This window comes from Bubalus kerabau, chromosome 4 (genome assembly GCF_029407905.1).
Source record: "Bubalus kerabau isolate K-KA32 ecotype Philippines breed swamp buffalo chromosome 4, PCC_UOA_SB_1v2, whole genome shotgun sequence".
In the NCBI taxonomy this organism is placed as follows: domain Eukaryota; kingdom Metazoa; phylum Chordata; class Mammalia; order Artiodactyla; family Bovidae; genus Bubalus; species Bubalus kerabau.
In genome coordinates this window covers 125,453,943-126,546,924 of record NC_073627.1, presented here as the reverse complement: position 1 = coordinate 126,546,924, position 1,092,982 = coordinate 125,453,943, and the positions used below count along the sequence as shown (strand labels likewise).

The window sequence follows — 1,092,982 nt, the reverse complement described above, 5'->3', positions numbered from 1 at the left end:
AAGGGTCAAAGGTTTTTACTTTGAATTTACACACAGTTTTCTAAGTTAAAATGTTTTAAAATATTTTCAAATCAAACCCTGGCTTCTAACTTACCTATCAGGATATGTATCCTAAAAGCTGAAATGGTACATACTGTGAGGGTCACAAACACAAGTTTTGTGAAAAGATGGTGCAGAAGAGTAGTTTTTTCCATGGAAAATGCTTCATGGAGAGCCAGTTATTTCCTAAGAAGCCATTTACGAATTGTCAGGAGAAGCCACCATGCACTTTTATCTCTGTGATGATTCAAGCTCCAAGTGAACCCATTTTCCACCCATCTGCTCCCTCCAAGCCTGGACCAACACCTCTGTGGGTGGCCAAGAAGGTCCCAGTGGTTCCCATTGCTCTTCTACACTTGGCCTGTTCCCCCGGGTTCATATACTGCTTCCCCATGTTCCTATTTCCCCTCTTCACCATTGTTACCATCCTCAGTAATGACTTATCACTCCTTGGGAGTATCTGACGCCATAAAGTCTTAAATATTTTCAATTATATTTCTTTCTCCACTATACTTATAATTCTATTTTCTTCACAAAATCTTTCACTGAGAAAAAGTGGCATGTGTCCCCTCACTTTTTAAGTCCTGCTCAATTTACAAAAATCTCACATAAAAAGAAGCAAAGGAAATATGATCTTCTAGACCTAAACAATAGCTTCTAGAGAATGGAAATGTATTAATTTCTATTTTAATCTTCTGCTATGCTTAGGATTTTTCTGGAGAAGCCAAAGACTGGAAGAGGAGGAGAAATCTGAAGCAAGGTTTGACAAAATTGTACTCTTTTTGTGTGGCTGAATTATGTCATAGAAAATAAAGAGTAGCTATAGTGGCAATGTGGGAGAAGGCAATGGCACCCCACTCCAGTACTCTTGCCTGGAAAACCCCATGGACGGAGGAGCCTGGTGGGCTGCAGTCCATGGGGTCGCTAAAGAGTCGGACACGACCGAGCGACTTCACTTTCACTTTTCACTTACATGCATTGGAGAAGGAAATGGCAACCCACTCCAGTGTTCTTGCCTGGAGAATCCCAGGGACGGGGGAGCCTGGTGGGCTGCCGTCTATGGGGTCGCACAGAGTCGGACATGACTGAAGCAACTTAAGCAGCAGCAGCAGCAGCATAGTGGCAATGTAGGATTGGCTGGCAGACAGACTGAAAACAAGAAAAGTTAAGGGAACTCACCTGGTACATACTGTGAGTGTTACAAACACAAGTTTTGTGAAAAGATAGTGCAGAAGAATAGTTTTTTTCATGGAGAGCCAGTGATTTCCTAAGAAGCCATTTAAGAATTGTCAGGAGAAGCCACCATACACTTTTGTCTCTGATTCTCCATGGAAGCTGTGCTTTGCAAAGTGTTGTTTTTAGCAGCAAAACCCTGCCTTCAAACACAAGTTTAAATATTAAATGGAAAAGAAGCCCAGGTGCTCCAGGTGAAGTAGTAGAGGTGAGCCCCAAACTCCTTACCCTCTGCCCTTAGCACTCTCTCAGACAGAGCTCCTAGGCCCTGAACCTCTGGGTGGAAGCTTCCAAACAGGGAGAGGACAGAAGGATGTTCCACGGGCCATGTCTGTACAGATGGTTTCAAGGGAACTCATTTCCAGATCCTCGTCTTCCATATGAACTGTTTCCAAAAATTCACTCGCTGGAGAATGAACTTGTGCTCACACAGTCCTTCCCACACTTGACAAAAGAAAGGCCTGTCCCTCACCCCACCAAACTTTACTATGATGAATTGTTCTGGAGTGTAAATACACCCAACAAACAGATATGTAAATGAACACATTGGTCTAGGGAGACATTTAAAGGCTAGTTAGTGCCTTAAACTACTGGGGCTTCCTGTCTTCCTCACCAGATACAGACTTCTATTATGGGTAAAACCTGGCATTGGAAATGGGGTGTTAAGCCCATTCTGGGATTTCCTACAATCGGCATAGCCAAAGGGAAATACATCAGTGACATACTTTCTTTTAAAAGTAACCAGAGTACACATTTGGGTTTTACCATCTATAAATTATACCTCAATAGGAGCCTGGAAGGCTGCAGTCCATGGGGTCACTGAGGGTCGGACACAACTGAGCAGCTTTGCTTTCACTTTTCACTTTCATGCATTGGAGAAGGAAATGGCAACCCACTCCAGTGTTCTTGCCTGGAGAATCCCAGGGACAGGGGAGCCTGGTAGGTTGCGGTCTATGGGGTCGCACAGAGTTGGACACAACTGAAGCGACTTAGCAGCAGCAGCAGCAGCAACCTGACTTAAACAAAAAAACAAAAAAAAAAAAATAAAAAATGTAATTGGAAAGTTTTATGGGCCACCAAAAAATTCACATACACTAAAAAATATCTATGGATAAAAAGTTCAGTAACTTATTTTGTATTTGGCATGCGTTATTCCATAAGATAGTTAAAATCTACTTCATCAAATCATCATGAAATATTTTTTATGATTACAATCAGTCCTCAACTTATGAAGTGATTAGTATTTTCTGTCCCCTATTAACTTGAATAGTAAATGTTAGATTTCAGTGTAAAGCTGTGTGAGGAGGTTATTGCTATTTTAGGGAGCTTGTGAGCAAAACATCTGAGCTCTGTAGCTTCCAACAATACTTTGGAAACCGATGGCTACCAATAATAGTGGCTCTTGATCCTATCAGACCTAAGTCTCCCTTCGTCTAATAAACATTTTAAATAATAGCACCCTTACTATCCTAGAATGGAATACATAAGTGATCTATACACATAATTTCAAAACACCAATACAACGTCCTAAATCTAATACAAAAGGGAAATAAAAAACAATCGTTTATAATGAAATATAAAAGACTTACTGAAACACTCAGTTTCTTGTACCTAATTGTACGGAATGAGTAAGCTAGGGTTTAAAAGAAGTAAGATCAGAAGCCATATCATTTAAAAAATATACTAGATTATACATCAGTATTAGAATTAGTAACAATAGCCCAGATTCAAAAATTATGCTGAACTCAGGACGTTTGACATCAAAAACATATTGTTAGTGTTGAAGTACAAAGATTAACAGGATAAAAGTCCTTCTCAGACTTTGCTAGTGGTCTGGTGGTTAAGACTCCAGGCTTCCACTTGCAGGGGGCAAATGTTTGATCCCTGGTCAGGAACTAAGATCCCACATGCTGTGCAGTGTGGCAAAAAAAAGTACTTCTCTCATAAAATATATGACCTTGTGGGATAAGCAGATATCTACAGTCCATGGGGTCACAAAAAGTCAGACATGATTGAGCTACTAACACACAGAAAATAAAAAATTGGTTACATAGGTTAAAAAGCAACATGGACCTCTTCTAAATAATATTCACAATGAAATCTAATTCTGTTTCTTAAAACAGTATCTTTCCTTTGATTTGGTGGAACAAGAGCTCTAAAAATACCACATCATCTACAGGATATCGAACAAGCAGGTTAGCCCATCAGGATCTGCCTCCTGCCTTTCTCTCCAGCCTCCTCTGCTGCCAAGTCTGCCTTCCCAACACACAGAACCATCTGTTGTTCCCTAAGTGGACACAGTCCATGTAGTCCATACCCACTGTTTCTCCATTAACCTGAAATGTCTTGTCTTCTTTTGTTTTCTGACCACTATTCTTTTTGAGACCTTCCAGTCCACTTTTAATAACCCTTAATACATTGTTTTTAAAGCAGGTAGTTACCTTCTACTCTACCCCACTAATCTGTGCATTCCACAAGGGAAAGAATTCCTTCAAGTTTAACCTTTGTACCTCAACACTGGCAATAAATTTAAGACATCAAATAAATGTTCTCTCAATGAATAAACAAGAGTACAGATGAAGGAATTCACTTTACAGGAAAAGAATTATTTCCTCTTAGACTTCAGGGGAAGATGGGACAGTGGATTCAGGGATGGGTTTAGTAATAGATCAATGTAACTGTTGGTTGAGCATTGAACTCAGATGGGTATAAACACTCCCACCCACCCTATAAGAGTCTTCCTCTGTGCCTTGACATGTCTCACAACAGCACAAACAGATTCCACGTCTCTCTGCTCCCTTTTAGTTATGTGAAAGCTTGGTCCAACCCAACTCATTTAAACTCCAGTCTCAGATCCAACGCAGAAATCATGTCCTTCCCTCTTCCAGCCCAACCTGAGCCATGGGTGAAGGACCCTGAAGTGTAGAGCCTGTTCCCTCCTATGGCTTTTCCATCTCTTCTTCTACTTCTCTAGAAGGTTCTCTAGAAGGGGATCTAGCTTCTAGGTAATTGTTATTGCAAACCACTGTTGGCTGTGGATGACAGGCCAGCCCAGCCTGTTGTTTGACAGACATCAAAATGCCAGATCTCTTATGGCACTTGTGAGACCTCTCCACTGAGTTGTGCCCCATTGTAGACCATCCTTCCCCTTTAACCCTCTTAGCCTCTGTCCAGCAGGGAACCTCTTGCATGGACTACCAGCAGAATGGCTCAAGTCCACCTATCTTCCTCCATGTCCCCAGAACCACAAGAAACTCACATGCCCATGCTAAGACAAACGGAAGGCATGCAGGCTATTCTACTGCTAAGCCCCTTCTCTGTCTTTCCACACTTAATTGCCTTTCTTCTTAGATAAAGGCAGAGCTAAATAAGTCCATTGTCCAAACAGAGAGTCTAGCCAGGGAAACAGAAATTAGTCTCTTTCTGTAGACTCTCTTTGATACCCTCCTGTTTGGTTTGGGGGGCAAAAGAAGGGGGAGGTATTGGCTACTAGGCTCATGACTCCCTCCCTTGAGTCATCGTACACCTTACATAGACTGGAATCAAGGTGAGGTGATGAGGTGACGAGGGATGGGTGGGGTTAGTGCTTAGAGGTACCAGGACCAGTTGGGCTACCTCGAGAGGGTGACTGACCCAGGCCATTTGCAGCTCTCTCCAGGATGTGTGATGCTTAGTATTTCTTTGTCCTCATTTTTAGACCCTAGTCACCAATTCCAGGGCAATAGGAACTCAATATCTTCTATAGAATGCTGAAGTGAAGGAAAAGTTATACAAAATAAAGAGCTCAGCTGCATTCCAAAATGAAGATGCAAAGCTATCTTCTGAGTGAGGGAAAGAACTGGGAGTTGAAGGTTTAGGCAGAAATAAGAAAGAAGACAGAGATAGGTTGAGGGCAGAACACTGAATGAAAGCCATGGGCACTTTCTCTCCTCACCCCCACCCTCCCCAAAAAGGCACATATACATATTACACACAAAATTTTGCATTATAATTTTGGGGATGCATGGACCCAGGATCTTCTGAAAGCCTTGAAGGCCTAAGGACCCCAGATTAACAAGTCTTAAGCTAAGAGAAAGCAGTCAGGAAGAGACAGTTCACATTGTATATGTAGGAGGAAGGAGTGGTATCTGTGCAGATAGAGCAAATCCTGGAAGGTCAGACATTTAGGGACAGGCATACACTCAGAAGCAGTCTGTGCTAGATGTCAGTTTTCTAAATGAAATGTTTAATCCAAACTATTCTGATTGCTTAACACTATTCAACTTATTTTTCAGTATCATGCCATGATGTCCACTTACATGCAGGTTTTTTTTCAATTATATCGGTACTACAGTACTACACAGTTGGTTGAAACCGCAGTTGAGGAACCACACGTGGAGGGCCAACTATATAGTTCTGCGTGAATTTTAGACTGCCTGCAGGGTTGGCGCCCAAAAGCCCCGCATTATCCAAGGGTCGACTGTACATATATACATATTTGGATGAGAATAGGGCTCTAAAAACAACAGGTGTGCTATATATGACTGCAGAGACTCTATGTGAGTATATGAGACAGTCACTGTCCTCAAACACCTGCTAGATCTGAGAGAGAAAGATGGAGCAGTAATGTGATGCCAGTCTCTCCCACCAAACAGCAGCTGAGAACATGACCCACCAATTACTGAAAGTAACCAGACTGTCTATCAAAAAGGGCAAGAAGATGGTCCACCATCTGTGATTCAGAAGAAAACAAGAAGAGAACCCTGATGTTTTTCTTTCAAACCTAAACTTTATGGTAATCTGACAGAGGACAAATAAACGGATTCCAGGATCCCCAGATTAAAACCTACTCATGATGAAAATGTGTTGTAAGTTGTACAGCATGGTATACATGTTCATTATTATGGTGATCATTACAGATATTTCCTACCCAAAGAAGAGAAACTAGACCCCAGCATCAGTAGTTTGAAGTCATATTCTGGTAAGTTGAAATCTTTGAAAAGAATGAGTCTGCTTGTTTTCATAACAAATGTGCAAAGGTTTTCAAAATTTTCATCTCTTCATTGAAAAGCCTAAGAAGAGCCAGTCAGTGATACGTGGCCAGGAGTTAGAAACCCTAGTTCAAATTTGGTTCAATATAACAAATATTTTATTGAGAGGTCTTCAGAAGACACAAAAATAAGTCAGAATATAGCTCCCTGCTTGATCCCCGCCCCCCACAAGAAGTGTACTAACTAGGAAGGACAAACACCAGTTGCTGTGGCCAAGTGCTGACATGCTCCTTTCTGCCCTACTCACCCCTTTGTCCTTGGCCTATTTCTTATCAGATCCATGCCGCTCCCTCTTCAGCAAGTCTGACACTCACAGACTGAGCCCTTGGCTCCTGGAGTCCCTGCTGAATCCTGTCAACAAAGGGCACTGGCAGAAGAACAGAACTCAGTAGGAAGTGAGAGAGCGAGAATGTTTCCTCCTCTTCTCCTTCCACCTTGGCCAGCATCTCCTGCAGAACCTGTGTGTTCCCTGTGGCTGCCGCTGCCCTCAGGTAGGCGCTCCTTCCAGCTTCTAACTCATCCTTGTTCCCCCAGCCTAGGGATGACAGAAGATTCCTGCTGCTGCTAATATCTGGGTTGCCTTGCCGCCCCTTGAATAACTTCCCAGGTCTTCCTTCACTTGTATAGCTAGTTCTCTGGATGAAATTTCCTCTAATTTAAACACTTAGAGTAGTTAATGTTCTCCTGGCTGAACATGATATGTGGCAGCTAAACCAAAAGTGAACTGACTGCTATTGAGAGCAAAGACCCTGATTTCACCATTGCTAAATTCAAAGCTCACCGCTACTGGTGTGGGTCCAGACTGAATAACACAGAGGAATGAAGAGACAGAATTGATTTTCCTCTTCTCCCAAAAGAACACATAAGAGTAAGAGAGAAAGAATGGGGGAAAGAGAGAGGAAGAAGCATTATGGACTTACTACTTCCCTGTCCTCAGGATGATTTGGTTCCAGAAGAGGCTGCTGACAAGGACAAGGAATATCTCCCCCGCTCCTAAAATTCCGATAAATTAAAGAGAATGGACCTTCACACAGCTAGCTTAGGGTCTTTAGAAACCCTAAACACTAAAATTTAGATTATGGTATTCCAACCTGCCAAAAAATCAATGAAAATAAAGTCAATCCTCTATACTTATAATACAACACAATGTAAGTGTAAATATTAAGTACAATAAATTTGACTTTTTCCCATAGTAACTGCACATTAAAAATATATATATATATATATATGTATATATCTCCAAATCTTTTCCTCCAAATCTATTTGGGGGCCCTGCTTTGCCCTAAGCACACACCTAGTCAGCCCACTGGATCATCCAGTGATGGCCCTGGGCAGCCTGCCTTGTCCAGAGCTCCAGTGGCCAGCCTCTCAGGAATGGTGCATGTGCTATTATGGGGGTGTGGGGTGCTGGACGCTGAGTGTCCTGATGACCCAGGAGTGTAGAGAGTTCTTAAATTCATATGTGCCCGGGAAAACTGAAGGCTTTAGAGGGGAAGGTGAGCTGGAGCACTAACCCTAAGAGTCTCTGAAAGAGCAAGAGGATGCACAGGGTTCATCTGCTGGTGGTGAGGTGGACAGTGGATATGTCTCCAAGAGGTTATCTATGCACCATCCATCAAACCACCACTGACCATCATCTTCTTAGAATCAGCTATGTGTACTCAGCCATAAAAAAGAATGAAATAATGCCATTTGCAGCAACATGGATGGACCCAGAGATTGTCATACTGAATGAAGTAGGTCAGACATAGAAAGACAAATATCATATAATATTGCTTATATGAGAAATCTAAAAAAAAAATTGTACACATGAACTACTTACAAAACAGAAATAGAGTCACAGATGTAGAAAACAAACTTATGGTTACCAGGAGGGGAAAGGAGGGAGGAGGGATAAATTGGGGGATTGGGATTGACATATATACAATACTATTCATATAATAGTATAATATAATACATTAATATATAAAGTATGTACTAATAATGACTTATGGTATAACACAGAGAACTCTTCTCAATACTCTGTAATGAACTAAATGGGAAAAGAATCTAAAAAAGAGTAGACACATGTGTAACTGATCCACTTGGCTCTATACCTGAAACTAACACAACATTGTAAATCAACTATACTCCTATAAAAATTTTAAAAAGTATACTAAACTCAAACATTAAAATCTACACAGCCCACTAAACACTATTTCAGAGGTGTATGATATTAAAATTGTTCACCATACACCATTACCTGAAAACAGAAAGTTGAAAAAAGTATGGAATGAGCCCAGTTTCATTAAACATGCCTAGTTTCATTAAATGAGCCTAGTTTCATTAAACACACCTAGTCAGCCTGATTCTAAGAAGATGATGGTCAGTGGTGGTTTGATGGATGGTGCATAGATAACCTCTTGGAGACATATCCACTGTCCACCTCACCACCAGCAGGTGAACCCTGTGCATCCTCTTGCTCTTTCAGAGACTCTTAGGGTTAGTGCTCCAGCTCACTTTCCCCTCTAAAGCCTTCAGTTTTCCCAGGCACATATGAATTTAAGAACTCTCTACACTCCTGGGTCATCAGGACACTCAGCGTCCACATACCTAGTCGAAACCTGGAATGAATAAATCAAAATGTTAAGGATGACTATTCTGGGGGGATACTATGTTATAATTTATAATTTTATGTATAACTTAACTTTCAATGATTATGTATCACTTTTGTAGTAAGAAAAAATTATATGCGGACTTTTCTTTAAAAAAAAAAAAAGAGTATCATAGGGATGAAAGGATACCAAAAGATGTTCTTTAAATGCCACTGAACTATGTCTGTAGTTTGCATTTAACCAATACACCAGTCAAAATTGATGGAGTTTTTAATTTACAAGTTAACCAGGAGATTTATTTATAAAGACATATGACTTGGAACTTCCCTTGGGGGTGCAGTGGTCAAGACTCTGAGGTCTCAAAGCAGGGAGCCTGGGTTCGACCCCTGGTCAGGGAACTAGATCCCACATACCACAACTAAAGATCCCGCATGCCACAACTAAGACCTGGCACAGCCAATAAATAAGTAAAAATAACCTTTTTTTTTTTTTTAAAGACATATTACTTTAAGACACTTTCTGCCTGTTTTATACAACCCCACCACAGTCAGTATGCAGCTCAATAAATACTTGTTGACTAGAACTGAATCATCTAGTGTAAAATTTTTATAAACGGTTGAGATGAGGAAGAGCCCAGTGAAGTTCATACTTTACAGATGACAGTAAGTCCCTCCATTCTACTTCAAACACACTTGGCAGTGTCTGTCAGCATCACCTTCTTGTTAAATCTCTTACCATGGCTTCCATCGCAGCTCATCCTCCCAGTCATCCTTCCGTTTCAGTGTCCACCGATCACTCACTGTGGTGGGGATCCTCTTCCTCCTTGGAACTGTGGTCTTCCCCTCCACACTAGCCGCATGCTCTAGCCTGCCGCTTTCTGCATTCTTCTTCCCGTAAGTCATTTCCTCGGTGAGTTCATCCACAGTCATGGCATTATCACCTCAGTTTCAGGTGGAACATGACCTTGTTTCCCTGGGTGTGCGCTAGTGTGCTGTCATTGTTACCCATGCAAGGCATTTTGATATTGCACAACACTAATGATTAGAATTTTACAGTATAACTCACCAAGGAAAAGACTGTTTGGAGGATCTGAAGAAGAGTTGTTGGCATCAACGGCTGTAAACTCCTTCCTCCATGCCATAAAGTAAACCAAATAACAACACACAAATAGAAAAAGTCGGCAAAGCATGTGTTTAAAACTCTCAGGTTAATGGTATCATACTTTGTTTGGAGAAGGAAGAAACTAAGTAAATGAAACAATTAGCCAACAAAATATTTTTTAAAGGCCTTAGATTCTGTATTTATAAAACTCACTTATATGAACAAAGTATATATTTTTATTAATCATAACTCTGTTTTTTATTTTTCTGGTGGCTGGTCCCAGTTGGCTGACCACACTACTCTTATGGATTCAGCTTTAAAACAAATCTCCTTAACTGCCTCCCTCCTCTTCCAACCAGATTTCTTCCCTTAAGATTCTATATAGAAGTGCTCGCTTCGGCAGCACATATACTAAAATTGGAACGATACAGAGAAGATTAGCATGGCCCCTGCGCAAGGATGACACGCAAATTTGTGAAGCGTTCCATATTTAAAAAAAAAAAATTCTATATAGAAATTTCAAGCCACCACTGGGCTTATAGATTCATTATTTAGACTCAGAGTATGTAGATCATAGGTCCTGAAATAAGCTAAGGCATCCCTCAGACCCAGTACATGGAACATAGAGGTTATAGACTTTTGGAATAGGAGGATGGCAATTTGGGGCCAATTTTTGAATAATCCTGGCAGGAAAGAAAGCACATGCTAGAATAGTGCCACAGAATACTACTGCACAGGAAAAGTTATCAAAAGCCTTAAGGCCATGAGTAAGACTGGGCCCACCTAACCTTACACCTAAAGCAGTTAGAAAAAGCAGAACAACACCCCCCACAAAGATCAGAGCAGAAATAAAAGAAAAAAGAAATGAAGACTGGGCCCAGATACTAGTCCAGAATAATAGATATAAAAGCCAAGTTTCACTGAAAGGTAGAACCACTTTAACATAATATATATGTTTCAGTCAAGCAAAACAGAAGAGAAGGAGATGATTGAGAATAGAACTATCAAGGCCCAGAGCCACCAGCACCCCCAGAGAGGGTAAAGGAAACATCTACATTACCTAGGCCCATAAAACTGGGCTGTGCTCTGTGGTGACTGCTCATTAGGGGTGCATAAGGAGGTACCTTCCAGGGCTGGCCAGCCAAGCAAAGGGGTTATTAGAAATATGTATATATATACACACTGCTACATTTAAAATAGATTACCAACAGTACCTACTGTACAGCACAGGGAACTCTGCTCAGTATTAACAACCTAATGAGAAAAGAATTTGAAAAATATACATGTATATGTATAACTGAATGCTGTACACTCGAAACTAATACAACATTGTTAGTCAACTATACTCCAATATAAAATAAAATTTTTTTAAAAAAGAGAAGTATGCATATATGGAGGCTACTTCTCAGAAAGGGCAAGCTAGCTAAACTAAATTAAAGATCAAGAACCAAGGCGAGGACTTCACTGGTGCCTCAGTGGTAAAGAATCTGCCTGCCAATGCAGGAGAGTCAGGTTAGATCCCAGATCTGGGAAGATCCCACATGTCACAGAGCAACTAAGCCCGTGTGCAAAATAAATAAATAAAATTATTAAAAAAAAAAAAGAATTAGGGGAACCAACTGGGCATCAGAATCAGAGTGGTGAAGACAGAGAAAAACATGAGAATACAATTCTAGGAAGCGATAAGAATGCAACAAAATCTGTGGGAGGTCTCAGGTCCATAGACTAGGATTCACTCTGTTTCTTCGGAACTTCTCACCAGGTTAAAGGCAGAGCCTTGAGAGGAACACATCTGTGTGGAAATGATTTCCTTCTTCGGAGTCCCTGCTATCTCCTGGAGTCCAGGTTTCTTTGGATTTGACAGGCAGAAGGCTGCCAGGTCACTAAGGTAGGCAAGGAGCTCCAGCTGTGCTTCTCTGGTCCTCTGTAGGCCACCTACCCCATCAGACATTATAGGTAGCTTCCGCACCATCACAAGTCCAGCCAAATGCTAACACGTCTCTAGAGTCACCTATAATAGCACACCTTCTGTGACACCACACTGCAAGCTTCTTCCAACTGACAGGCAGTTCTCTTCCAGTTTCGAACTGACTCTTCCTTCTCTTGGGTTGATTAGTGTTTCTTGAGGCTCTACTCAAGATTTTCTCCACCAAACCCTCTGTCTACAATTATATCTATATTCGTAACTCCAATGACCATTTCTATATGTTAAAGATGAATCACCAGTCCATTTCTGCCAGATCTAAATTAATATATCCAGTTGTCTACTGGATCTCTTTGTTTGATGGCCTTGCAAGCACTTTGAACTCTGATGTCCAAAACCTGACGTGATTTCTTCACCAGATATCTTCCCACCACAGTGTTCTTTAACTCAGTAAATGATACTACCATCCACTCACACATTCAAACCAAAAATCTGAGGCATCCTTGAATTCTCCAATTCCCTTACTTTCCACATCCAAGTCTTGCTGGATATACCCTCAAATATGTCCTCAAATCCATCCACTTCTCCATTGCTTCTACCCTATAGAGTCCAAACCACCATCATCTTTCACATGGACCGATGTAACAGCCCCTCAACTTGTCTCCCAGCATCCAGTGTTGATCCTCTCCAGTCCTCTGTGTGTAAACAGCCAAAATGCAGCGCTGGCAATGTCATTTCTCTGTGTGGAACAAGGATGAACTACAAACACCTACTCATGTATTTTACTGTGCACCATGATCTGACCCCTGCCTACCTCTTGAGCATCATCTCACATCACATCCCTCCCCTCCCCGTCTAGGCTCCAGGTGCACTGAACTTCTTTCATTCCTTTCATATCTGTCACCTTTGCACATACTGTTCCCTCTTCCTGAAACATTCTTCCCACCTCTCGCCTGATCACCTCAGAATCACTTCTAAGATCACAGAGTAAACATCACTGCTTCCTTTGTAGACAAGATCCCCCCCCCCAAAAAAAAGTGTATTCCAGTAATGTTCTGTGCTTTCTCAGTAATATTTTCCAAACCTAATACTGCTCAAACTTTATTATAATTACTTGTGCTTATTCCCTTATTTCTTACTAAAGGTTATATCCTCAGTGCCTAGCACACTGTATGGCATAAAAGACTCAGTTAATATTAGAATAAATGAGAAAATGAGTCAGTGACAAAATCCAAGGAATTTGGATATGACTTCTCAAAAAATGGGCTCCTCAGGGTGAGTCAGATCGGATAAAAGGTAGATGCCAGTGGAAATAGCAGATCACAGGAATCTTTCCTCCCGTGTCTGACCAGGCTAGGTGAGTGGATGTGTTCTAGCTGTATGGTTCTTCCTTGGCGATGGGCGCACCAGTGCTGAGTCACTGGTGGTGCTGAGGCAGGTACACATGGGTAGGCAGTCCCATTGCATCTGAGCGCACAGAGTGTGCACAGCATCCATCCTAACCTACCTCAGATGGGCCCAATCAGCCCCTCTTGGAAACATGTACACAGGCCTGCATCATTCCATATTCAGTCCCATACTGCTCAGGCTTCCCTGGTGGCTCAGTGCTAAAGAATCCGCCTGCCAATGCAGGAGACATGGGTTTGATTGGGAAGATCCCCTGGAGCAGATAATGACACCCCACTCCAGTATTCTTGCCTGGTGGGCTACAGTCCATGGGTGTGCAAAAGAGTCAGACATGACTTAGCGACTGAACAATAACAAAGATACTGCTGAGACTCTCTTGAATGAAAATATCTCCGTCTCTCACACAGTCGCCTCTCCCTGCTTCTCTAACCAGAGATGGATCTGGATGTTAGATGGGAAGGGGACTTTGTAGCAGCAGGATAGAGTTGAGCTCCTTGAGCCGGTGATCCTCTGGCTTCCTACATCTCTAGGACAATGTTCCCTTGCCCCTGTTTGCTGCATATTCTGCTGGCTGGTGCAACTCTTGGGTCATTCTCAGCCTAGAAATAGCCTGAGCAGCACCCTCTGGCAGACTAAATCACATTGTCTTTCCCAGCACTATCTTCCTGAGCCTGGTTGTAAAGCCTATCACACTTCTCAGATGCTTGTATTTTCAGCACAGATGCAACAGGAACCCTTCACAGACTCTGAACCAAGGGCTTCCCTGTTCCACACAGAGATGACCCACATCTTAACCTCCAGGGTCACACATTTTCACTGAGCTTCTCTCCACTTAATGTCTACATTTTCCCCCTTATTATCCAGTTCCAGTCCTACTGGGCTGTGTCCAGGCTCAGTAAGAACGAGGGCCACGATGGTCTAGACATCCGCTATTGATAGATGAAGGTGACTGATGATACACATGTGTGCTGGTCCTTAATCTCTTCTTCCTCGAATCCTTTAATCTAAATTAATCAACCCTCCTTATTCATATCTGCCAAACTCCTACTAATCTTTGAGGTCTAGTTCAAGGTTTGTTTCTTCTTTAAAGGTCAGCCTAAGCCACTGGTCACGTATGATTGTGAGACCTGGACTGTAAAGAAGGCTGAGTGTCAAAGAATTGATGCTTTTGAACTTTGATGCTGGAGAAGACTCCTGAGAGTCCCTTGGACAGCAAGAAGATCAAACCAGTCAATCTTAAGGGAAATCAACCCTACACACTCATTGAAAGGACTGATGCTGAAGCTACAGTGTTTTGGTCACCTGATGTGAACAGCCAACTCATTGGAAAAGTCCCTGATGCTGGGAAAGATTGAGGGCAGAAGGAGAAGGGGGTGTCAGAGGATGCAATGGCTGGATGGCATCACTGACGCAATGGACGTGAACTTGGGCAAACTTCGGAAGATGGTGAGGGACAGGGAGGCCTGGCGTGCTACAGTCCATGGAGTCACAAAGAGTCAGACGTGACTGTGTGACTAAACAACAACAAGCCATAGTGATCTCATTCTGCTCTGAATTAACACCACTTCCTCTCTGGTTATCTAATGTTAGTACTAGTTCATAAATGTTCATAGTAAGCGGTAATTATTACTGATGTTTGCGGTAGCTTGAACAATGGTGGAATAATTAACACAAATAAATTATGACTAGTTTTAAAGGACATATGAATGGTTAGTTATAGAAGATATCTGGCTCTCTGGCTATCAGGAAAGAGATTGAGGAGTTATTTGAAGATACAATTACCGAACTCTTTTGGCAAAGACATCAGAAGTAGGACTGGAGACAAAGATACTCCCAGATACTGTTTAGCTTAAACCAAGGAGGAGAACGTTAAGTGCAGCCACTGTGCCTTAGTAGTAACAGGAGCGCGAGCCCAGATTTTCCATCCAGTACTTCTACACTGCTTCCTGTGTTGCATTGTAGCAGGCTGTACACAACCTGAGATTCCCTTTTCTCTACAGATCGGTGACCCTTTGTGGAAAGAGGTTCTTGCTCAATCATATAATAAGTGTATTGCCAAGGATCTAATACTTGAGGAATCAGAGACAGAGGCAGTAATGTTTTCTTGACTTAGCCATGCACACAGTGGCTACTCACTAAAACACAGCCTCTCCCATTAATACGTGAACTCTGTGGAGCAAGGATGTTGTCTAGTGTGTTTACTAATGTATCTCTAGTGCCTGATTCACACAGCAGGTGATGATACATATTTTACTAGTGAATAGTTAGTACACAATATTAGACGAAGACAACAAGACACAGAAGAAAATTTAATAATTCTGTTCTAGAGTACATCCGTTTTTGAGAGAGGTCTTTTAGATTCTTCTTTCCTACTGCATCTGCTGTGCAGTGAGGACAAAGTTAAGAAGTGACCAAAATGGATCATAAACATAAACAGACCCAAATGTGAAAGTTAAAACTATAAAACTTCTAGATATAGAGGAAAACACAGGAGAAAACCTTTGTGACTTTGGTATAAACAAAAAATTTTTATGCAGGGCGCAAAAAGGGCTAACTAGATAAGGAAAAAGTAAGAAATTAGACTTCATCAAAAATGTAAACTTCTGGTCTTCAAAGTGATGTGATGTTGCTCAGTCGTCTCCGACTCTTTGCGATCCCATGGACTATAGTCTACCAGGCTTCTCTGTCCATGGGATTTTCCAGGCAAGTGTACTGGAGTGGGTTGCCACTTCCTTCTCCAGGGGATCTTCCTGACCCAGGGATCGAACCCAGGTCTCCTGTACTGCAGGCAGACGCTTTACCCTCTGAGCCACCAGGGAGCCCAAAAGATACCATTAAAAATAAATGAAAAGGCAAGTCACTAACAAGGGCAAATATTTTCAATTCATATACTCACAGAAGACTTGTATCCAAACTATTTAAAAACCTTTATAATAAAAAGAATACATAAAGAACCATTACAATGCAATAACAAGAAGCCAAACATTCCAATTCTTTAAATGGGCAAAAGATTTAAAAAGACTTCACCAAATTTAAGATAGGTGGCAACTAAGCACATGAAAAGATGTTCAGTATCATTAGTCATTGAGAAAATGCAAACTAAAACCACAATGAGACACCACTACACACCTACTAAAATAATTTTTTTTAACTGACAATACCAAGTGCCGATGGAGATGCAGAAACCTGGAATTTTCACAGAATGCTGGTAACTATAAAATCGTACAGCCACTTTGGAGAAATTTGGCAGTTTTTTCTTTATCAAGTTAAACATTCACTTACCACAGGACCTAAGATTTCACTCCAAGTTATCTGTCCAAGGAAAGTGCATACATATCCACAAAGACTTGTATGGGAATGTTCAAAACTGGAAGGTGGAAACAAATGTCCATGAACAGGTGAATGGATAAACTGTGGTATATTCAACAATGAAATACTGCCCCACAACAGAAGGGATGAACTATTGATATACACAGAAACATGGATGGATATAAAAAGCATAATGCGAATTAAAGAAGCCATATACAGGATACATACCATATAATTCCATTTATATGAAGCTCTATGTATGGATGTGAGAGTTGGACTGTGAAGAAAGCTGAGCGCTGAAGAGTTGATGCTTTTGAACTGTGGTGTTGGAGAAGACTCTTGAGAGTCCCTTGGACTGCAAAAAGATCCAACCAGTCCATTCTAAAGGAGATCAGTCCTGGGTGTTCTTTGGAAGGACTGATGCTGAGGCTGAAACTCCAATACTTTGGCCACCTCATGTGAAGAGTTGACTCATTGGAAAAGACTCATGCTGGGAGGGATTGGGGGCAGAAGGAGAAGGGGAAGACAGAGGATGAGATGGCTGGATGGCATCACTGACTTGATGGACATGAGTTTGGGTTAACTGAGAGTTGGTGATGGACAGGGAGGCCTGGTGTGCTGCAATTCATGGGGTCGCAAAGAGTAGGACACGACTGAACTGAACTGAACAGTAGGCAAAACTGATCTACAGTGAAATCTGATCACTGGATGTCTGGGGTGGGGTAGAGAGAGACGATTGCAATGGGCAAAGGGAGATTTGGGGAGGGTGACAGAAATGTTCTACATATTGACTGCAGAGATGATTACACAGATGTCGATACCTGTCAAAACTCACTGATTACACATTTAAAATGGGTTCATCTTGTTTGAATTTTTCACAGATGTGTATTACTTCTGTAATTTAAAAAGATTTGTTGTCCTTTTAAAACTCTTCTAACTGGTCAGGCTTGGTTAGTGAGAGAAGCAGGTTTTTAAGATGCTTATATAAAAGGGATTACCGTGGGTAATTATATGAAGAGACTATAATCACTGAAAGTTGGCTATGAGCCACCAGATATTACTAGCATGTTTTTGTCACAAAGTTAACAATACTTCTGTCAAACTCACTGATAGACAATTTAAAAATTTTTAAGCAAAAAAATAAAATCAAAAAATAAATAAAATGAGCACATCTTGTATGTAAATTATATTTCAATAAAGTTGAAAAAATAATTATTTTACAACAGTTAAGGAGTTAAGTCTTTTTGGTTATCAATAATGGCTGGCCAACAAGTCATTACAAAGGTTAATTAGTCCACTGTAGGATAAGAGTATCCTTGATCCATCAGCCCCTGAAACATACCAGAGGAACAGATTCTCTTATCAGCAGAAAATCAAGGAATTTGCTTTGCAATTCACAGAAGTTAGAGTGTGAATTCATACACCCTCTTGTGATTAACTGGAGTTAATTTTTAAAAAGTCAGGCCTAAGCTATGTTAAAGTGAAAGTGAAAGTTGCTCAGTCATGTCCAGCTCTTTGTGACCCCATGGACTATATAGTCCATGGAATTCTCAGGCCAGAATACTGGAGTGTAGCCTTTCCCTTCTCCAAGGGATCTTCCCAATCCAGGGATCAAACCCAAGTCTCTCGCATTGAAGGCAGATTCTTTACCAGCTGAGCCACCAGGGAAGCCCATGTTAAAAAGTGAAAAAAGGTATTTTTTTAATCAGGTTAATGCTTCAAAAGTAAAGAATCCCCACTGTGAGAAAACAAAATACTTCTGGCATATATTCTCATATCTGGACCTTCCAAAGAGGGCAGCACACACACATGGCAGGCAGATGGACAGAAATGCCTCCCTGACCACACTCTATGGCACACAGTGGAAGAATAGCTTCTCCATCAGGAGCAGGTTGTTAGAATAGCCAGAGGGATAAGGTTTTTATTTGTAATTGGGCTCATAAATGTTTATTATGATCTTTTTTTTTTTTAACTGTCAGTCACTGAAAAGGCTTTCTCTGCAAGCACAGAAAGGGAAGAAAACAAAGTAAATCTGCTAACTTCCCTCTCCACCTGCCTTACCTTACCCTTCTCCTTTCCCCCATCCCCTTAACTCATTACCCCTCCACTAGTAAAGTCTAAAACCACACCAGGGGGCTTGGTTGAACCAAAAGAAAAGGAAGGCCTAGGATCTGGATGTATTGATAGATAAGAAGTGGGGGAGGGTGACTGAATTCAATGAACTCTTGTCATTTCTAGTTCCAGCATTTTGCTGCTGCTGCTGCTGCTGCTAAATCGCTTCAGTCATGTCCAAGTCTGTGCGACCCCAAGATGGCAGCCCACTAAGCTCCTCTGTCCCTGGGATTCTCCAGGCAAGATCACTGGAGTGGGTTGCCATTTCCTTCTCCAATGCATGAAAGTGAAAAGTGAAAGTGAAGTCGCTCAGTCATGCCTGACTCTTAGTGACCCCATGGACTGCAGTCTACCAGGCTCCTCCATCCATGGGATTTTCCAGGCAAGAGTACTGGAGTAGGTTGCCATTGCATAATAGTACAATAATGTCCTGTCCAGCAATTAACTCTTCTTCTCCATACAAAGCCCTGTTGGGAGAATAAAATTAAATGTCTGTCCTCCCTTGACAGAAACCAAGGGATATCCTAGGGACTCCTTCCCCTAGACCCTTTCTCTCTCTATCCTGATAGAGCCATAGATGGCCCTTGACTTAAGCTTGGCCAATTAAATAACCTCATGGAAATTTATTTCTTTCAAAGAGTAATGAAAGAGGCAAAGACATGCCTTGCAGTGGAGCCAGGCAAGACAACCAAGCAGTTTCTTTCTCTTGTCAGTTCCAACCCTCATTTCTTAGGTTTCCCATCCATCCTGTGAGGCTTTCCTCCGTGGAGAAATACATATTTTAAGTTTCCCACCTCCCTCCCCTACCCCTAATCCTTTTTTAATCCCCCCCATCAGAGTTAATGTCTGTTACCAGTTTGGTGGTGGTGGTGGTGGTGTTGTTTTTCCAATTTCTATATATCCCATTTTTGTTTTTAAAAAAATGCATGTATGTGTCATATAAATTGGATTATATTATACATGTTGTTACACAACATGCTTTTCCTGAGCTGTGATCTTCTATTTCTTTTGTATCGTCTCATCATTTCTGATTAAAGATGTACACAAAAATCTTACCAAAGTTGGAGTCTATGGATAGGGTGGGACTCAGTTAATCTATTACATAGCCCATTTATTACTCATAAGAGAATGGGCTCAAGTTCATCTGGCTGAACAAAGATTCTAAAGAATGCCAACTACGTGTGAGGCTCAGAAGTTCTTACAGGCAACATAAGGGTTCTTGAGCAGAGAAATCTCATGATAAAGACAATGTTTCATGAAGAATAACACGGCAACAGTAAGTATAATAGACAAGAAGGAGACCCTGGACAGCAGGGAGACTGGTTTAGTGGCTAATAGAGGAGTAGATCTAAAGAAACAACACTCTAGATTACAGTGGTGGTCAGAAAAATGGAGAGAAATTTTACTGAATTTTTAAGAAGGTAGACTAGTAGAGTGGAAAAAACAATGCTTGGAATTAGAAGAGCTAGATTTCAATTACAAGACTGAAATTTATTAGCTGTGTGATATTTGGTAATATACATTCTTGCTTCATATCTTTTTCTCTGTCAATAAAATGAAGAACCTGGAATATCAGGGCTTTAAGTTTCAGGGTTTTTTTTTCCCAGCAAAACCCCCGCTCCTCTCATAGGGACAGGGTTCAGAGCCCCAGCTCTCCTTCATTATACCTCCCAGCCACTTCGTTATACCTCTGAGGCATTCTTGAGAAATCAAGAGGACTAGGATACAACATTTGAGAAATCTTTAAAGTCTCTATTATTAACTCTAATATTCAATGACTCAAGAGGGTTAAGTTTGGCAGAGATGTCTAGAAAAACAGTAATGATTTTAATAGTTACCACAGAATCAAATTAGAAAGGATGAACTGACTTCTGATAAATCTACCTGTTTCTCTTTACATGTCAAATCCAGCTTAACATCTAAATCTTGTGCAGATGGTATTCTAACCTCTATGCAAGCAATACAGTCACAAATAATTCACTGCCTAACAATTCAGCTCACTCCCATTTGAGATCCTCTAACTGTTCAAATGTTCTTCCCTGTTAAGTCAAAACTGGTTCCCCATCACTGTCATCCGAAATGAAGGTCCTTATTCCACCTTGTAAAGCTAAATCAAGTAAATCTAAGCTCTCTTTCACAGGAAAGTTGAAAGTTAAATCGCTCAGATGTGTCCAGCTCTTTGCGACCCCGTTGACTGTAGCCCATCAGGCTCCTCCATCCATGGGATTCTCCAGGCAAGAATACTGGAGTGGGTTGCCATTTCCTTCTCCAAGGACAGTCCTTCAATTGTTTGAGAAGAGCTCTCAAGTCTACTTTATTCCCGTCCCCCACCACCCCACTTATTCTCTCTTGCTCTGGCCTGCCAGGAATGTTCCACAAAGGTGGCTAGCTCCACTTCTGGAGCAAATCAACATTTTCTAAGCATCTACCTAAAAGGAGATCTGCACTTCTTCAAGGCTTTAAAGAGTTAATCAAATCAGATGGTCTTCCTTGAAATAAATGACTAGCTTTATAATAAAGTGTAAATAGAACCTACATTCATTATCTGGAAACCATTATTTTCTTACTAAATTTGGAAGGAAAGTTATGACCAACCCAGACAGCATATTAAAAAGCAGAGAAATTACTTTGTCAACAAAGGTCCATCTAGTCAAGGCTATGGTTTTTCCAGTAATCATGTATGGATGTCAGAGGTGGACTATAAAGAAAGCTGAGCACTGAAGAATTGATGCTTTTGAACTGTGGTGTTGGAGAAGACTCCTGAGAGTCCCTTGGATTGCAAGGAGATCCAATCAGTCCATCCTAAAGGAAATCAGTCCTGGGTGTTCACTGGAAGGACTGATGTTGAAGCTGAAACTCCAATATTTTGGCCCCCTGATATGAAGAGCTGACTCATTTGAAAAGACCCCGATGTTGGGAAAGATTGAAGGCAGGAGGAGAAGGGGACGACAGAGGATGAGATGGTTAAATGGCATCACTGACTCAATGGACATGAGTTTGGGTAAACTCCAGGTGTTGGTGATGGACAGGGAGGCCTGGCGTGCTGTGGTTCATGGTGTCGCAAAGAGTCGGACACGACTGAGAGACTGAACTGAACTGCACTGAACTGAAACATTAGCTGGTCCCAGTGTATCAGAAATAGATTGCTAAATCTTTTAACCCAAAGCAAATTGTGAAAAACATCTAGCTAGGGATTCAAAAAGATCTAAGACTCAAGCTCCAAAGAAACAAATATAAATAACATAAATAAATGGAAGCAGCCTGACTCCAAACTTGTAATCTCATCAGTTCTCAGGGGAATGTAATTCTCACAGGTAACAAAATTTAATTATCACCAAGGTGACCTGGAATATCAACGTTAGTAAGAAAGCTTCATTCACAATTCTTCATCCACCCATTCCATATTCCACCATGACATCTGCAAAATCAGGGTGTGTGGCTTAGGCCTGTGTTTCTTCCAGTCTGGATAATCTGGGGATGGGGATTAGGAAGTAGGACCAAGTCCCTAAGGAGAAAGCAAGCTGGCATAGCCAGTCTGTGATGCCTGTGGGAGTGCTGAGACTTTATGATTTCCTGTGCCCTGGTTGTCCTAGTAACCTGAGGCCTCCCTATTTGTGTTGGCATTGTGGGGCCAAGAGCGGAAGCAAAGCTGAAGTACCAGGAAGACTTGCAGGGAAAAAATGTGGGTAATGCAGCAGTTATGCCACAGAGGGTCAAGCCTAGGGTATAAGAATTACCAGACTTTGGGGAAAGGGGGTAGTATCTTATAAAAATCAGATTTCCAGATTCTACTTCTAGCATTTCTGATTCAGGAGATATAGGATGAGCTCACAAACCTGAAATTTTAAGAAGCTACCTCCTAAGACAAAGATCACAGTTTTGAAAACTCGGGCTAAGCAAACACATCAGCAGATGAGGAGAAAAGGTATTGATCAATTTCAGAAAGCTGATATTCTAGCATGGTAGTTCTGAATGTGGTGGGGCGGGGGACAGAATTTCCCTCCAGGGAACACTTGACAACGTCTGGAGATGCTTTAGGCTGTCACATCTGAGAAGGTACCTCTGACATGCAGTGGGTAGAGGCTAAGGATGCTGCTAAACATCCTATAGTATACAGAACTACTCTTGCAACAAAGGATTATCCAGCCCAAAACATTAGTAATGCCATGGTTGAAAGGATATTCTGCCCCTCAACCCCATCACTTCCCAATCCACAGAAATCAATGCTACCTACATATTCTTAGGTCATAGTACAGAGACTTATATGAGACCCCCTGGAAATCACTCGAGACCCCTAAATGATTATTTTAAACAGTGATTTAAAAAGAATACAGAAGGGGGGTGGTGCTTCCCAGGTGGTGCCAGTGGTAAAGAATCCGCCTGTCAATGCAGGAGTCATAAGAGACACAGGTTCATTACCTGGGTCAGGAAGATCCCCTGGAGAAGGGCATGGCAACCCACTCCAGTATTCTTGCCTAGAGAATGCTATGAACAGAGGAGTCTGGCGGCTACAGTCCATTGGGTCACAAAGAGTTGGACATGACTGAAGCGACTTAGTACACACGCAGATAAGGAGAAGATGAAAATAACAGATAATAAAGAGAGGCAGGTATGGACAACAATGGTGAGCTAAGAGGGGAATCAAGGGAGGACAAGGCACTGGGTGACCACAGTGGGAAATGAATGCTGCACTCCTGGTGGATGTAGGCCATGAAGACCAGGGAAGAGAAGATAAATCTATTAAAATATCACAGAAGCAAAAAGAAAGAAAATGAAGAAACTGTGAAGAAGTAGTTTTAGAGTTTGCCAAGAATAGATCTGGAATGAAAACAAAATGTTAGAGACACTTCTTCTAAACAGTGATAAATAAGGATTTCTCAGCAATGATAAAAAAAAAAAGAGAGAGGACCCTTAGAAAGAAACCAGGAATTATGTGAAGAAAGGAAAAATATAATTATTTATGACCTTCTAGCCCTAATCACCCCCCAAGAAAGATGGATCCAGAAAAAGTTCCCTGGCTTCACTGAGCAGAGACAATGAAAGGGAAGGGGAGCTGGAGGAAGTGCACGCCCAGAAACCCTTCTTCAAGGAGAAGGGGGCAAAGGTGGTGCTCTAGGAGCAGGAGGAGCAAGGTCAGAGAAGGGGAGGAAGGGGAAAGATAAGCGACAGGGACTTCAGGGACTCTTGGGGACAGAGATTAAAGGAGGGATTTTTGTTTTCAGTGTTGCTTTTGAAATATGGGAGATGAGATATAACCTTCCTTTTCTATCTCTTCTAAGAAGCATCCAGTAAAAACCGACATTACTCATCAGGGCTTTGGGGTTGGGTTTGTGTTTCTTTCCCAGGTGTGACCACATGTAAGACTGGCCTCCAGACAGATAAAGAGCTCAGTTACATATGTTTTACTATGTCTGAGGTGACCGTAAGATTTCTGGAGCAGCCGAAAGACAGCCAGTCATGTGACAGTGTACTAACTCCTGGAGTTTGGAACTACACTAACACAAGAGTCACATCTGGCCATTTAAATTTAAATTAACTAAAATTTAAAATTCCAGTCCTCAGTCACACTAGCCACAATTCAAGTGCTCAACAGGCACATGTGGCTAGTGGCTACTGATTAGGCAGGACAGGTAGAGAACACTTCCAGCATAATAGAAAAGTTCTATTGAACTTGTGAGAGTAAAGGAAAAAAAGCTTAAATAGCTAACAAAAAACAAACTCTTTCAAATCTTTAAAGAGCTGCTGCATTGAAAAACAAGTCAATTTTCCCATACTGTTTCAAAGAGCAGAATTGTGGGAATGGATGAGATGCTAGCAAGGCAGACTTCTGCTGAACAACACGTGAGTAACTTAAAGCTAGCTGACAACAGAATGGGCCGCTTCCACTACAGATGGCAGTAATCCATTCCATTCAGTAGAGACAGTCAAGCAAAGACCTCCTTGGTCATATTCCAGAGATAATAAAGAAGTAGATGCCTTCTCAGTATCTAGTTTTGACTCTATAACTTTAAGAGCAATTTATAAGTGAGATAAAAATGAAAGTCATAAATGGGTTTTCAAAGGTTACTACTATCAGAAGTAGACTGTGGGGCAAGCATGAAAAATTGAACCATCTAAATAGATAAGAAACTCAGTTAGAATTAATGGTGTTTGCTGCTGCTGCTTAGCTGGGGGTTAATTATTAGTAGTGGGGGCTATCATTTACATAGCAATTTGTAAGGAGAAAAAGTTAAAAAGAAAAATTTGGTAATAGTTCCAATGGTACAGCGACAACACAGGGCAATTTCAATATAGATTATCAATGGAAACCTGACTGTGGTTGAAATTGGTACTACAACCAAAGCATCTTTTATGTTCTCTGCCAGAGGGAATATGAGTTGTCTGGGTACAGCAACTATTCTTGGGACTCTGGCCCCTTCACCCCATCCTCTCGCCATTCACCACAACCTTACAAGTCATGTCTCTCAACTCTTGAAACTCAATCGCCTTCAAACTGTCCCTTCATCTCCAGAAGAATGATTCCTCTCCTCCTCATCTGAATAAGAATGGCAAAGGATATTGTCTCTTAACTTTCTATCCTAGCTATGAATCTACCCACCCTCATTTTCCACTCCCAAATATATTTGGCTTGTTCATAATGTAAAATATACTGAATAGACATATTCATAGTCATATACTGACTTATGGTTCTATTGTCTGTGTACTTTGGTATGTGCATGTATATGAGAACATTCATGCACACACACATGATAACACCTGTTACTGGTAAGAATTTAGGAATCTGGCACCAGGCTGATGAAATGCACTATACACTGCCTAGTACAACACCAAGCTTAAGTGGTCATTCAAGGGACTTTCCAATAATAGCCCAGTCATGCTTCTGGATGCAAAATGTGGACAGATGAGACTGAAGTAGAAGTGCATTTGAAAACTTTTTTATTTTCTTGTAGGAAATATAATGCGGGGAAAAAAGAATCTTGTGCTATATCTACTGGAAGAATGTTTAGTCACAAGGAGAAGGTTGAACCCGTGCTGAAAGTAAGCATAATAGAGTGTACAGAATTCAGAGTAAGAAAAAGATGTTAGAAGAGGAAAGAAGACAGAAGTGGATCATGCAGAATAAATAAGGCCTAACCCTTTAAAAATCCCAGGTTTTACCGAAGAGAAAGGAAGAAAAAGATTTTCAATACGAGAGAGTTTAGAGTTTAAGATGGAAAAGAGCCAGAAAGGGCTGCAGGCTTAAAAAAAAAAAAAAAAAAATCAAAGAAGCAGCAGTGGTGTATGTTGGCAAAGAGAAGTGTAGAGTTGAGAGGAGGGATAGAATTTATGGTAGAGGAAGTTGGTGTGAAGTTTTCCTCTAAAGATGCCCAGCAGAGCAAAGAAGGAATGAAGGTAAAAGCCACTGGGAATAAGGTAGGGCTGGGGTTGAAACAGCACGGGAGAGAGGAACAGAGCCCAAAGTAGGAAATTATTTTCTTTTAAACCCAGATTTCCTTGTGTGGGGCCAAAAGTAACTGGAATTTAAGGATCTTTAAAATAAATTACAATGATCCTAATCCTTGCAATTGCCTTTGGCCCAGGATAAAATACATTTAAAAGATCATGATAGAATTAGTGTAAGTTTCTGACACTGTAGAGTTGATTTTAGAAGAGAAATCAGACTAATAAATTGCTGTTTACATAAATATTATTGAATAACACAACTTTAGCTGTATCTCTTTTTATCAGCCACAAGGTAAATATAGAAACTTTATAGTTACACACACGTCCACAGAAGACAATAAGTAACCTAACATATATGGTAAAGTTGTTACTTGTCTTTCTATACTGAATGCCAATGAAATGTTTTAATGGATTTAGGATATATAGTTGCAGGTTAAAGGGCTGCACAGACAAAAGTTAGAGTTAAAAATAAAGACCATAGATGAGGGACAGGAAAAGAAGTTCTATGCCACTGACACAGAACTGAGGCATTAACAACACAAGAATTTCCACATGTCAGTGGCAGGAACGAGGCGCAAAAGCAAGACAAAGGAAAAGACTCGATGCCATGTAACTAAACTTTGAGTTTTAAATCAAATACTGAATCAGATTCTTCAACTTTTCTATTTTTAAAAATTCAAAAAACTTAAGCTGTTTGACAAATGTAGCCATGCAATTTTAAATGACTATAAAAATTAGAGGATCAATGCTTAGCCCTTTGGCAAAGACCAAAGATGGTAGTACTGCTAGACACAGATAACCTTGCCTCCAAGCTCCTCATTATTACCCCGATTCTACCTACGGGGCCAATCCGAACTCCTTATCGCCATGCCTTAATCAAGGTCTTGAACGACTTCGTCACAATGGGACCCTGAGAGCCCTAACTCCCACTCCTCTCTAACCTGCTTCTCACTCTCGGGGTGCACCGGCATCTGGGGGGTGGCTCTTTTCCCTTCCCACCTGCGGGTGTGTGTGTGTGTGGTTGGGGGTGGGGGCGGGGGCGGGTCTTCCATCTAATGCTCTGGCGGCCCAAGCCTGTCCCGTACTCCAGCCAACAGCGATCTCGCTCCACAGCCCCACACTCCTCGCCGCCCTTCCCGGCCTCCTCCCCGACTTTCTCAATTGCCCCTGGGCCCCTCTCCCTCGGCTTGAATTCTCCCGAGGGTTCGGGAGCTGGCGGGGGCTGTCGGTGGGCGTTTGTTAGGTGTTCAAGCCCTGGGCGCGACTCCTCAGGGACCCTCCCCCCAACTCTCTCTCGGCGCATCCACGACCCTCCCCGGGCTCCTCACTCCCAGCCGCCCCTTGGGGCTCTGGCCCCCAAATCTCCCCACGGCCGCTGTCAGTCCCTCCGGTCCTGCCCGGCTGGGGCGTCGGAATGCGCTCACTTCCTCCCGGCGCGCACCTGCCTGGCGCGGTTGGAGCGCCGCCCGGCCGGGCCTCCGGCGGATGTTTTTCTGTCCCCGCGTAGGCAGCGCGAGCCAGCCGTCCCTCCCGGCCCGAAAGCCAACCGCCGCGCCCCCAACAACTGGCATCCCCGACAGCCATGCCCCAGGCACGCGCGCGCTCACGCGCGCGCACACACACACACACTCACCCCAACAAGGGTGGCCCTGGTCCTGAGAAGCCCTACAGATGCACACATGAGCCCGCACACCAGCAGGCTTGCAAGAAACCGGCTCAACCACCCCGCTACACACCTACCCCGCAACTTCTTGGAGAGGGCTCCTGTCTCCGCTCCAGACTTCCTGCAGAAGCAGCCCCCTACTCCTGCCCCTGTATGCCTACCTCCTCTTCACTACAGGCGGGAACTCTCACCACTCTCCCATGACCTCTCACACACCAATCCCCACTGGCTCCCCTCTGCCTACAGCATGACCACCACTCCCTTCAAGCTCTCTCACTAGTGTCTGCCCCCCATGGGGTTGGCTCCAGGTTGCAGGAGCAGAAGGAAGTCTATGATCCAAGCATCAAGAGTGTCAGCTGCTGTCCCCACAAAGGCAGCAGCAGAGCTACTGGCCACTGACAGGATTTCTGGGCCCTTGTGTTGGTCAAGCCTTTGAATCCACCTGCTCCAGCCCAGAGAATTCCAAGGCCATGCCTCCCACATGCCAGCCTACATCAGGGTACCCTGCTCCCATTTTTTTTTTTTTTTCCCCTCTTCCTGCTCCTGAGATGGAAAGCATATCAGACCTGACTAGGGTGAAGGTGCGGTACAGTCCTCGTCTCCAGCCATGTAAGCTGTCTTCTTGGAAAAGGATAGGGAGTTTGGAGGACTGATGAAGCTGTTTCTGAATGGTGACAAGGTGAGAGGGAGGGCAGTCCTCTAGAAGTAGTTGATTTGGAACCACTGGGTTACAGGGAGGGGGAGTCTAGGGGTAAATGGCACTGGAGACTTAGAAGGAAAATAGAATTAATTGCCAAAGTGATTGACTTTGTGGGTAGGAGAGTGATAGCTGGAACAGGGGTCTTTGGAGTGTGAAATAGTGAAAGAAATCTGGTGTGGCTGGGGCAATTAATACCAAAGGCTGGCATTAGACTTGTCAGAAAGGAGAACTTGAGAGTTCACAGGAGGATGGAAAGAAATGGTTCAGAAACCTTATGAGAAAAAGCAGGAGTCCCAAAGTTAGCTGGAAGGATGGAAAAAGGATATGTCTTCCCGGGAAAAAGTGAGGGTTCTGACCTAGGAAAAGGAGGCTTATCAGCAACTCTGTTCTCAAAGTGGACATTTAGAGTTTCAAAGACACAAGGACCAAAACCATCCTGGAGGTAATTTTTGAAGGAAGTGGTAGGATGAAAGGAGCATACGTGTGCAAGTGAAAAAAGTCTATAGCAGCCCCAACAGAAGCCGTGGGCCATGCACACAGAGCTCCTCTGCATCATTCAAAGAATGGAACATCTAGCACCAACCACAGCAGTTTACTCTTTCCGGAGGGCTATGTGCCAGGCACAGCGCTAGGAGCATGACATGCATTATCTCATGGAATCCTCTTGATGATCTTATGAGCTGGTATCACTATCCCAATTTACAGATAAGGTAACAGGTTTAGAGAGGTGAACTAACTTGCTCAATGTCACATAGCTTTTTAGCAGAATTAGGATCTAAATCCAGAGTCTGACTCCACAACCTATGCTCTTAATCACCTCTCTTCAGGTTCTCCAGAACCTACAGGAAATCCAAAAGAGGGTATCAGAGGATACATTCCTAAATCCTCATTCTGTAACATACAGGAGAAAAGAGGGGCCTCTCTTGTGAAAACTGGAATGACCCATACCGTGAGGGCACTTAGAGATGTTCCTCTTTGAAAAGAACCATTCCCAGATATGGCAAGATCTTTTATTTGCTGTGTGTTTGGGGTGATGAACAATGGATAGTCTTATCTCTGGGATGCCTGTAAAAAAAAGAGGCACCTGCCCCCAGCCCCCCACCCCTAACCTCTGAGGGGCAGCCATGTCTCTAGGACACTGCAAGGAGACCCTGCCCTAGGGTCTGAGAGAAACATTCTCCACACCAGGTGCCTGTTTGCTCTCCTGGAGCCTCTGGCCGTCGCACCCTACTGCATCTCCTTGGTTTGGCTGGGGCACAGGATTAGCCATCCCCAGGAAATGCCTCCCTCCGGTCCAGGCAGGGATCCCAGCGTACACACCCCTGGAGAGTGTGTGTGTGTGTGTGTATTACGGGGCGGGGAGAGATGGTGGAATGCTTCCTTCTCTCCAGGCCAGGGAGAGTTCTGGGGACCACCTGGGGGCCCTCACCCCACCCCCTCCTTGCTGGGGAAGTGCCCAGTCCAGTGCCCCTTCCCCGGCCACCCTCCTCCCCCTGGCTGTGCGGGGGCATGAATCAGCTCTCACAGCTTGTTAAAGCTAGACCTCTTGTTTTCATGCCCTCACCTCAGGAAACAGAGTTACGGCTTTTCCAGCTCCACTCAGCAGGGGGCCAGGGTCCTCACTTTATAAACATCCCCAAGCCTGTGAGAACAGAGGGCACGGAGATGGTGTAAGACAGGCGCCCAGGGGAGAGAGACAGAAGCTAAGGCTCAAGGAGAGGAACAGAGAAGATCCAAGGAGACGAGGCCAGAGCAGCCTGAACGGAAGCCAAGAAGGGTCCGAAAGAGCTGTACTGCCGGAATGGCCCCAAGGACACCCTGGGCGGGACAGGCTGCGGGAACGCGGGGAGGCTGGGGGGTCATCTACTTGGTGGTATCTCTGCTCCTCCAGCACCCAGGAGTCCACAGCAAGTGCTACTTCCAGGCTCAAGGTAAAGCTGGGTGAGGCGTAAGGAAGGATGGGTGCAGAGGGCACTGGGAGGAAGGGCTCAGAGGTGGTCCTGCTGCAGCAAACCCAGACTCCCTGGAGCTGGGACAGAGGAGAGACCACACGTAGGGGCAGCGTGCCCTTACTCCTCCACTCTGGCTCTAACATTTCCTGTTCTTCCCCAGCCCCCTGCCACTATGAGGGGAAATATTTCACCCTGGGCGAGTCTTGGCTCCGCAAGGACTGCTTCCACTGCACCTGTCTGCATCCTGTCGGTGTGGGCTGCTGTGATACGTGAGTGACCAAAGGTGGCCAGAGAGAATGGCTCCGATGTGAGGGACTGAGAGCTGGCCAGGGTGTGACTAGATTGCTCTGATGTGAGAATGAACGGAGTAGCAGTAAGAGGCTGGCTGAACCTGACGGTACTGACAAGAAGGTGTGAAAGGCTTCAGGCTACAGAGTGAGGGGAGTTAGATGGATCTGGAGGAAAAGTATTCCTGCTATGAAATGAAAAAAATCCATATATGGCAGGCAAGAGAAATACTGCAGGGCCGGGGGCACAGGGGAGACATGGGAGGAGTGCTGGGGAGGGGATGCGGCTCAGGGATAAAGGTGGACCTTCACTGTCCTGACCCTTCCCCCATCCTTCGGTTCCCCAGGTCCCAGCATCCTATCGACTTCCCTGCGGGCTGTGAGGTACGCCAGGAAGCAGGAACATGCCAGTTCTCCCTCGTGCAAAAATCTGACCCTCGGCTGCCCTGCAAAGGGGGAGGGCCCGACCCAGAGTGGGGCTCAGCTAACACCCCTGTGCCTGCGGCGCCTGCTCCCCACTCCAGCTAAATGCAACTGACTGCCCTTCTGCTGACCGCCCACTGCTGCTGCCACTTCCAGGGAAACCACTAGCAGCTGCTGATTTATTCTGAATAAATAAGTTAACGCTCCAGCCGAAAGCCTGCCTCTCATTATCTGTGCCACTGGACCCCAGGTGGAAACAATGGGCCCTACTAGAGCCCAGGGGCTGAGTTCTCAGGATCCTGAAGAAGGCTGTGCCACGTGGGTCAGTCTCAGATGGTTATAGTGCTGGTGCTGGGGCCAGGGGCCGCGTAGGAGGCCAGGGCAGGGCTTGTAGGCAGCACCTTGATGGGCAGGTCCCAGCTGAAGGTGTCCACAGGCACTTGCTCAGGTCCCGTCCAGGTGGCAGGCTCGGGCTGTTCCATGGGAGGTAGGAGCACCAAACCGGGTTCTCGGGAGGTGACAAACTCAAAATGCAAACGCCACTTCAAGGATACTGCGGCGGGCAGGGGTGGGGGAGATAAAGGCAGAAGCATTTAGACGCCAGGAGTAAAAGCCAATGACAGGATGTGGTTAGTAAATTAGAAAACAAAAACGAAACCCTATATTCAGGAAGAGCAGGGAAGTCATGGGGCAGGGAGCCAGGATTGAGGATTTCGCTCAAGAAATCTAGTGTGTTGTCACTGGAAACATGACAATAAGGACAAGAGCATCAGGTACCTAAGAACCCAAGTGTGGGACAGTCAGGACTTGGTAGCTTGAAGCAAATGCTCTGCGGAATCAGAGATAAGTGCACCACAGGGTCCCAGTGGGCAGGGGGAGAGGAGATCTGCACAGCTGTTAAGAATTTAGGGGTCCGTGCACCCAAGAAACAGGTTGAAGTTCTGAGGAAGTGTTAAGGGTCAGAGGTTGGATGTGGAAACTTCTGGGCGTGTGTTAGGAACCAGGATCCATTATACTGTACCAAAGCACAGCATTTTACCCTGGGCTCCCCTCGCCCCCAACAATGGTCAGGGTCTCACCAATGGCTGTGCAGAAGCCTGGGGTGGAGCTGAGAGGGATGGGGAGAGAGAAGCTGGTTCTGGTCGTGTGTAGGCAGGACTCCTGGTGCCGGGCATGAGTGATGTGGGACACCGAGGGGGCACCTCCTGCCCCGCGGCGCCGCTGGTACTCAGGCTGCACACGCTCCTCCGTCTGTAAGCTCACTGAGAACTGCGATCAAGAAGACAAGGGTGTGTAGGCAGGTACAGGGACGTGCTGACTGGGCGGGAGGGCAGCCCAACCTCACGCTGTTTTACCAGAGGGCCCTGGATGACACCCACTTCTCCATGCCACCTGTCTTTCTGCAGGCCCTCTCCTTCCACCCTAACCCTTCAGGCCCAGTTCCCCCAAAGTTCCCGCTCCTCTCTCACCTGCAAACAAGCTACAGTTCCTTCCCCTAAGTTTAAGGTCCCCACCACGTCCTCGCCAAGTCTGTATACAGATTTGAAGATGCCAAATGTCCCAACTTTTCCTCGGCCATCACTGATGTTGTACAGATCTGGGGAGAGATGGACACAGTAAGCCTGGGGTCCATACTGGGGAGTCCAAAAGGTGGGCCTTCCTTTATAATCATGAACTATCTGTGGGTCCTCAGAAGAATGTGGCGGTTAGGAGAGTCTGATTCTGAGACAGGAATACTACAGGGGAGGAAGGGGCGGGGCAATTCTGGAAGGATCCTCACGGAGGCTGCGGCAGGATGTGGCAGCCATGAGGCGCTCCCCAGCCAGCTCGGTGAGCCATGAATCCTTCTTCCCACCTTCGTCCTCCTCCAGGAATGGACTGGATGGGGCTACAGCCTCATCCTGGGGAAACCGGACATCTTGAAGGCCTAGAGAGAGAGTGAGTGGAGAGGTGGTGGGAAAGAAGAGCAGTGGTTAGGGTTTTAGGTTAGGGTTTTAGATGCCAACCATCAGTGCTGAAGGTACAGGGTGCCACAACTGAGGGGTAGGCATCTCACCTGTGCTCCAGGACTTTCTCTCCCCAACTCCCTCACACCTTGACTAAGATCAGGAGGCTTCCCTCCAGCCCCTTTCACAAACTGTCTAAAGAGCATTACTGCTTTGGTGAGGCTCTTCCCCAGCCCCTCCCTCCAGGAACCCTTGCTTACCAGTGAGCACAAGAACCCTCAGAGGGACCCTCAGTAAAGTGATGGGTGAGTTGACACGCTGGCAGCCAATGGTCAGTTTGTAGACATACTTGACTGACTGACCCCGAAACGAGGGTGGTCCCTCTACAGGCAGCACTTCGCTGTAGGAGTCTGGTTGGGAAGCAGTAGTCAGGGCAGCCGGAAGTAGCCAGAGAGGTCCTCCCTCCAGGAGCCGCAGAAGGCAATCCAGGGGCCCGGGGGCAGTCACTCACATGATTTGGACTCTCCAGGGTCTAGCCTCAGGTCACAGAAGAGGATTTTTGGTGGAGTGGAAAGGATACATTGACCTCTCTCACCTAAAAAATAGAAGACTGCAATTTAATAACCTCATTGTCTAGCGCTGGAGAAGGCTAGCACAGCAAGTGGGGGCAGTAAGCACTGCCAACACAGGGCAACCCAAACTAAGCCACTCCTCTTTCCTCAAGGTGAGATACGAACAGCTTTACGCCACCCAAAACAATAATTACACTACACCACATCCCCAATAGGACAGAGACTGTAATGACCCACCGGAACAATCTGACAACTTCACCCTTGGTAACAATGATTCCATCCCCCTCTGAAGGCAAAAGCCCCATCTCTAACCTCGGTGTGGAAGAAAGACAGTCTGGCTCTCAGGCTGGACATCTGGCTGACTGGAGTCGGGGGGAGGAAGTGCCACTCGACTCTCACTGGCGTGGAACTGGCAGTGGATTTGGGCACTGGCCCAGGCCAGAGCCTCACTATGGGAGGAGGAAAAGAGGGCATCAGAGGGGAGTTCCTGACCTCACAAATGCTCTCCCAAACTCCCTACCACACTGAGAAGACCAACAGAGAGGTGGCTGTCATCCGGATCAGAGAATCCAGAACCCCAAAGAGAAACCATTATACAAAGAGAAGTATACCATAGGTAGCAGGGGGAGGAGAGAGGAAAGGCGAGTTGAGGGCTATGTCACCCACATCTTCTGTTAACTAGCCCTTCCCTACAATGAGAGCACAACGAACAAGGTGGTGGTGATGTAGCCACAGGACGATCTGAGCTCTGGCTCAGCACTACAGATACCAGGCTTCCTCCCAGAAGGGCCGCTTTCTTCAGTACCAGTGTCCCCACCTGGATGCAGAAGTGGCCGTTGGGGGCAGGGGATTGGTGACTGTAACCACACACTCCAGGGCCTCCCCTGCCAGAAACACAGGACCTCTGCTCAGCTCTGCTACCACTTCAATCATGACAGCTCCGGGATCGGATCTAGAAGGAAACAAGGCGTATCAGAGGTCAGTACCATGGCAGGGAAGGGTGTCTCGGGCGAGCCTGGGGTTGAGGACCGAGGAAACGGGCGTTCAGTACCACGGTGTCAGAGGGAAGCGCCCAGGTTTGGAGTGCGGGAAGGCGGAAGGCAGGTACGGCGGCAGCTGACCGGGCACTGCAGAGGGAGACGGCGCCGCTTAGGGTCCCAGCCCCCCGCCCCTATCGGCGCCAGGTCATCCCCTCTCTTCCGCGCCGGGACCCCCAGGCCACCCCCGACCCCTTCCCTGGAGGTTTCACCTCCCAGCCCGGGGCCCCGGCCGCCCGGCACCTCGCGCCCAAGCCCGGATACCCCTCAGATCGAAACAGGGGGCCAGACTGAAACAGGGTACCCGGTGCCTCGAAGGCCTCGGCCGCCCGCCCCTCCGGGCCCGGGCCAAGTGCGTCGCTGCGGCCGCGGCAGAGGCGGGACTTCCCTCCGAGTCCCTTCCGGCCGGAAGCGCCGGGCCGGCTAGGCCGGAAGGGGCTCGGGTGGGCCGGCCGCCCTGGGTCACCTTCCCAGGGGCTGGTACCCGGGCGCGGGCGCCGCCCCGGACACCGGCCGGCGGGACCTGGCGCCCACCGCTGGGGGGCCTGGTGCCGCGGCCCGGGGACGGGGCCTGGGCTGCGGCGAACTCCCAGGCTGGTCCCGGGGGCGGTGCCTGGAGGGCCGGCCCCGGGGGCTCCTCCCCTCTCCGTGGGCCCAGTCGCCCTTTGGCCGGGCCAGCTAATCACCGCGGCCCAATGACGTCGAGACCCGATCCTTCCCGCCCAGGACCCAGAGAGACAACCGAGGGTGAGACCGTGGCGGCTTTATTGCTGTCGCCGCCGCCGCAGCAGCAACAGCTACCTGGTTGCACGGAGACACCAGCTCGCCTCAGCTTTCCCCCGTGGCCCGCTCTCCTAGACAACACCTAACAACCATCCACGTCCGTATCTGGGCTTGGCTGGCCAGATACTTGGTACCAGAAAGCTCGGAAACTGAAACCACCGAGGTCCTGGAGACCCAGGATCCAGGGAATATGGGAACCGGAGTCCCAGCCTCGGAGCAGACCAGCTGTGCCAAAGGGGATCCACAGGCTTCTTGCCCTGAAAATGGCACGGAGGCTGTGCAGGTTACAGACTGTCCAATCCCTGAGGACAGTCAACCCCAGCATGAACAGGGTTACAGCAGTGCGGAGGACTCCGGGCAGCTGATGGCTTCCTACGAGGGGAAAGCTCAGGGCTACCAGGTGCCTCCCTTTGGCTGGCGCATCTGCCTGGCTCACGAGTTTGCAGAGAAGAGGAAACCCTTAAATGCCAATGACATCTCGCTGAGCAACCTGATAAAGCACTTGGGCATGGGCTTGAGGTGAGTCGATCCCATTGCCTAGAGGACCTTGTGCCTCACTTTGTTCCAGCAGAGGCAGGAAAAGGTGAGAAAGCAGGAGGGTGCCTTGTCCTGGTCAGGTGGCCTCTATTCCCAACATCATCTAAGCCCATAGTTTTGGAGGGTTAGACCAGGTCAGGTCTCTTTGCAACCTACTTCCTTCCAGTAACTTGTCTTTTTAGCAAGAAAGGGTATTTGAGCCTTTTAGTAAGCCTTACAAATCTAGGCTCCCTCTCAGGTGCTCTCTCTTCTCTGAAGACTGCCCTTTGGGATTAGGTATACTTTGTGACAAGGTAGGAAAGATACTCTGGCAGTTTCAGTACTGATACAATGTTGTCTTCTGGGAGAGGAGGGTTCTCAGCTCCAGATCCCCCTAAGCAACTGGAGTATTCACTGAACCTCACTCACTTAGGCACAGCATTTAATAGTCCCAACACCCTTTGGCTTCTTTCCTTGAACTCTGGCTCTGGGGAGTGGTTGAGAACCTGCCTGCTCTCAACCCTAAGGAGAGGGTGATGAAAGGTAATATTCAATCTATTCTGGAATAGATGGCCCCTGATACAAAAAGCAAAGAAGACCTTTGACCAGAATGGCCCTGCCTTAGGTGTTCCTAGAGATTAGTTATAGTCTTCCAGAGCATTTCCAGGTCCCCCACCCTAGCAAGGGGTTGCAGACAGGCTGAGAGTTTGTCCTGTAGGAGGCTGTAGGACTCCTCCGGATCCTCACTGAGTGTTGGGGACCAAGACCCAGTAACAGAGACAGGTGCCTGTGAGGACAGAAAGCATCACCCTGAGGTCATCCTGAGTCAGTTGCCACAGTAAACACAGAACTGCGGAGGGAGGCTTCAAGTATGGGAAACCTAGCTTTGACAGCCTCTTAAGTAGAGGTTCCTTCTCTTCCGCGGTCAGTGCTGTGGGGCTGGGGTGGAGAGCCCATGGACCTAACCCAAGCCCTCGGCAGTGGGGAGGGCCTGTTGCTGCCTGGGTGTCTGACTCCTTTGACAGTTCCTCTGGGTGGCCTGTACCAGAGCACAGTAATTCCTCCAGGCTGCTTCTGAAACTGACTCGGCTAGTTTTGACCCTAAAAGGCTTTGGGTCAAAACAGGATCTGGGGCCAGGGTACTGAGAGAAGCACCTTGGGGTGTATGTGGTGGGAACACTGAGGTCAAGAACCTGTCCATGGGCATCTTAGCCCCTCCATCCCTAAGTATAAGCTGAATCACAGATGCCTGAAGCTGTCCTCACCCCCTGGACTCAGATCCCCATCCCAGGACAGGGTGGGGATCACTGACACAGGGGTTTTGAGATGAGGTCCTGCACTGAGGAGAATGCAGGGGTGAGACAAGAATTCTGAATGATTAAGTTGAGGTTGAAATCATGGAAGAGGACAAATAGATCAGGAACAGCCAGCTGCTCAATGGTGTGAGAGAAGCATAGGCCCTAAGAGGGAGCTGAATTGGGGGTACACTGCTCAGGAGCCCCAGTAAGACAGAGTTCTCTTGGCCTCAGAATGGTAAGAACTCAATTTTGGTTGCTCTCCCTTTCAGCCCGAATCCATTCATTCAGTAAATATGTACTGAGTGCTTGTACTGCGCTAGACACTCCTTTGTTCTGCTATCTTCACATCTTGCATTTCTCCCTCACTGCCCTAATCGGAGCTGTGCCCTCCCTCCATTTGGCAATCCTTTCTGGCCACCAGTTTCAAAGTCCAGTTTCCTCTAAGCTGCAAAGAAGAGCTGCCTTCCCACCATCCCACTGTTCATCTTCCCTCCGTCTCCCCTCACTCCCAGAATGTACCCTCCCTGTTCTTTAATCATATTTCTCCTCCACTTGCTCCTGTCCCTGTTCATTTCTTTTATGTTCCACTGTTTGTACATACGTTCTTTATAAACCCAGCAAATATTTGTTGACTGCAGACCAGGTGCCCTGCCCTGTACTTGAAGCTGTGGGTAATAAGCAACAAGTCTTTGTCGCTGTCCCTTTCCCCAGGGAACTGAAAAGTATGTCAGACTCACATGAGGAACACTAAAGTAACAGGACAGTGTCCCATCGGGAGCTGAGATAGTGTACGTACAAGTAATGATGATATATGACATGGATATTCCACTTTGTAGCTTTCCTATCTATTGTGTCATTTGTGACCTTAGAAGGGCACAGGTGTGCCAATAGAAGGGTATCTATTGTGCCCTTCCAACCATCCCTTGAGGTAGGAAGGGCAAGAGCATCCCCATAGATTCAGCAGGGTTACTTACCCCATTACATGGCTATCAGCAGTGTGCTTGAACAATGGGGATAAACGAACTGGTGAGGGAGGAGAGTGGAATTGGGAGAGAGTCCGGCAGGAAGGGGTTGCTTAGTGAGGACCCACTCTGAATGGAAATTGTAGGAAGTAAGATAAGCTGGGGCTTTCCTGGTGGCTCAGATGGTAAAAGATCTGCCTGCAATGCAAGAGACCTGTGTTCAATCCCTGGGTGGGAAGATCCCTTGGAGAAGGAAATGGCGACCCACTCCACTGTTCTTGCCTGGAGAATCCCATCGACAAGAGTGCCTGAAGAGCTACAGTCCATGGGGTCACAAAGAGTCAGACACAACTGAGCGACTAACACACACACACACACACAAGATAGGCTGAGACAGATGTCAAAGCCTTGAATCCCAAACAGAATCATTTGTCTATTGGATACAGAGCTGTGATAAGACCAGGATATGTTGGGGTTTTTCGAAGGATTTTCTGGGATATAATAAGAGAACAAATTAGAAAGCTTACAGTTTAAATGCTGAACTTAAAAAGAGAGACAGAAAAAGAAAAAAAAAGAAAAAGACTTAAAAGAAGATGGCCCAAAATGTATATGGGTGGGATTTTTTTCACTTTCCACCTAGTGCATTCTCCACATTTTCAATCTTTCATAATCAGAAGAAAAATCATTTTAAAAAAGAAGCTATTGCAGCAGCCTCTGCCTGTTTGAAATTATGTACATGTCCTCTAGAATTTGCTTGGGCAAATTTTTATCCATGGGCATTGGAAACCCCTTGGTTTCTGCATTGAAGCCGTTCAAGTTTTGTCAATGGCAGCCCACTCCAGTACTCTTGCCTGGAAAATATCACGGACGGAGGAGCCTGGTAGAGTGCAGTCCATGGGGTCGCTAAGAGTCGGACATGACTGAGTGACTTCACTTTCACTTTTCACTTTCATGCATTGGAGAAGGAAATGGCAACCCACTCCAGTACTGTTTGCCTGGAAAATCCCATGGACGCAGGAGCCTGGTAGGCTACAGTCCATGGGGTCGCTAAGGGTCGGACACGACTGAAGCGACTTCACATGCCTGTTTATGGGGTGGGGGTGATTATAAGTCAGGAAACTAACTGGCCCTTTCAGCACCTCAGACAGAAGCTCCTGGAATAAATTAAACCAGTGGTGGAGTTAGAGGTGAGGAAAGATCAGAGAGCTCCTTCTAAGGAGTAGAAAGGAGAAACAAAGATAGTCCCATGCCATCGCTGGGGGTGACTGGGAAGATGAGAGGACCTTGAACTACAGAGAAGTTGAGAGGAGAAGAAGTTTGAAGTGAAGGCAATGGGTCCTTGGAACAGTTAAACATGGGAAGTCACGGTGTCCAAAGAGAGAGAGGTGACTGCAGCCTCTTGCCCTGACCCACAGCACCCCTTGCTCCTCAGGTACTTGCAGTGGTGGTACCGGAAGACCCAGGTGGAAAAGAAGAAACCTTTCATCGACCTCATCAACTCTGTGCCCCTGAGACAGATCTACGGTGAGCCTCACTCCAGCCCTGCCCAGTCAGAGACAGCAGCAGCCAGACCCACTTGGAGCTAGGCAAAGAAGCCTTCAGCTTCTTTAAATTGCACTGACCCATTCCCTAGGGTTCCCCCACCCCAGCTTTATTGAGATATAACTAACATAGAACACTGTATAAGTTTAAAGTGCACAGTGTGTGAATTTGATATTCTCCCCTCACCCCCCACCCCAGGTTTAGAGGAACCCATCTCTATAGTCTAGAAAGTGAGAAATGCGCTCTTTTTCGTCTCCCACGCCCCTCTGACATCTTGATTCTTTCTCTAGGTTGTCCCTTGGGTGGCATTGGGGGAGGCACTATCACCAGAGGCTGGAGAGGCCAGTTCTGTCGTTGGCAGCTTAATCCTGGAATGTACCAGCACCAGACAGTCATCGCTAACCAAGTAAGAGCCAGGAGGTAGAGCAGAGGTCCTGGACAATACTTCACAGGCAGGAATGGTCTCTTGGCTAGTGTAGGATGTGGCGATTAGAGATGTACATGATTCCATCTAGTATTTTCAGGATGCTTTCTGTGTGCCAAGCCCTGTGCTGGGGTGTACTATAGGAATGAGACACTCAGAGTTCATGTTCTTTGAAAGAGAAAAGGTACCCCTGGTGCCCTTTATTTCTCTAATAAATGCCTCCCACCTGCCTTGCTGCCCCAGCTCCACTGGTTGAGCTCTCTGTCCCCAGCCACAGAGTCAGACAATTCCGGGATCACTTAACCTGCTTGAAAGATCAGAAGGGAAAACAAACCAAAAGTCTGCAAATGCACAGGAAAAGAGATGCATGCATAGAGCACCCACTGCTTGCCCTGATTTGCCAGCCGTCAGCCACTTCGTCACTGCTAGGCCTTTGATTGCCAGAGGCATGTGGGCTACCTTTCATCATCTCTCTCTAGTGCCCTCCCATGTTGAGTTGTCCACCAAGTTCCTACTTCCTGTCTGAGGGAGGCCTCCAGCTCATCTTCAAAGGAGAAATGACTAGCAGACCTTGAATCCTATTAATGACACTGCCCTTCCTAGTTCAGGTTCACCAGCCCTGCCCAAGGCCCCAGGCTTCCTCTCTGGCTCATCCCTGAGGTATCCTGAGGCGAATGCCTTCCACAATCATGACTCTTTTTTTATATAATATTTAATATGTAAAGATAGTTCTACAAGGAAGTACCATTATTACACCTGTTTTATACACGAGGCAACTAAGTACCATGCCCAAGGTCACATGGTTGGTAAAAGGAAGCACTGGGATTCAGAACCAGTTTTCTCTGTGGTTACATGCCTGTAATGTTAACCATTACCTACTATTCCAACAACATAAAAAAAAATTATTTGATGTATACATTAAAGATATTAGGCGTACTTTGAACCGAGGGAGGAGATATTAACCCCTCACAGCCTGTACCCTCCAGAGCAGTCAGGGAGTCAGAATGTAAACACATTATCACATGCTGGACTAGAAGGGTAGGGGGCACACAGGAGAATGGCTCACTGCTTGAGGGGAGAGATGGCATTTGATCTAGGCCTTGAAGCATGAGGGGTTTTACTAAAAGGAGAATGAACGTGCGCAAAAGCATGGAGAAGGAAATGTACTGTGCTCAAGGGACAGTATTTGATACAACCAGAAATATAAGGGCTTGAACAAGTAATGAATCTGATGGGTGGGGAGGGGCCACCTCAAGAATGAAGCTTTGAAAGCCAGGTAGGTGAGTTTAGATTTTAGCCTGAGGGCCACGGGAGTCATTGAAATATTATAAACACAGACTAATATATCTTGAGTTCTCTGTAAGAAAAATCAGTCTGAAATCCAGATGGGGTGGGGCAGAGATGGTACAGGCCAGCCTTAGGGCAGTTAAGACCAGAGCAGTGAGAAGGGAGAGCAAGCAGGGAGAAAGATGGAGAAGGCACGATTTTCAGTGATTCACTGAGTGTAGGAGGAAGGCCTGTGGGCGCAGGTCACCACTGCAGGGTCTGGCAGGGGAGAAGCTACTCTAGGAAGGGGTCTCGTTTGAGATACCTGTTACCCCATTCTAGCCCACGTACCTTCTTGTTTAGTTCACAGTGTGTTTGCGCCGGAGAGGACAGACGGTGTACCAGCAAGTCCTGTCGGTGGAGCGCCCAAGTGTCCTGCGCAGCTGGAACTGGGGTCTGTGTGGGTACTTTGCATTCTACCACGCCCTCTATCCCAGAGCCTGGACTGTCTATCAGCTTCCTGGCCAGAACGTCACCCTCACCTGCCGCCAGATCACACCCATCTTACCCCATGACTACCAGGTGAGGCTCCCCCTTGGTTTCCTCTGGGCTCTCCCTTCCCCAGGATCTCTCTCTCCTGGAAGTGTCGTGACCTGTGCAAGAGAGGGGGTGGGGCATGAACTTCACGCTGGTTTCCTAGGACCACCACCCGATTGGTCTTCTGTCTCCTAGTAGACAGCCTGCCAGGCAATGTGGGGAGATGCAAGTGGAAGACACTATATTAGTGCGTATCTGAGTCAGCTCCTCGGTGCCAAGGACTGATCTTGGGAAGTGGGGCCGAAAGGCTACACAGGGACCATCTGAGTCTGACCTTCTGCTCCCAGGACAGCAGCCTGCCTGTAGGAGTCTTTGTGTGGGATGTGGAAAATGAAGGGGATGAAGCCCTGGAAGTGTCCATCATGTTCTCTATGCGGAACGGACTTGGTGGTGAAGACGACGCCCCCGGGGGGTTGTGGAATGAGCCCTTCTGTCTGGAGCGTGATGGGGAGACTGTTCAGGGGCTGCTGCTGCATCATCCAACCCCCCCGAATCCTTACACCATGGCTGTGGCTGCGAGACTCTCGGTATGGAGGCGCCTGCCCTATAGCATTGCCCTGAAGCCCTGCCCTCAGCCTGACCCCTGAGCCCAATCCACTGTGATCTCTTCACTTCCTCAACTCCTGAGTCCCACCCTCACCGTAGCCTTTGAGCTGGTGGAACTTAGAGGCGGGAAGATGTAGAGGGGAGTTAGTCAGGAGCCACGCACCTATGGAGTTTCTCTTCAAAGTCTTTGACCCTTTAACAGGCAGACACAACGGTAACCCACCTTACAGCCTTTGACCCTGACAGCGCCGGGCAGCAGGTGTGGCAGGATCTACTTCTGGATGGACAGCTGGACTCCCTCGCTGGTGATGGGGGGTCTCACGGGGAGGTGGAGGGAAGAGAGAATGTCCCTGTCTTCAGAGCAGGGCTGGGAGGCCTGGTAACCAACAGGCCTTCTTCCTATGTCAGGGATCTCTGTGGCCAAAGTGGGTACTCACTCATTTTGTGCTTCTCTCAGGAAAAAGTCTCCCTTCGCAGAAAGGAGTGGGCATCGCTGGGGCTGTGTGTGTTTCGGGCAAGCTGCCACCACGAGGCCGGCACCGCTTAGAGTTCTCACTGGCTTGGGACATGCCCAGAATCATGTTTGGAGCAAAGGGCCAGGTCTACTACAGGTGACGGGAATGAGAGTGTGCACGGATCATGGTGCTGGGGGTCTGAGTGGAGCCCATGTTCTCATGCCTCCCCTTCTGTCCACCCAGGCGGTACACGAGGTTCTTTGGCCCAGACGGTGATGCAGCACCCGCCCTCAGCCACTATGCCCTGAGGCACTATGCCGACTGGGAAGAGAAGATCTCGGCTTGGCAGAGCCCGGTATTGGAGGACAGGTGCCAGTGGAGCCCGTCTCTTGCCTTTCTTCCAGGCCCTCACACTTTCACTAAGACTCTCTGATTCACTCTCCACCACCAAAGTCAACAGAGGTGGTCTGGGATTCACTTGGGACCCCTACTTCACTGAACCCCAGAATCCTTCCTTTCCTGAAGTGCCACCCTCATGAGACCATTACCTCCTCCTGCCTCCCCAGATCCTTGCCTGCCTGGTACAAATCTGCACTGTTCAATGAACTTTACTTCCTGGCTGACGGGGGCACAGTATGGCTGGAAGTTCCTGAAGACTCCCTGCCAGAGGAGCTGGTGGGCAGCATGGGCCAGCTCCGCCCCCTCCTGCAGGAGTACGGCCGGTTTGCCTACCTTGAAGGTACGGGCTGCCAAGGGGCGTGGTGTGTGCCCATGAGGCTAGTTAGTGCCCTGCCCCACGGCAGGAGGATGGGTTTTGCCTATCCCAGGGTACTGGCTAGAACATGGAGTGTGATGGTGCCCTATACCCCAATTCCAGAGGTGCAGCTAGGCAGGGCAGTATGAAGCAGCAGCAAGAATTCTGGCAACATGTTGTCTCCTTCATTTCTCCAGGCCAGGAATACCGCATGTACAACACATACGATGTCCACTTTTATGCTTCCTTCGCCCTCATCATGCTCTGGCCCAAACTTGAGCTCAGCCTTCAGTATGACATGGGTGAGGGTCCCTTTTGTGCCCCTTCTGCTTCTCAGTTCCCCACAGCCCTGAACCTTGGTGGTACCTGATGCCTCTTCCACTCAGACATATGTGGATCCTGCTCACCGGTTCCCCTTGAGTCCCACACACAGTTCTGTGCGCCACCCCAAGCCTACCCACTCCCTGCCCCGCACCCCGCCTTGTGTATCTGCTCCCCCAGCTCTGGCCACTCTCAGGGAGGACCTGACACAGCGGCGGTTCCTGATGAGTGGGGTCACAGCGCCTGTGAAGAGGAGGAACGTCATCCCCCATGATGTTGGGGACCCAGGTACAAGCCCCTTCAGCACAAGGGTGCGTCTCTCCCTCCGTTTCTGCACCCTCCAGCTGAGCCCGCTGTGCAGATGACCACATTTCCTCCCCTCCCCAGATGACGAGCCATGGCTCCGGATCAATGCGTACGAGATCCACGATACTGGAGACTGGAAGGACCTGAACCTGAAGTTTGTGCTGCAGGTCTATCGGGACTATTACCTGACGGGTGACCAGTGTTTCTTGAGGGACATGTGGCCTGTGTGTCTGGTAAGGGACATGTGTGCAGTGGTCTGTGTACCAGGGGTATGTTTCTCGGTGTCTGGGGAAAGCCCAGCTGGCTACTGTTGTCTTTTCTTAGTATCTCGGTCTTCAGTATCTTGATCCCTCTTTAGGCCGTGATGGAGTCTGAAATGAAGTTTGACAAGGACCACGATGGACTCATTGAGAATGGAGGCTATGCAGACCAAACCTATGATGGATGGGTCACCACAGGCCCCAGGTTGGGGGGGGTAGGGATTTCCAGGGCCTGAGGTGGGGAACTGGGCATCAAGGGATTGTGGGCTCAGTGTGCCTATTATTCTGTATGAGAGTGGCTGGAGCTGCCAGGCTGATTCCCCCAACCCGTGTCCCTCATCAGTGCTTACTGTGGAGGACTGTGGCTGGCGGCCGTGGCTGTGATGGTCCAGATGGCTGCTCTGTGTGGGGCACAGGAGGCCCAGAATAAGTTTTCTTCCATCCTTAGCCGGGGCCAGGAAGCCTATGATCGGCTGCTGTGGAATGGTGAGTTGGGGGATCCTAAAGAATCTCAAGGCAGCTCTGGGAGGCAGGAGACTTACTGTGTCCTCCCTCTCCAGGCCGCTACTACAACTACGACTGCAGCTCTCAGCCTCAGTCCTATAGCATCATGTCTGACCAGTGTGCTGGCCAGTGGTTCCTAAGGGCCAGTGGCCTAGGAGAAGGAGACAGTGAGGTGAGAGACTAGGAGGAGAAGTCCTAGAGAAAGCTAAGGGTTTTTCCTGGGGGTGGGAAGCAAGTATAAAAGACCATGTTTCTTCCCTGTCCCTCTAGGTCTTTCCTACCCAACAGGTGGTCCGTGCTCTCCAAACGATCTTCGAGTTCAATGTCCAGGCCTTTGCAGGAGGGGCCATGGGGGCTGTGAATGGCATGCAGCCCCGTGGTGTTCCTGACACATCCAGCATCCAGTCTGATGAAGTCTGGGTGGGTGTGGTCTACGGGCTGGCAGCCACCATGATCCAAGAGGTAACTCACTCCCTTCCCCGGCTCTCTGCCATCTGTACCTTGGCTATCAGACTTCTGATAACCTAATTCAAAGCCATCTTATCCATCCAGAGAGCCTCCCACCTTCCTTGGCATGCATTCTATTGCCTGTCTTCAAGCTTCTGCCTGTGAGCCAAGTTTATCTCCCCCACTAGCCAGGAACTCCCTGAGGGCAGAGACCCTATTATCTCCATCTGTCCAGCTGAAATAGCTATTCAAGGGTTGCCAAGTAATGACTTCCCTCTCTCCCTTTCAGGGCCTGACTTGGGAGGGCTTCCGGACAGCTGAAGGCTGCTATCGTACTGTGTGGGAGCGCCTGGGCCTGGCCTTCCAGACTCCTGAGGCGTACTGCCAGCGGCGGGTGTTCCGCTCACTGGCCTACATGCGGCCACTGAGCATCTGGGCCATGCAGCTGGCCCTGCAGCAGCAGCAGCAACATAAAAAGGCTTCTGGGCCAATATCCAAACGGGCCACAGGACTATGCACCAGGCCCAAACATGGACCAAAGGAAGCCATGGCAAACCCAAGCCCAGAGTGAGCCGTGTGAACTGTGGAAGGAGGCGCTAACAGCCCAGCCTTTAGCCTGACCTTTCCTCTGCCACCATCCCCACCCCCCGTCTCCTGCAACCCTGAGCCACCAGGACAATCATGCCCGCCCTCCTACCTACCCACCGTGCCAGTAAAGAGGGGTTGAGGGTGAACCATGCATCAGAATCACTTATTTATTTCTTTCTTCACCCCATCCCCTCACTGCATGATGTGTTCAGGGAGGTCATCTGATTCTCCTAGGCCCTTTCATGGGGTGACAGACATACACAGGTTCAAATAAAAGACCCAGAAAACCAGTTGAGTGTGGTGTGTTTGAGTCCTCAGGCTTCCTGACAGGGCGCAGGACCTGAGGCTAGCCCTCTCCTATTCCCTTTCCTCTGAACACAGACTGGGGGGCACCAGACTCTGACAAGAGGGCCCCCACATCCTCACATCTAGCCTGAGTATCTGCCCTGCAAGATAACAGATGTGGGGCTGGGAGTAGGGAGCCATCCTTCCTCTCTTGTGAGATTTGCATGCAGGGGAGATATGGAATCTGGGCAGGAGCACTCTGAGAAACCATCAGGCAGTGGCAATTGCAGGGGAGGCTCTGCTCTAGGAGCCTGGGGCATGAGATGGAAGAGGCAGCAAGAGTTGCTAGCAGCCTGGAGCTCAGGGTCCAAGCTGTCCTTTGGTACCTCTGACTGCAGGGCAGGTGGCTCCAGCTGCAGGGGGTCCTCGCTGGGGAGGGCACGAAGCTGACGGGACAACACTGAGGAGACAAAGCCTGTTCAGGGGCAGGCTGGGGCTCTCCCCTAGCCCCTCCTTAGTGGTATCCTCAAGGCGCTCTCACCTCTGTGCTCAGCCGGCAGGCTCCCCCTTGTGTCCGAGGAGTACATAGCAGGTACCAGGAGGAGACAGAAGGAGAACAGTAGAACCTGGAGCACAGGAGGAAAGAGATGAAGAAGGGCTCTGCATTGCACCCCTCTCCCTGCCACCTGAGAAAAGAATATCTCCTTCCATCACCATCCTCACCAAGACACAGGTGCTGCTGCTGCTGGCTTTGTTTGCTGTCTGAATCACCATGGCCTGGAGTCTCCTCAGCTGATCCAAAAGGGACCTATAAGAGGGGACAGTGAGCACCCCCAGCCTGGCACCAACAAAAACCTGCCATACGACAAAACCCTCCTGTTAAGGCCATCCTCTCTATGTGTGCTCTGGATCCTCTCTTACTTTTTGCAAGTGATCTCTTCTGTGACCAAAATATCAGACCTCGTTAACACAAACACACACGTCTCTGCCCTGACTTAAACTTCTTTTGCAAACCCCTTCAGTGGTTCTCCACTGCCTGATGAGCTCTGTACACAATCCTCACCAGGGATTATATTCTCTACCTTCTGACCAACTCACCTATGTTAGGGTTCCAGCCAGACTGGACTAAGCTGTGTCCTCTCTGCCTAGAATGCTCCCCACCCCCATCCCAGAATCATATCTACTATCAAATGCCATCTGCCACATGAGGTCTTACTCCCTCTCTTCCTTCTTGATACTTATACTTGTGAATTTATTCCCCATTACTGTGAGCTTCATGGAATCAGAGACCCATTAAAGACCAAGCATCAGACCTTATACGTGAGAGATGCCCTGTGAGAAATCAAGTATGGAGCAGGAGAAAGATTGAGACAGGATTAAGTGGGAGGGATGAGAGAAGCCTGATGTGAAAGAGTTGCTTACAGATTCTGTTCCTCCAGGACCTGTACTTTGTTCTGTAGCTCCAGATTCTGGGCTGTGTATTTCAGGACCCTGGAGGAATAACAGGGATGTGGGGACATGGCCTGTATCCTCCCTTCAAAAACCTCACACTTCCAATTACCTGTTTCTTCCACCCGCAAGTCCAGCTCCCTTTCATACCTGCTTTCTAAACCCCCAACATACACCTTCTTCTTCCTGCGGCTCTCTTGAGCAGACTTTTTGTTTCGAATCTTCCTCCGCACCCGTTTCAGAACTTGTTCCTCCAACTGGGAGAAGACAGGAAAAGGGATCCCATCAGAGGAACATTAGACCAAAGAGTTTGAAGGCAACCGAGTTCAATCTTCTCAAAGCATAAATTCCTTCTACAATTTCCCTGACCAATAGGCACTCTGCTTCTGTCTGAATGCTTCTGAGGACCAGGTGTTAATGTCCTCACAAGCCAAACCATTGTAACAATTTTATTAAATAATAATTTTTTTAAAAAACCTTCCTTATCATGAGCCAACATCTGCCTTTGTTATTTCTACCTGTTGGACTTACCTAGCACCTAATCTCTGGGGCCATAATAGAACAAAGGTCTTCAGCTATTTTAAAGCACTTGACATTTCTTCAGAGTGTTAAAAAAAAACTGGGCAAAAATTTTAACTCATCATCTTATCTCTTCTCAGGATGGACTGCATCTTCTTAATATCTGTCAAAGATAATAGGCTCAAAACTTAAGAAGCTTTTTGGCCAATATAAAGGAAAACAAGATGGTTACTGCCCTTCTAGTGGCAACACTATTAGATAACTGGTATCTAATGATACAACTGGGCTTCCCCAGTGCCTCAGCAGTAAAGAAAAGTGAAAGTGAAGTCAGTCGTGTCCAACTCTGAGCGACCCCATAGACAGCAGCCTACCAGGCTCCTCCATCCATGGGATTTTCCAGGCAAGAGTACTGGAGTGGGGTGCCATTGCCTTCTCTTCTTCTTCAGCAGTAAAGAATCTGCCTACAATGCAGGCGACTCAGGAAACACAGGTTCCATCCCTGGGTCGGGATGATCCCCTGGAGAAGGAAATTGCAACGTACTCCAGTATTATTCTCTGAGAAATCCCATGGACAGAGGAGACTGGCGGGCCACAGTCCATGGAATTGCAAAGAGTTGGACACAACTTAGCAACCAAACAACAACAACAACTGAATCTGATGATACAGCTTCTAAACCCCATTCTCTTCCTTAGTAGCCATATCACACTGTTGACTCAACTTGTACTTTTTTTTGGCCACACCTCGCAGCTTGTGGAATCTCAGTTCCCAGATCAGGGGATTGCACCCTGGTGAGACCAGGATTGCACCCTCACCCTGAGCAGTGAAAGCACAGAGTCCTAACCACTGGATTGCCAGGGAATTGGCTCAACTTATATTTTTAAGAAAGTAAAATTCAGTTAACCTTTCTGTTAACGGACATTGATTTCATCATAGTATCACAATACCGTGCATGTGAAGCTGCCACTCATTGCTTGAAACTCCAAATTTTACATTTATTCTTGTTATACTACTTAATCCAGCCTTGATGAACTCTAATACTTAATTTACTATTCAGCTACAGGTAAATTAGCATGAAACCAGTGAAATGTAAGTATCAGAGCCCCGTGGTTGTACAGTACTTTCCAAATCCTTTTACTAATATTACCCTGATAATTTTGAATTCTTAGTTAAAAAGAACACCAAAATTTATACACACACTACAAACCAGGATCTGTCCTTGCAAGCAGTATACTAACCACATGCTCCAGCTTCCTACTCAAAGATGTGCTAATCTCTCACCTCAGTTCTTTTTCAAGTTACTGTTACAAAATTAACAGAACTGGCCTACTTGGAACTCACAATCCCCGTCCCCGCAATGGGAGACTTACTTTAGTGAGCGGAAGCATCCCAGGCAAAGTAAGCCCCTCCTTCTCCAACAGCCTTTTCTCCTCCTCAGTCAGTATCAGCGTAGCAATCTCCTGCGGTTCCGGAGAGGTGGGCAGCAGAGATGCAAAGGGATTTCAGAAAGTAACGCGGAATACTGCCCCGACCCGCGCAATACGGGAATAACCCTCCTGTAAATCAAGTCAAGTACCTGATCTGCCGGCTCCTCCACACGCAGTGGAGTCATCTGAGCCCCCTCTTTTTCATAGCTCTCATTATCTGCAAAAGGGCAAATATGAATAGTCAGGCCCTGGAGTCCTCTCCTTTCCCAAACTTCACTTATTTCAGGCTTACCTAGATCTATGGAGACATGCTCTTGTGACAGAGAATAGGTGTGGTCATGCTGGACAAGACAGGGGTCAGAGCTGCTGAAAACGTTCAACGCTGCTGGGGGACTCGGCAGGCAGCTCAGGAAATCCTCCACGTCCCAGTCGCTCAGAGACTGCACAGGGTTCAAATTAACAGGCTTTGACCATCACCACCCTCTGCCTTAGGGACACCCCACCCCCACCCCCCACCCCCGCCCACCAACTCGCCTCACGCCTCCCGGACTCAGAGCCCCCCCACTCACCTCAGAAAGTGGCAGCTCCCAATCCGGCGGAGACGTCAAGGCCTTGTCGGACGCCGCACCCAAACCACCGCTTTCTTCTAGCAGAAAGCCTAGCAGGTCATGGTCACCCGGGTCCAACGCCAGCTCCATATGAGACATTTACGGAAAAGATGCGCAGAAACACAGGAGTTCACCTCGCCACCCAGACCCTATCCCCAGCCAGGCGTAACCGCGACCGACTGTCAGTCGGCCCCACCTATCGGCTCTCCAGCGGCGTTTTCCTCCTAGCTGCTGGCGATGGCTCTGAAAGCGGGACACGCCTCCCAGACTCCACTCCCCTCTAGACTTCCAACAGAACACAAGTGACGCACCTACCCGCGAGGCATGCCGGGAGTTGGAGTCCCCCCACCCCACCCCGACGCGGAGGCGGCCGCGCTACGCGCCACGTCCAGGGCGCGATGCAAATAGAGGGGACGTGCGTTCCGCCCCCGCAGTCCCTGAGGGCGGGCATTCTGAGGAAGCGGCTCCGCCCCGGGCCAGAAAAAGGAAGGATTAGAGCCTAAAAGGGAACTAGGGCGCAGTTCGGGCGCTTCCTCGGGACTGCGCGGCACCCTCGCTTCCTGCTGGGGAGGGGCTGCCGGTCGTCGGCGGGCTCCCGAGCATCGAGAGCTGGGGCCAGAGCAGCTTCCTGCAGTGCCCGCTACCATAGAGCGCGGGCCCAGGGCGCCGCCCGCGGGTGGGGGACGTTCCCAGGACGGAAGTGGCCGAGAGTGTCGAAGGGAGGGCGAGGCCGCAGCCCGAGAGCCACCGGGAGAACGAGCGGGTTAGCGGGCCGGCGGGCGGGGCACAGAGCCGGGCAGCGCAGGTAGGCCGGACCGGGCGAACTGGGGCCTCAGGGTGGGGCCGCGACGCCAGGCCTGGGAGGCGGTCGGGCAGGGCCCCTGACTTCTGCGTCTGTTTCGGGTCATGTTGGAGAGGTTCGCGTCCGGTGTATCTCGGCTTGTGCTCTGAGTTAAATAGGCCGTTTTTCGGCAGCCAGGCCCTTCCTGGAGCAGTCCTCGGCCTGGGATAGTTTTGAGGGAGGGTGAGGAGTGGGTGGCAGTGTGGCGCAGGGCGGGGATCGGCTTTGAGGTTAGCTGATAGCGGGTACGTGAGTAGGAACGGGTGAGTTGGGGATTAAGTGGAGTTGGGTTTTAGGAGTTAAGGTTAGCTTTAGGAGTGTAAAGCTGGGGTTAAAATTTAGATTTATTAGTGTGAGGTGCGTTTTGTGTAGGTGAAGTTTGGATTAAGGGCATTATTTTGTTTTCTATAACGACCAAATTTAGTTAGAGTTCAGGTTCAGGTTAATGTATGTCAGAGTTCAGGTTACGGGTCAACAACAGGAACTAGGTTAGAAATCCAGTTTTAGGGATTAGAGAAGGTTAGCATAGACAGTACAAGGGATAGACAAGAAAGGGGTGAATCAGGAATCAAGTGACAAATGAACTTTAGGTTTAGGGATCAAGATTTAGGGTTAAAGGTATGGAGTTGGTGCTACAGGTAAAAATTAGATCAAAATTGGGATCAGGGATTGGATTCAGGTATGTGGTAGGACAGGGATGCCTGTCAAATCCAGTACTGGGAATCAGGAGACAAATTACGGTCAGCGTTAATGTTAGAAATTTCAGGCAGTTTTCTGTGCTGTAGTTGAGGTCAGGCAGGTGAAATTTAAGAGATTGGCAGTAGATAGATGCCCTTGTTGTGTGGGGAAGGCTTCTTTGGCCCAGGGAAATGACAGACTAATTTCAGGCTAGGGTTCTGGGCTAGTTGGAATTGCTGGCATCAGGGATTTCAGCTTAATTCTATTCTCTAAGCCTCAGGCTCTTGCTGTGACCACCACAGTTGAGGGGGAGGGTTCTTGGATCCTGTTGTTTACAAGGTAGGAGTTAGAAAAGAGTTAGGGACCCAGGACATGTACAGGGCTTAGTAATCATGGCAGACTGCGTAGGGGAGAAGGGACTGGTGATTAAGGGGGAAGCAGACCAAGGAAACTGTTCCCATGCAAGAAGAGGGTGGCTTAATTCTCTGAAAGTTCAGCCCTACTGCCTCCATTTTCCCTCAGTCCCTCGAAATTAAGCCTTCCTCTCCAACTCTCCTCCCTGGCCCTGCATTTCACACCCTCAGGCATACCCACTGACAGAATACTTCCCTTGCCTTTAGCTTTCCCATGCTGTTAATGTTACCTTCTCAGCCTCAGTTCTGCCTCCCTTCCCACCTCTTAATCCACACATCCCACCTTCATTTTCCCTCATCCACATCTGAGCTTTCCCATCATATTAAAGCACTCTCCCACCATATTTACCCACTCATTCACCTACATACCTCCTGGTTATCTGCTAAATACCCCACCACCAGCTCAACACTGCTGCCAAGCCCTCACAGTCCCTGCTATATGCCATTCCCTGATTCTAAGCCTCCTAATTTCTTGGTCCAGTTATAGATCCCCTTCCCCCACTCCCCCAACAGAAAAGAGGAAATGAGACCCAAAGAGGAAACTGGGTCTTGCTGATCCCACGCCCAACCAGGCCACTGACCACACCCCCTTTCACTCCCAGCCTGACCCTGCCACTGACCACAACACTGTCCCCTACCCAGCCTGACCCAGCCACTGGCGTCAGCCCATCCCCCTCAACTCCATCTTTACTTAGACACTGCCAGCATCTCTTCCCTGTACCCCTGTTCCACTCATTTAACCTGATTTAGCCACTGACTACACATCTCTTCTCAACCTCCTACCGCCTGACTTGGCCTCTGACCTCATTCCCTGTCTTAGCCTCGACTCACATAAGTATCCTTCCTCTTCCCCCAGGCTGATTCAGTAACTTATTATATCCATATTTTTCCTACTGTTACCTTCCCTACCCTGTCCTTGCATTTTTCTCTTCCCCCATTTCCAGTCTGATAATAGTCACTAAGCCCATCCTTTCTGCCCCTAACTGACTGCTAACTGCATCCCCTAAGGCAGCCTCATGTTTGCATTCTCACCTCCTCCTGTCCTTTCTTTCCCCTCTCCCCAGTACCTTAGCTAAATTCAGGCACTCTTGAGTACCTGCTGATGACTGGAAGCTGTAGGCCTCCAGCCTCACTTGGGGCCCTGGTTCCTGAGTTAAGCCTGTCATCAGATCCTGTTGGTTCTACCTCTTCAAATTTCTGATGAGTGACATCCTCCTCTCCACCTTTCTAATTCGGGCTTCATTACCTCCGACTTGTGCCAGTGCAGGGTCTTTGTAACTAACCTCCCAGGTAGCTACCAGAGTGAGTTTCCTGAAGTCTAGTTCTGGTTGTGCCCCTTCTCTGATCATAGCCTCCCTTGGCCTCCTGTTGTCCTCTGGTAGGTGAAATCCCGCATCCTCTTCCTGAGTTCACCCCTGCCTTTCCATCCTAACCTTTACTTCCCCATCACTGCTCACTTGCAGGTACCCTGTGCTTCAACCAGCCTGCTCCTCACTTCCCTGAATGCTCCTTCGTGATTTCCTGCTTCTCCACCTTTGCTTATGCTATTCTCTCTGCCTGGAATGCCACCCCTGACTCATCTCCGGCTGGCTGGAATAGTGGAGAGAGCTTGGGCTTTGGAGTCAGAAAGACCTGGGTTTGGATCCTGGCTTCACAACTTATTAGCTGTGTGACTTTGGACAAGCACCTTGAGCAAGTGTTTAACTTCTTTGAGCCTGAGTTTCCTAATCTGTAAAAATGGAAATAATGACACCTACCTTGCAGGGTTGTTGTAAGGATTAAATGAAATTGTGTACACAAAGCAATTGACATATCGTCAATAAAAGATAGATCATTGTTTTTTCTGATTATCTTTATTTGTTTAAATCTTGACTTCAAATGACACTTTTCATGGAGACATTTTAGTCCCCTTTCCCTGACCTGAAAGGGATCTCTCCCATGAGCACGTACTGTTTGGTTCTTACCTCATCCTGCCTTTTATTATAACTCTGTATGTAGCTATCCACTCTGCTGAGGGCAGATGCAAGTGCTTACCCTTCTTGGTTCCCAGCCACTGAAAACCAGGGCCTTCCCCACCACAGGCCCTCAGAACTGCTCACTGGAAGACTGGAAGGAGAAAGCACACAGAGAGACGTTGGGGCTGAGTGTTGTGTGCTTGATGACAGAGGCAGAGTCTTTATGGGAAGATAACGTTGTTGTGATGGAGCTGTGTAGGGGCTGTGTGCTTGAGATAATGTGTATGTATGTAGAGACTATAAGTAACTTTGTGGGAAAGAGCTCTGTGCATAGGCTGGGGTACATTTAGGGAAAATGAATATGCATGGATCAGGATGGAGGTAGGGAAGGGTTATGCTGGGGGAGGTCAGGTCCAGCCCTTCAGCTGCCCAGTCCAGCCCTAAATGAGCCTGCCGCAGCCTGAGGCCGGATATGTCAGTCTCACCCACAGCCCTCCCCCCTCCCCGCGGTTACAGACTCAGAGGCCAAATTTGGTAACAGGCTTGAGTGTTACTCCCCCCAACCCTCTTACATTCTGAGTCTGTCTTCAGCTTTCTCTCTCCCTCTGTCCCTTTCTGTAACTCCCTGTCTCTCTGCAGCTCCCTCTGTGGGTATCTGCTCTGACTATATTCTCCATGTCCCCCAAATTCCTTACCCCTAGTACACTTACATTCCATTCCTTGCTGGGATTTGACCTCTGTCCTCTATCCTCCCCACACCCCCACCCCCCAATTGCCCAACTCCTCTGGAATGCATCTCAGGAATGTCTTGAGGGAGGAGGAGCTCTCTGGGAGGGGGACATGGTGGAGAGGGGGGGGGATTGTTGCTGTTCCATAAAACATGACAGAAAGTAGAAAGGGGAGCAAAGTTCTCCAGCTGGAACAGAAATTGGATCGCTTCTCCCCTTACTTCCAGGGGCCCGCTTCTGTGCTCTCATTGCCCCCAACTCATTTGATTCCATTTGCTCCTTCACCCACTTGTAGCTGTGTGGGTGTCCACTCAGGACCAGCCTGAAAGTGAGGGTAGCCATGAGTCAACTCCCTTATCGGGGTCTCAACAGAGGTTTCCGTGCTTAAGGAGGAAGGGGGTGTCCATATGTCCGGAGGAAATGGGGGGAGATGTGCAATTTCAGCTGAGGGTGGAAGGTCTTTTCAGTGTGTCCTTGGCTTGACAGACCTTCCAGCCTTCCAGCGACCCTACAGCCAGGTCTGTCCAGCTATCAGGAGAGGTGTGCCAGGGATGGGGAGGGGGGCAGAAACCTAGAACTGGGGAGAGTGGGAGGGTCCCCTCTTGTTGGGAGTAAAGATTGAGGGCGAGCTGTGGTTTCTTCTTTTTGGAGACTCGAGATTATTTATAAGGTCAGAAATTGTCTGTCAGACTCCTGATGCAGACCTTTGCCACATCTGACTCCTGTCTCCTGTTTCTACCTAGATTTTCAATCTCTCCTCATCTCTTCACCCTCCAAAAACACACCCCTTCCCAGCTTCCCTGGTTCTCAGCTGCTGCCTCCTATTTCCTACCTTCTGCTTCTAAGACCCCACCCTCCACTTCCAAGCTTTCCTCTGGCTGTGCTTTCTCCCCCTTGGGGCTAGCAGTTTGCAGAGAGGGGAATGGGCTGCCTGGATGTGCTCACCTCTCTTAGGTAAGAGGCACCAATCCCTGGACGGAGCTGGTCACATCATCAGCTGCCAGGCAGACTTGTTGTCTGGTGCACTGTGCGCCACCTGCCACCTCCATGGAGGGTGGAGCCTGGAGGGCGGGGGAAGGCTGTGTGGGACTAGTGTCCCCAGCCAGCTGTAAGGAAGACACTGTCAGGAGAGGCAGCTGAGCTGGAGGGCAGTGTTTGAGAAGGACTTACTGAAGAGGACAGAGCATAGGAGGAGTTATGGTGAGAACTGGGTATTAACCTGCTATCTTAGAAGCAGCAAGGCCTGAGGAGTTAAGAGGGACTGGGCTCTCTCTCTGAGCTGCCTTGAAACATACACATACCCAGTCTGATTCCTGTTCTGCAAAATTAAAGAGTTGACTAGATCACTTTTGAGATCCCTTTGGATTGAAAAACCATGATTCTGGCTTGACTTCTGGGGGAGCCAAACGTGGACTGAGCTTCTCCGGGAGGCCCCCAGCATGTCAAGTTACTGGAGAGCTGAGACACGTAAGCCAGGATGGCTTGAACAGCAGTGTTGGGCCTCCCTGCCAGACTAGCTTAAGTCAGTGTTTGCAGGGCTCAAGAGCCCTTGGGGATTATCTAATATAATGTCTTCATTCTGCAGAGAAGGAGAATAAAGCTGTGAAAGGAAAGATCACGTGATGAGTCAGGGCAGCGCTCTGGAAGTCCCAGACAGGGAGAAGCCAGAAGGATATAGTAAGAGACAAAGAGAAAAAGACTGAACCAAGAAGGGTGAAAATAGTGCAGAGACAGGACTGGGAAAGGAGGTGAACAGGGACAAGGGTAAGAGAGAAACACTTGGAAGAAAGAAGGGAGGCCCAGATTCCAGTGCTGGGGGTGGGGTGCGTCCTCAGGTAACACTGTTTCAGACCTGCCTTTGTGCCTTGCAGACCAACCTCTCCTTCAGAAGTCTCAGACGCCTAAGACTAGTCCTTTTGATACAGCTCATCTTTCACTCTTTAATATCATTAAATAAAACAAAAACACGCTCACTGTTTTCTGCTTTGGTGACTCCCTTTCCCGGGTCTCCATGTGGGGGGCCTCCTCTCCTCCAATGAGGGTGTATTCTAATGCCCTGATGCCATGGGCCAGGTATAGCCAGGCTGGAGAGAAGAAGCCGCCACCATGGTTGCACTTTCGCTGAAGATCAGCATTGGGAATGTGGTGAAGACGATGCAATTTGAGCCGTCTACCATGGTGTATGACGCCTGTCGGATCATCCGTGAGCGGATCCCAGAGGCCCTGTCTGGCCCTCGTGAGTCTTGACTGCCCAGGTGGCTGGGGCGGGAGCCCTTGGTCCCTTCTCATTCCCAGGCTCTTGGCCTTGGGAGATGACTCTGTTGTCCTCCAAGTCTTCTCATCTCTCAGATCTGTGTTCCTTGGCCCCCACCCTCCTCTTTAGGCCCAGGGTCACTGGGAAAATAATAAGGGGTAATGGTGTAGCCATTCAAATACATTGGGGTTTTTTTTAAGCCTAAGCTAACCCATCTTCTCTTTTAGCCAGCGACTTTGGGCTGTTTCTGTCAGATGATGACCCCAAAAAGGGTATATGGCTGGAGGCAGGGAAGGCTTTGGATTATTACATGCTCCGAAATGGGGTGAGTATCACTTCACAAGGACCACCAATACCCTCTGCCATCGCTTCCCTCCTTCTGCCTCCTATTCAGCACCCATATCTGATGTCTTTGAGTTCTCCCATGCTTTCTAATATAGGCAGTCATAATACCCTGTTTTCAAGCAAGCCACCAGTCTTCCTTTTAGTAATCTACTTTCCTTCCCTCTCTGGCTACCTAAAAAGAAAGTAATATCTTTAGCTTAAAGTGGGCCCCTCCTGTTTCTGACCCAATAGGACACCATGGAGTACAGGAAGAAACAGAGGCCCTTGAAGATCCGCATGCTGGACGGCACCGTGAAGACTGTCATGGTGGACGACTCGAAGACTGTCACCGACATGCTCATGACCATCTGTGCCCGCATTGGTAAGGGGCGTGCGGGGCCGGGGGCTCAGAAGGAAGCCTAAAAACTGCTGGGGATGCCACCAACCCACCCCCTCCCCCAGGCATCACCAACCATGATGAATATTCACTGGTTCGAGAGATTATGGAAGAGAAGAAGGAGGAGGTGACAGGGACCTTACGAAAGGACAAGACACTGCTGCGAGACGAAAAGAAGATGGAGAAACTGAAACAGAAGTTGCACACAGATGACGAGTGTAAGCAGAAGGGGGCTGGCGAGGGCATTTAAAACAACTAGGGTGTCGGGGACAGCCATTTCTGCGTTATTTTCTGAGTTTTCTTTTGCAAGGCACTGTTTAAACACTGGGGCTGCATCTGTGGTAAAACAAAGTCCTACACTCATGGAATGGAATGTATTAGAGAGGGCGGGACATGAAGAAACAAAAAATCAAAGACTGACGGTGTAAGGGCTGCAGGGACTTGGCACTGAGGGGACCCTCTGTGTCCCAGTGAACTGGCTGGACCATGGCCGGACCCTGAGGGAGCAGGGAGTGGAGGAGCATGAAACGCTTCTGCTCCGGAGGAAGTTCTTCTACTCAGATCAGAACGTGGACTCTCGGGACCCCGTCCAACTGAACCTTCTCTACGTGCAGGTAGGGAGAGGATGGGCCTGGTGGTGGGTGGCAGGGAGAGAAGCAGGAGTGCGGTGGGGTGCCCCTGCTCCCCACACAGCATTTGTTTCCTCTGTGCTCCCCAGGCACGAGATGACATCCTGAACGGCTCCCATCCCGTCTCCTTCGACAAGGCCTGTGAGTTCGCTGGCTTCCAATGCCAGATCCAGTTCGGGCCCCACAATGAGCAGAAGCACAAGGCCGGCTTCCTCGAGTGAGTGGCCCTCATCCCATACCTGTCAGGGCCCAGGACTCCCTGCCACTGTGGCCCTAGCATAGTGCGCCTGTCTCCGTCCCAGGCCTTCTCCCCTGCTTCCTCTTCTGAGTTCCCAGGGCCTGACCCCCACGGGGGCCTTTTTAGCCTCCGTCCTCCACGTGTCTCTTCCCATGTGGAATGTGAAAGTAGTCCAGACTCTGCTCCTGCCCCCTACTTCTGAAGCAAGCATGTCACTTTTTTGAGAGGCTCTGAAGAATTGTGCTGCAATAGCCAGAGGCAAACAGGGTACATTTTTGTCACAGGAAACATCAGATTTCAGAAGTCTCATAGGTCTCATCCACTGGTATTTCTCAGAATATATAGAGTTTGATGTGGCTTACTCAGCTTCCTACAAGCATGGTCATCCTTCTAGTGAGCCCCTTCTGCTCTTGTTTCCCTAAAATTGTGATCTAGTTTTTCTTTTCCCCAGGAAATGAGCCTCCAACTCAAGTTCCCTCAGTTTCTTTCCCTGTAGAGAGAGATGCAGGCTGCATTCAAGAGTTAGTACTAAGTCACTTCAGTTTCAGGGACAATCTAGACTCTCGTGCCTTGAATCTTCCTTCTCCCCAAAGATAACACTCTCCTAGACGTCTCCTCACACCCCCAGGCCCACAGTCCATGGCCCACATAGCCTTGATGCTGTCCACTACATGCTGACCCTCCCTTTTCTGGTGTAGCCTGAAGGACTTCCTGCCCAAGGAGTATGTGAAGCAGAAGGGAGAGCGTAAGATCTTCCAGGTGAATGGGGGCAAGGGACATGTTTGGGATGACCTGGGAGCTTTGCTGCCTAATCCTACTGACTGAATGGACCCCCTCCTCGTCACCCCTACCCTGCTTCCGCCCACCAAGCTGTTCTCCTACCTTTCCTGCGCCCAGAAAGCAAAAGACCTGGGCTTCTGGTCTGTGCTGCATCACTGCATCTGCTGTGGGACTCAGTTCAATAATCTTGTTTTCTTTCCTTTCCCTTTAACATGGGATAGCTATCTGCCCTGAAAAGGACTGATAGGGAATCACTGTGAAGAGTAGATCTTTGTACAGACGGAAGGTGTTATCTCTGCTCTTTGAATCCTCAGCCCAAAAGGCCTTCTGTTTGACCTTCTACTTCCTAACTATCCCTTCACATCTATAGAACATTTCCAAGTCCCTTAACTGTATCCTTCGCTTATTGAACCATCGCTTCTGCATAGTCTATATCAGCCCATCCCCCTCTTTTCTCATAGCCTGCATCCCTTAACCTTTGCTGTGTTCCCATAATACTCTTCTACCATAGTTCACATCCCAACTTAACATCTAGTCTGCAATGTCATGTTACTCAGATTTTGCTAAAAGTTTACCCATTTCATACTCGAAGGCACACAAGAACTGTGGACAGATGAGTGAGATTGAGGCCAAGGTACGCTACGTGAAGCTGGCCCGTTCCCTCAAGACGTACGGCGTCTCCTTCTTCCTGGTCAAGGTGGGTTACTGACCCTTCTCCCTGCCCACCCGTATCTCTGCTCTTACCCTTTCCTCTCTGAGTCTCTAGCCCTGCCCTGAGTCACATTTTCTGCCATTCCCCAAGAGTTTCATTTTGTTCCTTGTGAAAACTTGCCCCCTTGTCAGCACTTCCCTCCCTGCCCTGCGTTTTTCTTCCCTTGCCCTTTATCCTGATGTGGCCGTGTCCAGGTCCATCCATAGACACCCCAGGTTAGCTCTCCTGCCTCTGTCAGCACCCCTTTGTGGTCTGGATCTGATCCCCTGACTAATAACATCCACGACCTCTGCCTCATAGGAAAAGATGAAAGGAAAGAACAAGTTGGTGCCCAGGCTTCTGGGCATCACTAAGGAGTGTGTGATGCGAGTGGACGAGAAGACCAAGGAGGTGATCCAGGAATGGAACCTCACCAACATCAAACGCTGGGCTGCGTCTCCCAAGAGCTTCACCCTGGTGAGCTGGGGTCTTGGGGGAGAAAGGGCTGTGTTTTCAAAGAAGGGGCAGCCGCAGGGTCTCCCCAACCCCTCTGTGCAGGGGTAGGTACCCTGAAAATGATTCCAGAAAAAAGGAGAACTTTGGAGCTATTGTTAGGAACTTGGAGTTTAGAATAGAGGAGAAACTCTGTCCTGGAGAATGAGAGAAGCTAAAATGAAACAGTTTTAAAAATCAGCAGAACCAAACTGTAACCAGCAAGCTGAGATCACAGGCCACTTGGAGTGAGGGAAGAAAAAGATGATAGAAAAATAAGCCTCCCTTCTTTCAGCAGCAACTCCTTACAGTAGCCCCGCCTCTAGCTTTTTGTTTCAGCGTTACTAATTGAAGACTGATCCCACGTTGAGGAAGTGCCCCACTGAGAAGGGAAATTAATAAAGGCGATTTTTCCATTTTGGATATTAGTGCTCATCCTTAACTCTGGTCATTTAATGATGAATGTGTCCTCCCAATTTTATCAGGATGACAGAAGAGAGATTTCCTAAATGCCATGTATTTGAAACTGTGTAGTGTAAAGATACTCCTTGGAAATAAAGTATTTCCCTCCAAGGGAAATAGAGAACTAGGAGGCAGAAGAAAGGCTGTTGTCCCAGAGGCTGCTCGCGTGGGAGGGCACCCTCAACAGCTCAGCCTTGGGCTCTTGCCCAACCCGTTCCTGTCCCAGGTTGACTCAGGCTTCCCCACTGAGCCCTGCCCTCATTGTCCCCCTAGGATTTCGGGGACTATCAAGATGGCTACTACTCGGTGCAGACGACCGAGGGGGAGCAGATCGCTCAGCTCATCGCTGGCTACATCGACATCATCCTTAAGAAGGTGAGCACTGGCTCCCCCACCCCTGCCTCCTCCGTCTCTTCCTGTACCTTGGCCCCATGCAGGTCCTTTAGAAACTGGGACCCAGCTTCTGGAAGATGGCTGACTGGAGAAAGAAGAGGCTGCCTTTTCCACTTCCCTCTTCTTTGACGCTTATTCCTTTTTTCTCCTACAGAAAAAAAGCAAGGATCACTTTGGGCTGGAGGGAGACGAGGAGTCTACTATGCTGGAGGATTCCGTGTCCCCCAAAAAGTACGAAGGAAGCTGGGCTGACCCCATTCCTCAGGCAGGGAAGGCTCGGAATGACCCCAAGGACTGGGAGGGTGGGGGGTCCTTAGGATGGCTCTCTATCAAGTCTCAGGCTGTGATGAGGCCTCATACACCCCCCAGAGCACAGGACAAGCACACGTGGTAGAGCAGGTGGGAAGGGGATGAGAGGAGGAGGAGGTCCTCAGAACGCTCCCTGATTGTCCCCTCTTCAGGTCCACTGTGCTTCAGCAGCAGTATAACCGGGTGGGGAAGGTGGAGCATGGCTCAGTGGCCCTGCCTGCCATCATGCGTTCCGGAGCCTCGGGTCCCGAAAATTTCCAGGTGGGCAGCATGCCACCTGCCCAGCAGCAGATTACCAGTGGCCAGATGCACCGAGGACACATGCCTCCTTTGGTAAGAGTGCCCCTACTGCTTCCACAATTCTGCTGGGCCCAGCTGGGAGTTAGGCAGTCTTTTCCTGTGTCCCTATTCATATTCCTCTCCTTGGCCTCAGGCTCTCCTTTATCTTTTCTCTCTAAATGTTCCCTGTTACTTTTTTCCTTGTCTTGTAGACGTCAGCCCAGCAGGCGCTCACTGGGACCATCAACTCCAGCATGCAGGCTGTGCAGGCTGCCCAGGCCACACTGGATGACTTTGACACTCTGCCCCCTCTGGGCCAGGACGCTGTGAGTGTGGGATGGAGGAGGGCCAGTGGTGCTGAAGCTGGAACTCCAAGGACCAGGGTTGGGGTTAACTGGAGCAGAGCCAATCCTGAGGTTAGTTTCTCTTCCCCTCAGGCCTCAAAGGCCTGGCGTAAGAACAAGATGGATGAATCCAAGCATGAAATCCACTCCCAGGTAGACGCCATCACCGCTGGTACCGCCTCTGTGGTGAACCTCACAGCAGGTAGGCTGGATGCCCAGGTCTCTGGGCAGTGGGGGTGTGAGGGCGAGTGTGTGCAAGCAGGAGTGTGATCGCACCTTGACTCACGGAAGGAACTGTGCGTCTCCCTCAGCGTGGGGAGTGGGGGTGGGGTGTGTGCGTGTGTGTGTGTGTGTGTGTGTGTGTGTGTGTGTGACTAACTGCCTGTGACTGATCTCGTCATCCTCCTCCCGCAAGGGGACCCTGCTGAGACAGACTACACAGCAGTGGGCTGTGCGGTCACCACCATCTCCTCCAACCTGACGGAGATGTCCCGTGGCGTGAAGCTGCTTGCTGCCCTGCTGGAGGATGAAGGCGGCAGCGGCCGGCCCCTGCTGCAGGCGGCCAAGGGCCTGGCGGGGGCGGTGTCAGAGCTGCTGCGCAGTGCCCAGCCAGCCAGTGCCGAGGTCAGGGGCCAGCGTCCAAGCCCGGGGATCTCAGGGTGGAAACGGGGAACCGTGGGCGTGTAGGACCCCTGGACATCTTGGCGGAGACTGGGCAGCTTCTGACCGGTGTTCACTCTCCACAGCCCCGTCAGAACCTGCTGCAAGCAGCTGGGAACGTGGGCCAGGCCAGTGGGGAGCTGTTGCAACAAATTGGGGAAAGTGATACTGACCCCCACTTCCAGGTTGGTGACTCACCCAGCCCCCAGAACCCCAGCTTCTAGGAGGTGACCTCTGATCCTGAATCCAGCTGTAGTCCAGCTACTATAAATTGACCCCTCAGAGCCAACCTGAACGTCTTTCCAGGAATCACACTGGGAACCACCCCCCAATCCCTTTCTGGGGGGCTAAGAATTCAGAACCCCTGAATCCCAACTTAACCTATTAGTTCACCCTTGGCCCTTATTGCTGATATTTTTTTTTGGCCACTATCGTCTTTCCCAGGCCTCCCCATATGTAGCCCTCACCCCAACTTGAGGGCCTCTTGACCCCGCTTCTAGTCCTTTAACCACATACCCAGAGGATGCTGCCCCCTCCCCACCCCATGCCAGTTTCCTCAGCTGACTTGTCATCCTGGATTTCCCATGCAGATCTGTGCACCCAGCGGGGCTGGGTTTCCATCTCCCCCCGATCCCCCCACGGTAATGGCCTCTGGCCTGGGCCTTCCCAGCTTTGTCCTCTCTGAGCCGCATACACTCGCTCTGCTCCCTGCCCTGGCCTCTGGGGAGCAGAGCATGACGGGAGCTGGGGAGGCGTGGCACAGGCAGGACCTGAGGAAATGGGATCCAGAGGGTCATGCAGGGACTTGCTCCCGAGACTCCAGGGTGACTGCTTCCAACCAAAGACGGAGAAGAAATAGAGAAAAATGCTGGGGGTGGGAGAGACCCCCCCCTGCCATCCTGTCGTAACGGCACTGCCCGCCTGCCCTCCCTCCCCATCGCCGTCCGGGTGTATCCGCCTCCCTTCGGTGTACACTGTTTCTCTTGGTGTGGGTTTATTCCTTGGTGGGGGTTCTGTCCTACTTGATGCTCGAGGCAGGGGCTTGGGTAGGTTCTGGTTGCTTCTGCACACCGTTCTGTGATTGGAGGCAATGGGACTAATGAAACAGCTTACGCCTCTGAGAAGGGCCCTTGGACCCCAAGCTGGATCTCAGGCCACGCTGACTGCTGGTTTCTCACAGGACGTGCTCATGCAGCTAGCCAAGGCCGTGGCAAGCGCTGCAGCTGCCCTGGTCCTCAAGGCCAAGAGTGTGGCCCAGCGAACAGAGGACTCAGGGCTTCAGACCCAGGTCATCGCTGCGGCAACACAGTGTGCCCTGTCCACCTCCCAGCTGGTGGCCTGTACCAAGGTGAGCCCCAAAGGTGCACCAGCCTGCGCCAAGAGCTGATGCTTCCACACACACAAGAGCCTCTCATCTAATCTCTTTGGCCCACAAGGCTTCATTGTCCAACCTAATCACTATTGTGAACAGCACAGAACCACAGATACCACACCTCACGACCCCTTCCCCTCGCCTATGCCTCTGACACTCACTTTTCCCACAGGTGGTGGCTCCTACTATCAGCTCCCCAGTCTGCCAAGAACAGCTGGTAGAGGCTGGGCGACTAGTGGCCAAGGCTGTGGAGGGCTGCGTGTCCGCTTCCCAGGCCGCCACAGAGGATGCCCAGCTGTTACGGGGGGTAGGTGCGGCGGCCACAGCTGTCACCCAGGCCCTGAACGAGCTGCTGCAGCACGTGAGGGCCCATGCCACAGGGGCTGGGCCTGCTGGCCGCTACGACCAGGCCACTGACACCATCCTCACTGTCACCGAGAACATCTTCAGCTCCATGGGTGATGCTGGTACGGACACCCCCTTGGGAAGACAACCCCGATGAGGTTCTCTGAGCCTGCTGGACTCTTCCTTGCAGACCTGCCACCACCCCCCTGAGGACTCAGCACGGAGCTGGGTGTTCGGTCTCTGAACTCTCCAGTTCCCCATTTGTTAGGCAAGAATAGAATCACTGCCCTGCCTTCCTTGGTGCAGTTAAAGAACATATCAAAGTATACACAAAAATAGATGGAAAGTGGCATTATTAAGAGAGAGCTGTCCCGCCTCCACTCCGTCACTCCCAAAACCCTTCACAAAGAGCCTCTTCCACTTAAGACTGTGGAAAATACTCATTGGAGACTGTCTTCCCCACGGTCACCCCACCCCTGTCACCCCTGCCCCCATCAAAACCCACCAAGAGATCTGTCCCTTTCCAAGATCCTGAACCGAGAAAACAGTAACTTCAGGGAAATCAATTCAAGAACTTTTGCATCTGCTTGCTGCCCCTAAAAGCCTTATCTACCTTGTCTTCATCTCTCTCCCCACCCTCACACCGTCTCAGCGACTCTGGCTCTGTTTGCTGACTGTGCCTATGCTCTCAGGTGAAATGGTGCGACAGGCCCGCATCCTCGCCCAAGCCACCTCTGACCTGGTGAACGCCATCAAGGCTGATGCCGAGGGGGAGAGTGATCTGGAGAATTCCCGCAAGCTGTTAAGTGCCGCCAAGATCCTGGCCGATGCCACAGCCAAGATGGTGGAGGCTGCCAAGGTAGGGAGCCTTCTGTGCAGACCCCCAGACTGGGCCCTGTGGGAAGTAGAAGGGTCCAGATAATCACCCTCATTTATGGGAGCAACCTGGGAAAAGCAGAAGATACAAGAGAACAAATACAGGAGCACTGAGGAAGTAGGCGCGCCCCTCGGCAGTGAGCGGATGGCGCCAGGCTTTCAGCCAGTGTGACTCGCCGAGTTCTTGCTGACAGACAGGAGACCATGCCCCTCTGCTTCCTCTAAGTCCAGGGTCAGTGGTTCCGACTGTTCCCTACTGTGCGGCTGCTGCTTGCCTGCTCCCTCAATGCTTGCACATGGGCATTCAGTCCCAGGGGATCCATTGCTGTCAGCACAGAGAAGGACCAGGCAGTGGGACACAGAAACACCAAGTGTAGAAGACAGCAGGAAGAAGCCAAAAGATTCCTGGGTCCCTGGACACTGGGCTCTTCACTTTGCAGAGTAACCAGGGCCCCTGCTCTGGTGTTCTGAGATCCCTGCTCTAAACCATGTCCTCCTTGTCCCCAAGAGCCCTGCTCACTCCCCTTTGCTGGTCGCATTTTGTGGGGAGTGGGGAAGAAATAAGGCCACTTCCCTGGAGGGGAAGCAGAAACAGTCCTGCCTAAGGAAGGGCTTTCAGCATCCCAGAAGGAAGCCAGGGCCTGCACGACTCCCCATTTGCCCACCTGAGGGAGCTTGTCTCAACCATGATTACCTTTCAGCAGGGGTGGTGAGGAGTGACTTTAAGAAAAGAAGTGTGAGTATGGAGACATCAGAGAAGCGCTTACTTAGGATCCACAGGGATTCTGGGTGGTCACTGTCTCTCTCGCCACCTCTCAGGGAGCAGCCGCCAATCCTGACAGTGAGGAGCAACAGCAGCGGCTGCGGGAGGCAGCAGAGGGTCTCCGCATGGCAACCAATGCCGCTGCACAGAACGCCATCAAGAAAAAGCTGGTGCAGCGCCTTGAGGTGAGGCTTGGAAACAGGCATGTGTAGGTGCTACAGGAGGAATGAAATCAGGAAGCATGTGCGGGGGCATGCTCAGTGTCCTTGGTGCATGTTGGCATCCTCAGTGCCAACGGTTATTTCCTCAGGGAATAGCAGGGGCAGGGTAAGCCAGGGATGAGGAACGGGGAACAGGAACGTCTGAGCCTTGTCCTTACTGTTCTCTCCTTAAAGCATGCAGCCAAACAGGCTGCAGCCTCGGCTACACAGACCATCGCAGCAGCCCAACATGCAACCTCCACTCCCAAGGCCTCTGCTGGCCCCCAGCCCCTGCTGGTGCAGAGCTGCAAGGTGAGATGCCAGGAAGCACATGGGGGCCGGAGGAGGCACGGGAGGTGGGGACTTTCCCGCAGCCTGTGGGGAGGTGGTGCTCATGACATTTTTACCCACAGGCTGTGGCAGAGCAGATTCCACTGCTGGTGCAGGGCGTCCGAGGGAGCCAAGCACAGCCTGACAGCCCCAGTGCTCAGCTAGCCCTCATCGCTGCCAGCCAAAGCTTCCTGCAGGCAAGGCCCCCTCGTTGACCACTCAGACCACACCCTTCCCACTCCTCTTAGGGCCTCTAGATCTCATCAGTTTAAGTTTCTGCCAATAGTCTCTCTCCCTGTCCTGAACCCCAGTGCTAACCACATCCTGACCCTCATCCATGCCTGTACCCAAGCCCAGAGGGCATATGGTATGCTTCATCTGCCCACCTGTTCCGCAACAGCCAGGTGGGAAGATGGTGGCAGCTGCAAAGGCCTCTGTGCCAACAATTCAGGACCAAGCATCGGCCATGCAGCTGAGTCAGTGTGCTAAAAACCTTGGCACCGCGTTGGCTGAACTCCGTACTGCTGCCCAGAAGGTAAGGGAGCTGGCTATCTTTTTGGAAGATGAAGGGGGTATCCTGGGAGAATCTGTTCAGGCTATCCTAAAATGGATAACTATAACCTGAGCCACGAGTGAGACCCTGTGTACCACCTACCCCTCGAACTCTCCCCCTTCACCCCGTGTGTTTGTAGGCTCAGGAAGCGTGTGGGCCTTTGGAAATGGATTCTGCTCTGAGTGTGGTGCAGAATCTGGAGAGAGATCTGCAGGAAGTGAAGGCAGCTGCTCGAGACGGCAAGCTGAAGCCCTTGCCTGGGGAGACGGTAAGTACTTGTGAGATCTGAAGTCTCCTCACCTGTGCCCCAGAGCTGCCCTGAACATTTGTTGAAACTGCCTGCTGACTCTCAGTAGCTTCTCAAGCTCTCTCTTCCCTGTTTCTCCTGTGGCTGAGTCCTGAGTCTCCCTGTCATCCCTAGATGGAGAAATGTGCCCAGGACCTGGGCAACAGCACCAAAGCCGTGAGCTCCGCCATTGCCCAGCTGCTGGGGGAGGTCGCCCAGGGCAATGAGAATTACGCAGGTACACAGGCAGGGCCAGGATGGGGCCTGTGGGGAGAAGGAGGGGGAATGGGAGCTGTAGGGGTGGGGCGACACAGGAAGCCCCCAGCATCAGGGCTTGGCAGTGAAGGTACCTTTTCCCCTCCTTTCTCTCTCATTGTCTCCCCAGGCATTGCAGCTCGGGATGTGGCAGGTGGGCTGCGGTCACTAGCCCAAGCCGCTAGGGGCGTAGCTGCCCTGACATCAGATCCTGCAGTGCAAGCCATTGTGCTCGACACAGCCAGCGATGTCCTGGACAAGGCCAGCAGCCTCATCGAGGAGGCGAAGAAAGCAGCCGGCCATCCAGGGGACCCTGAGAGCCAGCAGCGGCTTGCCCAGGTTCGGTTTTGGGCCGAGGCTGCTTCCTCCCTCTCCCCCGACCCCCTCAGAAGGCTGTCTCGAGGGGGCGTCTCATCAGCACTGTGGCTCCTCTCTGGATTCCACCCTTCCTTCTCAGTCTGAGTAGAAGAGTCTCAGCGAAAGTGAGGCCTGGGCCTAGCCAAACACCACATTTGGGGAAGTTTGATACTCTAACTTGATACTCTGACCTGTTCAGCTATAGCACCCCCTTTCCGCTTTCACTTTCAGAGGCTCCCAGGGGTGGAGGCGGGGATCTCCCAGTTTCTGCTTTGGCAACCCCTGTCTCTTTTCCCACCTCAGGTGGCTAAAGCTGTGACCCAGGCCCTGAACCGTTGCGTCAGCTGCCTGCCTGGCCAGCGTGATGTGGACAATGCCCTGAGGGCAGTGGGAGATGCCAGCAAGCGACTCCTGAGTGACTCGGTAGGAGGACAGGGGTGTGAGGGGACATGGGGACAAAGGACTCCAAGTATCTACCTCTAGACCTCTCCATCACCCTAACTCCCCAGATGCACCCCCTCCCCTCACCGCTTTCCCAGGCCTGTGCCCACCTCCCTGAGCTCCTTCAGCAGGCCTCCCCTCAGGTCATCTCCCGTCCTTGCTCCTGACTCTGTCTCTGATCCTGCAGCTTCCCCCCAGCACTGGGACCTTTCAGGAGGCTCAGAGCCGGCTGAATGAAGCCGCTGCCGGGCTGAATCAGGCAGCCACAGAGCTGGTGCAGGCCTCTCGGGGAACCCCTCAGGACCTGGCCCGAGCCTCAGGTCGATTTGGACAAGACTTCAGCACCTTCCTGGAAGCCGGCGTGGAGATGGCAGGCCAGGCTCCGGTAGGAAGGGGAGCTGGGTACGGTTCAAGGGTCAGGGGCATCTCTGTGACCACGGAGTCCTGACCTGCTCCTGGCCCCCTCCCCTCCCCAGTCTCTAGCAGTACTTGGGTGTCTGGGACAGAGAATCCCTTTTAGAGACAGACAAGAAAAGATTGAACAATGCATTGGCCTTCTTGCCCTCAACAGAGCCAGGAGGATCGTGCCCAGGTCGTATCCAACTTGAAGGGCATCTCCATGTCTTCAAGCAAACTTCTTCTCGCTGCCAAGGCCCTGTCCACAGACCCTGCAGCCCCAACCCTCAAGAGTCAGCTGGCTGCAGCTGCCCGGTAAGTGGGAGCTGGGAAACCAAGTCCTTGCATGTTAAGCAGACTGGGGAGGGGACGTTTCGTAAGAAGTCTCTGGCTCAGGAATTGTTCCAGACAAAAAAGAAATGGCTAGAGACTTACTTGCTACATGAGCAGGATGCAGAAGTGATGACCTATGCACTCATTCACTCGACTTCCCGTTCCTCCCAGGGCAGTGACCGACAGCATCAACCAGCTCATCAGCATGTGCACCCAGCAGGCGCCAGGCCAGAAGGAGTGTGACAATGCCCTGCGGGAATTGGAGGTGGGCCTTGGCAGGCTAAATGGGGTTGAAGTTGAGGGAAGCGTTCTTGGCTAAGGGCAGTGAGGGGACGTCTTGGATCTCAATTCACCACCACCCACCCCTTCCCCCACCCGACAGACGGTCCGGGAACTCCTAGAAAACCCAGTCCAGCCCATCAACGACATGTCCTACTTTGGCTGTCTGGACAGCGTCATGGAAAACTCAAAGGTAGGTTTACCCAGTCCCCTCCCAAGGAGGGGAGAGGGTCGGAAGACGAGCCAGCCAGGGGCTGCCCTCTCCCTCTGAGGACAAGATCTAACTCTCCCGATACCCTCTGTTCCCCAGGTGCTGGGTGAGGCCATGACCGGCATCTCCCAAAATGCCAAGAACGGAAACTTGCCGGAGTTTGGGGAGGCTGTCGCCACAGCCTCCAAGGCCCTCTGCGGCTTCACTGAGGCGGCTGCACAGGTTATCCTCCTGGGATAGTCCCTGGAACTCCCCTGTTGTCCCTACCCGCCCTCCTCGCAGCCTGACACACATGCGCAGAAGACAAAGTTAAGCTTGTAAAGCCAGCTGTGTGGAAAATGGGGATCTTTCCCCCACCTAAAGTAGAGGTGTTTGCCAGCAAGCATAGAACACCAACGGTTCTGATCACTGTCACCGCTGAGCCCGGGTGCTTTCAGTAGTGACTACACTGTCCAACCACTGAATCTGGCCCCAGCTTGCCTGGTGTATTCTGCCTGCCTAGCATATGCACGTTATTTTCATATAATGAGTACTTTCTTTTTTGCTGAGCCACACGGCATGCTGGCTCTTAGTTTGGCGATCAGGGATCGAACTCGTGCACCCTGCAGTGGAAGTGCAAAGTCTCAACCACTGGACGCCCAGGGAAGTCCACACGTATTATTACACTGTTAGAATAGTACCAGGGGCTAAATTCCCCGTTACTTGGGTCACCACCTAACCTTGCCTTTTGCTACATTATGAAGTAGAAAACGATCCATTGGCTCAGAGTATTTTGCTTTTGTATATGAATCCTTAAAACAAACTGACTTGAGAGCTCATCCTCTCAGCCTGTCCTTCAATCTCCCTGCCTCCCTGTGCCCTGTTCTGTTGGGGGACCTGCTCTATATGGCTTGACGTATTTCTGGAAAAGCATGAAGAAGAAAATGCAAAGCTACTGTGTGTTGGGTGAAGCAAGAATCAAACCTTACGATGATCTTCCAAGCATAAACAGTTTTTGGCAACCATCCCTTCCCTCTTTCCAAATCTCTGAAGCCTGGAGGCATTATGTGTTAATTAGCCTAACACCACCCACAGTTTTATTAGAACTGTCTCTAAAAGAGGCTGTGTGTATGTGTGTGTGTGTCTTTCAAACTTTTTTTTTACCAACACTTAGAATAAGCAGTACTTTTTACCTTAAGACCCAACATACAAACACATAAACAGGTAAACAGGAGAACTGAATTTTGATAAAAAGCTTACTGTGCTGCTTCCTTTTTTTTTTTTTTTCATTTTTTAATCTTCTGAAATGTTTGAACACATTTAACAAAACAGGAGAGGTTTTTCCCTCTTTTATAGTATAATCGCAGCTTGCTAATGTATCTCCACTCATGTAGAACCCTGGCCACTGAACCTACCCCTGCTCCCCATTGTCCCCACTGTGGCTATTCCAGTCCTACCTCAGGAATATTCCTTATTCCTCACCCCACTCCTCTCTCTACAGGCTGCATATCTGGTTGGCGTGTCTGACCCCAACAGCCAAGCTGGACAACAAGGGCTGGTGGAGCCCACACAGTTTGCCCGAGCAAACCAGGCAATTCAGATGGCCTGTCAGAGTTTGGGGGAGCCTGGCTGCACCCAGGCCCAGGTAACTCGGGGGTACAGTCACTGTGAGCAAGCCTGGGAAAGGCTGCTGAGCCAGGACAGGCCACCCCCATGGTGGGAGGAGATGCAGGACATGTGGGGAAGGAGGGTGGAGCCCCAGCGCTGACCTCCTGCCCACAGCTTCTCTGGGTCATTGTCTTCTCTGGCTGTGTTTCTCATCATTTCTTCAATTACTGCCAGGCTCACCACTTCTCTATGGAGGTTTGAGTTCACTCTCCTCCTGAGCCTGTGAACAATTTCTCCATTAGTGTGTCGGCTTTTCATTTTCCTTTCTCCTACACCCTGCGCATCTTTGGGTATCTGTCTCCCAGATTTTGACTTTCAGGTGACTCTGTCTTTCCTAATGAGACTTCCAAAGGATTGCAGTCCGTCCCCCAAGCTGAAGGGGCTGCTGCCCAGTATAGACACGGCCCTCCTGCCCTCACATGGCTCTTCCACGTCTCTGTCTCCTCAGGTGCTCTCTGCAGCCACCATTGTGGCCAAACACACGTCTGCGCTGTGTAACAGCTGCCGCCTGGCTTCTGCCCGAACCGCCAATCCCACTGCCAAGCGCCAGTTCGTACAGTCAGCCAAGGAGGTGGCCAACAGCACGGCCAACCTTGTCAAGACCATCAAGGTTCCCAGTGTTTGAATTCTCAACCTCTCCCTGACCTGTCCAGTCTTCTCTCCCCCAACCCCTGCACCCCGTCATTCCCTGAGGCCTTCACCCAGTCACACCTGCCTAAGCCCAAGGTCTTTCCTGTCCGCGCTGGTCACCACCAGCCCCGCCCCATGCCCTTTGAGCTCAGGAGGGAGACCTGGGCTTCCCTACCTTTGTCTACAGTCCATCCTGAGCTCCTCCTTGTCACTCCCACTTCAGGCGCTGGATGGGGCCTTCACAGAGGAGAACCGTGCCCAGTGCCGAGCAGCAACAGCCCCTTTGCTGGAGGCTGTGGACAATCTGAGCGCCTTTGCGTCCAACCCTGAGTTCTCCAGTGTTCCTGCCCAGATCAGCCCTGAGGTGAGGCAGGGTGAAGGCATGAACTGCCGGCCACCTCATCTTTCCAGGAGTCTTGAGACTCACCCCTCGGCCTTCCCTCTCCCCAGGGCCGGGCTGCCATGGAGCCCATTGTGATCTCTGCTAAGACAATGTTGGAGAGTGCTGGGGGCCTCATCCAGACAGCCCGAGCCCTGGCGGTCAATCCGCGGGACCCACCACGCTGGTCCGTGCTGGCTGGCCACTCCCGCACTGTCTCGGACTCCATCAAGAAGCTGATCACAAGCATGAGGTAGGGGGCAGGGTGGAAAATCTTGTGGCTGGGGGATGCACACGCCTCTGACAGAACAGAGGGATGGGCACTGTGGTGTGAGATGGGCCAGTATTGGAGGACATCTGTGGTCCAAGATTCAGGGGTACAGGGAAAGGTGGGCCAGCCTTGTGCTCAAGAGGTGTACTTGATGTTGGAGCCTGTGATACGTCTGCAGGGACAAGGCTCCAGGGCAGTTGGAGTGTGAGACAGCCATCGCAGCTCTGAACAGCTGTCTGCGGGACCTTGACCAGGCTTCTCTTGCTGCGGTCAGCCAGCAGCTCGCTCCCCGTGAGGGGATCTCTCAGGAGGTAAGGGGAGGAGGGAGGGCAGGCTTAAGGAAGGTGGGGGATCTGGGAGTGAGCTCATAGACACATGGAGGGTATGGAACATGCTGCGTACTGGGTCACTTGGGTGTGGAAGGAAGAGTGGGGTCCTGTGCAGATCACAGTCAGGGCTAAAGTCCACTTCCTCCCCAGGCCTTGCACACCCAGATGCTCACTGCGGTGCAGGAAATCTCCCATCTTATTGAGCCGCTGGCCAGTGCTGCCCGGGCTGAAGCCTCCCAGCTGGGACACAAGGTACCTGGGGCGACACATGGGCTTGGGTAGGCTGAACCAGGGTACCTGGCTGAACCAGGCTGACCCCCATCCTAAACCCTTGTTGCAGGTGTCCCAGATGGCCCAGTACTTTGAGCCGCTCACTCTGGCTGCCGTGGGTGCTGCCTCCAAAACCCTGAGCCACCCACAGCAGATGGCGCTCCTGGACCAGACCAAAACCTTGGCCGAGTCTGCCCTGCAGCTGCTGTACACAGCCAAGGAAGCTGGCGGTAACCCCAAGGTACTGAGCTAAGGGGCTGCTACTGTAGTAAGAGAAGCAGGAACCACTGCTCCCTGCCCCAGCTCACTCAGTCTGCCCCACAGCAAGCAGCTCACACCCAGGAAGCCCTGGAGGAGGCTGTGCAGATGATGACAGAGGCCGTAGAGGACCTGACAGCCACCCTCAACGAGGCAGCCAGTGCTGCCGGGGTCGTCGGTGGCATGGTGGACTCCATCACCCAGGCCATCAACCAGGTTGGAGTCTTGGGGAGCCTGTGGACGGAGGTGCCTGTGGACGGAGGTGCCTGTGGACCAGTGTCCCTGAGCCCACAGTCTTTCCCCTTCTGCCATTCTCCCCCCTCAGCTAGATGAAGGACCAATGGGTGAACCAGAGGGTTCCTTCGTGGATTACCAGACCACCATGGTGCGGACAGCCAAGGCCATTGCTGTCACCGTTCAGGAGATGGTGAGCTTGGGAGAGTCCAAGAGGGCTGCTCTTGGAGAGTTTGGACATTGAGTTTGGACATCAATTCACTTCTTCCTGTCACCAGGTAACCAAGTCAAACACCAGCCCTGAGGAGCTGGGCCCTCTCGCTAACCAGCTGACTAGTGACTATGGGCGTCTTGCCTCCCAGGCCAAGCCTGCAGCTGTGGCTGCTGAAAATGAAGAGGTAACTTCCCCTGCCCCTGACAGAAAACCCAAGGCTTACCCCTTGTCCCATGGTGTCAGCCTCTGGGGCTGTCCCACCCTCGGCCACTCGGGTCTTTCATAGAAAGGGGAACTCATCCTCAGGGCTGCGCCATGAAAGAGTGATCAGGGCTCCATAAAGGGTGGGATCAAAGCCTCCATCACAGGGATAAGGAGTAGCCCAGGGTCTAGAGATTGCCTGGGCTGCCACTATTTCCCCTATTGGCCCTGATTCCCTGTGGCTGCTTCTCCACTGTGCTGCAAGCCTTTGTTCCCTTCCTAGTTCTTCCGTTTTGCAAAGCCCTGAAGCGCTTCCTTCCCTAAGTTCCTGGCTTTCCAAGAAAGCAAGTAATTGGATCTTAGCATGACACACCTAATCCCCAACCCAAACCCCTCCATAACCACACACGCCAAACTGTAAGCCGTGGCCTCTGCTTCAGATACCCCAGCATGAGGGCTTCTCCCCCTCCTCCTCGCTGTGCTTATTAGCACGGTCCTCACAGCTGGTGCCCACAGGCTAGTATTTTCCATGTGTAGGAGGAGACCTCCTGACTAAAGGCTGTGAAACAGGACAAGTCTATGCAGGGTACTTCTCACTACCTCTTTAGTCCTCAGCGTGAGCTTTTTTAGGTCCTTAGTACCTCCTCCAAGTGCAGTGGACATCCCTGAATCCTCTTGTAAAATCCGTCTCCCTGTTTCATCTACTCACAGATAGGCGCCCACATCAAGCACCGGGTTCAGGAGCTGGGGCACGGCTGCGCAGCTCTGGTCACCAAGGCAGGCGCCCTGCAGTGCAGCCCCAGTGATGCCTACACCAAGAAGGAGCTCATAGAGTGTGCCCGGAGAGTCTCTGAGAAGGTGACTGAGCCCGTCCCCACGGCCTGGGGGCTGTGCTCCCCAGCCCTTTCCTCTGTCCCTTCTCCCAGACCCAGGACCTATCCTCTCCCGGGGCCCCTGCCACAGTCCCCACGTGACTCTCCTCCCACAGGTCTCCCACGTGCTGGCCGCGCTCCAGGCTGGGAATCGTGGCACCCAGGCCTGCATCACAGCCGCCAGCGCTGTGTCCGGCATCATCGCCGACCTGGACACCACCATCATGTTCGCCACTGCCGGCACACTCAACCGTGAGGGTGCCGAAACCTTCGCTGACCACCGGTGAGGAGGGAACTGGGGCTTGTGCGGTGGGGGGCCAGAGGGGTTGGGGGAGGCCTGAGAAGAGCTGACTGGGCTGGGCTGTCCCCCAGGGAGGGCATTCTGAAGACTGCCAAGGTGCTGGTGGAAGACACCAAGGTCCTGGTGCAGAATGCAGCTGGGAGCCAGGAGAAGTTGGCACAGGCAGCCCAGTCCTCCGTGGCCACCATCACCCGCCTCGCCGATGTGGTCAAGCTGGGTGCAGCGAGCCTGGGAGCTGAGGACCCAGAGACCCAGGTATCCGCCCCACACGCCTCACTCTGGCCAGAACCACTTCCTGTTCCCCCCTTTCCTCCCACAGACCGGAGCCTCTGCTCTCGCACACAGGTGGTGCTGATCAATGCAGTGAAAGATGTGGCCAAGGCCCTGGGAGACCTCATCAGTGCCACAAAGGCTGCGGCTGGCAAAGTCGGCGACGACCCTGCTGTGTGGCAGCTCAAGAACTCTGCCAAGGTGGGAGGAAAAGAGAGCAGCTGCCCAGGCGGGGAGTAGACCAGTGTGCTATGCCTGCCCCTTAAAACAATGCTGCCCTCCCTCCTCTGATGCCCACAGGTGATGGTAACCAATGTGACATCACTGCTCAAGACCGTGAAAGCGGTGGAGGATGAGGCCACCAAAGGCACGCGCGCCCTGGAGGCCACCACGGAGCATATTCGGCAGGAGCTGGCGGTGAGCCCACCTGTGCAGCAGGGCCTGGGCTGGTGCAGCAGGGCCTGGGCTGGGGCGCAGGGCCTGGGATGGGGAGCGGAGTCTGGGTGGATTGTGAGCGTGCATGCGCCGCCCACACACACACAAAGACGCTGACGCGTAGCCTCCTCCCGCTGCCAGACTTCCTGTGCATGCTGCGTTGTGTCTCCCTTCCTCGCCTGTTTCCTCCTTGGCATTTGACACCTACCCTCTTCGTCCCCCCGCCCCCACTTTCTCTGGCCTCTCAGTTGCCACATTCAGGGGTCACTTCTTAGCCTTCATCTTCTTCAGACATTTCCAAAACAGTGGACCCCCTAAAAGCCTTTGGCCTTTGTGACACTGGCTTTTCTGTTGCTGCTCACATCTCCTCTATAGTTGCACTCACCTTCAACCAGATAAATCTTAGAGGCCTTCCTGGAACTGCACCGATCACCTTCCTACTCCTCTTTGGCAGGTTCAACCCTCTCATCATTGTTCTCTGACAAGTAGACTTCCAGTTCTGCGCTCAGTCATTTTCAGCCTCCTGTTTGACCTTAGCACCGAGACACAGTGCCTCCCCACCAGCCTCTCTTCCTGACGCACTGCTTCCCACTAAGCATGGCCACAGCCTCCCGGTCCAGCAGGCTCCCTCCCAGTCGCCCGTGACTTCTCTGCCTCGCTCACAGCCTGCAGGCCGTCACCAGGTCCTGCCCCACCCTCCTCCAGTCTCTTCCTCCCCTTGCTTCTCTCCCAGCCCACAGGCAGCACTCTCCCTCGCTGTGACTGCTGTGCCCGATTTCTACCTGGTCTCCTTGCCTTCAGTCTTGGTCACTTTCATCTTTTTTTTTTTAACTTATTTTTTGGCTACGCTGGGTCTTCTTTGCTGCACGTGGGCTTTCTCTAGTTGTGGCGAGCCGGGGCTACCCTTCCTTGCGGTGCACAGGCTGCTCTGCAGTGGCTTCTCTTGCTGTGGAGCACCGGCTCTAGGCGCATGGGCTTCAGTTACGCTCAGCAGTTGTGGCACAGGCTTAGTTCCTCCACCGCATGTGGGATCTTCCCAGACCCGGGATCAAACCCATGTTCCACTGGCAGGCAGATTCTAAACCAATGGACCACTGGGGCAGTCCCCATCTTTCTAACTTCTAAATTTATCTTTCTCATCTTCTGTTTTCACTTCTCCTCAGAGATGTTCAAATTCAAATTGCTTTCTACTTACCAAACTTGATCGATCATTCCCTCCTCTTTCCCATATCACTAAACAGTACCTTTCAGTAACTCAGTTCCTAAAGCCAGAAACTCCGTTTTAACATCTTTCTCTCATTGTTCCCCACATCTGAGCTCATCAGCAGTTCTTTTAGTGGTCTCTCCAAATAGACCTCATTTTCTCATTTCCCATCTCTGCTACCAGCACCTTGTCCAAACCATCATCAGGCCTTAGCTGTGTTTATGTGACAGCATCTATGTAAACCCCTTGCTTCTCCACTCACCTCCCCCTCCCCAGTCGATCCTCTCTACACAGAGGATAATTTTTGTAGGGGTGGGGGGCACCTCACCGTGCAGCTTGTGGGATCTTAGCTCCTCAACCAGGGATTCAACCCAGGACCATGGCAGTGAAAGTGCTGAGTCCTAACCTCTGGACCACCAGGCAATTCCCAGAATAATCTCTTAAAAATATAAATCAGGTTGTCACTTCAGTGCTTACAATCCTCCAGTGACTGCCCTGGCATCTGTGGTAAAGTCCACTCTCCTTCCCAGGGCTTTCCAGGCTCCAGGGCCCCTGCTGCCTTCCCCAGTCTCTCCTCACCCTTCTCTCCTCCCAGCCAGGGGCCAGGCCCCTGCCTTCTCAGCTCCGCCCACTGCAGACCCTTGTTCTTGCGCTTTACCAGTTTTTTGAACATCTGGCTCCTTCTGATCCTTCAGGCTTCAGCTTAAACATCCCTTCCGCCAAAGGCTTCCTTGACCACCTTTCTGAAAAAGAACTTCCTTTTTCTTTCTTGTCACAGCACCCTCTTTTTTTTCCCCTTCACAGTGTAGTTTCCCTGGTCACTCACCTATTATCATTTGTACCCAAAACCAGAATGCAAGGTCCATGAGAACAGGACCTTGTCTACCTTATTCCCCACTGCACCCCCAGCACCTCACGTAGTCTCCGACCTAGCTGTCTTTAGTGGGATTGAATTTGTTGGGTGAACACATACAGCAAAATATTTCTATGACTTTTACATACTGTGTGAAATTCTGAGTTCCTTGTTCTGATACGCAAGGTCCCAACAGCCTTTGCTGTGCCATCCCTGTGCTCTAGAACATTTCTTAGTACTCTCTCACGCCTGACGTCCTGGTTGTTTGTGCTTTGCCACTTGTGTCAGTGCACTCCTGTGGTCTGTATCCTTAAGACCCAGCTCCTTACCCACCTTTGCCACTCGCCACATTAAGATTTCTCTTTAGGAATGAAAAGCCAGCACAAAGGTACTTCTTTAATTTCAAACAAATACACTTTCCCCAATCACTTTAGTCAGAAATGAGGACCAACTGCCTTCTATTGTATTAGCTGTGAATGTGTGCAAGTCTCCAAGCGCTGATCTACAATAATATTCAGTGGCTGCCTGTTGACTGAGTACACAGATGAATGAACCAGTCACACAAGTGCTGCATCATCTCACAGCCTCACTCACTGTGGAGTTTTTCTTCTTGCTCTACCCCAACAGGTCTTCTGCTCCCCAGAGCCACCTGCCAAGACCTCTACCCCTGAAGATTTCATCCGCATGACCAAGGGTATCACCATGGCAACTGCCAAGGCCGTTGCCGCTGGGAACTCCTGTCGCCAGGAGGATGTCATTGCCACAGCCAATCTGAGTCGCCGTGCTATTGCAGATATGCTCCGGGCTTGCAAGGTAGAAATCCCGGCGGTGAGGCAGAAGCATGAGGCAGCTTGAGGGCAGCACGTGGTAGGGGAGAACCTGCAGGGACTTGGGAGCTCTTTGGGATCCTAAGGCTAATGTATACTCTGTGCTACAGGAAGCTGCCTACCACCCGGAAGTGGCTCCAGACGTGCGGCTCCGAGCCCTACACTTTGGCCGGGAATGTGCCAATGGCTACCTGGAACTGCTGGACCACGTGCTGCTGGTAAGGCGGGAGGTGTCTGCTCCTCACAGAGGCCTCCCTGAATACACAGGCCTCAGGCCCTGCACTGTTCAGATCTCCCCCCCGACCCCACCATCTACTCCCCAAGTGTGTCCTTGTTTCCACATCTCCCTTCCACTGGGGCTCCATCAGTTTTAGCATCTTTGGTTGTCCCACTCACCTCCTCCTCTTTCTCTTGTCTCCTCTCTTCCTGCCTGACCTCCCCCTCCTCTACCTCCTCATCTCTTCTTTCTTCTCATTTCATCCTTCTTCTGGCTCCTTGTCAGCCGGTGAGTGACACACAGCCCCACTGTCTTCACCATGCATGCAGTGTGATGTCCGGCGTGCTCCTGGATAGGCTGTTTGCTGTTTCAGGCTGCAGTGTGGAGCGGCCTAGGGTGGGGGTGGCGGGAGGGGGCGGGGTCTGCCCTGTTTCAAGGGTCAAGGTAGAAGCTGAGATCTGATGCTCTCTGCCCCCTGCCCCCATCTTCCCCAGACCCTGCAGAAGCCAAGCCCAGAATTGAAGCAGCAGTTGACGGTGCACTCAAAGCGTGTGGCTGGATCAGTCACTGAGCTCATCCAGGCTGCTGAGGCCATGAAGGGTAAGGGGTGACCAGGGGCAGGGAGGGAAGGGAAACCCTTGTTCTGGGGAGAACTCTGCTTCTGGGAGGCTGCTCAGAGATGGCCTCTGCAGAGTCCTCACAGATGCCAGGGCCTGGTGACAGTAAGCACACTGCCCGGTGCTCCTGATCTCCCTGCTCTGCCTTAGCCCCTTCCCACCTCACTTTGTCCACCAGGAACAGAATGGGTGGACCCAGAGGACCCCACAGTCATTGCTGAGAATGAACTCCTGGGAGCCGCAGCTGCCATTGAGGCTGCAGCCAAGAAGCTGGAGCAGCTGAAGCCCCGGGCCAAACCTAAGGTCAGCCCTGCTCCCTTCTCCTCCGCTCCGCTCAGTGTCTGCACCTTCAGCCTCCTCTTACCCTGCATCTCTCTCTGCCACTTCTGTCTCTTTTTTGCAGGAGGCGGACGAGTCCTTGAACTTTGAGGAGCAGATACTGGAAGCTGCCAAGTCCATCGCAGCAGCCACCAGCGCCCTGGTGAAGGCTGCCTCAGCTGCACAGAGGGAACTGGTGGCCCAGGGAAAGGTAAGGACTTGGATACCACCAGCTTTGCCTTCCACAGGGCATGATGGTCTCCTCTGGGAGGCTCTCAGGAGGGCACAAGTCTGAGCGGACTCCTGCCCTCCTCCACAGGTCGGCGCCATTCCAGCCAACGCACTGGATGATGGACAGTGGTCCCAGGGCCTCATCTCTGCTGTGAGTGTACAACTCTCCCTGGGCCCCTCTGCACTTCAGGCACTTGAGAGGCTGGAGAGGGGATGGACCAGGGCAGGAGGCACATTCTAACCTAATCTCCCTGCTTCAGGCCCGGATGGTGGCTGCGGCCACCAACAACCTGTGTGAGGCAGCCAATGCAGCTGTCCAAGGCCACGCCAGCCAGGAGAAGCTCATCTCATCGGCCAAGCAGGTCGCCGCCTCCACAGCCCAGCTCCTCGTAGCCTGCAAGGTCAAGGCCGACCAGGACTCTGAGGCAATGAAGCGGCTTCAGGTGAGGCCCCCTGGGCCATCTCATGTGCCTTGAGCTGTGCTGGTTTCAACTGTCACCCCCGACGTGCTCTCTGCGAGGGAGATGAGGGCCTTTCTCCGCTGGGACCTTCCTGAGTTCTCACCTCACACTGCTCTCTCTCTCCGCCCAGGCTGCCGGCAACGCAGTGAAGCGAGCCTCAGACAACCTGGTGAAGGCAGCCCAGAAGGCTGCAGCCTTTGAAGAACAGGAGAATGAGACCGTGGTGGTGAAGGAGAAGATGGTCGGGGGCATTGCCCAGGTAAGTTCTGAGGGACGTCAGCAGGGCAGTCACGATGCCTGCACTGGTTCCCACTCCCCCAGACCCTGATGCACATATTCACTGACTGAGTCCCTGATCTCTGTCCCTCAGATCATTGCTGCCCAGGAGGAGATGCTGCGGAAGGAACGAGAGCTGGAGGAGGCGCGGAAGAAGCTGGCGCAGATCCGGCAGCAGCAGTACAAGTTCTTACCTTCAGAGCTTCGAGACGAGCACTAGGGCAGCCGCTTGTGTGTATCACAGACCCAGCCCAGAGACTGTGCCTCACTACCAAAGCCTCCTGGGCTGTCGGGCCCAGCCTGCCCAACCCCAGCACCCCCAAGTGCCTGCCAAGCCCCGGGCCTGGTCCTGCCGCACGTTCCCTGGCCCTTCCCGGACTCCAAGTGCCTTCATGCCCTAGGGCCCCCTAAGTGCCTGCCCCTCCCCAGAGTATTAACGTTCCCAGAGTATTATTAACGCTGCTGTACCTCAGTCTGAACCTGCCAGGGCCCCAGCCCGCTCCACCCTGCCAGCAGCTTCCAGCCAGTCCCCACAGCCTCCGCTCTACTCATCCTTTTTTATACTCTCCGACCCCCACCCCCAGCTACCTGTGGGGGCCGGGGGTGTAAGCCCCAAACAGGTCATGCTCCAATAAAGGTGATTCTGCCTGCAGCCTCAGCCTGGCTTCATGAGGAGGTACCCGCCCCCAGGGCAGGCGGGGAGAGAATGGGATGGAGTGCTGTGGCCCAGCTTGAAGGGCTCAGAAGGCTGCCCCAAGGCCCCTTGCTCCCACTACATGCAGAGCCCTAAGTCATCCTAGTCAGGAAGCTGTCCCTGAGCAGTCAGGCCGCTGCTGTCCCTTGCCTCTCCGGCCAGCGCCCACGCCACACCAAGTGTCATTCTTCTGTTCCTGGGACAGCAGCTGCCAGTGCTCTTTGTGGCTGCCAGGGATGCACTCTGTTCTTCATCACTCGTGAACAAACCTAGGCCCTTACCAAGTCCAAATTTTCAAGAAGCAGCTTTGCTGAAAACAAGCCTATAGATACAAGTATCTGAGCCTAAGAGAACTAGGGCCAGATTTGGTTGAGGCAGTCAACAAGCCAAAAATCCAGCCTGAGGCTGCCTCAGGTAGGCTCAACTGTTGACCGGGTTGGGCATTTCCAGCCCCTCCCCGGCCTTGCTGCCACTCCTGCCCAGAACAGCAGTGGAAGGAAAGCAACTGAAAAAGCCAGACCCAAGTGTGAGGCCGTGTCGTCAGGGGCCAGAGCTCCCCTAATGGCCAGGCGGGTGCTGGGAGCCCTGTGCCAGCTGCCCCGCTCACCTGGAGGTTGAGTGGGGGAGGTGGGGGTGCCGTGTGCTTCCACTTCTCCCACATCTGCCCACATGGCCCACGCCACCTGGCAGCCCTCTCAGATCTGCCACTGTTTTCATGTATGATTCTTCAACCAGCCCTGTTGCTTAGTATGTTACTTCCTTGCTTCTCCCTCCAAGTAGAACACAAGCACCACCCAATCTGCTGCTACTCTTGTCACCTCCTTAAAGGCATGACATCTTCTACTACCCCATTAGAGTAGGTTTAAAGTAGAATGACTTTGTCCTCCCCAGGGCAGCCCATTAAGGGAGGTGCCAGCTTCCTACTATCACTCGTGTCACCTGTGACTAATTCATTCAATATTTACTAAGCCAGGCCCAGGCTAAGCACTGGAAAACACAGATGTATTATCACCTCTCTGACGCAGACTGGCAACTGCAATCCGTGTGGCTCTGGCCCCCTAACCCCAGACTCAATGTCCTGGCATCGTTGAGGACCTTAGAGATCAAATCCCTTTTACCACTTCCCCAACAAGTGGTAGTCCAGACCGTTTGAACTCCAGCTATGAGCCCAGACAGCTGCTGACCCCTGCTACCACTTCCCTGCCATATCCTCAGGAACTGTGACCAATCACGTTCCTCTTGATACTGATGCCTCAGGGAGCCTTCTGGGGAGAGACTCAAATACCTATTAGACCAGCAGTTCTTACAATGTGGTTGACCCTCAGGCCTCTAGGGGTGCCCAGGATCCTTTCAGGGGTCCATAAGGTCAAGATTATTTTCATATGGGTTTCCCTAGTGGCTCAGTGGTAAAGAGTCTGCCGGCCAATGCAGATGACACAGGTTCGACCCCTGGTCAGGGAAGATCCCACATGCTGCAGAGCACCTAAGCCCCTGCGCCACAACTGTTAAGCCTGTGCCCTGGAGCCCACACACCGCAACTAATGAAGCCCACGCACCCCAGAGCCCATGCTCCACAACAAGAGAAGCCACTGCGATGAGCAGCCCACACACTGCAAGGAAGAGTAGCCCTCGCTCGCCACAACTAAAGAAAAGCCAGGCAGCAATGAAGACCCAGCACAGCCAAAAATAAATAGAAAAAAGACTACTTTCATAGTAATACTAAGACATTATTTTCCTTTTTCAGAGTGTCAGCATTTGCACTGACAGTGAAAGAGCATTTGGCGGGTAAGCTGCCTTAGTGCAAATCAGGGCCGCAGCCCAAACTACCGTAGTCACTGTATTCTTCACCACCGTGCACTAACTGTAAGATATAAATGCTGGCTTCTTCCTGAAGAATGTCCTTGATGAAGCAGCAAAAATTATTCATTTTGTTAAATCTTAGTCCTGTAGTAACAAGTGTTTCAATATTCCGTGTGATGAACTGGGGAGTATGTGTAGAACTTTTCTGGTGCACACCCAAGTATGATGGTGTCTCAAGGAAAGCACCTAGACAGTTCTTTGAGCTGAACTGGCTGCTTTTTTCATAGACCACATTTACCTGCAGGAATGACTGACAGACAAACCACAGTTATCAGGCTTGAGTAGCTGGCAGATTTTTCTCAAAAACAGAACCTGTCACTTCAGAGAAAAACCTGCCAGTACTTGTTGCCAATGATACAATTCAAAGTTTCAAGTGAAAACTAAAATTTTAGAAAACTTGTGTCTGCCACCATGAGCTTTAGGGCTTCCCCAAACGTAAAACAAGCTTTTCTGTTGAAACCATCATGACTTTTTAAATAATATATAATGAAATATGTTGACATTTGGAACACCTGCATAGCTCAGTGAATCATTTTCCAAATGACCAATGCATGCATGCTGTTACAAAATTATCCGAGTAAAAAAAAAAAAGATCCAACCAAAGTCAATACAGACCAATGGATTTTAATGAAACATTGTACAGGAAGGTTATTAATAGGGTCAGGTTCTTCACTGCAGTTAACCATTAAGAGAATAGTCAAGTCTTGATGTAGTATCAAAGAATAATATCCACAATTGCCCAAAAAGGTTATACATGCCATTGATGCTTGAACAACATGGGTTGTTACATTTATATTGGGATCAATAGATATTTACAGTACTACATGATCAGTGGTTACTTGAATCCAGGGATGCAGAATCATGTATATGGAGGAAGGGTTATGTTACGGATTTTCAACTCCACAGACTCCTGTCACGTTCAAGGGTCAGTGAATTCAAGGGTCAGAAAGGAGGATATCTCTTTTCCAACTACGTATCTGTGTGAGACTAGATTTTCTTCTTAAAGAGTACTTCAAACAACCAACACATAGCAACAGTAGAAAGCACAAGTAGATTTTGAGAATACAGCTGTCTATTATGCCAGATATTAAAGAGATTTGCAAAAATGTAAAACAACTGCCATGCTCTAATTTGGGGATGTGAATATAGTTATTTTTCATTCAAAGTATGTCAACACAGTAATGTGTAATGGGTTTATTTTTAATGAATTAATAAACATTGAATTTTTTGTTTAATATTGATAGATATAACCTACTCCAACAAAAGCTTTTTGAATCTTCAAACCCCACTCTCAATTTTTAAGAGTGTATATGCTATGCTATGCTATGCTATGCTAAGTCACTTCAGTAGTGTCCAACTCTGTGTGACCCCATAGATGGCAGCCCACCAGGCTCCCCAATCTTGGGGTTCTCCAGGCAAGAACACTGGCGTGGGTTGCCATTTCCTTCTCCAATGCATGAAAGTGAAAAGTGAAAGTGAAGTCACTCAGTCGTGTCCGACTCTTAGCGACCCCATGGATTGCAGCCTAACAGGCTCCTCTGTCCATGGGATTTTCCAGGCAAGAGTACTGGAGTGGGGTGCCATTGCCTTCTCCGTTAAGAGTGTATAGGGTTCTAAAATGAAAAGGTTTGAGAATTGCCCCACTAGACCATGAGTTATCCACAAAGTATCTTCATGTATTCTGAACCTGGTGCACAAAAAATTCACCTGGCAAATATTTATCAAGTGCCAACTCTATGCCTGATGCTATGCTACAGTGGGGATTCAGAACTGAAACAGAGTCCCTTTTCTGGAGGGTTCACAGACGGGTGGAGAAGCAAACAGGTACAAGAACAGTACCCTTATACTTAAGGGGGGACTATGATGAGAATGTTAGTTAGGAACCTGCAGGAAAAACATGCACCTATGAGGTGGAGAGGGTGGGAGGGAGGAGCGGATAGAGGAGGTGTCTCAGAAAAGCTGACACCTGGTCTGTCTTTACAGCCACTAGGAATCAGCCAAGGGGAAGGCAGGGAGAACAGAATGCATAAAAGGTGGAAGCTTTAAGAAAAGTATGGTGATGTCCTGCTCCTGCACTGAGCTCAGTATGAGTGCTACACCAGTACAAGTCTGTGCACTGGGGGTGAGTTTGGAAGTGAAAGAAGGTAGGTTAGAGCTGAAGCAGGCAGGAGCCAAAGCAAAGGGCCTCGTATACCATATTAAGAGATGTGGATTCTTAACATCAAAAGAGGGAGGGCTAAAGGAGGCATTGGCAAGGATTTTAGGGTCCCACTTGCATCAACTTTAAAAAAGATTTTTCTGTCAAGGAGAGTTGGGGAACCAGGAGCAAGACCACAACAGACTCAGGCAGGAGGTAATACAAGGAACTGCCCAAGGCAACCCCAGAGAAGTCTGAGAAGTCTTCTTCATCTGGAGGAAGTACCTCCTACAGGATTAAGGGGATGTGGGGAATGAGGGACAGGGGAGCTCTTAAGGACTCCCAAGAGTTTGACCCTGGCTACAGGGTAGCTAGAAGCGACTTTTATTTAAGAGTTTGGGGGAAAAGGAGTCAGTTTTGTCCATATGTAGCAGCAGTCGGCTAAGCACATCTATACATTTCCCCGCCCCCTACCTCCCCGCCCTGACTCGCCCAAGCCGGGGACCCAGGATTCCCACGGTTTCCACCCCACCAGCAAAAGCCAGGCCTCCCACCCGCCTGCCCCTCGGGAACAAGGCTTCCTCCGCCTGGTCTCCCCTTCCCTCCTCGAAGGCAGCTCTCCACTTCCTCTCCACCCCCCACCCCACCCCGAGGAAAAAACGAAAACAAAAACAAACAGCTTCACGCCCGTGCCCCAGATTTCCCGACCCTGGGCCCCGGCTCCCAGAGCTGTTTGTGGCGCCCGCGGTCAGGGGGGACACCTCCCCCCACCCTCAGCCGCTGACGCCCAGCAGCTCAGAACTCTTACCCTTGCCCCTGCCTTCCTCGCCCCAGCCTGGCCCCGCCTCCCCACGGGAAACATCCCAAAAAAGGGCAGAAAAGAAATTTCAGCGTAAAGTTGGCTCACAAGGGAAGAGAGGAGAGTCCGCCGGGAGAAGGGGAGGAGAAGGGAGGGCGCCCGGGGAAGCTAGGAGAAAACGGGGGTGGGCGGGGGTGAGTGGAGGGCGGTGGGGGTGGGGGAGCCCCGAGGAGGGACAGGGAAGGGACCGTAGGGACGCGTCCCGGTGGAGGTGGGGATGGGGGTAGGGAGCGCGCAGCGTCCTGCCTGGCAGAAGCCACGTGGAAAATATGCGGGGCACGTGGGGGGCGGGGCGGGCGGGCGCGGAGCTGGGATCCGAGGCTGGTCTGCAGTAGAGGAGGGGCCCTGGCTCCGGGGGTAGGGGCTGGAAGCGGGGAGCGAGGGGAAGAGAGGTCAGGCCCGCCCTCGGGGGCAGCGAACCCGGCCTCAATCTGCACTGCGACCGGGCTTCTGGGCTCCCCTCCTGCCTCAGTTTCCCCAAGTCCCTGGTGAGACTCATCGCTGTCACTGCCGTGTCGGTAACGCAAAGCCAGAGTCTGGAACTCAGGGTAAACTGAGGCACTAAAGTGGCAGAGGAGTCCCTCCTCCCAAGAGACATTTAATCCGAGGGGATTTACAGGAAACTTCTAAATTAAGGGCAGCGGCTGCTGCAGTTGACGGGGGGACACTCTGCACTCTGGTCCTTGTGCCCGGGCAGCTGCCGTGAGCTCAAGCCCCGAAATAGCCCCAGGGGCCCCAGCCGCAGCTGCCACAGGGCCGCGCTGTCACTCAGGAGAAGTGCAGAGCCCCCAGCCCCAGGGTCCCCTCCCCTCCTCGGCGCTAGTTTTTTCAGCCGACTATCCATCTACTTTACCGTCCGAAGGCTGCGGGCGGGGTGGGGGTAGGATGGGTGAGATAGAAGGGAGAGGCGGGGCCCCGAGGGGGCGGTCCCGAGGGGGTGGGCGCAGGGGGTGGCCGCGCCCCCCGACCCTGCAGTGCTTCTGCCCCTACAAGGTTTGGGACGCAGTGGGGGAGGGTCTTGGCCCCCAGCTCCGCCCGGTCCCTCCCCGCCTTTTAGGCGCCCGCGCGGCAGGGACATCCCAGTCCCGCTTGGTGCTCCTCGACCGCCACCCGTGCGCCCAGTCCGAGAGGCCAGCCCAGTTCTCCCGGTCCGCACTGCCCGCCGGCCGGCCCGTCCCCCACCGCAACCATGGACGCCATCAAGAAGAAGATGCAGATGTTAAAACTGGACAAGGAGAATGCCATCGACCGCGCAGAGCAGGCCGAGGCCGACAAGAAGCAAGCTGAGGACCGCTGCAAGCAGGTGGGGGGGTCCCAGGCCCGGCGCAGCCCCCGCCCCACCCCACAATGAGGGCAGGGTCGGCCCTGCCCTATGCCCCCCAGCCACTGGCCTGCTCACCAATGCTCTCTACCGTCCAGTGTGGGGGCTGCTGAGCCTTCATAGTACCCCGGAGGGTCCCTCACCAGAGCCACACTTCATTCCACCCACCTTAGCCTGGGGAGCCCCAGTCCCCAGATTTCCACTCCTGCCCTTGCAGAGAGCCATGATGGGCCTGCTCCTTGGGGCTGGGAACTTTCTTTCTATTCCCACCAGATCCCTACACACCCCTAGCTGCACTGTCCCCCACTGTCCTCTGATGTCCCTCTTCCTCCCTGACAGCCTCTAAATATCTCAGTACCCCCTCACACACACCCCTGACTCTGGCCTGGGCCTGGGCCTGGCTGACTGATGTTTTTCTCTCCCAGCTGGAAGAGGAGCAGCAGGCCCTCCAGAAAAAGCTAAAAGGGACGGAGGACGAGGTGGAAAAGTATTCTGAATCAGTGAAGGATGCCCAGGAGAAACTGGAGCAGGCTGAGAAGAAAGCCACTGACGTGAGTGTGGACCTGGGGGTGTGGGAGAATTAGTGCACTGTAAGGGGTCCCAGATGGGGATGGAGGGACCTTCTTCAGCAGGACTGAAAGGGTTTCCTTGCAAGAACCCAGGCTAGAGCAAGCTGGCACAAATAATTCAAGACAGTGGGTAAATCAAAACCACTTACCACTTCCCCCAGAGGACATAGCATTGCAATTCCATTGGGTTCCAGCTCTTAGAATGTACAGTGATCAAACAATGAGTCATCGTGGGGGTGGGTAGTACAAGAATTTACCCTCCACCTCAACTAATCCTCCAGCTGAAAATGGAGAGAAGACTGCAGCTACATTTTGGGGGTGTGGGCTGTGGGTGTAGGTGCTATGGGCAGGGGGAGAGAAAACGAATCCAAAGATGGGCCCTGACTTGAGTTACACCCCTGGGGGGCCATTAGAAATTCCCTGGCCTTGACCTCTGGCTCCAGTGGCCCTGCTGTGCACTAGGCCCCCAGCTCAGGTTCTGTCGGTCCCTTATTTACCCTCATTAAGCTGTCAGCCTCGAGACCATGCCAGGCCACAGGGCAGAGGGACAAGGCCACAAATGCCAGGGCAGCCACCTTGGCAAGTCCTGCTCACTCTGAGATTTCTCTGCCCACCCCATACCTCCTAACCAGACATCTCCACCTCCTGCCAGTCCTAACCCCCACCTTGAGGTAGGAGAATGGCCATAACACTTTGGACCTGGTACTTTCTCTGCCTCCTGTTCCCTATTTGCCTTCCACCCAGGATTAAGTTTAAAATGAGGCTTCAACTTGAGTGGATGGGGGGATTAGCATAAGCATGGTCTGAACATCCGAGATCAGAGATGACATTACTGTTTGTGTTGACCATTATCCATGTTCCCCACCCCCCTCTGCCCCCAAGGTTGGTTTCTCTGACCTCCAGTCTTTGGTTTTGGTTCTTCACCCACCCTGGCACTTGGAAGGGAACTGACCTGCAGCTGCTGGTGAAGGCGACCCTGGGCATCTGACACTCTATAAATAACTACGGCCCAGTGCAGCTGGAGGCAGGCCTGGAAACCCAAGGAGCTGGGTGGGGGCTGAAGAGGAGGAGGGGAGGACAGGGACAGAGCTGGGGAAGCGGGGCAGCAGCGCCGGGAGTAGAGAGGAAGCACTGCCCAGACTTGTATGACCTTGAACACAGCACTTAACTAACACACTGCCTCAGTCTCTCCTTCCTCTCTTGCTTCCCGTTTGTGCAATGGGGATGGCACTGTCTGTCCTGTGGTTAAGAGAGCAGCATCCCTAACTGGGAAAAACTTGAGAAGCACAAAACGCCAAAAGTCAGTCCTGTGTTGCAGGCCCCAGGACTTCCCAGGTTCTCCAGAGTCACTTGTTACCCTATGACCATGAAGAGAGGTTCCCTTTTATAGAGTCTCACCTCTCTCTAGACCTCCAGGATTCCTCAGAGTCATTCTTCCCAACCCCCAGTGCGGTCCCCAGAATCCTTGCACATGGAGTCATCCAGTCCTGTGCCCAGGATGGGTTCCTTGTCACTCTAGGTGGCCTTTAGCCCCTGGAGTGTAAGGGCAACACTACTTTCTACATATGGTGCTGTTTCCCCTGTCCTTCCCCCAGTGCTGCCACCTGTCTCTCCCCTCTCACTCTCTTCTTCCCCTGCACTGGTCCCTTCTCCTTTCCAATCCTGAACCTAGAGTCCCGAGTTTATGGGATGGGGACTCTGCAGGCACGTGCTCAAGTGCTTTCTGTGTGTTATTTTACTATTTCCCAAGATTGCTTATCATCAGAATCCCTTGAGTGAATGAGTGATACTCGCTCAGTCATGTCTGACTCTGCAACCCCCTGCCAGGCTCCTCAGAATCCCTTGAAAGCTTAAAAAAGAAAAAAAGATAGGATTTCGAAGCCTCTGCCCTGGAGATCTCAGTTCAGTGGCTCCAGGATGGAGCTAAAGAACTTGGATTTTTTTTGTTTGTTTGTTTCCTCCTTGATGGTCTGTTATTAATCCAGCGTTAGAAGCACTGCATTATCTCAGAACATTCTACAAAGGAGGAACCAAGGCTTAGAGAGACTAAATAAGTTTACCCAAGGTCACACAAGTAGCTCAAAGACAGCAGTCTCACTCAGAGCAGATGTTCTTAACACCAAATTGCACTGCTTCTCTCCTTTGCCTTTTTGGGATCTTTCTTGCTCTGTCCTCTTTTTCTCAAGGTATCATCCCTTTCTGTGGACCATCTCCAAAACCTCCACGATTTTGCCTCTATATTGCAGGATCAGTGGCGGAACTGCCACTCACACTGCGCTTGCACTGCCCCCACTTGCATCCAGCACTGGCAGAGAGCCTCCGGCTACAGCCTGGCTTGCCGCCTAAGCTTCCTGCTGTGAGTCTGCCTGGCAGCCAGTGACATCATAGAGCTTGATTCTGTGATTGGCGGATTTTCGCAGCACTGTGGCCTGGTTGGCCTGATTCTTTCCCACCCCTTGCCTGAGCCAGACTCCGCTGAGGAGTCAGGGATACCTCAGACCTGATCCCAGCAGTTGGAGTGCTCTCACACAGGACGCGGGGATTTGTGTGCAGATACCCACTGGAGACTATGCACAGTGCTAGCAGAGGCCCCGAAGCAGGGGAATGGAGCTTGTCCAAGAGTGCATGTTTTGGGCTGGAACACAGAATCTGCGAAGAAGATGGTTTAGTGAAAAAAAAAAAAAAAATAGGTTGAATGTCTGGAGGCCAGAAAGCTTAGCTTTGTTCTGACAAGCATCTTAACCATCTTCTGATGCCTCTCTGATCTTCATCCAAGGCAGACACAGCCTTTCTGACCTCTGACCTTTGACTTACAGGCTGAGGCAGATGTGGCCTCCCTGAACCGCCGCATTCAGCTGGTAGAGGAGGAGCTGGACCGGGCACAGGAGCGTCTGGCTACAGCCCTGCAGAAGCTGGAGGAGGCTGAGAAGGCAGCTGATGAGAGCGAGAGGTGGGCAGGGGGGTCCTCAGAGGATGGGGTGGGGAGGGAGCTGGGAACCTGTCCCTGCTGGACCTAACCCCACCCCCACCACTCACCCTGCCTCTCAGAGGAATGAAGGTCATCGAAAACCGAGCTATGAAGGATGAGGAAAAGATGGAGCTGCAGGAGATGCAGCTGAAGGAGGCCAAGCACATCGCTGAGGATTCGGACCGCAAATATGAGGAGGTGACAGCCCTGCTCCACTTTGTTCTCACACCTGAACCCCAGGCACCCCCAATCATTCACCATGGATTTCCTCCTCGCTCCCCCATCCCCACAGGTGGCCAGGAAACTGGTGATCCTGGAAGGAGAGCTGGAGCGCTCAGAAGAGAGAGCTGAGGTGGCTGAGAGGTAAGGACACCCCAGGGTAGCAAGTGAACCTCGGCCTGAGCCCATGGCTGTGGGGCACTCTGTGCAGTGGGAGGTGCTTCCCCAGTCAGGGGACCCCAGGGACAGGTCCTGCCTCTGACCCCTACCTGCTGGCCCCCAGCCGAGCCAGGCAGCTGGAGGAGGAGCTTCGAACCATGGATCAGGCCCTCAAGTCCCTGATGGCCTCAGAGGAGGAGGTAGTCACCTCTCTGGACCTTTCTGGCCAATGGCACCTTCTCTCGGCTCACCTTCCCCTCCACCTCAGGCTGCTCTCTCTCAAACTGCTGGGGGTCGGGAAGGCCCTGGGGCTTCCAGTCTCTGCCTGCTGTCACTCTCACAACTTTGCTCTTCTCTTCTCTCCTCCAACCCTTCCCCACTGTGCCACCTCCACTGTCTCCCCCACTGTGCCTTCACATCCCACCCTGCCACACACCCCCCTGCAGTAAATGTGGGGACCTAGAGGAGGAGCTGAAAATTGTTACCAACAACTTGAAATCCCTGGAAGCCCAAGCGGACAAGGTAGAGGGGGCAGAGGGGCAGTGAGGATGGGTTCCTTCAGGGGAGGGAGGCGATGGGCCCAGGCAGGGCGGGGCGCAGTGTTTGATGGAGACAAAATCAGGAGTAGCCTGTGGGGCTCCGTGAAGAAATGAAGGCTTTGTGGGGGTGGTGTACTGATGACCTGTGTCTGTCCCTAAAAGTATTCCACCAAAGAAGATAAATATGAAGAGGAGATCAAACTGCTGGAGGAGAAGCTAAAGGAGGTGAGAGTCCTTCCAGTCCGAATGACCTTCAAGCCCCCCAATCCCTACCAGAGACTTCCTGTGGCAGGAATTGGGAACAGGGGCAGAACAGAAGGTTGACTTAAGTGATAGTGTCTGGGAGGGCCTAGATTTTTGTCATTTTTCCCCATCTTGCCTTTACACCCAGGCTGAGACCCGAGCAGAGTTTGCTGAAAGGTCGGTGGCAAAGTTGGAGAAAACCATCGATGACCTGGAAGGTAAAAAGGATATTCCTCTGTACCCCCAAGACTTTCAAAATAGGTCTGTACCACCCATGACTTATCTTCCTATCCCATGAGACTTGCCAGTGGTAAATTAGGACTGGATCCCCTAGGACTCCACAGGTTTTGGCAGTCTGTGCCTCCCATCCAAGTAGATAGATGATGTAGCCCCATCAACTCCAGTGCTTTGCAAACTTGAGTGGGCATGAGAATCCCCTCAGAGAGTTTTTAAAAAATACAAATTCCTGGGTCCTGCTCTGAAGTGACTGGTGACTTTGGACTGAATCTGTGTCTAACAAGCACCCTGACAATGCAGATGCTGCTGGTCCTCAGACCAGACTCTGAGTAGCACTGATCCAGATAACACTGTCTCCAAGTACAGCACCCTCTTTATTAAATAGAGAGCTGTTTGGTTTAATATCTAGGTTTTCATAAAAACATTAATGGAAAATACTATTCTAAGCTAGATTTAATGAAAACAAATATCCAGGTGTTTGCTAGTCTGTAGCTACTTCTCACTCTTATCAACAACGTCATGCCTAAAACTGTCTTTCCCTTTTATTTCACTTTCATAACTCCCACATCTCTTGCTTCCAGCCCTCTCAGGCAAGCCTCAATTTTCTCTCCGACTTTAGACCTTTCTGGCTTGAGTGTCCTCCCCTTGCAGCAAGCACTCCTGCTTATGCAAAGCACTGTGCCCCCAGGTCCCTGGGGGGAGGCAGGAGGTCCTTGGGGAAGCACCAACTTGGGGTACAGAGAAGGATAAAAGACATAGGGGTACAGAGAGGAGAGGAGGGGGCCCTGATGGCTGTCCAGCCTGTTCTCTGGCCTGTCTCCCTCATTCCATCTTCATCCACCTCTCTCTGATTCTTGTTCTCTCTTTCTATTACCCTCTCTCCTTCCACTCCTCTTTCCCTCCATTCCTTCTCCCCACACTCCCACCTGGCCCCCCTCTCCTGGACCCCCCACCAGATGAAGTCTATGCACAGAAGATGAAGTACAAGGCGATCAGTGAGGAGCTGGACAACGCGCTCAATGACATCACCTCCCTCTGAGCCCCTCACCAGTGTGGCCCTTGGCCCCCTCTCTCTTCTCCTTTCCATTTTCTCTATGGGAAGCAGGGCCAGCAGGAGGAGCAGAAATTGCCAACACTGCAAAGCCAGGCTGGGTGCAGCCTAGGAGAGCCCTCGCCACATCCGCTGCCCATCCTGGCACTTGCTTTATCCTTCTATATCCATCCACTCCTCCCTCTACTGCCGGCCTCCACCACTCTCTGCTGCTTAATAAACTCCATTTGGTCTCCATGCTGTTTTCCTGCCCTCTAAAGAGCACTGCCATCACCCCCACAGAGCACTGGTTCACTGCTGAGACCCTGGCTCCTGTGGGCACCCCTAATCTTGTGACTCCCTCCCCCACTGAGATCACCCACAAAACACTGAGGCCTACCCCAGAACCCCCTCTGCATGACTCTCACTGACGCATGTGGGCATGTATGACTGTGTCATTCACCACGGGCCCTCTGGTGCCTCTGAGATACATGCCCTTCTGCAAACCCAGGCATGTCACTGCCCTTAGAGTGCTCAGCTGAGATTCCAGGATATAAAGGAATGACTGGAAGGGGAGTGGGCTGGTGACGTGTAGGAGAGGGGTGTAAGGTTGTTAAAGGTCCGGGATGACGTTTGGAATGACACTGGATGCCAGCAATGTGGGGGCTTTCGCTGCAGGTCTGTTTTCTGCCTAGAGTTTGTCTGTCTGACACTCCCTTTCCTGGCTCAGTCTTTGTCTTTCCTCCTGTTTCCAACTCTTGAACCTTCTAAAGAAGGAGGGTAAATTAGTTTATGACTCGGGCCTTCCCATACACCTCCATGGCCCCAAAGCCTTGAGTGAGGCATCCCTGTCTTGGTCAGTCCATCTGTCTGTCCCACCCAAGGGGTCCCCAGATCCCTGAATGTTTGTGTCTTTGTATGCCTCCAGCCCACTCCGTGTCTGTCACACCCCCTGTCCATGCCTCCCCATGTTTCTCCCCTCATGTCTCCCCACCCCACCCCTGCTCACGGGTTGCTTCCCCTCGCAGAGACCTTGGCCAGTGCCAAGGAGGAGAACGTGGAGATCCACCAGACCCTTGACCAGACACTGCTGGAGCTCAACAACCTCTGAGGGCTGGCCCTGCCCCCAGCCAGGCTAGCTGCCAACCCAACCAATAAAACTGATGTTACCAGCATGATGGGGCCCTTTAAGCCTTTCTTGGGTATTGGCAGTGGTGGTGGTAATTTTCCAAAGTGGAGAAGGTGGAGAGGATGCCTCAGGGGAAGAGTGAAGTTGGAAGGAGCTCTGAGTGAGCCAGAGGGATGGGGGCACTAGGCTCACCGAGGAGGGGTTGTGAACGGGCTGTGTGGAGCAGAGGAGCCTGGCAGGGCTGGAGGAGCAGCCTGGCCCTTATTCCCCACAGGGCAGAGGAGCTGCCGTCAGCGGCACTGCCCCATTCCAGCAGGTGGCTGGGCACAACACAACTGGAAGGCAAAACCACAAAACTACATTGGTTTCACTTGAGTAGGGTGAAAGCCCAAAAGCCTCATTGATTTTAAGCCTAGAGACTGAGCCTGCCCTATAGACAGAGAGACAGACACACACATAGTCATTCCAACACTATAGACAGACAGACAGACACAGACACACACACACATGGTCATTCCAACACTATAGGTCATTTCTGCCCGCTTCCTGATGACATCTATGTTAGGCAGACTCCTGCTGCCTCATCAAAGATGTCCACATCCTAATCCTGTGAAATGTCACCTTACATGGGTAAAGGGACTTTGAAGTCAAGTTAAGGATTCTGAGATGGGGAGATTATTCTAGGTTATCTGCGTGGGCCCAACATAATCACAAGGGTCCTTTCAACGCAGTTGTAGGTGATGTGACAATGGAAGCAAGAGATTGGAGTGATGCAAGGAAGGGGCTACAAGCCAAGGAATGCTTGGCTTCTAGAAGCTGAAAAAGGCAGGAAAATATTCTCCCCTCAAGAGTGTCCAGAGGGAACCATCCCTGAAGACACCTTGACTTTAGCCCATAAGATTCATTTTGGACATCTGACCTCTAGAACTCTAAGAGAATAAATTTACATTACCATTAAGTTTGTGGTAGTTTGTTATAGCAGTGATAGGAAATGAATGCACCATCCTTTTGATTTAGGAGACAAGGATTTGCTTTCCACAGGTTTTATTAGAAATATTCATTTTTAAAAATATCTTTGGAGGTTTAAAAGGAAGTGGTGTAATGAACAGGACAGTCTTCAGCTGCCCCTTGGATTCCTCTGACCAGCTTCTCTGCGTATTCTCCAAGTGGCAGGCCTCTAGGCAACAGTCTCGGTGACCTCTGCTGGGTGGTAGCTAACACTCCCTTTGGTCTCACTTGGATGTCTACACAACAGGGAAGCCTAATCAGAAATCTCACCAGGGATGAGCTCATTTGCATGCAATTTGCATGGAGCTGCTCTGGACTCCACTTGGGGAGGTGGGGGCTGGGCCTGAGGGAGAGGGTCAGTATAATACCTTTGCTGCCTTCTCATTTGCACAAGGAAGGCGATGCTGGTAACAGCAAAGAGGAGGCCAAAAACTAGGGCCAGGATGTCGCCTGGAGGGAGGAGGAAAGAGACTGCCTCAGGGAGTGAAGAGCCTGTAGGATTCCCTCAGAGAGGCTTCCACCTGCACCCCACCCCACCAGCTCTGTCCGAAGTTCCGCTGCTGCTCCCTGTGTCTCCAGCAGGGGCCAGCTAAGGGAAGGGGGTGGGTACACAAGGAAGGGTAAGATAAGCACCCTTTTCCTCCTTAAAGACAAAAGAGGTGGCTTGGGAAGGAGGACTGGAGGAGTTTTTTTGAGCTTCATTCTGACCAACTCTTGCTCTGGGGATGACAGGGTAAGCCCCACCTTGATCCAACACTATCCTATTGGGCTTGGAGTCTGTTCTACAGAAACGCAGAGGTAGCGATTGTGGTCCTGACTAGCCCCTGGCTGAACAGTGCCAAGGGAGGGGGCACAGACTCACCAGCAGCGAGACAGGAATTCAGGTGGACTGAAGAGAAAAAGCAGATGTTAGAGCTGGGGGCTGTGACCACCAGTGACAGACAAGTGAGGACACAAGAGAGGATGCAGGCCCTGTGGCTGGAGAGGGGGTCCCAGCATCAGTAGACAAAGTGGCACCTGGTTCAACAGTCCTAGGGCTGCCATCCACGCCAGCGGGGAAGGAGGCCTCAATTATTCGCCCATTCAAAGGCTGCGTAGCTCGGAAGTTCAGCTGCAGCCGAGAGTCATCAGGTCCCCACAGGGAGTCAGAGAGGGTGTGGAGCTGGGGAGGACAGCAGACAGTGAGCGGTGGGCTCATAACACAGAAGCAAATGGGTCACAGGCTTACTGTCCACATCCCCCACTTCCCCCACACGGCCCCTTCATCTCTTTCTGCCTCCTCATCCCCAATGTCACCACCACACCCCAACCCCACCTGCTTAGCACTCAGCTTTACTGTCTGGTTGAACACAGTCCAGATGACCCCCTGGGCACAGGGGGGTGTGGTGAGAGACCCCTCATATCGGAAGTAGCGGCTGAGGTCAGAGGGCAGCAGTGCAGATACATCCAGTCCTGGGACCCAAGTCTCAGAGTCTGTGGAGAGGATGTGTGCTGGGGTCCAACCTATCTTGACTTCCCCTCATACACACACCAAAGCTCTGGGGTAGAGGGATACATTTTTATTTTATTCTATTTTTTTTTTCCCTAGCACTTGTCCCCCTCTGTCCCCATTCGGCTCCAGCCATATACTGCTGGTCAATGGTCTGACCTTCCTGAGCTGAGCCACGGGGGTGCAGGGGGTGCCTCCCTGCCAGAGGGCAGGGACTGCAACTCAGGAGCTACTTTTTCAGGCCCTTGAGACCTGCTCAGAAGCCAACTGGTGGGATGAAGGTTGGCCCTGGGTCACAGCCTGGCTGGGGATACATTTTTAAATCCCAGAAACCAAGCTGACCCAACTCCCTCAGACTATTTCTTCACTGAGTATATCCCTTCCTATAACTCAGCACAGGACATGACTCGGTAGAAAGTAAAAGGCTTTGGGGGCTCACAGAGTAAGAGAACTGCTACCTTGGCCCTTCTTCTGGGTCTTCACTCTTACTTTGCATACTGTGACAACATGCTGGAATGCAGATGTAAGCCAAGAGTGAATCAAAAGAGAAAATGAGTAATTTTCTGAATAATTTGTAATTTGAAATATTTGTAAGTAAATACCTATAACTATAAAAGACAGACACAAAAATTCAAAAGGCATAGTTCTCTTTAGTTTAGCAAAATGTAAGATCCAGCTGGGTGAGGTTTAAAATGACCTAGAGTGACTAAGAAGGACAAGAAGATTTTCAACATTATTTACAAATTTAAAATTTGATGCTGGGCTCCCTGGTGGCTCAGTGGTAAAAGAACACCTGCCAATGCAGAGGACATAGGTTCAATCCCTTGCCGGGGAAAGATCCCACATGCTGCGGAGCAACTAAGCCCGTGCACCACATTGAGCCTGTACTCGAAAGCCTGGAACCGCAACTACTGAACCTGCACCCTGCAAATACTGAAGCCCACATGCCCTAGAGCCTGTGCTCCACAACGAGAGAAGCCACTGCAATGAGAAGACTGCATACTGCAACTACAGAAGAGCCCCCACTTGCTGCAGCTAGAAAAAGCCTGCACAGTAGTGAAGACCCAGCAGAGCCAAACATAAATAAAATTATTTAAAAAAATAAAGTCAAATATTTGATGCTTTGAAGGAGTAATAGTTCTCAAGAAAAATTTTAGCTCTCCAGACTCAACCCCTGGAGTTCCAAACACTGTTTTTTGGTTTTATTTGGTTTTCATCTTATCTTGGTTTCTGTTTGGTTTTTAAACAAAAAATCTGTGGGCAGCAGTTTGCTTTGCCTGTTTGCTGTGTTCAGCCTCATAGTTATTATCAAGGTCACAGTAAGCCAGTTCACACAGCAACCCCCTTCTCTGTGGGAGGTAGTCCTCCATCCTCAGACCTGAGGCTCCCCAAGGATGGTTCTTTGTGACAAGGGTATCAAGGGTAGGAGCCAGACCAACAAACTGACCTTTCTCGGTGATTTCTCCCAAACGTGACAGCAACTGTTCATAGGCACTGTTTTCTTCTGGGCCTTCCTAGGAGATGACAGTGCAAGACAGATGAATGCATGCATCTAGAGTCATGGCTGGAGGCCTGTAGGTGATGCGGATTCCCACAATCCTCCCCCATTCCCCAGCTCTGAGAATGCTGGGGAAACACAAAATCTTATGTATTACTACTCAAGGTCCATTTACTTCTACTTTGCAAACTGACCTAACTAGGTGGACTCATTTTCAGTGGCAAATTGGAGGAAGAGGAGGATGCTGGGCCATTTTATTAGGATACAAGGCTCTCAACGATGGGCTCTACTTACTTTTCCAGGCTCACTTATCACTAACTCTATACATATTCCATGGTCCTGCCACAGACAACCCCAATAACCTTTGTATTCATGGTACCTCTGCATTCACCTTAATAATTCATGAGTTTGACTTTTGGAGCCAGGACACGCTATTTCCAAGGTGCTTCTCTGCAGTGCTGTGAGGCTGGTGTTAATGAGTCAGGGAGGCAGTGAGTCTAACAGGTGTCTCACCATACTTCCTTCCTATTAGCCTCTTCTAATCATTGTGTTTGTACCTTTGATCAGTACAAGTCCAAAGAAGTCAAATGCTTCTCTAGACTCAGTGCATTCTGCAAAGGGGAAATTATGGGTTATAAAAGTATTAGAGAAATGACTCTTCCTTTTGACCATTCCCCACATGTGCCATTCCCCAAATGGGCCATATTCTGAGTCTTTATGTGTACTGTTCACTCTGCATGGAATATCTCTTTTTCTTTCCCACTAGCAAAGGCTTCAAGTTTTACCTCCTCCGTGAGGCCTTCCCTGACTACCTCTTTGACTATGTGTCCTGTGTATATGTCTACCCTGTCAGCCTCCCTCACTGGCTGCGGGGAGACAGGATCAACGGTTTCGGGATCTTTTTTTGTGGCCCAGAGCCTGGCTCACAGTGGGCGTTAATCAAAGAACTAATGAGTGAAGATGACAGTCAGGTGCGGGAATGGGAGTTTCCGGGGCAAGATATTCTGAGCCCGAGGGCCTAAGAAAACAGGTGGGGAGTGTCCAGGGCTGGTACCTGCAGAAAGGCGGCCAAGACGGCCAAGCCCCCTGGGCGCCCCAAAGCCTCGTCAAATTCCTCAAATGCAGTGCTGAGGTGAACCACGTGAATCTGGAAAAGACACAGTAGGAGTGGGCGAGATCCCTTACCCGGCACTCCACTTCGACCCTTCGCGGACAGCTGTGCGCTCACCTCGGCAGGAAAACGGTGACCATCAACCGTGTGTTCCGAGCCCGGGCGACCCGCGGCCCCCCAGTGTAAATGTAACTGCAGGGCCCGGTACTCCTGCCCGGGACCCAAGGCCATCTTCAGCCCGGAAGGCAGACTCAGCTGCACTGCGCGGTGAGAGGCAGGTGAACCGGGGCCCGCCCCACCCTCAGCCTAACTTCCAATCACCATCCCCTCATCTCCAGGTAGACTCCGCCCCTTCCCTGAGGCTCCCCCGGGAGGCCACCTCACCGGTGTGGCCGTTGTTGCACAGGCGCAGTTTTGGTTGTGGCGGGAGCTCAAAGCCAAGGAATTCCAGGGGTCGCAGGGCTGGACAAAACGCAGTGAGCTCCGGGCGGATATCTACCGGGGATTGAAAGCGGCCAGCGCAGGCTGGGGACACCTGGGGCCATGGCGGAGCGCCTGGAGTGGGCAAGTGTGTACAGGAAGTTTGAAGACAAGATCAGGAACTTTTAGGGAAGCGGAGTAGAAAAAGTGATGCGGTCGAGTCAGGAGGCATCCGGGAGGGAAACAGAGGTAAAGGATGCGGGGATTGGGGTTGGCGGGGGACAGGCAACGGGTGTTGTCCGGGACTGGCAGACGTGGATGCGAGGTGAGAGGGATGCGTGTGCGGGCATAAGCAGAGCTGGGTGCCCAGATTGGGTCTGTGTAGGGGTGGGTGTCTCACCTCCATAGCGCCAATGACTGTGGCCATCCCCTGCATAAAAGAGAAGAATGAAGAGGCCGATCTTTGAGCCCAGCCCCTCCCCAGCGGCCAAAAAGAGGTGGGTCGTCCTCACTAGCAGCGTTCACAAACTCAGATTCTTACAAAAGCATAGCAGGTAACAGAAACACCAGAAACAGGCACAATAGGTTGCAGCCAGATAAAAGGCCACAGCTTGATGGGCCACACAAAGATTCTACTAGCCCACTTGCAACCACTGTCTTAGGGTCTGTAAAGTAGGTGGAGACCTCAGTTCCCAGGCCCAGGTTAGTAGACCATCTTTCTCCTTTAGAAATCCCTCCTCCCCACTCTCCGTTTCCTTTCTGATCTCCATCTCCTTTTCCAAAGTTCCTGGCTTGAAGGTTGAGATACCAGGTTCCTCTACCTGCTGTTTCCCGCTTCCTAGGTCTCACTTTCCTCATCTGTAGACTGAAGATGCGGTGATTTCTACAAACCCTTCCTGCTCTTCCTCTGGTACCAGCCCCCCTCCTTCCTCTCCTGCCTCTTCATACTTTGCTCTCCACATTCTGATCTCTTTCTCCTCTCCAACCTCCCCCCTTCTTTTCTGTCTCTTCCTGCTTACCTCTCTCCATCTGTGTCCCTTTTTTTTTTTGTCTCTTCATCTAGCTCTGAAAGGGAGTAAGGGGCTAGTGGCAAGGGAGCTCCTGGGGTTGGGAAAAATCACTGTCAGAGCACAGGCTCCTCTTCTTCCCTGAATAATCCCTCCCTGGGCTGGGGTTTAATGAGGGGGAAGCACCAACCTCCTGGAGCCTAGGTTTGCAGAGCTGATGACCACTTACCTTTTTCATCTCTGTGGGCGTTATTCTGGGGGCCTTCAGTGTCCCTGGGTGCCTCAACAGTTGGTAGATCCTCTAACTTCAGAGAATTCTCTTCTCCTGGGTCTGTCTTCAATCCAGGTAGGTCCTCTTCTTCAGGTGAGTCCTCCTCTTCAGGTATATCCTCTTCACTGGGCAGGTCCTCCTCACCAAGTGGATCATCTTCTCCAGATGAATCTCCTCCCGTGGTGGGAGCACCCTGCATCCAGAGCAGCTTCTGGGGATGGGCAGGCACCAGAAGGAGCAGTAACAGCAGCAATTGCACAGCTGGGCCTGGGGCAGGGGCCAGAATCCACAGAGGGAGCCGGGGGCTGGGGCACAGGGGAGCCATGCGGCTGACTGTGGGGTGTCCTGGGACACGGTGTGTACGGGCTGTACGTGCATAGGAAACAGGAGGTGGGTGGGGGAGGAGCAAGCCTGGAGGGGAGCAAGCTGACTCACAGAAGGGCCTTTTGGAGATGGAGCCAAAGTCCTGTGGGTCTAACTGGCCCTGTGCCCCCTCCCCGATAGCAAGATGGGAATGGGGTGGAGTGAGGGGCAGGTATGTGCCCAGCCAGAAGGTTATCGGGGTCATGGGCTCAGCCTGGAACCCAAGGCACCACCTGGCACTATACAGGTTCTCCCTGGCACCGCCCGACTGCTAGTCAGCCAGCTTCAGCTAACCCTGGCTTGCTTCCCAGCCCCAGGCAGCTGGGGCCCCCACATCCTCTGGCTGAGAGGGGAAGCTGCCCATATATACATCCCTGGCTGGGCTAGGGAGCAGGTAAAGGGGTAGGGAAAGCTCCTGGGGGAGTCTGGGGGTGGGAGAGTGGATGGATGGATAGGTGGGATGTGAATTTGAATATGAATGGACAGCTGCATATATTCATGAGTCTCTGATGGGTTAAAATTGAATGTAATATTCATCGTATTACACCTCTGCTCAAAAACCTTCATTGGCTTCCCACACTCTGCAAAGTATCTTCCATCAGGTCCCTTCAAAATCTTACCCAAGAGACTTTTCCATTTTATCTCCTACTACTTTCCCTCATATTCTAGCCAAATTAAACTATCCATTTTTTATCCAAACCTTTGACCACTTTTGTTCATCTCTTTCTCGCTGCTGGGAATGCCTTTCGCTCTTCTTTTTATTTAGCATTTACCATATGTCAGGCCGGAGAAGGCAATGGCACCCCACTCCAGTACTCTTGCCTGGAAAATCCCATGGATGAAGGAGCCTGGTAGGCTGCAGTCCATGGGGTCGCTAAGAGTCGGACACGACTGAAGTGACTTAGCATAGCATAGCATAGCATATGTCAGGCTAGAGGTATGGAAACAAGACACAGTCCCTGTCCTGAGGAGCTCACTGTCTGGTGAGTGAGGGCAAAACTATCATAATATTTGGAGGAGAGAGATGAATTCTTCCTCAGAAAGTAACACAGAAGTTGGCAAAATCTGATCAGGGTTTAAAAAAGTAGCAGTTCAATTGGTTTAAAAAAAAAAAAAAAAGTGGGGGAAATGGGATCCTGGGCAAAAGAGAGATATCAAATACTTTGAGCAGGAGAGTGACAGAATCCATATCTCACACTAGGTTATGTTGTGGGGTAGTGTGGAGCATGGATTGGAGGGGGAAAATGGGTGTGAAGAGGTGAAGAGTGAGAGGACCCCAAGAATGGGCTGGGGGTTCCCAGTCTGCCTATTCACTTAACATTTGGTGAGCCCCCTCCAGTCCTCCAGGCACGGTTCTAGGCCTTAGGGATGCAGCACTCACCTGGAGAACAGCCTCTGCTGTTCTGCAGCTCACATTCTAGGAAGGCCCCAGTGGCTTTGACAAATCAGAAGACAGTAAGGCCATTTCAGGAGATTCTTCTCTGGGGCTCATATTTAGTAGGTATGTACACCATCACGGTTGTATAGGCTAATTAAATATGTTGAACATTTATAATCTGGTTTGTAACTAGCCTCTAACTCCAGGGTGCTCCTGCTATCCCACTCCCCTCTGGGGACCCTCCTAGCCTTATGACCTCTTATCTAAAGAAGTAATGCTTGGCACAGCACAGGCTCTGGACACCACTTGAGTGTCCCATCCAGTTTCCACTCTGGATCAGTACTTATATACCCATTACCGTGTTATATAGTTTTACTATCTCCTCTGTGTAAATCCCTTTTATTATTCAAGACTCAGCTCATACAACCACTATGGAGAACAGTATAGAGCTTCCTTAAAAAACTAAATAGAACTATCATATGATCCAGCAGTCCCACACCTGAGCATATGTCTGGAGAAAACCATAATTCAAAAAGATATATGCACCACCCCAATGTTCACTGAAGCACTATTTACAGTAGCCAAGACATGGAAGCAACCCAAATATCCATTGACAGATGAGTAGATAAAGATGTGTGTGTGTGTGGGGGGGGGGTGTAATACTACACAGCCATAAAAAAATGAAACAATAACATTTGCTGCAACATGGGTGGATCTAGAGACTGTCATGGTTAAGTAAGTCAGAGAAGCAAATACCATGATATCATTTATATGTGGAATCCAAAAAAAAAAGATACAAATGAACTTATTTACAAAACAGATTCACAGAATTAGAAAAGACACCTATGGTTACCAAAGGGGAAAGGTAGAGGGGAGGGATAAAATAGGTTGGGATTAACATATGAACACTACTATATGGAAAAGGATGGATATATGTGTATGTATAACTGATTCACTTTGCTGTACATCTGAAACTAACAAAACATTGTATATCAGCTATACTCCAAATATTTAAAAAAAAAAAAGACTCAGCTCAAAGGCTATCTCCAGGAAGTCTTGCTTGACCAACTCTACACCACAGGAAGAGATTTCTGGTAACTCTGAACCATCACAGTTCTTTGCCTGCCCTAATAATCTTGCTTACCATCCAATTCATATTAAGGTGATTTATGACATTATATCTGCTCTAATAGCCTCGAGGTTCATAAGGACAGGGTCCAGTATTTGACTGAGTCCATCTTATATTCAACTGTCTTTTATTATTGATCATTTTTCTCTTTTCAGATCACTGTGCCAGGGCTTAAGAAAAACCAGACTAAGATAGCTTCCCTGCTTTCAGGGAGCCCATTGACAATGACCTGTGTATGTCAAACCACAATTATTCCAGGAGTGGGGCATCACATTTCTACAGTACCCTTAACTGTGTGCCTTGTCAGAGTGACTGTCATACGGTATGCCAAAACATGTATGGTTGAACAGCTGTACTCCAAGCGGTCATCTTAGGAGCCAATCAATCTACCAATCTAGGTTGCCATTTCTGGAGCTAAATTAAGAGCCATCCATGGCAATCCAAGCAGGCACTCCTGATGGTCAGCTTATTGCCTTGGGCAGCTGTGTTGTCAGAACCTTGGTTGGACCCAGACACACGGAAGGTACATGATAATATCTAAATTGGATAGGCCTGGATAAGACAGAAGGGGATAATGACTATGGGGGAGGTCATGGGAAGGGCAGAGACAGGAACACCATGCTACCTGAAGTCTGGAGTTTGCATGTCCAGAACTTTCTCCAGCACCAATCATAGTTTTATTCCATATTCCCTTTCCAAATGTTTTGACTGTTTCCATCTTTTTCTGTTTTAGATCTCTGTCGGGTCTCCTTGTACACTTCTCTGTGGTGTGTCCACACGTCTCCCCTCCGTCTCTGCTGCTTTTTCTCAGTATTTCAGAGTCCAGATCTACATCTAAGTGTAGCTCTGTGCTCCGGCTCCCTAGTTTCCCAAGTGCCATTCTCCATGGGTGCTGTCTCTTGAGCTCTCCGTCTCTGTGTGTGACTATGTCTCTGGTCTGGGTGGGGAACGTGGACTCTGATCCTGGAGCAAGCCTTTGCAACTGGGAGTCTGCCAAACTCTAGAACAGGTTTGAGCTCCCAGAGTCTTGTTTCCTGGGTATCCCTAGGTTGGGACAGAGTGTACTCAGGGCTGATTGACTGGGTCACCCCCTTTCTCCTGTCTTGGCCTGGCACACACTTCTCTGTGGTTGCTTAAGGCCAAGTCTTTGGTCATTAGGGTCTGTGTCTTAAGACATCGAGAGCCATGTCTCTGCTTATCCCATGGCTGCAGAGAAGGGAGCTATGTACCAGGGAAGCAGGAGAAAAATCCCCCTATTCCCCAGACATGGACCAGAAGCAAAGACAAATCACAGCCCTTGTGGGGCTCTGGGGACTGCCCTGTAGTTCGAGCCCACCTCACCATCTGTATTATTTTCCTATGACTGCTGTAACAAATTTCCACAAACTGGGTGGCTTAAAGCAACCAAGATTTATTCTCTCATAGTTCTGGAGGTGAGGAGTCTGAAATTAAGGTGTTGGTAGGGTCCTGTTCCTTCTGAAGGTTCAAAGGCCTCTTTCAGCTTCTGGTGGCTCCAGGTATTCCTTGGCTTGTGGCTGCATAACTTCAATCTGTGCTTCCGACTTCACATGGACTTCTCTTGTCCGTGTGTCTTCTACTGGCTGTCACTTTTTTTTTTTTTTGACAGGTAAGGAGATTTATTTAGAGGGAACACACTTCACGGACAGAGTGTGGGCCATCTCAGAACGTGAAAGCAGCCCTGGCTGTCTCTTATAGGAACACTTATCATTGGATTTAGGACCCACCAGGATAATCCCAGAGAAGGCAATGGCACCCCACTCTAGTACTTTTGCCTGGAAAATCCCATGGACAGAGGAGCCTGGTAGGCAGCAGTCCATGGGGTCGCTAAGAGTCGGACACGACTGAGCGACTTCACTTTCACTTTTCACTTTCATGCACTGGAGAAGGAAATGGCAACCCACTCCAGTGTTCTTGCCAGGAGAATCCCAGGGACAGGGGAGCCTGGTGGGCTGCCGTCTATGGGGTCGCAGAGTCGGACATGACTGACGCGACTTAGCAGCAGCAGCAGCAGCAGCAGGATAATCCAAGATGATCTTAAGATTCTTAATTTAACTGCATCTACAAAACCCCTTTTTCCAAATAGGGTGACATTCATGGACTTGTCTTTATGGGGGTCACCATTTAGCCCACTGTACCATTAGCCATTTTGGAACTGAACACACAGGGTGATGAGTTGGAGACCTTCATGCCTTCTGCCTACATCTCTCTTCATGTTGTAGGCAATTTCATCTACTCCCATGGCTTCTGTAAACTGATGACAGCTAAGTATCCCCAGGTTGGACTCTGCTCATTTCAGATATATAGCCACCTGCCTAATGGATGTCCCTACTTGGATCTCCCACAAGTATCTCAAATTCAACAGGCCTCTAGTCAAATTCCTCTGTCCCCAAAACTACTTCTTCCACCCTCTACCAAGTGGTGTAAGTCAGAAACCTGGTACCATCTTTTCTTGCCTTGTTTTCCTTGATGGGTTTGAACCTAGGTGAGGCCAATCAGAATGAAGCTCTGTGTTTCAAGTATTTGATGACTGAGGGAACTCACTTTCACTTTGTCCAAACATGGATAAGGAAGCACACAACCTCTGGAACTGTGGGCAGCCACCTTGTAACTCCAATGGAAGCTAGCCTTAAGATGAAGATAAAACCATGAAAGACAGAGGAACTGTGGAATGCAGTCCTTGGGGCTAAACTAACCCTAGAGCCTATATCTGGACTGTAACCTGTATCTGGACTTTTCAGTTACATGAGCCAATAAATTATTGTTAAGCCACTTTGAATTGATTATTTGTGACATAGTCTTACTGATATAAATTCCCTCTATAGCCTGTGTCTATGTCTCCAGTCTCTTCTCATCACACTCTCCTTTGCAATCTGTGCTCCAGTCTTGCTAAACTTCTAGCAGTTTCTTGAATGCATCACGTGTGTGTGTGTGTGTGTGTTTTATCTCCAATCCCTTATCCATGCTATTTTTTTATCTACCTCACCCACTGCCAGCTCTGCCTAGTCAAGTTTTGTTCTGTTTATTCTCCTGGCATCCTTCAGTTCACATGTTACTTCCTCTGAGAAGCCTCCCTGACCCCTAGATTAGGGTCAGTCCCTTCCTCCTGCATGCACAGAAGCCTGTATTTCCTTTGTAATGTGTATCTCACTTTATGGTGACTCCTTACCATGTCTGTCATGCTGGACTAAAAGCATTCATAAGGGCATGGGTCACATTTCTCTTATTCCCCATCTTCATGCCTAGCATAGGACCTGATGCATGAGAGGCATTTAATATTTTTTAAATATTGATTTATTTGGCTGCTTTGGGTCTCAGTTGCGGCACGTGGGGTCTTTGTTGCCTGTCGTAGGATCTTTCGTTGGGGTCCATGAACTCTCTAGTTGTGGTTTGCAGGCCTTGCAGTTGCGGTGCTCAGGTTTAGTTGCCCTGCAGCATGTGGGATCTTAGTTCCCCAACCAGGGATCAAACCCATGTCCCCTGCATTGCATGGTGGATTCTTAACCACTGGACCACCAGGGAAGTCCCAAGGTGTTTGATTTTTGTGGAATGACTGGTGGTTATTGTTTAAAGCATCCTGAGAGCTTCTCCAGCAGCCAGTTAGTTGAAAGCAGAGGTTAAGGGTAATTAAATGATAGAGAAAAAAAAAACTTTTTTTTTTTTTTTGGGCTGTGCCACACAGCTTACAGAATCTTAGTTCCCTGACCAAGGATTGAACCCGGGCTCCAGCAGTAAAAGCACTGAGTCCTAACCACTGGACTCCATTTTTCACTGGAGTGAAAGAATCACCTTCACTCCTTTATTTTTATTTTTTTAAATAAAGAAAAAAAAAAAAAATATATATATATATATATTTAAGAATAGACTTCCCCAGTGGTCTAGTGGTTAAGACTCCACCTTCCAATGTGGGGGGTGTGGGTTCAACCCTTGGTTTGGGAACTAAGATCCCACATGCCACAGGATTTTATTTTAAAAATTTAAAGGATAGAGAGGTTGTTGACTGCCCTCTGATCCTCTTCTTTGTCCCTTGCCCCTTCCTTTAGCTTTAGGGGAGATTGTGGGTTGAGTCAGTTCCAGGCAAACTATGGTGCCTGACTTGCTCTGTGGGACACGTGGTCTCCAGGGAATCAGTTGTCTCCAAGTGTCCTCAGTGTGTCTTGCTCAGCTTTGCCCTCCCCTGCCTCAACAGTTGAATGATTTCCCCACCTGAGCTCACAGTCGACTCTCTTCCCATCTCCTCTTCCATCCACCTAAAGTACACTCACACTGGCAGGACACCCAGACACCCTCATCACCGACGGCACCCCCAGGGGTTATGCTCTGTTCTCATCACCTGGGCTCATGGTGATGCCAGTTATCATGAGATGACCTGTCCCCTTTCACCCTGCAGCTCTTCGTGTGGACTGTCCGACATTCACCTGAGGCAGTGTAACCAGTGCTCCACCTATATGGTATCACCAGTTCCTCTGTGACCTGTCCAAGGTACAGTCTGACCCAAACTCTCTTGCCTCCACCAAGCCCTTCAAGTTGTTTTTCCCTGATCTAAGTCCAGCATTTCTCTTTCCTCAGAATTCTTAGAATGTCAGAGAGCTAGAGGTGACCTCAGAACCCTGACAATACCCTGGTTTTTGGCTTTGGGCCTGGATTCCTATGAGTCCTCAGTGGTAGTAATGGGGCCTAAGGTTTCTAACTAACATTGTGGTTTTTAATAGCACTTTTTTTTTTTTTTTTCTAATTTACATAGTAACACATGCATGCTCAAGCAGAAAACTTGGGAAAAGCAGAAAAGTATAAGGGAATTTTAAAAATCACCCTTTTGATCCCATTCACCCCTTTAACCTTAGTGATCCAGTACCTCTTACAGCTTAGGTGCTTAATAAATATTTGTTGAATGAATTACCTTTGGTCCCATCACCCAGAGATAAAAATCACAACTACCTTTTGATTGTTTATCCTTCCAGTCTTATATTTTGTTGTTGTTCAGTCGCTTAGTCATGGGTTCAGTTGCGACCCCATGGATTGCAGCACGCCAGGCTTCCCTGATTATACCTAAATAGATCATATTATACAGTTTTATGGCCTGCTTTTTTCCTCTCGGCAATATACTATGTGTTTCCCAAAATTAATGGCTTTTTTACATCATCTTCAATGCTTTCATATTATTCCTTCAAATGGTTGTACCATAATTTTCCTAGCTAATTCTCTACCACTGGGCATTTAAGTGACTTCCAGTTTTCTGTTGTTACAAACAACATTTTGCCACCCATCCTAGTATATATATTTTTGTCCGCATATTGTTTTTTTTAGGATGCATTACTAAAGAAGTGGAATTGCTGGGTCATAAGAGTAGGCACATTTTAAGATATCTCATACATACTGACAAAATGGCACTGCTAATTTACCCTCCAGGGCTATTGCCAGTTTTCCAAAAGACCTAAGTAAGGAAGGAAAATATAGTACCTTTTAACTCTGACTAGGTAACACAGACTAATCAACTCCAAGGTTTTACCTTTGGCCAGAATTATAGCAATTCCGACCCACCACGTTAGTTATTGACATTTGCTGACTGGAAGCTAACTGGCTATCAGGCTTTGGATCAGTATGAAAGGAGAAAACGAGTTAGTGACTTAAAACCGAGGAACTTTTGTCCAGCAGCCAAAATATTCAAAACCTGGTGACCCATGAGGATTCTTAATGATGAAAGGACTGGGGACAGCTGGACCCCAGCGTTTGGCATGGGTCTACGACAGAAGCTCAATTCTACAAGTGGGACACTGCGACCCTGCCAGTGTCTAAATCCCTAAGTATCCTGACTCAAAGTCCAGGCTGCTGTCCCAACTTCAGTTCAGTCGCTCAGTCCTGTCCGACTCTTTGCGACCCCATGAATTGCAGCACGCCAGGCCTCCCTGTCCATCACCAACTCCTGGAGTTCACTCAAACTCACGTCCATTGCGGTGATGCCATCCAGCCATCTCATCCTCTGTCGTCTCCTTTGCCTCCTGCCCCCAATCCCTCCCAGCATCAGAGTCTTTTCCAATGAGTCAACTTTTCGCATGAGGTGGCCAAAGTATTGGAGTTTCAGCCTCAGCATCAGTCCTTCCAAAGAACACCCAGGACTGATCTCCTTTAGGATGGACTGGTTGGATCTCCTTGCAGTCCAGGGGACTCTCAAGAGTCTTCTCCAACACCACAGTTCAAAAGCATCAATTCTTCAGCGCTCAGCTTTCTTCACAGTCCAACTCTCACATCCATACATGACCACTGGAAAAACCATAGCCTTGACTAGACGGACCTTTGTTGGCAAAGTAATGTCTCTGCTCCAACTTAGTGCCACTCAAAGAAGGGCCACCCACTTGCCGCACCCTGCCCGGCCCTGGCGGGGGCCGCATACCTACAGCGCCTCGCTGGCGCCGACCTGATGGCGGTTTAGCGAGCCGCTGCGCACGCCCTCGCCTGCTCACAGCCTCCAGGCGCCAGGGGGCGTACTCCCCTCAAGGGCCCGCCCCAGCAGTCCCGCCCCCGGGTCCGTTTGGATTCGAATCTCCGGCGGGCTGAGTCCGGAAGTGGCAACCCGTTAAGTCCGGCATGGAGAGCCCGGCCCCCGGTGCCCGGTGCCCGGTGCAAGAGCAGCGTGCCCGTTGGGAGCGGAAACGCGCCTGCACTGCTCGGGAGCTGCTGGAGACCGAGCGGCGCTACCAGGAACAGCTGGGGCTGGTGGCCACGGTGCGAACCCCACAGTCTCCCGTAGTGGGGCGGGGACCCCAGGGAGTGGGAGGGTGCCTACTAGGTCGGTGACCTAGCGGTGCCTTGGCACCAGCCTCCTCTTTCTGAGGACCACATACCGGTATTCTGTCCTTCCGCAGTACTTCGTGGCAATTTTGAGAGCCAAAGGTACCCTGCGACCACCAGAACGCCAGGCCCTCTTTGGGCCCTGGGAACTCATTTACGGCGCCAGCCAGTGAGTAGAAGGGAAGTGGGGTGAGAGGAGGAGGGAGACCTGGTTTCTGGCAGTGCAGAGAGCTCAGAGTAGGGGAGATCCAGATTCGCATCCAGAATCTGCCAGTTACCTCCCCTGTGGTCTTGACCCAGTGCCTTAATCTGCCCAAGTTCTCCAGCCACTTGCTGTCCAGTCGCTAAATCGTGTGGGAATCTTTGCGACCCCACGGACTACAGCACGGCAGGCTTCCCTTCCTTCACCATCTCCGAATTTGCTCAGATTCATATCCACTGAGTCTTCTCCCACAAAATGGGGCCGTACTACCTCCGGAGCAGGGTTGTGAGAATTAAAGAGAGGTGGTGCTTGAGTAGTTCTTGGGCTGCTCTTTTATTGTCCTGACCCATACAGAGAGCTGCTTCCCTACCTCGAAGGAGGGCGCTGGGGACAGGGGTTGGAGGGCTTCTGCAACCACCTGGAGCTCTACACCCAATTTGCTGCCAATGTTGAGAGGTCCCGGACCATCCTGCAGGTAACCTGATAACTTCAAGTCCTTCCCCTTGTCCTTTGTACATTTCCTCTTTATCTGGAGACCCAAACTTCATTCATATTGTTCCTGCATTTATAGAGCCCTGTGGGTGCCCAGCCCTATGTTAAGTTTCCAGTAGGGAGACGGGGTTCTCTCAGGAGCATACAGCTTCCTGAGGGCCTGGGATGTGTACACAGAAGAATGCAATATAAGGAGGCAGCTTCTCTCCCTGCTGCCAACCCTTTCCTCATCATTCTAGGAGCAACTAAAGAAGAACAAACATTTCCGGAGATTTGTACGACTTCAGGAAGGTCGCCCTGAGTTTGGGGGCCTTCAGCTCCAGGACCTGCTCCCTCTGCCTCTGCAGAGGCTCCAGCAGTGCGTGAACTCACCCTGACTCAGCCAACTTCTCTTAGAATTCTGCGTCTGTACGATGCCTGCTCTCAATCTTTGTGGGCTTTCATGGAATCTGTCCCACTGTCTCTCTCCTGGGACAAATTGCTCCTCAAAATTTTCTGCAAGAGTAAATGTGAACTCACTGGAGTACTTGGGCTGTGCAGCCTCAGGCCCTTAGTTGGGATTGTTTAACTTAAGCTGAAGTGAGGGGTCTGTGATAAGGCTAGTAAATAAGGTTTCTGAAGATGAAAGGCTTAGAATTCTGTCCCTGGGAATGAGTTAAGAACTTATAGTCAGTTGTTTGTAGCATCCTCCTTGGGTTGATTAACTTTCACCTTGGATCTGGTCTGCCTCCCTGACTCTTCAGTGTGGGATGGAAGAGGGCCATATGGAGTGAACCCAGGATCTGAGTCCCAGATGGAAGAGGGGGATAAAACAGCCACAGGCAGGTCTTTCCTGGTTCCCCAGCTGAAGTTTGTACAGGGGGTGATCTGTGTCAGGCAGAGGAAATTGTACCCAGCTCTACTTTCCCCTCATAGACTTCTAATTTCAGGTATGAGAATCTCGCTGTTGCTTTGGCTGAAAACACAGGTCCCAACAGCCCTGAACACAAACAGCTCACAAGTATGTTCTTGCTCTTCCACAGCATTTCTTGGAGATTGCTTCTGTTCCTTTTCTGGTTCTGACCTCCAACCATGTATGATATGCCCCAATCTTCCAATGATGTGTATACAATGTTCCTATTGCCCTGCCTCTACTCTTCAAGAAATTAGACTCTGACCCTAGTCCTGTCTGGATTAGCCTGTCTTTCACCACCACCATTCACCCCAAGTCAAAGTTGTGCTGGGAGTGGTGCGTGGAATATCATTCTAGGGGCTGCCCAGCTGATAAGTGAGACTGCCCAGAGAGTCCACACCATCAGTCAGAAACAGAAGAATGAACAGCATCTCCAGCGCATCCAGGCTCTGCTCAGTGGACGGCAAGCAAAGGGGCTTATCTCAGGTAGTCCATGGGCATGCTTCCCCTCAACCTGCAAACTGCCCTTTTCTCACCCCCATCCTCTCTACTGCCAGCACATACCACCTGCCTCCCATTTTCTCAGCCTCCCTTTCCTTTTATTTTGCGGGTTGTAGTCCTGAAGCTGTACCAGAATAATGGATCTCCCACCTCTCAGGTCGCTGGTTCCTACGCCAGGGATGGCTATTGGTGGTGCCTCCCCGAGGGGAGCCTAGGCCCCGAATGTTCTTCCTTTTCTCTGATGCACTCCTCATGGCCAAGCCTCGACCCCCATTGCATCTGCTGCAGAGTGGCACCTTTGCCTGCCGGGCCCTCTACCCCATGGGCGAGTGTCAACTCCACAGGGTCTTTGGCCACTCAGGAGGCCCTTGTGGTGGACTGCTTAGCGTAAGTAACAGGCAAGAGCCCTCGGCAGGGTAGGAAGGGCCCAAAATATACCAAGTGCCTGTGCACCACTCATCTCCTTGGCCTAAGCCCCCCTCATAGGAACTGAGCTACCTGCATTGAGAGCATACCAGGGCTTAGGGTTCATACCTGGTTCTCACTTCAGCCCTAAATCACTGCCATGGAAATAGCAGGGCCTTTGGCTTAAGGCTGGACCTTTCTGAGCCATGTGCTAAGAGGTGATCTCTCTCTAGCTGTCCTTTCCCCATGAGAAGCTACTGCTTATGTCCACAGACCAGGAGGAGCTGTCACACTGGTACCACAGTCTGACTTTGGCCATCAGGTAAGTTGTTTTCTCTTAGTAAGAGTGCTGTGGTGAGGCCCAGGAGCTGGAGATGGCACTTCTGAGCCTATTTCCTGTCTGGAACTCACCCCCACCCCCCAAGCACGCCCCTGTCCAACACCCCAGGTGATTTTGTCAGAATAGAGTGCTCATGCCGGTGCCTGAACTGTTTTCTCTCCACAGCAGCCAGAAGAACTAGCAGAATCTTAAAAATTCCAGAGTCCAGGATACTGTGCGGATAGGTCAGAATCGGGTACAAAGGAATCTTACTAACAAAACACGGACTCTTCATGGTTTGAGAAGAATCATTTTGTGTTTGCCTGAGACCAAGACACACAATGTCCTTTGACCAGCTTTTAAAGAATCAGGACATCAAGTCTGACTCAGCTGAATCAGCTCCGCCAATACAGAGGAAGGGATTTGGGACTGATAAGTTTGGTGCTGTGTCTGTGGACAGCTGTTTATCTATCAAGTTTGCAGCTTTGCAAGTGTGGCTGTTTTTATGTTGTATATAATTTCTATAATTTATTTCCCCACTGGATTTTGGTAAAGTGTTTTCTTTTTTGGAGAAGCCATTTTGTCTCAGCTATGCAATATGAGAAAAGGGATTTCTGTGCCCTTAAGGCTGGCATGACTGTGGCCTCAGGAATACAAATAAAAGAACTGGAGCTCCCTCTATCTTCTCAGCTCCTACACTGGAAGGCGGCCTCTTTATGTCCTAATAAGGGAAGCTTTTCAAGAAGGCCTGGTTGTTCGCAGGCACCTAGTAAGGGGGGGTGGGTGTGTGTGTCCAGCTGGAATGGAAAAAGCACACAGGAGCATCCAGTCACAGGAACAGACTCTGTTTTACTAAACCATCCACTGTTTTTCCTTCTTTCCACTGGGGGCTGTGACTGAGGCCCTGTGCTGCAGATTTCCTACATCTTCTCCTTAGCGTGGGCTCCATTTCCCTGGGAGGAGTTAGGTTCCTTGTCCCTGTGTTCCAATTTAGGGGCTCCTCCCAGGCCTGATTGTCACCAGTCTCTTCCTCGTCCTCCTCTATACAGAAGTCCTCGGGAAAGGGTATGCTGGCCTCTGTGAGGGGGGAGATCAGACATGTTCCAGTTTCAGAGGCTTTGTCTCTACCTCCAGCAGACTCTCACCTCCCAACCCTGTACCTGGTTCTGGAACCTCCACACCCTTGTTCGGTTTGCTGTCTTGTAACAGCTGGTGGATGGTCTGTAGCTTCATGTGCAGAAGCTCCTGCTGGGCTCCAGCCAGGGTAGTCACACTGCAGATATGTCCATTCAGAGGCTGCCCAATCTCTGTCCCCACCTCTTCCACCTACCATAAGCTCTCTCTAGCCACAGGGTCATTGCTCTCCTTACCGCTCAAAAAGGGGGTCCAGCTGGGCCATCAGACTGTTCAGGTGTTGCTCTGTCTGGACAAGCTGTTGTGTCAGCTGCGCAAGGTGTTGCTCTGGGGGTATGGGAGAAAAGAGCAATGGTTACTTTCTGCTGTCCCTTAATCCCCCACCAAGCACAGACCTCTGCAAAACCCACCTGATTGCAATGAATCCTTCTTGCCTGCCTCCTCTTGGAGAACAGCAGCCTCATCTTTCCCCTGCTGTGGAAAAAGGCAAGGGGGATACTGCAGCAGCAAGGACCTCAATAACCTCAGTCTCCAAAGCCAGATAAAGGCCAAGGATAATTCCAGATAGACAAAACTAGTGGGTTTTTTTTTTTTAATCTCAGAGAATCACAATCATATCTATTCCAGCTCCTCATTCAGGACAGGAAGCAATGTCAGTGCACCCCATGAGTGGTTGCTGTTCAATCTACTAAAACGCCTCCAGGAAGGAGAAGCTCTATTGTTTGATAACGCTCTGGTTTAGTTTATACACAAAGCTAGACACAGTCCATCGCTATCTTTTCATGGTGCTGAGCAGAGCTTTCCAAAATCATCTTTTCAACATGACAGCCCCTCAGGAATTTGAAGGCAACGGTCATACTCCCTGTCTTCTCTGATTTAATAGCACCAATGTTTTTCAGTCAGTGCTCATTTGACATGGTTTTCTCTGGGTGCTTTACTCTGGTTTAAGAGATGGCATTACCGACTCAATGGACATAAGTTTGAGCAAACTCTGGGAGATGGTGAAGGACCAGGAAGCCTGACACACTGCAATCCATGAGGTCACAGAGCCAGACACAACTTAGTGACTGAACCACAACAATGCTCTTAGAACAGTGCCCTCAAGAGAATTAAGTTTCTTTCAGGCTATACTTGGGTCCAAGAATAGAATTTATCAATCCTTGTTAAATTTCACCATTAAATTCAGCCCCTCATCCTAGCCTGTTAAGTCTACTATGGATCATGATTAGCTAGACCTCCTAGTTTAATGTCATCTCCAAATTGGCTCAGTCCTCTATTTCCCAAGGTAAGTGATAGGGCCAGGGCTGAAGAAAAAGCCCTGGGAGGTACTACTTTCCATTTCAACAGTTTTAATTCAACAAAATGTACTGTCAGTTCACATTTCAGGGCCTCCTTCCCGAGGATAACTTGAGACTACTTAGTTCCTTGAACTCTAAAAACTCTGGCTACAGTAATCAACTGCTCGTGCCAAGCTTGGAAACTCACTAGGAACCGCACTTATTATAGTATGGACATTTGCTGGGTTCAAATCTTAGGGCCACCAGTTACTATCTCTGAGTGACCTTGAGCAATTGACAACCTCTTCACTGGATTGTTGGAAGGACTAAATGTAATGGTTACTATTTAAAATTAACCAAGGGCCCTTCACATCCATTACCTCGCGGGATGCTTTAACTAACCCCATCATGTTGGAAAGTCAGGGAACTCTTGTCTTCATTTTACAAAATGACGGGAAAACGTGTCTTGTTCTTGGTACCATGGCGCCCTCATCGAGATTCAGGGCCGGGGCATCCCCACCCCTGGTCGTCCCGCACCTGCAAACACTTGTACAGCACAAAAGCCACGGCGGCCGCGGTGTACAGCGCCCCCAAGGGCAGCGCCCCGGACGGAGCCCGCTCGCGCTGGTTCTTGGACGGCGGCGACTGCCGCCGGGGTTCCGCGGCCGCAGGGCCGACCTGGCCGGCGTCGCCTGAGGAGGAGGGCAGAGGCGGGTCAGTACAGCTGGGGCTTGGGGCCCGGGGGCAGTCCCAGCCTCCCTCCAGCAGCCCTCGCTGGTACCTGGGTGTGCCCGGCGGTCGGGGCTGCGGCGGTCTCCGAGCACCTCGGGCAGCGCAGACACAAGTAGCAGCCCCAGCGTACCAGCGAGCGACACCACGCTCGCCATAGCAGGCCAACACGGGAGAACGCGGGAGACGCCGGCGTTGTCGGACGCACCGGTGCACGCGCACGCAGGCGCGTCCCCCAGCCCCAGCTATTCCCACCCTGGGCCTCCCAGGGAGGTCACGCCCACCTAGGGTGTGGGCGGGGCCAGGCCTTATTTGCATAGGACTGAGGGCTTAGCTTAGTTCATTTGTGAAACTAGTTCATTTCTTATCTCTATATAGGTATCTGTTAGCCAGAATGCCTCCAGAAGACTACATTCTTAGAAGGTTATACAGGGAAGTGGTTTTTAATGTGCCACGCCACCAATCTCCTCACCCTAACTATAAAATAAGTTTCCTCCTCGAGCTATAAAGGGCTTGAATGCGACGTTGGGAACGAGGTTCGTGCTGAAGGCCTGTTTCCTAGGCTACATACGGAGGACTAGTTCCTTGTTTGCGCCTAGGGGAAAGTCCCCGGACCGTGGGCAGAAAGTGCCACGTGCCCGAGCACGTAGATTTCCCCTGCTTCTCACGACTAAACCCGCCAAGAAGCGATCCTACCCTGGGGGTGGGAAAGCCGAGCGGCGTGTGGCGGGGTGTCATCCGTCAGCTTCTAATAGTTACGCAGGCAGTGCGCTTCCATGCGCACCAACCTCACGGGGCTCATTCTCAGCACGTCTCATTTTAACTTGAGGGACAATAAAATAACAGACACAAAATAACATTAACTGTCTCCGGGACGTTTCGAAGTCACTCTGTTTCTGCACAGCTAACACCCCTATACAACTTTCAGATCTCCCTTTCCTCCTGTAATGTGCGTGTTCCCTTCATAAGTGGAAGTGAAAGTTGTTCAGTCGTGTCCGACTCTTTGCGACCCCATGGACTATATACAGAACCCTTAACTTCTGGCTTATTCATTAGTGCAGCTATTGTACTTCCTTCAAACCACTATTGCATGTCAGTTACATTTCAATAAACCATTTAAATTACTTAAAATTAACTAATAAACTAAAATTAATTACAAAAATAAAACACAGCTAGATTGTAAATTTCATGAGAGCAGGGGCCATATCTCTTTTTCTTTACCATGTTTATTCCTATAGCCTAGCACAGCACCTGATACTAGCAGGCATCAGGTGAATCCTTGTTGAAAGAAATTAATGTGTTCAAGACGACCCAACAGGTAAATATAATTAAAGTTTTTTTAAAGAATAAGGAAACTAAGGTTCAGGAAGGTTAAGTTTGTAATCAGGTAAGAGGCTGGCAGAGATTTCAACCCTTTTTTGTCTGCATAAGATCTGCCACTCATCACCACCTATCCAGTCTCTCCTGCTCCTTCTCCAGTCCGAGTTGAGTAATCGTTCTCACACTGTCTTTTTCTTGTCTAGGATACATAGGGCCCTATTCCTAATTAGACCAAGAATTGAGTTGGTCAGAATTGACCAGTTGAATTGACCAGTCAGAGTTGAGTAATCTTTCCACACTGTCTTTTAATTGTCTAGGATACATAGGGCCCTATTCCTAATTAGACCAAGAACTCTTTGAGGGAAGAAACCATTTCCCACTCACATTTGTATCTCCAGAGCTTGACATATAAGCAAGCAATCGGTATGTATTTATTAAACAAATGAGGTATAGCTGTGCTAAATAAATGAATGAAATACAGGTATATCTTTTTGTCCTTCCAGAAAGGGAGTGGGCAGGGCAGAGAGAGACCCTCACTCAGGACAGTTGTCCTGTCTAGTGGAATACCCAGAGGCAACCTGGCTTGGCAGTCTAAACCCCGACGCTAAACCAGTTGACATAATCAATGTAAACAAGTGATTCAGGCCAGTTGTAATACGATAAATGGCCCCCAGCTGATTGTTGCCTTTAGGGAATTCGGGCCCACTATTGCCCTTCTGGTTTTTTTCCAATAGATCAATGAATCGGGATTTCAAAAAACTGGAACTCCAGTTTTTAAAGGTTGACAACGAATCAGTGGCATACGAGGGAGAGTCGCCTCAGTCATGTCCAACTCTTTGCGACCCCATGGACTGTAGCCTGCCAGGCTCCTCTCTCCATGGAATTCTCCAGGCAAGAATATTGGAAGGGGTTGCCATTTCCTTCTTCAAATAAACAGTAAATGAAACAAATAACAGGGCCCCAAAAATAATAATAATAAGGGCCAGAAATTCAGACAGTGAATTATCTCTTTTATTGGAGTTTGTAGATATAATCATGACAATATAAAAAGAGTTAAAATTGAATTTACATTACAGAACAAGAAAGGGTAATGAATTTCTTGGCTACATTATTGTGTTTTTTGAGAAAGAGGTAAAAAATTTGTATCTACATAGTAACCTAGCTGAGTAATGAATAACTCTAATTTCTTTTTCTAAAGTTAACTTCTGAAAATTTGTCAAAAATAATTTTGGCATATTCATATTCAATATTCATATTCAAATTCAATACATTTGTCAATTTCCACCCACGGTTGATTAAAGAATACCTTTTATTAATTTTCATTTCAAAAAAGTTTCTTTCATATGAAGCAACAGACATACAAATGGGAAAAGAAAGTCTTAAACAAAGGGATGTTTGGCAGAGATTCATAAAAATTCCATTTCACAGTAAATTCCAGACATTTTCAATATAAACAAAAACTAAGTGGTCACCTAGAATGGCAGAATTAAACTACTCAAGCTCAGTTTACTTGACTTTTCAATCCCTGTGCTATCATTGTTTGTTTTTAAATCTATTGGTTAGATGCAGGAATATGTAATATTATAGGAGTTGGACACAGAAATTGTGCCCAAACCAAAGAACAATTAAAAACTGTTAAGAACTAATTCTGGATATAAACACATGTAGCTCAACCTTGTGTCAGGAGCCAGCTGTATACCTAGGATTATACAGCTGTATAACTAGGATTCTACAGATTAACTTCCATGCAGATTATTATATTAAAAACAACAACAACAACAAAAAACATTTATTTGGCTGTGCCAGGTCTTAGTTGCAGCATTCAAACTCTTAGTTGCAGAATGTGAAATCTAGTTTCCTGACCACGGATGGAACCTGAGCCCCCTGCATTGGAAGCATGGAGTCTTAACCACCGGACCACCAGGGAAGTTGTGGATTATAATATTTTTAAAGGGTAAGTAACACAAATGTGCTAATTTTTGAAGTTTCAGTTCAGTCGCTCAGTTGTGTCCGACTCTTTGCAACCCCATGGACTGTAGCACACCAGGCTTCCCTGTCCATCACCAACTCCCAGAGCTTACTCAAACTCATGTCCATTGAGTCAGTGATGCCATTCAACTACCTCATCCTCTGTTGTCCCCTTCTCCTCCCACCTTCAATCTTTCCCAGCATCAGGGTCTTTTCAGATGAGTCAGTTCTTTGCATCAGGTGGCCAAAGTATTGCAGTTTCAGCTTCAGCCTCAGTCCTTCCCATGAATTTTACATATTTGAAATTTGAATTTTACATAGTATTAAAACTCATCAGTAACCACAACAATTTAGAACATATATCTACAAAATATTTTTCAGAGGGCTTCCCTGATGGTCCAGTAGTTCAGAATCGGCCTTGCAATGCAGGGGATATCAGTTCAATCCTTGGTCAGGAAGATGCCAGTGGAGCAACTAAGCCAGTGCACCACAACTACTGAGCCCTCGCTCTAGAGCCTGAGAGCTGCTACTGAAGCCCCCTAGAGCCTGTGCTCTGGCAGCAAGAGAAGGCGCCACATTGAGAAGCCTGAGCAACACATTTAGATAAAGCCCCTGTGCTGCAATGAAGACCCAGCACAGCCAAAAAATAATTTAAAATACATTTTTCAGAAAGGAATATTTTATCATTTTTTTTTTTTTAGAATTGCTGGAACATGGTGATAATGAAAAGGACACTGACTTTTAGTGACTTTTGTTTTTAAATTCTTTACAAACAATACCCTCTTATTGCTTAGAGTGGCAGGACCTCTGCTACCATCCCCACCCCAGGCACACTGCTACAATGATTTTAAATCTTTGAAAAAAAAAAAAAATCACATGGGCCAGACAAAACAGATCTCTGACCTCTGGTCTAAGGTTTATATTTGGAACTTAGAATCCCTCTTCCCACATCAGTAGCCTCCCATGTGGCTGTGCTGTCTCTGGGCGGGGCAGGTACTTGGCCGCTCCCCGAAGTGAACAAGTGCGAACACTGGGCTGGTTCCCAGGACAGGACTGGGCAGAGGTTTCTTTACTTCAACTAACTTTTGAGGTTCACAGTTCTTAGGGACAGCTTGGATGAAGTGGACTGGAGGAGGGAGTCAAGCTTCCTCTATCCTCTAAATCTATTACTATTATACCAGTAATAATAACAATAACAAAAGTCATTCTTAACCCCTGTCCCTTGGTTGTGGGGCAGCCTCAGCATGTGGTGGGATTGTAGGCAGAAGGGGGCCTCCTCATCCCATTTTCACTTTGTAGCATGCCCACTGAGGATTATGTCCTCCCTCTCCTTATTCTCTGTCAAGGGACTCAGCGCTGGAGAGAAAAGGCAGACACCCTGGGGCAGAAAGTAATCTCCATCATAAGGCCTGGCTTGTCTTGTAGGTCCTGCCTCATGCCACTTCTGCCCGCCTTGGGGTCTTCAAGAGCTCACATGCCCAGTGTTCAATAAACTCAGGCCTGCCTCTTTTCTGACTGAAATGGGTACAGAGTACAGGGGAAGGGTGGGGGTGGGGGCGGAAGCTTAAGAGCTACTGGGTGGTGCAGGTGCAGGCACAGGGTGGTGTCTTTGTTCTTTAACTCATCCCTCCCCTCCCCCTTGTTCCCCTCCCCCTTCCTCCCCGGAAATCAGCGACTTTGCCACCACCGGTATTGGAGATGCTGAGCTGTGGGGGTCAGGCCCAGAGAGGGGTGGGAGTAAAGGGGGCTGCCACAGCTGTCAGATCATAAATCAGGCTGATCCTTTGGCTCAGGCCAGGATGACTACAGCAGGCCAGAGCAGACTCTGCAATTGCACGGATCATCCCACTGATGAGCTACTGACCGGTGAGCTGGGCGGGGCAGGGGCAGGGGGAGGGGTCACGTGGCCCCATGTCCCACTTGCTGGGCCCTGGAGGGTTAGGCTGGGCAGTAACACTCCCTCCCCACTCTCTCACATCCACAGGAATCCCCTCTTTGACCAAGGGGTGGGGGCTGTGGGCCCTCTTAGGGGCTGTGACCCTGCTGCTCCTCATCTCACTGGCTGTGCACTTGTTCCAGTGGACCAGTGGCCGGAGCAGGAGCCAGCCAGGACATGGACGGTGAGTGGGGGGCAAGAAAGATGGGCTGATCGAGAGTTCCCCCCTTACCAACAAGTCACCTCTCATCCCCTAAACTCTGTGTTGCAGCTCTGGGGAGTCTGTGGAAGACGTCCCTCTGTATGGGAACCTGCATTATCTGCAGACAGGTAGGAAGCTGGCCAAGGGGAGGGGTGCAAGTGGCTAGGTCCTGGGTGCAGGGGGAAGAACAAGATGTGACCAGACTCCTGTTCCCTGCCCCAGGACGGCTGTCTCAGGAACCAGGGCCAGACCCACAGGATTCAGCCCCTGGAGGCCCTGCCAGGGTGAGTCAGTTGTGGCTGAAGAGGGGAGGGAAGGTAGTGGGGGATTTCTCAAGGGTCCCGTGAGCTTCTAACAGCCTTGCATCTCCAGGCTGCAGAGGAGGTGATGTGCTATACCAGCCTGCAGCTGCGGCCTCCTCAGGGCCGAGTCCCCAGCCCTGGAAGCCCCATCAAGTACTCGGAGGTGCTGCTGGACTCCGAGCCAAAGCCCCAGGCCTCAGACCCTGAGCCAGAGCTCTACGCCTCAGTGTGTGCCCAGGGGCGCAGAGCCCGAGCTTCCTTTCCAGACCAGGCCTATGCCAACAGCCATCCCGCACCCAGCTGAGACAGGGGGCCGTTGCATTGGTTACTGCTATCCCGTCTGGGGCCATGACTGTTTCCCAACCACCCCCTGAAGACAGGCAGCCCTTCCTCAGTCACAGGACTGATGGTCCCTGAATTTCCTATCTGAGCTGTGAGGGAGACCTCTCAGAGGAATGGCAGGCCCCGTTTCTTGAGGACAGAGTAAGAAAAGGCAGCGGCCCCTCCCTCCACCTCTTTTTCCCCCCTCTATCTGTTCCTCTCAACCCCCAAACTCCAGATCCTTCCCATTCCACACCTTAGTCTACCCCTGACACCTCCGTGTCTCCTCAGACACCGGAAGTGGGCAGTAAGGGAGGGGTAAAGAGTCTGCAAGGTCAGTGAGGGGTATCCTCCTCAGGAGCCCACAGGCTGGACGGGTCCTGGAATCCAGTGACCTGAGAAACCCAAGCCTGGTCTCTGACTTGAGAAGCCTGGCAGAACACCAGTCTCCATCCTGCCGTCTCTGTCGTGTGCCAAAGTTTTTAAATAAAACTTCTGAAAAAAGTGTTTCGATTTGACCTAGAAAGTGACACACACCTGCAACAGGCCCCACATGGTGGGCGTGTGAAATCTGTTCTCTGTGCAGAGCACTTCTGGGACCATCTACCTGGGGAAAAGGGGCCGCAGCATCAATGATGCAGGGGTGGGTGTTACAGGTGGGGCCGGAGTCCAGTTGCTAGGCCGTCCCCAGGGTTTGCACACAGAGCCTCTCCACTCCCATCACCTGGGCTCTTCAAGCTTCCCAGCCTCTGACCTACCTGCCCAGGGCCATCACCCACGACCTGAGGTCTGGGCCATTTCCCCCTTCAGCCTTTGTCGATCTCCTGACAGACTCTACTGAGGTTTGAGTGGAAAAGAGGGAGAAGCTGAGGCTTTTACTTCCAAACTTCTCTCCTTTCCACTTAGAGTCCCAGAGAAAACCACAGAGTAGGTTTTCTAGGGTTCCTGGACCTCTGAGGACCCCAACCTGGGCCTCCCCAGAAGAGGTCCCAGTCGCGGTTAACAGCAGGCAGCTGGGACTGCGTAGAAGGGAAGGTGGCTTTAGGGGCGGGTACCGGACGTGGGGAACCGCCAGCAGGGATGTGGGGTTCTGAGAGCTGCTGTGCTAAAGACGACTCAATGTGCCCGAGGCCCGGGAGACATGAAACCCTGACCTTGGAAGACGCAAGGGTTGGGGTCCAGCCAGCCTCCTGCGACAAGCCGGGAACCGCCGCGGAGGTCTCAAGCGCCCTCAATCCAGGCCGCAAACCTTGGCCCCTAGACGCCTTCTCGTCACGGGATTCACGCAACGCCCGCGGTCTCGGCTCGCTCAGAACTAAGCCCCGAGCGCCCCCTCCCGACGCGACGCGGCCTCGCCACCACCTCTGCTCAGGCCTATTGCAGCTCGGCCCACAGCATGCTGGGAGATGCAGTCCCGACCCTGCGGGACTGCCCTTCCGAGTCTCTCCTGGGACTTCGCTGAGCTCTGGCCATGCGGTCTCAGAGAGACGGCCGTCCGTCTGAAGCTGGGTGCTATTTGAACTTTGTACTCCTTCCAGTTGCCAAAGCCTGGATCCTCTGCCTTCTCTTTCTTCTACAACTCTTGGATTTTTCTTACCCTCTCATCTTGCTTATCACCGAGGCTCGTCCCCTAGCCTAGGTCCTCATGCCTGAACGCCAGGACTGTGGCAACTGACTGACTGATCACTGCATCAAGGAAATAAGTCGGGGCAGCCAGATCCGCCTCCGACACCTTCTAAGGTCCACCCCCCACCTCCACCCCTTGCCACGTCTCGTTAGCTGATCATGAAATACCTAACAGATCTCTCCCCTTCTACAGCTCCAGGTGCTTTCCTTAGCAGCTTCCTTCCTCCTTAGTGTCTATTTCCAGCCAGAAGGAGCGCCTTTTCCTACGCAAATTCCCAGGGGTGGAGTCAGGGGAAGTCACCTGGCCGGGGTGGGTGTGTGTGTTTGGGGGTGGGGGAAGGAGGTGCGTGTTGCGGGGGGTGGGGTGGAGTAGGGTGGGGAGGTGGTGGTGGCAGGAGGGCAGCCCAGCTTTCTCCCTCTTTCTGAGATTCCAGCTGGGAGGATAGGATTGCGCCAAAGATGCGAAGAGGCAGGGTCTTTGGGACAATCAAAGGCGCAATAATCTTCATAACTCTGGGAGATGGTGAAAGACAGGGAAGCCTGGCGTGCTGCAGTCTATCGGGTGGCAAAGAGTCAGACACAACTTAGCGACTGAACAACAAAGGAATTACTTCTAGATGGGGAAGGGCCTCAGAAGCCCTTCAGCCAAGGCCCCTCCAGCGTTGGCCTTGCTCTGCACTGTCAAGATAACGCTAAATTTACAAGGTAGTTTTGGCTACAAAGGAAGGGAAACAAAGCTGAGACACGGAGACTGACCAAGTCTTAATGACTTCATTTGAAGCCTTGGATTCAGCCATGCCCAGAGCTAGACCAGCCTCCTGAACTTTTTGGTTATGCTGCTGCTGCTAAGTCGCTTCAGTCGTGTCCGACTCTGTGCGACCCCATAGAAGGTAGCCCACCAGGCTCCCCCGTCCCTGGGATTCTCCAGGCAAGAATACTGGAGTGGGTTGCCATTTCCTTCTCCGTTTTGGTTATGTAAGCTAATAAATTCCCTTTTTTTGCGTAATTCAGACTAAGTTAGATTTTTTTTTCTCTTGCAACCACAAGTTCTGACTAATTCTGTGGGGAAAAACCAGCTGATCAAGGCCAACTGAAAATGCTAAACCTCTGAGATCTTTCCTTATTGTTTAACTCCACCAACCAACCTCCTCTGATTTAATAACTAAATATTCTATCATGCCATTTGAGCCTAAGAGATTTCTACATATGGTGTGAGTTAATCTAATCTCTCTCTTGCCAAGCTTTTACATTTCTAGATGTAAAGGAAGCTGACAGACCTGACCGAAACTTATACCCACTGCAGAAATCACCCTGTGAGCTTCCAGAGATTGGGAACTCACTTCCAAACACTGCTTTCCAATCTTTCTTATTGTTATAACTTCTTTTTTTAAGCAGAATCTACTTCCCTGTTACTTTTGTCACCAGTTCTGCCTCCTGAGATAGAGTTATACCGTCTTTTCCCTCCTGTACATGACAGCCCTGGAGGAATTTGGAGCCAGCCTTGATGGATGGCCGAGGTCTCCCCCCTCCACCACCACTTCTTTCCAGGAACAGCTTTCTAAAGTTCCTTTTACAGTTCTTTTATAGACCATATTTGCAGCCTACTCATCCTAAGACGTGGGGGCCTATCTCTTTATTGGGCACTTAATCCACAGGACCTTTGTTGGAAAGGAATACACTCATTTAGCCTAGCTTAAGTAAAGCAGTGTTTATTGTAAGGACACCTTGGTATTTAAGAGGCTGGATGGAATGGGAATCCCATAACAGTGTCTGCGATCTGACTGGGCATATGCAGACTGTTATCATCTCTGATTCTGGCATCACTGGGGACCTTGGTGACAGGAGGATGTGGGTCTTCACACTCCTTCTCCTCCAGCCCTGTGAATCACTCTGTCTCTGCTTCTTTTATTTTTTCCCCAAATTCCTTACCACTTTGCTAACCTGCTTCCTATCCCTTAATGTGTATTCTCTACTTCATGCTTCTGCTTCCTCACAACAGTTTTATGTTTCCTCCTCTGTCTCATGATCTCAGTTACATGTTTAATTATAGGAATAATGTGAACACATGATTAAAAAAATAAAATAGATCTAAAGGGTATACAACAGTGCTACTCAACCAGAAGTAACTGTGACAACCCCAGGGGACATTTGGCAATATCCGGAGACATTTTTGGTTGTCACAGCTGGACAGGGAGTGCTATCAGTCTGTAGTGGGTGGAAGCCAGGGATGCTGCTAAACACTCAGATCAGTCACTCCAGCAGACAATTTCTGGCCCCCAAAGTTAAAAGTGCCAAAGTTGAGAACTCCTACTAGAGGGGGGAAAAACGAAGTAAAAGGCCATCCCCCACCCACCTCATTCCTACACCCAGTTGTACTTCCCAGAGGTACCTACTGTTCATGACTTCTATTTTTAAGTCTTTGGTAAATATCATTGTGCATGTGTGCTAAGTTGCTTCAGTCATGTCCTACTCTTGATGATCCTATGGAATGTAGCCCGCCAGCCTCCTCTGTTCACGAGATTCTCCAGGTAAGAATACTGGAATGGGTTGCATGCCCTTCTCCAGGTGATTCCCCAACCCAGGGATTGAGCCCAAGTCTCCTGTGGCTCCTACATTGCAGATAGATTCTTCACCACTGAGCCACCACCCGGGAAACCCAGAATATCACTGTATCTGTCAATTATACTTAGACTACCCAGAATGAGGAGATTCTGGGCATGTGGCAACCCTACAGGAGCTTCCACACTTCTCTGGCAACTCCCAGCTACAGGTGATAAACTTGACATGGGCTCTCCTGAACTGGCTGAGAGAATTCCCTGCAGACAAGTTTCTGGAGAGCAGCCTCAGGACAGCAGGAAGTCTCAGAACAGTCAGGTTCCCAAGAACAATGAATGGCTTTGCTGAGTTTCCCTGACTCTCCAAAAAACTCATGATGGATCAACTTTCTTAGTCCTTGAGGCTGGGAGAATGCAAAAAAACCAGAGGGCAGAGAGACCTGCTAGAGGAAACAGACGAACCTCTTACTGAAGAAATGAGAGCCTGGAGGAGATGTGTGTGAAACTCAAACACAAAAGATTTCCCTGAGCCTGAAAATATGTTATCAAAACTAAAAATGTTTACAGATAAAGCAAAGGTGAAGCTAAAACTCAAAAACAGGTGTAGAAAAATCAAATAGATGAAATATCTCAAAACATGTAACAAAAACATGCGGATGCAAATCATGTGGTCAAAGATGGGAAACTGGAACAGACCCAGGAGAGTTAACTGCAAATTCTATGAGTTCCTGGAGAAAAAGGAACAGGAGAGGAGAGGTCATAATTAAATCAGTTCAGTTCAGTCACTGAGTCGTGTCCGACTCTTTGTGACCCCATGGACTGCAGCACTCCAGGCCTCCCTGTCCATCACCAGCTCCCACAGTTTACTCAAACTCCTGTCCATTGAGTTGGTGACGCCATCCAACCATCTCATCCCCTGTCCTTCCCTTCTCCTCCCGCCTTCAATCTTTCCTAGCATCAGGGTCTTTTCAAATGAGTCAGTTCTTCGCATCAGGTGGCCAAAGTATTGCAGTTTCATCTTCAGCATCAGTCCTTCCAATGAATATTCAGGATTGATTTCCTTTAGGATGGACTGGTTGGATCTCTTTGCTGTCCAAGGGACTCTTAAGAATCTTCTCCAACACCACAGTTCAAAAGCATCAATTCTTCGACCCTCAGCTTTCTTTATAGTCCAACTCGCACATCCATGCATGACTACTGGAAAAACCATAGCTTTAACTAAACGGACCTTTGTTGGCAAAGTAATGTCTCTGCTTTTTAATATGCTGTCTAGGTTGGTCACAGCTTTTCTTCCAAGGAGCAAGCATCTTTTAATTTCATGGCTGCAGTCACCATCTGCAGTGATTTTGGAGCCCCCCAAAATAAAGTCTGTCACTGTTTCCCCATCTATTTGCCATGAAGTGATGGGACCAGATGCCATGATCTTAGTTTTCTGAATGTTGAGTTTTAAGCCAACTTTTTCACTCTCACTTTCATCAAGAGGCTCTTTAGTTCTTCTCCGCTTTTTGCCACATCCATTGGATCATCGAAAAAGCAAAAGAGTTCCAGAAAAACATCTATCTCTGTTTTATTGACTATGCCAAAGCCTTTGACCATGTGGATCACAACAAACTGTGGAAAATTCTTAAAGATATGGGAATACCAGGCCACCTGACCTGCTTCCTGGGAAATCTGTATGCAGGTCAAGAAATAACAGTTAGAACTGGACATGGAACAACAGCCTGGTTCCAAATTGGGAAAGAAGTACGTCAAGGCTGTATATTGTCACCCTGCTTATTTAACTTATATGCAGAGTACATCATGAGAAATGCTGGACTGGATGAAGCACAAGCTGGAATCAAGATTGCCAGGAGAAATATCAATAACCTCAGATATGCAGATGACACCACACTTATGGCATGATTAAATAATAGATGAAATATCCCTGAGCTGAAGAAAGACTTAAGTTACAGACTGGATCTATAGGAAAAGACACACTCATGAAGGCAGTTGAAAGGGACAAACTTCCAGTTATAAAATAAATACTAGGAATATAATGTACAACATGATAAAAAAATTAAGTCTGCTGTATGTGACATATGAAAGTTGTTAACAGAGTAATTCTAAGAGTTATCACGGGAAAGCAGTTTTTAAATACTTCTTTAAATTTGTATCCATATGAGATGATGAATGTTCACTGATGCTGCTGCTGCTGCTAAGTCGCTTCAGTCGTGTCCAACTCTGTGCGACCCCACAGACGGCAGCCCACCAGGCTCCCCCGTCCCTGGGATTCTCCAGGCAAGAACACTGGTGTGGGTTGCCATTTCCTTCTCCAGAATGTTCACTAAACTTATTGTAATAATCATTTCATGATGTATGTACATAAAATCTTTATTTGTACACCTTAAATTTACAATGTTAATTATATCTCAGTAAAACTAGAAGAAAAACCACACACTTAGTCGTATACAATTTAAAATTTCTCAGCTCTAAGGATATGGGAACTCATACACATTTTCATGCAGAAAGAAGTTCCTTTCTTCTTATCTGCTATTTTGGAAGCAAAATTGAATGTGAGCTAATGAAAGAAAAGGCCTGAAATCCAGAACCAGCCAAGGAAGAAAGAAAGGTATTTGAAAATTTGCAAAAACCACTCAGTATCTTATCTGAGAAATACTTTTAAGATTTTAATGAAACAACAAATGAATCGGAACAGAGACTTCAAGATAGGGGAAGATGAAGAGGAAAGAAAGCAGTGGGGAGCAACGAACCATGACCTATATATTTATACCTATATGTGTATTTATAACATGTAATAAATTGCTAAATAAAGACCCTTGGAACAGATGTGAGGGGCACCCTGTGGAACACACTGTGAGGGAAATTCTAATAAGGACTAAATTACATCAATAAAACTCCGGAATCAGGTGGTGGGAATAAGGGGAAGGTAAGTGTTCTAGTGCCTAAAGGGGGAGGGGTTGGGAGGATGAGAGGGGAGAGAGGCAGGGAAAATAAGGAAGTGGAAGATAAAGCGAGTAGGATGGAAATAGCTGTTCTGGGTTCACACACTGAAGAGGCATGGGTGCCGATATAGAGGGCAGGGCAGGAATTGTTGTTGCTGTTGTTTAGTTGCTAAGTTGTGTCCGACACTTTTGCAACCCCATGGACTGTAGCCCGCAAGTTTCCTCTGTCCATGGGATTTCCCAAGCAAGAATACTGGAGTGGGTTGTCATTGCCTTCTCCAGGGGATCTTCCCCACCCAGGGATGGAACTCACGTCTCCTGCATTGCAGGCAGATTCTTTACTGCTGAGCCACCAGGGCAAAGGATGATAACTATTAATAGAAAGATGAATAACAAAGGGAAAAATGAACAGCCATTCATTCAATCCAGCAAAGGTAAAGAAAAGAAGAGTTCACAACAGTGTTAAGAAATTTAAAATAAGTAAGATGGAAATTATAAATCAAATACATCACTCATTACAGTAAATATGAGTGGACTGAATTCCTCCATTAAAAGGCTGTCAGACTTTGTTATAAATCAAATTCTGGTTCATATTATTTAAAATAAACACACTTAAAAAATGGTAAAGAAACTTCCAAAATAAAGATGTGGGAAAAGGATAGTAAGCAAATAAACAGAAAGCAGGAGTAATGCTGATCTCCAACAAAGAGAACTGAGGTTCAGGCTGAAATTGCTGTGAAGACTGCCCACAAAGTGGTAGGAGAGAACATTTGGGGTGATAGGACTCTTCTGTTTCTTGGTTGTGGTTACATGGCCAAGAACATATGGCCTAAAACTCATAGGCTTGTACACTTAAAAACTGATGAAATTTACTGTATGTAAAAAATTTTAACATACGTAAATTGTAATACAGCAGTATTTTGGCCACCTCATGCGAAGAGTTGACTCATTGGAAAAGACTCTGATGCTGGGAGGGATTGGGGGCAGGAGGAAAAGGGGACGACAGAGGATGAGATGGCTGGATGGCATCACTGACTTGATGGACGTGAGTCTGAGTGAACTCCGGGAGTTTGTGATGGACAGGGAGGCCTGGCGTGCCGTGATTCATGGGGTCGCAAAGAGTCCGACACAACTGAGCGACTGAACTGAACTGAACTGAACTGAAAGCTGGCTTTTAAAAAAGAACAAAACTACTGTGTTCACAAAATTTAAATGCTGAATGAAAAAACAGTGTAATGCCAGAAACCCTCTCAATTACCCTGTATCCTATATTATTCAGTCTATCCTTGAAATAACATAAAGATACCAAGCTTTTTTTTTTTAAAAAAAGAGGAAAAATAAAGGGATTACTTATTTCAAGAAATTAGAAAAATAACAAGAAAAGAAACCAAAGTAATCAGGAAATAACAAATGCTGACGTGAATGGAATGGAAAATAAACAAAAATACTAAAAAGCATACACTTTAAAAAAAAGTTCTTTAAAAGGGCTAATAAAATAGAAAAACATCTTGCAAGCATAAGTAAAGAGAAAATAAGAGAGTTAAAAATAGAAAAGATTAGTTATGAGAAAGAAAACATTTTTATAGATAGAAGAGAGGAAGATTTATTTAAAAGTGCAACTTAATATTCCTCAACAGCCAATTTGAAAATTTAGAGGAAATGGATACATTTCAGGAAAAACATAAATTAGCAAAATTGACCCCAAAGAGAAAAGTTTGAAAAGGTCAACTTATCTTAGAAAAAACTAGAATAGAAAGGTGATTAGGGATCTACCTTTGAAAAAGACTGCATTTAATTGATGCCACAACTGAGTGTTATCTAACCATCAATAAGAGTAATTGCCATGCCATTTCCATAGTCAAGATTATGGAAAAAAGAAGAAAGTCTCCCATGTTTAATAAACAGAGCCAGTATAACTTAGTACCATCCCCAATAAAAACTCTAAGTATTTGCTGTTAGGAAACCCGAACAGCAAATATTGTTCTTAATAGTGAAACACTAAAATCACATTATTGAAATAAAAATTTAGACAGAAATGCCTGCTATTACCCTTGTTGTTTATCATATCTTGGAAGTTTTACCAGATGCAGTAAAACAAGAGAATGGATTATTATGATTATCTGAAAAATTATAAAGCTATCTATTGTTCTTGCTGATATGATTGTATTATCAAAAACCTCAAGACGAGTAAAAAAAAAAACTAGTAAAAAGACAGTACAGGGGCTTCCCTAGTGATCTAGTGCTTAAGAATCACCTGCCAATGCAGGAGATACAAGTTTGATCCCTGGTCAGAGAAGAGCCCACATGTCGTGGAGCAACCAAGCCCATGCACTACAACTACTGAGCCCGTGCTTGAGAGCCCACGAGCTGCAACTACTGAAGACCATGTGCCTAGAGCCCTTACTCCACAACAAGAGAAGCCACCGCAATCGGAGGCCTGCACTCCTCACCTCCCTCACTGCAACCAAGCAAAAGACCACATGCAGCAACGAAGACCCGGTGCAGCCAAAAATAAATAGATAAATAAAGTAGATATGTATATATTTATATATATACATATATAGTGTGTGTATATATGTAAAGACAATTAGGAGAGTTGACTGGATACAAGATAAAATAATGAAAGCAAATTGCTTTTTTCCTCAGTTCAGTTCCGTCAGTCATGTCTGACTCTTTGTGACCCCATGGACTGCAGCACGCCAGGCTTCCCTGCCCTTCCCTATCTCCCAGAGCTTGCTCAAACTCATGTCCATTGAGTCAGTGACGTCATCCAACCATCTCATCCTCTGTCGTCCCTTTCTCCTCCTGCCCTCAATCTTTCCCAGCATCAGGGGCTTTTCCAAAGAGTCCGCTCTTCTCATCAGGTGGCCAAAGTATTGGAGCTTCAGCTTCAGCCTCAGTCCTTCCAGTGAATATTCAGGGTTGATTTACTTTAGAATTGACTGGTTTGATCTCCCCAGCAGTCCAAGGGACTCTCAAAAGTCTTTTCCAACACTACAGTTCAAAAGCATCAGTTCTTCAGTGATCAGCCTTCTTTATGGTCCAACTCTCACATCCATATATGACTACTGGAAAAACCATAGCTTTGACTATATAGACCTTTGTCAGCAAAATAATGTCTCTGCTTTTTAATATGCTTTTTTCCTAGTCTAGCAATAAACAGCTCAAATTGAAAATGGGGAAATATGCACTAAAATTATCAAATTCTTAGAATAACAACAACTATAGTCAGCATCATAATTCCATGCACTCTTCTAAGCAATCCTCACAACACCCTCTTGAGATAGATTACTATTGCCAATCTTGATGTGCAGAAAGGAACACTGAGGAATGGGGAGATTAAGTGATTTACCCTATATCACTAGCTAGTAATGCATTAAGAGTTGAAATTTGAATTCTAGTAGCTGGCAGTGAGACAACCCATGTAACCACTATAATACTGTATGTTAATTTTAAAAATTGACATATAACGTTATATTAGTTTCAGGTATATAATGATTTGATATTTGTATATATTGTGAAATGATCACCACAGTACCTCTAGTCAACATCCATCACTGCACATAGCTTTTTTTTTCTTGTGATGAAAACTTATAAGATCTACTTACTCTCTTAATAGGAATCTACTGTATAGTACTAGGAACTCTACTCAATACTCTGTAATGGCCTATATGGGAATAGAATCTAAAAAAGAGTGGATATATGCATATATATAACTGATTCACTTTGCTGTATAGCAGAAGCCTACACAACATTGTAAATCAACTATACTCCAATAAAAATTAACTGTAAAAAAACCTTAGTAATTTTTAAATATACAATGGAGTATCCCTGGTGTCTCAGACAGTAAAGAATCTGTCTGCAATGCAGGAGACCCAGGTTTGAACCCTGGGTTGAGAAGATCCCCTGGAGAAGGGAATGGCTATTCACTCAAGTATTCTTGCCTGGAGAATTCCACGGACAGGAACCTGGCAGGCTACAGTCCATGGGGATGAAAAGAGGCTGACATGACTGAGCCACTAACACTTTCACTTTCACAATATTATTAACTACAGTCATCATGCTATACCTTACATTCCCAGGACTTCTTTTTTTAAAGTCTTTATTGAATTTGTTACAATACTGCTTCTGCTTTATGTTTTGGTTTTTTGGCTGCTAGGCATGTGGGATCTTAGCTCCCTGACCAGGGATTGAACCCTCCCCTCCTGCATTGAAAGACAAAGTCTTAACCACTGGACCACCAGGGAAGTCTCTAATTTTTTTTTGTTTTAATTGACTGGAAGTTTTATAGTGTGTAAATTTAGTCAAGAATTGACTTCATAATACTCATATGAAGTCATACAACATAACCATAAGATACAAAGTGAGCGTGGGACAAACAGAAAATCAGCCATCTCCCAGGGAGTGAAAGTGCTGAGTCCTAACCACTAGACCACCAGAGAACTCTGTCAACCATCTCCTTGGAAGGGAAGATAAAGTATCAGAAGAAGGGATTTCCCTGGCTGTCCAGTGGTTAAGAAGCCGCCTTCCAATGCAGGGGAAGTGGGTTCCATCCCTGATCGGGGAAACTGAGATCCCACATGCCACCGGGGCAACAAAAAATGTCCACCATGACTCAACCAAGATCTCACGTGCTGCAACTGAGACCTGATGCAGCCGAATAAAGAAATAAATAAATGTTTTTTAAAAACCAGAAAAAAGTCAGGTCTCCCCAAAATAAAGTATACTGTTAGTTACTATAGTTCCAATTTGTTCTCAAAGAACAGTCAAGGACAAATATCTTTTTAAAAAGAAATAGAGAGATTTGTCTTACCAAATAGATCAGAACATGCTCAAAGACTAGTTAATCAAATCAATAAGTAGAAGGGAATCAATAAGTAAACAGGAATAAAAAATTAGGTATATATGTATATCAGAACATCCCAATTCAGTTCGTTGAAGAAAGTAAGGATGACATAAGAGATGGCCCTGGAACAGGTGCCTGTCCTTACTGAGAGCCAATGCCCGGCTGGGACTGTGTACCTGCTGGGCTTTTGTTCCAAAGCAGTGGTGCCTCGTGGGGGAGAACACAGCTTCTCTTGCAGGACACTCACAGCATCAAAACTGAGGTACTGAGACACTGACTTGGGTTCCAGGCTGTCTTTGTGGGTTCTGGTCTATCCTTTCTCCCCTACTTTTCATCCACCTGCTTCCCAGTTTCCTGCCCTGCAGACCCCACACTTGAGCATCAGAAACAAAGATAACAGCCTTCCATAGACTGTTTAGCTCTTAGAGTTAGTTGCCCAGTTGTTTCTGACTCTTTGCAACCCCACGGACTGTAGTCCAGGCTCCCCTATCCATCAAACTCTCTAGGCAAGAATACTGGAGTGGGTTGCCATTCTTTTCTCCAGGGGATCTTCACAACTCAGAGACTGAATCCATGTGTTATAAGTGTAAGACGTATAATGTGTTGAGGTGACACATTTATATATTGCATTATGGTTACCACCATGGTTAGCTAACACCTCTATTATGACACATAGTTAACATTGCTTTTATGTGGTGAAAACAGTTTCAGCTTTGACTGACATACTAGATGAAAGATGTATAAGCTTTCACTGTATTATTCTTTCAACTTTCCTTTAGGCCTCAAATTTTCAAAATAAAATTCTCAGGGGGAGGGAAATACAAAGGATCTAACATTAATAGAAGAGCAAATTCAACTGGTTAGCAAACTTGAAATATGTTCAAATTTGTTAGGAGTCAGGGACATGCAATTTAATAAGGAGATACCACTTAGTGTCCACTCGGGAAATTTCCCCAGTGGAAAACTGGGGCTCACAGTTACTGGAGGACTCTGAAAGCCAGGGTAGACTATGTGCCCCCAGAGTTAGCTCCCCAGGGTGACTTGCTAGGATGTACACCAGTTCCCACCAGTCATCAGTTAAGAGCTGTTCTGGCAGGAGGCACTGGTTTCCAGCAGCTTCTCACTGCCTGCCAATAAAAAGCTGCAAAGATCCTGACAGTTGGAAGAAGTGCACCCAGTGGGAAGGCCTGGGGGCCAGGGATGTCTGAGGCTCTGTGTGCCTCCCCACTGCTACCTAAGTGCTCATCTCCACATTCTCCCATTTAAATTCTTGAAAACTAAATTCTTTTTTCCTTTTCGGCCATACCACAAGCGTGGCACATGGGATCTTACATCCCTGACCAGGGATCGAACCCACATCCTCTGCAGTAGAAGCCTGGAGTCTTAACCATTGGACCACCAGGGAAGTCCCCTGAGAGCTAGCATTTGATAACCTCACATCCTCCCTGATTTCTAGGCCAAGCCACCCCAGAGGGGTGGTCTCTGGACAGACCAGCCTTGAATCTGCTGCCACTTGGTTATCTCAATCAACTGAGGTCAGAGGGGTTGGGGGGAGGGTCACATAAACAACGTTGGGGGTCTAGGGCTGCCTCATCAGTAGGGGTCCGACCCCTTAGAAGGGGCTGTAGGTGTGGCCGGCACAGTATTTGGTATTTGTGGTAAAGCAGCTGTAGTCCTGCTGGGCAGCCTTTTGTCACCTGCCCTCCTAGTCATACGGCTAATTCATAATGAACTTACAGCCTACTGCATGCAGTTCCGAGGTTGTAAAATAAGTGAGTTGAGCTCACTAAGATTCCTTCAAGCTCCAAACGACTGGTAACTGCCTCTTGCCTCAAACATTTATACATAAACTATCGTTAAGCCAGGACTGCCTCCAACCGATGCTTACATAAATTTTTTAAGCACCAAATTTCATTTCTTCAATATATGCTAGCTGGTATTATTCATCTTTATTATATCTCATTCTGTGGTTGGAGCCATCATCTTGCTCTGCTGCAATGTTTGAATCATGAGTTTGCCTTTCGGTGTATTTGCTTTTCTGTAGAGCTCTGGGCCATCCCTGTATATGAATGTGCTTTCTGGGTTGCCATTCAAGACAGGGCCAAGCAGAGGCCTAAGGTAGTCACTGGAGACCTGCTGGCACCCTGGCTTCCGTGATCAAAGAGCTGCAAACCCTCTTAATGATGCTGTCCTCTCTCCTGCCTCTGAAGCAATTTAACAGACTTTCAGTGACGCTTTTGCTAAAATCGACATCTACAGTATCTCCAGACAGGATCCCCTTAACTGATGTCAGATATCTAGACAATCCCATATCTACAGATAGGAAACTGTGACTTACCCAAGTGACACACTACGGCTGTGCTGGCTTCTTTATCTACACCAAGTTCTTTCCATTACATCATGCTTCCTCCACAGTTCAGGAAACGTATCTCCTGCTGCTGTAAAAAAATTACCATGAACTTAGTGGCTTAAAAAAATACAAGTTTCTAATAAATGCTGGAGAAGGTGTGGAGAAAGGGGAACCCTTCTATGCTGTTGGTAGGAATGTAAATTGTACAACCATTATAGAGAAGACTATAATGAAGCCTCCTTAAAAAACTAAATATAAAATTACCATACGATCCAGCAATTCCACTCCTGGGCATATATCTTGAGAAAACCATAATTTGAAAAGAGACATGCATCCCCTCAATGTTCACCGCAGCAACGATTTACTATAGCCAAGACACAGAAGGCGCCTAAATGTCTATCGACAGAGAAGTGGATAAAGAAGATGTGGTACATGTATATGATGGAATATAACTCAGCCATAAAAAAGAAAACAATGCAACATGGATGGGCCCAGAGATTATCACAGTAAGTGAAGTAAATCAGACAGAGAAAGACAAATATCATATGATATGACTTATCATATGATATATCGTATGATATGATATGTGGAATCAAAAAAAGCTACAAATGAACTTACTTACAAAACAGAAATAGAATCACAGATGTAGAAAACAAAGTTACAGTTACCAGTGGGGAAGGATAAATTGGGAGATTGGGATTGACATATGCACACTACTATATATAAAATGGATAACTCATAACGACCTACTGTACAGCACAGGGAACTCTACTCAATACTCTATAATGATCTGTATGGGGAAAGAATCTAAGAAAGAGGGAATATATATATACGTATAATGATTCACTTTTTGATACACCTGAAACTAAGACAACATGGTTAATCAACTATCCTCCAGCAAAAATTAAAAAACAAAATACAAGTTTCTTATCTTACAGTTCTGACACATCTCACTGGCTTAAAGTCAAGATGTCAGCGGGGCTGGTTCCTTTCTGGAGGCGAGGTGAGGATCTGTTATTTTGCCTTTCCCAGCTTCTGGAGGCTGCCCGCGTTCCTTGGCTCATGGTCCCCTTCTTCTGCCTGCAGCATCTTATTCATGTCTTATCTCTCTGCCCTGTCTTCCAAGGTCGAACCTCTTTCCTCCCATGACCCTGAAAACTTTTTCCTTTCAAGGACTTATGATTAGATTGGCCTTCAGGGTAAAACAGTGTGATCTCCCCATCTAAAGATTCTCAAGTGAGTCACATTAACAATTTCATCAGGCAAAGTAACCTCTGCACAGGTTCTGGGGGTTAAGATTGTGAACATGGGGGGAGAGGCCATTTTTTGCCTATCACACCTTGTCCGGAGATCAGGGCCTCCTGGAGTCAGTGGGTTAGGCTACTAAAGATGGACAGAACCTGACTTTCAGAGTCTTGGGAGACTTCCTTGACTTCCTGATATTGGCTGCACTTCACCAAGCCCTTTTCCACACAGCAAATTCTTTTCCGATGCTCCTAGATGGGCCCCCTCCTCTTGTCTACTGTAGAACCACTCCCTGAAATGAGCATGGAGGATCAGGAGAGGACAAAAAATGGGCTCTGGTGTTTGTCCTCTAGGATCTCAGCTGAAGTTATGATCCTGGAAAAGCTGAAATGTATAGCACTGGCCCCTCAGCTCTGAGAAGCCCCCAGGCATTCCTGACATTTGAGCAGTTGACGTGAGGGTCAGACTTTCAGATGTCCTTTCTGATGTCCAGCCTCAGAGGGAAATATGTGTGTCAATATCACAAAGATACCACGTGACACACTTGGGGAAGGAGACAGACTCTGCTCTCATAACCACCTTCCATACGATGATCTAGGACTGAGGGAATGCAGAGAGTCATAAGGAAATGTGTATCCATCACTAAAAGAGCTAAAGAGGACAGAGACACAGGCCAGGTGGCCTAAGACATCCAAAGCATTATGAGTGTGAAGCTCGTTCAACCCCATTTGGGCACCCTGCCTCCTGAAGCCTCTCCAACAGGCGAGTTAGGCAGCATGCCCATTGATTCCTCTTTTGAGCACATAGTGGTAGCTTGCTTTTCACATTTTACCTGGCACCCAGGCCCTGTTCCATACAGGTTCTGAAAACTGGGACATTATCTCCAGTTTACAGAATTCCTGCAAGTGTTCCTGCAATTGATTTACACACTTGCTGTCCCTACGCCAAGCCCTGTGCTCCACAGATTCAAGTGCCTTGACCGCCCCCACTCACTGCAGCTGCTCTGTACACTCCCACTCACTTTCACAGGCCCCCGAGGGCCCAGGAAGTCACAACGTGCACCGCTGTCGCTGTCTGGGGGAGGCCCTGACCATGTTCCTCCCCCAGGGGAGGGGGCTGGGCTGTTGGAAACTTTAATCAAGCAGGGACGGTTAACAGCTGCAGGGAAACACCTTAGGAAAGAAATCATGAGCCTTAAAAGAAGGAAATACTTGTAGAATCTGTACCCATGACCTTTAAAGACTTCTGAAAATGGCCAGTCATCTCCCACCCTGGGTAAAAACCACAGCCCTCACAGGCACGGGCACGAGCACGCGACAGGCTCGGGCAGAGATGGTCACCCCGTACAGACACCCCGACAGACTGCAGAGGCCTGGGGATGTGTGTGCGTGCCTACACACTCACACCCCTGTGGACGTCTGCCTCTCCCCCCGACACGTTTCTCAGGTGACAAATGTATTCGTCTGTGTCAGTGGCACTTGTTCTGGGGCAAACTGGGTGTCACCGTTGGGCACGGCTCCCATCAGACCCACAGGACCATCTCAGCGCCCCTCCACACACCACTAACCATACACTGCAAGCTGCTAGCGTGTGGCGAGGACCTCTTTCCCCTTCCTTTTTCCTACTCACAGCTGCGGTGATGGGGGAGGGGGGTTCTGAGGGGGCGGATGTCACCCACTTGGGGTGGGTTTTTCCCAATTCTGTACCTTATCTTGTCCGAGCTTCTTCTCACCCTTCAAGTGGGCCCTTTTTTGGGGGGGTCACATCCTGGTAAAAGAACTTTAGGGAGCACTTCTGCTCAGCAACACCCCCCCCCCATTTCCTGTCCTCCATCTGCCAGGCCTCTTAGCCCCTGATCTTTCCCCACAACTGCCCCCATTTTTTACTGGTGCTGTGTGTAAAACAACAATATAGGGGCTTCTTTTTTTGACCATGTCACGTGGCTTGTGGGGTCTTAGTTCCCCATCCAGGGACTGAAATTAGGCCCTTGGCAGTGAGAGTATGGAGTTCTAACCACTGGTGTGGGTGCTAAGTCACCTCAGTCATGTCCGACTTTTTGTGACCCCATGGACTGTAGACCACCAGGCTCCTCTGTCCATGGGATTCTCCAGGCAAGAACACTGGAGTGGGTTGCCATTTCCTTCTCCAGAGGATCTTCCTGACTCAGGGATCAAACCTGAGTCTCTTACCTCTCCTGCATTGGCAGGTGAGTTCTTTACCACTAACACAATCTGGGAAGCCTCCTCAACCACTGGACCACTGGGAAATTCCTGCAGGGATTTTTAAAGGAAGAATTTTACTAGGAAAGTAAGAGAGATGCCAGTACCCAACTAAGAAGATAGTAAAACCTTGGTTGATCCAAAGTCTTCCCGCTCAGAACCCAGCCATTCTCTCTCTGAGAAGCTGCAGTCCATCTTCATCCTTATGCAAGTCCTTTGTCCTTCTGTTCCTTGACCCCCAAAAAGATGCATGAACAGTCAGTGGTGTGTCCCTTGCCCTCACCCCCAGCCCTGCTTGTTGCAGAGCTTCTGCCTCTTGGACTCAGCTTGCTCCGTCTAGCTGATACCAGAACACAGGGGTCACATAGGCTGCCAAGCAGGATGGGACAAGGACGGGCGGATGGGCCACAAGAGTGACCAGTAGGGCACCAAAGGTGGAGGAGGCCAGAGAAAGACTGTGGAGTAAGAGTCTGGGGGTGTTTACATAGGAGAGGCAATTTGGTTCCAGATCCTCTGCATCCTCCAAAGGGCTGCCACATCTCCAGGAAGGGCTTGGAGTGAAAATTTCCCCAAGTGTGAGATTCCTGGCAGCTGTGTAGGATGACAGCAGAAAGGGAGCCAGGACCACCCTGAAACCCCCCAAACTGATGGAGAGAAAATGCCCACCAAGTAAGGGAACCCCATTCCGGGAACTCAGTGAAAGTGAAAGTTGCTCAGTCGTGTCTGACTCTTTGTGACGCCATGGACTATACAGTCCATGGAATTCTCCAGGCCAGAATACTGGAGTAGGTAGCTTTTCCCTTCTGCAGGGGAATCGTCCCAACCCAGGGATCGAACCCAGTTCTCCCTCATTGCAAGCAGATTTTTTTACCAGCTGAATCACGAGGGAGGCCCAAGAATACTGAAGTGGGTAACCTATCCCTTCGCCAGCAGATCTTCCCAACCCTGGAATCGAACTGGGGTCTCCTGCAGGAACTCAGATCTGCTGGGAATCCCAGGATGAGGGAGAGCCAGGGCTTCAGACTAGGACCCCTCAATCTGATGGGAGGGTAGAGCCCCACCCTGGAGTGGTGATTAGGAGACCCTCTGTGGTCAGTTGAGCATAAAAGAGCTCTGACTGCAGGTAGAAAGCCCAGGGACTGGGCAGCCAGGAAAGGAGTGTGGGGCAAATCGGGTGATCAGGGTGGGTTGTTGGAGTCCAGCACTGTCAAGGCGGGTCTGGGATGCAAGAAGGAGGGGCACAAGCAAGATGCAAGGCCAGGCCTGAGTACTGGCTCTCTGACCCCCTCAGACCTGACCCCCTGCTCTGGACCTCAGTCTCCCCTCCTCTGCCCCTCTGCCCAGGGCTCAGGGATGCCATTTGCTTCACTGAGCCCATCTATCTGAAACGGGTTCACATCTTCCTCTTTTGTGACTGGAAGTCACAGGGCAAGGCGTGAAGCCGTCAGTCACAGAGGCAACACAGAGCCTCATCGTTTGAAGGGGTCAAGGGGAGGGGGCAGAGGGAGAGCGTCAGGGTAGCCCCAGGGCGGTGGACGAGGAGGGGGACCAGTGGGAGCAGAGGTGCCCAGGACCATGGCTGAGGCCATCACCTATGCAGACCTGCGGTTTGTGAAGGCTCCCCTGAAGAAGAGCAACTCCAGCCGGCTAGGACATGGTAAGGGCAGCTGCAGCGGCTCCTTGATCCTGCAGCTCCATCCTCCTTCAGGACCCCACTCCCACCCCACAGACCCCCATCCTGATCCCACCTTTCCTCTCCTCTCCAGACCCAGAGACTGATGAAGATGGTGAACTCACCTATGAGAATGTGCCTCCAGGCACAGGAGGACCCTCAAGCTTGGCCTCCTCTGGATTTCGGGATAAAGCAGGTCTGGGAAGCCTGGGGGATGCGTGTTTGTGAGGGGCTGTGTTTTGAGTTGGGGGAGTCCACAGCATTCTTGGGAGGACAGTATCCTTGGAGAAAGGATGGGGGTTCTCAGAAAGAGAATGAGGACCAATCACGGGAGCCAAGGAAGAATAAAGCTTCCAGTGGGGAGTGAGGGCTCTATGGAGGGATCAGGGCAGCCCTGTTGGGTGCAGAGCTCCAGTGGGAAATGGGAGTCCCTAGGGAGAGGGGAGAGAAGAGAGGGAAGGGGGCAGAAGGGAGAGCACTCCTGGGGAGAGGGTTTTGGCAGGCAGATGAGTGGCCCCAGAGGGAAAGATCAAGGGAGACCCTGAAGGATTATAGAGGGTCCCCGGGGAAAGGATAAGGTAAGACCCAGGACTGGCACGGAAGCCCCAGGGGAGATGAGGAGCTCCGGAGAGCGCTAAGGGTGGCCCCGAGCGGCGGCTGAAGGCTCCTTAGGACAGACTGGAGTCTCGGCGCGGTGGAGCGGGTAGGAGTGGGAAGAAGGGGCATTTCCTGGGCTTTCCCACCTTCACAGGAGTCTCTCCCTTCCGCAGGGGCCCAGTCGGAGCAGCCAACAGCTGCCTGGAGCCCCGTGACGTCACCAGCTGCCGGGCGGATTCTCTGGTGTGAGTACCCGGTGCTCCCAGCCCTGCCCGCGCCTCCCGCTGCCCAGCTAGTGTTCCACGTCCTTCGCGGGATGCTTTTTCCCGCGAATCTCCACCCTCTCCCCAACCCCTCGGTCTGTCAATTTTCGTGGGGCTCACTGCACCCCCGCCCCCCCCCCCCAACCCGCTGTCTCCCTAAGGCCATGCAGCCTGCATGCGGTACCTGGTTCTGGGCCTGCTCCTCACCTGCCTGCTGTGCGGGGTGGCTGCCACCTGCCTGGGAGTGCGCTGTGAGTATGGCTGCCCCTGGTTTTCCACTTACCCGGAAGAACGTTCTCCCCGACTCTCCCCAACAGCTGCCCTTCCTCAGCAGGGCGGGAGTCACTACCATCACAGCCTCAGCCTTGGGCTGGTTACTAGCCAGGTCTGTTTTCAGAGCGCAGTGACTTCCTAGATTGTCCTGACCTAACCCAGTGCCCCCTGAAGCTTTAGGCGGTCAGAGCTTAAATTCCGTTCCAGCCTGTTAGGGCAAACTTGCAAGAAGCAGAAAAGGGACTGATGCTGAAGCCTCGGGTTACCAGGGCATGGCTGATGATGTCCTGAATCTCTCTTTATGGCCAAACAGATCTGCAGGTGTCTCGGCAGCTCCAGCAAATGAACAGGGTTCTGGAAGCCACCAACAGCAGCCTGAGGCAGCAGCTGAGCCAGAAGATAACCCAGCTGGGGCAGAGGGAAGAGGATTTGCAGGGATCCAGGAGGAAGCTGGCCCAGAGTCAGGAAACACTACAGGTGGAACAGAAGGCTGGCCAGGCTACCAGACAGCAGTTGCAGGCCTGCCAGTCTGACGGAGAGAAGACGAAAGAGGCCTTGAGAAATAAGGAGACAGAGAGGATGAACTTGGAGCAGAGGCTGAACAGTATGCGGGAAAGACTACAGCCCTTCTTCAAGTGCTCCTCCCCAGGTATCTGCTCTGGGAAAGGAGAGAGGGGAGGACCTGCCATGACAGATGGATTGAAGAGAGGGGTCTGTCTACCTATTGGGGTGCAATTGAGTTGTTCAGGAAAGGGGTGGTGAGCCAGAGTGCTGGCTGACATGGACATGAGTTGTGCATCCTTGGCCAGCAGGGGGAAGGATCTAGCCACCTACTGGATTTAGGGTTTGATCCCTGGGTTGGGAAGGTCCCCTGGAGAAGGGAAAGGCTATCCACTCCAGTATTCTGGCCTGGAGAATTCCACGGACTGTATAGTCCATGGGGTGGCAAAGAGTCGGACACGACTGACTTTCACTTTCATCCAGCTCTAAGGTGGGATCCTCTTGGGGAGAAGAGGGTGGCAGCCAGCAGTGCAAATGATACAGAGCAGCAAGCTCAGGGCTTATCTGGCTCATCTCAGGGCTCAGGGCATATCAGTGTCAAGGATCTGGAAACTCCCTGAATTTGGATATGAAATTGATTGTTCACATGTTTTTCTATAGAGAGGACCTATTCTGCTAAGTCACTTCAGTTGTGTCCGACTCTGCGACCCCATAGACGGCAGCCCACCAGGCTCCCCTCCCCTGATTCTCCAGGCAAGAACACTGGAGTGGGTTGCCATTTCCTTCTCCAATGCATAAAAGTGAAAAGTGAAAGTGAAGTTGCTCAGTCATGTCCGACTCTTAGCGACCCCATGGACTGCAGCCTACCAGGCTCCTCCGTCCATGGGATTTTCCAGGCAAGAGTACTGGAGTGGGGTGCCATTGCCTTCTCCGAGAGAGGAACTATAGCTTTACTTAATTCTTGTTATAACTGAGCTTCCCCCAAAGATTAAGAATTACTGATGGTTGTGGTACAGTCTGGAGTTGGGGCAAGGCAGCTGAGGCTCTCTCAGAGAGCTTGGAGGGCAGTAAACTAGGGTGGAATTGCTCATCCCTTTTGAAAGGAGGAGAGCAGCAGTATGTGAGGATGAAGGAGGGGGACACACAGAAGGTCTGCCAAAGTAGGCTGAGGTTGAGGGAGGGTCCCCTGCCCGAGAGGACGGGACTGCTTGTGGACTGGTTGTCTAGAGGTTAGGCTCTGTCTAGTGCAGGGATATCTGGATACTGCCCCAAAGCTTTAAACAAAGAGATTATGTACAGACACCTGCAGCCCTGGTTTCTTTAACCTTCTCATTCTCTACAAGCCTCACTTTTCATGCCAGTACTGCCCACCCCCACTGCCATCCCCCATCCCCACAGCTGAACCTAGACCTCAGCATCTCAAACCACACTTCCACTGAAAGGACGGCTCAGATCTTTGCTCTGACCACAGCGGGTCCCCACACTTCTTCAGTCTCACAGAGGCCTTCTACCTGCTGGCTCCCCTGTTTCCTCCCTTCTCATCAGCCATCACCTGTCTTCACTTCTTTCTCTCCCAATCTTGATTTGAGGGCCTGTCCCCTTACTTCAGCCACCCCACTCACTCCTTGGTTCCAGTGTCCTTCTGGTTTATCTGACTGGCAATATCTCAACTCTGGATGAACACACATGCCTGCACCCAGGGGTGACAAGTTGTGCAGTCATTCTGCTTGGTGCCACAAAACTCGAGTCTCAACGTCTGGTGGGACCCCACACTACTAGCTCTCCGTACCCCACTACCCTCTCAGCAGATGGCCCTACTCTGCCAGAGAGGAATTTTCTCTGTTTTCCACCACCAGTTCTGTGTATCCATTTGCATTTTTGTCCATCCTCATCTCTTGCAAGGATAACTGCAATGGCTTGCTGAATGTTTTCTCTAAACATCCCTCCTCCAAATCCACTTTTCATGTTGCAGCCAGGGTGATCCTTTAAAAACAAAAATCTGATCATGTCATTCCAGCTAAGATCATGTCAGTTAATTAATTACATCAAAAGTTATGGAATACATACTCTGTGTCCAGCACTGTGCCCAGGCACTTGGGATACAGCCAGAGAACAAAATGCCTCAATGTAAAACCTTACATTGACTTTCTCTTGCTCATAACATAAAAATAAAAAATTCTCAATCTGGTCCCCATGGCCCCTACCTACCTTTCAGCGTGCCACTCATCCCCTCACCCTCGTTCATTTGGCCACACTGACTTCTATATTCCTTTAAGTTGCTGTGGGACAGTAACTCAAGGGAGTAGCTGGGTGGGGATGAGAAAATATGGCCAGAAGAGAGGGAATTTGAGGGGAAGGAATGATTTTTGGGGAGGTAGGATGGATGGGACAAAGCAGCAGAGAGAGGTGGGTTGGGATCAGGAGCACAGACTAGGGTGTCGGATATTAAAGAAAGAGGGAGGTTTATTTCTGACCAATAGTCAGGAGGAGAGAAAAGAGACATATTTTGAGATGGAGAGGAGGAAAATGGCGAGAGTTCACACGTCAAGTGTCTGACAACTTCAACAAAGCAGGAAGCAAGGTTGTCAACTTGTGGAAGACTGGAGGGGAAGCTAGTGGCTAGCAGCTTGAGGAATGAGGGGAAGTTTTGAATATATGCTGGGGAATGCCTTAGGGAGCTCAGTGAGATGAATGGGAGGCCCATTGATCACTTGTTTATTGGGGACCCAGGTAAGGTTAACCAAAATGGGGAGTAGACTGCAATTGTTCAGAAATTGGGGATAGTACCACCAGCCCTTTTCAAATAAGCCTCCCAGATTGGAAAAAAATTGATTGATTGATTGATTGGTTTTTGGCTGTGCTGGGTCTACATTGCTGTGTGGGCTTTCGCTAGTTGCAGAGACCAGGGACTACTCTTCATCGCATAAGCTTCTCATTGCAGTGTCTCTCTTGTTGCAGGGCATGGGCTCTAGGTATTCTCAGGCTTCAGTAGTTGCAGCACGTGGGCTTACTAGTTGTGGGCTCAGGGCTTGTGGGCTCTAGGGCATGGACTTAGTTGTTCTGTGGCATGCGGAATCTTCCCAGACCAGGGATTGAACCCATGTCCCCTGAACTGGCAGGCAGATTCTTATCCACTGTGCCACCAGGGAAATCCAAACCTCCCAGGTTTTTAAGGAGTAAAATTGTTGAATGTCAAAGGCTTTCACTAAGTATGCACAGGTATGGCATTTCCAGGGTAGTCGAAGAAAAAAAGATTACAGGGTTTAAGGACCAGATCAGTTCCACTCCAGGGAATATTGTTAGCAGCCAGATCGCTGAATGTTGAGATCCCCCTCCTGGGTCTGGACAGCGCAGTGCTGTCACTCTCTTTCTGCTTTTTAGATTCCTGCTGTCCCTTGGGATGGATACAGAATGAGAGGAGTTGCTTTTACATCTCAGTTACTAAGAGAAATTGGATGGAAAGCCAAAGCCACTGTAAATCTCTGTCTTCTGATTTGGCCAAAATCAACGACAGTTTTCATCCATATGCAGTAAGCAAACCCCTATTCAAAGACTGTAGTGGGTTCTGTTGGGTAAAGGGACATATGTCACTGAGTCAGGGATGGCACTGTGCAGCCTCTCAGCACAGAGCTCCAGGTGGCCCTACCTACTGATTAGGGCTGGCATGAGAGTTGAAACTTACAAGGCATCTTTACTTTAACCTGTTTCTCATCTCAGCTTTCTGGTCAGTTCTGGGCTGCTCAACAGGTTCTTTGACTCTCATGGTCTCCCAGGCAGACAGGTTCCATACCTGGTGCACTGGATTGTAGGGAATGGCTCCTGTGACAAGAACCGTCCACAGAATGACTCTTCACAGGCTGGCAGAAATTCTTACCCAGCATGTGCATGTGGGTATGCATGCATACATGTGTAATGAGAGGTCAGCTTGTATCTGCAGGGTGGCACTTGAAGGGTGTGGGGATGGTCACTGATGAGGCAATGTCATGCACCAAGGTTGGGTACAGTCCTCTTGCTGAAGCTCATAGCCTCTCTAGTATTTCCTTCCCCTCTTCTTGACACCCCCTCTCTCCCCCTATTCCAATATTTCCCAGCACTCCTCACACACCTCTGGTCTCTTAATCTCCCTTCAGATTTCTCAGATTTATATCAGAAACTTACGGAAGGTGGTGCCACAAGGTGAATACTGGGTTGCCCACAGAAATCCGTCCTGGCAGCCTGATCGTACAAAACAGAGTTGGTAAGTTTGTTAGGACTTTGGGGCAACAAAAATCCTCTATAATCCCTTCATAAAGACATGGTAATGAACTCTCCCTCCAGGTCATCCTCTCAAAACTTTGGATGTTATAATCGCCCATGTGTCCATTTCTTCTATTTGATTAATAACTCTCAGGGCAGGCATGCTCTGTATTCCGTCCCCAGTACCCAGCAGTCCCTGACACATGTTTTACTTAAAAAAAAAAAAAAAAAAAAGACTAGTTTGGGAGCTATGTCATCTTTCTCTCAGGGGGATAAGTTGAGGATTTAGCTAGGGGTCACAGCTGATGAAGAACCTCGGGTCTAACTTTATAGCCGACAAGGCTACCCAAACTGAAGTTGTACTTTTTCAGTCAAGGCCACTTAGGGCACCAGAGTTGCCCCAGAGAAGTGAGAAAGGAAGTAATTGGGGTAACTTTGAGGACCAACCCCAGGGACCTTGAAGCATGGTAGTTACCTAACTGAAGTTTCCATCTTTGAAAACTTGGGCATTTTCTCCCTCCCTTGGTCCTAGGGCCTCTTTGGGTCGGAGTCCAGACACCTGTCCCTGAACCCTCCCACACACAGCAGGCAGGGTGAGTTAGGAGTTGGGTTAGGTTTGTGCAGGGCAAGAGAAGGGAGGATGGGATAGGAGGGGCCAGAGCTTAACCTTGTGCTACTTCACTACCCTTTAGGTATGCCAGTCCAAAATGTCCCATGCTAGAAATCAAGTGGACGAATCTGGACCTGAAGACAGATTCACCCTGTAACCTTCCTCTTCTCTCCATCTGTGAGATGTCAGCTTTCAGGTCTCCAGACAGGGACCACTCTTTGCACTGAGCTGGGTAAGTGTGGGGGATGGGACTGAGGCATGGAGCCTGGGGGCAGAGGGTCTCACACAGAGGGCGGGGGGGAGACTTGTTGTTGGAGGCGGCAGCCATGTCATAGCCTCCAGGGGCTTGGTCTGCTTATGGAAGGGAGTGTTGGGCAGGGAAGGCCTGGAACTGAAGGGAGGCTGGCGATGCGGCCATCCAGGTTGCTGGGGAGGTGGTGGGGTGAGCTGGAGGAGGATTCTCGGTGGCAGTCAAGCGTGGAGCTCACTGATGCTTTAATCCTCCAGGTCTCACTGATGCTTTAATCCTCCAGGTTCTCAACAACAGGAGCCTGTGCCCTTCAGCCCTAACCTGTAGCCTGTGGGTCCTAAGAACTGCCTTCCTCCAGTGTGTCTTCACTCTGCCCAGACAGGGCCCCGCTAAGGGCTGACCCAGGCCCAGCATCTCTAGGCAAGCCTGCTGGAGATCCTGTCCCAGAAACTGGACTGTTCCCAGGGAATGGGGAAGAAGCTTCTAGAAGAGATTTCGCCCCCCCGCCGCCCCAAAACCTCTCATAGTAGAATGGGTGGGGAGGGCGCACGGGCTGAGCGGATGGGGCAGCCCGGAGCCAGCCAGGCAGTTTTATTGAAATATTTTTAAATAATTTGCACGTGTTAGTCTCGTGTGTCAGCAATGCATTGTCTGGTTCAGTGATCCCCACGGGAGAGCAAGCCCAGGGGTTGGAAAGGAAATGTTCTGTTCCTCGCGTCCATGTTGAGCCTCCCCTGTACAGGGGCAAGAGCTGCTCAGCCTGTGCAGGGCTGGCGCGGTCCAGCGTGTGCTCTCCATCCTCACGGGGCATCCTGAAGGCCAAGGTGGAGGCCAGAGACCACAGGCCCCACTGCTAAGAGCGTGCCCCGGGCAGCTGCAGGCTGGGGGTGGGTGGCTTGGCGTGGTGCCCTCGGTGGCAGAGGAGACTGCCCGCCTCACAGTTCAGGTTGCGGTAGCGGGCCACAGCTGGTGCGGGGCGGGGGCACATGGACAGGAAGCCAAAGCTGAAGGGGCCGAGGCAGCAGCCTGGGCAGGGCAGCCCCTCCTCAGGCTCCCGGGGAGCTGAAGGGGGCGGCGAGGGTTCTGTCCGCTCCAGGGCTGCTGCGCGGGGCAGACTATGCTGGGCCCGGTTCCAGGGCTCCCCTGCCCAGCCTTGCGGGGAGTTCACCACCACAGCTGGGGGGTTGTTGTTAAGGGGAGGTCCTGATCTAGGGGACCAGGGCTGGGAGGCCGAAGAACAGGTGCTGATGAAGTTGTCTGTGGCCACGGCCATGGCCAGGGGCAGCTGCGGGGCTGGTCTTGGGGGTTCTGGCTCAGGGCTGCTGCCCTCACACTCCATCTGCTCTTCGGCTGAGGGGCCCACAGCAGGAGGGCCAGGACCTGGCAGTGCTGTCTCCATCCGCCGGGGAAGCTCAGGGGATGACGGTAGCGAGCGGCAGCGGCGGACAGGTGTCCCAGGCTGGACCAAGGTCTCTGGAGTGGTCACCAGGGGCAGCTGGGTGGAGGGCAGTAGCGATGGAGGTACAAGGGGTAGAGGGGCGACTGGCTTGATGGGTGTGTCCAGGAGCTTGATCTTGCCACCTCTGAGGTCTTCCCGTAGTGAAAAGGGGTTGACTCGAGTCAGATTGTCCCCCCAGTTGGGGGGTGATTCTGGCGATGGGGGTAGGAAGAGGTCTGACCGGCTTCGGGAGAGCCGGGGGTCTGGCCTGGGGAGTGTGGCAGAGGGACCCCCTCTTGGAACAGATCCTGTAGACAGAGAAGTCTGTGGTCACTGTTCTCAGCACTCATCAGAGTTCCCTGAGGGCCTCATAAACTGACTGGGAGGCTGGTAGGACCAGAGCTGAGAAAAGGGTGCTCTGGAAAGAGGGGGATTCCCCGCCAGCCTCCTGTACCTCTTCTTCCCTTGTTGCCCTCCCTCAGGCTCTAGAATTAGAAAACTATCTGCTTAGAGATGTCCTCTCACCGCACTCCCACCCCCAGCCTTCTCAACTAATAAAACACTCAGTCTCCTCAGATGATTCCAAGTTCTAAGGAAGAGAGGAGCAAAAGGACCTCAGCCGTGCTCACTTACCCTGACCACGTGTCAGGGGGACCCGGGGGAGGGAGGCTGTCTCAGGCAGCTGCTCCAGGATCCACTCCAGGTGCTGGGTGATTTCAGTGAAGGGAGCGCGAGTGCGAGGTTCCATCTGATAGGGAGAGACGAGCAGCTTCACTCAAGAGCTCCAAAAGCGTGTCCCTGAGTGTTCCTCCCATCGCCTGGGCTGGCCGGGGGTGCAGGGCAGCGGGGAGAGTGGGGCTCTTACACCGCAGCAGTGGATGGCCAGGAGCAGGAAAGGCAGCGGGCAGTCACCCCCTACCAGGGCCCTGAAAGCAGGCACATCCAGCCCAAAGTCCTGTGGGGACAGAGATGAGACGCCTCCAAGTCAGCCTTCCTCCAGTTTTCCTGCTGCCCCCAGTTAGGGCCTTGACCTTCTGGGAACCCTCTGTGGTTATGAACTGCCCAGTCTGGAGTGCGTCCTTTTACACCTGGGCATATCACTCACCTCGGTCCGGGGTAGGTAGTCAGGGTCTGCAGGTACTCGTGCGATGAGCTCACAGAGGACAATCCCAAAGGCAAAGACATCAGCCTGGGGTAGGAAAGAATGTCAGTGGGATGCACTGACAGTTCCATGTCAGAATATGTCAGAATTCGCCGGAGTCTTGACAGTTGCCATGTGTTGGAGGGGGTAAGAGGGGTAAGGTCTTGGGTCTTCTGAGTATCTCGCAGAGCTGCTGAGGAACTTGGGATGGGGCCTTACAAGAGAATCTCCAGGGTGTCTGGAAGGCCTTGGGGACCTCAAGGGTTGATGTCTTACCTTCTCATCATACAGCTCGCCTCGCAACACCTCTGGAGCCATCCAGTACGGGGAACCCACCACAGCCAACGGCTCCTTCCTTGCCCCTTCCCTGCAGGGGCAGAGTGGTCAGGAATATCCCATCCAAACACCGTTCCCAAACAAAAGGGGGTGAGGTCAGCCCACTCCCCACCCCAAAGGAAACGCGCCTATGGGCTTTGCTTAGATAAGGGCCTTCTGGGAGGTTTAGGGGGATGGGGCATTCACCTCACCTATACACAGGAATCTTTTCAGCCAGCCCGAAGTCACCCACAACAGCTGTGAAGCCTCGGTCTTCCCGTCGGATCAGACAGTTCTGACATATACATATAGCATCCCCGCATACCCATCACCTTCTGTTCTCTGATCTCCCACTATGCACCTCAAAGACCTGTCATTCCAGAATAACCCCATCTTCCTCTGATCTCCCAGTTCTCCAATGTACCCCAATCTTGCAGCATCACCCATCTCTTGGTTTAAACAGAATGGCTCTCAGTCCCTCAGAGCACTCCTCCTCATCTCAGTCCCCCATACTCCAATGTCTTGCTACCCCAACATCCTAATGTTGCCTGTTATCCACTTTCCAGTATCCATGGGCTAGTTACAATCTAATGAATCTCAAATCCCCTTTCATGCCTCCACCCACCTGGCCCGCCTACCTTGGATGTGAGGTCTCGGTGGAATACTCCTTTGGCATGCAGGTACCGCAGGCCACGGGCAATGTCCAAAGCCAGGCGGAGCCTGACAGGCCAGGATAGGGGCTCGGGGGAGCTGAGCAGCTGTTCCAGGGTCCCCCCGTTCATATACTGGGACATGGGAGGAGAAGGGGAACGAATATCAAAGTTTCAGTCTGTTCTCTAGGTCTCCCACTTTTAAGCCTGGAGACACTCAGGAGTATCACAAAGTCAGTAGGGTGAGTCTGTGCTCTAGGGTCCCTCATTCATATCCTAAGGCTGTCCGGACCCATACATGTACATCTATTTAAATTTAAATTATTGCTACTGCTAATTCACTTCAGTCTTGTCCGACTCTGTGCGACCCCATAGACGGCAGCCCACCAGGCTCCCCGTCCCTGGGATTCTCCAGGCAAGAACACTGGAGTGGGTTGCCATTTCCTTCTCCAATGCATGAAAGTGAAAAGTGAAAGTGAAGTCGCTCAGACCTATCCGACTCTTAGCGACCCCATGGACTGCAGCCTACCAGGCTCTTCCATCCATAGGATTTTCCAGGCAAGAGTACTGGAGTGGGGTGCCATTGCATTCAGTTCCTGTCACACTAGTCACATTTCCAGTGCTCCTCAGCAACTTGTGGCTAGTGGCTATGGTTTTGGACAGCACAGATACAGAACATTTTTATCACTGCAGAAAGATCTGTTGTTGGACAGCACCCTTCTAAAGAGTATCAAGGATGGGACCAGCTGACGCCTTTTATTTGTGGTTTGCCTAAACGGACGTTCTGGGAAGCTTCCCCCGGGTCCTTCCGCCTCCCACTACTCCTCTGCAGATGCACGGGGCCGCTGACTCCCTCTCCCCTTGGTGGTGAGGGGGTCCCCCCCGCTTCTTGGCTCATCCTCACCTCTGTAAGAGCGTGCAGCTGCCCTTGGTGCACGCAGACCCCCATGAACCTGGAGGAGGATGGGAAAGATAGGGTAGGCTGTAAGAGCCTCGGCCTCTCCACAGCTCCCACTTTTCCCGCGGGATCTTTCCCCTCCCCCCAGCCAGCTTCACAGCAAGCGGCTGGGGCCCGCTCACCTTAGGATGTTGGGGTGCCGAAGCCGGTTCATCAGCTGCACCTCCCGTAGCGTGTTTCCCCGGTTACTGGGGAGCCTGTTCATTTTCAGCACCATGACTTGCCCTGACTGTCGGTGCCGAACCTGCGGGCGGTAGCGGATGGCTAGTCCGGCGCAGGTCGGGAACACTGCCAGGGTCCAGGCCCCTAGTTCCAGCCTCGCGTCTGAGGCTCGGTCCCGCCCCTCTGCCCTCTCTGTTGGTCCTACCTTGTAGACCTCAGAGAAGAAGCCGGCCCCGATCTTCTCGGCGCAGTGGAAATCGTCCACGCGTGCCAGGCTGGACACGGCGCTGCGGAGAGCTCGGTAGGAGGAGGGGCGGCCCCGGCCCGGGCCTCCTCCAGCTCCCCCCGGCCCCGGGGGCCCCTCCCCCGGCGCCTCTCCAGGCCCGGGCCCAGGGCCCCGTAGTGGGGGCCGTTCCCCGGCCATGGCCGGGCCCCCAGGCCGGGGCCTGCCTCACATGGCAGGGTCCCCGGGCCCCGGGCAGGCCGCGCTCGCCATGGGAGCGGGCCCAGACGGATCAGGGGCGCCCGGGTTCCCGCTCCCGCTCCCGCTCTAGAGAATAGAAGATTCGCCGAAGATCCTGGGCCCGCCCCCGCCTCGCCGGCTCGCTGGGCCCTGGTGGACGCCGCTCCGCTCAGCTCTGCGCAGGGCCTGGGCCTGGGCCTGGGCCGGGCGGTGGAGGTGGCGCTCCCGGGCGCCGGCGGGCAGGCGGGCAGGCTCCCCGCAGGCGGAGGCGGGCGGGCGGGCGGGCGGCGGCCGCTCCGCTTTGCCGCTGGGGCTCAGGCTCCGCGGCCTGCCGGGGGCGGGGCTGAGCCGGGCCTCTGATTAACTCCTTCGAGCCTGGCCTCCGGGCAGCGGCCACGCCCCCTCAGGTGCGCACCCCGCAACCGGAAGCCACCATGCCCTAGGCGAGTGGGTCTGGGGCGTCGGGATCAAATGAGGTCAGGCCTGAGCTGAATAACCGAAGGGAATTAAGGGCTGATTGTGCGTACGCGCAGTTCAAATGTCTTTTAACTGCCCTGGGAGTCCTTTCTCCTCTCCCTCCCTCAGGTCACTGGCGGTTGACAACTCGGCTCAGGGAACCGCAAGATTCCTGGGCTCAAAGGACACGCAGGACTGAAAAATGGATCCTTCTGGCCCAGCCACAATCGGAGGCAGCCCAGCAATCTACCTACCTTCCCAGCCTCCGCCCTGGCCCAGCCTGCCCATTTCCCAGGTCTCGACCTTTACACGTTAAACCTCCGGACTCCCTGACACTTTCTACCTTCTCGGGGGGTGGTGATGCCCCGAGACCTGAGCGAGCCCTTGGCCAGCCCATTCCAAGTGTGGCCCCGACTCCTCCTCATTCATCCCGCCTCCCTCGAATAAAGTTCAGATTCCAGAGCCTGGTCAAGTGACCACCCAGCCTGCACCTTCCTTTTACTATTTCGTCCGAATGCCCCTCTCTCTCAAAAGAGAAGACTCCACCTGTAGGGACGCCCCTCTAAGCTCAAGATCCCACCCCTTAGCAAAATCCCGCCCCTTAAGGAACACGTCCCTTCGGAGACTTCTCTCTCAGTAACACCTCTCAGTATGACACTGCCAACCAACATCAGTGTGTACCAGAACCCCTCAGTGTGACAACCCTCCTTTGTGTGTTCCTTCTGCCCAGAGAGACCCCACCTCTCAGAGTGACTCCACCAGCCATTGTGACCCCGCCTCTCAACGTGACTCCTCCCCTCAGTGTGGCCCTTATCAGTGTGACCCCTCTAGACAGGTACCGCCCCCATTACGTAGGAATCGGGTCTGCGGGCTCGGGCGGGAGGATGTTCTGCCACCGGCCTCTAGAGCGGCGCGAGGTCCCGGGTGCGCACGCACCGTTCCAGGACCCGGTGCGCTCGCTGTACCCGACGCTTTCTCTTCTCCGCTGGCTCCTCCCTCCTGTCGTCGGCGGTATAGCCAATCATCGCCTGGGATGGGTGACGTCACACGATCCCGGTGACAGGTCTGGGAAGAGCAGTGGTGGGCGTCGGTGAGCCGCTTGCCACCTAGCGGCGGAGTGGAGTCCGGCAGGAGCGGAGGCCGCGGGCCTGGGGCGAAACAGTCTGCGACAGAGCTTGAGGGAGCAAGTCTGAATTCTTTTCAGAAACTCTAAAGTACTATTTTTATTTCTGTGGTAAGCTAAAAGGAAAATTAATTGCACAATCCGCATCCGTGTGGGTGACTACCTTCTAACAGAGTCTTATTCCATATTTATGGAGTGAGAGCCTCGTACTACTTAATTGTTAAGAGCCAATGAGAAAAGAATAAAGCAGTCTTAAACTATAAACGGTGCAGGAGGATCGAGAGAAGGTCAGATGCTGTCTCGGTACAAGGGAAGTTTTCGCACAGGGTAGGAGAAAGAGCCAGAGTGATTCACAGCCCTCCCACTGCCAGTATAGACAGGCCATATGCATCATATTCATTCCTCCAGAGGCAATTTTGTCTCAGCAAAACAAGCTCATTTGTCACATTAAATGTTAACATCTACAATATTTCATTTGTAAGTTTGCTTTCTGTAGTTAAAATCTGTGAAAAGTGAAAGTGTATCACTCAGTCGTGTCCCACTCGTTGTAATCCCATAACTGTAGCCCTCCCGAAAGGCTCCTCTGTCCATGGAATTCTCCAGGCAAGAATACTGGAGCGGGTTGCCATTCCCTTCTTCAGGGGATTTTCCCAACCCAGGGATGGAACCCCGGTCTCAGCATTACAAGCAACTTCTTTACCGTCTGAACCACCAGGGAAGCCCAATAAACACTAGGAATTTATGCTTCCTTTTGCTTAAGCAATATAATATTTTAATCTACTCTTGTCTGACCCTTTACCCAAGTCTGAGAATATCCGTAGTTGGTAATAGTAATTCCAAGCAGAGGAGCCAGGTTGCCCATTTAGACAGATTATTGTAGTGGTTGTATGGAGGCAGGAAGACTGATTAACAAGGAGGCGCTGATGATGCTTCGTTGAGGAGAGGATGAGGGACTGAACTAGGATAGGGATAATAGAAAAGGGGAGGAAGAAACATTCAACTAGAATGGGAAAACTTACTGACAGACTAGTATCCAAAGTCAGTCAGTCCTGGGGAGGGAAAGAGCATCATCCAGGATAATTTTAAAATTTCTTGCTTAAATTACTATCAACTGAGATAAAGAATACAGGAAGAGGACAGGTTGGGAGCGGTAGGTAATTGTCATAAACAAAGGGGTCATGTGATGGAAAAGAAAACTATGAATGTGGATGCCATTATCCCAGTAGGGAGGGAGAAGTAGGCTGATAATGGACTTCTAGGGAACACCAGTAGTAATAAAGTGTAGGTGGACGAAGAGAAGTCTGTGAAGGAAACAGAAAAATACATGCTGAAATATAGGAAGAGATTTTTTTTGAGAGTGCATAAAATTCTTTTTTTAGAATAAAGTATAAGTGTTTATAATGTAATTTCAAATTCAAGTGAAACTGAAAGTTGCTTGTGTCCGACTCTTTGCGACCGCATGGACTTTAGCCTGCCAGGATCCTCTGTCCATAGAATTCTTCAGGCCAGAATACTGGAGTGGGTAGCTGTTCCCTTCTCCAGGGGATCTTCCCAACCTAGGGATCAAACCCAGGTCTCCCATACTGCAGGTGAATTCTTTACCGTCTGAGCCACCTTCAATTTCAAACTTCTGTATAAAAGGGTCAGGACCTTTACCTATTTTAAGAAGTACACATAGGGTATACACATACACATTTTGCCTTTTTTATTTAATTAAAGTCATAATAAGGCTGTTTAGAATAGTGCTGACATATATTTACATTATAATATGAAACTCCAGTCTGTGACTGAACTAGCACTATATCTGTGTATTCATCTAAATGGATACTTTTCATTGCCAATGATTTAACAAATAGTGGCAAGTGGAATCCAAGGAATGGAGAGTTTAGGAAAAGAGGAATAATGAACAGTAGTGCAGAGAGGTATGCTAAGATGAGCTTGAAATGTTCCTTGAGTTGGGCTGCTAGCAGATCCTTTTGTTGTCATTTTTCAAACTTTTTAAGGTGGAAAATTCTAATGTGAAAAAAAAGAGAATAGAACAATGAACCCTTATTTACCTTGGGTAAGACCATTTTGTTGGCGAACCATTGTTCAGAATCACTTACCCATGCCTCAGTTATACTGTTGCCATAAATGACTGGGTAGAAGTGAAAATATCTGCTTTTTTGTACCTTCTATGCCAGTGATTCTCTAGTAATCAGTTCATGGACAATCTTGTTTTATCTATACTACTGCTTTTCTCCCCCACCTAGTTATTTGGTGCATATTTCTGACATTATGTCATTTCATCAATAAATATTTCAGTGTGTTACCTCTAAAAGATAAGGATTCTTCTTTAAAACAAAATCACAGTACCATGTCATACTTTTTTTAAAAAAAATTACTTAATACCACCAAGCATCTAGCTTTTCATATTTCCCCCATTGAATTATATGTAGTTTAAAAAAATTAATGTTTTTTTAAAATATTTATTTATTTGGCTGTGCCAGGTCTTAGTTGTGGCACTCAGGATCTTCGATCTTTATTGAGGTGTGCCGTATCTTTAGTTGAGCATGTGGAATCTAGTTCCTTGATTAGGGATCAAACTTGGGCCCCCTGCATTGGGACTGCAGAGTCTTAGCCCCTGGACCACCAGGGAAGTTCCCCAAATTGTTAATTTGAATCAAAATCTAAATAAGGTCCATACTTTGAGGCTGAGTTAAACCTTTAACTCCATCCATTATCTCCCCTCCTCCATTTTGTTTTGTTTTGTTTTTTTCTTAAAGAAACCAGGTCATTTGTCCTTATAGAGTTTCTCAGAATCTGAATTTTGCTAAGCTTTTAGCATGTTCTTCAGTCCCCTGTATTTGCATTAAAGTTGTAGAGACAATTAGATTTATATTTTATTATTTTGGCAAAACTAATTTGTAGGTGGTTTTAACACTTTTATCATGAGGTATATACAGTGTTGGACTTCCCTAGTGGCTCAGATGGTAAAGAATTGCCTGCAATGTGGGAGACCTGGGTTTGATCTCTGGATTGGGAAGATCCCTTAGAGGAGGGCATGGCAACCCACTCTAGTATTCTTGCCTGGAGAATACCAAGGACAGAGGAGCCTGGTGGGCTACAGTCCATGGGTCACAAAGAGACGGACTTGACTGAGTGACTAAGCAGACACACATATACAGTGGCGGTCTTTGTGATGTTAATAACCAATCACGCTTATTATCTGGACCAGGGTTTCTCAAACGTGGCACTACTGATATTTTTAAAAATTAGTTTATTTTTTAATTGGAGGAAAATTGCTGTTATTGACATTTTGGACTGGAGAGATTCTTTATAGTAGGAGGCTGTCCTGGTGCATTGTAGGGATGTAGCAGCATCCCTGGCCTCGACCCACTGAATGTCAGTAGCAGTTCCTCCAGCTGTGACGACTACAATGTCATTTAGACATTGTCCCCCTGGGGGAAAAATTGTTCCTGATTGAGAACTTTTCCTCATTAAACTACTTGTTACTCAGAGACATATTCATATGGGAAAGGCAAAAAAAAAAAAAAAAAAAAAAGCTTGTTTCCCTTTTATTTTACCAGCTTTTAAAGTAGTGAGTCGGTTCTCTAGCATCCTCCAACAGTACCCAATGAGGTGTTTTTTTTAGTAGCATCATAAACTCATAATTTAATACATATATGATGTGTCTTAATCACTGGCAATTAAAAAAAGTTTTTGATTTTTAAACTGTCCTATTTTGGCCACTGGACACATTCAAATTGGCTTCTGAGTCCTTTTCACATGACTCTTAAAGTTTCTTGCTCTTTGATATAATAAAATGTTCTAGGCTCATTTTGTGAATTGCTAGACTGGAGCTGCTATCAGTTATTTTTTCCAATGATCAATGATTCCTTTTCATTGGAAATGGTATTTAGAAACCTCAATATGGATAATTTTTGTGTGACCTTAGGAAGAGCAGTTAAATGGATATATGCATATCCTATTCCTTTTAAAACAGTCCCCTCCACTCTCTCTTTATTTTGAAAAAATTCCAAACATGCAGAAAAGTTGAAGGAATACAGAATGAACATCTGTATGTGCATGCTAAGTTGCTTCAGTTGTGTCTGACTCTTTTCAACCCCATGGACTGTAGCCTGCCAGGTTCCTCTGTCCATGGGGATTCTTCAGTCAAGAATACTGGAGTGGGTTGCCATGCCCTCCTCCAGGGGATCTTCCCAACCCAGGGATCAAACCTGCGTCTCCTGCAACTTCTGCATTGCAAGTGGATTCTTTACCGCTGAGCCACCAGGGAAGTTTGAACAACTATATACCCTCAGCTCAATTCAACAATTGTTATTTTGTTATGTTTGTTCTGTTTCTCTCTGATATAATATTGTATGGTGTGGTATTTGATATAGTATGGTTATACTGTACTATTTAGTATAATTTTTTATTGTACCATTTGAAAATACATTTCAGGCATTATGACACTTCATTAGTATTATCTTCTAAGGTAATTTTCTGTGTAACTATAATACCATTATCACATCTTGAATTACTTTCTTCATTTAGTTTCTTTCTTTTCTTTTTTTTTTTTTGTGGGGGTGGGGGGGGCGCTTGCATGATCTTAGCCCCCCAGCCAGGGATCTAACCCAAGCCCTTAGCAGTGAGAGCTCAGAATCCTAATCACTGGACCACCAGGGAATTCCTCTTCCTTTAGTTTTTTGATTCTCCTATTTTATTGGCTCCTTCTGGGGCTCTTTTGCTGATTCTTCTTCATTATGCATTATTCAGCTACCTTATCCTACTCAATGAAGTAGTAACATTAGCTTACCATTTTATAGATGAGAATACTGGGGTCTGATGAGATGAATTTAGCCAGGATCTGTATCTCTAGTGACTAGAATTTGAACTAGTGTTTTTGTTTTGTTTTATATTATGATGCCTTTGACTCTAAGTAAAAGAGAACTTAGAAGTGGCCTTAACAATAATGAAATCACTTCATAAGAAGGTTGGTTAATTCTGAGATTCTACATTACCATCAAGGATCTAGGCCTTTCTATTCTACCATCCACCCTGGATGGATTAAGGCTTTGTCTGGAGGTTACCTTACCTTTCCACAAGATTTATGATTCCTGCCAAAGTTCTAACATCACACTCACAGAATTTCTCGAGGCAGGAAAAGACATTCCTTTTTGTCCATCTGTCTTTCTCTAATTTGTTGTGCATCTTTTTTAAGAGCAAAGAAACTTTCCCTAGGATGCTCCTTCATCCCACCAGACTTGCCCTCATATTGTCCAGATTGCCACAAGCCCACACCTAACCAGTCATTGGCAAGGGGAACGGGACCACTATGATGGGCTTCGACTAATCAAGACTCATTCCTATGGCTGGTTCCAAGCTTCCCTGAAGCTCCTGACTGCTTGGCAGAACAAAATTGAAGTCCTGTTAGGAAGAAGGGAGACGGGGGTAGGGAATAGGTATGAAGTGTGCAACCAACAGTGTCTGTTACAGAATCCAGGTTGTTAGCCTTGACATACTTCTGCTATTCTAGGCTCTGCCTTCAGCTCCCTCCCTCACTCTAGCATAGTTCCTGTGAGTCACGCCCCCTACAATTCTAGCTCTCATGACACATACCAAGGTTGTCCTTGGCAGAACAGTGAGGAACATGAAATTTATTCTTTGGTGCCCAGTGCTCTTGTGCAAGCCAAAGAAGTCAGTGACACATGCTTGGTTAGCCCTGTCACTGGCAGTGGGGGGGAGGGGGGGGGCGGGATGAGGGCAGAGGCTCTGCCTCCTGGAAAGGTAGCATCCCCCAGATCTCTTTTTCTTGGTCTGTACTTCTCTTAGAATCTGAATGGTTTCATAACAAATTCTAATTTGCCTCCTAGTTTTAACATTATCTTCATATCTCCTTCCCCTGAACTCCCACATTGAGAAAACCTGTATCCACTGAATTTACTAACCATTCACTGATCTCCCCTTTGTATTAGAAGTTTAGAGATAATACTAAACAATTGGAAATGAAATTAAGTTTTAGTAGCTGTGTGCCAGGTGCTGGGGTAAGTCTTTTCACACACACTATCTGACTGTATTCTTTTTTTAAAAATTAATTTATTTTAATTGGAGGCTAATTACTTTACAATATTGTAGTGGTTTTTGCCATACATTCACATGAATCAGCCATGGGTGTACATGTGTTCCCCAACCTGAGCCCCCCTCCCACCTCCCTCCCCATCCCATCCCTCAGGGTCATCCCAGTGCACCAACCCTGAGCACCCTGTCTAATGCATCGAACCTGGACTGGCGATCCGTTTCACATATGATAATATACATGTTTCAATGCTATTCTCTCAAATCATCCCACCCTCACTTTCTCCTACAGAGTCCAAAAGACTGTTCTTTACCTCTGTCTTTTGCTGTCTCTCATATAGGGTCATTGTTGCTGCTGCTAAGTCGCTTCAGTCATGTCCGACTCCGTGCGACCCCAGAGACGGCAGCCCACCAGGCTCCCCCGTCCCTGGGATTCTCCAGGCAAGAACACAGGAGTGGGTTTCCATTTCCTTCTCCAATGCATGAAAGTGACAAGTGAAAGTGAAGTCGCTCAGTCGTGTCCGACTCTTAGCGACCCCATGGACTGCAGCCTACCAGGCTTCTCCGTCTTCTTTCTAAATTCCATATATATGCGTTAGTATACTGTATTGGTATTTTTCTTTCTGACTTCACTCTGTATAATAGACTCCAGTTTCATCCACCTCATTTGAACTGATTCAAATGCATTCTTTTTAATGGCTGAGTAATATTCCATCATGTATATGTACCACAGCTTTCTTATCCATTCATCTGCTGATGGACATCTAGGTTGCTTCCATATCCTGGCTATTATCAACAGTGCTGCGGTGACTGACTGTATTCTTAACAGCATCTTGGTAGGCTAGGCTATTTTAACTTTCTTGTTAAGAGTTTAGGGATCTTAGGTTCAGAGGGAGCCACCTGCTTACAGCTAAAGACTGCTAACTATTAGGAGCTCATGGCTGCCTGACCTCACACCCATGCCCTTTCCCCTACCCCACCACTCTGGCTTCATGGTTTTTATTGTTACAAAGCATGTTTGTATACATTAATCTGAGGCTCGCAACAGTGGCAGGGTGAGTAGTAGTACCTGCATTTTATAAATGAGGATGGGAGGCTTCAGATACTAAATGACTTGCCCATAGTCTCATAGAGCTTAGCCATTCTGACTCCTGCTCCTCTGCACTTTCTGCTGTTGTAGTGTGTGCCCGGCAGAGCAGGGCATATTTGTTGAGTGGATGATGATATGGATTATAGCAGTAATTCTTGTCAAGTTCTATTATTAAAAATAAACAATGTCACTGCTTAGAGGTCTCTTGGTTCCTTTTTCCCCTACCACCTCCCCTCTGGGCTTTCCTAGGAAATCACCTTCAACCAAGACTGAGAGAGAGGAGAACCCACATCTCCTCAGACAGGTGCTCAGAGAGGGGCTTAGGAATGGCTCAATGGATCTATCAGGTTTTGCTCCTCTGCCTCCCACTTGAGGACTTCCTCGGTCCTGCAGTGGGGAGGCTGTCTGTACTCAGCCTTCTCCCTGCCCCCAGGTGGCAGGACTGCCTTTGTTCAGGAGCAGACAGACCAGCAAGCCTCTGCTTTCCTGGTCTGCTGGCCGTCATCACACCAGGGCCCCCTCCCCTCTCTCCTCTCTGAGCCCCGCCTCCTGCCGCTGACTCAGCCTCCTAGCCCTGGACACAGTCAGTACACAGAGCCCAGAGGCTGAGCTCAAAGAGAAACAAAAGGAACTGCCTGGGTCCCCGTGGCTATGGCCAGCACCTTCATACCAGGACTGAACCCCCAGAACCCTCATTATATCCCAGGGTAAGAGCATACCCGTTGCTTCTGGGAGTAGGGGTAATAAGGATATAGAGTTGTGCCACCTCGGCCTTGGGGGCCAAGTGGACATTGTGGTATGGGCAGCTTATGGATGGGTTATCTATGATGTCTATGATGTTGGATGGAAAAGGAAAAGCAAAGGAATAGTAGGAACTGGGCCTGCTGTGAAGCTTTGTGTTGTACTCTCCATGGCAACAGGGAAACAGCCAAGGGGAAGGTTGAAAACCCAGACAGAGAACTAAGAAATGCCTGCTCCAAATATACACACAGCAGAGTCCAGAAATGAGCAGGGCCTCCGCGGTCTCCGCTCCTCTGTCTGGGGATGGTGAGGCGGGGGACTCGAGGTGAACGGGTGAGACTTGTGCTGCAGGTACACTGGACACTGCCCACTACTTCGGTTCAGCATGGGCCAGACCTACGGACAGATGACTGGGCAGCTACTTCGCGGCTCTCCTGGCCTCGCCTGGCCCCCGGCCCACCGCACACTTCTGCCTCCCATTCAGCCTCCAAGATCCCCCGAGCCTTGCAGGAGAAGCCTGCCTGTCAGGCGTGGACACAAAAGGCTCAGCTCCAGCATGGTCCCCGGGTACACAGGTTCGGACACAGGTATGAACAGGGGCCCCCATCCCAGAACACGGGCCCCACGCTCTAATGCATCTTCCTTGCCCCCTGCCCACCTAGGTTTTGTGCCACAGGCACAGTTCATCTTTGCCAAGAACTGCAGCCAGGTCTGGGCTGAGGCTCTGAATGGTTTTACTCAGAGGAGCAGAGAACAGGGGAGTCAGGAGCTGCCCAAAGAGGCCAAGGGAGAAAAAGATGTGGAGAAAGACCAAGAGCCAAAGCTGGAGGCGGAGCTGGAGGCGGAAAAGGAGCCGGAGCTGGGGCAGGAGGCGGAACAAGTGAGATGAGAAGGCTGAGGCAGAGTCCAGTGGTGGGAGCGGGGAGCCCTTACCTCTGTGTGGCCAGGCCTGTGGTGGCCATGTGTAGGCTGGCTGTGGGTACAGGGCCAGACCACCAGCTCAATTGCCCTGGGAGCTTGTGTTATAACCCAGGGGCTGAATTTGTTTGCCGTTTCTCCTCTATCAATTTATCCTCACAAGGCTTCCCCCTATTCCATGGATGACAGAGACCCTCGCAAGTTCTTCATGTCAGGTGAGAGGATGTGGGTAACAACCAAAGGCCTGGGGGTGTGCCCAGAAGGTACCGACTGAGTGTTCCCACCCCCCAGGCTTCACTGGTTATGTGCCCCGTGCTCGCTTCCTCTTCGGCTCCAGCTTTCCTGTGCTCAGCAACCAGGCGCTGCAGGAGTTTGGAGAGATGAAGTCACCGGGCAGGTCCCGGAAGGATCCTAAGCATCTCCCTGCACTGTCCCGGACCTACCCTCAGCACCTGGGCCTTTTACCTAAATACGGGGGCTATGTGCCAGGTGAGGATGGCCCAGGAGGGAGGCTTTGGGGACTGGGATATTTGTGTGTTTATGTGTGTGAGTGTGAGTGAGTGATAGGTGGAGGTGGTTTGGGGGATGGGAACTAGTAGATACAGGGAGGGGTCCTTGGATCATGAGGTTCAGCTTTATCACTGGGCAGAAAAGGAACTGACATAGCTCCTAGTGGGGAGTGAGGACCAGAGTTTGGAGGATAACTTGGAGGTTCTGGGTAACTGGCTGAGAAATAACTTTTCTGTGCCTCTGGCTACAGATGACAGACTCTTTTGGCTACACAGGGTATAAGTTCCAGTTTGGCCGCACGTATGGGCATCTCACCCAGGATGCTCTGGGTCTCAGCACCCTCCAGAAGCAGCTCCTGGTGTAGGTACCTGGCATTTAAGTTCTCTCTTCCCTTGTCGTCCTATCCCAGCCATCCTTTTGGAAAGAAGAAAGGCGGGTTGGCAGGTGGGAGGAAGCACAAAGAGAGAACAGTTTGGAGGCCGAGCACCTTTTTTATTAATAGGTGTAATAAATAAATAAATAAATACATAAACAGAAGCCTGGGCTCCTCCTCCCTCCTTGACCGCCAGGCACTGGCCACAGCCTATTTACAGCTGGGGGCTTAGGGAACTGGCCCCAATACTGTCACCCAACCTCCTCACCACCTGGCCGAGGGAACCCTGCAAGTGGGCCTTCTGGTCACCTCCCTCCACAGGGAAGTACCTGTCTGCACCCATGGGAGGACTGGCCAGATTGGCTGGGGAGACTCTGGCAGCCCAGTGCTGCATCCCTTCCCTCCTCTCCTGGGGGGAGGTCCGGACAAGGTCACTGGGACAGGTAATGGGGAGTAATTAATACTGAGCACAGGGATATGCGGCCCCCAGCTCGCGGTCTACTCTCTGTAACCAGGCCAGACGGCTTGGGAAGCGCTCTTAGGCGATGAGCCTGGGGGCTGTGAGGGTCCCTGAGGCCGCCAGCATGCACAGGGCCTCAGTTCTGGCTGCTTCCAGGGCTTGGACTTGGAGTTGGGGTCAGAGTCACGTAGGCCAGGGGCACCAGGCCGGTGTCAGGGCCGCGGCTGCAGCGCAGCCAGTCCGCCCCAGCTGGCCCCAGCACCCGCAGGGTGTCTCCCTTGCGGAAGCTCAGCTGTCCAGGGCCCGTGGCCAGATGGTGGCACAGCGCCTTCCCCTCACTGGGAGACAACAAATGCAGGTCAGAGAGAGCCCATCCCGAGCCAGCCTCAGCCCCCCAGTCCTCCAGTCTCCCGGCTCACCATGGAGGCTTGGAAGGCAGGCCTGGAGAGGGTGGCTCCTGCACACTGTCCTTGGGCTCTGGCTCCCGGCGGGCACCCACTGTTTGTGCCATGAGCTGGAACACAGACTTGTCCAGGCTGAGCCAGTCCGAGGGCAGCCTAGGGGACAGTGGCCAGGGCTCTGGCTCCATCTGTGCCCATCTTAGAGCAGGCTCTCCCACCCTCTAGTCTCCACCAGGGGCCACCTCTTACCTATTTGTGGGTCGGGCCTCCCGCTGAGCCTTCCGGGACCCAAAGAGGTGTCCCCACTTGATGCCCCCTGGTGAAGGTTCAGATGCTCCTTCCTCATTTTCTGCTGTGGGGGCAGCGGACCCCTCCCTCTCCCGGCTCCGCCTCAGCTCCGCCAGTACAGAATCAGGGGGGCTCCCCATCCAGAAGGGCCAGCCCCTCTCCCGGCCGAGGGCCTCCTCAGGGGCAGGGCAGGCCTCCGCTCCCTCCACGACTCCCTCTCGGGGGGGTGGCCCCACGCCTCCTGCCCCTTTCTTTTTCTCACTGCTGCTACCAGTGCTGCTACCTCGGGGGAACCTAGAGCCCTCGCTGGAGCCATCGATGTAGACCTGGGAGCTCTGCATGAGCTGGTACCACCAGCCAGCCTGCCCACTTCGGGCCCACCTGCCGCGCCCTGAGCTCCCGGCCGCCTCTGTCTCCTCCTCTTCCTCCTCCTCTTCTCCACCTTCTGGGGCACCCACACCCTTCACCCGCTCCCCGGGGGCCACCCTGTCCACATCTCCGGGGCCATCCTGGCCTCGGGAGCGGGCCAACTGCAGGGTCGAGTGGGCGGACAGCAGCAGATCTTGGGACACTCGCAGCAATTCCTTGTGCTGCCGCTGCTGCTGGCCGCTCTGCAGCAGCCGGTGCTGGAACAGCAGGTCTAGGCTGAAGGGCAGGAGGGCCAAGGGTTGGAGCAGCAGCAGCAGCTCCTCGAAGAGGCCAGGGCACACCGTATGAGCTGCATTCAGGAAGCCCCACGGCTGGTAGTGGGTCTGGATGATATCTAGGGGAGAAAGAGAGAGGGATTGAGCCACAAAGAGAAGCAGAGCCTGGCGTCGGAAAGGCAAGCTGGGCAGAACCATCGCATGCTGCTGGGCAGGCTGTGCCACTGAGCTGCACTGTGGTGTCAACAATGCCTCCGGAAGTTGTGCGGTGAACATGCTCCATCAGCTTAAGCAGCAACCTGGAGTTCAGAGGAGAGGCTCCTGGCCACCCTGACTTCCAGATTGCCTGAGTATCCTCCTGGCTCCCAGGCTCTAACATAACAGAGGCTGGGAAAGGACTTGGGTAGAAGCCCAAGCCTCGAGATGAAAGCTTGTGTGGTTCTCCTCCCCACCGCTAGACTCTGCAAACACAGCAGTGCCGCCGCCCCCTCTTGGTCCTCCCAGGACTGGCCTGTATTGAGTTGGCAAGGCAGAGCAGGGTTCTGAGTGTTACCTTCGTGGTTGTAGAGGTGATTAAACCAGAACTCCAGGGACCGGATGCTGCAGGGAGAGAGGTGAAGAGTTGAGTCTTGTGTGGCTATAGCCAGATTGTGACGTACAAAGGAGACAGCTATGGGGGGGTCAGACATACAGCAGAGGTACAGGTGAACATCTCCTTTCTATGGCAGGGGTAGTTTCATGTTACACGGTTCTAGAAACTCAGAGGGGATGTAGGCGGGGGTGATTCACAAGCCAATCACTTCTTAGAATGGAGTTGACTTGCCCATGACGGAAGAAGTCAGGGCAGCTACTGAATGAGAGGACAGGGCAGCTCAGGGCCAGAGGGGGTGACCCTGGCTCATACTAGAGAAAGAAGGATACTATGATATACGTGCCAAGGTGGACTGGGTCAAGCAGGATTCGGAAGCAGTGCTGGAACTGAGAGGTTCAGGGTTACAATACCCACAGAGACTGAGAACCAGATTAATTTCCAAATTAGCCAGATTATAGATTTATAAAAGCAGAAGCCTGTATTGGTGATCAGAGTCATGGGTCTGGTGGGAAACCTGTGACCCACTAAGAGAGGCTGTAGCAAGGTGGGGAGAAAGTGGGCCTGAGCCTGGCCACAGATCCTGCAGATTTACCCTTTCTGATTCAGTCTAGGGAGTTGGTTCTTCAGAGGCGCTGGGGCCAAGGGGAGGGGGCTGGTGGGCTGCAGATTTCCACACACTCACTTGAGCAGGCCGAGGATGAAGGCGTTGAAGCGCATGGTGTGACTGGTGAGCTCTGGGAACTGGCTGACTTTGTTGTACAGGCCGTGCAAGACCTTGGTGGATGGGCCTGGGAGGAAGCCAGAGTTGGAGGTCACCGTCTTTGGAACCCTGAAAATTCAGCTTGGGCTTCTTCCCTTGCCACCAGCACTGACCTAGCTGTGTGGAGGCCTCCACCACACTCCACGGTGTGTTCTTACGTTGCCCAATGATGACGTCCAGCACAAAAGACTTGAGTCCGTCCTCCAACACCGCCCGCACCGCAGGGCACAGGTACTTCAGAACCAGGTGACCCACATTGGGGCTCACAGAACTGTTCCCCAGCTTCGCCTGTGGATGCAGCAGGGAAGTACAGGGAATTAATTACCTGCAACCTTGGTCCTTTCTGACTGCCTTAGTCCTTACGGTACTTCTCTTGTGGTCCCTGTCCCTGAGGACCCAACTCTGAGTTCTGGGGGAAGGAGAGCAAGAGACGGGGGTAGCACAGGATAGGTGACGGTCAGCAGGACGGAGCTCAGCTCTTCAGTCTCTCGCATACCTTGACCCCGGGATCCCGGCTTGTGCCAAAATGGGCCACAATGAGGTCCACAGCAGTGTTGACAGCTTTCACCAGCCCTGCAAGTGAGAATTTGATGTGCCAGGTCCCTAATGAGTCCCCAGGCAAGTTGGCTGGGAGTGGGCCCTCAGTGGGGAGAGGGAAGGGCTTACACACACACACACACTCTCTCTCTCTCTCTGTCCCTGCATAGGTACCACAGGCCTTGGCTTCTTCCTGGTTTTACCCACTTCTCAAGTCCTTCCTGTTTTAACCTCTCTGCCAAGACCCACCCCAACGATTCCATTAAGACACTCAACGTACTCACTTCCTTGCCCTTTTACTTCAAACCTGGATCAGTCTAACTCTCCATCCTCTCCACTTTGAGAAACCAGGCTATTGGCTGCTGTCGGAGAAAGTCCAAGGCTGTTCATCCAGGGCCTGGGAAGGGTACTTCTTTGATGCGTGCCCTGCAGCACCCTCTGCTATGCCCTCAAGTTGCCATGCCAAATCTTTACCCCTCTTCTCAAGCCCTTGGTTCTACCTCACTCAGAGAACAGAGGCCACCGGTAATGAATTCAACTTCCCTCTCCATCCAAAAGACGGGACTACATCACATCCATCCTCCTTCCCACCTGCCCTCCCTTACTCCCTTTCCATCTTGGAGGAAGGTGGCCATTCCCCTTCTTGCCTAAGGTTCTTCCCTCTCGATGCCCTGAGTCCCCTGCTCTGTCTCTGCAAGGGACTTTAGCTTCATCTTTCTCCCTTTCACAAGCTCCTTCTCTTCAGCCCACAGTTATGCTCAATCTTCTCCTTATCATCTCATTTAAACGGCTCTGCTAAATAGACTGGTTCCTTGTCAGTCCTCATCTGATTAGATCATGCTTATCCAAGCCACCTTGTCCTGTAGCCCTTGAGCTCCCCTGGTATAGCACACAGGTGTCTCCCTCCCTACACATAGCTCCCTGAGGGAAGAGACTGGAGACAGTCTAAAGCATCTGATAAATGACTGTTGCTCACTTGCAGATACTCATGATCCATAGTACAGACTTCTGCCTCTTGCCCCAAAGCTTGTGCTAATTCCCTCCCAGCACTTGGAGTTCTAAGACAGGGAAATATTCTGAAGGGCTAGATAGTTGGGCCACAGGCATAAAAAGGTAGTAACAGCAGATTTCCGGTCTTGAGCTAGGAATGATATTCACCTTTTTTCTGAAGCACATCAATGGATACAGCCTCTGAGCTGCCATCTGGGGACAGGCAAAACTCAGCAGGGGGCTTCTCAGTCAAGGAGAAAGGGTCTTGGAAGTCAGGGCAGGTTAGTGGTAACGGCTTCACTACTTGACCTGGAAAGAAGAGAAAAATCAATCCCAAGCAATTGTCTTCCTTAGTGGCAGCTCAGGTCTGTGCCTCATGTCCTCTGAGATGTGTTCTTTTGGGACTGACCCCTTCCCTCCCAGCTACAGCAGAGCCTGCCCTGGGTTTGCTGGGGACCTGGCCCACACACCATTCAGCCGGCAGTTCAGATGGCCAGCAGCACCGAGGGAGCCGGGGAACTCAAAGATGGGGTTCCTTCGGGCCAGCCGAGCATCCTGTGGCCTTCGGTCTAGGCTCCCTGACAAACCAGGGGGCCCTAGAGGGTTCTTCCTCCTGTATTCTCGCCACTTGAGTGCTTGAGGGGATAGGTGGTTGGCTGAAATCAGGAGAGATTAGCAGAAGAGACAGGAAATAGTTAAGAGACAGCATTTCATACCCACCCAGTGGGCCTGTATAAAACCCAAGGGTTGGGATATTAGCTACAGTTGCACACACTGTAACCTGTGACCCCATGTGGAGTGCAGAAAATCATTCAAAGGGGAGGTAGACTGCCTGGGGTGGGAAAGGGGGGTGGGCAGTGAGCTTCATACCATTACTGGGCCTGGAAGCCATGCTGCCCTCGCCACCTCCCCGGGCCAGGCTCTCCACTCGGCCGAGGCTAGATCTCCAGGAGCCCAGAGGAGGCAAGCTTCCTGTCCCATGGAGCCGGTACTCAGCCAAGGTCAGTATCTTCGGATCCTCCTTCTGCGGCTGCTGGGAGACGGCAGGCCGGACAGCAGGAGGACAGGAAAGGCCCCATGGAGGTGGGCTTTCTGTGGCTGTGGCCTGCTCTGGGAGAGGGGAGCACGAAGTGGAGGCTGAAGAGTCGGTGCTGGGCCCAAAGGGGCCAGTACTCCGGATGGGGGAGTAGCTGCCCAGGGGTGATGGCCGCGAGGTCTCTGGCTCAGGCCTGGCTTTCCTGGCACCCCTGTGGGTGGGCACCTGTGGCTCTCCTGAAGGAGCTGGGCCTGGGCCTTGAGCAGTGGGGGCAGCTGCGGGGGCAGGCTGCGGTGCACGGCTGCAGCCCGAGAGGCTGTAGAGCTGGGAAAGGCTGTGCAGGGCCCGTGCCTTGGCCAGCTGCTTGGGGAAGTGGTGCTGGAACACGAACGGCTGGATGGGCAGCGTGGTTGGCCTCTGCTCCTTGCTGTAGCGAAGGACCGGTCGGCTCTCAGCACCACCCCCTGCAGCAACAGGGATGGAGAAGGAATCAAACACTGAAATCACATGAGAGGAAGCAAAGAAGCAGTCAGGAGATGATGCTCACCAGGGAGAGTGAGAGAGGGGCAGGACCTGGGCTGGAGGAGCTGAGTAGGGTAGGGGTAATTGACTCTGTGGATTGTGCCACTGCTTCTCCCATCTTCTCCTGGTGTTTTCATGATATTGACTTGTCTCTTGGCTGTTCAGCCCTTCTTCTTTTTCTTGACTTCAAATGTGGGTGCATCTTAAGGCTCAATTCTTATATTTCCCTTTACACTTTTTTTCCCTGCATTGTTCATGTTCAGACAGTCATATAGGTGACTTCTGAACCCATGGCTTTAGCTTCAACCTTTCTCTTGATCTCTAGATCATTCTGTTTTAGGTTTCTGTTTCCAATTAAAATTTGCTATTTAAAATACCTCATTCAGTCTCCTGATGATTTCCATTTCTGCCAATGGCAGAACCACCATTTTCTTTGTGAAAGTGAAAGCGTCACTTAGTCATGTCCAACTCTTTGTGACCCCCAAGGACTGTAGCCCGCTAGGCTCCTCTGTCCATTGGGATTCTCCAGGCAAGAAGACTGGAGTGGGCTGCCGTTTCCTTCTCCTTTGTATCTAAGGTCTAAAGGCCTGGAGTCAGTCACATATTTTCAGTGTCAAGATGTTAATTTACTTCAAGCTTCCACCCATCATCCCCTCATCAACTACAGCCCACATATTTCATTCTTGATCAAATCTAACCATAATAAAATATTTCTTTACTTGCTGCCATTATCAGCTTCCTTGTCACCCAATCTACCCCAGTCATACTCTTCACTGATCCTAGCATTGGAACCCCAGAGTCCACATCTGCTCCCTCCACACAGAGGTGTGTTTACCAAGGCTGGTCCTCTCCTGTTCCTTCAGCCAATCTTCTAGTCAGTGTCCCACAAAACATGTATCTCAGAACTAAACACAACACTCCAACACTGCACAGAGACAAAGTCTTTGCCTATGGATTGTGCTTCTAATTAAACACAGCGCACTGTCAACACCCGAATAAACACAAGGTGGCGCTATAACCGCCCAATCACCTGAAACCCTGGGTGCGGCTCACTCGCACCCTAGGTTCAACAGCTCTGAAGCAGGAATTAGTATCCATAGTTAAAAGACCTGGGCATTGGAAATTTAGAGATTAAGTCATTTGCCCAAGATCACACAACTAGGAAGTGGCAGAGCTAGAATTCTGCCTAAGTCAGAGTTTGGCTTTGGGGCTAATGTTCTCTCTGCCACATCGCACCATACATGAAATGGTATTAGGCTGGATTTTCCTACTCCTTATCTTTCTGCATTTATTTACTTCGGCGAGTCTTAAGGGGATGGTGACCACAACCCCATAAAGCAGGTGTTTCAGAACCACTCTCGGTGGACATTTTCAGACTACACTCTCCTGCCAGTCCCAGTCAGGGCTTAGCGAACAGCCCTTGTCAATCTCCCTTGCTCACTATGCTCCAGTCATACCTTCTTCGGTCCTTAAACATGTCAAGTTCATTAACATCTTGGGGTCTTGTATACTGCTGTTCCTTCTGCCTGAAATCAGCTAGGCATCAACTCAAGCATCATCTCCTCCTCAAGACCTTCTGTGATTGCCCCAGTGCCTCGGGCAAGTCATGCTCTCATCACCCTGTTGTATTTCCTTTTTAGCCATTTTTCACTGTCAGAAATTATCTTATTTGTTTATTGCCCATTACTCCTTATTAGGATTCTGGAAAAGCAGGGATTTTTAAATTGTTCCCTGCTGTATCCCCAGTGCCTAGAATGGATCTCGGTATATGGTAGGTACTGAATAAAAGCCATGAACGGATCCTCACTGTCACCCTTGGTTCAGTATGGTCTTGCTACATCCAAATCTTCTTACACGGACCAGCTCACTTCTTAGAACACCAGTTCTATTTCCTGTGGCTCTGCTGCCCACAGAACAAAGTCTCATCTCAGGCAGGTTGGTGGCCACCCCTGTGGCAAATGCGCTACCCTCCCCATTGATACGGCTCTTCCCACCCCTTTCCCATCTTAAAGCACACTGCTTTTCCCGCTGGCAATGTCTTCATCCTCTCCACTTATTTAAATATCAAATTTCAAGCCTGAGCTGACCCTGGCTATCAGATTAGGCCCTCCCAACCTCAGCTTTACTGTACACGCTATATAGAGTATGTTTGAATTAGACTATTCCTACTCCTTTAAAATTCCTCCCTGCTAAGTTCTCAGGGTAGGTTTGAGGCAGAGGAGGAAGACTGGGAAAGGGGGAGGGGTGACTACAGTGGGGAGCGGGTATCAATTCTACCCTCTGGGAATACAGGGGGAAAGGTTTCTCCTGTTCTTTGAGACAGCCCTTAGAAACACTGGAGATAGAGATCGCATTCACTCAAGTCCATGTTGCAGGCAACAGAGCCCCAGTCCCTCAGTTCCCTCTTAAAATGGAGCGCCCAGAATCCCAGGTGGGCCCTAAGGTTCACAGGAGTGGAGGGGACTATCAACTCCTCCCTTCTGGAGTCTATAAATGAATCCAGCCATTTTAACTTTTTAGAAGCCCTTCCTAACTGCTGACTCATTCTGAGTTTGCAATCAATTATTAATAAATATCCCAAATCAAGAACACTTACATATCAAAGTTCATATTGGTCCTTGAAAGAACAAAATGTTTTTTTCCAGACTAGATAAAATCCTTTTAAAATCTAGATTCTGTTGCTCAGAATCTCAAAGAGATCTCACTTCTTTTGTCATTCATGAATTCATCATTTTTTGATTAAAAATAAAAAAGTTGTACAGAACAAAAAAGCCTTATGATAGGTCACTGGAGATTTATGGAACAAAAGTCTTATATTGTTATGAAAAATCTTATCTGATAGCAAAAACAATTTTAAAGCCTCTTCTCCCATATCTGATCAGGACTGACCTTGTCCTCAGAGTGCCAGCCAAGCACTGTCTGTGCCCAGATATACCCACCAGGCACTGCAGTCTGAGAAGAGTGTGGGTTCAGAAGACTCTGGCCAATCCCTGCCGTTTCTGAGCCCCCTCTGCCCTAGAGACCTTCTTGCATTTCTGGGGCAGTTCCTCCATGTGTGTTTAGGAGCCTGAAGTCATCTGATATACTGCCATCTCTCAAACAGCATGTATAACACCATTTATGGGTTTTTAACCCCTTTCCTTAGAGAAGCCAACGGACCAACCTAAGGCTGAAAGTGAAAGTGTCAGTCACTCAGTCGTGGCAGACTCTTTGTGACCCCGTGGACTGTAGCCTGCCAGGCTCCTCTGTCCATGGAATTCTCCAAGCAAGAATACTGGAGTGGGTTGCCATTTCCTTCTCCAGGGTATCACCCCAACCCAGGGATGGAACCCAGGTCTCCTGTATTGCAGGTAGATTCTTTACTGCCTGAGCCACCAGGGAAGCCCTAAGGCCACAGACAACAAATTTCCCATAATCGATCTTTCCTCTGCTTCATCTCCTCTTTCCTTCCAAACCCTCTGAGATCTGCCTTCTGCCCTCATCACTCCCAAATGCTGCTTTGGGGATTTTCAGCCTTAATCCTAGTGATTTGTTTTCAGAACTCATTTGTTGAATCTCTTTTTGAAACTTTCTCCTTCTTTGGTTCCTATGACTTCACTCTCTCTTGGTTTCCCCTCTATTTTCTTGGCTGATTTTTCTGTTTCCTTTGAGGACTGCTCTGCTCACCCTTCAATCACTGTATCCCCAGGGCTCTGTCCCTTGTTCCCTTTATAACTCTACACATTCTCCCTGGATGTTCTCACCCACTCATAGCTTCAACTACTATTTTTATTCCAATGACTGGTCTCTCATGGTGGTCTCCTGACCTCCAGGGAGACATCCTTTCTAATCTACCTTCCATTCAAACAACCTGTGAGCTTTCTAAAATGCAAATCAAAACATGCCATTACAAACCAAAAAACTCCATTTCCCTAATTAAAATCCTTTAATGGTTCCATCCACATTCTACAATGGTTATACTAAATTATTTGCAGTTTCTGGAAAGCATCAAGATACTCTATGCATTTGTGGTTTGTACCGACTTTTGTATGAGCCTACAGTGTTCTTTTTATGAGTGTCCACAAAGCCTACTCCTCTAACATTTTTCTGGACTGTGCTTAAATGTACACTGTGTTAGCGCTCCTTTGCTGACATTCTGGTCTGTTTGGGTGCTCCTCACATAGGCCAGTGCCATACAACTGCCACCTCTACAGTTTAATTGTGCTTCCTTTTCTGTTCCCATCCTTCATCAGAATTCCTCGAGGACAGATATTGTCCCTCTCGTCTATCACCAGCACCCACTCAACACAGAGCCTTTATAAAATAATCACTTAAGCGAAATGAAATAAATAGGGAAGAGCTGGCCTGGGAGGCTCAAAGGTTAAGTGTCAGGTCTCAGGTTCTTTGAAGAGTGGCTACAATCACTGATCAAAGAATGAACTTACTGATGCCCAGTGTGGTCTGTCTGTTTGACATTTCTCTTAAACACGGCAAATTCCTTGATGTCCAAAATGGAGCTCAGGCCTTATTCCTTTCCCAGTAAGTCTACTTCTGTGTTTGCAGTCCCTACCCATGTATCATCATCTTTCCAGTCACCCGGGCTTTGAATCACAATCTTCTGAGTACCTGCTATCTCAATACATCGATTTCTCAGTTGCTGATTTCATCTCCTTGGTGTATGCTTTATTCCCTATCCGCCTCCCCCTATTATAACTGGAGGACATGCTCTGGACTGGAAAGATGATGGGTCTGGGCTGAGAAACCTCTAGTGGTAGAGGTGGGGTGGTTGGCAGGACCTATTACTGATATGAGGCCATGCATACAACCTGCTACTCTCCAGCCACTAGGCTTCTTACCGTCAGCTTTAGCTCTTGCGTCCCTCTGGGTATGGCTGTTGGCTGGGCTCCCTGGGAGAGCAGGCCCTGGATCCATCAGCTGGGCCAGGGGCCCCTGCCCAGCAGCTCTGAGGCCAGCGGGTGGCATCTCACTGGACTGGGAGCCCTGACAGACCTGGGTGGACCAGGGCTCTGGGCCAACCAGGTCCATGCCTGGCTCCAAGGGCATGGGTGGGAGACTATGGCTACAGTGAGTGCCCTCATCTGGGGGGCCCACCCTGTCTTGCTGGGCTTCTTGGATGAGTGAGAACTCCTGAGAGGAGTCCCCAGTGCTTGCTCGCAGTGGAGGGGAGCCAGAGCCTGCAGCTTTCTTCCGGCCCTTGGCAAGTTCGGCAAAGGAGGTGACCCGCCGAGGTGGGGAACTAGGCCCAGTAATGGCGGTGGGGCCCTCACTGAGGCGCACTGGGCAACTCAACATGCGTTCCAGAGAGCCCAAGCGGACAGGAGGGCTGCGCTCTAGGCTGCGGTCATAGCTTCGAGAGCGCTGACGTCCAGTGCTGAGGTTGGGGGGTGAAGTGTTGGTGTACACTTGCCCCTCGATCACAGTGCGGCCCATGGGAGTCTCCGCTTCCACTTCAGAGCCCACTGCTTCTTGTTCCTCTGGCTGGACTTCCGGCTTCTGGAACAGGTAATACTCAGAGGGCTGGCTAGGGCCAGGGTCTGGGCCAGGGCCAGGGGCAGGACTGATCTTGGTGTGTTCCTCCGAGCAGCTGGTGACAGAAGAGCCAGCTGGGCTTGGGGAGGACTGGGAGGACAGGTCACAGGTGACAAGTTTATAGTAATTCTGTGTGGCCACAACAAGACGGGCCTGGCTCTGGAAGCAGGCTGTGAGGTCAGCCACAGCTGGGCAGGGCTCACAGTACGGGCGGTAGGAGTTGCAGTTGGCATCAAGCTCAGGAGATGAGGCATGAGGACAACCATAGCCACCTTCCCTTCCTCCGCTGTCAGGGTGGTGGGACTCACAAGACATCTTCGACTCAGCTGGGGAGGGCTGCAGGTCCAGGTAGAAGGCGCCAGGGTCCGAGTGGCTGTAGAAGGAAGAGTCGCTGCAGGATTGTGGGGCAGAGTTGAGGTTGGCACGGGAGTTGCCGTGCATTTTGTTGTAGAGGGTGCTGAAGGTGACCAGCACGCCGTCTGAGCTGTTGCAGGAGGAGTCGCTCACATAGCCCATGGACTGGTCAGCCGCCTCGGACTGACTGGAGGTGCTACTGCAGCGGCAGTGCTGGGTGCCTGAGCCTGAGCATCTGGGGTTCCTTGGGGATTCATCGGAACTGAGCTTCCATTCCTGGTCAAAGGAAAAGCCAGAGGTGTCACTGGCTCCACCCCCACTGCCACTCCCACCGGGCCCCCCACACTCATCCAGCTCCATGGTCTCAGCTTCCGGCTCTGGCCGGCAGCAGCGGCCAGTGCTGCAATGCGGGGCATCCAAGACAGTCACTGGCTCCTGTTCTTGCCCTTCCACCACTCCGGCTCGACTACGCGCTGCCCCCCATGGCCTGCCCACTCTGGGGCCAGGCGGTGGCAGCTGGAAAGAGGAGAGATGGAAGGTGGGCTGGCCAGCCCTGTGCAGGTGGAAGGACTGCTGGGCGGCACTGTCACTGATGCTATCCTCATATAGGTCACCAAGTCCTGGCTCGGCCATGCCCGTCTGCAGCAAGAAGGGGTTGTGTCGTTTAGGGGCCCCGGGGCCTCTTCCATCCCGACCCCTGCTCTTGGCACTATCAGCAGACCGTGTAGAGCCCCCTGGAGCAGACTGCAGGCTGCTGTACAGCAGAGAGTCGGCTTGTCCGAGGTCCTGATCAGGCTGGGTGATGCCCAGCTCTGGTGGGCAGAAGGGGTTGGGTCTTGTGCTCCCGCTACCTCCACCTCCCCCTCCACAGCACTGCCTGTCTGGGACTTGGCAGTGCACCAGGGGGATGTGGTGGACGATGAGGGTCTCTCCAGTCAGCTTTGGGGGACTATCCATTCTGGAAAGTTCGAACAAGGGCATCAACAGCACCAGACACTGCCCCTGGAGCCCAGTGGGGCAGAACACATTTCATCAGGAGAGCTTGGTACCTGGAAAGAGAGGGAAAGAAAGGGAACCTAATGTCACCTCCCCGAAGTCAGGGACATGCCCCTACCCATGTCATTTGCAGATAGCGAAGAGCCCAAGAGGAAGAAAGATTCAGTCAACATGGAGCTGGATAACTTAGCCCAATGGGGTACTTGGCCTCACCGCACAAGGCCAGCTCTCGAGTGCCCCCTTCACTGTAAGCTTGCCATGTATCCACTCGAACAAAAAGCCAGGCCCCTGTTAATGCCACCTCTGAAGGTCTGGGGAATCTCAGGGACAGCTCTTTCTCCTCTTTCTTAGCAGTAAACAATGACCAGTCCTGAGTCCAAAAAAAAACTATGAATGATGACATAACTAAGGAAAAACCACCTAAGATGCCTGAGAGGGTGCTAGGCAAAGGAGCCACGGAATTATCTTACACACAGCTACAACACACACACTTACAGATGAGGGGACATCACAAATAATATGTTAGGTATGCACAGCAATAAGCTATAATTTTGCAAGAAAGGTAATTTTTAATGTACTATATCACTTGATGCCTGTGTCATCTTGGACCCCCTTTCCCCTCCTGAGCCTCAGAATACCTGTCCCACTCTGACTGGCTGTGGGCAAGGATCCTCACTCTTCCTACTACTGTGTTAGAGCTTCCTGAATAGCGACTGAGTTAGGCAGCAGACTTCTAGTATGGCTGATGCCATCCTTTTCCTTCCCAGCGTGGGGTCTGTTTTTATATTTTTTGTATTACTCCAGCACATCATCAGGTAAGGCTTGAGGCATAATATATTCTTAATATTTAGCTAGCTCAGAGAACAGATCTTCTGAAGTGCCCCAATTCTGTCCAGTTTTAGCTAGAACTTTCCCTATGAGGGTCCCCTAAAATGTCTTGTCTTCCTGGTTTTACCTCTGATAGGCTAAGGTCAAGTTCTCTACACGGAGCCCATTCTGAGCTTCTCTGGTCTCTTGGCTGGACCATGGCAGGATGGCCCCCCTCAAGTTCTAGTCTCCTGTGCTGTCAAGGTCAGGTCCTCAAAGCCTTCATTTGCTCAGACTTCTCATACCTAATTTCTCCTCATTCATTCATTTCTCCTCTTTCCCTTATCATTCCTGTCATTTTCCTCTACCTACAACGAGTCCAAATCCCTCATTGCCTAAGTTCTTCATCATTTAGCTGAACCTTTATACCACCGATTTTTAAAAAGTGTAACTCATTTAGATCATAGGATCAGAGCTCTTCATATGGAGTACAGTAAACAGCCAGGCAAGTCACACGTGTTCAAGGACACAGACAGGCAACACATGAAAGAAAAAATTCAAATGGCTAATAAGTATGTGTGTGAGGGACACTATTAAAATATGTTATTTGTGTTAAGTTAAATTACATTAAAATTAAAAAGCAAGTATTTACCATCTTTCTTCTTCCTTTCCTTTCTGAGAGGAAGGCTCCTCTGTTGGACTTCCAAGCCTTTGTGTGTTGATTAGGGTAAGGAGTAGACAGGCAGAAAGGCAGAAACCAGAGAGGCTAAATGAGCCACAAGACTAAGAGTTACAGAAGAAAATATGGGAGTAAATTCATAATCTTTGGTTAAGGTCATTATTGGATGACTTCTTAGATAAGATGCCAAAAGAACAAGTGATAAAAGAGAACATAGATAAGGTAGATTTAATAAAAATCAAAAACCTTTGAGTCTCCAAGGGACACGATCAACAAAGTGAAAAGACAAGTCACAGAATGAGAGAAAATATTTGCAAATTGTGTATCTGACAAGAGACTTAGAATCAGAATATATAAAAAATATACAACTCAACAATAAAAACTATTTAACCCAATTAAAAACTGGGCAAAGAACTTGAACAGATATTTCTCCAAAGAATACATACAAATGATTAATAAGCACATGAAAAGAGGTTCAACATCATTAGTCATTAGAGAAATAAAAATCACAACAAGATACTACTCCACTCTCACTAAGATAAAAGACAATAACAAACACTGGTGAGGATGTGGAGAAATTGCAACCCACAAACATCGTTGAAGACATTGTAAAATGGGACAGTCACTTAGGAAAAATAGCCTGGCAGTTCTTCAAAATGTTAAGCATAGAGTTATCATATGACCTAGAAATTCTACTCCTGGGTATATACCCAAGAGAAATGAAAACATATGTTCACGCAAAAGCCTGTATACAAATATTCACAGTAGCACTAATCACAGTAGCCAAAGAAGTGGGAACAATCCAGATGTTCAACTGATGAACAGATATACCATGGTATAGATAATGGAATATTATTTAGCAACGAAAGGAGTGAAGTACTGATATATGATACAGTATGTCTGAACTGCAAAAAGGTAAGTGAAAAGAGCCAGTCATAAAAGGATTCTTTGCATGATGTTATATGATTCCTTTCACATGAAATGTCCAGAATAGGCAAATCCACAGAAACAGAAAGTAGATTAGTGGTTGCCAGGGACTGAGAGAGTGGAAAATGGGGAGTGACTGCTAATGAGTGTGGAAGTTCCTTCTGGGAGTGAGGAAAATGTTCTGAGATCAGTCAGTGGTGATGGTTACCCGAGTCTGTGAATAAAACCAAAACTCCAGAGTTTATGGAAAGTGAATTATATCTCAATTTTATAAAAGGGTGAGTTTTATGTTATGTGAATTGTATCTTAATAAAGCTGTTATTTAAAAAAAATTTAAATAGGAAAAAAGATTAAGGTTTATGAGAAGATTGAAGGAGAGGGAAGGAAGGGAACCAGTATTAGCAGTGGAGAAGAATGTGTATTTGCACAGATAAGATGAGAACAAGAGAGAAAGTATTGGGATTTTTGTAGAGAGGGATAAAGAGGATTTTTAGGAAATTTTGCTATGAGGTACATGAGATAATTTCCCCTTCACTCTTTCCCATCTCTCTCTTCCTTTGCCAAGAAAACTTTGGGCTCAAATACTGGGTTGGCCAAAAAGTTCGCTAGGGTTTTTCATACAATATTATGGGAAAACCTGAATGAACTTTTTTGCCAACCCAATATATTAATATATGCCACAAGGATAACAAAAAGATAGGAACACCCTAAAATTCCAATAATAATCAATTTGAAAAGTAGAGAACACAGTATCATTAAAACAATGTTGTGTTAATTTCCCTATTAGTGACTTGAGAAAATATTCACAAAAGATTAAGTGAAAATAGCAGATTACAAACAATATGTACAGTATGACACCATTATTGTAAATAAATATATGTCTGTATCTGTCTTTAGGCTGCTATAACAAAATACATCAGACCAGATAGCTTATAAACAGCAGAAACGTATTTTTCATAGCTCTGAAAGCTGGGAAGTCCAAGATTAAGATCAAGGTGCCAGCACGGCTGCATTCTGGTGAAAGCCCACTTCTTGGCTCATACCCGGCACCTTCTACACAGATTGTAAGGGACAAGGGATCTTTCTGTTTTATAAAAGTACTAATCTCATTTAGGAGGGCTCTACTCTCAAGACCTAATGTGGAGTTGGTGGAGGAGACACATAGATATTCAAACCAGAGCAAAATGCACGGAAGAAAACTTGAAAGCATACACAGTACCTAAAGCCAAGGATGCTCAGATCCCTTAGACAACACGGTGCTGTATTGCATATAACCTACAAGTGTCCTCCAGTTTACCTTAAATCATCTTCAGATTACTTATAATACCTAATGTGAGTGCTACTTAAATAGTCGCCAGAACATGGCAAATTCAAGTAGGGCTTTTTGGAACTTTCTGGAATCCTTTTTTCTTGAATATTTTTGATTCCCAGTTGGTTGAATCTATGCATGCACAACCTGTGGACTTGACAACAAAATGTTAACAGTGCTTATTGCTGTTGGGTGATTCTGGATTATTTAAAATTTTATTCTGTTTCATCTGCATTTTCTAAAAATAAGTGTCTGTTATGTACACAAATTGAACAGTTTTTAAAGCACTTTTTTCCTTTAAGCACTACAGATACTGTTTGGTCAGGGCTAGGGGAGGGGACATCCCCCTAAATATAGTACTAGGCTGTTCCAGGGTCCAGGCCATAATTTGAGGCCTGGACTAAATGGAGCACAGAGAACTTTCTTGTACACACAGCAGAAATGTTAGGAGTGCCTATGGGCTACGGCCATCACTTGCTCTTCAATGAATACCACCCCCATCCCCTTTTAATTTTTTTGGCTGCACGTATGGCTGGTGGGATCTTAGCTCCCTCACCAGAGATGGAACCCGCACTCTCAGCAGTGAAAGCACAAAGTCCTAACCATTGGACCACCAGGGAATTCCATTCCCCACCCTAACCATTCCCCTTTCAAAGCACCATTTTCCAATATATACACAGAAGAATGTGTCTGACCCATAAAGCCACTGCCTGGGTGTCATGTACATATTCAAATAAAGAAATATAGCAACTCACTGAGCCTGGAAAGCTGACTCTCTCTGAATCATGGATAAGGCACAAATGGATGTGGAGGGCGATGGAGAACCTCAGGCAGGAGGGCGTTGACAGTTTATTATGTTATGTTTACATATCTGTCCCCAAACTAGAGTCCAGTTCCTTGAGGTCAGAAACTGGGATATAGTCAACCCCTAGTCCCTAGAACCCATGCATAGTGCTTGGAACACAGTAGGCATGGTAGGTTAGTTACTGACCCCTGTTCTACCCATTTTAAAAATTGACTTGCTAATAAATGCTGGAGAGGGTGTGGAGAAAAGGGAACCCTCTTACACTGTTGGTGGGAATGCAAACTAGTACAGCCACTATGGAGAACAGTTTAGAGATTCCTTAAAAAACTGGAAATAGAACTGCCTTATGATCCAGCAATCCCACTGCTGGGCATACACACTGAGGAAACCAGAAGGGAAAGAGACACATGTACCCCAATGTTCATCACAGCACTGTTTATAATAGCCAGGACATGGAAGCAACCTAGATGTCCATCAGCAGATGAATGGATAAGAAAGCTGTGGTACATATACACAATAGAGTATTACTCAGCCATTAAAAAGAATACATTTGAATCAGTTCTAATGAGGTGGATGAAACTGGAGCCTATTATACAGAGTGAAGTAAGCCAGAAAGAAAAACACCAATACAGTATACTAACACATATATATGGAATTTAGAAAGATGGTAACAATAACCCTGTGTACGAGACAGCAAAAGAGACACTGATGTATAGAACAGTCTTATGGACTCTGTGGGAGAGGGAGAGGGTGGGAAGATTTGGGAGAATGGCATTGAAACATGTAAAATATCATGTATGAAACGAGTTGCCAGTCCAGGTTCGATGCACGATACTGGATGCTTGGGGCTGGTGCACTGGGATGACCCAGAGGGATGGTATGGGGAGGGAGGAGGGAGGAGGGTTCAGGATGGGGAACACATGTATACCTGTGGCGGATTCATTTTGATATTTGGCAAAACTAATACAATTATGTAAAGTTTAAAAATAAAATAAAATTAAAAAAAAATAAAAATTGACTTGCTTGTCTTTTTATTGTTGAGTTGTAGGAGTTTTAAAATTTATTCTAGATGAGTCCTTTGTCAAATACACATCTTGAGAATATTTTCTTAAGTGGTTTCTTCTCAAATGTGGCTTGCCCATTTGTTTTCTTAATGGTATTTTTAATTAATTGGTTTTTAATTTTATGAAGTTCCATTTGTTTTTTTCTTTATAGTTAAAGCTTTCTGTGTTCTAAGAAATCTTTGCCTATCCCAAGAAATTTTCCTGTTGTTTTTTTTAAAATAAATGTTGTATAGTTTTTGCTTTTATATTAAGGTTGTGCTGCATTCTATTTTAAGTGTAAAGCTCTTTCACTGGCTGATTTCATTTTATTTTACATTTTTGTATCTCTGAGAAAGTCTTACTCTTTCCTGATCACCACATGACCACGGAAATCTTGGCAATAGTTTCTCCACAGATAACTCTAGTTCAGCCAACTAAGGTAAAGTTCTACAGGCATCTCACAAGTCTCAGTACTCATGCTTTGGCCCCTTACTTTCACAGTTTTTACAAAGCAGTTTTTATGTATATCAAAAGCTTCCCTGGTGGTTCACATGGTAAAGTGTCTGCCTGCAATGCGGGAGACCTGGGTTCAATCCCTGGGTTGGGAAGATCCCCTGCAGAAGGAAATGGCAACCCACTCCAGTACTCTTGGCTGGAAAATTCCATGGACTGAGGGGTCTGGTAGGCTCATGTCCATGGGGTTGCAAAGAGTCGGACATGACTGAGTGACTTCACTTTTTATGTATATCATCTCATTGATCCTAACAACACACTAGAGCAGGTAGATTACTTCATTTAAAAAAAAAAAAAAAAAAGGAATCAACACTTAGAAAAAAGAAATGACTTGCCCAGGAACTCTCAGGGGATAAATGACAGAATTAAGACAGGAGTCAGGAATCGTAACTTTTGACCTTTTTTCTCCATCAGTTAGGAATGTAATGAGAATATATGGTATATATGACTTGATTTCAATTACCACAGAACACATTTACTAAGAGCATTTCTCTTAGAATTCTGCCCTGAGAGTGTCATGTTCTCTAAGAAGACAGGTTTAATACTGTGGCCCATGAGCTCTAAGAAAGGTGAAGAGAGAACAGTGAGATGGGAGAGTGCATCCCAGTCTCTTTCTGTAACCTGGTGAAATGGAGAGACATGGGAGATGGAGATGGCGGTGAACAGAGAACCCAGAAGAAAGTGGAAGAATGCACTCAGCTCTGTCTAACAGGTGGACAGAGAGGTGGTGGGCTCAGTCAATAAAGTTACAAGGTCCAGAATCCCTAAAATTAGGGAAAGCTTTCCACAAGAGCCCTCTTCCTGGTTCTCATCACAAACAAGTCTCTCTTGGCCATTCATCATAATGCTATTTATTAGTGATCATTTGCTGAGCACTTACACTCAAGGTGATTGACATACAGCATCTCTAATTCCACTATAATCCTTTAAAGTAGACATAATCATCCCCACTTTACAGATGAGAAAACTGAAGCTTAGTAAGTGTAAACAGTTTGCCATAATTATATGGCTGAGATGGACGCAAACCCATGTCTGCTCAATTCTTAATTCTTTCCACTACAACTGCCTCTCAGAAAATGATCAGGGTCACACCCTCTTCCTAAAGTCCCTGCATTTACCCTGCTACCAACGCAGACACGTCCTACTTTTTCCTGGATAGGCTCACACTCTAGTTTCTACTTGAAAGTGAGTGTGTTAGTGGCTCAGTCGTGTCTGACTGCGACCACATGGACTGTAGCCTGCCAGGCTTCCCTGTCCATAGAATTTTCAGGCAAGAATACTGGAGTGGGTTGCCATTTCCTTCTCCAGAGGGTCTTCCTGACCCAGGGACCTAACCCAGGTCTTCTGCATTGCAGGTAGACTCTTAACCATCTGAGCCACCAGGACTCACAGTTTCCATTTACACAGTTTGTATTTACCCACTTTACTAGTCTCTGAACCCATAGTCCCTTTCATATTAATGCCCCAGGCTCTAATAACACTCTTTAATCCTACCTCCTGCTCCAGTTTCCAGCTCACATCTCCCTGTCCCATTCACAGTCCTCAATACCCTTTTCCCTTGCACCATAGTTCACATTCCTAGATGCTTCCTGGGAACTAACACCTTCCCACAATTTCCCAATGTATTACCCTACCCAATCACATTTTGCGCAACATGGAACTACGACTCATAATAGTATATGTTTTTGAATCCTCCACCAAGGTGATCAATGGAGAGGGGAATTTAAAGAATTCTTTCTATCTTCTCAGCAATAGAATTCTGGGTAATTCTGGGCAGGAAGAAGTTTTAAACTCCAGAGAAAGGTTTCCCTTGTCTTTGGTCATCAGCATCTTTCTGCCAGTCATAGAACCCCTTCCCTCTTTTTTGGCCTCCTGAAGAAGGAGGGGAAGATAGTGATACTCAGCTGTTATTCTCCAGCAATCTGACCTTGACTTGAGGTCTGATGGGGAGCCTCAGTAGGACTGCTAAGCCTTTTCCTGTCCGGGTTCTCTCTTGGACAGGACTGAAGTGGGGAGAGCAGGAGGGTGGATTTGGGTGTATCAACTTATCCTTAGGTCTGTTCCTGTTAGGAATCTAAGCCTGTATAAGAAAGCCAATGATAACAGGTCAGGTGTCCTAGGCATAACATCCTCTCTCTCCCTATAATGTGGAGCCTCCTGGTCAACATTCTTTCTTACTCCGTCCTTATCTGTAGTCTCGTGGCTCCTGCAGCACCAGAAGATGTGGTATGTGTGTCTGTGTGCATGTATGTATGTACATGGAGGAACAAGATGGGCTCGATGCTTCCCTTTCCCAGTGCCTGCTCCTGAAGGCTGAGTGGATCCCTGCAGGTCTCCATCATAAACTTACAGGAGCTGTATGGGTGTCTCTTCCCATTAAGCCTTTGTGTCTAGCTCTGACTCCCTCTCTCCTGACCCACACTATAGCAGCTTCATTAGAAATGCTCAGAAAGGGAGAAGGGGATCTTCTTGACAAAATAGCATCAGCCCCAGCCTGTTCTTCCCATCTCTGCACCACAGCCCAAAAGTATGCATGGATGAGCTTGTCTAACGTTTGCTCTCCTGCTCGCTTTTTCGCTCTCTCTCCCTCTCGGAAAGACAAAGCCAATCCTCAGAAGCCAGGGCCCAAATGTGCTGATCAGTTATTCCAGCGTCCCTGTCCTGCCCCTCCCCCCAGCTCCGCTGAGCCATACCTCTGTAAGGTGCCTTAGCTGAATCCCGAGATTTCTGTTCCGCGGCACTCCGACCAAGCTCTATCTTGACAGTTGGAGCTGAGGCACTGTTCCACAGGCCCGCACAGGGGCAAGTGGGCTGATTTCCTAAGATCTGATTTCTGCTAATACAATGGCATCGTTGCTAATGCAGGGAGGCTGCGCAATCCCAGCCCAGTATCCTTGCCGCTGCCGCTGGTACTGCGGTGACGTTGCTGCTCCGGGAAGGGGGAAGGGAAAGGAACAGGCATGCCCACAGTGCAGCCGCTCTGCCTCCCTCCCTGTCAGTCCCTGCGGGCCCTTTAGCCTGGGGAAGGGGGAGGGTAGAGAAGGGAGTCAGCCTCAGAGGGCAGGCAGTGCCGCAAGGCGAGAACTCTCCCAGAGGCAAAGAGAAGCCTAGTGAGCTGGGCCCGGCTCCACTCTCATTCCTAGGAGTCTCAGGGAAAAGGTCTGGGAGGAGGCTGGGAGCTTCCTTCCTTCCTCAGGCCCCTCCTTTTAGATCTCAGCCAGAAAACCTCTCCCTCCTCTTTTCACCCACTCTGAATGACTCCTTGTTTTCCAGCCTTTTCCTTTCACTGGGATTCCAGACTAGCCTCAGGGTGGAGCAGCCAGCCGGGGAGGGGGTTCCTGCAGGCCCGGAGGGAGGCTGTGGGGACCAGTCATCATTCCACCAGCAGTAACACCAAGTTCCTAGACTTGACACTAGGCTATCTAGGGTGTGCCTCTTCAGAGAAATGGGATCTGAATCAGAAAAAAAAGAGAGACTGGGCCATTGGTAGGCTTCTATACAACAAGTGGTAGTGAGCCTTAGGAGCAAGTTGGCTGCAGGCCCCTTCCCACCACAGGGTCCAGTTCAGCTCCCTGGATCTTCAGAAGGTCTGTTGGTGTGGCTGCAGCAGAAGCCTTCCCCCTCTCACCCTGCATCAGTGTTTGGTTAGTGCTGAGCAGGGACCAGCTGGGCCTGTGGGGAGGTGGTGTCCATTTGGTCAGGCCAGGGAGCAGGAAGTCTATTTTCGAAGGCTAAGGGAAAGGAGTGGTTTCCCCCAGGCCAGAGAGAGACCTCAGTTCCTTCTGAAGCCCTACAGAGCCCTTCACCGCTTCCCTACTCCACCCTTGTCAGCTTCTGGGCCAGTTCTGTGGGAATCAGGAAACAGTGGAGAAGCAACAGCCAGAGCCAGGCGCCCCGTGAGCAGCAGTGTGTCTCTGGCCAGTTCGTGCCAGGGCCACCCACGGGCATCCCCAAACAGGGATGGTCTCAAGCTGGGCTTGGCCCTCAAGCACTAGCCGTCACAGGGCTCCTTCCAGTATGGACCACTATCTGGACTCCACAGCCAAGCCCTTGGATTTTCAGGCCCTAAAAAGAAGGCTTAGGTCTACTGGCCAGGACCACATCAGCCACCACTCAGGATCCAGAAGAGATGTCCTTTCTTGCCCTTTATTGTTGCTTCTATTCCCTATGAGACTCAAGTGCCCACTGATGTTATGCTGAGATGAGCTGAGTTAGAGAGAAGTGGCTAAAGACCCCCCCAAACCTATCTCCAACCTTGACCTGTTTGAGGGACCATGGCCCCATGATCCTACAAAGCAGAAAAAAGGAGAGAGGGAGGCTGCTGTTCATAAAACTAGCCATGAGTGGTCCCCTCTGGGATGTTGGAAGGTATCACTTTGCTTCCCTCTCCCCCAGCTGGAACAGACCTCAAAGGAGGCTGGATAAGCAGCTGTAGACAGGGGCAAAGTCAATCTCCACCAGTGCTTAGAGCTGCAGTTAGAGCTTTGTCCCTGAAATTTCTGTGAGGCTAAGCTGTGCACTGGAAAGCTACTTACTCTGGAAATGTTTCCAGTTGCCTACAGCAGGTAGCTTAACTTACTTTCAGTGCTTAACTTACTTCACCACATCACAGACTACACCATCACCTACTTTCCATCAATTACTGCCAAAGATCTATAAGGCTTTGATGAGAAGATCAATTTTTTTTCTGACTAGAAACAAACTATAAATGCCATCACATTATGAACCACAATGCCTAACTAGTCTTCTCACCTGCAATTTACTTCCTACTTAGTACTGCCAGATTTATTACCCTGAAGTCTTATAAAGATAAGTCTTATAAGATTCAACATTCACTCCTCCTGCCCCTTTTAGTGGTATCCAATTCTAGAGAATCAAGTTCAAACTCCTCACTTTGGCTTTCAAGTTCCCTCCATCTTGTCTGTCTACTGACTTTCTATCCAACCTTACTTTCCGTCCTCCATTCATGTAGTCCTTCAAACCTGTTTCATAAGCTCTTTATACTCAGCTGTCTTTGTTCAGATTCTCCTGCCTGTTACACTTGACTAAACCTATAAGGAATTATCCAAAACCTACAAGGCCCAGATCAACTCCTGCATCAAGTCTACACTGATCACCTTGAAGCCAGAAATGATCTTTGTCTACTGAACTGTGGTTGCAGATTGTTGATTTTACAGATAAGAAAAAAATCCCACAGAAGCCAGGGGGTCAATACGGGCTGCCAATTTCTTATACTGCCAAGTAAGATCATTAAAACAATAACAACAAAAAAACCCTTATATCAATTATTTTCATCATTTCATTAAAAAAACATAGTCATTATTTTCCTCATTTCATTGTATACTGATGCAAACTTCATTGGAAACTAATATCAGTTCATGAAAGGTTTTGATTAAGTAAATCACTTGTTACTTGACATGATTATGCTCTTTTTTTGCATATCCGCTTTAATGGCTCTTTTAGATAGCAAAGTCCAAGTTATACTCATCTTTGTATTCCCAATATCCAGAGCTTAAGATAGTATCATTTTTTATTTTGTGTTTCCCAAAATACTAGCAGTGTTTAGATGGTAGAAGGTGGTGAGTCAAAGTCTTGTTGAATTAGAGTAGTCCAAAAAAAGTGAGAGTGTAAAGGAAAGTAAGTGGTGGGCAGATCTGACTCAAAAGGCTGACAGAGAAGACCCTTGCTGTTCATAAGTTGGGGGTGGGGGAGGTATATTAAAAGAAAGCTTAGCAAAAAAGGAATAACCCTTCATAATCTTGAATTACATAATGCATTCTTAGACATGATACCACAAGTACAAGTGACAAAAGAAAAAACAGTTAAGTTGGACTTCATAAAAGTTTAAAATTTTTGTGCTTTAAAGAACACAATCAAGATAGTGAAAAGAAAAAAAAGGGGAGGAGACAACTCAAAGAATGGAAGAAAACATTTGCAAATCATATATCTGATAAGGGACTTCTATCCAGAATACATAAAGTACTTTTATAACTCAACAAAAGATATATAACCCAATTTAAAAATGGGCAAGGGATCTGAGCAGACATTTCTCTAAAGGAGACAAATACTCAATTAGCATAAGAAAAGATACCGAATATCATCAGTTATTAGGGAAGTGCAAATCAAAAGTAAAATGAGATACCACTTCTCCCTATTAGAAAGGATAAATAAAAAAGACAGACAATAATAAATGTTGATGATGTGGAGAAATTAGAACCCTCATATGCTGCTGGGAAGACTGTACAATAGATAGTTCAATCACTTTGAAAACCAGTGTGGCAGTTCCTCAAAACATTAAACACAGAATTACCATAGGACCCAGAAAGTCTACTCCTAGATATATACCCTAAAGGAATGAAAACGTATCTATCTTCACACATAAGCTTATATATGAATGTTCATAGCAGCATTATTTATAATAGCCAAAAAGTAGGAACAACCCAATATCCATTAACGATGAATAGATTAAATTAAATGTGGTATATTCATAAAATGTAATATTATTTGGTAATAAAAAGTAATGAAGTAGTGAAACATGCTACAATGTGGATGAACCTTGAAAACATGCTAAGTGGAAGATGCCAAGCACTAAAGGCCATGTATTGTTTGACTTCATTTCACCAGGGAAGCCCTTTTCATATGAAACGCCCAGACTAGGCGAATCTATGGAGATGAAAAGTAGATTACTGGAGTGGCTTCCAGGGACTTGGGGAAAGGGAAAATGGCGAGTGATTGTTATCAGGTACGCGATTTTTGGGGGGGATGATGCAAATGTTCTAAAATCAGATTATGCTGGTGTGTTGCCATGCCCTCCTCCAGGGGATCTTCCCAATCCAGGGACTGGACCCAGGCAGATTCTTTACCATCTGAGCCACCAAGGAAGCAACTGAATAGTATACTGTAAATGATGAAACAGATATCCATTATGTCTCAATAAAGCTGTTAAAAAAAGAAGCTGCAGCAGTGAACAATGCTGTTTAGCACCACAGAGGCAGAAGTCTTTACAGGCTCAGTAACTGGGTGGGCACAGGGGTGGCAGGAACTCAGGTGCACTAGAAAACAGAGGGCATCACTTCCATGTCAACCCAAGGATCTCAGACAAAACCCTCTTCTGTCTGTTTTTTTTCAATACCAAAATTCTTAGAAGGATGGACTATGTTAATTCTTTCTCCTTAATTATTTCTTAAACAATCAGAAGTCTGTCTTCTTTTTATTAATACTTGAGCTTTCTAAAAGCAGTTCTAACTTTTAAGCTCGTAATATTTAAATTGCCTGACACTTATCCACCCTCTCCTATTGAAACCCTCTTTTTCCTTTGGCTTCCTAGTTTTTCTTCTTAGATCATTCTTTCTTCATTGTTTAATACCACAATACCTGACCTATATTTAAATATAGATTCACAGCAGGGCTCAGACCTGAAATCTTTTCAACCTGAGAAGTGTTTAGCCCTTCCCAGTATTCTATTGATTTCCAAATCTTCATTCTTCCTGAATTTCCAGAATTAAATCTCCAATACCCCATTAGGTACTTCTTACTCCCCCAAATAATGGTTAAGACTGTAAGCTTCCAAGGCAAGGGACGTGGGTTAGATTTTTGGTTGGAGAACTTAGATCTTCCACTCAGTGTGGTGTGGACCCCGCAAACAAAAACCAACCAACCAATCAAAAAATTTTTTTTTGATTTTTCTATTTCAAATCAGCTTTCTTTAAACTACCATTATACAAAACTGAGCTATTTCAAATCCTAAAAGATGATACTATAAGTTCTGCACTCAATATGCCAGCAAATTTGGAAAACTCAGCAGTGGCCACAGGACCGGAAAAGGTCAGTTTTCATTCCAGTCCCAAAGAAAGGCAATGTCAAGGAATGTTCAAGCTATCATACAGTTGCACTCATCTCACACGCTAGCAAAGTAATGCTCAAAATTCTCCAAGCCAGGCTTCAACAGTATGTGAACTGTGAACTTCCAGATATTCAAGCTGGATTTAGAAAAGGAAGAGGAACCAGACATCAAATTGCCAACATCCGCTGGATCATCGAAAAAGCAAGAGAAGACCAGAAAAACATATACTTCTGCTTTATTGATTGTGCCAAAGTTTTTGACTGTGTAGATCACAATAAACTGTGGAAAATTCTTCAAGAGATGGGAATACCAGACCACCTGACCTGCCTCCTGAGAAATCTGTATGCAGGTCAAGAAGCAACAGTTAGAACTGGACATGGAACAACAGACTGGGTCCAAATCGGGACAGGAATACATCAAGGCTGTATATTGTCACCCTGCTTATCTAACTTATATGCAGAGTACATCATGAGAAATGCTGGACTGGATGATTGCCAGGAGAAATATCAATAACCTCAGATATGCAGATGACACCACCCTTATGGCAGAAAGTGAAGAAGAACTAAACAGCCTCTTGATGAAAGTGAAAGAGAAGAGTGAAAAAGCTGACTTAAAACTCAACATTCAGAAAACTAAGATCATGGCATCTGGTCCCATCACTTCATGGCAAATAGATGGGGAAACAATGGAGACAGTGACTGACTTTATTTTTGGGGGCTCCAAAATCACTGCAGATGGTAACTGCAGCCATGAAATTAAAAGACGCTTGCTCCTTGGAAGAAAAGCTATGACCAACCTAGACAGCATATTAAAAAGCAGACATTACTTTGCCGACAAAGGTCCGTCTAGTCAAAGCTATGGTTTTTCCAGTAGTCATGATATTTCTATTATATTCATGATATTTCTAACTATTCCAGTAGTTATTGATATTTCTCCTGGCAATCATCCAGTCCAGCATTTCTCATGATGTACTCTGCATATAAGTTAGATAAGCAGGGTGACAATATACAGCCTTGATGTATTCCTGTCCCGATGTATGGATGTGAGAGTTGGACTATAAAGAAAGCTGAGCACTGAAGAATTGATGCTTTTGAACTGTGGTGTTGGAGAAGACTCTTGAGAGTCCCTTTGACTGCAAGGAGATCCAACCAGTCCATCCTAAAGGAAATCAGTCCTGAATGTTCATTGGAAAGACTGATGCTGAAGCTGAAACTGCAATACTTTGGACACCTGCTGTGAAGGACTGACTCCTTGGAAAAGACCCTGATGCTGGGAAAGACCGAAGGCAGGAGGAGAAGGGGGCGACAGAGGATGAGATGGCTGGATGGCCTCACTGACTCAATGGACATGAGTTTGAGCAACCTCTGGGAGATATAGTGAAGGACAGGGAAGCGTGCTGCAGTCCATGGGGTCACAGAGTCAAACACGACTAAACGACTGAACAAGACTGTATCCTGCCAGGCTCCTCCATCCATGGGATTTCCCAGGTGAGAATACTGGGGTGGAATACCATTTCCTTCTCCAGGGGATCTTCCTCACCTAGGGGTTGAACCTGTATCTCCTACTTGGCAAGAAGATTCTTTACCACTGAGCCACTGGGGAATCCCACATGCTAAGCAGTTACATTGTCTCGTTTTATACATATAACAGCTCTCTAAGATAAGTAGTATTATCTCCATTTTATGGATGAGAAGTCTGAGGCTCAGGAATATTAAATGACCTTCCTAAGGTAACCTCGGAGAAGGCAATGGCACCCCACTCCAGTACTCTTGCCCGGAAAATCCCATGGACGGAGGAGCCTGGTAGGCTCCAGACCACGGGGTCGCTAAGAGTCGGGCACGACTGAGCGACTTCACTTTCACTTTTCACTTTCATGCATTGGAGAAGGAAATGGCAACCCACTCCAGTATTCTTGCCTGGAGAATCCCAGGGACAGAGGAGCCTAGTGGGCTGTCGTCTCTGGGGTCGTACAGTCGGACATGACTGAAGCAACTTAGCAGCAGCAGCAAGGTAACCTGGTCAGTTTGAGCAAACTCTCGGAGATGCTGAAGGACAGGGAAACCTGGCGTGCTGTAGTCCATGGGCACGACTTAGCAACTGAACAACAACAACAAAAGGGAACTCGGTCAGTAATGTCTGACCTGGCCAGACACAGAACCGTCTGACTCCGAAGTCAGTGTTCTTAACTACTTGTCACACTGCCTTTTGAGTTCCCGTCACTACTTCTATCATCCGAGTTCAGACCTGCAGGCACCCCTCCTCTGAATTATCATACAGTCTTCTAATCAGTTTTCTTGCTTTCATTCTGGCTGTCTCCTCCCAGCTATCCTATATACTGACAGAAGAATAATTTCCCCAAAGTACTGCCTCAATATTGGTATCCTTACTTTACTACTGAAAAGTTGTTAGTGGCTCCCCACTGCCTACAGGATAATCCAAATCCCTTAATGTGGTATTCAAAGCTCCTTCCCACTTATCCAACCATGTTCTATCAGATGACAAATTTATTCTGAATTTTGGCTCAGTCCACTGGGAAGACATCTGGAATGCTCCATTTTCCTTGCCTTTGTTTCTTTTTAAAGGATCTAGCTCAAATTCTACCATGTCTGGAAGCTTTTCTTTATCATGAAAGTCTTTATTCTGAACTTTTTCAATATCAACTGTCTACACAACTCATTTTATACCAAGTCTTGGCCATTTTATTTTGTTATTTATCTCTTGATGACAGCTCACTTTTGACGAGTGGGATTGTCTTATATCTTGTAAGTAATTCTGAGCCCAGATTCTTGGCACTCAGTAAGGCACCACTGATGTTTGCTTGGTAAAGCTATTGAATGGCAGGCCCAGTGGGCTAGTTGGACTCAAGTCAGCTTTCAGAAGGTTAGCTTAGCCTGAGAATAAGTTTTTTTTTTTTTTAACTTTTAAAATCGTTTCTTTTATTCATTTATTTTTAAATTTTCATTGGAGTATAGCTGCTTTACAATGTTGTGTTAGTTTCTGCTGTATAGCAAAGTGAATCAGTTATACGTATATATGTATCCCCTCTCTTTTAGAGTTCCTTCCCAGTTAGGTCACCACAGAGCATTAAGTAGAGTTCCCTGTGCTATACGGTAGGTTTTCATTAGTTATCTATTTTATACATGTGTATATATGTCGATCCCAATCTCCCAATTCATCCCACCTCCCCTTCCCCCTCTTAGTGTCTATGTGTTTGTTCTCTGCATCTGTGTCTCCATCTCTACCTTGTAAACAGGTTATCCGCACCATTTTTCTAGATCCCACATATATTAGTTAATCTACAGTATTTGTTTTTCTGACTTACTTCACTCTGTATGACAGTCTCTAGGTCCATCCATGTCTCTGCAAATGGCACAATTTCATTCCTTTTTATGGCGGAGTAATACTCCATTGTATAAACGTACCACATCTTCCCTATCCATTCCTCTGTTGATGGATGTTTAGGCTGTTTCCAGGTCCTGGCTATTGTAAACAGTGCTGCAATAAACACTGCAGGGCATGTATCTTTCAGAATTACAGTTTTCTCCAGGTATATGCCCAGGAGTGGGGTTGTTGGGTCATATGGTAGTTCTATTTTTAGCTTTTTAAGGAACTTTCAAACTGTTCTCCATAGTGGCTGTATCAATATACATCCCCATCAACAGTGTAAGAGGGTTCCCTTTTCTCCACACCCTCACTGGCATTTATTGTTTGTAAGAGAATAGCATATTTGATTGATAAGAGGCAAGGAAGGAAGGAAGATGAAAACCAAAAAGTTAAGCCTTAGCAAAGTGCTTAGTAAATAAATCTTCAAGGCCAAGATATCTCTTAACCCCTCATTTCTTTCCATTTTCATACTAAGGACGGAAAGATGACTGAGCAGCCATGTCTTCAGTCAGTACTTCACTACCGTTTATTTCCACAGTCATGATCCTAGAGTGAAGACTGCAAAGTGAGAGCCTGGTGGTCACATCTTGTATGTCGACAGATTTTATGTGGTTTGCACAAGCATTTCTACTGTGGTCAGAATGGCATGTCTTGGATCACTAGCAAGGCAAGGGATAGCTAAACCCAAGTCAGGCTGAGACCCCTGAAGCAAGCTCATGTGATCCAGGGTTGATGGTTCCTCCAAACTTTTGGAGAAAAACATCTCCAACTTAAGTCGACAGGATTCTCAAAATTAAGGAGTAAGCAAAAATTAATTTTCATCAAAGATCACAAATATACATGGAAATAAGATACTATGAATGAATAACAGAAAACAACAAGTAATAGATTTAAACTGCAAAAACTTCAAATATTAAGAACATCTGAGGCAGAACACAAATCAGCTATGGGTAAAATGCTTTAAATAAAGGATAAATTCTCACAGATAAGCAGTTAGTAAGACATTATTAGAAAGATCCAGGGGAGGTGAAAATAAAACATATCTGAATATAATCATTGGCTGCTGAGCATTCTTATGCCTGGACCAGGCTATGCTATAGGGAGTTGCCAAGTGAAAAAAAGGATATGGAGGCTAAGGGGAGATAAACATCTTGCTGTAGATCTGAATGGTAGCCTATTCAAAACACTATGTGAAAATGCTCAATAAATTATAAACATTTTATAGAAATGTAATGCATTGTTGTTACTCTTTAAAAATACCAGCATCCATTGAAGATTTACCTGAATTATTAATAGTTGTTTACTGTGATGGTTGAAAAATGATGATTTTCTTTCTATTATTCCTCCTACATTTATTAGCTGGCATTCCAATATGAGAAAGATTTCCTGTTTCCTTCCTATTTATTTTTTTTTTGGTACCTGTATAGATTTTTGGCTTTTTAAAAAACATTCAGTGGGTCATAATCTCTTGCTGGGTATTATTGATTTTGATGGTCATTATTTCAGATTTGGCAGTATTTGGCTTTTTTTGTGTGAAGATTTTTATTGTTGTGTACAAACTTTTTAAACTTAATCATTAAAAATTTTTTTAGCTGCATCAGGTCTTAGCTGTGGCATGTGGGCTTAGCTGGCCTGCAGCATGTGGAACCTTATTTTCTTGACCAGGAATCACACCTGCATCTCCTCCATTGGAAGGTAGATTCTTAACCATTGGACCACCAGGGAAGTCCTCAAGTTAACTATTTATTTTTGGAATAATTTTTAGAAAAGTAACAAAGATAGTTAGGAGTGTATCCCTATGTCTTTTCAACCAGCATCCCCTAATGTTACCATCTTATATAGTCATGGTGGATTTGCCAAAACAAGGAAATCAACACTGAATACAGTATTATTATCTGAAGTTGCAGATTGTGAGGATTTTGCCAGTTGTCCCACTAATGTTCTTTTTTTTTTTTTTTTTTTTACTATTTGGCTTTTTAAAAACTATATATATATACACATATATATGTATATACACATGTATATAACTTTTATAAAATGTAAATTGTTTTAAAGCAAAATAAAGCCCTCCTTCTCCCCTTCAAAAGATAGGTAGATATATACTGGAGGCTATAGATAAACAGCTTGGACAGTGTTTTAAGTATAGTTTAGCAAATAAAAAGATCTGTATTTCCCATAATCAAGACACTGAGTAGTTTTGGGAACTATCAGGCAGGTAACTTTCAGTGAAGGCAGTACTGAAAAACAGATAAGACAATGTGATCCGAATACATTTCTGTCCCTAGCCTTTCCCAATCGCTCTGCTTACCTTTCACCTCAGGACACTTTTCTTTGGACATTAGCATGAAGTACTTGCCTGTGTTGACCTAGTCAGGTATCCTCTACACCAGAAACCATCTATGTTAGGTAACTCCTTTTGGCCATGTTTTTGCCTCAGACTGCATGAGTGATTCCAGTAGGAAAGGTCAGAAGTGCCCAAATCATACTGAATAAAAATAAACCACAATTTACCATATACTCTTTTCTCTGAGGGAGAAGCATCCCAAGGCCATGAATTAATATCATCTCAAGAGTCAATCAATCAATCAAATAAGTCATTAGTATCCACTGCACACACTTCTGCTGTGTACAAAGCACTGTGCTGGGTGTTTAGGGGTAAGAGCTCAACTTGAGGGGCTCATAATTTTGTTAAAATCATTGCCAACATGCCTCTGTGGAGGGCTAGGGAAGCAAGAAAGATGTTTCAGGATGTAAGATAAGGGTCAGAGCAGTGGTTTCAAGCTTTTTCAGCCCCAATACATAGAACAACTCTGGTTGAAGCATGGAGGGCCTAAAGCCCCATATACTCCAACTCCTTCTCTCCACTTCAGAGGGGACCTCCAAAGGCACTTCCAGGGGACCCTAGGGCTCAGATGAAAAAATTCTGAAAATCTCTGGGCAAAGGCAAGACTGAGCACGGTTGGTTGGGATCGGGGAAATGGGGAGTGAAACAAAAACTGAGAGAAATCACCTCTTTTACTTCATGACTCTCAAATCATATATGCTTGGAAAATGATGTCAATTAACTGTATCAGCAGCAGACTTATTTCACAGTACAGAAAATAACTTTCTAAGTGAATTCAGAAAAATCAGTTTGTGTAATTACCCCCATGCCTACTAAGGGTCTATGTCTTTATAGGCCATGAGATTTGATGGACACTGAATTTCCTCTAAGACAAGTACTTCTCACTGAAATGTGTGAGAGATGTTGAAAGAATTTGGAGATTTAAGAATTGGTGGTAATAATAATGCCTGCAGTCTCTGGGCTGAGTTGCAAGGAGAGGATAAACAGGCTATTAGCTGCCTGAGAGCACCAGGCTGTGACATCAGGAGTCCGATTCCACAAATGGAATAGCAGCCAATGCCCAGGAGCACGTCTGTCTTTCCTCCAGGTTGTGTGCTCCAAGCTGAGGAGGCCACTGTTCTGAACTGGCATTAAGTTATTTTGGACTCCAAGCGAGGCCAGCCAGTGTGCTGGGTGTGTACTAGAAGAGGCCTAGCCTGAAAGGCTGTCCCAGACACACCCAGCTGCTTCCTTATCAGGCCTCCCTAATGTACAGTCTTCTTTCAAAGCATAGAGCTTGCTTTGTGTTTGGCTTCTCAAATATGTTACAGAAAGGTTCAGCTAAAAGTCCATCCTCCCCCCCAAAATCAAATAGACTCTAGAAGAGGCCTGACTCTGAAGTACAACAGAATGGGCTCTTTCCTAGGACTACCTGGTGTGGGTTTATCTCCTTTCCCCCAAGTCTTATTATTGTTCAGTTGCTAAGTCATGTCTGCCTCTTTGTGACCTCATGGACTTCAGGATGCCAGGCTTCCCCGTCCTTCACTATCTCCCGAAATTTGTTTATGTCCATTGAGTCAGTGTTGCCATCTAACTATCTCATCCTCTGCAGCCCTCTTTTCCTTTTGTCTTCAATCATTCCCAGCATTAGGGTCTTCTCCAATGAGTTGGCTCTTCGCATCAGGTGGCCAAAAGTCTATCTCCTCCCTTATGAACTGGAAATATGTAGGCAACTTTAATGGAACCAAAATTCACAGACAGAATATGTTGGGGGTGAAACCCCCAACAAGTTCCAAGCCTTTTACTTCTCAGGCTCAGTTGTGAGGAGAGTGCAGCACTAGGAATTATACCTAAGAAAAGAATAATCTAGAAGCCACTGATCCTCATGGAGCTGTAAAGGGTCTCTCCTTTATTCCATAGAAATACCATGATAATCAACTCAGCTTTGTTCCCGTTTCTCCTTCTGCTCAAATGGGATTACACCTAGAAAAATATTCTCTTCCAGTAATCCAGCCAGCAAGTGCATGTCCTTCTCCATTAGATCAATCATTTGATTCCCTTCTTAGTTCAACTCATAGCACCTGTTTGGAGGCAGGAGGCTAAATCAGATAACTTCTTAAGGTACCTTTCAACTCTAATTATAAACTAAGCTAAATTAAAACCTTGGGCCCAAGGGAAGGTCCCTATGCAGTGTGCTAATAAACGTCTTCCCTCTCAACATAAATACATGGATATACACACACAGAGAAAGACACACACAGACACACACACACACACATCCCTATACTTCCAAGTGCCTGGCTTCTAACTGCCACAGTTAGAAGTCTCAAAGGACTGAGAACTTGCTGTAAATCCTCCTCTTTTGAGGATGTAGTTAGGGAGAGAGGGGAGGACTACAGAGAATTAGGAGAGTCAATTCCTACCTTGACAGGTTGAGTTCTTCAGATGGAGGGGGTGGAGGATGCAGCAGTGGATAAACAGACAGAGAGACAGAGCCTCCTAATGCTAGGTGCAGGGGAGCAGCAAGGAGCAGGAAGCCACTAAGACAGAGACAGTGAACCAGGGGTGAGTGTTGAAAGGTCCAGCGTGGGCTGCTCTACTTGGAGGACAGCGCTCAAATGTATATTTGCAGAAGCAAGTTAGCTGGGACAAAAAGGTCCCTATGCTGCTCCACTGTTCAGTGTGGTCGACCCTTTGCTCTTCCTTTGGCTGCTCCTTTTGGCTTCTAGCCTCTAGGAAGCAAAGCCAGAATGTTTTCGGCTTCCCCTCCCCCAAGGCAGTGGACTGAGTCGTGCGGGGCGGGTAAGCTGCTATCCAATCAGACTCTCGAAAGCTGTAAATAAAAGGCCACATATGCACAGTGAAGTAGGCTATGAGAAGAATCTAGATTGAATTACCACAAGCCAGTTGTAGAGCCAGGGTGGGGGAGGCAGGAGAAAGAGGAGAGAGACGCCTAGCTGCCCTTCAAGGAAATATTTTCATTCAAGCACACTCCACCCTCAGCAGGACTGCTAGAAACCATCAAAGCCTTGCTTCCCGGGAAACCGTGTTCTAGTCTCACCCCAGTCTCAGCAGAGGGATCATAGCCCCTGAGACACCTCAGTCAAGTCAAAAGCCTTTTCCCAGATGTGACTTACTTCCCAATAGACTTGAAATGACAGTCTCCAAGACCAGCTCCCGATGCTTGGGACTGCCTTATTAGCAGGCAGCAGCGAAGACCATTCCTGCGTACCCAATACTGTATTTGCTTTGGTTATAAGACTAAAGTGAGAGCAAACTGATATTTACTTTAAAACCTTTTAAAGCAGGTGGCAAGAATCTTGCCTGGGCCCACAATATTCAGGAGCCTAGGTTCTGTAATGATTCAGAGCATGGATTTTGGCATTGACAGGTTTGGATTCAAATTGGACACTCTTCCTGCCAGCTGTGGGCTTCGGGAAGTTATTCAACTTCACTAAACTTCAGCTTCCTCATTTGCAAAACTGTCATGATATTTTCCCTCAAGGGCTTGAGGGAGAATTGAATAAGATATTACACGTAAGTGCCTGACACAAGGTAAGCGCTCAGCCATGGTTACTATTATTATTAGAGCGTTGTCAGATGACCAATGGAGACCTTACCTCTCTCTTTCCTTTCCCAATTTCCCAGAAAACCTAAAGGCTCCAGATCCAGGGAACTGGCAGGGCAAAACCTCTTCAAAAGAGCCAAAGGAACTGAAAAGAGTCATTTTTTTCCCCCTCCCTTCCACTAGGACTGAATCAGTAAGCCTGTGCCCATTACACTCTAGACTCACTGGCCGGCCCTAGGAACCTAAGGCTCTCCCAAACCAAAGATACTAATCCATCTCTAGTGTTACCTGTTGTGGGGCATGCTCCCAGACTGATGGTGCTTCTCCAGGGGCCCCAGATCAGATTCCAGTAGATGTAGGAAAGAAACAGTCTGATCCCAAGTTGGCAGGATAGGTCCGGCCAGGCTGTTGTCTGCCCATCACAGCTGCCTGTGAGGCCTATGGGTTAATAATAGCAACTCTGATGCCAATGGATTAAGACAGCACTGTAGGAGGTGTTTATTTTTACACTCTGGCGTCAGTATCAAGTTCTACTGGTTACTGCCCAAATCTAGGGCAGCTTCCTGCTACAAGAGTGGCCTCAGTCTTCTCCAGGATGCTGAGTTGCATTCTGGAGGAAATGAGCCTTGTTGAAAACAGTTTAGTAATAACAAGGACAGGGAAGGGGAAAAGGAACAAACAGAGTTGTCATAGGTCCAGCTGTCTGGTCCCAAATCTCTGGGACCAGGTGGACCTCAACTGAGAGCTGTTGTTCACAGCATCCTCCTGAGTCAGGAAGGCCCTGGACAAGGGACCTGATATGTTATTTACATTGTTTTGGAAGGGTGGGTGTATGTGTGCATGCGTGCACGTGTGCGAGCACACACACACACACACACACACACACTGGTTGCACTGAAATGATCTGAATAAAATTAAGGAAAGACTGTTACTTAACTAAGCAGAAGCTCCGCCTCATCAGTCACAAGTCCCAGATTAGTGCTGTGACTGCTGACCTTGTGCAAAAAAAGAAAAAAACCTACCTGGGAAGGTTTTATAGGATATTTCAAAGAAAGGATGGTTAGGCTGGTCGTTATTTGATTTGCATGGTATTTTCAGAAGGTATATCAAATCCCTTGAAAAATCATTTGGCTAGAGCTTCTTTCCTAGAAATGACACAATAGGATAGAAATACCAAGAAACCAGCTCTCATCCGGCCAGGAGTCAGTGCCTAGAAAAATCTTTTGTGAAAGCCTCCTTCTCCCCCAAGGCATAGAGGTGGAGTTCTAGGGACCTTACGCTTTGAACACAGAATCTGGAACTCTGTGGATATCCCAGTCACATCCCCGAAAGGCAGTCCTAACACAGATTTCGTCTAGTCCCCTCTGGCAGACAGGGAGGTGAGGAGGCTGGCAGCTGGACAGCTGATGTAAATAGATGGGTCTGGGCTACTGAGGGGTCATGTGCACAGCAGACTGCTGTGGAATGACAAAAATGTACCACACACCAGGTAGGAATGCTGAAGTGCAAAGAAAGCAGCAGCCAAGCACACAATAACAGTGACTCCATCATCTTCTGCGTAAGACTGACTCATAGCCATCGTCAGAGACACAACATAGCAACATCTTGAGGAGTAGGAAGGTAGGCTGGTGAACCACCCATTCAGTACATTTTTTCTCCTGCCATTCAAGGCTTATCTACCTGGTCATCAGAACAACAATGCAGCCTCAGAATCAACTAGATTTGATGACTCAAGATATGCAGTTGGATCTCAGCTCCATCTGGAAGCTACTCATGCCTAGGATAGTGGCAGGATGCCCGGATAGGAACACTGCTCTCATTCTTGGCTTTTTCTCTGACTTGCTGGGTCATCTTGGGGCAGGGTACCTGTCCTCTCCAAGTTCTAGGTTTACCATTTGGAGAAGGGGCTAATTGTATCCACCTTCTGGTGAGATGGCAAGAAAATATTTTAACAATCAAATAATAAGTAGTAAGAATACAACTTGAGATTATCATATAAGTAAAGTAAGTCAGAAAGAGAAAGGCAAATATCATATGATATCACTTATATGGGGAATCTGAAATATAAGACACACGAACCTACCTATGAAACAGAAACAGAATCACACGTGTAGAGAACAGATTGGTGGTTGCCAAGGGGATGGGGGGAGGAGGAATGGAGTAGAAGTTCTGGGTTAGTAGATGTAAGCTTTTATATATAGAATGGATAAACAACAAGGTCCTCCTGTATAGCACAAAGAACTATACTTGATATCCTATGATAACCCATAATGGAAAAGAATATTTAAAAAAGAATATACATATATATGGGCTTCCCTGGTAGCTCAGCTGGTAAAGAATCTGCCTGTAATGCAGGAGACCCTGCTTCGATTCCTGAGTCAGGAAGATCCCCTGGAGAAGGGATAGGCTACCCATTTAAGTATTCTTGGGCTTCCCTGGTGGTTCAGATAGTAAAGAATCCACCTCCAGTGCGGGAGACCTGAGTTCGATCCCAGGGTTGGGGAGATTCCCTGGAGGAGGGCATAACAACCCACTCCAGTATTCTTGCCTGGAGAATCCCCACGGACAGAGGACCCTGGCAGGCCCATGGGGTCGCAAAGAGTCGAACACGACTGAGTGACTAAACACAGCACAGCAGAGCATACTGTATATACACATATATGTATATAAACTGAATCACTTTGTTGAAGAGCAGAAATTAGAACATTGTAAATCAATTATACTTCAATAAAAAATAAGTAGCAAGAAATTTAAATGCTATAAATTCTTTGGACCAAAGTATTTTAAAACTGTGACTGTCACTCATGCATATAGTAGAGAGGCCTGGTCTTGCATATTTTTATTCTTCTGGGTCACAGTGGCCATGTTGGGAAGTGAACCTGGCCTGTACTTAGAGGTAGAGTTCTTTTCTTTCAGGCATATAATCCCCACCACTGGCTTGAGGAACAGTTGAAACAGTCAGGAATCTGCTTACCTAGATATAAGCTATTAATTTCTACTAATGTGTAATAGAGAAAGTAGAAAATTGCAAACAGAAAGAAATGCCTCTACTCACCCACTTGCTCCATCTAAAGGCCTGATAAAGCAGTGTCAATGAAAGGATATATTCCGCTGCTCCGTTAGAACAAAGGCAATAGTGTATTCTAAACCCAATACAAGGCTTCACTCTTTCTGGCCCAGCAATCATTAGTTTGCCAGGTCCCCAGCACTTTTGGAAAGTAGAAATAGAAATTTATTCGTCATTGATGCTGATACCTTTTTTTTCTGCAAGTGCCTACCCTAGGGTTCAAAACAGATTTTTCTGCAGCCTCCAGCTTCTGGTGAGCTTTCAGGAAACCCTCCTTTCAGCAAACGCTGTCTGTAAAGGGCCAGACAGTTACTACTTAGGCTTTGTGGCTGTAAAGTTCTGCTATATACTCCCTTCTTCCTTTTTTTAAAAAACAATTCTTTAAAAATGTAAAAACCATTCTCAGTGTAAATGTAAAACCTTATAAAGTTATTCTGGCATGGACCATAATTTGCTGATTTCTATTCTGGACTTTAAAGGCCTCTCTATTCAAAGTCTGTTTCTCAAAATTCTGACTCTGCTGGGCCTGCCTAGGGATCCTCTTTCCTCTTCCCACATGGTTGTTGCATATATTTCAGAGGCAGCTCCCCTCTAAGGAGCCACTGAGGAATGTGAAGGAAGAATTCTGAGTTTATTTGTATTGGAGCTGACAGACTGGCTAATTCCCTTCATATAAAGTGCTTCAAAAACATCTGTGGAATTTAGCTTATTGCATTATCATTCTGGAGTGCAGACTGAGCCATAAACAGTCTTTATCTTTCTATTTCTATTTAATAATACCATCCCATGCCTCTACCAGGCCTTTTTCTTTTCTTCTTCTCCTGCTCCCCAGGTTCCAAACCCACACTTGAACTGACCTGGGTCTCAAGTCCTTCTCTCTTACCTATCCTTCCCTTTTCTATATGTGGTATGGTTGTAGATAGCAAGGGAACTATCAACAGTCAGATGAGTTTGGATATAGTAAATATGGATGAAAGGCATGAGGAGAGAGGTGAGCTTATTTTAAGTAAAGACATACAGCTGTAAATCTAGGCTCCTTTACTAATAGTTAAAATAGCTTTGTAAACAGGGCTTAAACTACTATAAAAGCAACGTAAGGACAATGTGCAAAGAGTCAGGAATTACCAGAGTTATGCTGGAGAAGGGATAGGCTACCCAATCCAGTATTCTTGAGTTTCCCTTGTGGCTCAGCTGGTAAAGAATCCGCCTGCAATGTGGAAAACTGGGGTTCGATCCCTGGGTTGAGAAGATCCCCTGGAGAAGGGACAGGCTACCCACTCCAGTATTCTGGCCTAGAGAATTCCACAGACTGTATAGTCCATGGGGTCGCAAAGAGTTGGACATGACTGAGCGACTTGCCCTTTCACTACCTTACCACACAACATAGACTAGAAGGGGATGACCTGTAGCTAAAGAATAATACTTACAATGACTGTAGCCATTATTTACTATCTATGTGATATTTATTATCTCATCTGATGTGAAGAGCTGACTCATTGGAAAGGACCCTGATGTTGGGAAAGATTGAGGGCAGGAGGAGAAAGGGGCGACAGAGGATGAGATGGTTGCATGGCACCACTGACTCTATGGACATGAGTTTGAGCAAACTCCAGGAGATAGTGAAGGACAGGGAAGCCTGGCATGCTACAGTTCATGGGGTGGCAAAGAGTCAGACACAACTTAGCGACTAAACAACAACAATAATAGTCTACCAAGCTACTGCTGTGCTAGATGTCTGCCTAATACTTCATTTGAGAGAAAAAGCAAAAGGTACAGGCAAATCCTTGTCTAAGGCAAATCCTAATTCAATGAGAAAGCTATTTGTTATTTTGAAAGATTCAAGTTACATTCAAAATTCTAAAATGCCTCATATCAGCTTGAGAAAATTATGGAAATAAGAACAATTAATATAAGAATATTCTTGAAAGTTGTACCTGTTTCATGTATAATTTAGAAATATAACTGGTCACACCTGAAAAAGGGAGATTTTCTTGTATTTTTGTTTATCATAAATTCAGTTCAGTTCAGTTCAGTCGCTCAGTGGTGTCTGACTCTTTGTGACCCCATGCATCACAGCACGCCAGGCCTCCCTGTCCATCACCAACTCCCGGAGTTCACTCAGACTCATGTCCATCAAGTCGGTGATGCCATCTAGCCATCTCATCCTCTGTTGTCCCCTTTTCCTCCTGCCCCCAATCCCTCCCAGCATCAGGGTTTTTTCCAATGAGTCAATTCTTCGCATGAGGTGGCCAAAGTATTGGAGTTTCAGCTTCAGCATCAGTCCTTCCAATGAACACCTAGGACTGATCTCCTTTAGGATGGACTGGTTGGATCTCTTTGCAGTCCAAGGCACTCTCAAGAGTCTTCTCCAACACCACAGTTCAAAAGCATCAATTCTTTAGTGCTCAGCTTTCTTCACAGTCCAACTCTCACATCCATACATAACCACTGGAAAAACCATAGCCTTGACGAGACGGACCTTTGTTGGCCAAGTAATATCTCTGCTTTTCAATGTACTCTCAAGGTTGGTCATAACTTTCCTTCCGAGGAGTAAGCGTCTTTTAATTTCATGGCTGCAATCACCATCTGCAGTGATTTTGGAGCCCCCAAAAAATAAAGTCTGACACTGTTTCCACTGTTTCCCCATCTATTTCCCATGAAGTGATGGGACCGGATGCCATGATCTTCGTTTTCTGAATGTCGAGCTTTAAGCCAACTTTTTCACTCTCCTCTTTCACTTTCATCAAGAGGCTTTTTAGTTCCTCTTCACTTTCTGCCATAAGGATGGTGTCATCTGCATATCTGAGGTTATTGATATTTCTCCCAGCAATCCTGATTCCAGCTTATGCTTCTTCCAGCCCAGCGTTTCTCATGATGTACTCGGCATATAAGTTAAATAAGCAGGGTGACAATATACAGCCTTGACGTACTCCTTTTCCTATTTGGAACCAGTCTGTTGTTCCATGTCCAGTTCGAACTGTTGCTTCCTGACCTGCATACAGGTTTCTCAAGAGGCAGGTCAGGTGGTCTGGTATTCCCATCTCTTGAAGAATTTTCCACAGTTTATTGTGATCCACACAGTCAAAGGCTTTGGCACAGTCAATAAAGCAGGCCCCTAAGTTCACAAGTAGACATAAAACTGATGGTTACCTTTATAAGAGAGTTAATAATAAAAGAAATACATAGAAAACACAGGACTATATGGCAAGGAAGTATATTATAACTGTTTATATACATTTTCTCTCCTCCTTGATTGCATGTTAAGAACAGAAATGGTCTTATTCATCTTTGCAGTCATTTAACCTAGCCTAGAAGGAAATGGCAACCCACTCCAGCGTTCTTGCCTGGAGAATCCCAGGGACGGGGGAGCCTGGTGGGCTGCCCTCTCTGGGATCGCACAGAGTTGGACACGATTGAAGCGACTTAGCAGCAGCAGCAGAGTCTGGCACATGGTTTATAATGTTCACTGAGCTAAACTAAGGAGGAACTGAATCTTTACCAAAGTAAATTGGGAAAATTGCTTTTTCCAGAGCAGAATTTGGTTCATTGCAATTGTGGATGTATTTATACACACTAAGTTCTACTCCTCCCTAGTGGGATGTGGGGTGCTGAGTGGACAAAGTTGGTAGTGGCTGGCCTCTGGAATGTGCAGGGAGAGTAACCCCAGGTACGGCTCCTCTCCCTGCATCCCAACACCGCACTCCCTTCACTGCTATGGGAGCTGCACCATGAGAACCAAAATAGCACATTCCAGCCAGAATGTCCAACAGATGTCCTCTCTCTGTCTCGTGTCATCCGTCACCGTTGAACCTCACCAGTCTTCAACTCTGTTTTGTGAGCGGCTGAGCCTCCAGGAAAGAATGCAGGATGTGCCTCAAAAAGTCCAGCACTAGCTGAGGAACTGTTTGTTTTTTCCTAAAAATGGTCAGTCCATAAAAGTTACATAAGACTCGGCTCTCCTCACTGGGAGCTTTTCCAACTCCAGCTGGAGAGATTCCTCAAGCTGTTTAGAGTTCACGAAAAGAGTTTGAAATTTCCTGATTGGCTAGCCTATATTGGAGCCATCTCTGGGTAGCAATGGGGAGGTTCCAGCAGAGAACACTGTAACTCTTGTGCTCTCACTGCCCCTCAATTGTGGCCCCTTTGAGTTCCCCAGGGGACAGGAAATAGCACCATTTGTTTACAGTTAACATCTCAGAACAAAGATGAGCCCCACTACTAAAACCAGAGCCCCACTGCTAAAATCAGTGGCATCAAGTCTTTGAGGCTCCACCCAAATGAGGCAGAACTTAGGGAGTCTAATAGCTCACCCCAGAAGCACAACAAGGCTCTGGGAGGCCTTCCTCCCCTGCTTTGGGCAGATGTATAGAATTTGTTTGTGGCCCTGAGAACCTCAGATGCCGGTCTTGCCCAAGAACAAGATGAATGAGCCAATAAACATGAACCGAGCATTTATGAATTTCAAGGCACCAGACTATGTGAACAAAGCAGATCTGGGGCTGGCCTTCATATAGTGCTTATAAGTTCGCCTGGGGAGACTAAACAAACAACTAAATAATTATGACCACACAAACTATGAAGTAGGCCTTTGGAATGTGCTATATTCAAAGGATATACAGTTAATCCATAAAAGCCATCTCTGTCCATGGAAGGCAGTTAGCATATTTATTAAATCAGGGACCAGTTTATACTGAATTGGCAACCAAAATTATGTGTTTTGGTTGAAAACTCTGGCCCTTCAAGTAGTCACTGCTGCTGCTGTTTAGTTCTTCACTTTCTACCATAAGGGTGGTGTCATCTGCTGCTGCTGCTAAGTTGCTTCAGTCGTGTCCGACCCTGTGCGACCCCACAGATGGCAGCCAGGCTCCTCCGTCCATGGGATTCTCCAGGCAAGAACACTGGAGTGGGTTGCCATTGCCCTCTCCCAGGTAGGCACTAGAATCTATCAATAACTTGCTCTCAGTTGAGCCCCATTTTTATTCCCATTCATTCTGCAGGAGTTCAGTCCCTATTTACATCAAACACTTTTGTTTAAGGCATAAGAACTCACTTCAACTAAGAAACTGCTGTTCATTTATAATGAAGAAACTGAACTCTGATTTGCTCTCTCCAGCTTTAGGCGAAGCACTTTTCTTTCTGGTCAACATAGACCTTGACCTTGTGCACATGCTTAGTCACGTCCGACTCTTTGTGACCCCATGGACTGTGGCCTGCCAGGCTCTTCTGTCCATGGAATTTTCCAGGCAAGAATACTGGAGTGGTTGCCATTTACTCCTCCAGGAGATCTTCCCAACCCAGGGATCGAACCCATGTATCTTGTGTCTCTTGAATTGGCAGGCAGATTCTTTACCACTGTGCCACTTGGAAAGGAGCTAAGAAACGGCTGGTATATAACTCTGCCTCTAAGGACTAATTCTGGTGGGATCCAACATTCTCCTCTTGATGGCTGTTCGGCAGCTAGTTGTGATTTTGGTGTTCTTGCAGGAGAAGATGAGTGCATGTCAGAATGGCCATCATGAAAAAGTCTAAAGGCAAATTATTTGACTCCCCTCACTTTCTTCACCTGTACATGGGGCTAATAATATCTCCTCTTACAGGGTGCTGGTGGAAGTTAAAAGATATAGAAAACATGTGGAACAATGATTGGCATTTAGTGAAGACTCAGATGACACTGGAGAAGGCGATGGCACCCCACTCCAGTACTCTTGTCTGGAAAATCCCATGGACGGAGGAGCCTCGTAGGCTGCAGTCCATGGGGTCGCGAAGAGTCGGACACGACTGAGCGACTTCCCTTTCACTTTTCACTTTCATGCATTGGAGAAGGAAATGGCAACCCACTCCAGTGTTCTTGCCTGGAGAATCCCAGGGATGGGGGAGCCTGGTGGGCTGCCGTCTATGGGGTCGCACAGAGTCGGAAATGACTGAAGTGACTTAGCAGCAGCAGCAGCAGATGACACCACCCTTATGGCAGAAAGTGAAGAAGAACTAAACAGCCTCTTGATGAAAGTGAAAGAGGAGAGTGAAAAAGCTGGCTTAAAGATCAACATTCAGAAAACGAAGATCATGGCATACAGTCCTATTACTTTATGGCAAATAGATGGGGAAACAGTGGAAACAGTGGCTGACTTTATTTTTCTGGGCTCCAAAATCACTGCAGATGGTGACTGCAGCCATGAAATTAAAAGACGCTTACTCCTTGGAAGGAAAGTTATGTCCAACCTAGATAGCATATTAAAAAGCAGAGACGTTACTTTGTCAACAAAGGTCCATCTATTCAAGGCTATGGTTTCTCCAGTGGTCATGTATGGATGTAAGAGTTGGACTGTGAAGAAAGCTGAGTGCCAAAGAATTGATGCTTTTGAACTGTGGTGTTGGAGAAGACTCTTGAGAGTCCCTTGGACTGCAAGGAGATCCAACCAGTCCATCCTAAAGGAGATCAGTCCTGGGTGTTCATTGGAAGGACTGATGTTGAAGCTGAAACTCCAATACTTTGGCCACCTGATGCAAAGAGCTGACTCATTTGAAAAGACCTTGATGCTGGGAGGGATTGAGGGCAGGAGGAGAAGGGGATGACAGAGGATGAGATGGTTGGATGGCATCACCAACTCAATGGACATGGGTTTGGGTGGACTCTGGGCGTTGGTGATGGATAGGGAGGCCTGGGTGCTGCGCTTCATGGGGTCGCAAAGAGTCAGACACGACTGAGCGACTGAACTGACTGAACTGAAGGCTCAGTAAATAATTATAATGAATGTGAATCAAGAATGTCTTCTTTCCTTGAATCTAAATCCTTCCCATTGACTTCTGAGGCTGCACTACTGTTCAATTTACCAATTCACAGCAGAGAATCTTGTCACTGTCATACCCAGTACCTTTCAACAGGCATACCACCTCAAAATCTTTAACCCTCATGGCTCTATTCTTTGTCTCCTAGAAGCTGGAAAGTGACTCAATCCCAGGAAACATCACAAGATAATATACAGAGAAAGTCAGCGTGAATATGCAATTTATCTATGAATCAAGATTTTCCTACACAGTGAATACAGGTACATGACTACCTGAATTATGTTAGCAGAAGACAGTGAAGGTGAGTCCTCTACATAAATTCATGGGCTGACAAGATTCTACTTAAAAGGTCTAATTATTTCCAAACATGTACCCCAGGAGACCCTATCCAAGTTCCATAGCTTCTGCTGTAGAAAAGCCTCTCTAATCTATCCTCTCTTTTAATTCCTAAAATCAGTGCTCTACTTCTAGGCCCTCCTGAAATACCTCTTTCGAGAATTATTATTCAATCTTTGGGTAACGATTCCTATTGGCTAGGAATAGAGACTATTGCCAGGAATACAGTGGTAAACAAAACAGATATTATCCCTGCCGTCAGGAAGCTTATAATCTAGTGGAGGAAAGCAAACAATCACATAAATAAAAATACAATTATGAAATGTGATAAATGCCTTGAAAATAAAGTGCAGCGTATTAAGAAGATCTGATTAGGACTGATGACAGATGTGATTAAGAGGTCAGGGAAGGCCTTTCTGGTAAATTGTGAAGGCCTCTCTGTAATTACATGTTGAGCCTTGAAAGGTTAGCTGAAAGGAAGTTAAACAGGTAAAAGGTGGGGACAACATTCCAAGCAGAGGGAATGACATGTGTGAAAGGCCCTGAGGCAAGACAGTGGTTGGTGTCTTTGAAAAACTGAAAGAAAACAGAGTCGTTGAAAGTGTCCATCATATTTGGCAACCAGGAGTCCACTGATGACCTTGACATAAACAATTTCAGGGGAGTGCTTAGTGGAAATGAAATTAGACTGCAGAGGGTGCAAAAGTGAATGGAAAATCAAGCAGATTGGTTGGGTGGTCAACAAAGGTTGGCTGTTACAGTACAGACAGTCACTACCCAGAGGCTGATGTGGTGTCAGGGGATTTATTTTAAAAAGTAAAGACCTTATTAAATTAATATATGCACATGGTTACAAAGTTAAAAGTGAAAGGGCTTCCCTTGTGGCTCAGCTGGTAAAGAATCCACCTGCAATTCAGGACACCTGGGTTAGATCCCGGGGTTGGGAAGATCCCGTAGAGAAGGAAAAGGCTACCCACTCCAGTATTCATTGTACTATAAAGCTTCTGATGAATAATAGAAATCCACAACTCCAATCCCCTTCTATCACTGTGTCATTTTCCACTACTTTCAAATCTTTTAGCTGTCTCATCTGGCATTTATGTTCATGTTTATAAATCACATGCATATTAATTATTTCTTAATTTTAAACATTCTTTTTTCACTTCCTACATCCACCTTCCTCACACTTTCTGATTTAATTAATATCCAGTGTTTGCTATGACTTGGTATAGCAAATAAGAGTCTATTTGTTGTTGCTCAGTCGCTTAGTCATGTCTGACTCTTTGCAACCCCGTGGACTGCAGCACGCCAGGCTTCCCTGTCCTTGATCTCCTGGAGTTTGCTCAAACTCATGTCCATTGAGTCAGTGATGCCATTCGACCATCTCATCCTCTGTCCCCTTCTTCTCTTGCCTTCAATCTTCCCAGCATCAGGGTCTTTTCTCATAAGTCAGCTCTTTGCATCAGGTGACCAAAGTATTGGCACTTCAGCTTCAGCATCAGTCCTTCTAAGGAATATTCAGGGTTGATTTTCTTTAGGATTGACTGCTTTGACCTCCTTGCTGTCCAAGGGACTCTTAAGAGTCTTCTCCAGCACCACAGTTTGAAGGCATCAATTCTTTGGTGCTCAGTCTTTTTTGCTGTCCATGGAGTCACAAGGAGTTGAACACAACTGAGCATCTTTCCCAACAGAATGGGAAAGACTAGAGATCTCTTCAAGAAAATTAGAGATACCAAGGGAACTTTTCATGCAAAGATGGGCTCAACAAAGGACACAAATGGTATGGACCTAACAGAAGCAGAAGATATTAAGAAGAGGTGGCAAGAATACACAGAAGAACTGTACAAAAAAGATCTTCATGACCCAGATAATCACGATGGTGTTATCACTGACCTAGAGCCAGACATCCTGGAATGTGAAGTCAAGTGGGCCTTAGAAAGCATCACTATGAACAAAGCTAGTGGAGGTGATGGGATTCCAGTTGAGCTATTTCAAATCCTGAAAGATGATGCTGTGAAAGTGCTGCACTCAATATGCCAGCAAATTTGGAAAACTCAGCAGTGGCCACAGGACTGGAAAACGTCAGGTTTCATTCCAATTCCAAAGAAAGGCAATGCCAAAGAATGTTCAAATTACCACACAATTGCACTCATCTCACACACTAGTAAAGTAATGCTCAAAATTCTCCAAGCCAGGCTTCAGCAATACGTGAACCGTGAACTTCCAGATGTTCAAGCTGGATTTAGAAAAGGCAGAGGAACCAGAGATCAAATTGCCAACATCTGTTGGATCATTGAAAAAGCAAGAGAGTTCCAGAAAAACATCTATTTCTGCTTTATTGACTATGCCAAAGCCTTTGACTGTGTGGATCACAATAAACTGTGGAAAATTCTGAAAGAGATGGGAATATCAGACCACCTGACCTGCCTCCTGAGAAACCTATATGCAGGTCAGGAAGCAACAGTTCGAACTGGACATGGAACAACAGACTGGTTCCAAGTAGGAAAAGGAGTACGTCAAGGCTGTATATTGTCACCCTGCTTATTTAATTTCTATGCAGAGTACATCATGAGAAACGCCGGGCTGGAAGAAGCACAAGCTGGAATCAAGATCGCTGGGAGAAATATCAATAACCTTAGATATGCAGATGACACCACCCTTATGGCAGAAAGTGAAGAGGAACTAAAAAGCCTCTTGATGAAAGTGAAAGAGGAGAGTGAAAAAGTTGGCTTAAAGCTCGACATTCAGAAAACGAAGATCATGGCATCTGGTCCCATCACTTCATGGGAAATAGATGGGGAAACAGTGGAAACAGTGTCAGACTTTATTTTTTGGGGGCTCCAAAATCACTTCGGATGGTGATTGCAGCCATGAAATTAAAAGACGCTTACTCCTTGGAAGAAAAGTTATGACCAACCTAGATAGCATATTCAAAAGCAGAGACATTACTTTGCCAACAAAGGTCCGTCTAGTCAAGGCTATGGTTTTTCCAGTGGTCATATATGGATGTGAGAGTTGGACTGTGAAGAAAGCTGAGCACTGAAGAATTGATGCTTTTGAACTGTGGTGTTGGAGAAGACTCTTGAGAGTGCCTTGGACTGCAAGGAGATTCAACTAGTCCATCCTAAAGGAGATCAGCCCTGGGTGTTCTTTGGAAGGAATGATGCTAAAGCTGAAACTCCAGTACTTTGGTCACCTCATGTGAAGAGTTGACTCATTGGAAAAGACTCTGATGCTGGGAGGGATTGGGGGCAGGAGGAGAAGGGGACGACAGAGGATGAGATGGCTGGGTGGCATCACTGACTCAATGGACGTGAGTCTGAGTGAACTCCGGGAGTTGGTGATGGACAGGGAGGCCTGCCGTGCTGCAATTCATGGGGTTGCAAAGAGTCAGACATGACTGAGCGACTGAACTGAACTGACTGAACTGAGCATCTTTCACTCACTCACTCACTCACTCACTCACTCACTTTTCTCCTGTCCAGCTCTCACATCCATACATAACTACTGGAAAAATCATAGCTTTGACTATATGGACCTTTGTAGGTAAAATAATGTCTCTCCTTTATAATATGCTGTCTAGATTGGCCATAGCTTTTCTTCCAAGGAGCAGGCGTCTTTTAATTTCATGGCTGCAGTCACCATCTGCAGTGATTTTGGAGCCCAAGAAAATAAAGTCTGTCATGGTTTCCATTGCTTCCCCATCTATTTGCCATGAAATGATGGGTTGTAAGTTTAATACTTGACTCTCTTTAGTTTAGTTTTCTATATATTTATCCCTAATTCTTCCCAAATTCTCTAGCAGAACTGTAAAACTTATTCTCAATCTAATTTCCAAACAGTCAAACATAGTTCCATTTTTTTTTTTTCCTGGACCATAATCCTTCTGGAAGTTTCTGTTCTCCTGATACATTCTGAACTGACTCTCCTCTATGGTTTACAACACCACTATCATGCTGGACATCTCTTTATCCTCATCCTAGGAATTTTCTTTGCCTCTCTTCTCTTAGTTGCCCTGTGATCCCTTGCCCTAGATCTCATGATTTCTTCTTTCGTGTTTATATTCTCATTTTGCTGAAACATATTCTGTAATAGCTTTCTAAGAAAGGATACATAGTAGGAAATTTTTGTAATGAGTATCTGAAAGTATATATTTTAAACTCTCACTGTTGATAATTTGGCTGAGCATAAAACCCTAGGTTAGAAATCAGTTCCTCTCATGAATCTGAAAACACTGCTCACTGCTTACTAATTAGATTCCATTCTTGTTGAGTACAGTGCCATTCTGATTTCTGATGCTTGCATGTGAACTTTAAAAAAAAAACACCGGTTTAAAATTTCTCTATATCCCTAGTGTTCCAAATTTTCATGACGAGTTACCCTAGGGTATGGTATTTCTATTGGTTGTTCTGGGCACTCAGTGGGCCCTTTTGATTTGGAGACTCTTCTTTAGTTCTGGGAAATACACTTTTACTCTTTCTTTTCTTTTTCGTAACTTTGTCTCCACTGACATTGAAGATTTAGAAAGAGAGGAATTAAACGATGAAGCAATATCCTTGAGGAGTAGTTAGGTGCTCAAATTTTCTATATTTCTATTCACTTAAAAATTTTTAAAGTATACAGGCAATATTGCTAACATAAGCATAATGTACAGCAGATCTCTAGAACTTATTCATCTTGCATAACTCAAACTATACTAGTTGAACAGCATCTCATTTCCCCCACCCCCAGCTCCTGGCAACCACTATTCTTTTTCCGATATCTGTGACTTTGACTATTTTAGATTCCTCATACAAATGGAATCATGCAGTATTTGTCCTTCTGTGACTGACTTATTCCCTTGAAACTAAGATCATAATAGGAAAATGGGCAGGATATGAGCAAACATGCCATAGAAGAGGGAACAGAATATAGCTAATAAGCATACAATAAGATTTAAAACACTATTAAAATATTGCTTTAAGTTAATCAGTTATCAAATAAAACAGTAATAGTTAATCCTGGTGAAGACAACTAAAACAGGCGTTTTCACATTTTGTCAATAAAAGCATATTTCAGTTCAGTTCAGTTCAGTCGCTCAGTCGTGTCCAACTCTTTGCGACCCCATGAATCGCAGCACATCAGGCCTCCCTGTCCATCACCAACTCCTGGAGTTTACTCAGACTCAGGTCCATCGAGTCAGTGATGCCATCCAGCCATCTCATCCTCTGTCGTCCCCTTCTCCTCCTGCCCCCAATCCCTCCCAGCATCAGAGTCTTTTCCAATGAGTCAACTCTTCCATGAGCATATTTGGGTACCCTCATATTGAGGTTGGGGGAAAATGTATATATATATATATATATCCAGTCTTAAAAATATTCAAATCCTCTAACTCCACCTCCAGAATTCTATACTAAAGAAATTATCATAGATTTTTTTATAAGGTTATTAATCTGAACATTTTCCAGAAAAGATAAAGCTATTTTTAGAAACCTCAAATGTCTAATATTTGTGTTAAGTAAATTATGGTAAATTCAAACAATGGATTTGTTACCCAACTATTAAAAATTTGGTTTCCAAAAACTGTTCGATGATATGTTGTCATTTTATACTTGTCTGTATTTTTCTAGATTTTCAACAGTGAAAATATATTTCACCTATAATTACAGAAAGAGACAAACGCTTTCTCAGAAAATATTTTTAAACAAAATAGACAAGATTTATTTGTTTCAAAGGAAAATATCATAGTATCCTTCATTTCGTCTGTCTCCATAAAAACACAGTTAAGTTTAAACATTTTCTAGGTTAAAATCTGAGCAGTGAATAGCATTTCTTTGGACTGTATCCTCCACAATCTCTTAATCTTAAATGAGTAATAGGTTTATAAACCTAATCTCTAAAGGAAGAAAACACAGTGTGGAAATGATATGCCATAAATCACACTCTTAGTGGCACTATTTGGCCTTTGATTCCTGGGGCTTATGCATTAGAGTCTTTTCATTTCTTTCAAAACCAAAACAAAAACCTTTATGTTGATTAAATCTGAGAACCACTTATCAAGAAGCTGAGACTAGAGTTTGGGTCTAAAAGTAGTTCTACTCAAAGTGTAGTCTATGGACCAGTAGAATCAGCCTCTCCTGGGAATTTATTAGACTGGTAAATGGTTGGACTTACTGAATCAGAACTTGAGGAGTGACAGTGCAGCCTCAAGTTTAAGAATTAACACATATCTAGAGGAAATTAAGCAAAGAGGCTAATAGTATGCAAAGGGAGGGAGGTACACAGCCCATCCAATGTTCAATGTGTATATATATATATATATATTTAAAGCATATACATTATTATAAAATATTCTAAAAACAAACTTTTTCCATACTATAAACTAGAAGTTATGGCTAGAAAATATTTTCTTGGATTTGGACTAAAAAAGGTTGACAAATTAGCATAGGTCTTGGATCAAAGGGTAAAAGGAATCTATAATTCATTCCTGGTTCCAGACAGCTCATTAAATTAAGGCTAAGTGTTTCACATAGGAATTTAGGTATGTATGCAGTAAATATTGTGGCTATATTTCTGTCAAACCATGATTGGTTACTGGCAGGTGATCAGCTGAAGATGATGGGATCTTCACTTCTTTCAACCTCTTTCCACTTTGGAGTCATGACTCAGTAGGCAAAACTCAGTAGTCACTGTGACTGGCTTAAAGTGTGCTTTACAGAGCCCTTCCATTGACAATGAAAGGGAAGTGAATGGGGTAGAGAGGGAAGGAAGGAGAGATGAACAGGTTAGACTCTACTTCTCCCAACCCCTTGCCTTCAACCAAAACAGCTCAGCCTTTACATTTTTGTGTCCACTTATCTGTGGAATATACTTGAACAAAGATCTCCCCTCTAAAAAACATTTTGAAAATTTCTATTCTCTACTACATGTTCTCAACAACCCAATAAAAAGCCATAGCTTAACAAGGAGCTGTTAATGCTCCTTGTTAACTATCTATCACCACCACCTGGCTGTCAAAAGGACTCAAGATGCATAATGGGCAGGTGGTTCTGCTTCCAGGACTCCCTTCTCCAACCACTATCATTAGGGATGAATAAACTAATAATGTTGCAAGTTGCTGTGTTGGATGTGAGGCTAAGCATATTACATAAATCAGCCTATAAACTGAACCCGACATTACACTATCTAAGGAGTAAAAGATTGGGGACTGCTGTTCCAAAAAACAGTAATTTAAACATTGCTGTCTCATGTATATATTACTGTATAACAAACATTCCACAACTTAGTGGCTTACAACAATGACTGATTATATCTCACAGTTTTGTGAGCTGGCTAAGGGTTTTTTTGCAGTTCCAAAAGATGGGTTCTGGAAATGTTTTGAATAGAAGCAGAATAGCCCTCTCCCACCAAATAAGAGAAGTCCTTCAAAGTAATCTCCTTGGGAGACAATTCACCCAGCAATGCTCCTATTCAAAACATTTCAAGAACTCATCTTTTGGAACTGTGAAAAACCCCTTAGCCAACTCACAAAACTGGATACAATCAGTCATTGTTGTAAGCCACTAAGTTGTGGAATGTTTGTTAAACAGTAATATATAAGTGTGACAGAAATGTTTAAATTACTATCCTTTTGGAGCAGGAGATCAAAAGGTGGTTCCCAACCTTTCTGGCACCAGAGACCAGTTTCATGGAAGACAGTCTTTCCTTGGACCTGGGGGATGGGGTGGTGGCTGTGGTTTCAGGGTGATTCCAGAGCATTATATTTATTGTGCATTTTATTTCTATTGTTATTACATCAGCTCCACCTCAGATCAGACATTAGATCCTGGAGGTTGGGGACCCTGATTTGGAGGATATTTAAAAGGAAATGATTAGCCTCGCAGAAAAACTCTAGCTATCTAGAACCTTAAGAGATTAGGTTGGTCTGATAACAGTTTGGCTGTATCTTTTTAAAAAAAAATTATTTATTTGGCTGCTTCATGTTTAGTTGTGGTACACGCAGGATCTTTTTTTGCAGTGCTCAGGCTTCTTTTTAGTTGTGGCTCTAGGGCTCCAGAGTGTGACGCTTCAGTAGCTGTGGGGTGTGGGCTTAGTTCCCCAACCAGGGATCAAACCCACATCCTCTGCATTGTAAGATGGATTCTTAAACACTGGACCACCAGGGAAGTCCCTGGCTGTATCTTTAAATAAACAGATCCTTGTTATCCTTAAGATAACAAGAAAATAACATTTTGGAAGTGAAACAACTCTCCCATCTGGAGTTTTTGCTTTTTTCCCTGGAGTCTTCTGAATCCTATCTATACTGACTTTAGGAATATTCTGATCTTTCTTTTACCTGAACATGGGTAAAAACCAATTTTCTATTTTTTCCCTAAGGACACTATATATAAGGTTCTATTTTCTTTCTTAAAATAATTATATAAGAAAAGAAAGGAAGTACAAAAGTATAAAAACAGATAAACAAGTTAAATATAGATTTTAGGATCCTAAGATAACCTTAAGTATAAACTTTGGATCCTAAAATAACTAAATCTAGCCAGAAGTTGGCTGACTCTTTTCCCCTCTCCACCCAGTTATCAACTTGTTGTCCTTGACCACAGGATCTCACACAAGAAGCCAAAAACAGCATACATTTCAGAGCTCAAAGTCTCATCTTCCAAGAATCCCAGAGAACAGCAATTTTCTGCTTTAAGTATCAAGAATAATTTTTTTAAAACTTAGGTATTTCGGTAAAACTTTTAAAATGTATACTTTTACTTACATACTTTTGTTTTATACACAGTATATAGACTATAACTTAACTTTTCTTTGGTGACTCTGTGCTACCAATGCAGCAGACCTAGGTTCAAACTCTAGTCAGGGAACTGGATCCCACATACCACAACCAGGAGTCTGAGAGCTGCATTAAAGATGCCACGTGTTGCAACTGAGACCTGGCGCAGCCAAATAAATAAACATTTTACAAATAAATAAGGATGAGAGAAAGAAATTTTAAAAATCAGTTTAGTGTTTCTAGACAAAATAATGAACAATCTGAAAAGGAAATTAAGAAAATAATTCCATTTACAACAGCATCAGAAAGAGTAAAATACTTAGGAATAAACTTAACCAAGAAGGTAAAGGCTTGTACACTGAAAACTAAAATGCTACTGGAAGAAACTAAAGAAGTAAGTGGGAAGATATCATGTGTTCGTGGATCATAAGACTTAATATTGTTAAGATGTCAACACCTGCAATATGTAACACCAGCAATATGGATGGACATTATGCTAAGTGAAATAGGCTAAATCACAGAATGACACAGAATGACAAATACTGCCCAATTCCACTTATATCAGGAATCTAAAATAGTTAAATTCATGAATCAAAGAGTAGAGTGACAGCTGACTGGGGGAGAGGGAAATGAGGAGTTGTTGTTCATTGGGTATAAAGTTTCAGTCAAGCAAGATGAATAAGCTCTAAAGATATGCTGTAAAACAATATACCTACAATAAACAATATATTGTAAACTTAAAATTTGTTAAGAGGGTAGATCTCATGTGAGGCTTCCCTGGTGACTCAGATAGTAAACAATCTGCCTGCAATGAGGGAGACTCAGGTTCAGTCCCTAGGTTGGGAAGATCCCCTGGAGAAGGGAATGGCTACCCACTCCAGTATTCCTGCCTGCAGAACCCCATGGACAGAGAAGCCTGGTGGGCTATAGTCCATGTGGTCACAAAGAGTTGGACATGACTAAGCAACTAACACTGTGTTCTTTCTGTAATAATGAAAAGATGTCAACTGCCCAAAGCAATCCACAGATTCAATGAGATCCCTTTCAAAATCCTAATGATAATTTTTACAGAAATAGAAAAATTCATTCTAAAATTTGTATGAAATCACAAGGGATCCTGAATAGTTAAAAAAAATATTGAAAAACAGAACAAAGTTGTAGGATTCATACTTCCTTATCACACAGCTTACAGTCATCAAAAGAGTAGGGTACTGCCTCATGAGGGTCAGAACGGCCATCATTAAAGGTGGGGACTTCCTTGGTGATCCAGTGGCGAGATTCTATGCTCCCAATGCTGGGTGCCAGGGTTCAATCCCTGGTTGAGGCACTAGGTCCCACATGCCATAACTAAGAAATCACATTCTGTAACTAAGACCCGGTGCAGCTAAACAAACAAGCCATTGAAATTTTTTTTTTTTAGTCTACAAGTAACAAATGCTAACAAATGGTGAAAGGAACCCTCCTACACCATTAATGGGAATGTAAGCTTGTGCAGTCATGGTGGAAAACTGTATGGAGGTTCCTCAGAAAACTAAGAATTACCACAAAAGTTGAAAGTGTTAGTCGCTCAGTCGTGTCTGACTGTTTGCGACCCCATGGACCATAGCCCACCAGGTTCCTCTGTCCATGGGATTTCCCAGGCAAAAATACTGGAGTGGGTTGCCATTTCCTTCTCCAGGGGATCTTTCTGACCCAGGATCGAACCTGGGTCTTTTGCATTGCAGGCAGGTTCTTTACTGTCTGAGCCACCAGGGAAGCCCATGATATGATCTAGCAATCCCACTCCTGGGCATATACCCAGACAAAACTATAATGCAAAAAGATACATGCATTCCTATGTTCATAGCAGCACCATTCACAGTAGCCAAGACACGGAAACAGCCTAAATGTCCACTGACAGATGAGTGGGTAAAGAAGGTGTGGTGTGTATATACTGTGAAGCACTGTCGCTAAGTTGTGTCTGGCTTTTTGTGACCCCATGGACTGCAGCACACCAGTCTTCCCTGTCCTTCACTATCTCCTGGAGTTTTCTCAAACTCATGTCCACTGAGTGGGTGATGCCATCCAAGTGATGCCATGAAGTACTACTCAGTCATAAAAAAGAACAAAATAATGCCATTTGCAACAACATGGATGCAACTAGAGATTATCATACTAAATGAAGTAGTCAGAAAGACAAAGACAAATACCATATGATATCACTTATATGTGGAATTGAAAATATGACACAAATGAATCTAAGAAACAGAAGCAAAATCAGGGGCATAGAGCATAGACTGGTGGTTGCCAAGGTGTGGGGGGTGGGAGGGGTGGATTGGGAGTTTGGGATTAGCAGATGCTAACTGGTATGTACAGAATGGATAAACAACAAGGTCCTACTGTATAGCACATGGAACTATATTCAATGGAAAAGAATATGAAAAATAAAGTATATATATGTATAACCAAGTCACTTTGCTGAACATTGTAATTCAACTATACCGCAATTAAAAAAAAAAAATAGAGAGCCTAGAAATAAACCTGGCATTTCTGGTCAATTGATACTCAACAAGGAATGGCAACACTATTCAAAGGGGAAAGGACAGTCTTCAACAAATGGTGTTAGGAAAATTGGATATCCACATGCAAAAGAATGGGCCCTTATCTTACACTCCATACAAAATTTAACTCAAAATAGATCAAGACCTAACCATAAGAGATAAATCTATTCAAGAAAACTTGGAAGAAAACATAGGGAAAAAGCTTCATGACAGATAAATGGATAAAGAAGAATTGAATTTGGCAATGATTTATTGGCTACAACACCAAGAGCACAGACAGAGAAAAAATAGGTAAACAGGACCTCATCAAAATTTAAAAACTTTTGTGTATCAAAGAATTACAAAAGAATGAAAAGGCAACCCCATGAAATGGGAGAATATACTTTCAAATCATAATATCATAATAAGGGACTTCTATCCTAAATATATAAAGAACTCTTACAATTCAACAATAGAAAGATATAACCCAATTAAAAACAGGCAAAGGATTTCTAATGGACTTTTCTTCAAAGAAAATACAAAAACAGCCAATAAGCACAAGAAAAGATACTAAACATCACAAGCCATTAGAAAAATGCAAATCAAAACCACAATGAGATATCACTTCAGACCCATTAAAATGTAAAGTAAAGTCGCTCAGTAGTATCCAACTCTTTGTGATCCCATGGACTATAGCCTACCAGGCTCCTCTGTCCATGGGATTTTCCAGGCAAGAGTACTGGAGTGGGTTGCCATTTCCTTCTCCAGGGGATCTTCCCAAACCCAGGGATCGAACCCGGGACTCCAGCATTGCAGACAGACGCTTTACCGTCTGAGCCACCAGGGAAGCCCTTAGACCCATTAGGATGACTTTTATTTAAAAAAACAAAACACAAAATAAGTGTTGGCAAATCTGTGGAAAAACTGGAATGCTTGACATTGCTGGTGGGAACGTAAAATGGTACAACCACTGTGAAAAATGGTAAGGCAGTTCCTCAAAAAATTAAATGTAAAATTACCATATGATTCAACAGTTCCATTTCTGGATATATATCCAATGGAATTGAAAACAGGGACTCATATCTGTACACCAATGTTCGAAGCAGTTTTATTCACAATAGCTAAAAAGTGGAAGCAACCCAAGCTTTTATGTGGATAAAAATAATGTGATATATACTTGCAACAGATATTATTCAGCCCTAAAAAGGAAGGAAATTGGGATGCAAGCTACCACATGGATGAACCTTGAAGACATTTTGTTAAGTGAAATAAACCAGTCACAAAGAGACAAATATTGTATGATTAATTTACACGTAGTACCGAGAGTAGTCAAATCATGGAGAAAGAAAGTAGAATGGTGGTCGTCAGGGGCTGGGAGAAGAGGAAATGAGTTATTGTTTAACGAGTATGCAGTTTCAGTCTGAGAAGATAAAAAAAAGTTCTGGAGATAGATGGTGGTGACGACTGAACAACAATGTGAATGTACTTAATGACACTGAATTGTATGTTTAAGAATTGTTTAAATAGTAAATTTCATGTTATATAAATTTTACCACAACTTAAGTAAAAAAGAATAAATGTAATACCAGAGAGATTCTGCTATGAGTTATAACTTTTCATTAGAAGGCATCCCATTCTCCACCCTCACCCCCTGAAGTCAATCTCAGAGCAATGTTTATATGTGGTCATTCAAAACAATACACTCATTTTGCATGACAGACTCATTTGACAGGAACTACAATGTCATATGTCAATGTTTGAGTGGGTGTTTTCTGGGTAACCTCAACACTGATCAACGGACTGTCTCTACAGAGCCTGCCCTTACCCTAACATGCAGTCAGTGAGCCATCTCAGTCAACTGACTTTTAGTAAGTGCTCAGTCACTGTGTGTGAGTAACAGAAAAAAAGGGTGAGTTATTGTCCTAAAGTTGCACAGAGAAAAATAGAACACATAAACCTTCCCATGAACTAGGGAAGCAAATAAAAATATAGGAAGCAAATAAAAACACGGGATACTCTGTTATTTATCTGAAATTCAAATTTAACTTGGCAACCTGTATTTTATCTGGTAACGCTCTGCCATATTGGAAGTGAAGAGAAAATAAATAATCCAGAGTGTTTTGGGGATACTGAGGTCTTAACAGGGACCTAGACAGACTAGGTGTAGAAAAGCCGATTAAAAACATATTGGTTAACCAAAAAAAAAAAAAATCAAAAGTACTGGTCTCTAAACTCCATGCTTAATTCTGCTCAGGAGCCCCTTCCTGCTTTGAGTATCTGTGATCCAAGACTTACTTTCTAAAGTTACAAAGTCAGAGAATGGGAGAAAGAAAAAGTAGAGAAGGATAAACCAAAGCTAGAAATGAGTGAGAGCATACCCAGCTTCCAGTCAGGAAGGACTGGCCTCAAAAAGGGACCTTAGACGCTTAACATAAAAATCAGAGGAAATCAGATTTTGACCTGGCTCAAAGCAGAAGAGAAACAAGGACGGAGAATGCTCTACAGCCATACAGTAGGAGGGACACGCAGAGTCGAACATGACTGAGCACATATGTGAGTGAGGAGGGACTAGCATAGCAGAACACCAGAGACAGCGGTGGGATCTCCCAATTCCCTGACACCATTACCATTACTCATTTCCACGGAGCCCCCCAAGAAACTCCAGTCACAGTTTTTACCTACCAATACTCTGAATTGACACTTTTGTACTGTGGTGCTGGAGTAGACTCTTGAGTGTCCCTTGGACAGCAATGAGATCAAACCAGTCAATCCTAAAGGAAATCAACCCAGAATATTCATTGGAAGGACTGATGCTGAAGCTCCAATACTTCAGCCACTTGATGTGAAGAGCTGACTCATTGGAAAAGACCCTGATGCTGGGAAAGATTGAGGGCAAGAGGAGAAGGCGGTTACGGAGGATGAGGTGGTTGGATGGCATCACTGACTCAAAAGATAAGAGTTTGAGCAAGCCCAGGGAGATAGTGAAGGACAGAGAAGCCTGGTGTGCTACAGTTCATGGGGTCGCAGAGTCAGACACGACTTAGTGACTAAACAACAGTACTCTGAGCCCCAGTGACAATAATGCCTCTAGTCGTCAGGCAACTACTTCTTATAAACTCCTGCAGCTTTCCAGCCATTGTTTCATCAGTCAGCAGTATCATCTATTTCCCCATGGACCCTGGGCCAAAATTGAGATCGCCGAACCCTGTCTTAGCTTCAGGAAATTGAATCTGTTCATGTCATCCTCTTAGGAACCAACAAAAACAGATTTCAGGCTCTCTGTTCTTTGAGAATCCCATCTTCAAAAGGCCTGTGTTCTTGTTTATTACTGACACTGTTCAGATAGTGGTAATCCCTGCCTGATGCTGGTCTACTGAGATATAAATGGCTCATATGGCCTGATCATACTATAGTAGTATTTAGGAATCTTTGATAAGTCTCACACTAGGCCAGGCTGGGATGTCTCCCCTCTCCAGTGGAGGCAGGGGGAGGGGAGGTATCCAAGAATTAAAAGGGTAAAGTAACTGAGGTCATTCCTCCAACCTGTCCTGAAGCACCAGCTGATCAGGTACACTGAATCAAGTTTGAAGGATGTGGCTAGCCTCCACAATTCTTTCCTGGAGGGGGCAGTTAGTCTCTAGGGCAAGAGGAGGAGGGGGTCACCTGGGTAAAGCTCTTTAAAGATTATCTGGGCAGCCACTGAAGGGCTGACCAATAAAAATTTCTGCAGCCTTGGACCTTAATTTTTTCTTTTTGGTAAACATAACATAAAGGTAAAACAGCTAATAAAAAGAAGCTTCTACGTAAATGAGATGCATGAACTGAGAGACTGAGTATGTTCAGTTTTATGCTCCCACCATGAGCACCGCAAGTAATCCCCAGACGCCCTTCGTTTTCCCCCCATTCATGTAACTAGTGACGCGTCTTCCCATGAAACACTGCCTCACAGCCTCTGCATTGGTTTCATTCATTCACTCACCCATCAAATATTTACCGAGTCTACCATGTGCCAGGCACTGTGCTGGGCACTGGAGATACACACGAATCGTGTACGGTCCTTGCCTCCAGGGCAGCCCCCTGGTGTCCTCAGGGCCAGCCTGGCATCCCAAGGCAGCCCTGGGCAACGGGATCACGATACCCTTTGCAGCAGGTAAGAGCGGTAGCAGGGGGCTGGCAAAATGCCAGGCCACAGGTTTTCCCAAGGTAAAACTGGATGTGAGAGAGCGATCCCAGCCCGGCTCAAACAGGCATCAAGGTGGGAACCAGGGGCCAAAGGGGCGGAGGGTGCAAAGGACCCGGCGTGCAGAGGACTCCGCCGCAGTCGCCGGGTTGGGTGCTGAGCGGCCACGCGCGCTCCTCCCGGGCCGTCACAGGAGATGTGGGGACAACGATGACCCCTGGGCGCGAGTCAGCTGAGGGGGTGTCTCGAAGGGACAGTTTGAGGAGACGGTTAGGGTGGATCTGAGGTGACGCCCCAAAGGATGGCTTGTTCTGGGTGACTGAGGATTCAGTGGATAGCGGAACTGAAGGGATAGGACTGAAGATGAGGTTGGTCCAGAGAGTCAAGCAAGACTGAAGGGTGGGGCTGACGGGACGAGGGCGAAGGGCTGAAGGGAAGGGAGGGCGCGCTAAGGACTGGATAGGTGAGCAAACTGAGGGCCTTTCTCCCAAGGGATCATTTGGAACGCGAGGACAGCGGATCTCCGGGATCTCGCCTGCCCCAAAGACGCGTCCTACCTGGTTTCTCGCCTCGGCGTGGTCCTATCGCGCAGGCAGCGGCAGCGTCTCGCGCCCTGCAGGGGTCGCGTTGCAGCCGGGACAAGCAGTCGTCCCCCTTCTCTCAGACAGCTTGGTAACGCCCGGTCCTCCCCTGCAGCTGTGGCGCCGATGGTCCGATCTGAATTGCCCTCATGCCGCCCCTTGGGATGGCCCGTAGTTCGGCCCTCTGGGCCAGTGCGGGTGCTCGCCCACCTCCTGGCTCCCTCTGCATTGAGCGCCGCGAGTCACGCGCAGTGCTTTCCCGCGAGGGGAGCGGCGGAGCTTCAGCCGTGGCCCCGCCTTCTGCGGCCTGGGCCCCGCCCCTTCGGGGTGGTGCCGGCTAAGTGGCTGGGGTGTGCTGGAACCTAGAAAACCCTCGCGCGCAGCTTAACTGGCGTGTGGGAGGCAGGTGCATCTGCGCATCCGCCGTCGCCTAATGGAGCGATTTTCTGTCTGACACCGCAGTACAACCTCTTGGGAAAAATAGAAAAACAAAACTAAAGCCTGACCTCAGCAGAGACCAATTGATTCAGAAGCACGGGTAGGGTGGAGTAGGGTTGGGTGGAGCCCAGCCTTGATATTTTTAAAAGCACCCCAGCATAGCCAGGATGAAGAAGCCTGGTAAAGTCTAGAACGGAACAAAGACTGTCTCCTCTGGCCAAAAATTTAGTCAGGTTCTTCTGAGTCGGCCCTGGACCAGGCTTGACTTTGGGCTTCCCTCTTTGTCCTTGTAGAATCCAGTTTAAGCAAGAATCCCTTTAAATCGGTTTATTGGAAATTCTCCGCTCTTGATATCTGACCGTCCTTGGTATTTATCACCTTTGGCCTGCTTTCAGCAAGAATTCTGTTGAGTTGATCTACCAAGAATCCCCCTTTCCTCTGATGTTTCTTCTTAGTAAATGCTATGTTCATGTCCCTCCAAAATTCATATGTTGAAATCCTAACCCCCAAACATTAGTAGGTGGGGCCTTTGAGAGGTGATTAGGTCGTGAGGATCTTGCATGATTAGGATTAGTAGCGTAACAGAGGATATCTCCTGGAGCTCCCTAGCCCAGTCCTTCAGATGGGGAAGTTGCTGACCAGAGAGCACCTAGTGGCCATGCTGGCACCTTGGTCTCAGACTTATAGCCTCTAGAACTCTAAGAAATTTGTTTATAAGCTACCCAGTCTGTAGTGTGGTGTGTTTTTTAGCCACGGTATGCAGCATGCAGGACCTTTGGTCCCAACCAAGAACCAAACCCCTGCCCCATGCATTGGGAGCACAAAGGCTAACCACTGGACCACCAGGGGAGTCCCTGGTGTTTTATTATAGCAGCCAGAATAGATGAAGGCTGTAATTTTCCAGCCAATGATCTTTACCTTGCTGCTTGGCTAATAAATTATCACTTGTCTTTGTTGGGGTCTGAGTTGAGCTCAATCTCTCCCCTACTGCAGCACCTCATTGCAGAGGTTCCTATAGCTATTCCATGATCCCTGGCCCCTCCCTACCCTCCCCCCTGCCCCACCCCTGCAAATAAAGTTTGCCTTACCATCTTTAACAAGTGTAATGAATATTTTTTTCTTTATCAGAACTCATGTGCTTCCTGCTCCTAGGCCGGGTGTATGTGAGACACTGAAGACTGTTGTCTTCTTGTATCCAAAGGTGGGTGGGGGCAGGTGGGCTTTCAATGAATAGTTATTAGAACCTCACTAGGTTCCATCCTCTGTGAAAGAGAGTCTGAGACCCTGTGCTCTAGGCACTCCCAGGCTTGTTAGGTCACAGTCAAGGAAGCAGATAAATGTCATATTGTGTACTACATCCTCAGGCCTCACAAAAGTCATGTGAGCTGAGCTTTGAATAATGAGTGGGACATAAAAGGTGTGGGGGAAGCATGTACATAAGAACAATGAGGCAAAGCAACTGATATGATTGAGATGTGGGACCGATGCAGAGAGTATAGCAAAGATGGTCAGGAATGTGATAATGAAGAGCCTTCCATGACAAACTAAGGAGCTGGGACTCATCCGGTAAGCAGTGGAGAAATACTTTATCTGGAGGCAGGATGGTAAATCAAATATTAATTTTAGAACTACAATTCTGGGGGCAAAGTGGAGAGGGCTTTAGTCAGGGAGACCAGTGAAAAACTGCATGTTTGTGCAGATAAAGGGTCCAGGGTGGGGTCTTAGCCTAAGCTAGCCTAATTGGAACCCTTTCCCTGAGAATTTGGACTTGGGGGAGAGAGAATTACACTTTTACTCATGGTTGCCGTCTATGGGGTCGCACAGAGCTGGACAAGACTGAAGTGACTTAGCAGCAGCAGACTTACCATGAAAATTTGAGAGTGGTGTCAAATTTTACTTGTCAAATGGCCTGAGTTGCAGAAAAAACCAATTTGCTGAGAAGTATCAGTCTGTTGCCTAGAGAGGAGTCAAGTGAAGACACAGACTACTCCCCAGATTCTTGGGGCCTCCAGTAGCTGATTCTACTTCTCACTGAGGCCGTTTAACTCTTACCCTGGGTTGATGATGCATCCTTCTATACATTCATATGGTTTTATTTTTGACCTCAGCAAATGTGGGTTACTTCCTGTTATTTGTGTTATGGGATAATTTTCAAAAAGTTAAAATCATGAGTCTTATACAAATATAAAATAAAGCCATATTTAATTCACTAATTAATGAAAGAACCAATAAGACACTAAGACTGATTTACAAGGGTATTTGACTTTTATAAATGTAAATTCTCTTCCAGACAAAATTAATTTGCATCACCGAGAGAAGGAATTATTTGCATTGTTAAAGGCAGAAATATTCTGCAATATTATCAGTATTTGAACAGATACAAACTTTAGAAACCTCACTTCAGTCACAGTGTGGATACTGACTTAGAGGAAAGAGACCAGTTAGGAGACTGTGGTAATTGTGATGAGAAATGGGAGGGTGTGAATTAGGGCAGTGGCTAAGGGGTTAGATATGAGGATATAGATTCAAGAGATATTAAGGGTATAGACTCTATAGGACTTAACGATTAATGTGTCACTGGGGGTTGGAGGTAAAGAAGAGCAAATAGCCTCAGATGACTCCCAGGATCCTCCAAATGCTGAGTTTTCTCCAAAACCCTTTGTACACCTCTTAGAAGATTTGGAGCTAGGATTACAGGGAGATGTTGGATCTAGGACAATGCTTCCTTGTTTCTCTGTTTCTGGCAGTGGTAAATATGGTCTTTCCCCAAAAGTTCTTAAAGATGCAGGATGAGCCAACTCATCCCACGATCTCTCCCTATTCCTGAGACACTGTAGATGAGGAACAAGTATAAACCTGGCCTATGTATGCTAGAATCACCTCTCTGTTTTTGCTTTTGGCAGTTATTCCATCTAGCTCAAGTGAAAAGATCTCATAACCCATCCAACTTCAGAAAACCCCTCAAGGGGTGCTCTCCTGAAATGAAATAATGTCTCATCTGTTTCTCTTTTTGTTTTATTCTTCTCTCTAAAAACCAGACACATTGCCCACTCATCTTCATACTTAAAGCAAGTCATGACCACTTCTCTTTCTTAAACTATATGACCTTTTAGCAACTATTCTCATCACTGACTTAATTTCTCAGAATTCTAATTACAAGAAAGATAACATAGATTGGGGTCACATATCCACTCTTGGCCAACTGTGGCTAGGACTAGTGGAGTCCACTGGCATGAACACGACTCATCCCGTCACCAAGAGCTGAGTGGGAAGAGCCAGTAATCTATGGATTTAGCACCATTGAGTAAATCAAGGGGCTTATTTGATAAACCAGCGCCTGTATCTTCTGCAGCTAACCCACAGAGTCCTTTGGTTTTATCTTCAAAATGCATCCTCTACTCATCCACTTATTTCTTCACTGCTTCCATAGTCTAAGCCACCACCATTCCATGCTTAGACAATTGTAACTTCCTCCTAGTCTCTCTGATGTCACTTTTACAGTCCTATTGCCCATAGAATGGCTTAAACAATCTTTTCAAACTGGCTTTAAAGTCTTCCACTGCATCTTATCATACCTCTCCAACCACTCTCCTCTTTGCTCACAATGTTTTATCCACATTAGACTTAGGTTTCTTACATACAAAGCTTGTTCCTATCTTAGGGACTTGAATGTCCTTCCATTAGATTTTTGCAAAGCTAAATCCTTTTAGTCATTCAAGTCTCATGTCACATGTTACTTCCTCAGAAAGTCCTTTTCTGACAACCAAAAAAGGTGGTCAGAAAGTTAGCTACACCTCCCCACTCACAGTCTCTCACTGTTAAAGCAGCTACTGTAGTATCTTCATAGCACTTACTATCTGAATGATCTTGTTTACTTTGATACTGTCTCTTCTTCTAGAAGATAAGCTCTGTGATAGTAGAAATCTTTTTTGTTGTCTTTCACTGTACAGGCAGCATATAGAACAGTGCCCAGACATGGCAGACACTCAATAAATAATTGTATATGGATAAATGTGATAGAAGGCAGTGTGTGTGTGTGTGTGTGTGTGTGTGTATGTGTGTGTGTGTGTGTGTAATTGGAACTTTGAAAGAATGGCATTTGTGGGGTCAGTATCAGATTCTTTACTGTCTGAATGACCAAGGAAGCCTATAACCATGAAACCATTTTATATTGTCTCCTACTCTTAACCTATTGTGTGAGACTTTATGACTTCTCTGGTCATTTTAAGGTAGCAATCAGTACTTGTTACTTTGAATATTTAAGATGCCTGAGGTAATGAAAGTATTTTTAAAATTTCATACTTTAAAATGAGAGTTTTTCTTATCTCTCAGCTTGGCCCTATTGCAGATGGTCACGTTCAGTGGGGCTTAGTAGATGTCTATCGTTCCTCACTTATCTCATTTCCATGCCCCAGTTTGCTAATCTTCTTTCTCCGGTGTTTGAACAGGGTGGAGGGAGAAGAAGGTTCTTACTTGACTAATACTGTCACAGACTAGTTTTAGTGTTTGGCAGGTATCTAAAATAAATTTTTTTTGACAGATTCTTTTTTTGTTGGTGTAGATATTTCTCCTATACCAATTTACTTTAAGGTGAGTGAATTCAGCTCCTCTAGCTGATCACTTATAGATCCTTTAGAAATCTCTAGGTAGTTAAAATGCAGAAGGCAGTGGCACCCCACTCCAGTACTCTTGCCTGGAAAATCCCATGGACGGAGGAGCCTGGTAGGCTGCAGTCCATGGGGTCGCTAGAGTCGGACATGACTGAACGACTTCACTCTCACTTTTCACTTTCATGCATTGGAGAAGGAAATGGCAACCCACTCCAGTGTTCTTGCCTGGAGAATCCCAGGGATGGGGGAGGCTGCCGTCTATGGGGTCGCACAGAGTCGGACACGACTGAAGTGACTTAGCAGCAGCAGTAGCGGTAGGCAGTTAAAAAATCAACTTAAAAAAAAAACCAACTTTATTGAAGTATAATTATGCACAATAAAATGCACAGATTTTAAGTGTACAGTTTGATGAGTTTTGACAAATGTATACATACACCCATGTAACCACCTCTGAAATCAAGATATAGAATATTTACCTCATGCTCTTAGACAGGCAATCAATCCCACCCTCAGGCTACCTTCTATCTATTTAGAAATATCCAGGCATTTGACACCATATCTCTTGCTTCCTTTTGGGGAAGTCTCCTCAACCTTTCAGATGGTTTCTGCGACAAGATAAAGAAACCCTAACTAGGTTTCTTTTATGGCTCATGTCTGATCTATGGGGAGCACTCATGAACCTCTTGTCCTGAAAAACAATGCCAATCTCACCACCACTATTAATATCTCCTCTTGCTCTGCCGTAGAACAAATAGCTAGCTCTTCTCTCACTTTTGAGATTTTCCAGGTATGAGTCAGGCATGGGTTCTCTGTATCCCCCCACCCATTAACTATATCAATCTCGGCAAGTAATTTCCTTATACCCTTTCAAAACTGAACTGAGGGTGGGACTCAAAGCCCACCAGTAATTCTCTCCAAGGATACTCTTCCAATGTCTGAATTTCTGGCCCCTTTCTCAAGGTGGGTAAGAAATTAAGACTTTGAGACTTTTCATATCCCTTTTTTTGGCAAGTCTTACATGGTTATCTAAAACTTCACCTTGGAAAGAAGCATCTGCTGTTTTGGATCCTTGAAAAAAAAGTCATGTCCAATTCTTTGTGACTGAATGGACTATACCTTGCCATCTTCTTTATCCTGTGGAATAGGAATTCCTCTATGGAATTTTCCCAGCAAGAATACTGGAGTGGATTGCCATTGGCTCCTTAGTAGAGACCAAGACTCAATTCTCCCAAGATGCATATGAGCCATCAGGGAGGGTGCCAAATGTTCAGGAGTTTGTGGGGATATTATTGACCCGAAGAGGTGTCAGTTCTTGGGTCAAAGAGAAGTTCAGTCCAGTTTAGTCCATCAGTCGTGTCCGACTCTTTGTGACACCATGGACTGCAGCACATCAAGCCTCCCTGTCCATCACCAAATCCTGGAGTTTACTCAAACTCATGTCCATCGAGTTGGTGATGCCATCTCATCCTCTGTTCTCTCCTCCTCCTGCCTTCAATCTTTCCTAGCATCAGAGTCTTTTCAAATGAGTCAGATCTTCGCATCAGGTAGCCAAAGTATTGCAGTTTCAGCTTCAGCATCAGTCCTTCCAATGAACATTCAGGACTGATTTCCTTTAGGATGAACTGGTTGGATCTCTTTGCTGTCCAAGGGACTCTCAAGAGTCTTCTCCAACACCACAGTTCGAAAGCATCTTATAGTCCAACTCTCACATCCATATATGACTACTGGAAAAACCATAGCTTTGACTAGATGGACCTTTGTCAGCAAAGTAATGTCTCTGCTTTTTAATGTGCTGTCTAGGTTGATCATAACTTTTCTTCCAAGGAGCAAGTGTCTTTTAATTTCATGGCTGCAGTCACCATCTGCAGTGATTTTGGAGCCCAAAAAATAAAGTCTGCCACTGTTTACACTGTTTCCCCATCTATTTGCCATGAAGTGATGGGACCAGATGCCATAATCTTAGTTTTCTGAATATTGAGCTTTAAGCCAGCTTTTCCACTCTCTTTCACTTTCATCAAGAAGCTCTTTAGTCCCTCTTTACTTTCTGCCATATCAGTGATGTCATCTGCATATCTGAGATTATTGATATTTCTCTCAGAAATCTTGATTCCAGTTTGTGCTTCATCCAGTCCAGTATTTCTCATGATGTACTCTGCATATAAGATAAATAAGTAGGGTAACAATATACAGCTTTGATGTACTTCTTTCCTGGTTTGGAACCAGTCTGTTGTTCCATGTGCAGTTCTAACTGTTGCTTCTTGACCTGCATATAAGTTTCTCAGGAGGTAGGTCAGGTGGTCTGGTATTCCCATTTCTTGAAGAATTTTCCTCAGTTTGTTGTGATCCACAAAGTCAAAGGCTTCAGCAAAGTCAATAAAGCAGAAGGAGATGTTTTTCTGGAACTCTCTTGCTTTTTCCACGATCCAGCAGATGTTGGCAATTTAATCTCTGGTTCCTCTGCCTTTTCTAAATCCAGCTTGAACATCTGGAAGTTCACAGTTCATGTATTGTTGAAGCCTGGCTTGGAGAATTTTGAGCATTACTTTACTGGCGTGTGAGATGAGTGCAATTGTGCGGTAGTTTGAGCATTCTGTGGCATTGCCTTTCTCTGGGATTGGAATGAAAACTGACCTTTTCCAGTCCTGTGGCCACTGCTGAGTTTTCCAAATTTGCTGACATATTGAGTGCAGCACTTTCACAGCATCATCTTCCAGGACTTGAAATAGCTCAACTGGAATTCCATCACCTCCACTAGCTTTGTTCATAGTGATGCTTTCTAAGGCCCACTTGACTTCACATTCCAGGATGTCTGGCTCTAGGTGAGTGATCACACCATCATGATTATCTGGGTCATGAAGATCTTTTTTGTATAGTTCTTCTGTGTATTCTTGCCACCTCTTCTTAGTATCTTCTGCTTCTGTTAGGTCCATACCATTTCTGTCCTTTATCGAGCCCATCTTTGCATGAAATGTTCCCTTGGCATCTTGAATTTTCTTGAAGAGATCTCTAGTCTTTCCCATTTTGTTGTTTTCCTCTATTTCTTTGCATTGATCACTGAGGAAGGCTTTCTTATCTCTCCTTGCTATTCTTTGGAACTCTGAATTGAAATGGGAATATCTTTCCTTTTCTCTTTTGCCTTTTGCTTCTCTTCTTTTCACAGCTATTTGTAAGGCCTCCCCAGACAGGCATTTTGCTTTTTTGCATTTTTTTCCATGGGGATTGTCTTGATCCCCGTCTCCTGTACAATGTCATGAACCTCCGTCCGTAGTTCATCAGGCACTCTATCTATCAGATCTAGGCCCTTAAATCTATTTCTCACTTCCACTGTATAATCCATAAGGGATTTGATTTAGGTCATAGCTGAATGGTCTAGTGGTTTTCCCTACTTTCTTCAATTTAAGTCTGAATTTGGCAATAAGGAGAGTTCATTATTTGAGCCACAGTCAGCTCCTGGTCTTGTTTTTGCTGACTGTATAGAGCTTCTCCATCTTTGGCTGCAAAGAATATAATAAACCTGATTTCGGTGTTGACCATCTGGTGATGTCCATGTGTAGAGTTTTCTCTTGTGTTGTTGGAAGAGGATGTTTGCTATGACCAATGCATTCTCTTGGCAAAACTCTATTAGCCTTTGCCCTGCTTCATTCCGTATTCCAAGGCCAAATTTGTCTGTTACCCTAGGTGTTTCTTGACTCCCTACTTTTGCATTCCAGTCCCCTATAATGAAAAGGACATCTTTTTTGGGTGTTAATTCTAAAAGGTCTTGTAGATTTTCATAGAACCGTTCAACTTCAGCTTCTTCAGCATTACTGGTTGGGGCATAGACTCGGATTACTGTGATATTGAATGGTTTGCCTTGGAAACGAACAGAAATCATTCTGTCGTTTTTGAGATTGCATCCAAGTACTGCATTTTGGACTCTTGTTGACCATGATGGCTACTCCATTTCTTCTAAGAGATTACTGGCCACAGTGGTAGATATAATGGTCCTCTGAGTTAAATTCACCCATTCCAGTCCATTTTAGTTCGCTGATTCCTAGAATGTTGACGTTCACTCTTGCCATCTCCTGTTTGACTACTTTCAATTTGCCTCGATTCATGGAACTAACATTCCAGGTTCCTATGCAGTATTGCTCTTTACAACATCAGACCTTGCTTCTATCACCAGTCACACCCACAATTGGGTATTGTTTTTGCTTTGGCTCCATCCCTTCATTCTTTCTGGAGTTATTTCTCCACTGATCTCCAGTAGCATATTGGGCACCTACTGACCTGGGGAGTTCCTCTTTCAGTATCCTATCATTTTGCCTTTTCATACTGTTTATGGGGTTCTGAAGTCAAGAATACTGAGGACTTAAAATTGACTAGAAGCTTTGGGGGTTAAGGAATTACTGGTTTGAGGCTCAGTTGTCTCTGACTCTTTGAGACCCCATGGACTGTAGCCTACCAGGCTCCTCTGTCCATGGGATTTTCCAGGCAATAGTACTAGAGTGGACTGCCATTTCCTTCTCCAGGGGATCTTCCCGACCCAGGGATTGACCCCAGGTCTCCTGCATTGTAGACAGATGCTTTACCGTCTGGGCCACCAGGGAAGTGCTCAGCCTGGGGAGTGTCATCAATGGCCATGCTATACCTCCTCAGGAGATACTCAAACACAGTTCTGTCTCAGTTTCTGTGGGGTCTCTGGGTCCTGATGCATACAAGGTATGTTTGAGCCCTCTGAGCATCTCTGGTAGGTATGGGGTTTGATTCAAAATGTGATTTCGTCCCTCCTACCATCTTGCTGTGGCTTCTCCTCTGCCCTTGGACGTGGGGTATCTCCTCAGTCACTCTTCAAAGAGAAGAGAAGGAGGCAAAATCTTGAGCTGTCCTACCAAGGCAAGAACAATCTCCACTCTTTTTCTGGTCCAGAAACTCTCCTTTGGCTTCTTATGACCAACTGTTCACAGCTGCCTCCTCCTTTTGGTATCCAGGCCAGCAAAAGACTCTTCATGAATCCCTCAGATAAACCTGGTAAGGGTGCCTGGGTGCATATGCTTGTGCCGGGCCCTGGCAAATTTTATGGTTGCTCTGGGTATGGGAACAATTATTAGATCCTTCTTTTCCCTTCCTCACATTCCCCCTTTTCACCCATTACTTCTTTAACAGGAGGGAAAGGGGCAGGGCACAACTTTTGAAAGAATTCACACAACATAAACCAATTAGAATCAAATGGGAACATGATAGCAGACAAAACTAGATCAGCAAGTGAAACGGCACAGCCAGAAGTGCCATGACAGTTCTAAGGCACTGTTGAGACATCAAGGAAAGGGCAGTGGCCCAAATCCTAGAAATCTCCACCCCTTCCCCCAAATAGTTAAATTGCACGGCCTATAAAAACTAACCATGCCACATTTAAAGGCCGCACTCATCTTCTGCAGTGGCCCACACTCTGTCTGTGGAGTTTGCTTCTCTCTGTATGTGAATAAATCCACTTCTTACCTATCACTGTGTCTCTCACCAAATTCTTTCTGCGTTGAGATATCAAGAACCTGAGCTTCATTAGGTCCAGAAACCAGATACTGTGGGTTTTGGCTGGGTTTGAGTCCCTGCCACGTGGGTCAAGTCCCAAGCAGTGTTTTGGCTGGGTTTGAGTCCCAGCCATGTGGGTTCAAGTCCCAGACTGGGTTTTGGATGGTTCGAGTCCCAGCACATGGGTTCGAGTAGCAATATGTGGTAAACAGTTTCACTTCCACATGTGCTTGTCCAGATTAGAACTTGGAAGGGTTGGTAGAGGAGGCCTGACATGACTTTTTCTTGAAATGCTGTAATTCTGACAGATGTCTGGGGCTTATTTTTTACCTTACTTTGCCTTACCGGGCACAGCCTTTTAGGGAATGAAAAGGCTGAGCCCCTGGAGTAAGAGTGGAAGTGCGATATTACACTGGTTTCCAGGGGCTCTTATTTCTCCTTAAGTTGTGTAAATCCAAGGGAGGAAGAGCAATGGCTCTAGTCAGGAGGCCATGAGTGACTGTGTTTCATAAAAAGAGGCCTGCAAAGTATAACTGGAAACTAGATCCTGAAGGATAAAATTCACATTGAAAGGACAGGTAAAAGACAGTTTTAGGAAAAATAAAAGGTAGCAGATTTCATTCATTTACTTACTAATTGAAAAACATTAATAATCCAAGCGTTAGCATCTTGCTTAGTTATTCAAATTAAAAAAAGAAACAATTGTTATCCTCAAGGAGATCATCATGGCCTAGCAGAGGAGAAAACAGTAAAACAGGCATGTAAATGATACACAGTCAAATCATGGGAACCAAAAATAAGAAAAATGTATAAGATGGTCTTGTGCAAGGAAGAGGCACACAACTCAGAGTAGGGAATTGGGTGTCAGTGAAGGCTCCCAGAGGAAGCAACTAAAGCTACTGAGGTTGAAGATCAGATAGACCTTAGCTAGACAAAGGAAAGAATGTATTCTAAGAGGAGAGAACAGAAAGGGCCAAGGCACAGTGGCTGCTGAAGACAGTGGGACCTTTGGGAGAATTGCAAATAATTTTGTACATGCAGCAGAAAGTGACAACGAAGCTGGAGAGGTAGGCACCGCCAAAGGCAGGAAAGCTCTGATGATTCACTAATGGACTTTAAACTGCAAATGACATGATCTGATTCGGATTTTTGAAAGATCATTCTCTGTGGTGTGGATAATGGGTTGGGAATAAGCAGAATCAGAGGCAGGGAGATCTGAGAGGAGGAGGTTGGCACAGTCTAGGCAAGGAACAATGAAATCTATGGGATTGGGAACAAATATGAGGAGAAAGACTTAAAGATATTTCTAAGACAAAGTGTATGGAACTTGGTGACAGGATAGATTGGATTAGAGGAACGGAAGGGAGCTGTCTAGAAAGACTTCTAGTTTTTTGGTTTGAGGAACTGGGTGGTAGTGCTATCAGGGAAACAAAAATAGAGAAGCAAATTTAAATTTATTCAACAGATATTTATTAAAGACCCATTATATATTGTGCACAGACAGGTAAATTAGTGATTATAATGCCTTGTGATAAATATCACTGACGGTGACATTTATATACAGGGGAGTAACTGAATACATTGGACAGACATATAAAAGAGGAGTTAGGGTAAGCTCTTACAGGAGACAGTGCCTAATCTGAGTGTTTATTTATTTTTTTAAAATCGAGGTAAAATTCTCCCAACACAAAACATTCTCATAACCCTTTTTAAGTATACAGTGCAGTGGCACTTGGAACATTCACAATGTTGTTCAACCATTACTTCTACTTAGTTCCAACTATTCTGAGTTTCTGGAGGGTGACTAGAAGTTTGCTAGATGAAGAAGGGAGTAGGGAGAACATGTTAGGATATGACAACAGTATGCTGATGACAAGAAGACCAGAAATAGCATGACTGGAGTGAATGCAGATGGGGGAGAAGTAGAAGACAATGCTAGAGAGGGCCCAATAATGAAACATGCAAATTTTAACTAGATCCTGAGGTGTGCAAGGCTCTTACAGGATGGGCTGGGGCTCGACACAGTCAAGTTTGCAGTTCAGAAAGATGACTCTGGAAATGGTACTGGTGACACTTTAGACAGGGGAAAGCCAGAAAGATGAGTGGGGAGACTTTCTGCAGTAATCCAGGTGAGAGACGATCCAAATATGAGCAAGGGCAGTGGTAATAAAGGAGGAAACTGAAAGCAAGGCAATGGAGATGCTGAATTTATATTACTTGATGACTTATTAGACATCGGACTATACAGGAAGAGTATAGTATTCTGCCTTGGGTGACTCAGATGACAGTAATGACATCCTGGGGTGAAATTTGGGAGGAATATATTTAATACAGGTTGGTGAGTTTCCTGAGATTCAACTAAGTGAAGTGTCTTAGAGTCAGTTTGATAAATGAATCTGGACCTCAGAAGAGAGATCTAGGATAGAAAGAGAGTTGAGAATCTTCTTTTTATTGGTAAATAAAACCATGACGTTATAAGAAATCACTCAGGAAAAGTGTACAGAGAAAAATGAGCAGAGAACCTAGGGTTGAGCTTTGGGAACGAATATTTAAGGTATGCAAATAGGATATAAATATACAGTTAAAAGATGCTGAGGCCAAGACAGAGTTTAGTAACAGGGGGAAGAAAAGTGGAATAGAAGTAAAGAAGTAGAGAAAGAGTGGGGGAAGGGAAACACTGGTCTCATTTGAAAGGGGGCAGGTGTCAGGAATCTACAGACTGCTGTTATTGCTTGGCCTGAGTTACTATCACTGGGGCCCCAACACACCATACAAATCTCTCCACTCCAAAATAAGCAGTTTATTACTTATCTATAAACTTATTAGAAACAGTTTCTCAAGTACATACAATTTCTTCTCAAAATAATTTTATGGAATGAAAACAAATGTTCACCAGTTATGGCTTATGTCCCTCAAGAAAAGATTTTTAAAATCCCCTGCATTTCCCCTGTCCCAGTTCTGAGGCCTGAAAAGGTGTCAGTTCTTGGGTCAAAGAGAAGAGAGGGTGGCAAAATCTTGAGCTGTCCTACCAAGGCAGGAACAATCTCCATTCTTTTTTTGGTCCAGAAACTCTCCTTTGGCTTCTTATGACCAACTGTTCACAGCTGTCTCCTCCTTTTAGTATCCAGGCCAGCAAAAAATTTACTCTGAATACCTCAGATAAAGCTGGGAAAGGTGCCTGGGTGAATATGCTTGTGCGGGGCCCTGGCAAATTTTATGGTTGCTCTGGGTATGGGAAAGATTGTTAGATCTTACTTTTCTTTTCCCTTCCTCACATTGCCCCTCTTCACTCAGTATCTCCACATGTGCTTGTCCAGATTAGAACTTGGAAGGTAAGGGGAATCCTGACATGACTTTTTCTTGAAATGCTGTAACTCCGACAGATGTCTGGGGCTCTTTCTTTACTTTGCCTTGCCTTACTTGGGCACAGCCTTCTAGGGAATGGAGAGGCTGAGCCCCTGCAGTGAGAGTGGAAGAGTGAGTTTATGCTAGTTTCCAGGGGCTCTAGTCTCTCCTTATTAAGTTTCGTGAATCCAAGAGAGGAAGAGCAATGACCACCTCCTTTGGGGCTTCCCCAAAGACCTCTACCTTTTAAAATGAAAGCTGTTTCTCTTGGGCAATTTGGCCTTCACGGTCTTGCCGGACGTGATGAGGGCCCCAAAGCCCTGTTTGTGGGAAAACGCATAGGCAGAGCGTCGAGAGGCTGTGTGTTTCAGTTTGGTCCGGGTGGGGTATGGCAGTGGATGTCTCATGCAGTGATGAATTCTGTCAATAATCTACAGTCAGAGCATGGGGGACAGGATTTTTATCCATAGAGGCAAAGGCTAAGAGGGTCATGAATTCTTTTTGGGTAGATTCCTGTTGCACTCACCTGGTCCACGCTGACAGGCCAGAACAGTGGTTTGAGAAACTGGTACCCAATCACAGGCAACATGCAGAGGATTATGCTGAGGATAACACTCAGCCACATCTGTGGCAGGTTCAGAGTGTTCCTGGCCACACCTGTAAACAAAGAGCCAGAAAGGGAAGGCGGGACCAACGCCTGGAGGGAGGGGGCTGTCAGCCTGAACTTAGGTACTTCTTCAGCCCAAAGAAAGAAGTTACTGATTTGGAAACAGTTTAGTCTCCTGAGAAAAATATGAATGCTAAAGGACTGTACTGAGGTCCTTGGTGTAGCCAAAGTCACTGTGAATTCACATGCCTTTGTCTCCCCCTAAAGGCCAGGCAAGGCAGCAGCGGTGAGGGTAGGTTCTAGGAGTCCTAGAGCACTGACTGAGACACAAAAATGGGATGGGGGGTTTTGGAGGGGAAAAATGAGTGGCTTGGCAAAAAATAGGAACCAGTTATATACAGTAACATGTCTGTTATTTTGTCCTCATCAGAGTGGAGATGAGAGAGGGGAAAATTAATACAGGGGCTAAGAAGGCATTATGTCATAGTAGGAAGGACATCTGACTGGGAATCAGGAGGCCTAGATTTGAGTCATTAAAAAAAAACCTTCTGGTCTCTAAAGTGGTGCAATAATTCTTGCCCTGTCTATCTCTCGGTCTGCTTGTAACGCTCAAATTAGGTAAGAAACTTAAAAATATCTTAGAGACTCTAATAAGGTAAAGTATTTTCGCTAGCTAGATTTTGAGTCCTTTTAGGGCTGAGATCATGTCTCAATCATATCTATATCCATGGAGTCTAATACATAGAAGTAGCTGCTCAGTAAACATTTAATAAACAAATAGACTTGGTTCACACTCCCACCCCCAGCCCTAGCCCCTTGCCACACTGGGCAGAATATTACCTAGGAACTGGAAGATGTCGGGGAACAATAAGCATAAGCCATCACTGTACAGGAAGAATAAGACGCAAAAGTAGAAACCCAGGCTACCCCAGGTGAAGACATGGCTTATCATCGTCCAGTAGGTTGTCTCCAGTGTAATCTGAAAAGCACCCTCTTATGTACATTAGTCTACAACCCAGGATCATCAGTCACCTCCCTTCTCCCATTTCATAAAAGGGGACACTCCCTTTCTGCCTCCCCTCCCTCCTTCCCTTCCTCTCTTCCAGACAGGCTCCCCACGCAATCCCCTTACCCCACCACCGGCCACACCTGCATTGTGACCACACAGAGCAAGGAGGTCTGCACTATCAGGGAGAAGGACTGGTAGTCGGAGATCTCCTTCCCATCTTTGCGCACTGAATTGTAAACAGTCCCCATAGGGATAAAGAACAGCACAAAGGAACTGTAGATCCCATGCAACAAACACTTCACAAATTCCTTCTTGTTGAAATACAGGTTGTGCTGGCCTGGCTCATACAGCTCTGGGAAGCGTAGGCTCCATGTTTCATTCACGTCCTGGAAGCACCAGAGGGTAAGGAGGAAGGCTCAGGGTCTCTCCAAAGGTCCCCTCTCCAGCAGAGTAGAGGCTTCTCCCCTCACTGAGTTTGCTATTAGGCTGCCTAGGAGATTCCTCATGGATTACTTGAGATGTGGAACCAGAGAACAAAGCAGTGACCAGAACCTTTCTAAAGCCCTACTCTCTAGGCAGGGATATACGTGGTGGAAGAAAGCTAGAAGGTCAAGATGGGGAGTTAAGAAAGGGGGCAGTTAGGATTGGGAGTAGAGGGAAGGAAGGACTGGAGCTTGGGTGGGGAGGCAACTGCGACATGAGTCCCTAGTTCTAAGTGTTCCTTTGGCTGAGTATTCTGTCAAAAGCCAGTGGGAGGCAAGACGAGGCCGGTGGCATCCAGTTAGTCCGTTAGAGGTATTTCTGTGATGCTCCTCCCATTCCCATAGCCACTGGGGAACTCAGCTGAGGGAATTCTCTGTGAGGATGACATGGGACCATCTTCATCTCCTAAGTCTAAAACTCTGGGTAACAAGGATTGAGGCTTGTTTTGAGAGGTTGTGGATCCCTAGATTTAGATCACTGAAGCTGTACAGCTGCTGAATGACAGAACTCATCCTCTTGCTGCTCTGAGGCTGGCAGCTACTTCACGGAGAGTTTCCTTCCTACCCTGATGGAGACCAGGAACCACGATCCCGTGATGTCCTCTTTCAGCTACTTTATTTCTCTTTGGAGGCTCCATTTTTATTCTAGGTACCCAGGACTGGAGGTTGGGTAGAAGAGGGACAGGTAGGGCACCAGGACCCTCGATGCCCAGGGCAATTTCCGAGAGGACTAGGCAGTACCCCCCAGGCTGACTCCCTACGATTTGAGGAATCAGACCCATACTTCCAAGCTTGGCCTTCAGGATTCTCGCCTAGGCCTCGCTTATCCCATTATCTCTTTATGGGTCTCTCCTTTCTGGAGCCCCTTGATTTATCTAGTCCTGCCCCAACAACTATTTCCTTCCACTTTTGTACATACTCCATTTATTGCACAGCACAATGCCTGTGTTTCTCTCTATGAAGAAAAACTTGACACAGGAAAATTTGGGTTTCTGCAGCCGATGATTATTCTCTGTGGCAGAGTATACTTTACTTTATCCAATGATACCTCTCCAGGTGGTGAGCTCCCTCCCTTCCTCTAGAAATGATTCTATTTACATTTGACTTTGGAGCCTATCTCTTGGCTGCTGCTGTCCTCTTCATTCCTGGGAATACTCTTCAAGGGGCCAGGGGCTTCAGCCTTGACTAAGAGGTTTGTTGCTGGTCTTACCTGATCAAACAGACTCAAGCCCAGGACAGGGAGGGAGGTGTAGACCAGGTTGTAGAAAGTGATAAACCAGGTATCATAAACTGTCTGGAAGAACACCAAGGAGATTTCTTAGGAGATTTCTCTTTTCCAAAGTCTCGGCTCTACCTCCCAGCTTTAAGAGGACCCCTTCTGCCCTCCACCTACCCATCACCGTGATAACCTAGAACATGGTTTGGATTTCTGAAATCTGACCAAGAAAGCTGACTGCAGACTCTGTTTGGTCCCTGGGTCCTAGGCTGGGGCAAGGCCACATTACACTTGTTTGTGGCCAATCTGATGAGGCTGATTTAGACCAACTCTACCATGACCTGTACTGCTCCTCTCTGCATGGAAAGGACCCAGAGTGGCTGCTAGGGAATGCTGAGTGTACCCCTGCACTCCCAGGCATGTAAGCCTCTGTGTTCTTTATCTGCTTTATGGCATTCAGTAGTTCCTATAACCCTGGACACCTTCTAACACTGGCAAGCAGAACAGACCCATGAGCCTACAGTAGGCTACTTTCTTTCCTAGCCACAAGAGGTCAGCAGTAACATGTATATATACATACACCTCCCACAAGCCAGACTGGTGTTACTAGACACTAGGGGCAGACAAGCCCGCTATTGTCTGCTGACTGGTCTGTTTTCCTGGAGCCTAAGGTCATAGCATAGCAAGGTCACAAAGGTAGTAGGGATCTCCCAAGATGATCGTTCCGGAGGTTGTTTTCTCTTTGGGAATCCTGAGAAACTTCTTATAGGAAAAAGGGAATTCTCATAGAACATCAACATCCAAGGATCACTTCTCCCCACTTCTGTGGAGATTTCATACTCATTAGAGCAACAACAGTTTTTGGCAGGGTGGTATGTCTGGGTGAGGAAGGAGAAGTAAAGAGAACCTGTGTTTCCAAGTGTCAGTTCAGTTTAGCCTGTTCCATAAAGATTACTCTGGATCCTAAAAAACTCTCAGATCCAGGAATCTCACCCCCACCACCCCCACCTCCATTACATATGTTTGGAAATTCTAGGTCTCTATGTCATGGGAAAGATGAAAATATCTTCTGGGAGAGTTCTGTGGGTAGAAGTCAAGGCTGAGTTAGAGCCAGGACAGAGTTTAGAAGTCTAAGTGCAGGGTTAGGAGATGGGATCATCATGGGTGAGGAGTATAAAGGATGGATGGTGCCACGTCATACACAGGTCTCTAGAGGTGAAAAAGGGTCTGAACTGGCTGAAGTGGAGGAAGATTAGAGAAGACCCACTTGACCAGAGTGGAGAATGCCGCTTGAGCACTTACCTGTGCAGAGAACCCGCTGTAGAAGGCATACCAGACGTGCACCAGGGTGAAGGAAAAGTTTTTGTAAAAGAAGTAGCTTAGAAACTTGCACATGCGATTATAGGACCAGCGGCCATGAACAAAGAGCAGACGCTGAAGATAGCGGAACTGGGAGAAGGCATAGTCGCTGCTGAGCATGGCCTGCATCCCCTCCTGGCCACTGATGCCGACTCCAATGTGGGCAGCTGCAAAGGAACCCCAGGAAATTTTCAGCCAAAGAGCTTTCTCTCTGGGCTCCCAGCCTGGGAAGTATACGATTAAGGCTGAGATCGCGTTTCATGTACCTCTTATTTTACACCTGAAAAACACTGGTAGGCCCAGCTGAAGTGCCATTTACTTAATGGAGTCTTTTCTCCTTAGTGGATTTCCCTTCCCCCACAAGACAGAAAACAGCCCCTTCATTCACGCTTTGTTTTGGATGCTGCCCCCCGAGATTACCGGGTATGGCTAGCATTATTGTAGAAGTCTGTCCTTGATGGTCTTAGTACTTACTATAGCCATCTGGGCTCTCCCCTACTGCCCAGATGCTCAGGTAAAAAAATTTCTTGTTATCTCTTGATAACAGATTCAGGATGGATATCAACCTAACACATTATTTATTTATCTAAGTTTATCTAAGGAGCTAAACTCCAACTGTTGGGACAACAGTGATGTACATACTTTGTTAGTAAGAAATGAGTTCTTCAGGAAGCTTAAGGTGTCTTTTTCTGGATAAAGCAAGGGAGACTCGGGTTCAATCCCTGGGTCGGGAAGATTCCCTGGAGAAGGGAATGGCTATGCACTCCAGTAGTCTCGCTTGGAGAATTCCATGGACAGAGGAGCCTAGCAGGCTACAGGTCATGGGGTTGCATAGAGTCAGACATGTCGAGCAGCTAACACTTTCACTTTTATGCTTGATGGAAGACAAGACTTAAATTTCTAAAAGTTTTAATTGGCCTGTGGTAGTATAGATTAAATTCTTTGATCTTCTGGTACATACCGATTACACTGCTTAACAGAATAACTAAAACCTCTGAGGCCCTAAAAGTCAAAGAAGTTCTAGAAACTGGAGAAAGAGAGCAAGAACACTTCCTAGTGTTGAAACTGAGGCTGGCATATATGCTAGTGTCTTCAGTATGGGAGAGGTTGGGCTAGAGGACCCCTAGATGTGATCATAGCTCACAGAACTATAAGCTGCTGGAGGCTAACAGCGTTCAGCTGAAATTAACACCAGTTTCAGCCATTTGCTTCTATTACTCTGAAGCATCAGTAAGTTTGCTATTCTTCTCCAGCCAGGGGAGTCAGGGAAAGCTCTTGGGAATAACACCTCAGAGAGGAAAAGATCCCTGCATCAGGCTGCATAGCTAATTCCCTGGTTGGGCAGCCCTGTTGTCTGCCTAACATTGTTCAACTCTACAGCCTTCAAGAAAGGAACCAACCATGACTCCGGCCCCAGGGTCCTTTCTGTGGGCTTTGATGCCATCTCAACAAGATGGGTGTTGTGGTTGCACAGCTTGTTCTCTGAGTATGTGCTTGTGTTCTTGTTGGAGCCATGGGTATCTGAGTACGTGAGTGTTACATGCATGAATCTGAATGTGTGTGCATGACTGTATGTAATGATGTATAAATAAGTGGGTACTCAGGTGCCGAGGAACATGAATGAAGTTGCAAAACAGTATAAACGCACAATACATACAGGACATATGCAGGAGAATGAGCCAGCAGCACAGTGCCACACACATCAGTTTTGCCCATGGAAGAAGGAAAGGGCGAGCCCACGGCTAGGCACTACTGCCCCCGACCCCTCACATGCCTCTGATCATGCTGACGTCATTGGCCCCATCCCCGATGGCCAGTGTCACCGCCTTCTTGTACTTCTTCACCAGTTCTACCACCTGGGCCTTCTGGAGGGGCGTCATCCGGCAGCAGATCACCCCCTTGCACATGCACGCTGTCCGCAGCAGTTCCAACTCCAGGTTTCCTTCTAGAGCGTGGGCCTGCAGCACCAGGACACATCCACATTCCAGGCTGCCCCAAAAGCTCTTGGGACAGAACCTTCCTTGGCCCTCTCTTTCCCCTCCGTTCTCCCCTCTCAGGCAGAGCTGCTCCCAAGATGCTCCATTCCCAGTGAAGCCAAGCCCCCAAGTCAGTTCTAGGCATCCTGACCCAGCTTCCAGTGGGAAACCATGAGAGTCTCTCACTGGGTCAAATTGGTTGACTGGGTTAAAAGGCCCAGAGACCTTTTGGAGGACCTGGTTCTGCTCACTTCCCCCCTTCCTCAAGTAATGGGCCACATCAGCAGTGAAGAATTTGGAGAAGGAAGGAATAAGCCCTTGGCTTCTCTTTCCTCATTACTCCTGCCTAGAGAAGGCCAGGCGAAAGATGTCTGACAGGGACGGGGACTAGGGTAACTCAAGGAATAGCAAAAGGATCTTGAAATTTCCCTGAAGTGGGTTGGACCTAAGAAAAGAGTTTCTTGGAAGAAGAGAACAGAGTTTTAGATCTGTGTTGCCCACCAGACTGTAGCCATTGATGATTAAGCCATAGCTGCCATTGGGCACCTCCTCAGGTATTTTGAAGGGTGGTTGGGGCTTTGTGGCGAGGTAACTGTTTACAGGGTCTGATTCCAGTAGAGAGTCGGGTTTCATCTTTTCCCTTGCTGACCTGTAAGCCAAGAGTGATGATTAATGTCTGACCAGAAGCCCTAGAGCTTAGGAAGGAAAAGGTGTCCCAAAGTGAAAATGGGCCAGATGGATGCAGAGCCTCTGCAGAGTACCTTCCAGGGCCTCAGACGCAACCACCTCCTGAGACCCGCCCCCGCCTTGCGTGTGATCTACACATGACACTTCTCCACTTCCACACACTCCTTGAGCTCTAATGCCTCTTCACAAAATTCTCTCAGATATTTTAGGACTTTTGTTTTGCCCTCCCCCACTTCTTCTCTGTCCCTTCTGGTAATGTGGGAGCCATACTGGGGGAAGAGATGGGTGGGAAATCTTGGTTCCAGTGACAGGCTGTGGCACTTCTTCCCTCATACCTGAGTTCTCCTCCAACAGTCTCATCATTGTTGCCTTCCACGATAAATATCTCATCCATCTCATCCTCGAATATGTTACAGGCATAGGCAATGTTCACAGCGGTCTCTGCAGGCCAAGGGGGAACACAGGTCGCCTTTGGCTGGGACAGGGTCTTTACAGTGCGCAGGCATAAGGTGCAGACACATGGGCTGCAGACCCCTGTGTCCACATCTGCCATGGATGCATTCGAACGTGTTTTTCATGAGTCAGCAGAGACTATCTTCAAACATCCACAGGACAGACTTGTAAGTTATCGATCAATAACTAGGATCATTCTGGCTTAGCTTCCTCTAGGAAGCTTTCCTTATTACGTAAAGCAATTCCAGTCTGTACTCACTTCTCCAGGCAATCTGGATATACTTCCTTGAACAGTACTGTGCCCATTTCTATGCTAGATTTTATGAGGGACTGAGATATATCTAGGCTGTAGCATTGGTCAGGCAAGGAGCTCCCCTTACCTTGCTTATCTCCAGTTAAAACCCAAATTTTAATCTTGGCTTTGTTCAGGGTGAGGATCGTCTCAGGTACTCCATCCTGCAGCTTGTCTTCTATGGCTGTGGCCCCTAACAGCTTCGAACAGAGATATCAGTGAGAGAGGAAAAGGAAGAGACTCATGGCATTTTGTTGTTGATCAGTCGCTCAGTCATACCTGACTCTTTGTGACCCCATAGACTGCAGCATGCCAGGCTTCCCTGTCCCTCACTATCTCCCACAGTTTGCTCAACTCATATCCATTGAGTCAATGCCATCCAACCATCATCCTCTGTCACCCCCTTCTCCTCCTGCCTTTAATCTTTCCCAGCATTTAGTGGTATCCAACAACTTGACTGGCACCTTAGTATCCTCTTTAGTAAGCTGGCTCTGTCCTGGCACGAGGGCCTCAATGGCATAAAACTCATGGCCTTCTGCCCTTCAACAGACACATTTCTTCAATTACACACTGACATCAAATTTAGAAACAGAATATAAGGAATCAAAGAGGGAAAAGACTGACTAAGTCGTACATGAAGCTTTGTGCTACTTCTAAACCCTCTGTTTCTCAGCACACTTTTCCTTCTCTCTTGCTTTCAGAGCACGTTTCCTGGCTTTGGTCTCCAAAAGTGGTATGTCTCAGACAAGGGACTCCCAAATCCAACTCTAGTTTTTCAGCTCTAAAAGAGTTTGGATGAACTTCATTTGTTTGTATCTACTGAGGGCTTCTGAGGTTTTCAAGACCTTTCCCACACTAGATCAAAAGCATGTTGGTCCACACCATGCCTTCTTCTCAATGATATCCTACTGATCACAGGGATGGGCACCAACACTGAGTCTGAGGAACTGACAGATGGACAAACGACTGACTGATTGCTGCTGGGCCTCTAAAAGGACAGACTAGAAACACTAACTACAGAGCTAACCATGGAAGGAGATTTGTGACCTTTGGCATCTCTAAATTTTCCCATTTGGTATCAGCAATTTCTCTTATTTTTACTAAAATAATTTTATTTATTTATTTTTGGCTGTGCTGGGTCTTCATTGCTGTCTGGGCTTTTTTCTAGTTGTGGTGTGCAGGCTTCTCACTGTGGTAGCTTCTCTTGTTGAGGAGTATGGCCTCTAGGGCAGGCAGGCTTCAGTAGTTGTAACACATGGGCTCAATAGTTGTGGCTCTAGAGCACAGGCTCAGTAGTTGTGGCACAGGAGCTTAGTTGCTCCATGGAGTGCGGGATCTTCCCAGATCAGGGATTGAACCCATGTCTCCTGCATTGGCGGGTGAATTCTTAACCACTAGACCACAGCAATTTCTCTTTTTATAGCAGAGCCTGTATCAATTCGGTCAAAAAATTTGGGGTCATCCTTAACTTCTTTTATCATATTCTATAATCCACCAGCAAATTCTGTTGGCTCTACTGTTTAAAAATGTACATAATTTGATCATTTCTCACCACTTCCACTACTTCTATCTGATCCAAGCCATTATCATTTCTCTCTGGTACTACTGCAGTTCCTTTCTACTTGGTCTCCCTGTGTCTGCACTTGCTCCTTTACAGCATAATCCCCACATGGCAGTCAGACTAACCATTGTAAAAGCTATCACATGCCTCCTCTGGTTGAGCTCTTCAGTGGTTTTCCATGTCTCACTATAAGTCTTTATACCAGCCTGTCAAGACCTGTTACTGCTTCTCTGTTTCATGTCCTTTTATTCTCTCCTTGCTTACACTGTATCAGTCACATCAGCTGCCTTGCTCTTCAACTAACAAATTAGGTCTGCTCCTGTTTCAGGGTCCTCGCTTTTACTATTCCTTCTTTCTGGAAAATTGACTCCCCAGAGATCTGCTTGGCTTGCACCTTCTTCAGATCTCTGCTCAGATGTCTTTTTCATAGTGAAGACCAAGTGCCTTATTTAAAATAGCAGTTATGCTCTGTCTTCTATAACACACACACACACATGCAATGTGCTGATACTCCCAACCCTTCTTCCTGGCTTTATTTTCTTCCACAGAACCATCACACCTAACATACTATGTATATATATTATTTTTTGGTCTGTTTTGTCTACTACTACATGCTCAGGGCTTAAAACAGTACCTGGCAAAGCACTTAATAAAATATTGTTGAATGAAAGAGTGAATACTATTGTCTTGATTATTCCATCAATTAATTCCATCATTTATTTTCATTTCTCCCTGCCTTCCTTCATCAAGTATTCAGTGGGCATCGTAAATAGCAAATACTTTTTGTACATCATTCAGACCTTGATTTCTTCCAGATTACTTAGCTTCCGTGGACATCTTTGGGATAAGAAACACTGCCAGAAAGATGAAATTTACAACCAATGCATTTTTCATTATTTATGGATTTCAAAGATGCACAATATCCTGAGTCAGCTTGGATTCTATATCCAGAGACAGCCTGAACCTATGACTTGCTGGAAGCCATTCTCAGAGTCCTTGTTCAGTCTCCCAACTGCTCCCCTGGCCCTAATCTGTCCCTGATTTTCGCACACTAACCATCAGGTCTCTTTCAATCTCTTCGTAGACAATTGATATTTTATTTTCCCGATCCTCCAAAGACAAGCAGGCTTCACTGTGCTTCTTGCTCCAGTCCTGGAAGAATGCACTGTCCAGTTCTCGGTAGGCCACCATGAGGGTGCGAAGGCCATCACTGGCAAAATCCTGGAAGACATGTGTGTGCACTGAGTGGACTTGGGCTGAGTTAGGGCTGAATCAAGAATGACAGACTAGCCCCACAGGCTCCCTCTGCCCACAAGAGAGGGTTTATTGCCTAGTATCACAGGGCTACTACCTAACCAGAAAACACCTGTTTTCTCAGTCAGATGTCCTAAAGATAAGGCCAGCACAGCTGTGTATAAAGTCTGAGAATACTTCCGAGAGACAGAAGATTCTAACTTCTACCTATGGTTAGGCAGTTTGCTGTGACCGTGGTAAAGAATGAAGCCTTCAGATTTCTTCTAAAATTGGGATAGTAATTCACCCTCCACACAGAAGATAATGATGTTTATGAGAAAGAAGGGAGTGATAAAGTAAAAAGGAATTTTTATAAAAAATAAGGGTGTTACTGGTTTTTTTTTTTTTTTTACAAGCATACATTCATTTATTTTCGTTTCTCCCTGCCTTCCTTCATCAAGTATTCAGTGGGCATCTTAAATAGCAAATTTGTGTGTAAATAGCAAATTTGTGTGTTTGTCTACAGCTGGTTGGTTTCCCAGGTGGCTCAGTGGTAAAAAATCCACCTGCCCAAACAGGAGACACGAGTTCATCCCCTGGTTTGGGAAGATGCCCTGGAGAAGGAAATGGCAACCCACTCCCACTCTTGCCTGGGAAATCCCATGGACAGAGAGGAGCCTGGTAGGCTATAGTCCATGGGGTTGCAAAGAGTCAGACATGACTTAGCAACTAAACCATCACCACCACCTATAGCTGGTTGGCTCAGCTGATTTAGTCACAGCCAAGAGTGCTAATGAGGTCACTGCTGAAATGCTCTCTGGGTAAGTTAGTACCTTTTGCTCTTTGGCCACCAATGTATCCTGCTGCTGCTGCTAAGTCACGTCAGTCGTGTCCGACTCTGTGCGATCCCATAAGACGGCAGCCCACCAGGCTCCTCCGTCCCTGGGATTCTCCAGGCAAGAACACTGGAATGGGTTGCCATTGCCTTCTCCAATGCATGAAAGTGAAAAGAGAAAGTGAAGTCGCTCAGTCATGTCCCACTCTTCGAGACCCCATGGACTGTAGCCTACCAGGCACCTCCGTCCATGGAATCTTCCAGGCAAGAGTACTGGAGCGGGTTGCCATTGCCTTTTCCTAATGTATCCTAACTAACCACAACTAATTATCTTGCAGAAGTATACTCTTGGTTACAAGGAAAGCAGGGTGACAGTGTGGGTAGTTTGGGGCACAATCCATATCTAACTGAAAGTGAGTTAGAAGCAGACTTTGTGTGTTGAGAACTGCAAATGAATAACAATTCTACACAATCACTGGTAATAGTGAGCTTTAAAATAATTCACTTTGGCATCATAAGACCAAAGAGAAACAGAATTTATCACCTTGATATTTTGTTATTAGTTCTCTGTATAACTCCTGAGTACTTCACGTTAGCTGTCAGGTAAAAATAACATCCAGGAATATCTGTAGAGAATCCTATCTCTTTTTAAAAAATTAACTTATTTGGCTGCGCCTAGTCTTAGTTGCAGCATGTGAGATCTAGTTCCCTGACCTGGTCCCCTGCACTGAGATTGCAGAGTCTTAACCACTGGACCACCAGGGAAGTCCAAGAATCCTCTCTTAAATCTCTTTACTGTTGACAGGTGAAGCTATAAAAAAGAAGGCTGAGAGATGCTCTCAAGAGACTTCTTACAAAGGAAAAATCTTCATACTGGTTTCCCTAATGGTTGCACCAGTTTATATTCCCACCAACAGTGTATGAAGGTTCCCTTTTCTCCACATCCTCACCAACCCTTGTTATTTCTTGTCTTCTTGATAATTTAAAATAGAATTACCATATGATCCAGATCCAGCTATTCCAATTCTGGGTATTTATATTTATCCAAATAAAGTGGAATCACTAATTCAGAAAGATACATGCACCCTTATGTTCACTGCAGCAATATTTCCAACAGTCAAGACATGGAAACAGCCTAAGTGTCCACTGATGAATGGAACACTTCACACTCATAAAAAGTAGAAATCTTGCTATCTGTGACAAATGGATGGACCTTCACAGTATTATGTTGTTTGAAATAAATCAGATAAAGAAAGACCAGACACCATATGATTTCACTCATATGTGGAATCTAAAAAACAAACAAATGAACAAACAAAACAAAAACAAACTCATAGATAAAGAGAACAGATTGGGGGTTACTAGAGGGAAAAGACGGAGAAGGCAATGGCACCCGACTCCAGTACTCTTGCCTGGAAAATCCCATGGACGGAGTAGCCAGATAGGCTGTAGTACATGGGGTCGCTAAAAGTCAGACACGACTGAGCGACTTCACTTTCACTTTTCACTTTCCTGCATTGGAGAAGGAAATGGCAACCCACTCCAGTGTTCTTGCCTGGAGAGTCCCAGGGATGGGGAAGCCTGGTGGGCTGCTGTCTATGGGGTCGCACAGAGTCGGACACGACTGAAGCGACTTAGCAGCAGCAGCAGCAGAGGGGAAAGGGGTTGGGGGGTGAAAGGGGGTCAACTGATGGGGATGGGTGATAAGACAAAGTGGTGATCACTTTGAAGTATATGCAAGTATCAAATTATAATGGCATACACCTAAAACTTATTTAATATTACATACCAATTTTACCTCAATAATATACATACATATATGCACATATATATTCAGGAATTAAAAATATACATCAGCCATTTAAAAAAAGAAGGAAGAGATATGGCAGAAATTGATCTTGCATGGCGTACTGATAAGAGGACTTGGCAAGCTTAACAATACATTGACAGATTCTTAATCTGTTCAACAAATACTTTAGCAGTCTGTCCTTAACATTATTTCCTACATATCTCTTACTTGTATGTTTTTCTTTTCCCTTGTGGGGGGCAAATTGGGGTCCTGGGGTCCTGACTGCTGCTTGTTTTTGTGTGATCTGTTTGCTGGATTCCTGTCTTAGAGGGCTTGGAGCTGTGCTTCTGCATGAATGGGTTTCTGGAACTTGACTCTTACAGAATATTCTCAGTGGTTAATAGACTAATATAGTCAGGCTCCACTATGGGCATCTGTTAAGGTTGGTTGCAGGTCAAAAGATCTGAAATGGTTTTATGATTCCCCTTTGAATCTAGTCTGTGGAAATGCTGAGAAGATACCCAAATTCATGTGTTCTGGACGGTTAAAAGATAAGGGAGGTTTTCAGAGTAGCCTATAACACACACACACACACACACAGCCTATAACACACACACACACACACACACACACACACACACACTGAAGAAACAAAACTGTGACCTCAGGAAAGCAGTATGAGAGTTGTCCTATGAGGGACACATCAGTGATTTTTTTCAAAAACTGGAGATACAATGTTATGTACCATAAAAATCACCCTATTAAAGTACACAATTAAGTGTAATATATAGGTATACAATTAAGTACACAATTATGTATAATATAATGTATATGTATATATATGTAAACACCTGCAATGTGGGAGACCTGGGTCGATCCCTGAGTAGGGAAAATCCCCTGGAGAAGAGAATGTTGGCTACCTACTCCAGTATTCTGGCCTGGAGAATTCCATGGACTGTATAGTCCATAGGATTACAAAGAATTGAACACGACTCAGCAACTTTCACTTTCTATGTATCTATATGTATATATACTGATAAAGTTGTGCAATCATCACTACTATCTTAATCCCAAACATTTTCGTCATCTCTGAGATGATGAAACCCCGTTACCTATTAGCAGTCATTCCCATTCCCTTTTCCTATAGCCCCTGGTAACCACTAATCTACTTTCTCTTCTGCAGATTTGCCTATTCTGTACATTTCATATAAATGAAATCATACAATACTGGCCCTTTGTGCCTGGCTTCTTTCACTTAGCATAATGTCTTCAAGGTTTATCATGCTACACATTGTAGCATGTATTAAGTATGTCATTCCCTTCTGTGACTGGATAGCATTCACTGTACAGATTTATCACATTTTATTTACTCATTCATCCACTGATGGGGATCTGGGTGGTTTCTGTATGAATAATGCTGATATAAGCATTAGTGTACACGTTTTTGTGTGAATGTAAGTTTTCATTTCCCTTAGGAATACACCTAGGCGTGGAACTGCTGCGTCATATGACAACTCGGTGCTTAACTTTTTCAGGAGCTGCCATTGCCAGACTGTTTTCCAAAATGGCTGTACCATTTTACATTCTCGTCAGCAATGTGTGCAGGGTACAATTTCTCTATATCCTTGGCAGTACTCATTATTGTCTGATCATCTGTTTGATTTTAGTTACCTTAGTGATGTGAAGTAGCATCTTGTGATTTGATTTGCTTTCCCCTGATGGCTATGACATTGAACATCTTTTCATGTGCCTATTGGCCATTTGTTCTCTGATTTCCGACTATGTGTTAATGTAGGGCCACACCAAAATGTCCTAATAAAATAGCATTTCCTCCAAACTATTTCTTCCTTAAAATACTTCTCTGATCTGCCTTTTCCCCCATCACATCCCCTGTCCCATCCCTCCAACCCTTGATATATCCAGGTTTAGGGGTAGAAACCTCAGAGAGCATGAATATGGTTTTCCTTTCTAATGTTAGCAAACTGGAGCCATTCTCTCTGTTACATCTCAAATCCCAGAAGGTGGAAGTGGAGTGCAGCAGGTAGACATCCGTGGGGATTCTAACCCTATAAATAACAGAAGATGGTGTCACACAGTCACCTAAACAGTCCAGGCCTGGTGATTTCTGCTCCATACCTAAAAGCAGTCTGTTCCTGTCATGACTGGGCCAGGAATCACAGAGTGAACTGTCTTGATTGTAGTAAATGTTCCTACAACACATTCTCATCATGTCCCCTGGGATCCTGGCCCATTCAACTCCTCACTGCAGAAGCTGGCAACGTGGTCAACTAGAATCCCACAGAAGGATGTAGTTTTTACTCTTCTATCAATTAGAGAGACACAGACACCAATCTACCTCATACTGAAACACACTGACATGGGGACACGTATGCGGATACACATCCAGATACACAGAGCCATCTGTGGCTCTCCTGCCCCGCAACCTGAACACTTACATCTAAATGGTCCATGGTTATGTCTTTGAGGGATCTATAGGATGGGTGAAGGAGCTCACAGATGATCGTGTCTGCACCCTTGCAGAATAGCAGTATGCGATTTTCAGGTGTCCTCACTGAAAATAAGCAAAGTAAGCAAAGTAACCACATGGGTCCATTGTCACAAGAACATGTCAGAGCCACTGAGGGATGGCAGAAGGCTGTTCCCATGACGTTTGTTTCTGATACCACGTGAGGCTAAGCACTCAATGAGTGGTCACACAGGGTGAATGATGAGGGCTGGTGAGATGTGAGAGATCTTTTGGAACCAGTTTTTCCATGGGTTCAACATCACCTATGGAAGACTGATACAGAATCACATTTAGCTTCTCAAGTCCAAGTTCCAGACCAAGGCCCATACCTAGTGAAGACCAAGGAATAAAAATGACCTTCTTCTTCAGTCTGAGGCCCAAACTAAGAGCAAGATAGTATGAATTTCCCCCATAATGTCCACCCCCATTTCTCATTCCAAGTTCAGGCTTTATGAGTTTATTCTCCATTCTTATCTTGGCTTTGAAAGTTCTGACAAGTCACTATCCAGGATCAATAAATAAGGGGCTTAGCATGTGGTTGTTAAGCTTATATATGTGTATAGAAGGAAATATAAAGAATTATGAGAGAGAAAGTGGGAATGGCTGTGTCTATATTTGTGGCAAGAGTGCCTTGGAAATGGCATATGGGTGAGAGAAAATATTTGTGTGCAGACAGAAGAGAAAAATGAATGTATGAATGTATATGAAAGACAAAGAAGGGGAGAGGACTGACAAGGAGGGGCACCCACCTATAACTGACATCCTCTTGCGCACATTGCTGAAGTCCAAGATAGCCAGCAGTTGGTAGATTCTCGCTTTCCCCATTTCGACTACCATGATTGTCTCAGACGTGCGGGAACGGAACACAAAGCCAAAGTTCCTGGCAGCAGTGACCAGGGCACCTTCATCTGGGGATTGAGCCTGGTAAACCAGCTCACCTGGCAGGAGAGAAGAGGGCAGCCAGAGCCCATAGAGATGCGCGGATGAAGTCCGCCCAGAAGTTAGACTGTCTTCCAAGTGGCTGACATAAAGATGGAGCCCAGGAGGGGCATCTTTCTTCAAAATTTCCTCATAGGTCTGGCCCTAAAAGGCCAGGTTGCACAGAACATGGTCAGTTTCTTTTTTCTTTCTAATATTTTCACCTCATTTCACAGACCTGAGTTAGTATTACAGAGGTACACAGTACATGTACACAAACAAAACATAGGTAGCTACTTTCCAACTTTAGAGGGTAAAGGTGGCTCAGGAGGTTGTTAAAAATGAAGGCTCCTGGGTCCGACCCAAACTACGGAATCCAGAATCACAAAACCTGGGAGGATAGCCCAGGAAATTGAATTTTAACAAATCTCCTGAGTGAGTCTCATGCAGATAGGTCTACGTAAAGTGCTCCTGCATAAGACTGGCTACACTTTGATGAACACTGCTACAGATTGATGGTTTAGTAAACAATTAAAAAATATATATTAATGAGTATTGTTGCCTTTGAAACTCTCATCCTGGGAAGCTAAATGACTTACTCTGTTGAATCAATCTTTCAACCTGTTATTACTCAAGACATTTCTGGAACTCTTCTTTTAGGATACCCCCATAACCTGAGCTATATTTTGGATTATTTCTCTTTTGAAGGCCAATTTAATTTTGAAAAACAATTATGCACCACCAGAATATTATATTTGGGAATGATGTAGATGAAGCAGTATAATTTTAGGTCAGACATACAATGTGTCCATGGGATAATAAGACTATTTTCTTGTGTGTTTCCTACTTTGTCACTCAAGGAAGTAAACAAAGGTAAGTCCAAATATGCTTCAAGTCATAGCAATTTACTGGAATGTCAGATCTGGAGAGGCCTTGGTGGGGTGGGAGCTTATGGGACCAGATGACACGAGATTTGGGTTCTTATCCCATTTTTGCCTTTCTTAGCTATAGGACTTTAGTCAAGTCACTTAATTTCTTTTAGCTTCAGCTTACTTCACTATAAAACAAGGGTCATTCTTCTTATTCTGCAGAGGGCCGTCATGAAGACTGCGGGAGGTAAAATAAATGAAAGCAACTTGTAAAATTATAAAGTGATGTAAAAATATAAGGTATTACTCATGGTAGTATTCTATTAAGTCAATTATATTGACTTTAAAAGATGTGATTTACTTTGCTGCCTAAATTCTTGTTTGTTAAGGAAAAAAGTCTTTTTAATTTAAAATCAGTAATTTCTCATTATTTCTAAAAAAGATTTCAATAAATTCATGGATGACATTGTTGTATTTGGTGACTGAAGAAATTAGGGTATATGGGGATACCTTTAAATTGTGAAGCAACAAGAGGATGACAACTCATCCTTTAGGAAGTCTTGTCAGAGGTAGTGGGGTTGATCTTGGCAATAAATTAGACAAACTCTGTGACAGAACATTAGAGAATCTCAAGTTCCCTAGATAGCACCAAGTTTGACCCCTATCCAATGACTGAATCTTCTTTAAGATCAAGAGGTTGTTTTCTACTTGAATATATCCAGGGACTAGGAGCTCACTACTTATCTTGACTATCCATCCCATTGCTGGACAACTCTCCCTATTAAAAAGTTCTTTCTTAGATTAAGCCATTACAAACGATATCAACCCCCACCCCCAAATCAGCCTAGACTCGACATATTCTCAATGCGGCCTCATGATTACTCACCTTCTACTTTCTCTTCTGATATCACGGTATGACACAGTGAGAGTGACAGGAAAAACAAATGTACCCAGCGATCTCCCCTTTTCACCGCTTCGACCAAAGTCTTGTCATAAAATGAAAACTTAGGATCGGCCAGTTTGTTGTAGGAGAAGTCAACCTTTTCTCTTTTCTGGAACACATAAGCCAGAATGAACTTCTCAACAGCAGCTTGATACTTTATAGAAGGTCAACTGATTTAGGGGCAATTTCTGGAATGTGATGAGAACTCTCAGGAGGATGGGAAAAGAAAAGCAAGATAAGTGAGAGAGATCCTATGCTGGTTTCTGAGGCCTTTGTACTCTGACCTGGACCATCCATTCACTCAGAAAAGATCCATCACACAGGAGAGAAGCTGAGCACTTCCTGGCAGACCCTTCTTGCCCCCTTTCAACTCCAGCTGTCCTAAATGATCAATGGGCATCTTCAGGCTCTATTCTTCCAAGTCCCAAATCCATGACAAATCAAACCTGAGGATACAAGAGGGTAACTGTTCCCTATGAGTAAATGGTTAAGTCCTGTCTCTAGCTGTCCTCTACCTGATTTGGGGAGCTGGGGAGGGAAGGAGTAAGGTACAATGATACCCTTGTGTTGCACTATTCCTATTTTAGCCCACAAGAGGGCTAGAGAGGGATATTACAAGATAGAGCCAAGGATGTATAGCAAGGAGGCTTCAGTATAGACTTCTTATTCACAGACTTAATTTTGAACCATTTTATTTGACCCATCAGCACCCCTGATTCCTTCCTGCCTCTAGTCCTCAAGGTTATTGATCTTGCCTCAATCTTTAGACCTAATATTCACTACCATTTTCCTGGCTATGGGCTTGGCTCCTTTAAATGTTGACTGTCATTCATTTCAGGTAGGCTGCTGGTAGCCACCTTGGGTAAACATTCTTTTCTGGCTCAGTTTGGTCCCAAGACTCTCTTATGCCTACCCTGGAGTGCAGTGTTGTTAACAGACTTCACCAGGCCATACCAGAACTCTCAAGGATATATAACCAGTTTTTCGTAGTTGTGGTGCTATTACACCAGAACTGGGCTGGGCTCCAATGTGTCAACTACAGACACAATTGTCCTGCTTGGTGCTAAGTTGGGGAAACAGTAGTCTGCAGTGGGCTATACTGGCTCTTTTCTATGTCCCATCTAGAGAGTTTTTTGTCATGATAGTGAGAGAGTATGGTCAGATCCAAAGCCAAGTTCTAGACCTGGCCAACCACAGAATTGCGAGTTCTGATAAGTTTGTGGGTTCAGTAATTTAAGATAACTCATTATATAGCATCCTCTGAAGCTTTTCTAGAACTGGGCTCTTGTACTAGTACATTCTTTGAGACTAGAAGCTGGTGAGTGATGAGAGAGAAGTTGGAGAGGTAGATATGAGGCAGATCCTGCATTATCATATTATATGCAATAGGGAACCACAGCAATTTTCTGCCAAGAGTCATATGATCAGATAGTCCTCTGGTAGCACCATGAAGAATATATTGGAAGTAGCAAGACAGGAGGCTGGGAGACCAGTTAGTAGGCCACACAGTAATTCATAAGAGAAGTCATGAAGTAGTGACAAAATTAATATTAAATTCAGGGCATGGTTTGAAAATGTTTTTGACAAATTGACCTGGGGATACCTGAAGGGCATACAGGTAGTAACAAAAGCAGGTATGTATAGTTTTGAAGCTCAGGTAAGAGATCTGAGCTAGTTTCTAATCTCCTGTTCCAGACAAGTAATGTTTGAGAACACTGGACCTAGCTGGGTATGGGACTGGGGCAGGGCTGGTTTGGAGCCGCAGTACAGCATGATCTGAGAGGTATTATTCATGAATTACTCTGAAATTGGAAGTCAAACATCCAGTTGAATAAGACTGAATGGCAAATCCAAGTCCCAGACAAAAGGATGGAAACCGGGGATATCAGATAAGAGGAAATGAACTTAGAATGGAGGGTAGATGATGCAGTAATGAATCGAGGAAGCTCTTTGAGATGCTGTGACACAGCTATAGATAGTTTTTATAGGATATATTTAGCCTTGGTCATGAAAGGGGAGGGAGATAAAAAGCGTTCCTGGATACGTGGATTTGGAGTTCATTAGTAAGTAGGCAGTAAGGTCAGTAAAAACATGATACTATAAAGATGGGAAAAGAGGTACAATAATAGAGCCCTGGGGGAGAAGGGAGTGAGATGTGGTAGAAGGCCTGGGGGTGGTGAATTTGGGAATAGCTAATAAAAAGAATTAAGAATTAAACTGACCATAAATAAATTAAAAAATTATCCAAGAGGCACTGGAAACCCAAAAGAAGTTGGAATCTCTGAATTTGTGATCTCCAAAAAGTACTTGGCATTCTGAGATTAGAAACAGAGAAGGGTAGATGGCTTGATTAATTCAAGATTGAGATTTATTGGGAGATCAAAGAGGGGAAAAAAAGGGAGGTGTTGAAGATGCTCATGATCTTGGGTACAGATCGGGGGAAAGGAAGTAAAGTCACAAGGGATTGACATATTGGAGAAAAAGGAGAACAGAGAGTTTGTAAATCTTCCTAGGATAAGAAAGCAGGTATACTAGAAGTCAACTATGAAGAAAACTGGAGGAATAAGGTTTGTGACCAGAGATCATGACAAGGGAGTTTACAATTTCATAGTACAATTCTGGATGGTGACATGATGACCCAGAAATGGATGATACAGATTTTTTTTTTTGAGTCCAAGAAGTAATCTGAAAGATAAATTCTTTCAGACACCTGAAAGCATCTATGGTGCTAGATCACCCATAAAGAAACCAATACCACCAAGATGACAGCAGGGATTGGGCAGAGAGGGAAAACATGAAAAAGTTTCAAAGTCCTCAGGATGAAGTGGAGAAGCCAGGAGATCTGTAAATGTCAACGAAAGGAAGAGAAAGGAGAATAGCCAGAAGGCATCAAAATACACTGCATCACAGGAAGAAAGATTATATGAGGGGAAAAAAGTAATAGTTTAAAAGTGGCACAGAAAAGAATGTCCCTGGTGGTCCAGTGGGTAAGAATCCACTTTCTAATTCAGGGGACCCAGGTTTGAGGCCTGGTTGGGGAACTAAGATATGCTGCCAGGCAACAGCCTGTATGTTGCAACTAGAGAAGCCTGTACACCACAACTACTGAGCCCACACATTTAGAGCCTGTGCACTGCAAGAAAAGAGGTTCATGCACTACAATGAAGACCCAGTGCAGCCAAAAGAAAAAAAAGTGGCACAGGATAATGAGGAAAATATCTTTGGGATTTTGGTATGCTGAGTGTGAGAGATGGAGGAAAAGGAATATTCTCAGGGAAAGTTATCTTTCATTCAAGGTAGGAAGAAGAAAGCATTTTTAGGAAAAGATTCCATTGATCCAGTGGAAAATGTGTTATGGTCACACAGTAGTGAAAGGAAGAGGAAGAGAAAGGATGCTCCAGGGTAACAGTTTACTCCGTAGAAGCAATCTTTGTTGATTTTGTCAAGGTCATTAGCAGAGTCCCTGCCAGAGGATTGAAGGCAAATACTGATTTTATTTCCCATTTCCAATCTCTCTGGATGGATAGAGTGAGGCATTAGTTGGGAGTTGGAGTTAGCTGTTCAGTATGTAAATGAAGTGGCTAAGGGTTTGGAATTGGTTCTGATAGGAAAAGGATAGGTGAAGAGTACCCCGAATGTAATGAAAGAAGCCTTATGAAAGAAGGTTTAACTCAAATTCATAAACAAAAGCCAAGATCCAATAATGGAAAAAAATAGTAAAAATGAACCAGCCTGAGACAGGAAGAATGAAAAGGAAAATATTTTTACAATTGTGTGGGTTAGGACTTTTGAATATGTCACAATCCTGAAGTTATAAAAGAAAAAGATTGATAGAACTGGTTACATAAATTAAATACTTCTAAACAAAAATTTATAAACAAAATACAAAAATGGAAAAAATAATTATAATATATATACCAAAGGAAAAGTTGATATTTTTACTATATAAAGACCCCTTGGAAATAAGAAAAAAAACCCCCAAAGAATATGAACATGCAATTCATAAAATAACAATATATAGGCAATAAAGTGATTAGGAAGAGGAAAGAAACTAAGTATATAAAAATAATTCAATCTGATTAGTAATCAAATAAAGGTAAATTAAATGAGATATAATTTTCACCAATTAAATTTATAAGATTGAAATATTAATACCTAGTACTGACAAGGACATGATAAAAGAGGAATTTTCCTATATTTTTGGTGGGATTAATATGTGAACCGTGAACTTCCTGATGTTCAAGCTGGTTTTAGAAAAGGCAGAAGAACCAGAGATCAAATTGCCAATATCCGTTGGATCATGGAAAAAGCAAGAGAGTTCCAGAAAAACATCTATTTCTGCTTTATTGACTATGCCAAAGCCTTTGACTGTGTGGATCACAATAAACTGTGGAAAATTCTGAAAGAGATGAGAATACCTGACCACCTGATCTGCTTCTTGAGAAACCTGTATACAGGTCAGGAAGCAACAGTTAGAACTGGACATGGAACAACAGAATGGTTCCAAATAGGAAAAGGAGTACGTCAAGGCTGTACATTGTCACCCTGTTTATTTAACTTATATGCAGAGTACATCATGAGAAACGCTGGACTGGAAGAAACACAAGCTGGAATCAAGACTGCCGGGAGAAATATCGATAACCTCAGATATGCAGATGACACCATCCTTATGGCAGAAAGTGAAGAGGAACTAAAAAGCCTCTTGATGAAAGTGAAAGTGGAAAGTGAAAAAGTTGGCTTAAAGCTCAACATTCAGAAAATGAAGATCATGGCATCCGGTCCCATCACTTCATGGGAAATAGATGGGGAAACACTGGAAACAGTGTCAGACTTTATTTTTCTGGGCTCCAAAATGACTCCAGATGGTGATTGCAGCCATGAAATTAAAAGACGCTTACTCCTTGGAAGGAAAGTTATGACCAAACTAGATAGCATATTCAAAAGCAGAGACATTACTTTGCCAACAAAGGTCCGTCTAGTCAAGGGTATGGTTTTTCCTGTGATCATGTATGGATGTGAGAGTTGGACTGTGAAGAAGGCTGAGCACTGAAGAATTGATGCTTTTGAACTGTGGTGTTGGAGAAGACTCTTGAGAGTCCCTTGGACTGCAAGGAGATCCAACCAGTCCATTCTGAAGGAGATCAGCCCTGGGATTTCTTTGGAAGGAATGATGCTAAAGCTGAAACTCCAGTACTTTGGCTACCTCATGTGAAGAATTGACTCATTGGAAAAGACTCTGATGCTGGGAGGGATTGGGGGCAAGAGGAGAAGGGGACAACAGAGGATGAGATGGCTGGATGGCATCACTGACTCAATGGATGTGAGTCTCAGTGAACTCCGGGAGTTGGTGATGGACAGGGAGGCCTGGCATGCTGCGATTCATGGGGTCGCAAAGAGTCGGACACGACTGAGTGACTGATCTGACTGATCTGATCTGATCCAGAGAGCAATATGGCACTATTAAAGGCATTAAAAATCTAGCCACCCTTTCAGCAACTAATTTTACTTACAGGACTTTATTCTAGGGAAATAATTATCAGAAGAGGGGACAAAAATGTATATACCTGGGTGCTTATCATAATGCTATTTATAATAGCAAAAGACAGCAGAATAAAAACAGGAGATTGGCTACATCAATTAAGATGCATCGATATACCTCAGTGGTGAAAAATTGAAAGCATTTCCCCTAAAGTCAGGAACAAGACAAGGGTGCCCACTCTCACCACTACTATTCAACATAGTTTTGGAACTTTTGGCCACAGCAATCAGAGCAGAAAAAGAAATAATAGGAATCCAGATTGGAAAAGAAGTAAAACTCTCACTGTTTGCAGATGACATGATCCTCTACATAGAAAACCCTAAAGACTCCACCAGAAAATTACTAGAGCTAATCAATGAATATAGTAAAGTTGCAGGATATAAAATCAACACACAGAAATCCCTTGCATTCCTATACACTAACAATGAGAAAACAGAAAGAGAAATTAAGGAAACAATTCCATTCACCATTGCAATGAAAAGAATAAAATACTTAGGAATATATCTACCTAAAGAAACAAAAGGCCTATATATAGAAAACTATAAAACACTGGTGAAAGAAATCAGAGAGGACACAAATAGATGGAGAAATATACCGTGTTCTTGTATCAGAAGAATCAATATAGTGAAAATAAGTACACTACCCAAAGCAATCTATAGATTCAATACAATCCCTATCAAGCTACCAACAGTATTTTTCACAGAACAAATAATAGACAAATAATAAACAAAAACTAGAACAAATAATTTCACAATTTGTATGGAAATACAAAAAACCTCGAATAGCCAAAGCAATCTTGAGAAAGAAGAATGGAACTGGAGGAATCAACCTGCCTAACTTCAGGCTCTACTACAAAGCCACAGTCATCAAGACAGTATGGTACTGGCACAAAGACAGAAATATAGATCAATGGAACAAAATAGAAAGCCCAGAGATAAATCCATGCACCTATGGACACCTTATCTTCGACAAAGGAGGCAAGAATATACAGTGGAGAAAAGATAATCTCTTTAACAAGTGGTGCTGGGAAAACTGGTCAACCACTTGTAAAAGAAAAACTAGAAGACTTTCTAACACCGTACACAAAAATAAACTCAAAATGGATTAAAGATCTAAACGTAAGACCAGAAACTGTAAAACTCCTAGAGGAGAACATAGGCAAAACACTCTCCGACATAAATCACAGCAGGATTCTCTATGACCCACCTCCCAGAATATTGGAAAAAAAAGCAAAAATAAACAAATGGGACCTAACTAAAATTAAAAGCTTTTGCACAACAAAGGAAACTATAAGCAAGGTGAAAAGACAGCCTTCAGAATGGGAGAAAATAATAGCAAACGAAGCAACTGACAAAGAATTAATCTCAAAAATATACAAGCAACTCCTGCAGCTCAATTCCAGAAAAATAAACAACCCAATCAAAAAATGGGCCAAAGAACTAAACAGACATTTCTCCAAAGAAGACATACAGATGGCTAACAAACACATGAAGAGATGCTCAACGTCACTCATTATTAGAGAAATGCAAATCAAAACCACAATGAGGTACCATTTCACGCCAGTCAGAATGGCTGCAATCCAAAAGTCTACAAGCAATAAAATGCTGGAGAGGGTGTGGAGAAAAGGAACCCTCTTACACTGTTGGTGGGAATGCAAACTAGTACAGCCACTATGGAAAACAGTGTGGAGATTCCTTAAAACACTGGAAATAGAACTGCCATATGACCCAGCAGTCCTGCTGCTGGGCATACACACCAAGGAAACCACAAGTGAAAGAGACACGTGTACCCCAATGTTCATCGCAGCACTGTTTATAATAGCCAGGACATGGAAGCAACCTAGATGTCCAACAACAGACGAATGGATAAGAAAGCTGTGGTACATATACACAATGGAGTATTACTCAGCCATTAAAAAGAATACATTTGAATCAGTTCTAATGAGGTGGATGAAACTGAAGCCTATTATACAGAGTGAAGTAAGCCAGAAAGAAAAACACCAATACAGTATACTAATGCACATATATGGAATTTAGAAAGATGGTAATGAAAACCCTGTATGTGAGACAGAAAAAGAGACACATATGTATAGAACAGTCTTTTGGACTCTGTGGGAGAAGGCGGGGGTGGGATGGTTTGGGGGAATGGCATTGAAACATGTATATTATCATATGTGAAATGAATCGCCAGTCCAGATTCAATGCATGATACAGGATGCTCAGGGCTGGTGCACTGGGATGACCCAGAGGGATGCGATGGGCAGGGAGGTGGGAGGGGGTTCAGGATGGGGAACACATGTACACCCGTAGCGGATTCATGTCAATGTATGGCAAAACCAATACAATATTGTAAAGTAATTAGCCTCCAATTAAAAATAAAAGATATATCGATATAGCTGGATACGACAGTCATTCAGAATGATATAGATGTAGACATAAATATACCTAAATATACGGACATGGAAGGAGGGCCACAATATATACTGTGTCTGATGAATAAAAAGAGGCTGAAAATAGCATGGATGTTGTGATCCATCCATCCTTCCTTCCTACTTACCTACCTATCAGACCTAGATGTATATGTGTGTATATATACACATGAAAAGTATCTGAAAAGATCAGATCAGATCAGATCAGTCGCTCAGTCATGTCTGACTCTTTGTGACCCCATGAATCACAGCACGCCAGGCCTCCCTGTCCATCACCAACTCCCGGAGTTCACTCAGACTCATGTCCATTGAGTCAGTGATGCCATCCAGCCATCTCATCCTCTGTCGTCCCCTTCTCCTCTTGCCCCCAATCCCTCCCAGCATCAGAGTCTTTTCCAATGAGTCAACTCTTCACATGAGGTGGCTAAAGTACTGGAGTTTCAGCTTTAGCATCATTCCTTCCAAAGAAATCCCAGGGCTGATCTCCTTCAGAATGGACTGGTTGGATCTCCTTGCAGTCCAAGGGACTCTCAAGAGTCTTCTCCAACACCACAGTTCAAAAGCATCAATTCTTCAGTGCTCAGCCTTCTTCACAGTAAAATACTCCCAAATTTGACACTGGTTATCTAAATGAGACTAAATCATTTTTAACTTTCTTCTTCATACATTTCTATATTGTTTGAATTTCTTATTATAAGCACAGATAATTTTTTTAAACAGAAAAAACCCAATAAAGCTATTTTCAATTTATTTACTAATAAGTAAATAAATGTTTTAAAGAAATTTTAATAGCACTATTGAGAAAACAAGTAATATTTATATGCAGAACTAGAATTTATTCTCGAGTAATGTAATGTCTTCCAAAAGAGTATCTTAAACCACTATTTATTTGCTGTTCTAGATCATTTTTATGAGCTCAAGGATTTATCCCTTTGCTGACTTCTACAGACATTCTTGACTTTAAAAATATTTATATATCATTTGTATGTAATTATATACATAATAACCTTCTTATAAAAAGCTATTTTCATTTAAAAACACAAACCCAAATCTGCTCAAATAAACAGGTTATTTCCATAATACTTTCTGATATTACAGGGCCAATAACAGCTGGGGTATTTCAGGGGCTCAGGGAGTCCCAGTCTGTACTGAAGATGCTGCTGTAAAGCACAGCCTCACTCAGCTCCTGCATGCACCTCACAGGGAGCTGTAAACACTCACCTTGGAGACTTCCATCCTAGGTCCGTTTTTGTCACAAACATCACCTGTTGGTAAGTAAACAGAGTACACACTTGGCAAAGGTTTTAAAGAAGGATTTACATTTCTTTTTATTGTGGTAAAATATATATAACATAAATTTTCATTTTAACCATTTTGTAGTTAACAAATCAGTATCATTCACAATATTGTGCAACACTCACCATTATATATTTCCTAAACTTTTTCAGCATCCTAAACAGAAACTCCTTACTTTCCCTTATTCCCAGCCCCTGGTAACCTCTAATCTGCTTTCTGCCTCTATAAATTTGCCTATTCTAGATGTTTCATACAAGTAGAATGATACACTATTTCCTATTTTGTCTGGCTCATTTCACATAGCATAAAGTTTTCAAGAATCATTCATGTTGTAGCATGTGTCAGAACTTGATTACTTTTTATGTTGGAGGTCGTGACATTGTACAGGACACAGGAATCAAGACCATCCCCAAGAAAAAGAAATACAAAAAAGCAAAATGGCTGTCTGAGGAGGCCTTACAAATAGCTGTGAAAAGAAGGGAAGCAAAAAGCAAAGGAGAAAAGGAAAGACATACCCATTTGAATGCAGAGTTCCAAAGAATAGCAAGGAGAGATAAGAAAGCCTTCCTTAGCGATCAATTCAAAGAAATAGAGGAAAACAATAGAATAGGAAAGACTAGAGATCTCTTCAAGAAAATTAGAGATACCAAGGGAACATTTAATGCAAAGATGGGCTCAATAAAGGACAGAAATGGTAGGGACCTAACAGAAGCAGAAGATATTAAGAAGAGGTGGCAAGACTATGCAGAAGAACTGTTCAAAAAAGAACTTCATGACCCAGATAATCATGATGGTGTGATCACTCATCTAGAGCCAGACATCCTGGAGTGTGAAGTCAAGTGGGCCTTAGGAGCATCACTACAAACAAAGCTAGTGGAGGTGATAGAATTTCAGTTGAGCTATTTCAAATCCTGAAAGATGATGCTGTGAAAGTGCTGCACTAAATATGCCAGCAGATTTGGAAAACTCAGCAGTGGCCACAGGGTTGGAAAGGGTCAGTTTTCATTCCAATCCCAAAGAAAGGCAATGCCAAAGAATGCTCAAACTACTGCACAATTGCACTCATCTCGCACGCTAGTAAAGTAATGCTCAAAATTTTCCAAGCCAGGCTTCAGCAATACGTGAACTTCCACCGACTCAATGGACATGGGTTTGGGTGAACTCCAGGAGTTGGTGATGGACAGGGAGGCCTGGCGTGCTGTGATTCATGGGGTTGCAAAGAGTCGGGACATGACTGAGTGACTGAACTGAACTGAACTCCTTGGAAGGAAAGTTATGATCAACCTATACAGCATATTAAAAAACAGAGACATTACTTTGTCAACAAAGGACCATCTAGTCAAGGCTATGGTTTTTCCAGTGGTCATGTACGGATGTGAGTTGGGCTAGAAAGAAAGCTGAGGTCCGAAGAATTGATGCTTTTGAAGTGTGGTGTTGGAGAAGACTTTAAGCGTCCCTTGGACTGCAAGGAGATCCAACCAGTCCATCCTAAAGGAGATCAGTCCTGAGTGTTCATTGGAAGGACTGATGTTGAAGCTGAAACTCCAATACTTTGGCCACCTGATGTGAAGAGCTGACTCATTTGAAAAGACCCTGATGCTGGGAAAGATTGAGGACAGGAGGAGAAGGGGATGACAGAGGATGAGATGGTTTGATGGCATCACGACTCAATGGATATGGGCTTGGGTGGACTCTGGGCGTTGGTGATGGACAGGGAGGCCTGGCATGCTGCGGTTCATGGGGTTGTAAAGAGTCGGACACGACTGAGTGACTGAACTGAACTGTCTGAGTATTCCATTACAGGAATACTTTCCATGGTAGGAAAGCTATGACAAACCTACAGTGTGTTAAAAAGCAAAGACATCACTTTGCTGACAAAGGTCCGTATAGTCAAGGCTATGGTCTTTCCAGTAGTCATGTACAAATGTGAGAACTGGGCAGTAAAGAAGGCAGAGTGCCGAAGAATTGATGCTTTCAAACTGTGGTGTTGAAGAAGACTCTTGAGAGTCCCCTGGAAAGCAAGGAGATCAAAACAGTCAATCTAAAAGGAAATCAATCCCGAATACTCTTTAGAAAGACTGATGCTGAAGCTGAAGCTCCAATACTTTGGCTACCTGATTCAAACCACTGACTCATTAGAAAAGACCCTGATGCTGGGAAAGATTGAAGGCAGAAGGAGAAGAGGGCAAAAGGATGAGATGGTTGGATGGCTGATTCAATGATCACTGATTCAATGGACATGAACTTGGGCAAACCCTAGGAGATGGTGAGGGACAGGGAAACCTGGCGTGCTGCAGTCCATGGGATCACGAAGAAGCATACATGACTTGGTGACTGATTAACAACAATATTCCATTAAATGGATATATCACAGTTTGTTTACCTATTCAATTGCTGATGGAAACATGGGTTGTTTCCACCTTTGGCTATTGCGGATACTGCTTGTTTTCTTTTTCCTCTTTTTGGTATATACCTAGGAATGGAATTACTGGGTCATATGGATCTGCCTGCAGTGCAGGAGATCTGGGTTCAATCCCTGGGTTGGGAAGATCCCCTTGGAGAAGGAATAGCTATCCACTTCAGTATTCTTGTCTGGAGAATTCCATGTACAGAAGAGCCTGTTGGGCTATAGTCCATGGGATCACAAAGAGTTGGACACGACTGAGAGATCAATACTTTTACTTTTTTTTTCATAGCAATTTAAAGTAGGATTTTAAAAATATTTATTTATTTTATTTGGCTGCATTGGGTTTTAGTTGCAGCATGCCAGCTTCTCAAGTTGTGGCTTGTGGGTTCCAGAGCATGCGGGCTCAGTAGTTGTGGTGTAAGGGCTTAGTTGCTTCACCATATGTGGAATCTTAGTTCCTCTAACAGGGATCAAACTCAAGTCTCCAGAATTGGAAGGTGGATTCTTAACCACTGGATCACCAAGAAGTCCCCAGAATAAAGGAGGATTTTTAAAAATTTAATTCTTTTATGTGGTTGCGCCAGTTCTTAATTGCCACAAGCGGAATCTTTTAGTTGCAGTATTTGAACTCTTAGTTGAGGTATGTGGGATATACCCAGTTCCCTGACCAGGGACTGAATCCTCATCCCCTGCATTGGGCAGGCAGATTCTTAACCACTGGACTGCCTGGGAAGTTCTAAGGAGGATTTTAAAAGCTTATTTTTTCTGATTCTATCATTCTAGACTTGCAATTAAGCCCCCCAAATCTCCTCAGGCCATGTAGCTCTCAGTGCCCTATAAGCTCTTTTCTCCAAGCAAATGGTAAGAATTCTGCTGCTTGGGGTGCAACTCTTCTCCTTAAGTGTGAGTAAGGTGAGCCTGGAGACTTGGCATCTATGAGACCTTGAACCTCAGGAAGCTCTTCATCAGAAAAGTCCCCTAGAAGAGAGGTTAAAGTAGTGCTGGAATGCTTAGGGTTCTTGGCCAGTAGATAGCACAGACAGATTGGGGGTGGAAGACAGTCTGATGCCAAGTGCAGAAACACCCAGGACCCTTTGCAACCCTACCTAGCATATGATCAGGTCTCACAATGAGTTAGAAAATTAAGATCCTCACCCAAATCAACCACCCAAAAATAAGCTTTCAGAGTTTATATATGTGAAAACTTATTTGGCAGGAGTAATAGAAAATATTAGAATGCTCTAGCTTTTAAAAATCTTTTAACTGTAATTTTTAAATTTATTAAAATTTTAAAAAATTGTACATTTTAAAGCGTACAATTCAGGGGCATTTAGTGTGTTCACAATGTTTTACAACCACCACATCTTTCTAGCTTCAAAGCTTTTCCATCATCCTAGAAGAATACCCCATGTGCTCTAGCTTTTTTGATGTAATTGCTTTCCTTTGCTAGTTACTGCCATAATATTCACACATATGAAGACTTAACACTATCACAAAAACAAGCTCATCTAACACAGGAAATAAATGAACAACTGGGTATGGGAGACACTAATCAAATTCTGAGCACCCTTTGATGACTTCTTTCTAGACTGTTTATTGATCTGAGGTGGAATCAGGAGAATAGCAGCTTCAGTAACATCCTGGTTGCACCATCTGATTTAATGTGAGATTAACTAACATTCCCAAGACATTGGCAATTCTCTGAAGACAGAGATTAAGTCTTATACATATTTGCAATGTCCCACACAATGGATGGCATCTATAATGTGCTAGGTAAGTGTTTTTTGGTTAGAACTGAATGGACTACGTGATCTTTGCTTAGTGGACAGCAAGTTGTAAGAGTAAGTAAATGTGAATTTAGAGACATACAGATTTAGAGATAGATTATTCCTGAGAACAACATGCAAAGTAAAATTTCCCCAAGACTAAGGGAAAGCAGAAAGACATGCATACCATATAATGTCCCGTTAATTGAACACTTGTTGAAAATCATGATGTTCTGAGTCAGGGTCCCTGTTTTGTCAGAGAACACATATTTGACCTGGCCGAGCTCCTCATTAAGGGTGGTGGTACGAGCCTGTGCTGGTGTGTTCTTCGGTTCATAAAACATCTTCCGATCCCAGTTGATATAGAAACTGTTGCCCAATCTTATTATCTCAACACTAAGGAGAAAGCAAGAAAAGAAGGGTCCTGGGTCAACACAGGGCAAGTAAATTCATCCCCCTGGTTTCCTTCTTTCCAGTCCTGTGGTAGAAATGAAAATCAGAATACCTTCTCTCAGAACCTACAGTCTTGAAGGACCCTTCATACTAGCCAACCAACCCACTGTAATTCTACTTTGATCATTATCACTCAAGTCTTTACTTATTACCAGATATACTGATTAACTTTGCTGAGGCATATTCCCTTTATACTACTTCTTTCAAATTTTTTAAAATTCTGTAACAATGCAAGGCCTGACAGAGTTAAGCTAGTTTATAAAAGGCAGCCAAAGCTTAATTAGAGGGGTATTGCTGCTATCATGTAAACTCATTGATGGGGAAGAGAGATACTTGAGACTGGAGACTGTGCTTCTTTGTTTCAGAAGAGGAAGGGGAAGATCTGTGAGACTCAGAAACAGCTTATTGGAGCTGATCCTCTGATAAAGTTCTCAGCAGACCCAGCTTGCCTGTAGGGTAGCTTTTTCCTAAAACAGCTTCCTCTCCATTTTATCTGAATTTTCCCAGTTGTGTTAGTCACATTCCACTTTTATTCTAAATGACACGCCTTATGGATTCTCCATGGCTTCCCTTGTGGCTCAGCCAATGCAGGAGATGTGGATTTGATTCCTGGGTTGGGAAGATCCCCTGGAGAAGGAAATGGCAACCCACTCCGGTATTCTTGCTTGAAGAATCCCATGGACAGAGGAGCCTGGCAAGCCACAGTCCATGGGGTCACAAAAGAGTTGGACATGACTTAGCCACTAAATAACAACATGGTTAACAAGCATCTTCATTTTAAAACAGTGCAGACTTTTTAAGTGCCTTCCTTTCTATTATCATTCATACTTCAGTTGAGTCAGTTCAATTCAGTCGCTCAGTCATGTCCGACTCTTTGCTACCCCATGAATCGCAGCACGCCAGGCCTCCCTGTCCATCACCAACTCCCGGAGTTCACTCAGACTCACTTCCATCGAGTCAGTGATGCCATCCAGCCATCTCATCCTCTGTCGTCCCCTTCTCCTCCTGCCCCCAATCCCTCCCAGCATCAGAGTCTTTTCCAATGAGGCAACTCTTCACATGAGGTGGCCAAAGTACTGAAGTTTCAGCTTTAGCATCATTCCTTCCAAAGAAATCCCAGGGCTGATCTCCTTCAGAATGGACTGGTTGGAGTGTGTGTTATTTCATTGCTTCATTAGTAACCCTTGTCTGAGATAACTGCATTAAGAAACATGAATCTTTTGTTTGAGGTGAGGGAGGTGGTGCTCAGGCCCTCATTATTGACTTTATTAGTCCTCACGTGTTGAGTTTTGACCCCTCTCTTCCTTCACCAGACCAGTCACCATAGCAACCTCTCTAAACTCAGACACTTAATGATATTATTTCTTTCCTTAGGAAGATTTCTGTTGGTTTTAGGATAAAGCCCAAACTCCTTGACCTAGCATTGAAGGCTCTCCTGAATCTAATCCTAAATTACCATCCAACACCTCAGTCTAGGCTCACTCACTGTTCTATGACCAGATGAAGCTTTTAAAAACCTCTAACCTTTGAACATACTGATCTTTCTGCTTGTAATATTATTTTCGCATTTTCTTATTGGTAAATTCTCCTCTTTTCTCATGTATCAGTTTGATGATTACTTTTTTCTGTAAATCCCTAAGACTCTATAGGTGGAACCAACCTACTCCTTTTCTAGGCTCCCATAGCATTCACATATTAATTTCTATGACATAATTCTTCATATTGTATCTTAATTATTTACTTAAGTATCTGTTTTCATGGCTATGTTGTAAGCTTATCTAGAGGAAGGGCTGTATTATTATTCATGTATCTTTCTCTGTAACCTAATATAGTGCTTGGCACATAGTCAGTTCAGTCGCCCAGTTGTTCAGACTCTTTATGACCCCATGGACTGCAGCATGCCAGGCTTCTCCATCCATCACCAACTCCCGAAGCTTACTCAAACTCATGTCCCTTGCATCGGTGATGGCATCCAACCATCTCATCCTCTGTTGTCCCCTTCTCCTCCCACCTTCAATCTTTCCCAGCATCAGGGTCTTTTCCAATGGGTCAGTTCTTTGCATCAGGTAGCCAAAGTATTGCAGTTTCAGCTTCAGCGTCAGTCAGTCCTTCCAATGAATATTCAAGATTGACTCCCTTTAGGATGGACTGGTTGGATCTCCTTGCAGTCCAAGGGACTCTCAAAAGTCTTCTCCAACACCACAGTTCAAAAGCATCAATTCTTCTGTGCTCAGCTTTCTTTATAGTCCAACTCTCACATCCATACATGACTACTGAAAAAACCATAGCTTTCACTAGATGGACCTTTGTTGGTACCTTTGTTGGTAACATAGTAGGTGTTCAATAAATATTTAATTAGTAAGATAATTTAGCTAACTTAGCACACATGCATATAGGGTGCTTTTAGAGTTCAGATGCCACAATGTAGGGTTTAGAAAACCCGAAAAGGATGCAGAAAATGTGTTTGGGTGCATTTATGTGAAAGGGAATGCTGGAACTCAAAAAAGGAGATTGGAATACAGTAAAAACTTATTTTACCTATATTTCAAATTTTTTTCCAAGGTGCTCATGAAAAGGGGAAGGAAACATCCTTCATCTTCTCCATCTTTTAGGAACCAGAATTTAAGTCACAATCACACCTACCTGCAGTTTGCCACATTGTTTCTGGGGGAAAAAGCATTCTGAGTTCTGAGTCATTTACAAATGACTGTTTAGAATCTGGGTCATTGATAAACTAGGGGCTGCCTAGCTTTTACTTTAACACAAAATTTGTGTGCATTGTTTTCTAATTATTTCATGTGTTTGTATGTCTTATTTAGTCATGTACCTTATAAATTATTTGAGGGTAGGAATAATTTTTTTATTATATAACCCACATAGTATCTAGCACAGTATTCTGGACATAGAAAGCATTTATGCAAACTCTAAATATTTCTCAGAGTGTTTTGTGCACCAGGCACTCTGGAAAGTAAAGGGTTAAAGAGCACAGCATCTGTGTTTCCTGAAAGTTCACAGTCTAGTTGGGGAATAAGAAGGAAGTATCCTCCCCCTGAAGAAGTCAGCTCCTCCCTCAGCTGACAAAGAAGCCTACCTGACGTAGAGGGAAATAGGCACCATGGTGTTGAGGATAATGAAGTAGGACCAGAACATAAGGGTGGCAGAGAAAACTGATGAAGAGACATAGTCTTCCCACGGCAGATAATCCTGGAAGTAGTAACCTTTGTTGTTTTCCCAAATGTAATGACCAACTGCTAGGAGAAAACACATGCAGCCTAAAAACAGGAAAATCTAGAAATCAAAAAAAGAATTAAATTAACATTTCATCCAAGATGTACTGCTTTAGTTCTACCATCTGGAGTCTCTCAACAAAGCTTCTCTCTTTTCTTGGAGGGCAGGGTGGGGGGGTTCCCCCCTGAAGCTCACAGTCTCTAGGCAGTAGTCCACAAGACAGAAAAGAAAGCCCAGCAGGAGTCATCCTTGGGATTTTGATAGGACAAAACAGTAACTAAAATGCATTAAGTATTAAGTGCCAATAACAGTGCTAAGTACTCTACGTGTATTATTTAATATTATTCTCGTCTTTTAATAATAGATAATAAACTTGATATTAAGAATGGAAAAGTATTTTGCCTGAAGTTATCTGGCTACTATCCAGGAGAGACAGGTTTTGGACCAGTTCCAGAACCCAAGCTCTTAATTACTCCATTATTGAAGTGAGGTTCTGCTTTAACAAAAGTATAAAAAGTGTGACACTGGCTTAGCAGTTGCAGGTGGGGAGGTGAGAAGGAAATGGATGTAAAAGGCTGACAATATAGCAATCATGTTTACAGAAAGAAGATAGTAAAATAGGAAGGCAGACCATGTGCCTACTGAGCCTAGAACTCTAAGCGAAGTGGTTGGAAATAATTAGAATATTAGTGTGTGTGGGCTGACTTTGACAAAGGAAAGATTTGAAGTAGGCGAATAATTGCAAGAGGAACAGAGTGAAAATTGGGGCTTCCCTGTGGCTCAGACAGTAAAGCACCTGCCTGCAATGCGGGAGACCCAGGTTCAATCTCTGGGTCAGGAAGATCCCCTGGAGAAGGAAATGGCAACCCACTACAGTACTCTTGCCTGGAGAATTCCATGGACTGAGGAGCCTGGTGGGCTACAGTCCATGGGGTTGCAAAGAGTCAGACATGACTGAGCAACTTCACTTTCACTTTCACTTGGGTCATCAAATTAAATCACTATCTTGAAGAGATATCTCCACTCCCACGTTCAATGAAGTGTTATTTGCAATGGCCAAGACATGGAAACAATCTAAGTGTCTATCGACAGATGAATGGATAAAGAAAATGTGATACACACACACTCACACACACACACAGACACACACACACACTACAATGGAACATTATTCAGCCATGAAAAAAGGGAATTCTGTAATTTGTGATAAATGCCCAACTCTTTAAGAAACTGCCAAATGCTTTCCAAAGTGGTTATACAATTTTACATTCCATCAGCATCACATGCCCACGTATCTACAAAGAAGACATGTATTGTTACTGTGAACTTCTAAGTCTACTCAGAGGTCTTCAAACCTATGCCCTTTGTCACAAGGTGTGAACTGTTCAAAGTAACCCATCCCCACTGGTAGAAAACTGTAGGTCTCAACTTTGAGTCACTGATAGAAAGTCTTTGAAGACAAGAGTATGAAGGCAGAAGAAGCAGATCTAACTAGGACCACTCTCAAAAAATGAGATTTAAAAATTTTTTTATTATAAAAAACAAACACATATTAAGATATTAAATATTATAATGAACCCCTATGTACCCATCACCCAGCTTCATCAATGATCAATTCATGGCCGGTTTTATTTTATTCCAAATCTCCTCTTCCTCTGTCCTCTCTTTTATTTTAAGAAAATTTCTCACATTATATAATTTTATTTGCAAACTGTTTAATATATATGTTTAAAGGATCTTACTTAAACACATAATCACGATACCTTTATCACTTAAAAAGTTAGTAATAAACCCTCAATATCATTCAATATTTGAGATTTGAGAGTTGAATGAGGGATGAAAGAGAATAAAGCAGGAGCATTAAGATAAAAAAGAACAAAATCTGCTTTTATTCCTAGCCTAATGCAGATTCATACTGAGTAGTTCCATTCTTTGTGATGCAGGTTTCTCTGGGGCCATAAAACTCTTCATAATCTTACTCCCCCTTTGTTCTGCTTCTCTTCACTGAGTTATGTGACAGAATGGCTTCTCCTCATGGTTCAGATTAAACTTTAATGATGAGTTCTACTGGCTGTGCTTTCCTTTTGAACCATCCATGTCAGTTAAGTTCAGTCACTCAGTCGTGTCTGACTCTTTGCAATCCCATGGACTGCAGCACACCAGGATTCCCTGTCCATCACCAACTCCCAGAGCCTGCTTGAACTCATGTCCATCAAATCGATGATGCCATTCAACCATATCATCCTCTGTCATCTCCTTCTCCTCTTGCCTTCAATCTTCCCCAGCATTAGGGTCTTTGCAAATGAGTCAGTTCTTCCCATCAGGTGGCCCAAAGTATTGGAGTTATAGCTTTAGCATCAGTCCTTCCAATGAACATTCAGGACTGATTTCCTTTAGGATGGACTGATTGGATCTCCTTGCTGTCCAAGGGACTCTCAAGAGTCTTCTCCAACACCACAGTTCAAAAGCATCATTTCTTCAGTGCTCAGCTTTCTTTATAGTCCAACTCTCACATCCATACATGACTACTGGAAAAACCATAGCCTTGACTAGACGGACATTTGTTGGCAAAGTAATGTTTCTGCTTTTGAATATGCTTTCTAGGTTGGTCATAGCTTTTCTTCCAAGGAGCAAGCTTCTTTTAATTTCATGGCTGCAGTCACCATCTGCAGTGTCTTTGGAGCCCCCCAAAATAAAGTCTGTCACCGTTTCCATTGTTTCCCCATCTATTTGCCATGAAGTGATGGGACCAGATGCCATGATCTTCATTTTCTGAATGTTGAGTTTTAAGCCAACTTTTTCACTCTCTTTCACTTTCAATAAGAGGTTCTTTTGTTCTTCTTCACTTTCTGCCATAAGGGTGGTATCATCTGCATATCTGAAGTTATTGATACTTCTCCCAGCAATCTTGATTCCAGCTTGTGCTTCATCCAGCCTGGCATTTCTCATGATGTATTCTGCATATAAGTTAAATAAACAGGGTGATAATATACAACCTTGAGGTACTCCTTTCCCAATTTGGAACCAGTCTGTTGTTTCATGTCCAGTTCTAACTGTTGCTTCTTGACCTGCATACACATTTCTTAGGAGGTAGGTCAGGTGGTCTGGTATTCCCATCTCTTGAAGAATTTTCCTCAGTTTGTTGTGATCCACACAGTTAAAGGCTTTGGCATAGTCAATAAAGCAGAAGTAGATGTTTTTCTGGAACTTTCTAGTTTTTTCAATGATCCAGCAGATGTTGGCAATTTGATCTCTGGTTCCTCTACCTTTTCTAAATCCAGCTTGAACATCTGGAAGTTCTTGGTTCACATGCTGTTGAAGCCTGGCTTGGAAAATTTTGAGCATTACTTTACTAGCGTGTGAAATGAGTGCAATTATATGGTAGTTCGAACATTATTTGGCATTGCCTTTCTTTGGGATAGGAATGAAAACTGACCTTTTCCAGTCCTGTGGCCACTTTTGAGTTTTCCAAATTTACTGGTATATTGAGTGCAGCACTTCCACAGAATCATCTTTTAGGGTTTGAAATAACTCAACTGTAATTCCATCACCTCCACCAGCTTTGTTCATAGTGATGCTTTCTATGGTCCACTTGACTTCACATTCCAGGATGTCTGGCTCTAGTCCAGTGATCACAAATCATGGTTATCTGGGTCATGAAGATCTTTTTTGTATAGTTCTTCTGTGTATTCTTGCCACCTCTTAATATCTTCTGCTTCTGTTAGGTCCATAGCATTTCTGTCCTTTATTGTGCCCATCTTTGCATGAAATGTTCCCTTGGTATCTTGAATTTTCTTGAAGAGATCTTTAGACTTTCCCATTCTATTGTTTTCCTGTATTTGTTTCCATGGATCACTGAGGAAGGCTTTCTTATCTCTCCTTGCTATTCTTTGGAACTCTGCATTTAGATGCGTATATCCTTCCTTTTCTCCTTTGCCTTCAGCTTCTCTTCTTTTCTCAGCTATTTGTAAGGCTCCTCAGACAACCATTTTGCCCTTTAGCATTTCTTTTTCTTGGGGATGGTCTTGATCCCTGCCTCCTCTACAATGTCATGAACCTCCGAACCTCTATCCATAGTTCTTCAGGTACTCTGCCTATCAGATCTAATCACTTGAATCTATTTCTTACTTCCACTGTATAATCGTAAGGGATTTGATTTAGGTCATACCTGAATGGTCTAGTGCTTTTCCCTATTTTCTTCAATTTCAGTCTGAATTTGGCAATAAGGAGTTCATGATCTGAGACACAGTCAGCTCCCAGTCTTGTTTTTGCTGACTGTATAGACCGTCTCCATCTTTGGCTGCAAAGAATATAATTAATCTGATTTGGGTATTGACCATCTGATGATGTCCATGTGTAGAGTCGTCTTCCATGTGGCCAATATTAAATTTGAAACCATATTCCTCTACCTGCCACTTCTCCAGCCCCAACTCTATCAACTCCAGTTGATAAAAAGGAAAAAGGTAAAATGATGATAATAAATTATTATTACTTACTTATAAATATAAATTTATTTCTAATTATTTTAAATTATTAGAATAAATAACTTGACACCCTCTAAAGTTGTGGGAGAAAATTACAGAGTGACTTTCAACACTGCTTCTGCTCCATCCCTGTTAATGACCCATCAGTCATTTCTAGGGTTGTGCCCTCCCCTCAACCAGAAAGGAAATCAGTTCTATCAGACCAAGCCCCTGAGGGCAGGACTTCTCCCACTCAGAGAGGCCTGCAGGGGCAGTACACAATCTGCTGTTTCCTCATTCCTAGAGCTTTTCCTGCCATCCTGAGACTTTCTAAAATCTTGCAGATGGTCTCTTTCTTAAGAAACATTCATACTGTGATGGGGTTTATTGGTACTTAGTTTCTAAAGCTTCACAGTGCTTCCTCTGTATAGGAAGAAAGAAATAAGAAATTAGTTGTTGCTACAAACCCCAAACATTACTTTGTTTATTATGAGAGCCAGTCAGACCCAAGAAGAGCAGATTACCTCCCATTTTGTACTGTGTGTCCAGTAAAGGCTGAAAGAGATTCTCAAGTCTGTCAAGAACTGAGGCCATTGCTGATCACAGTCATAGGCAGCCTGTAAAAAGAATACTCCTCGGCCCTTGGGCCTTTCACTTCTGTGCTTTTCACTGTACCTTCACTCCAGAAGTACAGCCGGGATTTCTGGTATCATTTAAATTTCAAGCACTGATTTTTTTTTTCTTTGCCCCACAAATACAGTCCTACTTAAAGAGACTAGGGTTCACAAAGCATTGTCACTGTGAGCTCTGGGGAGCCCTGGGCACAGGGAAAGGACCAGACTCCAGGTCAGCTATGGGTTTATCAAGAAGCGTCTTTACTCATCTTGCTTCCTGTCTCTGTCAGAATTTCCCCTAAGAATCATTTCTAAAAATGGGGAAGAAATGAAATGTTCAAATGGGGAAGAATTTCTGCTTCAGCTTGAGAAATGAGAGTGCGTTATATCTAACTACACTGACAATGTCTTGGCAAAAATACCACATAAACAAAACTGCTGAGCTGATAAGAACCTAGCTAATTCAAGAACATTTCTTCATTTAGTAACCATTCAAAAGATACTTCCTGAGAACAGCTTTGTACAAGACACTCCCAAGGATGTAGAGATGGATATAATTTCTACCTTAGAGGCTCATAATTTGGTAGCTCAGGCACTCATTTGTCTTTCTCACTAACTCAGCACAGAATAATGATGCTTCTATTATGTGTTATTTTCCAGTAGTCATGTATGGATGTGAGAGTTAGACTATAAGGAAAGCTGAGGGCCGAAGAATTGATGCTTTTAAACTGTGGTGTTGGAGAAGACTCTTGAGAGTCCCTTGGACTGCAAGGAGATCCAACTGGTCAATCCTAAAGGAAATCAGTCCTGAATATTCATTGGAAAGACTGATGCTGAAGCTGAAACTGCAGTACTTTGGTGCCCTGATGCGAAGAGCTGACTCATTTGAAAAGACCCTGATGCTGGGAAAGATTGAGGGCAGGAGGAGAAGGGGACAACAGAGGATGAGATGGTTGGATGGCATCACCGACTCAGTGGACACGAGTTTGAGTAAACTCCGGGAGTTGGTGATGGACAGGGAGGCCTGGTGTGCTGCGGTTCATGGGGTCGCAAAGAGTCGGACACGACTGAGTGACTGAACTGAACTGATTATATGTTAAACACAGTTCTAGGGACTGGGATACAGTGGTAATAAAAGACAATGTCTTAACTCTCAGAGGGTTTGTAATCCTGTGGATATAGGTGGAAAACAAACAAGTTAAGAAATGAAAAATACAAGTTAACTAGTGCTAAATGCTGTGAGGAAAATAAAACAAGTTAACAGAATAAAAAAGGTCTTGGTGGAGGTGATGCCCACTTTAGATGGGTGGCAGAGAAGGCTTCTCTGAAAAGGAGACATTAAGCCCGGAAAAAGAAGCAAGCCATGCAAAGGCTTAGGCAGCCATTGGCCAGCCAGAATAAAGTTACCATGAGAGGAAGAAGGCTGCTTTCTCACTTGATTTGTAGTTTGCCTGGTTATAGATTTCTAGGTCAAACTAAGAACTTTGAAGGTATGAACCTCCTGGTTTCCAGGACTCAGTAGTGCTGGTGAGAAATCTGATGCCAACCTAATTCTCATTGTTTGTTCTTATCTTACTCTTATCTCTATGAAAACTTTGAGGTACTTCTAAACACCACTGGAGCTCTAGAATTTCATGATGTTTAACGGATGTTTTAAATCTGAAATTCATATCCTTCTTCATTTATAGGAAATATTCTTCTATTATTTCTTTGACAATATTGTTCCCTCCATTTTTGCATTCTGATACTCCTGGGAGATCCTATGGGGGTTCTTGGTTTGGTCCTCCAATTAAAAAAAGTATTTATCTCTTAGATTTTTGGTTTTAAGGTTTAGGAGTATTCTTTGACTCTCTATTTCAGCCCTTCTATTGACTTTTTAATTTCAGTAATTTTTACTTTCCAAAATTCTTTTTTGTTGTTCTTAGATTGCTTATTTTATTCTTTGATTAAAAAAAGTTGTAGGGAATTCCCTAGCAGTCCAGTGGTTAAGTTTCCACACTCTTGCTGCTGGCCCAGGGTTGATGCCCAAGCCACAGCATAGCCAAAAAAAAAAAAAAAAAAAAAAAAATCAGTCTATTCTTAATTGTGCAATTGTTTCTTCTTGAATAATGAAATTCTTTTGAAAGTTCTTTTCTCTTTCGAATTATAATGTTTTTTCCAGAGTCAGTTATTCTATTTGTCCTCATCCTCTTCTTTTGTGCTCCTGGTTTTTTTTCCAGATCACTTAAAAACAGAAGTAAAAGAGTAGTTGGACCACTATAGGTTGGCTTTATTTCCTTTGGATAGTTTTATTTCCCTAGCAGGCCACTCCCCTGAATGGGAAGATGGAACCACGAGGTCTGTGTAGGTAGGCAAAATGTGTTAGTTCACTGGTTTTACCCTAGGATATAAAGGAACTTGCAGGCAAACTTGAGTCCCCCAAATTTAAAATAAAGTGGGTTTACTCAGAAGTGATGACACCCACATTAGAAGCCCTAGCCCTCTGCAGAGGTTGTTAAATTTCTTCAGAAAGCAGTTCTCTTGTTTGAGACTGAAAGTCAAATACATTTGTTTTTGCTATATGGATGCCTATAGGGGTGTTAGGATGGTACAGAGGGCCAGTGGTTGTCCAGGCTGTTTTATGGGCAGTTTTAAAATTAGTTGTCCTGATTATTATATCCACATATCTTACTCCTGCTCTCCATTCCTGTTCTCTCAAGCTTGGAACTACTCTTGAGGAATGCATTGCTGCTGAAGAGGAACACATTGCCACCAAAGCTTCCACTATTCTGGCTTACCTATCAGTACAATCTAGCAACTTTATGCCTTCCCAAAGCCCATCAACTTCTTGGGTCTGCTGATGGTTCTTCATCCTCTGTCAGAGAATTTATTTTCTATTTGTACTTTCTCACAGTCGTACCGGGCTTGAACAGCAACATCCTTCTTAAACTAGATGCCCAAGAGGAAGCATGGGACCCAAGATGATACTCCCTATTTTCTGAAGGAAAGACTGCATGAAAGAGCTCACAAATGTAGGAATTCATAGCAGCTAGTTGGCTAGTGTAGCTGCTCCGGGCATCTACACCACTTCTCTGCTGAATCCACCTTGTAGGAATTTGAATAGAGAACTACATTCTCTCTTTGAAGACTCCCACTGCAGATCTCTCCATGCAGGCGTGCATGCTAAGTTGCTTTAGTCATGTCCAACTCTTTGCAACCCTATGGACTGTAGCCTGCCAGGGTCCTCTGTCCATGGGGATTCTCCAGGCAAGAATACTAGAAAGGGTTGCCATGCCCTCCTCCAGGGATGGAACCCTCATCTCTTAAGTCTCCTGCATTGGCAGGCAGGTTCTTTACCACTAGTACCACCTCAGAAACCCAGATACCTCTGCTTTAATCTGCTCTAGGCCTGCTATTCAGCTACTATGCTAGGACTTCCTTTCAGTGTTTGCACGTTTCCTGGCTTCCAAATCTTTCTTGGTTTATTCTCTTCTTTTGCTTGAGTATACTTTAGAAACATCCTAAGAGAGGATATGTAAGGAGTAAATTTTTTTTGAGTCTTTGCACATACCGAAATTTCTTTATACTCGCATTTTATTGACAGCTTCAATGGATTTAGAATTAGAAGATGCAAATATTTTTCTGGCAGACTTTTGAAGGCAACAACATTTACCTTCTGCTGTTGCTGTTGAGAACGTCAATGCCATTCTGATTCTTGTTTATGACCTTTTATTTCTCTCTGAAAGCTCTTGCTGCTGCTAAGTCACTTCAGTAGTGTCCGACTCTGTGCGACCCCATAGACAGCAGCCCATTAGGCTCCCCTGCCCCTGGGATTCTCCAGGCAAGAGTACTGGAGTGGAGTGCCATCGCCTTCTCCACTGAAAGCTCTTAGGATCTTTAAAAAAATTTTATAATTTCTTCATATGTGGTCCGATTTTCATGTTAAATAGACTTGTCACGTGTTTTAATTTTATCTCCACAGGGAGATAGCAAGCATAGCAGAAAGAAAATTGACTCTGAAAAGTTATGCCTAGATGGATAGGTGTGATTATTGAATAAAATTATGTACGTAAAGCATCTGGCACATATTGATGCTCTATCTTCCCAAAGTGAATGTATATACTTGAGAGCTGGACCCAGGACTTATAAATCCTTATGGTCCTCATAATACCTGGCACATATTAGATTCTCAATAAAAATGACTTCACCTCATCATACACAAAAATAAACTCAAAATGGCTTAAAGACTTAAACAAAAGACATCATCATAAAACCCCTAGAAGAGAGCATAGGCAAAACATTCTGTGACGTAAATTGTACTGATGTTTTCCTAGGTCAGTCTCCCAAGGCAACAGAAATATAAACAAAAATGAAAAAATGGGACCTAATCAAACTTACAAGCTTTTGCACAGGCAAGGAAACCATAAACAAAATGAAAAGACAACCTACGGAATGGGAGAAAATATTTGCAAATGATGCAAGTGAAAAAGGCTTAATTGCCAAAATATACAAACAGCATAAACAAATGAACAACAAAAAAACAAACAACCTTATCCAAAAATGGGCAGCAGACCTAAATAAACATTTCTCCAAAGAAGATACACAAGTGATTAATAGACACAAGAAAAAATGTTCAACATCAAGAATTATTAGAGAAATACAAAGCAAAACTATAATGAGTACCATTTTAACTGGTCAGAATGGTCATCATCAAAAAGTCTACAAATAACAAATGCTGGAAAGGGTGTGCAGAAAAGGGAATCCTCTTACACTGTTGGTGGGAATGTATATTGGTACAGCCACTGTGGAAAATAGCATAAAGATTCCTCAGAAAACTAAAAGTAGAATTACCATATGATCTGGCAATCCCACTTCTGGTCATATACTCAGACAACACTATAATTCAAAAAGATACATGCCCTCCTAGGTTCATAGCAGCTCTATTCATAATAGCCATGACATGAAAACAAAGTAAATGTCCACTGACAGATGAATGGATAAAGATGTGGTACATATATATAATAGAATACTACTCGGCCATAAAAAAGAATGAAATAATGCCATTTCCAGCAACATGGATGCAGCTAGAGATTTTCATATTAATACTAAGTGAAGTAAGTAAAAAAGAGAAAGACAAATATCATATGATTTCACTTATATGTGGAATCTAAAATATGGCACAAATGAACCTATTTATGAAACAAAATAGAATCACGGACATACAGAACAGACTGGTGGTTGCCAATGGGGAAGGATGGAGTGGGAAGTTGGGGTTAGCAGATGTAAGCTTTTATATATAGAATGGATAAACAACAAGGTCCTACTGAACAGCATAAAAAATTATAGTCAATATCCTATGATAAACCATAATGGGAAAGAATATTAAATAAGGAAGTATATATATGCATAGCTGAATTACTTTGCTGTATAGCAGTAATGAACATAACTCTAAATCAACTACACTTTAATAAAAAAATATGACTTGACAATGAGTCTTTGACATTATTTTTCTGTGGGACTTTATGTTATTTATCTTTACTATGACTTAACTTGCATATATGTCAGTGGGAAAAATATTTCTTGACTTATTGTTCATAGATGTTGTGAAGCTGCTATAAGTGAATGTGAAAATATTCTAAAAAGTTAAAATTCCTCTACAGGTGTCAAGTATTATCACTACCTTTCAGATAGGTAACCAGGTAGTTGAGCTTTCTTAGGCATATGGGAGATATCTTGTTTTAAAGACAACCCTAGGCTAAATTACCTAGCTTATTCCCTAATGATACACTCTCTGATATTGTCAAAGGCATATTTACCTCTGCTGCCTTTCTGAATTCTCAACTATGATTATCTTCTTCATTAATAAACCAGGAAATGTCACTTTGTTTCAACTGCTGAAAGCTATGCAGACAGTAGTGGAAATAAAAAGATAGTGAATACTAATCTCTGGTCTCAAAGCTGAATGAACTTCCTAATTTTCTAAAATCCCAGTGGTGCAAGAGGTAAAGAATCTGCCTGCCAATGCAGGAGATGCAAGAGACACCAGTTCTATCCCTCGGTTGGGAAGATCCCCTGAAGGAGGGCATGGGAATCCACTCCAATATTCTTGCTTGGGAAATCCCATGCACAGATGAGCTTGGTGGGCTACAGTCCGTGGGGTCGCAAAGAGTTGGACATGACTGAACATGCACACACACATATGATAAGCATGGAAATTAATTAATCTTCAATTTAAAATTTTATTCTTAAAGCTGATTATCATCTGAGTGCTTTTTAAAAAAAATTTTATTGGCGTATAGCTGATTTACAATGTTGTGTTGTTTCAGGTATACAGCAAAGTGAATCATTTATACATATATCCACTCTTAGAGATTCTTTTCTCATATAGGCCATTACAGAGTATTCAGTAGACTTCCCTGTGCTATACAGTAGGTCCTTGTTAGTTACCTATCTTATATATAGTAGTGTGTATATATCAATCCCAATCTCCTAATTTATCTCTCTCCCCTTACTGCCTAATAATCATAAATTTGTTTTCTACATGTGACTATTTCTGTTTTGTAAATAAGTTCATTTGTACTCTTTTTTTATGATTTCACATATAATCAGTATGTACTGAGTGCTTTTCAAATTTAATTTCTTAGCAGTAGAATCCTCTATTCTCTAACTGAAATTTTACAGAACAGATAAATGTGAGGCTGCTCTTTTTGAAGCAGGAACTTCAGAATGAAGAGGCCAGAACAAAACTCTTGATCTTCTCTACTCCCCCTGCAGCAGACCTTAGCCTTCTCTAAGGAAATAGAGTTTGAAAATCATTGGTTTAAGTAAGGTGATCTTATTAATCTAAGTAAGAGCTTATTGAAGTGGTCATGAGTTAAACTGGCTATGAAGAAAAAGAAAAAAAGTGTCAGTGAGTTTTCTTCTTATCTGGTCCAGATATAAGTTTGTGGGGTCCTAAAACTGCTTGAGACTTTCAGACAAGTAAATTCTGACTTGAAAATACCAGCTACTGCTGTAGAAGGAAGAGAAGAAGGCCTATTTATAAAAATACAGAAAAGAGGTCTTTAACTTACCCACAGCACGAGGACATTCATGAGGTGGTCTATGTGTGTCCGTTTAAAGGTGGACTTCCCACTGTTCTGCATTACTTTGGTGTCTGGTCCTAAGTTAAACAGGGAGACATCATCTCTTAGAATCTCTAAATATTCTCAAGAGGACTGAAATTGGGTTGAAATACACCTTTATGATCACTTTATCAAACTTTTTTCCAATGCTAAAGGATAAAGCCTTGGAGAAAGGCTCATGGTTGGTGCCCCAAACTCAAAGAATGGAAAATTTATTTCTTAGGATAATCCCAATTACTTCTGCAAACTGCATCAGTGCTGAAACCTCCCTCTCTTTGCAGCACCTTAGACAGTCTAGTTTTTCATTGATAAGTCAGAATAGGGGCCTCAAGCTTCTCTCTCATCACCATCTGGTTTATTTAGCTTAGAAAAAGGGTCTTCTGACAAGGAGATATTCACCTTCTTTTGAGGAAACCCATAGCTGGACCAGGCTCTATTTAAAGTTTCTAACTAGGAAATGGAGAAAGTAAAAGGCAATGGCAAGTGATTTCTTCTGAGGTGGGAGCTGAGATTTCTCTGAAGCTGAGCGATAGAGACTTTGAACTTCATGATAGGACAGACAATAAGTAGAAATAAAGGACTTTTAATGACACACTGAGACTAGAGCTGGAAATTATGATCTTACTGTGGTTGTTGTCACCAATACTCACCGTCACCGAGGGCATAGGGAGCACAAAAGCTTCCTTCATTTTCCGGCACTACATTATAACTCCAGAAAATCCCTCACTAAGTATGAAGGATTATGGTTCTAAATGCCATCTCAGGATGGGCCACTGCTCAGGAGCCACATGTGCCCTTTCTCTGGCATGAACACTTCACACTGTATCTTATCTTCCCCATAATGAGCACCATGTTTATTCTCTCCGCATGCGAGTAATCCACATGTATACCGTCCCCTTTCACACTGTTCTCCTTTAAAATGCTAATTCTATGTATACTTCTATGTGTATACCTTGTCTAGTGTCCCGATGTGGTTAGAAAGACTCATGAATGTTCTGTGGCCTTGGAACACAAAGCCTTCCACTATCAAAGGCAGGGCTGATATGCTGGCAGCTCAGTGTTTGGAAAAAAAGTCATTTTTTTTTTCCTAAAAAAAAGTTTTTTCTTAATTCCTCCATCCATCTATCCATCTCCCTGCCTCCCTTCTTCAAAGCCATAGTGTTCTGGTATATACCTGAGCATCATATCTACATTGTGAAAACTAAGTGCCCACAATGTGGCTATGAATGGAATCCAGCAGGCTGGGGGTTTGTGACTCCAGAAAGACATACCAGTAAAAATCACCAAGCCATAGCACCAATCTGTATTCCTGATGACACAGCCTCGGAGAATCAGTCTGTCATGATTCAGGATGTAGTTTTTTCCCTTATACATGAGTATTCCTGTGAATCTGTCCAATTTGTTATTGGGAGACTCACACCTCACTTCTCCTGGAAAAAAAAAAAAAGGAATAAGAGTCCTGACTCTGTAATCTTAATTCTTTCCTAACAGGAAGTTCAGTTCAGTTCAGTTCAGTTCAGTCACTCAGTCGTGTCCGACTCTTTGTGACCCCATGAACAGCAGCATGCCAGGCCTCCCTGTCCATCACCAACTCCTGGAGTCCACCCAAACCCATGTCCACTGTGTCAGTGATGCCATCCAACCATCTCATCCTCTGTCGTCCCCTTCTCCTCCTGCCCTCAATCTTTCCCAGCAAAGAGGAGGCTTAATAGAAAAGAGGAAAGAACAAGCCTCTTTCAAAATATGCACACATCTTTTTTTCCTATCCTTTCTCAGCCACTGCCCATTTCTCAGCAGCTCCCTTTAGAAAGGCAGACAAAGCGTTCTGGGCATCAGAGAAGAGTAATTCTGTGACATGGGTTATCCAGAAAGAGAACAACCCACATGATAACTTATTACCATTAGTACTTCCAGATCAAATGAGCTAAATCTGAATAGATTCAGAAACTACTTAAAGCAAACCTAGTATTTTTTTCAAAATGGAAATAAGTTAATTTTTTCATGATTAGTAAACTAAAATATGTCCTTTGTAAATTATATACAACATTAAAAAGGAGAAAGTAAAATTCACTCATTGCCTAGAAATAAGTGCTGTTAACCTTTTATAGTATATCCTTCCAAGATTTTTTCTATACATATACTCTTAAACATATATATATTTCCAAAGACAAATTTATGTTACATTATACTATGCATAGTGTATTGTAATCTTTTTACACTTATATGTTGTGAATATTTTTCCATATAAGTAAATATCAACTTGCATACTGTTTTTTATGAGTTATATAGAATTCACTATATGGCTGTATCAAACTTTAACCACACCTCTACTGATAAAAATTTGGGTTGGCAAATCTATTTCAAAACTCACCATCAAAAGCAGACAGAAGCTTCAGGTTATCTTCCATCTCACTGGTAACGGTGATGGCCTGCTTCACTTTCAAGTTGGTTTCACTAGAGTAAAGAATGCACATATGTAACAGCAGTACAGGTCCGGTTTCACCTACTTTAGAAAACAGCTGTTGCCAATATTGCTTGGCTTTCAGACTTGAGTTGTCACGAGTCACTCCTATTGTCATCCTCTCTCAAGGGCAGTACTGAGGTAGAATGGTGCTGCTGCTAAGTCGCTTCAGTCATGGCCGTCTCTGTGCAACCCCACAGACGGCAGCCCAACCAGGCTCCCCCATCCCTGGGATTCTCCAGGCAAGAACACTGGAGTGGGTTGCTATTTCCTTCTCCAATGCATGAAAGTGAAAAGTGAAAGTGAAGTCGCTCAGAAGTGTCTGACTCTTAGCGACCCCATGGACTGCAGCCTCCCAGGCTCCTCCGTCCATGGGATTTTCCAGGCAAGAGTACTGGAGTGGGGTGCCATTGCCTTCTCCAGGAAGCTAAATATTAGCCCACTTGCTCCCCTCTCTCCCTGAAACACATATCAACTACTTTAACCAACCTATGAGATCTTGCTGGTGGAGCTGCTCTAGAAAAGCTGAAGAAACATCACAAAATAACCTGGAGGTGGTACCTACTCCCTTCAAGAGTAAGGTCCTGGTAAGAACCTGTGAACACTTGCAAGTAAACGTACTCCTCGTCTCACAAATGTTTATAGGACCCATGAAGGGATCTCACTTAACCATTATTTGATACAGAAATGCACAGAGACAGAAGTAAAAACGAAGCCACATTTCAAAAAAGTTTGTGGGCACTAAGAGGAAGAGTTGTAAGGATGCAGATTAACATAAAACTCCACAGGACAAGCTCTCTGAAGATGGCCTCTATCTTCCAAAGATCTTAGCTTTTGCACATTAATGAACTTCTACCTTAAATCCTTTCCAGAACATGGTTTATCAGTACATAATTATCTCAGTATTCATTCCCCCACCCCAAGAAACTTTGGAACTATATTCTGAAATTTCATAGTCCGGTTAACCTCTTTCCTATCACTCAGCATTATTGAATATAGTCAGACTGAATGTTTCCAATTTGAAGATGGAGAATAATTGCCCAGATTCTGCACCCAGCTGGATGCTCAATTATCTGTCAAGAGCTCAGCCTTAGACTTGAGGCCTCCTATCTTATCTGGATATTTCTAGCTTTTAGCACTTCATTCTCTGCATCATGCTGTCCCTCAATGAGAAATCACTCTAAGCTGGCTCAACCGTCTTATTGGACTATGAGGAAGGAACACTCACCCATCCAGTTCTGCACTTTCTATATATGTCAGACTGTAGGGCTCACTGCTCGAGAGTAATAGTATATCAGCCTGCGATCAGGAAAGGCAAAGATAAGGAAAGCAGACTTTTAAAATTACAAACTCAGGAACAGCTATTCATCCTAAGAATTTTATAGACATTTGGTTTACTTTCTTTGTCTCGAGACCCATCACTGGTACCACACACCTCCTTTCTTAAAGCCAGTCATACTTTACCTGGGATTGTGGTGAGAAGTGGACAAGAACAAACTTCTTACCACAGGAGCTGGTGATCTCTAGATGCACAGTGAAGCAGGTGAATATCACCAAAAGGAGTGGTCACAGAAGTGCTAAAAAGGTTTCTACTCAAGCCCAAAGAGAAAAAGCCACAGCCCAAAGAGGTACTCACCGTAACAATCTGATTGTTTTCTAGTTTAATTATATCTCCCACTTGGACATTCATCCATTTTTCTGTCACTATCCTGCAAGAAAGTGAACCTTGAATGCCTGCAAGCCAGCTCTGAGAATTTTCCTACAGTCCTGTTTTGACAATCAAGGGGGTAAAAAAAGCTGAGATGAACTCAAAGCTCAGAGGAGGACCAAACTGCTTTGGGATACTCCTTGCCCAAGCAGAATCAAGAATGGGGCCCATTTCTCTTGATCAGGCTATAAGAGTTTTCTAAAACTCTATAATGGTATATGTAGATATACAGGCACATAATTTTTCTTTAAGTAAAAGCAATATATGCATATGGTAAAAATACAGTTCAAATAATTAAAAATATAGAAAAATAAAAAGTAAAGTCTCCTCTCTCCCCAGATTATATTTTTGTCACTTAGAACAATTTTTTGCATTTCTTTTGAGAAAATGTCAATCCATATAATCACATAATAGATATACATTTCAAAATGACATACTAGATACATAATTTTCTGTACTTTGCGTTTTTCATTTAATAATATATCTGAGAGAACACTTACAGAGGTGTGGCTCATTCCTCTTGATAGCTAAAAAAAATGTGGCTTTTAACTAAAGATGTGCTTGTAGCCAGAATTACTGACTACAATGACAGAAATCACAACTCAAAAAACAAAATTTTTCAAAGGTGTTAATAACTCTGTTCAAACATATGTGCTCTACAAAAAGGACACCACTTTCTGGAACATAGACAATTCATCTCAAGTGTTAAATAAATCAGACATTCATTGGCTTACAAAGTTTAACCATTAGGGCCCTGCTTGTGAATTCCTACTCTAAAACCACTCTATGACAAATTTTTCTGTAATAGTTTTATAAAACCCAAGTGCTCAAGCTCCTTGGGAAGTTCATTTGACTAAATTCATTCAGTAATTCCTAGCTTTACAAATTTCTTATACACTCAGTTTTATCTTTTCTCTTTATTTCTATAGCTTTCTTTTTTTAAATTTTGTTTTTAATCACAACTAACTTTTTTAGTGATGAGAGGCTTCAACAGATCAAAATACTTGAGGAAATAATCCATCATGAGTAAGGATCAGCAAACACAATAAATAACAGAATCAGATGCCCAAGAACTTCCCATAATAGAATTCTATGATTAAAACTATAGTTCTTGATATGTGTGTACTTAGTCACTCAGGAGGAGTCCAACTCTTTGTTGACCCCATGGACTGCAGCCTGCCAGGCTCCTCTGTCCATGGGGATTCTCCAGGCAAGAATACTGGAGTGGGTTGCCATACCCTCCTCCAGGGGGATCTTTCAAACCCAGGGATTGAACTCAGGTCTCCCACATTGCAAGCGGAATCTTTACCGACTGAGCTACCAGGGAAGCGCAAGAATACTGGAGTGGGTAGCCTATCACTTCTCCAGGGGATCTTCCCGACCCAGGAATTGAACCAGGGTCTCTTGAAATCCTATGCTAATGCTAAGTTACTTTAGTCGTGTCCAACTCTGTGTGACCCCATAGACGGCAGCCCGCCAGGCTCCCCTGTCCCTGGGATTCTCCAGGCAAGAACACTGGAGTGGGCTGCCATTTCCTTCTCCAATGCATGAAAGTGAAGAGTGAAAGTGAAGTCACTTAGTCGTGTCCGACTCTTAGTGACTCCATGGATTGCAGCCTAACAGGCTCCTCCGTCCATGGGATTTTCCAAGCAAGAGTACTGGAGTGGGGTACCATTGCCTTTGCAACAACAGGGATGGACTTGGAGGATATTATGCTAAGTGAAATTAGTCAGACATATAAAGACAAATACTGTATGATATCACTTATATGTGGAATCTAAAAAATACAGCAAACTAGTGAATATAACAAAAAGAAACAGACTCACACATACAGAGAACAAACTAGTGGTTACCAACGGAGTCAGAGAAGGGGGAGGGGCAATATATGGGGAGGGGATGAAGAGGTACAAACCATTACATATAAAATAAGCTACAAGGATATATTGTACAACACAAGTAATACAGACAACATTTTATAATAACTATAAAGGAAGTATAACCTTTAAAAACTGTGACTCACTATATTGTATACCTATAACATATAATGTTGAACATCAACTGTACTTCAATTAAAAAAAATTTTTTTAATATAAATATATATATAAAACTGTAGCTACTGGGTGTTGTGTAAGGTCACCATGAGAAAGGATTGGACCTCAATCTTGAATTCCCTCAGATCTGTATTTGTTTGTGATCATGCTTCTGCAAACACTGGTCACTTCTCCTTTCATATAATCTCTGTTGAATTCTTCCCCATCTTTTAAGCACAAACATCATCTCTTCTAGAAAGTCTTCCTTGATTTCTTTAGCCAGCTATGATGGCCTATTTTTTTTATTAATTCCTATGATAATTTTTGTACCTCTTACGATAATCTTCATATTTTGCTTTGTATAAAATTATGCCGGTCTCCCTCTATCCCTGCCAAAGATAAACTGCTCCAATTTTGTAGGACCCCACAAAAAAATAAGCATTTACCCATACTTTAGATAGATAAGACCAAACACTACAGCAATGAGGTCAACACCAATATTTTCTTTAGATTGTTAACAAAAAGATGTCCTAACCAAAGGCTACAATAGAATGGTCAATAAGTCGTGTAGAATCCACTGATGCACTCAAGACAGACATCTCCATGCTGACCACCATACTGGTAATAACCACTTGCATACTAATATCATGTCATAATTTGTTAATTTCTTTAATATATATTATTTTGTTTTCATTTTTTTAAGCATCCTTTAAGGTAAAGAATATTATTTTAATTTTATAGATAAGAAATATGAGGCCCAGAGAAGCAAGTTCAGGGCATACTAGAAACAAACTCTTCCTATGTCCAGCCTGAGGCTCTTTTCACTGTCTTAAATCACCTTTCCAAACACATCAAGTTTTAGCAAGGTCAGTGCTCTCCCAGAGCTGATTCAACCTAAACTGGCTTCCCAAGAAGCACTTACCTGCCATTCATCAGCACCAGAACAGAACGATTGTTGACTTGATTATCATTTTGGTGCCTTTTCTAAAATCATACAAGAAAATGTTCAGGAAATAGAGCAAACTGTATTTAGAAGATTAATATTTTGAAGTATTGTTCAATGTAGTTCCTCTTCTTTGTAATTCTCCCTTACCCCCGTTTCTTCACCACCTTACCCCCCAGCCCCTGGCCAATTCCAAGTTCTTCCACCATTAAAACCAGACCAAGAAGCTGATTATCTCTGAGAAGCTGGGAAAGGAGGTCAGAAAAAGAATCAAGCAAGAAGAAAGAGACAAACTCTTTGTTTTAATATCAAGAGCCAAAACTTGGGGTAATGAGAACAAATAACTTATGTTGAAAGCCACAGAAGAGAGAATGCAAAATGATGGGGCTACACCTTGGTAGGCAGAGGGAAGTTATGTATTCACAAGCATATCAATACCCCTACCCTCAACCACAGTCAGCATAAGAAGCTTCTGCCATGGATACAATGAGGAAAGGGGAATAGAGGTCTATTCAAAGACCAAATAAGAGAGTAACAAATAAGTCCTGATGCTAAGATTCACATGAGTCCCTTTCCTTTCAGTTGAGATTACTCCCTGGGAAGAGGGTAGAAAGAATCCTGAATTGGTCAGAATATTTCCCCTAAAGAGACCAAGTTCTAAACCAGAAGGAACTGCGTGGGTTATCCTGAATTGGTAAGTTTAGCTTTTGGCTCTCATTAAAAAAGGGCTGAGATGGTGAGGTGGTGGTTATGGGTTACACTGAGTTTAGTTATGGAAAATTAAGTTATATTTTTGCACATCTGAGTTGTGCCTGAAATTTAAACCACTATATATGTTAATTCTGGGTTTAAAGAGCCACAGAGTTAAAGAGCTGGAGAAACACTCTGCTCTTAAACTTTGAAATAAAAATCAGAAGGACTCTCTTAGGGAAGCTCCAAACAGGTCAACACGATGGGCTTCCCAAATCCCACTGGTAGGCACAGCACTGGTTCCCCACGTTTGCCCTCCCACCTAGCCCTGCTGTAAAAGAGCATGCAGAAAGCCACGCTGCACTCGCTGAGAGCCAGCTTCTCCCGCCAAGGCCAGGGAAGGAGCCAGCCTCTGTTGAGTCATGATGCTCTCTAAACTCAGAGGGTTCCTAGCTGTGTGCACCTGATAGAACCAAAAGCTGGAGAGGGAAATACGGAGAGTCAGAGAGGAGAACAGGAATGTAGAAAGGGAAGATAAGACTGGAGAAAGCAAGGGGGACAGGAAGAAGGGAAGAGGAATATAGAAATGGGAGAAGGGTGAATGGAGAAAGAAAGGTGAGAGCAAACCCAGAGAGAGCTAAGTAAAGGCAGAGGTGGGTTATGAAGGAGATGGAAGGAAACCTGGAAACGGCGGCAGTAAGATGACAGAGAAAGGCCTTGCGTGAGTGACCCCTTTCTGGCCATGGATGGTTCACCAATCTTGGGCTTAAGGGAATCTCATAGTCCTCTGGCACAGATAAGGACATAGGGAAAGGAAACACCTCTTTCCTTCTTCCTTCTAGTATTAGGCAGTTCTGGGGAGTCCTTCATGCTCCCTCCCTCCCCAGCCTGACTAGGGACAGTGAGGGAAGAGAGGCCCTGGAAGCCACTTCACCACATCATCGATGGCATCTTTCACTGCTGTTATGGACAGCACCACCATCAGCGGTACCACAGTCGTGTACCATGCCAAGGAGGAGATCTGAGGAATCAACTGGGAGAGGGAAGGGGAGAGAAACATGGGTCAGAAAGCTTAAAGGACAATGTATTTCCTCCCAACCCCCACTGCACCACCATTTCCACCTCTCTAGAGCCATAGTAAGTTCAACAATCCTAGTTGCTTTCCACCGTTATAACCTCCAAATAGCCACCCCAGTATAAGCAAACACCTCCTAAAGATGAAAGAAGAGGAGATGATAAATTGCCAGGTAATGTCCTGAACTCTAATATCTTTGTCTTGATGGCAAAGAGCCATTCCTCTCTTCTGATAATGAAGGTGCTGGGGGGGTAGGACATTAAGCGTGGGCATGGGAGAACCATATAACTGCCTACACCACTTCAGCACAAGGGGAAATGAGATGACCTGTCTCTCTCTCCCAACTTGTGCCTTCCCTGCTAGGCTTCCGTGCCCTGTGCTGATGTTCTAAACCATTCTCCTCCCTTGGTGCTCCCATGTGTTAACTTTCTGTCGGGGAGGCTGGGACAAGAAGGAGGAATGGGGCTGCAGCTGAGGCGGGGGTGTAGAATCAAGTCTGTGGCCTTTCACGGTTAAGCTGAACTGTGGTCATGCAGTCATGGTGAGGGAGCACCCCTTACTTGGGACTCGGCGACCTTGTCTCCTTCCTCTTATAGAGGGTTGTTTCACCCTGGCTAATCCTGACCACAACTATTCCAGGAGACTGGCCCGAGACTCCAGCCATCCATTCGCCAGTTGTCTAAAGAGAGAAGACATCTCTCAGTTTAAGGAGGAGAAGGACTGATTACATAACCTGACCCCAGGAAAGTTGATAAAATATTCTGTGGAAAAGACCCTAAAAGGTAATACCTGTAGAAAAAGCAAAAAGAGGAAATATGCATTTGCAAGTCTCTGGAACTGTTCAAACAGGTTCATAGGCAAGAAGTTTAAGGCATTATATTTTGAGGTTTTGACGCTATTATCCTGTTAGTAAAAGAACACAAGCACAATTAGAGTAACAAAAGACTGCACCTCCAAGTCTTAACAAAAAGGACCAAGACCACTTCATAAAATAGGAAAAAGCTAATAGCTTCCCAACATAGTGAGGGAAGGAAGGAAGAAGTGTTTGTCTCCAGACTCTTTTCTTTGAGGCCTAGAGAGGCCTATGTATGTATGCCAAAGATGGCAAGGTTGATCAATATGGGACATTCTTAGGAGGGGCAGGATGTATTTATGCCCTGGGTTGAATTCTTTGTTTATTGATGCTATTGATAATAATGATGATAATAAAACCAACAACAATCAAAACTTATTAAATATTTACTATGTGTAAAGTACTATTCTAAGTACTTTAGTACTATTCTAAGTATTTTAGAAAAAGCAACTTACTTAATTCTCAAAACAACTGTAAGAAGGGAGTAATACCACCTTTTCAGGATGCGGCAACTGAGGCCCTGAGGTTAATTTATTTGCCAAAGACCATCTAGTTACTTGTGGAGTTGAGATTGTACTGTTCCCTGAGCCCCAGTTACTTGTGCAGCCATCCAAATGCTTTCATTCCTTAGAATCAGAACTCTTTCTGTTTCATCTTATCTTCTGTCTCAAGTTCCTTCTTAGTACCAAACAGTAGGCAAGTTTGCCATTTGTGTTCACTCTACTCAGAGCTCTCTACTGAAGCTTTTCTTAAGTCTGGCAAACCCATTTTGCTGTGTCTTTACATGTTGCTTTCAGTGCTGAAAGGTGTCAGATGCCAAAAGCAAATGACTGTCTTTCAACCTTAGCCCACTGAAGGTTCCTACAATGGTTGCTTTTAGCACTGGAGAATCACTTGCCCCTTAATTGTCCTGGGGGAGGTCTGAACAGTGGGAACTTGCTACCTCTTCAATGCTAATCTCAAGATGTTGACAAGACCATCTTACTTTCTACTTTTGGATCTTCAGTTGTTTGACCTAAGATGTAAGGGTTTGAATCTAAGAGCTTAAGAAAAGTAGGAGAATGAGACCAAATAATTCAAGGACAGGGCTTCTCTCCCACCTTCTCCACCTATAGGGTCAAACAAAAGAACAAACCTTACCTGCAGTCCTGGAAAACAGACACTGCTTAAGCATGAAGAATCTCTTTCTGGGTCCTAACTTGTGAAGACATCTGAATACTCTTGGAGAACCAGCATTTTTTTGTCTTAAGGCTAAAACTGGCCTTGGAAGACTAGACAGGCAACCCAGTCAAGTCTTGCTTAAGGTCTATTTCCCTAGGGAAGAGAAGCTGGTCAAATAGCTTAGCACTTAGGAGTTTAGAGATCCAAGTTAAACTTAAGATTTCCTTGGTGTTTCTCCATGACTTTTCAATTAATGATCAGTCAAACACTATACATTTCTCAAGGTTTGTTCTGTTCACAGCTCTATGCTGGGCTACTCTAGTAGTAGGGACTGAAAAAGAGTTAAACAAAATCTGTCCTGGAAAGTTCACAGCTATGTCTTGAATGGAGTTCTAACTAAATGACCTCTAAGGCCCCTCCCAACCCTGAGGGTAGGTTATTCTAACATAGAAATGGTTTTCTTTGATTTTAAGATACTCTGAATTTCTTAGTGTCTAAATCAAGATGACGATACTTGGACCCAAAGATCTTTTGATCTTTTACCTTACTAAAGTAGCTGGCTTTAGTAAATTTTCCATTTGACTTTACGGTTAATGTATTTTGGTTTCTACTCATTTGGGTAGCATTTTTTTTAGAAAACAAAGACAAAAGCTATGCTGATTCTGTCCCAAGATAGACAAATCAGTAGTTCTTTACTAACTCGGCAACTAGTGTTTTGTCCTACTCTTAAATGTCAAACCAGAAGCAAGATCTTAAGGATGTAGAACATTTGCTTAACTATAGAATTCTTGTGTTTAATTCATTTGACATGATAGCGATGGTAGATTTGGATTTGGGGTATTTATTTATTTGGGCAGGGATATTCCCTGGTGGTTCAGACAGTAAAGAATCCGCATGCAATGCTGGAGACCAGAGTTTGACCCCTAGGTTGAGAAGATCCCCTGGAGGAGGGTATGGCAACTCACTCCAGTATTCTTGCCTGGAGAATCCCCATGGAAAAAGGAGCCTGGAGGGCTACAGTCCATGGGGTCACAAAGAGTCGGACATGACTGAGTGACTAAGCACGCTCCCGACTGACTGCTAAAGTGGAAAATAGAAAACAGAAGGCCAAGGATATAATGAGAATCAGTAGTTAGGGGGCTGAAAAGAGGAAAAGGAGCAGTGGTGGTGGTGGTTTAGTCACTCAGTCATGTCTGACTCTTGCGATGTCTCTGGAATTTCCCAGGCAAGAATACTAGAGTGGGTTGCCATTTCGTTTTGCAGGGAATCTTTCTGACCCAGGGATCAAACCCATGTCTCCTACATTGCAGGCAGTCTCCTGCATCACAAATGGATTTTCTACCACTGAGCCACCAGGGAAGCCTAAAAGGAGTAGGAATGGAAGAAATTAGAGAAATAGGGGAAAAATGAGAAACGGGTGGGGCCAGGGAAATACAATGGTTGTTAAGTACATAAGAATCAATCAAATCTGTTTACTTGTTCATCAATTATTTGCATACATTTATTGAATTTCATTTATGGGCCAGATATTGTGATGTGAACAGTAGTTACAAAGATGAATGAAATTTGTACCCTTCTTTTAAGGGGTAACAGTTTTTTGGTGAAAGAGAACTAACATTTTCACAACCATATTTAACTCTAACAACCACCATGTACAGTGAACATTATTATGTTCTTTTTATAGATGAGGGAACTGAAGATCAAAGAAGTTAAAATAAATAATGTGCCTAAGGATACAACGTTAGTAAGGAGTAGAGCTTGTTCAAACTCAGAGTGATGCAAAACCTGCACCTTAGAGTTACTTAGAAAAAGCTTAGAGAGTGGAAAAGGTAGAGAAGGGGAAACCTGTTCCCACAGCCATATCCTAAATATTGTTATTATCCAGAGCCTCTCTAACTCAGAAATCATAAACTAGTATCCTATAGAGACTACTGTATGTGTGTGTATATATATATATACATGAACATAGACATACACTATATATATAGTATATATATATATATGCACACACATATATATTGTATATATATACACATATATTATATACTTACAGCACTATATATTAATATATCTACATATGCATAAAGTAACATATATGTAAAAATTTCTTATAATTGTAAAAGATTAGAAACAATCCAAATGTCAATTTGTAAGAAAGTGGTTACATAAATTATGCTATTTGCCAGGGAAGCAGTTGAAAAAAGAAGGAAAATGCTATTATGAAATTATAATTATGAAAACATCTCCAGGACATAATGTTAAGGTTCAGAATAGTTTAAGAAAGTGGGAAAATGATAATATATATATGTGTGTGTGTGTGTGTGTGCGTGTGTGTGTGTGTATTTGCTTTATTTGCACAAAGAAGCACTGCTGAATATATGATAAACTAATAAAAGTGATTCTTTCTAGGGAGCAGAGATATGGACAAGGATGGGGTATTGGAGCTTGACTTTTAAACATGTATCTTTTTATGAGTTACTTATTTATAAATAAATAAATAAGTGAAAATGAACAATCTAATAGAAAATGGGCAAAAACCATTAACAGTCGTTTCCATAAAAAGATGTACAAAGGCTAATTAACATAAAAATTATTGCTCTCACTCAAAATTAAGGAAAGATAGATAATGAAATGTCATTTTCCACAAAAGAGTCTGGTAAAGATAAAAAAGACTGACAATAGCAATTTGGCAGGAATATGGAGAAGTGAGAAGTCTTTGCTGTAGATAGAAATATAAATAGATATAACCTTTTTAGAGGGCAATCTGGCAATACATATCAAATATTTAATGTGCTTCATTTTTGATCTGGCCAATTCACTTCTAGGAAACTCTCCTAAAGTATATTCACACAAATGTGTCAAAGTATATGGCGTATAAAATGGTGTTCATTTAGGACCATTTATCACAGCAAAACATTGTAGAAATATTTTTTGGAGGGGGCACCTGGATATAAATGCAGACACTTAAAATGTTAATCAGTAAGAAACTGGCTAAATCAATTAAGGTATATTGATACAATGGAAAACTATGTTGTATTAAATGAATTAATATCAGGAGGAGAAGGGGATGACAGAAGATGAGATGGTTGGATGACATCACCAACTTGATGGACATGAATTTGAGCAAGCTCTGGGAATTGGTGATGGACAGGGAAGCCTGGCTTGCTGCAGTCCATGGGGTCACAAAGAGTCAGACACCACTGAGCAACTGAACTGAACTGATAGCTAATATTGCACAGGGGTTTTTGAATGGTTCTAGTTGGCCCTTGAAACATTCGAGTATTAAGCACAGCAACACCTGTGCAGTTTAAAATCTGTGTATAATTTATAGTTGGCTCTCAGTATCTGAGGTTTCACATCCACCGATTTAGCCATCCTTGGACTGAGTAGTACCACAGTACATATTTCTTGAAAAAAAATCTGTATGTCAGTGGACCCATGCAGTTCAAACCTGTTATATTAAAAAATCAAAGGCAAACAGTTGAAGAGTCTTATCCCTAAGAGTGTACCATGTTAACTGTTACAGGTCTTGGCCTTAAGAGAAAATAGTCAAAAAATATAGAAATGTGGTTAAAAAATCAAATAAAAATTATAACTTTAAATAGTAATGTCATTAATTTAAAGTCTTCTGATATTTGATACTCTCAGAACATGATGATTCACTGTGAAAAGTTCTGACTCCCTTTTAAAAACTCATAAAGTATTTAAAAGGTAGATCATGCAAGGTTTTTAATAATGAAATAAATTGGGAAAACAGAAATAATGAAAGTTAATAAATTCTAGTCAAATTGTAAGATATGGGTTGAAAATGTTTACTTTGACACATGTGTATTTGAAATGATAAATAGATTATTCTTAATGTAATTTGCATATATATTTGCTTTTTTCCCCTTCTTAGGAATTAGATACACTTAAGCAACATCTAGATTCACTGAATATGAAAAAAGAGAGCTTGGAAGCTCTAAGTATAAAATTAAGTAAAAGTTTTCATATTACTCAGCTGCAAAAGGTAATTCAGTTGAATATATTAACAGAACTCATTCAGGTATATATTTATTTAGTAGTTTCCTAACAGAAGTATAATTTCTTTCCCATTCAGAACTTCAAATATCCTAGTTTAGTAAAAAAGTAGATTCAGTGGGCATGGCAACCCATTCTAGTATTTTTGCCTGGCGAACCCATGGACAGAGGAGGCTGGCAGGCTATAGTCCAAAGGGTCGCAAAGAGTCAGATATGGCTGAGCGATTGAATTGAACTGATTAAACAAATTAGGAAGGTCCACATGTACTATCACAGAGAGATGTCTAAGTGAAAAAAGAAAACTATGAAGCTATGCTTTCATTTGTTCAAGCTACAGTATTTCTTTTCGAGGAGCAATATATAAAAACCAAAATTTGAGACACATCCTCCCCTGAGCCTAGGTCACTGGATTAATTTGGTTTCTGAGCCCTCACTGCACCAGCCCTCATTGTACGGGAGCTTGAAAGAAAGTAGAACCTATGTTGTAGGATTTACATCTACAAGGAGTTTCCTGCCTCACAGACAATGGGGAATATTAGAGGAAAATATCAGCCCCCTCTTGAAATAGCTAAAGACCATATACTCACTGGGTATCCAAACAGACTGTTAAATTCTCTGTTGTTGGCTTGCAGATATCTCTTGTGTTCTGAAAAAGATGAGAGAAATGATGAGCAGGATGCCCCTCTGAGATGAACCTGGGATGCTGGTTGCCAGTGACTTCACTAGCCTCTCACACGTTCTCACCAAGAATATCTGTCCACAAACAGGTGTTGTCTCTTTGTTCAAAAAATCAAGCAATACGGTAAAAAAAGGAAACCCTCAAGTGTTCAAGCTTTCTGGAGGCAAGAGGACAAGTAACTTCTGAGGAGCTCTCTACCATTAATGCTTCTGGTAACCCTAGACAATGTTTCCACAGACAACAGGCTGGCCTGCATCAACATTACTGCCAAACACAGAAACCCAAACCTCCTTCATAAGTTAATTACAGCAATAGTTTTAGATATCTGAGGTTCTTTCTAAGGCCAGCCTTTCCTAAATTTGCTCTGAATTAATAAATCATTACCAGTATCTATTGCACAGAAACCAGTGTGCTGGATGCTGTGAGGAGATAAAAAGATAAGTAAGGCAGAGTCCTTACTTCAAGGGACTTGTGATTTAGTGGAGTCAGCCTGATAACAACAACACATGACAAAATCATCACATCAAAACACACAGATGTCACAAACTATTACAGATAGCTCATTAATGCGTTATAAAACACCTCAAAAATATAAATTATCAACAGATCTTTCTGTCCTGAATAAAACATTCCTATAGCCTCTTAAATTCTTCATTGGTTCAACAAGCATTTACTGAGTTCTTGGCAGGTGTTAAGCCCTGTGTTAGGAACATTCACATACGCGTTTTTGTATGGACATGTTTTTATTTCTCTTGGGTATATACATAGGAGTAGAATTACTCAGTCATATGGTAACTCTGGTTTTAACATTTTGAGAAACTACCAAACAGGTCTTCACAGCAGTTGCATGATTTTACATTCTTACTGACAATGTATGAGAATTCCAATTTCTTCATATCCTTGCCAACACTTGTAAAAGACTGTGCTTTTTTATTTTAACTATCTTAGTGGATATGAAGTAACGTCTCATTGTGATTTTGATTTGCATGTCCATATTGACTAATGAGGGATTCCCTGGTAGCTCAGCTGGTAAAGAATCTGCCTGCAATGCAGGAGACCTGGGTTCAACCCATGGGTCAGGAAGATCCCTGGAGAAGGGATAGGCTACTCACTCCAGTATCCTTGGGCTTCCCTGGTGGCTCAGCTGGTAAAGAATCTGCTTGCAATGCGGGAGACCTGGATTCAAGCCCTGGGTTGGGAAGATCCCCTGGAGAAGGGAATGACTACCCACAGCAGTATTCTGGCCTGGAGAATTCCATGGACTGATTAATTAGTCTATTGACTAATGATGATATTGAGTATCTTTTCATGTATTTTATTGAACATTTATATATCTTCTTTGGAGAAATGTCTATTCAGATCCTTTGCTCATTCTTAAACCAGGTTAATTATCTTTTTATCACTGAACTATGAGTTCTTAATACGTTCTGAATAGAAATCAGTTATAAGTGACTTGCAAATATTTTGTCTCTTATTTTAAATGTCACTTTTATAATGTACAAAATTCTAACATATTGAATATAATTATGGGTTTTCTTAAGCCTCCTGCATTGGCAGACAGGTTCTTTACCATTAGCGCCACCTGGGAAGCCCCTAATTATGGGTTTTCTATTAAGTTCTAGTCTATCCATCTTAAGAAAAAAAATTTTAATTGAAGTACAGTTGGTTTACAATATTGTGTTAGTTTCAGGTGTACAGAAAAGTGTCAGTTGTTTATATATATATATGATTTTTTCAGATAATTTTCCATTATACATTATTATGAGATATTGAATATAGTTCCCTGTGCTATATAGTAAATCCTTGCTGCTTATCTATATTATGTATAGTAGTTTTTATTTGTTAATCCCATACTCCTGATTTATCCCTCCCTCCATTCATCTCTTAAATTATGTAACTTGTAATACAGGATAGAGAGTCTTCTATTTTAACATCTTCTTGGCTATTCTTTTTTTAAAAAGTAATTAATTTGGCTGTGCCGGGTCTTAGTTGCAGCACGCAGGATCTTTAATTGTGGCATGTGAACTCTTAATTGCAGCATGTGGGATCTAGTTCCCTGACCAGGGATCAAATCTGAGCCTGGTGCATGGGGAGCGCAGAGTCTTAGCCACTGGACCCCCAGAGATGTTTCTTCTTGGCTATTTGTGTCTATTTTCTCTTCTAGGTAAACTTCAGAATCATTTTGGCCAATTTGCATAAGACTGGAGTTTTAATTAGAGGTGAAGACAAAGAAAATTTTATTCACTAGATCCTGGGGATGGAGTGAAAGTGGGTTATTAGAAAATGCAGAGCTCCCTCCCATGGGAAGTACAGTCAGGTCTGGAAAATCACACTGCATTTCTCAGGGGGCTAAGATAATATGCTTCTGAAAGCTGAGGAGAGAGCCAGGGATAAGACAGGGACTTTTTGGTTCTTTATGTAATTATTTATTTATCCTCTGGTTGTCAGCAAAAATTACTAAAGATCATGAAATCAGAACAAGACTAAATTTCTTATAAAAAATATCTAAGGGGCCAAAGTCTGCACATTGGGCAATGTTTGAAGTTCAGAATTTGCACAAATTGCAGGAAAGGTGAAACTGGGATGCTTAGTTCCTTTTACCCAAGGATTTACATATATAGATTTTGAAACTACATAGATGAATTTGGAGACAGATGACATTTTTGCACTATTAGTCAGTCCCCCATTCAGTAGCATACTATATCCCTGGAGGGAGACTGGTATGCCCCCAGGAAACCACTTCTTTGTACATGGTGATCACATCTGTACAATCACTTTGCTAACAATACATAGATTCAAGGGATTGGATCTGATAGGCAGAGTGCCTGAAGAACTATGGACGGAGGTTCGTGACACTGTACAGGAGGCAGGGATAAGGACCATCACCAAGAAAAAGAAACGTAAAAAGGCAAAATGGTTGTCTGAGGAGGCCTTACAAATAGCTGTGAAAAGAAAAGAAGCAAAAGGCAAAGGAGAAAAGGAAAGATATACCCATTTGAATGCAGAGTTCTAAAGAATAGCAAGGAGAGATAAGAAAGTCTTCCTCAGTAATCCATGCAAACAAATAGAGGAAAACAATAGAATAGGAAAGACTAGAGATCTCTTCAAGAAAATTCAAGATACCAAGGGAACATTTCATGCAAACATGGGCACAATAAAGGACAGAAATGGTATGGACCTAACAGAAGCAGAAGATGTTAAGAAGAGGTGGCAAGAATACACAGAAGAACTATACAAAAAAGATCTTCATGACCCAGATAATCATGATGGTGTGATCACTGGACTAGAGCCAGACATCCTGGAATGTGAAGTCAAGTGGGCCTTAGGAAGCATCACTACGAACAAAGCTGGTGGAGGTGATGGCATTCCAGTTGAGCTATTTCAAATCCTAAAAGATGATGCTGTGAAAGTGCTGCACTCAATATGTCAGCAAATTTGGAAAACTCAGCAGTGGCCACAGGACTGGAAAAGACCAGTTTTCATTCCTATCCCAGAGAAAGGCAATGCCAAAGAATGCTCAAACTATTGCACAATTGCACTCATCTCACACGCTAGCAAAGTAATGCTCAAAATTCTCCAAGCCAGGCTTTAATAGTACGTGAACTGAGAACTTCCAGATGTTCAAGTTGGATTTAGAAAAGGTAGAGGAACCAGAGATCAAATTGCCAACATCTGTTGGATCATGGAAAAAGCAAGAGAGTTCCAGAAAAACATCTATTTCTGCTTTATTGACTATGCCAAAGCCTTTAACTATGTGGATCACAACAAACTGAGGAAAATTCTTCAAGAGATGGGAATACCAGACCACCTGACCTACCTCCTAAGAAATGTGTGTGCAGGTCAAGAAGCAACAGTTAGAACTGGACATGGAACAACAGACTGGTTCCAAATAGGAAAAGGAGTACGTCAAGGCTGTATACTGTCGCCCTGCTTATTAACTTATATGCAGAGTACATCATGAGAAACGCTGGACTGGAGGAAGCACAAGCTGGAATCAAGATTGCTGGGAGAAATATCAATAACCCCAGATATGCAGATGACACCACCCTTATGGCAGAAAGTGAAGAAGAATTAAAGAGCCTTCTGATGAAAGTGAAAGATGAGAGTGAAAAAGTTGGCTTAAAGCTCAACATTCAGAAAACTAAGATCATGGCATCTGGTCCCATCACTTCATGGCAAATAGATGGGGAAACAATGGAAACAGTGACAGACTTTATTTTGGGGGGCTCCAAAATCACTGCAGATGGTGACTTCAGTCATGAAATCAAAAGACACTTGCTCCTTGGAAGAAAAGTTATGACCAACCTAGGCAGCATACTAAAAAGCAGAGATATTACTTTGTCCACAAAGGCCCATCTAGTCAAAGCTATGGTTTTTCCAGTGGTCATGTATGGATGTGAGAGTTGGACTAGAAAGAAAGCTGAAGGTCGAAGAATTGATGCTTTTGAACTGTGGTGTTGGAGAAGACTCTTAAGAGTCCCTTGGACTGCAAGGAAATCCAACCAGTGCATCCTAAAGAAAATCAGTCCTGAATGTTCATTCGAAGGACTAATACTGAAGCTGAAGCTCCAATACTTTGGCCACTTGATGCAAAGAACTGACTCATTTGAAAAGACCCTGATGCTGGGAAAGATTGAAGGAGGGAGGAGAAGGGGACGACAGAGGATGAGATGGTTGGATGGCATCACCGACTCAATAGACATGAGTTTGAGTAAGCTCCAGGAATTGGTAATGGACAGGGAAGCCTGGCGTGCTGCAGTCCATGGGGTTGCAAAGAGTCAGACACAACTGAGCGACAGAACTGATCTGAACAACATAAACAAGTGGCTATAAGTCTTCGCTGGGCTAGTTTACCACCCAGCTATGCAGCTTATAATTTGTTCTTCTGGACTAGTGTGTTTCTTTCTTGTTGTTTCATTCTCCCAATTACTAGGATTAGCTGAATAAAGGTGGGGGAATTTGAGATGGGACTGACAGAAAGTTTGGTTGTACTTTATTTTGACTAGTTAGTGGCTTATTTACAACCTGATGATATGAGAGCTTCTGTTAACCATTATAACTTAGGTTGTGCAAAGCAATGGAACATGTATGGCTCAGATAACTTAGATGCATTTAGGATTTAGAGGTGCTACATGGCCTATGCTCTTTGTATAGGAACTTTCTCAGGGACCCAGATGGCTGCCTGATTAAAGCAGAGTACCAGGGTAGAACTGGTGTTTCTATGGTATTAAGGTGATCCAGTCCATGAGCAGGTTGCTTTTCTACTATGTTCATTCTCAATTTGCTCAGGCATTGGTTAATAAAATCAGTCTCTCCCCTGGTGTTTGCCTTTCCAACCAAACCCGACACACCAGCACAGCCTCTAAATTTTTTCAAAAATATTATTTTATGCTGCTTGATAAGTTTCTAATATTTTCTTATTGAACTTCACATTTCTTATTAAATTTAATTCTAGATAAAACTATGTTTTTATAATTAATTTAAATTGGAGGATAACTACTTTTACGGTATTGTGATGGTTTTTGCCATACATCAACATGAATTGGCCACAGGTATACATGTGTTCCCCTGCCCCCATACTAACTATGTTTTTAACTTAATTAAGGTCTAACAGGTTTTCCCAGCAACTTATCTAGGTGTAGCAAGCTATTCCATCTAAGCGTAGCAGCCCCAAGGGATACATGGAGTTGAGGCTCTGCACAACAACTGAATACATACCTCCCTCTTTGAGTTTAGGAGTAAAATAAAGCAGGCAGATCCCAAAGTTCAGAGCCTGAGTTGGTGGAGACAGACTGAGACTTCAAAGTGGGTAATGGGATTAACCAACACCTAGTTCTGGCTCTTTGATCCCAGACCTGCTATGAAAAAGAAAAGTAGGATTTTCACCATGAAGGAAAGAAAAAATTGAGGCCTAGAAAGTTGAATTTCTTAAGATGCCTCTGAAAAAAGGAAAAGCTGGAACAAGGAGAAAAGTGGTTAAAACATCAGTTTGCACAATCATCTAGGAGAAGAAACTAAAAGTCTGAGAGAAAAAGAAGACAAACTTAAGGAAAGAGAGTGTTTGAGATACTAAAGACAGAAAAAAAAAAGTTTTAGATGAGATAATAAATGATTAATTCAAGATTCCCTAGGGCTTGTGAATACTGTTGAGAAAAGACTGGGATGACCAAGTGTTTTCCCCATCACATGTTAATTCAAAGTTTATTTGTGTTTGGCTGAAACAAGAGTGAGAAAATGTGAATTACAGATGAGAAGTTAGAACTATAGAAGATTGCAAATTAGCTTAGACAAGGAGAGTCTAGGAGATGGTCTAGTTGAAGTAGCCATGGCTATGGAATTCAAGGGCACAAACATTTAGCTCTTTTATGGCTGAATAATATTCCATTTGGGGTGTGTGTGTGTGTGTGTGTGTGTGTAGCATCTGGGATCCATTCATCTGCCTGTGAACACTTAGGTTGTTTCCATGTCTTGGCTATTGCAAAGAGTGCTGCTGAAAACATAAGGGGTGCATGTTCTGATGGTGGCCATTCTGACAAGTGTCAGGCGGGTACTTCATAGTAACTTGATTTGCATTTTAATAATTAGCAATGTTGAGCACATTTTTTCATGTGCCTACTGGCTATGTGCACTTCTTTTTTGGAGAAATGTCTAGGTATTCTGTTCATTTTTTTATTGGGTTGTTTGGCTTTTCTGTTGCTATTATTGAATTGTATGAGCTGTTTAGAAATTAAGTCCTTGTTGGTCACATCGTTTGCAAATATTTTCTCCCAATCCATAGGTTGTCTTTTCATTTTGCCTATGGTTTCCTTTGCTGCACAAAAGCTTGTAGGTTTGATAAAGTACAATTTATTTTTGTTTTAATTTCTATTGTCTTGGGAGACTGACCAAGGCATTGTTGTAACATTGTTACAGTTTATATCAGAATGTTTTTAATATGTTCTCTTCTGGGAGTTTTATGGTGTCATATTTTTAAGTCTTCAAGCCATTTTAAGTTTATTGTTGTGTACTGGTGTGAGGGTATGTTCTGCTTTCATTGATTTACACTATCCTCCATGTTTTCTGTTCGTAAGAAGATGCAGGAGAAATTGGTCAGTTAGCCTGTTTTCCTCAGCCCTCTCTCTTTCAGCAGTTCTGAGAGTATAAGCAGTCTCGCTGCTTCTTCCCTCTGTTGGGAGTTGCCTGACTTCCTCTTCCTAGAACTAGGGCCTCTGTCCTTGTCATGGGCTACTTCCAGGAATCAGACAACTACGTAATAACAGAAAGTAAAGAAGGTGTAGTGTGGCCTTAAATCAGTGACCTAATTTCATTCTCTGTACCTTCTCCATTCCTCAATAGGAAGCCTAAACATAGAGCTACAGGCTGGTTTGCTTTCTCAAAATTTCATGTCAGAAAAAGATGTTTTTTTTTTTTCATCTCAGGCTGGTTTATCCTTAAAGATGCCTTGGCTGTGATAACCCCAGCTCCTTTTAGTACTTATATTCACCACAGGAAAGCATGAAGTGGTACAGAAATCCTCTCTCACACCATAGCCAGATTCGCTAGCCCTGTCTGTAAAAAGTCTACAAGAGCTGACCTTATCTGCTTCAGCAACTGATTTTCCACATTGACCGCTTCTCTTTTAGCAAGAGGCAGTTGTGAACAATGGGGAGAGGAAAAGGAACACACGTTTTCCTGTTCAACTTCCAATAAAAGTACAAAAGATGAGCAATTGTGACTACTTAAAATTTTCAAAAGGCAAAATGATGGAGCCTCTCATTTTAAGTACAAAGGATTTACTTCTGCAAAGTATATTTCCTTTCCTGGTCAGTTAGCTCAACTGGTAGTTTGGTAGGTTGGCAGTGTATTTATTTGTCCTACATGTGAGTGCACACACATGTGCAAGCATGTATGCACTTTTTAGAGGCAATAATGATGTACAGACTTAAGAGTTCCCCTACCTCCATTTTGTTTGTCCTCACTTTCCTTTTCAGATACAGACATGGCAGGGCAGTTTCAGTTATTATTCCCTGGAACTTCTGTAAGGAAATAAAAACATTTAGAATGAGAAGTTCTCATTGCTGATACCATTTGACTTAAACATATACTTAAGAAACTTGGAACTTGACCTCTAAAATCCAAAATAAATCTACCTCTAAAAATACATATGCTAAATTTTAGAATTCATTTCAAACATCCTTATCATAAAGTTATAGTTTTAAAACTTGGGAAATAAATTCCACTTTCTAGCAACCAAAACTAAGATGATAACTATAATCTGTCAGAAAAATTAGCTGAAACTTGGAAACAGGAAAAAGAAATTATTGGGTGATCTTTCAGTGAAGTTCTGGGCCTGTACCTTTGATTAGCTTTTTATTGACTGGAGTGTTCTATAACTCCAGCGGGCAGCAGTTAACTTATGGATTTTCATCTAATATAGATACAAATATTTTATGTCTAGTGGAAAAGATAACTCCAAAATTTAGGACTAACTTTAGGCGCCAGTGAGTTAATAATAGTTGGATGCAAAACGAGAAATGAAGTGCTGGTTATTGTGACAAATTGATCAGTGCATGCTTTCTATAAAAGTATCCAACATTTTTAAAAAGTAAAATGAAATATTGTGTATGCCAAAAAAATTCACATGTGCTGCAAGTTTTGTACCCCAACCTGAGGTCTGTTTCTTCTGCCAGCAGAATCTGTGTGCTCCTAACCAACATTAGCTATTCTAGCATCCCCACTCTTGAGGCACCCTGAGACATCTCAGGAACCCCCACAGTAGGTTCAAATCCCACAGGGCCATCAGCAGCTTTGAGAGGGTAGCTTGGCTAAATGCACACAAGCAGTACAGCTTGGAATGTGAAATGGTTATGACACTTAACAGCCAGCCAGGGACCTGACTAATGAGTATTTAGCTAGAACCAGGCATTCACCCAATCCTCTGACGCTCTCTGCATGCACATCACATTACATAGCAGCCAACTGGAAAGTACATTTAAGCTGTTAAACTCACAGGAGGAGTGGAAAAATGTGAGGGAAGGGAAGAAGAAATGCAATGTGGGAGTAAAAAGGGAAGAGATGGAGCAAAAAAAAAAAAGGATTAGGAGCCAGAGAACTGGGTTTCATATCAAAATCTGCTACTAATCAACAACATGTTTGAGGTCTTTACTGCATTAGTAATAAAGAACATTTTATTGAAAAATAAAAAATAACAATGTGACTTGAGACAAGTTATTAACCACTTCATGTCTCAAATTTCTCCTACAATGAGACTATTAAAAAAGAAAATAAATTAAGCAGATACAAGATGGAGGAAAAACTTGATAAGGAATAAATTTGCCAGAGAGAGGTTTAGGGGTAATTATGCATGACAAACTAAATACAACATTAGTTTCCATTAGAGAGCTAAGAAGAAGAGCTGTGAGAGGATTAAATAATATATGACAACGTCTCCCACGGTAAAAAAGTAGTCAATCAAGAGATGTCAATATTTTAACATTTTAATATACATGCCTACCAGGTTGGTGAAAAAAAAATTAAGTCTAATAATACTGTGTCTGAGAGAAAGTGGAACTACTGGAACACTTACACACTGTTGCTGATATTAAAAATTGGACAACTCCTTTGGAAAACAATTTGGCCTTATTCAATAAAGCTGATGGAGCATTTACCCTATAACCCAGCTAGTCCATCTTAGGAATACACCCAAGGGAAACTGGCATAACACATCACACGCAAGGATGTGTGCCGCTAGCACTGCTCTCAACGGCAAAGCTGGAAACCAACCAAATGGCTATAACAGTAGAAGAGAGAGGTAACTTGCGGTATGTTCATAAAATGGAAAGCTACATAGTAGTGAAAACGAGTGAGCTAAGTTATACATATTAACATTGTTAAATTTCAGGAATATAATATTTAGGGAAAGAACAAACTGCAAAAGAATACATGAAGTATTATTCCACATACATAAAGATCAGGCAAAACTATATCATCAGGGATAAATACATTCAAGATAAATCTATAAAGAAAAACAAAGGAATGAAAAATACAAAATTCAGGACAGAGGTAGGGAAAGGGAGGGGAAGTGGGATGGAAAAAGCATACTTAGAACTTCAAGCTACACTTGTGCTCATGGTGTTATTCTTTACAACTTACAATTTGTTATATAAACTTTATATCTATTCAATATGTGATAATAACAAAAGAACTAAAAAATTAAAGTGAATATGGTGGTGGTGGTGGCTGAGTCACTAAGTCGTGTCCGACTCCTGTGACCCCGTGGACTGCAGCTGCCAGGCTCCTCTGTCCATGGGATTCTCCAGGCAAGAACACTGCAGTGGGCTGCCATTTCCGTCTCCAGGAAAGTGAACATATCAGATAGGAAATACTCTTCCCCTCTTACTCAGGAAAGTCATTTCCTAAATAACACTTATTAAAAGAGTAGGCCCAATTCAGATTATTACATTAAAATTTTTATTTTGAGATAATTTTAAACTTACAAAAGAGCTGCAAAAATAGTATATAGAGGATTTCCATACACTCTCCACCCACCTTCTTATGTTAATATCTTATATAATCTTAAACAATGAACAAACTAAGAAATTAACCTTGGTATAATACTATTAACCGAAGTATAGAAAATATTTATTTCCAATTCTTCCCACTAAAGTTGTCATGTTGTTGTTCTAGGACCTAACCCAGGATCCCATGATACATTTACTTGTATGCCTCATTCAACCTGTGAGTGTTCCTCATTCTTTCCTTGTTTTTCATAATCTTGACAGTGTTGAAGGGTACTGGCCAGCTCTCTTATAGAATGTGCCCCAACTTGAGTTTGTGCCCTTCTCATTGTGTCATATCAGGGGGTACATGCTGTCACATGCACTCCTAGTGATGTGAACCTGGAATGCTTAGCTAAGCTGGTGTCTGCCAGAACTTCCCACTGTAAACTTACTATTTTTCCCTTTACAATTACTAAATATTTGGGAGGGGGAAATCAAAACATTTTAAAAAGAAGATTGAAAAACAGAGTCATAAATAAGTCATTAAGGAAAAGTCAAGAAATAATAATGCCAGCCTTTATAAGACAGTTATAGAAACAAAAGCTCTTTTATTTAGATATGAGAATCTAATGGTAGAAATGAAAGGTCCCACCTTGAACTGATAACCTCCAAGCTGTCTAGACTTTGAAATGAACTGCCTAACATAGAAATGGGGTGGAGGGTGGAGTACTGATCTACCAATCTATAGAGTTCCAACTGGCATCACACTGCAAACCAACTTCAAGTTCCCCCAAGCCACAGCTGTGATGCTGTACTGCCAGCATCCTGCACCCTCCCCACACTTATATATTAAAACTAGTGAATTTTCAAACTGCAAAGTATTAGAGAAAGTCTTTATAATTAGCATAGTCTGAAAACTACATAAACTAAAACACAGTATAGTCTAGCAAGGGCATATTTGTGATACAAACATAGCCAATGACTCAGTACTAGAATATCACCGACGGCACGCACACAGTCATTACTGACTTTCAAAAAGCAAATCTGTCTTCCAGAGAAGAGAGCTCTTTACCAATGAAGGAACAAACCCTGGTTGACTTGAATGCTTATGAGAATCTGAGGGAAGGACTCTCACATAGAAGAGATGTGCCCATCATCCCTGGACTAAAAGAAGAGCTACATTTTCCCCCAGAACAGTTGTGTAAAAGCATGGATGCTTTCAGTCTACTCCATTAAGGTGTCTCTGTTAGCTATTACAGCCGATGCACAAATCCCCAGAGTTACCCCAGAAATCAGTGTTCCTCTGTCTCAATCCCCACCCCCATGAATCTCAGCAAAGGTAATAGAAGTTTTCTGCTTAATTCTTTCTTCTCTTTTTAAAAAATTCAACAGAAACACCTATATTAAGGGCTGCCCTGGTGGCTCAAAGGGTAAAGCATCTGCCTGCAATGCGGGATACCCGGGTTTGATCCCTGGGTTGGGAAGATCCCCTGGAGAAGGAAATGGCAACCCACTCTGGAAAATCCCATGGATGGAGAAGCCTGGTAAGCTATAGTCCGTGGGGTCGCAAAGAGCTGGACACGACTGAGCAACTTCACCTATACTAAAAAAAAATAAAAAGCAGGTCTTACCCTGAAAGGCTTTAAAAGGCACAGCCTGAAAACTGCCAGAACTCCACACTACACCTCTCTTCTTAGTGGCAGTCCTTGCCTTACCCCTCCCTTATTTCAACCATAAATTCTTTCTGACAGGAAAACACTCTAGGAAAACAAAGATCTTCTAAACTTAGTAACTTTAAACCTGTGGTTGGGAAAGGAAGAGGTTAAAATACCTACTAGTCTATGAGACCACTTAGATGGCTAGATCTCCTTCAGTTTCCTATGTCTGATTCCTGGCTTCTGGGAACTTGTCAAATTCTGTGTACGTGTTTGTGTGTATATTTTAAAACTGTTTCCTTTAAATACGGAAAATGAAGAGAGCTTCAAAACCCTCGTCTGCAACCTGCTTTTTCCAAAGGTGGTTCATGGATCCCTCATAACCGTCCAATTAACTTGGATTTGGTTTCAAGTGGTTTAAAGCAAAAAGAATATAGGATGAATATAAAACAAAACTTCAAACACAATGGAACAGAAAAAATCCTGCAAAACAGAACAGTTTCTTAGCCACTGCTTTTATTTTCAAACTCATGGTCTTCCCCAGGAGTTATCTGCTAAGCCTATAAGACAGGCTTTGTAAAGCAACTGTGTACTACAGAACCTCCTCTTTTCTGCCTAGAGTTTTAATTTGGGTCTGAACAAATGTTGGAGTCCACATAATCTCCTGGCACTTGTAATTTTGCTGTCTTGCAGAGAAAGTTCCTTATTAGGTAGTGTAACACTGACGCTTTGGGATAATTTATTTTCCCTTTCTTTCAGTCTATAAAAGTGAGTCAGTGTTTTACTAAGCTGGTCTTGACTATTTTACACATATATGTAGTTAACAAGTATCTGTTCAATGGAATCTTAGAAACTAAGTGCTATGTTCTTTTTTAAACAAATTTTATTTGTTTTAAAATAGGGAGCAAGAGTGAGATAATAGAAAGAGTGCTGACTATTGGGGAGCTTGGACACCCCTATACTATTCTAAGCTGGATTCCTAAATTATCTGTACTTGGGTTTCCCAGGTAGTGCTAGTGGTAAAGAACCCACCTGCCAGTGCAGGAGACATAAGAGACTCGGGTTCAATCCCTGGGTCAGGAAGATCCCCTGAAGGAGGAAATGGCAACCCACTCCACTACTCTTGCCTGGAGAATCCCATGGCCAGAGGAGCCTGGCAGGCTACGGTCCATGGCGTCGCAGAGTCGGTCACGACTGAAGCAACTAAGCACAGCACAGCACAAATGACACTTCCCCTCAGTTTTCTAGCTTGTCTCATCTATAATAAAAGGCAATACCTGTCATTTCCCTTTATCACTCCCTGCCCCACCAAAATTTAATGTAAAGCAGGTTTTTTTTTCAAAAGCTATTATGTAGAGCAAGGAGGTTTCAGAACCCTATTCTGAACTGGATTAAGGGGAGACGGGAGAGAGGAGGAGAGAGGAGGAAAAGGGACTTCTCTCCTTCAACTTGAATAACTCTGACTTTATCTGGGATTTTTCTATATTTTAAATGGAAAAAATAGTTTCTCCTGCTAAAAAAAATGTTAGAAGATCAGCTGGTGCTTCTGGGGTAAGTGCTTACTTGAGCAAGTGAAAATGTATGTTTGTAGATGGAACTTAACCTCTAGCTAGTCCTTAAACAGCCTCTCTCAGTGTACCTAACACTGGCATCTATGTGGTCTTAACACAAATTACCAAAAAAAGCTGGAACTACTGGGAACCTTGGAAAATATTTCACCTCCTCACCCCCATCTTTTCTATTCCCACGGTGACACCACAGTTCATTAAGACATTTAGTCTTCTCTTCCCTTGTTTTCATGACAATTAATTATGGTTTTCCTCCACGCCTCTTTGACAGCTCTGCACTGTGATGTGGTAGTCATGTACAGATGTGAGAGCTGGACCATAAGGAAGGCATAGCACTGAAGAATTGATGCTTTCGAACTGTGGTGCTGGAGAAGACTCTTGAGAGTCTCTTGGACAGCAAGTGAGAGAAAAGACCCTGATGCTGGGAAAGGTTGAAGGCAGGAGATGAAGATGACAGACTGGACAAATTCTGGGAGACAGCGGGGAATAGGGAGGCCTGGCATGCTGCAGCCCATGGGGTCGTAAAGAGTCGTACATGACTTAGTGACTGAAAGCTGAAACTCCAATACTTTGGCCACTTGATGTGAAAAGCTGACTCATTTGAAAAGACCCTGATGCTGGGAAAGATTGAGGGCAAGAGGAGAAGGGGATGACAGAGGATGAGATGGTTGGATGGTATCACCAACTCAATGGACATGAGTTTGAGTAAACTCCAGGATTTGGTGATGGACAGAGAGGCCTGGCGTGCTGCGGTTCATGGGGTTGCAAAGAGTCGGACATGACTGAGGGACTGAACTGAACTAGGGACTGAACAACAGTGTGATGTAGTGGAATTAGGCTGACCTAACGCTAAACCCTGGAGGCAGCACTATCAAATGTATGACCTTGGTCTAGTGAGATAATCACTCTGAACTACTCCTTATCTTTCACATGAGCATAATCACTTCACCTTGGTTGCAAGGACTCTTTGCAACACAGAGGAGCCTGACAGGTTCCTCTGTCCATGGAATTTTCCAGGCAAGAATACTGGAGTGGGTTGCCATTTCCTCCTCTGAGGGATCTTCCTGACCCATGGCTCGAACCCAGGTCTCTTACATCCCCTGCACTGGCAGGTAGATTCTTTACCACTAGCGCCAGCTGGGAAGCCCCCTATATAAGATAAAGTATATCAAGTATTTTTTTTTACAGTGCCTTGAAGCAGGGCAAAGACTAATAGAGTTTTGCCAAGAAAATGCACTGGTCATAGCAAACACCCTCTTCCAACAACACAAGAGAAAACTCTACACATGGACATCACCAGATGGTCAACACCGAAATCAGATTTATTATATTCTTTGCAGCCAAAGATGGAGAAGCTCTATACAGTCAGCAAAAACAAGACCAGGAGCTGACTGTGGCTCAGATCATGAGCTCCTTATTGCCAAATTCAGACTTAAATTGAAGAAAGTAGGGAAAACCACTAGACCATTCAGGTATGACCTAAATCAAATCCCTTATGATTATACAGTGGAAGTGAGAAATAGATTTAAGGGCCTAGATCTAATAGATAGAGTGCCTGATGAACTATGGAATGAGTTTCGTGACATTGTACAGGAGACAGGGATCAAGACCATCCTCATGGAAAAGAAATGCAAAAAAGCAAAATGGCTGTCTGGGGAGGCCTTACAAATAGCTGTGAAAAGAAGAGAAGTGAAAAGCAAAGGAGAAAAGGAAAGATATAAGCATCTGAATGCAGAGTTCCAAAGAATAGCAAGAAGAGATAAGAAAGCCTTCCTCAGTGATCAATGCAAAGAAATAGAGGAAAACAACAGAATGGGAAAGACTAGAGATCTCTTCAAGAAAATTAGAGATACCAAGGGAACATTTCATGCAAAGATGGGCTCGATAAAGGACAGAAATGGTATGGACCTAACAGAAGCAGAAGATACTAAGAAGAGATGGCAAGAATACACAGAAGAACTGTACAAAAAAGATCTTCACGACCCAGATAATCACGATGGTGTGATCACTCACCTAGAGCCAGACATCCTGGAATGTGAAGTCAAGTGGGCCTTAGAAAGGTCACTACGAACAAAGCTAGTGGAGGTGATGGCATTCCAGTTGAACTATTTCAAATCCTGAAAGATGATGCTGTGAACGTGCTGCACTCAATCTGCCAGCAAATTTGGAAAACTCAGCAGTGGCCACAGGACTGGAAAAGGTCAGGTTTCATTCCAATCCCAAAGAAAGGCAATGCCAAAGAATGCTCAAACTACCGCACAATTGCACTCATCTCACACGCTAGCAAAGTAATGCTCAAAATTCTCCAAGCCAGGCTTCAGCAATACGTGAACTGTGAACTTCCTAATGTTCAAGCTGGTTTTAGAAAAGGCAGAGGAACCAGAGATCAAATTGCCAACATCCGCTGGATCATGGAAAAAGCAAGAGAGTTCCAGAAAAACATCTATTTCTGCTGTATTGACTATGCCAAAGCCTTTGACTGTGTGGATCACAATAAACTGTGGAAAATTCTTCAAGAGATGGGAATACCAGACCACCTGACCTGCCTCTTGAGAAATCTGTATGCAGGTCAGGAAGCAACAGTTCGAACTGGACATGGAACAACAGACTGGTTCCAAATAGGAAAAGGAGTACATCAAGGTTGTATATTGTCACCCTACTTATTTAACTTATATGCAGAGTACATCATGAGAAATGCTGGACTGGAAGAAACACAAGCTGGAATCAAGATTGCCAGGAGAAATATCAATAACCTCAGATATGCAGATGACACCACCCTTATGGCAGAAAGCAAAGAGGAACTAAAAAGCCTCTTGATGAAAGTGAAAGTGGAGAGTGAAAAAATTGGCTTAAAGCTCACATTCAGAAAATGAAGATCATGACATCTGGTCCCATCACTTCATGGGAAATAGATGGGGAAACAGTGGAAACAGTGTCAGACTTTATTTTTCTGGGCTCCAAAATCACTGCAGATGGTGACTGCAGCCATGAAATTAAAAGACGCTTACTCCTTGGAAGGAAAGATATGACAAATCTAGATAGCATATTCAAAAGCAGAGACATTACTTTGCCAACAAAGGTCTGTCTAGTCAAGGCTATGGTTTTTCCTGTGGTCATGTATGGATGTGAGAGTTGGACTGTGAAGAAGGCTGAGCGCTGAAGAATTGATGCTTTTGAACTGTAGTGTTGGAGAAGGCTCTTGAGAGTCCCTTGGACTGCAAGGAGATCCAACCAGTCCATTCTGAAGGAGATCAGCCCTGGGATTTCTTTGGAGGAAATGATGCTGAAGCTGAAACTCCAGTACTTTGGCCACCTGATGTGAAGAGTTGACTCACTGGAAGACTCTGATGCTGGGAGGGATTAGGGGCAGGAGAAGAAGGGGATGACAGAGGATGAGATGGCTGGATGGCATCACTGACTCGAAATATGCAAGTCTGAGTGAACTCCGGGAGTTTGTGATGGACAGGGAGGCCTGATGTGCTGCGATTCATGGGGTCGCAAAGAGTCGGACACGACTGAGTGACTGAACTGAACTGAACTGCACATATTTAGGTGAGCTTCTTCCAAGGCACTGTTCTTATACCTGTTTTTTGTGTGGGTTCTTCCCTGAGTTATGTATGATATCATATCCCCTCATTGCATCTCTAGCCCTGGCTCCTAAAGCTGTATCTAGTTCCAAACTTAAACAGTTAGACATTTCCTCTTAGGTGGTCACTTACATCTCAAGATAAACATATTCCAAAATGACATTGCTTACCTTCTCTGCTAGTTAGCATATCTGTTCTATGCTAACTAGCAGAATACAGAAGTTATTCTGTAACTTGTTTGTAAAATTTAAGAGTTACCATCTGTTCCTCCTCTGATCACCTGTCAGATTCTATAAATTCCATCTGAGAGTCTCCTGAAGCTACTATCTCCTTTCTAATCCCTCTAACATATCAGATTCTTTATACTTACTCCTGTATTCAAGTTCCTGTGATTTGCTTCCAATTTTATAAACTGTCCACTGCTGCCCTAGAGCAGACAATGGTCATGACTTCTTCCCAGCTCAGAAACCTTGAGTGGCTTCCCATGGGTTACTGAATGAAGTTCAGCCACACATACCAAATGCTCTAGTTTGAACACAAACTGTTCTTTCATCTTTCTTTGCCACTATTTACCTTTATTCAAAATGGCCTATGTACTTTTCCCTCTATATGGCCCGTGCTTTCCTGCACCTATGCCACTGCTCACACTGTTCCTTCCAAGGCTAACACCCTGCTCTGATATCAGTCAAAATCTTTCAAAGGTTAACTTAAAAAGGGCTGTTCAAATCCCATGAACTTCTCAATGACATTTCTCTGCTTTCCTGATCCAAAAATAATATTTCTCCAATCCCAACTCCCATACCACTTGGTTGACGTTATTTCCCTAAAACTAATAGTTGTTCTTGTGCTATAATTATTTTTCTCAACTTCATCCCTCTTGGCAAGTGTGAAAATGCCTACGTAATTTCTGTATCCTCTAAAGCCCTAGCACAGGGCCTGGCTTCTAAATAGGAGATCAGATGTAAAAAAAAAAAAAAATTGTGAACTTGAAAAAAGAATAAAGACAAGCAATTGGTGAGTTCATTAAGAAAATCAGACCAAGGAAATCCTTTCTGAATAATACATGTTATAAGATGTCTCCTTCTAATAATTTCATCAAGACAACTGCCATCAAGAATACACTTTATCTGATGATTTACCTGGGATCTGTACATCTCTCAGTTAAAACCAACCCAAAGAGATATTCTCCTTAGCTGAACTACTTCATTAGATACACATGTGGTGGCCAGTAAGTGGGGACAATCTGTGACTTACATAACCTCAAATCCTAAACACTAAGGGATTTTCTGGCCCCATGTGCCACTTCTCTGTTGGTGGTCTATGCTCCATTACTCTACTTCATAGCCGAAGGCAGAACATTTCTAATGCTACCAGGTCAACAAGCTGTGGGAGTTCAAGTAACTCCCATATGAGGCTCCTTGTGCCCACATATCCCCAGGAAGCACTGGCTTTGAGACTAAACTGGGAGTTGACAACTAAAGTTGTCAAGTGGTTTTCTCAAACAAATGGGGTTTTATTGGGTCTAAGGAGAGTGAGTCACAGAGGGATCAGACTCAATCAAACTAAACCCAAATGAGAAGAATCACATTGCCTTCCACTCCCACCAGGCATGTCTGAGCTGGGAGCCATCCTGGATCTTGCGTGGCCTCTCAGGGTCACTTTGGTTCTGAAAATTACAGAATTCCACAATTGGAAAAGCACTGGGAGATAAATGCTTCATTCTCCCACTCAGAGCAATCATTCCCCAGCAACCCTGGCCACCTTGCTTAAATACTTCCAGTGAAGAAGAAATCACTGTCTCTTAAGATAGCCTCTGCATTTTCAGACAACTCTATTTATAAATTCCTTTATTCATTAGATTTCTCCTGACCTTTATAAGCCCTGGAGGCAAGCAAGCGCCAACAATAGGGCCTGCCTGAATTCTATCTTATCCTAGCTCGTGAGCACTGAGATGAACAAACATGCAGACCTTGAGGGTGCTGCTTTATGTATTACCCTTCACCCACCATCACCTTCCATCATGTGGCAATGTGGTCACCTGTGAGCCCTGAAATCTGGCTGATCCACCTACTACAAAAGCAGCAGCCAATAAAATGAACTATGAGCACCTTTTCTGTTTTTCAGCACAGATCTAGGACATCTTAGCTTTGCTGCTTGCCCTAATTCTTAAATGCACTCAACTCCAATCTTATTCAACCTCAAATCCTTTTAGGGATTTCAATTCTCTATTTTAGCTCTCAGATATTTCCAATAACCTAACTCTACATATTTTAATTCCAATCCAACAAATTCAAATCATGTGCTAGCTCAACTGGTTGGGCCTACTCAGACAAATGCTATGTAAAGCAAGAGTAATAGTTCTGCTCATTGCAGTCCTGACAACAGATTGAGCAGGTGGGCACAATTATTTATTTTACAGGCTTCCTCAGCAACTCCAATTAATCGAGAATCCCTACACTCCCTTAATTTCAGTAACTTCTGATGGACTTCTTCTGGGTTATGCTGAGTGGTCAGTTGTATGGCTGATCTCAGGAAGCTGTGGAGTGTTTGATAAGGAAGCTACAGGATCCAAAAGAACAAATATGGTAAAAATTTGGGAACCAGATTTTAAACATGCTCACCCACGCCCTTGAAAGTTAACAAGAACTCAATATTCGTGAATGTTTAACCATCTATGGAAATATTTTCTGAAGTAATCTTCTTAAGAGATGATTTACAAATGTGCTGATAAGATTAAAGTACAGCCTAAATAAATCTCAGCATGGGGCTTAGGTCCCTCTCTAAAAAGGGAGGCATGAAATTAAAATAGAACTAATCTAAGAGAAACCCTACTCATTAACACCAACATTTGGTCATGAGAAAGTGAAGGAGTGACTGTTTTTAGAATAAAAATTATTCAACCACTATTTCAACCACTGCCTGGGGAAAAGTTTCTCTGATAATAATGCCAATCTGAATTATTTGGAAAGAAGTTATCACTAGAACAGAACAGTTAATCAGACTATCAGAATACCATATCTTAATGTAAATACCACATAGAAACATCCAGTTCTCTTTGTTGTAATTCTGGGACCTTGAATTTGGTTTCCTGGGTAGAGCTGGCCACTAGAAAGCAATGACCTGAACATTACAAGATTTCCCATGGTAAAACTTCTAAATTAGGTATTTTATTGATAAATTATTCTTTCCAGGAAGAAAAGAGTGAATTGATCCCCTAGGACCTGATTACTCTTAGGATAAGCCATAAATTGAACCAAATTTATAAGCCCTGGATTGGTGATGACTGCAGCAGGGTATAGATTTGAGAGGCCCGACCTTAGTAGTTTGTTGTCTCAGTCTCACTACCTCATTTTTCCACAACAATATGGTCTTTATAAAATGCAATGATTAGAGATTCATGAGCTCTAACATTTTAACTCAACCCTGAGTCTTCCCTTTCACTTTTCACTTTCATGCATTGGAGAAGGAAATGGCAACTCACTCCAGTGTTCTTGCCTGGAGAATCCCAGGGACGGAGGAGCCTGGTGGGCTGCCGTCTATGGGGTCACACAGAGTCAGACACGACTGAAGTGACTTAGCAGCAGCAGCAGCTGAGTCTTCTCATCTATACATAAGGTTGGACAAGATAATTTCTACTGGCCTTTCCGGTCTTAGAATTATTATTGCTATTAGAAATAACAAGATTTCAGTAAGGTGTATAGTTACAAACTAAATTTACAACTAAACGGCCTTTCTAGATACTTATAATAAGCAGTTGGGGAAAAAATGGGAAAAGTGCCATTTACATAGGGCGTGTGTGTGTGTGTGTGCGTGTGTACGCATGCTAAGTCACTTCAGTCATGTCCAACTCTTTCATAGGGCAAGAAGATTTAAAACTAGGAATATGCCTGACAATAAATGTACAGATCAATATAAAAAGTTACAAAATTTTACTGAGGTCTGTAGAAGAAGACCTGAATTAACATAGAAATAACATGTTCCTGATAGGGAGACTCAATATTGCAGAAATATACACTATCCCCCAGTTTAAGCCACAATTTCAATACAATCACAACCAATGGAATTTTTTTGAAACTGAATACATTTAAAAATGTATATGTAAAGAGAGCACTTATTTAGTATCTTTCCAGTTGGGGTTTCCTAGAGGAGGCACAATTTTCTAAGTTTTTTGTATAAAAGAAAGTCTTGTATACTTTTTGAAGGCAAAAAACCCCACTTTTCATTGCTTTAATACATCATCAAGCCTAGAACATACATGTAGTACTATGAACCTGGCATTCTCAGATTTAATAGCTGTATAAAGTCAGCTTTCATAAGCAACCTTGAAAGCTCATACTATAGACTGATTTTACTGAAGCATAAATCTGAATTGGGCGCTCTGTGAAGTCAGTGTGCAGTAGTCAGTAAAACAGTGAGTGAGCCTAGCTGACTGCCTAGAATTTGCATCTCAAAGAGGTTGATTTTCGTGTGTATTCTACGAGCTATCATTTATGTAGTAATTTTCATTTAAGACCCAGAAGCTACTTCAGTTCAGTTTAGTCGCTGAGTGGTGTCCGACTCTTTGTGACCCCATGAACCGCAGCACGCCAGGCCTCCCTATCCATCACCAACTGCCAGAGTCTACCCAAACCCATGTCCATTGAGTCGGTGATGCCATACAACCACCTCATCCTCTGTCATCCCCTTCTCCTCCTGCCCTCAATCTTTCCCAGAATCAGGGTCTTTTCAAATGAGTCAGCTCTTTGCATCAGGTGGCCAAAGTACTGGAGTTTCAGCTTCAACATCAGTCCTTCCAATGAACACCCAGGACTGATCTCCTTTAGGATGGATTGGTTGGATCTCCTTGCAGTCCAAGGGACTCTCAAGAGTCTTCTCCAACACCACAGTTCAAAAGCATCAATTCTTCGACCCTCAGCTTTCTTTATAGTCCAACTCTCACATCCATACATGATTACTGGAAAAACCATACCCTTGACTAGATGGACCTTTGTGGACAAAGTAATGTCTCTGCTTTTTAATATGCTGTCTAGGTTGGTCATAGCTTTTCTTCTAAGGAGCAAGCGTCTTTTAATTTCATGGCTGCAGTCACCATCTGCAGTGATTTTGGAGCCCCCCAAAATAAAGTCAGTCACTGTTTCCACTGTTTCCCCATCTATTTCCCATGAAGTGATGGGACCAGATGCCATGATCTTAGTTTTCTGAATGTTGAGCTTTAAACCAACTTTTTCACTTTCCTCTTTCACTTTCATCAAGAGGCTCTTTAGTTCTTCTTCACTTTCTGCCATAAAGGTGGTGTCATCTGCATATCTGAGGTTACTGATATTTCTCCCAGCAATCTTGATTCCAGCTTGTGCTTCCTCCAGCCCAGTGTTTCTCATGATGTACTCTGCATATAAGTTAAATAAGCAGGGTGACAATATACAGCCTTGACGTACTCCTTTTCCTACTTGGAACCAGTCTGTTGTTCCATGTCTAGTTCTAACTGTTGCTTCCTGACCTGCATACAGGTTTCTCAAGAGGCAGGTCAGGTGGTCTGGTATTCCCATCTCTTGAAGAATTTTCCACAGTTTATTGTGATCCACACAGTCAAAGGGTTTGGCATAGTCAATAAAGCAGAAGAAGCTATATAACTTTTCAATTATATTTTATTTAATATTAATTTATTTTTATTCAATTACATTTTATTCTACAGGAAGAATTATACATTCAAAAGAGTCGGATACAACTGAGCAACTAACACAACAACAGGAAGAATTATACATTACAATGCCATTCACAAATTTATGACACCTGACAATCTATTCATGAATGGATACATGCGCGCGCATGCGCGCACGCGCGCGCGCGCACACACACACACACACACACACACACGATGGGTGGTTGGCCACAGGGCTCTGAAGATGCAGAGGAAGAACATGACAAGTTCAAAGTGGGAACAAAAGTGGCTAGGGATGAATGGTTAAAGATCAAGAAGAAAATACAGATCAGGGAAATGAAAGGAGACTGCAGAAACTTTTTTGAAGTTTAAATGAAATGAGTAAGGCTATAGAGAGGTTCGTAATTTCATTTAACAAATGTGTCAAGTATTACACTAGGGCTAAGGGTTGCAGAAAAGGATCACACACTACCCCTATCACTGCCTTGAAGTGATAGTAGGGGAGACATACAAGGAAAACTTGCTCTACAGTGTGGTGGATAGTAGGAGAGAGGTAAGGACAGGGTGCTGCAGAAGTGCAAATGCAAAGCATCTAAACCAGATTGCAGGGATCTGGTAATGTTTCTCAAGCAGATCTTGAGCTGAGTCTTCAAGAATAAATATATTAGCTTAGTGAACATGGGAGATGGGAGTTTTCCAGGCAGGAGTGAGGCACAACATATGAAATGGCATGAAGTACATTGCAGAATGCCACTGAATACTTTAAAAGGTTAGTTAACATGATCAGACTTGTGATTCAGAAAGATACAGCATCAGAATGGAGTCTAGCTTGACTGATGGCCCGGAAATGAGTTAAGATGCTGCTATTTGTAATTGAGAGGAAAAAAATAATGAATATATGAGTTAAGGCATTTGTAATGAGGATGGGAGAAGGGGTGACATTTGACAGTTTATCTGTATGAGGTAAAATCCATGAAGTGGAATTTACCTTGTGATTCACTATAAAGTCTAGGATGTGAACTTCAGTTTCTAGACTCAGAAACTTGGTTTTGGCTGTTCACTGAGACTGAATCTACAATTCACATTAACACTGATAAGGTTTTAGAGGCTAATTAAGACCAGAATGGCAGATGATTATTTGTAATGAAACAGATTAATTGTCCCAGTGACTATAACTTTTACTTTGGCACATTTAGATATTTTCTCCTTGGAAAAAGATATATATGAAAAATCAATCATTATCAGAAGATTGCTTGATCAACATGGAATTAGAGAACAGGGAAATTAAATTGTGTGCTTTAAACATTTAATAACATCAGGCCACAATGCAGCAAGAGAAATGTTCAAGTTTGTGACCTACCTTCTCTCTCCTGGACAGTACATGCACAGGCACAACCAAAGTATGCTTCTCACTCTTGTGTTCCTATGTCATCTTTGTTAACTAATAGCACTTTATGAACATTCTTTAGACAATATATTTAGTCAACTCTTAATCTGCCCAGGCTGTGATTTTTGGGTAGCTTTGTCTTGATTTGTGCTGAATTTACAATTTAATTTTCAGTTGTAAATCTAATTTCCCTTATTTCCAAGATCTTAGAAATGAAAGTGGAAGAACAACTGACTTCTTAGTTACCATTTACGTCCTACAATCCAAGCAAAAGATGAAAAAGACAATGGAACAGGAGGGAAATGAGTAGGATCCAAACAAAATATAGTTTACAAAGAGACATTCTTAAGGCAATTAACCATAGGCTAGATATATAAAACTTCACAACTCAAACAAATTAAATACATATGCAATTTATGTATGGGCTTCCCTGGTGGCTCAGACAGTAAAGAATCTGCCTGCAATGCAGGAGACCCAGGTTCAATCCCTGCTTTGGGAAGATCCCCTAGAGTAGGAAATGGCAACCCACTCCAGTATTCTTTCTTGGAGAATCCTGTGGACTGAGGAGCCTGGCGGCTACAGTCCATGGGGTTACAAAGAGTCATACTAACATACACACATATGTATATCGAATAATTACATTGTACAATGTGTTAAATGTCAATTATATCTCAATAAAGTTGGGGACAAAAAAAGAAGCAATCGTGTACATGTTATAGTGAAATACAGAAACGAATAAGATTGTGAATGAGGAAGATAATGAGATCTAAAAGTACAAATAGATATAATGCAAAAATGATAAATGCTTTAAGGGGATTTGGAGAGGATAGTAAACAAAATGCCAAAGTAGTTCTGAAGGAGGAGTTATTCTAGGTGGAGAAGTCAAGAAAAAGTGGCATTTGTCTTACAGTAGCAGTGAAAGTCTTGGTAAAAACAGATTCAAATAATTTTTTTCCATTGATAATCAAATAACCTTTAAAATCAAAGATATGTCATATTAATTAAAATTTTATCATTATTTATTAATACTTATATCCAGTTATGAAAAACTTTATGGATATAATTAGATATACATTTTTAAAATGGAAAAGCTAAACAGAAAAGTAAATAAGACGTCAAAGCTTAGTAATTGTGCATAGGCCTCTGTGGCCCCAGGGTTTCATTGTTACTCAATATTTCCTTGCTTGAACAGCTCATACAACTCAGTAACAAACAACCCAATCAAAAATGGGCATGAGTTTGAGCAAGCTCTGGGAGTAGGTGAAGGACGGGGAAGCCTGGCGTGCTGCAGTCCATGGGGTTGCAAGGAGTCAGACACAACTGAGCAACTGAACAGAACTGATATGGAATACAACTCAGCCATAAAAAAGAATGAAATAATGCCATTTACAGCAGTATGGATGGACCTAGAGATTATCATACTTTTTTAAATGAAGTAAGTCAGAAAGACAAATATCATATGATATCACTTACATGTGGAATCTAAAATATGACACAAGTGAACTAATCTATGAACCAGAACAGACTCACAGAGAGAACAGACTTTTGTGGTTTCTAACAGGGAGGAGGAGGAGGGATGGATTGGTAGCTTGGGATTAGCAGATGCAAACTATTATGTATATGTACAACTGAATCACTTTGCTATATAGTAGAAACTAATACAACTTTATAAATCAACTATATTTCAATAAAATTAATTAAAAAAAATTTCCTGTTTGGCTCTTTTGGAGGTCAAGCAGTTTTCTTACTAGTTGGCTCTCTCAAAGGGATGACCAAGAGATAAAAAAATAATTTTTTTTTCTTAAAAGGTATATTTGGGACCTAAAGGGAAGGGATGGGGGGAGGGGAGGGACACTCAAGAAGGAGAGGATATATGTATAATTACAGCTGGTTTATGTTGTTGTATGGCAGAAAACTAACACAACACTGTAAAGCAATTTTCCTCCAATTAAAAAAATAAATTTAAAAAGAAAAACGGTATACTTGGTCTTATCAACCCATGGATTTTAGAATTTTATAATTATACTTTTCATTTAACTTCACTTTATTGATTTAAACCTACTGGATCTTTTATTTTAGTAGGAAAATATACAATTCACTACAACAGCAACTAAAGGAGTAAAAAATCCATTAACTATTATACTTTTCTCCCCCATCAGTTCCATCTCTCTTCATTTTATATTCTCAGAAACACTTCTCATCATAGAGAACATTATGCAATGCTCTTTGCATCTGATTATCAGAGCTAGATCAATCATTGCTTAAAAAAAAACTCCTTTAAGTCTCTGAACCATGAATAAACCAGAGATCACAAACCTTTTGAAGACTGTTTTTCCTTAGCACAAAAACTATAACAAGGAATAAGGGAAACTCGTCATTTGCATTTGTTTAGGTTTCATGGCTTATAAAAATTATCTCATTAAGCTTGAGATACAGGGAAAGGTAATTATCCATTTACAGTTGAGAAAACTTAGGCTCTGAGAAATATTAAGTGGAAAAAAAACAGACCTGGGAGTCACGCTTTTTGATTCTAAGTCCTGAATTTAAGGCCCATTCCCATCCTTTGGGCGAACATTTCTCCATTTTAAACCACAGGGATTCTTTTTTGTTTTGTAGAATGTCTCCCATTTGTTCAAGAAAATGAAGGTCTAATCTCCTTGGCTACCTTGCCTGAGGCAACATGTGGCCACCCAGGTGTACACTGCTTATCTTTAGTGGTTACCATTCACAGACCACAATGGGAACTGTGTCCCTGGAGTTGTATAATGTCATGATACTGGTATTGATGTTTCTAATACCTGCTAACAAGGCCTGTACTTGACTTTCTATCTTGTACTTGATCACTGAGTGACACTGTGGCAAACTCTTAAGAAGTCAGGCTTGGAGAGAAGACAGTGGCATGCAGAATGAAAGATTATACATATGTAGCTTTGGATCTGTGATTTTTTTAGTAGCAGATTCAGTTTCCTAATTATGCTGGGCTTAGCTCATGCCAAAAGTATTTGAATTTGAAATTCCTTAAGGACTTAATTGAGAATGAAAGCTAACATATTAAAGGCATGTTGACCACTGGGCAGCCGAAACTAATGACAAAGTGTCTACGAGCTAAAAGCTTAGGCATTTTACGTAAATAGGCAAGAGGTGAGCTCTATCATTAAACTTAATAATAAAAGTGCTAAGTCACTTGATCATGTCCAACTTTTTGTGACCCTATGGACTGTAGCCTACCAGGCTTCTCTATCCATGGGGTTCTCCAGGCAAGAAATACTGGAGTGGAAGGAAGAAAGGAAGGAAATGCATTTTCTTCTCCAAGGGATTTTCCTGACCCAGGGATTGAACCTAGGTCTCCTGCATCGAAAGCAGATTCTTTACAATCTGATCTACCAGGAAGCCCAATAATAAGTGCTGCTGCTGCTGTGGCTAAGTCACTTCAGTTGTGTCTGACTCTGTGCGGCCCCATAGATGGCAGCCTACCAGCCTCCTCTGTCCATGGGATTATCCAGGCAAGAGCACCGGAGTGGGTTGCCATTGCCTTCTCCAAATAATAAATGAGGTAACATTAATTCAGAGCTCACTATGTTGTCAGCACTTACATACCTTTTTTTCCCTTAATCCTTAAAATAATATTATGATTAGTATTACAAAGATGAATACCAGTATATAATTAATACCATTGTATTATTACTCTTTCCACATTACAGATAATGAAACTAAGGCAAAGGAGAGGCTAAGTAACTTGCCCAACATTACTCAGCTCAGTATCAGTTCAGTTCAGTCGCTCAGTGGTGTCCGACTCTGCAACCGCATGAATCGCAGAACACCAGGCCTCCCTGTCCATCACCAACTCCCAGAGTTCATCCAAACTCATATCACTGAGTCGGTGATGCCATCTAACCATCTCATCCTCTGTCGTCCCCTTCTACTCCTGCCTTCAATCTTTCCCAACATCAGAGTCTTTTCAAATGAGTCAGCTCTTCGCATCAAGTGGTCAAAATATTGGAGTTTCAGTGTCAACATCAGTCTTTCCAGTGAACACCCAGGACTGATTTCCTTTAGGATGGACTGATTGGATCTCCTTGCAGCCCAAGGGACTCTCAAGAGTATTCTCCAACACCAGCGTTCAAAAACATCAATTCTTCGACCCTCAGCTTTCTTCATAGTCCAACTCTCACATCCATACATGACTACTGGAAAAACCATAGCCTTGACTAGATGGACCTTTGTGGAAAGTGATGTTTCTGCTTTTTAATATGCTGTCTAGGTTGGTCATAGCTTTTCTTCTAAGGAGCAAGCATCTTTTAAATTCATGGCTGAAGTCACCAACTGCAGTGATTTTGGAGTCCCTCAAAATAAAGTCAGTCACTGTTTCCACTGTTTCCCCATCTATTTCCCATGAAGTGATGGGACCAGATGCCATGATCTTAGTTTTCTGAATGTTGAGCTTTAAACCAACTTTTTCACTTTCCTCTTTCACTTTCATCAAGAGGCTCTTTAGTTCTTCACTTTCTACCGTAAGGGTGGTGTCATCTGCATATCTGAGGTTATTGATATTTCTCACAGCAATCTTGACTCCAGCTTGTGCTTCCTCCAGCCCAGCGTTTCACATGATGTACTCTGCATATAAGTTAAATAAGCAGGGTGACAATATACAGCCTTGACGTACTCCTTTTCCTATTTGGAACTAGTCTGTTGTTTGTTCCATGTCCAGTTCTAACTGTTGCTTCCTGACCTGCATACAGGTTTCTCAAGAGACAGGTCAGGTGGTCTGGTATTCCCATCTCTTGAAGAATTTTCCACAGTATTGTGATCCACACAGTCAAAGGCTTTGGCATAGTCAATAAAGCAGAAATAGATGTTTTTCTGGAACTCTCTTGCTTTTTCCATGATCCAGCAGATGTTGGCAATTTGATCTCTGGTTCCTCTGCCTTTCCTAAAACCAGCTTGAACATATGGAAGTTTACGTTCATGTATTGCTGAAGCCTGGCTTGGAGAATTTTGAGCATTACTTTACTAGCATGTGAGATGAGTGCAATTGTGCGGTAGTTTGAGCATTCTTTGGCATTGCCTTTCTTTGGGATTGGAATGAAAACTGACCTTTTCCAGTCCTGTGGCCACTGCTGAGTTTTCCAAATTTGCTGACATATTGAGTGCAGCACGTTCACAGCATCATCTTTTAGGATTTGAAATAGCTCAACTGGAATGCCATCACCTCCACTAGCTTTGTTCATAGTGATACTTCCTAAGGCCCACTTGACTTCACATTCCAGGATGTCTGGCTCTAGGTGAGTGATCACACCATTGTCATTATCTGGGTCATGAAGATCTTTTTTTGTATAGTTCTTCTTTGTATTCTTGCCACCTCTTCTTAGTATCTTCTGCTTCTGTTAGGTCCATACCATTTCTGTCCTTTATCAAGCCCATCTTTGCATGAAATGTTCCCTTGGTATCTTGAATTTTGTTGAAGAGATCTCTAGTCTTTCCCGTTCTATTGTTTTCCTCTATTTCTTTGCATTGATCACTGAGGAAAGCTTTCTTATGTCTCCTTGCTATTCTTTGGAACTCTGCATTGAAATGGGTATATCTTTCCTTTTCTCATTTGCTTTTGCTTCTTTTCTTTTCACAGCTATTTGTAAAGCCTCCTCAGATAGCCATTTTGCTTTTTTGCATTTCTTTTCCATGGGGATGGTCTTGATCCCTGTCTCCTGTACAATGTCACGAACCTCTGTCCATAGTTCATCAGGTACTCTGTCTATCAGATCTAGTCCCTTAAATCTCTTTCTCACTTACACTGTATAATCAATCATAAGGGATTTGATTTAGGTCATAGCTGAATGATTTAGTGGTTTTCCCCACTTTCTTCAATTTTAGTCTTAATTTGTCAATATGGAGTTCATGATCTAAGCCACAGTCAGCTCCCGGTCTTGTTTTTGCTGACTGTATAGAGCTTCTCCATCTTTGGTTGCAAAGAATATAATTAATCTGATTTTGGTGTTGACCATCTGGTGATGTCCATGTGTAGAGTTTTCTCTTGTGTTGTTGGAAGAGGGTGTTTGCTGTGACCAGTGTGTTCTCTTAGCAAAACCCTATTAGCCTTTGCCCTGCTTCATTCTGTACTCCAAGGCCAAATTTGCCTGTTACTCCAGGTGTTTCTTGACTTCCTACTTTTGCATTCCAGTCCCCTGTAATGAAAAGGACATCCTTTTTGGGTGTTAGTTCTAAAAGGGCTTGTAGGTGTTCATAGAACCGTTCAACTTCAGCTTCTTCAGCATTACTGGTTGGGGCATTGACTTGGATTACTGTGATACTGAATGGTTTGCCTTGGAAATGAACAGAGATCATTCTGTTGTTTTTGAGATTGCATCCAAGTACTGCATTTTGGACTCTTTTGTTGACCATGATGGCTATTCCATTTCTTCTAAAGGATTCTTGCCGACAGTAGTAGATAGAATGGTCATGAGTTAAATTCACCCATTCCAGTCCATCTTAGTTCGCTGATTCCTAGAATGTTGACGTTCACTCTTGCCATCTCCTGTTTGACCACTTCCAGTTTGCCTTGATTCATGGACCTAACATTCCTGTGCAATATTGCAGCAGTGGCTGAGAGGAGCTACCCCATGTCCAAGTTAAGGAGCAGCAGCTGTGCTTTGCTGGAGCAGCCGTGAAGAGATACACCATGTCCAAGGTAAGAGAAACTTAAGTAAGATGGCAGGCACTGAGAGAGGGCATTAGAAGGCAGACAGACTGAAAACAGAATCACAGACAACTATCCAATCTGATCACACGCACCACAGTGTCTTTAACTCAATGAAACTAAGCCATGCCATGTGGGGCCACCCAAGATGGACGGGTCATGGTGAAGAGGTCTGACAGAATGTGGTCCACTGGAGAAGGGAACTGCAAACCACTACAGTATTCTTGCCTTGAGAACCCCATGGACAGTATAAAAGGGCAAAAAGATAGGACACTAAAAGATGAACTCCCCAGGTCGGTAGATGCCCAATATGCTAGTGGAGATCAGTGGAGAAATAACTCCAGAAAGAATGAAGGGATGGAGCAAAGCAAAAACAACACCCAGTTGTGGATGTGACTGGTGTTAGAAGCAAGGTCTGATGCTGTAAAGAGCAATATCACTTAGCTAATACATGGCAAAGCCAGTACAGAACACGGATAGTCTAATTTCAAAGCCTGTGCTTTTTTAACCACATTATTATGATTAATATAAAAATGTATACCAACAGCTAAGCGATAATCAGGAATGGCAGGGAAAATGTGGGGAGAAAAACTGTGAGAAGTAAATATGAATAGAGAAGAAGCCCTCTTCTATTGTCTTCCCTGAAGTGCAGTCACTTTGTATTATTGCTATTGCTATTGCTAAGTCACTTCAGTCATGTCCGACTCTGTGTGACCCCATAGACGGCAGCCCACCAGGCTCCCCTGTCCCTGGGATTCTCCAGGCAAGAACACTGGAGTGGGTTGCAATTTCCTTCTCCAATGCATGAAAGTGAAAAGTGAAAGTGAAGTCACTCAGTCGTGTCCGACCCTCAATGACCCCATGGACTGCAGCCTTCCAGGCTCCTCCATCCATGGGATTTTCCAGGCAAGAGTACTGGAGTGGGGTGCCATTGCCTTCTCCTCTTTGTATTATAGCAGCCCCTTATCCATAACATTCGTATTTGGCAGTGAGCTGGTGGTAAGCAACAACTAACCATTGAACAGCCAATGTAGACAACATGAAATTTATGCACTAAAGTATTTTAATTCAAGCAAGGAGGGGCTATTTAATATAGTAATAAAAGGGGCTTTCCTGGTGGCTCAGTGGTAAAGAATCTGCCTGCCAAAGCAGGAGACGTGGGTTTGATCCCTGGTCGGGGAAGATCCCACATGCTGTGGAGCAACTAAGCCCATGCACCACAACTACTGAGCTTGTGCTCTAGAGCCCAGGAGCTGCAGCTACTGAAACCCTCACACCCGAAAGCCTGTGCTCAACATGAGAAGCCACTGCAATGAGAAGCCCGCACACTGCAATGAAGAGTAGCCCCTGCTCGCTGCAACTAGAGAAAGGCCCACAAAGCAAAGAAGACACAGCACAGTCATAAATAAATATTTTAAAAACGATAGTAATAAAAGCCACATACAATTCAATAGCTCCAGAAGGCACTAGAAATAATACAGTATCATAACATGTAACACTGAATCATCAAAATAAAGGTTAAAATTTGTTTAATATATTGTATTTAAGAAAGTGAGAAAACATCTAACAAATTTTAGTAAGTGTTTCATCTAAAATGGTTAGAACGGAAACATAGCTGGACAGAAAATAAATTTTGTTACCTGAAAAAATCATTTATTTTCCAGTGATGTTTATTTACTGATGTTTATGTACTTACTTCTGCCATTCCACTCTTTGGGAGTCTTCAGTTCACTCAGTCGTGTCCGACTCTTTGCAACCCCATGGACTGCAGCACACCAGGCCTCCCTGTCCATCACCAACTCCCAGAGTTTACTCAAACTCATGTCCATTGAGTCAGTGATGCTTGGGAGTCTTAACTCCTTGTTAATCTATAATCTTGAAGTATGGGAATTGTATTTTCTTTCCCTTTGAATACCTTCCAAAAAGCCTAGGGGCTGGGGCTCTATACACAGTGAGAATTAGATAACCCCATTTTTATGCAGAAATAAAAGGCCATGAAATATTTCAAGTTATTTTCATTTCTTTAAGAAAGTTTTTTCCCCCCACAAATAATACATTAGTACATTCTTATTTTATAAACTCACACAAGACAGAGGTATACAAAGTAAAACATTAAAGTCCCTTTTCATAATATCCACCACTACATCCCACTCCCCTTTCTAGAATCACTGTTAATGGTTTGCTATTCCTCTTTCCATAACTTTTACTTTGCATTTACACACATTTATACAAATAAAGTACATAGTTTCAGGATTTTTTTACATCTACAAACATGCCTATATTTCATCATTTATTCAGGCCATCTTTTTGTCTATCAATAAAGTCTTACAGTTAAGTTTTCTGCATTTCTTTTTATGTTTATTCTTAGACAGTTTAAGATTTTATTCCTAATGTGAATGGAATCTTTCTATTTCCAAATTGATAATGCTATTGAGTAAGAAAACTTGATTTTTGTGTAGTGATTATATACCTGAAGTGAAGTGAAGTTGCTCAGTCGTGTCCGACTCTTTGCGACCCCATGGACTATAGCCTACCAGGTTCCACCATCCGTGGGATTTTCCAGGCAAGGATACTGGAGTGGGTTGCCATTTCCTTCTCCAGGAGATCTTCCCGACCCAGGGATTGAACCCAGGTCTCCCACATGGTAGGCATTGTAGGCAGACGCTTTTACCGTCTGAGCCACAAGGGAAGATTATATACCTAGAGGTCCCTTAATTTTCATGAGGAGGCTATCAACTTTACCCCCAGTTTAGGTGGTTTTGGTATCTGAATCTGCCCAGTGTTCTTAACAGCTCCCTCCTCATACACTGGTGCCTTCAAAGGCTCTTAAAATGTTCCATAGTCTCAGGATGTCTTCCTAGGTTTTTGCGTGCAAAACCTACTCCCACACATTCATTAGGATGGCTACTATTTTTTAAAAAAGAAAAAAAAATACTATTGGCAAAGATGTGGAGAAATTAGAATGCAATTAGAAATTAGATCCTTGTGCACTGTTGGTGGAAATGTAAAATGGTGCAGCTGATATGGAGAACAATATGGTGGTTCTTAAAAGAGTTAAAAACAGAATTAGCATACAATGCAGCAGTTCTACTTTGGGGTATATATCCAAAAGAACTGAAAGCAGGGACTTAAGAGAGATTTGTATACTCATGCTTTTGGCAGTATTATTCACAATAGCTAAGGAGCAGAAACAACCCAAATATCCATTGACAAATAGTTAAACAACATGTGACATGTTAAACAACACACACACATATGTATATAACAAAATATTATTCAGCCTTAAAAAGGAAGGAAATTATGACATGCTACAACATAAAGGAACCTTAGGAACATTATGTTAAGTGAAACGAGCCAGTCGTAGAAAGATAAGTACTGTATGATTATACTTTTATGAGGCACCTAGAGTAGTCCCATTCATAGAGACAGAAAGAAGAATGGTGGTTGCCATCCCAGGGGCTGGCAATTGGGAGAAAGGGGAGTTATTTTTCAGTGGGTGGGTACAGAGTTTCAGATTTAAAGATGAAAAGATGGACTTCCCTGGTGGTCCTATGATTAGGAGTCCTTGAAATGTAGAGGATGTGCATTTTTTTTTTTTTTTTTTAAATTCAGTTCTGTTTCTAAAACCCTCAGTTTGGGCCAGTGGTCCCTTCTAAGAAAGATCTGACAGATAAGGCACACAATTCTAGAATATAGACTATCTTTACTTCAGGTATAACTCTAAACTTAATGATGTTTAATATATATTAAAAGCTTGAGATATAATATTTATGCAGAATTACTTGAAGGATATACACCTTGTTCACTTCTTAGTATGAGTGAGTTAGTTTTTTTTTTTTTTTTAATGCCAAGGCTTGACAGATGAACTCTAGAAACTTTGTGAACCTTCTAAAATTGTCTATACCTGTGCATTTTTTCTGGGGAGAGGTCCTAAGCTTTTAAAACTTTCTTAATATGCCTTTTTTTTTTTTTTTTTTTAAAGAGCTAAGACTCTTTACGGACCGTAAAATTTGTTCTTCCTTGGATTGAGACAGACAATCAAAGCTTTACCTCAATCTCATTGTTCTGCCCCAAACTCAGACTGGCTTTTACGGAACAATGCTTTGGCACTATGCCAACAGCCTATATTAAAGTACATTAAGCGAAAACAGCTTCAGGCCTAAAAATGTGTTTAGGTAAATACTACAGGCTCCCATAAAGGCAGAGCAAGACAAAGATGGGCATAGATCTTAACCAGATAGTATGTCTGTAAAGGCACAAATGTGCTGATGCCATCATTAGACAAAAACTGATTATGAACAGGCCAAGAATAGTGAAATTTCCTACGGAAGAAAATTAGAGTCAAATCAAACACCATAGGATTTGGAAAGCCACAAATGCAGACATTAATGGCAATATTTGGGTAAATGTATATAACCTCTTGCATATACATGGAGTATGCTGCTGCTGCTGCTAAGTCACTTCAGTCGTGTCTGACTCTGTGCGACCCCACAGACGGCAGCCCGCCAGGCTCCCCCGTCCCTGGGATTCTCCAGGCAAGAACACTGGAGTGGGTTGCCATTTCCTTCTCCAATGCATGAAAGAGAAAAGTGAAAGTGAAGTCGCTCAGTCATCTCTGACCCTTAGCGACCCCATGGACTGCAGCCTACCAGGCTCCTCTGTCCATGGGATTTTCCAGGCAAGAGTACTGGAGTGGGGTGCCATTGCCTTCTCCATACATGGAGTATACATAAGCTTAAAAAGAATTCAAACTACATAAGGTTTCATGAGAAATATTAAACAACTCTCACTTCTCAATCTCAGGATAATTCTCTTTTATACAACCCTCATATTCCTCTATTTAGCTAAAATCCATCCACCCATCCTTCAAAGCTCAGCTTTTAAAATTATAACAAAAAGTGTAGTTCAAATGGAACTGATTTTGTTTTACCAAACCCAAAACAACTTCCTCTCTTCCTTAAACACACACACACTCTTTGGAAATCCCATAGCTCTTTTATTGTTTTTCAAATTCTTTAAAAGCATGTATGTCCACAAAGAACTACAAGAGAAGATTTTCCTTCTGTTAGAGAGAATCCTCCCAGACAGCAATCAATAGTTATTTGGTTGGAATTATGTCAAGAGTTTAGTTCCAAACCTTGGTATAAAATCTAAGCTTTCTCCAAAATAGCCATATCAGAAAATGATATTAATATGACAAATTATCACACCAAGAATGCAAAGTACATGGTCTGGTATTGAAGAAATTAGTTATTAAGTTAGGCCTCTATAAAAAGTGAAACAAGTTCAACAAAACCCTTCGGTCATCTTACCTTAAACTCACATGGAAAAAGGACTAATGACAGGAGGAGTATTCAAATCATGATTCATTTTATAGAATGTTAATAATCCCAATTAATTCAATTAGCCCAGTTAAAGTTCCTGTTGGTCTATTTCTATTTCCCCTTGCAAGTTCACATATGAAAAACACTTTCTCATCTTTAGCTTTTGCTAAAGACACTTCCACCATGGTTATCACAGCAGATCTTTGGCTTTCTCTCTTAAATACCTTCAAAATTAAAGCACTTACCTGTCTGCCTCAAGTCTATAGGTAGAACATCCCTCTCATTGCCCTCTGAAAAGAAGACTGAAACATTCCTCTCAAATGTGAATTAATATCATCAGTGGTTAAAACCAAAAACTTTCTATAATAATTTCAACTCTATAATTTTTTTTTCCTCCCACCTTTGCAGCCAAAAATAGTCTCAAGCCAGGTCAGAGCAAAGTCAAGTCTGAGTTTTGCACCAAGAAGTTTCTTGGAAATATAAAATTGTAAGAAGCTTCCTGGTGGGCTTCAGTTCAATTCTATGAGTGCTCTGAGAGCACAAGCTGCCAATTTCCTGGCTTTCTGAGTAGAACGTGGTACAGTGCAGTACTAAGTAAATACTATTGTTGACTACTGAACTTTGGGTATCTCAGCAGATATGAGCTAAGCACTTACCTGAATTAAAAGGTTTTATATATTTAATCTCAGAGAAACACCACCTAAGGATAAAACAAAAAACTTCTTGTCAGTTAGCTCAGGCCCTGCTGATAGAATAATACCGACAATTTGACAAAATTTACTGTGTGCTGGATACTTTCCTATATGCTTTATGTAGATCATCTTGTTTAATTTTTACTAAAATCTGGGCCTAAGAAGAGGGTATTATTCTTTTTGAAAGAGGAGAAATACAAGGTTTAAGGTTAAGACGTGCTCAGGGACATACAATCAGAGAGTGGTAGAGTCACAGTGATAGAAATTTGAATCCTGCTTGCCTGACCCCTGGTGACCATGATTCTATATCATCCTTCTTATACACATGGCCCCAAATGAAGAGGTGATTGTCCAATAGAATGATGCTCAGCTGTGTTCTTTCTATAAAACTTAATGAGTGATTTAAAAAAAAGAGGTGATTGTTAAGTGGGGATCTGTGGCAGTTACTGAGAATTCTGGTCACATGCCTGCTTCAGAAGTATAAATTAAGAGCCTTAAATGCCCAGATGCTCCTCTTTGATAGATCTGGAACTGATCAGGATGAAATCCAGTGTTCTACTATGACCCCACATTTCATCATTCTTTACTGCTTTACATTTGACCCAAAATCTCTTAAGACAATCTTTCCCAAAAGTATCATTCATGGATCAGTTGTTTCAAAGACAATTGAAAAACCTTTGTAGAAAATACAGATATCTGGCCCCCACGCTGGATGTACTGGTTCAGGGGGAGGTATGACAACAAGATACCCTAGAGGTGCTTTTGCCTACTGAATTTTAGACTACTCATCGCTTCGGAGCAAAAGAGCCAGGGTAATGAAAAGGAAGTAAATGGAAAGCCAACCTCCAAGTCAGGCTGGTGTTAAGAAAAAGGACAGAGATCTTGTGAGTAGACATAGAGCCAAAACTTAATTTGGGAACTGGAAAAGATCTTGGAAATTGTCTATTTCAATGGTTTTCTATCAGTGTTCCATGTAGCCTTAGGAGTTATAAAATGGGATATCAGAAAAAGGAACCAGTAGTCAGAGTTTAAAGTCCTAAAAAAGTGACTGCAGAAGCCCTACTGACAGATGTTTTGTAACCTGGATTCCTGTATAAAATTTAATCTGAATAAACAGCTCTGCTGATTTAAAATAAAGGGGAGTTAAAAAAAAAATCTCGAGACCCAGCATGCATCCTAGACCAACTAAATCAAGTCTATTTAAGTTGTATTTTTCAGTATCAGGGGATTCCTATATATATCCAAAGCTGGGAACCACTGCAATAACCTGATCTGTGCTCTGTCATTCGAGATAAAAGGAGACTAAGACCCAAAGAATTTAAAGGCAATCAGGATTCAAACCAGTATCTCTCGACTGCTAGCTCACCATTCTATATTATTCTCTCTCCTCAATCAGAATGAACCAACTGTTCCTCTAAGGTAGAAAGCACACAAATCAAATTATTATGTAAGTTCACATTTTCAGATCTCTCTGTATTTTTTTAAAGAGTACTTCATATACATTTTCTCTTTAGATTTTTATACAGGGGAAGTAGGCAGGGCAAAACTTATGTTTTAGAGATGAGGAAATCAAAGGTCGATTTAGTTAACTTTCAGTGGCTTAAAGGTAGGGCCAGAATTTAAATCTTTATATTCTAACTTCTGGATTAAGTAAATTAAATTTGGCAAGTGATTACTGAGTGCCTAGTACATGTTAGTTAAGACATGGTCAAAAATGCAAAAAAAAATATCATCCATGCCCTCAATTAGTGTACAGTCTTCTTAGAAAGACAGAGACAACTAAAATACTGCACTGCCTGACTTAACCCTTGGATTGGCAGAAATTGAAAACTTTCCTTGACTGGCCTTGATGACAAAGGCCAATTCTCTTCAGAATCAGTCTGTGGCTTCTAATTTCTTCCTGACTATGGCTATTTATTCCAGGGGACACAAGGATTTGAATATAGCTACTACATCTCTAGACATGGCCATGCAGCTGTATATTCCTTGACAGGGGTAGAGATGAAATTATGGTGCAGTTTCAGTGAGATTCATTTCATATTCTTCAAAGCCAAGGATATGACTCAGCAGAAGACTGAGAGATTCCAAGACAAAAGACTAGTTAGAAAATAAATGGTATTCACAGAAATATTTTCTTTTCCACAGCAGTTAGGTAACTGAACAGTTTACAATTTATAGATAGACACAGTTATCTATAAATAAACAATCTTTACAGTTGTTGAAGATAACTCCTGCACACTAAAGGGGGAAATAGCATGTAGGTACTAATATTTGTATCTATGATTCAGGATGACAGAGAAGGTCACAGATGGACAAGAGTACTCAAAGAAAACTTTCTCATGAGGAATTCATCAGCCATTGCAAAATGTTGCCATGACGATTTTGTTACATATAAGATAATGAGAAAACCAGGAACTCATGTTTTATTACTGGGCTGAAAGAGTTGGCCAGGAATAGTCCACCACAGTTTTTCTCAAACTTTAATATGCATCAGAATCACCTGGTAGCTGTGCCCCTCTTTCCCCCCTCCTCTGGCCCTTGACCAGAGATTCTAATTCAGCAGGTCTGTGGTGCTGCCCAAGAATTTATCTCTCTTACAAATACAGGTGATGCTGATACTGCTCAGATCTAATATTTTGAGAACTGCTTGTGTATCAGAAAGTCTACACTATACTGGGCTTCCCTGATAGCTCAGCTGGTAAAGAATCCGCCTGCAATGCAAGAGACCCTGATTTGACTTCTGGGTCTGGAAGATCTGCTGGAGAAGGGATAGACTACCCATCCCAGTACTCCCTGGTGGCTCAGCTACCCATCCCAGGCTTCCCTGGTGGCTCAGTTGGTAAAGAATCTGCCTGCAATGTGGGAGACCTGGATTTGATCCCTGGGTTGGGAAGATCCCCTGGTGAAGGGAATGGCTATCCACTCCAGTATTCTGACCTGGAGAAATCCATGGGGTTGCAAAGAGTTGGACACAACTGAGCGACTTTCATTTTCACACTTTCTATATTATACTGGATACACACACACTTGTAAATTATGGCCATTTAGTTAACTCCCTATTGTTGACTTTGTAAATGATACTCTCTATACCCACCTAACAGCCAAAAAAGATTACTCAGAAACAAGTTATGGCTAGTCACCTAACGAGACAATCTGTTCTAGAGCAGAAATCTATGCATTTGGACATTTCAGAGATTCTCCCTCAAGACAATAGGCCCCAGGTTGAGAACCCCTTACTTGTATGCTAATGCTTCAAAAATATGTATCTTCAGCCTGAATTTTTATCCTGAGCTTCAGTAGTACATATTCAAATATCTATTTAACATCTGTATTTGGATGTCACACAATTGCCTCAAAATCTACATGTACTGAGGAGTGACTGTTTAATAGGGATGGCATTCCTTCTTGGCACATGAAGAAGTTCTGGGACTTCCTTGGTGATGGAGTGGATAAGAATCTGCCTGCCAATGCAGGGGTCACAAGTTCAATCACTGGTTCAGGAAGATTCCACACGGCATGGAGCAACTAAGCCCCTGCAACATAACAACTGAGTCTGCGCTTACTGAGCTCAAAGCCGCCAACTACTGAGTCCGTGTGCCGCAACCAGTGAAGCCCGTGTGCCTAGATTCCACGCTCCACAACAAGAGAAGCCATGGGAACGAGAAGCCCACGCACCACAACGAAGAGTAGCCCCTGCCTGCTGCAATTAGAGAAAGCCCACACAAAGCAACAAAGACCCAGTGCAGCCAAAAATAAATAAATACAATTATATAAAAAAGTTCTGGAACCAGACATTAATGATGGTTGTAAAACACTGTGAACATACTTAGTGTCATGTAATTGTACACTTTCAAATGGTATATTTAACATAACATGCATTTTACAATGAAAAATCTACATTTACAAAACTGACATTATCACCTTTATTCTCAATGCCCACACACCCCAAATTTGTGCTTTCTCTTATATTTCCTGTCTTTGGACATCTATTACTAGTCTTATTATCTACCTAGTAGTCCATGCCATGAAACCCGAGTCATCTCTAACAATGCTCTTTCATTCTCCCACTTAACAATTAATCATGAAGTTCTGTACTTTCTCCCTCATTAATAAAAAGTTAACTTGGAATAGTCCTCTATCACTATCCCCAAAGCTTCTACTTAAGTTCAGGCCACCATTATTAGCCTCATAGTCTCCAGCAGTTTTGTACCTTCCCACCTTCCACCTAAACCCCACTTCAACTGACTCTTCTTCATCTTGCCAGAGTGGCTTATCATTTTGCTTAAAAACCCACCATTGCCTTTAGGATAAATTCTTCATGATCCTCTGTTTACTTCTCTGTTTTGTCTCTAACCATTGTCCTACACAAAGCCAAAATGCAGTGATATAAGCTACCTGCAATTTCCAGCTCATCACCAATTACTTTTTTTTTTTAAACTCAAGTGCACATATTACTCCAAATCCCTAGAATTTCATTTCCCTCTGTTTAGATTTGGCTAAGTTCTACAGGAAAGATTGAATTTGAGGGCTTCCCTGGTGGCTCAGATGGTAAAGTGTCTGTCTACAATGCGGGAGACCTGGGTTCTATCCCTGGATCAGGAAGATCCCCTGGAGAAGGAAATGGCAATCCACTCCAGTACTATTGCCTGGAAAGTCCCATGGACAGAGGAGCCTGGTAGGCTACAGTCCATGGGGTCGCAGAGTCGGACACGACTGAGAGACTTCACTTTCACTTTCAAGTTCTACGGGAAAGATTGAATTTACATCATCATGCTCAGGAAGCCTTTCAGATGCCCCAAGGATGATGTCCTTATTATGAGCTTCTATGTTTACTCATATCTTAATATTATACTTTAAGTTGAAGTCATCTGTCTCCTTTAAAGGCCACATTATCCTTGAGGGTAGGGACTACATATTAATGCATCTCCAGTGCCTAAAACAGTACATGGCATGTGGTATGTTCTAAATAAATATTTTTAAATGAACAAGTGATGCCCTAGTGAATAATAGGAACCCTGATATCAGAAGTTACACAACTTTCCAATGACTTCCTACCTTACTCTGATTAAAAGCCAAGGTCATTACAATGGGCTACAGAGTTCTGACTTCATCTCCTGGTATTCTCCCCTTCATTCGCTCCAGTTCCAGCAACCCTCTGAAGCCTTGACTGGAAAAGCATTTCAGCCAAGGAGCCATTTAGGCACATGCTTTAAGGAAGGAACTAAAATACACTGAGCCTCCAGCATGTGCTAGGCACTTTCATGTGTCATGATCCTCACAATCACTCTAGGACAAAGGCAATACTACCGCCATTTCCACGGACTGAGTAAAATATTGGACAATGACAGCTAAAGAGACTAAGCCTAAGAGTAGATTTTGAATTTGAACAGAGGGATAACTTCCTCGGAAAGAAAGAGTCCATAGTGGTGACTTTTCCTCCCCTAGATATCTTGTATGCTGGTTATTCTGTTTGCTGGGCCTCCTTCCAGCCAACTCCCTCTGCCCTGCTCTGGGAAGCTGACCTCAATGAACTACATTATCCAAACTACCTTGTCCCGGGCATCTGTCTGGGTTTTGTCAATTGCAGGTACCAGCTGGAGACCAGAGGGCAAGAAGAGAAAGGTTAGGGCATTTATTTCTCTACTTTCCTGCTGCCTTGTCTAAGTCCTTATAATGGCTGCTTAACACTTACGGCTATAGCTTCCTGTCAGACAGTCTACCAAATTGTAGGTCTCACTGGGCCCTAGTAACAACACTCCCCTGTCTTACCTTTGAGGCCTAGGAGTGCTACTGATTCACCACTGTTGGGTTTCATCATTTCTTTTTAGTTTTTGTTAACAATGATCATACATCTGTAAATTATCCTTTGGTTAAACTCTCTTCAATTAAATTCTTTTGAATCCACCAATTATTTTCCTACAAGGACTCTTGACTGATATACTAAACAATAAATGGCATGTTCTTCTCCTTTGTTCTTCCACTCATTAAATTTCCAGTGTCTTCAATCAAGTCTCCTTCCTCTCCTCTAATCTGAAGCTTCCCATCTTTCCATGTCTACATAGTGTCCCAAGAAGTCTAAGCATTCTATTACCCACAGAGCAACACTGCTGTTACTATTCTGCTCAATCTCAAGTGACATTGGCACTCTGTTGTCCTTGTAGTTCTAAGACTGGTTGGCTCTGTTAGTCTGACCATCCTGTCAGGACAATAAACTCATTGCAGGGAAATTGAGCAATTTTAATCTCCAAACAAATTTTAGCTCAAGAGAACCTTAGACTTTACTTGTCTGAAGTGAAAGTCACTCAGTCATGTCTGACTCCTTGCAACGCCATGGACTGTAGCCTGCCAGGCTCCTCTGACCATGGAATTCTCCAGGCAAGAATACTGGAGCGGGTAGTCATTCCCTTCTCCAAGGATCTTCCTGACCCAGGGACTGAACCCAGGTCTTCTGCATTGCAGGCAGACTCTTTACTGTCTGGGTCACTACAGAAGCCATGTTATCACTGTCATGTCCAACTCTGTGTGACCCCATGGACTATATAGCCCATCAGGCTCCTCTATCCATGGAATTCTCCAGGCAAGAATACTGGAGTGGGTTGCCAATCCCTTCTCCAGGGGATCTTCCCAAACCAAACCACTGATCAAACCTGGGTCTCCCGCATTGCAGGCAGCTTCTGTACCGACTGAGCCACCAGGGAAGACTTTACTTTGTCTAACCACCTTACTTTACAGATGGGAAGGTTCAGGCTCATACAGGGAAAGACTCTCACAGCTATACAGCTGCAGACTTAGGTTCATCATCTAATCTCTGCCTACTATTTCACCAGGCTGTGATACTGCACTGGGTACCTAATAGGCACTCAATATGATTACTCACTCCTAAATTCATATGGGCTTTGCTTTGTTCAATACTAGGCTCCATGCCTAGGTGAGTACCTGGTACATATGATACACACAGCACCTATTTATTGATTTTGAATCCACGACACAGAAAGACAAATTCCTTGGAAGTTACCAGAGCTCAGAGGATCATTTGTAATAATGATAATAATCCCTTATACACCTAAAGAAAATGTATAGTTTTCAAAGTGCTTTCCAATTTTAAAAAGCCCATTTGATCCCTCTGAGGTAAACACAGCAGGGATGCATAGCCCATTTAACAGATGCAAACAACAGCCTCTGAAGGGTTCAAAGTCAAGGTCCCCTGACTAGTATGTAGCAGAGTGGAGACTCCTGTTCATGTCTTCTGACTCCCACTTCAATACCACCTCCACTACTCCATGTTGCTTCTTTAGCTTAGCCATGCTGCTTCAAGAAAAGGGTGGTGGTGGGGGGGCGGTTATTCATGGAGCTAGCCCAAATATTCACAATGACTAGGTGAATTATACACTTATGCTGATAGAAATGATTTTGCTTTTTAAAAAAATCCACTTAAAGGTACTTCTATTCCACTTCTGATTAGATACAGTCTGCAGAATACCTCCAACTCTTGATACTACAAGGCTTGTTATTTCCCCCCAAGAGGACAGTTACCATCTGTGTGGTCTGGAGTGAAGGAGACAGCACTTTTAAGACATCACTTTCAGTACAGACCAAAGTCAGGCCCTTTTAAAACCAAGTGTTCAGAGAAACAGCATCTTGTTTCTCAGCCTGACCCCACCAGAGAGGAGATGTCACATGATTTCTTCAAGATTAAATGCACCAAGAAGCCATCTGCAGTTCTTCTGACTGAATTCTCTTATAAAGAACACTTTAATACAAATTTCACCCTGGGTTTTAACTACTCGTATGATCTCTGATACTAATCAGGGTATCACAGAAACCAAAGATAACTTAAACATATATCCAGCCTCTTTGGATTTTAGTTTCCATTAAGAGCTCAGAGTATTGGTACAGAAAATTACCCAAAGTCTTACATCGGGGATTACAAACTCAAATGCCTCCCAGGCACCAGATAAATAATGTAAAATCCAATATGACAAAATAAGGAATAATGGAGTCTACTCAGTGTTTTGGGGGGGGCCATTACTTGTGGCATGCAGGATCTTAATTCCTGGGCCCATTCCCCCTGCACTGGAAGCAAAGTCTTAACCACTGCATCCCCAGATAAGTCCCTGGAGTCTATATAAACTGTAGAAAACTAATTTGCTAGTTGCTTCTGAGCTCCAACCACCTGTCATTTTTTGGGTACATTAAGTTTTTCCAGTTTTTCCCCCAAAGCAGAAAATATGCATTTTTTAAATGTTAAATGTTTTTTAAAAGTTAGTTACTAAGTCAAATATGCAAGTCTTTTGTAGGCTATCAGCCAGAGTTTGACTTTTCCTTATGGGGTAGGTTTCCTGCTCCATATGAGAGAAGAATGATAGCAAACGTGCCACTTTTAAGTCAAATATGGTATAGGATTCACGGCCTCCTTCTGAGAGACTCTGTGGACAGTGCTGGAAAAGTGGACAGAAAACTCCTTGAGTTAGTAGGAATGTACCTTTACTGGGGGTCTGGGGGATATCTGCTTTATTAACTAGACAGATACCCTCGGGAAGGAATCTGTGGGGGAAGATCCCCTCTGCTAGGTATCTGGGCAGATAAGTCTCTGAAGCCTCTAGGAAACCCATATACTCCAGTATGGGGATGCGAAGGATTGGGAGAACGGTTTACAAGAAAGCATAAAGACAGACAGCTACTGCTAAATACAGAGTGCGATATGAGGGGTACAATATCTTCAGTCTTGGGAGGGAGAAGGTGATAACCTCTCCTCGGGCGCCACCTTCGGGCGCCTCTTTCTCACCATCGCTCCGCAGCCGTCGACTCCAGGGAACTGCCGCCATCTTAACGCACCTTTCTGCGCAGGTGCCCGGGAGCCCCACTAACCAGCCCAGAGAGAGCCCCGCCTCCCGCCACACCCCTCCTCCCCAAGCCCCCGCCCACCACGCCCCCTTTCTCAGAAATCTGCCCTTTCCCCTAGCTGTGTTAGGCGCCTCCGCTTGTGACTGCAGAGAGGAGGAAAGAGCCGCTGGTCTAAATCTATCATTATATTAGAAAGTCATTTCTACAGCTTTCCACACTTTGCCGGAATTACCAGATCCCAAAGGCTGCTACAAGATAATTTATTACAGACTAGTCAATAATTTCTTGTAACAATGGCACATACAATTTAAAACAGCAAAGATGCTTCGTTTCTTGTTTCATGTAATGGCTAATGCAGAGTCCTCAAGAAGTCCAAGAGGCTGCTATGAGGATACTGAAGGATCATGTCACATCTCTGGGCAAGGGCCTGGGAAGTCCACATGACTCCCTGGGAGTGTTGAGCCCCCCTCCCCCTCTGCTCCCCATCCCCCCCAATCTAGCCTGTACAGAGGGATCACAGTCTAAGTTCCTTCTGTAGAGTTGAACGGTTTATGAGGGGGACAGCAGCTGACCTAAATGAAAGGGAGTGAGGACAAAGGCTAGATTCTGTCTGCAAGGGGAAGGACCACCAAAAGGCAGTGGCCATAGGTGAACAGGACTCCTTCTAGACTGATTTCCAGAATTTTTGGCTTTGTTCAGGGCTTATCTATGAAGAAGCCCTCTCTCCTGGATTCTTCAGCTAGCTCTCAGATATGTATACTTAAGAGCCTTTCATGTCCTGAAGCATCACTCCCCTTCCTAAAGGAGTGAGGTAGGGAGACTCCTGGGCAGGTGGCCCCTGGTGCTTGGGTTCCAAAGAAATTCTGCTCAGGCCTCTGAAGCACCATGTGAACCTGGTTCTACTCATGAGAGCTAATCTGGGGGAAGGGATTAGCATAGCTCATTGCTGAAAGATATCTTGTTCAGTCTCAATGCCCTGTGCTCACTTGAGCTACTCTACACTGCTGGGTTCTGCTCAATGGATGGTCTGCATTCTATTCTGTGTGTTCCTGCCCTGGCCATACTCCAGTTCAGACTACAGGGCTCAGCAATACCTGTAGACTCAACGGATTACTTACCTAATTAGGCACAAGCTCCAGGCCCTCTAAACATGTTCCTCTAATGATTGGTATATATGGATCTAACTGGATTAGGTGTGGTATGGAGTGGGAGAGAAAAGGGGTGTGGGAGTGGAAGGATCTCTACCAAGAATGGCTGACACTCTCAGAAATGTCTGCCCCTCCATGAAAAATCTCCCTGTGTGGTAAGCCCCACAGCCCAGCTCCTAGCACCACAGACCCGCTGGTCAGGGATTCAGACCCTTTCTGTGAAAAGCCACACTCACACCACCCTAGATTTTCCCTTAAACTTTCCTAACTGAATGAATCAGCCTCTTGACTGTGAGGATCTAAGATGACTATGTAGTAACTCCTATTATCCCTGACTTGTGGAACTGGTGCCCTCTGGTCGGCACAGGAGCCTGGGTGCTCAGCTCCCCTCCTCCATGGAACGAGACTCCGATTTGAGCTTCACAAACTCCCGGGCCACTTCGTCATTGCTCCTCTGAGACAGAATCCGGAGAATGGTCACGCCTGTCTCATCCATGTGGATCTTCCGGCCCAAGGGGCACCAGCAAGCACAGCTGCCCTTGGCTGCCACATCCCTCAGAGGCATTACAGCCAGCCCCAACACACGGTCCTCCCGGGCAAAGCAGTAATCCTTCACGCATATCTGCAACTCATAGGCTTCTGGCCCCTCTTCATTTCCCAGGAGGCTGTGAGCACAGGGTAGATGGAAGATAGGAGACCAGAGATGAGGGCGTCCTCAAATGAATTCACCCCAGCCACCATCCAGCCCATCCCTTCTCTCCTCTCTTTAATTCTTATTCCACAGATCACCCCCATCCCAAAGTCCTTTAGATCCCCCAACCATAACTTACAAGTGAAACGTCTCGTTGTACTTGGGAGCCCAGTTGTTACTTTTTGACTTGGTTGTGAACTTCCTCTTTTTATCACTTTGGTGAGGGCCAACCATGGTGACTTCGACAAAGGGCCGGAACATACCTGCTGTCTGCCACTTGAGGTCATTGGCAGCCACCACTACACAAACATGGAAACCTGTGAGGTAACCCATCACGCATTCCCAGTTCTTGAGCCCCCAGGTGGGATTCCCCTTGGAGGAGGGCTAAGCTGAAGGATTGGGATAAGCAGTCCCTGCCTTTGACTGATGGGGCCACTGAGCAAGAAAAGGTCTCAAGCCTGTGCATCCATGCCACTCACCTTTCACTGTGACCTTGTGCTCCCCAGTTCCAGGATGTGTAAACAAGTCCACCTGAATAGAGACTTCTCCCACAGGATCATCCACACCGGACCCTGGCGGGCAGAGGGACAGATGGTTCCCTACCGGAGAACTTGAAGACTTTAGGCCCAGTTATTCCAGGTAAAACCAAGAGCTGGGAGGCTACTATCCTACACCCTAAAGCAAGAAGCAGTCACCCACAGAAGCTATGGGGATGTGAGCCACAGGGAAAGGAAAAGAAAGGGGATGAAGAATGAGGCTGTGTATAAAAATACAAGTCGGGGTGACAACATTTTAGGTGAAACTTCTTCCAAAACTACAACTGGAATCTCTCAGGTTCTCCAAACTTCTCTTATCTCCTGGGCTGAAGAATTTTTCATTGAAAGATGTTGGGAAAGGACAGTGCCGCCATCCTATATTTTTGTCTGAGAACTGTGTCCACCCCATGGTTTCTCAGCAGAACAATGCGGGTCCCATCCAGCCCAAAGCATCTCCTTCCCACCTATGGGCTGCCCTGCACACAGTGACTTCTTCCTACTCAAACCTGGACCTCTCCACACATGGCTCCCCAGTGCCCCTTGGCCAGTCTGCAGGCTCCCCTCAGTAGAGGCCTCACTCTATTTTGGGAAAACCCCAGTACCCTGCACCCCAGATAAAATTTTTTTTGTCCTCAGATGGAGTGGTGGGGGAATTCTGAAGACAACTATTGTTAACCCCATCTTGGACTATACAAATACACTGCCCAACTCTGAGACTTGGGATAGAACTTCTGACCTTTGACATCTGGTTCCCTCAGCCCCACCTTAAGCAGCTCATTCTAGTTCACAGGGGACAGTGTTAACCCGTATTAGATTCACATCTGCACGGTGTATAACGTACCCTTTTCCGGCTGAATGTCCTCATTAGCAGTAAACCTAATACCTTTCCCATCATGCACTGAGTGAGGACAGGCAAGTCAAGAGGTAGCAGTAGTAGGACAGAGAAAGAAGAATCAGTTAGAGTCTAAGAAGTTCACAGGCATTCAGAGCAGCTCTAACACATAGTCTGAGGGAGCACAGAGATGGAGCAGGGTGCAGACAGAAGTCTAAGAACTGGGGCCAGTGAAGGCTCCAAATTATACTTAACAGTTTGCATATCAACCAAATCACAGACAGAGGCAGTAGAACATACAGCAAGTTTCTGAGACTGGCAGGACACAATAAAGAAAGCTGTAGGCTCTAATTTCCTAGGCTCCAAATGACAAAGCAGTGGGTAGAACACACACACACAACTGCAGACTCCCCATGGTCACCACCCCTGCCTGGTCTTACTTCCTATGTGCCCAGTCCAGCCTCGCCTCATCTTTATATCTAGCTCAAAGCTCAGTGTCTCTGAAAAGCCTTTTAGATTAACTCCTAGCCTCTCTGATGTTATGGGCCTTTACACATACTCATCTCTGTGAAAGGTCCCCCTATCTTGTTGAGCAAGGCTCATAACTCCTTTTGCTCTTTCTTCTCACTCTGGGCTTGAAATAAGAACACATGTGGAAAATGAAACAGTATTGCACGTCCCCCTGCATTTCTTAACCTTCCATCAACCCCATCCTAACTCCTTAGATCCCCCCTCCTTCTTCCAATCTGGGTCAGTTCACAGCTCAGTAAGGCTTAAGCCTTCCCACCCCCAGGCCCCTGCCAGGTTCACTCCTCCAGGCAGCATGCCTAGGTTTCCCTGGAAGGAGCAATTAATGATTGCACCTTGAAGGTCCTTCCCAAGAGGACCTCCTCCTCAGGGTCAGGGTCTGAATTGCAGTCTGAGCCGTGTTTGTACAGATGTGTTTGGCTATGGATGGGCCTGCCTGGAGACAGGGAGGGGTTCTGAGAACTGGAAATCATTGGGAAAGAACCAGCTGCCTGGGTGCCCCGTGCACCAGCATCACCCACGAAGCTGGAGCCTCAGGTCTGTACAGCCCCGTGATCCATAACCTCCTTTCAAGTGCTCCCGCAGATCACCCCTCCTAGTCTTCTTCTCATCCACACTGGAGAATCTGGGAAATCTTTGGCTCCCAAAGCTATAAGACTTCGTGAGTATTGTAACCACTCATTCTCAAGGCTTCCTCACACATTTTTCCTATCAAACAGGGTATACTCCTTGAGCTCAAGACACATGCACTGGCCAGATGATGTTGGGAAATGAAAGCTCAGGCACATCTCCCAGATCTCTGGGATTCCTATCTGGTATGAGTCTGGGGTAGGTAGGAGTAAGTATTGGGGTCCATCAAGAAAATCCTGATGTCTATATGTGAAGGGCTTTCTGAAGAAGTACCTGGAGCCTCCCTGAGGGCTACAGGAGACTGACTCCCTAGGGGCAGAGACATAGCAGGGAGGACAGTGGGGACCCGAAACCCCTGGGCCTTACCCTGGGCAGTCTGTGAGCGCACAAAGGTCTTGATGAGGGTGTCTGTGGTCTGTGTGTAGAGAGATAGGGCATAGCGCAGGGACTGCAGATCTGGGCTCTTCTCCAGGAAGGTTTTCTTCAGCCCATTGCCTCCGGCGTGAAAGTATTGCTGAAAGACAAGAATAACTACTACTGCGTCATCTCCCTTCAGAGAGGCAGCTCCCCAACAAATCCTGAGAAAGGACATCCAAGCAGAGGCCGGCAAAGATGCCAGAAGAGGACAGGGAGTCGTTCAATAAACAAGATCAGGAATGCCACACAGAGCCAGGGTCACAGTCTCTCAGGTGCAGAGTCTTATGTGAGTATCTGGCAGGAATGGTAAGGGATGGCCACACTTCTGGACGTGATGTCTGATGGATGAATCTATATGGACAGGCACAGATACAGGATAGAAGCTTTTCAGGCAGAAGCTTTTCAGTTAGAAGTGGTGCTTTACCCTTGGGAACCCTAAGAGCACTTTATACCTATGACCTGCCTCTCTCCCCAGTGCCCTGAATCACAGCCCATGTGTACCTGCCTTATTACCACCTTATACCGGATGATAGTCTGGTTATTACCAAATTATACCAGATTATAAGTATCCTGATGCAGAAACCATATCTGATTCTCTCTGCATCCTTCCTAGTGTATACTGCCTGGACACATGTTGTCCGGTTGAATAAATGAATGCATTGTAGGGGAAAAAAATACCCTTTGAAACCCAAATGATTTTAAACATAAATGAAGAGGTTAGCCCGATCTGGGATATTGGATCTGGAAGATTAATTCCCAGTGGGAAATATTCCAGAATGACAATGAGGTTACTAAGTGAACTAAAGTGTCCTCAGAAGCCAAGAATAAATGCTCTAGCTCTTTGGTGATTCACCTGAGGCCACACAGGAGGTACCATTTTGGTTGCTCCCAAGAGGAATGTGGATGCAACAGAGAAAGATACAGATACAAAACCCACTCTCTCCTGGATGTGGGGTGGCAACAGCCTGAGGGACCCCTAATCTGGCCGAGTGGAATGCCAGGACCAAGAGGGTAGGGTAGGAAGGCAGTCTGAAGGAGGGGGTCCTCCACCTTGATGGTGTCCAGGGCGAGGTCAAGGACGGCACACTGCTTTGGAGTCAGATTTCGTGTTTCCTCTCGCACCATGTGGTCCTGGAGCCCCAGAGAAAGCAACAACATCAGGACAGCTTGTGGCTGTCATGAAGGTCCCCCACTTGTCAGCCCACAGCTGCATGCCTCTCTCCTTCTCCTCCTCTTCAGTCTTCAGAGCTCAGATTTCCCCCCTCCCAGGCAACCCCTGCCCTTCCCATCTGGCTGCAGAAGGACCCCACGTATCCAGAGTACCTTGAGTTTGGAAAGTTGGCTCAGCTCCTTGGCAGCAGTGAAGATCAGCTGGGTGCCCTGGGCAGGGAGAGAATCATTCAACCAGAGAACTGCAAACTCCATCAGGAAGCAGGGAGCTGGGTAAGGGAGATACAGCAGGAGGAACTGGAAAGGAGCTGTCCTTACCGTCTGGTCAGTAAGTGGAGGCAGAACAATCATCTTTTCCATTGTGTTCATTACCACCCGCCAGAGTTCCTTCAGTACCCGCTTCAGGACCGTCTTCTCACACACAGTGGCAAAAAGTGTGAGGCTGCAGGGCCAGGCCACAGGTCAGGATGGGGTGAGTGCTGAGAGGCCCCCTCCCTGAGCAGCTCTTCTGATTGCCTCTACCTGCTTCGTCCCTACAGGACAGTACTGGGTGCTGTACTCACTTGCCATCCAGGAAGTCCATGAGAGGCCGGAGTACACTGTCTGCATCCTGAGTCACCGAGGCCCGTGCATTGGGGGACGCGTTCCCTGGGCCTCGCACCTGGCTCAGGATGTCAGCCATTTGTCGCACGCACTCATCAATCCGCACCTGGAAACTACACATGTGCCCCCAGTGTGGCCCTCCTCGACCCCCACACACACGGGCCCTAAGCAGCTCCAGCTGCTCGGTCCCACCCGAGCACACACGTGGTGCAGCTCTGACAGGGCAGGCCAGCAGGAAGCGGGGAAGATGCACAAAGGTGCGCTGGGTGGAGGCCATTGGGGCAGGGGCTCCGGGACTGGCCAGGCACCACACCTGGCTCTGAGGGCCGTGTGTTCTAGGGCCACTGACCTGTTTCCAAACACCATGCTGAGCTCATCCAAAACTGTATTCAGTTTCACCTGAAGCTCCTTTAGACTGTCTGCAGTTTCAGGGTCCAGCTGTATCCATAGGAGGCAGGCTTGGCTAAGCTGGTTCTCTTAGGCTTTTCTCCCCTCCTGTGCCCCAACCCCTCCCTCCTAGGGCCTCTACCCCAGTGCCTACTCAAATCTCTCAGCTAAAACCAGTCCTAAACCCCAAGCTAAACTTCAGGTCTAGACCCAGTCAGGAGAGGGCAGAGTTCTATGGCTGAGGAGCTTGGGAACAAAGAGAAACTGCAGCAACCCTGAACCTCAGACCTACCTCCTTGCCTCCCATGGCCTCAAACATCTTCTCCAGCTGCACCCTCAGCTGCTGCATGTTGTTCAATAGGATGCAAGGCTGTGGAGACAGATGAAGTGTTAAGTCTTGGCTCCATTCAGCACAGAACTCAGTCTAGGGCCCCTGCCTCTCACATGACTCTAAAAACCACAGGGAATTTACAGCACGTGTTACACCTGTCTCTCCCTAAGCACTGAGATCTGGAAGCAATGCTGACGGCTCTCATTAAATGAAGACTAGAAGCCAATGTTTCTGCTTTAGCTCTGAATAGGGGGGCCCCAGGTATTCATGGGATTACCCTTTATAACTCCCTGAATGTATGTTAAAAAAAAGAAAGCCTAAGCAAAGGTCTAGCTCAGTAGAGGATAAATTACCAAATGGAGGCTCAAAGTAACTCCTTATCAGGTTCTTGTTATTTTGTGGCATAATCTCAAGCACAGCCCTGCTGGGAATCACAAGTCAGGAGCATCACCCCATCCTCAGCTCTGAGGATAGTTTCAAAAGCAAAGAGCCTGGCCCTCACCATTTTCTCCTTTGTGCAGTAAGCTGGGAAGTTCTTTGATAAGATGTCTGCATATTCCATGAGCACCTTCCCAATGGTCTGAGAAGAAAGAGGAAGAGGAAGGAGAAGGGACCCTTAGCTTTCCCCATGAGGATAGTACCTGGGGTCACACTTCTCCCAGAACAGTAACAACATGTACATAAAGAGGAATCTCAAAGTAGGGGACCAATCTCCCTCTCTACCCCACTGAAACAAACCCACCTGTCTGCCCCAGATTCAAGTAAAGGAGCATGGGGTGACGCCAGGCTATACCCAAAAGCCATCACAAAGAGGGGTTGATCTCAGGTCTGTAGATAGGCCATGAGTGTAATGGAGTAAGGGGAAAAGGGTAGGAGGGTCATGGTACCTTAGAAAATCTCCTCATGTAGTGGGCAAGGATGTTGGGGTCTGGGCATTCCAATTTCCGGATGATCTCAAAGCTCTGATTGAGCTGTGTGAAGACGTCCACCACAGAGCAAGAGAAGAGCGCGTGCTCTGATGTCTGCTGGAACTAAGGAAGGCCACACAGGGTCATCATCTGCAGCTGCTACCTTGTCCCAAGTCTGTAAGGCTCTGAAGGGCTCTCTGCACAGCAGGGGTGGCTCCATGGCTCCGGACAGCCCTCCGTATGGACTCTACCAGGCAGGGATGGCCATCCTGGCTAGAGCCCAGGAACTCCTGCTGACAGCTAATTGCTGGGAGACCCGGCTAGACACCTGTGAAGTTCAAGCCCCTGACTTACCCCATCCTTCTTATCTCGTTCCAAGGCCCCACGCAGGAATTCCAAGGACACATCCTCATTCTCATCCAGCCACTGCAGGACAAACTGCTCAAACCACCTGCAGCCAGGCAGGAAGATGGAGGGGTTGGAGCTAGTGGTTGGCAGCTGCCACGTGCCTGACAGCAAGGATACTGGCAGTGCTCAGCCCCTGAGCCCCCCTTCCCTCTGCAGCCCCCCACATGATGACTCACGCTGGGTATTCGGGCACCTGGCCCTGGAGGGCAGGCAGATCCCGCACGTATTCATTGTGGAGCCACTTCACCTTGAAGTGCAGGTTCATGTAGTCAGCACTCTTACACAGCCTGTCTTTCTCATGCTCTGGATGGGGGGAGAGAGGCGGGGTCTAAGCTTCCTGAGCATTCCCAAGGCAGATCCAGTTGGGTGGTGCTATCAGGTGTCTTAGAAGAGGAGTGATTTCCCAGCACCTCCCCACAGTCATCTCTCCCTAGCAGTGAGTATCCTGCTAAAAGCCTGACCCAAATCTTCCTTTAGAGGCTAAGTCAGACACCCAGATAAGGCCCACAGTCTTCCTGTGCTGACTTTTGGAAGTGCAAGTGAGATACTTGCCACTGGTGAAGAAGAGGAGAAAAGGATATGGGCGCTAAGGCTGACTAGTGGGGAAACGGCCCAGGACACGAGAGGGACGACGCTTTACTTTACGCTTTATCTTCCAGGCCTTTACTAATCCTAGTAGCTGAGCCATTTCCTCAGATGGACTTAAATGCAGAAATGAGCAGTCATACATGACATACATGGGTTACTGACAGCCACACAGAGACAGGGAAAATCAAAGTGGGCCCAAGCTAACAGAAAGGGCAGTTGAGCAGCCACAGCGTAACAGAATCCTGAGGTAAACTGAACGGTGCCAGAGCAGAGCTGAAACACTGGAAAATGAACTCTTGGAGAAGTATGAAATAAGGCAGTGTGGAAACCATGGAAACACAGCCAGATGAAAGAGCCATCTGGCTACAGGACATGGGATGCTTATGTGAAAGGTTATACAGCCAAGTCTGCAGAGGCTTCTGGAAAATCTAGGATAAAGATCACCGACAGCTTGCCCACAGAGTCTAGAGCACTGGCCACACCCACAGGTTTCCTTCATCTACCCCCTTTAGAGATGAAACATTAATTTTGTTTGAATAATAAAAGCCAACTGTGTGCTTACATGTAACATAATGGTGAAAGCAAGCAAAATGGGGAGAGTACTGAGTGACAGGGAGGGGAAGGTCGTTGTCCTTGGGAACACTACTGCTCAACTCCGAGTTGCCACAGGTGATGCTCCTCCATGTCAAGATAGAACAGCCAGTCTGCCCTTGTCAATCAGTACAGCAGACATTACCACCATCTCCAACTTGGATTACTATAATAGTCTCCAATCTGGTCCTCCTCCAACCTATTCTCTATATGGTAGCCAGAGTAAGTGGCTTTTCTATATTAAATATGTGGTCATGTTAATCCCTTGTTTAACCTGGGTTGCTGTTCAATGGTTCTCAATGGCCTCAGGATAGAGTCCAAAATCCTAAATATGGCTTAAAACCTCCTGTATGATCTAGCTCTATCCTGCTTCTCTGTCTTCACCTCTCACTCATCTCTTTCCCTACACTCTAAAGTGTTAATCACACTGAATTACTGCATCCAGTTCCCAAAGCATGCCAGCTCTCTCTAGAATCCAAGTCTCTGAACATACTGTAACCTCTGCCTAAAATGTCTGTCTCTCCCTTCCCTGTCATGAATGCCTTCCCTCCCCACAGCTAAGTTCTATCATCCTTCAGGTGTCAGTCAGTATATCACCTCCTACAGAAAGCCCTCCCAGGTGCTCTTTCCAGGTCTGGGTTATGTGATTCTCAGCACCCAATGCTTATTCCCTTGGTAGCACTTAAGTTTGAATTGTAACTGCCAATTGATAGGTTTGTAATCTAGACTGATCTGAGCTTCTCACCAGCTAGGACTATGCCTCATTTATCTCACTGGGGTTCCAACAACTAGCATAGTATGTGGCACAAAGAACATACTCAATATGCTTGGTGAACAGGGTGGGGATTTACTGAAGAAACTTTCTGTTCTGTATCATAACTGGGACAGTAGTTACACAGGTGTACTTATTTGTCAAAACTCATCAAATTGTACTCTTAGAGTGTTATTTTATTTTATGCATATTATACCTCAACAAAGTTGGCTTTAGAAAGGCTGAGTGAATGGTAGCATTTTAACAGCAGCAGTCAACACTATCCTTTTATCAGCCAGGTCTCCAAACCCCTCCCCTTCTCTTGCCCTTCGCCATCCTGACAATCACCAAGTCCTGTCAGAGCTTCCTTCCAATGTCTAGCCAAGCCCATTCTTCCTCTAAGTTCTCTGCTATAATTCCAGCCCATCCCCCTGCCGTAAACTATCAGACCGTCTGCACCCAGCTTCCAGTCTCTCCCTGTTCTGCCTGCCCCCATTTTCCACTGAGGTAAAATTTTATAAAAATACTATTGTGTTAACACTGCATCTCTGCTCATGAGCCTTTAATAAATGTCAGGCAGTATTCTAAGTATGTCACATACATTTCAGCCACTTCATTAGATCAACGAAATAGATGCTATCATCACTCCCATTTTATAGATTAATAAAAATGGGAGCTCACAAGAATTAAGTAACTCAGTCTAAGAACACACTGAGGAGTAAGTGGTAAAACTGAGATTTGAAACCAGGTCAACATGAGTTCTTTCTTTAAAGCAGTTTTCAACTCTTTTATGTTTCTTTTAAACATTAGCAGAATTCCCCTTTTGAAAGAAATTTCATTTAAAGCCTCATATAAAATTGATAAAAGCAGAGCTGACTTGGCAGGCGGCAGGTAGAAGTCCTGGGGCCCAGCCCTGCACGCCCCTCTCCTGCCCCCACCTCCACCCTCCTCTTGCCGTTTCCCCTTTTACCTGTTTCCTCTGTTTGAAAAACCTCTGCCCAGCCTTACACTATTCCTCTTGTGGAATCAATACACTTTTCACAGGTACTTGTCTTCCCGCCCCTGCCCCTGCCCCCCAAATTCACTACAGCTGGAGTTCTTTAAGAACTGGGGCAATACTCCTCGTCGCACTCACCACGTGCTGCCTGAGGGAAAGGGACAGGTGACCAAGTCAGAGGCCAGACCGGCTAAGGCATGGCCTACAGCCCCAGGCATGACCCAGTGCGGACAGGAGGCAGCCTGCTCTGGGGAAGAATTACAGAACGTGCACGGACAGTATGTGACTGTCTCAAACTAAGCACAGATCTGCAGGGTTTCTTTCAACCTCAAAACTTACTGCTCCTGAACCTCAAAAGTTTAAAAGTCTGAGAGGGTTACCCATTTCCTACCACCCTACCCAAATAACACATGCAGACTCTGGTTTGTCCTTGCTCCAGACTGCTCCCCCTCCATCTAGGTCCACTTTCACAGACTGAGGAGACGACTGACATAACATACAGCAACAGGAAATGCAACTAAATAAGTGAGCACAGATGGGTAGAAACAGGAAGGTCTGACACAGGGAGGTCTGCTGGGAGTGATATCTTTGTGGGCCAAAGTGGGAGATGAACAGAATAAGCAGAATGAACAAGATGAGTAATAACTGGTTCCATGGAAGAAGTGAGGAAAGAAGTATCTTTCTGGATTTGTCATGCCAGTCTAGAACAACTTTCAAAGAAAGTCAGGCCAAGCAGTCTATGGTGTGAGAAAATAATCTTATCTATGTATTTAAAGTTCCATGATGCTGTAAAACTGTAAAGGCAAGTGTTGTAAGACCATTCTCTAGGGAGTGGGCCACTTGAGAACACCCAGCATGGGAAGAGTTGATCTCTGGGCTGGAAAAGTGTGAAATAGGCGCTTGCTCTGGAGCTGGAAGGAGGAACCTACATGCACACAGCAATTTCCATTACTCCTTTGGCTGAAGCTTTGCCTACCCAAGGTGTCCTGAGGCCTATCACCCACTACGCCTAGAATCCTTCTAGTTTCTCACTGCACTATTCACTTGGAAAGTGTAGTTGTCTGGGAAAAGAAAGGGATGGAAAACAGGTGCTTTGGCCAGGGGTTTGCAGCCCACTGCCATGGGGAGACCCTTACCCTCCAGTGCATATTTCATGTCTTGGGCAAAGAGTTGCCACATCACTTCTGCGCTGACTTTTCCCACATTCAACTCCTGGGGAAACCTGGATGATGCAAGAAGACACAGTCAGAGAACAAGGCAGAGTCTTTTGATTAATTCTAAGGCCAACAGGACTAGTTCTTGGAGGTCAGATTGAAGAGAGGAGAAGCCTAGGAAACAGGGCTAGGCTCCAACTGTAGAATAAGGACCCAGGGCCAGTGGTAGGCAGAGGGACACATTGGGGCAGAAGATCCCCTCAGGCAAGGTGGCCCTAGGGGAGATGATGCCTAGAAGGCAGGGAACTCTGGCCAGGAGGAGAAGGGTTGAGGCTGAAAGACAAGCCCAGGCTAAATAAGCTAGGGCAGAAGGAGCAAGAAGTTGGGCATCAGAAGGCCCTCTTTATTCACAGTGGATGGACACATACACGCCTGGTCTCTGGATCCCCAGGGACTCCTAGGGCAGCCACTCCCAGAGGTCTCTCTCTCCAGGGAGGCTGGCTCAGTCTGGGCGGGGCCCCTCATTATGTTTCCACACCTGTCTCCAGAAACAGTTACCCAGACAGATACAAGGGACAGAGGGACAGATGGACGAACAGGAGGAAGAGGTGGCACTGTGAACACACAGAGACAGGAAAGAAAGAGGCTGTTAGACAGGTGGACAAACCAACCACCAAACAGAAAGGCCAAGTGAGGTGATACTTACTGGTTCAGAACGAGGGTGTAGGAATTCTTATCTTCCTCTATGATTGACACAATGAGTGTGATGAGTTTGGGCCAGAAATCCAGGTTCCTAATGCTGGGCCCCTGGTCTTCTGGAGGCAGCTCCTGATTCTTATTCCCGAGAAGATGGTGATAGACAGTGAGAGTCAGAGGAGAATATGGAGAGTCTTCCTCTCCCCCTTCCCCACACCATGCCCCTTCCTTTAGAATCAGGCACCCTTCCTTTCTTATACCCTGTCTTCCACAAGAAACCATCACCTGTTCTACAGAGCGGTGACCACTGGGAGGTCCTTGGCCAGAAAGAATCTGTCCCTGAGAACTTCTCTCCCAAGCTCCAGAGCATTGCTCTAATAAGCTTGATCAGTCCAGAAGACATAAAGATGCCTGTCCCCCTTCCTTCTTCTCCGAGTAGCTAAGAGCATAGTGAATTCCTGGTTGAAGTAAACAGCCCCTTCAGTCTAAATGGGTCTAGTTCCATGTGATCCCCATTGGCAGTTCTTTTATTCTAGTGGTGGCCCTCCTCTAACATCACCCACTGCCCCACCACACACAAGTACATCTCAGCTCTGAGAAGTTCCTTCAAGTTCTACAGGAGCTACAGAACAGATCCAGCATGCAGGCTGGCCTAGCCCTCAGGGAAGCAAAACTTCCCTTAGCCCCCTGAAAGTCATTAGGGGGAAGAACTGCATTTGGAAGTTATTTGCCCAGCTGGATAAGAAAAAGCCTTGGGAAGCCAAGAATATTCAACGTGGAAAGGATAGTCTCTTCAATAAATGATGTTGGGAAAACTGGATATCCACAAGCAAAAGAATGAAATTGGACCCATATCTTATGCAGAGGGCATGTAGCTCAGAGGGTAAAGCGTCTGTCTACAATGCAGGAGACCTGGGTTTGATTCCTGGGTCAGGAAGATCCCCTGGAGAAGGAAATGGCAACCCACTCCAGTACTCTAACTCAAAATGGATTAAGGACTTAAATGTAAGACCTGAAACCATAAAACTCCTAGGGAAAAAAAAATGGGAAAAGCTCCCTGATGGTCACTTTGGATATGACAACAAAATCAAAAATCAAAAAGTAAGACTATATCAAACTAAAAGGTTTCTACACAGCAAAAGAAACAATCAACAAAATAAAAAGAAAACCTACAGAGGGTGGAAAGTAAATATTTGTAAACCACCTATCTGATAAGGGGTTAATTCGCAAAATAGATAAGGAACTCAAACAACTCAATAGCAAAAAACAAAACAAACAAAAAAACCCCCATCTGACAAAAAAATGGGAAGAAGACTTAAACAGACATTTCTCCAAAGGAAATACACCAATGCCCAACAAGTACATGGAGAGGTTTTCAATATCACCAATCTTTAGGGATGTGGATGTGACTGGTGATGGAAGTAAAGTCCGATTCTGTAAAGAGCAATATTGCATAGGAACGTGGAATGTTAGGTCCATGAATGAAGGCAAATTGGAAGTGGTCAAACAGGAGATGGCAAGAGTGAACATCAACAATTTAGGAATCAGTGAACTAAAATGGACTGGAATGGGTGAATTTAACTCATGACCATTATATCTATTACTGTGGGCAAGAATCTCTTAGAAGAAATGGAGTAGCCATCATAGTCAACAAAAGAGTCCAAAATGCAGTACTTGGATGCAATCTCAAAAATGACAGAATGACCTCTGTTCGTTTCCAAGGCAAACCATTCAATATCACAGTAATCCAAGTCGATGCCCCAACCAGTAATGCTGAAGAAGCTTTAGTTGAACGGTTCTATGAACACCTACAAGACCTTCTAGAACTAACACCCAAAAAAGATGTCCTTTTCATTACAGGGGACTGGAATGCAAAAGTAGGAAGTCAAGAAATACCTGGAATAACAGGCAAATTTGGCCTTGGAGTACAGAATGAAGCAGGGCAAAGGCTAATAGAGTTTTGCCAAGAGAACGCACTGGTCATAGCAAACACCCTCTTCTAACAACACAAGAGAAGACTCTACACATGGATATCATCAGATGGTCAATATGGAAATCGGACTGATTATATTCTTTGCAGCCAAAGATGGAGAAGCTCTATACAGTCAGCAAAAACAAGACCGGGAGCGGACTGTGGCTCAAATGATGAACTCCTCATTGCCAAATTCAGACTGAAATTGAAGAAAGTAGGGAAAACCACTAGACCATTCAGGTATGACCTAAATCAAATAACTTATATTATACAGTGGAAGTGATAAATAGATTCAAGGGATTAGATCTGATAGAGTGCTTGAAGAACTATGGATGGAGGTTCATGACATTGTATAGGAGGCAGTGATCAAGACCATCCCCAGGAAAAAGAAATGCAAAAAAGGCAAAATGGTTATCTGAAGAGGCCTTACAAAAAGCTGTGAAAAGAAGAGAAGCAAAAGGCAAAGGAGAAAAGGAAAGACATACCCATTGAATGCAGAGTTCCAAAGAATAGCAAGGAGAGATAAGAAAGCCTTCCTCAGTGATAAATGCAAACAAATAGAGAAAAACAATAGAATGAGAAAGATTAGAGATCTCTTCAAGAAAATTCAAGATACCAAGGGAACATTTCATGCAAAGATGGGCTTGATAAAGGATAGAAATGGTATGGACCTAATAGAAGCAGAAGATATTAAGAAGAGGTGGCAAGAATACAGAGTTCAGTTCAGTTCAGGCGCTCAGTCGTGTCCGACTCTTTGTGACCACATGAATCGCAGCACACCAGGCCTCCCTGTCCATCACCAACTCTCAGAGTTCACTCAGACTCACGTCCATCGAGTCAGTGATGCCATCCAGCCATCTCATCCTCTGTCGTCCCCTTCTCCTCCTGCCCCCAATCCCTCCCAGCATCAGAGTCTTTTCCAATGAGTCAACTCTTTGCATGAGGTGGCCAAAGTACTGGAGTTTCAGCTTTAGTATCGGTCCTTCCAAAGAAATCCCAGGGCTGATATCCTTCAGAATGGACTGGTTGGATCTCCTTGCAGTCCAAGGGACTCTCAAGAGTCTTCTCCAACACCACAGTTCAAAAGCATCAGTTCTTTGGCATTCAGCTCTCTTCACAGTCCAACTCTCACACCCACACATGACCACTGGAAAAATCATAGCCTTGACTAGATGGACCTTTGTTGGCAAAGTAATGTTTCTGCTTTTGAATGTGCTCTCTAGGTTGGTCATAACTTTCCTTCCAAGGAGTAAGTGTCTTTTAATTTCATGGCTGCAGTCACCATCTGCAGTGATTTTGGAGCCCAAAAAAATAAGGTCTGACACTGTTTCCACTGTTTCCCCATCTATTTCCCATGAAGTGATGGGACCAGATGCCATGATCTTTGTTTTCTGAATGTTGAGCTTTAAGCCAACTTTTTCACTCTCCACTTTCACTTTCATCAAGAGGCTTTTTAGTTCCTCTTCACAGAAGAACTATACAAAAAAGATCTTCATGACCCAGATAATCACAATGGTGTGATCACTCACCTAGAGCCAGACATCCTGGAATGTGAAGTCAGTTGGGCCTTAGGAAGTATCACTACGAACAAAGCTAGTGGAGGTGATGGCATTACAGTTGAGCTATTTCAAATCCTAAAAGATGATGCTGTGAAAGTGCTGCACTCAATATGCCAGTAAATTTGGAAAACTCAGCAGTGGCCACAGGATTGGAAAAGGTCAGTTTTTAATTCCAATCCCTAAGAAAGACAATGCCAAAGAGTGCTCAAACCTCCACACAATGGCACTCATCTCACGTGCTAACAAAGTAATGCTTAAAATTCTCCACTCCAGGCTTCAACAATACGTGAACTGAGTACTTCCAGATGTTCCAGCTGGATTTAGAAAAGGCAGAGGAACCAGAGATCAAATTGCTATAATCCACTGGATCATCGAAAAAGCAATAGAGTTCCAGAAAAACATCTACTTCTGTTTTATTGACTATGCCAAAGCCTTTGACTGTGTAGATCACAACAAACTGAGGAAAATTCTTCAAGAGATGGGAATACCAGACTACCTGACCTGCCTCCCGAGAAATCTGTATGCAGGTCAACAAGCAACAGTTAGAACTGAACATGGAACAACACACTGGTTCCAAATCTGGAAAGGAGTACGTCAAGGCTGTAATTGTATATTGTCACCCTGCTTATTTAACTTATATCCAGAGTACATCATGAGAAATGCTGGGCTGGAAGAAGCACAAGCTGGAATCAAGATTGCCGGGAGAAATATCAATAACCTCAGATATGCAGATGACACCACCATTATGGCAGAAAGTGAAGAGGAACTAAAAAGCCTCTTGATGAAAGTGAAAGGGGAGAGTGAAAAAGTTGGCTTAAAACTCAACATTCAGAAAACTGAGATCATGGCATCTGGTCCCATCACTTCATGGCAAATAGATGGGGAAACAATGGAAATGGTGACAGATTTTATTTTTTTGGGCTCCAAAATCACTGCAGGTAGTGACTGCAGCCATGAAATTAAAAGACGCTTGCCCCTTTTAAGAAAAGTTATGACCAACCTAGGCAGCATATTAAAAAGCAGAAACATTACTTTGCCAACAAAGGTCTGTCTAGTCAAAGCTATGGTTTTTCCAGTAGTCATATATGGTTGTGAGAGTTGGACTATAAAGAAAGCTGAGCACCGAAGGATTGATGCTTTTGAACTGTGTTGTTGGAGAAGACTCTTGAGAGTCCCTTGGACTACAAGGAGATCCAACCAGTGCATCCTAAAGGAAATCAGTTCTGAATGTTCATTAGAAGGACTGATTCTGAAGCTGAAACTCCAATACTTTGGCTACCTGATGTGAAGAACTGACTCATTAGTAAAGAGCCTGAAGCTGGGAAAGATTGAGGGAGGGAGGAGAAAAGGATGACAGAGGATGAGATGGTTGGATGGCATCACCCACTCAATGGACACAAGTTTGAGGAAGCTCTGGGAGTTGGTGATGCACAGGGAAGCCTGGCGTGCTGCAGTCCATGGCATTGCAAAGAGTCGGACAGGACTGAGCAACTGAATTGAACTGAACTAAATCATTAGGGAAATGCAAATCAATGAGATATCACCTCCTATTTGTTAGAATGGCTTTTATCAAAAAGAGAAGAGATAAATGCAAGTGAGATGCAGATTATATCCCTAGCGCTTGACCTTGTTCAAAGAACAGATAGATGAATGAATCAAGGACTGAAGGTCAGTAGAGGGAAATGAAAGACACCAAGGGTTTACTTCAGGCCTCCCTGAGAGCTCAGTTGGTAGAGAATCCACCTACAATGCAGGAGACCCCAGTTTGACTCCTGGGTCAGGAAGATCCACTGGAGAAGGGATTGCCTACCCACTCCAGAGTTCTTGGGCTTCCCTTGTGGCTCAGCTGGTAAAGAATCCGCCTGCAACATGAGAGACCTGGGCTCAATTTCTGGGTTGGGAAGATCCCCTGGAGAAGAAAAAGGCTACCTTCTGGCCTGGAGAATTCCATGGACTCTATATATGGGGTCACAAAGAGTTGGATACGACTGAGTGACTTTCACTTTCACTGAGGGTTTACTTCAGTACAAATAATGAGAAAATAAGAGTGAGAGAAAGTTAAAAAAAAAAAACAAAACAGCAAAATAAAAAGGCTAAAGAAAGTCCTTGAATGGTTTATAAGGCCTCTTTCAAAGTCTAGATTTATCTAAAACTAGGTCCGATTCCTCTTTGTGACCCCACAGACTGAAGCCAAAAGGCTCTTCTGTCCAAGAATAGTAGAGTGGGTTGTCATTTCCTTCTCCAGGGGATCTTCTCGAGTCAGGGATTGAACCTGGGTCTCCCTCATTGCAGGTAGACTCTTTACCAACTGAGCCACTAGGGAAGAGCTAGAGAATAGAGACCAAGTATTTAGACAGACTCCGGTATAACTAAAAGATAAAAGCTAAAAACAGTATCTTTCCCCAACAGAGAGCATGTGTTGATGGATGACGAAGGCTTGAGTGCGGCAAGCTTAACAAAGGCTCCAGTAGCTCATATCTCAGGGGAAGGGAGCCTGGAACACAGAGGTGTTTACATGAGTCAGAATAAAATTAACCTCGGGGGAAAGCAGACTCTAGGAAGGACTAAGAATTCACCTACTCACTCCCTGAACTGAGTTCAAATTTAGGTCCCTTTCTTCAATACCAAAGTAAAATTTATTGTTGCTGTTTCTGTTCAACTCAGTTACGTAACATCTTGTCCAATGGTTCCTATCCATCTACAAATGTCTCACATGATCTAGATGGTCCCCACTCCACAACCCACTCACTCCTGAGAATATCAAGGACTTTTCCTGAGCTCCCTTCCACCACAATCATAAGAAAGAAAGCTGAGGCTTCAAGAACCACTGACAGCAGGCCCCACCTGAGCCCGATCCTCTTACCAGCTGGTACTGGCGGCTGTACAAGTCATGGCAGTTGTTGAAGATATACTCATATGTTGAGTTCAAACAGGCCTTCACACAATCTTTTACTACCTGGCTGGCTCTTGGAGGGCTCTGAAGTTCTTGTACCTGCCAATTAATTTAAAAAAATATGGGTCCAGGGTCCTGCTGACCTGAGTGAGATCTCTTCCTAGAAGTGCCCCCAAATTATCCCAGATTCCTTCATCCTTCTCAAGGTCCCTGGACCTTGCCCTGAGATGAAATTGTCAGCACAGCTGACGGAGAGAACTACCTAGTCCATCCTTCTTGATCCATGATCTTCTTGGAAGTAACTCAGGAACAGATGTATGGAAATATAGGTTTAGAGGTGATGGATCCTATAGCCTTAGACTATATACTCAATGATTCTTAGCTTCCATGTCCTGGGGCCAGGTCCCCAGCCTAGCACCACCCAACCCAAATTCATGTTTTACCTTCATTCGGAAGAAAGTAATGCTGGTCAGCAAATCCACTGTGGACTTTAAGTCCTGAAGTCGCTCAGGGCTCCCAGCAGGGAAATTATTCTGTTGCAAATCAAGAAAATGTAAGAAAGGAACAGAAGAATATGAAAGCCTTCCCTGCCAAAAGCAAGGGATCAGAAGCTTCCTAAGGACCACCCATAGGGATCTTTCCTAGTGAAGCAGAACAAAAATGCTGTAAGACTACATATCTCTCTCTCTTTTCCATGGACTCAGGCCCTTGCCAAAAGCAGGTGTTAATAACCCCAGGCCCAGAAAGCAATATGTCCTACCCCCAACCCTACTTCCCATGCAATGTGTGAGTATTTGCACAAATAAACATACAGACATTCACACACACGCACACACACTTTTTTCTTGGGTGAAGAGTCTTACACCCAAACAATGAGTTCTTCAGAAGTTACAATCTAACTGTATATCATGGAATATAAGTGGAGCCACACTATAGAAAAGACTGGGATCCAGGACGTATACTTTCTGTACAGTGGATCTTGGTTACTCTACCATTCTGGAGCCAGCAGATGGCAAAGCTCTGAGCAGAACTGCTTTTGGAGTGAGTTCCTTAGGATCTTTCCACCTTAGGATCTTTCTTTCCTTTTGGCATGAGTTTTAGGGAGAAGCTGCCAAAGAGAGCTTAAGGAAGATGCTGCACCACTCTCCATTTTAAGGGTTGCTTTTTTTAAACCTTCAAAAGGCTACTTATATGCCAAACACAAGATATACAGTCAACTCTCCATTATTCGTGCAAATGGAGGGCACTGAAGGTGCAGATAATTAAAATTGCACTTCTTGACTTTGAGGTTGTTTTATACTTACTTTTTAATGTGGGTATATTGCCTGTTCTGGAAATTCACAACACTTTAAAGCAAGTAATGAAGTCATTCTAAGGCAGCCTAACTTAGGAAGAACAAAAAAACTGCCCATTTCCCTGTCCTGATCTAGACACTCAACTTCCTGCTATATCTCTGTCCTCTCTCCATTCTAGAAATGGACATATCTGCTACAAATTACTTGCCCAAGCCAAGCTACTCTCTCTTCCCTTAGCCAGATCCGCACACCTTGCCTGGAAAATGAGGAGAATATGGCAAGACACAACAAGAAAATGTAACTATCTGTGTTTTAAAGGGCATTTCTGGAAGAGATTATCCTTAGGAGACTCCCTGATGGGAATATCATCAGAGAGTTCGGTAGAGTGACATGTGTGGGGTTAGAAAGCCAACTATCTATAAACAGCAACCACACCTGCTACTGTTTAAACACTGCATGGGCCCTGGAGTTGGAAGACCCACAGGTGTCCGTGATGTTGGCCATACTCAGATGTGATGAAAAGGACTAATTTTCCTTGCCTTCAATTTTTATAGTTGTGATTGGCCCATAGTCTGTCTAGACTGACCTTGATATTATCCTTCATCCCACCCCACAGCCATGTCTTCACTCACCCTGTAGGTAGAGAGGTCAATCCTCAGTGAGTTGTGTAGCTGGTCCAGGAGTTTCACAAATCTCTCTTTCTGAGGGTGGTAAACAAATAATGGAGAAGAGAAAAGATCAGTTCCTGAGCCCTCAGACTGTAGCAAAAAGAGCACCATCTCAGGGTGAGGAGAAAACACTGAGTTGGGGACACATCAGGTCTTGTATTTGCCAAAGAAGAGAACAACAAACCACGCAAAGGAGAAGTGGGATAGGTCATTCCTGTTCCATCTCTTAGCATTCAGACTGGGGACTCTTCCCACACTGACAAGAGGAGACACATTTCTGGGACTGGAAACAGCACTGAATACAAATCAAGAGGAGATGACCAGCGCATCTCCATCCTGCTGGGACTCTAACTAATTCAGGAAACTCTAGACACAGTCTCCAACTTATTCCTGAGTTTGTGGTGTCCTAACTTATCTTGGGATAGCTCTTAACAGTGAAACAGCCACAGCCTGGCAGTGAGGAGGGAAAAGAGAAATAGTGATACATTTGGAAGGTGATCGGTGATACATCTGGAAGGTGGAACCACATTCCACATCATTTCCCTTAGTTTATACATTTTAAATGTCAAAATAAATAACAAATACTATTTGATACTTTATTTTTATAAAAGTATAATTAAATACAGAATCACGTTCCTGCAGGCTATTTGTATAGCGGTCCTAGAACTCACATATTGATAATATTATATAGCATCAGATATTAAGTAAATAGATACTGTGAAGAAACAGAAAGGAATAGATATTTGACTGGCTTAATCAATGACACTAATTCCTCTACAGAAAGACTATCAACATCAAAAAAGTGATTACTACCAAGGAAAGGCACTCAGAGATCAGAGATACTGATTTGGGAGTATCAATAATTTTCTCTCTAAAGAGTAGTCTTTGTGGTGGATCAGAAATATTCCATCCAGTTTATATTGAACTTACATCAGGTGACATTATGAGCAATGATTCAACTTCTCAAATACTTTAACAACAGGAAAGGATATACCCTGGATCAGGAAAACAGTCCAGACACTAAGAAAGGGTTAAGTTCAGGTATGTACTGGTATTCTTGCTTAGACGTCAGACCATATGAACTTAAGTGGTATGAATCTGTCAGAGAGAGACTGAATAATAAGAAGGTTCCTTTGTGAACCTGTGGGGCTGAGGAACATGGTGACTCAACCAAGCTTTTGGCCCGGAGACTTCTCCCTCAGCCCACGTTGTGCCCCTACCAAACCACCATGGTGCTATTCCATCTTTTCTCATTTATCCATATCTGAGGAGAGTCTACTGGTATAGACTAAATACCCATAAGGAAACAAGTTCACTATCTAGGTGGCACTATATATTTGAATTTTTAGGCATATCAGCTCTGCAGTACCAACTGAAAAATCAAACGCTTGTTAATTGATAACAATCAGGTAACATGTCTTAACATCACACTCACCCCAAAGTTGGAGGCTGCAAAACGATCAGATGCAGAGACATTGGTGGAGGCAGTTGTGTGGGCATAGTAGGCATTGATGTTGGCCAGTAAGGTGCTCATCACTGCTGGCACGCCAGGACACATGTACTTGGATGACAAACATGCAAAATGCCTGAAAAACAGCGTCTTCAGCCTCAAAGACTCTTCAGGGTTTGTGGCAAAAGCCAAGTAATCAAAAGATCCCACTCTTGTGTATGAAGCTTATGATCACCTTGGCAGACAAAGATTTTCATAATTTATTTATTCAAACATATATTCAATCAACACCTACTATGTGCCAGGCCCTACGCTAAGTTCCAGAATCCAAAGAGGTGATAGCCTGGCAAGTGTCAGAAAATAAGTCAGTAACTTAAGGCATGCTATGCAAAAATTCTGTGGGAACATTCAGGAAGGTCATCTAAATTAGAATGGCTGGGGGCTAGAATAGACTAGAAAAAAGGCTTCTCAAAGAAGAGATGGTTGAAACAAATCTTAAAAGATAGTAAGAATTAATCATTGGAGAAGTATGTGGGCAAAGGGAAACTGTATTTCAAAAGCAAATCTCTTCATGGAGAAAGTCATTCATTCAGGAAACCTTCTTATAGCCGTTGTTCAAGTGTTTGATAGACAAATACTAAGAAATGACAGAGGAGCAGCAGACAGAGAACAGATAGTAAAAGGAGTTTATCCTAGATGGTATGGTACTTTTTAAACAGAGGTTTACTGTGATCAGATTAGTTTTTCAAAAAGGTCACCTTGATGGTAAAAATCAGAAAAGAAAACTTGGAAAGAGGTAAGACTAAGACAGAAAGACCAATTGAAGAGTTATTGCAATCACTCAGAAAAGAAGCAACAAGGCACCAAATGGAACAAAGAAATGGTTAAGAGCATAGACCCAATAACCAGATTCTAGGGTTGAGTCACAGCTCCACCACTCAGGGACCTTAGATAAATTACTTCAACTTCGTTATGCCTGTTTTTTACCTACAAAATGGAAATAATAATGACCTGGGATGAAATGAGTTAACATTCATAAATTACTTACACCAGTGCCTGGCACATAAGGAAATGGTATATAGAAGTTGTTATTATTATTATCATTATTACTGAGCTATAGCAATACTGATAGATTAAAAACATTTCTAGGAGGTAGAATCTAGAGGTTTCAGAGACTGCTTGGATGGTGGTAGTAAGAAAAAAAAGTTTAGGCTGACATCTGAATTTCTGTTTGGATAACTGTGTAATAAACTGTTCCATTTACTAAAATAGGAAATACAAGAAGAACAGGACAGATTTGCTGGAGATAATGTTGATTTGGATTTTGAATCATATTGAGTTTGCAATGCCTGTGGCAATACCCAGAAAGCAAATCAAAATGGATCTGAAACTCAGGAAAAGATCTGGTCTGGAGAAAGAGATCTGGGAGTCCTAAGCTCAAAAGTAGTAGTTGAGGTTATAGGCTTGGATGAAGTCATCCAGGGAGTGGAAGAAAGCAAGAAAGGCAGAGGGGCCATTCTCCAACCTCATTCCTCAACATGTTTCTCCATCTAGACTAAACTTCTTGTAATTCTTTGAATAGTCTATGCTCTGTTGCATCTTAGCATCTCTGCACCTGTCCTACCAGAAATACCCTTCCCTCTTTTCTGTATTTCAAGTGTCAGCTCTTCAACAGCTTCCCTCACAGGCCTCCCCTCAAATTTAGATGCTCTCATAATACACTGTGATTACTTCTTGATGGCACTTATCACATTATAATGCAATTGTTTGTTTACTGGTCTGTCTATTCAGTATTCTTGCCCTGAGAATCCCATGGATGGAAGAGCCTGGTAGGCTGCAGTCCATGGGGTTGCTAAGACATGACTGAGCAACTTCACTTTCACTTTTCACTTTCATGCATTGGAGAAGGAAATGGGAACCAACTTCAGTATTCTTGCCTGGAGAATCCCAGGGACAGAGGAGCCTGGTGGGCTGCCGTCTATGGGGGTCGCATAGAGTCGGACACGACTGAAGCGGCTTAGCAGCTCTCCTGCTACACCAAGTTCCCCAAACACAGAGGCCCCCCTATTCATCTTCGTGTTCTCAACATGTGGCACAACATATGACACATACAAAGAACTAAGTCAAACTAAATAAAAGAAGCACAGCCAGGGCACTAGCTACCTTCTGCTTACCCAGTGCTGTTTCCTGTGCAGAGCTCTAGTGGCAGCCCCTCCAACACACAGCCTATATCTCTTCTCATGGTGGGGACTTCTGTCATAGCACGTGTACCCTGTATGCTCAGGCCTGTGATGACTGGGCAAGTCTGTTCTTGTATACACACCCATGCCCTGTGAATTCTGGGGTAGACAGACAACTCCCCTCTCCCCGAGTTACTGATAAACACACTCCCTTTATACATTACTCTCTCTGCCTTGGGGTACAGATCCACCTCACCCAGCTCAGAGAGGGATAGCAATGAATCACTGCCTACTACCCGACTAGGGACCTGTCCACTCTATCAGTGTACCTCCATTAGCTATTTCAAGAGTTGGTAGCCATTTCCCAGGGCCCCAGGGGAGCCTTACGTCATGGCCTGATATATGGACTCAATGCCATAGCGCATGGCAAATTCATCCACAATTTCCTGGGCAGTCTCATCAAAGTACACCTTCCATGCATCATCTCCTCGAGCCTCAGGGATCTGGACTCCTCCGCTGCCCTGAATGTCCGTGAGGTAATGGAAGAGGTTCTATAGGAGACACAGTAAAATATATATTGATATTAAAGAGTTAAACTATATATTAGGAAAAAACCCTGTTGGTAAAAACCAGGAGAGTGTGAATAGGGTTCAACAGAAATTCTGTCCTTCAAGTCACTGCTCAGTAACTCCTATGGCCCCAGTTGTCTGTTCTTGCATTAGTAAAAGAGAACTGAGGCTGGGACTGTTTCTTGGGCTTGTCCGCCACGTACAGTGAGCCAAGAATAAAATAAAAATGGGCTCCAGAACTTCAAGTAGCAAGCCATCCTACTTATTGTCAAAGGCACCTCCCAACCTAGCGTTCTGGCACCCCATCTCCCAAGAGCTGGCTCACCTCATGGAGACATGTGTACTGCACATGATATGGGGCTACCTTCTCCTCTCCCTTGATCTCCACGCTGATTTGCAGTCGGATGGCCCCCGAGACGGCTGACTTGTCTGTCCTCTTCTCTAGGAAGGAAAGAAGACTGGAGATTGACCACAATGCAAATGCAGACAGCACAGACAGCTCCCATCCCGGCTTAACCCAAAGGAAAGGGGGCACCAACACAAGTGTTCACCAAACAAACTGAACTCACTGCAGTGACCATATACTTCACAAATACTCCAGAACTGGCTGGGTGGGAGAAAAGAAGTGCCCGGTGGGCTAAAGGCACTAGGGGTGAGATCTCACTCTCTGAAAGCTGGAAAAAATGTTTAGCTAGAGTGCACCCCAGACACCCCCAGGCCTCTGTCCCCATCTCTATCTGTGGTAGGTTCTCTGTTGGGAAAGCAAGCTCTGTATGGAGATGTATATGCTCTGGGGACTGAGTGGTGGACTCGGTAGACAGGGTTTTCCCCAGGTTCCCCAGTCATGCTCTCCCTTCCCAGAAGCTTTTTCTGGTCCTGCTTCCTCACCCAAGTTGTACCAGACGTCCATTTCGCCACTCAGTGTTCGAACCTCAATGATGGTTTGGCCGAGGAAATCATCAGACTCTCGCTTTAGCCGCTGCTTTACTCGTGACTTGATGTCATCATCCTCATCCCACACACGTACCTTAATGCGGTCAGAAGAGTTGTGGCACTCACTGTAAGAGAGTCAGGCAGGTTCTGTTATGGACGGGCCCAGCAACCCTCTCTCTTATGACTTCCACTTCCTTCCCAAAGCTCTACCAGCTGCACTTGAGGCTGACAGAGGAAGAGAAGGAGTCACAGGACACTGGTACTCAAGTCCCCAGTGAGTCGGGCTATCTGAGCAAATGGCTCTCCACTCCTTAGCCTGGGTATCTCTCCCAACAGAAAACAGCCTGATAGATGCCGCAGAACCCTAGGAAGCAGTTGGTAGTTCCCTCCCCAGAGTCCTGTATGAAGTCCATAAAGATGTTAAATGTTCATGGTAAGCCCATCTGGTCATATTTGCTTTAGTTTTCTGCCTAACATCCCCATATATCTGGGAATGTGCTTGGTGAACTTCTCATTCTCCTTCTTCGTCTTCTTTTTTTTTTTATCATTCTTTAATAGCCACTTGACTTGTCATTTTCTCTATGGTGCTTGCTTTGGAGGGGTAGTTTGCCAGGTACCTCCCTCACATTCTCCATCCCCAGCAGTTGCTTTTTGGATCCCTGCTGCCTTATCTAAAAGTTGTACTTGGCAGAGTTTGCTGCTCCTTATCCTATGTTCTCATAATGTCTTTGCACATTCTGTTAAAATATTATAGGATAACTACTGGTCTACTGAAAAATAACAGACAAATAAGATAATAAGACAAATTGATGAATAAATAATCATCAATAAGCCTCTTAAAGCCAGGCATTGTCTTATACATTTTTAGATGACAATATCATGTAGAGTGTCTTATACAGAATACAAGTGTGTGTTAGTCGCTCAGTCATGTCTGGCTCTTTGCAACCCCATGGACTGAAGCCCACCAGGCTCCTCTGTCCATGGAATTCTCCAGGCAAGAATACTGGAGTGGGTAGCCATTCCCTTTCCAGGGGATCTTCCCAACCCAGGGATTGAACCTGGGTCTCCCAAACTGCAGGCAGATTCTTTACCATCTGAGCAGAATACAAACTGCTAACTAAATGAAAAGTGGGAAAAATTGACTATAGAGCCAATTCATTTAGCATTAACTGTAAGTATCACTTCTCGGCCTTTTGCCAAGATTGAGTGTAGAATTAACCATAAGTAATAGTCAAGCAGGAACCAGTCAGCTTCTTGACAAAAAGGTGCTCCCCTCAGTAACTATCGCCTCTGGACTGGAGATGGCTTTTATAGGCCCCAATCCCTTTCCCCAATTTCCTTCCAAGTAGCCAAGAGCAGAAGGTCTCTACATAAGCTGCCTGTTTGGCTGATTTAGACTCAAAGTCCTGGTCCTAGGCATTAACGGGGGTGTGATAAAGCATCTGGATTCACCAGACACCAGTCCAGGTTCTAGGCTACAGCTTGCCATTTTTCAGCAGTCATCCCTTGCTGTCATATGAAATAGTCTGTACAAAAGTGAGATACTGAATAAAGGAGAAGGGAGTGGAAGCTGAGGCAGAAAGAAAAGCAGAGCACTTAAGGGAAATGGAAAATTGTCCAAATCCAAGGTTTCTATCTTCAAGTCTACCCACTTGTAGGACAAGCTGTTCCCACCCCACTCCCTAGAAGAGACTAATTCTTCCTAGGGGTTAGGAAAATGAAAAGTCTAGCATTACAGGATGGCAGGGCTGCAAGGCACACAGTTGCATGGCAGTCTCTGGCTCTGTCACTCAGCTGTAGTAAAATCTTGCTAGCACTAGAAAAAGCAGTATGGTTTGCCCAGGGGCCCCTTTAATAGCCCAAGTTAAGACTTGAGTGCAGTAACCCTGATACAACAGTCTATGAGAAGGAGACCTAGGAAAAGAATAAATGCTAGCCAATTAAAGCAAGCGAGAAATGGGTTTTCTCCACTGCCTCTACCCCATCTCTCTTAGAGTCCAAGTCCAGAACAACAGAATTTAACGCTGTTCCCAAAATATACACAGTCCCAGGAAAGACGACTTTCCCACTATGACTTACAAATGGAACTTCTCCTCCCAAACAGGATTCAGGTTTCCAAAAATGGTCTTGGTACGCTTCTTGGTTTTGCCCACTTGCACAGTCACATAAGGGTCACTGGATCCTGTCTTGTCCTTGGCTTGTAGGCCCTGGGCACACACCACTGCAACCCAGACACACATAGAAGGAGGCTTCAGAGTACACTCTGGAAGTCATGAGCCCTCCAAAGTACGACTCATATTTCCCATCTTGGAGCACCCTCTATCTGCTCCTTGTACAGGAGCAGATTTCCTCACTCCTCCACTTCTATTCTTAGCCCTAAGCCTTTCCCTCAAAGCCTAGCCCAAGAATCCTACCTCTTCCCTGGACCCTAACTGACCACTTACCCAGACAGGTCCTTACCTGTTCTGATACATGCATGCTTCAGTCATATGCACCCAGCTAATAAATCACTGGTTAACTACTCCCTGATCTCCTGCTTGTCCCCTTTCCCCCAGCCTCCCAGCTCTTATAACATCAAACTGCTAACCAAGTCTGTAATATCAGATTGTTACTAAATCCTTGCATTATCATCCAGATTGCAATCGTCAGTCTTGCCTCTCCCAGCACCACTGGCATTGGAGTCTAGAAGAGGAGGAGTGATGAATAATGAGGGCTTCATTCTGTGTTCTTTCCCCCACAGTCCCTGCTTCCTCATGCTCAGGATGCTTCCTCCCCAGGCTCCTCCCCATGGCCAAGGCCATCCCGTCCCCTCAAACTCTGGCCTGCTCACCAGTGATGGTGATTTTGGCTGACCATTTGGAGGTGCCATCCAACACACTCTGCTTCACTGTTTTCATTTGTTGCACATGGGCGACTTTGCTCACATTGAAGACATCCCGGATAACTTCAAAGATCTCTGGCTTATTCCGCTCTCGGATCTTCATGCGGTCCTTCATGGCCATGATGATGTTCTGGGTCCGGTCCTCCGCTCCATGTTTAGAGCTCTTTTCTGCAGCCCCTGAAGAATGGCCAGAGACAGAAAGTAGGGTAACCAACAGGTCACCTACCAGATCAAGGATCAGGCTGAAGAATGGGGCTTAGGAGATGTCACTGAGCAGTGAGAGAAGCTTAGGAAGACTGGTATTTTTCTGGGAAAAGTTGGTATCTGTGGGGCCTGCTAGAGTTTAATGCCTGGCCAGTGGAGTTTAAAAGGCAACTCAAAGAGTAGCAAAAAGTTGATCATTGTTATATGTTAACAATATAACTAATATATTAGTCCATTCTATTTAGAAACATATTGCGTTTTTCATGAGAAAAGAAAAAAAAATGTAGCTCAGTCTGCAGTTGGTTTTGTCTTTCTTCCATCTACATGCTTGTTGAGAGATACCCCTCCAAGTCTAAGGCCAAAATATCAAAATGGGTATCCCAGTTACCAGGGAATGGTTGTGGATAGGCACAACTCCACCAAACTCATCCAAATGCCAAGTCATGATATAGCTCTCAGAATTCATCATAGCTCGTAGCTGGGCACATCCTCCCCTGTGGCTCCAGTGTCTCAAATCTCAGAAGACATTGTGGTATGGTGAGGAAATTATGGCTTTGTTATCTGACAGACTTGGGTTCCAATCCTGACTCTACCACTCCCTGCTGGGTAAATACATTTCTTCTATGAGAAGAAAGTGGCACTTATCTCTCAAGATTTGTAGTAAGCATTTTATTAGCATAAAGCATCCAGCCCAGTGCCTGCCATCTGACACTGGGCTAAGTGCTTTATTTATTGAGTAATAAACACTCTCTACTCTTGTTACCATCAGTATTATCCTGGCAAGGCCAAGGGCCATTTTTACCAGCCATGACCCCAGCCAGCTCATCTCTGCTGTCCTAAGGATTATGGAGGAACAGAGATTTCCTCCAGTGTATTTCACCAACCAGGCTTCTCAGGCAAAGGATTCATCCTTTCTTTATTGGCAGATTGGCTCTTAACCTCTCTCCAGTCTCCAAAGGCTCAGGCCTTAACTACAAAACTTGGAGCAAAGAAGAAAGGTCAACATTCACCTCTTAACCCTGGGAGGATGCAAAGCAGATTTTCTGTCTAGGAAAGTCTAGACAGAAAAGGGAAGGGCATTTAATTCCACTCTGTACTTCATAGAACTTAGATAAATGAAAAGTGACCTGGGCTGCATCTACTCTTGCATTTAGCATATCCCATGCAATGATATTTCCCTGGAAGGGGACCTCAGAAAGGCTCTTAAAGAGAAGATAAGACACCCTGGCTATTATAGAGCACCACTTTAGAGGCTTCCAGCAAGCAGCCTATGCAGCCAGTTGCTAGTTCTCCCAATTAAAGCAGGGTGCTGCTGACACTTGTCCTTGTCACCCCCTCATGATGGGTTTGGGCAAAGTCATCACCAGCACCCAACTCTTCTGCTATGTTCAGCCTGTCTCTTCATGTCCACTACAGCCATGTCACTGGCATCAATCTAGGGTTCTTCAAAGAACGACATTTTAAGTCAACAATTCCTCGAGGCCCTTTTAGGTCTCATATCTTTCCTTGGGATAATGAAGTGCTTGTGAGTCTAAAGGTGACCTTCCTTTCTCCTACCACAATTTTTGAAGCTTTCATTGCTGTGGCGTGGCAATAAGGAACACCTGAAGACCTGGAGGGGTGAAAGAATACTTTCCTACACCCCCACCCCTGCTCTTCCCAGGGTCTAACCATAGCAGTGCAAGCCGAGCAGGAGTGGAGCAAGGAGATAAGAACTTGGAGCGCTACCATCTCCTGTGCCAAGACTTGCTGCTTTCCCTGCTCCTGTTCTTCCCACTCAGATGGTGGCACAAGTCACATGTTTAGCAAGGGCTTTGGGAGTCACACATTCTCCTTCTGGACCTCTGCCTCATCCATTTGAAGATTCTATTCTTGGTACTGATGTCTAAAATCTCCACCTAGAAGCAAGGAGTAAATTCCACCTTCCCTGAGTCTGGAGATCTAGACCTTCGGGGGCTCCTCTCTGAGGCCTAGAACCCCAGAACTCTCTCTTCCTATTAGTTCTGGTCCCTGATTAAACATACTCTAGTTTTTTGGGCAATACAGCCATCGTGGTGTGTACAATACCCAAGTAGAGCCTCTGGGATCACCTGAATCCTGGAAGAGATTCTAACTCCATCCAAGTGCCATAGGAAGCTCAATGAATTTTTCCTAAAGGTGTTTAAGCGAGTGTTACAAGACCTTGTTACAAGACAAGTTATTGGGAAAGGCAATATCTCTTGACTTAGGAACCTACTTTCTCTAAAAAGGAAAGAGCTTCAGAGTCAGGTAAATTGGAGGGATGATGGCTCAGCCATCCTGGTTCCTTGTTGCCAGACTATGTTGGAGAGGCCCTGCTGCCCACAAGCCCCCTCCCCCACCTGTCACCCCACAGGTGTACTCACGCTGCAGGCAGTCAGCATTGAGTAGGTCCTGGCACTTCTCATGGCACTTGACTCCACACTCGCTGCAGCGCATGCCCTGCCGGGCAATGCCCCAGAGCAGGCCTTCACACTCATAGCAGTAGGTCGGGGTGGTGGCTGACCACACCTCAAAGTTGTGGGGTGTGGTGCACGAGATGGGATAGATTAAGGCCTGCAGGGTTTTCTTATACACATGCGATTTCTGAAAAACACACATCCCATCACCCATCAGTGACTTTAGTTCTCTGCTTAGAGATACCACTACTAAGCCCAGTGCATGGCTATCAAGACCTCTGGCAGCCAAGGAGATGCTTCAGCCTGGCCCGGCCCACATTCTAGCCCAGCAGAAAGAAGCCCCAACATCATGTGCTCCTGGTCATCCGAAGAGCACATCCATGACCTGAATGCTGGATTTGAGCCTTGCCCCAGCATTCAGGCTCTTTAGGGAAACAGAGGGTACTAGACTCACCATAAATCCCTGACATGAGTGGTCACGTACTCCAACATGAGATTTAGGTTTACCCCTGGTCTGGACCTTTGCTTCTCCCAGTGTGGAAAACTTGATGCTATAATATCTGTTTCATTAACAGACTCCACCCAAAACTTTTGAATTCCCAGTGTATGGCTACAGAGATGATCACTGGGCCATAGGCGAGTGGATTCATGAAAGCCCATGGGTCACTTACCAGCTCTTCATCTTTGAGAGAGGTGCGTGTAGCCATTGCAGAAGTAATGCCTGCTTTCCGGGACTGGACCAGTGACTGTGAGAGAAGACTTGCTGTCAGCCCTAGCTACTAGCAAGGGCTGGGCAAAGTCCTGGGGAGGGAGTTTCAGTGACCAAAGCTATTTGATGATAACTTACTACTTTCTATTTTTACTGTCATTCACAGGGGACTCTCCACAGGTAATGGGTAACAAGTACCTGAGGTTAAGATTCAAACTCAAGGCCCTCAGGGAACTGTTCTAACAATGATAGAACAGAACAGCACTTCTCTCAGGGTACCTGTCATCTAAGAGTTTCTCCTTCCTCCAACATTTTTAGGTATCTGACCCCATTAGGTATCTGCCCCAAAGAAAGGCAGAGGAAAATGAAAAGTCTAGAATTACAGTATGAAACAGGTCATTAAGAACAGGACAGACACAAAACTCTGCCAGAGTCACATTCAAGAACCATCACTGGGAACAATGATGCTATACTAAATCTCCAGTCCTGGGCACCAGCCCATGCCCACATAATCCCAGGTGGCTGTGGAGGCCAACGGCCCAAATGAGCAGGGCACTGAGTGAAAGGGGGCAATGTAGCCTCACTGAAATCAAGCAGGTCAGGGGGTTACACATGAGGTCTAGGATGCCCTGTTAGAAAGGCCCATGAGTCTGCCAAGCCCGAGCTTTAGGGACAGCCTCCAGAGAGGCACACGGTTTCCCTAAGGCAGTGGACACCAGGCAGACAGAACTCATTACATCAGCCTGAGCAGCAAGAATAGTGGGGGTGTGCCCAGGGAGGTTGAGATTCGGGCTTTTATAAAGGATGGAAACGGGCTCTGGAGACACTCACCATAGCCTGTGCAGAGGGGAGCAGAAAAAGGAACAACATGATGTTAAAACCCCACAAGGGCATGAAAGCTTTCAGACACAACTGAGAGGTTCTTCCCTGAGGTCCAAAGCAGGAAACATGTCCCAGTCCCCTCTGTCTCTATCCTCTATCCACTGTATCCAACCCAGACAGCTGCCTAGGGCCCAAGGCCTAGAAGGAGAGTCATGCCATGAAGTGAAATATGGACAAGGTTAAAAGACAGAGGACGGGAAACGAGAAATGAGTAAGATACTGACATCCACTCGGTTAAGCAAAAAAAAAATGGTGAGCAAGGAGGGAGAAGGTGAGAAAAAGCAGGAAGAAAAGAAAGAAAGAAGAGAAAAAAGAAGAGATGAAAGACAACGAAAGAAGGTAATCAAGAAAAGTTGACATAATCTTCAACCAGCCAGCTGGATGAAGCATTGGTGGGATAAGAGGTGCACTAGAAAGGAGGAGACGGGAAAGACATATCAATAGCAAGGGGAAAGGGAAGGAAGGAAAGAAATGATGAAGAGAAATACAAGGATACTTGTATTCAGTCAGTTAAGAAGGGAGAAACTGGTAGGGAAAAAAGAGCACAATATGGAGGAAAAATTAAAAAAGGAGTGGACAAAAAATATCAAATAGATTGAATAGAGGGGAAAAAAAAACAGGAATAGAAAATGGTAATAAGAAAAAGGGTTCAAGTCTTACTCAACATCTGGCTCTGGGACTCTAGGGTACCTGGGTGCCACTCTAACCCCAGTGAGATCATACGAGGTCCTACTGAAGCCATCACCAAGTCTCAGTGAGGCTTTAAATGACTGATCATCAGACTAATACCGGTCGCCGAAGGCCCCACTTCCATTCCTGACAGCTCACTAAGATTGCTCACTCACCAGGTCACTGACAAGCGGCAGTGGCTTCTTTCTGCGTAGATCCGGCATGCTGTCAATGCCATAGAGCCCTCCAGCTGGCCTGAGGAGACAAGAAAATATGTCAGGACCTTTAGTCTCCCCTTGAGTTACTGGCAGGTTCAATGTTCCATTCTCCTTGCTCATCCTCTCCCCAAAGAAGGATGAACTGACCCTCACCATGGGCCTTTAAGAGGAAAAAGGAGGACAGAAAGCGAGGGAAGTAAAGCCATGGGATGACAAACAATGGAATCGGCTTTCAGTCTCCTTCTAAGGTTTTAGCCAAGGACTGAAAGCTCTTTTATCACACTATGCCAGTCCAAGGTGCCTTTGTTTATTTGAAGACCACTGTGCTTCATAAAAGGTGGGAATTGATGCTTAAGATAGCTTCTTCCTACACTCAGGCCAGAGACACTGATGCCTAAAGTTAAGTCTTTCCAGACCTGTGCTAGAATAGAGCTCAGGAATAGCTCTACAGAAGAGGTGCTGCCTAGGTGAGCAAGACTGACAAACAAGAACATGTAGAAGCAGACCTTCTCCACCCTGAGGAAGAGTCCCCAGTTCTGTCTATCCAAGCCTCCTGAAGAAAAAGTCTCTATGGAAACAGGAGCCTGCATAATCAAATGGAGGCAGGGGAAGTAGATGAGAGACTTCCAAAAGATCATTTAGAGGGGAAAAAAGACCATTTAAGAAGGAAACAGACAAGTGACTCAGAGTGTGGCCTAGCCCTATGGTCACATCAACAGAAACCAGGAAAAAAATTACAGCTGGAGCAACTGAAAGTGAAGTGAAATTGTCAGTCACCCAGTCATGTCCAACTCTTTGCAACCCCATGGATTATAGCCTGCCAGGCTCCTCTGTCCATGGGATTCTCCTGGCAAGAATACTGGTGTGGGTTGCCATGCCCTCCTCCAGGGGATCTTCCCCAACCAGGGATCAAACCCTGGTCTCCTGCATTGAAGGCAGAATCTTTACCATCAGAGCCTCTGGGGAAGCCTATGAGCAACTTGAGATTTCTAAAACTCTTATACTTTTTTTATACTTATTAACTTTTCTGTTCTTTGCCTGTTATTCCATATAACAATACACAATAAAAATACAGAGACTTTCCTAAAAAGAACATCATTCTTACATTGAGATAATCTGGATTTTATCCCCAACTCTTCTACTAATTCACAACGTATCCTCTGCCAAAATTCCTTCCTCTCTCTGGATCTTGGTGTCATTTCCATAAAATGAGGGGAACTATAAAAACCTCTCTGACCTTTCAGAAACTATCCTTATGAGCTTTAATTAAATTAACTCAGGTATTTGGTTTTCACGTAAGCAATGAAGCGGGGAAAGAAGGGTGGCTGGGTTGTACACCACAGCTGGTGTGAAAAGAGAAATATCACAGAAGAATAAGTACATACTGCTAGCTATATGGGCAAAAAATGGAGTCACAAATTAGGTCAAGGCTAGGAGTTGGAGCAGGCAACCCATTATGCTGACTTCTAATCATCTAGCTTCCTGAATATGGGCAGTGAGCTTTGTTCTCAATGAGACCACCACACCTATGAAAGTTTGAAACTTGTGACAGTTTCTAAGGACTAAGCTGAAGGCAGGGAAAGATGACAACAGGGAGACATTTAGAAAATCCCTGCATGGCTCCATTTAAAAATAGCCTGGTTATGTTGCGTTGGTATGTATGAAGTTTAAAATTATTTGAAGAAAAATGCTAAAGCCCTGAAGAAGGGCTGTTGAAGAAGCAACTGATGCCACAAATTTGTGGCTAATTCTGAAAACTATAAAATGTATACCTTAAGCCAAGAAGTGTCTTTTTTTGGCAACACAAATGAGCTTTTGACAAAAGAAGAGTGGCTCATTCACATGATTAACTCTTGCTATAAAAAAGACATATTAAAAGGAAAAGAAGTATTTAAAAATATAGTTGATAACTTTCTGATCTAATCTTTTTTCTTCCCTGGATGAGGAAGAGGAGGCAGCCACTGAGAACTTTGATGTCAGGACTTTGAGGGGCAAGGACAGAAGGAAGAGCTTAACGGTCTTGAGAGCTGTATGTGGAGGGTAGAAGTGGTGCAGGCACTTAAACACTTTCCTCTCTTAATAACAGTAAGTCATAGCAGTTGAACAATTTAAAATGATTTTCTGGTGCAATCACATGGGTCTGAAACTCCCAGACAAGAAACACAAACAGAACCCACAGAGCTCGTAAAGGATACTACTTATGTCTTCACTATAGTAGAATGGAGTAAGTAAGTGACTCACAACAGCGGAGGCCAGCAGCAAGCTAAGCAATTACACTATCAACAGTGGAATAGAAGGAAACCAGTTCTAAATGCAGATATTTTTCTAGTTTTCTCATCCTTATACATAAAGGGCATACCACCACTATGATGCAATACAGCAGAAATTCCAGAAATAAGGATGGGGAGCCCCAAAGTTCCCTCCCCTGCTTCAGGGGAACCATTCTGCAAAGCTCTCTCTTCCGTCTCTGGGGAATCAGTCTCCAGAGTCCTCTCCTCTGCCCCGGAGAAACAACCGTCTCGACAGTGGAACCTCTTCCTTCTCCAGAATCCAGCTGATGAAACTGTTTCTCCTGCTTCCCAAGGGAAAAGCCAAAGCAGCATAAGAGACTGTAAGATTCACAGAAACCTTGAAGTACCACACTTACCCTTCTGGAAGCCACTGGGGCAAACAGGGATCACCACCATCTGGAATCTTTAAAGAGAGAAAGAGAGAGAAGTTAGCTCCTGGGAAAGATGGGAGAGTGCCGTATTTCTTCGGTCAGGCAGTGAGCAGTAAAGTAGGAAGCTCAGAGCAGCATAGGTCACATACACTATGTGGTGACATAGCCGGCCTGAGGTGTAAGCCAGTTCCCTGATCAGCCAGGGCCACAAGCAGGCAGCCGAAGTGAGTAGTACTTCACCTCCCTTCTCCCCAGTGAGCACGGAGGATATAAGCTCACACAGAACCCAGGACTAAGATCCACTGGGAGTGTGAGAGCTGCCAGAATGTAGAGCTCCTTCACATATCCACTGGTATAGAACAGTAAGCATGGGCCAAGAGAGGGCCCGTGTAGGTTTCCAGGCCTCACTAAAGCAAAAGGACAACTTCATATAGAGTCCAGTCTTCCAGCTATATTCTTAAGTTCTGTTGGCTGCCCTAGAGTCAGACCTGGTCTTTCTGGATTCCTGTCTCATCTTGTGATTTGACTTGGCCTAGGGTCCTTGAAGCTATAACTCATTGACACTGAGTATGCTCTACATTTGATAAACTCGATAAAACAAAAGAATACAGGGCAGATTAGATACTTGGATTACCATTCTTACAAATTTTATGAACTCTACAATAAGAAGCTGAAAACTGAAGCACCAATAATTCAAGCAAGGAACTGTTGGAAAACACTTTTTAAAGCTTTTTGTAAAAAAAAAAAAAAAAAAAAAATCCAAAGCAAATCCTTCAGGCAGAGTACAGAGAATTCCAAAGCTGCCAGGGCTTTCAGAGGACCAATGGCACCTGCTACTTAGGCTCAACAGACAGTACTAGCGGGTCTGGGGCTTTCTGTTCCTCCTTGTTTCCTCCACCCCCAATGACTTCCCTGACTCCTGGGATCTGGATTCCAGCTAGCCATCCTGAGCAAAGGAGCTCCAGATCAAGGGAGGCTTGATCTGGAGGTAAGCTGTTAGGCTCTGGACAGGGGGTGAAGTTTTGGGAGGGCTAAAGATGGGAGGAGTTATAGACAAATGAGGCAAGAGAGTGAAAAAGAGGTAGGACAAGCTAATCGGTGATGTAAAAGTGGGTAAGAGTGACCCTGGACCAGCAGGAAGCTCAAGATGCACTTTGGATTTAAGATCCTTTTCAGGTTGCCTGTGCTCTAATCAAGCCTATCTGCCTACTGCCTGAAGCCCTTCGTGACCACACTTCGCTGCTTCTGCCTCCTACCCTGGTCCTATGAGTGGGATGAAATGGTAGAGGGAGGGCCAGGTCCAAAAGGCAGTCAGAAGGTTGAATCAAGTCTCCTATGGTTCCTGTGAGGGGCAGCCCATTCCTAAATCCCCAGATCCCACCAACCAACTTATCCTCCCTCTAGAAACAGTCACTGCACTCAGCAGATTTTTACTTCCTACCTAGAATTAGGTGCTTGCCAGAAGCCACTGGGCGTAAGGAAACAAAATCACAAAACATCTTTGGCAGCCAGGGTTCACAGGCTCAGATCATACACATTTCCTGTGCTTAGAGCGGGCAGTGGGTCTGCAGAAGCCTGCAGACACAGTGCAGAGCATGCACACACAGGGCACAGGAGGGCTAGGGGAATGAGAGCAGGTCTCAACAAAGTACCTATAGGAGGTACATTCATAGACACAACTTGCACCTAAGGAACCACAGGTGAGCACGGATCCCGCACACAGAGATACAGAGCATGCGCACCCATTTGGGGGAGGACTCGGTGTTCACCAGGGCTCAAATCACCAGCAAAGCGCACCCTTACCATCTTGAGGAACCAGTGCTTGTAGGCACAGAGCTTTAGTACACCACACATTCTCATGGTGTGGGGAAACCACACCACAGGTCTGCAGACCCTTGTGCTCACAGAGAGGCCAGGAAGCCTGCTCAGAAGCACAAAGCACTTTCACATTTAGGCCCCAAGCAAGAGGCACAAAAAGCCTACAAAAACTCCTGCTCTCAAATACAAAGTGTGTATGCATGCTGGGCTCAGCGAGGGTTTACAGCATATGCCAGTCGGCAGCCACAAGTAGAAAATGAACACACACTGTGCAAAGTAGGAAAAAAGGAAGGCAGTCAGTACCTGGGGGGGTCAAACTGAGCACAAGGGTAAGCACACACATGCTACACTGAATGTGTGCCATAGAGGCACACACATCCTCACAAGGCTCCACGGGTGTCTGCAGGAGCACACACGGGCATGGAGCATGCACACAAACTGCTGTCAGGACAAACACACCGGCTGCATGAGCCACAGCTCATAAGCACGCATGCGTGCACACACACACATACACACACGGTACTCAGGAGGGAGGGGAGAGAACCAACAAAAAAGGGGCCCCAAAGGGCCAGAGCACAACCTGAAGGGCTCCTCGCTTTCCTTCTGCAAGGAGAGAAAGAGCAGGAAAAAAAAAGGGCAGAGAGGTTAGTAGATTCATCCTAAACCAGGTAGAGCTAACCTCATGGGACATGGAGGAGAGCTCGGAGAAGTCCTCTGACAACCCAGCAGTTCACAGAGCCTGGCTCCCGGAATCCTCACCTGTATTCGCTGCCCCTGCTTTTTAGTTTAGAACAGGTTTGGCTACAAAAACCAAAGGACCAAGTCGGCCTGGGAATTTCAGCCACCCTTTCCCCCCTTTCCAAAGTGGTCTGCATGCAGGGTCAGGGCCACCGGGGCCATAAGGCCAGCTATGTTACCAAGAGCCACTCCCACAGGCCATCTGAACTGACTGAACACAGAGCAGGTTCCTTCCTCAGGAGCTACACGAGCTCATCTGAATCTGGGCTAAGTCTGAGAACCCCAAAGGCCGGGTAGCTGAGCCCTCTCCCTTTTCTAACACAGGCTGGCTACTTGTTTTGCCCCACAAGCCTTGGCCTGTTTTCCCAGAGCCTATGTTAAGTTAGGCCAAGTTAGGGCCTAGAAGTAAGGCCAGGACCTGGAGGCTCAGTGGCCATTGATTTGGAGGCACCAAGTCCTTATCAAGTCACTATGACTTAAGTCACTATAATCTGAATGATAAAACCACGGCTGCAATCCCAGGTTTGATTATCTACCAAACTTAGAACAATACGTCAAAAGAAACTGACACTTCCAGAAGGACCCAAGCAAACCACAGGAGAGGAAGAATAAAGTCCAGAAATTACTCCTTTCCTATTTGCCAGACACTACATAGCCTTCTAGGCCACACTTGCTTGACAGAGGCTTCCTTCTCTAAGCAAAGTCCATTATCTGGACCCCTCTTTTCTTTTTTTCCCATCCCTTTGAATAAAGAATCACTGATGTTATATAACAAGTAGAAACGAGAGTCATGGTAACTAATAAGTTCTCAATTTTTCAAGCTATTTCTGATTACCTAATGGGTTACCTGACTTGACAAGAAGGGATTCAGGAATAGGAATCTTCCAAAACAGTGCAGAAAAGTCGGTGAGATTAAAAAAACATTTCTGGGAGAGGGAACTGTCTCTTCTACTACATATACTCCCTACTTCCTGGGAACACTCTGTTCCCTTTGAAAAAGAAAGCTAGGCAACGAACTGACCCTGTGATTCGAGTTGAAAAGGTTTATTTCTTCCTCCACTATCTTAAATATATTGTACACATCATGTCAAAGTTACTTCAGTTGTGTCCTTCTATTCTTCCCAGAGTTCCCCATGATGCCTAAAGAAGAAAATTCAATATATTGTCATGACCTAGCTTCTTGCATTGATTGGGTGAACTCAGACTTATTCTTAAAAACTTAGATCAAATATTAATGTCTCTGAAAATTTATCTGCCTTCCTCTCAAAAACAGAATTAGGTGCTTTTCTACTATGTGTCCGTGGTACCCATGCTTTTGTGTACACACTTCTATGACAGTTTGTTGTCAGTACGTTTCATTGTTAATTGTCTGTATAAATGTCTCCCTTTACATATTGTGAATTTCTTGAGAGCAAGAATTATATATATATATTTTATTTCACCTTTGTAGTCTGAGGGTTTAGCACATCTAGTGTTTTTATGTAGTAAAAGAACTTGAAATTTCAGAACTTAGAAAACAACAGCCTTTCTAAAGACATGTGTCTTGCCTAAGAGAAAAGATAGGCCTCTTTGCCTGTACCATTTTCTAGACCTCAAAGAACTGCAGTACTAGTCCCTTCAGTTTGTCCCAACCCCTGGCCAAACATGTTCTTATTAATAACTTAAAAATATCTTTTCTTGTTAGGAATCAAACACTTTGTGCCTCCTAACTTCTTAAAATGCCTTAGGATTTTTCCACTCAGATTTAGTTTTCAGTTTAAGTGATACATGTCTATATAACACCTGCTTTGCAGGAAAATTCCTGATCCCTAAGAATAATCTCACTCTTCCAGATAGTCCATCTGATAAGGACGAGACACACACTTCCTCACTGTTAAAACAATCTTAACTCCATTACTTAGGAGTCAAAGATTTGAGGCACTCAACTTATCTGAGCCTGCATTTCCTTATCTTTAAAAAAAAGATAAAACTAGCGATTGCCCAGAGTTATTGTGAGGATTCATTTCTTTTTAAAATTTTTTATTTATTTTTAATTGGAGGATAATTGCTTTACAATGTTGTACTGGTTTCTGCCATACATCAGCATGAATCAGCCATAAGTATACATATGTCCCCTGCCTCTTGGACCTCCCTCCTACCTCATCCCACCCCTCTAGGTTGTCTCAGAGCACCAGGTTGAGCTCCCTGTGTTATACAACAACTTCTCATTAGCTATCTGTTTTACACATGATAATTTATGTATGTCAATGCTACTCTCTCAATCCATGCCACCCTCTCCTTTCCCTGCTGTGGCCACAGGTCTGTTCTCTGTGTCTGAGCCTATATTCCTGCCCTGCATATAAGTTCATCAGTACCATTTTTCTACAGTCCATATATAAGCATTAATATATAGATATTTGTTTTCCTCTTTCTGACTTACTTTACTCTGTATAACAGGCTCTGTTATAGGTTCATCCACCTCACCAGAACTGACTCAAATGTGTTCCTTTATGGCTGAGTAATATTTCATTGTATATATGTACCACAACTTCCATTCCTTAAATATTCACTGAGAACCTACTTCACATGAGGTGCTGTTCTCATGCTGCCAGAGCAGTGAATTGTGATCTTAAGAACCTTCTGTTCTAGTAGGAGGAACAGACAACTAGTAATGATGGTGAAGATGATGACAGCTGTGAACACCAAGTGAACACGATACATACCTGGCATTTTATTTGAGTAAGCTCATTTACTTCTCACAACAACTCTGAGTAAATACTGTTATAATCTCCATTTTCCTATTGATTAAAATGAAGATCACAGAGATGTTAAGTAACTTGCCTGAAGTCACAGCAAGTGGCAAAGCCAAAATTCGAAACAGGTACTCTGGTTCCAGAATCTGAAACTATGTATACTGTAACCTGATGGGAAGAGCTGACTCATTGGAAAAGACTCTGACGCTGGGAGGGATTGGGGACAGGAGGAGAAGGGGACGACAGAGGAGGAGATGGCTGGGTGGCATCACGGACTTGATGGACCAACTCCAGGAGTTGGTGATGGACAGGGAGGCCTGGTGTGCTGCAGCCCATGGGGTCGCAAAGAATCAGACACGACTGACCGACTGAAGTGAACTGAACTGATCATAAATGATAGGGACTTAGCTGAAAAATCCAGGTAAGGGGAAAAGATATTGTCCCCAGTGGTGATGTTATGCTATGAAAAGTTTATAAATGATTGTCAGGAAGCCTAATTGCTAAAAGAACATCTAAGCAGACATATGAAGAAAAATTAGTAAAAAAGCTATTCAGAGTGCAAAGAGAAAAGTATTCCAGTCAGAACACACAGCAAGTGTAAAGTCTGAGCTGACAGCATGGCTGGTGTGAAGGAACAAGTCTGCCTTAGAGGATCATTTCAAATAGGGCCCTCATAAGCACTTTGGCTTTCATTGTGAGTGAGACAGAAAAATCACCAGAAGGTTCTGAACAGAGAAGTGATAGTGATATGATCTGACTTGTGTTTTATGTGGATTACTATGGCTGGGGAGAACAGACGGCAGACGGACAAGGGTAGAAACCGGGAGATCAGCAAGACTACCACTATCATCTAGACGAGAGAAAATGGTGACTGAGATTGAGATGTTAGTGCTAAGGTTTGGAATATGTTTGAAAGGCAAAGCAGGTGGAATTTAATAACTGATTGGATATAGCTTATGAAAGAAACAGAGAAGTCAAGACTGACTCTATGGGGACTTCCCTGGTGGTGCAGTGTTTAAGACTCCACGCTCCCAATGCAAAGGGCCCAGGTTCAATCCCTGGTGAGGGAACTAGATCCCACATGCTGCAACTAAGACCCAGCACAGCTGAAAACAAACAAGCAAATAAAAAACAAAACAATGTGGTTTAAAAAAAAAAAAAAAGAATGACTCTATGGATTTGGGTCTGAGCAGCTAGCTGCAAGAATGGAGTTGCCGTTTACTGGTAAGGAAGACTATAGGGAAAGTAGGTTTGGCAGGGTTTACGGAGAAAGATCAGGAGTTTGGTTTTGAAAATGTCTAATCTGAGATGTCTATTCACACGGAAATGTGGGTGTTAAGTATATGTGAAATCTGGTATTCCTAGAAGATATCTGGGCCAGATATCAATCTGGGAATGCTTATGAAAATCATGAGACTGAAAGAGATTATCTAGGAAGTGAGTATAAATAAAAAGTAGTGGTCAGGACTGAATCGTGAGGTACTACAAGGGTGGGAAGATAAGGAGGGAGTAGCAAAAATGACTCCAGAAGAAAACGGTCAATAATATTGGAGGAGATACAAGACAGAGAGGTATTCTGGAAGCCAAGTGAAGAAAGTATTTCAAAAAGAAGGAATCTAGGGACTACCTTGGTGGCCCAGTGGTTAAGACTGCAATTCCAATGTAGGGGATGCAGGTTCGATCTCCAGTTTGGAGAACTAAGAATCCCACATCACACATGTCCAAAAAAAAAAAGAAAGAAATTGAGGCATAAAAATAGACTAAAGATTATTAATCGACTAGAACTGGTAGTCCAGAAGTAAACTCTTACATTTATGGCCAATTGATTTTGACCATTCAACAGATAAAGAATATTATTTTTCAGTAAATGGTGTTGAGATAACTAGACATACACATGCTCAAGAAGGAAGCTGGACCCCTGTCTAACACCATTCACAAAAATTAACTCAAAATGAATCACAGACCTAAATATAAGCACTAAATAAAACTATGAAACATTTAGGACAAAAAAGTAAGAGTAAACTTTTGTGACCTTGGATTAGACAATGGTTTAGCTATAAAACCAAAAGCGAAATCAACACCAGAATAGATAAATAGGACTTCATCAAAATTTAAAACTTTTGTACTCTAATACCCATATTACGATGGCAAACCAAACAAAGCCATCCAGGAAATAACAAGTGTTATTTAGCAAGGATGTTGAAAAACTAGAACCCATGTGCACTATTGTTAGGAATGTGCAATGACAGCTGCTGTAGAAAACAACACAGTAATGTCTCAAAAAAAAAAAAAAAAAAAAAATCAGGATTACCATATGATCCAACAATGCCACTCCTGTGTATATACCCAAAAGAAATGAAAGCAAGAACTTCAACAGATATTTGTGCACCCCTACTTATAGCAGCATTATTCACAATAGCCAAAACGTAGAAGAAACCCAAGTGTCCAACGATGGATGAATGCATAAACAAATGTAGTATATATACATACAATGGAATATCATTCACCCTTAAAAAGGCAGGAAATTCTGACATATGCTACAACATGGTGAACTTCAAAGACATTGTCAAGTGAAATGAGCCAGTCACAAAAGAACAAATATTGTGCAAATACATTTATATGAGGTAGTCAAATTTAGAGAGACAGAAAGTACAATGGTGATTGCCAGTGGCTGAGGGGAGGAGAGAACAGGGAGTTAATTTAATGGGTACAGAGTTTCAGCTAGGGAAAATGGAAAAAGTTCTGGGGATTAGATAGTGGTGATGACCACATGGTGATGGTCATGTGAATGAATTTTAAATGGCTAAAATGTCAAATTTTATGTTTTCTATATTTTATTACAATAATTTTTTCAGAAAAATAAAACATTTACACTTCAAAGGATACCATAAAGAAAGTAAAAAGACAACAAACAAATCAGGGGAAAATATTTACAAATTATCTGGACCTATGTCCTTACGTCATTATTATCTGGACCCTTATGATTAAACAGTGGAAATGACAAATAGATTCAAGGGATTAGATCTGATTGACAGAGTGCCTTAAGAACTATGGACGGAGGTTCGTGACATTGTACAGGAGGCAGGGATCAAGACCATCCCCAAGAAAAGGAAATGCAAAAAGGTAAAATGGTTGTCTGAAAAGGCCTTACAAATAGCTGTGCAAAGAAGAGAAGCGAAAGGCAAAGGAAAAAAGGAAAGATATACCCATTTGAACGCAGAGTTCCAAAGAATAGCAAGGAGAGATAAGAAAGCCTTCCTTAGTGATCAATGCAAACAAATAGAGGAAAACAACAGAATGGGAAAGACTAGAGATCTTTTCAAGAAAATCTGAGATACTGAGGGAACATTTCATGCAAAGATGGGCTCGATAAAGGACAGAAATGGTATGGACCTAACAGAAGCAGAAGATATTAACAGGTGGCAAGAATACACAAAGAACTATACAAAAAAGATCTTCACAACCTAGATAACCATGACAGTGTGATCACTCACCTAGAGCCAGACATCCTGGAATGCAAAGTCAAATGGGCTTTAGGAAGCATCACTATGAACAAAGCTAGTGGAGGTGATGGCATTCCAGTTGAGCTATTTCAAATCCTAAAAGATGATGCTGTGAAAGTGCTGCACTCAATATGCCAGCAAATTTGGAAAACTCGGCAGTGGCCACAGGACTGGAAAAGATCAGTTTTCATTGCAATCCCAAAGAAGTGCAATGCCAAAGAATGTTAAACTACTGCACAACTATACTCATTTCACATGCAAGCAAGGTAATGCTCAATATTCTCCAAGCCAGGCTTCAGCAGTACATGAAGCGAGAACTTCCAGATGTTCAAGCTGGATTTAGAAAAGGCAGAGGAAATAGATCAAATTGCCAACATCTGTTGGATTATCAAAAAAGCAAGAGAGTTCCAGAAAAACATCTACTTTTGCTTTATTGACTATACCAAAGCCTTTGACTGTATAGATCATGACAAACTGTGGAAAATTGTTTAAGAAATGGGACTACCAGACCACCTGACCTGCCTGCCAAGAAAACTGTATGCAGGTCAAGAAGCAACAGTTAGAACTGGACATGGAACAACAGACTGGTTCCAAATCGGGAAAGGAGTATGTCAAGGCTGTACATTGTTACCCTGCTTATTTAACTTATATGCAGAGTACATCATGTGAAATGCTGGGCTGGAGGAAGCACAAGCTGGAATCAAGATTGCTGGGAGAAATATCAATAACCTCATATACACCTCACGTATGCAGATGACACCACTCATGTGGCAGAAAGTGAAGAGGGACTAAAGAGCCTCTTGATGAAAGTGAAAGAGGAGAGTGAAAAAGCTGGCCTAAAATTCAACATTGAAAAAACTAAGATCATCCGGTCCCATCACTCCTTGGCAAATAGATGGAGAAACAAGGGAAACAGTGACAGACTTTATTTTGGGGGGCTCCAAAATCACTGCAGATGGTGACTGCATTCATGAAATTAAAAGACGCTTGCTCCTTGGAAAAAAAGCTATGACCAACATAGACAGCACATTAAAAAGCAGAGACATTACTTTGCCAACAAAGGTCGGTCTAGTCAAAGCTATAGTTTTTCCAGTAGTCATGTATGGATCTTACAGCTGGACTATAAGGAAAGCTGAGGGCCAAAGAATTGATGCTTTTGAACTGTGGTGTTGAAGAAGACTCTTGAGAATCCCTTGGACTGCAAGGAGATCCAACCAGTCAGTCCTAAAGGAAATCAGTCCTGAATATTCATTGAAAGGACTGATACTGAGGCTGAAACTCCAATACTTTGGCTACCTGATATGAGGAACTGACTCATTGGAAAAGACCCTGATGCTGGGAAAGACTGAAGGCAGGAGGAGAAAAGGACAACAGAGGATGAGATGGTTGGATGGCATCAATGACTTAATGTATGAGTTTGAGCAAGCTCCAGGAGTTTGTGATGGACAGGGAAGCCTGGCATGCTGCAGTCCAGGGGGTCACAAAGAGTCGGACACGACTGAGCGACTGAACTGAACTGATGTCCAGAACATATAAACAACTCTTACAACTCAACAGAAAAAGACAAACAATTCAATTTAAAAATGGATAAAGGATTTAAATAGACATTTCTTCAAAGAAAATATAAAAATGGCCAATAAGCATATGAAAAGATATTTTAACATCATTAACCACTGCTGCTGCTGCTGCTAAGTCGCTTCAGTCGTGTCCGACTCTGTGCGACCCCATGGACTGCAGCCTACCAGGCTTCTCCGTCCATGGGATTCTCCAGGCAAGAACACTGGAGTGGGTTGCCATTTCCTTCTCCAATGCATGAAAGTGGAAAGTGAAAGTGAAGTTGCTCAGTCGTGTCTGACTTAGCAACCCCATGGACTATAGCCTACCAGGCTCCTCCATCCATGGGATTTTCCGGGCAACAGTACTGGAGTGGGGTGCCATTGCCTTCTCCCTCATTAACCACTAGGGAAATGAAAATCAAAGCTAGAAGATACCAGTCACACTCACTAGGATGGCTCTAGTAAAAATAGAATGGCTAGGATGTGGAGAAATTTGAACTTGCATACACTGCTGGCAGAAATGCAAAACACTGCAACCACATTGGTAAACAGTCTAGAAGTTCCAAAAAAAATGTGAAACACAGTTACCATATGACCCAGTGTTCCATTTCTAGGTATATACACAAGAGAATCAGAATATATGTCCACAAAAAAACAGCAACATTATTCATAATAGCCAAAAATGTGGTTAAAAAAAAAAAGCACACAACAAAATGTTCATCAACTGATGAATGTATGAACAAAATGTGCTATTTCCATATAATGGAATATTATTCATCCACAAAAAGAAATGAAGCACCCATACGTGCTACAACATTGGTCAGTTTTGAAAACATTGTTCTGAGTAAGCTTAGACTGTAAAAGGTCTCAAGCAGAGCAGTGAAGAAAGCTTTTTCAACTCTTTCTTGTGGTAGCAGTCACTATTGTATTGAATCAGTTTACCAGGTTAGCGTGACTCCTCTTGTGGACTCTACAGCCAGAAAGTGTTGGCCAGAGGCCTGCCTGTGTGCTTATTTACCTTGCTCTATTCCTTGTGCTTTAAGGAATGGTGCTGGAGTCAGGCTGGATCTAGCACTGAAGAGATGCTGCCACTGCCCGATAGCCTCTCTACCACCCCGTCTGTAGCCCATAGACCAGAGTGGATCTTGGAAAGCACCCATAATTCTGGCTTGATCTCTTACTGGTGTTTCACAACAGTTTCTTCTCATTATTTCTGCTGCTCTCACAAGTTCCTGCATGGTCCAGAAGGATGTCAGCCCAGAAGAGAAACATTGCAACTTGAAGAACTGAGCCCCAGAGTTCTGGATACTCAGGCTAACATTGACTCCCACTACAGTTAAAAGAGTTAGTAAGGAAGTACTACTTTGATATGAGTTGTTTCTACTGTTGCTGCAATATTGGGTTGGCCAAAAGGTTCATTTGGATTTTTCTGTAACATCTTATGGAAAAAACCTGAATGACCTTTTTAGCCAATCCAATATAAAAATTTCTAAGTGCCCAGGAAGAAAGAAAAGGGGCTGCAAAGTTAAAGAGAGACCAAAACCCTTTGTATCTGAGGAATTATAGAAAGCTTCCTGGAGCAGGTGAAACTTTGGCTGTATGTTGAAGAACTGAGTAAATTTTCCTAGGTTGATGTGGCAAACATAACACTTCAAGCTAGAAGGAAGCATGTATATGTGATATGCTGAAAACAAAGTACAAGGTGAATTTGTGAGACAGAAGATTCCTTCCAGGTGGAGGACCGTGGGACAACAGAAGATAAGCCTAGAAATGTAAACTAGAGACCAGGTGTAGTGGCCTTGAATGCCAAGTGAAGGAATTGAGACTTTTTGATAGGGTATAAAGAGCAGCTCTAGGGATATTGGAAAGGAATATGATTTTAATTTTCCAGTTTAATTTTACGATTATATATTCATGATTCAAATTCTAAAAATTATTTTTTAAAGTGTACACAGTAAAAAAGAATCTCATTTCACTAGTTTTTTACCTAATACCTTTTCCCATGGGCAATCCTGTACCAGTTTCTTATGTATCTTAGTGGTTTTTTGTTTGGTTGGTTAGCTGGGTTGTTGTTGTTGTTGTTGTTTTTTGGCCATGCCACGTGGCTTGCAAGATCTCAGTTCCCTGGCCAGGGACTGATCCTGGGCGACAGCAATGAAAGCCCAGAATCCTAACCACTAGGCACTAGGGAACTCCTTTGTTAAATATTCTATACATATATACAAACAAACACTATGCGTTTGTGTATGTAGTCTTCATCTCTCCTTTTCATACAAATGTATGGGCTTCCCTAGTGGCTCAGTGGTTTAAAAAAAAAAAAAATCCGCCTGCCAATGCAGAAGACACAGGCTTGATTCCTGAGTCAGGGATTCCCCTGGAGTAGGAAATGGCAATCCACTCCATTATTCTTGCCTGGAGAATCCCATGGACAGAGGAGCCTGATGGGCTATAGTCCATGGGGTTGCAAAAGAGTCTGACATGACTCAGCACCTAAACAACAACAAAGCATCTTACACATACTGCTCTGCACCTTGTTTTCTGAAATATGTCAATAGATCTTTCCATTTCAGCAAAGAGGTACCTCTTTCTTTTTATAGCTGCATGGTACTGTATTTCATTGTTTGGATGCACCAGTAAGTTATTTAACCAGGCTTTCTTAAGAACGTTTAGGTTGTTTTCAATCTTCACTATTAAAAACAATACCTCATAAATAGCCTTGAACATATGTCCCTTCTACACGTGAAAATGTACCTGCAGGATATATTCTTGGAAGTAGTGCTGGGCCTCAAAGGGCATACATAATTCTGATGAATGTTGCCAACTGCCTTCCTCAGAGGTTATACCAATTTCCACTCCCACACCACCAGCAATGGATGAGTACCTGTTCTCTCACATCTTTGCCAACACAATATGTTTCATAATTTTAATCTTGCCTTAGAAAGATTAATCAGGTTATATGCATAAGAGGACAACCTCATTTACATTTAAAATTAGATGAATAAAGCATATGCTCTTTGGATAAATTTATTATAATTTTGATTGGGAGAGGTAATTTTAAAGCTACATGTCATCTCCATGCTGCCCAGAAAAGACTTTTCTCAATTCTTGTAGCCAAAAACCATTCCATTGTCTAAATGTTAGGTAAGCAGCCTTTAACTGGAGATGGAAGAAAGGGAATATGACCAGTGGGGAGCAGAGTTGGGCTCTTGGGCAGGGTCAGCGCTGCAAGAAGTTTCTGGACAGCTCCGAGTTAGAACTAAAGTTCCGTACTGTCAACTCCAGTACTGGGAAGGAGACAGGTCAGGATAAGGGAAATTCCCACAGTGGCCCACAAGGTGGAGAAGCCCCATCAGCTGTTGGAGAAATGGCAATCTTACCTCAGCAAGAAGCTCATGGAGAATAATTTTAAAATGCAACACAGGATTGCATCAGCATCTTAGCTCCTATGAGAAACATGCCTCTTTCCCCCATTCCTGCCTCCTACCTCACACCTACTTTACACCAGGATAGCCTAAAGTTCTGCAGCTATAAACTATTTTTGCTCAAATGCTCTTCCTCTTTTGAAAAGGTACTTTCTAAAGCTCCTGCCAATAAACTGGGAGCTCCCTATGGACAAGAACTCGTTTTCTGTTGCTTTTCAATTGTCACTCTAATTCCCACAGGATCAACTTACAAATCTATACCCCAGTAATTGAGACTGATTGAAGATGTGAACCTCCCCCATCACCTTGTGAAGCTCACCACCAAGCTGGATCTCATGCTGGCCTGATGCAGGTCACACCCAACCAGCTGCAAACCCATTCACCAGAGACTTGAAATACCTGGGTGCGTGTCTTCTACTGAGAGATGGTCTGTCTTCTGTACTAGCTCGTGTATAAGTTTTTTCTGCCTCAGTCTTTTCTCTCTTAGAACATCTTTAAAATTGCTGATGCATCTGTTGAGGTAGATGGTCTCTGCGCACACTTGCTCTAGGCTTAGTCTGCCCTGTTTGGGAGATTCAGGCCTGGAACAAGTTTCACTTCCCAGACACGGAGCCAGAGCAAACCCTGGTGATGAATATGCAAGAGGCAAGTTACTGGAAGCCAGAGAGGAGTTGCTGGGATCCTGAGAGGTCTGGTCTCCCTGGGCAGAGATGCCCACTCCACCAGACACCACGCTGAGTATGCTCTCACTCCCCTGACTCCCAGGGCTCCCCAGTGAGAAATCCTGAGCACCCCCTGAACTCACTGTGCCAAGAAGTCTATCACTGTTCTCGGACTGGGAGCCACTCTCAATGCTTTCAAGGTCCTCAGGGGTGATGGACCCACTGTTCTCCAGCTTCTGAAACACTCCCTGCAAAGCTGAACGAAAGTGGTCAATTGCTCGGCCCAGTTTACTTGTGTAAAACTTGATCTCTACATCTTCATCCTCCTGCGAGCCACCCAGGCAAGAGGACTTTTCCAAGACATCTTTGAGGACCTGAGCAGAATGTTCCTCCTCCTCATTCAAGTCAATATGAACCATGTCATTGAAAGTCTCGGGCCCAATGCTGATTTCCTCCATCAGGCTGTCACAGCTCAGAGTTGCAAACCTTCTGGACTTGTCTGTTAAGAGGTCCTCTAGCTGCTTTGCGCTCAGAATATCCAACCCAGGTTCACAGGCCAGGAGTTTGTCCTCTGTCTTCAGCAACCCAGACAGTGATAGGCAACTGCCAGTCTCACTTTTGTCACTGCAGTTGTTTTCTGTTTTTGCTGTTTTATATACTTCAAGTTCTTGGTTACACTGTTTGAAAACCTGGGATTTCCCAGAATCCTCCTCTTTCAAGATTAACACTAGGGAAGGTTCCTCACATTGATGGAGGGTGGATAAAGAAGCCTCTCTTCCTGTCAATTCACTGCAGGAGCCCCTGAGAACCTGGGGGTTTCCTAATGTTCCTCTGACTTCACCCCCTAGCTTAGACTCATTACTTGGCTTTGCCAAATCATTCTTGGGTGGGAAGCAAAGGCCTTGCTGTTCAGGGCTCTGGGGTTCTCTATGTTGATTCTGAGCCCTCATTTGATGTGCTCCTGTTATTGGTCCTCTGTCCCCCGTTTCCACATGAAAAACTGGCTCATCCAGGTGTAAAGAATTCAAATTACGATGCTGGAGTTGTTGTTCCAAAGATGAGAGAGACTCCTTTGGGGGATTCTTAGAGCACGGTGGCTGGCTTGGCTCTTCTCTGGTGGTGATCCGGACCCCTAAACTCTGCAAGAGGATGGATTTCTGCAATATGAGGTCCCTATGCTCTAGATGGGCAAGCTTCACAACAGTAGGCCTGGGAGCTGGGGCTCTGCCCGCTCGGTAAGCCTCTTTAATGAACCTATTGCACTGCATGCCATTAACACACATGTGCTTGGCCAGGAAGTTTTGAGCCAGCTCCATGGTATTTTCCCCATCTTGCTCAGGAAGTCCATACAGATACAGAATGGCTTCCTCGCTGGGTCTGTCCACATGGGGTTCCTGGGCCTTTCCCCCCACACACCCTTTGGCCAGGGAACTGCTGCCCACATGTAAGCCTTCTATTTCACTCAGAACTGAGTCTACACAGCTAGAGACCTCATCCACTGAACCTCGGACTTGGCTCAAGTGCTGCCGCAACTCAGCAATCTCAGTTTGGAGACGGCTGATGCCCTGCAGTTCTCTGATGATATAGTCCACTACATCCCCCAAAGGTTCTTGCTGTTCATGGTGACAGCCTTGGCCAAGGCCTCTGGACAAGAGGGGCTTGGCTTGATCCCTCTCTGAGGGCTCTGGACAGCTTCTGGTAATGCTGGCAGATGAGAGGTGCTGAGAGGCAGACCCTGAAACACAGGCTGTGGCGCCCAGAGGAAGCTGGCTGCTGGCCTGCTGCCCAAAGCTGCAACGCTGGGCCAGACCCCCATCTGTATCCCCACCAATGACGGAGGCTACAGGCCCACAGTGAGGGGGCAGGAAGCTGTCCTCTGGCAAGGTTCCAGCAGGGCCTGAGGACTTGCTCTTGATGCCACACAGAGTCTCTGCCTTAGCTTTATCTGGGGAAAGCCTGGAGGAGGATCCCAAGGTGACCATGATTTCTTCCTCTGACTCTTGCAACAATCGCTTCATTTTCTCCCTCAGGGTCTGAGGGATTTTCAAGCTTGTTCCTCTTGTTTCTGGTCAGGATGGTTAATAGAGATTGTGTTAGAAGGCAATATCCTGACCTGCTCTTTTCAGTCTATTTTTAGCAATTATTGATGGCTGATGCCTGGGGCTTGGCCCACAGTGATGCCTGGAACGGTCCCATATGTGGTCTCAAACCTGGCACATGTCCCTGGATCCTGGTTTGACTCTTACCCTGCAGCTAGCGAAAAAGGAAAACAGTGTGCTTGGATCAGAAGGCAGCATGGTAATATGAATCAAGCAGGAATAAGAACATTACCTTCTAAGACTCTAGGAGTCAACAGTGACCGGCCTCCCAAGGCTAGCCTTAAAGGTTACAGGCAGTCACTTCTCTCTCCTTGGCTTCCCATCAGAGTTTTGATGTAAAATCAGATCAAGCCCTTGTGTCGTGAGCAAGGGCTGATGCCAAAGGGATCAGGATTGAAACAGACTCCTGGGAAACAGGTGGGATGAACTCGACAGAGACTGAACCTTTACAAACATGAGGCTCAGCAACGAACACACAGATGTTTAACCACCAAACCTCAAATCACACACACAGTAACAGACAAGACATGGAATGTTTCTTTTTTTTCCCTCCAGTTTGTTGTTCTGGTGAAGACTCAGCTACTTAAAGGTTTGCTCCTGCCTGTGCTTATAGCACAAAGTGTTTTCCCCCTGCTTATTGATAGCAACTCTGCACTTGGAGAGAGGACCATGACAAGAAAGTGATTTCCTAGCTGTCTACTGCTGGAGTAACAGAGCGCTGCTCTAACCCTCTGAATGGCCTGGAGAGAACAATACATGTGGCAGGCGGGGAGTTGGTTACATTGGAGAGGGTTCCAGGGTGCTCTGCTGTTCTCCAAAAAGGTGAAAAAAAGACCTGCCACCAGTCTCGCCCCTAAATACTAAGCTACCAGTGACTGTAACTTACAGAGATGACTGTTACCTTCTGGGGGGTGGTGCGTGGGGTGGGAATCCATTCCCTTTTTACTGGAAAAATGCAGAATGTAGGGAAGGAGCAGAGTGGACAAAGGGTGAAGCAGAAAGGCCGGGAGTGCACGGGACTGCCAGTACTCTCTGGCTCTGCTGGGTCAGCTGGGGGTGGGTCAGATAGGTTGGTGGGAGACACGCTACCCTTCCTGTTCTTCAACTGGAGATGGTTTCTCTATTTTCTAGATTTGACCTAGATTTCTATATCTTCTAACACCCCTGCCTCCTCCTAACTCAGGTTAACCCTAAAAAGTGAAAACTGTCTGTGAAGAACACAAGCTGACTGCTCCCATAGCAATCATTTGTGGGGAAGACCACCAACTATAGTCTGTGGGTCTGAAAATTAAAAGCACTGGACTTCTCCAGACTAAGAAGAACCAGAAGAACAAGTCCCAAGACTTGAAATAAAGATGAAGCTGACCTCTTTTACTGGAAATAACTAGGCCAAGAATCAAGAGACTAGATTAATTTCCTTTTCATTCTTCCCTTCTCGCTAGCTCATGTAAAAACTCTTACTTCATCAAGGAATTCTTCATTTAAGAACTCTTAACCATCCTGTGAGGCATCGGAGAGGCCTAATTACTGCTTTTTAAGCATTACTGCTTTACTTCAATGTTTCAAGGGGTGAGGATCAGCCATACCCGTAATATGGTCAACTCAACCTAGTCTGTGTGTGTGTGTGTATGTGTGTGTGTGTGAGAGAGAGACAGATACTCATACAGACAGACAATACATGCACAATCTGAACTGCTGAGTCTCGGGTTTAGAGATCCAGTTGCCTAGACATCAAAGCCCCCAATTCCAGGAATGACTCAAATTCTTACTTCTCTCCTTCCAAAAGAAGAAAATCTACATTTCCAAAGCACCCCTCTTTTCTCCGTAAGGTGCAAGGTCTGGGTGCCCTGATTTGGTCTTGGTGCCCAGTGTTAGCTTTAAACCATGTCCCCAGCCTGATGGACTAGAGCTGGCAATTTGCCTTTCAAGCTCCTCTCAAAGGAGAAAGACCGTTTACTAAACCAAGATGGAAGCTCTGTGTATAAGCCACGAGCAAGTGGTACTAGGCTGAGAATCCCTAGACCTTAAGTTTGAGTCTTGCTTCACCAGTGACCTTGGATTAAACACTTCTCCTCTCTGTGCCTTAGTTTCCTCATCTGTAAAGTGGGGGAGGTCATCACAGAGATGTTATAAAATGAGAGACTGGTAACTGGTAAACTGCACAGCACCGGAGTACAGTTATTATTACTGACATGGCAAGACCCTGAGACAAACAAGCAGGGAGACCAGTGTCTAAGCCTAGTGTGCAGCTGCCTAAATGGTATGATTTGAGCGAACCATGACTTCTATCCCAGCCCCGGACCCCTAGCCTTCTCAGTGTCTTCTAACGGTCTGCAGCAAGGCCTGGATGACAACCATTACAGTGACCCTTTTTGTCCGTCTTTCTTCTAGAAGTTTTCTTTTTAAGGTAAGAAAAGGGAAGAGCAAAATATTCACTCCCAACATTTCATTCAGGTGACAGGATGCTTGCCGCCCTCCCTCAGGCAACCTGAAAGCACGAGGAAGGGGAAGAACAGCTGCATGGGCCGAGCCTTCCTTTCTAATGCTGACGAGGCCCAGAACGCACTGCCAGGCCCTCCATGGCTGGCCCCACTCTGGTCTAGAGGAAGCAGTTTTCCAGGAGCAACACTGAAGCTGACTGTCCTGCTATTGCTTCAGTGCAGGCCAGGTTAACTTTGGGCCTATCTGCTTCTACCCATCAGATCAGTATTCCAGGTGGGCCTGGCCTAACTTCCTGGACAGTCTCGCCAGGTCCAAGAGTACAGTGCCTACACCACTGGCTGGCCAGCCACACAGGGGACCAATGGCACAGCCACTGCCATCCAGAGCCTTTTCCTGTGGCATCCTGAAGGTCTAAAGGCAGAGCTGCCTGCTTTCCTATTTAATACATCAGAAACAAACAAGAAATTTCCAGCTAGAGCTCCCAGAGCAACTCCTCCTGGGCTCAAACAAAGATGCTTGTGTTCATACTAAACAAACAAAACCCTCTAAATCTTCTTCTGAATTGGTAGCTGCAGCTCCCAGATGAACTCTGAACTTAAGAATCACCTCCTAGGGACATGGGTTCTGTAAAGGCGCCAAAGCCACTCAGTCGTCCACCTATTTAGGTTTGGAAACAGGGGACAGAGCTCACTGTGATGCCCAGAGGATTAACCCAGTCACTCTGCTCAGAACGCCATAGGATACCAGGAGACAGGATGGGCTGAAAGGGCAACCAGAAGAGCCAGGATGTCCAGCTCAAGGCCCCCTCCTTCTTTAGCCTTTCTTTGCTACTTCTGTCCACAGGAATGGGATAACCGGGGCCAAAGCATGAGTAAAACAGTTGATCTCTAAATCAGTTCAATCAATGTGCCAGGCACTAAGCTACGTGCTAGGAATATAAGACACAATTCCTGCTCTCTAATATATTAAAGTTTGGAAACAGAGTTAGGCATATAAACTATCACAAACTGATACATGTTATAACAGAAGTTGTAACAGAAAACCAAGCACCTAATTCCAGGGTGGGGAATGGGAAGTTGATGGGAAGTCCAGCAAAAGCAGGACAGGAAAGGCCACCAAGAAGAAGTAATACTTGAACTGGAAAGGCATAAGGAGGCCTTGAGGCCCAACCAGCTGAAAGCCAGCCCTCTAGTTTCCTTCAAGGTACACAGTGCTGTCATGCTGCCCTATCCACTTGGCCTATCCACTCAAGTCAACTCTCCAAACTTCATACATACACCCTTGAAAATGACCATATCTTTCTGCAGTCTTTTCCTAAGGAATGCCTAAGGCTGGGAAGAATAAGGTGGCCCTTTCAAGGAATACCTGCTTTTGAAAAGGGAACATACCAAAACAAAATAAATTAATCAAAAGGAACAAAGTTTCAATTATGGAAAGCTGAGAATGATGTCAGGGAGGAGATCCCTTATACCACACCGCATCAGCACCAGCCTGCCACAAAGAGTCAAGAAGAAAAAAGCTCTCGGTTTTCTGAAATGCCTGGTTCTTTCATCTCTCTCTGCCTTATCAAATAAATGTCATTAGGAATGTGAGTATTCCTTGTAAAATTGCTTCTGACCCAAATCTTGGCTTGGAGGAAACAAAGGGGAGACCTCTGGGAATAGGCCAGGGCTCTTTGAACATATATCAAGCAGCCTCTCATTCTGTGTGAAACAAGCACAGAAGGCAGAAAGCCAAGAGCTCTGCGTCTCCTACCTACCTCCCCCATATCACCCACAGAAGTCAGATCATTCCTGGGCCATTTACCAATAATGCTGTATGGCTAATATGGTGGGAAATGAATTTCTAGGACCAAGGCAAATAGGGGTACTCTTATGATGTTAATCTTTGAGAAATTATCAATGCTCACAGAGAATCTTGTCAGACACAATGATCAGAGTCACAGGTATAAAGGCTGAGATTAGCCAAAGGGAATGAAGAATGCTCCTCAAATGTGTAGCAAGGTCCCTGAGTTTGAACAAATTCTGGGAGATAGTGAAGGACAGGGAAACCTGGCACACTGCAGTCCACAGGGCTGCAAAGAGTCCAAAGCGACTGAACAACAACAACAGAGGTCCCTGTACTGTAGTTGCCACCCCTCCTCACCTGCCTCAGGAGGCCCTCCATTTGTTGGCCAGAAGCCGAACATGGTAAAGGAAAGAAAACGTCAAGCGCTGTATCCAAGAAGGGAGACAGACCCTCAGGGGGTGTACAGTAGCATGGAAAAGGATGCTGCCTTCTGAGGGCTGGTATATCAAGACCCCAGAATGAAGACTGAATAGCAGTCAGGAGAGCTGGGTATTCTGTGCCCTTCCCAGGGTGCCCTGCCAGCAGTACCAGGGTTTATTATACTGAAGAGTCTAACAAACCATAAAACAAATACATATGTACCTAGACTCGGATGCTCTTGACAAAGACTCTTTGCCCAAACTTGAGTCAGCCTCCTTGGAGTCCTCTTTGTGACTAGGCCCCTGTCCTTGGACTCTGTTTAGTCCAATTTTAGCAAACATTTCACCGGGTCAGTTTAGTGAAAATTCCCCACCTTTGATATCAAACCAAATTCCTTATCCCTCACCCTGGCCTGATTCCAGCAAAAACCCTTCAAGTCCATTTACCCAGATGCCTCTCTTCCCCTGATGCTTCCTCTTAGTCATTTTCCATCCACTGACCCTCACCCTGTTCCTTGGCTAAAAATTCTCACTTGTGTTCAGAGTTGGGCTCAATCTTTCTCCTCTTACAATACTGCAGAATAATAGCCCCCCTGAATAAAGTCTGTCTTACCATTTCTAACAGGTACCAGAACAGCTTTTTTCTTAAGCACTCTCCATGTTCTCTTTTTCTTTACTACCTTGGACTCTTGTGAGTAAACTGAAGATGGCATGTGAGTAGGAATCTAGCCCCTGAACACTCTCCTATCCACCCCCTGCACCCCCGCATTCTTCATCCTTTCACTCTGCTCTAGTGTCTTCACAGAACTTATTGATACTACCACCTGATAGATCATATATTTGTCTGCTTATCATCTTTCTCCCCAACCTAGAATGTGAGCAAAGACTCTGTTTGGTTCATTGCTGCAGCCTCAGTACACAGTGCCTGGCATATATGATGCTCAAACTAAAACAAAATAAATCTTGCCATTAAATAAATGGATCCAGGACACAAAATCAAAAAATGCTAGAGTTGGAAGAGTTCTTTAGAGTTTATCAAGGCCTGGAATCTCAGACCACGTTATTATCTAGCCTACAGACTAGTTTTGTTTGGCTATCATACATTTTTCTAAATTTGAAATTTGAAAGTCTTTAGGCAGAACAGTGAATATATAGGCTTCTCAGAAGCCCAATTACCCAAGTTTGTAATACTTGACCTAGAATGACACCCTTGTTGTTCATCTATTTTACTTTGGCAGACACCTAAGTGGGAGGCTCTTGCTTAAGTGAGTGTGAACTCCATTATATAGAAAACTGGGCCTTGTTTGTGTTTTAATTCCTAATGCCTAGCACAGGGCATTACTATGCCAAGCATATAGCCCAGCACACAGTGAGAGCTCAGTGCCATGGAAGGAATAAGTAAGTGATGGCAGAGATGATTTAGAATCCAAGTATTCTGCTTTCTAGTCCATTTATATTCCCATAAAAACATATTGCCTTTGAGTTCTAGATTTTCTTATAGATTGATGGCTTACAATCCCATTCCATGGTAAAACTAAGCTGGAAACTTCTCCCCAAATATACTTGCTCACAATTTGGAGGCGGGGGGACTCACTCAGGACAAATAAATAGAGTACTGGCAGCACCAGCCTCTGCCAGACTGTCAGTTAGCTGGTATCTTTCCAGAATACAAGACTGGCAGAAAGAGACCCTGTGTGTCTTCCCCAGGGATGCCGTCATGGGGCTTCCACTTGCCCTCTAGCTGGAAGAGCTGCCTTCATCCTTGTGCTGATGGTGGGTCTAGAACCGCATTGTTCAACAGAAACAGAATGTGAGCCACATATATAATTTTAAACATTTCTAGTAGCTGCACAAATTAAAAGAAATAAGTAAAATTAATTTTAATGTATTTTATTTTCCCCATTACCCAAGATATTATTCTTTCAACACAAAATCAATCTAAAAATATCATCATATATAGGCATTCTATTTTTCATACTGAGTCCTTGAACTCTGGTATGTATCTTCCACTTACAGCACATCTCAGTTTAAACTAGCCACTCTTCAAGCACTCAACAACCACATGTGGCTGGTGGCTACTACACTGAATAGCATAGTTTTAGAAGGTTAGGGTGGGGGACACTCTGGAGAACCTTTAAAACCTGGCAGTGGATGCTCACTGCCAAGAAGAGACTGTCATCTCAGGGGCAGTAGAATGTTCTGTTCTTTCACTCTCCCTTTAACCTGCTCACTCGGATCCTAGCTCATTTGGTGACGGGCTCGATCCTCCCCAAGGCTACAAAGAACAAAGGCCCAAACCTGCAGGGAATGAGACCTTTTCTCTCTCAACCCAACTCTTTCTAGAGACCATGCAACTCCGTGTAGCCTAGGTCCAACACTATGGGCAAACTTACAAGAAAAATATGGTAACTTCAACAGAAGCTACACCTTCGCAGGGAAGACTTAGAGACCTCTCACAGACAAGAGCATAGTCTCAATGCAGCTGGGTCAAAGGTATGCAATCCTACACAACTCACACTAGAGGGAAACACGGCAGTAGTAAAATTGTTTAAAATTTTACAGTTTACAAGGTTCCCATTTTATCGTCACAACAATTCTGTGAGGTAAGAGTTAAGAATTACTATTCTGATTTCATAAATGAGGAAAATAAAGTTCAGAGGGTTTAAATGACTTGACCAAGGTCACTGAGTAGAGCTGGGATTTAACAGGGTCCTCAATCTACAAAAGTTAGTGCTTTTTTCATCTTACAAGCACGATACAAGTGGACATATTATCTGTTACCCATGTGTGTCCACATTTAAATCAGAGAAAACTCAAGATGACTTCTGTATATATAGAGTAAAAACACGAGGATGAATTAATACTCACATTAGACAGAAGCACAGTATAGACATTTAAACACACTCTCACACGTTGGAAAAATGGAAAGGTTTCTGAATATACATAGGCATATGCAAGAATAGGAAGGTTATGTAGGTATATGCATACATGTATGAGATAAAAGAACATATATACGCATGCACATGAAAGGAAAGATAGCTTGTGTATATTTATGTAAGATGAATGAATGAGTTGTTTTTATATATATATATATATATATATATATATGTAGCACACAAGAGAGGAACACACAGGTTATTTATAAACATATGAACATATCAAGAGAGAGATACAGATTCTTTGTATACAGGTATGCACATATACGAAAGGGTGGATGGTATTTATATACATACAGGAGAGTTTCAAGGAGGAATGGACGGTCAGGTTATCAGCATATAAACATGTGCACGTGAAGAATCTACCTTCAGTGCTGAGTATGCTGTTTTTCACTCCTTATAATGACCCCCCACCAGCCAGTTGGCTCATGCAGTTATGTAATTAATGTAGCTGCTCCATATTCCACCCACAAATGCTTTGCTTTTGTCCCTGCTTCTCATTCAGAGTCAGTCATACACTCAACACCACTTACCTTGCTGCTGCAATCAAAATAAGAGTTAAAGAAATGAAAAGGGGGGGAAAAAACACATGAGAACCACAAATTCTCAAGTTTTAGAATGCAAGTGCTGTCTCTAAAAGGAAATCCATTCAGAAGCACTCCTTGGTTTGACAGAGAAGCCACAGGATGAACTTTGTAAGCCACAGCACAGCTGCTTGCCCACCCAACAAACAGAGAGCTGAGGAGCAATTATTGCCCGCTGCACCCAGCTAGCTGGCTCCTTGGTGCAAAGTTGAAGATAGGAACAATACCCGGCAGAGAAATTCCCTCAGTGACGGGCTGGGCAGGAGTCTTGCTGGCTGCAAATCTAGGAATCCAATCTGGTCTGCACCTCTCTGCTGAGCGGGGATACTGACGACCAGCCCGCTGAAGGTTATAGCAGCCAAACTTTGACTGGACGTGGAATTCTAACTCAATCGATTCCGGGCTTTGAGACAGAGACAGAAAGCAGGGCAGCTACTGCTCCTGCTGCTGCTCCTCCTCCTCTCCAGCTGCTTCCTGCCTGCAACCTCCCATAGGGCACCAGCCCTCCTCACACATTCCCGGCGCACACACCCCCTTTCCCAGCACACTCACGCACACACAGACCTCACCAGCAAGCTCACTCACACACCCTCCGTGAGTGTCTCTCCCTCTCCCTAAATATAGATGTTACTCTCTCCCCTCCCCCATTTCTTCTCCCCACCTCTTCTCCCCCTCCTTTCTTTTCCTCTGCCTATCCACCTCGCTCATGTCTGGGCTAGAGGATACAGAGAGACAGAAGACGGAGCCCTATGCTCGGAGGAGCTCCCAGCTTCAGAGGGAAGACAGAACACAGCAAAAACAGTCAGAGCATAATACAAAAGGAGTCGTTCCTTCTACTGAGATAAGCTCTAGGTTTTTTTGTTTGGTTGCTTTTTGGTTTTTGTTTTCTATGTATATAATCTGCGTCTGCATTTGGCAAAGCTGGAGAACAAGTAAAGTCCCAAGGGCAGTTAACACCAAACAACACCACGTTCTCAAAGTAGGTACCTAGTCTAGTTCTTCCTGAACAGCCACAGCAAAAGAACCAACCAGAATACAAGAACTCCCTTAGGCTATGCCAAGGCAATGATTAGACAGAAGTAGAGAAACAGGGTGGGCTGAGGAAGGCCCTCTATACTGCAGAAGTCAGGCCCACAGATCGTTTTGGAATCTAGAATCAGGAACTAACTAACCTAAATTAGAAACTAACTAACCTCAAGTGGAAAAGACCCTGATGCTGGGAAAGACTGAAGGCAGGAGGAGAAGGGGGTGACAGAGGATGAGATGGTTGGATGGCATCACTGACTCAATGGACATGAGTTTGATCAAGTTACAGGAGATGGTGAAGGACAGGGAGGCTTGGTGTGCTGCAGTCCATGGGGTCGCAGAGAGTGGGACACAACTGAGTGACTGAACAATAAACCTAAAGTAATATCATGTTGATCTAAAGTGCATAAGGTTTAGGACCCTGGTCTCATAGTCCCAAATTTCCTGGACCTTTGCCAGTGGCAGCCTCACCTCCCTGGAGACTTGCTAGTCAGGTGGTTCTCACATGGCCCTAATTCCAAATAATTCAACAATTCTAGTGGAATTATCAGGAAATTCCAGTTAAATTTCATCAGGAAATTATCCTTATCTTCAAAGAACACTCAAGTTGTTCACTGCAACACAATGCCAAGCATAATCCAGGGACCCTTGAAGCCCTGGAGCATTAATGACAAAAATGTGAAACACATGATACCTCTTTCTACTCTGCAACCACAGGACAGGAAAAACACTGTTTGAGCCCAGAGAATCTCAGAATTCTTCTCAAAATAGTGCTCTAGTCAGCCAGTAACAATCCAGTGAAGCCATTCCTATTCTACCTCCTCTGGGCCTAATCTAATAAAATAATCCCCTCCTCCTCAGGTTAACAGCAGGTGGGCAGATTGGATTCACCCATCATGCCCACACCAGGCTCTCAAACCTTCCTACTTCTGCTGCCCTGCAACATTCCTCATGACCATGCACAACAAAATGAGGCCCTGCTGGCCAGGAAGCAGGCAGTCTATGGGGGCCACCTTGAAATCTGTCATTACAGAACAGCAGCCCTATACGGTAGATAAAACAAGCTTTTAAATTAAGAATGATTTCCTTGGCTTATCCAAGATCCTGAGGAGAAAGCGTTGAAGCTAGAGCCAACATTTGCCTCCCTACTGCCTTCTTCCAATAATACTGCTTCCCCCTCAACCAAGGAAAAAAATTTAGATTTACAGAGACACTACACAACCCATTTCTTAACCATCCACCTCATTATGCAGCCAACACTGACAGCAAAGCAAATACCTCCTAACCCAGTTGGGAGCTGGCTGGATGACAGAAGAGATAAGGGCTGACAGTGCAACCATAACCACATCTAAATACAGAAAGGAAAAAAAAACCTTGAAAACTGTCAGATTTCAGTGGAAGTCTTGGCAAATTTACTGTGGAGCTCCTCATATTTCAGCCAGAAGAAAGAGGTAAAGGGTTTATTAATGCAAGAAATATAGCGAAGACTGATGAAATTGGAATTCCCTCCCTCAGATCTGTAGCCACTCCTAAAGGGGTCAGAGCAGTGGCTGTCGTGACCAGGTTTGGGTCTGAGTTTCCTACACTCACGAGAAGATCACACTCTCAAGACTGAGAAAGACCCTCAGAGGTAGGACACCACCCATAGAACCTACTTCTTCCTAGCACATCCACCAGGGGCTAGGACCTCCAGAGGCTGTAACTGAGGCTGATGAGTCTGTCTTGTCCATATGCCTATGCAAACACATTCAGCTCATCACCTAAGCAGTCTGAGTTTTCCAGAAAAACAAAGGCTCAGACAAGAGAAAATGTGTTTAGGACATGAGGCGTAACAAATCTGCTATCTCTAGTTCTAGTCTTCAGGAGAGCACTCATGTGGCTCTGTCCACAAACTACTTTTGTATCTTTCCTCCTTCTCAAGGTTCAGCAAAAGAAACAAGGGGCATAAGCGAGAAAGTGGTAAACAGCAGTCACTGTAAACTCAGTAAAAAAGCAGTGCTCCTTTTGTCACTGTTCAACAGAGCCCAGAGAGTGCCAGACATTATGTGACCAAAGGACAATCAGACCTCCTCAATGAACTAGTCTTTTGTGTGCCCAGTTGCTCAACTGTGTCCGACTCTTTGCAACCCTTTGGACTATAGCCCGCCAGACTTCTCTGTCCATGAGATTCTCCAGGCAAGAATACTGGAGTGGGTTGCCATTTTCTCCTCCAGGGGATCTTCCCGACCCAGGGACTGAATCCACATCTCCTGTGTCTACTGCATTGGCAGGCAGATTCTTTACCATTGAGCCACCCGGGAAGCCCCTTTTGGGATAGACATAATTTCTGTTTCCTGAGCCATGTGAGCAAACTGCAGCTCCCTTCTCACCGTGGATCTTTTTCTTGGGAATCCTGGGCAGGCTGAAAAGGACAGGAGTACCTTGTAGAGGTAAGAGTTAGTACAAGCACCCACCTTAGCTGGGCAGCTTCCTCAAAGCAGGGCTGTTTAAGAACCAGCTGGACAGAATTAGGAAAACAGATTGGGTTAAGAAGGAAAATGCATTTATCCAGAAGCTGTGAAATGCTCTGAACAGACATTCTCAAGGTCTGGTTCCCAATTTAAATCTTTGCAGGGATCTTCGCCTAGAGACAGATGAGTCAAGATGGAAATTCAACATGAGACACTGACACTCACGCAGAGTTGTGGGAAGGTTCAGAGCTGCAGGAGCTCTAAAGGGGAACCAAATGGGTGGGTTAGTCAGAAGACCACCTGGTGCACAAAACTCATCTTTAGCTAATGCATCTGAGAGTTGTCACACGAAGACTGGAGGAAGGGCTCACCAATCGCAGTTCTCTCCTCTCATACAAACCAATCTACATCTCCTTGGGGCTAAATACAATAGGCTAGGAAGCAAAGAATGTGTCTGCTCCAAACCCAGCCTGCCTTTTCAGATGTCACTACCAGAGTGGCTGGGTCAGAAGCAACACATGCCCACCTTTTCTTCCAGTGTTAACAATCACATCCACAGGGCACAAAGGATAGGTTGACCCAAGCCTGACTTATGCAGGAATAAGCTTGTGATGCTTCTTTCTCTACAACTAAGTAAAGCCAGGAGCAACATGAAGAGGCTGGTATATGGTCAGACAACCCGGATCTGTTTCATGAGGAAAACACTCTGTTCTGGTGGCACAGTCTCTTTTTCCCCTGTCCTCTATAAACTACTCAGAAATTACATGCAGCAGAGAATGATGGGTGACGGGAGGTGGTTCTCCTTCTTCCCACAGGAACATGCCCGCTAAAGGAGTGAGCAGCCTGGCAGGGACACACTCGCTTTACTGATGTGCTAAGACATAGCTGCCGCACAGTCTAAATCAGACTTGACAAGCTGCAAGGCAGGCCTAAGGAGTCACAAACTGCTGACAAATTTCAGTTCTATAATCAGGTCAAGCTCTGATTAGCAAAATTTTTAAAAGCTGATAAACTCTTCAGGACTGCCCAGCTAAACAGGTTTCCAGTCTAGACTTCTGAAGCATGTGGTCCTATTTTCATTCCTGGAACTAATGATCAAAAATATACACAAAATATACACAGCAAAGCTGTGTACATGTCCACCGCCCTCTTAAATAAACTTAGTTAAAGTCACAGTTCCCAGATGAGGGCTCCTTAGGACTAAGGCTGGTGCTGACCTATATATCTGATTATATATTTCCTGGTCTAGTCCACAAAGTGAACTGGTCCTGCCTTAGTCTCTGTACCCCAAAGGAGCCAAGGGTCCATATGCTGAGAATTCTCTAGTGGGAAATTCAAAATTTCAGGGGGAAGTAAACCTCTAGCACTGTGTTCTGACTGGCTAATATTGATCAAATATCCCCTTCAATTCTTTGTGGCTTGTTCTGAGATCTACCTGAGTGAACCCAATTCTGGAAAATTCTCTTAGTGTAGGCTCCTGTTTCTATAAGCTCTTCAAAATATGTGCCTAGCCAACAAACAAATCTCAAGTGTCTTGGGACTCAATGAAGGGACTCCCAAAAAGGAGGGGTTTTCCCTGTACGATTTTCTATATATTTAAATATATTTGGTTTGAGGCACTGAGTTATAGAAAACTAGCTAATGTTCAAAGAAGGAAGAGAAAACTTAAGGGATACCTATATTATTAGCTGGGGATCTCTGACAGATTACTAGGGGGAGAAAGGGCTTTCCTGGTGGCTCAGACAGTAAACAATCTGCCTGCAAGTTAGGAGAGCCAGGTTTGGTCCCTGGGTCAGGAAGACCCCCTAGAGAAGTGGGGGGGTCCCCACTCTTCTTGCCTGGAGAATTCCATGAATGGAGGAGCCTGGTGGGTCCACGGGGTCATCAAGTGTTGGACACGACTGAGTGACTAACACACACACACACACAGAAGAAAGGGAAGTACTCAACTAGGTAAAGCAGAAGCGAGAAAGCACTGGATTTAGCCTGAAAGCAGGGAATGCCCAAGGGAAACCCTGTTGGTGGTACAGGCATTGGAACCCTATGCTGACAGCTCACCCATACATCACACCCAGAAATAACCTCTCTCCTCAGACACAAGATCTTTAGAATCCCTATATTCTAATTCTCTATTCAATGACAGAATCCTCTTGCAAAATCCTTTATCCCCTCCTATGTCACAAAGTCTAATCAATTTACCTTCCCACCTATAAAACCATCCCTTTTTCTACAACCCATAGTCTATGCTTCATTATCTCTCACTCAAGTTGCTTTAAATATCCATCCTCCCTAGTCTCTCTTCCTCCAAAGCCACCTCCCTTTCACCCCTCCTTACTCCTAATCCATTCCTGACAATTTGTTAGAGGGATAGTTCTAAAATGGATAGATTTTTGTCACTCATTTTCTTAAAATCCTTCTGTGACTGCTCTCAGGAAAAAGTCCATGCTTGCTCCTTGGCATATTACCAAAGTTCTTTCTTGAACTGTCCATGTCTAGAGGAATCTAAAGTACCCCAATTCCCTAAGTTTGGTCAAACCAAACTCCTTACACTCACTGAATGTGCCATCCCGTCCTTTGTTCTTTCCATATGACACTGTCTAGAGTGCTAGCAGAGAGTAAAAACCAGTATGCTGAGGATGCTAAAAAACCTTACAAGTGCTTGTCAGAAAACAAGACAAAACAGCAAAAACTACTTTGGTATCTTGTTATGGGTTGAACTGTGTTTTTCAAAATCCATCCTCAGTACCTCAGTGTGTCACCTTGTCTGGAGACAGCGTCTTTACAGATGTAATCAAGTTAAAGTAAGGTCCTTAAGTTGAGCTCTATCCAACATGACTGGTATCTTTATAAAAAAAGAAGTCTGGACATAAAGATGTAAAGAAAAAACAGTATGAAGAGACACAGGGAGAAGACGACTACCTACAGACCAAGGAAGAAGACTGGAATAGATCCTTCCCTTACAGTACTCAGAAGGAGCTAACCCCGCTTTACACCTTGATTTTGGACTTCTAGCCTCCAGAACTGTGAGACAATAAATTTTTGTTGTGTAAGCCACCCAGTCTGTGATCCTTTGTTGTGGCAGCCCTAACAGACTAGTACAGTATCTCTGAGCATTAGGGGTCGCAAAGAGTCAGACACGACTGAGCAATTGAACTGAACTGAATACAATTTCACCAAAATAAATAAATAATAGAATGAATAATTACTAGGTACCTGGGTATAATACCAGGCATGATGAAAAGATATAATCCTTGCCCTTAGGGAGTTCATAACCTAACAGAGGAAATGTTATGATACGGAGCACTGCTACGCATACCCATATGCTGAGGAGTGTTAGCGCTTGTGCTTGGAAGACTGATAGTGCCATTTGCTGATAACGCACATACATGAAAGGAGATCGAGGAGAAAGAAAAAACAATGAGTACAGTTTGAACATGCTGCATCAGGTACCTATGAAATTTCTGGTGACAATATCACAGGCACCTTGTCATGAGTGTGGAGTTCATAAAAGAGGACTGAAGTAGATAAAGAAATCTGGGGTTCGTTAGTGTATGGGTGAGATTATCGACAGAAGAGCATGAGATGGGAAACAGAACCCTGGAAATCAAGTTTTAAGGGGCAAGCAGAGAAAAAGAAATGCTGAAGGGAAACAAAGATGGAACTGTCAGAAATAAGAAAAGGACTTCAAGGGACAGATATGGCAAAAGCCAAGAAGGAAGAGCATTCTGGGTAGAAACCGGTCAACAGCTTTTGTCTCACCTGTCATAAGAAATGCTCTAGGGTGTTGGTTTTCATCTAGAATGCCCTTCCTAATTTGTCATCTTTGGCTATTTATGTCTGAATGTCCTTAGGTGTGGACCAAATAAACACATTTCCCTAGCATGCCTGAAGATGACAACCAGCAAAGGGAAGTAGACACCCACAGAATTGGCAAAGATTATTTGCTACAACTCACCTCTTCCCTTTGGCTTGAAGATGTCTTATTTTATATATTTGACTGTACTTCAGGATATGCCTGCTTTGGAATGGTGGTAAATCTCAGCTGCCTTGTTTATGGAAAGAACACAACTTGCCACTTACAAGGAGTCATGGATCTCCTTAATGACTTGCTTAAGGAAGCAAGTTATCCCTTGGTTTCTATCCTTCTAAGCTCATTATTTTATTTCTTGGCTATTTCTTGATATTTAATAACAACTGTTGATTTAGCCCTCTCTGGGAATTCCTCTGACAAGACTTCTCTGACCACCTTAACTCAAAGGGATTACTCCTTACTTTATAGTCTTATGGCAATTATTTTGTTATAAACCTTTTCATTCCTTTTGAACTAATAACCTATGGTCTTGCAATACCACTTCATACTTTTAAGCAATCTTCCCACAAAACTTTGCTGAGTGCCTAAGGAATCAAAAGTTATAGGGATAATTCGTTCCTGACCTCAAGTACGATCTAGGAAAGGAGTTAAGTTTCCATATGTACAAGGAAAATGCCAGTAGAAAGCAGAAGTAACAAGAAAATAAGTGGCCAGGAATAGGATCTCTGAATCCCTGAACTCTTTTTTTTTTTTTTAACCTACATGTACTAGGCCCTCAAGGCATATTAAACAGAGAAGACACTCCAGGTGAATACTGGAGTGGGTAGCCACTGCCTCCTCCAGGGGATCTTCCCAACCCAGGGATGGAACCCAGGTCTCCTGCATTGTAGGCAGATTTTTACCATCTGAGCCACCAGGGAAGCCCACTCCACATGAAAATTCACTCAATTCCTAAGACTTCTGACTCAAACTCTTGCTAGGCCTTCTAACTTATATCAGGCTGCGCCATAAAGACATCTTGAATAGAAGAACAATTCCAACGACAAGTCAAGCAGTCTGCAACTTGACTCTTTGCTCCTGGGTCCATATCCTTGACTAGACATCTGAATTTCTCCCTGTGCAGGAGGAAGTACTAAAAAAAAAAAATCAAAGGCCCAAATCAGTTTTTTTCACCTGCCTTTTCATGCCCCAATTTATTTCCAACTGAAGAGCTCCTGCCTCCAGCATTACAACTGGAGTGTCTATTCTTTGGGCCTGGAATGAGAGGGCAGCCTTTGGCAATGTCTAAAGGTTAATGTGAGGGACTAATATGTATAATAAAAGACACAGGTGAAATGTATGAGAATTTGTAAGAGTAAATATTTCTACCTTTCAAGGTGTTGGTTTGGATGAGAATCAGGGAAGGCTCTGTGAAAGAGTCAAAACTGAAGAGAAGAAAAGGCATTCAAGGCAGAGGATATAGGATAAACAAAGATATGAAAAGGACAAAAAGGACATCACATCAAAAAGGTGTGATGTTAGAAAGGAAGGAAAAGTAACATATACTAAATGTTAACAACATGCCAGTTCCTACCCTACATGTATTATCTTATTTAATCCATATTTATTAATGGAGGCAAACAGTATCCAATTCAGAAATGAGAAAACTAAGTTTATAAGAGACTGGGTGACTTGCCTAAGGTTACATAGTCGGTAAGTGGTGGAGCCATACCTCAAATTCAGGCTCTTGCTGATTCCAAGGCTCAATTTCTTCCAACTGTATGATATGTGCTCTGGATTAACAAAGGTTAGAAAAGTAGGTTGGACCAATTTATGGTGGTCATGGATGTCAAGCTAAAAAGTTGAAATTATAATTTAACTACCAATGGAAAGAAAAACTAATGTTTTTCAAGAAAAAAAATTTTCATTCATTCATTCACTCATTCACTCAGTCACATATATCTGTTAAGACTTGCTGGATGCCAGGCATCAGGGATATAAAGTTTAACAGACACAGTCTCTATTTTGTATTGCCATGCTCTTTTCACCTAGCTTTTATTTAAACTTTTTATTGAATTGTAGCATACATACAAAAAAGTACACAAATCAAAAGTACACCAATGTAAACAGAATTCAGATCAAGGACAGAACATCATCAGAATTTCAGAAGCCCCACTACACTTGTATCTAGTTACTACCTACCCCCTTACGGCGCCAAAATAATCACTATCCTGAAATCTGACACCACAGATTACTTTTGCCTGTTTCTGAATTTAATACAAAAGGAGTCACATAGTAGCTATTCTTTTAAGAAATATATAATCTTGAGGTCAAATGCTCACACAATTCCAGGACAGTATGATAAACACCAAAATTGACTATATATAAAATGCTATAGAAAGAGAGAAAAATGTGTATCTAATTCTAAATGGGGACTTTCAGGAAGGCTTCAAAGGATGTGACATTTAAGTTGAACCCTGAGCACAAGCAGTAGCCATGACTAATGCTCTTTTTCAGAAAGATAAGTCTGATAGTGGAATACACAACAGATTCCAAGAAAAATAAAAGCAAGAAAACAACTGGAAGACTATTACCATAGTCTAAGCAGTAAAGAGAACATGAACACAGAGAGGAACAGAGAGGGGACTGATAAAAGATATTACAGAGAGAAAAAGAGCAAGATCTGGCAAATGAGCTAATGTGGGAGGTAAAAGAGAAGGAAGAATGACACCATAATTTTGAGTGGGTGAACTAGCAAAATGATGGTGATGTTAATACAAACAGAGAACAAAGGAAGAGGAACAGGCCCAAAACGGAAGCTTCAAACATTGAGATATTGTGGTAACAACAGTAGCAGATAACTAGATATGAAGGATAGAACCTAAGGAAAAAAGGGAGGGTGAGAAGTATACATTTGGGAATCATCTGCTTGAAAGGCTTGTTGGGAGTCTACTGGCTGCCCGGCATGGAAGCCAGGATCTAGCACAGTACTGGCCATAGAGCAGTTCAATTAGTGTATATCAATTAATGACTGGATTAGAGGCTGAGGAGATGCAGATTTGAGATTAAAAAAGATGCCTGAGGAGGAGAGTATAGAAAGAAGAGACAGAGACAGACAGGAAAGGAGGCAAGCAAGGCAACAAAGAACCAGAAGAACCCATGAAAATAGGAAGCTACAAGTAAGGAGTTTCAAAAATTACTAGGGAATGCCACAGAGTAAAATGAGAATAGAGACTGAAGTATCTGACCAAAAAAAGTGTTTAATATTTAAGTTAATGATGGATATTTCTATCAACTCTCTGGCCTACAAGCTCCTAAATAATAAGAAAATGCTGGGAACTTCTCTGGCGGTATAGTGGTTGAGAATCCACATGCTGCGGGACAACTAAGCCCACATGCCCCAACTACTGAGCCTGTGTGCTGCAACGGAAGACCCAGAGCAGGCAAACATTTTTTTTTAATTCTTTTAAAAAGAAAATATCTTACAAACAGCCCCAACAGTACCTAGTTGTACCCACTTATTAGCTGGCTTGATTTTTTAAAATGGAATAACTATATTAGCTGCTTCCTTTTAAATAACTTTTGCAGATGAATTCTCTCTTACAGAGCAAGAATTCCTTCCCAAACAGGATCAAATGCTCCCAATCGCTGGATAGTCACATAAGCAGCAAGAGTGAAAGCAGAAGAAAGCAGAAAGGGCTGCTTTGTTACTTATTCCTTCCATACACATTTACAAAGTACTTCTCTTTGCTAACACTGTGTCCAGAAAATACCACCAGCAGGAGTGAAGGCCTGCTGCCAGAACCTGACACCCTCCTCTGACTCTAGGTGGGCTAATGATATGACAGCATTCCTCAGAAATGTTCCAACATACTCCTCAGAAACCAGAGCCAAACTCCACCTTTTGAAACAAGGCGTCCCAAATCCCAGTCCCAGATGTGACGTCTTATAATTCTCAAGGTTCACTCACAGTTTAGAATGAGATCTAAGGTTTATGGAAGAACAATTACTGATAACCACCCAGTTTCAGGACATATGGGTCCAGAATATTTCAGAGAAAGATTAAGCATTTCCCCTGATAAGTACACAAAAACAGCAAAGTGTTTCCACAGTGCCCAGGGTAGCCTTTGGCCTGCTCTCCCAGGCTCCTCAGGGTAAAGCACTCCACAGATGTTTTTCCTTGCAGGTCCCAGAGAAGCACCATATATAGACAGGTTCATCTGAGAGATCCGCATAGCAAGTTATCCCAGGAACACCACGCCATCTGTAGTCTAGAGCCCTGTAAGAGCCTGAAATCCTCGGGACTGGCTCTATGCCACTTCAACCATCGGAAGTAGCGTCACCGGGTTCCTATTTGGCAGCAAAGCCTCCAGCTGTGCTCCCCAACACCTTTGGCGGGTCACTAAGGCCTAGGCTAGGGAGGTCATGAGAAAACCCTGACAACACTTCAGTAATCAGAACCCCACTGATGACTTAGGCAATTGTGTATAAAGCTCTGCCCTCAAAAATGCATTTTTCTATGATCTCACCAAAACTATGGAGAGGGGACAGTTATTATTCCTAATTTTACAGCTAAGGAAACTAAGAAATAGGAAGTACTTTGTTCAACTTCTCTCAGATTTTGAGACTAAGCTACTGCAAGGACCTAGTTCTTTGTATTTCTAGTTGAGGCCTAAATTTTATTAGTAATAGGGATAAGAGTAAACAAATACAAAAGGCACTGGAAATCATGCATGGGTCTGCATACAGCAGCCTAGAGAGCATATTTCCCACCAACTAGACCTTGGGAAATAAAAGATTCTCAGCTGACAAACACTGATGCTTCTGAGCCATCTTCTTCCCCCTTCCGCCCAAGTTTTTGTCTGCTAGGGCTGCTATAACATACTACTACAGACTGGGTGGCTTAAGGAACAGAAATTTATTCTTACAGTTCTGGAGGCTAGGGGTCCAAGATCAAGGTTTCAGCAAGGCTGGTTCCCTCTGAGGCCTCTCTCCTTGGCTTACGTAGACAGCCATCTTCTCTCTGTCTTCACAAGACCTTCCTTCCGTGTATGTGTGTGTCCTAATCTCTCCTCACAAGGATACAGTCAGATTTCAGCAGGGACCATCCAAAGTACCTCAGTTTATTGTAATTACCTCTTCAAAGGCCCTATCACTGAATACAATCACATTCTAAGATGCTGGGTATTACAACTTCAACATAGGAACCAGGGAGCGGAGGGCAATTCAGCCCCTAACAGGTAGAAAAGGTAAAATCAGAGCTTTTAGGAATTTAAAATGAAAATTCATCAGGAATTTAAAAGGCAGGGGAATAAAGGCTACAATCTAGAACCAAAATCCAGGCACCCTGCTGTTTTCCTTTCTCATGTCAAGAGTCTTTGGACTAGAGTAGAAGGAACATTCTAGTTGTTGGCTTTAGAGAAAAAGAATTAAGCCAATCTCAGCTTTCATCCCTGCTCTGGCCTGCTGCCTACCTGACATGGAGTACATGAGCAGAAGGACCATTTGAGTCCTTTCCGGATATTTCTGCTCAGTTCAGTGCAGATGGGAGAAGAAGAGGTAGAGGCCTTTTCTCTGTGTATAAAGGAATACGCAACAGCTTAATTTCTTAAGGATATCATTACTATTACCCATTCAGCTTCATCTCTGGAACTTCCCTCTGCCTCGTTTTTACCAAAACAGTTAAATTCCAAAGACTGAGCTAGATTTGTATATTAAAATAACAGAACAGGAGGTGCTGATACTATCAGGCTGTAGCAAGACCTAGTAGCTCAAGGGCATGCTGTTATTACTAACAAACTGGGCAAGTTTCTTCCACACCCTGTAAAAGCAAATAACATCTTACTGCTTCAGAGGCTCCGGTGATATTGCCAATTTCCTCACAGACATTTAAGAAGTGAGCAGAGAGGAAATTCAGAAAAGGGAGACTGAAGAGACATCAGAGAAGATGAACACTAGAGATGGTTTCTTAGATGTAAAAACAAGAAGGAGTGTGCAGGCACATCAAATACTGCAGTGAGTCCAATAAGATAAAGACTTGAAAACAACCACAGGATAAGGTAGCAATGGACCTTCACAAACACAGTTTTAATGAACTGACAAGAAATAATCTGGAAAAAACTTTCCTCAAGTGTATGCCTTGGAAAATAACTCCTACAGGATGCTTTTTCAAATCAGAGTTTCATAGTTTAAAAAGTTTAATGCTCTATATTTTTTCCCCTCTTGAAGAATCACAACAAACCTAAATATATTCAAGTTTCCGAGAAGTCCTGTGATAAAGCCATCTGTTTATGTTGCACTCTATTGGAACTCAGTGTTTTCCAAATGTCTTTGACCATAAAACTCTTTATCAAATGATAAAGAATCTACTAACATTTCTAGAAAATGGAGTCCTATGAAACACACTTTGGAAAACAGGGTTCTAAGATGACGGTGGTAGATACTAGTATTAAGAAGCCTCTGGAGTTAAATAGGTCTGGATTCAAATCTGGTTCTAACTCTTACCACACAGGTGATGCTGGACAAGTTTCTTTCTAAACCTCAGTTTCTTAATCTACAAAATAGGCCTAATCACATAAGCCTAATTTGTAGAATTATTGTAGGGATTCACTTGGATAATGCATGGAAAGCACTTAAAATAACAGTCTTCAATAATGATTACTATGATAATGATGATGACAAGGACTATGGAAAGTAATTGAGATTAGAAGGAAAACTGTGATGTACACACTAACGTTTTCAATGACTGAATGGGGAGTTATGCAGAAATTGAGGTCTAATTTCAACAAGGAAGGCAGGTGTGAGAACAGTTTATGCAAGGATCTAGTAATGGCCTTGAAGTGGCAAAGAATGCCAGAGAAAACCAAACCTCATTCCTGATCCAGTAATACATGGGGCATTTTCAAAAAGGCATAGTCTCCACATAAAAGGGCTTTAATGAACTGACAGGTTTAAGCCAGTAAAGAATGTATCTGTACTGGTATCAGATATCAGGTAAGGACTCCACAGTTTTCCAAAGGACAGACAGGGCCTGGAGGGCTCTTGTCTAAGAGAGGTCTCTCTAATCTGTGAAGCGGCAGTAGGGCCTTTTCTTAGGTAGGGCTTACCGTAAGTCTGAAGCGGGGTGCTAAAAGCTGTGGTTAAGAGAGATCCAAAAGTATTGGGGTTTACTACAGGATTTGTATTGGAACATTGTGGAAGTAGCAAAATATCAGAAACAACCATCTAATTGAGATCCATCAATAGAGAAGAGAGTACACAAATTGTAATACATCCACAGAAAAAAAATACTATGCAGCTATTTTTGAAATGCAGTAGCTCTTTATGATAGGGAAAAATCTTCAAGATGCAACAATAAATGAATAAAAAGTGAAGGACAATGTATGCAATACACACAGACACATGCTTATAAATGCAGTTTACCTCCAGACTGATTTAAAAGACACAGGTAACAAAGAGATGGGGGAGATGGCCTGGAAGTCTGAAGCAGGAGGAAAACTTTACATTATACATATCTTTTTCATATAACTTTACATTTTTATATTTATTACTTATTCAAGTCATTCTTTAGTTTTTTGTTTTATTTTTTTTTTTTAGTGTTACAATAGAAATCGTTAGGGAAAAGGCTGAGAGATTTTGAGGAAAAGGAAGGATCACTGTGGTCTCCATGAGGGCAAAAAGCTGAGGTAATAAAAGTTAAGATAGGCAGACATGATCAGAGCAAAATTCCTGGAGTTTAAAATTACAGAAAAAGTGCTTCCCTTGTGCAACTAAGCCTAAGACATGGGGTCCTCAAAGGCCCTCCCTTGAACCTCACTATTTTCTGAAGAGGAATTAATTTTTTAGGGCTTCAACAGCAGCACAAGGTGCATGTCTCTTTGCTGGGGAGAGAGTCACAGTCAGAAGAGAACTTTGCAGGAGAGAGTCAGTTTGTTCTGTCTTCATGATCTTTCTTGAGAAAATGTTGATTCATCCCTCAAGCTAACCAGCTACAATCTTGGACCTCTTGGGATGGCCCCATTTAAACACGAGCCTTCTAATCTATTTGCTCAGTTCCATCTCTGCCACTGACTCTCCTCCATCAGCTTTCTTTAGCAACCTAAGAACTTCTGTCAAGTCTTCCTCATGGCCTACCTCCATGCCATCTCCTTCACTGTCCCTTCCACCTGGAACACCCACCCACCTGCTGCCACCACAGTCTCTGTTTCTAGAGCTAAAAAGTCTCACCTCCTCCCCCAGATTTTTCTGCAGCTAAGCCAAATAAGGTACAGAATCACATCCATTCCACCCACATTACCAACATTACTGCCTCAACAGCATTAGCAATGTCAAACACTCATTAAGTACATATGGCCAGGTACTCAGCCAGCCCAGATACAGAGATGACCTATATGACCTCTTCCCTTAAGTTGCTGACAGTCTTACAGGAATGGCATAAGGGTAGCTAGGTCCATATGGCACTTTCTCAAAGTCTATTGAATGCACTATCAGCTAAAGAAGTGTAAAAGATCTACAAACCTATGCTGCTGCTGCTGCTAAGTCGCTTCAGTCATGTCCAACTCTGTGCGACCCCATAGATGGCAGCCCACCAGGCTCTGCTGTCCCTGGGGTTCTCCAGGCAAGAACACTGGAGTGGGTTGCCATTTCCTTCTCCAGTGCATGAAAATGAAAAGTGAAAGTGAAGTCGCTCAGTCGTGTCTGACTCTTAGCGACCCCATGGACTGTAGCCCACCAGGCTCCTCCGTCCATGGGATTTTCCAGGCAATAGTAGTGGAGTGGGGTGCCATTGTAATCAAAAAATGCCAATTAAAACAAAGAGATACCATTCTTCTTATGCCAAATTGACTAAAAATTTCTAAAACAGTAATACTCAATCTTGGTGCAAGACATTCAATTACTGAAAGTATAAACTGGAAAAACTTTTCTGAAAACACGGGTAGAAGCTTATCATAAACCTTTAAAAGGCATGCACTTTTAAACTCAGCAATTTATCTGACTACTTTCAGAAAGCTAAGTTAAATAATCAGAAATGAAAAGAAACTTATGTATAATGATATTCATCATAGCTTTATTTATAACAGTAAAGAAATAAGAGGAACTGTTAAGGAACATCTACATGATGGAATACTGTAATCTACCAATAATCATTAAAACATGCTTTTGAAAAATACTTAATAACTCATAATAAAGCTCACAAGACAATGCCTAAGGGAGAAAAATTCTAAATTCACACATAGTAATATAAACTCTGTTAACTTTATATTAATGTATATATAAATTATATAACATAGCTAACTTCAATAGTTAGTATTTTGCTGTTATTGGCTTTAGGTGCTAGGCCTTGGGAAACTTTCTTTTTAAAGAATTACGAGAAGATAAAGAAGTACAGGGAGATTTCTGTGGAAATGCTAATGGGCTTTTCTGATGATTTAAGCATCCATAAAAGACTGGCTAAACACTCTGCCAGGTTCTATATTGAGCTCTAGAACAGCAGCAATAAAAAGCATAGCCCTGGCATTCAAAGATCTTACAAGTACACAGGATAGATGTAACAGTAAACAAGTAACTCCATTAAATGCAAATTTAGCCAAAGTACATAGTCTCTCCTTATGCTGGGGCTATGTTCCAAGACCCCAGTGGATGCCTGTATGTATATATAAATTAACAGTAATAATTAATGATAGAACAATTATAATACAGTTATCTCTCAGTATCCACAGAAAATTGGTTCCAGGACCTGCCATGAATATCAAAATCCAAGGATGCTCAAGTCCCATAGTTGGCCTTTGGGATTCAAGGTTGTGCCTCTGCAGATTCAACCAATCAGAGATTGCATAGATCTATAGTGTTTATTTTTAAAAACCCACATATAAATGGACCCATGCAGCTCAAATCCGTATTGTTCAAAGGTCAACTGTATACTGTAATAAAATTTATGTGAATGTGGTCTCTCTTGCTGTCCTAAAACTGTAAAAACCTAATGCTTTTTCTAATTTTACTAAGCATTTATCACACACTATGACCACAACTTTTGCAGTTTGAGGTGTGACAGCAAAACTAGCGTGAATTTCTTTTTCCTTCTTACCAATTTCATGGTTAGAAGATTCATCCTAACTATAGATCTTAGCCACCTCAATGTATCATTTTTTTTTCCTTATTTTAAATTTACTTTTTAAAAAACTTTTTCTTTTGTATTAGAGTATCGCCAATTAACACTGTTGTGATAGTTTCAGGTGATAAAACAGTGAAGGGACTCAGCCATACATATACAAGTATCCATTCTCCTCCAAACTCCCCTTCCATCCAGGCTGTCACATAACATTGAGCAGAGCTCCATGTGCTGTACAGTAGGTCCTTGTTGATTATCCATTTTAAATACAGAAGTGTGTATATGCCCACCACAAACTCTTAACTATCCCTCTTGCCTTTTAAAAATCAAGAACTTTCAACCATTTCTCTTAAAGGAAGCACTTTACTGCTTTTCAGTGGTATATATGAATTGCCAGACATATACACACACACTACTTTTATATAAGAATAACTAATAAGAACCTACTGTATAGCATAGAGAACTCTATTTGGTGCTCTGTAATGACCTATATGGGAATGAAGTCTAGAGAATAGATATATTGTACATGTATGGCTGATTCACTGTGCTACACAGCAGAAACTAATACAACATTGAAAATCAAATGTACTCTAATAAAAAATTAATAAAAAAATAAAAGAGGAAAAGTGAAAAAAACAATGAATTGCTAGCATCACTACTCTTGCACTCTGGAGCCATTATTAAGTAAAATAATGGTTATCTGATGACAAGGACTGCCATCTCATGACAGTCAATCGGAGCTGAGACGGCTACTAAGTGTTTAATGTGTGGGATATGTTGAACAAAGGGATGATTCACATCCAGAATGAGAAGGAGTGGGACAGCATGAGATTTCATCACACTACTCAGAAAAGCATTCAATTTAAAACTTAAGAATTATTTCTGGAACTTTCCATTTATTATTTTTGGACTGTGGCTAACTACAGGTAACCAAAACTGCAAAAGGCAAAACCAAAGATACAGGTGGGAGTTTACTGTATGCACAGAGTCTGGAAGTTTTATCCAAAAACTGACACCTGACTGGATATAAAAGATGTGGATGAATAGTTAGAGACACAGAGAAGGAGAAAGAGTATTTATTCCATGCATGGAAACAGTAAGTACTTTGAACAAAAGATTTTATATATTGGAAATGTTGACTAAACAGAGTATGGAAAGAAGCAACACTGGAAAGGAATGTAGTCTATATCATTGCTATTCAAATTCTTTCTGCAAAGGATCTGGTTTTTTTACTCCCAATATGTCATGACATTACTAGTAAGAGTTTAAGTTGGTGGAAGGCAGATATACTTTGGGATAGTTATTAAAGTTTTTCACAAATATCCCAATCTATCTATTTCAAGGTATACCATTTGCTTGAAGTTATATATGATTATATAATTTGGTTAAGCCATAGAAATGTGAGCAAAAGTGACATGCTGTATCTTCTGGGCCAAAGAGTAATCTGCTATGTTCTCTTTCATTTGTTATCTTTTCTTTCCCTCCACCACCAATATCGGCAATGTTCTAGAAGCTGGCTGATCACTTACCCTGGATTGCACAGAAGATAACAAAGTAGAACTTCTCAACATACAGGATGATAAGAAGCATGAGCAAAATAAACCTTTGTTGTTTTAAGACACTGATAAATGGAGAACAATATTTATTGAAATTATAAACACATATCCCTCAGATATATTTGAACACAAAAAAAATGATGTATGTAAAAGGTAATCATTTGCAATATGGTTTGTTACAGCAAATGGCCCAAAAGAACCAAATGAACATCAACAGAAGACAAATTAAATACTGTAGTTCATTCATACAATGAAATATTATGCAACCACTTAAAAAGAAAAAAGTTCTCCTAGAGCTAATATGGAAGAATCTCCAAGTGAAAAAACAAGATATTCCCTGTGTGTATAACATACCATTTTTTTTGGGGGGGGGGGGTGGTAAAGAAAAAAGGGGAGATTAGAATATAATTCATATTTACTTACACCTGCATAGGGAAATTCTATAATAATAAGAAACTAACAAAAAATTATTATCTTAGGGCAGATAGGTGGAACTTCCAATTACTCAGAAAGAAAGTCCCTGGTGCCATACTTAACTTACTGTCTCACAACCTCAATCAATCTGCCAGCAAATCTCATCTTAAGTATAAATGGTGTACTTCTGCCTCTATCTTCAGCTGTTATCAGATCCTTCTTTAAACTCTGGCTTCCCTTCCTCCTCTTGGCCACACCTAATCAGCTTTCAGTTACATGACCTGTGTTAAGAATATATTTACTACTGTTCCAATATTCATTAAATTGCAATCATTCTTGGTTACTCTTAAATAAACCATGCTTTTCTCTAGATGATTCCAAGCTTTGGCAACTGCTTTTAGCTATTCTTGAGAGACTCTGAATTGCCTCTTAAAAGGCCTTAACAAACCGCTCCAATACATTCTTGTTTTTCTCATTCAGAACTCTTCTTCTACTGGAGGTTATTTATTTTCCTTTATTATAATTATAAGACCCTTACTTTTGAAAAATTAGTAATAAAAAACTGATGGAAAAAAATGAGAAATCTCTTCCTTATAGTAGTATGCCAACTAACAAATGTAGAAAGGATAATGGAAATAGAAAGTTACCATTTGGCAACCAGCGTTTGTGGTGGTAGATTCAGACAGGAGTCATACATGGATCCTTAGCCTGTACATGGAGATTTGATGAGAACGAGATACTGGCATCATCTAAGAGTACGGAACCACAAAACACTTATGAATTGCCAAGAAAAAATGGTGCCTAACAGTGGAGAAATCTAATTGATACAACCTTAACTAGGTGATTAAGGTCAACATTACAAGGGGTAGGACAGGCTGACAACATGTACTTTCTGATGCAATTCACTAAAAAGAGTCCAATATACCATTTTTGTGTAATCCCTGCCAAGGAAGTATGGCCTGAGTCTGGACATGAGGAAACACTAGACAGACCCAAAGTGAAGAATACAAAGTGAAAGGCCTATAGTATCCGTCAAAAACAAGAGGAACTGTTTCAGATTAAAGGAGATTAAGAGACAAGATTACTAAATGCAACATGTTAGCCTGAGTTGTATCCTGGACCAGAGAAGAGACATTGTTGGGATAGTTAGCAAAAATTTGCCTGGGGTTTTGATGACAGTGTTGTCATTGTGGATTTCTTGGTTACAGTGGAGAGCAGCCTTGCCTTTTTGTAAAATACAAAAAGGAAAACATCATGCCTCTCCCTTTCTCTCAAATGGTTCAGCAAAAGATTAATCATTATGGATGCAGGGTGATAAAGCAAAAATAATACAAAATGTCAACAACTGGGGCACTTTGGTGAGCAGGATATGGGAGTTCTTTACACTGCTGTTTGTCAACTTTTCTCTTAAGTTTTAGGTTATTTCAAAATAAATTACTTTTAAAGTGTGTTTACACAGGTAAGCATGCTTCATTTTTAACAGCTGCCAGGTATTATAGTACTGACAGCCACTTGTCATCATTTAAAAACCACCTTTCTGCCTGAAGACTGACTACTGAAACACAAATAAAGATACTCCAAACTTGCAACATTGAAAATGAAAAATATTTCTATTTTTATTTTTTTACATTAGTTTAGATATTAATGTGTTGATGTTTTGGACCTTAAATGAGGGGACCCCACAGAAATTTCTGAGTAAAATTTCCAACCCTGTAAAAGTCAGCCAGTGGCACTTGAACTGGCTGGCCAAAGGAAACAATAACTAACCCTAAGAGGCCCTGAAACAGTCTCCTATCCTAAACTCGAAATAGCCTCTCCAGTGATAGTAGTACCAAAACAGCATTTAATAACAGACCCACCAGGTCTATTTGAGTTCCATCATTTAGGGTAGAAGGAAGTCAACAGCTACCTCCCCATCTCTTAAGGCTCTAGCTTACTTGTCATGCATTCCCAGAGGCACACTATAATATGACTAATCACTGGCTGCTTCTTCAGCACCATATGTCTCCCAATTTCAAAGCAAAAACTGTCCCAGCTAGAACCGGAACAACAGACTTCCTACCTCCTGCAGCTGGAGTCGAACCTTGGTAACTGCTCGGATCCAGTGCGCTCTGGCTTGGGTAAATGGCGAAGATGCAGTCTCCTCAGGAAAACTTGTAACAGAGAAAAGAATGTTCGTTAAAAATAAGCCCAGGCCACAGGATGACAGTGCTCAAGTCAAAACTGCCAAATACCTAAAATTAAAAGGTTTGCATTCATGCCTATACTTGTCTAGTGATTCAAGCCACTAAAACAGCATATCCTGAACATCCAACATGAAAAAAATTCTTCTCTAAAATGACAATTGCTTTTAGCTTTTCATCTGTTCCCTCTCTTTCTTTCCCTTTTTCCACTCACCTGATGAGGCAGCTCCTGGAACAGTTAGGGGTCAGGATACTAAAAGCAGTGACAAGGGCCCCTCAGTCAGTGGCTAACATGGAAACGGTGCAGAGAGGCGTGGAGTAGACCTCTTCCCCGCCCCTCAGGATGGCCACTCTCCCTTGGGGGCTCTATATAGCATCCTGGGGGCAGAACTGTGTTTCCGCAAACCCTTTCTACTCCACTAAGTGTTTTGGAAGGCCTATCAATTCCTAGTCTACACCAAAGCACTAAGAAAAAAGGCAGAGCCCTCCTCCTGCTGTGATCTTGTTCCTTGAGCTGCCTCAGGAACATCCTAAGTGCAAGGAACAACACACATAACAAAGGAGCTCCGAGGCAGAAACACTAGCCTATATTAAACAAATAATCATCTAGGTTTTACCTGTGGAATAGTGGTTCATTCTTGGTGATGATGCTTCTCCCCTCGCTCACTGGCATCTATCGCCAAGGCAGTAAACAAGAAACCACCATACAGACACACAAAATATATGCTAGGCACTGATGCCACTTAACTGCATCAGTTGTTTTAAAACATCTGTGGGCACTTCTGAAACCAGCCTGGATGTCACTTGCACAGCTAGGATCTGGGATGACAAAGCCATGAGAGAAGGACGGGCACTTCTGCTGCTTGACCAAGAACCTCTACCCAGACAATAACATCTTTAAAGTCCAAGGTCTACAAAGAGCTATCTTTCAGTGAGTTGTCAGTCCAGTTAAAAAAAAAAGCTGGTCCAGAACTCAGTCTCTCTGATGTCTTGTCTACTAGATGAGCCACCAGAGACAATTAAAAATCAGGAAAACAAACAGAAAATAATTTTCTACCTTCGAGTGGTACAGTAGAGGCATCAACTGTTTTCTAACTTTTACCATATAATCAGTGTTCAGTGCTCTGATCTTCCCATGACCTTGAAATTTGAGAATTTAAGTCACATCTAGCTCTTGTCACTCTACTCCAGTGGTTTTCAACTAAGGACAGTTTTGCCCCTCAGGAGAACTCTGGCAATAATATCTGGAGACATGTCTGGTTTTCATACCAAGAGCTGCTGGTGTGAAAACACGTAGTGTGCAGACATGTAGTGTGCAGACATGTAGTGCACAGAGGCCAGGGATGCCACTAAACATTCTACAAGGCGTACAATAGCTCCCCATAACAAACGATAATCTGGCTCAGGGAGTCCCCTGATGGCCTAGTGGTTAAGATTTGGTGCTTTCACTGTAGAGGCCTGAATTCAACCCCTGGTCAGGGAACCACACCACATGCTGCACAATGTAGCTAAAATATCAAAAACAAAACAAAACAAAAAAACGAAGAAAGAATTATCTGGCTAAAAACGTTAATAGTGCCAAGACTGGGAAACCCTGCTTTGCCCCAACCTATCAGCAACTCACTGACCAATTTAGCTCAACAATAACAATACTCAAACTCAGTACTAAGCTTCATTATGTGACTGTTAAAAGGACAAGTTTAAAATTTTCCTTCTTCTGGATACCAACTGCCAGACGTACTGCTAGGCCCCAGGGATACAGAAAGGTGATTTAGATCTGGCTTCTAGATCAGTTCTTTAACTGTCTCCCAGATTAGTCAAGAAAAAAAAAAAGAAAAACAATGTTCACCAAAAAAATTTAAACATTAATAGGCTAGGAAGCCTGTTTTATTTGAAGCAGCTCCTCTGAATGAAATAATCTTCAGGGCTCAGGTCAGTTTCAGACTCAGAGGTTGTCATACATGGGGTCAACTAGTAAGCCAAGAACTACAGACTCTAGAAGGCCTGGTACACTGCAGCTACAATGTTCTTCAGAGTTCCTCCAAATACTTTGGTAATTACACCAGAAAACAATGGAAGCAGTGCAGAGATAAGCCTCAGTATTCTGATCACAACCATACCCAGCTGCAGGGAAACAAACAGAGCAATTGCATTCTGTCAGCAGTACCATAGGGCAGGTACTGAGGAAACCATATGAGGTCCTCAAGGTAGCCATGACCTACCTCTCCTGGGGGCCTCGGACAAGGTCTTTGTGTAGCACCATATCTGGGGGTGGATAGGCTGTGGCATCTTCTTTCATCTCCTTGGGTTCACACACTCCCCCCTTCTCCTCTTCACCTGTCACCTCCAAGGCTTTCTCTTGTTCTCCAAAACCTACTTGTCCATCTCTGGAGAGGCTGCTGGAGCTGTGGCAGGAATGAATGGAGTCCCTCTCCCGACGGTCATCATCTTGTTCATGACACTGGTCCAGTTCACTTAACTGAGAGCTTCCTTGACTCACGTTACAGGAGGAGCCATACCTACTACTGCTGGTGGGGCTGTGAGAATGAGAGGAGGACAGATTAGTAAATAAATACAAACTAAACACTGGAACAAAATAATGAATGAATCCAGGAAATAATGATTCTATCAGTGGCAAGGATCACAAACAGGAGGTTCCTGGGAAGAGAGGAGCAAAGTTCACATTCTAGAAGAACTAGGCTCTATTCAGCAAAATCACAACAAGGAAAAACAACACAGCATGCTGGGTTCTCCAATAGCACTTAGCCCCAACCCTGCAACTGACTTTGAAGAATTTTTTTATCTTAATCTGCTATTTTGTAAGCATTAAGAATTATTCAAATAGTCCGTTTATGCCTAAAATTCTCTGCTCGAACTTCTTAAAAAAAACCTGTCCAGTGGCTGTAATCAAAGTTTTCTAATTTTCACAAAGTAAAATGGATGGATGAACTCTACTCCCTTTTTCTGTTACCTATTAAATTGAGAACTCTTTTCTTCCTCTCCAATTGGAAATATAAAGGTCTGTTCCTCAGAATGTGCAAAGGAAAGTGAACATGTTCCTTCAATTGTCCCTCAACCATCTGCACAAGGTAATGGAAGCCAAATAGAGGCTAGGACAAAGAACTTCCTCAGGGAGAATGGTCTCATTGACATGAATGTTACCGTGGTATCCCTGGTAGCATAGGAAGTATCCCAGAGCCATCTATAACTGAGTTCCTCTCAGGTCATGGCTCGGTTTTGGACAAAATGGACACAGTCCAACTCCAAGATCTGAGTCAGGGCCACATTAATGCATTTTTGTTCCTGAAGAGAGACCAGCACAATCCCCTATCTCAACCACCTGAATTCCCATACCTGGAGAGGAAATTTGTTCTCCTGGTATAAGAGGCATAGAGAAAATGGCAGTGAATCGTGACTGTATAGGAAGAATAGCATTCAGAAGTTACTCCCTTGAGCCATACTAAATTTTAAAGACTCAGTCCTATTCAAAAGAGAGGGACCTGGGGATGAGCTACATGACCTATCCTAGCCCCATCTGGATAGTTCCATCCCAAGTCAGGGGCCCTTCATTTTAATTCTGTGTGGGGACAATAGACAAGGAATTCCCTTGCCAAAGAGTCAAGCTTTAACTAAAGGGCTAATGTTTATTGTTCTCCAGTGTTATTTTCCCTCCAGTTCCTCCCAATTATCTGGTGTTTCCAGGCTGATTTCTGATTTTTCATCCCATAGCAGTAGGAGAGGTACCAGGCCACTGTGCTGAGTAGTTCCTAACACACAATCTTCAAAGTATTTGACCAACTTCTTTGGACTGCTTTGAGCCAGTGCTCAAGGCAGCACTCTTAAACTGTCCTGTATGGTACATCTTCTTAGGGGAAATAATAGTACGCTTTGCAGGTGGACCCTGTACAATGCTCCACCATAGAGCACAATGCTCCACAGCAAATGATAGCCCTGAGCTCCTGGGAGACTCTACCAAAAACACCTAACAAACACCAGTCTCATGGATGATAAAACTCAGAAACTGGAAGAAGCTATGCAAATCCATATGGAATAGGATATACAGTATAGATTATTCCAAGCCATCCTTTGCATTTTATATTCTACTTAGTAATTTCATTGCCACTGGAGAAAGCATCTTAGAAGACTTGGAAAAGCAAAGCAAAGTAGATCTCTCCCAGCTATTACAGATATAGGTGTTCAAGGCCCAAAGAAGCATTCAAGTCTATCACATGGCTGTAATTATTAATAATATATGCCACTCAATGACTTGCTGCCTCTTCTTGCCCTCCCTTCTACATTATTCAAGGCAGAGCAAGCCAGAGTAAGTAAATCCCAGAATTTAGCCTTTCCTTTAACCAGGAAGCGCATTGTTCCAATAAGTGAATTATATTTGGTAGAGAGAAGAGATGACAATATCCACATATTATTTCTTGTTATTTAATGCCTAACATGAAGCTCAGGTGCTGGGAAAGACACAAGGAGGATAAAAAGCAGGCTATGGTTAAGCTACCACTAAGTCATTGCATCATAAATGGTCAATTCCTTAAAATCATTTATGATGCTTTAGTTGAGAACAGGCCTTTTGCTGGTCTTTGGTTCCTTGATGTCCAGCAGAGTAACTGGCTGCTGTACATTTGAAACACAGCCAGTGCTAGCAGGCTCTGCCTCCTCTTCATGTGTTTCTGGTTGAAGTAGCTCAGAGACAGTGCAGTGTTGTTCCTCATGACTCTCTGAAGGACAGATATCTTTGGTATCCTTGTCTTCTCCAGATGCTGGGATTTCTTGCTGGTTTTCCACTTCTCCAGGCCTTGAGAGCTCCTGAGTACATATACTTGGCCCAGCCTCCAGCTGCTCAGAAGTCCCAGAGGGCTGAGTCAAGATCTTAGCTGGCTCAGCACAGGCCCCAGACCTTTGAGAAGACTCCAAAGTTTTGTCAGTCTCACCAGATTTAAGGTCCTGATCACTGCTTATAGCCAAAGCTGGAGAGGAGGATTCTGCAGGCATTTGTTCAGAGTCCCCTTTGTTCTCTTTCAGCCATGGAAATGAAAGATCCAGCTTCTTTCCAAACCTTAGTTTTGAATCGCTTGCTACTATACTACTCCCCTTCCCCTCACTACCTCCCTCAAAGAGAGTTGACAGCTTCTTAAAACTGGACATTAAACCAGTCTCTGCTGCTCTACTGCCAGTGGAGGAAGGAGAGGAAAAGAACGAGCTCAGTGATTTCCCGTAGTCAGCAGCAGAAGATGGGAAATAGAGCTTTGGCCAACTGGTCACGTTTGGGATTGGCTGCTCCGCTTCCTGGGGGACTGCAGGTGAGTCTTTCTGGGCATCAAGTATCTCACAATGTTCTTTGGCACAAAGCACAGGTTCCTCCAGTGGAGGGTGACCTTGGGTTTCCGGTGTGGCACTCTGGCTGACACTTGCCTCACTGAACAGCGCTGTTTCTAGTGAACTGGCTGCCTGTAGCTCTAAGAAGTCTTGGTTTGCGGAGATGGATTGCATATCTGGCTCTGGCTCAAGAGGAAGAGGTGGCTGAACTGGAGGAGGAAGCTCTTTGGCAATCCAGGTAGGATCTGGATGCAACTGTATTGGCAATGGGATATGCTCTGCTTCCAATGATGCCTCTGTGTCTGTAGCCTGCAGCATCCCCATGTCTCCTTCATCGCTCAGAGACAATACTCCTTGCCCAGTATCATCCCCTGAGACAGAAGATGCACCCTCAATTATTTCAGAATGTTGGGGTTCTGGAATATTGTCTGGAATATTATTGTTTTCCATTTCAGTTGTTAGTTTAGGATCATCTGTCAAGGTCTCCAAGTCTGACTCTGCACTAACCACAGTCATTCCACAGTCACTGACCATAGATTCTGAATTGAGTGCTCCCAAGGTAACTTCTTTACACAAATTTTCTGGAGGTACTGACCCTACAGTATCTCTGAGACTACCATTTTGAAGCAATGCAGTAGCTGGAACGGATGATTCTTGTTTGCATGTCTCTGGTTTGGGACTTTTAAAAATTCCAAATAACTCACCTTTGAGAGGCTGAGATGATGTATCAGAAGAGAGAGAGAAAAAAGAATTTTTCTTTGGAGGTTTAGGAGAAGAGAAAAGCCCGGAGAACGTTTTGGGAGGTTCAATTAAGGACCCAGAGAAAGATTTCACTTTGGTCACAAACCCCGAAAGCATTTCTACTGAAGAGTCCAACACCGATTTGTCTTCCTCTTTATCTGTACCTTGACTCTGGAGGTGCCATGTACCTCCTGGCTCCACAGAGGAAGAAGTTGGCTCCAGGATCTTTGTTAAGACCTCATCAGGGGCCTTTTCTAATGGCAAATTCAATGGATCACTAGTAAATCTTTCATTTTGGTGGGAGTTAGTACAAGTGTTTAAATTGTTGAGCTTTTCAACCAAATGGCTATCATGGGAAAAAGAGCTGGGCAGTGAGTCATTCATGGATGCTTCTTGTATAAAAGCTTCTTCGTGGGTAGATATCTCAAGGGTCTCTGGACCAATAAGCAGTGTTTCAGTCTGTGCCTGAAATCCTGGTGAATGAGGAACATTGTCTTTTTGTGATTGATTTATCTGGAAATCTGAAGATGTCCTTGGTCCATTACTGGAACCTAGTTTTCCTGGATCATTCTCCTCTATGTTGAGCTCATCTGCAAGAGAGATAATCTCAGTGGTGTTGCTAATGGAAACACAAGAAGCCATTTGCTGTTCATGAACTACTTCCTGGACCAGGCTATCTCCATTGCCATTAGAACCTTCTTTAGTTATTGTACCACTCATGTCCACAAAAACACTTGGCTTCTTACAGGGCTGGGAAGTCACTGGAGCAGTAGTTGAAAGGCTCTGTTTTTTCCCAGGACTCTGCTGCTTTTCATCCGAAAAAGACAAGCTGAAGAAACTGAAAGAGCTTTTAGGAGAGGCATCCTTCTTGCTGCCTGAGTTAGCAGTGGGGAAAAAGGAAGGAAGTGTGAATAGCCCTTCTGCTTGAGATTTGGTTCTAGGTAGAGCAGCAGAGGCTCTGTTCTCAGATTTTTCAGATCCAGTCAGGAAAGAAAATATATTCTTTCTTGTTGGCAATTCTGGTTGGGAGGGAGATGTTGTGGCAGTTGAAAAACTGTGGTCTTTGTCAGAAAAATGATCTTGTTCATTTGAATTTCTTCTGCTTGGAATATCTAAAGATATTTTATTACTTCTTAGGACTTCTGTCACTATAGACATACCACTGGCTTCTACTGAAGAATCTTTGGAACAGTCTTTGAAACCTGTTGAGAAAGATGAATTTGGTGACTTGTAGGTTAGGTGGTCTCTGGAGGGTACCTCTTCTTCAGTCAAATGATCACCCTTGATCTCCTTAATTGCTGGTTCCTTTAGCTCACTGTCATCAATGGTAGTCTGCTTGTTCAGACCTCTAACTCGAACTTTCCCTTTAGAGGAAACTGGTGCAACAGGAAAGTTCCCAACATCCTGTCTAGCTAGATGTGTGGCATTAGGACTAGACTTGACCTCTTCCTTATTAGTCACCGAAGAAACAGCCACATTTTCCGTTGTTTGTATAGGAGACACACTGCTTTTAAAGAAATCCCCTAGAGTACCAAAAAAATTTGAAACACCAGGAGATTCATTCTTTTCCTGAGATGATATCTTTCTATTTTTATCATTATTCTTTTCTAAACTTGGTGATCCTTCTTTATTTACTTGGGTTTTAAACAGGTTCAGAAATCCAGATGACTGCTTCTCATTTTCTGTTGCACTTACTGAAGGGTATTCTTCCCGGCCAAAGAGTTTCAGCGCGCTTTTAAATAAAGTTCTCTCAGACTCTTTGGAAGATTGGTCCTGGGGAGGCTTATAGTTCTTGTGTTCATCCCTACTAAACTGTGATACATGGGAAACTGAAACAGAGTCAGCTGTAATCATCTTGTCATCTTCTATATCTGAGTTATCCTGAGGAGTTGCTTGGCTTACCTGAAAAACAGGTTTTAACAAACTTTGCTTTTTCACAGGCATGCTTTTATTTAAAGGGGATTCTTTCTTCATATTTTTAGTAAATTCTAGTTGCTGAACACTGGATACTATTTGTCTCTCTGAATCCTTCTTGAGAAGACTTTCTTTCTCATTTTGAGAGTTACTCTCTAGTTGCTTACTTGAGATTAATAACTGAAGACTGTCATTTGTTACCTCTGCTAAGTTTGACTGCTGATCTCTTTTCTCTGTGGCTGATGACTTTAAGGCTTCACTCTTATCAAAATTCAAAGTATTTCCAATTGAAGCACCCAATGCAGAAAATAACGAAGTCACTTTGTTCAATGATGACATCTCTTCTGTTTGCTGTGGGATGTCAGTCTTATTTTCAGGAAATGTGTTAGTCTTATCTTCTGAAGAGGAAACTTCTTCAGAAGAAGACTGGATCCAGTGGAAACTAGAAAGGTTAACTGATGAATCCTTAGAGAGAGGCTGATGTTTATCTCCCTTTATAATTTCATTTTTATTTAAGACATGATTACCAATAGTTTGGGGCTGATTTCTGAGATCCAATATACATTCAAAGTCTTCAGAGCCACATGGCCTTTCTTTAAAAGCTACAAAATTTCCTTCAGACTTTTGAGGATTATAGCCTGAAAAATCTAATAGTTGATTCCTTTGGTCATAATCTGACTCAAGTACTTGTGAAAAGGTTCCTAAATTTAGATACACTGGTCCCTCACTTCTTGGCAAAACTACAGATAAATCAAGTGGGTCATCATTTGGTTCCTCTTCAACATACCACAGTAATTCATCTTCCTTGTCAAGTACTTTAAAACTGTAAGCAGAAACAGTACAATCATCCAACATAATACTTGACAGATCATTTGTCACATTTTGTAAGTCACAATTCAAATACTCTTCATAAGAAAAATCAGGTATAAATAAATACGCATACTGCCCAGTAGAATCAGTAAGGAAAAAGTAGATATATTGGCCATCATGGAACATAAAATATCCATAATCACCATCCTCTGATGGCCACCAGATTCCATTTTCAAGACATGACAACCACTCCTGATATTCATAACCAACACTTGAAAAAATAAAGTTTTCATCCATTCTTGATGAATCTAGGTCAACTATGGGGCGTGTACTCTTCTCATAACCTGAAGAACAACTTAAGTCAATGGGTAATTCTTCTAGTGAATTCTTAGTCTCATTAATTGGAAAATAACAAGAACTTCCATATAATGAGTTAGCTGCCCACATATCACCTCTTAATAAGTAATCTTCATTAAATGCTAACTGGTTGAATGATTCATATGGTAAGTCACACCAAATGACACTGTTTGGATTTGTTCTCCCCTCCGAGATATTTGCATTTTGATCTTTTTGGCAAAAATTTATTGCTGAGTTTTCTGAGTCAGGCCACAAGAAAACATCGGTTGATGGAAATGTATTTTGATTCAACACATAATATACTGGCTGAATTTTTCTGGAATTTTTTGAGAAATCTTTTATATCAGAATCCCAGTCATAACTGTCCATGTCTTCAAAAGACTGATAGTGGTTTGAATGACTAAGAATATTAGTATTTAGTATAGGTGAAGTTGACTTGTTAGAATTTTCATGTAGTTTTGCCTCAAGAACATGATGTGGTATTTGCCTCATAGGCAAAGATTTCTCTGATAGGTTCTGCTGTGCAACTGGAGTGCAGTGAAGTACACTGTTGGCAGAAGAGGGGCAATTCTTTTCACTTTGCTGGTTTTTCCACGTAGGAGGGCAATGATCGTCAACCCCAGCATCAGATAATGGAATGTCTTCTTCAGGTAAAGTCAAGCATCTTTTTATAAAGCCAGATGTTTCTTGTTTTTCACGATTCCTCTGGTTTTCAGAAGTCACACATGAAGTAACAGGGATCTCATCCGAGGATAAACGTTTAGTTCCATTCAAACCTTTTAGGTCACCTAAAGACATGGACTTTGCTGCATCTGGTTTAGAATCAGTCATACTGCTACCGGATATCAAGTTAGATATTCCAGAGAATAGGCTTGGGGTATTATTCCTGTGAGGAGAGTCATCTTTTTTCACATTTAATTCTTGTTGATTAGACAAGTTTTCTAAAGAAGAAAACCTGTTAAACAGGCTAGAAAAGAGTCCTCCTTGGGTTCTTTTCTCAGAAGCTTTGTCTACAAGTTTGTCATCACTCGTTTCATTAACTGAGGTGGGTTTTGAAGTGGTAGAACTAAATGCTAATGAAGAGTCTGGTACTGTTAAGGATGTCACTTGTGTAAGAGCCTTACTTTCTTCTAAAGAATCTGAAGGTATATGTTCTTTGGACACATCTCCAGGAATGTTTAAGGTATCTCTCTCACAGTTCTCTACTGCTGTGTGGTCACTTGAGTTTAATTCCTCTATACTCCCAAATTTCCCAAGATTACTATTAATATTTGGAGCCGAATCACACTTTATTTTAGTAAGTGTGGCATCTTCAGAAGTATTTATTTGGTCACTCTCATTAGATGTCTTTATATCACCAAATTTCCTTAGATTACTATGAATATCTGGAACTGAATTAGGTTTTATTGAACTAAGTTTGGTATTTGCATGGCAGTTTCTTTGGACCTCTTCATCAGTGGTTACTGCTGAGCCATGAAAATTCTGGTCATTGACAGTTTTATGACTGTCAGTGAAAGAAAATTTAAACAAAGGAAACATGCTTCCTTTCTCTTTTAAATCCTGCTGCTTTTCAGAATGACTAAGAACTTTGAGAAATGGAATATGTAATTTTCCACTAAAGGAAAAGGAACATCCATCTTTCTTAGGGTCCCTTTCCCATCCATCTTCTTCCAACTGGTGAATTTTCATAGAGTCTGACAAAGTCTCCTTTGAACAGGTCTCAGGGGAAGTGAGCAAAAACTGGCTAAAAGATTTTCTGAGTGGCTCCAGGAAATCATCACCAGTAATTTTCTTTCCCTCTAATGGCTCTGAAGATGCCTCTTTATTTGCAGTTCTACTCCCAGCTACACAAGGATGTTCCAAAGTATCCTTGACACATATTTTTGGTTGCTCTGGTGACACAGACAGATCTGTACAGGGTTCTCTTTCCCATAGATTCGCAACATCATCTTTCTTACTTGCAGAAAGAGCTAAGTTAGAAGGTTCAAAGGCTGAGTTAGAAAACAACAAATCCTCACTTACGGGCATTTGGTGGTGGGGAGTTTCTCCATCACTCCTATTTAAAGTGACAATGCTACTGTCATTGCCAAGGGTATCTTCCCTTTGATTTGACCCCAAATCACATACAACAAAATTTTCCTTTCTTGTTGACTTGCTCTGGTCATCATCGTTTTTGGTTTCATCCTTTTCCGAAAATATCTTTAATGGATTTAGCATGCTGAAAACAGACTTTATAACTGAACTCTGACTCTGTGGAGCCGAGTCCCTTCCACCAGTTTCTGTTGCATCCTGAGAGTTTAGATTTCCAGTTGTACTGTCCTTGTGCTCATTTTCAAAAGTTTTGTCCACTTTGCGAAAGTCCTTATTGTCAACTGTTTGAGAAGATATAGGAGATGGAGATTGTACAGAAGGATCCTTCTCTGATACTGACCTGGCTCTGGGTCTAGATGGCAAATTACTCACCCCTGTTTGATTGAGAGTTTCTGTTTTCTCTGGAACTAAATGAACCAGATTTTCCACAGAGGTTGTTAGATGCTTTGTGCCTGAACCCACCTTTTCTGAGAGTGAACTAAATAAAGATCCAACAGCACATTTCACTCCATTCAGCTCAGGGAAAGAGATGGCCTTGTCCTTCTCGTTCTTGACAAGGTTTGAAGATGGTATTTGATCCTCAGGCATTTTCTTTTCTGCATTATTAATAGTACTATTATGTTTAAGTGTTTTTTTAGTTTCTGAAAGGGAACCAAATTTATTAATCTCCTCTTCCTTTTCTGCTAAATATTCTGACACTGTTTCTACCAAACACTGAAGCTCATCCATTGTATCAACATAGTCCTCCTTGGGTTCCTCAACACAGGAAAGGGTCATCTCTTCCGTGGGGCACCCAGACAGATCTCTAAGTGTGTCACAATTCATCCTTTGGGATGGGAATGAAGGATATGCTCTATAATATTCTTCTGGAAAACCTCCAATATGATGGACACTGGATGGATGACATGTTGGTGACAGTAAACCTTCCTGCTTATCAGAAACAGGAGAACCCAGAAGTTCATCTGAAGTACTGCTGGTAGAATCTTCAAGAATATCTAATGGAGTGAAATTAGTAACATGCTGGTTTAAGTCAGATGACTTTTCATAGTTCTTAAAACAACCAGGAAGATCAAAATCATGATTTTCTAAGTTAGCAGCCCACTTGCCACTCTTAACCACAAATCCATTTTTGTAGGGATGCAAAACTGTGTAGTTTTGTTCCTTCTTTCCAATGTGGCAAAAGTCACAATTTCCAGTGTTAGGATATATACTTTTAAAGTTAGTCTTAGTCCCTGATTTATCATCATATTGTCTTCTTTCACTGTCTTCAAAATGACTATACAAGGGTGTTTTTTTCCTTCTCCTATCTATTGTATCATAGTTCTGAGGATATCTGGAGAAAGCAGGCATTTCAAACTTAAGGTCATAATTAAAGGCAGCAGAGAATTCTGTCTCTTGGCTTTGAGATGGTGCCTTTTTTGAATTCTTGTACTTTGGTTGTATTTGTTGGTTGTAATATTCATCAGTTTTCAAAAGAGTTCTCACTTCTTTTACCTTTGCTTCCTTTAAGTTTATGTTACTGTCTTCTAGAAACTCTTGAGACATTTCCCCCTCTACCTCCTCATATATACATTCTTGCTCTTCATAGTCAACATCAGAGAAAGATGGAATAATTCTAATTTTGTCATTTTGAGCCTGAAAGCCTTGTCTGATGTAAAGAGAAAAATGGAGGAATAGTAAGGCAAGAAAAAAAAAGGAGAAACAGGGAAAAGGAAAAAAAAAATTGTAAGATTCAGTGCATATTCAATGAGAAAACTAAAATTAGTAAAATTATCTGTCTGATAAAAACCATTCAGACTGAAAAGATATAAGGAAATCCATACATTCTTAATTCAGCATTATAACAACATAGTCAAAAAGTTTTTTCCACATCAGAGAAAGACTACCTATAACAGCTTTAAAATACTTCACTTGCTACCATTAACTACTTAGGATCCTACTGTTTTCTAAGAAAGAAAGAAGCAAACAATAAGAATATGTTCCATCAATATTTAGAATGTATTTATAATGCCAAAGTTTAGAACTGTTACATAGCCCATGAACATATATCAAGGGATATCAAGAAATCTAAATTTCCTGATGAATTTGGGTCTGAGAAGCCACCAAGCTGTTAACTTGCTGAAGGTTGTATTTTAGGTAGTATAGCCAAGAATATGGTCAAACACACTACTTTTAAAAAGAAAAATATGTAGAAAATATAATAAAAATTTTTGACTACTATAAGTCAAACCTTGTCACAGTACCAAAAAGAGAAAATTATTTAAAGTATCATAATTTGTCATTTGTGAAACCTAAAGGCTGTATGCATTGAGGATCACAGTGAAACGAACATATTTTGCATACTGATTACAGAATCAGAAGCTACACATTCAACTTCAGTCAGTGAATACAGAAGACAGCCAACCTTTCTTTCACTGAAGTTAAAGACTGCCTATTTCCTTTGTACTGAGATGGGGTGTAGAGAAGGCCTGCAGACTAGGAGTCTGTCAGCTCAATGTGTTCTTCTATAGATCTAACATCTGATAGCATTTATTTAGGAAACAGAAACAACATCAAAGTGTTACTTAGCCACTAAAGAGCCATCAAGAGTGAGACGGATATTCTTTTGATACCCCTCAACACTAGAGATATGCTTAATAGCTCACAAAGTCCAACACCATTGTCAAACCTCCAATTATGCATTTTTATATAATATACATACATTTCCCATTATTCTGGTTATTCCCATTATTTGGTTGAGTGAGGGAAACCAATTTACACATACATATATATGTGTGTGTGTGTGTGTGTGTGTGTGTGTGTGTGTGTGTATATATATACACACACACACATAAAATATGCAGTTTCATTATTCTCAGATATTCTCAAAAAGTCAAACTAACTCACTCCATCCTAGAAGAAGTCTTTATCATTGCAACATAAATCAGTCAATAGCCATGGCTGTGGCAATAGAAACTATTTATTTTTACATTTCTAGTTTACTAGAAGGTACTACAAACTGTTGGTTCAATCAAGGATTTTAAATTCTTCCTTAAAAGCCCTAACTTAAGGTCTTAGACTATTTCCAAGAACTTAGTATTTACAGTAATAGAAGTTTAAAAACCAAACTAGTGATACAATTTCTTCAAAAAATTTTTAAAGAAAAATCAAGTCAAAAATTTGTTAAAAATGTCGGTAATACAAGTTTACTTAAAAATCATGTTAACGTCTCCTTTGCTGGAGATGCTAAAATATTTACTCTTTAATCTCATTTCATATACTGATACAGAAAACTAATCAAATTTATATGTGATCAATTAAAGAAAAATTTTAGGAAAAAAAATTTACAACTTAAAGTACAACACTAACGCTCTTCCAAGTGTTATTACAGCAGTGATAACAAGGTAATGATCAGGTAAACTACATATTCTTCTGACAACTGCAGTCATAATTCAAGCTGATGTGCCATTATTATTGCTGGCCTGCACACTCAACGCTTATAAATACAGAGGGGAAGGACAGCCAAAACAATTTTTTTTTGCTATTATGTTTTTTTCTTAAAGAAAATATAAATAACTAAAACCAAATGAATAAAATAAGCAATTAATAAACCAGCAAGAAGTAGGGACCAACTTCAGTAGGATTCCTGCCACATTTCTTTTCAGAATTAAACTGTGAACAGTAAGAATTCTACATGATAAAATTTTACTGAAAATACTCTCAGAGATGACAGTAAACAGAGTTAGGATGTTGTCTAGCAGGTATATAACCATCTGAGGTTCAGAATATTTACTCACCAGTTTGATACGGTGGGGAAAACTCTCAGATCATCCTATAATATAATCAATATTAGCAACCAAAATTATGAGCTAAATTGGAGGGGTTTTTCAAAAAACTAACCTCCAACCAGTGAAATATTGATTCAGGAAACAATTATCAATGGATGCTAAAATCAATATATAAATGGTTGTTGAAGAAACAGAACATATTCACAATCTCAGGTGTCATCCCAAAGATCCACAATTACAAAGAAGAAAGGTAACTTTACATTAGAGAAATCTGGTATATATACCAGATTAACCCAGAAATCAAATTATACAATCAATTATGTCAACAATAACAAGACAACGTAAAATGTGACTGCTGATGCACTGTGAAGGAAAAGTTTATGTAGTGTTTTTGTCAAACATATTTAACCTGATTATAAACTTGAAAAAACAATCAGACCAAACTAAATTAAGAGGCATTCTCAAAATTGGTTTGGACTCTTCAAAAAATGTTAGTGTCTCAAAAGATTAAAAATAAAAAAGTAAGGGAATTTTGTGAGATTATAGGAGACTTCAGAAACAGGGAAATCACATGAAAGGCACCATACTCTTTAATTGGATCCTGCATCAAAAAGAAAGAAAAAAAAAATATATATATATATATAGGAGAAGGAAATAGCAACCCACCCCGGTACTCTTGCCTGGGAAATCCCGTGGATGGAGGAGCCTGGTAGGCTACAGTCCATGGGGTCGCTAAGAGTCGGAGACGACTGAGCGATTTCACTTTCACGCATTGGAGAAGGAAATGGCAACCCACTCCAGTATTCTTGCCTGGAGAATCCCAGGGACAGAGGAGCCTGGTGGGCTGCTGTCTATGGGATCGCACAGAATGGGACATGACTAAAGCAACTTAGCAGCAGCAGCAGCATAAAGAACATTATTGGGACAACTGAAAAAATTTAAATATGGTCTAGATGCTAAATAATATTGTATCTTTAAATTTCTTTGAGTGTGATCATAATATTATGGTTATATAAAAGAAAGTCCTTTTTCTTGGGAGTTATACGCTGAAGTACCTCCTGGTAAAGTAACTTGGTATCTTCAACTTACTTTCAAATGGTTCAGGAAAAAAGAAAACATATGTGTGGTACTTCCCTGGCAGTCCAGCGGTTAGGACTCCATGCTTTCACTACCAAGCACATGGGTTCAATCCATGGTTGGGGAGCTAAGATCCCATAAGTTCTAAGGCATGGCCAAAAAAACAAAAAAAGGTATGTGTATATGAATATATATTAGAGAGAATGAGACAAAGTAAACATGACAGAATGTTAATACACCTAATGAATCTAGGCTATGTGAATATATGAGAAGTATATATTATTTCTCTAAATTTTAAGTATGATTTTTTTTTTAAGTTTGGGGAAGAGGAGGGAGCATATACGGAGAAGGCAATGGCACCCCACACCAGTACTCTTGCCTGGAAAATCCCATGGAAGGAGGAGCCTGGAAGGCTGCAGTCCATGGGGTCGCTGAGGGTCGGACACAACTGAGCGACTTCACTTTCACTTTCCACTTTCATACATTGGAGAAGGAAATGGCAACCCACTCCAGTGTTCTTGCCTGGAGAATCCCAGGGATGGGGGAGCCTGGTGGGCTGCAGTCCATGGGGTCGCAAAGAGGCAGGCATGACTGAAGTGACTTAGCAGCAGCAGCAGGGAGCATATATGTATTTGCTTTTATGCTTTTAAGTATATGACAATGGTCTGTGGAAGTGTGCATAAGAAACAAGGGTGGTAGAGAACTAGGAGGCAGGAAGAGGAGGCAATAGAGGAAGACAAACAGGTGTGGGTGGGTAATTCTTTGCTGTGTATTATATTGTACCTTAACATACTTAGGTTGCCGTCTATGGGGTCGCACAGAGTCGGACATGACTGAAGAGACTTAGCAGCTTACAGCAGCAACATACTTTTACATTAAATGTTTTATGTATTTAAGAAATTAATAAAAAGCTTTTTTTTAAGTTCCAGCAAAAGTACTGAATCTGCTATAGTGAGATTATATTGGTTTTCTTCTGACATTCCCAGGGAAATATTTAGGTAGGATGAATTACCCAAACATTTAATATCTGTGGGTTGTTTTTTTTTTTTTAATCTTAATGAAAGGTATATCAAAGTCACTGGGCTGGGCAGAGAGGTGAGCAGGTTTTTTTCAGCCATCTACCCCAAGTATGTCTGTCCCCACCTACTGATAATAAAGAAAAACTCTTACTGATGGATATACATAAATGTGGGCTTCCTTGGTGGCTCAATCGGTAAAGAACCTGCCTGCAATGTGGGAGACCTGGGTTCGATTCCTGGGTCCAGAAGATCCCCTAGAGAAGGAAATAGCAACTCACTCCAGTATTCTTGCCTGGGAAATCCCATGGACAGAGGAGGCTGGTAGGCTACAATCCATGGGGTTGCAAGAGTCCGACACAACTTAATGACTAAGCCACCATCCCATGCATAAATGTGAACTTTATAAAGAAGAGGGGGAAAAAAAGACTGAGATTCTACATAAAATGGCTGTAGGTTGGTCCACCATACTGCTATATTTCCTCTATCACCTCAGGTACCCAAATCCTTGATGTCAGTTGCATCCTGGGACCTGCATACTAGGAAGAGAAAGCATTTTGTTCCCAACACCCACCTGAGGGCCCGCCGCTCTGGATAATCAAGGTCATAACTTTGCACAGAGTCATTGCAAGAGTCCCGGGAACTGCCCTGAAGCAGCAGCTGCTGCGGCAATCGCACAGGCACTGGGAACTGGTGCACAGAAGCGTTGGGCTGGGCAGTTGTATGGTAAGGAGGCGGGATGCTATTGCTGGTCTCACTGCGATAATCACTATCTCGGTCATCCACGGCACTGTCAGGATCTTCAAAAGCTGTGGAATAAGCACAGTCAATCAAAATACCCCAGCTTTATTCAGTTCTCTAGAATTCTTTTCTGCTTCCAACATAGGGAGCCAAAAGCCCGAGCCTTGAGAACAAGAGCAAGCTGAGCTGCCCATGAGCGTAGTGACCTTAAAGTCATGCAAAAAACTGTCTCAATACCCACAAGTCTCTCTCCTTCTCTAACAAGATAAGACAGTTGGTTTAATTTTAGTGCTGATTCTCAGAGGAGTTCCAAGTGGCATTTTCGCAATGCAGAATTTTCTGGAATTCTGTTTCTCTAAGCTATTGTAACCCTAATGAAAACCTACTTTTAAATGTCTTAAATAGATTCTGGCACTCCACTATTATCAAAATGGGGCAAAAGGGGAAGAAACAGTTTCTTCCTATCTTGGAAAAGCGAAATTTTTGTTTAAAGTTAGCATGATGTTTTCAGACTTTAAAAATACATTAGTGAGTCAAATAAGCAGGTCCACCATTGAAAACTGGTACAGGAAATCAAGAAGGTCAAAGTCAAGACTTAGAAGTCAAGTTCTGTATGCAGCCAAGAACAGCAGCAGTCTTACTGTCTCGCTGCAACACTGGGTTTTTCTAATAATTTCTATTGAGCACCCATACCCTAGGCTCAAAATTCCCATCCCAAGCCTTCATCCCATTTCCTCAGAAGAAGAGGAAAACACATTCACTGCCAATGGGGTCTTACTGACAAAGCAGCCAATTTATCTAATAGCAGTGACTACAATTTCATAGACTTATTTCTGCTTTTCCAGTTAGCACCTGACTGGTCGCCATTTTTTTTCTTGGTGTTAGCTAAAATGACCAGAGTTACAAATCTTGCTCCAAGCAAAAATAAAAATATGCAACACTGTGCTTGGAAAGGGAGTTCAACCTAACAGTGTTTTGTAGTTTATTTTCCACAGAAGCCATTTCTGACATGATACCCATATGTGTATAATTAATAAGGTCCCATATGTTCTTTCTTGCCAAGTTTCTATTTGGCTCACAATAAGGAAAAGGAACATTCACCATCCCAAAATGTAGATACTTTAAGCAGATGATGGACTCATCTTAGTAGTTTAAAAAAAATCTTGGTAGCAATGTGGACAGCAGAAGCCTCCTAATGACCATAAAATGAGGCTTTTATAATAGCTCATGTAGGAGATAAGAACATATATCCACACAATGGAAACAGAAGAGAGTTAATGAACTAGAGGAAGAAAAAACAGACAGAAATGATAAAAGCTGGGAACAAATGGAAGGTAACAGGGAAATGGCCCCTTGGCTTCTACATCAGACAACTTGGTAGATAATCCCACTAAAAGGGAACATGAACATGTGGGTTCCAGACATCACTTGGGGTTACAGCTGGGAGTAGGGGTAATAAGATCTTATGAGCTTTGCCCACTTAAGTTTAAGGTAACACATGAACAAAAGAAAGGAACAGGGAAGTGAGCAGAACTTCAGGGGGGAAAAATCATTATGAAAAAGGATAATCTTCAAATGGTCAAGAACAATACCAGTCAAACACGGGGAGAGAAAACACTCTGTTTACAAAGCACTCTGATAACACGTTAGGGAAAAGAGACTTTGGAGGTACTGGTTTTAGACCTTGATGCATCTGTTGTGCTGACGACTAGAAAGGATCAAGGGACAAAAACCAGTATGCCATTCAGATGTATTCTTTCTGAACTCACAGAAGGAGTAAATGTGAAGACGTCAGTGCTGGATTATTCATGCATACAGATGAGGGGACAGAGGCAACCAAGGAGACAAAGCCAAAAGTCTACTTAAACTCCGGCAGGAGATTGTGCTATTAGTATATCATCCAGAGACTCAAGATGGGAGTCTCCAAAGCAGCAGCAGTAATAAACAATCCTGTTGACTATGAGTCCAGGAGAGGGTAGCTCAGCCAGAGTTAGGAGCCCAGTATCCTGAGCCAGAAACTACGTGGAGAAACCCTTCCTCGCTGCATCTGACCTATGACTCCTGACCTATGACTCCTTAATAATGATCGGCTTTATTTTGCTAAGCTAAGGGGAGGGGTATTCCAAAACACCCCTAAAGGCTGACACATTTCTGTGCTGAAGGAATAAAGGGCAAATAAAGAAGAAGCCGGGAGCAGAAGAAAGTGGGTATGAAAAATAGGAGGAGACTGGAGAAAGGAAACACAAGGAAGTGAGGTGAGACAAAGAGTAGGAGCAAAATAAAGGTTGGTCAAGGGCAAAAGCCAGCTTTTCTCCCCCTATACCATCCCCAATTTCCTTAGAAAGGAAACATCCTGGCACCACCAAAGCTGATTAGAAACTGAAAAAGGAAATTACAGAAAAGACTTGAGTGAAAGCATCGTGCTTTCTGCTACCACACAGAACCATTTCATCTAGAACAGAAAACTTCTGGTTTCCCTGAGAAAGAGACACTGAGAACAGGTTTGGTTATTCAGCTTATGGAGGACTTGTGAGCTAGTCTGAGGGCAAAAGTTGAAAAGCCCTTTGAAATTAAAAGGCTGGGAAATTTTACTCATTCAAATATTTATTGAGTGTCCACCAGCTGCAAGGCTAAACAACACAGAAGATTTGGAGTATAGAGTCAAGTCTAATAGGAGAGAGAAAATATGGATACAGATACAAGGAAGTATCTATCATGAGAACAGTATAAACCAAATGCTATATGAGTTGAAGGTTGGATCACTTCCTGTTAAAATGAACAGGGAAATCATTAAGGAAGTTATGACTCTGAAAGACTGGAGGGTTTTTAATAGGTGAAGATGTGGGTGAGGGGAAATGCCTTCTAGAATCTGGAGAAAAGCAATGGCATGAGCAAAGGTCCAATGATGGGAAAGGATATATATATATATATATATATATATATATGTAAAAGGTCATATATATTTTTGGTCATATATATTTTTAAAGGCTATGTACATATTTTTATGAAACATTTTATAGCTCATTTAGCAAGTACATAAAAGGACATGAAAGGGAAATGACAGAAATAAACATGGAAGAGTAGGCTGGGACAGAGATAAGCCTCAGGCAGACAGTAGGCACTCAAACAAAACTGAATGATGTATTGAACAGTGAGGTTCTCCAGTATGTGGTGCTCCTGGATTGAGTCCCCATCTTTAAATCCAGAATACAGGCAAAACTTTATCAGAGAAGGAATGAAAATTCAAACTTCTTTTTTTTCACGGGTTACTTCTTTCTACTCGAAAACCTTAATAATCCGAGCTCTCTTAGGCTGTGTTTGCATAGTTTCCTGGTGCAAATACTCAGGATTTAAATCATAGGAAGTACATACTCCATGAGAAATTATAGTGACAGAACAAAATTTGGCCCCTCTTAGCAACTACTGGATACCTAATCACTGAAACTCAATCAACCTGTCCACCTCCCATCAGCCCAGGTAACACAGCCAGTAATGCCAGCCTAGGGCTGTGACTCTTGCTAGAAAGAACTCTCTTAAGTTCTTAGAGAGAGCCCACTGTCTAAGCTCAAGAACAAAGGTGGCCTCTAGCCTAGCTAGACTGCTTCAAGGAAAGTCAAACCATGTCCCCAGCCTCTTGTTCACATCACAAAACCAATGACCTCTCCTAGAATGAAATTTCTCCTGCTAGTCATTGTGTCCCTTAGCTAAAAGGCCAAAGGAGGGGCTGATGGCACTTGTCTCTGGGGAAGATAAATCAGGAGACTCTGTCAGGATTATAATTGAAACTGAAATTTCTCCATCTCTCTCTGTGTCTCTCACACTCACACACACACATACACACACATGCATGCACATGCACAGACATAAAGTCTTCAGGAAATCAGCCTGAAAGGATATAACTTTCCACTGCAGCAAATTCTCTCCTGGGCTTCAAGAAGGGGAAGAGGAGGGAATGGCATTTTATATGCTTATATGCATGAATATCCAGCCTCAGTCAGAGGGAGTATGTTAAAGGGTAAAATTAAGAAAATTATAAGGTATTCAAATTCTTACGTACTCTGTTGGTCTCCCCAGCCCAAATAGGTCCAGCGACCTAAGAAAATCACAAGTGGTAACAAAGAAGAAGAGTGACAGAGACAATTTCAGGACTAATTCAAAGATTATTTTCCATCTCACCACTTAGTATATACCTACCTGACTTGAGTCTACCCTACTTGTATTCCATTTATTTTTCATAACATATAGAGAGCATTTGCCTTCTATTGAGCATAAGACAAATCTGCAAAGTACTGTTGCTCTCTGTAACTCACTATCTAGTGAATAAAAAACTACTGCTTCTGTACATACTCTTTTAAATCTCCTTCTGGCCTAGGTGTCTCTCAGAACATCATCACTGAGGAGTTACTATATCCTTCCATATTCAAAATGAGAAAAATTTGACCTGCTTCTAAGAAACCCTTCCTTATCTCTATGTTCACCAAACCTGAGCCTACTACAATAAATCCACAAGAAACTCAGACCTGGTTACTGTGGGAAAGACAGCAATTCCCTTATTTGGGAGCAATGACATCTAATTTTTCTGCTCTCTATTGAAAATTAAAAACCCAAAGGATGGTATTAATCTCTAGTCTTCTAATATGTAACAAAACTCTGTAGCTTGCAGGGCACTCAGATATAGCCACTTTTTTCTGAATTTCCTATAAATTTTTAATAGAGTCCATTAAAACACAGAAGCTTCAACCAAAGAAAACTGAAAACATTTCCTACACATTTTTCAAGATTAAAAAATTCAATATTAATTAAATGTAAATCCTATCCCACATCCAAGCTGAATTTGAGGCAACTCAAATCCAACAAAGAAATCACTAAAAATGGGCCTCAATCCCAAGAAACAAGGAACAAGTTGGCTTCATAGTTAAGAATATGGATATTGAAATCAAAGTTAAATTCTTCTGGCTCTTCCATGTACTAGTATATCTTGAAAAAGTTATTATAGATGCTTCCTCATCTGTTAATATGCGAACAATAATAATATGAGTCTCATTGGTTTCTATAAGGATTACAAGAGAAAATGTAAGTAGGGTACTTAGCACAGGTCCCTGGAAAATGGTAAGCAATTCACATTTCTTGTTGTTTTGCCATGTTGCCAGGTTTTCGCTTGCTTTACAGGTTCCTAACAAATGTTAATAGATAGCAGGAAGATCAGCACACTTCAACAGTTGTAATGTCCACTAAGGGATTGATGACGTCTAGGTTTAAAAGTCCCCAGAGTTCTGAGGGTGCAGCTACCTTAACTGCTTGCCATAAGACTCAAAATTCTGGAAGCAGTGAATGATGCCAACACAGGCTGGTTTCACTACCTGAATTAATTCCCAATCCTGAGGAAATGAGACTATACATGTGACACAGGCTGTTTATACACTGAGGGTCAATTTTCTTCTTACGTACCTACCTTCTTCCTACCACCTATGTCTCTTCTCAGTTTAGTGTGTGATTTAAAAAATTTTAATAATTTAACTTTCTAACCATGAAGTGGGGGTAAAAATTCTCCCAGGCTATAGCATAGTTGCCATAGCAACTGCAACAGGATAAGTACTGTGTTTCTTTTCAAAAGAAAACTGAAAAATAATCACATGGAACTTTCGAATATGCCTATCAACTTAGATTGCTTCAGGCTGCTTCTCACTGAAACTCTGGGCTCACAGAAGGCTCTCTTGCATTGCATAGCCTCAGTCTTAAATGGTCAGCAGCAGTACATAGTAAGTGCTCAATAAATATTTCTTATGTGAATAAATCCAACAAATGACCCAATCCCATCTACTGGGTCCATCTCTAAACCGTGAAAATAACAGTTATGTTCTCCGACTATCCAGTTCCCTATTCTCACTTCAGCCTGGTACCACTGTAAGAGAAACAACACTAGTTTAATTAAGCCAAGTTTCCTTCCCACCCCTCAAAACCACTAAAACATCACACTAGCCAACAGAACTATTAGTGTGGAGAATTAGATTTTACTAGGCATTGTTGTTCAGTCTCTCAGTCATGTCCGACTCTTTGCAACCCCATGGACTACAGCAGGCCAGGCTTCCCTGTCCTTCACCATCTCCCAGAGCTTGCTCAAACTCATGAACTCATGTCCATTGAGTCAGTGATGCCATCCAACTAACTCATTCTCTGTCATCCCCTTCTCCTCCTGCCTTCAATCTTTCCCAGCATCAGAGTCTTTTCCAATGAGTCATTTCTTCACATCAGGTGGCCAAAGTATTGGAGCTTCATGAGTCCTTCCAATAGATATTCAGGATTGATTTCCTTTAGGATTGATTTGATCTTGCAGTCCAAGGGACTCTCAAGAGTCTTCTCCAACATTACAGTTCAAAAGCATCGATTCTTCAGTGTTCAGCCTTCATTATGGTCCAACACACACACCCATACGTGACTACTGGAAAAACCGTGTCTTTGACTATATGGACCTTTGCTGGTAAAGCAATGTCTCTGCTATACTAGGCATAAGAACCAAGAAAAGGAGGACTGAAGTGTTCCAGGAAACCAAAACTATACATGCAAAGGCCCATTCAGTAAACTGAGGATAGTTCTAGCGTGTCTGAATGAGACTCTGCAGGGTTATGAACGAACCTGAACAAAGTGAATCTTGAGTATTAATACATGTATGTTTAAAAATTGAGTAACGTTACGAGTTTGGAATTATTTGGAGGTTAATAGAGAGCTATCACAGCTTTTGAGTAGGGGAGAGACAGGATCAGATTCCTCATTTTAGAAAGAGAATGGTGGTACAGTGTGGCCACAGGTTGGTACAGCAGGTAGACAGGGAGGCTGGCAAGGAGGCTATTGCACTGACCTGACAAAGGCTTGAAATAGGGAAACAGCAGAAGGAGTAGAGAGAAGTAGACACATTTATAAGATATGCTGGAGGTAAAGTCAATAGGGTTTAATAGGTAACTGAATGTGGAAAGTGGAGAAAATAAAGCCTAAATAATATTGCCCAGGTTTTTATCTTGAGTTACTGGGTGGATATGATATCATTCATTAAAGGAAATACAAAACAGAGGAAGGTTGAAAGATGATGAATTCAGTGTTAGATACATTTATCGGCTCCGTAGTATCTATGAGACATCTCAAATGAGTATGAATGGAAGATAGCTGGATATGTGAGAAAAGAGATATGGAACAAAAGACTTAGATGTTTTCAGAGCACAAGATCCCATGAGTTATAGGAAATTTTCTTCTTTGTCTCTTGCTATATCTATAGTGCCTAAACAGTGTCTGACACAAAGCAGAAGCTCCACAAATATTTGCAACTGAATAGATAAAATTAAAATATAAGTAAATAAAACAATGAGGTAGAGAGGATACGACGAGAAAAAAACTGCATATAGGGGAAGAGAGAATCTATGGAATAGACACATCTTTTAAAAAACATTAAAAAAAAAAAAAGAACTGACAATACAGTGTTAGTGAGGCTGTGGAGCAACTAGAACTCTCATATGTGGCTGGCAAGAATGTCAAGTGGTAGGCCACCCTGGAAAATAATCTGGGCATTTCTTATGAAGTTACATACACACCATGCAACCCAGAAATACTCCTTCTATATATTTACCCAAGAAAAATAAAAACATGTTCATATAAAATCCTATATACAAATGTTTACAGCTGCTTAATTCATATTTACTAAAAACTAGAAACAAATGTCCTTCAACTGATGAATAAATAAACTACAGTACATCCATACAGCAGAATACTACTCAGGAATAGATAAACTAATGACACGCATAAATGAACTCCAAATGCATACAATATGTGCAACAAGCCAGACCCAAAGCTACACACTATACAATTCCACTTAAATGACTTTCTGGAAAAGGCAAAACTATAGAGACAGAAAACAGATTAGTGATTGTCACGGGCCAAGAATGGGAGAGGCTGACTGTAAAGGGGTTTAAGGGAATTTTTAGGGATGATGGAACTGCTCTATACCTTGACTGTGGTTATGGTTACATAACTGTATGTGTTTGAAAAAACTCGTAAGATTGTACACTAAAAGGGAGAATTCTATTATATGTGAATTATACATTAATAAATCTGAATTTTTAAAAAAGGAAGAGTCCACAAAGGAGCCTGCAAAGAAGCTGGAAAGGAAGAAAACCACGACAATGAGATCCCTGAAGTCAGGAAAACAAGTTTTCAAGAAAGGAGTGAGTGGTTAACAAGTAGCAGTGCTACAGAGTGATCAAAATAAAACTGAGAATGTGCTACTGAATTTAGAAACAAAAAAGTCACTCTAATTTTAATGACAGAAATTTTAATGAGTGAAAGCTACAGTATAGATTGTTCAGAAGCAAATGGAAGCACAAGTAGTGGAATAAAGAGACATCAAGAGATTCCACAATCCATGCATAAAATGTGCAATATGAGCAAGGCTGAGAGTACCACTTATCACAGGACATTAGAGAGGAAGCAAAGCGAGAAAAGACACTGGCCAAACGTGTTACAGAAAAACCTTCAAGTATGCTAAGAGCTTATTAGAAAACCAGTAACATTCTCATGTTGGGCATTCACACATCAGATGAGTATCAAACTGACAATTTTAATGAGCAGGCTAATGTTTCCCACCTCCCTAGAGCTTCGAATGTCTTCAAGTTCACATACTTGACAAATGAATAACCAATTACCCTCTAGCTCAGTGTTACCTGATGCTGTAAGAGTAAGGCAGACTAGAAAACTAGAGCCTCCACTGTCAGTGACAGTTTATTTAAAATGTTATGAGCTCTCTTCAGATATATTAGCAAACAAGTATATACATCAAGTCCAAAACCACAGAACTCTGGACACTACAAAGCCAACACTTCAAAATTATTCCTAAAATTCCTTTCTACTTTTATCTCCCATGTCCAATCTGCCAACAAGCTTAGTAATTAAGTTCACTGAAGTCTCCTTCCAATTGTCCCTTTCTGATAGGTTTCACTCTTCTTAGCAAAGAACTTGTTATCTCATGCTTGAATTATTACAGATTTTGATTGAACTAAGGTCCATCTAGTCAAGGCTATGGTTTTTCCAATAGTCATGTATGGATGTGAGAGTTGGACTATAAAGAAAGCTGAGCGCAGAAGAATTGATGCTTTTGAACTGTGGTGTTGGAGAAGTCCCTTGGACTGCAAGGAGATCCAACCAGTCCATCCTAAAGGAAATCAGTCCTGGGTGTTCACTGGAAGGACTGAGGTTGAAGCTGAAACTCCAATATTTTGGCCACCTGATGCGAAGGGCTGACTCATTTGTAAAGACCCTGATGTTGGGAAAGATTGAAGGCAGGAGGAGAAGGGGACGACAGAGGATGAGATAGTTAGATGGCATCACAGACTCAGTGGACATGAGTTTGGGTAAACTGCGGCAGTTGGTGATGGACAGGGAGGCCTGGAGTGCTGCAGTTCATGGGGTCGCAAAGAGTCGGATGCGACTGAATGACTGAACTGAACTGAAGACCTTCTAAAGGCTTTCCTGGTGTCTCAGATGGTAAAGAATCTGCCTGCAATGCGGGAGACCTGGGTTCAATCCCTGGGTTGAGAAGATCCCTTGGGGAAGGGCATGACCACCCATTCCAGTATTCTTGCCTGGAGAATCCCCATGGACAGAGGAGCCTGGCGGGCTATAGTCCATGGGGTCACAAAGAGTCAGACAGGACTGAGCAACTAAGCACAGCACAGCAGCAAGACCTTCTAATCTCTGTTCCATTCAATCTATTCAGCAGACTGAAACTAGACTAATTTCCCTTAATCTAGCTTCTAATCACTTCATTATCCTTTCAAAAATATACAAGTCTTTATAAATAAGCATATTTATCGTCCTGGCTCTGGTATCAAATAAACATGAAACCCCATTGCTAACCAGTCTCCCCTCAAACAAAAGTTTTTGTTACTGGCAAACAGACTGTCACAGTTCCTATGCTTGCTGTACTCAGGAGATAGAAAAAGTAATGAGTCCAATTTCCCTGACCCATCCCCTGACTTCTGAATCTGGAATATCCTTCATTTCTACTCCTTGTTGGTATAATGGAAATGGTTTGAGCTTTGGAATCAAATAAACCTATGTTCAAAGCCATCACTTACTAGCTGTGTAATCTTAGGCTGGTTAACTTCTCTATACTTCTATTTGTCATTCATAAAGAGTGAAGAGTAATACTACTTCTCAGATTTGCAGAAATATTGAAAGTCACATATGTAGCATTTAACTACCATGAGCTAGACAAATGGTAATTATTCAGTAAATATTCCCTATCCTCCCGTATATAGTTGGAACCCATCCTTAAGTTCCACTTAAACAACTCTCTTTGAACAATGCTCAATGACTTCAGTACAGTGTCTCTGTTAACAATCAAAATAAAAGCCATCTGTTTATCTCTTAAAAAGTTAAACATACACCAACCCATATGATCCAGCCGTTCCACTCCTAGGTATTTAACAAGAGAAATGAAAACACATGATCATGCAGATGTCCATATTAATCATAATAACTGGAAACAATCCAAATGTCTATCAACAACTGAATGGATAAATAAAATGTGTATACTCATGTAATAGAAGACTACTCAATAAAAAGAAACAAATTACTGATACACTGGACAAAATGGAACAATCTCAAATTCTTCGGCTGAGTGAAGGAAGCTAGACACAACGGACTACATGTTGTATGTTTCCATTTCACATAAAACTCTAGGAAATAAAATTTAATCTATAGTGATAAAAAAGCCTATCAGTGGTTGCCTGGGCCCAGGGGTGGGGAGAAGGATGAACTGCAAAGAGCATAAGGAAATGTTTAGAGATAATGGAAATGTTCTGTATTTTGATTGTGGTGGTAGTTTCACTGGTATATACATCTGTCAAAAGCAATCAAACTCTATACTTCAAATGGGTGACTCTTTTGCATGTACATTATATCTCAACAAAGTTGATTTTTTAAAAAAACACTTGCTTTAGAATGTATTTCACTGCTTGCCTTAGTCCAATGAATCCCATCTCTAGCCTAGGTTTAAGTTCTTGAGAGCAAGATCCAATCTTACATTCCTTTTATATTCCTCCCAATGCTCAGCACAGAAATCCTGTACTGAAGGAGATAACAAGTGAATAAAAGCAAGTTCTTCTTAATCTTAGAAAGCAGTGTCTTTAAATTTTAAGAATTACTTGAGACTCTTGTTTAAAATGCAGATTCCTAGACCATACTCCCTTAAATTCTAATTTAAAATGCCTGGAGTGGCATGGGAACCTGCATTGGCTGTTGTAACTGCCTTTTCAATAAGCAACTTGGACTCTAATGCCAAGTGATTCTTGAATTACAATTTGAAAAACATAGCTACAGAATCTCCTATATGAAAAACACCAGTCTCCAGACTGAGAACTCCAGCACAGTGCTCCTGTGCTGAAGGATGGAGGAAGCAGCCAGATAAGCTCTCCCTTGGGCTTGAAGACCAGTTCACTGTGATCATACAGGTAACTGAAAAAATTCCACCAAGTCCAGGACCAAATAACTGGTCCCGTTAATAATTAAAAATGAATCCTCTTTCCAGAAGGCAAAGCTTCTGCACTTATTTCTGTTGACTATGCTACAACATACTCACAAGCTTCTTCTTCTGCCTACTTCATCCTGTTTCTAGTGGAAAGCGTAAGGAATCAGAAATACATGAAAGAAAATAAGGTCTATAATTATCTAACAAAACACCTCCAGACAACTATTACATCACCAATGAATAGTCCAGTGCTGGTCAATTTTTCCATGACAATGAAATGACAAGAGATTTGAGCCCTAGGCTTCAAGTGAACAGCCATCTGTCTAGAACAGCAATGACAGGACTCACCTATCAATTACTAAATTGTAGTAATTACTAGGTAGCTCACAAAGAACAATGAAGTCAAACATGAGAAATTCCTCCCTTGAGACAGTAGACTAGATGAATACTATAGACCTTCTCTTTTCATGAAAAAACAGTAAAGAACCTATAATTAAGAAAAGTATTGAATACTTTGAACTTAACATAGGGGAATAACAAAAAGAAACTATTGACCAAACTTCCTTGTGAATATAGATATAAAAATCCAAAATAAAATATAAGCAAATCAAACATAGCATTATATTAAAAGAATACTTTTTTTAAAAAAAGAATGTTTTTTACCATAATCAAGTAGAGAATGTTAAATAAAGGCAAAATGATTAATAGAAATTGATGAGGACATTCATTGCTGTCTGTAAGTCAAAGGAAAATACCCCTGAATAACTGGATAGGTATTATTAAGGGCTTCCCAGGTGGCTCAATGGTAAAGAATCCTCCTGCAATGCAGGAGACAAAGAGACATAGGTTCATTTCCTGGGTCAGGAAGATTCCCTGTAAAAGGAAATGGTAACCCACTCCAGTATTCTTGCCTGGGAAATGACAGAGGAGTTTGGCGGGCTATAGTTCATGGGGTCAACAAGAGTCAGACGTGACTTACTGATTAAACAACAACTACTAAGGTATTTTTGGTTTAAGTTTTTTTTTTAAAGGTTATTTTGATGTGGACCATTTTTTAAGTTTTTACTGAATTTGTTACAATACTGCTTCTGTTTTATGTTTTGGCCCCAGGGCATATCGGGCTTTAGCTCCCCAACCAGGGATCAAATCCACTGCCCCTGCATTGGAAGGTAATGACTGGACTACCAGGGAGTCCCAATTAAGGCATTTTGAAACATTCAACATCCATTCACATTCATGGTTAATATGAAAACTACTGGGGAATAAAATGCACAAAAGTACACAAATGTCAAGTGTAGTGCTCAGTGAACATGAGAACACACTCAAGTAACCACCACACAGATCAAGAAACAGTATTAGCAGCACCCCAGCAGATCTCTTCCTACCTCTTTCCAGCACTCAACTAGCCTTTGAACCAGCTGTTGCCCATCACACTTTTCCCAGAGAGCCAACTGCTACTTCTCTCACTTCCTCCAAGTCTTTACTCAAAAGTCATTTCACTGTGGCTTATATACTTAACCGCCTTATTTAAAATTATAATTCCATTTCAGTTCTAGCATTCCCAATTGCTTTTCACCAACTACTCTTTTATTGGTCCACTCTCTAACATCCTATATTATTTCCTTATTGAGTATGTTTATTGTCTATCTCCTGCCACCCAGGATCTTTGTCTGTTTTGCTTCCTGATATGTCCTAAGCACCTAGAAGAGAACCTAGAATATGCCGAAAAATGTCTGTAGAAAAAAAGGATTGAGGGATACAAGCAGACAGGAGAGGGGAGGGTGAAAGGGCAGTATGGCTGGATGTGAGAAAAGGAGTATAAACAAAAGGGTTTATAAACAGGTACAATCTTTCCAGCATATAATCTTGCAGTATCTAACAAAATTTCAAATGTGCATATTCCTTAACTCAGTAATTCCACTTAATAGAAATACATTAATTCAACTAATATATATTGAGCAAAGATACTAGGGATACACAGATAAGCATTTTCCCTACTCATGAAATTTATGACCTAGAGATAAAAATAAATATTAAGCAAATAATCACAGTTCTGAGTAAGTTATGAAGGCAAGGTAAATACACAGAGGTCCATAAAAGAATATATAATAGGGGAGGGGAGATCCATGTGCACATTCACAGAATTGAGGAAGTTATGATCATAAAGTCAAAATAATAAAATAAACTTTTTGTTTTATGAAGTATGTGTTATATATGTTATATGTTATATATGTAAATGGGGTTCCCTGGTGGCTCAGCCGGTAAAGAATCCACCTGCAATGCAGGAGACACAGAAGATCCCTGGGTCAGGAAGATCCCCTGGTGGAGGATATGGCAACCCACTCCAGTATTCTTGCCTGGAAAACCCCATGGACAGAGGAGCCTGGCAGGCTACAGTACAAAGGGTTGCAAAGAGTTAGACACGACTGAGCACACATGCTAATGGCCTCTAATCAGTGACATAAGCTTGCTCTCAGGCTTCCCTGGTGGCTCAGACAGAAAAGAAACTGCCTGCAAAGTAGGAGACCAGGGTTCGATCCCTAAATTGGGAAGATCCCCTGAAGAAGGGAACTGCTACCCACTCCAGTATTCTTGCCGGGAAAATCCCATGGACAGAGGAGCCTGGCAGGCTACAGACCATGGGTCCCAAGGAATTGGACACCACTGCGCACTAACACTTTCACTTTTCTGCTTCCATTGTTCACAGAAATACATCTTTAGTTATAGCCACCAATTTTTTTTTAGTATAGTTGATTTACAATGAAACATTAGTTTCACCTGTACAGCAAAGTGAATCAGTTATACATATACATATATCCACTCTTTTTTTTCAGACTCTTTTCCCATATCAGTTCAGGTAGTCGCTCAGTCGTGTCCGACTCTTTGCGACCCCATGAATCGCAGCATGACAGGCCTCCCTGTCCATCACCAACTCCCGGAGTTCACCCAGACTCATGTCCATTGAGTCAGTGATGCCATCCAGCCATCTCATCCTCTGTCATCCCCTTCTCCTCCTGCCCCCAATCCCTCCCAGCATCAGAGTCTTTTCCAATGACTCAACTCTTCGCATGAGGTGGCCAAAGTACTGGAGTTTCAGCTTTAGCATCATTCCTTCCAAAGAAATCCCAGGGCTGATCTCCTTCAGAATGGACTGGTTGGATCTCCTTGCAGTCCAAGGGACTCTCAAGAGTCTTCTCCAACACCACAGTTCAAAGGCATCAATTCTTCAGCACTCAGCCTTCTTCACAGTCCAACTCTCACATCCATACATGACCACAGGAAAAACCATAGCCTTGACCAGAGGAACCTTTGTTGGCAAAGTAATGTCTCTGCTTTTGAATATGCTATCTAGTTGGTCATAACTTTCCTTCCAAGGAGTAAGCGTCTTTTAATTTCATGGCTGCAATCACCATCTGGAGTCATTTTGGAGCCCAGAAAAATAAAGTCTGACACTGTTTCCACTGTTTCCCCATCTATTTCCCATGAAGTGATGGGACCAGATGCCATGATCTTAGTTTTCTGAATGTTGAGCTTTAAGCCTACTTTTTCACTTTCCTCTTTCACTTTCATCAAGAGGCTTTTGAGTTCCTCTTCACTTTCTGCCATAAGGGTGGTGTCATCTGCATATCTGAGGTTATTGATATTTCTCCCGGCAATCTTGATTCCAGCTTGTGCTTCCTCCAGCTCAGCATTTCTCATGATGTACTCTGCATATAAGTTAAATAAGCAGGGTGACAATATACAGCCTTGATGTACTCCTTTTCCTATTTGGAACCAGTCTGTTGTTCCATGTCCAGTTCTAACTGTTGCTTTCTGACCTGCATACAGATTTCTCAAGAGGCAGGCCAGGTGGTCTGGTATTCCCATCTCTTGAAGAATTTCCCACAGTTTATTGTGATCCACACAGTCAAAGGCTTTGGCATAGTCAATAAAGCAGAAATAGATGCTTTTCTGGAACTCTCTAGCTTTTTCGATGATCCAGCGGATGTTGGCAATTGGATATCTGGTTCATCTGCCTTTTCTAAAACCAGCTTGAACATCTGAAAGTTCACGGTTCATGTATTGCTGAAGTCTGGCTTGGAGAATTTTGAGCATTAATTTACTAGTGTGTGAGATGAGTGCAATTGTGGGGTAGTTTGAGCATTCTTTGGCATTGCCTTTCTTTGGGATTGGAATGAAAACTGACCTTTTCCAGTCCTGTGGCCACTGCTGAGTTTTCCACATTTGCTGGCATATTGAGTGCAGCACTTTCACAGCATCATCTTTTAGGATTTGAAAGAGCTCAACTGGAATTCCATCACCTCCACTAGCTTTGTTCGTAGTGATGCTTTCTAAGGCCCACTTGACTTCACATTCCAGGATGTCTGGCTCTAAGTGAGTGATCACACTATCATGATTATCTGGGTCGTGAAGATCTTTTTCGTACAGTTCTTCTGTGTATTCTTGCCACCTCTTCTTAATATCTTCTGCTTCTGTTAGGTCCATACCATTTCTGTCCTTTATCGAGCCCATCTTTGCATGAAATGTTCCCTTGGTATCTCTAATTTTCTTGAAGAGATCCCTAGTCTTTCCCATTCTGTTGTTTTCCTCTATTTCTTTGCACTGATCGCTGAGGAAGGCTTTCTTATCTCTTCTTGCTATTCTTTGGAACTCTGCATTCAGATGTTTGTATCTTTCCTTTTCTCCTTTGCTTTTCGCTTCTCTTCTTTTCACAGCTATTGGTAAGGCCTCCCCAGACAGCCAATTTGCTTTTTTGCATTTCTTTTCCATGGGGATGGTCTTTATCCCTGTCTCCTGTACAATGTCACGAACCTCATTCCATAGTTCATCAGGCACTCTATCAGATCTAGGTCCTTAAATCTATTTCTCACTTCCACTGTACAATCATAAGGGATTTGATTTAGGTCATACCTGAATGGTCGAGTGGTTTTCCCTACTTTCTTCAATTTCAGTCTCAATTTGGCAATGAGGAGTTCATGGTCTGAGCCACAGTCAGCTCCTGGTCTTGATTTTGCTGACTGTATAGAGCTTCTCCATCTTTGGCTGCAAAGAATATAATCAATCAATTAGATTTCGGTGTTGACCATCTGGTGATGTCCATGTGTAGAGTCTTCTCTTGTGTTGTTGGAAGATGGTGTTTGCTATGACCAGTGCATTTTCTTGGCAAAACTCTATTAGTCTTTGCCCTGCTTCATTCCGTATTCCAAGGCCAAATTTGCCTGTTACCCCAGGTGTTTCTTGACTTCCTACTTTTGCATTCCAGTCTCCTATAATGAAAAGGACATCTTTTTTGGGTGTTAGTTCTAAAAGGTCTTGTAGGTCTTCAGAGAACTGTTCAACTTCAGCTTCTTCAGCGTTACTGGTTGGGACATAGACTTGGATTACTGTGATATTGAATGGTTTGCCTTGGAAACGAACAGAGATCATTCTGTTGTTTTTGAGATTGCTTCCAAGTACTGCATTTCGGACTCTTTTGTTGACCATAATGGCTACTCCATTTCTTCTGAGGGATTCCTGCCCACAGTAGTAGATATAATGGTCATCTGAGTTAAATTCACACATTCCAGTCCATTTCACTTCGCTGATTCCTAGAATGTCGACATTCACTCTTGCCATCTCTTGTTTGACCACTTCCAATTTGCCTTGATTCATGGACCTGACATTCCAGGTTCCTATTCAATATTGCTCTTTACAGCATCGGACCTTGCTTCTATCATCAGTCACATCCACAGCTGGGTATTCTTTTTGCTTTGGCTCCATCCCTTCATTCTTTCTGGAGTTATTTCTTCACTGATCTCCAGTAGCATATTGGGCACCTACTGACCTGGAGAGTTTCTCTTTCAGTATCCTATCATTTTGCCTTTTCATACTGTTCATGGGGTTCTCAAGGCAAGAATACTGAAGTGGTTTGTCATTCCCTTCTCCAGTGGACCACATTCTGTCAGATCTCTCCACCATGACCCGCCCGTCTTGGGTGGCCCCACGGGCATGGCTTAGTTTCATTGAGTTAGACAAGGCTGTGGTCCTAGTGTGATTAGATTGACTAGTTTTCTGTGAGTATGGTTTCAGTGTGTTTGCCCTCTGATGCCCTCCTGCAACACCTACCATCCTACTTGGGTTTCTCTTACCTTGGGCGTGGGATATCTCTTCACGGCTGCTCCAGCAAAGTGCAGCCATTGTTCCTTACCTTGGACGAGGGGTATCTCCTCACCGCCGCCGCCCTTCCTGACCTTCAACGTGGGATAGCTCCTCTAGGCCCTCCTGCGCCCGCGCAGCCACGGATCCTTGGACGTGGGGTTGGTCCTCCCGGCCACTGCCCCTGGCCTCGGGCGTGGGGTTGCTCCTCCCGGCTGCCGCCCTTGGCCTCGGGCATGGGGGCGTGGGGTAGCTCCTCCCGCCCGCCGCTCCTGACTTCGGAAGATGGGTAACTCCTCTCGTCGCCACCCCTGACCTCGGACGCTGGGTATCTCCTCTAGGCCGCCCCACCCCCCGACCTCGGACTCGGGGTAGCTCCTCTCCGCCGTTCCTGCGCCGTCGCAATCTGGTACTCTCGGCTGCTGCCCCTGCCCTCAGACGTGGGGTAACTCCTCTTGGCCGCCATCCTTTGGGCATGGGGTCCTCCCGACTTCTGCCCCTGACCTCGGATGTGGGGTGGCTCCTCTAGGCTGTGCTTAGCGCGCCCGTAGCACAGGTCTTGAGGGCTTCCTTAAACCTAGGAGGACAGGATCTCTGGCAGCCTCCTTTATGAAAGGCCAAGGAGTAAGCGTCTTTTAATTTCATGGCTGCAATCACCATCTGGAGTCATTTTGGAGCCCAGAACAATAAAGTCTGACACTGTTTCCACTGTTTCCCCATCTATTTCCCATGAAGTGATGGGACCAGATGCCATGATCTTCGTTTTCTGAATGTTGAGCTTTAAGCCAACTTTTTCACTCTCCAACTTTCACTTTCATCAAGAGGCTTTTGAGTTCCTCTTCACTTTCTGCCATAAGGGTGGTGTCATCTGCATATCTGAGGTTATTGATATTTCTCCCGGCAATATTGATTCCAGCTTGTGTTTCTTCCAGTCCAGCATTTCTCATGATGTAGTCTGCATAGAAGTTAAATAAGCAGGGTGACAATATATAGCCTTGATGTACTCCTTTTCCTATTTGGAACCAGTCTGTGGTTCCATGTCCAGTTCTAACTGTTGCTTCCTGACCTGCATACAGGTTTCTCAAGAGGCAGGTCAGGTGGTCTGGTATTCCCATCTCTTTCAGAATTTTCCACAGTTTATTGTGATCCACACAGTCAAAGGCTTTGGCATAGTCAATAAAGCAAAAATAGATGTTTTTCTGGAACTCTCTTGCTTTTTCTATGATCCAGCAGATATTGGCAATTTGATCTCTGGTTCCTCTGCCTTTTCTAAAACCAGCTTGAACATCAGGAAGTTCACGGTTCACATATTGCTGATATAGGTCATTACAAAGTACTGAGTAGAGTTCCCTGTACTACATAGACGGTTCTTATCAGCTGTCTACTTTTTATATAGTAGTGTGTACGTGTCAATTCCAAATTTTTCCCTGCCCCTCATATCCCCTGGTAACCATAAGCTTGTTTTCTACATCCATGACTGTATTAATACTTCTATTTTGTAATTAAGTTCATTAGTACAAGTGTAAATCTAGTCTTGCTTGTGGTAGCTAGAGAAATGGAACTAATAACAGAATTGGCAGTATCTGCCCAGACTTCTGTGTTTGGCTGAATCTTGCAGGGGAATTATACCATCATCTATACAGTAATAGGCAGTAATCTAATCTTCCAGGTGAGGAATATCTGGTTACACAAATATAATAGCCTATTTCCCTGCCTCCCCAAACAGGTAGAATATTAAAAATAAGACAAATCACAGCATGGCACTGGACAGTTTTAGATGAAGACCAAGAATCATACAATATAAGAGGAATATTTGAGTGTGCTGCAGACAAGGGATATAGTACATCAAGCCTGATGGTTTAAGCGTAGTGGGAAGCACTAATACCTCATGCTTCTTAAGGATCAGTAATATCAGCATGATGGATCACCAGGAAATATAACACTAACGGTTGAAAAGGGAAAAAAAGGAAAGACATTTTTATGTAAACAGGTCACCTCTGGGCATGTTGGTAAAAGAAACCCTTTTGAAGTCAGTGTGATCCAATAAGATGTCATAAGTTGGTAGGCAAATTGTATTCCTGATGATGCCTCTGAATGTTGGTCACTGTTTTTCATGCATGTGACTAACACCCAACTGCTCTGAACTGACTCATTCTTTAAGAAAAATTTTAAACAATATGTTGAGTTATGCCCTATTTTGCTAATTTAAAAGACTGATTCATACTCAGGAGATTTCAGTATAGGATCTGATAAGGTACTATTTATAGGCAACACTGTAACAAAAGCAGTGAAACAAACCTTTCATAGACAATCAGAGAAATTCTCTTTGAAACATCAATGGTGGGCTGTATCTCAAAGTTACAAGCTTGCTTAGAGGTCATATTACATATAAAAAAACAGATCCCCAAATTTATTTCAACCATAGTAATTTATTATAAGAGACCTCAGGGATGTAATCAACAGAAGAGACAACTTTAAGAGCTACTTAAAACTCTCAATCAAGGAACCACTAGTATTGTTTAGCTAAACACTGCCAATTCCAACAATCATCATCATTCAACCATCAACCAACAACCATCATTCAATTAAGTCTCAAATACAAACTAAAAAAATAAATCTACAATGGCCTACCTCTATAGTGTCAGGCCTGGGATCATTTTCTAATAAATATTTATTAGCTTTTAAATTATCATGAAATAAATGCATTTAGAGAAAATTTAGAAAGTATAAAGAAGGATAAAGAAAAAAATTACCACAATTCTACCACTGAGAGACACTATTAAAACTATTTCCTAGGTTTTGTCCCTATGCTTATGAGTAATTTGTATTTCAGATAGCTGGGATCCTACTACTTCATCAGTTTAGGATCCTGCTTTTCTAAAAACTTATTCACATAAATGTTCCCTGCATTTTAAAAAATTACTTACAAACATATTATTCCATTATATGGAACTTGCCACAATTACCCGTTCTTCCAGTAATTTTGCAATTTTTCCCCATTGTAACTAAAATCTATTCATAAGTGTTTCTTTGCATCTCAAGTTATTTTCCCTGAATGGTTCCTAGAAGTGAAATTACTGAGTTAGAAAGGTTGTACTAATTTACACACCCTGACAGAATATGTGAGTACTCATCTCACCAAGTCCTTGCCAGATGCTGATTCACTTTTGATTCATTTCTCAGTTGCAGCCAGTGATACTGTCATTGATAACACAGTGGGTGGGCAAAGCAGACATGTAAAAACTGAATACAGCGGAAGGCTGCAGAACTTAGTAGTACTTGGTGTGGCAACACAGTGTGCTACTGCACTCCTTGACAAGACATAGGTATAAACATCCTTACTGAAGACTGAAGTTTGAATACCTTGATTTCTAAATACAATCCCCCACTAAAAGAAGCCAGGGCTCACTGAAGAAATGACTTATTCTATAACAGAAGCAGAAAAGGACAAGAAGAGCCTGGAACAGCTTATATCAGGAAAGGAAGGAAATGGTTAAATAAATAAATAATGGGGTCACATCAAAAGGACACAAGATCTGAGTTAAGGGGACTGTGACGGGCCAAATTTGGGAAAATTTGAGCAAAGAGAATGACAGAAGTGAATTCATAAGTCCATAGTGATAGTCATAAAAAAGGAGGGTAAGCGAGGAGGGAAAGCTTTACAGAACACTGACAGTTACTCAATGTAAAGGAATGACAGAATTAGGAAACCAACATTTTGCAACACCAATGTAATAATAAATTTAGGCCATAATCATAATGGATTCTAAAATTAATGGATGAAAGGTTACAGAAATAGGTTAAATATACACAGTCTCAAAGTACTACCTACCTACCCCCAATATTTTAGTTATTAATTACAAAAGGGAAAAAAATACCTTAGCAGTGGAGAAATCTAGAGAACATCATTTGAACTAATAATTCTGTTTTTTCCAGTAGTCATGTATGGATGTGAGAGTTGGACTATAAAGAAAGCTGAGCGCTGAAAAATTGATGCTTTTCAACTGTGGTGTTGGAGAAGGCTCTTGAGAGTCCCTTGGACTGCAAGGAGATCCAACCAATCCATCCTAAAGGAGATCAGTCCTGGGTGTTCAATGGTAGGACTGATGCTGAAGCTGAAACCCCAATACTTTGGCCACCTGATGTGATGAGCTGACTCATTTGAAAAGACCCAGATGCTGGGAAAGATTGAGGGCGGGAGGAGAAGGGGACAACAGAGGATGAGATGATTAGATGGCGTCACCGACTCAGTGGACATGAGTTTGGGTAAACTGCAGGAGCTGGTGATGGAGAGGGAGGCCTGGTGTGCTGCGGTCCACGGTGTCGCAAAGAGTTGGACACGACTGAGCGACTGAACTGAACTTAACTGAACTAATAATTAACATAAGCATCACAAATAAAGGGACAAACTCACATCAGCTCTGTAGTAACCAGAAGTGATTATGAAGAAACAATCAGATCAATCCAAATTTTAGGGAATTCTGAAAGAAACTTTAACTGGATCCTTGTCAGCTGTCCAGCAGAATGGCTATGCTGATGTGGAAATAAACAACTTTTGGAGACAGCAATTGTTGGTGAAGAGAGGCTACACTGTCCCTTCTCCTGTTTCTCCTCTATGAATTCAAGTGAGGAGAAGTTCTAAGATTCACAAAGACGGGGGGTGCTTGCAGAAGGGAAGTCAGACAAGTCTACGTGGGTAGAAGAACTGCTGATCTGAACCCTGTAGACAAGAGGACTGAAAAGAGGAAGCAGAGCTGGAAGATAGAGAATAGAAGGAAATTGCCTTGGTTTCTCAGATCAAGAATAAGTGAGCTCCCCAAGAGTCAAATGAATTTTGTGGAATATGGTTGGGCCTGCGTGCATGCTAAGTTGCTTAGTCATGTCCAACTCTTTGCAACCACATGGACTGTAGCCCACCAGACTCCTCTAAGCATGCAATTCTCCAGGTAAGAATACTGGAGTGGGTTGCCATGCCCTCCTCCAAGGGATCTTCTCAATGCAGTGATCAAACCCACATCTCTTATGTCTCCTGCATTGGCAGGCAGATTCTTTACTGCTGGTGGTGCCTGGGCCTGAGCTGTCCTGTTACTCTCCCCATTCAAAAAGTCTCTATGTGGTAGGATCCCAGCAGCAGCAAACTAAGTACATCTACTGCTGGAAGAAGTCAGTAGTGTAAGAAAGAGGCTGAACCAAAGCAATCTCTCGCATCCAGGAACTGGACCCTGAAGGGTACAATGAGGTAACTTCTGGAGGGTCACAAATGGACCCCAATGAGACAGCAGGCATTCACCTACCCAAGAGAGGACAGGAAGAATCAAGCAGTAGCAATCCAACAGGCAACAACCACCAACAAAAAGAGGCTCAAGACCTCTTCGAGGAGGACAGATGTTATTGTTCTTAGAAAACTCAAATATCTTGAGAATCTCAGTGTAATTCTTACCTGTCCAGGAAGACTGCTCCAAATACTGACAGTATGAGAATAAGACACTGGAGTGACATGACTGTTCATGCATAGGTATGTCTTTGTGTAACAGCATTCACTGAAATATCCCAGGTCACCTCCAGCACACAGAAAACATTTGAGATTTCTCTTAATCCTGCTCAAGCGGCTTCATTGGAACCAGAGTCTCACCTGCTACTTCCAGAGAGCCCAGGATTCCTTCTGCAGCATGCACAACTTGTTGGAACATAGCAATCTCAGTGAGCATCCACTGGCCTAGACACAGCATCCAGCCATTCCCTTTCCAGGGACCTACTGTTCACTAGTACCACCCAGAAAGTAGACATAAGGTCCCAAGATGTCTACTCTGGTCACCTTCTTTCTCTCTCACTCAAGTCAAGCAAGGCTTCTCTTATTCAGGAAAAGGGAGATTAAGGTGAATCTCTACTTCCTCCCATAGTATTTATTCAAAACATTTTGGACATTGCCCTCAAATCCTAGGCTTTCAGTTACTAAAGTCAGGAACACCATTTCTTCAGTTCTTGCCTTCCATATCTTTCCCTGAAGTAATGGGAACAAGAACTGACAATAACACAGGGGATAAAAGATATGTGGACATAATGTAATAATCACCCTATGACATATCTACATATATCACAGTTACCAAAGGAGAATGACATATCCTAAGATAAAAGTGAATGCAAAGTGTTATTACTGAATGTTAAACTCACCATCAGAAAAGTCTGGAAAGAAAACATTGGAAAAAAAATACAGTTCACCCCAAAATTTTTAAAGAATCTCAATTTTTAAAGACATAATTGGGGCCAGAGGAACTTTCATATCAAAGATAAGAAAAAGGGTTTCTTTAGAGTAGTAGCCCAGTGATTTCTGAAAATATTTTGTGGACATGTCACAGTGACTGCAGAAAACTGTCCCTAGCAGAGAAAACAGAAGAGGGACCATCCACATGAAGAACTCTCAGGACTAGGAAGCTACAGTCACATGATATTACAGCTAAGAGTTCTAGAGGTTATTTAGACCAACACTCCCATTTTATACATCAAGAAATTGAAATAGACAATGGAAAGACTTTCAAAATCACTCAGAGAGACAGCAGTAAACCAACCTCTAGAACAAGGATCCAGTTATTCCATTCCTCTTATTAATAACTTTTAACTATTAAAATTAGTACATTGTTAAATATTCAGAAAATGAAAGAAATGCAAAAAGGGATTTAAAAAGTCCCCACATGTCAAAGAAAAGTTTGGTTAGTATTTTAGTGTCTCTCTAGGTATTCTCCCCCTAACTATACAGATATATTTATAATAAGTATATTAGCCTGCTCAGACTGCCATAACAAAATACTATAGACTAGGTAGCTTAACAACAGAAATGTATTTTCTCAGTCTCTGGAGGCTGAAAAGTTAGAGAGATCAGCATTCTAGCAGAGTTCAGTAAGAACTCTCTTCCCAGCCTATAAATGGCCACCTTCTTGCCATGTATTCTCAGATGGCAGAGAGCACTGTTGTCTCTTCTTTTTTTTTTTTTTTTTGTCTCTTCTTTTTAAATAGGTAACAGACTTATCAGATCAGGGCTCCGTCTTTATGACTTCATTTAAAGTCATAAATGACTCTCTCAATACAAACACATTGGGAGTTGGGGCCTCAATATATGAATTTCAGGGGGACAAAATTCAGCTCTAGAATTCTGCCTCTGGTCCCCCAAAATTCACATCCTTAAAACATGCAAAATGCATTCATTCATTCCAGCATCAATTCTAAAGTCCAAAAACTCATTTAAATACCAACTAAATTAGACATGAGTGAGAATTCAGTTATGATTCATCCTGAGGCAAAATTCCTCTCTAGCTGTGAACCTGTGAAACCAAATATGTGCTTCCAAATTACGATGATGAGACAGAAGGATAACTTCACTCCACCAGGAAGAGATAGGAAAGAAGTGACAGGTCTCAAGCTAGTCCAAAACCTAGCAGGGCAAATTCCACTAGATTATGAGGCTAGAGAATAATTCTCTTTGGTTCCATGACCCGTCCTCCACTGGAGTGGCAGTGTCACTCCCACAGCTCTGCAGAAGGGCCCTGGCCCCATAGCTCTCAGTGGTGATCACCCTCTGAAACAGAAGGAAACATCTCTGTCCCCTGGGCCTGTGCTGAGAGTGGCAGCCCTAATATTCTCCAAATCACCTTCCGGGTCACTTTTGCCTTTCGTCAAGAACGGCACATGTTTACAGTCAAATACTCTATGATTGAGTCTTGAAGAATTCAAGAAATCCAACAGCCTTCCTTCATTCCATCCCTCTTTCTCTGTCCCCTTTCGTTGAAATTGGCAATGTCTCTGCTGGTATAATTCCATCTCTTTTCCTGGCTTCTGCTGATGGCTGGTTAAGTCCATGAGTCATACCATGATCTCTTTAGTATTTTCTTCAGAACAAGATTTTTCATTTTTCACAAAATATAGGCTAAGGATAGGCTAAGAATTGCCAAATCTCCAAATTCGAGTTCCATTTTATTTAACAATTTCATCTTCAATTCAACCCTCTTTTCTGGCATTTTACTATAAGCAATAAGGAAGACCCAAGGCATATCTTCATTATTTAGTTTAGAAATCACCTCTGCTAAACACCCAATTTGATCACTTATAAACTGTACCTTTCACAAAACCCTCAAACAATTCAGCTAAGTTCATTGCCACAGGGATCACCTTTCCTCCAGTTTCCAATAAACCATCCCTCATTTCCATCTGACACTTCTCCAGAGCATCCTTTAATATCCATTTCTCCCAACAGTCCCTGCACAACAACCTTTTTTGCACCTCAAAATTCTTCCAGTCTTTATATCCATTACCCAAACTTCCAAAGCCGCTGTCACATTTTTAGGTATTTGTTACTGCAGCACCCCGACTCTCAGTACCAAAACCTATACTAGTCTGATCAGCTGCCGTAACAAAATACCACAGTCTAGGTGGTCTAAACAACAGAAATTTGTATCCCACAGGTTTAAAGTCTAGGAAGTCCAAGCTCAAGGTGCCAGCTGATTTGGTTCCTGATGAAAGTTCTCTTCCTGGCCTGTAGATGGCCACCTTCTTGCTCCATTCCCCTTAGAAATCTCTAAGGTTATCAGCCCTATCAAATTAGAGCCTCATTCTTACATTTTCAATTAATCTTTCTTATCTGCTCACAGGCTCTATCTCCAAATACAGTCACATAAGGGGCCAGGGCTTCAGCGCATGAATTTTAGGGGTACGCAATTTGGGGTATATAGCAAAAACTCTTAAATTCTATACACACACACACACACACATATACCTATGAGTGAAAAAGTTGGCTTAAAGCTCAACATTCAGAAAACTAAGATCATGGCATCCGGTCCCATCACTTCATGGGAAATAGATGGGGAAACAGTGGAAACAGCATCAGACTTTATTTTTCTGGGCTCCAAAATCAGTGCAGATGGTAACTGCAGCCATGAAATTAAAAGACGCTTACTCCTTGGAAGGAAAGTTATGACCAACCTAGATAGCATATTCAAAAGCAGAGACATTACTTTGCCAACAAAGGTCCGTCTAGTCAAGGCTATGGTTTTTCCTGTGGTCATGTATGGATGTGAGAGTTGGACTGTGAAGAAGGCTGAGCACTGAAGAATTGATGCTTTTGAACTGTGGTGTTGGAGAAGACTCTTGAGAGTCCCTTGGACTGCAAGGAGATCCAACCAATCCATCCTAAAGGAGATCAGTCCTGGGTGTTCCTTGGAAGGACTGATGTTGAAGCTGAAACTCCAATACTTTGGCCACCTCATGCCAAGAGTTGAGTCATTGGAAAAGACCCTGATGCTGGGAGGGATTGGGGGCAGGAGGAGAAGGGGACGACAGAGGATGAGATGGCTGGATGGCATCACCAACTCGATGGACATGTGTTTGAGTAAACTCCAGGAGTTGGTGATGGACAGGGAGGCCTGGCGTGCTGTGATTCATGGGGTCACAAAGAGTCGGACACGACTGAGCGACTGAACTGAACTGAACTGAACTGATGTATATGCATATACACATACAGAGAGTAAGAGTTTTGTATATTTTAATTTAGTTTCATGAAAATTTCCCTATTATTCAAAGCATAATATTCAAATCTTATGACTATTATATTTACTGTTGCTTATCAAGTCATTTTCAAATTTTGCTATTTAAATATTTTGAAATGAACATCTTTCTATACAAATCCTCATCAGTTTCTTGATTATTTAGGACAAATTTCAAGAAATTCAACTGCTGAGTCAAAGGTTATGGATTCTTAAAGCCTCTTGGTACATATTATCAAATGGCTTCCCACAAACCTATACTAGTATATACTGCCATCTGCAGTAGATATTATAATTAGAATAAAAATATTTTTCTAACTGAAAAAAAGCCAGTGTCATAAATGACTATAAAGGCAAGTTTTTTATTAAAGGAGATTAAAGATTCAGGACAACTGAGTAAAAATGTGCAATTCTTGATTAAATTACATGCTGGTGTAAGGCAGGCCTATGAAAACACTTGGGGGATAACTGGGGAATTCTTAATATTAACTATATATCATATATTATTAATATATATAATCAGTGTTAAATCTCTTGATTCTAATAATGGTATTTTGGTTATGCAAAGTGTTCTCTTAGGAGACACATGCTGATGTGTCATAAAGTCTGATGCTTATATTCAAATGATTCCAGAAAACACACATGTATATTTTTATGTATGTGCATATACAGACAGAAATGGGAAACATCAGTAGGGAGGAAGAGAAGCAAATTTGGCAAAATGTTAATCACTGAATCTAGTAAAAGGTAAATTGGTATTCAATGTACTGTTTTCTCAACTTTCCTATAAGTTTAAAGTTTTTCCAAATAAAAATATATTAGAGAGTAGTCAAAAGACAGGGATAGGCTATGCATATAAAACAAATTGGGCTTCCCTGGTGGCTCAGACAGTAAAGAATCCACCTGCAATGCAGGAGACCTAGGATCAATCCCTGGATTGGAAAGATCCCCTGGAGAAGGGAACAGATACCCACTCCGGTATTCTGGCCTGAAGAATTCCACGGACAGAGGAGCCTGGCAGGCTACAGTCCACGGGGTCGCAAAGAGTTGGACACCACTGAGTGACTTTTCACTTCACTTCACATAAAACAAATTAGCTGGTAAACATATTTAAAAAGTAAGAGAATTCATAAATGCTGATTATTTATATTCTCTTATTTCCTCCTGCCCTCTAAGCATTTGCTCTTTAATCACTTGAACTGCATTTCATCATATGGAACCAAGAAGGAATGGAAGAGAAAGTTCAATTATTCCATTTCACTTACATTAGCCATCTTGGAAAAAGACTTAAAAGATTAAAAACTCAAAATTATCTCATTACAATGAGTTTTGGAAATGACTTAGAGACTTTAATTCACAACTTGGTGTTCAATTCATATTCTTGTCTCCCATGACTCTAAATGCCTGATAAATACTAGTTCCCAAATGGGAAAAATGAAAGTAACAAATCATATGTAAAATAGGTGTTATTTAAATAAAGAAAAAGTACTGACCTCTGCCAGTGATCTCTCTTTTATCAGGAGAGTAAGTAGCCAATAGAATAGAAGACAACCAATGGATTTATAAACCATGGATAGAGGTTCTTCTTCTCAGAAACAGTATGAAGTGGTATAACATGGTGGTTTAATGCATGGGCTATAGAGTCAGACTGTTTGTATCTGAGTATTTACTTCACCACTTACTATGTAATCTGTGGCAAATAACTCAATCTCAGTTTCCTCATCTTAAAAATGAGGAAAACAGTAAAATCTATGTCTTAGGGTTACTGTGAAGATTAAATAAGTTACTACATTTCAGCTCTTACAGCAGCATCTGGCATACTATCAAACCTCAAAATATGTTAGCTACTATGGTTCTTATTATTAGTAGCATTATCACAATAACTACTACCACTATTACCAGGACTATCAACCTGCCATTGAAAAGAGTTTGGCAGTGATTCAGAAACACTACAGCAACACATAAGAAACAAAACATAGGCACAGCCACCCCCAGAGTTGAAAAAGTGAAAGGGAACTAATTTCGAGTCAGTCCTTTGGTGTCTGCTCAAGCTATTCTGAGAGAAACTGAAAAGATACCAATATACCAACAATGTACAGCTCATTTCAAAAAGGAATTTGTGTGGTCTGGATAAGTTAACCTCAAAGGAAATAACAAATTCTCTCACTCAGTTAATCATTTATCAAACTTTACTGAGGCTTACTGATCTCCTTTACTGAGGCTTACCTGAGTTCCTCCCAGGTGGCACTAGTGGGTAAAGAACCCGCCCAGCAATGTAGGAAATACAAGAGACATGGGTTTGATCCCTGGGTAGGGAAGATCCCCTGGAGGAGGAAATGGCAACCCACTCCAGTATTCTTGCCTGGAGAATTCCATGGACAGAGGAGTCTGGTGGGCTACAGTCCATGGGGTCACAAAGAGTCATACACAACTGAAGCAACTTAGCCCACACACACATATTATGTTATCAGGTGTTGAGCCAGATGCTAGGAACACAAATTTTGGCCTTTAAAATTTTTGCATTCTTATCAAATAAATATATATAGATTATAACATATGATGGCTATATATATATAGGATACAATGGGAGCAGAGGAAAGACCTAAACTCGAGTTTCCAGAGGTGGAAACTCTTAAAGGACAATAACAGATAAATGGAGACAGAACAGTAAAAATCATTCCTCTAGGGGTAAAAGCTGGTAAACAGAGGGAAAAAAGCCTCACTGCCCTACCTACAGCCACACAAAACCAAAAGATCTCTTCTTAAAGCTAACGGGGAGATAGCCATTGGGAGGATGAGCCTGAATAAGGTGTATTTCTGGAATATCTTCTGTTTATAACACACCATCTCTCTCCAACCTCCCCAACTCAAAATAAGCCACATTTGGAGAACTGACAGAAAGCTGTGATTAAGAAGAGATTCAGAGACAAGTTTCTCACTTACAACACTGGGCGGCAGCAGTAGGCAATTGCTTCCTCTGGCTTTCTTCTTGACTAGAATACTAGAGGAAGAAAGGAGAAAAAAAAAAACAAAACACAGTAAGAGGCCCAAGTCAAGAGGAAGCGGGGGAAAAAAACATAGCTACCTATAAAAAGGTTTAGCATTTGACTGGAGTCAGATTTCTTATCAAACAGAAACAGATCATCCTGCTATTGATTTTCCTGTGTGATCCTGTCAGATATGGCATTGGCCCAGTGTGACAAGCTAAACCAGGAGAGCAGAAAGTCGGCTCTGATCAAGGTCAGCTGGGCACCATTCTAGCTCTGCCAGGCAGTGGTGGAAGGCTTTGGTCTTAGAAGATTTAGAGGACTTAGAAAACTCAGATAATGTATATATTTCCCCATCTGGGTGATGGAACTGAAAACCTCTCTGAGACTTGAGTTTTCTCCATCTTTAAAAAGAAAAAAAAAGTGGTTCTTCCCTCACAAGATCCCGTGGGAAGTGAAATCACTTATGTAAGCATGCAATACAACATCTGGTATTTACTAGAGTCTCCTTCCCAGTTATACTCTAACCTCCCCAACACAACTCACCACTATCACCACCAAAAAAACAGACCACTGAAGCCATAAAAAGAAAGTTGTGTAAAAGGAAGCCAAATTAAGTTCATGTATTGAAGATGGGCAAGATTTAGAAAGGCAAAACAAAAAAGCATAAACAAATTAACACAGGTACAGAGAGTCTGGAAGGTAAAATGGGTTTGGTTCAAAGCCCAATGGAGGACTGGAAAAATATAGCAATTTGGTTCAGCAATTTATAAAGGTAAGTTGGAAATGTGAGTTTTCATCCTGACTCTGCCATTTATTAGTAAACTGTAGATTCTCGGCAAGACAGAGCTTCTCGAACACTGAAGGCGTCATCCATTCAACAGATATTTCTTGAGTGCCTATTATGTCTAAAGCCTTGTTCCAGGCACTGGGGGAATAGAAATCACAGTAAGGAGTTTAGATGTTACTCTAGTCTGTTGAGAAGCTGTGTGAAGTTTTAAACACCAGAGGGATATGACTTGATTACGCTTTAAAAATCACTTTGGCTGCTGTGAGAGAAGAACTGTAGGGAAATAAGACTAGTTATTGTAATTATTCAGATCAAAGTTGATTAGTGGCTTACACATGAATGTTAGTGGTGAAGGGCATGTAAGGTGATTGGATACAAAATACAAAACACTTTTCGTATATAAACATACTCTTCTATATAAAGTACTTTACAAGCAACAAAATACAATACAAATACCAGAGGCAGACAATGCTATTACTACCTCCACTACAGTAAGGAGCAGAAGTCAAGCACAGTTCAAACAATATAATAGTATTAGTAAAACTGTCAATCATAAAAAAGTTCAAAACTTCCTAAAGGACAAGCAACCCACTCCAAAGTAACAAAGGGACTTGATTATAATAACTAGTATAAATAACTAGTTTATATAAATTACATAAACTAGTATAAGTCAGTCGTGTCCGACTCTTTGCAACCCCATGGACTGAAGCTCACCAGGCTCCTCCGTCCATGGGATTTTCCAGGCAAGAGTGCTGGAGTGGATTGCCATTTCCTTCTCCAGGGGATCTTCCTGACCCAGGAATCGAGCCCGGGTCTCCTGAATTGCAGGCAGACGCTTTACCATCTGAGCCACCAGGGAAGCCCACTAGTATAAATAACAATGATTTTTATAGACAGTACACAGGCATAACAATGAGGAAATCATAAAACTTTAAGCATTAAACTAGAAGAAGAATTCAGACTAAATAGATGAAGCAGATATTTCCAGAAGACATGTTTAATGAATCTCTTTATGGTCCAGCAGAAAACTAAAGACGACCTCAGTTAGTTCAGTTCAGTCGCTCAGTCATGTCTGACTCTTTGCAACCCCATGAATCACAGCACGCCAGGCCTCCCTGTCCATCACCATCTCCCGGAGTTCACTCAAACTCACGTCCATTGAGTCAGTGATGCCATCCAGCCATCTCATCCTCTGTCATCCCCTTTTCCTCCTGCCCCCAATCCCTCCCAGCATCAGACTCTTTTCCAATGAGTCAACTCTTCACACGAGGTGGTCAAAGTACTGGAGTTTCAGCTTTAGCATCATTCCCTCCAAAGAAATCCCAGGGCTGATCTCCTTCAGAATGGACTGGTTGGATCTCCTTGCAGTCCAAGGGACTCTCAAGAGTCTTCTCCAACACCACAGTTCAAAAGCATCAATTTTTCAGCGCTCAGCTTTCTTCGCAGTCCAACTCTCGCATCCATACATGACCACTGGAGAAACCACAGCCTTGACTAGACGGACCTTTGTTGGCAAAGCCACCTACAATCTAATTAATGATATTAAGAGATCTGAGGAAAAAAAAATCTATAGTATTTATCTTATAGAAAATGTAAGTATTATAAGTAAGGAAAATTAAAGGCCAATCTCATTTATGAAAATGGATGCAAAAATCCTAGATTACCATACCAAATCATATGTTGGTTATTCATCATATATGTTTTTAATATTTCCATGTGAATATGTATGTATATGTAAGAATGTTGACATATAAATAATGTATCATGACCAAAAGGACTTTAAAGGATAGTTCATGGACTGCAAGGAGATCCAACCAGTCCATTCTAAAGGAGATCAGTCCTGGGTGTTCATTAGAAGGACTGATGCTGAAGCTGAAACTCACATACTTTCGCCACCTGATGCGAAGAACTGACTCATTGGAAAAGATCCTGATGCTGGGAAAAATTGAAGGCGGGAAGAGAAGGGGACAACAGAGGATAAGATGGTTGGAGAGCATCACCAACTCAATGGACATGAGTTTGAGTAAACTCCAGGAGTTGGTGATGGCCAGGAAGGCCTGGCATGCTGCAGTCCCTGGGGTACAGAGTCGGACACACGACTGAGCAACTGAACTGAACTGATAATGTTTATGTGACTAGATAGGTCTATTTCTCCTGAAATAATAATCCTGTTTTAACTACTAATAAATGATAATAACTCAGTGCTTCCAAGGACAAGTCTCCCACTTTATTCATCAGAAATGTCTTGTGTAATATTGGAATTTGCTTGTTATATAAAGTTTACAGTCAGCTTGAAAAATTCTTTGAAAAACTGTGTTGGGGTTTTGATAGGAATTATATTAATTTTGCAGGTGTCTTTGTGGAAATTTGACGTTTTTCTGAATATTAAAATTTCCTTTCCTCTAGCAAGTGATTAATAAATACAATAAATGGGGAAAAAAAAATAAAGGATAGTTCAATATCACCACATGAAGAGATTAAAGGAGAAAAACTATATGATCTACCAATGCAGAAAAAAATCTTTATAAAATCCTTTACTTTTTCATGATAAAATACCCCGGAAAATCAGAAGGAAAATAAGATTTTCTTTAATCTGATAAAGGGTATCCATCAAAATCTATAGCAAATATCATACTTCAAGACTCATGAAGCATTCTCTTCACAGTCAGGAAAAAGACAAGGCTTCCCCACTTTCTCTATTAAAAATTACACAAGATGTTTTACACAATGACATTTTTAAAATAAGAGGTCATCAAAAACAAGGAATGTCTGAAAAAATATCACAATCAAGAGTAGGCTAAGGAGACATGACACTTAAATGTAATACAGTGTTCTGAATGGAATAATGGTACTGAAAAACAACATGAGAGAAAAATCTTAAAAATTTTTTCAAAAACTAAGGATTTTTTAGTTAATAAAATATAAAATATTAACTTTTAGTTAATAACATACCAATAAGGGTCCACTAACAAAGCTAGTGGAGGTGATAGAATTCCAGTTGAGCTCTTTCAAATCCTAAAAGATGATGCTGTGAAAATGCTGCACTCAGTATGTCAGCAAATGTGGAAAACTCAGCAGTGGCCACAGGACTGGAAAAGGTCAGTTTTCATTCCAATCCCAAAGAAAGGCAATGCCAAAGAATGCTCAAACTACCGCACAATTGCACTCATCTCACACACTAGTAAATTAACGCTCAAAATTCTCCAAGCCAGGCTTCAGCAATACATGAACCGTGAACTTTCAGATGTTCAAGCTGGTTTTAGAAAAGGCAGATGAACCAGATATCCAATTGCCAACATCCGCTGGATCATGGAAAAAGCAAGAGAGTTCCAGAAAAGCATCTATTTCTGCTTTATTGACTATGCCAAAGCCTTTGACTGTGTGGATCACAATAAACTGTGGGAAATTCTTCAAGAGATGGGAATACCAGACCACCTGGCCTGCCTCTTGAGAAATCTGTATGCAGGTCAGAAAGCAACAGTTAGAACTGGACATGGAACAACAGACTGGTTCCAAATAGGAAAAGAAGTACGTCAAGGCTGTATATTGTCACCCTGCTTATTTAACTTATATGCAGAGTACATCATGAGAAATGCTGAGCTGGAGGAAGCACAAGCTGGAATCAAGATTGCCGGGAGAAATATCAATAACCTCAGATATGCAGATGACACCACCCTTATGGCAGAAAGCAAAGAAGATCTAAAGAGCCTCTTGATGAAAGTGAAAGAGGAAAGTGAAAAAGTAGGCTTAAAGCTCAACATTCAGAAAACTAAGATCATGGCATCTAGTCCCATTACATCATGGCAAACAGATGGGGAAACCATGGAAACAGTGGCTGACTTTACTTTTTTGGGCTCCAAAATCACTGCAGATGGTGATTGCAGCCATGAAATTAAAAGACACTTACTCCTTGGAAGGAAAGTTATGACCAAACTAGACAGCATATTCAAAAGCAGAGACATTACTTTGACAACAAAGGTCCATCTAGTCAAGGGTATGGTTTTTCCAGTAGTCATGTATGGATGTGAGAGTTGGACTATAAAGAAAGCTGAGCACTGAAGAATTGATGCTTTTGAACTGTGGTGTTGGAGAAGACTCTTAAGAGTCCCTTGGACTGCAAGGAGATCCAATCAGTCCATCCTAAAGGAGATCAGTCCTGAGTGGTCATTGGAAGGACTGATGTTGAAGCTGAAACTCCAAAACTTTGGCCACCTGATGCAAAGAGCTGACTCATTTGAAAAGACCCTGATGCTGAGAAAGATTGAAGGCGGGAGGAGAAGGGGACAACAGAGAACGAGATGGTTGGATGGCATCACCGACTTAGTGGACATGAGTTTGGGTAAACTGCGGGAGTTGGTGATGGACAGGGAGGCCTGGCATGCTGTGGCCCATGGGGTCGCAAAAAGTTTGACATGACTGAGCGACTGAACTGAATTGAATTGAATTGTAATAAATGTACCATACTAATGTAAGATGTTACTAATAAGGAAAACTAGGGGGTGGTGGAGATAAAAGGTGATATGGAAACCTCCTGTACCAACTGCTTAATATTTTTGTAAATGTACAAGTGCTGTAAAAAATAAATTCTGTTAATAAAAATAAATGCGCAAAAAATTTCACTTAAAAAATAAGACATAAGGATGAGAAAGAAAAAAACTTACTATTCAAAAATACAAAAACTAAAACACCCAAAGGAATTTCTAAACTAGTAGAATAACGAGTTGGTAAATAAGATGAATGCTAAAAATAAAATTGAACAGCAGTGCCTTATATAGATAGCGATAAACTACTAGAAAATGTAATTTTTAAATATATCATTCACAATTACTAGGAATAAACCTAACAAAAGAAGCATAAAACTTCATTGAGGGGCTTCCCTGGTGGCTCTGTGGTAAAGAATCTGCCTGACGATGCAGGAGACACTGATCTGGGAAGATCCCCCAAGCCATAGAGGAACTAAGCCCTAGCATCCAAACTAGTGAGCCTGTGCTCAAGAGCCCAGGAGCTGCAACTTCTGAGCCCATTCACCTACAGCCTGTGCTCTGCAAGAGAAGCCACTGCAATAAGAAGCCCACACGCCACAACTAGAGAGTAGCCGCTTCTAAGCAATGAAGACCCAGAACAGACAAAAATAAATGAATAAATAATTTAAAAGAAAAGAACCCTGTATGGAGAAAATGGGTTTTTCTCCTACAGTATTTCTGATCTTCTGAAGTTTAACTATATTTATTACACTTCCTGCTTATTGTCCGTCTCCTCCTAGTTGATCCAAGAGGACACTGGTCTTTGTTTTAACTTCTGATGTATACGAAGCATGTACAATAGTGCCTGGTACACAGTGCTCAAAAAGTTATTTGGTGAACAAATGACTAAATTGGTGACAAATGTCACCAATAAACAGACAAATGTGACTTCTGGTTCAAGATGGCAGAGTAGAAAAGACGTGTGCTCATCTCCTCCTGCAAAAGCACCAAAATCACAACTAGTTGTTGAATAACCACCGAAAGGAGACCACTGGAACCTACCAGAAAAAGATAGCCCACGTTCAAAGACAAAGAAGAAGCTGCAGCAAGACAGAAGAAGGGGCACAATCATGATAAAATCAAATCCCATACCCATTTGGTGAGTGATCCACAAGCTGGAGAACAATAACACCAAAGAAGTTCTCCCACTGTTGTAAAGGTTTGGAACCCCATATCAGGCTCCCCAGCCTGGGGACCCAACAAAGGGACTGGGAATCCCCAGGGAATCTGACCTTGAAGGCCAGTGGGATTTGATCATAAGACTTCCACAGGACTGGGGAAACAGAAGCTCCAATCTTAAAGGGCACAAACAAAACCTTGAGCACAGCAAGACTCAGGGGAAAGGAGCAGTGACTCCATAGGAAACTGAACCAAAACTACCTGCTAGTGCTGGAGGGTCTCCTGTGGAGGAGTGGGTTGCCAGGGGCTCACCAAGGGATTGGGTAACTGGCAGCAGCTGTTTGGGAAGGTCCCCTTTGGCATAAACCCTCTTGGAGGTCACCATTAACCCAACCACAGAGTCCATAAACACGAGTGTGTTTGTGTGTTAGTTGCTCAGTCGTGCCCGACTCTTTGTGACCCCATGGACTGAAGCTCACCAGGCTCCTCTGTCCATGGGATTTTCCAGGTAAGGATACTGGAGTGGGTTGCCATTTCCTTCTCCAGGGGATCTTCCTGACCCAGGGATTGAACCTGGGTCTCCTGCACTGCAGGCAGATTCGTTACCATCTGAGCTATGAGGGAAACCCATAGACATGAGGGCTGAGGCCAAAAAATTAATAGGGAAGAAGAGCAACCCCACCCATCGGCAGATAATTGGATTAAAGCTTTATGGAGTAAGGACCTGCCCACCAGAGCAAGAACTAGTTTTTCCCACCACCAGTCTCTCCCATCAGGAAGCTTACAGATTAGCTTCCTCCATCAGAGGGGAGGCAGAAGGAAGAAGAACCACAATCAAACCATACCACAAAAAGTTAATCAGCATGAAAAATCAGAAAGTTACGTCCCAGATGAAAGGACAAGATAAAACACCAGAAAACAACTAAATGAAGTGGAGATTGGCAACCTTCCAAAAAAAGAATTCAGAATAATGACAGTGAGTATGATTCAAGATCTTGGAAAAAGAACTGAGGCAAAGATTGAGAAGATGCAAGAAATGTTTACCAAAGACCTAGAAGAACTAAAGCATAAGCAAGCAGAGATAAGTAATACATTAGAAGGAATCCATAGCAGAATAACTGAGGCAGAAGCACAGACAAATGATCTGGAGGACAAAATGGTGGAAATCACTGTCGCAGAACAGAATATAGGAAAAAAGAATGAAAAGAAATGAAGACAGACTAGGAGACCTCTGGGACAACATTTAATGCACCAGCATTCACATTATAGACGTCCCAGAAGGAGAAGAGAGAGAGAAAGGACCTGAGAAAATATTTGGAGACAGATAATAGTTGAAAACTTCCCTAACATGGGAAAGGAAATAATCAATAAAGTCCAGGAAATATAGAGAGTCCCAGTCAGGATAAACCCAATGAGGAGCACACCAAGACACATAGTAATCAAACTGACAACAATTAAAGACAGAGATAAAATACTAAAAACAACAAGGGAAAAACAACAAATAACAAACAAGGGAATTCTCATCAGGCTATCAGCTGATCTCTCAACAGAAACTCTACAAGCCAGAAGGGAATGGCATGATATATTTAAAGTGATGAAAAGGAAGAAACTACAACCAAGAATACTCAACCCAGCAAGACTCTCGTTCAGATTTGATGGAGAAATCAAAAGCTTTTCAGACAAGCAAGTTAATAGAATTCAGCACCACCAAACCAGCTTTACAACAAATGTTTTCTCTAGTCAGAAAACAAGAGAAGGAAAAGCCTTACCTACAGAAAACAAACCTCAAAACATTTTTTAAAAAACTAAGAAAACTGTAATAGGATCATACACATCAATAATTACCTTAAATGTAAATGGATTAAATGCACTAACCAAAAGACACAGACAGGCTGAGCAGAAGAAAACATGCACATGTTTGCACTTCCACTTACCACATCACTCTGCTTGACCCCCCAAATTGTATGTAACTATCTTATATTGTTAGGTTAATCATGTTTCCATTATGGCTTGCAACTGTAATTATCTTTTTTTTCTGGCTATTGATTGTTAAAACTGAAAATATCTTTTACTATTGTGATTATGTAACTATCACCCACTTAATACCATTGTACCATTATTGGTCAACAGAAAAATTATAGAACTCTATATCACTAAAATAACCGCTTAACACAAAAATCTGTAATCACTTCTTAAATTTCATATGCATATCAGAATTATCTTAGAATTTTATGAAAAATACAAATGTCTAGGTACTGCCTTTTTTTTTTTTTTTTTTTTTGCCAGAGCACCAGATATGTTTCTAATGAGCAGCCATGTTTAAAAACAATGGACTTAAAGAGGATCTTTTACTTTTATCTAGTTTGTTTCACATTTTCTATTTCATATTCAGTGCTTCCATTTCATTTAGTTTATTTTCTCCAATTTCTCCATCTCTTCACTTTTTTTTTGATGTTCTTTCTCAAGCCTTTATCAAGCATAGTAGAAAAGCTTTTGTATACATATATGTAATATGTATAATATATATATTTTAGAAAACATGAATTTTTGCCTAAGTAAAAAATGTATGACATTTTGATTCCACTTGTAGGAATAGAATGCTAGATTTCTAATTTAAAAAAATAAACATGCAACAAGCAACAAAAGCTTACTGTATAGCACAGGAACTATAATCAGTATCTTATAATAACTTATAATGGAAAATAATTTCAAAAATATGTGCATATGTATAACTGAATCACACACACAAAAAGAATTCTACTTTTTGAAATTCTGTAATGTTTATCTTTTTGACATTTTTTTCTAAATGTCCTATGGACATCTAATAACAACCTATGATATACAAAATTTTAAATGTATTTTTGTAGGATATGGTTAATATAAATTAATTAAATATAAATCTATTATATTTAAATTATTAATGGCATCATTCAAGATGCTCCTATTCTTATTTTTTAATATGTCTTACTATGATTATATATTTTTTCTTTTCTATTTCTTCTGATTTTTGCTTTATGTATGTTTCTTTGTTGTTAAGGTGTCTAATGGTTTATGATGTCTATCTTCTTTGTGAATTGTGCCTTTTATCATTAAAAATATTCACCTTTGTTCTACTTAAAATAGATAAATATATATTTTTTAAAGTTAAAATAGAGAAATGCAAATTTAAATGATAAAGCTCTAAACCCATTAGATTAGCAAAAATTTTAAATCTGACAATAACAAGTGTTAGTAAAAATATAGAGAAGTGGGAAAACTAGAATATAAATTGGCACAATTACTTTAGCAAACAATTTAGCAACATCTAATAATGTTACATGGAGCACATGCCACAACAGAGCTATTCTATTTCCAGGTATATACCCAGAGAATGTCCCTCACATAAGCATAGAGAAACAGGCTCAGAGATGTTTACTGAAGCATGCATTTATAATATTGAAAACCTAATCTTCCATGAGTAGAAAAAGTAATAAACAGTGACACATTTAAGCTCAAGTAGTAGATGCCAAGGCCAGTCTTGACCCAAGAGGCTGCTGTGTATGGGAACTGTTGCACACCATAGGGGAAAAAATATAAGATTCAACATTGTGTTTTTAAAATGATTTTTCAGTGAGTTTGACCAAATTTTGATAATCACTGAATCTTGGAGATAAGTGTACAGGTTTCATTTTACTAGTCCTTCAACTTTTATATTTTTGTTTAAAACTTTTTCATGATAAATATAGAAAAAAGAAAAGAAGAAGCTTCCACTAATCAAAGATGAGACAAGTTTAGTATCAAAAAGATTAAAGACTGAAATGGGTTGAAACACAAATACATAAAAATTCATATATTGATAATGATATGCCATTAGAAAAAGGAAAACAATGCACAGGTCACCTTGAGAAGCTGCTTATGCAACAGCTCATTAATTTGAAAGCTGCTAAAGGGAATGTTTTTCTTACACCGACTTTATTTCAAGTGAACCAAATAGCAGGTGAGAGAAAGTTCTGTTATACAGACAAATCATAGCTAGTAAATGTTGAAGAGGTGATATAATTAGAAAAACATCACTGTGCAACCCTAATAAAATAATCATTATTATTTGTTGCTAAAACCATTAGGTAAAAGGCTGGTGGGATCACTTTATAACAGATGAAATAGACTGACACCAAATGGAATCCACTGAGGCAAGACACAATCTGCCTTCAAAACAAACCAAAAAACAACGTCAGTCTAAATCTCCATCTAATCCTCAAACTACCAGATATAGTTTTTCAGTTTAAAAAAATAAGAGGGATAGAGAAACATGGTAAATAAGATCTCGGGGACATAATCAGCCAAATCCAGAATGTGTGGAATTCTATAAAACAAATGAGAGAAGAGGAAACTAATTCTAGAATAAAAATGGTTTAAGAAACATAATAACCAAATACATACAATTTGCCTGGAACTTGAACTGAATATATCTACTGTGAATATATCTAATGGAAAACTGAACTCAGACTAGTAAGAAATTATGGTTAAATTCAATGTGTTAAAAGCACTGCAATTATTTTTTAAGTTAAAGATGTATACTGCCACACTTAGGTATTTGTGGGTGAGAGAAGATGATGTCTGGGATCTGTTTTAAAATACTCCATCAAAAGAGGGAAGAGTTATTTCTATATATTTTGCATGTTCAAAACTTTTGATAATAAAAACAGCCTTTAAACAAACTAACAATCACAATGAGACACCACTTTTAACCACTAGAAGGGCTGTTCAAAAAGACAGATAAATGTTGGCAAAGATATGAAGAAATTAGTCCTCTTATAAAGCCCTGGTGGGAATGTAAACTGGTATAGTTACTTTGTAAAACAATCTGGATGTTTCTAAAACTGTTAATTATAAGTTATCATCTTTTCCAGAAATTCTTTTCCCAGATATGTCCAAACAGAAACTTACACCTGAATGTTCACAGAAGCATTATCCATATTAATAGAAAGATGGAAACAATTCAAGTGTTCATTAACTGACAAATGGATAAATAAAACATAGTACATAGCCAGAGAGGGGAACACTATTTGGCAATGGAAGAGAACAGAGTACTGTTAAATGCCACAAGATAGAAGAAACTTTGAAAATATGTCAAGTAAAGGAAGACAGGCACAAAGGACCATATATCGTATAATTCCATTTATATGAATATCTATTATAAGCCAATGTACACAGACAGAAAGTAGATTAGCGGTTACCCAGGTCTGAGAAGGATACTCCCAGGATTAGAGTATAATAGCTAAGGGCACAGGGCTTCTTACAGGGCAATGAAAATGCTCTAAAATTGTGATAAATGTACAACTCCGAATATACTAAAAGCTATTAAATGTGGGAACTATATGCCATGTGAACTGTATCTCAATAAAAACTGAAAAAAAAAGGGAGGCCTAGGAACAGATGAAGAAAATAAACTCAGTGAGTGCCATATATTAGAATAGAAACAGAAAGCAAAAAAACCAACAGTTGAAACTATAGACCAAGAACCATCATTTCTAGAACTTGGAAAATTCTACAATTGTGTATGCTACATTTCAGGGTTTTTTTGTTTTGTTTTGTTTTAACCCCTTCATCTGATTCTACATAAAGTAAAGCCTGTAAAATAAAAAATACAATGCATGTCTTTACTAGGGAAACAAAGATCAAAGTTTGAAAAACTGTATAGCACTCCACAGGCAGGGTTTGGGAAAAGAGAAATACAAAGGGTAAGGTGAATAAAAGGATAGAGTGGATTTTGGCATTTACCAAGGGGAGAAGGCAGACTGAAGCTTTCAACTAAGAAAAGTAGGGTGCTGGCTTGGATATGAGAAAAGTTATGCAGCTTTAAAAACAGAAAGCCTACTAAGGATTTAGATAAGGTAAGGAAAAACCCTGAAAAGAGTAGTTCATACTTGTCCCACTTCTTCATCTTTGAGTTAACTCATTGTGAGTTGAATTGTGTCCTTCAAAAAGGTATGTTGTGGGGACGTCCCTGGTGGTCCAGTGGCTAAGACTCCACACTCCCAGCAGGGCCCTGAGTTCGATCCCTGGTCAGGGAACTAGATCCCACATGTAGCAACTAAGACTTGGCACAATCAAATAAATATTTTTTAAAAAGAAAGAAAGATATGTTGTGAACTCCTAAGCCTCAGTACTTATGAATGTGACCTTATTTGGAAATAGATTCCCTGCAGATGTAATCGAGTTAATCAATTAACCAATAATGACTGGTATCCCAAAAAAATGAAAGGAAATTTGAATACAGACACAAAAAGAGAGAACATTTTGTGAGGCCAGGCAGACAACACAGGAAGGCATGTAACAATGGAGACAGAGACTGAAATAATGTGTCTGACAAGCAAAGGAACAGCAAAGGCTGCTGGGAAGCACCAGAAACTAGAAGAGAAGCATGGAACAGCTTCTTCCCAAAGCCTCCAGAAGAAATTGATCCCACCAAAACTGATGTCAGAATTTCAGCCTCCAGAACTGCATGAGAGAATATATTTCTGTCATTGTAAGTCACCCAGTATGTGTTACTTTGTTTTGGCAGCCCTGGGAAACCAACGTACTCATCAAATCACTCTTGGTGATACTTCACACTGTCAAGAATTTCTGCCTTAAAACTCTTTTTCTTTGTTCTGAAAACCTTTTCTGGTTCTCCAGAGGAAGGCATGGCATCTCACTCCAGTACTCTTGCCTGGAAAATCCCTTGGACAGAGGAGCCTGGTGGGCCATGGTCCATAGGGTCGCAAAGTGTCAGACTACTGAAGTGACTTAGCACGCACTCTCTTTTAGGCAGCTCTTACTCAGACTTCTTTGTTTCTCAAGATTCTATCTTTGATGTTTCCCAAAGTTTTATCTCTATTCTTCAATACTCTTTCTACCTACTTTACCTGAGTCTGTGCTTCTATTCTTATGACTTCAATTGCTACAAATATGTTAATAAATCCAAATTCTATGCCTGACCTCATCCAACCTTGAGCTTCAGATTCTGTCAGGAGGTTGCTTACCAGTCATTTCCACAAAAATATACCCTCGCACTCCAAATTCTAAAGGAAATCAACCCTGAATATTCATTGGAAGGACTGGTGCTGAAGCTGAAGTGCCAATACTTTGGCCACCTGATGTGAAGAACTGACTCATTGGAAAAGACCCTGATGCTGGGAAAGATTGAAGGCAGGAGGAGAAGGGGGCAACAGAGGATGAGATAGTTGCATGGCATCACTGACTCAATGGACATGAGTTTGAGCAGGCTCTGGGAGATGGTGAAGGACAGGGAAGCCTGGCATACTACAGTGCATGGGGTCTCAGAGTTGGAATTGACTTAGAGACTCAACAACAACAACAACTCCAAATTCTACCTCTGTCTAATCAGACAAATGCTCTAATAGCCCAGCATGTCCTAAGTAAAAAACTTACCTTTTCCCTCTACTACCACCAACAAAAACATTCCCCATTCCTAATGGCCCAGACTGAGCTGACTGTGTTCTATTCTGTGCACCAACCTCATCTCTGGAAATAAGTTAGGAACTAAGCAATGTGGTAGTCTAAACAACAGCACATAAATAAGGATACATATCCAAAAATCTGGGAATGAGCTGGAAAAAAGCCTTCTGCCCATCTCTGTTGCAAGAGGACAGATTCCCTAGTATAAACTTGCTCCCCAACAGTCTAGAGTCAGACTAGTGCCAATTCAGCCACTTCTGGGGGACAGTAGGAAGAAAAGAAAAAATGGATAGATCTTTCCAATAACAGGCAATCTTCTAGCTACCTTTTTTCTTTAATACAGTTTAAATTCTTTCATTCTTTAGCATGTTCCCAAATCACTCCCTTAAAGTGTCCTATACATACACTCTTCACGTTGTAAGTTTCCCTGGTGGCTCAGCTGGTAAAGAATCCATCTGTAATGCAGGAGACCCTGGTTTGATTGCTGGGTCGGGAAGATGCCCTAGAGAAGGGAAAGGCTACCCACTCCAGTATTCTTGGGCTTCCCTGGTGGCTCAGCTGGTAAAGAATCTGCCTGCAATGCAGGAGACCCTGGTTCGATTGCTGGGTCGGGAAGATCCGCTGGAGAAGGGATAGGCTACCCACTCTGGTATTCTGGCCTGGAGAATTCTGTGGACCGTAGAGTCCATGGGGTCACAAAGAGTCGGACACAACTGAGCGACTTCCACTTTCACATTGTAAAAACAGTTCCTACCTCATTGTCAGGTCCCAAGGCATTCATTTGCTCCAATCTGTAGGTCCAATATCTAGCTTCCTCTTCTGGGATATCTATCACAAAAAAAGAAGAAGCCACATTACTAGGTTAATAATTTAATCATAGGTAGATAATACTTAATTAAATGATCTAAGTTAGAAGGGTGGTAGTGATGGACTAATTTTACATGTTCTTGCCATGAACATTATCTTGAATCTTTACAAAAACTAAAATAATATATCATTACTCCCATCAGATCAGAAGACTTAAAATCATGCAGATGTCAATAAGTCCCAGTGCAATTATAGATTCAACATAGTCTCTATTAAAAATCCCAGTTTTTTGGCAGAAATATAAATGTTCATAGCAACATTATTCACAATAGTTGAAATGTGGAAGCAACCCAAGTATCCATCAATGAAAGGATAAGCAAAATGTGATATACACATACTAGGAAATATTATTCAGTCTTAAAAAGGAAGGAAATTCTGATATATGCTACAACATAGGTAAACCTTGAGGATACTAGGCTAAGTGAAATAAACTAGTTACACACAAAAAAGCCAAATGCTGTATGAGTCCACTTATACAAGGTACTTAGAGTAGTCAAAATCAGAGATAGAAAGAAGAATGGCAGTTGCCAGGAGCTAGGGGCAGAGGAGAACGGGGAGTTATTGTTTAATGAGTTGAGAGGCTCTAGTTTTGCAAGATGAAAAGAGCTATGGCTATGAACAGTGGTCACAGCTGCACAACGTTATGAATGTATTCACACCGCTCAACTGTAATTTTAAATGGCTGAGGTACTTAATTTTATGTTATGTGTATTCTACCACAACAAAAGAAAAGAGCAAAGAAAAATGAAATACATAGCCTTTTTCTATATATTTAAGATTGAATGTAACAACTTCCAAAAAATGAAACATCTTTTAAAAACATCAAATATCCATATATTCAGTACAAAAGAGAAACCAGTCTGAGACAAAATATGGATCAGGTCAGCTTTGGTGACATTTAAACAGGTACACTTTCTAGCAGTCCACAAGAAGGAATCAAATACAGCCCTTTCACCTTTGTCCTTCCTAGGCAAAATTTCACCTCCTTCCCCTCAAACTACTTACTCTTCAGTAATTGGTGACACTATTTCAAAGTCTTACAATAAAACCTTCGAGTAATTTACTACCTAATTTGTTCAGCACTCCCCATCCATAAAATAGTGTACTCTGCATGTGTTAAAAGGAAGTGAGAGGGGAGGCAGAGCTGCTGTGCTGCAGGTTCTGATGTAGAACAATGTAGAACAATGTTCTGATGTAGAACAATCCACCAAGATACATACACTGATAAGTAGAAAACAGCAAAGGACAGCGGATGTGTTAGAATATGTACTATGTGTGTTTTCAAAAGGAGATGGGATTTAAATATATGCTTATAGATTCAAAGACTGAGCCTGGAAAGATCCACAAGTATTAACTGTGGTAGCCTATAACGAAGAAAGGTAACTGATTTGTGAGGGAAACCTAATTTTTACTGGGTAGTTTTTAAACCATGGTGCATGTATTACTGCCTCACTGCTCAAAATAGTTTTAAGAAGAAAAAATACAGAGCTATAAGGATGGTTATTGCAGTACTATTTAATAGTACAAACTTAGAACAATCAAAGTACCCAACAAGAGGAGTGGTTAAATATATATTAGTTTAAATTAAAAGCCCAGGCTCTGGAGCCAAATCATCTCAAAATTAACTTTACCACTTAACTACCCAAATGATCTCGGGCAAAATATTTAAATACTTTGTGCCTCTGTTTCCTCATCTCTAAAATGGAACTAATAGTTGGGTCTACCTCAAAGGACTAAAGTTAAGATTAAATGAGATAACATTTGTAAATGCTTAGGATACACCCACAGGCACACAGTTACTGATCAACAAATGCTATTTTTACTATTATTGTGCATTCATACACTAAAAGCAAATGAACCACTGAAACACATTTTATATAACATTAATATTATAATTATGTAATTAGTATATAAAACAGCTCAAAATAATATACAGTGCCATTTTATAGGAAAAACTGTATATGTATATTGAAAAAACATAATATGTAAAAAAATATCTAGTAAATGAGATTGTAAGAAATCTTTGTCTTTTTGTACACCTGTATCTTCTGAACTTACAACATGATTTTAAAAATTAAAAGCATTTTTAAAAGATGATGGTATAAAATTTAATAGAATATTTCATAGGTTTCTGAATTATCCAAAGGAAAATTCCTTTGCTGAAATATGGCATGCTACAAGCCAAATTCTTCCTTGAGAAGGACCCTTAAAGTTTTTAAAAACTATATCCCAAACATGGTTATCATAGAGACAAATCCTTACTAGCACACTTACATTAACTCACAAAGACACTTATCTGAGATTCTACCTTAATGTTTATTCAAAAAAATTTATTAGGCACCTATTATGTGCCAAGCAAATACTATAGATACCAAAATAAACTATCCAAGTGCTCTCATGAAACAAAATCTAGAAAGAAATGTATATTTCTCCCTATGACACAATATAATGATGCAGTTTTGAAAGAGGAATGCTTGCTTAAAATGCAATGAGAAGCAGACTGACCGATTTCTAGCATGACAGTGTGAGGAGCTCCACAGATCTATTTCCTAGAGGAACTGAACATACTTTTTAAAAATACCATTTAAAGTCTCTAGAAGTAGAAGATATTAAGAAGAGGTGGCAAGAATACACAGAAAGAAAGAAAGTCGTTCAGTCGTGTCTGACTCTTTGCGACCCCGTGGACTGTAGTCTACCAGGCTCTTCTGTCCATGGGATTTTCCAGGCAAGAATACTGGAGTGGAAAAAAAAAAAAAAAAAGAATACTGGAGTGGGTTGCCATTTCCTTCTCCAGGGGATCTTCCTGACCCAAGGATTGAACCCAGGCTTCCAGCATTGTAGGCAGACGCTTTACTATCTGAGCCACCAGGGAAGTCAGGAATACACAAAAGAACTATACAAAAAAAGATCTTAATGACCCAGATAACCATGATGGTGTGATCACTCACCTAGAACAGACATCCTGAAGTGTGAAGTCAAGTGGGCCTTAGATAGCATTATTAGAAACAAAGCTACTGGAGGTGATGGAATTCCAGCTGAGCTATTTCAAGTCCTAAAAGACGATGCTGTGAAAGTGCTACACTCAATATGCCAGCATATTTGGAAAACATAGAGTGGTCACAGGACTGGAAAAGGTCAGTTTTCATTCCAATCCCAAAGAAAGGCAATGCCAAAGAATGTTCAAACTACCGCACAATTGCACTCATCTCACATGCTAGCATGGTACCCCACTCCAGCACTCTTGCCTGGAAAATCCCATGGACAGAGGAGCCTGGTGGGCTGCAGTCCATGGGGTCACTAAGAGTCAGACAAGACTCAGCGACTTCACTTTCACTTTTCACTTTCATGCATTGGAGAAGGAAATGGCAACCCACTCCAGTGTTCTTGCCTGGAGAATTCCAGGGATGGGGGAGCCTCATGGGCTGCCGTCTATGGGGTCGCACAGAGTCGGATACGACTGAAGCGACTTAGCAGCAGCAGCAGCACATGCTAGCAAAGTAATGCTCAAAATTCTCGAAGATAGGCTTCACAGTATGTGAACTGAGAACTTTCATATCTTCAAGCTGGATTTAGAAAAGGCAGAGGAACTAGAGATCAAATTGAGAACATCTGGTGAATCATAGACAAAGCAAGAGAATTCCAGAAACACATCTGCTTCATTGACTACACTAAAGCCTTTGACTGTGTGGATCACAACAAACTGTGGAAAATTCTTCAAGAGATGGGAATACTTTACTTGCTTCCTGAGAAATCTGTATGTAGGTCAAGAAGCAACAGTTAGAACTGGACATGGAATAATGGACTGGTTCCAAATTGGGAAAGGAGTATGTCATTGTCACCCTGCTTATTTAACTTATATGCAGAGTACATCATGCGAAATGTGGAACTGGATAAAGCACAAGCTGCAATCAAGTGCAGGGAGAAATATCAATAACCTCAGATATGCAGATGATACCACCCTTATGGCAGAAAGTGAAGAGGAACTAAAGAGCCTCTTGATGAAAGTTAAAGAGGAGAGTGAAAAAGTTGGAGGACAGAGAGGCCTGGCATGCTGCAGTCCATGGGGTCACAAAGAGTCAGACACGACTGAGCAACTGAACTGAACTGAAAGTCTCTAGAAATGGTCCTAAGAGCAAACAGAAGAAGAAGAAACATATATTCAAGAAAATCAACTACAACTTCAAGTGGTGTAGTTGAACCAAGATCCTTCCCCACCCACCCTGCTCCAAATTCAACAAGACAAACTCCATTCCAGACTAGGTACAGCTAAGAACACATCACTAAGAATACAAGCAACTAAGCTATAAGCAAGAACGCCAACTGTTTTTCTCTTCACCTGAAACTAGGCCTACAGATACACAAGAAAGTCTTCCTTTCTGTTTTTTGTAAAGTAATAGTTGTTCTGAGTTTATTATTTCTGAGCTTACTGGAAAATCATGCCATTTTTGCTCAAATCACCAGAAGGTACAAGATAAAAACAGACTGATATCTGCAACAACAAGAGTATACATGAATATCAGTAAACAGTCAAAATTAAAACTGAAAAAAGTTAAAATTAAATTAAAAAAGATACCAATGTTTAAAAATTGGGAAGTTACAAAATGTTGGCAAAGATGTGCAGAAAAAAGACACTTGAGACATAGTTGGTAGGAATATAAACTGGCACAATCCTTTTTTTTTAACACAAGCAACTTGGCAGTACTATGAAAAGTAACAATGAACATATCTTTTTATCTATTCCTTAAATTCTACTTTAAGGAATTTCTCTTAGACTCATAAATGGGTACAGATAAAGCTGTTCATTATAGCAGCATATATATTAAAAAAAAAAAAAACAAAACTGGAAACAACCTACATGTCAATCAATAAATGATTGCAAAAGAAAAAGGACTGCTTAATTTATGATATAAAGAAACTATTGAGATCAGCAAGATAGATAAGTAGAACATGAAATGATGTCCAAGATAATATGCTTTATACAACATTATCACCATATATAGTACATAAAGTATGACCAAAATTTGTAAAAAGAAATTTCTAGAGAAGAAATTTCTTGTGCCTAGACCAAGACACAAGAAATTTATTTCTGGGGAATGCAAAAGAGGTCAAAGGAAGCAGGAAGAGAGACTTAACTTTCTATCCATATACATTCCCATACTATCTAAATTTTTACAATGAATATGTATTTTTGTGTGATTTTTTAAAATTACTATTCTATTAGTACTACTTAAATGTTTAAATTGACAAATCATAGGGTATACATTAACTTCAAGACAATAAATGTGAAAATATTATCAAAAGAATAAGTCAGTGATATTTTCTGACAAGTATTTCATAAGTCATCATAAGAAATGGTTAATAAGAAACTAAATGACTTGAAAAGAATGCTTTTAGAGTGGACTCTTTAATGAGCACCATTCTAGACTTTACTTTGCACATACCCGAGCTCGGTGTTAGAGGGAAGAGAACAGAAAACAGAATGCCCTGAAGGGAGAAGGGCTGACAAAAGACACAGCAATAAAACAACTAGAAACAACTTCAAACAGCATTAAATGTAAAAAGTATTAAATGGTTTTTAAAATCAGACTCACCAAAAGGCAACTCAAATCTTGTATCAAGCAAAATTTTATGGGGAGTTGGGTTTTTAGTTCCACAGATTTCATCATCTTTCATTAATGTCTCTGCCTCCAACGTGGACCACTCCCCAGGCCCTTCCTAGAAAATAGAGATCTAAGATTAAACTTCACTCTTTCAGAACTCCCTCTCATTTAAAAGCCCAAGTGTTTTTCTCTCATTTTCCCTGTCAGAGAGCTTCTGAGAGCCACTCACATATCCTAATGAGGTAAACACACCAGAGTCTAACCACCCTGCCTCTGCTGTGGGTGGCTTCTGTCCCCTCTCTCTGGTGGGAAGGCAGTTTTCACTGTGCTCAGCTTTCTGCCAGCCCACCAAGGATAGAATTTCCAGAGCACTAAACTCAAAAACAAGGCATCCCCATGGATCAATATTTAATGTGTACGATTCTTAATGACTATATCACTTAATGCATCACTACTTCTAATCGCTAAAGAGCTAGTAACATCACTAGTTAAGCTGACCTGAACTGGGGCCACAGTGAAAATATTCAAAGTCAGTGACATAGGAAATGATACTGAGTTACATTCTCATCTGGTAAAGTGCGGCAGAAATTCAGTGTTGAAAACACTGTATGAAGTCAAGTGTGAATACCAATTGCCAAACTTGTAGTTCCTTTAACTCTATTAGGGCTATAAGAAGAAGAAGGAAGACTGAAATCAGGTCCCTCGGATCGGTGACTCAAAGAGCTGGCTAACAAAGTTTGATGGGACTCTTCTCAGAACAGTGTCTTAGAGGAAATTCAGAAGCCACAGTTTTCCTAGATTTGACCAATCTCTCACTTTCTCACTCTCACATAAACACACACACTCTCTCTCTCTCTCTCCTTTTCCCCTTCCCTTGCACTCCCCTCCTTCACCCTGCTGATCCCACACACATCCCCACCACCATGCACAGAGTACACAGAGGGGCGAACCACCTGACAAGGCTAAAAAGGTACTCTGGCATCCTTGAGTTCAGTCACAGGGCAGAGGGAAGGCCAGACTTAAATAAAATCTCCTGAACCTCTGGGTAACATTAGGAATAAGCAGGTATTATGTCCTCTGGTTAGAAACGGGACAGAAAAATCTGAAATATATGGATGAACATTAGCTGAATGGAGCTAGGGTGAGAAGCAAGGGCTAGAGCCATACCTCCAAAGGGGCAATGCACTGACTGACCTCATCCGACTGACGAATCGTCTTCAGTGCAATCCACACAGTCCCCACCATGGTGTCCCAGATCAGTCCTTTGTTCCATACTTCCACACTGAGACCCAGGTCCAGGCGACTAATCTCACTAAAGGACAGGAGAAAGCCCTTTTTTAGAAAACCAGGTAATATAAAAGAAATAGCGATATCTGTTTTGCTAAACCTCATCAGGATCCTGTCATCAGGAAAAAATCAAAATGTCCCAGATGTTTCAACCACTCTCTATGTCCCTGGACACATACGTAGGTATGCACAGAAAGTTTCCTCTGTCAATCTGTCCCTTCTCCCTTGGAGCTACAATCATGGGTAGACTAACACAGTTTCACAAGAAGAATGAGAGCATTACTGTCAGCAGTGTCTGCATACAGTCTCTGAACTTAAGCAATAATTTCATATGTTTTATTATAATACTAGCACTGACCCCAAGTTATACCTGTGGACAAAATGTGGTCCACTGGAGAAGGGAATGGCAAACCACTTCAGTATTCTTGCCTTGAGAACCCCATGAACAGTATGAAAAGGCAAAAAGATTGGACACTGAAAGATGGACTTGCCCAGTTGGTAGGTGCCCAATATGCTACTGGAGATCAGTAGAGAAATAACTCCAGAAAGAATGAAGAGATGGATCCAAACCAAAAACAACACCCAGTTGTGGATGTGACTGGTGATAGAAGCAAAGCCCGATGAACCTGGATATTGCTCTTTACAATAAGGAACCTAGAATGTTAGGTCCATGAACAAGGCAAATTGGAAGTGGTCAAACAGGAAGTGTCAAGAATGAACATCAACACTTTAGGAATCAGCAAACTAAAATGGACTGGAATGGGTGAATTTAACTCATGACCATTATATCTACTACTGTGAGCAAGAATCCCTTAGAAGAAATGGAGTGGCCATCATAGTCAACAAGAGAGTCTGAAATGCAGGACTTGGATGTAATCTCAAAAATAACAGAATGATCTCTGTTCGTTTCCAAGGAAAACCATTCAATATCACAGTAATCCAAGTCTATGACCTGACCAGTAATTCTGAAGAAGCTGAAGTTGAATGGTTCTATGAAGACCTACAAGACCTTCTAGAACTAACACCCAAAAAAGATGTCCTTTTCATTATAGGGGACTGGAATGCAAAAGTAAGAAGTCAAGAAACACCTGGAGTAACAGGCAAATTTGGCCTTGGAGTACAGAATGAAGCAGGGCAAAGGCTAACAGAGTTTTGCCAAGAGTACACACTGGTCACAGCAAACACCCTCTTTCAACAACACAAGAGAAGACTCTACACATGGAGATCACCAGATGGTCAATATCGAAATCAGACTGATTATATTCTTTGCAACCAAAGATGGAGAAGCTCTATAAAGTCAGCAAAAACAAGACCGGGAGCTGACTGTGGCTCAGATCATGAACTTTTTATTGCCAAACTCAGACTTAAATTGAAGAAAGTAGGGAAAACCACTAGACCATTCAGGTATGACCTAAATCAAATCCCTTATGATTATACAGTGGAAGTGAGAAATAGACTCAAAGGATTAGATCTGATAGACAGAGTGCCTGATGAACTACGGATGGAGGTTCGTGACACTGTACAAGAGACAGGGATCAAGACCATCCCCAAGAAAAAAAAATGCAAAAAAGCAAAATGGCTGTCTGAGGAGGTCCTACAAATAGCTGTGAAGAGAAGAGAAGCAAAAAGCAAATACCCATTTGAACACAGAGTTCCAAAGAATAGCAAGGAGAGATAAGAAAGCCTTTCCTCAGCAATCAGTGCAAAGAAATAGAGGAAAACAATAGAATGGGAAAGGCCAGAGATCTCTTCAAGAAAATCAGAGATACCAACAGAACATTTCATGCAAAGATGGGCACAATAAAGGACAGAAATGGTATGGACCTAACAGAAGCAGAAGATATTAAGAAGAGGGGTCAAGAATACACAGAAGAACAAAAAGTACAAAATAGATCTTCACGACCCAGATAATCACGATGGTGTGATCACTCACCTAGAGCCAGACATCCTGGAATGCGAAGTCAAGTGGGCCTGAGGAAGCATCACTACAAACAAAGCTAGTGGACATGATGGCATTCCAGTTGAGCTATTTCAAATCCTAAAAGATGATGCTGTGAAAGTGCTGCACTCAGTATGTCAGCAAATTTGGAAAACTCAGCAGTGGCCATAGGACTGGAAAAGGTCAGTTTTCATTCCAATCCCAAAGAAAGGCAATGCCAAAGAATGCTCAAACTACCGCACAATTGCACTCATCTCACATGCTAGTAAAGTAATACTCGAAATTCTCCAAGCCAGGCTTCAACAGCATGTGAACCATGAACTTCCAGATGTCCAAGCTGGATTTAGAAAAGGCAGAGGAGCCAGAGATCAAATTGCCAACATCCGCTAGATCATGGAAAAAGCAAGAGAGTTCCAGAAAAACATGTTTCTGCTTTACTGACTATGCCAAAGCCTTTGACTGTGTGGATCACAACAAACTGAGGAAAATTCTTCAAGAGATGGGAATACCAGACCACTTGACCTGCCTCCTGAGAAATTTGTATGACAGTCAGGAAGCAACAGTTAGAACTGGACATGGAACAACAGACTGCTTCCAAATAGGGAAAGGAGTACATCAAGGTGGCATATTGTCACCCTGCTTATTTAACTTATATGCAGAGTACATCATGAGAAATGCTGGGCTGGATGAAGCATAAGCTGGAATCAAGATTGCTGGGGGAAATATCAATAACCTCAGATATGCAGATGACACCATTCTTATGGCTGAAAGAGAAGAAAAACTAAAGAGCCTCGTGATGAAAGTGAAAGAGCAGAGTGGAAAAGTTTGCTTAAAACTCAACATTCAGAAAACTAAGATCATGGCCTCTGGTCCCATCACTTCATGGCACACAGATGGGGAAACAATGGAAACAGTGACAGACTTTATTTTTGGGGGCTCCAAAATCACTGCAGATGGTGACTGCAGCCATGAAATTAAAAGACGCTTACTCCTTGGTAGAAAATTTATGACCAACCTTGACAGCATATTAAAAAGCAGAGATATTACTTTGCCAAAAAAGGTCCGTCTAGGCAAAGCTATGGTTTTTCCAGTAGTCATGTATGGATGTGAGAGTTGGACTATAAAGAAAGCTGAGCGCTGAAGAATTGATCCTTTTGAACTGTAATGATGGAAAAGACTCTTGAGAGTTCTTTGGGCTGCAAGGAGATCCAACCAGTCCCTCCTAAAGGAAATCAGTCCTGAATATTCATTGGAAGGACTGATGCTGAAGCTGAAACTCCAATACTTTGGCCACCTGATATGAAGAAATGACTCATTGAAAAAGACCCTGATGCTGAGAAAGATTGAAGATGGGAGAAGGGGACGACAGAGGGTGAGATGGTTGGATTGCATCACCGACTCAATGGATACGAATTTGAGTAAACTCCGGGAGTTGGTGATGGACAGGGAGGCCTGGCTTGCTGCAGTCCATGGGGTCACAAAGAGTCGGATACGACTGAGCGACTGAACTGAACTGAACTGACAGGAATCTTTGAGGAAAAAGCAAGGCTTCTTTACCAGATATATGAACGGGAGTCGAAGAAAAAGTAAAAGGGCCCCTGAGAACATCTAATCTTGTTGGGAACATGGGGTGAGGCAAGTGAGGGATGCTAGAGTGTGCTAGTTCACACCAGTCAGTCCCTGCAGAACTCAGTAGTCATTATCAGTTAAAGCAGGCACTGTTACTTATAAATGAAATGATCACAAGATAATAATAAACACAATGATTTTCCTATAATAATAACTAGGAAAAAATATTTGAAAAGAAACTAGAAAGAGCCAGACAACAACTAAGCAGAAGCAAGCGTCATATATGGAAGAATATCAGTTAGGAAGGGCTAACTCAAAAATAATTACGGACTTAAGATGAAACAAGCAAACCCTTATGTTAACGCTAAAAAACATTCTGTAGAAAGCTCCTATGGAAGCACAAATTTACTTGCGGGGAAATGTAAGAAAGATGAGAAAAGGCCAATTCCAGCAGGAAAAGCACAATGGAATTCTTAGAAAAACAACAGCTATTAATCACATGAAGTTTTGAGTCTGTGCTTGAGAGAGAGCTTGGCTTCCCTGTTGTAGTATTAAGATACATATTCTTAGATTCACTAGTTTGGGATGTGGCATTTTAGCTGTAAAATTCATATCAAGCATGTTGAAGACAAGTAAAGCTGAGAAAATTTGCCCCTTTTATGTAAATACAACAGAATAGAAAAGAACTGAGTTCAATTTTTTCATTTAATGTAATTTCCCTGAGCATATACAATACATATGGCTTGGTACTTTGGGAAAGACACACCATACAGGACCCAGTTCCTCTCTTGAGAAACTTACAAGCTATCTGGAGAGCTATTCAAAACCATAAAGTAGGTGACTATACCCAGTTACTATGTTAGGGCATTCACCCTGGGGAAAAGTAGCTTTTGCACACCATTTCATTCAGCCTAATTAACTGATCAGCCTTAGAAAATAAATGTAACAATCCCAAATCTTTTGAATATAAAAAAGAAAAATTACTTAGGGATATATATATAATATCCTCAAAGAAAGTCCTAAATAGCATCTCAAGTGTGTGAAAAGTTGGTGTCAGTCACTCAGTTGTGTCTGACTTTTTGCTACCCCATGGACTATAGCTCACCAGGCTCCCCTGTCCATGGGATTTCCCAGGCAAGAATATTGGAGTGGTTAGCCATTCCCTTCTCCAGGGGATCGTCCTGATCCAGGGATCGAACCCATGTCTCCTGCATCGCAGGCAGATTCTTTACCATCTGAGCCACCAGGGAAGCCCCATCTCAAGCCAACAGCTAAAAAAAAAAATAGCCAGAGGTCTTTACAGCTTGACTTGGAGCAGATAAAAAAGAAAATCTATTCTTCAGGGAACTCTGGGGAATAAGGCCCAAAGAAGATATCTTCTATAAGAAGCCTCTTGTCTACATCTGCTCAGATGGCTCAACTAAGAGAAGTCTGAGAGCTCTGTTTTGCCTCATCCCCAGTGCTGTGGGGAAGCTTCTTTTCTCTACAGTACTCAATTGACAGTATATGTACATACATGTATACAGGATCCTGGGCTAGGCAAATTCACAATAAGTGAAGATGCCCTCCTTGCCCTTAAGGAATGAACAGTCTATTCCTGGAAATAAGATAAATACTAAAGATAAATGAGAAACACCAAAATGAACATTAGATACTATCACATAATATATCAGGGAGAAAAAAAGAAAAGGAGAAAGGGAGACAAGTGACCAGCAATGGAGTTGCCAGTGACAGAAGAGCAGGATAGGAGGAGTAAGGAATAGGCGCAGATAGGTGGGTAACATAGCTAATAAAACCCATGTAAAGGAGAGGGGAGAAAATTCACACAGTATCTCAAGGTGGGAGACAGAAGAAAAAGTCACATATCACAGTAGGGCTGAAAGAGGAAGTGCTATGGGAAATCGGAAAATAAACAAGAATAATGCTACTATGCTGATGAGAGACTGCAGATGATTGTTATGTTTCACATGCTGGGAACAGTTATAATTTTAGTGATTACGACAGCCATAGGGAAGTCAAAAGAAAGGATTGCTAGGTTTATATACCACAGCCAGAACTGTGGTATGGCAAACAAGGAAGAGACTTGAAAAAACTGTTTATAGCTGACTTTGCATGAGTGAAGATAGAAACACATGATCTCACTCTGATGTCAATACAACAGAGAGGGAATAAATGAGGTTTATAATCTTGAGAGAGAGGCAACCAGTGAGAAATCTGACACTACTAGCTCTTCTGGAAGCCCCAGTTCTTCCGCTTCCAGGACACCACTATCTCGTTTCTCCTTCCTCTTCTCTGTTCTCTCCTTCTTAGTCCCCTTTGTCCCCTCTTTAAATACTGGTGCTCTCCAGGCCCTACCCTAGGCCCTTTTCTCACCCTACACATTCTCCCTAAGCTTTCTCATCTACGCCTATGGCTTCAACTAACCAAAATATTTCTCCAACCTAGGCTTCCTCCATGAGTACCAGGTTCAAGTTTCTATCTTTTGTAATGTTCTTCCTACCTGTCCTGTAAGAACTTCAAATATAAGCTTGTTCATAACTGATATAGTATGTCCTGTCCTATTGAGTACCACGCCACTTATCCAGTCATCCAAGACAAGTCTTGGTTCTACCTCCTTAATATCTTCCATCTATCCTTCTGTTACTGTCTTAGCCCAAACCCTCATAATCTTAACCTTTAAGTATTATAATAACATTTCCTAAGTGGTACTATAAGCAGCAACATATTAAAAGCCTAGAGGATTGGAATGTTCCCCCATAAAGAGAGTCATCCTATGTCTCAGATGCACTATAAAACTCACAATTTCACTTCAATCACAAATTTCACAGAAATTTTAATATATTTTCTTTTTGACCAACTTGTGCCCACCTTCCCCCAAAATAAGTATAACCTTGTGAGAGAGTAGACCTTTACAGATAAGGAAATTAACACTCAGAGAAGCTAAGTGATTGGCTCAGTCTTTCAGAAATGATAGCCTATATTTTACTTTCCTTTCCTAGATCAGAAAAAAAAATTGCTTAAATTTAAGAGGAAAAAAGGAAATAGCAAGTTTTTAAAGTCACAATCATAATATACTAAATTCTGTGTCATATGCAAGCAATTCAACTAACATTTACTCATTTTTATTATTAATTAGATGAAGGTAAAATATTTTACTCCATAAAACAAAAAGGATTAAAAGCACATGTCCTTATCTTCAAAAGTAGGTGACTTAAGCGGGGAGGCTCCAAATGGAGGAGATATGTGTGTAATTATGGCTGATTTGTGTTATTGTACAGCCAGAAACCAACAAAAGATTGTAAAGCAATTTTCCTCCAATTAAAAAATAAATTAAAAAAAAAATAAAGACAGCAGTTTAAATAGAGTATTTTAAAAAAGCAGGTGACTTAGAAACGCAAACACAGTCCTCACATGCATAACCACATTCCTTCAAGGAGTCTTCTGAGAACTGAAAAAACATTAAGTTAGGTTTAATATCATACTAAGTATGTTATACTACAGCTAATTCTGACTAGTAGGTAGATCTGACTAGGTATATTTTCACCCACATAAACTGAGAGTTTACTCGAATTCATAATTCATCTCTGAAAATATATTATAAATCTGGGAGGGAACAAAACTGCAGATCACTTTACTGTAGTAGGTGTGTGTACCTACTACATACCTCACTTGTTCCTCTCTTTTGTTTTCAAAAAGAATACTTAACATGCTATTAAAATGTTTTTGAATATTTAATATGTTTTATAAATCTTATATATACACAAAATCTTTAGCCTCTACTTGTTTAATCCAATGTGATTAACTTGGAAATATTATCAAATATTGTAGGCACGCTGCTACTGCAAAGTACTTACAACATAAAATCTTGTTCCCAGGAAGGTTGATCGCCACGAACTGCTACAGTTGTACTCTTCACATTTTGCACTTTCAGGGTCACATATGTGTTAAATTTGTCTTTGAAAAAATGCAAAACAAAGATATAATACTTAGTGCTCAGATGGTTATCCAATCTCACAAAGTCCTTGGAATTAAATAATGTCCAAATTATAGTATTACATGTAAGGAAAAACTGAAATTATATATTCTACAATATAGTATCATTTTAAACACAGAGGTACAAAAAAATTATAAAACACATACTATTCTCAAAAGCATAAGCTATAATAGTGCTTTTCAAATTTAAGGACTCTACTTTATCCTTTTCCAACAGACACACATGCACACACATATAAACAAAAACGAAAGCTTTATGAAATGCAAGATGTGATACCTTGGTATTTTCTATTCTATTTAAATTAAAATATTAATCATAACCACCTAGGTTGACTTTATAGCCCACTTGCAGTTTGAAAAAATAATAATCTAATTGATCTTACAGAAAAGATGTTATGCAAATTAATATATAAAGAAGTAAGTACCACAGAGAAAAAGTGCTAAAAGAAGGCAGAAGAGGAAACAGTTACCTCTAGTTGTTTACAGTGACAAACACGGAGGAAAAACCCTCATAAAGGAAATGGATTTCAAGCTCAATCTATTCACCTTGGCCTAGAGCACAACTTACATAAAAAGAAATATTATCACAGATTAGAGAAAATGAAATTCTCTAACCTGAGAGTATAAATTAAGTACCAAACAAAGGTAGGTGGCCTGGATCTCAAAACTCAGAAATCTGACCTAACACAGCACATTTTGTTACTTCCTTTGTATCAGCCATGATTAGAGACACTGAATTGAGAGTTCACTTTTCTATGTAAGAAGTTAATAATAACCTTATAAAATGAAAAAAAAAAAGACTATCATTTTTGACTCATCAAATTGTCAAAGATCACTTAAAGTAACTATCAATGTTAGAGGTGTAAGAAAATGGGCACTATCGTGTACTTCTATTAGATGGTAAATCTTTCTCTTAAGCATCATAAAAAACTATGGCATTTTATACCCATAATTATAACTACAGTTATATCAAAGGTATATGAGGATACAAGCCCACCCACATGAGGGAATTCCCATCCATATTTGGTAGTAGCAATGCAGTATACCAATGAGCTGTTTTCTAGCATAGGATTTTGTACTCCATTCCCCATATTCAACCATATAGCTGGCCAGACCAAAAGGAGATGCCACCCAAAAGCAGCCAGTCAATTAATGAGCTAACCAAAAGCTGAGACCAATATGATTCCCTCACAAAAGATTTTCAATAGAGAAAACAGAGAAATAGTGACAAATGACTGGTGAAGAAGCTCAAAGGAGAGGCACATAAATTCCATTGGAGTAGCTATTATGGGGTATATGCAAGACAGGTAAGCATAAAAAACCTGCTTGAAGAGAAAGGAGAGCAAAAAAGCTTTTCAGAAAGAGAAGTCCTAACCTGCAGCCACTGGAGAGAGCAGTAGTAGGCTCAGAAACTCCTTTAGTTTCTGTTGCATCCAGGTTTGGTTTTTCAGATTTTTCTTGGGTTCCCAGTATGTTCTTTTCCCCCATAATCCACAGTACTCTCCTTCTGGCCCCAGCAGTAATCAGAGTTAGTCTTTGTAACTAACTTGATATTCAGTTAAGAAAATGTGTATTAAAATAAGGAGATACCCTTTTCACCTTCACATGAGCAAAGATTAAAAAATTTCATGCTATTTAATGTTGGTAAGGATTTGGGAAAATAAACACTCTTATACTTTTGGCCTGATTAAAAGCTAGCAAACCTTTCAGAGGCACACTTTGGCAGCAGCTACTAAATTTGTTTAAAATACATACCTTTGGCCCAGCAATTCTCTACTTTTGGACTCCAGCATACAGATACATTTTCAAAAGCAGGCAATAATAAATGCATTAAGAAGATGTATTGCTTATGGCAAAAAAATTGAAATGACCTGAATATTCAATCAGGGACCTAGGGTACAACAACATTCTGTATACTTTTTTTTTTTTTTTTACAATAGTTTCTTGTTGGTTATCTGTTTTAAATATAACAGTCTGTGTACAACATTTTGAAAGAAAGAACCAGATATATGTATACACACACATACACAAGAAAAAACTTTTATGATGTGTTGTTGGAAAAAAAGCTACATGTGTAGCTGATTCATTAGTGTATATATGCACATACACAGAAAAAGTCTGAAAAGGTGTATAAAAACCTCAAAACAGTTACTTCTGAGAAGTAGAACTAAGTTGGCCAATATGTAAGGAGACTAACTTTTCACTAGATTGATAGAGATTTCTTTGATGTTTTATAAAAGCATAGTTTTTTTTCTTCAACTTTTTGAGGTATAACTGGCAATTTAAAATTGTATATATTTAAGGTGTACAATCTAATGATTTTGTATATGTATACAAAGTGAAATAATCACCATAATCAAGAATATTCACATTCCTCACCACCTTATAATTACCATTTCCTCTGTTTGTGTGAGAGTTGAGAACACTTAAGATCTACCCTCTTAGCAATTTGAAGTATATAATATTTGTTAAACACAGACACATTATTGTACATCAGATTTTCAGAAATTATTCATTTGGTATAACTTTGCACCCCCTTGACCAACATCTTTCCATACTGACTTTTTAATTAATTTAATGAACTTAGTGCGTTTAACTAATTTAACCAATGAATCAAATGACATTTATGTTTTTTTGAAAGAATGTTTTTAAATCATAGCAAGTATGGGGAGAAGTACGTAAGAATTAAAGGCTGGCCTTACCTGGTGATCCCTGGAATTTGGCTCTTTTAACTGCAAGAGAAAAAAAGAGGACACCATGAAGAATTCCTGCAAATTAATTTATTTAACCAGCATTTCTTTAGTAAATTCGTATGTGCCAAGATTAGAGTTAGGACTAGATTTTTAAGTCTAAGTCATTAGAGAAAAAAAGCTGAGACTTCTAATCAAAACTTGAATGCCAGAAGGGTCCTTAAAAGTCATCCAATCTAATCTCATACTCCAAGAAAACATCTTTTTGTTTTGTTTCAAACTAGTTTATTTAGGGGTTCCATTTTCACTCCTCAATAGATTTTATGTATTTCTTATATGCTTCTTCACTCATTAGTTCATCTAGTTCTGATGGGTTACTGAATGTCATCTTCATCAGCCAACTATCTTGATAACCAGATTTGTTGACAAGTCCTGGATTTTCTGCTAGAGCTCTATTAACTTCAGTTACTTCTCCTGATAGAGGAGAATAGAGTTCACTAGCAGCTTTCACACTTTCCAAAGCACCAAACTCTTCTTGTTTTTCAATTTTGTCCCAACTTCAGGCAGACTACAGTAAACATCTCCCAAAGCCTCCTGTGCAAAATTGCTGATTCCCACTGTTACAACACCGTTTTCTGTTGTTACCCATTCTGTGAATTTCCAGACCTGACAGCTGAGTGGGACCCGTGCGCAGCGCCTGCTCGAAGTCCCCAGGGCCACGGCGAGCAGGGCGCGTTCGGTGCCGACTGTGGCCCGCACGTTCAGGCACCCCTCAGAGTGCCATGTTCGCAGGGGTGCAGAGTGTCTCCTCGCAGCACCTAGAGCACCCCAGCCAGTGGGGACGGGGCAAGGCCAAGAAGACATCTCTTACAGCCTCTGACAAAGAGGTCAAGGGAACTAAATTATTCCTACGGCAGGCACCCAAATTCATGTCAGATAAACTTTCTAAGATTTAAATTATTCATATTCTTTATTTAAAACCCATCATAGGAACTTCTCCATTCCATTCATGCCAAAATAAGAGCTAAAAGGCTAAATCTGGGACAAGTTTTAAACAAGAGTGAAAAGTAACTTTTTTCTGGGAATAAGCAGATATCAAAAGAATTCCTGTTCAAATAAAAGCTATCCAAACTAGAAGAGAAGAGGTAAAACTGTCATTATATGCAGATAACATGATACTATATATCAAAAACCCTTAAGGCTCAACACAAAAACCCAGGATAGAAGATTAACATACAGAAACTGGCTGCATTTCTTTTCACTAACAATGAAATATCAGACAGGGAAAGTAAAAACACAATCCCTTTTAAAATCGCATCCAAAAAAAAAAAACTTAAGGTACTTCCCTGGTGGTCCAGTGGCTAAAGACTCCATGCTCCCAATGCAGGGGGGCCAGGGGGCCAGGTTTGATCCCTGGTCAATGAACTAGATCCCATATGCTGCAATTAAGAGTTCATATGCCAAAACTAAGACCCAGTGCAGCCAAATAAATAAATATTTTTTAAAAACAAAACTTAAGATACTGGATGCTTAGGGCTGGTGCACTGGGATGACCCAGAGGGATGGTATGGGGAGGGAGGAGGGAGGAGGGTTCAGGATGGGGAACACGTGTATACCTGTGGTGGATTCATGTTGATATATGGCAAAACCAACACAATATTGTAAAGGTAAAAAGTAAAATAAAATTAAAAAAAAAAAAATAGTAAACTTCACCAAGGAGAGGAAAGGCTTATAGGTAGAGAAGTATAAAACACTTACAAAGGAAACTGAAGATGATTTACAGAAATGGAAAGATACCTTATGCTCTTGGATTGGAAGAATCAATATTGTTAATATGGCCATACAACCTTATAGCAATCTGCAGGTTTAATGGAATCCCTATCAAATTACCCATGACTTTTTCCGTGGAACTAGAACAAATAATCCTAAAATTGATATGGAATTATAAAAGACGAAGAATTGCCAAAGCAATTCTGAGAAAAAGAACAATGTAGGAGGCATAATCCTCCCAGACTTCAGACAATACTACAAAGCTACAATCAAAACGGTGTGGTATTGCCACAAAAACAGACGTGTGGATAAGTGGAATAGAGAGCCCAGAAAATAAACCCACATACCTACAGGCAAAGGAGACAAGAATATACAATGGAGAAAAGAGTTTCTTTGGCAACTGGTGTTGGGAAAGTTGGACAGCTGCATGTAAATCAATGACATTATAACACTGCCTCACTCTACACAAAAATAAACTCAAAATAGTTTAAAGACTTAAATATAAGTTTGATACCATAAAACTCCTAGAAGAGAACACAGGCAAAACATTCTCTGACATGAATCATACCAATATTTTCTTAGGTCAGTCTCCTAAGGCAACAGAAGTAAAAGCAAAAAATAAACAAATGGGATGCAATCAAACTTATTAGCTTTCGTACAGCAAAAGAAATCATAAACAAAAAGACACCCTACAGAATGCGAGAAAATACTTGCAATTTTTTGACCAACAAGGGTTTAATTACCAAAATATACAGAGTTCATACAACTCAATAACAAAAAACAAACACCACAATCAAAAAATGGGCAGAAGACTTTCTAAAGAGAGATTTCTCCAAAGGAGACAATGAGATGGCCAACAAGCACCTGAAAAGATGCTAAACATCACTAATTATTAGAGAGGAATGTAAATCAGAACTAAAATAAAGTACCAGAATGGCCCTCACTAAAAAGTCTACAAACAACAAATGCTGGAGAAGTGCAGAGAAACAGGAACTCTTCTACATTGTTGGTGGGAGTGTAAACAGGTGTAGTCACTATGGAGAACAGTGTGGGGGTTCCTTAAAAATCTAAAAACAGAGTTGCCATATGATCCTGCAATTCCACTCCTTGGCATATATTTGAAGAACTATAATTCAAAAGATACATGCAAGAGCTGGTTTATTTTGCTATACAACAGAAATTAACACAACATTGTAAGGTGACTATACTCCAATAAAAATTAATTTTTAAAAAAGATACATGCACTCATATCCTCATAGCAGCACTATTTACAATACCCAAGACAGGGAAATACCCTAAATGTCCATCAACAGATGAATGGGTAAAGATGTGGTACAATACATACAGTGAAATATTACTCAGCCATAAAAAGAATGAAATAATGCCATGCGCAGCAACAAGGATGGAGTTTGAGATTGTCACACTAAGTGAAGTCAGAAAGAGAAAGACAAATATCATATGATATCACTTATACATGGAATCTAAAATATGACACTTGGAGAAGGCAATGGCACCCCACTCCAGTACTCTTGCCTGGAAAATCTCATGGACGGAGAAGCCTGGAAGGCTGCAGTCCATGGGGTAGCTAAGAGTCAGACACGACTGAGCAACTTCACTTTGACTTTTCACTTTCATGCATTGGAGGAGGAAGTGGCAACCCACTCCAGTGTTCTTGCCTGGAGAATCCCAGGGATGGGGGAGCCTGGTGGTCTGCCGTCTATGAGGTCACACAGAGTTGGACATGACTGAAGCGACTTAGCAGCAGCAGCAAAATATGACACTAATGAACTTACCTATGAAACAGAGACTTACAGACACAGAGATCAGATTTGTGCGTGCCAAGGGGGGAGGTGGTGGTGATGGGATGAATTAGAAGTTTGGGATTAGCAGAAGCAAACAATTATATATAGAGAATGGATAAACAACAATGTCTTATTGTAGAGCACAGGAAACTATATTCAATATCCTGTGATAAACCATAAGGGAAAAGAGTATGAAAAAGATTGCATATGTATGTATAACTGAATCACTTTACTGTACTTCAGAAATTAACACAGCATTGTTAAGTCAACTATACTTCAATAAAATAAACTGTCTTTTAAAAAAGAGAGAGGGGGGGAGTGTTCCAGTCTAAATGATCACACAAAGCTTGGTTTCCAAAACACCAATGGAGAACTGCCTAAGACAGAAACCCATGCTGGGACTGTAGCCTGCCAGCTCTTAGGAAAGATCAAAGACCATACAAGCAGGAAAACTGCTAAACTCCAGAAAGCATCAACTATCTTTCTGTCAAAGAAGATTAAGCCTAAATGCCACAGGGGGGAAAAAAGATAAGGAAATCTTAAGACACAATGCTACTTAGGAAACTCAGTACAGATCTGCCATTATCCTTGTTCTGCATTACATCTAAAAGCTTCACCTTAGCTGACATGCAAGCCTTGCTTTTTCCAACAGATGGGTAATCCAGCACCTTTTACGAGGCCTTCTCTATTTTATTAGTGCCAAAATCTATTCCTTTTCATTCAAAGTATATCTCCCACTGGACGCTCCCTTTTAGTCTTGTGTCAATTTCTCTTAATTATTCTTCAATTTCATTTAATTCACAACTTACTGTAAAAGCTACAGTAATCAAGACAGTGTGGCAGTACAAGGAAAATAGACACAGACCAATGGAATAAAATAGAAATATATCCAAGAATAGCATAAAATACACTGTGTAATGATATAAATTACAGTAGATAATTTATAAATAACACATATTATAAATATATAAATATATATTTATATATTATATAAATAATATAATGTTTATATCACATATATTTATATATAATATAAATATATATCACATATATATATACGTGTGATATATATGTTATATATCACATGATATATAACATATATCATATATCACATATATTTATAATATAAATATTATAAATAATATAAGTTAATATAAATATACGTGATATAAATAACACATATTATCCTTACTTCATGCCATATGTAAAACTTAACATGAAATGAATCCTAATCAAAATTCTAGCAAGTTGCTTTGTGGATACAGATAAACTGATTCTAAAGTTTATATGGAGAGGAAAAAGACTCAGAATAGCCAACTTAATATCGAAGTAAAAGAACAAATTTGGAGGACTGACACTACCCAACACTGACTTTTTATAAAGTTAATAGTATTCAAGACAATATAGTATTAAGAAAAGAAGAGACAAATCAATGGAACAGAATAGAGAGCTAGAAATAAGCTCATGAAAATGTAATTAACCAATCTTTAAACAAAGGAGCAAAGGCAATAAAACAGAGCAATGATAGTTTTTTCAATAAATGGGGCTAGGACAAATGGATATTAACATATAAAAAATGAATCTAGACAAAGACCTTCACGAAAGTTAATTCAAAACAGATCACAGACACAAAGTAAAACATAAAACTCCTAGAAAATAACATAGGAGAAAAAAATCTAGATAAATCTAGGGCATGTGATGGATTTTTTAGTTATAAGAGGAATAATTTATGAAAGAAATAACTGATAAGCTGGACTTCACTAAAATCAAAAACTGCTCTGTGAAAGACAATGTGTCAAGAGAATGAGAAAACAAGCTATACACGTGTATTTTGCGAAAGACACATATGATAAAGGACTGTTATTCAAAATATATTAAAAAAAACCCTCAAAACTAAGTAAGAAAACACACAATCTGATTTTAAAATGGGCAAAAGACCTTAACAGATACCTCACCAAAAAAGATACATCCATGGCAAGTAATCCTATGAAAAGATGTTCAACATCATATGTCATCAGGGAATTACAGATTGAAACAACTATGCACAAAATGGTGTTAAACAAAAAACAAATACTGCATTAAATGCATGACATGGCTATTTGTCCTCTGGGCTCCCTACTATCAAAATACTCTCCCTCTTCTGAAGAAATCCTGAAAGAGGGGGGAAGCAGAACTTTACAACTCACTGCAAAAGTCAAAGGTGGGGGGCAGAGGGAGGGAATAAATAAATAAAAAAAATAAAAAAGAAGGGGGGTGGGGAAAAAAGAAGTCAAAGACAACAGATCAAGGTATAGCAATCGCATTCCCAACCTGAATCTAGAGGGGCTGAAACAAAGATGCATGGCTGGTTAGAGAAAGTTGCAGAAAAGTTAGGATTCCAGTAGAAGAGCTGCTGCTGCTGCTGCTAAGTTGCTTCAGTCGTGTCCGACTCTGTGCGACCCCATAGACGGCAGCCCACCAGGCTCCCCCGTCCCTGGGATTCTCCAGGCAAGAACAGTGGAGGGGGTTGCCACATCCCTCTCCAATGCATGAAAGTGAAAAGTGAAAGTGAAGTTGCTCAGCCGTGTCTGACTCTTAGCGACCCCATGGACTGCAGCCTACCAGGCTCCTCCATCCATGGGATTTTCCAGGCAAGAGTACTGGAGTGGGTTGCCATTGCCTTTTCCGCAGTAGAAGAACATGAATGTTCAATGTAGTCAAGTTCTGAAAGACAACCATTTACATCCAATTATATCAGAACACCAAAACGGACCATTCCTATTAATGGATGTTGGGGTTTTATGTCAATTTCCCTTTTTAATCTCCATTTTATAGGTAAGGAGAAACTTGAGCTCAGAGAGGTTCTGTGGCTGAGTCACATGAAGAATCAACTGGGAACATCACATGGATTAAATAATGGAGCCAGATAAAGGATTCAGGTCTTCTGACTCTATGTCTAGTTCTTTCCATTTCACCAGAATGCAGCCACAGAGGCAGCTACAGGAGGAGGAAGAGGAGAAGAAAAAAGAAAAAAACATCATCCCTACCCTGAGGCAGGTGAGAGAAACAGCAAAACAATGCAAGCACATGGAGGAAAAGCGCTAATCATGTAGCTCAACTTAATGTAAATATAAATGTAATCTAAACCAAAATGTAACATTAAGATAAAATGTGCCAAAAAAAAGGACAGATGAGTAAGGCTGGGATTAATAATCAAAGATGTTATCAAATAGACAGAAGTAGAACTAGGATTAACGAAATGGATAAAACATAGACAAGCAAAGAAAAGAAAGAACAACATTTTTTAAAAAGGCACAGAGCATATTTAATCTCAAAAATATACAAGCAACTCCTACAGCTCAACTCCAGAAAAATAAATGACCCAATCAAAAAATGGGCCAAAGAACTAAATAGACATTTCTCCAAAGAAGACATACAGATGGCTAACAAACACATGAAAAGATGCTCAACATCACTCATTATCAGAGAAATGCAAATCAAAACCACTATGAGGTACCATTACATGCCAGTCAGAATGGCTGCGATCCAAAAGTCTACAAGCAATAAATGCTGGAGAGGGTGTGGAGAAAAGGGAACCCTCTTACACTGTTGGTGGGAACGTAAACTAGTACAGCCACTATGGAGAACAGTGTGGAGATTCCTTAAAAAACTGGAACTAGAACTGCCTTATGATCCAGCAATCCCACTGCTGGGCATACACACTGAGGGAACCAGAAGGGAAAGAGACACGTGTACCCCAATGTTCATCGCAGCACTGTTTATAATAGCCAGGACATGGAAGCAACCTAGATGTCCATCAGCAGACGAATGGATAAGAAAGCTGTGGTACATATACACAATGGAGTATTACTCAGCCATTAAAAAGAATACATTTGAATCAGTTCTAATGAGGTGGATGAAACTGGAGCCTATTATACAGAGTGAAGTAAGCCAGAAAGAAAAACACCAATACAGTATACTAACGCATATATATGGAATTTAGAAAGATGGTAACGATAACCCTGTATACGAGACAGCAAAAGAGACACTGATGTATAGAACAGTCTTTTGGACTCTGTGGGAGAGGGAGAGGGAGAGGGTGAGATGATTTGGGAGAATAGCATTGAAATATGTATAATATCATATATGAAACGAGTCGCCAGTCCAGGTTCGATGCACAATACTGGATGCTTGGGGCTGGTGCACTGGGACGTCCCAGAGGGATGGTATGGGGAGGGAGGAGGGAGGAGGGTTCAGGATGGGGAACACGTGTATGCCTGTGGCAGATTCATTTTGATATATGGCAGAACCAATCAATATTGTAAAGTTTAAAAATAAAATAAAATTAAAAAAAAAGAAAGAAAAGAAAAATGTAAAAAAAAAAAAAAAGGCACAGAGCAGCATTTCAGTCCAATGAGAGGCAAAGTCCATTAGACCACAAAATCTCTAAGAGTTTGAGTACCAGGTCCTGGGGGCTGGTCGGGCACAAAGCTAAAACAAGGGACTTAACGGTATACTAAATCCAGAACTTTTCCTATTTAATTTCCTCAAGAATAAATCTTTCTAGGTCTTCTGTTTTGGAAAAACAGCATAAGGCAGAAGAGAGGATACCAGGAAAGTCCCGAAATGAAATGGATATGTTTTGTTCCTTTTTGGTTTCCCCCAGGCACTGCACATTATTTTTATCATCATCTACTCCTCAGGGAAACTGCACCAATATACCTTCTCTCCCATCACTGTATTATAAGAAAGTCCACCTTTTTAAAATCACAGACTCCTTCGATAATTTAACAAAAGCTACACACCTGCTTTCCAGAAAAATGCACGTACATCTGCAAAACACTGTGCATATCAAAGGAAAATCCATGCAGATTAGATCATCTACTAATAAAAATGCTTTTTCCTAACATTACCAATGTTGCTGTTCTCACTGAATTTGTTTTATTAATTACTTTGCCAACAAAGGTCCGTCTAGTCAAGGCTATGGTTTTTCCAGTGGTCATGTATGGATGCGAGAGTTGGACTGCGAAGAAAGCTGAGCGCTGAAGAATTGATGCTTTTGAACTGTGGTCTTGGAGAAGACCTTTTTTTTTTTTTTTTTTTTTTGGAGAAGACTCTTGAGAGTCCCTTGGACTGCAAGGAGATCCAAACAGTCCATTCTGAAGGAGATCAGCCCTGGGTGTTCTTTGGAAGGAATGATGCTAAAGCTGAAACTCCAGTACTTTGGCCACCTCATGCGAAGAGCTGACTCACTGGAAAAGACTCTGATGCTGGGAGGGATTGGGGGAAGAAGGAAAAGGGGACGACAGAGGATGAGATGGCTGGATGGCATCACCGACTTGATGGATGTGAGTATGAGTGAACTCCGGGAGACGGTGATGGACAGGGAGGCCTGGCGTGCTGCGATTCATGGGGTCACAAAGAGTCGGACACGAATGAGTGACTGAACTGAACTGATGTATATTTTTCCCCTACTTTATATCTGCAAAACTCTGGTTTTACTCATTTGTCTTAAGGTTATTTTGTCTATTTAAATGGACTAACTACATGGTCTTTGCTCAACAAGTATCTCTGGAATTGGATGGAAACATTGCTAATTCAGGGTCTTCTCTAGGCCTTTGAGAGAAATCACAGTCAGAGGAAAATGTGTTTTTTTAAGTGTTTATCATTATGAATATACAGCACCTAAAAACAGTGTTTTCCAATATTTCAATGATATCTCTTAAAAAGCTACATTAAGCCTAGACAGCAGTGGTGCAAAAGCCATAGCTGCTAATGTCTAGGAACTGGGAGTTCTTGATTCTAGACTTGGCTTTGACACTGTTCATTATATAGCTGCTGCTGCTAAGTCACTTCAGTCGTGTCCAACTCTGTGCGACCCCATAGACAGCAGCCCACCAGGCTCCTCCATCCCTGGGATTCTCCAGGCAAGAACACTGACTGGAGTGGGTTGCCATTTACTTCTCCAATGCGTGAAAGTGAAAAGTGAAAGTGAAGTCACTTAGTCGTGTCCGGCTCATAGCGACCCCATGGACTGCAGCCTACCAGGCTCCTCCGTCCATGGGATTTTCCAGGCAAGAGTACTGGAGTGGGGTGCCATTGCCTTCTCCGGTTCATTATATAGACCCTTAGACAAAAAGCATAACTATCTTAGGCCTTAAGGTTTTCAGATAGAAATGAAAGCTACATTTGTTCTAGAAAATCAAGATTTTTGTCGATCTAGTTTCTGTAAAATGAGGTTAAGAGGAGATAAAAGAAATGATGTGGAAGGACACTGAGACATAAAATATTCCAATTACCATTTAAAAATTAACTATTTTCATAAATTACAATGTTCTGATGATCAAGTTACATGCACCAGATTTCGGCAAAAACAACAGCATGGAAATTCACTTTTAAAGAAACATCAAATTGTGCTTGGTGTTACTTGAAAAATAAAATCCTCAGAATTCTGAAGGCCTAGTTTTACTAATTTATTCTGAATTTTTATATTAATGCCTAGAGAGTAACAAAGACTGTTTCAGCTGTCACTACTTTAACCTTAGAATACTATACTAAATTTGATATCCATTTTATTTTTTATTTGTAATAAAAATATATGTGCACACTTAAATATCAAATACTCTATAATGTTATAATGTTCCTGATACTTCAGTTAAAAAAAAAAGAGCACCTGGGGTGGGGGTTGACTTCACTGCAAACAAGAAAAGATTAGGAGCCAACAAACTAAACGAAACAAAATGAGTTCTCTGCTTTCCAGGCTTCTTTAGCTGTTCTGACCAATTCTTTTCTCCAAAATGTACCTGCAGTTTTAAGCAAACCAATTTTTTAAAAATACATAAATAAATAAAATCAGGTGCTAACACTGAGATGACACGAGGGTTGAAATTATCTGATGAGGATTTTAAAACAGCCATCATAAAGATGCTTCAAAGAATAATTACGAACATATTTGTAATTGAACTAAATAAAGGAAAAGCTGGAAACTCCTGGCAAAGAGTTTATAAAATAAAGTGACAGACTTATTTTCTTGGGCTCCAAAATCACTGCAGATGGTGACTGCAGCCATGAAATTAAAAGATGCTTGCTCCTTGGAAGAAAAGTTATGACCAACCTAGACAGCATATTTAAAAGCAGAGACATTACTTTGCCAGCAAAGGTCCATCTAGTCAAAGCTATGGTTTTTCCAATAGTCATGTATGGATGTGAGAGCTGGACTATAAAGAAAACTAAGTGCCAAAGAATTGATGCTTTTGAATTCTGGTGTTGCAGGAGACTCTTGAGAGTCCCTTGGACAGCAAGGAGATCCAACCAGTCCATCCTAAAGGAAATCAGTCCTGAATATTCATTGGAAGGACTGATGCTGAAGCTGAGACTCCAATACTTTGGCCACCTGATGTGAAGAACTGACTCATTTGAAAAGACCCTGATGCTGGGAAAGATTGAAGGTGGAAGGAGAAGGGAACAACAGAGGATCAGATGGTTGGATGGCATCACCAACTCAATGGACATGAGTTTGAGTAAACTCTGGGAGTTGGCAATGGACAGGGAGGCCTGGTGTGCTTCAGCCCATGGGGTGGCAGAGAGTCAGACACAAATGAGCGACTGAATTGAACTTGGCAAAGAAATGAAAGATATAAAGAAGAACCAAGTGTCAGTTTTAGAACTAAAAACTACAGTAACCAAAATTTAAAAACTCAATGGATGACTTTAAAAGTAGTGAAGTTAACTCCTACCCCAGGTACTCTTTTTTTTTGATTGAAGTATAGTTGATTTACAATGTTGTGTTAGTTTCTGGTATACAGTGAAGTAATTAGGTTATATATATTTTCATATTCTTTTTCATGACAGGCTATTGTGTGTGTGTGTGTGAGCTCAGTCATGTCCAACTCTTTGACATCCCATGGACTGTAACCAGCCAGGCTCCTCTGTTCATGGGATTTCCCAAGCAAGAATACTAGAGGGGGTTGCCATTTCCATACTGTTTTCCATAGCGACTGCACCAATTTACATTGCCACCAACAGTGCAGGAAGGTTTCCTTCTCTACACACCCTCTCCAGCATTTGCTATTTGTAGACTTTTTAATGATGGCCATTCTGACCAGTGTGAGGTGATACCTCATTGTAGTTTTAATTTGCATTTCTTTAATAATTAGTGATGTTGAGCATCTTTTCATGTGCCTGTCTTCTTCGGAGAAATGTCTCTTTAGGTCTTCTGCCTGTTTTTATTGTGTTGTTGGTTGACTGTTTTTGTTTTTTTTTTTTTAAACTAAGTTGTATTACCCGTTTTATATTTTGGAAATTAAGGCCTTGTTGGTCACATCATTTGAAAGTGATGTTAAAACATAACAGACTGATCAACAAACTTGTCATCTGTCTAAATATGAAGTTAATTTCAAGATAGTTTTTTCAGAGTCAAAGCTGAGAGGAGCTCCAGCTACAGTGCACAATCCCTCCTTATCATCTAATACCACGACAGTAACAGGTATGAAAAGCAAAAAAGAAAACGTGCAAAAAAGAGATAATCATAATTGAACACAAGCTCTTTAAGACTCCGCCAATATGAAAACTCTGGAAGTCAGAGTTAAACAGAAAACTCAGCGGCTTTCCTTGTGGTCCAGTGGCTAGGACTCTGTGCTCCCAATGCAGGGGTCTGGGTTCCATCCCTGGTCAGGGAATTGGATCCCACATGCCGAAACTAAGAGTTCAAATGCTGCAACTAAGACCTGGTACAGCCAAATAAATAAATAATAAATTTTTTTAAAAAAGAGAGAGAGAATGCACAGGCAGAGCATTTGGCTCCAGGATGCTTACAATTAAAAGTAAAAACAAGAGATTGTTTCTCTTTTTATTTGCACTATGCCTAATGCTCAAAAACACTAGAACTTTAGTTCCTGAGTTTCTCTGACCTTACTGAAGAATCAAATCTACAACTGGCACCCTTGAGATTATAGGAAATAATCCTATTCACACTGACTCTACACCCAGTGACCTGGTTCCTCAGGCACTGGGAATGGCTAACCTGCCTTGTTCTACTTTGTCCTTCTGATGAAATAATTCCCAAAGCCTTGTGGCGCTAGTTCCCCTGTTTGCAACCTTCTGTTTTAGAATCTAGCATTAAAGAAGTGTCACTTGTCAAATATGATAACCACCGTTTCCTTTTTGCTAACAAGTTAACATTTTAAACATCCCTGGTGGCTCATATGGTAAAGTGCCTGTCTACAATGAGGGAGACTCGGGTTCGATCCCTGGGTCAGGAAGATCCCCTGGAGAAGGAAATGGCAATCCACTCCAGTACTATTGCCTGGAAAATCCCATGGACAGAGGAGCCTGGTAGGCTACAGTCCATGGGGTCGCAAAGAGTCGGACATGACTGAGCAACTTCACTTTCTTTCTTTGTTTAACATTTTAAAAGACAGGAATCATATAATCCTACTGTTCTGTTTTCAATCTGGTATAATATGTATTTTTAATATAGTTGCAATTATTATGGTGTATATGTTCACAGCTGGACATGGAACAACAGACTGGTTCCAAATAGGAAAAGAAGTATGTCAAGGCTGTGTATTGTCACCCTGCTTATTTAACTTATATGCAGAGTACATCATGAGAAACACTGGACTGGAAGAAACACAAGCTGGAATCAAGATTGCTGGAAGAAATATCAATAACCTCAGATATGCAGATGAAACCATCCTTATGGCAGAAAGTGAAGAACTAAAGAGCCTCTTGATGAAAAGAAAAAGAAGAGAGTGAAAAAGTTGGCTTAAAGCTCAACATTCAGAAAACTAAGATCATGGCATCTGGTCCCATCACTTCATGGCAAATAGATGGGGAAACAGTGGAAACAGTGGCTGACTTTATTTTTCTGGACTCCAAAATCACTGCAGATGGTGACTGAAACCATGAAATTAAAAGACGCTTACTCCTTGGAAGGAAAGTTATGACCAACCTAGACAGCATATTAAAAAGCAGAGACATTACTTTGTCCACAAAGGTCCATCTAGTCAAGGCTATGGTTTTTCCAGTAGTCATGTATGGATGTGAGATTTGGACTATAAAGAAAGCTGAGTGCCGAAGAATTGATGCTTTTGAACTGTGGTGTTGGAGAAGACTTTTGAGAGTCCCTTGGACTGCAAGGACATCCAGCCAGTCCATCCTAAAGGAGATCAGTCCTGGGTGTTGATCAGGACTGAGGTTGAAGCTGAAACTCCAATACTTTGGCCACCTGATGTGAAGAACTGACTCATTAGAAAAGACCCTGATGCTGGAAAAGATTGAGGGTAGGAGGAGAAGGGGACAACAGAGGATCAGATGGTTGGATAGCATCACCGACTCAATGGACATGGGTTCAGGTAGACTCCGAGAGTTGGCGATGGACAGGGAGGCCTGGCATGCTGTGGTTCATGGGGTAGCAAAGAGTCGGACACGACTGAGTGACTGAACTGAACTGAACTGGATATAAAGATGCACCAACTGTGACAGCTGTCAAACAACTGAACACAGGAGTTGACTCAGGCATTCTGACTGGTTAGCAAGATGTCCTTCTCCTTCCCTCTCCTTTATGATCAACTATCAAGTGGCAGACCATTTTCCAGTGCAACAAAGGTAGCAAACAAGCAGACCCATTCTTTAGGAGAAGACAGGACTATTCTGATACAAAGCAGCAGCGTGGCCATACCAGATCTGAACCCAACATAAAAGCTTTGCCAAATACAAATAAAAACTCTACACAATGAGAAATGTCCCCTAATAGGATGATTTCCAGCCAAGGCTACTCCTCATTTCCTGAGGTTGCTGGCTCACTTAACTGGCAATCAGGGCCCTATGTGAAAATCTAAGTGGAGGCTTCTAACAGGAAATGGAGAATGAGGTCATTTAGGAAATACCCTGTTTCTAGAGGGTAAAAAAGCTACACATGAATGAATATCTCATTATTCTTGGGTGGACACAAATTTTTAACTGTTTTTAAGAAGACCATGAAATGACTCTAAAACAAGAAAAATAAGAAAACAGCACTCAAAAGTAACACTTAAAATTACGTATTGCAAAAAAAAAAATAGGCAGTATTTCACAGCTTCTAAGTATTTAAAACATAGAGTCACAAAAGCAAACTGAAAGACTAAAATAATAAGGAAGTCTCCTAAAGGCAGATTAAAAAAAAAAAAAGAAGCTCAGTGAGATAAGAATATTAAGGCAAACATAAGAAAAATTATCGGGAATTCCCTGGTGGCCTAGTGGTTAGGATTCCAGGCTTTCACTGCCATGGCTTATGTTTGATGCCTAGTTGAGGAACTGAAATCCTACAAGCCGTGCTGTAGCCAGAAAAAGAAAAAGAATAAAGTAATAATAAAAATTAAAACTGAAAGAAAAGAAAGGGGGAAATTACCAAAAAATTCATTAGACATATAGAGAGAAAAGGCCTTTTGACATTGAAGAAACTGAAATGAGGATTTAAAGAAGAAATTTAAGAAATTCTCTAAGAATGAAAAAAAAAAATTAAAGATTAATAAAATTTTAAGAGGTGAGGGGAAAGGAGAGACAGATAGTAGCAGAGCTCTAACACATGAATAACTCGAGTTCCTAAAAAATGATATAGGAACAAATGGAACAGAAGTAATATTCAAATACAGAAGAAAGTTTTCTTCAGATGAAGAAAGAGATCAAGGGTAGCAGATAAGATTAATAAAAAAAAAAAAGAAGGGATCAGTACCTAAAAATATTTAAGTGAAAAGCACCATCTATCGACATTCTTCTCAAGACAAAATGACCCAAAAAATGGCAATCCAAGGATTCTATACCTAGCTATGTGGCATTCACCTATGAAAAGGAGTCCATCCTGCTCTAGATGCCTTGCTAAAACAAACACTGTATCACTGACCCTGAGCAAAGGAAAGCAACTCAGTGCAGTTCTTCATGTATTTAAGTACCTACATCTACAACATGACTTCATCAACGTGTCCCTCTTTAATTAAACCAAGAGTGACCATCAGCTCCAAGGGCAGTCAATCGGTAGACTACACAGCTGTTTAAGAGATGTTGTGAAAGAAAAACTATGCTAGAAGTAAGCATAAGGGATAGTGACTGACCAAATCAATCAGCATCTCACTTAGGGGAGAGAAATGTGAATCACACAGACAAGTCTGAGAAAAGTGAGAACAAAAGTAGAAAAAAAAAATTAAAGAGAAAAACCAAACAATTATTACGTCTCCATTCCACACTGACAAATTTCTGAGGTTCGAGCGGTAAGAAGATGGCCTGTTTATTATGACTGCATGCATCCTGAATCTTTTAGTTCCCCAAGTGAACTCTATTCTCTTGAGGAACTGATTCCTGTTCTTCCCAGGAAACCTAGTGGTGTGGCTTGGCTGGTTTTCACAAGGCTAAGCTTACATTTGACTTATCTTCATATTCCGTATGCATCTTCAGAAGTGAGGGAAAAAATAGTGCATTTGAGGGATCTCTGATAGTTTGATTATGGTTGGAAGCTAAAGAGTGGGGACAGAAAATGGCAAGAGTGAAGGCCTGGGTTCAAACCTTGGTCGGAAAACTAAAATCCTGCATGCTGCAAAACATGGCCAAAAAAATTTTTTTTTAATTTTAAAAACCTTAAAAAATAAGGTCTTCTTAAAGAAACTTCTAGTGGGAAAGAAGGGAGACTGCTGTTTGTCCTAACAAAATGTACAGTACTTAACTGCCTGACCCTTTAAACTATACATGCATAGAATTTTGATCAAATTTTTTTTTAAAAAAGAAGCAATGTCTGGCAGCAAAGAGCAAAGCAAAAAAAAGTTAAAATACAGATAACAGATATATGAGGATTAAGTTAATAAAGGTAAAACACTTAGAACAGATTCTGGCACATAGTAGGCAGTCAATAAATGTTAGCTATGATGATGACTGTTAATACAGTTATCAAAAAATGGAAGAAAGTAAATTGTGCAAAAAAGAAAATCTGTTAATAAACATATGACTCTTGTCCTTAATAAGGACATTCACAATACACTTCATTTCCACATGTTTAAATACTCATTCTTCAACACCAAACACCAATATTATCTCTTACTAAATTTCCCAAATTTTTTCTAACATACTGTTAGTCTAAAATAGCATCCTTGCTCCAAATTTTTAGAGCAGTTTATATGCACCTCTTGCTTTCTATCTCCCCCTGGGAGTTATTCACACCAAAATCTTAACTCCTATAATGGGCAAAAACTCTTTAAGGCCAAAATTCTTTTTTAGCTCATAAGACAATTCCTTTTTTGAAACATACACTCCCCTCCGCCAAATGAATACCATAAGTACTTCTTTGCAACAAGACTTTCTTTGGTAACCTGTTTGGTAACTACCAATTCTTTCACATAATTAGAAAATATGAGCCTTATAATATAAAATTGATTGATGCAAGGTAATTGTAATAAGGCAGTTTTGAGTTTAGATGCCAGTGCTACACCTAAAATATAAACATGGTATTGGCTTTTACTTACATATTTTTAGGAGTAATGGGTTATCTGTGCCCAATCCTTGGATGCATAAACATATTAAAGAGTAAACTCCAGGGACTTCCCCTGGTGGTCCAGTGGTTAAGACTCCTCACTTCGAATGCAGGGTGCATGAATTCAATCCCTGGTTGGGAAACTCCACATGCCACACAGCATGGTCCAAAAAAAAAAAAAAAAAAAAAAGGGTAAAGGCCACACCTACTTGGCCCCATAAAACAGAAGATCAATGGCCATTTCTCTGGGACAGTTAGAGACAATAGAACTAATGGTTGAAGCACTGAGGTTCTTTGGGGACCCAAAAGCTATCAGAAGACTTCTACCCATCCTTCTTGGAGGTTGACATATATAACAAAACAAAACCCTCCATTTTCATAGATGGCAAAGGAATCATCCCCTTTTACTCCACTAGATCTTAGAAGGCAATATTAATAGTTGCTTATGTTTTATCCAGACTTTGTAAGCCTGTGTTTTCTGTACAAAGGCCCACTAATTTAGAGGCTTTCAAACATTAGTCTTTATTCAGATTAACCCAAATGTACATTGTGCATCAAGTACATCTGCCACTAGTATATATAGTTCAGTTCAGTTCAGTCGCTCAGTCATGTCCGACTCTTTGCAACCCCATGTATTGCAGCACGCCAGGCCTCCCTGTCCATAACCATCTCCCGGAGTGCACTCAAACTCACGTCCATCGAGTCAGTGATGCCATCCAGCCATCTCATCCTCTGTCGTCCCCTTCTCCTCCTGCCCCCAGTCCCTCCCAGCATCAGAGTCTTTTCCAATGAGTCAACTCTTCGCATGAGGTGGCCAAAGTACTGGAGTTTCAGCTTTAGCATCATTCCTTCCAAAGAAATCCCAGGGCTGATCTCCTTTATATATAAGTGGAATATAAATTTAAAAACGGGTCTGTTGGGACTTTCCTGGTGGTCCAGTGGCTAGGACTCCACGCTACCAATGCAGGGGGTCTGGGTTTGATCCCTGGTCAGGGAACTAGATCCCACATGCCACAACTAAGAGTCTGCATGCTGCAACTAAAGATTCCACATGCCACAATGAAAATCGAAGCTCCTGCATGCCACAACAAAGACCTGACACAGCCAACTAAAAATAATTTTTTTAATAAATAAATAATAAAAATGGGTCTCTTAAAGTCTATGGGAAGGTAGATGTAGAAATAGAAAGTTACAACACAAATGCTACAATGGAGATAAATACAAGACATTGGAATAGAATAGGATTATAGTGATGACAGTGAGATCAGTGAAAACAATAACTACAGCTAACATTTTTTGAAAATACAGTGCCACTTAATCCCTTAAATGCTGGCTTCATCCCCACAGAAACTCTGTGAGATAAGCAGTGGTATCATTTTCATGTTACACATAAGGAAACTGTGTTTTGGAGAGGTTTAACCAATTTGCTCAGGTTACATAGCCAGTAAGTAAAAGCGCAGGGGCTCAAACTCAGGCAGTACAACTTAAAGACCTATCTATATTCTTTATCACTATGGTAGGTTGCCATTCTCCTGGTCTGGAGAGTACAGGTATTTTTCCAGAAGGTATCCTTGTTAGCTTCCTCCATTTTTAATGGAAGAAGCTTAGGAAGGGTTCAGTAGGTGGCACCATTATGCGACAGGTATATACTAGAGGGCTTTACTGAGGATGAGAGGGTTGGAAAGGTTTACTGACTTTACATGGATGTTTTAATTGGATCGGGGTTTTTAAAATGTATTTGTACCTCTCTTTTGAAGCTTTTCTGACTGCTGCTAATGATGTCCTCTGTATGTATGTGTGTGTGTGTGTGTGTGTGTGTGTGTGTGTGTATTGGGAAGGGGGGAGTAGAAATATTGTATAAAAGAATTTCTTGTTATCAGAATGTCAGCTCTCCTAACTCAGGAATGAAACAAATTTAAAAAGCACCAGATATACACTGGAAAGCCACTGGAAGATCAGGGTAGAGGGTGACATGATCTGATTTACATTTTTAGAAGACAACTCTGATTACTGTTTGGAGAATGTACCTCAGGGGAGCACAAACAGATGAGAAAATATGTGTATTGGATAGCTGCTGCAATGGTCCAGACAAGAGATGATGGTGTTTGCACCAAGTAGTGCAGGTTGCTGTTGTTGTTTAGTCACTAAATCGTGTCTGACTTTTTGTGACCCCATGGACTACAACGCAGAGATGGTGAAAAAGATCTGAGAAAATAAAGTATGTGAAGGATTAAGAATTAGTTTCCAAAGCCAAGGCAGAGTAGGTGAATATTAGTAGTCTCTGGTACACAGATGTTTTTACATTTCAGGTTCATTCCTTCCATATTTATTGAGGGACTACTGTCAGACACTTTGCCAAGTAACACAGAGATAGATACCCTCTCTACCCTCAAGGGTCTCAATCTCAATCTGGTATTGGAATGGCTGCACCAGCCAATGTGCTGTCAATGCCTCAGATTCTGTTTGACTTTATCAAAGCTAAATGACATCTCCAATTTTAAGATCAAATCAACAATGTAATTTGCATCCAGGACCTTGAAGGGTTACAGTAGTCAACATCCAAAAAAAAAAAAATTAAAACCAGCAAAAGACCTGATATTCTCAGCTCTGCCCCCAAATGTTTGCCTCAGCTCACCTTAAACACAATTTTCCAAACTATAATTGAGCTCCTTAGCTTTCACTTCTTATTTTCATGGATCTAACTCATCCCCACAACTTGATGGTTGGTGCTGCTTTTCTAAGAAGGCAGACTGAAGGAACTTCAAAATTATGAGACTGGAAAATAGTAATTCTCTCTGTACTGTTTCAAGATAGCACTGATAATGCCTCTTTCTTAGGAAGTCCCTGTGGTCCTAGGGAAATAAGCATTGCTAACGCCAGAAAAAAGGAATCAAGGTAGCTTCTTACACCTGGATCTGCTCTAGGATTTAAAGGTGCAAAATAAAAACCAGCTGCTGAGACTTCCTCAGTTCCCTACTTTGCTCCCTGAAGAAGGAAAGCAGAAAGTAGATACAGGATCAGGACAGAAGCCCTGGCTAAGAACAAAGAGCGTGTATTAACCTGAATCCCCATCATGAATCACAGCCTTGTCATGGCAAAGGGGCTTGCAGAATTCAATGAAGCTATGAGCCTTGCCGTGCAAAGCCACCTAAGACACACAGGTTACAGTGAAGAGTTCCGACGAACTGTGGTCCCCTGGAGGAGACAATGGCAACCCCCCACTCCAGTATTCTTGTCGAGAGAACCCCATGAACTGTATGAAAAGGCAAAAAGATATGACACTGGAAGATGAAGCCTCAGGTCGGTAGGTGTTCAACATGCTACTGGGATGAGATGGTTAAATAGCATCACCGACTCAATGGACATGAACTTAAGCAAACTCCAGGAGACAGTGGAGGACAGAGGAGCCTGGTGTGCTGCAGTCCCTGGGCTCGCAGAGTTGGACATGAACTGAACAACAATAATTAACCTGAATAATCTGCTGGATGTGGCTCTCTTAACATCCCTAAATACAGTGAAAAGTATATAAAGGGAGAGCACAGAAATGTTCAAAGTAAAGGAATACTGCAAGGAAAAGAGTACAGTGGGAAAAACTTAGGAGAATATACTTACAATGGAGGAATAACTAGCATAAGCTCAAAATTTAAATTCAGCTTAGAGAAAATAGTGACTGTGGAAAAGGAATAACTGTGTTGATAAAGATGCCTTCTAAGTGTTATCATGGAGGCTATACAAGAAAAAAAATTAGACAAGATTCTTAGAAAGATAGAGAACATTTATAGGTATGACAATATAAAAACACCTTCATTTCCTACCCTTTCAAGTTTTAGAAATGATGGCTAAGAAGCAGCTTTACACAAATGTACAATAATGTAGAATAAACTGAACACAGCAAGTATACACTTTTTTTAAAACCATTAACTGTTTCATGAAAAAAGAAAAAGAGCATGCTCCAAAAAAAAATCTATAGGACATGAAAAATTTTTCTTAATAACCAAAAATGTACACTATAAGAGGCCATGAAGGATCAAAATCATATTGATCCATATATTATAAATATTTATTTATACATTACAAAAGAAATGTTTATAATACATAGATTCAAAAGTGTAAGATTAAAACTATAAAGTAAAATGGATAGTATGTTGTGGAAACTACAAGGTGTTTTATTCACTCAACATTTTATTGAGGGTCAATTATGTATAAGAGGAGGTCTTAAGAGAAGTCAGAAAAGTAACTATGACATCACCACTGCCCTTAAAGAACTGAGTCTAGCAGGGAAGCAACCATATTATCCAAACAGGGAACAAGTGCTATAAGAGAATTGTTAACACACATTTATCTCTGCTTCCCCACCTCCCATTGCTTCTTAACTATTCTAATCTGGCTTCTACTCTTACCACTCCACTGAAACTGCTCTCGACAAGGCCTGTCACCTCCATGCCACCAAACCCAATGGACACTGTCCAGTTCTCATCTGACTCTACTATACATTAACTCCTCACTCTTTGAAAGATTCATCTTGACTTTCATGGCATCTGTGGATTTGTGTCTGCATATGAGGTGGCCCCTTTCCAGTCTCCTTTGTCATCATTTCTACCAAAACCTCAGATTGTTGGAGTTCCCTTGAGCTTGCTCTCATACCCTGTTTTGCTTTTACATTCACTCACTAAATGATTATCATCTACTCCCATGGTTTAAAATACCATCTTTGTGGTTACGATTTCCCAATGCCCACCTGCAGACCAGTCTTCCAGGTTTCTCAAACCTAATATTTCTGCAAGTGAACTCTTGACTAATCCTCCCACCAAGGCTGTTCTTTCACCAAATCTTTGGTACCTCAGTAAACAGTACTGCCATCATCCACTTGCTCAAGACAGAAATTTGTGAACCAACCCTCAAGGATCCCTTCTCTGTCACCCTCCATTTCCAATCAAGTCCTGTCAATCTTACCTACTTAACAGTGCTCAAATCAATCTACTATTCTGGATCTCCATTTCCATTAGCCTAAGCCATCCTCGTATCACCTGGTCTATTGCAGTAGACTACTAATTAGCTTCCAGTTTTTAATCCTGTCCTCTTTAAAGTATTCTACACCCATTCTAGCCCATGATTTTTTGGGGGGGCCACGCCTCTTGACCCAGACCAGGGATTGAACTCCATCCACAGCAGTGAAAGCCCAGAATTCTAACCACTATACTACTAGAGTACTCTCTACCTCACAATTTTTTTTAATGTAAATTAGATCCTTCAATGGCTGCCCATTGGCAACCAAACTTTTGCCTGATCTGGCCCTGCTTACTTTTCAACTTATGCAGCTTTATTCTCTTCTGTTCTACCCTATCATTGGGCCTTCTTTCAGTTCCTCGAATATTATAATCTCTTTTCACCCACAGGACCTTCCAATAGGACCATTTCCTCTATTGGAAAGGCTCTTCTTCCACCCTACCCCAACAGTCTACTGATTATAGATAGCTCCTTCTCACCTTTCAGGTTTTAGTTGAAATGTCCACACTTCAGAGAGGCCTTCTTCAACCATTCATTGCAAAAATAAAACTCTTATTTACTCCCAATTCTTTTTCTTTATAATATTTATGATGATTTGTATTTATATATTTATTTCTGATCACCTGTCATCTCCTCACCCACTTAGTCTATGCCTTCCATGAAAGCAGGAACCATGTTGATATCTACTACTCACAATCGTGAAACAAACTTCTGTTGTTTAGGCCACCTTGTTTGTAGTACGTTTTTACAGCAGCCCTAGCAAACTAATAAAACTGTAAAAATCTCTGATGACTATCCTTAAAGATAATCAGGAATGTATAAAAAATGTATTTTCCTGGGGACTTCCCTCGTGGTCCAGTGGCTAAGACTCCGGGCTCCCAGTGCAGGGGGCCTGGGTTCAATCCCTGGTTAGGGAACTAGATCCCACATGTTGCAACAGAGTTCACAAGCTGCAACTAAAGATCCTGCATGCTGCAACTAAGACCTGGCATGGCCAAATAAATAAATAAATTTTTTTTTAAATTTATTTTCCTACGATAAAGCCCTAGAAGTGGAACCACAGTCAAATAAGCAGCAGTTTTATGGCTCCTAATATAGCTGACCATTGAACAACACCAGGGTTAGTGGCCCTGACCCTCTGCACAATCAAGATCGCTCCCTATACGCAATTGTTCTGTCTGCAGTCTCTACAAGTGCTTTGGTATCCATGGATTTAAACTGTGGGGACTTCCCTGGCAGTCCAGCACTTAAGACTCTGTGCTTCCACTGCAGGAGGCATGGGTTCCATTCCTGGTCAGGGAACTAAGATCCTGCATGCTGTGTGGCAAAAAATAAAAATAAAAACTGTGAATCATGTAGTACAACAGTATTCACTACTGAAAAAAAGTCCACAAATAGTGAACCCCAGCAGTTCAAACCTGTGTTGTTCAAGGGTCAACTGTACATAACATCCCATATGACTGATTCTCATATATTCTTTAACTTCTCTCTAGGATCCCCAGAGATGGTTAGGACAAGAAATATTAGTCCCCTTTTATATCCAGGAAAACTGGCTCAGGAAATTCAGTGCTAGTAATCAAACCTAGCATTCTTTTCAAAAGACTAGAGATGAACTGTCTAACATGATAGCCTGCAGCTATACGTGATCATTTAAAGTAATCAAAATTAAGTAAACTTAAAGAATCAGTCCTAGGTTGCACCAGCCACAATCAAAACCTCAATAGCTATGTGGTGACTAGTGGTCACCATGCTGAAGAGCACCAACATGGAACATTTTCTTCATCACAAAAAGTTTTAGCCAATATCACTGCATTAGCACATGCTGAGGACCAGGAATGCAGGCTCACAATGCTTGGCATGACAGATCTTTGAATAAGTGCTAAAACTGGTTAACCAGGATCCTCAAGCAATTTCCTCAAGAAATTGCTCATGATGATTCAGCAGAGGACATCTGTAACACAATAAGGGCAGGAACCAAGCTAAGACACACTGAAGCATAATTATAACAAAGTCCATCTGAGAGACCACAGGAGCCTCTTAAGGGTAATCACAAATACTGTGACTCATCCTAGATTACAATGGGCAAATAACATGCATAGTAAGGTTATGCATAGATTCATGCTTACAAAGAAAAATGTCTAGCTCGGCATTATAGAAACACTCAATAATTCTACCTTATGCTTTTTTAAACCTATGTCTACACCTAACTAAATTTTCATTTTACTAGAAATCCTGGAAAATCATCTAAGTAGGTTAGGCTCTAATTTCTAAAAGATTTATTGTTCTCTGGACCTCAAAACAATGTGCTATTTTTTAATAGATACCATTGAGTATTTAATATATACCATGAATTGTATATTAAATTTTATAAAGAAACATATGTTATTATTTAAATATTTTAAACATCAGATCAGATCAGATCAGTCACTCAGTCGTGTTCGACTCTTTGCGACCCCATGAATCTCAGCACGCCAGGCCTCCCTGTCCATCACCAACTCCCAGAGTTCACTCAGACTCACGTCCATCGAGTCAGTGATGCCATCCAGCCATCTCATCCTCTGGCGTCCCCTTCTCCTCCTGCCCCCAATCCCTCCCAGCATCAGACTCTTTTCCAATGAGTCAACTCTTCGCATGAGGTGGCCAAAGGACTGGAGTTTCAGCTTTAGCATCATTCCTTCCAAAGAAATCCCAGGGCTGATCTCCTTCAGAATGGACTGGTTGGATCTCCTTGCAGTCCAAGGGACTCTCAAGAGTCTTCTCCAACACCACAGTTCAAAAGCATCAATTCTTCAGCACTCAGCCTTCTTCACAGTCCAACTCTCACATCCATACATGACCACTGGAAAAACCATAGCCTTGACTAGATGAACCTTTGTTGGCAAAGTAATGTCTCTGCTTTTGAATATGCTATCTAGTTTGGTCATAACTTTCCTTCCAAGGAGTAAGCATCTTTTAATTTCATGGCTGCAGTCACCATCTGTAGTGATTTTGGAGCCCAGAAAAATAAAGTCTGACACTGTTTCCACTGTTTCCCCATCTATTTCCCATGAAGTGGTGGGACCGGATGCCATGATCTTCGTTTTCTGAATATTGAGCTTTAAGGCAACTTTTTCACTCTCCACTTTTACTTTCATCAAGAGGCTTTTGAGTTCCTCTTCACTTTCTGCCATAAGGGTGGTGTCATCTGCATATCTGAGGTTATTGATATTTCTCCTGGCAATCTTAATTCCAGTTTGTGTTTCTTCCAGTCTAGCATTTCTCATGATGTACTCTGCATATAAGTTAAATAAACAGGGTGACAATATACAGCCTTGACGAACTCATACAGAAACAAATTATGACCACACCTATACATAACAGCTAGACTGACTAGATCTCAACATTTTGCTATATTTGCTTCAGATCTTTTTTTCAAGATTTAATAAAACATTATAGATAACATTAAAATACCTACTTAATCCTATTCCTTCCCTTCCTTTAAGTATCCATTATCCTGACAGTAATACGTGTCATTCCAGTCCAAAAAACTTTTTACTACTTGTATTTGTGTCCATAAATAGTACACAGTGCTGTTTGGATGTTTCTAAATGTTAAATAAATGGCATTATATTGAATGAATCTGTAAACTTGCTTTCCTACACTTTTTGGTTTGAGATTTATCATTATTGATAAGTGAAGCTTAATTTATTCATGTAACTTAGTTTAGCATTCTATTTCATGAACATATCACAATTTATTTATCCAGACTTCTACTGTGAGACTTTCAGGTTCTTTCCAAATTCTTGCCATTGCAAATAATGCTGCAATGAACATTCTCCTGCATGTCTCCTTTGACCAAGTGCATGGACTGGAATTCACCAGATTATAAAGTATATATGTCTCAACTTTGCTAGGTATTGCCAGATTGCACTCCAAGTGGTCATAGAAATGTACACTTTCACCTACTGCATTGTTGTTATTATTCAGTCGCTAAGTTGCGTCCGACTCTTTGCGACCCCATGGATTGTAGCACGCCAGGCTTCCCTGTCCTTCAGTATTCCCCAGAGTTTGTTCAAACTCATGTCCATTGAGTCAGTGATGCTATCCAACCATCTCATCCTATGTCGCCCCCATCTCCCAGTATCAAGATCTTTTCCAACAAGTCAGCTCTTTGCATCAGGTGGCCAAAGTATTGGAGCTTCATTGTCAGCATCAGTCTTTCCAATGAATATTCAGGGTTGATTTCCTTTAGGATTGACTGGTTTGATCTTCTTGCTGTCTGAGGGACTCTCAAGAGTCTTCTCCAGCATCACAGTTCATATAAGTTCCCAAAATAATACTTATCAAAAAACTTCATGTGTCAAATAATTTACTAAATAAGAAATAATTGTCCATACTCAATAACAATTTTGAAGTAACAAACTAGCTTTCAATTTCATAGCTCTTGGAATAAAGACCAAATTTGAATAAATACAACAAAATCCAACGAAGCCAAAATAGTCCATATTAATTTCTCCAATGCCATCTTTCTTTCGATGCCTGTCTGTAAAACAGGAGCTATGGTAGGCACTTAATCCTAACAACATTATAGAAAAATGTTTTTCAAAATTTTTTTAACCCAGCCTATAATAAGAAACATGTCTTACATTGCAACAAAGTTCCCATCTGCTTACATCCATTTGTATATATGTATGTTCAGAAGGCAATGGCACCCCACTCCAGTATTCCTGCCTGGAAAATCCCATGGATGGAGGAGCCTGTTAGGCTGCAGTCCATGGGGTCATTAAGAGTCGGACATGACTGAGTGACTTCACTTACACTTTTCACTTTCATGCATTGGAGAAGGAAATGGCAACCCACTCCAGTGTTCTTGCCTGGAGAATCCCAGAGACGGGGGAGCCTGGTGGACTGCCATCTATGGGATCGCACAGAGTCGGACACGACTGAAATGACTTAGCAGTAGCAGTTGCTAAATTCTGACCGACTCTGCAATCCCATGAACTGCAGCATGCCAGGGTTCCTTGTACTTCATGATCTCCTGGAGTTGGCTTAAACTCATGTCCATTCAATCATCTCATTCCCTGTTGTCCCCTTCTCCTCCTACCCTCAATCTTTCCCAGCATCAGGGTCTTTTCCAATGAGTTGGCTCTTCACATCAGGTGGCCAAAGAATTGAAGCTATGAAACAAAAGTCTCACAAAATAATACTTTTCTAGCTGGTTTCAAGACTAATTGTGCCTACAGTTTGGAAAAAACACTACAGTAGGGTGTACAACTTTCTACTTTACATATTAATAAAACAGAGTTTAAGTAACTTATCCAAGGTCTCACATTTAAATAAACAGTGAAATCTGAAATTCAAACCCAGTTTCAAAAGCCACACTTCTTGCAGTCCACAGCTTTCTCCTTGCAATACACTATTTGTACTAAATCCACACCAACTGAAATAGCTAATGCTTCAGTTTATGCTCACATGAACAAAAGCACAAAAAAATAAATTCTGTAAAAATATGGTGATGTGACTAAACAAAAGTTGCAAAACAGTCATATACATATGATTTCGTTCAAGGATTACATTTCTGAAATAGTCAAATATCAGTGCTAATCCTCCACTTTACTATGCTATTTATCATAACTTAAGTACTGATGAAGTATAAATATGCTACCCTGTCCTTGGGGAAAAAAAGACTTAATTTTTCAAGGAATCAAAAATATACTACCTATGAGCTCCTTCTCAAACCAAAAGACAAACAACTTACTTACGTCAAACTTTAACAAAGCCGATGACTAATTCTAAAGTAAATACAGTCCAGGTTATAACTGAGCATGTGCAAGTGCTCAAGTGTATCTTTTTCAATGTTTTCTAAATAAACAAACCTCAGTTGGAATAGTTTACATTAATATACAACCAGATTTCTATGGTTACTATTTATCAGAAATAATTCCAGCTTAGTTATACACACATAGCACAAGGTCAGTCTAGCCATCTATCCACCTAATTCCTTCATTAGGCAGCTCATTCAGACTACAGTAGAATGGAAAGAAAAATAAGAACATTATTTGCTTCATTCAGTTTAATGTTTTTAACTTCAATACCTAAAACTACTGTAATAAAATCTCTTATCTTGCATGTAAATCACAACTACTGCTTAGTCTTTATTAAAAATACATTAAATATCCCACAGGGAAGCCCACAGGTTATTAATTGCTGATATGCAACTGATACATAAACACATTAAATCAAAGCAAATGTTTACTGAGCATTACTTATTATATGAAAGAGTCTGTGGTCCTGTTGAAGATATCTCAAAGTAGCTACAAGCTAGAATTCATCATTAATATATGTGTGTGCACGGGCATGTCTGCACGTGTGTGGTGTAGTTTTTAGTAACTTAAGTCCCTTCGCCAGTTGCAACAAAAAGTACAAACCTAGATCTCAAGAAAGGTAGACAGCAAGTTTTCTAGACATTACGTAAACAGCATTTACAGATCATTAAACAGCAGTTAACATCCTGAAAGGAAGATAGAGGCTGTAAGTGACGTTAGATCAGACTTCTGCTAGAAATGGCAGGACCATTCCAAGGAAAGCAATAGCTACTGACATCACAAAGACATGTTTGGCAACCAATTCTCAATTATCAAATATTTGTATAATTTCATGTCAGTGATTTATTATGATTTCATTACAGTGATCGCTTGGGCTTCCTCAATGGTAAAGAACCTGCCTGGCAATGCAGGAGACACAAGAGACACAAGTTCGATCCCTGAGTCAGGAAGATCCCTTGGAGTAGGAAACAACATCCCACTCCAGTATTCTTGCCTGGATAATCCCATGGGCAGAGGAGTAGTTCATAGGGTCACAGAGTCGGAGACAAATGAGCATTCACGCACACACAGTGATCTCTTAACTGTAAGCAGATCAGCATTATTAACACAGTAATATATACCCTTCCTTGTCTATTTTGCTTGTTTTTTCATATATACTTTCAAATAGCTTATAAGCTGCCATCATAATTTCAAATGGATCATTACATTGGCACCTCTTAAACATTCTACAAGATCCTTTACAGTTTCCAAAAATTAAAGATATAAACCCAGAAAGGTTTTGTCAAATTCTATTCTAAATGGTAATATTCCACTAGCAAAAAAATCAGGATAAGTTGTATATAAAGTATGATGCAATTTTATGTAAAAGAAAAAAGTTTATATACACATACACACACACTACAGAGACAGTAGAATTATAATTTTAATTTTTCTCTTGATGTACTTTCCAAAATTTTTAAAGTGAGCATATATTGCTCTTAAACTGAGGAAAAGTAATTGTCAAAGCTTTCCCTACTATCACCCAGATGAAATCTATAATGCCACTTATCATATTCTGTTCTGTAACACAGTTATATTCTCTCATATCTGTCTTCTCTGTTAGATTGCAAACTAGTTGAAGAATAGACCACATCTGTTTATCTTTGTAAGCAACATAATATAGTGTATACAATAATGCCTTATATGGGTTAAGGCTGTATTGTGCTTCAGATGAAAACAGTAAGGCATATTAGGTTAACTTCATAGAGAGCACAAGACAAACAGTGAACTTTAGTCTCTTGAATAAACTCCTGTTGAATCCACGACAAAAATACATATACTAAATGCATGCATATACCAACATGATAGTTTTCTTAATCAGATATATTCAAGACTGCTGCTGCTGCTGCTAAGTTGCTTCAGTCGTGTCTGACTCTGTGCGATCCCATAGACGGCAGTCCACCAGGCTCCCCCGTCTCTGGGATTCTCCAGGCAAGAACACTGGAGTGGGTTGCCATTTCCTTCTCCAATGCATAAAAGTGAAAGTGAAGTCACTCAGTCGTGTCGGACTCTTCACGACTCCATGGACTGTAGCCTACCAGGCTCCTCCGTCCATGGGATTTTCCAGGCAAGAGTACTGGAGTGGGTTGCCATTTCCTTCTCCAATATTCAAGACTAGTAGATGTTAAAATTTTCAAGTATCAACTGCCTAAGAACAGCAGCCCAGCACTTTGCCTGACCTAGCCAGGAAAGAAAGTCTACAATTTTATGTCTTAAGTTGACTTGGCATACAATATCCCAAGATAGTAATTATCTATCTCATTTTACATGAAAGGTGGCTGTATTTCAGTGGAAGACCAATGAATTCCCAGATATATCTTAGGTCAGACTTTATGAATAGCTTCCAGCTCCTAAATTTTTCAAAACAGTTATATGTATCACTCTGCATTATCTGTTTCTTTTTTAACTGCAGAGTACTTTCATATTTACTGTCAATTTGACCCTCACTCCAGCTGAGACTGGCACAGGTATTATCTTTCCCATTTGACAAAAGATGACTGAGAGATGAAACTTTAGTCACTATCTAGTGAGACTCAATAAAGAAGGAAATGGCAACCCACTCCAGTACTCTTGCCTGGAGAATCCCATGGACAGAGGAGCCTGGCAGACTACAGTCCATGGGGTCGCAAAGAGTCGGACACAACTGAAGCAACTTAGCACGCATGCAGTGAGACTCAAAACAGTTCTTCTGAATCCAAAATCCTGGATTTTCCATTATACCACATTTCCTCCCAAGGGGGAAACAGGAATTTAAGTTGTAAACTCTATTAAACGAGAGCCATAATGAACTCTCTACATACAGAGTGTCTATATATATATTACAGCAGGTGTTTTATAGCAGTCAACAAACACCTGCTATAATGTTGCCCCTGAATACATCCTAAGGAAACAAACCACTGCTATAGTGAGACTGATTCACAGGCAACAATGCACAAAACCATTTTCCCCTAAACATTTATAAAATAAGACTTTTTTGTTCCAAAGCACTATCCTATATATTAATTTTGTATTTTATAGTTTATAGTTCTTGTTGTTCAGTTGCTCATTTGTGCCCGACTCTTTGTGATCCCATGGACTGCAGCACACCAGGCTTCCCTGTCCTTCACTATCTCCTGCAGTTTGCTCAAACTCATGTCCATCAAGTCAGTGATGCTATCCAACCATCTCATCCTATGGTGCCCCCTTCTCCTCCTGCCCTCAATCTTTCCCAGCATCAGGGTCTTTTCCTGTGAGTCAGCTCTTTGCTTCAGGTGGCCAAAGTACTGGAGCTTCATCATCAGCATCAGTCCTTCCAATGAATATTCAGGGTTGATTTCCTTTAGGATTGCCTGGTTTGATCTCCTTGTAGTTTATAGTTAGGCAGAAAAATCTAAATTCAGCTACACAGTACATAAAAGTACTAATTTCTGTGGGCCCACTGTCCTCATCTGTAAAATGAGAATAATAAACTAACAAGGTTATCATGAGAATTAAATTATTAATCCTTACGTGCTTATTAGTAAGCGAGTTTGGCCAAAAGTAAGGGCTCATTAAATGTTAGTTTTAATATTTCACTGATTCTAAGATGGTGGGACATTTTCTTATATTTTAACAACTCAGAAAAAATCCATTTTATAATCAATGATGCATCATAGCTCAATCAATAGTATTTTTTCTTTTTTTTTTTTTTTTTTTTTTTTTTTATTGCAAAAACGAATTTTAATTTTTAATCTTTAGTTTGATTTAAACATTGCTTTTAGTATGATGCCGACACCAGCTGTGCAGAAAGGGCTCTGGAGAGACGTTCATAGCAGCACACACCTGCGGCTCTTCTTCGGTTCTGGAGGCTCCAGGGCAGCCAATATTGCTTCATCAAATACATTCTTTAGGCCTTTCTGTGTGAGTGCAGAGCACTCCACATACTTGACAGCCTTCAGGTCACGGGCCAGTTTTTCAGCAGTCTCTGGAGTGATAGGCTTCTGCTTATTCTTAGCAAGCTTCTCAATAGTAGAGGGGTCATCTCTGAGATCAATTTGGGTCCCAACAAGCAAGAAAGGAGTCTTTGGACAGTGGTGAGTTATCTCAGGCACCCACTTTTCTTTCACATTTTCGAATGAGGATGGAGAGACCACTGAAAAGCAGACTAGAAATACATCTGTTTGTGGATAACTCAGCGGTCGTAATCTGTCATAATCCTCTTGCCCTGCAGTATCAAAAAGTCCAAGAGTATATGGCTCCCCACCAATCATAACTGTGACAGCATAGTTGTCAAAAACAGTCGGTACATACTCCGATGGAAATTTGTTTGTTGTGTAGGATATCAGGAGACATGTTTTACCAACGGCACCATCACCCACAACAACGCACTTAATTGTCTGCATCGCTGAAACAGTTTTGTATCCACTTTAAATATTTCAAATATGATGATGACCTCAGCTCCTCCGCCGGGGCGTTGGCAGCACTCAATAGTATTTTTTCTTAATGATACATAAAATGATGCTTCTTGCAATCTCTGGCAAGAGATTTTATAGTTGATGAAATATAATATTATATGAAATATAAGATGCTGCTGAGCAAAGATTTATCCTGCCACCCTTCTTCTATTCAAAAGATTCACAAGCAATGCACCAAATCTACATCTCTAACTCTGCTCTCCCAAGACATGTTTTCCTCTGTGACATGTGGACAGATTGGCAGCACCTCAGATTTAACAGGTCCAAAATCAGAATCAACTCCTCAGAAGCTATTATTCTTTGTTTCTGATCCAAATTAATGACACCTTAAAGAAAAACTTGCACCTGAAACTTTGTAAGTCACCTACACTTCAATCAATCAACTAGTGGACTGTCCTACAAATACTGTTACAAACCAACAAGTTCAAATATTTAAAATGTTTTTACAAATTAAAAAAAAAGAAGAAAAACCTGACTCCACCTTTACCTCCTTCCTCTCGCTCTCCTAGTTGAGGCCTTTCCTGTCTCTTAGTTGGAATCAAACACTGCATTTCTGCACCCATTTTATTTTCTACTTCTATTCTAGAAATTACCAAACTGTACCCTGAAACATATTTAGTTGTACATATAGCTGTTTCCCCATCTTGGCTCTCAGTTTCTTGAGGGCAAGGCCCATTTCTTACTCATTTTTATATACCCAGGATGACTAGTTCAATGCCTCACCTGTAGCTAACTGCTCAATAAATGTTTATGGAAGTGATCAATAAACATTTATAAACTCTTTGTTTATAAGTTTCAGGATATTTAAGCCCTTTATGAAGAAAGAAAAGGGGACTATCCAAGAGTAAAAGCTTACAAAGTTATTTCACACACATGATCTCAGTTCAGTTCAGTTCAGTCGCTCAGTCGTGTCTGACTCTTGCGACCCCATGTACTGCAGCACTCCAGGCCTACCAGTCCATCACCAACTCCGGGAGTTTACTCAAACTCATGTCCACTGAGTTGGTGATGCCATACAACCATTTCATCCTCTGTCATCCCCTTCTCCTCTCACCTTCAATCCTTCCCAGCATCAGAGTCTTTTCAAATGAGTCAGCTCTTCACATCAGGTGGCCAAAATACTGGAGCTTCAGCTTCAACATCAGTCCTTCCAATGAACACCCAGGACTGATCTCCTTTACGATGGACTGGTTGGATCTCCTTGCAGTCCAAGGGACTCTCAAGAGTCTTCTCCAACATCACTGTTCAAAAGCATCAATTCTTCGGCACTCAGCCTTCTTCACAGTCCAACTCTCACATCCATACATGACCACAGGAAAAACCATAGCCTTGACTAGATGAACCTTTGTTGGCAAAGTAATGTCTCTGCTTTTGAATATGCTATCTAGGTTGGTCATAACTTTCCTTCCAAGGAGTAAGCGTCTTTTAATTTCATGGCTGCAGTCACCATCTGTAGTGATTTTGGAGCCCAGAAAAATTAAGTCTGACTCAGATCTGCCTAAAACCCAAACTTTTCATATCTACCCCATATCACACTAGTAAAGCATAGTAAGAGTAAAAGTAAGAAAGATAGACTGGAGAGCATCATCAGATAGTCAGATGATGAAGTTTAAAATTATAAAAGCAGAGCACCATTCCAAGGAGTGATATACTCTAGGATGTGATCATGGGTGTGGATGGCTGAAATGAGGTAGACAGAGATTTATATCTGTATCATTCACCACCCTCTCTTTGGCAAGCAGATTTTCTGTATCCATTTGCGGATAAAGGCTTTACAAATTCGGCTCATAACTAACAGAAACATCAGTGAGCTAGCCCTTTGAATCATCTCTGTCCCACTCTGAATCACACATAAAAGCAATTACCTCCCCACTGTCCAGTCCCTTAGTTGCTAGGAGAATCTTCCTCATTCACAGCCCTCTAGCCTCTTATCAATATCACTCATAGTAAAACACTATGAAAATTATTAAGGCAAACAGTTGCAAGAGAAAATTAATAGCCTAACACAGTCCACAGGCCTATCTGTTCTCCAGTCCCAAAAAAGTACTAAGAACTAAATGCATAGAAAGAAGTAATAGAAAGAAAAAAAGAAGATTTTTCTTTTGGGAAATATGTGCTTTCTAGTAATTAATAATTTATTTTTCCTATTTTATATAATTGCTTAGGAGGAAACAATTTGTATACATACACCCTAGCATGAAATTTCTCTTGTCATATTTTGACCACATATTTTATCACTATGAGGTTCACTGGCACACACAAAAAAAGAAGCCCTGATGACTTTTTCCTTTGATGTCAGGGCCTCTCTCAAATAGTTGCTTTTGGAGATTACACCTGAGAATTCATTTTTACTGAAGAAGACAAATAGAAGAATGAGACAATTTCCTTTATAAGGCTGAACACAAAATTCTACCAATGCCTACATTTTTCTTTTCTTTCTCAGTAATCACAGAAAGATCACAACAAAGCAGGAAATACAAAGCTGGTTGCCTGATCTTCCTCATCAGGAGCAGCTACACCTAAGTATTCTATACAACAGTAAATAAGTTATGGATCTCACCGCCATTCTCTAACAGTTCAAATCTTATCAAAATATGTGGTCCTCCAACAGTGACCAATTAGTTGCTGTTATTTTCAGTATGACGAGGTCATAGATATAAACATAGCTGATGTACTTCAACGTTGTGGGTTTTATCGTTATTGATGTTGCAAATTCCCCATCTTTGGCCAATAGGAGCTTCTCACTGTTAATATTTTGATATGTATCTTTTCAGCCTTTTCCCCCCAACAGTAACCTACCGTTTGACCTTTCTCCTCATCCCCTTTTTCATTTTTCATTGAGCTCCATGTTCACATGCATTTTCTCATGTCAATAATTTCTTTTAAAACTTTTCATCTAAAAATAATTTCAGACTTACAAAAAAGTTGCAAAAATAAAAATAGGTAACTTCTGTCTTTAGAAAAATGATATTCCTTTTTAAAAGTATGTAATGCCCCTAAGTTCAGGGCTAAGCTATTATCTTTGTTCAGCATGATAAACAAGAATTCAATATTTCTTTCAAAAAATGAAAGCCACAGATTTCAGTCTTAAATGTGAGGCATCAATTTGAGCATAATGGTCAGGTCATTAAAAAAAAAAAAGACATTACCAAGCCTATAGGATTAACATGCAATAAGCATGTATTAATTCCTATGAAGTGGTTTGATAACCTGGCCAAATTCCTTTTTTTTTTACATTTTGATGACTATCAGAAATACAGTTACTAGGAAGGTAAATTGGTAGATCTTAGAAGACTGTTTTACATTATCAACTACAGTTGAACATAACAAGTGTTTTGATCCCACATATATATACACACACCCATCAGAAATACATACGAAGGTAAGACCAAAAGACACAAAATACAAAAACATTTGGAGTGGCATTATAAAACCACAGTCCAAGATGGAAAAAAAAAATGTCCAGCAAAGGTAAATAAACTGTGGCATATTCATACACTGAGCTACTATACAGCAATACAAATAAACTACTGCAAAATGCATCAAGTGGAAGCATCTGACAAGCGTAAGATTAAGCAGAAGAAGCATCCCCCCAAAAATATTGTATAATTCCATTTATGAGAAGTCCAATATGTCAATAATACATCAATTCTTAAAAGCTCAAAAACAGGCAAACTATATTATATTTTGCTGTGAGCCTAAAACTGCTCTTAAAAAATAAAGTTTATTTTAAAAATAAATAAATGAAGTTTAATAATTAAAAAAAAAAAAAACTAAACTATTCTGTAGCATTGGAATAGTATAACATTACCTTTGGGGAAAATGGGAGGAAGTACTGACTGAAAGGAAGAGTACGTGGGCTTCTGGGGTGTTAGTAGTATTCTATTTCTTGACCAAGGTGGTGATCATTTGAGTGCGTTCACTTTGTGATAATTCAGTGAGTCATACACTTAAAGAATTGTTTACTTTAATATACATATAAATCAAAAAAATTTTAATATATAAATATTGACTCTTTTCTGAACTTTATTAAAGACAGTCCACTATAATGTATGTATAAAACACCCCAACTTAAAGAATAGTGCTTTATTTAAAAGTTAGAAAAAATAGTGCAGTATTTCCCTACTCTAGCAGGAACTTAACTTATTCTACTTATCCCAATTCAGACTTAATAATCCTAATGGATTCTGAGTTTATCTAATAAAGGAGATATTAACATTTTAAGACCTATGTAGATTGCTTGGACTCTTATCTACAGATATGTATCATAAACAGGCATACAGAAGGTACTCTACAAATATTTACCAATGATACACATCCCAAACTTTAAACAAAGTCACATAGCAAAGTCTGAAATACCTTGCACTGGTAAAACAGGATCAACGCTCAGCCTGCTGGCCTAAAGAATGCAACTTCTAGAAACCTAACCTCTCAAAACTAAAAAAATTACAGAATGTACTGCTTATAAGGAAGAACACAATTGTGACAACTCTCTTTGGCAGAGGAAATTGGTCCTTTTCCCCTTCCCTGCTGCCTGGCTCAAATAAGGCATAATCAACTTCCTGATGCCACAGCTAAGCAAAAGGAACCCAGCAGCAACTCTGCTCATGAGGGCAGAAACTACTTAAACTACTTGATGCGATGAAAACCCAGCAGCAAGGAGTTAGCTGAGGCAGATGACAATGTTGCAGAAATAAGATGAGAAGAAACCCTTGATCAACCTGTTCTTATTCCTGAAAACTCTAAAATCATTATTATTCCTACTTTTCAGAGTGATAATAAATCACTGGAGTCTTCCCAGGCTAGAATTAACCCACAATCAACAGGTGTCCTGAGTGTCCATCAGAGTCTACCTTCTAAGAGTTTCCCAGTAGTATCTGTTCAGTTAGTTAGATAACTATATGTGCTTATAAAATATAAGTTTTTCTAAGGGCAAGTCACAACATACATTGACTTGATATAGTTCTCATTACTAGAGATATTGATTTGTTCTGTCTTAAAAACACAAGTAATAAATATTCAGCATCCCTGGTGGCTCAGACAGTAAAGAATCTGCTTGCAGTGCAGGAGACTCAGGTTCGATCCCTGGGTTGGGAACATTCCCTGGAGAAGGTAATGACAACCCACTCCAGTATTCTTGCCTGGAGAATTCCATGGACAAAGGAGCCTGGTGGGCTTCAGACCATAGGGTTGCAAAGAGTTGGGACACAACTGAGCGACTAACACATAGAAAATAAATTTTTAAATAATCAAAGAAGATAAACAAGTACGTGAAAATCACAGGTCAAACTTAAAAGAGCTGAGGTCTTCAGGATTTTGGTAAACATAAAGTTTTACCCACTGGTAAAGGATCTGCTTCTCATAGAGGACTGCTGAGATGAGAGATCCCTCCAGGTGAGTGTAATTATTATGCCAAGAAAACAGCAATGAGCAAATCACACAGAAAAGACAGATGGAAAGCTGACTGGTGATCTCCAAACATAACAAAACTATCTATAGCGATGTTCATTGTGGCATTGTTTATAATAGCAAAATTATAAATTATATTGTTTATAAAGGCAAAATTTATAATAGTAAAAAAAAATTCTGATTCTTCATCAATATGAAACTGGTTAAATTACATATGCTCATAAAATGAAACAGTACTCCACAGCCATTAAAAGGAACAATTTAAACTCACGAAAGCTGATAGGAAAATAAATCATTAAGCGTTTTAAAAAGTTAAATATACCTCTAATTGTAGAATCTATATACTTAAATGTAATGAAAATTTCCAAGATGGACAAGAAAGAGTACACAGTAGTTACCTCTGGGGAGTAAGAATAGGGAATAAAGACAGGAGAACTTTGTCCTTTCACGTCACATCCTAAAACTGAATTTCTTATCATACATATATATCACCTCTATAATAAAGACAAAACAATGAAAGCAAAGAACAAAAAACTTAACGATGCTGAGCAGGTGATAGGACCATGATGATTTTTATTTTCCTTTTTACACTTTTCTGCATTTTCTCAATTTTCTGTGATTAACAGTATGTTAGTCCATGCGGTCGCTAAGAGTCGGACATAACTGAGCGACTTCACTTTCACTTTTCACTTTCTTGCACTGGAGAAGGAAATGGCAACCCACTCCGGTGTTCTTGCCTGGAGAATCCCAGGGACAGGGGAGCCTGGTGGGTTGCCATCTATGGGGTGGCACAGAGTCGGGCACGACTGAAGTGACTTAGCAGCAGCAGCATATATTGCTTCTTATACCCCAAGAACTTTTTTGTTTTAGATTTTTTAACAAGTGTGGTCACTTTTAGTTCAAATTAGGGAGAAAAATCCAGAGCTCAGTTATAAAGCACTATAGCAATTACAAAGAAATATGGAAAGACTCAGTTCTCAAAGTGCTTATTTATTTGGAGAAAACAGTCATGAACACCAAGACATCAAAAGTTAAAGAAAATCCTTGATTTAGTTTACTGGAGTTGCTTAGGTGGTACTGGCTCCTACGGAAGCAAAAGATACCAGTATTGTGAGGAAAGCTGTGCCAGATACTTGAAGAAAGACTAAGTGAATTATATAAAAGAATTTTTTTTTCAAAATTCAAGTCTAATATTCCACTCAATGTTGAAATTCCTTTTACCACTCATTCAATCTCTGCTTAAGTATCCTATGTCAAAAAATTCTCATAAATAGTCCATTCCATTTGTTAACAACTCTGTTTAAGTTCTTTCTTATGTTAAAAGCTAAAATGTCTCCTATCATTTTCAACACTGGCTGACTTGTCCTAGTTCTGTCTGAGCAACAGTTTAGACAATTTTCATTTACTATTATGATCCTTCTGCAAGAAGGATCAAATTCCTCAAATGGTTTCTACACCCTTCGATATTCTAATTATTCCCCTTTGAACAAACTAGTTTCTCAGTTTGCCTCTTAGAATCAAATACCCTAATTGAACACAGAATTCCAGAACTGATCTGACCAGTGCTTTTATCTCCTTAGTCTGGGTCACCATGAACACAGAGCAAGACTAGTTGCTAGGCAGTATACAATTCATCACCAAATTAGCGGCACTGTTCAGATCCTGAGTAATTTATGTTTTAAGGAATTTAACGCATTAAAAGAGAAAGATCACTGTGGACTGAGGAACTGAGGACATTTTCTACAACAAAAGTAGACTATAAGCTGGGAAAGGAAGAATACATTTTCGATAAGCAGAAAACACAGAACACTGCCATGGTGCGAATGAACAAAGCTAGTGCTAGAGCAAAGTATCTGCATAAGGACAGGCAAGAACATAGGGCCAAAAGGAGGGCTAGAGTCATACTGCGGAGAGCTCCTAACCTGCAGGGGATAAGGCATGATTAAAGGGTTAAACCAAGAAATTGATTTCTTGATTGAGATATTTGGAATGACTAAATCAATATCAGTTTGTCAAATTCAACATCAGATTAAATACTGTTTGAATTTTTTTTTTCTAAGTTGAGGTATGGTTAATTCACAGTGTTGTATTAGTTACAAGTACACAGCAAAGTGATTCAGTTTTAACATATATTGTGCATTATTTTTCAGATTCTTTTCGATTATAGAGAGAAAGAGCATAGTTAACTAAACAGAATTCCTTGAAAATGAAAGCTGCCTGATATTAGAACAAATTGAAAGCAACAGCTCCTTCTCTGAAGCATCAATTCAATTAAAGAGGAATTTCTGGTTTAATAGTGCTCCTGGCTGAAGAATCTTTCATAAGGGATAGTTCTGTAATACAATGTGGCAGTAGAGAATTAAAACTGTCCAAGGGACACTGCAAACCCCAACCTCTCCCAAATCCTGCTACTCAACAGCAGGGATCTAAAGGAATAAATAGATTCCCAGCTGCTGAGAGAAAATGCCTTACTAAAAGCAAAGCAAAATTCTCATTAATGAAAAATCAACCATGAAAGAAGAAAATTTCTGTGTGTCTCATAATCCCTGGAAATAATCAAATCCATTTTGGGTTAATACAGATTTAACAAAACAGTGGGAGAGAACAGAGGAAAGCAGTTTCATTTGCGAAAAGCTGGGGGAAACACTTAACAGAGATCACAACCAACAATGCTTCTAATCCACAGAATCAAAAGAAACATGAACTCTATCCAATGAAAGGTGCTGGGAAAAGGTTCTCATAGATAAATTCCCTCACTCACAACCGAGCCACCTTATCCCACCTTGTTCAACACGGATATGATAGGCTGTAACTTGAATTTCCCAAGATCAAATTCAATACGTAATCCAAACCCTGCTTTTTCTGATCTGATAATCTCTAAAATCACAGTCCCTGCACTCATTCAAAACCAGCCCTGAGCTTCTACTATATCAGGCACCTAGAACACAAAAACCATTAAGAAACAGCCTCTACCCTCATGAAGCTTAGTCGACACACCTTGCCTCTTCATAAACCCCAAAGCTCTTGAGTTAAAATATCTTCTCAGGTGGGTCAAGCGTCCTCAGTGGAAAAGCAATAAAGGACTTCACCTTTAGTTAGTGTGAGAGAAGTAAATATAAATAAGTAAATCATACTTCTTATGCTCTGCTCTGAAAGAAGAGAAGCCGACACAACCTTTTCAAGTCGAATGAGCATACAGTTAGCCTGGACTACACAGGAGGAGCAGGGGACAAAGACAAGCAACAGGGAGGTGGAACGCCAATAAATACACTGGAAAAAGGGATACGACAGCTGTACTCCTTCAAAGCACGATTAGAAAGAACCTGCTACTAAGCCGACTGAGGTTTTACGGTGCGGCGAGAAGGAAGAAAAGAATAGAGGCTGCCCGCACTGAACTGACGCCCGCTATCCGTGTTCCCTAGCTCGTCCACTCTCACTAGAGGACAGCTCTGGATATTATTTAATAGGATCTGGGCCTGCCAGCCAACAACACTGTCACATGGCCACCGGAACGGAGAGGTAACAGTCCCTCACAGGAGCGTGAGGAAAAACAACAGAGAGTGGAAAGAACTCTTCAAGATGTTCATAAAGGAGTTAACATAATGGTTTCCCGAGACACGGGCGGGGCGTGAAGTTTGGAAAAGGTGGTAACCCGACGCCCACTGGAAGCTCGTGGAGATCCCTGAGCGACCTCGGTCCCTCCACCCCAGTCCGCGCACTCACCGCGCACGCAGAGCAGCGACATGGCCGAGCCGCCGGCGATCCTCCGCCGCGCCCCCGCCCCGCCGCCGCTCCCTCTCTCCTCTTAGCAGGTGCCGCGGCAGTTCCCGCTATCGACCCCACGGGTCTCGCCGCTCCTCATGGTCCCCGTCGCAGGCAGCGTCCCGCTGCTCCGTCTGACCCGCTCCAATTTTCACCGTCTGAGCGGGCTCCCGATAGTGGGGACTACCGGCCGGCAGGCGGGGGACTGGGCGCGGCACCACGGCGCCATCGCTGGGAGGTAAGGGCGATCGGGACTCCCTCCCTCACTCCACCCGGGATCCGAGCGAGCGCCGGGATAGAGCCTAGCCGTGGCGCCCCGCCTCCCAGCCAATCAACTCACGCCCAGTCCGCCGCCCCGCCCCCGAGGGGCACGTAGGAGGCGGGGTCCCTTTCCGCTTTCCTCAGTAAAAGAATGAAGGCTACTCGGCCCACTAACGAGGCTTACAGCCGAGAGGGGCGGGCTTCCCCGGCACCTGTGTGAGGCGGGAATTGCAGCTTTGTGCCCCTTTCATGTGGGCGGGGCTTCTACGCAGGAACAGATTCTTTTCATTGAGAATTTCTGTCCGACTTCCTTGAAGAATCTATCCCTCTGTAATATTAACAGGAAAGTACCACACTGAAACTAATTTGTTGGTTAGTCGCTAAGTCGTGTCCGACTCTTTTGCGACCCCAAGGACTGTAGCTTACCAGGCTCCTCTGTCCATGAGATTTCCTAGGTAAGAATACCGGAGTGGGTTGCCATTTCCTCCTCCAGGGAATCTTCCCCATCCAGGGATTGAACCCTCATCGCCTGTACTAGCAGGCGGATTCTCTACAATGCGTCACCTGGGAAGCTCCAATTCTTCATTAGCCCTGCTCAAGTTTCTGTGTTTGCAAGCCGTTGGCACAGCTGGATTCTGCCTGTCAGACCCAGAGAGGGTCTATATTAATCTAACAGGGTCTTTGCCCTCCAAAAGCAAACCTAGCTAGCTGTAAGTAGGAGCCTGGAGAAGGAAAGGGGAAGACTTGATTTATCCAGGGTTTGTCCAAATTTAGAGAAATATCCAAAGAAAGATTTTGAGCAAAGCAACTCCACAAGCCTAGTCAACAAAGATGCCTGATGGGCATTCTCTGGACTTCTGGACGTTGAAATATCTAGCTCTTTAGCCCAGCTGTCCTAACCTCAAGAGCAAGGGACTAAAAAGGTGTTGAACTTCTGGACTCTGGAACTAAGAATAAAGACCAAATAAAAACTAATAAAACAAAACAAAACACACACAAAAAACTCTTATGGAACCAGAGATTCTCCTAGGGGATGCAGAGGCCATCTAACAAAGGATGGAAAGTCACTCTGCACTTGGAAACAGTATAGAGTAGTGGGAAACAACCTAATAAAATCATGAAGAGCATGAAAATTTGAAGCCAATCATATTCACCTGGTATAGTACCTATTGTCATATAACAAATTACCCCAAAACTTAGTAGCTTAAAACTGCATTTATTATCTCACAGTTACTGTACAGCACAGAGAACAATATTATTACTATAATAATTACCGTACTATCAATATCCTATGATAAACCATAATGGAAAAGAATATTAAAAAAGAAGGTATAGTATGTATAACTGACTCACTTTGCTGTACAAATCATTAACACAATGTAAATCAACTATATTTCAATTAAAATTTTTTTATTTAAAAAAACAAAAATATTTTAGTGCTATCAATATATACACCAAGTTGACTTCAAAAGTCTACACAAGCATATTTCCCATCAGCAAACTGGGAGTGATATACTGATATGTACTCTGTAACACTGAACAATAACATTTAAAAAATCTTTATCAATTAAAAAAATTTCAATATTATCTCACAGTTTCTGTGGGTCAGAAATCTGGGTATGGGTTAATCAGATCCTCTGGTTCAAGGTTTCTTACAGACTGCAAGCAAAGTTCCAGCTGGACTGCAAAAGGATTCACTTCCAAGCTCACTCATATGATTGTTGGCAGGTCTCAATTTCTCCTGGGCACTTGAACAGAGAGCCTCAGCTCCTTATTGGCATTGGCTGGTCTCAGTTCCTTGTCATGTGGACCTCTCCAAAATGGCAGGTAGCTTCCTCAAAGCATGCAAACCAAGAAGGCAATAAAGTCTAATAGCAAGAGGGAAGTCACAATCTTTTCTAATCTAAGAATAGAGTGATATCTCCTTATTTTTTTTCATCAGAAGCAGTCACACTCAGGAAAACGGAATTCCACAAGGACATAAATACCACCAGGAGGTAGGATCATTTGGGGGCCATCTTAGAAATCTGCCTGCCATAACTTGATTTGAATCCTAGCTCTGGTACTTGTGACCTAGGGCAAGCTACATGACTTCAGTTTCCCAGGAAATAATGATAGTATCTACTTCATAAAAGGGTTTTGAGGTTTAAATGACAAAATGCTTTTAAATTAGGGCTTCCCTGGTGGCTCAATGGTAAAGAATTCGCCTGCGAAAGCAGGAGACACGGGTTCAATCCCGGGTGCAGGAAGACCTCATGTGCCTCTGAACAATTAAGCCCATACTCCACAACTACTGAGCCTGTGCTCTAGAGCCCACGAGCTGCAAATACTGAACCCACGCAATGCAACTACTGAAGCCCATGCACATTAGAGCACGTGCTCCACAACAAGAGAAGCTGCCACAATGAGAAGCCCACACATCCCAACTAAAGAAAGCCCACTCGCAGCATGGGCAAAAATAAATAAATAAATAAATACTTGGTGCATACTACATGCCCAATACATGTTTGTTACTATTTAGGTTGTGAACATGATGGGGGAATGCAGCTGGGAGATGAAAAGACACTAGGCAGAGCAACAGTCAGTGTCTGAAGGTTGTGATGCAGACGCTGAGGGATCCCAGTTTCCCAGTTAAAAGTTCAGAGGAAGAAAGCACTAAGGTCCTCTGCTCTCTAGGCACTTGACTAGGAACAAGTATGCTCATAAGAAAGCTTAGGGTATCTTCAGAAGCAACTCAAACAGGGATAAAAAGCCAGAACCTTCTTGTCCCACTGTTTACATTAATTTTTCCAACACAGTACTTGAAAGTTCTTCAGCATTTGCATGGATTTGACACTTAGATTTAGCTGGCAGGTAGCTCAGCACTAAGACTTTTTGAGATCCAGGAAATGAGGAGGAAGGAGGGAAGGATCAAAGAAAATAGGTAATAATGGAAACCCAAAAATCTCAAGACAGTAAAGCCAAATACCAAGGGCTGGCATTGCTGCTGTCTTTTTGGAAACTCTCAGGCAGAAGGAGCAGAGTACAAACCCTGTTCCAGGGGAGCCCTCTACCAACTTTATGATCATCCTTAAGTCATCCTCCAAGACCATTAAAAGTTTACCCTTCCTGAGACTTCCCATGTGGTCCAGTGGTTAAAAATGCACCCTGCACACTGTAAAGCAATTTTCTTTCAATTAAAATTTAAAAGAAGAATTCACCTTGAAATGCGGGATACAGGGGTTCATTCATACAGGGGTTCATTCTCTGGTCCGGGAACTAAGATCCCACATGGTGCAGAGCAGCTAAGCCCATGTGCCACAACTGTTGAAGCCTGCGCATTCTGGAAGCTTTCATGCTGCAACTACTGAGCCCATGTGCCACAACTAGTTGATGCGCTGCAACGAAAAATCCCACATGCCACATGGTGCAACCATGAATAAATCAAATAGTTAACAGATAAATAACTCAATTTGACAAATATTTATTAAACACCCCTTAAGTCAGGCATAGAGAGACAATACAAAAGTAACATGGTAATCACAGTTCGTATCTTTAAATAGTTTATAAGTGATAGGAAAGATCTATGGGAGATGAGGGGGAACTAAACTAGGGCAGTAAATATAGAACTGAGGGGGAAGGAAAGAGACAATCCCCCTAACCCTTCCATCAGTGTTAAGGAGGCAAAAGTGATGGAACTTGGGAGACAATGACTACGAATATAGTAGAGAAGATAAGATCCTTTCTTTCATAGCCAACAACTGGGTGAGAGGGCAAATGAGAGAGTTTTAAATTCAGATTAGGGAATTCCCTGGCAGTCCAGTAGTTAGGACTCTGTGCTTTCACTGAAAGGTCCCAGGTTCAATCCCTGGTTGGGGAACTAAGATTCCACAAACTGAATGGTGCAGCCAAATACATTAAAAAAATAAATCAGACTGGCTAAAAAGATGATGCTATGGTTAATGTAGTTTTTAGGACAAAGATGTGTCCCTTGGACATGTATATTAAGTTTGAGATGTGCTGGGATAACCTTCAGATAGTCACATTAGACAGCATGTAATATGTAATTGACCCTGAGAAAGCAATCCAGGCTAGATATACAGATTTCAGTCAATAAAAATATAACTATTTTAATCCATATTTCGTTGATAAAGAAAATGAGGCAATAATAGTTGGCATAATCCTCCCACTCATGAGCTCATGAAATTACCTGGCCCATAAAAACTAACCACTCCCACAGCCCTGGGCCCTGTCACCTTCTGAGAAGGACTACATTCTGCCTACGGAATGTGTATCTCTCTAAATAAATCCACTTTCACTTTACCATTTAGGCTCACTCCTAAATTCTTTCCTGAGCAACATCAAGGACCCTCACTTGGTGGCCAATCCCAAGAACTTGCCCAAGACCTGGAACATGACCATTCTCTTGTTCTCCATTTTCCTTCAATAAAAGATAGCCTGAAAATGACTGCAAAATTAGGATAAAATCTCATTAATTTATACAGCAAAGCAGAAGAAAGAACAATATCTCAAGAGACAAAAGGCTGCACATCCTAATCTCCTGTACATCTCCAAAGAGACCCTTGTTTGAATATCTAAAGTTCATTTAGTTCACAACATAGGAGATACCTCTATATTGTAAAGACTGGGGACTAGACTTAATCCCTAGAGAGATTTATCTTTATTCCCAAGGTTAGAATAAGGACTCAGATTTACCATGTCTCCAATAAAACACTAAGAACTGGGGGGAGGGTAAACAGTCCCTTTGCCCTTAATAAATGGAGAAAATAATTTTGATTTATCCTTAATACTTTCAAAGTTCTCAACTCTCCAAGCAAATGTTCTCACCAAAAGGTGATTAGAGGGAACCAGAGGGACTTCCCTGAGGGTCCAGTGGTTAAGAATTCACCTTGCAATTCGGGGATGCAGGTTTGATCCCTGGTCAGGGAACTAAGATCCCACATGCCACAGGGCAACTAAGCCCATGCACCACAACTAGAGAGTCCATTTGCCACAACGAAGACCCCAAGTGCCACAACTAAAACCCAATGCAGCCAAATAAATTTTAAAAAGTGAAGAGATGCAATTTTCTTTTCTTGGACTTATTTCTTAAGCTACTACAATCAAACATTTCTCTGCAGTGGAAATACCAGGGAGCAGTGGAAGTTCCAGGGAACACTAAAGGATTCGTTAATTGTCCAAACCATTTTGAATCCTAAATTGATGTTTTCTGTGGTTTGGAGGCAAATGACCTCTAGAGGAGTATGCTCGTAGCCTGGGCCCTGCAGACTAGCGGTCTCTACTACAAATCAGGGGTATAGGACAGCAAGGCAGATGTCAACTGTTGTCAGGCCTTTTACAGTCTCTCCTGAGGCAAAACCAGGGTCTCCTTAGTAACATACACTTAACAATTCTCATACTTCATTTGGGAAACTATTCTTTAACAGAAAGATAAAAATCAAATCAGCATTATCTCAAAACAGAGGACTTCCAACAATTTGTAAATATTAAATGTTCTTTTTTGTTATTAGAATATATGACCTATTTCTGAGAAAGGAGGAACACAGAACTTAAAGTAACTTGCTTTAAAACAGAGAATAATGCTCCAATGATCTATTAATGTATTTTCATTACCACAAAAGAACACATTCCTTCAGGATTAGGGTCAGAGGGCCTAAGGGTTTTCTTTAAGGATTTTGTCTTCTATAACAATAAGCCTTTTGATATGCAAATATAAACTCCCAGAAGAGATGGGTATAGAAAAATGGTTTGGCTTAATAAAGCATTGTGAATAGAGAGATGTGCAGGGGAATATGAGAGAGGGTTAAAAAAAAAAATCCTTAGATGGTTGAATGTCTTTTAAGAATATTTAAGGAACTGGGAGGTTCAAATATTCAATTTTAAATTATTTAGGTAGATATTTTTCTATTCCTTACATCACCCCCAAAGCTTCAGTAAAGCCTGCCATTCACAAATGCTTCCCATAAGGGGTTTGGGGGAGAAAAAGAATTCTGTCTAGGTTAGAAAAAAACAAAAAGACCAGCCGAGGGAGGTGAAACACTAGTGAATTACAAATTCAGCAAGGGCCAGGGACCCTAGGCTCAGAATGGTCATGAGAAGTCAACGTCCTCCCCACTCCTGGAATTCACAGAAGGCTTCAGGATGGCACTAGACTTCCCACTGAATATGGAGTAAAGGGCTAGATGCAATTTTATTTAATCTCAAAGGGAAGGGTAACCCCAACTACCATCTCAGTTTCAACTGAAATAAGGAAAGTTTGTTTCATCACTGAGATTTTATCTATAAAAGCAGAAAGGCTATTTGAATAGGCCCTGTGCATAGACAAAAGTTTATACAATCTGTTGCTAAAGGAACAAGCTGCAAATACACTATACAAAATATCTTTTTTTTTTTTTTTTTTTTCCACATGCACAGCTGCAGGGATCTTAGGTCCCCGACCAGGCTTCCTGCAGTGGAACGACAGAGTCCTAACCACTGGACTGCCAGAGAATTCCCAAAACATCTGTCTTTTGAGCCAAGGGCTCCCAGGGCCTAGCTGTGTGGACAGAAGGAGAAGGAATGGCTGTCAGGGGCTGAAGGCTGATCCACACGGCATAATGCTGCCAAGCACACAGGGCATGGTAGGAGAAAATCCTAAAAGAAAGTCGAAATTCAATTCACATCTTTATGAACCTGAACAGATGGGCAAACTCATCCTCTGGAGATAATCAACCCCATCTGGCAAAAAGAGAACAGTTACCAATTCCAAGAGCCAAAACACACAAAGATTTTAGTAATGCTGGGGAGAGAGGGAGTAAGTGGGTGGGGGCGAGTGGAGTTGGAAGGGGCAGGTGGTGGGGAGAAGGAACTCAGGACTGACTAAGACTTGCCCAGTGGTCATAAGCACCATGAGGAGCTCTCTGGCACAAACCAAGACCTGCTGGCATGTCCACCACACACGCATACATAAGATCTAGAGCCCTCTTCCTCCTTAATTTACTATTTCTGACTCATTTTCTTCTTTAAGCTATGTAATACAGATGTGAAGTAGAACCTCAAGTCTCCATGTGTGGCCTTTGTTTTTCCTCCTCCTCAAACTCTAAACCTTGCCCACAGCTATCTATATATGTCAGTAGGTTCCAAATCTTTATCTTTGGTTCAGACTGCTCTCCTCTATATGTCTAATAACCCACGAGGTTTCTCTACTTGAATATCACTCTGTTACTCAAACTCAGTATGTGAAAATTTAAAACCACTGGAATGCCTTAAAATATATATTCTACTTCTTGACCCAGAAAGACTATTTGGCAAAATAAAATCTCCTTGTTCTGTTTTAAAAGATCAGTGTGCTTAGAGTCACCAAATTATTATTTTTCCGTTGGTCCTAAAGTGAAAAGATTCTTGTAAAGTTTCACAGTTCAGTTCAGTTGCTCAGTCGTGTCCGACTCTTTGCGATCCCATGAATCGCAGCACGCCAGGCCTCCCTGTCCATCACCATCTCCCGGAGTTCACCCAGACTCATGTCCATCGAGTCAGTGATGCCATCCAGCCATCTCATCCTCTGTCGTACCCTTCTCCTCCTGCCCCCAATCCCTCCCAGCATCAGAGTCTTTTCCAATGAGTCAACTCTTCGCATGAGGTGGCCAAAGTACTGGAGTTTCAGCTTTAGCATCATTCCTTCCAAAGAAATCCCAGGGCTGATCTCCTTCAGAATGGACTGGTTGGATCTCCTTGCAGTCCAAGGGACTCTCAAGAGTCTTCTCCAACACCACAGTTCAAAAGCATCAATTCCTCGGCGCTCAGCCTTCTTCACAGTCCAACTCTCACATCCATACATGACCACAGGAAAAACCATAGCCTTGACTAGACGGACCTTTGTTGGCAAAGTAATGTCTCTGCTTTTGAATATGCTATCTAGGTTGGTCATAACTTTCCTTCCAAGGAGTAAGCGTCTTTTAATTTCAGGGCTGCAGTCACCATCTGCAGTGATTTTGGAGCCCAAAAAAATAAAGTCTGACACTGTTTCCACTGTGTCCCCATCTATTTCCCATGAAGTAATGGGACCGGATGCAACTCTTACTAAATAAGGGAATGTTGACATTATTTGGAACAACAAAGAATTACAAAAAAACTGTTTTATCTGTACATTTAATGCAATCCTAATAAAAATCCTAGAAGATAGGCATGTGTATGTGTGTCTATGAAAACTGGCCAGCTGATCCTAAAATTTATATAGAAATGGAATGGGCCGAGAATAGTCAATATAATCTTATGATCTTAAAGTTGGAGGATATGCACCACCACATATCAACACAGTAATTAAGACAGTGCGACAATGGTGCAAGGAGGGACAGGAACACATCATATATTATGAACATGTGTTTTATGAAAAACAGACATTGCATAGAAAAGGGGGAAAGGGTTGTTTTCTTAATAAAAATCATCCAAAACTTGGAAACGCTGCAAAGAAAAGACAGCAAGGGCAGCCAAAGATTACCCAGGCAACAAACTTTTGCTTTACTCATTATCTATTATTAATTAAAGGCTAACTCTGTGTATGCTATGCTATGCTAAGTCACTTCAGTCGTGTCCGACTCTGTGCGACCCCATAAACGGCAGCCCACCAGGCTCCCCGTCCCTGGGATTCTCCAGGCAAGAACACTGGAGTGGGTTGCCATTTCCTTCTCCAGTGCATGAAAGTGAAAAGTGAAAGTGAAGTCGCTGGGTCATGTCCGACTCCTAGAGACCTCATGGACTGCAGCCCACCAGGTTCTCCTGTCCATGGGATTTTCCAGGCAAGAGTACTGGAGTGGGGTGCCATTGCCTTCTCCGAACTCTGTGTACCACCATGTATAAAATAGGTAGCTAGTGGGAAGCTGTTATATAGCACAGGGAGCTCAGTTTGGTGCTCTGTGATGCCCAAGAGGGGCAGGAGGGGGGCGGGGTGGGAGGGAGACTCAAAAGGAAGGAGACATATGTATAGATACAGCTGATTCACTTTGTTGTACAGCAGAAGCACAACATTGTAAAGCTCCAATAATAAATTTTTAAAAAAGAAATCACCCCTCAAATAAATAAACAAACAAAAATAAAGGCTAACTCTGTGAAGTTGTATGTTAACGAATAGATTTTTGTCTGGTGATGATGCAAAGGATTTCTGATTATTAGAAAACGTTATGGTGTTACTATCCTGTAGACATTAACTACTTTTATATCTAACCTAAAATCTCATTTTAGCATTCTTTTTTCAAATGCCTGTGAATACCCAGGATGGTTAATTTTATGTGTCAGCTTAACTGGGCCACAGGGTACCAAATATTTGGTCAAACATTATTCTGGATATGTCTATAAGGATGGTTCTGAATGAAATTAACATTTGAATAGGTACACTGAGTAAAGCTTCCTTAACTCAGGAAGGGCTTCCCTTGTGGCTCAGCTGGTAAAGAATCTGCCTGCAATGCCAGAGACCTGGGTTTGATACCTGGGTTGGGAAGTCCCCTGGAGAAGGGAAAAGACTACCCACTCCAGTATTCTGGCCTGGAGGATTCCATGGACTGTATAGTCCATGGGGTCTCAAAGAGTCAGACAGGACTAAGCAACTTTCACTTTAACTGAGTAAAGCAGATTGCTCTCCCTAATGTGGTGGGGCAGGGGAGGGTCCTCACCTAATCAGTGGAAGACCTGAATAGACAAAAGGACTGAAGAAGAGAATTTCTCTCTGACTGACTTCCTTTGAACTGAGACATTAGTCTTTTTTCCTACCAGTGGACTCGAACTGAAAAATCAGTTTTGCCTGGGTCTTCAGGCTGCCAGCTTTCAGACTGTAACTATATTGGCAGCTTTCTTAGTTCTCAGGCCTTTGGACTGGAACTGGAACTACACCATCAGCTATCCTAGGTCTCTAGCTTGACAGCTTGGGACTTGTCAGCCTCCGCAGTACTGTGAGCCAACTCCTTATAATAAAACCTCTCCATTTGTATCTCTACATATACACACACCCAGAACTCTGACTAATATAACCCCTAATTTCCTCAATTGCTCATTACACATGCTTTACCTGCTTATCTTTGGCATATGTTCATTCTATCTTCTTGTAAGAATCTTGCTCTTAACTTTTTGGAAATTGTACTATAATAGTTTTTGTAAAAGTTTCTGGTTCAACTGAATAACTGAGGGAAAAATGAATCTTGACATCTGCTTCACACTATACACAAAATCTATTCCAGATGATTAAATAAGAGGTAAAATAATAAAGTTTCTAGACAATAACCTAAGATAATATATTCATTTCCAAGTAGACAAAGACTTTTTAAATACAGCATAAAAACCGTTGAATATAAACAAAAAGATGTAAACTGGACAGGTTAAAGAACCTCTGCACATTGAAAGACTCCACTAAGAGAATAAATAGGCAAGCTACAGAATGGGAAAATGGATTTGCAAGAGATTCCTCATCAGAAAAACATCAAACAAATTGCAGATGAAAGACATTCTACAAAATATCTGAAATATCTGATAAATAAAATTGTCTATAAAATTGTTCAGATCATCAAGAACAAGGAAGTCTGAGAAAATATCAACGCCAAGAGGAGTTTAAGGAGACATGAAAACTAAACCTAATGTGTTATCCTGGATGGGACATTAGGTAGAAACTAAGGGAATCAGAATAAAGTATGGACTTTAACGATAGTGTATCAGTTCAGTTCAGTTGCTCAGTTGTGTCAGACTCTTTGTAACCCCATGGACTGCAGCACGCCAGGCCTCCCTGTCCATCACCAACTCCCGGAGTTTACCCAAACTCATGTCCATTGCGGAGAAGGCAATGGCAACCCACTCCAGTGCTCTTGCCTGGAAGATCCCATGGATGGAGGGGCCTGGTGGGCTGCAGTCCATAGGGTCGCTGGGAGTCAGACACGACTGAGCGACTTCACTTTCACTTTTCACTTTCATGCATTGGAGAAGGAAATGGCAACCCACTCCAGTGTTCTTGCCTGGAAAATCCCAGGGCCGGGGGAGCCTGGTGGGCTGCCGTCTATGGGGTCGCACAGAGTTGGACACGACTGAAGCGACTTAGCAGCAGCAGTAGCAGCAGCATGTCCATTGAGTCGGTGATGCCATCCAACCATCTCATCCTCTGTCGTCCCCTTCTCCTCCTGCCCTCAATCTTTCCCAGCATCAGGGTCTTTTCAAATGAGTCAGCTCTTCACATCAGGTGCCCAAAGTATTGGAGTTTCAGCTTCAACATCAGTCCTTCCAATGAACACACAGGACTGATCTCCTTTAGGATGTATCCTAAATACTTATTTACATGTATTGATATATATAATGTATCAATATTGGTTAATTATTTATAGCATACGTACCATACTAATGTAAGATGTTATTAAACAATTGTGGAGAACAAAGTGGAGAATTGAGTGTGGGGTACACAGAAACTTTCTGTACTATCTTCACAAATTTTCTGTAAATCTTAAATTATTCTAAAATTAAAAGTTTATTTTTAGGAATTTTCCTGGCGGTCCAGTGGTTGCCGTTAGCCTTTGAATGCAAGGGGTGTGGGTTGGATCCCTGGTGGGGAGCTAAGATTCCAATGCCTCCCACCAAAACATCAAAAACATAAAACAAAAACAATATTATAACAAATTCAATAAAGACTTTTAAAATGATCCTGATAATAAAAACCTTTTTTAAAAGTTTTTTTAAATCTAGTAATTTACCCAAGTTTAGCTAGTAATCAAGTAATTTGCCCAATACAGCTAGTCTAGAGTCTTTACCAAACCAAATGACTTCAAATTTGAGCTTTTTCCACTACACAAAACCCTTCCAATTTTACCCTCTATAAGGGGACGACAGAGGATGAGATGGCTGGATGGCATCATCGACTCATGCACATGAGTTTGGGTGAACTCCAGGAGTTGGTGATGGACAGGGAGGCCTGGCGTGCTGCGATTCATGGGGTCGCAAAGAGTCGGACACGACTGAGAGACTGAACTGAGCATTATAGAAGTATTAGACAATCTGAGTAGTTCCGTAAGAGCAGAACATTTTTTTCTTTTTCTTTTTTCATTTTGCCTAGCGCACCATTGGTGTTTAGTAAAGCCGCTTGTTAACTACTCACAGAAAGAAAGTCACAGAGATCTAAAGAATCTGAGACTTCGAGATAACTTTACCAGGTCCAGTCCATCACACAGCCATCAATACCTCCGGCTCCATCGAGAAGCTTACTAGGCTCTGGGCTCAGAGCCACTCAGCTCTGCAAGGGACCTGGGCTGCCATCTACCGGTAGCTCGTAAGCATCGCCCTCCCCTGGACATATCTTGGGAACTCGTGGGGCTCCCGGGAAGTTGAAGACTCAGGCGCTAATGAAATTACAGAACGCGTGTTAACAGTCACATAGTTCAGTCGACACTTAAACAAAGCAAAGGCTCTACTTCGGCTCATAAAATTCACAGACTTCTCGCTGACCTACCTCCACAGCTACAGACCTCTTATTGCCTGTCTCCTGCACACCGTAGGCTACAGAAACTGCTCCTCCTCAGAGACTTGAGACCCCCGCCAACCAGATTCCCGCATTTTCACAGAATTCTGAAGTTCTTTCCACTACTTTGCAAACCCTACAGACCTCCCCTATTAGGGCAAATACGCGCGCTAACCCAGACGCCTTCACTAAGAGGCTCAAGTTCCGCAGGCAGCTCACACCAGCTCGAAAGCCTGGGAGGGCTCCAACCAGGTTCGGGCGCCCGCAAGCTAGCGCTTTGGCGCAGGTTCTGGCTCCCCATCTCCGGCCGGATCCGGTCAGCCCAGGCTGCACTTTGCGGGCTGAGGCCCCGCCCCTTTAGACCTGTCATCACAGAAGCCGCACGTGGCCGGGGTGGGCCCTCAGGCGACCTGCAGCCATCACTTTGTCTCCTCCGCCATCCACTGGGGCCACCGCCGCCAATCAAAACCAGCGGTTCCGGGCTGCAGCGCCAGCGCCGGGGTGAGGCCAGCCAGAGAAGGGGCGGGGGGGGGGGGGGGAGAGGCTCCGAGATGGGAGGGGGCTAGCAGTGGAAGCGAGCCTGGCACCGGTTCTGCCAGCCTGGAATCCGAGGGGCGGATCCTAGTGAAAGGCGAAGACCAGAAGGGGGCGAGGATCAAGGGTGGAGCGGGGACCGGGGTGGGACGAAAGACCAGCAGAGGTTCAATGTGGAGACGCCAAGAAGACGAGAAGGGGCGGAGCCAGAAAGGGGCAGGACCTGAATTACAGGGGAGGAGCCCCAGGAATTAAAGAAACTAGGAACGGGGACGAGCCAGGGGAAGGTGGGAGGTGGGACAACGGAGAGGGTGGGTCGTGTCGTTGCGGGGGCGGGGCTCGGACCAAAGGGGCGAGGTTTGCAGGCCGAGGCTGCAGCTAGGGCAGCTATGTAACTGCTCCAATCCACTACCTCCCCAGTTGCAACGGGACTCACGGAACTACAGGTGTGGGGCGGGTGAGCGTGGAAGAATGGACAAGTACGGGGGTGCGCTTGGGTAGACATGAGGCGGGAGGATCACGTCAGGGAAGGAAAAGATCTGGAGAAATGCTGGGGTGGGGATGGAGTAAAACAGCTGGGGGAGGAGGGAGGGGCTCAATGTTTGGGCTAAGAGGTGCATTCTCCGGTACCCCTTGTGGGGAAGGGCGGGAGCGCTTTGTGAGGCTGGGAAGTACAATATGAGGGGCTGAGGTGAAGTGAAGGGATGGAGATGATACTTGAGGGGGAGGGGATATGAAGGCGCTTTAGGGGAACGTGGAGGGGGCGTTGTGTGATGGAGACGGGCTAGTGGTCCAGAGTGGGGGAGGGACTGTGTGGAGGAAGAAGGTATGGGGGCTGTGGGCACTGTGTGAGGGGAAGGGGTTGCAGGCCCCAGCTGAGGAGGGAAGAACCCCTAGTGCCTTGACAAAGTCTGGAGGCTTTGTAGAGACTCCAGGAAAAGGTTTTTGTACTCTGTCTCAGGGATGAGGGTGATGGGATTACTGGGGTGAAGAAGCCAGTCTGCAGTGTTCCTGGTTCCTCAGCTCCTAACTCCACCTTCAGGCCTGAGCACTCAGAGAGGATGCAGGCCCCACTTGCTACTAGAGCTTGTGTGACTGTATCTGTCTGGATGAGACTGGGATATTTTTCCCTTAGCTGGTGTCCCTGGGGACCCTTCCCCCCTTAGGTTCTGGGTAGCCCCTCACTGTAGTTCCTGTTCCTCCTAGAAGCTTGCCTTAGTCCCTGTCTTTCCCCTCCTCCCCCACTTTGCCCTGCCCTTAAGCTCTGGGTGTGCTCATTTCCCACTTCCTTCCTCGCCTGGGGCCTGGCCTGGTCCTTGCCTGTCTAGGAGCTGTGCCCTGCCCCAGACTTTGTACTCAATGGCCAGAGACCTAGGTAACCAGCAAGGCCCAGACCTCACCCTCACTACTACCAAGGTCTCTCCCTGCAGCCCCCCAAGTGAGTGGTAGATACATTTTTACCACTTGCCACAAACTGATTTCTGCACACTTTTCCTTTTCCTGGGTAGGGAACCCTAATTCCCTCAAAAATTCTGGGCTTCTGTGGGAGAGGGAAATGGTGAGAAACGCTGAGGGTCTGCGATGCATGCTTTGAGAGGTGAGCCAGTATTGTTGGCTGAACTGGGAAGGGAGGTTCCAGTCTCCACTGGGGGAGAGACAGGGAATGGCTCCCCACCCTCCTGGCTTGGAATCTGACTATCTGAACCAGACTAGGGCCTAGTCTCTGATTCCCTGAGGCGACTTGATGTAGTGCCAGAGTTCTTTTTGCCCCTGGGCAGGCTGCAAGAGGGTGAGAAAGCCTGCTTTCCACACAGTGGCTGAATGAGGGTGACAGTGTTGCTGAAAAGGGCCCCAAGCCAGTCTCCTCTGGCTGAGAGACTGGCTGGGGAGGGAGGGGGTGCCAAAGCCAGACAAAGCCGAGGGGTAGGGTGGGGTAAAGAAGGGCAGGCTGAAGCCTTTTGAGGAGGAGCTGATTGCTATGGCAACACAGCTTCCCAGATTGTCTCTCAGAGAGGCGGGCTTAGGGCGGACTCACTCCAGTTTCCTCAAGATTGAGGCATTTGTTTGAGTGGGTGGGGCTTGAAGAGAAAGGGCATTGGTTTGCTATGCAGGGGCTGGAGTATATAGACTTTCTGCTTCCATACAAGCAGCAGAGCATCCAGATGCTTGGACCCATCCTCAGAAAATGGGTAAGAGTGAACAATAGCCATTAGGATGATAGCAGTATAAGGTCAGAGTTCTAGAGGCCTCAGTGGTAATTGTTTATACAAACTCATTTTACAGATTTGGAAATTAAGAAAGAAGAGACTGATATTTTCTCCAGGTCTCATAGTGAAAGATCAGGCATTAGGACCCAGGTCTTCTAATGGCACCCCACTCCAGTACTCTTGCCTGGAAAATCCCATGGATGGAGGAGCCTGGTAGGCTGCAGTCCATGGGGTCGCTAAGAGTCGGACACGACTGAGCGACTTCACTTTCACTTTTCACTTCCATGCATTGGAGAAGAAAATGGCAACCCACTCCAGTGTTCTTGCCTGGAGAATCCCAGGGATGGCGGAACCTGGTGGGCTGCCCTCTGTGGGGTCGCACAGAGTTGGACACGACTGAAGCGACTTAGCAGCAGTAGCAGCTTCTGAATACTCTTCACTCAGCCCAGGGGTCAATGTTTCTTTGAGCCAACATTTATTGAGCACCTATTATGTGCCAGGCATTGATACTGATTCTGGGAGGACTAGCATGAATACAACAGAGTTGCAGCTCTCATGGAGCTTGTATTCTAACCCAGGGAGAAATAAATGTGTGTGTGACTGCAGGGGGAGAGAAAGGAGAGGGAGGGGGAAAGAGGAAGAGAAGTGCCAGCTGGTGATAACTGCTATGAAAATAATAAAGCAGAGTAAGAATTTAGGGCAGCTAGGTAAAGCCTCTTGATTGTACAACGCTGCTTGCTCTCCCAGAGCACACTGAGGCCTAGAACGTCTTTGATCCTTCCCCTGAACTACTGCCCCTAGGCTTTTGCAGATGACTAAGGTCTGGGCCTATGGTCTTGGCAGTTAGATAGAACAAGGTGGGGTCACCAAGGGATTATTTCTTTCCTACAGTGTTGTATGTCTACCTGTCTTCCCAGTAAGCTTTTACTAAGGTAGGTAGGCTCTTAGATTGGTACTCTGCAGCTTTGTTCAGGGTGTTGAAAATTCCCTAAATCCTGTCCCTTAGCATTAGGGAACCAGCAAGGAAGTCAGTCCATGGCAACTTCTTTTTCAGGGTTTCCCCCCTGGTCTGAGGTGAAGAGAAAGGAAGCTAGAGGAATTGTTACAGGTTTGTCCTTCCTAAGTCTAGGGCACAGGGAGGAAGTAGGGGAGGAGAGCCTCATTCTACTGTCCAGTGACAACTTCAGGGCCCTTAGGGCCTGCACTACAGGCAAGGTAGAAACAAGGACCTTGGGGCTTTGGTGCCTTCTGAACTACAAAAGAATTCACTTCGCTCTTCCAAAGGTACGGCCAGGGAGCATGCCCTGCCTGATGCCAGTTCTCCAGGGCCTCAGTTTGGGTCTTCCCTTTTTTGGCTCTGGTGTTTGCCTCTTTTTTCTATGGAAGACCCCAGTCTTAGCAACCTCTTAAGTTCCAAATTGTCTGACTTCACAAGTGCAGAGGGAAAAGTAGACAGGACTGTTTCTTTTCTTAGCTTGCCCATAGATCAGCCCCTCAAAAAAGTGTCTTTTAATGTCTAATCCTTGCAAAGGTTTCCATCCTGGTCATTTAAAGAATAGGGCTTGCCAGGTGGCGCTAGTGGTAAAGAACCTGCCTGCCGATGCAGGAAAGACGTAAGAGATGCAGGTTCGATCCTGGGTCAGGAAGATACCCTGGAGGAGAGCATGGCAATCCACGCCAGTATTCTTGCCTGGAGAATCCAAGGGACAGAGGAGCCTAGCGAGCTACAGTAATAAGAGAATAAGAATTAGGAATGCTGGTTCTGCTGCCACTTAATTTGGTTGGGTCTAAGCTGGGCTTGGGGCCCAGTGACTCAGGAGGAGGGTGGGGAGTTTCGAGGGAGTTGTGAGTCATGGGGGTGAGCTCTGTCACAAGAGTTGGGCATATTTCCCCCTACTCTGGGCAGAAGCCTTCCGATCCCACTTTCCCTGGGTGCTCTGCCTCCTTGAACAAGGGCTTATGAATAGAAAGAGTACTGGCAGAAAGACTGAAGCAGTTCGATCTCAAAATGAAAGTTTAAAGATATAATGATGTCTAGGTTCCTGAATTAAAATGTATCCCTATCTCAGGAGCCCTTGAAGCCCTCTAATGTAGGCAAAACAACATCAATATAGAGTAAAAGAAGGAAGAATACCATTTCTCAATGGAAGGAGATGAGATCCCACTTCAAGACCCTTTTATCCTGGCACGAAGGAAGCTTCCTGAGCTTCAACAGCCCTGTGGTCTCTGGTTTGCAAGGCACGGAGAGATAATGGGAGTGGGTATATTTGGAATCTAGTGTTGGAAGAGCAAGCTGACTTTGGGGATTGTCGAACTTTGTCTATGAACGCCCTAGGCCGTCCTATTAACCTTCCTCTGAAGAGGAAGGGCGCGGTGAGAAGTGGGAGGCCGACGTCTTTGAAAGGGTTAAAAGGCAGGGCTGAGAGCTGCTTTGGACTCGGGCAGTTGAGGGGTTAAAATGGGCGGGGCAACCCTAGGTAGGCCTGCCCCCTTATGGACCAATGGACAGGCATCTTTTGAAGGGGGCGTGCCTCACCCTTGAGGTCGTGTGGAGGCTGGCCTCCTTTAGGCCAATGAGTATGGTCGCTGCGATGGGGGCGTAGCTTGAGGGGGGCGTGGCGGTCTCTAAGGCGGCAGCGGGGGTGTGAGGGGAGCTGGGCGGGGCGGGCTGCCCCATCAGCTGGTAGGAAATGGCCTGTGAGTCAGAGGGGCAGCGGAGTCGGCTTCGCAGAGCCGGGGCGGCCACGGGGAGGGACAGTCGCGGGGAGGGGCGCAGCAGCGGCTTGGGGGCTGCGGGCGCCAGGGCCCGCTAGTGTTGCACACGAACTGACAGAGAAGAACCTAGCAGAGCAGGACTCAGCCTGAGCCACCCTTTGTCTGGGTTGGGGGCCCGAGGCGGGGAGGACCGGGCATTCGAGGGGAGGGACCGGGACTGGACTGAAGGGCCCGGAGCAGCGGCGCCGCGGCGGAGCCAAATTGGGAACGGGGTGAGTTTGTGGTAGGGGGAAATAGCAAATCTCCGAAGCTCCAGTACGGAATGGGGCCTGTCCCAGGTTGTGAGGAGGAGAAAGGTGAGGCAGGACCTGGGAGGCTAAACAGGAGGTGGGGGATCGGTCAGAACAAGGAGTCCTAGAGCCCGGGTGCTGGGGTGAGTCTCCTGGGCTCATTTTGGAGGAGGTGCTAAGATTTGCTTCCTCTCCAGGAAGGGTGGAGGGCTCTAGGCCAGAGGCAAGGGGTTGGTGAAATAGCAGAGGGTAACCTACCTACCCACAGTAGTGGTCCTTGGGAATGGCCTCCCTAGTTTGTGTAGACGCCTGTGGGGACAAAATGTAGAGCAGCTGGTAGCGGTTCTTTCTGAACTGGGTGAATGTGGAAAGCACATGGAGAAGAATTCTTCTTGCCACCTTCCTTGATCAGGGTAGAAATGGATATCTTTAATACTGAAGGGAAAGGGAAGGTAAGTCTGGGAGCTCAACACCCACCTATCCCACCTCTCAGGCCTAGCAGGTGTCAGAAGGTACAGACCTCATGGTATTCTGGGACTTGTTGTTTTTTCTGGCCTTGCTCCCTTGGCATGTTGGGAGCTGTAGTCCTTGCCAGCCACAGCCTGGCACAGCTGTTTGATGCCAGCTGCTGCCCACCCTTTCCCAGAGTGAGATTTGGCCTATCCTGCCCCTCCCCCTCCCCATGTCCTGCCCCATGAGTCAGCTTGAAGCCATGGACTAGAGCCAGACTGGCTGGGTGGCAGAGAAGTGAGTCTTAGAGCTTTTCATTGACAGGGCAGGAACGGAGAGGGCTCTGGGGTAATGAGCAGATGCCAGTCATGCTGGGGTCAAGTAGGGCATCATGTCATCATGATGCTTCCCCAGGGCAAGAGCTGAAGAGGTCAACTGGGATGACCTAGGGGTGGGAGTGCTAAGGAAAAGGCCCTTCCTGAATCTGTACAGGGTGGGTAGAGGCAAGGAGGGAAGAGTTGAGTACAGGTTGTACCCTCTGACAATGCTGCCATTGGCATCCTGCCCTTTCCAGACACCCCACCCACCACAGGGAACCAGAATTTTCTTAGGACTTCTAGTTCTAATGAGAACTTGGTGAAACAGGATAGTGTAGGGTGCAGTGATGGGAACTTGGTGTAGGAAAGCTTTTCAGTCCCTAGATGCAAAGCTTCCCTTTTTCCCTGCCTCCCGCCCCCGTTTCTGTTGTCGCTGATTCTCCTCATACAATTAATCTCCCTGCTTCTCTCATGTTGGGAGTTCTTCTCTGCACTGTCCGCTGCCCAGATCTCTGGGGCTTGTATTCTACTTTTCTGAGCCCTGCTATGTGCCTACCCCGTGCCTGGAGTCAGGCAGAGGATTCAAGTAAAACCTATCTTCAAGAACCCCATAGTCAGTCTTACCTACAAGAGCAAGCAAAACTGTCGCAGGATTACAGGAGACAGTGACACTGCCATAAGTGAAGTCTCAGAAGAGACAAATATTTATGGTCCAGGACAGCCTTCCTCTGGCAGGAAGGATGGAGAGGATGGCATTTGGCCTAGCCAAGGATGAAGGGTAAGACTTGGATAGGCATAAGGGGACATTCCCCCCTGAAAAGGAAAGTGTTTTGTGGATAGCAGGCAGCAAAGGCAACTGACCAAAGCATAAGTTTGATCCTGCGTGCAGTGTTTTCTCCCGTGAAGGAAGAGAGCCTTTGATTTGACATCCCCTCACCCAATATGGGCTCCTGAGGGTGGACGAGTTAGTGAAGACCATCTTGTACCCAGGCAGAAAAGCAGTGGTTTGAGTTTTGGGGTGTTGGATGTGTTGCGGAGGAGTAGCGAGGCACTCCAGCTGTCTGGCTGTCACTGCCTTATCTCTAGTTTGCAGAGCCTGGGGGAGGGGCAGGCCCTGGAGAGTGTCTTCTAGCAGTGCTTCCTCCACACCCTGCCCCCTCTAGACTTGTTTTTGGTTAGATTTGTTGCTTCCTGTTAAAGGGACAGACTGCTGGGCACAATTGGGAGTTTAACTCTGAAAGACCCACTCTGAGCTAGCCTGAGGTTTGTACTTCCAAGGAGCCCTGATTGGGGGGGATATTTTTGTAAGACCTCTGCCCTGAGAATTATGGAGTGGCATTTGTTCCTTTAGAGATAGGTAGATGGGAAGGAGTTGGGTAACTCAGTGGCCTTGACTAGGAGAGTTGAATTCTTGCCTTGGCCACCTTTCAGTTGTCATGGTCTTTTGGATCTTGGGGTTTCTCATCCCCCATCTCATTTAGGGCAGGAGTCCCCCAGCTGGTGGCCCTGACAAGTAGTTTTACTCCCTCAACTTACTTGTCACATCCTATTACAATGAGCTAAGACCTGCCACTCTGTGACTCTTTGTACAACCCAGTTCTGCCCTCTGGGCCCTGGATCCCAAGACTTGCTTCTGTCTCTGCAGGGGTACTGTGAAGGAGTATGTCCTCTATAAACTGGAGGAGGATGTCCTGGGGTATACTCTGTGAGCGCAGCCCTCCCACTGGCTCCAGAGATCCTGGCTTATGCCAGGCTTATCCCATTTTTCTTTCTTCAGGGTCCAGCTGAGCCTAGGAGCTGCACGGAATGGTGGCAGTCACCTTGCCAGTGCAGCAGGCATGGACCAGACTGCAAGCTAGGAGAGCAAGACATCAGCCAGGAAGAGGGAACACACAGCTAGGCTTAAGGCCTCTTCATCGGGGTGAGTGCCAGAGAGAGGGAGGGGGAGCAGATTCAGTTAGAAACCTGAGTGAAACGGGTCACCTGTTCAGCAGTTGAGCGTGTCCTCTGTATTCCATCAATCCATCTGGGGCATTTGGTTATCTTCACCCCGCTGGAACCTCACAAGGTCACCTCTCCAGTCCAGGGGAGGATCTGAATTTCATCTGGGAGGGAGACGATTCATGGATTCCTCTCACCATCTTTTTTTCTCTTCTCTTGCACAGATGTCCCCAGGCCCCCCAGCCCAAGCCCAGCATAAAGGCTGTGGGGGGGGTCCCCCCTGACTGAAGGCGGGGCTTCATGCGCCACGTGCAGGCGGAGACGTCTCCATCCTCAGAGCCAGAGGCTGGCCCTTCGCAGCCTGCAGTCAGGCAGGGGGCCCTCCAGGGTGGCCTGCTCATGGGCTACAGCCCAGCGGGGGGGGCGACATCCCCCGGGGTCTACCAGGTATCCATCTTTTCCCCTCCAGCTGGTGCCTCTGAGCCTCCTAGGGCCCTGAAACGGCCAGCCCCACCTACCGAGGGTCCCAGGGAGCTGAAGAGAGGCCCCGGACTAGGGGCCAGAGAGGGACTATCCCCTGAAGAGCCACCTACTGTGGGGCTCTTGGGCCCAGAGGGACTGGGGCTGAAACTGGGCGTGGCCAGCCAACATTTCTGCCATCACGGCCTCTGTGTTGTGGAACAAGGAGGTAGCTCCACCTCACCTTGGACTTCGGGGGCCCGAAGTTCCCCCTTGCCCCCATCAAATGCTTCCTGCAGTACTTTGCACACCAGAGACTGGGCTTCCCCAGATCCAAGGGGACAGGGGTCCCTGGGGGCGTCCCTGGGGCCAGCCCCTCCAGGCCAGCTGCACACACTTGACACTGATTTGCACAGTCTTGCACAAATAGGGGGTAAGAGCCTAGTGTCTGGGGTGGGCAATGGGGGCAGCCCCTGGCCTAGGGAGTCCCCTGGCACTGCCAATGGGTGCAGCCCCGAGCACACACCCCCTGGCCCCGGACCTCCAGGCCCCTGCCCCACCAAGCGAAGGCTGCTTCCTGCTGGAGAAGCCCTGGATGTCAGCTCTGAGGATGAGGGGCCAGCCCCTCGGAGGCGCCGGGGAACCCTGGGCCACCCTCCTGCTGCCAACAGTTCTGATGCCAAAGCCACACCCTTCTGGAGCCACCTGCTGCCTGGGCCCAAGGAGCCTGTGCTGGTAAGCCAGGAGAGGAAGTAGTCTGCTCTTACGTGGATATCTGTGTGGGGAAAGGTGATGGCTTGAGGTATGTTCCTGTGAGAGCTTGTGATGAGCCTGGCTTCCATCTAGTGTCCCTACCTAATCTTTCCTCTCCACAGGACCCAACAGACTGTAATCCCATGGGGCGGAGGCTGAAAGGTGCCCGTCGCCTGAAGCTGTAAGTGCCTTGCTTCTCCCTGAAAATGGGGCAGAAGACTGTAATTCTCTTTCCAACCCCAGGCAAGGGGACCTCAGGGAAGGGGCCTTAGGTGGGGCCCAAGGACAATAGCAAACATCCCAGAACATCTCAAGTCAACCAGCCCACTCGTGTGTCCTCTCCCCTACCAGGAGCTCCCTTCGAAGCCTCCGGAAGGGACCAGGCCTGCTGAGCCCTCCCAGTGCCTCCCCTGTTCCTACCCCTGCTGTCAGCCGTACCCTGTTGGGCAACTTTGAGGTAGTTCCCCTTGGATTCCTTGATTGGTGGGTCTTGCAGGAAGGGATGGTAGCATGTGGCTTGGATAGATAAGGAAAACAGATAGCATCTTTCTCACGTGTTTCCCTACCCTAACCCCAGGAATCATTGCTGCGAGGACGCTTCGCACCGTCCGGCCGCATTGAGGGCTTCACAGCAGAGATTGGAGCTAGTGGATCCTACTGCCCTCAGCATGTCACGCTGCCCGTCACTGTCACCTTCTTTGACGTTTCTGAGCAAAATGCCCCGGCTCCCTTCCTGGTATGACCTGACCTCAACCCAAAGGGCATGAGAGGTTAGAGGCAGGAGGTATTCTTTTTTTTTTTTAATTGACAATGCAAAAGACTTTATTGGGAAAAGGCACTCAGGTGGAGAGCAGTAGTTGAACTGCTCTGGAGGGATTTTTGAGATGTTCTTACCTAAGAGTCAGGGCCTAGTGGGAGAGAACTCTTGTATGGGGCAGGGGCCAAGTCCGAGGATGAGAGATGGTGGGGATGGATGAGTGGTCTGGTATCTCCCACACCCTACTTGAATGATAACTCCTTGGCCTTCCCAGGGCGTCGTGGACCTGAGTCCCCTGGGGAGGAAGGGTTACAGCGTGCCCAAGGTGGGCACCATCCAAGTGGTGAGTTTTCCCTGAGGGGGACTGGGAGTGGGGAGTGGAAATCATCCCCTCGACCCTACCAACCTTGCCTGTGCTGTCCCCAGACCTTATTTAACCCCAACCAGACTGTGGTGAAGATGTTCCTCGTTACCTTTGACTTTTCGGACATGCCTGCTGCCCACATGACCTTCCTGCGCCACCGCCTCTTTTTGGTGCCTGTGGGTGAGGAGGGGAATGCTGGCCCCACCGGCCGCCTCCTCTGCTACTTATTGCACCTCAGGTGAGGACAGGGCCCCGGGGCCGCTGGGCAGGAGGCCTAGGTATCTTTCCACAAGCCAGGTATGTCCTTCCTGAATAGGATCTCCCCTCGCTTCTTATCAGTCTGGAGTCTTACTTTGATCACCCTGTCCTCCCCCAGGTTCCGGAGCTCCCGCTCAGGCCGCTTAAGCCTGCATGGCGACATCCGCCTGCTTTTTTCCCGCCGGAGCCTGGAACTGGACACAGGGCTCCCCTACGAACTGCAGGCTGTGACCGAGGCCCCTCACAATCCACGTTACTCACCTTTGCCCTGACTGTCAATGCCCTGAACCCCTGTGGGCCAAGGACCTGCCCGTCCTGCTCCATCCTGGACAGAGTGAATACCTGGAGAGGTGGCGAGAGACCCTTCAGGCTTGAATTAAAGCCCTCGCCATGCTCATGCCCAAATTGACCGTTTGGGTGTTTAAAGCTTCTGACCTTACCACACTCTGCCCTGTTCTGGGTCCTCCACGTGCCGGCCCCTCCCTTGGGATTTCCCAGGCTGGCTGCGACGGTGGGGAGGAACTGGAGCTACCCCAAGGTTGTCCTAAGTTCCCAGGCAAGTCATGCCAGCATTGCCTCCCTGTCCTGGGCAGGGGCCATTTATTATTTTATTTATTTTTAATTTATAATTTATTCAAATTGGATTGCCTTGGTAACCTCCCAAACCTGATAATTGGCATTGCCCCCCCTCCTTTCCCACTCTCAGATATTGCTCCAACCTCAGGAGTTGAAGAGGCTGATGTGGGGGGCTGTGGGAGAAGTATTCTCCCTCAGCTGAGAGCAGAGAAGTTATCCCAGAAGAACTGAGTCACCAGCCAAAGGCTCAGCTTCCCCTGTCCTTCCCAATGCCTTTCACTTCCCTGACCTCACCCCTCCTGAAAGCCAACTTGTGTGTGTGTATGTTTGTGTGTGTGTGTGTTGTGTGTGTGGTATGTATGTGAGAGAGAGCGTGTGCATGCAGTTGTGCACACATCTAGGACTCCAGACTCCGGTTGTCCCTCTCCTTCTTCTGCCTGTGTCTCTTCGCTTTGGGGTCCTGACTGAGGAAGGTGTTCAGGGTTCAGAGTCAGGGCCAAGGACTAGGGTGCCTCCTCCTTCCTGGCCAGATTCTGACCCACCTACCTCAGTTGGGGTGAGGGACACCCCTCAAACTCAGTCATGTAATTACCAACTACCCTATTCCCCAGTCTAGACTCTGACCCAGCCTTAGCTCTGATGCCTGGGGCTGGGCTGAGGGGAACAAACGTTTGCTGAAACTTGAAAAAAAAACAACCCAGGAAAAAAATCGCACCTGGTACTTTTTTTTTTTTTTAAGAAAAAAAAATAAAGAATAAACTCTTGTTTGGAAACTTGAACTAAGCCTTACTTATTCTGTTGGGGACAGCATGGGAATGGGGATGGGAGGACCTAACTGGAGCTGGGACTCTGCCCTTTCCCAGGGAAAAGGTGTGAGGCCAGGAGATCTAGGGGAGACCCCCATGATTCTTAGGGTCTGGTCTAGCTCTTTTCATATCATGGGGTGGCGTGATGGGGAAGGTTCTGCCATAAAAGTTGAACTTCGAATGTAGATCTGGATTCTTATACAGGTTCTATTGATGATTTTAGCTCCTCTGAGTTTCAGCACTCTGATATGTAAAATGAGGATGACTATGCAAGTCCTATGTGCCAGAGCATCAGAGATGTGTGCAGGGTGAACTTTGAATTTTGGGGCTGTGTGCTGGACCATGTGTGTAAAGGAACCTGGCCTAATAGACCCTGACGCGGTAGAGGTAGAAAAGCTATGGTGCCTTGGGAAAAGATGGGAGAGAAATCTCAGTCCGTCCAATCACTGTTAGGCCCAATCACCATGGCAACGGGAATGGGGTCAGTCCCCAGTGGGAGGGCTGGGTACAACACAGCAGGACTACCAGAGAATGTCACCATGGCAACCTTGGCTCTGAGGCAGCGCCAGTCGCCTGGTCGCTATGGTGACAGATGGGGCGATTATACGCTCAAAAGGGTAAACTGAGTCTCCAGTGGGGCTAAAGAACTCTGGGAGGCTTATCTGGGCCACCTACACGTGGAAAATAGCCTCCAGTTGGTCACTGTGTTGGGAAGCTTGGGCTTGTTCAGAGAGAACAAGAACCTTCGGCCTTGGGCGCTCTCTGGAAGATCTGGGTCTCACCGGGAGCAACTTGACTCACGCTTCTGCCAAGTAACGCTGATTGGCTGAGTATGGGAGGGGGAGGGGAAAGAGGAAGACCGGAAGTATATCCGGGGGAGTGGAAATACGGGAGGAAAGGCTCAGGTCCGGACATCTAGAGCGACCGCTCTGCTACGCGTCTCGTTGGTTCCGGAGGTCCCTGTGGCCGTGGGAAATGCTGGCGCGCGCGGCGCGGGGAACTGGGGCCCTTTTGCTGAAGGTGAGTTCGAGGCATCCTTTTCTAAGGATCAGGCCAGAGATCACCTGGGTCTTCAACTGGGAATGGGCCAGATTCTAAGTTTGGAGAGAGAACTGAGGTCGGAGGTTATGGTACTCACATGAGTCCCTCTCCGAGAACCCTTTAGGGTCGTGGTTTAGGAACTTGACTCCCAGACGGGCGCCGAGAGGGGCGGGCTGCCTGGCAGGCTGGGCCTCTGCAAATCCTCTTCTTCCTTTCAGGGCTCCGTCCAGGCTTCTGCCCGCGCTCCGCGCCGCGCCTCCTCTGGATTGCCCCGAAACACCGTGGTCCTGTTTGTGCCACAGCAGGAGGCCTGGGTGGTGGAGCGAATGGGCCGATTCCACCGGATCCTGGAGCCTGTGAGAACCTCTTCTGCCCACCACGGGCCAGCCTGAATCCCAATTCCCTCACGACACGGGGGGATGGGGTGAGACCTTGGTGGGGCCTGCCTTCGCCTTTGGCTTCTAACACCCTAGACCAAACCCGGCAGGGCCCAGATTGTTGACCGTCATACCCATCTTACCACCTTTTCCTATTGCCCTAGCATCCCACAGGCCCCATGTTGGGAATCTCTTCTGTTCACCCTCTCAGTTCCACCTGTCTGCATGGAGAAGGCTACTCTGCTGGCTCCTGTTCCCTTAATTTTCCCTTCCAAAGATCCAGCCTGACATTCCTACGCTTACCTTCCTATCTATCAGTGTCATCCCAAGTCTTCTGTTTTCTGGGCAGAATCTATATTGATTGCCTGCCCACTCCAGGCCTAGCTTGGATTCCAACCCTACAGTCCCACGTCCTTCTGAAGACCTGTGACTCCTCTTCCCAGGGCTTGAATATCCTCATCCCTGTGTTAGACCGGATCCGATATGTGCAGAGTCTCAAGGAAATTGTCATCAACGTGCCTGAGCAGTCTGCTGTGACACTTGGTGAGGGGTGCGGGGTGACACGGGTTCTTTGAGGCTGTTAGGCCATGGTGGCAGGAGAAAGAGCTCATTGGAACCCAGGGGCCTGACCTTCTTTCTCTCCTGCTCCCCCACCTACAGACAATGTAACTCTGCAAATTGATGGAGTCCTTTACCTCCGCATCATGGACCCCTACAAGGTATCTACCTTTGCAGCTCCTGAGTTGCTCTCCTTCCTAAAATCCTGCCCCAAACCACTTACAGTCTCCATGCCCCTTGCAGGCAAGCTATGGTGTGGAAGACCCTGAGTATGCTGTCACCCAGCTAGCTCAGACAACCATGAGATCAGAGCTCGGCAAACTCTCTCTGGACAAAGTCTTCCGGGTAAGGGGATCTGAGCCAGAGTTAGGGTTTGAGGACTCATACCTGGCACTCAGTCCTTTCTGGGATCAGTCTCGGGACCTTCTTCACCTAGCCTCCTGATAGGTGAGTTGAGGCCATGGAGCTTCCACCTCTCGTCCTCCAGGAGCGGGAGTCCCTCAATGCTAGCATCGTGGATGCCATCAACCAGGCTGCTGACTGCTGGGGCATCCGCTGCCTCCGTTATGAGATCAAGGATATCCATGTACCACCCCGGGTGAAGGAGTCCATGCAGATGCAGGTGGACAACGGGGGGAGTGGGGAAGAGTACTTCAGGAGACTCCAGTTGCATGGGAAACCTGGACCCCCTTCCTTACTGAAATGGGTCCAACTGCAGATTGGTGTCAGGTCTTTTACTCTGATTTCTCATTGCTTGGGGCTTCTAGGTGGAAGCAGAGCGGCGGAAACGGGCCACAGTTCTAGAGTCTGAGGGGACTCGAGAGTCAGCCATCAACGTGGCAGAGGGAAAGAAGCAGGCACAGATCCTGGCCTCCGAGGCAGAAAAGGCTGAACAAATAAATCAGGCAGCAGGTCAGCAGAGGGTAGAGGCTGAGGGATGAACAGGGTGTGGGTCTTTGAAGGTTGGTAAGGACAGAAGCTTTGGGGTACCCTGACTTCATAGATCAAGGTCTGTCTCTTTTTTTCTTTCAGGAGAGGCCAGTGCAGTTCTGGCCAAGGCCAAGGCTAAAGCTGAAGCTATTCGCATCCTGGCTGCAGCTCTGACACAACATGTGAGAGGCTCCTGGGTGGGAGTAGGGACGGGATTTGGCAATAGAAGGGGTTCTCTCTTCTACCCTGGGGGAAATTCTTGCTTTTTTTGGTTCCATTGAGCTGCATTCCGTGATCTCTTGTATTGTGATTTGCATGTCCTCTTTCTAGGAACCTGATTTCTCTCTACTTTCTTCCTTCCTTCCCCTCCACGTCTGTGATCTCTGATTTTTATCCTTCTTGTGGCCACAGAACGGAGATGCAGCAGCTTCGCTGACTGTGGCCGAGCAGTACGTCAGCGCGTTCTCTAAACTGGCCAAGGACTCCAACACCATCCTGCTGCCCTCCAACCCCGGCGACGTCACCAGTATGGTGGCTCAGGTTAGAGTGCCCTGAGGACCCAGCACAGCACCAGTGCCAGAGACCAAGACCGTCCCGCCACCATCGTCACTTCCACCATAGAGACTTTTAGAGTGCCCTGAGACCTACACCTCTCTTCGTCCCCTGAATGAGACATTCCACTCATCCCTGATGGAAGGAAACCCCTTGAGACATCCTTTTTTTTGCAGATACCTGTATTAGCATTTTGAGGGTGACCCTGCGCTGGGAATGTGTAACATTCCTAGAACAGACTCCAAAACTTTTAAGACTGAGGCTTAAGAGAGAGAAAGGGAAAACAAGTTTACTGGCCCCAGCTCTCCCTTCTTCCTTTGAACCACTGGTGTGTTGGGCTGTGCCTCCTGCCACGTGTCCTGATGGCTGTCTCTCTGACCCTCTCCTCAGGCCATGGGTGTGTATGGGGCCCTCACCAAAGCCCCGGTACCGGAAGCCCAGGACTCAGTCTCCAGCAGGAGCAGCAGAGATGTCCGGAGCACAGATGCGAGTCTTGATGAGGAACTTGATCGAGTCAAGCTGAGTTAATGGAGCTGGGCTTGGGCAGGGAGGTGGGGGACAGGGAAGCAGCACTGCCAGACTCTGGCTCTAGCCTCCCTGCCAAGATTTTGGTTATTATTTTTTTATTTGAACTTTAATCATGTAATAAACTGGCCAATGGCAAACTGAAACTGTCCTCTTTGCTTGGGGAATGAAGTTGGGAAAGTCACCAGTGTTTTCCTTGGATGACTTCTGCCAATCTCCAGTCCTGTCAGGTCTTGGGAACAGATTCCTCCATGAATAAGAATGAACCTCGTGTCAGTCATCCTGCCTGTCTTCAGGAGAAGCTGTGGGATATAGTGGAAGGATTAAGCCATATGTCTACCAAACTGCCAGCTGGGGAGAGTAGTCCCCCCTCTTGCTAAGTGTGGGGCTGTGAATTTAAGCAAGTGTTGGGGTTTTATTAAAGGGAAACAGGACTGCCCTGGTAGAGTTGTGCTGCCTAATGCTCATCTGGTCCTCGGGGACTGAGGACACTCATTCGTTCATTCAAAGACATTGAATCATGTCTACCATGTGCCAAGCTCAATGTTAGACATAGGTTACAAAAGAACCCAAACCCAGTCATCCCTGTTTTCACAGGAAGCAGACTGAGGTACAAAGTGATGCGTGTTGAGGTGGAGGAAAGTTCTGGCTGAGGGATCCTGTGGGGAGGAGCATGTCACTGTGGGCAGCAAGGTTACTAACCCTGCCACTTGGCTCAGGCTGGAAAAACTGATGGACTCATCAGATGATGGTTTGGGACTAAGATATGCAAAGACCCATGGCTCCAGAGAAATTAGAACATTCAGAGTTGTTTCTTGTGGCTGAAGGGTGGGGTATTGAGGGATGTGACTGTGTGGCAAAGCCCAAATCTCAGGGAGATAGGGTCCTGAAAGCTTGGACTTTATCGAGGGGAGGCTGATGCATAGGCGTGAAGGGTTTTTTCCCCTTCCCATGAAGAATTTTAAGACGATTAAGGTAATCAGTGTTTTAGATAGAGCTGCCCTGCTGCTATGTGGTCAGGGGATCTGAAAGAGAGATGGGAGGCTGGAAGGACAGTAAGAGGGCTGCCTCAGTGGTCCTAGAGGGTGAACAGAGAAGGGGCTTTGGGGATGAAGGCAGAGGGATATTTCAAAATATTTCTGAATTAGAATTTATGTATCCATTTAATAACTGCTTATTGAATCCTAACTATACGCCAGGAATAGAGGATACAGTAATAAAATTTCCTACTGTCAATGAACTTACATTCTATTTGGAGGGGACAAATCGTTAATAAGATGCTGATGAGTTGTGCTACAGAGGAAATTAAAGGAAGGGAGATGGGGAACTTGATGGGGCTGTAACATTAAGTAGCGTGTTGCAGGAAGCCTCACTGATGGTGTATTTAAGCTTAGACATGGAGATGAGGGGAAGACACACCTGGCCATCTGGGAGTAAAGCTAACAGGAGATTGCAGACACACCTAAGGCAGACAGTGGCTGCCTTACTGGGGAGAGCTAGGCGCTACAGTGGATGGGACAGAGTTCGGGAAATAAAGGGCAGCTAGATGAATCAGATAAAGAGGTGGGGAGAGGGTATGTAGATTGCTAGGGCCACTAAAATCATTTGGGCTCAACTCTGAGATGAGAAACCACTGGAGAGGTTTTCTGTTTTGTTTTAAATGGTAGTTTTTCTGAGATAATTCACATACACTGCAATTCACCTGCTTCATGTGTGAATTCAATAATGTGTAATATGTTCATACGTCGTGCAACTGTCACAGTCGAACATTGTCATCACTGCTCTCCCATTCCCACCCTGCCACAAAACCCGGTGCCCATCAGCAGTCATTCCTCTCTCCCCTGGGCCCTAGACAACCACTAATTTACTTTCTGTGTCTGTAGCTTTATGTATTCTTATAAATGGAAAAATACATGCTAGTTTGTGATAGGTTTTTTCCTACTTAGCATGTTTTTAAGGTTCGTTCATGTAGCAGCATGTAACCACTTGTAATACTTTATCTCTCTTTTTTTTAATTGGCAAACAATATTCTATTGTATAGATATAACATATTTTGTTCATCCATTCATCAGTGAAGGCCATTTGGGATGTTTTCACCTTTTGGCTATTATGATAAGGCTACTGTGAACCTTCATGTGCACGTTTTTGTGTGGCCACATGTTTTTCATTTCCCTTGGGTATATACCTACAAGCGGAATTGTTGGGTTATATGGTAAGTCAAACTGCCAAACTTTTCAAAAGCTGATGTACCGTTTTACAATTCCAACAGCAGTTGGACCATTCAGTTCAGTTCAGTTCAGTTTAGTCGCTCAGTCATGTCCGACTCTTTGCGACCCCATGAATCGCAGCACGCCAGGCCTCCCTGTCCATCACCAACTCCCGGAGTTCACTCAGACTCACGTCCATCAAGTCAGCGATGCCATCCAGCCATCTCATCCTCTGTCGTCCCCTTCTCCTCCTGCCCCCAATCCCTCCCAGCATCAGAGTCTTTTCCAATAAGTCAACTCTTTGCATGAGGTGGCCAAAGTACTGGAGTTTCAGCTTTAGCATCATTCCTTCCAAAGAAATCCCAGGGCTGATCTCCTTCAGAATGGACTGGTTGGATCTCCTTGCAGTCCAAGGGACTCTCGAGTCTTCTCCAACACCACAGTTCAAAAGCATCAATTCTTCGGCGCTCAGCTTTCTTCACAGTCCAACTCTCACATCCATACATGACAGGTATGACCTAAATCAAATCCCTTATGATTATACAGTGGAAGTGAGAAACAGATTTAAGGGACTAGATCTGATAGATAGAGTGCCTGATGAACTATGGACGGAGGTTTGTAACATTGTACAGGAGACAGGGATCAAGACCATCCCCAAGAAAAAGAAATGCAAAAAAGCAAAATGACTGTCTGAGGAGGCCTTACAAATAGCTGTGCAAAGTAAAGGAGAAAAGAAAAGATATACCCATTTGAATGCAGAGTTCCAAAGAATAACAACAAGAGATAAGAAAGCCTTCCTCAGCAATCAATGGAAAGAAATAGAGGAAAATAATAGAATAGGAAAGACTAGAGATCTCTTCAAGAAAATTAGAGATACCAAGGGAACATTTCATGCAAAGATGGGCTCGATAAAGGACAGAAATGGTATGGACCTAACAGAAGCAGAAGATACTAAGAAGTGGCAAGAAAACACAGAAAAACTACAAAAAAGATCTTCACAACCCAGATAATCACAATGGTGTGATCACTCACCTAGAACCAGACATCCTGGAATGTGAAGTCAAGTGAGCCTTAGGCAGTATCACTATGAACAAAGCTAGTAGAGGTGATGGAATTCCAGTTGAATTATTTCAAATCCTAAAAGATGATGCTCTGAAAGTGCTGCACTCAATATGCCAGCAAATTTGGAAAACTCAGCAGTGGCCACAGGACTGGAAAAGGTCAGTTTTCATTCCAATCCCAAAGAAAGGCAATGCCAAAGAATGCTCAAACTACCGCACAATTGCACTCATCTCACACACTAGTAAAATAATGCTCAAAATTCTCCAAGCCAGGCTTCAGCAATACATGAACTGTGAACTTCCAGATGTCCAAGCTGGATTTAGAAAAGGCAGAGGAACCAGAGATCAAATTGCCAACATCTGCTGGATCATCGAAAAAACAATAGAGTTCCAGAAAAACACCTATTTCTGCTTTATTGACTATGCAAAAGCCTTTGACTATGTGGATCACAATAAACTGTGGAAAATTCTGAAAGAGATGGGCATACCAGACCACCTGACCTCCCTCTTGAGAAACCTGTATGGAGGTCAGGAAGCAACAGTTAGAACTGGACATGGAACAACAGACTACTTCCAAATAGGAAAAGGAGTACATCAAGGCTGTATATTGTCACCCTGCTTATTTAACTTATATGCAGAGTACATCATGAGAAACACTGGGCTGGAAGAAGCACAAGCTGGAATCAAGATTGCCGGGAGAAATATCAATAACCTCAGATATGCAGATGACACCACCCTTATGGCAGAAAGTGAAGAGGAACTAAAGAGCCTCTTGATGAAAGTGAAAGAGGAGAGTGAAAAAGCTGGCTTAAAGCTCAACATTCAGAAAACGAAGATCATGGCATGTGGTCCCATCACTTCATGGCAAATAGATGGGGAAAAAGTGAGAACAGTGGCTGACTTTATTTTTGGGGGCTCCAAAATCACTGCAGATGGTGACTGCAGCCATGAAATTAAAAGACGCTTACTCCTTGGAAGCAAAGTCATGACCAACCTAGACAGCATATTAAAAAGCAGAGATATTACTTTGTCAACAAAGATCCATCTAGCCAAAGCTATGGTTTTTCCGGTAGTCGTATGGATGTGAGAGTTGGACTATAAAGAAAGCTGAGCCCCGAAGAATTGATGCTTTTGAACTGTGGTGTTGGAGAAGACTCCTGAGAGTCCCTTGGACTGCAAGGAGATCCAACCAGTCCATCCTAAAGGAGATCAGTCCTGGGTGTTCATTGGAAGGACTGATGTTGAAGCTGAAACTCCAATATTTTGGCCACCTGATGCGAAGAGCTGACTCATTTGAAAAGACCCTGATGCTGGCAAAGATTGAAGGAGGAGAAGGGGACAACAGAGGATGACATGGTTAGATGGCATCACCAACTCAATGGACATGAATTCAGGTAAACTCCAGGAGTTGGTGATGGACAGGGAGGCCTGGCGTGCTGCGGTTCACAGGGTTGCAAAGAGTTGGACACGACTGAGCAGCTGAACTGAATTGAACTGAACTGAACTTTCTTCACACCCATACCAATACTTGTTATAGCTATCCTCCTGGGTTTGAAGTGATATCTCCAACATTTTGCTGATGGCTAATGATATTGAGCATCTTCTAATGTGTTAATTGGTCATTCACCTATCTTCTTTGGAGAAATGTCTATTCAGATCCTTTGCTCAATTTTGAATTGATTGTCTTTTTATTAATGAGTTGTAAGATTCAGTGAAAAACTTGGGAAGGATGAATAATAAAAGCTATCGTTTGGAGTCAGCTTGGCAAAAAAGGAGAAATAAATATTATCCCTATTTTACAGACGAGATAATGTCCAATAATGATAATCAGTGGCAGAGCTAGGTTTCAAGCTAAGTTTGGCTTCAGAAGCCTAGATCTTAGTCTTAACCAAGAATGGACAGTGGTTCCCTCAACTCTTCTAGCTTAATGCCTTGCCCCGGATTCTAAATTACTATAATCTCCCATTAAACTCCTCAGGCCACCCGGCGTTCCTTGCCGAACTTCCTCGGAGGCGCCAGCAGATGGCGACGAAGACCCCTGGGGGGGTCGCTCTACCCGTCGCACGCACCTCTGTGGTGCCGGGCCGCAGGCGCCGTCGCTGCACTTCCGGGCGCCATTCAAGGTGAGGCAGGGGCTCCCCAAACACCCTTACTCTTGCTTTTCCCAGAAATTAGGGACCCGTCTACCCCACTCACAGAGCTTGAAGTCTGGCGGGCCCAGTACCCGGTCAAGGTGTCCAGCCGGAGGCCGGACAGCCATCGGAGGAGGCAGAGTCATCTGGACGTCTGGGTCCCAGCGAGGCCCAACCGCCTTAAGACCTCGCGCTTCTGCCCTGCTCAGCCGGGTCGCGCTTTTCGTCTGGCTATCCTGGGTGTCCGGAAGCGGAGTACGACTCCTAAGTCCCCGCCAGGCGGCGCCGTCAGCCTGGCCTGGATTCCCCTGCGGCTGTGAGCCTTGGCCACCCCAGGGGTGTTGAAATTGGCGAGCAGAGAGGAGAAGCGGGCTGTCGGAAAGCAGTCTACCACTTGGAATAAGTTTTCCCCTGGATTGTGTTTTCCATCATTAAGATCTCTTGAAGTACATATACAAATTCTTATGCTCCACCCTCAAAGATCCTGATTCCGGGGATCTCGGGTGACGTTTTTTATTTAATTTTACTTTTGGCTGCCCTGGGTCTTCCTTGCTTTGCGTGGGCTTTCTCTCCTTGGAGTGAGTAGGGGCTGCCCTTCCTTGCAGTGCCTGGTCTCATTGTGGTGGCTTCTCTCGTTAGGGAGCACTGGGCTCTAGAGTTCAGGCTCAGGAGTTGTGGTGCACGGGTGTGTGGAATCTCCCCCGACCAGGGATCCCACCCGTGTCCCCTGTGTTGACACGTGGATTCTTAAGCACTGGACCATCAAGGAAGTCTGAAAGTCAGCACTTTTAAAACACCCACTCCAGGTTGATGCTGGTAGTCTGCACACCTCACTTTCAGAAACTCTCATGTAACTGATGGAGTGGAACACTACATTGGGTTGGCTATGGGACTCTTTATCTTCAGGAGAGCTTCCAAGAGGAAGTGATTCTAACAGGGCTTTGTACTGAGAGACTAGAATATCTACTGGTTCTTTGCCTCACAGTTATGAATTCCCTCTCCTGCCACTACCAGGATGCAGAAGATTTCAGTGCTGCTTTTCCTGGCCTGGGTGAGCTTCCTCTTCTACGCCGGCATTGCTCTCTTCACCAGTGGCTTCCTGCTCACCCGTTGGGAGCTCACCAACCATAGCAGCTGTCAAGAGCCCCCAGGCCCTGGAGCCCTGCCATGGGGGGGCCGAGGGGAACCCGGGGCCTGCTGGATGGCTTCCCGATTCTCTCGGCTCGTGTTGGTGGTGATAGATGCTCTGCGATTTGACTTTGCCCAGCCCCAGCGCTCACCTGTTTCTGGGGAGCCTCCTGTCTCCCTGCCTTTCCTGGGTAAAATGGGCTTCTTGCAGAGACTCCTGGAAAGTCAGCCCCACCATGCCAGGCTCTACCAAGCCAAAGCTGACCCCCCGACCACCACCATGCAGCGCCTCAAGGCCTTAACCACCGGCTCACTGCCTACCTTTGTTGATGCTGGCAGTAATTTTGCCAGCAGCGCCATAGTGGAAGATAATCTCATTAAGCAGCTTTCCAGTGCAGGTTAGTCCTCTTTGGAGGCCAGGAGTACCTTGGCAAATTTCTTTAGAAGTCAGAGAATCAGAACTTTGGGTGCCCAGCTGCATGTTTGACTAGCTAGTACAGGAAGGAGAAAGAGACCACAGCCCTGCTTGCAGGGAGCACAGGTGCAGGCTGTGTCCTGGCGTTTCTAATCTGCATGGGGTATTGATTTTACTTTTGGGGAGCTCTTGGTCAAGGGGCATGGGAGAGATGAAGAGTTGTGGGTCTGGTATCCTCACAAAGTGTGGAGGAGAAAGAATCCAGGCTCTGTCCACTCATTGACTGGGAAAAAGCAAGATGCACCCAGGAAAAACAGAGCAGCCAAGATAGAGCCAGGGTCTGAGGACTAGCAGAGCCTTTTATAGGAACAAGTAGTAAGAGATCTGGGTGGAGTATTGTTAGGGAAAGCTTCCTGGTAGAAAGTGGTAGGCCTCAAAGGATAAAGAGTTGTTGAATGAACTGCTGTGCCTTAGAGTGCACGGTTGGGAATTCTGATAGATCTTTAAAAGGCCTCTCCTCTTCCTCCTCCCCTGACTCCTGTGTCCCTGCAGGAAGACGTGTGGTCTTCATGGGAGATGAAACCTGGAATGATCTTTTCCCTGGAGTTTTCTCCCAAGCTTTATTCTTCCCATCCTTCAATGTCAGAGACCTAGAGACAGTGGACAATGGCATCATGAAACACCTCTATCCAACCAGTGAGCACGGGGTCCCGGGCAGGCCTGACCAAGACTGGGCGGTGGGGAGGGCTGTGTTAGTTACAGATTCTGAACCTACCATGGATGCAGTGGCCTGGGCCTGTGTTCTTGGACATGGGAACATCAGAGCCTGGCTGGGGTTGAAGAGTGAGCCTTAATCCCATGTGCTTAGGTTCTCTCCTTCACAGTGGACAGTGACGAATGGGACGTGCTGATTACTCACTTCCTGGGTGTGGATCACTGTGGCCACAAGCATGACCCTTACCATCCTGAAATGGCTAAGAAACTTACCCAAATGGATAAAATGATCCAGTGAGTGTGGGATTTTGGCTGGGGGAGTGGGTTTGTGTCTGAGATGATATGTGGTCCCAAAAGAAAAAAATCCTTATTTGGGGTTCCTTTCTTGGTTGAATTCTGTCTTTAGGCCTTTCTCTGACACTAGTGGTATCATCCATTTTGAGTAACTCAGTGTGTGGTTTCGGGCAGTAGGGTTGGCGCTAAAGAAGTGTCTTTTTGCCAGATGTCTAGGCCCCACTAATGGAGTTATGGCTGGGGGTAAATGGGCCCCTGAAAAAAATATTTATCTCTCCCTACCTCCTGACACATTTCTTGATCCCCCCAGGGGACTTGTGAAGCGTCTGAAGAACGACACACTGCTGGTGGTGACTGGGGACCATGGGATGACCATCAGTGGGAACCATGGAGGAGAGAGTGAGCTGGAAACCTCAGCTGCACTTTTTCTATATAGTCCCAGAGCTCTCTTCCCCAGTGCTCCTGCAGAGGTAAGACCTGAGATGTGCTTTGTGTGGTTTCCTGCTATTAACTTGCATCGTGATCATAGCATTCTTGTGGATCCCTCCATTTTAATCCCCCAAATTCATGACCTTGGGTATCCTCCACTCTTGTTTCCTGCCTAAGTCCCCTATGTCTTCCACTCCAAACACTGATCTTACTCTTTTTTTTTTTTTGGCTGCTCTACATGGCATGAGGAATCTTAGTTTACTGACCAAGGATTGAACCTATTCTCCCTGCAGTAGAATCACAGAGTCTTAACCACTGGGCCAGGAAGTCCCCAGACTTCACCTCTTTGGTGAACCCGTTGACCCCTGTCCCTGTTCTCTAGGAGCCAGAGATAATTCCTCAAATCAACCTTGTGCCTACGCTGGCCCTGCTGCTGGGCCTGCCCATCCCATTTGGAAACATCGGGGAGGTGATAGCTGAGGTGTTCTCAGAGATCGAAGACTCCCAGCCTCGCTTCTCCGCTCTGGCCCAAGCCTCAGCTCTGCATCTCAATGCCCAGCAGGTAAGTAATGGGCTGGGCTTCCAGGTGACAGAGTTAAGTTGGGCGTGGGAGAATCATAATGACCCACTTGATTATCCCTTGTTCAGTCTTAATCACACATTCCATAGCCATGTCCTCCTTCTCCCTCTGTCCTAGAGAGATTTTGGGATCCTGATTTCCAGGTACTCTCTTTGGTAGTATCTATCTTTGCCTGTGTCCCAATTTATGTCTCTGAGCTTCTCCCATTGGCCTCTGATCTTTTTTGCCAGGTGTCCCGATTTATTCACACCTACTCAGCCACTGCTCAGGACCTTCAAGTTCAGGAGCTGCATCGATTGCAGAAGCTCTTCTCCAAGGCTTCTGCTGACTACCAGCGACTTCTGCAGAGCCCCCAGGGGGCTGAGGCAGCGCTCCAAACTGTGATTCCTGAGCTGCAGCAGTTCCTGCGGGGAGTTCGGGCCATGTGCATTGAGTCTTGGGCTCGTTTTTCTCTGGTCCGCATGGCAGGGGGTGCTGCTCTTCTGGCTGCTACCTGCTTTCTTTGCCTACTGGTATCCCAGTGGGCAGCATCCCCAGCCTTCTATTTCGGCCCTCTCCTAAAACCCACAGCCTCGGGTCTGAGTGGCGCCATGGTGTGTGCTGGACTCCTGGCATCTACTGGGCTGAAGCTGGATTCCGTGGTTCTAGGGGCCATGGCTGCAGTGGGCTCACTCCTGCCTTTTCTGTGGAAAGCTTGGGCGAGCTGGGGATCGAAAAGGTCCCTGGCCTCTCTCCTTCCCATGCCCGGGCCAGTCCTGTTACTCCTGCTCATTCGCTTTGCTGGTTTCTTCTCCGATAGCTATATTATAACCGAGGCCAGGGTTGCCCCCTTCCTTTTGATCTCACTCATCTTGCTCCTGGTTGCCCAGCTTCACTGGGAGGGCAAGCTGCTGCCACCTAAGCTACTCTCGATACCTCGCCTTGGCTTTTTGACTCCAACAGGTCCCCCGCAATACAGTGCCATGCATGCCCTGGGACTTGGAGTTGGGTTGCTTTTATGTATAAGGCTAGCTGGACTTTTTTATCGCTGCCATGAAGAGACACCTGTTTGTAGCTCCTCTCCCTTGCTGAGTCCCTTGCGATCCACAGTGGATGGTCGAACCAAGAATTTGTGGTATGGAGCTTGTGTCGGGGCGCTGGTGGCCCTGTTAGCCTCTGTGCGGCTGTGGCTTCGCTGCTATGGTAATCTCAAGAGCCCTGAGCCCCCTGTGCTCTTTGTGCGCTGGGGGCTGCCCCTAATGGGACTGGGCACTGCTGCCTACTGGGCATTGGCATCAGGGGCAGATGAAGCACCCCCACGTCTCCGGGCCCTGGTCTCTGGGGCGTCAGTTTTGTTGCCTCGGGCTGTGGCAGGGTTGGCCGCTTCAGGGCTCGTGCTGCTGCTCTGGAGGCCTGTGACAGTGCTGGTGAAGGCCACAACAGGTGCTCCAAGGACCAGGACTGTCCTCACTCCCTTCTCAGGTCCCCCCACTTCTCAGGCTGACCTGGATTATGTGGTTCCTCAAATCTACCGACACATACAAGAGGAGTTCCGGGGCCGGCTAGAGAGGACCAAATCTCAGGGTCTGCTGACGGTGGCTGCCTATCAGTTGGGGAGCGTCTACTCAGCTGCTGTGGTCACGGCCCTTACCCTCTTGGCCTTCCCACTTCTGCTATTGCATGCAGAGCGCATTAGTCTTGTGTTCCTGCTTCTGTTTCTGCAGAGCTTCCTTCTCCTGCATCTGCTTGCTGCCGGGATACCCATCACCACCCCTGGTAAATACATGTCTCAGTCCTGATTCATCCACGGACAGTAGGGATGTAAGTTCGGCCCCTCTTATCTTTAGGGAGGTGTTGCTCCTCAGGATCTTCACCTTGATACAGGGTCTCACACCCCCCAGTCAAGAGGGTCTTCCTAATGTCTTCTCTCTTATCTACTGTAGCCAACTGAACCCTCACATTGATTTTCAGGGCCAGCAGAATTCATGGAGAAGATAGACACACAGTACTCTAATACTCAGTTTTTATGGAAATGCTGCATCCTCATGAGTGCATTTCCTGATTTTCCAGTGATAAGAGATAGTGAACTGTGTGTATATGAGAGAAAGAAGTTGACCACAGATTAGAGCAGTGGGGCTTTGTGCCAGGGAGGGAATTAGAATAACAGAGTGTTGATTATTAGAAGGTTGGGGTATTGGGGATGCATGTATGTAGGAGACTTAGCACTGAGGTGGTAGTTGTGTGTGATCTCAGGGCAGTGGGCTGTGGGGTAGGGAGTGGGACATGACTGACTGTAAAGAGGCATATCTGTTCCCCCAGGTCCTTTTACTGTGTCGTGGCATGCAGTTTTTGCATGGGCCCTCATGGCCTCACAGACCTTCTATACCACCGGCCACCAGCCTGTCTTTTCAGCTATCCAATGGCATGCAGCCTTCGTGGGAGTCTCAGAGAGTCGTGACTTTACCTGGCTGTCTGCTTTCCTGGTGGGAGCCAACACCTTTGCCTCCCATATTCTCTTTGCAGGTACTTCCTCATTCCTCCCTTGCTTCCACTGTGGCTTTGTGGAAGGAAAGGAAGCCCCTGCATTTGAGTAGGGAAAGATCATTTTGTTAGATCTTTGGCACCCCTTGGCCTGTGCTGATTGGAGGCTGAGCCAGCTAGAGTACTTGGGGGACAGGGTGACCTGGCCCATGAGTCTTCCCTTGATTCTAGTCCTGCCTTTCTCCGAGGCAGTAGGTTGCCCGTTGCTCCTGCTCTGGCCCTTTCTGTGTGAAAATCAAGGATCCCAGAAGAGGCGGCAGCCCCCAGGAAATGAAGCTGAGGCCAGAGTCGGGCCTGAGGAGGAGCAGGAGCCACGGATGGAGATGCGGCTCCGGGATGCACCTCACCACTTCAGTGCAGCACTGCTGCAGCTGGGCCTCAAGTACCTCTTTGTCCTTGGTATTCAGGTGGGTGAAAGGGACAGATCATGGAGTTAGTGATCTTTTCACATGTGTGGACATCACCTTCTTTCACACTTTGCCAAAACCCTAGGAGAGAGCCTTGATTGAGGCTCAGATAAGTGAAGTGATTGCTCAAAGGCCAGTGACCTCAAATGGAAATACTGAGACTTGAACCTGGGTCTGCATCCTAGTCTTAGATTGTTTCCTCTCTACAGGCTAGATCTGGACTTGGTGGTTGCATTTGGGGATTACTCCATTGGACAGACTGAAAAAGCTGAGGTGATGGTTAGCATTCTTTCCCAAGCTGTGATAATTAATCTTCCTTTCCTTCAGAGGCAGAGTGTATGACTCTGACATTCCCTCCACCCTGAGAAGCCGAGCCTGAGTGTTAAGAGACACAGATGAATAGTGCTTGTCCACGGTCACACTGCAAGTCATAGTAGGGCCAAGGAAAGAGTTAGGTTTCCTAACTCTTAGCCCAGAGTTCTTTCCACTGACAGGTATTGCTTTCCTTCCCCTTCCATTCTTCACAGGGGTCTACAGCAACTCTCTACTTGACCCACTTCCTGCTCCCCTTCCCAAATAACTTGACCCCTCCTCTCTTCCCTCAGATTCTGGCCTGTGTCTTGGCAGCCTCCATCCTCCGCAGGCATCTCTTGGTCTGGAAGGTGTTTGCCCCCAAGTGAGTGGATTTTCTTGAGAAATGTTGCTGTGGGGAGGGTGAACTTTGGACTAAACAGTGAACATCCAAATGGACAAGGTTTTGCCTCAGTGGGGAAAAGACTCTAGATCTACTGTTTGTGTCCTTTGAGATTCTCTACCTTTCTTTGCAGGTTCATTTTTGAGGCCATGGGCTTCATTGTGAGCAGCGTGGGACTTTGTCTAGGCATAGCTTTGGTGATGCGAGTAGATGGTGCTGTGAGCTCCTGGTTCAGGCAGTTAGTTCTGACCCAGCAGAAAGCTGGAGAACAATCTAGCCTGGTCTATACGGGTGCTGGATCATCTGCAAGAAAGGCTCAGCCACACCTCTTACCACCATGCAGCCAGGACCTACTGGCATCTGGGACTTCATTATTTTATAATTCAAGATCATAGTAGAGCCTAATTCCTGACTCCTGCATTGGATACATCTGAGCGACTGAGGGGCTGTCTCCAAAGTGGAATAAAATAATAATGTAAATATATGTGTCTGAGGTATGGGGAAGCCCTGACTGTCCTGTAGGAGATATGAAGAAGTTCTGTCTCCCTTATTCAGATACAGATGGGATCAGCTGTCTTATGCAGACCTGGCTGCATCTAAGACCCTTTGAAAAGTGGTTGGAGTTGTCTGAATTCACTTCTCCCAACTCTTTGCAAATCCCTACTGTTATTCCACCTGCCATTTCCCTTTGCCATGGGATGTATTTTACTAAATTCTTTTGCTTTGGCCGATAACAGAGCCGCATCATGGGGCACCGACTCACTATGAAGCCCCAGTAGTGCTGTGTCTCCTCCTCGACGTGTACTCTCACTTCAGAACACTCTGCCCTTCTCTCCTGTGGAGGCCTCCCTGGATCAGACCTACTTTCCCATCTAACACACCTTGTCCCATTGATTATTCCTGACTTGGGGCCAAAACCGTATGAATCTGAAGATCCTCAGATGTCTCCAGTGCCCCTCTATGTTGTGTTGATGTGCTGGCATGAAATCCTCATGGAAATGTCCAGCAAAAAAATGGGAAGCAGTTTCTGAGAAGAGTCAGGACTGGGGTTTGAAGTTTGAGGGTGCCCAGAACAGGAAGAGATGTGACCACTTGAAGAGATGAGGTATATGATTTGCAAATAATTTCTCCCACTTTGTGACTTTTTTCTTTGAATTTTCTTGTATTTATTTTCTATTGAGAAATCATCTCTGAATTTTCCCCCCCAGTTTTATTGAGATATAATTGACATCACTGTATAAGGTGTACAGCATAATGGTTTGATTTACATCTTTGATGGTGTCTTTGTGGCAGAGAGGTTTTAATTTTGATCGAGTCCAGATAATCCATTTTGAGTTGACTTTGTAGATGGCAAGGGTTGCAGTTTGTTTCTTCTTTGCATATGGAGCTCCAGTTCTGTTCCCTCCATTTGTTGAAAGGATTGGGCAAGTACATTTGAGCAGGGTGCACAAGCATGGGGCTGCACTGCCAGCTAGTCGGACTGCATGCGGTTGAACAGACTGGTGAGCATGTTGGTGCTTCATGGTGATAGATGTGCTGATTACCAAGGGTCTCCGTCTCCAGTCAGTTCTTATTTATTTATTTATTTAACTTATGGCTATGCTAGGTCTTTGGTGCTGCACCTAAAATTTCTCTAGTTGACGGGAGCAGGGGCTACTACTCTTCCTTGTGGTGGGCTGGCTTCTCCTTGGGTGACTTCTCTTGTTGAAGCTGGCAGAATCAGTAGTTGTGGCTCCTGGGCTTAGTTGCCCCGAGGCATGTGGGATCCTCCAACGTCAGGAATCGAACCGTGATCCCTGCAATGGGGATCTCAACTACTGGACCACCAGGAAGTCCTGGTCAGTTCTTTTTGAAGAGACTTCTGGGGCTGGAGTTTTCCTGGCGGCTCCCACTGGTACTACAACTCCCAGCATGCATAGGGCGGGTCAGCCTGCCGCGGCGGGGGAAGTTCCCGGCCGATGGGGGCCTTTAGCTGGGAGGGAAGGACTTCGCCGCGGGTTCCGGGTGTTGAGGTCAACTTCCCAAGGTTTTGGCAACCTCGATGGCTGAACAGCGGGACGGCGAGCCCTACGACCTCCCCAGTCAGACACGCCTCCGGTCTCTGGCCCGTCTCTGCCTCCCTTTCTGGTCTGGCCTCTTGTTTCTTCTTCCAATTTCCCGCGAGGAGTAAGTAACCCTTGAAGACGACCAACCGCCGCCTAGCATTTTGCCAACTGGGCCAACCAGAAGCGCGGGTAGAAAAGGCGGAGGTGGAATCCCCGCCAAGCAGGGGAGAGTCCGTTTCTCCCGGAAACGGTAGGCCGTCCAGATTGGAACCCCGCGAACAGCAAAGGATTCTTGGCCGGGGGCAGAAGTGCACGAAACCTTTCTTCCTTGCTCAGTGGGGGCTTCAGGCTTACCCTTCAGCAGCCCCCTTCAGGTGTCTGGCCCCAGCCTTGGCTATCATGGCTCACCAGACTCCTCTGGGCTCTTCAGCCTCACACGTCAGCTTCCTGGACCTGTGGAGGGAAAAGAATGACCAGCTAGTTCGACAGGCCAAGGTAACGCTGTTGCTGGGACCCTTGCTTTGCAACCCCCAGATACCAGGAAAAGGGTATGCAGTGGATTTACTCTGGCCAGTGGGTAGGGGCTGAGCTTGACCTCCCCTAAAGAACCAGAAATGGCTGGAGAATGAAACCCCTTGCCACAGCTGCAAGGAAAGTACTATTACCCCATCCTACATTTGACAGGTTGCTCAGGAGTCAAGTCTGCCTCTGAGGCGACAGCAGTTGGCTCAGGATGCACTGGAAGGGCTCAGGAGACTCCTCTGTAGTCTGCGGGGTAAGTAGGGCCCTCCCTAGGATGGTCACTCCTGCCCTCCACATCCAGAGACCAGTCCCTCTTCTGCATGTCTAGAATTGAAGTGATTACTCAGGGGGTAAGTCCTGTTTAAGACACAGACAGGACTGGAATGGAATCATCATTGTACAGGTGAATCTCTTCCTTACGCACACAGAAGCGTGTGAAGAAGTGATTTCCAAGACGGTCTATTTGGAAAACATTCTGGCTGTTCCATTACACACACACACACACACACACACACACACACACGGAAGCATTTGAGGAAACAGTTTCCAAGATGGCCTATTTGGAAAACATTGTGGCCGTTCTATAATCTACCAGAGAACCAGAGTGGGTTCTTTATTGAGGACATTTTGGTTGGGGTGGGGTGATCTCTTTCACCTGAGAGTGGTCTGTGAGATCAGCATTTTTTGCTCCAGGGCTCCCTGCGACTGTTTCTGTTCTGCCTTTGGAACTGACTGTCATCTGCAACTTTATCACCCTGAGGGCAAACCTGGCGCAGGGTTTCACTGAGGACCTGGCACAGGATATCCAGCAGGGCCTAGAGAGAGGTGAGGGCCAGAGATTGCCTTCCGTGCCCCTGCCAGCCTCAGTCTGGGCTTAAGTTCTTGCAGGGGGGATAGGAACAACATAATCTGTCACCTCCACAGAGATGCCCTTCTTTGATCCTCCATGTGTTCCTCAGACCAGGAGCACCTTTGTGACCTTTGGGCTCCTGCAGAGAAGGAAAGCTAGAGATGAGGTTGCACCTCAGCTCTATGTGTGTGTACACTCTACAGTGCTGGAGACGCAGGGGCAGCTGGGAGCCAGGCTGGAACATGGGCTCCGGGGGCTGTGGGACTCCGCCCTCCGTGTTTCCTCCCTTCTGCCGGAGCTGCTCCCTGCCCTTCACCACCTTGCCGGCCTGCAAGCTGCCCTCTGGCTGACCACTAACCGTCTTGGGGACCTGACCTTGCTGCTGCAGACCCTGACTGTTAGCCAGGTAATTCAGATAGTGATCTGGATCTAAGGGTCTCTTTCCTCCTCCCACCCTTCCTAGCTGCAGTATCATTATTATGTGCTGGAAAGGCTGCTGGGTTGGTGTTCAGAAGACCCCGGTTCTCTCAGGACTCTTAAGTGACCTTGCTCTGATTTGTTCCTCATTGGAGGGATTTTCTTGGGAGCTTGATTATCTTGGGTAGAATTAGGGCTCTCGTGACCTTGCTGAAGTCACTTCCCTGCTTCAGTCTTTGCGTCAGTAACCCAAACATGGTCCCTGCTCTGTGTCCTCGTGGACTTATCCTGAGTGAGAAGGCTCATTAAGATTATCACTGCCCCCGATTTTTCTTCCTACCTGTATCCTTTCCCCACAGCTATTAATCTCTTAGAAATGAGGGAACAAGAATCAAGAGGATCCTTGAGTTTAAAGTCCAGTCAGGGCAGACTGAGATAGAGAGGGGGTAGTTAAAAGCCTAGAACCTCTCATCATCCTTCTTCCCCAGAGCAGAGTCTCTGAGGATATGCTGCTGCTTCTGAAAACTTGGAGACCCCCAGCTGAGGAGTCAGATGCTCCGCTGACCCTGCAGGATGCCCGAGGCTTGAGGGATGTCCTTCTGACAGCATTTGCCTATCGTCAAGGCCAGTTAACAATCTGACTTGTCCCTTCCTCTCCACTTCCTGTCTTAAGAAGTCCTCTGGGCTCATGTCTTTTCTGTCCTGTACCATTCAGCTTGGTGGAACTTCTTTGTGCTCTTCTTCCCCATCAGGCCCGCTTGCCCTGTTGGCCTCTCTAAGCTCACAGCCTGCTTGCCCACAGGCCTCCAGGAGCTGATCACAGGGAGCTTGCCCAAGGCACTGAGCAGCCTGCATGAAGCAGCCTCAGGTCTGTGCCCACGGTCTCTGTTGGTCCAGGTATACACAGCCCTGGGGACCTGTCTTCGTAAGATGGTAAAGACCGTCCTAGCATGAGTTGGAGAAACCACAGTTTTCTACTTTGTGAGGGTAGCTGAGGCTTGTGTCCTTTGTGTCCTTTCTGCCCCCTAGGGCAGTCCACAGAGAGCTCTGCTGTACTTGGTTGCAGCCCTGAAAGAGGGATCAACCTGGGGTCCCCCTCTTCTGGAGGCCTCCAGGCTATATCAGCAACTGGGGAACATAGCAGCGGAGATTGAGAGTCTGGAGCTGCTGGTTGAGGTAAGGAACTATGCCAGGCGAAGATGCAGGAAATGCTGAGATGCTTGTGCTTGTGTGACTAGTCAAGGTTTAAGTAGAAGGATATATAGTTCCTGGAGATTATAGAGACTTTCTTCTTTTTGTTAGGCTTTGAGTATCACTCGTATCCCTGAAGCCCGTCAGCTTCTCATTGAGGTAGAGTTATTACTCCCACAACCTGACCCAGCCTCACCCCTTCACTGTGGCACACAGAGCCAGGCCAAGTACCTGCTAGCAAGCCGATGCCTACAGACAGGAAGGTGAGGTTCCATCTTGCTCACCTGAGCTCCCCTTCCCACTTCTGATGCCTCCCCTGTGGTGTGACTCTGCTTCTGTTCTTGCAAGTTGAGAGGATAAATAAATCAGGAGTGGGACACGGGTCCCCACGATCAGCTTCCTGCCTTGCTGCTGGACCTGAGCTGAGGACTCTTTTCCCTGTCACTAATCTCCTGTATCTTGAAAACTCTATAAAGTCTTCTCCCAGATCCAGTCTGTAAATAGTGTAGATCCATACTGAGCCAATGTTGGAGTCCCACACCTCACCCTTCCCTCACCCCAGGGCCCTTAGCTAAGAGCTTTTGGAGGGCCCTGCTATGGCCTAAAGTGAGGCTCGTGGGTTATGACTCTTCAGGGCAGCGGATGCTGCAGAACATTACCTGGACCTGCTCGCCCTGTTGCTGGATGGCTCAGAGCCAAAGGTGGGTATGCCACGTTTCTAAGTAGTGGGGTGGGAGAGTTGGAGTTTCCTTTGGAGTAGAGCAGGAGTGCTTTTTTCTGACTTTTCCTCTGCTCTTTTTTTTGTCCATTCTGGGAGACCAGACTGGGAAGGTTCCCAGAGCAAGGGAGATCCAGGGCAGCAAGCAGTGGATGGTCCCTGCATGGTACTAGAGCCTGGTGATGATACTAGAGCCTTGGAGGTAGTGGTTCATGTCTCCTCAAGACACTGCATTGCATTCTCTTCCCACCCCAGTTCTCCCCACCACCTTGCCCCCCAGGGCCCTGTGTGCCTGAGTTGTTTTTGGAGGCAGCAGCAGCGTTGATCCAGGCAGGCCGAGCCCAGGATGCTTTGACCGTATGTGAGGAGCTGCTTAGCCGCACATCATTTCTGCTTCCCAAGAGGCCTCGGCTGTGGGAAGATGCCAGAAGAAGAACCAAAGAGTCACCACACTGCTCACACTGGGTCTCTGCTACCCATCTGCTTCAGGGCCAAGCTTGGGTGCAACTGGGGGCCCAAAAGGAGGCAATTAGTGAATATAGTCGGTGAGTCCAGGAAGCCAACCAGGACCCTAGGGGAAATGTGGAGGGATAATTTTGTAACTGGGACCTGAGTTGGTAAGCTCTATTCTTAATCTACTCACCCCAGAGTTTCTGAGGTTAACTCTTCTTTATCCCTGCTCTCTATCCCACTTCAGGTGTCTTGAGCTGATCTTCCGGGCCACACCTAAGGATAAAGAACAAGGTGAGCTAGACTTAGTTTTTCTGTGGTGGTGGTGGTTTCCTTTCCATGTGTCCTAGCCCACCAAGAGATTTAAGAGAAAGGGACTCCAAACACAAGAGATACGGCATTGAGGTTTTGGGGACGGTCTGGCTGGAAACAAATGTCTTGATTTTTGGAGAGGTCCCCAGGGCCTGCTTCCAGCTGTGAGCAGGGGTGTACGTCTGATATGGCACTACAACAGCTTCAGACAGCTGCCCTGATTAGTCGTGGACTGGAATGGGTGGCCCTTGGCCAGGATACCAAAGCCCTACAGGACTTCCTTCTCAGTGTGCAGATGTGCCCAGGTATGTACATATGCAGGCATGAGCTATGCACAGATGTGTAAGGACAGAGAGGGCCATGGGGGAGGTACTTGGGGATTAGTGTAAGAGTGATGTTCTTTGATTGGAGGGGTGAATGGGATTGTGCCTGTATATATGTAGGGATACATAACAGTTGTGCAGACATATGCAAGACATACAAGCATGTGTGAAGGCCTCCCAGGAGTTCTCTAGGCTTCCTAATGTCTTCAGACACAAAACCATACCTGTGCTGAGAGTATGTTGGGCAGGAGCAGGGTCAGCTGAGCCCTTTGTCCTGGGCAGGGAGTACCCAGGGTTAGGCATTGTTGGCAGTGATGTACCCCTGACTCCATGTAGGCAAAACACATCACTGCTCTAGGCCTTAGTTTCCCCTTTTATAAAATGATGTTAAGTCTGTGTCAAGTTCTAAGGCCCTGTGCTCTGGGGTGGGGCTACAGGTAATCAAGATGCTTCCTATCACCTGCTTCAGACTCTGAGGAGGCTGGATCGGAGGGATGAGGCCACTGCTCTCTGGCGGAGGCTGGAGGCCCAAACTGAGTTGCCACAGGAGAATACTGCATGGTGAGGTTAAGGGGGCAGCTGGCTTTTAGAGTCCTTAGGCCTATTGGGGGTGGTGGTGAATCAAGGGAGTGAATGGCTATTCAGTCTTCTGCCTATCCTCCCTTAGACATCACCCTTTTTGCTTTCAGGTCCCTCCCCCTGTACTTAGAAATCTGTTTGGGCTGGATCCGTCCCCCTGACCGTGAAACCCTTCGTGAGGAATTTCAGACATCGGGAGCCTTGTGACCTGTAGCTGCCATGTTTCAAAGAACCAGAACTGGGGCCTCAGTGGGCCATCTGTGGGGAGGGCTTTCTGCCATCCCATCCTTGGGAAATGTGGCTGGAGCTGATCATTCCAGTATATGTCTGGCATTGGAGAGGTTGATGGTAGTCCTGCAAAATTTGGTCTGGTTACTGCTATTCCAGAGAAGTCCTGCTTCCACCAACAAGGCATTGACTTGCTCGTATCCTGTTTCCCTTTTCATGTGTTGAGTAAAATTTCATATCTATCTGTTGTCTGCCTACTACATATACTTGGGTGGGAAGGCTCACAGCTTTCTGATTCAGTTGAGTGCTGGTTGTCCATGATACCCTCTCCCAACATCATCTACCTTATGAGCCTCGAGAAAGGGCTAAGGGAATCCTTACTCAAGAAGCAGTGCCTTTAATCCTTGTTACCTGAAAGCAAAAATTCTTAGAGGAGAGAATTTCCCACCCCCACCCTAATCCCAAATTTGGATTTCCACTGTTTGAGTCAAATATGTCTGTGTCAATAGCGGGTGAAGGGTGAATGCAGTCAACGGGCCCCCAAAGCTGCAGACTGAATATGGTTAGGGCTACCTGGTGATTTGGACATGAACTTGAGCAAACTCTGGGAGATAGTAAAAGACAGGAAAGACCAGCGCACTGCAGTCTGTGGGGTTGCAGAGTCGGACACGAGTTAGCAATTTAACAGCAACAACCTGGCATTTTGGGCCCAAGGACTTCCAAGACTCAGTGTACAATTTTCTTGCTGCCTTGAGCTCTGTTGAATCTGCTGTGTGTTCTGTAGCTGCCTTTTGACTCCTTTCTGGACTTGAGTCCACTGCCTCCTTTAGCCATGAATATTAATAGCCAGTGGAAAGGAAGCATGTATCTCCAAGTCCCGAGAAACTGTAAAGCCTATGGGATTACGATTACCAAAGGGTGTAATGACGATAGGGTAGAGTGGATTAAGAGCTGGGGTGTTAGAGTCCAGAATAAAGGTGGTTGGAGCCGGCGCCCTGAAGGAGCAAGGAGAGGGGTTAGAGTGGATACTCAGGTTTTGGTAGAAGACGGGTGTGTAGTTTATCAATACAACTGGACTAGGCTAATATAAGGGTTCAATCCATTGTGCCAGGTTTTTCTAGTAGGGTAAACTCAGGAGCCAATGAACTGGAGCCAAGTGGGAGAGTCTGCCTCCCAGGGATAAAGGCTCTCCTTTCGCCAGTCGATCTGGCCCTGTTCTTTTCGTTGATTGGTCGGAAATCCCAATCCGTCGAGGAAGCGAAGCGTTGCGGCCAATTGACGTGGCGTTACTAGGCGTGTTGCGCCCCTTAGGCGGGAGCCAGGCCACAAACGAATTTCCTGATTGGCTCCGGTCCGCGGGTTGCTGGGGAGAGGCACGGAGAGGCGGGCGGGAGTCTCCAGGGCAGACGCTGATTGGCTGGGGTGAGAGCACCTCTCCTTCCGATGATTCGGCTCTTCTCCGCTCAGTCTTAGCGAAGCGTCTGCAGCCGTCGTTTGAGTCGTCGCCGCCGCTACCCCCCTCGCGGATCAGGCGCTAGCGTCGCCCGTCCGCTCGTCCACCGCCCTAGTGCCGCTGGGAGGAAACGAGAGGGAGGCCTGCGGGTTTGTCGCCGCCACTCGCCCCCCCTCCGGGAGAGCCGAGTCCCGGCCCAGTCGGTCGCCTGCCACCCCTCAGAGCCGTTACCCGCGGTCCGCCACAGCCGCCGGCTGGGAGAAGCGCGCGCCATGGCCTCCGGAGCTGAGTGAGTGTGTGCGCGCGCCCGTCCGCCCCTTGTGGGTGCGCGCACCGGGAGACCCACCGCGCTGGGTAGGCCCAGTCGGGCCTGGCTGTGGGCGCGTCTTGGAGGTGGAGACAGGGAACGAGGGAGAGGGAAGAAGAGGAAGGGGGCGAATGAGGAGCCGCGGACCCCACCGGGCCCAGCTGCGCACCCGCGCGCCCCCTAGGCGGGGCTTGCGTTGGGCCTGGGTCGGGGCCTGGGCCAGATCGTGCTGTGTCATGCAGGCCCGGGCCGGCCTGATTGGCTCCTTTGGAAGGGCCGTCCCGACCTGGTGAGGTCTGCGGGCTCACACTGACGGCGCAGAGCCCCGGGGCCTTGCGGCGCCCACCTGCGATCTGATCTGCCACCCTCTTTGGGCCTTTGGTCCCAGGAGAGCGCAGGCCCCGCGGCGGGCCCAACGCCCTAACTGGGCCCGGTGGGCGTGGACTTTGAGCCACGTGAAGGCCTTAGCCCGGAGACCGAGGCGGAGGCTGGAGCTGGGAAAGGCCTGGGAGCTCAGGGAAGCTCACGAAAGCCCTTTTAGAGCTGGGTCGGCGTGGCCAGTAGTTGAAGACCTGAGTGGTGAGAGGCTGTTGAGGAGAGGGCGGGCCCAGCCGTTCGGTTCTGGCCGCCTTCATATTAATAATACTTGAGGCCTGTTATTCATACGAGAAGGCTTTCGTCAGGTTTCCTTGATGTGAAATGGGATTCTTTAGGTTCTTGATAAAATTCAAATCTCAGGTCGTTTTTTGTCGGCCTTTCTAAATTTCAGCCTTTGTGGTGTGAAGGTTAGAGTTCCCTTAAACTCACACATTCCTTTCCCTAAGCAGCTATGTTGAGATATCCTGGGCCCTCTGCTCAAGAAAGCATCAGATAAAACCTGACCACCTCTGCCCATTTTAGAATCAAGGGCTTTAGATACTAGGAGTATAGGGGGAGACACTGCCATCCTGTGGAAACCCTTTTATGCAAATCACTTTACTGATTTGAGAGTTTAGGTGGTTTTTTTTTTTTTGAGACGTGTTCCTTTTTTTCAAGTTTCTGAATTGAGATGAAGTATTACTCAGGTGCCTATTTAAAAGAACTACTTAATAATTAAAGTAGTCTCTTAGTCTTTTAGTTTCCAAGACTGAAAGTAAAAGTCCAGAATTCTTGGAACCTGGCATCATAAGACAGTTTCTGATCTCTATGTCATCTTGATGACTCTTACCTGAACTCTGTCCAAGTCTCCTGTGGCCCGTTGGGGTTCTGAAAAGGGCCTGAATCATGCCAAAGACCAGGAGGATGTCCCCCAAAACAGTTCTTCAGGACTGTCGGCCCGGGATCAAACTGAATTCCATCATGTAGAGGTTACTTCCTTTGATCTCAGTAGATAGATGTGGAATTAAAGGTCTTTTCAGAGCATCCCACTCTTCTCTAGTGCCAGGGTCAGGAATGTAGGCGGAATGGAGATTTTCCTAGAATGCAGCTTTGGGGTTAAAATACAAAGTGATGGCTAGAGGCACCTGATATTTTATTTTTGTCTAGCCCTAGTCCTATACATCAGACAGGAAGATGGGCAGCCCTTGAAGGATATTTTGATGCATGGGAGAGAGGGAGAATTGATGGATTTAAATTGCCCTCTCATATTGACCATGGTTGCTTTCCAGGATGTTTATAAGCATTGGAAGAGTATGCCTCTGCAGCATTGTGATCACCACCTTTGGGTTAAAAAGTTAGTCTCTCAGTTGTGTCCGACTGTTTGTGACCCCATGGACTGTAGCCCACCAGGCTCCTCTGTCTGTAGAATTCTCCAGGCAAGAATACTGGAGTGGGTTGCCATTTCCTTCTCCAGGGGAATTTTGGGTTGGGGGAGGCAAGTTTAAGCTAAGGAAACTCCACTCTTGGAAATTAAAGGGAATGAATAAAGATCCAGGCTATGTGAGAGGGTCAGCAGAAAACTTACAACATTTTTAGATGAGTGGGATATGTGTAATATTACTTTTGAATGTATCAGGACCAAAAGATGTAAAAAAAAATCCTGTTAACTTCCTAGCTGTTATTCTAGAATACAGACATCTTTTTTTCTTGCAAATTGTGAAGATATTTCCAGTAGGAATACTATTTTGTCTTTTGTTGGCTGATAATTCCCAGATCCTAGAACGGTGCCTGGTGTATTTATGGAATTCTCCAGGCAAGAATACTGGAGTGGGTAGCCAGTCCCTTCTCCAGGGGATCTTCCTAACCCAGGGATCAAACCCAGGTCTCCCACATTGCAGGTAGGTTCTTTACCATCTGAGCCACCAGGGAAAAACATAATATATGCGTGCATGCTAAATTGTTTCAATCATGTCCAACTCTGTGCAACGCTATGGACCATAGCCTGCCAAACTCCTCCGTCCATGGAATTCTGCAGACAAGAATACTGAAGAGTATGTGGCCATGTCCTCCAGGGGATCTTCCTGACCCAGAGATCAAACCCGAGTCTCCTGCATCGGCAGACAGATTCTGACCCCTAGTGCCAGGAAGCTCACACACACACAGACACACCCCTTGTTAATTTGTTGAGTAAAGAAATAATCCATGGGAAATGTTTCTTTTTATTTATTCCCTGGTGTTTTCCATTGTCTGGCCTCCTTATTTGGGTTAATGCCCATGTTTTCCTGAGCCTTACTAAGAGAAGATAAGACCTTCTCTTTAAAGGGAGAGCCTGCAGAGAAATTGGTGTTGGGAAGTGGTTTAGGTAGTTTATTTAGATAGTTTATTTAGGTAGTTTAAACTGAGTTCAGACTCAGGCAACCTTGATTTAGACAAGAGGGATTTGGATTTATCCCATGTCTCAGCATTTCTTGGTTTTAACTTTTTGAACCAACTCCATGGAGTTGTGTGTCTTTGCAGAGATAACCCTGAAACTCCATTTGAGCTTGAGCTTCTCTCTGGTGAAGATTCCAGATCCGATAGTGTTTTGTGTTTGCTTTTTTCAAATATGATGGTCTTTATGCTTTGCATTCCTGTGGTGTACAGAATGCGCTGGCGTTCAGCAGGTTTAGCCAGTAGGAAGGGTAATTCTAATGATTCTTCTTCATAGTTTCCAGGCTTACTTTGTGGGGCTTGGGGCCTCTCCAAGCCCCATGGGAGGTTGTCTTACTTACTGTAAGAAGGTCAGCAAAGAGCGAGCTTGTGCTGTGTTCTGCAATGCTAATCATACTAAATGTCAGATACCATACGCCAGACATTCATATCTTACTTAAGACAGTCCATTTTAGCGTTCATCATCTCACTATCTTAAGATAGTAATCCTCTGTGATGAGTGCTACTGTAGTCCCCATTTTATATCTGCCTCCAGAGAGGTCAAATCACTTGCCCAAGATCACAGCTAAGTGGCAGGGTTGGAATTCAGACCCAACAGGTCTGACTGCAAAGCCCCTTCTCTTAATCACTATTCTGTACTGTCTAAGACTATTTCCATTTCTCTAATTACTGCTCAGACTCCACTTTTATTTTGTTTTCTTAGTTTCCTGACCCTAGGCAAGATCACCTGGGGCCTTACAGCTGGGATACCAGTACTCGGAATACCAAGAGTTGCTGAAATAGGAATTGTAATATGTACTTGATAAGCATTCTTGATCTTGGCTTACTTTCTCTTTATTTGAGCTCTGTGTGGGGACAACTTCATCAATGCACTATTTCTTTCCTAAGTATGAGTTTTAGAGACTGGTGGGGATGTTGCTGGAATTTGTTTTGGAACTGACTTCTTTTTCTCTTTCTAGTTCAAAAGGCGATGATTTATCAACAGCCATTCTTAAACAGAAAAACCGTCCCAATCGGTTAATTGTTGATGAAGCCATCAATGAGGACAACAGTGTGGTATCCTTGTCCCAGGTAAGTTGGGTCCACAGTCCAATCTTTGCTTATTGCACTTAACCTGAGGGCTTTTCCCAGGTTTCTTTTCTCATTTTTCTTGCAGTGACCACAGATAGAATGGGGTTTACTGGGAATCCCAACCTCCAGGGCTGCTGCTTATCCCCTGGCCCAGTGACCCAAAGGCCTTAACCTTCTTTCCTCAGCCCAAGATGGATGAACTGCAGTTGTTCCGAGGTGACACAGTGTTGCTGAAAGGAAAGAAGAGGCGGGAAGCTGTGTGCATTGTGCTTTCTGATGACACATGTTCTGATGAGAAGATTCGAATGAATAGAGTTGTTCGGAATAACCTTCGTGTACACCTGGGGGATGTTATCAGGTGTGTGTGGAGTTCTTGGCCCCTCAGGGATGGGAGGCCAGAGACTGCCTGCTTTACAGGCAGTACCCCCATAAAGGCCTTGGCAACTGCAGATATTGGGAGCTTGCAGGCCATGGGAAGACTTAGGTTTCTAAGGTTGTTTTTAGGTTTTGGGTCTGCCTCTGGGACTTCAAAATCTGCTTCTTCATGACCCTTGGGACAGGTTGGCATTTCTTGACTTTCTTGGTACCTTTATTTTTTTCTACCAGGGGTCACAGCATAGACCTTGGTTTAGGATGCCATTTGAGGGCTATATCTGCCAAATAAGCTTATAGCCTTGCATTGATGGCTTTTGTCGGGGCTAGAATGAGTTGGGAGTATGGGCAGGGAAGGTGGACTCCTAGCAGGTTTGTATAAAGATCCAAGCTAATCGAGGTGAGAGGCATAGTTTGAGCCAGGCCTTGGATAGTTCCAGTCTGAGTGATTAGACTTTAGGCAAGAGGTTTCTCCATCTTGAAGTCATCACTGGCCACTGCTACCCAACCATCTTGTCACCCGGCCAGGAACATCTCAGGCTTCTGATACTTTTGGGGGGATTCTAGGTTTTATGGAGCCTTCTTCCTGGAAGTGCTTAGTCACTTTATCAAGGTGCTCTGACCACCTGACCGAGATGATTTTTTCAGTTGTATTTCTCTGACCCTGACACTTGTCAGACTAAGGTCCCTTTTTGTAATGTTGGGTTACCAGTAGTAACCAGAATGGGTCATCCTTGGATATGTCTCACTGAAGACTTTCCCTCCTGTGTCTTCGTGGGGATTCCAGATGTGTGGGTCTTTCTTTTGCCTCATTGATTGTGAGTGGGCAGTCCCAGCAGCTTCTTCTAGAGGCTCCCCCCTCTGTCACTCTACCCTGCGTATGACCTGTTCTGCTTGGCTGTTGCTTTGCCCTCACTCCCACCCTACCCCCTTGCCTCTCTTCACCTAAAGCCATCCCTGCCTTTTCTCTTTCGCTCGCCATCAGCTCTCTGTGCCAGGCCCTTTTGGATACCCAGAGCTTGGGGCTGCAGTGTGGTTGGTAATGTGGAGTCTGCTTGTCATTCTCAGCATCCAGCCATGCCCTGATGTGAAGTACGGCAAACGCATCCATGTACTACCCATCGATGACACAGTGGAAGGCATCACTGGCAATCTCTTTGAGGTTTACCTTAAGCCATACTTCCTGGAAGCTTATCGACCCATCCGGAAAGGTGAGAAATAATTCTAAGGACTGAACTCAAGGGCTATTGTTGTAGGGATACCCAAAAGTAAACCTTGGTCCATCTTTGTCTATTCTCATACATGTATGCATACATACACATTCTGCACATGTGTACTCTCCTTCCCTGCTTCCTTGCACTTCCCCTTTTTCCCATTCCCACCGCTTGTTCCAGTACAGTAAGCTATTTTCTCTTGTATCTCTGAAGGAAGAGGTGGGCAATTGGGGGTGTATCACAGTCCACAGTGTATTTAATACTTAGCGCAGTTCTGCCGGTGGTGGTGGTTGTGCAAGCTTGGGTTATCTATACATCAGAAGTCAAAAATCTTATGGGCTTCTTCCTGGCACATCAGGTTTTATTCAGTGTCTTTTGAGGGGCAGAGAGACTTTTCACAATTTAGTTTTCTCTTTTTGCCTGATGCTTAATAAGATGTGGATGGGAAGGAGAAAGGACAGTATCTAGTGAACTTGGCATTCTAGATCCCAGGTTCTGATGGGGAATTCTTAGCTTGGTCTGGTGATAGATACCTCTGACTGCTCTTGTGCTGATTGCTCTCACAGGAGACATTTTCCTTGTCCGGGGTGGGATGCGTGCTGTAGAGTTCAAAGTAGTGGAGACAGATCCCAGTCCTTATTGCATTGTTGCGCCAGACACAGTGATCCACTGTGAAGGGGAGCCTATCAAACGAGAGGTGAGTTCTTTTCCTGATCCCGGTATCCCACTTAGTGAGTGCTCAGCAGGGCAGTAGTGTGGTAGTTCCAAAGAATCCTCAGGCTTGATGGTTAAGCTACTTCCCAGAGGTGGAAAGCATGGCTATTCATTTCTGGACCTAGGTATTTTTTAGAAGTATCTGATATCAATAATGTTTAAAATCTAGATTGAGCCTAATGAGTCTAGTGGTTGAAATGATTTTTGAAGAAGTGATGCTGATGATGACATCTAGACCCCTGCCTGTTTCCCACACTTTCTAGCTTCAGGTCTTAGGGGAACCCACTGCAGTAAGACTAAGGACAATGTAATGAGGAAAGGCTATGCTACAAATCTTTGCCATGGAATAAATAAACAAATAAAAAGTAAAAGCAAAGATTGGAAATTCCCTGGCAGTCCAGTTGTTAGGACTCTGCACTCTTACTGCTTAGGGTGCAGGTTTGATCCCTTTTGGGGAACTAAGATCCTACAAGCTGCGCAGCATGGCCATATAAATAAAGAAATTCTTGCCCTGGGGTTTTTTGAATTGTTCTTTGAGGCATGATCCCCTTAGAGGAGAAGCTTCTCATACAGCAGATTCTCTACACCATCTTTAGAGAAACTCACTTTTTGCTAATCGTAGCATTCTTACCTTTTCTTTTTCTCTTGCATTTTCAGGATGAGGAAGAGTCCTTGAATGAAGTGGGCTATGATGACATTGGTGGCTGCAGGAAACAGTTAGCTCAGATAAAGGAGATGGTGGAGTTGCCCTTGAGACATCCTGCCCTCTTTAAGGCCATTGGTGTGAAGGTGAGTATTCTGGGCTCTGTTAGCCCAGAATACTTGTGGTGGTGATTAACAACAACTCACTGTCTATCTGTGTTTTCATATCTGTTTTCAGATATGTTTTCATATCTGTGTTTCATCATTGCCTTGGATTCGAGAGGAAGTACTATATTCAGGTTTATAAAACACTCTAAATTTATTAAAGCTACTAATGGTATAGAACAGAATAGGCCATTTAAGTTCTGTGTTGAATTTTTTTTTCTTAATTACAACCTTCAAAATGTAAAGACCATTCTTATCTGATGGGCCCTAAATAGTCTGTTTTAAATATTTATTACTTAAAGTCTCACCATAGTTTGCCAGCTTGTCTAGAATGTGCGTGTAAAGTCCCTCAGTCATGTCCAACTCTTTGCGACCCTGTGGACTGTAGCCTGCCAGGCTCCTCTGTCCATGGGATTCTCTAGGCAAGAATACTGGAGTGGGTTGCCATTTCCTTCTCCAGGGGATCTTCCCAACCCAGGGATCGAACCCTGGTCTCCTGCATTGCAGGCAGACACTTTATCCTCTGAGCAACCAGGGAAGCCAAGTGTTGCCCAATAGCAGTAAAGGAAATTTGCAGTGTTAAGGATCCTGAGTCCAGAATATTTGAGAACTGCTGGTCTAAAATGTAACATCCCAGTTGTTCCTGTATCATAGGACACCCTGAAGATGAAGATTCTATCTATCCCTTTCCCTAGTATACATTGTGTAAATAAATTTATCTTTTCTGGGGGTACTTTTCCATATCCTTCCAGTGGATGAAGCCAGAGAAAAGACAACTTCAAAGAGGAAAACTTGTGGCTATTGGTAGGGGAAGGCATTCCACTTGATAATAAATCCTGGAGAGTTGTGATTATAGCAGTGAGTGAGCCTCTGGCCAACACTCTTAAATGGCTGAACTAGTCCTTGGCTCTTACCTGTCTAAAGTCATGCCCTTGGCCTAATGCCCTCTTACTTTTCCTAGATCCAGGATCTTCAGACTCACTCACACTAAAAGTTTCTTAGTGTGGTTTCTGTGCTCTCTATCTCCTATTTTTTCATAAGTATTGTCAGCTTTCTGGCATTATTATCTCTGCTGCAAAGAGGAGTGAGTATGGTCTGAAGTAAAGTGTCTTCCTAGCAACTGCTATTTGAGGGCTCATTCCGAGTTGAGCTCTAATTCTCATCCTGTTTAAATAGAGTCCTTCTTAGGCCATTTTAGGGTACCTGGGGTTTGGAGAAGATGAGAGTCTGAACCTAATCAACCCTCTGTACTGGTCCTCAGCCTCCTCGGGGAATCCTGCTCTATGGACCTCCTGGGACTGGGAAGACCTTGATTGCTCGAGCTGTGGCAAATGAGACTGGCGCCTTCTTCTTTTTGATCAATGGTAGGAGACTTGGTTCACTTTGTGTTTGGTTGGACTCCACTCTGAGCTAAGCATGACCCAAGTCTCATGAACAGGAGAAATCATGGACATGCTTATTTGTATACATAGCCTCATGTATACTTCAGTGTTTGTATTTTAAAGTCCATTGCAGACAGATAAACAGCAACGGGAGGGTATGCTATTCTGGTGTCCCTTGATTTATCCCACCTTGAGAAAGAGCGTTAACAGGCTGAAGACATTAAAGAGGAGTGCTTACTTATTTGAGAGGGTTTGGGGGAAGACTGGCTGAGATCAACTATCTCTTTGAGAATGATATTTCACTGGTAGGGGTCCAACCGGTGCTCCTTCTGCTCTGGCCAGAGGTCCCACAGCATCTGCTGTCACCATCTTCATACCTTTCAGTTCAACTGAGATAAGTGTATTGAGCCCCTTGACTTCTTTTTATCCTGGCTTGGTGGCTACTCTGGGATAATTGTTGGTAGGGGCTGTGAGAAAGTAGGCAGATGTTACCACATTCTCACCCAGGACCTGTCTCTGAGCTAGACAGACAAGATATCTGAATACTTTTTGAGATTGAGGAAGGATGTATTTTAGTCACTGCATGCATTCTGTTTGCTTTCAGGTCCTGAGATCATGAGCAAGTTGGCCGGTGAGTCTGAGAGCAACCTTCGTAAAGCCTTTGAAGAGGCTGAGAAGAATGCTCCTGCTATCATTTTCATTGATGAGTTGGATGCCATTGCTCCCAAAAGAGAGAAAGTAGGAACTTAACCAAGGGGATAGTAGGGTTTTAGAAGGTCCTGACTTCACTTCTGACCAGACATTTTGTCCTGACAGACCCATGGGGAGGTGGAGCGGCGTATTGTATCACAGTTGTTGACCCTCATGGATGGCCTAAAGCAGAGAGCACATGTCATTGTTATGGCAGCAACCAACAGACCCAACAGCATTGACCCAGCCCTACGGCGATTTGGTAAGGACCCCAAATAACTCTTTTTGCTGTCTTTGCTCATGTGGAGATTATGTCTCCAGTGGGCTTAATCCTGTTGATCCCATATCTGTCCTTCATCTAAGTTGCCTAATGCTCAGGATTTCGTTTTTTTGTTTTGTTTTTTTTTGAGGATTTCATGAAGTCCTTTGCAGTTAGGTAAAGAGTAAGGTCCTTTCTTTCCCTTATTCCTTGTCATGTCCAGGGTAACCACCCATCCTGGTTTGCCTGAGACTGAGGGATTTCCCAAGATATGGGGCTTTCAGTGCTAACACCAGACATTTCCTGGTCACAGTGTAATGGTTGGACGCCTTAGGCCTGGGCCCTTCTTCCCTATGCACCAGAAATGATCCCTGTCTATGCATCATAACACAGGTCGCTTTGATAGAGAGGTGGATATTGGAATCCCTGACGCTACAGGACGCTTGGAAATTCTTCAGATCCACACCAAGAACATGAAGCTGGCAGATGATGTGGACCTTGAACAGGTGGCATGTTGATGAGGGCTGGCCAAAAGTTCAGATGTCTTGTTTCCATACAGTTGAAGGGGACTGACTAGGGACAGAAGCTTCAGATGTGAGGCGATTGATTTTAATTCCTGGGCAGGGAAAGGGTGATGTGAGATTAAATCCAGGAAACTAGGGTTGGCATTTTCCTTGGTTTACAGTGAATTAGGGTGAACCAGAAGATTGGGGGCTGCTTTATTTCTAGGCCCCAAGCGCAGGCTTGAATACTTAAAAGTCCAGCTAATGAAAGGGCTGCTGGTATGTTTTTAGGGGAATGGAGGACCCAGAGATAGGAGTCAGAGGAAGAGGGCAGGGTTCTGTTATCTAAGGCAGAATAGAGACATCTAAGCTAGGTCTCATTCTCAGAGACAGGAGAGTAAGTGGATCTTCTCTCTGCAGGTAGCCAATGAGACTCATGGGCATGTGGGAGCTGACTTAGCAGCCCTGTGCTCTGAGGCTGCTCTGCAAGCCATCCGTAAGAAGATGGACCTCATTGACCTAGAAGACGAGACCATTGATGCTGAGGTCATGAACTCCCTGGCAGTTACTATGGATGACTTCCGAGTAAGGGCCGCTCTCCCTTTCAGGTACACGCACATGCACTTTGATCTCTTTCCTGGCAATTCGCATCCCCAATTTTTCTTCCCTTTTTAGTGGGCCCTGAGCCAGAGCAACCCATCAGCACTGCGGGAAACTGTGGTAGAGGTGCCACAGGTGACCTGGGAGGACATTGGGGGCTTGGAGGATGTCAAACGTGAGCTTCAGGAGCTGGTCCAGGTAGGATGCTTGGTCCAGGGTGGGTCACTGCCTCAGCATGTTGTCATCGAGCTGGTGGTATTGGGGTGTTGGCACATTGATTGCAGAAATTATGAGCATGATTCAGGAGCCTGCTGTTCTGAGGTTGGAAGCACCAAGAAGCCTGTCGCCTTACACCATGACATGGTGTGGGAGGATGCTTCTGTTAGGTTGGGTTTCTCTCAGACTGGGGGAGATATCCCTGAATCCTCTTTCTTTTTCCTCCTAGTATCCTGTGGAGCACCCAGACAAATTCCTCAAGTTTGGCATGACACCCTCCAAGGGAGTACTGTTCTATGGACCTCCTGGCTGTGGGAAAACATTGCTGGCCAAAGCCATTGCTAATGAGTGCCAGGCCAACTTCATCTCCATCAAGGGTCCTGAGCTGCTCACCATGTGGTTTGGGGAGTCTGAGGCCAACGTGAGGGAAATCTTCGACAAGGTGAGCTACAAGTGGCTGGGCTATCAATTCACTTGCTTGGGACAAGTTAGGGGTAGAGGCTGTTCTTTGGGAGATTAAGACCATCCCATTCTGGCAGCTCAGTTAGGGCAGTGAAGGTCACTTTATTTTCCATTTTTTCTCAGGTCTAAGAGACCCAGTTGTGCTAATGCTCAAGTCCATCTGTCCCTCTCACAGGCACGCCAAGCTGCCCCCTGTGTACTGTTCTTTGATGAGCTGGATTCAATTGCCAAGGCCCGTGGTGGCAACATTGGAGATGGTGGTGGGGCTGCCGACCGAGTCATCAACCAGATCCTGACAGAAATGGACGGCATGTCCACAAAGAAAAATGTATTTATCATTGGCGCTACCAACCGACCTGACATCATTGATCCTGCCATCCTGCGACCTGGCCGCCTTGATCAGCTCATCTATATCCCGCTTCCCGATGAGAAGTCCCGTGTTGCCATTCTCAAGGCCAACCTGCGCAAGTCCCCAGTTGCCAAGGCAGGTGCAAGGTCTTGGGTCGCAGGGTCATAAATCTGCAGGCTGTGTGGCATGCTCCTTGGTTCCTGGACAAGGTTCTATTGGGGATTCCTGGGGTTATAGTTGAAAAGGAAGGATGGAAAATTTGAGGGTATTAAGATGATCTAGAATAAGGAATAAAACTGGTGGCAGAGATGGAACAAAGTGGAATTGGAAGTGCTTTGGTGCCTCAAAGATCAGTGTATCTCAGGGGAAAAGAGGCTAAAAGCTAAGGTAGCTCTGTTGCTTCTTTTAGGATGTGGATTTAGAGTTCCTGGCTAAAATGACTAATGGCTTCTCTGGAGCTGACTTGACCGAGATTTGCCAACGTGCTTGCAAGTTGGCCATTCGTGAATCGATCGAGAGTGAAATTAGGCGAGAACGGGAGCGGCAAACCAACCCGTCAGCAATGGTGAGTCTGCATCCTTAACCCAGATGTGCCCGTCGTAGGGAGCCAGGGGACAATCTCTACAGTGCCCTAGAGTGTAAGGTTTTGGAAAGTTCATCTGTCAGATGTTTAGCATGCCATGGAAGAGAAAATGCTGAGTAGATAACCATGTCAATCAGGAATTACAAAGGCTGAGAAGAAATGAGCATAGAAACAAATAGAGCAGGGCTGAGAAGCTAGGATCTATGGACCTATTCCTGGTGTTCCATGGACCCCCTAATTCAGGGGGTTAGGCTGCCACAGGGGTGAGATGGTGCAACAATGTAAGAGTAAGAAGACTGAAAGCTGAGCCATCAGGATACCTAAATGGTGTGAAAACCAAAGGAGGCGCAAAGACAAGATCTGGTAGAGAAAAGTGTCACGGTTAACAGGGAGAGTCAATGCAAATCCCAAAAGTGTAAGAATCACAAAAGTGTAAGTGTAATTCAAATGCAGAATTTGATATGTATGTGTTATAAGCTCAATAAAGAGAGGGACTGTTGTTATCTCACTTGTTTCCTACTGTATCAGGGCACTGTTGGAAACTGACTTAATGAGCAGTTAAGTAATTGGCTTTCTTTACCATTAGTGATGTTTCTCTCCCTCTTATAAAAGCTTATAAACTACAGTGATCCAAAGTCACAGCAGTTGAGTGGCTTCTTAGTAGAAGAGATAGGGTGTAAGCCTGGGCTATAAAGAGAATAGAGGTTGGGTAAAGGAAGTAAGTCACCCAAGTAGATTGGTTGAGGAATAGAACTGCAGGAATTGGGAGAACCCGGATACATTAAAGAGGTTGTGTGTTACTGGAAGTGAGGCCTGTGGGTAAGGTATAATTCAGTTGTGATAAGCACTGAGAGCCATTGACATTTTTTTTTTGAAAATAAAGGCTTATGGGGTATAATTTACATATTGTAAAATTCACTATTTTTAGTATACTATTTCCATGCTTTTTAACAAATATGTTTTAAGTTCTGTAACTGCTACCACAGTTGAGATGGACACATTTCTGTCATCCCAAAAAGTTCCCTCATGCCACTTTTTCCCCTTTCTTTGGCTGCAGCATGCGGAATTTTAGTTTCCCGATCAGAGATCAAACCCATGCCCCCTGCACTGGATGCCCAGAGTGTCAACTCCTGGACTGCCAGGGAAATCCCTCTCATGTCACTTTAATCAGCTTTTTATTCCCACCATAAGCTCTTGGTAGTGAAATCTGTCCCTACAGTTTTACCATTTCCAGAATACATTGGCAGGTTTTTAAGCAAGGCAGTGACTCAGTTTTAGGAAAATTGGCCTGGCAGCATATTCAAGTTGGATAGCAGAGGCCCAATCTGCTGCTGCAATAATGGGGTCAGGAAGGCTAGGGAAGGAATCCAGGCAGAGCCTTAACCAGCCCTGATGGTCTGTGTTTACCCATCCTACAGGAAGTAGAAGAGGATGATCCAGTGCCTGAGATCCGTCGAGATCACTTTGAGGAAGCTATGCGCTTTGCCCGCCGTTCTGTCAGTGATAATGACATCCGGAAGTATGAAATGTTCGCTCAGACCCTTCAGCAGAGTCGAGGCTTTGGCAGCTTCAGGTAACTAGATTTCAGTGGGCTGTGTTTAAGTCATCTTGGGGAACTATACAACCAAGATAGTGGGAGCCCTAAGGATGCTAGAAGGGGTAATTGTGAAAATCCTACACAAGCCCTATCCTAACCCTCTTTTTTGCCTCTGCTCTTAATACAGATTCCCTTCAGGAAACCAGGGTGGAGCTGGCCCCAGTCAGGGCAGTGGCGGTGGCACAGGTGGCAGTGTGTACACAGAAGATAATGATGATGACCTGTATGGCTAAGTGGTGGTGGCCAGCAAGCAGTGAGCTGGCCTGGCTGGACCTTGTTCCCTGAGGGTGGGGGGCGCTCGCCCAGGAGGGACCAGGCGTGCGCCCACAGCCTGCTCCATTCCTCAGTCTGAACAGTTCAGCTACAGTCAGACTCTGGACAGGGGGTTACTGTTGCAAAAAAAAAAATTTAATACAAAAGCGATAAAATAAAAGCGATTTTCATTTGGGAGGTGGAGAGTGAATTACCAACAAGGCATTGGGCCTGGGGCCTATACCATTTCTGCTGTAGTTTAGAGCAGTGCAGGAGGAACCTCTGTGGGTGTGAACAAAGGCATTATCACCAGTCCCCACAGCAAAGCATCTGCACTTCACTCAATGCTGCCCAAGCCCTCCCTTTCCCCTACCCAACCTGGGCAGGAGGGTGAAGGGCTACAGTTGCTGGGTGTTTATATAGAGAGTAGGTTGATTTTTATTTTACATGCTTTTGAGTTAATGTTGGAAAACTAATCACAAGCAGTTTCTAAACCAAAAATGACATATTGTAAAAGGACAATAAACGTTGGGTCAAAATGGAGCCTGAGTCCTGGCCCCTGTGCCTGCTTCTTTCCTGGGAAGGGCCTTGGGCTGCTCCTCACTGCCAAGGCACTCTTCCAAATGTGAAATACTAGAAGTGAGGTTGCACCCTCTTCCCTTCCTGATTAACATTGATGTACTGCTGCCTTGCCCAGTGTCTGTGGTTTCACTGGATAGGACTGCAGTGGAGGGCAGGGCGCAGCCTGATGGAACTTCAGAAGTGGTGAATGTGGCATCCTCTACCTATATTTGATGGGGATGGTGAGACTAGGCCTGTAGAGTCCCCTTTTCCTGACCAAGGCTGGGTTGGGGTATAGTCTCTGGAGATGGATGTTCTCTTGATGCATCTAAAAATTTTCATATATTCATGTTCTGGTTGAGGATCACTTATAATTATGTCCACCTTTATGTAATTTGTATTATAAAAACATAGCTTTTTTGCTAATATAAAATTCTAGTTTTGGATGTGTTTCTTTCTAAACTAAACATCCTCCCCTGCTCCTAGTTTTTCAGATGATTGCTTGCATAGTTTTGTCTAGGTATAGTGTGTCTTCTTTATTCAACACGTACCAACGTAATCACTTAGTATTTCTGGGATCGGTATCATGATGCCTTACTAAAGAGGAGTATGATGCAAAGAAAATAACCTGCTGAATCAAGCTAGTCATTCTAGTATTTATACCAGCCTCCAGTTTGACCTTTATAGGTAGGTAATCTGCAAGGACTCAAGATAGTTAACATAGACTGATTAAATTGGGGCATCTTGAACTTATGTGCTATGAAATAGATATTCTTTTGTGATTTGCATTGACTCTCCCTGTTAACCGTGACACTTTTCTCTACCACATCTTGTCTTCGCTCCTCCTTTGGTTTTCACACCATTTAGGTATTCTGATGGCTCAGCTTTCAGTCTTCTTACTCTTACATTGTTGCACCATCTCATCCCTTTGGCAGCCTAACCTCAGTGAGACCAAAGGCAGGGTCTTTTGGAGAAAAGACATTTGATACCTCTGCATCAAGCTGTGGGAAGAGTGCGGAAGGCAAGATCCCACAAAATACGTGAAGGGTACTAATAATACGTTACAGAAATTTATGTTAGAATGATTGCTTTGTACTCACTTATAACACAAAGTATACCTATAGGGAAGGTGGTTGGAACTCTATAGACTCTTTAGGAAAAAACAAGAGCAGACTTGTGAGAGGCCTGGTTTTGCTTCTGACACGTGTGCTCATAGCAGTGTAGCATCAAACAGGCACTTAGCTCTTCTGGGGCCTCAAGATTTCTTTATCAAGTCTGATAAAATGATTGATGGTGCTTCGTAAACTGTAGAAGGCAGTGTGAGGGATGGTTTATTGTCAACATGCACCTGCAGAATTCTGTATACTTAAGCCAATAGGTGAACTGTAAAGCAAGTCCCTCTTTTTCCCCACAAGTTTCTCAGGAAGAAATTGGAATGAGTCTTATAGCAGGTCAAGTTCTATGATTAGAAGATGGGTTTCTAATCAAGAATATGGCATCAAATTAGATCATAGAGGACCAACAGTTTACCACAGAGGCAAAAGCAAAGATGGAACTTCTCTGCGACCCCATAGACAGCAGCCCACCAGGCTCCCCGTCCCTGGGATTCTCCAGACAAGAACGCTGGCGTGGGTTGCCATTTCCTTCTCCAACGCGTGAAAGTGAAGCCACTCAGTTGTGTCCGACTCTCAGCGACCCCATGGACTGCAGCCTACCAGGCTCCTCCGTCCATGGGATTTTCCAGGCACGAGTACTGGAGTGGGGTGCCATTGCCTTGTCCACTCAGTTTCTTGACCAGGGATCAAACCTGGGCTCCCACAGTGAAAGCACTGAGGCCTATCCACTGGACCACCAGGGATTTCCTGATAAATCAGTTAAAAAAAAAACTTGGGGAATTTCCTGGTGGCCCAGTGGTTAGGATTTGGTGTGTTTACTGCTGTGGGCCTGGGTTTGATCTAAGATCTAAGATCTGCAACATGCCCCCGCCCCCCGCCCCCCCCCCCCCCAAAAAAATAGCAAGATAGTCGTCTTTTTTTTTTTTTTTTTTGAGGATAAAGGAGGAATCAAGGATGGCAGGCGTCTGGCTTTGTATTGGGGTGGACGTGGTACACCCCTTCAATAGGAACGCACACATTGAAAGAAAAGATTAAAGGGAAAAAGAGTAGGTTTTGGACAAGTTGAATATGCGACAATACCAGTAAGTGGTTAGATATGCACACTTGAAGCCTAGAGATGGTTTAAAAATGACCCGTGTTTTGAAATACAGCACCTAATGGGATGGGTTGAAGAAATTTTTTTAATGCTGTTGATAAAATTGGACATCTTTTTGCAGGGCTGGGGGAATCAGATTCCCTCCATACCCTACTCAAAAGTTACGTTAATAATCTAAATGTGCATCTGTGGGAATTCCTTGGTGGTCCAGTGGTTAGGATTGCACCCTTTCCCCTGAGGAGGGCACAGGTTTGATCTCTAGTTGGGGAACTAAAATTGCACATGCTGCGAGGCACAGCCATAAGTAAATAAGTAAACAAGTATACATCCATGAAAGTGCTAGAATAAAGTGTTTTAGAAGCCATAAAGAAAAATGGTAGATTTAAACTCTGGCATGGTAAAAATCACCTTAAAATTAGAAAATAAGCTACATAAATTGGGAGAAAATATTTGCAGCAAATGTAACAGGTTGAATGAATATCTGTGATAGGCAGGATAACACCATTCCGGACCCCGCCTGCCCCCCACCCCCAATGTCCACATCCTAATCCTTGGCACCTATGAATGTTATGCTATATGGCCAAAGAAAGTTGCAAATGGAATTAAGATTGCTAAGCAACTGACTCTAAGATGGAAAGAGTATCTTGGATTGTCAAGATGGGCCCAATTTAATTAAAAGTACCCTTAAAAGTGGGAGAGGGAAGAAAAAGTGACATGATAGGAAAAGTTAACTTTCTTTTGCTAGCTTTGAAGATGAGGAGGAGGGCCAATAGCTGAGGAATGAGGGCAGCCTCTAGAAGCTGGGAAAGACAAGGAATGAACCCTACCCACTGCCCACATAAAGAAATATGGCCCTACCAACCTCTTGATTTTAGCCCTGTGAGACATATCAGACTTTACTAACTTTGTGTTGTAGTAATTTGTTATGGCAGCAGTAGAAAAGTAATAACAGTATTGCAAACTGCAATCGAAAAATGGGTATACGATATGATAGAAATCCAGATGACCACTAAACATAGGAAAAGGTATAAACTTTTGTGACCTTGGGATGCATGAGCTAAACCTGAGAAAGAGAGCAGAGGGCTGACAAGAACTGGCTAGAAAGATAGATTTGTGGATCAAGTAAAGAAGGCGATCATGCCTAGGACCAATAACAGCTGCCTAGCCTCAGATCAGTTGTGCTCCTGTGTATATTTTTCTTCTGTTGACTTCCTGCAGAGTTTTTCTCAAGGGCAGCACTGGGCTGTGCTTTCCTGGCCTTAACAGTCTCACCCTGTAGAGGACTCCAGGTTGATCATATGTGAATAGCTAGAAAAGAAAGTTAAGCCTATAGAATCCCAAGCTCTCCACATGTGGGACCCTGATCCTGAGGATATAAAAGCTGCAGCAGCGTAGGGAATTGACATTCCCAGTACCCAAGACTCCAAAAAAAGACGTGAGTGGGATTTTTCTGGTTCAGCTAGTTTATTAGGATTTCCTTTGTCTCCCCACCCCCCAACTGGTTTGGCTTCATTTCTTGGGATACTTATATTGGGTGCCAGTACTACCAGGCTTTCCTCTGCTGATGGATTTGGTGGGCATGGATCCATGGGTACCCAGAAACTTGGCTAATATCCTTTGGAGACTGCTGGTAAGGGGAGCGGGAGGTGAGGAGGAAAGATGCTTCCATGCCCAAGGGCAGGGCTTACAGTGCCTAGGGGACAGAATGTCAGGAGTTCCCAGCCTTGCCCCTCTCTGACCTTGGGAACTTAAATACTTGGAGTGAGGCTGGGGGTAGAAAGCAGTGCATGGAGAGCAGTGGTTGCTGTGCTGAGATCCTCGTGAAAGTCTGCTGACAGGGTTCTCTGCTAATCTTCTGGCCTGAGCTGGGTGGCTTTCCTCTGTAACTTTGGATGACCCCAAACTTGCATCTGCTTCTCCATAGTCTCCTCCTTTGGGTTTCCTGGGGCTGGCTCTCTTTTTGGCTGAAGATAGGGTTGAAGCTTTGTCTTGTCTCTTGCCTGAGACTAGAACTGCAGGCTTTGAGGGCTCTTCCTGGCCCAGGCAGTTCTCACCAGCCTCCATGTGAACACATGACTCTTGGGGTGAGATCTGGTACACTGTCTTTGCTTGCTTGCTTTGCTCTTTCTGAGACCCTTGTTCTGCCCTGCCAGACTTTTGTGTCTGAGGTTGGAAAGAGAAGTGGGAGTGATAACAGTAGGGGACCTGGACAGGCTGAGTTACTGTGCTCTGAGCTTTGGGGGGATGACAGCTTGAAGAGTGTGGCCACAGACTTGGGGGATGAGTCTGCTGTGGTGGGCAAGAAGAGAGTTTCTGGGTGGCTTGAGTTGTGGAGCTCAGGATAAGGGAGCTGCTGAATGATTGACTTTGAGATCTGGAAGCAGGGCTCTGCTGTAGTTTCTCCAGCCTGAGTTCCAGCTCCTTACTCCAGTGCCAGGGCCGGATCCCAGAGTAGGTGGGTACCTTTGGGATAGCCTCACCCCGGGAGGATGGAGTCTCTGCGTTAGCCCCTGTTAACAGCCCTCCCTTGGGTAGGCCATGTTGGTTGGACTCAATCTTCAGAGCTTGAGCTTGGGCAGGAGGCCAGGGTATTGGCTGTAGGGGATCCACTGCTGGAGGGTTGGGGTCCTGGAGGATCCCTCTGAGATGTTGCATATTCCTTCTCACAAACTCAAGGTCAATGTGTGGATCTGGTAGAAGAGCAGAGAACCTGGGAGTTGCGGCTGGGAGTTCAGTGGCCCTGCAGTTCTCTGTATGTTTCACTGTTTCCTCCTCAGGCTTATAGTCACGTTTGTCTCCAATAGGCTCACTCATGTGAGACTTGGACATAGAGTTTGGGAGTGGGCTGGGGCTCCATACTGGGGACGCAGGAACCCAACAGCTTTCTTTCTGCTCCACATCCCCCAAAATAGGCTTAGAGTCAGCCTGGACTCCCAAGGAGTTGGCTCCATGTGGGTCTTGGGGTAAGCTGCAGTCTGGGAGCTCTGAGGTCTGGGAGTCCTTTCTCCTTCCTAGGTCTCCACATCTAGCTTCAGATTCAAATGGGACCCCCATAGGGCTAGCTCTGAGGGAATCCAGTACAAGAACTGGGGGTGTGCAGAAGGCCAGAGATGGGGATTCAGAAGCCCAGGAATTCCTGGAATGATCAGTGTCCTTCCATGCAGTTTCTGACCCAGTGAGGCCTCCCACAGGACTGATTCTGTGGTGTTCTAGAACAGGAGCAAGAGATAGGCTGTGGCCAGGGGCTGGGGACTCTGAAGTCCAGAGGTTCTCTCTCTGCCTCATGGCCCCCCTCAAAGTGTTGGAGTCAGACAGGACTGCCTGGACACCTGTGCCTATGGACTCCAGAGAAGCTGAGGGGAAGCTGGGAGGTGAAACTGGGTCTGCAGAGACACAGAGATTTTCTTTACTCTCCATGCCCTTCCTTGGAGTCTCAGATTCTGAAGGAACACAAGTAGATCTGGTTCCATGGAGTCCTGGGTCGAGGTCAAAGGCTGGAGGCTCCGAGGCCCAAGATTTTGTTGAATTTTCTCTGTATCTCCACTGGGGCTCATATCCAGATGACTCTCCCAAGAGTCTGCTTCCCAGGAGTTCTGGCAGGGGATGTGGGGAAGGGCAGAGGGCTGACACTGGAGACCCAGAGGCCATAGGGTTAGCTCTGTGTCCCAAGGATCCCCAGAAATCCTTGGTTGCAGAAGGTCCTCCTTCAGGGCTGATTTCCTGGGCTTCTGACAGAGGGTCTGGGGGCTGGCAGGGGGCTGGCATTGGGGGCTGAAAGGCTTGAGTACTCTCTTTATGTCCTGTGGTTCCCCATTGAGTCTCATCTGCAGGTGGAACTCCCAGGGTGCTAGTTCCTTGAGGCTCTATCAAGGGGGCTACAGATTGGCAAGGGACCAAGATTGCAGGCTCAGGGATCTGAGGCTTCTCTCTTTGCCTCATGGTTTCCCAGAGGGCCTCAGATCCAGAAGGGCCTCCAAGAGGGCTGACTCCCTGGCATCCTGGCAGAGAAGCTTGGGTTAGGCTGGTAGTTGGCATTGCTGGCTCAGGGATTTTGGGGTCCTCCTTTTGCCCCATGGTCTGCCATGGGGCCTCAGACCTAGTTAGGGCTCCCAGGAGACTAGAGGGATTCTCTGCCAGGGAGGCAGAGAGTGAGTCTGGAAAGTGTTGTTGGAGACTAGGATCACATGGCACCTTCCACCAGACCTCAGATGAATAGAAGAGCTTGGAGGGTCTGGTTCTTTGAAAGTTAGGCTGTTGGTGCAGAGCTTGATCCCCGGAGACCCAAGGGATCTCTCTCTGCCGCGTAAGCCACTGTGTATTTGCCTCAGTGCCAGATAGGACTGTCTTACGGTCCATGGGAAAGGGGTTAAGATGAAGGGGAAGTGATGGGACAGGAGGGGAGGATGGAGAGGGAAGTTGTTGAGGATCAGAGGCCATCCTTTCCAGATCCTCTGTAGTATGGGCTTCCTGGGTGGGAAGTGGGGTTGGGAAGCCATTCCAGGGAAGCAGCAATACTGGGGATCTAGGCAGGAAGGCAAGCTTGTTAAAGAAGACAGAGGGACTAACAGATAGCTTCAAGGGAGAAAGGCCACCTGAGCTCAGGAAGATGGCCTCCAAGGACTCACTGTGCAGAGAGGGCAGACCCCAGAAGAACTGGCTTTTTCTCTTCTGTGGGCAGCTCCCTGATGTTGTCGTGTGCCTCACAGGCAGGTTGGTCAAGATCTGAAAGGTGGGAAAGGATCGGGGAGGGTTTGGGGTCTGTGTGAATCCTTGCTCTAGTGTCCCTGGGGCCTTGTGGAGGCCTTCAGAATTACAAGATGGCTGAGATGGGGCTGTAGTGACTTGCTCTCCAATAGGAACTTCTTTAGGAAGAGAACGTGTCTTCAGTGGATCCAGAAATGCCTCCTCTTCCTCCTCTGACTTCTGCTTCCACAGGTGATCAAGGAAAGCCACACGGTACAGAAGTGGTAGGCCCTGGGGAGGGGAGAAAGATACAGTCAGGTGTGAAGGCTTTCCAGAGACACAGAGTGTATCATGAAGCCCTCAGTCTCTGGTCTTTACCCAGAGTGGACAGTCACTCACTGGGGCCCATGTCTGGGGACAACAGTCCCTTACCCATCTGGTGTTAATGGCCATTACCCAGCCACATTTGGAGACCAGCATTTCCTTACATAACTCAACATCTAGGGTCAGTGAGCACTTACCTGGCTTCAAATGTTGTGTTAATGGTAAAACTCACCCGGCCTCACACTTAAGGCTTATGTGGTCACCTCTTTGGGCCCACATTGATGTCTATGACTCCTCCCCTGAACTCACATGTGGTGAATCGTTTAACCCAGCTGCACTGCTGTGTCATTCACCTTGCCTCGCATCTTGTCCCCAGAGTACCAGGGCTGAAGCTGCTGCCATGTCCCAAGCTGCCACCACCTCTGGATCTGCCAAACCATGAACAAAAACAGTGTTATCAAATTCCCTGGACTCTGGAGGCAGCTGCTGCCACAGTGTCTGCAGGCTAGGGCATAGGTCAGCTGGTTCCAGAGAAGCCCCACGACCCCCTCAGACCCACGCAGGTCCTCTGGCAGCCATTCCATTTTCCTCAGCCTAGTGGCAGTTTACCCTGAGGTCATCACTGCATCACAGAACAAAGAACTCCCATCCCCCCACATACCTAACAACAGTCTGTCTGAATTTAGGGCCAAAACATTGCCCCCACCAGACCACTCAAACTTCATTCAGTGAAACCTGAATGATCCCCTTTTGTCTTGATTCCTAAGATCAGAATTACCTTCAGGCATTGTGGATGAGGACATGGATTCTAGCATCAATCTGCCTTATTTAAATCCTAGCTCTGCCACTTCTTACCTGTGAAGTCTCAAAAGACTCAATCTTTCAGTGCCTAAATTCTCTCACCTGTAAAATGGGGATAATATTATTACTTAGCACATAGAGTTGTTTTGAAGATTAAATGAAGAAAACATTTATATGCTTAGAGTAGTACATAGTATATGCTGTGTTAAAATTTTCTTTTGTTGCCATAAATGATCAATAACCAATCTAAAGTAAGATTAGAATAGAGAACAGTTTTATTTGAGTCAAGCTGAAGACTGTAACCCGGGAGACAGCCTCTCATAGCTCTGAGGAACTGCTCCCAAGAAGCCTGGTTTCCAGCATAGCTTTATATCTTGTCAGAATAAAAGACATCAAACATAACAGGGGTACATTTCTTCCATGTTTCAAAAAAGACAGATTAGTTGGTACACAGCAAGTCAGTATGGCCTTGGTACCTGGGAAGGGAGCTTTATCATCAAAGGAGTACTGGCATTGGCCTCCCACGAAGGGAGGCATTTATCTCTAACTTCAAAACAGATATTCTTTACTTCTGGACAATGCACCCTTTTCTTCAGTGGTTAAATCAGATGTACAATGTGTGTTTTATAGACTACAAGACAGGCTTGTAGCTAGTATACAGTTCAAGTCAAATTATTTATAAGCCAGAATGACTTCCCCATACCTCAATATGTGAAAATGTCTTCCATCACTTTTATTTTTAAAAATTTTCATTTATTTTTGGCTGTGTGCAGGCTTTCTCTAGTTGCGGTGAGTGGGCTTCTCATTGCTGTGGCTTTTCTTGTTGAGGAGCACAGGCTCTAGGGTGCACAGGCTTCAGTAGTTGTGGCACACGGGCTTAGTTGCCCTGTAGCTTGTGGAATTTTCCCAGACCAGGGATCAAAGCTGTGTCCCCTACATTGGCAAGTAGATTCTTAACCACTGGGAACCAGAGAAGTCATCTTTCATCACTTTTAAAGTTCCTAATTATTAATATAAGCCTCATTCCATCTTTAATAGGTAGAGTCTGTTTCCTCTTTTATATCTCATGTCTTTAGGTTGCCTGAGATCTTTTTTGCAAGCATTCATGTTAAGGATGACAGTAAATCAAATGTGCTTGATTTTTTTTTTTTTTTAATTTTGTTCCTCTTTCCTCTAAAATCACCACTCTGTTCCATTTCAACTCCTCTTTTTTGGATCAAACTTCAATATCTGCCTTTGCAATACATTTCAGTGCCTCTCTTCTCACCCTGCCCCATCAGCTGCCAGCTTAGTCTGGTAGAAAGACCGTGAGTTGAAGTTGAGGAGACGGATTTTCTAGCTCTGTCACTGTTTGGCCATGTGATCTTGGGCAAGAAAGCGTTCTCCACTGGTACCATGATTTGGCCTAGATGTATTCATTCGCTCAATCCACATATATTTATTAAGTGCTTCCTGTGGATCAGGTATTGTGCTCAGTCTTGAGGAGGCAGATGATAGGGTCTCTGTGCTAAAGTAGTTCCCATTTCTGTGAGGGAAATAGTCAAATAATAGAAGTTAAATAGAGATATGCACAGGATACTAAGGAGGTGGAGGACATCTAACCAGCTTGGGGAAGGGGATGGCTTGTCAGAGGGTGCTTCCCAGAAGAGATCAGTGCTTGGTTTGAAGAGTCAAGAAAATGAGAGTGTAGGAAGCAAGAGGACAATCCAAGCAGTGGAAACAGCCTGTGCAAAAGTTGTGGGGCAGAGAAAGCATGTCCCATTAGGGAAACTGAAGGTATTTCAGTGCATCTGTTGTATTAGGTGGGGGTAAGGGAAGCAGTAGGACAGACGAGATCACAAAGGGCCCTGAATACCAGACTAAGAAGTTGGAGCTTTATCCTGAAGGTGATGGGAAATAACTGAGAAATTTTGAGCAGGGAAGAGACAAGATCAAGTCTGTGTCTTGGAAAGAATACTCTGGCTATAGTGAGGGCAAAGAGATTGAAAGCAAGAGATTGGCTAGGGAAACTTTGCTTTAGTTTGGGCAAAAGTTGAGGCCTGAACCAAGGCAGTGATGGTGGGAGTGGAGAATGACAATCAAGTAGAATTCCAAAGTTATAATTGATTAGACTTGGTTACCAGTGGGATGGAGTGGAATGAGGAGTTGTTTTGCAGAAAGTTTTCACTTTCATCTCAGGTTCAAAGGATTTGTTAACAAAATAAGTCACTTGTTATATATTAATAAATAATACAGATATTTATTAGAGAATTATCTAGCTTTCAACATACTAACATTAAAAGAAAAGAGAAATAGAGCAGAGAATACATTACCAAATTGGGTTTTGACCAACATCCAGACTTAATCAGCATTGGAAACTCCTATATCACAGTACATCTGGATTCCCAAATGGGAAAGGGTCCCAGGCAGCACATCCACTCAGTGGGTGAGACTTCAAAGATTTCAGTTCGAGTTCCTGCTTATAATCCCAGGACAATCTGTGACCAAATCGCAGTTCTGGTTTCATATTAATGCTGTTTGTTTTGTTGTGTAAAACTTGGAATATAGTTAAGCCTGGGGCTTGGTTGGCAAGGCCCCCTCCAGGGGTCTCATCAATCTCAAGATTTCTCCCTCATCTTATCTATGGTGCTACAAGGCTTGCACTCACAGCAGGTAGTCACTCACAGTCACTCACAGTCACTCACAGTCAGGGCAGTGTCCAGGCAGGTTAGAAGCAAGGTCAGAGGCTTGCTCTGCTTTTTCTCTGAAGCCTAAACAAGACTATTCATTTAATTTCCCTAACAGGAGTTGAGAATGACTCCAGCGTTTCTGACTTGGGGGGACTGGGTGTATATGTTTGTGCCATTTTACTGAGATAAGTAACACAAACCTGGTGACCGATTTAGGATGACGGGGCAATGTGTTCCATTTTAGACATTTGCATTTGAGATTCTAGTGACAAGGATATGTTTGTTAGGCAGGAGGCAGTTAGATACATGCAATGAAGCTTGGGAAAGCAGTCTATTCAATTCCAGTTCAGTTGCTCACTTGTGTCCAACTCTTTCCCATCCCATGCAGTGCAGCATGCCAGGCTTCACTGTCCATCACCAACTCCCGGAGCTTGCTCAAACTCATGTCCATTGACTCGGTGATGCCATCTAACCATCTCATCCTCTGTCATCCCCTTGTCCTCCTGCCTTCAATCTTTCCCAGCATCAGGGTCTTTTCAAATGAGTCAGTTCTTCACATCAGGTGGCCAAAGTATTGGAGCTTCAGCATCAGTCCTTCCAATGAATATTCATGACTGATTTCCTTTAGGATTGACTGGTTTGATCTTGCAGTTCAAGGGACTCTCAGGAGTCTTCTCCAACACCACAGTTCAAAAGCATCAATTCTTCAGCACTCAGCTTTCCTTATGGTCCAACTCTCACATCCATACATGACTACTGAAAAAAGCATAGCTTTGACTAGATGGACCTTTGTCAGCAAAGTAATGTCTCCGCTTTTTAATACGCTGTCTAGGTTGGTCACAGCTTTTCTTCCAAGGAGCAAGCATCTTTTAATTTCATGGCTGCAGTCAGCATCTGCAGTGATTTTGGAGCTCAAGAAAATAGTCTCTCACTGTTTCCATTGTTTCCCCATTTATTTGCCATGAAGAGATGGGACCAGATGCCATGATCTTAGTTTTTTTAATATAAGTTTTAAGCCAGCTTTTTCACTCTCCTTTTTTACCTTCATCAAGAGGTACTTTAGTTCCTCTTTGCTTTCTGCCATAAGGGTGGTGTCATCTGCATATCTGAGGTTATTGATATTTCTCCTGGCAATCTTGATTTCAGCTTGTGCTTCAGCCAGCCTGCCTTTTTACATGATGTACTCTGCATATAAATTAAATAAACAGGGTGACAATAAACAGCCTTGATGTCCTCCTATCCCAATTTGGAACCAGTCCGTTGTTCCATATCCCATTCTAACTGTTGCTTCTTGACCTCCATACAGATTTCTCAGGATGCAGGTAAGGTGGCAGGTAAAGCAGTCTATATAGGGTATAAAATTTGACAGCAGTATATACGTAGCAGCAAAAATCATAAAAAGGCTTAAAGATATATACTCATAATAAGACTTGGCTCAGACAATGTGGCCAGGAGTTTGTTTCTTGTTTTCTTTTTTGTAACTTGCACACATGCACAGTTGCTCAGTCGTGTCCGACTCTCTGCGACCCTGTGAACTGTAGGCTGCCAAGTTTCTCTGTCCATGGAATTCTCCAGACAAGAATACTGGAGTGAGTAGCCATTCCCTTCTCCAGGGATCTTCCCAACCCAGAGATCAAACCCGCATCTCTCTTTTTTTTAATTTATCTATTTTTTATTGAAGGATAATTGCTTTACAGAATTTCGCTGTTTTCTGTCAAACCTCAACATGAGTCAACCATAGGTATACATATTACATGCCCCCCTCGCCCCCCGCCACTTTGAGACAAACCTGCATCTCTTGCATCTCCTGCATTGGCAGGCAGATTTTTTACCACTGTGCCACCTGGGAAGCCGACTTGAATGAGTAGCCAACGTTGTAAGATTAGTAGATTGTACACAATAATATTTTTGGGTAAAATCTGGCAACGCAGGCCTCTCATTCCCACCAAGTTAAGACCATTTAAAGCTAAGTAGAAGGTCCTTTCAGAGAAGGCGATGGGACCCCACTCCAGTACTCTTGCCTGAAAAATACCATGGACGGAGGAGCCTGGTAGGCACAGTCCATGGGGTCGAGAAGAGTCGGACACGACTGAGCGACTTCACTTTCACTTTTCATTTTCATGCATTGGAGAAGGAAATGGCAACCCACTCCAGTGTTCTTGCCTGGAGAATCCCAGGGACGGGGGAGCCTGGTGGGCTGCTGTCTCTGTGGCCGCACAGAGTTGGACATGACTGAAGTGACTTAGCAGCAGCAGCAGAAGGTCCTTTAGTGGCCCTGTGCTTTCCAGCTCACCATGTTCTTCTTGTTAAAGCCAAGGCTAAAGACTAGTTTCTGTTTATTTTATGCTATGATTTTGTTTTCTTACACTTGTCTATTTTTAGTCATTTGTATTATCTGCCTGATATTTGAGTTTGCTATCTCTGGATGAATAAAATAAGTTGAGTTCTGATAGGAAATAGAGAAGACAGTACTGAATACTTATTCTGTGCCAGCTTATTTACATTTACAGCAGAATAATCTCCCAAGTGCTGTGTGCTACTCATTGTCAAAAGAGATACTCAGTAGGAAGAAAAGGTAACTTTGCTCTCCTCTCTTCTAAGAATTATAGGTTTCTTATCTTATGGAATAGTTAATGGGTTTTGAATTTTCTAGTCCCAAATTAAAGTTGCAGTACACCTGTTCTACAACCTTATCCAGGCTCTTGTGTGGGATAAAAATTTAAGGTGCGCTTAAGAAGAAGATGGAGGAAGTGCTGGGTTGAAAGAAGAGGAGTTGCCCAAGGATAGCCATGTGTTCAGGGACTAGAGAAAAGAGATATTGCAATAGGCTCCATGAGTGACAGAAATCAATTAGGAGGTTGGACTTCCCTGGTGGTAGAGTGGTAAAGAATCCGCCTGCCAATGCAGGAGACTTGAGTTCGATCCCTGGGTCAGGAAGATCCTTTGGAGAAGGAAATGGCAACCCACTCCAGTACTCTTGCCTATAGAATCCGATGGACAGAGAAGCTTCATGGGCATAGTCCAAGGTGTCACAAAGAGTTGGACATGACTGATTGACTGAGCAGGCATGCCAGGAAGATTCCACATGCTGTGGAACAATTAAGCCCATGCGCTACAGTTACTGAGCCTGCACTTTGGAGCCCGGGAGCTGCAATTACTAAAGCCTCAGTGCTATAACTGCTGAAGCCCCTGTGCCTAGAACCTGTGCTCTGCAACAAGAGAAGCTGCCACAATGAGAAGCCTGTGCACTGAAGCTAGAGAGTAGCTCCTGCTCTCTGCAACTAGAAAAAGCCTGAGGATAGCAAGGAAGACCCAGCACAACCAAAAATAAATAAATAAAAAAATTTTAAAAAGTCAGTTAAGAGGTAGCAGGACTTCTCATAGGGAGAGCTGATTTAATGGTTAGGGCACTAAATATCTAGTACATAGCCTGGGGAACTGTAGCAAAAGATGCTGATGTACACACTTGGCAGAGATGAGGTGGAGTCACTTGCCTCTGTGTGGACTGTATGAGTTTAGACAATGCACATCCCAGTGGAAACAATGACAGACTCAAGACCCGAGGTTCTTTCCTAAATGTTTTTTGTTTTGTTTGATCAATGTATATACCACACTAAAGAGGGGAAAAACCCCACTCCCACATGAATCATGATTAATATTAGATATCTTACTACCCTGATAAATAAGAGTTTCAAGCCAGATTTAGTTTAATTTAGAAAAATTAAGTAATGTAATGTTTCTTGTGCCTCAGTTGTGGGATAAATTTATACTCTAACATAACTATCTCATTTAATCTTTACAACCCTTTAAAGTAGGTATTGGAGAAGGCAGTGGCACCCCACTCCAGTACTCTTGCCTGGAAAATCCCATGGATGGAGGAGCCTGGTAGGCTGTAGTCCGTGGGGTCGCTAAGAGTTGGACACGACTGAGCGACTTCACTTTCACTTTTCACTTTCATGCACTGGAGAAGGAAATGGCAACCCACTCCAGTGTTCTTGCCTGGAGAATCCCAGGGACGGGGGAACCTGGTGGGCTGCCATCTATGGGGTCACACAGAGTCGGACACGACTGAAGTGACTTAGCAGCAGCAGCAAAGTAGGTATTTTTATATTCTTTCAACATAGGAGAATCTGTGACACAAAGAAATTAACATATATATATTATTATTATATCTATATTTCTGTGTATCCATAGTATATAGATATTCCATAAGGCAGAGTTAGAGATTGAGAACCCCCTTGTATTGTGAGTAATCATTTGGGTATATGTGACAGAAATTAAAATCCAACCAGTGTAAATAAATGGGAATGTATGATTCATATCTGAACAATCCAAGGGTAGGGGTGGCTTCAGGTAATAGGACTGATGCAGGGATTCAATTTGATGTCATCAGGATTCAATTTTCATTTCTTTCCTGTCTTTTTCTTTTTTTGGCTGCATTGCATGGCTTGCAGGATCTTAGTTTCCTGATTAGGGATCGGACCCATGCCCCCTGTAGTGGAAGCTCAGAGTCCTAACCACTGGACCACCAGCGAATTCCCCCGTTTCCATTTCTTGACTCTGTCTTATATGCTGACTATTTTCAGGTGTTGTGTGGGTAGCAAGTCCAAGTGAAGCTGAAAATGTGGTGTTGCTGTGACAATATTGTCCTTACGGATTCCAATTGGTCATGTATCCATCATTGAACTACTCACTGAACTGCACACAGGGAAATAGAATGCTTCATCTGACAGGTCTGAATCATACATTCACTCTTGGAGTAAGGGTGTGGAGGGAAGAACACTCCACCTGCACATGGACTGAGACCAAAGAAGCAGGGGTATGGTCATTCCTCCAGGAGACGCAGACATACTGTTTTTGGAAAGGTGCATGCCTGCTCTCAGCAAAATAAGATGGCATAAAAGAGATGTCCACTACAGCTCTCTCTAACTACCCCATTCTGTTTTCTGGCCCAGAGCCATGCCAGATCTTTTGAGATCTGGGGCTTAAATTGAAACATGAATGTAATGCAGATCCTCTGAGGTTGGAGAAGGGGTTGGATGGGGCATAGAGCAGAGATCTTGAAGGAGGGAAATCAATGGGAGACCCAAACATCAGTGTGGATAGCCCTATTCAATGACTTAGACTCAGTTCCTAGATATTTTCATCTCAGAGTCCTTTACCTCTGCTCCTATCCAACTATGGCCATATCTGAAGCATCATCACCAGGAAACACTCTACTTTCTGAAATAATATAGTCTTATATCACCCTCTAACTTCAACCTCCAGATTTATCCTAAAATACCAACTCTTCAACCTTCTCAGGATATCTAGTCCATTGATCTTTCCACTTTCTCCTCGTCCATAAACAACCTCTTGCCTTATTTCCTCCCTCTCCAAGACAGACTTCATGGTTCATCACCTAATCAACATTCATCAATTCAATCTGGGAAAATCCCAACTTGATGCCAGAGCTGCTCTCTGGGAAAGCAGAGCTCAGCATTATTGGATAAAATCACACATATAGATAAGTTGGTGGCACCATAAATTCATGGTCTATGACTAATGGTCAAATTCGTCATTATTTGAAATGCTTTTATTCATGCATTCCATTTATTAAGGGCCTGCTATGTGCTAGGCACTGTTCTAAGTATTGGGATACATGGGTGATCAAAACAGGCAAAGCTTCCCTGGCAGTCCAGTGATTAGGACTCTGAGGGGGTTTGATCCCTGATTGGGGAACTAAATCCCCACAAACCCCATCATGTGGCACACACACACAACAGGAGGCAAAGCTTCTTGACCATGGTGCTATGTAATTTATTTCTTAGTAAATTCTCCCACTCTACTCAAAACCAGTTCAAACCTTCTTTACTTTCCTCCACTTCTTTCTCTCCCGGCCCGCAACATATATGGCAGAGCTCTACTTTTCAGAGAAACCAGGAGCTATCCTATGAGAACTTTGCATCATCCCAAATCATTGCCTCCAATCTCCTTTCTTCCTGCTATAGTGAAAGGTGTTCCTCTGGGAGACCTTCCTTGACGCCCCCAAGCTAGGATGGGTGCCCTCATCCTCTCCTCCTCCACAGGCACTTTCCACACTAGACTGTAACTTGTATCTTAATTATCTGAGGGCAGGGACCTTGTCTACCCAGTTCACTGTTTTAACCTCAGCATCAGACCCTTAGCTTGGGCTTTCCTTGTGGCTCAGCAGGTAAAAAAATCTGCCTGCAATGCAGGAGACCTCGGTTCGATTCCTGGGTTTGGAAGATCCCCTGGAGAAGGGAAAGGCTACCCACTCTAGTATTCTAGCCTGGAGAATTCCATGTACTACAGTCCGTAGGGTTGCAAAGAGTCGGACACGACTGAGTGACTTTCACTTACAGGCGCTTAGTACATAGTTGGAGCTCAGTACCCTAAGGGTGAATGAACGAAAGGGTGACATTTCCGGAGAGGGCCTGCTTATGGGCGGGGCCTGCTCATGGGCGGGGCCTGCTCGGGACGGGGCGGGGCCCGAGGCGGGGCTGGGCGGGGGCCACCTCAGGACTGTCCTCTCAGGCTTCTTGGAGGCCACTAGCAGACAACAGCTCAGGACGCTGAAGTAAGCATACTTGAGATCAGAGCGCACAGCCAAGATTCGGGCAAGGCTTTTCGGACGCCTCAGGGTCCATTCCGGGGCAGGACTCTATCCTCGAGGCCTCTGGGTGAGGCGGCTGAGCCCAGGTCCCGCCGCGGAGCGCGCCATCTTCCACATGCGGCCGTAGCTTTGGCGTCATAAAACTGCCCAACTCGTTTTTCTCCCTTTCCCTCCGCCTTCCCTCTCCCTTTCCCCGACCCCTCTTTCCTCTTCCTCCTCCCTTTTCCCCTTCCCATCTCATCCAGAAGGATGTGTCGAGTGAAGGGCCAGTAACCCAGCTCCAGTTGCAGCACTGCGGGATCGACATGCTCTGTTCCCCTGCACCTGAGGGGCCCAGTGTTCCAAAAACGTCAGGACTGGTCTGAACTGTGAAACCTGGAGGAACCGCGCCTCCGGGAGGGATTGGCGTCCTCGGGAGGGTGAAGGTCGTGTCCAGGAGGATTGTTTCAGGTGGGAGGACTAAGTGGGGAGGCCCCGGGGGCGGCCAGCAGTGGGAGCAGAGGGCGGGGCGGGCCCAGAGGGCGGGGCGGGCCCAGCCGTGAACACAGATGTGGGCAGAGGTCAGGGGCCATCCTGAGGGGCTGGCCCGGCAGGCTTCTAGAGGGGAATCCGAAGCAACTACCTTCAAATCTCTTGCTGCATTTTTTTGGGGGGCTTCTATGTGTCAGGTCCCGCATTTGATAGGCACTCTAGCCATGTCCTACTAGAGATGGGAGGAAATGTTACTTTTTAAATTTTGTCTATCTCACGTCTTAGTTGTGACACTGAGTTGCTCCAGAGTGCAGGGCTTAGTTGCTCCCAGTCTTGTGGAATCTTAGTTCACTGACCAGGGCTCAAACACACATCCCCTGCATTGCAAGGCAAACTCTCAACCACTGGACCACCAGGGAAGTCCTCAGAAATGTTACTGAAAAAAAAAAAAAAAAAAAGAATTTATTTACTTATGTCCACTAAAAAGACACACAATGTGTGAGAGCTGTGAATTAAGTATTATTTGGGGTAAAATGAGGACTGCATCACTTCATGGGAAATAGATGGGGAAACAGTGGAAACAGTGTCAGACTTTATTTTTGGGGGCTCCAAAATCACTGCAGATGGTGATTGCAGCCATGAAATTAAAAGACGCTTACTCCTTGGAAGGAAAGTTATGACCAACCTAGAGAGCATATTGAAAAGCAGAGACATTACTTTGCCAACAAAGGTACGTCTAGTCAAGGCTATGGTTTTTCCAGTAGTCATGTATGGATGTGAGAGTTGGACTGTGAAGAAAGCTGAGTGCCAAAGAATTGATGCTTTTGAACTGTGGTGTTGGAGAAGACTCTTGAGAGTCCCTTGGACTGCAAGGAGATCCAACCAGTCCATTCTAAAGGAGATGAGTCCTGGGATTTCTTTGGAAGGAATGATGCTAAAGCTGAAACTCCAGTATTTTGGCCACCTCATGTGAAGAGTTAACTCATTGGAAAAGACTCTGATGCTGGGAGGGATTGGGGGCAGGAGGAGAAGGGGATGACAGAGGATGAGATGGCTGGATGGCATCACTGACTTGATGGACATGAGTTTGAGTGAACTCTGGGAGTTGGTGATGGACAGGGAGGCCTGGCGTGCTGCAACTCACGGGGTCGCAAAGAGTCGGACATGACTGAGCGACTGAACTGACTGACTGACTGAGGACTGCAGTGTAGCATACAGCACCTCAGATATCTCTGAGAGACTGATTCAAAGAGGCAGTAGGGGAAGGTCAGTGTATAAAATTTTGGTGAAGGGAAAGTTAAGTTAACATAATCAAGTCCTTACTTTACAAACGGTTTCCTGCTAGTCACTGTGAAGGGATTTAGTACTTTTCTAGATATGAAGAGATGTAAGAATTTGGATCATGAGAAAAGTTCCTAACTCTAAAGACCTATTCCATCAGTTTCCCTGGAGCACAGAGTACCTCACTTTCCACCCTGAATTCCCTTTAGTGGGTATTGACGGTTGGTAGCTGCAGCAGCACAGGTAGATGGCAAATGCCCTTGTTGTTGTTTGCTGCTGCTAAGTCACTTTAGTCGTGTCCGACTCTGCAACCCCATAGACGGCAGCCCACCAGGCTCCCCCATCCCTGGGATTCTCCAGGCAAGAACACTGGAGTGGGTTGCCATTTCCTTCTCCAATGCATGAAAGTGAAAAGTGAAAGTGAAGTCGCTCAGTCGTGTCCGACTCTTCTCGACCCCATGGACTGTGCCTACCAGGCTCCTCCGTCCATGGTATTTTCCAGGCAAGAGTACTGGAGTGGGGTTTCATTGCCTTCTCCGTGTTGTTGCTTAGTTACTAGCAAATGCTCTTGGCAAGTGCCAATTTGTAGTAGTAGTAGTGTTAGTCACTCAGTTGTGTCTAACTCTTTACAACCCCATGGACTGTGGGCTGCCAGGCTCCTCTGTCCGTGGGATTCTCCAGGCAAGAATACTGGAGTGGATTGCCATTGCCTTATCCAGAGGATCTTTCTGACCCAGGAATCAAACCTGGGTCTCCTGCATTGCAGGCAGATTCTTTACCATCTGAGCTACCGGGAAGATCAGCCAATTTGTAGTTGACACTTATTTTTGGTTGTGTTGGGTCTTCGTGATACGTGAGCTTTCTCTAGTTGCAATAGCAAGGGCCACTGTCTAGTTGAGGTTCGTGAGCTTCTCATTGCCGTGGCTTCTCTTGTTGCACACCATGGGCTCTAGTAGTTACCACCTGTGGGCTCCGAGGAATGTGGTATCTTCCCTAACCAAGGTTTGAACCCATGTCCCCTGCATTGGCAGGTGGATCTTATCCACTGCACCATGAGGGAAGTCCTGCATATTTCTTACATACAACATTAGATCAAATTTTTTGTTTGAAAACTTACTGTAGAATAAGCATTTCTATATATTGTAAAACATTGGGTAAATATGATTTTTTGGAGAAAACTTTGGTGTTTATTTTGTGGTATTTGATTCAGCTAATGTTGACTTGATAAAGAGTTGATGTTAGAGAGGACTAAGTCTTTAAAAATGTGAATTTTATTTATTTTTGGAATACATATATTTACATGGCAAAAACAAAACCTGTGTGTCCCAGCACAGGTGGAAATGGGGAGGAGTTTTATGCAATGGTACAAAATGAAGCAGGGCAAAGGCTAACAGAGTTTGCCAAGAGAACGCACTGGTCATAGCAAACACCGTCTTCCAACAACACAGGAGATGACTCTATACATGGACATCACCAGATGGTCAGTACCAAAATCAGATTGATTATATTCTTTGTGGCTGAAGATGGAGAAGCTCTATACAGTCAACAAAAACAAGACCAGGAGCTGACAGTGGCTCAGATCTTGAACTCCTTATTGCCAAATTCAGACTTAAATTGAAGAAAGTAGGGAAAACCACTAGACCATTCAGGTATGACCTAAATCAAATCCCTTATACTTATACAGTGGAAATGACAAATAGATTCAGGGGATTAGATCTGATAGACACAGTGCCCAGAGAACTATGTACGGAGATTCGTGACATTGTGCAGGAGGTAATGATCAAGATCACTCCAAGAAAAAGAAATGCAAAAAGGCAAAATGGTTGTCTGAAGAGGCCTTACAAATAGTTGAGAAAAGAAAAAAGAGAAGCTAAAGGCAAAGGAGAAAAAGGAAAGATATACCCATTTGAATGCAGAATTCCAAAGAATAGCAAGGAGACATAAGAGAGCCTTCCTTAGTGATCAATGCAAAGAAACAGAGAAAAACAATAGAATGGGAGAGACTAGAGATCTCTTCAAGAAAATTAGAGATACCAAGGGAACATTTCATGCAAAGATGGGTACAATAAAGTATAGAAGTGCTATGAATCTAACAGAAGCAGAAGATATTAAGAAGAGGTGGCAAGACACAGAAGAACTATACAAAAAAGATCTTAATGACCCTGATAACCACAATGGTGTGATCACTCATCTAGAGCTAGACAGCCTGGAATGCGAAGTCAAGTGGGCCTTAGGAAGCATCAATACGAACAAAGCTAGTGGAGGTGATGGCATTCCAGTGGAGCTATTTCACATCCTCAAAGATAATGCTGTGAAAGTGCTGCACTCAATATGCCAGCAAATTTGAGTGCCATGTGCTCAGCAGTGGCCACAGGACTGGAAAAGAGCAGTTTTCATTTCAATCCCAAAGAAAGGCAATGCCAAAGAATGTTCAAACTACCATACAATGGCACTCATCTCACAAACTAGCAAAGTAATACTCAAAATTCTCCAAGCCAGGCTTCAGCAATACATGAACCGTGAACTTCCAGATGTTCAAGCTGGATTTAGAAAAGGCAGAGGAACCAGAGATCAAATTGCCAACATCTGTTGGATCATCGAAAAAACAAGAGACTTCCAGAAAAACATCTACTTCTGCTTTATTGACTACGCCAAAGTCTTTTGTGTGGATCACAACAAACTATGGAAAATTCTTAAAGACATGGGAATACCAGGCCATCTGACCTGCCTCCCGAGAAATCTGTATGCAGGTCAAGAAGCAACAGTTAGAACCAGACATGGAACAACGGACTAGTTCCAAATTGGGATAGGAGGACGTCAAGGCTGTATATTGTCACCCTGTTTATTTAACTTCTATGCAGACTATATTATGCGAAATGCCGGGCTAGATGAAGCACAAGCTGGAATCAAGATTGCCGGGAGAAATATCAATAACCTCAGATATGAAGATGACACCATCCTTATGACAGAACACAAAGAGGAACTGAAGAGCCTCTTGATGAAAGTGAAAGAGAAGAGTGAAAAAGCTGTCTTGAAACTCAACATTCAAAAATCTTAGATCATGGCAAATAGATGGGGAAACAGTGGAAACAGTGAGAGATTTTATTTTCCTGGGCTCCAAAATTGCTGCAGATGGTGACTGCAGCCATGAAATTAAAAGATGCTCCTTGGAAGAAAAGCTATGACCAACCTAGACAGCATGTTAAAAAGCAGAGATATTACTTTGCCAACAAAGGTCCATCTAGTCAAAACTATGGATATTTCAGTAGTCATGTATGGATGTGAGAGTCGGACCATAAAGAAAGCTGAGTGCTGAAGAACTGATGCACTGTGGTGTTGGAGAAGACTCTTTAAGAGTCCCTTGGACTGCAAGGAGATGAAACCAGTCCATCCTAAAGGAAATCAGTCCTGAATATTCATTGGAAGGACTGATGCTAAAGCTGAAATCTGCAGTACTTTGGCCACCTGATGCAAAGAACTGACTCATTGGGAAAGACCCTGATGCTGGGAAAGATTGAAGGCAGGAGAAGGGGACAACAAAAGTTGAGAAGGTTGGATGTCATCACTGAGTCAATGGACATGAGTTTGAGCAAGCTCCTGCAGTTGGTGATGGACAGGCAAGCCTGGCGTGCTGCTGTCCACAGGGTCACAAAGAGTCAGACAGGACTGAAGGACTGAACTAAACTGAACTTTATGCAATGGCTCAAGGGTGGGTTGTTGAAAAGGATCAGGGTGTGTGCAGGACTTGCATTCCTCTAATCTGGCTTTCCGTGTTCTCCTGAGGACCTTCTGTGATTCTGGAGGTTATCAAACTGACTTCTCTGGAATGAAAATGCTTCATCTGGTAGTTATCATCTTCCACAGGTGGAGCAGTGGTGAAGAATCCGCCTGCCAATGCAAGAGACACAGGAAATGCAGGTTCGATCCCTGGATCGGGAAGATCCCCTGGAGTAGGAAATGGCAACCCACTCCAGTATTCTTGCCTGGAACATCCCATGGACAGAAGAGCCTTGCAGGCTTCAGACCATGGGTCGAAAAGACTTGGACATGACAGCACACACACAAGTCATTAGTTTTGCAGAAGAGCTCAAAAACAGTTATATGTGTATCCCTTGAGGCAAAACCTGGATCCTGTCCCAAGACTGCACTATTGTTTCTTCACTGCTCCTCCCTGGTCTCTGCATCCCTTCCCTTCCCTTCCCTGATTAGCAACTGTTTGAACCTGCCCTTTGGAATTCAGGAGAGGTCAAGGAGGCTGAAGCCTATTTCCTACAAATAGGAAATGGGAAACACAGAAAAACTTCCTTGCCCAGGAGCTACATAGGGTCCTGCTTGGTTTCACATTCTTAGTGTCACCAGAGACAGATTGGTTTTTTTAATTGGCTCTGGTTTCCAACATGCAGATTTGTTCACATGTTCAATATATAGCCCTTTTGATTGCCTGGTTTTATGTGCAGTTTTCAGATTCAGCTCCCCATACTTTGTCAGTTCTAAACACTATTCCTCCTTTGGGCTGATAACCAACAAAGCTTTAGATTTCTGGGTTGGGCATATTTTTAGGGCAACCTTAGTATCTGTGTTCTGGTGGCTCAGACGGTAAAGAATCTGCCTGCAATGCAGGAGACCTGGGTTTGATTCCTGGAGTTAAAATTAGTTTTGTTTTTTCTTTTTTAATCAAAGTAATGTATGCATATTGTTTTAAAAGTCAGATAGTAATTTCTTTTAACAAAAAGCAGGCTTGGGAATTCCCTGGTGGTCCAGTGGTTATGATTTGATGCTTTCTTTGTTGGGCCCTGATTCAATCCCTGGTTTGGTATCTAAAATCCCACAAGCCAAGCAGAGTGGCCAAGGGTGGGGTGGGGGGAAGAGTCTTTTTCCCCCACCTTCTTCTACCTCAAGCTTTGCTTATCAGAGGTAACAACTATATGTTCTTTTGGCTATTTTTTCCATTGTTCACATCTTATTTTTCTGTTTTACAGGACATGATCCATTTTCTCATACATATTTTAAAGTATTTATATATAAATCTCAAGTTTTTAACAACAAACACAATTGTTTGTGTATTCTTTGGCATGTTAATAGTTATTATGCCATTATTGTCCCCATAATATTGTGTGTAATAATGTGCACTGAAATTGCCTTTGATAAATGATTTCCTTTATCTTGTGTAGAGGAAATTCACTTTTAAATGAATCCTCACAGTTGACTACACAGTGAGACCCAAGGTTCAATGAGGGTCATCACCAGTTCTGCAAAGGTCTGTTGTGAAAGAGTGTTTCTGAGTAATAAGCATTAAAAGAATGCTGTACAGCAGAGAAAAATGAAAAAGCTGGTGGTCACATACAAAATTTTCAATTGACAATATTAAGAGACATTTGAGCAAATATTAAGAGGCATTAAGAGCAAATTTGAGTGACTTCCCAGGTGTTCCAGTGGTTAAGACTTTACCTTCCAATGCAAGGGGTGCAAGTTCAGTCCCTGGTAGGAGATCTAAGATCCCACGTTGGGCCTCAGAGCCAAAAAAACAAAACATAAAACAGAAGCAATATTGTAACAAATTCATTAGACTTTAAAAAATGGTCCACATCAAAAAATCTTCAAAAAAAAGAGCAAATTTAATCAGAAATTTCCTTTCAACAGTCGTTTCAACATGTAAGCAATATGAAAAAATTATTACTGAGACATCTTTCATCCTTATTTGGTACTGTATTTAAAATCCAGTGTATATTTTACACTTATAGCACATCTTAGTTCAGACTAGCCACATTTCAAAGTGCTTCAGCTATTGTGGCTAGCAGCTACTGTATGTGATAACACAGGATTAAATTATGAAGATAGTTCAGGTTACTTATAGGAGAATAGTCTTTCAACACACATTCATCACACACCTCAGATATCTCTGGTTCACATGTTTCCTTTGTGATTGAGCTGATCTGGAGAGCAGTGCTGAGATGCTAGAGTCTAAGCTCTATCATGGGGTAAAATCCTATCAAATGGAAACTTTGATGCCCTTGTTGATCTGAGATTATTTACCCTTTTCATTAAGGATTGTAGTGATGTGTTCAGTCGTGGCAAAGTCTTTGTGACCCCATGGACTGTAGCCCACCAGGCTGCTCTGTCCATGGAATTTTCTAGGCAATAATACTGGAGTGAGTTGTCATTTCTTTCTCCATCATTAAGGACTACTAACTAAAAAAATCAACTGAGGATCACATACAAAAAACATTTGTTTGAGATTTTCAAAGGAAAAAAAATAGAAAATACTTTAATCATTTTAAAAATGATTTCTGGATAAGAACTCAGAATTTCGTTAATTAAATGTAGAAAATCATATTGTTCATGTATAATAAATGTCTGCAACTTGCCTAGGGAGAGGAGAATAAGAATTGAGTCCAAGCCCCTCATTCCTTTTTGTTTTTCAGCATCAGTGCAGAAGGAAGAGGAGCAAAGAGGGAGCATTTGGTAGGTAAGGTTCTGACTGTTCAGTCCATAGCACTCAAGGGTTAACCTTAATCTCTCCTTTTCATGACCCAGGGCCACATCCACAGTCTCTAAGGATGTCAGTTGCTAGAGCTCAACCCTCTTAGAAAGCAAAGCTCTCCTCAGGGAGAGTCATGGGAAGGAGTTAGAACCAAGCACACTTGGTCGGTTCCCTGCTAGGTCCGTCCTGGAAGTGGAAGAATGGTGGAGCTGGCCAGTGGGTCTTGCCCACCAGGTGGCAGTGTGAGACACAGTGGAATGGATATCTATAGGCAGGCCTTTTGAGTCCTGATTTGGGACAAATTGTTTTAACTTTCCTAAGCCTCAGAGTCAGATTTTATTTTTTGGGGCTCCAAAATCACTGCAGATGGTGATTGCAGCCATGAAATTAAAAGATGCTTACTCCTTGGAAGAAAAGTTATGACCAACCTAGATAGCATATTAAAAAGCAGAGATATTACTTTGCCAACAAAAGTCTATCTAGTCAAGGCTATGGTTTTTCCTGTGGTCATGTATGAACGTGAGAGTTGGACTGTGAAGAAAGCTGAGCGCTGAAGAATTGATGCTTTTGAAATGTGGTGTTGAAGAAGACTCTTGAGAGTCCCATGGACTGCAAGGAGATCCAACCAGTCCATCCTAAAGGAGATCAGTCCTGGGTGTTCATTGGAAAGACTGATGCTGAAGCCGAAACTCCCATACTTTGGCCACCTCATGCGAAGAGTTGACTTATTGGAAAAGACCCTGATGCTGGGAGGGATTGGGGGCAGGAGGAAAAGGGGATGACAGAGGATGAGATGGCTGGATGGCATCATCAACTCGATGGACATGAGTTTGACTGAACTCCAGGAGTTGGTGATGGACAGGGAGGCCTGGCATGCTGTGATTCATGGGGTCGCAAAGAGTCAGACATGACTGAGTGACTGAACCGAACTGAACTGAACTGAAGGCTCAGATTCCTCCTTGAGTTACACTTGATCTTCATCCCTCACAGCGTGGTTATGAGGATCAGATGGGATAAAGTACAAAACACTATTCCATACTTGAGCCTGTCTACTGTTGTTGCTCTTTGGCCTAGTGTACTAATGCTTGGGGCTCTTGGAGTCTAGTCTCCCAAGAGCCTCCCCCAGAGAACAGTTTTGCTGAGCCTCCTATAAGATCCTTTGCTTCTACCTTCACTACATTTGACCAAGTCTCCCGGTTACTAGGAGAATTTGCCAGAAAGTGTGCATGTGACATGAGACCTGCTTGCTCTTTGGGAAAACAGGTATTGATGAATCTCTTCTCCTGTTCCCTTCTTCCTAGCATGGCCTCTTGTGGTTGCAGGGCCCCATGCAGCCGAGGTTGACATGAGAAGGTAATCCTATAGGGAAGGAAATGTGAGAGAAACCCCTCCTTGAGGAATAAAAGAAGCATCTTGAAGTCAGTGACATGGGGAATGTGACTCCTGCCAGGCTTGCTGTGTCCTTCTATCTCCATTCAGTTTGTGCATCCTGTCTTCTGCAGCCATCTGGGAAAACTTGATGAGAGCAGTTTGTAGCAAGATCCCTGCTGAGAGGATCACGATAGAATGACCGTGAAAGCTGATCTTCTGATACTTAAGTAGGTTGGGAATCTGCTGTGTCTTCTGTGTCCCTTTGGCTATGACCCCTGGTTCTTTGCCTGAGCCAACTTCTCTCCCCTTCTCCAGCATCCCCACTCTCATCAGACCCTTTTGAAAGCCAATTAAGAGCCCCTCTGAGTGAGCCCTCTCACACTGTCTTATTTATCCCTCTGTCAGCCTGAGGACCTACAGAAACCCATCTTCCCACACTGTACCCATCTTAGTTCATTGTCTCCCTTCCTTTAATTGTAGCCCAACATCGCAGTTGGGCTACAACTGCGATGTTGGGCTACATCACCTCAGGCCTACATCACCCTTAAAATTCACATCAGTTGGCCTTCTTTCTGTCATTAGAAGTCACTCTGACATTTGCCTCCATATTTTGGCCTATCTATTTTTCTCATCCTCTGAAACTTTATTTCTTCCTCCTGGAGCTTTCCAGGCCACCGGGTACCCTCCTTGCCTTTTTATTCACTTAACGTTCTTTCACTCCACCCCTAACGTTTATCTTTGTTCCAGGATCTCTGCTACTAGACCCTATTGCCTCTCAAACTCTCAAGACTGAGACTCTTTTTTCAATACTCTCACCACCTTTTGGCCACCAGACCTTTTTGCCACTGATTCCTACTTTCTTATTGGATTATCTTCCACCTCTAACATTTGCCTTTTCCCCTCTTCCTTCAGAGCACACTCAGGTCCTATTCTCTAGCTAGACTTTGTGTCTGGACTATTTTACCTCACCTGACTCCTGACTCAGGATATCAACCTCTTATGCATGAATCTCTCTTATTCATTTTTTAAAATATTATTTCTAAAAATCGAGATATAGTTCCCATAACATAGAATTCACCCTAAGAAGTGTACAATTCATAGTTTCTTTTTATATTCTCGAGGTTGTGCAATCACCACCACTAATTCCAAAACAAATTCTTCATTTCAACAAGAGTTATACCATTGACATACTGCTCATTCCTCCCTTCTCCCAGCCCCTGGCAATCACTAATACACTGTCAATCTCTCTGGATGTGCCTGTTCTACATATTTCATATAAGTGGAATATATAACTGAAATTTTGTGTCTAGCTTCTTTCACATAACATAAGATTTTGAAAATTTATCCTTGTTGTAGCATGTACTACTACTTCATTTCTTTTTTATGGCCGAATAATATTCCACCAAAACATTTGCATTTCCCAGCAACGTACAAGAGTTTCCTCTTGACCAATGATGTTGACACTTTTGGCAAAACTTCTATTCAAGTCTTTTGCCTATTTTAAAATTGGGTAGATTGTCTTTTTGTTGTTGAATTTAAGAGTATGTTATGTATTCTGGATACTAAACCCTTATAAATATATGATTTACAAATACTTTATCCCATTCTATGAGTTATCTGTTCCGTCTCTTGATAGTGTCCTTGGAAGCACAAAAGTTTTTAATTTTGTTGAAGACTGATTTTTCTATTTTTCCTTTGGTTGCTCAAAAATTTGGTGTCATATCTAAGAATCCATTACCAAATCCAAAATTATGAAGATTTACTCCTGTGAGTTTTTGTAAGAGTTTTATGGTTTTAATTCTTGCATTTAGGTCTTTAATCCATTGTTGTTTGATGTTTAATGTTGTTGTTTCTTTTAAGTCAATTAGTTAATTTTTATTGAGATACAGTTGACACATAATATTGTACTAGTTTATTTATTTTGCTGTACCGTGTAGTGTTCACCAACCAGGGATCAAACCTGTGCCTGCTACATTGGGAGTGTGGAGTCTTAGCCATTGGACCACCAGAGAAGTCCAACATTGTATTAGTTTTAGATGTAGACTTCATTGTTTTTAAATATAATAAAATACACATAACATGGTATTTCTCATTTTAAACATTTGTAAGTGTACAATTCAGATTTAGGAATTAGATACATTCACAGTGCTGTATAATGATCACTACCATCTACTCCTAAAACTTTTTCATCTTCCTCAACATAAACTATGTACCCATCAAATAACGACTCTCTCTTCGCCCTCTCAGAACCCTAGCTTCTGGTAGCCTTTATTCTACTTTCTATCCCTGTGAATTTGCCTACTCTAGGTACCTCTTATAAGTAGATTCATATAATATTTGCCCTTCTGTGTCTAATTTCACATGTTTTAATGATTCACCTATGTTCTAGCATATATGAAAATTTTCATTTCTCTTTGGGTTGACTTATATTCCATTGTGTGTATATATACTATATTTTGTTTATTCATTCATCTGTTGATGAACACTTGGGTTGTTTGCAACTTTTGGCTATTGTGAATAATGCTGCTATGAACTTTGGTGTACAAATATATGTTCAAGTTCCTGCTTTTAATTCTTTTGGATATATACCTAGGAATAAAATTGCTGTGTCATATGGTAGTTCCAACTTTAACTTTTTTTTAATATTTATTTTAATTTATTTATTTGACTGCACTGAGTCTTAGTTACAGCATGTGGGATCTAGTTCCCTGACCAGGGATCGAACCCAGACCCCCTGCACTGGGAGCATGGAGTCTTAGTCACTGAACCACCAGGGAAGTCCCCACCTTTAACTTTTAAAAAAAAACTACCAAACTGTTTTCCTCAGTGGCTGCACTATTACGTTCCCATCGGTAATGCACAAATGTTCCAATTTTTCCATATCCTTGTAAACATGTCTTCTTTTCTTTTTTTTTAAGTTTTATTATAGTCATCCTATTATTTGGTAGAAGTGGTATCTCATTGTGGTTTTAAAATTTTATTTATTTATTTAAAAATTTATTTTACTATTTATTTTTGGCTGCTCAGGATTTCTCTAGCTGCAGAGAGCAAGGGCTACTCTCTAACTGCAGTGTGGTGACTTCTGTTGTTGCAGCTTGTGTGTCAGTAGTTGCAGGTCCTGAGCTCTAGAGCGCAGACTTGATAGTCATGGCACTTGGGCTTAGTTGCAACGTGTGGGATATTCCCAGATCAGGTGTCAAACCTGTGTCTCCTGCGTTGGCAGGGAAATTCTTTACCACTGAGCCACCAGGGAACCCCTATACTATTTTTTTTTCCCCTATACTATTTTAATTAATGTAGTTTTGTGGTAAGTCTTGAAGTCAGAAAGTGTGAGTCCTCCAACTTTATTCTTCTTTTTCAAGATTGTTTTGGTTATTTGAGTCTCAGATGGTGAAGAATCTGCCTGCAATGCAGGAGACCTGGGTTTGATCCCTGGGTCGAGAAAATCCCCTGGAGAAGGGAATGGCTACCCATCCCAGGATCCTTGTCTGGATAATTCCATGAACAGAGGAGCCTGGCAGGCTATAGTCAATGGGAATGTAAAGAGTTGGTCATGACTGAGCAACTAACACTTTCGCTTTTTCACCAGAGAAGCCCTATACTCTTTTAATTACAATAGTTTTGTGATAAGTTTTGAAATCAAGAAGTGTGAGTCCTCCAACTTCGTTCTTCTTTTTCAAGACTGTTTTGGCTATTTGAGACTCTTCAAAAATCCATATGATTTTAAGGATGGTCTTTCCATTTCTATGAGAAAGGCAGTTGGAATTTTAATAGAGATTATGCTGAGTCTGTAGATCACTTTGGGCAATACTGACATCTTAACAATGTTGTCTTCTTTTTTTTTTATTTTATTTTTTAACTTTACAATATTGTACTGGTTTTGCCATTTATCGAAATGAATCTGCCACAGGTATACATGTGTTCCCCATCCTGAACCCTCCTCCCTCCTCCCTCCCCATAACATCCCTCCATGGACATAGGATTGTTTATATAGTTCTTTAATTTCTTTCAGCCATTGTTTTGTAGCTTTCAGCATATACATTATTAACCTCCTTGGTTAGATTTATTCCTAAGTATTTGATACTGTATATGCTATTAAAAATGGAATTGCTTGCTAATTTCCTTTTTGGAAAAATGTTTATTTGCGATGTATAGAGAAAAACAATGGATTTTTTTGTGTTAATCTTGTACCCTACAACTTTGTTGAATTCATTTACAGCTCTACTAGCTTTCTTGTGGATTCTTTGGGGTCTTCTATACATAAGATCATGTCATCTATGAAGGGGAAATAGTTTCACCTTTCCTTTTCAATTTGAATGACTTCTATTTCTTTTTCTTATCAGGGAGAACTTCCAGTATAATGTTGAATGACAGTTGTGAAAGTGAACATCTTTGTTCTGTTCCTGATCATAGGGGAAATGCTTTCAGCCTTTCACCACGGAGTATGATGCTAGCTGTGGGCTTTAAAATATTATTTTGTATTTATTTTACTTTGGCAGCACTGTGCAGCATGTGGGATCTTACTTCCCTGACCAAGGATCAAATTTGCACCCCCTGCATTGGAAATGTGGAGTTCTCACCACTGGACCATCAGGGAAGTCCCTAGCTATGGGTTTTTTAAAACATAAATATTCATTGTCATGTTGGGGAATTTTCCTGCTATTCCTTATTTCTGAGTTTCTGGCATAAAAATTTATCTGAGATGATCATGTGGTTTTTTTTTTTCCTGCTTGTTTTATCAATATGATGTTTTACATTGATTGATTTTATGTTGGCTCTCTGTCTCTGTCTCTCTATGTATATATATATTACATATGTGTGTGTGCTAAGTTGCTTCAGTCATGTACGACTTTTTGTGACCCCATGGATAGGAGCCTGCCAAGCTCCTCTGGCCATGGATTCTCTAGGCAAGAATGAGTTGTTGAATAAATGGAGTAGGTTGCCATGCCCTCCTCTAGGAGATCTTCCTTTGGGCTTCCCAGATGGTACTAGTGGTAAAGAACCTGCCTGCCAATGTGGGAGACATAAGGGACATGGGTTCAATCTTTGGGTTGGGAAGATCCCCTAGAGGAAGGCATGGCAACCCACTCCAGTACTCTTGTCCGGAGAATCCCATGGATGGAGGAGCCTGATAGGCTCCAGTCCATAGGATCACAAAGAGTTGCACATGACTGAAGTGACTTAGCATGCATCATATATACATATATATATGCATCATATTTATATATATATAAAATCTAGGATCAGGATCATATTAGCAGGAGTCTAGGGTTTCCTACCAGTCCATCCTAAAGGATCTGTCCTAGGTGTTCATTGGAAGGACTGATGCTGAAGCTGAAACTCCAATACTTTGACCACCTCATGCGAAGAGTTGACTCATTGGAAAAGACCCTGATGCTGGGAGGGATTGGGGGCAGGAGGAGAAGGGGATGACAGAGGATGGGATGGCTGGATGGCATCACCAACTTGATGGACATGAGTTTGGGTAAACTCCGGGAGTTGGTGATGGACAGGGAGGCCTGGTGTGCTGCAATTCATGGGGTCACAAGGAGTCGGACATGACTGAGTGACTGAACTGAACTGAGGATCTCCTAATAATAGGGTGTGTGTGTATATATATATATACACACACACACATACCCTAAAAGACTCTACTAGTATTTGTTGTAGAGCAGATTTGCTAGCAATGGATTTTTGGGTTTTGTTTATCTGGTCTTAATTTTTCTCCCATTTTTGTGTATATTTTTGGTGATTTGATTATAGAATTTTTCTTTCAGAACTTTGAGTATGTCATCCAATGCCTTCTGGCTTTCATAGCTCTGATGAGAAATCAGCTGTTAATCTTATCCCTTATACATGATGAGTCACTTTTCTCTTGCCTTTTTCAAGATTGTCTGTCATATATTCTGACAGTTTAGTGTGTCTAAATGTGGACCTCTTTGTGTTTATCATACCTAGAACTTGCTAAGCTTCTTGAATGTGTAGACTAGCATTTCATTTAACTTGGAAAGTTTGGGCCATTATTTTTTTGGATATCATTTCTCCCCCTTTCTCTCTCTCCTCTCTTTCTGGGACTTCCACTCTTTGTATGTTGTATAGTTGATGTTGTCCCACAGGTCTTCTAGGCTCCGTTGATTTTTCTTTATTTCTTTTTCTTTCTGTTCCTCACATTGGATAATCTTAATTGACTTATCTTCAGAATTGCTGATTTTTCTTTCACCAATTCAGATCTCCCAGTCTTTGCTTATCTTTCTGGGACTATTTTTATTTATTTATTTTTGTTGCATTGGGTCTATGTTGCTGCTTATGGGTTTTCTCTATTTGCAGCGAGCTGGGGCTACTCTTCATTACAGCACATGGGCTTCTCATTGCAGTGGTATCTCTTGTTGTGGGGCACAGGTTCTAGGCACATGGGCTTAAGTGATTGCAGCATGCTGGCTCAGTAGTTGTGGCATGAGGGCTCTAGGGTGTGTCGGCTTCAGTAATTACAGAATGGGGTTTTCAGTAGTTGTGGCATGTGGTCTCAGTAGTTGCGGCTCCTGGGCTCTAGAGCACAGGTACAATAATTGCAGCACATAGGGTTAGTTGCTCTGTGGCATGTGGAATCTTCCTGGACCATGGATCAAACCCATGTCCCTGGCATTGGCAGACAGGTTCTGTCCACTGTACCACCAGGCAAGTCCCCTTCTGGAACTATTTTAGAGTCACTTGCTGACACACAGGACACCCACTCCCAACCACTATGGAACACTGATGACAAACCTAATCAACTGTGCAATCTTCAGCAGCTCCTTTACATCCTCCAACCTGGGAGGACCTTTTGCAGCATAAATGGAGCCAGCTTTTCTAGGGTTTCCCCTCTCTGCACAGTGAATCCCTTGTAGCTGCTGTCCTGGTTTCTGGTGGTTGCTTCCCACTGGGATCCTCTTTTGTTTTATTCAGTGGAATTTCTAATGCCCGCTCCTCTATCCCCCCTCTAGTTTAAATGCAGGCTAAATATTCCCCACTGGTTCCCCAGTCCTGAACCCTGTTTTATTTCCAGCCCCCTACATAATGCCTACCTTCAATCCTTGCTCCCACTCTTACAACCTTCTTCTCCACCCCAGACTAGGGCCTTTGGAGTAAACTTTCTGACCCAGTATAAGGCACAGTCTGTCACTCCAACTGAAATAATACCTGCTACGGAAGCAGATTGAAAATTTGTGGGATTTAACTTTTTTCAGTATGGCCTGGGTACCCAGCCTTATATTTCAGTTTCCATTTTTCTTAGAGAATTTCCTATAAATAATATTTGGAACTAATTAAAACACCACCTTTGAAAGAGTTCCATGTTTAACACTAGTGGGTCTGGGCCTGCAGGATCTGAGTCTCTGGCACTGATGTGGCCTCAAGGCAACTAACAGACAAATCTCAGAAGGAATGTTCATAGGCTTTCACAGTCCTCAGTGTTTATAGGCCAAAATAGTGATGATCTAAGAATGACCACAAATCCTCATGTAACTTCCGAGAATGGCAAAGCTCAGGTTGTAGGCAGAGCTGCAAGGCCAGCTTCAGGGCTTTCTCATTTAAGTGCCCCTGACCTCAGACAGTTCAGCCTTTAAGGTGTCATAGTTTATCCCCAGAGAGTACTCAGTGGGGACATGACAGTTTCTGAGATCCCAGATCCTCTGTGTCCACAGAGAGGTGGAAGAGAGCAGTCTGTCTCAGGAGACCTGGATCCCAGTGCTTCAGGCCTCAGGAAAGAGCTAGAATAAGAATTTAGCCCTGGGTGAAGAGACGGACAACCCTAGGAGACCTCAATAGGAAAGCACTGAGTAGGGGATGCGGGATTAAGGATCTGCCTGCCCAGGATGGGATATTAGCATACGTTTTGTAAACAGAAGTCCCTCAGTTTCTGCACTGGAAGGAATAGTCTTCACCAAAAGTACCTTGAATAAAAGAATGAGCTTTTCTCATAGGTGTTGTCCCAGGATAAAAAGCAAGGGCAGGAAGATCCCTATTAAAAGCCTACACTCTGTCAGCCTCTGTATGGAGCCCAGGCTCAGGTGAAGACAGAGTTGTCTTCATGGCATTGGGATACTGAAGTTCAGGAGGGCATGGTCATCGTGGGTCTGATCCTTGTTCTCTGGCTAGCACATCCTTTGTGGAGGATAGTCTCTATTTCCTATAATGCAGGATATTTATTCTTTTCAAATCTTTGTTTCTTCTGATAGCTGAGTGGTATCTTCTGTCTTTGCTGAGTTTTGGGTCCACATTTTGTAAATTCTGTAAATCTGGGCTTAGAGGAAGGAAGGAAGGAGTCAGCTTTACCTTATATTGAGGGCCTACTTGGGCTTCACAGAGGTGAGCAAGGCTCAGGAGGGAGGCTGACAGTGAATATCCACCCCCATCACAGCTTCATTGTTCTTGCTCAGATGCCATATTTTTAAAATACTTTATTTTTTTTCATAATACTGTCATTACAAAAAAATACAAAAAAACTACTATAAAAACATTCAAGGGCTTGTCAAAGTGAGAAAACCTAAAAACCCCATCCCAGAACCTGGCTGAAGCAGTCTTAGCCTAGCTCCTTCACTATTTGACCTTTATACAATTGTGGGAGTGGGGTGGGATCACACAGGCATCAAAGGGCTAGAAATTCCCCACGCAGCCTCCATGAAGGGTAAGAAATAAGTAGCTTCATATATCACAAAAATGGGATTTGGAAGTTTAGGGGTGGCTAGGCCCTGAGTTCAGAGGTGTGGGGAGAAACCTGTGACCCTGAATCTCTTGGTGGGGAATAGCTGCCACCTGACCCCAAAGCCCTTTCCCTTCCTGATGAAGGTTGGAAGACAGACCGTGCCCTCCACCTCTTAGCCTTAATACAGCAGGCCCCCTCCCCTTCCTCTACCCTTGCACATTCCTGGGAGCCGCAGGGAAGACAGAACTTCCAGCTCTGCAGGGTCTGGGCAGGATAGCTGTCAAGAAGGCTGCTGAGGGTCCCATTCACTTCCCTGCCCCAAATGAAAAGTGTCTCGTGCTCAATGGCCCGGTTCATGGGTTATGGACCTTCCCTTCCCATCTCAACCCTGGAGAGGCACACACAGCTCTAGGTGTGCGTTTTGTGTGCATGAATAGGTGTGTGATAACCTTGGACACTGTGGACTTGAGGGTGGGGCTGGGGTGGGAAAGCAGTGTCCATTTTATCCTCTTCCTCCCTCAATAGGAGGAAGCTGAAGGGAAGGGAAAGGAGAGGTATTAGCAAAGCTGAGAGGGGAAGGAGGACATGCTATTTACAGGCGTGGACAAGGAATCTCTATATCTTCAAGTAGCACTCAGGTCATTCTCCAGCCACTGGAGTGGGAACTGGATTCAAAGGTTGTGACATGAAAATTGACCCCTGGTCTGGGCTAGCTCTCCCCACCTCCCTCCCACTCCCCCAGGGCAGCCCAGCTTTGAAAGGGGTCAGGGATAGGAACATTTCCCCTGAAAACCAGTGGCTTTTTTTTTTTTTTTTTTTTTCACTTTAGAAAATGTTGCCAGTGTCCAGTGGACATCAAGCTGGGTGCACAATGGATGGGGTGAGTGTGGGGGGTATTGCTGTGGTAGACTCTGGGTTGGCTAGGGCAGAGCCTAGGAACAAGGTAGGTGCTGCTTAAGGATCTGCCGTGTCTGTGGTGTTAATCTATCTGGGAACCGAACTTTGAACTCGACAATGAGATCTCCCCGCTGGGTGGGCACCTTGGGGAAAGGAAGGCCCTCCCCACGGAGTCTCTTCACGGTGCCTGGCTTGATGACATCATTGCAGGGCAAAGGGATCACTCGGCCATCAATGGTGGGAATGTTCACGGTGCAGCCGCACAGCGCCTAGGGAAAATTAGAGAATGAGGAAAATGTAGGGTAGGGTGATTGGAAGGGAAGAAAAGTAAAAGTGGGGAAGAAAAAAATTTCCATCACTCCCACCCCCTGCCCAGTAAAAACATGATCTGATCCAGGCCCCACCTCCTTGAGGCTGATCAGGGCACTGTAGAGCACGTTGGTACCGTCTCGGCGGAAGTGTGCATGGGGCTTGTCTTTGAGCACAAAGACGATGTCGGCAGGGATGTTGTCAGGTGTGGCATCGCCCTCTTTGGGGAAGGTGATCTTGGTGCCTTCCTTCCAGCCACGCTTGATGACAATATGCAGGATCTTGTCCTCGGTTCGCACAGTTCGCCCGTCAGGGTTGAGGCGCCGCCTTGTGATCTTCATGCGTTTGGTGGAGCCGTGGTAGATTTCCTCCAGGGACACCCTCAACTCATGCACCACAGGTGGGTCCTGAACCTTGCGCCGAGGGTATAGTGGTTCTGGGGCTCGCCTTGGACCCCTACTCAGCCCATTGAAGCCAAAACGGCCAAAGGCGCCAAATGGGTCGTCATCTTCATCCACATCCATGTCATCTGGGTCAAAGCCACTGAAGGGACGAGCTGAGCGACTGCTGGCAAAGAAGATATCGAAGGGGTTGGAGCCTCCAAAGAAGGAGGCAAAGGTGGCATGGGGGTCTCCATGGAAGGTGTAGTGAAAGGAGCCACTGGAACCACCTGAGGAACCGCCACCAGTCTTCAGGCCTGGAGGGAGAAGAAGTTAGGGGCAGTGCGGCTGGTCTCCGCCCCACCCCAGTCTCCTCCCCTTGCTCTCTAGCTCCCAGTTCATCAGCCTAGAGAAAGAAGCAACCTTTAACTCCCACAGAGAGGGCTGGCCTAATAGAGTAAGAAAAATCTCTGGCAAGATTAATTTCTACTTTTTTATAAGCTTAATAATAATAAGGCACATCTTGAGGGTCAAAGAGGCTGAAAAGCTAAGACTAGAAGACTTGTAGGATGCAGCCTCCAGTGCTGTAATCTCTTCCATCTACCTGTGACCCAAAGATGTCTCACTAAGCCTTGAATAGCTGGCCTGGGGTCATATTACAAGTCATACCTGGCTCGCAGATTTACTTATCTCCAAAGACAGGGCAAGAGGCAGTCACAAAGAATTTGACCATCCAGGGGGCTAGTAAGTGACTTGTCCCAAATAAGGTAGGGGTATCATCAAGGAGGAAGTCCCCTCTCAGTCTACTTCAAGCACAGTTTCCTCTTTCTCTGACTCCAACCCAAATGGGAAATCAGGAGGGCCCTCAAAAGTAGGAAAGATCATTAGCCTGGAGAAGAGTTATTTCTCTACAAAAAGTTTTAAAATGCTTCATTCCCACACTCAGGGCTCACAGTGTTGCACAGCTCCAAGGGGTACCATTCACAAAAGGGGCAAGTGTAGACTGTGCAACACCCCGGAGTACACAACACCAAGCTTTCTCCCCATACCTTATGTCAGAGCATTAAAATGCATGAATGAACTGGAACATTGCAGTGGTGACCCCAGTGACTCTCTCTGGAGTCAGGTTCTATCTCAGGGGCCCAGATTCCTGGAGGCAGTCTTCATGGGGCATGGTGGTGATGCTGATGGGAGTAGTGGGGGGCGGGGCATGTGTGGGGAGAAGAAGGAGGTTAACACTGAGAAATGATCTAGGGTATACAGACTCAGGGCTGGGGCCCAGGCTAGGGGAAGGGACTCTTCTCTTTGGGACCTATATCTTGATATTTATTGGCTGTGGAAGCCTGAGCCTGAATTAGCCTCTTATTTCCTAGGCCCACAAGAAGAGATTTGGGTTTCATTGAAGAGGCCAAGAGGCAAGCAATTCAGTGACTTGTAAGAGCTGCCTCTTCATCCTTCCTAAGATTCAAAGTCTGTTCTTTCCTTCTACTGGGGGTCTGATTGTCAGGTAAACTCAAGAAGCTTGGCAGAGCTCAGTGAGAGAAATTGGTCTGATGATGACAGGAGGGGGTAATTTCTCTGCAAGGATTCCTGCTGTACCACTACTACCCCCTTTTCAAGCTGGGAACAACTTGTCCCCAGCCAGGGTGCACAGAGTCTATATTCACAACTGTTCTGGCTGGCTACTGGGGAGGGGGCAGGGCAAACAGAAACACAACCTGCATTTCCAAGGCTGCTTCTCCCTTCCCAGGCCCTGGATGTCTCCTTAAGATTGTTCTGTATCCCCAGGAGCCCTCCTGGGGTGTAGATCTGTGTTAGAACTAGTGTCTGGACCTAGGGCCCAAGCTTTGCCCTTCACTTAGGTTTGGTCTTGCAGAAAGAAGTCTACCAGCTTCTCTGGTGATTCAATGGTAAAGAATCTGCCTGCAATGCAGGAGTTCAATCCCTGGGTTGGGAAGATGCCCTGGAGAAGGAAATGACAACCCACTCCAGTATTCTTGCCTGCCGAGTCCCGTAGACAGAGGAGCCTGGCTGGCTATAATCCATGGGGTCACAAAAAACTTGGACACGATTTGGTGACTAAATAACCCAGCTCTTACCTTTTTCCTAATCAAGATGAGGCCAAGCAGAGGAATGAATGCAATTCCTAGACAGGTCACATGGTGGCATGGTGTCTGCACTGCTTTCCTCTTCCCAACCACTATCCTTCCCATCTCTCTACCCCAGAGAGAAACATTTCTTAGCTGAAAGAATACTGAGGATTCCAGCAACTGCCTGGTGAATCTGGGAATTGGCAAGTCTAATAGGTGAGGAGGGAATAATGGAAGGAATTTTGGCATGGAGAATAAGAAGAGAGGTTTGGGAGGACTAGGGTGTACAGAGGATTGGGTCATGTAACACAAAGCAAGGGCTGGGGAGAGGAAAAGAACATTCTTTTGAGTACCTACTCTGTGTGAGGTACAGTACATATCATTAGCCCATCTAATTTTGAGACTAGAATGGGGAGACTGAGGAGGATAAAGTGGAAGAAAGGTAGATGCCACTGGGGAGGAAGGGCAGTTCCTCCCGGAAAGGAGAGTCCTCAGCTGTGACAATGTCTCTTAATATAGCCTGACAGGTGCTTGTGGCTGGCGGGTGGCAGGCGGCCCTGAGGGGCAGGCCCAGAATTAGCAGCTACATCATGCCCGTGGGATGTGCTGGGAGGAGCCGCCCTCTCAGAGGCTTTATTTGGACCTTTCCTGCCACCCTGTGCGTGGCCACCAGCTACCCCAGGGAGGGGGCAAGTTGCCAGCAGCAGTTCCCGTTCCACTCTTGGATCCCTGCCACTTCCTCAGGGAGTCGAAACTCTAGCTCTGTTCTGCTGGCCTGAAGTGGGCAGGAATGGGGCAGGGAAGGGGACAACCATCTCTAGCTCAGAGCTCCAGTAGTTAATTCCCCGGCTGCTTAAGGGCCAAACTTTTATGCTGATGATTGTAAATGCTCTGTCCTCAGAGAGCCACACACTCCCTTTCCTAACCTTCCCCATCAGCCAATGAAGCAGCAGGGACTTCAGGCAGGACTAATAAGGCTGGGAGGGAAAGAAGGGCGGGGAAGGCCTCTGGCTCTAGCTTCTCTAAGGCCTGAACTTGAGGAGGGAGAGGGGCAGAGAAAGGCAGGGAGAGGGATGGGGAGCTGAGACTGGGGAGTGTGTGGTCTCTTTTTTCCTCTGGATGTCAGTGCTGGGAACACTTGTGCCTCTCATCCTTTTCTCGGTCTCCAGTTCCCTGCTTTGAGAACTAGGTCACCCAGGACCCCCAACAAGGACAGACATCCAGTATCAGGCTGGGGCACTGCCCTCTTACCTTCCTCACCATACTGGTCATACAGGCCCCGTTTCTTAGGGTCACTCAGCACATCATAGGCCTCTGCAATCTCCTTAAACTTCTCCTCAGCATTGGGTTCTTTGTTCTTATCTGGATGGTACTTCAAGGCCATCTTCCGATAGGCTTTCTTGATCTCATCCTCATTGGCTCCAGACGGGATCCCAAGAATCTTGTAGTAATCCTTTCCCATCACAGCCACTGGACCGGCACTGGTCTCCTTGTTTCTGAAAGAAACCAGGGCTGATCCTTGATGCCACTGTTCCCTTCTACCCCGGTCCTATTCCTGATGATCTTGAAGTTCCTAAATGACTCACTGTGTAACTTTCAGCAGGTCATGCCTGTTCTGTGGGCCTCTGTCTCTCCATCAGTATGATGAAAGGTTTGGACTAGAAGATCTCTTCCAGCTCTGACATTCTAGGATTCTGTGATTCTTTGTTTAGCTCCTGGGTTTTCCCAACAGGAAGCTGGGGGCTGTGGCCCAAGTCTCGGGGCTATTCTAAGGCCTAGGTCCTTGGGCCAGACTGAGGACCCCCATGAGCCCAGCTGAGTGTGGCGGTACCATGGACTGACAGATCCACGCACAGGAGCTGGCCAAGATCAGTGTACTGGGTGAGGTCACCTGAGCATCGTGGTCTCCTACGCCATGCCTTAGGCATGGTGCCCAGGCTAAGGGCAGCTGGGGCAGTGGCCCAGGACTGGGGACGGGCCTGGGTCTTCAGCCAGATGCCTTGGCCAGCCAGGCTGAGTCAGGTGTGGGTGCTGAATTCCTCTCTGCCATTGGAGACCCCAGGTCTTCCTACCCCCACTCCCCAAACTATGCTAAGCCTCAAGTGTGATTCAGATCAGAGGATGACTAACAGCCTTGGAAACTGCTGTTTCTAACTCCCTCTTTAGGAGGGGGGTGACACTGCCCTTCTAACCAGGGCAACAGTTTGCTTTACTCATTTCCCAGTGTCTACACACAAAACTGTGTTTGAAGACATGTCTGTGCTGCCTAAGCATCACTGTTAGTGAACAAAAGCATCCTAGGGTAGGGTCTTTTTAACCTTAGTTTTTAGGAGACAGTTGGGCACTAACCAACATTTCCTCAATACCTTTTCTACCAGTTCTTCTCTCTCACCTGCTGCATGGTTTAGGATCTGGCCCAGTGCCAGGCCCATACTCCTTTGATAATCCCTTGCATGCTGGGTGCAAGGGCATTTGTTATTTATATGAGGGAGAAACACAGGACTCTTAATTCTTTCACTCTAATCTCCCTCCATCAATGTCTCTGTGGTGGATATGAAGGAAGGGCATTTTCCTGTAGCTAGAGCTATTTGGGGGAATGGCTAGAAGCCATTCTCCGACCCAAGACTTGGCCAACCCTTGCCAAAGCCCAGAGTCTTTCTAGCAATGTCCTGGGCTGGCAGCCACAGCTGAGGCCTGCTTTTCTGCCTCTGATTGCTTCAGAGAGGTATACAGAGTTTCCTGGCAGGAGTAAGGGTTATAATGGGTAAGGGGAGGCCTCAAGGCTTCAGGTAGACAAGGACAAGAGCCCTAACTCCTGCTCCCACAGGGCCTGTTACAGGTGGCTGGGTTGACTCATGGTTCTGGGAGTCATCTCACTCTGATGAAGAGAAGGCTCCAGTAAGGCGGGTACTCCCCCTTCTCCCTACCAGCATGTCATGCCTGGTGGGGGGAGGCTACAGTTGGGGGAGGCAGGAAAGAAAGAGCATCTGGGGGAGGGCAGCCATTTTCGGAAGCAGCAGTAAAAGCCGTCTGAGAGGTAGCTGGGGGTGGTCTGCCACCATCTCTGCCTCAGCCCACACTTTCTTTCCCCTGAAACTGGGAAGGAACCCTATCACACCAAGAGGGTGCCCCCAGAGAACTATAGCACCTTTTAGGCTGAGAGTGAGTGGAATGGCTTGGTACTGCTCTCACCCTCCCCTCGCTGTCCCTGCATTACCTCTTCGTATGGCCAGTTTCCTCCCTGGCAACCACCTGCTTGCTGTTCTAGACCTATAATTCTCTTGCCTCCACAGACATAGGGCAAGCTCTTTCAGGAATTGCCTTTTTTCTTTCCTCCCTCCTTCCCTCCCTCCCATACCCATGAGCCACATGTTGGAATGACAAAGGAATCCCATGGTGTGGCACTGCCTTGGATGGAGAGAATGTTAATGTAGAGGCAGGAATGAAAAATGAGAAATAGCAAGGGGGACTGATCCAGGAAAGGGGAATGATTGATACAGAAAATGAAGTACTGAGGGAGGGGGATGAAGGATGACAAATGGAAATGTCTGAGGTGGCAAATGGGTTACCAATGGGATGTAAAAGAGTTGAAATACTAGAGGAGGTATTTGTGGAAGATGGATGCCTGAATGGTTTGGTATAGGAGATGAATGACAAGGGGTGCAGTTCATTCAAATGTAAGGGTGGGACGGAGGGGGATTCTTATATGTAATTGGGGATGAGATGAGATGGAGGAAGCAGATAGGCAATGGAGGGGGATATGACATGAAGAATTTGACTTGGTATGGATATGAGCGCCCTTCTCCAGAGGGACTTACCGAAACTTTACAAACCCATTCAGCGTCCACGCTCGAAGTTTTAAGGGCTCCAGCTGAATTTTAAACATCAAGCTGGCTAAGAAGTCTTCTCCCCAGAAGTGTGGGAAGCTCCGGAAAGCTCCTCGGGCCTGTAGTGGGGGTGCTGCTGGGGATGGGCAGGAGAGCACTGTGCGCTTAAACATGCCCAGCCCAGCCCCTCACCTCGGATCGCTCCACCGGAGCCCGCTTGGAAAGCTGAAGCTCTGGAAGCCACCTCCTCAGGGTCTCGGGCACTTGCCCAGCAAGCCTTGTCCGGTGCAGCAGGAGCTGGACCTGATCCCCAGGTGTGGAGAGTGAAGGGGTAGGGTCCCGAGATCACCTGCTCTCAGGTGCAGCGAGGTCTGGCTGATTGTGAATGGCTGTATGGCAGTGTGACAGTAAGGCTGGCAGTTCGAAGAGCGAGTGCTTGTGAGTGGCAGCGTGTGTACCTGTGACAGGTGTGATTGTCTGTGAGGGCCTTAGAGGCAGTGTGTTCTTCTCGCCTCTCCTGGGGAGAAGCAGACCCCAATCCCCAAGAAATCTACTCAATGAAGTCACTGACGGGGAGTCTCCTCCCTCGCAGATGGGCGGGGTGGGGCGGGACAGAGCTCGGCTGGGACAAAAGGCGCGGCGAGGAGAGGAGGGGAGGAAAGGGGAGGGGGCTCCGGCGGAGGAGGGTGGTCGGTGATGTCACCGGCGCTGGCTGACTGGGCTGGCTCAGAAACGCCTCCGCAGAACCCAATGCGACCCGGCCCGACCCTCCCCCCGCTTAGACGCTGGCTGCCCCCTCTAAGAGGGTCGCGGACATCAAGCACCTTGCAGACTCCGCGTCCCCACACCCCCGCGGCGGAAGAGTCGATGGGCCCTCAGTGTCCCGATCCCCTCTCCCCCCGAATTAAGACCCCTGGCTTCGCGACGCCCTCATCCCCACCCCCGGGACCCTCGAGTCCTGGATCGGCGCCCTCACCGGTGAGGAGCTGCGGGCGCCGCCGCGGTCCGTCAGACAGCCGCTGCCCCCTCCCCCGGCTCTGGCTCCGCCGCCTCCACTAGGGACAGGAGTCGCCCGCCCGCCGGCGGCAGACAGCCGGCCCGGGAACCCGCCCCCACAGCTCCGCCTCCGTACTGCCCATTGCGCCGTCTGCCCGTCACTCAGCTCAGCCTCTGTTGTAATTGGACAGCTTTCAACGAGTGGTTCTGTGGTAGCCGTCCCTTCCTCCGCCCCTGTCACCCGGCCACACGCGCACACATTCCGGGCAGTGATTGGTATGAGTCTGATTGGTGCACTCTGGAATCAATCAACCACACCTCTTCGCTATCTGGTCATGTCATTGGTGAAAGGGACAGAGGGTGGCAACTCTTCGCGCCCTTTGATTTTATTGGTTGGTCAGTGGGGCTTAGACCCGAGTTGGGGGACAACTATTTTAGTCCAATCTCCGGTTTGAGAAGGTGGGACGTACTGGCCGCTGCTCGAATCTCGGGAGAACCTTCTGGAACCCCTGCAACGTCAAAGGCAGGCTTAAAGGAAAACTGCGCCTACGAGTTGGCGGTGACTCTGGGCATTCTTTCCTTTCTTCATTTAGGAGAGTAGGGGAGAGAATAGTGCACCCTGGGAGGTGTAGTCCTTGGACCAGGGTCAAAAGGTCATTCCTTCTTACCTGTCTTCCATTGAACCGTGAACTTACCTTGCCCTGACCTGATTTAGCTTTACCTTACCGTGACCCGGAGTTGACCTGATGTGACCTAACTGAATCTCAAAATAGGCCCCGGTAGATGTGCATAGTACTCTTCTGCTCTTTCCTTTGTAACCTGGTAGTTCTCCACAATTTTAGCACCTCCATAATTCCCTTTCTGAGTCCCCTTTTTATCCTCTATATGTTTCTCTCATTCGTGTTCCCTTATGAGCAGCCCCTTCTCAGCAACCCCCATGATACCCATTTAAGTTCTTCCTATAATCTTTCATCTTACTTCCCTTTGAGTTACCATTAAGGTAACACATGTTTTAGACCCGTTTGACTTTCCTCCCTTCTTGCCCTGTAGGATCTCCTGTCTTTCGCCCATGATCTTTTGCCTTACTCTATTCTTAATCCTTATTTATTCCCATGAGCTCCCCTATCCTAGTCCCCCTTTTAATCCTTCATCTCAGTTCCACATGATCTTCTTTCTTAACACCCTCATAATCTCCCATTTCTGTACCCCCACCCCCATTAATTCTCAGCCCCAGTGTCCCCGATGTTCAGAGCAGGCAGGGCTGCGGAGGCGGTTGCCAGCGGAAGCCGACGCTTGAGCAGACACGGTGCCTGGCGCCCACGTCACTGTCTCCCAGGCCCATCTGTGCTAGAGGGAGCGGGGGTGGAGAGGGGGTAATCCAGGGGTGAAGAGAGGGAAGGAGTACTTGGGGGCTTTGAGGACAAAGGAAGGGCCAGAGCAGAAGCTATCACCTCTCTTTCCTTGTGCTTTCCCAGAGGCAGAGTATGGACACCCATGAAGTCATGCAAACTAGATGGAGCTTGAAACTGAAGCTTGGAGGGCATCAATATCTAGGACACAGAACAGAACAAGAGGGGAGTCTAGGGGTCCTAAGATCAGGTCTGCCTATTCTCTGCCTGATCTGGCTTTCTGGTTATCATGATGGGTATTCCAGGAATAAAGGGGTGTGAAGGAAGGAAAGGAAGTGTGGTAAGAGGAGGCAGGGTGAGGGGGGATAAGGAGAGGAGGGAGAGAAGATGGGGTAAGGGAGTAGAGGAGTAGAGGCAGGGGAGAATAGGTGTAGGGGGTGGGGAGAGGAGGGGGGAAGATGGGTGAGGGGGTGGAGGGAGGGGAGATGGATGAGGGAAAGGGGATGGGGGCGGAGATGGGTTGAGTAGCAAAGGGATGGGATAGAGAGATGAGGTGAGAAGGCATGAGAAAGGGAGGGGAGGTTGGGTGGTGAGTGAATGAAATAGTGTGACATGGAGGTGGGAAAGGGAGGGTGAGGGGGCTCAGGACTGGTACTGGCTCCTAAGGGCTCTCAATCTTCCACCTCCAGATTCATGGGGGCCTGGACTGTGGGAGGCTCTGCTTCTTCCTATTCCAGTTCTGTCTATTTTGCCTCCTCCAGCCTTGCCTGTGCCAACACGGAGGCAGAGTTTAGTCACTGGCCTTTACCTGGTCCCAGCTAATGCTTACGTGTTGGCTTAGACTTCAAGGGGGCAGAGCTGTGCCTTCAGTTATTGGCACAGATTCTGTTGTTTGCCAAGTTTGCAGTTGCTGTCCTGTGTCCCATTGTCCTGGGTATCAGGTGTGTGTGAGAGGAACCAGGGGTGCCTCAGGGTGTGGCAAAGGGTGTGAGGAAGTAGGCTCTGAAGGCAGACTGTTGACCTTGTGACGCTGCTTACCGTATCAGTGCCTAATTTCCTCTTTTGTAAAATGGAGATAGAAAACAGTCGTACCTCATAGGATTGTTGAGGGTTAATTAAGGTGACACATGTAGTGCTGACAGCTTGGCCTGAAGTTAATGTTCAAGAAAGTTAACTTATTCTATATGTTCACAGATATCTGGATATGTAAGTGCATCTATAAACGTTGGAGTCTGGAAATTATTTGTAGTGTTGTGTTTATCATGCGATTTATGAGTGAAAGTATATCTGTTTAATTATTTTTGCGTGGTAGTGTGCTTGATTCTATGTTATTTATTGTAGGTATGTGATTTTGTGTTACTGTACATATATGATTAAATGTAGGCCGGTGTCTGTCTACATGACAAAAAGTGGATGAAATAAGGCTTCACGGCTGTTGGTATGCTGACACTGTCTGCCTTTGTATGCATACATCTGTGATCTTGTCAGTTCCAAACACCCCCCACTCACCCTCTCTCCCTCTGGAGACGTCACAACCATAGATGTCCCTCATTTCCTCACCCTGAGGGAACCGGAACCGGGGGGCAGGGGCGGGGGTGGGTGCCAGTGAGGAGGTGTTTAGACAGGAGCACATGTTCCCTCCCAGACTGTGTATGGGAGGGGGACACCTCTCTCACGTATATCCTGAAGGCTCCAGAGGAAGTGCTCCCCCCAGCCTGTTCTCAGTTCCCTGTCTTGTCACCATGGCAGCAGTTGCCAGGGGCTCCCAGGGTTGCTAAGATCTGGGTGTGGGAGGCTGCCAGCACTGTTGCCAGTAGAAACAGAGAATCCTGGGGGAAAGGAAGACTACCCCCACGCTGCCGGCTTTATGCAGTGACAGGACTGTTTCTTGGACCTCTCCTGTGTCCCAAAATTGATCCTATAATTTGTATGTGGCAGTACTAGGGTTGGTGGGGGGCTTTAACAGGAAGCTGGAACTAGAATACAGAAATTCACATTCTGAAGAGATAAGGGGCTCTAGCCTGGCTATTCCTATCTTTAAGGTTGGGAGGTTCTTAGAAATTAGTGACTTCCTTATTCTGTCCACTATCACTTGTACTTCTCCCCTGGCAATATCTCTTCTTAAGTTCTCCAATGGATGGTACTTATCTGATGTTTCACCTCCTACAGGAATACCATGTTGACCCCTTTATCCACTGACTCCTTTCTGTAGTCAGACTCTTTGCATATCACCTGGATACACACTTCATGCTGACAGTTTAGCCCAGAATTCAGTCCTGCAATGAGCCCCAACTTTGGCCTCAGCCTGAGACACTGATATTGGTCTTAGTCATGGATCAGGTAGTTCCCCCATCCAGCCTCAGTCTAAGCCTCCTCCTAGATCTTTTCAGATGAGCCCTAATCTTGACACTGATACTTGAACACTGACCAAGTCATCTAACTCCCAGGTACTTGTCTAGTGTCTCCCTGCCTGTTCCGAACCTACACTGACTAGTTGTCATCTTTTTTTAGTCGCTAAGATGTGTCAGGCTCTTTGTGACCCCATGGAGTGTAGCCCGCCAGGCTCCGCTGTCCCTGGGATTCTCCAGCAAGAATATGGGAGTGGGTTGCTATTTCCTTCTCAAGGGGATCTTCCTGACCTGATTGAACCCATCTCTCCTGCTTAGCAGGTGAATTTTTTTTACCAGTGAGCCACCGGGAAGCCCTGCAATGACTAGTACCATTAAAGTTCAAAGGGTTTTTTTTTTTTTTTTTGCTTTGGGGTGAGAGAACAGTACTGGGAATGACCATCAGAGGGCGTGCAACATCAGGTTCTGAACTCATGCTTCTCAGAGCCCACCTGGAAAGGGGATAATAGGTGAATTGTGATATTGGATCTCTTCTCTCAGGTCAGGGCTCAGAGCTGGAGGCACAGCAGTTGGTCTAAGAGGTTGAACTAAAGAAATTAAGGCTTCCAGCTCAGCAATGCTGATGTTTTGGGGTCATGTGGGTCTGTACAAGCTTGGATCTCCCTATAGTTCAGCAGGCCTCAGGGCTGGGGTTACAGTACAGTTCAGTTCAGTCGCTCAGTCGTGTCCGACTCTTTGCGACCCCATGAATCGCAGCACACCAGGCCTCCCTGTCCATCACCAACTCCAAGAATTCACTCAAACTCACGTCCATCGAGTCGGTGATGCCATCCAGCCATCTCATCCTCTGTCGTCCTCTTCTCCTCCTGCCCCCAATCCCTCCCAGCATCAGAGTCTTTTCCAATGAGTCAACTCTTCACATGAGGTGGTCAAAGTATTGGAGTTTCAGCCTCAGCATCAGTCCTTCCAATGAACAGTAGAAGGTGCCTAACCAGTTATTGGTGTCGCAGGCCTCAAGAGAACTGGAGACCTGGGAAGGCATTTCATCCTCAACGTCATATTTCTGTCATATGCATGTATGGCTTCACTACCTTCCCTGGTATTCAGTTGTCTTTTGGTCCTATTGAGCAGAAATCTGCCCCTCCTCCACCTTTGATCTTAGCTCTGTTCTTGAGGTCATATCAACCTCACTGGTCCCATCTACCAGACATCAGCCATTTGCATCCCTCAAATCTGCTCCTCGATAGGGTGAACACGTCTCAGGCCTTCATGGGTTCCTCCTCTGCCTTGTTCAGTTCCAGCTACTAAGACCATGTTCCCCCAGCTGTGGTTCCAGCTACTAAGACCATGTTCCCCTGGCTGTGGTTCAGTTCATGATGCCTGGCTCTGATTAGCTTTTTCCAGGGGTGCCATTCAGCATACTAGCCAGCCCACATCCCTCCTCTGACCCTTTCTTTCCATGTAGCCTCAGGTTACATCTTCACCAAGTGAAGACTGCATCCTCTGCTCTCCCTGACCTGCTAAATCACATCCTGCCTGTTTTGTACCTATTATAATTTTAAAGGAATGTTATTGTTTATTAAAAAACAAAGATACTTGAAAGTAATGAAATAAAAAACATTTTGGCAATACCTTCTGAGTCTTAGGGCAGTCCTTGGGTTTGGTAGTCTCTGTATTTGATGCTTCCTTAGATGGGACAAGGAGGGACTTAAGTGCTCACTTTAGCAGCACATATGCTAAAATTGCAACATTACAGAGATGATTCGCATGGCTTCTGCACAAGGATGACATGCAAATTCATGGAGCATTCTATATTTTTGTTTTCGATGAGTATTAAAATGTAATAATGTAAAGTGACTGTGTATATGAATAAATGAGTATATTTAAAAAAAAAGAGGGACTGAAATCCCTAACGGTCTTGGCTGTGACTTCAGCACTGTGGACAGAGGCCAATGGAAGTATCCCCAGCTATGCCTGGGAGGGGGTGGTGCATGGAGTGATAAACACACAGCCTTTAGGGGCCAGAAATTCTTGCTGTTCACTCAGTGCCTTACAGTGTAGCAAGCTCTTTTCAATTACCAATTTTATCCTGTCTTCACTCAACTATCAGCCTAGGAGGCAGACAAAATGAAGTGTTTTCCAGATTTTTACAGATGAGGAAACTGAAGTTTAGCAAGGCCAGACTAAACAACCCTATGAGTGGGGTGGAAGAGAGAACACTAATTACTCCACATTTAGCAAATTTAGTGATCACTGCTCTACTTTGGCTCAAGTGCACTCCTCTTTATCTCTAGGGAAAGTCAGAGTGGGTGGAAGTTTTTGTGGAACCGAAGCTCCAGCCAACCCTGGGAACAAGTGGCAGTTGGTATGAGGAACAGAGGTGGGAGGGTCTGAAGTTCCAGTCGACTGTCTGAATGAGAGTGGGGAAACCTTTCTTGTCATAAGGCCTCACAGAGGTCCAGCTTTCATGCCTTTTTTCTCTGTCCCAGTGCTTGACTTCACTGAGCCTGGAAACAGGAGAAAGGATTTGTAGGATGTTATTGTGTCTGAGCCTGATGGAGTTCTGTGGGAAAATTCCAGGAAGGAGTGGTGTGGGAGTCTGTGAGTGAAGGGGGTGAGTTGTGCAGGTGGTAAGAAATCCTCTGATGGGGGCTACATGCCTGGCTACCTATGTATACCTCTTCCCTGGGGATGGAAACAGAAGGTACTGGACCATACAGCAACTTTCTTTGAGGTGTACTTTGACAGGCAGCACAATAAATTAAGAGCATGGGCACCGAAATCAGACTGCCTGACTCCCCTACTTCCTAGCTTTGTGACTGTGGAACCTCACTTTCACTTTCTCACCTGTAATACAAATCACATAGGATTGTTTTGAAGATTAGCTTATGCAAAGCACTTAGAACTGCCCAGTACATAGTAAGTGCTAAAATATTAGCAATTAACAGTTGATTCTTGAACAATGTGGGAATTAGGGGAGCTGATGCCCCTGCCACAAAAATCCTCTTGTAACTTTATAATTGGGCCTCCATATCCCTGGTTCCACATCTGCAGATTCAACTGAGGATTGTGTGGTACTGTTGTACCTATTTATTGAAAAAAAATCTGCATATAGTTGGACCATGCAACTCAATGGCCTCTGGTCCCTCGAGTTAGCTGTATTTGTGTTTGGGGCTCCTATGGTTTCAGAGTGGAATATCTGCCTCTGATCCAAAGTCTAGAGATGCTTTCACGTCTACAGGGACTGGCTCTGTTCTTCCCAGGCAAAAGGGATGAATTGGGGATTCCATAGTCCTTTGAAAGCTTTTCCAGATCTTAGTTTATCCAACCTACCATATCACATTAAAACAATTAGCAAAGATGGCGAGGAAACTCTCAGACCAAGGAGAGCCCAGACCAGGAGAAAACAGCCAACTAGTAGTCCACACTTTGTAGTTCAGCAGAAACTGGGAAAGGAATGTCTAATACTGGCCCATGGTGTGTGTTTGGGGGCAACACACACCAGGGAGGCTCAGAGGGCTTACCTCTTCCTCCATCTCTTCAAAAACTTTGACTTTTCTCTTCTGTGCCCCCATCTCCTCTGTGTCCATGGTGGAGCCCCTGCCTCCTCCCACCCGCCCCTCTACCTGGCAACCTAGCTGTGGGCTTCCTGGAGGCTACAGCTGCTCCTGTTTTAGATTCAGGAATTGGCCAACGATAGGAAACCAAACTGAAACTCGGCAGGCACCCTGAACAAGAGAAAACAGAAGCCAAAATAACATCACAATCTTTTTATTATGATTTCCATTGTGCCCAGCCTCTGGGAATATTAGCTCCTTCTGGAGTGAAGGCTGAGCCATGCAGAGGAGCATGCAGCTATAGTGATGGGAAGACAGGGCTTGGGGATGTTCCCCTCAGCTTATTGTCAAGTTACCTTCTGAAGAACAGCATTGGATCCTCCATTACCACTTGAGCACTCTCACAGCCATTCTCACAAGTTTGCGTTTGGCCAGAAGACAAATCAGAGGCCATCTCTCACAGGAGGCTATGCTTGATGGCCTTTGTTTCACCAAGGATATGGAAAGGCCTTGCTACTTATACCTTGATGTTCTTATCTGTGGTCATCCCAACCCATGCTACACCAAATGGAATGTTATTGGGCTTCTTAGTCACTGACCTGAGCAGATCTGACATCCTCTCTGATCTGAGTTATTGGGGCATGTGGCCCAGAGGGAAGCAAGTTTTTCCTTAGTGCTAGTGGGGTCTATTGGAGATTCTGTAACCTGTTCATTTTCTTTCAAGGTTGCCTAAAGCAGTGGCAGCAAGAAAGCAACAGCAGGGAAAATGCCTAGTCCTGCCCCACTCCAGGGTGAACCATCGAGAATAGGCATGATGCATTAATACCCCCCACTCAAGGAGACCTCTGTTGTCTGGGCTGTAAGCTAAGGGCCCAGAGAGAGATTCTGGGCAAGCTGAAACCCGGTGGTGTTGAGAAAGCAACTATTTTATTTCACTGTAAAAAGAGGGGTAAAAAGGGGTTTGGTTACAGGTGCTGCCAGGATGTCCTGAAAATCTGGCATCAGTAGTGTTTTGCCTTTAAAATGCCAAGTATATATCTGTCTTTACTCTGTTGGTTTGATGGGACCTGCAAGATCACCAGAGCCTGCTACCAGTCCTGCCTTGAGGTTCCTCTTGGCTTTGTGGTATTCATGGCTGGCCTGGGGCCCTACCAGACAGCTTCTTTTGAGCTTCTCTCTTGCCTTTAGGCTTCTTGGCACCACTTTTACTGAAGCCATGAGACCTGCAATGGTTGAGGTTGAGGCTTAGCAGCCTAGGCACAATCCTGAACCCAACACCCAGGGAGGTGCTCTCTTCCCAGGTGGTTTGATTCTGTGCTTCCCATATTGTTGACAGGAATGGGGGACCCCCATATTTGGTCACTCTAACAAGGCCAGGGTGACATCCCATAGGGAGCACCAGGGCCAGAAAGGCCAGTGTCTGGCCTGCAGTCACACTTACTTAGGCTGAGGACAAAAAGAGGCAACGTGCTTGTGGCTTCAGCCATGGCTATCCTCTAAGGAAGAGCTCTTGAAATGGATCAGTATCTATGAGCGAGGAAACCGTTCTATCCCTGGGATCAAAGAGGCCTGTTGCTCAAAAGTGTAGAGCCTCCATCTACTGGCAAAGGCTGATCTCATGAGAGGAAGCCACGGGACAAATCTGAGGAGGCTATGTGGCCACAGCTATTGCCTCAGCTGACTCTCAGTCCCAAAGCTCCACTGCATCATCCAGACGTCCCTGCCTTTATATCTGAGCATGGAGAAGAGGACTGTGGGTTAAAAACAGACTGAGGACAAGTAGTCTTCAGAGGAGCATCTGTGTAACCTCAGCCTCCCTTGATTGGGGGTGGTGGTGCAGTTGGGGGTGACTGGGAAAAGAACTGATCTCTGCAATTTTGGGTAGCTAAGATGGAAACATTTTCTCATACTCCTATTACAGTCAAACACTAATTTCTGTACTTGGCAGAATTTCAGACAGTCACAATAATGAAAGAGCTTGAAAAGGAAAGGAAATGAGCTTCACTAGGTTTGGGTTTGGGTGGAACTCCGGGAGTTGGTGATGGACAGGGAGGCCTGGCATGCTGCGGTTCATGGGGTCGCAAAGAATCAGACATGACTGAGCGACTGAACTGAACTGAGGTTTATAAAAGTTTGAACGTCTCCATACATCCTGGAGAGAGGCCCTGTGGATTAGGACACTGCAAGGGGAGACCTCAGAAAGGCGGGTTGGGACAGAGCTTCTATAACTCTTAACTGAGGGAGCAATGGAACCTCTCCTCTCTCCTTTGGTAAAAAGTTAGATGCCTATGGAGAAGAGACTGCTTGCTTTTCCGTCCTTTTCTGCTTCCTACAACTCCTGTGACTTGGCACTCCACCCTTTCATGAGGACAGTGTCTCTCCTGGGCCCTTTGCAGCATGTCCCCACCAAGGAAGCTTGCTGTCCCAAAATAGGGAGGGGTGGTCCCAAATGGGTCAGATCCTACTGTGGAAGAACCCTGGGGCCTGTTTTGCCAGGCCCTGAGATACAGTTGGCCTGCTCTAGTGGCCTCCAGTCTTTACCACTCACCCACAGAAAGCTAGAAGCTGCTGCTCCAGAGGTAGGCATCACCCTGGTCTGTGAAGGATCAGGGAACAAGAAGATGGACTTCCAATCCTTGTGACTGACGATGAGGCAGGAGAAAAAAGCTGTTCAGCTCTCAAAGCCTAGAGTTTGCTTTTACTCAAAATGCCTTGTCCTGAGATCAAGCAGCCCAAGGCCATTGACATAAAAGGTGATTTGCCAGGAGAGTAAGCAAGAGCCCTTGTGCTTAATGTGGTTTAATCTTCTCAGTGCAGAACCCCAGGCTGGGCTGCTTCAGATGCAGTCCTTGGGTCCAAGAGTCATGTGCTTTCTCTTTTTTTGGCTGGACTAAATAATGGCCCCTCCTACTGATTAGTTTTGGGAGTGTGGCTATGGAGTATTTACAAAGAACGGAGCCATAAACATGAACCCAGTTCATCTTCTGTCTGCTTCTTTTCAGTCTTAAATAATCCAACCCCAGAAGCTTCTTACTTGACTTTCAGGTCACGCTGTCTCTACAGGAGGAGACCATATAGTGCTCTTGCCATGCCCCAAGTTACAGCTCCCTGCTATCCCCTGAGCAACACTTAGTTGTATGCTGACTTCTGTAGAAGTGCCTAAAGGAATGGGAATGTGTTAGTTTATTTGTGACTTGAGACAAGCCCCTCTTGAATAACTCCTGGTACCAAGTCAGACCTTGTTAAACCTAAGTCATGAGGTTAGAAACAGAAGCTTGAACTTCAGGACCTATGCTTACCCATAGCATATGCTGACTAGAGAACTTGATAAGAACTTAGGAAGAACAGCTGGGGCTGAGAGGCCAGGCTGGTGGCCTTGTGGTAGCATCTTTTTGCCTCCAAAGTCCTCCCTTGCCAGGTCCAGGCCCTAAGCTTGTGGGGAAGAACATGCAGTGAGCAATGGGGAAAAGCAGCAACGCAGGCAATATCTTAGTAACAGGGAGAAGGGAACACCTCCTCGTTCTGTGAGGCTTTGCTGAGACTTTCTCTGTTCAAGAGAGCTGAGATCTTCAAATCATCTTAGCTCCAGCCTCTTATGCTCATTGTTATGTGGTTTGAAAGGAGTCCCTGTTTAGGGTTCTGTATGCCATACCATGGCATACTTTTCTATGTCTGCAGTTAAGCTAAAGAATGGAAAAAAAGGAGCCTTCTCTTCTCTTTCATCCAGGCCTGCCCTCACTGGAGCTCAGGCTTTGGGTCTCTGTGGTAGCTGACTGTGAAGCACCTAACCCAGAAGGCTGTGACTACTGCCATCATACCTGTTCCATTTGGGCCTTGGGTTCTTGGCCATGAGCACCCACCTAAAAAACAGGGGTCAGGATGGCTCACCTTGGGTTTGGACTGGTCTGCTAAATAAAGACTTTTGGACTTAAATGACCTGGATAAGAGGGTCCTAGATTTCTGGGTCCCTGGGAGGGGCTGCCTCCCCCTTTTCTAATTGGTACTCCAGAGATTAGCTGCCTTCTCTGTCACCAGGAATTGGAATTTAAATAAATAATAAATAAATAATAAGTGCAGTGGTGGTCTTCCACCATTTTCCCCACCCCAACACATCCAAGGGACATAGCACACACCTATTAGAACAGTGGTTCATCACAGAAGGGATTTTCAGTGTGGGAAGAGGGACTCTGTCAGCATCTCTAGCAGAGTATGTGAGTCTGATATGCCCCCTTATTAAGAATCACTTGGCCAGAGACTGATCTACTGTAAATGAAAACTGGCCAATAGAGAGACCCCCCCCCTCCCCCAAATCTATACCAGGGGCTTCACAAAAGAACTTTGGTCTTTCTTCAAAAAAGAGAAGTCTCAGGTCTCTGATGGCATGGACAGCTAGGTGTGTGTGTTTGTGTGTGCATGTGTGGGCACACATATACGTGTGCAGTGGCAGGTCCAGTCTGTAGTGTGAGGGCAGGGGGTGGTCCTGCAGCAGATGCTGCCACAGCTCCCAGGGCTTCTTCATGTGGCAACGCATTGACCACCTCTGTTGTGAGGGAAATGGTGACTTCAGTGCCATAAAGCTTAGTGATAAACTGAGATGTGGACCGTGCTCCACCCCCAGAAGTCTCAGTACCAGAGGTTAGTGGGGAAAGGGAGAAATGAAAGGAGGGAGAGAATGCCACTGTCCCCAAACTGAGCTTTTCTGCTCCATGCTATCCTGGGGGTTTCAGGTGAATGGCCAAACTGTTGGGGCGAGCAGCCAAGATGTAGATGACACTCTCCTGCAGGAAGGTAGGCCAATCCACGAATCTGGAGTGGAAGCAAAGAACAGATTTGTGAGGCTGGTTGCTGAATCTGGAGGCTCAGGAGATCTGATCCCAGCAGCATGGCTTGAGCTAGGCAAAACTCAGGGAAGTCCTGGCTTGTGTCTGACGTGGTGCTGGCAGACTGTGCTTCCAGGCTGACAGCCCTCTAGCCCTATGGATCTGGGGTCAAATGCGCACTCTTGAAGTCTGGTTTATGGGGTGGGCATTTGTTGTTTTGGGGTGATGGTGGGTAATGCTCAATCTTACTTGTGTGTGTGAGGGTCAGGGTGTAGACAGCTAGGTAAGGAGGTGTCACTCACCTGGACTCAGGCTCTGTGGGCAGTGGGGCCTTGTCCTGACTCTTGCTGCTGCTGCTGGCTGGGCTGCTGTCTGCTATGGGACCCACATGGCTGACACTGTTGGGTACAAAGACATGTGGTTAGAAGTGGGACTATGAAAGGTCTGCCCCTCCCGTATTCTGGTGAATCCAAAGCTCTGGTGAACCCCTGGATATGTACATCCAGGCTTTTCTGACATGGGTGACAGAGTTTTGAGTCAAGGCTGAACTATGCCTTGGCCAGTAGGAGTCATGGCCACTATCTAATTCACAGAAGGATCCTCTCCTGGCTATTGGACGAAAGGGCAGAAGAAACAGGGAGGCAGGTACCTTTCATATCAAGGGACAAAGGAGGAGGGTAGGTGAGTGGGGGCAGGGATTGGTAGGGAGTGGACCTGACACTGCAGGAAGGAGCCTCGATGGGGCGTTTGCAGAACCAAGAGTGCTGGGCACGGTGGCATTCGGCCTCGCTGATAGTGCTCCCGCTGCCCCGGGCCAGGAAGGTGGCTCGGGCTCGCTCCCGCTCCTTGACTGTTAGAAGCCTTAACAGAGAGTTCTGTGGAAGAAGAGACAAATTAAGACCTTGGAGATGAAAATATTTTGTAAACTGTCAAGCCATAGAGAATCCTACCTCCATTATCATCTCTGCAACCTCCCTTTGAAGCTGCCTGGAGCCTTTCTGGTAGCACCAACATTTGCAGTGAGGTCCAGCGCAAATCAGTCTTCCTTGGGCAGTTTCCCCAGCCCAGGCACTGGATCACCTGTCACTGGCTGGAACCTGAGCCCTTTCCTGGTACTGGTTCCTGCTCAGAGAGTACCCGGTGTTCCCCCAACCTGCCTGGCATGCTTCCCAGGGCTCTGTCACCCAATATCCCACAGACATTCACCCCAGCTGGCCCTTACCTGGGGACGCAACTGCTGTAGAAGCAGGAGGGACTCGTGGGACAAAAAATCAGGCCACTCGACACGTCCTCGGTGTTCAGGGTCCAGGGCTGCAAACTGGCGGGCTGCCTGCTCCTCTTGTTCCTCACTGAGAGCCCTGTCACTGTTCCCTCTCTTTGCTGTTTGGTGGCGGTAGCGTAGGAAGTCCTCCAGCGTCAGGGAGCAGTCTGTGGGGAGGCACTGCATGCTAGCCATGCCCACCCTTCTCAGCATCTGGAGCACCTTGACTCACCTCGAGTGCACCCTCCAGAGCCCCTACGCCCACAGCTTTTGTCCAGTCTTTGTCTCCATAGCCAGGATAACACAGGCTGTGACCAGGGGTGGGTCAACAGCTTGCAAACAGGGCTCCATTTACACCCTTGCCCTCCAAATTCCAGATTATTCCTTGTATGGTTCATCCTAGAAAGTATGAAGGAGAAACCTTCCTGGCCTTCTCCATTGGCAGTACCACCCAGCCTTACCAGGGATAACTTTACACTGCTGAAAGGTCTCTGTGAGGCTGTACATTTCCTCCTCAGTTAGCAGCAAGTTGAGATTGTCCTGAAAAAGAAGAGCTAAATCAATGGCCATATAGGCCAGAAAGAAAGGCCAAGGATCAAGAAGGGTGAAACAGTATTTCAGATGGAAGGCAATTATGGGATCATCTAATCCCAGCCTCCCATTCACAATCAAGGAGACTGAGGCCCCAGAAAGGGAAAAGGACTTGTTCAGAGCTGTCCAGCTCTGGCTGGGATCATCCCCAGAACCCAGTTATCCTGGCTCCACCCCCAAGTCCCTTTTACTAAAGTACTGGCTTTTGGATTATTCTCCGAGATAGTTTAGGGGCTCCTTGGTGGTGCCTTAGGAAGCTGCTGCAAGCGAAAAGGGGGAAGTGGGTAGGGTTGTGAATCCTCAGCTCCATCAACCAGAGTAGCTCCATCTTTATCTATTTTACATATCTGGCCTCTGTGTTAGACTGTGTTCAAAGAGTATTTTAGTTTAAAAAGTTTAATTCTAACCCCAGTTTCCATATTTGGTAAAACTGTTTAATCCTAAAGTTGTATCACTTTCACTCCAGAATGGTTTTGAAAGAGATGCCATCATGAAAAATTTCCTAAAACCAAATGAATTTTTCTTTTGAGTGGTGTCATGGAGGTTTTAATTCCAAAAGAGCACTGACATGTTATTTTGTTAGCATTAATTTATAGTCTTACGGTCTTTAAACTACCAAAGATTCTTTACAGTAGATCATTTCCTTTCTAAAATACCAGTAAAGAATAGGAACAGACATTTCATGACTATTCATTTGTGGATTTCATGAAGAATCCAAACCATTCTTTCAATAAATACTTTTTGAGTACCTAGTATATACTTGGCATAACATTGTGAGACGTTCAATACAGCTGGAGTGTAGAGTGTGACTGTGTGTGTGTGTCTGTCTTGGGAGAGGGTAGGGAGGAATGATAAATGATAAGGGAGGTGAGGTCAGCAAAAGCCTGATTGTGACGTGCCTCAAATACCCTTTATTGAGTCCTTCAAACTGGGCCTTTTTTCCTGAGAGCAAAGGGGAGTCACAGAAAGGTTTTTAAGTGTGGAGTGCTATGGTCAGCTCTTTGTCTGCTGTGTAGAGAATGGGTTACATGGGCAAAGCCTGGTGGCATGGAGGGCAGTTAGGTGGTTGATGCAATAAAGAAAAGATGAGTGGCTAAACTAAGACATGAGAATGAAGAGGGGAAAGCTTTGAGAGAGACTGGGAGGTAGAGTTCATAAGACTTGCTGACCTGCTGGATGTGAGGGGTGAGGGAGAGAAATGAGTAGGGGTTGGTAACTAGCAGGTGGTGGTGGTGTTACTATTTACAGAGGCAAGGAACGGAGGGAATAATGGGTGTGGGGAAAAAGATGAATTCATTTTGGGGCATGTTGAGTGTGAAGTACTTGTGAGACATTAAGATGGATATAAGTCTAAGAGACAGGAAATTTAGGTTTGGACCCACAGATTTGGGAATTATTAGTATTTAGGTGGTGGAGTAGCCACTGAAGTAGATGAAGATCCAGAGAGAGAGAATATAGTGGGAGAACCCTGAGAGACACCAGCATTTAGGTCTGGGACAAGAAACTAAGGGCACTTAGGAAGAATGGTCAGAGAAGGAAGTTGGGAAGAGAATCAGTAGAGGGTACTGGAAGCCAAGAAAAGAGAGTTGTGCAATGTAGAGTCAGATGGCATTTTACTGATTTTCTATTTTTCTGATTTCCATATTTTGTGTAAAAATTCTCACAAAAATATCCATACCCTAAAAAAAAAAATGGAGCGATAAGAAGTGCTAAATACATCAGAGAGGTCAAGTAAAAGATTCCTGAGAAAAGGTCACTGAACTTGACAGTTAGGTCACTGGTGGCTTAGAAGAGCCAGTTCAGCAGAATGATGGATACACAAGCCAAATTACAGGTGGCTGGGCAATCACAGGAGATGTACTGCCAAACAGAGTTGCTGTGAGTGAAAAAGTTAGCATTTGGAGGAGTGATGACTAGGAGAGACTGCCTGTAGAGGAGGCTCTGCTGTGTCATATTCCAGCTGGGGAGAAAGTATTTCTGTGACTAGAAGTAACTGTTCTATACTTCACTTTATGGACAATAACACATGGAGAATGTGTTATTTGTTAGAAAGTAGAACATCTTTACTTTCTCCTCGGTGGTAGGAAGAAGAGGGGATCAACTTATAATCCTTACTCTGAAATCAGTGAATAATGAAGATCTGCAGGGCAACAGATCAATAAAGCAAGACTTGAACTCTACTCAGGTTTACTGAGAAATAGATATGAATCTGTATTTTTATCTTCTCAAAAGTTAGAGTACATTTATGTATAATTTGCAAAGTTCTGAATCAACAGGTCTTTGTTACTTAATTCACAAAATGATTACTTCAGAGATGAAGAAAAAGGCTTCAAAGAGTTATGCAGAAGGCCAAATGGGGATCTCAGGACTAAGAACTTTTCCTGAGGTAGAATCTATCCTTACTGAAAGCAAGCCAGTTAGGCTTTCAGGTTGGTTTTCCAGATGAATACAATGAAAGAAAACTATCAACTATTAGATTAAATACTGTTCCAAGCAAGACTTCCCTCACTGCTCAGTTAGTAAAGAATCTGCCTGCAATGCAGGAGACCTGGGTTTGATTCCTGGGTCGGGAAGATCTCCTGGAGAAGGAAATGGCAATCCACTCCAGTATGCTTGCCTGGAGAATTCCATGGACAAAGGAGCCTAGCAGGCTACAGTCCGTGTGTCTGGAAAAGTTGGACACAACTTAGCAACTAAACCACCACTGCTCCAAGCAGAATCAATTTTGAATAACTAGGTCTCATCCTATGCATTCTGTTCTCCAGCTCAGTGGTTCTCAACTGGAATGTCCTGTTCCCCCAGGACACATTTGGTAATATCTGAAGACATTTTTGGTTGTTGCCACTGCGGGTGAGTGTTACTGGTATCTAATGGGTAGAGGCTAGGGATGCTGCTAAACATCCTACAATGCAAACAGCCTCCACAACAAAGAATTATTGTGCCCCAAGTGTCAACAGTACTGAGCTAGGGAAAGCCTGTCCTAGCCCTTGTATGTACTATTGGAACACTCTTCAGGTCACTGCCCAGAAACCAGTGTTGTAAGACTGGGCCTCCAGGGAAAGGGCCCAGTCCTTAGCAGTGCAGGAGCCCACCGTCCCTGCAGCCAAGGCTCACACAGTAGTGGCAGCTCCAGCCTGTTTCCGTGTGGGCCATTTCGGTCACTTCTGCAGCACTGTCTCCCTGGATGTAGCCCATGCGGCGTAGGCAGCCATCATGAAAAACCCTGGTGCAGACCCTGCACGGGAAGAGACTTTCGGCCGTCCAGACTTCACAGACATCACACATCTCATCATTAACAACCTGGGGAAAGATGGCAGCAGTGAACAGCAGCAAGGTCCTAGGCCACCAAGCACAGAGCTACCTGAATGGGACAGAGTGTCCCTGGAGTAACCTAGAGGAGCAACTCCAACTGAAGCCACTGTTAAGGCAATAGAGCTTTCTCCCTGGAAGATAAGAACCAGCAGGTTTTTCCAGCTGCTCAGGCCTCTGTGACTATGTTTCTGAGCAGGGATGCTATTAGCATTTTTGGAAAGAATAATCTCTTGTGAAAGACTGTCCCAGGCATTGCAGGACCCTCAGCATCCCTGTGTTTCTTAGCACCAAATACAAGAGCAACTTCTAGTTTTGTGACCCTCTCCCTACCCCACCCAAATTTCCAAATGCCTCCTATAGAGAGCAATATTCTCTCTTAGGTGAGAGGGCTGGCAAAAGACCACTGCCCCCCATGGTATCACTCCTTATCACCTGTTTCCTCAAGTTTTATCACTAAGTCTATCCAGGATATAATATTTTTATTCTTGGGGAAGAAATTCAAAGATTACTCTGACTCAGCTCCATCTTTCTGGTTTTGAGTCTTTTTTTTTTTTTTTTAAATTTTTAAACTTTATATAATTGTATTAGTTTTGCCAAATGGTTTTGAGTCTTACTTTTAACCATACCCAGGCCTCCCTGTCCTGCCCCCTGATCCTCAGAAGGTCTAAAACTGGAAGATTCTGCCCTTTTTGGACACTCACAGGCTCTTTGGGCTCCAAGCGGATATCTGGAGGCTTGTCGTCATCCAGCTTCCGGGTGGGGCGGATGAAGGCAGGGGGTGTAAAACGACTGGTCCTGTCAAACTCCTCAGGCTCCACTCCACGCCCATCCCGGAGCCTCTCCCAGGAGGCACGGTTGACACTGCTCTCTTGGAGTGCTGGGGCACTTGCCTCTGCTTCTTTCTCCTCCTGCACCTCCTGGACAGAGCCCTCTACTGTGCCACGGCGAGACCCTGGAAGCTCACCTGTGCGTCGGATGGAAGGCCTGTCCCGCAGCCCATCCTTGAAGGCAGACACAGCCAGGCTCACCTTCTGCACCTGTTCTACTGTCTGCCGCTTGGACATCAACACCCCCATGGCTCTGTGGACAGAAAGCAGAGGGGCCCAGACTCAGCCAATGGCTTGTTATTTTAGGCCAATGCATTTCAACCATTCATCTAAGTGGCAAATACTATTAAAGAGCTTTTCCCTTTTCTGGAACTCAGTAGCATGGTGGGGTGGACAGAGCACTTGTTAAGGAGTCAGAAGACTTTGGTTCTATTTCTGACTGGCCCTGTGACTTTGGTTTTCCTGTTGGTAAAATGAGGGTGACCTACTCAGCACACTTCACAGAGATGTTATGAGACTAACAGTAGACTAACGTAGACTAGAAAGCACTCTACAGATGTGAGATTGGTATCTCTGTCTCCCTTCCTGTCCCAAAGCCAATTAGGTCTAGGGGCCCCAGGCCTCTGCTACTTTGAGATAGTTGGAGACTAAAGAACCCAAGTCTGCCAAAGATGATCTAAGGCATAAAGCAAGACTGCAGCTACACCTTTCAGACTTGGGACTGAAGGAATGCTCCTCTGACAAGTGCTAAAAACAACAGTCCATATCAAATGCCTACTTTTTGAGTCAGAATGCATGAACTCCTATTTTTGGAGTGCCTCATTCAGGAAACTCGACCACCTCATACATGTAGTCAAGGTCTCAAACACTTCCTTTGCCCTCTCTAATTAGTAGCTATGCCTGTTTATGAGTCTGTCGATCACAGACAACCAGCCCATTACAATCTTTACAGTGCTTCTCACACTTGTAAGCCTTCACTAATGTCATGCTCACCTTTTCTGCTTTGATTCTCTGAACTGTTGAACAAAGGTCTATATTCTTTACAGGTTAAAAAGGTACATTATTCTTGCTCTTCCTCTGTAGTACCAGGGCATTGGAAAGTGAGGGCACAACATGGCACACTGCAGAGCTGGTCTGCTATTTTCTAGCCTGAAGGGTCTTAGTGGAATTCAGTTGGGGAACGTCTATTCTAAGTGGAACAAAGAGTCCACTTGCTCTCAATCCATCATAATCAAGGCCTATTGAACAGTAATTTGTGCAAGACACTGACAGCTTATCATTGGAAATAGAAGGTGGGGGAACAGAGTCTCACCACTCAAGATACTTAATACCAGAACTCAAAGAAAAATAAGACAGAGTTCTGGAAATGCCTAAAGACCATACAACTCGGTGAGACTATACAACTGGGAGTCAGAGTGGACCTTGAAAGATGGGTAGGAAGTTATCCTCAGTTTGGGAAAAAGGTGACAGAGGGAAGGAGGAGAGATTCAGGCTGATTAGAAGGCTACTATAATAGTCTAGGCAAGAGGCAGAGGGTTTAAACTGAAATGGTAGCAGCAGGAACGATACTGACTGAGTTGATTGGATACTGTGGAAACAGAAATGTAGGAATAATTGATAACTTGATTGGCTCAATGGAAAGGGCGAGAGGGCAAGTTATATTTATTTCCCAGCTTTATTGAGATGCTATTGACATATAACGCTGCTTAAATTTAAACTGTACAATGTGATGGTTTGATAATCATATTGTGAAGTGTGTACCACAATAAGGTTATCACATTCTTTATCTCACATAATTACCATTTTGTTGTTCTTATGATGAGAATGTTAAAGTCTACACTTAGCATCTTTCAAGTACACAATATAGAATTTTTAACTATGGTCACACACTGTACCTTAGATTCCCAGAATCTTTTCATCTTATAAGTGAATGTTGTACCCTTTGACCAATATCCCCCCATTTCCCTCACCCCTCAGCCTCTGGAAACCATCATTCTTCTGTTTCTATGAGTTCAGCGTTTTTAAATTCCACACACAAGTGAAGTCATACAGTACTTTATTCAGGATTTTCCCACTTGACTTATTGAGATGGCAGTTTTAAATTTAAATTTAAAACTAACAAGAAGGGTGGTGCCATTTATGGAAATTGGGAAATAAGAAAGAGGGATGATGAAGTTGGATTTTATACATGTGGAATTAAAGATATCTCTGGGACATTCAGGTGTTATGCTATCCACAGCTTAAAACTTTTCAATGGCTTTCCAAAGCTTTCAGGATAAAGTGCCCCAAATCAGTTTCTTTCTTTTCCAAAATATTTATTTGGCAGCACCAGGTCTTAGTTGTAGCCCTCAGGATCTTCTATCTTTAGTTGCAGCACATGGGATCTTTAGTTGTGGCATGCAAACTCTTAGTTGTGGCATGAGAGATCTAGTTCCTTGATCGGGGACTGAACTGGAGACTTAGCCACTGGACCATCATGAAAGACGCCAAAATCAGTTTCTTTACCATGGCCTGTAAGGCCCTCCTCAGTCTGGTCTTCCTTTTTTATTCTGTTCTAACCACACTGGTCTTCTTGTAGTCTTTTTTTGCCATGCTCTCTCCATTTTGGACCTTTGATGATTCCTTCCTCCTGGCTAGTGCTTCTTCATCTCAGTTCAACTATTGTTTCCTCATGGAAGTCACTGTCGACTCCCCAATCCACGTAGGAGTGCTGACAGCACTGTGCTCTTCTGCTTGAGAACACTCTGTCATTATATATTCAATAGGATGATTATTTAATCAATGTCAGTTTCCTCTATTAGATTGTTTTTACCCTGTGTAGTATCAACCTCTACTGACTAGCAAAGTATCTGAAAGAGAAAAGGCATTTAATAACATTTCCCAGTTAATTAATTGTGGATGTCTTTTTTTTTTATTTTTCAGAGACGTCTTAATACACATAAAATCTGACAGCTACGTCTTCTTTCTAGAAACAACTATTTTATGTGCCACAATAGAGCAAATTCCTACTCTGCCTAGCTGCTTGCCCTGCTATCACTTGTTATTAAAGGAACCCAGCTCAGTTTTTAAAATTTATAAATTTACTAGTAAGAAAGGAAAGATTCCATTTCCCCTTTTGTAAAATTTGTTTTTAAAATTAAAATATGATTAAAGAATATTTGCTGTGAATAAGTGTCATTTACAGGATGGTAGCAACAGAGATTTATTGAGGCAAGATTTATTGATCAAATTCAGGAAACTGTTTAAGGTGATTAAAAACTCATTTTTTCCCTCAGTTGCAAACAAATATTAGACCACAGAAGAATGGTTAAATAATGTTACAATGGAAGACTGAACAATATGAAAATCATTGAGGCAAAAGTAAATTGATTAATGTGGAAAGATGTTAAAAATATATGAACATTAATGAAAAAGGCAAGTTACAAAAATGCTCATGTTATCTAATCTTGGTTAAGAAAGGATGCATGTTTTTCACATTTGTGTTAATCTGTTTTTTCTAATTTTCCTACCTTGCACATTTTATAATTTAAAAAGTCACAGAGGCAACTTGGTGCCTTGTTTTAGCTATGAACCTGCTGTGACCTAGGACATGTTATTCTACTGCTATGAGCTTCAGCTCTTTATCTGTTAATGTGTATGTTCGGAATATGCAGTCTTAAGCATTTAGAATGCTCATGTTCTTTTTTACATTCTTTTAAAAGTTCATGTGAGCTCTTGAGCACATGAGGGTACACAGCTTGGGTGGGGCTATGGGTGGAGGAGAGAGTGTGTATGTTAGAGCTTTGCTGAGGCTGTGGGCCCAGGGAATCCGTCTTTCCTTTTTTTTGGCTGTGTAGCATGGCATATGGGATCTTAGTTCTCCAACCAGGAATCGAAGCCACGCCCCCTGCATTGGAAGTGAGGAGTCTTAACCACTGGACCACCAGGGAAGCCTCCAGGGGGCTCCTGAGTGGCTTGGTCTGTAGTCCAAAGACACTGCTCACATACCTTATGAACACTACTGTGCTCTACAGTTAGGTGGAAAAGCAGGTTCCCAACTTACAATTAGAGGAACAGGCAAGGAGAATGCAAAACTAACACTAAGCCCTTCACTGAGAACCTTCCTCATGATCAATTACTATTTCCAAGGCCACAATGTTTTCCTCAGAAACCTTCCATGGTATGTTTTTCACATTTTTGACTGTGGCCCACAGTAAGATATATAGTTTATGATGTAACCCTGTACACACAAAGTTATAAACATATGTTCATAGATCTATAACTGAACCCAAAGTTTTGTGAAAGAATCCTAATTTTTCTATATGTCATGCTCCCAGGTATTTTCTGTCCTCTCTATTCTAGTTCAAAGGGCAATCTTGATAGTGACTCTTTAAAATGACTTGATAATTTCATAACAGGTCTGGACCTGCAATTTGAAAAACAGCCATAGAATAATTATACATTTTTAGTTAGAGAACTATGCTTTTGTTTTTTGATTTAAAGATGGTTACCTGGGTTGGAAAGATCCCCTGGAGAAAGGAAAGGCTACCCTCTCCAGTATTCTGGCCTGGAGAATTCCATGGACTGTATAGTCCATGGAGTTGCAAAGAGTCTGACATGACTGAGCGACTTTCACTTTTCACCTCTGAAAGACAAGGACAACATTGTGGGGTATAAGGTATGGTTTTCCCTTGACTGGAATGATGTAAGAATTGAATTCTCAAGCCTGTCTTAAGAGTCTGTGTGGTTGGAGGGTCTAGAAAATCTGGACGGTACTAACATACTTTTTTTTAAAAAACACCCTTTAATTTGAAATAATTCTAGATTCATGCATGCGTGGTCAGTTGTGTCTCTTTGCCATCCCATGGACTATAGCCTGCCAGGCTCCTCTGTTCATGGGACTTTTCAGGCAATACTGGAGTGGATTGTCATTTCCTTCTCCAGATACTAATATACTTTTGACTGAAGAAAACCATACTGTATAACAACAGTTTAACTTGTGGGCATATGTAAAATAATATTTATCAGAGCATTTATTTTTACAGCCATAAGAAGGTGAAAATTACCTTAGTGGCAGAATTATTAGAGAACCTGTGATATATTCATGCTATAAAAATAAAGAGGAAAAAAACTGGTTTAATCCAATACAAACACTAGTTTCAGAGCAATGACTCTCACTGGCTGGGCATATAGAAGTATATATATCAGAACTCTAGGAAAAGGGAAGAAATAGTGGATTGAAAAAGCATATCAATTGTAATATATTTATATTTGGAAAACAAATATTAAAAGCCATCACCTTTTTGGGGGGGTATGTAACACAGACTACAAAACAGCAGAGCTTGACAGTATTCTCCTGGTTCCTGAGAAGATATAGAAGGTGCTATCTCTCTAAACAGCTGGGGGTAAACTCCTCCCACAAGTTGTAGTAGAAGATTCAGAAAGCAGTCATAAGACATTAGTGTTTATCAGCAAGAAGGCACAAGTTAAAAAAAAGGTTGATAAAAACTTATTTGGAGACCTGGAATAGCCATATCAGATTCATTTTTTCAAGAATGATTCACTGGAGGAAAAACCAATGGTGTGCATTTGATTCTTAGTGGCTTTTTTAGATAATAAGAACTCTGAACAAAGTCCAGCCAATTAGGAGGGTTATAGTCTGTAAGTGACCCAACTCATTAATAGTGTATTGGCAAACTAATCATAAGCATATCCCAACACATTGCAGTCCTGCACAACCCTTATTCTCTGTAAGGATGCTAAGAATCACTATTAAGCTATTCAACTGTTAATGATGTCACTGCAGTGGATTTTTAAGTCTGTCCTTAAAGGAATTTCAATGGAGACTGAAGATGACATCCACCATCAAAACAGACAGACAGACATAAAAATAAAAAAACACTTTCTAGTCCTGACCACAGGATCTTCAAGGACTGCTATTCCTTTCAGTTTTCTAGGCCACCTTATGCCCACAAGGGCAGAAAATATAGAGCAGAGGCATTAAAAAGAAGCATCAAAAATCCAAACAAGAGCCCAAGTCATTTTGCCTTGACATGGCTTTGAGAGTCAATTGTGAGGATGTACAGAATTAGACTTCAAGAGTGAGGCTGAAACCCTTAATGCTTAATGGAGAAGGACTGAAACTATATACAAAAGACACCTTGATTAGAAGCAAGTATTCTGAAATATTCTGCACCTGGGGTGTTTGAGAAATTAACAGAATCAGTCCTAATTTCTAGAGAAACAAGTGGCAGTGATTAGTGATGGCTAAAAACAAATGCCTGGTGAGAAAAACCTGGCCTCTCTTGTGCTGGAAGGAGTCCTAGGAAGAAGAGTTAAAAGGAAATCAAGGTGCACAAATGCCATAAATTATATCTAATGATTACTCCTTATGCTGATGGGTGGAACTGGGGTTTTCTGCCTCCTAACAAGGATGAAGGAGGGATAAAAAGACATTGTCCCAAGAATGATGTGACTGTCAGAGGATGTGTACTTAGATAAGGCTTGGGAAAAAACCTCATGGGAGCAGGAGCAGGTGGTGGGAGTAAGAGCGACAGGAAGGTAGAACAGGGCTGTCTGAGTCTATGATCTGGGAACACTAAAACAGATGACAACCAGAATCTTTCTTCAGGGAAGAAAAGTCTTTACATGCATTTGTCAGGCAGTAATACATATGTAGGCAGCCTTAAATGTGTGCGTGCAAGGCACACCCATTCTCTGCAGAGCACATGCTTACAACACAGTGGGATTATTTATAAGGGCAAAGTGGTGGGAGTAAGAGGAGAAGGGGTTGCTCTCTAACAGGAGCTGGTGGAGAAATAAGAAAAGGGAAGACGGTGAGGGAACCTCTTCCAAAGTTCTCTATAAAGATTTGTAGCTCTGAGGAGCCTGGGAAGCAGCCCTCTCCATAGGCAGGAGTCTCTTCACTAGGCATGCTAAATGTCAAGTACATTTACTTGTCTTCATATGGTTCTTGTGTGGGAATGGCAGCTATTTGAAAAAGGCTCAAAAGTAACTATAAGTGATTGTTTGGAGGTTATGAGGACTTCCCTAGGCAGGAACAAGGTAAACTCCCCTCTAAGTTGGAGGACAAGGGAAAACAACAAGAGTGGCTTTAGCAGATATTAAAAGTAATCCCAGTTTTTCACTGAGATTGAGAGGGAGAAAAATCTAAGTGGTTCTCACTGCCTTCCACAGAGCATGTTAACTAGGCAACAGAAAAAGTTTGAGATCATGGTGTCACTACCCTTTTACATCCTCAATGTTGGCCACAGAGACTGATCAGGCCAAATCTTCAAAGTTCAGTTTTAGAAGCTATATGGTCACCTGCTCATCTCATCACATCTACTCTGCTCTCTCAGAGGGGACCCTGACTGCTGACTCAGGGCTAGTCAGGGTAAGAACAGGTGATCATACAGTAGTTGTGGGTGATATCTCTGACCATAGGAGAGAGCTACAGAATTTTAGAATTTGGCCAGTTTCCATAACCACAGTGATTTAAAAAAGAGAGAGAGAGACTAGTATTACCAAAGTCAACAGTCCCCTGCATTTATGCTGTATCCCTGGACCGGCCCAGAGGATGGCAGTTGCTCTGAGGGCACGTGCAGTAAACTTAAAAACATATCTCCTCCCTCCTCGGTTTGGGACGGAGAAATTTAGCATGAATAGCATCTGCAAATAAGGGTGAAAAATTTCAAGGTTGTTGACAACTGGCTCCAGGTAGCATGTGCCTAAAAAGTTGTCTGAGAGCCTCAGGGAAAGCCACACACCTAATACAGAAGGTGAACAGCCATAAGGATATGGAAACCAGTAGAACCAGGGTCTCCAAAATGCAGAATGCACAGCATAGACTCTTTAAGTTCACTGTGCACATCATCAACCTTGAGACTTTAAACACAAGCAATCAAAGAGTCCTCTTACCCTCTGCTGGTCTTTGAGGAAATTCAAGCCTGAAATAGCCTGGCTGATCTCCAGTGGCTAGGTGCTGCTTTAGGAATCCAGCACCTCACCACAGTGCTCATGGAGTCTATTTCTAGTCGGCCATTCTGTTGTGGGGCATAGTCTCGGAGAAGGCAATGGCACCCCACTCCAGTACTCTTGCCTGGAAAATCCCATGGACGGAGGAGCCTGGTGGGTCTCTGCAGTCCATGGGGTCGCTAAGAGTCGGACACGACTGAGTGACTTCACTTTCACTTTTCACTTTCATGCACTGGAGAAGGAAATGGCAACCCACTCCAGTGTTCTTGCCTGGAGAATCCCAGGGACGGGGGAGCCTGGTGGGCTTCCGTCTATGGGGTCGCACAGAGTTGGACACGACTGAAGCGACTTAGCAGCAGCAGCATCAGTCTACAGACTACTTTTAGTTTTCATGTCTATAGATCCTGAAGGGGTCTAACTGGTATCTCCCTGTCTTTTTCCTTCTTCTAAAGATTTATTCTCTTCTTCTAAACATTTATCCAGTGCAGCAGCACTGGCTTCTGTCAGCCCAGGAAGATACAGTCACCCCCAACTGCACAGGGCTCTTCTGGGGTTTCCAAGGAGCAGAAGGGCTGAAGACTGAGTAAAAATGTCTTCTAGGCCTCAGCTCAAGAGAATGAGACATAAGGGAGGTGCTGTTGTTTAATATTTTCTGAAAGTCCAAAAGCTTTAATACACATGAGGACAAAATTATGCTAGGCTCTATAGCCTCTGGGAGCCTGGGATTAGTCTTCATGAAAAACTACAGTGCTGGCTTCCCACAGAAGCATAGCTACAGTTAAGGAATAGCACACCATCAGTGATTAGCTGGTGTGATTGCACTTAGCAAGCAGAGCTCTTCAGCAAGATGGAGACACTCCCTGTTCTCTGCTCTAGGGCCCTGAAGCACAGATTCAGCCCCATTTAATGCATTCATTACACCTTACTTATCACGACTTACTTATTTGTTGATACTACATATATTTGCTGAGTACAGCCTACTATGTGTCAGGAACAAATTAGGCACTTAGTAGCTGTTGGTAAAATGAATAAATGGAACCTTACTCAGCCTGTGAGAAAGCAGTGTGAGTATGTGTGCGTGTAGGGGGCATAAGTTTAGGATTAAAAAAAAAAAGTGTTGCTTGAGCTAAATTTTGAAATATGAGTGGGAGTTACCCCAGTGGAAAAGAAAAAAAAAAACGGCATTCCAGGAAGAGATAAAAGCACATGCCAAAAAGACAAATCAAAAAACAAAACAAAACAAAAAAAAAGCACATGCCAAGGCATGGAGCTATATGGGGACTCTCTCATGGGTTAGATGGTATGAAGCCAGCCAGGTGCTGGAGGGAAATAGGCAAAGAAACCTGCCTTCACATAAGAATTAGCCCAAAGAACTGGTTTGAGGTAGTATGCTGAATCTGTTTAAGGGAATATGTATTTGGATTTCAGGGAAACTCAAACCAGAGAATTGGGTTTTCTGAGGCCAGGTAGTAGGATAGCCCTGATAAGTACCAGGGCTGACCAGTAAGTACACTGCTTGGCCTTTGGCCCAACAGGAAACTCCTCTTCATGGCCTAAGAGCTGATACGTAGTAACTGTAGTAAATCTTTGGGGCTGTCCCTCTGGGAGACCTGTAAGTCTGATTAGGAGCTCAAAAAAAAGGTGAAATGAAACAAAACAAAAAAAAAATGGAGAGAAAGCCAGCTAGCCAGCCAGCACACTGTTGTTTTAGTAAGAAGACCCCAGTAAGATGATATATTTCTCAAAACCAAATAGAGATCATGTATATAACAGGGCTTTATAAGTTATCCGACTCTAAGGTACTGTCATCATTATCATAGAGAGAGCCAAGAGTGTGGCCAGTTCACTCAAAGCATATGGGCAAAAAAAATTCTGGCAGGGCAATGCCACGGGGACTGAGAATGTGGTTGCTAGAGGAGGCACAGAACAGCAGTTGCTTTTTAGTGATGCATGATGATTCCTATAGATACTCTGTAAAGCTGTACTTCTCTCTTTCTTTTTTCTTGTTATATTAAATGATTAAAGAAATGCAGACTGATCCTATTTGAATTCCTCAAGGGCTAGAAACTCTCATATTTATCTAGCATAGTGCCTGGCAGTTGGTAGCACTTAGTAAATGTATATGGGTCTCTGAGGGGATTGCTGGAAAGGGAGGAAGAATGAAAGGAGATGTTATAATGGAAAAAATAATCATGTCTCCAGCTGGACACTGATGGTCTTGGTTTCTTGGTCCAAAGCTGGTAAGCATTTCTGTCAGAATGTGGTCATTAAGATTGAGGGGTTGGAGTGGATAATGATATTCCCATTAGAAATGAATAAAGCAATTTGGGAAATGAAGACAGCAGAAACCAAGAGCACTGCTGGAAAAAAGCATGTAGGGCTAGAAGATAATAGATTCTGTAGTTAAAAAGAAATATTTGCATAAATATCATCCACTTCAGAACAGGTGTACTGGAAAAAATACAAGGAGTATGAGAAATGGGCTGGGGAAGATCCTACTATTCGTATGTTTGAGAAACAGGAAGCATTGTCTAGAGATGGCAAATGTAGAGGAAGAAAACCATAGGAATGTGGTCAGAGAAGATGAGGAAGATTAAAGACTGAAAAATCCAGACTCATTTGTGTGCACTTAAGTGAAATTGTGTGAGCCATGTTCTCCTTTTATTTCTCTTTAGAGAGCTTTTTTTTTTTTAAAGATTAAGGCCACCTGGTGACATCCTTCATACCCATTGAGGAATGATTTGATTTGCAGACTCATATTGCAATTAGAGGAGAGATATTCTTAGAATTTTATAATCCTAATGTTTACCCATTGCTGGACATTAAAGAAGTGATATCTAGCACCTGGAGCCATCTAACAATTTTTCCAGGGTCATGAGTGGGTGTGATACAAGTTTAGGAATAAAACTCCATTGATAAATCTCTGAATCAAAGCAAAGATCATATTTGCAGGCTTGTTCTGATTTTCTTTAAAAAAATACATCACTGTTTATTTTGGTGTGTTAAACTGATGAGAGGGGTTTGAACTGAAAGAGGATTATAAACAACTCTCTAATGGGGAGGTGCTTAACCAATATCAGCCTTTGTCAATTTACTTCACTGAGCAGTGCATGAGATGCCACACCCAGGTTATTCGGTTTTCTTACAGGCCTGATCTCTCTTCTCACTATGTAACCCCAGGAGCCCAGGGAACTCTATTCTATTAAAGGAGAATGTCACTAGGTTTGGCTATGTGGAAGTAGAAAGGAAGGGGGATAGGAAGACTTCCAGAATGGCTCTGTGGTGAGTTCTATTGCTTAGCGCCCTCACCATTCCATTTTTGGACAAGAAACCAGTCTATCCTTGGTCTCAAATTTACACCCTTGGGATTCAGGTGGAGTGAAAGCTACCACAGCCCAGGTGGTGAGATGAGGGTGCATCACTATGTCCCGCACAGACCCTTGGCATTCCTCAGACGATGGACTCCCAGTATGCTTTCCTTGGCTTTGAGCCTTTTCTGCCTCCTCCTCATCACACAGAGGCACTATTGGTCAGATGTCCTGAGTGGTATCTGTGGACCAATGTCTGCTAGTGCATGTAGTCAGATGGCCACAAAGACACTGTGGGTCATGCTTCCTAACAGTGATCACTCTCTCTGTCCTCTCCCTCAAGGATTTTGCAAGATGGGAGGGTAGTCTCAGAATACTCCATCCTCTGAAAGGTTCCACTAGTCCCCCTGAGCAAATCCCATCAAAGACCATACCCAGAGGCCTCTTCCAAACCCAATTAAGTACAGAGCCACCCAGAGGCATCATTACAGTGGGGCTGCCAGTGAAGGAGCCACACCCTGAAATCTGGGGATTCAGTGGAAATCAATTCCTGCAGTAGTCTCATCCCCAATTAAACTGTCTTCATCCACTTAATTAATCATCACATTTACTGAGTGTGTATACCACTGCAACGCCCTATGCTTGGTATCTTATTGCAACTTATTAACAAATAAATATTCTTGCTTCTGCCTCTCCTTGATACTTTTTCCCAAATAAACTTAGAAAAACAGATTTCAAGATCCCATGTTTTGTGACCTTGGGCAAATTGCTAAACCTCTCTTGAGTCTAAAGTGCCAAATGTTTAAAAGGGGATAATTTCATAATGCTGTTGTAAGAATTATATGAGATGTCAAGCTTCCCTGGTATAGTACTTGGCACATGGGTGCTCAATAATCTTACATATCCTTTTTTCTTCTGTCAAAGGATCTTCTTTACAGGACCTGGCTGAGTCAGTTGTTCTACTTGATTTTATTGCTTTTTAAATCTTGAGGGTCAAACCCAGGGCCTCAAATCTCCTTTCTCTGCTTCAGAGGCATCACTGGTCCTTTCCCCTCTCTTTAAAAAGTTCTTGCCTCCAACTTGGAGCCAACTGGACTACCACAGAGAACACAAATTGTAACGGGGTGGGGGACGAATGGGCAAAGATGCAGTCCCACAAGAGCCCTGACTCTCGATCGTGAAGGAGGGACACAAGTTAGGGCACTTTGAGCCCTGACGGAGGTCAAGGCCAAAGACCTCTGAGCATATGGGAAGTTACTCCTGGCCTGGATTCCACGGCAGGATTCCTCTCCTCTCAGCCAGCGGCTCCTTCCAGGCAGTTCTAGGGTACTGCCTCGGGTCCTCTTGTATACTGGGCTCCTCTGTGGGGTCCATACCCTACGGCTCCCCTACGTTCCCAAATGGTATTCCACCGAGACAATACTAGAGACCGCCTATGCCCTCCGATAGGTACTCAGAGCACGGTCTCTCTGGGGATGGTGTCCTCCACATTGGGCCTCCCGGTGTAGCAAACGCAGGGAGAGCCCTGGGAGCCTCCACTAGCACAGGGGTCTTCCATGGGGGCGGTTCCGCACACCTCCTCTGGGGCTCGCCCAAAGGTAGTGGCAGGAAAACTTGGGGTTCATCCACTTACACGGGGACCCCTCGGGGACGGCTCCCACACAACACCTCTGAGTCCGCGGAGGGTTGTTCGCGGCCCGCAGACCCGCCCCTCACGGTGCCTGCCGGGTCCCCGCCACCCCCGCCCCCGCTTACCGAGACCTTCTGGGTGCGGGACACGGGTCCGGGGCTGGCGGACTCTACACCGCGGGCCCCGCGTCGCCCATGGCCGCTCGGAAGCCGGCGTGCTGGGACCGAGCGCCCGGAGCAGGCAGCGCGGGCGGAGCGGCAGGCTGAGGCGGCGGCGGCTACGCGCGCGCCCCGAGCACACCCACCCTCCCCTCCTCGCGCGGCTGCGGCGCGTGCGCCCGCGCGAGACGACCTCCGCGGGCTGAGGGGCGCGCGCCCCGCCCCGCCCTCCGGCGCTGAGGCGCGCGGCCCTCCTGCCTCAGCCGGCGACCGTGAGCGGGAATGAGGCGCCGAGGGATGGCGGGAGGGCCGCGGCTTCACCTGAGTTCCTCAGCCCGACCCGACGAGCCGTGGGTCCGGGTGCCAGTGTTCGCCCTCCACCAGCGCCAGACTCTGCGGCGCCCGGACTGCGGCAGCCCGGACGCCCGCGGCAAGGTCAGTGCCCGTCGGAGAAGGCGGCCCGGGAGGGGGCTCCCCGGGGAATGCGGCGGCTCCCAGTCCCGCCCGCGCAGTGGCTAAGCCGAAGCGTCCTGTCTCCCGCACCTGCCTGGGGAGGTGAGAATGACTCAACCAGCGGCCTCGCCGCGCTCTGTCTTTCCTGCCGAGGGCAGCTGCCCATTCAGGTATCCGAGCCCACGACCCCTGGCATCAGGGCACTCACCTTCGCAGTACCCTACGGCGAAGGGTCCAAATGAGCCTTCACAAAGTGCTCGACTGGCCCAACTCTCAGTTAGCTGTTTCCTGAGATTATTGGCCTTTCATCTCCAGCAGCAAAATAATGTACTTTAATGTAACCCAGTTTTTGCTGCAGCAAGCTCATACCTCAGACTGTTTGAATAGACAGCTTGTCAGGAGGCCAGCAGTTCTGACATGTGCTTCACCAAACACCACTCTCTGAAGCGGGCAAGGAAAAAACCGAGTCATAAAGCCCCTAGCACTAATTGTAGAGAAATAACTGAAAATATGCAAATGAAATGCCAAAACTTTTTATTTAAATTGTGTTTACATTTTTACCTACGTTCATTTTCTTGTGCATTCACTCCCTACATCTCAAATGCAATTCACATTTTTTGAACATCTAGTGTTTGTTTCGTTCTGTTATGTACTGTAGGAGACCCTCCAAAAAAGAATTCAGTTTGTTCTTAATGTCATGAAACTTACCAATAGGGAATATAAGATAAATATTTAAAGTGGGTAACCAACAAGGACCTACTGTAGAGCACAGGCAACTCTGCTCTGTTATGTAACAAACTAAATGGGAAAAGAACTTGAAAAAGGATACATGTATAAATGGATCACTTCGCAGTACACCTGAAACTAACACATCATTGTTAATCAACCATCAGATCAGATCAGTCGCTCAGTCGTGTCCGACTCTTTGTGACCCCATGAATCGCAGCACGCCAGGCCTCCCTGTCCATCACCAACTCCCGGAGTTCACTCAGACTCACGTCCATCGAGTCAGTGATGCCATCCAGCCATCTCATCCTCTGTCGTCCCCTTCTCCTCCTGCCCCCAATCCCTCCCAGCATCAGAGTCTTTTCCAATGAGTCAACTCTTCCCATGAGGTGACCAAAGTACTGGAGTTTCAGCTTTAGCATCATTCCTTCCAAAGAAATCCCAGGGCTGATCTCCTTCAGAATGGACTGTTTGGATCTCCTTGCAGTCCAAGGGACTCTCAAGAGTCTTCTCCAACACCACAGTTCAAAAGCATCAATTCTTCAGCACTCAGCCTTCTTCACAGTCCAACTCTCACATCCATATATGACCACAGGGAAAACCATACTCCAGTATAAAGTAAAAAGTTAAGAAACGACTACATATTGCTATGACTTTTCAGCAAAGTGCCAGGTACTATTCTAAACTCTTTAAATATATTAAATCATTAATTTTCACACCATCCCTTTGAAATTCTGTATTGTTTCTACCTTTTACTGGTGATGAAAATGAGGCACAAAGATGTTAAATAACTTTCTTAAGGTCCCATAGCTAATATGTGGTAGAAGTGAGATTGAAATCCAGGTATTCTGACATCAGACCCCAAATTCCTAGCCATTCCTAACCACTTAACTGTAAGAAAGAACTGGCTGCTAATCATTAATATACAGAATTCTAAAATTAGTACTTGTTTCTCTTTTTTTTTTGCTTGGTAACATGAAAGAGAAGAGAGCTTTACATATAGTCTGGGGGTCCCAAGCCTACTTTAGAATTACACTGTAATAGTGATTTCACAGATAGGGTTCTCTGAACAGTTTTCAGTAAGTGTTTTATTTCTAGGCAGTTTGACAGGCTTAAATGGAAGATGAGGCTGTAATAGTATCACTATATAAATCTTTATTGGTTCATTCCTTCCTTCATTTAAGAAAAAAAGTGTCTCTTGCTGAGAACTAGAAGGGGTGTAAATTAGAGTAAGACACAGTTCTTTCTTTCAAGGAGATGTGATCTCACAGAGGAAACAGATAATTGACAGAGAACCATCATGCAAAACAAAAAATGAGATGTGCTCAGTAGAGGAATGAAATGCAGTGAAAGTTCCAAGGATTAGCGGGATAGATTACCTTGTGAATGGAGGTGCTTGGGTTAAGGAAAACACTTGTGTATTTCCTTCAGTTGCTTCAGTCCTATCCGACTCTTTGAGATCTTATGGACTGTAGCCTGCCAGGCTCCTCTGTCCATGGGATTCTCTAGGCAAGAATACTGAAGTGGGTTGCCACTTCCTTCTCCAGGGGATCTTCCCAACCCTGGGATGGAGCCCTCATTTCTTATGTCTCCTGCGTTGGCAGGTGGGTTCTTTACCACTAGTGCCCCCTGGAAAACTCATAATTTTCATTTAACTTACTGTTGATATTAAAGTATTAACAGACAGTATAAAAGTTTATAAAATTCCTTTATTTTTAAAAGAAAATTACATGTAGAAAGGAAAAAAAAAAGGAGAACAATTACATGCAAAGTTCTCATACTCGGAAGAGACAACTTTTTGTTATGTTGCAAGAGTTATTTAGAGAAAGGAGAGCACATTGGTGAGCACAAACATTTTGAAGATGTTTACCTTATCTCTGAAGTGGGGGGCACAGAATAGAATGATGATGCACAAGGTAAGATTTTCAAGGTCAAAGGAATAGCAAAAGGAAAGCAAGGTGGGATTGAACAAGGTAGGTCTAGAGGCAGCCAGGACTCTGAGCAGGGTCAGAGGTTGCTGTGGAGTACCCTGTACCACACAGACCTACTCTTGCAAGATAGAGATGGTGTTTTAACTTTGTGTGTGTATGTGAGATATCCTTTAATTATGGCAAACATATGCCGCAAGTATTCTGGGATGGTATGAGTTCAAATATTTGATTCCATTATGGCCACAAGTTCTTGTCAATGAGATTGACAAATACAGTCATCATATTCATGTTATTATCTAGAAAGTAGAGATCACTGTATGTTCAGCAAATGTTTAATAAAGAGTTGCAAAAGTCGGAAAGGGGTATTTGATAAGGAAGGAACTCAAAATACTCAGATGCTTTAATGTGTTAGGTAATAGGAAACGCCTACAAGTTTTTGAGCAGGAAGTAGCATGTTAAAGACCACCCCACGCATTTAGAGGTACTGTCTTTTAGATAAAGAACTGGGTGAGAGTGCATATGACCTTGTCATTAGTTTAAATGAAATTTTGAAATATAAACATGAGAATAAGGGTAATTTCTCCTTAGTTGTAGATAAAAACCTGTTGGAATATTAAAGAGACTGGTGGGGGAGGAGGAAGTGATGAGAATGCCACTGAACAATTTTTGTCCTTTCTATATCCTGTTGGTGACTTCCAGTGGAAGAGGGTTGTTGTTAGTTGCTCAGTAGTGTCTGACTCTTTGCAACCCACAGACTGCAGCACGCCAGGTTTCCTGGTCCTTCACCATCTCCTGGAGCTTGCTCAAACTCATGTTATTGACTTGGTGATGCCATCCAGCCATCTCATCCTCTGTCGCCCCCTTTTCCTCCTGCCTTCTGCCTTTCTCAGCATCAGGGTCTTTTCCAATGAGTCGGCTCTTTGCATCAGGTGGCCAAAGAATTGGAGCTTCAGTTTCAGCATCAGTCCTTCCAATGAATAGTCAAGGTTGATTTCCTTTAGGATTGATTGGTTTGATCTCCTTGTAGTCCAAGGGGACTGCAAGAATCCCCACCAAGATCTCTTCAAGAATCTCCTCCAACACCACAGTTCAAAAGCATCAATTCTTCAGCGCTCAGCCTTCTTCATGGTCCAACTCTCACATCCATACATGACTACTCTAAAAGCCGTAGCTTTGACTAGATGGGCCTTTGTTGACAAAAATAATGTCTCTGCTTTCTTTATGCTGTCTAGGTTTGTCATAGCTTTTCTTCCAAGGAGCAAGAGTCTTTTAATTCATGGCTGCAGTCACCATCTGCAGTGATTTGTTATTCAGCATTAAGTATGTTAATTGTAGGTTTTGTGTAGAAGTTTTTTTTATCATTTTAAGGAAGCCTCTAGGAGCTGAGGATAGCCTCCAGCCAATAGCCAGCAAGAATTCAGGGCCTTCAGCCTTATACCCACAGGAAATAAATTTTGCCAATAGTCTGAGTGAACTTGGAAGTGTATTCTTTTTTTTTTTTTAACTAATTTTTATTGGAATCTAGTTGGTTTACAATGTTGTGTTAGTTTCTGCTGTACGGCAAAGTGAATCAGTTATAGGTATACATATATCCACTCTTTTTTAGATTCTACTCCCATATAGGTCACTACGGAGTATTGAGTAGAGTTCCCTGTGCTATAAGGTTGGTTCTTATTAGTTATCTATTTTATGTGTAGTAGTATGTATGTGTCAATCCCAATCTCTCAATTTATCCTCCCCCTCATTTCCCTCTTGGTAACCATAAGTTTTTTTTCTACATCTGTGACTATATTTCTGTTTTGTAAATTTATACCATTTTTTTTAAGATTCTACAAATAAGCGATATCATATGATATCTGTCTTTGTCTGACTTAGGGAGTATGCTTTTCCTTGATGGTATTAGTCTTCTATTGCTGTATCAGATTTTTACAAACTTAGTGGCTTGAAACAATACAAATTTATTATCCCATAATTCTGAGGATGAATCCAAAATGAATCTTGTGGGGCTAAACATCGAGGTCAGCAGGGCTATATTCCTTCTGAAGGATATGGGGAAGAATCCATTCCTTGCCTTTTCCAGCTTCTGGAGGCCATGTATATCCTTTGGCTTCTGGCTTCTTCCTTTGTCTTCAAAACCAGCAATGGCTAGACAATTCTTTCTCATACTGCATTATTCTGACTTCTTATTTCATTGTCACAGCTCCTTCTCTAACTCACCTGCATGCCTTTTTCTCTTATATAGACCTTTGTGATTACATTGGGCCAACCCAGATAATCCAGTATAATCTCCAGTTTAAGACCCTTAATTTAATCACACCTGCAAAGCTGCTTTGCACGTTCAGTTCAGTTCAGTCACTCAGTCTTGTCCAGCTCTTTGCGACCCTGTGGACTGCAGCATGCCAGGCTTCCCTGTCCATCACCAACTCCTGGAACTTACTCAAACTCATGTCCATCGAGTTGGTGATAACATACAACCATCTCATCCACTGCTCTCCCCTTGTCCTCCACCTTCAATCTTGCCCAGCATCAGGGTCTTTTCAGATGAGTCAGTTCTTCACATCAGGTAGCCAAAGTATTGGTGTTTTAGCTTCAACATCAGTCCTTCCAATGAATACTCAGGACTGATTTCCTTTAGGATGGACTGGTTGGATATCCTTGCAGTCCAAGGGACTCTCAAGGGTCTTCTCCAACACCGCAGTTCAAAAGCATCAATTCTTCTGTGCTCAGCTTTCTTTATAGTCCAACTCTCACATCCATACATGACTACTGGAAAAACCATATCTTTGACTAGATGGACCTTTGTTGGCAAAGTAATGTCTCTGCTCTTTAATATGCTATCTAGGTTGGTCATAGCTTTTCTTCCAAGGAGCAAGCATCTTTTAATTTCATGGCTGCAGTCACCAACTGTAGTGATTTTTGAGCCCAAGAAAATAAAGTCTCTCACTGTTTCTATTATTTGCCATGAAGTGATGGGACCAGATGCCATGATCTAAGTTTTCTAAATGTGGAGTTTTAAACCAACTTTTTCACTCTTCTCTTTCACTTTCATCAAGGGGCTCTTTAGTTCTTCTTCACTTTCTGACATAAGGGTGGTGTCATCTGCATATCTGAGGTTATTGATATTTCTCCCAGAAATCTTGATTCCAGCTTTTGCTTCATCCAGCCCAGCATTTCTCATGATGTGCTCTGCATATAAGTTAAATTAAGTAAGGTGACAATATACAGCCTTGACATACTCCATTCCTGATTTGGAACCAGTCTGTTGTTCCGTGTCCAGTTCTAACTGTTGCTTCTTGACCTGCATACAGATTTTTCAGGAGGCAGATCAGGGGGTCTGGTATTGCCATCTCTTTAAGAATTTTCCATAGTTGTTGTGATCCACACATCAAAGGCTTTGGCATAGTCAATAAAGCAGAAGTAGATGTTTTTCTGGAACTCTCATGCTTTTTCAATGATTCAACGAATGTTGGTAATTTGATCTTTGGTTCCTTTGCCTTTTCTAAATCCAGCCTGAACATCTTTAAGATCTCAGTTCATGTACTGTTGAAGCCTGGCTTGGAGAATTTTGAGTGCAATTATGTGGTAGTTTGAACATTTTTTGGCATTGCCTTTCTTTGGGATTGAAATGAAAACTGACATTTTCCAGTCCTGTGGCCACTGCTGAGTTTTCCAAATTTGCTGGCATATTGAGTGAAGCACTTTCACAACATCATCTTTTAGGATTTGTAATTGCTCAACTGGATTTCCATCACTTCCACTAGCTTTGTTTGTAGTGCTTTCTAAGGCCCACTTGACTTCACAGTCCAGGATGTCTGGCTCTAGGTGAGTGATCACACCATCATGGTTATCTGGGTCATGAAGATCTTTTTGTATAGTTCTTGTGTATGTTCTTGCCACCTCTTCTTAATATCTTCTGCTTCTGTTAGGTCCATACCATTTCTGTTCTTAATTATGCAGGTCAGGAAGCAACAATTAGAACTGGACATGGAACAACAGACTGATTCCAAATAGGAAAAGGAGTACGTCAAGGCTGTATATCATCACCCTGCTTATTTAACTTATTTAACTGCTTCGTTGTATACTCCAAGGCCAAATTTGCCTGTTACTCCAGGTATGTCTTGAGTTCCTACTTTTGCATCCATCCCCCTATAATGAAAAGGATATATTTTTGGGGTGTTAGTTTTAGAACATCTCGTAGGTCTTCAAAGAACCATTCAACATCAGCTTCTATAGCATTACTGGTCAGGGCCGAGACTTGGATTACTACAATATTGAATGGGTAGCCTTGGAAATGACCAGAGATTATTCTGTCATTTTTGAGATTGCATCCAACTACTGCATTTCGGACTCTTTTTTTGACTATGATGGCTACCTTTTTTCTTCTAAGGGATTCTTGCCCGCAGTAGTAGATATAATGGTTATCTGAGTTACATTCACCCATTCCAGTCCATTTTAGTTCACTGATTCCTAAAATTTCGATGTTCACTCTTGTCATCTCCTGTTTGACCACTTCCAATTTGCCTTGATTCATGGACCTAACATTCCAGGTTCATATGCAGTGTTGCTCTTTACAGCATTGGACTTTACTTCCATCACCAGTCACATTCACAACTGGGTATTGTTTTTGCTTTGGCTCCATCTTTTCATTCTTTTTGGTGTTATTTCTCCACTGATCTCCAGGAACATATTGGGCTGACCTGGGGAATTCATCTTTCAGTGTCCCATCTTTTTGCCGTTTCATACTGTTCATGGGGTTCTCAGGGCAAGAATACTGAAGTGGTTTGCCATTCCCTTCTCCAGTGGACCACATTTTGTCGGAACTCTCTACCATGACTTGTCTGTCTTGGGTGGCCCTACACGGCATGGCTAATAGTTTCATTGAGTTAGACAAGGCTGTGGTCTATGTGATCAGTTTGATTAGTTTTCTGTGATGGTGGTTTTCATTCTGTTGGGCCTCTGATGAATAAGGATAAGAAGTTTAAGCTTTGCATGTAAGATAACATATTTACAGATTCTAGGGATTAGGATCCCAGAATTAGGTTGGTGTATTTCAGAGATCATTATTCTACCTGTTAACCAGTCACACCTCCATTTGAAAACACAGCCCAACCAACACCTTGATTGCAGCCTCTTGAGACCCTAAATATAACATGTTGCTAAACCATGTGGGAACTTTTAAAAATGTGAGGTAATAAATGTGTTGTTTTAAACCACTATGCTTATGGTAGTTTGTTAAAGAACATAGAAAACTAATACAATGGGCAGATTGTTCATAATATTTCCTTATCCTTTTTAACATCTGTAGTTCCTGTAGTGGTGTCCCTTGTTTTATTCCAGATAATAGGAGTTTGTTTTGTTGTTTTTTTTAATCCCTTTGGTCAGTTTGTCTAGAGATTTGTCAATTTTATTAATCATTTCAAAAAATCAACTTTTGTTTTCACCGATTTTCTCTATTGTTTTTCTATTTGTAATTTTATCAAACCTGAATCTTATTTTTACTATTTTCTTCCTTTTGTTTTCTTTGGATTTGGTTTGTTTTTCTTTTTTTTAGTTTAAAGGTGGAATCTTAAAAGTTTTGTCTGAGATCTTTCTTCTCTCTTCAATGTTTTTAAATTGAGATATAACTCACATACCATAAAATTCAACCTCTTTATATAATTCAGTGGTTTTCAGTATATTCACAGTGTCGTACAATGCTTACCAATATCTGATTTCAGAACATTCTTTCTTACTAATATAAATATCCCCAAACTTTAATATGTCATATTTTCATTTTCATTCAATTAAAAAATATTTTGTCATTTCCCTTAAGACTTAGGCTGTGCCTCTTCACAGTCCAACTTTCACATCCATACATGACCACAGGAAAAACCATAGCCCTGACTAGATGGACCTTTGTTGGCAAAGTAATGTCTCTGCTTTTGAATATGCTATCTAGGTTGGTCATAACTTTCCTTCCAAGGAGTAAGGGTCTTTTAATTTCATGGCTGCAGTCACCATCTGCAGTGATTTTGGAGCCCAAGAAAATAAAGTATGACACTGTTAAAAAAAAAAAAAAAGACTTAGGCTGTGGTACATGGATTATTTGTAGTATCTTTAGTTTCCAATTATCTTAGGATTTCCCCCTGTGTCTTTCTGTCATTGATTTCTATTTTATTTCATTATGGTTCAAGAATATATTCTGTATGACTTCATAGCTTTTAGATTCATTAACTTTTATTTTATGGCTTAGAAATATGGTCTACCTTGGTGAATCTTTCATGGATACTTTAAAAGAATTTTGTTAGCTGAAGTACTCTATGAATGTCAGGTCAAATTGGTTGACAGTATTGTTCAGGTCTTTTATATCTCTGTGATTTTCTATTTGCTTGTTCTACTGATTACTGAGAGAGTAGTGTTTACTTGCGAATTTGACTTTTAGTAATACTAGTTTTTCAGAGAAGACAATGGCACCCCACTCCAGGACTCTTGCCTGGAAAATCCCATGGGCAGAGGAGCCTGGTGGGCTGCAGTCCATGGGGTCGCTAAGAGTTGGACACGACTGAGTGACTTCACTTTCACTTTTTACTTTCATGCATTGGAGAAGGAAATGGCAACCCACTCCAGTGTTCTTGCCTGGAGAATCCCAGGGACTGGGGAGCCTGGTGGGCTGCCGTTTATGGGGTCGCACAGAGTCGGACACGACTGAAGTGACTTAGCAGCTTAGCAATACTACTTTTTGCTTTGTGTATTTTGAGTACCAGTTGTTAGTGCATATACATTTAGCATTGTGATGCTGCCTTTGTGAATTAACTCTTTTATCATTATGAAATGTAGCTCTTTATTTGTGGTAGTGGTCCTTGTTCTGAGGTTTACTTTATGTGACATTAGTATAGCCACATTAGTTTTCTTTTTATAGGTAAAGTTTTTTTTAATTTAAAATTTTTATTTATTTATTTATTTTTGGTTGTTCTGGGTCTTCGTTGCAGCTCATGGGCTTTCTTTAGTTGTGGCGAGTGGGGGCTACTCTCTAGTTGCAGTGTGTGGGCTTCTTACTGCAGTGTCTTCTTTTGTGTGTGGAGCACAGGCTCTGGGTTGTATGGACTTAAGTAGTTGTGGAATATGGACTCAGTAGTTGTGGTGCAGAGGCTTAGTTGCCCTATGGCATATGGGATCTTAGTTCCTGGATCAGGAATCAAATGAGTGACCCTGTAGAACTCGTGTTCCCTGCGTTGGCACTTAACCACTGAACCACCAGGGAAGTCACTACTTTTGTTTTGTTTTGATTAGCGTTTCCATGGTATTTATATTTTCATCTTTTAACTTTTTATTTATGTATATCTTATTATTTAAAGTGAATTTCTTATAGATAGCATATGTGCGAGCTTAGTCACTTAGTCGGTGTCCGACTCTTTGTGACCCCATGTACTGAAGCCCTGCCTGGTTCCTCTGTCCATGGGGATTTACTGGAGTGGGTTGCCATTTCTTTCTCCAGGGGTTCTTCCCAACCCAGGGATCGAACCCAGGCCTCCCATATTGTAGGCAGATTCTTTACCATCTGAGCCACCAGGGCAGTTGGTTACTATTTTTATCCAATCAGACAAAGTCTTTTGTTCAGTTGATGTGTTTATACAACTTATATTGAACATAATTGTTGATGTGTGGATTTAGATCTCTTCCTTTCCTTATGTTCCGGAGAAGGCAATGGCACCCCACTCCAGTACTCTTGCCTGGAAAATCCCATGGACGGAGGAGCCTGGTAGGCTGCAGTCCATGGGGTCGCTAAGAGTTGGACATGACTGAGCGACTTCACTTTCTCTTTTCACTTTCATGCATTGGAGAAGGAAATGGCAACCCACTCCAGTGTTCTTGCCTGGAGAATCCCAGGGACGGGGAAGCCTGGTGGGCTGCCGTCTATGGGGTCACACAGAGTCGGACATGACTGAAGTGACTTAGCATTAGCATTTCCTTATGTTCTGTATTCAATCATTCTGCAATTGTTTTTAACATCTTTATTGAGAATTTGCATACCATAGAATTTACTTAAGTGTACGATTCAATGATTTTGAATTGTAGTTTTGTATAACCACCACCACAGTTCAATTTTAGAATAGTTTTACCACCACAGAAAGATCCCTCCTGCCAGTTTGAAGTTACCACCCCCAGTTCAGTTCAGTCGCTCAGTCGTGTCCGACTCTTTGTGACTTCATGAACCACAGCACGCCAGGCCTCCCTGTCTATCACCAACTCCCAGAGTTTACACAAACTCATGTCCATTGAGTTGGTTATGCCATCCAACCATCTCATCCCTGTCGTCCCCTTCTCCTCCTGTCCTCAATCTTTGCCAGCATCAGGGTCTTTTCAAATGAGTCAGCTCTTCGCATCAGGTGGCCAAAGTATTGGAGTTTCAGCCTCAACATCAGTCCTTTCAGTGAACACCCAGGACTGATCTCCTTTAGGATGGACTGGTTGGATCTGCTTGTAGTCCAAGGGACTCTCAAGGGTCTTGTCCAACACCACAGTTCAAAGCATCAATTCTTCTGCGCTCAGCTTTCTTTATAGCTCAACTCTCACATCCATACATGACCACTGGAAAAACCATAGCCTGGACTAGATGGACCTTTGTTGACAAAGTAATGTCTTTGATTTTTAATATGCTGTCTAGGTTTATCATAACTTTCCTTCCAAGGAGTAAGTGCCTTTTAATTTCATGGCTGCAGTCACCATCTGCAGTGATTTTGGAGCCCAGAAAAATAAAGTCAGCCACTGTTTCCCCATCTATTTGCCATGAAGTGGTGGGACCGGATGCCATGATCTTCGTTTTCTGAGTGTTGAGCTTTAAGCCAACTTTTTCACTCTCCTCTTTCACTTTCATCAAGAGGCTCTTTATCTCTTCTTCACTTTCTGCCATAAGGGTGGTATCATCTGCCTATCTGAGGTTATTGATATTTCTCCCAGCAATCTTGATTCCAGCTTGTGCTTCTTTCAGCCCAGCGTTTCTCATGATGTACTCTGCATATAAATTAAATAAGCAGGATGATGATATACAGCCTTGACGTACTCCTTTTCCTATTTGGAACCAGTCTGTTGTTCCATGTCCAGTTCTAATTGTTGCTTCCTGACCTGCATACAGGTTTCTCAAGAGGCAGGTCAGGTGCTCTGGTATTCCCATCTCTTTCAGAATTTTCCACAGTTTATTGTGATCCACACAGTCAAAGGCTTTGGCATAGTCAATAAAGCAGAAATAGATGTTTTTCTGGAACTCTCTTGCTTTTTTGATGATCCAGCAGATGTTGGCAATTTGATCTGTGGTTTCTCTTCCTTTTCTAAAACCAGCTTGAACATCTGGAAGTTCACGGTTCACATATTGCTGAAGCCTGGCTTGGAGAATTTTGAGCATTACTATGCTAGCATGTGAGATGAGTGCAATTGTGCAGTAGTTTGAGCATTCTTTGGGATTGGAATGAAAACTGACCTTTTCCAGGCCTGTGGCCACTTCTGAGTTTTCCAAATTTGCTGTCATATTGTGCAGCACTTTCACCACATCATCTTTCAGGATTTGAAATAGCTCAACTGGAATTCCATCACCTCCACTAGCTTTGTTCATAGTGATGCTTCCTAAAACCCACGACTTCACATTCCAGGATGTCTGACTCTAGGTGAATGATCACACCTTTGTGATTATCTGGGTTGTGGAGATCTTTTTTGTACACGTCTTCTGTGTATTCTTGCCACCTCTTCTTAATATCTTCTGCTTCTGTTAGATCCATGCCATTTCTGTTCTTTATTGAGCCCATCTTTGCATGAAATGTTCCCTTGGTATCTCTAATTTTCTTGAAGAGATCTCCAGTCTTTCCCATTCTATTATTTTCCTCTATTTTTTGTCATTGATCACTTAGGAAGGCTTTCTTATTTCTCCTTGCTATTCTTTGGAACTCTGCATTCAAATGGGTATATCTTTCCTTTTCTCCTTTGCTTTTTGCTTCTCTTCTTTTCACAGCTATTTGTAAGGCCTCCTCAGACAGCCATTTTTCTTTTTTTGTTTTCTTTTCTTGGGGATGGTCTTGATCCTCCTGTACAATGTCACGAACCTCTGTCCATAGTTCATCAGGTATTCTGTCTATCAGATCTAGTCCCTCAAGTCTATTTCTCACTTCCACTGAGTAATCTTAAGGGAGTTGATTTAGGCCATACCTGAATGGTCTAGTGGTTTCCCCCACTTTCTTCAATTTAAGTCTGGATTTGGCAATAAGGAGTTCATGATCTGAGCCACAGTCAGCTCCCAGTCTTCTTTTTGCTGACTGTTTAGAGCTTCTCCATCTTTGGCTGCAAAGAATATAATCAATCTGATTTACTACCCCCAGTCAACTACAAATCTGCTTTCTGTCTGTATAGATTTACCTTTTCTGAACATTTGATATAATGGAATTGATATAATGTAATTATATAATATATGATGTTTTATACTTGGCTTTTTAAATTTAGCATGTTTTGGAGGTTCATGCATGTTGTAACATATCACTTCTTTTTATTTTCTAGTAATCAATTGCATATACCCTATTTATTGTTTAACTATTCACCAGCAAATGGAAGTTGGTTTATTTCAGGGTTTTGGCTATTATGAATATAATGCTGCTATGAACATTTACATACAGTCTTTGTGTGGACATATATTTTCATTTCTCATAGATAGATACCTAGGAGTGGAATTACTAGAACATAAGAAGCGACTTAGCAGCAGCAGCAAGATACATAAGATACCTGGGTTCGATCGCTGGGTTAGGAAGATCCCCTGGAGAAGGGAATGACTACCCACTCCAGTATTCTGGCCTGGAGAATTCCATGGGCTCTATATTCCATGGGGTTGCAAAGAGTCAGACACGACTGAGCGACTTGCACCCCAGGATACATTTATATTTAAGTTTTAAAGAAACTTCAAACTCTTTTCTTAGGTGGCTATACCATTCTCCCCAGCAGTGTTTGAGGATTCCACTTTATCTGCATATTCTCCAACATTTTTTGTTGTCTTTTTGACTATAGACATTTTAATAGATGGTAAGTGGTTTCTTATTGTGGTTTTAACTTTAATTTTCCTAATTACTAAAGATGTTGATAATTCTTTCATGTAGTTATTGGTCATATATATACATCTTCTTGTCTAACTCAATGAAACTAAGCCATGCCCGTGGGGCAACCCAAGATGGGCGGGTCATAGTGGAGAGATCTGACAGATGTGGTCCACTGGAGAAGGGAATGGCAAACCACTTTAGTATTCTTGCCTTGAGAACCCCATGAACAGTATGAAAAGGCAAAATGATAGGATACTGAAAGAGGAACTCCGCAGGTCAGTAGGTGCCCAATATGCTACTGGAGATCAGTGGACGAATAACTCCAGAAAGAATGAACGGATGGAACCAAAGCAAAAGAACACCCAGCTGTGGATATGACTGGTGATAGAAGCAAGGTCCAAGGCTGTAAAGAGCAATATTGCATAGGAACCTGGAATGTCAGGTCCATGAATCAAGGCAAATTGGAAGTGGTCAAACAAGAGATGGCAAGAGTGAATATCGACATTCTAGGAATCAGCGAACTGAAATGGACTGGAATGGGTGAATTTAACTCAGATGACCATTATATCTACTACTGTGGGCAGGAATCCCTCAGAAGAAATGGAGTAGCCATCATGGTCAACGAAAGAGTCCGAAATGCAGTACTTGGATGCAATCTCAAAAACGACAGAATGATCTCTGTTCATTTCCGAGGCAAACCATTCAATATCACAGTAATCCAAGTCTATGCCCCAACCAGTAACACTGAAGAAGCTGAAGTTGAACGGTTCTATGAAGACCTACAAGACCTTTTAGAACTAACACCCAAAAAAGATGTCCTTTTCATTATAGGGGACTGGAATGCAAAAGTAGGAAGTCAAGAAACAACTGGAGTAACAGGCAAATTTGGCCTTGGAATACGGAATGAAGCAGGGCAAAGACTAATAGAGTTTTGACAAGCAAATGCACTGGTCATAACAAGCACCCTCTTCAACAACACAAGAGAAGACTCTATACATGGACATCACCAGATGGTCAACACCGAAATCAGATTGATTATATTCTTTGCAGCCAAAGATGGAGAAGCTCTATACAGTCAGCAAAAACAAGACCAGGAGCTGACTGTGGCTCAGACCATGAACTCCTTATTGCCAAATTCAGACTTAAATTGAAGAAAGTAGGGAAAACCACTAGACCATTCAGGTATGACCTAAATCAAATCCCTTATGATTATACAGTGGAAGTGAGAAATAGATTTAAGGGACTAGATCTGATAGATAGAGTGCCTGATGAACTATAGAATGAGGTTCGTGACATTGTACTTGAGACAGGGATCAAGACCATCCCCGTGGAAAAGAAATGCAAAAAAGCAAAATGGCTGTCTGGGGAGGCCTTACAAATAGCTGTGAAAAGAAGAGAAGCGAAAAGCAAAGGAGAAAAGGAAAGATATACCCATTTGAATGCAGAGTTCCAAAGAATAGCAAGGAGAGATAATGCCTTCTTCAGCGATCAATGCAAAGAAATAGAGGAAAATAACAGAATGGGAAAGACTCGGGATCTCTTCAAGAAAATCAGAGATAACAAAGGAACATTTCATGCAAAGATGGGCTCTGTAAAGGACAGAAATGGTATGGACCTAACAGAAGCAGAAGATATTAAGAAGAGATGGCAAGAATACACAGAAGAACTGTACAAAAAAGATCTTCATGACCCAGATAATCATGATGGTGTGATCACTGACCTAGAGCCAGACATCCTGGAATGTGAAGTCAAGTGGGCCTTAGAAAGCATCACTACGAACAAAGCTATTGAAGGTGATGGAATTCCAGTTGAGGTATTCCAAATCCTGAAAGATGATGCTGTGAAAGTGCTGCACAATATGACAGCAAATTTGGAAAACTCAGCAGTGGCCACAGGCCTGGAAAAGGTCAGTTTTCATTGCAACCCCAAAGAAACGCAATGCCAAAGAATGCTCAAACTACCACACAATTGCACTCATCTCACACGCTAGTAATGCTCAAAATTCTCCAAGCCAGGCTTCAGCAATATGTGAACCGTGAACTTCCTGACGTTCAAGCTGGTTTTAGAAAAGGCAGAGGAACCAGAGATCAAATTTCCAACATCTGCTAGATCATGGAAAAAGCAAGAGAGTTCCAGAAAAACATCTATTTCTGCTTTATTGACTATGCCAAAGCCTTTGACTGTGTGGATCACAATAAACTGTGGAAAATTCTGAAAGAGATGGGAATACCAGAGCACCTGACCTGCCTCTTGAGAAACCTGTATGCAGGTCAGGAAGCAACAATTAGAACTGGACATGGAACAATAGACTGGTTCCAAATAGGAAAAGGAGTACGTCAAGGCTGTATATCGTCACCCTGCTTATTTAATTTATATGCAGAGTACATCATGAGAAACGCTGGGCTGAAAGAAGCACAAGCTGGAATCAAGATTGCCGGGAGAAATATCAATAACCTCAGATAGGCAGATGATACCACCCTTATGGCAGAAACTGAAGAAGAGCTACAGAGCCTCTTGATGAAAGTGAAAGAGGAGAGTGAAAAGTTGGCTTAAAAAGAAAAGTAAGATCAGGGCATCTGGTCCAGTCATTTCACGGCAAATAGATGGGGAAACAGTGGCTGACTTTATTTTTCTGGGCTCCAAAATCACTGCAGATGGTGACTGCAGCCATGAAATTAAAAGGCACTTACTCCTTGGAAGGAAAGTTATGACCAACCTAGATAGCATATTCAAAAGCAGAGACATTACTTTGTCAACAAAGGTCCATCTAGTCAAGGCTATGGTTTTTCCTGTGGTCATGTATGGATGTGAGAGTTGGACTGTGAAGAAGGCTGAGCGCTGAAGAATTGATGCTTTTGAACTGTGGTGTTGGAGAAGACTCTTGAGAGTCCCTTGGACTGCAAGGAGATCCAAACAGTCCATTCTGAAGGATATCAGCCCTGGGATTTCTTTGGAAGGAATGATGCTAAAGCTGAAACGCCAGTACTTTGGCCACCTCATGGGAAGGGTTGACTCATTGGAAAAGACTCTGATGCTGGGAGGGATTGGGGGCAAGAGGAGAAGGGAACGACAGAGGATGAGATGGCTGGTGGCATCATTGACTCGATGGATGTAAGTCTCAGTGAACTCCGGGAGTTGGTGATGGACAGGGAGGCCTGGCGTGCTGCGATTCATGGGGTCGCAAAGAGTTGGACACGACTGAGCGACTGATCTGATCTGATACATCTTCTAAAATGTAAAACAAACTCTTTTGCCCATTTTAATATTGTTTTGTCCTCTTATTGATTTCTTTATATATTCTGGATACAGGTCCTTTATCAGGCATCTAATTTACAGATATTTTCTGTCAGACTGTGGCTTGTCTCTTCCTTGTTTTATTGCTTAACTTTTATTGTATAACTTTTAAATTTTGATTAAGTCCACTTTAGCAATATTTTCTCTTCTGAATTATATTTTTGGTGTTGTTATGGTATGCTTATGTTTTAGGAACTTTTTACCTGATCCATGGTTATGAAGGTTTTCTCCTATAAATTTTATAGCTTTACCTTGTTTATTTAGGTCTGTGGTCCAAGTTGAATTTTTGTGTATTATGTGAGGCCAAGGATATTAACTCATCTTTTCCAGTTTTCCAGCTATCCAATTGTCCCAGCACCATTTGTTGAAAAGACAGTTTATTCTTCATTACATTGCTTTGGTACCTTTGTCAAAAATAAGTTGGCTCTATGTGTAAGGATATATTTCTAGACTCTCAGTTCTGTTTTATTGATCTATGTCACTGTCATGCCAGTATCATGCTGTTTCAATTACTGTTCCTTTATGTTAAGTTTTGAAATTAGAAAATGTAAGTTTGTTCTTTTTCAATATGTTTTGTTTATTCTGTCCTTTGAATTTCCATATAAAATTTAGTATCAATTTGTCAGTTTCTGAAACAAGACAGCTTGTGTTTTAATAGGAATTGCATTGAACCCATAGATTTAGAGAGAATTGATATATAATAATATTTAGTCTTCTGTGAACATGAAATGTCTCTCCATTTATTTAATTTTTATCTAAGAAGTATTTTGTAGTTTCCTGTGTATAGCTCTTATTTTATTTTGTTTAATCCTAAGAATTGTGTTTTTAATTTTTGGATTTCTCATTGCTGGTATTTAAAAACACAATTGATTTTTATATTATCTTGAATCTGGTGACCTTCTGAACTAATTAGTTCTATATATGAGTTTTTATATGTGTGTGTGGTTTTTTTTTTATTCCATGGTTTTTTAACATACAACATTATGTTATTAGGGAATGAAGACAGTTTTACATCTTCCTTCTTGATATAGATGCCTTTTATTTCTTTTTGTTCCTTGTTGCAGTGTATAGAATCATCAGTGCAATGTTGAACAGAAGTGGTGGGAGCAGACATTTCCTTGCTCTTGATTTTTAGGAGAAAATTATTCAATATTTCATAGTCTCCATAAAGATGATGTTATCCATGGGTTTTTCATAGATGCCATTTATCCTGTGTGCTGTGTGTGCTCATTCGTGTCTGACTCTTTGCAACCCCATGGACTGTAGACCCTCCAGGTTCTTCTGTCAATTCTCTGTCCATGGAGTTTTCCAGCACGAATACTAGAGTGGGTTGCCATTTCCAGACCCAGGGATTGAATCTGTGTCTCTTGTATCTCCTGCATTGGCAGGCAGATTCTTTACCACTTCGCCACTTGGGAAAACTGACATTTATTTTTGTTGGTGTTTAGTTGTTAGGTAGTGTCCGACTCTTTGTGACCCCATGGACTGCAGCATGCCAGGCTTCCCTGTCCCTCACTGTCCCCTGATTTTGCTCAAACTCATGTCCATTGAGTTGATAATGCTGTCCAACCATCTCATCCTCTGTTGCCCCCTTCTCTTCCTGCCTTCAATCTTTCTCAGCATCAGGATCTTTTCCAGTAAGTCAGATTTTTGCATCAGGTGGTCAAAATATTGGAGCTTCAGCTTCAGCCTCAGTCCTTCCAATGAATATTCAGGATTGATTTCCTTTAGAATTGACTGGTTTGATCTTGAAGTCCAAGGGACTCTGAAGAGTCTTCTCCAATACCATAATTCGAAAGCATCAGTTCTTCAGCACTCAGCCTTATTTATGGTCCAACTCTCACATCTGTACATGGCTACTGGAAAAACCATAGCTTTGACTATATGGACCTTTGTTGGCAAAGTGATGTCTCTGCTTTTTAATACACTGTCCAGGTTTGTCATAGCTTTCCTTCCAAGAAGCAAGCATCTTTTAATTTCATGGCTGGAAATTCTCATCTCTTCCTAGTTTGTTGAAATTTTTTTTTCATGAATTGGTTGGAGTTTGTTAAATATTCTTTCTGTGTCTGTTAAGGAGATCATGTAGTTTTTTGTCCTTTATTCAGTTAATGGTGTGTGTGTATGTGTGTGTGTGTGTGTGTGTTAGTCGCTCAGTCGTGTCCAACTCTTCAACTGTTTGTGATCCCATGGACTGTAGCCTGCCTGTCCATGGAATTTTCCAGGCAAGAGCACTGGAGTGGGTAGTCATTCCCTTCTCCAGGAGATCTTCCATTCTCAGGGATCGATTCCAGGTCTCCTGCATTGCAGGCAGATTCTTTACCATCTGAGCCAGCAAGGAAGCCTGGCTTCCTTGTAATGATGGATATTACATTAATTAACTTTATGTATTAAATAAATCTCATATTTCTGAGATAAATCCCACCTGATCATGTTTTTTAATCCTTTTTATATTTTGCTGAATTCAGTTGCTGGTTATTTTGTTGAGAATTTTTTTATTTATATTCATGAGGAAAGTTGGTTTATGATTTGTTTTTCTTTTGATGTCTTTGTCCAGTATTTCTGTCATGATAATGCTGAGTTAACAGAATGAGTTGGGATGTGATCTTTCCTCTACTATTTTCTGAAGAGTTTGGGAAAGATTGATATTATTTATTCTTTAAATTTTGATAGAATTCACGTTTGAAAGTTTATCTGGGCCTTGGCTTTTATTTGTTGAGAGATTTTAAATTATTTATTCAATTTCTTTACTTGATATGGATCCATTTGGACTTTCCTTTTCTTCTTGAGTTATTTTTTACAATATGTATCTTACTAGGAATTTGTCTGTTTTGTATAAATTGTCCAAGTTATTGTCATAAAGTTGTTTATAACATTCCTTTATAATTCTTTTAATTTCTCTAAGGTTGCTGGTGATGTCTCTTCTATTTCTACTTTAGAAATTTGTTCTCCTTACCTCTTTTTGGTGAATCTACTTGATAGCTTATCAGTTCTGTTCTTTTGATTTTATTGATTTGCTTCATTGTTTTCTATTTTATTGATTTCTATTATGTTCCTTATTTCCTTTCTTGTGCTAGCTTTGGATTTAGTTTGCTCATTGTTTCCTATTTTCTTGAGTTTAAAACTTAGGGTGTTGATTTAGGATCATTCTTTTCCAGTACAAGCATTTACCTGTGCCTTTTCTCTTGCCTTCTCATCTCCTTAGAATGCTGCTGTAGTGACTCTTTTTAAAAAATTTTATTTATTTGTTTATTTTATTTTTGGCTGCACTGGATCTGTGTTGCTTTGCATGGGCTTTCTCTAGTTGTGATGAGCTGGGGCAATTCTTGGTTGTGGTGAATGGGCTTCTCATTTTGGTGGCTTCTCTTGTTGTGGAGCACAGGCTCCAGAGCAAGGGATCAGTAGTTGTGGCACAGGGGTTTAGTTGCTCCAAGGCACGTGGAATCTTCCTGGACCAGAGATCAAACCCATGTCCCCTTCATTGACAGTAGGATTCTTATCCACTATAGGGAAGTCCTATAGTGACTCTTTTTTAATAATTGGCATTGAGACCTCCTCCCTATGGTTTAGGAATCACCAGTTTTATGAGTCTTGAACTTTGCCAATGGGGAAACCAATGCTTAGCTGGACATCCAGTATCCAGTGCTAGAATCCACTGACCATTTCCAGTATATAGTTTTCAGTACAGCAGCATTGGCAATTTTAGCTGAAGCATCCGGGGTTCAATGACAGCAGCACCAGCCTCTTCACTGGACTGGTTATGGTGTGATTTTGGCTATGTTTACTCTGTGAAGTATCCTTTTGTTTTCATCTGTTTTCTTATTTAATGGGTTAATGCTGGAATTTTTTTTTAATCAAAAAAATCTATTTATTTTTGGCTGTGCTGGGTCTTCCTTGCTGCTCAGGCTTTTCTCTTAGTTGTGGCGAGCGGGGGCTACTCTCTAGTTGCAGTGCACCGGCTTCTCTTGTTGCGGAGCACAGACTCTAGGTTTTGCAGGTTTCAGTAGTTGCAGCACATGGGCTTGGTAGTTGTGGCTCCCAGGCTCTAGAGCACAGGCTCAATAGTTGTGGCATATGGGCTTAGTTGCTCCATGGCATGTGGGATCTTCCTGGATCAGGCAGGGAACCTGTGTCTCCTGCATTTGGCAGGTGGATTCTTCACCACTGAGTCACCAGGGAAGCCCTCTGTTTTTTTTTTTTTTTTTCCTGTTGTTATTAAAGCTTTATTCTGCTAAACACTATTGTTTTTGTTGTTGTTTAGTCACTAAGTCATGTCTGACTCTTTTACATCCCCCTGCTAGGCTCCTCTCTCCGTGGGATTTCCCAGCAAGAATACTAGAGTGGCTGCCATTTCCTTCTCCATCTCTATCTGTTTTTAAATCTAGGATCATCAGTCTTTCCAGGGATTTGCTGAACTACATAGTATTTTTTCAACAGACTCCTCTTCTAATTAAATCAGCCAAAGTTGTTTTCTGTTGATTGTTAGCCTGACTGCTGTATGCATGCTGCCTTATCTTGTCTCACAGTTTTGCTGTCTAAAACTTAACCTTATTTTAAAAGTTAGGCCAGATATTATATCCTTCACATCAGTTAGGTTAATACTCTTACTTTGGGTTTACGTAGTACCCTGTGCTTATTCCTGTCATCATTTCTGCTATTTTCTAATCTCATTAATTGCTGGATTTCTGCATCTCTTACTAGATCCTGAGTTTCTTAAGGACACAGAACATGTTTTATTCTCAATGTTTCAAAGGCACAAACATAAATATTTGGTAGATATTTTTTATGCCCTGAAATTCTTTATTTGCCTCAAAACTGAATTATTTGCAGTGTTGGACTCATCAGTTATGCAGATCTGCTAAGGCCATGGAAGCCCACAGAAACCCTTGGTCATTCCTTACAGCTCAGTTGCTTAGTTTCCAGCAAATGAAATTTAGCTAATTTCTAGGATGAGTGGCCTGTTTCTAAGATATTAAAAAGGCAGTTTTCTCTCTTTGAGTATGTCTGAATATTTAGGAGATTAGTTGATAGTTCAGTTCAGTTCAGTTCAGTCGCTCAGTTGTGTCCAACTCTTTGCGACCCCATGAACCGCAGCATGCCAGGCCTCCCTGTCCATCACCAACTCCCGGAGTCCACCCAAACCCCTGTCTATTGAGTTGGTGATGCCATCCAACCATCTCATCCTCTGTCATCCCCTTCTCCTCCTGCCCTCAGTTTATCCCAGCACCAGGGTCTTTTCAAATGAGTTAGCTCTTTGCATCAGGTGGCCAAAGTATTGGAGTTTCAGCTTCAACATCAGTCCTTTCAGTGAACACCCAGGACTGATCTCCTTTAGGATGGACTGGTTGGATCTCCTTGAAGTCCAAGGGACTCTCAAGAGTCTTCTCCAACACCACAGTTCAAAATCATCAATTCTTCTGCTCTCAGCTTTCTTTATAGTCCAACTCTCACATCCATACATGACCACTGGAAGAACCATAGCCTTGACTAGACAGACCTTTGTTGACAAAGTAATGTCTCTGCTTTTTAATATGCTGTCTAGGTTAGTCATAACTTTCCTTCCAAGGAGTAAGTGTCTTTTAATTTCATGGCTGCAATCACCATCTGCAGTGATTTTGGAGCCCCCCAAAATAAAGTCTGACACTGTTTCCCCATCTATTTGCCATGAAGTGGTGGGACCAGATGTCATGATCTTAGTTTTTTGAGTGTTGAGCTTTAAGCCAACTTTTTCACTCTCCTCTTTCACTTTCATCAAGAGGCTCCTTAGTTCTTCTTCACTTTCTGCCATAAGGGTGGTGTCATCTGCATATGTGAGGTTATTGATATTTCTCCCAGCAATCTTGGTTCCAGCTTGTACTTCTTCCAGCCCAGCGTTTCTCATGATGTACTCTGCATATTAAGTTAAATAAGCAGGGTAACAATATACAGCCTTGACGTACTCCTTTTCCTATTTGGAACCAGTCTGTTGTTCCATGTCCAGTTCTAACTGTTGCTTCTTGACCTGATTAGTTGATAAGTATGCTTTTTTTTTTTTCCTGCATTTACTTCTAATTTGTGCCGGAAGCATGTAACTTATTAGTGAAACTGGTTTAAAATCCAGTTCAGACCTGGGGAAAGGAGGGAAAAAAAAATAACAATACACGTAAGAAAAATCTGGCCATGGAAATACTTTTTTATATGTTCTTTGAGAACTGGTATCATATTTTATCTTTGTATTCCTCACAAGAGCTTGCACATAATATATATACGAAAATACATATTTTGAGGGGCTTCCCTGGTGGTCCAGTGGTTGAGAATCTGCCTGGCAATGCAGGGGACACAGATTCGATCCCTGGTCCAGGAAGTTTCCACGCGCCATGGAGCAACTAAGCCTGTGTGCCGCAACTACTGAGCCAGCACTGTAGAGCCCATGTTCCTCAACAAGCGATGCCACCAAAATGAGAAGCCTCTGTTCGCCCCAACTAGAGAAAGTCCGCGCATAGCAATGAAGACCCAGCACAACCAAAAATAAATAAACATTAATATATATATATATATATATTTCACTCTGCGTCCCTTATTACTCTAAAATTTTTTGATTCTCTGATTTGGGGCAACTCAGGAAATATATATATATATATGTGTGTGTGTGTGTGTGTGTATATATATATATTATAAATATCAATAGGATATATACTTCCAGAGGAAGCGGACAAAGTGATTTTTGACCAAGAAGCTTGCAGATTTAGGTAGACTTAAAGTCTTATATAAACTGAGTGAGGAAGTCAGAAAGAATTTTTCTAAGTCTGGACTCTGAGTCTGCTCTTTGTACATGTGACAGCCCCTATTGTAAACAGTTTTGAAGTTCTTTGGTGATTGTTGGGAACACTCTTGTACAGGTTCTTAATCTGCTTTAAAAGGTCCTGTGCCTGATGAGAATAGACTGAAAACGAATTGAAGTGTCTGGAAGCCTCTGGAGAGCCAGTAAGTAGTGCTTGGAGATGATTCCTATTTCCTGTAAAGCATGTAAGAATTGGAATGAAGTGTTATAATTAGTGATCCACTAGCTCAAGAGCAAGCTCCTGGGCATTGTCATTCCTGAGAGAGGACAGGTAGATAGAGCTCCTAGGCAAGATTCTTGTTCTGTACTGGCCTTCGTGAGCAAGCAGTAAACAAAGATAATAGACTTGGGAGAAAGGACTCTGTGAGCTGGCATAGAGTATAACTATAGAGTGGGAGGTATAGAAATGAAAGGCCCTGGAAAGGATACGGCAATATTAAATTAGTAATTGTTTTCCCTAAAGATGCTCTCTCACACACAGAACCAAATTGCATAAGCTTCAGGGCTCATAAAATCTTAATATACATTATTAAGTATATTAGTAAGTACATTAGTAATTACAGCATGTTGTGCTAATGTATCATTTGTTGTTGTTTTTCAGTTGCTAAGTTGTGTCTGACTCTTTGTGACCCCATGGACTGTAGCAGCCCCAGCTCCTCTGTCCTCCACTATCTCTTGGAGTTTGCTCAAATTTACGTCCATTGAGTTGGTGATGCTATCTCACCATCTTATCCTCTGCTGCCCCCTTCTCCTCCTGCCTTTAGTCTTGCCCAGCATCAGGATCTTTTCCAATGAGTCAGATCTTCACATCAGATGGCCAAAATATTGGAGCTTCAGCTTCAGCAACAGTCCTTCCAATTAATATTCAGGATTGATTTTCTTTAGGGTTGATTGGTTTGATCTCCTTGAAGTCCAAGGGACTGTCAAGAGTCTTCTCCAGCATCATAAGGATATTCATATAGTTCTGTGGAAGCACTAAAGAAAGGCATCTTGCTTAAGGTGGCATTTGAGTAGAAAGAGAATTTGTGTACCAGGAGAACAGGGATTTTTGTCTTTTTATCCATCACATACTCTCTACTACCTGGAACATTGCTTGACACATATTAAGTGGTCAGTAGACATTTTGCTGAAAGAAGAAGTGAGTTGGGGTAGACAGTTGGGGATAGTGTGTGCGAGGTGTAGTACCTGTTGGGGAGTGGTGAGCGATGTGGCTGGAGAATAAGTAGGCAAGAGCCAAAGCATGAGGTTTCTGTTACACTGTGCCTAATATTGGGACTGTCCTGCAGGCTATAGTGAACCCACTGAAGTCCTTAAGCTTGAGAGTATTACGATCTCATTTGATTTTAGAAACATCATTCTGGAAGCTGTGTGGAGAATGTAGCAGAGGAGGCTGAGGTTTGAGTTAGGAAACTGCTGCAGTAGCCCAGCCAGGAAATGATTGGAATCTGAGTCAAGACAATGGGATTATAAGTAATATAAGGGAACATATTCAATATACAATTTAGGAAATAAAATGGCACATGATAAGCACAGTACATATTGAACTGTGAACATTCTTGAACTCTTGGATCCAGCTTAAAATTCAGTGATTCATATATTCACTCATTTGACAAATATATCATGAACACCTATTATGTGCCAGGGATTGTGTTAGACACTGAGGACGTATTAAATAGCAGTGAACAGTTTACATATGTTTCCTGCTTAGAGTCTGAAAGACATAGACAAGTAACCTGGCAGTTATAAACCTGTATTGTGTTAAGTGTTATGAGAGGAATTTAAGGTATTATAGGAACATATAGAAGGAATATCTGACACAGACTTGTGGGGTTGGTGAAAGGTTCCTGATAGAAATGATGTCTAAGCTGAAACAAGAAGAATGAGTAGAAGCTAGACAAGTGAAGGAATATGGGTGAGATGGGGGAAGGAGAGGAAAGACTCCGGAATGACTCCTCAGGCCAGGGTGAGATGACTGTGGACCATGGAGACACTGACAGAGATGGAGACAGAGGTGAAGGTCTAGGTACTGCTGAGAAGAGGAGTTCAGTTATGCTTTGTTAGGTTTGAGATACTTGTGGGACTTCCAGAGAGAGATGAAAGATATATGGGTTGGGAGTTCACAAGAGAGGAAAGGACTGGAGATGTAGATTTGGGAGTCATCAGGGTAGTTGCTGAAGGCATGAATATAGTTGAGACCATCCAGGGAGAGTGAATAGAGAGAACATAGAAGGAGATTAGGGACAAATTAAGAAAAAGAAGAAAGTCTTAGAAAGAGACTGAAGGAGTAACTAGACAGAAGAAAATCTGCAAAGAATGAAACCAGAAAAAGACAGAGGAAGGCAGAAGAACAGAGCAAGCAGTGACCAACTTAGGAATTGTTGCTGAGTTCCAGAATGATAATCATTAAAAAGTACTCACTGGATTAGGCAATGTGGGAGTTGCTGGCGTTTTAGCAAGAGCAGTTCAGTGGAGGCATTGGTGGAAGGAACCAGACTGGACTAGGAAGTAATGGGGAATTCTGAGCTGTTTACTGCCAATACCCAGAAGAATGATAAATATCCCCATTAGAGGAAATTGGTGAGCACGTCATGCTCAGCCAAGGTTTTCCATATGCCCAGTGAATTCTCATATGGAAAATGTCTCTTGTTGAGACTATAAATGACAATTAAGATTTATACTAAGTGTCTTGAAGACAGAAGAAAATGAAGAACCTTTTATTTATCATACTCTACCTATTGAGTACCTTCATTTATTTTACATAAATTTCCTTCAGATACCTTGGACAACATGATTGGAAAGGGCAGAGAAAGAGGGACTGTCTATTTTCTAGGCTTCTGGGTGGGAATTCTGGTGAAAAACAGGGGATAAATTCTCCAGAAGATAACTACAGACTTTTGTGTTTCTGGTTTCTCTCTGTAAGATTTACCATTTATATCAAAACAGTTTGCGCTGCCTGAGTAAAGTCAGTATTAGACTTAAGCAGGAGTGGAAGCTCCATATTCTAGTCCTCAAAGGTACTAAATATAGTCATAAATTTTATTATCTGAAAAACAGTCAGTCATACTTATTCATCAGTTTTTAAGAATTCCAGTGAGTAGAGGAATTATGAATGTTAGTAAAATGATATCTGTGAATTTGAAAGCATTTTAGCCTCATATAGTAGACACACACTGATCTCCAGAGAGGCCATATATTATATTGGAAAAGAGCATGGGTTCTGGAGTCAGAGAGATCTGTACTTGGATCCCAAACCTGAATTTGGTAGATTATGCCTTTGGGGTGGTCTTTTAACATCTCTGACTCTTAGTCTTCTTCTCACATGTGAAATGGTAGTTAAATAAAATAATGCATATAAAGGTCTTGGCATAAAGTATGGACTTAATAAATGTCAGTTATTATATTGCCCAAGATTGTAAAATTGTTTGGTTCTGTAATTCAAATTTCACAAATATTGCTTTGCCCTTTATAAAATATTATCTTAAACCTATAACCACAAGGACATAGTAGGGATGGTATATAATTTTATGCACTGTATGTGGTTGTCTTTAATTTGGAATATAGTCTTTATTTATTTATTTTGCTGCATCACATAGCTTACAGGATGCAGTAAGTTAGTTCTGTGATCAGGGATTGAACTTGTGATCCTTGCAATGGAAACACTGAATCCTAACCACTAGACCCCAAGGGAATTCCTTGGAAATAGTCTTTTTTGTTCTGCCATTGACTCACTCCTTTTTAGTTTTTTTTTAATACTTTTTTTTTTGTATTGGTATATAGCCAATGTACAGTGTTGTGATAGTTATAGGTGAACAGTGAAGGGACTTAGCCGTACATATACGTGTATGCATTCTTCCCCAAACTCCCCTCCTATCCAGGCTGCCACATAACATTGAACAGAGTTCCATGTGCTATACAGTAAGTCCTTGTTGGTTATCCACTTCAAATATGGCAGTGTGTACATGTCTATTCCAAACTACCCACTGTCCCTTCCCCTCATCCTTCCCCCCACATCAGACATAAGTTCATTCTCCTAAGTCTGTACTCACTCCTTTTAATCTTCCTCCCATTACCTCAAATTTATCAAATGAGTTCTCTCCTCATACACCTGAACTCTCACAAATGACAGGCATCTAATTCTAACAAATTTGAGCAAAGGAAAACAAGGTTTATGCAATTTGGGATGTCAAAAGTGGAGCTGAGTATAGGTTTGTAAAAAATGTCATTTCTTAGATCTGTTTTTTCTTTCTGTGTGGCCCCTTTCACTCCCACTTTCAATCCTACTGCAACTTGGCTTCCTGAATACAGTAAGAAGATGGTGGGAACTTGGGGAAGGGTTTCAGGATTATGTTTTGCAGTTTAGCACCCTGAGAGGAAAGAAGAAAGAAAACATCTCTTTCCCAGCATCTGTATATAAAAGTTAGTTCAGGTCATTCACTCAGTTGTGTCTGATTCTTTGCTGACCCCATGGACTGCAGCACACCAGGCTTCCCTGTCTATCACCAACTCCAGAGCTTGCTCAAACTCATGTCCGTGGAGTTGGTGGTGGCATTCAGCCAACTCTTCCTCTGTTGCTCCCTTCTCTTCCTGTCTTCAATCTTTCCCAGCATCAGGGTTTTTTTCTAAAGAAAGAGTCAGTTCTTTGCATTAGGTGGCCAAAGTATTGGAGCTTCAACTTCAGCATCAGTCCTTCCAGTGAATATTCAGGACTTATTTCCTTTAGGATTGACAGGTTTGATCTCCTTGCAGTCCAAGGGACTGTCAAGAGTCTTCTCCAACACCACAGTTCAAAATCATCAATTCTTCTGCTCTCAGCTTTCTTTATAGTCCAACTCTCACATCCATACATGACCACTGGAAGAACCATAGCCTTGACTAGACAGACCTTTGTTGACAAAGTAATGTCTCTGCTTTTTAATAGGCTGTCTAGGTTGGTCATAGCTTTTCTTCCAAGGAGCAAGCGTCTTTTAATTTCGTGGCTGCAGTCACCATCTGCAGTGATTTTTGAGCCCAAGAAAATAAAGTCTCTCACTTTATTTTGTTTCCATTGTTTCCCCATCTATTTGCCATGAGGTGATAGGACCAGATGCCATGATCTTAGTTTTTTGAATGTTGAGTTTTAAGCTAGCTTTTTCACTCTCCTCTTTCACTTTCATCAAGAGGCTTTTTAGTTCTTCTTTGCTTTTTGTCATAAGGGTGGTGTCATCTGCGTATCTAAGGTTATTGATATTTCTCCCAGCAATCTTGATTCCAGCTTGTGCTTCATCCAGCCTAGCATTTTGCATGATGTACTCTGTATATAAGTTAAATAAGTAAGGTGACAATGTAAGCCTTGACATACTTCTTTGCCAGTTTGGAACCAGTTCATTGTTCCATGTCCTATTCTAACTGTTGCTTCTTGACCTGCATACAGTTTTCTCAGGAGGCAGGTCAGGTGGTCTGGTATTCCCATCTCGTTCAGAATTTTCCTCAGTTTGTTGTGATCCACATAGTCAAAGTCTTTAGCATAGTCAGTGAAGCAGAAGTAGATTTTTTTCTGGAACTCTCTTGCTTTTTCTATGATCCAACGGATGTTGGCAATTTGATCTGTGGTTCCTCTGCCTTTTCTAAATGCAGCTTGAACATCTGAAATTTCTCAGTTCATGTACTGTTGAAGCCTAGTTTGGAGAATTTTGAGCATTACTTTGCTAGAGTGTGAGATGAGTGCAATTGTGTGGTGGTTTGAACATTCTTTGGCATTGCCCTTCTTTGGGATTAAATGAAAACAGCTTTTCCAGTCCTGTGGCCTTTGTTGAGTTTTCCAAATTTGCTAGCATATTGAGTGAAACACTTTCACAGCATCATCTTTTAGGATCTGTAATAGCCCAGCTGGAATTCCATCACCTCTACTAGCTTTGTTCTTAGTGATGCTTCCTAACGCCCACTTGACATGCACTCCAGGATGTCTGGCTCTAGGTGAGTGATCACACCGTCATGGTTATCTGGGTCATTAAGATCTTTTTTGTATCGTTCTTCTGTGTATTCCTGCCACGGCTTCTTAATATCTTCTGCTTCTGTTAGGTCCATACTGTTTCTGTCCTTTATTGTGCCCATCTTTGCATGAAATGTTCTCTTGGTATCTCTAATTTTCTGGAAGAGATCTCTGGTCTTTCCCACTCTGTTGTTTTCCTCTATCTCTTTGCATTGATCACTAAGGAAGACTTTCTTATCTCTCCTTGCTATTCTTTGGAACTCAACATTCAGATGGATATATCTTTCGTTTTCTCCTTTGCCTTTCACTTCTCTCCGTTTCTCAGCTATTTGTAAGGCCTCCTCAGTTAACCATTTTGCCTTTTTGCATTTCTTCTTCTTTGAGATGGTTTTGATTACTGCCTCCTGTACAATGTTATGAACTTCTGTCCATAGTTCTTCAGGAACTCTATCTATCAGATCTAATCCCTTGAATCTATTTGTTACTTCCACTTTATAAAGTGGAAGTGTGTTACTATATTAAAGATATAGCAAAGATGGTTAAGTAGAAACCTTTGAAATTGTTTCATCTTCCTTCCTCTCTGAGCCAAGATGGTAATTTAGAAACAATATCACATTCCTGGAGAATGACTGAAGACCATTGCTGTCTTAAGGGATTTGATTTAGGTCATACATGAATGATATAGTGGTTTTCCCTACTTTCTTCAGTTTAAGTCTCAGTTCAGTTCAGTTCAGTCACTTAGTCATGTCTGACTCTTTGCAACCCCATGAATCACAGCATGCCAGGCCTCCCTGTCCATCATCAACTCCCAGGGTTCACTCAAACTCATGTCCATCGAGTTGGTGATGCCATCCAGCCATCTCATCCTCTGTTGTCCCCTTTTCCTCCTGCCCCCAATCCCTCCCAGCATCAGAGTCTTTTACAATGAGTCAATTCTTCCCATGAGGTGGCCAAAGTATTGGAGTTTCAGCTTTAGCATCAGTCCTTCCAAAGAACACCCAGGACTGATCTCCTTTAGAATGGACTGGTTGGATCTCCTTGCAGTCCAAGGGACTCTCAAGAATCTTCTCCAACACCACAGTTCAAAAGCATCAATTCTTCAGCGCTCAGCTGTCTTCACAGTCCCACTCTCACATCCATACATGACCACAGGAAAAACGATAGCCTTAACTAGACGGACCTTTGTTGGCAAAGTAATGTCTCTGCTTTTGAATATGCTATCTAGATTGGTCATAACTTTCCTTCCAAGAAGTAAGCGTCTTTTAATTTCATGGCTGCAATCACCATCTGCAGTGATTTTGGAATTTTGCAATAAGAAGTTCATTATCTGAGCCACAGTCAGCTCCCGGTCTTGTTTTTGCTGACTGTATAGAGCTTTTCCATCTTCAGCTACAAAGAATATAATCGATCTGATTTCAGTATTGACCATCTGGTGATTCCATGTATAGAGTTGTTTCTTGTGTTATTGGAAGAGGGTGTTTGTTATGACCAGTGAGTTCTCTTGGCAAAATTCTGTTAGCCTTTGCCCTGCTTCAGAGTTAACTGATTGAAATGCCTGTGTCATGTTCTCAGTACTGTGACAACCACTGTGGCCAGAAGTATAAAACTCTACAATTGGCTAGGTCTGGGTCTCATGCCTATGCTATGGCCAGAAAGTAGAATACTATAATTGGCAGTCCCTTGAGAACTCATGGAGTGAAGGAAGGGAAGTTCTCTAAAGAAGAGGGGGAAAGGAATGTCAGGCAAATCAAAACAAAAACAATTGTCCACTCCACCCTGTCAACCGAACCACCTCTTTCCTTAGGACTCTAGAGCTGTTGATTTCTCTTTGTTAAATTCCCTCTCATTCATTAGAGCAAATTAATTACTAATTTCTGATGATTTGTCCTTCTAAATATTTCTCATGTTTCTCTTCCTGTCCATTACAAATGCTATCTCCCTAGCTCAGATTTTTGTGACTTCACACCTGCTTGTGTTAATGAATTCCAAATTGACTTCCCTGCCCTCTCTCTGTAAAAGAGTCCCCCTAATTCTGTAGCTAAATGCAACTTCTTAAACCTCTTAATGAGATAGGCCAGGAACCAGCTACCAATAATAATGATTGTAACAAGAACTAACAAAATGCATGTGTTAAGCATTTGTTAAACACTAGATATATTAATAAGCCTTATGTATTTTATTTTCTTCTCAGAATAATCCTATAAGGTGTTGTGGTGGCCATGAGATTGTGCCTCTCATATTTCCTACTGCAGACTTTAATTAACTGGCAGCCCTAGCTGCTGCACTCTGAACCCACCACTGTATTTGCACAAAAACCACACTTCCCATGGACTGTTCTCAGCCTATGACTGAGCACAGCAGGGCTGTAAAGGCAGGCCATTCCTGGGAGATTAGGACTCCTTTGACAGGCTACATTGGCTTAAGGATTTCCCATTGGCCTTGCCAAAATTTTCTTTGAATGGCATCACAGTCTAAGACTCTTCCTGGCTAACTTTCCTTCTTTCCCTCTTTCCTACACAGGGGTCAGACCTGCATCATGTTCTGAGATCTCTCCCATTTTCTCTCTCAGGAGCTCACCCTGCCACCACCATAAATTTCTTGTATATTTGTTTTCATCTTGATATCTGCTTCTTAGATAATTCAACCAGTACACATGGTCCAAGAAAACAGGTGGTAAGGTGGGGTTCTGGGCATGGTTCACCCATTTCCCAGTGGACAAAGATTATTCCCTCTTGGGTGGTTTGTGAAGCATAAGTAGTCCCTAGCACACAGTGATTTTCCAGTAGCTAAAGAGTTCACTGGAGGTGGCTTGGGAAATCTTCCTTGTTGAGGGAATTGACTTTACTCATGTGATGATCCAACTGCAGAAGTTATGAGGGGGACAATGTATATGAAGACAGTGGAATTGGCTGGCTACTGCTAAGCTGAACTAATACTTACTTGGCAGAGCGACAATGAGAATCAGAAGGCTATTAACAAATAGTTAAAGTCTAAGTATGAGAGCCCTTATTACTGCAGTGGAAGAGAGGATGTAACTGAATAGCAAACAGATAATCTGATTAGGTTGGCAGAGCTCCAGAGACATTTAAAAACAGTAAAGTCAGGTCTGTTATGCTAAGTTCAGGGTCCTGGCTGGGAAAACCTGGGACCCTGACTTGTGAGGTAGGGACATCTGGATGGATGCTTCGAACGATATGGCTCTGAAGACCCCTCTCAACCATAAGAATTTGCAGACGTGAACTGCTCTGTAACAGAGCTAGCACTTCTGTATTGACAGACATAAGATGTAGAATCTCTCCTCCCATAAGGCAGAAAGTACACCCATAAGAATCCCCACCTACTCTCCAGGCTGCCAGGCCAGTAACTTAGAGTCAAATATTAGCACAACTTGCTGATAAGGGAGAAAAGATGTCATACGCTGGAGGAACTGCAGGAATTAGCTAGCATGTACTGGCAGAAGCAAGGTGATATACATGGGATTGTATTTTGATGGTGCTTTGTCAGGGGACCTGAAGTATAAGACTAGGTAAGTAAGAATGTATATACTTCTGGACAGTTTTGGGATAATAGGATTTAACACCCTAGCATGAACCTTAAGGGCCTGGGGTAGTTATTAGAGTCTTTAGCAAAGTGATAGCAATGTTGAGTAAAGTAGAAATGCTTGAGCTATCTTGGCAGATAGTAGAAGGCTAAGGAAAGTGGCCAAGAAGTAATGGCTGTATTATGTGAGGCCACCAAACATACCCATTGATTGTATTCCATGAGAGAGTTCAGGAGACAACCCATTCATGAAGGCCATCGGGAAAGCACTGGTGAGAGTAACACCAGCATCATAGTGGTCGCTCTTCTCTACAGATCAGGGCCAGTTGTAGGAGAGGTGGTCACAGAGCTGAGCTCATAAGTATCCATGGGGATGAGGAGCTTTAAGGTAATAGTATGTGTGTGCTAAATCATGTCCAACTCTGCGATCCTATGGGACTGTAGCCCGCCAAGCTCCTCTGACCATGAGATTCTCCAGGCAAGAATACTGGAGTGGGTTGCCATGCCCTTCTCCAGGGGATCTTCCTGACCCAGGGATTGAATCTGAATCTCCTGCATCTCTTGCATTGGCAGGAAGGTTCTTTACCACTAGTGCCACCTGAGAAGCCTGTTTAAGGTAATAGAGGCCACAATAATTGTAATGACCTTCAAGGTCTAAGGGAACAGCCAAGGGACTTGAGCTGCATGAGTTGTGGCAATAGCAGTACAGCATGGTGTTTCTAGGAGAAAAATAAGTAGCACAGCATGGCAAGTATATCCTAGGATGATTCCCCTAGTTCTTTTCCAAAGGCACCCATGGAAGCTTACTTGGGTGATTATATATTGGGAAGGGGAAAATACTCAAACATTTTTAGACCTACAGTCTGAGTTGACTTTGCTACCTGGAGACCCAAAGCATGACCATAGTTCTAATAGTTCAGTTCAGTTCAGTTCAGTCGCTCAGTCGTGTCCAGCTCTTTGTGACCACATGAACTGCACGCCAGGCCTCCCTGTCCATCACCAACTGCCGGAGTCTACCCAAACCCATGTCCACTGAGTTGGTGATGCCATCCAGCCATCTCATCCTCTGTCATCCCCTTCTCCTCCTGCCCTCAATCTTTCCCAACATCAGGGTCTTTTCAAATAAGTCAGCTCTTTGCATCAGGTGGCCAAAGTATTGGAGTATTCAACATCAGTCCTTTCAATGAACACCCAGGACTGATCTCCTTTAGGATGGACTGGTTGGATCCACTTGCAGTCCAAGGGACTCTCAAGAGTCTTCTCAACACCACAGTTCAAAAGCATCAATTCTTCTGCTCTCAGCTTTCTTTATAGTCCAACTCTCCCAACCATAAATGACTACTGGAAAAACCATAGCCTGACTAGATGAACCTTTGTGGGCAAAGTAATGTCTCTGCTTTTTAATATGCTGTCTAGGTTAGTCATAACTTTCCATCCAAGGAGTAAGCGTTTTTTAATTTCATGGCTGCAATCACCATCTGCAGTGATTTTAGAGCCCCCCAAAATAAAGTCAGCCACTGTTTCCCCATCTATTTGCCATGAAGTGATGGGACCAGATGCCATGATCTTCGTTTTCTGAATGTTGAGCTTTAAGCCAACTTTTTCACTCTCCTCTTTCACTTTCATCAAGAGGCTCTTTATCTCCTTTACTTTCTGCCATAAGGGTGGTGTCATCTGCATATCTGAGGTTATTGATATTTCTCCCGGCAATCTTGATTCCAGCCTGTTGTTCTTCCAGCCCAGCGTTTCTCATGATGTACTCTGCATATAAGTTAAATAAGCAGGGTGACGATATACAGCCTTGATGTACTCCTTTTCCTATTTGGAACCAGTTTGTTTTTCCATGTTCAGTTCTAACTGTTGCTTCCTGGCCTGCATACAGGTTTCTCAAGAGGCAGGCTAGGTGGTCTGGTATTCCCATCTCTTTCAGAATTTTCCACAGTTTATTGTGATCCATACAGTCAAAGGCTTTGGCATAGTCAATAAAGCAGAAATAGATGTTTTTCTGGAACTCTCTTGCTTTTTCGATGATCCAGCGGATGTTGGCAATTTGGTCTCTGGTTCCTCTTCCTTTTCTAAAACCAGCTTGAACATCTGGAAGTTCACGGTTCACGTATTGCTGAAGCCTGGCTTGGAGAATTTTGAGCATTACTTTACTAGCATGTGAGATGAGTGCTATTGTGCGGTAGTTTGAGCATCTTTTGGCATTGCCTTTGTTTGGGATTGGAATGAAAACTGACCTTTTCCAGTCCTGTGGCCACTGCTGAGTTTTCCAAATTTGCCTACAGAGACGAAATAATAAATGAAGTTCTTGCTAACGTCTGGCTCCAAGTAGGCTTTCTGGGTTTGTGGATACCCTCAGTGGTTATTTCTCCTATTTTTGATTGCATTCATATACTTGGATGTTAGAGTAACCCTCACTTTGGGTTAAAGATATAGTAAAGATGGTCAAGTAGAAACCTTTGAAATTGTTCTTTCACCTTCCTTCCTCTCCGAGCCAAGATATTAAATTGGAAACAATATCACATCCCTGGAGAATGACTGAAGACCATTGCTGGCTTAAACAAGCAGTAGCCTTCATCATAGTTACTGTGCTAGATATGGTCTAATTGCTAGAACTGATCAATAAGGCTTTAAGTATATGGTATATGACCATTAATCTGACAAAAACATTCTTTTCACTTCAAATCAGAAAAGAAGGGATGGCCAACAATAACTCATTTACATTTTGATCTCAGGGCTATGTCAGCTTTCCTGTCCAGTCATTATATAGCTGAGATCTAGAGTGACTGGACATTCCACAAATCATCACACTAATCCATTTTATTGATGGTGTACTGATGTGCTCTAGAGGGTGGGAGTAAAACCCTACAGGGATTCAGAAACCTGCCATTTCAGTGACGTTTTTAGAAGTCCAGTGGTCTGGAGTATATTGGCATAGCTCTCCAAAGTATAAAACAAATCGCTGCATCTTGTGTCCCCTACCACAAAGATGGAAGTACAGCACCCTCCTTGGGTTCGGGAAGCAATATTTTCTACAGCTGGGTTCATTGCTGTGGCTCACATAGAGTAGCAGAAGGGCTGCCTGCTTTGAGTGAGACCTAGAAAAGAAAAGTCTCTGCCAATAGGATCTAGAGAATCCTGTGTTGTTGGAAGTGTCATTGGTAGGAAATGATGCAGTTTGGAGCATATGTTAAGTTCCAGTGGGACAATCACACTGTAAGCTCTTGGAATTCTGGCTTCTGTTGCCTCTGAATATCCAACCTGTCAGCAATAGGGACCAATGCTGAGCCCTTGATAGGGCACTTTTCCTTGAGCAGACCAACCACCTACTTGGTGGCAAGTCAGCTGTTTTGGGTCTCTCCCACAATGGCAGGGCCAGTGGTTCATCTTCACAGGGATATATGACTTTTTTTGGGCACTACCTGTAGTGCCTCAGGCAGCATCACTATTTAGGGGCTTAGGAAATGCCTGATCTTCAGGCAGGGATTCTCACATAACTTAGTATCCCAACATGGGAACCTCGTCAGAGTGAAGGATGTGTGGAGTGAGCCCATGAGCATAGGTCCACTGGTCATATCACATACTGTACCATCCAGGGGCAGCTGGCCTCAGAAAATATTGAACAGCCTTTTAAAGATGCAGCTAAAGTGCCAGTGTGGTGGCAACACTGAAAGGATGGGGCACCATCCTTCAGCATGTAGTATATGTGGAGAGAACATTATGTGTGCTAGGTCCCCACGGGGAAGAATACATGGGCCTGGGAAGAAAGGGGTGCAAGCAGAAGTAACCCCACTTACCATTACTCCCAAGGACCCAGAGAGGGGTTTTGTACTTCCTGCCTCTGCACCTCTGAGCTTTGTAGAGTTGGAGGTTCTGATATCTAAAGAAGGTGTAATCTTGCCAGGGGACACAACAAGGTTCTTATTGAACTATAAGCACTGGCTGCCGCCAGTGCATTTTGGACTTCTGTGTCCAGGGACTAGCCTGAGAGAAGAGCCACCATATTGGCAGAAGTAATTGACCCTGATCAGCAGGAAATGGTAAGGCAGTTTTTACTCAAGGTGGACAGGGAGGGAATAAGTGTGGATTTTCTGTGACGCAGTGGGGCATTTCCTTGCCCTTTTGATCAGACACATGCAGCAGATCTAGTCTGAGAAGGGTGTGGTTATTCACAGCATGATTACCAGACCCTTCAGGAATGAAGGCTCAGGTTGACACATATGTTACTGATCAGGTTCTTGGCCTCCTTAATCAACAGAAATGGACCACAGGCCAGACAAGAAATTTAGACCTTAGGCTTTACTAGGTGCTATGGGGTAAGGGTAGGGGTGTGTCCGGAGGTCTGGCCAGGAGTGGCTTAGGTGGTTTGCCCACCCCTTAGGTGATATTTTGTGTAAGGAGCAGGCACAGTACTCTGCTTTTGCTCCTGACTCTCCTTCTTTTGCTCCAGGCTCTTCAAAAGTGGCAGCTGGCATTTTTGGTCTCTTTGTGTCCTTTGTCCAGAATTTGCCCTAACTGTGGCATGTGTTCAGTTATTTTTAGTCCCATATAGTTTCTTTGTATTTTGTTGCTGGAGGAGATGTGTGTCTAGTTACAAGCATTGCTGGCACTGCAGCAAAGGGTCCCAGGTCCCAGCCTGTCTCAAGGTCACCCTACCAGGTGAGTCACCAAGACAAGCCAAGGTGACAGATGACAGTGAGGGAAATTTAGAAAGGAGGATGCAGGGTGTGAGTACCAGTTGCAGGCCTGAGATCAGTGATGGTGATGAGGACAGCAGTCTGTTTGACTCAGCAGGCCCTTCCTCCCATGGAACCATGGAGGGGCTACTCCCCAGGCCCTTGTGGGGAGGGAGATGTGTGTGACCATAGGAATGTGTCTCAGAACTCCTACTGTGGGCAGCATAATCGATGTCCTCAGCTGCTGTGCTCTGCAACAGCACCGCAGTTTGCTCCAAGGCCCCATTTCCTGTGGTCTGTTTCCAGCCAGTGACGGTGCGCAGCAGGCCTGTTCCTGTGAGACAGAGGGCACCTCTGACAGAAGATTTTGGCCTGAGAATCCTACATCAGCTTTGCAGAAACTCTCTGAAAGTGTGGCATTCTGAGGTCCCTCCAGTACTGTCTTCCTTCTTTCCCTCGCTCCTTCTTTTGGGTCAGATGTGTGTCACTATCTGGCACATCTCAGCCTTCTCCAGCTTTCTCCCCATTTTTTTTCCCCACAGGCACTTCCCCCAGTTACTTGCAAGTCTAGTCTTGTCTTGGTATCTGCTTCTTGCTTCTGAACTAACACAGGTAGGTAGAAATTTACTGACTTTATAGATGAAGAAACTGTGCTTCAGTGAGGTTGAGTGACTTACTCAAGGTTATACTGTCAATAAGAGCCAAAATTTAAATCCAAGATCATCTGGCTTCAAAGCCCATGTGCCTAGATTTCATATTTCCTTTTTTCCTGCTTCTGCAGTTTCTGTTGCCTTCATTCTCTCCCAGCCTCCTGGAAAGGCTTTTGAATATTCTAGTTTGTCTCTACCCTGCAAAGGCAGGAGGAGTTTTGGGTACATTTGTAACAGAATGTGAAAGAAAGAACCTTGTATGCTTGGGATCAGTTATAGTTCTTGAGGTTAAAGAGCTCCCCCCTGCAAAGGAGAAACTCGGGACAATGTTGGTGAACTTCCCTTCCTCTCCTGGAGAGTGTTTCTGGAGTGTTAAACTGGAAGTTCAGAGTTTTATTTTATAAGAAAAACTGTATGTTTAAAAACTTTAAACCGTGATCTTACTAGTACCTGTCCTCCTTTTTACCCAAACTCTTCTATGAATTTTTAAGGTTTCCTCTTCTTTTTTTAAAAAAATTAATTTATTTATTTTTGGCTCTGTGGGGCTTCAGTTGCAGCATGTGGGATATTTTGTTGCATCACGTGAGCTTTGTAGTTGTTATGTCTGGGCTTAGTTGCCCCAAGGCGTGTGAGATCTTAGTTTCCTGACCAGGGATCTAACCCAGATCTGCTTCCCTGAAAGGGGGATTCTTAACCATTGGACTACCAGGGAGGTCCAGGGTTTCCTCTTCTTAATGAAATAAGACACAGAATTTTTAAGGAATGAAAATCAAGAGTGTGTGGACTTTGTGGTCGAGCACCACCTGTGGAATTCATTCACCCATTTCTGGTCACAGTTTCCCTCACTGCCCTAGCCTCAAGGAGACCATGCTCTTTTACCACGCTAATTCTCACATGGACATACAGCTTTATGGAGATTCCCTGTTGAAATCTGAAATATCTGAATGAGACGTTAGTAAAGGGTAACAAAAGGAAAACCAGCCTAGGGAGTGCCATCTGTCAGTAGCAGGCGATATGGCTTACAAGTCAGCTTTGCTTTCAGAGTCTGCAGGATGCATTCCATCTATGGACAGGTTACCTGAGATCATCCCTTCGTGGCCCTTTGTGGGCCTCCCAAACCACTGCCTTTTATAGGAGTGACACCAGATAGCTGTCTGCCTTGGGGCCCACTTTAATTGTTCTGTTTCAGATAAATTGTTTCATTTCTTTGTGGAGGACCTGAGCTTGTCCTAGGGGCTTCCCAGGTGGTGCTAGTGGTAAAAGAACCTGTCTCCCAATGCAGGAGACATAAGAGATGTGGGTTTGATCCCTGGGTCAGGAAGATCCCTTGGAGGAGGGCATGTCAACTCACTCCAATATTCTTGCCTGGAGAATCCCATGGACAGGAAAGCCAGGCAGACTACAGTCCATAGAGTTGCAAAGAGTCAAACACGACTGAAGCAACAGCATGCACACACGCACACACACTCACCCTAGATGTTTAACACAGGGAATCATTTCATCTGACTGCTGAAACTTCATCTCTTTCCAGTAGGGATGAAGTTTCCACAGTATATCATAATTCAACCCCTTCTCCTCACCCTTCTTCATCTTCATCATCATTTTCATCTCTAATGGATCATTCCCATATTCTCATCTGCACATAAGCATGCCGTGATATATTAATACCATCTTAACAAAAAACAAACCACAGAACAAATGTACTCTGTTCTACAACCATTTTCAGTTTATGACTCTTTTCTCTGTTCTCCTTTCTAGCATAATTGTTATCTGTCCCCATGGCCTCTTTCTCCATTTTTTACTGCACCCACACATCAATTAGACCTTCATCCCTACCATTCCACTGAGAATGCTCTTGTGAAGGTCCTCAGTGGCCTCCAGGTTATGAAATCCAGCATTTAATTCTCAGTCCCCATCTTGTTTGTCCACTAGGCAATATTAACATAGTCGATTACTTCCTTGGACCTTCAAATGGATGTTCACTTGACTTTGGAGATACCACACTCCCTTGGTTTCCTGCCTATATTCATGAAGCTTTCCTTCTCATATTCCTTATGATATTGAAGTGCCCTAGGACTCTGGCCTCAGACCTTTTCTCTACCTATGAAAGTGAAAGTGAAGTCGATCAGTCATGTCTGAGTCTTTGTAGTCCAGTGGACTGTAGCCTACCAGGCTCCTCTGTCCGTGGGATTTTCCATGCAAGAGTACTGGAGTGGGTTTCCATTTTCTTCTCTAGGGGATCTTCCCGACCAAGGGATCGAACCCGGGTCTTCCTGCATTGCAGGCAGATGCTTTACTGTCTGAGCCATCAGGAAGTCCCTTTTCTCTACCTATGCTGCTGCTGCTGCTAAGTCACTTCAGTCGTGTCCGACTCAGTGCGACCCCATAGACGGCAGGCCACCAGGCTCCCCTGTCCCTGGGATTCTCCAGGCAAGAACACTGGAGTGGGTTGCCATTTCCTTCTCCAATGAGTGAAAGAGAAAAGTGAAAGTGAAGTTGCTCAGTCGTGTCCAACTCAGTGCAACCCCGTGGATTGTAGCCTACCAGGCTCCTCTGTCCATGGGATTTTCCAGGCAAGAGTACTGGAGTGGGGTGTCTCTACCTATGAAAGTGAAGTGAAGTTGCTCAGTCGTGTCCGACTCAGTGCGACCCCGTGGACTGTAGCCTACCAGGCTCCTCTGTCCATGGGATTTCCCAGGCAAGAGTACTGGAGTGGGGTGTCTGTACCTATGAAAGTGAAGTGAAGTTGCTCAGTCGTGTCCGACTCTTTGCGACCCCATGGACTGTAGCCTACCAGGCTCCTCTGTCCATGGGATTTTCCAGGCAATAGTACTGGAGTGGATTGCCATTTCCTTCTCCAGGGGATCTTCCCAACCCAGGGATCGAACCCTGGTCTCCCACATTTTAGACAGACGCTTTACCATCTGAGCCACCAGGGAAGTCACAACCTATATTCATACCCTATTAAGGGTTGGCAAACTACTTCTATAAAGGGCCAGATAGTAAATATTTTTGGTTTTGTGGGCCATATGATCTCTTGCAACTACTCAAGAAGCCATAGACAGGACAAACAAGAATGTTGAATTGATGATTGTCATGATTGTTAAATGTATTCAGTGCATATTATGAACCTTACACTGCAAAATAAACAATATTTGTCAACCTGGTTTTTTAGCATAGTTGTTGTTCAGTTGCTCAGTCATGTCCGACTGTTTACAATCCCATGAACTGCAGCACGCCAGGCTTCCCTGTCCTTCACTATCTCCCAGAGCTTGCTCAAACCCATGTCCATTGAGTCAGTGATACCATCCAACCATCTTGTCCTCTGTCGTCCCGTTCTCCTCCTGCCTTCTGTCTTTCCCAGCATCAGGGTCTTTTCTAATGAGTAGACTCTTCTAATTAGGTGGCCAAAGTATTGGAGTTTCAGCTTCAGCATCAGTCCTTCTAATGAATATTCAGGATTGATTTCCTTTAGGATTGACTAGTTGGATCTTCTTGTAGCCTAAGGGACTCTTCAAGAGTCTTCTCGAACACTACAGCTCATAAGCATCAGTTCTTTGGTGTTCAGCCTTCTTTATGATCCAACTCTCACATCCATACGTGGCCACTGGAGAAACCATAGCTTTAACTATATGGACCTCTGTTGGCAAAGTAATGTCTATGCTTTTTAATATGCTGTCTAAGTTGGTCATAGCTTTTCTTCCAAGGAGCAAGTGTATTCTAATTCATAGCTGCAGTCACTGTCTGCAGTGATTTTAGAGCAGAAGTCTGTTAAAATCTGTTTACTGTTTCCATTGTTTCCCCATCTATTTGCCTTGAAGTAAATAGAACTGGATGCCATGATTTTTGTGTTTAGCATAGTTACCTGAGCATTACTGGAGCTTAGATGGAGGAAAAGGTTCCTAGGGGATGGGAGGAGTTATATTTTGAAATGTATATTTCTCCAGGGTCTTGTGCCCAATTTTGTTTAAAATTCAAGGGTTTTAACATACTCTGCTGATAAAAGTCCATCTAGTCAAAGCTATGGTTTTTCCAGTAGTCGTGTATGGATGTGAGAGTTGGACCATAAAGAAAGCTGAGCACTGATGAATTGATGCTTTTGAATTGTGGTGTTGGAGAAGACTCTTGAGAGTCCCTTGGACTGCAAGGAGATCCAACCAGTCAATTCTAAAGGAAATCAGTTCTGAACATTCATTGGAAGGACTGATGCTGAAGCTGAAACTCCAATACTTTGGCCACCTGATGCGAAGAACTGACTCATTTGAAAAAACCCTGATGCTGGGAAAGATTGAAGGGAGGAGAAGGGGATGACAGAAGATGAGATGATTGGATGGCTTTACCGAGTCGATGGACATGAGTTTGAGCAAGCTCTGGGAGTTGGTGATGGACAGGGAAGCCTGGTGTGCTGCGGTTCATGGGGTTGCAAAGAGTCGGACACTACTGAGCAACTAAACTGAACTGAAAAAGGCTCAAGGCTTAATTTGAACTTGTTTTTCTTATTAATGTCAGCATTCAGTGTTTTCTCACGTGGGAGAAGGATGTGTGTAGGGAATGGAGGGTGGCTTGGGTGTGGCTGGGGGGAGGAGTGAGGGACAGCTTCTTATTAGGGTCTGAGAAAAAGGGCGGTTACTTTATTTGTTGAGATGGGGTGATTAAACTCCCAAAGTGAATTTTGAGAGACAGCTGCACACAAAAAAGATGATGATTAGAACTAATTACTGTTGTTGTAGATGTTTTGCATTTCTATGGCACTTTGTATTTACAAAGAATTTTGTAATCGCTGATTAACTTTCCCACACCAGAACCTTGTGACAGGGGCAGCAGTACCACAGATGTTTGTATTTGTTTTCTGGGAAGAAATTTGAGCTGCTTTGGCAACATACTAGAATTAAGGAATCAAAATCCTTATTGCAGCTCTTTTAACTTCCTGTGTGACTTTGAGAGTGCAAATGTGAACACTGTTAAAATTATTCTGTAATCTTATTTTATTTATTTATTTATTTTTTAAATTTTATTTTATTTTTAAACTTTACATAATTGTATTAGTTTTGCCAAATATCAAAATGAATCTGCCACAGGTATACATGTGTTCCCCATCCTGAACCCTCCTCCCTCCCCATACCATCCCTCTGGGTCATCCCAGTGCTCATGAAGATTATTTAGTACTTTGCTAAATTAAAAGGGGATATTATATGTAGGTATATAGTAACAATACTAACTTCTCAAAAATTGTTTCCTCCAGGTTTTAAAAAATTAAAATTAATAATAGTGGCTATATCATATTTTTATGTATCAAGTGCTTAGCATAGTGCCTAACATATGTACCTAATAAGTACTTAATAAATGTTATCCATTATTAATACTGCAACAAGACCCATGTAACATATGCATTTTTTAAAACTCTTTTTAAATTTATTTTTTGACTTCATCGGATCTTTGTTGCCTCATGCGGAGTTTTCCCTAGCTGTAGCTAGCTGGAGCTTTTCTAGTTGCGGTGTGTGGGCTTCTCATTGAGGTGGCTTTTTTTGTTGCAGGGCATGGGCTCTAGGGCTCTCAGGCTCAGTAGTTGTGGCTCACAGGCTTAGTTGACCTGAAGCATGTGGGATTTTCCTGGACCAGGGATTGAACCCATGTCCCCTGCATTGGCAGGAGGATTCTTAACCACTGGACCATCTGAGAAGTCCACACACACATTCTTATTGCTTCTACTTGATTGCTTTAGTGTTCCTGTCTTGTATAAAAATGCATGCAGGTGTACATTCACTTATTAAGCAATATTGATTGAGTGACTACTGTTTATCAGACATTGTACTTAGAGCTAGGGATACAGTGGTGAACGAAAAAGGAGTACCTGCTTGCATGATGAAGCTTATGTTCTGGCAGAAGGCAAAGGACTCACATTTTCTAACTTCTACTAGAAGCTGTTCTAGTAGGAGTTAGGCTGGCACGGAGAGGACAGAAGCATGATTAGGGTATATTTGGGATATGTATGGAAAAAATTTCTGTATTTTTACATAAAAATAGTATTTTGTTATAGCAATAGGTTAAGTATTTATTTGTAAGCTATTCATTTTTATAGAAGTATTTAAACTTCCTGGTGACTCAGAAAGTAAAGAATCTGTCTGCAATGTGGGAGACCCAGGTTTGAGCCAGGAAGATCCCTTGGAGAAGGAAATGGCAACCCATTCCAGTATTCTTGCCTGGAAAATCCCATGGACAGAGGAGCCTGGTGGGCTACAGTCCATGGGGTCACAAAGAGTCAGTCATGATTGAGTGCCTAATACACACACTCATATATTTTATTTTAAGACAAATATTCTTATGATTTTATAAAATATTTAAAGAAAATATTATTTCATTTATTATAATATCAATGCTAATGCCACCATACTGAAATTTTTAAGGATAGAAAAAGTATCCATAATTTCATTACAATATTATTCCTTCTAAATTGCCTGCTTCAACATAGGAAAAATAGGCTCAGTTTCTTGACATTTGGGCATGGCTTGGAGTTGCAGACAGCTCAGAGGGATGGTAGTAGTAGGGAAGAATATTACATAATGACATGAGACTCCCTTAGGGCCTGCTTTTATGGGATGGAGTAAAGGGAGAGGAATATTGGCCATGCTGAAAAAGAACAGGTGAAGGTGAGTAGACTGAGTCAGGATTAAATCCCTGGGACATGACAGGTGCCAGAAGACCAGAGAGAAGGTTCTGGAGGTAGAGAAGAGCTCCAGGTTCTCACTTGTCTTCTCAAACTCAGATGATTTCTGGGGAAATAGCTGCCTCTACCCCACAACATAAAGACTTAACACTTTTCTTTCTGTTAGCGTTTTAGGGCAATGGATTGAAATGCAAGCCAGGGTACTGCCAAGATAACCCTGAAACAAGTTAATTTTGGGTTCTACAGGCTGTGAGTTTGGCCCCTTGCCCTCTTTTCCAGCTGCCACCGAAGTCTTCTCAGTCTGGGTTCTGCCTGGATACATCTAAATTGGGATGCAGTTTCCCAATTTATTCTTCACTCTTCATACACTGAAATGAGTATATGAACAATTTGTAGATTTTTAAGGTTAGAATTAGTTATGCAATTGAAAAATATGTCAAAAATATCATCTGGGAAGTTTCTCTCCATGTTCCTGACCCTGTCTGAAAAGTGTGTTTGTTTGTTTCTCCTGTTTAAACTGTCAGTTCTCTGAGGGCAAGATTCCATAAACTAAGACCAATAGTCACACAACTCCTGGAAATCTTCATGAATATGAGGAATAAATGTCCCTGAACTTGATGGAAATGTTTTGGAGGCTCTTCTGCCTTCTTCTGGGCCCCTTTCTGAGACACTCCCTGGAGTGTCTGGGTGCAGGCTCTGGTGTGAGCACTAGTTGGAAAACCCTTAAGCTTTCTTATTTTGGGTACTAGGCTCACTGGATTCCTGGTGCCTCCTTTAACAGTGCAGCCTACATGCTCTTTCATTCTGTCAGAAAATCCTATAAGGGTAAGGAGAAAATTCACTTCAGTAGAAAACTCCCATATAGTGTCTTTGATCTCAGGTTCCTTCAGTTTTACCAAAGGAGAAGTCAGCCAGGTCATCCTCTGCCATGAAGAGACCTAGGCAGGAGTCCACGGCAGCACTTCAGTGCATTGAGAAACCTGTACAAGTGTATGGCTCATCCCAGGTGCTGGGAATTTAAACTTCAGGCTTGGATGACGTCCCTAGACACGTTAGGGAGACAACCAACAGTTTTTCTACTTTACATGGAAATGCTAATTTCATTGCAAAAGAGAAGTACCAAAATAGTATTATGATTTTAACAGTGAAATGTAGGAGTGCAGAATTCGTAATGTTATAGACAAATTAAGCATGAAATGCAAATACCACATCAGAGTGTGCTGGATATCCAGATCTCAGCTGAAATTCTCTGAAGGGTTACAATGGCTAACTAGTGCATCTGACTAAGAGGGCTACTGTGTGAGGCGATTGGAGAGGGTAAAAATAAAGGATGTAGAAGAGGAGGAGGCAGTTTTAGTTTGTGACATCTCCTCAGCTCATCTGGGGAAGTTGTTCGTAGATTTGAATATTTACAGGAATGAATACACGGAAATATATATATATATATATATATTTGAGAGTTAATAACGGTAACTTGGGAGGATAATACTTATGATTATGTGACAACTTGAAGACTGTCGTGGTACATTTGGGCTTCTGTAACAATACTGTAGACTGGGTGGCTTTTAAATAACAGAATTTATTTCTTATGGACTGGAAGAAACACAAGCTGGAATCAAGATTGCCGGGAGAAATATCAATAACCTCAGATATGCAGATGACACCACCCTTATGGCAGAAAGTGAAGAGGAACTAAAAAGCCGCTTGATGAAAGTGAAAGTGGAGAGTGAAAAAGTTGGCTTAAAGCTCAACATTCAGAAAACAAAGATCATGGCATCCGGTCCCATCACTTCATGGGAAATAGATGGGGAAACAGTGGAAACAGTGTCAGACTTTATTTTTCTGGGCTCCAAAATCACTGCAGATGGTGACTGCAGCCATGAAATTAAAAGATGCTTACTCCTTGGAAGGAAAGTTATGACTAACCTAGATAGCATATTCAAATCAGAGATATTACTTTGCCAACAAAGGTCCGTCTAGTCAAGGCTATGGTTTTTCCTGTGGTCGTGTATGCATGTGAGAGTTGGACTGTGAAGAAGGCTGAGCACTGAAGAATTGATGCTTTTGAACTGTGGTGTTGGAGAAGACTCTTGAGAGTCCCTTGGACTGCAAGGAGATCCAACCAGTCCATTCTGAAGGAGATCAGCCCTGGGATTTCTTTGGAAGGAATGATGCTAAAGCTGAAACTCCAGTACTTTGGCCACCTCATGGGAAGAATTGACTCATTGTAAAAGGCTCTGATGCTGGGAGTGATTGGGGGCAAGAGGAGAAGAGGGTGACAGAGGATGAGATGGCTGGATGGCATCACTGACTCGATGGATGTGAGTCTCAGTGAACTCCGGGAGTTGGTGATGGACAGGGAGGCCTGGCGTGCTGCGATTCACGGGGTTGCAAAGAGTCGGACACGACTGATCAGATCTGATCTGATCTGATTTCTTACGGTCCTAGAGACTGAAGTCCAAGATCAAGGTGCCAGTCAGTAGCTTCAGTGTCCAGTGAGGACCTGCTTCCTGGTTCATAGATGGCCATCTTTTTGTTGTAATCTGAGATCGTGGAAAACAGAGGGGAAGTGAGGTCTATGGTGACCCTTTTAAGGGTATATATACAGTAATCCCATTCATGAGGGTTCCACCCTCATGACCTCATCTAATCTAAATTACCTCCCAAAGGCCTCACTTCTGAATACCTTCACTTTGAGGTTAGGGTTTCAATATGTGAATTTGTAGGAGGACATAAACATTTAGTCCATACAAAGACATTTGATAACCCTCAATTCTGTTTGCTTCAACCCTATGTTCAGAGTCCTCGAATGGAGCCTAGTGCCAGTAGCACAAGTCACTCATTATTTATTGGTTGGCTCATATTTTTTTCATTCTTTCTACAAATATTTATTGAGTAGCTGATCTGATCTTACCTTTGATGGACAGGGAGGATCCAGGTGGCATTTGTGGTAAAGAATCTGCTTGCCAGTGCAGGAGACTTAAGAGATGCAGGTTCGATCCCTAGATTGGGAGGATTCCCTGGAGAAGGAAATGGCCTTTGTTCGGATCTCTGACTTGTTTTGAACAGCATTAGAAAAGTCCTTATGCATATAGATTTGTTGTTTAGTCACTGAGTTATGTCCTGCTCTTTTGAGATCCCATGGACAGTAGCCAGTCAGGCTCCTCTGTTCATGGGATTTCCCAGGTAAGAACACTGGAGTGAGTTGCCATTTCCTTCTCCAGGGGATCTTCCTCACCCATGGACTGAACCTGCAGCTCCTACATTGGCAGATGGATTCTTTACTACTGAGCCACCAGGGAAGCCCATGCATATAGATGAGTGGTTGTAAAATATGACAGTTTATTTTTATGTACTATCTTGCAATCTCAGGATTTTCTTTCGTCCATGGAATTTTCCGGGCAAGAGTACTGGAGTGGGTTGCCATTTCCTTCTCCAGGGGATCTTCCTGACCTGGGGATCAAACCCATGTCTCCTTCATTGCAGGCAGACACTTTACCATCTGAGCCACCTGGGAAACCCAAACAGAGCCATTAGAGGAGACATTTTACAGTAATTTTTGTAAGAGTTCATAGTTTGGTAGCTTTCAGTGTATAAAAAATTTTGTAGAGGGGCCATTAGAGAGTGCATGATATTGTGTATTTATTTTTAAAAAATAGTTACTGTGAGATGAAAATGGCACTTTATCTGTGTAATCTTCCTCCCCAAGCCCTGTAATCTCAGTCTAATTAAAAAACCAATAGACAAATTCCAATAGAGGGGCATCTTACAGTATACCTGACCAATTGTCCTCAGCCTCAAAAACAAGGGAAGTCCTGTCACAGCTGAGAGGAGCCTCAGCAGACATGCATGACAGCTAAATGTAATGTGGTGTCCTGGGTGGGATCCAGAAAAAGAAAAGGAACTTTAGATAAGAACAATGGAAATCTGAATACAATGTAGACTTTAATAGTAATAATGTATTAATACAAGTTCATTAATGATAACAAATGTGCCATACTAATATAATAATAATAATAAAGAAAACTGAGGGGAGAGAGGAAAGGGAAGTACATGGGAACTTTCAGCATTGTCTCCATTTTTCAATAAATCTAAAGCTTCTAGAAAATAGTATATTAATTAAAAAATAAACTACATTTAAAAAATGAAGTTAAAGTCAAACACTTCCAAAATGTTTGGAAGCCCTAAAACACTTTATTGAAACCCAGGATTTTGCTGAGCATAGCATGAAAACTCCTGGTCTAATCAATATAAAATGATTCTTAATGTAATTCATTTTCTAGCACAGGCAGTTCTTTGCACGGTTGTCTGGGACCATAAAAAGAACTATATAAGCTGAAATTGTGATCTTAAAAATCAATGGGAAAAATTACAGTTGTTTAGTGACTTAAAAATTTTTTTTGTCAAAACATTAAAGAGTCCATTATGGTCAGTGGTAATGAATAGGGAAATGAAAAAAGCAGTAAAGCTAATATTTAGTACACTCTAATTAGAAATATTGAGATGTAAAGTTTTGTGTTTTTTTTGTAAAGAAAGCTTACCAAGATACTACTGCTAAGGATTTTCCCTTCCTCTGTCTCTAAATTCTTAACTAATGTCTTAAGGCATACAGAGTGGTCTTTCCTACTTATGAGATATTTTGGAGGGTGTGTTTTATATCTTTTTCAATAAGTCTTTCAACACTGAAGAGTTATGTAGGTGTGAGTACTTCATTGATTTTGTTAAATGAAAAATCCCCCATTATTTTTGTTCACTACTATTCAAAAGCTTCTGAGTATTAAAATCAAACTACTCACTAATGCTTTCAAGTTTCAAAATTATGGAGTAATTTGTATAAGAAAAAAAGAGGTTTCATTTTGCAATATTATAGTCCATATACATGGAAAGTTTGTGTTCTTCTTTGAAACACTTTTTTTAAGAAGGTTGCATATTGTAGCAGTGGAAATAATGTTCTCACACACCATCTGAATTGTTTTGCTAAGATTCATTAGAACAGTTTCTACCAAAAGAATAAAAAGCTCATCAAGAATTGTTTGAATAGTGCTTGCCTTCTTATAATGTAACTTAGGGTATGGAGTGAGCATCTTTTCTATGCCTTTCCAAATTTTCATATTCCTTTCCAAGTCTAGATCAGGTTCCAACATTTTATCCTTTTTTTTTTTTCAATGTTATAAAATATCTCTGAGGGTCACTTTAATGTGAACTATTTTTCCAGCATCACTTGCTCTGGGACATGATCATCCTTTCCTCATTTATGCTTTGCTCATTCCTCTCGCTGCTTTTCTAGGGTCTCTTGAATGGTGGAGTGTCATCCATGGTCAGTTATCTCTTCCGTAACTTCGTTTATGTTTGATTCAGTTTTCATCTTCAGCATTATCACTTTTTGATCCTTTACTGTACCTCAACCTTTGTTGGCCAATTCCTTCTTTTGAGTATCTTCTTTCATAAAGTGCTACATATCCAGAGATATGGAGACAATAAAGCAATATTCTTTGTTGTCTGTGTGTGAACTGAATAACCCATGTGCTGAGACCAGTCAGTTTGAAAGAAGTGATGCATTTGCCACTCACTATGGTGCTCATCTGTTATTTATGTAGTGATTTGTGGACTAAAAACTTAGAAGTGAGGTTTGTGTTTCATGCAGTTACTTACAGTGAATAAATATCCTACGGGTAATTGAAATTTGTGTGCATATTGGTATTATTTTAACTAAACTGTGGTAAGTGAAATTTGTGTATGTTGAAATTGTGCCAAGTGAGGACTGTCTCTATAACTGTATGTCTAAAAGATTAGTCCTAATCCTTTTACTGTCTTACAATTTGATTCAGTTTAGTTCAGTCGCTCAGCCATGTCTGACTCTTTGCAACCCCATGGACTGCAGCACGCCAGGCTTCCCTGTCCATCACCAACTCCTGGAGCTTACTCAAACTCATGTCCATTGAGTTGGTAATGCCATCCAAACATCTCATCCTCTATCGTCCCCTTCTCCTCCTGCCTTCAATCTTTCCCAGCATCAGGGTCTTTTCCAATGAGTCAGTTCTTCGTATCAAGTGGCCAAAGTATTGGAGTTTCAGCTTCAGCATCAGTCCTTCCAATGAATATTCAGGACTGATTTCCTTTAGGATTGACTGGTTTGATCTTGCAGTTCAAGGGACTCTCAGGAGTCTTTTCCAACACCACAGTTCAAAAGCATCAGTTCTTCAGCACTCAGCTTTCTATGGTCCAACTCTCACATCTGTACATAACTACTGTAAAAACTATAGCTTTGGCTATATGCACCTTTGTTGGCAAAGTAATGTCTCTGCTTTTTAATATGCTGTCTAGGCTGGTCACAGCTTTTCTTCCAAGGAGCAAGTGTCTTTTAATTTCATGGCTGAAGTCACCATCGCAGTGATTTTGGAGCCCCCCAAAATAAAGTCTGTCACTGTTCCACTGTTTCCCCATCTATTTGCCATGAAGTGATGGGACTGGATGCCATGATCTTCGTTTTCTGAATGTTGAGCTTTAAGCCAACTTTTTCAGTCTCCTCTTTCACTTTCATCAAGAGGCTCTTTAGTTCTTCTTTACTTTCTGCCATAAGGGTGATGTCATCTGCATATCTGAGGTTATTGATATTTCTCCCAGCAATCTTGATTTCAGCTTGTGCTTCATGCAGCCTGGCATTTTGCAGGATGTGCTCTGCATAGAAGTTAAATAATAAGCAGGGTGACAATATACAGCCTTGATGTACTCCTTTCCCAATTTGGAAAAATTGTTGTTTCATGTCCGGTTCTAACTACTGCTTCCTGACCTGCATGCAGATTTCTCAGGAGGCGAGTAAGGTGGTCTGGTATTCCCATCTCTTGAAGAATTTTCCTCAGTTTGTTGTGATCCACACAGTCAAAGATAATTTGATTAGCCATTATAAAGTACTATGACTTACTGAGAAGATACATACTCATTTTAAAGGCAAACTGAAAAATTAGAGGGTTCATTTGGTCTCAGTACCTACATTCATTTTTCACACTTAAGAGTTCAGAGCACAGTCCTATAGGACAGTGAAGGTCATCATCAGACATTTATTTTAAGAGCTAGCACTACATGACACTGTGGTGGACAAAGAAGATGAAATGTCAGAAAAAGGAAACCTTCAGATCATAAGAGCTTAAATTGTGTATGATCCGAGATATCTCCCTGCACCTACCATACTATCCCTGGTTGTCATAGAGGCTGAACCATGTTCAAAAGAGGGACTCGGGCTAAGTAACCTTTTATAATTTGAGAGAATCCCTATAATCTTAGCTAGGAAAAAACTAAGGGAAAAAAGATCTATTATTTCAACATGTAGGTGTAGTGTCTTTAAAAAAATTTTTTCCCCAGAAAACTCTATGAGTTCCAAGTTGGTCGAATAAGTGACCATTTCCTTCTCCCTGAAGCAGGAACCCTTAGCTGAGGTTGTCATTGACAGGTTGGCTCCACACCCACTCACCCATGTTACAAATGCTTTCATTCATGCACATACAAAATCATACAACTAGCCAAGAAAATCTAATCACAAGGCAAGATATCCCTACTGACTGCAAAACCAAGTCTTATCTGTAAATACTCTTTCTTAGAGAATATTTTGGAGTAAGAGGTTTATGCCATCCTTGTAGGGAGGTCACCTATAGAGGCTTTTTTTCTGGTGCTGTCTTAAGTGCAGAATAAACAGTTGTCAAATCTACTAATCGCTGGCTTCTTGGAGACAGTGTTCAAAAGCTCTCTCAAATGATGGTGTACTCAAAGTAGGGACTAAAATATTAAGAGAGTGGGTGGTTTGACCAACCTCACAGAAAAGTTTAAATGGTGCCTGAGGACATCAAATATTTAGATTAGAACAAGAAAAGCAATAATATACAATTAAGAAGCTAAACTGAGTTCAGATTTTATTTCAGACTTTGTTGTTTGCTTTATTTGATAAGGGACTTTGCCTTTTTTTTTTTTTTTTTTTTTAATAAGAGACTCTAGTTGGTCATTAAGTCACATGCAGGACTCCATTTTCTGGAACCTTTGATAACATTAGGGATATGATAAATATTAAGAGCTCAGAAAATGATGTAGATGAGGAAAGCTAGAGTTCAGTAAATGATTATACTTTCTAAAATGCTTATGGATAAAACAGAGCAATGGGCTTGCATGACATCATGCTAATAACCGAAAGTGATAGTCCTGGGTGGAGCATTTGCCAGTGCTAGGGGTTAGGTTCCAAGGCCTGCTAAGATGTGGAACTTATTGAGGCAGCAAGGAACAGGATGATTAGAAAGAATTATAAAGAAAGAAAAACAGAGTAAAGCTGAGAAGCCAAAAGCAGTTGAGATACACCTGGTGGCAGGATCAAGGTGGAAAACGAGAGAAACAAGACAAAAAGCAGATACAGGTTTTTGTGTGACTAGAGGCTTTCATTTCACTTAAGTAAATACCTGGGACTGGAAACTGGGCTGTATGGCAAGTTTGTTAAATTTATAAGAAATCACTAAAATGTTTTCCAAAGTGACTGTAGCATTTTGCATTTCCAACAGCAGTGTTTGAGAAAGAGCACTTGTTCTACATCCTGATTGGCACTTGACAACATCAGTTTTTTGTTGTTTTGGTTTGGTTTTTAGGCATTCTATTAGATTTATATTAGTATCTCATTGTGGTTTTAATTTGCATTTTTCTCATGACTAATAATATTAAACATCTTTTTACGTGCTGATTTGTCATCTGTGTATCTCTTTGATTAGCTGTCCAAGGCTTTTGTCCATTACAAAAATTACAGATTATTTCCTGTTCGTCTGTAACCTTGCCAGCATTTTGTGTTGTCAGTGTTCTGGATTTTGGCCATTTTAATTGGTATGTAGTGGTATCTCATTGGTTTAATTTGTATTTCCCTAATGACATATGATGTGGGGCATCTTTTCATATGCTTATTTGCCATCTGTATATCTTCTTTTTTTTTTTTTTTTTCCAACATTTGTTACATTTATAGAGCTTTTCCCCAGTGTGGAACCTCTGGTGCTGGAGAAATAACGAACTCTGGAGGAAAGCCTTGCTGCACTCCTTACATTTGTAAGGTTTCTCTCCAGTGTGGATCCTCTGATGCTGAATCAGGACTGAATTTGAACTGAAGCTTTTCCCACACTCCTTACATTCGTACGGCTTCTCCCCAGTGTGAATTCGCTCATGGATGACGCGGTCATAGTTACACCTGAAGGCCTTCCCACATTCCTTACACTTAAAGGGTTTCTCCCCAGTGTGGATTCGCTGATGCCGGATAAGTTTTGAGTTGTAGCTGAAGGTTTTCCCACAGTCCTTACATTCGTAGGGCTTCTCTCCCCCGTGGAGTTTCTGATGCTGAAGGAGGTGCGAGTTTTGACTGAAGGCTTGTCCACATTCCTGGCAAGGGTATGGTTTCTCCCCAGTGTGGATCTTCTGGTGCCGTGACATTTTTGAGTTGTATCTGAAGGCTTTGCCACATTCTTTGCATTTGTAGGGCTTCTTGTCCATGTGAATTCTCTGATGCTGGTGAAAGTCTGAATGTTGGTTGAAATATCTGCCACACTCACCACAATTATAAAATACCTGTTCTCTAGGGAGGCCCTGCTTAGTAATGAGATGCATGCAGACACCACGGCTTCCTTGCAATTGTCTGGCTATCTCTTCTCTTTCAACAGTGGAGGATGGATGATCCTGGACTTGCAAATCTGTGAAATTGCCATTCTTTGAGTGCTTTTTCTTCCCTGGGTCATACAGCTGCAACTTCTCTAAGCTGTTCTCAAAGAGAAGGTGCCTGGGAACATCCACCAGCAGCACCTCTGTTATCAACTTGTGAGACTCTGGTCCCTTTGAAATCCTCAGCTCTGCAGTCTTCCCTCTGTTCTCAGTCTTGGTTTTACCACCTCCGCAGGTGCCTCTCGGGTCCTCTCCCCCGACCAGTGTCCAGGGATCCAGGCGCCCTGGTTCTTCCCCTTGCTCCAGCCAGAAGATCAGATCTGGTTTGGGGAATGGAAATGCTGTCACTCAAGGAAGTTATGTTTGCGTAATTCTCCAGCATCACCTCCCTGTACAGGGCCCTCTGCGCCGAGTCCAGGCTAGCCCATTGGTTCTGGGTGAAGTACACGGCCACGTCCTCAAAGGTCACTGGCTCCTGGCCCGAAACAGCAGCAGTGCTGAGGTTGACAAACGCAGCTCTACAGTCACACTCCCGACGTTCAAGTTCCACCACTATAGCCATTAGCCGTATGAACTTAATGAGCCACTTAACGTTTTGTGCCTCAATTTCTTCATCTAAAAAACTGTGATACTAGCAATACCAAGCTGATGAGGCTCTTGTAAGGATGGGATGAATTAGTATGTGTAAAGCAAACATCACCTGGCACATGATAATATATAAATCTGAGCACTTATTACAACAGATGAGACTGGGGGAACTTCCTAGATGATTCCAAATAACAAGTGTTTCTCATAAGAGATTGTAGCAAAGACTGACCATTATTAATATATCTATCCATCCATCTAGCTCACTTCTAAGAGGTTTCCAAAAGAGAAGAGCTGAGAGGTTTGCATTTTTAGCATCTCCTCTTCTAGGTGGAATGCACATGAATGCTGGAGATCAGGCAGCCGCCTTAGACTGTGAAGTAACCCTGGTCAGGACAGCCAGTACTAGGATGGTGGAGCAGAAAGACAGAAAGAACCTGCATGTGTGACGATAGTGGAGCCTCACACTCGCCCTAGACTGCCTCTCCCAGACTTCTCTGGTGTGAGAGAGAAGCTTTTTTCCTGTTTAAGCCACTGTCACTTGGGATTTGTTTGGCCACACCACAGAGCATGGAGGATCTTAGTTCCCCGACCAGGGATAAAACCCACACCCACTGCAGTGGAAGCCCAGAGTCTTAACCACTGGACTGCCAGGGAGTTCCTCAGTTGGGGGGTTTCTTGCTGCTGCTGCTGCTGTGTCACTTCAGTCGTGTCCGACTCTGTGCGACCCCATAGACGGCAGCCCACCGGGCTCCCCCATCCCTGGGATTCTCCAGGCAAGAACACTGGAGTGGGTTGCCATTTCCTTCTCCAGTGCATGAAAGTGAAAAGTCAAAGTGAAGTCACTCAGTCGTGTTCGACTCTTAGTGACCCCATGGACTGCAGCCTACCAGGCTCCTCCATCCATGGGATTTTTCAGGCAAGAATACTGGAGTGGGGTGCCATTGCCTTCTCCGTGTATATCTTCTTTTGCCCATTTTAAAATTGGGTTTTCTGTTTTATTACTGTGGAATTTTGAGAGTTCTTCATATATTTTGGATAAAGTCCTTTGTCAAATATCTGATTTGCAAATATTTTCTGCCAATTTGTGGCTTGTCTTTTTATTCTCTTAACAATATCTTTAAAAGAGCAGAAGTTTAGAATTTTGATGAAGTACAACTTATCAACGTGTTCTTTTATGAATTTTGCTTGGATAGTATGTTTTAAGACTATTCCTCACTCAAAGTCTCTTGTATTTTCTTCTAAGAGTTTTAGTATTCTGCTGTACTTTTGGGTCTGTGATCAATCTTGAGTTAATTTGAAGTGTGAGGTATAGTCAAGATTCAGTTGGTCTTTACTGGGGGTGTGTGCAAATGGATGTCCAATTTTCCTGGCACCATTTGTTGAAAAGACTGTCATTTCTCCATTGAGTTGGCTTTTCACTTTGATCAAAAATCATTTGGCTATATATGTTTTGGGTTTATTTCTAGACTCTCTATTTCAGGAATTGATTATTATTTTTTCCTTGAAGGGCCAAATGTTTGTTAAATAGTTTAGGCTTTGCAGGTCAAATGGTTTCTGCTGCAGCACTCAGCTCAGTTATGGTAGCATGAAAGCAACTATAGACAATATGTAAACAAATGACTATGACTGTGAACATGACTGTATTCCATAAAACGTAATTTACAAAAACAGGCAGTCAGTCAGATTTGGCCCACAGGCCTCAGTTTGCCAATCCCTGCCCTATTCTGTTCCATTGACTTTTGTGTCTCTCTTTTCTCCAGGACCACACTATTGGTTACTGTAGTAAGTCTTTAAATCACATGACATAAGTCTGTTACTCTTTTACTCTTCTTTTCTTTCTTTGGGGTATTCTACTTTCTTTGCCTTTCCATATGAATCTGTAAGAAATCCTTTTGGGAATATACGTATCAATTTGGGAGAAAATTGAAACATTAGCTAAATTAATTTTTCCCATCTTTGAACTTAATATGACTCTTTATTTGGGTCTTCCCTGATTTCTTTCATCAGCAATTTTTTCCATCAGCATTTTGTAATTTCCAAATATTTGGGGATTTTCCAGAAATCTTTCTAGTCACTAAATAATGACTTGCAGTTTAAGGCTTTTTTGATCAGCTCTGTGTAATTTGTTTTTTAAAAATTATTATTTTTTGCTGTGCTGAGTCTTCATTGCTGCATGGGCTTTTCTTTAGTTGCAGAGAGTGGGGTGGGGAGTACTTTCTAGTTGAGGTGTATGGGCTTCTCACTGCAGTGACTTCTCTTGTTTCAGAGCACGGGATCTAGGGCACGCAGGCTTCAGTAGTTGTGGCTCCCAGGCTCTAGAGTACCGACTCAGTAGTTTTGGTGCATGGGCTTAGTTTCTCCACAGCATATGGGATCCCCTGGTGTTAGTTGCTCAGTCGTGTCTGACTCTTTGTGACCCTATGAACTGTAGCCTGCCAGGTCCCTCTGTCCATGGAATTTTCCAGGCAAGAATACTGGTGTGGGTTGCCATATCTTTCTCCAGGGTATCTTCCCGGCCCAGGGATTGAACCAGGGTTTCCTGCATTGCAGGCAGATTCTTTACTGTCTGAGCCACTGGGGAAGCCCCCGAGACCCCCTGGACTAGGGATTAAACCCATGTCTCCTGTATTGACAGGTGAATCCTTTACTGAGGAGCCACCAGAGAAGTCCACAACTTCAGTTTTTTAAAAAATCGCAAAAAAAAAAAAAAAAAAGAAAATTGCCTTTTTTTTTTTATGGCCCAGAATATGGCCTATCTTGATGAATATTCCATGTGCCCTTGAATGTGTATTCTGCTCCTGTTGGGTGGTGTGCTTTATAAATGTCATCTGGTCAAGTTGGTTGATAGTATTGTTCAGGTCTTCTCTATCTTTGCTAATTTTCCATCTACCTACTATAGAGAGAGGAGTGTTTAAATGTCCAGGTATATTTGTGGATTTGTCTCTGCTTCTTTTCTATCAGTTTTTGCTTCATATACTCTGGAGCTCTGGGTTCTTAGGAGCATATACATTTTAAATTGTTGTCTTCTTGGGTATTTGCTCCAATCTTCACCATATAATTTTCCTCTTTACTGCTGGTAATTTTCCTTATTCTGAAGTCTGCTTATTCTGACACTGTAAAAGCCAATCCAGTTTTTTTTCTGATTAGAGTTTGTACTATCTATCAAGTAGATTTCTTGAAACTATCATGTTGTATATAGTTTGGTCTTTTAAAAATTAAATGTGAGAATTTCTATGTTTTAATTGGTATGTATAGACCATTGATACTTACCATGATAATTAAAATGGTTGGATTTAGTTGTGTATTATATCATTTTCCTGTTTTCTCTGTTGTTCCTCTTTTCCTCTTACCTGACCTCTTTTGGAATTTTTGCATATGAATGTTTTATTTTAATTTATTTATTGGTTTTTGACCATGTAGTTTTGCATCATTTTTTAGTGGTTGCCCCAGTGATTACAATTTACACACTTAGCTTTTACAGTCTATTTAGATTTAATATTTTATCACTTAAAGTAAAACACAGGAGCCTTACAACCACAAATTTCCCTTTATCTTGTATCTTTATCAATATCTTATGTATTACATCTATAAATACAGTATTGCAATTGTTGCTTTCAACATTCATAGGTATTTTAAAGTACTTAAGAGTAGAAAAATAGTCTGTTTTTCCTGACATTTACCCTTTCTGTTCTTCCTTGATTTCTTAAGTTCCACATTTCTTTCTGGGATCATGTTTCTTCAGCCAAAAGAGCTTCCTTTAGCATTTCTTTCAGAGCTGAAAGAAATACTAAAATTATCTTAGTTTTCTTTCTTATGAGAATGTTTCTAGTTCATCTTCATTTTTTAATACTTTTAAAATTAAGATATAGTTGATGTACAATGTAGTAAATTATAGGTGTACAACAGTGATTTATGTTTTAAGTCTCCATTTATAGTTACTGTAAAATATTGGCTATATTTCCTGTGTTATATAATATATCCTGTAGCTTTATTCTGTACGTAATAGTTTACACCTCTTAATCCTCTATTCCTATGTTGCCCCTCCCCTCTTCCCTCTCCTGACTGGCAATCACTAGTTTGTTCTCTATATGTGAGTCTGTTTCCTTTTTGTTATATTTACTAGTTTGTTTTATTTTTTTTAGATCCACACAATATTTACCTTTCTCTGTCTTATTTCACTTAGCATAAATACCCTCTAAATCCATCTTAAGGTTAGTCAAGTTAGTCATCTTAAGATTAGTTGTTGTAAATGGCAAACTTTGATTCTCTTTTATGGCTGACTAGTATTCCATTGTATATATACCACATTTTCTTTATCCATTCATCTGTCGATGGACATTTAGGTTGCTTCCATATCTTGGCAATTGCAAATATTGCTGCTATGAACATTGGGGTGCATATTAGTGCATCTTCATTTTTGAAGGATATTTTAACTGGTTATAACATTGTGGATGTTTAACACTTTAAAGATGTTGTTACACCGTCTTCTGGCCTGTGTGGTTTTTGATGAGAAATTCAGTCATTCAAACTATAACAGTATTTTTCTCTCATTGTTTTCAAAATTTCTTTATCTTTGGTTTTAAGAAGCTTGATTATAATGTGTCTGGATATTATTTTCTTTTAATTTGTCCTGTTTTGGGCTCATTGAATGCTTTCAATTTGGAGATTTATGACTTGTTAAATTTGGGTGATTTTCAAGCCACTGAGCGACTTCACTTTCACTTTTCACTTTCATGCATTGGAGAAGGAAATGGCAACCCACTCCAGTGTTTTTGCCTGGAGAATCCCAGGGATGGTGGAGCCTGGTGGGCTGCTGTCTGTGGGGTCGCACAGAGTTGGACATGACTGAAGTGACTTAGCAGCAGCAGGAGCAGCAAGCCATTGTTTCTGAAATTATTATGAAGTCCTTAGAATTCTAGAATTCATAAGGATATATTAGCTAAAATTATATTTCCAGATCCTTGACTAACCTTAGGAGCCTAATAATTAAGCAAATGACTAAGTTAATTAATAAACCATCTTTGGATACCAGAATTATATCTAAGAAACAGATGCAAAAATACTGCTCACTAAACATAATTTCGATTTACTCTCATTTCTTGGAATGGCAATATATTAACAAATATGAAAAAATATGCAAATTCACTGGATTTATTTGCTACTTTAGTTTTCTTAAGATGATATGTAGTAGATGCCCTTGGAAAAACTAGCTAAATCATTCTTGCTTTTCTGTCTTCTAGTTTTCTCCCTATGTCTGGAGAAAAGAAAAGTTGGTTACTTAAAGATGATCATTAATATAATTGGTTGACTATTCTAGGCATTTTTTCCCTGTTTCTTCAGTAGCTGGAACAGTGCTGTTGACATACACCAAAGCACACAGTTAAAATTTGTTGAATTGACTGTGGCAGTGACAGTGAAGATAAAACCTAAGATCAAATCTGAAATATCTTTAAAGATATTTTAGGGGTACAACATGAAGTACCCCTTTCCCAAATTAAAAACATTTGCTTTCTGGGGTGTGGGTGAAAGTGAAGTGAAAGTGAAGTCCGCTCAGTCATATCTGACTCTTTGTGACCCCGTGGACTGTAGCCTACCAGGCTCCTCTGTCCATGAGAATCTCCAGGCAAAAATACTGGAGTGGGTTGCCATTTCGTTCTCCAGGGGATCTTCCTGACCCAGGTTGAGTCTCCCTGGGTCTCCTGCATTGCAGGCAGATGCTTTAACCTCTGAGCCAGGGTATGGTATTAGCTTTCTAAATTAGAGGAGAGGGGGAAAGCTTACAGAAAGACAAAATTCCAATAAAGAAATTACTAGGACTGGGAGCATAAGGAAAAAAGACACCAAAAGAAAAAAAAAATCCAAAAAGAGGATTAAAATGGATAAAAGGAAGGACAAATGAGAAGACATTTGAAAAGACATTGAATGTGACGGATGAAAGATAGCATTTTGAGATGCTGTCCTTTACCAATAAATGTTTTATTATTAGAAAAAGAACTTCCAAGGATGATGGCACCATCAATTATCAACTATTTAAAATACTAATGATGGGTAGGATTCACATTTGAGCTTCAGACACAGATTCACCTCAACAGCTTCTCATTCTCTTTCCCCTCTTCCTTCTCCTCCTCACCTCTACTCTTTCCTTCCCATCCCCCCAGGACTGCATGTGCACACACCCACAAAGATCAGAAAATCTGTAGAGAAATGCACCCACGCAGACATTTATACCTAGAGATACATATGGTCTGATTTAGGAGACCCATCTCCACAGTTCATGTCCACGTGATGCATAAAAATACACCCACAAAGAGATATCCACAACCTTAGTTTCTACACAAAGACAACATGAAATCTAAACCTCACTTCATTAAGATCGAATATATACAGAATAAAATGTACCCAGAGTAAAATAAATATTTCAGAAATCCCTCTGTTATTTCCACATACCATTACACAGAGGTTCCAGCAGTTTTATGCATGCTAACTCCTGCATGTGGATCACTCTCTCTTTCCAGTTTCACGAATTAAAATCCTCTCTCTGCTTCAGGCAGCAAGTTAAATGCTGTTTTCTACATCATGAAGCTTTCCCAGATCATTTCAGCCAAAAATAATCCCTCTCCTCTTTGTAGGAGACTCATATAGCAGTTTATCTGTACCAGACACACTCTGAGCTATTTTGAGTATTTTTGTGTGTGCATGCGTGCTCAGTCATGTCCAACTCTTTGTGACCCCATGGACTGGAGCCCATCAGGCTCCTCTGTCCATGGAATTTTCCAGGCAAGAATACTGAAGTGGGTTGCCATTTCCTTCTCTGACTGTTATTTCCTACTTTAAAGTTATTGGGATTCACTTCTGAATAAACTTTTTTGCCCCCACCCAATGCTTTATTCTATAAACAGTCTGTAATAGATACTACTCTGAAACTCCAATACTTTGGCCACCTGATGCGAAGAACTGACTCATCTGAAAAGACCCTGATGCTGCGAAAGATTGAAGGCAGGAGGAGAAGGGTACGACAGAGGATGAGATGGTTGGATGGCATCACCGACTCAATGGACATGAGTTTGAGTAAACTCCAGGAGTTGGTGATGGACAGGGAGGCCTGGCGTGCTGCAGTCCATGGGGTAGCAAGGAGTTGGACATGACTGAGCGACTGACCTGACTCTGTACTAGTTGGAGAAACACAAGAGGAAGGCAGCTTGGGCTGAGAAGCAGTGGTGCTGCTCTCCCCTGTGAGAAGGCTGGGGATTGTTGTCATTGCAGGAGCCTGATGTTTAGAATGGCCCTCCGTACCTCTGCAGTTGGTCAGAAAGGTGGAGAGTAACCACGAGAAATGGAAAGGAGGGAGAACTAGGAGCCAAGTGTACTACTTTCCTCAGCTGTAAAGTAGAAAGAGTACATCTTAACAGGGTTCTCTGAGCCACTTGGTCTCTTCAGGAAACCCACTGATAATTTACATACTGATAATTCAGTATGTAAACTGAATTATCAACTATAATTAAATCGAAAAGAGTCTAAGGCATAAATCATCATGCTAATGTACTAGTTTTCACTGGGAAATATAATTGCAAAGGACCTGGCGTACTCCCACCTGCTGGTCAGGTCATTCTCTTTATATAGGTTTATTTTCTTTGAAAGTTACCTTCTAGTCAGAAGATACTGGATGAGGCTATAATCAAACCAGGAGTGTGAATGGGGCACTCAGATGCTAATGTCACTGGGCTGTGACAGCCTGGTGCCTGAGGGGCATAACCGATGAGAAGTAGGTATGATCTGGATGACATTGGACACCTTTGGACCCAGACTTGCTCTTTGGCTCTTGTTTTAAGTTCCTTTTATTTATGGTGGCCCTTTTCAAAAATGACTGAACATGTGAGTAGACTGCAGTTTCAAACATCTTATAATCATATGGTATGTCTGTATTCTCTCAATTTGATTGGATTGAAGGTTGCAAGGCTTAGTGGAGTTTAGAAACTAACTATCCACCACTAAGTTGCTGTATGACCTCAGACAAACGTTACTTTACTTACAGTTCAGTCGCTAAGTTGTGTCTGTCTCTTTGTGACCCCATGGACTGCAGCACACCAGGCCTTCCTGTCCATCGCCAACTCCTGGAGTTTACTCAAACTCATGTACATTGAGTCGGTGATGCCATCCAACCATCTCATCCTTTGTCATCCCCTTCTCCTCTTGCCTTCAATCTTTCCCAGCATCAGGGTCTTTTCAGATGAGTCAGTTCATTGCATCACGTGGCCAATGTATTGGAGTTTCAGCTTCAGCATCAGTCCTTCCAATGAATATTCAGGACTCCTTTCCTTTAGGATGAACTGGTTTGATATTCTTGCAGTCCAAGGGACTCTCAAGAGTCTTCTCCAACACCACAGTTCAAAAGCACCAATTCTTCGGCACTCAGCTTTCTTTATAGTCCAACTCTCACATCCATACATGACTACTGGAAAAACCATAGTTTTGACTAGATGGACCTTTGTTGGCAAAGTAGTGTCTCTGCTTTTTATTATGCTGTCTAGATTGGTCATAGCTTTTCTTCCAAGGAGCAAGTGTCTTTTAATTTCATGGCTGCAGTCACCATCTGCAGTAACTTTACTTTACTTATAGGTGATTCAGTTTCCTCATATATAACTTGGGATAATAATACCTGGGTCTGGGTTGATGATAAGGACTGAATGATATGATGTATAAAGGGCCTGGCACATAGTAATTTTTCTCTGTCAGGATTGATTCTCCTTTCTTCCTTGTGTTCCTGAATTCTTAACTTCTGTTTATAGACCACTGTCGAAGTTAGGTCATGACCAGAGATGGTCAAACTCATCTATTATAGGAGGAAGTTTTAAATAAGAGTTGCTTTAAATTTGACACAGCAATCCCACTTTTGGTTATATACCTGAAAGAAAATCACTCTCTCTCAGAGATATCTGAACACCCATGCCCATTGCAGTATTATTTTTAATAACCAAGACTTGGAACAATCTAAGCATCTGTTGGCAGTGAATGGATATAGAATATGATATCATGGAATATTTCTCAGCCATAAAAAAGAAGGAAATCCTGCCATTTGCAACAATACGGATGGCCCTTAACAGCATTATGCTGAGTGAACTATATCTCAAGACAGAGAATGACAAATACTATATGATCTTACTTATGTATGGAATCTAAAAATAAATGACCAAACTCGTTCAGAGAATAGATTGGTGGTCAGGGAGAGGAAGTGGGGGAAATGGATGAAGACGATGAAGAGGTACAGAATTCGTTATAAGATTAATAAGTTCTGATGTATGTATAGTGTGGTGACTATAGTTAATGATATTATGTGTTTGAGAGTTGCCAAAAGAGTAGATCTTAAAAGTTCTTCAGTTCAGTCGCTCAGTTGTGTCCGACTCTTTGCGACCCCATGAACTGCAGCATGCCAGGCCTCCCTGTCCATCACCAACTCCCAGAGTTCACTCAGACTCACGTCCATCGAGTCAGTGATGCCATCCAGCCATCTCATCCTCTGTCATCCCCTTCTCCTCCTGGCCCCAATCCCTCCCAGCATCAGTGTCTTTTCCAGTGAGTCAACTCTTCACATGAAGTGGCCAAAGTACTGGAGTTTCAGCTTTAGCATCATTCCTTCCAAAGAAATCCCAGGGCTGATCTCCTTTAGAATGGACTGGTTGGATCTCCTTGCAGTCCAAGGGACTCTCAAGAGTCTTCTCCAACACCACAGTTCAAAAGCATCAATTCTTCAGTGCTCAGCTTTCTTCACAGTCCAACTCTCACATCCATACATGACCACAAGAAAAACCATAGCCTTGACTAGACAGACCTTTGTTGGCACAGTAATGTCTCTGCTTTTGAATATGCTATCTAGGTTGGTCATAACTTTCCTTCCAAGGAGTAAGCGTCTTTTAATTTCATGGCTTCAGTCACCATCTGCAGTGATTTTGGAGCCCCCCAAAATAAAGTCTGACACTGTTTCCACTGTTGCCCCATCTATTTCCCATGAAGTGATGGGACCAGATGCCATGATCTTAGTTTTCTGAATGTTGAGATTTAAGCCAACTTTTTCACTCTCCTCTTTCACTTTCATCAATAAAGAGGCTTTTGAGTTCCTCTTCACTTTCTGCCATAAGGGTGGTGTCATCTGCATATCTGAGGTTATTGATATTTCTCCCAGAAATCTTGATTCCAGCTTGTGCTTCTTCCAGCCCAGCGTTTCTCATGATGTACTCTGCATAGAAGTTAAATAAGCAGGGTGACAATATACAGCCTTGATGTACTCCTTTTCCTATTTGGAACCAGTCTGTTGTTCCATATCCAGTTCTAACTGTTGCTTCCTGACCTGCATATATTACAGGAAAAAGAATCTAAGTGAGGTGATGAATGTTAACTAAACTTATTGTGGTAACCAGTTCACAGTGCCTGCATATAACAAATCATTATATTGTTTACCTCACCATAAACTCATAGTGCTTTCTGCCAGTTGTATATCAGTGAAACTGGGGTAGGAGGAAGCACTGTTGCTCTCTGCAGTCCCGTTGCTCCCAAATGCCCACCCAAAGCCCGGTGTTTGTTGCTTGAAAATTATTTTGACACTTATTGAAAATTGAATACATAGGTTACAAGACCCTGCTTGTAGAGATTCTGATTCATTAAGTCTGGCTTGAGGCCAGGAAATCTGTATTTTGATAAGCCTCCCAGTAATTCTGATGTAAGGCCAGGATTGGGAGGCAGTGGAACAGATGGCAGTTTAAAGTTTCTGTCAGATTCCTTGGGACACGTTGGGTAGGCAAGTGCTGCCCTCTGGTGCCTCTATCGTTTTACTACACTTCTGCATAGCAAAGTGACTGCTGTGGAGCGCTGGTGGTCTTGCTGATACTTTTCTGAGGCTTCCTGTCTAACTCCCTGTCCAACACTTGGGCATTAATAAAAATGCTAGTGTCTAAAAATGTTGCTTCTGAATGGCAGCAGCTGTGCCTCTCTGTCCCCATCATGTGAGACATCTAAAGATGTTCACTAGTGTTTTCTGAGAATGAGACACAGCAAAGCTCCTTCATAAGGCTTGTGTGGAGGGACAAAATCACACTAGTGTCCTGTGAGGATTTTTCTTTATTGGGCTATGATATGACCCATGTTGCATGTGAATCAGTAATCCCGAACAGTTTCCTGAAGAAATTCTACTGTTATAATTGTGGCACTATAGCGTTATTATGAGAGCAGGGTCCTGCTTTAGCAAGTTTTTTCGAAACAGACAAATCTGAATCCTTTGCAGTTGTGTAGCCCTCCACACAGGACTCTGTGTAGAGTCCACAGAGGCCTTTGATGTACTTCATCTCCCTTGTTTGCCATTCACAGTAAACCATGTGGCAGGAAGGGCAAATGTGACAATCCATGTCCACATCATCAAAAATGACAGCGTGTTCATTATGCAAATATGCCTTTGTTTAGGAAGACGCTGATCCCTCTGTCCCATCCACACAAGCACCCTCTGTCAGTAGGTACTGGATCAATATATAAGCCTGTACTAAAGGTCTGGTCTGCGAAAGGTATAAGGTTGTCTTCGGCTCTACCTCCTCAGCTCTGAGATGGAAGAGCAAGGCATGGGTAAGTTGCAGTAGAGGAGTCTGTAGCAGATGGTTTTAATGGCCTAGTGGGATGACGGTGGCCATGGATTATCTTTAAGGTAAATAGTATACAGGTTGGAGCTGGTACCAAGTTTGCCAAATTTGATAATTTTGTCTGGGGCAAAGAGGCTATTGGGAGACTGAGCAAAGTTGCAGCAGCAGCTGCAGGAAGCAGGAGTGGGTTGGGTAGAAGATGGAGTGTTGTGTGTACCTCCTCTTTGTCCCGTTGGTAACCCTGGGGTTCCAGGGATGTCTGAAAGTACGACACCTGACGCTGGACCTATAAGCCTGACAGAAGTTTGTTAATTACTTACATTCATAGCCCGGGGTTGGGGAGGACCTGCGCACCACACAGTGCTACACTGGGTCAGGTTAACGGGAGACTGAGAGCGCTTGCAGCAGCACAGAGCAGGAAGCATGAACTTGGTTGGGGAGGAATAATGACAACTGTAAAAAATTCAAGTCACTTTTTAGGTATCTTGACTTGCTGCTAAAAAGCCGATGCAAGCTGCTTTTTAACTAATTATTAATAACCTGTCATTCGGGCTTCCTGGGTGGCTCAGATGGTAAAGAATCCACCTGCAATGCAGGAGACCTGCATTTGATTCCTGGAGGGAAGATCCCCTGGAGGAGGGAATGGCAACCAATTCCAGTATTCTTGCCTGGAGAATTCCATGGACAGAGGAGCCTGGCAGGCTACAGTCCATGGGGCTGCAAAGAATCGGACACGACTGAGCGACTAACACATATACACAACCTGTCATTCAGTTCTCTTTAATTGGAAATGTCTTCTCATTCCTATATTACGGAATTTACAAGTTTAGGAAAAATGTTGAAATGGCTCAAATTCATCCCATTTTCAGGGTGAGACTCTTCTTAAATTATCTTAAATTTAAGGATCTATTTTGTTTTTATTTTCTTCTGTAAAAAAGGACATTGAAGAAAAATATTCAGTAATCTGTTTCTTTGCCAAATTATTTTCAGAATATTCTTCCTTATAGATAGCAAAAAAATTCCTCATGCCAATGATTGTTTTTTTTTTTTAGCTTTTTTTTTTAAATTGTGGTAAAATATATACAACATGAACTTTACTCTTTTAACCACTTTTAAGTGTACATCAGTGACATTAAGTACATTCCCAGCGCTGTGCAGCCATCACCACTGTCCATTTTCAGAATCTTTTCATCATCTCATATAAAAATTTCATACCCATTAAATAACACCTTACACCCTTCTTTCCAAGCTCCTAGTAATGCTGGTTCTTGTTTCAACCCTTTTTAAAAATTTTTGGCTGTGCTGGGTCTTCGTTGCTGTGCACAAAGCAACAAAGTTTGTCTGGTTGTGGCGAGCAGGGGCTATTCTCTAGTTGTGGTGTGCAGGCTTCTCACTGTGGTGGCTTTTCTTGTTGTGGAGCATGGGCTCTAGAGCACTCAGTAGTTGCAACTGTTGGGCTCTAGAGCATGGGCTCAGTAGTTGTGGTACATGGGCTTAGTTGCCCCCTGACATATGGAATCTTCCCGGACCAGGGATTGAACTCATGTCCCTGCATTGGCAGGCAAATTCTCAACCACTGGACCACCAGGAAAGTCCTGATTCAACTCTTAATAAGGTGGATTTTTGATTGTGAATTAGTTTTTGTGTTTGAAACTAGGTTTTTTAAGTGACTTGAGAGCAGGCAGGTAATCTAACTCAAATGTCTTTGTACCTTTGAGACTGGGCAGCTTAGGGATGAACACAGATTGTTGGCTCACCACATCTGTTCAGCGGTAGATTGAATGCTTGGAGGAAGGACCAAATAGCCTCTTCAGAGATTTTGAGCCTGAGAATTTGGGGGCTATGGGACCATTCTCATCAGGGCAAGAATTTCTTAGGAAATTCAGAAATCCTGGAGTCTTAGAGGCATATCACAATGTTAACAGGGATCATGAAGTTAACATTAATATGTAAATCAGTGGACATGGGGATGGTGGGTACTAAGATTGAGCAGAAAAAAGCTTGACCTGCCTAAAGGTGTTCAGATTCAAATTTTCATAAACATTTCAGCCAACCACTCCAGCCATGGTGGATTCAACCCAAGAGCCCAAGTTTGTGGTCCTTAGTCTTGCCAGTAACTCACCTCAATGAGTGGATACTCCACAGGATACTACTGAGAGTTGTAAAGGCCATTCTGGAAAACCAAGCTCCAGAAGTGAGCCTCAATCATGTTCCTCCTTGGAAGGCACTGTTTACAGTTTCTTCTCGTCCATCAAAAGCTTGATCACACAGACTGGGAGCACTCCTTTAACTCAGAAAGTTGTTTAAAAGAACAGAAGCTATGTCCTTTTCTTGCCACAATAATTACAGTCCTTTTCATGACTGCCCAACTATTGCCTGTCACATCAAACTTCACTGTCCAAGACTTAATAGGATAATGTATACACTGTCCTCTTGTGTGTTTCCTAGTTATCTTCTCAGAACAGTGATATATATAGTTCATGGAGTTTGTCTGACCAATCCACTATCTCTCTTTTAGGGCACACAGTGTACATAAAGACTCAGTTATCTGGGGATAGATGCCAGACTGTTATCTGAGAGCTGAAGTCTGAGCCATCAGGATAGAGAGAATAGAGAGGGCATGAAGGAGTATTTGCTTCCTGTGACTTGGCATCTTTAGGCTCAGGCTCTGCAACCCATGTAGTCAACCAGATACCCTCACCTTAACACTGTGTCACATGAGCTTCTCCTAGACAAATAAAGGTCTGTGATGCCATGCATGACTTAGGAAACAGGAGGGCTTTGTGATGCAGTCTGCTGGTTTGGTTCTATGCTCTGTGAGGCAGAGACAATAGGTCTAGGATTTGGAGGTGTTAGGTTCTAAGACCCTTAAAACCTAGGAAGCCTAGGAAGAGGGATGGCTAGTAAGGTTTAGATTATGTTGAGCCCTACTTTTATTTTGTGGGATGTTGGATATCCCTTTTACACTTATGGCTCCATCATTATTATTGCATTAATTATTTGGCAAGTGAAAAAGAACCACCGAGGTTTAAAGTTGGGACCTAACAGGAACTGCTGCCGGGTAGGGAAACACTATGACCATGACTGAACCAATTACACCTCAGACAAGGTTTTATCCCTTCACTGTCTCTCATTACCCTTACCCCTGCCTTTTTTTTTTTTTTTTTTTAATGGAGGAAGTTTCCTGACTGGATCCCAGTACACCTTCAGATTTAGGCGATCCTTTCAGCTGGTGGACTTTTAGAGCCTTGGATGGCTAAAGTCCTTTGTCTACTAGACCACCCATCCTTTATTCCATTTTCCCCTTTCTCTCGTCTTATTCTGATTTCCCACAGAACTTGTTCAGGGAATGGGGGTGGAGGTATGGAGGTATGGAGTGTGAAGAGGTTTGAAATGAATCAGAAATAAGAAGAGAAAGGAAATGATGGGGTGAAAAAGGTAGAGCAGGGAAAAAGGTAGCAGAATGTATAGAATTGAAGCAGAAGAAGTTTGGGAAATATTTGCAGGTTTTGTCTCAGTTTAGACACTTCACACTGTATTTTGTCTTTAAGCGTCACCAGAAAGTCAAACAAAGGGCTAAAGAGAAAACACCAAGAGGTAAAGTCCCAGTCTCTGCTCTGACTTCCCTCCCCTGGGGGTGAGACTTGCATGGACCCTGGCCCTCAGTGACCCCTGGTGCCAGGCGTTGGGTGCTCTAACCATTGCTCCAGTTCCCCAAGTTGACAGATCCTCCCAGAAGACTTTTTGGGTAGGAAATGAGAACCTGGGAATGTTCCAAAATTCTCCACCTTTCCCCTGGGAGTGAAGAGGAAGTAGGGGAGATGTCCTCAACTGTGTCATTTACTAGTTTTATGACCCAGTAAAGGTCATTTCATCTCCCAGTCTTGTTATCCATAAAATGGGCATCTGATGATGCTGTCTCACTCATAGTGTGGTTGTGAAGATAAATGAAAGTAGGTCTAGGAGAGCACATCATACCTGGTTAAATTGTACCCAGATGTGCCCTCAGAGTGCTGACTGGGGAGGGGGGTTGTCTGCAGTCTCCTGTCATTCAACTCCTTCAACCTCCTGTAGGATATCCCTGAATTCCTTCCTGTTCCGTGTAACACTGTCTCCTGGTTTATCAGCTAGGAGACATTCCCGGAAAGAAGCTGACAAGCCGTTGGAGCTGCTTTCGATCATGCGAAGGTGATCTCTTGCTCTTCGCAGTCTCCCACCTCCCAGTATGGCCTGTGGTAATTTCTGTGTTTGGCCTGCGGCAGGGTTGGGCAGAAGGAGAATGGCTGAGAGGGAGCCAGACACATGGAGCCTGGAGCCCTGGGTGAGAGTTGCTGGAGGAGAGGGTGGGGTCAGACATCTCAGTGGAGAGGGGTCTTCCAGCTGTGCTCTGGGCTAGGCTCACAAAGGTGCTGGAAGTCAGGATTTGACAAAATTTAACGATGTGGGTTTTCTCCCAACCATGAGACAAGTTACCCAGTCAGGAGAATGGATAGTTAAGTGCATAAACAAGTCATCATTTTCATATTCTCTTCACAGCCGCTCCCTTTCAAGGGCAGACCCCTGGACCCTGCTGACATTACCTCCTCTGGTTCTGTCTTCAGGGAGGCCAGTTCCTGGGACAACCCTCAGGCAGGAGCTTGTCATATTATCCCCTTCTTAAGAGCTCTGCAGAATGAGGAATCGGCTCTTAAGAGATGTGTGCATCTAATCCCCAGAATACAGAGCTCCCACAGGACTTCCGTGGCCCCAAGCGAGGCTGACTCCAGGTTCTACCTGGTGATGTCTCTGGTGCTACCCCATCAGTTAACCATTGGCTCCCCCACCTGCCTGGTTCCCATCTCCTAATTCAGCTTCTCAGCACAGGTCAGCAGAGAGCTCACCCACCTCCCAGTTTCTCAAGGCCCTGTGTTCCCACCAGTTGTCTGAGACCTTGTCAAGTTTAGCTAGCCCTAACCTGCTGAATGTTTCTGCAGAAAAGCAGTGGCAATAACAGCATGGAGGGTAGAAAGCAAGAGCTCATAGGTCTGTCTCAGGCCACACACTGGCAAAGAGGCAGATCTTACTGCATCGGTAACAAACGATTGCCATGCTTCCCTTCCCAGCCAGGGCTGGCTTCCTCAGGAAGGGAGTGTGCGGCGCCTCCTGTGTGCAGACCCCTGCTGCCAAATCTGCAATTCTGTGGCTCTGGAGATTCAGCAGTTGATATCGGGTGAGACTACGCTGACCACCCCTACTTCTTCGGGGCCATCTCAGGGCTCCTCTTGCCTAGAGGTTTTGTCCATGTCTAGTCTCTCTTTTGATCAGAGTCAGGAGTCCCTGCCCTTCAAACAGCTTTCACTTCCATCAGCAACCCGCACAGTGTCACAACTAACAAATCAGAAATCTGTAACCCAGTCAGCTGCCAAGTCAGCCACTAAGCCAGCCACCAAGTCTGTCAGTGCAATCAGCATCCGCCAATACTGGGCTGGTCACCAGCAGCTAAGGCAGGAATACCGAGGGCCAGAGTTGCCCTTGGACTCAGGAGCTCTGTCTTCTTCGAGCCTTGAAGAGCCTAGGATTCCTGTGAACCAGCATGTCAAGAAGAAGAGCAACTCTGAAGGTATTCTGAAGAAACAAGGTCAGTAACCCTTGAAAATCTGATTCCCTTTCTTTCCCTGAACACCAAGCTCACAAACCTAAAATACCCTATTACCTTGATTCCCTTCGTCTAATGTTCCCGTCTCCCCCAGTCGCTGATATATCTTTAAGTATTTGTATGTAATGCATGCATTTCTATCTATACCTGAGGGTTCCCAAGATTTTGGAAGGTTCCTGTGGCAGCTTATGTCATACCGCCCCCAAATTTTCCAGTCCTGGGTGGAAACACTACCATTTCTTTCATCATGAATGCTACCTCTAAGGCCTCTGTTGAAAAGATGGGCTTTTATCTCCCTTGACCTGAGGTTCATGGGAGGTAAGCCAGTCTACCCAAACTTTCTGTTTTTGAAGGATCCACTGTGGACCCTGTACAAATATCACTACAAAAAAATCCCAAACCCTATGATCCTGGCTCTACCCTCTTCCACATTTCAGTTTGTAAGTCATCTCTGTCCACTGCTTGGGGGATGCACTGAGGCCTCAGTGTGCTGGCTGGAGCAGAACACAGCTGTCTTTCCTTAGTTCCTCTTTTCTGCACATTGAGTCCCTGGTCTATTCCTAAATGTCTTACCTCAAAAGGCGATCCTGATCTCTTTTTTTCCCCCCAATGATTTATTAATCTCCAGGCTGTCTAAAATTTCCTCTACCTCAGTTAGACCCACGTTCTTCCCACTCTCCTGAATTTGGGCTTCTTCATTTTTCTATCAGCAAGCCTCTATTAATGTCCCATTTTTGACTCTGGTCAGTTGTGAAGCCTTGCATTGGCACCTCCACTTCAGTGGCAGCTCCAGCTTCCATGGGGCTTGCTAGCTGTTGCCCAGAGATCTCTGTAGATGTAGCAAACCCTACAGCCTAAGTCCTGAGATGTGTTGAAGCCTGTCTCCTGAGACCCAGGGGCCTACCTGTTTGGAGAAGTCCATTTAAAAATCCTCAGGAGCCAAGGTAGTATTATTTTTACGGAGCATGCCCCAAGCTGCTGGAGTTCCACCTTTAGAAATGGTTTATTTGGCAATTTAATTTACCATTGCTGGGGTCTGCCCTAGAAGATACAGCAGTCCCTCCAGTTGCTATTCTCCCCTGATGACCAGCAGCCTCTGTCCCAGGGCAGCACACTGACCAGTATGAGTGTCCCCTAGCCTGCAGACTTGGAGACCTGAGGGGATAGTGACGTTTTCTGATCTGTTGTGGCCAGCAGAGCCAGCCCATAGTTGCTTGTCCAGGCCACGGCGATGTTGTAGAGCCATCTTGATTAAAGATGTGAGAAAATCTGCTAGGGGATTGTCCCTACCCACATCTGTTGGAACATCTGTAGCGGTTGGAACCTAAATCACTGGGTCCACAGAATTCCAAGGGCCCTGGAAACAGCTCAGTTCCCTGCACCCCAGAAAATAAGCCTCTAGACACAGAGGCAGCAGTCAGTCCCAACACAGATCAGGAAGTGATACCCTGAATACTGTCAGGCCTGAACCAGCAGCAGTAAGCCTCACCAGATGCTGTTACCAATCACTTTGTTTAGATAACTCCCTGCAGTAGCAGGGAGAATAGGGACATAGGGAAACTCAAAGCTTCAGAGAACCAGAGAGAAGGGGTGCAGTGCCAAATCTCTCTCCATCCAGAGAGAGCATTTGCTGTGCCAGGGTTCTAGTAGGACACTTTTAAGTTGAAACTCCAAGAGCCCCTGACTTCTCAAATGTATCTTCAGGATCTTTCTTAGGTAAAATTTTAGTTTGGCCAGGATGGTTGCCTTGAGTGAGTAGGGACTAGCAAGGTTCTGTCTGGATCTGTAAAGCCACCATCTCCAAACTCTCAGCTTAGTGCCCCCTGTCCGTACCTTCACCAGCATCTCCCTTACCTTGAGTTCCTAGAGCATCCTCTAAGATTCCTTGGGACCAAAGGACTAGATGAGAATAGTCTGTAAGGCTGTTAGAACGAGGTGAATGATCTCACCCAAACAAGGATTCCTGCGAATGCCGTGTCTGGAATTGTTCAGGGCTTAAAGAGCCAGACCTTATAGGACCGATTTGGTGTTCCACAGTTTGCATTTAAAAGGATCCACATATTTTTCAGATCCAAACTTTGCAGGGCCAAAATTTATAGGGCCACCCTTTCTAGGGGCAAGAGCTGCAGCGTCTGGTAAAGACAGCTCATACTTACAAGAGCCCTATCCTTCCAGAAGCTGTAGAAGTCGACGGGCGAAATAAGCTGAAGCATTTTACACAGTGGATTAACCCTGACACAAAAGGTCAAGGGCATAAGGAATGCATTCTCAGCTGTAAGGATGAGAAAGTGGCCAAAACCAAGACAAAAAAGGCTGAGAAGAGTCCACCTTCCACCAAACGCCCCATGAAGGGAGCTAAGTTGGAGAAGGAGGAGGGCTTCTTTGACGCGCTCCAGTGCCTGGACAGTGAGTTCCAGCGACAGTCCATGGAGTCCGTGCAGTCCGGCCAGTCCTGTTTCCTGCCCCTCTCCAGTGGCAGCTCCAAGCGCAGTCCTCTGCTGACTCGTGCCACTCAGCCAGAAAATCCATCCCATGTCTCAGTTTCCACCTCAGCAGAAGGTACTTGTCTACCCCAGGAGAGTACCCAGTCCAGGAAGAAGGAGCTCAGGGGTTCCCAGACTTCTGCATCCTCCTGAAAAGGCTGTCATCATCATTTCCATTAATATTCTGGTGTTCATTCCCTCTCTGAATAAACTCTATACCTTTAAGCAAAGAACCATGTGTTTGTGCCTCCTTGTTTTCAGTGTGGTATGTTATGGAGAGAGTAGAGGAGTTAGATCGTACACCCCATATGGTATGAAGCTTAAACCCATTTCACAGCTAGGTAAGCATTCTGCCTAACTCTTTCAGCTCCACCTTGACTGTGCATAGAGGGACTTGAGCACAGAAGGAAGACCCATATCTAAGGTACACTGAAGGCAAAGATCATGCTTGACTTCTGTCCTGGCTTCCCTGCTGTCTTTGGGCCCCAGAGAAGCAAATTGTGCATGATGATAGTACAAGAAGTGATAGCTAGGAATCTAGTGCATTTTTGGCACAGTTCATCGATAACTACTGTATATTCCCACAATCTGGAGGGAAGACTTTTAGAGGAGTGTTGCAGTGCTTCTTCTTTGAGGCGGTGCTTTGTGTTTATCAAAAGCACATAGCTAATATGACAGATGTCAGAAGCAAATTATAGAATCTCCCCTCTCTGCACCTTGTTGTTATTGATTGGATTTTAAGAGGTAACCTGTCTGGGAGCTTGCTATAGCTCTGTTGACTCTTTGACCCTCATTGCCTTTCAGTTGCATGGAATAAATGACTCCTAGAATGAAAATCAGTTGATGATAATGTCCCCAATAAAAATAATAAAATGAGTCACAATAAAAATGACTTTGATAATCATCTTGCATTCAAAAATTAAAGTATTTGAGTACTTACTGCATGCCAGAAACTATGTCAGACACAGCAGTCACCTAAACACAGGCCTCGCCTCCATGGAGATCATTATCTTACGTGGTGGACAGTCTCACATGCCCAAATTGTCTAATCAGAACTGTATATACTTGGATATCCAGTATTTATTTCAGAAATGAACTGATTCCTTGTACCACCACCACCACCCAGTCACATGTACCAGACCTGCTCCCACATAGTTAATGGCACCTTTCTCTTGCCAGTTGTTCAGGCCAAAATATTGGTGCCATCCTTGACTTTTGCTTCTAAAAAGTCTGCTTTTGGTCTATCAATAAATCCTGTTGTTTCTACCTTCAAAATTCAAAAAACAATTCCTTCTTGTCTTCTCTGCTGCTACCAATACTACAGTAGTTTCATAATATGCTTCTTCCTGAAACCATACCTCCAACAGTCTATTCTCCACACAGTGCACATGGAGGGCCCTGGCTGGAGAAAGAGAGAAATGGAGAGAGATGTACAACGATGGGACCAGATGAGGTCACTAGAGGAATGAGTATAAATGAAGGAGAGGTCTAAAGACTGGGCTCTGGGATATTCCAGTGTTAGGAAATTGGGAAGAAAAAAAGGAAAAGTAAGCAGAGGAAACTGAAAAGCAGAAACCAGGGAGGAAGGAGGAAATCTGGAAGAGTGTGGCATACTGGCATATTACAAGGAGAAAGTGATCAACTGCAATAAAAGTTGTGAATTGGCCAAGTAAGATGAGGATGCAGAGTCCCCATTAGATTTAGCAACACTAATGGCCTTGAGAAAAACATATTCACCTGTGATGGAGGTGAAGGCATGACTGGAGTGGATTCAAGAGCGAATGAAACGAGAGTAACTGGTGATAGCAAGTGTAATCAGTTCCTTCAAAGAGGTTTGTTCCATGGAGGTGAAGACAAATGGGGAGAAAGCTGTAGATAAACCCCAGAGAGTGTTTTTATTTTTTTAAAATGAGAGACATAACATGTTGGATGTTGAGAGAAAGGATGAAATCAAGGAGAGAGAAACTCATGGTGCAGGTAGAACTGCCGGAGCCATGTGGTGGTGTAGAGGTGAGGAGATGGCAGCGAATGTCCAAGTCCAGGAGATGATCTTGGAGAAAATAGACACTTTGCTGGTGGTTAGTAGAGAGAAGGAAGCATTGAGGTGAGACTTAGTGTATTAAGAGGAGAAAGGTTGCTGTCACATGTAATGGAGTTTGGGCAATGGCTCAAAAGGCTAGGTGAGGAGCTGGAAAGGTACCGTGGCTGGGGGTGGAAGGAGTGGTATGGAGAGCCAAAGCTGAAGTAGAGTAGAGGCAGATTCTGGAAGTTACCACGGCAAGTTTCTGTTAGGGCCTAAGGATTTGGTGGTCAGCTGAGGGCCAGGTGGGTATGGAAAAGTTGTGGTGGTTGAACATATTGGAACACGAGCACTAAGGAAAGATCACAGAGAAACTCTAGATGCCCAGAATATGAGGAAAAGGATGGGCCTAGGGACACAAGAAGAGGGCAGGTGTGGTATCCTAATGTTCAGAGACCAGGGAGTTTCGGGGGCTGGAGGAGAGAAGTAGGAAGCAGAAAAAGGCTTCTCTGAGCAGATGGGAGGGCTCTGTTCTGGACACTTCATTTCTCTCAGAAGGTGGCACCTCTGCATTCCCACCTTCTGACCTACCAGAGGGGAGAGTAAGGGCAGAAAGGGCTGTGGCCTCCTCACGGTGTGGTATGGGGCTGTGGGATGCCCTGCCTCACTGATTCTGAAGGAAATTCAGGATGGCTCCACATACCACAACCAGCAGTGGGGCCGGGAGTCTCCTCCTCTAATAGGACCCAGTACTTAGCACAGTGTGTCCACTGCCAGCTGGATGCAGAAAAGGCAGGATGGGAAGAGGCATGAATGTGTCCCACCTCTGAATGGTGACTCTGTGTCTAAGGGGTGGCAGCCCAGCCCCTTTTGTGGCCCCCAGGGCGAGGAAGCACAAGGCCCAGGCCGGCTGAACCACATCTTCCAGAGTTTTCCTAAAGCATCCCCAAAGGTCATAAGAGGTCTTGTGACAGGCACATCCTCCCTTCCTGGTGGGAGTTGGGCTGAGAGCCACATAGAAGAATGCCCAGGAAAAGGAATGTAACTCGGAAAGGTCAGGTGGGAAGTTGAGGTTAATGGTGCACACATTTTGGCTGAGGTGGAGCAGGTCCTTCCCTTGGTGCCTTGCAGGCTTCCAAGTGCCTCAGCAGATTCCTGTTATGGGTATTTCAGACAACTGACCATCATGACTGAATGTCTCTTGTACCTGCTCACTTCATCCTAGCAGGAAGGTTATTGCTGAGCTCCAGAGTGAATGTTTGAGGCTTCATCTTGTTCTTGCTCAGTTCTGTCATGCCAGCCTCTTGCCAGCAGGGGACCAGGACTCCCGGAACAGGAACTGAAACTCCCTGCCCTGCTGAAATTCCCAGCCTGTTGGAGACACTCAGACTCAAGGGCTTAGTTATGTCTCTTCATCCGTGCAATTTCTAGTCCCTCTCCTCTGTGAGTCTTTGAGTAAATATCCCCTGCCCCTAAATTCCTACATCCTTGACTAACTTTACCATCGCCACTGTGTCCAGACTCAATCTGTGCAAAGATAATAATGTATGGACATGGTAGTGGAAAACATGTTACAAAAATATTTATGCTATAGTCTCGTATAAAAATATGAATAGACTTAAAGAGCAGTTTTAGGTCTGCAGAATATTAGGCAGTATGTAGAGAGTTCTCATATACCTCCTCATCCTTGGTCACATACGCAGTTTTCCCTATTGCTAACATCTTTCATTTAGCGGTGTACATTTGTTAAAATTGATAAGACAATACTGATAAATTTTATTATAAACTAACATTCATAGTTTATGTTAGGGTTCACTCTGTGTTATACCTGATATGGGTTTTGACTAATGTATAATGACATATATTCACCATTACAGTATCAGAAGAGTTTCATTGCCCTAAAAATTCCATTTGTTCCACCTATTCATCCCTTTCTCCCTTCCCCCCCAAACCCTGGCAACCATTGATCTTTTTTTTTAAATTAAAAAATCTATTTGTTTAACTGTGTTGGTTTTTGGTTGCTGTGTGCAAGATCTTCATTGCGACATGTAGGATCTCTTGTTGAGTTGGCATGCGGGCTCTTTAGTTGTGGCACACAGGCTCAGCAGTTGTAGCATGCAGGCCTAGTTGCCCTGTGGCATGTGGGATCTTAGTCCCCCAAACAGATATGGAACCTGTGTCCCTCGCATTGCAAAGTGAACTCTCAACCACTGGATTACCAGGGAGGTCCCTTTAAAATTTTTTTTATTTTATATTGGAGTATAGTTGATTAACAATATTCTGTTAGTTTCAGGTATACAGCAAAGTGATTCCATTATAAATATATCTATTCTTTTTCAAATTCCTTTCCCATTTAGATTATTACAGACTATTGAGCTGAGTTCCCTGTGCTATGCAGTAGGTCCTTCTTGGTTACTTATTTTAAATATAGCATGTCAACCCCAACTCCCAATTCATCCCTCGCCTCCTTTCACCCCAAGAACCATGAGTTTGTCTGTAAGTCTATGAGTGTGTTTCTGTTTTGTAGATAAGGTCACTTGTGTATATATATATATACACACACATATATATATTATATATATATATTCTGCATATAAGTGATATCATGTGATTTTTGTCTTTATCTGACTTACTTTGCTTAGTATCGTAATCTCTAAGTCCATCCATGTTACTGCAAATGGTATTTTCTTTCTATTTAATGGATGAGTAATATTCTTTTATATGTATGTATGTTCACTTCAGTTCAGTCGCTCAGTTGTGTCCAACTCTTTGCGACCCCATGAACCTCAGCATGCCAGCCTCCCTGTCCATCACCAACTCCCGGAGTGCACCCAAACCCATGTACATTGAGTCGGTGATGCCATCCAACCATCTCATCCTCTGTTGTCCCCTTCACCTCCTGTCCTCAATCTTACCCAGCATCAGGGTCTTTTCGAATGAGTCTGCTCTTCCCAAAAGATGGACAAAGTATTGGAGTTTCAGCTTCAACATCAGTCCTTCCAATGAACACCCAGGACTGATCTCCTTTAGGATGGACTGGTTGGATCCACTTGTAGTCCAACGGACTCTCAAGAGTCTTCTCCAACACCACAGTTCAAAAGCATCAATTCTTCGGCGCTCAGCTTTCTTTATAGTCCAACTCTCACATCCATACATGACCACTGGAAAAACCATAGCCTTGACTAGATGGACCTTTGTTGGCAAAGTAATGTCTCTGCTTTTTAATATGCTGTCTAGGTTGGTCATAATTTTCCTTCCAAGGAGTAAGTGTCTTTTAATTTCATGGCTGCAATCACCATCTGCAGTGATTTTGGAGCCCAAAATATAAAGTCAGCCACTGTTTCCACTGTTTCCCCATCAATTTCGCATGAAGTGATGGGACTGGATGCCATGATCTTCGTTTTCTGAATGTTGAGCTTTAAGCCAACTTTTTCACTCTCCTCTTTCACTTTCATCAAGAGGCTCTTTAGTTCTTCACTTTCTGCCATAAGGGTGGTGTCATGTGCACATCTGAGGTTATTGATATTTCTCCTGGCAATCTTGATTCCAGCTTGTGCTTCCTCCAGCCCAGCGTTTCTCATGATGTACCCTGCATGTAAGTTAAATAAGCAAGGTGACAATATACAGCCTTGACGTACTCCTTTTCCTATTTGGAACCAGTCTGTTGCTCCATGTCCAGTTCTAACTGTTGCTTCCTGGCTTGCATACAGATTCTCAAGAGGCAGGTCAGGTGGTCTGATGCCCATCTCTTTCAGAATTTTCCACAGTTTATTGTGATCCACACAGTCAAAGGCTTTGGCATACTCAATAAAGCAGAAATAGATGTTTTTCTGGCACTGTCTTGCTTTTTTGATGATCCAGCAGATGTTGGCAATTTGATCTCTGGTTCCTCTGCGTTTTCTAAAACCAGCTTGAACATCTGGAAGTTCACGGTTCATGTATTGCTGAAGCCTGGCTTGGAGAATTTTGAGCATTACTTTACTAGCATGTGAGATGAGTGCAATTGTGCAGTAGTTTGAGTATTCTTTGGTTTTGCCTTTCTTTGGGATTGGAATGATAACTGACCTTTTCCAGTCCTGTGGCCACTGCTGAGTTTTCCAATTTGCTGGCATACTGAGTGCAGCACTTTCACAGCATCATCTTTCAGAATTTGAAACAGCTCAATTGGAATTCCATCACCTCCACTAGCTTTGTTCGTAGTGATGCTTTCTAAGGCCCATTTGACTTCACATTCCAGGATGTCTGGCTCTAGGTGAGTGATCACACCATCATGATTATCTGGGTTGTGAAGATCTTTTTTGTACACTTCTTCTGTGTATTCTTGCCACCTCTTCTTAATATCTTCTGCTTCTGTTAGGTCCATACCATTTCTGTCCTTTTTTCAGCCCATCTTTACATGAAATGTTCCCTTGGTATCTCTAATTTTCTTGAAGAGATCTCTAGTCTTTCCCACTCTGTTGTTTTCCTCTATTTCTTTGCATTGATCACTGAGGAAGGTTTTCTTATCTCTTCTTGCTCTTCTGTGGAACTCTGCATTCAAATGGGTATATCGTTCCTTTTCTCCTTTGCTTTTCACTTCCCTTCTTTTCACAGCTATTTGTAACACCTCCTCAGACAGCCATTTTGCTTTTTGGCATCTCTTTTTCTTAGGGATGGTCTTGATTCCTGTCTCCTGTACAATGTCATGAACCTCTGTCCATAGTTCATCAGGCACTCTATCTATCAGATCTAGTCCCTTAAATCTATTTCTCACTTAGACTGTATAGTCATAAGGGATTTGAGTTAGGTGATATCTGAATGGTCTAGTGGTTTTCCCCACTTTCTTCAATTTAAGTCTGAATTTGGCAATAAGGAGTTCATGATCTGAGCCACAGTCAGCTCCTGGTCTTGTTTTTGCTGACTGTATAGAGCTTTTCCATCTTTGGCTGCAAAGAATCAATCTGATTTCAGTGTTGACTATCTAGTGATGTCCATGTTTGTATGTAGCACATCTTTATCCATTCATCTGTCAGTGGAGGTATTGGCTATTGTATTGGTTATATTAAACAGCAATGCAGTGAACGTTGGGGTGCATGTATTCTTTCAAATTATGTTTTTCTCTAGATATATTTTCAGGCGTGGGATTGCTAGATCATATGGTAGCTCTAATCTTGTCACTTAAGAAACATCAATACTGTTCTCCATAGTGGCTATACCAGTTTACATTCCTGCCCACAGTGTAGGAGGGTACCCTTTGTTCCACACCCTCTGCAGCATTTATTGTTTGTAGACTTCTTGATCATGGCCATTCTGACTGGTGTGAGGTGATATTTCATTGTAGTTTTGATTTGTATTTTTCTAATAATGATGTTGAGTACCTTTTCCTTTGTCGTCTTTGGAGAAATGTCTATTGAGGTCTTCTGCCCATTTTTTGATTGAGTTGTTTTGTTGATATTGAGTTGCATGAGCTGTTTGTAAATTTTGGAGATTAATTCCTTGTCTGTTGCATCATAAATATTTTCTCCCATTCTGTGGGCTATCGTTTCCTTTGCTGTGCAAATACTTTTGAGTTTAAGTCCCATTTGTTAATATTTTTTTGTGTCTAGCTTTTTTGCTTAGCATAGTGCATTCAAAATTCATCCATGTTGTAACAAGTATTAGAATTCAGTCACTTTTTATGGTTAAATAATAGTCCATTGTATGTATATATTGCATTTTGTTTATCTGTTTATACATTGATGGATGTTTGGGTTGGTTCCACCTTTTTGTTATTGCAAAATTGCTTAGATTGAGTGTTGATGAGCAGGTATCTGTTTGAGCCCCTGTTTTCGATTCCTTTGGGTATACACCTAGGCATGGAATTGCTGGATCGTATGGTAATTCTATATTTAACTTTCAGAGAAACTGCCACCAAATTGTTTTCCACAGAAAATTCACCATTTTGCATTCCCACCAGAAATCTACAAGGGTTCCGGTTTGTCCACATCCTCACCAACATGTGTTTCCTTTTTTTAAAAAAATAATCATCATTCTCATGGGTTTGGAACGGTATTTCATTGTGACTTTGATTTGCATTCCTCCAATGACTAGTGTGAAGAGGAAATAAAAAGGCTCTTGATGAAAATGAAAGAGGAGAGTGAAAAAGTTGGCTTAAATCTCAACATTCAGAAACTAAGATCATGGCATCTGGTTCCATCACTTCATGGGAAATAGATGGGCAAACAGTGGAAACAGTGTCAGACTATTTTGGGGGGCTCCAAAATCACTGTAGATGGTGGTGATTGCAGCCATGAAATTAAAAGATGCTTACTCCTTGGAAGGAAGGTTATGACCAACCTAGATAGCATATTCAAAAGTAGAGACATTACTTTGCCAACAAAGGTCCGTCTAGTCAAGGCTATGGTTTTTCCAGTGGTCATGTATGGATGTGAGAGTTGGACTGTGAAGAAAGCTGAGTGCTGAAGAATTGATGCTTTTGAAGTGTGGTGTTGGAGAAGACTCTTGAGAGTCCCTTGGACTGCAAGGAGATCCAACCAGTCCATTCTAAAGGAGATCAGTCCTGGCTGTTCTTTGGAAGGACTGATACTAAAGCTGAAACTCCAGTAGTTTGGCCACCTCATGCGAAGAGTTGACTCATTGGAAAAGACTCTGATGCTGAGAGAGATTGGGGGCAGGAGGAGAAGGGGACGACAGAGGATGAGATGGCTGGATGGCATCACCGACTCGATGGACATGAATTTGGGTGAACTCTGGGAGTTGGTGATGGACAGGGAGGCCTGGCGTGCTGTGATTCATGGGGTCGCAAAGAGTCGGACACTACTGAGCAACTGAACTGAATGACTAATGATGTTGAACATTTTAATATCTATTTGTATATCTTCTTTGGAGAATTGTCTGTTCAAGTCCATTGCCCATTTTTGAATTGGGTTTTTGTCTGTTGTTGGTTAACCACTAGTAATTTTATTGTCTCCATAGTTTTGCCTTTGTTCAAGTATCATATAGTTGGAATCATATAGAATGTAGCTTTTCAGATTTGCTTTTTTCACTTCAGTTCAGTTCAGTTCAGTCACTCAGTCGTGTCCAACTCTTTGCTACCCCATGAATTGCAGCACGCCAGGCCTCCCTGTCCATCACCAACTCCTGGAGTTCACTCAAACTCATGTCCATCGAGTCGGTGATGCCATCCAGCCATCTCATCCTCTGTCGTCCCCTTCTCCTCCTGCCCCCAATCCCTCCCAGCATCAGAGTCTTTTCCAGTGGATCAGCTCTTCGCATCAGGTGGCCAAAGTATTGGAGTTTCAGCTTCAGCATCAGTCCTTCCAAATGAACACCTAGGACTGATCTCCTTTAGGATGAACTGGTTGGACCTCCTTGCAGTCCAAGGGACTCTCAAGAGTCTTCTCCAACACCACACTTCAAAAGCATCAATTCTTTGGCGCTCAGCTTTCTTCACAGTCCAACTCTCACATCCATACATGGCCACTGGAAAAACTATAGCCTTGACTAGACGGACCTTTGTTGACAAAGTAATGTCTCTGCTTTTTAATATACTATCTAGGTCGGTCATAACTTTCCTTCCAAGGAGTAAGTGTCTTTTAATTTCATGGCTGCAATCACCATCTGCAGTGATTTTGGAGACCAAAAAAATAAAGTCTGACACTGTTTCCCTATCTATTTCCCATGAAGTGATGGAACCAGATGCCATGATCTTAGTTTTCTGAATGTTGAGCTTTAAGCCAACTTTTTCACTCTCCTCTTTCACTTTCATCGAGGGTCTTTAGTTCCTCTTCACTTTCTGCCATAAGGGTGGTGTCATGTGCACATCTGAGGTTATTGATATTTCTCCCGGCAATCTTGATTCCAGCTTGTGCTTCTTCCAGCCCAGCGTTTCTCATGATGTACTCTGCATATAAGTTAAATAAGCAGGGTGACGATATACAGCCTTGACATGCTCCTTTTCCTGTTTGGAACCAGACTGTTGTTCCATGTCCAGTTCTAACTGTTGCTTCCTGGCCTGCATACAGGTTTCTCAAGAGGCAGGTCAGGTGGTCTGATGCCTGTCTCTTTCAGAATTTTCCACAGTTTATTGTGATCCACACAGTCAAAGGCTTTGGCATAGTCAATAAAGCAGAAATAGATGTTTTTCTAGAACTCTCTTGCTTTTTTGATGATCCAGCGGATGTTGGCAATTTGATCTCTGGTTCCTTGCCTTTTCTAAAACCAGCTTGAACATCTGGAAGTTCATGGTTCATGTATTGCTGAAGCCTGGCTTGGAGAATTCTGAGCATTACGTTACTGGCATGTGAGATGAGTGCAATTGTGTGGTAGTTTGAGTATTCTTTGGCATTGCCTTTCTTTGAGATTGGAATGAAAACTGACCTTTTCCAGTCCTGTGGCCACTGCTGAGTTTTCCAAATTTGCTGGCATATTGAGTGCAGCACTTTCACAGCATCATCTTTCAGGATTTGAAATAGCTCAATTGGAATTCCATCACCTCCTCTAGCTTTGTTCGTAGTGGTGCTTTCTAAGGCCCACTTGACTTCACATTCCAGGATGTCTGGCTCTAGGTCAGTGATCACACCATCATGATTATCTGGGTCATGAAGCTCTTTTTTGTACAGTTCTCCTGTGTATTCTTTCCACCTCTTCTTAATATCTTCTGCTTCTGTTAGGTCCATACAACATTTCTGTCCTTTATCGAGCCCATCTTTACATGAAATGTTCCGTTGGTATCTCTGATTTTCTTGAAGAGATCTCTAGTCTTTCCCATTCTGTTGTTTTTCTCTATTTCTTTGCGTTGATCGCTGAGGAAGGCTTTCTTATCTTTCCTTGCTCTTCTGTGGAACTCTGCATTCAGATGCTTATATCTTTCCTTTTCTCCTCTGCTTTTTGCTTCTCTTCTTTTCACTGCTGTTTGTAAGGCTTCCTCAGCCATTTTGCTTTTTTGCATTTCTTTTCCATGGGGGTGGTCTTGATGCCTGTCTCCTGTACAATGTCACGAACATCTGTCCATAGTTCATCAGGCACTCTATCTATCAGATCTAGTCCCTTAAATCTATTTCTCACTTCTACTGTATAAATCAGGCACTCTATCTATCAGATCTAGTCCCTTAAATCGATTTATCTCTTCCACTGTGTAATCATAAGGGATTTGACTAGGTCATACGTGAATGGTCTAGTGGTTTCCCCTACTTTCTTCAATTTAAGTCCAAATTTGGCAATAAGGAGTTCATGATCTGAGCCACAGTCAGCTCCCAATCTTGTTTTTGCTGACTGTATAGAGCTTCTCCATGTTTGGCTGCAAAGAATATAATCAATCTGATTTCATTGTTGACCATCTGCTGATGTCCATGTGTAGTCTTCTCTTGTGTTGTTGGAAGAGGGTGTTTGCTATGACCAGTGCATTCTCTTGGCAAAATTCTATTAGCTTTTGCTTGCTTCATTTTGTACTCCAAGGCCGAATTTGCCTGTTACTCCAGGTGTTTCTTGACTTCCTACTTTTGCTTTCCAGTCCCCTATAATGAAAAGGACATCTTTTGGGGGTGTTAGTTCTAAAAGGTCTTGTAGGTCTTCATAGAACCGTTCAACATCAGCTTCTTCAGTGTTACTAGTTGGGGCATAGGCTTGGATTACCGTGCTACTGAATGGTTTGTCCTGGAAATGAACAGACATCATTCTGTCATTTTGTCATTCTTTCACTTAGCAGTATATATTTCCTCCATGTCTTAAATGGCTTGATAGCTCATTTCTGTTTTAATGCTGAGTAATATTCCATTGTATAGATTTACCACAGTTTGATTATTCATTAAGCTATTGGAGGATATATTGGCTGTATATATTTATGTTTTTCATCTTTTCAGTTATCTGTACTTTGTAATTTTCCTACATTACAAATTAATTATATTCTTCATTATATAATTTTTTAAAATCTCAGGGTTGGCCACATGATGGCTTCTTTTAGTTTTACATATAACATTCTGTGACTCAGAAGACATTGCTTTATTGCCCTGGGTTCAGTTTCCATGTCTATAGATGAATATTGGAACAGAGAGTTACCAAGTTCCCTGTGTGTCATAAACATCTAGAACGATCATGTTTATTTTAAAATTCATTTAAAAGTCCATGGACCAAATTGCAGCATCCTTTGATAGGGCATTAGCCATGAGGCAGTGGAGGAGTGTGGGTATAAATGTTTTATAGACTTCATGTAGGAATTTCTTGAAGTGAAAGGCTGGACCTGTAGTCCACAGACACTGCCCACAGGCTTCCTGCACACAGGCTGTGAAAGCCCCCAACTTACAGCAAAAGGAAACTGGCACGCCACAACCCAAGAAAGAGAGTGCAAAACCCAGCCCTTCACTGTGGACCTTTCTCATGATCAGTTACTATTTCCATGGCCACCGTGTTTTCCTCAGAAACCTTCTGTGAAATGTTTTTCACATTTTTTTTTTATTGTGACCCAGAGTAAGAAATATAGTTTATGATGTGGTCCTCTATACACAGTTATAAACATGTGTTTGGAGATCTATAACTGAACTCAATTTTTTATGGAGCAATCCTAATTTTACTACATGTAAGTTCCCCTGATATTTTCTAACCTCTCTATCCTAGTTCATTAAAACAATCCTGATTGTGACTCTCTAAAGTGATTTCATGACTTCCTAATGGGTCTGGACTTGTAATTTGAAAAACATAGCCTTAGGATCATCATATATTTTTGATTAGTGAACTATACTTTTGTCTTTTGATTTAAATATAGTTACCTCTAAAAGACAAGGGCAACATTGTGGGCTAAGGTATGCTTTCCCTTCAACTGGAGTGATGTGAGCACAGCATTCTCAAGCTTGTTTTTAGAGTCTGTGTGGTTGGAAGTTCTAGCAGATCTGTTCTGATACTGATATACCTTTGGCTGAAGAAAACCCTGCTTTGTATAAGAGGCTGATCCTCTAACTTGTGGACATATGTAAAAGCATATTTATTGGAGCATTGTTTTTAGTGATTTAAAGGAAGAAACAACCTCAATAGGAATAGGAAGTGTAGAACAATGATTATTAAATGGTGAACTGACTGGATCCTAGGCAGGTGGGAAGTGTATGTAAGAAACTTCAGGAAGAGAGGGAGAAATGAATGGGTTGAAAAAGCATATCCATTATATTATGCGTGTTTATGTTTAGAAAACAAATATTAAAAAGCCATTACCTCCCTACTCCTTTTTGGTAACAGACTACAAAACAGCAAAGGTTTACAGTATCTTCTTGGTTTGAGGGGGATACATAGAGGTTACTAGCTTTCTAAATAGTTTTTGGAAAGCTCCTTCCTGGAGTTACAGCAAAAGTTTTAGGAAATAGACAATAAAATTCTTATGTTAAAAAATTGAGAAACACTGTTCAAAGACCTGGGAAAACATACTTGAAAAAAATTTTAAGAATTATTCCTTAGAAGAAAATCAATAAAATATGCATTTGGTTCTTATTGACTTTTTCATACAACACAGTAAGAATTATTGAACAACAGCCAACCAATTAGGAGGGTTATTCTGTAAGTGAACTGACTCATTAATAGTGTATCAGCAAACTAACCACAGGTACTTCCTAATACATTGTAGTCTTGCTGCAACAATTATTCTCTAAGGATAACAAGAATCACTATTTAGCTATACTCAGTTGTTAATCAGTGGCTTCAGAAATCTGTTTTTAGAGGAATTTTGGTGAACTAGAGCCACCATCCACCAATAAAGCAAACTATCCTCACAAACACACACACACACAACACCCCTCAACACTTCCTGGCCCTGACCACGGGCTCTAAGAACCTTTCTGTTCCTTTTACCTGAGACGGCTCCATTTTCTTGGCCAATTTTTTTCCCTCTAAAAGCAGAAAATGTAAAATAGAACTTTAAAACAAATACAACCAAATCCAAATAATCTCAAGTCATTTTAAATTGATGTGGCTTAGACTTTGAGAGTCAATTGTGAGGGGACAATAGATGACATGGTTGTCTATGTAGAAAATCTAAAGAACTGACAAACTGGAACCAGTAAGTGATTATTGCAAGGTTGTAGGATATAAGGTTAATATAAAAAGCTCATTGCTTTCCTGTGTACCAGTAATGAACATGTGGAATCTGAAATTAAAAACTCATTCCATTAGTACCTCCAAAAATTACTTAGATATAAATCTAACAGAATAAATTTAAGATATATATGAGGAAAATGACAAAACTCTGATGAATACCAAAGAAAAGTCAAATATATAGAGACATTCCATATTCAAGGAAAGGGAGACTCAATGTCATCAAGATGTCAGTTCTTGCCAATTGTTCTATAGAGTAAATATAATCCCAATCAAAATCCCAGCAAGTCGTTTTGTAAATATCAACAAACTGATTCTAAAGCTTAAATGGAGAAACAGAAGACCCAGAATAGCTAACTCAATTTTGAAGAAGAATAAAGCCAGGGAGGCAAAAGTGGGACACAAGGTATAACAGGGCCATCTTATCTGGCTGTTACGAGCTAGAGGAAATAAGATGACAACATGAATCTTTCCTTGGTAATGTTTCAGCCAAAAAAACTGCCTATGTGTTTGTAAGACAGTAAAATATACATGGCAACTTGGGTTGTATGGCAGTGTATATTAAAAGAAACATGTATATTCTCTGCAGAGAACTTGCTTATTTATAATGGCGAAGTTTGTGGGGTGGGTATTGCTCTGCCACAATACAAGGGAAAGAGAGAATCAGAATCTGGTTTAGGAACACCTCTCTGTAAAGAAAAATTACTGAGAAAGTCTGAGGAGGAGCTTCCTAATCAGTAGCAATCGGATGTTATGTTAAGTGCAAATATAAAAGATGAGCCTTTGCTTTCATTTGATTCTTAACATGAGAATGACAGCTGTTGGGGAAAAGACTCAAAAGTAGCAGTGATCTCATGAAAAATGAGAAGACTTCATTAGGCAAAAACAAAGCAAAAGTAAATAGAGTTCTGCCAAGAGAACTCACTGGTCATAGCAAACACCTTCTTCCAACAACACAAGCGAAGACTCTACACATGGACATCACCAGGTGGTCAACACCAAAATCAGATTAATTATATTCTTTGCAGTCAAAGATGGAGAAGCTCTATACAGTCAGCAAAAACAAGACCAGGAGCTGACTGTGGCTCAGATCATGAACTCCTTATTGCCAAATTCAGACTGAAATTGAAGAAAGTGGGGAAAACCACTAAACCATTCAGGTATCACCTAACTCAAATCCCTTATGATTATACAGTGGAAGTGAGAAATGATTTAAGGGACTATATCTGATAGATAGAGTGCCTGATGAACTATGGACAGAGGTTTGTGACATTGTACAAGAGACAGGAATCAATGCCATCCCTAAGAAAAAGAGATGCCAAAAAGCAAAATGGCTGTCTGAGGAGGTGTTACAAATAGCTGTGAAAAGAAGGGAAGTGAAAAGCAAAGGAGAAAAGGAACGATATACCCATTTGAATGCAGAGTTCCAAAGAATAGTAAGGAGAGAAAAGAAAGCCTTCCTCAGCGATCAATGCAAAGAAATAGAGGAAAACAACAGAGTGGGAAAGACTAGAGATCTCTTCAAGAAAATTAGAGATACCAAGGGAATATTTCATGTAAAGATGGGCTGAAAAAAGGACAGAAATGGTATGGACCTAACAGAAGCAGAAGATATTAAGAAGAGGTGGCAAGAATACACAGAAGAAGTGTACAAAAAAGATCTTCACAACCCAGATAATCATGATGGTGTGATCACTCACCTAGAGCCAGACATCCTGGAATGAATTGGAATGTGACAATCTGGGGCAAGGGTATTTCAGGCAGAGGGTGCAGCACATGCAAAGGCCCCAAGGTAGGAGTGAGTCCAATATGTTTGAACACCAGGGAGGAGGCTGAAGTGGCTGGAGCAGGAAGTGCAGGGGAGATGGCAGGAGACAGGTGGGAAGGGCAGTGGAAGGTGCTGGAAGCCATAGTGCATTTAAGCTGAGGTACTTCTGGGTTACATAAGTGTCACAAAGATACCTCCCTGAGTTGAGTCAGTTTGGGGACACCCCCTCCCTGACACTGTAGCCTATTCTCAAACCTCCAGGCTCAGCTTCAGGCCCCAGGGCCCCAAGCCAAAGCTAGTGAAGGTGATGGAATTCCAATTGAGCTGTTTCAAATCCTGAAAGATGGTGCTGTGAAAGTGCTGCACTCAATATGCCAGCAAATTTGGAAAACTCAGCAGTGGCCACAGGACTGGAAAAGGTCAGTTTTCATTCCAATCTCAAAGAAAGGCAATGCCAAAGAATTCTCAAGCTACCGCACAATTGCACTCATCTCACACGCTAGTAAAGTAATGCTCAAAATTCTCCAAGCCAGGCTTCAGCAATACGTGAACCGTGAACTTCCAGATGTTCAAGCTGGTTTTAGAAAAGGCAAGGAACCAGAGATCAAATTGCCAACATCCGCTGGATCATGGAAAAAGCAAGAAAGTTCCAGAAAAACATCTATTTCTGCTTTATTGAGTATGCCAAAGCCTTTGACTGTGTGGATCACAATAAACTGTGGAAAATTCTGAAAGAGGTGGGAATACCAGACCATCTGGCCTGCCTCTTGAAAAACCCATATGCAGGCCAGGACACAACAGTTAGAACTGGACACGGAACCACAGACTGGTTCCAAATAGGAAAAGGAGTACATCAAGGCTGTATATTCTCACCCTGCTCATTTAACTTAGATGCAGAGTACATCATGGAAATGCTGGGCTGGAGGAAGCACAAGCTGGAATCAAGATTGCTGGGAGAAATATCAATAACCTCAGATATGCAGATGACACCACCCTTATGGCAGAAAGTGAAGAAGAACTAAAGAGGCTCTTGATGAAAGTGAAAGAGGAGAGTGAAAAAGTTGGCTTAAAGCTCAACATTCAGAAAACAAGATCATGGCATCTGGTCCCATCACTTCATGCCAAATAGATGGGGAAACAGTGGAAACAGTGGCTGACTTTATTTTTTGGGCTCCAAAATCACTGCAGATGGTGATTGTAGCCATGAAATTAAAAGACACTTACTCCTTGGAAGGAAAATTATGACCAACCTAGACAGCATATTAAAAAGCAGAGACATTATTTGTCAACAAAGGTCCATCTAGTCAAGGCTATGGTTTTTCCAGTAGTCATGTATGGATGAGCGAGTTGGACTATAAAGAAAGCTGAGTGCCGAAGAATTGATGCTTTTGAACTGTGGTGTTGGAGAAGACTCTCGAGTCCCCTGGACTGCAAGGAGATCCAACCAGTCCATCCTAAAGGAGATCAGTCCTGGGTGTTCATTGAAAGGACTGTTGAAGCTGAAACTCCAAATACTTTGGCCACCTGATGCAAAGAGCTGGCTTATTCAAAAAGACCCTGATGCTGGGAAAGATTGAGTGTAGGAGGAGAAGGGGATGATAGAGGATGAGATGGTTGGATGGCATCACCGACTCAATGGACATGGGTTTGGGTGGACTCTGGGAGTTGGTGATGGACAGGGAGGCCTGGCGTACTGCGGTTCATGAGGTTGCAAAGAGTCAGACACGACTGAGCGACTGCACTGCACTGAACTGAACTGAAGCCTCTGAAAGGGAGGATAGGTGGAAACAACCGAAGAGGGTTCCAAAGGTGGGAAAAGAAGTCATAACTTTTCATTGAGGTTTGAAGGGAGGCAGGTGAAGCTAGATGGCCCTCACTGCCTTCCTCAGAGCGTGTGTTCTTCCTTGAATGAATGCTGTATCAATGACTCCGCAACAGAGAAGTTTGAGATCATGGGATCAGTACCTTTTCCTTTCCTCGAAAGTGGGCCAGAATGACTGATCAGACCAAGTCTTAAAACTCACTTCTAGAAAATACAGTCACCAACTCATCACATCCACCTGGCTTCTGCAGAGGTGGAGCCTGAATGGTGAGTCAGGGCTAGTGGAGAAGGGGCAACATATAGACTTGCTACAGGTGATTTCTCTGACCACAGGAGAGAGCTACAGACTTTTGGAATTTAGCCTGTTTCCACAAAGTAAAATGATAAGACCAAAATTAACAAATTCAAAAGCTTCCTGCATTTATCCTAAATTCTGAGGCACTGTGGCCTGGCTTACAAGGTGGTAGCTACCCTGTAGACATGTGCAGGAAGCTTAAAAATGCATCTCCTCTGTCCTGGGTTTGAGCTAGGGAAATTTAGCATGAGCAGCATCTGCACATTAGGGTGAAAATTTTCAAGTTGATTGATAGTTGGCTTTTGGAAGCATGTGCCTGAAAGATGGTGTGAAAGCCTCAGGGAAAGCCACATACCTAACACAAAATGGAAAACCAGCAGAACTTAGGGTCTATAAGAAATGCAGAATGCACATAACAACACCACTACACAAATGGGTGTTATCGACCCAGATGAGACTCTAAGCATAACCAGAAGAAGAAGTCTTTTTAATTCCTCCTCGAGACTCCGGCTTTTTGAGGAAATCCAAGCCCTAAGTGATCTGCCTTTTTTCTAGTGACTGACTGTTGGTTTAGGAATCAAGTGCCTCACCGCAGTGCTTTTGGAGCTTATTCCTAGCCAAAGTCATCTAGCATTAGCCTTTTAGTTTCCTCCTCTGTAGATACAGTGTCTCTCTGTTTACTCCTGTTTATATAGTACAGTGAACTGGCTTCAGCCAGCCCAGGAAAACATGGCCATCCTAAATTAACTAAATTGTTTTGGGGTTTCCAAGGATTGAAGCTGAGTCTTCCTGGACTCAGCTCAAGAGAATGAGGTAGACGGGAGGTGCTGATGTTGTTTAATACTAACTGAAATTTCCCAAAGCACTAATAAACATGAGCTCCAAATTTTGGCATGATCTTTAGCCCTTAGAGGCCTGGAAGGAGTCTTCATGAGAAGCAGGAGTGCTGACTTCCCACAGAAGCAGAGCAGCAGTTAAGGAACATCACACAATCAGTGACTGACTGCTATGATTGTACTTAGAAAGCAGAAGTTTTCAGCAAGATGGAGAGACACTCCTTGTTCTCTGCTCTGGTCCCCTGAAGCACAGATTCAGCCCTGTTTAATGCACTCTTCACTCCATTTATCTTTATCACCATTCATTAGTTTGCTGGTTCTACATATATTGTTGAGTCCAGACTTGTATGTGACAGGCACAGATTAGTCTCTCAATAAATGTTGGTAAATAATGAGTAAATGGAACCTCACCCAGCCTGTAGAATGCAGTGTGAATATGAATATAGAGGGAGCTTTAGTGGAGATTTTTTTAATTAATTTTTTTATTGAAGGTTAATTGCTTTACAGAATTTTGTTCTTTTCTGTCAAACCTCAACATGAATCAGCCATTGGTATACATATATATCCCCTGCCTTATGAACCTCCCTCCCATCTTCCACCCCATCTCACCCCTCTAGATTGATACAGAGCCCCTGTTTGAGTTTCCTGAGTTATAGAGCAAATTCCTGTTGGCTGTCTGTTCTACATATGGAAATGTAAGTTGCCATGTTACTTTTTCCATACATCTCACCCTCTCTTCCCCTCTCCCCATGTCCATAAGCCTATTCTCTATGTCTGTTTCTCCATTGCTGTCCTGTAAATTCTTCAGTACCATTTTTCTAGATTCCATATATATGTGTTAGAATATGATATTTATCTTTCTGTTTCTGACTTACTTCACTCTGTATAATAGGTTCTAGGTTCATCTACCTCATCAGAACTGACTTAAATGCATTCCTTTTTATGACTGAGTAATATTCCATTGTGTATATGTACCACAACTTTAGATAATTTTTTTAAGGTATTTTTGCATAGGCTAAATCTTAAAAGACAAGAGTTTCTACAATGGATAAAGGAAGAGTTATTCCAGGAGGAGGTTGAAGCACACACAAAAGCAGGCACATAGATCAACAGGGACCCTACTGTGACTCAGAATGAAACCAGACTGGATGCTGGTAGAAGTAAGCAAGGAAATCTAGTTTCACATAGAATTATCAGCTCAAAGAATTGACTGAAAATAGTATGCTTAAAGTGATTAGAAGGAAATGTCCTTGGATTTCAGGAATTAAAAATAAGTTGCCCCAGAGAATTGCATTTTCTGAGGCCAGTGTGGTAGGCAGCCTCTGAGGTGATTCCCATTGAGCCCTGCCCCCTGATACTCATAGCACTGTATGACCACCTCTTCAGTACCTTGCTTTTGATAATACATTATGGCAACATTGAAGGGTGTCACCTTCCATAATTCATTTACTTCTGTCTTGTTAGCCAACTCCTGATTGCCTTCTTGGTGTGTGTATACTTTTATGAAGTAAGCTGCCATGTTGGAGAGGCCCACCTGGCAAGGCACTGTAGGTGGCCTGTGACACATAAGCAATGAGGAAAAGAAGCTCTCATTCCAGAAGAGCCTGAGGAACTGAATTATGCCACAACCGCTGAATGAACTTGGAAACATATCTCCAGTTGAAACTTTGGATGAGACTGCATCCAAATCAAGGTGGGCAGACACCTTGATTTTGGCCGTGAGGCAGAAGATCCAGGTATGTCTGGATTCTTGACCCACAGATACCATGAGACAATAAGTATGTGCTATTGTAGCTTGCTAAGTATTGTGGTGAGTTATTATTAAGCAGTATTAATAGAGGCAGGAAGTGGGGAAGCTCTGAAAATTCCAGGGCTCTCAATGTCTTCACTGCTCTTATGATAGTGGCCTTGGGCACAGCATTCCTGTGCCTCACCAGTTTTGTGGTAGAGTGTGTGTTCAAATTCTTTCCTCTTTTTAAAATTGCACTGTTTGCTTTCTTATTATTGAGTCTTGAGAGTTCTTTATATATTCTGGATATGAATCATTTCTAAGATGTATGATATGCAAATATTTTCACCCACTATGTGACTTACATTCTCATTTTCTTAACAGTGTCTTTCAGAGGTAAGATATCTTAAATGTTTGATGAAGTACAGCTTACTTGTTTTGTCTTGTATAGATCATACTTCTGGAGTTATATCTAAGAAATCTTTGCCTTACTCATATCTATGGATTTTCTATAAATTTTAACATTTAGACTTTGCATTCAATTTGTGATCCATTTTTAATATTGTTTTTGTATATACTGTAAAGTAGGGATTGAAATTCATTTTCTTGGATATCTGATAACCAGTTATTCCAGCACCATTTGTTGATATATTGAATCTTCTGCTCCATGGACAAAATATATCTATTTTTTGAGTATAATTTAAAAAGTTATCTAAATAGGAAAAGGAGTACGTCAAGGCTGTATATTGTCATCCTGCTTATTTAACTTATATGCAGAGTACATCATGAGAAACGCTGGGCTGGAAGAAGCACAAGCTGGAATCAAGATTGCCGGGAGAAATATCAATAACCTCATATATGCAGATGACACCACCCTTATGGCTGAAAGTGAAGAGGAACTAAAAAGCCTCTTGATGAAAGTGAAAGAGGAGAGTGAAAAAGTTGGCTTAAAGCTCAACATTGAGAAAACGAAGATCATGGCATCCGGTCCCATCACTTCATGGGAAATAGATGGGGAAACAGTGTAAACAGTGTCAGACTTTATTTTTTTGGTCTCCAAAATCACTGCAGATGGTGATTTGAGCCATGAAATTAAAAGACACTTACTCCTTGGAAGGAAACTTATGACCGACCTCGATAGCATATTCAAAAGCAGAGACATTACTTTGCCAACAAAGGTCCGTCTAGTCAAGGCTGGTTTTTCCAGTGGTCATGTATGGATGCGAGAGTTGGACTGTGAAGAAAGCTGAGCACCGAAGAATTAATCCTTTTGAAGTGTGGTGTTGGAGAAGACTCTTGTATGTCCCTTGGACTGCAAGGAGATCCAACCAGTCCATTCTAAAGGAGATCAGCCCTGGGTGTTCTTTGGAAGGAATGATGCTAAAGCTGAAACTCCAGTACTTTGGCCACCTGATGCGAAGAGTTGACTCACTGGAAAAGACTCTGATGCTGGGAGGGATTGGGGGCAGGAGGAAAAGGGGACGCCAGAGGATGAGATGGCTGGATGGCATCACTGACTTGATGGACATGAGTTTGAGTGAACTCTGGGAGATGGTGATGGACAGGGAGGCCTGGCATGCTGAGATTCATGGGGTCGCAAAGAGTCGGACACGACTGAGCAACTGAACTGAACTAAACTGAGGAGTGTTTTAAAGATTCAGTGTATTACTATTATTCTTATATTTTGCTAAGTTTATCCCTAACTATTTCATGTTTTTATACTGTTTTCAATGGTATTGATTTTTTCAAATTTAAATTTCCATTTGTTCATTACCAGTATACCAAAATACAGCTGAATCTGTATATCTGCTTTGTATCTTACAACCTTGCTAAATTCACTTACAGCTCTAATAGTGCTTTTTTTTTTTTCAAATTCCACAGGATTTTCTGCATAGACAATCATATCATTTGTGAATAAAGTCAATTTTCCTTTCCAGTCTGGTTGCCTTTTGTTTCTTCCTCTAATGTCATAGCATTTGCTAGGACCTTCTGTACAATGTTTAATAGAAGTTGCAAAAGTAGATATCCTTGAATTGTTACTAATCTTAGAGGAGAGGCATCTAGTCTCTCACCATTAAGTATGACCTTACCAATGGGGTTTTCATAGAAGCCTTTTATCAGGTGAAGGAATTCCTTTCCTAGTTTGCTGAGATTTAAAAAAATTGGGAATTCATGTTGGATTTTGTCAAATGTTTTTTTCTACACTGTTGAAATGATATTTTTCTTTTTTAGTTTGTTAATGTTATAAATTGCATCAATATGATGCTTTTCAAATGTTAAATCAACCTTGTATTTATGTGATAACCTCACTTGGTCATGATGTATTATCCTTTTCATGAATTTTTTGTTTCAATTTGCGAAACCTTTTCTTAAAAGCTTTGTATCTATACGCATGAGTGATACTTAACTGTACTTTTTTAAAAAATAATATCTTTTTCTGGTTTTGGCATCAAGGTACTGCTGGCCTTATGGAACAAGTTGGGAAATATTCCTTCCTTTTCAATTTTACAAATGAGTTTGTAGAGAATTGTTATTGTTTCTTCCTTAAATGTTTGGTAGAAATAACCAGTAAAGACACTTGACCCTGGATTTTTCTTTGTGGGAAGGTCTTTGACTAAAAATTCAATTTCCTTTATAGATATAAGGCTACTGAGGTTGTCTGTTTCTTTTTGTGTGAGCCTTGGTAGTTTGTGTTTTGCAAGGAATTTGTCGTTGTCATCTAAGTTGTTGATTTATTGGCATAAAGTTGCTCATCATAGTCTCTTATTCTTTTATTATCTCTAGCGTTGCTGGTGATGTCATCTCTCTCATTCCCTGTATTGGTAATTTCGATCCTCTCTTTTTCCTGATCACTTCCGTGATAGCTCAGTAGGTAAAGAATCCATGCAATGCAGGAGATCCTGGTTCAATTCCTGGATTGGGAAGATGCCCTGGAGAAGGGATAGGCTACCCACTCCAGTATTCTTAGGCTTCCCTTGTGGCTCAGCTGGCAAGAATCTGCCTGAAATGCAGGAGACCTGGGTTCAATTCCTGGATTGGGAAGATCCCCTGGAGAAGGGAAAGGCTACCCACTCCAGTATTCTTGCCTAGAGAATTCCATGGACTGGTCAAAAAGAGTTGGACACAACTGAGCAACTTTCACTTCACTTTTCCTGATCAGTCTGGCTAGAATTTATCAATTTTATTGATAATCTCAAAGAAACAGCCTTTGAAATTCTCAATTTTCTCTATTATTTTTCTGTTTTCTATTTTACAGATTTCCCTTCTCATATTTATTATTTCCTTCTTTCTCCTTACTTTGAATTTTATTTGCTTTTTTGTTTCTTAAGATGAAAGCTGAAATTGTTGATCTGAGTGTTTTCTTCTTTTAAATATACCTGATTAGTACTACATATTTCTCTCACCCTATGTCCCACAAATTTTATTCTAATTTCATTCAGAATATATTTTAAAAGTTTAAGGTACTTTTAGTTTCCTTTTTTAATTTTTTTCCTTTTACTGATTTATTTAGGAGTATGTTATTTGGCCACCTGATGTGAAGAACTGACTCATTTGAAAAGACCCTGATGTTGGGAAAGATTGAAGGCAGGAGGAGAAGGGGACGACAGAGGATGAGATGGTTGAATGGCATCACTGACTCAATGGACATGAGTTTGAGTAAACTCCAGGAGTTGGTGATGAACAGGGAGGCCTGGCGTGCTGCAGTCCATGGGGTCGCAAAGCGTTGGGCACGACTGAGCAACTGAACTGAACTGAACTGATTTGGTTCCAAATATTTGATGATTTCCAGATGTATTTATGTAATTGATTTCTAATTTAATTCCATTATGGTCAGAGGACATATTTTGTATAGTTGTGTTAGGGTTTGCTGTTTAACTCTTCAACATTTTAACAACTAACTAGGAAAAATATATGTTCACCCATGTTCTTACCATTTATAGTTCATTCCTTTCTGTGATTTAAAAAAAAAAAGATTTTATTTCCAATTGGTATATTTTTCCTTCTGTCTAAATGACTTCCTTTAAAATTCTCTGTGAATTCCTGATGACAGATTCTTTCAATTTTTGTATGTCTAAAGTCTTAAAGTTATTAAAAAAATAACTTTATTGAGCTATAATTCCCATACTACATTAGTTCACCTGTTTCAAGTTTACAATTAAATGCTTTTTAGTGTATTCAGAGTTGTGTAACCATCACCATATCAATTTCAGAATTTTTTTTACTCCAGTAAGAAACCCTGTATCTGTTTTTCCTCACTGCTGCTAGGCTTAGGAAACTAATATACTATTTATGTATATTTGCCTTTCTGGACATTTTATTGATATATAAATAGAATAATACAATATGGGATATTTTGTGACTGGATTCTTTCACTTAGCATAATGTTTTTGTGGTTTATCCATATTATAGCATATATCAGTACTTTATTTCTTTCAATCACCAAATAATATTCCATTTTATGCATATGACATTTTATTAATCCATTCATCAACTGATAAACAGTTGGATTGTTTCCAGTTTTGCCTATTATAACTTTCAATTCCGTGACTAAACTCTTTCACTATCCTACACCTTTATCATATGCTCACTTCTCTTCCTAGCCAGATTGGAGTCCATGGACTAGTACTAAAAATGGCCTTTTTCAGTTCAATTCAATTCAGTTGCTCAGTCGTGTCTGACTCTTTGCGACCCCATGGACTGCAATGTGCCAGGCTTCCCTGTCCATCACCAACTCCCAGAACTTACTCAAACTCATGTCCATTGAGTTGGTGATGCCATCCAACCACCTTATCCTCTGTTGTCCCCTTCCCCTCCCACCTTCAATCATTTCCAGGATCAGGGTTTTTTCCAATGAGTCAGTTCTACGCATCAGGTGGCCAAAATATTGGAGTTTCAGCTATAGCATCAGTCCTTCCAATGAATATTCAGGACTGATTTCCTCTCGGATGGACTGGTTGGATCTCCTTGCTGTCCAAGGGACTCTCAAGAGTTTTCTCCAACACCACAGTGCAAAAGCATCAATTCTTTGGTGCTCAGTTTTCTTTATAGTCCAATTCTAATATCTATACATGACTACTGGGAAAACCAAAGCTTTGACTAGATGGACCTTTGTTGGCAAAGTAATGTCTCTGCTTTTTAATATGCTGTATAGGTTGGTCATAGCTTTTCTTCCAAGGAGCAAGCATTTTTAAGTTTTTTGGCTGCAGTCATTATCTGCAGTGATTTTGGAGCCCAAAAAATAAAGTCTCTCACTGTTTCCATTGTTTCCCTATCTACCGTATTGCTCCTCTTTTTTGTCCATAATCCTTGCTTAGTGAAACTCACACCTTGGCTAACCTAAATTATCTGTTTAGTTCATACAGCTACTGAACCTTACAGGAGAAATCATTTAACAGTGCTGACTTGATTCATTGCACTTGTTAACTATAATTCTCAAATGGTCATTTGTACTAACACTTTTTTCACTCCTAAGCCAGCCATTTCACACCCCCATTTTATTTTATAGTTGTGCCACCCTCCCCCTTAACACTCAGATGAGGAACAACTACAATTTTGTATAGAAAATAAGTACAGTTGGAAAAGAAATGTTCTCATTTTCCCAGTGACTCAATGGTCATGAGTTTGAGCAAACTCCAGGAGATGGTAAAGGACAGGGAAGCCTGGTGTGCTGCAGTCCATGGGGTCACAAAGAGTTGGACACAACTGAGTGACTAAACAAAAACATTTTCCCATAAAATTCTGCCAATATTTCTCCTTCTGTATTCTTTTCTATGAACTAAACTGCCATTAAGTCTTCTCTCCCTCCTTCCATCATTTTCTTCATATCTAGATCACTCTTATCAACACACAAATATATGCTAGACTACCAAAGTTAACATACACACTCTTATATACACACAACCTTGATCTTGTATTGTTTCTATTTACCATATAAGTCTTTTGTTCTCCTTCACAGTAAAATTTCTTGAAAGTGTTGTATATTTATACTCATTTGCTCTATTTTTTCACTTTCCATTGTTTGATGAACCTCCTCTAACCAGGTTTTTTACCCACAGCTCTGCCGAAATGGACCTTTGTCAGCGTCACAATGACTCATATCTCACTAAAGTCAATGGTCATTTTACATCTTCACTTTAGTAGACCTTCTGTTGGCATTTGACACAGTTGACCATTTCCTTTTTCTTGAAATACTTCTAGAAGAACACCACACTCCTCCTTTTCTTTAAACTCACCATCCATCCTTTCTGATTTCCTTTGCTGTCTCTTCCTCCTCTACCAGACTCTAAGTGTCGAAGTAACCCTAGATTACTTCAACACTTCAATTACTGCTTAATTTTCTTTTCTTCTCTAATTTTATTTTTTATCTGGCCACATATCTCAATTATGTCTAGCTAATGACTCTGATCCTCAGAGGATGAGATGGTTAGATAGCATCACATACTCAGTGGACATGAATTTAAACAAACTCTGGGGGATAGTGGAGGACAGAGGAGCCTGTTGTGCTGCAGTCCATGGGGTCACAAAGAGTTGGACATAACTTAGAGACTAAACAGCACCAACAACAAAATGATTCTGAAGTTTATAGTTCTAGCTGAGATCTACACCCTGACTTCCAGACCTGTACATCCAAATCCTTATATATTTTTGCTTGAAAATATAATAGGTACCTCAGACATAATATAGTCAAGTAAAGAAGTATTCATTCCTGAGCTCCCAGAATCCATATCCCATAAGTTTTCACCTTATCATTCACGGTACCATCCATCCAATTCCTCAGGGCAATAATAAACTAAGAATTTTAATTCTTTATTTTACCTTCACACCTAATATTCAATTTACCAGTAGATGTGTTCCCAAATATGTTCTAAATTGCACAGCTTCTTAACAAATCTACTGCTAAAAACCCAGTCTAAGCCCCAACTGTGTCTAGTATGGGCTAGATACAGCATCCCAATACTTTGAGCTAGGCAATGTGATCCTAATGGTCATTTTTAAAATTCTTCCCCTAAAGTCTGTCCCCTATAAAGCAATCTTTCTGAAGAGTAAAAACTGACAATATTACTCTTATAATATCCTTTATAGCTAATTTTCTCTCATGCATTGCATTTAGTTGTCTCTTCTTGTTGGGAGGATACAGAGCAGTTATTTTATAGAGTATCCATTTGTTCAGTGTTTCCTCATGATTAGATTCAAGTTATACAATTTTGACAGTTATGCAACCAAAGTGATAGTTTTCTTTTCAGTGCATTGTATCAGGAAGCAAATGATTTGATTTGTCCCAATATTAATGATGTTAAATTGAATTAAGATGGTGCCTTAACTTATGTCAAGATACTCTGAGTCTGAAAATATTCTATTCCTCATCAAACTTTCAGTCACTATTTGTAGCAATCATTATAGACTTTCTATCATTATTTCTTCTATATTTGTAAGTTGGCATTCTTCTGGAAGGAAGAACTTCCCTCTTTTCATATTATTTATATCAGTATGGATTAATTGATTCTTAACCTTATGTTACCCATTATTACCACTGTTTTGATGCTCAAATTGTCCTTTACTTGGCCAGAGGTAACTCCTTTAAGTTGTCTCTTGTGTTCTTTTGATATGTCTTCATGAATTTTTGAGGACTTAACATACTTTTGGCACAAGATATTCTAGGTTAATCTTATACTTCTTTTGTCTTAGTCTCACATTTAGAGAAATATTGATATTTATTCTGACAGATAGTTAATTTGCTGGCAGATCAGTAAATTTTTTTTCAAGGGTTTTTCTAACCTTTGTTGGGGTGGGATTAGAGTGACCTTATCACGGTCTAGAGTGTTTTATCCTACAGTGTGAACTTTTTGGAAGGCCTTTTGAGTGTCCTCGATGTTTCAGTAAGTTCCCTCCACTTTGACCCATTGGGTTCCTATATCCAGCAGTGCCATGAAACCTCCTGAAATTCCATTCAGTTCACAGCTCCAGTGGCTGTCCTAAGCTAGATTTCACAGAGTCTCATCCTGCATATGTGCAGATTATCATTTTGACTAGAGACTTAATGGACACACTATATATATTTCTACTTGGAAAACCACTTCAGTATTCTTGCTTTGAGAACCCCATGACCAGTATGAAAACCAAAAAGATATGACACTGAAAGATGAACTCCCTAGGTTGTTAGGTGCCCAATAGGCTACGGGAGAAGAGTGGAGAAATAATTCCAGAAAGAATGAAGAGATGGAGCCAAAGCAAAAACAATACCCAGTTGTGAATGTGATTGGTGATGGAAGTAAAGCCTGATGTTGTAAAGAACAATACTGCATAGAAACCTGGAATGTTAGGTCCATGAATCAAGGTAAATTCGAAGTGGTCAAACAGGAGATGGCAAGAGTGAACATGGACGTTTTAGGAATCAGTGAACTAAAATGGACTAGAATGGGCGAGTTTAACTCAGATGACCATTATATCTACTACTGTGGGCAAGAATCCCTTAGAAGAAATGGAGTAGCCCTCATAGTCAACATAAGAGTCTGAAATGTAGTACTTGGATGCAATCTCAAAAATAACAGAATGATCTCTGTTTGTTTCCAAGGCAAACCATTCAGTATCACAGTAATCCAAGTCTATGTCCCAACCAGTAATGCTGAAGAAGCTGAAGTTGAATAGTTCTATGAAGACCTACAAGACCTTCTAGAACTAACATGTAAAAAGATGTCCTCTTCATTATAGGGGACTGGAATGCAAAAGTAGGAAGTCAAGAAACACCTTGAGTAACAGGCAAATTTGTCCTTGGAGTACAAAATGAAGCAGGGCAAAGGCTGACAGAGATTTGCCAAGAGAAAGTACTAGTCATGGAAACACCATCTTCCAGCAACACAAGAGACGACGCTACACATGAACATCACAAGATGGTCAATACCGAAATCAGTTTCATTATATTCTTTGCAGCCAAAGATGAAGAAGCTTAATATAGTCAGCAAAAACAAGACCTAGAGCTGACTGTAGCACAGATCATGAACTCCTTATTGCAAAATTCAGATTTAAATTGAAGAAAGTAGGGAAAACCACTAGACCATTCAGGTATGATCTAAATCAAATTCCTTATGATTATACAGTGGAAGTGACAAATTCCAGGGATTAGATCTGATAGACAGAGTGATTGAAGAACTATGGACGGAGGTTCATGACATTGTACAGGAGGCAGCAATCAAGACCATCCCCAAGAAAAAGAAATGCAAAAAGGCAAAATGGTTGTCTGAGGAGGCCTTACAAATAACTGAGAAAAGAAGAGAAGCTAAAGGCAAAGGAGAAAAGGAATGCAGAGTTCCAAAAAATAGCAAGGAGACACAAGAAAGCCTTCCTCAGTGATCAGTTGAAAGAAATAGAGGAAAACAATAGAACGGGAAAGACTATAGAGATCTCTTCAAGAAAATTAGAGCTACCAAGGGAACATTTCATGCAAATATGGGCACAATAAAGGACAGAAATGGTATAGACCTGACAGAAGCAGAGGATATTAAGAAGAGGTGAAAGAATATACAGAAGAACTATACAAAAAGATCTTCATGACCTAGATATGGTGTGATCACTCACCTAGAGCCAGACATTCTGGAATGCAAAGTCAAGTGGGCCTTAGGAAGTATCACTACAAACAAAGCTAGTGGAGGTGATGGCATTCCAGTTGAACTGTTTCAAATCCTAAAAGATGATGCTATGAAAGTGCTGCACTCAATATGCCAGTAAATTCAGAAAACTCAGCAGTGGCCACATGACTGGAAAAGATCAGTTTTCATTCCTATCCCAAAGAAAGGCAATGCCAAAGAATGTTCAAACTACTGCATAATTGCACTCATTTCACATGCTAAGTAACACTCAAAATTTTTCAAGCCAGGCTTCAACAGTACATGAAACGAGAATGTCAAGCTGGATTTAGGAAAGGCAGAGAAAGCAGAGATCAAATTGCCAACATCTGCTGGATCATCAAAAATGTGAGAGAGAAAAAAAAAATGCGAGAGAGTTCCAAAAAACATCAATTTCTGCTTTATTACACCAAAGCCTTTGACTGTGTGGATCACAGTAAACTGTGGAAAATTCTGAAAGAGATGGGACTACCAGACCACCTGACCTGCCTCCTAAGAAATCTGTATTGCAGGGCAAGAAGCAACAGTTAGAACTGGACATGGAACAACAGACTGGTTCCAAATTGGGAAAGGAGTACATCAAGGCTGTATATTGTCACTCTGTTTATTTAACTTATATGCAGAGTACATCATGTGAAATGCCGGGCTGGATGAAGCACAAGCTGGAATCAAGTTTGCTGAGAGAAATATCGATAATCTCAGATATGCAGATGACACCACCCTTATGGCAGGAAGCGAAGAAGAACTAAAGACCCTCTTGATGAAAGTGAAAGAGAGTGAAAAAGTTGGCTTAAAGCTCAGCATTCAGAAAGCTAACATCATGGCATCCGGTTCTATCACTTCATGGCAAATAGATGGGGAAACAATGGAAACAGTGAGAAACTTTATTTTTCTGGACTCTAAAATCACTGCAGATGGTTACTGCAGCCATAAAAGATTCTTGCTCCTTGTAAGAAAAGCTATGACCAACCTAGACAGCATATTAAAAAACAGAGAGATTACTTTGTCGACAAAGTTCCATGTAGTCAAAGCTATGTTTTTCCAGTAGTCATGTATGGATATGAGAACTGAACTATAAAGAAAGCTGAGCACGGAAGAATTGATGCATTTGAACTGTGGTGTTGGAGAAGACTCTTGAGAGTCCCTTGGACTGTAAGGAGATACAACCAGTCCATCCTAAAGGAAATCAGTCCTGAATGTTCATTTGAAGGACTGATGTTGAAGCTGAAACTCCAATACTTTGGCCATCTGATGTGAAGAACTAACTCACTGGAAAAGACCCTGATGCTGTGAAAGGTTAAAGGCAGGAGGAGAAGGGGACGACAGAGGATCAGATGGTTGGACGGCATCACCAACACAATGGACATGAGTTTGAGCAAGCTCCAGGAGCTGGTGATGGACAGGGTGGCATGATATGCTGCAGTCCATGGGTCTCAGAGTTGGACATGACTGAGCAACTGAAGTGAACTGATACATATTTCCAATGCTGTTTTCTGCACAGCTGAAGAATGGCTCAGAAATGGTTATCCATACTTCAGTCTGTGAGTTGAGAGGGTGGAGCTGGGAGTCAAGGAAGCCAAGGCAGCTAGAATTCACAGTGCAGATTATCTGAGAAGAGAGGGCTGGATATAGAGAGAACTCTTGGGATATGAAGAAGGTCTGCCTCAAATGTGCAGCTGAGGATTGGTCAGAATATGCTTCTGAGAAAAGTACCAGAGGAAGGGTTAAAAAAGACACCTGAAAAAATATAAGGGCATAGTACTCAGAGGTCACATACAGAGGTAGATAGAGAGCCTATTCCAACAGTTAAAATAGGGAACTTTGTAATAACTAGGGCATTGGGTAGAGTACCAAGAAAGGCCCTACCTCAGTAGTAAGTAAAAATCCTGGACTAAATGTTGATGACTAATGAGGCTTGTGAGGAATACCTAAAAGAATCAAACTGTTTCCAAGTGACTTAACTGAATTGCAAAACAAAGCTCAAGAATATTTATAGAGAAAAGCGGTGGACTAGGAATCTCTAAGCCCTTGTTCTCCCATGGAACACCAAAAAACTACCAGAAACTGGTATAAAATCCTTATAAAAACTGTCAAACGGCTATAACAACCAAGCAAATATTCAATCAAGAAAAGTCACATTCAAAACAGTAAAATATTTCATGACGTTTTGTACTTTTTGCCCCACTCCCCTTCTGAGTGCAGTGTAGTTTTGGTGTAGAGGAAGTGGCAGCCCAATACACAGTTCCGTCCCTTGAATCAAAGGGAGCAGTTAGTTGTTCATTCACTAAGTCATGTCTGACTTGAGCAGAGTGGTCCTTATTTGAATGTTATGACTATCTTAGGGCTGCCTAAGGATTGGGCTCTATACCTCTAATTCAGATCTTAGAGAGAAATGGTGGATACTGCTCATGTAAGTTATAAATAAGGGGACTACAGACTTCCTGGGTAAGAGATTATGGATGGAGACATAAAGTAGACCATTGAAGGCCCAAAGAAGAAGCTAAAGTGAGATTCTTTGGGAGACTGAGACACTCAAATGTAGCCATGTGTATGAGGGAATTGAAAAAGCCATAAATATGTCCAGCCAAGACACCTGTTTAGAAGAGACCTGAGAAGACCTTAAACTTTTCCATTGAGCTGATCGCTAGGCTAACAGCATGCCCAGCTAATGAGAGGGCTACTCCAGCATAGAGCCAGTTGGCGAAGACTGAGAGAGGTAGCTATTTTTACAGATGCCCAGCCTTCAACAAAAACGTCACAAAGGATACCGATAAACAGGAGATCATGGCCTATTTAAAGGAAGAAAATAAACTGTCAAAAACTATCCCTGAAGAAGCACAGGCATTAATTAGATTTACTAAATAAAGACATTAAAACAGCTCTCTGAAATATGCTGAAGGAAACGAAATGAAAACACAGGTAAAGAACTAAAGGAAATAAGAAATATATGAACAAAATGAGAATGTCAACAAAGAGAAATAAAAAGAAACTAGAAATTCTCGAGCTAAAAAATATAGTAAGTGGATAGAAAGGTTCCCTAGAGGGATTTAACAGCAGATTTATGCAGTCAGAAGAAAAGAACAGCAGACTTAAAGATAGGAGATTTGAAATTATCAAGTTTAAGGAGCAAAAAAAGGGAATGTTTTCCCTCTAAGATCGGTAAGAGAGACCCCATGGACTATACAGTCTGTGGAATTCTCCAGGCCAGAATACTGGAGTGGGTGGCCTTTCCCTTCTCCAGGGGTCTTCCCAACCCAGGGATTGAACCCAGGTCTCCCTCCTTGCAGGTGGATTCTTTACCAGCTGAGCCACAAGGGAAGCCCACCATGTATATGTAAGTCTACTTAAAAAAAAAACAACAACAACAAAACAATTTCAGTGATTGAAATCAGTTAAATGCATTGATCCTTTATCAAAAGTCCCAACTTCTCCAATCTTTATCCCACAAGTCCTCCCCAGTCTGCCCACCTACGCCTCTGCCAGAAATGGACCACATTTCTAACTGCCAGATGTGCTAGTGGCCCATTCCTCAGTGTTCTGCGTTTGTTAGCAAGTTTCTCTCCCACCTAGAATACACTCCTTTTGCCTGTAGCCTGCACTTTTAGACCTAACTCTAATGTTAATCTATCCAGGAGCCCTCTCTAACCACGCTGATCCTCACTATGCTTTCTCTCCTCTGGAATGGGATGTTTGTGACCTGGGCCTCACAAGTGAGTATATGATCCTGTATGTTTTGGATTGTTGGCTCTTGCTTTGTGTGATGTCTTACGTTGGAAAATAGGCTGTCTGGATAGCAGAAAGGCAGCGTGACTCAAATGTCTTTGTACTCTTAACACTGCTTTGCTTAGGGCTGAGCATAGATGCAGGGCTCACTAGTCTTCAGTTGGAAGAAGGAAATGGCAACCCACTCCAGAATTCTTGCCTGGAGAATCCTGTGGACAGAGAAGCCTGGAGGGCTGCTGCCCATAGGGTCACACAGAGTTGGACATGACTGAAGTGACTTAGCCTTCATGTATGCATTGGAGAAGGAAATGGCAACCCACTCCAGTATTCTTGCCTGGAGAATCCCAGGGACAGAGGAGCTTGGTGGGCTGCTGTCTATGGGGTCACATAGAGTTGGATACGACTGAAATGATTTAGCAGCAGCAACAGCAGTCTTCAGTTGGGTGAAAGATTAGATACTGGAGGAAGGACCAAGGAGTATCTTCAGAGATTTTGAGCTCAAGGATTTTTGGCTGTGAGACCACTGTCACCAGGGAAAGATTTTTTTCCTTAAAGAAACTTAAAAATTAGAGTGTTAGAGAAATATGACAATATCCACAGAGGTCAGGTAAGTAACATAAATGTGTAAATAAATGGTCAGCATATAGGAGTGATGGGCCCTGGTGATGAATTAGAAAACAACTGGCTTGCTTAAAGTTTTAAAAAATTCTAGTTAAAAAACAAGCAAACAAACAAAATTCCTTTAGGCAAACAGCAGACATCCAGAATAGATGAGTAGACCTAGCCACAATCAGCAACTACTTTATGGCTTTAAGTCAGAAGTGGTCACTGACACATCTCTGCAGGTACACACCTCTGCAGGTACACATCTCTGCAGGTACGCATCTCTGTGAGAAGACAGAATTCTGTAACATAGTTAAAAACAGCTCTAGAAAACTAACTCTTACAAGAGATGCACAAGGAAATCTCATTAGTGTGTCTCAATGCAAGGCAGTGTTTACAGTCTCTTCTCACTCATCCTCAAGCTTGAGGCCACATAGTCTGGGAGGCATTCCTTTCTGATTCCCACAATGTCATTTTAAAGATGCTACCACTTTTACCTGTCCCTGCCACTTCATCCATGGTCCCTTCATGCACCTCTGATTTCCCATCACCCACCTGTAACATCAAAGCTCTCCATTTCCAAGCCATAACCAGACTGGCCATCAGGCTGGTGGAGGGTATGGAGAGTGAAGACAGAGTGGGACCACAGACACTGCCTGTGAGTGGCACGTTCATACCTTACAACCAGACCCCCTCATCTGCAAATGGAATTACCACATGGACTTCCTAGACAGGTGAAGCTCTCTGACACCGTACCTACCTTGTGAAACAGAAGGGCTTTGTGATGCAGTCTGATGGCTTGGTTCCGTCATCTGTGAGGTGGAGACGACGATGTGTAGCAAGCATTGGAAGTCAGTAGGTGCCAGGACTCTGAATGCCTACATTCATAGGGATGGTTGGTCTCCTCGTGATTATGAGGTTTAGACCATGCTGAGCCAGACTTTTGTTCTCTGGGATTTGGGGTATCCCTTATATACCTATGGCTCCATCTTCATTATTATTCTAATTATCTGGCAAGTGAAAAAGAGTTACCATGGATTAACGGAACATAAAAGGAGCTGCTGCCGGGTAAGGGAACACTATGACTAGGACTGAACTAATTAAGCCTTAGATAAGATGCTTTAAGCTCCCAGTGTCTCTCCTTTTATCCTTCCTCTCCACCTGTCTACCTCCCCACCCATATTATTATTATTATTATTATTTTACCATCCATTAGTTATTCTTATACGGTATTTCTCTTCTCAGCACCTAGAAATCATTTCTTACCAGACCATCCCTGCAGTGTATTGTAATTGAAAAAATCAAGAACATCTCTATCTGGCTTGGGCTGAGACTTAGATGAAATGGATTGTGCCTCACTGGATCTTAGAAGACTTCCCTTTATGGGAGATTTTTCTGGTTTGTGGTCCATTAAGGCATTTGTAAATTGAAGTCCTTTGGTTATTAGATCTACACAACTTTATTCTGTTCCACCCTTTCTCTTGTTCCATTATAAGCTTGATACAGAACTTATCTTAGGAAATAAATGGGAGGTGTGGCGGACAGAAGAGCCTCAAAATGAATCAGAGATAAGAGAAAACAAATATTGAGACGAAAAAAAATATGAGTATGGAAAGTTAGGAAATTAAACACAGGTAAATTAAAAAGGATTAGGTAATCTATATTAGCTTTGTCTTGGTTTGGACGTGAAAAAGAAAATGGTGTCCCAACTTCACACTCCAACTCTTTTGTCTTTAAGCGTCACCGAAAAGTGAGACAAAGGGCTAGAGATGCAGCATCAAGAGGTAAAGTCTCTGCCCTGACTTCTCTCCCCTGGGGGTGAGGTTCCCTTGGACCCTGTCCCCCAGTGACCTTTAGTGCCAGGCACCAGGTGCTCTAACTGCTGAAGGCTCCAATCCCCAAGTTGACAGATTCTCCCAGAAGACTTTTATGGGGGTGGGGTAGGGGTCTGCAGTCTCCTGTCATTCAAGGCTTTTAGATTCCTGTAGGATGTCCCTGAATCCCCTCCTCTTCTGTGTAACACTGTCTCCTGGTTTCTCAGCTAGGAGACATTCCCGGAAAGAAGTTGACAAGCTGTGGGAGCTGCTCTCAGTCATGCGAAGGTGATCTCTTGCTCTTTGCAGTCTCCCACCTCCCAATATGGCCTGTGGTAATTTCTGTGTTTGGCCTGCGGCAGGGTTGGGCAGAAGGAGGATGGCTGAGAGGGAGCCAGACACATGGAGCCTGGAGCCCTGGGTGAGAGTTGCTGGAGGAGAGGATGGGGCCAGACGTCTCAGTGGAGAGGGGTCTTCCAGCTGTGCTCTGGGCTAGGCTCACAAAGGTGCTGGAAGTCAGGATTTGACAGAATTTAACGATGTGGGTTTTCTCCCAACCATGAGACAAGTTATCCAGTCAGGAGAATGGATAGTTAAGTGCATAAACAAGTCATCATTTTCATATTCTCTTTACAGCCGCTGCCTTTCAAGGGCAGACCCCTGGACCCTACTGACATTACCTCCTCTGGTTCTGTCTTCAGGGAGGCCAGTTCCTGGGACAAGCCTCAGGCAGGAGCTTGTCATATTATCCCCTTCTTAAGAGCTCTGCAGAGTGAGGAATTGGCTCTTAAGAGAGTTCCCACAGGACTTCCGTGGCCCCAAGCGAGGCTGACTCCAGGTTCTACCTGGTGATGTCTCTGGTGCTGCCCCATCAGCTAACCATTGGCTCCCCCACCTGCCTGGTTCCCTTCTCCTAATTCAGCTTCTCAGCACAGGTCAGCAGAGAGCTCACCCACCTCCCAGTTTCTCAAGGCCCTGTATTTCCATCAGTTGTCTGAGACCTTGCCCAACAAGCTCCAGGCTCTCAGCCCAGCCACTCTACAGCTTGCCAAATGGCATTTCCCTAGGAAGAAAAGTAGACACTTAAACACCCAGTGGTTGCAGGCCCCAGAGTTTACTCTAGGGGAGGGCAGGCCCAATCTCCGGGCCACACACTGGCCAAGAGTAACAAACAGTAACAAACTGTCCATCAGTAACATACATTTGTTATGTTTCCCTTCCCAGCCAGGGCTGGCTACCTCAGGAGGGGAATGTGCGGCAGATCCTGTGTGCAGATCCGGGCTGCCAAACCTGCAACACCATGGCTCTGGAGATTCAGCAGTTGTTGGGTGAGAACACCCTGATCTCCCCCACTTCAGGGGATACCTCTCAGGGCTCCTCTTGCCGAGAGGTTTTGTCCATGTCTAATGTGACTTTGGAGCAGAGTCTGGAGCATCGTTCCCCACACTCCAAAGACCTTTCACTTCCATCTGCAACCCTCACAGTGTCACAGAAATCCTTAGTCCAGTCAGTGGCCCAGTCACCTGGTGCAGCCGGCATCCATGATTACTGGGCTGAACATGTCAAGCTAAGGCAGGGATTCCAAGTGCTAGAGGGTCCCTCAGGGACTGAGGAGCCTAGAATTTCAATGAATCTTCAGGAGATGATGCAGAGCAACCTCAGCCTCATCTGTGGGAACCAAGTCCAGCAGCCCTTAAATCCCCAGGTCTCTCTGCTGACCCTGAAACAAGAAATTACTACCCTGACACATCCAGTGGCCTTGCCGATGGTCACTGTCCTCCCTGCCCACCTGCCGTTCCTGAGTCCTGAAGTCCTGAGACTTCTTGAGGTCCATGTGAAAAAATGGATGCATTTCCAGAGGTGGGGGCTCCCCAGGCGTGTAGAAGAGTCCCTGAGGCAGCTGATGCCAAAGCCGCCACTATTTTACCAAACTATATATAAGCAACCAGTTTCTTTCATCCACAATAATACTTCTCATTTCTCTGTTGAGAAATTTGGGACCATTTCATACCAGAACTGGGGTTCAGGTATGGCCGGCCAGCCTACCCAGGCCTTCTGGGTTTCTGAATGGTGCATTACGGATCCAGAACAAAGACGCCTCTACCAGCAAATCCCCAACCATAAGGCTTTAGCCTTGCCCTCTTCAGCCCTTAAAGAATTAAGTGGCCTCTATCTAATGTCTGGGCAACAGGCTAGTGACTCAGTGGGCCCCGTGCAGCCAAAATACAGCCAGCTATTCTGTGGCCTGCCTTCTCTGCACAGTGAGTCGCTGGTTGACACCTTCTTGGCTTCTCAAGGCCTCTCCAACGATGAGAGCATGTCCAAGCCCCACTTGAAGGATCCCTGTCTCTTCAAGGAACTCTCCTTCCTCCCTTTGCTGCCTAAAACTCCAACCCAGTCAACTCCACTCTCTTCTCTGTCTTCGCAAGATTGTGTTGCTCTATCTGCTCACCAAGCTCACATCAATGTCCCATTTCTGACTCTGGACGAGTGTGAAGCCTTGGAGTGGCACCTGCTGCAGAGGCAGCTCCAGCTTCAGTGGGACTTGCCAGATGTTTTCCAGAGAGAGCAACATGTCCAGAGCCCCGTGGAGTGTAAGCCCAGTGACAAAGTCCAGTCTTCTGAGACTCTGAAAACTTTCTCGCCGGGAAAGCGTGTCTCAGTCCTCACAAGGGAACTACTCTTCCCGCAGCACACCAGGAGGGTGCTGGAATACCACCTCCAGAGACAGCTGATTCACCACCGCTGGGGCCTGCCCCAGAAGATCCAGCAGTCCATCCAGTTGCTCCTGTCCCCCACTAACCAGCAGACTATATCCTGGAGCAGCACAGCCCTAGACAGTGTGAATGGCCCCCAGCCTACATCTCTGGAGGCCACTGGAGCTGATGACCCATTCTTACCTATTGTGGACGCATTGTCAGTCCCCATGCCACACTTGTTTGACCAGGCCAAGGCAATATTGCGGGGCCATATTGACTCCAAAGGTGGACAAATTCACCAGGGCAACATCCCTGCCTGTGTATATAGTTCTTGGGAGTGCATAATTCCTGGGGGCCTAGGAGTGACTCCCTTCAGCTGCGTCCTGGAAAGCAAGCCCCTGGAACTCCAGGCAGCAGCTGACCAGGACCTTCAACAGGAAGTTATACCCAGGATGCCAGTGGCCCTTGATCAGCAGCAACAGGTCTCACCAAAAGCTGTCACTGAACATCCTAAGCTGCCCGGAGTCCTGTCAGAGGCAGCCATTGAGAAACTGGAGATAACTTTACGGCACAAGTATCTGGCCTTCTTGTCAGGGCTGCCTGCTCTTTATTGTGTGGCTCTCTCCAGGGCCATGGCCCCAGCAACCACGTCAGTCACATCCCCAGCTATGATCACAGAGATGGTGCCTGAGCCTGTTGAATTCTCAACAGAACCTCTGACTCAGGTGACCTCACCTGAAGAGCAGGGTCCAAGTCCTGGGCCAGGCTTTCAAGAGGCCAATGAGGCTCTTTCAAACACTGCAGAAGAATTCCAGGTTGATGCGCAGGTGAAAGGAGTAGTTGAGATGCTGCCTATAGAAAGCCAAACAGAGCCTGAGAGGCCCTCTTCACTTGGGGAGCACATCTTGGCCAAAATGAATTTCCATCTGAGAAAGAAGATCCTAGAAGCACAAATTGGAATTCCCTTAAAGGCAAGAGAGTCCAGGGAACAAGTTGTAGGAACGTCAGAGGATGTATGTACACAGGAGTCTCTTGAGAGTTTAAACAACCAAGGACAACCACTGCTCCAGGAACTCCCCATCCCACCAGATGTGCCATGTGCCCCAGACCCAGAGTGGCTCCACCTCAAAGAACAGCTGGCCACTGAGTCAAAGGTGGTGCACCAGAAACGGAAGCAACCCAGTTCCAGCATAGTACCCCATGGTTCTGTCCACTGGGCTTCCAGTATCTTAGTCAGCGGGGACATGACAGAGGCCCAGGTGCTTTGTGTTCAGCTGGAGGCCAGTGTGAACAACCCCAGTCTGGAAGAGCCTTGGAGCCCTGAGCCCTGGAGCCCTGAGCTCCATAGTCCTGACAAGAGCAAGGACTCAGCCCAAGTCCCTACACTGGCAGAAAAGAGAGAGGAGCCAGGCAAACCCAGATTGGCTGGGGACCATGGAGAAGGTGATGCTGGGTTCACACTCTCCTCCACAAGAGAAAAAAGCCACTCTGTTGAAGGCCTGAGGCCAGAAGGGATACTTCTGAATAGGACACCCCACAGCCCCTGGCAACGGAGACATCGCTTTCACCTTGATGCTTCCTGTCAACACAGTCCTCGGCATCGCCCTCAGCCTAAACTCCCACAGCTACCTCCTGGAGTCCCTAGGGGGAAGGATTCTCAGAAGAAGGACCTGCAAGACAGTCAAGCCAAGCTCAGTGTCATCCTCAAACCAGCAAGGGTTCCCGAGAATGCCCAGCCTGTGGTGCCCCAAGCGTCACGAGGCCAGCCTTTCCTGGGCCAGCTCACTGTGGGTAAGCCATTGGAGGGCCGAGCTTTACAAGGTCAGGTCTTTCCGAGGCAGGTAGTGCAAGGCCATACTCACAAGAGGCCCAGCCTTCCAGAATATGGCTTGATAAATAAGATGAAATCTCTTCTGCACTGTATTACACCCAAGACAAAAGGCAAAGGGCATGAGGCATCCATGTCCTCTGCATCTGAGAAAGTGACCAGCACTAGAAAAGAAAATGTGGAAAAAAGCTTGGCTCCAGCCAAAAGTCCCAAGGGACGAACTAAGACAGAGAAGACAAGAGGGGACCCCAAGGCCCAGTTTCCACCCCCTGAGAAGCAGATGAGCCTGGCTTTCATGGATGTTACCCACTCCCCAGACAGTAAGCTCCGGCACCACTCCCGCTCCCATCAACTCCACTTGGCCTCAGTCTTGGGTGCCCCCCACCACTGTCCTCGGCACTGTCCTCGAGTGGCTTGTGCCACCCAACCAAAGAACCCACCCTAACTCTCAGCTCTCACCTCTCACCTCAGAAGGAAACTCTAGTCTGCTCAAGAAGACCCAACACAGTCAGAAGACTTTGTAGTCTCCCCAGTGTCTGCATCCCTTGAGGAGGACTGCTCCTGTCATTTTTATTAATGTGCAGGTGGGCAGAGTACCACCCCAATACACTCTATATATCTCTAAGCAGAGAGTTGTATGTCTGCTGCTTTTCTCCACCATGGTGTGCTCAGGGAAGGCATAATGGAAGTAAATGTCCTTCCTATCTAGGGAAGGAGCTTTAACCCACTCTTAAGCTGGGACAGCATTCCACACCCACCCCCCTCAACCCCAAACCCCCTGGACTGTGGATAAAAGGGACTTGAGCAGAGAAGGAAGGCCCTTGTCTAAGATACATTGAAGTTAAAGGTCAGACTTGAATTTGATTAATATCATGGTGTCCTTGGCCCAGAGAAGCAATGTGGAGGGTAGTACTGTCAAGAACGAGTGGCCAGGAATTTTTTGCTCCAGGCAAAATTCATTGATGACTTCTATATGTATGCTCACAATCTGGAAGGGAGATATTTAGGAGGGTGCCAGTGTTCCAATCTTGAGGAGGTGCTTTGTATTATCAATAGCATGTAGGTAATATGATAAATACCAAAAACAAATGATAGAATCTCCCCTTCTGCTCCTGTCGGTTATGTTAGATCTTTCTGGAGAGCTCACCTGGGAGGCAGCTGTAGTTCTCTTGCCTGTATCCCACCTCCTCTGTCTATCAGCTGCATGGAATAAGTGACACTGGGAATGAAGATCACAGTAGGACATGGAAACTCCCAAGGGTAGGCAGGAGAGAAGCAGGAAGGGAGAGCATGTAGATGGAAGTCCGAGTACTTGGGATAGAAGCTGACATGGTCCTGAAGAGGGCATAATAAGAGAAAAGACTGGTTTGCTTGAACCAGGAAGCCAACACAGTGCCCACTTGCTTTTAGGGGATGGGGACGAATAAACTGAGTTTTGGTGGTTCATAGTGTGAAGAAGAGCAGTGAGTTGAACCTTGTTGTCCAAGGGCAATGCAAATTAAAATTTCTGAACACTCACCCTCCACCCTACAAAATTGTTCAGTGTTAGGGATTGGTGTAACTATAAACCCGTGTTTTTGCTCAGCTCAAACATGAAGTCAGTGACTGTGTTCTAATCTTGATATATCTCAACTTTGCCCCCTTTTTTCTGTGTTTACTGTCTCTGTTGTTAAATTACTCACTCATTCTTGCCTAAATAATGCAGTAGTGTCTCATATGCCCAGGGCCTAGGATAGTGGTTGGCATAATAATACCTTAATGGTACTTGAATACAAAGTCTGGGCTGTGGAGGCAAACAAATCATTACATTAGTATGTTGAGTGCTATGGAATAAGGAGTCCTGTCATGGGATTATGGGGGTACTCAGCTCAGAAGGACCCCAGAAGGGTCACAATAAAATAACCTTGATTATGCTGTGCACCTTAAACTCACACAGTGCTGTATGTCAATTATATCTCAAAATGGAAGGAAGATAAAATAAACTTAAAAAATAACTTTGAGAACTATTTTACATTCAATTAAAATGTTTATTTACTATATGCAAATAGCTATAACTAACATGGCAAAGACATAGAATTTAAAAGTGGAACTCGTGATTTCATGGGATAGACAGTCTACATGCCCAGATTGTCTATTAAACACATATACTTGAATGTCCAATATTCATCTTAAACTATAGAACAGTACATTCTTGATTCCCTGTGCCCATCCATTATCTCATTACACATATGAAACATGCTCCAATCACAGTATTCATAACATCAGTTAATGGCAATGGCATCTTTGCAGTTGTTCAGGACAAAAACATTGATGTCTTCCTTGACATTTTTTCCCAACTGTCAATATCCAGTCCACTCTGTTGTCTCTACCTTCTGAAATGAATTCATAACACAACCACTTCTCACTCACTTCGCTGCTATTATTACTGCAGTAGTATAATAACTAACCCCAACTTCTGCCTGACACCACACTTCTAACAGTCTGTTCTCAACACAGAAGCTTAATACTCCTCAGGGAGGGTCCTGACTATAGACAACTAGATAGAAAGATAGATTAAAGTTAGATGATGATGATGATGATGAAGAAGAAGAAGATGAAGGAGGAGGGGGAGAGGGAGGAGGGGAGGAGAAAGAAAGGCATGTAAAACCATGAGACTGGATAAGATCATCCAGACAATGATTGTTAATGAAGGAACGATCTAAGGACCAAGCCTGGGACACCCCAACATTAAGAATTTGGAGGAAAAATAGGAACCGATAAGCAGAGACTGGGAAGTAGTCAGTGAGGTGGGAGGAAAACCATGATGCGGGAGAGAAAGGGAGAACTGCAAGAGAGGCAAGGTCATGGTGCAGAAGTATAACATAATAGGAGTAAGTCCCAGGTTGAGGGGTTGGCCTTGGCTAAAAGCACAGATGCTTCACTAGTGGTAAGTAGAGAGAAAGTAACAGTAGTGAGGAGGGACTCTGTGTCTCATGCAAAGAATGGTTTCTCTACAATTAAGGGAGCAAGGCAAATACCTGAAGGGGTGAATGAGGAACTAGGAAAGATCATGGCTGGGGGAGGGGTTGATACCAAAAGCCAAAGCCAGAGATGAAGAGGAATTCTGGAAGTTACCATGGCAAGGTTTTTTTTTGTTAGGGCCTAAGAAAATTGGTAGTAGCATGTGAATCCTGGTGAGCAGGAAAGCACAGTTGAGGTTAGTGGACACGTGGGAGGAAGTGTGGCATCCTAATTGTCAGCCAGGGGCCAGGGATTTTCAGGGGCTGGAGGAGAGAAGTAGGAAGCAGAAAGACAAAGGCTGCCCTGAGCGGATGGGAGGGCTCTGTTCTGGACACTTCATTTCTCTCAGAAGGTGGCACCTCTGCATTCCCACCTTCTGACCTACCAGAGGGTAGAGTAAGGGCAGAAAGGGCTGTGGCCTCCTCACGGTGTGGTATGGGGGCTGTGGGATGCCCTGCCTCACTGATTCTGAAGGAAATTCAGGATGGCTCCACATACCACAACCAGCAGTGGGGCTGGGAGTCTCCTCCTCTGATAGGACCCAGTACTTAGCACAGTGTGTCCACTGCCAGCTGGATGCAGAAAAGGCAGGATGGGAAGAGGCATGAATGTGTCCCACCTCTGAATGATGACTCTGTGCCTAAGGGGTGGCAGCCCAGCCCCTTTTGTGGCCCCCAGGGCGAGGAGGCACAAGGCCCAGGCCGGCTGAACCACATCTTCCAGAGTTTTCCTAAAGCATCCCCAAAGGTCATAAGAGGTCTTGTGACAGGCACATCCTCCCTTCCTGGTGGGAGTTGGGCTGAGAGCCACGTAGGAGGATGCCCAGGAAAAGGAATGTAACTCGGAAAGGTCAGGTGGGAAACTGAGGTTAATGTGCCCACATTCTGGGCTGAGGTGGAGCAAGTCCTTTCTTTGGTCTTCCACAAGCTGCCTGCCCTAGAAAACCATGAATTCGCAGTGCTGACCAAGTTTTGCAACAAAGAGCCAGGGGCAGAGAGTTGATCTGAAATGAAGACCTTCAGGATTCTTAAGTCTCAGCAGAGTCAAGAGCTGAGAGAAGTGTCAGAGCCTATGATTCATGTAGGATGTTGCAGGGAGATGAAGCCTTGCTCATCCCATCCTATAACCCTAGCACCGGCCCCAACTTCCAGCTCCCCCTCAGCTCAAGAGGTAAAATGAGAATGAAAACTCTCATGGCAGGGCACACCTCAAGTATTCACTATTCCATAATTGGTGGTAGATGCTAGGAATATATCAACGTTTGCTTGGGAAGCTTGGAATTTGCCTCTGCCCTCTGAGATACCATGTTGTCATGGCAAAAGGCTCTGACCTTTTGGAGTCCTTCTCTTGGTCTCTGCAGAGAGCATTTCAGAATTCTGGAGAGAGAATTTAAGTCATCTGACCTCTCCTGCACTGGAGAAGAATGGCTTCTCCACAAAATCCATTTTCCTGTTAAATACCAAGTCCTAGCAAATAGGGAGCATGGCATCTTCATTTTTGTACATGTATAGATTTTAACACAGCCTCTCATGGGCTTGATTCTCATCAACATTTCTAGTCTTAATTTATAAGATTAAAATCTGTTAATACAAAAAGAAAACAATTAAAATTATCCTTATGATTTTATCTTAGAGTATATAATTATATAAACTGTTTTATTCAGGTAAGTTAGGGTTTACATCCTCACCACTCTGTGACCTGTTTTTTCTCCTCCTCCATGCAAATCCGGTAAGATGACTGCTTTCTGTAACTCAGTTACTCACCAGTAAACAGTTAATGCTTAATTTCTGGGTGCTGCTTCCTTTTGTGTACAAGCTATCTCATTTTCCCTGGAGATACTATGTACTTTAACACCTCTGTGTGTTTCTTCAGGCTTTTCCAGACACCCACTGTCCTACTTTAACTTTGAAAAACTTAACCCATCCTTTAAGGCATGGTGGAAATGTGCCCTTGGCTGATGTCTTCCTCCAGAAGCAGAGTTTTCTACATCCTCTGTGTTATTCTACTTTCCCTGCCCTGAAATAGGTATGTGTGACTCTCAGTGGTGGGATCATGCATCCATAAAAGCACAGTGTCTGGTCCATAATAATCACTTAATATGTGTTAAATTGAGCTAACCTAATGAATTAAACTGGCATAAGGTAAATATGCTGACTAGCTAGATAATAAACCATTCATTATTCAGCCAACTCTTATTTAGGATTCCATAGAATCACAGGTATTTGAAAGATAATCTAGTTCTGGCTCATATATTTTGTGTTTTATGGAGAATTTAATTTGAAGAAAGGCTTCTATGGCATAAAACATCATGAAAGCCACTGATTCTGGACAAACTATTTTCAGATCAGTGAATTGAAGATTTTTTAATATAAAATCTAGGTAATTTGATTTCTCTTGAAAAATTTAAAGACCCAGCAATAAGGTTTTGGTTTCTCATTCTTGAAAAGTGTCAATCTTCTGGAACCTTCTCCAGTTTAGCACAGTCCTCATTATTCCCTCAAGTTTCCCTGATGCAGAAACTATGTATGAAGAGCAGCACTAACCCCCCAAATAGTGACTCTGGCATACCATGGAAATACACCTGGCCTTTTTCCTGCATTTGTATTCTTGCCTGTCACTGAAGACAACTGAACTTGAGTCCTCAGATTTGCAACAGATGTGTTTCTAAGAAATATTGTGGAAAAATATTGTTGATAAATTCCATCTGAAATGTATGTAGTTTGCTCTTCAGAGGAATCAACTGTAACTATACACTTAACTCTTTTGTACATCAAATGAGCAGACTTGATTATATTTCTATTTCCTTGACAAGAGCTACATCTTAGCCTGGCATATAATTCCAAGAGCTTAATTTGTCCTATTAAAATTCTGTAAAAATTTATTTTATTATGATATTTACTTTTGCACAGGAGAAGCTCAAGTTCAGTGTAAATGTTCTTCCTTTGCAAGTAATCTTTTTGTTTGGCTTTCTTTTCCTGCATAGATAAGATCATTCTTTTTATATAGCTTTTAATCACAAAAATGAAACTGTTGTCAAGGCAAATTAAAAACTGAGCAACATTAAATTAATTTTTGCCAGGGGCTTGGTCTCATTAGAGCTTTAGATTTAGACTTTTTTTTTTTCACCCCAGCAAGTTTTCCTTTGGGTATATAGTTTTAAATTTTAAATTTCATATAAAATTTACACATGCTAAGTGGTAAACTGCTCAATGATTTTTGATTTCAGAACATTTTCATCATCTCCCAAAGTCCCTTTGTTCTTATTTGCAGTTGATACCTGCTCCCAGCCACACCACCCCTTGCCCACCCCCAACCCCCTGCCCCACCTCTAGCCAAACTTAAGCCAGAAATATACTTGACAGAGTCATGACCTCAACCTTGGGCAGTTATCAGCCCTCCTTATTCACTCATCACTGAGGTCATCACTTCCCAACAGTGCCACTGGACATGGGTGTTGCCATCACTCCACATGGAGTGAACTTCCTTCCACAACTTGTCCCCTGCCCTGGCAGAACCTTACTGAGCTGGGGAGTGATTGGAGCTGCTTTAGACATGAATGCTTCAGATTCTCACTGTTCCTATTTAAAGTTCAGTTGTTTTTTTAAGCACAAATATTTCACAAATTATTGTTTGCAGTTGTTTTGAGGAAAATGCTTTGCTGACTTCCTAAGTCAGCCATTAGCTAGAAGGCTCACTTTGATTTTTTTTTTTTTTCCCCCTCAATGATATCAGTGACCAGTTAGTTGGAACTTTGTAATCAATTGCTGTCTCTCTTTATCTTATCATCATCATCTCTGTTTCTTCTACTCTGCAATGTCTTTGAGATGGGCTTTAGTTAGCTATTGCAATATTAGGTTTAAGTTTGTAATGTGTCCTTGCTGTCTACCTCTTTACATCAGTCTGGCATCTCAGTTTATTTTTATCATTTTTTTCTTAATTTTATAAAGTTTCATGTTTTTTATTTGATTTCATAGTATTAATAAGAAAAAATTTTCTCTATTTTTGGAACAATGGTATTCTTTGATTTTCAAATGCTGTGTTTTATATAATTTTCCTAATTTACTCAACTTTGAACAAAGAGGATAGATCTAGTCTGATATTTGCCAGCTGATAGGTCTCATCTTCTATTTGGATTCTTTCACCATCCACCAATGTACTGTTACAATTCTCTTTCAAGAAAGAAGCTAAAAGCCAAGCAGATGCACCCATCCCAGCATTGAAGTTTTTAATGTCTAGAAGGCATTTATCCAGTTCAGCATTACTTTATTGAGTCATGACTTTGTTCCCATTACCTGGTTTTCTAACCCTGAACTAGTGTATTTACTACTGAAAACGTTGAGTCAACATGGTAACTCTGCTTTGTTGGAAGTAGAGCATGGGTAATCCAGTCTCCAGTGTGGATTTCTTTCTCCTTCTGTACCCTGCCTCACCAATTCATGTCTTGACACCACAGGGTATAATACTGATGGGCCAAGTTCGATTACTGGATGTTATAGGACTCCAAAGTGAATCTAGGAATGAAGCACTGAAGAATCCTCAGGGAAGAATTCTCTTAGAGAGGAAGATTCCCCTCAGGAACCAGGTCTCTAATATGATGGTCAATGTTTATGTCTGTGTGCTGTCTTTCAGAGACACTTACATGAGCTCACTGGCCATCATTTCTCAGTATGACCCATCTACATAATAGAACTAATTCCTTCCAGTGAAAAATACACCATTGATATCATTGATTTGTATCTTTAGTTTCTTCTGCTATTGTATTTTCCTACCACATCAGTATTAAGTTTGAGGGGGAAATTAACTACCTGCTACCATATACTGAAAGTATCCAAATACTGGCTAACTAATAGAGCCCTTAAGGGTAAAGAATCTGCTTGTCAATGCAGGAGATGAAAGAGACACAGGTTCCATCCCTGGGTTGGGAAGATCCCCTGGAGGAGAGCATGGAGACCCACTCCAATATTCTTGCTTGGAAAATGCCATGGACAGAGGAGCCTGGCAGGCTACAGTCCATGGGTTTGCAGAGTTGGGCATAACTGAGCATGCATGTACTAAGTTTTTCAGCTTATATCCCTGAAAAATACATTTACTGCTATAGTTTCTATGCACAGAAATATTTGGAGGAGTGTGTACTAGAGCAGCAAACATCACGTTTTAATATACAGTGCTTCTAAACATTTCATGTGCATATGGATCCCCTGGGGATGCTATTAAAATGCAGATTCTGCAGTTCTCACAAGATCCCTGGTGATGTGGATACTGATGTTATGAGCAGTACAGTGCTAAAAGAGTTGGCATGCTCTGTCTGTGATTTGGGGCCCAAATCACTCATAGTGTGTAGTCTTTTATTTGCCAACTTGGGCATTTTCATGGTGTCAGACTTAAATGAGTTAATTTTCAGGATAAGACTGTAAGACTGCTTTTATTCCTCAGCCTGCTTGTTGCTCATTGTTTTCTAGTCCTCTCCTCCAACGTAATTACTTTCTTCTTCTAATATTTTCTTTAGAGAATCTTCTTCATGATTGGCAGTTTCAGTTTATATGTTGTAGCTCAGGATTACAAGGCATTTAGCTAGAAATGCCCAAAGAGTAAACTTGAGCTCTCATGTAGAAGAAAGGTAATGGTGGTGTTTTCAGTGATAGCACCACCTGAAAATAGCTTGGGGTGGTTTGGTCAGTGGATACAGGCAGGAAAGCAACCATGCCCAGGAAGCTTTAAATGCCTTAAATGTTTGGAAAAAGCAAATTAATACAAGTAGCATTGACACCAGTTCTGTAGCCTTGGACAATTCATTATAGTTGTCTTTAATACTTTAAGTTTCGTAAAATAACTAAAAATTAAATTTCATTTGTGTTTTAAAATAGTCAACCCTGTTCAATAATGTTCAAGTTTTGTATATTCTCTACCAAAAACTAGTCTTTTAAGTATCTTTCATCTTACTTTTTAAGAAAGAGTTTGTTGCTGCCTTAGCCTATAGCCATCTCTCCTTTCCTTCCTGCCTTCTTCCCTCCCTGCCTCTTAGCATTTAATGCTCTCCTTTTCAGTCCTGTCATATAAAAAAATCCCTTATGGCCGCTTCAACACTCCCTACTGAATTTCCAGCCTCCTAACTCTTCTGGGTCCCAAACTGTGCCTAACTAAGCTTTTCATGAATTTCCTTATCATTCTGATAAAGCATCGTCCAGTAGACCCTGTCCCCGTGGATCCAGCTTCTGACTTCAGGGAGCAAGTTTTTTTTAATATTTATTGGTATAGCTCTATTTTTATTATTACCAGCATGAACTCATCTGTTATTATTTTGCTATCTCTAGTCTTTCTGAACATTCATAATTGTCCTTTTTTCTGTCTACTAAATTATGTTCCACTATTATAGGAAATCTCACTTGAAGACAGACCTAGCAATACATTTATCAAGATTGACTTTTAATACAAATATTTCACAGCCCTTATCTACCTACTTCGACTTACTCAGTTTTTATGATTATTATTTTTTATTACACACTAACTTATTTATGTTCTTTTTTTATGTGTACTATCAAGATTAGTCCATAAACCTGCAATTCCCCAAATAGTATTTACTGCAATAATAATAGGAATGTCAATTAATACAATAGACTAGAGAGTACCAACGTAGACAATTATATGTATATAAAACTCTGTATGTTTAAAGAGGTTCAGGAAGGGTTGTTTAAGATAGGGTATTATAGAAACAGGGTAACATTTCAGTAGTTTAAGGTGAATCCCTCCTTTATTGTGTTTCAAAGTCAATCAATATGGAATAAAAATGTAAACATTGAACCAAATTATAATAGAAATTGACAAAGATTAAATGGTGGCTCAGTCAGTAGAGTGTCTGTCTATAATGTGGGAGACCTGGGTTCGATCCCTGGGTTGGGAAGAATCCCTGGAGGAGGAAATGGCAACCCACTCCAGTACTCTTGCCTAGAAAATCCCACAGACGGAGGAGCCTGGTGTCTACGGGGTTGCAAAAGTTGGTCACGACTGAGCAACTTCACTTTCACTTTCATGAAATATCTAGATGGAGGATAACTTATTCCTTTTGGAAGAAATTTAAAAAGGTGTAAATGGATGATTTATAGCTTCAAGAATATATGTATTTGAGATTTCTACACCACTAAAAAAACCCAAAGGGGCTGATATATACAATATTTTTAAAAATTCACATTTATGAAGAAGACATTCAAATTTGGAAGGATTAATAAAAAAGAGGGTATCAATGCATTTCACTAGACTGTAAGCTCTGAGAGGACAGGAACATTTCCTAGTACTTCACAGAAAATGCCTGATGGCTCAGTGGGTAAAGAATCCACCTGCAATGCAGGAGACATAGGAGACATGGGTTTGATCCCTGGGTCAGGAAAATCCCCTAGAGAAGGAAAATGCAACCCATTCCAGTATTCTTGCTTGGAGAATCTCATGGAAAGAGGAGCCTGGAGGGCTACAATGCATGGGGTAGCAAAGAGTTGGACATGACTGAGCACACGGCACTCACAGATAATAGGTATATAATCAGTATTGAGTAAATAAATGATTAGGGGGCCACAAATAAAAAGTAAAATCTTATTACTGCAAGATCTTAAAGTCTTATTACTGTATGGATAAATAAGTGAAATAAATAACTCTGGACAGCTAAAACATGCCAACTAAAATAGTTAAAAAAAAGCATACAGTATCAGCAGTGTTATCGTAGAATTGGTACATATTCCTTGTAGTGGCTCTTTAAATTGGTAACCTTTTGAAGGTAACATGTTAATTTGTAATAAGGGCATATCATACCTCATGCATAAATTTATCCTAATGAAGTAGCCAAGGTTAAATATTAATATTTCATATGTACAGATTAAATAGATATAAATAGTGAATATTTCTATATTCTCTATATATTTATATGCTAAAGATATTCAATCTAACTTTATAATATTTAATATTAGGAGAATGGTTGCTTACATTTTCACTTTGCACAAAGGATTTGTTATGAAACCAAGCAAATATTATTAAACAGAATGCATATTATTATGTTCTGATTGCAACTATAAAAATTCTATTAGCACATGAAAGACATATGCATGCATGCATAAATAAAATCAGTTTTATGTGGGTTGTAGATTTGTTTAACTATTATTGTTTTATATATTTTTAATATCAGTTTAAATTAAATTAAATATAAAATGGTTTCTCTATATAATATTTATCCATATATTTCCATAAATTTATACATATTTAATTTACATTTTTATGAGCCTAGTAAAGCTGTTGGATGGCATCACTGACTCAATGGACATGAGTTTGTGTAAGCTCCAGGAGTTGGTGAAGGACAGGGAAGCCTGGCTTGCTGCAGTCCATGGGGTTACAAAGAGTCGGACACAACTGAGCGACTGATCTGAGTAAAGCTGTTGGTCTCCTAGGGAAATTGTAGTTGTTACTTACTGACCGATAGGCTCTCCACTAATATTGATAAATTCACTGTGGTCGTGGTTTAGTCACTAAGTTGTGTCAGACTCTTTTGCGACCCCATGGACTGTAGCCTACCAGGCTCCTCTGTCCATAGGATTTCCTAAGCAAGAATACTGGAGTGGGTTTCCATGCTTTCTCCTCCAGGGGATCTTCCTAACCCAGGGATTGAACCTGCATCTCCTAAGTCTCCTGCATTGCAGGAGGATTCTTTACCCACTGAGCCACCAGGGAAGCCTGATATACTCATTAATGAATATTTACAAGAGAGCAGGAAGTGTGATGTCAACTAAAGATTGAGGGGAAGCTTGGAAGAAAAGTTCTTGAGGCATTGTCTGCCTTAACAGACCTATGAAGCAGAAAGCGTGCCATGTTTCCTGCAGATAGAGAACAAGGCTTAGAGGCATCCCAAGCTGTAGTTGCCACAACAACGGATGGGACCATTTTTGAATGGATTGACTGGTGGATACCCACTAGGAGATAATTAGCAACACTGAAAATATTAACTGTACTTATTTTTATGTCTTGGATTTACATGTGTTAAAGAAATAACTGGTTTATTGAGATATAATTTACAAACCACAGCACCCCTTTAAAGTGTATAATGCAGGGGTTTTTAGTATATTTACTGAATTGTACAATTATCACTTCTATCAAATTTTGAATCTTTTTTATAATTTTATTTATTTATTTTTGGCTGTGCTGGGTCTTTGTTGTCGCACGAGCTTTTCTCTAGTTGCAGAAAGTGTAGGCTACTCTCTAGTTGTGGCGTGTGGGCTTCTCATTGTGGTGGGTTCTCAGCACGGGCTCTAGGAGTGAGGGCTCGGTAGTTGCAGCTCTTGGGCTCTAGACCACAGGCTCAATAGTTGTGGTACACAGGCTTAGTTGCTCCATAACATGCTGGATCCTTGGACCAGGGATCAAACTCATGTCTCCTGCACTGGAAGGCAGATTCTTTACCACTGAGCCAGCAGGGAAGCCCTCTATTGAATTTTATACCACTAAAGAAACCCTGTACCCATTAGTAGTCACTCCCTATTTCTCCTCCCTGCAGCCTGCAGTAACCACTAATCTACTTTCTCTGTCAGTTCAGTTCAGTTCAGTTCAATCGCTCAGTTGTGTCTGACTCTTTGCGACCCCATGAACTGCAGCACGCCAGGCCTCCCTGTCCATCACCAGCTCCCAGAGTCTACCCAAACTCATGTCCATTGAGTCGGTGATGCCATCCAGCCATCTCATCTTCTGTTGTAGTTTCTCTATAAATTTCCCTATTTAGAACATTGCATATAAATGGAATCATATGATTTAAGTGGTCTTTTGTGTCTGGTTTCTTTTTCTTTTTTTTTTTTTTTTGGCCACACCGAGCATCATGTGGGATCTTAGTTCCCCGACCAGGGATGGAAACACATGCTCCCTGCATTGGAAGCTTGGAGTCTTAACTACTGGACCACCAGGAAAGTCTCTGTATTTGTCTTCTTTCATTTAGCATAATGTTTTTAAGGTTTTAATGTTATAGCATGGATCAGTGTTTCATTTTTTATGGATGAATAATTCCTTTGTTGGTTGACAATACCACATTTTGTTTATCCATTTGTCAATAGACGGACATTTGGATTATTCCAACTTTTTGTCTTCTATGATCATATTGCTATGAGCATTTGCTTATGAGTGTTTGTGTGGATGAGTGTTTGTGTGAATATATATTTGTTTTCAATCCTCCTGGCTATATACCTGGGAATAGAATTGTGGGGTCATATTGGAACTGTGTATTCTGGGGAATAGCTAGACTCTTTTCCAAAGCAGCTACATCATTTTAAAATTGACTTGAATTAACTATAAGTCAAGGTACTTAAAATTCATTCCCATACTAGTGATGAATTTTTATTGATTTTACCCAGAACCATCTTGTCCCCAAAGGCACTATTTGTAAATCATCTGACAAGAATTAAGAGTATATAGTTTGACATAGATAATAACTTGATTTTTCTCTTCATTTTTATTTAAAGGTAACTGACAATGGTAGAACCCATTGATTTTGCTGAAATTATGGTTAACAAAGTGTTAGAGTATGAATTTAAAAGAATAAAATAATGTGGAATTGAAGCTGTCATCATCATCATTATTAAAGAGTTTAGAATGGCTAAATGTTTCATAATGAAAATATTTTGTCTTTACATAAATTACAGAGCAGAGAAGAAGAAGTGTTGGATATAATTCCATTAGATTTTTCAAAAAATCCCTTTGTAGTGGTAGGCACTCTTTCCCTTGGCCTCGTTCTTTGAGTTTCAGATCAATGTATAGAAGCAAACAGCAACTCATCTAAGAAATATGGGAAAACCACAAGAAGGTTTGGTTTTGGCTGAAATGCATGAAAAATTAGAGAAATCATCTCTGAATTGTTTTTATTAGTGAGTGGCTCCTGCATCCTTGGGGTATACATTTTGGTAGACATGCCAAGTCTCCCACATCTTTGCTGTTTGTATCCTGTTTCAGGGCTGCTTGCAGATACAGGATCACCTGTAAAACTGGTCATACTTTAATGACTATCCACTCTATTACATTACTTTGTCAATTACTGTGCTAATATCTTGTTTTTCTATATATTTTGTATTAAATATTCTAATATGTGAAAAAATTCCTCTCATATATTTAATTTGTAAACTTTTTATTCTCCATCCTTCCCTGATTGCTTTCCAGACAATATTTAGAATAATTTTCTCATAAAAAATTCTCTAGAATTTTCTTATCAAATTCTTTGCAGGACTTTAAGTTATTTTGGAAGAATTGTCAGCATTTATAAACACTTTGCTGACAAAGGTCCGTATAGTCAAAGCTATGGTTTTTTCAGTAGCCATGTATGGATGTGAGAGTTGGACCATTAAGAAGGCTGAGCACCAAAGAATTGATAGAAGACTCTTGAGAGTCCCTTAGAGAGCAAGGAGATCAAAGCAGTCAATCCTAAAGGAAATCAGTCCTGGATATTTATTGGAAGGACTGATGTTTAAGCTGAAGCTCCAATACTTTGGCCACCTGATGCAAAGAGCTGACTCACTGAAAAAGACCCTGATGCTGGGAGAGATTGAGGGCAGAAGGAGAAGGGGACAACAGAGGATGAGATGATGGTTGGATGGCATCACTGATTCAATGGACATGAGTTTGAGCAAACTCTGGGAGATAGTGAAGGACAGGGAATCCTGGTGTGCTACAGTTCACGGGGTCACAAAGAATCAGACATGACTTAGTGACTGAACAACAACAACAACAACAACAACAACAAAATACCTACTTGGCTTTTTATTGGAATTACTTAGATCAATTTGAAGAGAGCTGCCATCTTTCCAATTCATAAATGAAGTATACCTTTCCATTAAAATTTTTTTTCCTAATCTTTTATTGCTGATACAAAGAAATAAAGTTAATTTGTATATATAAAAAAGATACTAGGCCACTCACATAGGGCATATTAAGGGAGTGTGATATTAGTTTTGTAGGATGGCAAACACCTACACTCAGCCTGTGTGAGAAGTTGGAGTTGGGGGGAGGGACTATCTTGAAATGAGTCATTGGTATACCCTTATGGGAAGGGAAGTGTCCTTGACCTCAAGTCAAGAGGAAAGGGTGACGAGAACCACTAGGAGAGTTTTGGCCCATGTCCCCTGTGGTTTAGGAGCCACAGGGCCTTATGTCCTTTTTTTGTTCTTTGAGTCCATGTGTGTGTGTGTGTTCTAAGTTGCTTCAGGTATGTCAAACTCTGTGCAACCCTATGGACTGCAACCTGCCAGACTCCTCTGTCCAAGGGATTCTCCAGGCAGAATACTGGAATGTGTTGCCATGCCCTCCTCCAGGAGATCTTCCGGAACCAGGGCTCGAACCTGCATCTCTTACATCTACCTGCATTGGCAGGTGGGTTCTTTACCACTTGTGCCACCTGGGAAGCCCTCTTTGAGTCCATTCTGCCTCCTAAATATGGTTGTTCTGATAGTTGTCATGTGTCCATGTTAAGATGGCCACTTTGTATAGGCTGATGTATGCCAGTTGCTCTGAAGCCTTGATAATGCTAACTGCTGCTAAGTCACTTCAGTTGTGTCCGACTCTGTGTGACCCCATAGACGGCAGCCCACCAGGCTCTGTCGTCCCTGGAATTCTCCAGGCAAGAACACTGGAGTGGGTTGCCAACTACTAGAAATGAATACACACATCTACTTTTCTTTAAAAATATAATTGATAATCAAGAAAATGCTTTTTTAATAAACTTGTAAGAGTTCAGAGTCCATACAAATCTATGGATTCTTAATCAACTTGATACAAGAAGTAGCAAATATGAACAAAATATGTTCCCTCCACTTTGGAAATTGATTCTTTGGAGAGATTTAGCCTCTTGATGAACCCATATTATCTTTTTACTGTTAGGAAAAAACCATTCAATCTCATTGAAAGGAGAATATATAATACTGCATCTGGGAAGAAAATTAGATGAGTTAGAGCTTGCATGGTGTAGAAATGACAATTTTTGATTAACAAATTGTCAGCATGGGGGCACATTCCTTTAATTTTCAGCAATTTGAAATCCCAGCATTAATCAGCTTTTGCTGAATGCCACCCACTGTTCATACAGCAGTGAGGAAGGCAGTAATGAAAAATTGAAGAACTAGCATTAGATCAGAGATCATGCTGGCTACAGTGTCTTTGTTTTGTGTGAAGACTTTTTTTTATTATTCTGAAATTGGTCAAAACATGCATTGTCCTCCTCAAATGACTTCTGTGAGTGCTTCTTTTAGAACAATAAATGGTGCTAATAAGTTGGCCAGCCTCCCACCAACTAGACATTGAATATATGTTGTATGAGCACATGAATAAGAATTCAGAATTATAGAAACATAGGGAGTGTTCCCCACTCATGGTTGTCTTTTTCTGGAATTCAAAATAAATCAAACTATCATAGTGCTCCCAGGAAGCTTAAACCTATTTATTAAATAATGACTTTGTTTTTATAAATTGGTTTAATTTAATCCATGCTTTTATTTTTTTTATTGCTTGTTAGGTTCCTACAGTGTGTAAGGCACTGCAGGGACTAAGTGGATGCACAAAAATGGCCCTGCTATAAAAGAGTTTATAGTATCCATATACATTCCATTGTTTGGTCCACAATTTTTTACTTTGTCTATATTCTTTTTTATTTTGGCTGTACTGGGTCTTCATTGCTGCGAGGGCTTTTTCTCTCATTGTGGCAAGGGGAAGCTCCTCTATTAAGTTGTGGTGCCCGGGCTCTAGGGTGTGCAGGCTTCAGTAGTTGCTGCAGGCGGGCTCAGTAGCTGTGGCTCCTGGGCTCTAGGGCACAGGCTCAACAGTTGTGGCACACAGGCTTAGTTGCTGCAAGGCATGTGGGATCTTCCTGGATCAGGGATTGAACCCATGTTTCCTGCATTGGCAGCGGATTCTTTTATCTCTGAGCTACCAAGGAATCCCCATATATTCTTCCTCCACATTTTTGATCTATTGAATAAATTTGCCAATATTTTAAAAAATTTTTATTGGAATATAGTTGCCTTGCAATGTTGTGATAGTTTCTACCATACAGCAAAATGAATTAGCTACATGTATACACATATCCCCTTTTTCTCGGATTTCCTTCCCATGTAGGTCATCACAGAGCACTGAGTAGAATTTCCTGTGCTATATAGTACATTCTCATTAGTTATATGTTTTATAAATAGTATCAATAGTTTATATATGTCAGTCCCAATTTCCCAATTCATTCTGCATACCCTTCCCCACCTTCTCCCCTTGGTATCCATACTTTTGTTCTCAACGTCTGCATGTCTATTTTTGCTTTGTAAATAAGATAGTCTATAACAATTTTTTCAGATTCCAAATACATAGATTAATATACATTTATTTTTATCTTTCTTACTTCACTCTGTATGACAGTCTCTACAAATGACCCAATTTTGTTCCTTTTTATGACAGTAATAATCCATTGTATATATGTATTACCTCTTATTTATCCATTCTTCTGTTAATGGACATTTAGGTTGTTTCCCATGTCCTGGCTATTGTGAACAGCACTATAGTCAACATTGGTGGGTATGTGTCTTTTTGAATTATGGTTTTCTCTGGGTATATGCCCAGAGTGGAAACATGCAATGTTATTCATGCGTGACTGCAACACTGCTCACTTCTCTGTCTGTAAACTCTTGTTGTGTGTGTGTGTGTGTTTTTTTTCTAAAACAAAGGCTGGGGACTGCTAGTTCCTCACTTCTGATATTTTTTGGTCTCCCTTGGGACCAAACTATATTACATTTTCAGAAAGACTTCTTACGGCTAAGTAGTATATAGACTGTCACCTAGAGGGAGAAAAAATTTGACTGACACAGGACTAGATGTTGTGACCTGGGCAACTTTGTTATTGCCTATAACTGTGAGTAGTTCCATAGAGCAAAAAAGAATGTGAAATGGAAGTTCAATCATTTGTGGTTCAAAGAAAAGAGAGCCAATCTGTAGACTGGCCTTCTCAGTAGAGTGGTTTAGTAATGTGTGATGAAAACCTCAAACAGGAAGTCTTAAGTTGGGGTTGATGACTGCCTCAGAGGATCTGTGAATTTCCTGAAATTATGAATAACATTTATATTTAAGAAGCTGTGTATTTTCCTGCATAGATAATCTATAGCTTTCACTGGATTCTAAGATAGTCATGAATTCCCAAAAAAGTTGTGAACTATTGGCCTAAGGCAGGGGTTGGTGGTTTTTTTCTGAAAAGCACAAGGTAGTAAATATTTTAGGCTTTGAAGAGCATTTAGTCTCTGAAAACAGATGGGTGTGGCTGTAGCCCCGGAGCCTTAGGTTTCCCACTTATGATTTAGGCTATGATTTGTTAAGATGGAACTTTCAAAATACTGTGCTGAAGTACATTCAAGTTTTCCCTTTTATATAAATTATATTTACTTTGCTGTACATATGAAACTAACAACACAGCATTGTACATTAACTATAATTGTTTTAAAAAATCATATTTAACATATGAATTTTATTTACTTAATTTTATTTTTTTCTCACTGAAGTATAATTTACATGGAATAAAATGAACAATTCTTAAATGTACAGCTTAGTGAATTTTTGCATATGTTAATACCCATGTAGCCACCACCCACATCAAGATATAGAATATTTCCATCACTTCAGAAATGTCTCTTATATTCCTCTTTAGTCATAATCTTCTCCCTCCCCCAGAAATAACCATTCTACTTTCTTCTATCATCATAACTTAGCTTTACCTTTTCTCTTTAAAAAAAATTTGACTGCGCCACATGCATGTGGGATTATTAATTCCCTGAGCAAGGATCAAATCTGTGCCCCCTGCAATGGACATGTGGAGTCTTAACCACTTGACATTAGTGAAAGTGAAAGTGAAGTCGCTCAGTGGTGTCCGACTCTTTGCGACCCCATGGACAGTAGGCTGCGCCAGGCTCCTCCGTCCATGGGATTTTCTAGGCAAGAGTACTGGAGTAGGTTGCCATTTCCTTCTCCAATTTTATCTTTCCTTGAGCTTCATTTACATGAGATTGTAGAGCAATGTGTTTTTGTGTATGTGTGTTTGGCTTTTTTTACTCAACATAATGTTTTGAGATTCATCTGTTTTTGAATACACAGACTTTTCATTTAGATGTCCTGGTTAATTTATAATACTGTTATTCCTAAAGACCCTTCTTGCTTAAATAGCAAGATTTTCTTGGTCCTTTTGGTGTTTGATGTCACTGGACTAAGGGCCACAAGAAGATGCAGGAGAATTCCTATCTCCACCCTCCTACCACTTGGAGTTAAACCAAAAAACAGAAATTGCAAGTCAAGAGCTGCTACAAATAACAGATTACATCAACAAATTGAAACAAATTGAAACTGAGTATTCTTTGTCATTGGAGAGAGTAAAGTGAAGTGAAGTGAAGTCGCTCAGTCGTGTCCGACTCTTCGCGACCCCATGGACTGCAGCCTACCAGGCTCCTCCATCCGTGGGATTTTCCAGGCAAGAGTACTGGAGTGGGGTGCCATTGCCTTCTCTGAGTAAAGGTCTAGACATATTATTAAGGAGCGAAGGCTCTTCTTTCTCTTTACCCTCAGATTGATGGGAACTAATTTGGTTTAATACTGCCATTTGTCCATAGAATCCTAAGGAAGTGTCTAATGCCCTTTAATCCCGTGCTTCTCAGATTTTAATGTGCACACAAACCACCTGGGGGTTTTGTTAAAATGCAGATTATGAGTCAGTTGGTCCTGGTATAGCCTGAGAATCTGTATATCTGGCCAGTCCCTACAGAGCACTGATGCTGTTTGCGTGTGAAACAAACTTTGAGTAGCAGGGCTCTCATCTAGTAATCATTATTGATATGGTTTAGACCAGAGATGATGGTATCCAAGGGCAGTGATAGTACAAACTCAGGAATAAGATATTGGTGCGTTAAAATGGGTTAGAAATTCTGGAGAAACTAGAATAGTACAGGAAGAACAGAAGATACCAAGGATGATTCCTAGGAGTTCTCCTTATGAAATTAGATGAATGATGGTAGCTCTGGATACCTATCCAGATTATTATCCTGCTCTGGATTGCTTCTGCTCCTGAATTTTTTGTAGCCATGGGAACTTACGAATGTGGGCTCCTGCTGGAGCAACATATATTTTCCACCATTCCTATGTCTAGACTTTCAAGGTTTTCCTCTATTAGGTTTATAGTAGATTTTTCTTAAGAAAGGCCTGCACTCTCTGTGTCATAATAGTAACCTGCTTAGTTCTCATGATTCTACCTAACTACCTCTACTTTTATGCAGTAAATGTTGGCATACCATTTGCTCTTAGATTGATAACACATTTTGGGGCCTACCATCTTCACATGGACTTAGGTCCATCCCATCTTCCAGTGCTGTTTTGTTAAGCAGGTTATTACTTCATGGCAACTTGACATTCCTCCAACAGACAGATATTTTTATGAAAACATCTGATTTTGTTGATTTTCATCTCTTACTTCAGCTTGTCCACAATCTCTCTAGGAACTGTTTTTCATAACAGTTCACGTTCATGCGTGTGTTACCTCTTTGCTGAGCCCCAACTCACACACACATACTACTTATTTGGGAACTTCATTTACTCAATGATTCCAATGACTTATCCCATATTTTATAACAGTTTAGTTCAGTTCAGTCCCTCAGTCGTGTCCGACTCTTTGTGACCCCATGAATTGCAGCACGCCAGGCCTCCCTGTCCATCACCAAGTCCCGGAGTTCACCCAAACTCATGTGCATCGAGCCGGTGATGCCATCCAGCCATCTCATCCTCTGTCATCCCCTTCTCCTCCTGCCCCCAATCCCTCCCAGCATCAGAATCTTTTCCAATGAGTAACTCTTCGCATCAGGTGGCCAAAGTATTGGAGTTTCAGCTTTAGCATCAGTTCTTCCACAGCCTAAATTAGTAGTAACAGTTTATATAGCACTTTTGCCCATTATAGCCTTCCTACCCTTCTCTATAATTCCAAAGCCCTGTTTTCAGATGTTTCAAAAATAACATTTTCAGTACAAAAGTATTTTTTAGTTTTATATTTTTAAAAATTGTGTGTATTTGAAAAATTTCTTATATGTAAATGGTATTTATAGCATATAGACAATTTGAAAGATAATTATAAAGCATAGAGACTAACTGGAAATCACTTGTATAGCTATCAATTATCTTAAGAAATAAAATATTTTCCAATGAATAAAAATCCTTTCAGTACATTACCCTGTTTCTAAAATAGAGACCATAAATGGCCTGACCCTTGTGATAACCATCATCCTGTTTTTATTTACAGTTTTACCACATATGTATGCATCTTAAAACATTGCTTAATTTTGCCTCTTTAAAAAATCTTTATGACTGGAATCATTCTGTTTACCTTACTTTGTGATTTGCTTCTTTTGTTTAATATTACACTGGTGTTAAGGCATATGGTTATGGTGCATTAATTAATATATAGTATCCCAAATCATTGATATGTCACACTTTTTGTATTTATCAGGTCTATAAATACATTGGACATTGAGGCTGTCCAATTTTGGCATATTGCAAATAATGCTTCTACGAGCAGTGTTCAGTGTTTAGAATGCATAGGACATAGATGGGAAGGGTCAAGGATCCCAAAGTACCAAGCAGAAGGGATGCGAATGGAGGAGAGAATGGATGGCCAGAGATGCATTCTTTAGGTATTCCTGGAGAACATGCAAAATAGGCTTTCAGTTAATCTCTTTTAAAAGAGGGGGCAGTGGGTAATGGACTTCTAAGACTTCTCTTAAAAGATTTTGGTCTGAGCAGCTTCAATTTCTGCAGTCACTTGGCCTTCGGTGCTGTTCTTCTATGCTGCAACCCTGCAGCTGGGGCATTCAACTTTATAACCCAAATTCCTGGCTGTGATTCGGGTCAGCTTTTGTATCCTACTATCATAGTTGCTTGTGATAATTTGGCTGGCATCTATAGTAATGCAGTCCCAAATTCCTGGCTATGATTCGGGTCAGCTTTTGTATCCTACTATCATAGTTGCTTGTGATAATTTGGCTGGCATCTATAGTAATGCAGTCATACACTTCCATAGAGTTAACAGCTTTTAGAACAATTTTCAAGGTACTTTCAGTCAAGCACATGACCCCATATAATACTATGCATTTTACTTTGTCTTCATAAAAACAAAGCTTTTCTTTTATGGCTTTTTCACAATTAAGGCTGAGAAAAGAGAATTTTATTTTGGGTTAATAATTTCCATTAGACTAATTTGTATGTCAAGTAGAAACAAAAAACACATTGAAGGGGGTTAATATTTAAAAAATAAGGTGGGGGGTAGTGAAAGGCAAGGTGTTCCCTTTGTCAATTTTCAGTGACTCTGAATGGATGAAGTTGAAACTAACTTACAGCAGCTGGGTCTTCATGCTGTTTTCTAGACTTGATGATGACTTCTCTCTATTCTTCATTTTTTTCACTTAAAAATTTTTTTTTAATATATGGATGTGAGAGTTGGACTATAAAGAAAGCTGAGCGCAGAAGAATTGATGCTTTTGAACTGTGGTGTTGGAGAAGACTCTTGAGAGTCCCTTGGACTGCAAGGAGATCCAACCAGTCCATCCTAAAGGAGATCAGTCCTGGGTGTTCATTGTAAGGACTGATGATTAAGCTGAAACTTCAATATTTTGGCTACCTGATACAAAGAGCTGACTCATTTGAAAAGCCCCTGATGTGGGGAAAGATTGAAGGCAGGAGAAGAAGGGGACAACAGAGGATGAGGTGGTTAGATGGCATCACTGACTCAATGGACATGAGTTTGGGTAAACTCTGGGAGTTGGTGATGGACAGGGAGAGCTGGCGTGCTGCGGTTCATGGGGTCTCAGAGTCGGACAGACTGAGCGACTGAACTGAACTGAATTGCTTTACAGAATTTTGTTGTTTTCTGTCAAACCTCAACAGTGTTCCTCAATGCATGAATCTGTATTCTCTCATTTAGCTTTGTGACTCTTCAAGATTGGGTGACAGTGGCAGCTATCCTGAACAGTTAGCTAGTAATGTGAAGCTCAGTTTGGCCTTTGAAGTAGCAAAAAGAGGTAGAAAGGGCATGGAGTGTTGAAACTTAGCATCTTACATATTTATATCATTGTAACTGTATTAAAGTACACAAAGCTATATTAAAGTATACAAAATTAAATGAGAATTTTGACAGTTGATGCTACCAATAATTTAATCATTTAGAAAATGGAGAATTGTTTGGTCAGATGTAGCAAAGAATTTTGGGGGGTTTGTCATTGAGATTTTTTTTGTGTGTGTGGGAAGAAAAAGGAAATGATTCTTTGCAGTTTGAATGATCTGACACCACCAAGTATATGTGTGTAGATGCATCCTCTTTTCCTTTAACAGACACCGATTATCAAGTGCTGTATTGTTGAATACAGTATTTTGATTAAAGGGTCTTTTATATTGTTCATCTCCTGAGAGATAATCACAGACTAACTCAATATTTCCTGCAGTCTCTTTAAGAGGCTTTATAGATATCATGAAAAGAAGATTTTCAGAGAATTGCTTCTTTTTAAATTTCCTCTGTTGATTGTTTTATAGTTATGGAATTATGTTTCATGGCTGTTTGTTTTTAAAAGATTCTTGTTTCTTAAAACAAAACAATGAATTTGGGGAAAAGTTTTCTCAAGCAAAAGTTGGTCACTTTATGGAAACTTTATGGAAATACTTATGTAATTCTAATACCTCGAATGTGCTAGAAAAATTTGTTGATACCATTAAGATCAATGTATTTTACCTTTCCTTCTGTTGGTTAAGTCTTAAAGAAATTTTCACACCAAGATTTCTGAGTGCTGTGTTTGGAGGATTCTTTCATCTACTTGGCACAGATAGAAATGTCATCTTGACCTTGTTTCTGAAGGATGTTTTAACCTCACTAATTAAGCAACCTCCATTGCTATTCAGCAAAGGTCTCTTGAGGGTGAAGGGCCTTTGATAAGGGAAATTCCCTAATTGGATAGGACCTTTCATCATGAAACGGTCATAACATGTTGATTATAGTTTTACCATTAGGAATTCCATTGCTTAACACAACTGGATTATAATAAGAATTTGATTAACCTAAGTCAATTTTAGCCTGGAGATATTTGGAGCCATTGAAAAAAGATCAAGTAATCTTAGTAATCCAGGAGTCTATAGAAAAAGCATTGGCTTTTGATTCATGATAGCAAAAATAAATATTGTACAGTAGAGTTTGGGTTTGAATAAAATAGCAGTACTCCAGTGATTGCTAATGCTTCTTTGTCTCTCAAATTACATTAAAATTTTTTACTATGAAAATATTCATGAATACACAAAAGAAGAACTGTGTAATGAATTCCCATGTACATCACTCAGCTTCAATAATTACTATTTTTTTTTAAATCTTCTGTCATCAATCTCCACTTTTTTGTTTGTTTTCTGGGATCACTTAAAGAAAATTCTGCATATATTATTTCAACCATAAACACTTTAGTATTCACTCCTGTCAATCTATTTTTATGCTGTTAAAATAAATACAAATGATAAAACTTACATAGTGCTTTATAGTTCTAGCCTGCCTTCATTAGATTATCACAAAAATTTGATATATATTGTCACCAGTATTGAGCAGATTAAAAAAAAAAAAGAGGATTTGAGAGGTTAAATGACATTCTCAGGGGCAGTGAGTTTCAAACCTGGGTGTCATAAATATTTAAGTCATTTTAAACTTTGTAGTAGATGTGACTGTGCTATGTAAAAAGCTATTCCTTGGGTATTTGACTTCAACTGCTCTGGGCAGAAGCTCCCTTCTTTTGGTCTTGTGGCACCTGTGGACCCACTGAACAGTGTGCGTGTAGCCAGAGGAGAGTGACCTTTGGGGATATGTATTACACATGTCTTTTTATTCTGATATTTTGACATCTGGGGCTTTGCTGACCCTCCCCTGCATCCACAACACCCCCCCCCCCCCATCTTTATCCATTCCTCAGTCGATGGACTTTAAGGTTGCTTCCCTGTCTTGGCTGTTGTAAATAGTGCTTTTATGAACATTGGGGCATGTGTATCTGTTTGAAGTATGGCTTTCTCCGGGTATATGCCCAGGAGTGGGATTGCAAGGTCATATGGTAGTTCTGATTTTAGTCTTTTAGGGAACCTCTAAACTGTTCTCCACAGTGGCTATGCCAGTTTACATTACTACCAGCAGTATATAGGAGGGTTCCTTTTTCTCCATACCCTTTCCATAATTCTTTATTTGTAGACCTTTTAAGAGCAATATTGCATAGGAACCTGGAATGTCAGGTCCATGAATCAGGGCAAATTGGAAGTGGTCAAACAAGAGATGGCAAGAGTGAATGTTGACATTCTAGGAATCAGCGAACTAAAATGGACTGGAATGGGTGAATTTAACTCAGATGACCATTATATCTACTACTGTGGGGAGGGATCCCTTAGAAGAAATGGAGTAGCCATCATGGTCAACAAAAGAGTCCGAAATGCAGTACTTGGATGCAATCTCAGAAACAACAGAATGATCTCTGTTTGTTTCCAAGGCAAACCATTCAATATCACAGTAATCCAAGTCTATGCCCCAACCAGTAATGCTGAAGAAGCTGAATGGTTCTATGACGACCTACAAGACCTTTTAGAACTAACACCCCAAAAAGATGTCCTTTTCATTATAGGGGATTGCAATGCAAAAGTAGGAAGTCAAGAAACACCTGGAGTAACAGGCAAATTTGGCCTTGGAATACGGAATGAAGCAGGAGTTTTGCCAAGAAAATGCATTGGTCATAGCAAGCACCCTCTTCCAACAACACAAGAGAAGACTCTACACATGGACATCAGCAGATGGTCAACACGGAAATCAGATGGATTATATTCTTTGCAGCCAAAGATGGAGAAGCTCTATACACTCAGCAAAAACAAGATTGGGAGCTGACTGTGGCTCAGATCATGAACTCCTTATTGCCAAATTCAGACTAAAACTGAAGAAAGTAGGGAAAACCACAAGACCATTCAGGTATGACCTTAATCAAATCCCTTATGATTATACAGTGGAAGTGAGAAACAAATTTAAGGGACTAGATCTGATAGATAGAGTGCCTGATGAACTATGGACGGAGGTTCGTGACATTGTACAGGAGACAGGGATCAAGACCATTGAGAGAGTAATTTCCTAGGCAGGTTGATAAGGAGTCTAGGGGTCCCCAAGGAGGGGTCTGGAATTTTCAAGGAGGAAGAAAGGACAAACTTTTTTGCCTTCTCTACATTCCTTAGGATTATATAACAATAATGTATCCTGCCTGAGGACAGTCTCTGGATTAAACCTTCTGGCTAATTCTGTTATCTTAAAATGTAAATTATGGGAGTAGGTCTGGTGAGGTCTTTACAGTTTTCCAGTTGAGCTATTCCAAACCCTGAAAGATGATGCTGTGAAAGTGCTGCACTCAATATGCCAGCAAATTTGGAAAACTCAGCAGTGGCCATAGGACTGGAAAAGGCCAGTTTTCATTCCAATCCCAAAGAAAGGCAATGCCAAAGAATGCTCAAACTACCGCACAGTTGCACTCATCTCACATGCTAGTAAAGTAATGCTCAAAATTCTCCAAGCCAGGCTTCAGCAATATGTGAACCGTGAACTTCCTGATGTTCAAGCTGGTTTTAGAAAAGGCAGAGGAACCAGAGATCAAATTGCCAACATCTGCTGGATCATGGAAAAAGCAAGAGAGTTCCAGAAAAACATCTATTTCTGCTTTATTGAGTATGCCAAAGCCTTTGACTGTGTGGATCACAATAAACTGTGGAAAATTCTGGAAGAGATGGGAATACCAGACCACCTGACCTGCCTCTTGAGAAACCTATATGCAGGTCAGGAAGCAACAGTTAGAACTGGACATGGAACCACAGACTGGTTCCAAATAGGAAAAGGAGTATGTCAAGGCTGTATATTGTCACCCTGCTTATTTAACTTATATGCAGAGTACATCATGAGAAACGCTGGGCTGGAAGAAGCACAAGCTAGAATCAAGATTGCCAGGAGAAATATCAATAACCTCAGATATGCAGATGACACCACCCTTATGGCAGAAAGTGAAGAGGAACTCAAAAGCCTCTTGATGAAAGTGAAAGTGGAGAGTGAAAAAGTTGGCTTAAAGCTCAACATTCAGAAAATGAAGATCATGGCATCTGGTCCCATCACTTCATGGGAAATAGATGGGGAAACAGTGGAAACAGTGTCAGACTTTTCTGGGCTCCAAAATCACTGCAGATGGTGACTGCAGCCATGAAATTAAAAGACGCTTACTCCTTGGAAGAAAAGTTATGACCAACCTAGATAGCATATTGAAAAGCAGAGACATTACTTTGCCAACAAAGTTTCATCTAGTCAAGGCTATGGTTTTTCCAGTGGTCATGTATGGATGTGAGAATTGGACTGTGAAGAAGGCTGAGCGCCTAAGAATTGATGCTTTTGAACTGTGGTGTTGGAGAAGACTCTTGAGAGTCCCTTGGACTGCAAGGAGATCCAACCAGTTCATTCTGAAGAAGATCAGCCCTGGGATTTCTTTGGAAGGAATGATGCTAAAGCTGAAACTCCAGTACTTTGGCCACCTGATGCGAAGAGTTGACTCATTGGAAAAGACTGTGATGCTGGGAGGGATTGGGGGCAGGAGGAGAAGGGGACAACAGAGGATGAGATGGCTGGATGGCGTCACTGACTCGATGGATGTGAGTCTGAGTGAACTCCGGGAGTTGGTGATGGACAGGGAGGCCTGGCATGCTGCAATTCATGGGGTCGAAAAGAGTCAGACACGACTGAGCGACTGATCTGATCTGATCTGATCAATAGCTTACAAGTTCTATCAAAATCTCAATTTATAGTCTAGATTCTTAAGCAGTTTTTAACTGTGGAAACTAGAACAGGGTTACCAGATTTGAGAATTAAGCACTTTATAAATATATTTATAAAAATATATATTTTTTATAAATACACACTTTATATAAAAAAAAAATCTTGTCAGTAATTGACGTGTCTTGTGTTCACAATCGTAGCCAGAGGTTCCATGAATTGGAGAAAAAGTTGTGTCTAAGCCATGCTTTCTGTTTTCTAGCAGTGGGGCTGGGAGTCTCCTCCTCTGATAGGACCCAGTACTTAGCACAGTGTGTCCACTGCCAGCTGGATGCAGAAAAGGCAGGATGGGAAGAGGCATGAATGTGTCCCACCTCTGAATGATGACTCTGTGCCTAAGGGGTGGCAGCCCAGCCCCTTTTGTGGCCCCCAGGGCGAGGAGGCACAAGGCCCAGGCCGGCTGAACCACATCTTCCAGAGTTTTCCTAAAGCATCCCCAAAGGTCATAAGAGGTCTTGTGACAGGCACATCCTCCCTTCCTGGTGGGAGTTGGGCTGAGAGCCACGTAGGAGGATGCCCAGGAAAAGGAATGTAACTCGGAAAGGTCAGGTGGGAAACTGAGGTTAATGTGCCCACATTCTGGGCTGAGGTGGAGCAAGTCCTTTCTTTGGTCTTCCACAAGCTGCCTGCCCTAGAAAACCATGAATTCGCAGTGCTGACCAAGTTTTGCAACAAAGAGCCAGGGGCAGAGAGTTGATCTGAAATGAAGACCTTCAGGATTCTTAAGTCTCAGCAGAGTCAAGAGCTGAGAGAAGTGTCAGAGCCTATGATTCATGTAGGATGTTGCAGGGAGATGAAGCCTTGCTCATCCCATCCTATAACCCTAGCACCGGCCCCAACTTCCAGCTCCCCCTCAGCTCAAGAGGTAAAATGAGAATGAAAACTCTCATGGCAGGGCACACCTCAAGTATTCACTATTCCATAATTGGTGGTAGATGCTAGGAATATATCAACGTTTGCTTGGGAAGCTTGGAATTTGCCTCTGCCCTCTGAGATACCATGTTGTCATGGCAAAAGGCTCTGACCTTTTGGAGTCCTTCTCTTGGTCTCTGCAGAGAGCATTTCAGAATTCTGGAGAGAGAATTTAAGTCATCTGACCTCTCCTGCACTGGAGAAGAATGGCTTCTCCACAAAATCCATTTTCCTGTTAAATACCAAGTCCTAGCAAATAGGGAGCATGGCATCTTCATTTTTGTACATGTATAGATTTTAACACAGCCTCTCATGGGCTTGATTCTCATCAACATTTCTAGTCTTAATTTATAAGATTAAAATCTGTTAATACAAAAAGAAAACAATTAAAATTATCCTTATGATTTTATCTTAGAGTATATAATTATATAAACTGTTTTATTCAGGTAAGTTAGGGTTTACATCCTCACCACTCTGTGACCTGTTTTTTCTCCTCCTCCATGCAAATCCGGTAAGATGACTGCTTTCTGTAACTCAGTTACTCACCAGTAAACAGTTAATGCTTAATTTCTGGGTGCTGCTTCCTTTTGTGTACAAGCTATCTCATTTTCCCTGGAGATACTATGTACTTTAACACCTCTGTGTGTTTCTTCAGGCTTTTCCAGACACCCACTGTCCTACTTTAACTTTGAAAAACTTAACCCATCCTTTAAGGCATGGTGGAAATGTGCCCTTGGCTGATGTCTTCCTCCAGAAGCAGAGTTTTCTACATCCTCTGTGTTATTCTACTTTCCCTGCCCTGAAATAGGTATGTGTGACTCTCAGTGGTGGGATCATGCATCCATAAAAGCACAGTGTCTGGTCCATAATAATCACTTAATATGTGTTAAATTGAGCTAACCTAATGAATTAAACTGGCATAAGGTAAATATGCTGACTAGCTAGATAATAAACCATTCATTATTCAGCCAACTCTTATTTAGGATTCCATAGAATCACAGGTATTTGAAAGATAATCTAGTTCTGGCTCATATATTTTGTGTTTTATGGAGAATTTAATTTGAAGAAAGGCTTCTATGGCATAAAACATCATGAAAGCCACTGATTCTGGACAAACTATTTTCAGATCAGTGAATTGAAGATTTTTTAATATAAAATCTAGGTAATTTGATTTCTCTTGAAAAATTTAAAGACCCAGCAATAAGGTTTTGGTTTCTCATTCTTGAAAAGTGTCAATCTTCTGGAACCTTCTCCAGTTTAGCACAGTCCTCATTATTCCCTCAAGTTTCCCTGATGCAGAAACTATGTATGAAGAGCAGCACTAACCCCCCAAATAGTGACTCTGGCATACCATGGAAATACACCTGGCCTTTTTCCTGCATTTGTATTCTTGCCTGTCACTGAAGACAACTGAACTTGAGTCCTCAGATTTGCAACAGATGTGTTTCTAAGAAATATTGTGGAAAAATATTGTTGATAAATTCCATCTGAAATGTATGTAGTTTGCTCTTCAGAGGAATCAACTGTAACTATACACTTAACTCTTTTGTACATCAAATGAGCAGACTTGATTATATTTCTATTTCCTTGACAAGAGCTACATCTTAGCCTGGCATATAATTCCAAGAGCTTAATTTGTCCTATTAAAATTCTGTAAAAATTTATTTTATTATGATATTTACTTTTGCACAGGAGAAGCTCAAGTTCAGTGTAAATGTTCTTCCTTTGCAAGTAATCTTTTTGTTTGGCTTTCTTTTCCTGCATAGATAAGATCATTCTTTTTATATAGCTTTTAATCACAAAAATGAAACTGTTGTCAAGGCAAATTAAAAACTGAGCAACATTAAATTAATTTTTGCCAGGGGCTTGGTCTCATTAGAGCTTTAGATTTAGACTTTTTTTTTTTCACCCCAGCAAGTTTTCCTTTGGGTATATAGTTTTAAATTTTAAATTTCATATAAAATTTACACATGCTAAGTGGTAAACTGCTCAATGATTTTTGATTTCAGAACATTTTCATCATCTCCCAAAGTCCCTTTGTTCTTATTTGCAGTTGATACCTGCTCCCAGCCACACCACCCCTTGCCCACCCCCAACCCCCTGCCCCACCTCTAGCCAAACTTAAGCCAGAAATATACTTGACAGAGTCATGACCTCAACCTTGGGCAGTTATCAGCCCTCCTTATTCACTCATCACTGAGGTCATCACTTCCCAACAGTGCCACTGGACATGGGTGTTGCCATCACTCCACATGGAGTGAACTTCCTTCCACAACTTGTCCCCTGCCCTGGCAGAACCTTACTGAGCTGGGGAGTGATTGGAGCTGCTTTAGACATGAATGCTTCAGATTCTCACTGTTCCTATTTAAAGTTCAGTTGTTTTTTTAAGCACAAATATTTCACAAATTATTGTTTGCAGTTGTTTTGAGGAAAATGCTTTGCTGACTTCCTAAGTCAGCCATTAGCTAGAAGGCTCACTTTGATTTTTTTTTTTTTTCCCCCTCAATGATATCAGTGACCAGTTAGTTGGAACTTTGTAATCAATTGCTGTCTCTCTTTATCTTATCATCATCATCTCTGTTTCTTCTACTCTGCAATGTCTTTGAGATGGGCTTTAGTTAGCTATTGCAATATTAGGTTTAAGTTTGTAATGTGTCCTTGCTGTCTACCTCTTTACATCAGTCTGGCATCTCAGTTTATTTTTATCATTTTTTTCTTAATTTTATAAAGTTTCATGTTTTTTATTTGATTTCATAGTATTAATAAGAAAAAATTTTCTCTATTTTTGGAACAATGGTATTCTTTGATTTTCAAATGCTGTGTTTTATATAATTTTCCTAATTTACTCAACTTTGAACAAAGAGGATAGATCTAGTCTGATATTTGCCAGCTGATAGGTCTCATCTTCTATTTGGATTCTTTCACCATCCACCAATGTACTGTTACAATTCTCTTTCAAGAAAGAAGCTAAAAGCCAAGCAGATGCACCCATCCCAGCATTGAAGTTTTTAATGTCTAGAAGGCATTTATCCAGTTCAGCATTACTTTATTGAGTCATGACTTTGTTCCCATTACCTGGTTTTCTAACCCTGAACTAGTGTATTTACTACTGAAAACGTTGAGTCAACATGGTAACTCTGCTTTGTTGGAAGTAGAGCATGGGTAATCCAGTCTCCAGTGTGGATTTCTTTCTCCTTCTGTACCCTGCCTCACCAATTCATGTCTTGACACCACAGGGTATAATACTGATGGGCCAAGTTCGATTACTGGATGTTATAGGACTCCAAAGTGAATCTAGGAATGAAGCACTGAAGAATCCTCAGGGAAGAATTCTCTTAGAGAGGAAGATTCCCCTCAGGAACCAGGTCTCTAATATGATGGTCAATGTTTATGTCTGTGTGCTGTCTTTCAGAGACACTTACATGAGCTCACTGGCCATCATTTCTCAGTATGACCCATCTACATAATAGAACTAATTCCTTCCAGTGAAAAATACACCATTGATATCATTGATTTGTATCTTTAGTTTCTTCTGCTATTGTATTTTCCTACCACATCAGTATTAAGTTTGAGGGGGAAATTAACTACCTGCTACCATATACTGAAAGTATCCAAATACTGGCTAACTAATAGAGCCCTTAAGGGTAAAGAATCTGCTTGTCAATGCAGGAGATGAAAGAGACACAGGTTCCATCCCTGGGTTGGGAAGATCCCCTGGAGGAGAGCATGGAGACCCACTCCAATATTCTTGCTTGGAAAATGCCATGGACAGAGGAGCCTGGCAGGCTACAGTCCATGGGTTTGCAGAGTTGGGCATAACTGAGCATGCATGTACTAAGTTTTTCAGCTTATATCCCTGAAAAATACATTTACTGCTATAGTTTCTATGCACAGAAATATTTGGAGGAGTGTGTACTAGAGCAGCAAACATCACGTTTTAATATACAGTGCTTCTAAACATTTCATGTGCATATGGATCCCCTGGGGATGCTATTAAAATGCAGATTCTGCAGTTCTCACAAGATCCCTGGTGATGTGGATACTGATGTTATGAGCAGTACAGTGCTAAAAGAGTTGGCATGCTCTGTCTGTGATTTGGGGCCCAAATCACTCATAGTGTGTAGTCTTTTATTTGCCAACTTGGGCATTTTCATGGTGTCAGACTTAAATGAGTTAATTTTCAGGATAAGACTGTAAGACTGCTTTTATTCCTCAGCCTGCTTGTTGCTCATTGTTTTCTAGTCCTCTCCTCCAACGTAATTACTTTCTTCTTCTAATATTTTCTTTAGAGAATCTTCTTCATGATTGGCAGTTTCAGTTTATATGTTGTAGCTCAGGATTACAAGGCATTTAGCTAGAAATGCCCAAAGAGTAAACTTGAGCTCTCATGTAGAAGAAAGGTAATGGTGGTGTTTTCAGTGATAGCACCACCTGAAAATAGCTTGGGGTGGTTTGGTCAGTGGATACAGGCAGGAAAGCAACCATGCCCAGGAAGCTTTAAATGCCTTAAATGTTTGGAAAAAGCAAATTAATACAAGTAGCATTGACACCAGTTCTGTAGCCTTGGACAATTCATTATAGTTGTCTTTAATACTTTAAGTTTCGTAAAATAACTAAAAATTAAATTTCATTTGTGTTTTAAAATAGTCAACCCTGTTCAATAATGTTCAAGTTTTGTATATTCTCTACCAAAAACTAGTCTTTTAAGTATCTTTCATCTTACTTTTTAAGAAAGAGTTTGTTGCTGCCTTAGCCTATAGCCATCTCTCCTTTCCTTCCTGCCTTCTTCCCTCCCTGCCTCTTAGCATTTAATGCTCTCCTTTTCAGTCCTGTCATATAAAAAAAAGTCATTTTAAACTTTGTAGTAGATGTGACTGTGCTATGTAAAAAGCTATTCCTTGGGTATTTGACTTCAACTGCTCTGGGCAGAAGCTCCCTTCTTTTGGTCTTGTGGCACCTGTGGACCCACTGAACAGTGTGCGTGTAGCCAGAGGAGAGTGACCTTTGGGGATATGTATTACACATGTCTTTTTATTCTGATATTTTGACATCTGGGGCTTTGCTGACCCTCCCCTGCATCCACAACACCCCCCCCCCCCCATCTTTATCCATTCCTCAGTCGATGGACTTTAAGGTTGCTTCCCTGTCTTGGCTGTTGTAAATAGTGCTTTTATGAACATTGGGGCATGTGTATCTGTTTGAAGTATGGCTTTCTCCGGGTATATGCCCAGGAGTGGGATTGCAAGGTCATATGGTAGTTCTGATTTTAGTCTTTTAGGGAACCTCTAAACTGTTCTCCACAGTGGCTATGCCAGTTTACATTACTACCAGCAGTATATAGGAGGGTTCCTTTTTCTCCATACCCTTTCCATAATTCTTTATTTGTAGACCTTTTAAGAGCAATATTGCATAGGAACCTGGAATGTCAGGTCCATGAATCAGGGCAAATTGGAAGTGGTCAAACAAGAGATGGCAAGAGTGAATGTTGACATTCTAGGAATCAGCGAACTAAAATGGACTGGAATGGGTGAATTTAACTCAGATGACCATTATATCTACTACTGTGGGGAGGGATCCCTTAGAAGAAATGGAGTAGCCATCATGGTCAACAAAAGAGTCCGAAATGCAGTACTTGGATGCAATCTCAGAAACAACAGAATGATCTCTGTTTGTTTCCAAGGCAAACCATTCAATATCACAGTAATCCAAGTCTATGCCCCAACCAGTAATGCTGAAGAAGCTGAATGGTTCTATGACGACCTACAAGACCTTTTAGAACTAACACCCCAAAAAGATGTCCTTTTCATTATAGGGGATTGCAATGCAAAAGTAGGAAGTCAAGAAACACCTGGAGTAACAGGCAAATTTGGCCTTGGAATACGGAATGAAGCAGGAGTTTTGCCAAGAAAATGCATTGGTCATAGCAAGCACCCTCTTCCAACAACACAAGAGAAGACTCTACACATGGACATCAGCAGATGGTCAACACGGAAATCAGATGGATTATATTCTTTGCAGCCAAAGATGGAGAAGCTCTATACACTCAGCAAAAACAAGATTGGGAGCTGACTGTGGCTCAGATCATGAACTCCTTATTGCCAAATTCAGACTAAAACTGAAGAAAGTAGGGAAAACCACAAGACCATTCAGGTATGACCTTAATCAAATCCCTTATGATTATACAGTGGAAGTGAGAAACAAATTTAAGGGACTAGATCTGATAGATAGAGTGCCTGATGAACTATGGACGGAGGTTCGTGACATTGTACAGGAGACAGGGATCAAGACCATTGAGAGAGTAATTTCCTAGGCAGGTTGATAAGGAGTCTAGGGGTCCCCAAGGAGGGGTCTGGAATTTTCAAGGAGGAAGAAAGGACAAACTTTTTTGCCTTCTCTACATTCCTTAGGATTATATAACAATAATGTATCCTGCCTGAGGACAGTCTCTGGATTAAACCTTCTGGCTAATTCTGTTATCTTAAAATGTAAATTATGGGAGTAGGTCTGGTGAGGTCTTTACAGTTTTCCAGTTGAGCTATTCCAAACCCTGAAAGATGATGCTGTGAAAGTGCTGCACTCAATATGCCAGCAAATTTGGAAAACTCAGCAGTGGCCATAGGACTGGAAAAGGCCAGTTTTCATTCCAATCCCAAAGAAAGGCAATGCCAAAGAATGCTCAAACTACCGCACAGTTGCACTCATCTCACATGCTAGTAAAGTAATGCTCAAAATTCTCCAAGCCAGGCTTCAGCAATATGTGAACCGTGAACTTCCTGATGTTCAAGCTGGTTTTAGAAAAGGCAGAGGAACCAGAGATCAAATTGCCAACATCTGCTGGATCATGGAAAAAGCAAGAGAGTTCCAGAAAAACATCTATTTCTGCTTTATTGAGTATGCCAAAGCCTTTGACTGTGTGGATCACAATAAACTGTGGAAAATTCTGGAAGAGATGGGAATACCAGACCACCTGACCTGCCTCTTGAGAAACCTATATGCAGGTCAGGAAGCAACAGTTAGAACTGGACATGGAACCACAGACTGGTTCCAAATAGGAAAAGGAGTATGTCAAGGCTGTATATTGTCACCCTGCTTATTTAACTTATATGCAGAGTACATCATGAGAAACGCTGGGCTGGAAGAAGCACAAGCTAGAATCAAGATTGCCAGGAGAAATATCAATAACCTCAGATATGCAGATGACACCACCCTTATGGCAGAAAGTGAAGAGGAACTCAAAAGCCTCTTGATGAAAGTGAAAGTGGAGAGTGAAAAAGTTGGCTTAAAGCTCAACATTCAGAAAATGAAGATCATGGCATCTGGTCCCATCACTTCATGGGAAATAGATGGGGAAACAGTGGAAACAGTGTCAGACTTTTCTGGGCTCCAAAATCACTGCAGATGGTGACTGCAGCCATGAAATTAAAAGACGCTTACTCCTTGGAAGAAAAGTTATGACCAACCTAGATAGCATATTGAAAAGCAGAGACATTACTTTGCCAACAAAGTTTCATCTAGTCAAGGCTATGGTTTTTCCAGTGGTCATGTATGGATGTGAGAATTGGACTGTGAAGAAGGCTGAGCGCCTAAGAATTGATGCTTTTGAACTGTGGTGTTGGAGAAGACTCTTGAGAGTCCCTTGGACTGCAAGGAGATCCAACCAGTTCATTCTGAAGGAGATCAGCCCTGGTATTTCTTTGGAGGGAATGATGCCGAAGCTGAAACTCCAGTACTTTGGCCACCTCATGCGAAGAGTTGACTCATTGGAAAAGACTCTGATGCTGGGAGGGACTGGGGGCAGGAGGAGAAGGGGACGACAGAGGATGAGATGGCTGGATGGCATCACTGACTCGATGGACGTGAGTCTGAGTGAACTCCGGGAGTTGGTGATGGACAGGGAGGCCTGGTGTGCTGTGATTCATGGGGTCGAAAAGAGCCGGACGCGAATGAACGACTGAACTGAACTGAGACCTTTTAATGATGGCCTTGAGGGCATCTCTTTTAATTTTACTATCTCCTGGAGATTCTTTTGTTTTGTTTAAAATCTATCTCACTTCCAGAAAGCTGAGAAATGGTATACCGAGAACGACTGTTCCCTGGCCTTACAGCACAGTCTACTGTGATTTTATGAGGTTAATTGTACTTCTTCACATTCTTCATAACACCTAGCACATTTAGTATACAATTAGGTCATTCAGGGATAAGCTCCAAATAATACTTGGTTGCTTAAAGTATCTTTGCCAAAGATTTGTTGTTCAGTTGCTAAGTCATGTCCATCCCTTTGCGACCCAATGGATTGCAACACAGCAGGCTTCCCTGTCCTCTACTATCTCCCGGAGTTTGCTCATGTTCATGCCCCTGAGTCGGTGATGCTATCTAACCATTTCCTCTGCTGCCCTCCTCTCCTTTTGCCTTCGGTCTTTCCCAGCATCAGGGTCTTTCTCAATGAGTCAGCTCTTCATATCAGGTGGCCAAAGTATTGTAGCCTCAGCTTTAGTGCTTCCAATGAATATTCAGGGTTGATTTCCTTTCGGACTTGTTTAATCTCCTTGCAGTCCAAGGGACCTTCAGGAGTCTTCTCCAGCACCACAATTTGAAAGCATCAATTTGTCAGTGCTCAACCTTTTTTATGGTCCAATTCTCACATCTGTACATGATTACTGGAAAAATCATAGCTTTGACTATATGGACCTTTGTCGGCAGAGTGATGTCTTTGCTTTTTAATATGCTGTCTAGGTTTGTCTTAGCTTGCAAAGATACCTGAAAAAAAATTTTAAGATAAAAGTAATGAAATAAGAAACATAGAGGGGATATTGGTTTAGAATATGTGGAGTGTGAAGGGTCACCACATGCACATTATTAATCACTATTTGAAGTTTTGCAGCTTCTTTTTAATGACACTTATAATGATTTCATGTCATAAAAATTGAGATTTTATATTTGTAAATGAGAATAGCTTAGAATAACTGAATGTATAGACAATCAATTCCCTATGATTATTGGAAATAAATGGACTCCCCAGTCCTAGGTATTTGACCATGAACTGTTACTGTTTTCAGTTTGCAGTGAAGTGGGAGGTCATGGTGGTAGCTGTGGTTTACTGGAAGCAGTTTTGCTTCCCTGGAAAGTTAAATGATGTTTTTGTACCTGTTTGTTTTATCGGTACATGTGTTTTAAAAATTTAAAATAAAAGACTGCTTTGTAGTTAAGTCTTATTCCCTGGGATCACAAAGTTGAGTATTTCTGGAATAGATGCAATAGTACAATTCCTGTCCTTTAACTTAATTGGTATATTTTAAATGTACATGTGTGTGTGCTCTGTTGCTCAGTCATGTCTGACTCTTTGTGACCTCATGGACTGTAGCCCACCAGGCTCCTCTGTCCATGGAATTTTTCAGGCATGAATACTGGAGGGGGTTGTCATTTCCTCCTCCAGGGGATATTCCTGACCCTGGGATTGAACCCGCATTTCCTGCATATCCTTCATTGCAAGTGGATATTTTTTAACCTTATGAGGCATCAGGGAAGCCCATTTTAAATGTATAATAAATTAAAATGATTATGGTTAGTTATTTGTAGTGAGAGATAGAAAATAATGTCCAAGACAAGTTTTTCCTCAAGATACATATCATCTAATTTGAGAAAAAAGTAATATCACATACACATGAAAGCTAAAGTGTTAGTCACTCAGTCGTTTTCCGACTCTTTGTGACCCCATGGACTGTAGCCTGCTAGGCTCCTCTAACAGTGGGATTCTCCAGGCAAGAATGCTGGAGTGGGTTGCTCTGCCCTCCTGCAGGGGATCTTCTCGACCCAGGGATCGTACCTACATCTCTCATGTCTCCTGCATTGGCAGGCAGGTTCTTCACCACTAGCGCCACCACATGCAGAAATCTAAATGGTATTCTCATCCTCTGAAGAAGAAAGAAATTGCTGGAGCTTTAGGAGTGGGAGTGGCCTCTTGGAAAAGGCTTTAATCTCAGATAGTCCTTGAAGGACTGATAGGATTTAGGTGGGCAGAAAAAAGAAAAAGGAACTCCAGGTGAGAGCAGATTCTTCCATATTGTGATTTTTAAAAAATTTTATATTTGCCCAAAGCTTCCTTACATGTCAGCTTTTTATTACAATCCGTGACGTGCCCAGGGCAGGTATTAATATTCACACCTGTTGAATAGGACATTTTAAACCAGAAAATGACTTGAGAACTTACTAAGTTTGTCAATATAGGATGGGGGTTGGAAATTGCAGTCAGCTGCCTGTTATTTTTAAAATGTCTACAACCTGAAAATGATTTTACAACTTTAATTTGTTGTATTTTAATGGTTATATGGTAACCTCTATTATATCTTTGACTTTGCCTCTTAGCCTGTGATCAGATACAAAATAAAATACAAATTAAATCCTGCAATGCCTAAACTATCAGTATTTGTGATCTTACCTTTAAGAAAAAGCGTGTTGATCACTGATTTAGGATCTTTATGATCAAAGGAAACATTTTTAGTTTATTAAAATGAAATCAAGATGTGGCATTATTATAACATACTTCAGTATGGATCATCCTATAAATATAGTTTTGTATCTGTCTATTTTCCATCTAAAATTTTACTATGTTCTTTTTATCCATTTAAAAAAAAAAAAACATTGTTTAGATGCTTGCTTGCTATTCCATTATAGAAATTTTATATAATTTATTTAAATATTACTCTATGTTGAACCTACAGAACACACAGATTGCTTCTAATTTCACTCATGAGAAATATGACAGTAAAAAATGTTCTTGCACTCAAATGTTTACATTTTTTATTCTTTAATTGGAATGAAGCCATAGAAAGGAATTGCTGGCTCAAAAGTTACAAAAGGAACATTTTTAAAGATTTGAAATAAAAGTTGCTAAACTGTCCTCAATAAGACTGTATAATTTATTCTTCTTATAGTGATGTATGGAAATGCTTATTTTGCCACACCATTGGAAACTTCAGTGCTCTGTTAACCATATAGCCAATATTATGTAGAGGCTATCTTATTTTAATTTGTTTCCTGATGATTACTTATATTTATTATTATTATTTTTTTTTTGGCTGCACTGGTTCTTCATGGCTTTATGTGGGCTTTCTCTAGTTGTGGCGAGTGGGGGCTGCTCTTTGTCGCAATGCCCAGGCTTCTCACTGCAGTGGCTTCTTTTGTTGTGGAGCACGTGCTCTTAGGCACACAGGCTCAGTAGCTGCAGCATATGGGCTCTGGGGCTGGTGGGCTTCAGTATAGGCTCAGTAGTTGTGGTGCATGGGCTTAGCTGCTCTCTGCATGTGGTAGCCTCCTGGACCAGGGATTGAACCTGTGTCTCTGGCATTGGCAAGGCAGATTCCCATCCATTGGGTGACCAGGGAAGTCCTTTGATGATTTTTGACATTAATTTTTAAAAATATTCTTAATGGCATTTTGCATTTTTTGGTTTCTTACGTGTGTGTGTGTGTTTATGTGTGGATTTTTTCCCTCCTTTTACTATCTAAACATACATCTTATTTCATAGATTTGTACATATTCTTTAGAGATATTATAATACTAATGCTTAGTCTTTAAAATATTTTGTACAAATTAATCCAAGTATATAATTTATGAAGTTTTTCAGTTAATTCTCTTGAGTTTTCTTGATATACTGAGTACATATTATGTACAAAATATATATGACTTAAAATGATAAGCATATAAAGTTCTTACACTTGAAAATCTCTGATTAAAGATAATATATGAGACAATCATTTACCAATTCTGGAGAGTCACACACAAAGCTCTTTATGGAACTCATCTGCTCTCAGATGGCATTTAAGTCATGACCTATTGATGTTCTAGAAGAAAGTGATTGTACTCAATTTCTTCCTGTGGAACTTTGCATATATGAGATACAAGGTCCAGAAATGGATCTGAATGGATAAAAAGTCAGGTGATATTGAATAGACATGAATTCAAGCTACTCAAGTATTTTTCACTCATTTACCACAGATACACAGTGCTACACTTGCAGATCACTGGGCTCACCGACTTCTGTTAGACTTCCAACATTAGCATGCTTCCCTTCCTGTTTGTTACTTCACAGATGTCCCTCTTTCTAATTATACTTCTATCTGTAATCTCCATCATTTATGTAGCAGTTGGTAGACCAAGTAGACTTCTCAGAGTCCTACAAACTTTTATATGAGAAAAATCAGTTAATAGGAAGACATAATAAATTTACTTCATAATACCCAACTTTCTTTTTTTTAAACTGAGCTCTCTTGGGTCTTTGTTGAGGTGCATAGCCTCTTCACTGTGGGGCATGGACTTCTCTTGTGGGCTTCTCCTGGGTCTTTGTTGAGGTGCATAGCCTCTTCACTGTGGAGCAGGGACTTCTCTTGTGGGCTTCTCCTGGGTCTTTGTTGAGGTGCATAGACTCTTCACTGTGGGACAGGGACTTCTCCTGTGGGCTTCTCCTGGGTCTTTGTTGAGGTGCACAGACTCTTCACTGTGGAGCATGGACTTCTCCTGTGGGCTTCTCCTGAGTCTTTGTTGAGGTGCATAGCCTCTTCACTGTGGGGCAGGGACTTCTCCTGTGGGCTTCTCCTGGGTCTTTGTTGAGGTGCACAGACTCTTCACTGTGGGGCATGGACTTCTCCTGTGGGCTTCTCCTGAGTCTTTGTTGAGGTGCATAGCCTCTTCACTGTGGGGCAGGGACTTCTCCTGTGGGCTTCTCCTGGGTCTTTGTTGAGGTGCATAGCCTCTTCACTGTGGGGCAGGGACTTCTCCTATGGGCTTCTCCTGTTGCAGAGTGCAGACTCAGTGGTTGCGCCATGTGGGCTTAGTTGCCCCGCAGGTTGTGGGATCTTAGTTCCCACACCAGGGATCAAACCCATGACCCCTGCATTGGAAGGTGGATTCTTAATCACTGGACCACCAGGAAAGTCCCTAGCCCAATTTTACTTTAGGCCTAGTTTGTTATTATGTGTAAGCCCTGTTAAAGATAGAAATTCTCTCCCTCTCTCTGCCTTTCTTTGTGTCTTTCATCTGTGAATATTGTGATTATGGTCCCTTTGATCAGCTTGCTATAAATATTTGGATTTCATTTATAAGTCTTACTAAAATAAAATGAAGAAAAAAGTGAATATAGGGTATGCTGGGGCTAATGATAAGCAACTATTAGATTTTTACTACTGACTTTGTCTATGAGACAAAAAAGCTCCCATGGGTGATATAGAACTGACAAAAGGGTAATTCTACTAGGACCTCAGTTTTCCTAGGTTACTGATGGTGGTGAATGATAGACAGGTCAGATCAATTCCTTAATCAGGAGATCATTTTAGAAGGAGGTTGTGTCTCTGATTACACTGATTTGTAATACAGGCTCCAGAGAGAGAGAGCATAAGAATAGATTGTTGCCAATAGGAAGAATTTAAGACACTCCCCACCTTGCCCCTTCCCCTCCCCCACAACCCCCATTCTGGGTTGTTTCCAAAGGCCAAGATCACATTAGTTAAAGTACAGAGGCAGAAATGACCATTGAATTGAGCTTATTTTGCTGCATTTTCAATTTCTTTCTGACACTGAGATTCTAGTACTGTGTTTCCTGGTAACTATGGCAACATCTCCATTTTCCTTGGCTCTCCTGGCACTCTCTTAGAGGATTATCTGCTTCAGTCCTTCTTGATATCTTCCATTTATATTTTACTTCCATGTCTTAAATAAACTATTCAGTCAATTCAAATGTGGATTCAAAACCAGTTACATTGCATTATTTATTGTACCCTAGTCAGTACTTCAATAGTTTAATATATAGAGAGGTGATCAAACAGGTAAATATCTGACAGGCCTGTGAACACCCTGGTGTGTCATTGTTTTACTACAATTCTTCTTTTTGTTTTTTTCAAATTTATTTTTATTGAAGGATAATTGCTTTACAGAAATTTGTTTTCTGTCAAACCTCAACATGAATCAGCCATAGGTATACATATATCCCCTCCCTTTTGAAACTCCCTCCCATCTCCCTCCCCATCCCACCCCTCTAGGTTGATACAGAGCCCCTGTTTGAGTTTCCTGAGCCATACAGAAAATTCCCATTGGCTATCTATTTTACATATGGTGATGTAAGTTTCCATGTTACTCTTTCCATACATCTCACCCTCTCCTCCCCTCTCCCCACGTGCATAAGTCTATTTTCTATGTCCGTTTCTCATTGTTGCCCTGTAAATAAATTGTTCAGTACCATTTTTCTAGATTCCGTATATATGCATTCAGTTCAGTTCAGTTCAGTTCAGTTGCTCAGTCGTGTCCGACTCTTTGCAACCCTATGAACCGCAGCATGCCAGGCCTCTCTGTCCATCACCAACTGCCAGAGTCTACCCAAATCCATGTCCATTGAGTCTGTGATGCCATCCAACCATCTCATCCTCTGTGGTCCCCTTCTCCTCCTGCCCTCAATCTTTCCCAGCATCAGGGGCTTTTCAAATGAGTCAGCTCTTTGCATCAGGTGGCCAAAGTGTTGGAGTTTCAGCTTAATCATCAGTCCTTCCAATGAACACCCAGGACTGATCTGCTTTAGGATGGACTGGTTGGATCTCCTTGCAGTCCAAAGGATTCTCAAGAGTCTTCTCCAACACCACAGTTCAATGCATTAGAATATGGTATTTATCTTTCTTTTTCTGACTCACTTCACTCTGTATAATAGGTTCTAGGTTCATCCACCTCATTAGAACTGACTCAAATGTGTTCCTTTTTGTGGCTGAGTAATATTCTCTCTAAAATCAGGAACAAGACAAGGGGGTCCACTTTTGCCACTATTATTCAACATAGTTCTGGTAGTTCTAGCTACAGCAATAAGAGAAGAAAATGAAATAATAGGATCAGAAAAGAAGAAATAAAGCTCTCACTGTTTGCAGATGTACATAAAAAAACCCTAAAGATGGTATCAGAAAATTACTAGAGCTAATCAGTGAATTTAGCAAAGTTGGATACAAAGGATACAAAATCAATACAAAGAAATCAATTGCATTCAGTCCATTCTGAAGGAGATCAGCCCTGGGATTTCTTTGGAAGGAGTGATGCTAAAGCTGAAACTCCAGTACTTTGGCCACCTGATGCGAAGAGTTGACTCATTGGAAAAGACTCTGATGCTGGGAGGGATTGGGGGCAGGAGGAGAAGGGGACGACAGAGGATGAGATGGCTGGATGGCATCACTGACTCGATGGACGTGAGTCTGAGTGAACTCCGGGAGTTGGTGATGGACAGGGAGGCCTGGCGTGCTGCAATTCATGGGATCGCAAAGAGTTGGACACGACTGAGCGACTGAACTGTACTGAACTGAACTGAATAATGAAAAATCAGAAAGAGAAATTAAGGAAGCAATCCCATTCACCACGGCAACAAAAAGAATTGAATATCTAGGAATAAACTTACCTAAGGAGGCAAAAGAACTGTACACAGAAAATAAGAAGTCACTAATGAAAGAAATCATGCGCTGCGACCGGTGCATTTAGCGCGGGCAGCTGCGACCAGTGCATTTAATGCGGGCAACTGCGCTCGGCACATTTAGCGTGGCTGAGAGGAGCTACCCCATGTCCGAAGTCAGGGGCAGAAGCCAGGAGGACCCCATGCCCGAGGGGAGGCGGCCAAGAGGAGTTACCCCACGACTGAGGTCAGGGGCAGCGGCCGAGAGTGCCAGGTTGTGACGGTGCAGGAACGGTGGAGAGGAGCTACCCCACGTCCAAGGTCAGGGGCGGCGGCCGGGAGGAGCTACCCCACCTCCAAGGAGTGGTGGCTGCACGGGTGCAGGAGGGCTTAGAGGAGCTATTCCATGTCCAAGGTCAGAAGGGGTGACTGTGAGGAGATACCCCTCGCCCAAGGTAAGGAGCAGTGGCTGCACTTTGCTGGAGCAGCCGTGAAGAGATACCCCACGTCCAAGGTAAGAGAAACCCAAGTAAGATGGTAGGTGTTGCAAGACGGCATCAGAGGGCAGACACACTGAAACCATACTCACAGAAAACTAGTCAATCTAATCACACTAGGACCACATCCTTGTCTAACTCAATGAAACTAAGCTATGCCCATGGGGCCACCCAAGATGGGCGGGTCATGGTGGAGAGGTCTGACAGAATGTGGTCCGCTGGAGAAAGGAATGGCAAACCACTTCAGTATTCTTGCCTTGAGAAACCCATGAACAGTATGAAAAGGGAAAATGATAGGCTACTTAAAGAGGAACTCCCCAGGTCAGTAGGTGCCCAATATGCTACTGGAGATCAGTGGAGAAATAACTCCAGAAAGAATGAAGGGATAGAGCCAAAGCAAAACCAATGCCCATTTGTGGATGTGACTGGTGATTGAAGCAAGGTCTGAGGCTGTAAAGAGCAATATTGCATAGGACCCTGGAATGTCAGGTCCGTGAATCAAGGCAAATTGGAAGTGGTCAAACAAGAGATGGCAAGAGTGAATGTTGACATTCTAGGAATCAGCGAACTAAAATGGACTGGAATGGGTGAATTTAACTCATGACCATTAAATCTACTACTGCGGGAAGGAATCCCGCAGAAGAAATGGAGTAGCCATGATGGTCAACAAAAGAGTCCGAAATGCAGTACTTGGATGCAATCTCAAAAAAGACAGGATGATCTCTGTTCGTTTCCAGGGCAAACCATTCAGTATCACAGTAATCCAAGTCTATGCCCCAACCAGTAATGCTGAAGAAGTTGAAGTTGAACGGTTCTGTGAAGACCTACAATACCTTTTAGAACTAACACCCAAAAAAGATGTCCTTTTCATTATATGGGACTGCAATGCAAAAGTAGGAAGTCAAGAAACACCTGGAGTAACAGGCAAATTTGGCCTTGGAATACAGAATGAAGCACGGCAAAGACTAATAGAGTTCTGCCAAGAAATGCACTGGTCATAGCAAGCACCCTCTTCCAACAACACAAGAGAAGACTCTACACATGGACATGACCAGATGGTCAACACAGAAATCAGATTGATTATATTCTTTGCAGCCAAAGATGGAGAAGCTCTATACAGTCAACAAAAACAAGACCGGGAACTGACTGTGGTTCAGATCATGAACTTCTTATTGCCAAATTCAGACTGAAATTGAAGAAAGTAGGGAAAACCACAAGACCATTCAGGTATGACCTAAATCAAATCCCTTATGATTATACAGTGGAAGTGAGAAATAGATTTAAGGGACTAGATCTGATAGATAGAGTGCCTGATGAACTATGGATGGAGGTTCGTGACATTGTATAGGAGACAGGAATCAAGACCATCCCCATGGAAAAGAAATGCAGAAAAGCAAAATGGCTGTCTGGGGAGGCCTTACAAATAGCTGTGAAAGGAAGAGAAGTGAAAAGCAAAGGAGAAAAGGAAAGATATAAGCATCTGAATGCAGAGTTCCAAAGAATAGCAAGAAGAGATAAGAAAGCCTTCCTCAGCGATCAATGCAAAGAAATAAAGGAACAACAGAATGGGAAAGACTAGAGATCTCTTCAAGAAGATTAGAGATACCAAGGGAACATTTCATGCAAAGATGGGCTCAATAAAGGACAGAAATGGTATGGACCTAACAGAAGCAGAAGATATTAAGAAAATGTGGCAAGAATACACAAACTGTACAAAAAAGATCGTCATGACCCAGATAATCACAATGGTGTGATCACTCACCTAGAGCCAGATATCCTGGAACGTGAAGTCAAGTGGGCCTTAGAAAGCATCACTACAAACAAAGCTAGTGGAGGTGATGGCATTCCAGTTGAGCTATTTCAAATCCTGGAAGATGATGCTGTGAAAGTGCTGCACTCAATATGCCAGCAAATTTGGAAAACTCAGCAGTGGCCACAGGACTGGAAAAGGTCAGTTTTCATTCCAATCCCAAAGAAAGGCAATACCAAAGAATACTCAAACTACCGCACAATTGCACTCATCTCACACGCTAGTAAAGTAATGCTCAAAATTCTCCAAGCCAGGCTTTAGCAATATGTGAACTGTGAACTTCCAGATGTTCAAGCTGGTTTTAGAAAAGGCAGAGCAGCCAAAGACCAAATTGCCAACATCTGTTGGATCATGGAAAAAGCAAGAGAGTTCCAGAAAAACATCTATTTCTGCTTTATTGACTATGCCAAAGCCTTTGACTGTGTGGATCACAATAAACTGTGGAAAATTCTGGAAGAGATGGGAATACCAGACCACCTGATCTGCCTCTTGAGAAATGTGTATGCAGGTCAGGAAGCAACAGTTAGAACTGGACATGGAACAACAGACTGTTTCCAAATAGGAAAAGGAGTTCGTCAAGGCTGTATATTGTCACTCTGCTTATTTACCTTATATGCAGAGTACATCATGAGAAACGCTGGGCTGGAAGAAGCACAAGCTGGAATCAAGATTGCCAGGAGAAATATCAATAACCTCAAATATGCAGATGACACCACCCTTATGGCAGAAAGTGAAGAGGAACTAAAGAGCCTCTTGATGAAAGTGAAAGAGGAGAGTGAAAAGTTGGCTTAAAACTCAACATTTAGAAAACGAAGATCATGGCATCTGGTCCCATTACTTCATGGGAAATAGATGGGGAAACAGTGGAAACAGTGTCAGACTTTATTTTTGGGGGCTCCAAAATCACTGCAGATGGTGACTGCAGCCATGAAATTAAAAGACGCTTACTCCTTGGAAGGAAAGTTATGACCAACCTAGATAGCATATTGAAAAGCAGAGACATTACTTTGCCAACAAAGGTCCGTCTAGTCAAGGCTATAGTTTTTCCATGTATGGATGTGATAGTTGGTCTGTGAAGAAAGCTGAGCGCTGAAGAATTGATGCTTTTGAACTGTGGTGTTGGAGAAGACTCTTGAGAGTCCCTTGGACTGCAAGGAGATCCAACCAGTTCATTCTGAAGGAGATCAGCCCTGGTATTTCTTTGGAGGGAATGATGCCGAAGCTGAAACTCCAGTACTTTGGCCACCTCATGAGAAGAGTTGACTCATTGGAAAAGACTCTGATGCTGGGAGGGATTGGGGGCAGGAGGAGAAGGGGATGACAGAGGACGAGATGGCTGGATGGCATCACTGACTCCATGGACGTGAGTCTGAGTGAACTCCGGGAGTTGGTGATGGACAGGGAGGCCTGGCGTGCTGCGATTCATGGGGTCGCAAAGAGTCGGACACGACTGAGCAACTGAACTGAATTGAATGAAAGAAATCAAAGATGACATAAGCAGATGGAGAGATATTCCATGTTCCTGGGTAGGAAGAATCAATACTGTGGAAATGACTATACTACCAAACACAGTCTACAGATTCAATGCGATCCCTATCAAATTACCAGTGGCATTTTTGACAGAACTAGAACAAAAAATTTTACAGTTCATATGGAAACACAAAAGACCCCGAATAGCCAAAGCAGTCTTGAGAAAGAAGAATGGAGCTGGAGGAATTAACCTTCCTGACTTCATATTATACTATAAAGCTATAGTCATCAAGATGGTATGGTACTGGCACAAAAACAGAAATATAGACCAATGGAACAAGATAGAAAGCCCAGAAATAAACCCATGCACCTATGGGTATGTCATTTTCACAGTATTGATTCCTCCGACCCAGAAACATGAAATATCTCTCCATCTGTTTATGTCATCTTTAATTTCTTTCATTAGTGTCTTAAAATTTTCTTACAGGGAATGCATTCAATTTTTCACCATTGAGAATAATGTTTGCTGTAGGCTTATCATATATGGCCTTTACTATATTGAGGTAGGTTTTTCCTATGCCCATTTTTTGAAGAGTTTTAACCATAAATGGGTGCTGAATTTTGTCAAAGGCTTTTCTGTATCTATTGAGATTATCATATGGTTTTTATCTTTCAATATTAATATGGTATATCACATTGATTTATTTGTGTATATTGAAGAATCCTTGCATCCCTGGAATAAAGCCAACTTGATCATGTTGTATGAGCTTTTTGATGTGTTGCTGAATTCTGTTAGCTAAAATTTTGTTGAGGATTTTTGCATCTGTGTTCATCAGTGATATTGGCGTGTAGTTTTCTTTTTTTGTGTTATCTTTGTCTGGTTTTGGAATCAGGGTGATGGTGGCCTTGTAGAATGAGTTTGGAAGTGTTCCTCTGTAATTTTTTGAAAGAGTTTTAGAAGGATAGGGATTAGCTCTTCTTTAAATGTTTGATAGGATTCTCCTGTGAAGCCATCTGGTTCTGGGCTTTTGTTTTTTGGGAGATTTTTGAGCACAGCTTCAATTTTGGTGCTTATAATCAGAGCACTAATTAGCACATTCAGTTCAGTTCAGTTCAGTCGCTCAATTGTGTCCGACTCTTTGCGACCCCATGAATCGCAGCACGCCAGGCCTCCCTGTCCATCACCAATTCCCAGAGTCCACTCAGACTCATGTCCATCGAGTCAGTGATGCCATCCAGCCATCTCATCCTCTGTCATCCCCTTCTCCTCCTGCCCCCAATCCCTCCCAGCATCAGTCTTTTCCAATGAGTCAACTCTTCGCATGAGGTGGCCAAAGTACTGGAGTTTCAGCTTCAGCATCATTCTTTCCAAAGAAATCCCAGGGCTGATCTCCTTCAGAATGAACTGGTTGGATCTCCTTGCAGTCCAAGGGACTCTCAAGAGTCTTCTCCAACACCACAGTTCAAAAACATCAATTCTTAGACGTTCAGCCTTCTTCACAGTCCAACTCTCACATCCATACATGACCACAGGAAAAACCATAGCCTTGACTAGATGAACCTTTGTTGGCAAAGTAATGTCTCTGCTTTTCAATATGCTATCTAGTTTGGTCATAACTTTTCTTCCAAGGAGTAAGCGTCTTTTAATTTCATGGCTGCAATCACCATCTGCAGTGATTTTGGAGCCCCCAAAAATAAAGTCTGACACTGTTTCCACTGTTTCCCCATCCATTTCCCATGAAGTGATGGGACCAGATACCATGATCTTCATTTTCTGTATGTTGAGCTTTAAGCCAACTTTTTCACTCTCCTCTTTCACTTTCATCAAGAGGCTTTTTAGTTCCTCTTCACTTTCTGCCATAAGGGTGGTGTCATCTGCATATTTGAGGTTATTGATATTTCTCCTGGCAATCTTGATTCCAGCTTGTGCTTCTTCCAGCCCAGCGTTTCTCATGATGTACTCTGCATAGAAGTTAAATAAGCAGGGTGACAATATACAGCCTTGACGTACTTCTTTTCCTATTTGGAACCAGTCTGTGGTTCCATGTCCAGTTCTAACTGTTGCTTCCTGACCTGCATACACATTTCTCAAGAGGCAGGTCAGGTGGTCTGGTATTCCCATCTCTTCCAGAATTTTCCACAGTTTATTGTGATCCACACAGTCAAAGGCTTTGGCATAGTCAATAAAGCAGAAATAGATGTTTTTCTGGAACTCTCTTGCTTTTTTGATGATCCAGCGGATGTTGGCAATTTGATCTCTGGTTCCTCGCTTTTTCTCAAACCAGCTTGAACATCAGGAAGTTCATGGTTCACATATTGCTGAAGCCTGGCTTGGAGAATTTTGAGCATTACTTTACTAGTGTGTGAGATGAGTGCAATTGTGTGGTAGTTTGAACATTCTTTGACATGGCCTTTCTTTGGGATTGGAATGAAAACTGACCTTTTCCAGTCCTGTGGCCACTGCTGAGTTTTCCAAATTTGCTGGCATATTGAGTGCAGCACTTTCACAGCATCATCTTCCAGGATTTGAAATAGCTCAACTGGAATGCCATCACCTCCACTAGCTTTGTTCGTAGTGATGCTTTCTAAGGCCCACTTGACTTCACATTCCAGGATATCTGGCTCTAGGTGAGTGATCACACCATCGTGATTATCTGGATCGTGAAGATGTTTTTTGTACAGTTCTTCTGTGTATTCTTGCCATCTCTTCCTAATATCTTCTGCTTCTGTTAGGTCCATACCATTTCTGTCCTTTATCGAGCCCATCTTTGCTTGAAATGTTCCCTTGTTCCTAATTTCGATTTCTTCCTGGTTTTTTTTTTATTGTTGTTGTTCTTTTTCCAGTTGTTTTATGTGTAAAGTTAAGTTGTCTTTTTGATGTTTTTCTTGTTTCTTGAGGTAGGATTGTATTGCTATAAACTTCCCTCCTAGAACTGCTTTTGCTGCATGCCATATGCTTTGAGTTGTCATGTTTTCTTTGTCATTTGCTTCTAGAAATTTTTTGATTTCCCTTCTGATTTCTTCAGTAAACCGTTGGTTATTTAGAAACGTGTTGTTTAGTCTCCATGTGTTTATGTTTCTTACAGTTTTTTTTCTTGTAATTGATATCTAGCCTCATAGCATTGTGGTCAGAGAAGATGCTTGATATGATTTCAATTTTCTTAAATTTACTGAGGTTTGATTTGTGACCCAAGATGTGGTCTATCCTGGAGAATATTCCATGTGCACCTGAGAATGTGTGTTCTGCATTTGGATGGAATGTCCTGAAGATGTCAATGAGATCTGTCTAATCTAAGGTATCATTTATGACTTGTATTTCCTAATTAATTTTCTGTCTTGATGATCTGTCCATTGATGTGAGTGGGGTGTTAAAGTCTCCTACTGTTATTGTGTTACTCTCAATTTCTCCTTTTATGTCTGTTAGTGTTTGTGTTATGTATTGAGGTGCTCCTATGTTGAATGCATAAATATTTACAATTGTTATGTCTTCCTCTTGGTTTGATCCCCTGATCATTATGTAGCATCCTTCCTTATCTCTTGGAATCTTCTTTATTTTAAGGTCTATTTTGTCTGATATGAGGATTGCTACTCGAGCTTTCTTTTGCTTCCCATTTGCATGGAATATATTTTTTCATCCGCTCACTTTTGGTCTATATGTGTCTTTAGGTCTGACGTGGGTGTCTTGTAGACAGCATATGTATGGGTCTTGCTGTGTATCCATTCAGTCAGTTTAATCTATTTACATTTAAAGTAATTATTGATATATATTTTCCTATTGCCATTTTCTTAATTGTTTGTGGTTGATTTTGTAGATCTTTTTTCTTCTGTTTTGTTTCTTGACTATATGAGTCCCTTTAACATTTTTTGTAAAGCTGGTTTGGTGGTACTAAATTCTCTTAAGTTTTGCTTGTCTGGAAAGCTTTTTATTTCTCCATCAATTTTGAATGAGATCCTTGCCAGCTACAGTAATATTGGTTGTAGATTTTTCCCCTTCAGTACTTTAAATATATCCTGCCATTCCCTTCTGGCCTACAGAGTTTCTGCTGAAAGATCAGCTGTTAAGCATATGGGATTTCCCTTGTATGTTACTTGTTGCTTCTCCCTTGCTGCTTTTAATATCCTTTCTTTGTGTTTAGTCTTTGTTAGTTTGATTAGTGTGTGTCTTGGCATGTTTCTCCTTGGGTGTATCCTATATTGGACTCTTTGTGCCTCTTGGACTTGTGTAGCCTGTATGGGACTCTTTGTGCCTCTTGGACTTGACTATTTCCTTTTCCATGTTGGGGAAATTTTCAGCTCTAATCTCTTCAAAAATTTTCTCATATCCTTTCTTTTTCTCTTCTTCTTCTGGGACCCCTATAATTCAAATGTTGGTGCATTTCACATTATGCCAGAGGTCTCTGAGACTATCCTCAGTTCTTTTCATTCTTCTTACTTTATTCTGCTCCGCAGAATTATTTCCACCATTTTATCTTCCAGCTCACTGATTTGTTCTTCTGTTTCAGATATTCTTCTATCGATTCCTTCTAGAGCATTTTTAATTTCAGTAATTGTGTTGTTTGTCTCTGTATGTTTATTCTTTAATTCTTCTAGGTCCTTGTTAACTGATTCTTGCATTTTCTTCAATTTGTTTTCAAGGTTTTTTTTTTTATCATCTTTTCTATTATTATTCTTAATTCTTTTTCAGGGAATTTGCCTATTTCCTCTTCATTTCTTTGGACTTCTGTGTTTCTAGTTTGTTCCTTCATTTGTGTAGTATTTCTCTACCTTTCTTTCTTTCTTTTTTTTTTTTAAAGTTATTGTGTTTGAGGTCTCCTTTTCCCAGGCTTCAAGGTAAGTTGAATTCTTTCCTTAAAGAAGGTTTAATTCTTTCCTTAAAGAAGGTTGAATTCTTTCTTCCTTTTGGTTTCTGCCATCCTAAGATTGGTCCAGTGGTTTGTGTGAGCTTCATATAGGGTGAGATTTGCAATGAGTTTTTGTTTGTTTTTCCTTTGATGGGCAAGGCTGAGTGAGGTGGTAATCCTATCTGATGATGATTGGGTTTGTATTTTTGTTTTGTTTGTTGTTTAGATGAGGTGTTCTGCACAGGGTGCTACTTTTGATTGGGTGATGCAGGGTCTTGTATTCAAATGGGTTTGTGTGTGTGTGAGTTCTCACTATTGATACTCCCTAGGGTTAGTTCTCTGGAGTCAGTTCTCCTACTCCAAAGGCTCAGGGCTTGATCTCTGGTAAGGAATGAAGATTCTGCAAGTGGTTTTTTGTGGTATTAAGTGAGATTAAAACAAATTTCCAAAAATGAGAAACCAAAGATGAACCTGAGAGAAATGGCAGTTACAAAATCAGGCAAATAGTAATTAAAATAATGGAATATACACATATACATATACACCCATGAAAAAAGTGAAAGCATTCCAACAAAAGTAAAGTACAGTAGATTGACCTGGTGAACAAAGAAAATAAAAAATTATATTTACGAGTTAATAACAAAACTAACTTAAGCACAAACTGGAAAACCAAACTAAAGCCAGGTGCCAAGTGGGGAATAAAGCAATGAAATCCAAACTAACAAATATGTTGAGAGGAAAGGAAAGAAAGAAAAGTAAGAACGAATAGATATGCAAAGTTAAATAAAGGTAGATGAAGAAGGTTTACATACAGTAAAGAGTAACTTCAAGGGGAAAAGAACAGTAGGAAAGGCAAAGAATAAATGTATAAAAAATATAATAAGTTTAAAAAAATTAAAAATTTAAATTAAAAGAAGAAGAAAAAAAAAAAAAAACGAAGAAGGAAAAAAAGGAAAAGGAAAACTCCACAGAACTGCAGAAGCACATCATAGAGGCAGAAGTTTATAAAAACAATAAAAAGTGTGACTGAATATACACATATACATTTTACACTCATAATCAAAATCAAAACAGTCCAACAAAAATAAAGTACACTGGATTAACCGGTGAACAAAGGAAACCAAAATTTATATCTACCAGAACAAAATTAATTAAAGCACAAACTGGAGAACAAAACTAAAGCAAGGTGCCAATTGGGGAATAAAGCAATGAAAATAAAACTAACAAATATGTTGAGGGGAAACGAGAGAAAGAAAGAATAGATATGCAAAGTTAAATAAGGTAGATAATGAAGATTTATATACATTAAATATTAACTAAAAGGGGAAAAGAACACTAGGAAAAGCAAACAAAGGCATAAATGTTGAAAAAACAATAGGTTTAAAAAATTAAAAATTAAAATTAAAAAAAGAGAAAAACAAAAAGAGGAAAACTCCACAGAATTGCAAAAGCCCAATGTACAGGAGGGGTTTATGACAACAATTAAAAGTGTGACTGAGAAAAAGAAAACAAAACTCAAAAGCTTAATTGGATTTCTTAGTGCCAATAAAATCAACAACTACAACAGAGAGGGAAACAAAAGAAAACAAAGCAAAAATTGAAAAGAATCTACAGAATAAGTCAAAAAATAAGAATAATGAATGTTTTTCTTGAGTCACTGATGTCACAGTCCTTTTCGTCGCTGGTAGTCACAGTCCACCTCACCTCCCTAGGATTCCCTCCAACACTGTGCTGGTCTCTGGACCTACTGTGGGGGCAGCTTAGATTCTAATCTGGCCCTACTCCTGTGTGTTCTTGCCTCCAATGTCCACAGCTATCAGAGCTAGTGCGTTTTCTTTTGTGGGAGCTCTCAACGACCTTTTGTATATTCCATAGACACACAGTCTGCTTAGTTGATCATGTAGTTTTAATCTGCAGCTAATACAGCTGGGGGGAAGGTTTTGGGTCTTCTTCCTTAGCCACACTGCCCCTGGGTTTCAGTTGTGGTTTTATTCCACATTTACATGTGGGTCGTCCACTGGGGTTTAGCTCCTGAGGCTGCCCTGGAGGGCTTGGGTTTGCCCCTGTGAGGGCCAGGTGTGGAGGTGGTGCAGCTGCCTGGGTCGCATGGGTTCTGGCAGCACCAGGTACTCAGGGGAGTTGGTGGCTAGGGCAGCAGGATATATAGTGCTCTAGAAGGGTATGGTGACCAGTATTGGCCAATACGCTCCAGTATTCTTGCCTGGAGAACCCCCTCTCTTGTAGAGAAGCCTGGAAAGACAGTCTACAGGGTCAAGAGTCAGACACGACCAAAGCGACCCTGAGTGCATAGAGGCAAGACTTTTTGCCTGTGGCAGCTCTGTTCCAGTGAGAGTTGAACGTAAAGGTGGCGCATCTGCTTGGCTTGTGGGGACCCTGGTGGCGCCAAGTGTGCAGGGACTCAGACTGCCTTTGTCACAGGAGTTATGGCCCTATCAGAGTCTTTTTTTGAGCTTCTTGTAGCTGGTGATCAGAAGGCCCCTTTGGCCAGTCTTTCTCCATAGCTCCACCCGTTCAGGTATTTAGAGGGCTCCTTTGCTTGGGGTCCTTCTCTGTTGTTTGGCTCATCAGTCTCTTAAAAGAGCTCCCTGGGTGTGGTCCTACTCTGTAGTTCAGTGCATCTGGCATTTGATGGGCCAGCCTCTCTACCGCTCAGCTGTGGATGCTGGAGTGTGTGGGGAGCGAAAGGCTATGGTGATGGCTCCATCCCCTATGCATGACTAAGCAGTATCTCCTTGCTTCCATGGCTGCCTGGCTTTCCTCCACCTGCATTTCCCACCAGAATCTCCTCCCTCACATCCCCTCAATCCCTCTCTCCACAGTCAACAGCAGTGCTTGCCCTGGGATTGCTCCACAATCCCTAAACTTCAGCTCCCAGCTGCTGCACCTTCCAGGACACCAGCATTCCTGTCCAGGGTATGTGTGACTGTGGCAAGGACTGTCTGATTCTCATTCCATTTAGGCTTCCACAGATCAGCTGTTTCACTCTCAGCCTTAAATATTTCTCCTCTGACTCAGACAATTGCCCTGCTGTGGGTATCAGACCCCTGCTTCAGTTCCCCCACCTGCTGAGGGCAGGTCCAGTCCTACTAACACTCCTGTTTTTCCCCCTAGTTCCTTCATCCTACTGAGTTTTGCGTGGTTCTATATATTCTTCTCCACAGGTCAGGTACTCCTGTCTGCTCTCAGTTGGTGTTCTGTGTGCACTTCTGTGCCTGAAGTGATGTATTCCTGATGTATCCATGGAGAGAGATGTACTCAATGTCCTCCTAGTCCTCTGCCATCTTCTTCTACTACTACAATTCTTTGAACAATGGTATCTCTTGAGGAGAGCCTGGCTAATTTTAGGATTTACTCAATTATGAGAAAAAAAAAGTTCTATTCTCAAAGTGATAATGATGGGAACTTCCGATGGTGGTTGAATGATTTGAGAAAAACATGTTAGAGAAATATAAAACCTGTCCTTACATTGCATTTCTCACATAAGTGAATTTGTTTTCATGAAAATATGAAACACCATTCGTGTACTCATGAAAACACTCAGTAGAAACCTCATTATTATTAAGCACACATGAAAATGAAAGCATTAACAATTATCTTGATTTATCTACTATCACTGTTTTTCTAAGCATCCTAAAATGAAACTTTGACATCTTTAGATCTTTGCCCCTGTAATTTTTTACTTTTTTACTTGATTTTTATGGTCTAGAAATTGTATTAGGTGTGGTCATTGTGTGTGTTTCCGAACGTTCCATTTGTAGCCTGTCTGTTTGGAAGGGCAGGACCAGAAGGTGAGGAGGGATGGGGTGGTGGGGTTAGTGGATATGTAGGGGCTTCCCTCATAGCTCAATTGGTGAAGAATCCGCCTGCAATGCAGGAGACCCTGATTGAATTCCTGGGTCGGGAAGATCCCCCGGAGAGGAAGGGATAGGCTACCCACTCTAGTATTCTTGGGCTTTCTTTGTGGCTCAGCTGGTAAAGAATCTGCCTGCAATGTGGGACACCTGGGTTCGATCCCTGTGTTGGGAAGATCCCCTGGAGAGGGGAAAGGCTACCCACTCTAGTATTCTGGCCTGGAGAATTCCATGGACTGTATAGTGCAGGGAGTCATGAAGAGTTGGACACAACTGAGCAGCTTTGACTTTCAGGGGTAAGGTAAATTTGAGGGTTGAATTTTTGTAAACTTCATAAAAAGTACATTTCACAATCTACTCTAATAAACTATTATTAGATAGTCCTCTTTCATCCTCTTTCTCTTTTCCACAGTTTGGTCTTTGAATAATTATTGTCATATTAGTTTGGAATGTGTAAACTCAGTTCCTGCAAGAATGTCATCCTGGATGTGGTTAAAAAAACTCTGGAAAAATTGTAGACAGTAAGAGAATGTTGATGTTGTCCACCCCTATCTCTTTCAGCCCTAAATGACATCATGAAGTGAAGAGGAAGCTTGCTGTTAGCTGTGCATTGATTTGTGCTTCCTTATAAATCCTTGCCATCGTTTCCATTTTATTCAGAGAATTCTGGCAATCATTAAATATTTCCCAGAAAATAGCTTCTGGTAACTTCATTTAAGGCTAAACCAAGGTGACTTGTAGCAGACTGCTATGGCCTCCTCTCCCTTGGTCCCAGCTCCTATTGGCTTCCTTCCTGGGCTACTCATGTCATATGCACAGGCCTACAGCTGCTCAGGAGAAACCCAGTGCTGGGATGGGGTTGGGGTCAGTAAATTTTGTCAACAAATAAATGTATGTAGGCCCTGAAAAAAAAAAAAAAAAAAAAGGACAAAAAGAAAAAAAAGAGAGAGAAAAAAAAGAGAGAGAAAAAAAAAGACTAAAGAAGTCTTCATGACATCTCAAATGTACTTAGGAATTCATTAAAAAGTTCAGAAAAAAAAATTTGGAAAACTTTAATGAAATGCCTTTCAGTTATTTTGGCCTCTGTCCTTAGAACACCATTTACTAGAATTATACAAGCTAAGGAAAGAAAAACATTTAGGTGTTACCAGAGATGAAGTTACCCATTTCAAGAGTCTCTATATTTCAAAAGTTATTTTATTAGGTCTAGTCCACTTTGTGAAATCTGAGTTCTTTGAATGAAATCTAAGGTTTATAATAATCTTTCATGAAATGGGGGATTCCATAGAAAAACTGCGAATACATAGAACAAATGTTTGTATATGGGCCCTGGAACTTTTTAGGTTTCAAAACAAAATTTGAAATAGTTTGAGGAAATTCCTTTTTCCAACTGTAAATATAAAGATTAATAATTTGTTTATTACTGGGAGACATAAATTGGGAGCATAAAAGACATAATGAAATCTACATTGTTTTAAAAAATCATCTTCAAAGGTATTGCATTCTCAACAAATGCATTGGTGGGCAAGACTTCTATCTCATTGTATGGTGCAAATGTGACTTGTTACTTTCTTTTTAAAGTTAACTTTCATGTTATTTTCTCATCTTCTATAACATTAAAGAGTTGCAAATTAAGGAATACAAAGAACAACATTAGAAATCCTGATTCTGTATTTCCAGTTACTGTATTAGTTAAAAAAAAAAAAAAATGAGTGTCTTAGTTCATTGCTAAGCTGAGGCTCTTGGGTTTTGGTGAAAATAACCTTATTTGAATACCTCAGCCTTTGTATTCTGAATGATATAATCCTTTCCAAAGGAATAGGGATGATTTTAGAATTTTATAGATCTCTTTCTGACTGATATAGTTTGTCTCATTTTGTACTTCTGGGAATAGGAGCTTTAATCTTTTTTGGTCTAAAAAATGGGATTAATATTTTAACATCTTTTCATATTATAGAATTGGGAACAACTTTCATGTCACACAGAAATGTACATTTCTCCATTATTTTAGGTGAATATAAATGTATCTCTGATCTAACAATGCACACATTGCATTCTCTAGAGCTAAAAGTCATTTTTGAGTTTTGAGATAAAATATAGGCTTCCCTAGGAAAAAATTCATTGTGTTCTTAGAACATGATCTGCCTATTGTTAGAATATAAGTTTGGGAAAAAGTTGTATGTGTCCTGACCAGTTCTAAAATAAATAAGAATTTGCTAACAAGGAAATATTGACATAATTATCATTCCAAATTTACCAATATTAAAATGAACATAACCATCTAATAGTTGTTTACAATTATTTATAATTTATAAATACTGCCTGCTTTCAAAAAGGCTTTGAGACATTTTATAGTTACACACGCACACACACACACACACATATACAGCTGAACAATTCAAAATTAAACTAAGAATGTTTTTGATCAGAAACCAACTAGAGAAAGAGCAGCAATGGAATTGAGGTCAAACTCAATTTTTTAAGTCCTGCATTTTAGCACTAAATGTAATTTACATTTACATTTACAGTGGTTTCAGTTTGAAACCACTGGCAGGGAAACAAGATGGGAAATATTATACTGCTGGGGTCCAGCCCCGGTGGATCCAGGGAATTCGAAGTGGGGACGGCATCGGCGAGGATCAGGAAACAACTGCTTAATTAAACGTTAATTAAGGATATAAAGAGTGGTGAACTAAGGATAGCTCAGCGAAGAAATTCAGTGAAGAAAAGAGGCTGAATAAAATTCCAAAGCAGGGAATTTGCGTCACCTACGAAGGCCGCAGGCGTCCTCCCGTTCTCCCGAAGGAGAGGAGACACTAAGGCCTCCCCGGTCAGATCTTAGAAGCCCAGGCAAAATTAGTAGGCTTGACGAGCTTCCCCGCCTCAGAGGAAAAAATTCAGCCAGAAGGAGAAAGAAAGAATGACATGGGGAGACCAAATTTCAGTCGCCCTTTCAAAAAAAAGGGGCGTACTTTAGTAGTTTTATATATATATATATATATATATATATATAGTTTTATACCTTAAGTTGTACATAGAGGATAATGGGGGAAGGGGTAGAGTCATGCAAGGACAGCAGTTCCTGATCCTAATCGAAGCCAGGCTTTCAAACTTATCATATGCAAAAGTTTAGGTGATTTACATCATCTTCTGGCCAGGAGGCCTGTTAACATTTTAAGAAACTTATTTTTCTCTAAAGGTGATTATTCTAAAGTCAGGCGCCAGCCTCCAGAAAGCATTAGACAACGTTGCATTCCTATAGGGCAAAGGTGAGGTGGGCTCAATCAAGAAAAGAATTAACTCAAGGGTCCAAGGTTACAAACATTGAGGCTACTACTTACATTTCTATACACCAATTATATCAATCAATACATTGCCAAGGACACAGTAGGTAAGGGATATGGAGACTTAGCAGCAAACATTGGCCCAACAAGTGAAAAACCCTTCACCAATACAATTTCTAATCAATCTTTTAACTACTCAAAGGAATCTGTATTTAGACAGTTTAGAACATCTCCTGCCTCTCACAGTTGGGAGGCTCTGAACAATCACAAGTGGCCAGAAAAACCTATTCAGGCAGGCTAGAGGATTTCCAAAGGAGTTTGTAGGTAGAAACACTGTCACACCCAGGAATTATTAACTGGAGCTGTAAGCTAACTCTTTTTTCAGAGAGAGGTAGTGGGGGACAGCCCCCCCGTAAAGTCAGAGGTGTAGGTGAGAGCATAAAGCAGAAAGTAGGCAGACTCTGGTTTTGGGGGTAGATGCTCGAGAATTTCCAGGGGGACTCCTGAGACTCGATCCCGCCTTTGCATATGCCGAGCCTCCTCCCTCATGACCTTTGCCACGGGTGGAGTTCCTCAGGCCAGCTCCTGGCATTATACCATGAAACCATGGTCCTTTTTGCCTTCTAATAGGAGGCTTGGCAATTCTTCATTAAAGGGAAAATTAATATATAGGCAATGGCACCCCACTCCAGTACTCTTGCCTGGAAAATCCCATGGATGGAGGAGCCTGGTAGGCTGCAGGCCATGGGGTCGCTAGGAGTCAGACACGACTGAGCGACTTCACTTTCACTTTTCACTTTCACGCATTGGAGAAGGAAATGGCAACCCACTCCAGTGTTCTTGCCTGGAGAATACCAGGGACGGGGGAGCCTGGGGGGCTGCCGTCTCTGGGGTTGCACAGAGTCGGACACGACTGAAGCGACTTAGCAGCAGCAGCAGCAAGCACAATTTATCATTCTTCTGTATTGCTGAGGAACAGAAAAACTTAGCAACCAGACAAAATTGCACAAGATTCTGGTTAGTTGGTATTTTCTTATTTTAAAAAATGTTAAGTAAAGTATCATTAATAGAATTTCTGCATTATTCTTTTATCCTATCACCATTCCCTTGTGATGACTTTAATTCTCCTGTAAGTTGAATTATTCTGTTTTTATTGGGCTTGAAGAATTTTTAGAAGCACTGATACTACCTTCAGGGTAGAATGGTTTGAAATTAAGAAAATTTTTTGCCAATGCATTTCTTCATATATAGCAGTGTTAGCAAACTTTCTCTGTAAAGGGACAGGGAATAAATATTTTAGGCTATGCAGGTCATATGTGCCTGTTGCAGCTACTCAGCTGTGTTTCTATAGCGTGAAAGTGAATGGGTGTGACTGTGTTCCAAAAAAACTTTATCTATGGACAGTAATTCTTTCACACAGCAGGGCCTAATGCCCTTTCCTTTGGAACATAGCTGGTCTTTAACTTCAGACATTCTCACTATTCCTTCACTTATGTGACAGATTTAAAAAATGTATCTGTTATTCTCAAGTTTGATGGCATCTCTCTCCTTTGAAAAACCTAAAGTACAAGTCAAGCTTACTTTAAAGACTTTTCATGCATTTCTCATGCTTAGAATCCAGGCTCAACTGTATCTCTGCCACAAATCTATGGCTTTGTCTTTCCTTTTTTATATTGAAGATTGTCCGTTTTTGTGGCTGTACTATCACTTCTGACCTGTGCAAAATAAAAGAAGCCTACAAAAGAGTCATAGTATTTCACACGTCTGCCCTTATCTGCTCATGTTTTCAGGAAAATAGAATTTCTAGCAACAAAGACTTTGAAAATATACTTAAATAAGCCTATTTAAAAATTTCCCTATTAAAGTAAGACATAAATTATTTTCAAATTTAGATGGAGATAATCAAGGGGTAATTGCATATGAAATTTTGGCATCTCATACAAAAACAATACATTTTGCATCCATCTCTGCCCCGTCTACCCCTCTAAATAATGATAAAGTAAAAAAAGTATGTTTTAAGTATTTATATTTCCTTGTTTTTATCATTTGTTTGTAGTGCATGTAAATTTTTACTTGACATTACTATGGTACATTGCAATCTACTTTTCTTCAGTCACTTATTATGAGAGAAGAGTAAGTTGGATCACTCTGGAAGGAATATTTTCTCTCTTTTAGTTCAGATATTTAACTGTATATACTCTGGGTTCCTGTGTACTACAACAATGTCGGATGTGTTGATTTCAGCAGGACCTGTGTCAGGGCACTGCAGTGGCTTCTATGTAGCCCATGTAGTCCATAGGGCCTTTTCACAAATTGCAGACAATGCCACACCCTTAGACTTAAGTCACAGTAGAGTATGTTTCATGCCAAGGAGATAGTTAATGCACTGCTTTTAGCTGTTTCTGGATGCTAAAATAGAAAAGAAATGCCTCTTGTTTCTTTTTTCCTCCTCTCTTTTCTCTAATTATTCAAAATATAACAGACAGATTATGTAACCTTGGCATTCCCCTGAGAATATTGCTGGGAATATTCAAAAGCATTCCTTAGGACCTTGTGAAGTACTTTAAACAGTTAAAAATACAAAAGACAATCCAGTAGGATTCCTCTAGGAATCTTTTTTATAAGCTGAAGAATCCTTTCAAAATGTGAGTAATTCCTCAATAGAACAAACTAGAAAGTCCAGAAATAAACTGAAATATATACAAGGATTTAGTACGTGCTAAAGGTGGTATTTAAATCCGAGGGGAAGAGATTGTTACATAAACGATGTTGAGATAACTAGGTAGAAATTCAGGACAAAATAAAGCTGAATCTGTCAGCTCACACCTGACCCCAAATAAATTCCAGATGAATCAGAGCTTTAAAATGACAAATAAAACTGTGAAAAAGACTAGAAATAAAAAAGCATTCTGTGGCTTGAGCTGACATAGTACATGCTACGCGATGTCCTTGTAAGGTCACAGTGAAATTGTGGAAACTTTGGTAGGAAAAGCAGGATCCAACTCTTCCCCTGAGGCTGGGAAATGATTTGGTTAGGCAGAAGGGAAAAAAGCTAAAGGATGTTTGGTATTTACATTTTGTCACAGTGATGAGCTATCAAGTTAGTCATGCAATCAAGTACGGCATATTTGGAGAACAGTAGGAACCCTGATTCGGAGAAGGCAATGGCACCCCACTCTAGTACTCTTGCCTGGAAAATCCCATGGATGGAGGAGCCTGATGGGTTACAGTCCATGGGGTCGCTAAGAGTCTGACACGACTGAGTGACTTCACTTTCACTTTTCACTTTCATGCATTGGAGAGGGAAATGGCAACCACTCCAGTGTTCTTGCCTGGAGAATCCCAGGGATGGGGAGCCTGGTGGGCTGCTGTCTATGGGGTCGCACAGTCGGACACGACTGAAGTGACTTAGCAGCAGCAGCAGCAGCAGCAGGAACCTTGATTGAGACCAAAGGGAGAAATGTTTGTATGTATAAGGTGAGATCAGATTGTAGATTTTGGATGTCTGGACAGAGTTTACCCTTCATTCTCTTTTTTACTGGGGCATCTTTAGGGGTTGATGAGCTAGGGTAAAAGTTTTCTCAATCTCACAACTGACATTTTTGACCAGATAGTTTGTTTCATTATGGGTGGCTGGGCCTGTGTAACATAGGATGTTTAGCAGCACCCCTGGCCTCTAATGGATGGTAGTGGCATATACCATTTTTCAGATTGTGACAACTAAAAATTGTTATTGCCAAATGTCTCCTGGGGAACAAAATTACCACTGGTTGAGAAACACTAAGCTCCAAAATGATAGAATAATTAGTGTTTAAGAAGGACTGTCCAGATGTGGTTGTATAGAATAAACTGGAGTTTCTTAGGACAGGAGCCTGAGAGAATGTATTAAGAGGCTAGGTATGGTATATTATTGGGCTTCCTAGGTGGTTCCATGGTAAAGAATCTGCTTGCCAATGCAGGAGATGTGGGTTCAATCCTTAGAAGAAGGAAATGGCAACCCACTCCAGTATTTTTGCCTGGGTAATCCCATGGACAGAGGATCCTGGTGGGCTACAGTCCATGGGGTCACAAGAGAGTCAGACAGAACTTAGTGACTAAATAACAACCATGGCATATTGTTATAGTAAGGGCCTCCAATAAAGTACATCTCCCTGTGTTCATGACCTTGTATAATCCCCTCCCCATTGACTTAGGGCTTGGCCGTGTGACTTGCTTTGATCAATGGAATATTAACAAATATGATAGATGCTGAGGCTCGAAAAGCATTTGTGTACTACTACTAAACCTCTCAAAACACTGCCACTATGTGACAAAGCCAGTGTGAGCCTTCTGAAGACACATGTCCCCCTAACAGCCAGCACCAACTTCCAAACGTATGAGTGAGGCACTTTAAGACCATGAAGCCACAATAAAGCTACCATGACTGCATGATCCCAGGCAAGCCACCAGAAAAACCACCTACCTGAGCCCTACCCAAGTTGATGGCAATGAAATTATGCAAATAAAATGGTTGCTGTTTTAAATTACTTTGCTGTGTTGTTATGAAGTGATAGAAACTGTTGTAATATGTCTGAAGTAGATTAAAATCAGTGGAAATGAGAAGGTGTGTAATAAGACATTTGGAATAATCTGTGTTTCTTGATGACTCTTCAGTGAAGGGGCTTATTTAAAGGACAAAGAAGGTCAAAACAATATAAGAATTTAAAACTGAGTATAAAGGTCAGTGTGTGTTAAGGCAGGAAATTGGACGAGCAGTATTCAAGAAAACATTTCTGAAAAAAAAAAAGAAAAAAACATTTCTGCCTAAACAGTTAAAAATATTAACTCATCTATTTTGAAAAATACAGATACTTATTAATTGCTAACAGAATAATGATAATGTTTCAAAGATTCAGTTTAATAAGTATGTTTGTAAAGCTTTAAAGGCATTACCAAGGTAGCTACTTTTTACTTTATGTGGAAAAATCAATCTTTAGAATAAACAGGAAAGCACATAAACTCAAAATCAATAACAATTTATATTGCACTAATAATAAAATTCATTTCAATGTATTAGCTCTCTCCTTGTACAGAATTATATTCACTTAGCAATTAGATTGCTAAGACCGGAGCTTCTTAATAGAACACCTCTCATAATTTACCAGTTAAATTTACAGATGGCAAGTATCAGTGGCATTTACAGCTTGACAGATGCTATGAGTGTTGACCTTATTTTTACTATGCAAGAGAAACAGTTCTTCAGATGTTCAGCATTTAGCTTTCTGTTTAAGAACACCAACTTGAAGAAATGTGTCAGTCAAATCGTCTATTTTTATTATATTAAAAGCAAAGTAGTAAGCAATTAAGAGAATACAGAATGAGAATAAATGTAATACAGTCATAACTAAAAGAAATGGAAATAAAAAATTTTAAAAAGTGGAGGGAATTGATGTGAATAAAGTAAAACAACCCAAATGCATATTCACAAGGTATGAGAATCACCAAAGGAACATTACATAAGCTGTATGACACAGTGATGGTCTCTTGAAAATAAGACAAAATTAATAAAAGGATCAGTTCAATTCAGTTCAGTTGCTCAGTCATGTCCGACTCTTTGTGACCCCATGGACTGCAACATGCCAGGCCTCCCTGTCCATCACCAACTCCTGGAGTCTACCCAAACTCATGTCCATTGAGTCAATGATGCCATCCTCATCCTCTGTCGTCCCCTTCTCCTCCTGCCCTCAATCTTTCCCAGCATCAGGGTCTTTTCAAATGAGTCAGCTCTTCGCATCAGGTGGCCAAAGTATTGGAGTTTCAGCTTCAACATCAGTCCCTCCAATGAACACTCAGGACTGATCTCCTTTAGAATGGACTGGTTGGATTTCCTTGCAGTCCAAGGGACTCTCAAGAGTCTTCTCCAACACCACAGTTCAAAGGTATCAATTCTTCGGCGCTCAGCTTTCTTTATAGTCCAACTCTCACATCCATACATGACTACTGGAAAAACCATAGCTTTGACTAGATGGACCTTTGTTGGCAAAGTAATGTCTCTGCTTTTAAATATGCTATCTAGGTTGGTCATAACTTTCCTTCCAAGGAGTAAGCGTCTTTCAATTTCATGGCTACGGTCACCATCTGCAGTGATTTTGGAGGCCCCCAAAATAAAGTCTGACACTGTTTCCACTGTTTCCCCATCTATTTGCCATGAAGTGATGGGACCAGATGCCATGATCTTCGTTTTCTGAATGTTGAGCTTTAAGCCAACTTTTTCACTCTCCTTTTCACTTTTGAAGATCTTATACCCATTAAGTAGCCAATATTAAAGAAACAATAACACTGTTGAAATAAGGGTTTAAGATCAAAAGTTAACATGCATCTGCATATATAATTCCTGTAAGGTTTGTTAAAAGGAAAAACAAAAGCTACCTTGGTCCTTGTTTAAATATTGCTCTCTGCCAAGAACCAGGTGGGTCCAACCCCAAGGAAAGCAAGGAGGAGGAGGGTGACGAGGATGAGGCGGCGGCTCTGGCTGCCCCTGGGACCTGGTGAGCCCCGGCAGGCCTGACAGGACTTCCAGGCATGCTTCGGGGGCGAGGGCAAGTTCAGAGTCTGAATTTGGGGAGAAAGTTTTACTTGCTTGAATCTGGGCCCTGAAAAGGGCACTCTGTAGTTAGAGTGTAGTTACACAGCGATTGGAGATTCTTCCCTGACTTGCTTTAGGAGACCCAGCTTCTCAGCGACTTGGTTATGTCACCTTCTACTCCAGGCCTCTAGGCTGCACCTGAGTGTCAGTCCTGTGGCCCCGCTGTTAGCCAGTTTGGCATTCTGTAGTAGTTTTTGTATTTGTTGTTTTCCTGCTGGTGTGTAGAAAACAAGACATTATTGTGCATTTATATTGCTAGACACAGATATTCATCGATACCTATTTTACAAGTTCATTCATTTAATTTTCAGAATTAGATGGGGTCATACACTTTTTTTATTTCTGATCGATGAAGAATTTTAGACCTAAAAATGTTAAGGGACTTGTCCAGTTAATAAAAGAGCATTTGATCCCCAGATGTTGTAAACCAAAAAGCTCTCACTTTTAAACCAAAAATAAAATGATAAAATCATGAAAAATAGACACTCTACTCCTGTGGCTCCTACAGAAATAACATAACATCAAGTTACTTGAGGGAAAGATAGTCAGGTTTTATTGAGATTAATTTGTATCTGTCTCTGCCTGGAGTCATGGTAGGTCTTGAGCTATTTTCACTTCTTCCTCAGGAGCTACAAACATGTTAATACTAGAAAATGTTTTTCTGCTCTCTGGATTCCTGTTGATATTTTATGGATCTCTGGCTGCCATTGTTAGGAAGATCTGAAAGGTATGATTTTGGTTGACAGTTCCTGTATTTGAGGCATAAGACTTAGCAAAGGAAATAGCTGCAGAAGGCAGCAGTGGCCTGGCTCACCATTCGCAGCTTAGACCTGAGGGCTGCTGCTGCTAAGTCGCTTCAGTCATGTCCGACTCTGTGCGACCCCTGAGACGGCAGCCCACCAGGTTCCCCCATCCCTGGGATTCTCCAGGCAAGAACACTGGAGTGGGTTGCCATTTCCTTCTCCAATGCATGAAAGTGAAAAGTGAAAGTGAAGTCGCTCAGTCGTGTCCGACTCTTAGTGACCCCATGGACTGCAGCCTACCAGGCTCCTCCATCCACGGGATTTTCCAGACAAGAGTACTGGAGTGGGGTGCCATTGCCTTCTCCGGACCTGAGGGCTGGGGGTCCTCAATTCCTCCTCTGCCCAGCTTCTCCCTCCAGTTTGGAAGATTTGGAGCTATACTGGGCATGGAAGGTGACTCATTGCAGTATAAGATGGCTTGTGTAGACAATGTGTATGTGTGTGATACCCATCTTTTCTATTATTTACAAATGAGTGAAAATGCAGTGCTTTCACCAGGGAAGTAGAAAAATTTAAACTTTGCTCTAAGCCATATACTTTGAATCATCTTTCATCTGTAACTTGGTTTGGGTCCAGCTGGCTGAAAAAGGTAACAATATTAGGAACAAGGAGAGGTGAGCCCACACCATATTTTATACACACACACACACTGAATTACTTTTCAGAGTTGTCAAGTCTCAGTAGGAAATATTTGACACAACTTTCAAATGATCAAAATAACCTTCTTAAGGTCATTGTTAAGCCAGGACTTAATATCGTTGGTGACATTATTATTATCACAATGCTCTTCCAACTCTTCATAAGTTATTAAATTTAACGTCACCAGTGTCATTTGGTAGACTTGTGTCCTAAGCCCTACGACTATTTTCTGTGAGATTAACAAGTACAACATTTGCCTTACTGTACTTGTTCAAGTAAAGAAGAACTGAACTGAATTGCTTCATCTGATTGTTTACTTGGCAGCCATTAGCTGTTTGGGTAAATTGGGTTGCTTCTATTCCATGTTCTCATACAGCTGTTCACCTTCCCTTCCTCCCGTTCAAATGTGATTAAAAAAAAGAAAAACTTTTGTCATTGACAGTGTTATTGCCATTATTTCAGCCAAATTATTCTGCACACATTAGAGCACTGGTTTTGTGCCAGGCACTGTCTTACACACTGTCCTAGGTCCCTGTGAGACAAAGAGGGAGAGGATATGTAGTTTTGCTACCAAAAAAGGGGTCTGGCTGCTTGCTGTTTAAAAGCCAATAAAGAGGCAAGGTTGGTGGAAAGTTTGCTTTATTTCAGATGCTGACAATGGGTGTGGGGGGTTGGACATCTGTTCAAAGGCCATGTCCCGCTGCATCCCCCCACCCTCCGCCCCAGAAGCATAGGTAAGAGCTTTTATAGACAGAGGGAAGGGCACCATGCAAAAAAAGTCATCTCTCACAATTGTCTTCATATTGGTCATCAGTGGTCTGACCAGTGTCGTCTTGGTTGTTTTAGGTACAGTTAATCTTCAATACCAGGGTCAATTTCTTTCCATTTCTTTGAGGCCAAATCTCAGAATTGTGGCAGCTTATTTCATGGCTACAGTCTGGTTATCAGGTAGTTAATTTCTTCCACCTGGTGGGGGTTTCGATCTCTACAAGACAGCTCACAGGATATGGCTCAGAGTATTATCTATAGTCCTTGAGAAGGAACTAAAGGCCATTGACTTTGCTTAATGAGTACATTATTATTTGGTCTCCTTGGACTGTTTTAATTTCTGCAAGTTCTCATTTCTCTGATTAAACTTATTCTTTGACTAAAGCTTTTCCAAAGATAAAAGAGGTATTCAGGGGCAAGGACCATAGTGTCCTGCTCCATTTTGATTTGTGCTCTCAAGAATTTCATAGTGTGAGTGAAAAATTTCTCACAAATTTCCTTGAAGAGCTTGTAAAGGCAGGAGAGTTATTTGCAGGAAGCTCCATATATTGTGGGCATAGCCTGACCGACAGACTGAGAACAGGAACTTTCTTTGAAGCCTTCTTGAGTTCTTATCTTAAAAAATCATGTACTGTATTTGTTCATTTTACTCTATACTGGGGCTTGTTTTAACTTAAAATGTTATATTTTCTTCCAAGGGGAAAATTGTCTCTCTGGGAAGGTGTGCCATTTCATCTGGTGACTTGGTTTCCCACCTGGCATTCCATCTCCCCCCAGGTCACCCTGTCCCATGCCCATCCTGGGAGGTGTTCATGTACACTTTGAGGAGAATATGAGAATGTTTGGTTCCTGTAGAGGCAAAATGTAGTGGTGATTTCCATTTCAAAGATAAATTCAAGCTCTTAGGTCAAAATGTTAAGCAAATGTGGGTTAAATTCCTCAGTCATCAATAATGGTGATAATTAGAAAATAATATTGCATTGGAAAAGAATAAAAATGGTCTCTGGGATGTTGTTAATACATTCTTAAGTTCATTTCCTCTTAGAAAACTGAGGGACTCTTTTCCTTAAAGGCCAAGGTGGGGAGTGTCTTGAGCAGCCATGTAATCTATTGATCTGGGCTGGGCCAGTGTAAATGGTTAAGAGTGTCAGGCTGGGCTGTCACCATTTCCTAGTAAGCTGGAATGAGGTCAACCGACAGGTGAAACCAGAATGGGCAAGGCAATGTAGTTATGTAAGAGAACTCTGGAAGGAGGATTGTATTAGGCCAAAAAAGCATATGAAGTGGTTGGAGAATGTCTGGAGAGAAACAGAGAGCTGCTGCTGCTGCTAAGTCACTACAGTCGTGTCCGACTCTGTGCGACCCCATAGAGGGAAGCCCACCAGGCTCCCCCGTCCCTGGGATTCTCCAGGCAAGAACACTGGAGTGGGTTGCCATGTCCTTCTCCAATGCGTGAAAGTGAAAAGTGAAAGCGAAGTCACTCAGTCGTGTCCGACTCTTAGCGACCCCATGGACTGCAGCCCACCAGGCTCCTCCATCCACGGGATTTTCCAGACAAGAGTACTGGAGTGGGGTGCCATTGCCTTCTCCGAAACAGAGCAGACCTGTAATAACCTGGCCTAGCCAGTTTCTGGTGCCAGGGGCATTATCTTGGTGAAAGTGGGGTTTGTACCTAGTAGGTACTTAGTAAATGTACTCAGTATTTGCTGAATGAATCAAATAAACCTGTGTTCTTTGATTCCTTGCTTCATATACTGAGACTGCAGCTCATGCTGCCTGCTTTCTCTTCATTTCTTTTGTTGGTTCCCTCTCTATACTTTGGGAAAAGGAAATGGCAACCCACTCCAGCATTCTTGCCTGGGAAATCCCATGGTCAGAGGAGCCTGGTGGGCTACATTCCAGAGGGTTCAAAGAGTCAGACACAACTGAGTGATGGAGCATGCATCCCTGTACGTCCCAGTTCCTAGTGAGAGCTGGTATGTTCTGAGATTGGCAAGGAGAGGATATAGGGTGTGTGTGTGTGCATATGGGTGCATGTGTGTGCACTTACACACACACGTGCATATTGAGCATTTGACTGAGGCAGGTGCATGGCAGGAATTCATCTCTCAGAGTCAGAGCCAACACTTTCCAGACTTTTCTCATTTCCATTTGTAGTGATAATGTCATTTGTGGACTGATTCACATCAATAAATGAAGTTAGAATCCCACATCCTCAGAAGCAGAAACACAGGGTTCCAGCAGCACTGGAACCTCAGTGCTTTTGTGAATGGGCACTGATTTTTTCCCCCATAACCAGACCACACTCAGAGTGGGTGCTTCCAGTGTAATAGCAGTTTGTGATTTGGTGACCTGCCAGACAGGGCTGGGGTGGGATTTGTTCAGGCACTAAAATTGAACCTGTGTGGTCAGATGTTTCACATGATTTGTGTCCTTTCTGCATGTACAGTGTTGAAGAGTCTTCTGAATAATTTAGAATCAAGAAATTTAGTTGGGAAGAACCGAAACTACCCATGTGTGACCTGGATATGGGTTGTCAAATGGTTTATTTCAGCCTGACAAATAACTATAAAGATGATGACTAAAATAGAGAGAAAAAGAGTAACAGGTTCCACAGGGCCAGACCCACTTCACTAGGAGATTTTAAAAACACACACACAGCTACAAGTGGGCAGAGGCATAGTTTCAGCACTGGTCATGGTTTCCTTTACATTTCCCTTTCTTGGGTTCCACGTTAGGGCTTTCCCCACTTCGCCTACATGATATGGTGCTTTGCAAGATGGGAAAGGGAGAGAAGAGAGGTGGATGCCAAGAGAAATAAACACAGAGAGAGGGTTGGAGACACGGAGTGAGGCCTCGGTTTCCCCTCTCTTCCTGCTCAATGAGGTTATGGCCCTGAGGCAGCTTTTGATGTGAGAGTTAAATCGGCTCTTCTCTGGTTGATCTCAGCTCTTGAGTATCTTCCAAATGTGAGCATCTGGGTGCTTTGGAGTGTGTTTATAGTGTTTGAAGATAAAAATCCATTTCTTTTACTCATATGGCCAGTAGTGTCTGATGCTCATCCAAGGAGATAAAAGATTTGTTCCAGCCCTGAGACATAATGGTGGGTTGACCCTCAGTCCTGGAAGAAGTTCAGGGGTGTTTTTGACTGTGTGTGATGCTTTTCTTTGGCACTGGCTTTGGACCCCATCAGTGTTCTAGCCATGAGTTTTCCAGTTAGTCTCTGCCTTTTATGCATTCAGAACTGGAGGTATATAGAGATAGATATATAGGTAAATGAATACCTTTATCTCTATATCTTTATCTGTATATCTATGTATCTTTATTTTCTAACTGTTTCTGGTATGTTGCTTTTTGTTTTCTCTCTTCAGTATATCCTGTATCACAATTACTATATTACCCTACTCCTGAGTGGGAGAAACCTGTCTGTTAAGACAACAGCTCTATCTTGAAGCTTTCAAACCTTGCTCCTGGACCTAGCAGGAGTCTGCGTGTGGCTTAGTTTTTATGAGCTCTGCTTGCTGATGGTGACCCTTTCTGGTTCTAATATTTGAGTTACATCTCAAGATAGTAATTTCTTTTTGGCCTCCTGGCCCCAGAAACGTATGCTGGCTTTCCCATCCTTAGAGGACTGTCAGTGTTGGCCGTTGGGACAATGGCTGGCTCTGATGCTCAGACCTCACTGATTTTTCTGAGTTTGCTGTCAGGTTTTGATGAGAGATTGTTTACTCTGCCTTACGGTGTGGGCAAAAAGAGAAATGCTTAAAATGGGGTGTCACTGGAAGACTGCGTTCCAAGAACCACAGACTCTTTTCTGACTTGTTTTTTAGCCTGAAGTTTTCATTTACTCCTATCCTGAATCACTGTTCAAATTTATAGTCATACTACTCCTGTCACTTTGAGCACATAAACATCTCTTCCTGTTTCTCCATTTCTTCCCAGGTTACATGATCTTATTTCATTTGTAAAATGGAAGTAGCTGAATCAGGCTAATCTGCTTTGAATGGAAGCGTAGTGGCTGATGGCGGAGAGACCTTTTAGATGCTAGGAAAGGTTAAGTTGCTGTAGTGATTCAAATGTCTACTTTTTTCTCCTGAGAGAATATATACAATATACTTTCTTGCTTCATGTGTAGCCTGTTAAAGCTTAGGTGGCATCTGACTGTGGTATGTCATTGGAAGGAAGAAATGGGAAGAGATTATTTATCATGGTATTCAGGCTGCTTCCATCTGGCTGTATTAGTCTTATGCCACATTGTGAAATGGGAAGTAAGCACTGTTTCAGCTGAGGAAAGTTGTAATGGTGGAATAACACGTATGATTTCTTTGAAATCAGTTCCTCAAAAGGACAGTTTCATTGCTTTAGCTGGCGAATATTTGGGGTCTTCCAAATTTGTAATTGCTTTTGTCAGAGTAATTACAAAAAGAGAAAAGTGAATTTTAAATCTTAAGACCTTAGTCTGTATTTCTTAATATAAAGATGTATAGATGCAGTAGCTCAAGCATCTTTCTATAATTCTTTCTCTAACTCCCTCAGTATTCATGTGCCTGCTGGTCTCCCAGGCACTAGAATGACACTGACCTTTCAGAAGCTTATTGTCTCACCTTTTTAAATACCTAGGAGTTTCTGACACTTAAAGGACCTAGGATGCTATATAATAAATGGAAAAATACCTCTGGGCACATCCTCAGACTATGTCAACAATGCTTCTCAAGTCAGGGGTCCTTCGGGTCTTTACCTGTATTCATGAGAGTCTTATAAGATTAAATATTTTTGTTTTCATTTTCAGTTCAGTTCAGTTCAGTTCAGTGGCTCAGTCATGTCTGACTCTTTGCGACCCCATGAATCGCAGCATGCCAGGCCTCCCTGTCCATCACCAACTCCCAGAGTTCACTCAGACTCACGTCCATCGAGTCAGTGATGTGCCATCCAGCCATCTCATCCTCTGTCATCCCCTTCTCCTCCGGCCCCCAATCCCTCCCAGCATCAGAGTCTTTTCCAATGAGTCAACTCTTCCCATGAGGTGGCCAAAGTACTGGAGTTTCAGCTTCAGTATCATTCCTTCCAAAGAAATACCAGGGCTGATCTCCTTCAGAATGGACTGGTTGAATCTCCTTGCAGTCCAAGGGACTCTCAAGAGTCTTCTCCAACATCACAGTTCAAAAGCATCAATTCTTCGGCGCTCAGCTTTCTTCACAGTCCAACTGTCACATCCAAACATGACCACTGGAAAAACCATAGCCTTGACTAGATGGACCTTTGTTGGCAAAGTAATGTCTCTGCTTTTCAATATGCTGTCTAGGTTGGTCATAACTTTCCTTCCAAGGAGTAAGCATCTTTTAATTTCATGGCTGCAATCACCATCTGCAGTGATTTTGGAGCCCCCAAAAATAAAGTCTGACACTGTTTCCACTGTTTCCCCATCTATTTCCCATGAAATGATGGGACCAGATGCCATGATCTTCGTTTTCTGAATGTTGAGTTTTAAGCCAACTTTTTCACTCTCGTCTTTCACTTTCATCAAGAGGCTTTTTAGTTCTTCTTCACTTTCTGCCATAAGGGTGGTGTCATGTGCATATCTGAGGTTGTTGATATTTCTCCCAGCAATCTTGATTCCAGCTTGTGCTTCTTCCAGCCCAGCGTTTCTCATGATGTACTCTGCATAGAAGTTAAATAAGCAGGGGGACAATATACAGCCTTAATGTACTCCTTTTCCTATTTGGAACCACTCTGTTGTTCCATGTCCAGTTCTAACTGTTGCTTCCTGACCTGCATGTAGGTTTCTCAAGAGGCAGATCAGGTGGTCTGGTATTCCCATCTCTTTCAGAATTTTCCACAGTTTATTGTGATCCACACAGTGAAAGGCTTTGGCATAGTCAATAAAGCAGAAATAGATGTTTTTCTGGAACTCTCTTGCTTTTTTGCATTATATGATAATATAAAACAAATTAATCTGAGAACATTTGCAATCATCCAAATGACTCTTACATGAAAGACTTGACTACACCATTTCAAAACCTGCCTCTGTTTTTCAGATTGATTGTGTGGCACCTGCAGTACTACATTCTTTGTCATGGGCTGATGAGGAAGGCACACTGATGGGCTTAGTGTAAATGATGTATCCATGTAAATCGAAAGTGACTGACAACACAGAGCGTTGGGTTGTCTGTGTTCCCCATAGAAAAGTGATGGGGGAATGGGGTTTTAGTCCTGTAAATGTGGCTCAGAAGTGCAGCTCTCAAGCTGCCAGTACTTACTGACATTAGCTGTGGGGATGTAGCTTCAGCAGAGGTGCATCCGTTTCAGATTAAATGAATGTTGTTAATTATCATTCCATTGGTTTTGCAAATGTGTGTAGGGCACATAAATGTTTTGGCATTATCAGTATAAGTAGCAGATTCTTTACCAGCTCAGTCACCAGGGAAGCCCTTAAAAAAAAAAAACTATTACATATTATATACATATATAACTATACAGTCCATGGAATTCTCCAGGCCAGAATACTGGAGTGGGGTAGCCTTTCCCTGCTCCAGGGGATCTTCCCAAACCAGGGATCGAACCCAGGTCTCCCTCATTGCAGGTGGATTCTTTACCAGCTGAGCCACAAGGGAAGCCCGTAAGGAGCTTACATCTGGCTTATGTTTGTTCATAGTTAAGTTGCATGATACAAACAATGTTTACATCATTTCTAGAGTCCCTGGGAAATATTTTCTTTAATAAGGTCTGTATGTTACTCAAGTGTGAAAAATACTGTTCTAAAGGAACTTGAACTCCTCGAGAACTGTAAAATTGAAAACATTATTTTCTCCATTTTTCCTGCTTATTGATCTTGTCTGTCATTTAAATTGAGGGCATGATATTGTTAAAGAAGTTCATCTTAAATTTGTCCCAGTCTTAAGGATCATCTTTGTCTTTTGCCCACAGAAGAAACTCCTCTTGCCTTTTCCCTCTGTCATTCATGTTCGATCCCTGGTTTGGGAAGATCCCCTGGAGCAGGGAAAGGCTACCCCACTCCAGTATTCTGGCCTGGAGAATTCCATGGACTGTATAGTTATATATATATATATATATATATATATATATATATATATATAATATGTAATAGTTTTTTTTTAAAGGGCTTCCTTCAATTCCTTCATTTAAAAAACGTTTTTTTTTTTTTTTTTTTTAATCTACTTGTGCCTAGGGCTGCACTAAGAATTGTGTGCTTTAAATTGTATCCAGTCAAAAATCAAAGTTTCTTAGTCAGTTAGTCTCTTTCCAGAGGTGCTGGCACCATTAAGTGTAATGAATGGGAATCACAAGGTAGATAGTCTGGGTTGAGCTCTCACTAGAGGTCAGAAATCAAGCAGACCAACTAAATTCAGGGTGTTTCTTCCTCTCTTCAGTAGGGAAATTATCTTAATTTATCTTGTGTGGTGGTGTTATAGTTTAGCAAGAGAGACTCTAGGCCCTGGTCAGATTATCTCCTGGTCCGCTGCACCCCCCCCCCTCCACCATCTCACCATCTCGTGGGTTGTGTGATGTCACCAAGTGGGGGACTCAAAACCTCTGGGTCATGCGGGAAACACTGACTTGTTAGAGTGGAGTTGGGGCACAGTGCCAATCTCTGCTTTATCTGCTGGGGGCAGGGACAGATGCTGCCATGCAGGATGTATGCCCAGTGTTGCCAGCAAATTCAACTTATGAAGCTTGGTGAAATATCCAACCTTTCCATATAAATTTCCAATTTTGCATATTTTGTGAGGTGGAAAAGATACTGTTTCCAGTTTGAAGTCCCTGTTTCCTACATGTGAACATGCCCTGGTAAATTCAAGTGTCAGTTGTGAACTTGCTTTGAAGACTTGGTGGTTTGAACTTGCTTTGAAGACCTGTGGTTCAATGGTGCCGTAACTTAGAAATAGATGGGGGAAACAGTGTCAGACTTTATTTTTCTGGGCTCCAAAATCACTGCAGATGGTGATTGCAGCCATGAAATTAAAAGACGTTTACTCCTTGGAAGGAAAGTTACCACCAACCTAGAGAGCATATTCAAAAGCAGAGACATTACTTTGCCAACAAAGGTCCATCTAGTCAAAGCTATGGTTTTTCCAGCGGTCATGTATGGATGTGAGAGTTGGACTGTGAAGAAAGCTGAGAGCCAAAGAATTGATGCTTTTGAATTGTGGTGCTGGAGAAGACTCTTGCATGTCCCTTGGACTGCAAGGAGATCCAACCAGTCCATTCAAAAGGAGATCAGTCCTGGGTGTTCTTTGGAAGGAATGATGCTAATGAAACTCCAGTACTTTGGCCACCTCATGGGAAGAGTTGACTCATTGGAAAAGACTGATGCTGGGAGGGATTGGGGGCAGGAGGAAAAGGGGACGACAGAGGATGAGATGGCTGAATGGCATCACTGACTCGATGGACGTGAGTCTGAGTGAACTCCTGGAGTTGGTGATGGACAGGGAGGCCTGGCATGCTGCGATTCATGGGGTCGCAAAGAGTCGGACACAACAGAGAGACTGAACTAGAACTAGAACTTAGAACTTTAATCATGTTACTTGTTCCCCTTCCAATTTTGTGGGATAGTATTTTGACCCAAAGGTGGTCTGTCTTTACTCTCTTTTTCACTCTTGAATGTTCTTGTACTTTTTAGATTTACCTTGTTCAGGCTCAACATATGTTGCTGTACAGTATTTTCTGCCTCCAGATTATGCTGCTCTATTAGGTGTATTCTTGTGGCAGGAAAGCCAAGCTCTGAAAGCTTTGAGATGACCAGAACACCTTTTACCCCACTGTCTTTCCTTATCTTTATTTAAAGCTAAAAGTACTTATCTGTCACATTTTTAAACATGTTAAAAAAATCAATTGGAATGGCATTATTTCTGATTAAAAATAAGGAAATTTAGTGATGAGAGTTATGTTTTCTGGTACCACAGTGGTATTTCCTTTCATTGTTGGGATATTTTGTCCTTCAGGTAAAAAAAAAAACAAACTTTTAGGGGATGAAAAGATGCTCAACATCACTAGTCATCAGAGAAGTACAGCTCAAATTGCAGTGAAATATAATTTCATATCTGCTATGATAGCTGTTACCAAAACACAGAAAGTAGTAAGTGCTAGTGAGAATGTCAAGAAATTGGGACCTTTGTATACTGTTGCTGGGAATGAAAAGTGTGGCCACTATGGAAAACAATATGGAGATTCCTCAGGAAAATTAGAAATAGAACTACCATATGATCCAGCAATCTCACTTCTGCATACATAGAGCTAAAGGACTGAAATCAGCATCTTGAAGAGACATCTGTATACCTGTGGTATTTGCAGCACTAGTCACAGTAGCCAAGAGGTGGAAACATTTCAAGCGTTCATTGACAGATGAATGAAGAAAGAAAATGGCATGTACACATACAATAGAATATCACTCAGTATGTGACAACATGGGTGGACCTTGAGAACATTATACTAAGTGAAATAAACCAGTCACAGAAAGACCAGTCATGTGTAATTCCACTTATATGAGGTATCTAAAGTAGCCAGCTCTTAGAAAGTATAATGATGGTTGCCAGAGGCTAGGGGATTGGGAAATGAAGAGTAGCTGTTCAGCAGTTTATAGTTTCAGTTGTTTAACATGAACAAGCTCTAGAGGTTTGCCATGTAATATGGTGCACGTGACAATATCTTATACTTGCAAGTTTGTTAAGAAGGTAGGTATCACATTATATATTTCTTAAACACAAGAAAAGCAAACATTATGGAAACATGAAATTTCTTTTTTATAGAGATAAGAAATTTGAATAGCCACAAAAGATCTGTGTCTTGTATCTTTTTTGGTCAGTACCAAATACAGGCTCCACCAAGGGTTGCCCCTTTGTTTTCTCTGGTCTCACTGTGTAGCATGTGGGATCTTAGTTCCCTGACCAGGGATTGAACCTGGGCCCCCCAGATTGGAAGCACTGTCTTAACTACTGAACCACCAGAGAAGTCCCAAGGGTTGCCCTTCAAAGATACTCACACCTGTGTGTGTGTGTGTGTGTGTGTGTGTGTGTGTGTGTGTGTGTGTTTCCTTTGAGGCGTGGGCACCCCAGTTGGTGCAGTGGTAAAGAATCTACATGCCAAGGCAGGAGATGCAAGAGACACAGGTTTGATCCCTGGGTTGGGGACATCACCTGGAGAAGGAGATGACACTCCTTTCAGTATTCTTGCCTGGAAAATTCCGTGGGCAGAGGAGCCTGGTGGCCTACAGTCCACGGGGCTGCAAAGAGTTGGACGTGACTGAGTGGCTTAGCACATACATACATATGAGCTATAATACCTGCTTGTGATCATTTATAACTACACAATTATGGAGCCTACCTAAGTGGCCTTTTTATCATAATGGTATCTCTGACCTAGAGTATTATGTCTGACCAGAAAACAAAAAAGTGCAAGTGAGTTATTCATTCTGAAACCTGAATGCAGTGGTAGAAGTCTCCCCTGCCAGCAGCCTCCTTGATCCCCAGGTGGAGGGTCCCCAGGTGGAGGGTCCCCAGTGGAGGGTCAGGAGGTTGTGGCAGCATGGGCTGGCTTGTTGCCAGTCCCTTAGGTGTGGCGACTGTACAGTTCATCCCTTCATGTGACAGTCACCTCATAATTCTCGTTCCTGTAAAATAGAGTTACAGTCTACTCTGGCTGAGGTATAAGAATTTGTGAGGAGTCAACTGACATTTGCTTAGAAAAATCCATGTTTTAGGATGTTTGTAGGTCATGTTTTCAGACAAACATGCCATAAACTAGTGTTAGCCTTTGTGATGCAAACAGTTTTTCTTTTCCTTCTTGGGATCTGTTGGCATAGCATGTACTTCAGTTTGGCAGATATGGTTAGCTTGGGGATGTTAATGAATGTATTACAGTACATGAATTTCTGCTCTAACATAGTATATGAATTCCAGAAAAACCTAATATTCTGCAAACACACATAGGACAAATGGGGAAAAAAAGTAGGAATGGGCCCAGTCTCTCCATATCTGTATAGCTTTGCAACCAGAATATGCAAAAAATAGTAACCATCCTAATAAGATGTTAGCACAATAAAAAGTCCCATGTTACATTCTTAATAGAATGTAACAATAAAACAATCTAGAATACCAGTGCAGAATAAACTGTTGATTTTTAAAAAAATTTATTTTTAATTGAAGGATAATTGCTTTACAGAATTTTGTTGTTTTCTGTCAAACTTCAACATGAATCAGCCATAGGTATACATATATCTGCTCCCTTTTGAACCTCCCTCCCATCTCCCTCCCCATCCCACCCCTCTAGGTTGATACAGAGCCCCTGTTTGAGTTTGCTGAGCCATATAGCAAATTCCCATTGGCTATCTATTTTACATATGGTAATGTAAGTTTCCATGTTACTCTTCCATACATCTCACCCTCTCCTCCCCTCTCCCCATGTGCATAAGTCTATTCTCTATGTCTGTTTCTCCATTGTTGCCCTGCAAATAAATTCTTCAGTACCATTTTTCTAGATCTGTATATATGCATTAGAATACGATATTTATCTCTTTCTGACTTACTTCACTCTGTATAATAGGTTCTAGGTTCATCCACCTCATTAGAACTGACCCAAATGCATTTCTTTTTATGGCTGAGTAATATTCCATTGTGTATATGTACCATAACTTCTTTATCCATTCATCTGTTGATGGACATCTAGGTTGCTTCCATGTTCTAGCTATTGTAAATAGTGCTGCAATGAACAATGGGATACATGTGTATTTTTCAATTTTGGTTTCCCTAGGGTATATGCCTAGGAGTGGGATTGCTGGGTCATATGATGGTTTTATTCCTAGATTTTTAAGGAATCTCCATACTGTCTTCCATAGTGGCTGTATCCATTTATATTCCCACCAACAGTGCAATAGTGTTCCCTTTTCTGCACACCCTACCAGCATTTATTGTAGACTTTTTGATGAGGGCCATTCTGACTGGTGTGAGGTGATATCTTATTGTAATTTTGATTTGCATTTTCTAATGAAGAGTGATATTGAGCATCTTTTCATGTGTTTGTTAGCTATTTGTATGTCTTCTTTGGAGAAATGTCTGTTTAGGTCTTTTTCCCAGTTCTTGATTGGTTATTATTATTTTTTTTTTTTCCTGGTATTGAGTTGTACGAGCTGCTTGTATATTTTGGAAATTAACCCTTTGTCAGTTGTTTCATTTGCTATTATTTTCTCCCATTCTGAGGGTTGTCTTTTCACCTTGCTTGTAGTTCCCTTGCTGTGAAAAAGCCTTTTAAGTTCAATCAGGTCCCCCTTGTTTACTTTTGTTTTTATTTCCATTACTCTAGGAGGTGGGTCATAGAGGATCTTGCTTTGATTTATGTCATCGAGTGTTCTGCCTATGTTTTCCTCTAAGAGTTTTATAGTTTCTGGTCTTACATTTAGGTCTTTAATCCATTTTGAATTTATCTTTGTGTATGGTGTTAGGAAGTGTTCTAATTTCATTCTTTTACATGTAGCTGTCCAGTTTTCCCAGCACCATTTATTGAAGAGGCTGTCTTTGCCCTATTGTGTATTCTTGCCTCCTTTGTCAAAAATAAGGGCCCTGTAGGTACGTGGGTTTATTTCTGGGCTTTCTATCTTGTTCCATTGGTCTATATTTCTGTTTTTGTGTCAGTACCATACTGTCTTGATGACTGTAGCTTTGTAGTATAATATGAAGTCAGGAAGGTTAGTTCCTCCAGCTCCATTCTTCTTTCTCAAGACTGCTTTGGCTATTCAGGGTCTTTTGTGTTTCCATATGAACTGTGAAATTTTTTGTTCTAGTTCTGTGAAAAATGCCATTGGTAATTTGATAGGGATCACATTGAATCAGTAGATTGGTAGTATAGTCATTTTCACAGTATTGATTCTTCCTATCCAGGAACATGGACTATCTCTCCATCTGTTTATGTCATCTTTGATTTCTTTCATTAGTGTCTTATAATTTTCTGTGTGCAGTTCTTTTGCCTCCTGAGGTAAGTTTATTCTTAGATGTTTAATTCTTTTTGTTGCAGTGGTGAATGGGATTGCTTCCTTAATTTCTCATTCTGATTTTTCATTATTAGTATATAGAAATGAAATTGATTTCTGTGTATTGCTTTAGTATCCTGCAACTTTGCTAAATTTACTGATTAGCTCTAGTAATTTTCTGATACCATCTTTAGGGTTTTCTATGTACAGTATCATGTCATCTGCAAACAGTGAGAGCTTAACTTCTTCTTTTCCAATCCTTTTATTTCTTTTCCTTTTTCTTCTCTGATTGCTGTAGCTAGAACCAGAACTATGTTGAATAATAGTGGTGAAAGTGGACCCCCTTGTCTTGTTCCTGATCTTAGGGGGAATGCTTTCAGTTTTTCACCATTGAGAATAATGTTTGCTATAGACTTATCATATATGGCCTTTAGTATGTTGAGGTAGGTTTCTTCTATGCCCATTTTTGGAAGAGCTTTAACCATAAATGGGTGCTGAATTTTGTCAAAGGCTTTTTCTGCATCTATTGAGATTATCATATGGTTTTTATCTTTCAATTTGTTAATATGGTGTATCACATTGATTGATTTGTGTATATTGAAGAATCTTTGAAACCCTGGAATAAATCCAACTTGATCATGGTGTATGAGCTTTTTGATGTGTTGCTGAATTCTGTTAGCTAAAATTTTGTTGAGGATTTTTGCATCTATGTTCATCAGTGATATTGGTGTGTAGTTTTCTTTTTTTGTTTTGTCTTTGTCTGATATCAGGGTAATGGTGAGCTTGTAGAATGAGTTTGGAAGTGTTCCTTCCTCTGCAATTTTTTGAAAGAGTTTTAGAAGAATAGGCATTAGCTCTACTCTAAATGTTTGATAGAATTCTCCTGTGAAGCCATCTGGTCCTGGGCTTTTGTTTTTTTGGGAGATTTTTGAGCACAGCTTCAATCTCAGTGCTTGTAATTGGGTTGTTCCTAATTTCTATTTCTTCCTAGTTCAGTCTTGGAAGACTGAACTTTTCTAAGAATCTGTCCATTTCTTCCAGGTTGTCTATTTTATTGCCATATAGTTTTTCATAATTGTCTCTTATAATCCTTTGTATTTCTGCATTGTCTGTTGTAACCTCTCCTTTTTCATTTCTAATTTTGTTGATTTGATTTTTCTCTTTTGTTTTCTTGATGAGTTTGGTAAAGTTTTATCAATTTTGTTTATCTTCTCAAAGAACAAGCTTTTATTTTTATGAATGTTTACTATTGTTTCTTTCATTTCATTTTCATTTATTTCTGCTTGGATCTTTATGATTTATTTCTACTAATTTTTATTTGTTGTTGTTGTTCTTTTTCCAGTTGTTTCAGGTGTAAAGTTAAGTTGTCTTTTCGATGTTTTTCTTGTTTCTTGAGGTAGGATTGTATTGCTATAAACTTCCCTCTTAGAACTGCTTTTGCTGCATCTCATAGGTTTTGAGTTGTCATGTTTTCATTTTCATTTGTTTCTATTTTTTTTTTAATTTTTATTTATTTATTTTTAAATTTTATTTTATTTTTAAACTTTACATAATTGTATTAGTTTTGCCAAATATCAAAATGAATCCGCCACAGGCATACATGTGTTCCCCATCCTGAACCCTCCTCCCTCCTCCCTCCCCATACCATCCCTCTGGGTCGTCCCAGTGCACCAGCCCCAAGCATCCAGTATTGTGCATCGAACCTGGACTGGCAACTCATTTCATACATGATATTTTACATGTTTCAATGCCATTCTCCCAAATCTTCCCACCCTCTCCCTCTCCCACAGAGTCCATAAGACTGTTCTATACATCAGTGTCTCTTTTGCTGTCTCGTACACAGGGTTATTGTTACCATCTTTCTAAATTCCATATATATGCGTTAGTATACTGTATTGGTGTTTTTCTTTCTGGCTTACTTCACTCTGTATAATAGGCTCCAGTTTCATCCACCTCATTAGAACTGATTCAAATGTATTCTTTTTAATGGCTGAGTAATACTCCATTGTGTATATGTACCACAGCTTTCTCATCCATTCATCTGCTGATGGACATCTAGGTTGCTTCCATGTCCTGGCTATTATAAACAGTGCTGCGATGAACATTGGGGTACACGTGTCTCTTTCCCTTCTGGTTTCCTCAGTGTGTATGCCCAGCAGTGGGATTGCTGGATCATAAGGCAGTTCTATTTCCAGTTTTTTAAGGAATCTCCACACTGTTCTCCATAGTGGCTGTACTAGTTTGCATTCCCACCAACAGTGTAAGAGGGTTCCCTTTTCTCCACACCCTCTCCAGCATTTATTACTTGTAGACTTTTGGATCGCAGCCATTCTGACTGGTGTGAAATGGTACCTCATAGTGGTTTTGATTTGCATTTCTCTGATAATGAGTGATGTTGAGCATCTTTTCATGTGTTTGTTAGCCATCTGTATGTCTTCTTTGGAGAAATGTCTATTTAGTTCTTTGGCCCATTTTTTGATTGGGTCATTTATTTTTCTGGAGTTGAGCTGTAGGAGTTGCTTGTATATTCTCGAGATTAGTTGTTTGTCAGTTTCTTCATTGGCTATTATCTTCTCCCATTCTGAAGGCTGTCTTTTCACCTTGCTAATAGTTTCCTTTGATGTGCAGAAGCTTTTAAGGTTAATTAGGTCCCATTTGTTTATTTTTGCTTTTATTTCCAATATTCTGGGAGGTGGGTCATAGAGGATCCTGCTGTGATGTATGTCAGAGAGTGTTTTGCCTATGTTCTCCTCTAGGAGTTTTATAGTTTCTGGTCTTATGTTTAGATCTTTAATCCATTTTGAGTTTATTTTTGTGTATGGTGTTAGAAAGTGTTCTAGTTTCATTCTTTTACAAGTGGTTGACCAGATTTCCCAGCACCACTTGTTAAAGAAATTGTCTTTAATCCATTGTATATTCTTGCCTCCTTTGTCAAAGATAAGGTGTCCATATGTGCGTGGATTTATCTCTGGGCTTTGTATTTTGTTCCATTGATCTATATTTCTGTCTTTGTGCCAGTACCATACTGTCTTGATGACTGTGGCTTTGTAGTAGAGCCTGAAGTCAGGTAGGTTGATTCCTCCAGTTCCATTCTTCTTTCTCAAGATCGCTTTGGCTATTGGAGGTTTTTTGTATTTCCATACAAATTGTGAAATTATTTGTTCTAGCTCTGTGAAGAATACTGTTGGTAGCTTGATAGGGTAGGGATTGCATTGAATCTATAAATTGCTTTGGGTAGTATACTCATTTTCACTGTATTGATTCTTCCAATCTATGAACATGGTATATTTCTCCATCTATTAGTGTCCTCTTTGATTTCTTTCACCAGTGTTTTATAGTTTTCTATATATAGGTCTTTAGTTTCTTTAGGTAGATATATTCCTAAGTATTTTATTCTTTCCATTGCAATGGTGAATGGAATTGTTTCCTTAATTTCTCTTTCTGTTTTCTCATTATTAGTGTATAGGAATGCAAGGGATTTCTGTGTGTTGATTTTATATCCTGCAACTTTACTATAGTCATTGATTAGTTCTAGTAATTTTCTGGTGGAGTCTTTAGGGTTTTCTATGTAGAGGATCATGCCATCTGCAATCAGTGAGAGCTTTACTTTTTCTTTTCCAATTTGGATTCCTTTTATTTCTTTTTCTGCTCTGATTGCTGTGGCCAAAATTTCCAAAACTATGTTGAATAGTAATGGTGAAAGTGGGCACCCTTGTCTTGTTCCTGACTTTAGAGGAAATGCTTTCAGTTTTTCACCATTGAGGATAATGTTTGCTGTGGGTTTGTTGTATATAGCTTTTATTATGTTGAGGTATGTTCCTTCTATTCCTGCTTTCTGGAGAGTTTTGATCATAAATGGATGTTGAATTTTGTCAAAGCTTTCTCTGCATCTATTGAGATAATCATATGGTTTTTATTTTTCAATTTGTTAATGTGGTGTATTACATTGATTGATTTGCAGATATTGAAGAATCCTTGCATCCCTGGGATAAAGCCCACTTGGTCATGGTGTACGATCTTTTTAATGTGTTGTTGGATTCTGATTGCTAGAATTTTGTTAAGGATTTTTGCATCTATGTTCATCAGTGATATTGGCCTGTCATTTGTTTCTAGATACTTTTTGATTTCCCTTCTGATTTCTTCAGTAACCTGTTGGTTATTTAGAAATGTGTTGTTTAGTCTCCATGTGTTTAAGTTTCTTACAGTTTTTTCCTTGTAATTGATATCTAGCCTCATAGCATTGTGGTCAGAGAAGATGCTTGATATGATTTAAATTTTCTTAAATTTACTGAGGTTTGATTTGTGACCCAAGATGTGGTCTATCCTGGAGAATGTTCCATGTGCACCTGAGAAGTTGTATTCTGCATGGAATGTCTTGAAGATACAATGAGATCCATTTCATCTAATGTATCATTTATGACTTGTGTTTCCTAATTAATTTTCTGTCTTGATGATCTGTCCATTGGTGTGAGTGAGGTATTCAAGTCTCCTACTATTTTTGTGTTACTGTCAATTTCTCCTTTTATGTCTATTAGTGTTTGTGTTATGTATTGAGGTGCTCCTATGTTGGGTGCATAGATATTTACAATTGTGTCTTCCTCTTGGATTGATCCCTTGATCATTACGTAGTGTCCTTCCTTATCTCTTGGAATCTTCTTTATTTTAACGTCTATTTTGTCTGATATGAAGATTGCTACTCCAGCTTTCTTTTGCTTCCCATTTGCATGGAATATATTTTTCCATCCTCTTGCTTTCAGTCTATATGTATCTTTAGGTCTGAAGTGGGTCTCTTGTAGACAGCAAATATATGGGTCTTGTTTTTGTATCCATTCAGCCAGTCTGTGTCTTTTGGTTGGAGTATTTAATCCATTTACATTTAAAGTAATTATTGATATATATTTTCCTATTGCCATTTTCTTAATTGTTTGGGGTTGATTTTGTAGATCTTTTTTCTTCTGTTTTATTTCTTGACCATATGAGTCCTTTTAACATTTGTTGTAAAACTTGTTTGGTGGTACTGAATTCTCTTGAGTTTTGCTTGTTTGAAAAGCTTTTTATTCTTGCATCAGTTTTGAGTGAGATCCTTGCTGGGTACAGTAATCTTGGTTGTAGATTTTCCCCTTTCAATTCTTTAAATATATCCTGCCATTCCCTTCTGGCCTGCAGAGTTTCTGCTGAAAGATCAGCTGTTAAGCGTATGTGGTTTCCCTTGTATGTTACTTGTTGCTTCTCCCTTGCTGCTTTTAATATTCTTTCTTTGTGTTTAGTCTTTGTTAGTTTGATTAGTGTGTGTCTTGGCATGTTTCTCCTTGGGTGTATCCTGTATGGGACTCTTTGTGCATCTTGAACTTGATTGACTATTTCCTTTTCCATGTTGGGGAAATTTTCAGCTCTAATCTCTTCAAAAAATTTCTCATATCCTTTCTTTTTCTCTTCTTCTTCTGGGACCCCTATAATTCAAATGTTGGTGCATTTCACATTATGCCAGAGGTCTCTGAGACTATCCTCAGTTCTTTTCATTCTTCTTACTTTATTCTGCTCTGCAGAAGTTATTTCCACCATTTTATCTTCCAGCTCACTGATTTGTTCTTCTGTTTCAGATATTCTGCTATTGGTTACTTCTAGAGCATTTTTAATTTCAGTAATTGTGTTGTTTGTCTCTGTATGGTTATTCTTTAATTCTTCTAGGTCTTTGTTAGTTGATTCTTACATTTTCTCCATTTTGCTGTCAAGGTTTTTGATCATCTATACTATCATTATTCTTAATTCTTTTTCAGGGAATTTGCCTATTTCCCCTTCATTTCTTTGGACTTCTGTGTTTCTAGTTTGTTCCTTCATTTATGTAGTATTTCTCTGCCTTTTCCTTATTATTATTATTTTTTTTAATGTTATTGTGCTTGAGGTCTCCTTTTTCCAGGCTTCAGGGAAAGGTGAATTCTTTCCTTAAAGGAGGTTGAATTCTTTCTTCCTTTTGGTTTCTGCCCTCCTAAGGTTGGTCCAGTGGTTTGTGTAAGCTTCATATAGGTTTTTGTTTGTTTGTTTTTCCTCTGATGGGCAAGGCTGAGTGAGGTGGTAATACTGTCTGTTAATGATTTGGTTTGTGTTTTTGTTTTGTTTGTTGTTTAGATGAGGCATCCTGCACAGGGTGCTACTGGTGGCTGGGTGATGCAGGGTCTTGCATTCCAGTGGTTTCTTTTGTGTGAAGTCTCACTATTTTATACTCCCTAGGGGTAGTTCTCTGATAGTCTAGGATCTTGGAGTCAGTGCTCCCACTCCAAAGGCCTAGGGCTTGATCTCTGGTCAGGAATGAAGATTCCACAAGTGGTTTGTTATGGCATTAAGTGAGATTAAAACAGATATCCAAAATCAAGATACCAAAGGTGAACCCCCAGACAAATGGCAATTACAATATCAGACAAATAATTATTAAAATAATGGAATATACACATATACTTACACATCCATGAGCAAAGTCAAAATAGTCCAACAAAAATAAAGTACAGTAGATTGACCCAGCAAACTAATGAAATAAAAATTTATATTTATGAGTTAAGAACAAAACTAACTTAAGCACAAACTGGAAAACAAAACTAAAGCAAGGCACCAGATGGGGAATAAAGAAATGAAATAAAAACTAACAAATATGCTGAGAGGGAAGGAAAGAAAGAAAAGAAAGAATAGATATGCAAAGTTAAATAAAGGTAGATGAAAAAGATTTATATACATTAAAGATTAACTGCAAGGGGAAAAGAACAGTAAGAAAGGCAAATAAAGGAATAAATGTAGAAAAAATATAATAGGTTTAAAAAAATTAAAAGTTAAAATTATAAAAAAGAGAAAGGAAAAAAAAAAGAAGAAAGAAAAAAGGAAAAGAAAAGGAAACTCCACAGAATTGTAATAGCCCAATGTAGAGACAGAGGTTTATAAAAACAATAAAAAGTGTGACAGAATATATATGTATACATATACACCCATAATCAAAATCAAAATAGTGCAACAAAAATGAAGTACAATAGATTGACCTGGCGAACAAAGGAAACCAAAAATTATATCTACCAGAGCAAAACTAATTAAAGCAGAAACAGGAAAACAAAACTAAAGCAAGATGCAAGTTGGGGAATAAAGCAATAAAAATAAAACTAACAAATATTTTGAGGTGAAGGAGAGAAAGAAAAGAAAGATATGCAAAGTTAAATAGAGGTAGATAAAGAAGATATATATGTTAAAGATTAATTGCAAGGGGATAAGAGCAGTAGGAAAACTAAACAAAGAAATACATGTAGATAAAATAATAATAGATTAAAAAATTAAAAATTAAAATTAAAAAAGAGAAAAGAAAATAAAAAAGGAAAACTCCACAGAACTGCCAAAGCCCAGCACAGGGGCAGAGGTTTATAACAATAAAAAATGTGACTGTGAAAAAAAAAAAACTCAAAGGCTTAATTGGATTTTATAGTGCTTATAAAATAGAGAACAACAACAGAGTGGGGAAAAAAAGGGAAAATCCAAAAGAATCTATAGAACGGTCAAAAATAAGAGTAATAAATGTTTTTCTTGAGTCACTGCTGTCAGAGTCCTTTCCCTCATTGGGAGTCACAGTCCACCTTACTTCCCTCCAACACTGTGCTATCTCTGGACCTGCTGTGGGGGCAACTCAGATTCTAATCTCATCCTATTCCTATGTGTTCTTGCCTCTAATGTCCACAGCTATGTAAACTGCTGTGTTTTCTTTTGTGGGAGCTCTCAATGACCTTTTATATATTCCATAGACAGAGTCTGCCTAGTTGATCGTGTGGATTTAATCTGCAGCTAATACAGCTGGTGGGAAGGTTTTGCATTTTCTTCCTTAGCCATACATCCCCTGAGTTTCAATTGTGGTTTTATTTCCACCACTACATGTGGTTTGTCCACTGGGGTTTGCTCCTGAGGCTGCCCTGCAGGACTTGGGTTTGCCCCTGTGAGGGCTAGGTGTGGAGGTGGTGCAGCTTCTTGGGTCACAGGGGTTCTGGCAGCACCAGGTACTCAGGAGAGTTGGTGGCTAGGGCAGCAGGATATATAGTGCTCTAGAAGGGTATGGTGACCAGTATTGGCCAATACGCTCCAGTATTCTTGCCTGGAGACCCCCCCGACAGAGAAACCTGGCAGGCCACAGTCTACTGGTTTGCAAAGAGTTGGACACGACCGAAGCAACCCTGTGCACATAGATGCAAGACATTTTTTTGCCTGTGTAGCTCTGCCCCAGTGAGAGTTGAGCATGAAGGTGGCTCAGCTGCTTGGTTTGTGGGGACCCTGGCAGCACCAAGTGTGCAGGGACATGGACTGCTACTGCAGAAGTTATGGCCCTATCAGAGTCTTTTTTTGAGCCTCTTGTAGCTGGCTATCAGAAGGCCTCTTTGGCTAGTCTTTTTCCGTAGCTCCTCCCATTCAGGCATTTAGCGGGCTCCCCAGAAGCCTGGGGTCCTTCTGTTGTTTGGCATGTCAGGTACTTAGATGGGGGGCCCCTGGGCTGGCGCATCAGTCTCTTAAAGGAGCACCCTGGGTGGGGTCCTACTCTGTAGCTCAGTGCATCCAGCATTTGATGGGCCAGCCTCTCTATTGTTCAGCTGCTGATGTTGGTGTGTGTGGGGAGTGAGAGGCTATGGTGATGGCTGTATCCCCTATGCATGACTCAGCGGTATCGCCTTGCTTCCATGGCTGCCTGATTTCCTCCACTGGCATTTCCCACCAGGATCTCCTCCCTCACATCCCCTCAATCTGTCTCTCCCCAGTCAACAGCAGCGCTTGCCCTGGGATTGCTCCACAATCCCTAATCTCCAGCTCCCAGCTGTTGCGCCTTCCAGGAGACTAGCGTTCCTGTCTGGCAAATGTATGGCTGCCGCAAGGACTGTCTGATTCTCATTCCATTTAGGCTTCCACAGATCAGCTGTTTCACTCTCAGCCTTGAATGTTTCTCCTCTGACTCAGACAATTGCCCCAGTGTGGGGATCAGAGCCCTGCTTCAGTTTCCCCCACCCTCCCAGGACAGGTCCAGTCCTGCTTACACTCCTGTTTTTCCCCCTAGTTCTTTTGCCCCACAGAGTTTTGTGTGGTTCTGTATATTCTTTCCTGCTGCTCAGGTACTTCTGTCTGCTCTCAGCTGGTGTTCTGCCTACATTTCTATATCTGAAAGTGTATTCCTGATGTATCCTTGGAGAGAGATGTATTCGTCTACCCTCCTCAGCCGTCTTGTTCGAGCCTCAACTGTTGATGTTTTAAACAGCGAAAATATAGGATTTTGTGGGTTCTTTTTTAAAGTGAAGGTAATTTGATGGACGGAGCTATATGGACTGTGACCACCGAGTCATTGGGAAAAGGACAGCATGCACAAAGACAAAGCATGTGGACAGTCTGTGCCAGGAGGAAGTGCCCGGGAAGTGGGCATTGAGCCCAGCACTGTGTGTTCACTTTCAGCTGACTGCATTCAGCTGTAGTAATGGGCTTGTATTGGGTGGCTGTTACTTGGGCCCAGAGCATTGACATGCTGGGAAATGCAACTTCCACTCCTGCATCATTCACCTGTTGACCTAGGGGACAAGCTAATTGATGCTGTAGGAACATGCACGGTGTCTGAGCAGTCCTAGTCTTCAGTCCAAATTCATGGGAGGCTAAAGCATGGCACCAAGCCAGAAATGAGAGTTAGATTGATTCTGTGTGTACAGATCTGGAGGTTTTATATTGGTCTGAACAGATAGTGCATTGCCTCTCTCCTAAAAGATTACAGAGAATAAGCTGTCTTCAGGCTAATAAAACCTATCCACAAAAGTCTTTATAGCTATTAGACAGGCTGTTACAATCCTAATGAACCCTGGAAAGAATTAAAATGTTACGTTATAGGTGACCATTTGGGCCCTTAAAAAGTGACCTATTCTGTTGAATGATATTTAAAATTAAAATTCTCATTCAGCAGCCAAGTAAGAATTCAGTTCTTATTGAATTCAACTTATTCAACTGTAAGTAAGCTGAATACTCTTACTCAACTCTTTTAAGCAGTGCTAACATATATTCACTGTGAAGCTGGTACATTTGTTTATGTAATTAACTCCAGTGAAAGTACAATGATATATAACTCATTATATTAGTTAGGGTTATCCAGAGAAACAACTAAGATGTGAGTGGGTGTGAGTGTATAGAGGCGGGGGCTGGATTTATTTTAAGAAATTGACTCACATGATTGTGGAAGCTGGCAAGTTTGAAATCTGCAGGGTGGGTCAGCAGACTGGAGACCCTGGGAAGAGTTGATAATAGCAGTTTGAGTCCAAAGGCAGTGGACTGGCAGAATTCCTGCTGTTGTGGGTGGTCAGTCTTCATTTACAGGTCTTCCACTCATTGGAAGAGGCCTACCCACATTATGGAGGGTAATCTACTTTACTCAAAATCTACAAATTTCATGTGCAATCTATTAGTTTCATGTACCATCCAGACATGTATGACCAAATATTTTAAGTATTGCAGCCTAAAGTGACACATAAAATTAACCTTTGCAGCTGCTAAAAAATGTTTTTCAGATACTCTGTTTTTGAGATTTCCTATGTTATAGGAATCAGTTTTGGAGAGATCAGAGAGCATTAAAAAAAATTGCTTCCATCTGATAAAATATGCACCAGAAAATTTTCAAATATTTATTTGAATCTGGGAAAAATCCTTGTACATATGTTATGTTCCCCTGGCACCCCTTCCAAATGCCTAAACACTTCAGAACCACATACCAAGTTTCTGGGGTGGCTGTAAAGTTATTAACATTTTTCTATCTGTCAAGAAAAGTCTTGGTCTACCTGTGTTCATGACTTTGAGATGCCTCCCTGGGAAAAGAGGGCTTACTCATCTTGGTGTCTACCCCTCCATTCTCACTCTACAGTCTCACTTATCACAATATCCTTAACTTCAAAGTGAGCCCCCTCACAGGAGAGATATCTTGGATTTAAGAAGCCTCAGCCATCTGGCAAGTCATGCCAGCACTTTTCTTTGCTGCACTTTCCCAGGCAGACTAACTGCTTGCTTGCTCATTTCCTTTCCCTCCTTCTCCCTCTTCCCCTCTGCAAATGCTGTGGAAAAGACACTATTTAACAAGTCCAAAGGTGAAGTTTTAATGAGAAATAGTACAAAACTCCCTCCAGAAGGAACTGGTTCTTACTTTACTGTCCCCAACTGCTAGTTTTTGTCCTTGAGTTGGTGGATGCTGACAGGGATGCAGGGGTCAAGAAGCAACAGTTAGAACCAGACATGGAAAATGGACTGGTTCCAAATTGGGAAAGGAGTATGACAGGGTTGTATATTGTCACCCTGCTTATTTAACTTCTATGCAGAGTACATCATGCGAAATGCCAGGCTGGATGAAGCACAAGCTGGAATTCAGATTACCGGGAGTAATATCAATAACCTCAGATATGCAGATGACACCACCCTTATGGCAGAAAGCGAAGAGGAACTAAAGAGTCTCTTGACGAAAGTGAAAGAGGAGAGTGAAAAAGCTGGCTTAAAATGAACATTCAGAAAACTAAGATTGTGGCAGCTGGTCCCATAACTTCATGGCAAATAGATGGGGAAACAGTGGAAACAGTGAGAGACTTAATTTTCTTGGTCTCCAAAATCAGTGCAGATGGTGACTGCAGCCATGGAATTAAACGATGCTTGCTCCTTGGAAGAAAAGCTATGACCAACCTAGACAGCATATTAAAAAGCAGAGACATTACCTTGCCAACAAAGGTTCTAGTCAAAGCTGTGGTTTTTCCAGCAGTCATGTATGGATGTGAGAGTTGGACCATAAAGAAAGTTGAGTGCTAAGAATTGATGCTTTTGAACTGTGGTGTTGGAGAAGACTCTTGAGAGTCCCTTGGGCAGCAAGGAGATCAAACCAGTCCATCCTAAAGGAAATCAGTCCTGAATATTCATTGGAAGGACTGATGCTAAAGCTGAAACTCCCATACTTTGGCCGTCTGATGTGAAGAACTGACTCATTGTAAAAGACCCTGATGCTGGGAAGGATTGAAGGCAGGAATAGGGGATGACAGAAGATGAGATGGTTGGGTGGCATCACCCACTCGATTGATTGAGTTTGAACTAGCTCCAGGAGATGGTTGAAGGACAGGGAAGCCTGGTGTGCTGCAGTCCACGGGGTTGCAAAGAGTTGGACATGACTGAGCAGCTGAAGTGAACTGACTGAACAGGGATGCAGTTAGAGAGAATGTTTAACAGATATGAGTCCTAAAATGTCTATGCTCAGATTCCTGGGATGGGGCATTCCTCAGGTCCCAGGAGCTTGGCTGCTAAGTCACTTCAGTCATGTCCAACTCTGTGCAACCCCATAGATGGCAGCCCACCAGGCTCCCCCATCCCTGGGATTCTCCAGGCAAGAACACTGGAGTGGGTTGCCATTTCCTTCTCCAATGCATGAAAGTGAAAAGTGAAAGTGAAGTCGCTCAGTCGTGTCTGACTCTTAGCGACCCCATGGACTGCAGCCTACTAGGCTCCTCCATCCATGGGATTTTCCAGGCAAGAGTACTGGAGTGGGGTGCCATTGCCTTCTCCAAGGAGCTTGGCAGACACTGGTTTTAAGTTGTATCTTTTGTCAGGCTCTGAAGACCAGTAGTATTAGCCACCCCTGGGAGCTTTTCTGGGAGAAGGCAATGGCAACCCACTCCGGAACTCTTGCCTGGAAAATCCCATGGACGGAGGAGCCTGGTAGGCTGCAGTCCATGGGGTCGCTAAGAGTCGGACACGACTGAGCGACTTCACTTTCACTTTTCACTTTCATGCATTGGAGAAGGAAATGGCAACCCACTCCAGTGTTCTTGCCTGGAGAATCCCAAGGATGGGGGAGCCCGGTGGGCTGCCGTCTGTGGGGTCACACAGAGTTGGACACGACTGAAGCGACTTAGCAGCAGCAGCAGCAGCAGCAGCATCAGGGAGCTTTTCTAGGCATGCAGGCTTTAGGTCCTGCCACAGACCTACTGAAGCATCTTGGGAGATTTGTGTGTTAAACTCTCCTGAGGAAATGAGAAATGAGGGTGTGGTGTGTGACCACACTTGGTTGGGTGTTGCTTTTCAAAAGGTAGAAAAGCCCTAGAAAGAGAATGTGGAACTGAGGTAGGAAAGATAAATCATGCACTTCAGATTTTGCATGATTTCAAGTAATACCAGTTACTTGAAATCTGAATTGTGAAGTATTCATGATTGGATTTACCATGAAGTTAAGAAATTTATATTTCCAAGTATATTGTGTAATATTTTGTGAATGTGTTCTTCAGAGACAAATGCACATAGAGAAAAGGACAGAGAGTTGGTGTACAGCTTGCCTAGTCTTTCCAGATGGAAAGATTTGCATACTCGATTTGCATACTCAGCACCTAGATCAGAAAACAGCTTGTTAGTAGAAGCCCCCATGCTCCCTTCCCATCACTACAGCCCTTCTCTGTCCCCCTGCACAAGCTCTTGCCTGTTCTTTTTCTTACTACATGGGTTTGGCTTCTAGCATTCAACACTGTTGCTTGCGAGCTTTTGTAGATCGTTCATTTCCATTGCTATAGAGTATTCATTGGGTGAAGATACCACAATTCATTTATCCATTTTACTGTTCATGGCCATTTGGGTACTTGGTACTTTGTGGTTGTCACATATAGTGCTGCCATGGGCAGTCCATCATACATCTTTTGGTAAACATATGGAGTCACTCAATGCCTTGCTTTTAATAACTGTTAAAATAACTTCAGCTTTCCTTGTATACTTAGGGTCATCATTATGAAGCTGAGTTTTGTCCTGGGCTGTGGTATAGTGATATCCCCAGGATTTGTAGGGATGGTAGTTCAGCTTGGCTTTTTGAGTTCTTGTGTGCATTTTCATTTGTGTTCTTGCTGTCAGGCTACTGTGTTACAGTTTATGATGGTCAATCTTCCTTCCTTCCTGGGTACCTGCAAACTCAGAAAGCAAAATGATCAGGTATACTAGAATTGAATTTTAACCCCTGTTTTGAACACTGGTTATTCCTGTGCCAAGGAGGGATATCTCACAGGCTGCTGTTCATTCTTTCTTGATTTTCAGTCTGCTTTTGGATTCCTCATGGTACCAAATACGTGAATTTCAGATGACTGGAGTACTGCTGTCATTTTGAAATCATTATTATTATTTTTAACCATTTTATTCCTTTTCCATTTTGATGTATATTTTAACTCCTTTCTCTCTTTTGTTCATTTTGAAAGTTCACCAAAGTAGACACTGTAGTTCTAAATTACCTTTATAGAAATCATGCCATTTCAAAAGGTCAACACGAAACATGGATTTATAGTATCACTAATATATGTGAGAAGTAGTTGTTTGGCCAAGAGTGGGCATAATATTATGCTGATATGAAGCCACAAGAGTCTGGCAAGATTCGGGCTTGCTTCTGTGTCTTGGGCCCTCAGTGCAATGGTTGGTCACTGAAATTATTTTTAATGCTTTTTTTTTTTCCTGAGTCTTGAGAAAATGCTACAGAAACTGTACTTGGAGGGAAACAGATACTACCACTTTGTGGGTTCTCCTTGTCCATTCAAGAAGATTACTGTACTAACTTTATTACAGCTCCTTCTTTAGCACCACTTGCTTTTAAAGAAACCATTCTGCATTTATTTCTGTTTTGATTAGTAGCTTTAAACCAGTTGTACTGCCCCAGAAGGATGTTATCCACACAGGTGAGAGAGGGCAACTCATACCTCAGGGAACCAGAACTAGAAACCACGGAAGAATAAAGGATTGGGATGAAAAATGTAAACTGAGATAAATGTAAATACACAGTTGATTGAAATTGCCTTTTCCTTATCTGATGAACCAGTGCGTTAAGTGGTGAATCAATTAAGACTGACTTTAAAAAATAATTTAATTAATCAATAGCTGGGTCTTCATTGCTGTGCAGGCTTTTCTCTAGCTGCAGAGAGGCAGGGCTACTCTTTGTTGCAACGCACAGGCTTCTCATTGTGGTGACTTCTTTTGTTGAGAAGCTCCGGCTCTAGGGTGTGGCACGTGGGTTCAGTGGTTGCGGCTCCCAGGCTCTAGAGCACATGGGTGCATGGGCTTAGTTGCTCCGCAGCATGTGGGATCTTCCTGGACCAGGGATCAAACCAATGTCTCCTGCATTGGCAAGCAGATTTTTCTTTTTACCACTGAGCCACCTGGGAAGCCCAAGACTGACTTTTCTTTTCTTAGCTTTCCTGAGGTTTGAGGTCAGATTACTTCAGGACAGAGTGTTTGCAAATCTGAAGATTGTATGCTCTTTTAGTGAGCTGTAGCTCTGGGAGCTTAAAAGTGGACTAGTTTTCAGGGCAACTGATCCTGGTATAATGTGAAAAAGTCAGGTCTTAATAGGATTTTTGGCTACTTTCTTTTTAAAATAACATTTCAGAAAATCACCCTTCGGTTCTTCAGAAAATCAAATGAAAAAGTAATTAAACTTTCCTGCAGGTTTCTGGGGAAGCAGTGAAGTGCAAAGTTGATGAGCAGTGAAGTGTAACTCAGGAAACTTCTACCTTGTGGAAAATATTAATACACCCCAGGCATCATTGAATGAGACCAAGATACTCTCAAAGGGTTTTAACCCTTGAAATGTCAAAATTGAAGATATCAACAGCATTTTGTTTTAAAGAGGAAATGTGTTCAAGAAAACTGTAAGAAAATTTCTTTTTTTTTAAATTTTAGTTTGATATTTTTTGGTCTCTCTTTGCATTAAACAGAAAGACTGGAAAAGTATCTCTGTAGGAGACTTGGCATCAGCCTTAGTTTGACAGAATATGTTTCTCACCTACATGGTTTTGAAGAATTCATTTAAATAAAAAAAAATCTTTTTCTTTCAGGAAAAATGCAAAGCTGAGGAAGCCCTCAGTGACCTATATAAAACAGAACTGACATATCTACAGTGATGATAAAGAAACTCAAAAAGGTAGGTACAGGACAGCTGGACTCTGAGGATATTTCAGTGTGTATGAATTATTAGCAACCTAAAACATATGTAATCATATTGAAGCAGTGGATGGATCAGATTTCAGAATCAAATTGGACTCCCTGGCAAGAAAAAAATTTTAAAGGCCTCTAATTTCTTTTTCTGTTTCTAAGGGAAGCCTACCATTTAAAAAAATTATTTATTTTTAATTGAAGGATGATTGCTTTATAATATTGTGTTGGTTTCTGTCATACATCAACATGAATCGGCCATAGGCAAACGTATATCCCCTCCCTCTTGAACCTCCCTCCCACCTCCCACCCTATCTCACCCTTCTAGGTTGTCACAGGGCCCCAGTTTGAGTTCCCCGACTCATACAGCAAATTCTCAATGGCTATCTATTTTATATATGGTAATGTATATATTTCCATGATACTCTCCATTCGTCCCACCCTCTCCTTCTGCACCATGTCTACGAGTCTGTTCTCTATGTCTGCATCTCCATTGCTGCCCTGCAAATAGGTTCATCAGTATCATCTTTCTAGATTTCATGCATATGTGTTAATATACAATATTTATTTTTCACTTTCTGACTTACTTCACTCTGTATAATAGGTTCTAGATTCATCCATCTCATTAGCACTGACTCAAATTCATTCCTTTTTATGGCTGAGTAATAATGCATTATATATATGTGTATATATATATATATATATTCACACACACACACACACACATACATATGCCATGGCTTATATATGCATCTGTCGATGGACATCTAGGTTGCTTCCATGTCCTAGCTATTATAAATAGTGCTGCAATGAACATTGGGGTACCAGCCTACCTTTTGCATAGATGTGATAGAAACCTATATGCAGGTCAGGAAGCAACAGTTAGAACTGGACATGGAACAACAGACTGGTTCCAAATAGTTTCCTATTTGGAGTATGTCAAGGCTGTATATTGTCACTCTGCTTATTTAACTTATATGCAGAGTACATCACGACAAATGCTGGGCTGGAAGAAGCACAAGCTGGAATCAAGATTGCTGGGAGAAATATCAATAACCTCAGATATGCAGATGACACCACCCTTATGGCAGAAAGCGAAGAGGAACTAAAGAGTCTCTTGATGAAAGTGAAAGAGGAGAGTGAAAAAGTAGGCTTAAAGCTCAACATTCAGAAAACTAAGATCATGGCATCCGGTGCCATCACTTCATGGGAAATAGATGGGGAAACAGTGTAAACAGTGTCAGACTATTTTTTTGGTCTCCAAAATCACTGCAGATGGTGACTGCAGCCATGAAATTAAAAGACGCTTACACTTTGGAAGGAAAGTTATGACCAATCTAGATAGCATATTCAAAAGCAGAGACATTACTTTGCCAACAAGGGTCCGTCTAGTCAAGGCTATGGTTTTTGCAGTGGTCATGTATGGATGTGAGAGTTGGACTGTGAAGAAAGCTGAGCACCGAAGAATTGATGCTTTTGAACTGAGGTGCTGGAGAAGACTCTTGCGTGTCCCTTGGACTGCAAGGAGATCCAACCAGTCCATTCTAAAGGAGATCAGTCCTGGGTGTTCATTGGGAGGACTGATGCTAAAGCTGAAACTCCAATACTCTGTCCACCTCATGCGAAAAACTGACTCATTGGAAAAGACCCTGATGCTGGGAGGGATTGGGGACAGGAGGAGAAGGGGACGACAGAGGATGAGATGGCTGGATGGCATCGCTGACTCGATGGACATGAGTTTGAATGAACTCCAGGAGATGGTGATGGACAGGGAGGCCTGGTGTGCTACGATTCATGGTGTCGCAAAGAGTTGGACACGACTGAGCGACTGAACTGAACTGAACTGAATTGAATAGATATTTTTGATCCCTTGAACAGTTGTCCATCAGACCTCAGTTTTCTTTTATTGTCTTTACCAACCAACTACCCTCAGGCCCTAGGTGTCCAGTGGACTGTCTGCTCATGACAGCAGGGACACCGTCTTTCCTAGTCATGTAGCCCTATACCCAGCTTACTGAGAGGTACATGTATTCAGTGAATATTTATTAAATGAAAAGAATATTTCTTTTCCCTGTGAAAGTTTCAGATCTAGAGGATCCCTGATCAGCAAGAAGTGGGAGAGAACCTGTTGAAGTGAAAGCAAAAGTGTGATTGGTTTTGGCCTTTGCTCTGTTTGGTTTCTGATGAGTAGGTTGGTTTCACTCTGCTGTGCTGGTAGATGTTTACCAACAGGCTCTGCAGAGAGGGAGAAGGGAAGGAGGAATTTGTAGTATTTGATAATTTCCATGGAATAATTACTCCACCATTTCTGATTTCAAGCTACCAAGCTGACATCACTGAATGTAGAGTTGGGGAAGAGATGCTTAAAATAAACAGGCTGTCACTTGCTGGTGCACACTGGCTCTGGCACAGAACTGGATTCACTTCCTGCATGTGGATTTTCTCTATAACTAATGGAAATATCTCAGCTAAGATGAAAATGGGTGCTTAAAAAATAATCATCCCTGAAAGTGGCATTGTAAAATTTGGGTACCTCACTTTGCTTTTTCAGTTGTTCATAAGATAATCTTTAGTGCTCTTTCCAGTGTTCATACTGAATGAGTTTTGACAATTAAGTACATTTTGTGGGCTATTGCCATTTAAACCTCTGGAATTTTAAAAAATTCTTCCCAGTATCCTCCTTGGAAAATTATCAATGTCAACCTTATATCTGATTTCCAGAGGTCATTAGACTATACATACTATGCTTTTATTACAGAATTTGAACCAATTCTTTGCTTTATGCTAGAGTCACTGATGCTCCTAGACATTTTTTACTTATTTCGACATCATCCCAAATCTTTAGACTAAGAGAATGTTTGCAAGAGAGCACAGAATTTCTTGCCTTGATACAGCATATGATGAAGACCATATAGGCACTTAACAGTAAGAGTCAGGGGTGACAAGACCAGAGTCCTTATTAAGACTATGCTAATTTTTGCCTGTAACATGTGAGACAGTTGTTCTCATCATTCTGTTTGTTAATGTCTCATCTGTAAAAAGGGATTAATAATAAACTGTCCTATCTTACCATAATTGACATTTTATTGACTGTAGTTCATTATGCTGTTTTTCATAATTTTAAAAAAATCAAATTCTCAAACTTTCCCTGAGGAAGGTACAAATTTTCCTCTTTTATAGCTGAAGACAGAGTTACATGTTTAATAACTTGTTCAAAGTCCCTCAGCTAATGAGCAATGGGTTGTCTTTCTCTTTACACAATTAGTGCTTTCTTGCTTGTTCCAGATTTCCTGCCTGCCTGATAGGTTGTGTGAGAGTTTTGTGAGAGCCTCTTATTGGGTGTAAAGTACTATACAGATTCCTGTATAACTAGGCAAATAGATCTGTTTAGCTCAAGGTGTCTCCTTGAAAGATCATCTTCCTCAGAGCTCTGTGCGTGAAGCTGTGACCTTGATTACTAGATGCATGGGGCATAGATGTTCAAAGAGACGCCTTAGCTTTCCTTTGGGGAATCATTCAGTTAGTTTTTAAAAAGACAAACAATGTTTTGCAGCTTTTGAAATCAGTCAGTTCAGTCACTCAGTCATGTCCGACTCTTTGTGACCTCATGGACTGCAGCACGCCAGGCTTCCCTGTGTGCCACCAACTCCCAGTGCTTGCTCAAACTCATGTCCATTGAGTCGGTGATGCCATCCAACCATCTCATTCTCTGTCGGCCCCTTCTTCTCCTGCCTTCAATCTTTCCCAGCATCAGGTCTTTCCCAATGAGTCAGTTCTTCACATCAGGTGGCCAAAGTATTGGAGCTTCAGCTTCAGTACTTCCAATGAATATTCAGGACTGATTTCCTTTAGGATTGACTGGTTTGATCTCCTTGCAGTTCAAGGGACTCTCAAGAATCTTCTCCCAACACCACATTTTAAAAACATCAATTCTTGTGGAATCAGCTTTGGCTTATCTGCTCTTCTATAGAGTAAGAGCAGGTATGGGCTGGAGAGGCAGTGTGCCTTACTATACAATTTGAGTCTCTATTTTCAACCCTCCTTCTCACTTTCTGGGGTTCTACATGACCATTTGTTTCTTCTTTGCTCTACAGCAGAACCTTCCACACACATCTTTTGGATCTCCTTTTCCCCAACCCTCCTTCCTTTGTTAGCACATTGCCATCCAGTTTCCTTTTTCTAGCAATGTGTTTAGGTCACTTGACTGCTGATGGACTCCTCTCCCATTCTTTTAACTTTTATTGGTTTATTTCCTTTGGAACTCCATATTAATGATCTCACAAGGGAAAGAAGAAAAATTCATGTGTTCTATCCACGACACTGAACTGGAAGCCTCCAATGATTTCTTCTTCCTTTTTAAAGAAGCAAACTTAAAAGCTTTTGAATAGCAAAGGAAACCACAAACAAAACAAAAAGGCAACCTACTGAATGAGAGAAAATATTTGGAAATGGCATAACTTATAAAGAGTGGCTCTAGTGGTAAAGAACCCACCTGCCAATTCAGGAGATGTAAGAGATGTGGGTTCAGTCCCTGGGTTGAAAAGATTCCCTGGAGAAGGGCATGGCAACCCACTCCAGTATTCTTGCCTGGAGAATCCCATGGACAGAGGAGCCTGGCAGGCTACATTCCATAGGGTTGCAGAGAGTTAGGCACCACTGGAGTGACTTAGCATGCATAAGGGGTTAATATTCAATGTATATAAACAGCTCATTTAACTCAACATCAAAAAAACAAACAACCTGATAAAAAATGGATAAAGAACTGAATAGACATTTTTACAAAGAATAAATGTAGATGGCCATTCGGCACATGAAAAGGTACTCAACATTACTAATCATCAGGGAAATGCAAGTCAAAACCACAATAAGATATCTCCTCACACCTGTCAGAATGGCTGTCATCAAAAATACCACAAATAAAAAATGTTAGGATCTAGAGAAAAGGGACCCCTGATATACTATAGGTGGGAATGTAACTATATCTAGAATGGAAAATTACTCAGCCATAAAAAGAATGAAATTTTGCCATTTGCAGTAACATGGATGAACTTGGAGGACATTATGCTAAGTGAAATAAGTCAGACAGAGAAAGACAAAATCTATATGATATCACTTATATGTGAAATCCAAAAAATACAAGAAACTAGTGGACGTAACAAAAAAGAAGCAGACTCACTGATATAGAGAACAAACTAGTGGCTACCCATGGGGAGAGGGGAGGGAGGAGGGGCAATATAGGGGCAGGATTAAAAGGTGCAAACTGCTGGATATAAAATAAGCTACAAGGATATATTGTACAACATGGAGAATATAGCCAATATTTACAATAACTGTAAATGGAAAGTGAAAGTCACTCAGTTGTGTCCAACTCTTTGCAGCTGTATAGTCCATGGAATTCTCCAGGCCAGAATACTGGAGTGGGTAGCCTTTCCCTTCTCCAGGGGATCTTCCCAACCCAGGGATCGAACCCAGGTCTCCTGCATTGCAGGCAGATTCTTTACCAACTGAGCTATGAAGGAAGGCACTATAAACGAAGTATAACCTTTAAAAATTGTGTCATTATATCGTATACCTGTCATTTATATAATATATATCAGTTTAGTTCAGTCCTTCAGTCATGTCCAACTCTTTGTGACCCCATGAATCACAGCACGCCAGGCCTCCCTGTCCATCACCAACTCCCGGAGTTCACTCAGACTCACGTCCATCGAGTCAGTGATGCCATCCAGCCATCTCATCCTCTGGCGTCCCCTTCTCCTCCTGCCCCCAATCCCTCCCAGCATCAGAGTCTTTTCCAATGAGTCAACTCTTCGCATGAGGTGGCCAAAGTACTGGAGTTTCAGCTTTAGCATCTTTCCTTCCGAAGAAATCCCAGGGCTGATCTCCTTCAGAATGGACTGGTTGGATCTCCTTGCAGTCCAAGGGACTCTCAAGAGTCTTCTCCAACATCACAGTTCAAAAGCATCAATTCTTCGGCGCTCAGACTTCTTCACAGTCCAACTCTCACATCCATACATGACCACAGAAAAATCCATAGCCTTGACTAGACGGACCTTTGTTGGCAAAGTAATGTCTCTGCTTTTGAATATGCTATCTAGTTTGGTCATAACTTTCCTTCCAAGGAGTAAGCGTCTTTTAATTTCATGGCTGCAGTCACCATCTGCAGTGATTTTGGAGCCCCCCAAAATAAAGTCTGACACTGTTTCCACTGCTACAATAAATTTTTAAAAAACTTAAAAGCATCTTGTAAATTTAATTTTATTTCTTTTGTGGACTTACTGGGTTTTAACTTGTATGTTTGTTTTAGTTTTGTGTTTTTTTCTAAGAACACTAACAAAAATATAACTTATTTTATGTTTTTATGTATTTAATTGTAATGAAAGTACTCTTTGGGCAGATAAGAATAGTTTATTTTTAAAAGGGTATTTATATAATTTGAGTTTGAGAAAATCTGATCTATAGCTATATTATTAATTTAGATTATATATATTAATAGAGTTGATTTTTCAATTCAGGATTTTTTCTCCTTCATTTCCTATCAAAATTATAAATAGATTAAAAAAATAAAATTCTGACTAGTAATGACATGGAGCTGAATTTGTACTATATTGTAGTAGAATGGCTTCCTTAGGTTTCTTACAGATTGATCTAAAATCAGTTTCAGAAAGACAGTTTCATAAATGATGAGACTAACAGAAAAAATGTACAGAAACTTACACACATGGAGTTAGCTAGGTAGATTGAGAGATGATATGAAATTCCTGTTCCGGGATGAAGACTTTAAAATTGAGCAGTATATTTAGAGAGAATTTGGTGGTTAAATTACCCTTTTAGTTAATTTTAAACATTAGCTAATAGCACCAAAATACTTTTGACTTAGATTTATATGGCTTATATTTAAGATTACCCTCTTTTATTTTTTAGCTTATTTTTACTTTATTATTTTGTAAAAAAATGTATTTTATGTTGGAGTATAGTTGATTGGCAATGTTGTGTTAGTTTCAGGTGTACAGCACAGGGATTCAGTTACACATATATGTGTACCTGTTCTTTTTCAAATTCTTTTCCCATTTAGATTATTACGGAATATTAAGCAGCGTTCTCTGTGCTGTACAGTAGGTCCTTTTTGTATATCTGTTTTTTTTCCTTTGACTCTGAATTTAATAAGTATAAAAATAATCCATGGGAAGAATAACAAATGAAATAAAATATCAAAACATTGTTTCCAGAGCTTCCTGAAGTAAAATATTTCTTTTTTTTAAATATAAATTTATTTATTTTAATTGGAGGCTAATTACTTTACAATATTGTATTCGTTTTGCCATACATCAACATGAGTCCGCCACGGGTGTACACGTGTTCCCCATCCTAAACCCCCTTTCACCTCCCTCCCCATACAATCCCTATGGGTCATCCCAGTGCACCAGCCCCGAGCATCCTGTATCATGCATCGAACCTGGACTGTGTATCTGTTTTAAATGCAGCAGTATGTACATATCAATCTGAAACTCCCAGTCTATCCCTCCCCTCCATCCTTACCCTCCCTGGTAGCCATAAATTCATTCCCTAAGTCAATGAGTCTGGAGATTATCGTGTCAAGTGAAGGAAGTCACACAGAGAAAGACAAATATCATTTGATACCACTTATGTGTGGATTCTAAAAGAAAAGATACCAATGAACTAATTTACCCTCTCTTCTCTAAGAACACCCATGTCTTACTATTATATCTGGAGACCTGTGTACCCCGCCTCTTTCTGATGACGTCATGTATGCCAGGTGATTAGGATGGTGCCCAGCGTGTACTGGAGACTAAATAAGTTGTAGCCATTGTTTTTATTTCAATATAAACTTAATTATGGGAATCAAATGGAAAAGCAAAAGTAAATTTAAAAAATGCAGTTTCTTTGATTCTTTTATTCTCCTCTTTGATGTTAATTTCTCTCTCACTTATAAAATGTTAGAATTTCCCAACTCTAGAAGTTAGGAGTTTCAGCCTTTGTGTGAGGCACCTCCCTGTTAAGTCTCTCCCTTAGGAGTCTTCCACACATGTCGCCACTTAGTGGCAGAAAACTCATCTCAGATGTCAAACCATTCCAGAGCCACATTTCTAATTGCCTGCTATTCTTCCCATGTTGATTAGAGATGTGACTCCCAGAAAGGTTCAGTTGACCCTTATTTTGCCTTGTGCAACCTGAGGCAGTATATTCTTTCTGTGTCAGCTCTTCAGGTATTTGGAGAGAGAAACCATTACAATTTAAACTCAGTGCACTGACCTGAGGGTTTTAAGTGTCCTGTCATCAGTTGAGTTTCTTATCCAGGTTCTTGGCATCCCTTTTCAGTAGAAATAATATCCAGAAATGGGTAGCTGTTCAGAATATGGTCTGATCACATTAGAGTAGAAAGGTTCATATGTTCTGTGTGCCTTTTTCTTAACACAAGTTGAGATTACATTTATGTCCTGGACATTCTAATTCTTTTTGTATCAGGAAATGAAGGTAATTAAAAAAATAGTTTATTTTATTAATTGTTTGATTTAAATGTCTTTATCTTAATTGATTGTTGCATAGAATGAACTGATATTGCTCTGAGCATTTTATTTCCCCTGATGCTTAATCATGGAATACACTGTGGCTCTTGGCAAGAATGAAAATGTCAGTCTTCTTGATTCCCTTGCTGTCTGATTTCACTGCTGTGTTGTCTTCAACATTGCCAGCCTTCAGGTACAAAGGTCCTCTCCTTTGTCACCAGGTCATTCTGTCTCCCTGCATGGGTGAGGACTGTGGCTCTCTGGCCCTCTGGGATCCCGTGCAGAGGATGAATTGTGAAGTTGACACCCTGCCCAAAAACTGCTTTTACCCTGAGAGACTACAATGAGTAGGACTCAGAGGTGGAGTACCAGCACCAGAGGGGATTCCAGAGATCACAGGGTTTGCAGGAGAGTTTTGAAGGCAATTTTGAGACACAGACATAAGCCCTTAAATCACTGCTCACCTAGATTCCATCTTCAGTAGAAAAATATGTATCATCCTGTTTGACCTTTATCTGTCATGGGCATTGTTTTAAAGGTTATACATATGAAACACAGGAGTGTGTTTTTCTCTACCAAGTTAGGGAAAACTCACAGGTTTCCTTTTGGGGCCATTTCGTTCCATAACATCATTGACTGTAGATTCAGGTACATATATTTCTTCTTTTTACTTTGTGATATATATGTGTAATGAAAGACTGTTTTATAATAGCTGACTAAAAATTAAAAAAAAAAAGCTTCCTGAATACAAGGGATGAAGAGATGTATGGATCAGAAGGTGCAGCTTCCATCCTGGGTTGGAAGCCCTGGGATCTGCCAGTGAAGACAGCGCTGTTAGCTCTTCAAGAAAGCTCATCTTAGCTCTTTCATCACAGGTAGTTGGTTTTGCAGGCACTTGTATTCATGAACACTTAATTTTTGAGCCACATAACTTACTAGGAAGAAAGCTGACACTGCCTTTGTCATCCATGTGGCTTTCTTACCCTAAACGGATGGTGGATGGTAACCACAAATGCTGCGGTTCACAGAAGCCTCACACGATTGTGCTGGCTGGGGCTGCTGCAGTGGGGAAGCCAAGTTTCCTCATGAGACTTTGCAAGGACGACTTTGAGGAAATACAGGTGCCACCCTGGGTACGGCTCCTTTTTCAGTGAATAATGGGCAGAAGACCTTCTTTAGCTTGATTCTATTTTCTATAGGGATTATATACACACATACACAGGTCTTGCTCTTTCTTTCTGTATGATACATGGGCTTCCCTGGTGGCTTAGATGGTAAAGAATCCACCTGCAATGCAGGAGACCTGGGTTCGACCCCTGGGTTGGGAAGATCCCCTGGAGGAGGGCATGGCAACCCACTCCAGTATTCTTGCCTGGAGAATCCCATGGACAGAGGAGCCTGGTGGGCTGCAGTCCATGGGGTCACAAAGAGTTGTACATGACTGAGAGACTAAGCACAGCATGCACGCATACACCAGTCTTGCTTTTTCTCTTGGTATGATACATGTGTATATAAGTAGGGGCGTGTGTGTCCTTGTGTATAGAATAGTCCTCCTCTGTTCTGGCTAAGGCCTAAATTGGGGAAAGGAAGACTGACAAATAACTTAGATATATATTTACCCAGTGAGATCAACCAAACCAAATTTAGAGCCCGAGATGACAGATTCGCTTATGCAGCAGCACTTCTTGAGTCTTCCTGTGAGTCATGTGCTGTTGTAGGACTGTGGATGCACAATAAACAAAGTTGGCTAAATCCTAGTCTGAAAGGAACTTACATCCCAAAGGAGGGAACTGGATGAAAAGCAAATTAAAAAAATAAAGTTTGGGAGAGGCATAGTTTTACACAGGGTGCCTAAGGAAAGACTTTGTGATCAGGTGTCATCTTTTGTTGGTAACGTGATCTTACTGATGCCCAGTTTGCCATTATGGTCAAAACTGTAGCTGCATGTATGTTCCTTCCACTTCTTCACAATGGGATATATGAGTAATACCTCTCAGAACAAGGAAAAAGTACTGTCTTGACTTCTAAAATTTGAATAATCTGAAAATGGAATTGAAAATATGCAAATTATCATTTATTTTTTCTCATCTAAAGAGTTCTTATTTTGATAACCAGAAATGTTAGATTGATTACCCTCTTCACAATGGGTATTTTTGTAAATTTGTGGTTCCCTGTTATATCCTTCAAGATACCAAAGTTGAAAGTTCATTTCAATTTAATTCATGAAAAGATACTGGTTCAGTTGCTAGAGAGCATGGCATATATACATATCATATACATGTACATATATACATAGAATATTCTTGCATATATACATTTATATGTATACACATAGACATGTTTATGTGCATGTACACACACAGATATAACTGAGTCCATCTAATAACATGGACAAATAGAACATGGATTTTCCTTTTATCTGTAGATTAACTCCTTCCCTAAGTCAGCCAGCCTGCAGATGTGTGTCTGTGTGCACATGTGTGATCTGACATATAGTTTGTGAAGGTCACTCTTCTTGAAAGCCAGATTCATTCCTCTCTACTTCACTGAACTTTGACTTGTTGGCCCTTGTCTAATCCAAAGACAGCTTGAAAGTGAAAACCAATGGAATAGTTTTTTTAGAAACTGATTTCCAAATGAAAACTCTTATTACAGAAGAACTGTATTGCAATCCTGGGATACCACTGCGCAGGAGAGGCAAGATGCTTTGAGTTCTGTTGAGACAGACAAACCATTTAAAAAATGTATGTGCTTGACCATGAACCTATGGGCATCTTATCTTTGACAAAGGCAGCAAGAACACACTATGGAGAAAAAACAGTCTCTTCAACGAGTGGTGCTGGGAAAACTGGACAGCTACGTGTTAAAGATTGAAATTAGGATGCTTCCTAACACCATACACACAAAAAACTCAAAATGGATTAAAGACCCAATGTAAGGCCAGAAACTATAAAACTCTTAGAGGAAAGCATAGGCAGAACACTCTTTGACATGAATTTCAGCAAGATCCTTTTTGACCTACCTCCTAGAATAATGAAAATAAAAATAAAGAAATGGGACCTAACTGAACTTAAAAGCTTTTGCACAGAAAAGGAAACTAAACAAGATAAAAAGGAACTCTCAGAATGGAAGAAAAGAATTTCAAATGAAGCAAGTGATGAAGGATTAATCTCCGAAATATACAAGCAGCTCATGCAGCTCAATATCAGAAAAACTAACAACCCAATTAAAAAATGGGCAGAAGACCTAACAGACAATTCTTTAAAGAAATAATACAGATGGCCATTAAACACATGAAAAGATGCTCAACATCGCTCATTATTAGAGAAATGCAAATCAGAATTGTAATGAGGTATCACCTCACCACTGGTCAGAATGGCTATCATCAAAAAATCTACAAACAATAAATGCTGGAGTGGATGCTGGAGAGGGTGTGGAAAAAAGGGACCTCTTGTACTATTGGTGGGAATAGGTAATTGATGCAGTCATGATGGAGAACAATATGGAGATTCCTTAAAAACGCTAGGAATAAAACCACCATGTGACCCAGCTGTCCCACTACTGGGCATATACCCTGAGAAAACCGCAATTCTAAAAGACACATGTACCCCAGTGTTCGTTGTAGCACTATTTACAATAGCTAGGACATGGAAGCCACCTAGATATTCATCAACAGATGAATGGATAAAGAAATCATGGTACACATATACACAATGGACTATTACTCAGCTATAGAAAGGAACGAATTGGAGTCAGTTTTAGTGAGGTGGATGAACCTAGTGCCTATTATACAGAGTAAAATAAATCAGAGAAAAACTAATATTGTGTATTAACACATATATATGGGATCTAGAAAAGTGGCACTGATGAATCAATGTGCAGGGCAGTAATAGAGATGCAGACATAGAGCAAAGACTTGTGGACACAGTGGGGGAAGGAGAGGGTAGGACAAACTGAGAAAGTAGCATTGAAACATAAACATTACCATATGTAAAACAGATAGCCAGTGGAAATTTGCTATATGATGCAGGAAGCTTAATGTCATGCTCTGTGACAACCTAGAGGGGTAGGATGATGGGGTGGGAGGGAGGTTCGAAAGGGAGGGGACATATACACACACACACACACATACACACACACTTGTGGCTGGTTCACATTGTTGTATGACAGAAACCAACACAACATTCTAAAGCAATTATCCTCCAATTAAAAAAAAATACATGTGGTTGACATGGCCCTATTTAAGATCCTGTGACATGCTGCACTAGGTTTAGAGTTAGGAAATGTGGGTGGAGGTATGCCCTTCCTCTGGTGACGCCCCCCACCCCCCCGCCCCATCCCATACTCTGTGCATGTGCCCTGTGATTTTCCACATGGTTAGTTCTTCCCCCCACCCACAATACTCCCTACCCACCACCCCCTAACTAATCTGTCTCTGATGTGCATCTCATTCCATCTTTCTCTGTGTCCCACATATGGGATCTGGTAGCTTGCTGCTGCTGCTGCTGCTGCTAAGTTGCTTCAGTCGTCTCTGACTCTGTGTGACCCCATAGACGGCAGCCCACCAGGCTCCTCTGTCCATGGAATTCTCCAGGCAAGAACACTGGAGTGGATTGCCATTTCCTTCTCCAATGCATGAAAGTGAAAAGTGAAAGTGAAGTCGCTCAGTTATGTCTGATTCTTAGCGACCCCATGAACTGCAGGCTACCAGGCTTCTCCGTCCATGGGATTTTTCCAGGCAAGAGTACTGGAGTGGGGTGCCATTGCCTTCTCCAGCTTGTTGCTGAGGCTGAAAGTTTTTTAAAAATTGTGCTTTCAGCCTTGTTCTAGTTATGCTTTGGGGTTTGTATATATTCTTGGAATTATTTGGTGGAGAGAATGATGGCTCTTCTAAACCAGTAGCCCAGATTCTTATCCTGTTCCCTTTCACCAGGTTACTCTAGGCCTTGGGGATGGCTGTTTCACAGTAATAGGCTGCCATTAGATTCTTCTCAATCAGGGCTTATTTTAGAAGATGAGAAAAAAAAGTGAGCATAAAAGAGATGAAGAATGAGGCAGCACCAAACTGATTGATTAGAACTGTTACATAAATGGATAAGAAAGCTATGGTACATATACACAATGGAGTATTACTCAGCCATTAAAAAGAATACATTTGAATCAGTTCTAATGAGGTGGATGAAACTGGAGCCTATTATACAGAGTGAAGTAAGCCAGAAAGAAAAACACCAATACAGTATACTAACGCATATATATGGAATTTAGAAAGATGGTAACAATAACCCTGTGTACGAGACAGCAAAAGAGACACTGATGTATAGAACAGTCTTATGGACTCTGTGGGAGAGGGAGAGGGTGGGAAGATTTGGGAGAATGGCATTGAAACATGTAAAATCTCATGTATGAAACGAGTTGCCAGTCCAGGTTCAATGCACGATACTGGATGCTTGGGGCTGGTGCACTGGGACGACCCAGAGGGATGGTATGGGGAGGGAGGAGGGAGGAGGGTTCAGGATGGGGAACACATGTATGCCTGTGGTGGATTCATTTTGATATTTGGCAAAACTAATACAATTATGTAAAGTTTAAAAATTAAAAAAAAAAAAAGAACTAACACCCAAAAAATAAAAAAAATAAAAAAATTATTCATTTGGCAGAAAAAAAATAAAGGGATTCAAAGATGATTAAAAAATAAAAATAAAATAAAATTAATAATAAAAAAAAGGAACTGTTACATAATGAGATTTTCTGTTTTCCAGATTCATAAGTATTGCCAAGTCTTACTTCAGAAGTGCAGATGGTGTTTTGCTGCTGTATGATGTTATGTGTGAGAAAATCTCTCTTAATGTACAAGAATGGGTAGATATGATTGAGGTGAGAAATCAAACAGAGAAGCAAAAAAGTTACACTGGAGAGTTACAGGCTGTCCTGGAGAATGCTATTTTTTTCCTTCGTCAAAATGAACTTGATTACAAGCCACTGATCCAGGCTATCAAAAAGAATTGGGTGTGAGAAGCAGGGTTCCCAGTGGCATCTGGCCATATTGACCTCTGCCTTAGTAGCTGGACAAGTTCCCACAGAGCCAAGGACGCTACTAAAGTGAGTTTCTGGGGAAAAAAAAATAACTTCTTCATTTTCTTATAGATAAAATCAGAATCCCATTGGCAGTAAGCAAAAATTCAGGCAGCCCAAGAAGGAGCAGCACCTCTCACAAACAAGGGGGCAGTGGGGCTGAGTGTGGAGTGTGACTGGAGGTGTAATAGGGGCTTCCACATGTGCTGGAAACACAGATGAAACGCTCCCTGGGTGTGAGCTTGTGCCAGGTCCAGATTCCATAACAGCCATGTTTTCAATTTTATTCTTTGAGGTAGTGATTTGGGTGATTTACACATCCCAAGGTACCCCTGAAATACCTTTGGTATTTTAAGGTTATGTGGGTGACTATCTGTGCTTTCTTTTGCTCTAGTAAGATGGTGTCTTTCATCTGAGAGGCTTTCATATCCTTTGGTTTCATGGTAAATATTTTTTTAAAGTAGGAAATGATTTTGACCACAGTTAGTGTGCTACCAACAGTCATTAATCACTATAAAACTAGAGTTCAAGCCATGGTTCCTCATACTCTCTTGGGAAAAAAACCCAAACCCGTGCCTAATACAATTTTTCAAGTAAGTCTATTGTCTGTAATTTTTTAACAGGCATTAAGAGGTGGCTGAACGGAGAACTGATTGCTATCTGATCTCGTTAGCCTCTAGATTCTTCAGTTGGTCCTGTTTCATATCCTGTGAAACACTGGAATGAGTATTCTTTTTAACTAAAGAAGTAAGAAATGACTGGTTCAGGAACTTACCTGGCAGTCCAGTGGTTAAGACTGTGCTTCCACTGCAGGGGGCGCTGGTTCAATCCCTGGTCAGGGAACTAAGATCCCAAATGCTGAGATATGGCCAATGGAAAAAAAAAATGAAAAAAAAAAAATGAAAGAAAAAATGAATTTAATGAAAAAAAAAAAAAGGAAAGCAAAGTCTGGTTGAAATTAACGATAAGATTCAGGCAATAATAATGCATGTTGTTCAACTGAAATATGACTTAAAATGATTGTAAATACAATGAAAGTGTGTTGACTTTTATATTGTATTTTATTTCACATAATTTTGCCCATGTTGTGTTCATCTCTGTAACTTGTATGAGAAAGAAAGTAAGAAATATAATGCTATTCTCACTTTTTATGAGAAACCTGAGGCATAGAAAGTGTATGACACTTGTGTTTGGTTATTGAAAGGTTAGGGATGGAAGGGGGAATTTGACCTCCTGATTCAATACTGGTTGCTCCTTTGATTAAACATGAATATGCAGAAGATTAAGAAAAAAACAGATTTTGCTATCAAGAAAGGATCTCCAAGGTCGTTAGTGTGTAGCTGAGAGGGATCTGCCCGAGGGGACAGAAGACCTTCCTGGGATAGACAAGTGAGTTCAGAGAACCCAGTGAGAATGGATAACTCTTGCTCACTCATACCCACAGATATATAAGCTTTATAGCAAAACCTTTTATTGCTGAAACTGTTGGTTCATTTTAAGACTTTAGATTATATTCAAGGAAAGGAGGCACAGAAGACAGGGTCAGCCCCTGGGCTGAAATAGCCCTGAGTGACCAGCTGTCATGGCCTGTGCCAGGAGCCCCACTGCCATAATTTGCTAAATAAGCATCTACATGTGATTAGTGACCTTTTTAGCTATTTGTATTACCTTTCATATGGTCTGAAAAGGAAGAAAATTGTATTCAAAATGAATTCTTGAATTTGTTATGGAGAAAAAATTAGATGCCACTTGGCATTTGACTTTCACTAATCACGATGAAACTTTGCCATGGCTTAAATTTTCTGATTTGAGGCAATTGTACTGGGATGATTTATATGGTCACTATAACTGGGTAGAAACGCCTGGTGAGATCGTTGGGATAGGCCAGAGGATTGAGAAGCTGTCGAATATTAGTAGTGAATGGACACTCTGAATTAATAATTAATACACTTTGATCAAAAACCACCGAGTTATAAAATCTTACAATAAAATTAAGGCCATTTACTTACCTGTCATGAATAATTTATTGTTTGAATATTTATGTGAGATATCTTTCTGACTTTTACATCTTTAAAAATATTTTTGGGATACCTGCTTTATGCATGTACTGGGCTAGTGCTTGCAGTATATCCACTAACAAAACAAGGAGCCCTACCCTTTTGGAGCTTGTGCTCCAGTGTGGGAGACATAACACAGGGCAAACATAAGTAAAACACATAGAATGATAGAAAGTGAGAAACGTTATAAAACAAAAAGAGGGAAAGGTGACAGGCCTCATAGTGAGGCAGTGGGCTACAGACAGTGTGGTCAGGGTAGCTGCACCAGAAGGTGACATTGGAGTCAGGATTTGGAGAAGGTGCCAGTATTTATTTTACCTGTATGCCTGTGGGAAGTCATTTAGACGTACAGACTTTTGGCTCACTTAAGTGAATGTTCGACTCATGGCTTCCATGTGATGCCCCCTTGGATCCTAAGTGGTTCTCCACCAAATGCAATTACTTAAAACATTAATGGGTAGGGGATCTAGTTTTGGGGGAGGCCATTCATTTCCTTCTCCCCTTTGCTTTTACTTCACTCTGGTGCCTTCCATTGGAGGAAAATGGTCTGAAGAGAAAGGAAGTCGAACATAGTTCCATTGCTTTTAAGGCTTATTTTTTTGATGCTCTCTCAGGTGTGGCATCAGAGTAGATGAGCACTTGGATGCCTTTTGGCACCACAAAGAATCATTCCCCACATCTCAGTCAGGGCTGCTGCCTCTCTTGTTCAGACACCAGAAACCTATTTTTCTAGTCAGGTTGTCCTCTGTTCTCATCCGCTTGCTGAGTGGAGAATGTGCCCTTACTGACTCCTTAATTTTACACATAGGGAAATGGAGGCAGAAACAGGAAGACACCTGTCTGATTTCACACAGGCAGTGAGCGGCGAGGTGGTGGGAAGGGCGGGGTCTCCAGCTTAACTCCTCCTCTCACATCTTCCACTGTGCTGCCCGCTCCTCTGCGCACGCCAGGGCTGAGGGACGGAGTGCTGTGCTGATTTGGGAGCATTATCCTGAGAACCTGTAGCTTTGAATGATTGCTCATTGACTCCTCACAAGGAGAAAGTTGACCTTTAGGGCCTTTGTATTTTGCTTTTGTTATAAACCAGATAACAGCAAGTGTGGAACTTTCAAACTCCAATTTTGCCCCTTAATAGGGAATTCTTGTGTGTTTTGTATCTGGAATAATGAAGTTGACTCATAATCACCACTGTTTGGAGTGAAAATTGTTCAAAATTATGTGGGTGCTGCAGCCAAATAAAATTTTGTGGGCATGCCTCTTGAGTTTGTATTGTTTGTGCAGTGGCAGGGGTGATAGAGTCAGTTTAGACCCTGGTCCTGGCCTTACAAGCTCTTATTTAACTCCTCACCTGGCAGTGGGAAAAAGTTTGGCTCCTTTTACAGATAGTCTGAGGTTTGAAGATATTGTCTATAAATCAGGTGGCACATAAAGGGCTTTTGGAAATGGTAGCTGTTGTCATCATCATCCTGGTAACTTATGAAATGTTCGACATGTGCACAGTTTTTTTCTTCTCTTTGAGGTAAGATGTAGCCCATGAGAGCATTCCTCTGTGTTGGCATGAAACAAGGCTGATCTTCATGATGCTGCTGAAGCAGAGGGACAAAAATGTGTCCCAGTATACCTTGGAGAAAAACTGGCTGTGATAAGAGAGAGAGTGGGTCCAAACTGGAAGGGGTCTTTCACTGTTGTCTAACTTTACTGAAGAGGTTGTTTGACAAACCTCCACTCTGTTTGTTGGGTCTTTTGTCCTTATACAGGCAGTACTCCCAGTGGCCCCTTTTTGCCCTGTGAAGGTAAGTAATTGCACCAAGAATTAAATCCCTTGTAGAGATAAAACCTTCACATGATCTTTTCCCCCTGCTGAGTATCAATGACAAAGAGGAGGCAAAATTATCCCATCTTCCTCCTTGCTCTTCCCGTTTCTGAAATTCTTTTCTTGCCCTGGAATCCAGGTAAAGGAAAAATAATGGGTATCCTGTCTAGAAAAGATGGGTTTGATTCTGGAAGATCTCTGTGCCAGGGGGCAGTAGATGGTGCAGTGTGTCACCTTGGTGAAGAGGTGAAGAGAGTTGGAAAACTTGTTCTTTTCTCCAGGATTCATACTCAGTTGGAATAGTATACAATTATTTTTGGTTATGTGTTTGTATTGAAGTTGAATACCATTTCTGTCCCCATTATTACTGTAAGCAGTGTTTATTCTCTTATTATTATGTCACTGTGTCAGAATGCTACGTGGGTCTCTTATGACTTGTCCTACCTGAACAAGGTACGTATAGTCAAAGCTATAAACCATAGTAGTCATGTACAGATGTGACAGCTGGACCATAAAGAAGACTGAGTGCTGAAGAATTGAGGCTTTCAAATTATGGTGCTGGAGAAGACTCTTGAGAGTCTCTTGGACAGCAAGGAGATCAAACCAGTCAATCCTAAAATAAATCAACCCTGAATATTGATTGGAAAGACTGATGCTGAAGCTGAAGCTCCAATACTTTGGCCAGCTGATTGGAGAGCCAACTCATTGGAAAAGACCCTGATGCTGGGAAAGATTGAAGGCAGGAGGAGAAGGGGACAACAGAGGATGAGGTGGTTGGATGGCATTGCCGACTCAGTGGACATGAGTTTGAGCAAACTCTGGGAGATGGTGAAGGACAGGGAAGCCTGGTGTGCTGCAGCCCATGGGGTCACAAAGAGTTAGACAGGACTGAGCAACTGAACAACAACCCGAACAAGGAACCAGATGGGTCAAATAAGAAGTTCATAATGTAGCATCTGACCTGATGTGATCACTGATGTCTGTCCTGGCCACCAAGAAAAGACCGCTTTGTAGTATATATACATGAACTTTAAAAGGAAGATCTGAGTTCACTATTTTAAGTTGGAATTATTCCTTGTTTTAAGCTTTAGAACTGTGAACCTGATATAATAAAAATAAAAAACTAGACAATGAAATACAGAACAGATTCATTCAGCACATATTTAATTGTATCCACCACATGAAAATCACTTCAGTGTGAGCTGAGCAGAGGGTAAAGAATAAGGCAGACTGTCCTTGCCCTCACATGGTTTGCTCTCAGGGGCAGACAGATATTAAACTCATATATAATGCACATGTCCCCCTAGAGATCTTGTAATTCCTGGCTACATGCCAGTTTTATTCCCTAACCACAATTTCAGATTTGGTTATTATGCATCTCTTGACCTCCACCCTCTTGCATCTTCAAAGGGGTCTCTATTTTACCCCATAGCATATTGATTGTGAAACTTAGCAGCACTACCCATTCTACTAGAAATACATTCGTTTAGGTTTTTTAAGGTTCTCTATGGATTTGGGGGCTCATGGGTAGAGGTTTCATAGTAGTCTCTCCCTGGTTCTTACCTGGTTCTTCCCTCTTTCCCTGCTCCAGAGCACCTACCACACCCTCCCTGTCTCCCACACTGGACTGTGTAGCCACACCTGGCCCCACAACACACCCAGTTCTCCTTTCCTAAGGGAAATTGTCTCCAGCTGATTCAACAAAAACACACATAAATAACTTTGTCAGTTACAGTTGTTCTGGGAAAATACATGTCAAGAGGTTTAATAATAGGAAAACCTAATATCAACTTTTCAGAGTTAGAAAACACTGAACTTCAAGAGAGGATTACCTAAAAATCTAGAAGGTAGGTAAAAGCCTGGTAAAGGGGGTTATGGGGGCAGGGAATAACCTAGCTAGTGGGGACAGCAGGTACAAAGGTCCTGAGGTGGTAGGGAATTTGGAGCACTGGGAAGATAGGGGGACAGCCAGGGTAACTTGAGCCTTGTGAGTGAGGGGGAGAGGTGGCAGATAAAACTGGAAGGTTGGCTGGGGCCACATACAAGAGAGGCCTTATCAGCTAGGTAAGCATTTCAACATTACTTGAGCGGATGGGGGAAGCATTAAAGGGTTTGAAGCAGGAGAGTAGTATGATGGATGATCATGTGCATAACCCCTGGGGGAGGTGTAAATATGGTGGACCAGACAGCAGCAACATAGGCTGCTGAATCTTGATAGGAAACGATGATAGGGATGATAGGGTGAAGGGGGAAGTGTGTTAGCTTCTGGCCACGAGAAGATGTACTTTTGAAGGACATTTAATTCCTGAGTGCTTACCTTAAGCTATCATTTTTCTCTCTCTCAAATTATTGGTAGAGAACACTTGGTAGCCTGGGTGACTCTCGGAAGTAAGAAGCTTAAATCACAAAATTTTGTACTGTAGGGTCTTTTTTTTTTTTTGGATACAAATAAAAATCTAGTCAGGAGTTGTTCCTGGAATAACTAGGCTCAAATCTTTTTTTTTTTTTTTTAAGTAAAAAATTGAATCCGATTTCTTAAGTATTTGTTTTACCAAACTCAACAGGAGAATATTTTTATTTTCTTTTATTAGTTTTAAAAGCTAACATTCCAGGAAACCTAATCAAAGCCTTCACTTAATGGTGTGTGTGTGTGTGTATTTATAGATCTGTGGGGCATTATTTTGTAAAACAGCCTAAAAGATAGTTTGAATATAATGGGAGTTTGGTAAAGTTTTGCCTTATATTTAGAAAACTGGATGCAAGACAGAATTTTCACTTAGCTGTTGCATGTGCCAAGATTCTTGACCCTAACATGAGTCTGCACCAGAAAACACTGTCTAGTCTTTCAGTAGTAGTTGGAGAAACAATTAAATGTAGTTTTTATAAAAACTGGTAGTGCTGCTTGTTCACTGTGGACTCTGGCAAAATATAATACCTTTGCTGCCAAACAAAGCAGGTGCATCTGAGAAATCGTTGACATTTCTGCAAATGTCATCACAAAGCTAATAGTTGGCGTGTATGAATCAATTCCAGGAGCTAGATTTTAAACACAAGAGACTATTATGAATATAACTGTCTATTATGACATTTTCCAAGGTAAAGGGGGGAAAAACTCAATAAAGCAAATTGTATATCATGCCAGTTGGAAGCACTTTGTTTAAATTATTACTCAGGTAATTATTAAGCTAAGGCAATGGTGTTAATAATAAATAACATTTTAGGATATGGATTAGAATGAAAATTGCATCATTGAGGAATTTGGATTTAACTGTACTTTAATCCTTGCAGTATTCTTATGAAAGAACAGTGTTGTTGTTTTTTTAATAACAGTGTTTTATGTTGGATTTATTTCTTCTGTACAGTTTTCTGTCACAAATGAAAAGATGAGTCTTTGCTGGTCTGAAAGAATTAAATATAAAAAAAGTGTGCATTAACAAAATCTAGGCTAATGATCTTTTTGTTTTTGTTCAGTTGCTAAGTTGTGTCTGACTCTTTGTGACCTCATGGACTGCAGCATTCCGGGCTCCTCTGTCCTTCACTGTCTCCCAGAGTTTGCTCAAATTCATGTCCATTGAGTCAGTGGTACTATCTAACCATCTCATCCTCTTCCAGCCCCTTCTCCTCCTGCTGTCAATCTTTCCCAGCATCAGGGTCTTTTCCAGTGAGTCAGCTCTTCCTATCAGGTGGCCAAAGTATTGGAACTTGAGAATCAGTCCTTCCATCAAATATTCAGGATTGATTTCCTTTAGGATTGACTGTCACTCAGCCTTATTTATGGTCCAACTCTCACATCCGTGCATAATGATCTTTAGTTGCTGACAAAGCAAAAACGTAACTTTAGGCATGTAGTTCTTCCCCTGATTATTTCTGAGATTCTGGTTTCATAAGAATCTTAACTTTAGTAGAATAAGGGGCTCAGTGCTACCTTGGCCTCAAGCTGGGGTTGCTGAATTGCTGCCCCTACTGAGCAGGAAAGGATGCTGCAGGTCAGGCCCTCTGTGTGGCTCTTGGCTTCTGCCCAGCACGTTGGAGGAGTGTGGTGTCAGGAGGTTCAAAGTCCAGTCTTAAGTCTACCCTCAACACCTGTGCAATTTTGACTAAGTCTCTTAGTCTTTTTTCAGTTCAGTTCAGTCGCTCAGTCGTGTCCGACTCTGCGACCCCATGAACTGCAGCACACCAGGCCTCCCTGTCCATCACCAACTCCTGGAGTTCACTCAAACTCATGTCCATCGAGTTAGTGATGCCATCCAGCCATCTCATCCTCTGTCGTCCCCTTCTCCTCCTGCCCCTAATCCCTCACAGCATCAGAGTCTTTTCCAATGAGTCAACTCTTTGCATGAGGTGGCCAAAGTACTGGAGTTTCAGCTTTAGCATCATTCCTTCGGTATCTCTAAACTTTGGCCACCTCATGCGAAGAGTTGACTCACTGGAAAAGACTGATGCTTGGAGGGATTGGGGGCAGGAGGAAAAGGGGACGACAGAGGATGTGATGGCTGGATGGCATCACTAACTCGATGGACATGAGTTTGAGTGAACTCCAGGAGTTGGTGATGGACAGGGAGGCCTGGTGTGCTGCAATTCATGGGGTCACAAAGAGTTGGACACGACTGAGCGACTGAACTAAACTGAACTGAACTGAATCTGTACAGTGAGGGAAGGGGCTGAAGAAGACGGTGCCTAAGGCCCTTTCTAGTTCTGATGGTGTATGCTTCTGTATGTTTAACAGCCTGGACTCCACTAAATAACATAATCACTATTTAACACTGAGTTGTCTTGTGGAATCATATTACAGTTAAATGACTCCAGATTGCCATTGTCATACCCAGAGTGCAGGATCAATCCTCTTTATTGTATTATAAAGATAGGAGAGCTGGAGGCTGTCTATGCCCTTCCCTCACCTGCTTCTGTGGGTGAATTGGGTTAGCTCGGCAGCCACGCTGTTTACAGTGTAGCTTCCACCCAGGCTTACATTTCTTTACCTAAAACACCTTATGCAGAAGTGTTTTGGTAACATAAGCACTTCCTGTGAACCATTTATCCAGGAGTTTTAAAAATTGTTGTTATGGTATTATGGCCTGACTTGAGGCCTCTAAGTTATGTTAACAATGTGTTAAATATGAAAATTAAAAATAGTCATGTAAAGACTTTAATTTGCTTTATTATTGTGGCATCAGATTTACTTGCAAAGTACCCAAATCTTAAATGAAAACAATATAGTTTCCACAGGTAACTTTATCATTTAAAAGTTTTACAGCCTTTAGAACTTTATGTATAATGGAAAACATGTTAAATTCTTGATTTAGATCTCATAAGATACTTCCTACCATGTCATGTCATAAAGAACTTGAACTAAAAGAGTTGAAGATTTGCACTGTCTGAAACAGAATTCATTTTGGAAGGAAAGTCATACATGTTTGCTTAACAACCTGAACACTGCTTTTTCCTGGAAAACCTCTCAATCCCAGGGAAAGTGTCTCCTTGAAATGCAGTTTCCTGTATGGCTAATAGGACGTTCCTCCTAACCACTGTAAGTACATTTGCTGTCACTGGAGCCACAAACGTTCAACATTTTGCAGTAAATTCAAGTTCAACAGGCATTAAATTGATCAATGACCTGAAATTTGAAAAAAAGAAAAAAAATCTGGGCGAGGTATCAGTGGAGCTCCATTGTTGACCCCACTGGGTGTAAATCTGTCCGTAAGAGTGAGTCTTTTAAAATGCAATTGTTAAGCATATGGTATTTTTTGGTGAGGTAATTTAATTTTCCCAGCCTTAACCTGCTTTAGATGTTAAGAATTGTGTCTTCCTGATTTTCTTAAAATGGAATGTGCTCGCATTTTTTGGTGGATTAAAGAAACTGAAGGCCAGGTGGGTACTTTTCTCTCTTAATGTTTGCATTCAGGTTCAGTAATGTCTCCATTGTTATGAGTATGTGGCATGAAAGCCCTGTACATCGGGGTATATAAGATAGGCCATGTAAATTTAACATTAGAGAAAAAAGAAACTATATGACCAGTCATATGATATGTAGCTGATAGAGGCCTAAGGGAGAGATGTGAGTTGTCTTGTGAGGATGCTGTGATTATTAAACGCATTGTACATAAGAAAATGGGAAATTAGACTGCTTAATCAGCTTCCTCAAACTGACATGGCTGTTAGGTTTGTACAAAAGTAACTGTGGTTACTTCTGGACCGTGAATTTTAAATCATTATAATTAGGCTCAAACACACCTTTATTAATCAAAATAGGAACCATTACAATCAACACATTTTTTGCCAATGAGAAATGTTTATTTATTCCTGTAGTTTGGGTTTCCCAGGTGGTGCAATGGTAAAGAATCCACCTGACAAAGAAGGGGCACAAGAGATGCAGGTTCGATCCCTGGGTCGGAAAGATCCCCTGGAGGAGGAAGAATACTCCAGTATTCTTGCCTGGAAAATCCCATGGACAGAGAAGTCTGGTGGGCTACAGTCCATGGGGTCACTAAGAGTCAGGACACAACCGAGTGACTGAACACACACGCATTCCTGTAGTGTAAAAATCCCTGCTTCAGGATTCACTGAACTCTTGGAAGGCATTTTCTGCTTCCTGCTGGTTGTGGAAGTGTTTTTCCTGCAAAAAGTTGTTGAGATGCTTGAAGAAGTGGTAGTTGGTTAGTGAGAGGTCAGGTGAATATGGTGAATGAGGTAAAACTTTGTAGCCCAATTCGTTCAATTTTTGAAGTGTTGGTTGTGTGACATGCGGTTGAATGTTGTCATGGGGAAGAATTGGGCCCATTCTGTTGACCAATGCTGGGTGCAGGCATTTCAGTTTTCAGTGCATCTTATCAATTTACTGAGCATATTTCTCATATGTAGTGGTTTCGCCAGGATTCAGAAAGCTGTTGTCGATCAGACAGGCAGCAGAGTACTAAACAGTGACCTTGACCTTTTCTGGGTGCAAATTTGGCTTGGGAAGTGCTTTGGAGTTTCTTCTTGGTCCAACCGCTGAGCTGGTTGTCACCGGTTGTCATTATAAAATCCACTTTTTGTTGCACGTCACAATCCAATTGAGAAATGGTTTTTTTGTTGTTGTTGTTGCATAGAATAAGAGAAGATGACACTTCAAAACAATTTTTTAAAATTTTCGGTCAGCTTATGAGGCACCCAATTATCGAGCTTTTTCACGTTTCCAATTTGCTTCTGGTGCCAGACAACTGTAGAATGGTTGACATTGAGTTCTTTGGCAACTTCGTGTGCAATTGTAGGAGGATCAGCTTAGATGATCTTAATTTGTTGTCAGCTTCGACGGCCAGCCACTGGGCTCCTCATCTTCGAGGCTCTCCACTCCTTTGCAAAACTTCTTGAACCACCACTGCACTGTATGTTAGTTAGCAGTTCCTGGAAAATGCATTGTTAATGTTGCAAGTTGTCTCCACTGCTTTATGGCACATTTTGAACTTGAATAAGAAAATCACTCGAATTTGCTTTTTGTCTAACATAATTTCTATAGTCTAAAATAAATATAAAATAAACAGCGAGTAACAAGTCGTTAGTAAAAAACATAAAGCGAGAAATGCACATTAAAATGATGTATAACAGAGCTGCATTTAAGAATGTATTCCAATATCAAAACAGCAAAGTTCAACATTGAAAAACCACAATTACTTTTGCAGCAACCTAATACTAAGTGGCAAAATTGGGACTTTTTGCTACTCTGAACCTCTGGCTTGTCTTTAATGTTGGTAATCTGAAGATTCTGTTCTCTCTTCCTCTTTTCTCTCTCTCTCTCTCTGACTGTTTTCTACCCTCATGGTTTCTAGAACTTTGTCTAGTTAATGACTTCCAATTTCTGTATTTTTCTGTATTTTAATCTCCATCTTTTAAAAAAATTCCATGACCACATTCCCACCCACCAACAGATGGAAATTCCATAGGCATGACTGCCCCCAACATATCTAAAATCTAATGTGTTAATTTTTCTCTAAAATTATTCCTCATTCTACATTCCCTTTCTTAGGAACTACCAGCATTATCACTAAAAAATAGTCACCCAGAATCAGTCTTGACTCCTTCCTGGCTTTCTCCATCACCTACCTTTAGTGGGTTCTGGGTCCCTATTGACTTAGTGACCTCTCTGTAATCTTTCTTGAATCTGTCCATGTTTTTTCTCTCTCTCCGTTCTTCTTTAGGCCTGAGAATTTCCTACCCCAGTTAGTTCAGGAGGCACCTAAGTTTCTGCCTCAGAGTTTCTCCAACGTTAGTTCATTCTTTACCCTGTAATCAGGGTAATCTTTATAAGTGAGAATCCAGTTCATACTTTTTTTCTCGCACCCCGACATTGGTGTTCTACCTACAGCAGAGAGTGCAAGTTCCCTAGCAAGTGGCAAATCGTCCCTCAGAGCCCAGCATCACCTACCTTTGTTTGAATCTCTTATCTTGCTTCCCAAATGACTGATAATCTATAGACACAGCAAACTTTGCTTCCTGTCATGGCCACGTTCTTTTATGCCTCTTTGCCTCGTGCGTGCTGTTTCCTACACCTAGGATCTCCCTCATTAAATGGAGGTGAATTCCTATCCCATCAAGAGGTTGCTCCACTGTCAAAGTCTCCATGAAACTCCATCTCCACAAAGCCTGCCTTCCCATCACCCCAGCATGGCTGTCGTGCACCCTTTGTGTTCCTGCAAAAGCTGTGCTTGTGTGTTAGCAGCTCTCTTTCAGGCACCTGCTAATGATTTATTTAGAAGACAGCTGTCTCTCTCTCTCTTTCAAAGCTCACTGGTTGAGGGTCCCAGAGCTTGGCATAAATCAGACATTTGTTGAATGACCAAATGGTTGCTATTTTGCATTTGAAAGTTGGGTGAATTTTCTGTTGTCACTGTAACAAATCCCCATTGGCCTAGTGGTTTAAACAATAAAAATGTATTATCATACAGTTCTGGAGGTTAAAATTCTGAACTGAGTCTGATATGGTTTATGGGTTGAACTGTGAAGAAGGTTCAACTCCCTTCTTTTCCTGAGTCTTTGTTTCCTCATCTGTGAAGTAAGTAGACTGATGCTCATCTGTTACCCATCAGGATTTTGTTGATGTGCATTGCATGTATTAAATAAGGAATATGTGAAAATAGTAGCATAGTGTTTATGAACTCTAAAGAGCAAGAACAAGTTTTTCCTTTTCCCCCTACTCATAGGGCAGTGGTTTTCAAAGATTAGCGCATATCAGCTCCTTCTTGGGCTATGCTGACCAGTTTAGTAGCTGTTGGCTGCCTGACGTGTGGCTGATCCAAGCTGAGATGTGCTGAATGTATTAAATAAATACTGGCTTTTGAAGATGGTATAAACATTGTAAAATACCTCATTGATATTTTTATTGATAACATGCTGAAATGATAATATCTTTGGAATACTGAGTTAAAATATATTAATAAAATTAATTTCACCTATTTCTCTTTACATTTTGGATGTGGCTGCTGAAACATTTTAATGACATTTGTGGATTACAGTCTATTCCTCTTCAATAGTGTCACTGTCCTGGGAATCAGCATCTACTGCTCTGTAACAAACCGCCCACACTGTAGTTGCCTAGAACACCACTTTTTAGTTTTTATAATTATTGGAGTTGACTGGATCTCACTGGAGTGTCCACAGTTCCTCTCCCTCATGTGTTTGCAGTCAGATGAACATGGACTTAGACACGGTTTGCCTGTCTGCTGCCAGGATACTCCTCCCTGTGCATCTCAGCCCTTGGGACCTCTCTGCTGGCTTCTCTCCAGTGAAGATCCCTGGGCTGCTTTTATCGCAGCTCAGAGTAGCCAGACCTCTTTTTAAAAAACATTTATTTATTTATTTGGCTACGCCAGGTCTTAGTTGTGGTATGCAGGCTCTAGTTCCCTGACCAGGGATCAAACCTAGGCCCCCTGCATTGGGAGCACAGAGTCTTGGCCACTGGGTCACCAGGGAGGTCTCTAGACCTTGCTAATGCCTGGCTTGAAAGTGTCAGCACAGCCTTTCCTCGCTTTTCTACTGGTCTGAGCAGTCACAGAGAAGGTAAGTACTGGCCATGCGGGAGGGGCACAAGCTTCACCACTTCGTGGGAAGTGCCAGACACTGCAGGGAGGTGGAACTCTTGGGGACGAGCTGTCACATTCTCCTCACCCAGAGACTGTGGTTCAGTTTGTCTGAGGGTGTATTTCCCACGCATCCCCAGGGGTAGGAGACTTCTTTTTCTTAAGATTGTGGATATTTTTGGTCCAATATTGCCTCTAGAAGTTAATTCTGCAAGAAATTTAGGAAGAGGCAAGAGGAAGACCTTTCCCCCTGAATTTTAACCATCTGTTATCTCCATGATCATAAATGGTAATAAAGCAATGACTTTTATCATAAACATTAGCTGGGAATGGGAGCCATGTTCCAGAGTCCTAAGGAGTGAGCTGTGTGTGGCAGACTATATATAAATCATGTGAAACCACCAGAGAGGGCAGGAGTAGCCTGTGTGTGCACGTGAGCGTGTACACATGTATGAGTGCATTTGGGTGTGTGTGTGTGCATGCATGCATGAGTGTGTGGTCTGGTGCTCAGAATGCAGGCACTGGAGCCAACCTGCATGGTTGGAATCCCAGCCCTGCCACTTCTCCAGCTTTGTGACCCAAGGGAAATTTCTTCACTTTTTTTTCTTTCATTTCCTCACATATAATGTGGGTCACAACAAAATTGCATAGTTGTTGCAAGGAATAAGTCAGGACCTACAAAGTATTTAGAAAGCTATCTGGGCAGCACATAGTAAGTGCTCAGCAGTGCTATTTTATTTCTCTGTTTATGGTTCAGTTTTATACCTCAGTAATCTCTCTCTTGGACAAGGCAATGGCACCCCACTCCAGTACTCCTGCCTGGAAAATCCCATGGATGGAGGAGCCTGGAAGGCTGCAGTCCATGGGGTCGCTGAGGGTCGGACACGACTGATCGACTTCACTTTCACTTTTCACTTTCATGCATTGGAGAAGGAAATGGCAACCCACTCCAGTGTTCTTGCCTGGAGAATCCCAGGGACGGGGGAGCCTGGTGGGCTGCCGTCTGTGGGGTCACACAGAGTCGGACACGACTGAAGTGACTTAGCAGCAGCAGCAGCAGCAATCTTTCTCTCTCTTTTTCTCTCTCCAGAGAAGTAAAAAAAAAAAAAAAAAAAAAAATGATGAAAATGAGGATGACAATTACCAATCTGAGTGGGACCAGTTCCAAAAAGTCAACCCAGATAAGAATCGTTGCAGTGTTTAAATCCCAACATCCTTGGCCTGTGAAGCCTTCATTCTCAGAGAACTGAATGTATGTGGCTTGTTTGCTTCTTATGTAGAGTGGTGCATCCTGTGGACACTGTCATGTGGAGAGTTACCATGTGTGGAATCTGAGCAGTGCTCTGGGGTCCCTTCAGAACCTTGGCTCTTTTTTTGTTTTGTTTTGTTTTGTTTTGTTTTTTTGCTGTGTTTCAATGAATGATTTGGACCCTCTGGTTAAATATACCTGTCTTGTCATTACAAAATCTTACCAGATGGCATGTAAATATTTTTAAAGTGGTTAAAAAAAAATCATATGCTCAGATCAAAGCTATAGAAGATTGCTGACTTTGTAGATAACCTATAACATTTACTTCCAACATTTAATACTGGAAAACTAGGAAATGGGGGTTACCAGCCTAGCTGCACTGTTAACTAGTCTTGTGGTCACCAGCACACATAGATCCGTTTTCCTCCTCTGTAAGTAGGCAGCATGGCCTTTCAGACCTGGACCCTCTCAGCTCATAGCTGTGGGAAGGAGAGCATGATGGCCACAGTTAATAAGGACTCTTGTCCTTCATGCTTTTTAAATATTGGAGCATTTATTCTTCTCACTTTTTAAACAAGAACAGAATTTAATTTAGAGGAAAAATAGTAATGTTTTAAACTCCAGTGGAGACAGAAAAATCTATTTTTTATGTATAAAGAATGAAAATATTTTTGAAAGAGAAAAAGTTTGTGTATAGAAGAGGGTATTTTTAAATCTCAGAATACTTATAAAGTTCATGGTTTGAATTCTGTGTTAAAAGTTCTGATGAACATATAAAGAAACACACTACTGAAAGCATAATGTGCAGAAAAGTTGTCCCATTTCACTTAAAAAGCACACACCAGCAAAGTGACTGCCAGGGGCTGGTGAAGGAGAAACAGAATGACTACTAATGGGTATAGTTTCTTTGGGGGATGATGAAAATGTTCTGGAATTGTACTGTGGTAATATTGTACAACTTTGTGAATATACTAAAACCCACTAAATTGTGTATTTGAAATGGTGAATATTATGGTATGTGAATTATATCTCACTAATGCCAAAGCTGTGTAGATCGCAATAAACTGTGGAAAATTCTGAAAGAGATGGGAATACCAGACCACCTGACCTACCTCTTGAGAAATCTGTATGCAGGTCAGGAAGCAACAGTTAGAACTGGACATGGAACCACAGACTGGTTCCAAATAGGAAAAGGCTGTATATTGTCACCCTGCTTATTTAACTGATATGCAGAGTACATCATGAGAAACACTTGGCTGGAAGAAGCACAAGCTGAAATCAAGATTGCCGGGAGAAACATCGATAACCTCAGATATGCAGATGACACCACCCTTATGGCAGAAAGTGAAGAAGAACTAAAGAGCCTCTTGATGAAAGTGAAAGTGGAGAGTGAAACAGTTGGCTTAAAGCTCAGCATTCAGAAAACAAAGATCATGGCATCTGGTCCGATCATTTCATGGCAAATAGATGGAGAAACAATGGAAAGAGTGGCAGATTTTATTTTTTGGGGCTCCAAAATCACTGCAGATGGTGACTGCAGCCATGAAATTAAAAGACACTTACTCCTTGGGAGAAAAGTTATGACCAACCTAGACAGCATATTAAAAAGCAGAGACATTGGCCCTGAATCAAGGCCAGCAGTTTGCTGAAGCTGTTGGTTTCAAACAGGAGCCTAAAGAAGTCTCTTTCTATGGTCTGTTGGCCATTTCAGATCTTGGAAATGTAATGGTCAATTCATTAGAAAGAAACATCTCAGTCATTGGTGATAGGGGCTAATACTTATTTGTAGTTGATTAATACTGGGATTCCAAAATTTGGAGATCCCTGGTTTAACTTTTTCATTAAAATTAAAATAATGTTAAAAAAAAAAAAGCAGAGACTTGCTTTGCCAACAAAGCTCCATCTAGTCAAGACTGTGGTTTTTCCAGTGGTCATATATGGATATGAGAGTTGGACTATAAAGAAAGCTGAGCACAGAAGAATTGATGCTTTTGAACTGTGGTGTTGGAGAAGACTCTTGAGCGTCCCTTGGACTGCAAGGAGATCCAACCAGTCCATCCTAAGGGAAATCAGTCCTGAACATTCATTGGAAGGACTGGTGCTGAAGCTGAAACTCCAATACTTTGGCCACCTGATGTGAAGAGCTGACTCACTGGAAAAGACCCTGATGCTGGGAAAGATTGAAGGCAAGAGGAGTAGGGGATGACAGAGGATGAGGTAGTTGGATGGCATCACTGACTCAATGGATATGAGTTTGAGTAAACTCTTGGAGTTGGTGATGGACAGGGAGGCCTGGCATGCTGCAGTCCATGGGGTCGCAAAGAGTTGGACACGACTGAGCAACTGAACTGAACTGACTGAAAAAAAATACACTAGTACTTAGAATGATTTAACATCTTGCCAAATGAAAGTATGCATGCTTGAGTCTCTCCATGGTTTAGAAGCATAATCTCCAATATAATGCAAATTTCCTAACTCTCCCTGCATTCTCTTTCTTAAATAATGATCAGTGAATAAAATGTTCTGTGTGGTTTTGGAAAGTCATCTCTTTTGAAGGGGTATTGTGGTTAAGGGACAGGCAAGTCGGAGTCTTTTGTCTGAGGTGACTGATGACTTACTCTTGCACACAGCCTGGTGGGTCCTGCTCACTGGAAGCTATGTTGCCTCCCAGACTTCCCCACCAAAATGTCTTTAAGAGCTGAAGGAGTCAACACCTGACCCCAGGCTGGCTCACTGAGGCCTGGGATTCAGGTTTTGGTTTTCAGTGACCTGAACCAATCAAGTTATTCCCAGACAGAGACTTGAATTTAGATTGGTTCATAGGGCCAGGCCAAGTAGCTTGCTGAGAAAAAAGAAATAATAGTTCTTACTTATTGTACTAAGTAATCTAAGAACATCCCTTTTTGTTGAATTAAAACAGTTCCATGTAGCAAAGTATCAATATTTGTCTTACAATTTATATATAAGAATGTACCTTTGATATAGAAGAATCATCTTGTTCTTTGCTTCTGGGTTTTACCACCAGCTTACCCAAACTGATTAGATTACAACGGTACCTCTGATAGACAAAGCCATCATCTTTAGCTATTTGAACCTGGGTAAATATTTTTGCAACAAAATCCAAATTAGAGACTTAAAGTTCCAGTTAGCAATCTTGTTTAAACAAAAGCTCTTTCTGTTGCCTCGCAATGGAAATCAAGATTATTACCAACATTTGATTTCATGAAGGTGTTCACAAGTTTAAATAATGTTTTTGGTAAAAACAAAAGTATCTAATGTTTTTAACTTAGACTTAATTCAATACATTTGCATAGTTCTGTGCAAGTAACTCATCTTGGCTCAATTTTTCCTTTGAGAGCTTTTAAAATCACAATTATGCTACACTCTTTTATGTATCCTGATACATTGGATAATATTTTAGTTTCATCATGGAAAAGAACATTGAATATGGAGACATTTTTCACTATTAACTTTTAGCCTCATACATTTTCATAATTTATTTTTTTCCACTTGCTGCTTTATATGACATATGTGACATTTGATTATTTAATACTAAATGTGATTTGCATAAAGCCAAACCGCACAACCCTCTTGCTGAAGATAAAACTGAGGTTAAAGATAAAGATTTATCTTCATATTTGTATAGTGAATGACTTTAGAGTGATGGTTTTTGTGGGCTTTTATTGCATATGTGTGTAAGAAATTTCATATGTATATATTAAGTAGGCCTCTGAGTATTGAATAATTGTTTTATGATTTTGATTTACATGGTTTACATTTTCATAGTATCAGCTATATTTCGTTTGTACTGTTTATGTCTCTTCAAACCATTAATAATTATCCCATAAAGTATAATTTTTATAGCAATGCAAATGTCCAAGGAACTACAAATGTTTTCTGCATTATAAATTCAGTACAGCATGCTTACTTGGGCCTTCTGGGTGTTCCCTTTCAGCATGGCCGCAGGCATCCCTGAAGCAGTTTTAGTTCTAGGATGTGCCTTCAGTAAACAGTGCCTTAAAATACTGTTGTTTTCTGGCCTGAGTGAGAAGAGGATGAATGTATGGTCTGCAGTGCTGTGGCATAGCCCTGTCATCTCAGCCAGTTGTCCAGCTTGGAGTGTGATGGTTAGGAATAGTGAGGCTGTCATAGAAAATTTTCAGGATGTGCTCTGGTCATCCTCATGGTCTCAGGGGTTAGTTCCTTCCTCTGACCCACCTCCCCCCACTCCACTGCCTGCCCCCTGTCCTCCAGATAGCTTTTATTCATCCTTTTGTTTTAGTATTTTTTTTTAAAGTTTATTTTTTTATTTGGCTGAGCCAGGTCTTGGCTGCAGCCTGTGAGCTCTTAGTCGCAGCATGTGAGATCTAGTTCCCTGATCAGGGATTGAACCTGAGCCCTCTGCATTGGGAGCACAGATTCTTAGCCACTGGAACACTAGGGAAGTCCCCTTTTGCTTTAGCATAAACATCACTTCCTTCAGGAAGTTTACCCTCTTGACCACAAACCAGGATGATGCCGCCTGCTATCGTTGTGTAGCACCCTTTCCAACGGGTCAACATCCTTACTGTTCTTATATTTGTTTAGCTAGACATATGCCCTGAGCTTTATCCCTGCTTGCTGCTGCTTCCCCTCTGCTTTACGCAGTCCTTCAAAAATTAACTGTTTAAGGCAGGATTTGCAGAGTTTTTGCAGGCACATACACAGAGACACTCATACACAGTGGACAAGGACAGTATAAATAAGAGACAGCATATGTAGTGGCCATGGGTATGAACTCTGCAGCCAGCCTGCATGGTTTGAACTTGGCCCCATGTACTTACTGGTAGGTAACTATGACCAAGGGGCATAACCTCTGTGTATCCCAGCTTCTTCATTGGTAAAATAGGGGTGATGACAATAGCTTTCTCAAAGAGCTGTTATGATGACTAAATGAGTTAATGTATGAAAAGGGCTTGGAACAGTACCTGGCACTTTGATCAGTCAATTAAAAAAGAAAAATTTGAAGCACCATTGATTGCATTTATCTTGTTCAGGACCCTGGGTACTACCATAAGTACATGACAACTCCTGAAATTTACCATGTTACCTGGGGGATGGGGCATTGGAGAGGATTCATTTGTGACATAAGTTCATTAACCTCTCACATATATTCTTGGTGTTTCGATGGACACAAAGTTGGTGTATCATATAGGATAGGATATTGTGTAGAGTGGATTAAAAGAGAAGGAAATCACAAAGAAAAATGAGGCCCATGGAGTTGTGAATGGAGTACTTATAAGTATGGGATTTCTAGTTATTAAGGGCTGATTAGATGAAGTAGTTGAAGGGATTAAGAATATACAAGACTTCTGACCAAGATTTTGAATCTAAATGACAGTAAATGGTGGTGGTGATTTCTAACTACATGGAAGTTAACCTTTATGTTAATAATAGGATGTAGCCTGTCAACAGGGATCTCCAGTGGATATACCCAAAACACCACAAAATGAGAATACATCCCTAGCAAAGCATATTGTTTTGCAAGCCTTAAAGTAAAAACAACATCTCTTCTATCCAGATCTAGATGTTAAGATATGTCTTCATAGCTGAAAATGGAAAATAGGCACAAATGCTTCAACTCAAAATTGCAGGGCAAGATAAATTTTCATGTGCAAAATTCTAGGAATAATTACTCATTAAATTTTTTTTTCTGCATCTGTGTATCAGGTTCATTTGTGAATTTATGTTTCTTAAATATTTTCAGAGAGTGGAAATTTAGTTGTAAGACCCTCTAATTTTTGACCTTGCAGGGTGGCAGTGCATAAACCATGTTCCATGGCATTTGAAATATATTTTCATAGAGTCCTATGCTGTTCTTAGGATTTTGGCTTTCTAAAAACCTTTCAACCCCAGTTTTCTGGCACATTATCCCATTGCTGTGCAACAGGATACAACTCAGGAGCTGGATAAAGATCTCTTCACAGGGAGTCTTATGAGTAGTTCCAGTGTGGTTTTAGGAGTAAAATTAATGTTCTTTCAGTTCAGTTCAGTTCAGTCACTCAGTTGTGTCCGACTCTTTGTGACCCCATGAATCACAGCATGCCAGGCCTCCCTGTCCATCACCAACTCCCGGAGTTCACCCAAACTCATGTGCATCGAGTCAGTGATGCCATCCAGCCATCTCATCCTCTGTTGTCCCCTTCTCCTCCTGCCCCCAATTCCTCCCAGCATCAGAGTCTTTTCCAATGAGTCAACTCTTTGTATGAGGTGGCCAAAGTATTAGAGTTTCAGCTTCAGCATCAGTTCTTCCAATGAACACCCAGGACTGGTCTCCTTTAGGATGGACTGATTGGATCTCCTTGCAGTCCAAGGGACTCTCAAGAGTCTTCTCCAACACCACAGTTCAAAAGCATCAATTCTTTGGTGCTCAGCTTTTTTCACAGTCCAACTCTCACATCCATACATGACCACTGGAAAAACCATAGCTTTGACTAGACGAACCTTTGTTGGCAAAGTAATGTCTCTGCTTTTGAATATGCTATCTAGGTTGGTCATAACTTTTCTTCCAAGGAGTAAGTGTCTTTTAATTTCATGGCTGCAATCACCATCTACAGTGATTTTGGAGCCCCCCAAAATAGTCCAACACTGTTTCCACTGTTTCCCCGTCTATTTCCCATGAAGTGATGGGACCAGATGCCATGATCTTAGTTTTCTGAATGTTGAGCTTTAAGCCAAATTTTTCACTGTCCTCTTTCACTTTCATCAAGAGGCTTTTTAGTTCCTCTTCACTTTCTGCCATAAGGGTGGTGTCATCTGCATATCTGAGGTTATTGATATTTCTCCCAGCAATCTTGATTCCAGCTTGTGCTTCTTCCAGCCCAGCATTTCTCATGATGTACTCTGTGTATAAGTTAAATAGGCAGGGTGACAATATACAGCCTTGACGTACTCCTTTTCCTATTTGGAACCAGTCTGTTCCATGTCCATTAATTTCCCAGAAATATCATCTCTTCTTGATTGGTTATTCCAGAAATAGATATTTTGTCTCAGATAAAACCCCAAAACTTTTAAGCATGATCTCTCAGGCCCTTGGTGATCTCCCTCCTAACTGTTTCACTAATTCACTTGTGTTTATTGAGCTCGACCATATCCTGGATATGATTCTAGACACTGGGGAAGTGTAGCAGTAAGACAGATTCTCAAGCAGATTACATTCTGGTGGGCATTGATCGAAAACATGTAATTTTTTTCCCATCTGAGACAGAAATAGGGATTTTTATCCATAGACCCAATGAAACCATGACCGCAAGTATTATAAGAACCCCTACCCTGAGTGAGAAGCTGCAAATGTAGTATATTCAGATGATAATTCCCATGTAGTAATCAAAACTTCAAATTTGATTTAGAGATGTTAGTTTTTTTATAAGCTCTCATTCAGGGCTGCTTCAGTCTGGAAGCCTGCTGTGGGAAGGAGGGCTTGGTTCCCTGCTCTGTCCTGCACCTCTGATTTACTGCTTACTGCTAATACATAGATACTCCTTGAGGCTCCAAGCAAGGGGAGCCTGGTGCTCACACCATATATGCTGTCTTATATGTTAGCAAGCTAAATCTCACAGAAGGAAAAGATGCATGTGGCCAGTAGTTCTTGACCATCAAGTGTGCTGAAGTTTAAGGATAAAATGTGTTGGCCCTTGCAGGAATGTGTTGTATAGTCTACTCCTGCCTTAAAACTTGAGCTCTGAAACTAACCTGATTTAATCATCCCTCTTACAGTCATGAACATGGGCTGAGGAAGTAAGGAAGGTTTAAAGATTGAAGATAACTGGGTTAAGAGTCAGAAATATTGAATGTTTTCTGGGGTGAGATGGTATATCATTTTTCTTCTCTGTAAAACTCCATTGAAACTAGAGTCAAATGGATATTTCTTTTAAAGGTACAAATCTGCAAAGACAGAAGACAATAGCAACAAAGTTATGAAACTGGAGAGCAGATGAAAGTTTGGAAATGAGCTAACAGCCCAAGAAAGCTGAATCTGAAGCCAGTAGTAGGGGAAAGCTGAGAGTAATCTAAATTTACACTGCAGATTTCTCCCAAAGCTCAGGAGTTGGTGGAAGCATGGGGTTTAAAAGGGAAGGTGGGCAGGGGAAGCAGTTTGAGAAGCAGTTCTGTTCTTAAATATTCTCCCATGCTGTGCCACTACTGCCGCTGCTGCTGCTGCTAAGTCGCTTCAGTCGTGTCCGACTGTGTGACCCCATAGACGGCAGCCCACCAGGCTCCCCCGTCCCTGGGATTCTCCAGGCAAGAACACTGGAGTGGGTTGCCATTTCCTTCTCCAATGCTGTGACCAAAGTCTGGAGATGTATTTTCTGGAGTGAAAGGGAGGGATGCTAGATTAGGGGCTAGGCCGGGCACTGTTGACTGTGTTGGTACTATTCAAAAAGCAAGAGAGTTAAGTGACACTATCTGAGTGCTCAGTGCTAAAAGCTGAAAATACGCACTCAGTTTTCAGGACACTGATGCCTTTATCTTTCAGAGACTGAAAGACTTTTCCCTGAAATACTGGTCAGCTAAGAGGAAAGACCCCTTTCTAAGACATAGGCACTGTCCTCTTCACCCTACAGTAAAGTTCAAAGTTGGCAAGTTGCTCCCATTACTTGGAGCTTTCAATCAGGATTTTAGCTCCTCTGAACAATTGAAGGGTCACTGGATTTTTATGGAAAGGCTCTAACATGTAAAATTGAGAGCAAATAAACAGAAAAATATCAACCTGGGGTGGGTGGGGGGAACAGAGCTTATGCAGAGAAAAAAAGCTATCATTAATATATTTAGAGAGAGACAAGACTATTGCAGCCATGAAACAAGAACAAGGTACTATCAATGAAGAACATTCATAGAGCAAAAATAAGCTCTTAGAAATATGACAGTAAACGTTTTAAAAAGTAAACAATCTACACCAGAGTTTGGAATACAGATTCGAGGAGTCTTTCAGAAAGAAAAGCACAAAGAGAAACCAGGAGAGAAAGGAAGGACAACATTCAAAAATAGCTATTCCAGAAGGCAACAGCAGAGAAATCAGGATGACGTAAATACTCAAGACAAACTTTCAGAACCAAAAAACATGTTGCCAGACTGAAACAGCCTATCTAGAAATCAGAAAGAATGAAGATAGAGTACCAGGTTCTTAGGACCCTATGCCTAGGGTCTCTGCACTTTCCCAGAGAAAAGAAGAAATAAAATTAGGAAACAAGAATTAGAATGGCTGTGCACATTTCAATGCAGACACCAGAAGCACAAGGCAGTGAAACAATGCTTTCAGATTTCTGAAAGAAAATAATTTCTAACCTTTAATTCCATACCTAGCCAAACTGTCAGTAAAATGTCATTAATGATGACATTTTCAAGACATTCACAATCTCAGAAAACTCCTTCATACACTATACATGCTTTTAAAAGAAGTTCTTGGAGAACTTGTTCCAACAAAGGAAGAGTAAGTGACACAGAATACAGGACATAAGAGATTCAGCACAGGAATATTCTGAGAAAGATACTGAAGGGAGATCCCATGATGGGAGACTTTGCCAGGTGCAAAAGGATACTGGTCCAAATTGGAGCCGTGTGACTTAAGAAAGCTGTAATCTAAATATAGCTAACACTGCTGAATCCTATACATGAAAGTTAAGAGAGAAGATGTAGGAGTTTTCATCACAAGAAAAACTTTTTTCTGTTTTTTAAATTTTTTTGTCTAAATGAAATGATGGACGTTCACTAAATTTGTGATACGACTTTCATGATGTATGTAAGTCAAGTCATTATGCGGTACACTGCAAGCCTAAACAATGCATGTCAATTATATCTCAATAATACTGAAGGGAAAAACCCCCCACAAAAGTCCACTTAAAATAAAAAAAGAGAAAGCTGTCATCATCAAGTGCCATTACACCATCTTTTTATCTGAGGACAGAATGTGGGGAGAGCCTGACACCAGTTCTAGCTCAGCTGTGTTCTCCTGTCCTTGCCTCCACATGCTGATGGAGTCCTGCTTCCTTCCCTTCATGACCTGCTGTTTAGATTAGCTGTTCATTCTGCCTCATACGATTATTCTGTTTCTGCCTCTTGATGGGAGACTGCATGGACTATAAAACAAAAGGGAGAAGGAGGGAGGGAGGAAGGGAAGCAAGGAAGGAGAGAGGGAGGGAAAGAGAGCGCTGTACCCTCTCCCTTCCTATACTGCCACAGACATTCTGTACCCACTCTCACTAGATCCTCCCAGATTGTGCATCTTTAGTAAGCCTTATTTCCAGAGAGTAGCTCATTGGACTTTCAACTGATGTATCCAGAAGGAGGGAGGAAGAAAGAAAGGAAGAAAGGGAGGAAATAAAGAGGAAGGGAGGGATGGAAGAGGTGGATTAGTATTATATGGAACACAATTTTCAAATATTCTCTAATTTAGATACTTGAATTTCATTCAAAAGTTTTTTACTCATCTGCCTCTGTTTTTCCTTACTATAGACAAATGGGTCTTCACAATAGAATTTTAAGTTTCTTAATTAAGTACTGTGCTAGATAATTCACGTTATCAGACTCTGACAGCCATTTGTCACTTTCTATACTACCAGCATCTGAGTACCCTTCCTCTTTAGCTGGAATCCCACACCATGGATGTTAGTGGGAAGCAGAACTCCACAGATCCTGAGAGAAATTTAAAGAAACAAACATTCCTCTCTGCATCTCCTAAAACCCAGGCTTATGTGTACAACCTCGACTTAGTACCTATCTCTAAAGGAGTGATACAGACTTAAAGGTAGTTATTAAATCACTCACCCCACAGTGATGGTAGAGGGGGTGCTACAGTGGCTGTGTCTTGGCTGGACCCTGGACCCTCTGGGCATGGCCGTGGCTGTACTCCCCAGGACTGAGCTCCCCTTGCTTGATATCTGCTTGTAATCTGCACTGGTTCTTAAGCCTTCTCACTTCCTATGAGTTACCCAAGGCCTATGGATAAGATTATTTTCTGCTAATACTAAAAAAATGTAAATACAATTAATCCATTAACCTTTCTAGTTTGTTTACAAGTAACACCTCTTAATTTTGGTATCAACGCCCCCCCCCCTCCCCAATAATTAGTATGTTATATGTATTTCGTCTTGTTTTTCTTCTTGATCTGACAAATTATCACAAACCCTATGACTGAAAACAGCATGAAGTGATCTTACAGTTTTGGAGGCCACAAGTACAAAGTGGGTCTCATGGACTAAAATCACAATGTCAACAGGATGGAATTTCTTGTGGAGATTGCAGAGAGGATCTGTTCCTTGTTTCTAGCTCCTTAGAGGCTGCCCACATTCTGTGGCTCCTGGCATGACATCACTCCCCCTGCCCTCCAGCAGTGACATCATTCAACTTCCTTTTCTGCCTTCATATCTCTTTCTTGTTCTGACTTTCCTCCCTTGCTCCTTCTCTTCTGAGGATCCTTGTGATTTTCTTGAGATGACCTGAATAATCCAGAATGCCCTCTGCATCTCAAGACCATTAATCACACCCACAAAGATCCTTTTGCCAATAAGGTAACAACATATTACAGTTGGTGGATTGGTACTTTGGTGGGCTATTAGTCTCACTACTGCCACAACACAATAATTTTGTACCTTTATTTTTTTTTCTTTGTAAGTTATTAAGTGATTTAAATGTTATAAAGGAAGAATGCTTTTACACTCTTCCGTAGTTTGCCTTTTCATCTTCTAATTTTGAGAACCTAAATAGAAGCACAGAACCAAACATTTTGAGACCTATTTTAATACTTACATGTGAAGTGATTTTTAAAAATTCATAGATGCTTTTTGAAAATAGGAAATGAGCATTTATCATTTCAAACATAAAGTTCAGCTAAATGAACACAACCTGACCTAGAGTTGGCCAACTAGACACGTACATAGCATCGATTAGAGGAAATGCTCTCTGAAAGGCTGGGCAGAAAGAAAACACAAGTATGCTCCCTATTCCTGAGGAACATGTCATTTAGTTGACGAGATCACAGAAGAGGCCATCTCCTCTGCGCTGGAGAAAATGGAGCCATTGATAAATCCCAGCTGTGTAGTGCCTGAGAGAATGTGTGTTCCCGTGGGCTTCTCCACTAGCCACTGGGTTAATGTGAACTCTGCGCCTCTTATCATTTTAGAGGCTGTTCAAATGGCTGTAAATGGATATGGTCCTTTGAGGAGTTTATAACTCTGGAGATTGTAGACTCGATGGGATTTCAGAGGGAGCACTGGGCAAGTACACAGATGAACAACTGAAAATACACATCACAGCATGTTCGTGTTCGGCTGGCCTTGTGCAGACGCGCAAGGGAGCTGATACCAGAGGGTACTGCAGAGCATCAACCAGACTGTGGCTCACTTAGATTGGGCAAGGTATGGAGAGGACATATATTTCTTATTTTAGTCAGAAAAACGAGTATTTCCTTTTTTTTTTTTTAAATTTTATTTTATTTTTAAACCGAGTATTTCCTAAATACTGTGTCTCACAAACTTTCTACAAATCTTCTCATGGTATCCTTTCAAGAACTCCTGTTTTAACAGAAGAGGAAACCACCTTAACCAAGGTGAGTGATTTAGCTCAGTTGACTGAGGGCCTGAGGGCAGTGATAGGATTTAACCTAGGCCTGTTTGAGTCTTTCCACTACAGCACGCTGACTCAGACAATGTGTGTGTTAAAGAATACTGGATTTACTGAGTCCAGATGATTTTGGAGAAGAAAATATTTCACTACGTAATTAAGTGTATATATATATATATATATATATATATGTATATATATATATGTCTTAAAAATGATAGGAAACAGCTTTCTGTTGTTTTGACTCCTTGGAAGGAGGGAAAAGACTGTAATGTGACCTTTGCTCAGATTCACATTCTGAGTCATCTCAATGGCATTTGCCCTGTGGCAGGCCAGGTCCCTTGCTGTTTTTGTTTTAGAATGACTGGTTTCCATAGGGTTTTTCTCTCTCCCTCTTGAGTATTGGAAGCTCTCAAGTTCTTCTAAGAACCAGTTCATGATTTCTCAACTGGATGGTAAGCAGAAGAAACACTCAACTCTCCATGGACCTAATCCAGTGAGTGGACACCCAGGATAGAACGAATGCCCTGCTGAGAGGGATTTTAGAGATTATCCATCCTAAGCACTTTGTATTTAATTTGTGAGGTAACTGGACAGCTTGTGATGGTCTGGTGTGGTTTCAGAGCCAGATGGAGAGCCCAGGGTTCCTGTCTTCAAGTCAACCCACTTATTCCTCCTTTGCAGGACTGGGAGCTGAGAGTGGGGCTGACTTTTCCATCCTTCCCTCCCTCCCTTCCTTCTATTTCTCTTGAGTGTGGAGGTAAAGGCACAAGACATATGGGGGCTTTGTTTCAGGTCCAGAAGGAAAGAAGGACAACTAGAATCATATGGCCCTATCATTAGTGACTCCTCTGTTAAGCGTGTGTGTGTGCGTGTGTGTGTGTGTGAAAGTCGTTCAGTCATGTCCAACTCTTTGTGACCCCATGGACTATATAGTCCATGGAATTCTCCAGGCCAGAATACTGGAGTGGGTAGCCTTTCCCTTCTCCAGGGGCTCTTCCCAACCCAGGGATTGAACCCAGGTCTCCAGCATTGCAGGTGGATTCTTTACCAGCTGAGCCACCAGGGAAGCCCAAGAATACTGGAGTGAGTAGCTTATCCGCTTTTCAGTGGTTCTTCCTGACTCAGGAATTGAACTGGGGTCTCCTACATTGCAGGCAGATTCTTTACCAACTGAGCTTCCAAGGACGCCCCTGTTAAACTTAGAAGTAATTTTTTCCCCCTTAAGACCTTAACTTAAAATACTGAGTATTTAATGCAAAGCTCACTGTCAGGTAATTTTTTTTTTTTTTTTTTTTAAATAAGCAAGCTAGTAGGCAAAAGAAGAAATTAACTAAGAGGAAAAGAGCTGTTCATGTGTCCTCAGTTACATAAAGGACTACAAATCGCATAATGACTCTGCAGGACATAAATTCAGAAAACCAAGTTAAAATGGCCTTTTTTCCTCCTGATGTGATACTTAGATACATAAATTATGATACTTTCTTATCATGTGTATCTTATGAAAAATTCAGTTTTTTCCTTTCTTTTCCTTCCTCCTTCCTTTCTTCTTTCTGCGAAGTATGAACTTGCTCATGTACTTGCACTTTCCATTAAATCAATGAATTGTATCCCCTCCAGAAGATATGTGGAAATTCTAACTTTTAGTATTGGTGAATGTGACTTTACTTGGAAATAAGGTCCCTGCAGATATACTCAAACTAAGATGAGGTCATACCTGACTAGGGTGACTCCTAGTCCCATGTGACCTGCATGCGCATCAGAAGAGAAGGCAGACTGGCAGGCAGGGAGGACAGCATGCGATGATGGACTCAGATGAGAGCAATGCAGCTGCAATGTCAAGGGACCATAAGGATAGCCAGCAACATCGAAAACTAAGAGGCAGGCATAGACCAGATTTACCCCGAGAGCCTTTATAGAGGGCCTGGACCTGTCAACTCTTTGATTTTGGACTTCTGACCTCCAGAATCAAGAGAGCATACACATGTGTTGTTTTAAATCACATAGTTTGTGGTCATTTGTTTCAGTTACCCTTGGAAACAAACACAGTCCTCAGACATTTCCAGAATCCCTGCTAGAGCTAGAAGCTTTGAGAAGCGTGCATGGTGGGGAAGAGAGGACCAAAGAGATGCAGAGAACAGTTTTTTTTTACTTTCAGGCACTCAGAGTCCGGCAGTATTGTTAGGAACCTTAGTGATGTTCCCATCCCATTCACAGGTTTATCCACTTTTCAGAACAGCAGTTAAGGACAGGTGACATCCATGGTGACATCTGTGTGTTACACTTTCCATGCAGGAAGTGATCACAGGCAACACTGTCGGGAGAGGAGATGTTAGTGAGTCTTGGGAGTCAGGCTGTCACTGAGGTCAGCCTCAACGAGAACTGAGGCCAGAATTTTCAACCACTGAAAGAACAACAGTAGTATTTGGAGTTGTTTGGAGGTTCTTCGCCAAGATGAAGAAATTGGAGAGTAGAGGGTAAGAAAATTCTGTCTGAAAATACTTCTAGCTGGGATTCAAGGGGGAAACGTGGTGCAGAGGCCACCAGCTTCTGAGGATCCACATGGCTCCAGCGTCACCCCTTCCCAGCTCCTCTTGTACATGGTAAATTCCTACTGGGTTGGCTTGAGTTAAGTTGGGACCATTTCCCTAGCTCTTGTTTCATATGAAGAGTTGAGCTGGTCATAAGAGAGGAGGGGACCCATAGTGACTCTGGTTTTGTGCCGGTTATGTTAATGCATGTTCATGAGCCAGGACTTTTACTTTTCTTTTCCCTATGGGACATCTGAATTTTTCCCATATTACAAGGTACTGCAGACTGGGAACTGCAAGACTAGAAGATAATGACTCCAGCTTTTTGACAAATTCTTTGGGAAACCTGAGACCTCTCTTGGGTAAGTTATCATTTACCCAAGGTCGCACAGCTTGTGAGTAGCAGATTGACATACCTAGGTTTGTCATGTAGCTTTAGAAAAACCATTTAACCAGCTTTTCTCTGATAAACAATAGCACTGTGGAAGAGCAAGTTTCTGCTTGTTGTGAGGGACAAATGTGTCTGCATGTAGTAGATGTTCCATCAAACCCTGTCCATCAACATCAGACTCCAAACCCAGGTGTCTTGGATGCCAGAGTATGGTTTGGAATATTAATTGGTATCACCTCTTTGGAGAATAATTTGGCAATACCTATCAAAATTTAAAATGAACTTTATTAACCCGTTTTCACTTTTACAGATATATTCACATGCACCCAACATGTCCATCACTGCAGCATTATCTGTTATAGCAAAGTTTACAGAGGAGATAAATAGACATTTTAACAGGATTAATTTTGGTGGGTCTGTGCAAAGGAATATTACTCAGCCATCAAGATGAACCAGCTCTCCATGTACTTATGGAACAATTTCTAAGATGTACTCGTAAATGTAAAAGAAAGATAAAGAACTGATAAGTATAATATGATATGATTTGTGATACATATGATGTAAATACATTTATGCTTATATATGTACAGGCTACCTGTGGAAGGACCCAGAAGAAATTCAGGGGAGGAGAACTGGGGAGCTGGGAGCCAAGGGTGAGAGTGAGATTACCATTTAGTATACCCTTTGGAATCTTTTTGGAGATTTGCTTAATGTACATGTAATTCCTATTTAGAAAAAATAAACACAAAGCAAATAGGCCAGCCAAACAAATAAAATTCTTGTGGTTTCAGTGCTGGCACTAATAGCGATCCCACTCATCTAGTTTAATGTGCTTGGACCAGTCTCCTTTGACTCACTGGCCTCTTGGATCCTCACCTTGGCTCTCTCCTGACTCCCAATACCCACCACCAGCCTCCTTTGTCCTGAAAACCCATTTCAGACAGGCTCCTCTGGCTTCCATCTCTGGTGCTCTCTCTCTTGCATGTTCTCTGGCTCTGCGGGACTCAGCCTTCTGGAGCCAGCTGACTCCTGGCCAGGCCAGCCAGGTCACTAGACAACATGTGTCTCCTGGCCACAGACCCTGCCGAGGCACAGGGAAGGAATGGTCTATGTGGTTGTCCATTGTGTAGATGTATTACTGGAGCTCTTTGTGGTGACATTTTACCTTTGATTAGCCCAGGCCATCTTGGTTTCTTCATTCACTTGTTTCTTCAAAGGTTGATTTGTTGGTTCATTTGTTCATTCATTCATTCAATACTTCTGAACCTGAGAAACAAGCTATGGTTCAGTGGAATTAATATTAGAGACGTGCCTGGGAATTTCATTTCCCTCTACTTTTCCTTTTCCCCAACTGCTTGGATAATTTAGGTTTTATCACATTCTGATAGCATAAGACTGAATAATTAAACCAATTGAACATGTTACATTAACAGAGGCAGTTTCTGGGGGTTACAATTAAATGACCTTCCTTTCATGCTCACTGGAAAGGATCTATAACAAAGAAGTGTTCATTTTAATGACATTTGCAGGCGAGTTTTATTTCTCTTGGCTGATTTTTTTTTTTTCCTGAACCAATAAAAATCCTTATTATTGAGGCTTTTCAGTGTTCCAGTTTTTTCAGAGGGCCTCTTAGGGAAAGCAAAGAATGTCTGTAGACCATCGACCACTTTCTACCTTTAGCCATCAGGGATCTTGGGTGAGGTTAGAAGAGCTGCCAGGAACCCCATCAATATTGAAAAACGCCTCCAGCTTGATTAAGCTTCGGAAATACCTCCATCGATCCTATTCAACTGTTTATTGAACACCTACCTCAGATTGACTTCAGAAAAGTCACCTTCACCCAAGGCCTGGGAGGGGAGGGCACATGTGGACTCTGGGTGGGAAAAGGAAATTCCTCATGGGGTGACTGAAGAATGGGCTGGCTCAGCTCCAACCAGAGCAGGGTCCAAGAGGGAAAGCCACTAGGTCCTGAACACTAACAGGGTTATGGCCTCTTCTATTAGTGAGGTGATCTGACCTGAATGGGCATTGAGCAGGAAAGGAAACCTACAGAGTGGCAGCGGGAATGGTCCAGGAAGGCAATGACTTTCATCAAGTCATCAAGAGGCACCGTCCTGAAAAATCCCACAGGAAAAAGCAATAGTTTCTTGCATTGTCCTATTGAAAATGTTCTTTAATGAGATAGCTTAATAGCATGGTTTTTAAGAATGCATACTCTGGAGTCAGAATAACTGCCTGGGTTTTGATCTTTATTTTACTTCTCTGGATTTCACTGTCCTCATTTGTAAAATGGGGATGTGATAGTATCCACCCCACATGGTAGTTTGAGGACTAAATGAGTAAAGCCCTAAGATAGCACCAGGACCATTGTAAGTACTCAAAAATGTAAACAGTTATTTTAACTGTGCTGTTTTGACTTTCCTAAAATAACCCTGTTCCAGTGAGTGGAACTGATAATTTGCCTAATTTTGAATTTTGTACTAGTAAGGGTAATAGGCTTTTTGCATTGCAAAATAACTTTTTTCTCCCCTTTTCTGTTTCTTTGCTTTCTTGTCTTTTCAACTTCAAAACCCCAAGTTTTTTGATCGCAGAGAAGCGATGCAAACGAAGGGAGCCACACAGTCTGTGGTCCTGGGATGTGTTCCTGAATGTGTGTGTGCTCATTAAATTCAAAGAACAGCCCATCATTCCTGGCTTAAAATGTCACAGAAAGATTGCAGCTGAAAATCCCCAAGCCCTTGAATGATTCATCTCAGGTTTTTGCCCCTCTTTCATTGCAAGTGCCATTAGTAATGTGGACTAAATCATTACCTCTCCCGAAGCCTGCCCAAATTATCTTTTCCCTGAACTTGTGTGTTCATTGTACTAATCATTTGGAATAACATCCTCCTGAAAAACAAGTTCTTCAGGTTTATTTAAAATAGCTTGCGTTTGTGTACACGCTGACGTTGCCTAAGGAGAACGTCAAAGACCTTGTCAACAACAAACTTTTGACTTTGCCCTTGAAATAATGACAATTAGGAATGCACCTGTTAAATTCTGTCACTTGCAGAACTTCAGTAATCAAGACATCATCAGCCTTGTTCTTTTTTCTATCTCCATGATAGTCCTTGGCTTCTGATTTGAGGCTGAATAAACTTTTGAATACATTTCAGTTTTCAGTCGAAGTGTAGTTCTGACCAGATAGACCTATTCAGACTTTGGCAACAATCCGTTTCCAAATGATTTTTCCATCTATGCAGTTCAAGCTGCAAATCAAATCTAACTGTTGTAATACTGAAAACTGTTCTTTTCTAAGAGCTCCTCAGAACCATTTCTTAAAGGATCTCCCTCTTTAGGACCACCTTGCGTGTGTTAAGTAAAAAATTATTATATATTTTATGATTGTTTTATTATATTTTGTTTAAGCGAAACTGAGGGGCTCATTTCAGTTATTATACCCAACCCTATGCAGAGGGAGGAAGGTCCCACGTTATTTCAACAGCGGCCACTGCTCTTTGAAGAGCAATGAGGCTGTTCTTCCGCAGTACCTCTAGGTGGCAGTGCAGCCCAAGACAACGTTCTCGGTCCTGGCTTCCTCCCCTCCCCCCTCTTTCTGGGCTGGAAGCACAGGTTGGATTGGCACGCAGGGAAAATAATCATTAAAAATAAATGCAATCAAAAGAAGTAGGTTATTATAGTGGCACATTGGAACTGCTTTAGTTAGAAGTCTGTCAGCCTCCCATTAGAAATGTTTGGGAGGAGTTTGCCACTGGGCTGTGAAAATCTGCTAGAGGTTAAAAGAGACACTTGCTGGGCTTTAGCCTTGTAGCCTATTTAATCCAGAGAAGTTTGACTTTAGATGGTTGGGCGGCTTTGAAGTATCGTGGAAAGACGGACAGATGGATTTGCTTTGTTTAAAGCGATTCATAACTGTTTTTGTAACACTGACATGCACTATGACCCAATGACATATGGTGGTTTCACTAGTCATGAGAGAGGGTGCATCCTGAGGAGGATTTCAAGATGAAATTCTGAAAAATACTATTGTTTGAGCAGGGAAATATGATTAGCAGGTTTTGCTTAGTAACACATTTTGATAGCTTTAGTAAGAAACTTCCTCCGGCCCCCCCACCCACCCCCCAAAACACACTTGATATGAAGCCAATTCCCTCCCTCTACCCCTTCTGAAGTCATAGTTTCCTTGGAGTCACCTTCATGAATATTATCATCCCACGTGAGTGAGTCAAGTGTTCTGGGTTATGCTATGATAATAAGCAACCCCCAAGTCAGAGCGATTTACTCCACCAAAGTGTATTTCTAGCCCACACAGCATGACTAACTTGGGCAGCGGGAAACTCTATTGTGAAGCCATCACAAAGTTCTTGTTGTTCAGTCGCTAAGTCGTGTCCGATTCTTTGCGACCCCATGGACTGCAGCACGCCAGGCTTCCCTGTCCTTCACTATCTCCTGGAGTTTGCTCAAACTCATGTCCGTTGAGTCAGTGAAGCTATCCAACCATCTCATCCTCTGCCGCCTTCTTTTCCTTTTGTCTTCAGTCTTTTCCAGCATCAGGGTTTTCTTTTCCAGTGAGTTGGCTTTTAGCAACAGGTGGCCAAAGTATTGGCGCTTCAGCTTCAGCATCAGTCCTTCCAATGAACAAAGCTCTTACCATCTTGTAACTGCACCAGACGGAATGTGTGTTCTTGGGCCCTCTCTCCATGCTCTGCTCTGGATCAGATACACATTATGTCTACCCCTTCTTTGTTACAACTAATTTCATGGCCCCATATAATGGCAAGGGTGTGGGGGGATAATTGGCTGAGCCTCACAGCCTCCAACAGCAGTCGCTTATAGCTCTGCACTTGATGATCTTATGATGCTGTTGGGGATGTTATCTTATTAGTTTTTTAATGCCCTCAACCCTCAACACTACATATATGTTAATTCCTCAAAAACTCACTGTAATTGAATACCTTGATGCACTTTCAGGCCCTCTTCAGGTGCAAGCTATATGGTTTTTCCCTGAGGAGCCTGTTCTTCTTTGCTAGGCAAAATTAATTGCTTCTTCTCTGTGGTTTGGTGGTGCTTTGTGCGTGCTGATGGTTTAGCATTTGTCACAACCTAGTTTGTTGCTACTCTACCTCCTCTGATAGAATGTAGTCTTCTTGATGGCAGGCACTCATTTTTATCCATGTTTGTATTGCTGATACCTGTGAAGACAGAGATGAAAAGAATAAATGGATGGAAAAGGTTATTCTATGAAAAATGATAAAAATAATATTTTTAAGCTCCACATGCTCAACATACTGATTAAGTTTTTAACATATATATGTGTGTGTGTGTATATATATATATATATATATATACACACCTTTTTCAATTCCTACAATAATTCTGTAAGGTAGGTAGTTGAGAAGGCACATTTTACAGCAGTCAAATAACTTTCCAAAATTTCTGAGGTAATAAATGCTGGAGCTGAGATTTGAATCCAGACCTCTTTGATTTCAGAGTTGTACTTCTGAACCGTTATGCTATGCTGACTTCTTTCCTGATTTGTATGTTTTAATAACAAATACATCATTGAAAATATAATTGTGATTGGTTGAAAAATTGACAGTGCAAAGTAGCGTCAATTTGGAGTAAAGCCTCCCACATATGACAAGAGACCTGGATTCTAATATCCCACTTACTGGATGTATGACTTTGGGCAAGGATCTTCATCTGCCTCATCCCAGGTTCCATATCTGTAAACTGAGAGTTAAATTTGGATTATTCATTTTCAACCTTACTGTATATACTGCAGATCTTGTTAAACTGCAGATTCTGATTCAGCAGGGCCAGGGGGTCTGAGATGCTGCAAGTCTAAAACTGGTGATGCTATTGTTGCTGGTCCAGGAAGCACATTTTAAACAGCCAGGAGGTACGTGATTGCTAAGGTGTCTTAGTATCTGAGCCTGTGAGTCATTCGAAACTCTTGATTGAACTGCTTCTTAATTTATATAATTGGCACAAAAATACGAAGCAATTGGTTTGGTTATCTTAACATCCAGGTACTTGATCATTCACCCCAACATTCATTCTCTCTTCTTCCAGCAGTAAATCTTCAGAATCTCTGGAGGTTCTCTCCAGTCCTTAACCTGTGCTTCAGGTGCGTTTGGAAGGCACCTGTTTACGATTTTCTGGCCAGAAAACATTAGGTTCAGGGAATGTCACGAGACAGACTGAAAGCCAGTAAAATACAATCAAATGTATGTCTGAGAATTCAAGGATGAGGCAGAGGTGTTTTTTTCCTGGGCTTGATCTTGAAGGACTAGGGCTGTCATGGTCATCTCACCTTATTACCATGTGTGCACAGTAAGGTTACCCACAAAGAGAAAATGGACCTAAAGACATGTAGGGAGAGAAATCAAGTCCTGGGAAGCCTTTTGAGCTTTACTTGTAAAAGTAACTGGGCAGGTTTACCCATACATGGTTAGATACATTTATTAACATGTGTATGTGTATGTGTGTGTGTGTGTGCGCCCTTGCACATGTGTGCCATGTGTAATTACCAGTTAAAGGCCTATCAACTGCGTAGGTTCAATCTCCTCCCATTTAAGGGCCTTAGGACCTGGGATCTGGGCTCAGCATTAGAGAATGGGCCCAAGGCTGAAGACACCACTAAAAGTCAAGCAGAAAGTACAATAGAGGCATGGATGAAGCAAGGGCACAGAAAATGGGGGGGAGGCCACAGAACCACTAGAGAGTCAAGGCTATAGCCCAAGGGATGAGAATGGGGCCTGCAGAGAGGTGCTGTACTGCTAGCCTCTGGCTGTGGTACCTTCCACAGGGAATCTCGGAACTCTGCAGTTGGTGAGGAGGAAGTCAGGAAGGGTGCTGGGCCAGGAAGATATAGAATGAGGTTAGTCTGCTTACTCAGCCCTTAAAAACAAAGACATAGACTATGGATTGAAATTCATTTTGGCTAGGAAACTGCTGCTTGCATTGCATGTGTGTGTGTGTGTGTGCGTGACTATTTATTTTCCGACAGAAGCAGTAACCTCAAATGGTCCCTTGAGACTGGGCAGCTATTATGGATGTCACAGATGAACTCCTTGTAGGATGGCCGACTTCACTTTGACCTGAGGCAAAGCTATTTAAATTTTATTAGGGAAGCAGGCCAACCACCCTGTTAGACCTCTGGGTGATTAAAAGAAAATCATCTTATAAAACATTCCATTATGTAGGTCTGTTAACTGACCATGGCTTCTTGATGAACTTAAAATATCTGATAGGCAGATAGCATAACAGTAACAATCTGTCTGAATCAGACTAAACACACTCAATTTTATGGAATATCATGACATCTGTATTTTCTTATTTATGAGCAACTCTCCTTTTTCCCCCCATCCCCCCAAACATGGTTGCTTCAGCATATTCCAAATCCATGTTCCCGTGATTGTTTTTGTCTTGCTTCAGTAACTCCAGAGCATTTATCCATGTAATAGCATGGTCTTCTGCTCCACTGCTTATATAGCCCTCATGCCTCAGTGAATTTGCTTGATGGGATGCAGACAAAATGCTGCTTAGTATATTTTATGTATCTAAATGAATATTTATAGCAAACAAAGGAGGCAGACATTTTAAAAGAGATATAATCATTTTGAGGCAAATGGCTAATTAAGTTTTATCATATATAATAACTTACATTCTGGGTACCTCTTATTTGCCTTCTAGGACAGTGTATTGTGCCATATTTGACTAAATGATGGAGGCTGACATGTTGGTTTATTAATAAACCAAAACACAACCTAAAAGGAGTTGGTAAGCTCCAGTCTTGGTTTAATTATTCTATAATAGTCATTTACATGTATAAAGATACTATGTGTTTAGGAAATTTGTGATTAGGAAATCAGACAAAAAAATTTATTAAAAGGATGCCCATACTGCGGTACAGACCCACAGAGGAATCTAATGCAGTTAATAAGAAAGAAAGAGAGAGATTTATACTTGCTGACAAGAAAGGATTTCTAAACACAAAGACAATTTTGTAATAAGTCTATTTAATGTAAGTCTGTTTTTATTAAAATAATAATAGTAAGAATGATGCACGTTTGTCTTATAAAATTGTGAAAGAAGCGGTAACCAACTTATTTTCCAAGAGAAGTAAGATAATGGGTTACTATCTCTTTCTAAGTTACATTTCCATATTATTTTATTGTGGAATTTTTTATAATGAGGAAAAAAAGTTAAGTGTTTTCTTTGTTTCCGAACTTAGTGTATATAGAAATAATTCTGGACTACCATTGGAAATCTGACTACAAAAAGTGAGCTGGTAAGGTAAAATGAAGCAGTTGCTTTCACTGTTTATGGAAGAAAAGAGTATGATAGAAATCCTTGAGTGTCTGGGTTGGCAGGGAACTGAGGGACAGCAAATCTGACTCATCATTTTGGTGATGGGGAAGATGAAAGATTAGCGAGAGAAAGTCTTTTCTGAGCTCAGGCAGGCAGGGCATAAGGAGATACCATGGACGTAGGGTCCCCAGATTCCCATTCCCATCCTTGCTGAACCCACTGGGACTCTCCATTCACCAGGTATTGTGAGAATTCATAGATTTTTTTCCATTTTAGGTCTTTGGGGGGAATTAATTTATATATTCACGTAACTTGAGTCATCTGCTTCCTTATGAAACACACACATGATTCATTGGTGGAAGCACTGAAGCTCCTTTCCCCATGACAGAAGCAGAAATTTGGTGATAGGAGAGCTGGAGTGAACTGTGTACCAGTCCACATCTGTGTTGTCTCCAGGAGTTAATACGAATTTCTGTAGGTGAAAGTGACCCTGGAAAGCAGCAAGAGCGCTTTCAGGATAATGTGGTGGGGGAATACTCTGGACGTTGGGTTAAAGTTGGCTTTGTAAAAGCAGTCTTAGGAACTGCTTCCTAGGTTGGGTGTAGGTAGAGAGGTCAGGCTTCAGATCCACAGGCCCACATCTTCCAGAACGTGATGACTTATAATGGAGAACAGCTGTATTTGCAGTTAGAGGACTCACTGCCCCCAACCCAGCAACGCTGCTGTAGAGAGATGAGCTGAGCTCGTTGCACCCTTCCACCCACAAAGAATACACTCTTTCTTTGAGACTAACTCTGCAGAAAAGTGAAAGTGAAGTTGCTCAGTCGTGTCTGACTCTTTGCAACCCCATGGAATGTCTGCAGAGGCCTCCATCAATACCAGTGGACTCCAAAGACAGTTCTGTAGGGAGGATATGGGATGGACTCTGTCATTCTGGGGGTGAGCAGCAAAGGGGATAGTTTGGTGTGTGCTGAGGGAGGGTGGGTGACATCCCGAGGAAGGCTGATTCTGCAGGAGAAGCTGGGAAAGACTCTGGGGAGAGGGGAAAGTCAGACGTAAGAGGCACATTCTAGGATTATGTGGAGGTGGGGAATGAGGTCTTCCCTCCAAAGATATTTTGTAAAGGGCTGTTATGGAGAGGGCAGAGAAACTAGCATGAGCCATACTGGCTGGTTCACACAAGGTGTGACAGTGGCTTGTTGTAACTAGGAAGATGGTGGAAAGCCTGGGACTCTAGAAAGAGAAATTGAGATGGATTGAAAAACTTGTTTGATTTTTCCCTCCTGAAAAATTGATTCTAATACAAGTTTATTAGGAACATTTAGAGTAACTCATTTGCCTCTTGGCCAATTTAACTAATGACCTTATTATTAAAAATATATGATCAAATCATAAATGCAAATAGAGAGGTGGACACAGTTTTCTCTTGGTGAGCATCACTTAGCTCGAATAATATTCTTTGCATAGCATTCTCTATAAATCATTTGTGCTACTATGTACATTTTCTGGAGAGCAATAGTTTAGAGATGATCCATTTTGCAGATGATAAAATGGAGAACTGGAGGCACTGGGGCATTTCCAAAGCCACGGACAAAATTAGTAGTGAAGCTGGGATAGGTATCAAGACTCCTCAGATTGAGGCTGATATCATTTTCTGTTGAACTGTACTACCTAACACTATGTTAGCTAGAATCCTTTCCCTGGCAAATATTTCTCTCCTTCCTCACTCCCTTCACAAACCTGGAAAGGAAATATAGGTCAGCTGAGTGATTGGGTCACCTGGTACTAACATGGAGAGATTGCATAATTTCTTCTCTCCCATCACTGTCAGTAGGATGTACTTCCTTTCTCTTTCTCATTTACTTCTCCCTGGAGAAGGAAACGGCAACCCACTCCGGTATTCTTTGCCTGGGAAATTCCATGAATAGAGGAACCTGGTGGGCTACGTCCATGGGGTTGCAAAGAGTCAGCCACGACAGAGCAACTGAGCACTTCCACCTCTTCACTACTTTCTAACCCCATGAGTCAACCTTCTCCATTTTATAGGGCAGTATTGAGTCCAGCTTAATAATGTATCTTGTAAAAGATCTAGATTTAGATTTAGTTTATCCTTCAGAGGAGAAATAATCACAGAAAACAAGAATATTTCTTTCATTTAGGTCATAGCTTGTCACATCTAGCCCAAGAAGCACTAACTGAAAAGATTTGTTACATCTTATCTGGGTACTGCAAAAAATTTAGACATTGTTTTGAAACATCATCAAATTGGATCTTTTCTTGATGGAGAGTTGTCATTAATTTATGCAGTTGTCAGGACTAGCAATCAAGCTGCTTCATGTTTGAGTATACACTCTGTGGAGTGCATTCTTTTTTGGGTGTCAAAAGAGTGCAGAATTTAGAAATAATGTAACAACAGAGATGATTTACCCTTCTATTTATTTTCTCCCTTTTGGGAGAATGTGTTGTTCTAAAAAGGAAGACTGCAGTGCAATCTATTTCATTCTGCTTTGATGGTAACCTTCCCTTGTACAACATGTCAATTTTGAATGATACAAATTCCTTTCCCCCATAAACACAGAGATGGCTGACAAAGCTTTAACTTTACTGAACGTGATGCTATAATTAAGGAAATGTGGACTTTGGAGGTAATCATTAGTTCTTCCTATGAACATCTAGCCTGGGATTTTGCCTCCTACTATGTTTCCTTGTTAATGACAATGTTGGGAGGCTTCCATGTAATTGAAATTGCCCCCTTTGAAGAACTGATGTGTTAAGTGATCATGTAATCTCATGATGAGCTATCAATGGAGAGATGAAGAATTTATATACTGGCACAAAGTGGAAATAGTCATACAGTAAATTTCTGTACCACTCTGCAAGTTCATGTGGTAGAATTAAAGTAGTTAGGCATTACCCTTTGCTGTATACATTAAAAAAAAAACAAAACTTCTAGATTGTTTTAGGTAGATTATAAATGAATTCCAATCATATTCCATGGATTCAGCCGCTTGGGGTGAAGGACGCTATAGGTCTTGTGCAGGGGTCAAGGCATGGAGTGTATTGCTCAGTTATTTCTGTCACAGTGTTGCATTCCAAGCATATAAGTGTACACACCCAATAACTTCTTTATTCATTCATCCATTGATAGACACTTCAGTTGTTTCCATGTCTTGGCTATTGTTAAATAATGCTGCAATGAATATGGAGGTGAAAATATATTTTTGAGTTAGGGTTTTATTTAGACAAATACCCAGAAGTGGAATTAAGGCAATGGCACCCCACTCCAATACTCTTGCCTGGAAAATCCCATGGATGGAGGAGCCTGGTGCGCTGCAGTCCATGGGGTTGCTAAGAGTCGGACATGACTGAGCAACTTCACTTTCATTTTTCACCTTCATGCATTGGAGAAGGAAATGGCAACCCACTCCAGTGTTCTTGCCTGGAGAATCCCAGGGACGGGGGAGCCTGGTGGGCTGCCGTCTATGGGGTCACACAGAGTTGGACACGACTGAAGTGACATAGCATAGCATAGCATAACATATGGTAGTTATATTTTTAAATTTCTAAGGAACCTCTCAACTGTTTTTCATCGTGATTGCCCCAATTTATTTTCCCACCAACAATCACAAGGGTTCCCTTTCCTCCACATCTTCACCAGTGTTTGCTATTTCTTGTCTTGTTGATAGTAGCCATTCTAATAGGTTTGCAGTGATATCTTGTTGTAGCTTTGATTTGCATTTCCCTGATGATTAATGCGGGTGTTTGCTATGATCAGTGCATTTTCTTGGCAAAACTCTATTAGTCTGTGCCCTGCTTCATTCCGTATTCCAAGGCCAAATTTGCCTGTTACTCCAGGTGTTTCTTGACTTCTTACTTTTGCATTCCAGTCCCCTATAATGAAAAGGACATCTTTTTTGGGTGTTAGTTCTAAAAGGTCTTGTAGGTCTTCATAGAGCCATTCAACTTCAGCTTCTTCAGCGTTACTGGTTGGGGCATAGACTTGGATTACTGTGATATTGAATGGTTTGCCTCGAAAATGAACAGAGATCATTCTGTCGTTTTTGAGATTGCATCCAAGTACTGCATTTCGAACTCTTTTGTTGACCATGATGGCTACTCCATTTCTTCTGAGGGATTCCTGTCCGCAGTAGTAGATATAATGGTCATCTAAGTTAAATTCACCCATTCCAGTCCATTTTAGTTCACTGATTCCTAGAATGTCGACGTTCACTCTGGCCATCTCCTGTTTGACCACTTCCAATTTGCCTTGATTCATGGACTTGACATTCTATGTTCCTATGCAATATTGCTCTTTACAGCATCGGACCTTGCTTCTATCACCAGTCACATCCACAACTGGGTATTGTTTTTGCTTTGGCTCCATCCCTTCATTCTTTCTGGAGTTATTTCTCCACTGATCTCCAGTAGCATATTGGGCACCTACTGACCTGGGGAGTTTCTCTTTCAGTATCCTATCATTTTGCCTTTTCATACTGTTCATGGGGTTCTCAAGGCAAGAATACTGAAGTGGTTTGCCATTCTCTTCTCCAGTGGACCACATTCTGCTATGGTTTTTCCAGTGGTCTTGTATGGATGTGAGAGTTGGACTGTGAAGAAAGCTGAGCGCCAAAGAATTGATGTTTTTGAACTGTGGTGTTGGAGAAGACTCTTGAGAGTGCCTTGGACTGCAAGGAGATCCAACCAGTCCATTCTGAAGGAGATAGGCCCTGGGATTTCTTTGGAAGGAATGATGCTAAAGCTGAAACTCCAGTACTTTGGCCACCTCATGTGAAGAGTTGACTCATTGGAAAAGACTCTGATGCTGGGAGGGATTGGGGGCAGGAGGAGAAGGGGACGACAGAGGATGAGATGGCTGGATCGCATCACTGACTCGATGGACATGAGTCTGAGTGACCTCTGGGAGTTGGTGATGGACAGGGAGGCCTGGCGTGCTGCAATTCACGCGGTTGCAAAGAGTGGGACACGACTGAGCGACTGAACTGAACTGAACTGATGATTAACGATGTTGATGTCCTTCTAGATTACTGATTCAATCTTCTTACTAGTAACTGGTCTATTCACATTTTCTATTTAATCATGATTCTGTCTTGGTAGGTTGTATATTTCTGTGAATTTATCCATTTCTCCTAGGTTGTTCAGTTTGTTGATGTATAATTTTTCATAGCAGCCTCTTATGATCCTTCATATTTATGCTGTATCATTTGTAATATTTCCTTTTTATTTCTGATATTATTTGAGTCCTCTTTTTCTTGGTTAAGTCTAGCTAAAGACTTGTCAATTTCATTTATCTTTTCAAAGAACCAGCTCTAAGTTTGAACTTCTGTACTGTCATTTTGATCTGTATTTCTACTGTAACCTTTGTTATTTCCTTCCTTCTACTAACTTTGAGTTTCCTTTGTTCTTCTTTTTCTGCTCCCTTGAGGAGCAAAGTTTGGTTGTTTATTTGAGACTTGTTTCTTGAAGTAGATATTTATTGCTATGAAATTCCCTCTTAGAACTGCATTTGCAACATCCCCCAGATTTTGGTATATTTCCATTTTTGATGTCTGAAGGTATTTTCACATTTTTCTCTTTATTTCTTCTTTGACCCATGGTTTTTTAGTGCTATGTGGTTTAATCTCCACATATTTTTTCCAGCTTTCTTCAGGTAATTAATTCCTAGTTTCATACCATTGTGCTGGAAAAGATCCTTGATATGAATTTAGCCCTCTTAAATTTATTAAGACTTGTTTTTTGACCTAACATATTACCTATCCTAGAAAATGCTTCATGTGTACTTGAGAAGGATGTGTATTCTGTTGCTTTTGGATGGAGTGTTCTGTATGTTAATCTCATTTGATCTCATGTGTCATTTGAGGCTGATGTTTCCTTATTGATTTTCCATGTGGATCATCTATCTATTGATGTAAGTGGGATTTTAAAATACCCTACCATCATATTGCTGTTTGTTTCTCCATTTAGATCTGTTAGTGCTTGCTTTATATATTTAAGTGCTTCTATGTTGGCTGCATATATATTTACATATGTTATGTCCTTTTGTTGGATTGACTCTTATCATTATAAAATTCCCGTCCACTCCCTCTACAATACACTTGGCTCTCCTTTGTGAAAACCAGAGAGCTCCCAGGAAAGCAGACCAGATGATGCCTCAAGCTAATCTCAAAGAAGTAGAAGTCTGATCAGGGCTTTTCATTGTCCCAGGATCAGTTCTATCCCAGGATACTGACTACCCACATTCCAGATGGGGATGATGAGGAAATTGTCAAGAAAGATGGTTCTTGTCAGCTGGCCCTGTCATCTTCACCCCTTATTTGGAGATGCTTATCCTGTTGCTCTTTTCCTATTAACTCCATTTCATTAAGGTTTTTTTTCCCCCCTGAGATTTTACCTTGTTCTTGCATTTGTTTCCTCATTTTGCTCGACACTCCGTGTTGGCTTCTATACAGTCGATGAAACAACCACTTCTCCCAGCCCTGAAGGAGTGGCCTCATGTAGGAGATGAACCTTGTTGTTCAACCCTGCCCCAATGCTTTGTTGTCTCTCAAACCTTTGTGCTTATCCAAGCAGCCTATTATAATTTTAGTAACTCTCCGTAATTGAGGATGCGGCAAGACCTGTCAGTGTTTCTAGGGGGAAGATCTCAGCATCTAGATTCAGACTGTTTAGAAGCCAGACCCCTCAGGTAGTGGCTTTTTAAAATATGAAAATACATACATTTTTTTTTTGTGGGATCATAAGTGTGTACTCTGCTAGCCAGGTGATCTGGCAGTCACAACAATTGGAGCTCCAAACAACTGTATAAGATCCTTCTGGGAGATACTGGGGAGCTGGAACAAGCAGAAGGAGATTGCCAAGATGGTACCCACAGCCTGCATTGCTTGAGAGCCGCTCCAGAGTCTGCTAGATGTGTGGGGGATCTCACACCTGCCCCTCAGGCCAGAGCTCCAGAACAAGCCAAGAAACCTGAGACTGGCGGGTGGGGGCGGGGTGGCGTCAGTCTGCTGTCCGCACAGTCCCCGGGTTGGCTGCCTTCCAAGAACTGGCTCTTTGATTTGTCACAATTAGGATCCATGAATGCAAGCACCCCGTCCCCTGTCCACCAGAGCCAGGTGATCAAAGGGCATCCCCTAGGCAGCAACTGCAAACCTGGGGGCACTGGATGCAAAAGCCAAGGCTGGGGCCAAGTGGAAAGCTCCCCTCCAGGAGACACTGGCTCCCTGGAGCACAGTAGCAGGAAAGCCTGGAGGTAGTGCCTGTCCTCCAAGGTTACAGTCAAAGGGTTACAGTCAGCCCCTGGATGTGTGTTTAATTAGAAGCCTGCCCCTCAGGCCACATCCATGATGATAAGCTAATAGGCCTTCTTCCCAGGGGACTTCCCTGGTAGCTCAGCTGGTAAAGAATCTACCTGCAATGCAGGAGACTCTAGTTTGATTCCTGGGTTGGGAAAATCCCCTGAAGAAGGGATAAGTTACCCATTCCAGTATTCTTGGGCTTCCTTTGTGGCTCAGATGGTAAAGAATCCACCTGCAATGCAGCAAATCTGGGTTCCATGGTTGGGAAGATCCCCTGGAGGATGGCATGGCAACCCATTCCAGTATTCTTGTCTGGAGAATCCCTATGGACAGAGGAGCCTGGAGGGCTACAGTCCACAGGGTTGCAAAGAGTCAGACATGACTGAATGACTAAGCACTTCTTCCCAGAGACAGGCTTCTGGGTCTGCTACCTCTTGCTGTGCCCTGAGGAGTGGTAGCTACTTAAGAACTCTTTCTCCTTTGGTTACAGTCTTGTGAGACCTACAGGTGAAAGCCCCACTGGCTGCCAGAGGCTGGTGTTATAGATGTGTCCTCTGGTAGCAGCTGCAAAAATTAGGGTATGAGCTCTTTTCTGGGTAATACTGATTATTACAGCCCCACAGGACCAGGAATGCAAGCTCGGTTTGCCTCCAGAGCCAGGTAGTCAAGAGGTACCCACTGCCGCTGGTGGCAGTCACAGAGATCTGGGCACCAGACGCAGGTAAAAACTCCCTTCTGGATGATGCTGGTGCTCCAGAGCAAAGGGAGAGTGTTAAAATGGCCCCCTCCCCTACCTCCCTCGCTGTAGAGTTCCAGCAGGCTCCTAGAGGTGGGTGTTAATTAGATGCCCGCTCCTCAGGACAACACTCTTATCAGCTGGTGAGTCTCCTTCAGTTAATTCAGGGCTCGATTGGCTGCCTCCTAGCTGGGTCCCGGAGTGGGTAGAGCTGAGCACATGTGCCCTTTAAAAGCATGCTCTCAGGATGCTATAGTCCTGTGGGTCCCAGGATGTGAGCCCTGTTTGCTTTCAAAGTTAGAGCTTTTGGGGGCTCATCTCTCAGGTGCAGGTACTGAAAGGTAAGGTGTCCAATGTGGGGCTCCAGGTTTTTCCTCTTGGGGAGAAATTCTGGGTTTTGAGTTTTCTTCTGGTTGTGGCATGCTGTGCGGGGAGCGGGGTTTATATTAAGACTGTATGTCTGTTTCCATGTGGTTTCTTGTTTGTCACTTAGCCTAACCTTAGGTTTTCTTAAGAGAAAAACTTGTCCATATGTGGCTCTAAACTCAGTGTGTCTATGGGAGGAGGTCAGTTTGGGATCTTCCTGTGTTGCCATCTTGAACAGTAACTTTTCTAGATGGAATTTTAAAGTGAAAAAGTGAAGTCGCTCAGTCGTGTCCGGCTCTTTGGGACCCCATGGACTGTAGCCTACCAGGCTCCTCTGTCCATGGGATTTTCCAGGCAATAGTACTGAAGTGGATTGCCATTTCCTTCTCCAGGGGATCTTCCTGACCTAGGGATCGAACCCAGGTCTCTCTCATTGTAGACAGACGCTTTACAGTCTGAGCCAGATGGAATTTTAAACACTCTTCAAATCATGCAACAGCTTGCAGCCTACAGGTTTTTAGAGAAAATCATAGGAAATAAACTTTTTAAGTAGCATCAGTGTGAAAAGAATGACCCTGGAGGCATAAAACATTGTCGAGGTTTTTCTAAGTACTCCTTGAGACATTGGGGCCTCAGTGATTGAGATTTGAACTCCTGTGATCTACTTAATACTGACAAGGTTATTCTAAGGGCTTTGTGCTCTCAAACATGAGCAGCATTTCATTACCCTAGATTTCTGCAGAACCTCTGAAATGCCAAGAGTTTGACTGCTGTTCTAAGTTAGGAGAAATACTGCCTGGTCCAGCAGGTCGGAGGACCTTACCTTTGCATGGGGCCCACCGTGATTGTGAAATGGTAAGTCTTTATAGCCAGAGCATTTGAAATGGCCTTTCAGTTCTTAATTAGTAGATGCTTTCTGTACCACTGACTACCTGGGAGTGACATGAAGGAGAATTTGCCTAGTTTGCAGGGGGGCCTGGGAGAGCCATTATCACTCACAGTGTGTTAGAAATGAAAGATTGAAGAAAAGATGATTAAAGCCCCAGCAGCTGCCTTCACAAATGAACTTCAGGAGTAAAAAGAAGTTTAGTGTAAATGTGGCAAGTCTTCATGCTGGAGCTTGATGAAATTAAAGGCAATGCCAGGTAATATAAACCATTGTTGAATCTTTCTTTTATTAAAACTGGGCTAAAACAAGGAGTAGGAATTTGTCAGGTGCAGTAATTACTTTGGTACTTTACTGATGAAAGCTCTCTTGGGCAAAGCCCTCCTCTCATCTATTTTCCATTTCCTCATAAGTTAGACTTCCAGCTGCTAGAGGAGAATAAATATGAGCTAAGAAGAGGGCAGCTTTGCAGCCTATCTATTTATGAATTAAAATTTTAAGGGTACTGCTGGTGATGTTTTTCTCATTCTTTCAGTTGCCCTGAATGAGAAAATCTCTAGATTATTTGGTCAATTATATTCTTGGGAGAACTGAGAAACATACATGTTTAGTGACCATAGAAACAGGAGGAAAAAACCTCAGACACTTGTTATGTGTAACCCAGGTGCTGCAGCTCAGACAGGAGATGGAAGGAAGATACTGGGCCATTAATGGTGGGATTCTGTTGATGGGCAGGGCCCTGTTCCCTCTCTATTGTTTGACCTGAGACCAAACTATGGTGGAGGTAATGAAGATAATAGTGACTTCTTTCAAAAGGTCCCATGCACTCACTGCTGCATTCAGTGCCCCGACCCTGCAATAGGCGGCCGCCGACTCACACCTCCACTGGAGACTCCTGGACACTCACAGGCAAGTCTGGGCCAGTCTCTTGTGGGGTCACTACTCCTTTTTCCTGGGTCCTGGTGTGCACAAGGTTTTGTTTGTGTCCTCCAAGAGACTGTTTCCCCAGGTCTGTGTAAATTCTGTAATTAAGTCCCACCGGCCTCCAAAGTCAAATTCTCTGAGAGTTCTCAGTCCCTTTGCTAGATCCCCAGGTTGGGAAATTTGTTGTGGGTCCTAGAACTTTCTTAACAGTGCAAGAACTTCTTTGGTATAATTGTTCTGCAGTTTGTGGGTCGTCTGCTTAGAGGCTGTACGGTGGGGTTAATGGTCCAAGAGGGCTTATGCCAAAGGCTGTGTGACTAGGTAGTTGCAAAGGTCCGTCTAGTCAAAGCTATGGTTTTTCCAGTAGTCATGTATGGATGTGAGAGTTGGACTATAAAGAGAGCTGAGCACCAAAGCACTGATGCCTTTGAACTGTGGTGTTGGAGAAGACTCTTGAGAGTCCCTTGGACTGCAAGGAGGTCCAACCAGTCCATCCTAAAGGAAATCAGTCCTGAATATTCATTGGAAGGACTGATGCTGTAGCTGAAACTCCAATAATTTGGCCACCTGATGTGAAGAACTGACTCATTTGAAAAGACCCTGATGCTGGGAAAGATTGAAGGTTGGAGAAGAAGGGGTCAACAGAGGATGAGATAGTTGGATGGCATCACCGACTCAATGGACATGAGTTTGAGCAAGCTCCAGGAGATGGTGAAGGACAGGGAAGCCTGGCATGCTGCAGTCCATGGGGTCGCAAAGAGTCGGACACGACTTAGTGACTGAACTGAACTGAATGGTGGGATAAAAGAAACTGGTAAGGAAGAGGTGACGAGTCTGTGAGGTTCTTGCTGATTGTATTGTGGTCTTTGAAACAGGGTAAGTATCACCTAGAAGCTTGTTAGAAATGTAGCATCTGAGGCTTTACCCCAGAGATACTAAGATGGAATCTGTATTTTAATATCAGCAGCTGATTCATATGAACATTTGGGTTTAAGAAGCTCTAGTCTATGGGCAGTCCTTGAACTGGGTGCTGTCAAAGCCAGGGAGACCTATACAACCCAGAGGATATTAACAGGTTCTAAGAAGGCATTTAAAGAGGGCATGCCAGTGGAAGGAATTACGCATTCAGTGCTGGTGAAGAGAGCAACAAATAGCTGGAGCAGTAGACAGTCACAGGAAACTTTTATTTTTAAAAATTTTATTGAAGTATAGTTGATAATGTGTTAACTTTTGCTGTACAGCAAAATGAATCAGTTATACACGTACATACATTCATTAAAAAAAATCTTCCATTATTGTTTGTCCCAGGAGATTGGGTAGCATTCCCCATGCTATACAATAGGAACTTGTTGTTTAATAAATAATAGTTTGCATCTGCTAATTCCAAACTCCCAATCCTTTCCTCCCTCACCCACCTCCTCTGTCTATCTCTCTGTTTCTGTCTCATAGATATGTTCATTTGTGTTGTAGACATGAAATTTTTATAGTTAAGCCAAGAAAGCTCTCTGCTTTAAGGACGAAATGGCATAATAGTAGGAAAGGAGTTAAGGCTCTTGGCAGTATGTTTACTTGTTATGAAAAAAAGGCACTGGGTGATCCAAGCAAGGGCAGTATGGAAGAGTGTGAGGTGTGGAGCTACCGGAAACAGAAGAGACACTCAGCATCAGGTAATATAACTGGCAAGACGCTCAGCGAGATGTGTGTAGTCCAGGATAAAGATCTGATTCTTATCACTTGTCGCTAATAGCTTATATAGTGAGGTGGAGTTAACAATAAACCTAGACCATGGTCATTGATGTTAATTCTTAATAATTTACTATATATCCTTATCTATTCCCACATATACTTAAATTAACTCTCAAACTCTACATAATTTGTTCATTAATGGGTTTTGCTTCTTTTTAAGCATGGGCTTATTTTCCAGCTTTTATACACTGTGACTTGGATCACAGTATTTTAGCCTCAATTGCCTCCGTTTCTTCAGCTGTAAAGTGAGGATAACAGTAATGCTCATCTCATAGGTTTGTTTGAGATTTAAATGAATTAGTACATGTTATTTGCTAAAAAGAGCACCTGACACATAGTTAGGGCTTAATAATTATTTGTTAAGTCTTGAAATAAAAGTATCCATTCAGGTAGTTTAAGCAGAGATAGATAAACCAGGATGATTAAGCAGCATTGGCAATCACTCTGCTAGGACAGATCACATCATCAGATATATTAGGTGCTCTAGACCTTAAATATGGGTCTGTCTGTTCTAAGTTGCTTCAGTCACGTCTGACTTTTTGCAACCCGATGGACTGTAGCCCATCAGGCTGCTCGGTCCATGGGATTCTCCAGGCAAGAATACTGGAGTAGTTTACCATTTCCTGCTCCAGAGGATCTTCCCGACCCAGGGATTGGGTCTCTTACGTCTCCTGCATTGGCAGGCAAGTTTTTTTTACCACATGCTGCTGCTGCTGCTAAGTTGCTTCAGTCGTGTCTGACTCTGTGCGACCCCATAGACGGCAGCCCACCAGGCTCCCCTGTCCCTGGGATTCTCCAGGCAAGAACGCTGGAGTGAGTTGCCATTTCCTTCTCCAATGCATGAAAGTGAAAAGTGAAAGTGAAGTCGCTCAGTCATGTCCAACTCTTAGCGACCTCATGGACTGGAGCCTACCAGGCTCCTAAGAACATAAAAGTTAGATAGAATTTTGAGTAGGCATAACTTAAATGTATTTTTATATACCTGAGAAATGAACTCCCTGGAAATGGAAAATCCATTACTTATCTTTGCTTCCAGAAATCTCATCCATTTTCTTGGGTCCCTTTTATTCTTGCTCTCTTTGAAGGCCAAGTCCACACTAGTAGTTCTTGGATAGTGATAGTTGAAGTATTGGGGTTGAATTTCACAGTCCTTAAAAATTGAGGAATTGAACTTAATTTGAAGCTGTATCATGCATCTTGATCGGAATGACAGGAAGACTAGAATATGATTATGATGAGGTAAAGTTGTACAATATTTAGGATCAACTGAATCTCATTAAGAATGAGCTATTTGTGCTTAAAACCAGCTTTAATGAAAAAGTTATTCTCATTACTTTGCAACAGTTTCTTTCTGAAGATTTTCCTCCTCTGTTTCCCTTTTCCTTTCTTGAGGGGCATTTCTGCGAGGAATGTCAATATGAACACCATTTTTGGTAGGCAATAACAGTAATATCCAAAAGCAATGCATATGAAGAGCTCTCCTTGAAGAGGCAGAACAATTATGTAAAGTAAGTTTAACCTGTGTTCTAGACTTGGTATCTGAAAACTTTCCTTCTGGTCATGGCTCTGCTCTGACACTGCTGTCCTCTTGCTCCTCCATGGCTCGGGGTCCCATCTGTGGAATCTGAACTAAAATTTGAATCACATATTCAACCAACTTAAAATTCTAGGTCTCCATGATTAGGACCCTACACAAAAGAATTATGAAAAGCATTTCTAGCCAATTAGTTAAATTTAACCTGGTTTAGGAAAGTTGGGGCTTCCTGGACCACAATGTGGGAGACCTGGGTTTGATCCTTGGGTTGGGAAGATCCCCTGGAGGAGGGCATGGCGACCCACTCTAGTATTCTTGCCTGGAGAATCCTCATGGACAGAGAAACCTGGAGGGCTATAGTGTCCAAGAGTTGGACATGACTGAGCGACTAAGCACACACAGGAGAATTGGGGTCAGGAACCAACATGAGACTACCCTGGGGAGAAATGCAGGTCTTTCCCTGAATATAATACTTTCCTTGGCTAAAAGTAATTTCTGAGAATAATTTCTTTTCCTGATTTTCCTTCAGTCCAGGGCCATGTTGTTTGGCCTCTTTGTAGTAACGGATTTTTATATTTCAAATTGACTTTCTTGCATCTATTCTCTCTCTACCATTGAAGATGCTGTTGACAGTCTATACAAACCAGGAGAAAGAGGTCTTTGAGATGCTAAAGCATTACACTTGGAGTCCTTTGGCCCAGGTGGCCTAGGTTTGGCAAGAAGGATGTGGCAAAGTTGCAGGGAAGTCCTGAGCCAGCAGGGATTACTGTAATTGAATTCCTGGGCAGCCCCTTGCTGCTTTCTGACCCAGGCACACATCTTTGCCTTTTTTCCTATTTTCTTTCTGGCTTCCATAAATAATCTGCAGAGTGTCCACAGTTGGCAAGCAGAAAATCAATTGGCGCTTATATCTTCTCTAATTAATTTCTCATTGTCAAGCACTCACAGGGCCTTGGCAGGAAATAAACTAAGTCTTCTACCTGTTTTGACAAAACAAAGAGATTCAGGGTGGAAAAAACAGGTAAAATTCTATAGCTGAACTTCCTTTTGTGTATCTGTAGAGTACAGTGTCTTCCAAAATTACAAATTATTAATGTAAACAAGAGTTTAATATGTTATCTTTTTTGAGCTCTACTGCTTTTTAAAAGCTACATTTTAGTGTTATATGACACAGACTATGGGTATTATAAGTAAATAGATAGTGATGACAAAATAAAATCATAAAGTATGTGAGAATTCCTAAGCCTTTGAAACATGTGTATGAAAAGCCTAGTGGACATATATGTTAGGTGCTCAAGAAATATTTAATGGATGAAAGGAATGTCCCTAAACAGTTCTTATTTGTGTTTCTACCTACCAACAGCTTAGGAGATAATCTGTTTTATACTTATGCCATTCAATTCTGTTCCATTTTTAAAAAGTTTAAGTAATATATTCTTACTGCACACCTATCAGAATGGCTAAAATTAAAATATTGAAAGTACCAAATGCTGATGAGAAGGTAGAGCAATAGGGACTGTAATCCATTATTGATGAAAATGGGGAATTGTCTAGCAACTCTAGAAAATGGCCTGGCATTTTTCTATGAAGGATACACACTTACAAGACTCAGCAAGTGTACTCCTAGGTGTTTGCCCAAGAGGAATGAAAATTTGTGTTCATACAAAAATTCTACACAAATGTTTACAGTAGCTGTATTCATAATCGCCCCAAACTAGAAACAGCCTAAATGTGCTTTAACTGCTGCATTCATGGAATAGAATACTACTCAGTAATATAAAGGAGCATATTTTTGATGCATGTAATTAATTGTGCAATTGCAAAGGCACTCTGTAGAATGAAAGAAGCCAACATCAGAAGGCTACATACAGCATGATGTTCTCAAGGAGTCAGAACTACAGTTAACCCTTGAGCAATATGGGATTAGGGGTGCCAACTACCCCCTCCCAGTTGAAATCAGAATATAACTATAGTCAGCCCTTCTCACCCGTGGTTTTGCATCTGCAGATTCAAGCAAACTTGTGTAGTGCTCCAGTATTTACTATAAAATAATTCATCTGTAAGTGGACCGCATGTATAATCTGAACCTGTGTAGTTCAAACTGTAACTGCTGTGGGGTCAGCTGTATGGTAATGGAGAGTAGGTCAGTGGTTGCCAGGGGTTTGAGGCGGGGAGAGCAATGGGGAGGTTTTGAGTGTAATGAAACTGTTCTGTATCCTGATTGTGCTGGTGGTTACATGAACCCATGCATGTGCTACAATTCATAAAACTGTACCTCAAAAAAGAGCCAGTTTTAAAGTGAAAAACACATTCTTATTGAAGACTATTAAATGATAGGGAAATGTGAAAGTAAAATGGGGAGTCTTCACTCCTTACCTCCCTAACTCAATCCAGAGCTCTTTTTAGAGCCCTCTCTGCAATTCTTCAGGCTGAGAGCTGCTGGGAAGTACGTCACCTCAGGAGCCACATGACCTTGATTTGTGTCCCAGCCCCTTCATTTACTCAACTGTTGCTTTGTGACCTTGGGCAAATTACTTAACCTCTCTGTCTCTCATTTTCCTTATGTACAAAATGGTGCTTATCACAATCTGGTAGGCATTTACATGACAAGCACTTAGGCATTTTCTATTTTTACTGTAGGAACATGTGACATGCACTCATGCTACGCTAAGTCACTTCAGTCGTGTCCAACTCTGTGCGACCCCATAGACGGCAGCCCACCAGGCTCCCCCGTCCCTGAGATTCTCCAGGCAAGAACACTGGAGTGGGTTGCCATTTCCTTCTCCAATGCATGAAAGTGAAAAGCATGCACTCATAGGTTTGTGTTATTTGTATCATTTTGATGCCTCTCTTGTTCATGTGAAATTACATTACCACCTTTCCATGTCAGTATGTGAAGGTCTTCCCTACTTCTATGAATGCCAAATGCTGCACAGTAGTAGTCCATCATATGTATGAATTAACATATATTTAATATTGCATATTTATAAATATATTTAATGCATTAATATTAGGTTTAAAGTTATATATTCTTTTTAAGGGCTTCCGTGGTGGGTCGGACAGTAAAGAATCTGCCTACGATGTGGGAGACCCAGTTAGGATACCTGAGTTGGGAAGATACCCTGGAGAGGGAAATAATGTTTTCACTGATGAAGGCACTCTTTTTTTAACTGCAACTGGTTTATTACTTTAAAAAAATTTTCTCCACCAATCCGATCCCAGTGTGGTTGCAATCTCCTAGGATTTATTCAGAGTTCATTGCTGGTGCCCTTTCCTCCCTTCTCATTCGTTTATTCCTCTTTCTCCTTTAAAAAATCTTTTCCATAAGTTCTGTGGGCTTTTGGGGAGGCATTGGGAGTGAGATGTGGTTTCAGTTCACCATCACGAACCAGAAGCTCTTACCCTGCTAACCTCCTTTCTTAAACCATCCTGCAAGTCAGGGGAAGTACTGAGGCAGAAGATTCCAATGGTTAGGGAAGAAAGGAAACTCAAGCTGGAAAATTTGAGCGTGAATTCTGCTTACCCATCCATTAGCTGGCTGAAGGTGGGCATTCACTTTATATTCTCTGGTTCTTAATTTCTTCAGCTGTGAAATGATAACCCTTAGACTGGATGAACTCTAAAATTCTATGTTATGTCCATTTACAAAATGATGACACTGTGGCTCACAGAAATCAAATGATTTGCCGGCGGTCATCCAGGAAGTAAGATGTAGGCTTGAGTCTTGAACATGTATCTTTGGATTTCAAGTCACGTCACCCTGAGCAGTGCCACTTCAGAAGCTGAGAATGACGGGGATACCTCTCTCTGAGTGCCATTTCCTACCACGTGTGGATGTGGGCATGTGTCCACACACAGAAGCTGTCCCAGGAGGTGGCCTTGTGGCCCAGCTTGGGTTGGCCCAGCACCGAGGAGCTACCCTGTACAGATGGTGGGGCGGCTGCTTGCACAGTGGTCGGGCCTCCCAGTGCTGGAGAGCGTGGCTGAGCTCATTCTGAAGTCGCTCTGACAACATTCCTCTCCTGGCAGCCATGTACTCTCTCCTCCAGTCCTGTGCAAGCAAATGGCTTTGCAGCAGCTTTGCCCAGTCCCGGTGTAAGTGAGGCCCACACATCAGGCCTATGCATTTGTGTACATTTCTCTTACTTGAATCTTTCCACAAAGTCTTTTTCAGACTTCATTTCCTCCTTCCCTCCCATGGATTTCCCTTTGGGTTGTTTGAGTAGCTTTTCTTTTTAGTCAATTTCAGGATTATTTATTTTTTTAAAATTCCCAACAAAATCCCACAACTCCTCTGAACACACAAAGAAGCAAACAGGAATTCAAACCAGCAAAGACTTGCCTCCTACCAATGCATGAAAAGTGCTTCTTCAGCACTATCACATCAACTTCTAATTAGGGGATAGTTTGCTTGTTTCTTACATGGTTTAAGAATCAAGCATGAGTCTATTTCCACATGCCTTGAATTTCTTTTGAATATGAGATTCTGGAATTTTTTCTTTCTAACTTAAAAATTTTTTATTTGGCTGCACAGGGTCTTAGTTTTGGCCTGTGGGATCTAGTTCCCTGAGCAGGGATCAAACCTGGGCCTCCTGCATTGGGAGCTCAGAGTCTTAGCCACTGTACCACTAGGGAAGTCCCTGAGCTTTTGGAATTCTGATTTGTAGCTTCATTCTTTCTGGTCTACTTCTCCATTTTCTGGTTTTGTCACTTTCCTAAGTCTTATACAGTTACACCCTCTGGGCAACCTTTTGGTTACTCCAGACCAGCTGGTCTCAAGTCTGGCCAGATATAGAATCACTTGGGGGTTTAATTCATGTTTGTTGGATTCTAGGTGTATATATATTTAAACATACCTCAAGTGACTTGTACATAAAGAGAAGTAAGAAATGGATAGCATTTGTACGTGGAATCACCTCCTTCCTTTCTCTACCTAGCTAATCTAGCCTTTTCCTCTTTCAGGCATTCTCCGATTGAAAATAGGAGTTTCCACTGTGTGGTGGTTGGCTTTCAAGACTTTGATATGACAATGCATTTATCACCCTGGTATTGTAGTATCCACCCTCCAGGCTTATAGACACTCTTAGAAGTCACAAGATGAACACGAGATACAGCACAATTTTTTGCTTGCTTTTTATTTTCTCTATATCACTTTCATTTATAGTTTTGAAGAAGTAGATGAATTATGTAGGATTTTTAGACTCCTAAGTAAAATGAGAAGGGGAAATGGAGCTCTAGTTTGCATAAATTTGTATAGCAAGAAAGTATGCACATTTCAGAATATGTGATATCAGTATTTGAAATGTTTTTGAGTCTAGTTCTTTTTCAAATACTTCAGGGTATCCTGGCTCTAAAGACACAAGGTATTTTGCACAGGTTGTGTGTTTAAGCTCGCAGGAAGAGAGTCATAAAGCACACCTTCCATGTCCACCTTCTGTTGGGTATTGAGAAAACTCTTTCCCTTCATCTAAGCACCTGTGTTGAATTTGGTAGCTGTGGTGTTTGGACTGATTCAGCAGTAATTAATCTCCAGGCTAATTAGGAGCTCTGTTGTCATTTTGCTAGATGTAATTAAACTGCATAGCTGGAGAAAGTTGGGGAGCTACGGTTTCCAAGAAAACTCTTCCCTGTAACTTGGCAAGGAGCTCAAGAGTGACAACATAATCAGCCAATTAAATATAAGCTGGAAGCCTGATGTCCTTCAGGATGAGTTTACAGGAAGAAGACAAATGTGTGTTCACAAGAGGCACCTGCTGTTTTACTGCTGCCTTTTTGGAAAGTGCTTGGAGTATTCTAGAGGTTTTCCCTCATTAATCCTTCTTATGGCTCTATTAAACAGGAAGCAGAACAAATATTTTAGTCCCTTTCAAACAGAAGAGATGGTTAATATCATGAAGGTCAACGATTGTTGTCAAGGAGCATAGTGACCATGGGTTAGAAGAAATTTCAATAGTGTATGTGTATTTCCCTTAAAAATGTGATTATCTACATAGATTCCTATAGCAATCACCAGGTATATAAGATAATACTCACACGAAGATAAGAATTGGTGAATAAATTGTTTAAGTGTTTTGGGGGCTAAGGTTCTATTCCATTTTTTCATCTAGAGTAAGGAGATACCATATGTCAACTGTAACAAAAATAGGTGTTGCTGAATCACACTGGCCTTGGTATTGCTCAGAAAGGACCATTTTGAAGAGATGAGGAAGAAGGTCCATCTGGTCTGTATTTCCATAAAAATCAGCCTTGGTAACCTGTTTGGCAGAGAAGGCAATGGCACCCCACTCCAGATTTTCCAGCCTGGAAAATCCCATGGACGGAGGAGCCTGATGGGCTGCAGTCCATGGGGTCGCTAAGAGTCGAATGCGACTGAGCGACTTCACTTTCACTTTTCACTTTCATGCATTGGAGAAGGAAATGGCAACCCACTCCAGTGTTCTTTCCTGGAGAATCCTAGGGATGGCGGAGCCTGGTGGGCTGCCATCTATGGGGTGGCACAGAATCGGACACGACTGAAGCGACTTAGCAGCAGCAGCAGCAACCTGTTTGGCAAATAAGCAGTAGGCATCCAAGGCCTGATGTAGATAGAAAGACGTTGCAATTTTAATAGTTTTTAAAATTTTAAATAGATTTTAATTTTGTAATTTTAAATAGGTTTTAATGCTTTACTTGAGCTCTAATCTGACTCTTTGAAGATACACAGAATACACAGTCAAGGAGAAAGCATTTAGAGCATGGGATAGCTACCATCACTGGTGTTTCCAAAAGCATGCGTAGGTGTGTATACTGGCCCCACCAGGGACACTCAAGAACTCAGGATCTGGGGAGGTACCTCTACTCATATAGAGGTTTATTTGTTGGATATTGTTCATAGTTTTATTTATGGCAAGGGATTCTCATTTAAAATAGTAAAGAATAAATTTCCATTTGAAAATAAATTTCTCAATAAAACTGCAAGCCATATAATTGTTAAATAAATAATGATATGGGTGATGTGCAGGTAGAGGTGCAATTATGAAAGGTGGCACTTGAATAGCTAAAAGTTGCCAAACAGGGGCTTCTATTTATTTACCATGGTTGTCGAGGGGTAGAAGCTGACTTCCAAGGGGCAGGGAAAAATTTTCAGGATGTTGGAACTATTCTCTATCTTCGCTGTGGTGGTGGTTGCATGACTATATACATTTGTCAAAACTCAGAACTGTATGCTAGAAAGGGTGCATTTTACTGACTGTAAATTATACCTCAATAAACCTGACCGAAGAACAAATAAATGTCCTTAGTGTTCCATAAGAAGAATTACCAGTAAAACATGAAATAACAGTCAAACCAAAAAGAAAGGCCACAGATACCTGCAAATCACTTCTTGAGGGTGGAGAGAGTCAGGCTCAACTTTCAAATTGATTTACCTTGATAGACAGCCTCTTAATCTGTGTGTCTGGAGTGGAAATGTCAAGTGTATATTTTTAAACAAACTGCTTTCATTCAATCATTTTGTTTTCACTCATGACTAGATTCATTTCAGCCCTACTGCTCCTCATAGTTTGAAAAACTTATCATGGCAAGAGTGGTTTCTCTGGTTGGGTATTATATTAGTAAATGCTGTTAATAATGATTGCCCTGTAGCACTTTTTCCATATAAAACACTCTAGTTTTGGGACAGTTAGGGAATTCCTTAGTGTGGAAATGATGGAGAAATTAGGAACATATAAATCTTTGGAGATAACATACTCAGAATTATTTCAGAGTGGCCAACTTTTTCCTCCAACTTTTTAAATAGTGTGACCAGGTACAGAGAGGGCTTGTAGCCCCTCTTACCTTGCATGTGTCTCCCTGTCTCCGTGCTCATCATGGTGCTGCTGCTGCTAAGTCTCTTACGTCGTGTCCGACTTTGTGTGACCCATAGACGGCAGCCCACCAGGCTCCTCTGTCCCTGGGATTCTCCAGGCAAGAATACTGGAGTGGGTTGTCATTTCCTTCTCCAATGCATGCATGCATGCTAAGTTGCTTCAGTCATGTCCTACTCTGTGCGACCCCATGGACAGCAGCCCACCAGGCTCCTCTGTCCACAGGATTCTCTAGGCAAGAATAGTGGAGCGGGCTGCCATTTCCTTCTGCACCGTGCTCATCATACTGTATGGTAATTTTTGGCTCACCTTGGTGTCTTTAGCCTGTAAGTTCCTTAGGAGCAAGAGACATATTTCATTCATTTTTGCATGCTATTTCCTAGCACAGTGTTTATAGGAACTAAAAATCGTTTCTGAATGAATAAGTGAAAACTTATGGCTTTCTAATTATACTAAATGAATTATTTCCATGTAAAAATGGGCTTTTGCAAAGACCTGGGCAAGTGGCATGAATTATGAGATGCCAGCATGGACATGTGAGGCCATTGTCTATGATACTGTATGTGTAGTTTTTCTTGGAGGCAGGTGGCTGGACTTGAAGACCTCTTGAAACATGTTCTAGTTCCTGGTTGGATAAAGTAAGAACTGCACAAAGCTTTTAATGCATTAAGTAAGATTTGTTTAAGGTAGTATAACAATGAAAAGTCATTTAAGTCACTGATGCATTTTTAAAGGTTCCTCTACCTTGCAAATATAATGCATTATCAAAGTTATGTGCATTTTTATAGACACTGTTTTTATAGGACTAATTGATTTTCTTTTGAAGCAATGGTTTGTTGCCATTTCAGATCATTCCATGATTCAAATAAGAGATATCTTTTCCTTGTGGCTTTTTAGGGAAGTCTTTTAAAGTAATAACATGAAAGTCTGGTAAACGTATAGTCTAGTTTTCATAATTGTATCTGTTGTGATTCAAGGACTCATTTAAGATATCTATTTATTTTTCTTGTTTTGTGACAATCATAGTTAGCCATGCTCACCTTCTGAAACCTATGACATGTTTTTCATATCACGGAAGGCAGCACTCACCTTAGCAAGCCCTCAGGATTGTTTTTTGATTACAGACTCAGCTAATTCTCAAATGGTGCAAAACAGTCAAGATCGGCTCCTTTTTGCTGATTTATTTCCAAAAGGCCTTGCAGGATACTGCCCACCTCTGTAGCTTCATTTCACAGTTTATCTAGGCTCTGTTTCCTTTCACACATAGTATTTACCATCATCTCACTTATCCCAGGCTTACTAATCAATACATCAATTAACAAATATTTGCTGAGTACCTTTTGTGGTGGGTGCATGGTGTTTGTCTTGCTCAGGAGACGTTTCCCTTTAGTATGATAACTACATTTAGGTTTCCCTTAGGTGAACCTCCCCCTACAGCTCTCAGTCATGTGCTTTGGATTTTTCAGGAGCTCCGGCAGGGGGCACATGACTCAGATTGGCCAGTCAGTGTATCCCATCCCTCTGGCCCCAGTGGCTTGTATGGTGATGGACATACAACATAAAACAGTCTACTAGGAATGAATTCCATGACTTTTGACTTAAACTATGGGGAAGAGAAGCTCTTTCTCCCAAGATTACTAACCAGGTGCAGTATTTCTGGGGCTATCTTTAATCCCACTATTAGAGGATCTTTGAAGAATGAAGCCAATATAAAGAAAACCAGAGCCAAGGAGTAGATAAAGAAATTCTTATGTCCTCTTTATAAAGCCTGATCTACCTGTGTCTGAAGCTGATATCAGGTTACACATGTACTTTAGAATATATCGCATTTCTGTCCTTACGCTCATGAATGCAAAGATCCTGGAAAATACAAATTTATGGCTTGCAAGGATTTATAATAAATCAGAAAAAATATCATATCAAGTTAGCATTATTCTTCAAAAGTATGCTATATTTCTGTCTATCCCTGAAATTATCACTTGATGTCAGGATTGTTTGCATATATCCCTTTCTTCAATGATAAATCTTCTATTTGCCTCCTTGCTCTTAATATCTAGCACAGTGCTTACACATGGAAAATTATTCAATAAGCTTTCATTGAGTTTATCTGAAAAGACAACTAACTAATGGTGCTCGGGGATTTATGGTACATGCCAGATGAGTAGTTTAGACCATGACATGCTATTGTTTTATGTCAAATGGCATTTTTTTGTCTTCTGAGCCAGGCCTTCATTCTAATGGCTAGCATTAGATGATTTGTGTTTTGTTTTGCTTTATTGAGCAAAGCTATGGCTAGATACTAGACAGAGGAAGCTTTGTTGGGATAGAGCAAGGGGAATTGAGAGACTAAGACTCCAGAGAATTTATGTTTTACAAAGAATATGCTTCATTATCAACATAATATTAAACTATCTTGTTTACTTATCAACTTTACACTGATAAACCATAAAATCTTAATTTTAATAAGGAGAAGAGAAAGGAAGACTCATTCCCAAGAATCAAAAGTATATGCAATAATAATCATATCTTGATCGTAATCATTGTTTTTGACCTTCTGTAGCTCAAATGACTCAACTGTTTTTATGTAGTTGCGTTGTAGAAATATTTTGTCCCTAGTAATTAGAACCAAATGTCCTGACAAGGTCTGATTCTTTCTTTATTTCCAGAACTGTGAATCTTTGTTTTTCCTGGACCAAACTAAAGTGAACGTCATTCCTGTCTGATCTTTCCCCATCTTCAAAAGTGGAAGCACTGGAAGCTCCTTTGTTCAAGGTAAGTGAACCAGATATCTGCACTCAATATTTGTTTCTTTTATATTTTAATTGATACAGACATAGATGGTCTTCTTATGAGATTGCATACAAAACAATGTTCAAAATAAGCATAGATTCATAGCTAAGATTCAGAGAAGGAACTGAAAATACATGATTGATGTTTAAACTCTGTATTTTCATCTTGGGTTATGTCATTCTATAGGATGTGAAATAGCGATGGTTAAAGTTTGATAATTCCTTTCTGTGGTTTTATTAGATAAATAACAAAACAAGTTTTTCATAAGAGAGGGACCCCTGAAATCAGACAGGCCCAAGTTTGAATCCCAGCACCACCCTTTACCAGAGTTCTTAATTGTAGACAAGTCACTTATCTTTTTCTGGCCTGTTTCCTCATCTGTTCCTCAAGGAGTTGCTAAGTACTTAAGTTGTGTAAGTATTCTAATGTTTGTGAGGTCAAAGCACAGTGGTAGTAGTAGTAGTAGTTGTTACACATTAGCTGGAGTAGTAATTACAGTACAGCTTTTCCTTGTGTCCTTCCTGGGAAACTTGGTGTAAGGACAATCCCATTTTTCCCAAGGTTGAATGGGCCTGTAGCTGGCGAGGCACCCTCTTTCTTCACATTCCATCCACCTGTGTTCCTTCAGAGAGGCATATAGGATTGAACTGGGTGTCCTTCCAGAATGAGGGAAAACAGCTCTTCAGTTCAGGGTACACCTCTAGGAAACACGAGGATGACAAATAATAGAAAAGAACCAGCCCCAAATGTGGTCAAATTGTGAGTATAAACCTAATGTTGGTTTTCATGTAGCTGAGTTTTTTTTCTTAAAGGAATTCTAACAAAACTAGTTTTGATCAAAGTAGTTGACCCAATGTCATACAAGAAATATGGCTGTTACTGGAACTGAATAGTTTATTGCTAGAATAATAAAGACCACAAAAGGAAGAATTTGGTTTCTTTTTTAATCCCAGCTCCTACAGTTGTACCTGGAATGTAAGAGGTGCTCAATATATAATTATTGAATAAATGAGTGAATGCTGCTTAAAAAAAAAGAACAGGTGGATTTGGGCTGCATTGTAAGTGTGGTAAATGTGGCCATATAAAATAGATAGAAGCAACATGGTTAAGTCAGGAAGCTGAAATTCCTGTTCTCTGAAGAGCTCTAAGAGTTGGTTCAACTCCCATTTCTCCAAGATCACACCAGTTTAACTTTTCAAAAGAGGACAGCCAGATATATTCTGAGGTTGAAAGGTTCTAGAACTCTCCTGGAAAAATCCATATCTGTGTGAAAGAACTTTCCTCATCTGGGAACTTGGAGAACTTTGCCAGGCAACACAAATATTTATCCTTAGTTAATATTTTCCCCCCATCATGCTTTAAGACAGATTTTCTTGCTCCACATCCATTTTTTTTTTTTCTGACACTACTTTGTTGCAAGCTACCTGTTACCTTGTGTGCAGTTGATAATGACCCCAGTGATATTTATTCATAATTTTCCTTCACAGAGAGCAGGAAACAGTTCCTTTTTAATATCTGGGCCATATGTAAATAGCTGAATGACATCATTGCTTTCTGTCTGCAGACAAAGTTTTGCTAAAGTGTTCACAGATAATACTGAATTTTTGTATGTCCTAGATCATCTTCAGGATATTAACATGAACTGTGATTCCAGTTTCTTTTAGAAAATAGTGTAGAGGGGAGGAGCCAAGATGGCGGAGGAGTAGGACGGGGAGAACAATTTCTCCCCCACAAATTCATCAAAAGAGCATTTAAAAGTCGAGTAAATTCCACAAAACAACTTCTGAATGCCGGCAGAGGACATCAGGCACCCAGAAAAGCAACCCAACTCTTCGAAAGGAGGTAGGAAAAAATATAAAAGACAAAAAAAGAGACAAAAGAGGGAGGGACGGAGTTCCGTCCCAGGAAGGGAGTCTTAAAAAGAGAGAAGTTTCCAAACACCAGGAAACCTTCTCACTGCCGAATCTGTGCCGAGCTTTGGAAGCACAGAGGGCAACATAAAAGGGAGAAAAAAAATAAATAAACAATTAAAAATCGCAGATTGTGAGCCCTACAGTAACTCCCCCAGCGGAGAAGCAGCGCAGACGCCTGCACACGGCATTAGCAAGCGGGGGCTGGGCAGGGAAGCGCGGCGCGGGCTGTGTTCCTTAGAGTAAGAATTGGCCCGAATGTCCTGAGCGCTATCTGAGCGAAATAATTTGGGCTAGCAAACCAGACTGTGGGATATCTACCACGCGAAAAGCCAGCCCTAACCTAAGACACCGCCAGGCCCGCGCACAGAACAAAGGACTGAACAGCGATAGCCGGCTGCAGACCTTCCCCCTCCGGTGACAGGCAGCCAGAGCCGGAAGGGGGCAATCGCAGCCCCAGAGAGACACTATCTATAAAACTGTAAGCAGGCTTCTTTGCTAACTAAAACTTCTTGGGGGTCTGGACGGTCAACATCTGCCTGAGAAGGTGCGCCGGTTTTACACCCAGATAACCGAGTGGCGGGGAGGCGATAAGTCGCAGCATTGGCGCCCGCCAAACGCATCACCTGAGCTGCTCGGATCTGGGAAGAGCACAAAACGCAGGCCCAACCGAGTCTGCGCCTCTGAGGACTACCCGAGTGCCTGAACCTGAGCGGCTTGGACCTGGGAGCTCAGCCCAGGGCCGGCCTCTGATTGTTCCCGGCGGAACAACCTAGAGCCCGAGCAGTGTGGGCAGGGAGGCTACACGCGCCGTGAGCGGGGGCAGACCCAGTGTGGCTGAGGCACTGCGAGCGCACGCCAGTGTTATCTGTTTGCAGCATCCCTCCCTCCCCACAGCGCGGCTGAACAAGTGAGCCTAAATAAAATAAAAAAAATAGTGTCCTCCACCGTCCCCTTTGTGTCAGGGCGGGAACCAGACACTGAAGAGACCAGCAAACAGAAGAAGCTATAACAGAGGGAAACGCCTTGGAAGCTACAGGCCATAGATTAAAACCCTGTGGTTACTATGAACTACATAGGAAGGGCCCTCTAGATCTTGAGAAATATAAGTCAGACCAAGGAACTAGCCAAAAATGAACTGAACCCACAATACTCACAACAAAACCAGAGAAAGACCTAGATATATTTTTACTATTTTTACGATCAATCTTTCTTTCTTTTTTTTCTTTTTTTTTTAATTAAAAAAAAATTTTAAGTCCTCTATTGTCCTTTAATTTTCACTTTTATAACTATTACTTTGCAAAAAAAAAAAAAAGACCCTATTTTTTTTTCTTCTTCAGCAAACTTCATATATATATTTTATAATTTTTTGACCGTGTTTTGTTTTGTTTTGTTTCTTTTTCTTCTTTTCTTTAACATTGTATTTTTGAAATTCCAAACTCTACTCTAGATTTTTAATTTTAGCCTTTTGGTATATGTTATCAATTTTGTACCTATAGTTTTTTTCATAATTTCGGTGGCTTTTTTTTCCCTCTGTTTCTTTCTCTTCTTCTTTTGTATAACATCGTATATCTGCAATTCCAAACTCTACTCAAGATTTTTAATTTATGCTTTTTGGTATTTGATATCAATTTTGTACCTGTATCTTCTTTATAATTTTTGCGACATTGTTTTTGTTGGCTTGTTTGTTTTCTCTCTTTATTTTTAGTCTTCTTCTTTTTTTTTTAAACATTGTATTTTTGAAATTCCAAACTCTACTCTAGATTTTTTATTTTTGCTTTTTGGTATTAGTTATCAATTTTGTACCTGTAGTTTCTTTATAATTTTCGCAACCTTGTTTGTTTTTCTTTGTTCGTTTTTTCTCTCTTTCTTTTCCTTCTTCTTTTCATTAACATCACATTTTTGAAATTCCAAACTCTACTCTAGATTTTTAATTTTTGCTTTTATGTATTTGTTACCAATTTTGTACCTTTAAGAACCCAATCTTCAGGACCCATTTTTCACTAGGGAATGAGATTACTGGCTTGACTGCTCTCTCTCCCTTTGGACTCTCCATTTTCTCCACCAGGTCGCCTGTATCTCCTCCCTAACCCCTCTCTACTCTACCCAACTCTGTGAATCTCTGTGTGTTCCAGATGGTGGAGAACACTTAGGGAACTGATTACTGGCTGGATCTGTCTCCCTCCTTTTCATTTCCCCCTTTTATCCTTCTGGCCACCTCTGTCTCCTGCCTCCTTCTTCTCTTCTCTGTATAACTCCGTGAACATCTCTGAGTGGTCCAGTTGTGGAGTGCACATAAGGAAGTGACTACTGGCTAGCCCACTCTCTCCTCTATTGATTCCACCTCATCTCATTTGGGTCACCTCTAACTCCCTCCTCCCACTTGTCTTCTCCATGTAACGCTGTGAACCTCTCTGAGTGACCCTCACAGTAGAGAAACTTCTCATCTTTAATGTAGATGTTTTATCAATGGTGCTGTATAGAAGGAGAAGTTTTGAAACTACTGTAAAAATAAGACCGATAACTGGAAGTAGGAGGCTTAAGTCCAAACCCTGACTCCAGGGAACTCCTGACTCCAAGGAACATTAATTGACAGGAGCTCATCAAACACCTCCATACCGACACTGAAACCAAGCACCACACAAGGGCCAACAAGTTCCAGGGCAAGACATACCAAGCAAATTCTCCAGCAACAAAGGAACACAGCCCTGAGCTTCAAGATACAGGCTTCCCAAAGTCACCCCAAAACCATAGACATCTCATAACTCATTACTGGACATTTCATTACACTCCAGAGAGAAGAAATACAGCTCCATCCACCAGAACATCGACACAAGCTTCCCTAACCAGGAAACTGTGACAAGCCACCTGTACAAACCCACACACACTGAGGAAACGCCACAATAAAGAGAACTCCACAAACTGCCAGAATACAGAAAGGACACCCCAAACTCAGCAATTTAAACAAGATGAAGAGACAGAGGAATAGCCAGCAGATAAAGGAACAGGATAAATGCCCACCAAACCAAACAAAAGAGAATCTACCTGATAAAGAATTCCAAATAATGACAGTGAAATTGATCCAAAATCTTGAAATTAAAATGGAATCACAGATAAATAGCCTGGAGGCAAGTATTGAGAAGATGCAAGAAAGGTTTAACAAGGACTTAGAAGAAATAAAAAAGAGTCAATATACAATGAATAATGCAATAAGTGAAATTAAAAACACTCTGGAGGCAACAAATAGTAGAATAACAGAGGCAGAAGATAGGATTAGTGAATTAGAAGATAGAATGTTAGAAATAAATGAATCAGAGAGGATAAAAGAAAAACGAATTAAAAGAAATGAGGACAATCTCAGAGACCTCCAGGACAATATTAAACACTACAACATTCGAATCATAGGGGTCCCAGAAGAAGAAGACAAAAAGAAAGACCATGAGAAAATACTTGAGGAGATAATAGTTGAAAACTTCCCTAAAATGGGGAAGGAAATACTCACCCAAGTCCAAGAAACCCAGAGAGTCCCAAACAGGATAAACCCAAGGCGAAACACCCCAAGACACATATTAATCAAATTAACAAAGATCAAACACAAAGAACAAATATTAAAAGCAGCAAGGGAAAAACAACAAATAACACACAAGGGAATACCCATAAGGATAACAGCTGATCTTTCAATAGAAACTCTTCAAGCCAGGAGGGAATGGCAAGACATACTTAAAATGATGAAAGAAAATAACCTACAGCCCAGATTATTGTACCCAGCAAGGATCTCATTCAAGTATGAAGGAGAAATCAAAAGCTTTTCAGACAAGCAAAAGCTGAGAGAATTCAGCACCACCAAACCAGCTCTCCAACAAATACTAAAGGATATTCTCTAGACAGGAAACACAAAAACGGTGTATAAATTCGAACCCAAAACAATAAAGTAAATGGCAACGGGATCATACTTGTCAGTAATTACCTTAAACGTAAATGGGTTGAATGCCCCGACCAAAAGACAAAGACTGGCTGAATGAATACAAAAACAAGACCCCTACATATGTTGTCTACAAGAGACCCACCTCAAAACAGGGGACACATACAGACTGAAAGTGAAGGGCTGGAAAAAGATTTTCCGTGCAAATAGGGACCAAAAGAAAGCAGGAGTAGCAATACTCATATCAGATAAAATAGACTTTAAAACAAAGGCTGTGAAAAGAGACAAAGATGGTCACTACATAATGATCAAAGGATCAATCCAAGAAGAAGATATAACAATTATAAATATATATGCACCCAACATGGGAGCACCACAGTATGTAAGACAAATGCTAACAAGTATGAAAGGAGAAATTAACAATAACACAATAATAGTGGGAGACTTTAATACCCCACTCACACCTATGGATAGATCAACTAAACAGAAAATTAACAAGGAAACACAAACTTTAAACGATACAATAGACCAGTTAGACCTAATTGATATCTATAGGACATTTCATCCCAAAACAATGAATTTCACCTTTTTCTCAAGTGCACATGGAACCTTCTCCAGGATAGATCACATCCTGGGCCATAAAGCTAGCCTTGGTAAATTCAAAAAAATAGAAATCATTCCAAGCATCTTTTCTGACCACAATGCAGTAAGATTAGATCTCAATTACAAGAGAAAAACCATTAAAAATTCCAACATATGGAGGCTGAACAACACGCTGCTGAATAACCAACAAATCACAGAAGAAATCAAAAAAGAAATCAAAATTTGCATAGAAATGAATGAAAATGAAAACACAACAACCCAAAACCTGTGGGACACGGTAAAAGCAGTCCTAAGGGGAAAGTTCATAGCAATACAGGCACACCTCAAGAAACAAGAAAAAAGTCAAATAAATAACCTAACTCTACACCTAAAGCAACTAGAAAGGGAAGAAATGAAGAACCCCAGGGTTAGTAGAAGGAAAGAAATCTTAAAACTTAGAGCAGAAATAAATGCAAAAGAAACAAAAGAGATCATAGCCAAAATCAACAGAACCAAAAGCTGGTTTTTTGAAAGGATAAATAAAATTGACAAACCATTAGCCAGACTCATCAAGAAACAAAGGGAGAAAAATCAAATCAATAAAATTAGAAATGAAAATGGAGAGATCACAACAGACAACACAGAAATACAAAGGATCAAAAGAGACTACTATCAACAATTATATGCCAATAAAATGGACAACGTAGAAGAAATGGACAAATTCTTAGAAAAGTACAACTTTCCAAAACTCGACCAGGAAGAAATAGAAAATCTTAACAGACCCATCACAAGCACGGAAATTGAAACTGTAATCAAAAATCTTCCAGCAAACAAAAGCCCAGGTCCAGACGGTTTCACAGCTGAATTCTACCAAAAATTTAGAGAAGAGCTAACACCTATCCTGCTCAAACTCTTCCAGAAAATTGCAGAGGATGGTAAACTTCCAAACTCATTCTATGAGGCCACCATCACCCTAATACCAAAACCTGACAAAGATCCCACAAAAAAAGAAAACTACAGGCCAATATCACTGATGAACATAGATGCAAAAATCCTTAACAAAATTCTAGCAATCAGAATCCAACAACACATTAAAACATAAAAGCTATATATGACAAACCCACAGCAAACATTATCCTCAATGGTGAAAAATTGAAAGCATTTCCTCTAAAGTCAGGAACAAGACAAGGGTGCCCACTTTCACCATTACTATTCAACATAGTTTTGGAAGTTTTGGCCACAGCAATCAGAGCAGAAAAAGAAAGAAAAGGAATCCAAATTGGAAAAGAAGAAGTAAAGCTCTCACTGTTTGCAGATGACATGATCCTCTACATAGAAAACCCTAAAGACTCCACCAGAAAATTACTAGAACTAATCAATGACTATAGTAAAGTTGCAGGATATAAAATCAACACACAGAAATCCCTTGCATTCCTATACACTAACAATGAGAAAACAGAAAGAGAAATTGAAACAATTCCATTCACCATTGCAACGGAAAGAATAAAATACTTAGGAATATATCTACCTAAAGAAACTAAAGACCTATATATAGAAAACTATAAAACACTGGTGAAAAAAATCAAAGAGGACACTAACAGATGGAGAAATATACCATGTTCATGGATTGGAAGAATCAATATAGTGAAAATGAGTATACTACCCAAAGCAATCTATAGATTCAATGCAATCCCTATCAAGCTACCAACAGCATTCTTCACAGAGCTAGAACAAATAATTTCACAATTTGTATGGAAATACAAAAAACCTTGAATAGCCAAAGCGATCTTGAGAAAGAAGAATGGAACTGGAGGAATCAACCTACCTGACTTCAGGCTCTACTACAAAGCCACAGTTATCAAGACAGTATGGTAGTGGCACAAAGACAGAAATATAGATCAATGGAACAAAATAGAAAGCCCAGAGATAAATCCACGCACCTATGGACACCTTATCTTTGACAAAGGAGGCAAGAATATACAATGGATTAAAGACAATCTCTTTAACAAGTGGTGCTGGGAACTCTGGTCAACCACTTGTAAAAGAATGAAACTAGAACACTTTCTAACACCATACACAAAAATAAACTCAAAATGGATTAAAGATCTAAACGTAAGACCAGAAACTATAAAGCTCCTAGAGGAGAACATAGGCAAAGCACTCTCTGACATACATCACAGCAGGATCCTCTATGACCCACCTCCCAGAATATTGGAAATAAAAGCAAAAATAAACAAATGGGACCTAATTAACCTTAAAAGCTTCTGCACATCAAAGGAAACTATTAGCAAGGTGAAAAGGCAGCCTTCAGAATGGGAGAAGATAATAGCAAATGAAGCAACTGACAAACAACTAATCTTGAGAATATACAAGCAACTCCTACAGCTCAACTCCAGAAAAATAAATGACCCAATCAAAAAATGGGCCAAAGAACAAAATAGACATTTCTCCAAAGAAGACATACAGATGGCTAACAAACACATGAAAAGATGCTCAACATCACTCATTATCAGAGAAATGCAAATCAAAACCACTATGAGGTACCATTTCACACCAGTCAGAATGGCTGCGATCCAAAAATCTACAAGTAATAAATGCTGGAGAGGGTGTGGAGAAAAGGGAACCCTCTTACACTGTTGGTGGGAATGCAAACTAGTACAGCCACTATGGAGAACAGTGTGGAGATTCCTTAAAAAACTGGAAATAGACCTGCCTTATGATCCAGCAATCCCACTGCTGGGCATACACACTGAGGAAACCAGAAGGGAAAGAGACACGTGTACCCCAATGTTCATCGCAGCACTGTTTATAATAGCCAGGACATGGAAGCAACCTAGATGTCCAGCAGCAGACGAATGGATAAGAAAGCAGAGGTACATATACACAATGGAGTATTACTCAGCCATTAAAAAGAATACATTTGAATCAGTTCTAATGAGGTGGATGAAACTGGAGCCTATTATACAGAGTGAAGTAAGCCAGAAAGAAAAACACCAATACGGTATACTAATGCATATATATGGAATTTAGAAAGATGGTAACAATAACCCTGTGTACGAGACAGCAAAAGAGACACTGATGTATAGAACAGTCTTATGGACTCTGTGAGAGAGGGAGAGGGTGGGAAGATTTGGGAGAATGGCATTGAAACACGTAAAATATCATGTATGAAATGAGTTGCCAGTCCAGGTTTGATGCACGATACTGGATGCTTGGGGCTGGTGCACTGGGACGACCCAGAGGGATGGAATGGGGAGGGAGGAGGGAGGAGGGTTCAGGATGGGGAACACATGTATACCTGTGGCAGATTCATTTTGATATTTGGCAAAACTAATACAATTATGTAAAGTTTAAAAATAAAATTAAAAATTAAAAAAAAAAAGAGTGTAGTAGGTCAAAGTACATCTCCCCTTTATGTGAATAATGCTTTATTCATTTAAACTCCTAATGTGAAACAAGAATATTTATTAAAAGATTTCATGTAAATTTTGGGTAAAAAACAGTGCTCATTTTATAATCAGTTAGAAATAAAATGGTACTTATTTTGGGAAAGAATTTTCTTATTACCATGGTGGTCTACAGACACTTTAGGATAAGGTAACTAATATAATAATTGACTATATTTCTGTTGCCAAATATCTTTGAAAATGGACAGGTTTCATGCTAAATGGTCCAATGTATATGAAGTCAAAGTATGATTTTTCTTGTTCAGTTACATGCTAGATGTAGTATCAGAAGTAAACCACAGCCTATAAGTCCGCATCATAGCTAGAATACAACACAGGATGGAATAATTAGAGGACAAGTATGAACCAATGAAACCCACAGAGTAGAAAAATACCATTACAGATTTAAAGATCATACATCATCAAAAGTACCTTATGATATTGATGAAGCCAAAAGACCTAGCTCACTGAAACCAATTTAATTACATTGTATATGTAAATAAAAGACAGTAGGTCTGGTGAAATTAAGATGACTAACGTAGCAAAAGATTGCAGTGCTCTCTAGTTTGCTTTGAAGGTATAATTTATGAAGATGCTTTAAGGTCATATGTAATACAAATGACAGTTTTTCTAGAGATATATTTGTGCTCTGTAGGATTCATGAGTAATAATGCCTGGAGCGCTCCAACAAAGGTAGTTGCGTGAATTAATGGAGCTATCTGGGCATCAGTCCAATAAAAATGTTGGCTGAATGCTTCCTTGAGGGGAAAGGATATTGAGAACAGGATAGCTATAAGCAATTGATGCTGGTTAAATAGAACATCTTCCTTTTTCTTTTCCGCTTCCGCTTGCTTTTGAACTGTCAGCTGTGTGCCTTTGAGAGAGGAAGAAAAAGACTTCAAGGGGCAAGTTTACTTTAATGCAAAGAGTCAGTTTTCAAGTAATGTAATCCTTTTTTGGATAAACTGATGTTGAGTATGATTAGCAAACCCTTGATAATAAAGTCTCTGCATTTAATGCTGATATCTCAGACCTATGCTGTACACTTTCCATAAGATCAAAGTACAATATGTAATTCTTAATTTCTATTCAACTGTATATTTGAATACCTTTTATTTTGTGTTGGGAACAATGGGAATAAATGGAGTCAGTTAACTAGGTCTAATAGGAAGAGTTCCTTTCTCTCTTGGCTTGGTCTTCCATGGGGACATCAAGAAATAAAAACTGTGGGCCCATAAGAACTCCTGTGTTTCACTTGTCAATCATAAATAGAAGGCAATTGGATGTCTTTAAGTGATTGGTAATGGGCATGGAAGAAAAGACCATGGTATGCAATAGCTGAACTGGGTGGAGTGTCACTTGCTTTTCAGAACTGGTCTGGGGGTCTCTTTCCATTTATAGCCATGGAATGGATGGAGACCAAATTCAGCGTCAGAATGTTTTAAATCCATCCTTATTCTATCACTTTCTAGCCATGTTACTCAGGGCAGGTGGCCTAACTTCTCTGAGTACCACTTTTTAAATCTATGCAATTGGAAAAATAAAACTCTCCTTGATGTCTCATAATCCTTTCCTGAGACTGTGATGAAATAATGTATGCAGACATGTTTTGCTGGTTATGGAAAACTATGCCATTGTGAAGTGTGGGTATTATTATCCTCACTAATGGAAAGCTCCCTGAGGGTTTATACCTTTCATAAACCTCTTCCAGCTGCCCACTTGATCTCCCAAACACTCCTCCTTTGGCTCTTCCTTCTTTTTGTTCTAATTACATCCAGGAGGAAGCCTCCATTAGGAATTAATGAGCTTTAGTACCTTCATTTGCCATCTGCTCCCCCATCCCCCTTTAACGAATGAAGGTGTGTCTCAGCCTCAAGACCTTACATGGACTGTAGCCAGGCAGATGGGAGTGATTCAGATGAGAAAGATTCTTTATTCCATGGTATGAAGGTCACATTTGGATTTGCTGCTGCTTTTGGAAGCCAGATGGCAACTAGAAGGTGAGAAGAGCCCCTGTTTAGAGCCCTGCTATGGAACACACTGGCCCCACTGGCGTTCATTTATTCAAGCAGACATTTATTCATTCAATTAACATTTACTGTATGTCTGTTATGTGCCAGACACTATGCTAGATGGTGAGGATATAAAGTTGAATGAATAGACTCTTTTCCTTGAATTGCTTACAGCCTACTGGAGGAGATACATACGTGTACTCAGGTAATTATAGTGTGATATTTGTGCTCTAATAATGTTATAGCACTGAGTCTAGGTTTGAATATGGGGAAAGTTAGAAGAGCTGAGTTACTCTCACAATTTGGGCTTTTCAGAGAAAGGACTGTTCTCTAGTTCCTTTCATGTCTGTTAGCAAAGGGAACAGTTTGTGAACCAGTAAGTATCTAGTCGATACCCCCAATTCTACAACTTTTAAAATTTACTCCTACCTATGCTGTGTTCAGCCTGGGAATCACCTAGAATATAACTGCAGTATTGGAAATACTTGCACATGTAGAGAATAAAATCTCCCCGTCTCTATTCATCATAACTGTGTGCCATCTATTGTTTAATGAAGAGTATGGTAATTAGGGTCCTTAAAGAAAACAGATGGCGCACAAAACTGTTATGAAGGTGTGAGAATAGCCCCATACAAGGGATTGTACAGGAATCTGGGGATAGTGGCAGCTGAGCTGAAGCAAATTCTATGTCCAGAGGAGAAAAGATCAGTTTCAGGAACCCAGCAGAAAGTGGTCTTATAGAACTGGTCTTCTTGAGAGGTATGGTAACCCTCAGTGGAAGGTTATAGCCCACGTCGAGGCTGTCTGGTGGGGAGAGAGTCAGGGTAACAAATCTTGTGACTTTACCTTCCACCTCCCTCTCATATGTCTCACTGAAAGTGAAAGTTGCTCAGAGATGTCTGACTTTCTGCGATCCCATGGACTATACAGTCCATTGAATTCTCCAGGCTGGAATACTGGAGTGGGTAGCCTTTCCCTTCTCCAGGGTATCTTTCTAACCCAGGGATTGAACCCAGGTCTCCTGCATTGTGGACAGATTCTTTAGCAGCTGATCCACCAGGGAAGCCCTATGTCTCTCTAATGCTCTTCGGAGCCCATACCCAGTTAGAGGGGCTGGGGTCCTGTAAGCCTCACCCTTGCAGGTCACCAGAGAAGGGTGGAGAGGGGATCTGGAGGGCAAACAGAAGATAACCACCCAGGAAGGTTTAGGATCCTTACCTGTAACATAAAGGCATAAGAATGCAGACTTGCCTACTCCCCAAAGTTATGTTACTTATGTATATATGTATGTGTATATATAGCATAACTTCTACGCACATATATTTTAGTATGCCTATATATCCATATTATATATATGCACACATATACATGTGTATTTTATTAAAATCATAGCACACAAGTTCTGTATAGCTTACTTTCTTGAGATGCTTTATCAAATACTCTTTCTTTCCTTTAAAAAAAAGAGTTATGGAAAAGTTTAAAAATACATGTGTAATAAAGCCCTAGATGCCCATTATTTTGCTTCAATACTTAACAATTTATGACCAATTTTGTTGCATTCATACTCCTGTCGAATCTTCATAATCCTGCGATTTTGAAATATATTCCTATGTTTGGCTTTTGTTAAGCCAAAGGCATGTTAAAACTGTTTTTTAAGAAAACAAATCCCCTTTCTCAATCACAAATTTAGCACATGTGTTAAGAGCTGAATCATAGGCAGTAATTAATATATTTTTTAAAAGGTCAGTCAGCCCCACTGAATCTTAGATTATTTTAAGATAATAATGAAATGGTTGCAAAATACAGTGAAGTAACATGATTTATGTAACTATTTTCTGTGTTACAGTTTAAAAATATTGGCTTGTACCTTTTTTACTTCTCTCTCCATTGTTTGGTAGTTAAATGAAATGGAAGAAAATGGAAGAAATCTCCATTTAGGAATTTAGTCATCCCCACCTCTGTATTGGAAACCTATCATCAGGTACCATTTACTATGCAGGATATTTTTTCCCTCTGGTTTGTAATGTCCTATCTTCTATATATCAAATTTCAGTACATGCATGGGCCTGTGTTGGGCACTTCTTTCTATTCTGTTGGTTTATTATTTCTTTAAATCATTGTGCAAGTATCACACTTTATAATATACTATAAATTATCACTGTATCCAATATTTAGAGTCTTCAAAAGTATCTTCATCTTTCTTGGTCTGCTTTTCTATATAAATAGGTTTAGCTTGTCAAGCTTCATGGGGAAAAAGTCCTGTTGGTATATGGCAGTTGATTTCTAAAATGATCTGAACTACAATACTTACTGTTTGAGAACTTTGAAAGTTGTCCAGAAGTTTATGAACTGAAGACTAAGTGAGGCTTAAGACAAACAGGAATAAAATATGATTTTCTCATTATTTGTACATATGAAAGCTTGAAAGAAAAAGAATATATCTTTGCAATGTATGTGTGTCAAGCATAGGATCCGTATCTTTTTGTTTAATGTAGTTTTCCACTTGCTTTAAGGTCTTTCTTTGCAACATGGGCTGTCTCAGGGACTAAAAAGGCAAGGTTGAGAAGAAATGAGAAATGACTGATAGAATATCTCACACAGTGGTCTCAAAATATGCCGCATGCCCCCAGGCGGCAGTGCATAGAAGGAACATATTAATTGCCTGGTGATTTGAAGATATTAATGATGAAGACCATGGCTGCAATATAGCTGAATCAGTAGTCATTTAAAAATGTTGGATCTGAATGTATCCAACTTGTATTAGTTATCTATTTTCTGGGTAACAAATTAGTGGCTTAAAACTATACATTTTATGGGTCAAGAGTCCAGGTACTGTGTCCTTTGCTTGGGGTCTCACCAGGCTCTGATAAATCTGTTGGGAGGACCACATTGTCTTGTGGACATTGGCCTGGGGAGGAATGCACTTTCATGCTCACTCAGGTTCTTGGCAGAATTCATTTCTTGTTTGCTCTAAGACTGGGGTCCCCAGCTTTTTTGCTGATTGTTGTTGGAGGCCCCCCAGGTCCTAGAGGCCCTGAAATTCCTCCCCATAGGCTTCTTCAGTATGGCTGCTTACTTCAGCCAGCCAGAAAGGAGGGTCTCTGGCTTGTGGAAGGCCTGGTTCCTCTTTGATGAGCTTTCACGTGACGAGGCCCCACAGGATAATCTCCTTTGTTGATATACCTTTTTTACTTGAGACCTTCGTAACATCTGCCAAACTCCTTCACCTTCACCATACTCAACTGTTTAAAAAAAGTCACAGATTCTGTCTATGCTGAGAGGGAGGTGATGACCATACAGGGTGTCAACACCAGGGGAACAGAGTCTTAGGGCTGTCCTGGAGGCTTTTTGCATAGGGCTAAAGTAAAATGACAGAAAAATTGTCATCTGTGCTCACAGCTCTGGTTCTTTAAAAGTCAAGAGCATTTCTGGGATGAGACCTGCAGAGGCAGAGGTGTTAGGGTGATGTGGGTCCAGCCCATTTTGCCTGTATTTGTGGGAGGGAGAAGGAACACACACTGGCCTCCTAAGCTTTCTAGGCGGCTGTGCTGGGGGGCTCTGGGAGCTTGCTGTGTGCTGTCTCCCCGTCAGAGGATAGAGGTGGGGATGCAGGGACACAGCTCTGACAGGCAGGCCACAAGGATCTCCTTGCAGTCAGAAGCCCAGGAAAGAGTTAAGCCTTGACTTTTGTTCCTGAGCCAGGAGTTTTTGATTAGATGCTTAATTGCTCTTGGAAGCTTTAAGTGTAGGGTACACACGCTTAGTGACCTGAAACATTCAGAGACTGGATTTCGTACCTACTCTTAAGCCTGCTCCCAAGGACAAGAAGAAAAGAAGTTTGGGGGCATGTTGTTGGCACAAACGCTGGGCGAACAATCACCTTCCTGGCCGAGCAGCAATTTCCCAGTGCAGGTGATTCTCTGTGTGGTATTTGTGCTGTACATCTCCCTCCACCTTTCTGGCCCCAGCCTGCAAAAAATTTCTGGCACAGCAGGGGATTAGTGCCTAATGGCAAGAGAAAAGGCAATTAGCATTTCCTAACAGCTAACCAAACACAAAAGCTGTCCCCCAGCCTTGCATGGAACACCTCTTGACCATCCGTCCCTCCGCAATGGCAAAGCCCCGCACCTTACAATTTGCGCTTAATTATATAGTAAAAGAGAAATCTGTTTCTCCAGGAGAGCCTCTGAGAACCTGTTGGGGAAAGCTTTCAATTTTAATTATGGAAGAAATACTGGCTGAGGCAACGTTGAAAGGGAATTACCTTTCCTTTTCTTCCGATTTTGCAAAACAGCTGGCCAAATAGAAACCCGAGGCTCTGTTTAGGCAACCGGTGCAGGGTGGCTGCGGGCCGTGCTGGGGTTCATTTTGCAAATCAGCTGGAAAGATTTCTTTGGGGCTTAAGGAAGCTAATTTAAACATTGCCTGTGTACAGAAACTTTAATCCCTCTTAATATGTCAGCTGTACGTCAGAAAAGCAGACCTCCTGTGCCAGCGAGCTCAGGAAGAAAACCAATACCATCTTCATTATTCAAACCATCAGCCCATAGACAAAGGGGAGAAACAAGAAACAAATCATGCCAGTGACACCCAGATCTTTCCTATTTCATTTTGACAGGATTTGTTTCCATGGGGCGCTGGCTCCCCCCACCCACCCTGAAGCCATCACTGCCTGTTACTCTTTATGGTAATTGAAGCTGGGCCCCAAAGCCCTCAGAGGCTTGTATTTCCTTCTCACATGAGTGACGCTTCAGTGATAAACTTGAACTTAAAGTTACTGAGGCGGAACTGAGGGTTCATTTGATAGCTAGTGGTTTTCAGCAACTCTGAGGGGCTCCGGGACCCAGCGTGAGGTAGATTGTTAATGTCCTGTGAGGGAAAACAATAACACATTTCATTAATGCGTTCATGTGTGAAGCATCCATTAGTGCACTGGAGGTATTAATGACGTTATGCTTCAAACTGACATGTGGGGCATGACAGGAATTGCAAGGTCGGATGGGAATAGATGACATGATGAGCAAATATTTGAATGGCTTCATTTGCCTGCAGGTCAAATGGTGGATGTGAGGAGTGGAGGGGTAGGGGCTGGAAAGGAAGCTTTTTGTTTTAACATAGACCAGTGGCAGCAAAACCAAGAAGAAGAAACACACACATGTGTGCACAGCATGTGCCCTCCCTCCCAAAGAAAACCAGAGTCTGACTGTAGTTAAAGCATAAAAACAGATTTTACTCAGGAATTATTGCAATAAGGGAAAAGAGACCTCAGTTTAGAGCTGGGCTCAATTCCAAGTACAGCACGGACAAGTGGGGATTTATAGCTGAGGAGCAGGGCGGGGGGTGATGGATGGAAAATTGCTAAGAGGAAACATCAGGAGTATGGGGGCATTGCAGCTAAATGGACTGGACAGGATGCTTGCTGAAGGCTGGCTAGGGTGGTCAGGTACCAAGGGTGGTGGATGAGGAGTTTGATCAGACACTAAGAGTTGTTAGGTATTGAAGGTGGGTGTTCTTTTTAGATTGACCTAACCAGATTCTTGCTAAAACTGGGCAGTGTGGTTCTACAAAGATGGACACTGCAGGTTGAGGCCTGGAGGGCTGAGGGGAGCCTGACAATCAAGGAGAGGATCTTTTTCTCCCCTCTTTCCCGCCTCCTCCCTCCCCTGCCAGACACACATATAGGTGGGAGGGTGGGGTGGGTATGCACAAAAAATGGGCAGGCTGAGAGCACAGGTCATATGATGGTTTGATTGAAGGAAGGGGCCAGGCAGACTCTTGGCTGACAGGAAACTTTCCTCAGGCATAATCTTCCTCCAGAAGACCCCATCATCAGGCCAGGATGGAGATAAAATGGTATATTCTCTGCCCAACCTACTAATTAGGGATAGGAATTTGGAAACCCAAGTGCTGTTGGATCCTTCATCAGGTGGCAGGAGACAGTCACTGAATGATACTGGGAGAAAAAAAGAGAAGACTCAGACTTGACCTTGACCTCCAGAAGCAGGGAGTTTGTTGCAAAACTTGGCAACCATGCAGAATGTGACACGTGTTAGAACAGGGGTCAGTGTAAAGTGCCTTGGGAAACAGACCAGATGTAACTGATGTTTATACAACATACATCTAGGTTGGTCACAGACAGCCTGGTTTATGCTGTTGTCCCAGCATGATTCAGTTCAGTTCAATTGCTCAGTCATGTCCGACTCTTTGTGACCCACCATGGACTGCAGCACACCAGCTTTCCCTGTCCATCATCAACTCCTGGAGCTTGCTCAAACTCATATCCATTGAGTCAGTGATGCCATCCAACCATCTCATCCTCTGTCGTCCCCTTCTTTCTTCTCCTGCCTTCAATCTTTCCCAACATCAGGGTCTTTTCTAATGAGTCAGTTCTTCACATCTGGTGGCCAAAGTATCAGAGCTTCAGCTTCAGCATGGATCTCTTAAAAGTATCCTAATTTGAGGTCAAATAAATCAATGGTGTTAGCAGTCAACAGAGTGGATATCCTGGCTGTGGGGAGAAGCAGGGTGGGATCCCAGGGAGGGGCTTCTGGCATAATGTTCTGATTTTAATCTGGGTGCAGTTTCCACAAGGGTAGTCACTGAGCACATATGATTTGTGCCCTTCTTTGTATGTGTGTTATGCCTCAGTCAGAAGATTTTTTGTAACTGTCCCAAATGGGGAATGACCTAACACTCTGCCTGTGATTCCCTCAACTTCCACACTCCTTACCCAAAGGAGATCTTTAGCTTAGAAGGAGGAGTGCATGTACATCTTAGCTTGTAGTATTTTAGCTCAGTTTAGCTGACAAAGTAGATCTGCCTGCTCCTTGATCAAGGTCCCAAAGGCTGAAAAAGTTGCAAAAGGAACAATGCGAGAAAAAAAGGAGGGGCAGATAAGATCCTTGCCAGGATCACTCAGATGCCAGGCTGGGCTCCCTGTGCAGAGGTCTATGATTCTGCCCAAGGTACCTTTCTTGTTGCTGTCTCAGTCCTAGAGATGCTAACATTTGGATTTATTTTTTTAGTTCATGGCAATGTAATTCACTGAGTTTCTTACATAAGCTGAATTGGGCAGCTACTGTTCCATTTTTGCTTTAATAATGAGATGTAGAAAAAGTATTGGATTTTCTCCCTGGGTTGCAGCAGTTGAATGCTCACTGTGGATTCTGAATGGGGAGGGTTTGACGACTGCAGATGGGAGGGGGAAGAGGCCAGCAACACAGATCCCAGGGTGACAAGTGTAATTCAACATGAAAGGTCTGAGCGTTTGGCAGCTTCTCTGAGGAGGGCACCCTTTGTTTTTCCTTCTCTGGATTCCAGCGGTCTTTCCCAGCCAGAGAAGACAATTCCCTTAATGCAGTTCTAAAGCAGAGCGAGGTCTGACCTGCAGCTAAATTAGCAGGAGAGGGGACTCCACACACTGCAGGAATCAAATGCCAGCCGAGCAATCTCAAATGGCAATCCTGTAATGAGAAGGTTATTGCAGAGGTGGACCTTGCTCCTTGCACATTTTTCCCCCCTGAAAATGAATTTTAGATCTGTTTTATGTTATTCGTAGTCACCAGATATTAGGCACAATTTGAATGGGACTGGGAGGGATTAAAATGTTAGTAGCAAGATTGAGTACCCCAGGTATTTATCTAGTTAGTTCATATGACATGGGTCCCCAGATTAAACAGAAACACCTATGAAGCTTTAAGACTTTTTCTCTTCCCATTCAGAAGCTGAGAATGATGAATCTTTCCTGGTGGTATTTTAATGTTGCTCTTTATTCATTGCAACCACTGGCCTGAGTTAATGCTGGAAAAGACAGTTATAATGAATCAGAATAGCAGGAACAAGCCAGAGATGCTGTGAATGGAAACATTCTTTGCCAAACTTTTTTGGAAGCGGGACTGCCTAAAAGTTGATTCTGTCCTCACCACCCCCTTCTCTCAGTCCACCAACTCTTGGACTTCAGTTTGGCTCTCCTGACACATCCTTGAAAACCCAGCCAAGATGCTGTCTCCTCCAAGACCCTGCCTGGACCCCTCCAGAGGAGTCTGGGTGGATCTCTGATGTATTCCCTATGAACCCTGGCTTCCCTCTCACAGATCCTTCCTCATATATCTGTCTCTTCCACTAGCACAGGGGTATCACTGGATACCCATTGCAGAGCCTGACATAGCTATTCCGTTCATAGAAGCATATTTCCTTTCATTAGGTAATTGTAACAGCCTGAAATGCTTCTGAAATAAGATATTTGGTTATCATGTTACATGTCTCAGGTAACAAACTCAGTTCAGGTCCTAGTTAAGTACGTGCCAAACTGGGGCAGACAGTCGTCTGTACTCTGTTAGTCTGAACCATCTGGAATTGCTAGTAATTGACTGTCACTGGCTTAGAAAAACGGCAGTTCCATGTGGCTCAATCTATGACTGTGCTCTCTGCATTAACAGCATTCTAATTGGAAAAGATGTGCTTTCCTTCCTACACATTTTAGTTGTTTCGCCAAGTGGGTACAAGCATCTGCATGCTTTTCTTAGGGCAAGCTCAGAAGCTGCTGAGCTTTTGCCACCCCTAATTGATGATATGTGACTGTCCAACATTGGCAGTTATAGTTGATGCTGGCTGGTGTTGGTGCGGGAGAGGTGAATGACAAGGCGAGGGAAGCCTGGATCCCGCGTGTCTCTGGTGCCCGTGTCACGCTCAGCACTGTGACCTTTCTGCCTGGGAGATGACTCCTGGCAGATGGCAGTGAGCAAAAGGGCAATGCTGGCATTAATTAAGTCAAAAAATTAGGTCTGAATAATTTGAGAAGAGAACATTATATTGGTGGTAAATGGGATTTTTGTTGGAGGGGGAGGGTACAGAAGAATTTTGCTTTTGCAGAATTTCTATCATCCCCTGGTTTATACACAGCAAAGAAATTTTCATGTGTTGGAGAAGAACTTTGTGTTTTGGAGGTGAAAGAGATTAAAGTGAAAGTGAAAGTGAAGTCGCTCAGTCGTGTCCGACTCTTTGAGATCCCATGGACTGTAGTCTACCAGGCTTCTCTGTCCATGGGATTTTCCAGGCAAGAGTACTGGAGTGGGTTGCCATTTCCTTCTCCAGGGGATCTTCCTGACCCAGGGATCGAACCCAGGTCTCCTGCACTGCAGGCAGACGCTTTACCCTCTGAGCCATGCAGGATCATCATAAAGAGGTTAACGTGCCCTTAAAAGAGGGATAATGGGCAAGTATAAGTGCCTTTTGTAAAAATGAGGGTCAGAAGAGTAGAAAGGTGAGCTCAGGAAAGTATTTCCTACACCCTGCTTTTCTGGGTAGAGTGGTCTGATTCTATAATCATTAGCTTGTGAAATGATCTCATCTAAATAAACTGACACTGATCAGAATTGCAGGTAGGAAAGGTGTTTCTACAGCTGTACTTTCCTTTGGAGGGAAAGCAAAGATATGGCCCAAGGATAGCCACTTCCCCTCTAGTCACACATCACTAATCAATGGCAGTACTCCTTTCTGCTGAGCCTGAGCACAGACATGACCTGAGAGTCCTTCTCAACACAGAGCTTGGGTAGCCTTCATGATGAAATTTGTTGACCATTCCTGCCAATATCCCGAACAGACAAACTCTGAAAAAAAATTGTGGCAAGCTGACAAGCTGGCTGGCTCAAAAAAAAACAAAAAAAAAAAAAACAAAAAAAAAACAAACCCAAAAAACTGAATTCAAATGAATTTCCCATAGCCTTTCTCCTTGTTAGTGGTCTCCTTACAAGTTGTACAGCATTGACATCTTGTGTGCTCTAGTATTTGCAGTTTGTTTTTAATCTACTTTTCATGTAAAGCTAAGAATTTAAGGTAGAAGAGCACTAAAGGTACTTCACTTGGAATTTCTTCAAAAGATATTTATAAAACTTCAGTGTTTTGAGGATGGGATACTTAACAGTCATTTTTTGTTTCAATTCTAAATACTTGTAGGGATGAGTTCTTTTCAAATTGTATTGTCTGTTTATAAGCAAGAAGGATATTGCCTTGATAAATTTTTAAGAATTGGCTACTGATACTGAACATTTAAAATACATTTCTCTGAATTTATATTTGTAATTGCTCTGTGTACTATTTTTTTTTCTGCTCAGAATGGGTCTCTGTGGGACAGTTATTTACTTCTCATTTAATTGTTGAATTCTTCCCTTCCAATAATTGGAAATCAATATTCATTACTAATTCTAGGTACTCTTTTTATGGAAACCAATGGAACATTAAATATACTTTAAATTGATTCATACTGTAGTGAATCTTCGTCTCTTTTTCTCTTTGATGCATCATGCACTTGGCCTCAAATGCATCCACTGCAAGCAGCCAAGCCCTCTACAGTCTAGTTATCACCTGTGCCTTGAACTCAGGCGGCCGGCACCAAATGTAAACTCTACCTGAAATGGAGATGTGGCTGGTTCTTTGGTGCCAGGATCTTTGTTGGCTAAAGTCAAACTATTTTTATGTTCTGTTTGCCCACGGTCCAGAAACTCCACAATAGTTGGTGTGCATATACAGAACTGAATAGATAAGAAAGGCCATTTCCTACTGCTCTTGGTCTTGTCCTTCCAAAATGTTCTTTTAGAACTCAGCATGCGGCATGCATCTCTTCATTCTGTTCTATGAAGTTGACATCTCTCAGACCACACCGTCTATAAAAGGCATCACAGGGGCTTGTGATTTCTGTAGCCCCTGAATGTCTGGCTCAGATGCTCTCCCATGTCTGTTCAGGCATGCTTTGTAGTAATTGAGGCAGACACTGGACGCACCTGGGGGCTCTGTGGTCTCAGGCACGCGGCAGGCACTTCTATGGAACCACAAGTGCATGCTCATGAGTGTGGTTGTGATTCTTTCATAGCAACTCTAAGAAAGGTCATGTAATTTAAAGTTTCTTTTCAGCCTACTAGAATTTATATTTACCTTTCTAGTATGCGTTAATGTTCAGGCAACTAGTAACAAAGGGAAGACGTGGTACAAAACCGTAAGTGCCAGAATCCTGCTCTTTCCCACCTCACATGCCTCCAGGTACTTCATTTACTGAGACTATGTTTCCAAGTCCTTCTTACAAATGGACCTGTTATTGGCCAAGGCTGCACTTCCCAATAGAAACATAATGTGGGCCACACAGGTAATTAAAATTTTTCTAGTGGCCATATACAAAAAGTAAAAAGTTACTCTCCATTTAAAGTTATTACAAAATAATGGCCATGATAATGGCTGTATAATATATCCTATTGCTTATCTATTTTATACACATATAATCTCATAATATATAAATGAATCATACTGAATCACTATACTGCATATCTGAAACTAATATTGTAAATCAACTATATTCAATAAAAAATAAAAATAAATAAATAGCAACAATAACCCCAGAAGGCCTGGAATGATAAAATTTTTGAAAAAATTTAGATTTTAGTCTTTGTGAGGGTTCTTCTCAAGAACTAGGAAGGCCCAAGTTTAGTCTTATCTTCATATTTAATTATTGGTCTATTTAAAATTTTTTGTATTATATAGCACTTTTTACTTTTTCAAATTATTTCCACATACATTCTCTTGCTTGCTGCTCTTTGACAGTCTTGCGAAATTGGTGGGGCAAATGGCAGCAGTCATTTTACTCCTGAGATGAGGAAACCAAGGCACAGTTAAAAGGTGACTTTATTACTTACATGACAATGACAGTGATATTTGTGTGACATCAGAACCTGTGATTTCTTGTTTTTCTGGGTGAAGTTGCTGAAGTTATGGAGCTTCCCAAAGATGGACGAAAGAGAAGTTGAAAATTTCACTGTTTGGTTGATACACTCCTAAATGAATGAAAGCTGTCATTTCTTAATAGGAGTCTGTGGTTTAGTTACCCCCATGAGGCTCACTGGACCACTCACTGAGCATCAGGCATTCTTCCAAGAACTTTTCATGTGTTGACTTATTTAACCCTCAGAACCCTTTTAAATAAGGAAACTGAGACACAAAGGGGTTAAGTCATTTGCCCAAAGTCACACAGCCAAGAAGTAGCAGAACTTGAATCAACCCAGGCTGACCTTGCTCCAGAGCAGTGTCCACAGCACTGTGCTGTTCTGCCTCGGTGTCTTGTCTAGGATTGTATTCAAGGTCCCTGGTTTTTCTCTAAAATGCAAAGGATAATTGGTTTTGGGACACAGTGGTTTGAAACATATTACCCAGTGGGGGTCTTCTATCTAATTCTTCCCTCCCTCTTAGGACTGTCCACAGTAACAAAATGTTATTCATGTAAATACAGTATAAGGTTAAGGAATTTTCCTTTAATGTTCTTTCCCCCACTAATTTATTGTTTTTAACCTTTTATTTAATACATATTGAGTAATAGAATCGTGGTCCCTGTGAGAATTTTATTACTTAGGTGGGCAGGGGACAAGAGCATTGTTCAGGGCTGTTGGCAGCCTGTGGTCAGTCATTAGTCCTGGGTAGGTACTGGTTTGCAAGTAGAGTGAGGTGCAGGAGCTGAAGTTTATATTTTTAAAAGAAGACTGTATCTTGGTACTTATTTTTTTATTTATCCTTCTAATGTTTTCTTCTAGTTTCACAAGTTATAATTTCAGAAGTTCTTGCCTTAAGAAATTTATAGACAACAGAGTATTATAAAGAAACTAAAGTCGCCTGTAATTTTAACTTTCAAAAATAACTTAGCTTAAAATTGTGAGTGTGTCTCCTTCTTTACCAATCCACTTATTTCCTTCCCTCCTTCCTTCCCATCACCTCTAATGGCATATTATATACTTTTTCACTTAATATTTTGTATTTTACGATATGTTGTTCAATTGCTAAGTCACGTCTGACTCTTTGCCACTCCATGGACTGCAGCATGCTAGGCCTCCCTATCCTTCACTATCTATATATATCTCTCTATTTTTCTATATACATAAGTATTTTGTGACATCGTTGAGAATTTTTCATAAAAGTAATGGGTTTATTGAAGAGTCAGTGTTCTGGGTGTACATGTGACATGGTTTTACTTCCCGTCACCGTTTTTAGCTTAAACTCCTCTCCTCCTGGGGTCTCAGCTCTTAATGACATCCTGGTCAGATTCTCCAACTTTCCCATTGCTTTCTCTTACTGTAACAGTCCTGTTTTCAGTTCTTTAAAGCTGAATGAATTGTGTTCATTTCAACACTTCAAGTTTCAAAGCTTTGCTCATTTCCTCTCCAGAACAGGATAGCTCTTTGACCCTAGTGCTGGGAAGCCAGGGTGGCAATGGGGAGAATGACTGGGCTGTAGTCCTTGTTCCCTGCCCAATCCCAGGCTGTCACCTCAGGTCCTGGGGCAGAAGTACTGTCCTCAGGTACCTGTTGAGGAGATGGTCTCCACCACTTTCTGGTTCCATCTGATTTGATGGATGAGTCTATTCTGAGTGAGGGGCTATGGATAGTTTCCTTGGGGTGGTATTTGGCTTCATTCTGCCCTCCTCCATCCCTGGGAGCCTCCTGAGAGGGACAGCTGTGTACAGTTTGTCCATGGGCCTGATCTCTAAGCTATCCAGGCCTCAGATGCCTTTTTTTTAGATAAGCCTCTTTTTCCTCAAGAACCCAGGCCCTCCCCAAATCTTGATCCCCTTTACGAGGAGTCATAGGAATTGCTGAGGGTGACTTTTGCCTTCTCCAAGGCCACAGAACACTCTTATATGTGGACCCGCCCTGCTGGCTTCCCTAAGAGGTTGCACTTTGGGCTCTTTGAGCCTTACTATCTTGGCTACTTCAGTAGGCACCCCCTCCTTTAGAAGTCTCCCCATCAGACTCAGCACCATTTCCGGTGCCCGCTGTGTCTGGATCTTCAGAGAGCACGTGCTGACCCTCCCACAGTTCTCCCTGGCTTCAGATGCAGCTGTTGGCTGCTGCATGTCAGCAACCTTCCTGCAGGGAGGCAAGATTCTCAATTCTCCTCTTTCAGGACATCCTGCAACCCTTACAGGTTTTCCTTTGGAGCTTCATCTCTTGGCTTTGGGCAGGAAGGAGTATCCCACAGAAGCGGAGGAGACAGCATCTCACATGAACTCAGCACCTCACCCAGAGGCTCAGGATGGCCCCACCTTGCCAGCTGTCTTCACAGGGACGTTGGGAGGGAAAAGCTGGGAGGAGAAGGGCTGCTTCTGCTGCCTCTGTGTAAACCAGATGAGACGATGTCTGGCTTCTGACTTTGTGTGGCTGCTCTGTGGTCCCTTTAGAAAATCAGGGTTCATGGTACCTTGGTTTTCAGCTGTGGGCACAGTCACCAACTCGAGCTCTGGAAATAGTATGAATCTGGCACGTAGGCATTAGTTTTTATTATTACATATTCACTTATGCATATAGCCTAATTGACTGACTTTGGGCTCTCCAGACCTGAGACAAGGACTTGGGTGTGGCAGTATTCAGAGCTGATCCCAACAACCACAGTTGATAAACGGGAAAAGTGAGTCAGGGAAGGGAGTACACTGATGAGAGGGTCCCCAGTGGGGTTGGGGGGAGGGCAGTCCTGCTGGACATCCACAGAGACACCATGTGGAATGTCCGTGGTCTCTCGCCACACACTCCTTGAAGTGACCCTCTGGGAGTGTTGACTCCCTGGCCCTTCTTGGGCTCCAGAGAGAGCTGTCTGACAAAAAAGCAAGAGAGACAGAGGCACCGGAGATAGGAAACTGCCAGGGGCTGGGAATTCTGTATCAACAGCTGGTGAACTTAGTGGGAAGGGCAGGCCTGGAACTTGGAGCAGGACACTGGGGTAGATAATCAGCCACACTAATTAAATGGATGGATAATATTGGACATTTAAATTGTATCCTTTTAATTTTGCTATGTGAATCAGCTGTAATGAGTAGACCTATTTTTATGTACACCTTTATTTAGAATTCGTTCTGAGATGTTGAATTTCCTTTGTGGAAAGGCATGGCATTTTGAATTTATGTCTTCGGGCAGCTTAGCTTATGGACTCAAACTTAATGTGAGTAACAGTGAAATTTTTTGATAAATATTCCTCAGGCAATCCTACTCTCTCAAGTATTGGGGAGATGGCTTCGTCTTGCGCCCATTACCTTCTGTCAGAGTAAGTAGTAGAGCTTTGACAAACGCCCCTGCCCAAGTGCAGAAGTTAAAGCTACGTGTGTGGCATGTATTTCTCACCACTGGATTCTCTTTTAGCTCTTATCCAGTCTCCAAACAGAATTGGTAGAAAATAATGCACATGGGTGTCACAGAAGTATAGGAATGAGAAATTTAAAGAGGCAGCCCTTAGTAGAAACAGAACAAAAGAAAATCCATTCAGCAACAATTAATTGAGCACTTATTGTATGCAAGACTGTAGGCTGTTGTAGCTGTTGGGGAGATGCCAAGGTTGGGCAGCATGATCTTGACACTTAAAGAGCATCAAACCTCGCTGAGGGAATTTCTGGATTGTTCTGATATAGAAGGTCATCTGAGTCAGAGATCAGTTGACTAGAATGTCTTAAGGCTGCTTTGCAAAATGTGGCACACAGTGTCTGCCGGTCTCTGGCGGGTTTCTTGTAACAGACTCAGAGGAAGGGAGATCTTTAAGGAGAAAACACCATAGTAATGCTTAGGAAGAGTCCTCAAAACCCTCCGAGCTTATCTTGGCAAGCCTCTTAGAAAGAGGGGGGGCTTTTTTTGCTGAGTCCCTTAATTGCATTTCTACTTCATTATGGATATTAATGATCCAGCATTTCTAACTGTTAGGAAATGAACTGAGCTGGAATTATGGTCCATAAGCATGATACATTTTTAAATAGATTCAAATGATAATTAGGATATGCATGCACATTGGGGTCTAAGACGAAAGGCAAGCCTTTCAGTTTTACTGAATTAGCTGAAATTAAACCTGGAGTTTGCCAAGCAGCTTCTCTCATTCACTCTCCTAGGCTGTCATAGCCTCGCCAGCTGCACTAGGTGTCACTGTGTGAACTTCTACTGAATGAAAGATAAAATGGAAAAGGAAAAGAGAAAAAGGTGACACTGTTTTACATTCAGCATTCCTCTCCCCATTTATTTCTTCTTAGTGTTGGCTATTTTTAAGATTGTGGAACACATGCATATACACACTTTCAAATGACAAGGTTGTCAACTAAGAATTTTCTCTGACTTTGGGGATTATTGTCTCTTAAGGATAGCTGAAAAGAGCGCTGTTTGCACATATGTTCAGGGGCCTTGTGGAAAAAGACATGAAATTTTAGTTTTTTAAAAATTAAGCCTTGAATGGCTTGTCCTGAGGTTTACTGTTATTTGCACAAAATTTTATCTTAAGGGCATTTTCTTCTTTTAAAGGAAATAAAAAGGATAGGGATGAAAAGCACAGTTAAAGAATGGAGTAGTAATGATACAATGAGTAAAAATATTTTGACTTTGAAATTCCCCAAATGAAAACTCATTTTGAAATATTTTATTTTGTTTCAGCTGCAATTTTCTTTCCTTCCAACCTACCCCACGCAAACATAATTGAAAATTTTGTGGTCCTGTTGCTGTGATCTGATATTTGTAACACATAATGTTGTCTCGTACCCCTGTGTCTGACTTCAAATAGGAGAGATCTTTAGTCTATGTGATAACCCTATAACTGGAAGCTGTGCTTGGGTCAGTGTAAGGACCAGCACAGGACTTGCTTTGTACAAAGCCTGTGGACAGTTCAGATGTGCTGCTGCTGAAGAAGAAGCACAGATACACCCTCTAGACACACCATAAATCGTCACTGGCCTTCAAGACTATATGATTTTTCCTTTGCCTAAAAGCCTGGAGTCTTTCATTCTCTGTTAAGTAACTCAGTAGCATCTTCCCTTAAAAATATATGGCCTATAATCAATTAGGGCCTGGAGAGATTGTTACTTTATATTTTGTGCAGTGCCTGCAGCATTTTGTAATGCCAATGAATATTTTATAATAAAAGCTGCATGCCAGCTATATAGTATGTGTCATAGATAACCTTTATTTTTCAGGCAAATGGTGGAGCTGCACCTCATTTTTTTGATACCTGTGGCTTGCATGTTCTTCATTTCTGTAAAATTGTGACAGCTGGGAGTCTGCAACCTTTTTCTCAGTCAAATGATGTCCTTTGGACTGAGCAGGACAAGTGTGATGCAAAACTATAGAGTTAGCAGACAGGTATTGGAAACAGAAGTCAAACTTTAATTTAGGAGATACTCCTGGTGGCTTTATGGTTATAATAGTGATTTCTGACACTTAACTACCATTGCCTATATACTGTTCTATGGGGCTTCCCTGGTAGCTCAGCTGGTAAAGAATCTGTCTGCAATTCAGGAGACCTGGGTTCAATCCCTGGGTTGGGAAGATCCCCGGAGGAGGGCATGGGAACCCACTCCAGTATTCTTGCCTGAAGAATCCCCAGGGACAGAGGAACCTGGAGGGCTATACAGTCCATGGGGTCACAAAGAGTTGGACACAACTGAGCAACTAAGCCTGTATATTGTTCTATGCATTTTCTATATGTTGACCCACTAATCCTCACAGCAAACTAGTAGGAATTACTATTATCTCCATTTTGCAATGGTGGCACAGAGAAGTTAGGTTGCTTTTCTGTGTCATATATCATGTACCTGGTAGGTGGCCGAGCTGGGGATTTAAGTCCAAGCAGTCTGGCTTCAGAGAGCATGCTCATTCAGAAAATCTGGGCTGTAGGATCTCTTTTATGAACCTCTGACCCCAGGGGTATTTTCAGGTGCTTTGCCGTTTCTAATATAACCTCTCTGGACTTCAAGGTCCGGACAGCTGGAAGAACTGGGATGGCTAGATTACTTCTCAGAGCTTCCTCTCTCAAGAATTCTATGATTCTGTAGTCTGTGAGAGGTGTCCACGGTGTTCAGTGTAATATTCTAGATGTGGATTGGAATCTGGGTACAGTGGGGCCAAGGAGAGAGTCAAAGATGTCCTCTTGGATGTCTGGAAGTATGGTAATGTCACTAAGGGAAACAAAACAGGAAGGTCAGTCTGGTGAGGTCATATTTGCTTTTTATGTAAATTTAGTTTTTGGTGGTGAGCAAAGACCTCAGTGGATTCATGAGGCAATAGTAATATGGTTCCAGAACAGCATTTCTTGAACCCTGGCTTCAAGACCACATGCATCAGAATCACTTGAGTGCATGTAAGATGGAATTTCTGAGTTCCTTTTCAGGTCTATTGAGCTAGAAACTTGGATGGGATCCAGGAATATGCATTTTATCAGGCTTTCTAGGAGGTACTTGTGGGTCACCAGATGAGAACGTGAAGGGCAGCAGTTGGTGATATCAATTCAAGAGCCACAAAAGACTAAGAGTTCTGAGAGCAGCAAGAGTGTATGAGAGCAGTGTGAGGTCCAAGCTCATACTTAAAAGGGAGGCCAGTGAGAGGAGAGTGGGGAAATGGAAGAGGGGGAGGGTCAGGACTGCCACTTGTCTTAGAGGACATGGAAGGAATTATTTCAGTTGAGGGATGAAGACAAATGGCAGACAATTTAGAGAATTAGGAGTGAGTGGGCGGTGATAAAATGTAGACATGAAAATGAGGATTTAAATAAGATGGCGGTGCAAAGGGGCATCATCACAAGAGATGGTTTGTCAAGGTAAGGAAAACCCGTGCTTGTCGGAAAGCCCTTTAGAGTCACATTCTTATGGAAGTAGATGCTGTTTTGGGCCACGTAAGATGGCTGTGGGTACAGGGATCTGTGTTTGTACCCTTGCCCATGTTGTCCTTTCATTGGAATTGCTGGGGGCAGAGATAAGGGAATTACTCTTTGTCATCGTTAGTATTTTGATTCTGGGTGTTGGAGACCACACTCAAGGACTTGAGATACTACCATTCACCTCAGTGGTGTCTGTGTAGGCTATAAAAGGACTCCCTAAAGGTATCCACATTCTAATTTCTGGATCCTGTAAATGTGACCTTATGTGATCAAAAAATCAACCAAGCAAAGGAAACCCCACAAAAACAAACAAGAAAAGAAAAAGAAAAAAGCTTTCTTGGTGACTCAGATGGTAAAGAATCTGTCTGCAAAGCAGGAGACCTGGGTTCGATTGCAGGGTCAGAAATATCCTCTGGAGAATGGCATGGGAACCCACTCTAATAGTCTTTCCTGGAGAATCCCACGGACAGAGGAGCCTGGCAGGCTACAATAAATGGGGTCGAAAAGAGTCAGACATGACTGAGCAACTTTCACTTTCTTTTAGATGCAATTCATTAAGTATCTTGAGCTGGAAGAGTATTTTATATTTTCTAGGTGAGCCCTACATGCAAATACACATGTGTTTAGATAGGAGAGAGGCCAAGGGTGATCTAACATACACACACATGCACACATGCATGCACATGCAGAATAGAGGAGTTTCCAATGTGACCATGGTGGCAGAATCTGGAGCGATGTGACCCTAGCCAGGGAATACCATTAGTGTTCAGAAGCTGCAAGAGGCAAGAAACAGCTTCTCCCTTAAAGTTTCTAGAGGGAGCGTGGTCCCGCTGATACCTTGATTTTAAGTCTGTAAAAGTGACCTAGGACCCTCAGAATTGTGAGAAAATAAACATATGTTGTTTCAAGCCACCAAGTTTGTGGTAATAGAGTGTCCCAGTTGAGAAAGGATAACATGATGTACAAAGAAAGAATTTTTTTTATGTCCCCCCAGCCCAGCACCACCTTTATTTCTAGATGGGTTAACAATAGCATCCTTAACAAAGGCACGTTTAAGCGCTCCATCTCTCACTGTCTTCTTGACAGTTTGGAAGGAATTAAAGCACTTTGCTTTCCCCACAGTGACTAATGGGGCTTGCTGTGCTATTTTAGAGCAGTGTTTTACTGTACTTTTTTTTTGGAGGGGGGGGAGGTAAATTGTGGAACTCATTACTGTAATACTTGAACAAATTTAAACACCTAACTCACACTCCTCTTTTATTCCTTTCTCCCATGTGACTAACTGTAGATACTGCATAATGAAACCAAATAAACTCCATGAAATGTGTAATACCTACTTAATTCTGTCCCTGTTCTCTAAATTGAGAACTTCCCTTTTCTTTCTGACTAGAGTCAGTCATTTCACATTTCATACAATAATACCCATGTATCTACTGTTAGTTACCTGAACTTAATAAAGATGGAACTCAAGTCTGGTTAGATTGTCTGGAGACTTAGTGATGAATGGAAACTATGTTAGTGTAAGGTGGCTCAGCTGGTAAAGAATCTGCTTGCTGATGCAGCTTTGATTCCTGGGTGGAGAATATCTCTGGAGAACTCACTTCAGTATTCTTGCCTGGAGAATCCAATGGACAGAGGGGCCTGGCCAGCTACAGTCCATGGGGTCACAAAGAGTCGGACATGACTTAGCAACTGAGCACATATTGACTTGTTAGTGTAGAGGTATGAAGTAAAACTTAAAATGATTGAGTGGTGATCTGATTATGGTGATGGGTCTTAACCTTCATGCAGAGTTACTCTGAGGGAAACAAAGACACACAAAAGTGGTTACAGAGATAAATACACACAAACACACACAAACATATGCTGCCAGAAAATTTAAAAAGACAGATAACAAATGATATTCAAGTTTTTTCCTTAGGCTGCCAATAAGCGATGAACTCATTGTCATTGGTAGGTAAACAATTTGGATTGAATGTCAGTTGGTTTAAAAATCTCAAGTTTGTGTGTAAAAAGACTGGTGTCTCACTTACCTTGTACCTCTAATATATAATAGCACACTAACACTACTATACTGCAGTATGTGGAGTATACTACAATACTTCATATGCAGTATTTTCTCTCTTACATATGAAACTTGAAGGAGAAAAGTGATTGAAAATCAGAATAATATTTAGTTGTTACAAACTGAATATCATGCAGATCAAATTACTATTTCTTAGAGATTAACAGTCCTACTTTAAAATTTTTTAACCAATCATCTTAACTTTTAAACTTGAGATATTTTTGAGGTTCACTTTTGTCTTAATTCTTTCTTTTATAATTTTATGATGTACCTGGTCCAAGCCAAATTGGACTGAATTCCTGACTGTATTTTAAGTAAGCCTATTCTTATAAGCTTACCCATTTGATTTTAATGGTTGGGAAGGCTGGAATTATGAGTTAAGAAGAAGGAGCTGACTGAGTATTCATGCATTCAGCCCTGAACCCTTTTAAATTTACTCATCACTATTCAGAAAGCATAATTCATGTCTCCATCAAGAAAGCAATTGCTAGGATAAATTTTCCAAAAATGTGGGAGGAGAAAAAAAAAAAAACCCTAAAATGAATGTATGTCTGAGAACTCCATATGCTTAAATCACCAAGACTCCATCTTTTTTTTGATTACCTTTGTATCCCTAAAGCCAAAGTAATTCACCAAATAAAAATGGTCTTTCAGCTTTCTCTGTCTGATTCAGATAGCTCTCTTTTTGCATCTCTTAAGTGGTTCCTACAGATTTGCCGCATAAATGTCTAACTTTTCTTCCCCTCTAGCTCCATTCTGAGTGGAGCTGTGCAGTCTATGGACTACTGTGATTGGACTCATGCAGACTTCGGGTAGTTCTTTGATTGTGATTTCAGGCTCTCAAACCAGGAATGCTCCCTGGCTTGGTTCACCCTTTCTGCATAAACTACACACTGACAATGAAAGGAGAAGTACAGACACTGGTGCCCACGCTTCACCCGTGTATTGAAGTTAGAACTAGCAGATCCAGGTGGGCAGCCTGTAATTGTAAGATGCCATAAGTGAAAGAAAGACCCTTCCATGAAGAAAAATATTACAGGAAGCTCTAATCCAGCATATTTTTCTCCCAATGAGAAATGTAGAAATACTGCATGACTGGATCGACTGCCTTATGTGAAAAAGGTCACCAGGCCCTAACATTGTGGGTCCAGAACATGAAGATCACTTCCCTTCCCGCTTCTGAGCCCCTTCCAAATCCTGAGCTGCTTTGCGTGCTCGCTGAGCGATGCCCCAACCTTGTCAAGCCCCCTTTCATTCCTCCACCCAGACAGCTGCTCTGGCCACTCCTGAGCAGCCTCAGGGATCATCATCATCATGCAGACAGAAGAAAAGGCCCTCACGAACCCTCCAGGCACCTGAGGGTCTTATCGGCAAGGATTTCTAGGCTCCTGAATACACACAGCATTATCTGGAAGGAGGAAGGTGGGTGGGTCTCAGGTGGGCTCTCCTTATGGGCTCACGGATATTTCCTTTGAGGGATGTTACAGCCAAAAGCCTACAGATCAGGGGCCTCTAAGTACTGGGGCTTGGGGCAGGTCCCCTGAATCGCTGGGTGGCAGTACTGCAAAGATAACTGTTTTCTGGATTAGAGATGTATTTTTTGCATGATTTGTCACTTCTCTATATCCTTTCTTGTTATTTTCCCTCCTTTCTTTCTTTCTCACTCTTTCGCACTATTCTTCAATGCTCCTTCCTCTTCATTCCTTGATATTTAACAGTTTCTTATTTGAGAATCCTGCAGTTGGGATGAACACAGAAGGTTTAGCCTGAGCTCTTTCTCACCAACGTGCAGCTCTCGAGTTTCGCATTCAGTCAGCAGCTCAGGTGAACAAGGGAACAGAAGGAAGTCAGCTGGTGTAGTTTGGAGACATTTTTCCAACATGCCCCATAAGACATTTCTTTTGGTCTTTAGTTTCCGAGTTGGATGAACCTAGATTCTCCCATCTGCCATGTTGCCCTTTGTTATTAATAAACTCCCTTTTTATTGGCTCAGACTCTAATGGCACAGAGTCTGCTTGACAACATGCACACGCTGGGCCTATACATTTTTAGGGGATAGAAGATTTAAGATGTGTGGCAGCAGGAATGGAAAGCCTTTTACTTTATTGCAATAATGAAAGGGAAGCAAAACTTCTGTAGCACAAAAATAATAAAAGATTTAATTTCTAAATACTCTGAGTATGGTATTAAACCATGAGGTGGCATAAGGTCAGGACATTATTGGGATAAGCAGGAAAAAAAGAAAAGCACAGACATTGCATATTTTGGCTTTTTTATAACCAGCTAAGAAATGTATCAGAACGAAGCATTATAACTTTTGGACACTGTTATTCAAACTCTACAGACTTGTGCTAACATAGTAGCCACTACCCAAATATGGCTATTGAGTCCTTGAAATATTGCTAGTCTTAACTGGGGTAAACTGTATTAATAAAAATTGTTATCCTTGAACATAAATAAATAGACTGTCACTATGTCCCCAGTTCCTGACCTTGACAGTGACCTTGGATGTAAGCAGATAGTGACGTCACTCAAGAAGGGTCTGCCGGTTGATTTTTCCAGCTAAAGGTGCATAAAGGTGGTAGCTAGATGTACTGATGCACCAAACCCAGAGATCAATTGAAATTTTTAATGCTTTACTATTTCCAGCACTTGTGAGATTTTGCATATTTAAGACCAGGGCTGGTGATATGTTTAATAACTAGACTTAAGTTCTAGGACAGTCTTGGCTCTTTCTATGGTGTTGGGCAAATCAATAAACATTTTGGATTTTATTTCCCCTCTGAGATGAGGGATATGAATGAGATGATTGTTTGAATAGTCTCCAGCTCTGAAATTCCACATGATGAATTTCCACAGAAGGCTGCGTTTCACTTCGGCTACAACCTGCCTAAATCTTTCTCATCCATTGTCATATGAGAAGGCAGAGCCCTAAGAGTGAGTGTTTTGTGTTACAGGAGGGAAGAATTTTGGCTCATGGGTTAATTGTGGAGAAAACGGAAGGCCAGATCAGGGCATCATACAAATAAAGGGCTTAAAGCTTCAGGATGCTGTGTATCAGCAGTTCTAAAGAGGAACTCTGCTATCTTCCAGTTTATATCTATGAAGTAACTGTGTGTGTATATGGTTTCTCCCCTCTTGCTTCTATTATATATTGTGACATTTTTCCTTTGAATGCAGAGGCAGGATAAGACAAATTAGGAATTACCCTTCACTTTGGACGGTGAGCTAAATGGATCATGGCAGGAAATGCATGAAAGATATTTAGGGAGAGAAAAATAGAAAAGAGGTTCAAGGGTAAAGTGACAGGTCCTTGAGACTCACCAAGAAGTGCTGTTCAGTTTCAAAGATGACGGCATTACCGCAAAGGATGCGTGCAAGAGTCTTTTGAAGAGGACAATTTCTCTCAAAATGTGTGGAGATAAATTTCTCAATAGCCCTGAATTTTTGGCACCAGGTGGCCTTGTCAGTATTTCAATTTATTTTTATAGACACTTCCTGATGAAGACCTATTCCCTTTTCTTTATTGTTTATAATGAGTTGTTCAAATATCTGAATGCACAGTGACCAGGCATCTGAATCAGCAATACTCTTAATAATTCTTAAACAAACTCTGCTGATAGGAGACATAAGCCATTAAAAAAAAAAAAAGGCTTCCTTGGTTTGGAGGAGATGGGATGAGGTGGGGAGAGTTGCTTCTATTTGGTAAATTGACAAAGAAGGACCGGTGGTTGGCTGAGCATCTATATAGTAGGGAGGGAAGAGATAAAACTTTTCAAGACTTTCATTTATCTTGTTTTTCGGTGTTAGAGTTCTTGAAGAGTTCAGGTATAATCACAGCCTTCTGTTGCAACAGGAAGCACCATCTGCTGAAGCATTCTGTAAGCAATATAACATCTCTCCAGAGATAGTTTAGCATTCAATTCACAAAGAAGGATGGCAGAGACTTGTAAACAAAAGGAAACAACTGAAGCAGTGAAGAATGGGCTGTGCTGTAAACATTCAATATGTTTCTTTATAGCTGAGAAAACTTGTAATGCTACAAAACCCTGACTGAATTCTCTGATGTATTAATTGTTTTGTTTTGTGTGTGCATTTTTTCTTTTTAAAACTCCAGGCTTTGAAGCTGCCTTTTCTAAACCACCCTGGTTTTTGTTGTGATTTTTGTTTTTGTTTCTTCCAGGATAAGCCATTTTTCTCATGGATCAGCTGGGTCATGAGTTACTGGTGAAATGAAAAAAAATTTTTGAACATTTTATAAAGGCTGTACTTTGTATATAGCTTTGTGTTTGGGAAAGAAATACTAATGGCGCATCAAAGACTGGCAACATTTGGCACTGTAGTGTGAAATGGGGTCTTAGCAGAAGAACTTTCCAATTTAAAGCTTTGTTATTTTGTCATAGGAAAAGCAACAAACCGTCCCCAAATTTCTATAGATACCAAATTAATTGAAAACACTGCATTGTACCCTAAAGGACAATCCTTTGGAAACTAATTTGCATTGTTAAAAGATCAAATGTCTAAGATGAGTGGCCTCAGTTTTTCTGTACTCCAAATAGTCTCTAATATCAGGGGTGGGTGGAATTGCTAATACTGTAAAGAGAGATGATATCAACCTTTTGATTTAATTGGCTGATTCATGTTGATGTTTGGTACAAACCAACATGATTCTGTAAAGCAATTACCTTCAATTAAAATAAAAAAAATTACAAAAAATTCTATAATCAGAAAAGTGAAAGTGAAGTTGCTCAGTCGTGTCCGACTCTTTGCGACCCCATGGATGGTAACCTACCAGGCTCCGCAGTCCATGGGATTTTCCAGGCAAGAATACTGGAGTGGGCTGCCATTTCCTTCTCCAGGGTATCTTTCCAACCCAGGGATCGAACCCGGGTCTCCTACATTGCAGACAGACTCTTTACCGTCTGTAATCAGAGTCAGAGCTAAAAAATTGACTGTGAATGAATAAATGGTTTGGAGGTAAGTTTTGATTAATAAAAACCCTTCTCATTCAGCTTCTTTCATTAGGTACAGAGACTTGGAAGATTTTGATCTTTAGTTGCAAATTTCCCCCAAATATTCAATATCTTAACTTATGGCATAAGTGGCTGAGAAAAATTTATAGTAACATTGACCATTATTTAAAATCTTCACCTCAGAACCTAGGTTGTTAATGTCCTAAATTGTAAAATTACAGGGAGAAAAAAATAACTTAAATGTCTCCTCCTTCAAAAACAAAATTCTCGTTGCTGTATCATTATATAAATTAATGATATTGGGTGTGTGCATGCACATGCATGCATGCACTACACTTCAATAATTGTTATGTCTATAGTCTTTATTGCCTTGTAAAAATTAAATTGTCATAATTAAAACAAGTTCCATTACTTTCCACTTCTCCCTTGATAGATGATAGATCACCACCATTTTTTTGGTGGGTCATTAGGTACTACAGATTGTTTTCCCCTAGATCTGTTGGTTTACTGCTTTAAAAAGAATTAATCACCTGCCTTACCGCTTCCCTTGTTACTCTGCTGGCTTTCACTTGTGGAGAACTCTTTTCTTTTTAGAATCACAGGATGTCTGGGGAGGACCCCAGACAATACCCCTCTCCTGGTCTGAGTAAAGGAACTATGCAATAATGTTTACAGAGTCCAGGGAGGTGTTCTGTTATCTATTTTAGTTGGTTAGCAAAGCATTTTCTATGGTTCTGTATCCTTTTGACAACCTTGTGCAGTGATTGCTATTGGAGACCAGCTTGGGTCTGGTTGAGAAGTAAACACTTGGCAGCTTTGCTTTCTGTCCTGCCTGATTCCTGCCTTTGTTGCTTGTCTGCCCTCTATAGGTGTGTGAACTTAAAACTCCTGGCATATATGCAGGCATGTTAGTCATTTATTATAGAGCAGAGCAGGATTTAACTATTCCTTAATGACATTATGAATACTCACACACACACACAGACACACATCTAGACATGTATACATTATCCCATGATGTGAACGTACAGCTTTATTAATGTATAGCATATGTTTCATCACAGTGGTTGCTGATCTTCATTAAAAATTATGTGATTATAGAAATTAAAAAAATCTCATATAAAATATTATCATTTGTGTAGCTGTTAGAGAATAGGCCCCCGAATAGCATTCATTCATTCAGTATTTTTTGTAGGCTGTTGAGCATCCATTCTATGTTGGATATTAAGTTCTGGAACTATAATGATTATTCCTGGCTTTGAGTTCTGAGTGTCCTGATGATGGGAGTGGGAGAGACCCTTGGTATCTCCTTGTGGAGGAGAGGCGTTTAGTGCCGGTAGCCTGATTCACAGAAAGACCTCCCTGAATGGTAGTCTGACACTTTTTGTGAAAGGTTGTTAAACATCCCTCTCACCCTAATGTAATACTGGTGTGGAAGAATCATAGCCCCCCAGAGATGTCCAAATCCTAATGCCCCATACCTGTTAATGTGTCAGCCTGTGTTTTGCCTTGTCTTTGTGCTTTGATGGCACCCAACTCCAGTACTCTTGACTGGAAAATCCCATGGACGGAGGAGCCTGGTAGGCTGCAGTCCATGGGGTTGCACAGAGTCGGACACGACTGAGCGACTTCACTTTTACTTTTCACTTTCATGCGTTGGAGAAGGAAATGGCAACCCACTCCAGTGTTCTTGCCTGGAGAATCCCAGGGACGGGGGAACCTGGTGGGCTGCCGTCTATGGGGTCGCACAGAGTGGGACACGACTGAAGTGACTTAGCAGCAGCAGCATCTTTGATTAAGAAATGAGAATAATGATATCATGAAAAGTGAAAGCGAAAGTCGCTCAGTTCAGTCGCTCAGTCATGTCTGACCTCTTTACAACCCCATGAACTGCAGCACGACAGGCTTCCTTTTCCATCACCAACTCCTGGGGCTTGCTCAAACTCATCATCGAGTCGGTGACACCATCCAGCCATCTCATCTTCTGTCGTCCCCTTCTCCACCTGCCCCCAATCCCTCCCAGCATCAGAGTCTTTTCCAATGAGTCAACTCTTCGCATGAGGTGGCCAAAGTATTGGAGTTTCAGCTTTAGCATCTTTCCTTCCAAAGAACACCCAGGACCGATCACCTTTAGAATGGACTGGTTGGATCTCCTTGCAGTCCAAGGGACTCTCAAGAGTCTTCTCCAACACCACAGTTCAAAAGCATCAATTTGAACAGAAAGTTGCTCAGTTGTGTCCAACTCTTTGTGACCCCATGGACTATACAGTCCATGGAATTCTTCAGGCCAGAATACTGGAGTGGGTAGCCTCTCTCTTTTCCAGAGGATCTTCCCAACCTAGGGATCGAACCCAGGTCTCCTGCATTGCAGGTGGATTCTCTACCAGTGAAGCCCAATGATACCATAGATAGCTCTGAATAAAGCTGAGTCAGCAGGGATTGCAGACCCTCAGATGCATAGCTTTTATGTCCAAGTCTGTCCATCCATTTTTTCTACACTCCAAAGTTCTGAAAAATACTTTTCTGTTGTGTGAACTTGTGAGACTGGCCTCACATCCAGGTCTTTTGAGTCTCTGTCCGGTGTCCTTTATATTCTATCACAGTTGCTTCTAGGTGGACTGGAGCTGCCCAGGAACAGGAGCCTGTGGTGAGAGTGCCTTAAGGGCTGCTGTCCTAAATGAGCCGATAACCTCAGGTTAGGGCTTTAACATTCTTCCACATTGGTGCTTCCATTATTAAGGGCAGTTAAGAGTTTTCTGGATATCTTCTCTATCCTTTTAGGTTGCAGGGATACCCAGAGAGGGGTATCATGCTATGCATCTCATAGTGAATGACTTCTCATTGCTTGTTGAAACTCAGAGAAGAATGAGGGCCTTCAAATCAAATTGCTCTCATAGGCTATTTCCCTCACCTTTCTGTCCATCCCATATTACTCATCCTTTCTGAAATGTAAAAAAAGAGAAGTTCCTGGACATAATAATGTTGAATTAGCGATTCTACCTAGCAGGTTTAGGTAGGCATGCAGAAATGTCTTCTTGTCTTTTTTGGGGGGGAGGGGAGGAGGGAAAATTATTTACTTATTGGAGTATAGTTGATTTGCAATGTGATAGTTTCAGGTGTATAGCACAGCAATTCATACACACACACACACGTATGAGTGGATTGGCCAAAAAGTTCATTCAGTTAGTGAATACATTGCTCAGTCAAGTTCTTGGTGAAAATGAAAAGTTTGTCTTTTATTTTTACTTAAAACCAAACGAACTTTTTAGCCAACCCTATGAAAATGTATGTGTGTGTGTGTATATGTATATGTATATGTATATATATATGTATATGTGTGTGTGTATGTGTGTGTGTGTGTGTGTGTATATATATATATATATATATATTTGGGCTTTTCTGGTGGCTCAGTGGTAAAGAATCTGCCTGCCAATGCAGGAGATGCAGGTTTGACCCTCGGGTCAGGAAGATCCCCTGGAGAAGGGAATGGCAACCCACTCTAGTGTTCTTGCCTAGAAAATTCCATGGAGAGAGAAGCCTGGTGGGCTACAGTCCAAGGAGTCACTAAAGAGTCATATACGACTTAGTGACTAAACAACTACATATATATGTATTCTTTTTCAGATTCTTTTCCCTTAGAAGTTATTACAAAATATTATGTATAGTTCCTGTGCTATACAGTAGGTCCTTGTTGGTCTTGCTGACTTTTTAATGAGGGAATTCCAAAACCCATTGTCATCTCTGAACATTTCTGTTCGTGTCTGAATCCCTGAAAGCACTCATAGGTTTGCTTCCAAGTCCCAGCACCTCCTCTTTCAGTGTTGTTGAATTTAGGGACATTCAAGTGCAAAAGTTAAATGAGTTTCTCACACATGCTAGTTAGTGACCCAATTCCCTATGGCAGAGATCTTGGCCTAGAGTCTAGGTCTTTGGACAGAGTTGTTGGTGGATTTGGTGAAAGAATTTTCCATGGTGGTCATTAAAGTCCACAAAATAATTTTTAGAAGCAAACTTTTTAGCAACATTAGAATTTGAAACCAACATACCTGGAGAACTATGCATTAAACCACTGATTTATAAAGAAGGTTTCCAAGTTCTTATTTAGAAATAGAGGAATTGTTTACAGATGTCCAGAAAACTGTCAAAAATGTTTATTTTTCAAAATCATAAGCAGTTTTTTAAATTAAAAAGTACTTGTAAAGCCATGTGCTAGGCACTGTAACACCCTATGAAGTGGGTTCTCTTATTATTCCCATTTTACATTTGAGGAAATGAAGGCATAACCAGGTTATGTAACTTTTTTCTGTGGTCATGTGACTTGTAATGGCAGAGACAGGATTTGAACTCAGGCCATATGGCTCCAGGGAGCGGTTATTAAAACTACATTATTCTGCCTCATAAAGACAGATATCAAGATGAAAGCAAAATCAACAGATTTGGCCATTGTTAAAGGCTGACTGCTAAGGTCTATTGGGTCACACAGAGTCAGACACGACTGAAGTGACTTAGCAGCAGCAGCTATGGTCATAGTGGTGGAAGCATATGAGGGGGAGAGAATTTAAAACACTTCAGAGTATTTTTCCAAAGTAAACAAAAATAGTATCTCAGAAAGATATCTGCATCCCCATGCTCATCGCAGCATTATTTATAGTAGAAAACTATTGGTAGGAAACAACCAAAGTATCCATTGATAGAAGAATGGATAAAGAAATTGTGTGTGTGTGTGTGTGTGTATTTCAGCCATAAAAAAGAATAAAATCTTGCCACCTGCAACAGTATGGATGGACTTTGAAGGCATTATGTCAAGTGAAATAAATCGGACAGAGAAAGACAAATCCTTTATTATCTCACTTATATGTGGAATCTAAAAAAACCAAACCAAGCTCTTAACTACAAAGATTAGTGGTTCCCAAAGGCTGGGACAGAGGGTGGGTGAATGGGTGAAATGGGTGAAGGAGATCAAAAGGTACAAACTTTCAGTGATAAAATAAGTAAGTACGAATCAATCAACTAGTCCTGGGGATGTAATATACAGTGTGTTTATTAACTATAGTTGCTAATACTGTATTATATATTTGAAAGTTATGGGAGTAGATCTTAAGAATTCTTATTGCAAGAAAAAAATTTGTTAACTGTATGGTGACAAATGCTAACTAGACTTATTGTGGTGATCATTTTGTAATATATACAAATATTGAGTCATTAGGTCATAAATCTGAAACTAATACAATGTTGTATGTCAGCTGTATCTCAGTGAAAACAGAAACAAAAATAGCGTTGACTGAACATTTCTGACAAAGAGCTACCATTGCTTTAACATTCTAGTGCCCCTGATCATACAACATACTTGACAAAACTTCCCATAGTATAGTTATCTCCCACAGCTATATTTTTATTGTCCATCATCTCCATCATTTGACTGCCTTGAGAATCCTAGTACAGTGTATTGAAGCACAGCATTCTGTGGGCATTCATGACGAATTAAAAGTGGTAGCTAGCTATTCATTGCCCACGTGGATTTGATGGAAAATTTAGCAAAACTGACAGAGTAACCTGAATAAATCAAACAACAGACAACAGGCTTCATTTATAGGTAGAAATAAAATACAATTGAAAAATCTGATTACTTTCTCTCCTATGTGCTGTAAAAGTCATGAAAGAAATGTCCAAGAAAAACTTGTTAACCCCCAGATTGTTTAGTTTTACCCTTTTACTTATTACTGGGGGAAGAGGAGTTGATAGGATGCCTCTGCAGAGGCTGAATAATTGTTGAATGCTAGGAAGCAGTGGCCAGAATAATACCTTCTACTTGCATGCTGCGTGGCAGTTTATAAACCGCTTTCCTACATGGTATTTCATTTATGCTAGCTACAACCTTGGTTGTAGGAATTATCTTGACCTGACCTGTGAGCAGCTCCAGCTCAGTAAGGTTCAGAGACTTGATGGTCATGTTAGTCATATACTGTGGCTCTGGGCCCCAAACTTGGGGCCGCTCATAACAAGCCCAAGGCTCTTTGTACTACAAGGCTGCTACCCTTATTCTTCCCTTTTCATCTCCAGGGAAAAGTGACCCTTGTCTCCAGTTCTCTGCAGGCAGAGGGAGCTGGTGTAGTGTGCTTTCATCCTCTCTGTGGACCCAAACCGATGTTAAGCACAGCATACAACATAGAGTTTAATGATTTGGTGGCCTTAGAGCCCAGTGACTTGCTTTTGGTTTCCCTTTGCAATAGAAGACGCATGGCCAGGGTAAAACTCTAGTCCATTCAGGATTTGGTCATATACTCAGGGCTGACCTAAAATTGTACTGCATAAGTAGCATGCCATGAATTTTGACATCCATTTACTGTTGCTGTTCTTGTTGAGGGGACTATTGTGCGTTTCCTGAGTCCATAAGCAAAAATTCTTTGTGGTATTTGAGGCTTGACAGTATCGGTCTTGTTTAACTGCTAGTCACTAATATTCTCACATTGCTACTTGTGCCTGCCTACATGAGATGCAGGGGATAAAACGATGATAAAGACACAGTCCTTTGCTTTTAAATAGCTCATAATCTAAAATGAGAATCTTACAGTCCTACTCACATAGAATTAATACCAGAATTATAACCAAAGTGGTTAAACCCTGTCTAAATTTCTTATCATGGTAATTAGGCTTTGCTGGATTTTTACCATGTGCCTCTCTAGACCAACTCACTATCCTTTTTTTTTTTCCCCCTGTGCTTTGTCATTGGGACTGGCATTTATTGACTGAAACTGTGGGCTCCCTTGCTTTCTGGCTTCCCTTTGGGAGAGAGAGAGAGTCATCAAAGTATTTGTTCCTGTGCATTCCTCCTTGCTGGGTTTATCCCTCTAAGACCGCAGCTCTCTCTGGGATACTGAATCCGATAGCTACAGCTATAAATTTTTCTTTAGGTTTCTGAATTCTTCCATCTTCAGTATCCTGCAGGGTGATAAGGACTCCCTGTATTTGGTAGTTATAAACTATTTCACTTTCCCTTGTTCCTTTCCCTTAATCCTGCCCACACTTCTGTAAATATCCCATTATTGATCTTCCCTTGATGATCTCATCTGAATGTGCCATCTGGCTCCCAAAGAACCCTGAGTCATTCAAGGCTTTCCATGATCTGGCTCAGTTCTCAATCCAGCCACATCTGTCAGTGCATCTCATTAACAATCTCTACCCTCTTCTCAAAGGACTCCATGATAGCATTATTTGCTGGGATGGCCTGCTCATCAACAGATGCTACCGTGGTCATGGAGACTCACAATCTTACCCCACAGTCAAAATTAAACCTGCACTCCTCTTTACTGCTGATACCAAATCAAAGTGCCGCTCATTTCATTCAACCTTCTCTTTATTTGCATGCTTGTCTTCCTTATCAGACCACTTGCTTCCTGAAGGCACGGCCTCCATCATTCTCACATCTGGAAACACATAGTAAGCAGTGACTATGTATTCAGTTGAGAAGGAGTGAGCTTCCTTGCAGGATGAGTATCTAATCATTTGGCTGTTAATTGCATAATCTGGAGATAATCTAGATTATTTGCTTTCATTTTTTTCTACTTCCCCACTCCTTTGCTATGGAAATTTGAGAAGGAGATTTGAAGTGAATCAATTGTGTTTATCATAAACAATTTTGATGAAAGTACACATTGAGGAGAAGGCTGAAACTTTTCAAGGTAACCATGTTTTTGGGCTCTGTTTAGAAGATGAAGGGCTCTTTCTTCTATTGACAGTGATTTTCAAGTACCAGCTCTCCTGTGGGAACTCTATAATAGCATTTGCTTTGTGAGGGGGAAATTCAGCTTAGCTTGAATTGGTGCAAGTGAAGAGTCCAAATGGAATTCTTCTTGGCAAGGACTTCCTGTTTCCATCCACTACCTGGTGTCCAGAGAAGACCTCCAGTGTAAGAGACAATGGCTGTGGGGTCTACAACAAACTGAAGGGGTCATTTAGTTTTCAGACGGATGTAACTCAGTTCGGTTGGGAATGTTACTTTCCTTTGATTGCTTAGCAAGCCTGTGCCTCTTCTCGGTAAGATCAGTGCCCTGTTTTGTTCTAAAGTCAGCCTCTTTTTCTCACCAATCTTCAGTAGTTTCTTTCCTTCTAGCTTAATACTGTGCATGAAGGTTAACATTTAACTGTGCTACTGCTGGTGCAGATTTCCAACATGTGAGTTAGGGAGCAGCTGTTTGTCCCCAGAGCCCCTGGACCTGAAGGCTCTGCCATTGGTTTTCTTTATTATTGGATCAGCACTGTCACTGATGCAGATCTATTCCCCCACATGAGGAGTGACATTAATTTTATGTTGTTTACGTACTCTTGCCATAAGGTTAAGCAATTCCTACTATTAAGCTTGATGAAATTGCATTACCTTAATGAAATGCACTTTACTGATAAAGAAGAATGTCACTTTCACAAGTGGAAGCACTGTTAGCAAATTTTTACGAGAGAATTCCCAAAATCATATCTTAATTGCTTGGACAGCTGTGTAGTTTACATAACGAGCAAACAATGCCAAGGTTTTTTATTTCCTTTGTCAGCTATACTGGATGTTAGTATGCATGGTGGACCTTTTTGGGGCCTTTTATTACTTGATTGCAAATCATTCTTCATTGTTGCCCAAATTTATGGAAGGACATTGCTCCCTGAGGTGCCATTTCCTTTCAGGTCTGTAACTGAACATGACTGATGGCGCCAGAGTAACAGTTGCTTATTACTGCGTTCACTGAGCTGTGATTGCTCCAATACTTTATGTTGGCAGATGTGTTTCCCTAGGAACAGCATCTCCGAGACAGAGGTCATTGATCAAACCCCCTCTGGCTGTTCCATTATGTGCAAATTATTGCTAAAAGCAGAGAGGCTGCAAGGGAGGTGGTGTGTACTCATTGCAGATATAGCGGAGGGAAGTCCAAAAAAAAAAAAAAAGCAAGTGTAATGAAGGAGAAAAAAAATTCCACCTAAACGAGAACAATGTTTTTATAATGTGAATTAATGGGAAAAAGGGGGAAATTAAGTGACTTTGAGAGAGACACAATGGGAGAAGAGTCAGATTTTATTGTTCTGGGGTAACTCTAGAATTGGGCTTGCTGACAGCATCCTTGGCAGCTGTCCAAGGCTAGAAAGGGGCATGCGTGTGGGCTACACCCAGAGCACTGTTGTCCTAATAGGGTAGGGATGAAGTAGGTTAAGTGGCCTTTACACAGCACTCTCTTATGTCTATTTCTGGCCAAATGTTTAGGAAATGCTGGAGACACTCAGGGATCATATGCAGAGACCTCCCTTGTCCCCCAGCTTCTCAGGGAAGGGGTGGAGGTGATAATGAATTGACTGACTTTTGGGAAGCACTTAGATCTAGACTGTCCTTTGCTCAGGCTCGAAAGAGTGAGACCTCTTAGTTTTATGCTCAGCTGTAGCAGCGGTTCTTCTCAGCAGATTTCTGGGAAGGATAAATGCACCCCTCCCCCCTCCAAGTGGGGATCTGTCTTCTGCTGAATTCAGTGAGACCATGGGATGGCTCAGGTAGAGCGTGTGGACTGGACACACAGCAATACTCTAGTGGTGCTGGGCCTTCTGGGCCACAGACTGCTACCCCACTTCTCACACTGACTTGCTTTTTGATTGGTGTTGGCAAGACTCACCTTTCTAGGATTGCAATTCAGTTCTCTTTATCTGTAAGATCTTTCCTTATGATGAACTGGATTTTTCCTAGGGCTTAAGACATTCCCTTGACACATATTAGAGGCTTTAGGACAGTGTGTGCTAATTCATATAGCCTTTTAGGGTGCTGCTAGGGTCCACCTAAATATTATATTTGAGTGAGTGAAGTCGCTCAGTCGTGTCTGACTCCTTGTGACCCCATGGACTGTAGCCTACCAGGCTCCTCTGTCCATGGGATTTTCCAGGCAAGAGTCCTGGAGTGGGTTGCCATTCCCTTCTCCAGGGGATCTTCCCAACCCAGGGATCGAACCCAGGTCTCCCGCATTGCAGGCAGACACTTTACCATCTGAGCCACCAGGGAAGCCCAAATTATATTTACCCCCAAGCTAACTTGATGCCACTTCACCATAACCCCTGGGAAAAGATGAAGGTAGGTGTAGAAGCTCCTTTACTCATAAACACAATGGGTGCCAGTAGGCTAAGTAAGGCTTTAGGTTTGTAGTATTGGAGTGACCGCTGGTGTTCTCTGTGAGTGGCTGGCAGATCTGACATCCTCAGTGGTAGTTGTAGTCAGAGTGATGAAGGTACATGACTCTCATACATGTATAAAATAAATATATCTCAAAGACATTGTTTAACTCATTAATTAAATGAGGGAAAAAGATGTTACAATAAGTTTAAAGGAGAATCCAATGAACAGATGAATTTGTGGATTAGGAATATTGGAAATGAATTTGTAATTTCCAAACTGGTTTGGGTGGACTTTAATTTGCTTGTCTAATTTGCTTGTCTATGGGCAAGAATTCATTGCATTGCTATAAGTTTTTAAGTATTAGGCTTAATCTCTACAGAGTTATGAAGAATGTAGTTTAGACTAAGTCATAGCCATAATAATAAATATCATTTATCTAGTGCTGGTGTTCTGTTAAACTTTTTTAAACTCAATGTTCTAGCTCTAGGAACAAAGAGTGTTGGCTTAAAAAATTTTTTTTTTTAAATTTATTCTATTTATTTGGTTGCTCCAGGTCTTAGTTGTGGCACACAGGATCTTTAGTTGTGGCATGGAGATCTGGTTCCCCAACCAGGGATCAAACCTGGACCCCCTGCATTGGGAGTGCAGAGTCTCCCATTGCACCACCATGGAAGTTCTTAGTGTTGGCTCCTTGAGAAATATGTTTCTTTGTCATTCTCCTTTATCCAGATCCACCCACAGAATGACAGGAGGTTAAAGATAAAAAGTTTACTAGAGGAATATGTGAGGAACCAGAGATCAAATTGCCAACATTGCTGGATCATGGAAAAAGCAAGAGAGTTCCAGAAAACATCTATTTCTGCTTTATTGACTATGCCAAAGCCTTTGACTGTGTGGAGCACAATCAACTGTGGAAAATTCTGAAAGAGATGGGAATACCAGACCACCTGACCTCGAGAAACCTATATGCAGGTCAGGAAGCAACAGTTAGAACTGGGCATGGAACAACAGACTGGTTCCAAATAGGAAAAGGAGTACGTCAAGGCTGTATATTGTCACCCTGCTTATTTAACTTAGATGCAGAGTACATCATGAGAAACGCTGGGCTGGAAGAAGCACAAGCTGGAATCAAGATTGCCGGGAGAAATATCAATAACCTCAGATATGCAGATGACACCACTGTTATGGCAGAAAGTGAAGAGGAACTAAAAAGGCTCTTGATGAAAGTGAAAGAGGAGAGTGAAAAAGTTGGCTTAAAGCTCAACATTCAGAAAACGAAGATCATAGTATCTGGTCCCATCACTTCATGGCAAATAGATGGGGAAACAGTGGAAACAGTGTCAGACTTTATTTTTTTGGGTTGCAAAATCACCGCAGATGGTGATTGCAGCCATATAATTAAAAGATGCTTACTCCTTGGAAGGAAAGTTATGACCAACCTAGATAGCATATTAAAAAGCAGAGACATTACTTTACCAACAAAGGTCCATCTAGTCAAGGCTATGGTTTTTCCAGTAGTCATGTATGGATGTGAGAGTTGGACTGTGAAGAAAGCTGAGCACCGAAGTATTGATGCTTTTGAACTGTGGTGCTGAAGAAGACTCTTGAGAGTCCCTTGGACTGCAAGGAAATCCAACCAGTCTATTCTAAAGGAGATTGGTCCTGGGTGTTCTTTGGAAGGAATGATGCTAAAGCTGAACTCCAGTACTTTGGCCACCTCATGCAAAGAGTTGATTCATTGGAAAAGACTGATGCTGGGAGGGGTTGGGGGCAGGAGGAGAAGGGGATGACAGAGGATGAGATGGCTGGATGGCATCACCGACTCGATGGATGTGAGTTTGGGTGAACTCTGGGAGCTGGTAATGGACAGGGAGGCCTGGCGTGTGTGATTCATGGGGTTGCAAAGAGTTGGACAGGACTAAGTAGGTAATTTTAAATGATAAATCTTACAGAGGAAGTACAAAGTAAGGGGAAAAAGAAATGTTTCAGTTTTAACCCTTATCAGTATTTTTCTTCAGTTTCCTCAAATGATTAGAGCATGAGGATAAGTAGAATACATGACTGGAAAACAGGCTGGGGCCATATTGTAGAAGTCCTCGAATGCCAGAATGGAGAGTTTGTCATTAACTAAGATCACAATGGGGTGCCATTGACTGTTTTGAGTAGGAGAAGCTGTATTCTTAAATCTATGCCTTCAAAAGATTAGTTCAATAGAAGTATCTGGGTTGTCTCAGAGAAGGAAGAGATGAGAGGGGAGGCAATTTAGCTATTTCAGGAGTTTCAATGTGTGATACCAAGAGTTTAAACTAAAATATAAGGTGAGTCATCACAAATGTGACTTCAGATAGAGAAAGAAAGTTTGGAAGATGCTGGCTATTAGACAAAGCCTGGATATGGAAGCAAAAGATGATATATGGCTTGACAACTACTTTGAGGTTTAACTCTGTGTGATATAAAGGATGATAAAGAATATTAACAAAAAATTGAAAATTCTGGGAAAAGTGGTAGATGGGGGAAAGAAGATGCATTCAAATTAGCAACTTCTCACTTTGAGATCTAAATGCAATGTTCAAATGAAGATGTCTTGGAGATGAGTGAAAATGTTAGCAGAGAGATAGTCCCTGGAGAAAAGGGTTTATATAGAGAAAGCTCCTGGCTGAGGATAGTCATGAAACTGCCTACACCTGAGGAAGCAGGAGGATAAAGCAGAGCTAAAAAATGGGACAGAGATTGATCAGAGAGGTAGGAGGAGGGCCAGTTTCAGCAGATATAAGAGAGAAATTTCAGTGAGGCTAGGGTTAGCAGTGTCAAAGGTTTCAGAGAAAAGATGGAGGGTAGGCACTGAGATGTGGCCTCTGAGAAGAGAAGGCTGGTCCTAAATGGTAAGAGGTAAGTGGGAAGCCAGAAGGGGGAATGGAATTAGAGTACTTGTTCAATAAATTGTGATTAAAAAGATAAGAGACATGAAATGATCATCTCATTCTAGTCAGAGCAGAGGGAAGTATTTTAAGATGTGGGAAAAATTTAGCATGATGCTTAACTTAGTTGAAGGAACTTGGAGGGAGAGAGATTGAAAATGCAAAACAGAGGGAGAAAAATTCTGGAGCAAAGCAGGAAGAGATGGAATCAAGCAAAATAGAGAAATATTTTGAGGTCAATAATCCATTGATTGGTCTTGGTAAGGCTGAAATTGGGGGATCCTGGATAGCGTTGGAGGTGGGAGTTTAGACACCATGCTCAAGAAATATGAGAAAGATCCAACAGGGCACAAAAGGACAACTTGTTTCAGGTTAATAAAGTTGTCTTTCAAGAAGTATCTTTCATGGATGCTTGGCAGGGGGTAATGGGGCTATATTGAGGAAAGCAAAGAGTTGGAGTATTTTTGAAAGTAAGGTGGTAGAGTATTAGTGATCATGACTGCCATTGGGTCCAGGACAGTTAGAGAGTCAATGAGTCCAGAAAAAGGTCCTTGGACATCCAAGAGGCATGACAGAGTTCAAGGATCTAGAGATCATAATGATCATAAAAAACAGTCACTGGAAGTGTGGAATTTAGAAAAAATGGAAAGAGATGAGTTATGGTCAGAGGAAAGGAATGTGTAAGTGGAGACCTTGGAGGAGAGCAATGTCTAGGGGTAATGGTGAATGAGATCTGGCCACATAGCAGGTGATTTGTTTATGGGCAGTGGACCCCGTGCATGGGGCTGAGAGGAGGGAGGGCCTTTGAGGCTTTTGCATCCTCAAATGCACATCTTGCATCCAAGATCCACCATCATGTGCAAGGGCAATGGCAAAGGTCTGAGGCTGGTACTCTGACTTGGGTGCTTGAAAAGGAAGAGGACGGCTAATTGGATGGGAGATCCATGAAGGACAAGAGGTTGTTGTGTGAAGGTACAGGGCTTGGAAGGTACAGGCCTTCCCTATGTTGGGTTTATGAGAAGAATGTGGAGGCTTAGTTGAAGAGAGTTTTGGAGGCCAAGGACAATTTTTCTTTAAAAGGATCTCCCTGAGATTAAAGAAAAATACAAGTGGACCAATGTAAATTTAAAAAGTTAAAGTACAAATAATGCATTCCTATTTTAAAGATGTATTTGCTCTAGAAATATTAAGAACAATAGGTTTGTTTTGTAGAGGATGCGTGTGTGCGCATGTGGACACGCCTCTCTGTGTGCACATGTTAAAGCAAAGATACAGATGCAGAAGGTGGGCAGGTTATAGTAGTAAGTTCTGTTATGAGACCACGACCAGATATTTTCCCCTAATTTTCTTGCTAGTCTTGGGCCATTTCACTGCTAATCTACACATCCATCAAACAAACAGGAAGGGGAAATGGAGAGTTGAATTACAAATCTGTCAATTTTGTTATTCTTGGCAGTTCAGGTTCAGGTTTTGGTGGGGGCAGAGTTTGAAACAAATGACAAAAATTACATTTCCTGATTGTGGGAACATGGTTATGGATAATGAGTCCACTACTTGAAATGCCATGCAGAGGTCAGATTTATGGTTTCTCTGGGTGTTGTATCAACTTCAAATATATATATTTTTGATGCAATCCAGTCACCAAACTTGCTTTTCCTTAAGATTTTTAGGCTTTTTATGCTATCAGGTGGAAAGCAATAACAAAAACCATAGAGTACCTGGGGAAATATAATAGAGTGGGTAAGAAATTCACAGGTCACAGACTCAGATGTACAGAAACCAAAAATGTAGCTTTCATTTCATACCCCTTTTTCACTTAAAACAGAAAATGTAGTTACCCTGATTGCAGATAAACTCAGCCAACTTTATTTTTCAGGAATTTCAACATAAACATGGTCAAAAACTAGGATTCTTACCCTCTTGGTCATTCTCCCCAGTGTAGCAACTAAGATTCCAAGGGCTTTTGGGCTTCATGGTAGGGGCAGGGCAAGGTGCCCATGGTTGTCTTCTGCACCCGCAAAGATGTGCCTCATCTTGGTCATTTGCTCATTGTCCTCTGTCACTGACTGGTATCCTCTGTGATCACTCATCTGCCAAGGACTCTGGCTAACATGTCAGGCCATCTGTTTCCTTTTTGAACCACTCATGAAGGCTGGCTGGTCTACAACCCATTTCTCAGCCATATATGAGCCCCACATGTGGGGTTCTAAAGACTCTCTTGTTCTCTTTTATTTTTTAAAATACAGTGAACAATTTAATGTATCAATCTATAAGCAGAGAAAGGGAATTTAGGGCCTTCAATGTATTTTCCTATACAAGACCAACAATTGAAACATGATTCTAATTCTTTATAGTAATGCCTCCTAAGGCTTGCTGTTGGTGATGACCGTATAAGATATGCTGCAAAAACAATCACGTGTTAGAAAGAGTGATGCTTAGTAGTGTTTGCATTAGTTCTACTTTGAGAAACGATGTGACCTTTTTTTTTAAAATATAATGAGTCTTCAAATTAAAGAAATAAGTAACCAGTTTCTACCTTTCTGTAAAGAATTCTGTATTTCATACTACACACATCAATCAGTGCAAAATTTAAAAAACAGTTACTTATTTTTTTCTGGTGGAAAAAGTAATCAAATTCTTTGCAAAAATGTACATTTAATCTCAACATTCAGAGATGAACACTTGTTTTTGCATACTTTTTATTTCTAGGCATGCAATTATACAGGCACATATTCATATTTTCAAAAAAGCATTACATTTTACAACTGCTGCAGAATTTGAAAGGTGAAGTTATCTAGTTTTTAGGCTGCAATATCCAATGTCATGACACTAACACATCTGATAAGTCTGAGAACTTGTGAGGTTGGTGGTCTACAAAAAGTTTTCCGTGAATTAGTCTGCATGGAGAAAGTAGAAGGGAAAATGAGGTTTTAGAGATTTTCTGATGTTCTGTTCACACTAGCTGGATTGTCTGAGTCTTTATGGGTTGCCCTCATCTGCCTGCCTGTACGCCTTACTTAGCCTTTGACACTCTGCGGCTCTTACACCATGATTATACGAGGTTTCTGTCTAAGGCCTGTAGCTCTCCTTCAACTCTGTGCTGAGACAGGAGGCACAGGCACCCTCTGACCTGGTGACCCCCTGAACACATGTAAAGTCTTCACTAACTTTAACCCACTGACTTCACTCAGGATCTTGACTTTTAAGGTGGGACAAGGTATGTTTTCTCAAGGACTCCAATATGCCCTCTTTCTTTCATTCCTCCTCCCCCATTTTATCAATTCCATTTCCTTTTGTCAGAGATCTTGCTTTTACACCATCAAGTCTTCTTCCCAAATCTATTATTCTACGTTCTACAGTCATATTAATTTCAAGGATTTAGGGACTCACATAATCTTTTCATATAATGCTTAGTTTCAGAAAACCACATGTCCATTGACTTTCAATGTTTATTTATTTTTTTATGACTTTTAAAATCATTTCAGAAACAAAGTGGAATTCTTTGTTATTTATAGGTTCTTTTGCTAGGAAATTGGCACGTAAAAGGTGAGCCATGGATAGGCAAGAAAAAACTTTCCTTCCCTCTTGGTTATAGGCTCAAAGTCTAGATATGATAGTTATTCCAGTTTTAAGGTGCCCTCTGACAAGGGGGACTGTAAAATTTGTCTTTCAAACCAGGCCAACTCTGAGTGTTAAAGAGAAGCTATTAATAATTATGCCAACAAAATATGCGTATACCAAGAATTATCCCAAGAAAAATGGGGTGTGAGATTAATTTACCTTTGATCCATGGATGCAGGCTAGTATTTAGTCAGAGATGCAGAGGTCTACAACTTCTCAGGTGAGGCAGTGGGAAAGAATCGTGTGTCAATGACATGGCATCATAAGTGAAAGATAACAAAATAAATTGAGATAACTTAATCTCACAAACTAGATTATCTTTCTGTATGTTCTTTTTTCTTCAGAAATTTTATTGAAGCTGAGTTTAAGAATTTAAGTCTGACATCAGCTTTTGAGGTGTGTGTGTGTGTGATATGGCATAGATTTCAACTGTGAATAGTGCCTCCTAGGGCTGGCATGGAGAGGTGACAAGGGACATTAGCAAGAAGGAGGAAAATATTGAAAGAGTTGGAAATGATGTTCTCCCTCCATTACCAACCAGAAAAAACTTGGGTTTGATTGGATTAAGGAAGCATGTCTTGACATTTAGTTTCTGAGCAATGATTATTTCTTCCTGCTTCCTTTTGTTTTTTTTTTGTTTTGTTTTTTATTTTTTATTTTTATTTTTTTAATTTTATTTTATTTTTAAACTTTACATAATTGTATTAGTTTTGCCAAATATCAAAATGAATCCGCCACAGGTATTAATTCTGTAGTGAGATAACTGGAGTCTAGGTGGGGCTGAGAAGGCTAGGGTCATTTTATGTTGCTTAAAATTTATATCAAACACAATGTTTGTCTTGCTTGGTGTTTAGTTTTAAAATTAATTTTGCAAATATAAATGCTGGTATGTTTCTCATATATATATATATATATATATATATATATATTTTTTTTTTTTTTTTTTTTTTTTTTTTTTCCGATGTCTATTGAGAAACCAGGAAACATAGCAACTCTGGGCCAGCAAATCCAAGAAGCAAACATTGGCTGGAGCCATATCTGAAGGCTTCTAAAATGTGGCATTCTCTCTGCAGTTCACCATGGGCCAACTCCTTACTGCTTTATCCAGACCATTTTATTGATTTATGTTGGCTATTGTCTACTACAGAATTTCGATTTTGTGATTCCTATATTTTATCATGCTATATGTTAGAAGTTTCCAAAATAGGAACTAAATATAGCAGATGTATCAGGGCTAATGCATTTCTAAGAAATTCTAGCTGTCATTATTTAGATCAGGTTGTTAAATAACCATTTTTAATATTTTGAGATATTGTAACATACAGTGAAATGCACAGATACTAATTGCAGTAAGCAATAAATTTTGACAAATGAGTATTTCCTGCATTATTGATACACAAAGATGTTGAACATTCCCATTATTCTAGAAAATTCCCTTTTATCCATTGCAGTCAAAGCTTGCTCTGTCTACCCATAGGTCACAGTCAAAGGTTCTGTTGCCATAGATTAACTTTGCCTATTTTAGGACTTTATATAAATTGAATCTTATAGTACTTTTGTGTTATAGAACTTTAGAATCTTATAGAACTTTTGTGTTCAACTTCTTTCTTTTAGTAAAATGCTTTTCAGATTCAAGCATGTGTTTGAAGAAGCAATTGCTTGTTCTTTTACATTGCTGAGTAGTTTTCCATTGTATAAATATATTGTCATTTGCATCTGGGTTGATTTCTACTTTTTAGGTGTTTTGAATGAAGCAGGTGGAATATTTTTGTGTCTTTTTGTGAATATATATTTTAATTTCACTAAGGTGGTCACCCGAGAGTGAAGTGTTTCAGTGATAGGGTAAATGAAAGTACAACTTTATCAGAAACTTCTTACATTTCCAGATCAGTTGTACAATTTTGCACTCCTGACAGCAGTGGATGAAAATTTCAGTTGTTTCACATCCTCGACGGTAGTTAATATTGGTAATCTTTTTAATTTTATCTATTCTAGTCAGTATGGTAGGATCATGTTGTTTTAATTTACATTTCCCTGATAACTAATGATACTAAGCATTTTTCATGTACTTATTTGCTATTCATATATCTTCCTTTGAGTAGCGTGTAAGTCTTTTGTCCATTTTTATTGTATTTAACACCCTTAATTTTTAAATATATTTTATATATAAATAATTTTTTATTTATATATTTGTATACTTTTTTATATATTCTGTATACAAATCTGTTGCTACATATAGTCATATATGTATGTCTACATATATATATGTATACACATTGTCTCATAGTATTAAATATTTAATTTTACAAGAGTCTATCTTAGACATTGTAAAAGAACCACGTGTAGAAGGAATTTGTAAATAATGTCAGTCTTAAAGTACATGAAGTGACAACAACATGGCCACAAATTGTCTAGACTCGAGGAAATGGGCCCAACCACCTTTTGCTCTGATGAGCATAAAGCTTGGAATCTGTCCCTAAAAAACAAGATGAATCATAGTACAGGCTTATATTTTCTGTGTCTCTGTTTGTATGCATTTTCTTTTTCAGAGAGGGAACTTCTAAGGTTTTGCCACTAAATAAAAGGAACAAGTTCAATTACACAGCTGTGTGATAGTACCTGCTCCTGGGGGCAGGCTGCTCTCCTCTGAGAGCCTTCGATCACCTTCCTGCCACAGACAACTACAATTTACCTGAAGTGGTGTCAGCAGGACTCTTCACCCTGTGCCAGATAATAGCTTTTCCTTTTAGTGTTAAAAGATCATATCGTTCTGTGGTTCTTAGGAGGGAGAAGCTGGCCTGAGGAGGCATGCCCCAGGTTCTGCTTTGATGAGTGAGAAAAAAGCATGAACTAGGTTGGTTTGAAACGATAATTGGAGAGCAGGCCTCAGAGTCTAGTAGCCCATGTCTTTTATGGGAATTCAGATTGCTGCTCAATCCATTATGGTGTCATGTTCTTGCTCAAAACCTTCAGTGGTTCCGGATGTCCTAGAACATGGAGTTCAAAGTCCTTTAACATTAAGTACAAGCTGACTTCATTAGCCTCATCAACTACAGATACCACCTCTAGACTAAATGCCACAGTCATCAGTGCTGCCTACCAAGTATTTCTCTCTCTCCTGTTTTTGAACACAGGGTAGTTAAATGTGATCGTGTGACTTGCCTTGTTGGATAAAATGTGAGTGGGAGTGGCATCTATCACTTCACCAGGTCCCTTTTCCAACTGTGTGTTAATTGTGGATTCTGATTGTGGCAGTGCAGTGTGGGACATGGTATTTTCCTGTTCTCCTATGAGAGTGTTTAAGTGTGTGTTCACAAAGGTGAGTAGAGAGATCAGGGGTTTGGGGTTAAGTCAGGCAGATAACAGAGTAAAGTCTGCACTCCATTACTCCTGTCTCCTGCCTCACCTCTTTGGTTATTGAATTGCACATCTGTAAAATGGGATAATTATATTTCATTTGCGTTTGGGCTGCTATAACAAAAATATCATGGGGCTTCCCAGGTGGCACTAGTGGTAAAGAACTTGCCTGCCAATGCAGGAGACTTAAGAGACATAGTTTCAGTTTTTGAGTCAGGAAGATCCCCTGGAGGAGGAAATGGCAACCCGCTCCAGTATTCTTGCCTGGAGAATCCCATGGACAGAGGAGCCTAGTGGGCTACAGTCCGTTGGGTTGCAAAGAGTTGGGCGTGACTGAAGCGACTTAGCATGCACGGAAAAATACCACATACTGGGTAGTTTGAACAACAAACACTTATTATAGTTCTGGAGACTGGGAAGTTCAAAATCATGGTTCTGGCAGATTTAGTGTCTATTAAGTGGTGGCTTCCTGGTTTATAGACAGTCATCTTCTTGCTGTGTCCTCATGTGGAAGAAAAGAACAAGGGAACTGTCTGAGGTCTCTTTCATAAAGGCATAAAAGCACTCCATTCAGAAGTACTCCACCCTCCTGACCCAATACCATCACACTGGGGGTCAAGCTACCAACAGGAATTTTGAGGGGGATACTTTCAGTTCATACACCTTGAAAACATTAGAAACAATGTTGAGAAATGCTGAGAGAGTAGTTTATGTTACACACCTGCTTTGCCAAGCAAATCAAACAGATTAAGTTGAGTTTGTAAAATGAACAGTAGGTGAGGCAAGCTGAGAAAGTTTGCATTTTTATTTTAGATTAGGTTGTTTAGTCATGATAAGAATACTTATCAAGTATATTTTCATTTTAAAGTTTAAAACAAACCTATTTTTTGTAAGGAGAATCCAATATAGCATTTTATTTATCAAAAACAAAAGTAAACAATCTAGTTAGCATCTAGGACCTGGGCATTAGTTATTCTGTCTCGTTTATATTTAGTTACCGATTTATTGAACCCAAATATGATTGTTAGGAAATAAAAGATTAGAAGGCCACAGTAAGTAATGCCCAAGTTTTAGATACTTGCTAAATTGTCCCCTGGTGACTGGATTTAAACCACCTCCCCAGATCTCTAGGTTATGGTGGAAAAGGCACGTTTTGACTTAGAGCACTTACAACTAACTGTCTTATCTTCACAGTTTTATTAATAAAGATGATTCCTTTTGCAGATATTAGAAACTTCAGTGTTTTTGGAAGTGAAGCAAACTTGTTCTATTTTCCTAATGTCAGTAAGCAAAATAAGATATGAAGAATTACTGTGAATTTTTAGACCTTTGCAATGTAAAATATAATTATTTTATTATCAACATTAATTATCATGCAGCTCAATGACTTGGCTCTCTTTTAGTGGTTTACAGATTTCAGATTGTCAGGGAAATTACATATAATTTGTTTTCCAAATTACATTATTAGACAGCAGCATGGCTTGTGCACTCAAAATTTAACTTGGAAAAGCATTTAATAATTAAAATGCCAAGTGTTGGGAAAAGGGAAAACATCTCCCCACACTTTTAAATTATGTTTGTTGGAAAAGCCAAATTTAAAAAGTTTGAGCCTAGTAAGGATATAATGAAGATATACTGGGACATCTCCTTCCTGGAGGTGTCATGGCTGAGGATTCTTTCAGAAGTTTGACTCAATGTAAATCATGTATTTTTAATATAAAATTTTATCTTTATAATATAGAATATATCCTGAAATCTGATATCATCATATATTTGTCCAGATATTTATAAAAACTGCTGACCTTTCTTAAAAAGGAGGGTTAATTGTGATCCTTTCACCCAATTCAGTTGGAGAATTGGAGGCCCACACAGAAAATTGTCTTGCTTTACCTTGGACAATGGCCAAGGAAATATTAAACACCACATCTTTTATATATGTTCCTGGCCTGTGTCTCTTTCAGCTGAACCAAACCCAGTGGTACCCTAGGCTGACACATTTCTGTAGTGCCAGAGTTACAGAAATGAATAAAACAAGGTTGTATTCAGGCATCAATTGAGTAGCTTGTTTACATAATCTACATGTTCTGTCCTAACTGTAGATTGCATAATTTCTAGTGGAAGATTTCTAGGATGAACACTACACAGATAAGGCAATTTCCATCTTTTCCAGGAAACCAAACAAAATCAATCAACAAAGAGACATAAAAACAAAAACACAAATGCCATTTTCTGAGAAACTGGAAAAGAGAATATGAAATAATTTGTTAAAGGTGCCAAAATAAGTTTAATTTCACACAAGAGACACTGGGCATGAGGAAGAGAAGGAGGGGAAAGAGATGTTAGAAATAGAGATAGATAGGGATGAGAAAGAGAACACACCCTGGAGAAGCAATTAGGTTCAGAGGAGGGGAAGAGGGTCTGTTACAAACAAAATCCCACAGGCCAGTTACTTGCAGAAAGCTGTGTTACCTATGTCTGCTGAAGAGAAGAGAGCCCTCTGTGATATGAAATCCGAGAATGCTACAGTGGTCCTCCCCGCCTACAGAAATTCCTTGAAAATAGTTGGTCCATAAAAGAGCTTGCACAGCATCTATAAAAATATATTACAAAATAGGAGGAATTAGCAGTAAAATTTATTGACAAGTGATATTCACCAAAAAATTATTTTCCTGGGACATATGAAAATTATGAATACATATTTCAACATGGACCAAAAACTTTATGATCCAGTTGCTTCTTTGAAGTAAAACCATGTACAAAAAAATCAAAGCAAAAACTCAGGGAAGAAATGATGAGGCAATGAGAAGAAATACGATATGAGCTGGTAGAACTCAGGAAGTAAGTAGAAGAAAGAAAAATTGTCATGGAGGAAAACAACTTGGAGAAGGCATTGTAGAAAACATGTACAGTAAGATATACAGAAGAGAGAACAGAAAAAAATTAAAATAATTGAAATATGAATTAAAGAGTATAAAAGGATTCAAAAGAAGATAGGAAAAGGAGACCCAAAACAAAAGCATTATCAAGAAAGAAATGATAAAACAACCAAAAAACCCCAAGATGTAATTAAACAAGTCTTGCCTTAAATTATTGTGATCCACACAGTCAAAGGCTTTGGCATAGTCAATAAAGCAGAAATAGATGTTTTTCGGAACTCTCTTGCTTTTTCCATGATCCAGCGGATGTTGGCAATTTGATCTCTGGTTCCTCTGCCTTTTCTAAAACCAGCTTGAACATCAGGAAGTTCACGGTTCACGTATTGCTGAAGCCTGGCTTGGTGAATTTTGAGCATTACTTTACTAGCATGTGAGATGAGTGCAATTGTGCGGTAGTTTGAGCATTCTTTGGCATTGCCTTTCTTTGGGATTGGAATGAAAACTGACCTTTTCCAGTCCTGTGGCCACTGCTGAGTTTTCCACATTTGCTGGCATATTGAGTGCAGCACTTTCACAGCATCATCTTTCAGGATTTGAAAGAGCTCAACTGGAATTCCATCCCCTCCACTAGCTTTGTTCGTAGTGATACTTTCTAAGGCCCACTTGACTTCACATTCCAGGATGTCTGGCTCTAGGTCAGTGATCACACCATCGTGATTATCTGGGTCGTGAAGATCTTTTTGTACAGTTCTTCTGTGTATTCTTGCCACCTCTTCTTAATATCTTCTGCTTCTGTTAGTTCCATACGATTTCTGTCCTTTATTGAGCCCATCTTTGCAGGAAATGTTCCCTTGGTATCTCTAATTTTCTTGAAAAGATCTCTAGTCTTTCCCATTCTCTTGTTTTCCAAAAAATTGGCTTAAAGCTCAACATTCAGAAAACGAAGATCATGGCATTTGGTCCCATCACTCATTGGAATAGATGGAGAAACAGTGGAAACAGTGTCAGACTTTATTTTTTTGGGCTCCAAAATCACTGCAGATGGTGACCGCAGCCATGAAATTAAAAGATGCTTACTTCTTGGAAGGAAAGTTATGACCCACCTAGATAGCATATTCAAAAGCAGAGACATTACTTTGCCAACAAAGGTCCGTCTAGTCAAGGTTATGGTTTTTCCTGTGGTCATGTATGGATGTGAGAGTTGGACTGTGAAGAAAGCTGAGCGCTGAAGAATTGATGCTTTTGAACTGTGGTGTTGGAGAAGACTCTTGAGAGTCCCTTGGACTGCAAGGAGATCCAACCAGTCCATTCTGAAGGAGATCAGCCCTGGGATTTCTTTGGAAGGAATGATGCTAAAGCTGAAACTCCAGTACTTTGGCCACCTGATGTGAAGAGTTGACTCATTGGAAAAGACTGATGCTGGGAGGGATTGGGGGCAGGAGGAGAAGGGGACGACAGAGGATGAGATGGCTGAATGGCATCACTGACTCGATGGACGTGAGTCTCAGTGAACTCCGGGAGTTGGTGATGGACAGGGAGGCCTGGAGTGCTGCGATTCATGGGGTTGCAAAGAGTCGGACACGACTGAGCGACTGAACTGAACTGAACACAGTCAATAGGATAGATTTTTGATTCATATATAGTGCAATCAACTAAATTCTCTTCCAAGCTCATATGTTGAGCCATTAAACCCCAGCATGGCTATATTTGGAGACAAGGCCTTTAGGAGGTTTAGTTCAGTTCAGTCGCTCAGTTCTGGCTACTCTTTGCGATTCCATGGACCACAGCATGCCAGGCCTCCCTGTCCATCACCAACTACTGGAGTTTACTCAAACTTGTGTCCATTGAGTCGGTGATGCCATCCAAGCATCTCATCCTCTGTCATCCTCTTCTCCTCCTGCCTTCAATCTTTCCCAGCATCAGGGTCTTTTCAAATGAGTCAACTCTTTGTATCATGTGGCCAAAGTATTGGAGTTTCAGCTTTAACATCAGCCCTTCCAATGAACACTCAGAACTGATCTCCTTTAGGATGGACTGGTTTGATCTCCTTGCAGTCCAAGGGACTCTCAAGAGTCTTGTCCAATGCCACAGTTCAAAAGCATCAATTCTTCGGTGCTCAGCTTTCTTTATAGTCCAACTCTCACATCCATACATGACTACTGGAAAAACCATAGCCTTGACTAGATGGTCCTTTGTTGGCAAAGTAATGTCTCTGCTTTTTAATATGCTGTCTAGAGTAATAACTTTCTTTCCAAGGAGTAAGTGTCTTTTAATTTCATGGCTGCAGTTACCATCTGCAGTGATTTTTGAGCCCCCCAAAATAAAGTCAGCCACTGTTTCCCCATCTATTTGCCATGAAGTGATGGGACCAGATGCCATGATCTTAGTTTTCTGAATGTTGAGCTTAAAGCCAAGTTTTTCACTCTCTTCTTTCACTTGCATCAAGAAGCTCTTTTGTTGTTCTTCACTTTCTACCATAAGAGTGATGTCATCTGTATAGCTGACGTTATTGATATTTCTCCCAGCATTCTTGATTCCAGTTTGTGCTTCTTCCAGCCCAGCATTTCTCATGATGTACTCTGCATATAAGTTAAATAAGCAGGGCGACAATATACAGCCTTGACGTACTCCTTTTCCTATTTGGAACCAGTCTGTTGTTCCATGTCCAGTTCGAACTGTTGCTTCCTGACCTGCATATAGGTTTCTCAAGAGGCAGGTCAGGTGGTATGGTATGCCCATCTCTTTCAGAATTTTCCACAGTTTGTTGTGATCCACACAGTCAAAGGCTTTGGCATAGTTAATAAAGCAGAAATAGATGTTTTTCTGGAACTCTCTTGCTTTTTTGATGATCCAGTGGATGTTGGCAATTTGATCTCTGGTTCTTCTGCCTTTTCTAAAACCAGCTTGAACATCTGGAAGTTCACTGTTCATGTATTTCTGAATCCTGGCTTGGAGAATTTAGGAGGTAATTAAAATTAAATGAGGTCATATGGGTGGGGCCCTAAAACAATAAGATGGGTGGCCTTACAAGAAGAGAAAGAGGAAAATCTTTCTCTCTTCTACACTCAAAGGCAAGACCCCAGACAAGCCTCACTAGAAACTGAAATATGCCAGAATCTTGATCTTGAACTTTTCTAAACTCCAGAAGTGTGAGAAAATGAATTTCTGTTGTTTAAGCCACCCAATGTATGGTGTTTTGTTATGATAGTCTGAGTGGAATAGTACACATACCTAACATTTTAAAATTAGAGACTGCATGATTTTTTTCACCCAAATGCCCCTTGGATTGGCATAAAAGAATATGGGATTGGCTCCATATTTTTGTCCACAGAGTAATTTTTATGACTTAAAAAAGTAGAAATAGTATGGACACTATTAATGTAACATATTAAAGTGGGAAAATAACAAAAAGAGAGAAGGCAGCATTTCTACCTTTAGGTAAAACAGCAACAACCCAAAACCTTGAACAACTTTTCAGTTAAGGAGGAAAGTACAAACAAAAAGTTGTGAAGCAGATAAAAGATAATAATTAAAAAGACAGCATGGGATACACCCATTGTTCATTGTAGCACTATTTACAATAGCTAGAATATGGAAGCAACCTAGATGTCCATCAATAGATGAATGGATAAAGAAGTTGTGGTACATACACACAATGAAATATTACTCAGCTATAAAAAGAATGCATTTGAGTCAGTTCTGATGAGATGGATGAACCTAGAACCTATTATACAGAGTGAAGTGAGTCAGAAAGAGAGAGATAAATATCGTATTTTAACACATACATATGGAATCTAGAAGAATGGTACTGAAGAACTTATTTAGAGGGCAGCAATGAAGCAGACATAGAGAATAGACTTATGCACATGAGGAGAGGGGAGGAGAGGGTGAGATGTATGGAAAGAGTAACATAGAAACTTACATTACCATATGTAAAATAAATAGCCAATGGGAATTTGCTATATGGCTCAGAAAACTCAAACAGGGGCTCTGTATCCACCTAGAGGGGTGGGTTGGGGAGGGAGATGGGAGGAAGTTTCAAAAGGGAGCGGATATAGGTATACTTATGGCTGATTCATGTTGAGATTTGACAGAAAACACCAAAATTCTGTAAAGCAATTACCCTTCAATAAAAAAATAAAAAAAAAATAACATGGGATACAGTTAAATTTTTACCAAGGATATGACTGAGCGACTTCACTTTCACTTTTCACTTTCATGCATTGGAGAAGGAAATGGCAACCCACTCCAGTGTTCTTGCCTGGAGAATCCCAGGGATGGGGGAGCCTGGTGGGCTGGGTCTATGGGGTCGCACAGAGTTGGACACGACTGAAGTGACTTAGCAGCATAGTGACTTAAATATTAATATCAATAAAACTAGTATTAATGAAAATAAAGTATGAAGTGTTTGATTAAAAAAAAATCAGAAAAGAAACAGCAAAGTGAACCAAGGTACAAAGGAAAGGAAAAAAATTTAAAAATTGAAGACAACAGCAAAATAAAACCCTCTAGAAAATAGACAAAATATATAACAGACAAAACTAAAAGCTGATTTTCTGAAGGAAAAAAAAACACACACACACAAAAACTGAACCTACCAGTCATGTTTTTCAAAAAATAAAGGGCAAAAAATACAGGCATAAATAACCCAGATCCCAAGGTAATTCAAAGGATCATAGGAAATGAATTTATTTGATTCTAAGAAGACAACTTTTAAAACATAGACAAAATAGATGATTTTCAACTAGTATAATTTGTCAAAACATACATAGATGAGACTATAAAATGTAAATAAGCTGAACTTCATAGGAAAACATAAGGGAACTTGGCAAATGCTTCCTTTCCCAATTTACTGAACATGATAGTTTCATAGGTGAAATCTATCAAGGCTATTAATAAGTAGAGATTCCAACTAAAAAAAATTGAAAATAAACTAAAAAAAATAAACTGAAAGTTTGAGGAAAGCTTCCAAATTCTCTTAATGAAGCAAACATTATGTCAATACCAACATTAGACAAAGAATGTTTAGAAATGAAAACTAAAGAACAGTCTCAGTTATAAATATTGATATAAAATGTTAAATAAAATATTAGCAAATAGAATCTAGCAGCATGCTAAAAAATATATTGAGTCCAAATGATATTTATTCTGAAAATGCAAGGATGATTCAACATTAGGAATTCTATGAATATAGTTTATTATATAAATATTATAAAAAGAAAATATTAGATCATCAAATCTTTAGGTCTATAAAGTCATTTGACATCAGAAGCTTTCTTATTAAAAGCACTCAATATCATAAGAATATCCCAGCCCAAAGCCAGTATCAGGTTTAAGCAGGGACAAAATATCTCTAAGTGAGGAAGAAGACAAAGAATTTCACTACCATTAATTAACGCTGTAATTTGGTACTTTCTCCCCTCTTCCAACGTTCTTGCCTGGAGAATCCCAGGGACGGGGGAGCCTGGTGGGCTGCCGTCTATGGGGTCACACAGAGTCGGACATGACTGAAGCGACTTAGCAGCAGCAGCAGCATGTAACAGAAAAGAAAAAAAAGTAATAAAAAGTGAAAAAAGAAAAATCTATGACAATATGTTGGTATATCTAGAAAAGGCTAGAGCAAAAAAATTCAGTGAGTGGGTGCTAACATACACTTCTTTATTAAAATGGATTACTGTATAGCACAGGGAATCTTGCTAAATGTTATGTGTTAACCTGGATGGGAGAGGAGTCTGGGGAAGAAAAGATACATGTATATGTATGGCTGAGTCCCTTTGCTGTCCACCTATAACTATCACAAGCATTGTTAACTGGCTATACTCCAACACAAAATAAAAAGTAAAAAAAATGAATATGCACACATTAATAGCTTTCATATATACACAGAACATTGTCAGATGCTAGTATAGAATAAAATATTACATTTTGTATTTGCAACAAAAAGATTTTCAAATACCTAGTAAGATTTCTACTTTTTGGAAGATATTGTAGGTGTGCTTTTCCCTCTTCCTATCATTGAATCTAAGGAAGCACTCTGATTTTACATACAAAACACCAGAAAGCTCTGAAAATTGGAGTGAAGAGGGTATCTGCCTAAATCTCTGACCCAGTGAACAGCCTAGTGGTAGGAGCTCTGGGTTTTCTTTTTTCTTCCAACTTGGAGCTAAGAACCTGGTAACCCCAAGATGTAAGATAAAGCCCCACAGAAGCCCACACTCTCCTGTTAAAGGATAAAGAAATGCACAACCAAGCAAGACAGAAAACTTTTAGACAGTAACCTCTCTACTCCAGCCAGTTGTCGTACAGAACTGTGTCCTTTTCCCACCTTCGCAATACCGGCAAAGGCAGAGAGAAGACCCTAGATTTCCAAACTCACCAGGCTGAAATGAGCACCTCTCTTGGCTGTGGTGGGGTGGGCATATGTGTTCAGTTGTTCAGTCAAGGCCACAGAGGGAGCTGGGACTTCCAGCCCCCCGGAGTTTATTCTTCCACCTCCCTGCTGGGATGGTATCAGAGGAAGCCTGCAGGAGAGTCAGGACTTTAATATCCATCCAGTGATAGTTTGGGTCAGGTGGGAAGCCTAATCCTAGTTTGCTGAAAATGCATGTTGAATTTTGTCAAATGCTTTTTCTGCACCTACTGATATGACATGATTTTTCTTCTTTAGCCTGTTGATGTGAGGGATGGCATAAACTGGTTTCTGAATGCTGAACCAACCTTGGCTACTTGGAATAAATCCCACTTAGTTATGGTGTATATATATCTTGTTGGATTCAATTTGCTAATATTTTATTGAGGATTTTTATGTCTATGCTCAGAAGAGTTATTGATCAGTAGTTTTATTTTATTATAATGTTGTTGTTGTTGTTCAGTTCTCAGTCGTGTCTGACTCTTTGCCACCCCATGGACTGCAGCATGCCAGGCCTCCCTGTCTTTCACTATCTGCCAGAGTTTGCTCAAACTCATGTCCATCGAATTGGTGATGCCATCCAACCATCTCATCCTCTGTCGCCCTCTTCTCCTCCTGCCTTCAATCTTTCCTAGCATTAGGGTCTTTTCCAATGAGTTGGCTTTTTCTATCAGGTAGCCAAAGTATTGGACCTTCAGCATCAGTCCTTCCAGTGAGCATTCAGGACTAATTTCCTTTAGGATTGACTGGTTTGATCTCCTTGCAGTCCAAGGGACTCTCAAGAATCTTCCCCAGCACCACAATCTGATTTTGGTATTAGGATAGTGCTGGCCTCATAAGACAGTCTCTTCTGCTTTTATTTTCTACAAAAGATGGTAGAGAATTGGTATAATTTTTTCCTTCAGTGTTTGGTAGAATTCACCTGTGAAACCATCAGGACCTGGCACTTTCTGTTTTGGAAAGCAATTAATTATTGATTCAATTTATTTAAGATACATAGGTATGCCTGTTCAGAAAATCTGTTTCAACTCATGTGAGTTTTTGTAGATTGTGTCTTTCAAGAAATTGGTCCATTTCAACTAAGAATAACCAAAGCTCAATAAAAGAAAAGCAAGAAGGGAGACCAGAGCTATCACCTAAAAAATAGACCATATTTCTCAAGGTGTTAAACATTATGACACTGGAAAATGAATAGGCAGATCAATGCTATGAAATCAAGAAATGGACTCCTTATGTATGATAAAGGTTTAATCTCAATCAATGTGGAAAAGATGGACTATAAAGGAAATGATATTGGAGTAGGTGAATATCCTAGTATATTTCACAATACTTGGCATGAAAATTGGAAAATTGCTAAAGTCAGTCTCAAAAGTGAAACACATAATAATAATAAAAAGAAAACATGGAGAATAGTATTTAGCCTTGGAGTGGAAAAGTCCTTTGTAGCTGACACAAGATGAAAAAGCCATCAAATATTTGTAAACAAATCTAATTTGTACACAGATTAAGATACAATATTTTGCATGGCAAAAATGCTGTAAGTAAAAAATACAAATGACAAACTGAGAATAATATTTGCAAATGACATCACTGATAAGTGGTTAACTTCTCAAATATAGAATTTCTATAAACTCTAAGTAAGAAAAAGAGCAACAAACCAAAACAGGCAAAGAAGGAGACTGGAAGTTCACAGAAGATGACTGATGACTTTCAAATAACTCTTACACGTAGGCAGTGATGTGCAATCTCATTCATAGAAGGAAAAACAGAAGTAAAAAACAGAGATCCAATCGTATTCTATAATATTGGCAGAAATCTAAAAATTTGATAACACAAGATAATGGTGAGGCAGTGGAGGAAACAGACATTCATGACTGGTGGGAATGCAAATTAGTGCAATTAGAGACTGGAAAGTATATATCAAACTTACAAATGTATTTACCCTGTCACCCAGAAATTCCATGTCTCAGCATGTATCCTGTAGATATGCTCAAGTACGTTTGAAATGACACATGTACAAGATTATTCACAACAGAGTTATTTATAATAGCAAAAACACAGAAACATCTTAATGCCATCAGCAAGGAACTGATTAGTCATGCTCTATATCTATAATAGAACATTGTGTTATCTATCTCTAAGGTAGAGAGGTCCCTGGTATACATTATCAGGGGAAAAATTTTGACATATACAAATATATACACACATATACATATCATCAGTTCAGTTCAGTTCAGTTGCTCAGTCGTGTCTGACTCTTTGCGACCCCATGAGTCGCAGCACGCCAGGCCTCCCTGTCCATCACCATCTCCCAGAGTTCACTCAAACTCACGTCCATCGAGTCTGTGATGCCATCCAGCCATCTCATTCTCTGTTGTCCCCTTTTCCTCCTGCCCCTAATCCCTCCCAGCATCAGAGTCTTTTCCAATGAGTCAACTCTTCGCATGAGGTGGCCAAAGTACTGGAGTTTCAGCTTCAGCATCATTCCTTCCAAAGAACACCCAGGGCTGATCTCCTTCAGAATGGACTGGTTGGATCTCCTTGCAGTCCAAGGGACTCTCAAGAGTCTTCTCCAACACCACAGTTCAAAAGCATCAATTCTTCGGCACTCAGCTTTCTTCACAGTCCAACTCTCGCATCCATACATGACCACTGGAAAAACCATAGCCTTGACTAGACGGACCTTTGTTGGCAAAGTAATGTCTCTGCTGTTCAATATGCTATCTAGATTGGTCATAACTTTTCTTCCAAGGAGTAAGCGTCTTTTAATTTCATGGCTGCAGTCACCATCTGCAGTGATTTTGGAGCCCAAAAAGATAAAGTCTGACACTGTTTCCACTATTTCCCCATCTATTTCCCATGAAGTGATGGGACCAGATGCCATGATCTTCATTTTCTGAATGTTGAGCTTTAAGCCATGTACATATATGCATATATGTATACAGTAAGCTACCATTTATCTAAAGCACTACAAAAATAAAATATATAGGTGTGTGTGAATATATGTAGCTGTGTAGTATATACAATTTTTATATTCATATTAATTTAAAGATTATCTGGACATAGGAATATTAAACATAACACTGGCCAGACAGGGAACTGGATAAATGTGGTATGGGGGATGTAGAGATATGTTTTACCAAATGACATTTCATGTTTTTGGTGTTTGAACCAAATGAATATGTATCTAAAATAAATTTTAAAAATCTGCAAAATAGAACTAAAACAAACTATAGGGTGAACTTTACTCTTAGACAGTGGTGGCATTACAGCAGTGTTTCTCACCTGGTGTTCTGTGGAGCCTTACTGCTTAGGGTCCACTGAGAAATCTGAGCAATGTGGAGCTCTAGTATTTTCTTCACCTTTTTCAACAAAATAACACTGTCTGTTTCCCTTTGAAAGAACAGCACCAATGAGTTAAAAGGTATTTGAAAATACTGGACAATATAGAACACATCATAAGAGAATTTTACTTGCTGCTTCCGACATAAATTAGAAAACCTATATAGTGTGGGTGGTTTCCTAGATCAATTGATCTATTGTCGGAAACATAGAAAATGTTTTTAAATGTCCACCACGAACAAAAGTATCAGAACATGGTGTCTTCTGCATCTCTTAGGACATTTTCGGCTCAAGTATCAGAAACCCTGATGTAAGCTTAAATGATCTGGATAGTTGTTATTTCATCGAACAAGGAATACAGAGGAATCACTGACTTTAAGACTGTTTCAGGCGGTGGTTTAATGCTGCCACGCTTGGCTTCTGTCTGCCTGTTCTGCCATCCTCATGTTCAGCTACATCCTAAGACAGGTGACCCTCAGATCTCAAGGGAGCTGCCAACTTGTGGTCAGGATGACATACTTCCCTATTATGTCCAACTGAAGAGAGAGGCCTGCTCACCAACCGTGGGGACGTTAGCCCTGTGGTTGCAGTGAAGCAAGTTGCTGGCACGCGTGTTGGGTGTAATAATCCCAGATGGGTTGGTTCTGCATCACAGATTGGACAACATTCTTTGATTCTTAACCCTGAGTCAGTTTCTCCACTGCTCCACCAAAATATAAAACAGCTAATGTCCCCTTTTTAAAAAAATATTTTTCTTTATTTTCTTAGCTGTGCCAGGACTTTAGTTGCAGCACGTGGATCTTTGATCTTTGTCGTGGATCTTTAGTGGCAGCATTTGAACTCTTAGGTGCAACATGTGGGACCTAGTTCCCGGACCAGGAATGGAACCCACGCTTCCTGCATTAGGAGCATGGAGTCTTAGCTACTGGATGACCAGGGAGGTGCCTCACATTCTTTATGCCTAAATTCACCACAGTGGGCACACAAAGATAACATAAGCAGAATTAACAGAAGAATTTTATATGGAAGCAAATTTAAAATGTGTAACAGAGCTAATATCTATCATGTTTAATGGACTTTTACAAATTAGTAAAAACAAATAAACAAAAGAGACAATGTAATAGAAAAATAGATTAAAAATGAATAAGTAATTTACAGATGAACAAATACAAATTGCCAATAAATACATGAGAATATGCTCACATTGACTACTAGTGAGTAAAATATAAATGAAAGCAGTTATTAACTTTCCCTTTATACCTATCTGATTGTCAAAAACTAAAATGAGGATAATAATTTTAGGTAGGAAAGCAGGAAAAAGCGTATACTCATAAACTTCTGAAATGTGAATTGCTGTAGAGTTTTTTGGCAAGTAATCTAATAGTATCTCCTGAAATTAAAGCTGCAGTCTTATAGCCTACGGCAGCTCACACAATACGTAACTTCTGCCAATCCATGCAGGCTCCTGGAAAAAGCCAAGCCCTCCGGGTATAAGTTCTAAGGCAGAGGGGCAGGAAACCTAAGGGAACACCAAGATTAAGTGTCGGGGATATGATCCCACCACATGTGGTTTCACATGTGGGTTGAATGGTTGCCATATTGATTCAGTCTGCACATTTATGAACCCCTCTGCTCTATGTCTGGTATCCCACTCAGTTTTAGGGCTAGAGTAACAAAGAGAAACTGTCTTCTCTGCCCTGGTCCCGGGGAAGTGAGAATTTGGGCAAACGAATCATTTGGAGCAGGACAGAGCAAGGTCTGCCCTCTGCTTCGCTCACTGTCCAGGCTCCTCAGTGGTGCTGGGGGAGCTACTTTTCAGTTTCTTTCTCCCTGAACTATCTCCATTTTATCTGCAATTCTCTCCATCCCTTGGGTTTATATACTTAGGTCGAAGAATCGCCAGGATCCTGTCCCTCTTCCTGTTCCTACTCCGCACACATCTGCATAGACGCCCCTTGGTTTCTGTGAAGCGTTGCCCAGCCTGACTCCTCCAGAACACAGCCCAGGTGGGCTTTCCAGTTTTGTTCACACTGGATTTGGCCTCAGGTGTTTAAATTTAGTAAATCCCTTTAAGAATGAGATTCCTTTGTGCTGTCTTCTTATCTGCTTATCATGTTCACCAGCCCATCTTAAACATGCTTTTGAATTCCACCAGAAAAAAAAATCTAAAAATAACTTTAAAAATGCTTACTTCCCAGTAGATTCTCATCCTCAGTTACTTCCAATGACAAGATATCTTTTTAAAAGCATATATTTATCTCTATAGTCAGGCTGCTCATTAAAAATATCTGTTATCTCCACAGGCATATTGAACAGAGTAGGTGCTGACCTATGGGTTGGTACATTAGAGAAATAACTTCTTGTTATGTTTATAATTCCTCTTTACTCTGCAGGAATTTCAGAGAGGCATAGGGTCAAATCCCCTATTTTCTAGATGCAAATGAAGAAAGTAGGCTAGAAATTCAGCAGCAACTGAGTAAGCTGTGCCAGAGTAACTTTTCCAGATGTCTTTGGGCTTTGCAGTTGGTACTGTCTTTAGGGAATGGCTTGGACTTGATTTAACATTTTCTAAATTGGTTCACCCACCTTTGAGTCTAAAGGATGTATTGCTGCATGCTCCTTCAGATTAATGTACTGCCAGCAGGTCTGACGCTCCCATCTCAGGAAATTCATTAACACGTTGGGAAATCCGGAGACCAGGTGTGGCACGGAAAGGTTAATCTATCCTACTTCCTCCTTCATAGCAACTTCAGTGTGAATTATACTCAGGTCGTTTAAAGTGAACAAATGAAGGCAATATACCTTCCTTGTGCTTAAAGTGGGATTCACACGCTGCTGGAATTTTAAAAATAATTTTTATTTAGTTAGTTGTTTTCGGCTGCACTGAGTCTTCGTTGCTGCATGGGCTTTTCTCTCGTTGCAGTGAGCAGTGGCTGCTCTCTAGTTGTGGTGCTCAGGCTTCTCATCGCAGTGGCTTCTCTTCCTGTGGAGCGTGGGCGCTAGGGCCTGTGGTCTTCACTAGTTGTGGCGCACAGGCTCTTTAGTTGTGGTGCACGGGCTGAGTTGCTCTGTGGCATGTGGGATCTTCTTGAAGCAGGGATCAAACCCATGTCTCCTGCATTGGTAGGCAGATTCTTTACCACTGAGTCACTAGGGAAGCCCATGCCACTGGATTTGAGTTAAGATGCAAAGGCATTGTGTGTGTCTCACACACCCCATGGTTCCTAAATACCTCGAAATATTTGCGTCATGGTTTCCTGAACCATTTAAGTGTGTACTCTTTTGCTTCAATTCCCGAGTAAAGAGAAATCTGGAAGCATAACTCCAGAGATAAAGACTTTCCAGGCCATTCCAATGTGCACAGAGAAAATAACGCTCTGAACCTGAGAAGGAGAAATGGGCTTGCCTCGATGTATTTGTTTGGGGTAAATTTATTGCAGCACCCTGATTTTGTTTGGAGTTTTTGGCTGTCCTACTCCTCATTCCCTTAAGATTGTGACCACTTCCTTCTTGTTTTATTTTAGCACATTTTTCGTCTTCAACTGTCTCCTCCTACTCAAGAAATGGTGGTGGCTCTCTTGACCATGGGGTTCAATTGTTTCTTGCTTTCCCCATCAAAGTGAACCCTGGTTCACTACAGCTTGGAGCCCCCACTAATTTTAGCACTCACAAACACAGACCTACTGCCGAACAAATGGGAATTTATTTTCTCTCCCAGTTATCTGTTTCCTTCCACATCTCTTTCAAGCACCCTCTCCCCATACCTACCCTCCCATCCTAACCTTATTTCAGAGATTATCAGGTTTACTTTTTGATTTTACTGCTTCCCATTCAAATTTTGCCCGTAACACTACTTTACTATTACAGAATGAAATATTGTTTTCATTACTTTCCTACCCTAAATATGCATAGTAATAACACACTTGTGATGTATAGCAAGTCCTGTATTAAATACATGATAATACATAATAAGAATATATCATTTTAATGAAATATCTTATTTCCTCTATTGTTACTTACTGTAATTTGGTTTAATTCGGCTTGAGTAACCTTTTTGCCCACATGTAACTCTTAAAACATGTTCTTATGAACACTGCATATTAAAAAAGAAAGAAGAAAATAAGCCAGTCAGCATCAACTAAATATCAAGGTGAACATTAGGTCAGGTTCAAGTTTGGAGGAAAAAAAAAGAAAAGTACAAGGAAATTTAATGAAAAAATCTAATTGAGGAAATGTGCACAGCATCTTTGGCAAAATGTTTTCAACCAAGACAGAGCATTATCGGTGATCTCTGTCTGCTACTCATATATCCAAATTCTGTTACTGCAGAGATTAGGAGGAATAAAGGAATATTCAATGACCCAACAACCAGGGCCCATTATTTTTCAGTGTGAAGCTTTTGTCGTAGACATAGAAGCATCTGAGAAAAGACAGCTCAGCTCGACTACCTGGATAGGAGAGCTGGTTCCTTTTCTTCTCAACCTAATCATTAAAGTGAAAAATGCTCGTGTAGCAGAACAACTCCACAAGCCTGGCTTAACAGATTCTTTGTAAATTATACTAGCTCTTGAATACCATCCAGGTTCTTAATGATGATATTTCAAAGGTGACAAGCTTCAGTAGCAGGGAAAAGTTCATTGCAGCCTGGTGGTTGTGATTTCACCCTAATAACATCATTTGTACCTGGGCCTTTTAGCTATGGTCTAGTTTCTTTCATATTCTGGAAACTGGAGCTCTAATCATGTGGCCTGGGGAGACCTGGGGACAAGCCTTTGACAAAAGCTGAGGCCTAAGTGCTGGATCTCAAACTTTTGAGTGGCCAGCAACACTTTCCGGCTGGCTACATATAGCTGCTTAAGATGTCTGTAGTTTAAGCCCAGACAAAATTGCAGATGGAATTAAGGTTACTAATTAGTTGATCTTAAACTAGGGAGATTCTCCTGGATTATCTGATTGGGTCCAGTCAGCACCAGTCTCCTTAAAAGCAGAAGAGGGAGGCAGAAGAGGAGGTCAGAGTGGTGTGATATGAGAAGGACTTGACTCATTGCTGCTGACTTTGAAGATGGAATAAGAGACTAGAGCCAAGGAAAGCAGGTGGCTTCTAGAAGCTGGAAAAAGCAGGAAAGTGAATTCTCCTCTAGTATCTCCAGAAAGAAGCTCAGCCCTACTGATACCTTAGCTTTAGCCAAGTGAGGTCTATTTAGGAATTCTAACCAACATAACTGCAAGATAACAAATCTGTGTTGTTTTAGACTAAAAAACACGAAATTATATTAAAAATGCATTTGCTGAACCTCTCCACCAGAGTTTCTACTCTGGGGATGGATATGAGAATGTGCATTTCTAACAAGTTTCCAGATGGAGACGGTACCTCTGCTGGTATCTGTAGCTACATTTTAAGATTCAAGAAAAAAGAGGCTTCAACTAGTCTGAGGATTTCAGAGTGAAGGATCTCACAGAAGAGTGGTGACTGCTGGCTAAATAGCTAATTGCCACATCCAAGAAGAGTGAGGTTTCAGTGTTATCCTGGCCTAATATCATAGAAATTGTGTACCCTCCTCCTGCTGCACTCTTCTGCTATGTGAGTTTGGATTCATTTCTCTTTCCTATTCTGTGACTTTCCCTTCTTTTTCTAAATTATGACTTCTAACCTGTAGAAACTTGAATTTTAAACCTGACATCATGCAACATTAACTAGTTATATAGCCTCTAGCAATTTATTAGAATCCCCTGAACATCAATTTCACTATTGCTGAAATAATAATAATGCCTGTTTCTAATGTGATTGGGAAACTGTAAGAGCTGCTATGCCCTAAGGCCTTGTAACAGTACTAGGTGCATTGTAGTACACAGTAAATATTTGTCACTCTTGGTTTTTATTGCTTGAGAATATCTTTCTTCCCTCTTTCTCTTAGCATTCTGGCACTTTGCTTCCAAAAGAAGGAGCCTCTGCTTCTCCCCCTTTACTCATTTTTTCTTTCAGGCTCACTGAACTAGTTTGGTTTTCATGGAAAACTAGTGAACTAGTTGGTTTTCATGGAATTCAACACACTTTATCAGATCTAAGTTAAGCCCCTATCAGAGGCCCTATGAAGTTCAGAAGGGCTGACTCTCTTCTCCCTTGTAACTTGGCTTGAGCTTCCCCAAGATCATCTTATCAGGCTTTGTGGAAATTTACAGTTATTCACTGAAGGTATATAGCAGTTTGTGATGGGAATTATAACACAAGGGGGTCAAGTTTAAATTTCTTGCTAGATATGGTTTACCTAGGAGTCCAAAGGGAGTTGCCTAAGGATTCAAGCCATTTGCTAACCTGCTCCTCTGATCCAAGGTTTGTGCACCCCCCCCTTTTTTTTTTGAATTCCTTCTCATCTCTTGATAATCCTAACCCACCTGCCTGGGGTCTTCATGCCAAAACCCAAAGAAAATCAAGTACTTGAAAGTATTCCTTATCCCACATTCAAATAACCAAGATTCAGATCTAGGGTGTTTGGTCTGGACTCTGAGAGAAAGGGTCAATGGTGTCTAAGATCTTTTGCTGTTCACAGAAGAGGGATGGAGTGGAAGTGGGCATCCAGGGCTCTGCAGCTTGACTTGTGAGCATATCTGTTTCTTTAAAATTAAAGACATATGTTCACATCTCTCCCAAGAACAAGCATTTATTCTCCAGGACAATTCAATCTAACTCATATTGAAAACAGAAAATATATTCATATAGCCTCATAATTCTGAAGTAGGAAAGTTCTACTTCTATGAAACCAATGGGTTATATCAATGTTCTGAATAGTATATGCTTCTTCCCTGCTTCTGTTAGAGTGCCTCCTGGAATAAGACTTAGTCCCCATTACCTTTTAATGTCCTTTTCCTTATTTCACATTAAAAATGCCTGTTCTACACAATACTGTAAAGCAATTATCTTTCAATGAAAAAAAAAAAAAGCCCGTTCTACTAAGGGCTGAATTGAGTTCTTTGAAACTGCTTTTATTCTCATTAGTCTTTATCTGGGAATAGAGAGTCATTATTGCAGTTACAAAAATGTCTTCCTATCCTCAAATGAAGAGGTAAACTTACTGTGCGTACCTCATGATATTTTTTCCTTCTATCCTTGCCCCGTGACTGTCTTCATTGTTCTTGTCAGAATGATTATTTTTTAAATCAAATGTATTGAGCCATAATTTATAAACATATGTTTAAGTGAATAGTTGAACAAGTTTTGACAAACATATGCATCCATGTTACCACCACCCCACTCATGACATAGATTTCTGTTGTTCTAGAATGTTTTCTTGCGTCCCTTTGCAGTCAGTCACTCCACCTTTCTCTTGGCACCTATCATTGATTTTCTTTGACTAGAAACTGTTTTGCTTGTACTAGGACTTGTCTGATCTTTTCCATTAGTCATACATTTTAGAAAATCATCCATATTACTGCTTAAAGCAGTAATTAAAAAAAAACTGTTGACTATGACATCACCTTATGATCATCCAATGGTGTTTTTATCTATTCCCTTCTTGATGGACATTTGAGTTGTTTTCAGTTTGGGACTCTTACAAACAAAACTAATAGCATTTTTGAAATTTTTTTGGAGGTATACATATATATTTATTTCTCTTTGGGTAAATATCTAGAAGTGGAGCTGCCAAATCATGTGATAAATGTCTATATATATTTTAAAAATTTATTTATTTTTATTTATTTGTCTGTCCTGGGTCTTAGTCATGGCATGTGGGATCTTTGATCTTCACTGTGGCATGCAGGATCTTTTAGTTGCCACATGTGAACTCTTTTAATTGTGGCATATGAGATCTAGTTTCCTGACCAGGGATCAAACTCCGACCCTCTGCACTGGGAACGTGGAGCCTTAGCCACTGGACTACTGGAGAAGTCCTAATAAATGTACATTTGACTTCCTAAAAACTACCAAACTCTTTTCCAAAATGGTCAAAGTAGTTGTACCCACTAGGGATGTATGAAAATCAATTTGTTCCACATCTTTGTCAACACTTAGAATTTTCATACTTTTAAATTTGGTAACCCTAGAGCTTTCCTGATAGCTCAGGTGGTAAAGAATCTGCCTGTAATGCAGGAGACCCTGGTTCGATTCCTGGATCAGGAAGATCCCCTGGAGAAGGGATAGGCTACTCACTCCAGTATTCTTGGCCTTCCTGGTGGCTCAGATGGTAAAGAATCCACCTGCAATGTGGGACACCTGGATTTGATTCCTGGGTTGGGTAGATCCTCTGGAGGTGGGCATGGCAACTCACTCTAGTATTGTTGCCTGGAGAATCCCCATGGACAGAGGAGTCTGGTGGGCTACAGTCCATGGGGTCACAAAGAGTTGGACATGACTGAGTGACTAAGCACAGCATAGCAGCACAGCACCCTAGTAGTATCTCATTTTTGGCTCTAATGTGGATTACCATGATGACTAATGACTGTGCATCTTTTCATGTGCTTATTATATATGCTATATCTTCTCTTGTGGAATATGTATAAAAGACTCTTGTTCATATTTTATTTGTCTTTTATGCACATAAATTTTGTGAATATTTTATTCCAGTAGGACATGGCTTTTTAGTTTAACAATTTCTCTTGAAGATAAGAGGTTTTAAATTTCAATGATAACCAATTTATATCTGATTTTCATATATTGATCTTGTATCTTGTGATCTTGCTGAATTCCCTTAGTAATTTTAGTACTTTTTGGGGGTAGATTCCTTGGTATTTTCAACAAGATAAACATCATCTGACAATATAAACAGGTTTACTTGTTTTTAATCTTTATGACATTTATTTCTTTTCTTGTCTTATTGCACTGGCTGGAACTCCAGTATAACATTAAATAGAAACTGCAAGAGTGGATATTTTTCTTTTTAAAAATTTATTTTTATTGGCAGATAATTGCTTTTCAATATTGTGTTGGCTTCTGCCATACAACAACATGAATAAGCCACAAATACCAATATGTCCTCTCTCTCCTGAACCTCCCCCTGACTTCCCACCCCATCCCACTCCTCTAGGTTGTCACAGAGCACTGGGTTGAGCTCCCTGTGTCTGTACAGCAGCTTTCCACTAGCTAGCTATTTTACACATGGTAATGTATATATATCAGTTTGTCCCACCCTCTCCTACCCATACTATTTCCAAAGTCTGTTCTCTATGTTTGCATTGCTATTCCTACCCTGCAAATAGGTTCATTAGTATCATTTTTCTAGATTCTGTATATATATATATATGTTAATATACAAAATTTGATTTTCTCTTTTTGACTTCACTCTGTATAACAGGCTCTAGGTTCATCCACCTGACTAGAACTGACTCAAATGCATTCCTTTTATGGCTGAGTAATATTCCATTGTATATATCTACCACAACTTTATCCATTCATCTGTTGATGGACATCTAGGTTGTTTCCATGTCCTAGCTATTATAAATTGTGCTGCTATGAATGTTGGGCTACATATATCTTTTTTTCAGTTATGGTTTTCTCAGGATATATTTGCCCAGTAGTGGGATTGCTGGGTAATGTGGTAGTTTTACTTCTAGATTGTTAAAGGAATTTCCATTGTTCTCCATGGTGGCTGTACCAATTTACATTCATGCCAACAGTGCAAGAGGTTTCTTTTTCTCCACACTGTCTCCAGCATTTATTGTTTGTAGATTTTTTGATGATGGCCATTCTGATTGGTGTGATGTGATAGTAGTTTTGATTTGCATTTCTCTAATAAGATGCAAGAAACACCTGGAATAACAGGCAAATTTGGCCTTGGAGTACAGAATGAAGCAGGGCAAAGGCTAACAGACTTCTGCCAAGAGAACGCACAGGTTATAGCAAATACCCTCTCCCAATAACACAAGAGAAGACTCTACATATGGACATCACCAGATGGTCAACACCAAAATCAGATTGATTATATTCTTTGCAGCCAAAGATGGAGAAGCTCTATACAGTCAGCAAAAACAAGACTGGGAGCTGACTGTGGCTCAGATCATGAACTCCTTTTTGCCAAATTCAGACTGAAATTGAAGAAAGTGGGGAAACCACTAGACCATTCAGGCACGACCTAAATCAAATCCCTTATGACTATACAGTGGAAGTGAGAAATAGATTTAAGGGCCTAGATCTGACAGATAGAGTGCCTGATGAACTATGGAATGAGGTTCGTGACATTGTACAGGAGACAGGGATCAAGACCATTCCCATGGAAAAGAAATGCAAAAAAGCAAAATGGCTGTCTGGGGAGGCCTTACAAATAGCTGTGAAAAGAAGAGAAGCGAAAAGCAAAGGAGAAAAGGAAAGATATAAACATCTGAATGCAGAATTTCAAAGAATAGCAAGGAGAGATAAGAAAGCCTTCCTCAGTGATCAATGCAAAGAAATAGAGGAAAACAATAGAATGGGAAAGACTAGAGATCTCTTTAAGAAAATTAGAGATACCTAGGGAACATTTCATGCAAAATGGGCTCAGTAAAGGACAGAAATGGTAGGGACCTAACAGAAGCAGAAGATATTAAGAAGAGGTGGCAAGAATACACAGAAGAACTGTACAAAAAAGATCTTCATGAGCCAGATAATCACAAAGGTGTGATCACTCACACTCACCTAGAGCCAGACATCCTGGAATGTGAAGTCAGGTGGGCCTTAGGAAGCATCACTACGAACAAAGCTAGTGGAGGTGATGGAATTCCAGTTGAGCTATTTCAAATCCTGGAAGATGATGCAATGAAAGTGCTGCACTCAATATGCCAGCAAATTTGGAAAACTCAGCAGTGGCCACAGGACTGGAAAAGGTCAATTTTCATTCCAATCCCAAAGAAAGGCAATGCCAAAGCATGCTAAAGCTACTGCACGGTTACACTCATCTCACATGCTAGTAAAGTAATGCTCAAAATTCTCCAGGCCAGGCTTCAGCAATACGTAAACCATGAACTTCCAGATGTTCAAGTTTTAGAAATGTTTAGATGTTTCTAGTTTTAGAAAAGGCAGAGGAACCAGAGGTCAAATTGCCAACATCCACTGGATCATTGAAAAAGCAAGAGAGTTCCAGAAAAACATCTATTTCTGCTTTATTGACTATGCCAAAGCCTTTGACTGTGTGGATCACAATAAACTGTGGAAAATTCTGAAAGAGATGGGCATACCAGACCACCGGACCTGCCTCCTGAGAAATCTGTATGCAGGTCAGGAAGCAACAGTTAGAACTGGACATGGAACAACAGACTGGTTCCAAATAGGAAAAGGAGTACGTCAAGGCTGTATACTGTCACCCTACTTATTTAACTTAGATGCAGAGTACATCATGAGAAATGCTGGGCTGGAAGAAGCACAAGCTGGAATCAAGATTTCCAGGAGAAATATCAATAACCTCAGATATGCAGATGACACCACCCTTATGGCAGAAAGTGAAGAAAAACTAAAGAGCCTCTGGATGAAAGTGAAAGTGGAGAGTGAAAAAGTTGGCTTAAAGGTCAACATTCAGAAAACTAAGATCATGGCATCTGGTTCCATCACTTCATGGGAAATAGATGGGGAAACAGTGGCTGACTTTATTTTTCTGGGCTCCAAAATCACTGCAGATGGTGATTGCAGCCATGAAATTAAAAGACGCTTGCTTCTTGGAAGGAAAGTTATGACCAACCTAGATAGCATATTCAAAAGCAGAGACATCACTTTGTCAACAAAAGTCCGTCTAGTCAAGGCTATGGTTTTTCCAGTGGTCATGTATGAATGTTAGAGTTGAACTATAAAGAAAGCTGAACAGTGAAGAATTGATGCTTTTGAACTGTGGTGCTGGAGAAGACTCTTGAGAGTCCCTTGGGCTGAAAGGAGATCCAACCAGTCCATCCTGAAGGAAATCAGTCCTGGGTGTTCATTGGAAGGACTGATGTTGAAGCTGAAACTCCAATACTTTGGGCACCAGTTGTAAAGAGCTGACTCATTGGAAAAGACCCTGATGCTGGGAAAGATTGGGGGCAGGAGGAGAAGGGGACGACAGAAGATGAGATGGTTGGATTGTATCCCTGACTCAATGGACATGGGTTTAGGTGGACTCTGGGAGTTGGTGATGGACAGAGAGGCCTGGAGTGCTGCGGTCCATGGGGTCACAAAGAGTCAGACACAACTGAGCAACTGAACTGAACTGAATAAACAGCAACGTTGAACATCTTTTTATATATTTTTTGGCCATCTGTATGTCTTCTTTGGAGAAATGTTTGTTCAGGTCTTCCTCCCACTTTTTGATTGAGTTTTCCATTTTTCTGGTATTGAGCTGTATGAGCTGCTTGTATATTTTGGAAATTAATCCTTTGTCAGTTGTTTCATTTGCAATTATTTACGCCCATCCTGAGGGTTGCCTTTTCATCTTTTTTATCATTTCCTTTCTGTAAAAAGAACTTTTAAATTTAATTAGGTCCCACTTGTTTATTTTTGTTTCAAATCCATTACTCTAGGAGGTGGGTCAAAGAGGATTTGCTGTGACTTATGTCTACGAGTGTTTTGCCTATGTTTTCCTCTAAGAGTTTTATAGTTTCTGGCCTTACATTTCATTCTTTAATACATTTTGAGTTTATTTTGTGTACAGTGTTATGAAGTGTTCTGATTTCATTCTTTTCCCAGCACCATTTATTGAAGAGGCTGTCTTTTCTCTACTGAATATTCTTGCCTCCTTTATCAAAGATAAGGTACCCATAGGTGCATGATTTATCTCTGGGCTTTCTATCTTGTTTCATTGATGTATATTTCTGTTTTTGTGCCAGTACAATACTGTCTTGATTACTGTAGCTTTGTAGTATAGTCTGAAGTCAATAAGGTTGATTCCTACATTTTTCTTTCTCACCATTGCTTTGGTTATTCAGGGTCTTTTGTGTTTCCATACAAACTGTGAAATTTTTTGTTCTAATTTTGTGACAAATGCAGTTGGTAATTTGATAGGGATTGCATTGAACCTATAGATTGCTTTGGGTAGTATAGTCATTTTCACAATATTGATTCTTCCAGTCCAAGAACATAATATATGTCTCCATCTGTTTGCGTCATCTTTAATTTCTTTCATCTGTGTCTTATAGTTTTCTTTATATAGGTCTTTTGTCTCTTTAGGTAGGTTTATTCCTAGGTATTTTATTCTTTTTGTTGCAATGGTAAATGGGATTTTTTCCCCCTAATTTCTCTTTCTAATTTTTCACTGGTAGTGTATAGGAGTGCCATGGATTTCTGCAGATTACTTTTATATCTTGCAACTTTACTGTATTTGTTGGTTAGCTCTAGTAATTTTCTGGTGGCATTTTTAGGGTTTTCTATGTACAGTATCATGTCATCTGCAAATAGTGAGAGTTTTACTTCTTCTTTTCCAATCTGATTTCCTTTTATTTCTTTTTCTTCTCTGATTGCTGTGGCTAAGACTTCCAAAACTATATTGAATTATAGTGGTGAGAGTGGTCACCATTGCCTTGTTCCTGATCTGGAGGAAGAGTGGAGATTCTTGCCTTATTTCTGCTCTTAGTATTCAGTTTCTGATCTTTAAGTAGGTTAGCTGTAAGTATTTTATGTACACATTTTATCAAGTTAAGAAAAGTCCCTTCTATTTCTGGTTTTTATTATAAGTGTTTGAATTTTTCCAGTGCTTTTTCTCAAAGTACTGAGATATTAAATTGACTTTTTCTTTTGTTCTGTCGATATGATGAAATACACTGATCAGTTTCTAAATGTTTAAATAACTTTGCATTCATGGGATAAACCCTACTTAGTCATGAAGTGTTATCTTGGTACACAGTGCTGATTCTATTTGATATGATTCTGTTGAGAATTTTTGCATTTTTGTTCTTAATAAATAATAGTCTGTAATAATGTTTTCTTCTGATATCTTTGTCTGATTTTGTTATTTTTATGCTTCCTTCATAAAATGAATTGAAAAGCATTCCTTTCTTTAGTAAGTGAAAAATCTTGTGTAAAATTGTCACTATTTCCTTATTAAATATATGATAAAATTCACTAGTGAAACCATCTAGCTCTGGAGTTTTATTTATTGGAAAATTTTTTATTTTCCTTTCTAACTTAATATTATTAATAAATATATAAAAATTTGCCATTCTGCTTATTCTTGAGCTAACTTTGCTGGGATTTCTCTGGTGGCTCAGATGGTAAAGCGTCTGCCTACAATGCGGGAGACCTGGATTCGATCCCTGGGTCAGGAAGATCCTTTGGAGAAGGAAATGGCAACCCACTCCAGTATTCTTACCTGGAAAATCCTATGGATGGAACTAACGGTAAATAATACTTTTCAAAGAATATATCCATTTTCTCTAACTTATCAGGTTTACTGGCAAAAGTTGTTTATTTTGTTCATTTATTATCCTTTTATATTCAGTTCAGTTCAGTCGCTCAGTCATGTCTGACTCTGTGACCCCATGAATCGCAGCATGCCAGGCCTCCCTGTCCATCACCAACTCCCAGTCCACCCAAACCCATGTCCATTGAGTCGGTGATGCCATCCAACCATCTTATCCTCTGTCGTCCCTTTCTCCTCCTGCCCCCAATCTTTCCCAGCATCAGGGTCTTTTCCAATGAATCAGCTCTCTGCATCAGGTGACTAAAGTATTGGAGTTTCAGCTTCAACATGAGTCCTTCCAATGAACACTCAGGACTGATCTCCTTTAGGATGGACTGGTTGAATCTCCCTGCAGTCCAAGGGACTGTCAAGAGTCTTCTCCAACACCACAGTTCAAAAGCATCAGTTCTTTGGCGCTCAACTTTCTTCATAGTCCAACTCTCACATCTGTATATAACCATTGGAAAAACCATAGCCTTGACTAGATGGACCTTTGTTGGCAAAGTGATGGCCTCTGCTTTTTAATGTGCTATCTAGGTTGGTCATAACTTTCCTTCCAAGGAGTAAACCTTTTTCAATTTCATGGCTGCAGTCACATGGGGATCTATAGTGATATCTCATCTTTTATTATTGGCACTAAATTTTTTTCTTTTTTTCTTGACCAGTACTTATGGGTTTTATTAATTTTCTTAAGATTTTCGAAGACTCAAAAATGTTATTTTCTCTGTTGTTTGTATGTTTTTTATTTCATTGATTTCTATTGTTATATTTATTATGATCTTTCTAATTATTTTGGTTTAATTTGCTTTTATTTTTCTAGTTTACTAAAGCATAAATGTAAATCATTTATTTTAAACTTTATATTTCTAATATAGTCTTTTAAAACTATAAAGATTCTCTTATATAACATTTTAGCTTTATCCCACAAATTTTGAAGTGTTGTGTTTTTAGTATTATTTTATATAAAATATTTACTTTTAAAAAGTATTTTGTTTTATTTATTTATTTGGCTGTGCCAAGTCTTAGTAGTGGCATGTGGAATCTTTGTGGCATGCAGGATCTTTTAGTTGTGGCATGGGGTAGTCTTTAGTTGCAGCATGTGAACTCTTAGCTGTGACATGTGAGATCTAGTTCCCTGACCAGGAATTGAACCTGGGTCTCTTGCATTGGGAGCATCGAGTCTTAGCCACTGGACCACCAGGGAAGTCCCTGTAATGATTTCCTCCTTGATACATGGTTTATTTAGGGTTCTGTCACTTTCTTTCAAAATACTTTGAATTTTACTATATACAACTTGTTGATTTTGAATTTAATTACAATGTGGTCAGAGGGCATACTTTCAAGATTTCCAGGCTTGGGATTTACCAAGACTTATTTTGTGGGCTAACATATGGTCTATATCAGTGACCATTCCATGTGCACTTGAAAATAATTGTATGCTTTGCAGGTGCTGGAGTTATGTTTTATAAATGTCACTTAAGTCAAGTTAGCTGATTCTGTTGTTTGGCTTGTTGACAGCCTTTCTGAGTTTTTATTTATTAATATCAATTACTAAGACAAAGGTGTTAAATATCTACAAATATGATTTTGGATATTTTGATTTTTCTCTGTTATTCCATCAATTTTCCTCCCATATGTTTAGAAGCTGATTATTTAGGTGTTACACATGTTTAGGACTGATGTTTCTTACTGATAAATTTCCCTTTTTGTCATTATGACATATTCTCCCTTATCCCTAGTAATATTCTTGAAGTCTATGCCATTCTATAGGCACACAAACTTTTTTTTATACTTACTGGTTTCATGTTGTATATTTTTCTATCCTCTTACTTTCAGCCTGCCAGTGTCTTTATATGTAAAAAATATTTTTTGTAGGGTGCATGTCATTTGATCTTGCTCTTTCAGTCTGAAAATTTCTCTACTCAGTGTGTTTAGTGTATTTACATTTAATGTTATTTTTGATATAGATGAGTTTAAGTCTTACTATTTGTTCTCCATTTTTGTTCTGGCAATCCTTTCCTACCAAATTTTGGTTCATCAGATTTTTCTTTGTATTCCAATTTATAGACTATAAATTTGGGAATGTAATTTTAGAATAGAACTTTTTTGGTATTCTAACTTATGTGCTCTATTGGCTTTACAAGTCCTTTACTATCTTCCAGAGTTTGCTCAAACTCAAGTGCATTGAGTCAGTGATGCCCTCCAAACTTTCTTATCCTCTGTCACCCCCTTCTCCTCTTGCTCTCATCTTTCCTAGTATCAGGGTCTTTTCGAATGAGTTGGCTCTTCACATCAGGTCGCCAAAATGTTGGAGCTTCAGCATCAGTCCTTCCAATGAATATTAAAAACTGATTTCCTTTAGGATTGACTGATTTGATCTCTTTGTAGTCCAAGGGACTTTCAGCAGTCTTCTCCAGCACCACAGTTTGAAAGCATCAGTTATTTGGTGCTCAACCTTCTTTATGGCCCAACTCTCCCATCCATACATGACTAATGGAAAAACCATAGCTTTGACTAGACAAATCTCTGTTGGCAAAGTGATGTCTCTGCTTTTTAATATGCTGTCTAGGTTTGTCATAGCTTTTCTTCCAAGGAGCAAATGTCTTTTAATTTCATGGCTACAGTCACCATCCGTGGCGATTTTGGAGCCCAAGAAAATGAAGTCTGTCACTGTTTCCATTTTTCTCCATCTATTTGCAATGAAGTATTGGGACCAGATGCAATGATCTTAGTTTTTTGAATAATTATGTCATATAACAAACCACCACACTCATTTCAGTGGCAAAAATATTAAACTCTGTGGTACACGTGTCTATTGTCAGCTGTTATTGGTTAGGCAATTAGAATAATCTTGGCTGAGTTCATGACCATGTCTAGGTGATTGAGCCCAGTGAAAAGAAATGTGGTAGATTACCCCCACATGGAAGTAAGGTATTGCAGTTACTTGGCAAAATGTAAGGGTACGCAGAGTACAATCTGCCACTGTCCAATCCTATGACCGCAAGTATTCTCAACTCATCAAATGCAAAATAGTCTCATCCTTATCTCAGATACCCCAAAACTTTCCATTCAAGGCATTGGGCTCAAAGTCTAGGGTATAATGATTTTTATAGGGTCCACATGTGGCTCCTTGTGATTAAAAAATCTTTGAACTATAAAAAAAAGATAAGTTATTTACCACCACACATCCAAAATATAATAATAAAACAGGATAAAAATAACCAAATAAACCTTCACATTTGAAAAGGAGATCATTAGGCACTTTAACAGACATTGATCCATAGAAAATTTGAAATTTCACTGGTCAAATATTGCCAGGTCTTTCTGTTCTGGGATGGGAATCATTCATTTATTAGGCTGTGGTTCTGTTTCTTGACGTAGGTTTTCAGTCCAGTACTCTCCATTGTTCCTGTCTTTGTTTTCTGGGACTTCTTCCTTTTCCATAACTGTCCTTGGCCATTGTGAAGAGGGCACTAAAGAATATACCCTTTGCAATGTTTTCTTCAACCATCTTCCTGCCGGTAGGAAACTGAGAGTCCAGAGGCCTTTTCTACATTTTAAAAGCCTAAGCCTTTTAGCTTAAGTCACTTTTTTTTTTTGTTGTTGTGATCATTTTATTTTTTAATTTTTTTAAAATTTAATTTAATTTTATTTTTTTTTAAATTTTATTTTATTTTTTAAACTTTACATAATTGTATTAGTTTTGCCAAATATCAAAATGAATCCGCCACAGGTATACATGTGTTCCGCATCCTGAACCCTCCTCCCTCCTCCCTCCCCATTCCATCCCTCTGGGTCGTCCCAGTGCACCAGCCCCAAGCATCCAGTATCGTGCATCGAACCTGGACTGGCAACTCGTTTCATACATGATATTTTACGTGTTTCAATGCCATTCTCCCAAATCTTCCCACCCTCTCCCTCTCTCACAGAGTCCATAAGACTGTTCTATACATCAGTGTCTCTTTTGCTGTCTCGTACACAGGGTTATTGTTACCATCTTTCTAAATTCCATATATATGCGTTAGTATACTGTATTGGTGTTTTTCTTTCTAGCTTAAGTCACTTTTAACCACAAGATGGTAACTCTTTTGCCTAGAGGTGTCTCAACCAGTGGATTTTCAACATATTTGCATCTATTTCACTCTATGTGCCAAACCACATGTATAGTTCTTTCTGAGACATACCTCTTAATCTAGACTTAGTCTTGTTCTGGATATTTCATGTTGTTTTGAGACAATAAACTTGAGACTTCTAGAAGCCCTTTCATATGGCAGGAAGGATTTATTAAGCACCACATTAAACCTTTCAGAGATCTTAAGAACACTTCTTACAGTCACATATAAGACTTAATGAGTAAATTATAATATTTTATTGAACACAAAGTAAAACCTGAATATATGGAGAGATATGCCATATTTAATGATAAAAATATTTAAGTAGTTCAGTTCAGTCACTCAGTCATGTCTGACTCTTTGTCACCCCATGGTCTGCAGCACGCCAGGCCTCCCTGTCCATCATCAACTCCCAGAGTTTACTCAAACTCATGTCCATTGAGTTGGTGATGCCATCCAACCATCTCATCCTCTGTCATCCCCTTCTCCTCCCACCTTCAATCTTTCCAGCTTCTGGATCTTTTCCAATGAGTCAGTTCTTCGCATCAGGTGGCCAAAGTATTGGAGTTTCAGCTTCAGCATCAGTCCTTCCAATGAATATTCAGGACTGATCTCCTTTAGGATGGACTGGTTGGATCTCCTTGTAGTCCAGGAGACTCTCAAGAGTCTTCTCTAACACCACAGTTCAAAAGCATCAATTCTTTGGTGCTCAGCTTTCTTTATAGTCCAATTCTCACATCCAGGGGCTTCCCTGGTGGCTCAGAGGTTAAAGCGTCTGCCTGGAATGTGGGAGACCCGGTTTTGATCCCTGGGTCGGGAAGATCCCTTGGAGAAGGAAATGGCACCCCTTTCCAGCACTCTTGCCTGGAGAATCCCATGGAGGGAGGAGCCTGGTGGGGTACAGTTCATGGGTTGCAAAGAGTTGGACATGACTGAGCGACTTCACTTTCACTTTCTTCACTTTTCTCACATCCATACATGACTACTGGGAAAACCATCGCTTTGACTAGACAGAACTTTGTTGGCAAAGTAATGTCTCTGCTTTTTAATATGCTGTCTAGGTTGGTCATTATCTTTTTCCAAGGAGTAAGTGTTTTTAATTTCATGGCTGCAGTCACCATCTGCAGTGATTTTAGTATTTAGTAGATGTCAATTCTACACAAATTATGCTATAAAGGCAGTGAAATTCTAATCAAAGTTCTCAAATATTTTTTTTTTTGCACTCAAGTTGTGAAAAGAATTTTAAGATTCATGTGAAAGGGTAAATGTTTAATAATACATAAGATAATTTGAATAGGAAGAATGACAAAGAGGAGCCTGCTGTATGAAATCTCAAAATATTATTATAAAACTGTATTGAATTATGTAACATGGTGTTCGTGTAAAGATATGGAAATAAGAGTAAACTAAATAATCTAAATCCATTCGTTTGTAGATATGAGAAATCATTGTATGTAAGAAATGTAAAGGGTAATTGTGAGTTTAAACAGGTAAAACCATAGCCATCCTGAATGTTAAGAATGATTTTTCTTCCCTAAGTATTTTTGTATATCCAGTCTTTATATAATCTCCTTCATATATGCTTCAACAATGAAGCTTATTGCTATATTAATTATGGATGGCATTTGATAAATTGTTGAACTGAGTTCAGTATACTTATTAAATGCCTCCATCTTACCATCCTTCCTTTCCCAAACTGTACCTACTACATCACTTGCACACAGGAGATAAAAAGAGAAAACATAAATGTCACAATTGTGTGGTCATTTTCTCTGACAAAGCTTTGCAATTGCCAAAGTATTAAAAATAAACTAATATTTTACTGCCAATAAATTAGTACATTTGATTATTGTAAATACATTTATATTCATGTATGTATACATGTACATAGATAACTATTAAAGTATAAATATCTACATATGTTAATAAATAGGAGAATCCTGCCACATTTTTTCTAAGTATAGATTGTCTCATAAGTTGTGTTGTTCTCTCCAAACAGATTTCCTTATATTACTTGGAAATTAGGAAATTAGGAAAAAGAATTTTGTCCATATTCTGGGGAATACTGCCTCCCTTTTCATGATCAGAATATTGTATTCTTAATAAGCAGATCAATAACAATATTTGGTGGTAAACCTGTATAAGTCAGTCAAGTTAAAAAAGACTGCATTGTAGGAAAGTAAAAAAACAGAAATAACATTATTTCTTAAAGAGTTGAGGCCAAAGAGAAAAGCTTTCAGGTTGGTGGAAATCCTGTTTTGACCACACTGAGTTTTCTATAATAGCAAAAGTGTAGCTTTATTCCTTCCAGATCAGCAAAACTTGTTAAATCTGTAGAAGTAATCTCAAATTTCACGTGAGAATTGGATGTATGCTAGAGAGAATCTTGTTGGGTCAACTTCATTCATGATGATCCAGTCCTTTGGACTTGGCTCTTTATGAAAGTATTGAAGATGCAAATTACTAAAATATGAATCAAGAAAAGAAATACATGACATTCAAATATTTAAAGGACAAACTTCTATATAAGATGTAAAATTGAGTGGTATATATAGCCCTTGTATTTCAATAGTTAATGTGTCCAGGAAACATAGCATTTAAGCTACTCATGGTATAAATATAGAGACACTGAATTTTTAATTGATTTATATGTATTTTCCCCTTCATCAACTATGCTGTGGACAAGGTCCATCAAAGTGCAATTTACAAAGAACCAATTATCAAGTACAATTTGCTAGTTAAACACTAGAGAATTTTATTTTATTAGTGAAACTCCAGATCTAGAGCAATTGTATTAGCTAATGAGTTTTTAAAACCTCATGAGAGTCTATAAACTCAGGCAAAAATGGATACTATAATATTCCAGCTAAGAAACTGTTTTTAAGTATTGATGGAGTAAATTTAGAATAAGGAGTGATCAGTTAAATATATTTCTGAGCTGCTTTTTGTTAATATCTGTAAGGAAAATAAATATAATTTCTATCTCTGTTCCCACCTATTTTTCAACTTATAGTTCTCTCTCTCCACCCCTCCATATCTTTGTACATATGTACATGTGCATGCATGCATCAGTTCAATTCAGTCACTCAGTCGTGTCCGAATCTTTGCAACCCCATGAATTGCAGCACTCCAGGCCTCCCTGTCCATCACCAACTCCTGGAGTTTACCCAAACTCCTGTCCATTGAGTTGGTGATGCCATCCAACCATCTCATCCTCTGTCGTCCCCTTCTCCTCCTGCCCCCAATCCTTCCCAGCATCAGAGTCTTTTCCCCTGAGTCAACTCTTCACATGTGGTGGCCAAAGTATTGGAGTTTCAGCTTCAGCATCAGTCCTTCCAATTAACACACAGGACTGATTTTCTTTAGGATGGACTGGTTGGATCTCCTTGCAGTCCAAGGGACTCTCAAGAGTCTTCTCCAACACCACAGTTCAAAACCATCAATTCTTTGGCTCTCAGCTTTCTTCACAGTCCAACTCTCACATCCATACATGACCACTGAAAAAGCCATAGCCTTGACTAGACGGACCTTTGTTGGCAAAGTAATGTCTCTGCTTTTTAATATGCTGTTTATGTTGGTCATAACTTTCCTTCTAAGTAAGTGTCTTTTAATTTCATGGCTGTAATAACCATCTACAGTGATATTGGAGCTCAAAAAAATAAAGTCAACCACTGTTTCCACTGTTTCCCCATCTATTTCCCATGAAGTGATGGGACCAGATGCCATGATCTTAGTTTTCTGAATGTTGAGCTTTAAGCCAACTTTTTTACTCCCTTCTTTCACTTTCATCAAGAGGCTTTTTTGCATGCACATACACAAAAAGTCTAATCATCTGAATCTAATTTTTGCTTCAGAGAACTTTCCACTGTCTTTGTTTCAGATATCTGAAGTTAGATAATTAGTCACACCCGGAAGTGTCCATTAAACTGTAGTGGGTTCTTTATAAAAATTATTACAAAATGTGCTTGATGTGCTTATGATGAGACCTAATAAATTTGATTTTCCTATCTTTAAGCATTACTAAAGTGTTTCTAGTTTCTAGTCACTTGCCCTAGACCCGAATGTATAGAGTTTTGGGAGTACATTTGGCAAAATTAAATTTGTAATTGGCTGCAGTTCAACTTACTTCATAATTTCTGTGGAACAACAAGCAATTACCTAATAATTTAACAAATCCAAACTTTAAACTCTCTTTTCCCCCATGACTTAGTAAAAATATTGCCTTAACTTCATTCTACAAAAAAGTTCAACAAGGGATCTTTGAGGACCTGTGCTTTTTCTCTAGTTTACAAACTAGACTGATAGCTTGGTGTTTGGCTCTAGAGAAGGATATTCCATGGGATATAAGAATCTACTATGTTGTTTTTCATGTCACTCCCCACCCCCACATTTGTCACTAAAATTTATTTTGACCCTATCAAGTCATCAATGAGAAAGAAACTAGATGGGTTTGTTAGAACAGTGGTATGTGCTGTAATTTAAAAAAGTAAAATGTATAAAGTGTTTCAACAAGTTGGGATAGTTCCAGAGCAGTCCTTTTAACTGTGCCTTATGTTATTCAAGACACAACTAAGTGCATTTTAGAAATCAGTTGATTTTGATGTGATGGTTGTGCATATTTTCTCTGATCACTCCCATTGTGTGCCAAAGTCTCCTGTATTTTTACACCATTTTTGGGCATTTTACACATGTAATACTGGCATTTTTCATCTTACAGTTACAACTTGTTTAAGTAATATTTATATTTGTCAGCATATCTGTTTGTATATTTATGTTGTATGTTTATAATTGCTAGTATTTATTAATCACAGTTAGTAAATGCTTCCAGAACTTTGTGATTAAGTTATTGCCTTGTGGCCATGTGGTAGAGGCCTCTTTAGGAGTGTATTCATTATAGTCTTAACTTTAACAAACTTGTGAATGGAGGTTATCTGCTCTACCTACTTCAATGGAGTTGTTACGTTTGTTAATGAATGTGGATAGTGCCATGCAGATAAAGGTAGTGATGTGAAGACAGCAGGTTGGAAGAGGGCATGGAGAACCACACGGGACTTCATTGCTGCTCCTTTTCACTTGGTCAGCAGCCAGAGAGCTGTCGACCTTCTCCTTTGTCACTGTGTCTAATGAGGGATTGGAAAGGGTGGGTTAGACTAGGAGCTAAGTGCTTGCTTTTTCCAAGACTGACCCTCTTAACAGCTTCTATTGTATCTTTTTCTTAAAAAAAATAATTTTTATTGGAGTATAGTTGATTTACAATGTTGTATTAGTTTCTGCTGTACAGCAAAGTAAATCAACTATACATATACATATATCTACTCTTTAAAATTCTGTTTCCATACAGTTATTACAGAGTATTGAATGGAGTTCCCTATGCTATACAATAGCTTATTATTATGTATTTTACATTTAGTAGTGTGTATATGTCAATCTCAATCTCCCAATTTATCTACATACAATAAATGCTGGAGAGGATGTGGAGAAAAGGGAACCCTCCTAACACTGTTGTTGGGAATGTAAGTTGGTGCAGTAACTATGGAGAACAGTATGAAGTTTCCTTAAAAAACTAAAAATAGAGCTACCATATGATCCAGCAATCCCACTCCTGGGCATATATCTGGAGAAAACCACAATTCAAAAAGATACATGCACCCCAGTGTTCATTGCAGCACTATTTACAACAGTGGACATGGAAGCAACTTAAATGTCCATCAGCGGAGGAGTGGATCAAAAAGACGTGGTACCTGAATACAATGGAATACCATTCAACCATAGAAAAGAATGAAATAATGCCATTTGCAGCAAAAATGATGGACCTAGAGATTGTCATACTGAGTGAAGTAAGTCAGAGAAAGACAAATATCATGATATTGCTTATATGTGGACTCTAAAAAAAATAGTGCAAATGAACTTATTCCCCTTGCATCTTATGCCATAAAGATTTCCCACCTGATTTCTCGTGACAGAGCCTTTGGGTCATTATGTTGCAGGTGAGGTCAGCTCAGGCAGGACGAGGAAGGAGACAAAGTTTGTCTTCTGCCTTTTCTCTTTCATCCCTTAGTGTGTTACTTTCCAACATTCTGCTTCTTAGGGTCCTAAAAAAAGCCTCTCTGAAACATTTCATTGATGATTTCCCCACATGAACAGGACTCCCATACTCAGAAACATGTTTCCATTCCTTCTCTATCAAAGTTCATCTGCACTTGATGGCATTCTTCAGGTGGCATAGAGAAAGAGTGTTTTCATCCATATACAACTACTGAATTAAACAAAGTTAAATATGGTTTGTTTTTCTGTCTTAAAGGTACAATTTGCAAAGCTTTTAATACACTAAACCCACACTGGGAATACACTAAACCACAGAGGGTAAAACGTGAAGCTTTTCCTTAACTTACTTGACTGCAATTCTCTTCTTTTTCTTTCCAGGAGCATTATTAACCTTTTGCTTAGAACCTTCAGATTTAGAATAAAGCCCAAATTCTTATCTGGACCTTCAAACTCTTTCTGATCTGGATGTGGGAAACCCTTTCCTTACTTCATGCAAACTGAACTTAATGGGTTCTTCCCTAAACAAGCCTAAACATTTAGACCTTTTGCATTTCCTTTCCTTCTATTTTCTCTCTTGGAAGTGTCCTCCAAGTTCAAGCCTGGCCAAATCCCACAAATACTCTGGGGACCCTTATGTATGTGATAGCCTCCCTTAGCTTTCCCTAATCCCCCTGAAGTGAAATGAAAGGCACTCAGTTGTGTCCGACTTTTTGTGACCCCATTGACTATACAGTCCATGAAATTTTCCAGGCCAGAATACTGAAGTGGGTAGCCTTTCTCTTCTCCAGGGGATCTTCCCAATCCATGGATCGAACCCAGGTCTTCGGCATTGCAGGTGGATTCTTTACCAGCTGAGCCACCAGGGAAGCCCCCTAATCTCCCTAGCTGGAAGCAATCTCTTCCTCTCCTTACAGTAAATTATTTTATTTTTTGTGGCAGCAGTCACCTTTTTATGTTTGCATAAACATGTTTATTCAGTTAAGCAGTGCGTGCATGCTAAGTTGCTTCAGTGGTGTCTGATTCTTTGCGATCCCATAGACTGTAGCCCACCAGGCTCCCCTGTCCATGGGATTCTCTAGGCAAGAATACTGGATTTGATTGCCATGCCCTTCTCTAGGGGATCTTCCTGATCCAGGGATTGAACCTGTGTCTCCTGTAGCTCCTGCATTGCAGGCAGATTCTTTACTGCTGAGCCACAGGGGAAGCCCTCAGTTAAGCAGTACATAAACTATTTATGAAAGCAAAACACCTAAAAAATATAAAGCAAAATTCATCCATAATTCTATCATTAAGAGTAAACACTATTAAAGTATGTTGTATCTTTTCTGCTATTTTATGTCCAAACAGATAATTATTTAGGTTTTTAAAAAAAGATAATGTCATTTACTATACTCTATTTCATTAATAGTTTTTTTCTGATTTAACAATAAATTGTGAACATTTTCTTATAGGAAAATATTATTCTACAATGTAACTTTAATACTTGCATCCTGTTTTATTTTTACAGCAATAAATATTAATTATATGATGAGTACTTACTATATGCTAGACTCTGTGGTACATAGTATACCTAACTTTTATAATTTGATTACCCCTAATTGCTTTTTTATAAAGTGTTATCCCCATTTTGCAGACAAGAAAATAGCTGTTAGAGAAGCTAAGTATCTTGCCCAAGATTGAACTGGTCAAGAGTGAAGCTGTCATTCCAATCCTACTACACTTGACTGCAAAGCCTTGCCCTTGTTGACTCCATTTGTTTTATATGGAAATTAACTTAAACAATTTCCTATTCTTGGACATTTAGGTTATCACCACCTTTTCACTGATTTTATTAAAATTAAAAAACGATGATTAACATCTTGATAGATAAATATTTTTGTATATCTATAATTATTTCATTTGAATAAATTTCTAGCAGTGAAATTGTGCAATTCTGAATATTTCTGACTTTTGACACCTAATTAAAATTTGCCTTCTAAATATTTTTTGGCACTCTCTGTAACAACTAACTTAGGGCTGGGCAAGTAATAGGAACTGATGTAACACATGAGAATTTGACTTAACTCTGTGGTGCAGATTTCAGTGGGGAGGAAGCTAGAAACAGCACTCCCCCACCCCAATCTCACAATTCATTACTTTGTTTATACAAAGAACCTTCTTTCTCATATACCTGATCTCCCTGATCAAGCAGTTTGAAGCTGGAACTCTAATTCAAGGTAATAGCTTTTAAAAAGAAGTAGTTAAATTTGAACAATGATCATGTTTCCTAACAAATAGATCTTGTACTAGCAATGAAATTTTTACACAGAGAATTTTCTTTGAATTCTTCTACTACTAAACATTTTCTGTGTACTGTAAGGGGAGACAAGTAGTAATTTTCTTCAAAATTTGTTGTTGTTCAGTCACTCAGTCATGTCCGACTCTTTGTGACCCCATGGACTGCAGCATGCCAGGCTTCCCTTTCCTTCACCAACTCCTGGAGCTTACTCAGACTCATGTCCATTGAGTTGATGGTGCCATCCAACCATTTCATCCTTTGTTGTCCCCTTCTCCTCCTGCCTTCAATCTTTCCCAGCATCAGGGTCTTTCTAATGAGTCAGCTCTTTGCATCAGGTGGCCAAAATATTGGAGTTTTAGCTTCAGCTCTGTCCTTCCAATATTCAGGATAGATTTTCTTTAGAATTGACTGGTTGGATCTCCTTGCAGTCCAAGGGACTCTCAAGAGTCTTCTCCAACACCACAGTTCAAAAGCCTCAAAGCCTCAATTCTTTGGTTCTCAGCTGAAGTAATTTCTTCAAAATTACTGTACAGCCTTGGCAGATTACTGAAGTGAAAGTTATTAGGATTCAACCAAAGTTATGCTTGAGCTCCAAGGCTTACCTTCTGTTACATCCCTTTGATTAGAAGCCATTGTAAAAGCTGAGGGCAGCCTATGTCCTGGCACTCGTCAAAGAACAGTGTCAGAGAAAACAGGGTTGCAAGGAACTGATGAGACTATGTGCTCACCCTTACTCTTTCTCAGTAATATATAATCTGAGAAATCCTCCTTGAAACTAACAGAAAATCATGTACTCTGTTAATTAAAAATATGTTGAATCAGGATATCTCAAATAACTCATTTTAAGGTTTATTTAATGCATCTTTAATAAGAATAACTTACAGATATATTTCAACTTTATCCTGTTTAACATATGCCATTTAATTTATATGGATTAATAGCATATGAAAAGGGGCACCTTTCTGACAAATTTAAGATTTTTGGATTGGGAGCCATATCAGCCAGGATGGGATCGCAAAGAGTTAGACCCAACTTAGTGACAGAACAACACAGTCTCAGTGAACACGGCAAAGGTTTATTTACTGCTCTGGCTTCGTTCAGACTCTGGGTTTCCCAGGTGGTGCTAGTGGTAAAGAACCCACCTGCCAATGCAGGAGATGCAAGAGATGTGGGTTTGTTTCCTGGGTCAGGAAGATCCCTTGGAGAAGGAAATGGCAACCCACTCCAGTATTCTTGCCTAGAGAATCCCTTGGAGGGACGAGCCTGGAGGGCTACAGTCCACGGGGTTGCAAAGAGTCAGACACAACTGAGCACTCATGCATGCACAGGCTTCATTGCTGAAACAGGCCAACAGAAGCCTCTGCCTACCCCAAACTTTTGGTATTCATGATTTTTCCAATTTTAGACAGATAATTCACTATGTATTACTCAACACCTCCAAGGATATCTGGGGAAGCATCTGATTATCACTCAGGCTGCTGTTTCTGCACAGAAAGATAGAGTCACCAAAAAGTAGATGATCCAAAAGGAGCAACAGAACTTATGGAAGTGAAAGTACAAAAAAAGTTTAAACTTTGGAGGGGGAACAGGAGTTGTTTCTGGATCTGTCTCATTTTTATAAAAAGTGAATTTTGATAAGGAAACAGTCTCTGTAAATGAAGTAAAGGCATAAAAAGAATCAGAATGAGTTTAAAGGTGGTGGTGGGGGGGCGGGTAATTTCCAGCCACTCACACCAGCTAGAGGCCCTGACTAGAGAGCTTGCTTTCAGTTGTGTCCAACTCTGTGCGACCCCAGACGGCAGCCCACCAGGCTCCCCCATCCCTGGGATTCTCCAGGCAAGAACACAGGAGTGGGTTGCCATTTCCTTCTCCAATGCATGAAAGTGAAAAGTGAAAGTGAAGTCGCTCAGTCATGTCCGACTCTTTGCGACCCCATGGACTGCAGCCTACCAGGCTCCTTAGGGCCTGCAATATATAGTTTTCAGCACGCATGGCCCTCAACATTAAAGAAGTGATTTTTTTTTTTTTAAACAAGAGGGCACATTGGTTTTTATAAACCACAAGGTTCAACTGAGAAAATCACTGCACTGAGCCAGTGATCCCACAACCCATGCAATGTTACCAAAATTTTTTTTTTTTTTTGTAGAAATGGTTGTTCCTTCTGTCCCAGTGGCCTTTTGGTGGCCCTGTGGGTGGAGAGTGTACTCTCCACTCCTGCCCTGCAGCACCTGCTCACCCAGGAGCAACCTGAAATGGAAATGCCTGTCCTGAGCATATCTCCAACTCCTGGATGTCAGGGAAGCCCTCATCCTACAAAGGATGAAAAGGATAACTTTGTTACCTATTTCTATCAGTGGCCACCAGGAATATTCAGAGTTTGTGACTGCTTTCTACTAAACACATTCACAAACAGAGGTCATTCATAAACAAAATGAGAAATATATGCCAAGGAGGGTTAATTAGAAGGACTCTGCAAATGCTGCTTTTTGAAACTGTAGATAAAATCAGTACCTCTTTTTTCACATAGTGAAGATTAGCAGGCAAAAATGTGAATTAAAGGGAAAATACCACACCAGTGTTAGGAAGGTACTTTTCTGTTTTGAAGAATGTTTTGAGATGATCTATAAATCAGATTTATGAGCCAAGACTTTGGAGTCATTTTGGGAAGCAATTAAACATGACCTTCTTGAGAAAAAGGAAAAAAGCTAAATCATTTATTACTGTTATTATTTCTATTATTATATTCAGATTCCAAGGACTTATTGAATGTCAGGTCTATAGTTTATACAGAAATTAAACTTAGTCTCACTGAGTTGAACTTATAAAATTATCATATATGTTATCAGTGTGTCAAAATCCAAGCTTTATCAAGAATTAAGAAAGACTCTCAAAAATAATGAATGATATTAAGGTGGTAAGGTAAACATGTTACTGTCACACTTTAGTGTATATATATGTATATTTATCTATTTTAATTGGAGGATAATTACTTTACAATATTGTGATGGTTTTTGTCATACATCGACTTGAATCAGCCATGGGTATACATGTGCCCCCATCCTGAACCCCCTCTCCCAACTCCCTCCCCTCCCTATCCCTCTGGGTTGTCCCAGAACACTGACTTTGGGTGCCCTGCTTCAAGCATCAAACTTGCACTGGTTATCTATTTTACATATGGTAATATACACGTTTCAATGCTATTCTCTCAAACCATCCCACCCTCACCTTCTCCCACAGAGTCCAAAACTCTGTTCTTTACATCTGTGTCTCTTTTGCTGCTCTGCATGTAGGGTCATTGTTACCATCATTCTAAATGCCATATATATGTGTTGCTGCTGCTGCTGCTAAGTCGCTTCAGTCATATCTGACTCTGTGCGACCCCATAGACGGCAGCCCACCAGGCTCCCCCCGTCCCTGGGATTCTCCAGGCAAGAACACTGGAGTGGGTTGCCATTTCCTTCTCCAATGCATGAAAGTGAAAAGTGAAAGTGAAGTTTCTCAGTCGTGTCTGACTCTTAGCGACCGCATGGACTGCAGCCTACCAGGCTCCTTCATCCATGGGATTTTCCAGGCAAGAGTACTGGAGTGGGGTGCCATTGCCTTCTCCGATATATGCGTTAATATACAATATTTGTGTTTCTCTTTCTGGCTTACTTCACTCTGTATAATAGGCTCCAGTTTCATCCACCTCATTAGAACTGAGTCAGATGAATTCCTTTTTATAGTTGAGTAATATTTCATTGTGTATCTGTAGCACGAAATTCTTTATCCATTCATCTGCTGATGGAAATCTAGGTTGCTTCCATGTCCTGGCTATTGTAAATAATGCTGCCACGAACACTGGGGTACGTGTCTCTTTCAATTCTGGTTTCCTTGGGGTGTATGCACAGCAATGGGATTTATGAGTTGTATGGCAGTTCTATTTGCATTTTTTTTAAAGGACTCTCCACTGTGTTCTCCATAGTGCCTGTACAAGTTAGCTAGTATATATTTTTATTTGATCTACTAAAGATACTTCACATATAAAATACTACCTATAAAGCAATACACACATCATATGAAATCTATTTAAAGACTGTTCTGAATGTGTTGCTGGATGTTTGTGGTACAGCAAACCTGAAATGAGTGAATTTGGCATGGGGGATGATAGATTATATACCTAAAAGCATGTGAAAATAAAGAACAATTTATTCAGTGCAAGCTACATGGAAATAAAATCTTGGAAGATATAATGATACATTTCAACTCTTACCTTTCTGGTTAAACTTCCATTGGAAGTACAAGACAGAGGAATAAGTAAGTACCAGGAACTTGAATTGTATATTTTTTTAACTAAATACTTTTTCAAGGGTGATCTTAATGCATTCAAGTTGTTTCCATTTTCCAAAACAACTATTTGATTTTTTAGAAGACTCCTTAACCATTTTCTTGCCTGCTAAGTCCTATTTATTTAGAAATATTAAGTCCAATTTCCTACCAGGTCAATGGAACTTGTTACATAAATTCCAAAATCATCAAGGTTGGTTGGAAACCTAAGGGCCCACACACTTAAAGTGAGATCTAAATTTAGCGAGAACATTTAATGAAGCAAGGCTGGGTGAATATCTTCAGAGCTGTTTTCATGTTGCAGTTTGAGCTAAAGGAGAGCTGAGAAGCCCTTGAAAACCACTGCTCAGAGCAGGTTCATTGATTGGAAAGATCTCTTTTTGGTCCTTCAGACTTTGGTCAGTCAGTTGAGATCAGGTAAGCAAATATTTTCTGTCACCCTCTGATCTCAAGAACTGCTTGAGAAGATAGCACCTGACCCGACCACTTTAATTCATGCCACTTCATGTTGGGTCTTGTCTGCAGAGCAGTCTTTTATATGAAGCCTTCTAGGTTGCCACGATCTTATGATGCTCTAGGATAACAGTAGCAACTTACCTTCACTTCAGCTGCATTCGATAGTTGTTCAGCTTGCTTGTTTCGTGTATGAATCTTTGGTGTCAGTGAATCTCCTTTTATCATGTTGTGACCTAGACTTGAAAAAATTATTCTCCATTCTTCCCCTCTGAATTTTGCTCTAGTAAAAGTCACTCAGTTGTGTCCGACTCTTTGCGACCCCATTGGTGATACAGTTCGTGGAATTCTCCAGGCCAGAACACTGGAATGGGTAGCCTCTCCCTTCTTCAGGGGATCTTCCCAACCCAGGGATCGAACCCAGGTCCCCTGCATTGCAGGCAGATTCTTTACCAGCTGAGCCACAAGGGAAGCCCCTTTTCTCTAGAAACAATAGAAATATAAGCCTCAACAACAGCATACTTATT

General features: G+C 42.9%; 28 protein-coding genes, 2 long non-coding RNA genes and 3 other non-coding genes across 81 annotated transcripts; 18 read left to right on the top strand and 15 right to left on the bottom strand.

Moving 5' to 3' along the window:
- The first annotated feature begins 10,384 nt into the window (after positions 1 to 10,384).
- Positions 10,385 to 10,491, top strand: LOC129651846 (U6 spliceosomal RNA). Its single transcript, XR_008714353.1, has one exon. It is a non-coding gene; the product is annotated as a U6 spliceosomal RNA (small nuclear RNA).
- An 18,446-nt stretch (positions 10,492 to 28,937) lies between these two features.
- Positions 28,938 to 35,361, bottom strand: RGP1 (RGP1 homolog, RAB6A GEF complex partner 1). Of its 14 annotated transcripts, XM_055578489.1 has the most exons (11): positions 35,077 to 35,360; positions 34,787 to 34,862; positions 34,553 to 34,687; positions 34,048 to 34,184; positions 33,675 to 33,758; positions 33,424 to 33,573; positions 32,998 to 33,144; positions 32,687 to 32,814; positions 32,297 to 32,486; positions 31,619 to 31,770; positions 28,938 to 30,197 (listed from the first exon to the last, which is right to left on the bottom strand). In XM_055578489.1, the coding sequence occupies exons 3-11, from the start codon at positions 34,666 to 34,668 to the stop codon at positions 30,180 to 30,182; spliced, it is 1,122 nt and encodes a 373-aa protein (XP_055434464.1). In that variant the 5' UTR covers positions 34,669 to 34,687; positions 34,787 to 34,862; positions 35,077 to 35,360; the 3' UTR covers positions 28,938 to 30,179. The 14 variants fall into 14 exon arrangements, with proteins under 14 accessions (XP_055434464.1, XP_055434465.1, XP_055434456.1 ...); XM_055578490.1 differs by having other exon boundaries at positions 28,938 to 31,770; positions 33,073 to 33,144; positions 35,077 to 35,361; XM_055578481.1 differs by having other exon boundaries at positions 28,938 to 31,770; positions 34,790 to 34,862; positions 35,016 to 35,358.
- Positions 30,357 to 31,322, top strand: MSMP (microseminoprotein, prostate associated). The gene is made up of 3 exons (XM_055578492.1): positions 30,357 to 30,486; positions 30,668 to 30,776; positions 31,142 to 31,322. The coding sequence occupies exons 1-3, from the start codon at positions 30,357 to 30,359 to the stop codon at positions 31,320 to 31,322; spliced, it is 420 nt and encodes a 139-aa protein (XP_055434467.1).
- GBA2 (glucosylceramidase beta 2) lies at positions 35,190 to 46,631 on the top strand. The gene is made up of 17 exons (XM_055578475.1): positions 35,190 to 36,074; positions 39,764 to 39,855; positions 40,164 to 40,279; positions 41,927 to 42,145; positions 42,448 to 42,687; positions 42,909 to 43,011; positions 43,164 to 43,317; positions 43,405 to 43,530; positions 43,728 to 43,900; positions 44,113 to 44,217; positions 44,417 to 44,524; positions 44,624 to 44,775; positions 44,901 to 45,007; positions 45,146 to 45,288; positions 45,363 to 45,478; positions 45,577 to 45,768; positions 46,043 to 46,631. The coding sequence occupies exons 1-17, from the start codon at positions 35,746 to 35,748 to the stop codon at positions 46,322 to 46,324; spliced, it is 2,757 nt and encodes a 918-aa protein (XP_055434450.1). The 5' UTR covers positions 35,190 to 35,745; the 3' UTR covers positions 46,325 to 46,631.
- Positions 46,495 to 50,928, bottom strand: CREB3 (cAMP responsive element binding protein 3). The gene is made up of 9 exons (XM_055578491.1): positions 50,589 to 50,928; positions 50,312 to 50,459; positions 50,169 to 50,236; positions 49,963 to 50,052; positions 48,226 to 48,332; positions 48,049 to 48,117; positions 47,350 to 47,434; positions 47,168 to 47,252; positions 46,495 to 47,086 (listed from the first exon to the last, which is right to left on the bottom strand). Exons 1-9 carry the CDS (start codon positions 50,724 to 50,726, stop codon positions 46,770 to 46,772), a joined length of 1,107 nt encoding a protein of 368 aa, XP_055434466.1. The 5' UTR covers positions 50,727 to 50,928; the 3' UTR covers positions 46,495 to 46,769.
- Positions 50,929 to 51,064: 136 nt separating this feature from the next.
- On the top strand, positions 51,065 to 82,458 carry TLN1 (talin 1). Its single transcript, XM_055578474.1, has 57 exons — positions 51,065 to 51,432; positions 57,316 to 57,478; positions 57,724 to 57,821; positions 58,073 to 58,202; positions 58,283 to 58,435; positions 58,689 to 58,831; positions 58,936 to 59,063; positions 59,783 to 59,843; positions 60,457 to 60,561; positions 60,877 to 61,032; positions 61,783 to 61,884; positions 62,057 to 62,133; positions 62,364 to 62,544; positions 62,703 to 62,816; positions 62,928 to 63,036; positions 63,250 to 63,458; positions 63,581 to 63,679; positions 64,675 to 64,842; positions 65,039 to 65,333; positions 65,904 to 66,070; positions 66,907 to 67,035; positions 67,246 to 67,362; positions 67,464 to 67,577; positions 67,781 to 67,915; positions 68,073 to 68,201; positions 68,355 to 68,457; positions 68,605 to 68,813; positions 69,135 to 69,254; positions 69,460 to 69,657; positions 69,844 to 69,983; positions 70,173 to 70,266; positions 70,384 to 70,473; positions 70,591 to 70,713; positions 71,972 to 72,115; positions 72,587 to 72,748; positions 72,992 to 73,132; positions 73,219 to 73,400; positions 73,597 to 73,729; positions 73,898 to 73,999; positions 74,088 to 74,258; positions 74,342 to 74,491; positions 74,601 to 74,702; positions 74,788 to 74,907; positions 75,636 to 75,782; positions 75,913 to 76,079; positions 76,169 to 76,352; positions 76,443 to 76,568; positions 76,668 to 76,784; positions 79,487 to 79,672; positions 79,797 to 79,904; positions 80,398 to 80,503; positions 80,699 to 80,823; positions 80,924 to 81,049; positions 81,158 to 81,220; positions 81,330 to 81,512; positions 81,661 to 81,789; positions 81,901 to 82,458. Exons 2-57 carry the CDS (start codon positions 57,349 to 57,351, stop codon positions 82,024 to 82,026), a joined length of 7,626 nt encoding a protein of 2,541 aa, XP_055434449.1. The 5' UTR covers positions 51,065 to 51,432; positions 57,316 to 57,348; the 3' UTR covers positions 82,027 to 82,458.
- A 5,950-nt stretch (positions 82,459 to 88,408) lies between these two features.
- On the top strand, positions 88,409 to 95,816 carry TPM2 (tropomyosin 2). Of its 2 annotated transcripts, none has more exons than XM_055578471.1 (9): positions 88,409 to 88,659; positions 89,103 to 89,228; positions 92,063 to 92,196; positions 92,295 to 92,412; positions 92,507 to 92,577; positions 93,039 to 93,114; positions 93,294 to 93,356; positions 93,523 to 93,592; positions 95,670 to 95,816. In XM_055578471.1, exons 1-9 carry the CDS (start codon positions 88,546 to 88,548, stop codon positions 95,750 to 95,752), a joined length of 855 nt encoding a protein of 284 aa, XP_055434446.1. In that variant the 5' UTR covers positions 88,409 to 88,545; the 3' UTR covers positions 95,753 to 95,816. The 2 variants fall into 2 exon arrangements, with proteins under 2 accessions (XP_055434446.1, XP_055434445.1); XM_055578470.1 differs by lacking the exon at positions 95,670 to 95,816 and adding an exon at positions 94,568 to 94,899 and having other exon boundaries at positions 88,419 to 88,659.
- A 981-nt stretch (positions 95,817 to 96,797) lies between these two features.
- CA9 (carbonic anhydrase 9) lies at positions 96,798 to 101,702 on the bottom strand. The gene is made up of 10 exons (XM_055579719.1): positions 101,697 to 101,702; positions 101,261 to 101,371; positions 100,994 to 101,182; positions 100,820 to 100,912; positions 99,715 to 99,781; positions 98,094 to 98,251; positions 97,796 to 97,940; positions 97,641 to 97,667; positions 97,147 to 97,228; positions 96,798 to 97,014 (listed from the first exon to the last, which is right to left on the bottom strand). The coding sequence occupies exons 1-10, from the start codon at positions 101,700 to 101,702 to the stop codon at positions 96,948 to 96,950; spliced, it is 945 nt and encodes a 314-aa protein (XP_055435694.1). The 3' UTR covers positions 96,798 to 96,947.
- A 10,345-nt stretch (positions 101,703 to 112,047) lies between these two features.
- On the top strand, positions 112,048 to 115,606 carry ARHGEF39 (Rho guanine nucleotide exchange factor 39). The gene is made up of 9 exons (XM_055578468.1): positions 112,048 to 112,185; positions 112,326 to 112,420; positions 112,808 to 112,928; positions 113,185 to 113,303; positions 113,875 to 113,945; positions 114,195 to 114,323; positions 114,496 to 114,725; positions 114,977 to 115,065; positions 115,249 to 115,606. The coding sequence occupies exons 1-9, from the start codon at positions 112,048 to 112,050 to the stop codon at positions 115,262 to 115,264; spliced, it is 1,008 nt and encodes a 335-aa protein (XP_055434443.1). The 3' UTR covers positions 115,265 to 115,606.
- Positions 115,607 to 115,886: 280 nt separating this feature from the next.
- CCDC107 (coiled-coil domain containing 107) lies at positions 115,887 to 118,458 on the bottom strand. 2 transcript variants are annotated; one of them, XM_055578473.1, is made up of 6 exons: positions 118,255 to 118,458; positions 118,011 to 118,165; positions 116,607 to 116,667; positions 116,433 to 116,523; positions 116,223 to 116,335; positions 115,887 to 116,139 (listed from the first exon to the last, which is right to left on the bottom strand). In XM_055578473.1, the coding sequence occupies exons 1-6, from the start codon at positions 118,358 to 118,360 to the stop codon at positions 115,892 to 115,894; spliced, it is 774 nt and encodes a 257-aa protein (XP_055434448.1). In that variant the 5' UTR covers positions 118,361 to 118,458; the 3' UTR covers positions 115,887 to 115,891. The 2 variants fall into 2 exon arrangements, with proteins under 2 accessions (XP_055434448.1, XP_055434447.1); XM_055578472.1 differs by having other exon boundaries at positions 116,607 to 116,670; positions 118,255 to 118,457.
- Positions 118,459 to 123,165: 4,707 nt separating this feature from the next.
- Positions 123,166 to 124,720, top strand: SIT1 (signaling threshold regulating transmembrane adaptor 1). The gene is made up of 5 exons (XM_055580247.1): positions 123,166 to 123,356; positions 123,475 to 123,610; positions 123,698 to 123,756; positions 123,851 to 123,912; positions 124,001 to 124,720. Exons 1-5 carry the CDS (start codon positions 123,290 to 123,292, stop codon positions 124,232 to 124,234), a joined length of 558 nt encoding a protein of 185 aa, XP_055436222.1. The 5' UTR covers positions 123,166 to 123,289; the 3' UTR covers positions 124,235 to 124,720.
- An 18,889-nt stretch (positions 124,721 to 143,609) lies between these two features.
- On the top strand, positions 143,610 to 150,819 carry CD72 (CD72 molecule). The gene is made up of 8 exons (XM_055578467.1): positions 143,610 to 143,691; positions 143,801 to 143,902; positions 144,477 to 144,548; positions 144,728 to 144,817; positions 145,153 to 145,488; positions 148,722 to 148,870; positions 149,471 to 149,577; positions 150,269 to 150,819. Exons 1-8 carry the CDS (start codon positions 143,610 to 143,612, stop codon positions 150,411 to 150,413), a joined length of 1,083 nt encoding a protein of 360 aa, XP_055434442.1. The 3' UTR covers positions 150,414 to 150,819.
- A 451-nt stretch (positions 150,820 to 151,270) lies between these two features.
- Positions 151,271 to 156,161, bottom strand: TESK1 (testis associated actin remodelling kinase 1). Of its 2 annotated transcripts, XM_055578465.1 has the most exons (10): positions 155,306 to 156,161; positions 155,061 to 155,182; positions 154,885 to 154,933; positions 153,969 to 154,115; positions 153,543 to 153,625; positions 153,292 to 153,382; positions 152,980 to 153,063; positions 152,740 to 152,829; positions 152,508 to 152,622; positions 151,271 to 152,182 (listed from the first exon to the last, which is right to left on the bottom strand). In XM_055578465.1, the coding sequence occupies exons 1-10, from the start codon at positions 155,522 to 155,524 to the stop codon at positions 151,290 to 151,292; spliced, it is 1,893 nt and encodes a 630-aa protein (XP_055434440.1). In that variant the 5' UTR covers positions 155,525 to 156,161; the 3' UTR covers positions 151,271 to 151,289. The 2 variants fall into 2 exon arrangements, with proteins under 2 accessions (XP_055434440.1, XP_055434441.1); XM_055578466.1 differs by lacking the exon at positions 152,740 to 152,829.
- Positions 156,162 to 163,392: 7,231 nt separating this feature from the next.
- Positions 163,393 to 229,666, bottom strand: RUSC2 (RUN and SH3 domain containing 2). 8 transcript variants are annotated; one of them, XM_055578460.1, is made up of 13 exons: positions 229,342 to 229,666; positions 177,900 to 179,996; positions 172,377 to 173,006; positions 171,977 to 172,162; positions 171,675 to 171,815; positions 170,476 to 170,552; positions 170,093 to 170,267; positions 169,902 to 170,007; positions 169,181 to 169,227; positions 167,945 to 168,746; positions 167,714 to 167,851; positions 166,777 to 166,875; positions 163,393 to 163,777 (listed from the first exon to the last, which is right to left on the bottom strand). In XM_055578460.1, exons 2-12 carry the CDS (start codon positions 179,926 to 179,928, stop codon positions 166,794 to 166,796), a joined length of 4,413 nt encoding a protein of 1,470 aa, XP_055434435.1. In that variant the 5' UTR covers positions 179,929 to 179,996; positions 229,342 to 229,666; the 3' UTR covers positions 163,393 to 163,777; positions 166,777 to 166,793. The 8 variants fall into 8 exon arrangements, with proteins under 8 accessions (XP_055434435.1, XP_055434434.1, XP_055434429.1 ...); XM_055578459.1 differs by lacking the exon at positions 163,393 to 163,777 and adding an exon at positions 165,614 to 166,313; XM_055578454.1 differs by lacking the exons at positions 163,393 to 163,777; positions 166,777 to 166,875 and adding an exon at positions 167,189 to 167,632 and having other exon boundaries at positions 229,342 to 229,663.
- On the top strand, positions 164,903 to 166,939 carry CIMIP2B (ciliary microtubule inner protein 2B). 2 transcript variants are annotated; one of them, XM_055578464.1, is made up of 6 exons: positions 164,903 to 164,999; positions 165,385 to 165,608; positions 165,696 to 165,913; positions 166,115 to 166,166; positions 166,243 to 166,440; positions 166,737 to 166,939. In XM_055578464.1, the coding sequence occupies exons 1-6, from the start codon at positions 164,944 to 164,946 to the stop codon at positions 166,823 to 166,825; spliced, it is 837 nt and encodes a 278-aa protein (XP_055434439.1). In that variant the 5' UTR covers positions 164,903 to 164,943; the 3' UTR covers positions 166,826 to 166,939. The 2 variants fall into 2 exon arrangements, with proteins under 2 accessions (XP_055434439.1, XP_055434438.1); XM_055578463.1 differs by having other exon boundaries at positions 165,385 to 165,913.
- A 12,252-nt stretch (positions 229,667 to 241,918) lies between the features above and the next one.
- On the bottom strand, positions 241,919 to 352,805 carry LOC129650954 (phospholipid-transporting ATPase FetA-like). Its single transcript, XM_055579718.1, has 29 exons — positions 352,745 to 352,805; positions 306,848 to 306,906; positions 301,016 to 301,129; positions 300,086 to 300,184; positions 298,441 to 298,502; positions 295,417 to 295,489; positions 295,009 to 295,079; positions 293,691 to 293,773; positions 292,591 to 292,749; positions 291,269 to 291,357; positions 279,003 to 279,199; positions 275,646 to 275,854; positions 266,446 to 266,469; positions 262,194 to 262,210; positions 261,966 to 262,131; positions 260,042 to 260,230; positions 259,222 to 259,337; positions 253,965 to 254,129; positions 251,436 to 251,547; positions 250,938 to 251,043; positions 250,417 to 250,564; positions 249,714 to 249,897; positions 247,883 to 248,106; positions 246,575 to 246,658; positions 245,023 to 245,268; positions 244,714 to 244,852; positions 243,793 to 243,923; positions 243,510 to 243,697; positions 241,919 to 241,994 (listed from the first exon to the last, which is right to left on the bottom strand). Exons 1-29 carry the CDS (start codon positions 352,803 to 352,805, stop codon positions 241,919 to 241,921), a joined length of 3,591 nt encoding a protein of 1,196 aa, XP_055435693.1.
- Positions 352,806 to 353,067: 262 nt separating this feature from the next.
- UNC13B (unc-13 homolog B) lies at positions 353,068 to 561,431 on the bottom strand. Of its 6 annotated transcripts, XM_055578450.1 has the most exons (41): positions 561,362 to 561,431; positions 557,862 to 559,992; positions 516,413 to 516,442; positions 513,572 to 513,671; positions 506,117 to 506,234; positions 504,914 to 505,037; positions 499,210 to 499,283; positions 484,540 to 484,597; positions 454,253 to 454,487; positions 438,800 to 439,114; positions 436,457 to 436,547; positions 390,337 to 390,383; positions 387,648 to 387,726; positions 385,883 to 385,957; positions 385,179 to 385,398; positions 382,540 to 382,767; positions 381,789 to 381,930; positions 379,665 to 379,834; positions 379,102 to 379,217; positions 378,595 to 378,758; positions 376,013 to 376,163; positions 374,542 to 374,610; positions 373,058 to 373,147; positions 372,585 to 372,713; positions 366,201 to 366,328; positions 365,477 to 365,562; positions 361,590 to 361,716; positions 361,360 to 361,456; positions 360,985 to 361,128; positions 360,600 to 360,677; positions 360,059 to 360,136; positions 359,729 to 359,817; positions 359,340 to 359,492; positions 359,095 to 359,218; positions 358,930 to 358,986; positions 358,657 to 358,737; positions 357,556 to 357,703; positions 356,041 to 356,097; positions 355,143 to 355,235; positions 354,803 to 354,962; positions 353,068 to 354,637 (listed from the first exon to the last, which is right to left on the bottom strand). In XM_055578450.1, the coding sequence occupies exons 2-41, from the start codon at positions 557,881 to 557,883 to the stop codon at positions 354,352 to 354,354; spliced, it is 4,833 nt and encodes a 1,610-aa protein (XP_055434425.1). In that variant the 5' UTR covers positions 557,884 to 559,992; positions 561,362 to 561,431; the 3' UTR covers positions 353,068 to 354,351. The 6 variants fall into 6 exon arrangements, with proteins under 6 accessions (XP_055434425.1, XP_055434427.1, XP_055434423.1 ...); XM_055578452.1 differs by lacking the exons at positions 438,800 to 439,114; positions 454,253 to 454,487; positions 484,540 to 484,597; ... (5 more) ...; positions 557,862 to 559,992; positions 561,362 to 561,431 and adding an exon at positions 392,750 to 392,772 and having other exon boundaries at positions 436,457 to 436,472; XM_055578448.1 differs by lacking the exons at positions 436,457 to 436,547; positions 438,800 to 439,114; positions 454,253 to 454,487; ... (6 more) ...; positions 557,862 to 559,992; positions 561,362 to 561,431 and adding exons at positions 392,750 to 392,772; positions 404,520 to 406,806.
- Positions 547,990 to 548,737, bottom strand: LOC129650209 (cell division control protein 42 homolog). The gene has a single exon (XM_055578453.1). The coding sequence runs from the start codon at positions 548,655 to 548,657 to the stop codon at positions 548,082 to 548,084; it is 576 nt and encodes a 191-aa protein (XP_055434428.1). The 5' UTR covers positions 548,658 to 548,737; the 3' UTR covers positions 547,990 to 548,081.
- Positions 561,432 to 571,500: 10,069 nt separating the features above from the next.
- Positions 571,501 to 583,018, top strand: ATOSB (atos homolog B). 6 transcript variants are annotated; one of them, XR_008713689.1, is made up of 9 exons: positions 571,501 to 571,598; positions 578,909 to 579,052; positions 579,297 to 580,266; positions 580,407 to 580,465; positions 580,636 to 580,741; positions 580,862 to 581,020; positions 581,316 to 581,384; positions 581,468 to 581,702; positions 581,782 to 581,916. XR_008713689.1 is itself a non-coding variant. In XM_055578446.1 (9 exons), exons 3-9 carry the CDS (start codon positions 579,373 to 579,375, stop codon positions 581,933 to 581,935), a joined length of 1,596 nt encoding a protein of 531 aa, XP_055434421.1. In that variant the 5' UTR covers positions 571,501 to 571,598; positions 578,909 to 579,052; positions 579,297 to 579,372; the 3' UTR covers positions 581,936 to 583,018. The 6 variants fall into 6 exon arrangements, 5 of the variants coding, with proteins under 5 accessions (XP_055434421.1, XP_055434417.1, XP_055434419.1 ...); XM_055578446.1 differs by having other exon boundaries at positions 581,489 to 581,643; positions 581,782 to 583,018; XM_055578442.1 differs by having other exon boundaries at positions 581,468 to 581,643; positions 581,782 to 583,018.
- Positions 583,019 to 583,907: 889 nt separating this feature from the next.
- On the top strand, positions 583,908 to 587,174 carry STOML2 (stomatin like 2). The gene is made up of 10 exons (XM_055578440.1): positions 583,908 to 584,065; positions 584,305 to 584,442; positions 584,907 to 585,006; positions 585,124 to 585,182; positions 585,265 to 585,366; positions 585,509 to 585,643; positions 585,789 to 585,933; positions 586,054 to 586,133; positions 586,363 to 586,491; positions 586,894 to 587,174. The coding sequence occupies exons 1-10, from the start codon at positions 584,021 to 584,023 to the stop codon at positions 587,029 to 587,031; spliced, it is 1,071 nt and encodes a 356-aa protein (XP_055434415.1). The 5' UTR covers positions 583,908 to 584,020; the 3' UTR covers positions 587,032 to 587,174.
- A 5,164-nt stretch (positions 587,175 to 592,338) lies between these two features.
- Positions 592,339 to 600,015, top strand: PIGO (phosphatidylinositol glycan anchor biosynthesis class O). 6 transcript variants are annotated; one of them, XM_055578435.1, is made up of 11 exons: positions 592,339 to 592,419; positions 593,443 to 593,954; positions 594,524 to 594,667; positions 594,856 to 594,979; positions 595,290 to 595,449; positions 595,791 to 595,970; positions 596,219 to 597,743; positions 598,287 to 598,490; positions 598,701 to 598,915; positions 599,521 to 599,591; positions 599,743 to 600,015. In XM_055578435.1, exons 2-11 carry the CDS (start codon positions 593,444 to 593,446, stop codon positions 600,002 to 600,004), a joined length of 3,396 nt encoding a protein of 1,131 aa, XP_055434410.1. In that variant the 5' UTR covers positions 592,339 to 592,419; position 593,443; the 3' UTR covers positions 600,005 to 600,015. The 6 variants fall into 6 exon arrangements, 5 of the variants coding, with proteins under 5 accessions (XP_055434410.1, XP_055434408.1, XP_055434411.1 ...); XM_055578433.1 differs by having other exon boundaries at positions 592,347 to 592,419; positions 593,414 to 593,954; XR_008713684.1 differs by adding an exon at positions 599,243 to 599,409 and having other exon boundaries at positions 592,389 to 593,954; positions 599,743 to 599,803.
- A 2,007-nt stretch (positions 600,016 to 602,022) lies between these two features.
- Positions 602,023 to 607,484, top strand: FANCG (FA complementation group G). Of its 6 annotated transcripts, none has more exons than XR_008713685.1 (14): positions 602,023 to 602,149; positions 602,339 to 602,429; positions 602,870 to 603,001; positions 603,230 to 603,432; positions 603,932 to 604,067; positions 604,246 to 604,376; positions 604,473 to 604,619; positions 604,746 to 604,897; positions 605,269 to 605,335; positions 605,608 to 605,897; positions 606,050 to 606,096; positions 606,264 to 606,419; positions 606,907 to 606,998; positions 607,127 to 607,484. XR_008713685.1 is itself a non-coding variant. In XM_055578438.1 (14 exons), exons 1-14 carry the CDS (start codon positions 602,054 to 602,056, stop codon positions 607,221 to 607,223), a joined length of 1,869 nt encoding a protein of 622 aa, XP_055434413.1. In that variant the 5' UTR covers positions 602,023 to 602,053; the 3' UTR covers positions 607,224 to 607,484. The 6 variants fall into 6 exon arrangements, 2 of the variants coding, with proteins under 2 accessions (XP_055434413.1, XP_055434414.1); XM_055578438.1 differs by having other exon boundaries at positions 606,875 to 606,998; XR_008713688.1 differs by lacking the exon at positions 606,264 to 606,419.
- Positions 607,485 to 608,649: 1,165 nt separating this feature from the next.
- On the top strand, positions 608,650 to 623,411 carry VCP (valosin containing protein). Its single transcript, XM_055578437.1, has 17 exons — positions 608,650 to 608,986; positions 612,751 to 612,862; positions 613,048 to 613,220; positions 614,303 to 614,445; positions 615,015 to 615,145; positions 615,820 to 615,951; positions 617,231 to 617,333; positions 617,956 to 618,089; positions 618,168 to 618,303; positions 618,694 to 618,806; positions 619,224 to 619,388; positions 619,479 to 619,601; positions 619,849 to 620,061; positions 620,257 to 620,565; positions 620,840 to 620,995; positions 622,432 to 622,586; positions 622,738 to 623,411. The coding sequence occupies exons 1-17, from the start codon at positions 608,970 to 608,972 to the stop codon at positions 622,841 to 622,843; spliced, it is 2,421 nt and encodes an 806-aa protein (XP_055434412.1). The 5' UTR covers positions 608,650 to 608,969; the 3' UTR covers positions 622,844 to 623,411.
- Positions 623,412 to 626,691: 3,280 nt separating this feature from the next.
- Positions 626,692 to 631,429, bottom strand: SPATA31G1 (SPATA31 subfamily G member 1). The gene is made up of 4 exons (XM_055579717.1): positions 631,420 to 631,429; positions 630,995 to 631,069; positions 629,826 to 630,676; positions 626,692 to 626,697 (listed from the first exon to the last, which is right to left on the bottom strand). Exons 1-4 carry the CDS (start codon positions 631,427 to 631,429, stop codon positions 626,692 to 626,694), a joined length of 942 nt encoding a protein of 313 aa, XP_055435692.1.
- Positions 631,430 to 658,751: 27,322 nt separating this feature from the next.
- DNAJB5 (DnaJ heat shock protein family (Hsp40) member B5) lies at positions 658,752 to 666,696 on the bottom strand. Its single transcript, XM_055578431.1, has 4 exons — positions 666,506 to 666,696; positions 663,939 to 664,183; positions 660,313 to 660,914; positions 658,752 to 660,177 (listed from the first exon to the last, which is right to left on the bottom strand). Exons 1-4 carry the CDS (start codon positions 666,685 to 666,687, stop codon positions 659,944 to 659,946), a joined length of 1,263 nt encoding a protein of 420 aa, XP_055434406.1. The 5' UTR covers positions 666,688 to 666,696; the 3' UTR covers positions 658,752 to 659,943.
- Positions 666,697 to 672,919: 6,223 nt separating this feature from the next.
- LOC129651865 (U6 spliceosomal RNA) lies at positions 672,920 to 673,026 on the top strand. The gene has a single exon (XR_008714369.1). It is a non-coding gene; the product is annotated as a U6 spliceosomal RNA (small nuclear RNA).
- A 2,095-nt stretch (positions 673,027 to 675,121) lies between these two features.
- PHF24 (PHD finger protein 24) lies at positions 675,122 to 698,727 on the bottom strand. Of its 3 annotated transcripts, XR_008713683.1 has the most exons (9): positions 698,595 to 698,727; positions 685,450 to 685,828; positions 684,551 to 684,736; positions 681,307 to 681,385; positions 680,807 to 681,012; positions 680,299 to 680,459; positions 679,887 to 679,982; positions 677,313 to 679,570; positions 675,122 to 675,987 (listed from the first exon to the last, which is right to left on the bottom strand). XR_008713683.1 is itself a non-coding variant. In XM_055578428.1 (8 exons), exons 2-8 carry the CDS (start codon positions 685,822 to 685,824, stop codon positions 679,474 to 679,476), a joined length of 1,200 nt encoding a protein of 399 aa, XP_055434403.1. In that variant the 5' UTR covers positions 685,825 to 685,828; positions 698,595 to 698,727; the 3' UTR covers positions 675,122 to 679,473. The 3 variants fall into 3 exon arrangements, 2 of the variants coding, with proteins under 2 accessions (XP_055434403.1, XP_055434404.1); XM_055578428.1 differs by having other exon boundaries at positions 675,122 to 679,570; XM_055578429.1 differs by lacking the exon at positions 698,595 to 698,727 and having other exon boundaries at positions 675,122 to 679,570; positions 684,551 to 684,671; positions 685,450 to 685,577.
- A 65-nt stretch (positions 698,728 to 698,792) lies between these two features.
- Positions 698,793 to 774,611, top strand: SPATA31F3 (SPATA31 subfamily F member 3). Of its 3 annotated transcripts, none has more exons than XM_055578426.1 (5): positions 698,793 to 699,062; positions 769,824 to 769,869; positions 770,400 to 770,460; positions 771,375 to 771,889; positions 774,086 to 774,611. In XM_055578426.1, exons 1-5 carry the CDS (start codon positions 698,910 to 698,912, stop codon positions 774,541 to 774,543), a joined length of 1,233 nt encoding a protein of 410 aa, XP_055434401.1. In that variant the 5' UTR covers positions 698,793 to 698,909; the 3' UTR covers positions 774,544 to 774,611. The 3 variants fall into 3 exon arrangements, with proteins under 3 accessions (XP_055434401.1, XP_055434400.1, XP_055434402.1); XM_055578425.1 differs by having other exon boundaries at positions 774,083 to 774,611; XM_055578427.1 differs by lacking the exons at positions 769,824 to 769,869; positions 770,400 to 770,460 and adding an exon at positions 770,535 to 770,593 and having other exon boundaries at positions 774,083 to 774,611.
- A 35,173-nt stretch (positions 774,612 to 809,784) lies between these two features.
- Positions 809,785 to 815,643, top strand: LOC129650952 (protein FAM205A-like). The gene is made up of 4 exons (XM_055579715.1): positions 809,785 to 809,925; positions 810,596 to 810,641; positions 810,899 to 810,959; positions 811,896 to 815,643. Exons 1-4 carry the CDS (start codon positions 809,785 to 809,787, stop codon positions 815,641 to 815,643), a joined length of 3,996 nt encoding a protein of 1,331 aa, XP_055435690.1.
- Positions 815,644 to 942,159: 126,516 nt separating this feature from the next.
- Positions 942,160 to 946,757, bottom strand: LOC129651601 (uncharacterized). Its single transcript, XR_008714238.1, has 4 exons — positions 946,665 to 946,757; positions 945,711 to 945,830; positions 943,103 to 943,215; positions 942,160 to 942,571 (listed from the first exon to the last, which is right to left on the bottom strand). It is a non-coding gene; the product is annotated as an uncharacterized LOC129651601 (long non-coding RNA).
- LOC129651934 (small nucleolar RNA SNORA2/SNORA34 family) lies at positions 944,354 to 944,489 on the top strand. Its single transcript, XR_008714426.1, has one exon. It is a non-coding gene; the product is annotated as a small nucleolar RNA SNORA2/SNORA34 family (small nucleolar RNA).
- Positions 946,758 to 1,043,994: 97,237 nt separating the features above from the next.
- Positions 1,043,995 to 1,045,189, bottom strand: LOC129651600 (uncharacterized). The gene is made up of 2 exons (XR_008714237.1): positions 1,045,093 to 1,045,189; positions 1,043,995 to 1,044,209 (listed from the first exon to the last, which is right to left on the bottom strand). It is a non-coding gene; the product is annotated as an uncharacterized LOC129651600 (long non-coding RNA).
- A 10,827-nt stretch (positions 1,045,190 to 1,056,016) lies between these two features.
- LOC129650951 (uncharacterized) lies at positions 1,056,017 to 1,092,683 on the bottom strand. Its single transcript, XM_055579714.1, has 5 exons — positions 1,092,600 to 1,092,683; positions 1,062,801 to 1,062,958; positions 1,060,861 to 1,060,968; positions 1,057,543 to 1,057,687; positions 1,056,017 to 1,056,682 (listed from the first exon to the last, which is right to left on the bottom strand). Exons 1-5 carry the CDS (start codon positions 1,092,681 to 1,092,683, stop codon positions 1,056,422 to 1,056,424), a joined length of 756 nt encoding a protein of 251 aa, XP_055435689.1. The 3' UTR covers positions 1,056,017 to 1,056,421.
- Between the last annotated feature and the right edge of the window lie 299 nt (positions 1,092,684 to 1,092,982).

What these genes read in the sequence shown, in the direction of transcription:
- TPM2 (XM_055578471.1), top strand. Translation starts at nt 88,546, where the DNA reads ATGGACGCCATCAAGAAGAAGATGCAGATGTTAAAACTGGACAAGGAG. An exon ending in CTGAGAAGAAAGCCACTGAC is followed by an intron (nt 89,229 to 92,062) that starts GTGAGTGTGGAC and finishes TTTGACTTACAG; the next exon opens with GCTGAGGCAGATGTGGCCTC. An exon ending in AGAGCTGAGGTGGCTGAGAG is followed by an intron (nt 92,578 to 93,038) that starts GTAAGGACACCC and finishes ACCCCCCTGCAG; the next exon opens with TAAATGTGGGGACCTAGAGG.
- RGP1 (XM_055578488.1), bottom strand. Translation starts at nt 34,668, where the DNA reads ATGATTGAAGTGGTAGCAGAGCTGAGCAGAGGTCCTGTGTTTCTGGCA. An exon ending in ACGGCCACTTCTGCATCCAG is followed by an intron (nt 34,185 to 34,552) that starts GTGGGGACACTG and finishes CTCCTCCCATAG; the next exon opens with TGAGGCTCTGGCCTGGGCCA. An exon ending in AGGCTTCTGCACAGCCATTG is followed by an intron (nt 31,771 to 32,296) that starts GTGAGACCCTGA and finishes TGCCCGCCGCAG; the next exon opens with TATCCTTGAAGTGGCGTTTG.
- CIMIP2B (XM_055578463.1), top strand. Translation starts at nt 164,944, where the DNA reads ATGGCCAGCACCTTCATACCAGGACTGAACCCCCAGAACCCTCATTAT. An exon ending in TGGGGCAGGAGGCGGAACAA is followed by an intron (nt 165,914 to 166,114) that starts GTGAGATGAGAA and finishes TATCCTCACAAG; the next exon opens with GCTTCCCCCTATTCCATGGA. An exon ending in TCGCAAGTTCTTCATGTCAG is followed by an intron (nt 166,167 to 166,242) that starts GTGAGAGGATGT and finishes CCCACCCCCCAG; the next exon opens with GCTTCACTGGTTATGTGCCC.
- UNC13B (XM_055578447.1), bottom strand. Translation starts at nt 499,236, where the DNA reads ATGAATGCCTTGGGACCTGACAATGAG. An exon ending in TACTGCTGCCGCCCAGTGTT is followed by an intron (nt 454,488 to 484,539) that starts GTAAGTGAGAAA and finishes CTTATTCCACAG; the next exon opens with CTTTTGAAGATCCTGACAGT. An exon ending in CCAGAGCGGCGGGCCCTCAG is followed by an intron (nt 449,467 to 454,252) that starts GTGGGTGTTGGG and finishes TCTTTACATCAG; the next exon opens with ACAAGGCTTTCAGGCTCAAA.
- LOC129650952 (XM_055579715.1), top strand. Translation starts at nt 809,785, where the DNA reads ATGCTGAGCCAGACTTTTGTTCTCTGGGATTTGGGGTATCCCTTATAT. An exon ending in TAGAGATGCAGCATCAAGAG is followed by an intron (nt 810,642 to 810,898) that starts GTAAAGTCTCTG and finishes CTGGTTTCTCAG; the next exon opens with CTAGGAGACATTCCCGGAAA. An exon ending in CTGCTCTCAGTCATGCGAAG is followed by an intron (nt 810,960 to 811,895) that starts GTGATCTCTTGC and finishes TTCCCTTCCCAG; the next exon opens with CCAGGGCTGGCTACCTCAGG.
- DNAJB5 (XM_055578431.1), bottom strand. Translation starts at nt 666,687, where the DNA reads ATGTTTAAGCGCACAGTGCTCTCCTGCCCATCCCCAGCAGCACCCCCA. An exon ending in TGACCAGTATGGTGAGGAAG is followed by an intron (nt 660,915 to 663,938) that starts GTAAGAGGGCAG and finishes TTCTCCCTCCAG; the next exon opens with GCCTGAAGACTGGTGGCGGT. An exon ending in CCCTGATCAGCCTCAAGGAG is followed by an intron (nt 660,178 to 660,312) that starts GTGGGGCCTGGA and finishes AATTTTCCCTAG; the next exon opens with GCGCTGTGCGGCTGCACCGT.
- CREB3 (XM_055578491.1), bottom strand. Translation starts at nt 50,726, where the DNA reads ATGTCTCATATGGAGCTGGCGTTGGACCCGGGTGACCATGACCTGCTA. An exon ending in GGGAGCTGCCACTTTCTGAG is followed by an intron (nt 50,460 to 50,588) that starts GTGAGTGGGGGG and finishes AACCCTGTGCAG; the next exon opens with TCTCTGAGCGACTGGGACGT. An exon ending in GCAGCAGCACCTGTGTCTTG is followed by an intron (nt 47,253 to 47,349) that starts GTGAGGATGGTG and finishes CCTGTGCTCCAG; the next exon opens with GTTCTACTGTTCTCCTTCTG.
- CA9 (XM_055579719.1), bottom strand. An exon ending in GTGCAACAACGGCCACACCG is followed by an intron (nt 101,183 to 101,260) that starts GTGAGGTGGCCT and finishes ATTGGAAGTTAG; the next exon opens with GCTGAGGGTGGGGCGGGCCC. An exon ending in CAAATGAGAAGGCAGCAAAG is followed by an intron (nt 97,015 to 97,146) that starts GTATTATACTGA and finishes CCTGTTGTGTAG; the next exon opens with ACATCCAAGTGAGACCAAAG.
- CCDC107 (XM_055578472.1), bottom strand. Translation starts at nt 118,360, where the DNA reads ATGGCGAGCGTGGTGTCGCTCGCTGGTACGCTGGGGCTGCTACTTGTG. An exon ending in GAAGGATTCATTGCAATCAG is followed by an intron (nt 116,524 to 116,606) that starts GTGGGTTTTGCA and finishes CCATACCCCCAG; the next exon opens with AGCAACACCTTGCGCAGCTG. An exon ending in CTGGACCCCCTTTTTGAGCG is followed by an intron (nt 116,336 to 116,432) that starts GTAAGGAGAGCA and finishes ACATATCTGCAG; the next exon opens with TGTGACTACCCTGGCTGGAG.
- TESK1 (XM_055578465.1), bottom strand. Translation starts at nt 155,524, where the DNA reads ATGGCCGGGGAACGGCCCCCACTACGGGGCCCTGGGCCCGGGCCTGGA. An exon ending in TCTTCTCTGAGGTCTACAAG is followed by an intron (nt 155,183 to 155,305) that starts GTAGGACCAACA and finishes TACCGCCCGCAG; the next exon opens with GTTCGGCACCGACAGTCAGG. An exon ending in GCGAGCTGTATGATGAGAAG is followed by an intron (nt 153,064 to 153,291) that starts GTAAGACATCAA and finishes TTCCTACCCCAG; the next exon opens with GCTGATGTCTTTGCCTTTGG.
- PIGO (XM_055578435.1), top strand. Translation starts at nt 593,444, where the DNA reads ATGCAGAAGATTTCAGTGCTGCTTTTCCTGGCCTGGGTGAGCTTCCTC. An exon ending in CTCCCATATTCTCTTTGCAG is followed by an intron (nt 598,491 to 598,700) that starts GTACTTCCTCAT and finishes TCTCCGAGGCAG; the next exon opens with TAGGTTGCCCGTTGCTCCTG. An exon ending in TCTTTGTCCTTGGTATTCAG is followed by an intron (nt 598,916 to 599,520) that starts GTGGGTGAAAGG and finishes CTCTTCCCTCAG; the next exon opens with ATTCTGGCCTGTGTCTTGGC.
- SPATA31G1 (XM_055579717.1), bottom strand. An exon ending in GGGACAAGATGCGAGGCAAG is followed by an intron (nt 630,677 to 630,994) that starts GTGAATGACACA and finishes CCAGAGACTGAG; the next exon opens with GGCTTCATGATACACTCTGT.
- LOC129650209 (XM_055578453.1), bottom strand. Translation starts at nt 548,657, where the DNA reads ATGCAGACAATTAAGTGCGTTGTTGTGGGTGATGGTGCCGTTGGTAAA.
- SIT1 (XM_055580247.1), top strand. Translation starts at nt 123,290, where the DNA reads ATGACTACAGCAGGCCAGAGCAGACTCTGCAATTGCACGGATCATCCC. An exon ending in AGCCAGCCAGGACATGGACG is followed by an intron (nt 123,611 to 123,697) that starts GTGAGTGGGGGG and finishes TCTGTGTTGCAG; the next exon opens with CTCTGGGGAGTCTGTGGAAG. An exon ending in CCCCTGGAGGCCCTGCCAGG is followed by an intron (nt 123,913 to 124,000) that starts GTGAGTCAGTTG and finishes TTGCATCTCCAG; the next exon opens with GCTGCAGAGGAGGTGATGTG.
- LOC129650954 (XM_055579718.1), bottom strand. Translation starts at nt 352,805, where the DNA reads ATGGCGGCAGTTCCCTGGAGTCGACGGCTGCGGAGCGATGGTGAGAAA. An exon ending in AAAACAATCAGATTGTTACG is followed by an intron (nt 295,080 to 295,416) that starts GTGAGTACCTCT and finishes TCCTGATCGCAG; the next exon opens with GCTGATATACTATTACTCTC. An exon ending in TGACGTCAGCATGATCAGAG is followed by an intron (nt 248,107 to 249,713) that starts GCATGTGAGGGG and finishes GTTCCTTTGCAG; the next exon opens with CTGCCCACATTGGAGTCGGC.
- ATOSB (XM_055578442.1), top strand. Translation starts at nt 579,373, where the DNA reads ATGCGCCACGTGCAGGCGGAGACGTCTCCATCCTCAGAGCCAGAGGCT. An exon ending in GGTGCCCGTCGCCTGAAGCT is followed by an intron (nt 580,466 to 580,635) that starts GTAAGTGCCTTG and finishes CTCCCCTACCAG; the next exon opens with GAGCTCCCTTCGAAGCCTCC. An exon ending in ATGCCCCGGCTCCCTTCCTG is followed by an intron (nt 581,021 to 581,315) that starts GTATGACCTGAC and finishes TGGCCTTCCCAG; the next exon opens with GGCGTCGTGGACCTGAGTCC.
- PHF24 (XM_055578428.1), bottom strand. Translation starts at nt 685,824, where the DNA reads ATGGGGGTGTTGATGTCCAAGCGGCAGACAGTAGAACAGGTGCAGAAG. An exon ending in GCTGGAGCTGCCACTACTGT is followed by an intron (nt 681,386 to 684,550) that starts GTGAGCCTTGGC and finishes CTTCTTTTTCAG; the next exon opens with GACAATCTCAACTTGCTGCT. An exon ending in GCAGTGTAAAGTTATCCCTG is followed by an intron (nt 681,013 to 681,306) that starts GTAAGGCTGGGT and finishes GCCTCCCCACAG; the next exon opens with ACTGCTCCCTGACGCTGGAG.
- STOML2 (XM_055578440.1), top strand. Translation starts at nt 584,021, where the DNA reads ATGCTGGCGCGCGCGGCGCGGGGAACTGGGGCCCTTTTGCTGAAG. An exon ending in GCAGTCTGCTGTGACACTTG is followed by an intron (nt 585,007 to 585,123) that starts GTGAGGGGTGCG and finishes CCCCACCTACAG; the next exon opens with ACAATGTAACTCTGCAAATT. An exon ending in GCATCATGGACCCCTACAAG is followed by an intron (nt 585,183 to 585,264) that starts GTATCTACCTTT and finishes TGCCCCTTGCAG; the next exon opens with GCAAGCTATGGTGTGGAAGA.
- RUSC2 (XM_055578454.1), bottom strand. Translation starts at nt 179,928, where the DNA reads ATGCCCTTGTTCGAACTTTCCAGAATGGATAGTCCCCCAAAGCTGACT. An exon ending in GCCGGGATCCCGGGGTCAAG is followed by an intron (nt 170,268 to 170,475) that starts GTATGCGAGAGA and finishes CTGCATCCACAG; the next exon opens with GCGAAGCTGGGGAACAGTTC. An exon ending in TCACCTCTACAACCACGAAG is followed by an intron (nt 168,747 to 169,180) that starts GTAACACTCAGA and finishes TTTCTCCCCTAG; the next exon opens with ATATCATCCAGACCCACTAC.
- ARHGEF39 (XM_055578468.1), top strand. Translation starts at nt 112,048, where the DNA reads ATGGAGAGCCCGGCCCCCGGTGCCCGGTGCCCGGTGCAAGAGCAGCGT. An exon ending in CTCATTTACGGCGCCAGCCA is followed by an intron (nt 112,421 to 112,807) that starts GTGAGTAGAAGG and finishes TGACCCATACAG; the next exon opens with AGAGCTGCTTCCCTACCTCG. An exon ending in AGCAAAGGGGCTTATCTCAG is followed by an intron (nt 114,324 to 114,495) that starts GTAGTCCATGGG and finishes CCCACCTCTCAG; the next exon opens with GTCGCTGGTTCCTACGCCAG.
- FANCG (XM_055578438.1), top strand. Translation starts at nt 602,054, where the DNA reads ATGGCTCACCAGACTCCTCTGGGCTCTTCAGCCTCACACGTCAGCTTC. An exon ending in AGACCCTGACTGTTAGCCAG is followed by an intron (nt 603,433 to 603,931) that starts GTAATTCAGATA and finishes CTTCTTCCCCAG; the next exon opens with AGCAGAGTCTCTGAGGATAT. An exon ending in CGATGCCTACAGACAGGAAG is followed by an intron (nt 604,898 to 605,268) that starts GTGAGGTTCCAT and finishes ATGACTCTTCAG; the next exon opens with GGCAGCGGATGCTGCAGAAC.
- GBA2 (XM_055578475.1), top strand. Translation starts at nt 35,746, where the DNA reads ATGGGAACCGGAGTCCCAGCCTCGGAGCAGACCAGCTGTGCCAAAGGG. An exon ending in CCATGATGTTGGGGACCCAG is followed by an intron (nt 44,525 to 44,623) that starts GTACAAGCCCCT and finishes TCCCCTCCCCAG; the next exon opens with ATGACGAGCCATGGCTCCGG. An exon ending in TGATCGGCTGCTGTGGAATG is followed by an intron (nt 45,289 to 45,362) that starts GTGAGTTGGGGG and finishes CTCCCTCTCCAG; the next exon opens with GCCGCTACTACAACTACGAC.
- SPATA31F3 (XM_055578425.1), top strand. Translation starts at nt 698,910, where the DNA reads ATGAGGCGCCGAGGGATGGCGGGAGGGCCGCGGCTTCACCTGAGTTCC. An exon ending in GCCCGGACGCCCGCGGCAAG is followed by an intron (nt 699,063 to 769,823) that starts GTCAGTGCCCGT and finishes TTTGTCTTTAAG; the next exon opens with CGTCACCAGAAAGTCAAACA. An exon ending in AGGTATTCTGAAGAAACAAG is followed by an intron (nt 771,890 to 774,082) that starts GTCAGTAACCCT and finishes CTATCCTTCCAG; the next exon opens with AAGCTGTAGAAGTCGACGGG.
- VCP (XM_055578437.1), top strand. An exon ending in CACCTGGGGGATGTTATCAG is followed by an intron (nt 613,221 to 614,302) that starts GTGTGTGTGGAG and finishes TGTCATTCTCAG; the next exon opens with CATCCAGCCATGCCCTGATG. An exon ending in TTATCGACCCATCCGGAAAG is followed by an intron (nt 614,446 to 615,014) that starts GTGAGAAATAAT and finishes TTGCTCTCACAG; the next exon opens with GAGACATTTTCCTTGTCCGG.
- MSMP (XM_055578492.1), top strand. Translation starts at nt 30,357, where the DNA reads ATGGCCCCAAGGACACCCTGGGCGGGACAGGCTGCGGGAACGCGGGGA. An exon ending in GTGCTACTTCCAGGCTCAAG is followed by an intron (nt 30,487 to 30,667) that starts GTAAAGCTGGGT and finishes GTTCTTCCCCAG; the next exon opens with CCCCCTGCCACTATGAGGGG. An exon ending in GGTGTGGGCTGCTGTGATAC is followed by an intron (nt 30,777 to 31,141) that starts GTGAGTGACCAA and finishes TCGGTTCCCCAG; the next exon opens with GTCCCAGCATCCTATCGACT.
- CD72 (XM_055578467.1), top strand. Translation starts at nt 143,610, where the DNA reads ATGGCTGAGGCCATCACCTATGCAGACCTGCGGTTTGTGAAGGCTCCC. An exon ending in CTCCAGCCGGCTAGGACATG is followed by an intron (nt 143,692 to 143,800) that starts GTAAGGGCAGCT and finishes TCTCCTCTCCAG; the next exon opens with ACCCAGAGACTGATGAAGAT. An exon ending in CTTCAAGTGCTCCTCCCCAG is followed by an intron (nt 145,489 to 148,721) that starts GTATCTGCTCTG and finishes TCTGCTTTTTAG; the next exon opens with ATTCCTGCTGTCCCTTGGGA.
- LOC129650951 (XM_055579714.1), bottom strand. Translation starts at nt 1,092,683, where the DNA reads ATGATAAAAGGAGATTCACTGACACCAAAGATTCATACACGAAACAAG. An exon ending in CGAATGCAGCTGAAGTGAAG is followed by an intron (nt 1,062,959 to 1,092,599) that starts GTAAGTTGCTAC and finishes TAAACACCTGAG; the next exon opens with GCCAAATCCAGTGTGAACAA. An exon ending in CTGGCGATTCTTCGACCTAA is followed by an intron (nt 1,060,969 to 1,062,800) that starts GTATATAAACCC and finishes GTTCTTTCAAAG; the next exon opens with GGAAACAGACAGTGTTATTT.
- TLN1 (XM_055578474.1), top strand. Translation starts at nt 57,349, where the DNA reads ATGGTTGCACTTTCGCTGAAGATCAGCATTGGGAATGTGGTGAAGACG. An exon ending in AGATGGCAGGCCAGGCTCCG is followed by an intron (nt 69,658 to 69,843) that starts GTAGGAAGGGGA and finishes TGCCCTCAACAG; the next exon opens with AGCCAGGAGGATCGTGCCCA. An exon ending in CCCGGAGAGTCTCTGAGAAG is followed by an intron (nt 75,783 to 75,912) that starts GTGACTGAGCCC and finishes CTCCTCCCACAG; the next exon opens with GTCTCCCACGTGCTGGCCGC.